This window comes from Peromyscus eremicus, chromosome 3 (assembly GCF_949786415.1).
Source record: "Peromyscus eremicus chromosome 3, PerEre_H2_v1, whole genome shotgun sequence".
Taxonomy (NCBI): Eukaryota; Metazoa; Chordata; class Mammalia; order Rodentia; family Cricetidae; genus Peromyscus; species Peromyscus eremicus.
In genome coordinates, this window is record NC_081418.1 from 121,744,058 (window position 1) to 122,867,741 (window position 1,123,684).

Sequence of the window (1,123,684 nt, forward strand, 5' to 3'; positions counted from 1 at the left end):
AAGAGAGATGACATTAGTAATGCAACTTAGATGATGTGTTGGTTATTCTTTATCAACATCATATAAGCCAGACTCACCTGGGAATATGGAATCCCAATTAAGGAATTGCTTCCATTGGATTGGCCTGTGAACAATTCTGTGCAGGCATTTTCCTCACTGCTAATTGACAGAGGAGGGACCAGACCATTGTTTCTGACCCAAGTCCTAGGCAGATTGGTCTGAGCTGTATAAGAACGGTAACTGAATATAAGTCTGGAAGCAAGCCAGTAAGGAATGTTCCTTTGTGGTCTCCCAAGTTCCTTCATTGATGTCCTATGGTGCCTTTTCTTGATTATGAACTGTAGCCTATAAACTAAAATGAACCTTTTCCTCTTCAAGTTGTTTCTGTTCACTATTTTATCACAGTAACAGAAAGCCACACTAAAACAAATTATATAATTCAGTAACACTGCACTTTAAATGTGAACCTACCCATTAACCAGAAAATAAGTTTTCCAGTCTTAGTTTTGCTCATAACATTTCTGGCTTTGTTTAAGTGTTCCTCAACCTTTTTCCAGATTGCTATAGAAGTCATCATGGCATAACTTGTGCTGTTTAATCTCATGTATTTTCTCTTTATTTGGCAGCTACTAACTCTCTGTTTTTTTCATTACCAGACCTTTCACAGTTATTGCCAAAAAACATATCCATTTGACTGCTTCATTGTAATTTTGTTCCCTCTGTCTTTATTACAGTTTGATCTCATTCTTACTCCTGTGGATTCTGCACTGTTAATCTCTATCTTTTCAGTGGTCTATTAACCTACAGATGACATTTTTCTATCAACACCATCTAGAATTCACCATCTCCTCATTTGGACTCCCGAATGTCATCTTTTCTTGCTCATTAAAAATCCCATACTCTCCAATGATTTATTCTGAAAGTGTTAATTAGGAAACAGTTCTATTATTGACTCTCATATATTTCAAAAGCAAAATCTCAAATCAGAAATTCTTAATACAAACAGACACCAAAGACCTAGTGTTAACTGGAAAAGGGACATCAAAAATGAATGTATCATGGAATATTATCTCATGTTTATTGAAGTAAAATGGTAGAATATATTGCCTATACAAAAGACACTAACAGACTCTCTCATCTCAAAAATTGATCACCCTTTAAGCTTTAGATTTAAAGGAAATCAGTTTTTATGCACTTTGTTTGCTGATGGGCTTTTATTTTGTTATTAATGGGAAACATCTAGGGCTTATTTTTCAATTAACCCAAACAAAAATCTGTTTTATTGAAAAAAAAACTTTGAGATATGTTAGTGTTATGGTTATACACATTCCGCCGAACATGGGGTGGAAGGAATGGGTAAGTGGCTTTGGGATATAGTTTAGTGGCCAAATGACACGATTTGCTGATTTATCAGACGTGTTGTGTAAAAGAAAAGCATCAAAGATGACTTTAGGAGTTTTTGTCTGAGCCACTGGGGGCATGGCAGTGCCCATCACTGAGACGGTAGTGACTCGGAAGGAGTTGGGACAGGGTAAGTGAATCAGGAGTGTGTGATTTTGAAATGTCTCTTTGAGTATTCTTAGCATATGTCTAAATAGGCACATCTGATGACTATTAGCAATATAGAGAGTGGACTTTAATAGAGGGCTTAGTGGTAGGGACTACTGCTTGGTGCATTTTGTATATGAATCATACGAGCAGCGTGGGAATGATGGCCATAATAATTACTGGTAATAATAATAATAATAGTAATAATAATAATAATGGCTATAATAATTAGTAATATCTTTAGTATTTTTCACTCTTTACAAAGTACTGTTCCACCATGCATATGCATCTGGCCATATTCTTCTACAGCATCATGATAAAGAGACCCTGATAATGTGTTCTATAATCTATTGCCTAGTGCATGCCAAAGTCACATCTCTCATCTTACATCCACAGGAGACATTAACACCATAGGACTCACAAGACAGTTAGGGATCATTACGGACTGAGTGTGGCTTCAGAACTCTCTGCAGCTTATCTGAGACATCTTCACATCATGCACCAGCACTTCCACCCACCTCTCCTCTCTCCTTTCATGAGTCTTACTACCTTCATAATCTGGTATCTCTACATTCCTCAGCTTTCTTGAATCCCTTCCTATTATCTCTCACAAGGGCATTTACTACAATTTAATCCCTGGACATCTAATCCCATCTTGACATCTGCTTCAGGCATCCAAATTAAACATAGCAGAAGTGCATAATCAGATGTAATCCTGTTGAAGGCAATTAAAAGATCTCTCTGTACTGGATTGGTTATTGCTCGCATATTACAGGATTTGAAGAGATTAAGTGATCGCTGACATCCTCAGCTTTTACTTAACAAGCTTTTATCCTTTGCTTGATATTTTGAGAAACAAGTGATAGGACCAAGTCCAGACTTAAGCTTCTGGCTCTGTGACAGCACATGGCTTCACTATTAGGAAGTGCACTGGTGGTTCTCAGCAGGAAGCAACTTTCTCAGGGGATAGTAAACAAAGCTCAGATAAACTGTTGGAATGATGGATTTTGATATACATTAGGCAAGGACTAGACATACCACTCACCATCCTGTAATGCACAGTGTAGCCCCAACCACAAATGATTATACAATTTCAAACAGCAATAAGAAGGCTAAGAGTGAGAAACCTTGGATTGTGCCATTTAAATCTCATAGATTCAGAAAAGGAGGTAAAGTTCAAGATTAAATGGATGAGAGGACAGTCCAGACAGACATGAAAGTACACACACACACACACACACACACACACACACACAAACTCGTGCAGGTTTATGTATATTCACTCTCCTTATTTAAACCAGGATGTAGTAAATAATTTTAATAAATGTTTACAAAATGTCTACCATGTGAAAGACCTCAAAATCTGTAAAGTCAAAGTTATTAAGAACAAATAATTTAAAATTAATTGATCTGTGATATGTTTTAGGAAGTCTTATACATTTATATATATATATTATATATATACATAAAATATGAACATACACACGCATATATGTATGTTTATGTGCTTAAGTGTGTTTATACATGTGTATGTGTATGTATGTGTATAAATACTTAGGTATACCCAAGAATCCATATTCAACATTGTTTTAAGATTTATGTGTGTGTGTGTGTGTGTGTGTGTGTGTATGTATGTATGTATGTATGTCTACACGCCATGTGCATATGGGTTTTCACAGAGGCCAGATAAAGACTTCCATCTCTTGAAGCTGGAGTTACAAGCAATTGTGAGCCACCTGACATGTGTTCTGTGAACTAACTCAGGTCATCTGCAAGAATAACTCGTATCCTTTTTTTAATTAAGAATTTTTTTATTCATTTTATGTACCAATCACAGATCCCCCTCTCTTCCCTCAAATTCTTAAACAGTGATTCATCTCTCCAGCCTCCAATACTTTTATTTTTTAAGTCACTTCAGGTTGAGAAAATTGAGGCTTGAGTCTAGAAAATAATTGAATGAGGGCAGAATCTAAAAGCACAGCCTAGAACCAGTGCTGTGCTTTGTAATTGTACTCTAGATAGAAAATCTATGAGGAAATTAAATAAATGACCTGGTTAGTTTAAGACAGTTAATTCAAGTAAGAAGTATTTAACCACTCACTATCCATCACTGTGATATTTCTCTGTACCACTCTTTTATTTCCTTCTCCTCATACTCAGCTAAGGCAGTTTTTAATATAACCCATGGTTTCATTAAAAAGCAGCAGTAGATAGGAATCAAATCAACAAATCCATCATCTGTCCTTGTTTTCATGTGGATGTGTTGCCTGTCTTGTCTCTGTTGCATCTGAATATGGTATTCTGTGGTTTACCTAGTGCTGAGAGCATGGAGAAAAATAATCTTGCACACTAGTTAAATATGTCTTGTTGTGACCTAAAAAAAAATATTCACAACACGTGCAAACACAGATTGACATTTATTTTCATTTTCCTTTGTAGTTATCAGTCATTGTTTTATGATGGATGCATATCTAAACTGTATACCTTATAGGCATACATGTTGTATTGTATTGACTACATGTGTGCATTAGTGTTTTGTGCAAACATTATTTTGGGCTTAAAATAGTCTTCCCGTCTTGGTTCCATGAGTAATCTTCTCACATCAGTTGATAACGTCTTTACATTTCTTGTTGTGGTGTTTGTACAGCCTTTCCAAAGTAAAAAGTTCTTCATAGTCATTAACACAGTAATTTGGCAGGTTTCATAGAGACCTCTGTGTAACATGAGTTGCTAAATGCTCTTATTAATAAAAAACCCAGAGCCAGATATTAGGGTGAAAGCTGAAAGATCAGAGAAACAGCACAAACCAGCTATGTTCTTACCTCTATGAAATCCTCAGCCTCAAGAGAGAAACTTCCTGTTTACTCATGCTTTATATATCTTTCTGTGCCCTGCCATCTTACTTCCTTCCGAGTGCTGGGATTAAAGGCGTGTACCACCACACCTGGCTCTGCTCCCAGTGTGGCCTTGAACTCACAGAAATCCAGATCGATCTCTGCCTCCTAAATGCTAGGATTAAAGGCATGTGCTACCACTGCCTGACTTCTATGTTTAATATAGTGGTTTGCTTTGTCCTCTGATCCCTAGGCAAGCTTTATTGGGATACACAATATATCACCACACCTTTGAGCCATTCAGTATTGAGGGATATATATTCATTCCCTTATGGGTAAATTTCTTTTAATACGTTAGATATGCAATTCCTTCTCATTACTGGATGTTATACAATGAAATTCCTGAGCATAGTCCTTGGAAAAATTCAAAGCTTAAATCTGCGAAATTTAGGTACACTTAATAACATTTTTCAGACTTCTTTCAGTTAGGGGAAGAAAGAACAAAACAGTGTCCAGTAGGCTTCTCAAAGGACTAAGAATATTCCCAAGAAAGTTCACCTGTAAGTTATGCATTCATGAAGATAGTGCCTGTACTTATGAGGGTAATTTAATGGTGATGACTGTGATTTGTGGAACCTTCCATGCCTTATATCTCATAGTAACTGAAGTAGCATGCATCCCTAAGAGGTTGGCAGTATATTTCCCATTATACCAATCAGAAAATACACACACAATGACACGAAGTGACTATCTTAGCTTATAACTGGAGTAATTGGGTCACAGTTCAGACAGTTTTACTCTAGAGCTAAAGATGTTGACACCCCCAAACATAGAAGCAGATATGTAAATGAGTCTGATCTTTACCTTATGCATCTCTCTTTGAGCCACACACAGGGACTTTAATAAGTACCTGGACAGAATTTGATATGCCATGCCTATTATGTGGAATTAAAGATCAATGTATTAGGCTATAGTCAGTATTATTCCAAATTTACAGGCACAATCAAATCTGCCCCTTTGGCCCAAATATCTTCAGTAATAAGAGTTAAGAGATTATATAACCTCTAAGTCTTTCTTTACTACACCAAAAAAATAAATTCAAAGAAAAATACATTTATTATCAACCCCTGTTTAAGATTCAGTACTGGATATCTTCTTTATAAGATTTATTTTGATTATTTTTAATTATGTGTTTGTGTGTGGGTTTGAGTACATGAACAGAGCTGCCTACAGAGACCAGAGGGCTCAGATCTCCTTGGAAATAGAGTTATAGGCTTTTGGAGGGGTAACATGGATGCTAAAAACTGAACTTGTATCATCTGGAAGAGCATTATGTGCTCTTAAACACGAAGCCATCTCTTCATGCTCTGTCACTACATACCTATGTTCTGAGTACATAGGGTTAGTCATTCACTGGTGCAACCACGTGATATATGAAGTATCAAGAGTTGGTCTTATACATGTTGTGGCAGTTTGAATGTCATTGACCCCCATAATTTCATAGGAAGTGGCACTATTAGGAGCTGTGTCTTTGTTGGAGTAGGTATGGCCTTGTTGGAAGAAGTGTCACACTGTGGTGGCAGGACTTGAGTTTTCCTATGCTCAGGATACCACCCAGTGTCTTAGTGAACTTCCTGTTGCATGTAAGATGTAGGACTCTCAGCTACCTCTTCAGAACCATTTCTGCCTGCACGCTACCATTCTCCCCACCATAATGATAATTGACTGAACCTCTGAAACTGTAAGTGAGCCACCCCAATTAAATGTTTTCTTTATAAGTGTCGCCACGGTCATGGTGTCTCTTCACAGCAATAGAAACTCTAACTAAGAGAGAAGTTGGTACCAGGACTGGAGAATTGCTGTGATAGTTCTGACTATATTTTTCTTTGAAGTAATACAGATTTTGGGAGTTTGGGTTAGAAAAGTGGTGGAATGCTTTAAGCACTGCTTACCTAGTAGTAGCATGGAAGATGGTGATGCTGAGTGTGATTTAATTAACTGTGGGGATTAAGAAGTTTCAGAGGAGAAGAATGCTTGCATGTGGCCTAGAGACTGGTCTTGTGATATTTTAGTGAAGAAAATGGCTGTTTTTTTGCCCTTGTCTTAAGAGTCTGCCTGTGACTAAAGTGGAGGGGTTTAGATTAATTCCACTGGCAGAAAAAATCTCAGAACAGCCTAGTATAGACCCTATCATGTGGTTATTAGTGGTAACTCTAATGAAGATTTATAATGAAAAGTAGAAAGCTGAGCAGGATAAATTACAAAATATAAATTTTGAGGAGAAAAGGAAGTGGAATAGAGCTAAGTCCTGTGTACAAGGAGATAAATAGATTAAGAAAATGGATAAAGGGAGTGGTGACCTCAGGGCAAGATCCCACCCAGCTATGTTTCCAACTTATGGTAAGAAAATAAAGAAAAGCATAGAGCTGGGTATTGTGGGACATATCTTTAATCCCAGTACTGGAAAGGCAGAGGCTGAGGCAAGCCTAATCTAGAGCTTCAGTTTCAGGATGACCTAATTTACGCAGTAAAGGACAGAAAGCTGGTGAAGATGTAGTTGAACAAGGAGGCCATGTTCCAGCTCCAGTAAGCAGCAGAACTTGGCAGCTTCAGCCATGTGGTTCTGGTTTTAGAGATAAAGATAGAAGAAATGGGTTATGGAGTTTGCCTCATGCCTAAAGAAAGCTGCTGAGACCAGGCATTTGTCGGGGTGGGGGGAGGGGGTCCCTGAATGGAGGCCTAGTAGAGAGGCCATTTCATGAAGCTGTGAAATTGAAACCTGGATTGCCTTGGAGAACCCAAGGTGGTAGAGATGCCAAAGTTGTGGGATACCTGCCATGGAGAGCTGATAACAGGGAGTGGAACCACCCCAATAGAAGGAAATATGTTTTAATCAGTCAACAAAACTGAATGGAGTTGGCGATCCAAAGAGTGCTTTGACATCAGACATAGAGATATAGAGTTAAGAGTTTGCCCAGCTGGTTTTCAGTCTTGTTTTGGTCCAGTATTTCCTCACGGTGCTCTCTTCCCCATGCTTTAGAATGATAATGTATATCTTGTGCCATTATATGTTGAATGTATGTGATCTGTTTTTTTATTAATTTCGATTTCATAGGGTATTATAGTTTAGAGATTGAATGGATCTCAGAAGAGACTTTGAGCTTTGAACTTTTAAACATTGTTGAGACTGTGATAGACTATAGAGACTTTTGAAGTTGGACTAAATGCATTTTACATTAAGATATTGTTACAAGGTTATGGGGTACAGGGAGTGGAATGTGGTTTGAATATAATTTGCTCCCATAATTTCAAAGAAAATGACACTATTAGGAGGTGTGGCTTTGTTGGAATGGATATGGCCTTGTTGGAGGAAGTATGTCACTGTGGGGGCATGCTTTGAGGTTTCCTATGCTCAGGAGTCTACCCAGTGTCTTAGTCAACTTCCTGCTGCCTGAAAGATGTAGGACTCTCAGCTACCTCTGTAATACCATGTTTGCCTAAATGCTGCCATGCTCATCACCATGAGGATAATGGGTAGAACCTCTGAAACTGTAAGCCATCTATCCCAATTAAATGTTTTCTTTATAACAGTTGCTGTGGTCATAGTGTCTCTTCACAGCAATAGAAATCCTAACTAAGACACAGGGGGTCCTATTCTATACCATCTGCTAAAATCTATAAGAATGAAATAAAGTATGTGCTATGTGGGCCTCACCTGACTGGCCTAATGACAAAAGGGGCAATTCAATGTGACTTAGATGTAAGGTCAATTAGTAAAGCTGGTTCCACTAAGAACTAGTTCCAGTCTCTATGAAATGTACAGGAAGTTTATTGACACCAATCAGGAATGGGGACAGTGATAGCAAAAGAATAGATTCTCTCTCCTTTTTTTTTTTTTGTATTTTTCTCTCATATATTACATCTGGACTGCAGTTTCCCCTTCCTCTTCTCCTCCCAGCCCATCCTCCCACCTCCCCTCTCACCCATATCCATTCTTCCCCATTTCCCTTCAGAAAAGAGCAGGCTTTCCAGGGATATAACAATCTAACATGGTATAACAAGTCACAATAATACTAGGCACATACCGTAATATCAAAGCTGTATGAGGCAGCTCAGTAGGAGGAAAGGGGTTGCTAAAGCAGGCAAAAAGTCAGAGACAGCCTGTGCTTCTACTGTTAGGAGTCCCACAAGAACACTGAGTTACACAACCTTAATATATGTGCAGAGGACCTATGTCAGACCTATACCAGCTCCCTGATTGTTTCTACAGTCTCTGTGAGTCCCTATGAGCCCTGAGTAGTTGATTCTATGGGTTGTGTTTTTGTGGTGTTCTTGACCTCTCTGGTTTATACAACCCTTCCTCTCCCTCTTCTGCAGGATTACACAAGCTCCGGATGTTTGGCTGTTGGTTTCTGTTTCTGTTCCTATCAGTTGCTTGATGAAGCCTCTTTGATGATTATTATGCTAGAGTCTAGAAAAAGACAAGATTCCTTATGTGAGAGAAAAATTCCATGTCTGTGCTAGGCACCTCAGCCTGAATCAGGCTGCAGCTAGACTTTTCATTTTTTTGTTATTGTTTTTTTTGTTTTTTGTTTTTCGAGACAGGGTTTTCTGTGTAGTTTTGGTGCCTGTCCTGGATCTCACTCTGTAGAACAGGCTAGCCTCGAACTCATAGAGATCTGCTTGGCTCTCCCTCCCGAATGCTGGAATTAAAGGCATGCACCACCACTGCCAGCTGCAGTTAGACTTATACACTGAACCATACAAATTTAAAAGAAATGATTTGAATTGTTCAAAATACACTCAACTGAAGCATGATCTTAATTAGTCTTATTAATAAAATCCCTGAGTCAGCTATCAGGGTAAAAGCTGAAAGATCAGAGATGTAGAGCAGCAGGCACTAGAGACTTCTTACTTCCATGAAATCTCAGACCAAATACAAATGAGATCCTGTCTCTCTGAATCCTCAGAATCCTCAGACTGAATGGGGGTGTGGGGTGGTGGATCTTGTCTCTACCCTTCTTATATTCCTGTCTCCACCTCCCTAGTACTGGGAATAAAGGTATGTGCTGCCACTGTCCAGCTCTGTTTTTCTTTTAGAATTGTTTAATCTTGTGTATCACAGGGTGGCCTTGAAATCCTGATCTTCCTGCTTCCTCCTCCCAAGTGCTGGGATTAAAGGTGTGTGCTACCACTGGCTGGCCTCTATGGTTAACTAATGGCTAGCTCTGCCCTCTGATCTCCAGGGAAGCTTTATTTGTCAGAACACAAACAAAATATCATACAACACTCAACTTTTTAATATGACATTTAAAACAAGAAAAATCTCTGAAATGAAAAATATAAACTGGCTATGGTGTTACACACCTGTTATTCCAGTACTCAGGAAGCTGAGGCTGGAAGAACATGAGTTCCAGGTTTAGCCCTGGCTTTAAAGAATTCAAGGCCAGCCTGGATTACATAAGAAGTCCAAGACCAGCCTTAGCAATATAGTGGGACCCTTTCTAATAACAACAAGAGGGAGGGAGGGAGAGAGGGAGAGGGAGAAAGAGAGAGAGAGAGACAGAGAGAGAGAGAGAGAGAGACAGAGAGAGAGACAGAGAGAGACAGAGAGAGAGTAGTCACTATTTAAAATCTGTAAATTGGCTTTTCCTTTTTTTGTTGTTTTGTTTTGGTTTTTTGAAACAGGGTTTCTCTGTGTAGCTTTGCGCCTTTCCTGGATCTCGCTCTGTAGACCAGGATCAAACTCACAGAGATCCACCTGCCTCTGCCTCCTGAGTACTGGGATTAAAGGCGTGTGCCACCACCGCCCAGCTGGTTTTTCCTTTTATCCAGAAGAGATACTTTACTTGATTAAATGAAATAGCAAACAATGGTATTGAGGAGGTAAACAAGGCATTGCACGGCAAAGCTTTGGGCAAATGAAGGGATAAATGGAACACAAAATTATTAAGATAGTAAAAATATTCCATAGGTACAGCATGAATCTTAAAAGTTCTTATTAATAAAAACAAACCTGGAGCCTGGTACTGGGGTCAATGCTGGAAGATCAGAGAAGCAGAACAAGCCACAGCTTCCTCACCTCACCAATTCCTCAGCTGATCCTGTTTCTTTCGACTGGAAGCCTCTGAGTCCTCATCCGGAATGAATCTCAGCTGAACTGCTGCTCAAAAGCCTAAAAGCTTAACCAGCTCTATTTCCTGGTTTTCATGCCTTATATACCTTTCTGCTTTCTGCTATCACTTCCTGGGATTAAAGGCTATTGTTACCGTGCCTGGCTGATTCCAGTGTGGCCTTGAACTCACAGAGATCCAAAGGGATCTCTGCCTCTGGAATGCTAGCATTAAAGGTGTATGTGCCACCATTTTCTGGCCTCTATGTCTATCTAGTGGCTCTTCTGTCCTCTGACCCCAGATAAGTTTATTAGGATGCACAATATATTGAGGGACAAAATATATCACCACGCATATGTAATATAGAACACACACACACACACACACACACACACATACACACACCTCACTATTTATTTGTCCAAATGCAGTTTTGCTAGCATGAGAATTTTCAAAATTAATCTTTAAAGCATTCAACTTGCTTGCTTATGATTCTGTTGTTTTATTTACTCCTACCCTGGTGGTACCTATTTCCCTTGAGAGGGCATCATTCAATAACAACATGAGCCTTTTCAGGATGTCCCTGTCTAGATATTTTGTTCTAAATAACACCCAGCATCATTCCCACTTAACTAGAAACACATCAGCATCTCTCTTTAAAAGAAAGATTATTTTTCTCCCCCCATCAAGGGCAGGAGGAAGGAAGAGAGGGGGATCTGTAGTTGGTATGTAAAATGAGTAAAAAATTTCTCAATAAAAATGTTTGAAAAAAAGGTTTCATTATATACAAAAGAAAAATAGATCTAGCCAGCTTTAAAATAAAATACTATTGTGCATACACATATGTGAACAGAGAGTTCAAGTATATTTGTTGTTACAGCCAGATGTTACTGTTTTCAGGTTCTTTAGGGAACTCTGAAAGACCTTCTTAACTTGCAAATAACTATGATAAAAGCCAAGGTAATGGTGAAAGTTACTAACTAAACAGTGGTGTACATTTTTTGTTAGGCATATGGTAAATAAGCACGCTCAAAATTATACAAAGGTCTTCATTGAGGAAAGTATACTGCTAGAAGCTTCCAATCAATTCTGCCTACCAAAACCTATTCTTTGAAGGATATGCAGTTTCCTAACTACTTTAACACTGAAATATGACTAATTATAAAGCAAGTACAGCTTTAACTAGCTTTACTTAGTTTCATCATCAATGCTGTTAATATAAAAAAAATAACATTTCAATATGCCCATAAAAATCATTCTCCATGTTTCTTATTACTGGAAACACTTTTTTTCTAAAATTGGATTAATCATCTTTCCTTGACACATTTGCCAGAACTCTGAAAAGGAAGGGAAGATACGCCTGAAGGAGCAGCATAGACAAGAACTGAATCCAAGAGTGTTCATTTCTGTTTCCAATCTTTCTGGAAACCTTTTCCATGGCTTCTGTGTGCAAGAAATAGCTGTGAAATTTTTATCTCCACCCCCTCAAATAACACAGTTCATCTGCTTCCCCTTTTTATACAAATAGGAGAGAGGGAAGCTGTCCGTGATAATCTGTGGAGAGTAGGTGTGTGTGAGAGCTGCTATTTGCATGGTGGTGTAGGGGCTGATGTCACGATGGCTTCCCACACAACAATATGGGAAACCACATTAGCAGCAGGAATCCCAGTTGGCAGAATTGTCCATTGTACCTGCTAAAAAGGCAGTTATTTGAGTCAGACATCCTCAGGACACCTTTGAGAAGTCAATTTTTTTTTTTAATCTTGAGAGATTTACAGTTCCTAAAATGGACTACTATACTTCAAAGTCTTTAAGAAGTACAGTGTGGTAGAACAATAAGAGACTATTACATGTGTCATTGCTATGGTTACATTATCACAGAGATATATCAGTCTTTCAGCAGAAACAAAAATGTCAGAAAGGCAGAGTTCTATTGGGCAGGAATGAATCTGAAAAACAAGTAACACATAAATTAAATTGTCAGAAGTTGACTAGAAGCAATGCTTGGCAAGAAATGATGACTTCAAGAAAGCTTGTAAGTAATTCCTGATATGATAGGCCTGTCATTTCAGCTTCTCATGAGATTTTGACTAGAGGATCACAAGTCAAGGCCAGAGCAGTTAACTTCCTAAGATCCAGTCTCAAAAGAAAATGAAAAATAAGTAAAATCAAAGGCCTGAGAATGTAGTTCAGTAGTAAAGAACTTATCTTACATGTGTGAGAACTTAATTCAATCCCAAGTACCATGCACATACACATGCTCACACCCAGAGGAAAAGCTCCCTGGAATTAGGAATGGATCTAGATGACTTTGGCTTTGCCAATTGGGACGTTTGTGGTTGGAGTATTAAAATGTTTGTAATAACTAGTGACATGTCATCAGAAGTAAAAGTGTTAGTGAGATAACAGTGAGGTCCTTCAAAGACCTCCATGGGCACTACTCACCTATACACTTATTCCATATTATGCCATGAAATGAAATATGCTATAAAAAGCCAGCTATTTTAGAAAGGTGTCCTAAAATAACCTTCATAAAACCAGAACTCTGTTGCAAGAAAGAATGCACTAGGATGAGTGTCACATGGCCTTTGCTACCATGGCACTGATATGTACACTGTATGGACAGTTACCTCCCCCTTTCTGCTACATTTCCACATTAAAAACAAAAAAAACTGATCTGCCAAGATGCCAGGCTCCTTCCTACCTCAGCATATGCTGACTGCTTCTCTGGGAAAAGTTGACAGGTCATTGTGACCCAGTCAATGTATCTGTTGTAACAATAAAGTCCCACTAAAATCAACTTCTATTTGTTGTTCTCATGTTCCCAACTTCTGCTTGTGATTCTTTTGGATGCTTTTCCTGGGGCTGAGCAGAGTGCAACATGGCACCAAGACCTATCCAGGTTCTAAATATAGTCCAGACTTTGTCTTCACCAAACATTTGAGCTGTTCAGAAAAATACTTACAAAGATGCCAGGCAAACGTAATAGAGAAGAGCCATTTAGCCTGGGTTTGGGGAATTTCTTGCTCATTATTTACAAATTGTTGTCTGCATCCATTCTGAATTAGCTGCGGAGGGACTTCTGTTGAAGTCCTGGACCTCTGTCTTACCTAGAGTTAAAAACACTGCTTGGATAAGGGCTCTGATTTATCATCTTTACATTTATGGAGGTTCTGTTAGCCATGTTATTTGGAAACTGTTCCCTTTCTTGCTCATAAAATAGTGTATGATTGTTGCGTCCGCCTCGACCAGCAAGGAAGACACAACACCAGGCTCTTCTCCAAGCAGTTTATTCAGGAACCTTGAGACAATCTTCTGACCCCGGGGAAAGCCATCTTCTCACTCTCTCTCCTCCTCCTTGGGGAAAGCCAGCCCACGCCCTTTATAGCCACTGGGCAATCAACCCCGTAGTGCCACGTGAACAATGCCGATAGGGTCAGACATACGCAAGCAAGCCAGATTAGGTCCAGGTGTGCGAAAGCAAGCCAGATCCTAGCCTTAGCCAAATAAGGAGCACCTGCCATCGGGAAGGAGGAAGCCGGACGCAGGCGCCATCTTTGCGGCGCGGCCATACACGGCTCTCTACATATGATATTTTACTTTATCCTAAAATAGAATCACTGTGTCAGTCTCTGTAGATACATATTTTTCTGGAGTCAAGAATCAGAAAGCCCATCTCAACCTAAGCTGAAGGTGCTATACCTGCCTGTAATTGAAAAGTTTTGGATAGCCCTGAGTCCAAGCTAAGTTGCTCTCCTGAAGCCAGAAAAGACTAAGATCCCATTTTTCTCTCTCTATTCTTGTCATTCATCTCAGTTTAAATTGCATTATACTTACATAGACAGAGACATGGAACCTCCAAAGTAGTCTTTAATATGACTTTAATCCCTAAATAAATTCAGCAACACAAGAATTATAATTCATTTGATCATTTTTCAAATTAACAGTCATCACATTTAGTGTACTTTTTGGTTAAGATGAGAAACTGAGCAGAAAATAGAGGGTCCCCCCCCCATGCCCTCCAGTTCCTCCTGTTAATATGTTGAATGTGGTACACTTCTAATGTGGATGAACTAGAACTGATATTTATTTATTAAATAAGCCTGTGACTTAAGCTAGTGGACACTTTTTGTGTTGTACCACATGGGGTTTGAGAAATATTTGATATCATGTAGCTATCATTACACTGATGTGGTTTTACCATCCTAAATATCCTATATTCTATCTTTTCAACCTTTCCCACTCCATGCCAATCTATGTGCAGCCAGAGATATTTTTATGGATGCATCTATAGAAACTCTAAAGATATACTGATCATTCAAAAATGTTACTCAGTTGAAGTCAAACTATATGTAGTATTTCCAGACTTCCTTCTTTCACATAGCAATAAATACTCATTGGCCCTCTCCATGACTGATAGCTCATCTCTCTTGTTCTCTGAGCAATATTCTCCAGTGCTGATGTTCCAGTTTGTCTTCCAACTCACTTGCTGACAGATGTGGTAGCTTTAATGAGTTTGGCCTTTGTAAGCTGCTAAGTTTGAGTACCTGTTCTCCAGTTAGTAGTGCATTTAGTCGGAGCAGATGTCTTACTCATGAGTGAGATTTAATATTCAAAAGTCTCCCACCACGCACTCTCCCCAGAGCACTATTGCCCCTTCTTATGGTTAGAGATGTCAACTTTCAGCAGCTGTTCCACCCACTTGCTGCCTGCTACTTCTGCTCCACCATCATGGACTCTAACCCTCTGCATCTATAAGTCCCAAATAAACTTTTTTATATATTGTCTTAATCATGATGTTTTATTACAGCAGTAGAAAAGTTAGTAAGACAAAGGATATCTTGAATGCTTCCAAGTTTGGGTGATTATGAATAAAGTAATTATAAATATATGGATAAACAACAAGGATAGTATTGCCAGTGTCTGTGAACTACATGAGGATCAGCAAGACTGCCTTCAAAAGTCCTCATCTCCTTTTCATTCTCAACTGAATAATGGGCTCCTCTTGCTCCATACGTATAGCCCCTGCATCACTGTTATTGGAATACTGACTATCTCATAGATGGATAGTGACATTGTGGTATTTGAGTGTTGTTTTAATTTGCAATGTTTTAATGAAATCAATCAATTTAATAGTGGTTCATCTTTGAACCAAACTCTGAAGCCAAGGGGGACCCATTGATTAGTAAGATCTGCATCCCATGGTTTTCTTTCAAGCATTGTCCCCAAAGATAGCTAGTCATCTGCAGATACAAAATTCACCAGAGAAAAGTTGTATATCATTCAACCAGAAATAGTATCATATGCCATAGTGATAAACACACCAGGCATCAACAGAAATGGAAACTACTCCCTTGATCAAATATAATTACATTAGAGGTAGAATTCATATTTAAATCATTCTCAGGTAGATAAAAATTTTCAGTTTCAGGAGTCAAGGAAATGGGCTTTATGCATGTGGAGTGGAGGCTGAAATAAATAGTGATGGGAGTATGGGGTTCAATTTATGCATTTTGAAGAAATGTAGAGTAAAATAGATTTATTTTCAATATTAATTCCATATTGTCCACATTGATTCATGAGTATATTTAGCTTCTTTCTGTGTAAAAGTTATCACACAGAGGAAATGAAATAAATAACACCCTAGAAGTCTTTTGCAATTTAAATTAAGCTATTATTCAATGTAATTACTAGTCTGAATGTTTTAAAGTTTCTCTAAATAAGAACTATGGAGGTTGTTTATTCTAAAAGATGGTTCATTGCACAATTATGAATAGTCAGTGATGATCATAGTGTATGTTTTAGTTGAGAACATATTTTTGGCAATGAATATACAATGCACATTAATTTAATCAAAGGGGTTTTTACATGTGTTGATTCAATAAGTGTTCTTTGAAATTGAATATATTGGCCAAATAATAGGTTGCCAACTTAAAATGCAAATAATGGATCTGGATTTGTACTAGGAAAGACTACAGAGAACTTATGTGTCAAATGCTTACAGTAGCTTGCATGAGTTAGTGATGTGACCTGGGAAGTAAAGAAGGGACTCAATGAAAATATTTCACAGTTTTAGCATAATATGTGTTCAGTGATCAATTTAATCTGTTATTGATCATTAACAAAGTTTAAGCCACAAGGCATCTGAAATTTTTAAATGTGTTTTTTTACAATAAGATTTATCCACTGAGAACAATTCAAAGAAAACAGTTGATAATTCTAACATATTCTAAAGACTTAATTCAGTAATAAATACAGAATGAATTCAGTTTTTCATTGGCTCTGTAGAATCATAGAATTATATTGAAAAGGAATCAAATGGACAGTAGAGTGTAGTTATTATACTGAAAGACCTGTGTTTGTTTTATCCAAATCTTTCATAGCAGCAGTGTTTAGTATTTTCTTAAAATACACTAGAAAAATAAGAAAAAGATGATTGATTGATTTTCCATATGATCTGGAAAAACTAAATATAGAGATTTCATTACAGTCACAGATTGGCTGTTTTAATTTTAGTGTGATAAAATGATAAGACTAGCAATACATGTGATCTAGATACCAGTCCCCTGAGAGCTATCACAAACACATGCCTAGTCAGCCCCTTTGCATTTGAAAGGAGACAAGTTGGTTTTGTGCCTGCCTTTGCCACATCAAACACAAGACAAAAAGTCACCCAATAAGACTGAACTTAGTTAAGTTAGCTCATGCTTATTCAAGTAGCCTAAAACATATTCAACTGTGATGTAAGCTGTCATTCAACTATCTGATTTTAGTGATGCTATGAATTAAACACATTATCTTTTCATTTCCATAACAGTTACCAATGTCCTTTTCATTATGCTATCATTGTTACTTCATTTCCATGCAACTTTGAGACAGTCAACTGGTACATGGTCAAAAGAATCGAATCCAACACGGTTCTATATTTTGACTCTAAATCGATTTTTGTTCTAAATGTACAAGAGAACAAATGCAGACTCTGGATTGAAATGAATATTTTGTTTTGTTTTTATTAAGAAATGTTTTACTCATTTTACATACCAATGACAGATCCACCTCTTCCCTCTCCAGCCCCTCCAGCCTCCCCTCCCCCACAACCCATTCCCCAATCTGTTTTACAAGGAAGTAAGACCTCCCATGGGGAGGCAGCAGAGCCTGGTACATTCAGTAGAGGCAAGTCCAAGCTCCTCCCCCTGCCTCAGGGCTGTGTGAGGTATCTCACCATAGGTAATAGGCTCCAAAAAGCCAGCTCATGCACCAGGGATGGATCCTGATCCTACTACTAGGGGGCCTCTTAAGCAGATCAAGCTACATAACTGTCTGGCTTATGCAGAGGACCTAGTCCAGTCCCAAGGAGCCTCCACAAGTGTTGGTCTAAATTTCATGAGTTCCCACTGGTTTGGTTTGGTTGTCTCTGTAGGTTTCCTCATCATGATCTTGATGGCCCTTGCTCATAGAATACCTCTTCTCTCTCTTAGACTGGACTCCTGGAGCTCGGCCTGGTGTTTGGCTGTGGATCTCTGCATCTGCTTCCATCAGTTGTTACTGGAGAAAGGATCTATGATGACAGGGTATTCACCGATCTGATTCCTGGGGCAAGCCAGTTCAGGCACCCTCTCTCCTAGTGGAGAAGTGAATGCTTTTAAAGACAGAATTTATTAAGCATGGATTAAACTATCAGCATAGCTTATTTGGATCAGAGAGTTTTAGTAAAGATAGAGCATTTGATTAAAGGTAAGCAGTAAGTAGTCCCAAGCTTATTTAATCATTCTGATATTTCATCACCTACAAAACCAAGAATGAAAAGCAGAGAGTGAAGTCAATATGGAGACAGCTCATACAGCCACTATTATCAAAGCACAACTGAACCATCTTTGTGGACTGATACTTTCCTTTTCTCAAGGTATCTTTGATTCTATTTCAGCTTCTAAAATAGTTGCCAATTGTTACTCAAACTCTCTCCATTCTTTGTTGTTGTAGCTCCTGGCCTTTGATTTTTTGTCTAAAATGATACTGAATATCTTCTGGGGTGCTTGGTTTCATAAGTTTTCAGTATGAATACCACATAACAGGTACCATTTCTCTTTCTCTCTCTTTTTTTAAATTATCAGTTATAATTGTTTCACCAAAGGAGTTGCTCACAACAGATATTTGCTAAAATTTATTTATTCAGTTTGATCCCAAGTGGAGACATCATTATTTAAAGCACAAATAGAGGCCTCAATATTTCATTTATTCAGAAGGGGGCACACTTGTGCCTTTAATAGTACATGTATTCATATCTGCTAGTTTATGAAATGTATAGAAACTTTAGCAAATGATGGAACTCCTCCTTGTTATCATAGTTTCTTAAAACATGTGTATATGTCAATGTGATGCTTTCTATATGGAAAAAATACAAAATTCATTTTTCTTAATGTCCAGAATTTTATTTAGTTGAAAACTTTGCAGCTTGTTCTGACAAGTATTTGGAGTGATTCGCTTTGCATTTTATGAAGATATCAGTGGTCATGGAACTAACATACTTTGGATGACTTTAATCTCTGAGTTCATCAAACTAGCATCCTTCAAAGCATTTTTCCCATTGGCATTCATTAAAAACACATCCTCATCTGGTGCCAGGATGACACTGACTCACTTGGAGGATGAAGACTTAGCATGAGCTTTTATCAGCCCTTCCTTCAGTAGGCTGTGTAGTCCTGAGTCATAGTCGTCTTGGAATGATATTAGCTGAGAGAAGAGATTACAAAGTTTTGAAAAGCACAGCATTTGCCTAGTGTTGACACACCAAACCTAATTAAAATATTTCATCAAGAATACTAAAATTCAAGCAGTTTAAATCATATGTAAGAATCTCTGATAAATATAGACATGCAGTTAAACAGGATGTAGTTAAATTTTTCACTGAGTTTTATAAAAGAAAAAACATTCCATTTGTTATCTATACAAGATATGTATTTACTTACATATCTCTAATGTATAAATTATTATTTGAAATAATAAGTAATATTGTTTTTTAAAATAATTGAGTGGAAATATATAAATCAGTATGATCATTTGGCATTTTACAATAATAAGACAGAGAATTCTCAATGAATTTTCAGTGCTTGTGGAAAAATCAAATTAGCATTTTCTATAATCTATCAAAATATATGTTAAATAAAATAGAATTTTAGACCTATGTGAACAATTAGAATTAGTTTAAGCCATGCCAAAATCTCTCTGCTGACTTCTCATTTCAGACAGTTGGTATGTCACATTTCTTCAACAAGTTCTAAGTTTTTTGCCCTATAAGGTTTCTTCCTAGGGCAGTTGATGTTGATGGAGATGTAAATTAGTATAATAATTGTAGATCTTAGTATAGCAATGTACATCCTTTGACTAGCTACTCAAGATCTTTCTTAAAGAAATAATCCAATGAAGAGGTAACTACAATAAGATACTGATTGCCATGATGCTTAAAGTAACAAGAAGTTTGTCACCATGTGAGTGCCAATCAAAGAAAATTAGGGAAGTAAATTCTAGTAATGCCTTTCAAGTGAATACTTGATAACTTTAAATTCCATAAAAAATATGAACAATTATTTATCTTAAAGAGTCCAAATACTTACTAAATTGATATATATATATATATATATATATATATATATATATATATATTTATGTACATATGTTGTGCAGTAACTAGTTATATGTAGGAAAAGTATGTAATTATATGGTTATAAAATGAATACCTGAATTATATTCTGAATGTTGTCTTCACAACTTGTGCTTATGCATCTTCTTTATAATCTATTGGATGATATCTATTGTAATAAAATATCCTTAAAATATATTCAGAAAATATGCCAGAAGTGGCTTTCAATACACATCAGCCCTGAAATCAGATTGCTTGAATTTTCACAGAGAACAAGATCAAATGCAAATTATAAGCTTATGGTGGTAAGAGTGTTAGGGAAACAGTGGTGAGGAGAGGGGGCAGTCAGCAAGTGGGAAGTTAAAGGCAGGAACTCTCTTCTACCACGTAGACCTTAGCTTTCTCTATAGTTGATTACCCCAAGGAGGCTGGACAATATTATTAGCAGGATCCCTTCTTGCTCTCACCTTGGATAATTCCAGGCATGAAATTTAGTTTAGCCTTGACAGCTTTACCACCAGTGTTGTGGTACTCAAACTGTGAGCTTAGTCACTCACGCTGCCATCAAAATCTGGTATGTACATCAGCATTTTATATTTCCTTATTGAACCATGACATATTTCATCAGTTTTCATTTTTCTATAGGAAAGGACTGGGCAGACCCCTCCAGGTGGGGTTAAGGAGAATTGGTCACAGAAGGCATGATAGATATCGTCTAAGGTGCTTTTTGAGGAGTTTGTCTATTAGCTGGCTCATAATTGAAAGTCTTAAGGTCATAGTGATGGTTTAACCTATCACCTTGACCACCAAACTTTTTGGCTATCATCATACAGCTTCTGTTCTTATGAGATAGTGATCTCCTTGAGAAAGCTGACCTCATGCCCATAATCATATTTCTTACTATTGGCCTCTAATTCTTAGTAGTATGTGGACAAAGTGAGTGAATGTTTGTTGAGTTACAACTGTAGTATTGAATCAGTAAGTGAATGCTTCCCTGGATGAAGGAACAGATGCATGCATTTGTTGCGTGATACATAGTCAATTAGTATGTACAGCATTCAGTATTTGTGTGAGATAGAGTAAGTCACTTTCTGCTCCTGGGTGTAAGCTTCTTCACTTATAGTACCAAGAAGCTGGACTTTATCATCATATGTACTAACTTATCTTTCAGTACAACTCTTTGTATCTCAATGTATGGCACATTTTCTTTTTTTAAAAAAATTTTTAAATTTTTATTTTGCAATACAATTCAGTTCCACATATCAGCCATGGATTCCCTTGTTCTCCTCCCTCCCGCCCCCCTCACCTTCCCCTGAGCCCACCCCCCATTCCCACCTCCTCCAGGGCAAAGCCTCCCCCAAGGACTGAGATCAACCTGGTAGACTCAGTCCAGGTAGGTCCAGTCCCCTCCTCCCAGGCCGAGCCAAGCGATCCTGCATAGGCCCCAGGTTTCAAACAGCCAACTCGTGCAATAAGCACAGGACCCGGTCCCACTGCCTGGATGCCTCCCAAACAGATCAAGCCAATCAAATGTCTCACCCATACAGAGGGCCTGATCCAGTTGGGGACCCCTCAGCCATTGGTTCATAGTTCATGTGTTTCCATTCATTTGGCTATTTGTCCCTGTGCTTTATCCAACCTTGGTCTCAACAATTCTCGCTCATATAAACCCTCCTCATTCTCACTAATTGGACTCCCAGAGATCCACCTGGAGCCTAGCCATGAATCTCTGCATCCAAATCCCTCAGTAGTTGGATGAGGTTTCTAGCATGACAATTAGGGTGTTTGGCCATCCCATCACCAGAGTAGGTCAGTTCGGGCTGTATCTCGACCATTGCCAGCAGTCTGTTGTGGGGGTATTTTTGTGGATTTCTGTGGGCCTCTCTAGCACTTTGCTTCTTCCTATTCTCTTGTGGTCTTCATTTACCATGGTCTCCTATTCCTTGTTCTCCCTCTCTGTTGTTGATCCAGCTGGGATCTCCTGGTCCCCCAAGCTCACTTTCCCTCGACCCTCACCCTTCACTACCCCCACTCATGTCTATCACCGTGTACAAAACTTAAGTCCAAGTGGATCAAGGACCTCAACATAAATCTAGCTACTCTGAACCTGCCAGAAGAGAAAGTAGGAAGTAGTCTTGAACGCATTGGCATAGGAGACCACTTCCTAAATAGAACACCAGTAGCACAGACACTGAGAGAAACAATCAATCAATGGGACCTCTTGAAACTGAGAAGCTTTTGTAGAGCAAAGGATACGGTCAACAAGGCAAAGTGACAGCCTATAGAATGGGGAAAGATCTTCACCAACCCCACATCTGACAGAGGACTGATATCCAAAATATATAAGGAACTCAAGAAATTAGACATCAAAATGCCCAACAGTCCAATTAAGAAATGGGCTATAGAACTAAACAGAGAATTCTCAACAGAGGAAACTCAAATGGCTGAAAGACATTTAAGGAATTGCTCAACATCCCTAATCATCAGGGAAATGCAAATCAAAACAACTCTGAGATACTACCTTACACCTGTCAGAATGGCTAAGATCAAAAACACTGAAGACACCTTATGCTGGAGAGGATGTGGAGCAAGGGGAACTCTCCTCCACTGCTGGTGGGAATGCAAGCTTGTACAACCACTTTGGAAATCAATATGGCACTTTCTTAGAAAATTGGGAATCCATCTCCCCCAAGATCCAGCTATACCACTCTTGGACATATACCCAAGGAATGCTCAACCACACCACAAGAGCACTTGTTCAGCTATGTTCATATCAGCATTGTTTGTAATAGCCAGAACCTGGAAACAACCTAGATGCCCTTCAACTGAAGAATGGATAAACAAAATGTGGTACATATACACAATGGAATACTACTCAGCAGAGAAAAACAATGACATCATGAGGTTTGCAGACAAATGGATGGATCTAGAAAAAAATCATCCTGAGTGAGGGAACCCAGACTCAGAAAGACAAACATGGTATGTACTCACTCATAGGAGAATACTAGATGTGGAACAAGGATGACTGGACTGCTCCTCATATCACCAGGGAGGCTACCTGGAAAACAGGACCCCAAGAAAGACACGGGGATCGCCCAATGACAGAGAAATGGAAGAGATCCACATGAACAACCTGGACATTTTCTTTTTAGCAATTTTAGTTTTGTTTTTAAATTTTATGTGTATGTCAATATCTTAATGTAATAATTGATTTAATTAACAAGTTAGTTAATAAAATTATGTGTACATGGGATTTATTAAGGATTTTGGTGGGTATACATGAGTGCAATGCCAATAGAGGCCAGAAGTTGGCTCTAGGTCCCCTGGAGCAGGAGTAACAGGTGGTTGTGAGCCATTCCACATGAGTACTAGGAACCAAACTCTGAAACCTTGAACTATCATCTCTTCAGCTTCTGAGACACATTTTCTTACATTCCTAGATTCTTTTCTCACCCCATAGCCATTTCTCATTTGCATATTCAATCTGAATATTTTCTCCCATTCTTACCATCCAAGTTTAGAAATTGATCAGCTTTTATTAAACCTTACTCAGCATTTTACCTAACTCCCTTTTCTCCATCATGGTATTTTCCCCCATGAGGTCCTTTCTTTACATGAAAAACACTTAATATAGAATATTTTAGAAAACTGTTTAGGTCATGTCAATTTCATATTCAAAGCCTCACTATTAGTGGCAATTTGAATACATCTAAATTTCTTAATCTGGCTTATAAGGTTTTTCATAATCTAGTTTGGGCCTACTTTAGTTTGTCAAGAGTGTTGCTGACCTCAGGACATAGCGTGAAAACTCTCATTTCAGGATTTTGTAGTTGTTCTTTCCTTAATGGGAAGATAATTTTGAGAACAATGTGAAATACAAAAAAAAACAGCACAATGACAGTTGGTACCTGCTCCTTATCCTGATCATCTTATCTGTAGTATCTCTAAGAAATCTCATTCTGTGCTGATATATTGTGTACCCTAATAAAATTTGCCTGAAGATCAGAGAGACAAAGGAACAAGCCATCTCTTACCTCTAAGACTCCTCAACCTGAAAAGCTTTCCTCAGTTGAAAGACTTTAGTTCCTGTCTCCTCATGCCTTATATACCTTTTTTCCACCCACCCATATCACTTCCTTTCTTAACCTCTCTAGTGCTGGGATTAAAGGTATATAATTACCAAGTACTGGAGCTAAAGGTGTGTGCCAATACTTACTTGCTCTGTTTCTCTCCTAGACTAGGTCAATTTCATGTGGTCCATGATGGCTTTGAACTCATAGAGATCCAGATGGATCTCTGCCTCCCAAGTGCTAGGATTAAAGGGTTGTACCACCACTGCCGGGGCATCTATGTTTGATCTAGTGGCTTATTTTATTCTCTGATCTTCAGGCAAATTTTATTAGGGTACACAGTATATCACCACACTATTCCCAAAATAGTTTCTTACCATCTTCTGAAGCCTTCATTATAGCATTTCCCTCTCTGGATTATATTGCTTCTTATGTGCTTTCTTAGTTAATAGTCATTCTCTATTTCCATTTATATATTATCTTTCTATGGACAGGAACATAGCCTCACTTGACTACTACTTTGTCATTGTAGACAACAGTGGTAGACACACCAACCATGTGACAGACACTTTTTAGTTGCTCCAGAATGATTGTTTGCAAATTCACAAAGACTTTTCCCTCCAACTTTAACCAGTCTCCCTAAGACTCATTGCTTGTTCACACTCACTTCCATGAAGATGTGTAAGACCATAATGAAATGCTCCCAAGTGTGAAAGTATCAGCCTCACTGGTACATTAAGGATAAAATGAGATTGTAAATATTAAAGGCAATTTTTCAAGGAAAAGAAAAAATAACAGTGTGAGTCATGATTCATATTCCACAGATGAAAAGCCCCAATGTCATCTCACAGCTACCTAAGGGTATAGGCATTAGCTCTCTGAGTCCCATCTGAACATCATGAAAATACTCTTACATAGACTTTCCACCTTCAAGTGCACTCCCACAAGTGCCTCTCAAGATTTCTGAGGCCATGATGGGTTTTAAATTCCCTTTCTTCAACTTCTTCCTCCAGAGTGACTAGAATTTCTGAATGCATCCATGATCCCATTTTAGACAGTGCTAGTGACCAAATCCATTGTGTATAGTATGCTAAGCTGGCTCTCTACCCACTGAGCCACATCAAAAGCACTAATGATATCTCTTTAAAGTAAAAGAGGGAGACAATGTATACTCTTTGAAAGGAAACATCATGGAGATTGGTTAAAAGAATAGTCAATGGAAATGTAAGAATGAAAAATTTAAGCCTGAATCTAGCCTTGTGACAAAAATGGTAAGGGGTTAAACTACTTATAATGTTTAATGGAAAGCTCTAGAAAAGTAAATAGCTTAGTGAGCAAAAATCTCAACTCTCAGCTCTGGGTGTGAATTCTCATTCACAATACTTTCACACCCTGAGGATAACATTTTTTACTAAGCTTTCTTCCAAAGAAACTATCAATATTTCATATTTTTCCTTTTCTTCCTGTTTCCTTAATAAAAAGAAGTTTGCAGTGTGATTTGGTAGAATTCTACCCTCTGTTGGTGTTATATTTTTCTTATCATCTTGAGACACTGGGTCTGACCAAAGCCTTGGAGGATACTGACAGGTACAGTAATATATTTAGTTACAACATGTATTTTTATATAATCCACATATTCAGCTATCTAGAGTCCAATGTCTGTGTAATATGATTTCATTTAAAGTACACTTAAGTAGTATGTAATTGTATGTTTAAATTTAAACATAAAGAGAAAGATAGAGAAAGAGAAAACACACTTCAGAGCTACAGCATGAAAAAATAAAAGCCTTGTAGAATAAATTTCAAACAGCCCTAGGGACTAGAGATGCTTCCTAGTGTTTTGAGATATAACTATTTAACATCCAGGGCAGTAATGATGGGTCTCCTGATGTTGGCTCACCAAATCTCAAGCTTACAGTGTTTATTGATTGCCTCTGTTTGCACTGAAAATTGATGATACAATGGAGAGTATACAAGATTATTTTTTCAACAGCAATATTTTCTCAATATTTTATTTATCTTTTAGAATTTCATATAATGTTTTTCAAACATATCCACTGACCTTCCCCAACACTTCTCATTCCCATGCTCCCCACCCTCCCATCCCTTCCCACTCAACTTTGTTATTTATGTTTTAAAATTCTTTCTTTTCCCCATAGAGTCCAGCTTGCGTGTCCCAGAAGTCTTGGAAATAGGGTCTTTTCTGGTGTATGTTCAACTTACCCAAATGTCACATAATTACAGAAAAATTATTCTCCCTCTCCCAGTAACCATCAAAAGTCTGTGCCTCCTTAGCCAGTGGTATGGTTGGATTTCACGTGTACCTTCCCCCACACCCCCCCATCTATTCTGGAATTTTGTTTAGTTTCAGTTTGCACTGGTCTTGTGCACGCTGTCACAATCACTATGAGCCTATATGTACCTCTTCCCTGTTGTGTCTGAAAAACAATGTTTCCTTGATGTTACTGATCACTTCTGATTGTTATATTCTATATTATTTCTGCCCTGTTTTCTGTGAAGAGCCCTGAACCTTGAAGTAAGGGGTGTGGTAGGAATGTCCCATGTATGGCAGTACCCTCCACTGTCATTTATTCTCTGTATGTTGACCAGTTGGGGAATCTCTGTGATAGCTGACATTCACTGTGAAGAGAAGTTTTTCTAATGAGGATTGGGATATGCTGTGATCCTTTGTCAGATGTACAGTAATAAATTCTTGTAAAGGAAAATATGAAAGCAAGATTTGATGATTATTTTTAGAACACAGTTAAATATAAGAGCCAATGGTCCTCACTTCCTTAAAAACAACATTATGCTTACTTGTACAAGCTACATAGATCTGAAATACTTAATCTTAACCCAATTCTTTGATGTTGTATTTAATGTAGTGAATTATTTCATTTTGCTTCCTCCTTTGGGCCAATGTCATCCATTGATGACTGCAGTAGTCTAGTCATAAAAATGAGAGTGAGTCGTTCTCAGTGTTTATGAAACACCTGCAATGTGAAGCACCTGCAGAATGAAGCCTCTGAAGAAATTTCAAAGGTAAACATTCTGTAGCCACACATCAACCATAACAAAGAGGGTAATCATAGGTATTATTCTCACTAGTGAGATGAGGACATCTCTATTCATAGAGATACAAGACACAAGTTTCTGTAGTTTCTGTAGACAGGAAGTGGGACCAGGGATGAGGCTCTCACTTTGTAATTCAAGAACTTGAAAATCTTAGTTTCTTCTTCATATCAATGCCTGACATAATAAATAAATTCATCACCCTGGAACCATAATTTCAATCTATATTTTGTGCTTTTCTAGAGTTTAACATTTTATGAAAGTAGTAAACTAAAAGTGTGGCCACCATCCCACATCACTACCTTTGATTTTTTTGCAATGTAATTGTGTTTCTCCCGACAAAAGGTTTGGGAATTCTTTGGCTGGCCATTGAATCTGGAGTAGTTTTGTGACTTGATTAACTAATAAAAAATCAACAGAAGCAAGGCTATAGAGCTAGTAGCCTATATCAAACAGCCACTTAAAGAAGATGGAATATGTATCATAAGATAGGAGCAAATGTAGACTCCAGTCACATTTCAGCTGACTCTCAATCTCCCTCAGAAGTAGATTGACCCATGTGTCCAATTTAAAATATTTAAGGAAGACTGCTCAAAGTCAATGTGTGCATCAAGGTGAGCTTAGAATAGATTGTTAACCAGAGAAACATAGACTAAACATTTAGATTTGGGGTATAATACAGACTAATACAATTAATGTTTAGAAGAGAACACAGATTCAGAGATGCTCTTATGTGCTTTCAGAACTAGAAAATGGAGTAACTTTAATTTTGGAGCTGTATTATTAATTTTTAGGCTGAAGTGGATACATAAATGTATTCTGAAGTTGTATAGCATTGATTTGCAACAATATTGTAGGTGACATAATCTTCATGTTCATAGCTAGCATTGCATCCCACCTTGGTAAGCTTCTGAGGGAGCTGTCCAGAGCGGAAAATCTTAGTTTTCATCTGCAGTCACCAATGGATGACGCTGGACCAAAAAAGGAAGCAAAAATGAAAACACTTAGTTGTCACTATAGTATGCTTTGAAGTAGAAGGAAAGAGCAAAGATAATGGGCAATGTATGATTTTGTTTTGAGATTGTGATAGAGTTGTCTCATTTATCCTTTCCCTTTCCTCTTTTCAGATCTATCCATATGCCCTTTATTGGTCTCTTTCAAATCCATGTCCCCTTTGTTTCTTTAATTATTAGTGTGTGTGTGTGTGTGTGTGTGTGTGTGTGTGTGTGTGTGTGTGAGAGAGAGAGAGAGAGAGAGAGAGAGAGAGAGAGAGAGAGAGAGAGAGAGAAGGAGGAGGAGGAGGAGGAGGAGGAGGAGGAGGAGGAGGATTATATATATATATACAAACCAAGATTCTAGTTAAAGAATTTTAAAGTCAATCCATAGAATTTGCTTTCTGTACTCTTAATACAAAGGGGCACATTTCCATTTTAAAATCTCACATGTAAAATTATATGAAGTACCTTGAAATTATAATTGAGGCAGGCACTCCATCCACAAAGTCAACATAAAAAGGAAAAGGAGCACAGGCTTTAGAAAAAGCAAATATATTTGCAGAAAAGAAAGTCTTCATTACAGCATCTTAAATGCCACTAATTCAGGGAAGGTGAATCAACAGCAACAAAAGACCTTGAACAAGACTCTTTCCATGTCTATTTAAATAAAAATGGTATTCAATTTCTGGTACTGTTAAAACAGCTTAAAATTTATGCAGTATTTCCTGTATCCAAATATATGGAAATGAATTTTTATGTTATTCATTATTGCCTATACTGAAGTAGTAGTGAGAAATTTAATACTTCCCATCTTCTTCATTAAAATATCCTGATATTTCCACTTAATCAATTAAAAATAAGTATTATACAAATATATGTATTTTCATCCAAAAAACCTAGTATACAATTTCCTAGTTTTGGCCACAATTTTATGGAAGCTTAAAACACAATATTGTAAAAGGCATTTTTTTCAGATTCCACATTATACACAAAAATTTCCCTGTTAAATAATTCAGTTGGTATATATTGGTGCAGTCCAAATGGTTGGGCCTTGGTTCCAGCTTTCATTAGGACTCTAAGGAAAGCTAAGTAAGCTGAGACTCATAATGTAGTTTAATCACTCCATAGGTGGCTCAAGAAAGTACATAGCAGTTGTACAATAGAGGACCTTTGATTTAAACTTGGTGGGTTAGAGTCTCCAAGCAAAATGATATGGAGAGAGATACCTGTTTCATTAGTGTGAGTCAGCCAAACACCAAGAGGGCAAAAGCCTTTCTAATAGAGTGAACATCATACACAAAAGGTCTAGAGTTCATGTGGGTACCGTATTCTTTCTTTAGCAGAAGAAAGAAAGTACCACATAACTAAAAGTTTGAATTTTTAACATGAGTAAAATTTGTTATTTATTTTAGATTAATGTAACATAATCTCTTCTGATTCAAAGACAAAAAAATTAAGAAGCTCAGTTTCTAAATGTCTATAATGTCTGTCTTATAATAATAGTAAATGTTTTTATGGAAAATAGATTATCTCATACAATACATCCCAGCCATCATTTTCCTTCTCTCTATTTCTTCTAGCTTCCCCCCACAGCTTCCCTCTCCCTCAGATCCACTTCTCCTCTGTTTCTTCTTTAGAAAACAGCAGGCCTCCAAGAGACAACAGGAAAAAACAAGACACAATATGACAAGGCAAAAAACCTCCATATCAAGCTGGGCAAGGTACCCTAACAGGAGTAAAACACTCCCAAGAGCAGGTAAAGGACTCAGAAACATACCTTCTCCCACTGTTAGGAGTCCCACAAAAACACCAAGCTAACAATCACAACATATATGCAGAGGACCTAGTGCAGACCGATACAAGTCCTGTGCTTGCCTCTTGAGTCTCTGTGAGCCCCTATGAGCCCCGCTTAGTTGATTCAGTGGGCCATGTTTTCCTGGTGTCCTCTATCCTTTTGACTCCTACAATCTTTCTTCCTCATCTTCTGTGGGGCTCTTGATCTCTGAGGGGAAGGACCCAATAGAGACCCCCAATTTAGACTCCCTCTGCATAATGTCTAGCTGTGGGTCCCTGTACCCACTCCCTTCTGCAAGAAGCCTCTGATGATGACTGGACAAGGTACTGATCTATGAGTATAGCAGAATATCATTAGAAAAATTATTTTATTGACTTTTTTTTGGCCAGTTGTGTTTGGTTCTATACCAAGTCTCTGAGTTATCCAGTCTCTGGTTGCTGGTCATCCAGGCAATGTAGGGCATGGGGTACTTCTTTTGGCATGGGGCTCAAGTTAATGCAAATATTGGCTGGTCATTCCCACACGTTTTGAGGTACCATTGCCCCAGCATATCTTGCAGGCAGGACAAAGTGGGGTTTTATGGCTGGATTGGTGTCTAGGTTTCTTTTTCTGTAGTCTGTAAAGTACCTTCATGCACCAAAGAGACTAGAACCAGGGATGAAGGCTTCATGTAGGCACCAGCTTGACCTTTCACTATTCAATGAGCCATGTGGATGTTGTACTTAGCAATGGGGTCCTTCTATCAGTTTGCAGAAAGCCACCCCCTTGTTCTAGCATCAATCTAGGTTGTTTAGGGATCTCCATTGAACCCCTTTGTCCAACAACTCAAACAAATTCAATCCAGCCCCACCATTGGAAGCTTTGCCTGGCTACAAAAGATGGCCAGTCCAGACTCTGTATCCTCCATTATTAGGAGTCTTCACTATGGTCACCCTCACACATTCCATGGAGTTTCCACAGAACTAGGTTTCTATATTACCCAAAAGTGCCCCCCCCAATTCCAGCTGTCTCTCCCCATTCTCTCTCTCTTTGAATTCTTGAAAGGATAAAACATAGCTTGGGAACAGTAAGTGCTACTGGTTTGAAACTATTATTGCATTAGGTTTCTACCTATGCCAAACTTGCTCCCCTTCAGTTATCTCTTTCAAGACTCTCCCCTCCATTCATATCCCACCAATCTGAACATAAGTTTTGGAGTTGACAACAGATGAATTGTAATTGAGCATATTGAGTGTGTGACATTAACTAGGTGTGACATAGAGGAGAGCAATTCTAAATCTCTGGGGTCAGAAGAATTAACAAGCAAAGCAATAAGATTCAGAATCTTGAGTACCAAATCCAGAACATCTCATAAAAATGTAGTCAATGTCTACATTTTTAACAAGTAGATGCATTTTTTTGTGATCTTTATGGTGATGACCCTCTCACCCCATTCAGAAGTAACAAGAGAAGAGAATCTCACACAGTAGCCTAACAAGTACCAAATCAGAAGACATATACCGAAAGGCCAAGGGAGGTAGCACAGACTATTAGCACATGCTCCTCTTACAGGGACATGAGGCACAGCACCCACATGGGAGCTCACAATGCTCCATTTATTCAGTTCCATAGAGTGTAGCACCAGTTATGGCCCTTGAAGACACTAGACAAGCACACAATGTGTGTGTGTCTCTTTGGGTGTATGTGTTTATGTATAGATAAGCATTCAGGGAAAACATTCATACACATAAAATAAAAACAAATTAATCTCTAAATGAAAAATAAAGAAATAGATGGAAGAGTAATTCAGAAAGAAGATACAAAGACACATTAATAGATATGGAAGGAGAATTAAAAGTATAGAACACTATAGACGGTTCCAGAAGAAAGTATATTCACGAAAGGAATGGCCAGCAGAGGGCAAGTGTTGAGAGAGAAAGATGAGGGCTGAAATCCACCCACTCCATTTTACAAAAGGGGGTCATAATAAAGTTGGCAAGAGAAGTTCAGTGGAATGTTGTGGGCTGAAGCCAGATTGCTGTGGGTTGAGGGTTGAATGTGTGATGAGGATGAAGGGACAAGAAGCGGAGATACGATCTTTTAAAAGAAGTGAGAGCTTGGGAAAGAAGGTTGCTGTGGCAGAAGGTGGAATGGAGAGTGAGGGTTTTGAGACAGGAAATGACTTGTGTGCAAGTTCTCCTTCACACCCAGAATGTTTAAACCCAATTCTATTTTAAAAATATAAGAGATTCTTATAAAAATATAAGAGATTCATTGAAGTATTACTTACATGTCATGTGATTATTTAATATGAATAACCAATTCAAATTTCAAATTTTCAAAATTCAAAATTTCAAATTTCACATTTTCAAAAATTATAATGTTGTGTAAACATCACCAATGTACATACTATAAAATCTTCATTATCCTCATACACATCCCTTTAACACAAATACAGTTAATTAATTCCTATTCCCATAATCAGTCCTATATAAACATAAACACATTTTCTGTCTCTATGAACTTTGCTTTTATAGACATTTTGTATAAATCATATGTTATGTACAGTTTTGAAAATCATTTCTTCCTTGGTATGACCTATAAGGTTCTCACTTTTAGCAAGCATCAACTGGCAGTACTCCATTTTTTCATTGTTGAATTATATTCCATTTATATATACTGGTTTTGATATGTTTATTTATCAAGTCATGAGTGTCTGGATTACTTTAAAATTGTCTGTCATTCATAAAGGCTGTTTTATGAATAAGCAACAAGAGATAAAATGAAGAAATAAAAGAAGATACAAATGAGAAAGGAAGAAGTCATGTTTTTTCCTACTTGTAGATGATCCTGTACATAAGAATCTCTAACCAAAAATTGATAAACACTTTCAGCAAATAAGCCTTTTCTATGAAGTCAGCTTCCTCTTCTTTCCTGATGTCCTTATGTGTCTCACTTTCCTTTCTTGCAGAGTCTTAAAAGTAGGCAGGATGTAGCCAGGTGGAAAAATCCAAGAGAGACAGTGATAGGAGAAAGGGAGAGTGAGGAGGATGCCAGCCGCCATCCAAGGAGCAACATTTATGGGACACAGGTAAACCCACGAAACACATGGTGATGCACAGATTAATAGAAATGGGTTGAATTAAGTTATAAGAGCTACTTATTAATGAGCCTGATTCATAGGCCAAATAGTTTGTAACTAATATAAGCCTCTGTAGGTGGGAATTGGGGGGTGGGTTGGGGAGGGAAAGCTGGGGGTTGGGAGGAGGGAGGAGAGGGAGACCTGTAGTTGGTATGTAAAATGAATAAAAAAATTTCTTAATAAAAAAAGAAATGTGCACTAAAGGAAAAAAAAAAAAAGCTTGATGTAGTGGCTTGCCCTGATTATTGAGCCACTGGAATATGGAGAAAGGGGGATTAGGAGCTCAAGGCTATCCTCAAATACAGAAGACCCAATCTCAAAACAGAACAAACAAACCAAAACAGAACAATAACAAAAAAAAAAATAAGCCTCTGTGTGTTTACTTGGGACCAAGCTACTGCAGGACCTGGCAGTACCCAGGAAAACTTCCACCTATAAGTATCTGGAAGGGAAAACTCTGACTGGACCTGTACTGCTTTGGAACGCCAACAATGCTAATCCTCAGTCTACAGTTATCTAAACATTTGACTACAAGTTGCCAAAGCCACTCAGAAGTTGACCTATTATTCCTTGATTGGGATTGACTTATAAATGCTTAATAGGATTCAAAGTGCAGAGAAGTTTATCTACTCTTTATATCTGAAACCAATGGATACATGGGCAAGCATTTAAGTGTCAAGGTATTCCACACAAAGAGTATTCTGGCTTAAATGGGCCCTCTATATCATAAGTCCTCACATTAAGATAATTATTGTGTGATGAGAGGAAAAACTGTAAGAGCTGGAGGTCACAGAGGATTGCTGAAAAAAACAAACAAACAAACAAACAACAACAACAAAACAGTGTCTTCTGGAAATGACAGGATCACTGCCCTCAGAAACTCACAGGAGCTGTGGCTACCTGAATAAGACCTGCACAAGGTCAAATCATTTAAAGTTCCATCATGGACAGGTGAGTCCCCACCCCGGGAGGAGCTATTGGAAGCTGATTGCTGCTTAGGAGGGAAATGAAGTTTTTGTTGTGGTCATGGCCCTTACTGGTGGCCCATGTTTCAGTAGACCCCTCCTCCCCCACATCCATGGACAAAATGGCAGTACTGATTGGACTCCATGAGTGTAAGAAAGAAAGAGAAGGGGATAAGGAGAGAAGAGGGAGAAGAAGGGAAAGGGTGAAAGAAAGAAACTTGGGAGGAAGGACAGTAAAGGAGATCCAGGAAAAGTTGTATGGGAGGATAGAGAATATTATAAAAATATATAATACTCTGTACTTATGTGTGGAATTCTCAAAGAATAAAAATAAAATATATTAAAAAGAAAGACCTACTCCATATAGAAACCTAAGTGTGAGGATGGAGCTGTATGAGATCAGCACATTCATGACCCTGCATTCAATCACACAATTACTACACATACATACACTTTAACTTCCATCTGATCTCTTCTAAGATAGAATCTGGATTCTGAACTGTCTTGTTGGCCTCAAGCGGAATGGTCAAAAAGGTAACACACACACTCAACTCCTTGCCCAAGTCCCTTGAGGAGAAGAGTGTGTTTTGTTTGATATCACTGGATGTTTAATACATTGAAATATTTTAACTGAAATTTTTGAACTGTTGAAAATTGAAGCTAAATTTATAAGAGCTTTTCTCATACAATCTAAGCCCAAAGGTATGATTCACTTTCAAAGACATTTTTGAAGGAAACTTGAAAGTGTACAGGCAGTGCAGCAAATATTTATTTAATTTTCTATTCCAAAGAGAAGACAATAGCTAAGAAATATTAAATTCCATTTGTCAGATACTGTGCCTATGTAACATATGGTCAAATACAAACATTACATCAATACCTTCCATACCAGGAATGAGGTATTAACTATTTTCAGTTTGTTGATAACAACAAATGATGAAATACTGGACATCAGTGAGGTTGTGCTTATTACCCACAGTTTCAAAAATGGTAAGGTGGCAAAGATGGAGAATTGATTTTATAAAATCATGTTCACTGTTCATTCTCTTACTTTGTCCCAAGAATCAAATACTATTTTGAAGTACTTTAAATGTTTAAATATAGATGCATAGAGGCATAAAGCTAAGAAAGGACATATTTTTACATAGATGCCTGTACTTAGGCATAATAAGATGTTCCACATATCTGTTCCCATCAATCCTTAAGTTCTTAAGAGTCTTCTTTTTGTGAGTAGCCCATCCACAGGGTCAAGTCTGGCTTGCTTGCACTATCCTCTAGTATCCTCTTCTGTTTCTTCCTTTTTTTTCTTGCTATTGTAAATGAATTATGTATGTGTCCTGAAGTAATTAGCAAAGACGTTGTTGTTCAGCTGAATTTTAAACTAATTAATCTGACCTAATTCCTGTCAAAAATAATTAGGGTAAAATATGTCCTCCCTAAGTAACTATTTCAAGCTGAGATGCCGAAGCCCTGGCTCTCCTGTGTATGCACTATTCTAAAATTGAGGGAATCATTTATTTAATAGTTTTAGAGACGAAGCTAAAGTACTCGCTTGCGACTTGTCACCTAAGCATCATCGCCTGCTTAGTTTCTCTACTGAAGACAAGAAGCTGAGTGAAGGAGGGGGCTCTGATGGCAGAGATAAGTCAGGCTTTTCACACGGTACAGTTTGAAGTAAAACTTAAAGGCCAGTCTCATCTTGAAAAGGGCTTTTTGATAAAGACACATGCCCTGTGTCTCAGCTCATTCCCTTTGTGTATTATAAAATCAACTAAAAGTCCCAAACCTACCTTGCATCTACCCAAGGAAAAGGAGCTGGGAGGGGAGAGATGAGGGTGGTAATGGAGGAATCAAAAAGGGAATGGGGGTGGATCTAGTCAAGATACTTTGTGTAGGTCTGTAAAATTTCCAAGATGGTATTTCTGAAAACATCCCTGATACCAGAAAGAATAGAGAAAATGCCTCATGTAATAGTCAAGTCCTAAGCTGTGTGTTTCTACAGAAATAAATTATGGAGAAAGCAAATTCACAGATCCAGTTTGTCAACACACTGAGCTGATGTAGAATTGCAATGACTTAAAGGTTTATAGAGGTTGCTGCCAGCTCCTTGTGACTGCCTGGAGCCTTAACCACTGCCCCCTCATTCTACAGCAGCCTGCTCCATGTGCCTGTCCTCTGACCTTGCTCTCTGCTATATTAAGGGACTCTTGGGATAGGAAAGATCTGTGGAGTGTAGATATCACATCCCTGAGCAGTTCAGAGTTAATAATTTCCTTATTAAACCTATGAACTCTTCATGTTTTCGAGTCCTGCTTCCCCCACCCCTTTCCAAGTTAGTCTCTAGGCAACCGATAAGCACTGAATTACATTAAGCTCTTTATTTCAAGGCTGTGGTTTAGGATTTCACTGCATAGTTTGCTGGCTCATTTATAGAGACTGCAGCATAAAATTAATTAATTCTGTTTAATCTTCATTCGTGGAGTGATTTGGTTCTATACCACATTACCTGTTCCTGTGTTTCATGTTTAAATCCCCCCAATGCCAATACAATGTTTTATATGTAGATGATACCAAAGGACTGTGAGCTCTAATCTGATATAACAGAAGTAGAATTTCGATGATTCCCAGTTCCAGATGATCATTCAGTATTTGGGGGTAGTCTGTCAGGAAACTAAAATTTCCAGCACCTCCTTTCTTGGGTAAGTACTGTAACCACTGCTGACTTTCAATAAGAAGAGAGCAGAGTTGTAAAGTTTGGGAATAGTCTGAAAAAGTGATAAGCCCTTTTTTGGTTTGCTTTAACAAATTAAGATTTTCATTCAAAAGAGAGGCTCCTGGGAATATTTTGCTATATTTGGACATTAAGAAATCAGGAACCCAGGATGGCAAAGATAAAGATTTACTCCATCAGAAGAACTTTTCTTCATTTTGAGTGTTGACTCTCAAATATTTTAAAACATTCTTTCTGAACTCTGAATAAGCATCTTTTTCTTCTCCTCCTTCCCCTCCTCTCTCCCCTCTCCCCACCCTCCTCTCTCTCTCTCTCTCTCTCTCTCTCTCTCTCTCTCTCTCTCTCTCTCTCTCTCTGTGTGTGTGTGTGTGTGTGTGTGTGTGTGTGTGTGTGTGTGTCTATGTGTGTGGTACAGAGATACACACAGAAAGAGAAAGAGAATAGAGACATACAGACTAAAGACAGAGAGACAGAGTTGGGAACGTAAAGAACTCTGGTAAATCATAGTGCATCATACATTTACTTCTTTATCCCTGAGCAAAAGCCCGGTTTTGCAAAAAATAGAAGGATGTCTAAGAGAAGAACCAAAGAAAATATGTTTAAAATTCAAAAACCTATTGTAACCTCTTCTCCTTCATCTGCTCAGTTTTATGTAAGGAGCTAGAGTCTAAGGGTTGTAGGATTAAGCCCATTAATCATATAGTTACCTGACAGGGAGGGCCAGTGTCTACCAAGTCATAGAGGACAAACTCTCTGTAGGTCCAATTCCTTATAAGCTGTTCCTCACATCAGACAGGAATTCATGTCCAATCCTGTTGGTACTTATGAGATATTTGTCACTGGATTTCCTTCAGTAGAATGTGAGCAGAAGCAAAGCCTGCAATTCTTAGGCCTGCCCTACACACTTACCCTGTCTGCTCTCACATGTCTCTTATCCTTCTCTCTGCCAATGGAATGTCAGCAGATACTCCACTGGTGTGGGAAGTCATGTGTCTTGGCAGAATTCATCATCACTGACTGCACAGATCCTGCCAATCCCTGAGAATTTAGGCGTACATGTCCCAGCAGCTATCATTGCCTTAACTCATGAATCTGATGCATAAACCATTAGCATAGACTGACTTCAGTTTCAAGAACCACACCACCCTTGACTGCATGCTGTGTGCTACCCACTGTAGACCCCAAGGGGATTCAGTCATAGACAAAATAAGAAAATAAGAATAGACTTGTTTGACTCAAGGTAAAAGCAGATCTAAGAGAAACTGTACCAATCCACTCTTGATATATATATATATATATATATATATATATATATATATATATATGATAAAGAAATGTACAGTGACATATCAGTTCTTATGGAATGTATACTATCATAAGTTCTAAATTACACTGGATGATAAAAAAAAGTTTGTATTTATTGTTTTCAAATGTTACTATGGACCAAAAGTAATCTTGATGTTGTAATCTGCACACAGAGAACTGAGGCTAGAAAAGGCTAGCCAACTTAGGGCTTAAAATATTTCTTAAGGCAGTAGCATTTTTCTTTCTTTGCACTATAATGATACTTGGAAACATTTCATTCAGCCTTCCATTTTATAGATGAGAAAAAATATCTTCATTGAAATTCTAGTACTATCTTTTGAAATAGGAAAAAAAATGTTTAGTCTGGGTCAACAATTGTGCTAAGACTTATTTTTAGCAACTTTTAATTGTGAAATCCAAGATGAGTCTAGCTGAATCCACCACAGTCACAAAGTATATCTAGGTTAGTTATCTATTTCAGAAAGAGAAAGGGAAGGGGATGGAGAGAGCATGTCTACAATGTTTCCTTCCCACATTTCTTCAACCTTTCCTCTAAGAGCTACACTTATATCTTTTCTCCTTATGGTTTTATTACATTAGCAAGCCTCCAAAATTACTGTTTTCCAGAGGCTAGAGAGATGGCATATTTAGTCAAAGCAGTTGGTGCTCTGGTTAGAGGACCAGAATTTGATTCCTGCACCCATAACAAGTAGCTCGAAAGTGCCTAAAACTCCATATACATATATATGCATATTCATAAATAAAATAAAACAAATAATTTAAAAAAATTGTTTCCAGTCTCTTTTTCTATGTTCAAGTACATTAATATAAAATATATTTTATTCAACTCTCCAATTTTTATTAATTTTTTCATGCATTTTACATCTGAACTGGTTTCCCCTCCTTCCTCTCTTCATGTTCTCTCCCTTGCCTCTCCTCTGCCCCACCCCCATCCATTCCTTCTGTTTTCTGTTCAGAAAGGGGCAAGCCTCGCATGGGTGTAAACAAAGCATGGCATATCAAATTGAGGTAGGACTAAGTTCCTCCCTTTATATTAAGGCTGGGTGAAGCACCCCAGTATGGAGAATTGGTTCCCAAAACCCAGCTCAAGCATTAGGGATAGGCTCTGATCCCACTGCTAGGGGGCCCACAAATGGTCCAAGCTACACAACGGTCACACATATGTAGGGCCTAGGTGGGTCCCATGCAGGCTCCCTAGCTGTTAGTGCAGAGACTGTGAGCTCCTATGAGCCCATGTTAGTTGTTTCTGTGGGTTCCCTGGTGATGACCCTGATCACCTCTGGTTCATACAATCCTCCCTCCCTTTCCTCAGCAGGATTCCCAGAGTTCAGCCCATTGCTTGGCTGTGGAAACAACCTAGATGCTGCTCAACTGAAGAATGGATAAAGAAAATGTGGTACATTTACACAATGGAATATTACTCAGCTGTGAAAAAAATGACAAAAAAATGACATGAAAGTTGCAGGCAAATAGATGGAGCTAGAAAAAAAATCAAAGACAAACATGGTAAGTACTCGCTCACAAATGGATATTAGCTGTGAAAGTAAAGGATAACCAGGCTACAACCCACAGACCCATAGAGGCTAGGTAACAAGGAAGAATTTCCCTGGGGAGAGGAAATAGAAGATATTTCTTGGGTAAACTGGGGGCAGGGGTGGGATGGGAACATGAAGGATTGGGTTGTGTGTATTGGGTATGTGATGGAGGGGGAGAGTAATAAGAGATGTCTTGATGGTGGACATTCTGGGGTTAGGAAGAAATCTGGTATCAAGGAAACTCCAAGAATTCATAAGGATGAACCCAGCTAAGACTTGTAGCAATAATGGGGAGGGTACCTGAACTAGCCATCTCTTGTAATCAGAATGGTAACTACCCTAATTGTCATCAGAGAGCCTTCATCCAGTAACATATGGAATCAACTCTACATTTATAATGCTCACACATTTATTCCTTTGTAAGATGACTTGGACTCTTCTAATCCACTGCATAAATTCATCAGAGTTTAACACTGACTGCAATTCAGTTTATCCACCTCATTACATATGACATTTGATCACAAAACTGCTGTCAACATCTCAGTTCTTTAAAGTCTTTCTTTGTTTCTTGTCCAACATGTGTGGAGATCTCAATCTTCAAATTTATGCATCTTGGCATTGTGATATATAAGGCATCTACACATCCATAGGATGGTTCTACAATATTTTCTTCTGAGAACTTTGGAAAGGTAGACTGACAGCCTGCAGTAGATCCAAATAAATATCCTCAGGTGTCTGATTACATTCTCACAGATTTTTAGTTTTATATTATTGGGTTAAGCTGATTCTAAGATGAAACAGTGAGTAGGGAAAACAGCTGATTGGTGCCCTCTCTGGAACATGACTACTCATTTCGATTTGCTTAACTAGTAGTAACATGAGTGAGATGCTAGGTTGCTTTCTTTGCATTGGTTTTACTGTTTTTATTGCATTATGTCTGTCTTTGTAGCCTGAATTATTCTTACTTTAAGCATCAAAGTGTTTGCTTTCCTCTACTTTATAAATTCAACTTACAATGTACCTTTGTCCAGCCTGACAACTATTTTTTTTTGCCTTTTCTATTTGCTATTAGATAATTTTATTCCCATTGGTAATTTGTATTTTATTTGTTTCCATACTCTTTGTATGTTATTCTACCTTATTTTTTCTGTGATATTCCTTCTTTGCTCTTCTTAAATATAGGCAGCAGACATGGCATCTCTTCTTTCATTCGAGTTGTGTTCAGTGTTTGCAACAATTCCTGGTCTTAACAGGGCTCCATAAGTGATTATGAAAGTGGAAGCAAACAAGAAGGAAGAGAGGGGGCTTGAAGGGTGGATGAAAGAAGGAAATGAGAAATATTCACATAGACCAAAGTGTAAAGAAATAATCCACATGATAGGAAAAATTGGTAGTTGTGTTTGGCAGGTATCAATGAGAGAATATATGTGTGCTCAGATCTTACAAGAAGTCTGAAGGCAATAAAAATGCACCATATCTTCAAAGGATAGCAACAAGCAATGTTTTTACACAGTGATACACACAGAAAGCAACCAGGGAAACCAGAGACCCAAGGGAGTATGTGACCATCATTCTAATTTTCTATGTACTTCTGTACCAAGATGTATGTACATTAATTCCATGGACTGTCTGATTAATGTGCATCTCACAGAAAGACTCTGAGTCAAAAGTGACCCTGGCCGGGTGGTGGTGGCGGCAGCGGCGGCAGCGGCGGCGGCGCACGCCTTTAATCCCAGCACTCGGGAGGCAGAGCCAGGCGGATCTCTGTGAGTTCGAGGCCAGCCTGGTCTACCAAGTGAGTTCCAGGAAAGGCGCAAAGCTACACAGAGAAGCCCTGTCTCGAAAAACCAAAAAAAAAAAAAAAAAAAAAAAAAGTGACCCTGTTGTTAATAGCCATGAAAACAGAGGAGGGGGAGTGTGGTCATTAGCTTCTGTTGTCAAAGAACAAACAGGGGACCAAAAATAGAGAAAGGAAGAAAGAAAGAAAGAAAGAAAGAAAGAAAGAAAGAAAGAAAGAAAGAAAGAAAGAAAGAAAGAAAGAAAATTCAGCAAGCAACCACTCAGTATTCTCATTCATTTGGAGAAAACTGGATGACACATGAAGTTTAATGGGAACCAAGCAATTGGTTAACCATTAGAAAAATCTGTCATTGCTTTCTTAGAAAATTGGAAATCAACCTCCCTCAAGACCCAGCTATTCCACTCTTGGGCATATACCCAAGGAATGCTCAATTATACCACAAAGGCACATGCTCAGCTATGTTCATAGCAACATTATTTGTAATAGCCAGAACCTGGAAACAACCTAGATGCCCTTCAAGTGAAGAATGGATAAAGAAAATGTGGTACATATACACAATGGAATACTACTCAGCAGAGAAAAACAATGACAACATGAGGTTTGCAGGCAAGTGGATGGAACTAGAAAAAATCATCCTGAGTGAGGTAACCCAGACTCAGAAAGACAAACATGGTATGTACTCACTCATAAGTGGATACTAGATGTAAAGCAAAGGATCACCAGACTGCAACTCACAACTCCAGGGAGGCTACCTAGTAAAGAGGACCCTAAGACAGACAGAGGGTTTGCCCAACAACAAAGAAATAGATGATAAGATCTACATGAGCAAACTGGGGGTGGGGGTGAGGATAATGGAGGGCAAGGATCAGGGGAAAGAGAGCTTAGGGGAGAGGGAGGTCCCAGCTGGATCAGGAGCAGTGTAGAAGAATGGAGAGGGAGATACCATGAAGAATGAAGACCCCATGGAAATAGGAAGAAGCAGAATGCTAGAGAGGTCCCAAAAAATCCACAAAGATACCTCCACTGTAGACTACTGACAATGGTTGAGAGAGTGCTTGAGCTGACCTGCTCTGGTGATCAGATGGCCGAACATCCTGGCTGTCATGATAGAACTCTCATCCAGTGTCTGATGGAAGTGGATGCAGAGATCCATGGCTGAGCCCGAGGTACAGCTCTGGGAGTCCAATTGGCAAAAGAAAGGAGGGATTGTATAAGCGAGAGATGTTGAGATCATGGTTGGAGGAAGCACAGGGACAAATAGCCCAACTAGTGGAAACACATGAATTGTGAACCAATGGTGGAGGAGCCCCCATGGAACTGGACCAGGCCCTCTGGATAAGTGAGACAGTTGATTAGCTTGAACTGTTTGTGAGGCCCCCAGGCAGTGGAGCCAAGACCTGTCCTTGGTGCATAGGCTGACTTTTTGGAGCCTGGAGCCAATGCTGAGACACTTTGCTCAGCCTTGGTGTAGGGAGGAGGGGACTGGACCTGCCTTGGCTGAGTCTGCCAGGCTGGGCTGACTCCCCAGGGGAGACCTTGCCTTGGAGGAGGTGGGAGTGGTGGGTGGATTGGCGGGAGAGGGCTGGGGGTGGGAGGAGGGAGGATGGAGGAATATGTGAAATTAAGTTAATTATAAAATAAAAATACTATAAAAGAAACAAACAAAAAAGAAAAACCTGTCATCTTAGTATGTTCCTCAAAGTTGCTTAGGTCTATCAGTATTGCCTAATAGGACAAAATATCCACAATGAGAGGGATCCATGAAGATGTGTAGTGACACAAGACTAGATGTGATTTCTAGGAAATAGAGACAAATTAGAACATACAGGTAACTCCAGGCTTGGGGACACGGGTGAATTGCAAGAAAGATCTAAGTATTATCACTAAAATAAGCATGCATTTGAAAAGCAACATGAGTAGCAAGATTCAATAGGAATGCCATATGACCCTTCGGGTTATAAACAGGGAAAAATCTTAAACATCGGAAGCTTCAAAGCTACATATTAACCTCTCAGTTAGTAAGAGTTTCTAATAATTAAGATTAAGGGCAGACTCTTTACCCTGAATAGAGTGATTTTTTATTTTATCATGTCAGCTAGTAAGTGAAATTACTCCTCTTACAGACAGTCTAGTAAGAATATAAAGTAAGAAAAAGAGGGCAGGTCCTGTGTCTTGTTGATAGTAAATTTCTTTTCTAAGGTCATCACAGAGGAGATAGTGAAATAGAACAACCCAGGAAGTCTAGGAAAATTATACAGGAGAGTAGTCAGTAGATTGCAAAGTGAGGAAATATGAGCATATCTGAGCAAATACACAAAAATGACTTTGACATGATGACGATGACACCTAAATGGAGCAGAGAAACTGGGACAGAGAGCTGCCTCTCTTCTGTGAGAGCAAACAGGAGAGAGCTCCACAGGGTAATTGTGCTTGGCAGTGAACTTAATACCTCCCTCCCTTTTCTCCCACTTAAAAAAATTGCGAAATTACTCTTGGTAGAAGAGCTATATCCTCTTCCTCCTCTTAGCTGAGTCAGCACTCCACAGCATTTATAGATCAAATTCCAGGGACTATAATATAACAGGCAGATTCATTTTGTTACCTTGGCATTGAGCTTTCTGTTTCTCTTACCTTATCATCATCATGATGTAGAGGTCATAGATAGGTTATGTCTGAGCAACAAAGAAACCTAAAAGAATCTTAATGGCATCAAAGGGCTGACCTATGACTGTGCTAAGAGATGCTTTGCTCTGTAGACCTTTATAACATCCAATTTCCCCACTGGTATCAAACATAAACATTGCTCGCCCCAACTAGAGTTTTCCCTAACATTCAGAGCATTGAATTAGTTAACTATAGACATCTAGGAAACAGCCAGCTCTAAGAAAGGGAAATCCAGCTAACAAGTTCTCCACAGGTACCTGCCCTGCGGAGATTTCTACCAGGGTCCAGAACAGAAGCTACAAGTGGCTAGGATATTAATAAGAAGGATATTAAAAAATCTATACACACCGAGTTCTTTAGTCCATCCACTTTATTTTTCTCAGTCAATTCTATCTACACAGCTTCTTTCCTGTTCTCATACTTAGCTCCTCTCAATTGCTTTTGCTGTTCTCTCATTATTCTAACTAGTTCTTTCCATCTTCATTCCCATCTTTGTTTCCCCAAACATGTATATGTATGTGTGTGTGTGTGTGTGTGTGTGTGTGTGTGTGTGTGTGTCCATTCATTAACAACTTGTTAGTAAAAACTACAAAGTAAACTCTCAGGGACAAGTATTCTGATAAGAGTCACACTTGGCAAAGATTTGGTCAGCTTAATTGGTGACTGACAACAGCTGTAGGTTGTAAAAAGATCTGACTATCTCTTAAAGGGATAGCTACAAAAGTTACAAGGGAAGAAATTAAACCACTGAGAGTTTTAAGGAAAAGACAAAGAATATGTGTACTATTGTATGTGATTAATAATATCCAGACACGGTTAGTCAGTTAACAGCCTTTTTCTCTTAATTACATGAATCTCGGTACCTATAAATAATTAGTCTACTGAGCCAAAAATTTTGCATTAAAAACTGGTGTAGAAATAAATACAAAGTGTTAATTGTTTTTTGAATAAGAGTGGGGAGGTGCTGGTGGAGGATGCTTAGGGCAACATAGGTGCTATTGATCTCTTGAAGGAATAAGATATACCAAAGCCAGACACCTGCACTATCACTACTACTTCACCCTAATTCTTCTGAAGGGTTTTGATCCAACAATGCCAGGGACATTCAATTCTGCTCTGTGAAAGTTCTACAAGGACACTTTGTCTGGCCAATTTTGCCTTGTCAGTGGCTAAGGATGGAGAACAAGACTTCTAAGTGTCTACAGTCCACATGGAACAATAGAGCTTGTTATGAAGCATATTTTAGTATGTTTCCATTCATATAAACTATACAATTAAGTAAGTAACCATCTTCTAGACTACCCATAATTATGTGTGCCCATAAGATTGGCATGCAATCATGAGATTACATGTACATGTAACATGGAAATGCATGGTAAATGGAGAGATATCATAGCTGTTATTGCACAAGAAGTTTATAACAAGAAACAGCCAATTCATTCAAAAGACAGTAATTCTATAACGTCTTGGGTAACGGTTTCCTCCCTGGTTCTGATAGGTTGACCTTCTGAGCACTACTTGTCACCTGCTGTATACTCCCATGGTCTTTTGCTACCTGCAGCTCTCAATAGCCAGTCTAGGTAAAGGCCAATGAAACTCTTGTTATATGCAAAGCTAAGAAGGCAATCCTGAGTAAGAAGTTCAAGCCAAGGGGTCAGATTTTCAGAGCTGACAGAGAAATCTCTTTCCATCTGCTTTGAACAGTGGTTATAAGTTCAGAATATGTCCTTAGGCCATCAGAGTCCAAACTAAGTATTTGTATTTACATGCCTTATGACCTTAAGCAATGAAGTCACCTGGGTTTTTCATTTGTTTGTTTTAGTTTTTTATTAGCCTTAATGTATAGAATCTTTCAATAGTCTTCTTTAGATTAGATATTTTTAAATTTTATCTTATTTTAAATTATGTGTACATGTATGTCTTAGTTAGGGTTTTTATTGCTTTGAAGAGATACCATGACCATGCCAATTTTTATAAAAGGAAACATTTAACTTGGAGAGTCATGGAGAGAAGCATGGCAGAATGCAGGCAGACATGTTGCTGGAGAAGGAGCTGAGATTTCAATATCTTGTATCCCACAAGGAGTATAGCCTGAGCATACGAGTTATCAAAGCCTGTCCCCACAGTGACACATATCCTCCCACAAGGCCACACCTACTCCAATAAGGCAACATCTCCTAATAACACCACTCCCTATGGGCCAAGCATTCAACCACAAGAGTCTATGGGGGCCATTCCTATTCAAACCACCACATTCAACTCCCTGGCCCCCATGAGCTTGAAGCCATAACATAATGCAAAATGCATTTAGTCCTACTTCAAAACCCCCATAGTTTATCAAAGTCTCAACAATGTTTAAAAGTTCAAAGTCTCTTCTGAGTTTCATGAAATCTCTTAATTATAATTCCCTATAAAATCAAAATTTAAAAAAAGCAGATCACACCCTTCCAGCATACAATGGCACAGAATAGAGTTACTATTTCAAAATTGAGGAAAGGGAGGATAGTGAGAAAATACTATATCAAAGAAAGACTGAAAAACATCTGGGAAAACTCCAAACTGCATCTCCATTTCTGATGTCAAAATGCTTTTCAGATCTCCAACTCCTTTTATTTTTGTTTAATGCAACACAATTTTTTCTCTTGGGTTGGTTCCACTCTCTGTTAGCAGCTTCCCTTGACAGGTATCCCATGACTCTAGCATTTCTAACATCTTGGGGTACCCAAGACAGTCCAGGCTTCACCTTCACAGCTTCATGCAATGGCCACTCTAGGCCTCCATTCAGGGATGCCCCTGACACATGCTTGGCCTAGATGATTTTCGTTAGTCATGGAGGGAGATTCCATAACCCCTTCCTTTTGTTTTTGAGTCTAAAGTTAGGATTACAAGTCTTAAACTGCCAAGTTCTGCTGCTTGCTGGGGCTAAAACATAGCCCCCCACCCAATAATTTATATCTTCACTAACTTTCTGTTTTCAGTGGTTTCCTTCACTGCCTAAACTTGGTTGTTCTGGATTTCTCTCTATAGACCAGGCTGGTCTTGAAGTTAGAGATCAACCAACCTCTACCTTCTGAGTACTGGAATTAAAGGTGTACAACACTACACCTGATTCTAGGCTTTTCTCTAATTCCTTTTTACAGATTGGAAGCTTAGCTATACAGGGTCATGCCCTGAGGTCACCACAACCTTTATTCTATTTAACATCCGGCTCTTCTTTAATCTGTTTAGCTACTTGAACATAGGATTTAGCTGCATTACATTTCCCAATTCCCTCTTTCTCCTCAGTCTATACATTTTCATTTTTACTTGCTCAGTTTGCTCCTTTTCATTATAAATTTTCATAGGAGTGAACACTAGTAATCACACGAAAGAGTCTATATTAGGCTGTTTTGAGATTTTCTTTGCCAATGCAATTAATACAAAACTCTTCACTTTAGCCTCAGGCAGTCTTTTTGGACAAGGGCAAAAAGCAGCCACATTCTTCAACAAAATATCACAAGACCAGTCTCTAGGCCACATACTAACATTCTTCTCCTCTGAAATCTCTTGAGACAGACCCCCTACTATTCAAATGACTCTCAGCACTGTTGTCTTCTGTGCTTCTACTATTATGACCTGTTAAGTCCCACATAAAGCATTCAACTGCTTTTCTAATCCAAACTCTCCAAGTCTACATTCTTCTAAAAAAAAAAAAAAGCATGGTCAGCACTAGTACAATACCCCAGTCCCTGGGACCAACTTCTGTCTTAGGACTTTCAACTACAGGTTTCTATTACTGTGAACAGATACCATGACCATGGCAAATCTTATAAAGGAAAACATGTAATTGGGGCTGGCTTATAGTTTCAGTAGTTTAGTCCATTATCATGATGTCAGGAAATATGGCAGTGTGCAGGCAGACATGGTGCTAGAGAAGGAGCTGAGAATTCTATTTCTGGATGTGAAGGCAGTAGAAAAGACCTGTGTCCCACCTGGGCAGAGCTTGACCTCAAAGCCTGTCCCCACAGTGACACATGCCCTCCAACAAAGCTACACATACTCCAACAAGGCCATACCTCCTAATAGTGCCAGTCCCTATGGGACAAGCATTCAAACACATGAGTCTATTGGTACAAGACCTATTCAAACCACTAAAGTGTATTTAAGGGGAGAATATGTGGGCATGAGTGCAAGTGTCCACAGAAACATCACATCCTAGGTGCTGGAGTTATCAGTGGTATGGTTGTAAGATGTCTAGCATGGCCACAGAAAACCATACTGCAGTTCTTTGTAAAAGAACTATATACTTAATCACTGATTCATCTCTCCAACCACTATACTTCTTAAATTTATGTATATGTGAGTGTGTTTGTCTATGTATCTGTTACATGTGTAGTAGGACTGTGAAGGTCAGAAGATGGTATCAAATCCCTTGGAGCTGTAATTACAGAGGGTTATAAGCTCTTCCACATGGATGCTAGAGACTGAGCTCAGATCCTGTGGAAGAACAGCAAGTGCTTTTCACTACTGAACCTTTCTTCCAGCCTTTGTTGAGTGATAAAATGAAAAATATATACAAGTACTTATATAAGGTGTTTAGGAATTAGTAGCCTGCCAATTGATATACTGGTGTATTATTATTACTGTTATCATTTTTTAACTGTCATTCTTATTGAAACCCATATCAAGAGATGGTAAAGAAAACTTCCCAACACTAAAATTAATACTAAAGTTCAAAGGTATGTCTAGAATAAATTTCAAAATTCTAATACTTGCTTCCTAGTCTTTGTGGGCTTCCAGACTTTGTGGGCCTTTCTATATCCTTAATGCTTCAAGATTTGTATCTCTTGTTTTCTAGGAGACATTAGTGAAACATTGTGGGGAGACTTTCTTTATGATTTATATGAAGGTCTTGTAAAGGGGCTTCCTATAATATCCCTACTAACAATAATGAACTATAAGAAAATATTGTATGCATTGCAATATGTAATTTGCATATTAATCCTTAATGTGTTTCTATCTTTAGCTATAGGGGGTGAGTAATTTGAGACATGGGCTACATCAATAATTTATTGACGAGTAAAATATTACTCTAAGGGCTGGGAAGATAGCTCAGCCATTAAGAGCACTTGATTCTCTTGCACAAGACCTGAGTTCTGATCTCAATGCCCAAACAGTGGCTCACAGCCATCTGTAACATCAGTTCTAGAGGATCCAGTGCCCTCTTCTGGATTTCAGAGGCACCAAGGGCTTGACATGTGATACACAGACATACATTCAGGCAAAACACTCTTACATATAAAACAAAAATGCATAAATATTGAGAGAAAGAGATAAAGGAGAGAGCAGGGAAGGAGAGAGAAAGAAGCTATTCATAAATTTAAGTGAACGGGCTTTTCTCTACTCCATAAAACAACAGCTAGGGCAGCCTGAGTCAGAGCTGGGGATTCTCCCTCAAGATAGTGCACTGACTAGGTGGCAGGTTGATGATGGCTCCTGGTAATGAACGCAGGCAAAATCATAGGACTGCATTTCTTTTCAGCTGCTTGTTTGTACTTCATTGCTTTGTTGTGATCTCAGAGGAGTCAGACTTCTCTCAAGGTGCTCAGAGGGTCCTGAAATAGCCAGGCAGAACCTGTGGCCTTAGTGACCTATCTTGAAGAGTTACATAGCATCAGTTCTGTTATTGTCTTAAGCCATCTCATATTCATAAAAAAGAAACAAAGATTATCTCTTTCTACAGAGTTAAGGTGAACCTCATAAATAGATTATGTGGGTATGGCTAACATGCAAACATGTTCTCATGAAAAAGTCACTTTTGCCTTGTTTGATATAATATTCATACTAAATAAATACTTGTCCATTGAGTGAATAAATTCAATGTACAAAAACAGATAAGTAAATCAATGTTATTATCCTAATCTCTGCCTTTTCTAACATTGATTTATGGTATCCAGCTTGACTCCTGGCTTGGTTGTTTTTCTTTTACTCTTTAATCTGCGCATTTACTTTTGTATGCTTACAGCGAATATCAGAGTTTTAAACTCCTCTAGGGACTAAGAAAATGATTACAAAGAAAGATTTGCCATGCTTTTGAGAATAGTAATTTAAACAAATGAGGTGGAATTTGATTGTAGAGACTTATCAAGTCATCAAAGAATATTGTAAGAGAGGAAAATAGTTCTGAAAGAAGGAAATAATTGAAGATGAACCAGTATAGTTGGGATAAAAGACGTAATAGAATGACAAGTGATCATGAAGCTTCTAGGAGAACAGCAGCCAAAAGGAACATCGGCAGAAGGATGTTTAATTAATGAACACTAGCCAAAGAGGGTGCTCTGAAAAGATTAGAGATAGCAATTGAGGCTGTGCCTCCTGGGAGATACTGGACGACTGAAGTGCTTCTGTGTGTGCTGTGATTAAAATAATCAGCAAGAATGTTGAACATTAAGTCATGAATTTAAAAGATTCAATGCCCCTATGTAAAAACATCCAGCTATCATTTCTGATTCATCTATGAGTGATGGAGGAAGAGATCTCAGTAGAATGATTCTTTTCATCACTTTTCCATTGTAACTTTAGATACCCATACCTAACTATGACTTTAGCTGTGTTTTTATTACTATGAAATGTATCAGAAACACAATTATAGCTTGAACAATCATGATATGTCACAGACTGTATACTACTCCTTTGCATTGTCTGGAGTTGTTTTTAAATATGTTCATGACATTTATTTATTTGGGGATGTATTAAGATCAGAGGGCGATATGTTAGTCTGTTTTCTCCTTCAATAATCACCTGGGTCCCAGACATAGAACTTATGTCTTCAGGCTTAATAGCAAATGCTTTTACATGCTGAGCCATCTCACTGGCCATTCTATTTATGTATTTATCTATTTACTTACTTACTTTTGAGGCAGACTTCCCCTATATAGCCCTAGGTAGCCTGAAGTCACAATATAGAGCAGGGTAGCTGAGAATTAACAGAGATCTGCCTGCCTCAGCTTCCCATGTACTGAGATGAAAGGGATGTCCCAGGACACCCAGGTCCCTATTTTTTTATTTTAACAAACAAAGAAACTATTTTATTCTTAGTAAGTGGAAACATGACCATATAACTTCAGAAAAGAAAGGAAGCCAACTACAACTGATCATATTGATTAGTAATCATACTGATCATATTGTTCAAATTGATCATATTGGTTATTGTACCCAGAGCAATTATCTCTTAGAATCTTCTGGAATAATTTGTATTTACCAGACTATGAAGTTAAAAACTAAAGATTTGGCTTTCTTTATTTTTAGTCTTCCTTTTTACTTTTTTTTTTTCTGTAGGAAGACTCACATGTGCAATACTTAGCTGTCAGTTCTGAGTTCCACAGTAAACTCTAGCATAGTCAGTCATCACTGTACCCTCTGCCTGATCCCTTCTGCAGCTGTCACTGGGAATGACCGATAACTGCATTCTCGGTCTTTTTCTTAGTTCACTGGACCACAATAAACAAATGATATAGATGGTTGGATATGAGGGAAAATTTGCTTACTGAGATGGAATTATCCTCCTTTGCATATTGCTAGCATAAGATTTGGGAAATTGTAATGTTATTGCTTCCTTTAAGAAAATACTGACAACAGTCTTGATTTAGCTTCAGATTCTCTGTAAAGAATTTAAATAGAACGTGCCCCATATGCAAAGGCTCAGTAGTCAACTATCTTGTGTGTTCTAAATCATATTTGAGTTGATGCTGCTTGTTTAGTCCAAAACTGGCTTATGCTCAGGTACTTTCATATGCATTTTAATTGTGAAGAAAACTGTGAATTACCTGGTGTCATTTGGATTTTCAGGCTGAGACATCTAAAGCTAGATGAGTGTCGCCTCGATAACTGATCATATTCAGAGTGTGGGTGGTGATTCCTAATACAGCCAATGCTTATTGCAGATGAAAGTGTGAATAGCAATACTTTAGATAGCTCTTCAAAATGATTGATATCCAGACTAGAAAGTCACAGGAATGTGTGTTAGAGCACTTGCCCAGCATGTTTAACCTGTAGTAGTATACATACACATACATCACCAACCAAGAGAGAAATAAATAAGAATTAAAAGAAGGAATGAAAGAAGAAGAAAGAAAGAAAGGGGGAGTAAGGAAGAAAGTAAGGAGAGAGGGAAGGGAGGGAGGAAGGGAGGAAAAGAAAAGAAAGAACAAAACAGACAAACTTCTGTCACAGTGAGACCAACCAATAATTGTACTGTTGGTTTGTGAAGGTGATCATATTCAAGGGAAACATACTTGGGTGGTAAAAGTGGCCACAAATGAGACACTGAACTCAGGATTTAAGTAAGCCTTTCCCATGTTCTCCATGCCTGCTTCATCTTTGCCATAGTTCTACCCCATACATATAATGTCTTGTTTTTTCTTACATCAACAAACTATATGTAGGAACTCCTTGGTGTCAAAACCATGTATAATTTGTCACACACACACACACACACACACACACACACACACACACACACACACACACACCTGTCCCTAAATCCCTGGGACCATATCCAGGGCTTCACATATAGTAGGATCTTTAGTAGTTTTCAGTAAATGGTTAGGTGTTTTCATTGAGAGAGAACAACACTGGAATCATCCCCAATCTTGAGATCTAAGTCTGTGATTTAATGGCAAGTCACAAATTTCTCTCTCTCTCTCTCTCTCTCTCTCTCTCTCTCTCTCTCTCTCTCTCTCTCTCTGTTTCTTTCTCTCTGTCTCCCTGCCTTTCTCTCTCCAGTATAGGATTTCTATTTGTTTTTTTAACTTTCTTTTGACATGTGTCCATCCTGTGTATTTTGTGTATTTTATGTTCTCTGTGTGTTTTGGTGTGGGTGTGTGTATGCATGTTTCTTTTTGGGCATTTCTGCATCTGTGTATGGGAGCCAAAGAAAAACCTCAGGTGTAATTCCTCAGAAGCTGTCCACCTTGATTATTTGAGACAGAATTTCTCTTCAGCCTGAGATTTCATAAAGTAGGCTAGGGTAGCTGGCCAGTGAGGCACAGAGATGTTCCTGTCTCCTTCTCCCAAGCTCTGAGAATATGGGTGACCATACCTAGGTTTTACATTTTTAACTTAGTCCCAGGAAAGAAACGCAGGTCTTCATGCTCATGCAGCAATCATTTTACCTACTGAGTAATCTCCCTAGTTCTTCCTGAGTATCCTCAACTCTTCAAAGTGTCTTGAATACTTCAAAACCCTCCAGAGAGTCATGTAGTACAAAAGTACTTCTGCATAATATAGAAAAAATGATGAATAAAATCTACCAAACCCTGTTATCTTTTGTTTGGTAGCCTGCATACCGACCATAAGGAAGAAATGTTAGGCCAAATAAGGTTTCCAGTGAAAAATAATGAAAATGACCATATATATTGGTAGGTTCATCTCCACCCTCTTATATATGACTTATATCTATCTTGGCACTTTACCCAGGGAGGATCATCGAGAATGATCTCTTGCATTCATTCTGGGCTGTTGGGAGGTACAGGATAGATTAGGTGGGACTTGATGAAGTTAGAACTTGTTGGCTTTTTGGATTTGTAGTAGTACTTGTGGTTTGGTCATTTGCTTGAACTCTTGGTTTCTTAGTTTCTTCCCTTATGAAATATTATGTATTTGCTAAAATAAATTCATTCTTGTAGCATGTGAACATATATGTAGATCTTCCTGCAAGGAAAATATTTACAATGACATACAAAGCTAAATGCAACCCTCACAAATAGTTACCTATAACCCCAGATCTCCCCCAAACCTGCATAGTATATTGTAATACTCTAAACTTCTCTATGACTATAAAGAAAATCTCAGTGAGATCCAGCTTTAATAAAAGCTCAACAATAGCATCCAAATCACAGGCTCTTGTTTCCCATAATGTGATCTTACTTGTTCCAAGCAGCATTTTATGGAAACATACCAATGTATTTATTACCTCTCTGGACTTCCTAAAAGAGCACTTTAAAATATCTCTTTTCTCAATCTCCATAACACCAGAGAAGGTGAGGCTTTCACAAGCTTAACAGGAGAAATAGATCAGAAGCTTTTCTTTCTTTCTTTTCTTTTTGTCTAAATAAAGAACTTATTTTCATGGTGCCTGGTCTGTCTGACCTAAATTGCAGTAATTCAGTATGTGTGAAATTACCTTTTCTAGGACAAGAAGATCATAGCAAAAAAGACAGAGAAAAATGGCAAGAGGAAAGACAAAAGAATACACATTGTAGGCAGGGGTTCAGAGAGCCAGAAAAAGAGCCTGAGACTAACAAGATGCTAACTAGTTATGACAGAGTGAAGCTAGGAATGGAAACCACTAACAAGAACTAGCAATTATCTCCAGTAGGCTTCCATGTTGAAGGGGTCAGAAGGTCTTTTGAGAACTAAAATAAAATGATGTTGAGAACAGGAATGGCAACTAATTGAGCTCTCTATTCCTGGGACTTGTTTTTATTAAACTTTTTTTATCACTTTCCAATTCATGATGGTAGTCTTACAGATTTGTTTCTGTAATTAAATGAATTGTTATTTACCAGCAGAAATAAAGCTGGCAGGAAAGAATACAAAATCAGTAAAATAGCTCAGACCTTATGAATTATTAGTAAGAACTGATGAATAGGATCATTATTTCTTTTTCTACAGGTTCTTGAATTGTGTCTTTGGTCTGAACACTAGCCTCAGATAAGAAAAAGTCAGTTACTAGCAATTCATGACATCCTTTCTTCTGATTCTGCTTTATTCTGCTCCTCCTCCTTCCTCTTCCTCTTCTCCTTCTCTTCCATTTCCTTCGATGCTTCCTCTTTTACCTCCTCTGCCTTCTGCTGGTTCCATGTCTCTCTCTCTCTCTGTTTTTTTTTTTCTTGAAATCAGTCATTTTTTTTAAAGTGACTAAATGACCAACCAGATAGCTCAGCAGATAAAGCACTTCCTGCTAACCCAACAAGGTAGATGGAGAGAACTTACTCTGCAAGTCGCCCTTAGATTTTCACATGTGTGCTGTGTTACATGTGTGTCACACACACACACACACACACACACACACACACACACACACACACGAAATGCAGTGTAAGTTAGTATTGCTAAAGATAGTGTTTTCATAGTGCTGTTGGTCTGCATTTGAGCAATGTGAGTTACAGTCATAATATTATTATTCTTCAGTGTAACACTGTGGGTTGGATTTGTAAACTGGAGTTTTCAGTGTGGGAGCATCCAGTGTGGTACCAGAGCTCCACATGTGAGAGGTGGGTGGTGTGTGCACAAGCAGGTTCTGCATGAGTCAGTCTGACACAGAGTTGGCAACTTTTGCATAGGGAGGCAACTTTGAGATGATAATCATGCTGACTATACAGACAGCCTCCAGAAGGATCTCTAAACAGGATGAAAAATCCCATTAAAAAAGTGAAAAAGTAAATAAAAGCAGAAATGTTGGATCCCACATCAATATTATGTCTCTTCTACCCTGTCCAAATATGACATACCTTTTTGGTTAATTTGTTCAAATAATGCTCATCGAATCTACCAATTTTGACCAAACTTACTTAAGGGGTGAAAGATAGAGAGCATATGATTTTCAGTTTGAGACATCTGTTAAATCTCTCACAGATTATATCTATTTGATCCTATAGAATCAGACATTTCAATTATTCTTTTATTCTTTTCATAATACCTGTAAAGTGGTGAGAGTTATCATTTTAATTTAAGCTTTATGTAGAAAGAAGTGTGAAGACAAGAATACACAATTTAAGAAATTAATTTGTTTACATGGTCTCCCTAACAATAAGGATGGAAATGGTTCTTATGTTCTAGCAAACATCTCCAACTATCAGTAGCTCAGAGAATCGGTGTCTTTCCTTTACCATAATGTCTGTCAACATTAGTCTCTGTTTCTTATCATCTTTACTCAGAGTCACAGGTTATTAATTTCTCATCCTTTGGAATATCACTGTCACATTGGAAGAAGAAAGGAAGGTACAGAATGGTGCTTTAGCCACTCATTAAGATTCCATATTGCATGACATAGCCCTGAGCAAGTTATCTGGGATCCCAGGATGTGGTCCAGCCACAAGATAACACAAGTGCAATTCAACCCCATCTCCAAGATAGAGGGCTGGGATGAACAGGGCCAGGACTGAGAAGGCGTATAAACAACCCCAATTGCTACTTCAGCCAGAGACACGTGTTTCCTGAATTAACCATGTCACTCAAAACTGTGCATGGTGTTGACATTTTGCTGTGTCATTTTTTTCCAACAATCACCCCTGAATCACAAGAAAGGTTTTCAGAAACTAACATTATTACTAGAAAAATTTACAAAATATTTTGCCCATCTTCTCATTTGACAGAACAGAGGAGGAATTGTGACCTAATTACATACAGCTGTTTAATTGCATAAATGGAGTTAATGTCCAAGGTGATTCTCAATCAGAATCTCGTTGGTTATAATCACATGGTGTCCATTAGTATGCTGTAGCAATGACTGCAGTTCTGTAATGATTTCTATAGGAATTTGTTTCATTTCTACATTAACAAAACACAATTTTCAACATTACTTTTCAATAGTGTATTGAGCATGTTCATATTCAGATACAAACTCTGTGATAAAAGTACATAGGAAAGGTATATTTTATTAACACTGATGCTCCCAGCACCATGAATTATATCCAGTGCACTGAAGGTATCTCAACAATATTTGTGAGTTAGAAAAATTAGACAGTAGTAGTTAGGAGTGATTGCTATTATTGCAGAAGACATGGGTTTGGTCTCAAGCACCCATAGTGGTTGATCCCAACTGCTAAAAGATAGGACACCATCTTCAGGACTCCACAGGCACCTGCATATGTGTGTGCATACTCATACATGAATATACATACATAAAACAAAATTAATCTTCTAACATGTGTTAGATTTCTTTGTTTTTTTGTTTGGCTTTTGGCTGCCTATTCATTTATCTTGCTAGGTAGTGAGCTCAAAAGCATTCTATTTGATTCATTCATGTAGAATGTGGTCTTATGAAAGAGGTCTGGGCAGTGGCACATACTTCAAATTTGTGATGAATGAAAAAAATTAAAAGAATAGTAAGATACCATTAATTTGTGCTAAATGTGAGCACCACCAGGGAAATCTGAGTTATATGAAAGGCTAATTTATAATGTTTTTCAAATTAATCGGAAGTTATTTTAGTTCATATAAATTATAGAAGAATTAACTATGCCACTCAAAAGATAAATTTTGCTGAATTAGCTTACATGTGGAAACTTATCTGCCCATTTTGACATGGAGTAAAATACTCAATGATCATGTAATATACCTGTTTATCTTGTTTTGGTCATGTTCTGACAGACCTGTTTTAAGTTCCCTTTTAGATGCATTTAAACCATTTAGAGTACTTAACCAGTTTAATCTACAAAAGTATGCAGGTGACTTTGACTTTAATTTACTGCAATCATCTTATTAACATTAATCTTTGAATAGCTTCATTCATGCTTAAGTGTAACATTCTTCAGTATGTATTGCAATTATCTTTTCAATATGTCATAACTTTAAATTACATAAACTGCCCATTAAATTTTTCATAAATAAACATTCAGAATCTAAGTAAAAAGGCTCATGTGCTGAGCTGACCCGAACATAAAAGACTGTGACAGAAGTGAGACTCTAAAGCAAATAATCCCTCTTGCCTTTCCTCCGGGTTCATTTTTCTCGGCATGTCTTTGACATTCAGCAGATTTGATTTGCAACTTCTGTTTTTCCTGATTATTGTCCCCCCTTTGGAGATGTGTTGGCTTAGTGTTATGCAGTGCTAACATTGTGTGTATATTATAAGGCTGAAGGGAGGAAGTTTAGTTAATATAAATGGAGCCAGAGAGATGGCTCAATATATAAGAGGAATTGCTGTCTTCTAGAGGACCCTAGTTCAATTCCCAGAACCCATGTTGGTCCATTCATAACCTCCTGTAAATCTGTTTCCAGGAAATCTGATGCTCTCTCTGGCCTGCTTGAGCACCTGCACATACTTGTACATACTCATACAGATATGCACACATATGCATAATTCATGTGTAAATGAAAGAAAACATTCAAATAATCCAAAAAAGAGCTGGTGTTGTAGCACAGTGGCAAAGTATTTGCCTAGTGTGAGGGGAGGCATTGGTTTTCAATATTGAATGATGATGATGATGATAATTGATGGGGCCTCAAGAGACAGCTTAGCAGTTTAAAGCACTTGTTTCTGAGTTCCGTTAGCAGAACCTACACAACTGCCTGTGACTCCAAATCCAGGGAAACTAATGTCCTCTCTGTCTTCCATGGACACATAAACTCACATGCACATACCAACAGATGACACATACCTATACATATAATTTAAAAAATAAGAAAAATAAATATTAAAAATCATTAAAAATAAGTATCTGGTTATCTTGGCTTCTGTGGGATTGCCTATAACAAACAACCCTCTTAATATATAAACCAAAACATAACAAAACCCTCTTTTTCCACCTACTGAGAGGCAGACTCCAATCTTCTGACATCCTAGATAAGCAAGCTCTGCATTCTAGTAAGATCAGTGGAGACTCTTCTGCCTTGTCCCTGAGTACTTCCTAAGACAGTCTAAGTCAGATAGTACAAGAGTGACACCATAGAGGCATTTAATTCTCCATTCATTTTCCTCTCTTACTTCACCTCTCCACAGTCCTCTTCTCTGTCATCCTTGTCATTAACGAAATCTATTTCTGCTTTCTTTACCCTCCTTCTTTCTCCTCCTCCAAGATACAACAACAACACACATATGTGCATGGGCACAAACATATGCACTATCTGGATTTATTTTTTAAAATGCATATTTCTTTGTTACGCCAATAAGGATTCTCATCTTGAGTACGTTATGAAACATAATAGACATGTCCCCATTTTTGGTTTTTTGAGACAAGGTTTCTCTGTGTAGTTTTGGTGCCTGTCCAGGATCTCTCAATATAGACAAGGCTGGTCTTGAACTCACAGAGATCCACCTAGCTCTGCCTCCCAAGTGCTGGGATAAAAGGCATGTGCCACCACCACCGGGGGCCAGACATATCCTTTTATAAAACAAGAGAGACTGTTTCTCACAGGTAATTTTTTTTCCATTTTAATTTATTTAGCAATCCAAATTCCATGTCAAAATTTGCTCCACACTTGAATTAATTCATTCAGTCAACAAATATTTATTGAGTGACAAAAATGTGCCAGATATTTTCAAAGAGATTCACTTAAAATCAGTAATGACTTTCAAATACATTGTCTTTTTAAAAAAAAACTGCTATTCTCAGTCAATATCTACTGCCTTGTGATACCTGTCTATAAGGATTATTATAGACAGTACTGGGAACAAAAGTGGATGCTTATGGTGATCGTTCTCCTACATCTGTGTAGATGATAGATGCAGTGTTAAGGCAACAAAACTGTGCTCTGTCATGGTAAATATACTCATAATCACTACGTTGGAGGTGGTGGCCAGAGGATCAGACAGTCAGGGTTACTCCTTGTGGCATAGAATATTTGAGGCCACTGTTATGTCTCAAAAAAGAAAGGAGGGAAGGAAGGAAGAAATGAAAGAAAGAAAGAAAGAAAGAGAGAGAGAAAGAAAGAAAGAAAGAAAGAAAGAAAGAAAGAAAGAAAGAAAGAAAGAAAGAGAGAGAGAAGAAAAAGAAATGAAAGGAAAAGAAGATGAAGAATGAGGAGGAGAAGAACCATTTGTCATTGAATAGTTATTGCTGCCATAACAATAAAATCACATGGCTTAAGAGATATCCAAATAATAAAAGAAGGAAATAACCATATTGAAGAGGAGTAATACAAGGTGTTCAAGGAGATATAATGCTCACAGTCCGAATTTCATGCTTGTGAAAACCAAGGAACATACAAAGAAAAAATGTTTTCAAAATTTTAATGGTTCTTTCCTACTTTGGTGTGCTCATTCATGGCTTCTACCTGTTGATATCGGATTTGGCATCTCAGATAATGGCGTGTTGAGTTAGCCATGACATGGGAAGACTATCAAAGGATTTGCCTCCAGACCATTTGACTGCAATCCCCACAGCTCTGCTGAGGATTATAAAAGCAGAAGAATTAATAGAACAATGTAGGGTAACTATGTTTTGCACTCAATAATTAAAATACAAAATGTATTTTTTTATTCCAATCTTAAAATTATCCAATCAAATTGCTTATCTAGCTAACATTGGTGGGAAAAATCATACAGGCAGAACCTAGAGTGTTTTCATGCTAAATAATCATCTACATTCTTTTTAAAATTAACTTCTTCATTTTCAGTTATTTAACAGGCAGACTTGAATATTTCTTTGGCCTGAATTACTTAAATAATTGATGAGATGGGGTAGATTTTCCTATCCTGTGCAATATAAATGTTGTGCATTGATTGGACTCCTGTGATGAATGTTAATTTCCCTGGTATAGATGTAGCCCCAGAATAATAACATGAACACTGCTTTAAATGTTGAGTGAATGGTGTCACACTTGTGTATACTTCCTGGGTACAGGGGAAAGGTCTAAATGTGAGTGTAGAGTGAGGGCAACTAAAACAAAGAAGGCTAAACTGGAGGGAGATAGACAAGTGAGCCTCAACTATGAGTTCTCTCTAAACTGGGTCATTTATAAAGTGTTACAGTGAACAATGTGACCCTCTCAGAGAACCTCAACTGCTCAATAGAATATGTTTAGGATGTTCCCAGAAAGCCCTTTAGTGGAGTAACATTCCCTACAGAATCCTGCTCTATGTCTTAACAGAAACTGTTGCATCATCATCAGGGATGTATATACATCCAAATCTTTATTTTTGGGATTCTTGAGTCTTTAAATTATTTTTCTGGTCTCAGTTGTGACTTTAAATAATAGACATCTTAGTATACTTATCATCCGTTAAAACCAAGGAAGTCTCAGGATGGAAAAAGTCCCTAGTCTAAGAGTTCTTCTCAAGTGTTCAGATAAGAGAAAATGTAGATTTAAAACAAAGTGCATTTTTCAAGCCAAAATTATGCATATAACTGTAAAGAAACCTGCTTTATTTGGGGAGTAATCCTTAGAGTGTTGTTTTTTTCATTCCTAGGTTCAATTTTCATTATGGAAACATAATATACCCATGTATTTATTAAAAATATTATACAACTCTTGGTCCACAGTTCATGTGTTTCCACTAGTTTGGTTGGCTGTCTTTGTATATTTTTCCATCATGATCTCTATGGCCTTTGCTTATAGAATCCCTCCTCTCATTGATTGGACTACTGAAGCTCAGCCTGGTGCCTGGACTTGGATCTCTGCTTCTGCTTCCATCAGTCACTGGATGAGGGCTCTATGATGACAGTTAAGGTATTCACCCATCTGATCACCAGAGTAGGCCAGTTCAGGCACCCTCTCAACTATTGCCAGTAGGCTAAGGATTCCTGGGAACTTCCCTAGCACTCTGTTTCTCCATATTCCCATGATGTCTTCATTTACCATGGTATCTCTTTCCTTGCTCTCCCACTCTGTCCCTGTTCCAGCTCAAAACTCCTGTTCCCCTATGTTCTCATCCTCCATCCCTTGCCCTCCATTATTCCTCCTCACCCCCAGATTGCTCATGTAGATATCATCTATTTATCCTTTGCTGGGCTATCCATGTATCCTTTCTAGGGTCCTCCTTTCTAGCTATTCTCTCTAGAGCTGTGGGTTGCAGTCTGGTTATCCTTTGCTTTACATCTAGTATCCACTTATGAGTGAGTACATACCATGTTTGCCCTTCTGTGTCTGGGTTACCTCACTCAGGATGATAGTTTCTATTTCCATCTATTTGCCTGAAAATTTTATGATATCATTGTTTTTTACTGCTGAGTAGTACTCCATTGTGTATATGTACTGTATTTTCTTTATCCACTCTTCGGGACTAGGCCCTTTGGATGGGTGAGACAGTTGTTTAGCTTGAAATGTTTAGGGGGGGCTCAGGCAGTAGGATCAGGATCCATTCCTGGTGCACAAGCTGGCATTTTAGAGCCCAGTGCCTATGGTGGGACACCTTGTGCAGCCTTGGTGCAGGGAGGAGGGGCTTGTACCTGCCTCAACTGAATGTACCAGGCTCTGCTGACTCCCAGTGGGAGACCTTGCCTTGGAGGAGGTGGGAATGGGAGGTAAGTTGTGGAGTGAGGCTGGGGGGTGGGAGGAGGGAGGAGAGGGGGATCTGTGTTTGATATGTAAATGAATAGAAAATTTAATAAATTAAATAAAAAAGAAAATGGCCTCTAAAGGGAGTGGCAAAACTATGAGATGTCCCCTTGTTGGAGTATGTATGACCTTGTTGGAGGAAGTGCGTCATTGTGGGAATGGGCTCTGAGTTCTTCTAGGCTCAAGCTATGCCCAATGTCCCTGTTCACTTCCTATTGCCTGCAGATTAAGATGTAGAGCTCTTAGCTCCTTCTCCAGCACCATGCCTGCCTGCATGCCACTACATTTCCTGTGATGATGATAGTGGACTAAGCCTTTGAAACTGTTAGACATTCTAATTAAATGTTTTCCTTTTAAAAAAAATACAAACATTATATATTGTGTATATATTATATACATAATTTATAATGACATATTTAGAATTATAAAATATATAAATGTATTTTAAATGTAAATTATATTGCATAATTATATATTTATAGCATGAATTTCTTATGAAACTATCTCACCCTTGTGAAATAAATTGTACGTAACACCAGAGGTAGTGCCATTCTTTGGTGTCTAATCAATTTGCTTTATTGATATATGAATTATTACTTTGACATGAGGACCACTTCTTCACAGAATGCACTCTCTAGTCCATTACAATCAGAAGGAACTGGATTATTTTAATAAGCAGCTTCCTTGGCCAAATCAGATATCATGATTGGAATCAGAGAAGTTATGTACTGCAGAATTCCATTTTTAAAAAAAAATTCCAGTGATTGTTGGGCACACTTAAGTTTAGAATATAGATTTTTCCCCCCGTTGTTCTTGCTCTGCCAATTCCCTTAGGCAAGTTGAAGAACTTTTATGTGTTTTATGATTTCATAAGAAAAAGTTGTAGTCTTAGTTCAGAGACTTGCAAACGGAATCTAAATCTCCCAATTGTGTACATTCGAGAAGAGATCATGAACAAATAAATTTACCTTTGTTTATTTCATGTGTCAATGTGGCATTTTAGGGCCAGTGAGATGGCACTAGAGGTAAAGTCATCTTCCACCAACCTGAACCTGAACGTGATCTATGGAGTCCACGTGGTTTAAAAAGAATCTATAATCTGATTTCTGACCTCTATGTGTGTGTTGCATAACCCAAAATTAAATTTTTAATGCAATAAAAATGTTAAAGGACTGCCGGGCGGTGGTGGCGCACGCCTTTAATCCCAGCACTCGGGAGGCAGAGCCAGGTGGATCTCTGTGAGTTCGAGGCCAGCCTGGACTACCAAGTGAGTTCCAGGAAAAGGCGCAAAGCTACATAGAGAAACCCTGTCTCAAAAAAAAAAAATGTTAAAGGACATTTTAACACCCATTCAGCCTAAGAACAGATGTTATGAAGATAAAATTAATTAATAGAACAAGAAGAATTTGCAAACTCTAAGGACAATGGAGCTGGGAATTTTCTTTTTTTGTAAAATAAAAAATAAAAATATTATAGATATAATAGGAGGGCAAATAATATTATTTACAGAGTGTTTCTGAAAATGTTCAGTTGCTGTTTTTAAAAAGAGGCTGCAAAGTAGAATCACTTCATGTTATATTACTGCATGTTTGAAGACAGTCTTCATGTATTAAGTGGTTCAAACTTCTCAAATGGAAAATACCTTTATAAATACCTTCATATTTTCTACCTGATAACCTGTAATCAGTAATTGCATAAGAGCAAATATGTTCAATATAACCATGTTAGTGTCACTTTAACTTTTGTGCAGAGTGAGATAAGAGCACCACAATGCTGTTATGAACACTACAGTTCTGTGCAATTAAATCCTGGCTCTGTACCCATCATTCAAACCATCCTTTCCTACCTGAGCTGGCCAGAGCTGTTGAAATGTGGGCTCGCTCATCAGAATGAGATCCAGACTAGCTGCAAAGTCTAATGTTCTCTGGAATAGAAAGGACTTCACTTCTCCTTATGATAAATCCTAATGGCCTAAATATTGTCTGTGTGCTCTTTAGACTAGTCAGTTCAATCTGGACTCATGGGCCATTTTTCTGTTATCTCACTAGGAATTGTTTATACAACATAAAAAGAAAAATTATTTTTGGAATCTCTGTAGATAAAAATTGGTTTATTTACTGTCTTGATATTATCATTTTTTTCTCCTTGTGCCTGTATATCTAGATTATTAGAATATAACTCACAAACAAAATATGCACATAGGGGCTAGAGACCCTGGTTACTCTTCCAACAGACCTGTGGTCAGTTCACATCACCCATATGATGGATTAAAAACCATCTGTAACTACAGGTCCACATAATCTAATACCTTCTTTTTGTATCTGTGGGCTCTGCCCACACATGCTGTATATATACATATTCAGACAAAATAAAATAAATCTGAAAAATCATGTATGTACAAGGCATGTAAAATGATTTGATATGCATCTACCCCATGCAGTTATCCGAATGAACAAAAATAACACACCTTTTGCTTCACAAGGCCATATGAAACACGTAAGGATGCTCATGAACTACTCAGTAAATTTCAAGTAAAGAGCACACTACTGTTGACTATAGTTACTGGCAGTTCCTTTGCACATTCCTTTTTGTCTGTTCCTCATGATATGCTTTCCCCTTTATGAGAATCACTTTTCCTGCATTATTCAAAGATGCATGTATTCCTTATTCCTTTGGGAATCAGAGTGATTTAGCTCAGTTTGTGGTACACATGACTACTAATAAATTATTTTCATTGGGAAGATATTTACCAGGTGAAGGGTTATCAAAAAAAAACTGCTTAGAAGGGGTTGGAAAGGTGGCTCATCACTAAGAGCACTGACTACTCTTCAAGAGGACCCAGGTTCAGTTCCCAGCTTCCACAACCATCTGCAACTCTAGTTATTTGGGATCTTTTACCCTCCTCTGGCCTTCATGGGCACTGCATCCCCAGGATACACATACATACATTCAGGCAAAACATAAATTAAACACAATCAGTAAACCTAAAATAAACTGCATAGAAAGGTGGCCTCTCAATAGAATGGAAATATTTAGCGGTTTTCTTGCAGTGGGAGGGTAATTTTGAGGGTTATCTTTGACCACGAGGTCCCTAACCAAAGTGTGCATGAGTGGGTGGAGAGATGGCTCAGCATTTGAGAGCAGATACTGCTCCTCCAGAGGAACCAAGGTTGAACCCCAGCAAGCATGTCAAGGTGGCTCGCAACCACCTGTAACTGCGGGAGCAGCTGCAAGGCTATGTAACTCTACTGGCTTAAGCAGGCATTTGCACTCATGTGTTCAAAACTGTGTGCACACACACATATACATAACTAAGAATAATAAAATTATTTTTCAAGGTACTTGGATTCTCTTAGTAATATCTTTTGATCCAATGTTATCATTGCTCTTGGCTCCTTCCATGCTCAAGCTCCAAGGTAATCATTTAGAATGTTTGTTGTTTCCTGGTAAATAACTGATGTTACCATTCCTAATAAGAAATCACCCACAGAAAATTGGCTTACTTGGACCAGTGGAATCAAGCACACTAATTTCTTAGCTCATACCCAAATCACAACAATACTTTGGATCAAAAATTGAAATTTTCCTTACGTTGGCCACCACATGTCACTCTATCCTCGTCATCATGCAGTGTGGCACCTGGATTTCTGCCGTCCTACCTCTAGCCAAAAGATAATTGCACAAATTCAAGCCTAGGCTTGCAGTACATATTGCCTTTGTACTGGGAATGCCTCTCAGAGAGCAAGTTAATTCCTGGGTTTGTTGCAGCTTCTTTACCGAGTTCTTTACTTGACACTGATGATTCCTTACTGCTGTGGTATGGTCTATTTGTCAAATGCTCTGATTGGTCAATAAATAAAACACTGATTGGCCAGTGGCCAGGCAGGAAGTATAGGTGGGACTAACAGAGAGGAGAAAGGAGAGAACAGGAAGGTGGGAGAAGACACTGCCAGCTGCCGCCATTACAAGCAGCATGTGAAGATGCCGGTAAGCCACAAGCCACATGGCAAGGTATAGATTTATAGAAATGGATTAATTTAAGATATAAGAACAGTTAGCAAGAAGCCTGCCATGGTCATACAGTTTGTAAGCAATATAAGTCTCTGTGTTTACTTGGTTTGGTCTGAGCGGCTGTGGGACTGGCAAGTGACAGAGATTTATCCTGACTGTGAGCCAGGCAGGAAAACTCTAGCTACACCTTACTCTTTACAATTTGGGGACATCAAGATGCATGAAGAGCTTATTAAAATCCATCCATAGAGACAGAATGTGGGACATACAAAGCAGGTTCATGCAAAGGACAGACATACCTTTTGTGACTCAGTGGAGTTCCTGCTGCTGCTGTTTGTTTCTAGATTATTGTTAATCATGATTTCTAAAGTGTGCCATTTGCTGCACACCTGAAATAGCATAAGCATGTGTGGATTCATTTCAAATACCTTTATTTATTTTTTTAAGATTTATTTATTTTTATGTGCATTGGTGTTTTGCCTCCATGTACATCTGTATGATGGTGCCAGATCCCCTGGAACTAGAGTTTCAAATGTGGACCAATTTTAATAAAAGTTTTGGAAATGTTTCTCATAATTGAAAAAATAGCTTAAATAAAGCAATGGACAAAAATGAGGGACAGTTAGGAAGACTTACTACTCTTACAAAGCTCCCTAGTTAGTTCCAAGCATCCACTTGGGGTGGCTCATGACTACCTGCAACTATAATCCATCTTCAAGGGATCAAATTCCCTCTCCTGGACACCATGAGTATACACACATACACATATATGTACACACAGTGCACACACACACACACACACACACACACACACACACAGAGAGAGAGAGAGAGAGAGAGAGAGAGAAAGAGAGAGGGAGAGAGAGAGAAAGAGAGAGGGAGAGAGAGAGAAAGAGAGAGAGACTCTAAGAAGAAAATAAATCTTTTTTTAATCAAACATAAACAATATCTTTGGAAAATGTCTTTATCATCAGTAGTTATATCTACTTCACTCATATTTTAGCATTCTATAACCTTACAGTACAAAATAAAAAGTAAGTCATCCACTGGGAGGTTACTAATCTCCAGTAGTTATTAAGTATAAGTACAGTTATTGAATAAATAGGATTTTCAAACCACATTCTGTTTCATAATCATTTATAATGATAACAAAATAAAGATATAATTTGTGGATGGTTGAAGTTCTGTTAATTTAAGATTTTATCGTTCTTGGAGTATTGTCACTTTCCTTATAAACAGGTGGAAGTCTGTAATTCACTTCAGTGGATGCCACGTTTTACAAAAGCACCCATCAATCATCACAACCCTTCCTCCTGTCAGAGCCCAGATATTCCTCAGAGATGAAAGCCACTCATCACCACTTTGGGACTCTTAACCATCTGTAAAATATCTCTTTCTGGGAGATTTAAAATTGATCTTTGCCCCCAAATGGTATGGCAGTAACAAATTATAGAATAGCTCACTCAAGCTTACCTGATGACTAAAATGAGTTTGTGGGCTTTTTTTTATAGAAATATTCACAACCACAGACAACTGCATTTTGAAACTGATTACCTATCCACTTCCAAGCCTCTTACTTTACATGCGCAATGCTATAAAAGAATTCATATAAACTTGGTTCTATTTAGAGTGCTGCCTCAGCATTCCAGCAGTAGAGGTGACTACAGGCTTCAGTAACATGAAGCAATGACAGGATCTGGGAAGTCATTTTATGTATATCCAACAATTGCCCTTATCAAAAAGTCCTTTGTCCCCAACAATCACCATTCAGCCATGGGAATGATGGCTCACAGTACTGCAATCTGGAGCATTGAACGGCTCAGTTATAGCATGATGTAAGATGAGTTATACTGGTATGTCAAGGACAGGTCTTATACCATATGGTTGTTTGTACTGTTCTTGGGGATAAATATTCATGTTCTAAAATGGGGACATTTGCAAATTGTTTACTCTTAAGGTTCATCGAAGATTGGACCATGGCTTGAAACTTACAACAAATGAGGAAGATAAACATGGAAGCAGCCATTATACCTGTAGAGGTAAGATAGAGTGGTCAGGATCTATGACCAGTGTCTAGAAGGTACAAAGGTCTTTAGGCAAGACATAGGTCTGAAAGTAACTGTGTCATCTTGTTTATTCCAAGAATCTTGACACAGTATGTCTTAATCATGTTGTAGAAAAGAATAGCTTTTTCCGAAATAAAATAATACACTATTCACGGTTGTTTAGTGGTTGTCTTTGCTTTACAATAAAGTTAATGGTAAGGATGACATCAGGGCCAGATGGAATATGGAGCTATGTTTGTGACAGTATGGATTCTAAAGGCTTAGGTAACATCTGACATCACATGATTCTACAAACATTATAAGTAACACATCACTTTTCCTTTTCTTTTTATGTTTTTTGGTGAAGTAACCAGTTACTGTCAAAGCTATTATATCCTAGCCGTGTCCTGATGCTCCAAAATCATTTTGTATCACTTCTATTGATGACTGCACTCAGCAGGTGGTGCTGCACTGACCTTGCTTAATTCCAGGCTCTAAATTCCAAGCTCTAAATTCCTTTCCTACACTGGGACACATATTTTCCACCAGTAACTTCTCTCTCCTCTCTGTATCTTTCTGTGTCTCTTTGTCTCTGCCTCCTTCCTCTTCATTCCCTCCCTTAATTTTTCTCTCCTCTCCTCTCTTCCCTTTGTAATTGTCTTTCAAGCTCCCCTTGACTTATCTTTTGCTTAGAGATATCTTCTATGTTCTCTTTACTACAAAATGCTCTCCCACCTTCACTCTCTGATACCATCTTCTTTATTATGCTACTTTCTTATAAGTCCTAGAAAACAGGAACCTAGCTTGTATTTTGGAGGTACTTTTCCTCCTCCTCCCTACAATGTAAGGTCCATAAGAACCAGACTACTTTACATGTGCTCATTGATGAATTATGAATACATAGAATTTGGATCCATACTTTCCAGAAAACTAGGAAATTGTGGGATATAATAGTAGTAATGAGAACAAAGGCATTACAACATGCAGTATTTCTGTACTATTTTAGGAACTGCCTGGAAGACCATGGTGAGCAAGTAAATGTAGCAAAAAGTGACTTTATTACTTAATTAGTTCCAGGGAGAAAATGTACTTAAGAAGACAAAACATTCTTCCCATAGAGCTGGAATTTTAATTTTTTACCACTTCTGACTCCTTTAAACCAAGAAGTTGTCATGTGACATGGTATATAAAATAGGCATCCAGGTTAAATATATACTGATAATAAATCCTAAAGTAATTTAAGTAAATTATTTCATAAACATGTTTTTAACTATTCATTAAAGACAAAAGCAAATTTACATAGTAATAGGGTGAATGTGCTTGTTTATCTACACATGAGGAATTAAATCTTGACTGAATATTTGATACTGAAGAACATGAAGCAGTGTTAATACTTTTTGAAATTGATTGAAGTTTTGATTTTGTCATTAGAATTTTTATTTTATGTATCACATAAATATTGAAAAGTGGCAGAAATAGGACTGGAAAGACAGCTCCACAATTAAGAGCACTACCTGCTCTTTCAAAGGATCCTGTTTCTACTGTCATCATCTGCATGAGTCACAACTGTCCGTAAATTCAGCCCCAAGACATCTGATGAGTCTGGCCTCCATGAACACTTGCACTCATGTGCACATACCCACACATAATTTAAAAGGAAAAAATATTTTATAAAATTCCTTATATTAGAACAAATGCAGAAACACATCCATGACCTTTCAGAAATATTTGGTTCTTTCCTGACTCCAAGCCAAAATTAATGGAATGATTTTTTTTTCAATAAACTCAAGTCAACAACCCAAGCAATAATTTTAAAAATCAAGCACTCTAACATAAAACAACCTCCAAACATAGGACTCTAAACTTACATGCTGAGGAATAATGGCTGGGAAATACTAAAGACCTAGATTTTCCCTAATTGAACAGTTATGTTTCAATAAAGATGGGAGAGATCTCTCTATATATGATACAAAATATGTAGCATAAAATATCCTCATCTGTAAGAAAGGGTGTAGCTTAAAGTTTACCTGTGTCCTTCCTGGCCTGGGGTTAGGACAAATCTCTCTCACCCACCAGTCCCGTAGCTGCTCAGACCCAAGTAAACACACAGAGGCTTACATTATTTACAAACTGTATGGCCATTAGCTCAAGCTTATTACTGACTAGCTCTTACACTGAAATTAACCCATAATTCTTATTTATGGTTAGCCATGTAGCTTGGTACCTTTTCTCAGTTCTGCCTTCACATCTTGCTTCCTCTGTGTCTGGCTGGTGACTCTTGACTCAGTCTTCCTCTCCCTACAATTCTCATCTGCCTATACTTCCTGCCTGGCTACTGGACAATCAGCATTTTATTTATCTACCAATCAGAGCAACACATATTCACAGTACACAGAACATCCCACAGCAGAAGGGTATCGAAGATGGAGCACATAGACATTGTGTGGCGTGACAGAATGCACTGTACAGAGTGCATTTGATGTGTGTTCAGAATTAAAGCAGCAGAGAGGTTCCATGGTACAGCTTATGTAAGCAATGCTAGCAACTTCTAAGGTTCATAATGTGTTTGATTTTCAATTTGTTTTTGATTGTCGCATTGTTAGAAACCCCTCCATTGTTGCCAAATTTTTTACAACATCACATTCAGTTACAATAATTTATAAAATTGTTCAACTTATCACAGCTTAAGAAGCTGTGAACTTTTTTTTCTTGTTGGCCAATACAAAATGGATTCCATGTTTCTTGAGTGCTTTTGGTTTTGTTTTGGTATTCATTGTTTGTATTATTGGTTTCTTTGTTTGTTTGTTTGTTGTTTTTTTTTTCATTTATGAGAAAGAGAGGAGAAAGAACAAATATGAAGTTAGGAAGGTAGCTAAGTGGGTGTCTTAGGGATTTTATTGCTGCGAGGATATCATGACAACAGCACCTTTTTTTTTTTTTTTTTTTTTTTTTTTTTTTTTTTTTTAACTGTAAAACTGAGCAGTTTTTATTTTTCTTCCCAATGTAATAAATACCCCTTCATGACAGCAGAGGGTGGACAGCTTGGTGTAGTCACAAAAACCACAGTGACGGTGTTTTGCTAAAGGTGGGTAGTCTTCAGTAGAAATCACTATCAAACCAGCAAGACTGCATTTATGCACCCATCGTTTTCAGGATTGTTGGTAACCTGGGCATACTTTCCCCAAATAACCTTGCCTCCTTGTGTCACAAGGCCCAGCTCGCTCACGTTCACTTCAATAACTGTACCTTTGGTGATCACACCCAGAGTTGTATATAATGGGGATGATGGATTCTTTTTCACACCAAGTATTGGCAGGCAAAATGTAGCTTTCAGCTCAGGATGTGTGACATGGGCTTTTTTGAAACGCAGGCCCATTGGCCTAATGAATCTTTCATATTTAGGAGGTTTTCTTGTAAAACCTTCACCAACAAAGCAGACTTTAGTAACCATCCTCTTCCATGCCTTCTTTTTTCTTTTTCCTGTTCGAATAACTTTCAATACTTCTGTTTCTCCTTGGGCACGAACTTTGGGTAGAGGGACTTCCCATTTTCCCGCCTTCTCTTTCCGTTTCTGCTTAATCATGTTGGAAAGTACTTTTGCTCTAGACTGTCCCTCTCTGTCCAGCAGATAGGCAGGTACTGCTCCCTGTGGGGTCTTTTCATCATCCTTTTGTTTGGTGTTTCTCTTTTCATGCATCTTAATAGTCTTTTTCATTTGTATTTTCTCGGCATGGCGCTGTTTGTGGTAGAGCTTAGCCTTCAGTCCAATCATTTTTTTTGCCTTCTTTGAACGTTCATGGGCCTCCCGACTTTCTTTCTTTCTCTTTTTCTCATGGTAATCCAAACGATAGCCATAGCGTTTACGGTGCAATTCAATATATTCATTCTGTGGCATGATGACAGCCGCGGAGCAGCCGTCCGCGACCTCCCGGGTGCCAAAAACCTTCTGGGTCTCGCAGTTCCACGAGCCCACTTGGCGCAAGGCGGAACAGGAAAGGGCAACAGCACCTTTTATAAAGGAAATAATTTCATTGAAGGTGCCTTACAGTTTAGAAGTTTAGTCCATTATCATCATGGTGGAAAGCATGGCAGCACACAGGCAGACACGGTGATGGACAAGTAGCTTAGAGCTCTACATCAGAATCCTCAGGCAGCAGAAAAAGAGAGCAACACTGAGCACCGCTTTAGCTTCTGAAACCTCAACACTCAACCCCTGTGACACATTTCCTCCAATAAGGTCACATCTACTTCAACAAGGCCACAATCCATACTAGTGCCATTCCATTTGTGGGTATTTCCATTCTAACCAGCAAATTCTACTCCCATTTTATTTTATCAGGTTCAGTGTATCTGGATTTATGTTGAGGTCTTTGATCCATATGGACTTGAGTTTCATGCAAGCTGATAGATGTGGATCTACTCAAGAAACTAGATCTCAACAAAGCAAATAATCCAATTAAAAATGGGGTATAGATCTAAACAGAATTCTCAACATAAGAATTTCAAATGGCTGAGAAACACTTAAGGAGATGTTCAACATCTTTAGCCATTCAGGAAATGCAAATCAAAATGACTCTGAGATTCCATCTTATACCTGTCAGAATAGCTAAGATAAAAATCATAAATAACAAGCCAGGCGGTGGTGACGCACGCCTTTAATCCCAGCACTCGGGAGGCAGAGCCAGGAGGATTTCTGTGAGTTCGAGGCCAGCCTGGGCTACCAAGTGAGTTCCAGGAAAGGCACAAAGCTACACAGAGAAACCCTGTCTCAAAAAACCAAAAAAAAAAATCATAAATAACAGCTCATGCTGCAGAGGATGTGGAACATGGGGAACAATCCTCCACTGCTGATGGGAGTGCAAACTTATACAGCCACTTTGGAAGTCAGTGTGGTAGTTTCTCAGAAAACTGGAAATCAATCTACCACAAAACCCAGGTATACCACTCTTGGGCATATGCCCAAAGGATATTCAATTATACCAGAATGATACATGCTCAACTATGTTCATAGCAGCTTTATTTGTAACAGCCACAATCTGTAAACAACCTAGATGTCCCTCAATCAAAGAATAGATAAAGAAAATGTGGTACATTTATACAATGGAGTATTACTCAGCTGAGAAAAACAATGACCCCAAATTTGAAGGCAAATGGATGGAACTAGAAAAAAAATCATCCTAAGTGAGGTAAACCAGGCTGAGAAAGACAAACATACTACAAAATCACTCCTAAGTTGATATTAGCTGTGAAACAAAAGATAATTATGCTACAATTCATAGACTCAGAGAGATTGGGTAACAAGGAGGGTGCATGGGGGGACACCTAGATTTCCCTGGGAAGGTTGAAGGGGAATAGAAGAGATTTCATGAGTGGACTGAGGGTGAGTTGGGGATGGGTACATGAGCAATCCAGTTGGAGTGGTGGAGGTGTAGAATACTGAAAGAGACTACTAGAAAGGGGCTTCATTTCAGTGTCAAGTAAAAAGATGGTACAAAGAAATTTCCCAGGAATCTAAAAGGTTGATCCCAGCTAAGACCTCTAGCAATAGCAGATATGTCATCTGAACTGGCCATCTCCTGTGACAAGATTGGTGCCTAGCTCAATTGTCATAAGAGAGGCTTCATCCAGCTACTTATGGAAACAGATGCAGATCCACAACCAAACATTAGGTGGAGTTCAAGGAATTGTAAACGAACATTTCCTGTCCTGACTGTCTGGTCCCAAATTACTGACTCACAGACTGAATATGAATTATAAATGATCGGCCAATAGCTCAGGCTTGTTACTAGTTAACTCTTACATTTAAATTAATCCATTTCTATTCATCTATGTATTGCCATGTGGCTTGTGGCTTTACCTGTACTCAAGCATGTCTTGCTTCCTGGGCAGCTAGCTGGCATCTCCTGACACTGCCCTCCTTTTCCCCATAATTCTGTTTGGCTCTCCCACCTAACTTCCTGCCCAGGTACCAGCCTGTCAGCTTTTTATTAACCAATGAGAGTAATAAATATTCATAGTGTAGAAAAGGATTGTTCTACAGCAGGGAATCCTACAGAAGAAGGGGAGAAAAGATGGTAGGAGCCAGTAAGTTCAAGGGCACCACAAGGAAACTCACAGAATAACTAACCTGGTCTCACAGGGGCCTTACAGACACTGAAAGGACAACCAGGAAGCCTGCATGGGACTGACCTGGGCACTGTGCATATATGTTACATTTGTGTAGCTTAGTCCTCTTATGGGACTCAACAGGGGGAACAGGGGCTGCCCCTGACTCTTTTACTGGCTTTTTGGACCTTCTCATAGTGGGTTGCCTTACCTAGCCTTAATACATGGGGAGGTGCTTAGTTTTACTGCAACTCGATATGCCATGTTTTGTTGATACTTATGGAAGACCTGTCCTTTTCTAAATAGAAACCAAGGAGGAGTGGATTAGAGGATGTGAACATGGGAGGGGGCAGGACTGGGAGGAAAGGAGGAAGGGGAAATCACAGGCAGGATATAAAATAAATAAGTAAAAAAAATTACATAAAAATAAAAGCTTATTATAGATATTAAAAACAAAGTCCAGAAATCAATTTTTCCTGCCTGCAAGATGTGCAGGGATAAAGGTGGTGCAGAACTTGTAGGAGTGGACAACTAATATCTGGTCCTTGAAATCCATGCCATGAGTGGTATCCCTTGCCTGGATGTGATATGCTTTTCAATTTATATTTTATAGGGAATTAGATTTAAGATATTCTCATGAGTCTCCGAAGATATATCAACCTTTGGACTTTTTAAAATTAATTAATTTATTTTTTTCTTCTCTATTATATCACATTCTAACCACAGCTTCCCCTTCCTTTTCCCTCTCAGCCACCCCCACCTCCCTTCTCATGCAGATCCCCTTCTCCTATGTTTCCCTTAAAAAAAAAAAAAGGCCTTCAAGGGATATTAACTAAACATGGCATAACAAGTTACAGTAAGGCTAGGCACATATCTCACACCAAGGTTGGTCAGAGCAATCCAGTATGAGGATGGCCAGGAATCAGAAGCTGGATAGCCCAGAGACCTAGAATGGAACCAAACATGACTGGCAAAAGAGAACAAAAAAAGTCATTGAAATGATTTCTAATGATATTCTGCTATAATTGTAGACCAGAGCCTAGCATAATAATCGTCAGGAAGGCTTTATTCAGCAACTGATAGGAGCAGATACAGAGACCCACAGCCAAACATTAGGTGGAGCGTGAGGAATTCCATGGAAGATGGGGAAGAAAGATTTTAGGAGCCAGAGGTGTCAAGGATACCACAAGAACACACCCCATTGAATCAACTAACCAAGGCTCAGAGGCTCACAGGGACTGAAGTGACAATCAGGGAGACAGTATGGGTCAGGCCTAGGTCCTCTGCATATGTGTTATGATTTTGTAGCCTGATGTTCTTGTGGGACTCCTAATAGTGAGAGCATGGGATGTCTCCAACTCTTTTGCCTGCTTTGGGCACCATTTTCCTCATACTGGATCGCTCTGACCAGCCTTGACACAAAAGTAATGGGAAATCTTATAAAGGAAAGCATGATTTACAGTTCAGGGGTTTAGTCCATCATCATCATGGTGGAAAATATGGTGGTAGACAGGCAGATATGGTGCTGGAGAAGTAGCTTAGAATTCTACATCTGAATCTACAGGCAGCAGAAAGAGAGAGTGACATTGGGTCTGGCTTGAGCTTCTGAAACCTCACTGCTAGCCACACTGACACTTCCTTCAATGAGGCCCCACCTCCTAAGAGTGCCACTCACTATGGACCTATGGGGAGCATTTTAATTCAAACCACTGCTGTGGGGGATGATCTTAAAGGACTTGATGGAGAGCAAAGGATATGATCAAGATATTTTATATGAAAAAAATTAAATAAAAGAGCCGTGACTTGGGGCTAGAATCATAGCTTATCAGTTATCAGTTAATAGCACTAGTTGATCTTGCAGAGAACCCAGGTTAAATTCTCAGCACCCACATGGCAGATCATGTCTGTCACTCCAGTTTCAGAGGATCCAATACCCTCTTCTATCTTCCATAAGTAGGAGGCACATACATGGTACACAGATATACAGGGTGTTAAACTATCCATACACATAAAACAAATTTTAAAACATTATGAAAGAAGGAAGAAAGGAAGGAAGGAAGGAAGGAAGGAAGGAAGAAAGGAAAGAAGGAAGGAAGTTGTGACCATTGCCTAGAAAGGTGGATGAGAATATAAGAGTGGATGGAAGTCCTTTTAATAAATTTTAGTTGTTGGACCAACTTTATGTCCTTTGTATTTTCCAGAATCGATGTGTAATTCCCATTTATGCTACAGAACACAATTAAAATGAATACTTTGGGGAGAAAATATCATAGCCAAAACAAAATCTTATTTTTTTTATTTTTCAAGACAGAGTTTCTCTGTGTAGTTTTGGTGCCTGTCCTAGATTTCACTCTGTAGACCAGACTGGCCTCAAACTCAGAGAGATCCACCTGCCTCTGCCTCCTGAGTGCTGGGATTAAAGGCATGTGCCACCGCCACCTGGCTCCAAAACAAAATTTCAAACAAATACTTGGATATTTTTATAGTTTCTTGTTTTGTTTCACATTAAGTGTTCACAGCTTATAGTTACCTGATAGCATTATATAGAAAGCTGTGTTGGCTGATTTATATTGTTTGTTTATTGAGGATGGATCTCACCATGAAGCCCTGGCTAACCTAGAACTTAACATGTAGACCATGCTGAAGAAAAACTCTCAGAGATACATGTGCCTCTGTCTCCTGAGTGCTAGAAATAAAGGTTAACATCTGACCACCCACAGATATGTGTGCCCAATAGATGGAATGTATACATGAGATAAACACAAGCAGTGGAAAAACACCCATAGCTGTTATTAAGGAAGGAATGAAGTTCTTAGGGAAGAAATGAAGTAGAACATGAGAGAGAGAGTATAGATACAGGCAGCTGGTCTTCAGAGTCAGTAGTCCTGTAAGCCTTCCTAAATAAGATTATCTCCATCAGAGAATTATTCATCTGGTGGGTCAACAGCTGAATTATCAATTGCCATATGCTGTATACTTCCATGGCCTTTTGCTACCAGTTGGTCTCATTAGCCTTCTGACCTCAATTCTAAGATAGGCCTTATAATTTCGTACTGAGTCTTGAGACTTTCAGTGTTGTCATCAGTAGATAACTGATTCGGTAGTTTCCTTTCTAATCACTTGGCTTCTCTGATACAACACTCCTCTAGGTGTTAGAAATGCCCACCATTCATGCCTTTTCATGGATCACGCATACCTTGGTTGCACTTTCCTTTAACTTTGTCATCTCAGACTCAATAAGCTTGCCTCTAAGTCCTGAACATTTCCCCTGGAAACACATCACACTGTAGATGTCTCTCACACTCTGGAGTTGGTACTGTCTCCTGTTGAATCTTTTTATACAACACTGTTTGCTCTCTTGTCAACTGGAAATCTTTTATGGAAGGTGAATACCATAACAGGGTGTTCATCAGGCAAATAGCCAGCACAATGTGATTTTAAAGGCTCCCCTATGAAGGAATGCACACACAAGTTTCCAGATAGTTTTGTTACAAGAATGTAAGTGTTCAAAGATTATCTGCCAGTAGTTTTGAAATGACTGATAGAAAATGTCTGCTGCAGAACTCATGTATAAAGTTTTCAAAAATATTTTTAATATATGATTGATGATATAACAAGAATATATACCTGTCCTACTCCTGTGAGTATTAACCAAATGATATTCCCTATATGGCAGAATCTAGGATTGGCTAAACATTATTCTATACCTCATATTAAAGAGCTTTGAGGAGATGAATGTATATTCTGAGGTATTAGAGGGAACTTGAACATATTTCATCTTTTCTTCCCCGTGTCAGAGTTCCTTCACATTCTATATGTCCACCAAACCATAAAGTATTCATGATGCCAAGTGGTCCTTTCTCTAGTAAGATAAATGATGATACTGTATATATTACTCTGCAGGCTATTGAGAGAGAAATATGGGAACCAATCAAGTCACAAAACCTTTGACCTACAATCTGTCCTTCCTGCCAACTGTACTAGGGCAATAGTGGCACAAAACTTGTAGGAGTAGCCCACCAATGTCTGATTTAACTAAGATCCACTTCAAGAGAAGGAACCCATACCATGACACTGCTTGAGTAACCAAGAACCAGAGACTAGATAGCCCAAAGATCTAGGGTAAAAGCCAAACACCACTGATGTTTTTAGAATAGAATTCTGGTGCCATGTATTAAATAGAATTTTTTTCAGCTTATTTGATCTAAATGATCAATGCAGGGGATAGCCCATTTAAGGAGAGAATTTATATCATATTATATGGCTTTACTATTTCTACAGCTATAGTATGGCTACAGTTTCCTTTTTATTTCTGTTTTGTTTTAGTTTTGCTTCACATATTTGCTGTTTGAAAAACTACATTCCCTCTTTTCAATAAGTAAGACAACAATTTATTATTTGTCTTTAATTCCATATTCTTTTTAAGTGAAGTGAGAAATCACATAGGTTGTGAAACAATCAAATGTTAGAATCTTTATAGATTTTTACATTTTTCTTTCCATCTTTTTAATCTTTATTCCTCTTTGCAGTTCAAGAGGATTTTTCCCTAACTTGCTTTTATTAGTATTTTGAAAGCAATAAACAGTTTTCATAGAAACTGCTCTTTTTGCAAGCTCATAGTCCATTAAATTGTATAAATAATGAAAGAAGTAATAAAAAAGTGTACTTGTAAAAAAAGGAGATTTAGGAAGAGGCACAGATGATTCTTAGTGAGCATATAGCTTGCTTAGTGATGGGGTAAAATTAAGAATACTGGATACTAATCAAGTAGCCCTGAGCAGTTCTTAGGCAATAGACATAACTTGCAGGCTTTGTGATAGAAATTGAGTTTCTGAGTTAATTTGAAAGATTGATTAGATGGAGGCCATAGGGGGAAAGACCAAATGAACATTGCACTGTATTTAAACATTTTTTTCTATGATTATTATCTATCATGCATATATTACATGCTCCTCTCTCATTTTCTTCTAGTTTACAATAGTCAAAGGCCTTCAAAAGTTTCCAGACCAAATGATCTACTACTCATTAGCAATTCCAAGTTTGGGAAGGACTACTTCCTGAGTACAACAAGGACTAAAGAGATGATAATGAATGCTCATCGAGAGTTCTACACATCAAGTTTCATGAGGAAAAAAAATAAAAGTATATGGATTCAACTATTAGAAATAACCCTTTCCTCACATATATTCATACTGACTTTCATTTCAAAATTTTATTGCATAATTTAGAATGAAAACATGGGAAAATTGTGGTTCTTCACCACTGATTGTTGATCTATGAGAGTTTGAGAATCACCTATTTCTTTTGCTATGTTCTTTAATCTAGTGTAAGGTTATTAATGGTAAATAGCCTGGGCTTCATAAAACTTCTGATTTACAGATGTGTCTCTAAGAAACCGTGATGATCCAAAGCAGGATAAAGCCCAGAAAATTTTCAAGTTGTTTTTACTGTTGCCATGTAGAAGGTTCATAACCTATTACTCAGTATTAGTAATGAGTAGATTATTTTACTTGAGATTTCATCATTCCAGACTAGTATTAGGCCAGAATTATGGTTTCTCTGACTTTGATTTGTGTTTCAATATTTACTGGTAAGCATAAAATGGTAGACTCAGCTGTTAAAAGCATGTAGTGCTCTTGCAAAAATCATGAGTTTGGCACCCTAGCATCCACACTGGGCACCTCACAAATACCTACAACTCTAGTTCCAGGTGAAGTAAAATACTATTCTGACCTCTGAGGCTACCCACACATATATATGCCACCCTCCACAAACACACACATACATATTCATATAAATTAATATGAATATTATAGAAACAAAATTAGGATGAAGAATTAAGAGAAACATTGAAATCATATATTCAACAGCAGTGGATTTTCTTGCAAAAGTGCATTTACAACCAATGGAGGCTGGCCAATATTTAAAAGTCTCAATGCAGAGTATAAAAGTAGTGAAAAACAGAAAAGTGAAAGAAAATAAAAACTTATCTCTGGCTTTCTTGTACACAGTTCTCTAAGTTTCAGAAGCATTAATAACCACTACCTGAAAAAGTGTAAAGGAGAAGGCTAGGATAAGATCCTAAGTTTCAGAAGCATTAATAACCACTACCTGAAAAAGTGTAAAGGAGAAGGCTAGGATAAGATCCTACAGTGAAGTGATGTGGCAAAATCATTAGTAGTTGTTTTTGCTGCAGAGAGTCTTAGAAAATGTCTTTGGCAAATAACAGTAAATATCCATAAGAATGCATGTTTGGTCACTTGTTTTATGAAAAAAAGAGAAAACAAAGTAAATGAACATATTTTAGGAATAATATTCTTCCTGAGCAGTCACTTGAGAAGTTTTGGTTTTTGAATATAAAGAAAAAGCCAATATATTTCACACTACCCACTGAGAGGAAAATGTAGGACTCTAATAGCTCAAAGGAAAATTTTATTGATTTGATGAGTGAGTCCCTTCTACCTCTGGAGAGTTTTGACAAAATTTGAAACACTAAAATTTCAGTATTTTTATAGGAGACAGGAAAAATGTTTTCTTTGTACTGCTTGATGATCTCAGCTGAGGCCATCATCAAAAAACAAATTAGCCTTTGAGAAGACTCCGAGGATAAAGGTGCTTGCCACAGAAGCCTCGTGACCCAAGTTTGATCACCAGAGACCAAATGAAGGGGATGGAGAGAACAAACTCCACAAAGTTGTCCTCTGACCTCCACATGTGTGCTGTTGCACACACACACACACACACACACACACACACACACACACACACACACATCACATGCACATCATCATTGTATATTAATAAGCAAAATTAAAATATTTTCATACATGTTTTGAAACATAGCTAAACCTAACACAAGTTCTGATAGAGGAAGCAAAGTCATGGAAAAAGGTGGTAGGAAGATATGAGGCAAGAATGATGAACTGGGGGGAACCTAACAAGTCCTGTTCATTCAGGGCCCCTGCATCTTTGGAAATAAAGATGATCCAGTTCCCTGGGTATAGGGAGGACAGCTGTAGCAGGATGCTCTTCTGACCTTCAGGAATGTATCCCACAATTCTTCCCACATTTGCAACTTATCAAAGTCCCATATTCAGTTCATACCAAGACAGCAGATTTGGAATTATACATTCTAGACCCTGGCACTCTCGCTCGATTTCAAACTATCTCCAAGAGATTCCCTGGCTGAGAAGTTGAAATAGAAGACGGTCCCATATCCCAGTGGACCAGCCTCAATCTGAGGAACAGGTAAATCCACTTGTAGAGTTTTGTCTTGTAACTGTAGGAGGTAGGGTGGCTATAAGTGTGCCTCTGCCAAAAGTAGGGCTGTATACAGCTGGAGGAATGATGCAAAAAGAGGTACTTCCTTGAAGACAAGAAAAGCCATAAGCTAAGGGTTAGAGCCAGCTGTTGACTTTGCTTTTTAGTCCTCGGTGCAGTCAGAAAGGTCTGCAGATGTTGATCTTGAAGGATGTTCAGATGAGGCTATGAAAACAGTGGGGACTGGGAAGCAACTTGCCAGTTTTAAGACTGAATGCTCTAGTGATGGCTCTGTGGCAGATATTTTGCATAGCAAATGTGTCAGTGCTCAGCTAAAGCTTACAATTTTATCTCATCATATCTTGTTTTAGTATTATCTTCTTTCACCCTAACTTTCTTTTTTCTTTTTCTTTTCCCATTTTATCTATCAAGTTCTCGTAAGGTTGCCCAGGCTGATCCTGAACTTAGAATCTTCTTATCTCAGTGTCTCAGTCTGAGATCACAGACTCACTGACCTGTTTAGATATTTTTATTAAGGATTTGAGCAGTTAGTTTTTGCCTCCAGTAGTACCAAATTATATGACTGAAAGAATGATGTAAAAATATTCACAGGGTCTGACAGACTTTGAGTGATCTGAAAGAACTGGGTAGGTTTCTATATAGTTTTTACAGGTAACTTATGGAACTTTAAAGTTTCGAACACTTAAAAAAACTCAAACAACCCACAGGATATGTTAGAGATATCTTCAGGAACATACCTGCCTTTTCTCCATGAATCATCTCATTTCTACTAAAAATTGACAAAACAGAAATAATTCATCTGTAAGAGGAGTCTACCCTCAGGTGACTTGGATGTCACCTAGTTTTACGTATATATTAAGAACAGTAATTTATCGTAGCCTCATTCTTTAGTTTGCTTACTAGAACTTGTTTTTATTCTTTGAGAATTGCACAGGATATAATGTTCATTCATCAAATCCACCCCTACGCCCTCACTTCCAGTTCCATCCATGCCTCTTATCACTCTCCCTCTCTATTTCACATTTTTTTTTATTAAATGGGTTGGGCAGACAGCCAGTGTTCTAGAATGTAGTTCCTGATAGGCTGTTCCTGATCCAGCAGATGGCCCTACATCCATACACATAAAGGTAACACTAAGTGAACTCAGTGGGTTCATAAAAGACTTTACTGGATATTTTCATAAGAAACTTTGTTTTTTACTTGTAAGAGATTTTCAAGACTGTGAAGCTGACCCAGGAATGTAAAATTAGATTTTCCTGTACCACCAACAGGTTTCCTATCTCCTCAAAGTCTGAAGCATATCCTAATATTTGTGGGCAGGTTTGAGATTGATTTAGTCACCATAAATTTGACAAATGTGTAAATCAGTTAACAGGGTAATCCAAGACATTTCATAGGTACTGGGGACATCACCTTAATCTCAGTTCCATAAAAGTGCCTGTCAATATCTGATTGTATATAGTCAATTATCAAATGTTAAGATAACCAAGGTTTCCAATTCTGTCTTTTACAAGGAGAGCAGAATCTTGCTGAATTTATCCAAAAATATTAAATTCCCATGAAAACAACAGGTTCTGAAATGTGGAAGAATCAGGTAGTGAGAAACAGTAAATGTTTTATTTCTGCTTACAAAGATGTAATTTACCAAATAGCTGTAAGCTATAAATACCTCGAGGCAAAAGATTTCAAGGGCTCCTTTAGTCTGTAAAACAAATATTGAAGAATAATCAAAGTTTTTGTTTTGTCTTATTTTTACTGCAAGTTGTATTAATTTTCATATTGTTGTGACCAAATACCTAACAAGATGTAATTGAGAGAGGAATATTTTTAAATATTTATTTTATTTTTCATTATGCATGTGTGTATTATGTGTATAAGTATGTGTACATCAATTCAGGTGCCCCTTGGAGACCAGAAGGGAACATCAGACTCCCTTGTATCTTGACTAGTAGGCAGCTATGAGCTACCCCATGTCAGTGCTCAGAACTAAATTTAGGTTCTCTGTAGGGGAAGAACACATTCTTAACTCTCTACCACTGAACCAAGAATGTTTTAAACCAAAGATCCCTAATCCATTCTTCCAATGGAGTGCTAGAAATTTTCACAGGTGATTGTAAATGCATGTAGAAAAGAACTGGCGTGAAACACTATCCAACTGACAGAGGTTTGAAATGATCCTAGTTGAAGATTTGATGAAAATTCCTGCATTCATGTATTATAACATACTTGCTAGGATTACTAAGCTTATAATGGATTGTATGGACAATGAGGACAAAAGCCAATTTCTAGGAACTTAAGATAGTATTCAGAAGATAAGTAACTTTCTTAAGTTATCAATAACTTAATAAGACAACATGAAGAGCAAAATAAAAAGTTCAGATAAAATTCAGCATCTTAATTTCTTAGGTGAATTATTTCACAGGTAAATAAAAACTTTTTTTTAAAGTACAACAAAACTCAGTCTCTTAAGGGAGAAAGAAAATTAAGATCTAGTTTTGCATGGGTACACTATTGATCTTAGAGCTTGTTTCAAACCTTAAAATTAACCCATTTAAATTCAGCCCCCTAACAGCATGGGATTTGATCATTTCTCTATAAACCATTTTTATCTTTGCATTGAGAATTTGTTCCCATTCTTACTTTGGAACAACCAGCACCTTACTTTAGGATAAAAATCAATCTCTTTCCTCTGTCTCTGCCTCTCTCTCTCTCTCTCTCTCTCTCTCTCTCTCTCTCTCTCTCTCTCTCTCTCTCTCTGTCTCTGTCTCTCTCTCTCTTTCTCTCTCTCCCTCCATCCTTCTCCCTCTCTCTTTCCATCCTTATGTCATTTTCTTTTATTTTTATCTTAATAAAATGAACAAATAAAAGAAACACTCAACCAAGCAAATAAGCAATCATCCTTCACATACTGTTTTATGAGATATTTGGAGGCAAGAGGATTAAGAGTTTAAAGGTAGCTTCTGCAGTACATTCAGATGAAGCCTGCCTGGGGTATATCATCCTCAAGGACAAAACAAAGAAAGGAAGTAAAGGAACACCATAAAAATAACAACAGCAAGAAAAACACATGAGCTTGGATCCTTGCATACTCTATATACATGTTATTTCCTATGAAGTAGTGGTTTTGTTTCATGCAGTGATTTTGATTTTTAATCATTAGTCATCTTTTATAGAGAAAAATAGAAACCAGACAAGCGTGAATTGTCTGTCACCAGCATTCTGTTGCAGACTAGCAAACTTTGTGCATATGTAAATCTCGTGTTTTCCTATAGGCATATGCTTCCTCATAGTTTAGTTTCTCACGTTTGTTAACAGCCCTACATATATTAAGCATCCCTATACTGTGCAAAAGCAAGAAGCTCAACCATCTAATGTTAAACTTAGTGATTAATATTTTAGTAGTTCATTTTAGAAATAACCAAGAGATTCAATTAACATCTAGTGTTTAATATAATTCATTACAACTTATTTTTTTCTTTTATTTTTATTTATTATGTATGCACGTATTGCCCATGGAGGTCAGAAGAGGGCATCACATACCACGGAATTAGAGTTACAAATAGTTGTGAATTGCCATGTGAATACTGGAATCAAACCAGGGTCCTTTAGAAGAGCAGCCATTGCTCTTAATCATTGAGCCATCTCTCCAGCCCCAATATAAGTTGAAAAGTCCATCCTAATGAATAAGCTTGAAGCTCTGTTGGTGCTGATTTATTACAGGACCAATTAAGCTAGCCATTTTCTATACTTCTTTTTATTTTTAATCTTTAAACTTTACTAATAAACCAAGAAAAATAAAATATATATGTTCATATGGTACTTAATACTGATAAACAGAACATATTTTCATTTAATTAAACTGATACTATTGGGTAAACGTATCACAGAGGTACCAAAATTACATAAATTTAAAATTCATTTGCTGTACATTCTATATTTCTGAGATATTTAGGAATATTTCAGTTACATGTGTTTATCTGGTTAAATTTATTCAACTTAAAAATTAATTTGATCGTGCCATCTAGATATAGGAAATATTCTGTATACATAACACACACAAACATAAAGACAGATGTAGAGATCTTACATAACTTTTAATCTAAATCCTAGCTATGAGTTAAATATAAATATGTAAAAATGAGTTGCTAGTTAATATATTAATCCTCATTTTGACTTATATTTTGACCCATAGGGCAAATTAAAGCTAACTTCTTAACTCTGAGCACAACTTTTATTTTAGTCCTTTAAAATTTATTCATGTGTATGTGTTTGTGAGTAGTCTACACGTAAAATTTAATTTAAAAATTATGTTGTGCGTGTATGCAGTGCCAGGATAGTCCATAAGAGGGCAGGAGATCCCCTGAGCTGAAGTGACAGGTGGTTGTGAGCAGTTGAATGTCAGTCAATGTTGGGTACTGAACTCAAATCCTCAAGAACAGCAAGTGTTCTCAATGGCTGAGATCATCAACCTTCATATATAGTCTTTTTTTTAAAAAAAAAAAAAAAGATTTTTATTTTGCCAATGACACAGTAATCTGTGCATGTGCACTAAATTTCCCTAAGAATTTTTCCAAGCAAGAAGAGCCCATGAAAATACCATGTGTTCCCAAAGCACCTCCTTTGTCTTCCCTTTGCATTAGTAGACTTATCTCTTTGGAAGTTTTTAGTTCAGAGAAAAGGTAACATTCACATCTCCAATGGAAAAAATATGTAGTTTATGTCTAAGGAGGAACTCCATGACATATCTGCATATTACAGGAAATCTGAGATTAGTATTCTTTTACTTTTTTCTTTTTTCTTTTTTTTTTTTGGTTTTTCGAGACAGGGTTTCTCTGTGTAGCTTTGAGCCTCTCCTGGAACTCACTTGGTAGCCCAGGCTGGCCTCGAACTCAGAGATCCGCCTGGCTCTGCCTCCCGAGTGCTGGGATTAAAGGCGTGTGCCACCACCGCCTGGCTTACTTTTTTCTTTAAGTATACTATAATGTATTAATTTTTTTGAAGTTTAAGATATGTTTCTAATATACTTTACATGGGAAGGCTATATAAGATAAAGGAGATGGATAATAGCATCAAGGTATAAGTGGTCTTACCTTGTATGGTATAATCTGTGCCCTGCAGAAATTGAGAGAGAAGGATGTTGAGTTTGAGGCCTACCCAGTAAATATGATGAGAATGTAATTCAACTAACTAGCAGGATTTGCAAGAGGTATTCAGAAGACTTCCTTCTGTTCTCTAGACATTGTCAATGCTACTTTCTGGACATCAGCATTTACATGAGTCTTCAGCGGAGCCTTTCTTAGAGTTTGTTCTCAGTTTGATCTTTACTTGTAACTTGTCAAGATAATTGCTTCTGGTTTTTCTCATACCAGCTAAAAATTCTACAATTTCATCCCCATTGTCTCTGAATATGACCTTGCCATACGTTCCAATAAGGTATTAATTTAAGACAAAAATCTCAAAGGCAAACAACAAAAAGACCGAGTAAGTATAAAAGTTCAAAATTTCACAAGCATACATATTCTCCTTTTGACCCAAATCTAAAAATAATAAGCTTTTAGGGCTTAACTGGAGATGTAAATATCCCCAAAAAGGAAACAAGGAAAAAGCAGCATCCTTGTGACAATGGGCCACTGCTCAACAGCAAAAGGACTTATGCAGAACAGCCAAGAATGGGCAATAAGCAATAGAGCTTCAGACGATGGGATATATAACTCACATTTCTATGTAGCCCTCTGCACATCTAAAGGCTTCAACCCAATATGGGCCTACACTGATGTGCCCTGACACCCTGAATTCTCCAGGTGGTAGAAGGCAAACATTTTATAAAGACAATGTAACAGGACATACAATTAGACAAAGAGGAAAGCAATTGCTGTCACTCAAGGAGGCAGAATCAACAACTCATGAGTATTCAGAACCAAATTTGAGAGAGACAGAGTTTGAAGAATTAATTCTGAAAACATTTCTTTCCTCCCACATATCTAAATTTGGACAAAGAGTCTTTCACCAATTTATTGAGTTAGAGTCTTCAGAGAGATACAGGAGACTGAGTTTGGTGGAGAGTTGCCATTTTGACTGGCTTTCTCACAAGTCACATACTGCAGCTGAAATTTCAGGATGAAATAAGCTGGGCTCCCTCCTAACAAATGGATCCTGTCCTTATCTCCAAGCATGCAAGAAGGTGAAGAACAAGGTGAAGAACCACCTATTTTCTACGCTCCTAGATTTTAAACTGGGGCCTGGAGCAAAGGACAAATTAAGAGAACATGAAAGTGTAAGCCAACTATGTGACATGAGAGCCTTCAGAAAGTAGTGAAGACCGAAAGAATTTGGCAAATCTGAGTGGTGTTTGGTTGTTGATTGTTCAGTGGTGGTGGTTTCTAATTAATGTGTGAGATTTCTAGCACAACAGTTAGGGTGTTTGGCCATTCTATCACCAGAGTAGGTCAGTTTGGGCTTTCTCTCGACCATTGCCAGTAGTCTATTGTGGAGGTATCTTTGTAGATTTCTGGGGACCTCTCTAGCACTTTGCTTCTTTCTATTCTCATGTGGTCTTCGTTTATCATGGTCTCTTATTCCTTGTTCTCCCTCTCTGTTCTTGATCCAGCTGGGATCTCGGGCTCCCCTAAGCTCTCTTATGTGTATGTTTATCTGTGTGCCACCATCTCCTTGTCCGTGTGCGTGTCTGTATCTGTGTACATGTGTGTATCTGTCCAGTGTGCATGTGTACCTAAGCATGGATATCTAGAGATGAGGACATTAGGTGTCCTTCTCTCCCATTATTCAACTTATTGCCATGAGACAGGACTTCCTGCTGAATGAGAATCTCTCTGTTCAGCAAGGCTAGCAGATCACCAAGTTCTAGGACTCACCTATCTCTGCCACCAACTCCTATGAAAGTGGGGTTACAAGCATGTCCAGCCATGCCAGGCTCCTACAGGTTGCTAGGGATTCAAACTGAGGTAATTATGTTACAGAGTAAATGCTCCTACCCACTGAGCCATCTCCCTAGCTCCTAAATCTGAGTACTTTTATACAAGCTTAAATAAAAAAAACAAAAACAGAGAGCCATGAGAGTACAGTAGGACAAGTGGATAAAAGGCAAGGTAAGTAATCTAAGAGAAAACAATCAAGAAACCTAGGCACAAACAGTAGCTGAGTAAGCTGGAGGGAGCAAGGCAGTCCACATGTTCCTCCATGGACTCTGCTTCAGTTCCTGCCTCCAGGAACTTGCATTCCTGCCTTTGCTTCTTTCAGTGATGAACCTGGAGGTGAAAGGTGAATCCACACCTCATTGAATTGCTTTTGGTCAGTGTTTTGTCACAGTCATAGGAAGAAAACTAAGATGCCCATATATCAGAGCAATCATTTTTGGAAACATTGAATAAGCCACTTTTTCCACATCATCTGACAGGTGTGAAATGATATTGTCATAACCTAAAATGCCACCTGTGCTAAATAGGCATAGTGTTTTAGGTGGTAAGATACAAATGAATCTTGAATGCCTTCTGTGATTATCTCTGAAACATTGATGGTATTTAAGACCTTTTTTTATGTAGTTGAACTTAGTGTTTTCTTGCTGTCTAATGCTTGAAAGAAAGAAAAGTGACTTTTTTAAGCTTAGACTCTAGGCCAAGTTTTCTGGATGCTATTGTTTCTGAGCCTTTGGTGAGACAGAGCATCATAGTGTGAGACCAAAATTAGCCCAAAATGCTTTCACCCTAAAATTAAGGCCTAAGATTTCTCCTTTTAGGAATAGGTCATTAGTTACTGAAACCAGTCAGTTCAGATTCCAGAAACCAGGAAGTGTAAAAGTACAGAGTCACAAGGTAGTCACGAGGTAATGACTGCCGGACTATAGAATGTTCCAACCCTGGTTTCCAGGGTAACTGACCACAGAAATGTCCCCACCTGAGGGCAGCCAATGAGAAATGGTGGCAGGTAACCACTTCCTTAGAAGTAAGATTAAGCCATGATTTCTAGAAAGCCCCTAGAAGCAAGCCAATCAGAATTGTACCTGTACTAGCACCCCTAAATGATGTAACCTTGTGGCTTTTGCCTTTAAAAACAGAGCTTGCAGACAGGCGGGCACTTCCTCCAGCCTCCACTGCATTGGATGTATTGGACGAAGACCCTGCCTAGGCTTGTATTGTATATCCAGAACTAAACATTGCTTTTGCATTCCAGCATGCTCGTCTTTGGTGGTCTCTCTGGGGGTCATGATCTGGGCACAACAATAGCAGGAAAAAAATCACTGGCAAAGCAAACCTTTTTGTTCCCCATAGCCAGGAAGAAGGAAGAGACAAAAAGAAACCAGGGATTCAATAAATTCTTCAGAACCACACTTCCTGCCTCCTTTTTCTAATACCTCTCCATATTTATCACCAAATTTTAAACTCATCAATTAGTTAGATGATTGATGAAATAAGAGTACTCATGATTCATTCAGTTCCCCCAAAGGTCCAGTTTGAATATTCTTGCCTTAGAAACCAAGATTTCAACATGTAAGCATGTGGGGGAACACTGTATATGAAAACCAGAACAACTTCTATCCTTATTAAAGAACAAAATATTATGAAACTGGACCTTGGGTGGGTAGAGGATGCCTTGCTCATCAAATATTAAAGCTGGAAAGAAAGCACAGGTTGCTGAATTCAGCAATTCGTGAAATGAATTGAGAAGAACAGCCTCTGGTGCCACTCTGGGGCAAGGAAACAAGTTCATCAGTAGAATGCCTGCTTGCCTGATTTTCTTCCATCCAGTTGTTTGTTTGTGTTTCTTTTTGCATTTTTATCATCATTGTTAGATTAAAGGAATACTTTAAAAGAATGATGTAAGGTAAATACATTATATGTAACAAATAGAAAGTAAGTTTCTAAGGGATTAGGTAAGATTTTTTTGCAGTCATGACACTTTAATAAAAATGTAATTGGAATCAGAACCAAGGTTTCTTCAGTTTCCATCTGCTGTAATGCTAATTTCATATTTTTATTCTGCCAAACCTTTAGGAACCCAGATTCTGATGCCATAATAGGACCTAAGGCCTTGGAAAAAAAATAGGGCAATAAAAGGGTCAAGAAGAGGACCAGGATCATTACTGATACTCTCTATTGCATGTGCCAATGTTCAATCCTTTCTCTAGCTGTTTGAGTTTACTATGAATTGTAAAGGTAGTGATAAGTGCAATGCAGGAAGTTTTCTAATTTTTCTAGGTTACTAATCTAGTAATCTCTAACAGCATTATATATATTTGGGAGTTGAATATGCTTTGTTGTTATAGTCCTCTGAACAGGAAAGATTTATTTTAAGACTCTCTGGCATCAACCTACTGGTTATCAGAAAAGATTTCCCGGTTTGGATAATAACAATTCCTCCAGAGCATTTCAAATATCCACTGGAGGGCAATATTGACCCTAATGGTGAACAACAGATTCAGATGAAGTAGATTTAGATCTAAAGTAAGAGATTTTACCATGATATGTTGATTCTTGAATCTTGACATTTTTCTTACATTTTAAGTAACACAAGTTATCTTAAAAATTCTGAGAAAAATAATAGGAACTATAAGAAGTGTTGCAGGTATGAGAGCTAAGGCTTACTACAAATTGATAAACCTTACATTACCATGGTCTACTCTAGGAACTGGGAGTTCTATCCAGACACAAGAGACAGATATGCCAGCTTTTTCTGCCATGTATCTGTAAGGCCACCAAGAGAAGTTATCAAAGAGGCATGTTATACTCAACTAAAATATTAAGCCTTTCTTTTGGCTGTCACACCACAAGATATGCAGCCAAATCATAGGAAGCCTATTTCATCTCTTTGTAGTAAGCCTTGCCCTTATACTTTTATCTCAGCCTGTATTATGCAGCAGAAGGTGGAAATGCCGTGGAGAATAGGTTGTTTGGCAGAGTCAGTTAGAGTATGCTCTGTAGCTTCTGTCTTGAACATGTCACTTTACTTCCCGAATTCTAAGAGATATATACATGAGATTCTTGTACTGAAAATAAAAGGAAAGTGTTTTTTGGCTTATTTGGTTATTATTGTTTGATTTTTACTTTATGTTGAGTAAGCACCTGCTGTTTACAAAAAAGCATAGCTCTTCCAACCCCATATGATTCTGGTTAGTGCACCAAGCCCTGTGGCTGATGACGTCCTGAAACACGACTCAATTTATTCAATCCAATTATTTTTATGGTTCCTTTTGAAAATATTGTTCTGTAAACATTAGCAAAGAGAATTCTATTATGTTTGGATATTTTCCCTTTAAAGATGCTTCAAAGTAGCTCTTATTGTGTGTATCTTTCTTGTTTAGCAACACTGAGAGATGAGTCACAGCAGATGAAAAAGCCAAAGATCTTGAAAGACATGTTCTTATGGCTTTCCTTTTTTTCCTTCGGAGACATGTTCTGGTATTGCATGAGCTAGCTTCTATGTAGTGAAATATGATCTTGAACTTCTGATCTTTCTGACTTCACTTCCCAGATTCTGGAATTATATGTACACAATACCACCCTATTTTTCATGTTAGTATGTATCAAAACCAAGGATTGACTCATGCCAGGCAAACATCCTACTAATTGAGCTATATCCCTAGTACCTCATAACTTCTTTTATTAAAAACTATAAATTTCATGTCTATGGGTCTTCACAAGTAAGTACCCTTGCCTATGGAGCTAAGAAGTGATGTTAGGTCCCTTCAAGCTGGAGTTATCATGAGTTGCCTGATATAGGCATCAAAAACCAAACTCTGGTTTCTGTAAGAGCAGTGTATACTACCTACTGAGCTATCATTTCAGCCTCCACTCATGGCTTGTCCAAGCTCCTAGAACCAACTTCCCTTGAAGCCTCTTTGTTTCTCTGTATTATCCATCAGCATAAGTCAGCAAAAATCATGTTTTGCTTAATTATGCTTGCATTGGAATTCTGTAATTTATAGTTGAAGGAGATCTACAGATTATAGACAATGTTTATCTTTTATGAAAGTTGTCAGAGAAGTATGACATAGATAGATATTTTTAAAAGTCTACAGTCAGGCCGGGCGGCGGTGGCATACACCTTTAATCCCAGCGCTTGGGAGGCAGAGCCAGGAGGATCTCTGTGAGTTCGAGGCCAGCCTGGTCTACAGGCACCAAAACTACACTGAGAAACTCTGTCTCAAAAACAACAACAACAACAAAAAAGTCAACAGTTAAAATACATAATAGAAAGTCCTTGGAACTTCAATGCATAAATGATACACACATGAACAGAAAGTATATGTGTAATCACGTACACCTTTTCTCAAAGACAAGAAAGGCATCAGAGAAAAATGACCTATGTAGAAATAATGAGAAATGATAATGGAGAAGGAGAACATCCAGAATCAAAGCCTTCTACTTTTTGCAGATCCTAATGATGAATTACATGCTTCAACATAACCATGTTTTTTAAAAACTATGTGACTTTTTTTCAGTAAATGTGTAGAAGTCATCAACCAGGAATGAGGAAAGCCAAACTGATAAAAAGAAAAAAAATGGCTAAAAGACATCCCATCAAATTTAGAGAGGAGTGAAGTGGTCAAGATTTCACACACAGTATGAGAACTATTGAAATGAAGACAGGCACAGGATGAGGTTGGTCATATTTGGTATCAATCCATAGCTGATGTAACCTGCTGAAGTCCATGATCCATCTAATATGACTCAGAAGATCAAAGGATCTTTATCCTTCCACTTCAGGTTTCTTCAGTGGTTAAAAAAATAATCTAGCTAACTTGGTTATGTAATTAGTAAAAACAAACAAAATCCAGGCTGGTGAGATGCTTCACTGTAGTTGTTGTTTTACTCTTTTACTGTTTTGGCTCTTTGCTTTAACACAAAAATCTAATAGGTCTTTTAATAAAAAATCTGGAGCCAGATATTGGGGTAAATGCAGAAAGATTAGAGAGACAAAGGAACAAGCCACTGCCATGCCCCACCTCGCCAACTCCATGAATCCTCTGACTTAATGCCTCTTGAGTCCTCAGCTGAAAAGCTTCCTTAGCTGAAATGCTTCAGCCTAAAAGCTTTTGTTCCCATCTCCTCATGCCTTATATACCTTTTTCCACCCAGCCATATTACTTTCTTTCTAGTGCTGGGATTAAAGGCATGTGATTTCCAAGTACTGGAATTAAAGGTGTGTGCCACCACTGCCTGGCTCTGTTTCTCTCCTAGATTGAATCAGTCTCATGTAGTCCAGGGTGGCTTTGAACTCATAGAGATCCAGATGGATCTCTGCCTCCCAAATGCTAGGATTAAAGGTGTGTGCCACCACAGCCTGGCATCTATTTTTTTGTTTGTTTGTTTGGTTGGTTGGTTGTTTTTTTTTTTGTTGTTGTTTTGTTTTTGTTTTTCGAGACAGGGTTTCTCTGTGTACCTTTGCACCTTTCCTAGAACTCACTGTGTATCCCAGGCAGGCCTCAAAGTCACAGAGATCCACCTGGCTCTGCCTCCTGAGTGCTGGGATTAAAGGTATGCGCCACCACCACCCGGCCTGGCATCTATGTTTAATCTACTGGCTTGTTCTGTTCTCTGATCTTCAGGCAATTTTTATTAGGGCACACAATATAACACCACATTTTTCCCTTTTGGGGGGCCTGCCACCCACCTCCCCAATAAATATGCAAGGAGACTTATTCTTTCTTATGAATGCCTGACCTTAGCTTGGCCTGTTTTTAGCCAGCTTTTCTTAAATTATCCAGTCTTTCTTTTGTCTCTGGGCTTTTTCCTTTCTCTATTTCTGTATATCTGTTCTTTATTTCTTACTCTGTGGCATGCTATGTAACTGAGTGCCTTGCTCTTGGTGTGTTCTTCCTCATGCTCCTTGATCTTCTCTTCCCAAATTTCTTCTATTTATTCTCTCTGTCTGCCAGTCTTGCCTGTCCTTTCTCCTGTCTTGCTATTGGTCATTCAGTTCTTTATTAAACCAATCAGGTGTTTCAGACAGGCAAAATAACACAGCTTCACAGAGTTGAACAAATGCAACATAAAAGAATTCAGCACTTCTTTGCATCATTAAACAAATATTCCGTAGCATAAAGAAATGTAGCACATCTTAAAATAATATTCCATAACATTTTACTTTGTAAAGGCATCTACTGCCTAACCTGATGTTCTGAGATCAAAACTCGGGGCCTGTATGATGAAAAGAGGGAACCAACACCCATGATTCCTCCTGTGACATCCATATATCCAACAAGACATATTCATGCACACATATACATGGGTGTGCACACACACACACACGCACATACACACACACACACAGAGACAGAAACAGAGAGAGACAGAAAGAGAATGAATGAATAAATAAAATGTTAAAATAAAACACCCTTTTTTGAGCAGTACATTCCTGACAGTTAAACCCACAGTCTACCTTTTTGGTCACTTGTTTCTGCATTGGTTTTACCTCATAGGTTGTATCTCCTTGTTCTGCTAAGGAAGGAGTTTATCACTCTAGGTTCCTATCATCTGAGGCTCTGAATCCAGGTGCAAGAGTTAAATTTCTTCCTTAAATTACCGTATTAACTGCTGTAGGTCCATATTTCAAGAAATATTTGCATCTAAGAAGACATACTAAAGCCTATACATGGACAGCATCTGCTGATGAGTGCTGGGCAGCATGAACTAACTAACTAACATACATCTTGATAATTGGTTAGGTGAGCTCCTCAAAGGAAAAGAAGCTGTGTAATCAATACCATCTATTTTTCTTCTGTTTTATTATTATTATTATTATTATTATTATTATTATTGTATCTTCTAAGTCATCTTGAATGGAAATAGAAGTGACCAAGTGATATAAATTGAGTGTTAATACTAAATATGAAAGAGTAAATATTCCTATGACCACCATTGAGTTAAGATGAAATTCAAGAGGACCCACTAGAATGGAGAATTCTGTGTCCTTTTAAGTAATGGCTTGATTCTGAAATGTCTTTCACAGACATATGTTTTATATGCTTGGTCTCCAAGTTGTGATGTTATTTCTAAAATTTTTATTTTTATTTTATTTTGTATTTACTTTATTAGTAGTTTAATTATGCTAATGTGTGTATCCATGAAGATCAGAAGAGAGCATAAAATCTGGGACAGGAATTACATGCAGTTTTGAGACTCCTAATGTGAGTGGCAGGAACTGAACTCCAGTCTTCTGCAAGAGCAGGGAGTGTTCTTAACCACTGTGCAAGCTTTCCAGCCCCAAATGCAATATTTTATACATGTCTATATTATATGCTCAACATATCCAGCCACCCACCTTCCATCTTCTTCCCCACTGTAATCAATACTCTCTTCTCAGGTCTACTTCTATCTTTTAATTTCCAAATTCTGCTTATTTGTATATTTATTTTGTTGGGGAGGTGTATACACCTGTCACAGAACACATGTGGAAGTCAGAGAACAACTTTCAAGAGTCAATTTTCTCCTTCAACCATGTAGTTTCAGGTCATCAGGCATGTCAGCGAGCACCTTTGCCCACCTGAGTGATTCTTATGGTGTTCTTATGTCAAGCTTCAGAAGATGGGCCTGGACTAACAGAAGTAATAGATAACCAGAGGCAGGCCCTTAATGGTGATTATCTAGGCCCTACTTCCTGCCAACCCTTGCATTCCAGTCCCCTCTAGGCAAACAAGTTGCCAACATGAGTTCCTGTTTCTTCCACCACAGTCTGAGGCTTTTCCAAAGCCAAGATTTCTGCTAGAAATCATTAAAATACCGTGAAAACTCCAGGTTGCTCCTAAGTTTTTTCTGTCAAATATTTTTATCATAGCAACAATAGAAACTATATTTTAGTGGAATTCAGTAAGGTCTCTATGTGCATAAATTTTACCTATTGTTTCTGGACTATTTGTTATATACGAGGTGTCTCATTAAGTAAACATTAATCTCATGACTTCATTATTTACTACTTCCTCTTAATATGGTAGGGTTAATGTGACTATTCTCCTCAGACCACAGATATTGTTTGGAGAATAAGTAACAAATCCAGCTTGAAATAGTGTAGCTTGTACTGAAACAGTGGAAGAATAAGACAGTAACCAAGTTTAATGTGTTTTCTTCTTTGTGTCTGTATATCACAGACTGGTCTCTTATACAGCCCTATTGGCCTAGACCTCATTACTGAGACCAACCTGCCACTGTCACAGCTTCTACCTTTTCCTCTACCTGTGAGGGGCTGTGATTAAAGGCATGTACCTCCATGCCTGTCCCCGAACATAACGGCATCCTATTTTATTCCAAATATGTCTGTATTTAGACAATGAATTATATGAATGCCTTAATATTGCCTCATGCACACACAATATATGCTTTTTTAAATTGATGAGTCATTTTAAACACACATATGTTAATGGGATTCTGTGTGATATTTTTAAGGGTGTATTCATTTTATGTGTATTTATGTGTGCCTGAGTGTATATGTATGCACACATGTGCAGTGCCAGTGAAGGTCCAAAAAGAGCATTGGTTCACCCAGAACCAGAGTAACAGGTAGTTGTGAGTTGTCATGTGAATGTTTGGAACTGAACCTAGGTCTTGTGCAAGAGCAGTAAGTACTCTCAACCACTGAGCCATCTATCCAGCAACAAGTATGAAACTTTATACATGCCTATACTGTATATTCATCACATCCAACCATCCTCCTCACACTCTCATGCCCCATTGCAATGGGTACTGACTTTGGGCCTACTCCTTTCTCAGTTTCTACATACAGTAGGGAATACACTTTTTCTTTTTGGATCTAACGTATTTTTCTTGATGTAATTTCCTCCATGTTTATCCTTTTCTTTGGCATTTTATATTACTCCATAACTCTTTATACCTAGATAACACTTGCTTGGTTATGCATACTACATTTTTTTTCATGTGCTGGTGTGCTGATAGGCACCAAGGCTGTGACTGCGAGCAGCACCATAATAAGCACAGATGTATGGGGCTTTGCTTTGTACATTCTCTTCATTTCCTTTGGAAATACAGCCAGGAATCAGACAGCTGGATCATGTTGTAATTCTATTTTCAGCTCTGAGCAGAAGTTTTGCACAGTTCCCTACAGTGGCCAGACATATTTATATCCCCATCAGTTGCAGTGTAAGGTTTTTGTTGTTTTTGTTTTTGTTTTTTGTTTATTCATTTCTACTTTCTAACCTGGGGATTTGTGTTTTGGTTTTGTCTGTTTACTTTTAGTTTGTGTTTGTTTATTCTCTTCTGACAATAACCATTCTAACTAGGATGAGATATACATCATTTTAGTTTTGATTTTCACTTCCCTAGTAAGTAATGGTATTGAGCACAATGTTTCCTACATTTACTGGTCACTTATATCAGTTCTTTTTAGGTGGATTTTTGTACACAGACTTTTCTATTCCACTAGCTAGTTCCCAAATAACTACACTGAGACTTATTATTAATTTCAAATGTGGCCAATAGCTCAGGCTTGTTACTAACTAATTCTTACATTTTTAAATTAACCCATATTTCTTATCTACACTTTGCCACACAATTTGTTACCTTTTCTCAGTATGGAAAGTTCATCTCTTTCTCTCTGTAACTGCTTGTGATTCTTTAACTCTGCCTTTCTTCTTCCCTGTCTTCTCTCTGCCCTGAAAATCCTGCCTAGCTATTGCCCAATCAGTTCTTTATTAACAATGAGAGCAAAACATATTTACAGTGTAAAAAGGCATATTCCACAGCATTTCTCCCTTTTTGTCTAATTAAAAAGGAAGATTTTAACTTTATATAGTAAAAATATATATAGCAAAACAGTTATCAATTAAGAAATACAGTTACAATATCCAGTCCATTTGCACTTGACAAATTTAGAAAAAAATATTTTATTATCTATCTTATCTTTGTGAATCTAAGTTCTTATACTTAATTTACCTTTTATCATAGCTAAGTAAAACTTTAACTCTAATTATTTAGTCTTAAACTCTATCAAAGACCAAAGAAGTGTGTATTATTACCTAACCACAGGGACATCTCACTGCCTGGACAGGCACCCAAAGTTCAACTGTAATGTTCGGGCATCAATCTTTGGCCTACAGGTCTAGTATATCTGACAGACATTTCTGTGAAACAGAAATTTTAAAGGATGGTCCTGTCTTGTCTTGACAAAGTTCATCAATCACTTTCTTTTGTGGCCTGCTTGTCCATTTTGGACAGTATACTGTCAGCAGTCAAGACAAGGACAGTTTCTTGCTCAGTGGCTAATATTTACAAACTCTGTATGGAGTTTCCTCAATGCCCATCATCTTCTCTGAAGTAGATTGGTGCTGACAGGAGCAGACATGTCTCATCATAAAAAGCCTTATATCATATTCTGCAGATCTCTGAAGTGTTTGAAGACCACCTATCTACGTAAAATATATCCCTGTTTGACATTGAAACATACCTAATATAACTATAAACTTAATTTAATATGTGGTTAACTACTAGCCTGCATTTTTAAATTGTACATTACATTTTTTAATGAGCTGCTTAAGCACAATAACCCAAACAAGAGTAGAAACATGCACACAGTATAACAAAGTTAACTTTACATTTGTATCAATAAACCAAAAATCCATACTAATATAAAATATTTTCAGATTAATAGTTGTTTTTAGGATTAAAGTAGATTCAGTAATCTACCCTTTTATCTCATCATTTCTATATCATATCCCCCTTTTTGTCTTTAGAAAAAGATCTTTGAATTTAGCATTTTTGTTTAGCTTTTTTTCTGACTATGACCAATAACAACTGGTAACCAACCCCCCTCAACCAATGACAAACATCCATAATCCATTAACTAACCAAAACCCACCCATATCTCATCTATTGGGAATATGGGCATCATTTTTTAGATTATTTCCTATTGTTTGAGTGCACTGGTGCCTTTGGGGAAACCTTGGGAAAATCAGAAAAATTGTTAAGTCTTGACTGGAGTAGTTTGTGAAGCTGGACCATCTCAGCCAACAATCTTAAGTATGTTCTTGATACAGTATTCTAAGGAGACTGTAACAGGTATTTTGAGATGCTAAATCACCTGGGCCATCCATTTTTATTGGTTTGTGGTCTCCTTGTATTAAAAATACATAAACTTTTAAAGGAAACATACATGTCTGTATTTACACAAGTATAGACTCTGTTGTACACAAGTTAGCCAAAGACATTTTTTTGTTTTATGTTTGAGCAGACAAAACACTTGTTATTGTTGTGCAGTTTCTCTAGGAATATTTATTTATGTCTGTATCAAAGATTTTCAGGGGTTCTTCCCCAGGCAAATATCAACTTGGAATGAATCCACAGCATCTTATTTCCTGTGGAAATAAAAGCATAACCTCTTCCCCAAAGTAACATATCTTTTGACTTTCATTTTGAAGTCAAGACATTTTAAAAATATGTAGGTTAGTTTAATCCAGTTTCCATAATCCAATATGTCCTTCCTTCATCAATAATCAGAAAATTCAACGCCAACACAATAACATACAGGATTCAGACTCACCATGTATTTTCCATCATTGTACCGCTGTTTTCCTTTATATTATTTTATTATTTCTTTAATGACTTTATTATTTTTAAACTACTTTTTTCTATGACTGTCTATACCATTTCTCTTTTCTCTTCCAAGCCTATGTATATTTTCAAACAAATTGTAATCTGTTTAGAGTTTTTTCTACCATCTGGATCTGTCTTTACTGCATATCTATAATTTTTTTGTCTGCAGGAGCAAACATTAAACCTGTCATGTGGCTTAGTTCATGACATGCTTGTGGGTCTCACTTGGGCAGTGCTTGTGCTGGTGACCCAAACCACAGGTAGCAGCTGGGAGATACATCTTTGTACCATGGTCAGCATGAGAGATATGAGACTAGGAAGCCATGTTTGACTTCATTTTTTTGTGTTTAGATACTTTATTTTATCCCAGCCTGATCAGACACCTGATGGCCTGGGAACTGAATCTGGGTCCTCTGGAGCATCAATCAGTGCTCTTAACCACTGAACTATCTTCCCTAGAAAATTTTCAAAGTTTTCTCAGGTCTTTTTTTTTTTTTTTTTTTTTTTTTTTTTAGGTTTTTCGAGACAGGGTTTCTCTGTGTAGCTTTGCGCCTTCCCTGGGACTCACTTGGTAGCCGAGGCTGGCCTCGAACTCACAGAGATCCGCCTGGCTCTGCCTCCCGAGTGCTGGGATTAAAGGCGTGCGCCACCACTGCCCGGCATTTCTCAGGTCTTATAAGGATGTGAGTTACCCATGTTAGGTGCCATAGGTAAGCAGACTTTCTGTCCCACCAACTAGTTCCTAAATAACCATATTGAGGCTTATTATTAATTATAAATGCTCAGCCAAAAGCTCAGGCTCATACTAATTAACTTTTACATTTTAAATTAACCTATATTCTTATCTACACTCTACCACATGGCTTGCCCAATTTTAAGAGGATTATATTCTTTTGTTTGTGGCTAGATTTTGAGTTCCTTATATAGTTTGCATATTAACCCTCTGTCAGATGAATTCCTTGATGTACCAGAGTGCTTGGGTTGTGCATAGTCTCCTTTGTCAAATTTTGTTTGTATGGCTGAGATTTTGGGGATTCTACTCAGAAAATCATTACATATACTAAGATGTTGGCATATTTTTCCAGTTCCAGTAGTCACAGAGTATCAGATCTTAAGGGAACTTATCCATTTCAAGTTGATGTCAAGGGTAAGACCCAGCTGCAGTTTCAGTCTTCTTCATGTAGTTATCCAATTCCTCTTGTACCATTTCTGAAAGCAGCTGACTTTTCTGCAGTGTGTGTTCTTGGCTCTGTTGCTGAGAATCAATTGGTTATAGAAGCATGGTTTTACTTTGGGTACTCTATTCTTATATTCAACAGTGTATCTGTTTTGTATGCCAAACACTCTGTTGGTTTTATTACTGTATCTCTGTAGTATTCTTGACATGAAGCATTATGATGTCTCCAGCTGTGCTTTTTGTGTTTCCTGGTAAATTAATAAGACTATGTTTCTAGTTCTTTTAAAACAATCATTGGTATTTTGATGGTAACTAAATTATATAGACTCTAAGGTAGCATAAATATTTTACATGATTTTTTACTATCTATGAACATGGGATATCTTTCCCTATTATAAGGTATTTTTATAATCTTTAATAATAGTTTTATAATTTCTACTTATGACGTCTTTTATTTCTATAGTTTGGTTCATTCTTACTTATCAGTTCTTACAGGCATTTGATGGTGTTTTTAGATTTTGTGTGTACAGAATTATGCCTCCTATGAACAGGCAATTCAACTTTTTTCTCTGTTTATGTGCTTTTCGTTTCTTCTTGTCTAATTCTAGTAGTATGCTTAATAACTGTGGAGATAACGTACACCCTATTGTCTTGATTTTAGAGGAAATGCTTCCACCATTGCCTCCCAATTCAGCCGTGTGTGTGTGTGTGTGTGTGTGTGTGTGTGTGTGTGTGTATTTCATTCACAGTAACAAACAAAATTTTTAGTTTGGGGAAAAGAGATGGCAGTGTATAGAAAAGACATAGAATATTGCAGAATTCTGACATTCTCTATATTTAATTTTCCCTGTCACTATCTTCATGTATTAACTTGTCACAATCAATGAAATACAGCTAATGAATTACCATTAAAGGAAGCACTGTTAAACATTTAAATATTATTTTTTAATTAATGTCTTTCTAATGAAAAAGTCCATGTAAAAAGTCACACTATATTTGGTTATCCTTCATAAGTTCTCTTGGGCTGGTATTTATTAGGCTTTCTTTGTTTTTAGAGACATAGATAATTTTGAGGAGTAATGACCTGGTATTTTATGGAATGTCATTTAATTGCATTTCTCTTAGTTAAAATGAGGTTATGAGCCTTCGGGAGGATACCCACAGTAATTAAGTAATATTTTGGTAGAAGTTCCATTATGTAGCACAGGAACATTTGTGTGGGTCAGTGGACAATTTTTAGGAGCCTGTTCTCCTTTTCCACTATGTGGGTTCTGGGGATCAGACTCAGGTTGTCAGGATTGGCAGCAAGTGCCTTTACCTGCTAAGGCATCTTGACAGTCTGAAGTAATAAAATCAAGTGGGATTTTATATTCAAAATTTTAAGGGCCATTTTTCATGTGTGTTTTGGGGTGTGTATTGTGTGCACATGTTTAACTGGAGGCTTTTCTCTGTCCCACCCATTCCCGTAGCTGCTTTTAAATAATCACTTACAGGCTTAATATTAATTACAGAATGTTTGGCCAATGGCTCAGGCTTATTACTAGCTAGTTCTTACATTTAAATTAACCCATTTCTATTAATCTATGCATCACCATGCGGTCCATGGCTTACTGGTTCTCTGACATCTTGTTCCTTGGGTGGCTGGATCACATATGCCCCAGTCCACCCTCCTTCTCCCTGTATCTCCATTTGGCTTTCCCACCCAGCCTTGTTTTATCTGGCTATAAGTCAAAATGGCTTTATTTATCAACCAATAAGAGCAACACATATTCACAGCATACAGAAAGACCATACCACAGCAAACACGCTCACTTTTATTTATACATATGTATATTCAGGTAGATATGCATGTCTATATCTATATATAGACATGCATGTCTACATTTGTCTATGTAGATTCTATATCAGTACTGGCATTACAGCTGCGCACACATTTCTTTAATTTTTACAAGGAATCTGAACATGTCTGCACAACAAGTACTTTACTGAATGAGCCTTGGCCCCAACCCGGCAAGATCGGCTCATTTTGTTCAGATTCACTGAAGTTTAGAACATGTTGTTATAATGCAACCCTCTTGAGATTTTCTCTGTGTTGAGAGAGGTTTATAAATCAGTTTTTATCAATACTTTCAATGTCAGTTACAACATTAGTCACAGTATAATTTATTGGAAAACACTGTATTTTATAAGAAACAAAACAAATCTAAGTAACAGTTCTTGAGGAGACATGATACAATTTTATACCTTATCAGTGATTATAACAATCGTGAGTTAGGACTCAGAAAGAGATGTTAAGAATCAAAGGGAAAATATACCCTAGATGACCGAGTGTATTTTTTTTTTAAGTTCAGGGGCTGTAGAGATTTCTTCTGAGACTTGCTGTTCTTGCAGAAGAGGTGATTCAGTGCCTACCAAGCACATTGGCAGCTCACATCCATGTACAACTCTATCATAAGGAGATCCATTTCCTGCCTCTGTTGCCATCCACAAGCATGTGATGATACTTACCTTCAAACACAAACATCAACAAAAATTAAAAAAAAACTTAAAAAAAATGAGTTGACTCATTTATTAAGATTTCATTTTCTAAATCTTTTTTTGTTATGCTTTATTTTTTGAGGTACAATTTAATTATATAAAAATGCATTTAGGTTAAGTACATAGATTGATGTGTTTATAAGTAGATAAACTAAACCTGAAACTTTGCATAGCAACAATTACCACAGCCAAAATGTATAACATTTATATCACCATGAAAATGTGTCATGAACCCCTATTTTCTAGATCCATTAGCTACACCCAAACCTGGATTGATCAGCTTTCCGTGTATGTTAATTTACTAAGATGTCCAGGAAAAAATATTTGTAATATTTGCCTATGTCCCTGTGTACTTCCACGTAGATTAGTGTTTTTGAGATTTGCTGTATCAGTGTCTTGTGTCTCTGTTAGCTCCTTTTCCAAATCATCCTTCCTAGAAGGCAGAGGAAGGTTTACAAAGTGCATGAAATTCACAGAAATTCACAAAACTTGGGAGCTCACAAAACTTAGTAGACTATGGGGCCTCTCTCCAGGTTTATAAACAGTTACCGAGGAGAGTATCCTCTTCTGTGATGTGACTGCCTGCAAGGTGTGCAAGGAACTACAGTAACACAGCTTTTGTGAGTAGTCACTCCTGCCAGGACAGAATATACTGACTCTTCGAACTGGGTGTGGGTGGAACCGTTTCTTCCTTTTGTTATTGCCCTTTCCATCTGGAATGAACACAAACAGATTCCCCAGGGCTGGAGATGTGGGTCATTAGAGCAATGGCTGCTCTCACAGAGGACCTAAATTCAGTTCCCAGAATGCACCCGGTGACTCACAACTACTTGTAAACTCAATCCCAAGAAGATCAGGTGCCTTCTTCTGACCTCTGAGGGCACTCATTATGTTAAAAGAGAAACACGATTTCTAATGAAAATTTAACAGTTCAACCATTTGCTCATTTTCTTTTTTATTCACCCCTTCCCACTTCCTCCTAGATCCATATTCCCTTCCCTACCCTCACGACTTATATCTATTTTTCTTTTTCATCCATCACCTCCGATTTGTGCTTCCCACATATTCTTGGATATATGACCTTGTTCACTGGAGAGTGATGGTTGACTTAGAAGTGGCTTTATTCTTAAGGAAAACTGATTGTCCCTGTTCTAGCAGTATCAATTGCCAATAGCTCCTCGGGAATGGAACTTTATTCCACTTCCCTGCTCCACACTGTGATTTGGCCTGGCTTAAGCTTGAACAGGTCTTCGGTGTGTTGCCATACCTCATGAGTTTATATGTGCAACTGCCTTATTGCATCTGGGAAGTGTTGTTTCTTTGTAGTTACCCAGCACCTCATTCTTACATTCTTTCTACCCCCTCTTCCATAATGATTCCTGAGCCTTTGGGAATAGAGGGTATAGTATACATGCCTCTTTTTATTGCTGAGCATTCTAGAGTTCCTTATTTTCTGCACATGGACTAATTGTGGGTAACTGTATTTGATTGCTTAATTGTATGGCTAGCTCTATCTATTTATGCTACAGAATAGCATTGACAGAATGCTATTGATAGATATCTGTCGAACTGCATGGCAGGTGAATGAATACTTTAAAATAAATTGATAGAGAAGTCTACAGTGGTCATGCCATTTCATATTCTGTTAAGTAATGTATAAAAGTATTGATTCTTGCAATCCTGGCCAACATGTGCAGTGTTGAACAGTTTTGTTTTAATTATTCTAAAGGTTAGTGGCATTTCATTGTAGTTTGAATTCAATTATCTATGGTAAATAATATTTAGCATCTTCTCATATACCTGTTTCATGTATATCTTCTTTGGTAGGCATATAAATTCCTATTCTCAATGTGTATATATGCATGAATTATAAAGTGATTTATATAGATCATCAGATTTATATAGTGATTTATATAAAGATCATCAGGTTACATGTAATATTAATTTCTTTACATTGCTGTTCTTGTCTATTTCATGTTTTGAAAAGGCTTGTGAATAATTGATAACTTCCCCGTTAAATGTTTGATTATATCATCTGGATCTAGAATTTTCCTTCAGGGAAGTATTTTTAAAAACATATTATTTCATACATCTTATTTTAAACAGCTTTATTGAGATACATTTTAGTTATGAAAACCATCCATTTCAAGTGTACAATTTAATAATTTCTACTAACTTTACCAAGTTTTGCAGCCATTACCATAAATCAGTTTTAGAATGTTTCTGTACCTTTAATAAGATCTCTTGTGCCCTTTTCCAGTTAATTTCTACTCCCACCACTTGCCAGAGGCAACATTTTGAAAGCTTACGGTCATAAAATAAACGTGAGAGACATAAATCTTTTTCAGAGTTTTCCTTTTCTTTCTAAGTCAGTTTTGGTAAAGTGGGACATTCAGTAAATTTGTACATTTCCTTCTGTTACTCCTTTTTGGACATGAAATCATTCACATTATTTTTTAATGTCTAAGGTCAAGCCATGGACTCTCCCTTTAGACTGACAATCTCTGTGATCCCCCCACTCATCTCCTGTTGTTCTTCATCTGTACACTCATGGAGTCAACTTTAAAGACCAGCTTCTGGCATTTCCGATTTTCTCTCTACTCTTTTTTTTTCTTCATTGGAGTGTCATTCATTTTTTTAAAAAATCTTTCTATGTTTTAATGTACAGTTTAGGTGATTGAATTTAAATTCTTTTCTGATGTCAGGATTTAGCTGTCAATATCTCCCTAAGATTGGTTACTCACATTCCACAAATTTAGAAAACATGCTTTTGTTTTCAGTCTTATAAAATATTTTCTTCTTTGTATTTCTTTTGTATGGCTCTTGGGTTTGGGGAGGATTGTGCTGTGTCATTTTAAATACAGGTTCATTTTCTAGGTAACGTATTTGTTGATTTTACTTTAATTTCATTACTGTCAGAATAAGTTTCATCTTTTAAAATGTATTAAGATGTGTTTTAGAGAGTAGTATGGTAGGAGGGGCTATTGTGTTTTGATTGGTGTCCTAGGAAACTTCAAGATCATTTCCCTTACAATGTACACCTGCTTCTACATGGATATTTTGGATTAAGGATACTGTATTTCCGGTTGTTTTTCATTTTAAGGCATTCATTGGTTTAGTTTTTTAAAGTATTTTCAACTATCTCACCACACACTCTAAAACTGTTGAACCTTTGAGGAAATTGCTAATTACATCATTTATGATATAGTCATATGTGTGGAAGTCAGAGGACAAGATGGAGGAGTAAAATTTATCCTTCTACCATGGGTCCCTGAGGTAGAATCCAGGTCCAGATGCTTGGAGACAAGCACTTTTCCCAGCTGAGTGACCTCACTTTCCCATAAAATGCTCAAGGTTTTAAAATATGTTTTGTATTAGTTCTCTATTTGTATTAGTTCCCTTTGAAAAACAAAGATTTAGTGGCATAAGCCAACAATAATTTACCTCACTGTTCTGCACATCAAGTGCAGTGTAATCAGGTCCACAGATTCCCTTCTGAGTATCACAAGGTTGAAGGCATCAACTAGCAACCCATTATCTGAAGGCTTTCAGGGAGGAATCCCCTTCCAGCTGAGTCTAGATTGTTAGTAGATGCTGGCTCCTTGAAAAGGTAGGAGTGATGTCCCTGCCTCCATTCTGGCCACCTTCCAAAAGATACAGAGTGTCTGGGCCCACTCTCAGGTCCTTGTATATGAGCCTCTCTCTTAAAAGGAAAGAGTGTCATTTGAGTGAAATACCCTCTCATGCTTGCAACCTCTGCCATTTTCTTTTGAAACCAAAAAGTCTTTTAAGGTACTTATGTGGTATCAATAAACTCACTGGATAATCTATCTTTGAGTCAATTGATTAATGCTTTCTTTAATTGCGTCTGCAAAAGACTTTCCTCCATATAATTTCAAAAGTCATTGAAGGAATCTCAGTAGTCTGTTTAACTTGCTATTTTATTGCACTTGTGGGCTAATTCCATGTTGATAATTTCAAAATCTGTTTTATTAACTAGGTATTTTCCCCCATTTTATAAATGTCCTCATAGTATTTATTGAATACTGAATAGCATAAATCTACCACAGGGAAGTGGCTGCATTTTACTGTCCACTAAAGGCCATTGAACTTGGGGATAGTGGTGTAGAAATGTTTGTAGAGGACTTGCCCAGATTCAAAAGCCCTGGATTTATCCCCAGCATTGCAAGAAACCAGGCATGGTAGATGAATGTAATGTCAGTACTTGGGAGATGAGAGACAGAACAATCAGAAGGTCAGTAAGGCCACCTTCAGCTATGCAGAGATGAGCATAATACATTGAATCTTAAGACTCTTTAAAGACTTATCACATATACTTAGTGCTTACTATATTTTCATTTTATCTTCCATAAAATGATCATTTGGTGCTTACCATTATTTTCTCAAGGTCAGTAGTCATATGGAGAGCTAACTGGAAGGCCACTGCACTCTATTATCACCAAGTTATAGATTCAGTAATTCATTCTCACAGAAATCTAATAAGCAGTATCTTCTTATACATTTAATTATCTGCTTATCTTTAAGCTCTAACTGTCTAAATTAGCACCCCTGATTATGAGAGAACAAACTCAAACTAGCTTTTCAAAAGAATGGGACAGCCAAAGGTGGTGAAGTGTGTCTGTAATTGCATCACTTAGAAGGCAGAAGAAGGAGGATCAGGAGTTCAATGTCGTTGCCACCAACACAGCAAGCTCAAGGCAAGTTTGAGATACAGGAAGCCCTACATCAAATGAATTTAACAACAAAACAGATGGAAATAAGTGAGTAGGAAGATGGAAAGCTCAGTGGTAAATGGAGATAGAACCATGGCTGAACTCAGCATCTCCAACGGCCTTGCTAGGGCTCTATCCTTTGTTCCACTCCTTAATCTTCTTTCCTTTGTGGTTTCATTTAATTCTCTGACAGTTTTTGTTCATATTGTAGAAATGGCATCTCCTAGAAATCTTTGGTCTCTATCCTCATATATAAATGGCTAAGAGAACTGCCTCGTTTGAGTTTCATTACATCAAAATCTATGTTCCTCTCCTGTCCTAACTCATCTGCCTTACTCAGGAAAGGGACTAAAAGAGATGTGTTTTCAAAGGAGTGGTTTTCAATGTTGTCAGTGTAAGAGAAGTGACTTCTGATTCTCTACCAACTTAAAGAGTCATTGAAAAGATTTGGGGAATGGGACGGGATATAAGTGTTTGCAGACTGGCTTGTCTAGAAACCAATACAGGGAAGAATTTTTGCTTGGCAAGTAACAAGTCATTTTGCTATTTGTTTCACATCTATAGAAGGGATACATTTTTTGAAGGGCAACAAAATATTATAGGGAAGGGGAGGCTTAGCATTACCCAAAGGATCACGTTTGCAACTGATTTTCTCTAAATTCAACTCACACTCTCATCCAAAGGGCAGGTAAAAAATGTCCTTTTTCTATGGTCAAAGGAGAAAGGAATCAGATCATTGAGGTCTCCTTTGGTTCTGAAGTTAGATTCTGTTTGTGGTTTTAAAGCCTCTATACCCAGACTGGCCCATGAGATTTGAGAGATGTAACAGGTAAAATCTATGAATTAAGCACATTGGATAAGAGAGAAAGAAAGTGCCTGTGGAGCATCTTAAGGCCAGACAGAAAACACAAAAGCTGCATGGCATACAGATAACTCAGAAGGCAACCTAAAGGCACAAAAGAAATGAACCAATATCTGTTATGCTCTGTCCAGTCTATCTCCTGGTCAATAAAAACAATAATAGTAGAAATGTAATATGTTAAATGTACATATGTTGAGGACTAAATTGATATGTTCTAGGAACATCTGAAAAGCAGAAGGTCATGGTAATACTTATCCATAGAAAACCTTCAACCTTAACACAAATGCATTAATATAATATATATTAATAATGAGATAATTTTAATATATTTATTTTCATTTTGTCCATCTGAGTGTTTTACATGTGTGTATATATATGTTCAACATGTGTCTGGTTCTAAGGAAGTCCAGATAAAGTAACCTGAATTCATGGAATGAAGTTACAGATGGTTATGAGTCACCATGTGGGTGCTGGGAACCTACCACAGATCCCCTCGTAAAGCAGGAAGTGCTTTTAACTGCTGATCCATTCCTCTGTGGGAACCACATGCACAAGGTGCCCATATATACATAAAGGGAACACTCAAGTACATAAAATAAAAATTAAAAAAAAATTAAAATGGAGCTGATCTAGAAAACAAAATTGAACAGCAGTAGCAACAACAACAAAAAATAGGATGGAACTCATATCTCAGTTAGATGGTTTTTGTGAGGCCATGAGTAAAGATGAACACTTAGACAGAATCAAGCCTACAGACACGCTTTATAATATATCATCTCTTTGGCCAAAACTAGATTTTCCTCCTCCTGCTAAATATGCCCTTAGAATGGTGATTATCCAAGTTTTACTTGAACTATTTCTATGGGGAGATTTCAGTTTATCTACTCAATGCAAAAATAGAGTACCTAATATGAAAGTTTGGATTCTCCACTGTGGCTAAATATAGAAAAATGAATGTGATGATGTGGGTTCTAAATGCATAGTGATTCTGCAGGCTTAGCATCACTTGTAGTTTCTCTGGTAACAGACTTCATGTTCTATGTGATTCAGGTATGCTAGTGTCTAGTTACAAAAAGGAGCTCAGTGTCTCTCACCTCCTTCAGGCAGTTTATGACAATCGGCTCAGTTATTGGTCTGAGAATGAGGTCTTAACTCTAGAAGAACCAATCTAAGCTTTCATGAAAGTTGATCAAGTGCCTCAAGGTTAGGTGAGGCTGTTTCAGTCTTCCAATTTTTTTCTATACAAGAGTATTTCAAAGAACATTTATTATCCATTATATTCCAGAAACCATGCATAGTGACTAAGGGCTGAGCAATTTATGTGTCCATGTTTCTTTTCTGTTTATTTTTGTTTCTGGTTGCTTCCAGGTAAAAGCAGCAGAGTAAGGGAATCAGTTTTGATTCACTCAACACATGAGCAAATCTTAGACACAAATACCACTGAAAACATTGTCCTTGATGAAGAGATAACTAACACCCCAGTTCATATCCTTAAGGATCTTACAAACACAATCGATGTACTACTAGGGATATAATGCTGGCTGCCAGATGTTTGGAGAGAACGCAAAGAGAAAAGAGGGATATCTTAGGGTTACCATTGCTGTGATGAAACATGATGATCAGAAGCAAGTTGGAGAAAAATGGTTTGGCTTACAAACTTTGGCTTACTCTTCTACATCATAGTCCATCACTGAAGAAAGTTATTAACAAAACAGTGAAGGAAGCTGGAGATGGGAGCTGATTCAGAGGACATAGAGGGCTGTTGCTGACTGGCTTGTTCCGTATGGCTTGTTCAGCCTTCTTTCTTACAGAATCCAGGACCACCTGCCAGGGGAGACATGCCCACAATAGTCTTGGCACTTCCATACCAATCACTAAGAAAATGCCCTACAGGCTTGCTTATAGCCTAATCTTATGGAGGAAATTTCTCAATTGTGGCTCCCTCCTCTTCAGTGACTGTAGCTTCTGTCAAGTTGATATAAAACTAGCCAATAAATGAGGCAATTTTTAACAAATGGCTATAAGATATTCATGGGACTATCATGGGCTATGAGAGGAGAATGGGAGAGAAGGACATGGATAAATATCTGCTCAGGTGAAAGCTGGTTATTACTTGTTATTCATCTCTCTGAGTACTGTTTGGTATCAACTTCATAAAACATAACGTGAAATTAAAAATAGGATTCCATCTCTGTCAAAATAGCCCAAGCTACTGGTGTTTAAACTCAGCGGCCCTTGTCATTGTGTCCCATAGTGGGCCTTTCATTTGCTTTTCTTCTCTTTCAGTTTAGATGATTATATCTTGACAGAATCCTACCCAACCCATTTCAATCCAGGGTTTGATCTAGAGCATGGCAATAGAAGAGTAACTACAGACAGTTTTTACTTCAAACAATAGAAAGAAACTACCATGTAAATGGAAAACAACAAAAACAATCCTTCAAGTATGCCTGGATCTGGAGCACTCATGTACTTTAACAGAATACCTTTCTATTTGTCTGTTACTATGTGTCTTTCTCTATGTGTGTCTCTGTCCTCTAATTTCCCTCTCCTTTACTTCTTCCCCTTACCTCACTCATGTCATCATTGTCTATATCCATTTTATCCATGTGTGTCTCCATCTTTCTCTGTCACCCTCCCACTTGACCTTGTTGTCCTCACTGCTCTCTATCTCTTATGCTGGGATTCAAAAAAGTCCCCTTTCCACAGTATGTAGAGCAGGGGCCATCCTCAAAGGTACAGACCTGCAGCAAACAGCAGGAGCCATCATGGAATAAAGTTAGGTTGGGTGTGCATTTGTGTAGTAAGGCATCAAGCCTGAGGGTGACTGCTATGCATATTGTATATAATTTGCATATGAATCACAGTACAGTTTTGTAGAAGATGACAGTAAAATATCTTGTACTTACAAAATCAGAAGAGCGTAATAGTTTTCCAGAAAAGAAACATGAATTCTGTTGAGCAGAGGGCCTATTTTTTTTTCTAATTCACAGACATGTGTCTAGTTCCAGTGACAACCCCCACTCCCACCCCCAACCTCATGTCTCCATCCTGGCTGCCCCACCGGGATGAGTTCTGCAAGACTGGTTGAACTTTATTCCCTCAGTTGACCTTGACACTATGGCTAGAGGATTAGATGAACTATTATGCCACACATAGATTATAGGAAGAAGGCTCAGTTCAAAAAACCATAAAAATTGAAATAGAGAGGACTATGTCCTGAAAGAAAGTGAAGGACTGTCCCTATGGGAGGAAGAATAGACAGCAGAAGACCCTGACCTAACCCATAAAGTCCTCATCGCCAGTAAATGTTTGTGATGGAGTTTGGAGATCTTTGTGCTGTTTTCCTAAGCATAAAGCAAAAGAGAATGTTGGCCTAAAAAGAGCACCGTAGCCAAAGGGACGTGGCCTATTTTAACAAAGTATTTGATTTAAAAGATAAGTTGGAGGGCATCCAACTCAATCTCACCATTTTCCCAATGGGAAAACTAAAACTCAGGCAGAGGCATTGAGATGCCAAGGACACACAGGTAGTTGTTGATGGAGGCAATATAACAGCATTGTATGTTACATCTAATAGTTTTCCCACCAACAACACAAAGCATGGCCTTGTTTTGGCTTTCTTTCCACCCTCAAATATGTATAGTATAGCTTTTATACACTCCAACAGAAAGCATCACCAATAGTTGTGTTAAGGTCCCAGAGAAATTTTAAACTTTAAATTTCCCTGTAACAAAGCTAATGCCACTTGTTGCTTTAATGGGCTAAGTTTCAGTGGGGGTACCTTCCAGGAGGCACTGCAGTGGAACCTGCCTTAACATCCTGGCTTTGTTCCTAGAACTCCCAGCAAGGAAAGTGAAAAACAGCATCCCTCATCTTCAAGGAGACTTCTGCAGCTCCCTTTCTTCCTCCTACCCTCACCTCTTTCCTGCTGTTTCCTAACCAAAAAAAAAAAAAAAAAAAAAAAAACCTGTCTCCAGCCCAGAAGTATCTCTGGAAATAGGTAGGAGGGAGCTTTACACCTGTCACCTCAGAGCTAGTGGGGAAAGTGCTGGAGTTCTTAGTTGTTTCTTCTCTTGTAGAAAGAAAAGAAAAGACACCACACCGACAGGATCCCAGGTTTCTGCTGCAGACCTGCTGAGGAAGGTGGACAGTTCGGCCAGCATTAGCCTTTAAGAAGATCCAGGGTGCAGTACCATCCCTTAGGCTTCCCCTTGGCTTCAGCTTTCCTCCAAGCTAGAGGGTGCCTTCTCCCGGAGAAGCTGATAGTTAAGTCATGAATCAGGCTACTGACTGTCCTGTATTTTTCTGAGCATAAGCTAGCACAAGAGTGCCAGTCATAGATACTGGGGTCTCCCCTCCTCCCGCCCTCTTTCAACTGGCTGCTCCACTTCAGGACTGCCTCTCTTTCTGCTAGAGCTGAGAGTCAAAGGCTCAGACTTTGGGGCTCCGAATCAGAATCAGTCAGCCCCCATATGCCCATCTCATCCCAAGTGTAGGTCTGCGGTTCCTAGAGCATGGGCGTGGGTGTTGGTGGACCAGAGGCTTCCATTCCAGAGTTGGAGACAAGCTTCGCTTGGTATCCTGCTATCCTGAAATCCATGGCTTTCCTGGGGACCACGAAACTCCCCTGGAGAGGCAACCTCCTAGCTCCCGGGCCACCCACCCATTCCTCCACCCCCCCCTTACCTCAGCACGCAGCCCCTCCCTGCGTGATGATGCAAACCGGTGGGGAGGGCGGGCGCTGGGAAGGGTGGGGAGAGATGGATAGCAAGCAAGGGAGGGAGAGAGGGAGTGGGAGGAGGAGGAGGAGGAGAGGGAGCCCAACGACCATTTAAAGCGATAGCAATCCCTGCCCTCTCCCCAGTGCTTGGCTGTTGGAGAGCGCGAGCCGCTAGCCGGGGAGCGCAAGCTCGGCGCGCGGGCCAGCAGAGCCACAGCGCCAGGTGCCCAAGGCTGGCTGGTGCCCTGGGACCCCCCACCCTCTCCCGCTGCACCTCCTCTGGCTCCTCCACCCTCTGTGCCTACAGAAGTCTCCGGGCTTCCCCCAAAGGAGCTCACCTCGAGAAGCCCGGACTTAGGAGAGCCCACCAGCATTCCCTCCAGCGCCGCCGCCGCCACCGCAGCAGCATCCGGAGGAGCGGCATGGTCCAGCTGGGGAAGCTGCTCCGCGTCCTGACTTTGATGAAGTTCCCCTGCTGCGTGCTGGAGGTGCTCCTGTGCGTGCTGGCGGCGGCGGCGCGCGGCCAGGAGATGTACGCCCCGCACTCGATCCGGATCGAGGGGGACGTCACCCTTGGGGGGCTGTTCCCAGTGCACGCCAAGGGTCCCAGCGGAGTGCCCTGCGGCGACATCAAGAGGGAGAACGGGATCCACAGGCTGGAAGCTATGCTTTATGCCCTAGACCAAATCAACAGCGATCCCAACCTGCTGCCCAATGTAACGTTAGGCGCGCGGATCCTGGACACTTGTTCCAGGGACACTTATGCGCTCGAACAGTCGCTCACTTTCGTCCAGGCGCTCATCCAAAAGGACACCTCCGACGTGCGCTGCACCAACGGCGAGCCCCCGGTTTTCGTCAAGCCAGAGAAAGTAGTTGGAGTGATTGGGGCTTCGGGGAGCTCCGTCTCCATCATGGTAGCCAACATCTTGAGGCTTTTCCAGGTAGGGGGGCGCTCCCTTTGGGGAGGAGCATTCTGTGGCTCCCTGCGCTCTAACCTTAAAGGCTGGTTTGGACTTCGTGGGTTGCAGGGGTCAGGCCAGCACTCCGGCATTTCTTCCCTGGAGATCCTGCTGAATCCCTCCCACCCCACCCAAGGAGGTATCTTCCTTGCTTAGTTTACTCCTCTTTCATGTCTTCCCCTGTCCATGCTCCACTCCATCCGACCTGACTCCCCGGATTTATGGTCCCATTTACAAGAGGCAATCTTCGGAAAAACAAGGCGATGATTTAAATGGGTTTGCATTAGAGTGAAATATGGTCGGAAACAGGCTTGTAAAAGTGCCTGGGCTCCTAGGGGAGCAGGTTAGGCACATGGAATATGAAAAATGAGAAGATGCTCTGAAAAATGGCATTTCTCAACTCCCCTGCTTCCCATGCCCAAGCCACCTAGAAAACCTCGACTCCGTGGAAATATTCGCGAAGACCTCAAGAAGCCCCTTCTTCAACTGAGGGCTGGGGTTCAACCCGCATGTGGATGCTAATTGCCCATCTCTTTGGGGTTGAATTTCCGACCTGTAGCCGGTCTCCATCAGAGGCATGGGGTACCCGCCCCACTAGGGAGACCCCGCCTGCTGACGTGATCCCCGCAGAGTTGGTTTCCTCCTGGCAATTTTTGTGCACCGCCTAAATTGCGTTTGCAGTCCGGCCAGTGGCAAGAGCAGGGCGATCGCTAGGTTTCTGCTGCCACTTCAGACCTCAGCTGGGGATGAGCTCATGCTAACTGCGAAATAAAATCGCTTTCACTGACTGCTCCCTCTACTCCCAGTCCCTCTCCCTCACTAATGCAGCCCCACACCCGACTCCCAGGCTCTGAGCTTGGAGATAGAGTCTGCTCTGCCCAGGAACAGTGGGGTGTGCTGGGGCGGGGGGCATGCAGGTCTCACGTCCTGGGTTCCAAAACAGGAGGAAGGCGGATCCAGGACTGATGAGCAGTGGGTCCAACTGCAGTGCTCTGCCTCTGGTCCCTGCAGCCTCTGAACCCGTGCCTCCTTGGCTGCTCTGAGTAAAAATGGATGGCTTTGAGGGTTTTGAGTTTGCGGAACTCTCTGACCGGGTCTCCGTGTATGTTTTTTTTTTTCTGTTTCTTTATTTGGTTATCCTTTTTAGACCCCTCCTCATGGCCTCTTCTCAGCCTCTATTTCCTTTCCTCATTCCCAAGTTCTTGCCTCTAGTCAGGTCTGGTAGACTTTGCTAACCCAAGGCTTGCTCCCAGGTTTGGTAGTAGCCAAATCCAGCCAACCTCTTCCATTAGCTGTGCAAGATGATCCCTTCAGGACTGTGCTGCCCAAGTCTAAAAAGTGACTCTTGCTTGCATGCTTCCCCTAAGAGTGTGAATTTTAAGAGGGGCCTGCTGATGATGGTCAGGCCAGCAGAGAACCTGCCTGATCTCCAGGAGTGGGAAGTTTGTAGTCAAGCAGCAGAGGTGCTCACCTGAAGCTAGTGAGGCCCCTCTGATCTCTGGATCATCCTGATACCTCCTGAGTGTGCCAGCATGGAGACTTCTTGCTGCTTGCACTCCCCTAAAGTGATTTGAGGGCAAACTTAACTCTAGGTTGCTTGCATTCTGGAACAGCCCCTGGCTTTTGTCATGAAAACTCAAAAGAGTTTCCTTCATCTCTGAGCTTGAAGCTGGTCAACTTGGGGGTGGGGATGCTGCAGCTACAGAAAGGATGAAAAGATGAGCTGAGACAATACCTGAGGATGTTTAGTGTGTGTTAGTGTGTGTGTGTGTGTGTGTGTGTGTGTGTGTGTGTGTGTGTGTCCTCCCAAGCCTTGAGGGGTGGGCTGCTCATTCTGGATTTAGCATTTTAGTATTATTTCTCTGTCTGCTTTTCTCCTCAATGGGAACATGGACATCATCCCAGCTGGGCCTGTGTGTCTGAAAAAGAGTGAAATATTTAAGTTAAGAAAGTCATTGCAGATGACGCTAGGGACAGTGTGCGAAGGACTCCAGGGGGGAGCTGATTTCTCTTCAGTTGCATTTAAAACTGAGGCAACTTCCAAAGAAACAAATGGCTGGTGTTCTACCCCCCTCCCTGTTCTCTGAGCTGGGGAGGGATGGAACCTAATGCCAGTGTGAACAGTGTGGGTTGGGACTAAAACCATTCAGGGAAAACACTGTCATTTTCCTCTAATTTGCAAATTGCAGCTATTCATCTTGGGTTGTAGAGCTGAGGCAAAAGAGGCCCTGATTCTCACCTGCAGTTACAGAGAAGAGGCTGGCAGTGACAGGGATGCTCCAACTTGTGGCGTGTGCTGCAAACTGGGCATAGCAGTTACTATGAATCCTTCTTTAGCCATTCCTCATGTTGAAATAAGTGTGTATGTGTATGCATGCACGAACACAGATATGAGCATATATCTCAATGTACTTCTCTGTCTCTGTATTTCAAGTAGATATTTTTTAGTGGCTTTTTTTTTTAAAATGTGGTTTTAGAATCCCCTAAACTGCAAGTTCCACTGGTTTTCCAGCTTCTGTCAACCGGCAACATGATTAACGAGAATAAAGGTAGAAAAACAGTAGGCTCCTTCCAAAAGAGGGAGAGGAAAAAGCGAGGAGGTGAATCTCCTCTGGAACCATCAGGTTCTGTTCAATTAAAATTGTCCTATATAAAATAAACTCCTCCAAATGACTGAATTCTGAGCTTTACAGTGATTTGAGTTTTCTTCTTTGCTCTGGTCCTTGTGGGTGGCTGTGGGGACCATGCCAAACTGATCACTTGAGATATGAATTTATAGTGAGATGAGCCTGTAGCCTGGGGGAGGAGGTACTTGCAGACTAAATGAGGGGATGCTGAGTGCTGGGGGCCAGGAGGAAGTAATGAGATACTCAGAGATACAACAAATGCTGTTACTGCCAGCACAGCCAGGGCAGAACTGTAAAATGCAGACCTGAACAGGGATGACTACTCAGATGTAAATACTGCCTTTCCATCCCTCGGAATTCTCTTCTTACTGGTGTGCAAGGCCAGTGATAGGACTGGAAAGTCAGGTCAGTCTCTCTCTCTCTCTCTCTCTCTCTCTCTCTCTCTCTCTCTCTCTCTCTCTCTCTCTCTCCCCTGTATCTTTCCTGAATAGGTTAGTAAATGACATGTCTGAGAACAAGAATCAGATCTAGTAGGTCTTTCAAACCCAGGAATTTGAGGCTAATGAAATTAGCTTGTGGCCAGGGCTCTGCCAAGTAGAATTAAATCACAGCAACTGCCCCGCGATGAATTTTCAGCCTCAAAGAAGCATTGGGGAGGAATTTCTGGAGATTTGTTTCTGAGCCTGGGCAGAATAATACTCTCTTAATGCTCAGAAAGATTAAACATAAATTATTACTGACGAGGAGTAACATATTTTTAAAAACTAATCACAGGATAGGGATGGCTTAAAGGGGGGAGGTTACATAATGTGGTGGCTGAAAGATGAATTTCCCCTGAACAGTTTTTTATAGCCATAAGTGAGAAACATTACAGTGTTGAGGAAGAAGATCATTGTGATCAAGGATCCTCTTTTCCTGACTTTCACATCCTGATTCTAATGGAATACTATTTTATGTGCTGTGGCATGATCTAGGCTGTGGGCTCAGAATTGCATGGCATCTGTTCTCTCTGTGAGTATATGTGTGTGTGTGTGTGTGTGTGTGTGTGTGTGTGTGTGTGTGTGTGTAGTTTTTTGTTGTTGTTGAAATAACTAGCTTGAGAAATTGTACCATTATTGAATGTAATAGTACAAATCTAAGCCTATGAACTTTGTATCATAAATGAAATTCATCTGCAAGTGTGTCAATGGTTTCCTTCCATTGACTGGAACTTGCATGTAACATTAAGCCTTTAGGACACTATTTTATACTTAGATGCCTACTTCTCTCTCTCTCTCTCTCTCTCTCTCTCTCTCTCTCTCTCTCTCTCTCTCTCTCTCTCTCTCGAATTCATACGGTGATGTTGGATTACTCTAGGTTGGGGAAGTGGCTTCTTTTTTAAGGCAACTCTAACCTACTCTTTAAAATCGCATAAATATAGGTATCACTGCCATTTGGAATCAATTTGGAATCATCCCTGAAACAACCTCTGCCTCCACATTTACTGTTTTGTAGGAAATTTACCTAACAGATGGTGAGTGGGAAATTTTTAAAGGGGCATTTTTAAAAGAGCAGAGAGGGAAGAAATCAAGACGTCCACATGCTATATTTGAAGCTACCTTCATGTATATTTTATGCATATACAATCCATTTAATTAGGATGTCTCTGGGCCTTTTTTTCTCTTAAAATAATTGAAACAAAGGTGGCATTTAGGTAAATTTCACAGACACTTGGAGTATAAGAAATCAAAAGTGCTCTGCTTTCAACATATGTACAGGATATATATGATCTAAAAAGACATTAGGTGAATTACACCATGTTTTCTAGTGCTATGAATGCCACTCCTGCTACCCTAAATATGTCATTTAATTTGTATAGGCCTCATTTTTTTTCATCTGGATTTTGTGTTTAAAATTTAGTTTCTAGGGGCTGGGAAGATGGCTCAGTGGGACTGCAAGCATGGTGTCCTGAGTCTGGATCCACCAAGCACAAGTCAGGCATAATGAACTCCAGGCTCAGCGAGAGACCCTGTCTTAAAAAATTAGGTGGAGAAATGTTTGAAGAAGACACTAAACGTCTGCCTCTGGTCTCTACACACATGTGCTGTGTGCACACATATACATGCATGAACGTGTTCATATGCACACACAACAAACACATATACAGGTACAGTCTAGTCTCTGGAACTGTCTAATCTTCTTGTTTAGTTTGCATCACACTGGCTTTTAGAAAAACCCATGACATCATTTTTCGCTCTTCCACTTTGAACTTTCACTGCCTTGGGAAACCTTTTCACCGATATTTTCACAGCTTCATCATTATCAGTTTAGCTCGTTGACCATATTCAGAGCTTTCCTTACCCCCCCCCCTTGTCTTTTTGCTTTTTCTTTAAATCAGTTTGCTATACAGTGGGATATATTAAAGCTCTTGTTAGATAAAAAAAAAGCTTTTAGGTCCATTTACCAAAAATCATAAGGCATTAGAAACGCTTTGGATTATACTAGCAGTTAAATCTTTGTCCAGTGACCTGCCCTATCTTGTCTTATAATAACTTTAAGCCTCTTTGTTTAGAAAGGTGTAAATAATGACACCCTTCTTATGTCCCAGTATTAAGTCACATGGCTCAGGTTAAGTAAATTAAATGACTAGTTTAGTTGTGGACACCTGGGTCTACATATATCAGAATCCTCCACAAGAGATTTCTGTCAGAAATAATGAGTATATTGTATTTGCTCCCTGGAAGTTCAGGACTAGGGAATTATGAGGTGGAGTGCCCAGGGGATGAGGCATCAACACCGGGAGACTTGATAGACAATCAGACAGAAAAAACGCAAGGCTGAGGAGAAGACAAACAGCCTAAGCTTTCCTGACCTGGAGCCCCTAAGTCAATTGAATCTGAATCTAGATGAATTCCAGAATTTCTAGATAATGCCTTTAAAACAGTGGGCTGGCAAACAGCTCAGCTGGTAAAATCCTTGTCCTGCAAGCTTGGTGACATGAGTTTGAATGCATGTAGAAGTGGAAGGACAGAACAGCCTCCATAAAAGCTGTTCTCTGACCTCCACAAAGGCACTGGGGTCCATAGACCCAAATGCTTCATGTACACACACACACACACACACACACACACACACACACACACACACTTTAAAAATAATTAGAGGCCGGGCGGTGGTGGCGCACGCCTTTAATCCCAGCACTCGGGAGGCAGAGCCAGGCGGATCTCTGTGAGTTCGAGGCCAGCCTGGGCTACCAAGTGAGTCCCAGGAAAGGCACAAAACTACACAGAGAAACCCTGTCTCAAAAAACAAAAAACAAACAAACAAACAAAAAATAATTAGAAGAAACACAATTATTGCCCTTGAGTTGAGTTCAATTTTTGCTACCTGTAGTGGAAGACAGCTTATTTCCTGTAGTGACTGGCATTCTTCAAGCTAAAATTAGTTTGTGATGTTTTCTTTATGCTCGTTTTTTGAGTTGTTCAAAAGCACCATATTCTTCCTCACTCTTCATAATGTGAGTGGTGGTTGCATTTGCTTTTAACATTTGCAGTTGCTTCTTTCCTGTCTACATAGAGTTGAGAAAGAAGGCAGATACTTTGGATGCAAACTGTAGCCCGTAGGCCTCCTCTCTAGGAGTTGTGGAGCCACACTCAGTTCCTTTCATTAAAGCAAATCTTTTGTTGATATCCCTAGGGCACAGAAGCATTTTCATTCTATAATGGAGTACAAAGTATATTAAACTCCCAGGTCCCTGTACAGTAAGCAACAAGCCTGACTCCACTCCTCGTCCCCTTTGACTTTAAATAGGTAATTAAGAATAGTTGCAAACTCATGTTCCCAGCAACTAAAATGCATACATGATCAGTATTTAGAGTACAACAATTGTACAATGTAAAGTCAGGCTAATTAATTAATGAACATTTTCAAACTTACATAACAACATAGATGTTGCTCTGTTTTTTTTTTTTTAAAAAAAACATAGAAATAAATCCTTCCAAAAGAAAATACTTATCTGAGAGAAGTATCATTACATGATTCTTAATAGTATGAGATCCCCATGGACTGACAGTTAACTTCTTTACCACTATATTTACTATTAAATGTTTCCCGAGCCATTACTGTATCATAGCATCAAAAAATAATGAATGTGACTTTATTATGATATGGGCTATGTATCATATTTTGTGAGGGATTCTAATCTACTTTCAGTATTAGTAGTGATGGTAGTAATTGTTAGAGTTCTCAGTGTGAGTCACTGTGCCATGTACTTCTAAGAATGTCATCTCATTTGGTTGTCACAATAATACTGCATGCCCATATTATTGTACTACTATGCATTTAAAAAGGGGATTCTTGCAGTCCAAAGTCACCTACCTGATTGACAGGTAAAGTTGACAGGCTTAATTTTTTTCTGTTAACACCTAAGAAATGAATCACTTTTCATAGTGTTCAATTGTTATACAAATGCAGAAAAGCTTAAAAATGATTACATACTTCCCTACCTTGAAATCATGATGGCTTAAAGATATCAACCTTGTCAATTGTTTATCTATATCTGTTTATAGAAATACTGAATTCCAATTGTAGAGCAAGATTGTGTAAACCCCTAGAAATTTACACAAACTCTTGTCACCCAGTGAAAGACATCTGTCCTCCAGTATTCAACCAGTGGTTAGGCATGTGGACACAAATACACAGTAAATGTCTCCTATTAAATAAATGAGAAAAGATGTTTCCTCCTGTTCCAAATCAGTGCCTGTCATTATGGATTGTGACAGGGTGTCCTAAACTTTATTTTATTCACTCTACTCTCTCAAGATCTCAAGTGAGGAAATCCATCATTTAGATATATGCGCCAAGTGAGGGGACTGTATTAATACAATTGCAGAAAGTCAAGTTGATGGAGCGCAGGAAGTACATCCTAATAAATGCAAAACTAATGTTTGTGTGGGCCGTGGAGGGAAGGGTAGGAATTTCCAGTTTAATGGATTATTTTGCCTCTTGCTCAGAAAGTGCTGCAGCTTAATAGTTTTATAATTGGTCATCTGCAGAATTCTCCATCTCTGGGTGTTATGCTTTCTTCCTGGCGCAGCTGTTGCTGCTTGTTCTGAGTGCTGATGGACGGTGTCAGCTAAGCCACATAGAAAGGCTCAGCCTATTAGCTCAGAGGAGGCTATTTCTGTTTGTTAAAACAGAGATCAAGCATTTTTATTGTGTTTTAAGCTGGACTTCTATGAAGGCAACAGATCAGGCAGACATCACAGGAAGGGTTTTCATTAGAAAGCCCTTCCTGTCACTGACTGTTCACAGTCAAGTTCAAGAATTAGATCTAAGTTTAAATGTATATGTGCCACCTTTTTTTCTACTGACTTGCTCAAACAGGAATCACTCTTATCATCAATGACTGTATCTTTCAAATGAGCATAAGAAAAAACATTCATGGGTCCACAAGATGGCTTAGCAGGTCTAGGAACTTGCTTCTAAGCCTGATGACCTGAAGAGATCCCTGGAACCCACATGGTAAAGGGGAGAACCAATTCCAACAAGTTGTTCTCTGACCTCTGCATAAATACCATGGCATGCAAACACCCACACGCTTACATATGTCTATACATTAGACACATAATAATAAATAATTTTAAAACAATACCTATCTGATAGAGTTATTGTAAAGATTACACGGAATAGATATGTAAATGGTTTAGTTCTGAGTTAAACATGCCCTCTGTGTTCAGTAAATTTTATTATTGTTGTCCTGTAATTAAGTGTTACTACTGCCAAATAATCAAGATTATTAAATTTGCTACAGAATAGCTATAATAACAATAATGTGTTACACTCTTCACTCTGCTTTTTACTAGAATGTCTCTCTATAACATCATTTATATTGTATTATGTATACACATATATATGTGTGTGTATACTTAAATATATACATACATATACACTCACATACATACATGTATATGTATAAACACACATATATGTAGATTTTAATAATTGAGCTTGAGATTTTAACAATTCAATTCAATAAAACAATTTGTTACATTGATTAAAATGAATTATGAATTCTATGAAATTTTAATTTATTCTCTCCTTTTCTCTCCATTTATTTCATTTACTTTTATTTTGAAGATAGGATCTCAATATATTGTCCTAGATGACTTGAAGCTTACTATGTACACCAGGCTGACCTTGAACTTTCAGCTGTCCTCCTGCCTTCACCTCCAGAGTAGTGAAATTACAGGCATGTATATCCTTCCCCAGATAATTATGTTGTTTTAGGATTATGGAAGAGTTAATTGTGGACATCATTCAACTTTAGTTCAAATTCCATTCCAATAGTTAAATGCTTTCAGCTTTACTTCTGCTTTCTCTACTTGTAATTTTACTTAGAAATATTTACTAAGCCTCTTCTGTGTGTACATCTCCAACTACTTGGACATTCCATTTCAAAACTCTAAGGTTTCTCTTTCTCTAAAATCTCTCTCTCTCTCTCAGTGTACCATTGGTATTCATAGAAACAGGTGGTAGAAATGAATGCTACAGCACATTAGAAACCCAGAAGTGTGCAAAAACGATATAGAACATACTAAATACTGTTTAATCAATACTGGGGAAGGGATATAAAGGAGGGTTCCAATTATAAATATGATATTCAGGGTAGAATTGAAGGTTGATATTTGAGCAAGGACTGGAAGTCAGACTTGAGCAGGCACATATCTTTCAGAGGAACACTGCTGCCCAGAAGCTGGAATGACCAATGCCACAATTATTAAGGCAGAAACATGGCACTGACATGCTGAATGATGAAATGGGGTGGAAGAAACATAAGCAAGATAGGAGGTCAAGGCTGTAATGACCAGATGATGAAAGGCCTTGGATATTATCATAGCATTTTGTTTTTCCCTCTAAACATAGCCAGGGAGTGGTGGGATTTGAACAGAGGTGTGGGATGATCTCTGTTCTGCTTCAATAGGGTAACTATGTCTGTGGTACTGAGGATGAGAGCAAAGAGCAGAGTGAAGGAGAACAGGTAGGAAGGAGAAACAGGTGGCGTTGGGCTGGTAGTTTTACCCAGGATGCTACCAGGAGAGATTTCAAGAAGATTGGTTTTGAATCTTGAGATAGGATTTCCTAGTGAGTAGAACATTGGATATGAAAGCAAGAAAGGAGAAAATGTTGAACCCAAGATTTAGAACTCAGGCATCTAGGAAAGTGAGATTATTATTGAGATGTAAAAAGTGGGTTAGGTAAAGCAAGTCTGAATGATTCAGAATCAGCTTTGAAAATAGAATACTTGGGGTGGTTTCTTGAAATCCAAGTAGAGATGTTCAATGAACAATTGGATATGTAAGTCTGGAATTCTGAAGAAGGATTTGGATTAGAGATGCAACTGTATAAACTACATGCAACTTCAGGGTTGAGGATATAGCTCAGTGCTAGAGCACTTGCTTTTTATGTTGTATGATCCCCAGGATATCAACAACAATGACAAAGATGCTACCACAGTATAAACATTTAGAAGATACATTTTGGTTTTCCGTCTTTCTTCCTGTATTAGTTGCTTTTCTCACTGTTGTGATGAGATATCCCAATAATGCATCTTAAAAGAGAAAGGGCTTATTTTAGCTCACAGTTCATCGTGGCTTATAGCTCACACATCCTCATGACAAAAGTGTGAGGCAGCTGTTCGTGTTGTATTTCGGTGAAGATGAGACGAATGCTTATGTCCTCCTAATTTTCTTCTTTTCGTTGGTTGAGGATCAAGCTTGGGAAATGGTGCCACCTGCCTTTAGAAATGGTGTCAACTTCAACTACCTAATCAAGATAATACCTCACAGGCCTGCTCAGAGGCTAATTGAATCTCAGTAATCCCTTAGAGGTGATCATGGAGGTTTATAGATCCAGATCCTTTCAGATTGACAATCAACATAACACTATCATAGTCTCTGATAATGTAATTATAACCATATTTTATAAGGCTTAGGTTGATTGTATTTGGGTGCTGCTTTAATTCATGAGTATTTGTACTCTAATATTTATCATTATTATTTTATACCTCATTAATGACAGTTGAGAAATTGCCGTTTCTAATACACATGTTGAAGTTAAAAGAATGTTATGCAGGCATTCAAGAAAAGTAAAGAATGTAGTTATTGTAAAACACCCACATAAATACTTACTTTGAGCAATTCCAACAGGAATTCTATATCTTTGCTTAACTTTTTAATTATTACATTAATTTGTATTTATATTTTGTTGTAAGTGATGGAACCCAGGACTTCCTGCATGATAAACACATATACTCTCCTTAAGCCATACCCACAGCTTCTCATTCAACTATCTAAAATTTTATTTATTGATTTCTTTTTATTTTATATGTATGAGTGTTGATCTGCATGTATGTATGTCTACTACATGTGTGCCCAGTACACCCCCAGGCCAGAAGAGGGCGTTGGATTCATTGGAACTGGAATTACAGATTTTTGTAAGCTACAACGTGGGTACTGTGAACTGAACTCAGATACTCTGCAATAATAGGAGCCAGTGTTCTCAACTGATAAGCCATCTATCCAGGCCCCAAAGTCACCTTTTAAACTGAAAACATAGTTGGGATAAATTTTATCTCACTGGTTTTAAAGTTGCTTTAGATGTTAAATGCTTGGAAGCTACCAAACAGCCTCTGTGGCTAAACCAAAATCATGTTTATTCATTCATTCAGCTACCAGATTTTGCTGTGAGCATGCATTGTACTCAAAATGCATGACCATGTTGTCTCTACACATCTATAATTTTATTTTAACACTATCATTATGTAAGGTATATTTTAATTGTAATTATATCACATTTCATATCAACACACATCCATTTTTAGTGTTCAGGGGGAGAGCAGCATGTAGTGAATTTCATCAAAATATAGCATTTGAGGAACAGAACAGAGGGTAATTGTGTAATTCTCTATTCATTATAATTAAGCTGGATGGAGTTAGGATAATAGAATTAAGATTAAAAAAAAAAAACCCAACCACACATTGAGGCATCATAGCTCCCTCTCACTCAGCCCTTTCACATTTGAGATTGCATATTTAACATTTTTTGTGCATAAATCCTGAAACGGGACAGTAGATGAATAGCAGGATTCAGATACAAAAGTTGATCTACATAAATGAAATGTTGCCTTTTGGTTTATGATTTAGAGAAGATTTTCTAGTTTAAACAACAACTGGAACCGCTGTTTTCTGGAAGAGATAAGTTTAGTGCCAAATCTGCTGTTTCACCAGACTCCTGGGGGCACATTCTTGTTGCCTACATTTTGCTTGCTGTTTCTTGATAGCTGGTTAAGAAGTGTGACAGAAGACAGTGTCACAAAGCAAATAACTTGTAAAATCATCAGTATTCCCTCACCTGCCTTTTCCTAATACTTCCTTGGATTTGTTTGACATTGGAAAGCTATAATGGAGTCTGGTAATTGTGATGTTTATTTCAATGGGAAGCAATAGAGCATGGAGTTAAAGATACAGGTCCTAGCTATTCCTAGTGAGACATGTTTACAGCCCCAGCTCTGTGGAGCCTGAGATGGCAAGATGGTAAGTTCAAGGATAGCATGGACTACACAGTGAGACACTGTCTTAGAAGAGTGTAGGTGTTAAACATAGCTGATCTCCCTCTTTTGCTAATCATTTGAGCTTGGGTACCCACATGAATATCTAGGACTCACTATTCCTACCGTTAAATAATATTAGTTCTATTCTTATAAGACTTAAGTCTTACGTATAATGAATCATGTCAGACACTTAGTTCAGCCCATAGCACAAAATGTGTCATTGATAGTATTACTCTGGAATGTTGGGGCCTTATTGCAGTATTCCATAACTCATCCCTGCCATGTCTGTGTGCAGTGGTTGGGTTGCCATTTTTTCTTTTTCTGTTTTTGGTTTTTCGAGACAGGGTTTCTCTGTGTAGTTTTGGTGCCTATTCTGGATCTCACTCTGTAGACCAGGCTGGCCTCAAACTCACAGAGATCTGCCTGGCTCTGCCTTCCAAGGGCTGGGATTAAAGGCGTGTGCCACCACCACCTGGCACCATTTCTCTTGGTATCTTTTTTTAAGCATCACTCTGACAGTACCAGGCTGCCACAGGCAGTGCTGTTCTCTGAAATAGTTCCTAGTTTGACAGGAGAATATGGGTATAGAAGCAAAGCAGAATCAAGGGGATACAATCATCAATCCTCTTCACCTGAAGAACTGGACATGGTAGCCAGGCCTCAGAATGAGAATAGAGCCAAGGACAAAATGCTTGATATTATTCTTTAATAATTGAGCAGTAGCCAATTAGATAGTTTGGATGTGTTTTCATCATATTGACAATATAATCTTAGATGCCGAAACCTCTCTAAGCCTGAATCTTTACCTAATAGAAAATAATAATATTATGACCTGTTACATACTGTTACTGTGAAGAATAAAGGGCACATATGGTTTGGCATAAAATAAACGCTCGGTAATTATTCCTAATGTGACTGTATCCACCACTGGTATTTTCACTAAATAGGTGAACATATCTAAAATTCTACCCTTCTAAAGTTGTGTAAAATCATTGGGCAGATAGCTACCTTTCTAAAGCTGCAAGAACTGAGAAATCCTTTAACGATGGCCCACTCATAGCCAGGGCCTGAGCTGCACCAGTACCACCATCACTATCACTGTCACCCTCACCATCCTCACCTCCTCTCTTCATTCCCCTAACCACCCTTAAAGCTTCCTTTGTGGCCAGCTTATCTATCTTCTTCATACCATTTTGTTCTCCCACTTGTGTAGAAGAAATCATTGTTTTATATAGATAAAGACACTGAGGTATTAAGATAAGCAACGTGAGTCACTGTAAGACAGATGGAGCCAGAGTGTTCAAACTCCTGCCTCTATGACCTCAAGAGGCTGTCACTCTTGTACTGCACTTTGTTAAGGAGTCAGTCTTTCACCCACTCCTGTAGGGCTAGAGAAGATACTGTTCCCTGTATGTTTCTATTCCTTGAGTGATCCTTGCCTCAATACCAGGATGTAGAGGGAAATACTTCTAAGACTGAAAGGGATTTACTCTCTTCATCGTTTCCTCTACCAGATAACCATTATTCTCCTTCCTTCTTTAAAGTCCCCCCATGTTCATTTGGTACTTAACCTTGATCTTTTAGAATTTTTACATTCCAGGCACTGACTCATCCACTCTATTTAAAGTTAATTTAGCTGAGGTCAAGTGTGGGGTCTTACTCATCTGAAGTACAATCATCTCCTGTGGCATCTGACTCCATACTTTTCATCTTGCAAGGCTTCTGCAAACAATTATTTGGTTTTGTTGAACTGTGTTCATCAGGAGCACACAAAAAGTTTGACAGAAAGCACTTTTGCAGAAAGGAAGCATTCTAAATGAATTCATAGGTTTAAAACGCAGAGCTGTTACAGAGTTCCTAATTTTCAGGGCATCATTGTGTCCTTTTAGATAATATGTAGGTTGAGCAAACCAAATTCAAATATATGAAATATGAAAATGTTCCAAGATATGAATTTTTTAGTATGTATGTGTGCTTGTGTATGTGTGTGTGTGTGTGTGTATGTGTGTGTGTGTGTATGTGTGTGTGTGTGTGTATGTATGAGTGTATGACTGTGGACTTGTATGTATCACGATACACATATGTAAGTATGAGGTCAAACTTGGGTGGAGCTGGTTACTACTACCTTGTTTGAGGCAAGGTCTCTTCTCTTTATTGTTTCCAACTATACCAGACCAGTTGAGCAACAAGTTTGCAGTGATTCTCTTGGCTCACCTCCCATCTTGACAAAGGAACACTGGGACTGTGGATATGTACTACTGTGTTGGGCTTTCACTTGGATTCTGAAGATTTGAATTCAACACCCCATGCTTACACTGACAGTGTTTTACTCACTGGAGCATCTCTCCAGCCTAAAACCTGAAACTTTTTGAGTACTAACAAATCACCATGAGTGAAAATTTCTATCTGCCCTCATGTGACCAGTCACAGTCTGATTGTTAACACATTCAAAACCCTTTGTACAATCAACTTCAAGATATGCAGAAGGTGCACATGAAACATAAGTGAATTCCATGCATAGACTTGGGTCCCCCTCAGCCAAACAATTCATTATGTATATGCGAACACTACAAAATCTGAAAAATTAATTGAAAATATGAAGTGATTCATAAGTGTTTCAGATGAGGGATTTTTTTTTTTTACCCTGAACTTCTTCTTTCCTTATGGGAACTACCTGTAGCACAAATCCTAATTGGTTTTAATAATAAAAACCTAGAGTCAGATATCAGGGTAAATGCTAAAAGGTCAGAGAAGTAGAGGAACAGCCAAAGTCACCTCTTACCTCCAGGACTCCCTCAGACCGAAAAGGGGCTGAGCTCTTGTCCCCACCTACCTTGTATTCTTCCTCCCTCTGCCCAGCCATATCACTTCCTGTCTCCTGTCTGTACAGACCTCCAGACTTCTAGGATTAACTAATGGCTAATTCTCTGATCTTCAAGCAAACTTTATTTGTTAGAGCACAAATAAAATATTACCACACTGCCTACCGATAAACCTGAGTACTCTCTATCAATCCTATGAGCAGTCACTTATTTGTAGCTTAGCTCACTGACTAAATCATTGACTAATGCATTTATAGTAACACCATTTGATCAGGGCAGAGGTAGAGTGGGTTTGGAAGGTGCATATTAGACATGAAAATTAGTTTTCTGGAAAAGTAGCACAATAAACTAGAGTTGTTCAATTTTATTCACCTTTCACCCCAGTCTGCTTTTATTTATTTACTTAAAAATGATGACTTTTTATGTGTGTTTATTCATTTTGTGTGCATGTCCATGTTTGATGTATGATATGCGGATATATGTGTTGGCTTTCATGCCACAGTATGTGAAGGTCAGAGGACAACTTTCAGGAGTCATTTCTCTCCTTTAGCATCTTGGTCCTGGAGATCAAACTCAGGTTGTCAGAGTTGGTGGAAAGTTCCTTTACCCACTGAACCATCTTTAATGTCACACACACACACACACACACACACACATACACACACACACACACACATACACACACACACACACACATACACACATACACACACACTTAATTAATTAGTTAGGTTAGTAATTATTTTAATGTGTGTGTGTGTGTGCGTGTGCGTGTGCGTGTGCGTGTGCGTGTGCGTGTGCGTGTGTGTGTGTGTGTGTGTGTGTGTGTGTGTGTGCATGTGCCACATGAGTGCAGTGCTTCTTGGGGTCAGAAGGTCTTAGACCACCTGGAGTTGGAGCAACAAGAGTTTGTGAGTCATGTGATGTGTGTGCTATGAGCTAAAATCAGGGCCTCTGGAAGAGCAGCCAGCATTGTTAAACCATGAGACATCTCTCTAACACTAAATTTATTTATTTTTGATACATAATCTCAGTATGTATAACTCTGGATGTCCTGGAAATTGTGGAAATTTTCCTGCCTCTGCTTTCTGAGTGCTGGACCTGATGTGTATTACCATACTAGGTTCTTGCATTATTTTTAATGGAGAGAGGGAGAGAGAAGGGGGGGGATAGATAGATAGATAGATAGATAGATAGATAGATAGATAGATAGAGTAGGATCAATGAGAAAAATAATTATCACATGATGCAAGGAGGTCTTCTAGTTTGGAGTCAGTGCCCTGGGCATTGGCTGTTTCACATGTCTGTCCCATATTAATATCTGCTGCTGCCATGAGTGCTTGCTAGCTACAAGGTCTTTGACAAACTTCTGTGACTGAGTTTTGTCACTTAATTCCCTGATATATAATGAAAGCTGTGCTAGTGTGATGTCTCAATCTGTGCATGTGAGACTGAGCCTCTCACATTAACATATGGTGGAGGTGGACTTTGAACTTAGTTCTCTGTGATCAACAAATCAGAAGTTCTTCCTAAGTTAAAAATTGTATGACTCTATAAGGGAGGATTAGATACATTAAATATGTTCTGCAACTCTTTTAATAATTTAGTCTGATTACAAATTTGTAGGAGGTGAAAAGAATTCCATCCTAATGAATATTATTATCTTCAGATATGGATAAGGTCTATTTTATAGCAACACTTTATTCCTTTGTGTTTTCATTGATTGAAAACACGCAAAGGCTCTCTGATGACAATTGACATAGTCACCAATTTGATCACAGGAGATGGACAGTTCAGGCTACCTATCCACTATTGCTAGGTCTTGGGATCCTATTTTTCATCCTGGATTGCCTTAACCAGCCTTAATAAAATGGGAGGTGCTTAGTCCTATGGCAACTTGATATGCCATGCTTTGTTGATACTCATGGTAGGCTTGCCCCTTTCTGAACAGAAACAGAAGAGGAGTGGATAAGGTGGGGAGTTGAGGGGAGGTTGGGGAAGGAAATTGGAAAAGATGGGGGAAAGGAAACAGTGATCAGGATATAAAATAAATAAATTCATTAAATATTTTTTAAAAAAATGTGCAAAGACAGTGTAGTACACAGGAACAGGGTGGTGAACTGCCCTCCTCAACCTGATTCTCCCTCAGCAGTCAGAGTGTTCTTAGGCTGATTTACCTCATATATGGGGCCTTTGGTCCTGGGAGTCTAGCTGGTCTCATACAGATCCCACTAAGATGCACCCATAAGCACTAGATGCTGTAGTATTTCAGTACACTTGGATCCCAGGAATTTTGCAGTGGATTATTGATCAAATAAACATGGTTTGAGGGTGAGAAGTAGGTGTATTCATGAGTTCATTGATCCTATGTACAAAGGGACATCAAGTATCATCAGTCTGCATCTACCTGCCATTGCCTACTACTGTTTGTCACAGTTCACACAAGTGCCTCACATTTCCACTGTGGTTAAGTACTTGTCCATGACCTGGTGGTCCAGGAGCCCCTAGTAACTATCTTACTGGAAAAAGCAGTGATTTTTTTTCCAAATATGCTTCTTGGAAACTCTATACAACAGACTTGATACATCAATGAAAGAGTAGAAAATTATACTTTTTTTTTACAACTCATGGGGGTTGGGAACAATAGGCCACAGGACAATTTCTTCCATTGAAAACAAATGTGTTGATATGAATGCACTATTTCCAGTTAGAAATATTCATTTGTCTTCTCCTAGGAAGTAGCAAATGGAACCATGAGTAGCAACATACAGACACATATATTTTGGGAAGTAGTCAAATAAATTTAATCCTGTAGCTTGATTTTTTTCAAATTTGTGGTTATATTTAAAGGAAACATTTCTTCCAATTTCTACAACAGAATTACATTTATTTAAGACCAATGATGACTGTCTCAAGTGTCTTCATGCAGTTTAATCTTGAATAGCCTCAGAAGGATACAATTATACACTTACCCCATAAACTCACTTGAAATTTTAATTATTTAAAATTATTTCATACTTATTTACATTTGCCAATTTTAAAAAGTAAATAATTGTATTTGTTTCTCTATTTCTGACTGAAGGTGGCAAATACTAACTGAGAAACAAGACATTAAAATTAAATATACATTATTCAAAATGAACAGAACTTGGTAAATGACAAAAATATTCATATCATTGAACTTCTGAAGCTGCTTTTTCATGAGTATAGTGTCTCCCTCCCTAAAGTAATTCATCTTAAATATCTGCTGAGTCTTTGAGAAAATGTAGTGTAGTGAGATTTTGTTATTCTGTGTCTGGGACTGTACTCTGTACCAGAGATTCTAGATGTGAATATAAAAAGTAATGGTAATTCTAATCACAGTGACAATTCCTCTCAGACAAGGAAGAACACAGACCAAGAAATCATGTATTAGGAATATCAGAAATGGGGCTGGGAAGATAAAATACTTACCAGAGAAACATGAGGATGTTTCTCCAGATCCCCAACATCCCTGAAAGAGCCAGGGACAGTAGGGCACATCTGTACTTCTGGTACTAGGGAAGAAGAGACATTCAGATCCAGGGAGCTCATTGGCCATGGATCCAGGCCAGCCTAATTGGAGAACACCCACATTCAGTAAGAATACTGTCCTTAAACTAAAACTCAAAGTAGCCAAGGGAGACATCTGAGACAGAACTCTGGACTCCACACACATGGACATGCACATGTACACATTCACATGAACATATACACACATGCACATACATGCATATAGGTAAAAACAATTATTTTTACTCTCAGAATTTCTCAGACTTTAATATATTATAAAATTACTTGGCAAGCATGTCTTTTTAGCAAGTTCAACTACTTCCTCTCCAATTGGACAGATGTACACATTATGTTTGTTGATTATCTTAAGGAGATTCTCAGATTGTTATCTCAGTTTACACTTGCCCTCCAATTTTAGACTGAGTCCAATGCATGTAAAATTCTTGTTAAAACTGGGTGTTGAGCTCTACCCTTTAGAGGTGTAGGTTTTCTAGATTTGAATTTCTCACCAGCACATAGATGTTTTTGAATCAGTGATCACACTTTGAAAACGAGCAGTTGATAGAAAAATTCTTCTCTGTAAGATTAAGAGGGTTATGAATAAGTTTTTCACACAGAACCTCAGGATAATGAAGGATCTATTGTGACATAAAAGTCACAATAACAATTACAACTTATGCATTAAGATTATAACATTGTCACCAAGAGTAACCTATATGATGGTATAAATACATTAGGTAGGTAGTCTTTACTGTCCCTACCCAATGGGGTGTCCAGAGTTGATTATCAGTTTGCCAAAGACATATAACTAGGGAGTGACAGTTTAAGAATTCAAATATAGTAGTTCTGATTATCAAGTCATATTCAGTATTACTTTTAATTGATGAATAATACTTGCATTGCATTCATAGAGGATAATGCACAGATATCATGTGATAGTTATAGCAGGTTAATTAGTGGATTTATGATCTCATTTGACCTTTTCTGGGGATACTTTTAAAATTCAGTCTCTTGACTATTTTGTTTTAAAGTCTTAACCATTTTGCTTTACTTATTATGTTTAACCATTCTCTGCATAGACTCAGATCAAATATTCCCCATTTCATTTTCAGACCCATAAATAAAGTTAGAATGATAAATGACCATAAAAATACTAGTATTTAAAGTGTTCTATGAAGAGAATTTTGGCTTCTAGAAGAACAGGCCTCTTCTCATATTTGGTCTAAGCATTTCTGACCTAAGAGTTAAAAGAAGAATAGAAACGTGGGTTTCTGGTGGGGAGAACCAGTGTTGTAATTCAGTGTCCATTTGTAGTGACTTTGCCTTAAATAGGAAGCTGAATACAAATGATTCTTATCACTTCCTTTTGTGATAAATTTAGAGATGGTCTCTCTTATATTAGTTCAGCTACTGAAAGGATTGAATCCCTCTGTCCTATCTCCATTCTTCTTTGTGTGGCTGACACTGTACTGTCCTCATAACTGGAAAACAACTTGAAATTTCTGATCAGCCATAACCATGCCTATTTCAGAAAGAAAAGAAAAAAATGATAGAACAAAAATCAAGCTGTAAGTTAAAGAGTCAGTTATCTGCCCAAAATGATCCTCATTCTTCCAGCTTCATTCCCATTAGTTATAGTAAGGGTCTGGATGTGTAGTCCTTGAGAATGTATGGGACAGCTAAACCCAGGATCTGAAAGCAAGGAATATATGAGTTATATAAGAGAGCTAGCTCATACTGTCTTACCATTATTGCTCCCAGCCACCCAAAGAAAATCCCACTGAACTGTTTTAATTCATATATTTAACTGTAAAGAATGGTGGGAAAATCCTTATCTGTAAATAGCCTCTTAAGAAGGATACAATCATATAATTATACAACTCCTTAGGGAACCTCTTTCTTCTAAATCTCTTAGAAAAATGTTCAAGGTTAAGGGCAGTTTAATCTTAATTTAGCAACTTGCAGTTGATTATCCTGGAATGACATCCTTCCTCTGCAGATGTTCTGTCGGGATTAAGGCAGTTCTAGAAGTTAACAAAAGATTTTTTGGAGTTCACAAGTAAACAATATGAATCTCTAAAAAATAAAATGCATTTAAAATCCCCAAAAAACAAATTGTTATTATATTTTCTCTTTCCACATTTTAACAAATTTCACCCTCTAGAATTCCTTCTTGAATCAATTGTGCTTTCACTTGTCTCTTTCTGTTTGACCTCTTTATTAGTAGGAATTCTTCAGGATTCCATCTCTTATTCTATGCTCTGCCAGAAGATCTCTCTGGTTCTATAGCATCCTGTCTTATCTCTTATTTTAACCCATTTCTCAAACTGGAGGAATCCATTGTGGTCCCACACCTGCAAACCCAGCACTCAGCAGAATTGTAACCCTAGTACTTATGAGGTTGACAAGTTCGAAAACTGAGTTGTTTTCACAGTGAAATTCCTCTTGAATAAATGAAAAAAAATAAATCACACTTAAAAAATAGTGGACCACAATTTCTCTAGAAATTGTGTGTGGTGCGAATAGAGATAATAATCCCCCTAAAAGGCAACGTAACCCATGAAATGGTTTATGGAATTAATATATATGTATACACACATAACATATATATGTATATACATTACATAACACACACACAACGTAACCCATGAAATGGTTTATGGAATTAATATATATGTATACACACATAACATATATATGTATATACATTACATAACACACACACGTATATATAAAATCAATGGAAGATAACTGAATTCATGTTATCTTGGCACTTTTTCAAATTAACAATGTAAGTTCTAAACACTGGAATACATAAGCAATGCTAAGATGATGACCCTTAAGTGTCAGTGGTATGACACATTAGGGGTTTATTGCTTGTTTACCAGTATTTAATGAGAACTTGACGGATCAACTGTCTGCAGAGTGACTAAGGAGTCTGGTGTCTTCATCATGGGCATCTAAATTTATCTCAGAAGGGAAAGGAAAGAAAGAATTACAGGCCTATGAATTGCTCATGTTTTTGTGGGGTGAGTAAGTATTTAGTCATGTGTTAATGATCTAATACAAATGAAGATGTTCTACTTGGTCCTAGAACTGTCTCTATAATGTGGAGGGGATTCTAATGTATTGTACACAGTGGGTCAACCCTGTTACAGAGAGATGTAAGACTCAGAAAGTGGAGCGATTGTGTGTGTGTGTGTGTGTGTGTGTGTGTGTGTGTGTGTGTGTGTGTGTTCATAATGAACACAGTATAACCTTACACTTGCATTCTTCTATCTTATCAAAAGGCCATAGATCCAACTGCTTGTTATTCTAGTCTTTCTTGGGTCACAGTGATTATTCCTTTCCTTCACTTGCCTCATACCTATGTTAGGGTCACTGGATGAATCTTTCAATCAAATTATCCAGGGTCTCTATCCATGTGGGGAAGGATTTGGCACACTCAGGCACTAACTCTTTTGCTCTATGCAAGATTTATCAATTTTAAATAATGAATTTACAGAAAATGCATTTTTATATAGTACAAGAAAAGCACTAAATTTTCTTTTATGCCAACAGCTGGAGCCACGTTACTCAATAATTAGAAATAGTTTCACTAATAGCCTGTGCCACAGTACACAATAACTGGGGAATTAGAGAAATATTCTTGTTCAAAATAATTCTTTTTAAAATTATAAAAGCAACAAAGTCTTGGTTCAAAGTCTAAAAGTGATGATTTTTATAAAGAAAACAAGTCAAAATAGCACAAAATTCTGCTGTCAAAAATTGATCATTATGTTTTCAGAGTTTTAGCATATGCAAACATGATAGAAACATATACTATCATTAATTGTTAGATCAAACTAATGAACTATTAGGTAATTGTTGTCACTTGATAATGTAATGAACTATTAGGTAACTGTTGTCACTTAATAATCTAGTGTGAGTGGCCCGTCATGTCACTTAGCAAAAACCGGCATAATCACTTTATTATTTAATATTATTCTCTTATTTGGTGACCACTCTCCATCTCCACTGCTCAGAAGTTTAGTCTCCTCTTCATTTGGCCACCACAGACAAAGTTATTGTAGCTGAAAGTTTTCCTAGTTCTGCCCGGCTCCCAGGGCCCTGTGGTCCCATAGCCGCTCAGACCCAAGTAAACACACAGAGGCTTATATTAACTAAAACTGCCTGGCCTTTACCTCAGGCCTACCACTGACTACCTCTTACACTTAAATTCAGTCCATTTTTGTTAATCTGTATGTCACCATGTTTTCTGTGGCATTACCTATGTGCCATTACATGCTGCTCCCTGAGGGCGGGTGTCTCCTGAATCAGCCTTTTTCTTTCCAGAGTTCTCCTTGTCTGTTTATCCTGCCTATACTTCCTTCCTGGCTACTGGTCAATCAACATTTTATTTATCAACCAATCAGCAACACATATTCACAGCATGTAGATCTTCCTTGTATGTTTGTCCTTGAGCATTCATTATTGTATTCCTTTATAATGAATTTGTAATAATAGAATGACTCTTTTTCAGGTTTAGTAGATTGTTTATGTACTCCAAAAAGGTGACTCAGTCTTAACTTGTTCAGTTTCATACATGGTAAATCACACTCTTGCCAATACCATCATTTTCCATTCATTTCATTGGTGTCATGTCACTCTGAGATGTAACGCATGACACCTACATCTTAACTATATTTCTTTGGAAAATAAATATGATGGTGTGATGAACATGGTGCCACAAGTCTGTAACCCTAGCATTTTGGAGGTGGAGGCAGGAAGATTAGGGTTTAAGGCCATCTTCCTTGACTGTATTGCAATTCTTAGGCCTTGCCTCATTTTTTTTGTGAGGCTGAATATATTTCCTATTATGTTCATATATATTTGGTTTTTTGAGGCAGGGTTTCTCTGTGTACCTTTGATGCCTTTCCTGGAACTCACTCTGTAGCCCAGGTTGTCCTCGAACTCACAGAGATCCACTTGTCTCTGCCTTCCAAGTGCTAAGATTAAAGGTGAGTGCCACCACTGCCTAGCTTACATTTCTTTTATATGGTTTAACTACCTTTATCCATGTTTTGCAATAGCTTACAACAATTTTTAATCTATTAACACATTTATATTATATTGTATTATTAATGCTAGTTGTTTGTGTACTTTCAACTTATCAATTATAATTTTACTCTGTAGATTTATTTTTATATTTTTTCACTTCATTCAAAAGCATTAATATGAAGAAAATTATTAATCATTCTCATATTTTATGATCATTTTATATCCTTTGGGGGAGCATACAATTACAATTCTCTTATTTTTTGATGTTATAGAAATAATCTATCCTCTCTTAAACTGTTTTGGTTAAAGGAAGATATGGTAGTCAAACTGTGGGAATTGATGTTAGAGAAATTTCTCAATGATCAGTGATGGAGTGTGCTTCTGTGTTTAATACTTATTGTTAGTATGTGCACATGCACACATGCACACACACACACACACACACACACACACACACACTACCACCACTACCACCACCTCCATCACCACCACCACCACACCATACCAAGTGTTTGTGATTGTTTTGTTTCTGAAGGTGACAGCTTAGGTTGCATATGTGGTCTCAGATAAGAACAATTCAATGTGTATATTAACAAGGACAGACTAAGCCTAACAGCATGAAGCAAGTCGAAGCAGCAAAAGGAGCAAGGACTACCAACTCTCTAGTCCTATTCCAGGTCTGGATGCAATCATGTGTTGACAGGTAGGGTAAGTTGCTTGATAGATTCATGAAGTTGTTTGTGGTCTTCTTGGGAAGTAAGCAGAGACTACTGTGTGCAGCACAGATGCTTAGCTTATCTGTGACCTTCAAAGTCAGTGTGTGACAGAATGCCAATATACATTGTATTGATGACAATATCCACACAGTGACATTTAGTCCTTTAAATGCCCCAACATGTTTCTGCAGTGTGCCATCCATTGGTAAATGGGCAAGGTCACTTGACATATCTATTTGGCACAATGGATGAATCTGACACTCACATTTTGAAAAATTGAGATTGTATCCATTTATCAACAACACTGGCCACTTGTTCTGTTTTATCCCTCCAGGTAGAAAAATATGATATTGCAGGTAGCAAGATGTTATCCCTTCTGACCTCTAGAGGTGCTTCATCAAGTAGCCGGCTCCTTGTCTCCAACAATAATAAAGCTTCTTTGTGTGTTTAGCAAATTATAGGACCCATTTTTTCATTTTTGATCCATTGCATCCATATAGGCACTCAGATTACTATGAAAAATTTTAACAATATATTAGCCAATATATTCATTATACAATATATAATATAGTCATCAGTGAAATTAAATCAATATTACATACAGTTAAGGCATGTCAAAAGATGTGTGGGGATGTTTGTAGACTCCAACAATACACTAGGTATTCATTATTACTTCCGCCACGAGGTGCAAATGGAAAGAATGACTTTTTTCTGACTAGTTCACATAGATGAGAAGCAATGTGAAGAGTCAGTATTACACCTAGAAAGGTGAATAGCTTTGGATGCTATCTTAGTTTATGTTTCTATTGCTGTGAAGAGACACTAAGACCACAGCAACTCTTACAAAGAAAACATTTCATTGAGGTAATGGCTTACAGTTTCAGAGGTCCATTATTATCATGAAGGGGAGCATGGCAGCATGCAGGCAGACATGGTGCTGGAGCTGAGAGTGCTACAACTTACAGGCAACAGGAAGTCAACTGAAAGAAGCTTGAAAAAAAGAGACCTCAAAGCCTGACTCAACAGTGACATACTTCCTCCAACATGGCCACACCTCCTAATAGCGCCATTCCCTTTGTGGGCTATTTTCTTTCAAACCACTAGGGATGCTCTCTGAAAATGAAGGACATCTATTAATTTCACATTATAGAGGAAGTGGATGGGGGAATAGCAAACTCAATGAGACTTTAAGTAAGAAGCTAAGATTCTTTACCACTTACTATGCTAATCCCATAGCTGTCTACGGGGGAATGCAGATATTGACAAGAAGAACCCCTACCTCCCACTCTTATAGAAGCAAAACCATCACACACACACATACACACACACACACACACACACACACACACACACACATTCACTAACTCACACATACACACACAAATTACAAAACAATGCAACTTGAAATTATTGTAGAGAGCTCAAGTGCTTCATGAAAAATAAATACACTTGATTTTTTATAGGTGTTTGGGAAACAGGAGTCCCTGGTGAAATCAAGCTTGTAAATTCTGTCCTAATGTTAAATAAAAAAGTACCTCCATTCTACTATATAATTGAGTAATAGTTATAATAAATACTGCTGATTTAATGTTCCTAACATAAAATGTTTTGTAACAGTAATATACTGACACATAGTCAATAATAATATATTTGAAAGAGAGGAATTTTCAAGCTTTAACAAAGCATCATTGATAACTAAGAATTGCATACATTTACAATATACAACATGGTGTGGTATACATTATTAAATTATTAGAACAATTAAATTATTTAGCACATCCATCACCACACATGGTTAACATTGTGTGTGGGTTCATATGCATGTGTGTGCTTGTATAGTGAGAACACTCATGTTCTGCTTATTTTAAAAACAGAATAAAGTAAACAACGAAACACTACAGTCATGGTATGGTATTTTTTTTTTCAATTTTGACACTATACTGGTAAGGTTAAGAGTTCAGTTTTTAGTAAGATAATCATACATTGGAATCTTATCTTCCCTTCCTCAAAAATGAAGGGTTTTGATTTATAGCTTAGGCTTTATATTTCTCAGTTCTTTCTTCATTAAAGCAGTATGTAATATAGTCTAATATGTGGAAGGTATGTTGAGGCAACAGATGCTCAGCTGAGATAATAAATATAACAGTACCATATTATCATTTATCATCATTTTCCTTATGTATCCTTGCAGTACTTTAAGTATTCAGTGATGACAGTAATAATAGTGATAAACACTTTCATGAACTCTTTTGAGTGTGCCAAGTACTTTACATGAACTTCCTCATGTAATCAGCACAACAATGTTAGTCTGTCGATATTATCATCTCCATTATTTTCCTTTGGAGAAAATGGAATAGCTCTTGCAAGACACAAACTCAGTTGTAAATCACTGCAAACACGTGTTTTAAACTATACAAAGTCTATAATCCTACTTCTGAAGTTGTTTGTTATTCTTTTTAACTTCTGAGCATCTATTTAAATTACTTGCTTGGGAAAGTTTAAATTTTCTGAGTCTTCTCATTATAAAAGTTGAGGATGTCACATATAACATTAAGGTAGTCATTGACACTATTGGCCTGTTTCACCTGTGTTTCTCTTTGTTTTTGAGGTAGAAACACATTAATGACGTGGCATGATTAGTAGGGGTTCCTCATTGGGTGGATAGTGTTAGGAGTTCTCTGTATATCAGTATTGTAGTGGCATGTGGATCAACAATAGTGTCCCTTTCCTCCTGGGTCAGCAGGGTAAACAGAGACATTACACTTTACTTTGACATGACTGTATATTAAGTATGGACTTCCAGTTCTTCAGTCTTTGCCTAGATAAATGACACTTAGACTATAACCTTGAAAATTTTCCTTTTCTCCTCCTAATAGCCATGTCAGTTTCCTGTGGCTCCCAAATAAGGATGTTCTTTATCTACTCAGTGACCCAACTAAGCAGCCAGGTGTAACATATTCCTATTCATGGGCAAACAGCAAGAATATTCCTGAAAAATCTAAAAGTAGGAAGAAGAAGAAAAAAAGTGAAGTCAGTTTTGTTTATATTATATCACTACTCTCCAGCCTGTACCTTCTGTCCCACACACCACATCCTAAGCAACTCTTACACTTACCGTACCACAACAGCTGAGATAACCCTCACGTGCAACTCAGAAGTCAAATGACCTGTGCCAAAGGTATTCCTGGAGCATGAAATCTTTCACTCAATGTCTTTCCTATTTGATATTTTTTCACTTCACTTCTCAAAGAGAATTTTTTTTCTGTCAAGGTTGTACTAAACCAAAATGGAGATCGACAAAAGTGAAAGATGCCAGCATTAGGTAGAAAGAAAGCATACTAACCTTTATTTTCAGTTATCTGAGGGCATTCAGAGCAGATATGGAGCATTATTCTTGATGAGAAAGCTGTGCATGGCTCAGGGAATGTACTCATGTGTCTTTCGTTTACTGTGATTTCAATAGTGGTGGTGGTGATGATTGTGATGATATTGGTGATTATATGGTGATATTGGTGGTGATATTGCTGATAATGATCAGTAAAATTTATGGGTTTTTCCTGGATGAAAGGTGCATAATTGTAGTAACCATTTATCACTTCTAAAATTCTACAAAATAGCAACAGTATTATTCCAGTTTTCTCATGTAGCTAGAGTTTTCCTGCCTTGCCCACAGTCAGGAAAAATCTTTGTCACCTGCTAGTCCCACAGCTGCTCAGACCCAACCAAGTAAGCACAGAGACTTATATTGGTTACAAACTGTATGGCCGTGGCAGGCTTCTTGCTAACTCTTCTTACAGCTTAAATTAATCCATTTCCATAAATCTATACCTTGCCACATGGCTCGTGGCTTACCGGGATCTTCACATGCTGTTTCTCATCATGGCGGCTGGCAGTGTCTCTCTCACCCAGCTTCCTGTTCTTTCAATTCTCCTCTCTGTTAGTCCCGCCTATACTTCCTGCCTGGCCACTGGCCAATCAGTGATTTATTTACTGACCAATCAGCAACACATTTGACATACAGACCATCCCACAGCACTCTCACTCTTAAAAAATATTAGGAACTTTACCCTAGATCACAAATGTGTGGTGTGTAGCAAACACTTAATATAGAGTTGAAGATTCCCTTGGACTTCTGGTCCTCCTGCTCCCACTTCCAGAATGCTAGGATAACAGGCATGCGCCACTACACCCATTGGTTTATATGGTGCTGGCATCAAACCCAGGGCCTTGTACATGCCAGGCAATCAGTTTACCGTCTGAGCTTCACCACATTTCTCAAATTACATGCATTTTGACAATGAAAATCCTTAAAAACTCAATAACTGTAAGGTCTATGGTACAGATTATTGTAAGTATAAATTCGACCTCTCGGTAACTCCCAAATTTAGGGAAATTTTGTTAGCAGGAATTGATACTGGTCACACTTATTTCTCTCTACATTTTTCTTCCATGGCCACACTGAGATTAAAGTCTAAAGTGGTGTAACATATAAAACAGTCTAGGAAATAGATATGGCATTAGATCTGAATCTCAGAAGTAAATTTAGATGCAATAAAATTCACATCAGAAAAAAACATTCTGCAATATTCTTATTTCATCAAATATCCTGTAATAGTGAAAGCCAATCTTATTTCCAGCTAATAAAAAATAATTCCTAGGTGATATTATATTATGGTACCAACAAATTTCTGTCATCTGCTCTATGCAGCCTAGAAATATTGAAGAGCAGGAAACAGTGAACTAAACTTATCAATTGGGATTAAAGTTGTAATGTTTAGTGGTCCCATTTTTAGTGAGTTTTCTAAAATAAATGGGGCTCACTTACTTTTGCCATTAAATTTATAATAGTGATTTAGTGTGTTTTATGTATTATTAAAATATTATATTAGTCTCCACATTTTCTACCACATCATATACAGATAAATAAATATAGATAACCAATATTACATAAATAAGGTATATTGTGGACTATGTTTTTCTGTATGTGTTAAAATGGTCTACATTCAGACTTATTTATGTGTATATCGAATAGCTATTGTTCCAGCTATTGTAGGAGACAATAGAAATATTGCATTAGACATGGAAAAGGTTCCTGCCTTTGGGAACTAATATGAGTGTATGTGTGAAATACTAGGTTAAAAAAAGTTAAGCTTTCTATGAAACTTCTGATGTAGTCATTATAAATAGAATTATGAAACTCTATGAAGATATGGGAAGAAGCAAATATCTAATTTGCTGGAATTTGAATGCTCTTTTTTATGGACTGTATCATAGGACTCATTTTGCAGAGGGCACACATTGAGAGACAATAGTATTTTACAATGACCAATAAATAGTTTTCTGTTAGTCAACATTATATTTAATAATTTGGATACTATGGAAGATGTAACTATGTATATGAACTACAGGATTTAAAGGAATCAGTTTAGTTAGGGAGCAAAGGCATTAATATATATATATATATATACATATATATACATATATATATATGTACAGGTATACCTATATATGCATACATCTATGTCTTATGCATACATATATACACCTATAAATGAAATTGTTTTCAGTGAAAGAACTCAGCAGACTACAGAGAAGGAGGATGGCAACTGGGTGGACTTCTAGTTTGGTTCTGACTTTAGTATAAAATAAACATTTCAAGAAATCAGTTGGTCTGATCTTAAGAGAACAACATTCTCTTGCTGGAACTGTGTGATGGAGGGTAATGTGCTCCCAGTCTGCAAACGATGAGTGTTGCAGTTGTACAGCCTGTGCCTGTTTTCATTTACAGGTTAGTGTAATGAAACTCTGAGATGTTATGTCAGGTGGCTAAGACCATACAGTCAGAAAAAGATAAATCTATATAGTTTTCATTGGGGCCCAAAGACTGCAGTCTTAGGCCCTTGAAAGTGAAGTAATTCCTTATAGTCAACTTGAATGGGTACATTAGCATATGGGATTCATCAATGTGGGAAAGCCTATCAAAATAGCTGGATCTCTAGTACAAGAATTTAGTTGCATGCAGATAATTATGTTTATTTAGTACCTTTATGGTTATGGCTACTGAGTGAAACTTGACATATTTCAGTGGTTGAAATAAAAGTATGCATTAAAGTATACATCTTGATTCTCAAATAAACATGATGTGATACCCAGGTAACATTGCAGTACCACCACCTGATAGCGTTCCTATATAGTTCATCGTGTGACCCAAAGCAATAACTTAAAAATGTTCAAAGCCTATAATATATGCAGCTATCAAGCATATTTCATATTAATGCACATAATATTTTCATATACCCAAGCCAAAGTTAAATTATAAAGAGCAGCATAAGATTAATGTGCCATTTTTTTCTTCAGCACTTTGTTAAGTGACTAAGTTTAGAAACCATTCAGAAGCATGTGGATTGGAGCTGTGCTGAGCATCTGGAATGAGATCCCACTTTTATAAGTGTATTCTCATCCTTGCTCTGTACTTTTAGTTTATTGGGAAAGAAAGGAAATTTTCCTGGAAAGAAATTCACCTGTTTATTAGTTGTCTCATTTTATATGTGTAACAGATTCAAATGTCTTCTAAGCATTATCTTCACAGAGAAAATAGCTGTGGATTTTCCCTATTGCTTCTGAATATGAACACTGGTTCTAAGGTGAGGACTTTTCCTGCTAGACTACTGGATTAATTCTTTTAATTTTTTATTTTTTTATTTCTTAAATCTAAATATAAAATTTTAATATATGAGCACTGTAACTATATGACTCCCACTCTTCCTTTATCCCCTCCAATCCTCCCAATACCACCTCCCAAACCTGATCTCTTAATATTATCATTACATGTATATACAATGTTTATATATACATACGTGTATATATATAATCTGGTGAAACCATTTAGATTTGCTTGTATATACATATGTCTAGGGCTAACAATATGGAAATAGACAATCTATATGGGTGCTCATCCTGGGAAGAGACTGATTCTACATCTCTCAGCAGCCATCAACTACCTGTAGCATTATCTAGGGATAGGAACATGTGAATTTTTTTCCTGTCCATGTTAACATTTCAACAGGTGTTGTTACTTATATTGGTCTTGTTCAGATTCACTTATGTGAATGTGTTTTATGTGAAACTAAATATTCACTCACCATGTTTTCCAAAATATACTACATAGATTTCTAACCAGTAAACATAGTATAAGATGCACAATCTCCTAGACTCATACTAGAACCAAATCCTTTAAGCATCCCTGGTACTGGGTTAAGCATCTAGGACTTAGGGCATGCTTAATATTTCTGCTAAACTGTGTGCAATATGATGAACAAAGATTTACTTCTCATCATTAGAGAAATCCAACACATCCATCCACACTGTCTTTCTATGCACATTGGATGTCAGGACGATGCCATATTGTTCTCTACCTATCTTTCTAGCATAAGGAAATGGGATGTTCTCCAAGTATGGTGCCCAGTCCAGTGCATCAGTTTTACCAGGGAATTGGAAAGAAAAAACAAATTATTGGGCCAGCAAGTTTGCTTAGTAGGTTGTGGCACTTTCTGCCAAAGCTCACAACCTGCATTCAATCTCTGGAACTCATGTGGTGGAAGAGAAGAACTGAGGTCTGCTAGTTTCCTTTAACATCTGTGTACATGCATACACACACACACACACACACACACACACACACACACACACACACACACCACTGAATACATGTAAACCATTTTTAAAATGAAAGTTTTTGGTCTTGAAATCTTCCACCTATAAAGTCATATACGGTGACACGGAAGGCCAGTGTCTGTATTTTATTTGTTTGTTCTTCTGTTTGTTTCATCATCAAATTCAGGAACTCATGATTTGGACCTAAGTTTATGCTTTGCACAAGCAAACTTGCCACCTAAGCTCTACTCAAGCTACCACGGTGAGCTAGGGTAAGTTACTTTTAATTCCTTACAATTTTTATGTTCACCAACTTAACACATTCCTCACAAATGAGAAATCTTTACAAGTATTCAGTAAGTGCTAGCCATTACCATCTTCATCATTCTGAACACACTGATTCACTCTAAGGACACTTCTAATAAATGTGTAATATGCATTGTTAAACCAACAGTCTATGGAAACATTAATAAATTTACTAGGATGAGTATTAGCAGGAAATCTGTGACACTGAAATGCATTTTAGTAGGATGAAGGGAAATAAGAACTGATGTCTAAGTTGTCTTGGAGAGAAAGGAGGAGGATATCATATTTAGAAACTGGAACCTTCACTTCTGACCCCACACTTTGAGAAGACAATGCAAATATCTGGCAGTGACATAGCTAGGAAAGAGGCAAAGAAGTTAAGTCCTGGTCTACTATTTTTCCTCAACCCTAATCTCCATTGGGTGCTCTCCATTGGTGAACTCAAGCCAGAAGGCAAGGACAGCCTTTAAAAGAAGACTGAAATCCACAGCACAGAGCTGCTTGGAGATACACCATCAAAGGGCAAAAATGACAGAAGTGAAGACAGAGTTAACATCAGAATAGCATCAGAGTCCCTCCTTTAAGTCCAGTTTTAACATCTTGTCCACTTTACTAAAAGCAGGATATGCAAGTAAAATTCAATTGAAGAGCAGAGAGGTAAGCAAAATAAAGACTACATAGCATAATAGTGTCTCATGACATTGGATAGATGATGAGCTACTGTGATTCTAGCAAACCACAGATAGACCAATGTTTTTTGACAAATTTAGGCTCAGTCACTTGATTTCAGTTGGACTATTTAAACTTCCCTGTTCTTGTTATCCCTATCTTCAAAATGTTGGAAAAGCCAGTTTCTACATTGGTTGCAGTGGAGGTATAATGCAAATAGAGATAAAAGCTAAGTCTAGTGATGAGACTTAAAGTGATGACTGATGATAAGAATTGCAGCTTCCCCTCCCCTCTTAAGCCATTGACCTGTGCCTTGCATGCTGCTACTGCCTCCTCTATCTTTCTTCATTTGACTTTATCTTCTTCTAGGAGCAGCACAAATAGATGACCTAGTTAAGAAGGAATTATCAAAGGGAACATACCACAAAATCAGTTTGTAGAGAATCTGTCACCTTTGTAGCACAATGGATTCTTGCAGTGTTTGGCACACAGTTATTCATGGTATTCCCTATTGTACAAGTTGGCAATAAAGTCTTACTAAGAAGGCAGTTGTGGGTTGGGGGATTTGGGGATTGCATCAGGATACATTAGGATTAGTGTGGTATCTTTTGACAGTTTGGCAATCCCCAGAGGTCAAAAACAGTACCAGAAAAGAGAAAAGGATTTCTGTGAAACTTCTGTGGGAAACCATTTGATTTAGAAGGGACAAATATGTTAGAAGCCACAGTGCTCAAAAGCACTGATTATGAATTCATGAAGCATATTTACTGTGGTTGGGTTCCAGCAAAAGAAAACCACTGACTTCAGAAATGGTAACTTAAGGCTCTGGATAGATGGCTTGGTAGTAGAGTGCAGACTATGTTTGCAGTTCATGTTATGTTACTCACAATTGCCTGTTCCTCCAGCTTTTGTAGGATCCAAAGCCTCTAGCCTCCCCTTGCACCATGCACAGACCCATGTACACAATTAAAAATGAAATAAATCTTTTTTTTATAAATGGTAATTTATTTACTAATGACTAAAACTGAAGACAATTCAGGTAATTTTGAGTTTCAGTAACAAAAAAAAAATGTTTAAAAAAATTACCCTGCAGAGACGACCAAATCAAACTAGTGGGAATTCATGAAAGTTGGATCAATGGCTGTGGAGCCTGCATGGGACTGAACTAGGTCCTCTGCATGGCAAGACAGTAGTGTAGCTTGATCTGCTTGGAGGGCCCCCTGGCGGTAGGATCAGAATCCATGCCAGGTGCATGAGCGGGCTTTGTGGAGCCCACTACATATGATGGGACACCTCTTGCAGCCTTGAGGCAGCAGGGAGGGCTTGGACTTGCCTCTACTGGATGTACTTCTCCATGGGAGGCCTTGCCTTCTTGTGGACGGGAGTGGGGGTTGGGTCGGGAGGGGGAGGTAGGGGGGCAGGAGGAGGGAAGATGGGGCTCTTTGGTGTGTAAAATGAATGAAAAAATTTTCTTAATAAAAAAATAAAATAAAAAATAATTACCAAGTTTATATAGCACACACATATAGTGTTATCTGTCTGTGTGTGTCTGTGTGCATATGTGTGTGTGTGTGTGTGTGTGTGTGTGTCTGTGTGTGTGTGTCTTTGTGTGTTCATTTTCATGATTGTAGATGCATGGGTACCTCATATACACATGTGAAAATCTGTAGGAAACCTGGTGTGTTGGTTCTCCCTTTCTACATTATCTGAGACAGGTTCTTTGGAGTTCACTGTGGTGATTGACAGGTAGTTTGGCCCTGAAGCAACAGAGATACTCCTCTGCCTTCCATTTCTCTGTAGGGACACTGGGATTACAAACACATGCCACTTGGACTAGTTTAACATTGGTTCTAGGGATTGAACTCAGGTCCTCACCCTTGTGGGGCAATCATGTTGCACCTTGAGCCATCTCTACAGACTGATGTTTACATTTTTAAGCATTTTGCTCTGGGTACAAATAGAAAATCTGAGACAGAAAGGAACTTTTACCTTAAGCCAGGCAGTTAAGAAAGGGTCTGTCAGAGACTGAAACTTATTTTAAAGGCCTCAGGTCAGTATGCTCTCAAAACCCAAGTTTTTGCCTGTCAAATCTAGGATGGACCTACTTCAGACTAAATGCGTGACAAAATTAATTGAGCAATAAAGGATACAGAACTAACATCTAGTTGAGAATCCAAAACTAAGCCAGATGGTGGTGTGGTGCCTCAAGTCTTTAATCCCAGTACTCAGGAGGCAGAGGCAGGCGGATCTCTGTGAGTTTGAGGCCAGCCTGGGCTACAGAGTGAGTTCCAGGAAAGGCTCCAAAGCTACACAGAGAAAGCCTGTCTCAAAAAGACAAAACAAAAACCAAACAAACGAAAAAAAGGGAATCCAAAACTAGTTATAAAATATAAAGTGATTACCAGGTGAGAGAATGTGTAAATAAATACAAGGAGGTCAGATATGGCACTTTGGAAAGGAAGTTCCTCTGAAAGTAAACATTTAAATAACAAAAAAACTGTGGACCCTAAGGGAGAGTTTATTATCTGAACAACAAATGAAGGATAAAAAATGGCTGATATAACTGTCTTTAAAACAGTGTTCCAAAATAGTCACACCACTCTAAAGTGATGATTTGGAGTATTTGAATGGGTTGGAAGTTATTTCAAAATCATGGGTATTAATTCCATCAACCAGTAAGGACTAGTTTTATATTACATTAATTTATGCACATAGACAAAACACATTACTATAAATGAATTAAAAACATATCACTTACTGCTATTTTTGAGAGCATAAAGAATTTCTTTTCTCTAAATATGTAGGTTAATGATGAGGCTAGAGTAATTTAGGAAGACAGCATCATTGAAAAACTCATGCTGACATTTTTTCTACCTGCTACAGTTTTAATATGTGATGATATAAGAAAAGAAATAAGCTATTGATTTTTTTTTAAGGTAATGTGTTGACCAAAAGAGAAGAGAACACTGGGGAGACCTGAAGTGTTCTTTTACGGACATATTTGAATGTCATTTCAAAAAATAAACACATTTCCCATAACAATGCAGGGAGGTTAATGGAATAATGCAGGTGAAAGCTTTTTGGCTCAAAGGAGTTCCATCAGGGTAAGGTATTATTGTTTAACACACCACGACCCAGACCTGTGATTGCCAGGGTGGTGGCTATTTTTACACAAGCCGGTGCAGTATTCACAGTGTTCCTGGCACAGAACCCAGCAGCCAGCATTGTGTTTGTGCCTTCATGATGCCTGCTCTACTCAAAGTGATTAATCTCTGGTCTCCTGAACTAAAAGCATTTTTCTTTTTCTTTTTTTCCCCCTTTTTTTTTCATTCCATAAACTAAAGTTTATGCTCCATCTTAAGCTTCCCTCCTAGATCTCTGAAATTAATAATTATAAAGCCTAGTACATCTACATCTGTTTTTGTTTAGCTGTTAAATAAGGATGGATGAGGTAGTTAACTCTGAGCTAATAACAAATACCAATAATTGATCTACAAACATGTTTGCTTTTAAAATCGTACCGATTACTCTGTGAAGATAGTAAGTTGAGAAAGTGCTTGCTGTACAAGTATGTGGACCTGAATTTGATTCCTACAATCCACCTAAAAATAAGCAGGTGTGAATGGTGCCTTTATAATCCCAGCACTGGAAAAATAGAGACAGATGGGATCCTGAGGCTCACTGAGTAGTTAACCTAGCTTAATTGAGACCTGCATGCCAGTGAGAGACCCTCTTTCCAAAGAACAATGTAGACAGTTCCTGGGGAATTACATTTGAGGTTAATCTCCAGGCCCTACAGGCTGTTGTACTTCCATTCCTCAATGTATGAGTACCCCCCTACACACACATACAACATTACATCACACAACATGCACTTGACAAATCCATCTGCAAAACAAAATCATTAATAGGTAGAGTGCATTTTTGTAAAAAAATAAGTTTTATTTCTATCAGTTTAGTGATAATCAGATTAAAATAAGAAATAGAGGGATTGTTTTTTCTTTGTTTTCGCTTGTGAGGTGTGTGGTGGAATCTTTTTGAGATCTTTGGTAATAGGCAAAAATAAATGGGGTTTTAACTTTGTGTTGGTGAGTGTTTTCGTTCTTAACTTCTTCGGCGAGGATTTCATCTTCAATGCCCCATCAGTCTTTCCATCTAGAAATAATTTGTTTTTCTCAGGATTGCAATCCCAGTACAGTCTCTTATACTTTGATTTGTCAAACTCTCTTAGATTACTTATAACTTTTGTAATGTTTTTAATTTTCTCCATGTTTGATAAGAACTTTTTGAACTCTTTATATTTATTAATCAAATGCAGAATTTATGGTAATTTCCCTCAGATTAGACTAGAAAGAGTAAGTAATTTTTATATAAAAAGGCAAAGACTCCCTTACAAAATTAGTTAACATCCTATATCCATTTGAACTAATTTATACATCTCAATTAGATAACCTTTTCTTGACCTCCAGATTAATGTCAGTCTCAAAATGTATGTCTAGTACACAGGGCGTTCTTTTTTATACTCCAGGAATTTTTTTGATAAAAGACATTGGTAATTAAATATGTAATGTTTATTAAGTAAGGATATAATTGAAAAGTTTATATCCTTATTTTTATTGTGTTCATCCTCCACTGCAATCCCTAACTCTTCCCAGATTCATCCCTCACTGCCTATTCTTTCCTAACTTCACATCATTTGTTTTATAATAACCCATCAAGTTCAATCTGGACTGCCCATGAACTCATGGGTATAGGGGCATCCTCTGAAGTTGTATTTCATCTATTGGGGCCCACATCCTTAAAGAAATCTGACCCTTCAGCAAGAATTCATCAACTGCCAATAGTTCCTCAGTTAGGATATATACTTGCTCTTCCCTCCTCGCTCCATGCTAGAATGTTGACTGGCTTAATCCTGTACAGTCCCTACACAGGCAACCATGGCTGTGGCCCTGCCATGTCCAAGATGTTCTGCTCTTCCCCAGCCTCTGGCTCTTAAAACTTTTCTGCTTCCTCTTCAACAGTGCTCAGTGAGAGTCTCAGAGTTGGGAGAGTGATGCAGGTACCCCATTTGCAGTTGAGCATAAGACATTGACTTTACAATCTTTTAATTTCATTTTTATTTACTTTGGGTATTTTTCGTATGGGCATGCATGTCCCATAAGGCATATATGTGGAGGTCTGATGACAACTTGAAGATGTTAATTTTCTCATTTCATCTTCTGGGTCTCAGCAATTAAACTCAGGTAGTCAGGCTTGGTGGCAAGCTCCTGTACTCATGGAGTCATCTTGCTAGCCCAGAAACTGCACATTTTTTTTAAAATAAAAGCTATCCAAAAAGGAAGCTGAAATGTTGTACATGAGTATGAAAGAGAGAACAATTAGGATAAGCCCAATGTCTTTGTTAAACCGTTTAGAGAGGAATTTTGAACCCCCAAATCCAAGCCTATAGGATGTTAGTGTTTTAGTTTCATGGGTTTCTATTGGATAGAGAATAATTTGAGGTGTTGAATACCTGTTATTTTAATTCAAAGTTTTCAAGGAAAAATCTCACTACATCAAATACTTGGATAGTCATTCTGTTAACTTGGGGTTTGATACTGTGGTGTCTATCCTGTTGGTTACAAAATAATGAGACTCTCAGTTTCCCAGTAGGAAGTTAGTGATGTATCATGTTTAAAGGAATGTATGGTTGTCTACTCTGATCTGAAGGTTATCTACTGGTTTAGAGTATCACCCATGTGGCTTCTACCTGTTTGCTACTGACCTTCAGCTTGATTTAAAGAACTTGCAGAAGACAGCAGGATGTATACTGTGGAATTAAGTTTATGGAACACACACACACACACACACACACACACACACACACACACCTCTACTTTGAAATACAGAATGTTGAGAGTTAAAACTTCTCTGAGCTTTTGGGTTAAAATGGACCATTATTTTACTTGGCTTCATGAGTATTATTTCTAAAAAACATAAAAGCAGCCTAAAATTATGTATTTAAAAGTGCTATGGCATTACAGCAAAGGGAGTTTACCGTGACCTACAACTTGACTTTCCCCCCCTTGCAGGTGTAAAGTGTTGGAGATTTGGATGTTGAATCATTAATTCTAAAGTTTCTATCTTGAAAGCTGATCTGTACTTGCTTCTTTATCAAGTGTTGCAACAAACAAGAGAATAGATGTAATAATTCTCTTTGTTGTTTCTTTAATATAATTTTTAGAATGGATATCAGCTAAATGTAAACTGGAGATTGGCAAACATGGAGTCTAGGACTGTAGCTTAGTTGGTAGAATGCTTGATTAGCATGCAAGAAGCCCTAGTTTGATCCCCTTAACTGCATAACAACTTCACATAGTAGGACATGCTTGTAATCCTAGTATTTAGGAGGTAGAGGCAGGAATATCATAATTTCAACATCATTGTTACCTACATAAGAAGTTCACATTTAAGGACAACCTAGGCAAGAGACTCTGTTTCAAAATAAAACAGAAAACAAAAATGTTTTGTGAGCTTCTGGTGTCTTATAAAATTATAAAAAATACATAGGAAAATAAAAACAAAGGACAAAGGGAAAATCCCTTATCATCTATGTATCGTATGGAAGCTACTATGCCATTCAGCTATCAGTTTAAATATAATAATGAGAAGGTGATATGTAGCTTAGTGATAAAGAATGTTCAAGGCCTTGGGTTCCACCCCTAACACCATAAAATTACAGGTTTTTAGATGAAAAATATAGTTCTAAAAAACCTCCATAGTACATTAGAATACTGAAGGGTTACGTTAAAGGAAATGAGTAATAGTCTGATTTCAAATATAAAAATGGTAATTTGCAGCAAGAACAGTCCTCTGACAATATGGTCTCAAATTAAATCAAAGATCTATAGATAGAAGTAAAAAAAAAAGGAAGAAAATCAGAAGAAACCACTGGGCCCAATCTCATATTGTTCATAAGAAGAACCTGAAAATTATGAATGGTTGAATGATCTGTAATTACTTTTACATAATTCCAAAATGCTATTTCAGCTTAGTTTGACTATGATAAAGAGTGACATTACAGAAAGGATTAAGATTGAATAAGTACATTTTGGTTTTAGGGAAATTTGTAAGGAGAAAGATAACTTATTTTATCATTTTCTATTAGATAAAACTTCTTAAGACCATGTGTGTCATTTTAAATACAATCTTTTCATCAATTATTTGAAAATATCATGTATGTGTACATTGTGTTTTAATCATGGTTATCCCTCATTCCCTGCTTTAGCCCCACTGGGATCCACTCTCCCTAGTCCGCCTTCACTCCCACCCTCATGATCTTTATTTTATGTAGAATCCACTAACTCCAGTTTGTGGTGCTCCTATAGGCATGGGGTTGAGGTCAGCCATTGGAGAATGGTTAAGCAACTAGGGACCACATTCCTAAGGAAAAGCATCTCCATGGGCAGCATCAACTGAGGTGGAGACTCATGAGCCACACTTTTCTGTTGGAATGTTGACTGGCTTGATCTTGTGCAGAGAACTGTAGCTTCTGGGAGCTTATGTGTTCAATGGTACTGTTATGACCAGGTGATACTACTTTGTGCTGGTCCTTCCTGGCTTCTGGCTCTTACAATGTTTCTGGATATTCCCAGAGACTTGGAGTGGGAGTGTTATGTGATGTAGATGTCTTTTTTATGGCTGAGCACTGTACAGAAAATTAATCTCTGCTCTCTGACCATTTGTAAGTTTTAGTATTAACCTCTATCCACTGAACAAAGAAGCTTCTCTGATGAGGACTGATGACTGCAGTAATGCATGTTGAAAAAAAAAAGTATGTATTTATAGAGCAGTTCGTTGCTGTGTTTGTTTTGTAAAATACTGGTAGTAGGCTCACCTCTAAGTCCTTGTGCTCCCCAAACATGTTTGTGGCTAGATTTATACTATCAGACATGTTTCTTCCTATGAAGCAGGTCTCAAATACAATCAGAAAGCAGTTAGTTACCCCCATAATATTCATGCCACTATAGTACCCAGTGACATATTTTGCTAGGGCAGTTGATACTGTGGCTGTTGGGGTTCACAGCTTGGTAAGATTATGCATGACTATTCTCTCTCAGTAGCCAGGTAGCATCTTCCAGTACTTTGAAAGCTAGCCAGCACTAAGAAAGCTTCCTGGTCAGGACCAGACTAATTGCTCCATGTTCTACAAGTCAAGCGTGTGGTGTCCTCAGTAAAAGAATAAGATCTCTTGAAAGTAAATGAAATTTAGAACATTATTTAGAAAACTACAATTTTGCCCTCACATTTAATCCTCTCCAGGGCAAACATTTTGAGTCACTTTGTTTTATATGGGGCACTTTATATAGATTAATATGGTTTACTGTGATTTTCCATATATGAATAAAGCTTTGAACATGACTTGACCATGTCAGTCCACATGTCCACTCCCACTCCCACTCTTGGGCCTTTGCCAGCTCAAGTAATCCATTGTACTTTTGGGTTGGTTCATTTTTTTTTATCCTTTCATTTTTGCATATGAGAAAGAACATGTGGTACTTAAGTTCCTGTGCTTCTTTCTTGGTGTACTTTTCTTACCTCCATCCATTTTGCTGAAAATAAAAATATTTCATGCTTATGGCCGAATAATACTTATAGATATTATATATTACAGGTGTGTAGTTTCCCCATTTGCCTATATGTAGGCATTAGGATAACTCCATATCTTGCCTATCATTAATGCGGCAAGCAAAACAAAATATTATCTCTTACAGGCAGATTTTATTACCTCTTGATTTTATCTAGAAATGGTATACCTATATCAGAAGCGAGGTCTTTCTTTTATTTCTTTTGTATTTTTCTTATTTTGAATCTCCATAATGGCCAAATACTTGACATTGCCATCAACCAACCAGGTGTGATATCATGTGTAACATCTTCTTTTCCTCTACTTCCATGTCAGCATATTTCTTTATTTATGTATATATTAAGTTTTATGATAGTAGCCATTCTAGCTCTAATAATATGCCATCCTATTTTGGTTTGGCCTTGCATTTCTCTGACTGTAGTGATATCAAGCACACACACACACACACACACACACACACACACACACACACACACACATACACACAGAGAGAGAGAGAGAGAGAGAGAGAGAGAGAGAGAGAAAGAAAGAAAGAACTGAAGTGATAGCTCAATTGGTCGAGTGCTTGCCATGAAAACATGAGGACCTGAATTTGTTCATCAGAATCTACACATATTTTTTAAAGCAGGCTATGGTGGCAAACTTTATGTCCATTTGCCTATATGTAGATACTAATCCTTGTTCTGTGGAGGAAGAGTTAAGGGGATCCCTGGGGTCCACTGGCCAGTGAGCCTACTAATATGTGAGCTACTACTATGTGGGACAATTAGAGATCCTGTCTCAATAACACAAGGTGATGAAGGAGAAGCACTAACGTTGACATCTGACCTCAGTGTGTGCCTGCACACTGGCACATCTGCACATATACAAACATGCACACACATACACACATACTCTCAGAATAGTGATTAGGACTTCTGGATCCTCTCTGCCCTAACACTGATTCATAGAGCAGTTTCCAAGGTGATAGTTCTTTTTTGAATTCAGCAAAGTTAAATGAGGCTTTGTTCCCAGAAGAGCACTCAGCTTACATGACTCGTTCACGAGGTTGTCTTCACCTTTGGTAGTGAAGAGCAGTGAGAAGAACACAGTGCAGTTAGATGACATGATTTTTTTTTATTTCATACTCTCAATGCACTGTAGCCCACTGCTTTCACCCATTTAATTCTCCAACAGTCCTGCAAGGGAGCAGAGACACACAAATGTCCTTTCTCTCATTTCACCAATGAGAAGAGTGAGGTTCAGAGAGGTTAAATGGCTTAGCCAAGGTAATCCTTTGAGTTGATGCCAGCCCCAGGAATAGCACATCTGTCTGCTTACCCTCTCTCATATGATTCTCTGTCCACTGTCATAGCCTGGTTGATAAAATGCTTTGTTCTTCTCTCTGCCACAAAGTCCTTTATTAGGACGTGAAGACGGTGTCAAAACTGCCCAGATACAAAGAATGCTGTCTAAATGGATGAGCTCTTCTGTTGACTGTCTCCCATGAAATTTCATAGCCACAATCTAATGAGAAACTTGAGACACCTATTAAGATCATATTACCATTAGCTCTAGCTAGAACTGTATTTTGCAGAAATTAGAGATATACCTTGTGGTCTGACTTCCCAGATGAGTGCCCTAGGTGTCAGAGATACATTGCTGCTTGGGTAAGTCAAAATGCCTTTTGCCAGTCATTTCTACCCCAGTTCTTAGGCATTTAGAATTCAGGATCAACACTATATATTATAATTCAGTACCATTCATCATCTGTCTTGCACATATTTTCAGGAAAGAAAGTTGCCCAAGTCATTAAATCCTCTCATGATTCAAGTCTTATGACCTTATGTGGCAGCCCAGCAGGTGGCTTACTAAGTATATTAAATCATCCTTCTTATGGACACAGGAGAACTTGACCTCAAACTTACCACACTGCTTTTCATGAAATGGCAATGGAACTCAGAGGCTAAGGAAAACATTAGAAGGCAAAGCTCATAAAGTTATTCAATGAGATACACATTTCTACCTGCTGAGCTTGCCTCTCAAGGATAAGTTACTCCAGAAATAATGCTAAGAATCAAACTTTAAAACTTCATCAATAATATTATCTCTACTTTCTGTTTCTCAAGCACACTATAAGTCAAACCAGTCATTTGACCCTCTAATTAATCTATGTTAATTACTCTTCATGAATAACTCTAGTGTTTCTCTCTGAGGTTCTTCAGTACAGATCTGAGATCTTATTTTTCTTTGTCTTTCTAGTCAATAGTTCATGACTGGTCCAGATTAAGGACTCAGAGATATTAGTCCAGTTTGATGTAGAGCTGTATTGCCAACATCTTTCAGTATGTAACTGACACTTGAGGCTTTCATTCTGTGTAATGAGGAAAGGGTTATGTCAGGGAAGTAAATACCTGGTACACATGCAACCACTTTACCTTCTCACGTTCATTACAACAGTTACTAATATATCATGACATCCCCCCTCTAAGTGTTGGCCTGATCTCAAGCACCTTCTTCACAGTAGAAACCATCTAATATTTTCTATTTGAACAAGAATATGAGAGATATAATATCACTTAGCATAAGATTCCAGGAATGGTATAATGTGTGTGTGTGTGCGCGCGCGCGCGTTCGCTAGAAGGGAAACTAGACTGTGCCTTGGAAGCATTCTGTTACTGAGCTGCATAGACAGCATATAAATTTATATGGGTACAACAGAAAAAGTGGCTCTCAGAAATTGACTTAATACAGACTCCAGAAAGAAAATGTACATGCAATTAAGTATGTACATTTGCTCAGTCAATCACTTTTCTCCAAAGTTATAGATCTTGATTTTAACTCTACAAATGAACTTATATAAGTTATGAGGCATACAGACCACAAGCTTTCTACTCACACACTTTATCTCTATGGCCTGAACTTTCAAGGATTTGTCTGATAAGGTGGATAACATCAGCTTCTTTACTGACTAGCTGTCCTGGAGAAAGAAATACATAGAAAGTTACAAACGGTAGTTTTAGGCTACTATAGTATTAAGAAACAGGATATGAGGCTGGGAGACAGTTGTCAGTAAAGTGCTTTCCAAACAATTGTGAAGACCTGAGTTTGATCCTCAGAATATATGTGAAAAAGTCAGGGGTGGTAGTGTACATTGTAATCCTAATACTGGGGAGGCAGATAGAGGTGGGTCAGTGAGACCCAGGGTAACCAGTCTCACATGCTTGGTAAGTTCTAGGCCAGTGAGTAACCCTGTCTCAAAAACAAGTGGATGGCCCTATTGATGAATGATGCCTGACGTACGCACACACTCACAAACATACATACACACACACACACACACACACACACACGCACACCAAAAAAATGTAAACATGTCTGATAAGTTGAACAAATAGACAATAGAAGGTAGAACATGTTATTATTGAATAGATTCATCGTGCGTCTATGACTATCACCATGTCTCTTTAGCAGTTAATTCCTCATGGTGAGTGATAGGAATAATAAGCGATTTTTAACCTCAAGTAATATAAACCAACAGATGTTTATTGCCCATGTCAGAAGTCACTGTGGATCAGGAACTTCATATTAGATTATCTTCAATTAATAGTTAAGGAGTCCATGACTGTTTCTTCTTGGAATTGCTTTGTCTTAGACACATGACCTCCAAAACGAATATGGTCAGTAATGCATGTCACCCCAGCTAGGCTTCAAGAAGTAGACTTACGTCCTTTTGGCCTCCATGCAGAAATATGGCTTTTATCTCTGTGTAAAGGAGCTTGTAAAAAAAGGGTTGTTCTTTGGGTCCATGAAGAGGAAAATATAATGTCTGTGTGATTAAGGCACCACTGCACTTGACTAATCTGTGGCAGGATATTTGAAGGATGTGGTTGAGTGAAGATTGAAACATATGGATTACTCAGCCATTGATGATCACATTCCACTTTACTGAAATGAATTAAACCATCCACTGGAAACCACCAACATAGTTTGAGAAAGATGGTGAGAAGTATAGTCTTACCATTCATTTATCCATTCAATGAGTGTTTGCATCTACCAGGCAGTGAGGTTGCAAAGCCAATTTATTACTTTACATCATGTCCCACTACCATTTCTAGTGCTTTTAACCAAATAGTGAGTAATGAATTTGTGTAGACACCAGGTCCCTCATGGAATCATCTTACCATGAAAAGAAAGGGGCTATACTTATTGTTCTCTTTCAGAAATTGCCTCTTAAAATCTAACATTTGCACTGCCACATTTGAGTACATTTTCTTCTTCACAATTGTTAGTCTACTTAACATTAAGATAATACCCCTGATTATCTTAGTCAAAGCACACAACCAGAGCCAAGTATAGCAGGTTATATCTGTAATCCCAGCACTTGAGAAGCTGAGGCAGGCAAATTCTCATGAGTTCAAGGCCAACCTGGGCTACATGATAGGTTCCAGAATAGCCAAGCCTAGAGAATAAGACTCTTTGTCTCACAAAACTAAATTGAACCCACATAAAACAAAACAAAACTAAGTTTACAAGCAGATATTCTTTAATCTGCTTCTGTATAGGAATATTTATGTGTTTATTCATATTTGGGAATAATTGATACAGTCCTGTGTTCTGTTACTACACATTATAAAAAGATAACCCATAGAGAGTCCTGATGGTGATTCTATTCATTCACCCTACTGTCTTTAAGAGCCTTCACAGTTTGTACAATTGTTGTTATAGTTTCTCTCATGGCCATTATGGATTTGACAGACATATTTGCATATGCATATATGTATTTCATTTGTATTTGCATATATATATTTAAAGGTTGTTATGTCATGAAACCACAGAAGCCAGACTCTGACACATCTTCTATCTCAGTGTTTGTATTTCCCAAGAAATGCAGTACTTACCGCAGACAAAAACCCTGATAACCTATCTGAGTTATTTATTTTCAAAATCAAATGAAGAAGATTTTTTTATGCCATTGAATAGTTATACTTGAACTCTTGCTTTTTCCTACTAGTTTATTTCTGAGTTTTCTATTTTTAAGATAAAAAAATGATTACTGGTTCTATTTAGGTTAGGACCAAATTTTTCAAGGTGGAGAAAACTGTCTCTTAAAAGAAAGTTTATTTTATGCTTAAAGAAATAGATATGAAGATAGGAATATGATGGCCATATGTTTAAAACTTTTTCATGTCGATTCTCTCATGTCAGCTACATTCTTATTCATGAAATGTAAGCAAAGTGGTCAGATAATTAAAGGAATGTTACATATTGATAGAACTGAGCCATTAAATAAAATTTAGTTTTAAACCTGATTCTTCCCTTCTAAATATGTTCTACAGAACATATTAGCTTCTTTATCATTCTAATTTATCATCTGTCTAATTGTCTAGTGTCTTTTCCCTAATTGACATGAGTTAATACATAACTCATGTTTCCACGGGACATTAGGTGATATTCAGTGAGGGAAGAAATGTGAGAGGATTTTATATTAAAAATATTCAAGCTATGTTAGATAGAATACAATTAATTTTTTTAATCTAAAGCTTTAAGGGTGTGGAAAGAAGTATGCTGTGCCTTGTTGATTTCTTCATTAAATAGGTTTTAGTTTGGCTACACTTTCCTTCATTTGTAGAACATTTTGACAGATTCATATTTCTAGTCTCTTTAGAAGATTAGGCTCTCCTCAGCTGTTCTACTGGCATCTTGGCAGTTGGAGGAAGGCCCACGGACAAGCTCAACCAATTCTGAATACTGAAGTCTAACCTTTATATGTACTATGGGCTCATTTTTCCGTGAATGAGTACTCTACAAACAGAGCATTCAATAAAAACACTCAGGCGGAGGACTTAGTCCTTGACTAGAATACCAAGGCCCTCGATTCAGCACCTAGCACCATGGAAAATGAGTGTGGTAGTGGTGTCTGTAATCCCAGCAGTCAGGAGATGGAGGTGGGACAGTCAGAAGTTCAATGCCACATAAGATTGAACAGCCCCTCTTATACTTGAAATGTTCTTCTGTTGAGAAGTTTAAATCCACACTTAGAAAGCTGTAACTATTACAATTTGCCCCTTGAATATAAAAATAATCGCTGAACTCAAGAAAACCTTACATCAGTAACAGAATATTTTCTTCAAGGACAGTTTGTTCCCAGAAAAAAGTTCCTAAAATTAGCAATACTGACTAAGATTAATTTCAATTTTAAGTAAATTTAAGTAATAATATAAATGTATGTTTAAATCAATCATCTTCAAATAAATGAAACCAGTAATTTTTCTCATATATAATAGAATTTGTGCTAAATTATAATTTCATACAGCTTTTACAATGAGAGAAATAATTATGTAATCGTCAGTGATAACTCTAAGAAAACTGGATTATGCAACAGAACCCTGTTCTTCCCTAATACTGAACAATATAATTATGACAAGGCATTCTATCCATTTATCAACTTCTGTAAGTCATTTCAACCCTTTAACACTCAAATGTTTGAGCTCAGTTCTGAAATATCCTTCACAGGCTCATGATTTTACCACTCATGCACCTGTAGTTCTGTTTTGAAGTATGTGGTGCCTTTAGAAAGTGGAGTCCAGCTGATGGGCTTTTGAAGGTTGTGTCTGTCTCTGGTACCATCCACTGTGTTTGCTTCTTGTCTGCTCCCCACATTCCCTCCCCATAGTGAAGGATAGTCAGAGTCAAGAGCCAAAACAAACCTTCCCTCTGGTATATGATTTCTATCAGAAATGTGGTTTGCAGTATATAGTGTATTGTTTTACAAAATCTCATTTACCAAAACTTTTTGCATTTCATCCAGCATGTTTCCAACATGAGTTGCATTGGATTCATGTGGTCCTAGCTCTGTAGTTGAATATTTTCTTATGTAGCTTTTTGGTCTTTTATTTCTTCTGTGCAGTGTATTTAAATCATGTATTCATTGATGAGAGATCAGGTTATGGGAAGAAAGTTATTTTACCAACTCTGAAGGGACGGGTGTTTTGGATAAATTATTCATGAGGTGATGGATAATGAATATTTGGATGACAAAAAAAAACTGTGAAGTAAAAATCCATATCAGTGAGCCCCAAAATCCATCACATACATTTTTTGTTTCCCTTCAACTATTTAGCTATGTAGTTCTTTTCATTCCATCTATATGTGGTATGTCTGTGCATGTTCACATATGTGTTCTAGGTGGTTTCTGTTGTTGTGGTGAACACCATGACCAAAAGTAACTTGGGGGAAACGTTTCATGTCATTTTCCAACTTAAAATCTGAATACAGTTACCTAGGCCCTCTGACACCAATTATCAATCAACAAAATGTCCCACAGACATGCCCACAGATGTGTGGTCCCTCTTCCCAGGTATGTCAAATTGACCACCAAGATTAGCCATCACATCCTGGCATGAGGAGCTACATGTATGTGTGTGCATGTGGAGGCAGGAGTTAATATCGGGTATCTTTCCCCACCATTCTCTACATGGGATGCTGAGGTAGGGTCTCAGTTGAATTCAAATGTCCCCTGTTGTCTTTTCAAGCTAGTCAGTGTGTCCTAGCTTTCCCCTGTCTCTACCTCCCAAATGCTGATGTACATGTGGTCCACTACATTTTTCTGGTGTTTACACGGGTACTGGGGATTTGAAGTCAGGCCTTCCTCTTTGGATGGCAAGTGCTTTACCCACTAAGCAGTTTCACTAAATACAAAGTCCATATTCATTTCCACTGGATTCCTGGCTATTTGCAAGCTTCCACATTTTTCAGTTCAGCTTTGATGAATCTTTTGATTCATCTTTGGCTTGTGAAGTAGAGTTTCTACTCTAAATGTCAGATTGTTTCCCTAGGGCTCTGAAGTTTCAATAGTTTTAGTCTTAAGAATAGGTATGGATTGTGCTCAGGGATTCATGGTCTTTCACCTAGCCCTACTGCTGATCAACACTATTGAAGAAAAATAGACAATATTGTAAAGTTCCTGACTTTGACCGGCAGTTTGTATTTCAGCTGTGGCCTGCTAAGCATGCTGTTCTGGAAAACATCCTTGCAAGATAAATCTCTAATTGATAAGACACTAAGTAATTTTCTGTCTATATATTCACTTCCAACTGTCTTCTCCACTCATTTCCTTTATGTATCCTTTCATCAGGGACTTCCTTTGTTATCTGTGGAAATAGTTATTTTCCTTCCCTTGTGTCCCAGGGTATCCACATTTCCTCCAAAGAGTCCCTTCAAATGATTTACAGAAATAAATCCTACTTGGCTTGTAAAGATTTTGAAAACTTCCCTTACTAGATTCACCAAGCCATTCAATCAATAAACTATTAATAGCCTTGTCCATTACTTCAACAAAGTTTCTGCTTTGCTCTGAATACAGTTGTTGATCACTAAAAATTATAGTTCCATTGTTCTTGTTAACACAGTTTCCCTCTTTTTTGACTGAGTGTTAAGAAGATGTCAAAAGACTCTCTCACAATGTAGTTATTTGAGTGTTTTGATATGTCTAAAACAATATGTTTATATAGCTATAAATTATAATATTTCAATGTTCTACTCTTGTGCTCCTTTGTGATTAATTTCTCAATAAATTTGAACTTGACTTCTTATAGAGGAAAGAAAATTTCTGATCCTCCTTTTCCCTGTTCAGAACTGTTATGATCCTTTTTCTCCTCCATATTATTTTTATTGTAGTAGCTGTGTTTGACAGGAATGTAGGAGAAAAGAACAGTTTCTATGTATTTCAAGATTGAAGCCAGTGTATACAGTTGTATACTATTTTTACTCAAAATTATGAGTATAAATTCTTGTGAGTGTGTGGATGTGTGTGTTTGTGTGTGTGTGTGTGTGTGTGTATTTCCTCATGCATGTGTGTATACTGTGTGCTGGTATTATACCATATTATGACTAGAAACTTAAAGAATAAATTTTTTCTTCAGCTTCTACTCTATTAATACCCATAGTACTTTCAAAACATTATTTATAAATATAATTTTTTTAGAAGTACAGTCATGGGTTTCCTACTCTAACAGTGATTGTTTATTTGTTTCATTGTTATCCCACAAACCGAACCAAAGTGCTGTGGTTCTGAGTTGTTACTTATAAATTCTCTGCAAACATCTGTGAAATTTCTATCTGTCAGTTGTCATTTCACCAGGTATCAAGGTAATATCAGTGAGTAGATGAGCTTAACCTAAAGATATTCAACTTAAAATTCAAGTAATATGCAAATGATAGAAAAGGAATGAATTATCATAGCTAATATACATGATGCTTCCATTTCATCCTTTACCCAAGTAGATGTAGATGACTTCACCAACATTTTGTTCTGTCCAAAGTTCAGCCAGCGAATTAATTCATCTAAATGTATCATTTATTTCAACCCAGCCCATTAGCTTTAGCCTGAATGTAAAAAGGTTCTGGGAGAAGATTCATAATAGATTATTGGCACAACACTACTGCTTATGTTACAATCAACCAAAATCATTACTTCAACCACACATTTATTTCTTCTTACTAAGTCATTCACTGAACACTTTCTGGAGGATCTCCATGTACAGACATTGATGAAACAACTAAAAGCAAAATTGATGTAGTTCATGTGCATTTTGATAATCTTTGATTTTTGAACAGAATGGGGATTGAACTCATAGCTGCATATGTGCTTAGACAAATATTTTACCTTCAAATTAATTATGACTCATATTTTGAAATGCACAGTGACTAAAGGGATTGGATAATAAACAGTGACACAAATGCATATAAAAGTGAAAGATATAATTTATATGTGACATTATGGGAGAATCTATAAATTTTCAGTACAAAGGTTTTTCTGCATGCCATTTGAACTAAAGTTGGAAAAATGTATTGGTCAAGTAATGGTAGTAATAGAAGGAATCACGTATATAAGCAATGTAAAGAAGGAATCATGTATATAAGCAATGTAAAGAGTTCACTTTTGTCTTTTATATCTGATAAACAAAATATCTGGGACTGGAATTTTTAAAATTTTATTTAAAATGTATACATACATATAATGTATCATGTTCAAATCTTCCTTTTTAGTTCCACCTTATTCTTTTACCATCTTTTCCTCCCATCTTCACGTGCTTCTGGTTTTTTTGTTTGTTTGTTTTTCCATTGAGGCCATTTAGTGTTACCTGTTCACAGGTATGCTACCACCCACTGGAGCATGGGTAGCCAAACTCTTAGAAGACAAATACCTGAAGAGAAAACTGACTCTCTGCCCATTGCCTGCATCCATCAATTGCCGATAGCTCTTCAAACAGAGCAGGCTTTCATGAACTCCTTCTCATTTTTATACTGGGATTTTGACTGGCTTGACTCTGTACAAGTTTAATACATGTAAAACTTGTCACTGTGAGGTCATACATAAAACTATGGTGTCATGCCTGGCAAATACTGCTTGGCTCAGGCAGCTATTCGTTCTGAATCTTACAGTCTTTCTGTTTCCTCTTCTGGGTGATTCTTAAGCCTTGGCTGCAGGAGGTGTAATATAGATATTGCATTTAGAGATGAGTATTACACAACCTGTCACTCTCTGAAAGCTGACCAGTTGTGGGTATCTGATTAATTTCTGCCTACTGCAGAAATGAAGCTTTTATGAGAGGATTGAGAGCTGTGCTAATCTATGTGCTTTAAAGAAGTTAGTTTATTACTATATGCACTTAGCAGAGTATTACCATTACTCAGGCTACATAATTGGTAAATAATGGAAATACAGTTCTTATGGTTTTGGAGCTGTGCAGTCCAATATCAAGATGCCAAAAGGTTTGCTTTTTAGGAAGAACTTTGCAATATATGCGTGTATGAAGAATTTGGGGGCCAAAGCCCCTACTCCAGCAGTACTAATAAACTAAACTCAACTACCTTCTCAATGCCAATTAAAGAGTTGAGTAGTAGACAAAAAAGATATCTAGTTAATATTTGGGGAAGAGGAATAAAACAAGGGTCCAGTGACACCACCTCCATGTGTCTTCAGAATACTGACACAATTTTTACATTTAAATAGAGAAAGAGTTTGGGATATGGGGGAAGAGGCATGCAGAATTAAGGAGACTCTGTCGAGTGTGGTCCTTCCCATTAATGTCTCAGTTCTACAAGGTTTTCTGATTCTCTGTTAACATGATTCTCTGATATTACCCTAGCAGACTGACTAATCTGGTTCTTTCAAGATTATCTGCTCTAGAGTGTCACCTTTTATAGGTAATTGTTCCTATTATGGAAGTGGTCTGTCGTACTGTTTCACAATTGCTAGGATGCAATTTCCATTGTTTGTCACAAAGCTGCTTATTGATCAGTCTTGTGTTCCTGGAGTCCAAAGTAACCCAAGAAGAAAGTCAAAGTGACTCATGGGGAAATGACTTATATGTATGTCTTCAGCCTTGGAGGGCCATGAGGCAGATTAAAAGGCTCCTTGAATGTCAGTATACCTGTGCAGTCAAGCAAGAACCTCTGATGGGATGAAGTGAACAACCAGACACAAAAGATGGCAAATGCCAGTCTTTCCTCCTGCTTTTACCCACCTTATGGTCCCAAGTGAGGAGTCAATACTTTCCAGCCATCAAATCTTCTAAATGTCTGCTCTCTTACAAGCGGTGCCCCTCCTAAGGGCAATTGCTAGTAATATTAAATATGACATTAGATTTTAGCTTACAAATACAGAACATAATTAAAATGGTATATGTTAACTTGTTAATTTTTATTTTTATTTTTTTTATTTTTTTTTTGGTTTTTGGAGACAGGGTTTCTCTGTGTAGCTTTGTGCCTTTTTAAATCCCTAGTCTACCACGTGTCTATTTCTTTCCTCATAGAAGTGTAAAAAAAATGAAATTATTTCTTCAAATTTTGTGTGGTCCCTGGTCCTGGATGGGATAGGATGCTACAAGGTGAAACTACCAGAAAACAATCACTGTAAATAACTCTTAATATAGCCCACAAATCCTACCAAGACATCTTCTTGATACTGATTACTAGGAAGAATGAAAGAACCTTCTAGTTATTGTGGGATACCCATTTGTACCAGTCACTAGTTTTGTGAGGTAGACAAGTTGCCCAGCCTTTCTTTGATATTCTCTCTCAACTGTCAGTAAAGATTTCATTTGTACCTACTTCATGGAGTTTGGTGAAAATTTCATTGTATCCTGGGGTATTAGTTGTTTTTCTGATTTTTGTAACCAAATAAGTAGCAAAAAGCAAGTTAAGTGGGGGAGTGTTTATTTTCACTTACAGGTTGAGGGAATGCAGTCCACCATGGCAGAAAAGTAGTGGCTGCAAGAGTGTGTGTCAGCACATCACACTAGCCACAAGCACGGAAGCAGAAAGGTGACAGAAAATGGAGCCATACCACTTTCTTCCTGTAGCAAAGGGTCTCCTCCCAAAGGTTCCACAAGTTTCCAAAATATCATCACCTTCTAGAGACCAATGTTCAAACACATGAACCAATGGAGGACATTTCACATTTAAATCACAATGCATATATTTAAACTCAACATTGTGTCTCCATATAAATACCAGACATTTTAGTTAAATGATATATTTTCTCATAGCTACTAAATTAGAAGTAACATGATAAAAATAGAGGTAATTAAATAATGGTTAGTGCTGACAACAGATTTTTGTTCAAAGTAAATTTCAACTGATATAACTCATTTTTTTTTTTTTTTGGTTTTTTGAGACAGGGTTTCTCTGTGTAGCTTTGCGCCTTTCCTGGAGCTCACTTGGTAGCCCAGGCTGGCCTCGAACTCACAGAGATCTGCCTGGCTCTGCCTCCCAAGTGCTGGGATTAAAGGCGTGCGCCACCACCGCCCAGCATAACTCATTTTTAAAAAGTTTAGATAAGGATACAAAATACATTGAAGGAGAGGAAAATGATGTTGTGAAACTGACGTTTGTATCAGAAATATGCTTGATAAAATGATACCTAGGAAAACTGGAAATAAATGAACTTTTGTTAATTGCTAGTTTTTGGAAGGGAGAGATGGATGTTTTTAATAAACATAAATGAAAGATTTTTTAAAAATAGTTCCTTTGGAACAAGGAGGCACACAAACAAATGCTTATAATGTTGTGTCTTGGGTTGAAGTATTTCTCAAATGTCCTTGAAAGTTCCAAAGGACAATCTTTCCTCAAGAAAGTATTTCTCCTGCGAGTAAATAATGTTCTTGCCTAGAAATAAAATGCAGTAATGTATTACATTGTAAGAGAGCTGATAGCAAGGCTAAAAGAAGTTCAGGGGAAAATGTCACATTGCAATCTTGGGCTGAAGTCTCTTTTTCTAAATTTCCATAACTTCTTAAGAGATGGCTTTCATATTCATTCAAAATAACCAAGAAAGGCGTTTTGACTGCTCTCTACTTAGCCATTACTGAGATTTATTTAAAATTATTATTGCACCAAGAATGCCTTGTCTTAAATTTTGTATAGCTTAGCTGTTCAATTGATAAGCTAAAGTGTCTGTTACCAGAAAATGGTCCCTCTTAAGGAGTCTTTGAGTAATGACATTTTAAGATATTTACTGGATTTGGAAGAGAGCTTTGTACTTTCCAAAGTTCTTTATACACATCCCAATGAGACAGCTACAGTAAGTTCTGTCACTGGTATTTTTATAGGGGAATAAATGGAATCCAGAGTTGAGAAGACTCAGTTAGAAAATTAACAAGTTTAAGGCTAACCTGGACCACTTAGTGTGTTTAAGGTCAACCAGGGATACATAGAGAGGACCTGTCAGAACAGAACCAACCACCACCACCACCACCAACAACAACAACAAATGGAAGTGGTAAAGAAAAACTATGTGATCAAAGTCATTCTGCCAATGAGACATAGATTTCATCACAGAAGTGACTCTACATTCAGAGGCAGGTTAGCCAAGGTAACAAGTTTTTGGTTCATTTGTTCCTGAGAATTGTTGCCTACCACTTTTAAGATACAATAGAAAATGAAGTCATTGATTTTCAAGACTCCTTTTTGTCCTTTTTAGATTGAAGAGAGAATTTTTAGACTGTACATACTCTATTTTGATAAAAACAACTGACTATAATGATGCTTTACCACATGAGATTTAGAATTTCAATTTTAATTCAATCATTTACTGCTTATATAACCTTATAGAACATACCTTTCAGGGCTTATATATTCTTCTATTAAGTGTCACTTTTAATACTGTCCAACATATTTATTGATGACAAATTTATTTATTTGAAAACTCTGTTTTAGTGCTAGATACATGTCAGATATTGTGCTAAAAATGGCCAAGTTTTCTAAACAGGAGCAGCAAGAATTTTCAACTAAATAAGAAGTCACACAGGTAAAGCTTGAACTGACCCCAGAAGAAGATGTGAGTGCATCAAGGCACGTCTATGAAGGTCAGAGAACAATTTGCAGGAGTCTGTTCTCTTTTATCTACTTGTGGATTCCAGGGATCAAATTCAAGTTGTCACACTTGATGGCAAATGACTTTCCCCACTGAGCCATCTTGCCTGCTTGCTAAACTATCTTATCCAAATCATAAGGTACTCTATAATGCAATTAATGATATAACTAATCTCTGTGGCCCCTACTCACACCCATTTATTCTACCACTCTTTAACTTTCTAGCTGATTCTGGACATGGGCCCATAATTTTATGCAGTCATTATATGAGGCAGCCCTTACCCTTTCAATGAGTGAGAAATTCTTGCCCTCTTGAACTAATGAAACTAAATGTCTGTTCTTTGGGAGTTTTGGCATAAATGGGGAAATCTCAAAAAGAAGTGTATTTTTATGATTCAAACCACAGGAAAATAATATTTGATATTTGTCATCCTAACTATGGAGGCTCTAACCAAGTACCCTCTGCATTTAAAAGACCGAAATCGAAGAAATTACAAACATTTTTTATTTCCTATGTAAGATGATGAGAGCCACTTTACATTTGATTATATTTGTGTTAATCATGAATTTTATGGCAGATAATATAGATAAAAATATTTCCAGGTGATTCAGAATTATTGTACTCTACATAGTTTATACTGGGATCTGGCAGGACACTATAACATGAAAATTTCTTTTATTTGAGATGCCTAAGCAGATGAGCTGTTAAATTCAGCAGTGAATATGTTTCTGCTGACTCAGTCAACACAAATAAAATGCTGGCTATTTAGTAAGTATGTGCTGTGTGGTTTGATTTTTTTGTTTATTGTGTTTCTTTCTTTTAAAAGACTTGAGTACATCTCAAGTATAGTGGGTCATGCCTGTAATCTTAACACTAGGAGGCATAGGCAGGAGGATCAGGAGACCAAGATCCTCTTCAGCCACACAGAAAGTCCTAGGACTGGATGGACAATATGAGAGTCTTATTTTAGGAAAAATGAAAGAAAATAATGAAGTATACCACAGAGCTTAAAGTCAACTAAGGCCCATAGAAATGGGTGGTTAGGAGCACTTTCTGATTTCACAGGGGACCGGAGGTAGGTTCCCAGCAACCATGTGAGATATTTCACAATCTCCTATAACTCCAGTATAGGGGATCTGAACCCTTCTTCTGGTCTCCATGATTACTCTAAAAATGTATACACACACACACACACACACACACACACACACACACACACACACACACACACAAATAAGGTCCTTTTTAAAAGATCAGACCAGGCTGTGTTTTGCCTCTTGACTCTGAAATAATTAATAAAAATTCTATCACTACTAAAAGCAAAAACAAACAAACAAAAAATGAGATAAATGTGAGAAATTTCTTGTCTCAAATGGGTTTTTGAGAAAGGTAAGCTGTAATTATTTTCATCAAGCTATAAAAGTGTCCTGCTTAAGGCTCTGCACATAAGGAATGACAGCAGAAACCACCAAAACATAATAAAAGTGTACAAATTTCCTCAAAATTCTATAGGCTACCTCTTCAGTACTAGCTGGATCTGCTTCCTTTAGACTTTCATGCACTGTCCACCTTGCTTTTGTTCACTAGGAACACTCCGAGTTCCCAAGTCCTGGGATGGAATCTGCTTCTGCCTTTGAATGATTTGACCTGGTTGATTTTTGTTTCATGTGCTTTAGTCGTAAGAAGACTATGTATCTTAGAAATAATTTCTGTAAGTTAACATGGACCATTTAATTTTCCCTGAGTAGACCAAACACTTTCTCATCATGACTTGAACCAGGATGAAGATCATGATCTAAAGATAGGTGCTAGAAACATTAGAACAGTCCAAAGAGGCAGATAATTTAAAAGTAATTACAAAGGTTTCTATCACATTGGCTTAGAAGATTCTCTCCCTTCAGCACATGCAGCCTAAGCTGTGTCCATTCTCTGGCTTATCTCTGTAATTTGGTTCTATCCCCCAGTGGGAACAAAAGCTGTGGAGAGAGGCAACTTGTTTGGTTTGGGAGCATGCCCAGTGTGAAAAGTTTGCAGGCAGAATCAGAAAGAACAGCTGCAGGAGGAGAGCTGGGGGGAGATGACAGCTAATGATTCAGAAAACAATTTGCATTCAGATCTTCTGCTGAAACAGGATGCAGTCATGCCTGGGTGATGGCTTACCATACACTGCCAGGCTCGTTTCAAGACCCCAAGCCCTTCAGTCAGTACCTGGTTCTCAAGAGGATACCAAGCCAACAGCTCCTCCTTACTTGAAGTAGCACAACCATCACTTTAGAATTAAAAAAAAGAAAGATGTTTTGTCTGTGAATCTATTCAATTCCAAGGCTCAGAACACCTCACCTTATATAAATTGTTGGAACAGCAATGTCCAAGTGGAAACCCATAGCCAGCTAATATTCCTTGACAGCTTATTGTACACCAGACACCATATCCTGTGCTTGACATGCAATGCTTTATGTAATATCAGACCTTGATGTAGCTATTGAAGTGTCCTGCTTAAGGCTCTGCACATAAGGAATGACAGCAGAAACCACCAAAACATCATTTATTAATAACAGCATGACCCCTGTTTCATCATTTTAGAATTTTTACATAAGGACCTCTGTGTCTCTTCTCTCTCCGTTTCCTAGGAGAGCATGAATAGGTCTCAGAATGAGCCTGAGATTACATGAGTTAGTCACTGGCTCACAGGCTGAGAGGCTCAAACAGACCACAAGACATATCTACTAATCTCTAGTGCATTAGTTACACGCAATGTCGTTACAGACATTGGCCGTTAACATTAGCAGTTCTTCTAGGATAAGAAAGGATGGTGTATTCATTACTATTTTAATGATAAAAAAGGATGGTGTATTCATTACTATTTTAATGATAAAAAAGCGTGAGCAAAAGCCATGTAAGGAAGAAAGAACTTATTTTAATTTACAGTTCCTGAGCCCATTATGTTGGGGGAAGATACAGAATCGAGGCATGAGCAGAAAGCAATCTGATCATTATTTACTATGCACACAGGAAAGAGAGGAAGAGGACAGAAAGTTGGGCAAGGTTATAAACCTCAAATGTTGCCCTAATCAAGTACTTCCCTCCAGCAAGGCTGCCCTAACATTTTCATACCTCTCCAAGCAGAGTCACCTGTAAGAGAACAAGTATTTAAATAAATGAAACTACTGGAGGCATTGCTCAACCAAGCCAAGACAGACAGCAGTGGAGTTGGATGCACTATTTTCTCCCAAATGTGTGAGAACAAGAAACTCTTATGTTTTATTATTTTACTCTATGTTTTATAGATATTCAATGGGAAAGACTGACACATCCAAGTCATGTGGTCTATACTTTTAACTTCTGTATAGTAATGCTTGTATCTCCTTGGCTTGCATTTTCACTTTCTATCATTAAAGTGTAAAAAGTGACTACAGTTCAGGTAGAAATAAATAATCATAAATAAAGACACATCTCTGTTGCCAAGAAGGACACTTATGACTTCCAAGAAAGACTTCTACATTAGTGGACATGTCTAACTGGTCGCATGCTTTATTTGATTGATACAACTGATAATTCTATAAGGACTGTATCCCACTGAAGCAATCTATGCTTCTTTAGGACCTATCTGTGCTTGCAGAATTTGATCATAAATCAAATATGTTTCTGGTTTTCATAAAACAAACAAATCGAAGACATTAATTTGAACATATATGAACTCTTATTTTCTTTCTATAAGCAGTGGCTATTGTTGGACATGGGGAATATAAACATATCCTTCAGGAAATGACACATTTTAAAAATTCTTACCTGCATGTCATAATGAACTTCATGAACAGAGTAGGGAAAGAATAACCTGCTAGAAAAATATATTCTAAATCATTGTTGAAGTACACAGCTTAATGTACAATAATTCATCTGGAAAGAAGCTTGGATTATAACTGTCAGTTAATGTTCTCTCCAAAGGCAATGAAATCACTGTTGGAGGATAATATGCTGACTATCATTGTAATGCTCTAAGTCTAAACACCAAGGTATTAGTTTTGCTTAAATGGATAAAAAGTGTTGAATAATTAAGAAAAGAGAATGTAGGAAGCCTGCACTCTAACCTTGTCCTGGCCAGATTATGGTTCTTAGACTATTGAGCAATCATTTGTTAACTTTATTTCTTACCTGTAAGGCCAGAGAATGTATTAGTTACTTTTGTCCTTGCAATTTAAGAACTGAAAAGTTTGCTTTGGTTCTGAGTTGGAAGAGCTATTGCCCATCATGGCAGGGTGGGCATGGAGGCAGGAGCAAAAGCACACTGGTTGCAATGTGTTCACAGTCAGAAATCAGAGATAAAAGAGGGCTGGTTCTTGGGTCATTTTCTCTTTGGATAAATATTTATTTAACCCTTGGGATGTCATCACACACTTTGGGGTTGAGTATTTCCTCCTCTGACGAACATTTCTAGAAATGCCCTCATGAGTATACCCAGAGGTATACCTCCCAGGTGACTGTAACTCCACTTAAGTTGATAGTGAAGATAAATGAACACAAAAAGAGACCATGGTTGTTCGATAATGCTTGATCTCTACTTTTATGAGTCTTAAAGCATCTGGATTTTACTCAGGCAAGAAAAAAAAGTTCTTATCTTTTGAAAATGACCTTGGGATTTGGACAAACAGTAAATAAAAGTTTTGTTTTCTTTCTTTCTTTCTTTCTTTCTTTCTTTCTTTCTTTCTTTCTTTCTTTCTTTCTTTCTTTGAGGATTGTTCAAAGATTACTCACTTTAGAATTCATCCTCATTGTTGGTTTTGTCATTTATTTAACCTTTATTACATCTATTATAGTTTTATATTCCTCCCAGCACCTGGGCTGCAGAGGCAGTATGGTTGGAGAGACACAGCCCCACTTATTTTAGACCCTTTGTTATGAGAGCCAGCTTGGTGACCTTTGCTCTGTCTATGAATTATTTATGTCATTGCATGTGTTTCTCCCAGAATTCATAGCATGTCCCTTTGTTGTGTTGTTTCTTCCCATTTATGGAACCGTAAATACAGCTGACTGAACCTTGCCAGTGCCCAAACCCATTGTGCATTTTGTGTGAAGTGCCTCAGCTTTCAGCTCACAGACTTACTAATTTTCATTTGTATGTTTTTCTTTACCCAAAAGGAAACTTCAGTGGCATTGGAAGGTGAATGACTCCAGAAAAGTATCTAAATTGGATTAAGAAGACAAGAGAAAATTTTCCTTTCTGTTAATTTGCCCACTTGTGGCAATATACATTTCCTTGATTTTTTTCTGAATCCCAGTTTATCTTTCATGACATGGGAATACTGGAGTCTACTGGAGCACAATTAGAATGGAAATATAACATAAATTTCCCACATCTGCTACCACATTGGGGAAAATGACTGAATTGACTTTTATCAATTTGGAGGCTTGCTTTAAAATGGTCTGTTTGAAAATATTGACTACATAGAGTACTATGTGAATTCTATGGAGGTACCTCAAAGATAACGATGTTTCAGTAATGAAAAGGAACTGAGAAGCCTTATGATGCTTCCCAAAGAGATCATCTATGCTTTTGGTGCTGTTAACTTTGGCTAAACATTGGAATCTACTGGGCAATTTTTAAAAAAAATTTTTTTTTTTTGGTTTTTTGAGACAGGGTTTCTCTGTGTAGCTTTGCGCCTTTCCTGGAACTCATTTGGTAGCCCAGGCCGGCCTCGAACTCACAGAGATCCATCTGCCTCCCAAGTGCTGGGATTAAAGGCGTGCGCCACCACTGCCCAGCAATTTTTAAAAATCTTAAAGTTCAATTTATAACTTACATCCATTCAATACCAATTTCTGAGGAACTGGAACAAGATCGTGGAATATTTAAGGCTTACAGCAGATTCCAATGTGGAAGGAAGACTGAGCACTATAGATGATGAGGTGCTGTGTCTGTGGTATCATAAGAGGGTGTGTTCAATACATACTTGCTTGTTTTTATTTTTGTTTTGGATGTTGTTAAGTGGTTGCTAATCATACATGTGAAAAGAATTTATAAGAGCAAAAGATACTAATTAAAGGTACTCATAATGTATTAAGTCTACATCTCCAACAAGCTCCTTAGTACAAGACATTGCCTGTGGTGTGGGTCACTCTGCAGCAGGATCATTGAGATAAATTAGGGACAGCCACAAAGTACTGAAAATTTCAGCGATTCCTCATAAGGCCTTGGGGGAAATCATTATTTTTATATTTACTGACTTTGGTTCTTATTGTATAACAAGAGACCCACAGGTATATAGGATCTCAATGTCTGTCACTTCATTTGTCTTAGAAATAAGAAAAGCAGCTTTCTTTGATGAAGTTAATCAAGACTTAAGTGGAAAAGATGAGGTAAAGAAAGAGAAGCAAATATACTCTGTATAATTTGATGAAATGACCTAGGCTGTTGACACTACCACATGGGAGGTAAAGGTATGAGAATCAACAATTCAAAGCCTCTGGGCTAAATGAGAGACCTTGCTTCAAAACAAACAAGTTATCTATGTTACTTTGGGGAAGTAATAGTCTTATAATCACATTTTTATTTCCTCTTTCAGAATATATTCCGTGCAATACCCTGAGCATTTCCTGGCTCATTTTTCCCAAATTTAAGTTCCATTAAGTAAATTCATTTCTACTGGAATTATGTTTTACCAGATGCAAGAAACTCAGCACTGTCTCTCAGCAAACATTTACTGGCTAAATGAATCAAGCAATCAATCAATCATACCTCAAAGTCAACACCCTTCTCAAACTAGGTAGCTGCTTTTTACTATAGTCAAGAATGTTGGACTGCCAAATTATGTCTTAAGGGAAAACACGATCTTTTTTTCAGATGTAGAAGTATTTTTCTATCACCTCACTGAATGTAAAAATTTACTGCTGAAAACCAGGTCATTTCTAATCCTGTCTCACTTTAACCACTTCTAGTGACCTAAATGTTCTACTTGATCTATGAATAACTATGGCTACTACGAAACACTTCCTTACAGCTGTCTCTCTCAAGAATCTCACTCATTGGACTTATTTTGATGTGGTGTAGTACAGTAGCATGCATAATGACAGCAAAGACAGTTGTTTAGAACATTGTCATACTCTGATCTCTTCTTTTCAGTGCTTCTTCCTTTGAATCATGGGTGATCAATCTATTTTTTGAGTCATATTCTCAACCTCTTTTTGCCCTTGCTTTTGTGTTCTAAAGTTGCTCCTAAAATGTGCACATGTTACTATCTAATGCTCTGCTATAGTACACCCAAGATAAAAATGGCACAGTAAATACTCAGATATACATGGAAAAACATATTTCTGTTAAACATAACCTTATGAGTAAAATCTATGAGTGTTTATTGAAAAATTAAGAACAATATAACATATCATAAAGAACATAAAACCATTCAGAGTATTCATTCCCTAGAAGAAATTTATTTCTGTACTTTTAGGTCCACTTATCTTTATTCCTTTCTTATCCATGTATACTTATACATTCATTTACGTGAATATCAGAAAAACTACACATATATGTATACCTAAATAAATATATCGTATTTTAATATCATTTTAAAAACTTGTTAAAACTGGTAAACCTTATTGCCTGACTACAATTTAAATTCTGTATCAATGTTCGTAAATTTATGCTTATAGGTAAAAGGCAGAACACAGATATTTCATTTCCTCAAGAACTGAAGAGCATGAAGGAAACAGAATATTTTGCAAGCTTCTCTTGAAAAGTGGGTAACATGATGACCCTGACTCAGCACTTGAATACCAAAAAGCTGAATAATAAATATCAGTCTATACCAGGCAAGCATCCTCTCTACAGAGTACCTGATCCGTTTTTTCCTGTTTCCTACATATATCCTATAATAATTGCTCTATGGTTTATGTTCCATGTACACCATCATTTTAATTGTTATAGATTTATATGCAGTGGAATTTCCAGACTCTTTTTATAGGTCCATTTTTGATACAGATTAATGTTGGTTCCATGTTTTTCTTAGTATGACCGTGTTGCAACACACAGTTCTGTATGGCATGTTCACCCAAATTTTAAAGATTACTTGTAAACGAACTCAAAACTGGATGGGGAATTGTCAGGCCAAAGTAGACATCAATATTTTATTTTATTATCTATTTATGTGTATGAGGGTGTGTCTGTGTATGTACGTGTTCTGAAGAAGCCAGAATAGGGCATTAGATAACCTGAAGCTTGAGTTATAGACAATTTTGAAGAGCCATGAGGGTTAAGGGAACCAAAATTGGGTTATCTACAAGAGTTACAAGTGCTCTAAACTGCTGAGCCATCTCTCCACCCAACTTAGAGATTTTAGTATTAAATGTTTAGTCCTTGATTGTTGTCATTCAGGCCTCCAAAGATAGCCTGCATTCTCCACCTGCAATGCATACATGAAAATAAATTTCAAAAATAGGATTTTAAAGCTTCATGTTGTATTCCTTAAATGCAGGTAACATACATAAGTGAATATGTAGAATTCTTCATAAAACATCTAGTAGTTGCTTAAAGAAAGTTATAAATATAGAAAAATGTAGGGAAAATATGTACTTTTAAGAAAATTAATATTATTACTTTCAGTTCTTAAGTTTCTGCACTTTTATATATGTATCATATGTAAGAATATACATATATATTTAATTTCTATGTATATACTATTTAATGATATCCAAGTATACTATTCAAATATAACTTTTATCCATATTACATTTTTACTCGGAATTATAAGATGTCAATTTTCATATCTAATAGTGTCTGTTTGGCTAATTTCCAAGTGTTTTAATATTCTGATGTGTAAGATTATTTCGTAAATAAGCCCCCATTTGGGGGAAATTTAGTTGTTTCAGTTTTTTATTGATAGTTTTCAGATTAATACCATAGGAGATAGACTCCTTTGACCTTTTCTAGGTACATAGAACAAATTTCTAAATATGTTCTCATTACCCATCCAATTTTTACTTCACATGGACAATTTTTTTCAAAAAACCTAAATTCAGAACTTTAATTATTTTTCTCACAATCCTATATGATATTTACCCCTTTGTCATACTCTGAAATAAGTTTTTTTTTAATTTCATATATTCTTTTTCTTTTTGTCTTTATTACTGTTTCTTTTAATGTAGTCTCCTATGGCCTAAGATCCATCTAGTCATTAGTTCTTAGCCTAATGTTGGTGCCAAGTATAGGTATTTTCTTGTTGAGTGAGCAATAAATCCAAACAAAGTGGTTGGTAACTCCCATGGTGTTTATGCCACTATTTCACCATTGGACATGTCTTGCCAGACCAATTATTGTTGTAGCTCACAGGGTTCACACTAGGTATTACTGATGTTTATTGTTCTCTTCCAGTAGCCTGCATAGCATCTTCCAGCAGTATGAAAATGTCCAGCATATTCTGTATGTGTCTTTCTGCTTCCTATTCTTACCTCTTCCAAACTTTTGACCCAATTTAGTAATTAACTAAACACTTGCTAAAAAGGCCCTTGGATTTCCACAAATGTAACTGCTCAGTATTTCTCCCATGACCCAGTACTGAAAATGCAGTTGTCATGGTTTATTAACACTTAGATACAAGAGTCCCTACTTAACCCCAAGAAGGCTTACTATTTTCAGAATCCACGAAAACAGTGAAAGATGCTTGGACAGTGAAGTTGCATTTGGTAGTCCTTATTTACATTATAGGATATACAAAAGCAAATTCTCTGAGAACATTGAAAATGTGAAAATGTTTATGCAAATGATAAATAGTGTTTATTATTAAGTATAATTGGAGGTTGCCATTGAATCTTTTTTTTTTTTCGGCAAGGTGGAGTGCCACATACCATGCAAAATGAATGCTTGTAATTAATAATATTCTGATGGGGAAAATCATTTCTCAACTTTTTCATCATAGCTCGTATATTGCTAGGCAAACAACTCGATAGAATCAATGGAAGCTTAGTTTAGTGCGTGATAATCTTCTCTTGCCCTCTAATTCATTACTAAATGGCTTTTTCATGGATTGCAGGCATTGAAAGGTTTTAATTGTAGCCCTGTGCTTTATTTACTGTCAGAAAAAAATTCTTTTCAAATGGAGCAAGCTGTGCTAATAAGCAGTGGGTCTGTGAGTCTTTGTTATTCACTGTGGTCAGGTTCTCCCCCCACCTCCATATTTGAACTGGCTCATACAATGCCAGTTCTGGTATTTTAAGGTTGATTTTCTTTTTCCCATCTCCCTTTCTGGTTAAATGCATTGGGATGGCACTGAGTTCATGCTTTAAACTTGGACTCCCTTAACAAATGACAGAAATGTTTGTGTCACAGCCTGTGCAGAAAGCTGGGGAAGAAAGTGGGAGAAGACAGTGATATCCACAAGACCATCAATCTGGTTCATCCAGCAAAGTACTATGCTAGCATGTGCTGAGTTGTCAATAAAAATCAGAGTGAAGACTGAGTTCAGGGAGAGGCACAAAAAGGGAGGGCATTACAGTTTTATAAAGATAGTGCTTCTGGCTAGTGTGATAACTCATACTCACCTCTCAAAATGCACAGAGCATCCATTTCTCTTATTTATCCCATCATTAGATCTCCATGCTTTCTTGACCACTTCTCTCATCTTACCAGCTGTTCTATTCAGGGATTTTTTTCTAAAATATGTGCCAGAAAGAACTGTTAGAACACAAGTCCCTATCTCTGCATCAGAAATGTCATTCTGGGGCTGGAGGGATGATTCAGGCGTTAAGAGAACTGGATGATCATCCAAAGGACACTGAGGTGGCTCACAAATACCCATACCTGCAGTGCCAGAGAATGTGATGAGCTCTTTTGACCTCTGAGTATACTTTACATACACATTGTGCATGTACATACAAGCAGGAAAAACATCCATGCATCTGAAATAAATTAAATAACTTAAAATTAAATAACAAATGGATCAATCTTTTATGAGTTACAAAATGTAAAACAGGATGAAGAAAACAAGTGATAGAGATGTGAGCTGAGTTTGAATATTTATTCAGTGGTAGCCTGTTTTGAAAAATTAAACACCAGATTATGACCCACTACAAATGTTTCTATTATTCTTTTCTTTTCAGGAAAAAGAGAATGCTTTTGATTTTTTTTTATTTTACTCCTGCCTGGGATTACAGTGTAGTTTGTTGATGATTAAGAGCTAAAACTAAGAAAGAGGAAATATATGGAAAGTTTTTATACATGGAACATTTGACTGTCTATAGACAGATAGGGGATGGTACTACATAATGTTTGTAAAATGAGGGCATCTATCAGAAAAATTAACATTTGTTAAAATCAATGGCATGAAGGTATGTAGAGAAAGTAGAGGTTCTAATCCCATGCTGCTCAGGGAGTCTGAGCATTTTAGGATCTCAGAGCCATTTATGAACATTATCTCATCTGTTTTCAACACCAGATGAGAACAGCTCTACATTTTACACTTGTCTCCTTATCCTACATCTTATAATGCAACCATACACAAATGTGATTTCTGAAGCGATCCTCGGATTTTTCCCATCTACATGTTGCTGTGGGAAGAGACACAGACAAACAAAAAGCAATGAACATGACCTAAAATCAAGAGTAAGATAAAGTCTCAACTCCATTGTTTACTTAGTTATTTGAATTGAACAAGTTCTTTAATGTATCTAAGCTGTATTTGCTTTATTTATAAGAGAGAAATGGGGTCAGTCATTTCTGGGATACTTTCACATTAGATATGATATGTGCAAAGATCCTGGTGGTGAACTGGCAACAAAAAAGACATCATAACAGTAGCTATTATCACCAACCATGAGAAAAATATGCAGTGTAGACTACCCTGAAAGGAACATATACAAATATTTATAGGAAGAATTTAGAGTTAACAAATGTTTGACTGACTGTGTTGTAGTCCATGGCAAGGTCTTAATATATCAATTCAAATCTAGAAAGATTCTCAGTGGGGAGTACAGATAACATGTTTCTAATATATGTCATTATAAGAACTGGGGCTTTGTTATTCTTTGACTCCGTACTATTTGATTTTTCAATCTTAATAATGCATTAGAGTACTTCTGAGTTTAGCTCTCACTAAATTATAAATGCCACCATTTTATACCTAAGTATCAAATGAATTTTGTCCAGTGCTAATGGAAGAAAAATAAACATTCTGAGCTTGTTAATTCTGGCTTGCTGTACTTCTGGAATCATTCTATCTACTATAGGGTGATGTTGTCAGAGCAAGTACCTAATCATTTTAAAGCATGCTTGTGTCAGATATAGGTTCTAATTTCTAGATACTGTGTGCACTTGAGATGTTTTATACCTATATTTCCTACTGTTTTAGCTGCTAATACACATGTACCACTTTGTCATTTTTCTAACTTTAAGGATTAGTGTCAAGTCCAAACCCCATCAATTGTTGGGATACACCATTCTTTGCATCTATCAGTACCCTTATTCCCAACATTGTTGTAATATCTGGTTCCAACCAAGCATCATTAATGAGCTAGGCTTTACACCTATCTACACTATAAACCACTTCATCAATATTAGCTCAGTTTGCATTACCTCTTCTCTCTCTCCACAGATATAAATCCATCATTCATTTGGTATGCCATATTAGATCCTTATATCAGGAAGGGAAAGGCAATAGAATCCAGAGGAATCTTTTTGGTTGATTGGTAATAGCTACCAGAATCTGTAGTCAGACATTCTTTATGGCAACAAACCCCCAAATAATGACAAGAGACTTATTGATTATGAAAGCTTGGCTTTTAGCTTAGGCTTGTTCACAACTAGTTCTTATAACTTAAATTAACCAGTTTGTATTAATCTACATTCTACCACATGGTTTTTTACTTCTCTTCCGCTCCATATGTCTGACTTCCTCAATGTCTTGGTGGGATCTCTTGTCACACCAGATTCTAACCCTGAGTTTCTCTCTGCCCAGAAGTCTCACCTAACTTCTTGAGGTAGTTTGAATGTAATTGGCTCCTAGGGAGTGACACCATTAGGAGGTGTGGCTTTGTTGGGGTGGATATGGCCTTGTTGGAGAAAGTGTGTCCTGTGGGGTGGGCTTTGAAGTTTCCTATGCTCAAGATACTGCCCAGTGTCTCAGTTGACTTCCTCTTGCCTACAAGATGTAGGACTCTCAGCTACTTTCTGCCTACATGCTGCCATGCATCCACCATGACGATAATGAACTGAACCTCTGAAGCTGTTACAATTCACCTCAATTAAGTATTTTTCCTTTATAAGAATTGCCATGGTCATGTTGTCTCTTCACAGCAATAAAATCCCTATCTAAGACACCTCTCCTGCCTAGCTAGTAGCCATTCATCTTTTTATTAAACCAACCACAATAACACATCTTGTACAAATATCAAACATTTTCTCCTTTTTGTCTAAATAAAAAGGAAAGGTTTTAACTCTATCATAGTAAAACTGTATAATATGAACAATTATCAAGTAAATATCACATTTACAATATCCAGTCCATTTGTATTTGTCAAATTCAGAGAAATTACTCTATTCTCTATTGTATTTTGATTTATCCAAAATTTTATAACTAAACCACTTTTTATCATAACTTGTATTACCATCTTAAAATATCTTTTTAGACTTTAAAACATTTAAAAACATGTTAAGATAAACAAATTAAGCTTTTATGTCTCTCAATCCTTCTATATTTTATATCTCTTCTGTGACTTTCTTTTTCTGAACTTGGTAACAAGGAAAACTGTAACTGTAACTATCTAGTCTTCAACTGCATCAGAGACCTAAAAAGGATATATTACCCAAGTAAACATGAAGTGCAAAGCAAACAACTTCCAAACCTATAGAAGTGACAGAGACATCAGGCTGTCTGAACAGTCACCCAGTGTTCCCCTGCAATGTTGGGGCATCCATGTTCAGCCTATAGGCCTAGAATATCTGACACACTTTTCTGTGAAGCAGGAATTTTTGAAGGACTGTCCTACCTTGTCTTGGCAAAGTTCAGCAGTCACTCCCTTTGTGTCCTACATGTCCAATTTGGACAGCATAATGTCAGCAGCTGAGGCAAGGGAAGTTTCTTGCCCAGTGGGTAACTGTGCCATAATGAAAGCAACTCCATATGGAGGTTCTTTGATACCCATCATCTTCTCTGAAGTAGATTGGTGCTGCCAGGAGCAAACATATCTCATTGTCATGAAAGGCCTTTTGTTTTAAAATATCTTAAATGCCATATTCTGTAGGTCTCTGACATATTTGAAGACCACCTATCTAAAATACATCTCTATTTGACCTTGAACACATACCAAACATGACTACAAGTTTGATTGTTACTGATAACTACCTAATAACCTGTATTTCTTAATTAACCTAAATAGTTTATAATAATAGCTTTTAAGGACAAGAAATTTATGTTACAGTGAGCTGCATATATACAACACTTAAACTTAAATAATTAAATGAGAGTAGAAACAGATATACAGCATGTTATTAGAAAAATAACTTGTAAATTTGTATCAATATACAAAAACCCATACCAATGTAAAATATTTGAAACTAGTACTTGCTTTTTTAGTTTAAAGGTAGATTCAACAACCTACCCTTTTATCCTATCATTCTTATATCCCCGCTTTTTGCTTTGCAGGAAGAGATCCCTCAATCTAATCCCCTTTGCTTAGTTTTGTCCCTGACCATCACCAGTAACAATTTGCAACCACTACCACCCCCAAATGATGACAAACAACCATAACACATCAAGCAATCAGAAACCATTCATATCATGAATGCAAATGTTATGTTTTTAAAATTACTTTACCTTGTTTGGGGGTGATGGCATCTTTAGGGGATCCTGAGAAAATTGAGATAATCATCAAGTCCTGAAAGAGCTATCTTTTGTCCAGTCTTGGTGTGGTGGTAAAGTGCAGAGCTTATCTGAATTCCTGGCTGTGAGCCTGTATCCTCTCAGCTAGCCACTTTGAAGTTGTTCTGGATGCAGACTTTTTTTTTTTAATTTTTGAGACAGGGTTTATTCATGTAGTAGTTTTGTTGCCTGTACTGGATCTCACTCTGTAGACTAGGCTGGCCTTGAACTCACAGAGATCCACCTGGCTCTGCCTCCTGAGTACTGTGATTAAAGGGGTGTGCCACTGCCACCCAGTGCTGGATGCAGAGTTTTAAGGAAACTGCAACAGAGACATTTTGAGAGGCTGTATAACCTAGGCTACTTGTCTTCATTGGTGTATGATCCTTTTGTTCTGAAAACACACAAACTTTTAAAGGTAACCTACATATCTGCATTAACACAAGTATGGAATGTGTGGTATGCACATGTCAGCTAAAGATGATTTTCTGTTCTATGTTTGAGCAGATAAATACATCTGTAAAATTTATAAGTCTATTTGGACTACATAACTGAACTGTAATATAAATTTCCACCTTGCCATAAAACTATGTGTAATAATAAGTCATGAGGACTCTGTAGCCAACAAGATTTATAATGTCTCTTTCATCCTCAGCGCTTTCCCTGTGTCAAGGGATCAGCATATATGTCATCTGTCTTATAGTTTTTCTTTGTTTTCTTCATGTCTGTAGCCAAGGTTTTCAGGGTGTCTCCTCTGGTCAAATCTGGTCTTTATTAACTTTGAAGGTGTCCATAGTTTTTTTGTGGAAACAAATGTATAATCTCTCCCCTAATACCACAAACTTTCAGACTTCCATTATAAAGTTAAGACATACTTAAAATGTATAGGATGTTCTACTTCAGTAGTTTTTCCACAATCCAGTGTCTCTCAGCAGCTGCTATATTTTGTTCATTAGCATTTAAAACATTCAAAATCAACAAAGCACCATACAGGATCCAGATACCCTGTGTATTTCCCATCCTTACATGGCTTTTCCTTTCTATATTACTTTATTCTTTCTTTAAAGAATTTATTATTTTTAAACTGTTTTTATGACTGTCTATACCAATTTTCTTTTCTTCATCACCTGAGCATATTTACACATACTCTACCTGTTCAGAGGTTTTCTTGGTCTAGCTCTGACTTTTTGTACATCTGCATTATTTCTCTGATGATGGGAGTCAACTCTTAAACAGATAGACCATCTGTCTCATGACTTCATTTAGCACGTGGTGCTGGGGGTTGCCTCTGCCACCCCCTTGCTTCTATGAGAGCCTAGCTTCATGGTAGTGGGTACTGGCCATAGAGCCCCATTTCCCTGCCCCAGCACTGGGAATTTGCTGAGTTGCAGGCATTTCTATCTGTAGCTGAAAGTTTTATCATCATCCCGCAGCATCTATATAGTCTCCCATTCTAGTGGTGCACTATTCAAGTGCTCAGCTGCATAGTAGGGCCTCTTAAAGGAACTGCATCGCTGTATGCCAACAGTAGTGGCTCTGTTTCCAGGACTTTTCTCTACTTTTTCAGACCCTATGCTTGGATATATGGGCCGAACCTCCACATTGGATGCCAATTGTAGTCAAACTTTCTTTTCAGCCACAATGATACTGAGACTTATTATTAATCATGAAATCTTGAATTTTAGCTTAGGCTTGTTTCCAACTAGCTCTCACAACTTGAATTAACTAGTTTCTATTAATCTACATTCTACCACGTGGCTTTTTAATCTCTCTTTCACTCTTTGCATCTTACTTCCTCAGTGTCTCTCTGGCATCACCTACTGCATTAGATTACAACCCTGAGTTCCTCTTTGCCTGGAAGTCCTGCCTAACCTCTCTTGCCTAGCTATTGGCCATTTAGCTTTTTATTAAACCAACCACAACAAAACTTCTTCATACTGCTTATAAATATCGTACAATAAGAACCACTCTTACTAGCAGAAAAGCTAAGAAAAATTTGAAGCTCTGTTTAGCCTTCATGGGGAACAATATTGTGATTGACTAGCAATGTCTGGCCTGGGTGAAAGAAGAAAAATAGAGATAGGGAGACTAGCACAGAGGGTACAAAGACTATACCTCCCAGACTTCCATAACATCATTGCTCTATATAATCTCTTGAGAAACTGGGGTCTTTTTACCAACTTATCTCATGTTTCTATACAGTTTATTTCCAGACTATCAAATAAATAGGTCATACATTCTCCATTCTGTGAAATCTTTTTGAATCTGAAACTCCATTTTTACTTTTCCCTCTGCCTAGACACTCTGCTCAACAACCCATATTTCATGGTAACATCTGCAGGGATATATCTATCTATCTATCTATCTATCTATCTATCTATCTATCTATCTATCAATATATATATATATATATATATATATATATATATATATATATATATATCTGATCTGAGGGTATTTTTAATATGGCAACACAACACAGCACCTTTTCTACTTTACATTATAGGCATTATATGAATTTAGTGTGTGTGTGTGTGTGTGTGTGTGTGTGTGTGTGTAAGTGTGTGTAATTTTTTAATACAGGGTCTCATATAGCCCACGCCTACTTTATGACAAAGTAGGCTATACTTTGCCAACATGTCTTTCTAGAACAGCTTAGTAAGAAACAAAGTCACTATTAAACATTCTCAGACTTGGGCATGGTATTGTGCCAAGTGGTCCTCAGGGTTTATATCATCATTTCCTAATGATAAAAACAAAAGTTTATTTATTTCTCTTTTATTGTTTCAGCATACATTGTAGGCAATATCAACTTTCAGTCTGTTATTTTTTTTCAGCCAACTGATTGTATAAAAAGTCAGTAAGATCAGAATGAAATATTTAATGAATATTATGGACTTTATATTTGTTTTATGTTTCATGAAGTAAAATGAAACATACAAAAAAAAATGTACTGAATTAATACTAACATACTGTCCACTTGATAGTTTTTTTTTGATGTTTTGTTTTTTGTTTTTGTTTATTTGTTTTTGGGGGAGATTTTTGTTTTTTGTGGTATTTTTTGGTTTTGCAAGACAGGGTTTCTCTGTCTAGTTTTGGTGCCTGTCCTGGGTCTTGCTCTGTAGACCAGGCTGGCCTCGAACACACAGAGATCAGCCTGGCTCTGCCTCCCGTGTGCTGTGATTAAAGGTGTGTGCCACCACCACCAGGCTTAACTTGATAGTTTTTTTATATACAAAAGAAACTTACTTTTTTTGCTTTCTATTGTGGAAATATGATGAAAAGCAAAAATTAATATATGAAATTAATCTGTGAATCTCGTCCAGAAAGATCCATGCTTAGCATTTTCAAATGTGCTTTTTGTGTCGTATTTTGTGCATTGTCCCTTAGATCTAACTTCATTCACACTTTTTGCCTGTTCTGTAAAAACTGATCTGGGCCCTTTAATGTTTTCTTTGTCCGATGCTATTATATCAGGCCTGAGCAAGAGATGGTGATAGAGAAACATTGCAGTAGGACTCGAAGGACAGGTTCTGCTTCTCTTTTCTGGTAACCTTGCTGTTACTTATCCTAGTGTGGGATCTGGGTCTTCCTCAGTACTCAAATCTGCAATGCAGTTACTTTTAATTAGCTGTTGGAGCTTCCTCAGTTGCTTACCCAATGGTGCACATCACACCCCTAGCAAGTTCACCCTTGATGCAGAGGTTCTGTGGTTGGGTGTCTTCAGGAAGAAACTAAGTCATGAGTAGTTTTCCCTTGAAGTGAAGAAGAAGAAATATTACTAGAAAGTTCTAGTGGCACCATGAAAATGATTCTGTCATAAAGCTATAGTCATGTTGTCTGTAACCAGATCTAGATATTCCCAACCAGGTCTGGTTATTCCCTGGCTTCAAGAGTGTTGACCATGTCTTCTGTCTTTGTCTCTATATTTTAGAGTCATCTTTACTTTATCATTGTTCATTCCATTGTAGCTGTAATTAACTATTACAATTAATAATCCATATAATTATATGTTCCATGCTCAATATGTCTGACCCAGAACAGTAATTTGTAAATCCTCTAGTATAATACTCAGGGCTATGCTATTGTTCTAGTTTTTAATGAATAATGAACACATCCCTTTTAACAGCATTCTTTTAGCTTATACTTTGTTTTAATGTCTGCAGCGTAGTTATAGTCTTAGAAGCTGATTATTTTATCACTTCAATCCCTTATTTTTGGATATGCTTTCTCATTTTTTTAATCAAACACATATACTAGCTTCAGATTGGTGAATATCCTTGAAACTAAGTTTTTGCTTGCATCCATAGTGAATTCTCTACAATTAACTCACAGTCATTTAAATATTTTTGTCAGAGATAAATGAAGCTCAACACCATGTAAAGTGCTGGCATAATTTCAGGGTTATTTTGTGCACATTACTGAAAGGTGTGATGGAATATCAGAAAAAGAAAAGCATGAAATGGGATAGAGCCAGGCACTTCCTATCCTCTGTGAATGTTTCCTAGCAAGAATGTAAAAACTCTCCCAAGCACTACAAAAAGTGACTTAAACAAAAGGTTTAGGATGGAACTATTAAATATCAATTATCCTAAACCACTTCTGGCTACTTCTTTGATTAAATGTTTTTCTTGTGTTTTACCTTTGGGGAAGACACCTCATCAGAAGAATGGAGAATAGGAAAGATTAAATGATTCAGAATCATTTGGTTGTTTTTGCAAAGGAGTACTTTGGGAAAGAAGACAAAATGGTAGCCTGACCATCATCTTACAAATTGAGTTTGGCTAGTTTCCTGTGCTTACACACATCTTCCCTGGTTGACTCAGATGGAAGTTTTCACCTACCCTCCCAGTAGTAGTGATTTTTTAATGTGTGTGTGTGTGTGTGTGTGTGTGTGTGTGTGTGTGTGTGTGCATGCCTGGACATGGTATGTGTTGGAGAGTGGGTACATATCACATCGCATATGTTAATGTCAGAAAACAACTTCTTCCAGCTTGACATGGGTTCTCAGAATCATATCCACATCTCAAGGCTTGCATGACATATGTGTCTTTATCAGCTATGCCTTTTTTCATGTCACACCACACTCCACTGTGGTATTTCCCTGGCACAACTGCATCCCAGGTATAAATAACCTTAGATTTTGATGTAAATAGAGGCCATCTCTCAGATTCATTTGAACTAACTAGGTCATGATTTTGATTGACAACTAATGAAAATTATCTGTCACCAGCATGGGCGTGGAGGTTATCCTGTCCATGCTTTGGAGTCTGCCTCTGGAAGTGCCCATCTTCTTCCAACAGTTGCTTCCAGTTTACTTACAAATGCTTTCTGAAAGCACTGAGAATAACATCCCCCTTCAGTGATCTCTTTGGGTGTTTATCAGGCCAGCTGTGTTAATCTCAGAATAAGGAGAGGGGACACGCATTACGCACTGTCCATCACAGGATAATCATAAAAATAGGCAGGTATGTGGTATCCTTGCTGCTGTTGTCATGTCATTAGCATCACCAACAAGCTACTGTTACTTATCGAGTGCCTGCTGTGTAGTCAGTGCACTTCTTGTTTTTTAATCTTCACAGTTGCTTAGGAATCAAGTGCCTTGTGAAGGTGATATTGCAAGTAAGTTTTATAAGGATAATATTAATAATGATAATAAATAACTTAATTGCTTTGTGTGTGTGTGTCTACTTGTTTGCATGCCACATCATATGGCAAACATGTATAGAGAACAGATGCCAAGTTTCAGGGTTTGGTTTGCTACTTCTACCATGTAGGTTTTTAGGATTGAACTCACTTATCAAGCTTGGCATCTCATTGGCTCCAACATTCATGTTTTATATAAATAACTAACCTGAGGAAGGGAATATAACTATAATCATAGTTACCTATGTGTTCAGCAAGTGCAAAAACTTAGCGACTTGATGCCAATGATAGCACCCTAAACACCATGCTGCCCTCAATTGTATAGGAGCCCCAAAATTCTAGTAATGTTAAAGACACACTTCCTCCCCCTTCATTCAACCTCTTTTGCCTTTTTATTTAAATGGAGAAACAATTGTAGGGGACTATTGTCAAAGTAAATGATTACAGCTTGCCTTAGTAGACTCAGAAGTGGGCTTGTTTACATTTATTGTATGTTTGATAGTGCTGTGTAGTCTAGAAGAGTTTTCACCAACCTCTTTCCACTTGAATAAGTGAAATTCACACATACAGTATCCTGTTATGTGCCTATCCAAAAGTAATGAGGAATGAAAATGGGATAGCTTTTCTACATCATTTCTGTGTCCTCTGATCTCTTGTCTCCCAGTAATCCTAGCATCTCTACTGAGACCGACAGTCTTGTAAAATGAGACTGATGTGATGGTTTGACAAATATCTACTAAGGACCCATGACAAGGAAAGGGCTTAATCACCAAGATGGGCTTGGAGGGGACTAAAAAATAATCAGACAGATGAAAAGAGACAGGCATTGTCACCATTGACAATATCACTTCAATCACAAGTCAGGGAAGAAAGGAAGGGGGTGAGGAGAGGGACATGCCAACAGAAACTAAAGATCCCTCTGCCCCCCTCCCCACCCCGCCAGATGTCTTAACTGGAAATCTGCTCTTTAAAAATGAGTTGCTCCTTAGTAATTCTTTAATTTTTTTTACATTCTTTTTAGAGGGGTGGGGAATGAGAGAAGACACATGCCACTAGGTGTGTGTGTAACTCAGAGGACAATTTTTAGGAGTAAATCTGCTCCTTCTACCAGTTGGATTCCACGTATCAAACTTAGCTCATCAGCCTTGGTAGCAAGCACCCTTATCAACTGAGCCATCTCACCAGCCCCCTGAATAATTCGTTTTTATAAGTGTTTTTCTCAGTCATTGTAAAACATTACAGAAAAGAAAGAAAGGGAGAGAGAAAGGTATGGGGTTGGTGGGGGCAAGGAGGGGGAAGAAAAGGGAAGAACAATCATCTGATTTGTAGTCTGGAGATCATATGAATTAAAAGCAGGTAGCACATCATAAAACTGTCTCACAAAGACGAAACGTCAATTTTATCTCTCTCCCAAACCTTGGAGATTTGTTGATGTCTGGTCATAGTATAGATTTTTCTATTAGGGTCTATGCTGTTTATTCATTAGTAAGCAATGTAGCGTAAAATCACCATAACTCAGGGTATAATCCCTCTTCAGCCTTCCTTCTGATGTGTAGCTTGAATACTGCTAGGATCCTGTGCATTTTAATAGTATTTTGGGGCAAATTATATGGGGTGATAAAATCAATAAACAATAAATGTAAACTTTTTTTCACAGAAATGAAGAAATTGTAGTTCAGCTAAAAAAAAAAATTACCTTACCCCCTATGTACCTAACCCAAGAAAATTTAAAGGAAACACAGTCAGAAACACCCACACTTTCCCCAGACTGTGCAATTCATCTATTCTACTATAAATCAGTAACTGATTTTTAAAATAATAATGCATTAATTTGGCTTCATAGGAAAACAATTGTGCATGCATGTATACATGCACATGTGCATAGAAGTTGAAGAGGAAGTAAGCAGGAAAAGGAAGAGAAGGAGGAAGAGGATTGAGGATAAAAGAACAAGCAATAACAAAATTGCAGTAAATAAAGGCTATTTGCCCAGAGCTACTATCACTGCTACTTAGGCTCAGAGCAATAGTTTGATGCCACAGTTAAATGGAAAATATATCTCCTTCACCTTATCAATCTTCAGATATTGCATGCCCCATGAAAAATGTAAGTTTTACAATAGTGAGATGTCTGAAATTAATTTCTACCCTGCATTACAAAGCCCCATGGCAGACTATTAATGCATAAAGCACCAGAGATCATTGCCCTCAGGGCTGCGTCACCAGATGAAACTACACATCTCACATCCCATCATTACCCTGGTATTTATCTTTTGTTTGTATGGTCTAGGGAGAAGATAGTCTTTAATTGAATATTTAACCTCATCAGCAGGCTGAGGGTGTCTTCAAGTCTCTGCCCTCTTCTCATCTGGTACACAGTGTATAGATATATGAATTTATATATTCACAGAATATAGCTGTGAATATTAATGTGTTGCTCATGTAACAGGCCACAATTGCTTAGTGTTTTTACTTCACAGAATGGATAGGTTATGATATTATTTATGTCATCCTGGGATAAACTGGAGACCTAATGGAGCTTGATGACAACTGATTTATATATCTTTAGAATAAGCAGGTGAAATAAAGCAACACATAAAACACTTACAGACATTAAATACTTTGCCCCTATAACATTTTCAATACTACCTTGAATCACTCTAAATGTGTTTCTTTTTCTACCAACATAGATTTGCCCAACAGATCCTGTGCTTGGCCTGAGAACTCCAGTTCTGATCAATATGCATGATGGAATGCTGCCTTCCAATTTTCGGATAATCATATTCAGTATGAAATTTTAATCATTTAAATAAACATTTCAAAATTTGTCAAGTTAATTTTTTCACCAAGGAATCTATATTTTTTTTCCTTTCTCACATACACATGGAGATGACATCTTCTGATTGCCATTCAGGTTCCTGTTTTCTAAATCAGGTCTCATAATGATGGTGCTTTGTTTCTGAGAAGGCATGAACTATGTTATCCAGAATGGACATTAGCTACATACACACACTGTCTATCCATAAGGAGGGAGAAATGAGGCAGTACCCTGGTTCTGTTCTTGGACCATGTAAGGATATTCCCTCCATAATTTTCAACTGAAATGCACACTAACAATTTCTGTAGCTGCCAACTGTAAGTGATGATGTCCATGTATTTGAATGTTGACCGAACTGTGGTGGACTCACCAATGTGAGTGCTTCATGTTGTGTTGCCCGTCTGTGACCCTCCATTACACTCTGCATTTCCTGGGTCATCTTTCCGTGTGACTCTGAAGAAGCTGCTTATAGCTGGATGTAAAGAGCTCCAGGAATCTGGTTAAGCTACCCTTCTCTAGAACCCCGGAACAGTGATAGCATCACTATTCCTGGGCCACTTTACACACCAGTTTCCTAACTGTGTTTCAGAGCTGTCTGGTTGGAACATTTTGCTTTAGTTTCTGCCTCTCATAGGTTCTGTGTCTGTGAATCCAACAAACTCTACATTGGAATATTTTTAAATAAAATTGCTTCTGTAATGAACAGGCACTGGCTGATTATTTTTTCTTAACATTATTTCCTAGCCGATAGAGTTCCCAATTCAACCTGTTATTATCTAGGCTAATTTGCAGTTTCATAGGAGACAACATTGAGATTCTTCACTGAAAAGAAATTTAATTTTTATTACATGTATTTATTTATGTATTTGTGGTGTGTGTGTATGTATGTGTGCACACACCTGTGTATGTGTATGTGTCTGTGTGAGCAACCACCTAACTATTTTATAAGCTCTGAAAAAACGTTTATTATTTGTCTTTCATTCATGATCTCAGGCAGAAAGAAAAATATTAAAGATGAAAAATAAAATCCAGTTTTGTTGGTATTTGGCCTCAGTCTGAGAGGTCCATGAAGGACAAAGAACACATAAGCACAGCTTTTTTGCTGGATTCATGCCATGATTATTTAACTATTTTGATTATTATGAGCTGATTTAGATATACTAATATGTAAATAAGAGCACAAGAAAGATATTCCAAAGAAAACCAGGAATTATTGTAGTCCTGATCAGAAAATAAGAGTTTCATTCTTTGTATAGCCCAGCCTGGACAGTTATTCACCACTCTTACTTCAATTTATACATTCCTCCACTTACTAACAGGGTGATGGGTGATGTCACTCTATATGCTGTGAATGTGTTGCTCTGATTGGTTGATAAATAAAATGCTGATTGGCCAGTAGCCAGGCAGGAAGCATAGGCGGGATAAGCAGACAAGGGGAATTCTGGAAAGAGGAATAACTGAGTCAGGATTCGCCAGACAGACACAGAGGAAGCAAGTTGACAAGGCAGAACTGAGAAAAGGTACCAAGCCATGTAGATAAACACAAATAAGAATTATGAGTTAAATTAAGTGTAAAAGCTAGTCAGCAATAAGTCTAAGCTAATGACCAATCAGTTATAATTAATATAAACTTCTTTGTGCTTACTTGGGGGGTGTGATAGGGAGAGATTTGTCCTGACTGCTGGCCAGCCAGGACACAGGAAAACTTCTGACTATATTTGGCGCCCAACGTGGGACTCAAACCCATGACCCTATGATTAAGAATCTCATGCTCTACTTACTGAGCTATAGCCAGTCTTCCCAGGACTTGACCATTATCTTGAATTTTCTCAGGATCCCCATAAGACTACCAGAGCCCCTTATCAGCAGGAAGTAGCCTAGAACACTATGCCCACATTCCCAAAAAATAAATTATGGATATTTGTCACAAATTTAGAGTTGATTTTGTTATACTATATGTATATTTATACTCTTGTTTAAGGCATTATGTTTGTGCAGCTCATTTAAATTGTAAAAGATAATTAAGAAATACAGATTAATAATTAGTCTTCTATGATAGCCAAACTTACAGTCATGTTTTTTAAGTACACATAGATATAATTCAATTAGGTAGATAATCTTCAAATATTTCAAAGACCTACAGAATATGGCATTGAAAATATTTTAAAAACTTAGGCTTCCTGGATAGTGAGACATGTTTGCTCCGGGCAACACCAATTTATTTCAGAGAGAAAGATGGGCATCAAAAACACTCCATATGGGGTTTATCTTCTTGGAAAAGTAGCCATTTGGGCGAGAAACTGTTCTTGCTAGGACTGCTTGACAAAATGTTGTGTTGACTGAACGTGCAGGACCCATAGGAAGGTGACCACTGAACTTTGCAAGGCAAGATGGTCCTTCAGGTTCCTGCTTCACAGAAGAAACTGCTTGACATTCTACAAGAAATAGAGAGAAGCAACTGAGAGACTCTAGGCATGTAGGCTGAAGAATGGATGCCCCAATGTTGCAGAAGAAATTTTGGTAACTGTCCAGGCAGGCAGCTGTCTCTGTCTTTTCCAGAAGTTTGGAAGTTCCTTATAATGCATTTCCTATTTACTTAGGTAATATTACATTCTTCTGGAGTCTTTGATGTAGTTGAAGACTAGATAGTTATAATTACGGTTTGTCTTGGTTATGATAAGAGAAAAGGTAGATATAAAACTTTAGACTCACAAATATATGATAGCTGATAAAATATTTTCTTTAATTATTGCCAAATACAAATAGACTAGATATTGTAACTGTAATTCTTGCTTGATAACTATTTTGTTATATGTAATTTTACTATGTTGAAGTTAAAACCTTCCTTTTAAATAGAAAGAAAAGGGGAAATGATGGGTGATAGCACTCTGTATGCTGTGAATGTATTGCTCTGATTGGTTATTTTAGCTATTACAATGTTAAAACTTCAACAAATGATGAGTTACAAGCCTTTGACTCCTTCACTCTCTAGATGTAAATTGACTGTGTGACTTACAATACTCTCCATCAGTCTCTTTTCTCTGAGGTCACCAACTTGCGAGACCTTGAAGAGACTGGAAGTGAATAGCTTCAGTAGTCTAAGTAACTCAGTCTCCCTCAGGAAGTCTACAGGTTTGAAGGAACAATTACATTAAATCCAGATTACACACACCAGCTACCTAATTGTGTACCTCAGCAGCCTAGATGTATCTCTTTGCTTTAGATAGTCAGTCATGTATTAAGGGCATGCTTAATATATTAGGAAAATAGCAGACTGATATCCACAGTGTCACTACTGATTCTCAGCTTATCACATAGTACAAATATGCCATTTTTTCCTGCATCCTAAAATCACACTGGACTGTCAGTCCTTCGTGGTTTTATTTATACATACTGAGTGTGTATTGCATAATTGGTCAAGGTGGTTTGTATCTTAATTTCTCTGATGATGAATTATTTTGATTATCTACCTAAAAATTTTATTATCTAAATGTCTTATGATTCTGTTTAGATCTTTGGCCACTTTTTCTCATTTCCTTACATTGAGTTATAAGAATACTACATATCTTTTAAAAACAAATCTTTCATCAGATATATGATTTGTGGTTTTCTTTTAGAATATATAGTTCATCTTTTTACCAGAATCTTTCAAAAAGAATTTTCAGTGCACATACACATATCTATATTCATGTCCATATCTATCTATAATATATCTACAGCTATCTATCTACATATCTATCATATATATATATATATATATATATATATATATATATATATATATATATATATTCTAGGTAGCCTTAATTGTCAATTTGTCATAATGTAGAGTTATCTGAAAGGAGAAGCCGCACTGGAGGAATTACCTAGATCAGATTTGACTGTGAGCATGTCTATGAAGGATTGCCTTGATTGTTAATTGCAATAGTAAGGGCTCAACCTACTGTAAGAAGAACCATTCCGTAGGAAGGTAGTCCTGCGTGTTTTACAAAAGCTAGATAAGAATTAACAAGAGAACAAGTCAGCAAGCAGCATTATTCCATGGTTCCTGCCTTTAGGCTCCCCGCTTGAGTTCCTGCCCTGATTTTCCTCTATGGTAGATTATAGCCTGGCTATGTAAGGCAAATAAACCCTTTTCTCCACCTTTGGCCACAGAGTTTTATCATAGCAACAGGAACAAACCAGAGCATACATACCTATATGTATATGCTACAGGGTGTAAGAAAACTCTATCTAGACCCAGGTCTCAAGATTTTCTCCTGTGCCTTGCCTTAGTTGTTTCACAAAATGTACCATAGTCTATGTTTTGTTTATATATACAGTGTGTTAAAAATCAAACACGCAATTATTTTGTATATATGGAAGTTTCATTTTTGAATCCTATTTGAATCCTATTTTAGCCTTTTATTATCCATTGGACCCTTGTTAAAAATTTACAGGTGGTGTATGTGTACATCAGGTTCAACTTTTTGCTTGTTGTATACATTACTTTTCCTTTATGCCACTTCCACATTCTGTCAACTCCTCTACTTGTGTAACGAGTATATAGTCAGGTAACATAAATCCTCTAACTTTGTTCTTTAAGGTTATTTTTTCAATTCTGAGTATTTTGAATATCTCCATGAGTTTTAGAATCAGCTGCTCAGTTTTACCTACGTTAACTGGCAGCCTATTTTGGGGACTGCATTGAATCTATTGATCAGTGTGAGGAAACTTGGGTTCTCAATGATACTTAGCTTCTTGACTCTTGAAAAAGATGTCTCTTTCTATTTAGGCATATTCAAATTATTTCAGTGTTGTTTATAGCATTTATTGTACAGATCCTGCACCTAGTTTGCCACTTTTACCACCAAGTAATTATTTTTAATTCTAGAGAAAATGATACCTTTGAAAATCTATTTTCAAATTTAATTGCTTCTGATATGTAGAAATATATTAATTCTGTTTATTGATCTTGTATTTCTTAATCTTTGTAAATGGTCTTTCTCTGTTACACACATTTTTGTAGATGCTATTGAATTCTCTTTCTTATATACAAACACACACACACACACACACACACACACACACACACACACATACACACACACACATCTTTGGGGAGGGCAGTTGAGCATATCCATGTTCATATGAAGCCAGGTTTACATTTGCTTGGAATTTAGATGATTTATTTCTTCTCTTTGCTTTATAATGTTGTATAGAATTCACAGTAGAATGTTGAATAGGCATAGTCAAAGAGGACTTCATTGTCCTCTTTGACTGCCCCTTATTTTAAGAGATAAGCCTCATCTTCCCACTGTCTTGTTCCATCTTTTAAGTGCATGAGTGTTTGAAGCATGTGTATGTGTACCACAGGCATGCAGTGCCTTCTGAGGCTGAAAGAAGGTGAAAAATGCCCTCAGATGGAAGTTAGGGATGGTTATGGTCTGTCATGTGGAGCTGAGAACCGAATCTGAGTCCTCTCCAAGAGCAGCAAGTGCTCTTAAATGCTGACCCACCTCTCCAGTATCTCAGCTTATCAGAGTCAGTGAGTCATCTGGTTTTCATAGCTGCTTTTGGTTAGATTCAAGAAGTTCCCTTCTACTTCCATTTCCTCCATTATCAGGAATAGGTGATTGTTTCCTTAAGTAAAATATTCTGTATCCGTGGAGATGATTATATGATTTTTTCTTGTTTAGACTGTTAATATGTTAAATTACATTGATTGCTTTTTGAATGGTAAATTAGCCTCACATTCTTAGGATAAATAATCTTGGTTCTGATATAGGATCCTTTTTGTACATCTTTGAATTTAACTTCCTAAAATTTAATTAGAACTTTTTCATCTGTATTCATGAGAAATGTTGGATTATCATTTTATTTTCTTAGAATGCTTTCCTAAATAATTTTTATTCAAAGAATAAATTTAGTCAATTAGGAATAAGAAACATTAAAAAATAGTATCACAGTAAGGTTAGCCTCATAGAATGAGGTAGGAAGCATTCTATACTCCTAACTCGGGATGTTATTTAGTGGGTACAATCTGGCAGAGGACACATCTGGATTAGAATATTTTGTTACTCAAGCTTTTCCCTCACAAATCTGATTAATTTAGTAGATACCAGTCTTTTCTGTTGTTTCTGCCTCTTATGTGTGCTCTGGTACTATATGTCTTTAAGATATACCATGAGTTTATCAGTACTTTATAATATTAGAAATGTCTATACATTCAGCTATAGTACCTCTCATTTCTGACATTGTCACTGTTATCTTCTCCCCTTTCTGATCAATGAGTCTAGAAGGTTATTGATTTTATTGACTTTTCAAAATGTTATGTTTTACCTGATAGACTTTTTAGTTCTATTGTTTTTAAAAAGATCTGTTATTTTCTATTTATTTATGAATTTTCTAATTCGCATATAGCTTTCTCTCCTTATTTTAGTTTCAGTGTAAGTATTAAGGACACTGAATTTTTTTTTATTATTTTCTAATATACACATTTTTGGATATAAATATACTCATTAAATTTTGTGTTAGTGGTATCTCTCAAATACCGATTATATTTTCAGTAATATTTAATAAAAAAGTGATTTCTTGCCTCACAGATTAAGAATGTTCTAATTGGTTTATAAATATTAAAATTTTCCAGAGATTTTTCTCTTATTAATATTTAATTTTTATAACCTTCATCGCATCCTTTGGAATGTATTGAGGCTTGTTTTAGGCCCCAGTTGTAGCCTGTCTTTATAAATATTCCAGGTGTCCTTTCATACAAGAAATGTGGTCTCTTGTATGTGTTTTGCATTACAGGGTGGAAGATTGTATGAGAGTCTAGCTGTTGGGTAGTTTATGAAAGTCCACTACATCCTCACTGGCTTTCTTATCTACTTTTTCTACCACTTATTAGATTATGCAATTTTCCACATGGACATTTAGGATTATTATATTCTTTTATTGAGCTGTTCCTCTTACCATAAAATCACCTTCCTTACCCCTGGTGATACTGTATATTTTGAAGCCCACTATTAACCTGTTTATAGTAAAATCACTAACCTTTCCCTTTTTATCAATGATTATTGATAGTGTCAACTTTTTACAATTTTGCTGTTTTTTTCTACTTATTTGATATGCATATTTTTGTCTCCAATTTTTTATGCTCTTGAGATTTCTTCTGAGACACAAGGATGCTACCTAAAAAACAGTTCTACTCTTCTGCTCATTTAAGATTGGTTAGGAAGACCAGAGTTGTAATGAAGGCTAGATTTCTATCACCACTGAGTTAAGACCCCTCTGAGTAGTTTCTCTAATATCTGAAGAATGATGAGCTATTTTGAAGTCTGACAGTAGGATGCATGCTGTTCCAGGCTTATGTATACTGGCTTGGTTACATTGAAACATTTTTCACAAGTTAACCTCTGCCTTTTAAATTTCTTCCCAAATAGATCTCAGAATGTTGCTAAATTCTTCTGGAACCCTGACAGTGCAGAGCTCCCTCCTTTCTGAGATTGTATTCTATGAATTCCAGCACCCACAGTCTTCCCTGACTCCTGATGGCATCTTCTCACCTCTAGGAGTTAAATGGGTTCTTCCTCATTTTCCTTCCCTACACTTGGCCACAAATTCCTATCTATGCTATAAGCTGAGACAATCTGTTGTTCCCCATGTCTCAAGACAAAACTCACTTTCATTCACCAAGTGAGTACAACATACTTCATATATCTTTCTTTCCTTTTCCCATTTCCTCTGTCCTTCCTACCCTCCCCATTCCTTCCCTCCCTCCAGCCTTTCCTTTTGCCCTTTTCCTTCCTCTCTCTGTCTCTCTCTCTCTCTGTGTCTTCTCTCTCCATTCTCTCTCTCTCTCTCTCTCTCTCTCTCTCTCTCTCTCTCTCTCTCTCTCTCTCCCTCCCTCCCTCCCTCCCTCCCTCCCTCCCTCCCTCCCTCCCTCCCTCCTGCCCCTTATTCCATTTTAGCTAGACAGCTAGACTAGGGAATGTGTGAGCATGTGAAATTGAGTTAATGACTCCATATGACTTTCCCTCTCTAATTGTTTTGTTTTCACCATCCTCCTGGTTAAAATGAAGTTTCACTTGTCCCCAGTGGAATTTCCTCATGGAATCATGATGCAAGATCCTGACGACAATGGATAATTGACTGAGCAATGCAACATCTGCTCTTAATGAAATAAAGGAGATCCACAGTTCCACATGATATCTGTGAGCATGATAGGCTCTGGCATAACAGCAGTTCAAACATAATGGCATATTGTGAAAAGGGGTTTCATTCCTGTCCACATAACAATGGGACTTAGTGGTGCAGATTTGCTGAGGCCTTTAAGTCACTCAGAGAGGAAGCTTCTTTCATTTCCTGGCTATATTACGTTAAAGCCCCTGAGTGAATTCTTCTCTCTCTCTCTGTCTCTCTCTCTCTCTCTCTCTCTCTCTCTCTCTCTCTCTCTCTCTCTCTCTCTCTCTCCCTCCCTCCCTCCCTCCCTCCCTCTCTCTCTCTCTCTCTCTCTCTCTCTCTCTCTCTCTCTCTCTCTCTTTCTCTCTCTCACTCTGAGTGTGTGTGTGTGTGTGTGTGTGTGTGTGTGTGTGTGTGTTTGCTTTTTTTGCATTTGGTGTTGTTGTTATTGTTTGTTGGTTTGCCTTAAATCTGAACGTCAGTATGAATCTTAATTGCAGAAGTTACAGCATTCTTAATTACCATAACCTGGAAGGAAAATGTATGATGTCAGGTCAGCTTCCATTGACTAGCTCTAGATGCAGGACACTCTGGAAAATAGGAGTTTTGCAAGACATTCTCTAGCAGGAGCTTTATGCAAATTCTTTCCTCAATTGCTCATATGAATTTTTGGAATTTATTATGCTTTATTTTCCTCCTTCTGTCTACTCTCACCATGAGTATCCATCTAAATGTTTCTTCTCCTCCTCTCCTGTTATCCTCCCCATCCCCTTTACTCTTCTCCTTCTTTTAAATATTTTAATTATATATGTGTGTGTTTAATTATGCATTTGTGTATATGTATTTATGTATTATGTATTATGTATATATGTATGTATGTACAAATGTGTCCAAGTGCCTTCAGAGCCAAAGAAGTCTCTTGGAGCAATTACAGGCAGTTGTGAGCCACCAAATGTGGATGCCACGATTCATACTCCAGTGCCCTGCGAGAGCAGCTAGGGCTTGTTTTTGTTGTTTGAGAATTTCACACATGCATACAATATGTTTTAACCAAATTTGCATCTTCTCTCCTTCCCCTTTCACTTTTCCCAATACTCATCATTCCGAGACATCTCTCTAGCTCCTTCTCTCTATTTTTCTTTTTTTCCTACTCCCTTTTATATAACAAATACAGCACAATAGATTTCTTGTTACAGCTTGGACTCTATGTTTTTGTTTTTTTTAAATCAAAACCATGTAATAAACTCCCTCGTGTTTTCTTAATAACCTTAAAAGGATGACATCCATACAAAAATGAAAAAGAAGAAAATATTCAATATGTTTATAAGGCAGAGATGTTCATGTCCTCTTTCACCAGGAAAATGGGAACTGCTGGAGTTCTTTGGGAATTGCATAGTGTTCTCCTAATTGACAAAAACATTAACCAAATAGGATGGCTATGAGGAATAAATGAGATAATATATGTGAAGTGTCAGGCATGGTCCTGAGCACATATTAAAAGCAAAGCAATTACTCATGGAAACTTTTTTAGCTTTTGATTCAAGGCTGGACAGTATAATCTTCCTTTGGGGAGGTGGTAATTAAATTTTTTGAAATTATAATTATTTCATTTTCCCCTTCCCTTTCCTCCTTCTAAACCCTTCTGTGTATCCCCCTTGCTATCTTTCAAATTTATGGCTTCTTTTACTTTGATTTATTTAATATACATTACACACACACACACACACACACACATTTATACTCACATGCATATATAATGTATATGTATTCAGGGCTGATTATTTGTATTGGATAGCCAATTGGTCTGATCTTCCCTGGGGAAGACTATTTCTTCAACTCTTGGCATTTCTTAGTTACTTAGTTCTCTGTGTAAGGTTGAAGCCTTGTGAGTTTTCCCATGTCCAAGTTAGCATGACTTTTGGTATTGTTCTTTTAAGTAGCCATGTTGATGAGGCTTCATGGGTGAAGACTTTCTGACATTTCTGGGAGAAAAATCTCACAGCAAAACTCTCTGTTCTTATGGATCTCATAATCTTTCTGCCTCCTCCATAATCTCTCTGATTCCCTAAGGGAGTGGGTTTCTTCCTTACTTAACTCACAACTATCACCTGACTCCACTTTAACCATTCTACCATCCCACATGAAGCAGTAAAATACGCTACTACAAAGCTTTGATTCTGAGCTTAGAGTTCAAATGCTGGTTCCATTACTTCCTTCCCATCAGTGTGGGCTGAGCAGCCTTTGCTTCTCATCTGTGGAAGCAAAGTCAATATTACCCCTTTATAAGGACATGGTGATGGGAACCCCAAAATATGTAGAAAACTCTTAGGAGAAACAGTAGCACATAGCAAGTTCTTATAATTGATAATATGATTATCATATAGCATAGTAGGTAAAATATTGGAACCTGATGACTCAAATTTATATGTATATTTTATTTCTTTTCATCTTTAAGTCCCAGTCTCTTCATTCATAAAAAGGAGGCAATTTTGTTTGTTGCAGTGAACCTATCATAAGATACATGAAAATTAGTAGAACTTTACTTAAACCTTTGTTTATAGTAGTTGTGGCCTTAGATTATTTTATCTTTCCTTGACTTAAAATGTGATTTCTACTTTGCCTACAATTGTTACTATTAAGGGAAAATGTAATAAAACAAAACCTTAAGCAATTGTAAATCATAGTGCTGTATGTATATCCATCAATATGTAAGATCAGAATAGCATTATCTGATTGAATCAAGCATACACAGAAAATGTATAGTTTTGAATATGAGGGTGCAGGCTTCAGTATGGCATGCATATCTTTAATAATAAAAGAAAAGGATATGTTAATATTTGTGGTCTTGTAATCTTAACCCCAGGTCAACTTCAAGATCATTCATAAAGACAAATTCTATTACGAAATTTAGTAATCCACTAGAAGAGACCCCATTTCAAAAGTTTAAAAAGGACATAAAAGTCAACTCAGAAACAGATGAAAGACAAAGAACATCACGTCCCCAGCTATTCAAAAGGGAAAATGATTCCTGAAGGCAAAGACTTCACCTAGTAGACTAACTCTCGAATATGTCCTGTGCTACAAGAGATTCTGAGGCCAAATCTGAAATGACTCAGCACGTAAGAACATATACTCTTCTTGCAGAGGACTAGAATTCAGTTCACAGCACTCAAGTCAGATGACTCATAATTGCCTGTAACTGGAATTCCTCTGGATATGATGCCCTCTTCTGTCTTCGTTAGGCAACTGCACCCACATGTATGTAGCCACACACATAAACATGTAATTTAAAACATCTTTTTAAAAGAAATTTAATCTAAATAATTTCAATAGTAAGTATTACTTGGAACTGATAGAGTACTCCCTGTTCACATTCCCATAGTCTTCAATGGTTTCTTATTAAGTTTTGTCTCAAGGGTGAGTATCCATCAATTACAGATACCTCTAAGACTTGGGACAGAGTCAGCTAATATGATTTTTTTAACTTTTTATATTACACACTTTCTTGTATCACATATGTGGGTACCTTTGTCTCTCCTCTTTCATGCCTCAGCCTCATATGTCTTTCAAGGACAACGTCCAAGCCTACCTCTTCTGCTCTGTCCTGGTCGCCTGAATCTTTCTTCTCTGGACCCAAGAAAATGTACTCATCCCTGTCACTCAATTGCAAAATTCTTTTCACATTCTTTTAGCATGCCTTGTTCCAGTAGCACAGAGCCCAGCGAAACAGTTTGAAGAGAGAAACTGATTCTTGAGGGTAGGCACAGATTATGCCTTAAATTTCATAATAAACATATAGTATAAGTGAATGCAAATTCAGTTAAAATAACGTCCAATGAAAGTTTGCTGAGATTCTTCTGGGAACAATATCAAGTTCACAACGCACTGATTATCTAAAAATAGCCAGATAACTGTGATCTTTCACTTGTCCATTAGAATTTTAGTTTTTCACTCCATGTCTCCCCAGTGTCTTCAGAGAACTCTCCTTTAAGGTTATCCTTAGCCCCTTGGTTACATTTTGCTATAAACACTAAACATGATCCTAAACATTTCCGTAAAAATTGATTCTTGCATTTATTTCATGGGCATTTTCAATTTAGTTGAAATTAATCACTCTGATCTAGCTATTTATCCCAGGAATCAGAATCATCCATTCTCAATCAAGATATCTAACCTGCCATCTTGCAGAGGGCAATGAGCTCAGGGTCCACCTCAATCAATGGCAGTGGAAGCCCAGAATGATTTGTGGCATCACTTTATTGCAGAAGAAATGCTCCCTGAGGGCTACATCTAATATGCACAAGTCTTTCTCTGCTCTTGAGCTTCTAACAATGGTATAATAATGTAATTCTTGTTCTTTGTTGTATCTAAGGCAAGACATAGGCATAGAATATTATGTAACATCTCTATGTTCTCTCTCCCTCTCTCTCTCTCTCTCTCTCTCTCTCTCTCTCTCTCTCTCTCTCTCTCTCTCTCTGTGTGTGTGTGTGTGTGTGTGCGCGCGTGTGTGTATGCTTGCCTACCATATTAAAGCATCACCACAGCCCTACCTCATTCTCCATCTTGATTACCCTCTAATCTCTGGCTACCATTCTTTAGTACAGTAAACAGTCACGTTTCAGAGCTCCACCATTGATCAGTACCCAGCTGCTCTATCCTCATAGGAAGTGGCTTAATAAAGTGACAAATTCCCAGATACTTACAGGCTCAAGTGAGACCCTCTGTGGTGATATTGTGTTCCCTAAAATATTGTGCACCCTAATAAACTTATCTGGGGTCAGAGAACAGAACAGCCACTAGACATAGAGGCCAGAAAATGGTGGCACACATGCCTTTAATTCTATCACTTGGGAGGCAGAGATCCATCCAGATCTCTGTGAATTTAAAGCCACACTGGAAACAGCCAGGCATGGTGACTCAAGCCTTTAATCCCAGGAAGTGAGCCTTTAATCTCAGGAAGTGATGGCAGAAAGCAGAAAGGTATATAAGGCATGAAAATCAGGAACTAGACCTAGTTAAGCTTTTAGGCTTCTGAGTAACAGTTCAGCTGAGAGCCATTCAGATGAGGACTCAGAAGCTTCCAGTCTGAGCAAACAGCATCAGCTGAGGAATTGGCAAGGTGAGGTGGCTGTGGCTTGTTCTGTTTCTCTGATCTTCCAGCATTCACCCCAACACCTTGCTCCAGGTTTGTTTGCATTAATAAGACCTTTTAAGATTCGTGCTACAACCCTCAATATTTAAGTCATTTATTTATTATACTAAATCTTCAGAAAACACAAAACCTTGAGGAAAAGTACTCCCTGTCCCTTCAGGGCTTAGAGTCCGGAGGCAAAGAAGTACTTTGTAAAACACAATTTTCTTCACTATGTAAAAGTAAAGCATGGAGTGTAATGATATGACACAAAATGGGGATATGGACTCAACTGGTTTGGAAAGTGGGGTCAGGGACTAATTGAAGGACATTTTAGCATAAGTTTAATAAAACTTAAATGCAATACATTACGCATAGATAGAGATAAAAATGGTTTTGTTTGAGATCCAGTCTTACTCTGTAACCAGACTGGGAACTCATTAGCTAGTCGAGGATGATGTCAAACCTGCAGTTACTTTTCTACCTCAGTGGATGATAAAAGTAACTTAAGGATGAAAAACTTTCATTTGGCTCAGAAATCCAGAGAAATAGAAAACCCATCATGATAGGGAAGTCATGCCAACAGGCAGGCATAGAAGCAGGGGCAGGAAGCTTGCTGATCTCATTTCATCTGCCCAATGAAAGCAGAGAGAGAACAGGATGTGGGGCAAGACTATCAAGCCTCACAGACCCTATAACGATGTACTTTCTCCAGGAAGGCTCTGCTTCCCAAAGATCCCATAACCTCCCCAAATAGTGCCACCACCTGAGGACCAAGTGTTCAAATACATGAGCTGATAGGGACCTTTCTCATTCAGACTACAACAGTTGGTGAAGTGCTGCTATGCAAGCATGAAGGCCTGAGTTTGATCCCTATGTCATGTCCAAAACAAAGCCTGGTATAGCAGCTCATGACTGTAGTATCTGGGACAAAAAGTCAGAGGTAGGAAGATTCCTGAGGCTTTCTGGCCAGTGAGTCTAACCAAAATGGAGACCTCAATGGTCACTGAAATACTTGACTTAAGAAATAAGGTAAAGGGTTGGTCTGGAGAGATGGATTTGTGGTCAAGAGCATTTGCTTACTGAAGACTGGAATTCAGTATCACTCATCCATGTCAGTCTTACCTGTCATTCCAGTTATAGAGAATCTGAAGCCTTTCTCTGGCATTCATGAATCATCTGCATACACAGGTGCATACACAGAAACACACACACACACACACACACACACACACACACACACACACACACACACACACACATTTTAATTAACTATGTATCGGTGTTTTGCATTCATGTATGCATATATACTATGTGTGTACCTGGTTTCCTGGCTGCCTAGTAAAGTGTGTTAGAGCCCTTGAAATTGCAGTTACAGATGGTTGTGAGCCACCATGTGGGTACTAGGAATCAAACCCAGATCTTCTAGAAGAGCACAGTGCTAAATCTACTGAGTTATCTCTCCATCCCTACATTAAAAGAAAATACAAACAACAACAAAATTCCTTAAAGAAATAAGATAGAGACCAAGTAATAAAGACAGCCAGCATTTCCTCTGCCTTTCACAGACACCTGTATACCCATGCTATGAAATAAAAATAAAAATGAGGAAAAAAAAAATCTAGCGTCACAATCTAAACACTAAGTATATTATCACTTCTGAAGTTTTCCAGTGCCCCTGTGCCATCCTTCATACTTCCTTCATCTGACTTACCATGTTAATTTGTATTTCAATGATATTTACAAAAACACCAGAATAGTACTATTATTGAGACAATCTGTCCCTATTACTTAGCTTCATTTGAAGTCTATCTGTGCCATGTATCAATAGTTTGCTTATTTTTGATTGATTGATTATTTATTTATTGCTGAATAGTATTGGGTGCTGAAGATTTTTCACCTACTCATGGGTATTTATTGGTTTTCCAACTTATCCATTGTAAATAAAGTAGCCATGAACATCTGTATACAAGTCGTGTGGCTCTTACACTTTCATTTCCTGTGGACTGGAATTGTGAGACCATGATTTTTTCAAAGAAGACTTTTGGTCATTGAAAAGGTGGTGATGACAATGATCTGGGCCTCATATAGCAGATGCCTGACATATACTTGAGAAGTGTTGCTGAGTTAAACTGAATTCATGAAAGCTTTCCCAATAACCAATATGGATGTCACCAATTTCATAGTCCAAATTCCGTGGCCTTGCTCATAAAATAGTTCTTCCAGCTTTCATTCAAAATCTATTTTATACTCTTCACAGTTCTAGTAAATTTAAGAGCCAGGTTTCTTATATCAGAAACTATCAAAGGCATAAAATTCAACGGTTGAAGAAAAATAATGCAGTTGGGCAAAAGTACACATCATAGTAAAAAGTGTCCATAATTAAATACATGGAATGAAAACTTAGACTGCCCATAGTGTATGACCACTGGACACATGTGACTCTGAAGGCATCATTTTATTAAAGTTGAAGGAAATTGTTCTAAAGATTTAATTTTGTATATTGTGTGTGCGTGCGTTTTTGTGTGTGTGTGTGTGTGTGTGTGTGTGTGTGTGTGTGTGTGTGTGTGTTCACCACAGTGCAAATGTAAAGATCAGAGGACAATTTGGAAGAGCCAGTTTTCTCCTGACACTTCTTGGGCTCATGGGATCGAACTCATGCTGACAGGCTTAGTGGCAAATACCTTTCCCTGCTGAGCTACCATACCATCTAAAAGCTGAGGAAAATTTTGGCTGCACTGATTACAATGCTTACCAGGTGAAGCTGAAGATAAAGACAGCTAGTTTAGACAGTGTAGTCTACTCCACAATCAATTCTAAACACTCTCTAGGCATTATCTCTAGGGCTTTATTTCATTTAATACACATAGAGAGTGTATGATGTAGCTATCGGCATATTTGCTGGAGAAATTAGCTGGCTTGGTCTTGTTTTAGTAGCTCCTGCTCCAGCATCAAGGGTACCCAGTCTCAGGAGGCAAGGAAACCTTAAAGCATCGTATTTTCACTTGTGTAAGGAAATACACCAGTTTGAAAGAGTCCTATCATAAGCTGTTTTCCTTCAAATTTGGCGTTTATAGGGCTATAAAATGCAGAGACTAGAAACAAAGGGAGAAATATTCATTCCCTGATTATGCCAAATAAATAAAGTTATTTTTTTCTTCTTTTCAAGGGCTATACTACTCTCTTCAATGAAACAGAAAGGCTATGGGAAGAGTCTAGCAAGCTGCTTCCTGACAAATGAAAAGAGTACGATGCTCACATAGACAATGTATTGTACCCTATGGGCTCATTAAGGAGCCCAGTTATCATCTTTAATTACAAAGAACATATATCCCTCAAATGAGTCCATAGACTTTTAAAAGAGTAAATGCCAGAAGCGTAAATAGTCCCATCACCAGATCCATTTAGAATCCATTTATCTTTATAACTACATGTTATAGATCATCAGCCCATGATCGCAGACCCCAGCGGTCCTTATGTGGAACTGAAAATGTGGTGTCTCTGCTGGGAGAATAGTTTTCCTTCATGCTTGTGAGTACTAGTCTGGTGCAATTCTAAACATATCTTCTAGAAGCAGGTTGTCCAGTGTCACATTGAGCAAACATCATTCCTAAACTTCCGTTAAGGAATGTTCTGTGCTCAAAATGTACTCTGTCTCTTTCTCTATTCTCAAAGCCTCTTCATATTTGTTTGCTTAAAATATCTCTTCCATTTTTATATTTTTCATACCTGGACACTAGGGTACATTGAATACTTTGGGGTACTGATAGTGATTGTTTCAATCACTATGATATCACTTCTGCATGTTGGAAGCTGTAAGCTTGTATATAGGCAATGCTTTCCAAGACTCTGAGTCTGAATTTTCCTGAATCCCTCTGCCCACCCCACCCTACTTTCATTTCTAATCCACTTGCCAAGTTACCATGAACCAGAAAAGAAAACAAAAATCTTCCTTGACTTTTAAATACCAAATGTCCATCACTCTAAGGTCTTTAAATATATTGTTCATCCTTAGGACAAGAGAAGCTGTACTATCTATTACTGATAGATTTTTACATTTCTTTTTAGTACCTCATTCTTCAGAAAACCATATTAGAATGTGTTCTGTCATTACAGATATACAGTACATAATATTTTTGCTTTCCTTTATCTTTTCATTCATAATTATCGTTTTTTCTGATAATTCAACTTCTTCAGTGTCTCCTGAAGAGCAGACAGAAAAATCTCTGCCTCCCCGACTCTGCCTATCAGAGGCCAGAGATTAGACAGCCATATCTTTTGTGCTAATCACCTTTTGTAAGGCCATTGACAGATGCTGACAAACTATAAATCCTGGGTACTGTAGGTGTCAGTTGTACCTTATCCATTGTTTTTCATTTCTTTGATGTTTTCATGTGCAGCCTTCTGTTTAAACAGATGTTTCCTGTCCCAACCACCTGCTCCCAAATACCTGGCAACTGCTTCCCAAATTACCACACAGAGGCATATATTAATTATAAATGAATGGTCAATAGCTCAGGCTTGTTACTAACTAGCTCTTACAAGTAAATTAACCCATTTCTATTAATCTATATATTGCCACATGGCTTGTGGCATTACCTGTCCTCTGGCATGTCTTGCTTCCTGGGGAGCTGGCTGGTGTCTCTCTTGACTCTGCCCTCCATCTTCCAAACTTTCTCAGTTTGGCTTTAACCTCATGCCCAGCCATGGCCTGTCAGCTTTTTATTAACCAAGGAGAGTAACACATATTTATAATGTAGAAAAGGATTGTTCCACAACACTTCTGTCTGTCACAATTCTAAACACAGCCTTTGATCATTTCAGATTTCACATGGGCCATCTGGCCTGAATCCCATCATCTGCACCCCTTTTCTAAGTACATTTTATGATCTTCCTGATTCCAGTCAGTCATTCTTTGATAGTACCCTTGAACTTGTTGTCCAATAGGAATGCAGTTTCCCAGATCCCAGATCCCAATCTCCTGTTCTCACAACCATCTTCCACTTTTCCACATCACAGCAACTGCACCATTTTCATTGCTCTCCCTCTCCAGTGTAATTACAGCTGTCCTGAGACATCCTTGGTCACATCTTCAAGTCCTGTCTACTTTTCTCTCTATTCTACTTTGCAAACAAACTGCATGCTAACTCGTTCTCTTTAGGATTCCTAAGGCTAGGCTGTGGGATTTGTATTGAGAAATGTTCATGTCAGTGCTGAGTCAGCTGTAGCACTTCTGTCTCTATGGGTCTCCACCTTGCTGGAGGATGTTACTTCATACTTTCTATCAATCAACCCTTCCCCCACTCTTAAATATCTATCCTGTGCTTCTTCTTCCCACCTCAGCAAAACTGCAGCCAAACAAACCATATCTGTACTGCAGTCCTCCAACTTTCCTCCTCTTGAAAACTATGCTAAGGCAATCTCCTCTCTCCTATATGTGCAATATTTGAGTCTTTACCTGATTAGCCTAACTGTAAACATACTGTGCTATGCCATCTCATCTAAAAAGCAAGCTAACTGAAAAATTCTTGCAATCAGGGTCCTGTCTCACGTTCCCTTTGTAACAGAATGACTTGAAAAATGTGTCTCAATTGTTTTAATCTCCAGTCTTTCCTTAGTGCACTCCCATAGAGCCTCTCTCTCCATGTCTTATATCTTGACAAATTTGAGGGCTAATTTGCATTTGTCACTTTACACATGCTCTTAATGCCATTTGAATTAAACCTCCCTTAGTGTATATTTCACTGTATTAGAGAACTATTTGTCTACTCCTGCTTAACTTTTTGGAGCATAAACCCTGCATAGTAATTTTCTCTGCATCTGCATAGCCTTGTACAACCCTGGTCTATAGTAAAAGCTGAACACATTTTCATTGAATAAATGAATAACAGTATGAAAGGGGCTCTCCCATTGAGTAAGGATAGCTATTAAATTACATCAATTGCTTCTCAGCCTTTGGGCTAAGGTCAAGTGTAGTATCTGTTTGTCAGTTTAATTTCTGATATGTTCTCCAATAAACTGGGGGACAAATTGGACTAGCAGGAGGGATTAAGAGGAAAAAGTTACAGTAAATACATTGGAGGGAGAATAGGTTCAAAATGCAATATATGCATAAAAGAAAACCTTTTAAAACTTTATATCTAACCATTAAAACTTCATATTTATAAATATTTAATCTAAGACATGAGAAAACAGTGATCATGGAAAAATGAAATCAGTTCGAAATGGTGTGTTAAATCAGTTAAAATGATGTCAGAAACAGATTCACACAAAATAAAAGGGAGAAATAGCTGGAACTGCAAAGATGAAACCAGAGGGTGGTGGAGTAAGAATATCTGCCACAGTCCACATGGACAAAGTGATGTTGAAATGACAGTGATAGCATGACTCCGTTTCTTGTATAAAAATTGTTGTCCATGTAAGGGGTTAAATATGACAAGTCTCACCACCAATAGTTTCACAAGGGTCCTACAAGAAATAGCAACAAATGTGGGACTCAAGCCAGCCATGAAGGTACATGCTTATAATGTCCACAGTTGGGAGGCTGAGGAAGAGAACCGCTGGGAGTTCAAGACTAGCCTAGACTACATAGTAAGATCCTGGCTCAAAAAACACAATAAAGGTGGAACTCCAGAACTAACTCGGCTTCTTCTTCATAACCACCAGCCCTACTTCAGCAGGACCTACATTTCCAAAGCAAGGGAGGAAGGGATGACTCAGTGTTTCAGCTGGAAGAATTACCACCCAACAGGAAAAAGAAGCAGAGAGTATTTCTTCCTTAAAAAAAAATAAATAAAAATAAAAATAAAAAGGAGTGAATGCTGTAATCATGCACTTGAAGTCTAAGCAGTTCGCTTGTCTCCAGTTATTATCAATCATGAAGGGATTGTGAGAAAGTGTACTTCAAGGTTAAATGCAGAGGACACTGCCTTCCTCTCTGGAAATGTGCCTAAGGACCGGTGTGTGCTTCTTTCCTCTGCAGGCATAATTGCTGCTTTTATAAATAAGATTAAAAAGAGCCCATCTCTTCTATGGGAGTACTTCTTTTCTGGGCGGCTGTTTTTCAGGTGGCCGGTGTTCTGCAAAGTGGGCATAGCTGCTGCTTCAGCACAAATGCAAACCCCTGCAATTTTGCCAGGAGAGAAGTAAATTATTTGCCAAAATAGAACAACATAGGGATCTCAGAAGTTGAAGATGCCTCAATACTTGCATTGGCTCATCCTGCTTGTTTCTGGAACTCACAAATCCCAAGTACCTACTGTGCAATTAAAACAGTATCTGTGTGACAAAACTGCCAGAATCCAGATGTTTGTGGAGCTATTTCCTGTGTGGGTGTGTGAGGCCAAGAAGAGTGTGTGTTTGCTAACGATTTTAACCAACTGGAGAAGAAAAGCTGTAATCCCAATACTAAATAACACCCATTCCCAAATGCATGCATACGCACTGGTATGATTTGAAGGGCTCTACAAAAGCTCATATTGAATTTAATGTGAATTGTAGGGTATTAAAAAAAGTGATGCCTTAATCGGACTGTTGTTATGTATTTGCAATAGGAATCCTTTTGAAGTTAATTGAAATTAAATAGTGCCTGGAGGGAGTGAGCTTGATTAAGGGAAACAGTAGCCTAGTAAGAGAGAGAGAGAGAGAGAGAGAGAGAGAGAGAGAGAGAGAGAGAGAGAGAGACAGAGACAGAGACAGAGACAGAGACAGAGAGACAGAGACAGACAGAGAGAGAGCTGAGCTGGCACTTAAGAAACATTATATATAACAAGAGGACTAGCTCAGTTTCTCTCCCCATGTGATTCCCTGTGATTCCCAGGGACCAAAAGAGTCCCCGCTGGCAAGAGACCTCAATCTGTGCAATGATTAGATTTGTTGTCTTGACTGAGTTTAGAATCACCTTGGAAACATGCATCTCTCCATATCTTCATGAGAGCATTTCCAGGAGGGTTTAACTGGGGAAAAAAGACCTACCTGGAATGTGGGTGCTGCTATCCCATGGGTAAAAGGTTCAATAAGGAGGAAAAAGTCAGCTAAACAAAGGCATTTATCTCTCTCTGCTTCCTAACTGTGGATGCAATCTGTCTAACTACCTCATACCCCTGCAACCAAGCAGTCCCTGTCATGATAGAGTGTCATACCATCAAACCTTCCTTACATTGCTCTTGTTAGGTATTTGATCAAAGGAACAACAAAGGTAACAAACGGACTTGGTATGGCTTCTCAGTCACTGCTTGTACAACTAGGACTCAGAAGCTTTTCTTCTTTGTAAGTGACCTTGCTTTGTGATCTCTAGATACAGTAACAGAAAATGAACTAACATACATGCACACATATTTTTAAATTGTCAGGCAGCATACCATCTAGGTGAGTTGTAGTTTGATTGGTAGCATTTTTCCCTTTCTTATTTACAGTAATGGTATGATTTATGCGATTAAATAACCACTGATATTAAGGCAACACTCTGTACTGATAAGAAAACAATGATCCTTTTTATAAGGTTCTACTATGCATGTCAGGTTTTGCTAAGAATAAGATATATGATACATGAGAGACTTTTTCTGCTTTAAAAATATTTCTAACACCCCAATGTCATTAAACTGCTTCACCTCACCAATTAAAAGACCCATCATGTCATACCTCTAAATTGCCTCCATGGATTATCCCACCATAGCTCCAGATTCTGTATGCAATATTTCACTCTATCAGCCTTTAACATGTACTGTGCAGGGCCCCTTGAATCCCTCTGCACCTAAGACTCTATGTTGACAGACTTAGGTCTATATAGGCTCAATGAAGTAAGCTTTAGCAGCTAGTAGTTCATGAGTGCCATGGCCAAATCATGGCTCTAAAACCATGACACATGACCCTCTCCTCATGATCAAATCTTACAGTCATTTTGTCATTGTTCTGAGCTTTGTAGGCGACATTATTGGTGTGCTATTTAGCGCTGAGCACCCAACAGTGACTTGTCCTTAAAACTTTGTTAAAATAACAATTGCTGCTTTAACTGCCATTTGTATGAAAAGAAACATATCAAGGCTGAGGGCAGCAATATATGGGAATAAATATACACATTTAGGTGGCAGTGTGACCATGTGTCCATTCAGCAAAACATGAGTAATAGGTTCATCCCTAGTGCTTGCTGTGTCCCCAGTCATCGGCCTTTAGCTAAGTCTATAATACCAGGCATGGACTTCCTCTTACATGCACCTCAGATCCAACCAGAAATCAATTAGCCACATAACTGTTGTCTAAGTATTGCACCAGTAAGTACCTCTTGCTTGACAAGTTGGGATTTTAGCAAACATGTAGCTTGAGTTTTCCTGCCTGGGCCACAGTCAGGACAAATCTCTGTCACCGCCAGTCCCACAGCCGCTCAGACCCAACCAAGTAAACACAGAGACTTATATTGCTTACAAACTGTATGGCTGTACCAGGCTTCTTGCTAACTGTTCTTACAGCTTAAATTAATCCATTTCTATAAATCTATACCTTGCCACATGGCTCGTGGCCTACCGGCATCTTCACATTGTGCTTGTCCTGGTGGCAGCTGGCAGTGTCTCTGACTCAGCCTTCCACTTCCCAGCTTTATTCTCCTCCTTGTCCCGCCTACACTTCCTGCCTAGCCAATGGCCAATCAGTGTTTTATTTATTGACTAATCAGCAACACATTTGCCATACAGAACATCCCACAGCACATACAAGTTCCAAAACAGGAGAAGACCATTGCTGACTTTTCTCCAGCTGCTTACTAACCAACTTCCTGTGCTCTGAAGGCTAGCCAGCGGTGAGGAAGCTTCTAACTCAGTGTCAGCATGATTATTTTCTATTCTCTAACCAAAGAGTGTGATATCTTCAGAAATAGGGTCTTACAATAAAGTTCTGATAGACAGTCAAGGTCAGTGGCCATAACCTATAGAATTTTGGAGGATACTAGAGCCTTCCTGGCTGATATTTCAAGGAGTTCTACACCTTGAACTGGGATATTTTGCTTAATAACCTGTGACTTCTGTGATCAGCTTTATTAACTCATGCATGGTACCACTTTTCAAAATCATTTTACAAATATGATTTTTAATTACCTTACAAAATAATGGGTTTCCATGTGACTTCTTCATACAACCTTAGTTTGATTTAGTCTTTCCCATACCCCATCTTCTCACCAAACACCAACCCCATTCCTCTTTAAACCTTGCTGCTCCTAGTAGTCACTTGTTCTCTTTTATATTACATGTAATTTACCGTCCTCATTCCCTTACAGCCTCCTCTCACTTATATTGTCTATTTTTTGCTTCCAATTCTAAAAATCAAAGTTACAAGCTGCACATATTTTTGTTTTACCTTTCATTAATGCATAATAATTGTACACATTTATGGGTGTAGCGTATAATTTGATAAGTGAATATTTTGTGTAGTGATCAAATCAAATCAAGATAGCTAGTATTTCCAGCTGCTTAAACACATTTCTTTATGCTTGGGACTTATAAACTCTTTTATTTTATATCTAAATAAATTTTATGATTAATTGTTCTGAACTATAGATGCCAATAGAACTCATCCCTCCTAGCCACCTCCACTCAGATAACAGTTCTCCAGTCCCCTTCCAGCTTCCCTCATTGTCCCTTTCCCTAATCTCTATTGATTGACAACTAACTATTAAAGTCAGAATATTTCAACTGAATGTAGGACAGTGTACTGTAAGGCAGAGACGCATTTGAAGGTGGTGAGATTTTGTACACCATTATAAGAAGATATAGGGAATATAAATATGGACAGACTCTCCCTATTTTTTCCATATTACACTAATACAAGACATCCAGCTGATATTTGTTGAGTATCTCCTGTGTTATGGGCTCTGTGCTAAAAATCAGAAGAAAATAATGACCCCATTGTAATTACATGTACCCTAATGTGTCTTAGAGGAAGCCATTACAGTCCAAATGTGTCTAGAGATATAAGCAAAAAGTAAGGGAACTTCCACTTATGGCTCTGATTTATGGGGGTTGTTTCATGCTTAAGCAAGACTTTGTTGGCAGCTTGTCAGTTTAGTTGAAATCAAATGAGTATGAGGAGAACTGGACTGGTCAAAAGCTGAAAAAGAATGTGCTCAGCAATGGCAGTATCATACCCAAGTTGCTTAATGGGTGGTAGGGTCCATGGTCCTTGCCATTTGAGAGAAGCACATTGAAAGCCAGTTCTACAATAGCACAAAAGCATCCCGCTTCAGAACAGTCCTTGTCTTTGTTATGATGACACTCTGTTTATGGGTTTCTCTGTCGCTCTCTGTCTCTCTGTCTCTGTCTCTGTCTCTGTCTCTCTGTCTCTGTCTCTCTGTCTCTGTCTCTGTCTCTCTCTCTCTCTCTCTTTCTCTCTCTCTCTCTCTCTCTTCCTTTCATTTTATTCTTAGAAATTTCAATTTCATTTCCTATTTGCACCTGACATCCCAGGTAAGAGTAATTCCTTCTCAAATTAAAATCTTTGATTACTCTTAATTTTCTCCCAATCAATTTTCACCCTGCAAAAAGATTTGTTTTCTTTTCAGTGTTTTCTCAGTAATAAACAGCATTCTGCACTTGTTAACTGGACTGTGCTTCCATACATGGATCTCCTACCTATACATGAATGGGTACATAGGGAAAAGAGATAAGCAAACTATCTCTATCTTCATAAACAGTATTCATGTTAAAAAACATAGCCACACTGATGATTAGTTTTCTAATTATCCTCAAAGCCACACCCTATATTTTCACGATGATGATCTGAACAAATTTTTGATCAGGAGTACAAAGTTACTTTATAGAAATGTCCGACAAGCATTACACATAAATACCATCACTGGCTATGTTCAGTGCCCTTTTAGGTTCTCTCTCAAGTATGATAAATAACTTACGGTGACTCTACCAGTTCTAGCTAGACACAGGAAATTTTTTGTACTTGTGGAATATATTTTATGTGTTTTGATAGCATGGTTTTAATCTCCTTCTCTATCAGACCAGATAATTAGAGTAGGCAGGAGGTGAAGGTGTTGTGACAATATAATCTTCCCTCACATTTGATTGTTCTCTTTTGCATATCAAAATCAAATCAGCTTAAAATAGGAAAACTAAGATGGGTGGATATAAGGTTGGGCCAGCATCTCTGAGAGAGTCTAAGCTGGGGGATTTCTAGTGCTCCAGCTAGTAAAAAGAGGACTGTATTTCTACATTTGCTTTTCTTTCAAAGAGAACAAAGGCAGATTTTACTAACTGGTAACCCTCCCAAAATTCATTATTCGTTCCAATTCTTTCAAGATCTTATAATCCCATTTCCCTATCTTCCAATTACTCACCTGCAAAGACACTGTTAAAAAATCCAAACCTGCAGCTGAGCACTGTGGCTTAAGTTTGCAGTTCCTACACTGGGGAGTGTGAGTAAGGATGACCAGCCACAAATTGGAAGCCAGGCTGGACTACATTGTTTCATAAATAAACATACAGGTAAATATCATAACCCATATATGCATTTAATATAGATTATGAGATCCATGCATGTATTGGAAAATTTTAGATTTTGCCATAACAGAAGATAGGTCAAAGACAAGAGTGGTTTAAGGTAATATGCTTAAAGCTAGCTATGGGAAAGCATGACAATCACTGATCAACAATATCAGAGGGATTTTGTTTCTGTACTTATTAATAAATGAAGTTGATGGGAGTCAACATATGGTGATGATAGAGTATTGGAGTAGAGATTTAGATTATGTACATTTTGTTTTTGCCATTCATGATTTACGTGACCATTGCCCAAGGGGTCCAGAGCATTTCACCATTAAGTATGTTGCCTGTGATGAGGGATAACATCAGTACCTTACTAAACCAGTATGAGAACTCAAATTGCTTAAATGATGGCATGTATGTGAATGCATGTAGCACAGTGACTGGCTTACTTTGTCGACTCTCATCCATTGTTAGTAATTACAATATATACTGCTCTGTATTGCTAGGGTAAAGCCCCTAATAAGCTTTTCTTGATTTCCTCTAATGAAGTGAATCTCTTGCCTGATCCAGATGTCTTCTCTTGTCATTCATGGATGTTAGACAGGGGAAATGTAGCACACATTATGTTAACATATTCTCATCTTTCAAAGAAAGGATGCAGTATTTTGCTAAATTACTCCTTAATTTTATGTAATCAGAAAGGATGTACAGTATTATATATTGATATAAAATAAAAGTCTCATACCAGGTATATTTGCAGTGTGAAATTTCAGTATAACATTTCTATAAAAGTCTGGGGTCAAGAAGACATATTTGACATCTCCATTCTGCTACTTCCTGTAGTGGGTCTCAAACCTGACTGAATGTTGGAACCCATGTAAGTATCTCATCCCAGATATATGGGGTGGGGAACAGAGGAAGACAATAGGATTAAGGCAGTAGTATTTATTAATAAGCAAATGAAAAGATCTAAGCCTGCAGAGGTGAGAATTCAATAAAGATATGAAATCCAGCTATTAATATAATCTCTCTGGGACTCATTGAATCCATTTCCTAGGGCAGCTATTACAAGGTTCTACAGATTCATGACTTAGAGCAATGGGGAATGTATCCTCTTATATGCAGACACTGGAAGACCACTTGTCTCAGCTCTGGGGAATATACATGTCTCACGTCTCTCCTAGCTTCTTTGAGTCCCCGAAATTCTTTACTTTTAGATGGCTACCTTTACTACTCATGTTATCTATCCTATGAACATACCTTGGCTGAAATTTTCTTCTTTATAAGAATGCCAGTCACATTGGGTTAGGATATAGCTTATTGAGGTATTTTATTTTGATGTTTTTTAAAAGATCTTATTTGATAAACAGTGGATGAAGTAGAATTTCAAGTATCTTTTACCACCTTTTTACACCTTTTAAAATTAATTATTTTATATAATATGTTTCAATCATCTTCTTTCCTCTCTCCCATTTCCTCACAGTTCTTCTTCACCTCCCACCCTCCCAATTTTATCTTTCACTCTCTCAAAAAGAATTAAAAATAATAATGAGTGAAAATCAAAATAAACACACCTTAAAAAATTAAAAATACATGCCAGGGGGTGGTGGTGCACACCTTTAATCCCAGCACTTGGGAGGCAGAGCCAGGTGGATCTTTGTGAGTTTGAGGCCAGCCTGGTCTATAGAGCGAGATCCAGGAAAGGCGCAAAGCTACACAGAGAAACCCTGTCTTGGAAAAACCAAAACAAACAAAATTAAAAATACCAAAACAAACCAAAAAGCAAACACACACACAAAAAAAGCCATGGAGTCAGTTTTATATTGGCCAACTATTCTTTGGCATGGGGCTTGCCCTGGAGTGTGATGGATACAAATTTGCGGAACACAGTTCATCCTATAATACAGTATATGACTGTGGAAAGGGAATAATCAAAGCTGTTTGACTATGCTGTTAAGGGAATGAAGGCAGCTATGAATTTAGAAGATGTGCTGTGATGACCTAAAGTAGCTCTTTAAATATAAGCTATATGTCTCGGTCTTTTATTATGGCACATTGTACTTATTAGTATTATCTACTTTGTTTTCCTTTTGTACCCCCTAAGAGAAATAGTTGGGGTTTTATACTCCTTTGGCTCTTGGGGAAATTTTGTTTTACCTTCTGCTTTAGAGAATGTGATTGAAGACAGTTCCTCTTCCTTCAGCTGTAGGACTTTATGAAAATTATCCTAAAGCAAGGATCTTGGCAGAGGGGACTCATTCTACATACCCATTAAAAAGCATGTGCTGTCATGTAGGACAATCCAGGACTATCAAATCCTTTAATTCTTTTGAGGGCACATTCAATTTTTATTTGAAATTTATTCAAAATTAAGTGTTCAAATGAATTCCTACCTTTTCATCTCCAGGGTGGATGATGTCACTTTGTAGAATGTGAATAATAACTTTTGAGTGTGTGAGTGTGAGTGTGTGTGTGTGTGTGTGTGTGTGTGTACATACACATGTGTGTGGCCATAGGTAAATTTGTTAGCATAGCCCTGTATTTGCTTCTCTTTTGTTTCTAGCATGTGTAGATATTTGACCCCAGGATAGGAAGGCTAGATAGTATATATTAAATGTCATAAATATTTTCTACATCTTCCTGAGTAAAATAGGTCATACATACGTATTGCAGTTCTGAGAGATACATTTAGCTGCATTGTCTATTTTTGTCTCCATTAGAAAAATGAAAACACTATTTAGAGAGGTCAGTTCCACTTCCTAAGGTCCCACTTACTAAATATATTTAGTAAATATGTGGATATTGACTTGAACCCAAGCCTCCATGACTCTCAGTCCCATGTTCTGCCCACTATGGTTCCTCTGACACTTAGGATATGTGAAAGAGCTTGGGACTATCTGAAGCTGAGATATATATGTTCTTAACACGCATGAGTAGATATACAATGACTGTGCCAGGATGAAGTAACTGGATTAGTTCTTAAGATGTTCAAAGAAGGCATCCTAACTGCATCTCATGTCCTGTGGAAGTTGGGAATTCCACTCAAGCCAATTTGAGATCTTTGGTGATCATGAGTCATAGTTGTTTGCTTGGGAGTCCAATGGGCTTCCAGCCTCAAATCAAATTGTTTCTTTGTGTTTTCCTGGAATACAAGGGAGCTGCCAGGGAGAGTGAAGTATTAGGTGTGAGTGATATTGTCACCTTTTGTTTCCTTCCTGCCACCTTGAGAATGTGTAAAGCACAAGTGTAGCTTTTCTAGTATAGGATTGGAAGCAATTTTCTCCTGCCTAAGGTGTGAAGACAAATAAGCATTTCCTTCATATGAACCCCACTCTTGCCCCTTGAACTAAAGTGAACTATTCCAAATGGTACTTTTAAAAAAAATTATATCTATAGACACTTTGAGTGGGGAGAGAGGAGAAGAGGAAAGGTTGGAGAGACGGGGAGGGAGGGAGAAAGAGAGAAAAATGCACTTAGTTCCACCAGGCTCCTAGACTCTTGTGGCTCACGACATCTTCCAGCTCAGAAAGTCAGCTTCCTTGCTCAAGCCCAAGGCTTTCCCTTCTCATCTACAGGTTGGAACTCATGTCTAAGATACTGGGGTGTAATTAGGGCCTGTTAACCTCCCTAGGCCTCCCAGCGAAATCACTGTGTGCAAACTTGCTATTTTATCTTCAAAGCTAATTACTGTGTTTAAAACAAACTAACATCAAAATAACAATAAGAACCATTTCTAACAGATCCTAATAGGATATATGCTTAAAAGCAAGCTACCTTACCATTCTCGAGCAACAGTAAATGAAATGCCAATGACTGTGTCACTTTTTCTATCATCATTATTATGTCCCTCATTACTTTGAAATAGACACTTGCTACCTTGCAGAAAAGTTGCAAGCATGGTCTGCACCTCTTAACGAGAGGAGTAAGTTCTGAGAAGCATAGTTGGTCCATTCTCTCACTGCAGGAACATCATAGTGCACTTATACAAATAAAGATGGTTACAGAGACACTTTACCATTTTACGGAGCAGCCATTGTATCTTCAGTAAGTGATCGATCAAGCTGTTATTATAGCTGCATGACTAGGTCAAATAAATGTTCTTCTTGGGTCGTTTGAGAGCGAGCTGCCTACCTTATACTAGTTACCTACTGTGGATATTTTAGAGTGGGTGTCCCACAAAGGAAGACATGTCTACTGTAAAACCTCAGTATAGCCATCAGATCCCGCATGACATAGGGAGCTGGTAGCTCTCTGAATATCATACCCAATTCAAACTCCACCGAAGTGTTTCCATGATGTTCTTTTCACCATGTGTTTAGGGTGTCTGTGTTGCTAACCAGTTGAGTTTAGTATACTAGTGTGATAGCCAATCTTGGTTGTCATCTCCACATACCTCAGAAGAGGGGACCAGTGCCTCCATCGTATTTGTATATGGGCATGCCTGTGGAGACATTTTCTGATTGCTAATTGGTGTAAGAGGGCCCAACCCACTGTGGGAAGTGCCATCACTGGTCTGCTGCAAGGACAGCAAGTGCTCTACACGGCTGAGCCTTTCCTCCATCCCTCATACCTCATTTTTGGAAATGGAATTTCTCACTGAACCTGGAGTTTACTGAATAGGAAGACTAGTTGGCCAGCAAACTGTGGGCTTCTCTTGTTACCACCTCCCAAGACCTGGCACTATAGGCACAAGCCATTGTGTCTGGCTTTTTACATGGGTGCTGAGAATCCAATCTCAGGTTGTCAATTTAATACAGCAATCACTTTACCAACTGAGCCATATAAGCCCCACACTGAGCTTTGTATAATGTGTTATCTCATTTAATTCCCACACAATCTAACAGTGAGGCATTACCATTGATATTTCTGTTTTACAGTTGTGATAGCTACAGGTCTATTTGCAACTATTTCACGTAAGCATATGACAAGGTGAGCTGAAGCATCAGTGAAAATTTCTGAGAGATATATTCATTGTATTAAGTGGTATTTCTCACTGCAATGATGTCAGAACATGAAATACTATTCATTACCTTTTAATGTGAATGTGCCTGATATCACAGGGCAGGGAAGCATTCAAAATTATATGGCAGACTCCTGTGGTTTTTCTCTGAATATGATTTTGAGCACATAGGCCCATCCGCAAACCTCTGCAACCCTGGGGTTTACCATATTGAGAGAGTTCTGATTTTCCACAACTCAGAGTCTTTTGTTAGAAAGTAGAAGATGGAAGTAAGGAAATAAGCAATTCCCTCTTGCTGGACTTCTAAGAAATGTACTGTGATTTTGTGTGGAAATGGTCATTCTCTTCCCTTGCTATCATCCAGTGTCATTTCTTGTAGTCCTTGGGTGTCGTTTGATACTAGTTTGGATTCTCTTGGGAAGTAAAAGCTGAAATGATGCTTATTATGTAAAACACTTACTGGGAACAAACCTACAAAAGCAAGAAGAGGAGGCAGGACTGTAATGTAACTTAGAAGTGATGGTCTTTGTCAGGACAATGGAGAAGTCTGGGGCAAAGGAATCACTGTGTAACAGCGAGAAATGACTTGTCTTCTCTATCCACTTATCCCCAAAGCAGCATGACACCAGCTTAAAAGCTGAAGGGACCCTTTCAGCAGATAATAGGTGAAGCCTTTAGAAAACCATACTTCTCACAGCTGAAGCACAAGTCACTTCTTAAAGGAGAATCCCAGAGGTACATTAATGTGTCTGCCACAGAATGACACGTATACAAAATATTTTGGAATTTGAATTAGAAACAAATAATAAGAGTTTCAGTTTGGGTTTCTTGTTTACTAGTTGAGGATCTTGAAGTAATCTGAACCTTAATTTCCTCCTCCGAAATGAGAATATAGGATATATCAACCATAAGGAATAAAGGGAGGTAAAAGCAAGCCAGCACAATTACTACTGGAGAAGGTACAGATGCTCTGAAGTTTTATTGTTTTATCTTCATCATTATCATCATCATCATCATTGCCAAATAACACTCATTCATTTGAATAAGGCAGATCTCACTGACACAGTGAAACCTGGGTTGGATAGGAAGGTAGTTACACAACCCATGAGGGTTACTGGGCAGGGAATGAGAAACAAAGAAAAACAGATGCAAAGGCTCTGAGTGGGCATTGTCTAAAATTTCAAGGACCAGCAAAGAGTTGCATGTGGTTAGAGTGAAGAAAAACTGTGTGAAAAGAGACAGACACAAGGATAACAAAGGTACAGACCATGTAGAGCTTTCATCACTATGCTAAAGACATGTGTTTTATTGATGGAAGGTACAGCCATTGCAGGAATGTGTACAGGGCTGGACATGATCTGATTGTCTTGTGTATTAAGAACAGATTGCCAGAGGGCGTAGAGCTGTCAAAGAACCCAATTACACAGATGTACAGTGATTCAGGAGGTATGTGCTGGTGGTTAAGACAGGGTCATATACTTTAAGTTTTAAATAAAATAATTGGATTCTATGATGCACATAAGTTAGAAGTATTTTCCAAGGAAGAGGATGTGTATTATGTGTTAAGAATAATCAAGGACAATTCCATGGCTTCTTCAGTTTAAACATCTGGAAGGAGAGCTGTTTAGAGAGATTGGAGAAGATGGTCTGCACAGAAGCATGCTTGGGGGAAGGGATATTGAGGGCAGGGTATGGGGAAATATCAAGATCTCAATTGAAAGAAACATAATGGAATCATCAGTTCACCATTCTAGTATTATATAAAATATATGTTAATATAATATACATACATATATATATACATATATATATGTGTGTATATATATATATATATATATATATATATATATATATATATATATATACAATTAAGAACACAATTGATCATAAAATGTGTTAGAGGTCCCTCCATGAGTCTCACTCTAGAAGAAGACATGGCATCACTGGAACATTTGATTGTTGAGGTTAACAAGGGAATGTGTCTGGAGTTCAAATAGATATGGGAAGATGGATCATAGAACTCCACATCAAGTTGCCCATAGAATGAGGTAACAACAAAGAAATCTTCTGAGAAGTAGTTTCTTGTGAGGAAAGAACAGAAGAGAATGTGATGTTCTGCAATCTAGGTAGAAGGGATGTTTTGAGACAGCTATTTACTTTCTCAGCTGGGAAGATGTCTTACCTGACAAAGCTCTGAGTTGGATTCTTAGAACCTGTATAAAAGTTGTGCACAGTTCTATGGGCCTGCAATCTCAGCAAGGGTTAGATGGCAGAGATTCTGGAAGACCCCTGGAAGCTCAGAGCTAACTATCCTGGCCTACTTGTTCAAGTTCCAGGACAGGGGAGACTTTGTCACAAACAAAAGATAGAAGGCATATGAGAACTTAAATCCAACACATATGCACCATGTATGAGAAAGAGAGAGAGAGAGAGAGAGAGAGATGGAGAAAGATTCTGTTAGTAAGATGAGGGTGAGAATTATCTGAGTGATGAATCAAATTTTGTGACTCATTTAAATTCTTCAGGATAGAGACAAAGAGAATACAGTGACAGTGGTGGGAGAGGTAAACTTCATAGGCTGTGCTTTGGTGACACATTGGAATATCTTTGAGTATGAGTATACAGTGATGTGTTTGATCTAGTGGAGGCAGATGCCACAGTGCAGGAGGGAATGGTGACAGATTGTTAGAGGAATTATTGAGCAATCCCAAGCATGGGATCCCATGCACAGATAGAGTATGACATTAGGGGATAAAGGGTGTGTGGATTTAGGGTGTGTAGTTGCAATGTGGAAATGTGTGGAGTAGCTCATGGCTTGCTCTGTCCTCGGTAAATGTACATGAGCAGAGAAATGGGTGGAAATTATCAGATTAAAATATACCAAAATCTCTCACATTATTGCCTGGAAGATCAAAAAGTGTGTGGTCATTTTCCTGTTACTGTAATAAATACTATGTAGACTAATTAGCTTATAGAGAAGGCTCATTTTACATCATGCTTCCAGAGATTAAAGTTCATATTATATTGGCACTGCTGCTTTTGTGCAGGTGGTGAAGCAGCCATCATGACAGACAGCATATGAAAGGGAAAAACGGCTGACATCATAGTGGCTGAGAAGCATGGGTGGGAAGGATACCAGTGTTCCACAATCCTCTTTGAAGGGACACTTTCAGGAACTCAAGATTGTATACTGACTATACCACACCTATTCAAAGGTTCCACCTCCAGAGGATCAAGCCATATGGATCTTTGACTGACTTTCTAGATGCAAACTATAAGATAAAGTAACTGCTTAGCTTCAGTTTCTTTCCAAAAGAAGGCTGTAATAAGAGATTGCTTCAAGAGGGGTGTAATATGAGATTCACTTCTATTTTTCCCATATCCTCACAGTATGAGAATAGTGGAATCATGTCCCCACTCAAGGTTTCTAACTGTGCCTATCAACATGTGGGAATTAGACAAGGATTTATGGATTGCATCTGGCATGTTCTCCCACATTCTTCTTTTAAATGCTCAGTCCCAAGCTTGTAGGGTTGTTTGAAAGGGTATGGTGGTGTCAGGAGGTAGGTCTGGCTGGGGGAAGTTGGTCCATAGTAGTGTGCCTTTGAATAGAGTCTAGTTCTCTATGGTTTCTGGTTTACTATGTGAAAAATCTCTGCAGCCCACTCTTTTCACCCTGAACTCCATCATACCCTTTCTACCACTATGGACTGAAATCTATCTTATACCATGAGGAACATAAGGCCTACTTCCCATATGTTTTTTCCATTGGGTACTTTATCACAGCAACGGATATAACTAACATAATTTTTATTTGTGCAAGATTCTCCTTATGACATTTCACAACCCATGAAACAAACATGCAAATGTATACATACATGTTACCAAAACTGAAGTTTAAGCAATGCTTTTGTTTTATATGTATATATAGAGAGATTATTAGATAGACAGATAGATAGACAGACAGATAGATAGATAGATGTATACAATAGTAAAAACAGCAAGAGTATATATATATATATATATATATATATATATATATATATGTATATACATGCATAATGTTCTCTGATATTTACTTTTATACTAATTCATTTATCATAATATATTTTATTTTAATTTTCCTATTTCTATGTATTTTATCTGTTTACTATTTGAGAAAGAGAGGGAGAGAGAGCAAGAGGGGGGTTAGTATATAGACCAACATGGCCTAGAATTCATAGCAATCCTCCTGCTTCTGCCCCAGAGAATGAAGGTTATAAGCCTGTATCATCACACCATCACATCTTTCCTTCTTAAACTTATGTTAAGGCTGGTTTTACATGGTTGTTAATCTAATACACTGAGCACTCAAGGTTTGAAAAGACACTCTCACAAGTACCTCTCAATCTCTAATTTTGATTCTTTGAGAACTCTTCAGGAACAGGGAGGGTAAAGTAACCTCATCACAGCAGGCACATGGTGACCATGTGATCAGAAACTAGAACAGAATCAGGTGCTCATTTGCTTTCAATAATCTACTGAGAATCTTAAAATGTGGAAGGGTGTCTGTAACTTGAGTTTCTATGTTTATAGAAAACCAGGAGAATTTTTGTGTGTGGTCTGGTGTCTCCTTGAAATGTCTAGTCTGTTTTTTCCCTGTCCTTGGTCCCTTTCATCCCATTGGTCACCGGTTCTGTTCCTCTGCTGTAGCTTCTGCACTATACCTTCTGAAGCATCATTCTGAACACCTTTCAGTCAGTCAATGTTTTATTGACCATGGGAAGAAGCACCATGTTTTCTACAAGTGGTAATGAAGAGAGGAATTTTTAAATAAATTACTTCAGGGAAATTAAAATCCACTCCAAAAATCTCACTCAATTTCTCACCAATAAAGAAGAACTTTTGTCACCCAACTGAAAATCAGATTTCAGAAAAACTTGTCTAAGTGGCAAGTTATACATTTTAGCCTTCTAGTGACAGTCCTCATTCCCATTTTTCAATTAAAATTATTAATATTAAAACCTCTTTATTCTTCCTCATCATTTAATGTGTATGTTCCCCCCAAGTAAGGACTAAACCTTTTAGGTTTTTTTTGCTTGCTTATGCCCCAATTCTGAAATTATTGCTAATAGTATTGATTCTTCTATTGGACAGTGGGTTACAGGAAATAGTCTCATTCTCAATATCAATTCCACATCTATGATTTCCTTTTTTTAAAATCAGCATTCTAATTTTCATACTCTGTAAGTATTCTGTAACAAAATCTTTATGTCCCACCACCACATCTTAAGTAACATGAATTCTAGCACTATTTGAAAGCATACTAATAGCAGCAAGAAGAATTCCAGTCTTAGGCCATCAAGATCTGCTCATTTTAATTCATATGTTCCCCATTGCTTGTTTTCAAAAGTCTATTTTACGACCCTCTGAATATAGTCAAGAGAGACTGGACAGAACCTGAGACCATGACATGAAATAATTAGAATTCGGGGTCCTGGACTACATAGTTACTTCCCAGAATGGCTCCATCAATCTATTCAAGAAACATAATGCATATCTTCCCTCAGTTGTTGGCTACCCAGGAAGAAGTTGTAGTGCAATTGCTGGCTAAATAGGAAGGCCCAAGGAATTGAGGCTCAGGTGATACCACCTGCTTCTTTAGCATCACAGTCTTCTTACAACGAAGACTAGAAGTGTGCTGTGGGATGGTCTGTATGTCAAATGTGTTGCTGATTGGTCAATAAATAAATCACTGATTGGCCAGTGGCCAGGCAGGAAGTAAGTATAGGTGGGACAAGGAGGAGAATAAAGCTGGGAAGTGGAAGGCTGAGTCAGAGAGACACTACCAGCCGCCACGATGAGAAACAGTATGTGAAGATGCCGGTAAGCCATGAGCCACGTGGCAAGGTATAGATTTATAAAAATGGATTAATTTAAGCTGTAAGAAAAGTTAGTAAGAAGCCTGCCACGGCCATACAGTTTGTAACCAATATAAGTCTCTGTGTTTACTTGGTCAGGTCTGAACAGCTGTGGGACTGGCAGGTGAGAGAGATTTGCCCTGACCGTGGGCCAGGCAGGAAAACTCTAGCTACAAAGTGGCCTTCCCAGAAACAATACCTTAGCTATAGCTGATCTTCACTCTCAGTTTTGTAATGAGATAGTGTACTTGTATGTTACTATAAAGTCAAATGAATTCTTGGTTAGACAAAATTATATTGCAAAATGAGAACACCTCCTCAACTTTCCTCTATATGGAGAGAGGGCAGCTTATCCACATTGTTTCCATTGCAGAAATACACACTAGAATGACAGGAAATTAAATGACCTCTAAAACATTTTCCCTTATTGAAAAATAACTGACAAGACTTTGTTAACAAGTGGAAACATTAATCCAGAGCTCATGTGTCTGTTACGCATTCACATGGCATTATTCTTCCAAGTTGGCAAGGCAGGTTTCCAAAGGCTCCAGAAAGCTTCATTCATCTTTATAGTAACAGAAGATGAAACGGAGGCCCCAGAGGGAAGACATATGACCATCATATTCTTTCGCTATAACCTTTCTTAATTTCGTAAGGAACTGTTAGGAAAGTTCTCCACTTTTAGCATCATCACTCCAGCCGAGAACATCTGAGGAGTAAAGGATGGATCAGATGCTTTCCATATACTTAACTGCATTGTTGACAAACTGTTTTCCATAGATTAGCAAAACTCTACACTAAATAGATCTAAATAAAATCATTCAAAATAATATACTGTTTGATTTAAGATTTTCTAAAAATTCCAAAGATTTCACATTAGGTATTCTGAAAATGAATCTAAACAATAGCAAGGAAGCAATTTCTAGAACATATTTTGATTTAGTAAGTTGGTACATCCCCCATGGCCTGTCCAATATGAACTGGTACAACTGTTACAGTTACAAAATGCTACATTAAAAGGGGATATTTTTATGCTCAATGGATACTTTTGGAGAAACTGAACTAAGGTTTACTTTCCTTTTAATTGAATCAAGTTATACAAAATTCATGGAAGAGTAAAAATAGAATTCCCACTAAACAGTGCATAAGAGTTATGTAGGCCATGGAACAGAGTCCAGATAAAGTTTAAACAAGACCATGATGGGTGGTGGGACCAAATTCACAACTGAGTAGCATATTTTTGATATTTTAAGTTATAAATGTTTGACTCATATATATTTCACATGTGTTCTTATAAAGAAAAGTATGTTGGATTTCAGAATTCTAATATAGTTATATGTATGGTCTAAATTTAGGTATGTTATATAATTCACCAATTCTGAACTGTCTTTGGTATGGTTATTTCTCTACAGTAATTAAAGTTGAATAGTGAACTTCAAAGAACAATAGAATCCTTACATCCCTGCTGAAAATTTAGAAATGAGGACCCTGACATGCCTTTAGTTCTATATACAGAGGCTCATATTGATTTGCCCATTGTCCTTTGGAAAATTTAGAATGCATGATAATTACCTGGCCTCATTCCACCCAATTTATGGAGGTGAGTGAGTCCTCTCATTACCAGGTGATTCCCTAGCTACAAGACCACCATCAAGCTGATTGTACTAAAACTCAGTTTTCTGTCTTAAAGGACATTACTGCTTAGTATACATTGAAGTTGTACATTAGTCTGTTAGAATACAGACTACAAGGAAGCCAGTGGAGAGAAATATGTAGAATATAAAAACCAACTCTGATATACTTGTAATTTTTTTTCTAACTTTACTTCTGAAATTTTCTTTAGTGTATAACTCTATGACTCTTAACACATGTCTGATTCCAGACAAATACCACCAGAATCAGGATACAGAACAAAAGTGCTAACCTTAAACATGCTTCATCATTTTCATATTTAATAATCATATTCTTCCTACCAAATAATTGATTAGCCACTTCTGGCTTGTTCTCCATTCTGATAGCCTTGGTCTCTGGAGACAAAGGACACCTCACTCTTTGTTCTTGCTTAGTACTCCATTATAAGTTTATCAACTCATTTAATTTTCTCAGCCTTTAAAGACAATTGGATTGCTTATATGTTTGAGATGTTCCTAAAAATAAGAATACACACAAACAGGATTTTGTATAAACATACATTTTCATGTTTCTATTCTGCAACAAAGGCTAAGGAATAGACTTGTTCACCTTAGCTACTGAAGGAAAAAAGATGGAATAGGAAACACTCAAATTATATATAATTACCAAATGCTTCTCTGTTTTCCCTTGAGATGTTGCATTTTGTTGATTTATATACTCATACTCAGGATGGAAAAATGAAGGCTTGCAAAATCTGGAAAATTTAGTTATAGTCACTAGCCAATAAAACGCCTCACACATCTCTGACCATTTAAGAATGTTTGGGATAGTCAGCAGAGCCTGGCACACTGAGGATGTGGGGATATGGGGTGGCTTGGGAGGGAGAGATGGGGGGTGGGAGGAGCAAGGAGGTGGAATCTGTGGGTGATACGTAGAGTGAGTAGAAAAATTCTTAATAAAGAAAAATGAAAAAAAAAAGAATGGGATAAAAGATTGCCAAATTAATTACTGAAGAGGGAGCAATAAGAATGGGTGACAAATATGACAAAAACTTAATAGAAAAAAAGTCAGGTAAGATTTTTCCAGCCCGAGGATGAATAAAGCATGATCTGTCTTTAGCCCACTAAAGATGACTCCCAGAATCTCTGTGATAAGCAAACTTCAGGGACTGCGTAGGCAGGAGGATCACTCTTTTTTAATGTTTTTAGAAAGATAACATTTAAGGGTCATAAAGGAATACCTAAGATGTCATAAACTAGACATCTATTGCTCATCTTGCTGTTGTTATAATTCTTATCCATAAGATTACCTAAAACCAAGCTGTTTTTATTACTATAGCTCTATTGTAGATCTTGAAGTCAGGGATGGTGATGCCTCCAGAAGTCCCTTTATTGTACAGGATTGTTTTGGCTATCCTGGGTTGTAACTGAAAGTTTTTCCTATGACCTGCCTGGTCTGCAGCTGCTCAGATCCAAGTAAACACACAGAGGCTTATGTTACTTACAAATTGTGTGGTCTATGGCAGGCCTCTTGCTAGTTAGATCTTACATCTTAAATTAACCCATTTCTATAAATCTGTACCTTTCCCCATGGCTTGTGGCTTACCAATACCTTTACATCTTGCTTCTCTTGGTGGCGGCTCTCAGTGTCTGTCTTGCCTCTCCTTTCTCTTCCTCTCTGTTTGGATTTCCTGCCTGCCTCTAAGCTGCCTTGCAATAGGCCATATAGCTTTATTTATCAACCAATCAGAGCAACACATATTCATAGCATACAGAAAGATATCCACAGCACTTCCCCTTTTCTTTTTTTCAAAAGGGAAGGTTTTAACTTTAACATAGTAAAATTACATATAATAGAGCAGTAATCAAGCAGGCATTACAGTTATAATGTCTAGTCTATTTGCATTTGGCAAAATTAAAGAAAATATTCTATCTATCCTATATTTGTGCGTCTAAAGTTTCATATGTAATTTATCTTTTATCATAAACAAAGAAAATCATAACTATCTAGTTTTAAACTACATCAAAAACCTCAGAAAGATATAATATTATCTAAGTAAACAGGAAGGGCATTGTAAGCAACTTACAAAAGTCTAGAATGACAGAGACAGCTGGCTGCCTGGACAGTCACCCAAAGTTCTGTAATGTTGGGGCATCCATCTTCAGCCCACTGGCCTAGAGTCTTTCAGTTGCTTCTTCCTGTGTCCTGTAGAATGTCTGACAGTTTCTTCTGCAAAGCTGGAACTTGAAGGACCATCTTGCTTTGCAAAGTTCAGTGGTCACCTTCCTAAAATGGGTTCTGCATGTCCAGTCAATACAACATTTTGTCAAGCAGTTCAGGCAAGAACAGTTTCTTCCCCAAATGGCTATTTTTGCCAAGAAGAAGATACATTCTATATAGAGTGTCTTCCATGCCCATCATCTTCCTTGACATATTTGGTGCAGCCAGGAACAGATACATCTCATTGTCCAGAAAAGTTCTTAAAACATTTTAAGTGTCATATTCTGCAGGCCTTTGAAGTGCTTGAAGATTATCTATCTAACTGAAATATATTTATGTATATCTAGAAAACTTAACTAACATGACTATAAGTGTGATTATCATAGATGACTAATTATTAATCTATTTCTTAATTATCCATTACAATTTCAAATGAACCACACAAACATAATACATTAAACAACAGTAGAAATATACACACAGTATAGCAAAATTAACTTTAAATTTGTATCAATAAACTAAAATCTACAGCAATGTAAAACATTTCAAACAAGTTGTTGCTCTTTAAGAGTATATTCAATAATCTACCCTTTTATCCTATCACATCTATAGCTTATTTTTATATATCACTGTTTTTTTTCCATATAAAGTTGAGTATTGTTTTCCAACATCTGTGAAGAAATGTGTTGGGATTTTGATGGGGATTGCATTGAATCTGTAGATTGCTTTTGGTAAGAATGCCATTTTTTACTGTGTTGATTCTACCTATCCAAGAGCATGGGAGATTTTTCCATTTTCTAGTATCTTCTTCAATTTCTTTCTTCAAAGACTTAAAGTTCTTGTCATATGGGTCTTTCACTTGTTTGGCTAGAGTTACCCCAAGATATTTTGTTATTTGTGGCTGTTATAAAGGGTGATGCTTCTCTGATTTCTTTCTCAGCCTGTTTATCATTTGTATATAGGAAGGCTACTGATTTTTTTTTTAGTTAATCTTGTATCCTGCCACATTACTGAAGGTGTTTATCAGCTGTAGGAGTTCCCTGGTGGAATTTTTGGGGTCACTTATCATATCATCTGCAAATAGTGAAAGTTCAACTTCTTCATTGTATCCCCTTCCAGTAACTGATTAGAAGCAGATGAAGTGATCTGAGCTGTGCTGGGCTGAGCTCCTGGAGTTCTGTTGAAAAGAGGGATGAGGGATCATATTAGCAAGGGGGGTCAAGAGCATCATGGGGAAAACCATAGAGACAGCTGACCCAAGCTACTGGGAGCTCAAGGACTCTGAACTGACAGCTGGGGAACCTGCATGGGACCAAACTAAGCCCTCTGAATGTGAGTGACAGTTGTGTAGCTTGATCTGTTTGTGGAGCCCCTGGTAATGGGATCAGCACTTATCCCAGGTGCTTGAACTGTCTTTTTGAGCCCATTCCCTATAGAAGGATACCTTGCAGAGCCTTGATGCAGGGTGGGAGGGGCTTGGCCCTGTCTCAACTTGGCATGCCAGACTTTGTTGCCTCCCCAAGGGAGGCCTTACCTGCTCTGAGGAGTAGTTAGGGGGTTGGTAAGGGGGGGCAAGAGAAAAGGAGGGAGGGGGAACTGGGGTTGGTATGTAAAATGAAAAAAGAAAAGATTACCTGAAACCATCCTTAAACATAATTTTTGAGAATTTAATGGGAGTTCTTTATTTACATAATTTCCCTCCTTCTCATCCTTCTAATTCCTTCCCTGACCCACTCTTCTCTTTCTCAAATTCATGGGCTCTTATTACTTAATTATTACACACACACACACACACACACACACACACTATATAAATACAACCTGCTGAGATCATTTAGCATTGCCTTATATATTTAGGGTTAATCTTTTTGGGACCGACTAACCAACTAGGGGGCTCATCTCTGGAGAAGACCGAGACTCTTTTGTTGATCAATTAACTGCACAGAGCTTTTCTGTTTCAGGATGAAGCATTATGAAAATACTCTTATACATATTAAGATGCCAATTGGTAGTGCTATTTTTTAGGTCTCTTTAGACAACCACATGGTTGAGATTTCCTGGATGCAACTTTCCTGTCATGTATAGAAGACACTATGTTGAAGCAGATTGCTGCCCTGTTCCTCTGGTTCTTAAAATGTTTTTATTTTTCTGCCCTTTCTACCTAGATATCATTGAGCCTCAGCTATAAAGGCTGCATACTAGATGCATCAATTGGTGATGGCTACTCAACAATCACTTGTTCTTTGCATGTTGACCAGTTGTGGCTTCCCATCATTATCTTCCTCTGTGGCAAAAAGAGCTTTACTTGTCTACTGGGGATAAAAATATGCACTTAGAATTGACTTAGAAATTATACTAGTTTAGTGACGTGATAGTAAGAGGTGATCTAGGGCCCATGACCTCTCCTGTCAGGGGTAGCAATTAGGTTGACAGTATCACACACAAAGTCTCACTTGCTAAGCTGACTTTAGTTCAACTAGATAGCTGTTGTATAGTCTCTGGATATAAATGCCACTGTTGCATCTTTTGAAAAATCTTGCCATTCTGGTCATTATTATTTGTAGGGATTACAGCTGAGTAGGACTATTGATTGTTTCTTTCCCTTGGCAGTTTAAATAGTTCGTTCCAGTACTATGAGAGCTACTCCTTAAGGAGAGAGGATCTAAAACAGTTCCAGATGGATTCCCCCAAGTGACCTTAAGGTTTATTAAGATGTAAACTTCCTGTTTTGCCAGTCCACTACAAACTTTCAAGTTGACATTAGGTATTCCTGTTTTCTGGGTGGACAATGAGTAAATGAATGCAGTTCCTCTACAAATTAAGCCTGATAAAAGAATCTCATTTTTAAACAAAATCCCATTTATGGACTTGACTGCATTACATGCTTTCTAAAACTTTATCCTCTGATGGCCCTTGAGTAGTTTTTCTTTTTATTAATTTTTAGTCTCCTGAGTAGAAATAAATTTGATAGAGTTCACAGGAGCCCATCTCATTTAACAACCATGAATTATTTTGCCAAGTATTCTGCCTATTAATCCCACCAAGGTAAGGAAAAAGACTACCTATCCAAGTCACCATGGCCAAATTAAAGCAAGCAAGCAAGGTTGTTTGTTTTTGTTTTTGTTTTGTGTGTGTACATTGGCTGTCTCTCCTTAAGGTGAGTACAGGAGATAAGCATTGGATATGGGAACAATAAGGATTTTCATAGTTCAGGAGTAGGGGTTTTCCAAAGGGTGTATGTAGCAGACAAATAGGCTGGGTTACAGAAGCAGAGCATAAGCATAATAAGTTGGTCATAACAACCTCCTGAAACAAAGACATTATTGCAAGGTGATCATAACAAGATAATCATAGCAGTGTGGTCATAACAACCTTTTCAAACAAAGGCATTGTTGCTGTTTTCTGGAATAGGCAGTACAGAACCATTTATTGTAGCTAGAGTTTTCCTGCCTGGCCCACAGTCAGGACAAATCTCTGTCACCCACCAGTCCCACAGCTGCTCAGACCCAACCAAGTAAACACAGAGACTTATATTGCTTATAAACTGTATGGCCGTGGCAGGATTCTTGCTAACTGTTCTTACAGCTTAAATTAATCCATTTCTATTTATCTATCCCTTGCCACATGGCTCGTGGCTTACCGGCATCTTCACATGCGGCTTATCATGGTGGCAGCTGGCAGTGTCTCTCTCACCCAGCTTCCTGTTCTCTCAATTCTCCTCTCTGTTAGTCCCGCCTATACTTCCTGCCTGGCCACTGGCCAATCAGTGATTTATTTATTGACCAATCAGCAACACATTTGACATACAGACCATCCCATAGCACTTCCCCTTTTATAGTTAAGATTATAAGTAAGGCATAGCCCAATCCTTGAAAAACAGATTTAATCATAAACATGAATGAATCTAGTTTATACTACAAGATGGCTTTCAAGTATAAGATGGAAGCAGGCTGGTTCATTATCTCTACCTGGCCTCAGACACCTACAAGGAATTACTTGAACCATTTATTCTTAAATCTATATCTTCCATTTCCTATCCTCATTTGATCCTTGAGATCTTTGAGGGATTCTTTAAATACTGATATTTACTCCAAGTATTTCCCAGTATTTACTAAAACATGTATTGTTATATTGGCATCCTTATAATTTGAAAGGATAAATTCATGAGGTCACCGAATATGGAAAACTCTTGCTATCCTTATTGTTTTGTAAGTTTGCATCAATTATATAACAAAAGACAGAGAACAAAACAGTTGGGATTCTCCATTCACACAGGGCTTACTACTTCATCAAAGCAATTAGTGTATCTTTAATTGGTAATCCTTCAGGCTTATTTATATCCCCCAACATACTGGAACACTGATCTCTTATAGTAACAATTTTTAGGTATGATTACATGATTTTTATTACATCAGTATTTACTAGACTAATGGGTCATTAATGACCTATAGGCATAGAATAGTAATTATGACAAAGTATACCATATCAGTGTTATAGAAATAAAGTACTTCCTTCCATGAATCTGTTTTTCTACCTCGCAACAACATTAAAAGTATCTATCATAGTATGTCACATAGCTTGGTATGACGTGGAGTGGATATTGTAGTAACTTTGTGTGTTTCCACGCCTTTTGTGGAAGTAAACTGGCATACCATCTTTCAGGTATATAAATATAATCCAATAATATGAAGTTGGTGTGCCAGGTTATGAGGCATAGGAAAGCTATGTTATTAGACTGTTAATAGGTACTCCTGTATTAAAGAAAAACCTTTTCCCTTTGGGACTCAGTGATGTGGCTACCAAATTGGAGTATTGTTTGAGAGGGATATGATTTGCCCAATTGGTACCTGTATTTAGCCATTATAGAAAATCAGTCCACCTCATCCCTTAGCCTTTTCTTCACACAGAGCATAAAGATGTGAGCCCTGCTATGGGAAAGGCATAAAATCCCAACACATTTTTGCTCATCACCTTCTCAGTGTGTGATTATCAGACCATTTCTACCAGCATCATTTTGCTAAAAGGTGTGCCCCCATGAATCCTATGTTATTTTGGAAGAAATGGAGGAACCTCAGAGAGATGAATTGGCTTGCACAATAACACATGGCTGACATAAGGCAGAACCTGGGTATGAGTTTATATTTTCTGATAAAAGGCCATTTTCCTTTCCATTGTTCCCTAGTTACTGTTATTCCAGTGAAACAGAGAGAATTCTAGTATTTGATGCAACATGAACAATGGCTGGAAAAGAGCATCAGATTCTATGGAACTGGAATTAAAGATGTTTGAGGCTCACCAACTCAGTGCTCAGAACTGAACCTAGTTTCTCTTTAAGAGTATCCTATCCAGTGCTCTGAGCTACTCAATCATTGCTCTAGTGCAGAGACTTTTATTTCAACTGTCATTCTCCCATCCGTGAAAGGGATATTTTAACTGATATTTCTTCATTCTCCATCTTCATAATCCTGTTACCAGCATGGCATTTGTCATTTGTTACTTGCTCTTAAATGCTAATTGAATGAAGGAGATAATGGTGCATTTTCCAAAATTTTATCCTGATTCTTTCGTACAAGTTTTTACTGCTCAGGAATTGTTCTGCCTCTTATTTTCTTTTGATTCTTTTCCTTTCTAGTGTCTTTCACTCTAGTCTCCTTTCCTTTTTCCTCCCTTTCTAATTACCTTTTTCATTTTCTTGTCTCTATTCTGTCTTGCCCAGGGATTTTTTTTTTTTTTTTTGAGAATTTACTGCACATCAGTGCCCACTGTGTGTTCCAAGAGCAGTGATGAAAAATGTGACTTTCTTCATGAGACCACTAATGACAAATGAACAGTAAATAAAATAGTTGTTAGTGCTGTGGAAATGGTGATAAAGTTTCAGAAAGCGTCAGTATAACACTAAGCATAGTATTGCAAAAAGACTTCTGTTTCTGTGGGAAGAGCCATGTGGGTTGGAATACGCATGAGGAGACAAAGTAGTTTCCTGGTACAGAGAAGAGCAAGTGCAAAAGTGTAGTAAAAAGTGAGCTAGGGGCCTTCAAGAGGGACAAGAAAGTGAGAGGCAGGAACTGAAGCTCAAGAACTAGTCCTAACTTGGTCGTACTAGTTTCTCAGAGGCTATTATTTTCACAGAGTAATGAACTACCAACGGAGATATTGACAGGAAATGGAAGAGATTATATTAGCATATTTAAAAAGTCACAGTGGTTTGTATATGATGAGGAGAATATTGAGTCCTGAGAATTTTAGACAACATGGAGGTGGTTAAGGTTTGACCTGTGGAAACATGATTGTGATCTGGTGGAGCAGTGGAACAAAGAGTTAAACATTACCTCTTTCATATTGTGACTTTTTTATTTTCTGTTCTTTTATTGAAAATAGCTTGTTTCAGGCAATATATTCTGATGATGTTTTTCCCTCCCCCAACTCCTGTGAGATTCTACCCATCTCCCCCCTTCCAACCAAATCCATACCATTTTTGTCTCCTTTTAGAAAACAAAGAGACCTCTAAAAAATAATAATAAAACAAGATTAAAAACAAAAACAAGCTGGGAACAAAACAAACAAACAGAAGAAAAAAAGCCAAAGAAAAAACATGAGAAACACATATAGATGCAGACACACATGTTTGTACACACAGAAATGCCATAAAACTACAGAAGTAGAAGCCATCATATATATTCAAAGGACCCCACACAATGGTTACCACTTTCTACATGGGGGCTTGTAATCTATCTTGCATTTTGGGAACCTGAGTCCCTTCTCCTTTGACAGCTTATCATGGCACGGCCTTTTAGGAATTACTTGCTGGATCTTTGTGGCCCAACAGGTACCAGATATACCTTTCAGTCACTTAAGGAATTATCATTTTCAAAGCACTATGTTTACCTTCGTACTGGGTCTCATAGTGACCTGCCTTGATGTTGTCTTTCTAATTATCAGTACTATACTTGGGATGAATCAGCAGTTTTCTTCTATATCCCAGGTACAAGCTGTGAAACATTCTTATCTTTTGTTTTTCCCCTGTACCAAAATGTCATGTTATTTTTTATCACTTTGTCCATTTCACTTGATATCAATAAAGATTAAGGTTTTAAAATTATTTTTTTACTTGTAATTGTCCCAAAGATCAGCATTTATGCTGTGTTAAAAATCATTTGGGATGTAAATTCCAAACTATCCATATTTTATATATTTGTCTCCAAATCATAACCCATCATTGGCTCTTCATTTTCTCCACACAAACAAAAAGTAGAACTATTCACAGGCCATGAAAGCAAATGAGCCAAAGGCAGTACATCCCAAAGGACCAAACTGATTCTTGAGATAGTCATAGATATGAAAACACACTAAGCTCCCAATTGCCTATCATTTTTCTCTAATGGTGGTTTATAAACAATCAATTTTTTTGGACAGAAATTCTTAAATCCTTCAAAATGGAGGCACAGTGTGAAGCTTTACAAAGGAGAAAGGCAGGGAGAATATATCATGTTTCTCCAAGTCAGTTGAGAAGTCTCTTTCATACCCTGAATTTAAAGTAATATTCTAACAGGACATTTCATCTGAAGGTATTCTTGTGTTCGGATAGAAGGCTGACAAACCGTTACAAAAGAAATTTTACTTTCTCTGTATTGTTTGATATTTTGGATAATGCTTTAAAACAATATATATGAATCTGGAATGTTTTAAGGCTCTGAACTTCTTGGAAATGAATAACCCAGTCATTGTGGTAGGATAAGTTTTTAGGTTGTACAACAAGGGTGAGTGCCAGTATTACAATCCTTACTCATGTTTTAAACTGCTATGCTTTCAGCTATCATGGTAAGGGCAAAAAATCTATTCTTATCCTAGACTTAATTTCTAGTCTCATATATCACTTCCCTTTTCCAAATTTTTACTCCTGATGATATAGCTTGTGAGTCACCTTAATAAAAACACATTAGACATCTGACTCTAAGAAAATTTTATTATAAGAAAAAGTGATGCTTTCCAGGAAGCCTTGGCTAAATGTAGATAAAAGGAAGCAAATCCAAACTTTAAGTTTGAAAAAGAGTTGTGTGACTTGAACATAGTAATGTAATTGGTTAAAAGGATACAGTGTCTTTACTGATTACTCACTCGTTACATAATAGCGGTATAACCTGGCCGTGAAAGTGCTGCAGTTCCTTTTGGATCTACGCAGTGAAATGCAATATCTAGTGAAGAAGGGAGAGTGATCTCTCTTTCTCCTACTAATGTATCACTTCCTGGTATGTTGGTTAAATTCTCAGAAATGAGGACAGCAGTGCTTCTTTTCATCTGTATCATTGCTTTCTCTTTCTCTCTCACTTTCAAGAGCACAGCATGTTAGTGGCCTCTCCACTTACTTCCTGAATTGCAGCTTGTCCTCTAGGCCTGCAGGGTTGTGTCTAAGGAGGCTGCTTACTTCCTTGTACTGAATAGGAGCATCCTGTTAACATACTTGGTGCTAGAAATAGCCTGCTTCCCCAACTACCTTGAAGTTGCAATGAAAATGAAGACCGAGAATTCCATGTCTGAAAGTTCTTTCCTCAAATCTCTGTAAAGGGATGATTCTTTAGCTATCTTGTCTCCTCTGTTGCTTTCTGAGTTTCATGGTGAAAAACAAAATAAAATCTTTAGAAGCAGCCAAAGAAACAAATCTAATCCAAAAGTGCTACTTTATGGATATTTGGAGGGTTGGTGGTAGCAAACTTTTGTTGGTATTGGGTTTGTTTACTTTTTGCTATTTTTAAAAAATATTCTGTTTCTATTAACATGTGTATATAATAATATGTCTATGGCTGTGTGTGTGCACATGTGTGGGTACCTGCAGTGGCCAGGAGAGGGCATGAGACCCACTATACCTGGAGTTTCAGGTAATTGTGAGCTGCCAGCATGTATCCTGGGAACCAAATTGTGATTTTTTGAAACCAAGTATTATTAAACACTAAACCATCTCTCTCTAGTCCACTGTTTATTTTTCTTCTCCAGACCCTGTAATCTTGGATTATGAGACTGCTGTTGGGAAATACATATAAACAAAACATGAAAGGAATTTTTTGTTTATTTCTCCCTAGTGAAATTCCAGACATACCAGCATTTAAAGTTACAAATATTAATTCTCATTTTCTTGTTTTTCTAGAAGTATTAATAAACACTTAGCTTTCATAATGTTCTTATTTAAAAAATGTTACTCCAGTGATGTATAGCAATGAGAAAACATGGGGGTAAGGCAGAGGTTTTACTCACACAAGGCAGAAGCAGAAACAAGGTAATGAGAGAATACATATTCAGTCACTACTAAGGGAGTGTGCTTCTTTCTAAGAAGAGCCTTTGTCCAGAAAATTATGCTTTGTACCCCTCCTTTTCTCTGTTATTGTATTCTGTGCTCTTTGACATAATTTACTGCTGTTTAGTACAGTGAAACTCACAAGTATTTGAGCCTATACATAATCCAAGTTGTATATTGACTCTCTGGAACTTCCAAAAATAAATATTCAATGAGAGCTTACTCACAGCCAAGTAGAAGAGTGTACACACATACAAAAACTGGAATGCAATGCACAGTAGGACACAGTCACAAATGCAAGAACAAATTGCCTATGGGGCATGCTAAGTGGATCATGTCACCCCTTCATTTCAGCAAGGTTGTCAGCAGGGGACAGAATCCAATTCAGATATTTCCAGGATCCTTAATAAAGGAACTACTCACCGAGAGAGGAGATGGTTTCAGGGCAACTCACTGGGGACTGTGAAGGTGCAGAGAATAGATACCATAGGAAGCTGTTAACCCACTAGCCTAGAAGGAGCCAACAGAAGGAAATAGTTTTGCTGAAGCTCAAGGAGGGATGGAAACATATTGGAGTGTGCTGCAAGAGCTTTACCTAGGGAGGAAACAAGTCAAAATCAGGGTGGGAAAAGGCCTAGAGCAAGGAATGAGAAAGAAATACCCCACGCACCTCTCTCCCTACCTTCTCATCAACTATGGTGCACTGTTGGCCAGACCAAATGTAAAGTCCACTGAGGTAGAAACGCTGCCTCATGAGTCACTACAGCCATGTAATACAGCCTTCTGGGACTCAGACCATGGAAGGAAAGGGCCAAAGAGTCTGAAGATGAGGGAATAAATAGTGACTATTTATCTTGACACAAAAAGGAGCAGTCTACATACACGTATTAGCCTTGGAGCAAAATATCAATGTTAATATCAGGATAGCATCCCCAGGCATGTGAGAGATTGGAGAAAAGGGCAAAAATGAAAAATGAAAGACAGTTATTCAAATCAACTTGATGATGCCACTTAGGTCTAAGAAGTGATCTCAAAATGGGATATGAGAACTGAGTATATTCTTGATGGGTGGCTTTGGACTGTGGTTCATTCAAACGACATTGACTTTGACGCAAAAACATGTTGAGATATCCTACTGTCAGAAGGCATAGCCTGGAGCCTTTGCAAAGAAACTAGGCAAAAGAGAGTTTTCAGTAAGTCACGTGAGCTCCCATGCTGGTAAGAAAGCAGAAAGGAGAAACAGGATATAATGGTTCTAAAGCTCACGGGACATAGCCGCTGAGGAGATGTGAAAGGAAATGTAAGAATAAAGGCTGTTATTAATGTTATTTTTAATTAATTTGTGTTTTTTGTGTGAGAACTGGCATGCATTTGCCACATGATGCATGTAGAGGTCAGAGGGAAACCTCTAGTGTTGTTTGAGAAAGTGTTTCTTGTTTACTATTGAGTACACCATACTAACTGGCCTACAAGCTCCTGTGTCTCCACCTCCTTTCTCACCGTTCTGGGACTAAAGACACATACCATTACATGTAGCTTTTTATGTGGGTTCTGGGGTTTGAAACTCATATGCTCACACTTGCACAGCCAGTGCTTTAGCCATTGAGATACCTCCTCAGCTACAAATAAAGGTTTTTCATGTGCATTGTTACCCAGCATGGAAAAGGAAGTCTACAATAGGAGGAACTGAGGGAGGAAGAGCTGAGCTCATACCAATTACTTGTTCTAGCCAGTAGAGGACACCACACTGGACCACACTTCCAAGCTTGGTGATGTGGCTTCTCGGGAAAGGACTCACTTTCACAGTGATAGGAGAGGAGGCCTTAGAGTAAATCATGTTACCAAGAATAGAAAATAATAATGGATTTATTATTAATAATAATGGCAATTTGGCAAATCACATCTCAGTAATGTGATTACATAAAAGGATCAATATAAGATGCAGGAAAGGTATATTTTGGGGTCAGAGAAGAAAGGGAGAAAACACTGGTCCATTAGAGGCCAGGCAAAGAGGTGTTTTCAAGGTAAAACATTTCTAAAAAGAACCAGGGCTGAGAAAGGGTATTGGGAGTGGACAATTACGCAAATTGCTCTTCCTGGGCTCTGACAGAGAAGGAGCAGTGTGGGACAGACAATGTGCTCAGACATGCTGTGTCTGGCCAATGAAGCTCTTTGCTGCCCAGTAGAGGAGTCTTGACTCTGTTACAAGAGAGAGGAAATAAGCCTCTTCCTTTCAGGTTTCTGACCATTTCTATGTTAATGGAACCTGGCATGAGTTGTCTTTAATAAAATTTAATGACAGTATACCAAGAGTCCACAGGAGGGAGACACAAGTTTCTAAAAGTGACCCAGTGAATAATTAAATTACCACATTTCCTGATGCTTAAAGTGCAAAGCTGCAGCTCTTAGTTTTCTTCAATTTATTCTTTCTTTTGGATGAAAAATTTAGAAGACATGTTTTAAGAATTCCAATGGAATATTGGTCTCAGGCATGATGATTATTTTGTTATTGTGTGTATGGGGGGGGGTTAATATACTATCTGTGGGTTTTACTTTTGGATTCCTTGACCATTAATAAACATAAAATTGGTCTCACTATCTTTTAGCAATTATGATAAATGTTTAAAACTTTTCTATGAAGTTGTCTAAAGTCTCTTTTGCTCTTCCAAGATTTATTTATATTTATTTTTATGTGTATGAGTGTTCTGCTTGTGTGTGTGCATCATGTACTTGTCTGGTACCCCAAGAAGGCTGGAAGAGGAAATAGGATATCCTAGAAATGAAGTTATAGATGATTAAGAGCTACTGTATAAGTGTTAGAAATTGAATCCAGTCCCCTACAAGTGCCACATGTACGCTGAATGATTGAACAACCCATTCTAGTCTTCTGTCTTGCTTTTTTTCTTGTATGCTTAATGTAGGGGATGGGTGCATGCCCCTCCCAGTGTGTGTATGTGTGTGTGTGTGTGTGTGTGTGTGTGTGTGTGTATGTATGTGTGTTCATATACTAGACAACAACCTCAGATGTTGCTACTTAGATACCACTCACTTTGATTTTGAGAAGATCTTTCCCTGGCCTGAAATTTGCCAGGTAGGCTGGGCTGGTTGAGCAATGTATCCCAATGATCTGCCTATATCTACTTCAGTAGTGCTGGGATTATAATCATGTTACCATGTACAACTTCCTTTCCAAAGGTCATGGAGATCCAATTCAGGTATTCATGCTTAAAAGGCAGTGCTTAACTGACTGAATTGGGTTATCTCACTGGCCCATTTTGTTTGTTTTTATGAGAAAACATCTCATACTATAGCTCAGGCTGGCTTGGAACTCACTTTTTAGTCTATACTAATCACTCACAAAATTATGCTGCCTCAACTTCCCAACTCCTGAGGTGACAGAAATGAGTCATCATACCTGTAGGCAGACTTTTCTGTCCCACCAGCCAGCTCCCAAAAAACCACACAGAGATTTCTTATTAATTATAAAAGCTCAGCCAGGAGTTTAGGCTTTTTTCTAACTAGCTCTTATATCTTTTTTTTTTTTTTTTTAGTTTTTCGAGACAGGGTTTCTCTATGTAGCTTTGCGCCTTTCCTGGAACTCACTCTGTAGACCATGCTGGCCTCAAACTCACAAAGATCTGCCTGCCTCTGCCTCCCAAGTGCTGGGATTAAAGGCGTGCGCCACCACCGCCTGGCTAGCTCTTATATCTTAAATTAAGTCATTTCTATTAATTTACTTTCTGCCTCCTGGCTTTATTGCCTTTACTCTCTACTATCCATGTTGCTTCCTCTAAGTCTCCTCCCAATCTGCCCTTATTCTCAGCATTCTCTCTGCCTAGCTATTGACCGTTCAGCCTTTTTATTAAGCCAATCCAAAGTGCACATATTCAGAGTGTACCAAAAGATGATTCCACAACACATAGCTGTAGCTGAATGTTTTTCTATGTCCCAACCAGTCTGCAGCCGCTCAGACCCAAGTAAACGCACAGAGGCTTACATTAATTGAAACTGCTCAGCCATTAGCTCAGGCTTCTTACTGACTAGCTATTATATTTAAACTCAGCACATTTCTGTTAATCTATATGTCGTCACATTTTTTTTTGTGCCTTTACCTATGTGCCATTACATGCTGCTCCCTGGACAGTGGGCTGGCATCTCCTGACTCAACCTTCCTCTTCCCAGAATTCTCCTTCTCTGCTTATCACCTATACTTCTTGCCTGGCTACTGGCCCATCAGCATTTTATTTATCAACCAATCAGAGCAACACATATTCACAGCATACAGAACATCCCACAGCATATAACTGCCTGTTTTTTCTGAACACTCTCATAGTTATCTTGAAAGTTTACATAGCTGAGTTAAGGTGTGCTTTGTGTTTCAATGCTGAAAACTAGATTTGTTTCAAAATGCTGCATTGCTGTTTCTTATTTACTACAGATTATACACTTCTACCATCCTGCATTAAAACAGACACCTGATTTGCTTTCATAATGAAAAATAAGTAGGAAGGATTAATTTATATACATGCTCCTTGCCAAAAACTACTTGGGACATGAGCGAGAATTGTTGAGACCAAGGTCGGATAAAGCACAGAGACAAATAGCCAAACAAACGGAAACACATGAAATATGAACCAATGGCTGAGGGGTCACCAACTGGATCAGGCCCTCTGAGTGGGTGAGACAGTTGATTGGCCTGATCTGTTTGGGAGGCATCCAGGCAGTGGCACCGGGTCCTGTGCTCATTGCATGAGTTGGCTGTTTGAAACCTGGGGCCTATGCAGGGTCCCTTGGCTCGGCATGGGAGGAGGGGACTGGACCTACCTGGACTGAGTCCACCAGGTTGATCTCAGTCTGTGGGGAAGGCTTTGCCCTGGAGGAGATTGGAATGGGGGTCGGGCTGGGGGGAAGGTGAGGGGGGCGGGAGGGGGGAGAACAAGGGAATCTGTGGCTGATATGTAGAACTGAATTGTATTGCAAAATAAAAATTTAAAAAAAAAAAAAGAAATTGAATGAAAAAATAAAAATAAAAAGAAAAGGAATGCCAGCTCCTAGACATTGTGGAGGATAAAGTTTATTGTAGATAAAAAAAGGAAAGCACATGTAGAGGCAGGGAAATCTGGGAGGGTCCAGAGTGGAGGTGACCAAACTGAGCTGGGTCATGTGGGGAGAGGGAGAGGGGAAAAGAGAAGGGGAAGAGAAGAAAGAGGTGCAGCAGCCAGGAAGCCAATGGTACAAAAGCAGCAGGTAACTAAATGTTTGGATTACATAGGGAAGAGCCTCTGAGGGGAGTACAGCCCAGTTCCTCGGCTGGAGAGTTCAGGGTAGAGGGTAAGGTATGCCAGCCATACCCTATAACAGGTAGGGATTGAGGGACGCTGGGAGAACCTGGAGGCCAGGTCTGTTTTGATATGTTAAATAAGCACCTCACCCATTTGCCTTGGGTTTGAACCTTAACAGAAAAGTTCCTCCATACTGAACACTCAGGAAAAAAGAACAACAACAAAAACAATCAAACAAACAAAAATCAAAACTATAAGAAGTCTCTGAAAAGCTACAGTGAAAAATGATGCCTGGAGAAGAGGTGATCTCTAAGCAAGGTTCAATGAGATGATGTTTCCTGACATTTTTCTGTATAACTTGAATACTAACTTCATATTTAATCATGTAATTATTCTTATAGAGATTTAAAAAGAGGCAAAAGTTAGACCAGAGATGCTGAGAAATTTCTCTTCCTTGTGTTCTTTCATGACTGTATAGATTTCCTAGCTCTATGACGTGCAGCTGTCTGTCTGTCTGTCTGTTTGTTTACATTTCTTCATGGATATTCTACTTCAATTAAAGAGTGGTTTTTTGTTTTTTTGATTTTTTTTTCTTTTGAGACAGGGTTTCTCTGTGTCGTTTTGGTGCCTGTCCTGGATCTCTCTCTGTAGACCTGGCTGGCCTCGAACTCACAGAGATCCACCTGCCTCTGCCTCCGGAATGTTGGGGTTAAAGGTGTGCACAACCACTGCCCGGCTAGTTAAATAGTTTTAAAGAAACACAATTATTTAGAGTTTGTTGCCAAACTCCTTTATTTTCTAAAAATTTGCATCTTTTAGGATAAAACCTCACAATGTGTGTAAATGATGAGAAAATGTCCTTATTTCTGCTCTGCTCTGCAACATGGAACATCTAGTCAAATTCATTGCATTCCTGGGATTTTCTGTCACAAAAGCACAGAGCATCTCTCTTCCCTGCAGCCTTTCTTTCTTTCTTTCTTTCTTTCTTATCTCCCTCTGTCATTCATGTAGCTGACTTCCTGCTTTATGCAAATGAAAACCTGAGCCAAGCATTTCTTGTAGGAACTGAGGGGGTCTTAGGCATCAGCATCAAAATCCCTGGCACACAAATCCAGCAGCTCTCAGAAAAGCCAGGGCATTGGCAAGCACATACCAGTCCTCTAGTAGGAAAAATTATCCATCTAATTCCCTGACCTATAAACAGACAGGATGCAGATGAAATGCTGAAGGATGAAAAGTTATTCAACCTGCAATGTAATAAACAAATGTGATTAAAAATCCACATCTGATATGTTGATGATTTTAGAATCCTGGTTTTAATTGTTTCTTTTTAATCTTCATTCTGTATAGGGAAGTTAAAATTTTTATGGATTATCAATTTATTATTCCCAAACTCTTTTGTCTTATTTCAATGTCCCCTTTTAGTTAATTTTAAGGCTAATTGTATTAAGTATTTTGGACAATTATATTTTCTTGGTTGGTTGCCTTCACTGAGACTGTCTCTCAGCTGGTGAAAGTGATTTAACTATTGTTTAATAGAAATTCCAGCTTTACGCTTGGAAAGAGTGAATATGGCATTGATAGTTAAAGAGTATAAGGTTTTCAAATTAAACTTCAGACCATAATGTATACTTCCAGTACTGAATATATTAGATTCTTTGCATACTATCAATGGCAAGAACTTTGTACATTATAATTTTTAAAATTGTTCTCCTGTGTAAAAGTGTTTAGTTACATTTTTAAAATCCACAAATGAAACCTCAATAGTAATAGTAATAGCACAGAGTTTGATACTTTTAAATAAGAGCATTCTGTGAGTAGGGTCCATCAGAGCTAAGCTGGAGTATTATTTCTACATTTGCTTTGTAATGTGGGTTATTTAATAACTATGAGCCCCAATTTCCTTATCTGTATAACAGGGAAGCAAAAATCCTACCTCCTTTAGCCATTGTTCCCTTTAAATAGGATAATAGGCAATTAATACTCAGTACTTGCTGTTCTCTTTCAAAAGTCTTATTTCAGTTTTACAAGTGGCTTCTATTCCAGTGCTTAATGGAGTCCATATTCTCTTCTGAAACATATGAACTTGGCCTCCATTGTCTATCTTTCTCTTAATAGTCTGTTCCTCCACATTCAAACAAGAATAACTGATTGAGTTCTGCTTACAACCAGCACTCTAGAGCGTCTCTAGCTTAAGGTCAAGCTCTTTGACGTTCTCATTAGAAATTAGTTCCAATGGCTGATTAAACAGGCTCAGGTTTATCATAACAACATCTCTCAATTTTCTGCACCAGTCACCATTGCAGTGGCAAAAAAGCTGCCAGACGTAGCTAAGGAAGACAGAGTTGAGTTGGGATCACACTTTGAAGATAACAGTCCATCATGACGGGAAAGTCATGTCAGTAAAAGCATGTGGTGACTGATCGTATATGTGTTACAAAACAGTCAGAAAGCTGGACCTCTGCTCACTTTCTCATTTTTATACAGTATGGTAGCCCAGCCCATGAAAGGATGCCACCCACATTCAGGCTTGGCCTTCTCACTGCAGTTAAATATCTATGAAAATGTCATCATAGATATTCCCAGAAGGGTGTCCCCTATGTCATTCTAAATTCCATCAAGTGCACGATCAAACCTGACCATCACAATCAGTGACCTGTGACACCAATAGGAATTGTTCAGACGATGTGGTGAGCAGTGTTGGTTGTCAACCTAATAACAACCTGAGAAGGGGGAGCCTCTGAGAAGAATGTCACTTGATTGGTCTGTGGATATGACTTGGGGGCATTTTCTTGATAACTAATTACTTGGTGTAGGAGGGCTCAGTCTGCTCTAGAAAGCACCATTCCTAGGAGGGCCTGAACTTCATAAAAATGATAGCTGACCATGAAGCTGGAGACAAGCCGTTAAGGAGTACTTCTTCTGTGGTTTCTACTTCGAACCCTTTTAACTGGGCTTCTCTTGATAATAAACTTAACTTGTAAAATGAAGTAAACCCTTTCCTCCTCAAATTGCTTTTGATCATGGTGTTTATCACAGTGACAGAGATCAACTAGAGCAGACTGCTTACATCAGTAGAGAAGAGGGGGATGCATGAATGAAGAAAAACAGAATATGCTTCAGTGACATTGCCAACCGTGAGGTCTCTTAGTGGATTCATGGTCTTTTTCTGAAAATCATAGTTAAAAAACCAGTACTCTGGCTGTGCAACATGACTGAAATGGTTAAGAAGGAAAAAAATTGGGAGTTGAAAATCAGGATAAACCTTTTCAAAGGCTACAGTTGTGCCTGCATGGGCATGATATAGTTAGGAGGAGCAGCATCCTGGTTAATCTCACCTATATGGAATTTATAGACAGCTATGAAATTATGAATTTATCTATAGATCTGTTACTACCAACTGGAAAATACACCTATTTGTAAACTTGTAAACTGGCAAATAGGTGCTTCCCATATATTAAGAACTGCCTGTTTTTCAAGGTTTTAAATATAATGTGATTAAGTTTAAATTGAGTTGAAAAAACAAAGGGTAAGTTACACATAAATTGAGTTACTGGAGTGGTTTCACTTTTAAAAACTGAATTAAGGGCTTTGAAATTAATTTAGTTTTGAGCAGAATGTGCTCAGTGTAAGTTTTGTGTATTAATTTGCCTTTGCACTAACTCTTTGGAACAAAAAGAGCAAAGCGATTTCAACAGTTTATTTTCCATATTACAGCCCTGCATCAAACTTTTCTCTGCAATAAACATGAATTATACACCACTTGCATGTGGGAGTCCCATCTGTGCATACATCTCTCCTACAAACAACTCATGTGCCCATGGACTCTTCCTGCATCAGTATTAAGTCCCCTTACCTCAGCTAATTGTGTAGTAGAGATATTTAATTCATTTTCATCTTTAATTATATACTTATGATTAATGATGGAACCACTTCTAACTTATAGCCTAAAAATTCCATTTTAATTAGTGAGAAACATTTCCAGACAATTTGGAAGACTCTTTATAGATATATTGTTTCACTTTAAAAAATATTCAAAAGTAGTAAAAAGTCAATTCCCTTTGTAGATTGAGCCATTAATAATTTGGAATGGAGGCTAATACCTTAAAGCTGCAGTGCTTAAAGAACCCAAGCTCAGAATCCAACAAGTCTGTCTCAGTTCTAATCTCACTCTGTACTTTCCAGAACTGTGCCTGGAGAAATGTGCACAGGCTTTATTATGTTCAGAGTCGTAATCCGAAGAACTAGGTTAACCATGAATTCGCTCTGATAATTAAATTAGGAATGGTTGCCTCGCAGATAGTGTTGCTCATTATAGCATGGTTTTTATAGTATGCTCCATTTAACAGATTGTATGAATTCAAAATTATGTATTACTGATGGAAAGTCACTAATATACACTAATATGTACATATATAATGCATGTACTCAATTTTTTTTAAAAATTCAGGACTGGGGAGATGCTCTTGTGGTGTGGTGGTTAAGAGCACTTGCTGCTCTTCCAGAGGACTGGAGTTAAGTTGCCAACAGACACACAGGGTAGTTCACAACTGCCTGTAACTCCAGCTCCAGGAGATCCAATGCCTTCTTCTGACCTACGGGAATACCTTCCCACAGATTAACACACACACACACACACACACACACACACACACACACACACACACACCATAAATAAAAATAAATATTTTAAATACATAAATGAAAGGATAGAATTAAAAACCTGTTATATCCTGGGAACTTTGTCACTAGCTGTTGGGAATAAGGGTGATGGAAAGCCAATAATGGAGTTATTAAATTATAATGATTTGTAGTAAACACATGCAATACACCACTGTGGTGTAAAATTTGGGGCAATGGTATTAAGAAGATCATGCCAAACATAATCTTTAGATGTTGATGATGGGCACCTGAGACTTCTATTCACCCTGAGACCAATAATGAAAATCTTTTTCTTGTTTGCCATTATGCTTTGTCTTGGTTGCAGTTCAGATTTTTCTTTGGTTTGCCAGCTCACAAATAATGACTTGGAGACTTATTATTAATTATGAAAGCTCGGCCTTAATTTAGGCTTGTCCTACTAGCTCTTGTAAATTAAATTGATCCATTTATTTTAATCTAGTATCTGTTGTATGGCTAGTTACCTCATCTTTCCATACTGCCCATGCTACTTCCTCCTCATCTGATTGATGACTCTGCCTTCTTCTTCCCAAAAATCTCTCTTTTGCCCAGAAGTTTTATCTATCCCTCCTGCCTAGCTATTGGCTGTTCAGCTTTTTTTTTTTTTTTTTTTTTAGAGCAACCACAGCAATTCATTTTCATACAGTGTGCACATATCCCACAACACTTGGTTTCTTTACTTTCCTCTTGCTGTGATACCATACTTACACAAAACAATTCCCAAAAAGAAGAGTTGATTTAAGTTCACAATTCAAGGTACCACTGATCATGGTAAGGAAGTCAGAGCTTGAGGCTCACATTCCTTCCTCAATCAGGAGAGAGTAATATAAGCATGGTACTGGGAACTTACTCTCTCATTTTTATAATTCTGGATCCTCTGCTCAGAGAATATATGCCCCCCAAAATAAAAACCTAGATGGGTCTCTGTGTGTTAATTAAAGTCATCAAGATAATCCCTCACAGGCATGCCCAGAGTCTATCTCCTTGATAATTCTAGGTTCAGTCACGTTAATGATAACCACTGACCATCATATGGCTCAATCCAAAATTTGTAATTTGAGCTGTATGCAGAATTATTGATACTGTAACAATAGCCAAGGCACCATAGTTTTATAATAATGACATAATCAATTGATGCCACTGTCTATTCTTATGTAGCAAGTTCTCCTTATCCCTTAAATGCATGCAGTTTCTGTGTCATGGATAATTAGATTAGTTGAACTAACTCAGAATGTCTGATGGAGTTTGAATCAAGATGCCAGCTCTAGCTAAAGCCATCTGAACTGTCAGTGGGAACTGGGAGTCCACTTCCTAGATTGTAATATATATCTTGCAAAGTAGCAAAGATTGTAGGAATAGTTCTCCTTATTTAAGTTTCCCATTAGAGGCAACATGATCTTTTTTCTTTGAGCCAATCTCAAATCTCATACTCTACATCCTAGTTAGGATTATTATTGATTAGATGAAATACCATGGGCATGATGAAAAAAACCTTAGGGAGGAAAGGGTTTATTTGTTTATATTTCCATATTGTAGTTCTTCACCGAAGGAAGTCAGGACAGAAACTCAAGTAAGGCTGGAACCTGGAGGCAGGAGCTGATGCAGAGGTCATGGAAAAGTGTTGCTTACTAACTTAATTCTCATGGCTTGCTCAGCCTGCTTTCTTATCATAACCAGGACTATCAGCCCAGGGGTAGTATCACCAACAATGGAGTGGGCCCTCCCTCATCAATCACTAATTAAGAAATTACTCTACAGGTTTTGCTACAGCCTAATCTTACAAAGGCATTTTCACAGTCAAGGTTCCCACCTCAAAGAATATAGCTTGTGTTAGGCTGACATAAAATTAGCCAGCACATTCTATCATTAATTCAGCATGTCATAGTTATAAGGTCATATATATGTATGGTCATATATATATGTCAGTCAAGTTCAACATAGGAAGAAAATAGCTCTGCTGACTCCCCATGGGAGACCTAGATTTGGGGGATGTGGGGATGCGGGGTGGCTTGGGAAAGAGGGCTGGGGGGTGGGAGAAGGGAGGAGCGGGGATCTGTGGATATTATGTGGAGTGAGTAGAAAATTTCTTAATAAAGAAAAAGGAAAGAAGTAAAAGAAAATAAATATGAATGTTCTAGTTTCATTTCTGTTGCTGTGATAAATACCCTAACACAAAGCAACATAGAGGAGAATGGGATTTGTTTTAGTTTACAATCCCAGGTTACAGTACATCTTTAGGGAATCTGTCTCTGTCCCACCAGCCAGCTCCCAAATCAATGACATCAAGACCTCTTATTAATTATGAGTGCAGCTGATAGCTTAGGCTTGTTTCTAACTAGCTCTTATAAATGAAGTTAACCCATTTCTATTCATCTATGTGCTGCCAAGTGGCTCATGGCTTGTTACCTCATCTTCTACATGTCATGCTTCCTCCATGTCCCAGAATTCTCCTTGTCCCAAAAATCCTGCCTAGCTATTGACTGTTTTGTGTTTTATTAAACCAATTACAGTGATATATCTTCACATAATGTAAAGGAATATTCTATAACATACATCACTGTAGCAAAGTTAAGGTGGAAACTTCAAACAGCTAATCTTATCAAATTCCATCAAGAGCAGAGAAAAGTAAAGGCATACGTGCTTGCTCACTTCCTTGATTTTGCTCAGCATGACTTTTCCATTTTTATACAGTTTAAGAACCCCTTTGCCTAGGGAATGGTGCCACCTGCATTGAGCTGGCTTTTCCCACATCAGTTAACACAATCCTTACCAGACAGGCCCATGGGGCAATCCAGTATAGATAATCCTTCATTGAGACTCTTCAAAAGTGATCTAAGTTGTGTCACATTGACAGTTAAAGATAACCATTGCAGTAAATATGAAAAATCAAGAATTATGAGTTATTTGCCTATTTTAGAGATTGGGAATCATAGGAAAAATAAGTAATATACACATGTGACATTAAAATTAACTGAAATTATTTGGAAACATACAAATGACATTTAGTAAAACTGATACCTCCAGGTGGTGGTGGCACACGCCTTTAATCCCAGCACTCGGGAGGCAGAGCCAGGCGGGTCTCTGTGAGTTCGAGGCCAGCCTGGACTACCAAGTGAGTCCCAGGAAAGGCGCAAAGCTACACAGAGAAACCCTGTCTCGAAAAACCAAAAAAAAAAAAAAAAACAAAAACAAAAACTGATACCATTATTATTTTTTGTCTTTATATAACTGTGATTGATATATTGTGCACCCCAATAAACTTATCTGGGGGTCAGAGAACAGAACAGACACTATATTAAACATAGGTTTAGGCAGTGGTTGCACACGCCTTTAATCCTAGCATTCATGAGGCAGAGCTCCATCTGAATATCTGTGAGTTCAAAGCTGCACTGGAAACAGCCGGGCATGGAGACACAACATGCCTTTAATTCCAGGAAGTGATGGCAGGAAGCAGAAAGATGTATAAGGTGTGAAGACCAGGAACTAGAGCGTCTTTAAGCTTTTAGGCTTTTGAGCAGCAGTTCAGCTGAGATCCATTCGGATGAGGACTCAGAAGCTTTTAGTTTGAGAAAACAAGATCAACTGAGGAATTTGTGAGGCAAGGTTGTCTGTGGCTTATTTAGTTTCTCTGATCTTTCAGTGCTCACCCCAATATCTGGCTCTCATGGGTTTTTTTTTTTTTAATTAATAAGACGCTTTAAGACCCATGCTACATATAACTGTTTAGAATTATAGACTCTAAATATTAAAGACATATATGAAATATTAAATTGGGTAAAACTTTAAAATATTTTAGTACATAGTGAGAAACCTGTGCTTTCTTTTGAAACAAAAACACACACTTTTAAATAACTTTGTTTGCTTGAAATAGTTACATGAAATTCTTGATCAAGACTTGTCTTGACTGTCGTTTCAAATTCGGGATAATCATTTTCAGCAAAAACTTCATTCATGCAGCCAGATATTAAACTAATGAAAATCACTTTATAACCATTTAAAATTTATATTGAATTATGTTTAAAAGTACTAATAACTCTTTCTTTTCAATATATTGTGAAAATGTGAATGGATTTAAAATCCAATCTATCTTTTCTTCATCAATTTTTTCAAAATAATGATGAAACTCTAATTTACAAAATGAACTCTTTTGTTGGATTAGAGATCCCAATTTTACTCAAAAATACCTTATCAGAGAAATGCCTCTAAAACATATATCAGATGATAGACAGACAGATCGATGTATGATGAAGTTAAGATTTTAGACTCCTAGTTGCAAACATTCTTTTGCAAGTCCCTGATTGATATCCCACTAAATAAACCCTTTATACGTGGAACTCTAGATTGGAAACAAACTTTGAGAGACACTCTATAGTACACCATATGTAGGCACCACCAGAAAGCCCACATTCATTTCTGCCATATTAGTATATCTAGATAGAGCAACAGACACTGGATATTGGTTATCATTTTTACTGCAGGGGAAGACCCTACTCTTACTTGATAGTTCCTCTCAAGACTACCTTGTGTGGAAGCCTAAGGCCTCTGTTTGCCCATATCTAGAAGTTATCATGATCAAGAAGGAATTAGTTTTCGCCTCTTCCTCCCACTACTTCATAGGCACTTGAGGTCTCATAAACCCGTAGCTCAGGCATAGCCTGTACAACAGAAAAGCTCCTGTTTCTGGGTGACACAGTCATGGTAAAGTCATAACACAATGCATTATTCAGGAGGTTTTACTCTTGGACCACACAAACCTCCTTTGATGCCGCATTATGAAGCTATAACAATCCAAATGTGTTTGGTATGGTACTTAATACCTAATAATATTAATAAATCACTATGTGGTTGGATTATATGTTTACTGTGCTGTACAATTTACTATTATTTTAGAGTGTACTCATACTTGCAGAAAATAATAACATAAAATAGTAGCTGTGATATTCTTACAACAGTCTCATGTACTTCATTTATTAAGTCTATTGATTGCACAGTCTATATGGCCATGGACCTACATCATCTAGGTTCCTGTAAATACACACTATAATGGACACACATTGACAAAATTGTCTAGTGAGACAACAGTTAAAAAAAAAATGTTCATCCTCAGCAGAGGAATATTATTTATTTGGAGTGCGACACAAAAATTCATGCAGGCAACTTTATTCTTGTAAGAATATTTCTAGGTTTTGTGCTGGGCAGTGGTGATGCACGCCTTTAATCCCAGCACTCGGAAGGCAGAGGCAGGCGGATCTCTGTGAGTTTGAGGCCAACCTGGGCTACCCAGTGAGTTCCAGGAAGGGCGCAAAGCTACACAGAGAAACCCTGTCTCAAAAAAAAAAAAAAAGAATATTTCCAAGTTTTAATATTTCAGTAATACCTGCCTGTGTTTTATGCATGAACTTATATTCATTTGTGATGTATGTCATTTAGTGGGGGGTATGCAGATTGGGGTACACTTCGTGAGACAATTTCATTCATTTTTCTGATTTGACGTATTATGAAATGTGATTGTGAACGTTTCTTTGACTGATTTCCAGATATTACTGATCTGCTACATTAGGGGTCTTGCAATAGGCCTTGTCAACATTCCAATTTAAGTTAAAAAGCCCAAGATTTCTTCAGCTATAAAAGAATCCAGAAACACTGAAAATCATGCCAGCTTATTCACAGGACTGGTATTTCTATTTGTTTTTCTATTTGTAGGCAGCCCCCAGGCCAACTTGCTGTCTTCACACTACATTTAGCATGGTAGGGTACTACTTTCCTCCTGGCTCTAACACAGGGCTCTGTCTTGAGCCTCATTGCTGCTGAGCCAGGAAACATGGCCAGTGGAGAGGAACTGCCTCATGTAGCTACTCATGCAATGAAGAAAAGAGTCAATCCCGTTCAGGCAACAAGATCAAGTTTTGAAAGATGCAGAATTCACCTAAAGAGAGAAAAAGTTGTACTCAGAAGGAATATATGTGTGTTGTGTTTGTGTATGAATATATATATATATATATATATATATATATATATATATATATATATATATATATATATATATATATATATATATAAACACAGACCATTCATGTTCATGCCCAAATCCATTGCATGTACTAATATGAATATAATGGTCAGGTATATCGTGACTTTCTCATTTATTTCTAAAATATATTTTTTATTTTATATGCATGTGTGTGTGTCTCTGTGTGTCAGTATATGTGTATAGGTGTAGACAATGTGTGCAGGAGCCTATGGAGAAGAAAGGATGCTCATATCTTCTGTAACTGGAGTCATAGACAGTTGTAATCTACATGATGTGGGTGCTAGGAGCAGAATCTAAATTCTCTGCAAGCAGCAAGTGCTCTTAACAGCTGAGCCATATTTCCATTCCCACTTTTATCAATCCTAGATAAGATACTTGATAGAAAGCTCTTCAGCTCATTAATGTCTACTAAACTCAGTAGAGAGCCTGAGCTTCCCAATCACAGCTAGAGCACAGGAAACTTTGCAAAGAACATGTCTCTCTGGACAATTTTATCAGAATTACTGAGTGTTTCTCAGTGGGAACGCTCATAGGATCAATTACATCTAACATTTCTTGATGCATTATTATGCTTCATTTTGTTAGATCAAAAAGATTGTTTATCTAATTTTATTTCTCTTTTGTCCCCCTGGCTTCAAGCAAGCATGAAAGAAAAGTTACTGTTTTATTAAAGAAATATTAATATTTGTGGCTGTTATGCCCTTTCCCCCCTTTCTGTGGTCTTGTTGTTCAATGTATAATTTTATAATAGTCACATAAGTCATACTAAATAATATTAGAAGAAGCCAGAATATGTTCATTAACCTTCATGTTAGGAAAATAATTCCTGTAAATATGATGCCATTGCATATAATCATATGTATGAGTGTAATATAGATTTATAGAATATATAAATATGTTTTCATATGGAATGTATATATATATATGAATATATGGTAAAATGGACATTCCATTTATAAACTTGAAATATTTCTAATTGATTAAGTTCAAAATTTTTCTGAGAACCTACTATGGTTAGGATCTGAATGATATGTGAGGCTAAAAATAAATGGCCTTTCTTTGGAAGAGGCAAAAATTAGTGAAGCGCAGACGTTTAAGTGACGTCAGTACAGAACATCTTAGGAAGCACAGATAAAACTGTCTGAGAGACAACTTGAATGAATTAATTTAGCAATTATTTCTGGATAATAATGAACACTGGTACTTGTTCCACACAGTTATACTTTTGTTGACATCTCAAATTTAATGTTTCAAATGATCAGGGAAGGTATGTCTGAAGAGGACCTGAGTCAGTTAACTTCCTCTTGACCTTGACTCTGTCATCTAAGCTCTGTTGTACGTCCCTCAGTAAGTTCCTCTGTCCCTTTGAGCACCAGCAATCAAATGGAGATGATGGATCACATACAACTTCTAGGGTGACTGTCAAGATTAAACAGAAGAATTTCTACCAAAGAGGAGCTGATATTGTTTGTCTGTAAAATTTTCTATAGTCATACCCCATCTTTAACAGATCTTACATTCTCAGAATAGAAATTATTTTTGTTACCTTGAGAAATCATAGTTATGCACATATCTGCATCACTATAATTGTCTCCTGGTACTTGAAGTAGTTCAAGGTGTCAAAACAGAAAACTATCTCATGTTTGCTTTTCCTCCCAGTTAATAACCATAGCACAGATGCTTAGAATTAGTCTCATGGCCTAAGATGGAAAGTTTGGAATTATCATTTCCTGTCTGAGTTTACACTGTCCAGGAAAAAACTGACCCAGGTTTTCCTCTTACTATGAATTTGGATAGTAGTACTGATAGTTGTGAATGATCTGATGCACCCAAGAATGTTCACATTCATCTAAATTCTCTTTCTCAAGGAAGAAAACACTCAACATGTGGCATACAGCAGTTACAAATAGCTTCCAAGTAAAGTCAAACTGAAATGATAGTGCAAGATTGAGCAACTTTCATATAGAGAAACAAGCTGCCAATTGGTGTTTGGCCAACTGTGCCTGAAGAACTATGAACACAGGCATGTTTGTAACAGTCATTATGAGTCTTTCTGTTCATACTAAACTTATGGGAAATCAAGGCTTTTTCTAAGCTACTACTTGCATCTAAAGAAGAGATGCAAGATGATACAATAGTCATCTGCAACTGTATTTTCTAAGACTAAGTTTATGATGGCTAGACTCTTTCATTTTGACAAAGTACCATTCTGACTGAGAAGTTATTACAGATTTCATTGGCTTTTGAGCATCTACACCATATCCCAGCACATCAGAAGAATTTATCTTCTTAATTTTTTGATACCTCTGTGAGACTGGCCTACTTATATTCTTGTTGAAGATTCAATTTTCATCCTGTGTGGGGACTGCAGTCCTTAAGGAAATCACTTGGTATTCAGACCAAACACTCATAACTGATGGGAAACTCTGATGACAGCTCCCTTCATCCAATTGTGGGAGACACTAGATCCTCACCGCACTACTTTGCCAAATGTGTTTACATTTAATTAAGACAGCTCTCCTCAACCAGGAGAAAGTTGCTGTGAAGCTAGGTTGTTTAGAGATTTGCAGTCCTCCAATACACTCATAGAAGGAAAGCAAATTAAAATACCATCTTGTGGAAGAAAAAGGGTCTGCAAAATGATGAACAAGAACACCCCCACCTAATCCATGATAATTTCATATCTCCTTTTAATTTACAACTTCATTGCTTCAATTCTCAATGAAGTGATCTGTTGTGTTCACTTCATTTTAGGGCTAGAAGTGGCCTTCAGAGCTGCAGGGAGCCTATTCTCTAGCTTCCTCTATCATTTTCCAATTTTTTCTTCCTATTCTTCACTACATCCTCCTTCATTTTTCACTTCGCTTCCTTGGAATCAAAGCCATATGATTGGACTCAAGTTCCATCTGCTTTGCAAATTAATAATGCATGCTTATCCCAAACACCTCATTGCTCTCTATTGTCTTATCTGGAAAAAAAGTGCAGGTGATAATATTGACTATTTCATACATTTATGAGAAGACTGGATGACATAAAGAATAATAAGACATCTTCTACAAAATCCTGTGTCTTTACCATGAGGAGTTGCTGTCTACAGTAAAGAAAAATTCAAAACTGTTCATTCTTGCTGTCATGGAGACATTTGGTTTTTAGGAAGAATGTTAATTCTGTCATATACTTTTAAGACAATTTCCTCACATTCTGTCCTCAGATCTAAATCTGGTGCTTAGTCTCCTCTTACAATAATAATATCTATACAGCCACATTTTTGTCCTTTTATAGTATGCACTGAATATATATGTTAAATATTGAGCTATTTAGTAAAATTAACCATGGTACAGAGACTACAAATGAGAAATGATGACATTACGTTTGTTACAAGTTAACCCAGGTCACCTTGCTTGCAGAAGCAGAGCTCAGGTCTGTATTGAGTTCTTTATGTCTTATTATATGCATGCCATCTGCTTCAGTTCTTAGAAAGGATTGACACTTTTAGGATAAGGTCTGTAGAATGATCTAAAGACAGAGTTCTTAAATGAAAGCTCTCCAGAAGACCTTTGGATTGATTTGGGGAATCTGAGGGATCTGATCCTTAGAGTTAAACAAAATGAGTTGGAGCACTTGAATCACTTTATAGATTCTCACACTGGAAATGTTAATACTCCATAAACTACTTTAAAAACATCAAGATATTTTGGTTTCTGTTGAGCACAGCCCTTTGCCCAAGTTCAGCAGTGATACCTTCAAACCCAGACCTGCATTGCTGAGGATATTATTTTGTGGTTCTTGCTAAAGAAGAATAAGAAAGACTTCATTCATAACTGTGGTAATAGATGTAGGGACCATAACAATGGGATTTGTGGTTTTAGTAAGAGAGAAAGATGTAGTCAACTCCTATTACAAAGAGAAATTGGAATTTAATAACCAAGTGTTAGGTGAAGATCAACCTGTAGAAATTCACTGTGCATGAGAGGAGAGAGTCCAGTTCAACAGGCCTGAGAACTCTCATTGAAGGATGGCCCAGGGTGATCAGACATGACTAGGACTGAGATGATGAAGAGGCTGATACCAAGGGTGATCACATTTTGGCGAGTGGAGTTCTTGCTACATGGCTGATGTTGAACAACGCAGGGACAAAGAAAACAGCCCCAAAGGGAGGGCCTAGCTGGAAGAAAGTTCGTGGAAGCCCTAGTGAAGTTTGGTAAGAGATGTCTGACACTTGCGAAATGGGGTAGGGATGGGAGCATCACCACATGAGTTTCAGCTTCCTTTGCAAAGAACTTCCTGAGTGAACATGGATAGTTTGAGATCAGGTCACTGTCAGGAAATGATCACACATATAGAAAAACACATCCCCACACATACAAGTACATGCATATACCATTTTCTCCTGTGACATTTGGAAGTCAGGAAATGATAACAGGCACAGTCATTGAGAGAAGAGTCACCCAATTCCTCATGCCCTGAGATCTCACCTGTGCTCTGCTGAGATCAACCAGTCCTTGTGCTTTCTCTCCTACCTGACAGAAATGTTAAGGAATGAGGATAAAGCTTTTAAGTACTGGGGAAATATGTACTGTGAATTAATTGAGCTGACCTATATATACATATAGAACGTATATGACACAAACACACATAAGTTTCTAATAGCAGGCGGGGTGGTGGTGGCACACGCCTTTAATCCCAACACTTCAGAGGCAGAGCCAGGTAGATCTCTGTGAGTTCGAGGTCAGCCTGGTCTACAGAGTGAGATCCAGGACAGGCACACCAAAACTACACAGAGAAACCATGTCTAAAAAAAAAAAAGAAAGAAAAAGAAAAAATGGTTTTTTTTATTAACAATATTAAAGACAATAATAAAAAATAACATTTAAAGTGTAAGTACATTTGAAAGTCTCTTTATAAGCATTCACAAAGAAAAGGCAGTAGTTAAGCTGGTGAATTAATGACATCTGTATAATGCTTGGGAAATACTTGAGTTCTTTCCCCAGACCTATGTAAAATATCCGGTCATGGGGCTGGTGAGATGTCTCAGCATGTGTAGGCACTTGCCACCAACTCTAAGAACCTGAGTTCTATCCCTGGAACCCACGTGTAAGTAGAGAGAACACTCCCACTAGTTGTCTTCTGACCTTACATGAAAGCTGCGGCACATTCTCTCTCTCTCTCTCTCTCTCTCTCTCTCTCTCTCTCTCTCTCTCTCTCTTTCTCTTTCTCCTCTCTCTTTTCTCTCTCTCCCTCTCCCTTTCCCCTCCCACCTAAACGAACAAATAAATATAAAACAACAACAAAAATCACATATGATGGCACACACTTGTAATCCCAGCCCCTTGGACAGTGAACACTACAGGGGTCTGTAATTTACTCTCAGCCAGCCCAGCCTACTTGGCAAGTTCCAAGCCAATGTCAGATCCTACAATGGGAGAGATGGAGATAGAGATGATAGATAGATAAATGATAGATAGATAGATAGATAGATAGATAGATAGATAGATAGATAGATGACAGAAAGATAAAGAGATAGAAAGATAGGTAGGTAGGTAGATAGATAGGCAGACAGACAGACAGATAGGTAGGACAAACATGAAGAATGACACCATAGATTTTCCCCTGTCCTTCACATGTGCATGCACACACAAATATGTGCCCACACACATATTCATGAATATGCACACATATGCACACATACTCAAAAAAGAAAAGGGAATAGCCCTTTTATTTGATATTTTAATGTCATGCTTTATTTTCAAACCATTTATCAAGTTGATGTGCTTATGTCTGACTAAATAAAGGTCTGAGCTTTTAGGTGAACATTTTGTGTCTTTTATGGAACTGGACCACCAAAGGGTGAATTTCTTCTTCCCTCCTTTTTTTCTTCTTCTTGTGATTTTAGTCTTTGTATGCATTTTTAAACCAAAGCTTAAAGCAGAGAATAGCCAGGGTAATTATCTTCTATTTTTCATTTACATAGCTATCATTCAATGACAGTGGCTTTAGCAGTACAGGATCTGTGTTATCTAAAACAGGATCCATTTAATAGTACCAAGAACTTATTCCTATAATTGACCAACAATTGAAAGCAAACCTAGTAACAGAGAAAGACAGAGCCACCTATACCAAGAACCTTGTGTGATAACAGGGTATGGGGGGATTTCTGTTCTTGAGTCTTGAGGGATTAAAAAGTCATTATAAGATGTTAAGAGACTTTGCAGTGGAAACAGTAGAGAAAGTATTATTTCATAGCTGAGCTTCCACAAAAGCCCTAGGAAATGGCAAATCAGCCCTTTGGGTGCAAGGGCTCATTTTTATTCCATCCTTTGTCTTGCAAATGAAAGCTCTTGGAAGAGAGCTTTCCTCTAAAATAAAGCTGTGAATTAACCTAGGGAAGAGGTTAAACTGCTGAATCAGATCCCCTTGTCTCTGGCTCCTGTTTCCTGGGTTTCATTTAGTTTCTTGTTGCTAGAGTCCTGAGAAGCTGGGTTTCTAGAGATGTTTCCAAAGGTTCTTTCCACAGAAATCACCTGCACTGAGTAGTGCTCAGGAAATAATTTTATCAAGGAAGCCTGAATAATACGACCCTCTGAAGCAAACTTGTTTTAGATGAGATTGATCAGTCAGTAAAGTACTGCTCTTGCAAGCCTGAGTTAGGTACCCAGAACCCATAGAAAATGGCCTGGTGTGGATGTATGCACTTTTAATCCCAATGCTGTGCAGTTGGACACGGGCAGATCCTCGGGTTTACTGGTCACTCAGACCAGCCTAATGGATGAAACCCAGGCTAGCCTGAGAGAGACTCTGGTACGAAACACAAAATGAATGTACCTGAGGGCTGACACCCGAGCAAGAACATTTGAGGTTGATCTCTGACGTACACACACACACACACACACTCAAGTGTTCTTGCTCAGACACAGGCACACACATATACACAGAGTTAACCATGTTTTACATAAAAGAAGCAATCTCAGATGCAGTTTGGTGATGTTCAATGATTAGATCATTTTTAAGATTTATGTTATTATTCACTTATAATTAGATTTTTTTCACTGGAAATTTGAAAACTTAGAAATTTTTCTATATGGGGATGTTTGATCTAGTGACTGAGATTCTGTCAAATCTCCTAATTAAATAATAAGTGATGGGGACTAGAGTGGTGACTTAGAAGGTCAGAGTGCCTACTGCTCTCCCAGAGGACCCAGGTTCAGTTCCTAGCACCCATATCAGCAGCTGACAACCTCCTGTAACTCCTGTTCCAGGGCATCTGACACTCTCTGGCCTTCCCATGCACATACACACATGTGGTACACATAAAATCATACAAGCACGTACAGACATATATATTAGGATTTCAACCACATAAAATGAAAACTATTCAGTGAAACTCCATATCCCCAGTGTTTATGACACATTACCCCAAAATATGTCACTTTGGCATGTCAAGTAGTTGAAGGCATTTGAAAAGATGGAGCCATGTAGACTTTGCCATATTTTTCCTTCTTTTTTTCCCATCAAGTAGGTCCTAAAGCCTAAGGAAGATTTCTGAGCTCCCTCTGAAAAAGGCCACTTCTGTCCAGAGTTAAGGAGCCTTCTCCTTACCTCTGAGGTTGCAGAGACCACCTGAGTAAACATGCTGTGTCCCCTGGTGTATTAGGCTTACATCATACCATTTCTGCATTATAGTTCTGCATTGCCAATAACTATTCATCAAATCTACTGTTAGCAGAAAGGTGGTGATGGAAGCACAGCCTGAAGAGATGTCTCAGTGATTAGGAGCTCACACTCTTCTTATGGACAACTTGAGTTCTTTCCCCATACCCATGTTATGAAGATCCATGACAGCCTGTTACTCTAGCTCCAGAGGGGAGCCAGACCTCTCCAGGGTACCTACACTCACATGCATATTCACACACACACACACACACACACACACACACACACACACACACACACACACACAAATAACAAAAATAAAACTAAAAGAAAGAGAAACAAAACAAAAATACTCCAAATACTCCATGTCTTTGATTTCTTCACTTCCATGTGAAGATCCTAGCAGTGTTCAATTTACATCCCATAGCCTGCAAGCTTTCTTCCTGCTTCTCTGTCTTCTATTATGCAGCCCTCCACCAGGACCTAGAAGGGTGAATTCCATTTAGTCTTCCTCCATTGAAAATGTGTCAATTCATGGTGCTTCTGGGCTCTTTCTTTTTTCTGCATTCATCATCATGAAGCAGACTCCAGACATTATTAATATGTATAATTTTAGTACATCCCTATGGGTTTTGAGGGCTCTAAAATACATTCAGAATATCCATGGTTCCAAAAAAGTGTGTTGTTAATGTTCACATTTTCAGTGTTTTACATGCATATATATTTTTACATTTTTTCATTCCTTTTATAAATTTGCTTCAATTGAGCATCAAATAAAAGCAATACATAGTGGTGATTTGTGTCTTATGAATCTTTTCCTTGATCTATTAGTATAGCTTTTCTTGTCTTACTGATCTCATTTTTTAATTAATCTGTTAAATGATAATATTTTATGTTTGTTTTCCCAAAATTTGAATTTTTGTGTGATACTATCTGACGTATTTGTTTCTCCCTTGAAATTTCAGTATGTTAAAACTAGATAAAAATGCTTAATCTGTATTGGTCAGGCAACTTTGATTTTGTTTATTCCCCCATGGGTAGTTGGGGTAAAAATATATGTACAATCACCTATAATTCTGTATTCCCCTGTGCATATATAAGATGTATGGATGAATCTGTTACTAATGTTACATCAATCAATATCATTGTGTAAATCTATTCTTTTTCTGCAGAATTAAAAAAAAAATCTCTGGATAATACCATTCTATGTTGGCTCAACTCTATCTTGGACTATCCTGCTTGCAGTAAATTGGAAAAATATATAAGCAATATTTGTCTCCTTGTGATTAAATCAGAAAACTTAGCATATGGTTAAAGCATTTAATAATAACTAAGGCTTCACTTTATTTACTGTGTTCTCTTTTCACTCACTTAATAGTTACTTGTTAAATACTAATTTCTCTCTTTGCCTGAATAGTGAGTTCTTTAAGCATAGTATATGCCACGTTTAATCATTGTATTGCCACCATCTAAAAGCATCACTTGAGAGCTTACAGATTCACAGAGGTCTTGGATGGATATGAGAGTGGATAGGTAATTTGATGCATAAATGGATTAATGCATACTTTCCCAGGTACTAGGCTTTCATTCTATTAGAGCACAGATAAGCAAATGATGCATTAATTATTTTCGCATATCAAATTCCTTGCTTAAAACAAGGAACATTTGTTATCCATTTCTCTGGGTGAGGGGTAACTCCAATGGAGGACACAGAAGATGGTGCTGTAGATGCAAAGTTTGGCTGTACTGCTTTGCAGGCTTGGCTGCAGAAAAAAAAAAATCCTTCCAATATGACTCCTGTGAATGGTAGTTGACAGAAAGTCTCATTTCTCTGCAACTGTTGGGAGAAGACCACATTCCTTGGTGACACATGTGACCCTCCAGAAGGCCACTTGAGTGTCTTTCTAAGATGGTAGCTCACTTCTAGGAAGTGTGGTTCAAGGGAGAGCAGTGTTTTCCATGATCTGGTCTCAGGAATCCTGCATTGCTCTTCTGTGTTGTGTACTCATGACAGACCAATTGCTAACTGTAGCCCAGACTCCACGGGAGGGCAAACACATTGCACTTTTAAATGGGGTGATAAGAACCTTTTGGTAATATTTTAAATCACTGTAATTGTTACTACTGAGTTCAAAGTTCTCTCCACCAAAGACACAGTGGGGATCTAAAGTGATGTAACAGTAAATGGAATACTGCTGCATAAGAATGGGAAGTTATGGAAGATTTGAAAATCTGGACTAAAATCCCAGTTAGATATATTACTAGCTAAACAGTGGCCGTAGGTAGGCTAGTTTCCCTTTCAGTTATACTCTGACACATGGAAAAACTAGGTGAGGGTACTTCTCCATGAAGACAGTAATAATAAAATAAAGTAACTTACGTAAGATGCCTACTATGGCAACAATACCAGTGCTGCCCATGAAATGCTTATTTCAGTCCTCATGGCCGCTTATTGGTATTATTGTAGAGCCAGAGAAGTGGAGACCTGAGGAGTCTGAGTGATTTTTTCCAAGGCCACTCCCTGGTAAGGTAGAACCCACTCAGGCAATTTCCTTTCCATTTGTACCATTGCCTTGCAACCATTGTTTGCTAGAGTCTTTGATGTCTGGGAAACAGTAGCATTAATCTCACCTGGGAGCTTGCAGGGAAAACAGAATCTCAGGGCACACTCTAGACCAGATGAGGAGGAATATTGCATTATTTTCTCAATTTGTTAATGATATGTGAGTGTGTTCATTTGGGGAGTTGCATGTGTGCACCCAGATGTGTGCATGCAGAAGTTGGAGAAGGACTTGGGGTCTTCCTTTATCACACTTTGCCTAATTACTTTAAAGTAGGCTCTCACTAAACTGAAGATCACATTTTGGTCTGGGCTGGGCTGGGCAGTGAACTCTAAAGATTCAACTGTTTCTCCTCTCCGGTGCTGGGTGTGGAAGCACCCATAGCTTGTCCAACTTTTTACATGGTTGCTCTGAATTCAAATTTGTATCATCATGGGGGCAAAGGGAGTACTCTTTCCCACTGAGTATCTCCCAATTACAGAATGTATGCATTTTAGAAGGAGCCTTGTATAACTCATAAATACTTTGAGATTGGAGAATCACTTCTGCAAGGAATTATCCTATGGATGTTTCTAGTCATAAAGTAATTCTAAATTCTGCACATGTAAACACCAGATTACAGCTATATACATGAAAATAGAATTCTGACCTAATATATACAGTGTTGGTGCTTCTTTAGCTTACCCCTTTCAACCAAATTAAGTACTATTCAGGTTTTAAAAGAACAAATATACACATTCTCTCTCTCTCTCTCTCTCTCTCTCTCTCTCTCTCTCTCTCTCTCTCTCTCTCTGTGTGTGTGTGTGTGTGTGTGTGTGTGTGTGTGTGTGTGTGTGTGTGTGTGTGTGTCTGTAAATGTGAATATAGTCCCTGGCTGTTGGTACCTGTATAGGCCAGAAAAAAGTGTCAGAACCCATAGAGAAGGAGTTACAGAAGGTTGGGTATAGGCCTTACAATTTGGATGTTGGGTAGTGAACTTCAGTCCTTTGGAAAACAAAAAACAAAAACAAACAACAACAACAAAAACAAAACAAAAAACCAGTAAGTACTCTTAGCCTCAGAGTCATCTCTGTGTCCCAGAGGGAATACTTTTCATTCGGCTGGAAGTAATTATTATGATGCATAGCTACGCTGGACCACAGAGAAAGAGAAAGCTTTCTTTACATCCAAGAAGAGATAAAGTCTATGGCTGAGATTCACAAAATGTCAACAAGCCATGAACAAGACAAAGATGTCAATTTTGGGAATCTTTGTTGACTGGTTGTGAAAGAGCTGGGGAAATAGTACAGTATTTGATGCTCAGAAGCAACAGTGTAGAAGTGCCTCTGAGTTTTTCCTAGACATTCATCCAACATGTAGTTGGGAGTTGTGCCTGTGATTTTCTACCTCTTGTGAATAATAACCACTGAACCCTAGAGACTCTGACTTCTTTTACTGTAAAGTCCTACCATCAAATGCTTTTAAAAGCCCTCAGATAATTTCAATCTGCAGTCATATTTGAGGACCACTGACTGGGAGAATTACTGTGAGCTATGATTTAATTTTATATTTCTTGATTTCTTAGTTAACCTATTGAGCAGAATGGAGACATAATAAAAAATAAACTATCACAATTATCTATTGTCCTAATGGATTTACTGCTTAAGATATTGATTCTGCTGGGCGGTGGTGGCACAGGTCTTTAAACTCAGCACTCAGGAGGCAGAGGCAGGCAGATCTCTATGAGTTTGAAGCCAGCCTGGGCTACAAAGTGAGTTCAAGGACAGCCAGGGCTATTACCCAGATAAACCTTGTCTTGAAAACCCAAAGAGGGGCACATTAATATACTATTATCAAAAAGTCCACGTTTCATGTAAGGTTTCAATGTTGGTATACACTCTATGCACCCTATGGGATGAACAAATATGTAATCTATACCCAATATTATAGCATCATACAGAGTAGATTAATTATCCTGAAAATCCCCACCTACTCATACCTTACTCTCTGCCAAGCCTTGTCAAGCATTTCTTCTTTAACTGTCTCCATATTTTACCTTTCTCAGAATGTTATAGGGTTAGAATTACAGTATACAGTCTTCCAAATTACCCTCTGTCTCTTAGCAGTATAAATGTTGGTGACAACTTTTCATATAGTATAGTATAGTGAGGTGGTAAGGTACAGTATGAAAGTTTATAAGACCAACAGGCACTTTTGATGAAATGGATGCTGTGAGACTTCTGTGTTATGTGTCACAGTTTGAAAAGAGATGCAGTATATCATTGTTGAGGAAAGTGTGTTCTGTGTCCATACTGAAGCACCAGCCTCAGTATGGAATCCCAGTTCCAGCTCAGCTGCAGGGCATGAGAGCTAGTATTTTCATAGGATCTCCCTCCAGTGATTCATAGGCATGCTAAAGTGTCAGAAACACAGATAGCACTAACTGATTTACTGTACTGAATCATCCATCTCTAGTGGTTATTATAAGATGGTATATAATAAGCATCTGAAAATAAAATCTATATATTTTAAAAAAAATGAATAAAGTAAAATGTAAAATTTATTTAATACATTTCTGAAAAATGAAGTTCAACTTGGATGTTCATTCATGTGCATCTAAAGAGAATAGGTTGTTAAAACACAGAACTTCATTACTCAACTGTAGATTACTCCAGGAAATAGTATACCTGCTGAAACCATAATTTCATAGAGTCAGGAGTCTGAATTTTATAATACTTAATAAATAGCCTAAATAATTAGCATATCTAACAATTTTTAAGAACTGCAATTTTAAGAAATATCATAAAGCTTTCAGTAAAGATTTTGTCTCCTCCCCCCTTTCCCTTTCTTCTTGATCCCCCTCCTCTTCCTCACCCTTCTCCTCCTTTTGCTTTGATGTAGGGTCTCTCACTGTGTAGCACAGGCTGATGAATTCTGATAAATCAACTAAGTAAGCCTAGTTAGGAAATCTGAGAGCAAACCCTAGGTACATTTCAATTACGTAGTTTTCCCTATAAGTTTACTCTTCCATGATTGGTAAATATCTTAGTCACTTTTCAGTTACTGTGATAAAATGCCCTGATGCAAACAATTTAAGAAAGGAAAGATTTCCTTGGTGTGCAGCTTCAAAGTACAGTCTGTTGCAGCAGGGAAGGCAGGGCAGCAAGAGCATGAAGCAGCCAGTCAGACTGCAATTATACACAAGATGCAGAGATAAATGCTCAGGCTCAGCTGGCTATGTTTTCATATTCAGTTCAGGAGCCTGGCCATGGTATGATGCCACCTGTGGTCAAGGCAAGTCTTCCACTTCAATTAACCTGATCTAGATAATCCCTGGCAGGCATGCCCAGAGGCTTGGCTGCTAGGTGACTCTAAATCCCATCAAATTGACAAGATTTACTATCACAGTAAATATTCCTTGAATTTCTGCCATGTGCTGTAGATTTTTTTTTTCCTATAGCCTTTACAGTGCTTTTCATTCAGCATGCTGGTGTTGTTCCATGTTAATACTCGGAGGAGCTCTTTCATGTAGAAATAAATAACACATATTACCTACATAGACAACCATATGTGATATGATATAAAAGAAGATTAGGAAAGGATTGCAAATTTAAAATATGCACTACAACATGATATTGATGACTCATTCCAGCTCAGAGAGTCCCAGCTTTCCTACTTTTACTGTGCTAGGAGTGATTGACTGACTAGTGACAGGAGGTAGATACCTTAAGAATCTAGGTGTTTAAGAACAGTGTTTTAACTTCCTTTAAAATCAGATTCAGGTTTAAATACTTAAACACAGACTATAAATACATTCATCTCTGTATCTGTGCAGTTATGGATGTGACATGAATGTATTTGTAGATTATAACCTTTTACCTCTTTAAGGTGCTTGAGATCAACCCGGGCCCCATGATACTCTTCCATGAAACCATAAGACTTTCAAAATTTTTAAGATTATTGATAGTAGTAGTGGTCCAAGAAAGCAAAAGTGCCTGGAGCCCATGGAGGTCACCACATAGCCACAGCAGCTGAAATGATTCTCCCCATTCTTCCCTGTGTAGGTGTCCTGGGTTTCTCTTTCTTGGCCAAGCTTCCTTTTGAAGACTAGATGTTAGTTTCCTGAGGCTGCTGTCACCAAGTCCTGTGAAGTGCTTAGCATACATTACCATTACAGTTATAGAGATTGGAAGTACAAATCAAGGAAGCCCCAATGTTGATCCCTTTTGAAGGAGACCCAGCATCTTGTGACAGCAGGAAGTTGTTGGGTGTTCTCTGACTTAAAGCTGCATGTCAACAGTATCAATAGCTGTCACCACAGAGCTTTTTTGCATTTTTCTCCATTTTCCTTCTTGTAAGGACTGACCAGTCATGTTAGACTAGGGCCCCATCCTAAAAACTGCACCTCATCATAGTTACTTCAACAAAGACCTTATTTCTAAATAAAGTCACATTCATAGCTGGAAGGCCTGGTAACTAAACTTATCGTTTGGAGGGGACCCATACAACCCATAACAGAGTGTTTGTATATGTTTTGGGAAAAGTAACCAACTATAATGTGGCATGATGGTGTCATTCTTGGGCAACAGTCACTGAAGGAACCTAACGAAAGTCTCCACAGCAGTTAGTAGTGATGGAGGATCATCTTATATCCTCTAGGCAATGCCCTGAGGCATCCTAACCATGAAGACACGAACATTCCATTATGGAGTGGCATTTCAAGTGACTGTGATAGCTTCTGTCCTGCATCTTTTCAATTGTGGAGAAATCACACTTCCTCTTTATTTCTAGCAGGGGTGGTCCCTCCTCAAATCCTCTTTTTGTTTTATTTACAGCAGATTTATTTAAGTCAAAGCCTGAATCTTAATAATGAAAAAAAATGAGTTTCCTCTCATCTAGGTCAGGGAAGGCTTAATGTTTAAATCTTCCTCAGGAGGGACAGATCCACTGCCTGTTTTCTGATAAGTAGCAAAGCAAAGCAAACTAAACTAGTCAAGCAAATCTAATACCATCTGTGTTTCCAGGGCAAACCAAATTGGTCAGGTCAACATTAGGTTCACATCACAAAGAAAAGTTACTTTTTGACAAGACAAATGTCATGATGGTGATCATATAGATTTAATTCAGTTGCTCATGTTGTGGTGACCCCCAATTATAAAATTCTTTTGTTGCTACTTCATAACGCTAATTCTGTTACTTTTGTTAATTATAATGCATATACCTGATATGCAGGATATCTGGTATGTGGCCCCTGTGAATGGGTCATTTGATCCCCAAAGGGTTGCAACCCACATGTTGAGAACCACTGATATAGGTGGTAGTGATGGACTAAGGCCCACAAGGATAAAATATTTCTGGGCACAATAGATTAACTGTTGGGATAGAACATCTAAATGAAAACCTCAGCAGGGATAGAGATTCAGAGGATGGAAACCCATGACACTGTCCACAAACAGCAATTGTTATAACAATGAAACTCACTTAGAAGAAGGTAGGGAAGGGTATATGATGGGTTATAGGTGACTTTATAGGGGGTTACAGAAATTACTCCTTAGCACTAGCCCTGCCATGGGAAACTAATTGTATTTAATTGATGCTCTAGTGCAGAGACATTCGAAGAGGAGGAGTGTAGTATATTAGTCAATTATGGCTGCTGTAACAACTGTGCCATTTCACATTTCTTGAGGTCACAAGTAAAAATGCATGCCATGGGCTAAGTCAAAATGAAATCCTTATACAGTTTCTGGGCGTGACTAATACCTTGCCATTTCCAACATTTAGAGGCTGTTCTTACCCATGTTCAAAGCCAGCAATGGTTGGATCACTCCTCACATTCTTTCTGTCTCTATTTTACATCCCTGCTCCACTTCAAGAGGTCTTTACGATTACAGTGGTTCCCTGTGGACAATCAGGGTAATGCCCATATTTCAAAGTGACCTCATTAACAGTCATAATTCTACCTATGACCCTAATTCTTTCTTGCCAAATGAGTGACAAGCTCATACATTCCAGGAATCAGGATGTGTACATATTCTGTATGCCCTACAAAAATAATAAAAAGAGACTTGAGATCAATACACCTGCTATGAGAAGAATGTAGGGTACTTTATTTTAGGACTTAAAAGGAGCCAGAGTGCATGACTGAAGATGTTCCTTGTTTACATTGCTGAGGGCATAACTTGAAAAATATTCTCAACAAAGAACATCAAATATTCCCCAGGACTCTTCTCCACCACTTATGGGGTCACCAGCTCTAGAAGTCACACACAGAACCATGTGCAGAGGTTTCCTGAATAGACTCTGTTGGAATCCCATGGCATATCTTTTTTCCCTGACTCTCTCCCATGGTGTTTTCTATTGGTAGTCTTCCTAAATGCACAGTTTACTCTGCCTGAATTTTGTTCCAACATGGACTTCCTATAGTCCCAGATATACTTCATTATCTAAAGATCAAGTTAGAGGGGCTTTAGTGAATGATAATAAATGAGTGAATGGCATCTTCAGTACTTTCCTTTGGAAAGCAAACTTTATTGTGCCAGCCATTTAGTTACAGGTAGTAGAAGTCTCTAGTAAAAGAATGTAATGCGTTGATGTATTTATATCCTTCCTAGCTCATGACACCTACCTTATATAACCTTACATGGTTAAAAGAATGCAGCTAGATGACTACTTGTGACTATTTATCATCCCTACTACACCCCCTGAAAATGATTAAATAACAGCTTCTCAAAGTTGAACATCTACTTTATACCCTAAGCAGAAGGGAATGGTGGGAGAAGGCGTGGATTGTGGCAGTATCCTGTCAGTCTTATATCAAAGAGCATGATGGTACTTGACACAACCCAGTCATCTGGGGACTATGACTCATGCAGCCTTTGTCTATGGCAAGCCAAATAGCTTTGCAGGTGTTAGCTGAAGTCATTAACTCCTAGTACCACCTATAATCTGCATGGCACCATGTGGCCAGTGGATATAGCAGTAACACTCTTGGCTGTTAAGGGCTCTTTCTGCTATATGTGTAGCTGGAGCCTTGGCATTCAGTAAAACCTGGTAACTTCCTGAGTAATGTATTTGTTTAGGGTACCTGACATTTATTTCTTCCTCTACATGCTTCTTGGACGAAGGGGGTTTGTGGTGGTCAAGATTCAAGGTCTATTCTCTTTCTAGCTATGATAGAAGTTATCATTCCATTATTCAAACTCCTCATCCCTCAGGTTTTCCACTGAATTCAGAGAAATTGCATATTTATTTCAATATTTCACTGAGACTCCCTTTCAGGTATTGATTATACTTCAGCCATTACCCTTTGCTTCAACTCTCAGATTGTTCCACCTTTAGACCTTTGCTGTTCTTAGCTGACTCTTTCCATCTAGATCCCTACATGGCTGGTTCCTTCTATCATTTTGGTCTTAAAATTTACTGAACCATCCAAGGAGAATCACTCCATTTTTATCACACAAGTTATAATTTCTTTTTATGCTTGCTTAATGCCATTCACTTTAGGTATTTAGATACCTCTTTTCCTCCCCTCATAACTTTCAGTAGAATATAAAATTCAGGAGATTGGAAATCCTACCTTTCCTTTCTCCCATTTCCTGCTGTCTTCCCTGAGCCAAGCAAAGTGCAGAAAATACATGGTTGACTGACCACTGTTAAGTCAGCTCAATGACATTTGCTGCTGCCAGACTCCTGGCTTGGAACATCTTAGGATACAAACTTGCACTGCTGCTTCCCAGTAAGTGTGTAAGTGTGTTATAAGAGCACCCTTCACCTTACATTTAAAAAATAAAGCACTAACAATATGTAGCCCAGGGCCCTTTACAGACATTTAGTAGAAAATCAATAATTGTTGACTTTCTTTAATGGTTTCCATTTGCTGCAAGAGAAGTTTCTTTGTAAGGAGACAATGGCTACACTTACCTATGAGTATAAGGATAAGAGTTAAGAATACAATTAGAGATTATGTTTGTCTAGAAAAGTGGCAGTAGTAATTCTCCTCCAGGTCCCATGCTCTAACAAGCCACATGCCAGGCATGAACTCCCTCCTATTGAACAGTCCTTAAGTCCAATTAGACAGCTGTTGTTTTGCAGGAGTCAAAATGTAAGTGCCACCGCTGCACTTTAGGGATATCTTGCCATTTGGTCATTGTTGTGGTTATTAGGGACTGCAGCTAGGTAGGACTATTAATCACCTTTCTCCTTTGGTAGCTTGCAGGTCACCTTCTAGCACTAAGAAAGCTAATCCTCAGGGAGGAGGCTTCTAGGTCAGATACAATTTGATTCCTCCAAATCATGTGTCCAAAGAATGTGGTGTCTTTAGCAATAGGGCCTCACCTTCATATTACTGGAGGAAACCAACAGCAAAAGAAATAACCTCTATTGCTTTGAAGGTCTCTTAGGTTTCCCCATACAACTGAAAAGGAGGTTCTTTTTTTTTTTAATTTTTATTTTGCAATACAATTCAGTTCTACATATCAGCCACAGATTCCCTTGTTCTCCCCCCTCCCGCCCCCCTCACCTTCCCCCCAGCCTGCCCCCCATTCCATTCTCCTCCAGGGCAAAGCCTTCCCCACAGACTGAGATCAACCTGGTGGACTCAGTCCAGGTAGGTCCAGTCCCCTCCTCCCAGGCCGAGCCAAGGGACCCTGCATAGGCCCCAGGTTTCAAACAGCCGACTCATGCAATGAGCACAGGACCCGGTGCCACTGCCTGGATGCCTCCCAAACAGATCAGGCCAATCAACTGTCTCACCCACTCAGAGGGCCTGATCCAGTTGGTGACCCCTCAGCCATTGGTTCATATTTCATGAGAATAGGAAGAAACAAAGTGCTAGAGAGGCCCACAGAAATCCACAAAGATACCCCCACAACAGACTGCTGGCAATGGTTGAGAGACAGTCTGAGCTGACCTACTCTGGTGATGGGATGGCCAAACACCCTAATTGTCACGCTAGAAACCTCATCCAACTACTGAGGGATCTGGATGCAGAGATCCATGACTAGGCCCCAGGTGGATCTCTGGGAGTCCAATTAGCGAGAATGAGGAGGGTTTATATGAGCGAGACAAATAGCCAAACGAAAAGGAGGTTCTTTACGCCTGGTATTGGAATTTTTGTTAAGATCAAATATTATCTTTTTAAATTACATCACACACACACACACACACACACACACACACACACACACACACTGTGTGTGTGTGTTTACAGACACAAAGAAGCATATGTATTTTTAAATGAAGTTATATGACGCATTGGTGTGACAATAAAATTTATTTTTAGGGTGTATGTTTGTGTGTGTGTGTGTGTGTGTGTGTGTGTGTGTGTGTGTGTGTGTGTGACTCACCTTTACATGAGTCCTAGAAATCTAAGTCAGGGTGCCAGGCTTGTGTTTCAGGTACTTTCCTCAGTGAACCATCTCTCAGGAACCATGAAACCTGTGAAGTTCACTGTGTTATAGGTATAACAATAGCCATAAAAAAATCTTAAAATAGCACATATAGTACAGTAATAACCGAATAATATTTATATGCACAGGTTGGTCTTCTGATCTAAAAGTGGTTGGTGTTTATGAAGGGCAGGATCCAGGACTTGGCTCATGTTCACAGTAATCTGATCAAATGAATCCTGGAAATCACCAGCTTTAGGAGATTGAATGTATTTGGTGTCCATGTGCCTTAATGAAAATTAATGATAATGATTTGGGATTTAATGGATTCCTTACAGTCTTTTTGAAACTTAATAGAAAATGATATAGTATAATTTGAAATCAATTTAAATTATCCAAATGAATAATTAATATGTCTGACATAAAATTGTCTAGCATCTATTATTTAGAAGCAAATTGTTCAGAGTCAGGTGTGCCCAAAGCTCTGGCTCTGGGAGTATAATGCTGAAGTACCTTCTTCTCTGGACTGTGTGTGGACTGTTATTGACACAAGGACAAAAGAACAACAACACAATCATGTGTTGTTCTTACTAAAAAAAGAATTAGGAAATACTATTCATTAAAAATTGTTCAAGGCATATTCATAAATATAACTTCATCATTCTTTTATAAAAATTTATGAGAGATGTAGCACCAAGTCATAATGGATGTATCTACAGAACAGCCCCTGTACCTAAGGCTCAGGAAACATTTTGGAAGAGGGGGTGGAAAGATTGTAAGAACCAGATATCAGGGAGTTTGCTGTGAGATTGTATCTCCTACAAATATGAGAAACTGCACCCATAAAGTTTCAACAGCTTGACTGCCTAAACATGAGCTGAACAGGAATGACAAAAATAAACATGCCCAAGTGGACGAGGAATGTCCAAAAAGCCTCCGTCCTACACATAGAACTAAAAGCAACTAAGGAATCCTGAGAATGGGAAAAGTAGTTGTCCTTAGGGAAGAGGACACCAACTGGATATCCAATACTAAATGGTCAGTCCTGAAAACATACATAGTAGTTAACACTGTACAGACTGATCAACCTGCATTTATTTATTTTAGGAATATAGATGTACATGTATATGCTTTTATGTATGTAACAATTCATGAAAGAACGAGGCCATGAATTTGAAAGGGAACAAGGAGGGTGTTTGTGTTCGTGTGTGTGTGTGTGTGTGTGTGTGTGTGTGTGTGCGTTGCTGAATCCTAAGGACTCCCTCAGAGGAGAGGATAAGAAGGCATGGCATCAACAATACAGACAATGGGAGTCAGTTGAAGGCAAACAGCAAACTCATTTATTCAATAATAGAGAAGGCCTATAACAGAAAATTAAAAAGGATAATTCAAGATAAGGACAAAAATCCATCTCATTTCTTAGAACAGCTCACTAAGGCCCTCCTTCAGTATACTAGCCTAGATCCTGAAAGCCCAGAGGGCAGGCAGCTCCTTATGACCCACTTTGTCTCACAGAGCTTCCCCAACATAAGGGCGAAACTTAAATGCTTGGAGAGAGGCCCTCTGACCCCACAGGCAAAAGTGTTAGCAGTTTCATTTAAGGTGTACCATGGGAAAGATAAAAAAAAAAAATAAAAAAAATAAAAAAAGCAACTGCCAGATGCTGGCACACGCTTTCGACCAGCTCCCAGAAAGTCGACAAGTCCCTGTTTCAAGTGCGGGAATGACGTCCATTGGGCCTGGGCTTGCACCACTACCCCAAATGGGACACTGATAGGGCCTTGCCCAAAATGCTGCCAAAAGGGCCACTGGTCAGCTGACTGTCTGAATGCACCTAGTGGCATAGAAACACCAGATGAAGACCATCCTCCCACTGACTTTCTAGGGTTGGCTTTCAGTGACAACTGACGCTGCCCAGGTTCTGCCCTGGCCATTCTCATCTCACACAGGGACCCCAGGGTAGCAATAATAATATCTGGGTGACCCATCTCCTTCCTTCTGGACACTGGAGCTACCTATTCTGTCCTGAGAGAGTACTGGGGCTCTACTTCTCCTTCTTGTCACCCTATTGTTGGGGTTGGGGGACAGCCTTACCTACCTTACCAGACCCCATCACTTAATTGTATTTTCAGAGGCATCCCTCTTACACACACGTTCTTAGTGGTGCCAACCTGCCCTGTGCCTCTAATGGGAAGGGATTTTCTAGCTAAGGTAGGAGCGTCCATTTCATTGGCTCCCCACATTTGCCTCACCCAGACTCGCCAGCAGCTCCTCTTCTTCTTCTCCTAGCCACCCACCCTACTGACTCTAACAGTTCCTTTCCCTTGCCAGCCTCTCAGGTAGACCCAAAAGTATGGGACACTCAGAACCCTTCTATTGCTAGGCACCATCCATCTATTACTATCCAGTTACAGGACCCTACCAGATATTTTACTCAAGCTCAGTACCCTTTCTCACTCCAGAGCCTAAGAGAACTTAAGCCTATCATTTCTGACCTTCTCAGGGAAAAGCTGTTCCATTCAACCTCTTCACCTTTTAACACCCCGATATTTGCAGTTAAAAAGTCTAATGGAACATACCACCTGGTTCAAGACCTCCAGCTCATCAATTCTGCAGTGGTCCCTCTCCATCCTGTAGTGCTTAACCCTTGTACTCTCCTGTCCACTGTCCCTTCAGGAACCTCTCACTTCTAAGTTCTAGACCTCAAGGATGCCTTCTTTTCTATTCTTCTCAGTCCTCAGTCTCAAAATATCTTTGCTTTCACCTAGAATGACCCTGACACTCATCTGTCCACACAGCTGACCTGGACTGTTCGGCCACAAGGATTCAGGGACAGTCCACATCTATTTGGTCAGGCTCTGGCCTCTGACCTGCTTTCTCCTTTTCTTCCTGGTTCTAAACTTATACAGTATGTGGATGACATTTTACTTTGCAGCCCATCCTTACAAGTTAGCCAAACTAACACCTCTGCTCTCCTAAATTTCTTACCCAGCCGAGATTACAGGGTATCCCCTTCTAAAGTTCAGCTGTCCACTCCCCAGGTCACCTATTTGGGTCTAACCATTACTCCAATCCACAAGGCTATTACTGTAGATAGAAAGCATCTAATCCAGTCTCTTGCAGTCCCTTCTACTAAACAGATTCTATCTTTCCTAGGAAGAGCTGGCTTCCTACTGTCTTGGGTTTCATTTTTTCTCTCCTTGTTTGTCCCTTATACGAGACAGCTCGGGACTCCCCACACAAGCCCTTTTTTCACCCCATTACTAAACCTTTCCAGAAGCTCCAACAGGCTCTTCTCCAGGCCCCAGGACTTCACCTCTGAGACCTAACCTATCCCTTATCCCTCTATGTAGCAGAGAAGGAGGGATTTGCCCTTGGAACCCTAGGGCATCAGCTGGTACCCTCCTTTGCACCTGTAGCGTATCTGTCAAAGAAGCTAGACCTTACCAGTCAAGGATGGACACCTTGTATTCGGGCTTTGGCAGCTGCTGAGCTCCTTATTCAGAAATCAAAAAGCTAAACTTTGGGCCACCTATTACTGTCTTCTCTCGCCATAACTTGTCCCATCTCTTAACTTATAAAGGCTTACAAACTTTACCTTCTTCCCAGGTTCTTTCTCTCTAGATGGCATTGCTAGAAGATGTCACACTTACTTTCCAGACCTGTCCACCCCTTAATATTTCAATTCTCCTTCCTCAACCTAATGCTAACTATTCTCCTTCTTATTCCCGCACTGAAACACTGGAGGAACTGTTACACATACAAGAGTGCACATTGCCTCAGGCTACTTATACCTGGTACGCAGATGGCAGCTCCTTTTTTGGGCTTTTTCATCTCTTCCATCTTTAAATGTCATGGCTAACACTTTTACCTGTGGGGTCAGAGGGCCTCTCTCCAAGCATTTAAGTTTACCCTTATGTTGGGGAAGCTCTGTGAGACAAAGTGGGTTATAAGGACCTGCCTGCCCTTTGGGCTTTTAGGATCTAGGCTAGTATATTGAAGGAGGGCCTTAGTGAGCTGTTCTAAGAAATGAGATGGATTTTTGTCCTTATCTTGAATTATCCTTTTCAGTTTTTCATAGTTTACTAGTTTTAGTGCAGCCTTACAGAGGCCTGCCAGGAGGCAGGAAATAAATCTATCAAACCATCAGCTAGGCCCTCAGGCAGACTCTAGGTTGGCTCATAAGGAAGTACATTGTGTGCATGCCTTGGCAACTGGTTTGAGCCAATTTTCTTGACACTATGGGCCTGCCCTACTACAAGTGTCTATGGGAGAGTTTGAAGAAAGGAGAGGGAAAGGGCAAATGATAAAATAGCAAAATGAAAAATAAAAGAAAAATGTGAGAAATAATTTATGTGTATTTTTGTTTTGCCTGTAATTGTGTTTACGTACCAAATGCATGAAGTGCCTGTGATGTTAGTAAGAAGGTGCTAGATCCTATAGAACTAGAGTTAGAGGTGGTTGTCAGCTGCCATGTAGGTGTTGGTATTCAAATCTGGGGCTTCTACAAGAATAGCCAGTACTCTTAATTGCTTAGTCATTTCTCCAGGCCACTAGTTTTTATTTTAAATTTCTATAATTTTTTTATGATTTTGTTTTTTTTTTGAGCATTCAATATATTTTAACAATATGTTTTCCCCTCCTTCAACTCCTTCTAGATCCTTCTTCTCTCACTTAAAAAAAATCAAATGACAAAGCAGTACAATACAAGACAAACAAACAAAAAACAAAACAAAAACAAGACATAACATGGAGTCTTGTTTGTATTGGACAACTACATCTGAGCGTGAGGCCTGCCATAGAATGTGGTCAATATATCCAGTATCCCTCCACTGGAAGAACCTGATTGGCCCTCTCCCAGCAGTTATTAACTGCAAATAGATTCACAGCTAGGGGTAGGACTTTGGGTCCAGTTCCCTTCCTCTGTGCTGAGATTTTTGTAAGACTTGAACCTGTGCACATCCTGGGTGTGCTGTCACAGTCTCTGGGAGTTCATATGTATATCAGCCCTGTTCTGTCTGGAAAATGTTGTTTCTTTGAAGTCATCCACCGCTTCTGATACTTATATATTTTCCACCTCTGGCTCATTATTCTTAAGATAAAAAAAAATGTTGCAAAATAAATATACAACTATCCTGTTCTGACAGATGTGAAAACTTCAGGATTTGGTAGTTACACATGATTATTCTCTTCCTGGCATGACTATCCCCTCTTTTCTTTTTATACTTCTATTTGTTTGCCTTTTTGACTTCCACCAACTTGCCAATCTCTCTCACACCTAATATTCTTTATCTGTACCTATTATTTTCTACCAAGAATGCATTTTTCCCTTACCTTAATTTGGATGTTCCTATCCTCACAGTGATCATACTCAAATTCTGTTGCAATCTTTACTCCAAATAGCTTTTGAATAATGTTTCCCTGAAGATTTGGCTATAGTTATTTTCCTTTATTAGCATTGCATTTGCTAATACTGGGTGTTAATTAAACTTTAATGTTCTAACAGTAAGGTGTTGCTGTAATTTAGACATAACAAAAATATATAATTACATGTGACTCATTTTTGTGTCCCCCATGTACCTTATGTCCTGGCTCCATTTTGTTTACTAAGTTAGCCCTAGTGTATAGCACAGAGCTTAGCATAAATATGTATCTTCCAAATATATTATGAAGATAAACAAATCAATCAAACAGAGATAGGATTTAATGACCTAGCCAAAGAAACTCAACTAAGAATTAACTGTCTTCTGACCTGTGTCCTACCCATTAACCTACCATTGATCTCAGAAGTTCAGGGAAGTGGTAATCAATATTTCTGTGTCTCAGAGAAAGATCTGCAAATGAATATTACATGTGAAGTGCCTGATTTCCTAAAATATGTAAAGGACATCTCACATAGGTGTCAGCAGCAATGGGAGTTAATTCAGCAAGTCAGCTTGTGGAACAATACGCTCTCATACTTTGAATGATGACTTTGCTGTAGAAAATATATGTAGGCCTTTCGCTGGAGAAGACTATGTAATCTATATTTCACCCACCAATGCATAACTGATTAAGTAGCGTTGGGAAAATATGGCCTTCAGCCCAAACTGCCCTGAGTTGCTGTGGAGTGTGTGCTGTGAGTTATTTGGCTAGACATGAGAAGAGGAGCAGACTCTATATTTTGATATTTCATGAGGTTATGTGAAGATTAAAGCATACAATAGATTAAAGGCATTAAGGGATATAGAATCTGATACATGTTTAATAGTGTTGATTCTCATTTTTGCTCTTGATGGAATGAAGAAATTTCCCATTCCATTCACTGAAGGTTTGCTGCATTAAAGGGATCAAGATCAGGAAGGAGGGTGGGAGGCAGATTCACAGAAATAAAGGAAGATTCCAGCATGGGACAAATCCCAGGACTCTGATTACCCAGTAGGCAAGTGTTATTAGGACTTACACTCCCCTGTTCAGTGGTGGTATGGGAAGAGTGGGCAATGGAGACACTTCACTCATGAGTAGTCACAGATTTTAAGGGAATTCAGTGTGTTTACTGAATACACACTTAGCCTATAGTCAAACCACCATAAACACACCAGTTTACAAACTAAACAAGGTTGGTCTTAGTTCATACTTAGATGGGAAAACATGCAGTGGAGGAAGACAAAGGTTGTCTTCAGGACAAACACTGATATGTCATTGATTCCCTGTACAACTGAGATAGAAGACAATGGTATACAACAAGTCTGTCCAGCTGTGTTTATGGTCTTTTGTCTTTTGCTATGATGTGTTTACTCAAAGAAAGCTCAGGAAAGGGGTAGGCTTAATTTCCTCCTACTTGGCACATTCAGACCTTAAGTAGATAATGGAATTTTGGAGAAAGTCTCTCACTGCCCTAGAAGAAGGAGAAATAAGTAAAGGTCAAAGGGACCTTTGACTCTGAGCTTGAAGATCTTTTAATTTTCCTTGGATTCAATTGCTCAGAATATGAGTGGGTAGATTTAAAGATTATCATCCCCTGAACCCCAATTTAGAAGCTTGGGAGAAATTAGCAACAAACACAGTTTGAAAAGACACCCTTTCCTCCACATCTAATGATACCATTTTTAAAAACTAAGTCTTAGAGAGGGGGAGATGGTTCAGTCTGTAAAGTGTTTGCCTCACTGCACGCAGACCTGAGTTTGGATTTCCAGCACCCAAGCAAAAGTTGTGTGCCAGAAACCCCAGTGCAGATCCAAGGAACTCACTGGCCAACCAACCTAGCTGAATGGATAAGCTTCAGGTTCAGGGAGAGAGAGTGACTTAAAAATTAAGGTGGAGAGTGTCTGAGGAAATCACTTGATGCAGACCTATTTCTGGCAAGGACATGTGGGTGTACTCACATGCACACACTCTCAGGACATGTATGTATATTACACACACATACACACAGAGTGAGATGAACCTAGACAGATGAATCTTAAGATGGAATATAGCTCAGTTGGTAGAATACTTGCTTAAACATGCACGAAGTCCTGGTTTTGATCTCTAGCATACCACGAAACAGGTTGTGGTAGCACAGGCCTGTAATCCCAGAACTCAGAGGCAGAGCTGCACCAGGAGGTTTGGAAGTGTAAAGTCGTCATTAGCTACATGTCAAGTTCCAGGCAAACCTGGGCTCCACATATCCTGTCTTAAAACAAAAACTAGCATTAAATACTCTATGTCCTGTTTTTATTTTCAAATAAAAGTAATTGGTGGTTATAGTTTTAAATTACTTTCTCACAATTATTATTGCGTGAGCTGTTAGTATGAACCAATTTGTCGAACTGTATGATAATAATAAAGTAATCTGAAGAAGTCTAGCATACTCAAGTTCCACAATCCCAGGGCTATCTCAGAACATCTTCCAATCCTACTTCCTTTCATGATTCAGCATGCTAGGAAGTTAGGAGCTTGTTCAGGGGGGAAAAATGAGTAAAGCTAGAACTGAGATGATGTCAATGCTGTTTAAGTCATAATGTGAGCAAATTACTTTGACATGTTAAAATGTAACATAAAGAGTTTGAAAGCCAAATATTCTATGTTTGGTGTTATTTATGGCTAAATACCAAAATCAACCTGCCTGTGTGCCCTCAGTTTGGGGACTCTTAGTCTGTTGGCAAAAGGCTTTCTTTGAACTTCAAAGTTCAAATACTCAAGCTTCATTCAGCCTTCCAGAAGAGCTAGGGCTATAGGTGTGCACTTCTGGGCCTGACTTGAAAGCAACAACACTTGTGAAAATACTGTGGAAATGTAGAAACAAACCTGAAGCTCTTTTCAAACTGAACACCTATGTATGGGGGCTTATTTTTCCTTCGTGTCTAGATTTTTTCTAAGAGAAGCCTCATGTGAAATATTTCTGAAGTCACTCTTAAATCTGCAGTTGTCCTTCTAACGCCACCCTTACATTTGTATTAATTTCCGCATATTTTAAACTTCTTCCTGTATGCATAAGAGACCAACCATCTCACTTGTCCCGATGTCTGGACTTCAGCACACCACACCTGGAAACCTAGGATACCCTTCAATTGCAGGCAAAGTGGCCTAGTGGAGGCTGTCAGGGGTGAGTGATTCTGGAAGATGAAGTGATGGCATGAACCAAATAGTGTTCATCCATGACTTTAGTATGTTTCTAGGATTTCAAGTTGCTAGAAATTGCCTTACATCATAGGTATAAAGGATCATTGATTGAAATAGCAATGAGAAATTGTCCAGATTATCCATATGTACATGCACACACCCTTTACAGGGTTGGGACTTTTCAGCTAGTGTTCATCTTGAATTTGATTATCCAAGCCTTGTTCTTTCTTGCACTCCACAATCATACCTCAAAGTAAAGGAACTTGTCAAGGGTAGACGAAGGGAAAGATTGTCCTCTAGGTAAAATTACACCAGGTTCCTCCAGTGATCTCATTCCATCATTGAGCATTTGTTTCTAAATTGGTCTCATTATCCAAATCATTTGGGAACCATTTTAAGGGGAGGGAAATAAAAGATTTTCTGACCCCATCTCCTGAAGTTTAATAGTTTCTGGTGGAGAGTAGAAATTTGTGTTTATCACAAGCTGCCCCAGGTGATTCTGAAAATTAACCAACTTTGAAAAGACTAGTTTTAAACTACTGAAGAATGTGACCTTCATTTGAATTACCACAGCTGAACCACCCCAAAGGTATTGTCTGGGACCTCTAAATGATGCATTTCCTCTTAGCTGTGGAATTAGCAAAGGATAGTGGTGACTTTCCTCCCTGTGAAAATATAGACGCAGTAGACATGTAAAATGAGCATATGCCAAGAATTGGGGGAACTGGAGAAAAGTCTGAGAACCACTTGAAAACCATGTCCAGTCAGCTGGCACCCAACTAACACAAAATAAAGCTTAATCTTGAGCTGTTTCCTGTTTGCCAATGTGTGTTGAGTACATAGTGCACACTGAACCAACACTAGTTCTTGTTGCTAAAGTGATGGCGTGTGTCAGCCATTCTATTCTGTTCTTCACAAGAAATGTCGGCAAGTGTGTCACTATTTAACAAGTAAGAAAACGGGCTGAGAGAAAAGGTTTAACTTGTATAAGGTCAGGGAACATGGGCAGAACAGATCTGGGACCTAAATCTAGGCTTTCCAGGCTCCAATTATTCTTTTATAACCTGAGCTTTAGCAGCTGTCACATTATGACTTATAAATGCTGTGATAAATATTCCTGAAAGGGTGAGATAAAATGAGGCTGTTCGTGGAATCTGGATCAGTGCTTTGGAGTAGTCTTGAAGAGAAGGGGAAATAACAACATAACATAGAGCTATGTCATAGTGCAATTAAAATGTGATTTCTATGTAATGTAATTACATATTTATGGGAGTAGAGTTAAGCAATGGCTTTGGGGAGTGAGGATGTGTCTTGTGTTCCTTGACTATGATTTAGATGGTATTTCGAAAGTAGGAGGAGATCTTAGGGTTCTAATCATCAGGAGATGATCATAGAACCTCTACCTTTGACATTGAGGTCATTATGAATATCAGCTGAGAGAGGGAAGGCAGCAGAGTGCCACTCAATTTTAACTAAGTGAAGAACTAATTGAATATAAAGTGGACATTTTATAATCAAGATCTATATACTTTAATTTCACTGAATGAATGGAAAGGATTCCCAGTTTAATAAGGAAATAGTATGTCTTCAATTTCTTTCTTAATGCTCCACAGTTTTATGATGTTAATCACTACTCCTCTGAATACTTAAGAAAGTTGGCATCACTTATTATTACGCTAAATAGCAGTTACAAACTCAGCCCCAAAGTGTGAATAACATGCAGGCAATGCATGAACTCTTCCATGTTTCAGATGGATCTGACCACAATCATTCCTGAATTTACATAATGAAGAGCACAGAACAGATTGACTGCTTATTTAAGGACTGGTCTGCCTTCGGTCTCTGATTTTCCATTCACAAAGCCATTTCACACTGTGCCCCCTGAATACTTTGAATCAAGTTGGCATGGCAGCACAGGTAATGAGTAGCCAAGTATCTTAGATGAATTAAGGTATGTATTAATACTTGTGGTATTGATCAACCAAATACTTAGCTGCATCATTTGCTTCAGGTAAATGTCTAGAAATATTTAAGCATAAATATTAAGTAATGTATAATATATTAACTATTAGTAGATATATTTATGTTTTCCTGTGTGTGTATGTGCACGTAGAGGCCTATTATCATCCGCAGGACTCATTCTTCAGTCACTGCTTTATTTCTTGAGACAATTTCTGTCATTGGTCAAGGGCAGGCTGATTTGATGAAGCTGGCTGGCCAGGGAGCCCTAGAGATCCACCTACCTTCACCTTCCTAGCACTGGGGTCATGGGTTTGTGCTATCATCTTGGCTTCTTCACATGTGTTTTGGAGATCAAACCCTGGTATTCATTCTTGTGCAGCAAGCATTGCATGGATTTGGCTATCTCTCCCATTGTAGCTACATGTGTTCTTGTAAATGAATATACTTTAACAAGTGACTGACTAGATGCTTATGGATTTCCTTTTATTTAAGAATCAGGATGCTAGACTGCATTGGTTTAGAACCTAGCTGGGTAACCTACTAGAAGTGTGTAGGTGGACACATGAATCTTCTGTGCTCTCCTCCTCATCAACATGTAGTCCTGCTACTATATAATCAGAGTTCTTAGATACAGTGAGCTCGTGTACTTAAAGAGTTTCAAATATTTCCTGCAGCCTGGGGCTTGAAATTGCTTAGTTGTCATCACCTGATACTTTTCCCATGTCTTAGAACTGAGTTACTTCTTTGTAGAAACATGAAATAGCCTTCTGCATCTTTTAAGGCCATGAAAAGAACACTGAACGTACCACGACTGGATGAGAGAAGAAACTCACTCTCACTAAGAAGTTGCGCAATGCCTGTTAGAATAGGGAAAGTGCATTTGGTACAAATATTTTTAATTTTTCCTGAAGTAGAACCTGTTACTGGAGCAACAGCCACATATCTGATTTTAATGTATTCTAAAATAAAGGGGAGAGTCGTCATAGAAACCACAAAGGGGAGATTGTACTCAGAGCAGGGAGCGGATTTCCAAGTCTCTAGTTATTAAATAATAAACCAAGACCTCATAAGCATGGAAATGCATTCTAAGCATCAAGTACTCCAGTTCAGCTACACTAATTTAGATGAAGTCTAATTGCTTTCCATATTAAAGAGGTAGCCACTTTCCCTTCTGCTAGTAAATGATAATAAATAACATCACTTCAGTCACTAAATTGGAATGCAGAGTAATAAAAGTTTTCTCTACACATAGAAGCCTCCCTGGTGACTAATGGTAGATTATCCATAGCAATTGCAGCATCTTAGCTCTATCCTCAAGGGATGCTAGGACCTGAGTAAGTTAACAGAGGATATCCATTTTTTTTTAAATCATAAACTTTCGGATTGTACTTAGGAATGATCTTGGTTTACCTGGCTTCCACTCTCTAGCTATCTGAGCAAGAAAGCTCAGAGGTCTTCATTAACACACAGCCTCACCAACCAGCCTTCTTAAGAATCTGGATGTTTTCTCTCCACTCCCCAATCCTTGCTTACCTGGGACTCATCAAGAAATTTCCCATTCCCTTCTTTCTTTCCCTTGGCAAAAATCTCCGACAGATTTTCACCAATAGATGGGAGCCAGGAAAAGCAGAACTCCATTACTTAGCTGCTGCTGGAAAGAAAAAAAAAATTAGCTACTGGGCCAAGGTTCATGAATGACTAGGGAGGAGCTTTACAGGTTGAGAGGCTTCCAAAGTATGCCTGTGGTCTTAGGATCTATCCATGTCCCCAGTAGGTAGCAACCTGTATCACCTAAATGGTGCTGTTACTGTAACTACTTTTCATAGGAGTGCATCAGCTACTGTTTTTCCATTCTAAGCACTTTTCTAATTCTCTCAATAAAAAAAAAGTCAAATTGTTCTACTGATTAAAAAAACTGAGGCTTAGAAAGTTTTGGAATTTATTCAAAAGAAATTGCACATGGCACATCAAAAGAGGTTTATCTTGGTTCCTGGTATGGAGGCTGAAAGTCTAAACTCAGACAGCCTGAGCTGTTTGGCACCTGGTAAGGATCTTTTCACTGTATTGTACCATGTGGATGGCATGGGGCAAACACAAGCTATTTAAACAGAAAAGATGGAATATTTGCTGTGGCCTAGTTTTATTGTTTAAATTATTTGTTTTCTGTGTCTGAGTGTGTGCTTGATCGTATGTTTGTGGGTAGTGTGCACAGAGATGTCTACAGAGGCCAGAAGAGGGTATTAGATCCCCATAGAAACTAGTGTTACAGGTGGTTCTGATACTCCTACTGTGGGGGGATGGGAACAAAACCTGGGTCCTCTGCACCAGGAGCAAGTATGTCTAGTCTCTGAGCACATCTTCAGGATTCTAGCCTGGCTTTGTAGCACTGTGCTCTAGTACCCAATTAAACTCTTAGGTAATTAATCTGCTCCTCAGAGACATTATAGGAGTAGTCTTTTCATTATCTTTGTAGTGGATTTTCTTCTGTGCTCCACCCCTTCAAGATTCAACCAACTTAGTGACCTCACATTGAGGAAAAATCCTCCATCACTAAACTTTTGTAGGACATATCACACCCAAACCATAGCAAACCCCCAAACCCTGTTGATATTACTGATCCCAACATATTAACCTTTATGACAGTGGAGTTTCCAGCATGAATGTCAGCAGAGGTCAATACTCATCTGTAGCTAGAGTTTTCCTGCCTGGCCCACAGCCAGGACAAATCTCTCTCACCTGCCAGTCCCACAGCCGCTCAGACCCAACCAAGTAAACACAGAGACTTATATTGCTTACAAACTGTATGGCCGTACCAGGCTTCTTGCTAACTGTTCTTACAGCTTAAATTAATCCATTTCTATAAATCTATACCTTGCCACGTGGCTCGTGGCTTACCGGCATCTTCACATTCTGCTTGTCCTGGTGGCAGCTGGCAGTGTCTCTGACTCAGCCTTCCACTTCCCAGCTTTATTCTCCTCCTTGTCCTACCTATACTTCCTGCCTGGCCACTGGCCAATCAGTGATTTATTTATTGACCACTCAGCAACACACTTGACATACAGACCATCCCATAGCACTCTTCTTCTCCTGGGAGCTGGAAATGTAAATTCTCAGGCTCAGGCTGCAGCTTTAGCTCAGCGATAGGACAAGGGCATACATGAGCTCCTGGCCTAGCTCTCAAAAGCATCGTGTCACAAGGAGAAGCAAATCAAATTAATTTCCTGAGGCTGCATCCTGGATCCACTGAGTGAGGGAGCTCAGTGGTGTGACCCAGTGACTTGTAGCTCACTGAATTCTCCACGTCTCTCTTGATAGATCTGAAGTTTAAAGACCTCTGCCTCATGTTTCAGTGCCTCAAATTTTAAAACCACTCTCCTCTAAAGGGATTGAAAAATGGGTATCCTGGGACAAGCCAGTTCAGTTCAGGCACCATCTCCACTATTTCTAGTCGTCCAAGCTGGGGTCATCCTTGGGACTTCTCTGCCCCAATGATCAGATCGGTGAATACCCTAACTGTCATCACAGAAATTTTCTCTAATGACTGATGGAGGCAGATGCAGAGATCCACAGCCAAACACCAGGCAGAGCTCCAGGAGTCCAGTAGGAGAGGGAGAGAGGAGGGATTCTATGAGCAAATGCATCAGGATCATGATGGGGAAACCTGCAGAGACGACCAAACCAAACTAGTAGGAACTCATGAAAGTTTGATCAATGGCTTCAGAGCCTGCATGAGGCTGGACTACTCTGCAAGACAATTGTGTAGCTTGGTCTGCTTGGGGGGCCCCCTGGCGGTAGAATCAGAATCCATCCCTGGTGCATGAGAGAGCTTTTTGGAGCTCACTACCTATGATGGGACACCTCTTGCAGCCTGAGGCAGGGGGAGGGGCTTGGACTTGCCTCTACTGGATGTGCCTCCCCATGGGAGGCCTTGCCTTCTTGTGGAGGGAAGGGGGGAGGAAGTTGGGGGGGAGTGGGGGTGGGTTGGGAGGGGAGGCTGGGGGAGTGGGAGGAGGGAAGAGGGAGATCTTTGATTGGTGTGTAAAATGAATTAAAAATTTTTCTTAAAAAAAAACCTAAAATTAGAAGAAAAGAAAAATGGGTACACAAACACAGCTTCACTTCCTGGGTTTCTTAAAAAAGGGAAAAAAAAAGCTGTGACAAGGGAGTTGTCAGAAAGAACTTGAGGAAAGCCTAAGACCTCTTTATTCCTGTCACATTGTAACATGAGGCACACAACACTAACCATATAGGAAGGCAGATGACATGGAGGAAATTGGCTTAGTGTTAAATGAAAATGTAAAGGTTTTTCTCTTTATGTTCTGTGACAGGTATTATATGGATTAAGAAATTCTATTTATGTCTTTATTTCTCTAATGAAGAGCACTGAGGTACAAAGCAGCCTTTTCATCCTGAGCATTTGTGACAGCCTATTCCCTTATAAGGGGCTACTGCAGTGGATTTGCTAATAAATCTGGAGTGTCAGTCTTCTGCTTGTGACAATGACAACATGGAAATTACAGGTTGCATGAGTAAAGTTGGACATGCCCTGATAAGAGGTGATGGAAGACCCCGAATCCCCTACTAGGAAGTGTCACACACTCCAAAGCTGAAATTCAGTCCAGAGGGAATATCCCCCCTACAATTGTCTGTCATAGGAGCAAGAAAAGAACCTTTGAGAATCCTAGACAAAGCAGAGTCCAGTCTGCTCTGCTGGCTCTGATCTTAGCTGTTAATCAGTCCTTTGGAGTGGTGATGTCTGTGAAAGTACAGCTTGGTTACTTGTCATTTAATTCAATGTTTTGGAATGTTTATGAGTAGGAGCGAATATTGGGTTCCATAGAGATGTCTACAATAATAACATTACATGTGTGTGGTGTGTATGTGTTCATGTAATGTGTGCCTGTGACTGTGTAGGTACACATGCAAATGTGTGAACCTGGGTGGAGGATGAAGATCCATGTTCAATATTTTACTCCATCACTCCTCATCTCATGTTTTGAGACAAGGCCTCTCTCACTGAATTGAGAACTTGTTAATTGGCAAGACTGGCTGGACAGTGAGCTGCAGGGATCCATGTGCTTCCATGTATCTCCCATCAGCACTGAGGTTACAGATGTACGCTGCCACACTGAGCTTTCACCTGGGTTCTGGGAATCAACTCAGAACTTTACACTTGTACAGAAAGCACTTTATCCACTTATTTATCTCTATGGCCTTTAAAGTGATGATTTTCAGTGAATCACATAACCCAGCACACAACAAATGTTCTATAAATATCTGCTGATGGATGGCTGATGTTTCTCTCATTAGTTAGGAATTTCCCCCACTTCCCCATGTTGTTCTCACTAGTCTAGTGGATTAGATCTCTTCCAGAGCCACAGTCCAAACATGCCAGTTTATAAAACTCATTTAGTTGAAGTTTTGTGAATCATAAAATTTTTGCCTTGAAAGGAACCTTAAAAATGTTCTAGTCTTAACTCTTCTCCAACACCCTCAAGAGACTCTTGAGTGACTAATGAGTTTCAGTATTTCTTGTAACAGAAAATGTGATCTCTCACAATGGGTGTGCTTCTTGATTTCTGTCTCTATATAATTCTTACCTAATTGTGCATTTCTCTTGTCTAGGGTCCCAAGAATGAATCTAGTTCACTGTTACTTAAAAGGAGTTTCTTGTGAATTCTGTATGTCTCATTGAGGAATATGCTAGAAATGTAGAAACTTAAACAAAACTGTTCTTTAGAAGGATACTTCAAACCAAGATCTGGCAATTGCCCATCAGAAAGTTTCAAACAGCTTTATCCAATGTGCACAGAAGAAAGCACACATATAAAGAGTGGGTGTGCACGCAAAATGCTCACAATAATGAGAATCCCACCACTGTCCAGAGTTTCCTTGTAATTCTGTGTCATTCTTTGTCCTCAGCTCCCATTCTTTCCACACGTTCAAGACGTTTTTGGCATCAGCTTTTACAACACATTGAGAATCTAAGGGGTTAAAGTGCTATAAACTCTTTAGTTGGGACAAATCATGAGACTCAGTTGACTCATTCATAGCTTTAACAAGTCATAGTGCTTCGTTGCTTATGGTTCAGAATTCAAATACTATTCTCTCTGATTTTTTTCTACTTTTGAATAATTTCACATGAAAGCAGAAGCCACGTCTTAGCTCATGTTGGGCAAGAGCAGAGATTACACACAGAAGAAACAGCATGATTCTGTCCACCATCTCTCCTGACTACCCTGAACATCATTCGATTGAATACCCACAGATGAGGCCAATGATGTTCTTCTATCATGATCCTCTGCTACTGCACCTCCCTTCCCTCTCACCCTTCCTCCCTTCCTCCCTCCCTCTTTCCTCTCTCTCTATGTGGTGTGTGTGTGTGTGTGTGTGTGTGTGTGTGTGTGTGTGTGTGTGTGTGTGTAAAATCTGACCAGGTAATCTTTTCACCTCAGCCTTACTAGTAGCTGGAACTAGAGTCACATGCCTTCACCTGCCCATCTCCTTCAGTGTTCAGTCTCATCACTCAGACATTTCATTTCTGTCTTATTTACTTTAGCCCATTATTCCAAGTACTCAATACATTTTGGGAAAATATGCTGTCACAATATTGTCAGAATGACTGACATCAATACCATCACAAAACACAGGTTGCCAAGTTATAGCGTCAGCAAGTCACAGATAAAAATATTGACTGGGATAGTTCAGGGAACATTCTGCTGAGACCTTAGTTCAAACTGGCATTGATTCAGTAACCAATATTTTGCACCTACTCAGTTAACCAATCACAGACTTGCTAATGTATGGCCACTCAATTTGTATTTTCAGACATCTTAAGCAGGTATCTGCCTTGATCAGAAACCTGAAATATATTTAGAAATTCTCCATGTTTTTAATGCATATAAACATGGACAGATTAAAATGTAAATGGAAGTTCTCTTCTGGGGGGAAGACAAAAGGTGATCTTTATTATGTTAATATTTCTGTAACTGGGATATTTCTAGTGACAGAATATATATTTTAATGAGAAAACAAATTTAAAATTATTTCCTTAATTCTGCCATTCTATAATTCATCAAAAGTATGATTCTTTGAAATTAATGCAGGAGAAAGTTCACAGTGACTTTTTATTAGCCAATCCTGACTAATTCTCTAGGATTGTATTTTCAATTTAAAGGGCTTACAACCTATCCCTTTAATCATCCCTTTCAGAATCTTTGCTGCAGTGCATCTGTTTCTCTTTTTCAGATGTGGGAGGGTGTTGATCTCATCTCCCAATTCAATATAACTTTTTAAATTTTCCCAAGATGGAACACTTTCATGTTTGAGTTCTCAAGGCAAACTTAATCTGCCACAAGTACTTGCAGGACTCGATTTTCTCCCCTCTCTTCATTCAGTTCTCAATTATATTTACTCATTGAATGATTTTTTTAACCCATCACAGATTGAAGATTGGTTTAGAAAGTACTATTTGTTGACAGACACTCTTGAGGTGGAATCAATTGTGGAATTCTCTTCTTATCCTGTTAATGTTGACGGTCAATAACAGGCACAAATGCCCATTTGTCTTTTTCTCCTTTTTATTATAGAAGTTCATTTGTATACAGATGAAGTTTCCTGAAATCTGTGATCACTAACTGTGAATATTGATATGGGAAGAAGTAGCATGCTTTTGATCTATTGTTGGCATTGTTCATGACCATGAAATTTTTAAAGTTGACTTTCATAAATTCAAATACTGTTGATATTTTCTTTGATGAAGCACAAAATCTCTATGGCACAGTACCAAAATGCATATAGGCCAATCAGATGCATCATAGGCAATTGTTCATGCAAAGGAGACTCTTAGAGCATCTCTTTCTGAATACTCTGCATTTGCCTACATGAAAATCAGTGACATTTACATAAACTGGCTTACACCTGTCATTCTAGCCCTCAGGAAGTTAGAGCAGTAGTATTGACATAAGTTTTAGGTCAGCATGAGCTACATGATGAATTCTAAGCCAACCTGAGCTACAGAGTGAGACTCTATCTCAGGAAACAGCATGCATACACAAATAGATAGATAGATGATAGATAGATAGATAGATTAGATAGATAGACAGATAGACAGATAGATAGACAGATGATAGATAAAATTAATTAAACCCAAAAAGTCTTCCACCTTGAATAGAAGGAAGCACGGCATTCCTTTCAAAGATAGAGACTTGTGGGCAACTTGCCATATTCACTCAGAGTTTGGGAGTGTTTTAGATGGCTCTTACTGCTTTATACTTATTCTTGCACATTGCTCTGAATTTCTAACATGAAGTAATGGTTATTTACCTCACTACTGTGAAAAAATTCTTGACAGAAGCAGCTTAAAGGAAGAAAGATTTATTCCAGTTTACAGTTTCTATAGCTAGGAAGGCATGGCAGAGTTTTAAGCTTCTCATATTTTAGTGGCTCAAATAACAGAAGTCATGGGTCCAAATGAGAGATGGTTGTAACCTTTGAGGTTCTTTCCCAGTCTTGATAGCTAGGCCACATAGCACAAAGGTTCTAAAATCACCCAAACCAGCACCATCAGCAGCTAATAACTACCAGTAGCTTCTCCACTAGAGGTTGAACTTCATGCCCAGATCCCCTTGTCTGCACTAGGTGTGGAGCTTCATGCCCATCTCCCCTTGACATGCTGGGATTTGGTGTGGGTTGGGTCTGTAGAGGCTCTTTGCATGCTGTCACAACTACTGTGGGCTCATTTGTACAACTGCCCTGATATGTCCATTTGTCCATAAGACACTTTTTCTTGTTCTCATCCACTGCTTCTGCATTTTATACTCTCCCTACCCCCTTCCTCAATGATCCCTGAGTGTTGGGAGTCAAAGCTTGATAGCATGGAAAGAAAAGTTATCTAGCAGAGCCATTAAGGGATAAGGTACTTGCTCTATCTATCTATCTATCTATCTATCTATCTATCTATCTATCTATCTATGTAACCATTTACCTGATCTATCTATCTCATTGGTTTGTTTAAGATGTGGTCTTACTATGTAGCTAAGGCTTGCCTAGAACTAAAGATTGCTTTTAATTTTTTATTAAGGCATTTTTATTCATTTTACATACCATCCACAGATCCCTCTCTCATCCCTCCTCCACTCCCTCCAAGCCTTCTCCTCCAGCCCACCCCCCATCTCCTCCAAAAAGGGAAGGCCTCTCCAGCAAAACCTGGTACATTCAATTGAGGCAGGTCCAAGACCCTCCCCTTGCATCAAGGCTGTGCAAAGTGTCCCACCACAGGTAATGGGCTGCAAAAAGCCAGTTCATGCACCAGGGATAGAGCCTATTCTCACTGCCAGGGGCCCAGATTGGTGAATACCCTAGCTGTCATAATAGAGCCTTCATCCAGCAACTGATGAAAATAGATGCAGAGATCCACAGCCCAGCACCAGGCTGAGCTCCAAAAGTCCAGTCGAAGAAAGGGGCATCAAGATCATGATGAGAAAACTTAAAGATTGCTTTTATTTGTGTGTCTGGGGGTGTTGGGTATGCCACAGTGAATGTGTGGCAGTCAGAGGACATCTTGCTGTGGTCAGTTGTTTTCTTCCATCTTGTGAGATCTGCAGTTGAATTCAGCTCCTCAGGCTTGGAAACAAGCACTTTTACTCCTCTAGCCATCTTATTAGCCCTACAATAATTTTCTTGTGTGAACTGAGGAGACTTTAAACTCTAAAGAACTACTTGTTATAGTTACTTACTTAGTCACTGGGACAAAATGCCTGCCAGTAGAAATGTAAAGGAGAAGTGGTTTATCCTAACTCTCAGCTTAGAGACTATATATAGTCTCTAATGGTAGAGAAATCATGACCTTAGGATAGACTTTTCATTTTGTCATGAGCAACATGGTTTGGCTAGTCACATCATTGGGTAGTTAGGGAGCAGAAAAGGCTAGATTGAAACCAGAAGTAACCTATAACCTGGAAGGACTCACCCTTAGCAATCTTTGTCCGACATCTAGTTCCTGCATCTTAATGTTCTATATCCCCTCAAAAAGCACTTCCAGCTGGGGACCACGAGCCTGTTTAGGACACTTAACATTTCCCATACTGGTAGACATATCAATTTGTGACTTACAAGGAGTAGTGCTAAAAACTTACAAGGTGAGTTAAACTACACCTGTGCATACATAGAGAGGGAGCCACAAGAGTTCATTTTCACAGATCATTCTAGTGTTTTGTATAGGAACAATTTTGTATGAACATCAGTGTGCTCCTTAGTAAACGCTTGGGAAAGTATGTACCAAAGGCATCACCAAATTCTCAGTGCAGTCAGAAGACTCACTTTATAAATGCTTAATTCTTTCCCCCTGGTGTTTTATCAATACCAATTAGATACCAGAAGGAAGGTTTCAGTTGTCTTGAAATCAGATCTCAATTTGTTTTCTAGCTAGTTAAATCTGCCCACATTGTATAAATTCACTGGCGTAGAGAAAATGACCCAAACTGAATTTTCCTCATTATTTTAATTCATTAAAATATTTATTATGGTGTGTTTCATATATACCTGTTTGCATGCACACATTTGCTTAGAGATTGAACAATATTACTTTAATTCAAGGTTAAGAATCAGAGGTTTTTGCAGTTAAGTAATTACAAAAGCAAGGGCTCTTTCTGTTTCTTATGAGGATCCTTTCTGAAAATATCCTCAATTTATCCTTCATTCTTACCATGATCTTCTGATATTGACAGATATGTGAAACTAGTGGTTGATCTGTCTTGGAGGGTGGATTGTGTTCAGTTGTTGTGTAGCTGTTTTTTTTTTTTTTTTTTTTTTTTTCCGAAATTGAAATATTTTCACTTTTGGAGGAGGAAGACTCAAAAGGTTCAGGAAACTAACCAATGTTCAAGAAGCCTAGAAAATGACAGGATTCATAAATCCCTACCCCAAGCTTGTAAAAGCATTCAATAATTCTCAGGGGGAGTAGAGACTATTTGGTGAGTTGGTTGCAGATTGCTCAGGGAACTACAAGGCTGCAGCTTCATGCATCCATGTATTGAAGGGAGGGATTTGAGTGACACAAGCTGCCTTGAGCCACCTGTGCTCCTACAAGTAACACCTCACTCACCTCTTGTCAGTGGTACAATAAACTATTTGGCCCACCAAGCTGGATATAGGTGGAGTAAATAACCTCTTTGGTCTGTCCTTAGTGCACTATCTGGAGTGAGAAGATACCACTCATCTCCATGGGGAAAGTCACACAAGACCAAAGAAGAAAGATTAGAATGTCTCACTCAAATTCATGTGCAATATCATTCCTAATGGGATGTTGGACACATTATTGTGAGGAAGAATGTCAGTCTCCATGCCCCTTTGTTTTTCTGTCTCTTTCTTGGACAGCATATCTTCAGTCTGAAGAGACTCTAGGGTAGAGTACCTATCAGTCTTTGGGTCTTGACAATTTTTTTCTATTTAATGGAAACAGTTGGTAAAAACATATTTAGTAAAAGTTGAACCTATGTCATATAACTACCAACTGTCTGCAGGACCTAGGTAACCAGGATACTTCTTCCTTCTCCCTACCTCAAAGTCTGTGAATGTAAAACATTTTGATTTCAATTTTTAGAGATCTAATGAAGTCAACAGTTTAAAATGTCTTTTGCCTTCCATGTTTTTACATTTTTGTTGTAGTTCTTACTGATTTCAACCATAGCAATAGTTTTTAGAAGGCTCTTATTAAACAATAAAAACAATAAGAGTGGCTGACCTTGGGGCTGGAGAGAGATGGCTCAACGGTTAAGAACACTGACTGCTCTTGTAGAGGACTTGGGTTTGGTTCCCATTAACCATATGGCTCACTCCCACTAATAACTCTAATTCCATGGAATCTGACACCTTCCTATCTCTGTGGGCACTAGATTTGCATATGGTACACATATCTGCATGCAGACAAACACACATATGCACAAAAAAATTAAAAAATCCAAAAAAACTATGATAACAATGAATATGCCAAACTAGATGGTGAAAAACTCATAAATCCTTAACCCTATAGAAAGAACTATAGGCAAGTGAAGAAAGCTCAGAGCCAGAGAGGTGGTCTTCCTTGGGAAAGAACACACCAACCATGCATCCAGTGCCGAACAGTCAACTTGAAAACATACATACAGGTAGTATTAGATGGACTGAACAGGTTATATTTAGGAGACTATAAACAAATACATATATGCAATGTAATAATGATGAAAGAGGCTATGAGTTTGAAGGAGATCAGAGACGGGTTTATGCAAGTGTTTGGAGGGAGGAAAGGGAAGAGGCAAATGTTATAATTAAATTATAATATCACAAATTAAAAGAAAAGTTAAAAAGAGAGGTTGATCTGCTGGAGTAACATATAAGTCTACACCAATGGGTAATTTTATTTAATAATTTAGAAGCAACATAAAACCAGTTTAGTTAACTCAGTTAGCTGTGAAATGCATTCATATGAATTATTTTATGAGGTGATAGTTGTATCCATCTTCACAGAGGTAGTGTTTTCTTTTGTAAATTTCACTGCAACGAAAATTGGAATCTTAACATAAAAAATAAATTATATTAGGGAAAGTCACCTTATGGCTACTGATTTTCACCTTGTATTTTATCCCAGGTGTCAAATTTCAAATCTTTCCAAATGACAGAGAAGGAATACTTGATACTTCAACCAAATATGCTTATGTATGAGTGGTTATTCTTCTTTGAACATGATATGATGGTCTTAATGTTTAATTCAAGTGTATCATTCTTATTAGAAGCAATTTCTGATGAAAAAGATTTATCCATGCTACCCAGTACTGAGCTTCATGCTAGTACTAAAATACTACCATGTAATCCTTTGTTCATTTTTCCCTTTAAGAATGTTCCAGATACAAATATTTCTTGTGTATTTTTGTGTGAGTAAGTACCCATGTGTCTACACATGCCTGTGGAGGTGAGAGGTCAACCTCTAGTATTGTTCCTCAGATACTGTCCACCTTGATCTTTGAGAAAGGAATTCAAAGGTTTGGTATGGTTTGGTTTACTTTGCTTTGAGACAGGGTCTCACTATGTAGAAAGGACTGACCTTGAATTCACAGAGATTGTCTGCCTCTGGCTCCTGAGGGGTGAGATTGAAGGTATGTGCCATCATGCCTGCTAATTTTCTTTTCTGATGATACTTGATTGTTTCAGTACCATTTGTGGTTTCACATTTTGTCAACAGTCAAAAAGAACTCAAGAAAAATTCTGATGGCAAGTTGGTTTTCCTGAAGTAGCTGTTTTTCCTTTTTATTGAGCCCCGTACCCCAGCACATGGGATGATGTTACCCACATTCAGGGTGCTGATTCCTTTTTCTACTAAACCTGTCTGGAAATAGCTATACAGACATGCTCAGAGGCATACCTCCTAGGACATTCCAAATCCAGGAGAGCTGGCAATCAAAATGGAACATCTCATGACTTAAGTAAACTTTGTTTTGAATAGTTTATATTACTATCTACTCATTTTCATTAATTTTCAAACAGCTTTTAATTCTATCACATATCTTTTCATCCTACTTATAGTTTTACTGTACAAATTCCATTTGATTTTATATATTTTAAAATTTCTTTTATCTGTACCTACACTCTGCCTTCTTGAATATATGGAGAATATTTGTAAAGTCCAGAACCATCATTTCTAGAACTGATTTTTCTGCCTAATTTATTTCCTAATTATGGATTATGTAACTTGATTGTTTCTCTTTGCTACTCTTCTGAATATTGAACGTGTTATGATTGCATGGTTTGTAGTTTACATTGTTGGTGAGTAGATTTACTATATTCCTTGTGTTAACTGTAATATTATGTTTTGGTATTGACATTTGCATGTCAGGTCATATCTTGTGTAGCCATTAGTCCAGGCCTGATTAGACTTTCCTGCTGAGGCAGTACATGTCTGATGGTGCTTTCCCACACTCTGGGCATCAAGGACACAAAGCATCCTCAGTTCTGCTGTGAGCTTTCAACATCCCCCATCTTCTTATATCTTATGGCACTTCCCACTAGTTGCTAGTTTTCTCACACATATTTTTAGATCATGGCTAGGTCAAAGCTTCAAGTTAATTTCTTTTTAATCTTCTCTCTCTCTCTCTCTCTCTCTCTCTCTCTCTCTCTCTCTCTCTCTCTCTCTCTCTCTCTCTCTCTGTGTGTATGTGTGTGTGTGTGTCTGTCTGTCTGTCTGTCTGTTTGTGTATCTGTCCCTCCATTCTTCTTTCCTTGCAGTGAGTGACCTCTCTCTTCTCACTCATAATTCTGTGAATCTTGGCCTCCATGAATTATAAACTCTGAATTTTTGTTTCAGTTGAATTCTTAGGTTATGTTCAGGATCCTTTTCACTAAACCATGTTCTATAACTTGCCTTCAGTCCATAAGGGAGTATAATTGCAAGATTCACTGAATTAATTTTCCTATTATTTTACTGTAAATCTGATCTCTTTTGTTGCTGTTTGTTTTTGCTCTTTTGGGGGGCCTGCCACCCAGCTCCCAAATGAATCACATATGGAGGTTTATTATTTATTAGGAGTGCCTAGCATTAGCTTTGCTTTTTTTGCTAGCTTTTCTTAACTTTAAATTAGCCTGTCTACCTTTTGCTTCTGGGCTTTTCCCATTCTCTTACTTCTGTAAATCTTACTCTTACTCCATGGCTTGCTACATAGCTGGGTGGCTGGCCCCTGATGTTCTCCTCCTTTTCTTGCTCCTTCTTTCTTTTCTCCCAGATTTCTCCTTCTGTATATTCTCTCTGCCTGCTAGCCCCACCTATCCTTTCTCCTGCCTTGCTATTTGCCATTCAGGTCTTCATTAGACATTAGGTGTTTTAGACAGGCACAGTAACACAGCTTCACAGAGTTAATACAAATGCAACATAAACAAAAGTAACACGCCTTAAAATAATATTCCAAAACACTGTTTTATTCCCATTATGATGCCAAATAAGTGTTTAATTATTGAAGGAAAGAAAAACACAAATTTCCTTAGCTAGCATGAGCATGTTGCTGAGACAAATTTCTAACAGGCAGGTCTATCAGCCCATGTGCTGAACATCATATGGGAGAAAAGCAACTCAAGGAGCTGATTTCGGGGTCTTGATTTAAATATTTTGTTATAATAAAGAAGTTGTAAAGAAATGACAGTGTAGATAAATTTCTAAATGGTCTTATTAATAAAAAAAGGAACCAAATATAGGGGTGAAAGCCTTAGAGATATCAGGGAAATAGGGAAAGCCACCAGCCAACCTTACCTCACTAACTCTGCAGCTTCAAATGCAAGTTACTTCCTGTTTACTCAGGCTTTATATACCTTGCTGTTCTGCCATCTGATTTGCTCTCTGTCCAGCTACATAACTTCCTTTTCCTACATAGCTCTGTCAATTACAGTCTGTCTATACAGACCTACAGACCTCCATGGTTAACTAGTGTCAGAATTAAGGAGTATGCCACCACACCTGGCTCTGTTTCCAGTGTGGTATTGAACACACAGAGATTCTGCCTGCCAAGTGATAGGATTAAGGGTGTGTGCTTCCATTGCCCAACTTTTTTGTTTACTTAAAATGGCTTGCTATTTCCTCTGATCTCCAGGCAAGCTTTATTTATTAAAGCACAAATAAAATATCACCACATTACAGAACAGGAGAAAAGGAATCCATGGCTTCAGAGATTAGAAAACAGTGTGAAGGCAAATTTATTGGAGGGAAGTCTGCTCACAAATCCCTGTAAGGTTTCCAGCTTTGAACTGGTGAATAAGCATTGTAAAGGTAATTCAGAGCAGGGAAAAGAGACCTTTTGTTTTTGTAAATCTCTATCCTAATTTTAGACCAAAGGAGGTAAGAGCTCTGCATTTCAATTCACTTTTGATAGTTTTCTTTTGAATAATTCTTTGTGCTTTGGATGAGCTATTTTGATATTTTTCAAAAGAAGTTATATTTTGTATTATCTATCTATCTATCTATCTATCTATCTATCTATCATCTATCTATCTTTCTGTCTGCCTATCCTTTATCACCTATCTGTATCTATCCCTCACATCTCTTTATCTATCCTATCTATCTATCTATCTATCTATCTATCTATCTATCTATCTATCATCTATCTATCTACTATCACATGTCTATACCTATATCTCACATTTATTTATCTATCTATATATTCTATCACCTATCTATATCTATCTCTCACATCTATCTATCTATCTATCATCACCATCATCATCATCATCATCATCATCATCATCATCATCATTCCACCTATGTTTAGACCAAATGCAAATATATTGTCTTTGAGTGATGTTTTAGCTTATTTTTAGGACTTTGTTTCATGGATTTAACTACCTCCTACCTCCTGAAACTTGGGAAGATTATTGTTTTTCATGATTTATTCTTCAGGTTTATTATAATGTCAGTTAGCACGTAGTCATAAGATTCCAACATGCTACATGAGAAGAAGCCCTTTTTCATTGAGCAGTCTTCTGAGTACAGGACTATGTTGTTGAACAATCACCTCTCCAGGCCAACTATCTCCTATCTTGGACATTGAAGTCAAGAACTGGAATATTTATCAGGGTAGGAGATTCAGCATGGTGCTTGGGAGCACTTGTTCTTGTAGAGAACCTAATAACAGTTCCCAACATATATATTGGGCATCTCATAGAGGCCTATAGTTCAAGCTGCAAGGAGATCCCATACTTCTTCTGGTCTCTGAGGGCCTCTGCACATGTGAGGTATACACACACACTTACATACACACATATACACGTACACACATGCACACATAAATACACACACATATGCTCACAAGCATATATATATATACATATACACATAAGCACAAATGAACACTTGCACACACACACACACACACACACACACACACACACACACACACACACTAAAAGCAAACTAGAATACATGTGGTATGCCTATGAACAGAAATACTCCCTTCAATAGCTGACTGAGAGAATCACTGGCCTTTGACAAATAGATCCATAGTGCTAGTCTTGGATTAAGTCACATCTAGTAGGGAGCTGAGTTTCAGCTCAAGGGTACACTAGAACCTCTAGCTGCATATAAACTCACTCTCTTCAGTGTGAAGTAAGAGAAATGATATCTGAGAGGTCTAAAAGCTTTACTCATTCATGTGTGCTTTGTTGATCATGGCAAGTGCTAAATCTTCTACAGAAGATGCTGCATATTATAAGCAGTAACTAAAATATGCTCCATACAGTTTCTTTTCTATCTACTATGATCTACCTGCTTATGGTCTCTCCCCAAATTCATGCATTAAAATCCTAACCTAATCTCCAAGGTAATAAAGATATTGGAGGGGAAGCCTTTGGGAAATACAGTAGACATGAGGATGGTGCCCTTAGGAACAATACTTAGATTCTTTTGAAACAGATCAAAGAATTCTTTGGTTTTTTTTTCTTTCTATATATGGTACTGGGTGTCAAACCCTGGGTCTCCTGTACGTAAAACAAATGCTTTACTGATGACCTACACTCCCAGCACCAAGTTAAAGCCTTCTACCTTGTGAGAACTCAGCAAAAAGGTGGCTTCTATGAAACTGGAAATTTGCCTTTACCAGGCCCCAGATCTGCCAGTAATATGATCTTGGATATCTTCATTTCCAGAGCTAGGGCAGATGTATTTCTGTTGTTTATAAACTACCCAATCTTTGTTAATGTATTATTGCAGGCTGGATGAGTTAAGACACCATTATTAGAAAAAAAAATGTGCTCATTTTCTAGTCCAGTTACTCCCCCAACCCCCAATATGTTCTGTCAATGATAAGGAAATGTTGGAGAGGAGGTGAAACTCTAAGCAGATATTTCCTCTTGGGTATCTTACTTTTGAAATTTTCTTTTTGTCTTTTCATATTTTTATATATCAAGGCTTTTGTTCTCACTTTCCAAGTGTCTCCTTCATTTTATCCACAAATTTGATACAAAGAGCCCAACATCTACCATGCCTCAAGCTCCCTTTGCTTTGGAGCAAAACATTGGATATGGCTTGCTGGTGCTGTATGACTGCATTATTCTGTAGTAGGATAATTTAACTGGTGTTTGCTGGTGCTGTGTGACTGCATTATTCTGTAGTAGGATTATTTAACTAGTGTTTGCTAGTGCTGTGTGACTGGATTATTCTGTAGTAGGATTATTTAACTAGTGTTTGCTGTTGCTGTATGACTGCATTATTCTGTAGTAGGATAATTTAACTGGTGTTCGCTAACTTTTTAGAAGCAGGATGGCTGCCATTGCTGGACTAAGATGATAACAAAGATGTTTCTTTTCTAATTGTCCATGTCCTTCTTTCTCCCTTCATTGAGTAGAAATCTGTGTCCTTGGGTGTCCCCTCTACACAGTAGAAGGGATTATTTGGAGAGCTATGCATGAAGCAGAAACTCCTGTAATGAACTAGTACAAAAATAAGTAAAATTATGATACATTAATCTCTAGTTTGGGAGTTCATTTGATAGGATGACCTAAATCACTTTTGGATTAACCATATCTAATAAAAATAATAAGCTTATTTCTTTTACCATGTGGATATGTTCCTGTGCCTATAAATGAATAGGCTAATTTTGAAGTAACCATGAACATTTTAAAAATAGGAAAAGATAAAGGCATTGCTTTGGAAGCATATGCCAGTATTTATATAATCTATCACTGTTCATATCTCAAGCAATTTTTCCACTTCACAGGAGATTCCTCAATCCCTTTGATAGTGCCTATTGCAATACCGGGTGACTGATTTATATGACACATCGCCCTTGAATCCATAAGCTTCTCCCCAACTGCATGCAATTTAATGCCATTTTAATTTTATTTAGAACTCGCTGTCATGTTAGTACAGGCATTTTATGATGTTCTTTAATAAATGTGTTAAGAGTGACAGGTGGTCAAACTCCTGAAAAACACCCTACATGTTTGGATTTGGGAAGGGAAGATAAGTACCAGCAAGGTGCTGCATGAAAGTTTAGCATAATATACAGGCATTCCTATTATATTGGTTTTCTGGTTCTCAGATAATTACATAGTAACAGATTGTTATAAATGTGACTAATAACAATTTTAATATTATTATATATTAATATTAATAACTAATGATACCATGACTCATAACAATGAAAATGGTATACAGCATTGTTTGAGACTTTATTATGTCACAAGATGCACAAATTTCAGATTTGATTGAGTCTTTATAGGAAATGTGAAGTCATATATAGTCACTGCTCTCACATGCTAAAAAATAAAACAGGATTACCTGTTTCTCCAGGACAAGCTGGTCTTTAAGTCTGCATGTAGTTGTGATTTTCTTCAACACACCATTGTACCTCACAATTAAGACCTGAAAGGTGTAATAGAGATGAAGAAAATATTGATACCTTCACCTTCCTTAATTTAAATAATCATCAAAAAATGTTAAAACATAAAATTAATGAATAATGCAAAACACCTGACAGTATATGATGATTCAACTTACACAGTTTTAATTTTACAAATGTGCAGAAGTGATATTAATTCTGTAGAAACCATTCGTTCAGTTTAATTTGTGTGTCTGCATGCCTGTGTGTGTGTGTGTGTATGTGTGTGTGTGTGTGTGTGTGTGTGTATGTGTGTGTGTGTGCATATGCTCAGGATTGAATTCAGAATCATGTGTGTGTTAGCCATGCTCAATATCACTGACCTGTACACCTGACACTTATTGTTGAATTTTGATTTTCCCCCCATTGGTTTGTCAATATGCTGTAAGATACTCTCTAGCAATGATAGCAAGAAGCACTGAATCCCTCCTTTCAGCTGGCCTCTTGACCATTCGGATAAGGAACTGTTTCTCTTTAGTTTTTGTCTTCTTTAGCTATGATGTCTGTGATTTAGGGATATTATATACTTTCTGCAACTTGCACTTTCAGTTTATGATGGTTTGATGGGATGTGAACTGAAGATACTGATACACCTGTACTGACATACTGTCTGGGTATCTTAAAAGATGAGCAAGAATTAATATTCGAGAACATATCAAACATTCTACATATACAAGTTCAACCATCTAGTGATTAGCTAGCAAAGTTTACTTTATGATGGACTTTCAAAGCAAGGTGGATCATGGAGTTTAAATAACTTGTATGTGTTACAGGGACGTTAAGGAGACATCTTTGCCATTAAAAAAAATGTTGTTGATGATTGAACTTGGTTGAACCCTTCTGCAAATAAAGAAACAGAAAACTAATCTACAGGATGAGTTTCATTCTAAGAGAGATTAGAATCAATGTAGAACTATAACACCAGCTGTATATACAATATTAAGCAAAGATAAGAAATGTAAGAAAGGAAACACGGTCCCTGTTATTAAATGTCTTTAATTTTATTTGTGGACCCAGGACTTTGACAAAATATCATCCAAAAAATAATATCAAATGGTTAATCTGGTAGTGACAATCAGCACTTCAGAGTTAATGTTGACTATTATCTTCTCTCTCTTCTCATACATAAGCTATTAAAGATTGATCTATGCAAAAAGGAAGCAACAACATAAATGTTATTAGTAGACAGTTGTCATAAAACTTCAACATTGTAGTGATTTGGGATATTGATAATGAGTAAGAGATTGAATTTCACAAAGCATTTTCTAGCTATATTTCTTCACAGTAAAATAATTCTAAAAGAGGAACTATGTTACCAGAACATTGCACTAAATCTCCTAATTGAAATAAATAGTGATGATACTTTGGTGTTGGTTTTCTGTAATGATCTCCATTTCCTATAAAGAGGAGATTCTTTGGTGAAGTATGAGATATACATTTATCTATAAGTATCAGGATAAAGTTTCGAATGCATTTAGAAATTATGTTGGTCTAGTAAAAGGTCGGTAGTAGGTTCTCTTCCTACAGTCATGTCCTCTCTACCCAAGGTGGTTGTCTAGGTTTCTAGTACCAGGAATAATTCCCCTCCTATTTAGTAGGTCTCATATCCAAATAGACAGATTTTACCACCAAAATGTGATTGCCACAATTGCACCATTACAGATATCTTGCTAAGTTTGTCATTGTTATGGTTAATAAGCATCAAACTGGATAGAACTATTGATTACTTCTCTCTATTGTCAGCTTTCATAGTATTTTCTGGCACTATAAAACCTATGTCACAGGAAGGGGGCTTTCTGGTTAGATCCAACTTGAATCTTCTGTGTTCCATGTCTAAAGTGTGCAGTGTGTCAGCAATAAGAACTTACATTCATCCTGGAACAGGCAACCAAAGACAGCAGCACTAGCCTATATCGTTTTGGGAGTCAGCTGGACTACCCTACACAACAACCTTTAATGAAGGTTTATAATTCCTGGTACTAATATATTCTTAGATGCTTCTGCTGCAGATAATCTCTAATACATGGATGTGGATCATGTGAGCAAGCTGTCTTAAGCCAAGAGTAACTCATCTAAAGGAGAACTCATCACTAATTCTAGGGCACTAAACACAATTAAGGTGGTATATGAAGTTCCACTGAATCAGAGATTACCTTAATTTTGTTAGACCCATCCACATTCATTCATCCTGACATGTCTAGAACTTGAACTCAAAAAATGCTGTTCCATGATAGTGATTGTTCTTGTTGGATTTGAGGCCATGTTGCAACATGAGACTGAAAGGTGAGTGAGCAGATGAATCTGGTTGATTAGAGACAGGACAGAAGATATGAGGAAACAGCTGAAGCAGGAAAAAAAGCCATTCAAGATACACTAGATTTCTCAGTTGCTGACAGGACCTAATTTCTTTGTACAAGGCTCATGATCTTGAGCCTGAATTCAATAAAAACCTATTTACCTTATAATCCTCTCTTTATTTGAAATAAGTTGGGTGGGTCATTAGGAACAAAAAAGGATCTTCTCTGAAGCACATACACAGAAATAAAGGTTGATGGCATGTAGGAGGAATTCCCTGTTCAGGCATACCCCACATCACTCCCTGTTCCACTTGACTGCTGAATAATAGGAAGGTAGCCGTGCAAGGACAAATGGAACTGATCCCTGCCCCCATCTAGATTGTACTTTTTCAGAGTCGATGGCAAGGATTCCATATTTGTTAAGGCAGCACAAGCTTCCATAATAGATAATTCTAGCAATCTCTGGCTTAAAAGAGTGGAAAATTAATTATAATTCACATAGAACAAAGCATTGTAGACATGCAGAGTGGCAGCCTCTATTCCACACATTCATTCAGGAAATCAAGCTGTTAGAGGATCCACTATCTGTAAGGCATGACTCTGAATGGTAGCAGACAGCTATTGGAAGGTGAAAGACCAGAAGGAGGACCACCAGGGTTAGAACTGAGAAGATCATATATCACTAATGTCTGAAGTCTGCTGGCTAAACTATAGTTGTAAGGACATGAATGATAGTAAATATCACTGGAACACAACCACGTTTTGTGCCTGATGTGACAGAAAAGTCAATAAAGATCAAGAAGCCCAGTTGTATCCTGCTATCTCTCAACTTGCAGTACTGGATTATCTCAAAGTACCTTCTGTATTGAGCTGCAATATAATATTAAATATATAAATAGGTTCTGTGTGTATTATCTTCTAATAAAACCATATTCAGCCTATACCCCAGCCAACTATTCAGCACAATTGCTGTCCTAAGATGTAGTTATTACAAAAAATAGGTATTCATTTCACATTATTTGTGGTATATAAAGTGGCTACATCTGTGATGCTGAAGCAAGGAGTGTCTACAACTAACCACCTCAGACAAAGCATTTGTAAGGAGTTTGAAAACACATGAACATTTTTTTAAAGCACTTAGGGGTAACTACTGGATAAAATAAATGTAGCATGTGCCACCTTCTGTGTCCCCAGTAGAACAGCTAAGCAGAGGTTTAAAAAATAGCTGTATAGGAGTGCAGTCTATCCTGGTAGAACACATGCTTTCTCTGTGAGAATTACTTGTAAATAAAGCAATGATGTCAGCACAGAGTGGGAGTCACATTCATTCATGCTTTTTTTTTTTCTCAGCCCATTAAGGTCCTATGCCATCAAGTAATAGTTAAAGGCAAAGAATACTTACTTCACAGAGGATGCTAGCAGGTTTTTGTTTTTCTACTGTCCTACATATTCACACTGCAGATCACCTATTACCTTCTCTAAGAACCAGTTTTGATCATAAACATTGTCTTGGCCATGCTCTGTGCAACATTACCTACTGTGGCTTATTTATGTTGGAAATACATCTTTTCTGTTCAGCCAAAGCAATATTAAGATTGCTTTCTCTAGTGAGTGAGACAAAGAGTAGCAGTTGTCCAGATTTTAGATGTTTTGCCCTCAATCCTATTTTTCTCATAAACCTTATTATTTTTATTGATGTTGCAGAATTTGTAGTTCTCAGCACTGCATATATTTCATTACAGCTGCTAGACCTCTCTCTTCAGTTTCAAATGTCAAAAACCCAATCTAAGCTACCTTAGAGAAAATGAAAATATATTAAATCATACACCTAGCAGGCCCAGGGGTTTCACTGACTCCAGGCATTGCTGTAGCCACAACTGAAAATTGTTTTTAGGTGACAATCTTTTTCTTTATCATTTAGCTCTATTTTCATCAATGAGCTTTAAATTAAATGTATAGTTTCTCTACAAGGTTCACAACTGGTCGTTATCAGACTAAAGCTTGTTCTCATGGTGTTGTAATCTACATCAGCCTGAAATACCTGGTAGAAAGCAATGGCATTTTCAGAAAAAAAAAAGATTATGAATCTATTTAAAATGTAAAACAAATTTTAAGATTATAATTTAATTCCATTTCTTCTTTCCCATTCTCCCCTCCTAACTCTCCCATATAAACTTCCTTACTCTTCTTCAACTTTATGGCCTCTTTTTTCACTAATTATTACATATATATGTATATGTGTATGTGATGAATATTTTGAAAATGATGTATATGTATATATACATACACTCCTAAATATAACCTGTTCTGTCCATATAATGCTACCTATACACATTTTCAGAGTTGAACATTTGGCACTAGACAACCAATTGTTGTGTTCTTCCCTGGGGAAGGAGACCACCTCTTCCATTTCTAGTGTCCTCAGTTGCCAATAGCTCTTTGTGCAGAGTCGGGGCCCTGTGTGCCTTCCTCCACCCAGTTTGACAGGTTCATTGGTGCCATCCTTACCCAGCTCATGTTTGGGCAGTCATGTTGGTGAGAGTTTATGGGTAGAGCATTTAATATCAAAAGTATTTGTAAGTTTCAGGCAGTTTGATAAATAACGAGGGACAGAGGGAAAGGAGTCCATGCTAATAGAAGGGCAATTCTTAGAAGTCCCAAGGTCTAGAATGAAGTGGAATGGTTAGTTACAAGGACCAGTGAATGAGTCCTTTCCATTATAAGAGCAGACTGGTGAACTGGAGTTACAGCTGTCGGAATGAAAGCAACCTCTGCATTCCAGGTAAGGGAGAAGGAAGAAATAAATTTTCCACTTTCCTCCTCCTCCTCCTCCTCCTCCTCCTCCTCCTCCTCCTCCTCCTCCTCCTCCTCCTCCTCTCTCTTCTTGTCCCTGGCATGCCTCCTACTCCTCTTCCTTCTTTTTGTTCTGGTCTTCTATGGCTTCCTTTTACTAGTAGCTTTTCTCTCTCCTGTGATGAAAGTAACAAGCTAAGGCAACTTAATGGAGGAAATGTTAATTTGGCTCATGACTTATGGGAATACAGTCAGTCCATCATTGGGAAATACATGGAAGCATGTATGACTCACAGCTCTGGCCACAGGAGCTTGCTCACATTATGGCAGGACAGGAAATAGAGAGAAGGAAATGCTGGTGCTCACTCAACCCTCTTTTGTTCTTTATACATAGTCCAGGACCCCTGCCCATAGGATGTTTACTGCTCACATTCAGAGTGGATCTTACCCTCTTAATTAATCCTCTCTGTATAAGTCCTCAACTATAGACCTCAATGTCTCCCTAGATATTTATTAATCTAATTGATTTGACACTTGAAATTTATCACCACACTCCCATAGTTCAAATCTGGCTGTCTATAAAAGCTAGCAGCTGGTGCACTCCACAGGGTGGAGGGAGCACGTCATTTTGTACAGAGCAAGTTGAGAACAAAGCATGGAGAAGAGAAATGAGAAACTCAAAGTTCCTCTATGTCCATTTTAGTAAATACATTGATTTTCTCCAGGGGTCTTCTGAAAGTTTTATAGAAAGTTCTTATTGATCATGCTTATATCATATGTGTACATCTGGTAGCCAGAGGTGGTCAGTGATCTAATTGTCTGTCAGTATGGATGATAGTAGAATAATTAGCATCATTGCCAAGAGGTAACAGACGAGGGCGAACTCTTCAGTTAAGTCTTTTGTTGATCCGTGACGTTGACATGGTTTGGAACCAACAGCAGGCGGCATGTCTGGTTCTAAGATATGAAATTTCATTTACTGGTAACTTAGTTTAATATTTTCCACATATGCTTTCCATTGGCACTAATCAAATGATTCACCTCCCAAAGAGAAAGAAAAAGCAGCACTGAGAATAAAATAGTACATGTTTACCGCAGCATTTTCCTAGGGCAGATGAGCCAAGTGTTTGCCTATAGAAATATATGGAAGATGGAAGAGGAGAGTAAATCTTTGACTCCTCCTTTACAAACACATCCTGAAAGCCTAATACCAGATCTAGAATGAACAGGTGGTCAGTACATGTCTTGTAAAATTATCACAAAAAGAGCTTCTATACTCCATGTTGTTTAGAATTTCCCCAGGTAGGTGATGAAAATGGAAAATAATCTACCTGAAAGAGTATCAAAGCCCATCTTGCATATGCTTAATACCTTCACCTCATGGGATGGTTTGCATTAGATCCAAATAAAAATTAAGCATTGAAATAATATGCTGATAGTAAATTTAATTTGATTGGATGGCACTTGCTGGAGAGAAATGTAGCAGTGGCAACAGATGCTCTACCAAGGGGACAACATGACACATTGTTTCTCATGGAGGATCATTGCCTTTAGTTTGATGGAAATCGTCAGCTAAATGACAAGGGATTGGTTTAGAAAAGTCACCCTAGGGATATTACTGAATGCCAAGCTGATTTCTTTCCCTGTTTCTGTTCCTTCATTTGTCCCTACAAGAATTTCTACCTGAAGTCAGTTGCTCATGATTTCTGTTTCTTTGTTTGTCTAATTTTATGGAAACACAGGTTAGAGCAGTGGAGTGGGGGGGGGGACAGAGCAAGTGTAGAACTGGAACATTATTCCCATATACCATATGCATATACACATACATATACAATATAGAGAGAGTCAGAGACCCACACAGAAAGAATCCTCCTGTAGCCGCTAGCTCACCAGTGGACAACTGGCTCAGCTTGACTCAAAAAGATCTCTTTTCTCTTACTTTCCAAGACTTCAGAAGTTTTCATATTTTAGATTTCTTGGTAAGACAGAATGTTCATTGCCCATGAAAGTGAAGGAGTCACTCCATACTTTCTAAGAAACCTGGGCCTCTTTGTGATGTAAACAGGAATGGGTTGGCAGGCCTGACTCAGGACAGTTCTGCATCCTGTTTGCTTCAAATTTGTTTGTGCATGGATTTTCTTGTAACTACATTTTACTTTGGAGTAGAATATTTCCATCATCCAACAGGCTTGAAAGAGTTAAAAGGGATGAAATAATTAGCTTATATCTATCACTGTTAGAATAACTTTTGACATTCCTATCAAAGCATCCTCTAGCCTCAGGGATGAGCTGCTTATGTTGAGACAGGACTGTTCCCATTACTATAAAGGAAAAATTCCTGTAGCTTTTTGATGTGGTTGTTATGTTAGTCTCTGTGCTCAAAGTCTATTTTTGTATCAAAGGGGGCACAGAATATGTCACCATGTCATGGTTTCATACAAAATAAATATATACGTATGCTTTTATAACTTACAATTCACTGGTTAGATAGCCTAGATTTAATTTGTGGCCTAAGACAATTCTTCATCCAATATATCTCAGAGAAACCAAGAGGATAGACATCCTGGTAATTCGAGGAAAATGGGTAACTATCAAGGATTAAGGCTGATCTTCTTAAGTGTATTAGGTCTCACAGAGTAGACTAATTCCCATGACAGCTACATATAACCAAAAAGTGATCCTGGGGCATTTTGGTTTACTTCTCTTCTAAATATACACTTCTTATTCTTGATTATTCTTCTACTATAAGACCCCTTTGCCATGTTATGACATCCAAGTGACCTTATCAAAGCCAAAAACATAGGGATGCCTGCTTTCAACCTCTAAAACTGTAAACCCAAATACATTTGTCTTCCTTTACAGAAGTGTTCTGCATCATTGTTTTGTTTAGAAACACAGAGCAGACTGAAATACCATTCTAGCACTCAAAAAACCACTTGGGCCTTTTGCTAAACATTCTCAGAATATTTGTGTACAGATACCTACAGAATAGATTAACATCTGCTCTTACCAACACTTATAGAAAGAAGTATCGGCCAGGCGGTGGTAGCGCATACCTTTAATACCAGCACTCTGGAGGCAGAGGCAGGTGGATCTGTGTGAGTTCGAGGCCAGCCTGGTCTCCAAAGTGAGTTCCAGGAATGGCACAAAGCTGCACAGAGAAACCCTGTCTCGAAAAAGAAAAAAAAAAAGAAAAGAAAAGAAAAAAAGAAATATCTTAAAGAACAAGAATATAAAATCATTTATTAAGGCTAAGTTCCTTGCAGTAAGTGTGGTACATAAAAGAGTTTCTAACTAGTAGTCACACCAAATTCACAATGTTGAAAGTTATAAAGTTATTGTATTAGGTATTTTTCATATCAGTCTGTTAGTAAATTGGGCATCTGCAATAAGCTGATTGACAAGTTAGTATTGAAATAGTATGGAAATGAGTCTCATTTGAATCTATCAAGACAGTAGTAACATTACCATGAATATAGTAATATTTTCTATGTGTCTTGTATTTTACTTTTTCTTTTAGTTTTGAGATTATTATATAATTGCATCATTTCTCCCTTCTATTTCTATAATGACAAATATTTAAAGTAGTCAGAGATTATGCTGTTTTAGTAAAGTAGTGGTTGTAAGTTTTCCTCCAAGATCCATGACTTCATTTCACCAGTCCTAGGCAGTGGACCAATATGTATTCTGTATGTCTTAATTTCAAATATCTGTCTACCAAAAATAGTTTGAGTAAAATGTTAAATTCAGTTTCATTGTTACCATAGCAACTGCAAAGAGGGAAGAAATATGTCTTTTCATAGATAGATTCACATTATGTCTTAGTATTGGTCTCCTTGGTGGTCCTGGATCACTCCAGATGGCAGTAATATGCTCAGTTCTACTGAGATGAGTATTTGACAGCCTACAGCATCTTAAACAAGTGATGACAGTGTAGGTATATTAATCCACCCTCTTAAGCTCTGTTACCTGTCCACCAGAGCAGGGTAGGAAAGGGCATTTTTCACAGGGGGAATTCTCAGAGTATCTTGAGTCCTCAAATAACCTGGGTAAATTATGATCATTATGATGGTTAGTTTGGCACTTTATCATCAGGATGTTAATTTAACTGCTGGGTATGTCCTATCTAAAGTCCTTACTTCAAGTTACTAAAGTTGTGAAAATGTCTCTCAATTCTTTATATCTGTGAAAAGATACTGTGAGAAAGCCTCTCTCTGCTTGACCATAGGAGTTTCACATATGTAGTATGGTGGTCACTGTTTTCCAGAGCCATCCTGTCATGAGAGCAGTCAAAATTTCAGTCATGATACTGAGCACTCCTTAAGATGCATGCTGTCTTGTCATTTTTATAGATGACCTAAGCAAAGGACATATTTTAAATAGAGACTGTTGGGAGGACTCCCAAGAAACTATTAAAGGAAATTTGTTTGTTCTTATTTTATGTGTATGGCTGTTTTGCCCGCATATATACATGTGCACCACATGAGTGCAAGTGCCTGAGAAGGAAAAAAAAAGTGTCTGATTCCCTGGAACTGGAGTTACTGATGCTTGTGAGCAACCATATGGGTACTAGGAACTGATCCTAGGTCCTGCACAAGGACAGCCAGTGCTCTAAACCACTGAGCCCCTTCTCCAGACCTCAAGACATCACTTCTATGGCATTTGACTTAGCAAAAAGGAGACATTTCTTACAATATCTCTTGCTACTGAAAACTCTCTTAATTTTATACATTTTGTTATTTTCCTACATCTATTCACATCATAGTTATATTTACAGATCAATCATATTATGTGGATGTTTTTCTTCGAAATTTTCTTCTAAATTATAGAGTGACAAAATATTTAAACCCACTCAAAATATGAATATCTTATTCTTTATATTTCAAAATAATTCAACTGTGTGTGGCATCTGTTATCTTGTCAAAATGTGTGTTTATTATCAAATGTCAATATAGTTTCAGAATAATGGCTCATAAAATCCATGTGATTTTTGAAGCTGGGAGTATCTCTGTCTAATTAATTCCCTTGTTTCAGAAAGGTAGCTTAGGCCCTTAACATTACAAGCATGTGGACAGTTTCCTTTTTATTCAAAGACAAACATCCATAATTTTTTCCTAATCACTGATTTTCAAAGTAGAGTTCAACAATAATTTGATTTCCATTTTAGAAAATTCAACATCAAACTACAACACTGCTTGCCAAATAAAAATATTTGAGTAACATGTTGGATTATTTCTTCCATCACTGTGAAATCTGCTGTGGGACAGATTCTGCCACAATACCAAATGATGAATTGTAGATGATATAGGCTACAGTGTCCAGTTTGGAATGTGTTGGGAGTTTATTTTGTTAAGTATGTGTTGAACATACTCAATTTATTTAGGACACACTTAGTACTTCCAGTTCAGTTGAAGATGAACCATACATGATTTATTTACCCTCATGGATGAAAACTGGAGAAACAGATGATATATATTATCTTAGAGTAGAAATATCCAAGTGCTCTGAGGAGGATGGAAAGAAATACTTTTAAGGATAATAAAAGGAATATGTATTGGATTTTAAGATAAATGTAGGCCGGGCGGTGGCGGTGGTGGCGGTGGTGGCGGGTGGCGGCGGTGGCGGTGGCGGCGGCGGCGGCGGCGGTGGCGGCGGCGGCCCACGCTTTTAATCCCAGCACTCGGGAGGCAGAGCCAGGCGGATCTCTGTGAGTTCGAGGCCAGCCTGGACTACCAAGTGAGTCCCAGGAAAGGCGCAAAGCTACACAGAGAAACCATGTCTCAAAAAACCAAAATAAAATAATAAAATAAAATAAAATAAAATAAAATAAAATAAAATAAAATAAAATAAAATAAAATAAAATAAAATAAAATAAATGTAGGGCTTTCAAATAAAAAAATCACTGGATAGTCATCCCTCAACTAGAAAATTATTAGCAATAAATGTTGATATATAACATTTTATGTGTGTATGTTTGTTAATATGGAACAAATAAATATACTTTTATTTTATTATTAATTTTAAGACCATAGTGTTTCTTATAAGTCTGGATGTGTACATTTTGTATCCTTTGTCTTATTCAGTTCACAAAATAGTACTGTTAAGATGGTTCTGTTGTGATTCTAACAGTTTAATCAAGGAAAATCAGGCTTAGACATGGACACACTTAATGAGATTGTCCTAATGCTGCTCCATAAAACCTAGACTCTGACTCAGGGACCTCCATGAACCTGGGTGTGGCATTGACCTCATTTCAGGCTGTATAATGTAAAGCATGGTGAGTGCACCCATAAGAGATCACAATGAGCCAGGCGATGGTGGCACACGCCTTTAATCCCAGCACTCAGGAAGCAGAGCCAGGCAGATCTCTCTGAATTCGAGGCCAGCCTGGTCAAAGGGAGTTCCAGGAAAGGCACAAAACTACACAGAGAAACCCTGTCTCAAAAAAAGAAAAAGAAAAAGAAAGAGAGATCACAATGAGATTTTAAAAAAAGATTTATATATTTTTATGTGTGTGAGGATTTTGCCTGTATTCATGCCTGTGCACCATGTGTGTTTCTGTTGCCTTCAGAGGCCAGAAGAGGGCATTGGATCTCCTGAAACTGGAGTTAATAGATGTTTGTGAGCTGGCATGCGGGTGCTGGAAAGAGATCTCTGGTCTTCTCGTAGAGCATTATGTGTTCTGAAGCACCTATCTCTTAAACCCCCAGAGAGGGCTTTTGTCTTTAAGAGTTGTCCTGTGTTAAATACTCCTCTAAAAGACCTTTGCTGGTCTTAGGGACTTTTCTCATAATGTGAAGCATGGGTTTTCTGCCAGTCTGTGGATTGTTTGTTGTTGTTATTGGGATAAACACTCAAAACTTGAACACACAATGCAAAACTTCCATAAGACTTTCAAAGGGACAGTTACTTCTGTTCGAGCTAATAACACAGTGGTATTTTGAGTAGTTTCCATTTACTGCTTATAACATTTTTCATAGTATGTGATTGTGCTTTAGTGACCATTGACAAATTGAAGAATTTAAAACAAAGCTCCAGACATTTTCCTTCCCCTCACCCCCACAGGCAGCTGAAGTCATACTGATGTAAATCCCACCCTGATTCTGTTACCTTCCATTTATTTTGCAGTGGACTGAATATCTTACCTAGGAATAAGGTTGCCAAGTTTACAAGTAAGAACATACAAATGAGCATATCCTGCTATGCTCTTGGTACATGGTAGATTTTGATCAAAGCTAACTGAACATGTTACTATAAGAATAAAAGCTTAGAGCTGCAAAAAAATTCTGTCACCACCTCTCACTCCACGAAACATTTAAGTCCCAGGAAAAAGATTGAGGTGGAAATTTCTTTTTCTTTTTCTCTTCTTTATATTAGTACCAGTCTACTTTTGTACTTCACTTTCAGAAATAAAGAGGCAAATTCAATAGAAATGTTCTATGTCATAAGGCTTATGCATAAAAAAAATTTCAGAGAAGGTCTTAGGGTCTCCACCAAGTCAGAGTTTTTCTGTAGTAGCTCACAGTGAACATGGAATCTTTGGATTAATGGTTCCAGATCTAAAAGGGAAGAGAGGCTCTGGGATTTAATACCCAGGACTCCCTACCAAGCAGAATATAGAGCATCTCAGAAACAAGAGTAAGAGCTGCCTTCAGATGGAGCTCCTTGTTCCGTCTACATGGATTCTCCTTGGAGATAGATTCGTTGCCTTTCCTTGCTGGCCTCTTTCAATTCCACAAGGTCAAGGTGCTTCCTCTTCTTAGTTCTCTGTGAAAAAGAGCCTCACTGTGCACACTAGGCAGACCTTATACTTGTGATGATCTTCTTGCACATGCCCAAACTTGTTTCTAAGCAATGGGCCTCCATATAGTTTTCATGGAATGTCCTGAAAGGAATCATTAATAGAGTATTCTGGGTCAAACACCAACCTTTTGAGCAACCCTCTGTACCACAGGCTTATGCAGAAGATGCACTTTTCTTACATTGCTTCCAAATATTTCTGTTTTCTTTCTTTTCTTTTCTTTTCTTTTCTTTTCTTTTCTTTTCTTTTTGAAATCTCAATGAAAGCTATCTCTTCTACTTTTTTAAGTAAAATTGTGAGGAAATTAATTACTAAATTAATATTTTGTAAAGATTCACTTCAGGCATATAAAGTATTTGATTTAGCTTGGGAAAAATACAAATGTGGCTTGCTTACTTATTCAATAATTATTGGGAACATCATTGTTGGTACACATTTTTGGTACACATTGACATTCTAAAGCATTTAAAAATGCTGGTTTAAACAGAACAATCTAATAGAAAATACCCATAGAAGACCTCTTCTTTTCTATACTCAAGTAAACATCATGGATATGCCATAATCAAGTGAACTCCACTGTCAAGAAAATTGTTGAGCCTAGCCTTTAAAGGCTGGGCCAAACAATTAACCTGGCTAGTAGGAACTCATAACATCTGAACCAACAACCAGGGATCCTGCATGGGACTGATCTAGGCCCTCTACATTTACATGACAGTTGTATAGCTTGGTCTACTTGCGGGACTACTAATTATGGGAGCAGGGGCTGTCTCTAATGCTTTGGCTGGCTCTTGGGATCCCATTTCTCATACTGGAATGCCTCGCCCAGTCTTAATGCAAGGGCAAGTGCTTAGTCCTACAGAAACTTGATATGCCATGCTTTGTTCATATCCAAGAGAGGCCTGCCCCATTCTAAACAGAAACAGAGGAGTGGATTGAGGTGGAGCAGCAGTAGAGAGTGGGGTAGGGGATGGGAGGACAGGAGAGAGGGAAAACTGTGATCCGGTTGTAAAATAAATTAATTAATTAATTAATTAATTAATTAACTAATTAGATAAAATTAAAAAAGAAAAATACTCATACACATAAAATAAAATCAATAAATCTTTAAAAAGAAGAAAATTGTTGAGAGGAAGTTAGGTAGATATAACACAGTGAAGTGAAAAAAGAACTATTTCTTTGACCTGGTAGATTTTAAGCATTCATTTCTCAGCACTCTGCATGGCCTTTAGACTTGAGATGGTTGATGTGATGTAGCACAATAACTAAGAGCAGAGTATCGTAAAAATTTTGATAAGGACCAAGCATTAAACAGTTTAGTCTTTGTAGGCTATACTGGATGAATGCAGCACAGACAAACAGGTAGAATGGTTAGAATGTTTTGCATGCTACAGACAGCACTGGGGCGTTTGATGATAATAGCAATGAAGCTACTATCTAGCATTTTTTCACAGAAAAAGAAGGCATATAAGCTACTTCTAGACTGTAATTAATTAATTAGTACATGAGTTTTATGTGATCAAGTAGAAGAGAAGTATGGCTCACTTCCTGTTGGTATTATTTTCATCTTTGAATCTGACAATAACTTCCACTGATTTGCTGTTATAAGTAGAATTGACAAATGTCATAAGAATGAAGGTAATGGCCTCTCAGTTGTTTCTCTACTGAAATGATGCACCTATTATATGGAATCAAAGTACTTCCCCATTTTTCCTATTTTTAAATATATCAGTATGATGTACATTATGTGTGTCTGTTGATGTTTTTTTGGTGTGACAGTTCATATGTTATTGACAGTGTACATGTGCATGTATGTGCACATGTATTTAGAGGCCAGACAACAATATGGGTCTTATACTTCAGGAATACTCGTGTGTGTGTGTGTGTGTGTGTGTGTGTGTGTGTGTGTGTGTGTGTGTGTATGCACTCCTCTATGTTGGTACACATGTGTGGCATGTTCATATGAAGATAAAGGTTGACAATGTCTTCCTTGATCAATCTCCCCTTGTACATAGAGGCAAAGACTCATTTGAAGCAGAACTTGTGGTTCTGCTAGTCCAGCCAGTGAACTTTCCCCCAGAATCCCACCTCTGCCCACTGAGCACTGGGATTACAGGCAGGTTGCCATACCACCTGGTATTCACATGGGTGATAGGGATCCAAACCCAGGTCTTAAAAGAGCAAACACATTACTCCCTTTGCCATCTTCACAGCCCCCGCCTGCCTTATTTTGTGGCAATGTCCCCCATTGGCCTGGAGCTTCTGAATTATGCTAGACCGACTAGCTAGTAAGCCCAGGGATCTGCCCACTTTTGACTCCACAGCTCAGGAATGTGCCACTAAAAACTCTTTTTCATTGTATTTTTTAAGATTTATTTATTTATTATTTTATATGTACATATGTGTACTCAAGTTTAGGTATGGTGTGCCATGTGTGGAGATGTTCCAGAAGAGGGCACTTGATCCTCCAGAGCTGGAGTTATATGCTGCTGTGAGGTTCCTCATGTGGATGAGGGCAGCTGAAGGTAGCTACTCAGGAAGAGCAGCAAACACTCTTACTCTTAACCAGTAAGTCCTCTTTCCAGCCCCACGAAATTACACACAGATGTCTACCACCAAATCCAGCTTTTTTTAAAAAATTAGTATTCTGGGATCCAAACTGAGGTCTTCATGCTTGCACAGTAAGTATGCTACCCCCTAAACTGTCTCCATGGCTTCCTGGCTTTTACTTTCAGTGTGGGTCTTGAGAGATTGAACTCAGTTTCTCATGCTTGCAAGGCAAGCACTAGATTATTTTTTGCCTACCCATGTTCAGAATCGAGTGTAAGTTAGGAAGGTATTATATAAAACTAGACTCTAATGGTAAATAGGATGTCCTTATGAAGGGTTAGGGAAAATAGTGTCCTGGAGTAATCACAAGTCATTTAGTATATAAGCTACTGCCAGACTGTAATTAATTAATAAGTATATGAGTTTTATGTGATCAAATAGAAGAGAAATATGGCTTACTTCCTGTTAGTATTATCTTCATCTTGGAATCTGACAATAACTTCCATTGATTTGCTGTGATAAGTAGAATTAATGAATGTTATTAAAATAAAAGTAATTGCTTTCTTTTTGAGTGAAAGAGGTTTCAAGATGTGGTATCCTATTTAAAGTTTTTTTAAAGACACACCAGTAGTACCAGGCAATCAGAAGTTTAAATACAGATAAATGCTACATTCTTTTCATATGTTGCATAATCTATAATATAAGCAATAGTTTTGTTGATAACTTGCTTGATTGTGCTAAATCAATGCTCCATACTCTTCTGTTAAGGAAGCTAGTCAGAATTTAAGCATGTCTTTTTCCTAAGAAGTGCTTGTACCTCAAAGAATTCCACAGAGTAAGGTCACTGCTAACAAGAGTATAAAGAAACATCATCTGAGAGAGTTGCTTCACCTTCTGTGACTGTTTTGTCAGCTGTTAAGTGAGAATAATGTCTGCTCTTCTGCAAGTGCTGTGAGGACAGATGATAAAGGTCACCACGCTCTTTGAAAGAATGATTCCTTGCAAAATCTGCTACCTTATTTCAACCTTTTGAGAGGTAGCAATGACAATTAGAAGTAAAAGAGGAGACCTGTATAAGTGATAGTGGGATTCAAATAGTTCACATCATTTATATTTTCTCTTGAATGCAACAATGGATTGGAAAGCTTCTTCCAACCATGACTGGTCAGTCTGCCATTATGACTGCAATTGCTTTAATCAGAGATGTATGAAAACACTGAGGAAAAGACTTGAAGTTTGCAAGAGTAGGGCTTATTGGTTCAGAGATGTTTCACAATACTAAACTCTTATTTATTAGCTGTTTGACAGTGTTTTTATTCTTTTCCCTTCCAACACATTCCACAAATTCTTTCAAATTATCTCCATGCACACATGCAAAAAGTCCTTCAAATAATGTGATCCCCAGTTACTTCAGTATTTTTGAGGTCGGTGGGGATTTTGTGAGGTACCAATCTCAGTGAGTTACTCAGAACTTCTGACACAAACATTTTTCACTCCACAAAATATTTTTTGATATTATAATTCCACAATTTCATTTTCCCATAGCATGACTTGTCTTTTTAATATTCAAATCACAAAATTAGGGCCTAGAAATATGGCTCAGCAGTTAAGAGTGCTTACTACTCTTTCAGAGAATCCAAGATTGGCTCCCACTACAACTGCCTACCACTACTTCTCAAAGGAATCTGATACCCTCTTCTGGCCTCTACAGGTATCTACACACTTGTGCACACACACAAGCACACACAGATACACAAAATTAAAAAGAAAAGTAAGTCCTTAAACGTCATGAAGTCATTGATCATCTGTCATGTTATCAGTCAAAAAAGTAGAATTCCTAATCAGACTTTTAATTTGGAGCTTCAAAATAATGAGAACAGATCTTACTTAAGGTTTGCTCTTAGATGTATTTTAGAACAATACATAGAACAGGTTTAAAGTAAATTATTTTGTTGAGCATAGTGTCTTGTAAACTATATTCTCCTGAGACAGTAACATCTACCTTAGCTTCACCTTGTAAATGTGTGTATGTATGTGTGTAGTGTAGTGTATATTAACATCTGTGGTTATGACACTGTGATTATTATATGCATATTATAATATGCATATGCATTATATAACACTATATTCTTTTTATTTACCAGATTGTACATGGAGAATTAATTTCTGTTAATTATCCTTCTATGCTTTATATTTAGACAAAAGATTGCTTTTAATTGGCATAAAATATTTCCAAAAGTTTACTTCAGTCATTGCCTAAGACGTGAAAGTCTTAAATACCAAGTACTCATTGTGGACTTGTAAGCATCCATCTGTGTTTGTGTTATTTAAGATGGTTGTACAACTTCTCTGCCATCCTAGTACATTTACAAAATGGGCTACAGTGTTGAGGCTCTATAACAGCATAACTAATGCCCTAGTATTATGTGAATATTATTTATGTGTAGATATCTTGCACCATTTTTTATGCTAAAGCATAACTGTTCACTCCTTTATGCCTGTATTCACTTACTTCCTCACTGATTGATCTAATAAAATATAAATATCAACTCTGAGTTACATTTCCACATCCTGAAATCAAGTGAGGAGCAACCTGGGCCAATTCTAGGCTCTTACAATTACTTAGATTTTTATGGAGAGTACTGGACAAGAAGTAAGCAAAACTATCAATTAGAAATAGATCTTTGCAGGCATAAAAGGGAATAAAATTCTGTGTTATAAGATAGCTCTTGAACACGAAGAGAGAACATACCATGTCAAAGTGACTGTAGGTGAAATCTCTAGTAATCTGAGACACATGGAGGAGGGACTGAATATAGATTTAATGAAGCATTTTCTAGGATATTTGGAGAAAAATTCCAAGTAGATAGCTAATAAGTGAAATTAATGTTTTAGTCCTTTACACATTGAAGAGACATAGGTTGCTTTCTGAGGAAGATGGCAAAAATGAGTGGTTTACAAGGAAGAATGATATCATTTGACTTGGGAATCAAGCAAATCATTTTTGTTGTACTCTGGAGAGCATTGGTTCAAAGGGACCAAGCAGATAGAAGTCTACAACTAGCCTAGGAAAAAAGTAGTGGTGTCTTAACATGGGCCAGTGGTCCCTGAGAGTGGTCCCTAGACTACCCATGTAGTCTACCCATCATCCCCTGGGCCTTCCTCTAGCTTTTTGGACTGGATATTGGAGTGATAGACGAGGCATAGAAGTCCAAGTTTAAACAAGCCTTCTGGAAAATGCCACCATTCTACATAATTCTGCAGCAACCACTCCAAGATCTTTGCAAAATGTCTGTGTAGTAAGAAATGGGTATCTTATTCCTATGTATTAAAGTTAGAGCTAAGTACATTGGCAGATAGTTATATGAGTCAAGTGCAAACAAAGCATGGCTGTGAAGCATCCTCTGCTGTGATTTGTTTGTTGTGGATAAATTAACAAGTTTAATCCAGTTGCTGCATGCTGGGATTTCTAAGAGAAACAGTTAGGACAGGGATCATTTGAATTCTAGGTGTGTGCAATTACATGTGTTTTAAATAGAGTGGTGAGTTGAATTGGATACTGAAGCCTCATGTCTCTCTGTAATACATCTCTTTAAATTCTTGTATCTACACTGATATATTGCTCTACTGGATTTCTGTACCCACAAAATGAAATTAGAAGACAATCTATAGAGAATAAGGAACTATCCAGGGCAGCATTTTTAAAATTAGCTCAAGAAGAAAAGTGAGTCCCTCACATTTTCCCAAGACAAATTCCTCCAGCCTGTCATATGCTGTAGATCACCTAATAGAATATCTTAAATGACTAAGTATATTTTAATGAGCCTAGAAATTAAAATCATTCCCTTATTACTTGGAAAGACAAAGATGTCACAAGCATCTCATATCCTTAGGTAGTACTCTATGTCTGATTTAATAGCTCACTGAGGGCCTGGGTTTCTTTAGAACAGCAGAGATGGCATTTTAATGGAGAAAGAACCAAAGATACTAAGAGTTTGTCTCACATCAACCCTGTCAAAATTTTGTCTGCCTAATTTGCACAAATTAATTTAATTTTGATATACCCAAGCTCAAAATTATATTGGCTGCTGATATGTCACCATTTTATTTAATTTAGATACCTGTATCATATACCATGGTATATATTTTCTCTTTTGTTTGAAATAAAACAAATATTTCTATTTAAAGTATCAAAATTCACTTATTTTCTCAGCCAATAATATTCCACCCTATATATAAAGGGGATAAGTAGTTTTATATTAAATTGGTACTTAATGAAGAGTAGATTTTTAATTTGTTCCTCTGCTTTGATTTTGGTATGTTTAGAAGATATGACAGGAGTGTTCAACTTTTTGACAATGTCAAATGTGGTTCATACTAGAGAACTAACTGCACAGTTAATTCACTCAGAAAACCACCATAATGTTTTAAGAAAGTTTATGATTTTTTTGTAGGGCTGCGTTCATAGCTATCCTAAGGTGCATATGGTTCATGTGCTAAAGGCTAGATTCTTCTGTAAGAGTCTCAACCATGGCAAACCTGGAAGAGTTAGAAAGTATAGTTATTCTATCTATGTTAGGAATTAAGTAAAATTCTGCACGTTTTAGAAAGTGCTTTCCTCAACCTAAGAAGGAGTTGAGTGGCTGGCATATTAGGAGCTGAACTGAGTGTTCTGGGACTATTAAGACCAAATACCGCCGGGCAGTGGTGGCGCATGCCTTTAATCCCAGCACTTGGGAGGCAGAGCCAGGCAGATCTCTATGAGTTCGAGGCCAGCCTGGGCTACCAAGTGAGTTCCAGGAAAAGGCGTCTACCCTGTCTCGAAAAACAAACAAACAAACAAACAAAAAAAGACCAAATACCTAACAATAACTGAAAGGAAGGAGTTCCTTGTTTTGTCTCCTGGTTTGGCAGGGTTTGGTTCATGTTCACTTGCCCATGTGTTCCTGAGCCTACAGAACATCTTGAGGATGTACATTGAAGATAGGTCTCTTTACTTCATGGGGAACAACAAGCAGTATAAAGGCACCCAGGGCAAAATATAAGCAACAAAGACATGCCCCTAATGACCCACTGCACTTAACTAGGTTCACTTCCAAACTTTAATCCCATCCTAGCGGTACCATTGAATTATGGATCCATTCTGAGATTGACCTATGCATTAAACCTGTCCTAAGGAACTAATTTTTTTTTAGTATCTTCATAGTGGCACCCAGAGGTCTGGGTTACTAATCCATGAAGCATTTCAATCTTTTGACAATGAAAATTTACCATCACAGAGACTCATTTCATTTTAAGACATGAATCAAGACACTTCAGTTAGACATAAAAACTACTTGATCCTCAGAACATGTGTTTTAGTTGTCTAAAGTCATAAGGCCTATTTAGATTAAATAGAAATGTCATCATACTTTAAATATAAAAGTTTATGAGTCAGATGTGAACAACAATATATGGTTGTGTAACTAATGAAGCATGTAGTTAAAAGCAAAATTATGGCAAAGACTGAGCTTTCCTGAGGCGGCTTTGAATTAGAAAGGAGAGTCCAAGTCTCATTAGCATAAGTCTGGTTTCATGTTTAAACAGAAATATGCCCAAGTGTGATGGTATTAATGTTTTGTTTCTAATGTCTATTTGGTAACCTGTACTATGAAACTATGAAGGCGGAATGTGTTGTCTGTCATTGACAAGAAGTCTTGGTTGTGTGTTGTTATACACATAGACTAATACCAAGATAACAGGCAATGTTTTTATTAAAACAATAAGAATAATAATAAGCATTACCTTACAAGGAGAGCAGCTTTATAAACTATCTTAATTAATTAATTTATAGGAACAAAATAGTTTGCAATAGTATTTGCACTATGACCTAAAGCTACCTTAGTCTGTACTCTGTCCGCATACATTGTGGCAATTATTTAAAAGAAACAAAGAATTATCAAGTTATGAAATTATGAACTCACAATTATAAGTTCAAACTATTATTTTTAGCATATCTTCAAGTTTATTTTCACAGGGAATAAAGCAAATAGTTATATCAGCCACTGTTGTATATTTATGGGTTAAAAACTGAAACTGGCCACCACAACCGGCAGGATACTAGATGTGGAACAAGGATGACTGGACTGCTACTCACATCACCAGGTAGGCTACCTGGAAACCAGGACCCCAAGAAAGACACAGGGATCGCCCAATGACAGAGAAATGGAATGAGATCTACATGAACAGCCTGGACATGAGTGGGGGTAGTGAAGGGCGAGGGTGGAGGGAAAGAGAGCTTGGGTGAGCGGGAGATCCCAGCTGGATCAACAACAGAGAGGGAGAACAAGGAATAGGAGACCATGGTAAATGAAGACCACATGAGAATAGGAAGAAGCAAAGTGCTAGAGAGGCCCACAGAAATCCACAAAGATACCCCCACAACAGACTGCTGGCAATGGTCGAGAGACAGTCCGAATTGACCTACTCTGGTGATGGGATGGCCAAACACCCTAATTGTCGTGCTAGAAACCTCATCCCACTACTGAGGGATCTGGATGCAGAGATCCATGACTAGGCCCCAGGTGGATCTCTGGGAGTCCAATTAGCGAGAATGAGGAGGGTTTATATGAGAGAGAATTGTTGAGACCAAGGTCGGATAAAGCACAGAGACAAATAGCCAAACAAATGGAAACACATGAAATATGAACCAATGGCTGAGGGGTCACCAACTGGATCAGGCCCTCTGAGTGGGTGAGACAGTTGATTGGCCTGATCTGTTTGGGAGGCATCCAGGCAGTGGCACCGGGTCCTGTGCTCACTGCATGAGTTGGCTGTTTGAAACCTGGGGCCTATGCAGGGTCTCTTGGCTCGGCCTGGGAGGAGGGGACTGGACCTACCTGGACTGAGTCCACCAGGTTGATCTCAGTCTGTGGGGAAGGCTTTGCCCTGGAGGAGATTGGAATGGGGGGCGGGCTGGGGGGAAGGTGAGGGGGGCGGGAGGGGGGAGAACAAGGGAATCTGTGCCTGTATGTAGAACTTAATTGTATTGCAAAATAAAAATTTAAAAAAAAAAAACAAAAAAAACTGAAACTGATGTCTTCTAATAACAAAGAGTCTTTATTTTGGCTTCGGGAAGAATTTTCAGAGTTAATTTATTCAGACTGAGTCAGTATCATGACTTTACAGTGTGAACTACAGTGGCTTCAGAAAAAAAGTCTTGTAATACATATGGGGAGGATGATATTGAAGATATGAATAAATCTTTAAAAACTGATATTTTGAGTATTGAACACAGAAGTTATTCATGTATAAACAATACATTTATATTGCAGATAGAATTAATTTATATGTAAACTTAAATATTTCTATTATGTATTTTTCTGATACATATTTTAGATAGGAAACATTAACGATAAATCCATTAGAATCTATTTCAAATGGATGGATTTCAGTTGGCCCAATGGTTAAGAGCCCTCATTACTCTTGCAGACAGCCTGGGTTTAGTTCACAGCATCCACATGACATTTACTCAGTGCAAATGAGTATGTATATAAATGTGATAGGTAGTTTTTCATTACTCTAACAAAATGTCTTGGATAATCATTTTACAGAAGTATAAGATTTACTCCAGTTCACAGTTTTAGAGGGCCTGTAGTTAGGCAGGGTGCCATGGTGTGAGTGCATGGGAGACCAAAGCTGAGCTCCTCAGGAGTCAGGGAGAAAAATCAACAAACAGGAAGCCTTCAATGTCCTCACTCTCCTTTTCAAGTCTGTACCAACAATGGCCAGTAACTCTACCTCTTAATACTCTATCAACTCTTAAAAGTACTGTCTTTCCAGATCTAAGCTTTCATGGGAGGAGAGAGAATGGGGAAGGAGAGAGAGAGAGAGAGAGAGAGAGAGAGAGAGAGAGAGAGAGAGAGAGAGAGAGAGAGAGAGAATAGCTATCTACCTATCTATTAATCTAATCTCAGGTTAGTCAAGCTTGAAGATACACTAGCAGTCAGGAACTTTGCTAACTTGGAAGAATACACGGAATACAGGGTTTCTAGATGGCAAAAGCAGGGGCTCTACAAAGGAAGGAAAATATTATCAGTAAAATGTTTCACATGCTTAGTCATATTGGCCTAGTGCAGATATTGTTGATTTGAGGTTGTAGGTGGTAGTAGTTTAGCTGCTATATCTTTGTGTTCATTCACTTTCCTACTGGAGTCTCTGAAATCATCTAGCTTTAAGTAAGACTTTAGCATTTAGCAGGGCGGTGGTGGCACATGCCTTTAATCCCAACACTCAGGAGGCAGAGAGACAGAGCCAGGTGAATCTCTGTGAGCTCAGGGTCAGTCTAGACTACTGATCCAGGACAGGCACCAAAACTACAAATAGAAACCCTGTATCGAAAAAAAATGAAAAAAAAAAAAAAGACTTTAGCATTCATTCATGAGGTGAAGGAAATAAAAGGATCTTCTCATTTTTGACCTTCCTTAATGGAGAATAGGAAGAGAAATCAAGACTGAAGCACTCAGGATGGGACATCAGGCTCATTCCAGCTCACTCAGTGTTCTTGGCTGAGGTCAGATGGAGAAGTCATTACTCCTAATGTCTGGTGATGTCCATGATTTCAATTTGTGTAAATGTTGTAATGGAGATTGCTGCCTACAGTCCTAAGGATGTGACAGACACTGTTCCTGAGTGAGTTTATGAAGGTTACACAAGAAAGACAATGGAGGAGGTCAAAATGAATTTTTAAAAATGGAAGGTTTTTCTTCAGTTTAGGAATGGACTCAGGGGGTCATATTTATATGTTTTTTTCATTTATATGTATATGTAACAAAAATAGTTAAAGAGGAAGCTGTGAATTTGAGAGGAATGAGAGGTAAGGTGAGCATGGGAAAGCTAGAACATAGGGAGGGGAGAAAAAATTACACAATTATAATTTAATTAAAAATAACCCCCAAATGCCTGATTGGAAAGTATGGTAGTTTTAATGAAGATGGCTCCATTAGGCTCATATGTTTGAAAACTTGATTCCTAGTTGGTGGGACTGTTTAGCTTCTTAAATTACAAGATGTGGCCTTTCCAGGGCGAGATGTGTGACTAGAAGAAGGCTTTAAGATCTGGAACCTGATAAAAGCCACTGAAGGACTAGAAAGCCAGAGTTTTATCTTTATTCCCTCATAACTTTGTTCAAGGAACAGAACATTGGAAGTACTGCCATATGTCCAAACTATTCTGTTTTCTAAATACCTGACTATGGACATGGAAGGGAAGGGATTTCACTCATCCAAAAATTCCCAGAGCAGTGGTCCTTTAGATGAAGTATAAGGATCTGTTGTGTTGGGTTTATAAAAGTAATTTTTGTCTACAGCGTACAAATGAAACCTTGCATAGATGTTTGAAGACAGTGATAGTAAAGTGATTCCGTAAGTGCAAAATGATTGCACTAACACTGAGTTGAAGGGACACTATCTGTTGTTTAGCAATGCCTAATGTATGTAAAAGCAAGCATTGTTTACTCAGTGGAACAGTGGAATAAATAAAATAGTTTTACAGCTACACAAGTCTGTACCTTCCCCTATTTATAACTGTATCCTTGAGTGAAATAGTAACATTTATGGTCTTTACTTTTTCTAAAGAGAAGCAGCCTCTAGTTACCAGGTAAATTGGGATCTTGAATATAGAATATTTTGTAGTGAGCCTTTGGATGATCACTAAAAAGAATTTTCTTTGCCAATGTCTCACTTTTTCTACTACTAGGACATAGACTCTGCTGCTCCACTAATGGGGATGTTTGCTGAAAGGGAAGATTTTAAATGTTTGACAAATTTACGAAAATACATGGAATTCTTTACCAAGGGCAATTGGCTCAAGTATACCTTGAACTGGATGCTAAGAGAATCTTCAAGTCATAGCACCTACAGAAAGATATTAAAATATTCTAGGATCTTAAGAATTTGACAATTAAATAGAATCATAATATGACAGCAATGGTACATTATGGGCGGTGGCATGGTTCAGCATGCTAAGGTACTTGCTGCCAACCCTGATGACTTCAGTTTGATAACCTGGTCCAATCTAGTAGAAACAGAAAATAAACTTCCACAAATTAACCTCTACACATGTGCCCTGGTATGCTCTTGTGAATGTGTGCATGAATGAATGTTCACACACACACACACACACACACACAAACACACACACACAGAGGGAGGGAGGGAGGGAGAGAGAGAGAGAGAGTAAATAAATTTAATACAAAAAGATGGTGCATCAATATATTAACAATAAATTAAGTACTGCCTAGAATAACTCTCCTACCACTGATGACTACCTCTGATATGAAATGGTCACAGGGGCCATCAGTAGCCTAAATGAGTCACCTCAGAAAATGCTTAGTTAGAATTTCCCCATTGACAAAGTCAGTCAGTTCCTAATGGGCAATTTTTATTGTGCATTCTTTGTGCCTATAAAATCTACACAAGGCCACACTGTAGTCCATACACTCGCTGACTGCATAGCTGCACCAGCAGAGCCAGTAGGAACAGTCAAAACTCCTGGCTCAGGTAACAGCACCTCTGTCACCCACCAGCACACTCATCTTTTGGATTCCAAGATGTTAGGCACTGGAGACTGTTTTTTTTATGGTGACAGGTAGAGCACAAGACACAGGTTGGCAAAAATTATTTAATTGACATTATAGATGGCTTATACTCACTAGTTTCCTAAAAGTGACATCCCAAGCAGGTATGGTTCAGTGCCCACACACAGCTATCCTTTTAAAAGTCAAGCCCCTTCAGTTACCAGTTTACCTAGCTCGGGAGACAAAGGCTATTTTTTTCACAACCAAAGGCAAATTTCAGCTATGGAAATTGTTTGTATACTTTCCATCACTTTTGCTTTACCCCCTCAGCTTTATAATGTTTTTGGTAAGAAGCCCATCTTTGGGGAAATTCCAATTTCATTTGGTGGAGTGATTTTATTTCAACTGGTATGCAAGCAGTTCTTCACAAAATCCAATTGTACCGTGGATAGCATAAAATCTATGAGAGAGAAAATAAGATAAATAAATATTATAAATAAAACATCAAGTCATAAAATCAATGAAGAAGGTATAAAAGTATAGACTTACAGTATTATGCAGTTTTCTTGCATTGGCTGCAGGGGATCTGTAATGGATTGTTTTCTATCTCTAGTTTCTTTGCCTTAATTTTCCAGACACACAGTGAAGACATATTCTCTCTCATCTCATTGTGTTCATTCAAACAGAATGCTGACTGAGATCAGTGACACACCTGGAAAAAACACTCTCTTTCTCTCTCTCTCTCTCTCTCTCTCTCTCTCTCTCTCTCTCTCTCTCCATGTATATGTATATGTATATGTATATGTATATGTATATGTATATGTATATGTATATGTATATGTATGTATGCATGTACATACACATATCATAATTTTTTGGAAGCCATGCACAAAAATATTAAAGTTGAAGGTAGTGATTATTGCTATAAGAATTGAGTGACATGTCCAAGAAGGAGAGAATCATTATGGGCTGTCTTGAAAAGATTAGTCTTAGCTACATCTTTGAAGCTCTTGCCTTTTTGTTAGAAAGATACCAGTAACATATGAGCTGGCATTAGAGAAATGGATGCTTTTCTTGGAGTTTTATGACTTTGCTCTGTTGAATTAAAGCCAGATTGTAGGGAATGTTGATTTTCTCCAAAAGGAATGTGATAAATGGAATTTCAGAGTGACGATTTAAGTGTGTGTTTTTCTGTAGTTTTGGCCTATTTTCATGGATGGCGAGCAGCCACTGAGGAGAATGAGTTGAAGAGTATGACTTGAGGATGGAGCTCTCTGGAAACAGTCACCTACTAGGAAGCTATGAATGGAGTCTGGGCATGCATAAGGAGCATTGAGTATAATGCAATGGAGTGGATGTATGAATATGGATACATTTCTAGAAGACTGCATTCATTCAAAATACAAGAGCATTCCCAACAACGGTGCCATTAGAGGCCTCCATACTAAAGGTTTTGACCAATACACTCATTGGTGATAACGCCTAATTCTTTAATATTGAGTAAGTTCTCATATTGTACAAATACAAAACATTTTCATTGGTGTGGCATGGAGAGTTGGTATTTCCTCTTCAAAGGCCAAGGAGAAAGGATATGATTTCATCAGCTTGCAGGCGAAAAACCCTTATTTCTTCCATTTTGATTTTCTCCAAGAAACTCAGAGGAGAAGCCAATGATAAGTACTCAAATTAAAGAGATCAGAAACTCTGGGAATTAGAAAATGATCTTCTGTCTCTGTGGGCTATTAAGGAAGGCAGTGTTAGCAATGAGACTTTGATATACTGAAAAAGTTGAACTTAGGTTCTTAGAATGATGTCTTAAGCTACTAGGGGATCCGATCCTACACCACAGCCTTTTCAAACAATTGCATAAAAAAAAATGTGTGAAGGCTCAGAAATGGAATAGACGAGAAATGCTGGCTGAATATTGAACCTTTGACTTTTAAGGAACAACGTAATGAATGTATCTGTAGTGGTCTATAGCCCCAAGGCATTCAAGACATGCAGTGCATCTGTAGTGATCTGCTGGCCTCAAAGTAATCATTGTGCATGTTTCCTAATTTAGAACATTCCCTGAAATTTGAATTGTGTAAAATTTAGCATACATAAAAATGTTGAAATAGGAGCAGAAAAGTTTTACACGTTCATAGTTGAAGAAATGATTTTTAGGCCTAGCAATGGTGTGCCTCAAAAACTTAGGATAGAGTAACTAAGTGTTTAACTGTTAATATGAAGACCTATTATTGAGATTTAAAAATTCTTCATGTTTCTCAGATGATGTGAATCATTACAGAAGATACCAGAAGCATAAGACAGCATTTCCACTATTCATTATAAGGTATCTGTGATTTTAGTTTAACATGCCACATAAAATGATTTGTTACTGCAAGTGCCATTATTCAGAATTTTCCCATGTGTTTATGCTAGTCCATTCTGAGCACTCCCCTTGGCTGCAGGCATCATGAAATGACCCTTTTGGCAGCATCTGCTCCCTTTTGAATTTGTGTGCCTTTTCCAAGTGCTATTATCTCATTAAATCATTTATGTACAGGAAGAGAGAGGCTGCACTGAATACCAAAAGCTCACAATTTGTTTTTGATACGCTCCACCTTTTTCAACAAATGCATTCAGTTTAAAACCTATATAAATAACTTAATTAAGGCCAGACATTTAATGTTAGGAATGAGTGTTTTTGACAGGATGGAACAGAAGAAGTTTAAAAACTCAGAATAATTTTAAAGCTCTCAATGATATGAAGATGATTTCTGACACTTTGAACTTCCTATGAAGTTGTTGCTTTACCATAGTAGAGAAAAGCCTTTTCTGACACCTGTTGTCATTGTAAAATTGTTGTAGGTCACATGGCATCACTTTGCTGATTACTTTGACCTCAATATTTTATGAGTAAAGTAGAAGGTGTGTTGAATGTTTTTCCTGTAGATTTCATTTAAGCTGAAAGGTAAAGAGATTGGATGAAATCAGAATCAAGCCACAAGCCTAGGAATTTACCTCACATATGACTCATGGGTTATCTTTAGGACAAAACTTCCCAATAGACATAGTGGCTTATTTGATCTGATGGGTGGCATACCCAATGTTCCACCTATAAAATTCATAGCAGAAGTTTTAGTTACACCTTCTTAGTTTAATCTTGGACCCATTATTTATTAATTCTATGATGTCAGGCAGTTAATCTTCTGTTCCTCAGTTTTCTTATCTATAAAATGATTTATTCGAACATTTAATGAGACAATCCATGTCAAATGATCAAATGCTGGTTGTCAGTGAGCTTTTCCAATTTGGCATCTGCTTTGTTTTTTGTTGCTGTTTTCAGTTTTAATAATAATTGAATGTGAGTCTTCAATGTGATGATGATCACTTGGGATCCTGAAGTAGTCTATAGGGCACAGAAAATGGTTTCTTCATCACAAATCTTAACATTTGTAAGACATGGAAGAAACTACAGGTACAAAAATCCTCATCCATTTCTCCATTGCTGGGCGATCCATGCATCCTTCCTAGGGTCCTCCTTACTCGCTACCCTCCCTGGAGCTGTGGGTTGCAGTCTGGTTATCCTTTGCTTTACATCTAGTATCTACTTATGAGTGAGTACATACCATGTTTGTCTTTCTGAGTCTGGGTTACCTCACTCAAGATGATATTTTCTAGTTCCATCCATTTGCCTGCAAACCTCATGGTGTCATTGTTCTTCTCTGTTGAGTAGTACTCCATTGTGTATATGTACCACATTTTATTTATCCATTCTTCAGTTGATGGGCATTTAGGTTGTTTACAGGTTCTGAATGGGTGATGAGAGCTTAGGGGAGTGGGAGGTTCGAGCTTGAATGGGAACAGCATGGGAGAGAAAAGAAAGAGATACCATGATAAATGAAGGCACCATGGGAACAGGGAGAAGCAGAGTTCTAGGGAGGTTCCCAGAAATCCACAAGGATGACTCCACTACAGGCTACTGGCAATAGTCAAGAGGGTGCCTGAACTGACCTACTCTGGTGATCAGATGGCTGAATACCCTAACTGTCATCATAGAACCCTCATCCAGTGACTGATGGAAGCAGATTCAGAGATCCACGGCCTGGTCCCAGGCGAAGCTCCAGGAGTCCAATCAATGAGAGAGAGGAGGGATTCTATGAGCATGACATATCGAGACCATGATTGGAAAAAGTACAGAGTCAACTAGCCAAAATCATGGAAACCCATGAACTGTGGACCAATAGCTGAGGAGCTCCCATGGTACTGGACTAGGCCTTCTGCATAAGTGAGACAGTTGTTTAGCTGTTTAGGGGGGCCCCAGGCAGTGGGATCGGGACCTGTCCCTAGTGCATGAGCCAGCTTTTTGGAGCCTAGTGTCTATGGTGAGACATATTGTGCAGCCTTGGTGCAGGGTGGAGGGGCTTGGACCTGCCTCAACTAAATGTACCACACTCTGCTGACTCTCCATGGGAAATCTTGCCTTGGAGGAGGTGGGAATGGGGGGTGGGTTGCGGGGAAAGGCTGGGGGCTGGGAGGAGGGAGAACATGTTGGTATGTAAAATGAATAGAAAATCTCTTAATTAAAAAAAAAAAAAGAAGAAGAAGAACCCTCAGGAATGTTTGTTTGGTTAACCAGAAAAGAGGAACCTCTAGTTCTGTCTCCTAACACTAGGAGTATAATAAATAAGTGTCTCATTTATATCTGATTTAAAAGGCATACACAGAACATGGCCAGTCACTTTGTTCCACTTAGAGACCTCAGATAGTCAGATAATTTAAATATTCAGGATCAATTTAAAAATTGACTTTCCAGTCTCCTATTTAGAATCAGTTGAGGATCAGTTTGGTAATTGAGTTTCCAAAGTCATATTCACAGGCAACAGTGGAGAGGGTATTTATTACTAGTTTGGTGGTGTGGGAGTGTGTGTATACAGATGTTTATGTTGTTCTGTTCTTATGGGTGCATGCAAATGCATGTATGTATGCACACATATACATGTATATTTATTGAAGAACAAAGAATATTACAATTTGGTAAAATTGCCTTTAGTTTTTCAAGATTAAGATAGCAAAATACAAAGAGTTTCATGATAAATTTTAAGAAACCCATGTGGAACACCTGTCAAGAATATGGTTACCTGGGTTATCACATTTAAAGTACCACGAGCAGTAAAAACTAACCAGCAAGCACAATATCAGCCCAATCATAATTATCAGGACAGTCTGTTCACAGGATGAAGTCATATGTATATTTTTTCCTGGATACACACTAATTGAATGATTCAAATCAACATTTTTTTCACTTTTTATTAATTCTTTAATTGTTATTTATTTAATTATTTATTTTCAAATTGATTTTGAATGGGTATTATGGAAGTACTGAAAGAACTGGAGTGAAGATTTATTAATTGATATCTAGGTAATAGGTTACTAACAGTAAGATGCTAAGAATGTAGCAGCAAAGAACATACTTTTTTTTGCTTTCAAATAGCTTACAGTCTAGTAAAGAGACAACCAAGCAAAAAAATACACACTTAATATCAAGTAGCAAGAATATATATCCTATCACAGAAATCCACAACTGGTGAAAATGCAGACTAACAAACTAACCACGTTGTGCCAACCCAGATTGATATATCTATAGTACGCCTAAGGCTCAGGAAACATCACAAGCAGAAGCAAATAAATTGTAAAAGCCAGGACATCAGAGCATCTACTGCAAGGCAGTATTATTCACATATATGAATTCATATATATGTATATATTAGGGAAACTGCATCCATAAAATATAAATGACATGGTACCTTAAACTTAGCCTTTATAATGGCTATACAAGTTGACAAACCTATGTGGATGGGGAAATCTTACTTAGTCCCGTGACTAAATTAAGAGATATAGGTAATTAATGACTGCTGAGAGATAGAGAGTCAGTCTTTCCCAGGAGTGAGTTCCTAAGAGGTTATCCAATGTCAACTGGTCAGCTCTAAATGCATATTCATGCAAACAACAGTAAACGGACTCAGTGAATGCACTACTGTACTTTAATTGATCAAAACCAGAAAGATAAGCAGTAATGTAACAGGGGTGAGCACGTGTTTCTTTTTTCTATGTAAGATACGCCTAACTCTCACTCCTAAGTACATCTCCATCTGGTCTATCCTTTGGCCCCAAATGCAATTGACAGAAGCAGCTAAATTACATAGTATTTGTGTATAATATAACTATAGTCATGGGCTGTGGAGTTTATATTTTGGTTCTTCTACCTCTAAGTGATATAATTTGGAACAAAATAATTGAACATTCTGAGCTTCCATTTCCTAATTTAAAAAGGGGAAATACTAAAAAAAATAGCCAATGATTATAATTTTGGAGAAAATGAATCAATGTATTCAAGTCACTTAGCACAGTCTTAGAATGTAAGTGTCAAAAAATTGCAAGATTTTTATTTTATCAAGGACACTTCATCAGCCCAGTGGAGTCCTTAGTAAACAGGAGGCATTCATTAATGTTTGATGAGTAAGTGTTACTAAGTGGGACTTCCTCTGGATATCAGGAGGGTTTATTCTTTTCAATGCCATGGGTCTGGTAACCAACACCTAACACCCCTGACATCAGTTTGCACCTTGCCAAGTGTGTATTCTTGATCTCCAGGTTAGCTATGGGGAAATGTTTTGTTCTGTAGTGTGGATTTACATGAATGCCTAATCCAACAAATTCACAGAACAGACTTGCTGGAAGTAATCAGAGGAGTTCTCGCTTTTAACTTACTTTAGGAAATTAACCATTCTTTCCTAAACCTCTCAAAGTAGGTAAATTGCTTTAATCACCCAACAGCTGGAGAAGGGGAAGCAATGAGTCTCTAGATCCCCCCTGCACACAGACTATTAAGTGACTTAACTTCATCTCTAAACTCGTTAACTTACTACATACTGCTTTATTTTCAAAGCTTTTTTCCTTGAAAAGTCTTTAAAATAAAGATCTCTTCATGTGTATGGGGTGGTGGTGGTGGTGTATGGGTATGGGTATGGCATGTGAATCAACATGCCCTCAGAGGCCAGAAGATGGTGTTGGATGCCATGGAGATAAAGTTATAAGCAGTTGTGAGCCACCCGCTTTAGGTGCTGGGAACCATCAAATACTTTTAACTTCCGTGCCATTTCTTCAGCCCTCTCCATGGACTGTCTTGATGGGTAACTCAAAGACTGACTTTAATGCCTGCCACCTTGCCTTTCCTTCCATTACTTTCAATATTTATTTTGTACAAATAAGCCAATTGACACAGATATTATACATGCTAGGGACCTCTCACTTTGAGGGATGAGATAAATATATTTAACTTCTGATTACTTAAACACATGCTGATGTTCTTTACCTTGCTAGAAATAGACATTATAATATCTTGTAATTATTTGGTGTAGAGTATTCTGTATTATCCTAATTGAATACATATGAGTTAAAATATAGAATGTCATTACAAAGTATGGCTAACCTTCTGGGCTCCAAAGATATGTCTTTTCTCCCATATATATCTGGGGGGCCCAACCAAAATCACTTGCCAGTTACAGACAAAACACCCTAACTTAACACATCAGCCATACTTTAATGCTTCCCAGGCCACTTGCACTTCTGATGAACTGACTCTATGTTTAGAAGTTCCCATAATCCTACTAGGTACAGTGATTCTCTTGAGTAATTTGCATAATTCAAGAAAGTGCATACTTGGACTTGTTGCTGGAGAATTTCTCTCCAGCTCCTGCCACCAAGTCCCGCCAGTCCCAGAGCCCACTTTTAAAATAAACACACAGACTCTTACATTATTTAAACTGCTTGGCCATTAGCTCAGGCCTGTTATTGTCTAGCTCTTACTCTTATATTTAGCCCATTTCTATTAATCTTTACTTTGCCACATGGCTCATGGCTTACTGGTACCTTACATCTTCCTTGTCCTGATGGCGGCTGGCCGTGTCTCTCTCTCAGCCTTCCACTTCCCAGAATTCTTTTCCTTGTCCCGCCTATACTTCCTGCCTAGCCAATGGCCAATCAGTGATTTATTTACTGACCAATCAGCAACACACTTGATATACAGACCATCCCACAGCAGGACTCTAGTGTCGATAGTAAGGGAACCAAAAATAGTCCTTTCATTCTCCTCTCCACTTAGACTGGCAGTCAAACAGAACACTGCATGTGTGTGAAGATGCTGGATACTCTGAAAGTGACTAATACTCTGTTTTCAAAGCAGTGACACTCAACACAGAATTATGGAACACTAGATAGAAATGAGTTGTACCTGTCAGGCCCATTACTTCTACATCTTGTCCTGGACATAGTCTCAGGGGACTCAAAAGCAATCTCTATTGCATTTTCTTCTCCTGTGGAATAGAGTCTACCTGCCTCTCCTCTGAATACTTGGATACATTATTAAACTCATCCACTAGGCACTAATGAGTGCTAGTTTGAGCAACATTCTAAAATAGAAAAGTGTTAGTTTAGTATTCTAAAATACTAAGGTCGTCACTATAATAAGAAATCTGTCATTCACTTTATGAAGCTTAACACTTGACCACAGTAGTCATTCCTCATATATCCTTGTCAATTTGGTCTCTATACTCTTAGCTGTACTGAAAACTCCTCCTTGATGTTATCACAACTTCCCAGTTGGAAGTTTCTAGAGCCAGGTGTTACATACTAAAATCCATCCTCTTTTGCCTCATTTGACAAAGGTAACCACTCTCCTCTCCTACTCTGGAGATTTTCTCTTAAGCTATTGCCCAACATAAGTTAAACTTGCAGAAACCAATTGGAAGCCATTCCACCAAAGGGATGAGTGGTGACAAGCCAGTATATAGTGTCAGGTGTCATCTTTGCTGCTATTTACCCTGATGGTGAACATTAAAATGGTAATGGGACACAAGTATGAATAAAGCCTAATATATATATATATATATATATATATATATATATATATATATATATATATAAAATTCAGTTCACCCAAAATGAATTCAGATGTTTTTACAGAGCTCTCTAATTTCCAGTAACTATTGTTTTCTTGTGATTTAACTTTGTGTGTTATGAATGGTGAAAAGAGATATTAAAACCTGTAATCCACGGCACTTTGGATCTCTTGGTGATTGAATTAACAATTTTGATTTTTTGCAGATAGATGTTTGTTAGGTTCCTTGCTTGTTAAATTCTTCTTAATTAAGGTGGAATTACTAGCTCACCAGTAACCCTAGCAGTCAGGAGTTGAATGCAGGAGGATTACCATACTTTCAAGAACTGCCTTGGCTACTGAGACTGACTCTATCTCAAACAAACAAATGAACAAACATGCTTATATTTAAATCTGGATATACTAACATGGAAATATGAACAGGGCGAGCTTTAAAATCTGATTTGTTTACCTGAAATGACATAACATTCTCATAATGGCTCTAGTTGTTTCTAGGGTCCCTTTTTATCCTGAAATAGAGATTGCTGCTGCTTCCTAGAAATGCCCATGGTGATGGTTAATGCTAATCATCAACTTGACAGAGTCTACAATCATTTGAAAGACAAACCTCTAGAGGGCAATGCCTATGGGGATTGTTTTGACTGCATTCAATGAAGTGTGAAGATCTAGCTTGTCAATCAGCAAGACTCTTGCCTAGAGAGTGGATGCCGGTCTGTATAACGTAGGAAGAACCAGATGAAAGCTTCTTGACTATAGGGTAAGGTAATATGACCAGTTGCTTCTACCTTCTCCTGCTCTGCTGCCCTGATTTCCTTAATATGATGGACTGTACCTTAAATATGAACTGAATAAACCCTTTCTCCCTTAAGTCGCTTCTGTGAGCTGGTTTTATCACAGCAACAGGAAAAGAAACTAAGAAGCCACCAGAACTGAAATTTAAAATCAGCTTTGATTTTTTTTTCTCATCTATGGGTTTATTGCATAAAGTACTTGTCACACATATTTATACAGCTACCAAACAGCCAAGGCATATTGCTGAAAGAACTTCAAGGTGAAAGTATCTTTCCTCAAGTTCCAATTTTGTCTCTGGTAAGACTATAATTATAGCTTGAATAGAGAAAAACATTAGGGAATATTTTTAGGTGTAATTTATTTTTAAAAAAAAAGACATCTAAGATGGGTACTAACCATATGATGACATCCATTTGTTTGTGGAACAAGGGGGTGTCACAATCTGTTGTGGCTCCTCAGAGTGTTGAGTTATGCATAGCACACATCAATGTAAGAAAGGATGAGACCTGGTGTGCATATATATTAGATAAACAATGGTTTATTTCTCCCATTGAGAAATAGTGTACATGAACAGCTACATTTAAGTAACTGATACCCATGATCCCTGGTGGCCATGGATCTTTCTATGTTCTAGAACTTGCCATGAACCTTTAGCATTACATTTGTAGTAAACTTTAATTACTTTAGGCTAAGGTGCTTTTCTTTTTCTTAACACCAAGACATTTATCTCATTTTTACTTCAACTTGTTTCATCATTAATGTTACCTTATCATGGTGACTCAGTGTTGTGCTTTGAGTATATGATGTCTCCAACAGGTTTGTATATCGTACATCTTGAAACAGTGGAAATTTTAGGAGGGAGAGCTTATTTGAAGGTGGTAAGTCAGTGTGTACACATGCCCTTGACAGAGGATCTTGCCTTTAGCATCTTCATATCTTTCTCTGTTTCCTGGCTACCATAACATAAGCAGTGATGACATGTCCACATAGCCTTCTGGCTTGATGTTCTGCTTCATCACAGCCAAAACAACAATGGCAGATCCACATAGACTGAAAACATGAGCTAAGATAAATCTTCTCTTATGTAACTTATTGCTAGTAGATATATTATCATGAAAAAAAAAAAACTAACATGCTTAGTAACTCAATAGATGTGTAGCTAGAGTTTTCCTGCCTGGCCCACAGTCAGGACAAATCTTTGTCACCCATCAGTCCCACAGCCGCTCAGACCCAACCAAGTAAACACAGAGACTTATATTGCTTACAAACTGTATGGCCATGGCAGGCTTCCTGATAACTGTTCTTATAGCTTAAATTAATCCATTTCCATAAATCTATACCTTGCTACATGGCTCATGGCTTACCGGCATCTTCACATGCTGCTTGTCCTGGTGGCGGCTGGCAGTGACTCCTTCTGCCTTCCTGTTCTTTCTTTTCTCCTCTCTGTTAGTCCCACCTATACTTCCTGCCTAGCCACTGGCCAATCAGTGTTTTATTTATTGACCAATCAGAGCAACACATTTGCCATACAGACAATCCCACAGCAAGATGTTCTAGGGTAGACATCGCATTAGTCTGATAGACATTAAAATAGTTAATTCCATAGATATCTGTAATTGTTTATGTACATATTTATGTATATATGACTGTATAGATATTTATATATGTCTTTCTGTGTAAGAAATAAATTATTATGGTCTGTTTCAGTATGAGCATGTTTAGAATTCATCATAGTTAAAGGTAAGTTGAGGTGTGAGGTCTGAGGCAGGTGGTCCCTCTATCCCCTGAATGGCAGCTGGCCCTGCTTTCTCAGAACTCTGAGAATTGGAAAGTTATCAGTATGCTAAGTGACTGAGACTATGATCAGGGAGCAGTCTCAAACCCCAAATTATTCATTTGATAAGACTTAGGGACTTAAAACAATAAGATAAGATGGATAATTTTGGAAGGGGGCAAGTACTGGCCTATGGTAGAAGAAGGCAGGAACTTACAGAGATTAGGGGACTTTCAAAACTGTTTTCTTGAGCCAAATTAGCACACTGGCCATTAATGCCTTTTCTCTATGCTGGTATCCATTGCTGTAGAATTGTATCTTACAAACTGCTTTGTTGCCTACCATTATTCTCTTGGACTTATTATTTTCAACATGTGTATAAATATATTCTTGAGACACATCTATATATTCTTTACCTAAACCACTGAAGGTGATAGGCACATATTCAGCTTTTAAATCTTTAATATAGAGATAAAAATACCAATGGAACACGGGGGCCGGAATTAGAGTTCAGACTCCATGAGCTTTAGGATTTTTGTATGATACTCATTTCTTTGAGATGACTGTTGAAGTAGGAGCTGGGTAAAATAGTATGTGTTTCCTAGGCAGTGTGCATGTTTTGTTGGAAAGGCTCCAGCTCTGTGAGCTGAGTTCAGCACACCCTGAAATTGTGTTAATTGGCACCCCTGCAGGCTTTAAAGAGCTTTAGTCACTTCCCAAGGGGCCTACTGCCTTTTTCCTCCACAGAAGGCAAATTGTACAAAGGGAGGATGTTGTAATGAGACAACAAAAACCAGGTAGTTTTTCATGGTCAGAAATGCCAAGTGATAGCACAAAATCCATGTCAAAGTTTAACTTTGAGGAGTGTAGTGTGGAGTGAGGGAAAGGGAGTAGGGCTTGAAATTAAATGAGATTTAAAATTCTAGAATTCTTGGAAATGTGACTTTTCTAAGAAAAGAAAAATCTACTTGGGGTGAAATTCTTAGGTCTTAAACGAACAACTGTATGAGTTTTGATAGCAGTTGACTGTCATATAGCCAGTATGTCTATCAATAGACAGAAATCAACACAAAGTTTCTTCTTGTTTTCTGTCAATCCTCCCTTGTAACAAGGCCAATCATCTGATTTTCATTATAATAGACTGAACTCAACTGCTCTTGAAATTTTAATAAAGAAAGGATATTAGGAACCTTTCTAATTGCTGTAACAAAATAATTTACAAAAGCAACTTAATGAAAGAAAGAAGAGTTTGTTTTGGCACACAGCTCCAATGGATACCATCCATCATGTGAGGGAAGTCATGGCAGCAGGGTAGAGGCAACCGGTAACATTGCATCTATACTCAGGGAGCAGAGAGTTATGGAGTGTGTACTCTGCCTAGTTTCTTCTTTTTATTCACTTCAGAACACTAGCTCATGGAATGGTGCCACCCATAGTTATAATGTGTCTTCACACTTCAATTAACCTAACCTAGAAAAGCCCTCACAGACACGCCTACACATTTGTTTCCATGGTGATTCTAAATCATGTCAAGTTGGTAACCAAGATTAACCCTCACCAGGTGTAATGGGTTATATTCTTTCGTGCCCAGGTTTTTCTGCCTACATTATGTTTTTGAGCCTCAGCTCTGTAGTTTCATGATTATTAGTTTGTTCTTTCCCATTGCTGAATGTCATTATGTCTTACGACATACCCCAACTTGTTTATACACACTCCTCAACTGATGGACACGCATGAAATTTTCAATTTTTGTTTATTGTGAATAAATACATTTCAAACACACTTTTATAAGTCATTTGATAAATGTGTTTTCTCTTCTTCTTCTTCCTTCTTTTCTGTTTCTTTCTTTCTCTTTTTTGTTCTTGTTCTTCTTGTGTTTGTGTGTGTGTGTGCATATATGCACATGTATGTATACACTTATGTATCCAGTGCAGAGGCTAGAGGAGGAGGATGAGTAATTTACTATCATTCTGCAGCCTATTAATTCCTGTGAGACACTGTCTCTCATTAAACCTGAAACTGATCAGTGTGATTCTAGGATTTTCCTGTGTCTGCTTTCAATGTGTTATAAGACACACATGCTCATTCCTCGTTTTTATATCTGGGTACTTGGAATTCAAACTCAGATCCTTATACTTGTACAGCAAACATTCTTTCACAATAATCCATCTCCTCAAGCCCAACATATTTTTCCCCCTTGGCAATCACTTAGGCATAGAATTGCTGGGATTCAGGGAAACTTTAGGCTTAACTCTTTTAAAACCTTCTAAACTATTACTAAAAAGAGTCATATTATTCCCCCAAAAGAATTCTAGAGAGTTCTTATTCATAGCTGCTTCAGCTTTTGATGCTGTCAGCCTTCTTACTTTTTATCTCTTTCATGGCTGTACTTTTGTATCTCATTTGAATTTAACGTGAAACTTTAAAGATATATTAATATATTGCTTCACTATTTTGTTGACGTTCTATTTGCATGGTGGATATGTTTCAATTTTCTCTACATGTCTTCAGATTACAGGCACATCTTATAGTTGAGATGAAATTGTGTCTTTGTATTGTTCTTAGTTCATTTGAGGTTATAATAGATTTCCATTTTCATGAGGAGGTCTGTCATTTTTATTAATATAGTCTATCAGAGCTTTTAATTTTTCACTACCTTTCTGTTATGTCTTCTATTATTCAATTAAATATTCTTTAGATTGATTTCAAGTTTCTTGGCTAAATTGTTTTCAAGGCTTTTTGTTTTATCATCAGATATAAATTTATTGGTCTTTCTAAGGCTAGTTGTCTGTATTCTTAATTCATCAGAGTTCATTCAGAGATAATGTATTGGATCATATAAGAATTATTAAGAATAACTTCATTTAGCTCAGCTCTATCCTATAAAATATTGTTGCCAATTATTTTTGTTCATAATATAAATTTCATATGTTGAATTTATCTACCCAGCATCCAGTTATATTTTCCTGTAATTATCAAAAATCATTTTTTCTCTCTCTCTTATTTATCATTTTACTTTATGCTTCTTTGAATCAGAATGAAACTTACCTTATAGTTTCATATAGGGAACTCTGTTGCCAAACAATTATTCCGGCCTTAATTTTTCTGATAATTTAGTAGGCCTATACTTTTTTGTAAATATTTGTATTGATTTCTAATATCCTAGATCTAGAACTCTGGGTAACTATTCATCCTTTAAGAACTGGAACACTGTGGCCCCATCATGTGATGATAGCCATTTGTGCTGTTGAGAAGTCTGTGCACTACAATGCAGTATTTACTAGTTTATAAAGTACTGGTTTTCTTTGGCTTTCTCCAAGATTTCCTGTGTTTGTTAGGTTTTGTTAAGTTTGTGATATACTGATATATCTAAGTGTGCTTTAATTTTTGTATGTGCTGCTTAATGTTTTTGAGCTTTCTACGTCTGTAGGTATAAACAATTTTTGATGAAGTGAAGATGATATATCTATGTTCCTTCGTGTCTTTGTGGGGGGGGGGCAGGGAGAGAGGGAGGGAGGGAGAAAAGGGAGGAAAAGACAGAGAGCTCTGTTTTTTTACTCCAGAGATTTCAGGTAGAGACATACTTGCTTGACTATCATTCAGGTCACTAAAGCTTTGTTTATTTTCTTTTCTATCTTTTGATCTCTTCCTTGTAGGAATAAAATCTCTTCATGTGCCCTGAGGTTCAGTGACTCATTCTTTGAGTGTCTATATAGCTCTGTTAATCTAGTTCAATAAGTTTTTATTTCATAAAACAACTATTTCCTTGTTGTTGAATGTTTCCGTAGTTCTTATTTGCTTCCCTTTGCTCTTATGAAGTTCTCCATGTCTTCCCATGTGTGAGTGTGTTTAAGTCTTAATTCTCTCATACTACATGCTTCACAAACTTTTCTCATTAATTCTAGTGACTGTGATATTGAGAGACAGTTTATACCCATTTTCTTTCTCTTGACTATTGATATTGAATCATACTCATGTTCATTTGCATGTTTATTTTCCATTTAAAATTTTGTATTCAAAATTAAAAATGTCATTGTTCAGGGACTCTGAAATCTATTTTATTTTTCAAAAGAATATTATTTTTCTCAAACACTGCAAAACTCTGGCTCACTAGCTTGAAGTTGTGGGAATAGTTTTGGTTTTGAGTCTAAGTATGATTATTTATTAGTCTCTATGATACAGTTTTTAAGTATTTGCTAAGACTCTGTAATCTAATGTGATTCAAATTTTGAATTCTATCTTCCTTATTGGGTGAAAACTGAAGCCTTGTTTAGCTTTTTTCAGATTTCCAAATATTGTTTTTGCTAGACCAATGAACTTTTCCAAATGCAAAATTGTCTCAAGAGTCAGCATGGGTTTAGCTTGCCAAATTGATATTGCTCAGGACTGTGATTCCAGTGACTAGATATTGCATCTCTCTAGTATGATCTTTCCAGACTTTCGAGCCTCGGCAGTAACTCTTTGCATAGCTTTCCCTTGTTTTTGCAATTTATTTTGTAATACATTATATATATATATATAAATAATGTATTACAAAATAAATCTAGTCACTTGTAGGTCTAACAGCTATAATGAAGCAATTTTTTTCATTTGCTAGATATTTGATGGGATCATTCTGCTTTTGTATTGATCCTAAATTATATTCCATTTCCTTTTTTTTTCATCAAATGCCCGGGTTTCCAAACTTCTTGGACATCACTATGTTAGGCAGCTATCAAAAAATGTGAATGATAATTTTTTAGAAAACAAAGCTGTGAATGAATGGGGTGCCTATACACTAGGAAAAATGGGGCAGCAATCAACATATGAATAAGGACCACAGCTGAGCTGGAACAAATATGGAAGAGCCAGCTGAAGTATGGCTACAATTGGACTGATTTGGCATTAGGTCCATTTTCATAATGGCATTTGGACCACATTTCATTTCTTCTGGTAACCCGCTTCCACCTGCATTTGTCATCCCTATTGCAGACTCCTGACAAACTCTTTGTGAGGTGAACTTGTCACAGTGATCTGAGTGAAAGGAAGCAGATAATATGCCTTCTATTCACAATGGCTACAGGGAACATACTTTGTGTGTGACAAAGGGGGGAAGTGGAGGGCAGGGGAAGAATGACCTACCTGATATTACATATCAAGATAACAGCCAGCAAATGAGAAGAGACAATTAAGCCATTCTAGGATCAAATGGATTTGAATGTAACTCAACATCAGGTGGGATACTAGTGGTGGCATGGTGAGCAAAGCAAGCCATGTGAAGGAACCAAGTTAAATGCCTATAAGTGACTTGAGTCTATGATGCAAAGCTGAGACAAGATCACCAGGTTTGAATCTGTCGAGAAAGGGCACACAATAGAGCATTTGTGTTCTTCTGCATAGCCACTTATTGCTGAACACATGTGAGTACAGAGAAGCTCTTCAGTAGTGAGCAAACAGGAGAGGACAAAACAGGCGAACATGTTTCCAATTTAATCCCCAAGAATGCAGTTGGAGATATTTGATGAATATTTATTTATAGGTGTTACAGAAATGACAAGGCAACTTTTCTGAAGTAAGCCTGCCCCATATATCCATCTTCTAGTAAGAACTTCTCAAGATAACCAACTTGAAATTTACCTTGTACTTTGTCATGAGTAATACTTCAAAACTGTGTTCCAAGTAGGGCAGTAGCCCCAGCAGAGTCTAACTCAGGTAAAACCAGCAATAGTCACAAGCAAATATTATATGATATGCTGTGATCAATGTTCCAAAAGAGCCTGTGGCTTAAGACCAGATGCCAAGACATAAGTTGATTGTGGAGTTTTGTTCAGAAAGTATTTCCAAGAGTCAATCCTTAAGCTGGTGAGATGGTTCATTGAATAATGGCATTTGCTTCCAAGCCTGAGGACCTGAATTCAGTCTCCAGAACCCACATGGTAGGAGAGAACTGACTCTCACAAGATGTCCCCTGACTGCACATATACACACACACACACACACAAACACAAATAAAATACAGCAATTTTTAATTGTTAAGAAGGAAATTAACAATGATGATCATTAACGTGGTTCGGAACCAATGAAAACAGCAAGAGACAGAGAAGAACTTGCATCAAAACATAAGAAAAGAGAGAATGGTACAAAAGACAAGTAGTTTAGTAAGCAACATTTTTATTCATCTTAGTTAGAATTTAAGCTGCTTCTTGTCTTTGGAAGTTTTTAAAAAGAAAAGCAAATTAAGTCCACTTCAATGTCCACTTGTATAAAAGGAAAAATCTTTTGTGTTTTACTTGTCTTCTTTTTGTTGTTACCCAAATGAAAGTTTTTTAAAATGTATAGTCTGAATGTGTTTGGATGATTCAAATATGAAAAGGAAGATTCTTCCTCTTAATTGCCTTTGTAATATGAGAATGTATTAGTACAAAGTTGTAAAATATATGCTGTATAAAAATTTAAAGAAGGAAATTAGCATTCATTTAATAAATCTCAGGGAAGAGGGGGCTAACACTTTTGCTGTTCTGGACGAATGTAAACTGAAGAGATAAAAAAATTAGTTTTGCCCATTTGCTAGGCTCATTCCAGTTTGGGGATATTCTCTTAAACCCGGTTTCAGAGAACAGAAATAAAAGATGAGGAAGTAGACAAGATTGGTAATCATGTGTCTATGAGATATTGGTGAGTGACAAGGTGGGGTGAGAGCATGGCAGTTTGAGTGTGTGTGGAAAATGATACAAGAGTGTGTAGGGGATAGCCACTCTTTAATTAGCATCCATGATAGCAAGCTGTAGCAGTATTGACTCTTTTGTAAAGAGAAATGGTGTTTGTCCTATAAACTTTATTAGAAATGGTGTTTGCCAGATAAACTTTATTAGTAACTGTTGCTTCAGAGTGCTCATCACACCCCAGACTCTCTACTGACTATATTTCAGAGTCAAAACTACAATGGAGGGGAACTGTGTTAGAATCTGACTGACTGAAAAAGCCATGTGGACAATATTGGATTCTGGAAATATATACAGAAAGTCCTTTAGAAAATTATAAGTCTTTCTCATTTTGTATTGGCTCTGATGAGGTTGCATCCTGAGTCATTTCTGTTGCTGTAGCAAAATTCCTGAGACATAATAGTGCATAGAAAAAGGAGTTTGTTTACCTCATTTGGAAATGTATTGTATACAGCTGGCAGGTACTTGAATCTGATGAGGGCCTCATATGTGCTTGTAGCATGGTAAGAGAGTGCAAGTGAGCCAGAGGAATTTACTTTTGATAACAAATCACACTTACGGTGAGAACCTATTAATTCATGGACCCATTTATCTGGCCACAAATTGACTCCTCTAAGCCATTCATGAAGACAGAAACCTTACAACCTAGTTGCCACTTGAAAATCACATTTGCCTGCACATATCAATACCCTATCATGGAAATTAAACTTTTAACCTGAGTTTTGGTGAATACACTCAAGTCTTAACAAGATCGTTTGCTGCTGGTAAGATTTACAGCACCTTGGACTCAACCATTTCCAATATATTTTTTGCTTTGTTTCTTGTCCCCTTGAAATATTTATTTGCTTACCATTCTATATTTTTTTCCTGTGACCTCTCCTAAAAACCAGAGAGATTGGCACAGGCTTCATCCGTTATACCAGCTCTTGATTTCTTCCATGATACCCAAGTAGAGGCTTCTGGACTCTGATAGAGAGACACTTCTGGTAGCTAAGTAACCTCCTGATTCAGTCCTGATGACCAACATAGTAAGACTTACAAAACATACCCAAAAGCCTCATATGTGGAAGGCGCAGCCAAGGTCATTTCCATAGAATGAAGCTGCAGTCACCTTAGATACCTGTTTTCAGTTCAGCCAGAGTTTCACAAGATCCTTCAAGCTGTTAAGAGTCTATATTAGGATTCACACCCATATTTTCTTCAGAGACACCATGAACTTGGAAACTCATGGTGCATTTTCTTCTAGAATCATGTCCAGTTTTTCTTGTTCCATTTAGAAATTTCTCTCAGAGACCAGTAAAAAACAAAAGCCTGAGCAGACAGCAAACTTGGAACATGTCTGTCAAAATATCTGAGCAGGATTCATTGTGATGGAATGAGGGTCCACTCTTCTTTGGTCTTCTTGGCTTTGCCTTTCACTGAGGTACAGTTTTGTGCAACTAGAGTCAATCAGAATGTTTAATTGGTATAAGAACTCAGCACAAATTCCAAGTCAAAGAAGGGGACACATTAAAATTTGACTAGTGAGAAAAAATCTCCAAAAAACAGAAGGCAAAAGTATTGTTTTAGCTTTGTTTAGATTATGTTTCTTTAATCTTGCCACAAAGCTGTTTATGTTTTTTTGCTAAGTTCACTGCTAAGCCTGAGAAATGCATTGCACCCTCACCCCACTCTACAGAGCCACTGTCTCTAATATAGGATTTCGTTCTTTCTCAAATGTTCTTATACCTAGCTAGCTTGCTGGTTATTTTATTCTGAGTTTTGGAAGAGCTACAGAAGAGACTATCAATGTCAGTAAACTACTGTCTAGGAACCATCCAAAGATGTCCCTGTGTACATTGGCTGCAAAGCGAGTTCTCCAGCCTTCCCTTCCATTCTTCCATTTCACTATGGACAAGTTGGACTCCTGAGATTTCACATATTAATGAAGTTGTATTGTTAAATATAAATGATAGGAAGTGAGCTACCAATTGCCTCACTAGTTAAAGGAAACTTTTATCTGTAGGTTTATTTTTGTTGTAGTTTTAAATTTCATGCAGAAGGTGCCAACTTAGAGACAGGCAGTATCATGACAAGCAATTATAACAGTTTTCCCAATTCTGATCACTGCTATGCAGAGCTTGTCTACAATTCTATTAGAAACACAGCCTTCTCATCTAAAATATGTTTTATTTTTTAATTTTTTATCTTACACTTCTAAATTAAATCTGTTTATCTTTCCTTGAATTACATGATCAAAAATCAAAGTTAAGCATTTCTACCTACAGATGTATTTCTGTGTGTCTCTAAGAGTAAATAGAAATATTTTAAAAATATGTGAGATATGAAGTTTTTCCCCTTTAGAAGGTAAATCTTATTATTTATTTTAAACATTCAAGCCATAAAACTTCATTTCATTGACTAGAAAATCACTTAATAAGCAACCAATTTAAGACACTGCCTAAATCTACAGCTTTTTATTACTGTGAAAAGTTTTAAAATAGTATAATGTCAATTAGTTATCTAATCATCTTACTTATTATGTATATTGATATATCATTTATTATAGGAGTTTATCACATAAAATACAATGCTGATTTATATAAGTAAGAAAGAACTATGCTGAAAGTCTCATAAAATGTAGTTAACAGCATTATCTTACTAATCTTAGGTTAAAAAATGCAATTAAATTCCTGCTAGAGAGACCTCATAGCAACAAGCATTTTGATGTTAATTTCCGTTCATAAAATATTAATAGATTCCCCTAATAAGTACCATATACTTATCTGGAAATGTCAGAATAAATAAAGCATGTAGAAATATTTGATGAATAGTTTTGATAAAGAGGAGAATCACTTAACAACCAAATCTACACAGGAAGTATGCACTGGTCAGCACAAGCGACAGTATCCATCTAATAGTGTATGACAGCAGGAGTCGCGGAAAGACTTTTTCCTTGGTATGGTGCCTGGTGTTGCTATTGAAATGCAAACACTAAGCCAGGAGAAGCAGAGCAAGAGAAACCTGGAGAGGTTAAGGAGAGTGGGTTGTGTCCAGGGAACTATTCTTTTAAGTCAATTGAGAAACTTGAGATCAGCCATGGGTGTCAAAATTTACATGGAGAGTTGGGGTGAGGGTGTTTGAGGAGTATGGTGGATGGTTGGTGGATTGTGCCTGATGGAAGGGTGCTGGAATAGTGATTAAATGTTGGACTAATCTAAGGATAAGTTACAATGACAGAGTTTGGGGCAGAATGTTCCCTTGGACTGACAGACATACCTTTGAATTGCTTACTTTGAGATATTTGCTTATAAGCAGCATTGAAATATAGTCAAGACTGAAGGCCAGAACTTGTAGCCATGCACTACATTTCGAGGACTAGGTAAGCAGCTCCAGAGGGACTTTCATATATAGAAGCATTTGGGGGGGAAAACCAGCAATATGTGATATTAAATTAAAGATAAGTAGGGAGATGCAGAAAAGGATTAAGAACCCACTTCTAATATGAGTGTCTCTGCTTCTAATGGACAGATTGGGAGGAGCAGAGATTCAGTAATTAACTCTATCCCTGATTGACACATAGCATAGCTAGATGAATTGTTGTTGGATGGCTTCCATTTATTTTCAACTATCTTTTCCTTCTGAACAATTCAAGGCCTTTTTGTTGTCTTTTTAACAGAATTATACTACATAGTGGTAACATACAGCTTTATTGTGGCTACATAATTATCTTCAATGTGGGAAAAGTATTTAACTGTAAATTTATTTGAATACAGCTCCTATTATGTCTTCCAAAGTGAGCATAACTATGTCACCAGCTCTTGACCCAAGATGTAGAACGTATTACCCATCCTATCCTGAAGAAACAATCCCATCCTGGTACTTTTTAAAGTTAAGTCAAAGAACAACTTTCTGTAAATATGATATACCCAAGGCTGCCCAGCATTTTTTGGCAAGAACTAAAAATTGATGAAACTGAAATATAATTTGGCAGCAGCACAAAGGCAGGAGATTTACTGACATTGTTAATACAGCATGTGGCAAAGATCATATCTCAAAGAAGCAAGGGTCATGCAGTTAGCACATGAATGAGCAACAGAGTGGACCCAACTTGCCATTTTTATGAAAGAGGATTTGTTCCTCATTAATAATTTTCCAGTAGAGATTCTGGCTTTCACTATTTAAAAAATTTATCCCTATTTCCCCACCTTTTATTGAGGTGAAATACTAAGTTACAGCCACAGTCAGCCTGTGATTGACAGCACTTGCTCCATTGTCTTTGCCCCTGCAAATTTGCACTTTTGCATTTGGTCTTGACCATGATGGCATCACTTCAGTTCTGTGTATGGTTAATGTGACACGTATTGGTGCCACATGCTGTGCAGTGCAAAAGGCAAGAGGCATTGTCCATCCCTCAGAGTGGAGAAAAGATATTTCAAAGTTATGTTTGTTAGCTGTGACACCTCTACAGACTGTAGAGCTATTGGAAATGTGGCAAACTATGGGGACACCTATTCTTTTTTTTTTTTTCCTTTTTTTAATTTTTTTATTTTTATTTTGCAATACAACTCAGTTCTACATATCAGCCACGGATTCCCTTGTTCTCCCCCCTCCGGCCCCCCTCACCTTCCCTCCAGCCCACCCCCCATTCCCACCTCCTCCAGGGCAAAGCCTCCACCACGGACTGAGATCAACCTGGTAGACTCAGTCCAGGTAGGTCCAGTCCCCTCCTCCCAGGCCGAGCCAAGCGATCCTGCATAGGCCCTAGGTTTCAAACAGCCAACTCATGCAATGAGCACAAGATCTGGTCCCACTGCCTGGATGCCTCCCAAACAGATCAAGCCAATCAACTGGGGGACACCTATTCTTGCTGGGTTTGAATAGAAGTACCTTCACCTCTAGTGGCCTTTGACTCTATAAGGCAAGAAAGAGTACTATGTTCATTCAGATAAGACAAATATAAATGTAAGAACTTGAAAGAAATAGGCTTAGATGAACATTCTACAGACAATAATGAAACACAGACAGCAACATTTCTCAGGGAGGGAATGGCAGGGAAGAGATGAATTAAAAATCTGATTGAATTTTAAAAATTATGTTTTTTAAAATTTTTACCCCTTGCTTTCTTAGTGTGTCTTTGAAATATTTCTTTAAATAAGTATGAAAACAACCAAAGCCAAAATGATAACAGATTGTTATAGCTTCATTACAATGGATTTTATTTCTAACTGCAGACTTTAAATCTTCAATAGTTTTATAGCAATATTGAGCAGAGAGATTGGCTTTAGACTTTATGTCACTACATACACAATGTCCTTTATCATGATGTCTCATGCCACATTGATACATTTCTTACAGTGAATGAACCTGTATAGTCAGGTTACTCGAAGTTTATTTTACCATTCAGTCTCAGATTGCCCAGTCTTTGAATTTGGATTACTTTGTATTTGCAAAATTCTTAGATTATTATGTTATTGTTGTATTTGATTTAATAGGAATAGTGATGCATATTAAAGTAGATTGTGTCAGAAATAATGAAACTAAATATCCTGTGTCTACATTCTTAACTAATAATATGCCATTGGAATTCTGGGTTATCTTTCTACCATATGTTAGTCTGTGAAAACATCTAAAGAGAAAAACGTCAGTCTATGTCTGTGTACTTATTACACATTGAGTATACTGGTAAATTATTTGCTTGTGTTACATTAAGGCTGATATTGCATTCTTTTATAAGATGCTATTTTTGATTATGTGCATACATGTGTGTCTGTGTCAGATGTCTGTACAAGAGTGGGATTTTGTGCAGAGGCAGATGAGTGTGTTGGATCCCAAGGAAATGAAATTACAGGTGGTTGCAGGCCAATGTGAGTGCAGACAATCAGACTTGGGTTCACTGTGGGAGCACTGTGCACACTTAACTTCTGAGCTCTAACCCCTAATGCTAACATTTCTGTAAATTAAATTATTAGTTTTGTATATTAAATCATGTCACAAAATCTCAGGTGATTGGTTTCAAATGCATGTCACAATTCCTGAGGAGCATATTGCCTCTTAGGTCAGTTCATAGGTGGCTAACATATCTTTTTTTGTTGTTGTTGTGAGCGTAATGTCAAATATATTTGTCCAGCTTAATGAAAAGAAAATTTTCTAGAAAATTTTCAGAAGCTCATTGACATCCTGTTTGGATTATGTAGTATGGAAGTGGAGAGGATATCTTAAGCAGACCTGACTCTACATGTTGACACTTGGATATCCTAACCACCAATAAGATTATCAAAGTGATGCTAGTCAGTCTGAAAAATACTCTGTCTTCACACACTTCAAAGCTGCCTCTGTTAATGGACATAAATAAGTACATAATACATAACTGAAACCAGCTTTTTAGCTGTGGTTTACATGTTTGTATCTAGTGATCCCTGATAAAATTAGTAGCTGTGCTATAAAACCCACAGCAATAAAGCCTATAAATGCATTTACTAAGGACTTGATGTTCACATTTATGAAACAGTCTCTGGGGCTGAGTGGGTTGAGTATTGGCAGAGTATCTACTGAGCCTATGAGCAACTCCAGGTTTGATTCCAAGCAGAAAGAGAGAGGAAGTTAGAGAACAGGGAGGTGGGGAATACAGGATACTCCCACAAAGAGATTTCTCCTTTTCTCCAGGCTCACAAGCTGATCAAACTAATTAATAGAATGACTAAAGGTAAAGGATCTATTTAACAGTCTTTAACAAGGTCCCACTGCTTCACCTGGCTCAGTTGGAATCTACACAGGTCTTATATTTCTTGGCAATATCTAAACCATTCATTTTGCCAAGCATGGAGTGTGTCACTAATTAATGTCAATTGTGATTACAAAATGGTGAGTCTGGTGGTAAAATAATAATCAGGCCTGGACCAAATTCTGCATCTCAGGATCACTTTCAGCCATTGCTGTTCCATTCAAGCATGTCTTTGTCATCATTTGCTGTTATTTTGTCCCTTCTTGGCACTAGCATGCTGCCATCCTTAGTTTATATGTAAGTAGCTGTGTTGAGGACAGTGGATCAGATGGTGAAAGTCCCCCATTTGGTGAGTGCCTGCAGTTAAGTGAAGGATAGAGGTGACTTGCATTCATCATCTTTGTTATTTTGTGATTAGTTCTTGTCACTCCAACTTCCAGACATACATTCATAGACACTATCACACTTGTATAAGATCACACAACTAGCTCATTGCCCCCTAATGTCTTATATCTCACCTTTCAGGATACAGAGCATGGATCTCAGCCACATTATTATATTTTAGAATATAGATTTTAGATTAGGCAAAGGGTGGTTTGTGGTCACCTTCCACCTCTTACTAGACTTCTTTGTACAATGCAGTTAGCTGCTGTGTGTTATGATTTTCACACTTTTATCAGTAGTTTTATAACTAGCAGTAACAGATTTACTGAAGTCATATGAGAAAAACGTAAAATAATAGATGCCTAAAAAACACATGAGCATCTAAAAAATCCTTAGTGCTAAAGACCTCCTCTTTTCTCTCCCAGATTCCTCTACTCAGACTAAGAGCTTTTGCCCTTGTGCCTACAATGAGCTTAAACATGAGTGCTAGAGAATTTACAAGACTATTTCATTTCTGTGATCTATGAACATGATCATGTCTGTATGCTAAAGGAATGGCTAATTCATAAAAAAAACAAATGTTAGTCTTTTCTGGAGACTGATACTGACACTAATGGGATTAGTAGTTGAAACACTGTTTCTCAGAGTCATCTGATGCCTCCTTTGGTAACTCATGGGAAGAACCCAAATGAAAGTGTAAAATGTTTTATTCCAGATTAATTTCTCATGATTCTGAAAATGGAAGGCACACTTAAAGATATCATGGATTAATAAATGCATGTGAATCTGAGGAGTGAAGTGAATCTTTATCCTCTGAGACCAAGTTATCCCTCACAAATTAATAATTTGACATTTTTTTCATTTAGATAAAAAAAAGAATATAAAGAAAAATATAAACTTTTTTTTTGTTGTTTTTGAGACAGGGTTTCTCTGTGTCGTTTTGGTGCCTGTGCTGCATTTCGCTCTAGACCAGGCTGGCCTCGAACTCACAGAGATCTGCCTGGCTCTGCCTCCTGAGTGCTGGGATTAAAGGCATGCACCACCGCTGCCCAGCAGTAATTTTATTTAAACATTATGTTATGGATCTTCTGAGTATTTAGATTCTTCCAGGAGACTATTATGTAAGGCTTTTGGCGATAAATCTGCTATAAAGGTCGCTCTCCTGCATTCATGACCAGGAAGTTTCATGAATGAATGCCTATTGCATTTGATTAAGAGACTCCAAGACAATTCCAGATAAATGTGGGAACATTGTCAAAAGTAACTTCTCCCTTTTAAAACTATAAGGTGCTTCCTTGGTGACTACAGGGGCAATTAGGTGATTGGCTACTTCTCTGTAAGGGTTTAATATCGCTTTAATATCAGTTGAGAACCAGGAATGACAGAAATATCTGACAGCCAACATGGGTGGAAACCGTGACTGAGAGACTATCACGGGTATCTGACTTATATGGGACAACTGAATGTATCACAACCTGACTTCCTGTCTTATGCAGACAAGAAAACTGAGGCTCAGTGTGAGTGATGTTGAAAATGGAAAAGCCTGCAGGTGTAGTTCTGGAGGAAAAAATTCTCATCCATACCCCTTGCTTTCTATCTATATTTATCCCCCTATTCTTAAGGTGCACTGTCATTGTATTCTTAAAGAAGCAATATTGATATTTACATTCCTATTACAAAAAGACAGTAGCTTTGGGAATAAATAGAAAAGAAATTACTTGGATCAATGCCAAGGAAAAATAATTCTCCCAGTTATTGTACATTGTAAATTTTTGGTCATTGGAGATAACATCTAAGCCTTCTTTATTCAGGGGATTCTCTATTTTATTTCTTACTTTAAAAAAAGGCTGAGTTTATTTTGCTGTGAAATAACTTCACCACAAAAATGTAATATTCCAATATCAGTAGCTTTTGATAATGGAATCAGTTACAACCTAAGTTATCTCTTATTGTCAAATTTTGGGTTACTATGGGAATAGATCATGTTTTCTATCCATCATCACTTAGTTAATTAATGCACAAAATAGGATTTTAACACAAACTGCATTAAAAAAAATACAGTCTGGACTCAGGCAATTCAAGTGTTTGCTGTGGTGAATGTCATGGTGGAATTGGAAGGAAATTGGAGAACATGGAGACTGACCACTAACATCACCACCTGCAAGGGAACCTGCCTAGCTCAGGAGCAACAGTGACCACTAAGTCCTGACTACTCAGGGCTGAGGAGAAAGGATATGGCAGCAGTGCGGGGGGGGGGGGGGGGGGAGAGAACCAAAGCACTTAGCTTGCTGCTAAGTTGGGAATGGCCAACGGAGGTTACACCATCATGATACTCAAAGTGCATGCGCAGGTGAGAGCACTTCCTCAGCTCTCTTTCCCTTTGATTTCATAGTATACCTGAAAATAGGAAACAACAATGGAGGTCTTGCCTCTGTAAACCCTTGGGCTCCATAGAGCTCTCAATACTTTGACCTTCTGTTCTCCTCTCTGCAACTATGTAATAACCCACTCATAACCTTGATGCTGTGGGAAACTCACGGAAACAGCCTTTCCTTTCAACAATTGCCTCAGCTGGAAAGTGACTTGTGATCCCATCTTTGGGTGGGTTAAGCTGTCTCCTAACCCTGTCGTCCTGAGGTATTGGAAGACTTGAAATTGAGTCCAGTGCTTACCACCGAGTACCCACTGGGGCACTTACTCTGTCAGTTCCTCAATCACCCCTGTGACAAAGACAAACACATTATAGTTCAGCTAAAACTTCTAGCTAATCAATGAGAATTTCACACCCCAACTGTGTGTGAAGCTAAGCATATTCTTAGTGTGGGCTTCAGGAATGTCTTTGTTCAAGACATCCTTAGTTAATGGCTAGCATGGTTATTAAAGTGTCGAGCAAAGTTTCTCAAAATATCAGGTCCATTGTATTGAAGTCCTGAATATAAATCTTTTCCCTTATTCTCCTACACTAAACTAAAGCTCCAGATTTTTTCCTCTTTTGTTTTATTTATTTTTTTTATCTAAAGACAGGAATGATAATTTTAATTTCATCTTGAGTCATGTCTTAAGGTGGAGGGTGTTGTAAAAGTCATTTATGAGTATAATAGACAAAACCTCATCATTATTACTAAGGATTATAAAGGTTTAAAGAAAAAAATCAGGGTGGGATTCCTAAGGAGATGTCATAGTCACTCGGGTACTTACTGTACAAGCCTATGGGCACGAATTTAACCCTCATACCACACATAAAAAAGCCAGGTGACGATATGCACTTGTAATTCCATTGCTTGGGAGGCAGACACACATGACCAATCATCATGGCCAACTCCAAGAGCTCTGGGCCACTGGGAGAACTTGTCTCATAAAACAAGGTGGGTGGTTACTGAAGAATAGTAACTAAAGTTTTCCTCTGGCTCCTATCCATAAACACATGATTGTGTAGCCACATGAAGACACACCACACAAATACATTATATACACAGAAAATTGAAAACAGCAAGTGAAAGAGAAATTATTTTCTTTAAGCATAATTATTCAAAAAAATGTATAAAGAATGTTGTTATAATATTCAACCATTTGAGATTAGTAATGAAATTTAATCTAGTGTATTCATTAGCTTCCTCCTGACAAAATATTACAGGATACATTAGTTTGTTTTTGATATAACATGAAATGTCATTACATGTAATTAATTTGGGGACTGGACTAATTCCATACTTCTAATACCTGTAAAACTACAGGGATTGATTTTTAAAGCAGACTCCTCTTTCTAATGGGTGATAAAATAGCCCCTCTCATAAATTTTCCATTAATAGTTTTTCCTTTTCATACCTGAAAACATAGTTAACAAAAATTTAAATGAGTTTGTTTTCTTTTTTTCTTTCTTTTTTTTGTTTTTTTCGAGACAGGGTTTCTCTGTGTAGCTTTGTGCCTTTCCTGGAACTCACTTGGTAGCCCAGGCTGGCCTCGAACTCACAGAGATCCACCTGGCTCTGCCTCCCGAGTGCTGGGATTAAAGGCGTGAGCCACCACCGCCCGGCAAGTTTGTTTTCTTAAAGTCGGGAGACCGTGGACATCTCTTTATCCTCAAGTCTCTTCTCATTAACATATCCTTCTAGTTACAGTTGCTTTATATAAGTGGAATATGTGGTATCTTACCTTGGCTTGACTAAAAACAATTAGTCTCCCTTTCTATCTTTTACATGGATCTGAAATCTAACAATAATTTTTCAATGGCAATATCATTTTTTAAAAAAAAAAATCAGCTACTGTTTCAGTTAGGGTTTCTATTGCTATGAAAAGACACTATGACCTGAAGAGACACCATGACCACAGCAACTCTTATAAAGGAAAACATTTAAGTGGGTGGCTTCCAGTTGCAGAGGTTTTGTCCATTATCATCATAGAGAGACATGGCAGCATGCTGACAGACATGGTGCTGGAGAAGAAGCAGAGAGTGTAGAAGGAGATACATCTTGGTCTTCAGTTAACAGTGAACTGAGACAATGGTCGTATCTTGAGCATAGGAGGCTTCAAAGCCCACCCCTGCAGTGACATGCTTCCTCCAACAAGACCACACTTACTCCAACAAAGACATACCTTCTAGTAGTGCCGCTCCCAGTGAGCTTATGGGGACTAATTCCATTCAAACTACAGCAGCTACATTCCCCCCCTGCCTTTTTTTTTTTTTTTTTTTTTTTTTACTTTTTATACATTTAATCTTAATTTAGAAATTGTGGAATCAGTCCCATGATTCTGGTATACCAAGGCCATGCTTTCTTTTGCATAATATACACATTGTCCTTACATTTGTCCAGTATTGCTTTTGTGTGTTATAGATACACATTTTCATGAGGCAGGGTTTGATTTACAATTGATTTTAATACCCTTGAGCTTTTCTAATCAGATCTCTTGAAAAGAAAATTACTTGCTGATCTTGCTGATGCTTTATTGAAGTGTATGATTTCTAGGCTTCTTTAAATGGCTTTGCCTGATGGTTGCAGTCCACATCTTGAGATTTCATATAAAGATTAGACTGGCAATCCATTTACCTTGGAAAGCCCGCTATGGTAGTGATTACTGAATGTAAAACAAGAAAGTTCTTAAATGCATATGCCATAGACAACACTGTCAAGTAGATAGTCCAGATATAAAGGGAACATTTTTGAATGGGTTATTTAAATGTATTCTAAAATCTGGTAATCAGAGGCTGGGTATTTGCAGTAGCTGTCAATCATGCCTCAGCAAATCCTGTGTATTAAAGGATTAACCTAATAGTTTCTCTGAGCTTCTCCTCTGTCCTGGTAAGAATTGTGAGTTAGGTAACTCATCAAAGCTGAATTTTCTTACTTTTTAAAGGTTTACTTTTTAAAAGTGTGTTTGTGGCTGTTTTGTGCACACACACACACACACACACACACACACACACACATAAAATCTCCCATGCATGTAATACACTCAGATGCCAGAAGAGGGCATCAGATGCACCTGGGTCTGGAGTTATAGGTGGTTGTGAGGCACTGTGTGGGTGCTGAGAATGAAACTTGACTACTAAGCAAGCAATGCAACCCCAGTTTTCTTATTCTGCAGATGAACTCACATTAGACATATTCAAAGTCTAGAAAAATCAGGTCAGTGCCTTAGGAGATGATTGGGGAACACATTTCAAGGGGACAGGTACTTCAGATTTCCATAGCTCATTTTCTTTTATTATTAATCTGTGTTTATATGGCTTTGATTTAATATGACATTTCTTTGTTTTTTAATATTTTTATTTTATAATTAATTTAATTTTACATATCAGCCACAGATTCTGCCGTCATCCCTCCTCCCACTCCCCAGCCTTCCCTCCCAATCCACCCCCCCATTCCCACCCCCTCCAAGGCAAGGTCTCCCCTGGGGAGTAGGTCCAGCCTGGTAATTCAGATGAGGCACGTCCAGTCCCCTCCTCCCTACACCCAGGCTGAGCAAAGTGTCTCAGCATAGGCCCTAGGTTCCAAAAAGCCAGCTCATGCACCAATGACAGGTGCCAGTTCCACTGCCTGGGGGCCCCCTAAACAGTTCAAGCTAATCAACTGTTTCACTTATCCAGAGGGCCTGATCCAGTTCCATGGGGACTCCTCAGCTATTGGTTCACAGTTCATGTGTTTCCACTAATATGACTATTTGTCCCTGTGCTTTTTCCAATCATGGTCTCAATATCTCTTGCCATGTGATCTGCTTCTCTCTTGCTGATTGGACTTCTGGAGCTCCACCTGGGGCTTAGCCGTGGATCTCTGCATCTGCTTCCATCAGTCATTGGATGAGAGTTCTATCATGACAGTTAGGGTGTTCGGCCATCTGATCACCAGAGTAGGTCAGCTCAGGCACTCTCTGAACCATTGCCAGTAGTCTATAGTGGAGATATCTCTGTGGATTTCTGAGCATATGTCCTTGTGATATGATTGAGCCTTCCTTGGATATATGCGTGAGTGGTATAGCTGGGTCTTGAGGGAGGTTGATCCCCAATATTCTAAGAAAGCGCCATACTGATTTCCAAGGTGGCTGTACAAGTTTGCATTCCCACCAACAGTGGAAGAGTGTTCCCCTTGTTCCACATGCTCTCCAACATAAGCTGTCTTCAGTGTTTTTGATCTTAGCCATTCTGATGGGTGTAAGGTGGTATCTCAGAGTCGTTTTGATTTGCATTTCCCTGATGACTAAGGATGATGAGCAATTCCTTAAATATCTTTCAGCCATTTGAGATTCTTCTGTTGAGAATTCTTTGTTTAGCTCTATAGCCCATTTTTTAATTGGATTGTTGGGTATTTTGATGTCTAATTTCTTGCATTCTTTATATGTTCTGGATAGCAGCCCCCTGTCAGATGTGGGGTTGGTGAAGATCTTTTCCCATTCTGTAGGCTGTCATTTTGTCTTGTTGACCATGTCCTTTGCCCTACAAAAGCTTCTCAGTTTCAAGAGTTCCCATTTATTAATTGTTTCACTCAGTGTCTATGCAACTGGTGTTGTATTTAGGAAGTGATCTCTGGTGCCAATGTGTTCAAGATTACTTCCTACTTTCTCTTCTATCAGGTTCAGAGTAACTGGATTTATGTTGAGGTCTTTGATCCACTTGGACTTAAGTTTTGTGCACGGTGACAGATATGGATCTATTTGCAGTCTTCTACATGTTGATATCCAGTTATGCAAGCACCATTTGTTGAAGATGCTTTCTTTTTTCCATTGTACAGTTTTGGCTTCTTTGTTGAAAATCATATGTTCATAGGTGTGTGGATTAATGTCAAGGTCTTCAGTTCAGTTCCATTGTTCCTTAATATGACTTTTCATTGTAAGGATTTCTAGAGATAATCTTTCATCAAGTTACCATGATGATGACTTTTCCCCCTACAGTCTCACAAATAATTCTCAAGAGACCAATTGATAAAATAAACAAGTGCAAAAGGTTCCCAATAATAATAAAAAATGATCTGAATATCTAAGAGATACTGAGCCTCAGAGAGAAAAAGGTGACCATTAGTGGTATAAAAAGCTGATTCAATGAGAATTGAAATGAGTGTATCAGAAAGCCAAAATCAAAATGGCAGGTCTATAAATAAAATATGGAAAATTTGAGGGTTTGTATAGGACTAAAATCCCTTATATACAAAGCCTCTAAATCCACACTTGAACCATTTACAGTTGTGGAAGAATCTAATCTGTGTAATATTTTAGGAAGTTAGAAGACTGAAAGACATAGAATGCCCATATTCTCTGAAAATTATAACAATATTAATTTTAGTGTTTCCCAGAAAATTAAACACTGCAGTGGTCTTACAGAAGTAGTGAATAGCCTTTGGTAATGCTTCCTATCTGGAAATTAATAGTGTTGTAAACATAAGGAAATCTACATAATAATTAAATCATCGAACAACTAAAACAAGATTATACCAAGATTCTACTGCATATATTTTCATATGTTCTAAACATATATGTTCCACATTAAATATGCAATGATTTTGAACTTGTGTGGACAAAAGACTAGTTTGCATTTCTAAAATGCAACCAAAATCTCAAGGCATAACCTCCTTGTCAAAAGTATTCAATACAGAACTATACAACATTATTAATGTTCTACATATCTGCAGCTAGTATAATGCATGTCAGAATAATGTTGTGCGTATCCCTAGAAAGTAGTATTTATTTACTGGAGCAGTTCAAATTGTAAAAGACCAAGCAAAGGGAAATCTTAAATTATCACCAAGCCCTGCCATAGTTCATATGCTTTCCACCCTGCTGCCATTAGCATCCTGAATTATCCAAATGACAAAGACTCAATACATATCATTAGTGTGACATTGACCCACTTCTTTTTTTCTTCCAAACTCATAAAGTAAGCTCTTTATCCCTCACAGTGCCTCAAACTCTGCCGGGATTACCCATATATGTAAATGTAAATAAATAAGGAGTTGAACTGTAGGTGAAAGTATCTTTCTGTTACTGTTAATAGCAGTTGCTAGGACTTGGTTCAAGAACTCAGTGTCCTCCTAAGGCTGACTATAATTAAAACAAGTGACTAACTGACTGTGGGTGTCAGCTGCCCTTTTAGAAAATAGGACAATTTACCCTTGCTGGAATTTTATAATCTGCTTTTCTTTTCATCTGTCCATTCATTGTAAAGAATTATATTTATGATGCTCTTTTTTTCTGCCATATGGAATGGCTAATGAATTGTATATAAAAGCATCTGTGGAATCCCTCTGAATTGCTTCTTCTGCACCCAAAACCAGGCCAATGTATTTCATTACCAAAGTCAAATCTGGATTCAGTTACCTAAAGACCCTTACAGTTATGACTCAAACATGCTTAGCTCTCCTGTGGCTTCTTTCCCATTTCCCACCCAAAATCTAACTTGCTGAATTAACTCATAGTCAAAGAATGACTGAATGTATATTACTAATATGTGGACATGAAGACCATAATGCAAGTACCATAATGCAAAGATCAGTGTGAAAGATAATCTCATGGTCAACTTGATTGGATTTAAAGATGTATTTTTTTATGTGTATGAGTATTTACCTACATGTTTTTATAAGCACCATGTGCATATAGTGCCAGTAGAAGCCAGAAGATGGTGTCAGATCCATTGGAACTAAGTTCTCTATACGAGTAACTAGTGCTCTTAATCACTGAGCCATCTCTCCAGCTTCAATTTGATTGAGAACACACTTCTAGGAAGATGTTTCCAGAAAATTTAACTAAGGGAAGAACAGACCTTTATGTGCATAGCACCATCCAATGATTTGGGGTTCAGGGCTGAATACAAAGGAGAAAGGGAGCTGAGCACCACAATTCATCTCTCTCTGCTTCCTGACTATACAAGATAAACAGCTACCTTCATCCCTTTCTTGCCATGATGGACAGTGCCCTAGAACAGTGAGCTGAAAGAGACTCCTTTTTCCTTAAGTTGCTTTTTGTCTGGTATTTTGCTGCCCCTAGAAAATTGATACAGTCAGTGGGGAACTTAAGGTAAAATTAATGATGGCAGCAATACCTGGAGGCCAAATCTAAGCTTGGAAGAACCTGGTTCATAAGTGGCAGCAGGTATCCTTAGCTGGAAAAGCAATGTATAACATCCAATTTTCAGATGTCTCTGCATCTCTTCAGTTCTTCCTTGGTGTTTACTATAGTTTGTCCATATCATATTCCTCTACTATGACTAAAGAGAGAAAAATAATGAAAAATACATGACCTAATATTTAAAGATTAATAAAATAAAATGTGATTTAAAAAAGTGTATATAATAAATGTGGGTTTGCATAGCACAGATTAAAAACAAATCCTTAATTCTGAGAGATAAAATGACTAAAATTATGTAAATGGATAATTAATCATGAATTTGGTTGTGCACAGACAGGCTTACTTGGGATTGCTCTTATTATCTCAATTCATACAAGGAGTAAGGAGAAGTAATCCAGTTATTCATCAAAAGGCAAACGAGTAAGCAATTTTCCGTATATCCATATAATGGAATAACACTCGACAATGCAAAGGAAGAACATGGATTAATCTTACTAATGTAATACTGAGTGAAGGAAGACATAGGGGTTCGTATTGTCAAATTCTGTTTACATGAGCTATAAAAGGAAATTCTAATATAGAATAATCTAGACAGGTGGCTGTTAGACCAGAGTGGCTGGGATGAAAGGTGGACTGAATGATACACTCAAGGAAAGTCAGTGCATAAAAAAGTCCTCTGTGTTGACTAAAATGGTATCTGTGATTAACAGCATATAGTCGAACTGCATGGATTGTTATATACTTGAAGTGCACATTAGGCTGTTTAATTAACTTATTTATTTAAAGACATATTTTAGCTTTATTTAAAGTGAATGAGTGTTTTTCCTGCATGTATTTATGTACAATGTGCATGTAGAGCCCCAAGGAAACCAGAAGAGGGCGTCAGAGTCCCGGAAATTGAGGTTATCTTGCTATTTGGGTGCTGGGTATCAAAACCAGGTTTTCTGGCAGAGCAATCAGTGCTCTTAACTACTGAGCTATCTCTTAAGCTCTGCTTATTATTACTTTTTTGATGAGGGGCTGGAGAAACAACTCAGTGGTAGGTTGCTTCTCTAGCATGCCTGCAGCCCTGGAATCAATCCTTAGGAACTCAAAAGAAAACATATTTTAATTCAGTGAATTATTTGCTTTTTACTTTTAAATTATAACATTATTATTGTTGTTTTTATTACTGTGTGTGTGTGTGTGTGTGTGTGTGTGTGTGTGTGTGTGCGACTTTGCACATGCACTTCATTACATGTATGGAGGTCAGAGGACAAAAAAAAAGCCAGAGGGAGTAGGAGGGGTGGGAACATGGGAGAAGTTGGAGGGAGGAAAGAGAAAGAAAAACAATGTAATTATATTTCATTCTGAAAATAAATTAAAATTTTAAAAGCAGGATTGATAGAGATTGAAGAAGACACCAAAAATTGACATTAAGTGTCCACATATCTTTTCAGCCCTGACAACACGGATAACACACACACTAAACATTTTAAGCTATCCATCATATATTGTTAACAGAAAGCATATTTTGCAGAAAATGATGATAAAGTACACTATCAAATGTGGTGTTTGGCTTACCTTTACAGTAATTACCTAACTCTTATTCTACTGTGAAAGTCATTATTAGCAAAATATATTTTGGTGCTAACATCATTCTAATTTGTGGAAAACAGAAAGAGAACATTTTCTGCACCTAGCATATATTATTTAGTAAACATCTGTCAGGGCAGGTACCTGCCACTAGATATGAATTGTTTTCTGAAAGTGATCATTAGCTTTTCAATCCAGGATATATCAGACAAAGGAGCTGTTAATAAGCCCTTTGCAAACACTCTGTTTAACCTTGAATGTAAGCATGAGGTCAGTCTGGGAGCCATGGAAAATTTTACTTGCCTAGAAATTTTGAAAAAGCACTATTTTCTCTTGGGATGCAGTAGGAGATCCTCTACCTCAGAATTACTGTGAGTGGAACTATCTCTGAACTTGGTAAATGAACAATTTATAGATAGGCAGAAATGATTTCTCTGTTTTCTACTTCCTTTCCCTCCCCCTGCCTGTATTTAAATTCACTTCAGTCCACCGTCATCAGAACCTTTGCTGAGACTGGTGAGGACGGTATATTGGGATGTTAGGTGAAAACTGACTGACTGTTGTTGTTGTGTGTTGTCCTTAAGGAGCTGAGGTAGATACTGCTATATACTGTCAGAAATCATCTCTATGACACTCTGATGAGACTCAGCGACCCAGTTATATATACAACCAGGACTCCCTTTCTTTGCATTCTTTCCTGTCTCTGCTCAATGACCGTCCTTTGTTGTCACCACAACTTAGTCCAGCTGGAGCTTCTCTGCAGCTTCTATCATTAGACTTGGTGGTCAACACCTCTTAAATCTCAGTGCTTCTACAAAAAGTATACAGTATACTTTCCCTTGGGTTGATGCTCTGGCCCACTGAAACATCTGTCTTGATTGTTGTCTGCTGATATTTAGGTTAGTCATCATTTTCTGCAGAAGGATTGTCTGCTCTCCCTCCCTCCACCCTTGAGTTTTCAGTCCCCTTTGTGCTCAGTCATACTTTATATATAACCTGATCCTTTCTTAATGCATTACATCCAGGAATTTTTATTTTTTTAAGATGTAATTATCTCTCTTTTTCTACATGCATACATGCACATGTGGAGTGTGTGTGTGTGTGTGTGTGTGTGTGTACATCTGTGGAAAAGAGAAAAGGGTGTCAGATACCTTGGAGCTAGAGTTACAATGTAGGTTGTTGTTGTGAAGAGCCAATGTGGGTTTTGGGAATTTGGAACTGAACTAAGGTTCTCTGGCGGAGAACAAAGCTCTCTAAAGCACTGAGCTGTGTCTCCAGCCTTGCATCCCAGGCCTACTTACCCTCCTTATAATCCTCTTCTACCTATGTCTTGACTTGTTCCAATTAACCAGTTTCGTGTTTGGGTTCTTCTCTCTGCTCTCCTCACACTGCTAGTGCACTGGCGTAGGAGTAGCCATCTGTGATGGAGCTGTCACAAATACAATTACTTTTGTGATTGTTCAAGGCAAAATACAGTGCTAAATAAGAAGCTAAGACATTGACCAATAGCAACATTCTCTAATTCTAACACCAGTTTTGTTGATGCAGCATCCAGTTTGAGGAAGATTAAAACTGAAGTCAAGAATCCTTAGATCTAAAGAGGCAGAGCCAGCTCTTTTGAAAAGGGGAGTAATACAGATAACACAAAACGTAGGGAATACAGTAAAGTATAGAGGATGAGTGTGCTCTGATTCAAAATTGGGGAGCTAGGAAGATATGTGAGTCTCTAAAGCTCCTGCTGTGCGTGAGAACCCAGGTTAATATCCCCAGAACCTAGCACCCAAATTAAAAACACTGCCTATTGTTGCTCATTTCCATAACCCTAGTGCTAGGAGCAGAGGCAGAAGAATGTCTAGAGCTCTCTAAGAAGCAGTCTGTCTAATTGCCGACCTCTAGGATCAATGAAAGACTGTCTCAAAAGACACATGTACATAGTCTTTATTTTGGTGTTATGGTATCTTATGACAAAAATTATGTCTTCAAAATTCTGACAAAGTTTTTGAAATGTTTATTCCTTTTGAGTGTTTGGCATAGTTTTTCAATAAAACTATATGGACATAACTAAAAATTAGTAAGATGGAGAATGATAGTGGATGTCTAATTTTGACCTTCACATTCAGGTACACAGCTCTATACATAAATGCATATACATGGACTACATATATACTCTCACAGGCAAATTTGAAACCTGTTTATCTCACAATCCCTGTGATTAAGGCTCTCTAATAATTTATTAATAGAAAATACTTTGTGTTTGCTGGGATAGATACAAGAAAATCTAACCCTTTTTATTTTCTCATATTATAACAACTACATATTTCTTTAATAATGAAGAAGGCCTCAGCTACTGATAAATAGATTCATTTATATGTGAGCTCTTCCCTCTAAAAATGAACAAAATTTTTCAAGTGAAAGAAAATGGATAGAAGAGTAAAATCATAATATTTCAAACAGTAATGAAATATATGTATGTAACATATATTCTATATAAGGATATACACAATATAAGCCAAGCAGACTGAGGTAATATTGCCCTTTGTATCTGAAACCCACATATGCTAATGTAAGTTTAATATTTTTTTTTAGCTTTACCATTTTCATTATTTTTCCCTCATTCTGCTTCTTTTCTGTACTTGCTGTAGTGTATGCTTAGAATAAAGATTGCCTGTGGTGGGAAAAATTAATCTGAGATTTAAAAATATCTTCTTGGGTAACAGATTTTTAGAGCTTTCCTGCAAATGACTAAAGATAAGAAAGTTATAACATGCTCTTGATCCACACTGAGCTGAACTCTCAAGCCAGGCTGGGCTTTATAAATATTCCTATCACAAGCTGCCTATTTGCTTATTTTCTGCTTTTTGAACACTTATTCTCATTTAGCACTGAGAACCCTGTTGAGCTACATTCGATCTGCTGACATTGCTGCTGTAGTTGGCCTTTGGGGGGATATTCTGCAAAATGGATATTTACGTATTATATCACTCCATACCTGTATTAGAGGCTTGTTGGCCATGATGATATTTACAGGGCTCACATTTTCTGCTACTGTGGTCCCTGTCATCTTAGCAATTGTGTTCTTCTCAGGGCAGTGAACCAGCTAACTACAGCATCTCCTCAGTATCTATTCTGAGCGTGAATCACTTGTGGTGGTAGAAATGGGGTTTATCTATAAAAACGGACAACTGAATCGTCACCTTCCCCTTGGGTGTTTTCCTAATTATAATTTGTTCTGTGCAGTGTGAGGAAATGGAAGAATAAAAACATCACTCTCTTGTATTTCTGTGAAGCAAAGAAGATCAGCACATCCTGGGAACTTAGGAAAACTGGCCTAAGAATAGTAAAAAAAATACCAACCAGCCCCTTGTGAAGATGTGCCATTTGAACCCATGTGATTGAGACTGCCTGTAACCTTAACTGAACTTGAGTAATGATGAACCCAGTAATTTCTATCCCAAGATACGCTGGTATTCTGATACTTTCAAATTTGAAATCCTTTAAAGATGTTGTCTTTTATCATAACCACACAAAATCCCCACTATGGGTATTTAATCGAAGTCAGACATGGAACGCCAAGACAGGGTGAATTGAAAATTAGGGACCACTGATCACATGGGAAAATCTGGGGTTTGTTGACTTTGATTGGAGGATGGTCAGGTTACTGAAATAATGCTGAGCCTTTTGACATGCCTAGATGTTGCCATGCCATCTTGTCTGTCAATGTGTTCTTTCAAATATACCCTTTCACTAGCACTTAGACTAGGGGAGAAGAAGATAAAACAACTTTGGTAGCATTAACATCATATGAAACTTTAAATTATCCTTGATTAACACAGACATGAATATACCAGGAAGATCTTTGGGATGGCCTTATTTCTGACTGCCCTTTCTGTTTCTTTCCATCTCTATACTTCTTTTCTTTTTCTTTCTCCACTGTTGATATCTTCATTTTCTACCACAGTCTATTACTCACTAAATGTCATTGCTCTCATTCCTTCCTCCACACATATATACTTTCATCATGGCAAATAAACTAAGTTTGTTAATAAATGCATTTGGGTGAGGACTAAATTTATCTATGGCTATGAGGACAAATGTTGAGAGTGTCATTGGGCATTGTGCTTTTTTTTGTTTTTGTTTTGTTTTTTGTTTTTTTTGTTTTTCGAGACAGGGTTTCTCTGTGTAGTTTTGGTGCCTGTCCTGGATCTCTCTCTGTAGACCAGGCTGGCCTCGAACTCACAGAGACCCGACTGGCTCTTCCTCCCAAGTGCTGGGATTAAAGGTGTGCACCACCACCTCCTGGCCCATTGTGCTATTTTAGAAAAATGGTGGTTCCAGGTTCTCCTCCAAGATCCATGACTTACTAGCCTTGGGTCATTGGCTAAGTTTCTGGTACAAGGTATGCTTTCCCTGTTATTGATTTGGTCTTAAATCCAATTAAATACCTGGTGGTTACTGCCAAGGTATGTCTGATACCACTTCACTGTTATTATGCATCATGATTAGCATGCCATGATAGTCATTGTTATGGTTCATCTATATCATAGCTGGGTAGGACTGCTATTACTTCCCTCCTTTGGAAGCTTGCATGGCAACTTCTAGTACCATAAAACCTAGTCCTCAGATAGAAGGCTTTTAAGGCACTTCTAACGCAGGGTCCTCTGGATTCTCTAAAATGCATAGTTTTTAGCACTCAGAAGGACTGTCATGGATTTCAGGTCTAATATTATATCTTTTATGTAGGCCTTAGGTGGCAAATCTGTAGTTCTATGATGCTAGTAGCTCTGGTGTGGGCATGGCTGTTATCCGTCTGCTTTCCTGGTGGGTCTAAATATCAGGATTCCTCAGCATTTGCCTGCAGCCAGTGTGTAGCTCCTAATCACTCAGGCTTGACAGAACTCTGGAAATCTTCCAGCAATGAGAGCTTGCGATTTTTCTTTTCTGTCTCTTTGCTGCATTCTAGCCCTCTTGAGTGTCAAAAGATGGCTACTTTCTCTTTTTAAGTATTTTTTAAAAATTTCTTTTCTTTCTTTAATTTTAAAACATATTCCTTGAAAATTTTCTACATGTATACAATGAAGTATGATCCTGTCTACCCACCTCATTTCTCACTTCCATCTCCCCCAAAATTCCTCTGCCCAATAAGTCCCACTCTAAAATCCATGTTCTCTTTTCTTTTCATTAGTATTATTGTCAGAACCCACTAAACATAATTAGTACTGACCATATGTGCACAGGTATGAATTATCTTTTTCTTTCTGATACTTCTTTATTGGATGCTTTCAATTCTTGAGAAATTAACAAAATGCATGACAAAAAGATAGACTTTTCAAAAGTCTTTCTTTGCAACTAGATATGACTCAAGAGGCTATACTTGGGAATGACACATAGGTCAAACACTGTGTAGGAGATAGGGCATGTCTGGGAATAACAGCTCTACAGGGGTACATTTGTTTCCTTCCAATATCCCCAGTTTCATTGCCAGTGATATCCATATTTGCTGGTGCTTCATCAGAAGTCAGGGACTTTGAATGACACTGAGGGCAAAATGGATATGCTGGGGTGACAGAGCAGAAATATAAAACATGGGTTCTTGAGAGCCAGACTTGCCATGCCATCTAGGGACTGCTAGCTTATCTATCATATGAAAGCAAATAGACAGGTGATCTTTGGGATTTTCTATTTCTTCAACCAAACTAGTTCATAGTACTGCTTAAATATTCTGAAAGAGACATTAAAATGGTGGAAACTAATACATGAAGGGGCTAATAACTTGACAGAACAGTATGTGCTTTGAGGAGTTAAGTGTAGATGATGTAAACAATGAGAGTTAACTGTTTTGAGTAACTATATGACATTGCGAGTTTAGATAAATTGTTTTTCCTCTTTAAGACTCATTTATTTCTACAAAGGTAAAGATCCAAATCCATTAGCAGGAGCATCCCATCCTTAATCATCTGGAATGCGTTAATCTTTAGCATTTCCCTTGTAACCTCAGGTCTAAAAGACAAGGTCAGAAAGAGGACAGAGCACCCAAGTTCAGCCAAGACTTCCATTTAAGTACCTGTGCATCATAGAGGAAGTTTGCAGCTCTTTTCCAAACTTTTTACAAACATAACCAGCCTAGCCACCATGGAGAATATTCCCTGTCTCCCTACTCTCTAAGGTGAGCAGTCAAGCAGAAATGCAACTACATGTGAAAAAAGTAACAGTCATAGTAATTAGAAGATGATGTGGTGGCAGGAGATACGATAGCAAAAGTTGAGACTGCAAGATCCGGGGAAAGAGTGTTGAAAGTGGGAGATTCTAGAACAAATCAACATTTCTGAAAAAGAGAACCTACTGGGCTACTCCAGCTTGAAAATTTACAATGGAATTTTGTGTTCTTCTACCTCTGTCTCTGTGTGTGTGTGTGTGTGTGTGTGTGTGTGTGTGTGTGTGTCTCTGTCTTTCTCTCTCTCCCTCCCATTTTGTAATCTCTTTCTCTTTTTTTCTGTATCTCTCTGTCCGTCCCTCAGTCTCTCTCTATCTCTGTCTCTGCTTCTCTGTATCTCTGTCTCTGTCTCTGCTTCTCTGTATCTCTGTCTCTGTCTCTGTCTCTCTCTTTCTCTCTCTCTCTCTCTCTCTCTCTCACACACACACACACACACACACACACACACACACACACATACCAATATGATCCAAATCTCTTGGCTAATATTGTGTTTCTCTTTGGCTCAGACTTTGCTTTGCCAAAAGTTCTACCATTTGTATCTTGTTCTTTTTATTCCCTTTCTATGCTTATCTTCTCACCCAGGAGCTAAGAAGGAAGGCAAAGAGAAAAAATAGCTGGACACATGCTAAATTTTGTTTTATTCACCAGTACCTGTGATCTGTAGGTGACAAAGATCTTCTCATCAAAGTGAGAGAATTCTCTATTGCCAGGAGCAGCAGGAGGTGGCCTACTTCAAGCCTGCAAGGAAACAATGAGAACCCTTTGCTTCAGACTCTGGTAGACCAATCAGTGATTCTCCATCTAATGGAATCCTTGCTGAGTGAAGTCTGTAACTAATGAAAGTGCTTCTTAGGGAGCTGTGACAACGACAACAGAAGTATTTGGGATTTCATAGCTTTTGAGTTCTCTGTTCTTCCAAGAGTATAATAATGTATGTTTTGATAGATTATGTTCATTTATTAGGAAGAGCAGTTATCATAAGAATCCAAATGAATTTAGATGAGAATTGTATTTATTATATTGCGTTGCCACATGCTGTCCTCTAGATGTTAATCAAGTGGAATCATAGATTCTACTCTCAAGCCAGACAAGTTTGTCTAATTTTTTCAAACAAATACCATGTATTCATTATTCTCCACATTCATTTTCACCTTTTCTCTTCACTGAGAAGCACATGTTCTTTGCTCTGTGGCTGGTGGAAATCTGCCTTCTTTCTCAAGATCAGTTTGAGTAATTACTATCTCTTGGATCTTTTACAAGCTCACAACCTTCACTAGTTAATCCAGTCTCAGTGACTCTTTGTATTCTGTTTAGGACAGTGCTTCCTACTAAGGGGCTTCTGAAGAGCATCAACCATAAAAAGAACATAAATATGCTGTGGGGAGAAGAGATTCAGTCAAATATTACTTTGAATGTTATGTTTTCTCTTCCCCATTCAGCATAAGACAGCAGCTCATGCTACTAGCATCTAAAAGATGCAGGTTAGGTGATGCCCTTCTTTACAGTGGGGAGCTCCTCCATCCCCCACACATGAGAGTGGAACTGAGACTGAGAAATCTTGATTACTTGACATTTGCATTGCTAGTGACAGTCTCAAAATTCAACCTTCAGTGCCTATTACACTAAATTTCTTCTCATGGGACTTTAGTCTTGAAACCTGAACAGGATCTATAGTACAGTCATAGCTATGGAATTAGGAACACAAAAAAAAAAAACCCCAAAAAAACCAAAAAAAAAACAAAAACAAAAACAAAACAAAAAACAAAAAAACCCTTGCTTTGAATAGGTTGTCTTTCTTTGTATTATGGTTGTCTAAGGACAATTTATATCAAAGACTATTGGGGTCCAGCCTCTCTATAGTCTTCTGCCAGAGTTTCAGAAGAGTTGCTACCAGCAGCAGATTAATTAATCTGGGGGGTTCTTGAATAAATCTACATACACCAAGCTTCAAATCTGTTCTCATACTTAGCTCTTCTCTATCCCATCCTCTCCTGTCTTCTCATTGTTCTACCTAAGTTCCTTCCATCTTTGTTCCCCTCCTCTCCCCCAAGTCCAGTTTAAATACACATACAATCATGCAATCTGCAATTCTTTGGTTCCACCTCTTTCTGGTAGAGCAGAGCAAGTCTGCTCCATAGCTAGGAAGCCTGCATCATAGCTTGATGCACTGGTATGTGAAAGCCCTTTTGTTCTGAGTTAATTATTAAAGGGGAAGTCTAGAGATACCATTAAAACTATGAGAGAAAGGAGGGTTAAGCTTAACTGCACAAGAAACAAAACTTTGTACCTAACATCCACCTGACCTTGGCAGTTGTCTCCATACAGATATTTACCTTATTTCAGGAGACTAGGGGGTGGTCTGGAATGTTTATCTATCTACAGTCTGTCCTTGGAATTAAGAAATATCTCAGATAAAATGCTTTTGTCAGGACATGGCCCTGGCTCTGGATACTTGCTAATGGAGATAATTACAAAAGGCAGATGTCTGAGTCTAATGTTAATAAGGCAAAACAAAAGCCTGGATAAAGGAAGTTTTGCCTGTGTCACAGTTGGGGGAAGTATCCAAATACCTCAATTGTATAGGGGAAATAGTGCCCAGTGAATGATCAAATACACTGTTCTAGGAATGGAAAAGCTACAATAGAACAGGAGAAATTCATAGCAGGAAATGGCTATTATTCAAAAGTCAGTATCACCAACACTCCTTAAGACTTGGCTTTATCCTCTGTAAAGGCCCTTGGCTTCTTCCAGGTATTAGCTTTTGCCAAAGTCAGCTGAATTCCTACTTCATATTTCTATGGCTCACACAAGTTCCAGGTTTTTTTTCATTTAGTTAAAAAAAAAATTCTCTCTAGGGCAACAAATAATGTGGATAAATATTAAGTTTGGAGATGACTGGAAAAATGGCTAATTAGTAGTGATAGTTAATAAATATTTGTATCAATAATATATATCTATAATCAGTAAAATATATTTATAATCAATAATCTATATAGATTGTAGACTAAGAATTAGTATAACCATCTTATAGGTATAATTATATATGATTAAAATATCTCTGTCCCATAAAGGAAGCAGAGGAGTAACAAAAAAAAAAATCTATCATTAGCTAGTATGGCATAATATGGTCAAGTGTATCTAAATATTATGATTTTTGAATCATCAAAAAGAGGTGGTTAGTTTAGAATATTAATTGTATCTAATAATATTTGATTAGTGGTATTAATTTGGTTAGTCTGTATCTTAATTAAGCATTGTTAGATAAAGAGTTACCTGAATTAGTCATGAGCATCTGTGGGACCAAGGCTGCAGTTGAAGTTGACCTAAATTAGAATTTGTCATCAAGGCAATATTAAGCCATTTAGCTATGAGAGGGCAGTGTCAAGTTATACATAGCAAGATTTACATATAGGACAATTGTCAGAAGTACATATGGAGATTGTCTGATAGCATATACATTTAGAATCATGGGCAGAAATTATACAATTAAAAATAGAACATTTGTTAAAATGCAGTCCAGTCTCTGGGGGTGGTGACATGAGGGGTGTAGAATTCACTCATGGTTACTTTATGCTGATATGGGATGAAGTTGAGGGTACAGATAGCTGGAACATACTGGAAACCCGGGAAGAGCAGGCTTTTTCATGTGTTGTCCATGCAGGCAGCAATTTGAATCAGTCTGTGCTTAGAGGCAACGAGCAAAGTATAGCAGAACTTCCTGGTGTGTGGCCAGGAGGACAGGGTGCAGGGATGCAGCTAAACAGCCCATCCGTGGTCAAGAGGACGACAACCGACTTATTCATAAAGCCAAGGCCCAATTATTAAGAATCTAGAGATAAATAAAAGCCTGTACTCAGACTGGCAGCTTTGTCATGCCTCTGTACTGCAGCAGCCTGGCCATACCATGTGATCAAGTGATTCAGGATCCATAAAGGCGAGTCAGAGTCCTGTGGAAACATGCAAGCATATCCTCTTCCTGACATTATTAAAACATCAGGACCTTTCCAATTACCAGTGAGGAGGTCCTAGAGGCTTATGTGTAACTTTTGTGGAGAAGTGTCTGAGGAAAGAACTCATATTATCCTCATAAATATTTGTATGACTAAAACAGAGCATGATTTAAACTATGATGGGGAGATGAGTATTTAAGATCTCCACTTTGTAATTTGGATATTTGGGTTTTTAAAGTATGATGAGCATTTTCCACAATAGCTTGACTTGGGGGTTATAAGGAATACCTGTGGATTAGAGCTCTAGGCATTCCTAAATATTGAAAAACAGTGAAACAAATGCTGTGCTGTATCTTTAAAGGCCTCTCCAGATCGGGCTGTAGCACCTATGACATGAGAATAGGTATCCACGTATACATGAACAAAGCCGATTTTCCAAGGAAGGGAACACGAGTTACATCCATTTGCCATAAATCATAAGGATGAGGCCTCATGGATTAACTCCCATAGGGAGAGAATTTGTTGGACAGACATTACAATTGTGCACAATGGATCTGGCAGCTTCTCGAGGAATATGAAATTGAAAACAAAGTGCTGTATCATTTTAATGGTGCAAAGCATGGCTCTTCTGAGCTGCTTCCGTGGAGTAGGTTGTGACTCTTGTTACAGGATCGGCCCTATGATTCCCTTCATGAATGGGACCTGGAAGCATTGTATGTGTTCGAACATGACCAATAAAGAAAACAATGAATTCTAGATTGAATTAACTCCTGCAATTTTGAAAGCAGGTTTAAAATTGTGAATCAGTATATAAGTTAAAAGTTCTGTCTTTAAGTCTCTCAAAGGCAGTAATTACTGCTATTAATTTCACTCTCTGAGCAGAAGTTTCCTGTGTAGGAAGGGACTCTTTAAAACCATCAATAATCAGTGCAGCTTGGCCTGAAGTACAGCCATCAGTAAATAACAATGCTGTTGGAGGGGACAATGGATCTGATTTAGTTCTATAAGGAAAAAGTTACAGGATGCAAGCATATGAATTTTAACAGATAATGGTCAGGTAGTTCATATGAAAAAGTGCCAGTATATCCTATCTGAGCTACTGGCTAATCTACAGACTCATATGACAAAATATTATACTGATCAGCTGTATAAGAAAGGATTATCACATGCACATCTTGCCCAAACAATTCTTTACTCTGCTTCTAAATGTGTGTGTGTGTGTGTGTGTGTGTGTGTGTGTGTGTGTGTGTGTGTGTGTTTGGTCTGTCTGTCTGTCTGCCTCTGCCAATATGCAACATGTGTAGAGTGCCTTCAGGGGACAGAGGATAGATCTAGATCCTCTGAAGCCAGAGCTACACATGATTGTAAGACACCCAACATGGGAGCTGGAAACCTAACTTGGGTCTCCTAGAAAAGTTGGAAGCATCTGAAGAGCTGAGCTATTTGTCCAGTCCCACATCTGGATGGTATTTTATTTCTGGTCTTGTGTCTCCCATTCCCCAGTTCTGAGCTGCCACCTATGTTTGTCTCCCTTACTCTGGCAAAATCCTTCCATTATACCTTCTTCATCAGTCACCATAGGCTTGTTCCAGTTCTTCCCAGTCATTTCAGGAAAACACACAATTTGCATTTGTTTAGGTATTATGATTACACAGTGCCCCTCCTCTTTTGTTCACAAGGTCCAGATTAGGCTAGATGGCTCCTCCTGTTTTGTAGGCTGACTGAGTCATCCAAGTCAGCAATAGAATACTGAAAAATCTGAATATGGCTGGAAATGGGTATGTAGCAGGGTGGGGTGGGGTGGGATGTGGTCCTCAATGTAAGTTAGAGAGCTATCTAAGAAAGGAAATGGGTGCTGTGTGGGCAAAGAATGAATATATTACTAATGCTCCAACTCAGCAAAGTTGCTGAACAAATTAATGAGTATATATATATATATATATATATATATATATATATATATATGTATGTATATTCCAATGATCCATCTAAAGACTTAGAAAAATCATAGAAGTAAAAATATCATATTTCTCAATATGTTCTGTGGATAAGCATGATGTGCAGCACCCCCAACAAAAATTCTTGGGCCTCAAGTTAAGCATATGTTGAAGGTCATAACTGATTTATAATTGAAGGAGTAAACATTGTGTGGAAAAGGAATCAGAAAAACTGGCAATGATCTCCATCATGAGTAAAGTTGTGCAAAATTAGAGTTCAAACTAAGTGAAAAGCTGCACATCTTGCAGTACTTGGGCATCAATACTGCTAAAACTCAGAATGGTTGCCTGGCTATCCTAATATGAGAAGAGATGGTATCTGAGGAGGATATAATTATAAATTGAAAGGAGTGATGCTTCAAGGAATAAGCCTGAAAGGATTATTCAACCATTTTCACTTTTGCGGGGGTGGGTGGGGGATCCATATCAATAAAGCTTAATAAGAAATAAGAGCAAAATTACTGCTGACTGTGAACTTAATAATGCCCCACTGGGAGTTCATTAATATCTCTACAGGTACACTGGAGCATTATCTTAATTGTACATGATACTTTCAAAAATTGCCTTTTACAACGTTTGTGGAAATTGCCCTCTGGAACAAGTATTCTTAGATTTTGTATTGCCTTCACTGGCTATGCAGAGTCCCCAGGAACAAAGAGACTTTATTCAAATTCCCAGAAATATTATGTTCCCCAGATGACTGACCTTGTCAAAGGCGGTGCCCGTATTGTGTTAAGGGGAAGGATAGACTGTCAGAGAATAAAGGTTGATGTGCAAGAACCAAAATCCCAAACTGTCTCCCTCCCTCGTATTTTGGATAAATGCTCCTGTACTTTTCTTCATATAAATACCTTGTACTGTGTTTATAATAAGAATTAAGTTTGTCCTAGAGTAATGGTGTCCATTTTGATTTTCTAAATGCACGTATTAATGTAGGCAGAAGCACATCTGGACACAGTTTTGCGCTACCTTAACAGATGTTGACAATAAACTAATGTCTGTAGGGGTATGTCTCCAAGCACTGAGATCAGCTTGCCTAGTTGCTGATTATGTAGGAATTATGAGATAAAATTAAATTTGAAAGGGCTCAGTTTTACCCACACTTAGAAAACGGAGCTATATCACACACCCATAATAATTGATTTCATATACTTTATGTATGAGAGTTATTTTCTCTAGATTGCTTAATAAGCCGGACTGTGGTGGCTCACGCCTTTAATCCCAGCACTCAGGAGGCAGAGGCAGGCGGATCTTTGTGAGTTTGAGGCCAGCCTGGTCTACAGAGCGAGATCCAGGAAAGGCACAAAGCTACACAGAGAAATCCTGTCTCAAAAACAAAACAAAAACAAAACAAAACAAAAAAAGATTGCTTAATATATCCCATCTTTGATTTCCTTCCTTTTATCTTGACTTTAGAGTAACAATGTTAACAAAAACTAAGAAATTTAGTTAGAACCAAGAAACCAGAATCCCAAATACCATGTTTTCTGTTTGTATCTGATGACCTTGTTTCTTATGTGTAAAGGAAAAGTCAGGATAGGTCCAACCTATTTATTAAACAAACCCAATGAGACTGAGTGGAGATGGGGGAGCCTGCAGGCACCATCACAGGAGCTCTTCATGAAGAGGACAAAGACCTGAGGGTAACCAGAGGGAGGAGGCTGCTAAATGCCTCACTTCATCTCTTTGTTCTTTAAACTATTAGCATGCCAACTTTCTTGTTTTATATTCTGATGAGAAGGAAAGAAATCCCAAGAAAAATCTCCATGAAGAATAAAGGGAGAGAAAAAGTGCTATTCCTAGTGCCTGTCACTGGCCATCACTTGCCTGCCCTCTAGGGAGCAGTAACTCCTGGTGTTTTGCAACACTTTGGCCATAGGAAACATGTGCATAAGGGACATACCAAAGTATAGTGTGCTCTCAGCATTATCCTATCCGTTTATTTTCTGTCTAATTCATTCAAAACAGACTGGTCCTGTTCCAGTTCTCCCAGTGGAACACTGTCCAGTGATGAAGGGATGATACATAAGGACCTTGCCCTCCATGAGGTTAAGTACTCTGAAGAAAGAGGGAGAATAATAAACAGATTGAAATGAACATAATTGCATAATTAGAATTGTGAAGCTTGATGCCACAAAACAAAACAGTTGCAGAAACAAAACAAAGCAAACAAACAAAAACAAAAAGCCCATCATCTATTAACCTTCCAAGAAATCATTATTTTCCAGAGCAAATAATGGAACTTGGGCAAGAATTTAGAGCACCTCCTAGTAGTGATATGTGACACTGTGGTTACTTTATCTCTTTATTATTATTCCATATCAAAATCATTCAAGTGCTCCAATCACTTGTATTTGTGAGCTATGAATACAGGTGTTTTGATGTGTGTATGATGTGAGTTATTTAAATATTCAGTTTTTTTTTTGAATTTTTAGTTTTATTTTGCAATGCAATTCAGTTCTACATATCAGCCATGGATTCCCTTGTTCTCCCCCCTCCGGCCCCCTCTCCTTCCCCCCAGCCCACTCCCAATTCCCACCTCCTCCAGGGCAAAGCCTCCACTGAGGACTGAGATCAACCTGGTAGGCTCAATCCAAGTAGGTCCAGTCCCCTCCTCCCAGGCTGAGCCAAGCAAACCTGCATAGGCCCCAGGTTTCAAACAGCCAACTCATGCACTGAGCACAGGTACTGGTCCCACTGCCTGGATGCCTCCCAAACAGATCAAGCCAATCAACTGTCTCACCCATTCAGAGGGCCTGATCCAGTTGGGGACCCCTCAGCCATTGGTTCATAGTTCATGTGTTTTCATTCGTTTGGCTATTTGTCCCTGTGCTTTATCCAACCTTGGTCTCAACAATTCTCGCTCATATAAACCCTCCTCATTCTCGCTAATTGGACTTCCAGAGATCCACCCAGGGCCTAGCCATGGATCTCTGCATCCAGATCCCTCAGTAGTTGGATGGGGTTTCTAGCACGACAATTAGGGTGTTTGGCCATCCCATCACCAGAGTAGGTCAGTTCGGGCTAAATCCAGCTACTCTGAACCTGCTAAAAGAGAAAGTAGGAAGTAGTCTTGAACGCATTGGCATAGGAGATCACTTCCTAAATATAACACCAGTAGCACAGACACTGAGAGAAACAATTAATCAATAGGACCTCTTGAAACTGAGAAGCTTTTGTAGAGCAAAGGATATGGTCAACAAGGCAAAGCAACAGCCTACAGAATGGGAAAAGATCTTCACCAACCCCACATCTGACAGAGGACTGATATCCAGAATATATAAGGAACTCAAGAAATTGGACATCAAAATGCCCAACAGTCCAATTAAGAAATGGGCTATAGAACTAAACAGAGAATTCTCAACAGAGGAAACTCAAATGTCTGAAAGATATTTAAGGAATTGCTCAACATCCCTAATCATCAGGGAAATTCAAATCAAAACAACTCTGAGATACCATCTTACGCCTGTCAGAATGGCTAAGTTCAAAAACACTGAAGACACCTTATGTTGGAGAGGATGTGGAGCTAGGGGAACTCTCCTCCACTGCTGGTGGGAATGTAAGCTTGTACAACCACTTTGGAAATCAATATGGTGCTTTCTTAGAAAATTGGGAATCCATCTCCCCCAAGATCCAGCTATACCACTCTTGGGCATATACCCAAGGAATGCTCAATCACACCACAAGAACACTTGTTCAGCTATGTTCATATCAGCATTGTTTGTAATAGCCAGAACATGGAAACAACCTAGATGCCCTTCAACGGAAGAATGGATAAACAAAATGTGGTACATATACACAATAAATATTCAGTTTTAGAGCTAGAGAAATGGCTCAGCACGCAGTACCCTGCTTCTTGGAGAAGATGAAGCTTTAGTTCCCAGATCCCACATAGTGGCTGACAACTCTCTGTGAATCCATATCCTGAGTTCCAAGGGATCCAATAGCCCCTGTGAGCATCAGGCACAGACATAGTACATGCACACACACACACACACACACACACACACACACACACACACACACAGAGGCAAAATATTCATACACTTAAAAAATAAATCTAAAAACAATTTTTAAATAAAACATTAAAAAATAAATGTCCCATTTAATTATTCTAAAAGTTGATTTTTGCTGGCTTTGTTTTTCCTTTCAGGTGGAATTTTTTGAACCATACACATGTCTTCAAATATAAAAGATGAAATTAACAAAACCACTAACTTGGCTTTTTCTCTTAAATGTATGGATTTGATGGATTTGAGAAGTGTTGAACCTGATGACGTGAGAAATGAGCCTCTTTCCTGCTGCTTTTGTTACCTGTTTGTTTTCGGATTGTTTAGAAATCATCACAGAAGTTCAATTCAGCATGAATTTCATGTGATAATTTTGTAGTGTGAGCACAAGTCGTTCTCAAAACTTAATTATGTGAAACTAATTTTTCATTTTGTTATCAGTGTCAGACGACTTGGGACTTGGAAAATATCATTGGAGTTAAGGCAGAATTTTATTTTATTGTTATTTGTATGAAAATGGTTGGAAGAGAGAGAGAGAGAGAGAGAGAGAGAGAGAGAGAGAGAGAGAGATCATTCAGTGGTTTGGAGATTTCTCCTTAGGGATAGAGCTTAATCTTCCAGTCAGCTGTAAAGGAAGAACAGGCCCAGAGGAGCATGAGTGTGAGTTTGCGTTGTACCAAGTACTTAACCATGGTTGTCTGTTGAGGAAGAGGCAAGGCTATGGCTCAATACTAACTTTGTAGTTGCAATATTGATGTCAAGAGGAGCTGGGAAGCAGTTTCTACCTTTGGCATTCTGAAAGTCTATTCAGGTAATTACACTTTGTGTACTAAGGGATTCTTTTGTACTTAATTAATTCTTTGAGGATTTTATACAATGTGATTGTATCATACACCCAGCTCTTCCCAGGTCTACCCTTTTCCTTACTGACCCAATTGTGTGGGGTTGTTTTTGGTTTGGGATTTATTTTAACCCTGCAAGACCAATTTGTGCTGCTCAAACATGGTTGGATGTGTGTTCTTCCAAGGGAGCATGGATGACTTACTAGAAACTATACTCTTAGAGAAAACTGTCTCTTCCTCTTCTGGTACCATATAGTTGCCAATAACTCCCCAGCTAGTGGTGTAACATCACACCCCTTCCCTCTCCCAGCTGAGATTTGGTTTGTCATAGGCACACACTGTGAGTACTGTGAGTTCTTATGTGCATCTGTCTTCCTCTGTCCATAAGATAATATCTCCTTGGAGTTATCTACCAGCTCAGGTTTGTATATCCTCTCTGGCAATAATTACTGAGCCTAGGGAGGGTGTATATTTGCAGTATACAAAAAATTATTAAGGGTCCTGATGATCTTTGCTCCACTGTATGTGTGAATAACTATTCAGTTATTTTTCCAAGAGCTGTTAGACTGTGTTTTATAACACAGTATGGATTAATATGAGACTGTAGACAACATGAGTCAGCTTCAAGCTTCATGTAAATTGAGAAGTAGATCTAAGCTCCAGAGGGAGAAACAAAACTCCCTGTGAATTCTTGAAGCACATGTGAGCCACATAGTCTCATGTGGAAACAAATATATACCATCTTTTCTAAGTCAGCTTATTACCAGTTTATCAAACCGAGAAACAGCACTTCAAGTAACCTGGAGATATCACAGCACAGAAGACTGAGCTTCTTTCAAAACACAATCTGTGCATCACTTACATAAGCATAGTGAATTTTATCAACCACTGGAGGGATTACCTTTATACCCATATTGGGGTCTCACAACACCTGGAACTCAGCTTCTGGAGGAACTAATGTTTCTGGCCTCCATAGGCCCTAGCATTCATGTTCAAATACTCCCATGCAGAAACACACCCATACAAATAATGCAAATAAAAACTAAAAGCTCTAGAAGCTATATATTAATGCATGCTTATAAATCACAAGAATATATTTTATGCAAATGATTCACTGATTAATATTTATACATTCCTTGTTTATATTAAGAAAATATACACACAGTTATTTCACTGACATAGTAGAAGACATAAAGGGTTTGAGGAGACATTATTTTATTCAGGCCAAGAGAACTAAGAAATAGAAAATGTTAAAGCAGTTAGTAGCTGTTATGAATACACAGTCTTGTTCACAAACATGGCACAGAATAAGGATAACTATCAGACATATATGCAGATACTTAAAATTTGAAAGATCTTTCAGCTTGTCTTGATTATAGCTTCCTTTCCTGTAAAGATAAAATTAATATACACATAACTATGATAAGGAGACTGTAAATATATATTTGTAATGTATAGTGGCCAGGTAATTATGAAAATAGGAAGCAATGGATGAATTTCTTAAACTTGGTAAAAGAAAGTATAGGAAATATGATAAAGGAAGAAGGAACTCTTTCCTTTAGAGTCATCATTTCATCTTGGGTATCTGGAATTAATATTCCATAAAGACTCAAGAGGAAACTCAAACATCTATAAGTTTTGACACACCGAACATTTCTAACTACTATAATTGAATTTGACTACCCCTTCCAGTGTGCTTTCTGGAGTTTGTTTTAGCCTTGTAGTGTGTGTGTGTGTGTGTGTGTGTGTGTGTGTGTGTGTGTGCGCATGTGTGTGGAGGGGGAAGGGGGTGTTTGTCTGTCTACATGTTTTGTATTTGCATCCTCAGAACAGAAAAATAACATGGGATTTCTCCTGTGTTGTTCTCCTTGATTTCCTTGAGACAGTGTATGACACTGAAACTGGAGCTTCCTATCATTTCGTAAAGGTTGACTGGTAGCCCTAGTGATCTTTTGTGCATAGGCCCATAAGTATTAGGACAACTATTCTGCTTGATGTTGAGCAACATTTTACATTCTGATTGGACATTTGTATGCCTTCATTGAGGGATGATTTAATCAGGTCTTTGTTTTATTTAACTGAATCATATAAGTTGGTACTATGGTGTAATTTCCTTATGTGTACTTGTGGCCTGCACTCTACTATGTGTTAGATATGGATTACTATCCTTAGTACCCAGAGTCTCTCTCTCTCTCTCTCTTCCTTTTTGTTCATTTGTTTTTTACATGGACAGTAGGAATTTGAATTCAGACCCTCTTGCTTGGCGAGCAAATGGTTTTCCTGCTGAGCTATCTTCCTAGCTCAAGTTTTAGTTCTTAAATATCACAATGAAGTGATATTAGTTGTTTAATTTTTAAAACTAGTACAAAGAAAATCTAAGAACTCCACAGAATTTTTAGCAGTTTGCCCTTGCCTCTGCAGTATAGAGCACCTCTAGCGAGCTGAGAAATTTAGGGTGAACTACTACAGCAGTAGATCATCCAGGTTAAAACTGCAACACATTTTTTGGGAAAGTTATGAATTGACCATAAAGATATATACAAAATTGACAAATATGATTTAATTCGTGCTTAAAATTGTTAAGTTTTACAGAAATATATTTTAATCTGTGGTGTTTGAGGAAATGCTTTTATAACACAGATCCCTAAGGGAAAATGGATTTCTACACAGGAAAGAGCTTGAGTCTGAAAGCATGAATTAATGCACAGTTATTTACAATGAAGGGATAGAATAAACATGTCTGTATTAGTTCATATGAAGAAATAAGCATTTTTTTTTTATACTTTTCTCTTAAAGTGAGATTCTGGAACAAAGGGAACTCTGATCCCTTGACATGATTCAAGACCCAAAGCTACTTTCATAGATAGTGTGTTAGCAATTCTAGAGAAAAGCCCTTTGACCTTGGCCTTGGCAAGGGCATGTTACTGTTTTAGAGGTTGTACTCCAAGCTCAGAGTACAAAAGCAAAAGTATGCAAATACAGTTCCTACAAACTGAAATGCTTCCAAAACAAAGAAAGAAATAAAGTGCAGAGAAAACCTAAGAGGAAGGAAGTGTATAGCGACCATGCACCCTTTAGAAAATTATATTAGTTAATCTTATGACTATGACAAAATACCTGAAAGATTTAACTTAGGAAGTCTGTTAGTTGTTTTTCTTTTGCTGTGATAAGATATCATAACAAAATCAATTCGTGGAAGAAAATGTTGATTTTAGCTTACAGCTTCAGGGAAAAAGTCTGTAATGGTGGAGGGATGCTGGCAAGGAGCTGGAGGAGGAAGCTGAGAGATAACATTTTAACCACATATACGAAGCATAGAGAGGAACTTGAAATGGAATAAAACTATACTCCTTTTTTACATTTTTTATTTTAAATTTTTTTTATTCATTTTACATACCAACCACAGATCCCCCTCTCATCCCTCCTCCCACTTACCCCACTTCCTTCCCCACAACTCATTCCCCCATCCCCTTCTCCAAAAGGGTGAGTCCTCCCATAGGGGGGACAGCAAAGCCTGGTACATTCAGTTGAGGCAGGACCAAGCCCCTTCCCCTAGCATCAAGGATGAGCAAGGTGTCCAACCATAGGTAATGAGACCCAGAAAGCCAGCTCATGCACCAGAGATAGATCCTGGCCTCACTGTGAGAGGCCCCTCAAACAGACTCAGCTACACAACCATCTCCCTTATGCAGAAGGTCTGGTCTGGTTGTGGAAGAAAATGTTGGTTCTGATCCCTTGACATGATTCAAGACCCAAAGCTACTTTCATAGATAGTGTGTTAGCAATTCTAGGTCTTATGCAGACAACCACAGCTTTAAGAGTTCATGAGTGGAGGGGTCCTGTCATATCAAGAACGCACTTTTTCAATTTGGTCATCCTTGACCATTGGATCTTAAAATCTTTCACAATGGTGCCTAATCATTAGCAGGAGGGGTGGTAATATTTGTACGAAGGCTCCTTTTATGGCTGAGAACTTGATGGACACTTATTATTTGCACTTTGACCATTTATGAGTTTCTGCCCTAACTACCATCCCATGTCCTTAGAAACTTCTCTGATGAGGTAAGTTCTGAGACCTGCAAGAATCTCTGGGTAGAGATATATGAATTTAGAGAGCACTTTGATACTATGCTTCTTTAGTAAAATAATGCTTCCTCCCTGGAGCCTGTGAGCTTACCAATCATGGTTTTGTGGCCAAATGTACAAGGCACAGGTTTTCACAGAAAGTAAATGTTTATCCTTATTAAAATCTGTGCCAGTATTACACCCATCTTGCCATACCAGTCCTTGTTGTAGCTAACAGTACATACTTTGGTAAGACGGTTGATAACTTTTATCCCTCTCAGAAGCCTGGCTAGTACTTTCTTGTATTCTGAAAGTTAGGCAGCAGAGAAGAAGCTTCTGCATCAACACCAACTTTATTTTTCCTATGTCCTATGAACAAAGTGAGTGCTATCTTTAATACCAGGGTCTTGCCATTAAATTCATATGGACTACTAAACAATGGCAATAGGCTGTATTGTTTAGAGGATTTCAGGGCACGTCTGACAAATAAGTCATAGAGTGTCCTAGTTATTTTTCTATTGCCATGACCAAAACAAACAAACAAAATAAAAAAGTATGATAAATGCAACTTACAGAAGAAGGTGTTTTTAATAGGGGCTTACAGTTTAAAAGGATGAGTACATGACCATCACGGCAGGCAGCATGGCAGGAGGCAGGCTGGCACAGCACTGCAAAGACAAAGGCACTAAAGAGATTTAACAAGACATTACTAGAGAGCCAGGGATTGAAATATCATGTGTTTGTAGTTGTCATTCTCTGCATTTTTCAGCAATATTATAACATTAATTTTCTAAAACAAAGCAAAACTCATGCCAAATTTCATTCCCTACAAGGTAGGTTGCAGTTGCTTCTAATCCTATTTTATCCTCATTAACAAAATCTTTCTTCTGTGATAGGTTCATTTTTATCAGGAGAAAAGAATAATAATAAGATACATTTTAGGTTCTGCGATTAAATATTAGAAATATCCTCAAAGCAATGACTACATAAACTTGAAAATCTGCTTGAAAGCAAGAAGTTGAGCACAAGACCTCATTGCTGTGTCATTAGTAAAATAATGCAGGATTGTGTATCACAGATTATAGAAATTTCTCTACTCTTTCATCTCTATTACTGGAATGATTATTTCTATGCAATGCATTTTGATCTCAGAAGTTAAATCCATTTGATCTTTAGTTCATTCCATATTCTAGGAATATATGCCAGGTGTTGACATAAGCAAAATATTGAAAAGGAGGTGTGCATGGTCCTGAATAGAAATTTGGGCCTTAAACCTGGAAGAGATAGACTTCAGATAGCAATAATTGAACAAAGGTAGGTGATAGTGAGGAAAGGAATCTATTTTACCAAGATTTTCATAGCTGGAATTGGTGGGTAGTTTAGAAAATGCTTTGCCATTGTGGTTCTCTGTAATTCTGATGTTTCTTCCCTGGAATGTAAATGCAAATATGAGTGGCAGACTGGGTATATCTTTATTAACTCACTTTCAGAGGTGGGAAGTGATTTGGGCAGGGACAACATCTGTGCATCATCATGAGGCTTCTACATTTCATCAAATGAAAATTAATGGCAATGTCTTGACATGCTTTGCCTTGTGTCTTTTCATTTCTAGTAAGGAAACTACTGTCAAGTCCCACTCCTCCCTCTTCCGTGTTTCTCCCTAACGCACTATCAGTGAAGATTCTCTTTCTCTAGTAGTTAAATCCTTCAAACTATAAACATATCCATAGCCCAGACTGTTAAGGTGTTTGTGTGAGCTTCACCCAGGTGCTTAAATAAGTTGTTTGAACAGTTGTCACAGAATGAGCCGCAAATTGACTTTCAGTGATGACATAGTTAACGCTGTGAGTAGAAATCCACTTAGACTCTAATAATCCACTGGCCTTCCTTTTCATGCTCATTATTAAATATTTTAGTAAAATTTTGTAAGTTAGCATAATTAAGAGTTCAGTTGTTTGCACAGTCCATTTTCAGGCTTGAGTGAGGATATTAATTTTAAAGCTCTATATTCTGAGGTCATGATTGAACTCTGCAGCTCAGTGCCTACTCCTTTTATCAAATAGGCTAATAAAAATATAGTACTATGTAGTATAATCTAGTATATGATTAGTATATGTAGGACATTGAAGAATAATTGATGGTGACTAGATGATGGATTGCCTATGAAACTCACAGAACATGATATGTATATTATATAAAGAGTTCAGCATATAATAGATGTGGTTTCTAAAGCAGTCATTATTGTAATAAATGTAAAACTGTTACCTTGCTTTAGGACACAAAGAAGAAATGTAACCTGTGCTAGAGAATTTGGGAAATCATACTGGTTATTTTTTTGTTACTTTGTTAGTGTACCTTAGTAAGAAGTAACTTTGGAGAGTAAGGATTTATTTGGAACTGGAGTTCTGAAGGGGAGTAGAATCTGTCATAATTTGAAGGCCAAGAGGCCAGTCAGGCACCCAGGTAGTCGGGTGGGAGAGAACAGGAAGTAGGGCAGGAACAAACAGGAAGTAGGGGAAGGCTATAACACTTCAAAACCCATGTCCAGTGATATACTTCCTCCCTCAGGGATCAATGTCTTAAATGTCCCAGAACCTTCCCAAACAGTGTCACCAGCTGGAGACCAAGTATTAAAAATACCTGAGCTGTGTAGGACATATCACACTCCAAAAACCACAAAAGTCAAATGTGGAGAATGGATGACATTAGTTATAGTTATATACTATCCTGCATTTTCATAATTATTCCCCAGGGCATGAAATACCCACTCTGTCCTGTCCTGGCATCATGATGAACAATGTGCATCTCTGCCTTGTGAGAAGAGTTGATGATGCAACTAACTCATTGCAGTAGAAGTATGAGCTAACAAGTGATTATGCTCTGATCCCAGGTCTTGCTGATACTCCATTTCACTCCCAGTGCCCCATGATAGCCATGTAATTTAGTTACTCGGGTAAAGTCTTCAACAGGAGACTCTGAGGCTTCCTAACATTAGTTTGTGCTTCCAGTTTAGGGCAGAGAGCCTTCTGGCCAGTGCTGAGGAGCCAACCTGCAGCGTGGGTAGGGGAGCAGAGCGAATCTGACTTCTGTCAGGCTCAGTGAGGCTAATGTTGAACTTCAAAGGTGGGGGAGACGTGATCTTTATAGCAGTAATAACCATGTTTCAAGAGATGAAAATAACTTTGAAAAACAGAAATAGCCAATATCAAATAGAAATTTCAAAACTCAGAAATTCAAAGTGAGTTTGGCTTTGGCATGTTTATGGCAAAATAGATGAATTACCAGATCAGTTTATGCAAAGATCAAATTATATTTAGATATCTGAGAAAATATGATAGAGGATTTTTCATACAAAATATTGTCAGTTCATTATTCTTGCACATAATTACTTGTAATGCTAATTATAGGTTACAACCTTTCAGAAATCAGAGAGAAAAAGTTGGTCACATTGAGAGAGGGATGGAGTGCAGTGCAGAGGTAACTCACACAGGGGCCCTAAAGTCAGGTCCTAAGCCATGTTAGTCATCAATAGCGGCTTTGTAACTTTCCTTAGTGTATTTGAGACTCTGTGTATGTGTATATGTGTGTTTGTATGTGTGTGTGCTTGTATGTTTATGTACTAGTCTGACATATAATTAATATAATATATATGTTACAGATCCTCTATTTGTAAACTTTGATTTAGCTTAGAATCAATGCATTAAAATCACCAAATCCCCAAATTAGCTCCACACCAGAAAAGAGGAGAATTTGATACCTCATGTCCTCCTGTGGTTCCCCAGTTTGGTGCTCCTAGGTACAAGCACTAGTGTCACTAAAATTTTCTCCAGTCCTGCCTGGCCCATGGTCAGGATAAATCTCTCTCACCCGCAGTCCTGCAGCCGCTCAGACCCAACCGAGTAAACTCATAGAGACTTATACTGCTTATAAACTGTATGGCCGTGGCAGGCTTCTTAATATCTAGTTCTTATATCTTAAATTAACCCATTTCTATTCATCTATAAGTTGCCACGTGGATTGTGGCTTACTGATAATTTTATATCTCGCTTCCTCTGTGTCTGGCTCAAGATTCCTGCTTTAGCTTTCCTGTTCCCAGAATTCTCTTCTTTCCTTGTCCTGCCTATACTTCCTGCCTGGCTACTGGCCAATCAGTGTTTTGTTTATTAACTAATCAGAGCAACACATTTAACATACAGAACACCCTGCAGCACACTGCAGCTCCTTACAACTAAATAGATTCAGCTCATGTAAGAGGAGCAGATACTATACTAATAGGAAAAGAAGAGACTCTTAAATCCTGTGAACTGCACACAACAGGACTTCAAGGTGCCTCCCAGCACCCAAGGAGAATGTGTGATACTGTGGAGATGATCTTCCAAGTGTGAGATCCATTAGAGTAGTGGTTCTTAAACTTCCTAATGCTGCAACTCTTCAATACAGTTCCTCATGGTGTGGTGACCCGGAACCATTAAATTATTTTATTGTTACATCCTTACTGTAATTTTGCTACTATTATAAATTATAATATAAATATCTGATATGGAGGATATGCAATATGCGACTCCCAAAGGGGTGGCAACTCACAAGCTGAGAACCACTGTACTAGAATGAAATGTTTGCACCAGGGAACTTCCTTACCTGGACTGGGGTACTACTGAGGTTTAATATAATGTTCTTCAGGGAATGAATTACCACACAGAAGTCACTTCGATGTGTTCTTGTAGGTCCTCAAGACTCTATGCTAATGCCTCATGATGTCTGTGTAGAACCATAGCCTCTGTGGTCTATGCTGGTCTCTAGATACAAGGCAATTGGGCTTCTTTTGGTATTGTACCTGTTATAGTACTTGGTGGATTAATTATGAAATTAATTATTAATTAATTAAAAGCCTATACTTTTAACAATCTGTGATGGTTACCATAGGGTTCCCTGGTGTCCTCACTACCTTTTCTTATAGAGAGAAAGTAGAACAAGAAGATACAAAAGAAAATGCCCTTCACTTCTAAGAAGGGTCTGGGTGCATCTAGATGGGCATGTAGAATGGTAACTGGGCAGAATACTCATTCAGTACACTGCTCAAGCCCTGTCTTTTGAGTGGCTTGTCCTAAGTGCACATGAGTCTGTCCCACCCTCCTGGTGTGTTCTCACATGGTGTTTTCTTGTCATTTCAGATACCTCAGATTAGTTATGCATCCACGGCTCCTGAGCTCAGTGATGATCGGCGATATGACTTCTTCTCTCGAGTGGTCCCACCTGATTCCTTTCAAGCTCAGGCCATGGTAGACATTGTAAAGGCCTTGGGCTGGAATTATGTGTCTACTCTTGCATCTGAAGGAAGCTATGGAGAGAAAGGCGTGGAGTCCTTTACACAGATTTCCAAAGAGGCAGGTAGGAAGTGATTGTATTATCAAACTTACTATACTCTTTAAACATCCCTGCTTTGAAGAGTTTTCTTGAGATATTATTAAGTGAACAGTATACATAATCACCGCCATGCCCTTGATCTTACATTCCTCCAGTCCTGTGACTGCATCTTTGAGGTCTTTATCTACAGCATGTTGTTTCTTTTGGAGAGATTTTCAAAGGTGTGAAACTGCAGCTCCTTGATACCAAGAGATGATGTGAACAGAATAAACAGTACAATGGTGCCTAAATTCTGCCTAAGAGATGTGGAGGAGAACTCCAATCTGTTTATAGACAGTGAGACAATATGGCTGCCTGTGTCCATCCATGATGTGAGTTCCTTCTCAGTCTTTCTCCTAAGTAGGAGAACTGTTTAGAATTATATGAACACCATCACAAGGCCACTTTGATTTTATAAGAGTATCTGATGCCTTTGAATGACTTGGACAAAACAAGCAAAACTTACTAAAAGATAGAATGTATTTAGGCAAACAGAGCTTAAACTTGAGATTGCTTTCAGAGAGTCAATTCTAGTTAGCAGCACTTGCAAGAGATTTATTCAAGTTTATTAAATTTGTTTAGTGGTTGGCCAATGGGCTTAACGTTTTATGTATATAATGAACTTGGGAATTCCTTTGTGTTTCTTTTTATGACACTCCCCTTTTAATGGGGTCTCTTGAAGCCCAAGCTATCTTTGAACTCACTATTTAGCTAAGGATGAACTTCTCTCCCTATTTCTGTCTTCTAAGTGTTAGAATTCTAGTTGCCTACACGCTGCCTGGTCCTATGAAGTTATGCTAAGGTAAAATAATCAATTTTGTTTATAAGAATTGTATTCAATCGAAATATAACTGACTGGTGTAGTTGGTTGACAGTGAATGAGCAGAAGGTCCATTTCATGAGGAAAGATATCATACATCTTGATGACAGAGATTTGAACAACACCCTTCACTATAGACATACTCAGTGGATGTGGCTGATAAACCTGCACATGAGGGAAGAGAGAAGCTTCTTTGAGAATCTCATATTTTTAACTCCCACCACAATCACTTGATGTAATTTTAAGTATCATTGGCCATCTGGGTCCTTCTTACTTTCTGCCTTCAGACTGAGACACTCCTATTTGTAAGTATCCCTGGCTGACTCTTATTAATCACGGACAACGGTCATCTAAAATATCATTTCTAGGTTCAGGCAGGTTTGCAAACCTCCCTTTGTTGTGTTGGCTCTGCCTGGTGTTTCTAGTTGATCATCCCACAGCACTGATCACATCCCCAAGACTCTCACTGGAAAACATGTGTCTCTCATTCACCGCTGTAACTATTGTGGTCCTAAGGGGAACAATGCCTGCCATAATTCAGTTAGAAACCTTGGAATCTGGCAGGAAATTCTAACTCTGTCCTTTTGTCAAGCTGTGATATGTAGAATTCATTAGCAGTACATTTTATGAGTCCCCAAAGAGTTACCTAATCATTGTAATGACTATTTTTATTTCTTTCCCTGTCTCTTCCAATCTTGCTTTGATCAAAATAAGGTTGACATAGAGAAATGTCTAAAGTATCTGAATGGAAATAAGTAAGTTAGACAAGGTCAAGAGAAATTGCATGTAAAATAGCTCAGAAATAAAGCCTGGCCACCATCTTGAAATATTTAATTGCTAAAAAAGGTTCCCAATTTTAACATTGAACTTTGTGTTAGATAAAGCAAAGAAAATGCTCATCATTCTTCCACAAAATCTCAGTGTTTATATGGTCACTATCGTGTTGAATATTCAGTTAAACAAAACTGCTTTTCTTGTTTTGGGATCAAGATAAATGCTTATTCTAGGACATTATAAGAGACTATATTCTGTAGGCAAGTCTCAGGGAGATAATTATATGATTGCTATTCTGGGTATCATTGGTCAGAAGCATAAAATATGATATTAAAGTTTCTTATATAATGAAAAAAGAAATGACTTTTAATATTGTATGCATGTTCCATACTATGCATTTAGCTAGCAAGGTATTGAGATGCTCAGCTCAAAAACAAGACTGTGTCTAGGACAGTCATTTCAAATATAATATTTCAGCCTGAGAACATACTCCTTGGTGACCACCTGCTGCTGCAGACATAGGGGAAGATGTGGGAGTTTTGGGTGACATGTTATGATTAGTTCTATGTGTTGTGGTATTCAGATAATGGTTATAAGTTATGTGTGCTATGTTGCCAGTGTAATTAATAACAGTAAGTTCAGTATGTGCATCATAGATACCCTGCTTCTCTGATAAATAAGGAGAGAGAAATGAGAGACAGAGGGAGAATTTATAGTTTACATGATATGGACTAAGTTTATCCACTCTGACTTAGAGGAAACATGAGGTTAAAAGTTTATATAATTGCTGTGGGGTTACTTGATTTCTTTGTGTGTACATACATTCAAAGATTGGAAGAGAATTGATTACATCAAAGAGTAACAGCCTTGTAGACAGTTGCTGTGGGATGTTCTGTACGGCAAATGTTTTGCTCTGATTGGTTAGTAAATAAAACACTGATTGGCCAGTAGTCAGGCAGGAGGAAGTATAGGCGGGACAAGGAGGAGAAGAATTCTGGGAAGTGGAAGGCTGAGCCAGAGAGTCACTGCCAGCCACCACCAGGACAAGCAGCATGTAAAGATGCCGGTAAGCCACAAGCCACGTGGCAAGGTATAGATTTATAGAAATGGATTAATTTAAGATATAAGAACAGTTAGCAAGAAGCCTGCCACGGCCATACAGTTTATAAGTAATATAAGCATCTGAGTGATTATTTTATATGTGGCTTGTGGGACTGTGGGGCTTGGTGGGACCTGGAGAGAATCTCTCCAGCTACAGACAGTTTCTAGGAGAATTCAAAGATAACTTCTTTATAATATTATTATCATATAACACAACAGAATTAACATGTTGTTAATCATACAATGTTAAGCTGATACTTGTCAACTTTTTAAAATCTAAAACAAACTGTTTGGACTAACCTTTTGGTATTTAGTAGTATTTACTGGAAACTCGTGCTTCATTTGGTATTATAAATTAAATTAGTTATTTCCAACAGAAAAAGACATTTTTATATGGAAGGGAGAAATTTCATGCAGCCTGACCAATAAAGCAAGAACTATAGGCAACCCATGACTGCTGAACGAGGGAGAATTAGTTTCCCCAGGGAAGTGCCTCCTAATTGTGATCCAGTACGAAGCGTTCATTCAGCCCTGAAATCTAAGTTACATATAAGCAACACTAAGCAGAGTCAGCAGGTTCTGTCCATATTTATGCATTTACATGTGTATAGATGTAGCCATAATAATCAATGAAAAAGAGGCAATGAACTTGAGATGGAGTGAGGGGAACAAATGGGAAGGCTTGGAGGGAGAGGATAATGGGTTGACTAAAGGGAGGACAGAGATGGGGAGTGATCATGTAACTATAGTTTAATAAAATAAAAATGTAAAAATAAAGTATCATTATTTAGAGAAATTAGAGACCTTCTTTGAATTTATCACTCTACCTGCTGAATATTCTCTGTTATGTTCTTCTTGGGGTCATAAATGCATAGCCAGTGATTTTATTTAGCTGCTTTTCAGTCTTTAGAAACTTAGACCTCGGGAACGTGGATTTGCTCACTATGGATTTTTAGCCATTTATTTATGTCTCTGTGTAGTGGATTGTGTGTGTGTGTGTGTGTGTGTGTGTGTGTGTGTGTGTGTGTGTGTGTATTCCTGTGGAGCCATCCAGTTTGTTTTTAAGACAGGTTCTTACACTACCAATTGAAGCTTTCTCTCATGAGAGGGGTACCCTCGCCAGGGATCCCCTGGGATCCTCCTGTGTCCAGTCCCCGGTGGTAGGATTACAAGCACCTGCCATCATGTTCATTTATTTACTTAAATGCTAAGTGTACAACTCAGGTCTTCATGCTTGCACAGCAGTCACTTTCCCAGCAGAGCTTTCTCTCTCTTACCCCCATGGTGGGAATTGATAGCACTGCCTAGCCATTTCCTTCCTGGGTGCAGTACTTGGGCCCATGGCCCCTGTTTCTGATCATCAGGGCCAAATCAAGCCTGTGCTCCTGTCATCCAGCTGAATTCCTGGTATGCAGAAGACATGCAACCAGTATTCACTAAGAAGAAAGGGAGGAATTGCAATTCTTCATCTTGTTCATAGGGGGAAAACAAAGGAATCACTTAGCAAGTTACAATTTTTCTTCTACATCCTCTCAAATTCATACTTATATCTCTTTGCTCTGGCTTGTTACAGGTTCTTCCTTTTGGACATTTCCATTCAAAACTAAGTGTTATGGTGTAAAAATGTTACAAAAGTCATAATTGTGAGTTTTTAAGTTTAAAATAGTTAATATCTACATTTTATGTTTTATTTAGACAGAGTCTCCCATGTAGCTCTGGCTGGCCTTGAACACCTTATTAGAAAAGGCTAGTCTCAAACTCACATAGTTTGTCTCTGGGGTGCTGAAATTAAAGGTTTATATCACAATACCTGTCCTAACTACATTTAGTATAGGACCACTAAATGCCTCACAAGGTAAGTATCTGTGTAAATATTGAAAAGTTGGTAGCCCTTTTAAATGCATCATTGTAGAAAAGAAACAATAACAACAAATTAATTCTAGATGGTAGTATTGAGGTACAAGCATCCTTTCTTTTTTATGTGGGTGCAGGGAATTTGAACTTAGATCCTCCAACTTGCACGGCATACATTCTTGCACAACATTCACCTGCTAAGCCTTCTATCTGCCCAGCCTAAGAATCCTATTGTAGACAGCAATGTATGCAGTTGTTTCTTTAATAAACACAGGATGTTCTAGTCTATGTAGGTATGCTAATGTCAAATGCTGACTATTTGCAGAAGTTTTCAGAAGGGAGCTTGCCTGTGTATCATGGTAAAGCTAACAATACCCAATATTCATGTTCCTATCCTCTCAGTAGTTTACACTCTGCTAACCAGGTATAATAACTGCAAATGAATCAAGCTTTAAGGATACAACTAGCAAGACCAATGAGAATCCCATTTTATTGACACCAGCACTGACCATAACATCAGTATCCATTTCTACCAGCAGATGTGCAATCCAGCATCAGTTAGCTACAGTCATTCAACCTCTTACTCCTTATGTCTAACAGAGCCTACAGCAGCACCAAGCCAGCCTGCTGATGGCTCTGATTCTGGCAGCCTGGCTTCATTCCCTGTCTGCCAACACTCTCATTTGGGTTCTCTAGCCTCCCCAGTGGCTCAATAAATTGTCCAACATCATTTAAATAATGTCTCTGCTTAATTTAGGCATGTTCATATTTTGTTTGTCTGCAACCTTCATTAACACAGGTAATGAGGGGCTGTCTCTCTTCTGGGTTTCTTAACATCCCACGTGTACCTCTGTCACAGAATTGCTTGCCTTTCTTCATTCCCATTTCCTCTCTCATTAGAGACAAGTTTATAGAAGATAGCATATTGTATCTGACTTGCAATATTGTTAATTCAGAATGGTGCCCAGTACAAGGTGGGATCTTCTTTTAATTTTTATTTTATTATTTTATTTATTTGCTCAGTGAGTGTGTGTGTGTGTGTCTGCATATGTGTGCACATGTGGGCATGCGAGTGTAGGGCAGAAGACAGTTTTCAGCAGTCAATTCACCATGAATTCCAGGGAGCCAATTCAGGTGGCCAGGTTGTGTGGCAAACACTTTACCCACTGAGAAATCTTTAGGGACCCAGACGGGTTTTTAACATGTCAGCAGTATCATTATGAACAAAAGGTTATATTGATGCAGTGGGACAATTTCTAATTCTGATTTTCTGAAGTGACTAATTCCTCTTTTGTGACAAACTGACTTCCTAAGAAGACAGCCCTGGAACAGGAAGCTAAACCATGTGCATTATGATCACACAGTATATATCTGAAAATCTTAATTGCAGTAAGCACTGTTTATGAATTATATTCATGACAAAAATATTCTTGGGTTTCAAAGAAAAAAAAGAAGAAAAGCAATTAATATAAACTGAGAGATGTTCCAACACAGGTCTCTGGGAGAAGGTAGATACTTACCTGATCCCAAAATGAAAGTAGAAGTTGGACAGACAATGTTGTCCAAAGATAAGCAGTAGAAGACATTCTAGGAAGAGGGAAGCATGGTTGAACTCCAAACACTATTGGCAGTGTTTGAAATGCTCAATGCTGTAAGAGGAAAACCAATGGTTTGAAAATGGTAAGACTTTGATGAATGTAATCCCAGATCTTTTACGTGCAGCATGTTTACCATTTCTGAAAATGAGCAGATATTTGAGGCCTATGCTTCAGGTTCTGGATCTAACTTCATAGGTAACTCAGTGAACCAGCAGATAGCTCCTCTGAATTTTGAAGACACCAGAATTTATTAAAAAAACTCATGTCTTTTGGTTCAGAAAATTCCTAGATATAAATCATTCTAATTGCTAAGGATGAGCTCCTCCAAGCAGTCAGACTGTTACTGTTGGCACAGGGTCAAGAAATAGATAATGACAGACTGCTACTATGACATGAGAGAAACAGACAGTGGACACACATATCTCAGCAACCCCCTCTCCATTCCCACAGACCTCACAGCACCTGAAAGCTGTAGGGTGAGGGTTGGGGAGGGGCACTGAAAAGATCTGATGGTAAAGAGGAAGTCCTCCTTTGCTGCCTGCTTGCCTCTGATGACCTCCTGATGTGTTTACTAAGAAAGGAAAGAATGTGAAATTTTCATGCGGAGAGAATAACATGGGGGGAGAAAGCAGGCTTGGTTCTAAACAGAGGAGCAGATATTCAAAGATGGAGAAGTCTGTTGAGCAGTAGAATTTCTTGGTCAATTGAGGAGGGAAGGAAGAACCCTGTGCTAACTTCCTGAAAAAGTGACTATACTTTTGTTGTAACTTCAATACCAGTAATTTTAGAATAAGGTGTTTACACTTTCTCCTCTATCTAATGAGGTTGTGTACAATCTTTAAGATCTTCAAGTCCCTATTCTCAATATTTACAAAATAAATTCATTGTAAGAGAGTCCTAGTTCTGAATTTCTGAAGGCTTGACAGAACAGATGCTAGCAAGAGATACATTTCTGCAAGAAAAAGATGCATTGGAATACCGATTTCCTTACAGACTAGAGAGAAGCATGTAGAACAACTTGTACTGATAACCAGATTTTGCAGCTAAAAGCTTCCGAGCTATAAGAATTACTTAAATGTCTAGTACCATTAGAGAAGTACAGGGCAAGCAAAATGTCCTCTACTTTGGCTTGGACTTAAGGATCTCCTTGGGAAAGTGAATTAGATACAATGGCACTTACCAACATTAGGGTTAAGAGAGAGTAGAGCATCCCCAGGGAAGACAGATTTCATTTAACATAGGTGCTTTAATCAACGCTTGAGGGTCAGAGGCTATGACAGACTGTTATTCTGGTTTCTGATTTCAGAAGCTACCCAGGATGCTATTTGACTGCAGTAGACAAGTAAGATGGAGGAGGTCTGAACTGTACCTCACAGAAAATGCAGTGGCCATTAACATAGAGACGAGAAAATGGGCACTGGAATTTGCCGACTGGCCAGTTCTATCATTTAGACAGCTCAGTCTAAGAAGCATTAAATAACATTTGATTGCTTACCATATCTGTTTACTGGCTTCATTGCTTTTCTAATTTATTTTGTATTTTGAACAACTTAATGCATGTAAATGCAGACTTTTTGAGATTTACACAAAGAGATCTATTTTCTTTTAATTTGGCCAATGAATCCCTGCTGCTAAATCTTTCAGGAGCTTATGGGAAATACTATGAAGTCCTGTGTGGGCTGTATTAGCACTCTCAAGCAAGTACAGTTCAGTGAGGACACCAACAGTGACAGTAGCTGTCCGGAAGACACACCACAGTGGCTTACTGTGAAAGATTTTGACCTCTGTGCTCTATTGCTGTTTATTCACATTGTTTGTTAATCTTAGTTGAGTGAATTAAATACCTCACACTCACTTTCAATCATCATTAGATAGTACTTTACCATTACCATAGTAATTTAGAGTTAGCATTAATTGAATCACAATTTCCATAGATCTTTTTAAGATAGCATTATAGTATTTACTCCATGGTATTAAGATTGCTCCATGACCCTGAAAAACTTGAGTATACATTTCACGATAGCAACTTACATGTAAAAGGAAATATTGAAGTCATCATCATCACAGAACCCTTATCTTGTAGTTAGTGTCAGTGGTCTTTTTAGATGTAAGTAAGACTTTTTAAAATTAGGAATAGGGTAGAGTTCAGTTCTTGAGCATTTGCCTAGCATGGATAAAACTCTGGATTCCATTCCAGCATTGCAAAATAGCAACATGTACATAGAGTGAGTACATGTATTTTTACCTCACATGTATCACATGTTATTTTTGTAACAGTTGATACATGTTCTTTAAAGGGTTGTCAGAATTATGATGACAAAACTGATGAATAGCTACTAAGTTCATCTGTGTAACTTTTAAAAAATATATTAAATATAAATATATGTACATATATCCAAATAGTGTATATATGTATATACATGTATACACATGTACATGTGTATACACATGTACATGTATATACACAGATATATGTGTGAACACACACAATGTCTTAATGCTAGTGCATAAAGAAATTATTGATGCTTTTGACCATTTCCTTTTAGAAGCGAATACCAATGCCTAGTTCTATATAAAAATCCTGAATGATATTTTCCTCAAGCTTATACATGATAATGGAATTTGTGTACAATCTTCTCTCCACACTTTGTGATAATCATAGTGTATTTTATGATTAGTCTGTTCTCCTTTAGTGTTGTGTTTAGCATTTTTCCATGAGTAGTTCAGATAGCACCTAGGATGGTAGCCAGTTATAGATGGTACAGTCAATTTATAAATGGTCCACTGCTCTAGGGTCTCAATGTATGTTTTTACATTTTAATACAATTATTTTAATTGAAATTTATTGAAAATATATTTTCATTCAATATATTCTGATAATGGATTTCTCCTCTGCACCTCTTTCCAAATCCTCAGCACTGGGCATCTCCACACCCATCCAACTCCACTCCTTTGTTCTACCTCTCTTTAGCAAACAAACAGGCAAGACAAAAACAAAAACAAAGAATTAAAAAGAGAAAAGGAACTGTCTATTCTTTGAAAGCTTCACACATCTGTATAAGGTATCTAGGTTATATCCATCCACAACTACCTCTCTCCATCTTCTCCCTGTCTCCCCAGTCTACTTAGTCCCATCTCCCTTCCAAATTCATGTTCTCTTTTTCTTTGTATCTATCAGTAACCCACTGAATCCAATTAGTGATTTCCATATTCACATGGATGTGTTGCCAGTCATGCAGTATAAGCAAACTAGCAACATCTGAGCCCTAACGAAGAGTGACTTTATCTCCCTCAGCAGTTGTCGACTGCAATAACTCCCCTGATGGCGGTGGAGTCATAAGGGCCCCACTCACATCCATGTTGCTACTTTTCTTATATTCAGAAGTTTTTCTAAATTATAAACATAAACAGAAAAAAACTACAGTAACATTATTAGAACACATATATGGCAATATTCACCACCTGCTAACTGAGAAATGGCTGCCCATTCATTGAGGAGGGATGTTGGACCAAAGGCCCTCTATATAGCTATGTGATTTTTATCCCATGAATTAATGACCACAGGGAATGGTAACAAGTGAGTACTTAAATACTGAGAGATGCAAGGGTTTGCCTAAAGGATCTAAAGTGTGTAAGCACCAAGATAGGAAATGTTTCCACTTATGAAAAAAACTGGAGAATAAAGGATGGTTTTGGAGGTGTACAAGCCAGGAAGGACAGAGTCTCTGTATTTACACTGAAATTCCATGATTTCTAGTTCCTTCAAAGAAGCCCTTCTCTTCCTACAGCCAGGGAGCCACAGTCCTAAGCTCACACTTTCTCATCCCCACTGCCCCTCCCACCATGCTGGAATTTTGACTGGCTTGATCTGCAGGCAATCACAGTTGCATTACTTTGATCTGTGCAGTAACCATTTCTTATCCAGAAGTCTGCATATGACAGCTCCCCTCTCCCATCCACCTGATCTTTTATTCTTTCCATCCTCTCTTCCTTAAAGTTCCCTGAGCCTTGGATGGTAAGAAATTGGTGTACAGCTGAGTACACAATGTTATTTAACAATGTTATTTATACTCGTATTTTAATGAATAGGAATCCACTAGTATTGTCTCTATATTTTTCTTTTCTTTTTTTCCCTTCTTTTCTTTTTCAAGACAGGGTTTCTCTGTGTAATTTTGGTTCCTGTCCTGGATCTCGCTCTGTAGACCAGGCTGGCCTTGAACTCACAGAGGTCCTCCTGCCTCTGCCTCCTGAGTGCTAGGATTAAAGGCATGAACCACCGCTGCCTGGCTTGTTTCTATATTTTTAAAGTATGTATGTCACTGAACTAAGTGTTAAGATTCTAACCACAAGCCGGGTGGTAGTGGCGTACGCCTTTAATCACAGCACTCGGTAGGCAGAGGCAGGCAAATCTCTGAGTTCCAGGCCAGCCTGGTGTACAAAGCGAGTTCCAGGAAAGGTGCAAAGCTACACAGAGAAACCCTGTCTCAAAAAAACAAACAAACAAATTAACAAACAACAAAACAAAGGATTCTAACCACAAAATGTATGTGTGTGTGTGTGTGTGTGTGTGTGTGTGTGTGTGCGCGCGCGCGCGCGCGCGCCTGGAGGTTGAACCCATTTCCTTGTGCATGCTAGGCAGTTACTATACCTCTAAGCTATACACTTAGCTGTGAAATATTTCTATTTCTAGATAAAAATCTATTGTTGAGAAGGTGAATGAAGACACTGGTGGGAGGCTGTCATTGGTGGTAAAACACTAGAATTAAATCGTATTATAAGATATGAACATGAATGGAAGGGCCATGGGCAGCATGTAACTAGGAAATGAGGCACTGTAATAAACATCTTTGCCAATTTTCTTTAGATTTCAGTGTTTTCCAAACTGCACTCCTCATGTTGTTTAAAAAATAGCGTCCATTTCCACATGTTGTGAAGGTAAGGTTTATATTGAGCTTATTTTCTCTGTACAAATTCACTCAACCTTAGGTTACTGCATTCACATTAGATAAATGACTGTGGGCAGCAACTGGATCAATAGCTAGGATGTTTCTACTGAACCATCTGAGGTGGTTTGACTAGGCTCTTGACTGGTGATTATTATTTGCTACTTGGCTGGTGTCCACTCCCTTTAAATAGAAAACTCATTCCCATATCTATTATATGATAACATAAAAACTTCTTTACAGCTCAGTGTGTACAAAGGAACAGCTTCAACCTTGAAGCTGGCCACCTAAGTAAAACATGCACAAGCCAGTTCACAGGAAAATAGCAACTACACACCTTTCCACCATGACCTTATCAGGCCCTAGAAGGGCAGACAAGTACCATGCATAATGGCAGTGGAATTATTAAGTTGATTCTATCCACATAGCCTTTTTATTTATTATATTTTTGTATGTGTATGTATATCTATGAACATTCCTCTGGGTGTTTGTTTGTGTGTGTGTGTGTGTGTGTGTGTGTGTGTGTGTGTGTGTGTGTGTGTGTGAATGCAGGCATGTGTGTGGAAATCAAAGGATAACATCCAATGTCAGTGCTTGCCTTCTATCTTACCTGAGACTGGTTTTCTGTGTAGTTGACAGTTGTGTATGCCAAGGTAGCTGACCGTAGGCTACTAGGATTTCTCTTTTCCCTCCTATATCCCACTTAGAGCCACCATGCATATAGAATGAAAACTACTATGTTTGGTTTTACATGGGTCTTACTAGTTAAAACTCACTTCCTCATACTTACACATCAAGTTCTTTACCAGTTGAGCAATCTCCACAGTCCCACATTATACTTTTATTCTATTTTTTTATTTTTATTAAGTCTTCATTGATGATTTATGTCAATTGCTCAAAAATGTTTTAGCATTATAAATAATACAAACTATATAATATATATATATATATATATATATATATATATATATATATATTCACATTCTTTACCAGAACAATTAAAATGTGAAAAAGAAAGGAATTCTTGGAAACGTTATGAGTTAACTCCAGGAATTAAGGGAAAAACTTAATATCCAAGGTTGCTGAACTGGCTAGAGACTATTTTAGTAAAGCCAGGGAGCGACAGAGGAAGGGCTATATGAGGGACAAGTCACATCCAGCTCCATCTAGTCCTTCCATTCTGTACTCTAAACTCAGCTTCTGTTGAGAAAGCATGCCGCTGATGCTAGCTATCAGTTCTGTGGTTGCACCTTGGCCAAGAGAATTTGAGACAATCGATTGACCATTTTATAAGGGAAGTTTTTGAACTAATGAGCAATCCAAGATTAACCTTAGATCTTGATTAGTAAAGACAAATTGTAGGGAGGAAAGGATGAATATGTTTGACAAAATGTAATAGATCTTTCTCCCTAGAGAAAAAGACTGGTTAATGATGTAAAAATGTTCTAGGTGATGAGAAATCATTAAAAATAGAAGTTGTTTCTCCCTTTCTTTTCCTTTAAGCAAAGGTCAAAAGAAATCATTTCAACTTAAATATTTATAGACAATTACTAACATCACAGCTCTCTAAGCAGACAGAAAATTTGTTTTTCCCAGCTTTACATCAATGACTACATTCATGAAGAGTCTGATTTCAATCAGGTATTCCAATTAGCTCACCATATCACATGACTTCAGGTGTGAGAATGAAGTATGAGGATGATTTGTCATCAGTTCCCCAGTATACAAATTAATACTCAGTCTAATGTGAGAATCAAGGAAGATATTTTTAGGTATTAGGAAAGGTTTTAATTCATTTTAACCTCACCTCAACAGGTTGAAAAATGTTACACTCTTTTTTTTTTCTATTCTTGCTTTCTCATAGGAGAATTTACCTCAACTGTACTCCATGTCTATAGGTTCTTTATATGTATGCAAATACATTTACTGAACCGTCTTGGTGGACACCCAGGAGAAGGGAGACTAGTAGAAGAAGACAAATTACAGAGATGCCTTGCATGCTAGGGTAGGAATGAGAGTCTCCTCGTAATGTAATCTGTGAAGGACAATTATGTTGAAAATGAAAGGAAGATGGGTTTTAGCACAACTGGCTTTGCAGAGCTTGTCATTAACTGTTCTGTTGGAAGAAACTCTTACTGTGAGAGAGTGAGTGTTTAACACAGGGCTTGTTTACCCATGATTTGTATCACCACAAAGATTGGAAATATAGAATTGAAGCACAGCTACTTAGATATAGGTAATCACTCTATGACAGGCAGTTTTTAATCAAGTAGCCAAGCACAGAAAAGGCTAAATGTCCATCACTGGACATTTAAACATTTTCCTTTCTATCTTGCCAGTATTTGGATCATTTAGTTACTTGCTTTTGCCCTGGATTTTCCCTAAACAAGGTGATCTCCAGGCACCAAATGTCACTTCCCTCTGGGCTTTTAACCAAGCAGTGTCCTCTGCATGTAACAAGCCCTTCCCAGCTCTGTGGCCTAAAAATCCTCTTACCTTACTGATGTTTCTATAATATGTTTCCTCCCCTCCACCTCAGTGTTATGTTCTTGTCAATGACCCAAATTATCTGAGGCAAAAGACATAACAAAATATTAACTTCTTCAGTACAGTCAGATATTAAAATCAGTGATAGTGGTAAGCAAAAATTATTGTGTGTCATTTTCAGTTCAAGTGCTTTCCAGAACTTAAAAGGTCCAATGGAAATATTTGTTACTAAGTATGCATTTGTTTATGGCATAAAAATTTACACCTAAAATCCATAAATTGCTTGGTATAGTGGTACACATCTATAATTCCAGCATGTTGGAGATTGAGACAGGAAGATATTAAGTTTGAGATTACCCAGGGCTACACACTTCAAAACCATTAGGGGCAGATTAGTGAAACATTATTTCAGACTAAAAATGTCTGGGCATGTAGAATGATGCGACAGTATTTGCTTAGCCTGCTCAAAGTCTTGTGTCTAACACCTTGTAACATAAATAAATTAATTCATACATAAGTAATCCATGAACATCATTGTTTTTTTTTTATCCCAAACACTGCCATGAATCTCACTCCTTCATGGGTCTTTTTGATTCACTCATGCTGTATTAGGATCCATAGACTGTGGCATCTGATAGGAAAACACTTATTTCCTAGGTTCTTGAGGTCATCTTAGCCATAAATTTATGATAGATAAGAAAATTTATATAATTCTAACCCTAGATTTAGTATTGGTGATTTTCTTGTTGTTGGTTCTTGTTAAAGCAAGGCCTAATGCGATTATGTTTTAAAAATAAATCTTAAATTACTTCTTGCCATAGATTAAAGAGTTTGTTTTATATTTCAATGCATAAAACAGACTTTAATAGATTCTTTTTACATGTGAGTATGAGAAGGATAAAGATTGAAATAGAAAGGCAACTGATAAATGCTTTGAACCATAAAATTAGGAAGAAGTTGGTTCTGTTGAGTTGAAAGATCAAAAGTGAATATTTTCTCCTTGATTCTAAGGATCATATGTTAACCTAAGAAACAACAACAACAACAACAACAACAACAACAAAACACTAAGCCTCTTGTGAAATATATTTTCCCAACAAGATGATCTGGTTCAAGATCAATTTGCTTTTAGCTTTTGTACTGTTTAAGGTCTAAAAACGTAAAGCAGAGATGACAAGAAGGATGAATCTAACTTCATTTTCTTTTCTTTTTCTTTTCTTTTTTTGACTTAATAAATGGATGACTTTATTAAGAGAAGACAAGATAGGTATTTACCTCAAACTAACCATGCAGACAAAGCACACAGACTTACTCATACAATACTTTGGCTTAAAAATTATGTATAACACCAACGTTAAACCTGATGTTCAAGTGCAAAATACAAACCATAAAACAAAGCAGAGATGAATTGATGTAGATGTACAAAGTATTCCTGAAGGAAGGCTTGGGCACTGGACAGTGCCTTAATGATGATAACCGATGATGTCAGCCTCCCCAAACACATAAAAATATCCAGAATCCTATCTCTTATCCTCCTCAACAAGGTTATGGACAACAGTAACCCAAGCTGTATGAAGATGTATCAAAATAGACTGTTTTCTGCTGCCTACTTCAGATGAGTGCATATATGCCCACCAGTACCAATACCAGTCACTTTAAGAAGTAGATATGCTTATAGAAGAGATGAGATGGACTCCCAAGTATTGGTCAGTTTATATTCAAGATGGCAGTGGGAGTCACAGCTCTAAAAGACATGTTTCATGAAGCTGAATAGAACCTCAATAGAATATTGTCACTTGTCTAAGGAAAGAGACCACTTCAAACCATGCTTATCTAGATATTTCATGACACTGTGAGGGACACTGTGTGAATGAGTAACTTCATTTTTTTTCTCCCCACCCCAAGTGAATAGGATTAGACTGGAAGAAAAAAAATGATCAAGTTTCATTTTATTTTTCTAGAATTCAGGAATTGCTACGAGGAGATGAGCAAATATTTAATGTTCATTAATCAGTTTCCCTACTGTCTTTCTAATTCTTTTTGCTTTCAACACCAAAATTCAGCAGACAACCTGTTCATTACTCTTTCCTAAGGGTTAAGAGGGTAATTGGGGACCAGATGTAGCTAAGATGAAATCTAAGCCCTATGCTTATTAAAAATATGTAAATCTTGGCGTGTCTGAAATATATCAAGATGCCATAACTGAACTGACAGTTGGACACAAAAATATAGTGTAAGGAGTATCATCTATCTGCAATGGAGATCAGAATTTGAGAACTGTCAGTATGTCAGTGCTCTCTAGTTCTGGGAAATGGTATGTGATCACTTCAGCCTGGAAAATGCTCAGGGACACATAGCCAACAACAACATTTCAAAGTCCAGAATTATTGACAAATACAGAAACATGAACTAAAAAATGCTAAAAGATAGAGTGTTCTTATGAATCAGGAGTTATGAGCTGAAGCTCAGACATTAACAGGTATGAGAATGGATCATAATGATTTATGTTCTAAGGTTATCAGTGCCCTTGAAAAAGACCCTTGAGTGATAGGAGGAGGTTGAAGGTTAAAGTTTATAAAGAATGAGATGTGGGAAGTTAAGTGAATAGGCAGTATACTAAGGGGAGATCCTACTAGAGATGAGAAAATTAATGTCCTCAGAGTGGTTTGTATTAGCTGTGATGATTAAGTTGCAGATTTTTAAAATATATATAAAATATGCAATATACATAATATATAATGTTTCCTATTGTGTTATTTATATTTCCCACACTAAAAATTATTTTCTCTTGAAATTTTAAACAATGTATATATTTGTGTTCTTGTATACATGAGTACAGTGCCCATAGAGGCTAATAGAGTGTATCAGATATCCTGGAGCTGGCTGTTGTGAGCCACCAGATGTGGATGGTGAGAACTTAACCTGGGTCCTCTGCATGAGCAGCATTTGTTCTTATACATTGAACCATCCACAAAGCCTTCCTCCCCTGCTCTACTAATTCTTTTTATTCCTTTCTGCACATTCTTTTCCTATCTCATTTTTGTTCTTCCTCCAAATGATTGCTACTCTGGACCATATTAGGAGAAGATAGAAGCATGAAATTTATAACTATTTGAAGAGAGATGAAGGAAGTGAAGATGTTAGCCATTTGATGATGTGAGGAGGAGGGGTTGTTATGTGCAGAAGAAGCAGTAGTGTTCAAGGAGATTAATGCAGGGATGTCTTCAGGCATTCCAAGAAAGAATCCCATTGTGTAAGAAAATTTACCTGAAATCCTTATGTTTTGAACAAAGTGTTTTTGGATACTTTTAAAACCATTGGAATACATTTTCTAAGGTACTAGCCTACCTTTGGTTCTAGTGCTCAACTCATCTTAGACTGACCACATCACATGGCTTCCTTATAAGTCCTCCTACAAAGTATGTCAATAGTATTCTCTCATAATGGTTCATTCCCTTACTCCAGTGCTGGTCCAGTAGCTTCTCTGCAGCTCTGGAGACCTGTAGTAATGAAGGAACAATCAATACCAAGACCTCTCAAAGATGCACTTTTTTTTAATTTTTATTTTTATTTTGCAATACAATTCAGTTCTACATATCAGCCACGGATTCCCTTGTTCTCCCTCCTCCCGCCCCCCTCATCTTCCCCCCAGCCCACCCCCCATTCCCACCTCCTCCAGGGCAAAGCCTCCCCCGCAGACTGAGATCAACCTGGTAGACTCAGTCCAGGTAGGTCCAGTCCCCTCCTCCCAGGCTGAGCCAAGCGATCCTGCATAGGCCCCGGGTTTCAAACAGCCAACTCATGTAATGAGCACAGGACCCGGCCCTACTTCCTGGATGCCTCCCAAACAGATCAAGCCAATCAACTGTCTCACCCATTCAGAGGGCCTGATCCAGTTGGTGACCCCTCAGCCATTTGTTCATAGTTCATGTGTTTCCATTAGTTTGGCTATTTGTCCCTGTGCTTTATCCAACCTTGGTCTCAACAATTCTCACCCATGACCTACTCTGGTGATGGGATGGCCAAACACCCTAATTGTCGTGCTAAAAACCCCATCCAACTACTGAGGGATCTGGATGCAGAGATCCATGGCTAGGCCCCGGGTGGATCTCTGAGAGTCCAATTAGCGAGAATGAGGAGGGTTTATATGAGCGAGAATTGTTGAGACCAAGGTTGGTCAAAGATGCACTTTTGACCAGTCTCAATACACATCCTAAGCTATCTATCCTATAGGACATCTTTATTTTCTGTCCAGTACCATCATTCACTCTGGGTCTGATTTTCATCATTCTAAGTCCAACTGTTTTGCCAGGCCATCTCCTCTCCTCTTCATTCTACTAGTGTTGCTATTACAGTCAGGCAAAAGTTATTGTCTGCAAGCAACAAAAGCTAAATAAATATAGACAAACATATCACAATTAACAAGAGTAACATAGCTGAGAAGAATCAGGAAGTTCCTAGACAATTTAGTAAGTGTCACTCACTTCCTGCTAGATTTGTGTAGAAGGTATTAATTCAAGTACGTCTTTAGTCTTTTTTAAGCTTGTGAAGGTTCAGCATAAGAAAGAGGAACCAAAATTTGGTTTATAAACACAACGAAGCATTTTTCAGCTCCAAAGGCTGAAGTTACATTGTTTGCATTGTTAATGGTTTTGGCTTCTGATAATCATGGTAAGAGAATTAAATCAGTTGGGAGTAGATCAATAGAGTGCATGTAACATGAAAGTAGAAAGAAATGTGTCTGGGGCATGAAGAGGGATAATGGAAAGGAGAGGTTGAAAGTAGAGAGTGGATGGGCATAAGAATGAATATCCTCAAGTATGAATTTGCTTGTAGAAGGCATACTTCTGGATCCCTGGAAGTCAAATAGCTGGTAGCAGGTTAAAAATTAAACTCTAAGTATACTGTGTAATGAAATGTTTTTATCTTATTTCTCATTTTCTAGCTAGAGAACTATAAATAAAAGATATTTATTTTGAGATATATATTTTAGTTGGGGCAGAATGAGTTTAATTCTTTTAAAATTCTATGTATTGGGCCAGAAGAGATAGCTCGGAGGTTGAGGATACATGCTACTCTATCAGAGGACCTAATTCAGACTCCAACACACGCAGTGGATGACTCACAACTGCCTGTAACTCCAACTCCAGAGGAGCCAATGTCATCTTCTGGTCTCTGTGGGTACCCTTACTCATCTAATACATGCACAGAAATACACACACACACACACACACACACACACACACACTCACACTCACACACATACACACATACTACTGATGAAAATAAAAAATTAAACCTTTTAAAATAATTCTATGTTTCTACCAATAATAGCGTTCTCTAGAAAAACTAGAGAAGAAAAAATTATTCCAGTAACAGCAGAGTTATTAAATATATTAAACAGCTACAGTGCTGTACAACTAGCAAGCTTGTGTTCTATATAACTTGTCAAAATTCGAGACATCAGTACAGAAATATCATAACACTGGGGGGAAAATACTGGTTTTTACAAGCATTACTAGGAAATCTTACTTAAAAACATTTGCCAATTTATTGGCATCTCTTACTAATAAATTACTTGTAGAGCACTGTTTAAATAATCAAAATTTCAGTTGTACCATCTGGCTTTGAAATTTATATTCTAATATGAATAATTGTATTATCTATTTGTTATTGTCAATTAATTTTCATTATTATTGTTTTTCTGAGTATTTGCAAATAGAATTTTGTTTAAAAAGTAGTTTAAAATTCTCCAACACTTTGAAATACTTCCTAACTTTAGTGTTTAGTGTCAAAGACCAAAACTGGAGTCATTGACCAAATGTTGTTATGCATTTAATTTTTCAAAATATGACATATTGAAAGTTCATTGATTTTTTTAAGATACTTTGCCAATTTCATAATGAGAGAACCTGAGGCAGAGGGAAGACATTTATCTCACTTCATAAATAGTGGAGTCTTCATACTCAGGGCAAAGAATTTTACTGAGTGTTCCAGATCACTTGAATTTCTTTTATGCAGACCTACCATGTCTGAGCTTTAATGGTGGTGCCAGTTTCTGTAATGTGTAAGACTGACACCTGAACACTTTTGCCCTAATCTCATGCTTATAACATTTTCATAGTTTTAGGATGGAAGAATTATGCAGCAAACTTAGGGAGAAGCTATTAGAAAGGATTTTTGGATAATGGATCGTGATATATTTCATAAAGCACAGAATTTCTTCTCTACAATTAATAGGTAAGTGAATAATTCAAGAGTAAGCAATAGATGTTCTTTGTGACATGCCAAATTGGTTGAACGTCTCTTTGCCCCTTTGCCACCACCTTCACCCACACTGGGAGGTTGTTTGGGTCTCATATAAACTCACTTCCATTTCACTGCAGCTTGAAGTATCAATGACTAACCTGGGACTGAAGCCCAGAAACATGGGCTCTTAGTCTGCTATTCCTAACCTCCGGACTATATTCACCCAAATCCCTGCATTATCTAAGCCAATTCCAGGGCAGCTGCTTATTAACAAACAGATGTCACTTGATGGCAGTGACATCCATCAGAGAAAATGATTCTGCTTGAATCAGTCCCTGGGCAGTACAGAAGTCATCACTATTAAATATTGTCCCAGGATTTCTGTTTGCTGGTTTATTAATAATAAAAGTCCATGTTGCCCTGGCACTTATCTGATTATAGGAAATGAATAAAATTTGAACTATTTGTGTTGGACTGAAATGTCTTGTAAATCAGAATACCTTTGTACATTTTAGTTATTACGAAATGAGGTAAGCTCTGCCTAGCTGAATGAGATGCAAGCTCATTATATCTTGAATGAAAGGATAAGAGATAGAATGCTGTTTTAATATCATAGACAGCATGGCTACTTGTAATTGAATACTCACATTCCTTTATAATGGAATGTTAAGAAACTGACTTCGTTTCTAGTCAATCAAATATTTTCTCATTGGTTCACTAAGTAAAACAACTCTAACAATCCCTCCTTTTTATTATTGCTACATAAGAAACACAATTTCTGATAAAAGTAATTTGCTTGGCTGTACTAGCTAAGCATTTGATTTTGAAACTGATCCATTTCTCTGCTCTCTATGACAGTCTATTCTAATCATCAGCATGTTGTGAGGTGGCTGAGGTTTTCCTATTCATGTGACCCACATTAGTTTTCATACTTCCTTGCTTATGCCATTTATAGTGATGCTGTGATTGGTTAAGAGTCATTTTGGAAGAAATTAATATCGCTATGTGCCTTACTCACTTTCCTATTGCTGTGAAGAGACATCACAACCATGGCAACTTAACAAGAAAAAGTTTATTTGGGGCTTGCTTACAGTTGCAAAGGTGAGACCATGACCATCATGGCACGGAATAAGGCAGCAGACAAGCAGATAAAATGCTGGAGCAGTAGCTGAAAGTTTATATTTGATCCACAAGCACATGACAGAGAAAGATAACTGGAAAGGCCACCAGTTTTTGAAACCTCAAAGTCCACCCTAAGTGACACACCTCATACAAGGGCACACCTTCTAATCTTTCCCAAACCATTCCACCAACTTGTTAGCAAACAGTCTAACATCTGAGTCTATGGAGGCCATTCTCAATCAAACCACCAGGTTTGATTAATACCAGGTTACAGAAAGCAGTGAATTTGTTGAGAAGACATTGGTGTGGGTCACAGAGAGGCAGAGATCAAAACTGACTTGGAGAAAGAATGAAACCAAAGTATAATGACATATTAAAGATGCTGTGATTAAACCTATTACTTTGTATAGTAATCCCCACCACCACCAAAAAAAAAAAAAGTAAAGATAAGACAAGAATGTACTACCTGCAAAACTGGATGTTCTTGAGTAGAGTGTATATTATGCTGGGGTCTTGATTTTGGATTTCATAATCTCAAGTACTGGGAAAAATAGTACTTGTGGATTAAACAACCTTTAGTGGTGGGCCTTTATAAATATTTCTAGCTACTTCAGAAACTTTAAGACTTACTCTGTTTTGTAAAATAAGATAGACACCCAAAATCCCAAAGGAATTTGGCTTGCTTGAAATGGAATAATCATTGAGGCTAGAGAGATGACTCAATAGTTAAGAGCACTCTTGCACAGGACTTGAGTTCATTTCCAGTACCCACATGGTGGCTAACTAATGCTCTCTTCTGGCCTCTGGAGATACCAGGCAATCACGTGTTACATGTACATACAGGAAGGCAAAACATTCATATGCATACACATTTTATGAAGATAAGTAAAATCTTTAAAAAACATAAAGTTGAGTGCTTGTTTTAAATGATAATCAGAATGTTCTTTCTGGGAGTGGGCATTATTGCCTTAGATTTTCAATGGAATAGAATAGATAGATGCCTATATCATTTCCCTTTTAATACTCTTATATTTACATCTGTATTTTTTTTTCTTGTAAACACCTAGTGTAGAGCTCAGTGTCTTGTCAATATGGAGTTAAATTCTCACTACTGTTTTGGTGTTTGTTATGTGATTTCTATGGATGAGCTTATTTACTCCTCCTGTGAACTGAAATCTATCTCTCTCAAATCCAGTGGAAATCCTTGACTACTCTGTGATGACATTTAGTAGTTGAGCTTTTGGGAAAAGATTAGTTTTAGAGGGCATCATGAGGATAGAACCTTCATGATAGAATTAATTAGCTTTTAGGAATAGACTAGAAGGGACTCTTTTTTTACCATAGGAAAATAAGGCAGAAGGAAACCATCTGCCAAACATAAAGATAGCCCTCAGCAGATCATAAATATGCTGGCACCTAGGTTTTGGGTTTCCAGTTTAACTAGAATGAAGAAAAATAAGCATTTTCTGCTTCTGCTACTTAACACATAGGATTTTGTAATGGCAACCCAAGTTAAGCAATAATCTTATCCAAGCATACTCCTTTAAACATAGTCTAAACATCTCATGCAGTGAGTACGTAGTTACACTTGAAGAAGAGACTGAATTCAAACGTGAGGCTGTGGATTACTCTCCATATTTAAGTCTTTCCTAAGTAGCAGCCAAATTCTTCATGATGGGATTACAGTACTGTGGGTGCATGTTTAGTTTCCATACCTATACATTCATTGCTCATAGGCAGCAAAGCTGGTAAGAAATGAAAACAGAAATGTAACAGTGTCCCCCTTCGTGTGTGTGTGTGTGTGTGTGTGTGTGTGTGTGTGTGTGTGTGTGTGTATGTGTATGCATGTATGTGTGATTTTCTAAATGTGTATATACATGCATAGACTTTATAAATTCATCATAAACCCCGTGTCTAACTAGTATTCAGCATCTTTAGCCTATGTGTGGGACACATTCCCACATTCCCACATTCCACACATTGTCTCTGATTAGCCATCTGACTAGTCTAACATCTGTAATAGTTCCTTTTCTTGTTGCTACAATAAAACATCCAACAATAGCAAGCGGGTTTGTTCCAGATCACAGTTCAGAGGTAAAGTCTATGTAGGTGGTAAATGCATGGCAGTGGGTCTTCTAACAGCTGGTGACATTGCATGTGTAGTCTGGAAGTGAAAAGAGAGGAATGCTGGTGCTCAGCTTGTGTTCCTTGTATTCAATCTGGAAGCCCATGAATGGTGCCACGCCCATTTAGAGTGAATCCACCCACCTCAATTGATTCATTCTAGGAAATATCTCATAGATAGACCTTCTCTGGCTTATCTTCTAGGTCCTTTCATGTTGTCTTTATTAACTAGGACAATATCTTTACTTGAGGTTTTTTTTTTTTTTTTTTTTATTTTTTTTTATTTTGCAATACAATTCAGTTCTACATATCAGCCACAGATTCCCTTGTTCTCCCCCCCTCCCGCCCCCCTCACCTTCCCCCCAGCCCGCCCCCCATTCCAATCTCCTCCAGGGCAAAGCCTTCCCCACAGACTGAGATCAACCTGGTGGACTCAGTCCAGGTAGGTCCAGTCCCCTCCTCCCATGCTGAGCCAAGGGACCCTGCATAGGCCCCAGGTTTCAAACAGCCAACTCATGCAATGAGCACAGGACCCGGTCCCACTGCCTGGATGCCTCCCAAACAGATCAGGCCAATCAACTGTCTCACCCACTCAGAGGGCCTGATCCAGTTGGTGACCCCTCAGCCATTGGTTCATATTTCATGTGTTTCCGTTTGTTTGGCTATTTGTCTCTTTGATTCAACCAAATCTCTCCTTCCTACAAGCATCTTTTCTGTATAGTTAACAGTGTCTTATTGGAATCTTTACCTCATTATGGGCATGAAAGTAAATCAATATCAGAAGTTTCCCCTGGCTTCCCTCCTCTAATGCAGAGGATCTATTTTGTTTGCACACCTTTTATCTCTTTATTAAAAATGGCTACTTTGTAGTGGTATTAGCTCTGCCCATGACCTTGGGCTACACAGCCTAAAGGAGGTGGTTGTTGGTTTTAGGGTGCTCTTACACTATGAGGAAAAGTCACGAAACACAACAAAACACACTAACAAGAGTTTTATTTAAAAAAGGAGAAAGGGACAGATGTGTTTAGGCCTGCTGAAAGGACAGGTGAAGAGGAAGGGGAAGGGACATGGGATCTGCCTTTAAGGACTACCCCACACATGCACACATGGGCCCATGTGGCTACTCCACACGTGCATAGATCATGTGGTCACACTGGGCACAATTTACGTGACCACATAGCACATGGGCTATGTAGAATGTACGACCCAGAAATGATTAGGTGAAAATGACTAAGTGTCCCACCAGGGCATGCACAATCATGGGAGCATGGCTAGAATTCCTATCAGTGGTGCTTCTTGATGTTTTATGTGACCTCTTAAAAGGAAAGGGAAAGTGGGGAAGAGACCCTTCTTCCTGCTTCCTGCTTCCTGGTGTGAGCAGACTGCCAGGTAGTTTTGCTCCTGTTCAGAAGACAAATTCAGCTAAATCCATGGGAGTCTGCTTAAGGAGTATTATGGAATTTATTAGGGTATAAATTGAGGAAATACACTCACAAATATAGAACCAAGTAAACAGCTGTGGGACCATGGGTGGGATAAATGCATCTGGACTCCTAGGCAAAGCAGGACTGGAGAAACTTCTCCCTACACTACTTATACATCCACTCAGGACAATGGCTCCTATTATTTGCCATCCCAAGTTCTATGTGACAAAGAGCTATGTGACCAAGTGATTCTCCCAAGTATCAGTTCAGTGGTTCAATCATAGAGTTACCGTGTAGGTACATTACTCACATGAGTCACATGAATCTTTATTTTACAAGACCAGGTGGAGAACATGTGATGCTACGGAGGTGGGTGATTGGAGTAGGTATGAAGTAGATTGTCCAATTGAGTGAGACTTATAGAGTAATGTCTACACTTTAAAACTGGAGTGGGGTAATACTGGTAAGTGATAAAGGTAGCAAGAATCCAATATAAAATTCTAAGTTAGCTTCATCATGTGTATTTCTTAGGGAGATGACCTAACATCTATTCACTTATGACATCAATTTGGTACATAAAATTCTTGAGTCAATGGTGAGACCCGAAAAATAGTCACATGAATATATTACTTTGCCGATAATTAAGCAATTATGCTGACCCTGTCTGAGCACTGATGTTCTAAATGAAAAAGAAACAATTGCTTCTCTAAAGGCATAAAAGTCTGATAGGAAGAGAGCCAACGTTAACATCAAACTTTCATAGGAACTTTTATCTACCTCAGAACCACCTAGAGAATTTATTCAAGCACAGGACTGTGTTTCATCACTAGACATATGGTCCAGTGGTTCTGACCAAGAGCCTGTGAGTGTGTTCTAGATTCATTCCTTGGTAGTAAAAATCCTGAAGACCACACTTTGGGAGTTACTTTATAGGCACCTGTGTGAGAGCATTAAAGGTGCCACCTGTGAGTTCACTTTTGCTGTTCACGGGGAAATCATGGAATGTATTCCTGGGGCCACTCATCAAGCCCTATCATTTGAATGTCTTGATGACTATGTGGCTGTGTAGATTGAAGCACACAATAAATGCCACTCTTTCAGAGTTTTTGTGAACTGAAACATGGGGCAGACTTTGTCATAATTGTGCCCACATTGATGTGACTGCTTGAAATCACCATGATACCTGAATGTCAAGTTGTTTTCCTTGACTCTTAGACTTTATGTAGAAAGTCTTCTTTTTTGTTTGTTTGTTTGTTGGTTTGTTTGTTTGCTTCGAGACAGGGTTTTTCTGTGTAGTTTTGGTTCCTATCCTGGATCTCATTCTGTAGACCAGGCTGGCCTCAAACTCACAGAGATCCGCCTGGCTCTGTCTCCTGAGTGCTGGGATTAAAGGCATACAACACCACCACTGGGCTGTAGAACCTTCTTTATCAAGTTGTTGAGTTTTGAAGCAAACTGACTTGACATTGGAAGGAAACTTGAAGTGTGATGAAAGTCAGGGAAGTGATTCAGATGGACTTTGAAACATCTTGATCCATAGTGTGATTTTAAAAAGGTCTGAGCATGACAAAGAGCAGGTCCACTGGAAGGATGTTCTATAAGTATCATGTACTTATATTTGGGAGTAAAGGATAAAGGTGAACTATCAGGCTGGGAGAAAATGTAAAACAACATTGAGATCCAAGAGAAAAGCCTTCAAAATGCTGATGTGGCTTCTTGTGACCCTACCTCAGTGTCATGTTCTAACCCCATCTTGTCTTCCATTTTCTCCTAATTCTTTAACTCTAGAAGGTCCAAATAGTCTTCAAAGCATCTTATCTACAGACACGTGTTTTGCATCTGCAGACATGGTTGTATAACTGCTACAGACTTCATTTTTCCCGCTCTTCTTTCCCTGGTTCTTCATTCCACTCATTTTCAATCTTCTCTTGGAGACCTTTCCTGAACCCGCCACTCACCACCATCCTGAAATGATGCAGAGTCGGGGCTTAGACAAGGGAAATGGATTATGTCCTAGGGCTACAGGCAGGAAGTTTGAAATCTGCAATTTCAGGTTCAATTCCTTCAGAGGACTGAGTGAGGAATCTCTTCAGATCTCTTTCCATGCTTTGTAGACGGCTTCCTTCCCTGTGTATCATATTCTGTCAAGGAACAACTGTGTCTTTGTGGGCTTTTCCCACTTTTTATAAAGATTCTAATCATAGTCAATTGGTTATACCTTAATGATTTAATTAAAAATTATTAGCATTAATTAATTGTACAGCATAATGGGTTTCACTATGGCATTTTATGTATGTATATGATATATTTTGATCATCTTCAATCATTTGCCTCCAAGTCCTCCTTGTACTTTTGTATATTCACTCTATTTTGTTTCTTTTCTTTAATTATTATAGTTATATATAAAATACTTTAAATACATAAATAAATAAATGATTCCGTTTATACACATATATCACTTAATAAAGCACACACACACACACATACATATATGTATATATGAGCTGACACCCTGCATGATGATAACCATTTAGAGGGCTCATTTCATTCCTGGGGAAGATTGATTTTTGCCTCTCTCAGCAGTCAATTGCCTAAAGCTCTTCATTTAGAGGTGGGGCCCTGTGAGATTTTCCTCATTCTCATTGACATGCCAACTGTTATGGTCATGTTCACGTCTGTTTAGGCAAATACAGTTTTGATGGGTACAGCTTCCCTGTCCTATATAGAAGACTCAGTCTTTTACAGACGTTCTGGTCATTTGTCTCTTATTATCTTTTGCCCCCACTTAAAGATTGTTCTCTGATCTTTAGGTGTGGGCCTTGTGTTGGAGCTCGGCTGGGAACCCAATATTAATGTCCTAATTTTAACATAGTGACCTGTAATGACTCTATTTTAAAATTAGGTCACATTCTAGTGTATGGGGTGTTTATGCTCCAGCTTATAGTTATTTAGAGATACAATTCATTATATAGAACAGATTTCATAGAGCTATATATTTCTACTTTAGAATATATTATACTTATAATTTCTCTGTTATTTATGCAGATTTTCAATTATTTGTCTTCCCCACAAGGCTGTACTTCCTAAGAAATCAAGGTCAGCGCCTTAGAAGCACCAGTGTTTGATAAACACAGCCTATACGGTAGGCTAAGCTCTTTGGGCTGTGAGACAACATGACATGACTTGATGAGAATTCTGATTCATAAAATAGGAACAAGACTTCCTTACTAAACACCAGCAAGGAGGAAATGCCAAGTGCATCACATGCTGTTGGGACAGGGTTATATGCAGTCAAGCAAGCTTCACAGTTTAAAGCATTCTTTCCACAGCTTCCCTGAGGAAAATAATGCATTAGCAATGGAATGAAAACAGCTTGCTGATTCCTGGTGCACTGACTCCCTGTGTGAATGAACCATTTTAGAGTACTTTTAAATCAGACACTTCTGTGTCTTGCAGTACTTTTGTGAGGAAAAGACGTCCATGTTGGTATTTGAAATTGTCAGTGTGTTCCGTTTCTACATAGATTCTTTCAGCAATAAGACTTCCAAAATAATACACCAGTAACACGAGTTGCTAAATACTCAATGGATTTGTCAAAAGAGCTCAGGTAAAGCCCTCTGGGCTTTTAAATGGCAGGTCTCTGCTATTTCATTTTTCAATAACAAATCTAAGAGCAAAATGGGGGGAGGGCGCACAAGTTAGCAATGTGATCCTCGTCTCTCCTAGCTTTTAAAGGTTAGCTATAGTCCTCCTAAAAGAAAATTGCTGAACTAGATGATTCTTTAAAGCTCTTTATCTATATCCTGACCTTATCATCTTAACTTGTTTCTGAGAAGTAGAGTAGTCTGTTCTCATGAGAAGTTTTTAAACAATGATCCCATCTGCTGTGTTTACAGTCCCCATGAATTGCATGAAAGTTGACAGGCAGTCTTCACACATTGCATAGTGAAACAGTACATGTTTGTTCAAAATGGCATTACTGAACACTGTGTCAATGGCTATAAACTTCATTTTTGAGAGTTTATTATTGATTCAGAGTCTCATGTAGTCCAGACTAGCCTTGAACTTGCTGTCATATCAGGATGACCTTTAGTTCCTGATCCTCCTGCCTCTCCCCCATGAGTACTGGAATTAGTATATATAGTTTATATATGGTACTGTGAATTAAAACCTAGGCTTCATGTATGTTAAGAAAGCACTCTATTAATTGAGCCAGTCTCCAAGCTCTTTAAGCCAAACTTCTGTTTTTGTATTCTGATAAAACACGTTCATTGTGGATGTTTGTTAACAGCATGGTAACTGTTTAGGGTTCTAGTATAAAACTGATACTGTCTTTGAAGAATGACATAGAGTAATAAAGTATAACTATATATATATATATCTCAAAGATTATTAATAGGCAAATACTAAATGTCTCATAGATGCAGGTACTATGATTTATAAAATTATCATGCTTAAGGAACACAATTGCTAAGAGAAGATAAAGATACACAGAGGTAGGCTGTAATAATAGTAACAAATAACATGTAACATATTCATATGCACATATGTATGCATGTGTATATTAAATATGTATATGTTATATTAATATCTTTATAACAGTCTCATGAGGTTTTATATATATATATATATATATATATATATATGATAATTTTCTTTTTTTCTATATTAGGACACTGAGGCTTATGATATTGTGTCAGGTTGCAGAACTGGGAAGGGATAGAGTCAGTGTTTAAATGCTGGAATTTAGTTTTTCTTTAGATAATGTCTTAGTCACCATGTCCTTTTAGTGTAGGACTATATCCTCTAAGAATGGAATCACATACAGTTATGGGATCACCATCTCCCTCACCCTTGTGTCTAGCAGTCTTCTTGGACTGAACCATTTATTCTACTTCTGATGTCAATATCTTGAATCAGATCAGTGTCATATTTCATCTGGACCACAACATGTTGTTTCATCCTGTTCTCCTCATGTCATCCTCTACCTCAAGTGACCACATTTTATGGTACTCATGATAATATAAAATGAATTTCACTGACAGGCTCACTCCTATCCATCCTTCAAAGTTTAGTCATGGGAAGGCACAGTGTTCACACCTAATAAAGGCTGTAGATTTATCTGGGGACTGATGAATGACCCTATTTAGTCTTAACAAATAAAAATCTAGAGTCAAATATCAAGGGTAAAAACTGAAAGATCAGAGAAGCAGAATAGCAGTCACTAGAGACTTCTTACCAATATGAAATCTCAGACTGAATGGGGCAGGGAGAGATTCTGGATCCACCCCCTTACATTCCTGTCTCCACCTCCCTAGTGCTGGGATTAAAGATGTCAGCCTCCCATGTACTTGGATTAAAGGCATTATCCTCCCAAGTGCTAGGATTAAAGGTGCGTGATCTCAAATGCTGGGATCAAAGATGTGAGCCTCCACCACTCAGCTCTGTTTCTCTTTTAGACTGGTTCAATCTCATGTAGTCCAGGGTGGTCTTGAACTCCTGATCTTCCTGCTTTCTCCTTTCAAGTGCTGGGATTAAAGGTATGTGTCACCACTGCCTGGCCTCTATGGTTAACTAGTGGCTAGTTCTGTCCTCTTATCTCCAGGCAAGCTTTATTTGTAAGAATACAAACAAAATATCATAAAATAGGGTACAAAATAGGAGAGAAAGAAGCATCTCAAAATAATTTTAGAAAATCTATTGAATCAGCTATAATTGAGGAGATAAAAGTCTTTAAGGAAAAAAATCCTTTAGAATTTTAGAATAAGAATGAAATCACAGTGATTTAGTAAGCACTATTTTATAATAATGTAGCAAAAGTTAGATGCTTCAGAATCTGTGGTACTTTTCATCTATGCTTTCTGATTGACCTCAGACTGAAGAAATTTTATTTTAGTTCAGTTTTATTTAAAGCAATACTTTTCACAACAAACAAATCCTCAAATCTTGTGGCTCAATAAAATAGAAGTTTATTTCTCTCTGATGTCTAATATTGGAGTCCTTGGTAAATCATCCTTAGTCTTTCTAAAGCCCCATAGTCCACAGTGTTGGAAGCTTAGAAAGAAGTATGGATGGGGTCTACTCAGCCTCAGAATCACTGCTCTAATTGCTGAGCGCAAAACATGCCATTGTATGGCCTGGATGCTAAGAGTACCTGGAAATAAAATTGTTGGCTATGAGGCATCTTCTAGGATATGTTTACAATTGGGAAAGGACGAGTTTAGATAGCTGATTTTGTGATATACTCTAAAATGCCAATTTTTCCATGAAATAAGGAAGATGATCATAGCTACTACACAGACTTATAATGAAGAATATAGAAATTGTTCAAGGACAGTGTTAACAGTCATCATGTGGAAGACTCTACATGGAAGGCAATAGAAAAGAGAAATAGAGAAAAAAAAGGAAAGAAAGAAAGAAAGAAAGAAAGAAAGAAAGAAAGAAAGAAAGAAAGAAAGAAAGAAAGAAAGAAAGGAAAAGAAATATCAAGAAAAGTATGTATTGTGCTTGGTTCTGAATTAATGTTTTCAGTGTTGCTTTTAAAACATGTATTCAAACTCCTGAGGACTTGAATGGAAATGATAACTTTCCTGTATTCATCTTGAGACAACTCCCAGTGCAACCAGCAGCTGCTGCCATGCTCCTCCTGTATGCATGTTCCATTATCCTATCTTCACATTTTGTGAGGGATTGAGGTTGTCACAGCCATCCTAATTTGATCTTCTCCACCAGTTCCACATTTTGAGTTGTTCATTGTATTGTAGGACTTAGTTGACATCATTGTTGTGTGTCTACAAATAAAATGTATGACTTTGGTGATCACATGGAAGAAATCATTACAACTCTTCTTGATTGGGTGCTTTGCACATGGTGCCTGCCAAAACGTAAAAACTGTTTAATGATGCAAAAAGAACTCAAATCTACTTGAAATGTAACTTCTATTCCTTTTTAGTATCAAAAGTCACCTCAACACAACAACAACAACAAAATGGCAGTGATTCCTCCTTTGTTGACTTATTCTGTGTGGTGCATGTGTACATGCATGTGTGTGCTTCTCTGTGAATGTTTACCTGTGTATGTACACATGCATTTTGTGTGTATACATGTGATTTTCTGTTTTGTTTATGTTTTTTATATTGGCATGATTTAGTTGATGTATATCACACAGAAACATTAAGAAGAGATGAATTTATGCTTGTAGATTTTGATAAAAACATGAAGCTCCAAGCATGACAATTTATCCTATACTTTGGCAAACTTACCTTTAAAATACTTATAATACAAAGCTTACAGTAGTCACAGTTAATCTGCTAAATATCTCTACCTGAATTAAATGGTCTCTTTGAATGTAGAAGTGGCTCAGTGGCAGAGTACTTATCTTTACCTGCTCAAGGCCCTGAATTAGAACCCTACAAAAACAAATAAACAAACAAAATAAAACTATTGTTCTACTTAGTTGTTAAATATTAAATAACTTTAAAATATATTTCTAATTTTTCTAATTGTGTGTATATGTGTGTGTCTGAGTGTAAGTTTGTGTGTGTGTGAACGTAGTACCCATGGAGGTGGGAAAGAGACATTGAATCATTTGGAGATAGAGTTACAGGGAGTTGTGAGCAGCCTGTTGTACATGCTAAGACTGCAATAGCAATTCACATTTTTTTTTAAATTTGTCAACATATATCCTATTAAACATTTTACATGAATCAGAAACAGTACAAAATAATGGCTTATGTGAATATTTAATAATTGCATGGAAAATATTTGTTGTATATTATAATAAATAAGATTAATCATTTATTGATCTAATAGGTTTTTTTGCTGTTGATAGTATTGTTTTTCATTTTTTCCTTTTATTAAAAATAGATTCTTGCCCCTCACAAGCTGCAACACTCAGGAGAGCAGGCCCTACACTTCTCCAGGGCAGCACAATACAGCCAACCCTGTTAGTGCAGGTGTGGGTGAGCCAGCCCTGAAGTTGTGAGCACTGGAGAGCTGTCCCCATTTCTCATCTGTCCCATGGTGGCATGGGCAAGGGAAAGATACCCCCACACACACTGCCCACTAACACTTGAGGCAGATGGGAGAGCTGGCCTTGTGGTTGTAGGAATGGGAGAGCTATCTCTGACCCCGACCAGCTTCAATACTTGAGAGAGCAGGTCCTGCACATCATCTGGGCAACACAATGGAGCCAACCCTGTTGGTGCACATGTGAGTGAGCCAGCCCCAAAGTGGTGAACAAAGGAGAGCTGTTTCCATCACCTATCTATCCTGTGACGGCATGGACAGGAGAGAGTTTCCCTCCTCTTCCTCTCCACAAATGAATGCCTGAGGCAGGTGTGAGAACTGGCCCTGAGGTCACAAGAGCAGTCTGTGACCCCCACCAGCAGCAATACTTGTAAAAACAGGATCTGACCCTCACCTGGGTAATGCAACAGAGTCAACCTTGTTGGCGGAGTTGAGGATGAGCCAGCTCCAAAGTTATAAGTGTAAGTTTGAGAGAGGTGTCCCCACTATTTGTCTGCCATAGGACAGTGTAGGAGGGTGAGAGGTGCCCCCTTTCCCCTCACCCCTTGCCACCTACAATAGGTGTTTTGTTTTGTTTGGTTTTTCCTTTTTTCTCTTAAATTTTGTTTTATTTTGAAGGGGGAGTAGGGACAAAGGGTAGATGTGAAGGGATGGGAAAAATGGTATCAAGATACATGATGTAAAAAACACATAGAATAAATAAAAAGAAAGTTAAAATTAGATTTTTTTCTCATACAAAATATCTTGATTGTAGTTTTCTCTCCCCCTGCTCCTCCAAGTTCCTCTCCATTACTGCACCCCTCTATATATGTTCCCTTTCTGGCTTCATTGAAAAAAAAACAGGCTTCTAAGAGGTAACAGCCAAACAAATAAAATATAATAACATAAAACAAAAACCATCAGATCATTGTTGGAAAAGTGTCCCAAGAGCAGGCAAAGGAATCAGAGACCTAGTTGTTTGAACACTCAGGAATCTAATAAAAGGACTAAGCTAAAGGCTATGATACATATGCAGAGAACCCAGTGCAGACCCTTTTAAGCCTTGTGCTTGCTGCCTCAGTCTCTGTGAGTTCATGTTTCTTGTTTAGTTAATTCAAAGGGTATTATTCTCCTTGTGTCCTCCATCCCCTCTGGCTTTTCCACTTTTTCCACTTACTCTTCCAAAGGGCTCCCTGAGCTCTGAGGGTAGGGATTTGATGGAGATATTGTGTATAGATTCTCTCTCTGCATAATGTCTGACTGTGGATTTCTGCATCTGTTCCCATCTGCTGCAGGAGGAGGTTTCTCTGATGTTTTCTGAATAAGGCAGAATATCATTAGGAGTCATTTTATTGTTACTTTTTTGTCTTTTTTTTTTAAGACCAATAGTGTTTAGTCTCCCAGATATCTAGTCTCTGGTTCTTGGTTACCCAAGCATTGTCGGGTATGGCCTCCATCTTTTGAAGTCAAAATTGACATCTGGTAACTTCTCCCACAAGGTTTGTACCACTATTTCCCTCGCATATTTCTCAGGTAGGACATACTGTATGTCAAAACTTGGATGGCTGGGTGGTGTTTACATTTATCTTTTGGTAGCATAAGAAATGAGAATATAGTTGTAAAGGCTCCATATAGGCAACAGCTTGACGTCTTCATGTCCAATGAGTAGTGTAGGTGTTATCATTGGCAATGGGGCCCTGTTGTTAGTTTGTGGAGAACAATCCATTACCTCAGCAGCAGCCTAGTTTGTTTGGGGATATCCATATGATTCCCTTGGCCAAAAACTCAACTGAATATAACCCAATCTTGCTACTGGAAACCTTGTTAGATGATAAGAGATGAACAGTTAAGACTGTTCCCCATTATTAGGAGACCTCATTAGGATCACCTTCATACATTTTAGGAGGTTTCCACTATAGTAGATTTCCATATTATCCTTCAAATGAGCCTTAATTACAGCTGTCTCTCCCCTTTTTCTTTCCCTCTACCCTGTCTCGCCACCCACCACCTGATAGTCCCATTCTCATCCACAGTACCCCCAGTTCACCTGTATATTCTTTTCTATTTACCCTTCCCAGGAAGATCCATGTGCCCCCCCCACTACCTACAGAGCCTTCTTTTATAACTAACCTATCTGAGTCTACAGATTGTAGCTTGGTTATCATTTACTTAACTGCTAATATCCATATATAAACAAATGCACACCAAATGTATATTTCTGGGTCTGGGTTAGCTCACTCAGAATTATTTTTTTCTAGTTCTATTTGCCTGAAAATTTCCTGATGTCATTTCTTTTAACAGCTGATTACTCCATTTTGTAAATGTACCATGATTTATTTATCCATTCTTCTGTTGAGAGATATCTAGTTTTTGTTTTTGTTTTTTTTCCAATTTCTGGCTATTATGAATGACACCACAGCAAATATGGTTGAACAAGTGTCCTTGTGGTAGGGTGAAGGGTCCTTTGGGTATATGTCCAAGAATGGCATAGCTAGACTTTGAGGTAGATCAATTCCCATCTTCCTAAAGAACTGCCTCACTGATTAACATAGTGGCTATATATGTTTGCACACTCACCAGCAATGGATGAGTGTTCCCACTATTCCATATCCTCTCCAGCATGAATTATCATTGTGTTATTGATGCTAGCCATTCTCACAGGTATAAGATGAAATCTCAAAGTATTTTTGATTAGCATTTAGCTGATGGTTAAGAACGTTGAACTTTGCTTTAAACACTTCTTAGCCATTCAGTTTTTCCTTTATTGAAAATTCTGTTTATATATGTACCCAATTTTTAATTGGATTATTTGGTTTTTGATTTCTGCTCTTGAGTTCTTTATATATTTTGGATATTAGTCCTCTATTGAATGTTTAGTTGGTAAAAAAATCTTTTCCTATTCTGTAGGCTACTGCTTTGTCTGAATGCCTTGCAGAAGCTTTTAAGTTTCATGAGGTTCCATTTATTAATTGTTGATCTTAGTGTCTGTACTATCAGTGTGCTGTTCAAAAATTTGTCTTTTGTGCCAATGTGTTCAAGACTATTCCTCATTTTTCTCTTCTATCAGGATCAGTGTATTTTGCTTAATGTTGAGGTCTTTGATCCACTTAGACTTGAGTTTTGTGCTAAGTGATAAATACAAATCTATTTGCATTCTTCTACATTCAGAAATCTAGTTTGCTGTTCAGGGTCTTGAGTTAATTATATCTTGTTTGCCCTTCATCACCCCATAACCACATTCTTATTAAATTCTCAACTCAACTATTATTATCACAGTTAGTTAACTCAACCACTCTACTATCTTCTATGATGAATTCCCAAGTCAATGTTATTTCTGTTACTTAAATTCCTATGATTTACAACTCTTCGCAGAAGAGAAGCTAGCATTCATGTGAAGGGATGTTGCCAGAAGACACTACCTAATTTGGATGTTTCCTGGTTCTTGGCATTTTGATCAAAGCTGAAGATTACCAAGTAACAAAGAACTTCATTCTGCAGCAAAGTGATAATACAAATGAGGGAGGCTGCAAGAAAGCAGTGGGCTCCTTGAATTAGAAAACCTAAGGGCAGCAGTCATTGTTATTGTCCACAGCTTCTATTTATGGAGTCCAGATAGAAGAAAAGTTGGTTAATAAGATCAATAGTATGGTTTGTTCTCAATTTTGATTCATAAGCTTGACTTACATAATTCTTTCTTCATTGCACAGGTCCTTTTACAGCATACTTATGATTTTTACTTGTACACCTTTTCAATTGTGCATAGGCTTAAGATAGTGAATAGGGATTTCCTCCTTAATGTTCACTCACAGAACACAGTTTGACTCACTGCACATAAACTCAAAACCAATTCAGGGTGGATTGCCCTTCTGGCTCTAGTTCTCAGAAATACTCTAGAATGTGTTTGGATGGAAACAAACAGTAAAAGGGGAATTACTGAGATGTTACTAAGGAGAGGTCATTTACTCTACTGTTTGAAGTGGGTTTTATGAGCAAATGATACAAATGAGGCTGCAGATTACGATGTGCATTGTCAAGAAAGCCCAAGCCAAATAGATTCCCAGATAACTAAGATTTTCCTATGTTTGTCTGCCTCAGAAGAATTGAAGAACTATAAAATACAGGATCAAGGACTCATATTAGTCTTTCAACTGCTACTCTCTGTGGAATATAAGTCCTCATAGTCTTGAACACTTGTTTCCACATGGACCCAGAAATTTTCTAAATCCTTCTCTGGACTCAGTTTCCTTTCTCTTCTCAATATCCACAAGTCAGATACAATCCAATCAATTCTTCAAGTATATGATTTTTGTATTGGAGTATCATGAATATGTAAACTAAACTTCCTGAATTCTGATCTCAACTGTATTTTGTTTTGGTATATTTCTGCAGAATATTGATAACCTCATTTTTCATTTCTGTAGACTTGAGCAATTTTTTTGCTAAATATACACCACCCTCAAATGCATGGACTTTAGAATTACTTGAAGTTGACATATCAAAGTACAAGTGCTGTGGAATGTCGTTCTATATGCTATGAATGTGTGTTGCTCTGATTGGTTGATAAATAAAATGCTGGTTGACCAGAAGACAGGCAGGAAGTATAGGCGGGATAAAAAGACAAAGAGAATTCTGGTAAGAGGAAGAGCTGAGTCAGGAGTCACCAGCCAAATACAGAGGAAGCAAGATGACAAAGCAGAACTGAGAAAAGGTACCAAGCCATGTGACTAAACAAAAATAAGAATTATTGGGTTAATTTCAGTGTAAGAGCTAGTCAGTAATAAGCCTGAGCTAATGGTTGAGCAGTTATAGTTAATATAAGCTTCTGAGTGATTATTTTATAAGCAGACTTCAGGATTATGGGGGATTGGCATGACCACAGGAAAACTTCCAACTACATTTGATGCTCACCATTGGGCATTGAGCCATATAGACCTAAGAAAGCTTAACAATTCTGAATGTACAAAAACAGAACAATACTGGGCTTCCTAGTCTCACAGTCTCATACCAATAGCAGTGTAGAGACTCATCTCCCAACAGCTGCCTGTGAGATGGAGCTGGCCACCAGCCACCATAAGCTAAGCAGCATTGCAGATTCCCACTGAAGTACACAGTGGCATCTCCAAGCTGCACAGCACGTTGTGTGGTGGATTTAGCTTTTGCTAGTACAGACAAAAAAAGGGTTATGCCGGTCTTCTCAAGACTTGACCATAATTCTTAATTTTCTCAGGACCTCTGTAAGATTGCCAGCACCCTCAATCAGCAGGAAGTAGTATGAGAAGCTATGCCCTAATTCCCAAAAAATTGTTCATAAATATTTGTTTTTATTTAAAGAGGGTTGATTATAAATGCAATCTCTTTCTAAAGAACAAAAAGAGGATATGAACATGATGGGATGAAAGGGTAGATTATTGAATCTACTTTTAAAGAACAACTTGTTTTGCATTGCTATGAATTCTGGTTTATTGGTGTAAAATTAAAGTTACTGTTGTTATATTGTATGTATTATTTCTACTCTTGTTTAAAGTATTTTGTTTGTGCAACTCATTTGACATTGTAGTGTATTGTCTTTGATGTAGTAGAAGACTAGATAGTTATAATTATAGTTTTCCTTAGTCATGATAAAAGATAAACTAGATATGAAAATTTAGACTCACAAATATAGGGTAGATGATAGAATATTTTCTTTAATTTTGCCAAATACAAATAGACTAGATATTGTAACTGTAATTCTTCCTTGATAACTGTTTGTTTTATATATAATTTTACTATGTGAAAGTTAAAAGCTTCCTTTTTGATTAGACAGAAAAGGGAAGGTGCTATGGGATGTCATTCTGTATGCTGTGAATATGTGAGGCTCTGATTGGTTGATAAATAAAGCTGTTTGGCCAATGGTGAGGCAGAATAAGATTAGGTGGTACATTGGAGCTCGGGAGAGAGGAGAAGAAAGCAGAGTGAAGCAGAGGATGCTAGCCACTGCCAGGAGAAGCAAGATATAAAGTACTGGTAAGCCACAAGCCATTTGGCAAGGTATAGATTTATAGAAATGGGTTAATTTAAGATATAAGAGTTAGCTAGCAAGAAGCCTGCCATGGCAATAGTTTGAAAATAATATAAGCCTCTGTGTGTTTATTTGGATCTTAGTGGCTGCTAGATTGAGCAGGACACAGAAAAACATACAAATACATACAAGTAATATGCTTTTCTTCTGCAGAACCATGGTACTTCTGGTTTTCTATTAACAACAGACAACATTTTCTCTTTAGGCTATATGTTGTTATTATCACTACAAAGCATTAATTGTTTTTGACCCATATCTAATGATGGGAAGATCAGTGTTTTGCTCATGGGAGGTACCTTGCTGATGCATAGGTACCTTACATACTTGCTTAAGTAAGTAAGTAAATAAATAAATAAATAAATAAATAAATAAATAAATAAAGTATGAAAAGAGAGATAGGGAAGGAAGAAAGGTGGGAAGATAGAAGGAAATTATGTTTTTGTTTTTGAATCTTGAAAATCATAACATAATGTGTTTTTAATACTGGTACTTATTAAACCACTTGTCTTAATGTATGCTCTTAGGACTTATGAGTGACACTTTCTTATCATTACCTATAATTGGCTCTTACTTAATGAAGAGCTCAAGTTTGATTAAATCCCATCAAAGAGGAAAATACTTTAAGCAGACATTTTCATTTCAGAAGTAATGTTCTTGGACCACTGGAAAATACTTCTCTTACATCTTGCTCAAAGTACCTGAGTTGTGTTAGGTGTGAAACAGCTTCATTTGCTCATTTTGTTCTTGCTTTTGCTCTTTTTGTTGATTAATTGTCTTCCTCATTAGCAAATGACTCTTTAATGGATTTAATATTTTGATTAAGAATATCTGTCAATGAATGTGGATGCAACACTTTTCAAAGAATTTTTTTTCTCTCTGTCTATCAAGGCCAAAGTCCTATCATGACATCAGAAATACTAGACAGAACAAATTTACATATTAGCTACAATTGTTCTAAAGGCAAAACATGAAATACTTTACCTGGGGAGAGATGGCATCAACTGAAACATACCTGGTCTTCAGTGACTTTGTTCTCCTATTATCTTCATGTCTCATTGCACTTTCATTTTATTTGATATTACACTGTATTAGCAGATATTACCTCCACATTAACCTTTTTATTTGTTATGACCCAATGCCATAGGTCAAAAGACCAAGCAATGCTCTCTCTATTTCAATATAATTCAGATCACAAAACCAGGTCTTGCTCTTTTGTTAAGCACATGGCAACACATATCTCATTATCAAAGTTGTATGATTAGCACATTTAACTGCTTAGCCTTTTCACACAGAGCTCGTGTTAGTTAGAAGGAAAGTTCCTGGAACCTGACTATGCCGAGTCACCCCTGCTTCATGATACCTTTTTCCTGCATCAATATTTTACTTAAAGAGGAAAGTAATTGTGAAAAGTAGAGAGAGTAGACCACATTCCCAATGTGTTCACACTGGAAAGCGTAAGAAATAGGAGTCTAGTGACATATGTGGGATGTTGCTATAAGTCTTAGGTATGGATAAAGGAAGAAATGGACTATGGAGCCAGATGTATACACAGCTCATCAGAGCTTCCTTTCAATATAAAAAAAAATTCTTAATTCAATAGTGACAAACAGATACCTTATTGGGGGTCCAAATATGAGTGGAAATGACCTACGTGCATGGGTTCAGGTTGCCTCAAATACTGTGTTCCAATGTAGAAAGAGTTCAATTGACATATTTTATAATTACTGAAAAAAGAAAGTCATAAACCAAGGCATTTCTAAAAGATATTGGTGGGAATGTTGAGTGGGTGGGTTACAAAAAAATGTAGAGAAAGATCATCCCTTGATTTTAGATACTATTTTATGATATTCTTGGTTTGGGGATTTGTAGAGGCTAGTTGTCTTTGACATTAATTTATTCCTAATGGATTCACATAATAGTCAAAAGAATGTGAAGTCAACCACAAAGATGGGCAATGAATAGCTATTAAGTCTCAAGATCAGCAGCATCCCAACTCTCTGTAACCTTGAAAGTCTGTAGGTGGAAGTTTCTCTCATGCCCAGTTCCAAAGCCATTTTGTCCCAAATAAACACACAGAGGCTTATAGTAATTATAAACTGTTTAACCTATTGCTCAGGTTTATAACTAACTAGCTCTTACACTTAAATTAACCCATAATTCTAAGTCATGTGGCTTAGTACCTTTTCTCAGTCCAGCATTCTCATCTCATTTCCTCTGTGTCTGGGTCACAACTCTGTCTCTGCCTTTTCTTTTCCCAGAATTCTCCTAGTATGGTCACCCCACCTACATTCCTGCCTGGCTACTGGCCAATCAGCGTTTTATTAAACTAATAGGAGTGACAAATCTTTAGAGTGTACAAGAGCATTATCTCACAACAAAGGTCTAATCTACTAGTTAAGCAAAGTAGGGAATATGGGTGTAACTGTTTTTGTGGAAACTTCAACTCACACAGTTCCTCCTAATGTTTGTACATGCAGAAGACAAGTAGAATTTTATGTCACTAGGATGCTAGGGAAATTAATTCCTAGGATCTGATAAATATAAGGTTGAGTATGCAGGAGAACAATCTTCAAGAGAAAGAAAAGGTTGGCAGAAGCCTTCAAGGAATAAATCAACTTTGATAATCATTGTAATCTGATAATAATGTTATTTACCCTTGTATCTGATATAACATTTATATGTGACATATAAAAGTAACATTAAATCAAAGGCTAAAACAAATAACAACAAGACAGTATGGTCTAAAGAAAAGAATTCCCCAGATGAAGCATCTTAACCAACACAAACCACCTTTCTTAACCAGATGAAAAACAAATTCTATCTTTGTGTTCATAGTTATTTTTACTTTGCAAAAGAAATGCTTGATATATGGATTGTTTGGGATAATTCATCATCATCTATTGATTACCATAGCTCTTACTTCATGTGGAGTGACTAGTTTTAATTTTAGAAAATATTAGTGTTCAATTTATATTTTTTTTACAAAATTTGTAATTAATGTTTTATTTGTACTATTAATTTGATGTTTCATCAGATTTAAATTTGGTGAAGTAAGTGGATAATCACATTAAAGAAAGAAATCACATAATGATACAGTAACATTCTGAAATTCTATCCAGCAAAAGTGTCATTTCTGCATATACAAAATAAATTACAAGGAAGGAAGCAAGAGGCCAGAGTTGTGAAAAAACAGATTTCCATAGAGCGTTTGTTCATTGTGTTGTTGTTTTTGAGGAGGCAGAGCCAAATCTCACTTTGTATTTCATAATCAGAAAGGTAAGTGGGATTGCAGTATGAGTCATTACATAATATTCCCATTTATCATCAGTAGAATATAAATATTGTTTGGCATACTTTAATCATTGCTAATCAAACTTTAGGACATTCAAAGCCTAGTTTATTTGGGCAATTTTAGTTCATAAGTTGTAATCACCATGAATGTTGTTGTCTTATGGAACCGATTGCTTTGTACAGTTTAGATAAACAAGTCAATTAAGTCAAAGTTACTGGAAGATAGGAAGATGTCAATATGTCCTGGGTTTTCCCAGAGCCTTGAATGTGTTGTTTCTGAACATTTTAATATCACTTATAATGTGATAATACAGTTGGTTGACCCAGTTAGTAGACTTCCTTTAATAGAAGCAGAATAAAGTTCTATTGATTTGGTCTCTGAATAGTGGATTTAAAACAAAATTACAGGGTCTAGGGAGATGCCTCAGAGGTAAAAGCACATGCCATTTTACAGATGACCAAAATTCGCTTCCAAACACATTTGATGGATCATAACTCTCCTTAACTCTAGCTTCACAGGATCCAACTCATCATTCTGGACTCCTAGGACAACTTCATTCATATGTTTATATCCTTACAGAGACCCACCTATATAAATAATTAAAAATAAAAATAAAATTACAAAAATAAATTTGAAATAAAATAGTCACCTTAAGATGGAATTATTTTTGAGTAATTTAAAATAAGCATTTTCCAATTTATCATTGGGATTTATCAACTGAATTATATTGAATAGTGAAAGAATTAACATATGAAGATAGTGAAAAGTTTAAATCTTTAAAATATTACAACATAAGGTGGGAATCCCGGGAAAGCAAAAAGTCTTTAAAGAATCATGATCAGTAAGAAGACATAACAGCATCACTCCCCTTGTGAAGTGTTATTAAAATCAGTGTTCTCATTATTTTTATCGTGTAGGAAAATTTACCAAAGAGGGGTCCAAATACTTTACACAATGTAAAAATGCGCCTAAATATGAAATAATTTAATAAATATAAAAAAGAGCAGCAATGTCATCAAAGGCGTTTAGTCACTTTGTGGGAACAATTGTCAGTGATGTGGAAAATGAGTATCACTCATCTTTTCTGAAGTCCAGGTCATGGATATGTCCTCTGAAGTCAGTACAAGTTTGTGGTGAGAAATAAGAATCCAAAGGTTTGTCTCTTGAATTTCACAGCATAGAAGATGATAAGAAATACCTCACAGAGTCATTTCCATCCATATTGAAGCCAACCTTGGATGTGGTGTCTTTTCTATTAAATAAACCACTTGGCTTCATAATACTTTTCATTCGCTTAGCATGTCATTTTCAAGGAGTTTCCTTGTGAAATACTGCCTGGTTCTGAAGTTTAATTACCACAATAATGTATTCTAATCATGTGTAATGTTTATTTTTTATAGCGATGGCCCATAAATCCTTTGTCTATTTTTATAAGATTCTCAGTCACCATTTTTATAAGGAGATAATGGATGTTTTCTAAAAGGGGTCGATGTTAAATTTATAATGAATAGGAGTGTTTGGGGCTAGGGAAGCCAAAGGGTTTTGTCAGGTTTGACACTTCTTAATTGTTTGTGCACAATTATGAGTATAAAGTTTAAAGTATGAGTACTTGTTTGACTTATGAGTTGACTGAATTGCTGTAACCTACACACACTTCCTGTACTTTGCATTCATTTTTGGTTTTGATTTATTTATCATTTTTATGAACATATGTCTGAGTGTATTGTATTGCAGTAGATGGGTTCCGGTATTCTCCGAGACCAGAAGAAGACACTAGATTCACTGGCATTGGAGTGACAAGCAGTCTTCATCAGCCTGCTGCAGATGCTGGGACTCAACTCTGGTCCTCTGCGAGGGCAGCTCTCTTATGAGCTGAGCCATTTCTCCAGCCCTATAAGTTGCTTTCTGCATAGGACAGCTTAATAACTGGGGAACTGTAATATATGTATTTCTGGGGAAGAAATGTGCTCTGTGGGTGCCACCGGCTATGGCATACTAAAGAGGGCAGAATGCTAAAGAGTAGGGGTGACAAGAATTACTAAGAAGACAGTACATTCAATTTAGCTCTATTTATAAAATTTTACACAAAAATAAACATTTCTGAAATCTTAGTCCTTCTCACATTTTCTCTTTCATTAAAACATTAATAGTCTTAAAAAGTTCGGAGTATAAACTGTTTAAATTTGGTAACAGGGAATTAATTAACCTAGGAATCCACATCCTACTTTTTTCAGCTTTAATTATTGCCTGATAATGCTAGGAACACATTTTGAAAACTGATAGTCATAAAAATGATAGTCTAGAAAAATTTAAATAATAAATAATATCCTAAGTTATTTAATTCAAACTCTGCCAGTAATAAACCATTCTGGAGTCTAGTAATCACCAGATTACTTTCCAAATATAAATAATCACTCTTTATTAATTTGAATTGGAACCATAGCAACATTGATGTTAAGTCACCTTTTCAGAATATGTAAGGACAGTGGTAGATATGTGGATGGCCCAGGATACATGTTGTCCTGATGGGTGGCAGCTTATACTTAACATCTTCTGTGTTCATAGCAATAGAACACACCATACTCATTCATCTGGGGACCTGCAGTTGACTAGATGCAAAAGATTATAGGCTACCACAGCCCTCAGTGGAAATTATGTAGTAATATCTCCCAGAGATTACAATCCAGTTCATTTTATTGGGTACAGTCTGCTCTTCAGGTAGCATTTCCTTCAATTACAGCTTAATTTGAAGAGGTGGGATTAAGTCCATGTTGTTCTGATTCCAGAGTTGAAAGTAATTTTCTGACAGACCCCAACTTAAGCCAAAGATGTACCAAGCACTTCTGTTAAGCAACAATATTCTTTACAAAAAATTGATAGCTGTCTATCTCTTCAGAATCTAAGTCATTATAGCACTTGCAATGACTTTTGTATCTGAAATGCAAAAAAAAAAAAAAAATTCTCATTTAGCAGAGACATCCAGACATCATTTTGACACTGCCTGGTCATTTATTAGTTTTATATATTACATTATTTTTTAAATGTCCTTTCTAGAAGTACACAGCTAAGCATTGTTTCATATTTTTCAACTTCTTGGTAGTGATCTTCATTATCATATTTTTACTATCTTCTGGCTTTATGTTTTTAGCTACTGTTTTCTACACAATGCTCTCATCTCATTACATTTTTCTAATGAATTTGCTTTTTCTATAGTCAAAACATTTTTGAGATGGGAGGGTCTCATTTTGTTGCCCAGGCTACCTTCAAATTTTCATAGTCCTCCTGCCTACTTTTTAAGCTCTTGGGGATACTTAAGATTTTTAATGTCAGGAGCAACCTGTGATCATTTTAAGAAGAAATGTGTTCTGCTCAGTTGAGTTCTGTGATTAGCTGAGACTGTTACATCTCTAAGGTAATTTTTCTTTCTGTTACAACCCCACTGTCTACTTCTGTTTTTTGATTATTAATATGTAGTCAGAGAAATTCTTAGATTCTATTTCCAACTCTTTTTCAGATGCATTGCATAAAGCTTACACTGCAACCATTTTCTTCTTGCCACACCTACTGGATTTTTCTATGACATATGGTGTCTTCTTTTATTGTGCTGTATTTGCACATTTATTTTTCAAGTTTATTTCAAGTCTTCTAGTTATACCACTCTCCCATTCTTGAAAAATTCATTTTTTCCAATCTTAAATGGTTTCTTTCCACTTATAGGAAACTATCACTCCAAAAATCATTCCCTGGGGTTTAAATATCTGGACACCATTTTGGGTCTATAATTCCCTGGTTATCTAATAGTGTTACAGATTTTCATGTTATTTAAAAATGAACTTTGGCTAAGAAAAGATTCTTTGTTGTTGGGGTAAAACACCACAACCAAAATGAACTTGGGGAAGGAAGGGTTAATTTAGCTTATAGGTTATAGGTTATCATCAAGGGAAGCCAACACAAGAACTGTAGGCAGGAACTAAGGCTGATATTTTGAAGGAATGCTGCTTACTGGCTTGCTTCCTCTAGTTTACTTTAAAGTCTTTTTTTGCACAGCCCAGGCCAGCCTGCACAGGGATGGCATCACCTACAATGGACGAGACCCTCCTGCATCAACTAATAATCAAGAAAATGCTAAACTAACATCTCCACAAGCCAAGCTGATAGAGGCAATTCTTGAGCTGAGGGTCCATCTTCCCAGTTGTGTCAAGTTGACAACAAAGATTAGCCACTCCAGCAAGCAAAACTCTGTATTTAATAGCTCTACTACACCGTTCCTAAAACAGGAAATATCTTTTTCTCCTGACTCTTGAAATCATATTTTCAAAACATTATTGAAATAGTATTAAATCATGCAAAACTTAAAATGCAACATTTTATCTTAATACATATATGTGCGTAGAAATACCAATAGGGAAGAATGTTGGCTGCTTTCGTTGTTCAAGTTCAGGATTGAAGAATACTAAAGGCAAAAGTGGTGTTGTCCTCTTCTACCCATTCCCTGCATTGGATGCTGTTTTGTATTGTCTTGTCTTTGTTCTTACACACTTCAGGCATAGCCACTCATTGGGCTATGTAAGTAATAAAAAGTATTTTTTTTCTCAGAATTTCCTGATATTGCAAAATGTAATGATTTGGCATGGTAATATATTTTAACCTTGAGGTAGCCTCAAGCCCTTTGTTCTTTAATGTGCCAGTATCCTAGCACTTTGTAACATCAACTGCCCTGTAATTAGCTACTTTGAAGAGTTTGCAAATTTTCCTCCCTCTAGTATTTTCTGGACATTTTAAAATCTTCACTGCTTAAACAGAAATCTTTTGGATAAGACTGTTTCCTTTTTTCTCTGTTTTGCATTTATTTATTTTTACCTTTTGTGCTCTGTTTCTAAAGGAAGACAGAACTTGGGGAAAATACAGCTAACAATACAATATATCTAGCAGTTCATACAATATATCTAGCAGTTCACCGCTGTTAACTTTGTGTTCCAAGATGTAAAGTTCTGAAATGGTACTGGATCCTACAAAGTGATTTTGTGTGATCAATTTCTTCTAGTGAATTCTTAAGTAGTAATGATTCCATTCTTCTGAGGAATAAAAACATTTCCCTAATCTCTCCAGTAATTGAGGAGAAGGTAAGCATATTGCCCTTTGGAGGTCCATACAGTGATGATTTCTGGCAATCCTGAAATCCTGAGGGGAGATAGACCATTTTATGAATCTATGGACAACTTGATGTAGCAGATTTTGTTGTGCCCCTATATGCATTAGATCTTAGATGTAGGGTAAAGAGGAGATGTTAGAAAGATGAAAATAGTGGTTTAGATCTTTCAGGGGGTTTTGGTAGAGTATAAAATGCACACTGTAACAGCATGGTGAGTATAAACAGAATAACAGAGTTAAATGACTGATGTAGTTTGGCCACTAAAATGAATTGCTAAGCTATTATGGTATGCAAAATCTCCCTTGAAGGCTGCTGAGGGTTTAGATCCCAGGCCATAGGGCTACAGAGAAATGGGGAATCTTTTGGAGGAAAATCCTTGCAGATGGAGAAGTTATGCCATTGTTAATAATTCTTTGAAGGGCATTGTGGAACTCTAGAACCTCCTGTTCTTGCTTTTTATCTTCTAGATTCAATGAAGTGAGATGGTAGCTCCATTTTGTTCTCCTGCCATGGTATACTTCAAAACCATAGGCCCTAAAGCAATAATGTCAACCAATGATGGATTTAGCACTGTCAAACTGTGAGCCAAAAGCCTTTCCCCTTTTTATGTTGGCTTATCTCAAGTATTTGGTATAGTATTTGAAAGCTGACCAATACAAGTCACATTAAACACACATAATCTTGTTCCAAGATATTTGGTTCCTCTCATTCTAGGCTTTCATCACACATAAATGCTTCCCATACATACCTAATTTGGATTTGTAGACACATGTCAACATAATGGTTGTTGGCAGTAAAGACTCCAAGTCACACCATCCTTTTGTGACTTAATACCTAGACCCTTATATTTAATGGAGATAGGAAAACAGATGGTACATGGGAGACTCTTGTCATGGTTCACAGGTTTGGCAAAGAGTAAGGGCTCAGTAAATATAAATTTCTGCTTGAAAATGTTTATAAATGTAGTCCTAAGAGAAAATACCACTTAAAAGAAGTAACATCAAATGTGTAGTTTGGAATAATTATTCTTATGACATGGGAGGGAAATCAAAGAGAAAAGCAGGCACTCCAGGATTGTAAAGAGCAAGAAAAGGAGAGAGTAAAGACTGTATAGTGGAGTATGCAGCATACCTCTATAAGAAAAAATGGAGCCTATGTGGAAAAGAAGGAAGTGCCCACTCTGAAAATGTAAAACTTGTCAGTGTGTTAGCTATTTATCCTTTACTAGCTAGTTGGTCCCTGCTTGGACCTCTGTTTTGTAGTAGAGCTTCCTGTGCAGGATATTTTAATTAAAATTGTGTAACATTTGTTAAAATTGAATCAGTTTCTCTAGGTGTGATATCACGTGTCTTTAATCCCCAGCACTCTAGAAATAGAGGTAGGCAGATTTTTGTGAGTTTGAGGCCATTCATGGTTATATGATGAGGTCCTGTCTCAAAAAATTTCATGAATTAGTTTTTCTGTTTTCTGAGTAACCAGGGAGGTCAGAAGAGAGCACCGAATCTCCTGGAACTGGTTACACATGGTTATGATCCACCACGTGGGTGCTGAGCTATCTCCCCGGCCTATTAAGAAGTATTTACATATTCAAATGCTTTTGACTTCAGGTACTCCATCATGGTATATTTCTCTTATTTTACATATGTGATAGCGTGATTCTGCCTTTGTATCTCTCTTCTTCATCTTCTCATCTTGCTCTTGGGTTTCGAAGTATTATGACTCTCTACATACCTGGTAGATAATCATACTGATAATAATCAAAAAAAGAACAAAGATATGAAAATTTAACTTTTATTGAGCACTTTTGGTGTATCTGTCACATATTGAATATTGTTACACATTGCTATATAATCTTAAAAACAATTTTTTTTTATTCCACACATGCACACAATACAGTATGGTTATATGCATTCCCCTATTTCCCACTCTCAACTTGCCTTGGACTATGCCAACAGGCCCCACTTCCAACTTTATGTCTGCTTTTTTGATACATCTTAATGAGTTTTATTAGTGATAACCATATGGGCATTCATTGCCCCATGGGCAACCTATTAGCAATCACAACCCCAAGAGAAACTGGCTATCTTTCCTGCCACTGCCATTAACTGCCATAGCTCCTCAACTAGTGGTGAGACCTCATGAGCCCCTCCTCCATCTGTGCATTCATATAACATTTTTTTCTTGGTAGGATTTCCGGCATATTATAGGTGAGGAAGCAGAGGCAGGAAGTCAAAATGACCTGGCAAGCATAAATATTCATCTGAAGCTGAGATTTGAAGTGTGTTCCCTATGCATGCAAGCACCACTAGCTTAATTGCTATGCCATGTCACATGAGGAATAAGAAGGAAGTTCATCTCTTACAGCGTGATCTTCACCTCTCTTGAAATAGACCTCTTAGCCTTCAGAGTGGGTCTGAAGGAACCGAAGCTGTTCCCTGGTGTCACTGCCAAGAAGAGTTCAGAAAGAACACTGGTCTCTAGCCTTGGTTGTAGCACTTATTCTGAACAGAAGTCATGATCATAATCTATTTACAGAAGCTGAAGAAGAATCTAAGATAATCTACAACCAAGCCAACAGAATCATTATGGCCTGGTGATATTAATTTTCATGTGGACCCTAGTGTAAAACTACTTAGGCATTTTAATTAGATTTCTAAGGCTATTTAGCAGCTAATCAGTGATAGTGAGCCTATTTAAAAGTTAGGTTTAAAAGTGCAATGTTAGTGTTCTATTATTGAAGTAATTTTCAAGATGGTGGTCTTAGAGCATCAGCATATTTCTGAAATCCTCTGACAGATACCAGTCCTCTGTCTTCATGTGTCACCTGCTAAGTCAAAAGCTCTGAATGGGCTTAGAAACCTATTTAAATGACCACTCTCCACCCTGTGTGTCATCAGAGATCTTGATACATGTAAATGCACAGAGAAACGGGGATTGAGATTTATATATCCATTTGGGAATGTCTCACTTCACAGTTGTCAAATCATGCCCAAGTGTATGTATTGAGAGGAAGATCTTAATTTCTTACCTGAAAATTGAGCAAATTGTATTTGTTATGCTAATGTTGGTTCCATCTGCTCTAACCCAGCTTTGACTAGAGAAGTTAGGCCTTTCTACATTTAACCAAAAATACCTTCCTGTGAACCAAAAAGTAAAGGTCTTTTAAGTTTTCACAACAGCACACGAGCTTCTCCTTCTGTGAGTTAGAAAATAGAAAAGAAGTCTTTAGCAAAGGTGTTGCTCAGTTAATTAACTTTTTATGGCAAATTGTCTCGGGGGGGGGGTAGGGGTTTTGTGTGTGTGTGTGTGTGTGTGTGTGTGTGAGAGAGAGAGAGAGAGAGAGAGAGAGAGAGAGAGAGAGAGAGAGAGAGAGAAAGAGAGAGAGAGAGAAAGAAAGAAAGAAAGAAAGAAAGAAAGAAAGAAAGAAAGAAAGAAAGAAAGAAAGAAAGAAAGAAAGAAAAAGAGAGACATAGCATCATAGCATAGCATACATATAGAGGTCAGGAGCTTCTGGGGTCCATAATCACCTATCACCTAGTTTGAGACATTATATCTTACGGATCACTACTTTGTATGCCAAGCTATGTAGATGGACAGTAAGATTCCTAGGTTTATACTGCCCCTACCTTCTGTCTTGTAGAAGCACTGACATGACAAGTAGATACTTTTCACCCTGTCTGGTTTTATGGATTTGGGAATCTGAACTCAGGTCCTCATGCTTCTATAGCAAACACTTTGCCCTCTAAACCCTCTCAACAGTCCTGAGCTAAATCTTTTTTTTAATTTATTTTTAATTATTTTAAAATATGTGTATATGTGTTTTGATATGGCGGTATGTGCATGTGAATGTAGTACCTGCAGACAGCAGAAGAGGGCACTGGATCCCCTGGGTCAGCAGTTACAGGCAGTTGTTAGCCACCTGAAGTGGGTGCTGGGAAACAAACTTGGGATCCTATAGAAGAGCAGCAAGTACTCTTAACACTGAGACATCTCTTCATCCACCCCGAGCTGAATCTTAAAATTTAGTATCTCTTCAAGCTTTCCTCTAGCCTGGGACATTTTACAGACTCCATGCAGCAGACTGCATAGTCCACCAGATTTCAAGTTTTTTTTTGCTTCTGAATTTTTTGTATTACTCCGTAACAATAAAAACCATCAAATCTAAACCCTTGGCAGATGCAGTTATTTTTTTCTTTTTTCCCTTTAAGATATTCAAGGACAGGCCATACTTTGAAGTTTTGCTTTTTCTAGAGTTGATTTAAAAATTGCCACACATGAATATTTCATTTTTCCCTTGTGTAATAATCCAGGTAGTGCATTCTGTTCAAAGTTTAGTGCCAGGAAAAAATTTGCCTGTACTGATTACCCTGGTGTCAATCTTGTTTGTTTACTAAAACCAGGAAGGCCACGCATAGTTATAGATAAAAATAAACATCTCATCAGGGACTCAAAGTTTTCTGTTTAACTAAATCCTTTTTGTGTATCTAATGGTGATATCAGTCTGTCTCTAACTTTCAATCTGCTCCACATCCATACCGATTACTGTGTGCTTCAGAGATGTCATTTGACACTGTGATCACCTTCTTTAGCTCATTTGTTACAGGATCCCTTCTTCTGTAGTACTTTACAATTTTATTACTATCTTGATTTTTGCTAGAAATTCCAAAGCTCAGGTTAATAGGTGACATGATCTAAGTTCTACATAAACATCAAGTGAGTGCATTAATAAAGTAAGTCGAGAAGAAAACACATTAATGCATGCAGACTCACACACATAAGCACATAAACATGCTTTTCTCTAGATAATAACAAGATGTCCCTTCAAAATAAACAAACAAAAATGTCATACATATACAGTCTAGCCTCCTTATGAACATGGTATTTGTAAAAATCTCCAATCAGTACCTGAGAGCATGTCTGGTACTAAACCCTGCACCTTCTATGTTTCTTACATATGAGCCTATGATAACATTTAATTTAGTAGAACAATGTACTCTAGCAAAATTACTATTGTCAATAGGCTTGTCCTTTGGGGTTAATAATAGGTAAGGTGTATTCACATATAAGTGTCAGAGTGACACCATAGTCGATATGACAGTCAAGATGGCCACTAAGTGACTGATTGCACATGACAATGAATTAGTTGTTTTGCTGATGACTATGACAAAATACCTGAAAATAGCAACTTCAGAAGAGAGGGTTAATTTTGGCATACTGAGTCAGTCATGGCGGTGGGAGCTTGATGTTGCCAGTCACATTGCATCCACACTCAGGGAGCAGAGAGGGATGAAAGACAGTGCTAAGTTCTCTGTTGCTGTTTGTTTGCCTATGTCTATGTGGTATATCCATATGTGTGCACATCTGTGCGCAAGTGAGCTCATCCACGCCTGTGTGTGTTGAGACCAAAGGTTGATGTCAGTTGTCTCCCTTCATCACTCTATGTTATTTTTCAAAATGTGTTCTCTCACTGAACCTGAAACTCTGTTTTTTTCTTTGTTTGCCTTAATTTTTTAGCAGACTGTCTGGCTATACAGATCCCTCAGAATCTATCTCACTCCCACATTTCTACCACAATTCTGGGGTTACAGAAGCTCTGATACATTGATGCTGAAAATTCAAACTCAGTCCTTATGCTTGAGCAGACATCACTTTACCCACGGAGTCATCTCTTCAGCTTTCTCCATTTTATACATTCTGAGTAGGGCCCCACCCCCAAGTACTAGTGTTAACTACATTTATCATGGTTCTTCTAACTATAGTAGATCTACTTTAGGAACCTCCTCACAAATGTGCTCAGAAGTTTATTCTCCGGATGATTCTAAATTCCATCAATTTTATCCATCCTTATCAACCATAGCAGGTGGTGTATACAGTGTGGAAACCACAGGCAGAAGAGTCATTATGTCCTGGGTTAGATGAGTGTGACAATGGGGGAGTTCATTAGACTTCTCAGAATAACATATGAGCATGTGGAGTATTTACTTGGGAATTTTCCACTTTAGACTGCCATGATCAAAAATGGAAAACTAAATTTTGCATAAAGGATGACTAATGTTTGCTCAAATAGGCTTTTTATCTCTGTACTCTGATGCCAATTAGAACTTTGCATTGGCATTGGCTGTTTGTATGCCTGGAATTCATAAGTTTATTGAGAGCAGGGCTATAGTATATGCATTGTTAGAGCCATTGTTAGTTCTCTGAATGTGGGTGATAGTTGTGTAGCTTGGTCTATTTGTGGCCCCTAGCAGTGGGATCATGATCTGTCACCGGCACATGAGCTGGCTTTTTGGAGCCTATTCCTTATGGTAGGATGCTTGGCTCAGCCTTGATGCAGGGGGCAGGAGCTTGGTCCTGCCTCAACTTGGTATGCCATGCTTTGGCTTTGTTGACTCCAATGGGAGGCCTTAGCCTTTCTGAAGCTTGTATTGGGGGGAGGGGTTAGAAAGAAGGTGGGGGAAGGGAATGGAAGATGACAAGAGAGAGGAAAAACTGTGGTTGGTATGGAAAATAAATACAAATTTAATAAAAAGGAAGGTTGAAGTATTAATGAGGTTTTCCAGAGGAAGAATGTGAAATGGGCATGGACTGACTTCTCTTGATCTTAGTGTTATATTTCAGCTGAAGGGCTATACAGAACAGGGATGATGTGTGAGGTGAGACTAGGAGATTGAGTACAGAAGAGCAGAACCACAGGTAGAGGCTATTTGTAGTAGGTAAATCAGGAAGTACAGATCTGATGAGCTTTATGAGGAGGCAAGTGATAGATGGTGTATAATTTAAAGTCTGCTCTAACAATATTCTTGGTCAAGAATTGACAAATTGTGGGTTGGGGAAGTGGCCTAGTTGGTAAAGTGCTACTGTGTAAGAAGGAGGACCTGAGTTTGGAAAGTCAGGTACATGGGAGAGCACGTATCTGGAACCCCATTGCTGGGGGTTGGAGATAGGCAGATTCTAGGCTTTATAGACAATCATTTTAGCAGAAATAGCGAGTTCCAGGTTCAGTCAGAAATTCTGTCCCAATAAAAAAGGTCGTTAGGCTCATGAGATGGATCAGTGGGTAAACACACCTGCCACCAAACCTGAGGGCCTGAGTTCAATCCCTAGGATCTACGTGGTGAAAGGAGAGGATTAACTTTTGCAAGTCTTTCTCTGACCTTTACAGGTGTGCTATGGCAAGTAATTACCGGCTTGACCAACCATGTCCCAACGAACAAACAAACAGGGTTGGGATAGAAAGGCACACAACGTACAGCTCTGGCTTCCACTTTTGCACGCAGGAACAAGCATATCCATACTTTCCCCCTGTGGTCTGGACACTCAGCAGTAGCAGCTCATCATTGCTGCACCCAGCAGTGACCCACCTGCTGCTAAACAGCCTTGGCTTTGATGTGCTGCACATTGCTCCACAGCTTGTTGTTTGTACTTGATGGTCATTTGCTCTTATCTGGAAACAAGGGCATCAGGAAGCTGTATGTCTTGGCTGAGTGCTCCCTTCCCAGGAAGCAACTTCCAAACCAGCCATTTCTGCTCCAGAGAACAGAGTACTGTGCCTCCTGACTCCAGTAGAAGGGCTCAGTGATCGCTTCCCACAGCAACAAAATGGAAGCCATAATAAATGTCTTCTGGAAGTGTATTTGTTTATACACATATATCTCAATATATCACTTCATGCATATGACATATACATGAATGAACACATATGTGTATCATAGACACATAAACATATTCCACAAAGGATTTTTAATATAAATGTATTAATCCTTCCTATAAGGTTGTTGGACATCCATATTTATATATTTACATTAGTTGGGTCCCTTCTGCCTTTATATTTTCTTTTTTTCTTTCTTCTTCCCTTTATTCTCTTCCCATCTCTTCCTCCTCCTTTTTTATTTTTGTCTTGAGACAGCCTACGTAGATCAGGCTTAGAACTCATTATGTAGCCCAAGCTGACCTCAGTCTTGCAGCATTCCTCCTGCCTCTGCTTCTCAAGTATTAGGATTACAAGTAACAGCTATTTCACCTGGCTTTGCTGTGTGTGTGTGAGTGTGTGTGTGTGTGTGTGTGTGTGTGTGTGTGAGTGTGAGTGTGTGTGTGTATGTGTGTGTGAGTGTGTGTGTGAGTGTGTGTGTGTGTGTGTGAGTGTGTGTGTGTGAGTGTGTGTGTGTGTGTGTGTGTGTGTGTGTGTGTGTGTGTGTGTTTAGACATGTGTTCACATGCATATGGAGGTAAATAGTTTATACTGGTGTCCTCCGAGATCACTCTGCATCTTACTTTGAGAGACAGTCTCTCACCGAACCTGGAATTCACTGATCACATAGGCTACCCAGGCATTAAGTTTCAGGGGTCTGTCTGTTTCCATCTCTCTTCACTCCCAGCTCTGGAGCTTTAGATGCTCCACTGTGATTGTCTTTTGTATGGATGATGGGGATCTGAACTTAAATCCTCATTCTCATAAGGAAGATGCTTTACCAGCTGAGTCATCTCCTCCTGCCAGGTTCTCTACACTTTCTCAATGATCTTGTTTAGAACGTCCAGTTTTAGAATCAACAGTGAGCAAAATGAAGCACTAGTCTGGCACTCATTTCGTCTTAGTAAGGCCTCTTATTCCTTGACAAACTCAAAGCCATTTAGCAGTTATTTTCAGCATGCCTTGTTTCTTCTGGTGCTAGGCCAAAAGGATATTGTCTTAGTCAAAAATAAAAAAGATTCAGAAACAGATTTCAAAACAGATGTGCTTGATTTTAGATGCTTCGACTTCCTGGGTTTGTTTCCTATTTTTAAAGCCAGGGAGACTGTGAGGTCTCTTGTTTGACCCAGTTTGGAAATGAGTTCAGACAGTTGTCCGTGCCTTCCCCCAGCACTTCCATAACAACTTTATCCTGTTGTCTGTGGACAGTTCAACTCAACTAACAAGGTGCTTTGATTGTGCAAGTTCTGATTTCTGGTGTGGGACACAGCTCTAGGGACCATTTCGTACCTGCCCTTCCTGCTAGCCAGTTACGGCTATTTTTGTTTGTTTGGGTTTTTCTCTGATGGTCTCCAATCAGACAGCAGGCAGTATGGATGGAACCTCAATTAGCACATGACACTCAGTTGATAGATTCCCATGGGGACAGGTGCCATTGCCAATTCCTCCTGCCAGGGACAAGGAAGCATCCTACAAATACTGTCTAAGGGGAGAAATTGGTTTCTTGTTATTCTGAAACCATGATTTCACTAGTCAAAACTGGCTTGAACCTGATCTCACTTTCTGTAGAATAGCAATTTAGATTAGTCCCCTCTAGCCTGTATTCCATCATAGTATATATCCACGAGTCTCCCTTTATGTCTTCGCAGTGTTTACTAGCTGCATAGTATATATTTATCTTTGGAAGCAGTCATGAAAAAAATATCAAGAAGTTTTCGGGTTTTCTTTTCTTTACTTTACTCAAGTGAAACTTGAGAAATAAATGCCATTAGCCACTGAGACATCTCACTGGCTAGAGTTTCTACAGTGTTGGCCATGACCAAACAAAAGCCACTGGGGATGAATTGAGCTTTAATTCATTCACAAGGATGTTTTCCTAGGCAATGGGACTATTTTGATTGTGGTGGTATGTGTTAATATTCATGGGCACAGGCAGTAGTTTTGCAAATCCCTTCTCCTTTCCAGATTCTCCACTCTTCTCTAATCATGGGGTCTGTGCCCCTCTCATCTCCATTCTGAATTCCAGGCTACATCTTACTCAGTCTTGAGATTATTTCTGTTCTTAAATAGTCAAAATCCACTTCATGCACAATGATACCTCTGTAACTATTTGTCAATTAATAAACTATCTTTTGTAGAAATATCTTTACTCCTGGTTCTGGTCTTCAAAATAACCCCATCTAATGCATACATTAATTGAAACTTTAGTCACTTGGAAACTGATATTTGAATGTGATGATAATTTGTCAGGTTCTGTCACATCTATTTTCCATGTCCATATTTTAAATTTGTATTCATCTTCACAAACTTGTAGGCTTTTCATGTGTCATTTTTAAATATAATATCCTACTTTTTAGCCCAGACTAAATTTTATGTTTTCACTATAAAGCTCATCTTGTTCTTAAATATGTGATCCTCCTGCCTCAGCTTCCTGAGTGCTGGAATCACAGATGGGAGTCCTCATTGGGTTTAGATTCCCGGAGTTCTAAAATGGCAGTGCTAACTTAATCAACTCAATAGACTCAAGTGAGGCTAGACATTTGTATAAGAGCCTGGATGATTCTGGAAATGAGGAAGGTAGAGACACTCCTATAGGTCAGTAGTTCCCAAGCTTCTTTGTGCAACATTCAGTTAGAAAGTTCTGGTAAAGGGAGTACTGAGGTACTAGAATGTCACCATAAATATCACAGTAAACATATTCAAGGGGACCATGAGAAGTCCTTTGAAAAATATTTATCTAGATCCATACTAGTCTGTGGATGTCAGACACAGTGTGTTCTTTTTTGTCCAGTAAATAATTATAAAATGACTTATCCCATCCCATAGCTGCACTTGCTTCTTGAATTCTGTAAACTTTTTCCAGGAGTAAGTGGACACCATGGTTACTCATCACCTAAAAAACTGCTACTTTTATAGATGATATCCTGAAGTTCCCTGCTCTTATGTGTAGATATATTAATATAAATATTTTATAATATAATACATACTATTGTACTGTCTTCCTCTTTTCCCAGTGCCAGTGGCAGAGGTGCCCCTTGCCTCTGAAGACTCTCATCTCTGCTTCTGTTCTCTTGATCTAAGTGGCAAGTGACACCAATTTCTCTCTCCTGCAATTCCAGTTCCTGCCTCTAAATGACTTTTTCCACAGTTTGTGGGTGTGCTCGATCCATATCTGCTATTAAGTTCCTTTAATGTGTACTATTTTTTATCAATCACTCTTACTGTCTTCACAATTACATATCTATGCTTGATAGTCTCAGATGACTTATTTTCCCCTTCACTCTTTACCTTCCAGAAATTAGGCTACTTTCCACCTTGCTCTGAGATGCCAGAGGTGAATTCTGCATTACCTACTTTTCTATTGGTGTGATAAAATATCATGACCAAGGCAATTTATAGAAAGGTTTACTTTGCCTTATAGTTCCAGAGGAATAAGAGTTCATCATCATCATGGTAGAAAATCATGGTGGCTGGAACCGATAGGAACTCACATATAAAACCACCAGCCGAAAGCAGAGAGAGAAAACTTGGAATGGTGTGTGCATTTGGAACTTCAAAGCTTTCTTCTTACAGAACCATCCTTCTTTACCCAAAAATTATGTTTTTCCCCTTCTTCTAGTTTTCTAATTACTTCTTGGATCCTTTCTCTCCTGATTTGTATTTCTAATGCTTTAATGTTCTGTTTCCCTGGATTTAGTCCTGATGTAAGACCAAACCCACATGGTTATTCTCTCAAGCAGGTAATCTGCTGAGTAGTGTGCGTTTCAGTAGTTGTTAACCCTGACAGTTTTCTTCTGGAACAATGACCCTCAACATGAGAACAGGCATTTTCACTCTCCTAGGGACATTTGGAAAAGTCTGGAAACATTTACAGTTGTCACATGGGGAAGTATCTATTGGCCTTTCGTGAGGATAGGCCAAGAAAATTGGTAAATATTCAAATGCTGCACAGAACAGCCTCTTCATAGTTTTTGGTTCCAAGATGATCAGATATGAATGTTCAAACACCCTGCTACAGAGCAGTATTCAAAAGTTAGAGGGTACTCAGGAGTTGCTCTTAAAGCCATGCTTTTTTAAATTATTTTTTAAAATTTTATAATTTAATTTAATTTCACATATCAGCCATGGATTTCCCGCCCTCCCCCCCCAACCAACCCCCCATTCCCATCTCCTCCAGGGCAAGTACTCCCCTAGAGATTCAGCTCAGCCTGGTAGATTCAGTCCAGGTAGGTCCAGTCCCCTCCTCCCTCCACCTAGGCTGAGCAAAGTGTCCCTGCATAGGCCCCAGGCTCCAAACAGCCAGCTCATGCACCAAGGACAGGTCCAGATCCCACTGCCTGGGGGCCTCCAAAACAGTTCAAGCCAATTGACTGTCTCACTTATCTAGAGAGCCTGATCCAGTTGGGGGCTCCTCAGCTATTGGTTCATAGTTCATGTGTTTCCACTAGTTTGGCCATTTGTCCCTGGGCTTTTTCCAATCATGGTTTCAACAATTCTCACTCATACAATCCCTCCTCTTTCTCGCCGATTGGACTCCTGGAGCTCCACCTGGGGTCTGGCCGTGGATCTCTGCATCTGCCTCCATCAGTCACTGGATGAGAGTTCTACCATGACAGTCAGGGTGTTTGGCCATCCAATCATCAGAGTAGGTCAGCTCAGGCTTTCTCTCGACCATTGCCAGTAGTTTATTGTGGAGATATCTGTGGATTTCTGGGGACCTCCCCAGAAATCCATGCTTCTTTATCCTGCATGATCATCTTGTCACAGGAGGTTCATGTTATACATTCAACTTGTAAAATTATTCCAGATCATCTTAATAAGAGTGTCCAGAAAAGTTGTCAGAAGGTTACTTGATCTGCATTTGACATAGGAAGGTCCTGGAGCAATGGCATTGGTACTCAAATTTGGGCACATATCACAGTGTCCTACAAGGCCCAGACAACTGGAACTCCCACTGATTTCAATTTTTATGGTCTAAGATGAGGCCTAGGAATTTGTATTCCATTAGGGATTCCCAGATGATACAGATGGTATTTCAGAGTGTGGAGATCAGTATGAAAACGATGGGCCTGGGTTGCTAGTCCTTATACTCCAGTGTCCATAAAAACTGAGCTCAGAGCTCTCCAAAGTTCTCTTTAACTTCACCAATTCTTTTCTTTAAATTGAGTGGGAAACCTAGTAATCTATATTTTAATGAAGTATCCTCCCCTGGGATGATGCATGTGTTCATGGCCTAGGGTGATATTTATAAAATACTGTCCAAGGGAAAGATGTGATAGGAACTACATAGGGAAGAAGAATGTGTTTCAGTTGACAATACTATGTTATATAGTTGATTATATTATCATTATATGCATCTAATTATTATTGTCCACTAATCCCGAATTTCACATAGCATGCAAATAGCAGAGGAAGGATTTTATGCTGTACAAAGTTAGCAATAGGCTAAAAGTGGGACCAGAAATATTGTTGTGAAAGGTGGTTTGTTTTTCCCTTGGTCAGTCAACCAGATCTTTCTGAATCTGTGTAATCACATTCTCTGTAGGAGATCCAATTTGAATGTTATCGCTGACTTAGACACAGGACATTATAGTAATGGCTACCGCTTCAGATTCTTGAATTGTTGGGATACAGAAAGCATTGTGTAAATATATTTCCAGTGCAATTTTATGTAACATAGTAGAACATTCATCCCTTCAGAAGAAGGCAGTCTTTATTCTCCTCAATGTATCATTATGGCCATGAGCTCAATGTATTTCAAGATCATGTAGGTAGTTAACATCAAGGCAAGAATTTTTATGCCATCTGTCCAGTGCACATCTGGTTTCTCAGAATAAGAAACAGACAATTAAATGTGTTTTAATGGGGCTGGAGAGATGTCTTGGAGGATAAGAGTTCAAGATGCTCTTACAGATAAACCAGGCTCAGTTCCCAGAATTCATATTGGACAGCTCATAATTGCCTATAACCCCTGTTGTAGAGGCTCCTACACCCTCATCTAGTGTCCAAGGGTACCTGCATGTACATGGTACCCATAAACTCATGCAAATATACACACATAGATATAAATAATATTTTAAACAAAATAGAAATATACTTTGTGACTTTTTAGTTGAAGCTAGAGTTCAAATATAAAGTTACACATATTTAATAACTAAAGGAAATGTTTGGGAGTAAGATTTGATAAAAGGACCTATCAGGGACTGCTTTTAATCTTTCTTTTACTATTTTTATTATCAGTTCCTTTTAACCTTGTAGAATTTTAGAATTTTCTTTGTACTGATCTCAGAGGATGTGGGACACTTGGTGCTCTATATTCTCCAGTAGTGTTTTCTGACTAGCTAAAAAATTCCACAGTCATCTTGACTGAAATATAGGTAATTTTCAGTGTCTCTCATTCTCTAAGGTACACGTAAAGGATACATTTTTTTTTCTCTCCTGTCCCCTGTCATCTTCTCTCACTAAATGCTGCATTTAGGGAAAATTTCACAGAGCTTTTGGTTATTCCAATCTTCAGTTTCCTACACCACAGCCAAAGCACAGAATATTTTAAAACAGCACCTGACAGGGAAAGTTTCTTTTGCTGCTTTGAGAAATAGTATTCCTTATTTTTACTTTATCAAAGATATAATTATCTATCTTGAGAACAGCCCTTAAACCTTCTGAAGAGGTACAGAAAACTGCCTTGCCACCTGTGTGGGAAGTTGAGCTTTGGAATTACTGCCATTTTCATAATCTGGACTTGAGCCATGGCAGCTTAGAGGCCCACTGGCAACTTGGAAGCTGATTCACACTGACATCTTTCATAATGTATTTGAATTTGTGTCTAAATCCTCCCTCCCTCCTTCCCTTCTTTTCTTCCTTTATTCAGTCTTTCCTATTCTCCTTTTCTTCCTTTCTTTTCTATTTTGTTTCTGTTTGTTGGGACATAATCCCACTGTATTACAGAGGATGGTGCTGAACTCCCATGCTCAGCTTGAAGGTAAACTTCAAAACAAATTACTAATACCCTTAATATATTGGATATCTTATACCACACACAATTTTACTTTGGTACATTGCAAGTGCATATCCCCATATATTCATAGTCTTCATATCACTATGAGTTTAGATTCTGGATGTTACATCCATCCAAATCAAGCATGAAAGACCTAATGGATTAAGCAATATGATTCTGTGTTAAGAGCAAACCTTGTGAGAGGGAAGTGGTTTTTAATGTCTAGAGGAGGCTAAGATAATATTTACAAGAAAGGCAGAAATTTCTCTCCCACCTGCCTGTTCCCAAATACCCAGCAGCCACTTCCCAAATAATTGACTTGGAGGCTTAATATTATTTATAAATGATCAGCTGGTAGTTCAGGCTTACTACTAACTAGCTCTTACACTTAAATTAACCCATAATTCTTATCTATTTTTAGCCATGTGGCACCTTTTCTTGGTGCAGCTTTTTTAAACCTTGCTTCCTCTACATTTGGCTGGTGACTACTGACTCTGCCCTTCCTTTTCCCAGAATTCTCCTAATCTGTTCACCCCACCTATACTTCCTGCCTGGCTACTGGCCAATCAGCATTTTATTAAACCAATTCAAGTGACAAATCTTTACAGAGTGCAAGAGCATTATTACCCACCAAGAGACAATTCCAAAGTGCTTCAAGTTTTAAACAAAATAAAAAATAATTTAAACTCAACTAATGAGCTAAGAAACACATGGCTTCAGATTTTGAAGTAGGTCAGGTATGGACAGATGTCAGCCTGGTGAACAGACCTCAAACTCTATGCCATTTGGTCTCACTCTACCATGTGACATCTTGATCCTTGGACAGGAAGACAATAACTGTGACAAGTCTAGGCTTGATCAAAGTTCACAGTAGAAATGATTCTCTTCTCCAATGTCTCTTTATTAGGAGCAAAGATATTTTTTCAAGTGAGAACTAAATGTCAGATACTAGCTCATATGACATTCCCCGCCAATTGTTTTACCAAGCCCTTCAGTCAAAAAAAAAAATATGGAACCAGTAGGCTAATCTCAGCATGCCACAGGCCATCTTTGGCAAAGGGGGGAAAGATTAGATTGTCCAATCAGATCATCAGGTTATATCAACACTTGCCAGGGCATCAAGGCTATTTCATTGAATAGGATGGAAGTAATTGAGCAAACAGAAGAAATGAGGAATGGAACTGAATCACAACTACAGAGTCCAGAAGAAGGGAATGGCAGAGTGTTAGAAGTATTTTGTATATTCTCTATTGGATAGGATTGCCAGACACAGATTTCTTTTTTAACAGAATGGAAAAACACTGGAGCCAGAGTTGCATTCATTATAGAAGAAGCTTTTTAAACATATGCATTTGTGATCACCAAAATTAAAAAATATCTTTGTAAGAGAAAAAAATGTGAAATTTATATTCTTGGTTAATGTATTGTGGTTTTCTGAGTTGTTTTTCATTTGTAAATAAGTAATTAAATGAAAGCCCAAAAGGCTTGATCTCAGATAAGTAAATAATTAATAGCCATCTTGCTTTATGGGAGATTTACTTAAGTATCATTTCTAAAAATAACTACAGAAGAGGCCAGAGTATAGAAGAGTGACTGTTATAAACACGCTGAAGATGAAAACATGAATATTAGCATTTAGATGACTGATGATGTTAGTTTCTCTTTGATCACTTACAGTTCAAGATCACTGTTTCCAATAACAGCTTTAGAAAGTTAACATCACATCTTATGAATTGCTTGAGTCAGTCTTGGTTTTAAGAAACTTGTTAAATGTAACAATCCCAAATGACAACAAAGATCTGGAGTGTCATGGTTTATGATTTGTGCCTTGGATCAGGCGTCATCTTGCCTTGTACATTTCAAGTCTTGAATTCACAGCTTGGGAAAGAACTTTATGTGGGAGTGTACTTCAAGCTCTTAGTTAAGTCAACTAAGTAGCACATAATTCTAGTGGCAACAGTCAAGAGGAAGCAGTCTTCAACAGTATCCTTGGTTCTATAGTTGTCTGATTCATTCAGAACCATTCTCAGAGTGTGGTGATTAAGCTGTGTTATTTGAATTTAATGAAATTAAAACATGTTTCCTTAGGAAATTGTCCTCTAATATTAAAAAAGACTAACTTCAATCTTTCTCTGAGATATCTATTTGAAGAATTTCTTACCATTGAGAAATGTACTGCTTGTTCAGCATTATATCTGGTTCATTATAAATATGCTGACACATTGTTTGGAAGAACAGAAGGCAAATCTAACCCATGAATTAATACAAGATCGTGAATTTCCATTATGATATCATAAGAAGAGTGTATATCAATACTCTTATAGTTGTAATGACATTGAGGGCAGACTCACTCTTCACTGAGTCTTTAGTTTTCATGTTTATTTAACAGGTAATGGGAATTCCCTATGTGTCACTAAGTTATTTAAGAAAATGTCCTCAGGTACTTCAGTGTGTTAGAAAGTATTTTATTTTTTATGACCTTGCATGAGTTTAATGGTTACAACTCCATCTTTGATAAAGTCTTCAAGAAGAAAAGAAGCTCCTAGCACAGCCCATATTGGCAGGCTTGGTGACAAAAAATAAAGATAATGATGATTCATCTTCCCTTTCTCTGTCCATGTCCTTGTATGTCAGATACTTCATTAAAAGTTGTATAGAGAACCCAAGAGGTAATGAAACTTAAATATGCTAAAAAGCTAAAACAATCCTAAATAATAAAAGAACTGCTGGAGGTATCATCATCCCTGATTTCAAGTTGTACTACAGAGCTATACTACTAAAAACCACATGGTACTGGCTTAAGAACTTATAGGCTAAACAATGGGATATAACTGAAGACCTGTACACAAAGCAAACACATATAGACACCTGATTTTTTATAAAGAAGCCAGAAGTACACACTGGAAAAAAGACAGCATCTTCAACAAATGGTCCTAACAACCTGGATGTTTGCATGTAGAAGAATGTGAATAGATGTGTATTTATTGCCCTGCATAAAACTCAAGTCCAAGTGGATCACAGACCTTAACTTAACACCAGATACACTGAACTTGATATAAAAGAACATGGGCAATAGCCATGAACACATTGGCACAGGAGATGACTTTCTGAACAGAACACTGATAACTCAGGCATTGAAATCAATATTAATAAATGGAACCTCATGAAATTAAAAAGCTTCTGTAATATAAAGGACACTGTCAGTAGGATAAAGCAGCAGCCTACAAAATGGGAAATATTTTTACCAACTTCACACCTCATAGAGAACTAATATCCAAAATATATAAAGAACTCAAGAAACTAGAAATCAAAAAAACAAATAATTCAATTGAAAAATTAGGTACAGATCTAAACAGAGAAGTCTCAATTGAGGAATATTCAAGGGCTAAGAAACCATAAAAGAAATGTTCAGCATCCTTAGCTGTTAAGGAAATGCAAACCAAAACTACTTTGAGATTCCATCTTACAAAGGTGAGAATGGCCATGTCAACAACACAAGCGTCAGCTCATGCTGGTGTGGAATATTATTTTAAGATGTGATATATTGTTTATGCTGTGGAACATTTGTTTTAATGTTGCAAAGACATGTTGCATTCTTTTATGTTGTATTTATTTAACTCTATGAAGCTATGTTACTTTGCCTGTCTAAAACACCTGATTGGTCTAATAAAGAATTGCCAATAGAAAGGCAGGGGGAAGAATAGGAAGGGTTCAAAGGCAAAGAGGATAAATAGGAGAAATCTGGGAAGAAAGGTAGGGGAACAAAAGAAGAAGGAGAGGAGGACTCTAGGGCCCATCCACCCAGCTATACAGAAAGCCATGGAGTAAGAATTAAAAAAAGGTATATGGAAATAGTAAAAGGTAAAAGCCCAGTGTAGCACGAATCTTAAAAGGTCTTATTAATGAAAATAAACCTGGAACAAGGTATTGGAGTGAATGCTGGGAGATCAGAGAAGCAGAACAAGCCACAGACACCTCACCTTGCCAATTCCTCAGTTGATCCTGTTTCCTCAGACTGGAAGCTTCTGAGTCCTCATCCAGAATAAATCTCAGCTGAACTCTCCACAAAAGCCTAAAAGCTTAACCAGCTCTATTTCCTGGTTTTCACACCTTTCTGCTTTCTGCCATTACTTCCTGGGATGAAAGGCGTGAGTCACCATGCCCCTTTCCACTGTGGCTTTGAACTCACAGAGATCCAAATGGATCTCTGCCTCCAGAAGGCTAGGATTAAAGGTGTGAGTGCCACCATTTTCTGGCCTCTATGTCTGTCTAGTGGCTGTTTTGTTCTCTGACCCCAGATAAATTTATTAGGGTGCACAATATATTGGGGAACACAAAATCACCACAGCCCAGAGGCAAAAGGTAGATGGCATATTTTAAGTTAAGAAAAGTTGACTAGAAACAAGCCAAGCTAAGGCCATGCATTCATAAAAAAAAGAATAAGCCTCCATGTGATTTATTTGGGAGCTGGGTGGTGGAACTCACAAAAGAGCCAAAGGGAAACAAAAAAACAATGAACAATTCCTGTTAAGGATGTGGAACAAGGGGAACACTCCTCCATTGCTTGTGTGAGTGCAAACTTATACAGCCATTATGGAAATCAATATAGTGGTTCCTCAAAGGGATGGGAAATGATCTAATTCAAGTTCCAGCTGTACCACTCTTGGACATATACTCAAAAGATGCTCCACCCCACCACAAGGACACTTGCTCAACCATGATCATTGCAGTGTAATTCGTAACAGCCAGAACTTGGAAACAACCTAGATGTCCCTCAATAAAAGAATTGAGGAGGAAAATGTTGTAGATATATAGAATGGAGTGCTGCTCAGCTGTTAAAAAAAACTGACATCATGAAATTTGCAGGCAAATATATGGAACTAGAAAAAAATCATCCTGAGTTAACTCAGACCCAGAAAGACAAATATGATTTGTATTCACTTATATGTGCATATTACCTGTTAAGCAAATGATAACCAAGCCACAATCCATAGACAGAGAGAAGATAGGTAGAGGAGGGGTCTAGGAGGGATTCACAGTTCTCTCTGGGAAGGGGAATTAGAAAAGATTTTACAGGTTGACTAGGAGTGGGTGGGAACAGAATGTGAGGAAAGTTGGGTGTAACACGAATTGTTAGAAGGTCTTATTAATAAAAACAAACCTGAAGCCAGGTATTGGGGTGAATGCTGGAAGACCAGAGAGATAGAACACAAGTCACAGCCAACCTTACCTCACCAATTCCTCAGTTGACCCTGTTTCCTCGGACTGGAAATCTCTGAGTCCTCATCCCAATGGATCTCAGCTGAACTGCTGCTGAAAAGCCTAAAAGCTTAACCAGGCTCTAGTTCCTGGCCCTCATGCCTTATAAACCTTTCTGCTTCTTGCCGTCACTTCCTGGAATTAAAGGCATGTGTCACCATGCCTGGCTGTTTCCAGTGTGGCTTTGAACTCACAGAGTTCCACATGGATCTCTGCCTTCGAAATGCTAAGGTGTGTGTGCCACCATTTTCTGGCCTCTATGTCTGTCTAGTGGCTGTTCTGTTTTCTGACCCCAGATAAGTTTATTATGATGCACAATTTATTGGGGAACACAATATCACCACAGTTGGGAAGGAGGGAGAGAGTGTGAGGAGAGACAGCTGGAATTGGGGAACATTTGGGGGATGGTGTGGAAATCTAGAGGAGTGGAAACTTCCTGGAATCAATGAAGGTGATCCTAATGAGGATTCCTAGTAATAGGGGATATGGTATCTCAACTGGCCATCTCTTGTAGCCAGGCAAGGCTTCTAGTGGCGGTACTAGGTGGCATTTTATTGTTGGCCAATGGGGTAACAACCCAGGATGTTAAGACAAAGGGTTAGTCTCCACAAAATAATAGCAGGGTCCAATTGCCTAATAAAACATTTACACAATGCACTGAACATGGAGAAGCCTAGCTGATGCCTACATGGAGCCTTCACCCCTACCTTCTAGTCTCTTTGGTGTGGGAGGGTACTCTGCAGGCTGCTGAAAGAGGCACATGGATATCAATTCAGCCATAAGAGTTTTAACCTACAATGTGTCCTGCCTGTAAAATATTCTAGGGCAACGGTGGCATAGAACTTGTGGGAATAACCAAACAATGTCTGATTTGACTTAAGGCCCACTTCATGAGAAGGAACCCATGCCAAACACTGTTGGGAACCAAAAAACCAGAGAGTAGATAGCCCAGAGTCCTAGGGTACAAATAAACATTACATGAAAATAAATAAATAAATAATGATTCCCAATGATATTCTGCTATGCTCATAGATCAGTGCTTCCTCCAGTCATTGTTATAGGCTTCCTCCAGTAGCTGATGTGAACAGATGTAGAGAGCTACAGCCAGACATTATGCTGACACAGAGTCTAAATTGGAGGTCTCCATCTAATCCCTACCATCAGAACTCAAGGAATCCCAGGGAAGAGGAGGCAGAAGATCATATGAGTCAGAGAGGATAGAGGACACCAGGAGAACACAGCCCTCTGAATCAACTAAGCAAGGCAAATATGAGCTCACAGAGACTTATGCAGCAAGCACAGGGCCGAAATGGATCTATACTAGGTCCTCTCTCTGTGTGTAAATATATATAAATAATAGGTATTAGCTTAATTATTTTCATGAGACTCCTGACTATGAGAACAAGTGTGTTTCTCATTCTTTTGGCTGCTCTTGGGACTGTTTCCCTCCTGTTAGGTTGCTGTGTTCAACTTTGATATGAAAGTTTTTACTTTATCATAATTTATTTTGGCCTGTTTAGTGTTTATCTCTTAGAAGCCTGTTTTTTTTCTAATGAAAGACAGAAAGGGAGTAAATCTGGATGGGAGAGGAAATAGAGAGGAATTTGGAGAAGAGGAGGGAGGGGAAACTACAATCAGAATAGATTGTATGAGAAAAGAATCTACTTTCAATAAAGAAAGAAAAAGTATAAACTTTTGCTAGGAAATCAAACTCAGTCTATGTAATAATTCTCAAATTTAATAATGTAAAGGCCCTGGCCTTACAACATTAACTTCCTTTTTTCTCTGGGACACATGACAGTGACAACAATGGAAACAGGAAAAAATAACCCTGCTGTTCCTGGGGTGCAAGACAGAAAAGTCTATCTTTATATCTGCTGAGCCTTTGTGAGGACAGCAATAGGAAAGAAAGCAGCCAAGAAAGTTCCAAGGTGTTGGTAGCTCTCAGGACACCCCTTGTGACAGTGCAATTATAAATGTTTTAAAGTAAAAGGTGAAGAAAAGAAAAAGGAAAGACAGCCCTGTCATCTGTCACATGCTCTCATGGATCCTTGCTGCTCAGAATCTAGCTTTGAGTTAAGGATGCTTCAGTGGAAGAGACGTTGAAAAATATATTCATTTAAAATCAGGGACATGATACATATACATGTAATAAAGAGGTCTTGTTAGGTTTTTGCTCATAATTAGCCATAATATGTTTACACAGAAGACAAGAAAGCTAGCATGAGAAAGTAAATGAAACCAAAAAGATAAGAAAATGCAAGGAATTTTTTTTCCTAGGAAGATTTACTATTATTATTATTATTATTATTATTATTTGCTTGAGATGAAAGACAAACATGAGCTTCTGAGAGCCTATTTCTAACAGCTGTGAATATTACAGAAGTGATTCTTGTCTTTATCTGAGTGTTGGAAACACATGGGACGTTTGAAAATGTTCAGGTATCTGAGATTGATTTCTAGAGTTTAAGAATTAACTGATCTAGAGCAAAGTTTGTGTATTTGTACTTTTTCACATTTTTCAAATGGTTTTTATATATAGCCAACCACTGCTCTGGAACACAAAGATTTCATCAATGCCTTTCTCTCATCCCACCTTCCTTTCCTTTCTCTTTACAGTCTTGCTTTTCATTTGCTGCCTCTTACCCTATAGTCATTGTCTCAGCTGCAACAGAAACCCTAATCGCTGATACCTTAAGACTTTATATGCATTTTTGGGTTGATATTAATACAGTGAAACTTAGAAGAGTGGGGATCTCAAATTAAATTCCACACAACGATGTCTTCCCAAATTAAGATGATGGGATCAAGTGGAGGATTTTTCTCTCACCCACTTCAACCTTTGAGAAATAGTATGAAGGAAGTCAAGTTCTATAATAGAAATGTGATAGTTGATCTTCATTGTCAACTTGACAGGGTTTAGAGTAAGCACAGAAACAAACAGCAGGGTTATCTATGAAGGGATTTCTAGGTTGGGTGATCAGAGGATGGAAGACCTATCCTAAATGTAGTTACATCATCCTAGGGGCCAGAGTCCCAGGCTGAATAAAATAGAGAAAGCAGGTTAGCACCAACATTCATTATTCTGATTGTGGATGAATGCATTCTAACCAGCTGCATCAAACTCATACCACCAGGTTGTCCCATCATGAGATGTGAGAAGAAAAAAAAAAAAAAAAACTCCAGCCTTAAATTTCTTTTTCAGGTATTTTGCCAAAGCAACACAATAAGTGACTTCATGGAAAGAGTAGGTGTGCAGAAGATATTTAAATGCTTGGAAATACAAAGAGCCAAAGTACTAAAATTTGTTGATGTCTTTCTAAATCATACGGGTTTTGCTCTATCTACTAAAAAGTGTATTGAAGATGACCCATGCTGTGTTTAATATGCATCTGGAATTAGGGCCATGAAAGAAGAACATAGTTATTCAAACTGGTGTCTTTATGAAAGGAGGCTTGGAAGCACAAAGGGGAAATGTTATTAAGTAGGTCATTGAGATTTGCTGGGCCTTCTATATTTAGTGCAGCTGCCTTAAAAGCAAGCATGGCAAGGTGAAATAAGAAGGCAGTTACAAAAAGGCATTGGTGTTCTTGATACCAGCTTATTCATCCATGAACATTCCTAATAACTGGGGTGGGGGTGAAGGTCTCAGCCCCTATCTGATGTATCTTCAGAGGGTTCATTCATGCATGCATGTGTGCTTTCAAATTATTCTTTTGAATGGAGGTAATTCTGAAACAAGGGAAAATACATCCAGCTCCAGACTTTGCCAAGTCAGCATAGTCCTTGGTAATTGCTGGTGTTGTGCACATGCAGACAGTGAACTCAGGATTTTGAGATTGAGGCAGCATAGAATAGGTTGGTATTCATTGTAGTTTGACAGAATATGTGCTGATGTTTTGGCCCATATCTGGTGGCACTTTGAGAGGTGGTGGAAATCATGAGGGTGCTTGCTATCTTCCACAGATGGGTTAACAGCTGAATGGGTTATTAGGAAATGGGGTATTGCTGGAAGAAGCAGGTCTTTGAGCATGTCCCTTCATGGGTGTGTCTGCTTCCTGGCTACCCTGAGGTAAACAGCTTTGTTCTGCATGTGTTGTGCACCATGTGTTCTGCACCATGTGTTCTGCCATACAACAAGCCTATAAGCAATAGAGTCATCTAGCCATGCTTCCGTCTTTGAAAATGTGACCCAAAGATGAATGGGAAGATGTCCAAGTCATATTGCTTTTCTTCTCAGTTATCATATGGCCTTAGCCAAATTGCTTGCCTTTCCCCCACTTCATTTTTCTCATCTATTGGAGAAATGTATCGGGAGGATTTTCTGTGCATCCAGTGCTGGGATAGAAGGTAGAAGCAGAAAGGAAGAGACAAAAAGGAAGCTCACTCATGAACCATCCTTTCACCGTAAATTCTGTCATTGTGTTATTGTAGGTCTTTCATGGATTCTGAGCATAGAAAATGATTAGGGATACATCTGATGATTTTATAAAACCTGTGGTGCCACTAGGTACTGCCATGCTATCTTTTATAAGACCTAGGGAGTTTATAGCAAAGGTGGTAGATACTCAACCTGTATCTGGATGGGGTTTCTCTAGGAGGTATGATAGATACAAGACCAAGTCATTTGAGAGAAGAAAAAATAATGTTTGAGTGTATGGTCTCCACATTCAGGATCTTTGTTCAGTTAACTTGTCAGGGATGAGTAGGGGAAACACTAAAAAATCAAGCTGCATTTGAATGAACAGTGGGTAAGAGAAGAAGAAAGCCACAGAGGAAGATCAAGCATGGGTACAGTATGCTCTGTTTGAGCAGAAAAGCTCATTTCCAGAGGATCAGACATTGATGGGAAGCTATGAATGGGTGTAGCAGTTCAGAAATCCAAAACCAGCTTAAGGTTGCACTGTATCAGTTGTAGATAATAGGGAAGGTAAAAGGAAGAAGGAGCTGTGTATTGATCAGGTAGCCACATCGAGGACAAGCAGAGTAAGCATTTAATATTAAAGAAGAAGAAGAGCTGAGGGATGTCTCAGTGTTTATGAGCATATACTGTTCCTGTAGAGGACATGAGTTTGATTTCCAGCACCCACATCACGTACCTCACAATGGCTTATAACTACAACTAAGAGAATTAGAACCTTACCTCCATTGACATTGTATTCATGCACACAAATCAGCAAATATACACAATTAAAAATAAAGTCATAAACATATTTTTAAAAGATTAAAGAGGAGACTAAGTACCATGGTACATATCTGTACATGTAAATATTCAAAAGCTGAGGCAGAAGGATCAATTGAATCCAAGAATCTGGGACCTGAATAGACGCCACAGCCAGAGTCTATCTCAAAATAAAGAAAATTTTAACAAAAATGTATGAATAAGACAGAGGAGGTACATGAGATGAGCTACGTAGAAGCAAGTACAGAAAAGTCTATCTGGCAGGTATGAGTTTCATATGGTAATGTTTGCATTTATTTATTGCATGAAGATAGAGGGGCAATGGTTTGAACTTGGAAGGGTAGATAAGAATCTACCATTTCAAATAGCAGAGGAGAATGGAGAGTAGAAATGAATGAAGCAGAAGAGATAGCAAAGTCTAGTTTAGTAAGTTATTACTATTTTGGAAGAATGGAAGTGTGTGTGTGTGTGTGTGTGTGTGTGTGTGTGTGTCTGTGTGTGTCTGTGTGTGTCTGTATGTTTGTGTGTGTGTTTCTGTGTAAAGGCCAGAGAACAAACTTGTATTATCCTCAGGAATGCTATCCACCTCTTTTGATTCAGTCTCTCATTAGCTGGAACTCACTTATTAGGCCATATTGGTCTACCAGCAAGCCTCAGAGATTCCAATGCCTTATATTCCCTTGCACTAAGAGTGCAAATGTCCTGGATTTTCACCTGGGTACTGGGATTGAAATCAGGTGCTCATGCTTACAAGTATGCTATGAACTAAGCTATTTCCCTAGCCCTATTATGAGTATTTTAAATGTGTTTAGTACATCAAAACATTGTTTTCCCAGACACCCAGAAACCTGGCCTTAAGCCATTCACAGTCAGATCACATACTTACCTTAAACTGTTGTCATATTCTTTAAGGCAATTTACTGGTGGTAGCTTGAGTGCTGAGTCAAAGAATCCTAGCTGAGGAACATCACACAGAACTTTTCCTGATGGAGTTTGATGATGTATTATGAGTTTTTGAAAGAATGGAGGAATTGTTTAGTTCCCATATTTTAGATTCCATGGCTCCATAGCCATTAGAGATGGACTCTCAAAGGCTTTCCTAACCGCTTTCTTAATAAAGCCTAGTGCTACATTGACCATTAAGGTAGGGCTTAAGGTAGCTTTTAGACATTTGTTATTCTTAAAATAGAGCCTCAATATTATTTTTTAATGTGATAAACTCTACAAAGGAAAGGGATATGGAAGTATAAGACCTGGTGTTCCTGAAAGAATGTGTTTTAAGACTCCAGTCAAGAACAGGAAAGCCATCAGCAGCACAGGTGGAGGTTTAATGGGAGTTTTCTTCTAATGTAAGATCCTAATTGCTCCACAGATAGAGGCAGTGTTCAAAAATGTCGAATAAAAGGAAATAGCTGAATTTCTCAACCTCCAAGCTGAACTTAAAGGCAACAGACACTATTGCAAGCCTTCTATGCCTTCTCCTTGCAGATCCCAGGCCTGTAATTGGATAAACCAAACAATATAGTGATGGAGACAGTTGTCCATGTGTGTGAATCGGCATTAAGAGGGATTAATGTTCTGTTTTGTGCTGCAAGGCATACATATAATATTGCTTTTCATCAGTTTAAACTGACGGGGTCTTTGATGGAAGGCTGGCTCTATGAATAATTCACACTATGGGTCCTTCCCAGGATTATGAAAATTCCTTATTAAATGAGGCAGTCTCTACCCCTGGTGGTGCTCTACCATGGAAGCTAATATTATTTACCAGTTTGATTACCAAGAGGAAAGGAAACTCTGTAAATAAATAATGAACCATGCAAGTATTTATTGGAGTGTTTATTCCTGGCATAGTTCAACCATTTCACTTAGTGATGATCAGCAGACAGTTCTTTTTTTTTTTTTTTCGTGTTTTGAATCAGTTATGTGTGATTTAACCAAGTCTTCAAAATGCCAAATACAGAAAGACAAATTCTCTGTGACCTTTGATAGTGGGGTGCAAGCTATACAGTGATAGACATTCAGAATTCCGAAACAACTTGCAAAATTTGTGGAAACTGTTATCAGATTTTCAAATCAGATTCTTTCCAATTAAGGCCACCGAATATGTACATGTAATAAGCATAATGTATCATTCTGATGCAGACCAGATGAAAACAAGACATCAAGGAAGATCAATTTGGTATTGGCATATCCAGTGTTCCTGAGTAGGAATGTAATTGTCTTGAAGACTCTTAAGACTAAAGCTGTATTCGGATCTTAACAGTTATAGAGCAAATGCACTACCAATTAAGTGTCCTCAGGATGTATTTGGGAGACTGAAATTTATATGCTTCCTTTAAAAAAGAATTCTCATGTTCAAAATTAGCATGATCTATTCTCAGAAAGAAAAAAAAAATCAGACCTCCAAAGTAAAAATTCTTCCTTGTGGATTTCAACAGGAATAGCTATAAAAGGCAAGTATAAGAAGAACTTCATTTTCCACTTCAGACATCTCATTGGATTTAATAGCACAGATTACTAATGAGGAATGCAAGAGAGCCAGGTCCTTCCTGACCTCTCTACTCTATTTGACACCACTAATGGTGTCTACTATAATTAATGCTTCCCCCCTTTCATGTCTCTTATTTCATAATCTGTGGTCTTTTTAGCTTTGTGACCATTTGTGTTATGTGTATGAGAGAGAGAGATAGATGCTTTTGTGTACATGAAGGGTGTGCTTGTGTGTATTTTTATGTGTGTGAGGGATGTGCTTGTATGTGTGTGTGTGTGTATGTGTGCATGTGTGAGGGGTGTGCTTGTGTGTTCTTTTCCAGTTAACTAGTGTCATGCCCTCTAGAGCAGCAGTTTAAAAGATTCTAGGTTTTATTTATATGCATGTGTGTATGGCACATATATACATAGAGGACGGAAGAAGTTGTCATCCTTGGAACCGTAGTTATATGAAATGTGTAAGCCCTCATAACGTGGGTGCTGGGAACTGAATTTGTGTCCTCTACAAGAACAGCAAGCGCCCTTGCCATTGAGCCATCTCTCCAGCCTGCTCAGCATTTCAAACAATATTCCATAAATTGTTAGAGACCTCCTAGAACTAACTCCCCCAGTGTTGGTTTGGCCAGGAACAAAACTCTAAAATCTCCAGAGCAGCTGTCAGGTTCACATGTTACATGTAGAATCAACCCACTCCTTCTATGAGAGGCATAGTTTTCCAAGCACATTTCTGCTTCCATTGTTCTCCTGAGTCTTTATCAATGCTTTCTTTCTTGGCTACTAAAATTTGGACTCTCTTCTACATTTTTTGTTTCTTGTCTGATTAATGGTGCAAAAAGTGGTATTTCTGGCTAGTGTCTCATAGTCATGCTCCCAATATTCCTTTTCACTTTCTCTTTTCCTTCTCCTCCCTCCCTCTCTCCTCCCTTCCTTCCTTTCCCCCTCCCTCTACTCCTTCCATGTCATTATAACATCCTTTCTTCCTCTCTCTTCTTTCTGTCACTTTCACAGTCTCTCTAATCATTCATTTCCTACACATCCATCTGTCCATCTACTAAATATTTTAGTGTTATGAGTCAAGCATTTTATAGTTGTGAAAGCAAAACCAAACTAGAAACAGCCCTGCCTCTTTGGGACTTCAGAGATGAGCATTAGTGGAGTGATCACAAAAAATACATAATTGCAAATTTCAATGAACATTGAGAAAGAAACATCCAGTGTACTATGGAATGCTGATCTTATGATAAGAGATAAAGGATGAAGTAAAAGAGTTCAGGGAAAGTTAGTGTCTGGCAAAAGACAAAGAAACCTAATTTGCTAATGCTGAGAGGATTGAAAGAAAACCATTCTAAACTTCCAGTTATGATTTTATTTACTCATATGTTCATCCACCAGCCAACCACCACCCTAGCAGTTGTGTTATGTCAAGCAGTATACTAAAAAGAGTTGCTTCAGTGGTAAGCAATATTTCAAATACCTCATACTCACTCTGTGTCATGTCCAGACAGGTGCTATACAGAGAGTTTCCATTGCTCTAGTATGTAAGTGTAGCCTGCATTTTCTCTGATATTTATTTGATAGAGAATTCCTCTCTACCCTATATTCACTCTACCCAAGAGACACTTTGGTTTCTCCAGCCATACATAATTTGATGACAAGAATACCAGTATTTTCTTCAGTGTGGCCAATCAGTGTAAAATATATGTTAACTCAACCTGTGCTTTTTGTATAACCAACTCTATTTCCTTGCCTTTATAACTCTGAGTGATTGGCTAAGTGAAAACAACGAGGGCTGTAGAGGGTGATTTTTTTAAAATTTAATTCTTACTCATTCCTCGACATTGACATTGAAGTCATAACCGAATCTCCCTGATTTCAGTTTTTGTCATATCTAAAATTAGAGAAAGGAGTAAGCTTGCCAAGTAACTGGGAATGTTAACCACTGCTATGAACTGTGTCTGGTATGTCACTTGTGCCAGTGAATAGTGGTTAGAAGACAGAGGGCTGTAAGTGGCACTCTAGTATCTGTGACTGCTGCTGGAACACTGCATTGGTATTATAAAACTTGCCTCAAAACTAATCGTTTTGAAGTTTTTCAGGTTTTGTCACCCGGATTCAACTCCTCTATGTTTTCTCTCAGCTCTCATGGAGTGCCAAGTCAAATACTAGCTAGATCTCTCCTCACAAAATAATCCACACTCCTTCAGATATATGGTCAGCGGTCTAGGAACAACATTTTAGAGTTCTTTTAAAGAAGACAACAAAGAAGATATTGTTCTAATCATCCACAAAGGAGAATTGAATTTGAACAGTTTTAGCCCACATTCCTCTAATATTAAGGCATGGGTGATATTCATGCTGTTCTTTTTTTCCAGATTCTCAGAGAGTCCCCACCCAGCTATATCATTAGCACATTGCAACTTCAGATGTAATAAGGCTGTGGGAGATAATTCACTTCAATTCTTTAATGTTGCAAAGACAATAAAAAAGTGAAACCCAATCATGGCCATACATATGGACATTATACAAATATAGTTATAATTATTGATGTAGGTTGCTAAAATGGGTCCTCTTGGAACCAGACCCTGAGAGAAATGAATACTCAGAACATCTTGTGGGGAAAACTCTGCAAATGTGCACAATGGAGTAGAGATTCCCAGAGGAGAGAGCAAGGAATTGAACTTCCATGCATTTACATCAGGGGCCTTGAATGATCCCACAACAGAGTCTGTGTTGGATTGACCCTGTAGAGTTGCCTAGACAACTTGGAAGTATATAGGCAAGTCACAGTGATTGAACTGTCCCTAGGAAAGAAGCAAAGACCATAGGCAAAGACGATATTGGTGGACAATTAGGGACAAGTACCCACAGCAACTAGGGTAATGAAGACCTTGGTATCCAAGATGATCTGTGCAGCTTACTTCTATAGCCATCATCTCAAATAAGAATGGCTTTATTAAAAAATGAATAGGGGGTGAGTTGGGGGGGAGGCTGGAGGGGCAGGAGGAGGGAAGAGGGGGATCTGTGATTGATATGTAAAATGAATAAAAAAATCTTAATAAAAATATGTCTTTCAGTAAAGAATGGCAAAGAATCTCCTCCATATTACTGGATGTTACTTTATCCCCTAAATAAAAAAGACTGCTAGGAGAAGATGCATTCCCCTTAAAACACTCATTCATTGTTAATATTAGATAATGTTGGATATTCATGAGTTCATTAGAACTAATTAGCAAAGGAAGAGGGAAGAAAGCCAAACATACTGGGGATCCATGGGGACAGGACTTCATAATAAAATGATCATCTTCTTTGGACTTGGTAAGTTACTCTTGAGGCACACAATGGATGTTCAGGCCACTAATATCCACCTACAGAAAGTGAGAATAGAGTAACTCAAGTAATGTTCTGATAATTGGACTAAAACTCTTCACAGCTCAGATTCAGACTTCCACACACATTTCTTGAGTCTCTTGTATATGATTCAGTAACAGTCTTGGTGTAGAAGACTTGGCAACAAATAAAACAATATCCTTTCTTTTCAGTTCTTGCCTCTTGGAAAGAGTTCCTATTTTTCCTCTTTTCTCTCCCCTGTACTGCATGTCTCTATGGGATGGAACTTTGAAGTTGTTTCTCTATGTCTGCAGGGCCTCACTCAGTCCTTGCCTCTGAATGTTCATGTAAGGAAAACATGGCCAGATTGCTATACAAGGAGACAAGAATTTGCATTTTACTAGTTACACCTCTCAGCATTTAATTATGAGTAAATCTTTCATCCTTAGCCAGATTTCATAGACCTCATAAATCCCCCTGAGCTGGATCAAAAAGAAACACTATGAAGTCTGAAAAAAAATGCATGTTTTTGACTAGTCACTGGAAGAGTCTATGCTGGGTTGGATTTTTCCCTTTCTCAATTACATGGGATAGCTATACCAATACCCTCAAAATTTTTCTATGAGTATTGTAAAGTTGAGAACTATGGTTTCTTTATTCATTCTAGGATTATTATGAGATTGGGCCTCAGAAAGACTTAAGGGCTTACTTTACAAATGATCAAACTCAATTTAACCTCTTTTAAGATGACAATAAATTTTCAAAGTATTACAAAATGTGTTTATTAGGCAATTTAAAAAATTACCTCCAAAACTAGGTAAATCACTTAAAAAGGAATAACAGACTTGGTTATATACAAGTATCATATTGCTAAAAATATAACTATACATGTTTTAAATTTTTCCTGAAAATTAACTATTGAAAGCCTGATTCAGAAAATTTAGGACAAGTCCCAGTAATATAGCATTATTGATGCTGCAATGCTGCTAAATACAGTGTGAAGAGTGAATATCTCCATATTCTAAGTAAGGCTTTTGTCTTGATTCTGGCACTTACTCATGATTTGGAGAAAATCCTATAGCTTACCTGTGGCTGTGTTTGTTCATATGTCAGAAATGATATTGAAAATAATTGCCTTTCTATCTCACCTGAGTCACTCATGTGTATTAAAAAGGAACTATGCACAAAGTGACTTCTGAGGCCTCATGACTAGTCAGTTTCCTAGTGACTAATAACTTTTAAGAATCAGACATTCTATCTTCCTATGAACGGTGTCTCGATTTTGGAAAATTGGACAAAACTCAAGTTTCCCATGAAGGGAGTGCTTGATGTCATTTGGGGATTCCCTACCCAGATGTCTCTCTTTGGAAAAGTCTTGCTGGCAAAGATAGCTCATGCCAGAAAACAGACTAGGAATTGTCAAATATTCATCATTTAAGTAAGGAGATGTTATTCTCTTGGTCTCTATGGGAAGGCTTTGACATTTTTAGATTCTTTTTAACATAATGAAGCAAATTTATTTCCCAACCCTAGTCCTATTTTTACTTTTGAAAATGCCTTTGGAAGTCATCTCCTTCTGGCGTGCCTGTCTCTTCACTAGGAATGTGAGGGACTGAACAGGTGGTTTCATGACTGTGGTTTCTGAATTTAGTGGTAGATAGGAAAGCTTAAAAATGTGAGTTTTCCACGGAAAAGACATCTTTACATGATTGCCATATGTGGGCATAGATATAGATCCGTAACCAATAACCACCTTCCACTGGTAATTGGTAGAAAGCACATATATGGACATGTTTGTGGGTGTACACCTTGGAGTAGAGATATTTTATTGTATTTTACAATTTTAATTTCCTTAAAATAAGCTAAATCCTATTCAAGTCTTTTAGGCAGCCATATTGTTAAAATTTTATGGGTGCAGCTGCCCTGACGTGTCTAGAAGACACTACCTGACAACAGGTGTTCTTGTCTTCTGATTGTTATAATCTTTCTGTCTCCTCTTCTGGAATGTTCCCTGAACCATAACTACAGGGGTTGTGCTGTAAATATGCCAGTTAAAGTTTGTATCCCACATTCACTTTCTCTCCACATTTTAATCACTTGTGGGTCTCTGTAGTAGAAAAGACAAAATTTTCCATTACTCATGTGGAAAAGATTTTTACTGATGCTATCTGACCAGAGGCAGGTTATAAAGATACCACTATGCCACTTGCCCAATAAAGTTACAACTTTGAGCACACCAGTTGCCATTCTGATGTGTATGAGAGAAGTCTCAAAAGGCAACATCACTAAATGATGAGATACAACCAACTAATAGCAGATAAATTGAGAATTCTTCTCCAGGTTTCTACCTCTTGATAGACTTTCCTGATTCTAGTGGTCAGTCCTAAACACATGTGCATACAAACAGTACTAAATGATCTCAACAGTGTGGTGGTATTGTGTTCCCCAAAATATTGTGTACCCTAATAAACTTAGCTTGGGTCAGAGAACAAAATAGCCACTAGATATAGAGGCCAGAAAATGGTGGCACACATGCCTTTAATCCTATCACTTGGGAGGCAGAGATCCATCCGGATCTCTGTGAGTTTAAAGCCATACTGGAAAGAGCCAGGCATGGTGACTCACACCTTTAATCCCAAGAAATGAGCCTTTAATCCCAGGAAGTGATGGCAGAAAGCAGAAAGGTATATAAGGCATGAGGACCAGGAACTAGGGCTAGTTAAGCTTTTAGGCTTTGAGCAGCACAGTTCAGCTGAGATTCATTCCGGATGAGGACACAGAGGTTTCTGGTCTGAGGAAATAGGATCAGCTGAGAAACTGGCAAGGTGAGGTAGCTGTGGCTTGTTCTGCTTCTCTGATCTTCCAGCGTTCACCCCAATACCTGGCTCAGGTTTTATCTTATTAATACAAACTTTTTAAGATTTCTGCTACACAACAGATTGTGTGTGTGTGTGTGTGTGTGTGTGTGTGTGTGTGTGTGTGTGTGTGTGTGTGTGAAAAAAAGAGGGGGTACATAATGAACTTGAGAGGGAATGGAGGAACATAAGAAGCATTGTAGAAGGCAGAAAACACAGTGGAAATGATGTAAGTACAATATTCGTGTATGAAATTCTCAAAATACATAAGAAAATAGGCTAAGTAGTAAATATTAAGACTATAATGAGATATTTAATATTCTTTTGCCATAAAGTGAATGACTGAGAATATCACAGAAGACATGAGATTGCCTCACACATTTTTGTGATCACATTCTTAAACATGGAGGACACTGTTATTAATATTTCCTTTTCTGTAAATACCCCAAATAAGTTGTTGTCTGTTATTGCTTGTCTATTATTATAAACATTTCTAGTGCTCAAGTTTCAAGGACTTCTTATGCATGTAAGGCCTTTATAGAGTTTGAAGTTTTCTGTGTAAATTCTTTTCTTTTTCATTGGTGTTGCTGTCATTAGAAACAGGTGAATAGAAGTGTTATTTCTTGTTGGTGCTGGATATGTCTACGTGAAATCTGGCTGTATCAGAACATGTTAGAACATTTGTGTAACTGCAGCCTTCCATTACTGATGTCAGATGAGCAGGATTTCCAATGCATGACCTTCTGCATGACCTGTTCTCTGGTAATTTGTTTAATTACATCAGCTAGTTTTTGCATCCTAAGGAAACAGTTCCCTTTCCTGTGTTTAGCCAGCCTACCACTGAGAGTTATTCTTCAGATTAACTGTTGGAGAGACTGAAGAAGGGAGAAAGGACAAAATTGCTTTTCTTTAGGAAAGGGAGAAAATCTAAATTTGGAATGTGAGATTGAGATATCTATATTGAGAGAAAACGGAGGAGACAATGCAGAATTAGAGATGGCCGCTGGAGACTCCTCTGATACTATTTAGACAAATTATAATTTCATGGCCAGTGATGTTCTCACTAGAGTGTGTGCAGTCTGACCTAATTCCCAGTCATCTGGCAGGACACAATGTTGTTTGTCTCTCCCAGTGACTTCCTGCCTGTCTTCTCCAACTTTATCAACTGAAATCCATTTTCAATTATGGTTCAGATTCTAACTCCAGACTTTCAAAGAATTAACTATTATCAAAACCTAAGTCTGCAGAAAACGAAACACCAAGGCTGCTGTGCTTTTTGTTTCACTAAAGTTTTATTACAAAAATAAAATTGTCAAAGAAAGAAATTGCCCATAGTCCTTATTCTACCTTTTACTGTGTTCTATGCACACATATGCTCATTACAAAGTAAAATGTGTACATTATGGAATCTTTCAAATTTCAAGAGAAAGATTCATGAGATAAAATATTTTATAATAAAATATTATTTCATAATTATAATAATGATTATACCTTATATATGTTAAAAATACAAAACTTATCAATAGGTGTAGCAGGAATCTTAAAAGTTCTTATTAATAAAATCAAACCTGAGGCCAGTTATTGGGGTCAATGCTGGTAGATCAGAGAGACAGAACAAGCCACAGCTATCTCACCTTGCCAGTTCCTCAGCTGGTTCTGTTTCCTCAGACTGGATGCTTCTGTGTCCTCATCCCAATGGCTCTCAGCTGAACTGCTGCTCGAAAGCCTGAAGTTTAACCAGCTAAAAGCTTAACCAGCCAAATGCTTCTAGCTTCTGGTCCTCACGCCTTATATACCTTTCTGCTTTCTACCACCACTCCCTGGGATTAAAAGCTTGCTTTCTGGGATTAAAGGCGTGATGAGTCACCATGCCTGTCTGTATCCTTGAACACATGGATTTCTGCCTCTGGAATGCTAGGATTAAAGGCATGTGCTACCACTGCCTATCCTTTATGTTTAATATTGTGGCTGCTGTGTCTCTGACCCCAGATAAGTTTATTAACATGCACAGTATTTGGGGGAACACAATACCACAGATAGGTTAAAAGATAACAGGCTAGGCAGTGGTAATGCACGCCTTTAATCCCAGCATTCAGAAGGCAGAGGCAGGAGAATCTCTGAGTTCAAGGACATCCAGGGCTATCACAGAGAAACCCTGTGTCAAACAAACAAACAAACAAACAAACAATCAAAGAAAGATGATAACACACTGTTACATGGGGCACAGAGATATATGTGTATATGTATTTAAAATAAACGAATCCTATATTTTATAACTGTCATTATCTTTATGACTTGCAATAGTACACTTATTTTCCATATTCTTATTAGTCAACAGTTTTTGTTTCTTTTGATGATTTTAGCCCAATTTTGGTAAATAACAGTTTCTCCCTGTTTTGTATTTGCAATAACTGGGATATGACTATTACTAATTAACAGTTCTGAAGCTAAATCTCCAGACTCCCAGATGAACTCCTTAGTTTAGCTTTCTAGAAGTTCAATTGTAATTAAAATATATGCATGTTTAAAGATATTTATCACATACTTCTAATTTTCCATGAACAAATATACTGACTTAATCCTCAATAATACAAGCTATACCAACTTTCTGTGTGATATTACATGTTTATATACAACTTTGAGAATGTATTTTAATTTACATTTTATGAATGTATGTGCCCATATTTTATTAAATTCTGTTTTGAAATGCAACATGCTTATCTCACTTTACACACACACACACACACACACATACATGCAACAAATATGTCTTGTAAAGTAGGATCAGACAACAGATAAAATTTTAGGCAAAAGTTAAATTTTCCAGCAAAAATATATTATTTCAGTTTACTTTGATGTAGTGATATATCAATTTCAAGGTATTTTCCAGAACATTGGAAAAGCTGAGCATATTTTCACATGTTTACTAGGCATCTGAAATTGTTTCTTTCCTAAATGGTCCTCACTCACTCTGCTTCTTTAAAAATTAATTTTGTATTTGTCATAACTTTGTAATAATATGAATTTGTATCAGTGGTTTGTATGGAAAACCTTATTTTTCATAACTACCGATGGTCTATGGATATTTTACTTGTTACTTTGACCACTAAAAGAAATTAATGGTGTTTATGCTATCGATTAAGTTGTATTTGATCATTAGTGGCATGACTTATGTCTTGTTTTAATCATTAAGCATCTGTATAAGGTCACACTGTTTTTTCTTGTTCCTTTGAAAGTCTTTAATCTTTCTGAGGTTAATTATTCCATATAGAGTGAAGAGAATTATTTTTCTTCACACTAGCTACCGAATGACCTACATTAGTTATCAGATTTTTCCATATCTGTACCATTCATATATTATTCTGCAGCTTCATTCTGATTTCTTTTGTCATCATTTGTAGCTGGAGAGTTTCTCTCTGGGTCCCGCCAATCCCCACAGTCCCACAGCCCACTTATAAAATAATCACTCAGAATCTTATATTACCTATAAACTCTATGGCCATGGCAGGCTTATGGCTATCTAGTTCTTATATCTTAAATTAACCCATTTGTAATAATCTATAAGTTGCCACGTAGCTCATGGCTTACTAGTTAGTATCTTAACATCTGTTTCTCATGGCAGCAGCTGGCAGCAACTCCTGACTCAGCCTTCCTGTTCCCAGAATTCTCCTCTCTGTTTGTCCCACCTATACTTCCTGCCTGGCTACTGGCCAATCAGCACTTCATTTATTAACCAATAAGAGCAACACATTCACAGCATAGAGAACATCCCACAGCAATCATTCATCCATATATCTACCCCATTTATTTATTTATCAAACACTGTAACGTGGAGACATTTTCAAGTTAGAATATATAGAACCAATAGGATGGCAATGTCAAATAAATAAACTTTTGCTTCATGTATTTAGGGTTGCTAAGGTCTTTTAGTGTCAAGCTTATAAGAATTTATTCAGTGAATAGAAGAGTCATTGTCTTCATATATGAATTGATGTATACATAGGTATTAGGAAATTATTATGAATAGGTATCTTTCAAAAGTCTCTACAACTTTGTATGATGGTGAAGCCCTTGGTAGCACCAATCAGAATGCTGAAGTAGAAGGAATATAAACATGAGGCTACCCTGGATACATAGGAAGACCCTATGTCACAAAGCAGAACAAAATAGATATTTCCCCTCCTGTTGGAACTCTTGGAAGAGTAGCTTACAAAGAAGCAATGGAAGGGGACTATTTTACTTGGTTTAATATGCAGATGATTACACACAGGAATAGTTATAGATGCTGTATGTGCACTACTCATACACTTGCTTTCTTGCTCTGCTAGTGTCATCTAAGATTGTCTAGATGCACTTATACTCTGTTAGCCACAAGCACACATAGGCTAACATCCTAGGCATGATTTCTGGTGCCATCATCTAACCAAAGGAACCAGTGCTCTAAAGAGAAATGACAGCTGTCATGATTGGAACAGGACCTAGTGAACGTAAGCCTGGTACATATTGCAGGGCTTAAAGAGAAGGAGTGCTGAAACTAGATACAAACAAAACAAAACAAAACCTTTCACAATTTCGGGAGTATCTTAAAAAGACACAGGAATCAACTTGAAGAGGGCTGGGTGTCCAAAGCTGAAATAATGATATTGAGGAAAGAAGTGGAATTGTACTAGAGTGTAACCTGAGTCAGCTAAGCATCTATAATAATGTAAATATACAACAATAAATAAGTAAAAAATATGAGAGAATAGATGTAATTTTCATGAATAAAAGGTCTAAAAAGATTTACATTGATATCCTGTCTTCAAAATGTTATATTTGTATATATATATATATATATATATATATATATATATATATATATATGCACGAAATAAAATTGATGAGAAAAGAGATCATGAAATTGAAGGAGAGCAGGGTGTGTTATATGAAATCATCTTCAAGGAGGAAAAAGAAAGAAGAAATGTTATATTCTCAAAAATAAACAAAAGAAAAAAGACAAAAAGGTATCATACCATACATAGTTTGGTTCCTTTAAAAGACAATATTTTACTTATTCTTCAAAAATTTCATATATTTATGCAACATGTTTTGGCCCTGTCCATCTATAACTCCCTCCCTCCAACTCCCCCGAGTATGCCACCCACTTTGTCTCACCTTCAATTTCCCATCTACATTTTTGTTTTATTATTAATAGCCCCTCACTCCAGTTAGAGCTGCCATATGAAGACGGGTTTGGGGCCACCCACTGGGGTATTGGCCAACTACCAGACGCCATATTGCCAAAGAGACTTGATTCTCCCTCAGAAGCCATCAGTTGCGAATAACTATAGAAAATAATGATGGAGTTTGGGCATTGTCTCTATGATCCATGCTATAACTTTTACTGGCTTACTTTTGTGCAGTTAAGCATAGCAACTGAATTGATGTATCCAATAGCCTGGTCATGTCCCCCAAATAACATATTACAATATTCCTACCCATTCACCAACTCCTACATTCTTATTTCCCCTTCTTTAACATTGCTAGCTGAATCGTGGTCGGAGAAAGTTGTTATGCATGATTAATTCACAGTTGAGCACAAACAGTTACTTATAACCAGTTATAATTCTCTACACTAACCAATACCCAGTAGAAAAAGATACTCAGCTTTTTTTGTGAGTGCTCTATGCACACTTCAAAGAGTAGATCAAGGCTACAGCTAAAATGAAGCAGTAACATAATTGAACTGGAGTAAACAGTGACAAATGGCATTCACAGTTCAGACTCTTGGTATGTTCTAAAGAGAATGGCATTTACTCTAGGGGTGGTGTTTCTAAAAACACACATTTATGATAATCGCCAGAATACTGCAAGACAAACCCTAGTGGATGGTTGTATTAGTTAGGATTTTTATTGCTATGAAGAGGCCCCATGACCACAGCAATTCTTGTAAAGAAAACTTTTAATTGGGGGTGCTGTGGGATGTTTATACACTGTATGAAGGTGTATTGCTGTGATTGGTGTAATAAAAAACTGAACAACCAATAGCTAAGCAGGTGGTATAGGCAGGATTTCCAGAGAGAGAAAGGACGAGGAGGAAGAGGAATCTAGGTGCACAGGAGATGTGAGGAGACACAGAACAAGCAGGATGTGCAGGAGGAGAGGTAACAGCCATAAGCCATGTAGCAAAACATATATTAATAAAAATATGGATTAAGTTATAAGAGGTAGTGGGACAAACTTAAGCTAAGGTCAAGCTTTCATAATTAATAATAAGTCTCAATGTCATTATTTGGGAGCTAGCTGTTGGGACAGAGAAAGACTCATTACATATGGTGTCCAAATGCATCCACATAAGGCCTAAGAAAGCTAAAAAAAAATTCAGAATTTGGACTCAAATGCAGCTTCTTAGCATGGCTTCCTGGTGACTGTAGTCTCTCGGGTCTCTTGGGTCTCACAGTATCAGAGTCTCTTGGGTAGGCTTGGCATATAGAGGGATGGCTCTTTTAAGATATTCTGCTATACAACAGATCACCTGAGTAACAAGTGCTCTAGGTAAAAACGCCTGCTACATCTCAGACTCAGCAGCTTCCCAAGGTTGAGATGGTTGGGCAAGGCTGGCGTGGTTAGGCTTATGTGCAGCCCCTGCCACTGTGGATCCTAGGGGGTTGGAGCCAGCTGCCACCACACTGTGCACTAATGTTCTAAGTGGATTCATACAATAATAGTCTAGCAGTTTATGATTTGGCTCATGCAGTAAGAGGAGGCTGCTGGTGCACAAAGTCAGGTCCAGGACAAAAATCACTGAAACAGATAGAATACATTTAAATAGGCTTAGGCACTGAAGAGAGAGAGAGAGAGAGAGAGAGAGAGAGAGAGAGAGAGAGAGAGAGAGAGAATAGAGTCATAAAAATAAATAGTTTAAAAATAATAAAGTGAAGTCTTTAAAGAAAGAGTAAAATAATATAAAAGCAATATGCCACGTTAAGATGGGAAACACATAAGATATTTGAATCCTGTATGGTGTTTTATTGACTTTAAGATATTTAAATTTTAATGTAAAAAAACAATGACTGCTAAGATATAGTGGATTATGTAAACTGATAACTTAAACTAATCTAGATATTTTAAGAATGTCTTAACTTCAAAATGAAAGTGAAAAAATATATTGCATTGGAGGAAAGGTTATGTCTTTTTTTCCACAGGAAACAAAAAGTTATGGTTCTCTTCAAAATTAATGAAGATCAGATTTATTTGGGAGAAACCTACTGAAAATCTTGGCTACAGACCTGAAAATGAAATCAAGAAAGCCTACAGGACAGATTACATATAAGCTGATCCCTCTATTTTGAGAACAACTCTAAAACTGGATGAGATATGATATATCTTGTTGGCTACAGAATCCTAATGACTTATTATTACATTCCATCCTTTCATATGGCATGGATAGAGGTTTGATTTATACAGTCCAAACAGACTTATAAAGTTGACAGATGCCTTTTACCTGATCAAACATAGAACAAAAACTAACCTTTAACTGACTTGTGCACACAGCAGACTCCATACTTGAGTTAATGCAGGTATATATGTTACCTTTAAAAATTTGTGTGTTTTCTGAAAAAAAAAAGGACCAACACCAATGAAGATAAGTAGCCCAGGTGACACAGCCTCTCAGAAGGCCTCTGTTGCTGTTTCCTTAAATTTCTGCTTCCAAAACAGCTTCAAAGCTGACAACTGGAATGGTCCAGCCTCACAGACTATCTAGCCAAGATCAGATAAGCTACATACTTTCCCATCACGCAGAGAATGAACAAAATATAATAAAGCTGGCTCTGCCAGAACTTAATTCTTACCCTAGTTTTCTTGGGGTTCACTAAAGATGCCATTGCCCCAAGATAACAGTAAGCAATCTAGAGAATAAGATTCCCACATTCCCATGGGTTGGGGAGGATGGTTTTGGTCATTTGGTGGGTTGTGGATGGTTGTCATCATTTAAAGGGACTGGTTATAAGTTTTTATCATTTATGGTTAGGAAAACAGTTAAATAAGGGAGATCAGATTTAGGGATACTGTTCTGAAGGGAAAAAGAGGGGATATAGTATAGAAATGATGGGGATAAAAGGGTAGATTTTTGAATCTACTTTTGAATAACAACTAGTCTCAAATATTTTACAGTGGTATGGATTTTTGTATGTTGATACAAATATAAGGTAATGTTTGTTATAATTTACATACATTTCTGCTTTTATTTAAGGTACAGTACCTATGCAGCTCATTTAAAAATATATTGTAAAGTTCTAGTCTTTGAAAGGCATTTAGGATAATAAAGAAATACAGGTTAGTAGTTAGTTATCTATATCAATAAAGCTTATAGTCATGTTAGGTAAGTTTTCAACATCAAACAGATATATTTTAAATAGATAGATGGTCTTCAAACACTTCAAGGACCTATAGAGTATGGCATTTTAAATGTTTTAATAATATATAAGGCTTTTCATGACAGTGAAACACATCTGCTCCTGGCAGCACAAATTCATGTAAAAAACGATGATGATAGGCATCAAAGAACCTCCATATGGAGTTTACTTTTATTGTGGAAACATTAGCCACTAGGCAAGAAACTGCCCTTGCCTCAGCTGATGACAGTATACTCTCCAAATTGGACAAGTAAGACACAAAAGAAAGTGACTGTGAAACTTTGCAAAGACAAGGTAGAACAGTCCTTCAAAATTCCTGATTCCCAGAAAAGTCTGTCAAATATTTTAGGCCTATAGGCCAAAGATGGATGCCCCAATGTTGCAGAAGGACCTTGGGTGACTATCCAGGCAGTCAGCTGTTTCCTTCATTTCTCTAGTTTTGGAAGTTGCTTGATTTACACTTCCTATTTAGTCAGGTATATTATATCCTTCTTGGGTCTTTAATAGAGTTGAAGACTAGATAGTTATAGTTACAGTTTTCCTTGTTACCAAATTCTGAAAGAAAATTACATGTAAAGTATAAAACATTGAGAGACATAAAAGCTTAAATTGTTTATTTAAGAATATGTTTTGAAGTATAAAAAGATACTTTTCTGTTGGTATTACAAGTAAGAATAGAAAGTAAATTAGGAAAAAATTTTGGACTCCCCAAGATAGGATAGATAATACAGTACTTTCTCCAAATTTGCCAAATACAAATGGACTGGACATTATGAATGAAATTCTTACCTAATAACTGTTTTTATTGTATACAGTTTTACTATGTTAGAATTAAAACCTTTCCTCTTTATTTAGACAAAGAGAGGGAAATATTGTGGGATATTTGTACACTGTGTGAAGATGTATTTTCTGTGATTTGGTGTAATAAAGAGTCAAATGACCATTAGCTAGAAAGCAAGAGATTAGAAAGTACTTCTGGGATCAGAAGAGGACTCTGGGAAGAAGATTCACCGGCCATCCAGACATGGAAAAAGAAAGATGGACAGTACAGAGATGAGGTAATACAACATGAAAGAACATAGATGAATATAAATGGATTAATTTAAATTATAAGAAGTCCTGGGACCAGCCTGAGTTAATGGCCAAACTTTCATAATTAAGTCTCTATGTTGTTATTTGTGAGCTGGCAACTGAAAATAAGGCTTACTACATTGAGGTGGTTCCCTTACAGTTTCAGAAGTTCAGTCTATTATCATGACAGGGAGCATGTCTTATAGGCAGATGTGGACCTGGAGAAATAGGTGAGTCCTACATCTGGCAGGCAACAGGAAGTTGACTGACAATCACACTGAGGGAACCTTGAGCAAAAGAAACCTTAAAGCCTGCACCAACAGTGACATATTTTCCCCAACAAGGCTAAAATTCCTGGTAGTGCCACTCCCTTTGGGCTCCATTTTCTTACAAATCAGCACATTCCATTCCCTGGTCCCCAGAGGCTTATATCCATATTATATTGCAAAAAAATGCATACAGTCAACTTCAAAAGTCCCCAGAATCTATCACAATCTCAACAATGTTTTAAAGTTCAAAGTTCAAAGTCTCTTCTAAGACTCATGCAGTCCATTAATTATAATCACCAGTAGAAATCAAAATCAAAAAGCAGATCACATACTTCCAACATACAATGGTATAGGATATACATTATCATTCCAAAAGAAAGGGAAGGGAGCAGAGTGAGGAAATACTGGACCAAAGAAAGATGAAAAACCAGCTGGGCAAACTCTAAACTCTGCATCTTCATGTCTGATGTGGAAATGCTCTCCACATCTCTACTCCATTCTACTTTGTTGACTGAAACACACTTACTTCTCCTGTGCTGGTTCTACTCCCTGTTAGGAGCTCTCCTAGACAAATAGGTATCCCATGAGTCTGGCATCTCTAACATCTTGGATTCTCTCTAATTCCATCTAGGCTTCAACTTCATAGCTTCATGCGATGGCCTTTCTACTAGGCCTCCATTCAGGGATACTGCTGACACATGTCTGGCCTCAGTGGCTTTATCCTACAACCCATTTCTTCTATCCTTAACTCTAAAACTAAAACCATAGGACCAAAGCTGCCAAGTTCTGCTTTTTGCTGGGACTGGGACATGGCCCACTTGTTGAATTACGTCTTCACCAGATTTCTGTCTTTCACTGCCTAGGCTTGGCTGTCCTGAAACTTGCTCCATAGACCAGACTGACCTCAGACTCAGAGATCTGCCAGCCTCTGCCTTCTCAGCACTGGGATTAAAGGTATACCCTACCACACCCAGTTCTCAGCTTTTCTTAGTTCCTTTTCACAAGTTGGAAATTTAGCTGGGTGGGATATTACCCATAGGTCACCACCCCCTTTATTCCATTTCTTAATCCATTTATCTCCTAGAACACAGAATTTAGCTGTCTTTCACTTCCTGGTTCTCTTTTTCTCCTCAAAATTTATATTTTGCAATTTACCTTGCTTACTCCTTTTTATTATAAATCTTCATTAGAGTTACCAGTAATATTCACATGACAGAGTCTATACTAGGCTGTTTTGAGGTTTCTTCTGCCAAAGGAATTTTTTTTTTTTTTTTTTTTGGTTTTTCGAGACAGGGTTTCTCTGTGTAGCTTTGCGCCTGTCCTGGAACTCACTTGGTAGCCCAGGCTGGCCTCGAACTCACAGAGATCCGCCTGGCTCTGCCTCCCGAGTGCTGGGATTAAAGGCGTGCGCCACCACTGCCCGGCTTGACGAAATTTTTTTTTTTTTTTGAAGGAATTATTTTATTTGTACTAAAATGTGATTTGTATGTTAATAAATAAAGTTGCCCGGGGGTCAGAGCTATTAGAGCCATAGCAAAAGCTGGGCGGTGGTGGTGCACGCCTTTAATCCCAGCACTTGGTAGATAGAGCTAGGTAGATCTATGTGTGTTCAAGGATACAGCCAGCATTGGAGACACACACCTTTAATCTCAATACCAACCATAGAAGACCTAGAGGTCTGTACAGACAGGCAGTGATGAGACAGTCATGTGGTTGGGTTTACAACCAATGAGAAGGCAGAACAGAAAGTCTATATAAAGACAAAGACACAGGAAGTAGGTCTCTTGGCTGAAGAGGCTAGCTGCAGCATATGGGTAAGGCTCTTAGCTCTGATCTCTTGGCTTTCTTCTTTGCATTGGTTCTGTGTTTCTTATTTAATAAGATGGTTGGTTACATCTACACCTCTGTCTTCTATTCTCTTGCTAGTATGGCCCATTAAACAATCCTTGAAGCATTCCATTGCTTTCATAACCCAAAGCATCAAAGTTGAAATTCCTCCAAACAAACATATGGTCCAGGCTATCACAACATATCCCAGTCCCTGGTACCAATTTCTGTCTTAGTTTGGGGTTTTGTTGCTGTGGAGAGACACCATGACCACAGCAATTCTTATAAAGAAAATATTTAATTGGGGCAGCTCAATTACAATTTCAGAGGTTCAGTCCATTATTACAATGATGGGGAGCATGGCCTGCAAGCAGAGATGGTGCTGGAGAAATAGCTGAGAGTCCTACATCTTGCTGGCAACAAGAAGTCGAATGACAGTCACTCTGAGGGAAGCTTGGGAAAAGAGACCTTAAAGTGACTCACTTCCTCCAACAAGGCCACACCTCCTAATAGTGCTATTCCCTTTGGGGGCCATTTTCTTTCAAACCACAACATTGGCCATTATGCAAAATACCTGGCCAGTATTCTTGAAATTTCCAAAAGTCATCAAAGGAATGCTTAAGATACTGTCACAGCCAAGAGTAGCTTAAGAAAAATATAACTCTAGTTACTAAATTGGCATCTTGATGAATGTTTGGACATTAAAATGATGTCAGGCATTCTAGAAAGGAAATATCAATTAATACCGTGAGGATTTCATTGATAAAACACATATTTATCTTGACAAATGTACTATGGCAATGTTAGATGTTGATAACATGGGAAGATAGTTGTAAGGGCTTGTCAGTTGTGTTTGCAATAATTTTGTAAGTGCAAAACAGTTCTAAAAGTTGATACGCTTTGGTTATCCAATATCAATTGTCAGTACTGAAAATATATATACAAGTAGCATTATATAGAGTGAACAGGTTATATTTATGAATATATTATGAACTGTTATACTATTAAATATAGCCAGATACAATTTCATGAGTGGAACAAAGCCAACAATAGATGTGACAAGTGAATGGGGAAAGTCTAGAAGGCTTCAACCCTACACAAAGAACAGCTAGCAAGTAACAAATGTTGAGAGTGGGAGAAAGTGTCTTCTGAGGAAAAGTACAGTAATTGGTTATCTAATAACAAATGGTCAGTTCTGAATACATAAGTACAAGGAACATCATATAGACTGGGCAGGTTATAGGGGTACAGGTGGAGAAGGACTCTATTTTTTTTTATGAGGCAGACTACTGGGATTTTAATCAGGCTCCAGTGAGTATATGAACAACACAAATTGGATTTGCCTTTTTGTTTTTTTTTCATTTTGTTGATGGAGAAGTCTTTAGCGTGGGGGTACAGACATGAAAGCACTGGAAAGTGAGTGTGATTGGGGTGTAAGAGGTGAAATCCCCAAGGAATCAATAAAAAATTATTTTTAAAAAAACATACATATGTGTTCTTAAATACAAATTATATATATATATATATATATATATATATATATATATATATATATATATATATGTGTGCAGTTAACAATTAATGAAAAAAGGAGCCATAGATTTGAAAGCAAGCAAAGAAGAGCAAATGGGAGGGTTTGGAGGGAGGGAAAATGATACAATCATAATCTTTTTTCTTTAATTTTTTATGTGCATTGATGTTTTGCCATAGGTGTTGAGTCCCCTGGAGCTAGAATTACGGATGGTTGTGAGCTGCCATATGGGTGCTGAGAATTGAACCTGGGTCCTCTTGAAGAGGAGTCAATGCTCTTAACCACTGAGCCATCTCTCCAGCCCATATTATAATATTAAAAATAAAAGAAATAAATTTTTAAGAGACTCAAAATTTCCAATTTTTCTGTACCCCAAGCAGAAAAGTAGCGTAGAAAGTGCTTGTTTATTGTATATTTTAAAAATATACATTTTCTGCTATTCTGATGGGTTAAAAATAGATCCTACCCCAAAAAGCAAAATTGGATGTAATAGTTTTATATTTTAAGTGACTTGACAATCAATGACCATCTCTGAGTGACCAAGGTGATTATTTTAGAAGGTGTTGCATATTTTCTTATACATTAAGCAGATGTGGGATTTTTTCAGGAACTAATTTATTTCCTGTTTTTAATAATTACAACTTGTTAATGGCCTATCAAATGGTTACAGGGGAGATTCAGAACATTTGAAATTCAAACTCTGGTCTGCAATTTGAAACTGGGTTCAAGGTTCAAGTTCATGTGCTGTTCCACTTGTAGTCACTGATTCTTTGGCTTATTATGATATTAACCAGATCTGCTGTGTGCAGCTTAGAAAGTTTATATCATGCCTTTTGTAACCTTCATTCCAAATTCTGCTTTAAAAGGACCTTCTCTGATTGAGAAGTCTTTCCTATATGTCTATAATATAGTCAGTCCTGAGACACAGAAGAACACACATTTCAGAGCAAAGATGCTTCCTCTTTAATTAATTAATTTGCTTTTTCTCCTTTTATTGAAAATGGATTTTTTTTCATAAAATGTATCCTGATTAAGGTTTCCCTTCCCTCTATTTTTCCCAGTTTCTTCTCACTTCTTTTCCCAACTGCATTCACTCCCTTTCCATATCTCACTAGAGAACAAAGGGGCTTCAAAGGGATGACAATAAAATAAAATATAATAAGGTAAAACAAAACTAACACATTGGAATCAGACAAAAACAAACAAACGGAAAAGAGCCCAAGAAAAGACAAAAGAAGCAGATATAGATTCAGAGACCAACTTATTTCTGCACTTGGGAATCTCATATTGTTTCCTTTTTTAAATTTGTCTTTTAATTTTAAATTTTAAGTTATCACAAAATGTGTGTGTGTGAGATGTATGCAAATGTGTGTGTAGGCACACTCCCCTGTGTTTATCAACATGCAGCCAGAGGTCAATATCCAGTGTTTTTAATTGCTCTTCACTTATCTTTTGGCATATGTAGTTTCATCATGTAGATTCTGACAGGGGAAAATTCAAGCTTTGTGCATGTTCAGGTTGCTTGCAGATTTTCTTTTCTTGTGTCTATAAGGCTGTGGCTTATCATTGCCTATTGATGAGAAGAACCTTAGGCACTAGAAGTACCCAGGTTTCCATTTCCATCATTGTTGATTTTTTTAATTTTATTTTTTTGTTTAAGATATTTTTTATTCATTTTACATACCAACCACAGATCCCCCTCTCATTCTTCCTCACACTCTCCCAGGTCCCTACTCCGCACCCTATCTACCCACCCCGCCTAATCCCCATCCCTTCCTCCAAAGGGCAAGGCCTCCCATGGGTAGTCAGCAAAGCCTGGTACATCCAGTTGAGGCAGGACCAAGCCCCTCCCATCTGCTTCAAGGCTGAGCAAGGTGTCCCAACATAGGTAATGGGCTCCCAAAACTCAGCTCATGCACCAGGGATAGATCCTGATCCTACACCAGTAAATCCCAAAGAAGGGAAACACACACACACACACACACACACACACACACACACACACACACACTACCATCAAAAAATAACAAGAATTAACAGTCACTGGTCATTAATATCCCTGAATATCAATGGACTAAATTTGCCTATAAAAAGACACAGGTAAACAGAATGGATATGAAAATAGGATTCATCATTGTTGATTCTTTAAGGTTCAATAGAAGTCTCTCTTGTTTCCGTCTACTCATATAACATTCTTGGTATTCAAACATAAACCTAGAAATGACATTTGATGGACCTTGCTATATCTGTTTGCCTAGAAGTAATTCACAAGATCTGTCTTCACAGGAAGTTATTTGTAGGACTCACTCAACTAACAACCATCCAGTGTATCCACCACAGTAGATAATAAGAACTTCTACTTGAAGTTGTGTAAAACCAAAGTAGCTTTCTCCTGTATTCTTCATTATATTCAATTGCTTCCCCCATTTATCTGCTTTATTATTCTGAAAGTTATCATGCTGTGCTGTACTCCATAGTCTGCTCTTAGGGGATTTGCATGACAATAAAATTCTATTTTGAGGATTTTTATTATTTTATTGAAAACATTTGCTTCAAGATCAAGCTGTACAAAACCTAAGAAGGGCATTGCTCTAATTTCGTCCCATAAATAAACTTCACTTACTATTAAGTGCTTTTGAAGGTCATTATGAAGGATGTTTTGAATTCATTGACTTGCTATAACCAAAGCTGAGAAGAAAACAGCTTTCAACTGGAAAGTCTGACTAGGAGTTTATTTAAATTATTCAAAGACTAATTAAAATACTTCTGGCAATATTCACTTTCCTTAACGGTACAAGTCTTACTTTAATGCCATATTAATTATGCTTTATACTGGATGTTATTTCTTTTGTGTCACCTTTGGCATAGTAATTCCATTGTGTATAGGAAGTCACAGGAAATTACAAGGGGTTTGTGGCTCAGGCACTGAGAAAGTGAAGAGGGATACATTAGTTCTAGAATAATTTGAGATCTCTACCATTGTTATTAGAATTATAGCATACAGTAATGTTCCTCTCTGGAACAGACTCTCCTCTGTCATCAAGAATTTATTCAAGTTTACTTTCCATGTTTTTCCATAGATAGACCACCTGAGTTCATAGAGAACTGGAATTTTAACTTATACTAATTTTCTTCAGTACAATGTTGGATAAAATTCCCTCCCTCTCCTGTAAGTTTTCATCTGAAAAATAAAAATAACAACACTATCCCATGTGGAAGCTGTTAATTTATTGTGTTAAAGTAACAATTATAAAATACTAACATAAATACAAAACTAAAAACTTGAGAGTTATTTTCGGTTTTGTTGCATTTGTTTTAAATACCACAAAGGAGCTGTATTAACAGCACACATTGGGTAGCATCAGAAGCAAATTGTGAGTGGAGTCAACTGCAGCAGCTGGAATCTAACTGAGAAAAATGAGAAGAAGAGGAGAGAAAAGGGAGAGAGGGAAGGATATGGGCAACATAATGCCTTGGATGATTCCAAAGTCTAAGAGTGATTCAAGCCTAAAATGTTGAGACACTCTAAATGTTCTTCTCGAGAATAATTAATCAATGGATTTTGATAGAACACACTCCAGACAAAAAATAATAATGGGAGAGAAGATAGAGAAATAGCTGTTATTCCTTAGCTCTGTTCAAATTACCCATATTACTTTTTTTTTCTGGTAAACAGATGTTTATAGCATTCTGTGTTTACAGACGTTATGGATCAGTAATCTCTCATCTGCCACTTGAATTCTTCTGTAGGAAGGAAATTAACATCTCAAATTGATTTAATTAATTGCAAAAAAGGTAACATTCAATATCATTCTAGAAAAGAAATAAATAAAATGTCATAGACAAGAGCTGGAAAGAGTTAAATCTAAGATAGAATGGCACTGAGATGCTTGCTGTTGGGTGGTATTGATCTAGAAAGAAAACAAGGCCACAGAGTGCTAGGTTTCAAATTCATCTGTTGTGTGTTACTCAGTGTTTTTTTGTTTGTTTGGTTTTGGTTTTGGTTTTGTCTTCCCAGTTCCACACACCTCCCAGAGAGAATCAACTCCAAAGAAAAAAGTGTTATTTTGACTCAGTGTTTCAGTCCAGGGCTAGATGCATTGCTTTTAGGACTGATGTCAAGGCAGGAACATCATATAAGAAGGACATGATACTAGAAAGCATGGAAGCTTGAGAGAGAGAGAGAGAGAGAGAGAGAGAGAGAGAGAGAGAGAGAGAGAGAGAGAGAGAGAGAGGGCACACTTGCAATCTTAGAACAATATCTATCATCAAAGGCAGGCCACCGGTGACCTACTTCTTCCCTTTAGGTCCCATCTCTTTAAGATCGTTTTATTTTTAATTGTGTTTGTGTGTATGTGCATATTAGATACAAAGTTCCTTGAATTCTTGTGATCAAGACTTCACAGGTCTTTCATCAGGGCTCAACTCTAAGTGAGGGTTCTTTATTATTATTATTATTATTATTATTATTATTAACTGAGTGGCATCTAATGGAAGTTTGATTCTTTTCTTGCACACGTCTAACATTCCTCTGAAGTCAATGAAAGCCATGCAGAAGTAAAGGAGACTTAGACACAGATTAGAAGTTGGATATGGGCCAGTGGCTTAAAGAAGTGGTTTAAAAGGAGTTTATTTGTATAAGAATGGGTTTTCACTGAGTAGCATTTGTGAAGTGACAATGATCTGGAAAGACTTCAAATTTGATGTGTTAAGGCTTTTTTTTTTTTTTTTTTGCAGACAGCATTAAGCATGCCTCAGGGAAGAAATAATGGAGCGAACCAGGGTTGCAAATGTGGGAGTAATTTTGAGAAGAAGCTACTGCATTAAAAGCCTTTTAGTATATTTATGAATCTGGGGGAGGGGAGAGAATAGTGACATAGGCCTTTATCACCTCAGTTGGACTGAGACAAACAGCATTCACACCCACCCATCCTTTCCCTTACTCAAAGGAACAATGAAAAGCTATCCACACAATATGCTTAGAGTTGAACCTGTAGTGTGTGTGTGTGTGTGTGTGTGTGTGTGTGTGTGTGTGTGTGTGTGTGTGTGTGTTGGTATGGAGATAAGAGACATCTGTAGAAAGAAAGAATTCTGTTTTGCATAACTCTCAAAAAAAAGTTTACCTGCCACATACTCACTTCGGAATTTTCTAATAGTGAGTTCTGGACACTGAAGTAGGCCTTCCTTCATTGAAATGGAATTTGAAATGGAGATTCCTGAACTGTGGAGGTTTATTGTTACCTATCTGATAAACACACAAAAATTATTTGAATAAACAATACCCAAAATCAAACAATATATTTGATCATGTGTTTATCTTAGTTTATTTTCTGTTGCTTTAGGAGAATACCCTGATAAGTGGTGATTTATAAAGAAGAGAAGTTGATGTAGACTTAGGCATTATATGCTGTGAAGTCCAAGCCTGAGGAGCAATGTATCATGAGGGTCTGCTGGAAGGGGCAAGCAGATTGGGCAAGGGAATAGATACACGGGATAGCTTTGTTTTAAAACCACCCTGCTCTTCTGTGAAGATAACCAACCCCTACAGAATGAGAACTTACACCAAGAAATCAACCCAGGTCCATAAGAAAAGTATTAATCCTTCCACGGAAATCTCCCATCACCAACCACCCCAAAGACAAATTTCAACTTGAGTTTCAGAAGGAGCAAATCAGATTCAAACAATTTTAGCATTTTAAATTATATATATATAATTTTGTTGAAGTGATCACATCTCTGGTATGTGAACCAATCACATTCTCAAATATTTCTATCTGAAACCATTTATAAATCATCTATATATATATATATATATATATATATATATATATATATATATATATATATGTGTGTGTGTGTTTGCATGCATGCATATACTTTTGTGTTCACATATGCATGTGTGTATGTGTGTACATATATCTGCAAATAGAAATGCTGTCTTATGAGTCACCTTCAAAGCTCAGTAACTGGGCTGGTAAGAAGCTCATCATCACAGCATTTTGTTGCTATATGCATGTCCATGGGTTCTATCATCAGCACTGTAGGAAAATAAAACCAAGGTGTTCTGTGGGTTTGTGTTTGTAAAAAAGCAAACCATGAAAACAGCCACAAGGAACATGATAACAGCTGCCATATACTGACTTACTATGTGGAAGGCACCAATTAAAGAACTTTATACGAATTGAGTAATTTAATTTTACAACATCCGGGTGAAATAGGTAAAATTTCCTTTTGACATACCGATGAGGATACTAAGATAGTAAATCTTTAAGTAATTGTCAAAGTCCTCAAATAGGGAGGAGAATCAGGTGGATTTAATCCAGACAGTCTGCTCCGGATCTCCCCCTGAAGTCCAACCCTCCAGTAGATCATTATTTTAGCAGCATTTTTCAACATGTACTTCATGCTGGGCTTGTTATTGATGATACCTGTGTTATAAAAACCACTCATCCTGTCTATAGGGGGCTACTGGACCATACAATGAACAGAAGTTAATAGAGGACAGATGAGTAGGATGCTAGAATTAGTGGTTGACTGTGAGGAAACTATTTTAAAAAATGCAGTTTTATGATGTAGCTACATCTGAGATGCCTTTGGTACAGGAATTTTGACAAACAACGGGAAAGGAGTATAACAGGCAGAGAGTCCCATGTGTGTACTTCCAGTGACACTGCTCTCCTGTGTCTGTAACATGGGTGTCCTTCATATATGGTTGGACTGATGTGAACAATTTTTATTTCTGCACTGAGATCATATATATCATCAAATCCACATGGTTGTCTCTAGATTGAATCAAGAGGTAGATGTAATTTGCCAGGCTGGACTAATAATTTTAAGGATGGAAATTAGGATGTGATAAAAGCATTAGGAGATACTGAGATCTTTTGTCCATCTTTTCCTTGCCCCATCAAATACTCCCTGCTAGGTGAGGAAAACTTTGGTTGAAATTGGAGCACATGGTATCAGACAATGGGAGGAGACATTTTACAAATGGGAAAATATTTCTTCAGTTTAGCTGTCTGTCATCAGTTGAGTCTTATAGTTATTCCTGAGAGGCAGAGGAGGAGGCATTCTTATGGTTCGTAATGAATGGCTGTTCAGTATTTAGGACACTAAACATTCAAAGCACTGTGTGTTGCTTCTAGAGATTGCTTTGACAAATGCACTCACATGATTCAGCAGCTGCCTTGACCACTAGATGATAGTTACATGCCCAGCAAGAAAGACAACTCTTCTACCTTAGGCTCTGCTGAGAGAGACCCAGTGCTTTTAAAATATCCCTTTCATATCTATTCCAAGCACTTCATCCTGAGGATCCTGAGATGCTCCCAAAGGAGGGGTACTTACTGACTATGGGCAGGAAAGCCTAGTTGATCCCCTTTGGAATACAGATGTTTTTTTTATTTTCAAAATCACAAGAGTCACATTAAAATAGTTCTTTGTGTTGAATAAATTTAAAGCTATTACCAAATTTAGTTTTGGACTATTCTCTGAAAGGAATTTTTTTAAACTTCAAAAACTGATTATATATTCTTAAAATAGAGAGCAGAATATATATGTGTGTCCTAGTTTAGAATTCTGAGAAACTTTATAATTGAACTTACAACATTATACTTTGAAGAGAGAAAGCCCAATTTATTTAATCTGTTTATTTCAGCTTTCCAAGATAAGATTTGTGAGAAGGCTAAAATGTCTCCTTGATCAGTGGCAAGTTCCACAGAATGGGCATTGCGGTTAATTATGATCTTTTCAGTGATTAAATATCACTGGCTAATCCTGGTAGACAATAAGAAGAAATAATGATGTAATTATATAGAAGTTTGAGGATATGGCTATAGAAAGGCCTTTGAGTCATATAGTGATGGATATATACAGATAGTATCAGATTGTATCAGCTATTACAACATCAAGGTTTCATGAGCTCCGTATCTTTTTCAGTCTGGGAAGGGAAAACAATGAAAATCTGCTATAGTTATTTTGACAGACCACAAGACCCTTTTGGAATTATGCTCACTATGAGGAATATTGCAATAAGTGATTACATACCCACTGCAGGTAAATAAATAGCAATGGGTTGTTTCATTGGCAGGTTATTTACATGAAACAAGCTGGTGCCTGGTGAATGGCTATGGAATCTTGCTCTAGAGTCTGGCTTCCTTGTGTTTTATGATGTGATTCTTGCTTTGAAGCAGAAACTGGACCTTTATCAGATTCATCCCTAGAGTTTTTCTTTCTTCCTCATGCCTGCAGATCTGCCATTCCTCTCCCAACTGTCCTCAAGTTACCTCAGCTGTGTCTCCGGAGCATATCTTCAGGGGCTAGGATCCAGAGAAGTGAAAGAAATTTTCAGCTTGGGAAAATTCTGGAATAGGCTCAAAATACATTGCTTGTTTAACTGGTTTCCTAAAAACTGATGAGGGGGCAAGAAGCATAAGTGCTAAGGCTTCATGCACCTCTTAGCTTCATGGTTCTTTTCTTGAGATGTCAATGCACACATCAGTTCTGCCCTTCTTCTGGAATCTGAGTATCTTACACTACACCAAGCAATCTGGCAGTAAGTTTTGGCCATGTTTTTAGTTTCTTTCAGCTGCAATCATCCCACTGGATTTTTAACAAGCATTGCAGGAGTGAAAGCACCCTGTCATTTTATCATTTAATTCTCCATAGCCTACTAGAGATAATGGGCAGCACTAGCAGATCACCACTCTCCCCAGTGGATTCCCATCAAACACGCATTAATAAGGTACAGCAATAGACTTACAGCCTTCTCCTCTTTCTCCTTTCTCCTTCCCTCCCTCTCTCTCTCTCTCTCTCTCTCTCTCTCTCTCTCTCTCTCTCTCTCGTCTTCATAATATCTCTCGTCTCTGTCTCTGTTTCTGTCTCTGTCTTCATAATATCTCTCTCTGTCTCTGTTTTTCTGTCTCTCTGTCTCTGTCTCTCTGGTCTCTTTGTGTCTCTCTGTCTCTGTCTCTCTCTCTCTCTGTCTCTGTCCTCTCTCTCTCTCTCTCTCTCTCTCTCTCTCTCTCTCTCTCGTGTGTGTGTGTGTGTGTGTGTGTGTGTGTGTGTGTGTGTGTGTGTGTGAGAGAGAGAGCGAGAGAGAGAGAGAGAGAGAGAGAGAGAGAGAGAGAGAGAGAGAGAGAGAGAGAGAGAGTATGTGTGTTGCTGCTGGTTTCATTTCATTCTGTTCTAGCAAATCTCTGTAGTGGGGGATTTGAAACATAATGTGCTCGGGCAATGAGGTCTCTGGAAAGAAAGATTATAAACATCTAAAAGTAGGAGTTGGTCTGCTGAGGGACTAGAGCCTAAGTAACACTATCTTCTCCATACCTCCAGGTTATGTTGAGACATAGAAGAATTCCATGAGTGTAGGGCAGAAGTCATACAGCCCAGGGGCATGGAGAAGCTGAGTGAAAGATGAAGGAATGTCAAGAATGGACAGTGTACCACTCCCATCCATCTGAAAGTGAAGTGACCTGGAATTTTGTGTGTTAGTTTGTTTGCTTTGTTTTGTTTTTTTGTTTTTTGAGACAGGGTTTTCTGTATCGATTTGTGCCTTTCTGGAACTCACTCTTTAGCCGAGGCTGGCCTCAAACTCACAGAAATATGCCTGGCTCTGCCTCCCTTTAATCTGCTGGGATTAAAGGTTTGTGCCACCACCGCCCCAGTGAAGTGACCTTGAACCTCAAGGGAAGCAAGGCTTTCCTACATGGGACAGTTGCTCTTTCTGCCTAGCTAATTATGGCCGTGTAAGCAGGGAAGTGCTGCATGAACACAGCTTGCATTATCTCAAGCTATGTAGATATATGAATTTTTATGTTTCTTTTTTCTTTTTTAAAATCTAAATCCTGCTTGTTTTAAAAATCACCAAATAAACAAGTCTGTTGGGAGTAATTCAATCTACTAACTTATAGCTTGTGGCCTCTAAAATAAGTTTTATGTTTATAAGATGTTCAGAGTTATTTAAAACAGGAAGGGATTTTATAATTAATAAGATATGGATAAATAATGGTTTATCTAGACAATCCGGGTGGTCAGAACTTTATGTCTCACTTATACCTCAATCTTATACCTGTCAGTGATCAAAGTCTCTCTCTTTCTCTCTCTCTCTCTCTCTCTCTCTCTCTCGCTCTCTCGCTCTCTCGCTCTGTGTTGTGTACCTGTGGGAGTCAGAAAACAACTTGTGGGAGTTGGTTTTTTGCTTCTAACTTGTGTATTCTTATGAGGTAGCTCGCCAACCCCCTCCATTTTTTCACCATCATTTTAAAAGGAAGATTTTAGTTGCTCTCCTGATTATTTATTCTTTTCTTCACTCTCTCTCATGAAGGCCACAAAGTTTAAAACCCAGTGCCTAGCTTATAAATAAGCAACCAGTATAGTACTGAATTAATTAAATGTAGCTTCATTTGTCCAAAGTTTGCTTTAAAATTAACACCTTGTTTGAAGTTCAGTTTAAGATTTTTGACACACAATATGACACATGACTTCACTTGACATATACTGTTTGATTTTCATCATGAAATAGGTTGTGTATAATGGTGTCTACATGGACTATTACAATAGGAATCATTATTTTCCATCATCATCATTATCACCACTACCAAAAACATCATCACAATCATCAGCATCAATGTTCTTCTTGCTCGTCTTCATCATAGTTAATGCTCATGTGGGTTCATATGCTGCTTGAGAGTTTTGTACATCTACATTTAATATTTACCATTGCCATTTCTCATTATCTATAGAGGAACTTATCTTTAAAGTTTAAATTGGGAATATTTTATAGTATGATATAACAAAACATGACACTGTCAGGGGTGGAGGTGTAGCTTAGCTGGTTAAGGGCTTGCCTAGAATGCACTAACCTTGAGTTCCATTCTCAGCACCATATGGGCCAAGAGTAGTGGTGCTCCCCTGCATTTGAATGGAAGATGGAGGATTAGACGTTTTCAAACATCTTCAGCTATACAATGAGCTGAGGCCAGACTGGAATACCTGAGACCATGTCTGAAAAGAATAGTAGTTTTATAAACATTGGCCTAAGCTTAGACAGGAGAGATCCAACAGAAACAAAAGAGCATTTTCTATGCAATAAATAAATTCCTTCAAAGTTTGTCAGTGACACCACACTCCTGAATGGTGACTACCCTGCTAATCACCAGGCTGTACACCTTACATGAGCTAGTGAGTTTGTGAAGTAGAGAGGAGAGACTGGCTGTGAATTTATAAAATGGCTCCAATCTTCCATCAGCATGAAAAATGGGGGGGAAAAACATTTGCAAACCAAGGCATTTGAGTTTTCTAAGCAGCTTTCCAAGGCATTACTACAGGTTTCTATGCACAAGTGTACATGTTGGTTGGTTGAACACTGGATGTTCTGCCAACCTTTAGCAAGTTTCACAGAAATTCAGGCATTCAAGGACTATATATATACCTGATTCTCCTATATCCCATGTGATATTCATGCATTTTACTCATGGACTGTGCTGGCTTGAATGAGAATGGCCCATATAAGTTCATATATTTGAATACTTGGTGGGCAATTACATGAGCAGTCTGGGAAGGATTATGTGGTGTGGCCTTGTGGGTTTTGTTTGTTTGTTTGTTTGTTTGTTTGGTTGGTTGGTTGGTTTTTTTTTTGAGATAAGGTTTCCCTGTGTAGCTTTGCACCTTTCCTGGATCTCACTCTGTAACCCAGGCTGGCCTCGAACTCACAGAGATCTGCCTGGCTCTGCCTCCCGAATGCTGGGATTAAAGGCTTGTGCCACCACTGCCTGGTGAGGTGTGGCCTTGTTCTGAGCGTTAGACATTCCAAAACCACACACCATTCCCAGTTAGCCTTGTGCCTGTAGATCAAGATGTAAGCTCTCTTATTCCTTGTTCTCCCTCTCTGTTCTTGATCCAGCTGGGATCTCCTGCTCCCCTAAGCTCTCTTTCCCTCGAAACTTGCCCTTCATTACCCCTACTCACATCCAGGTTGTTCATGCAGATCTCATTCATTTCTCTGTCATTGGGCAATCCCTGTGTCTTTCTTGGGGTCCTGTTTTCTAGTTAGCCTCCCTGGAGTTGTGAGTAGCAGTCTAGTCATCTTTGTTTTACATCTAGTGTCCTCCCATGAGTGAGTACATACTATGTTTGTCTTTCTGAGTCTGGGTTACCTCACTCGGATGATTTTTTTCTAGATCCATCCATTTGCCTGCAAATCTCATGATGTCATTGTTTTTCTCTGCTGAGTAGTACTCCATTGTGCATATGTACCACATTTTATTTATCCATTCTTCAGTTGAAGGGCATCTAGGTTGTTTCCAGGTTCTGGCTATTACAAACAATGCTGATATGAACATAGCTGAGCAAGTGCCCTTGTGGTATGATTGAGCATTCCTTGGGTATATGCCCAAAAGTGGTATAGCTGGATCTTGGGGGAGATTGATTCCCAATTTTCTAAGAAAGCGCCATATTGATTAAGACCACATGAGAATAGGAAGAAGCAAAGTGCTTCCACAGAAATCCACAAAGACACCTCTATAATAGACTACTGGCAATGGTCGAGAGACAGCCCAAACTGACCTACTCTGGTGATAGGATGACCAAACACCCTAACTGTCATGCTAGAAACCTCATCCAATGACTGAGGGAACCAGATGCAGAGATCCACAGCCAGGCCTAAGGTGGAGCTCCAGGAGTCCAACTGGCGAGAAAGAGGAGGGTTTGTATGAGTGAGAATTGTTGAGACCAAGGTTGGAAAAAGCACAGGGACAAATAGCCAAACGAATGGAAACACATGAACTGTGAACCAATAGCTGAGGAACCCCCAACTGGATCAGGCCCTCTGGATAAGTGAGACAGTTGATTAACTTGATCTGTTTGGGAGACATCCAGGCAGTGGGACCAGGACCTGACCTCAGTGCATGTGCTGGCTGTTTGGACCTGGGGCTTATACAGGGACACTTGGCTCAGCCTGGGAAGAGGGGACTGGACCTGCCTGGACTGAATCTACCAAGTTGAACTCAGTCCTCAGGGTAGTCTTTGCCCTGGAAGAGATGGGAATGGGGGGTAGGCTGGGAGGAAGGCGGGGGTGGGGTTAGGGGTAGAGAACAAGGGAATTCGTGGCTGATATGTAAAATTAAATTAAATTATAAAATAAAATTAAAAAAATAAAAATAAAGAAGAAAAAAAAAGATGTAAGCTCTCTTCTAATGCTCCAGCACCATAGCTACCTGTCTTCTGCCATGCTCCCTTCCATGATGGTCATAGACTCTAACGCTCTCTAAGTGTAATCCTGAAATTAACTGCTCTCTTTTATAAGGTGCCTTTTTCATTGTGTCTTGTCACAACAATTGAAAAATAACTAAGACATGGAGATTTTTAATAGTTTTGATAAAACAGGATGGAAACATTTTTTTCTTAGCAAAGTGAAAAGTCATTGGTTCCTACAACCAATTCATTAATGTACAGACCCTCTTTTCTGCTATAATGTCTTGTCTGAATCCCTGCAGGTTGTATCATAGCACTTGGGTAAGAGTTAATGGCTGCCTCACTGTCTAGAGCTAAATGGTCCAAAGACATTGTGCAAGTCACTTGTTTTCCAGGTTGCAAAGGGCTCATAATATGGAGCTGTGATGGTTAGCTCTAATTGTCCACTTAACACAACTTAGAATCATCTGAGAAGAGAGTGTTAGTGAGGAATTGTCTAAATAGTTGACCAGTGAGTATGGATATGGTGGACTGTTTTGATTGCTTTAATTTATGTGAGAAGACCTTTCCATTGTGGGTGGCACCATTCCCTTGGTTTGGGTCTTTGACTAAATAAGTGTAGAGAGAATGATGAACACAAGTAACCATACATGCATTTATTTTCTCTCTGCTCTTGTTTGTGGATGTGCCTCATTGCTTCACATTTATGTTTTGATTTTCTTGCAGCAGTAGATTGTAACCTAAAATTGTGACCTAAGCCTTCATGCCCCAAGTTTCTTTTTTGTGAGGATATTTTATTACAACAACAGGAGAGAAGCTAGAGCAGAACTTTTTAATGGAGTATGTACCATAAATTAGATGACCATTATTAAGTGTAGTTTGGAAACAAAATAAAACAAAACTACTTCATCAGTATATAATCATATTCATCACAGTTATTTTCATCATTAAAATTAGGTGCCTTGCTGGGGCTTACATAAGACCTATTATAGTGCAGTGAGTCCACAATGGGGTCTTGTCTCATTTCACCTCAGCTGTCATTACAGATGACAAATAACACCTGAATAGTTATTAGATCTATGTACTACTTCAGCTGAGCAAGAACACTTGACTATACCCTATTGAAAAGTTCATACAGACCTAATTCCCTCTGAGGACTTTGGCTGACATTGGATATTGCCTATTTGAGCCTTGTGGGCCTGAATGAAATATGAATGCATCTAAGAAAGCTCCTTATAGAACTAGCTATAAAAACAATACCAAAATTGATGTGTAGATTTAATACAGTACCTAAACTCCCAGCGGGATTTTTGGTTAAATGTTGCAAAGCTGATTCTAAAGTTTATATGAAAACATACATGACTTAGAGCCATCATTAACCCAGTCTTGAAAAATATCAGAGGTATAGGATTTACAATGAGAGATTTTAAGACTTATAAAGATAGAATAATCCAGAGTATCACATTGACATAGAAATGGAAAAATTGATAAGTTCAAGAGAATACAGAAACCAGAAACGGACCCATACACACCAATAAATTTTCTACAAAGGCATCAAGATAATTTAATATGATTAAAAAGCTCTAATCATGTTACATTGCTTGAACAATTGCATGTCTTTGTTTTACAAAACAGAATTTTATCTTTGTATCCTGACATATGTGATCAGAACCAAAACTATACATTTTTAAAAGAATTATGCTTTGGAGCAAAGAGATGAGACTGTCATTTCAAACTCTTGATGTAAATGAAGTTCTCTAAGAACACAATCAGCCCACTGTGTGCTGTGTAGTCTTTCACAGGATCAGGGACCTCATGTACAAAATGGTAACATCGTGTTCCTTGGAGCACTAGCACATTTTATGGTCTAGGACTTTGTGGGATTACTCTGTGATGTTCAGACACTTATGACATTGCTCAACAGCATATTTCTCAGAAGATGCCACGGTCCATTAACAATACATGTCTACAGCAATATAAACAATATTGTGGCTTTATTTCAGACACATCCCAAGTAAAGTAAGCTTCCACGAGATAAGGAGAGAAACAGTTTTATTTCATTGGCATTTGGGGCAGTCAATGCTAATAAACCTAAACAATGTTTGTATGGGTGAGTTAATGACAAAAAGAGACTTTTTAGCATAATGGACATGTTTCTAGCCTTATATTAGTAGTTATATATGTGGCAAGGCTTAATGAACCTCATTAGAAATCTGCTAATAACATGTAAATTATTCCTCAAATTAATGAAAAAGAAGAGGAAGAGGTACCTCTATGAAGTTTTTAATTTTTGATTACATTTTGTTTCAAGCTCCTTTACCAGCTGAATCATCCTCCTGTCTCAAATAATATATGGCATAATACAGTGGATTTCAGTTCTGGTTCCATATTAAAAATATTAGCTGCCAGGCAGCAGTGGCACAAGCCTTTAATCCCAGCACTTGGGAGGCAGAGTCAGGCAGATCTCTGAGAGTTTAAGGCCAGCCTTATCTACAGAGCAAGATCCAGGACAGGCACCAAAACTACACAGAGAAACTGTGGTGGTATTTTACTTGTACTGAAATATGATTTTAATTGTATGTTAATAAATAAAGTTGCCTGGGGGTCAGAGTTATAGAGCCATAGCAAGTGTGTGGCGGTGGTGGCACACGCCTTTAAGGACCTGGAGAGCGGTACATACAGGCAATGACAAGGCAGTCACATGTTTAGTTTACAACCAATGAGAAGGCAGAACATTTAGACTATTTAAAGACATACACACAGGAAGTAGGCCTCTTTTTCGGAGAGCTCTCTTGGCTGAAGCAGGATAGCTGAAGCAGGAAGGGTAAGGCTCTTAGTTCTGACCTCTTGGCTTTCTTCTCTGAATCAGCTCTATGTTTCTTATTTAATAAGACGGTTGGTTACATCTACATTTGGTGCCCAACGTGACAAGAATCCATTAAAACCGCTTAACTTGGCTTGGCGGCAGGTCCGGGTTCCCGCCAGGGCGGCCGGCAGGTCTGGTTTCCCGCCAGGGCAGCCGGCTCCCTAGCCCGGGCCCAGGTCGGCTTGGCCTCAGGCCGGACTAACCTTGAGCTACTTGCTTAATGCTGTGGGATGATCTGTATGTCAAATATGTTGCTGATTGGTCAATAAATAAATCACTGATTGGCCATTGGCTAGGCAGGAAGTATAGGCGGGACAAGGAAAAGAATTCTGGGAAATGGAAGGCTGAGAGGGAGACACTGCCAGCCGCCACCATGACAAGCCGCATGGGAAGATCCCGGTAAGCCACAAGCCATGTGGCAAGGTATAGATTTATAAAAATGGATTAATTTAAGCTGTAAGAACAGTAAGCAAGAAGCCTGCCACGGCCATACAGTGTGTAACTAATATAAGTCTCTATGTTTACTTGATCGGGTCTGAGTGGCTGTGGGACTGGTGGGTGAGAGAGATTTGCCCTGACCTTGGGCCAGGCAGGAAAACTCTAGCTACAAATGGCGTCCAACGTGTTGGCAAGAGTTTCCACCTAAAACCTGAGTAAAAAGATTCTAAAATGGAGCTAAAAACAGCTCCTAGTTGTCTCTTTCAAGCTAGTGGCAGCCTGCGTGTTTGAGCTACTATGGCGGGTTCCTGGCATGCATGCTCGACCTGCAATATGGCGGGAATGAGGCCTCTGCAAGTGGCACATTAAGCTGTATGGTGGACTTAGCCTTTGCTAGTACAAAAAAAAAAGAGGTTTATGGGCTACACGCTACTTTGATAGAAGCATAGACCCACTATTTCTGAGAGTTGATGGCTCCCAGAGCTGGCGGAAAACGTACTACCGCCATGTTGGGAAGCTGAAATGGGCAGAGCCAGCAGCCATAGCACAGGCGCCATTTCAGGCTTAGAAGGCTACAGTTTAAAGCAATAGGCTCAAGCTAATATAAAAAAATAAGCCACGTAAAGATGGCTACCACACAGAGAATCTGGATTATGTTCTCTTTGATATTTGTAACTAAAGAAAAACATTTGATTACAAAAGCTGTTGAGTTATGCCAAAATGTATATTTTAAAGGTACCTTGACTTCAAAATTTGGATGTAAAGATATGTTGCTTTGGAAAGGAGGCTCTTTCCACAGAAAGCCAGAGGCTATAGTTTTGTTCAAGATTAAGATACATCAGGTTTGACCAGCCAAGAACCCCTGAAAGGTCTCCGATGACACCATGGCCCTGATGATCCCACATCCAGAATGGTTTCAAGGCAACTGGCTAGGATGACATACCCTCATGGACTATTCCATAATTCTAAAATTTTCTTTATATCCCCATAAGATACAGCGCCCCCCTCCAGCAGGAAGTAGTAAGAGAAACTACGCCCAAATTCCCAAGTATACCAAGCTGACTTTGGAGATATGTAAAGGTTAAAACCTTCCTTTTTAAGAAAAGAAAAGGGGAAATGCTGTGGGATGGTCTGTATGTCAAATATGTTGCTGATTGGTCAATAAATAAATCACTGATTGGCCATTGGCTAGGCAGGAAGTATAGGCGGGACAAGGAAAAGAGTTCTGGGAAATGGAAGGCTGAGAGGGAGACACTGCCAGCCGCCACCATGACAAGCCGCATGGGAAGATCCCGGTAAGCCACGAGCCATGTGGCAAGGTATAGATTAATGAAAATGGATTAATTTAAGATATAAGAACAGTTAGCAAGAAGCCTGCCACGGCCATACAGTTTGTAAGCAATATAAGCCTCTATGTTTATTTGGTTGGGTCTGAGTGGCTGTGGGACTGGCGGGTGAGAGAGATTTGTCCTGACTGTGGGCCAGGCAGGAAAACTCTAGCTACAAGAAACCTCATCTTGAAAAACAAACAAACAAACAAACAAACAAAAATTGGATTTAATTAATGATTCTGGCACATTCTATGGAGATCTTTGTCCAGGGTAAACCCCCAGTCTTTTATTTGTCTATAGGCTTAGCTGCTGTACCTGAATCTACTGATACTTTAACTATCATCTGCAGCCCCTAGCAGTCAGCACCCTGCTGCTCAGACCAGAGCCTGAAGGGACTTCTGGCTGTCCTGGCATCAACTCTGCCATTCCCTTTTGGGAATGTGGGCATCCTGTTCCTAAAATAGCTTCTTGCTGTTTGTGGGCAAAGGCATCTTTAGAGGATCCTGAAAAGAAAATTTAGGGGTTAATTGCCTAGTTCCAGGAGAGCTATATTATTTGTTGTCCAGTCTCTGCATAATGCCAAAGTGCAGGGCTTATCTCGAGTCCTTGTTCCAGTAGTCTGTAAGGCTGGATCATCTCAGCTAACCATCTTGAAATTGTCCTGAGCAGTTTGTAGTACAAAGCTGATCTTTGGGTGATGTTTGTCAGCTTAGTGGTATTATTATTATTATTGTCCACGTGGGATTGTTGTTGTGGGGCCCCATCATCTTTCTGGAGACTTCAAATTCACTGTTAGGCCTGGTCATGATTCCCTGCAGAAAACTGATAGCGACTGGAACACAAAAATGTGAATAGGCAGCTAAATGAAGCCTTTTTTTCTAGAACTAATTAGTACTCTATATGACTATTAATATCATGACAAAAGTTTCATATATATATATATACATATATATGTAACTCTTATACATTTTGATATAAAATTTATACCTTAAGAGAAGTTTAAAGAATCAAAACAGAACCAAAGAATTGAAATTAGTGGCAATAGAATAGTTCATTAAGTTTTTTTGTTGTTTTCGTCTATCCCATAACAGAGGATGGCTCTTTCTTCTGACATGATACAGAGATTTTGTGTTTTCCTTTTAATAACATGCTTGGGTTTAGAGAAGGAGAGAGCCATTCTCCAACTCCAAAGCCAGCTTTAATTTTTAATTGAACTGGGACTACAAAAAGACCATTTGTATTAAGTGTCTGTAGGGAAGATCAGAAACAAACATTTAGGAAGACTTATAAATCTCTATATGTGATATACCAATAGTCCAGTTTACTCTTTTTCTTGGGACATTTTTTTCTAGATGATTTGTTCTTTTATTCTTCAGGTGTCTCATTTGTCCTGTGTTCTTCAGATTCCTTAGCATTCATTCTCCAAGTCTGCGTAGAACAGTGGAAGTTTGAGGGAATTTCAAAGCAGCTACCTTGTGTGGTGGCAGTCCGAAGTAGGAATCCAGAGGGAAAAAGAGGGAGAGAAAGAGAGAAGGGGGGGGGAGCCTACTACCTACCAGGAGAAAAATAAAAGCTAAAAGCTAAAGAAAGTCCAGGCACATGTTCAGGCCTGAGCAGTACAGGACCTGACCCAGGGGTTCTGTAAACCCACAAGCAGTCCAGCTGCTTGCAGCTGGGCACCTTGCAGCTCCGACCGGGTGCAGCTCTGGCCCCATGCTCCAGCCAAGCTGGAGCCCACAAGGCCACAGCCAAGTAACTTTTTTATGAATTCCTGCCCCACAGTTGGACACCAAATGTAGTCAAATTTCTAAGCTGGTCTTATTAAATAAAAAAACATGGAGCCAAATATAGGTATGGAAGCCTTAGAGATCAGGGAAACAGTGAGAGCCTCCAACCAACCTTACCTCACCAGCTCTGCAGCTTCCAAAATGCTTGACTTCCTGTCTCCCCAGGCTTTTATTGCCTTGCTGTTCTGCCCTCTCACTGGCTCTTAGCCTAGCTACTTCACTTACTTGTCACTGCCTGTCTGTACAGACCTCCAGGTCTCTATGGTGGATACTGGGGTTAAAGGCATGTGTCACCACATTTGGCTCTATTCCTTAGTATGGTCTTGAACATACAGAGACCCTGCCTGCCAAGTGATCGGATTAAGGGCGTGCACTACCACTGCCTGACTTTTGTGTTTACTTAAAACAGCTTGATATTTTCTCTGATCTCCAGGCAAAACTTTATTTATTTACATACAAATAGAATATCACCACATTTCAGCACAAATAAAATATCGCCACAGTAGGGCACTCTGAGGAACAGGAACTGGGATGACAGACCTTGAAGAAGTATGAGCTTCATGTGGCAGCACAATCATGTCTCTGTTTTCACACCAGAAGGCCATTTGCAAGTTTGGATTTGTATTATTGAATTCACACAGTCTATGAAAGTGGCCTAATTTAACTAAATGATACATGTGTGTGTTTAGGGGAGGATGTCTACCTGCATGTGCATTTGTTCATGTACATTGTCATGTGTGCATTGCTTTGATTGAAGCTTCTATATTTTTTTAAGATTGCAAAAAGATATTCTGTAATTTGACTCAAATGATTAACCAGTTCATCACTTCTGGAATCATTTCTCATGATGTACTTTTTCCAAATATTTCCCTGTCTTTGAAAAACAAAACCTAAAGGACTCCATATCATATGTTTAAATGTCTGTAAGCCAGCTATGAATCTCTTTGCCTATTTTCTTGTGCTTTATTTAGCTTTCATAATTTCTTCATTTTTGTGTGTATGTAGTTAAGGGCAAAAGGGTAATGGAAGATGTCAAAATACTATTTGGGGCAGGATAATTCCATGTGTTGGCACTTACCTTGTGACAGGAAAGAGAGCAGAGAGCATTTTGAAAAGCCTTTCTTCAATACTCTAATGTATCAGTCAAACACAGTGAATATGATTTTGTAACATAGAAACTAATTCTTATCAGGAAAATGAAGTTGAGTGTGGAAGTGTAAAGGGCTTTACTGAAGAACAGACTTAATCACCAAACAAAAAATATAGACATAGATAAATCACCACATTAAAATGGAGTTGCTTCCTGAATTTTCTCCTTTAAAATCTATGGAAATTAATAAGGAATTAGCCATCTTTACTGTGACAATATAGATATGGTCACATGTGATAGTAAGTCTATTATCCTGAGAGCAGTTACTCTTGTTCCACTATTGTCTAAGGGGGTATGCATGCATGTCCGCATGGATTCATGGTGACTATGTCTTCACCATGTCAAGGACATTGCTCTTACCAACAAGAGCACTCAGATGGAGAAATTGGAAGGTAAGAGGGTGCTACTACATTTTTTAAGCATAACTAGAGATTATCAGCACCCTTTGTTACATCTCTTGATATCACATGGGTCCCAGGTAAGGCTGAGAAGTGTGGCCTTTATTCTTCATGACTGAATGTTTAGTTAGATATTCTGCAAAGGAAGGAGTGACCAGATGTTGGTGGGATCACATATTTAGAACAAGACTTTGCTGAATATTGCAAGCTGTAACAAAAGCATAAATGAAAAAAATGCAATGAGCTAAACATAAGTGTGTCCACCAAGAAACTACAAAAATTTCAGAAGATTCTGCCCTGCTTGGAATTTATTTCTGAAAGATTACAGCATTTCTTGTAACTCACAATGACCTAATGACCATTATGGGGAAATACAGATTTGTTTTTCTTTTCTATGTAGGTTGGAAGCATATAGAAACTAATTAAAAACTGTATGTTATGGCTATTATCTTGCTGTCTTTGTGAGACATGTAAGAGTGGAGTAGGTATATGTCTGACTCTTTTGTCTGCTCCTGAGACTCTTTTCCTCCTATTTCTTTGCATCAGCTGTGTCTGATTGTATATTGTTTTGTCCTGTTTGGCTGTTGTCTCTTGGAGGCCTGCTCTTTTCTGAAGAGGAAACAGGAGGGAGTGGATCTGGAGGAGAGGGAAGGGGGAGCAGCTAGAAATGAAGGAGTAATAACTGTGTTTGGGATATCTCTCTTTTCAATAACTGTGTTTGGGATAGACTCTCTTTACAATTAAAAAAAAGGTAACATTTTTATGATTACTAATTACAAAAAATTGTATTAATGAGCAGGTATTCATATAAAAGTATAAACTTTTACATATGTTTATTTTAAAAGACAAACCAGTAAGAGTTTTTGAAGCCCATATAATATATATATTGAAGCCCATATAATATACATATATGTTCTTAAAGTTGGGAATAATTCTAGTTTATTTATAAAGGCATTGTATGAGGCACTTAGTTATAAGTGAGAGAAACAAAAGAGAGGAGTTTGAAGAAAGATGGAGTGATGGTCAGGGTGACTAGCATTGAAATCATGAGTGAAAAGCATAGGTTACCAGAGCTAGCTTCCTAGAGTATATAAGGAGAGAATGCATGGAGGACTACTGTCAGACATAAAGGAGCTACTGAAAGTGTGAATAATCAGGAGGATGTTCAATGCTTCCAATGAAACAAAAAACAAAAGAAAATGCAAAAAAAAAAAAAGAACAGCAACAAACATGAAATACAAGAGTGTTTTATTGGCTGAGAAAAGTGTACTAGGCTACAAGTCAGTAAAATTATTCTCTCAAATGACTGACCTTAAATTACTTATTACTTATTTTCAGAGTTTCCGTATCACGGAGACATTATCTTTTTATAGCAATAGCATGAGGACACAATGAAAATCACATAAAAATACATGGAAAGATACTAAATGCCACTCAAATCCCATATGCCAGTAATTTGAATCAGGGCTGCTATCGTTATAATAAAGTAGATAGCAGATAATTGTGTTCATGTTCTGTATTGGGCCATTATGATCATTGCATTTTTATTGTGTACTTGTTAGAGAAAGCTTTTAGACCACTGAGTGTACGGGTCAGATGGTGACCTTAAAAAAAAAAGGCCCAAGTGTGCTAGCCACTGTCTGATTCACTTTAAACACATTCAATCCGCTCAGTGAATTCAGTTTCTGTACCTAACCCTGTGAGCACTCATATGGATACAGTGGCTTCCTCAAATATCACCTGCTCACCAGAATTTAATGTGTTTCCACAGGTTGCAGCCATTAAAATATTATGTCTACCCTATTGCAGACAGCACATTATCAGTTATTACTATTCTACATGTGTTCCTTGAAGCACAACACCAAAATGATGAATCAACTCTGTTTACCAGAGAACAAGGCCTTTTGTTTGAATTATTAGAAGTGATATTTAGTTAGAGAATTGGGATACAGGAAATTTACTCTCTGCTTCTTCTTCAATCTCTCCAACAAATAAATAAATGAGTAAATAAAGAAATGCCTTTTGTACACAATTTCAGACTAAATCAGTGAGTGAAAGGCAAAGGTTGCTGGACCTTGTGGTCAAGGTCTCTTAAGAATTGTTTTCAAAATTCTTGCTTCATTTTCGTTCTAAAATAGATATTCATGGAATCAAAACTGAGGTATTTCATTACCCTTTGTGAAATGATTGATTGATTCAGAATTCCAAAACTGGACTTGGTCAACATTTACATAATCCAGCTGCTGAAGACTCATAAGCATGGCTTGAAAATGATGCAAAAGGCTGAGAGGAGACTGCAGTTAAGAATACCTACTGCGCTGGGCGGTGGTGGCGCACGCCTTTAATCCCAGCACTTGGGAGGCAGAGCCAGGTGGATCTCTGTGAGTTCGAGGCCAGCCTGGGTTACCAAGTGAGTCCCAGGAAAGGCGCAAAGCTACACAGAGAAACCTTGTCTCGAAAAACCAGAAAAAAAAAATACCTACTGCTCTTGCAGAGAAAATCAGTTCAGTTCCTAGCATCCACACCAAGTAGCTCACAGTCACAGACACATAATTGAAACAGACAAACAAACAAAAACCTTACAAATGATGCAAGAGAGTTAGTGTTGCTCAATGTTCACATGTTGTGAACACCTCCTAGGTGGTCTCATCACCTGTCTCTACTTTAGAAGATTAACTATGACTGGAAGTATGACGTTCAATGCATGTTCCTCCCTGTGGCACAGAGAGTCTATGTTAATAGTGGGAATGTCTTCATGGGTTTGTGACCTGTACAACCTCACAGGTCACATACAGCTAAAACATACCCTTGCTTGACTATCTGCTTTTCTGTTACCACCTATAAAAATCTATTTGTTATACCAAAGTTGCCCATTTTCATTTTGTGCTGGACTTCACAAATCATATACCAAATCTGATAAGAATGAGTGTTTCTTGGCTATTATTCCAGAAAGCAGGGAGCTTTGAATGCTACATTTAATAACATAGCAGCTTATATGTTACAGCTACCAGTCACTCTTGTTAATGAGATTCAGGATTCAAGCAATAGAATAGCCACCCTCCCTCCTTTCCCATATCCACCCCCTGGTGTGTGTGTGTGTGTGTGTGTGTGTGTGTGTGTACCTGTGTGTGCAAAATCATGCTTTGCCTGTTTTCTATTACTCTAGCAGAATACTCTAGACTGGAAAATTAACAAAGATTAGACATTTATGAGGTTCTCAGTTGTAGAAGCTTGAAAGCTCCCAGGTGTGTTACCAGCATCTGCTCAGTATCTGGTAAGCACCTATCTGCTATCTCCCTCTGAAGCGGCATCCTGTGGAGAGGCAGAACAAGTATGATATCTCAGGTCTCTTCTTCTTTCTATAAAGACACCAATTCCATCTTAGAGACCCCAACCTCAGGACCTCATCTAACCTCAATTACCTTCTTACTGTGTGGCCTCCACTTACAATTAATATATTCATTCCATGATGAAATTTCAAACACAAGGACTTTGGAGGGGAAACGTTCAAACCATAGTAGAGAAGGTAGTAAATATTTTGGAGTGTGCTAACCATATGAGTCACACCACCTCTGAAGTTCAAAAGTAGAAGCACCAACAGGAAAAGGAGTGTAGTCGTGATTCAGTTCAGCTGTCTTACTAGGCTAGGTTAAGTTCTGCAGTTGTCCCATCTTTGAATCAATCACATTTTCCAGATCATCCCTGAGTTTATTCTCAGACTTTATATGAGTGGCTTAACCTTTCTGTAAATCTAGATTTTTGCTTTTGATGTTCTTTTATATTTTTTTTCCCTGCAAAAGAAGACTTAGCTCACAGAGTGGTTTTGAGTATTACCCAAGATAGTGCTTAAAAGACACAGTGCCACTCAGCATATGCCCTTGAAAAGCCACCTCTATTATTTGCCTGGTCATTTCTGTGAATGATTTGACTTTTAAAGCTGGATGTGTACTGTAGATAATAAACTCCTGTAAAATTATTTTATAAACCCTTGGCTAGATCAGTCTTGAGGTAAGAGTAAATAGCCTGCTTAATACACAAAACAACTGACCTTTCCTCACTTGCCTTTACAAACATTCCCTGGTAAAGTAGTAATGGATTTGGTCTCCCCTGAAGACCTGTGTAGCTTGGAATTCCTCAATGGAAGAGTGGAGACTTCCATCTGTTGTTATATTAAATTGCTCATATTTGAACTTTAGTTTATTTGTGAAATGAAGGCTGCACAGGGACATTGTACAAAACTCTTTTTGAATTTGAGGGGCTGAGTAGAGTACTGCCGACTATTCACATTCTGCAAGTACACTTAGTTTACACTCCATCTCTGGTCTCCTGACTTGTGATGCTCACTTGAGTCTCAGAAGGACTACTGTCTCTCTGGATCCGTCCTGTGCAGAATCAACATACTGCCTTAATCAGGCCATGTGACTATGATAGAAAGCTGACAGATGACAAAGGCTTGCCCGGGGATGTTCCCTGTTTGATAATATGCTTTAGGAAAACTATTTATTTGCTTCTAAGTTTTTCAGATGAAAGCAAAAACTCCAAATCCCCCAGAACAATCCTGTTTATTCATGATCTGTAAGTCACACACAATCTTATTAGATAGGTGAAGGACAGAAGCTAGTAGAGAGATATTGCTAGCAATAATAGAATATTTTTTCTCAAAGGCAATATTCATGAGAAGTGTTAGATTTTCTACTGTTACCTTGGGGATTGTCTGGATTCTACCATGCATACAAGTGGATAATAAAAGGCACTGGTTTTAATATATTGCCCTGCCCCCGGGTGTTCCTGTCTTTCCAGTCCAGGGCTATCCACACAATGTGATTTAATTTTGGACAAAGCTGCCCCAGCCATCTCATAAAGCTGCATATCACACCAGGCTACTTCTTCCCTTCAACTGCTGCATCAACACATGGAGAAAACACACACCTCTAATTGGGCACTATTTAGATGCACATGCTGCTTTCGGACCCAGGTAGGATCTCTCATCTTCCTGCCCCTCCTTTCATGAAGATGATACAGCAGCATTCTACTTGCGTACCACAACTTCTTAATACAAAAAATTATGTATCTCACAGTCCTTGATTGGCTATTTTCTCTCCTTGGAATAGTCTTTCCCCAGAAACTCACAGGCTTGTTGCCTACTTTTCCTTTACGCCGTCAGCTCGCCTTCCTCAGAAGACTTATAACTCTGGGAAATTGTCTACTTTATTTATGACTGTGGTCTCCCTTGCTAGAAGCAAATGGGTTATTTTCTTATTGAATCCAGTACCTAGAATATGTCCCCACACATGAAGTGATGAATGAATAAGGAAGACTAAAACCTCCTTTTGTATTTTGTTGAAAGAAACTTTTAAGAAAGCAGCATAGCGTGCCTATCTTATAACTGAAGTAGAGGAAAATTTGGACATTGATCAGAATATCTATGTGGTTTTGCAGTGGTATCCTCTGGCTAGTAACTCAGGTATGTTTTATAGTAATGTAGTAACAACACTAGTTTGATATAATAGCTGCTCCAGCTGTGAAACTGTATACACCCCAGCAACACACACTACCCTCATGCACATACGCACTAAGCAAAATCCAGAAGGGTGCATAAGACACTATGCAAATAGGACCTACTATTTCCCAGTGAAAATTCTAGTAAGTACAGATGTGAAGATGAGCATTGTGTGGTGGTGCTTTTTGGAGATTTTATCTCGGAGTAGTGATCGTTCTATAAGGAAGATGCAATATGGTACATTTCTGGATTAGTAACTTCAGAGAGTGTAAGACAGAGCATAAGAACCCTTAGGGATAATTGAGAAGTCTTGAGTTAGTAGATGGTTTCAAAAGGTGGACGTAACAAGGTAAAGAAGAGAAAGCTCCTTCAGCTGGAGAGAATCTGCTTCAGCAGAGACTCAGAAGTATGAACATGTAGGTGTGTTGTGGGAATTCATTTCCTCTGTCCATTCTCTAAATTTAAGGATTATACTACAGAATAAACCAAGGAAACCCATAGTTCCCCTTAGAACTTTCCTTTTGGGGGGTTCTAGGAAGGGACCTTTCAAGTAAGGGCAAGTCAGGTGAGAGACTCTATGGCAATTATGTTTTCCAGGAAGGACATCTGCTAAAAAGACAAATTCCTAGAAGGCAAGCTCTTTACTACTCTTTTGTCAGCATAAATTACATCACCCAACAGCTTTCATAAAGATAATCCATGGAGTATATTTTCACCACTCATTTTGATAAAAAGTAAAGCCACATTTTCAGAAGTAGAGTTGATCTTTCTGAATAGCCACCAAAATCCACACCAAATAACTTCAGGAGCCTCACAGGAACGACAGTCTGCAGACACTGGTTCACCTCGAACTTAGCTTCTCTTTTCTGTCTCCCACAAACAAAAAGACTGAGAATGGGTATAAAGGCTCACAGCTACCACACACAATGATGTGTGTAGATCAAACTGACCATGATAGTAACCTAGCAATAGCAAACAACTTTTATCTATAATTTATGACCAATGGAAATAGTTGCTGCAGTGTACTGGTGAATATGGATCAGGTCATCAGAATCCTGTTGCTGAGGTATATTTGTGTGGACCAGGTCTTCAGAATCTTGTCCACATGTGTAAAATTCTTACTACTCTTGTAAAAAGAATTAACTTTTTGAGAGATTACCACTCTGAATAGATAAGATTTGAAAAATTTTTATGTTTTTCCCTTTGCTCTTTTTCTAATTGAATTATCAACTTTAAGAAAGTTCAGAGGGGTATTTTTATCTCCACTCTTTTCTTTTCACTTAGAAGTTCAGAGTGATGGAATACTCTTCATTGTGTATTATGCCAGGCACCTTTATCTTATCTTTATTCCAAGGCTTTAAAGTGAGCAACTGGGGAGGGAATGATGACTGAGCTGTGAAGAACACTTGCTGCTCTTGGAAAGAACTAGAGTTTTTTCCCAATACAGACACTGAATGACTCACAACCACCTATTACTCAGAGAGCTCTGAGAGCTCAACACACACACACACACACACACACAGAGAGAGAGAGAGAGAGAGAGAGAGAGAGAGAGAGAGAGAGAAAGAGAGAGAGAAGGGGAGAGAGAGAGAGAGAGAGAGAGAGAGAGAGAGAGAGAGAGAGAGAGATTCTAAAAATGAATGGCTATTTGTATCATACATTTTATTTTTCAGTTGAAGTTGTCCAGGTATAGAAGAATAACATTTAGTCATTTATACCTAGTGAATGACATAGTTTAACTCAAAAACTCAAAAGGCTACAATGTAACTGCTGTACTACAGTGTTTCCTTGGTATATTTATTTTTCTTTGAAGCTTAAGCATTATTTAAATAATAGTTTTATTTATTGTTTGAGAATTGCATGCATTCATGCACTGTATTTCAATCATAAGAAACCCTTGCACCCTCCCTTTTCATCTCCTCCAAGATCCCCACCCAACATCTCTTTCCTTCCTTCTTTATGTCTGTCTATATTTAATAACCCATTGTGTCCTCTGAGGGATGCCCACATATGCATAGAAGTATGGCCAGAAACAAACTTAAATTTAGGGTAAAGAGATCATGGTGTGCTGGTCAGGTTAAGAAACTAAGCTTTATGCTAAGATTCTAAAGCCATAATCTTCTTCTGAATAAATGAAAGGAAATCCATACTGTAAGCTGAATACATTATTAACATCCTGAAAACTAAGAGTCTGGAAGAAAACAAGAGGTAATTAAGCATAGGTAGGCTGTGTCCCTGCAGAGAGATGCTAAGGTGCACAAAGGAAGGAGAGACAATGTGACCACCCAATCAGAGCACGGGGATCTCTGGATCCTTAAGACCCTGCTGCAACCCCAGCTGAAGCTCTATGTGGAAAACAGTTTGTGTTTCCTGTAGGTTGTTCCAAGTGAACACACTGGCCTAGGCCTGCTGGTCATCTGGAGCCAGATGGAGCGATTACAGTACAAATGAGCTGCTTGTTGTCACAGCCTCTTAGGTACTCATTTCAAATCTCTTAGAAAAGTAGATTTCAAAATGTACTATTTGCTAGAGCATCTAGCTTGCAGGCCACACAGTAGATTATTGGCATTCTAAATCTTGTTTTGGCTCTGTAAAGAATTTTGCAAATTTTGAAGAATGTTAGTTTTTTTTATGTAGCAGATTTGAAGACAGTCACACCGTAGGGAGAAGCTACAGGTATCATCTGATGGTTAGAAAGACATTGCTGTCTATTGGTGGAGGTGTCAAAGCACCATACCAACATCTCTATGGACAGCCACTAATTTGCAAAAGTCACAGAATGTGGGCCCCACAAATGTGAATACCCCTCAAGATTCTGAAGACCTGAGACTACGAAGCTGGGGAGATGGCCCAATCTGGAAAGTGCTTGTCATGCAAACAAGAGGACCTGAGTTTGAATCCCAGAATCTCCATGTAAAAATCTAGTACTTACATAACTGATTGATCAGCTGGACAGTTGTGAATTTTTCCTCAGAGATTAAATTCACATTCAAATTCAGCATATGTAAACATAGTAAAAGAGGCAATACCCACTGCAAGTTCTCTAAATTTCTCTAAATAAATCTAGCTCTCTATGGATGTAATCCAAAGGGAAATCTTGTCAGTCTAGACTTATGATCTGACACAAGTTTATGTGAAATAAGTGTCTATGGGTGCAATTTACTAATCCAAAACAAGCAGCCAGAGTTTACGGTATATCAGGCTTTTTCCTCAGTTTCCATAATTATAGTTCACGATCAACCATTCATTAGAAATTGTTAGCATGTACACCTTGATAGTGTGTGTCAATAGCAAACAAAGGATTATTACATTTACTGCCTTGTCTTAGAGGCAAGCAGATCTACTTTGTCACTTTTAGAGAGTACTATAAACAAGAATACTATTTCATATTTCTACAGACATTCTATGCCAAGAAAGAAATGTGATGCATAACTTAAAAGTTATAACTAAAATGCAAATAGAGGCATGAGACAGCACATTCTAAGGTATAGATTCTGTGTCAGTGCTGTGCACAGTGCTCTCTGGCTGAGAGGTGAGTGGGCAGGGCTTAAGCAGGCCATAGAAACATGATCTATGATTTGTTTTGTCTTGTTAGAGCTGCCCTTTACTGTCCAGTAGAAAGCACACCAGATGGCCTTGCTGTCTTCTGCTCTAGGCTATATTAGTACCCTCCTTTTTATAACTTCCAGAGATGGCCCTGCTGAGAAGGAGCAAGTCCTTTGAAAGCATTATATCCTTAATCCTCCTTCATGCCCAGAAAGTGCAGAGTTGCAGGAAAGGAATCCAGCCATCAGATGTCCCTTTGGTCAAAGAGGAGAATGGTTAAAGCAGGGCTTTAGGTGATGTGCTAATCCTGACTCCAGGAGTGCTTATGGGTCTGGGTGCATTTCTACAACAAGGAATCAGTAAAATGGTTGATAAAAATAAGAGAAGGGGCTGGGAGGTGGTGCAGTGTGGAAATTGCTTGGTGCATAAGCCTGAGAACTTAACTCTATCATTAACCCCCCGCTTAAAAGCCAGATTTGGTAGCTTGTCTTTATAATGCCTATGCTAAGAGGTATAAACAAGCAGAACCAGGGGCCTTGCCAGCCACCTAGTGTAGCAGAAATTTTGGGCTTCACGTTCAATGAGAAATTGTATTTCAAAAAGTGAGATGGAGGAGTGCTCACTGAAGGCAATGGATGTCTATCTCATCCGTGCCAATACCTACATGTGCACATGAACATGTAACACACACTCACAACAATGTACTCCTTTGATATTCCTCATCATGATCAAATGACCAAATGAATTTAGAATAGATACAATAATGCAGCATGATTTTAAAAAAAGAAAACAATGAGAGTTCATGGCTCAAGAAAAATAACAATCCAATAGAGAAACCGAAGCCAACACTGTTAAAACTCACTTTTACTGGCTAGAAATGGAAGGATTCGAAAGACAAAAGTATTAATTTGCAGAAGAAAGCCTTCTGTTTGAGTACAACAAACTGGACAATCACCTAAGTAGCTTCAAAAAAATTATAAGAGCTGATCGTGAGAAATTAAACCAAGTCAGGGAATGGTATGTTTGCCAGTGTAGGTAGAGGCTAATGGAAATTGCTTTCTGCAATGGAGCCAAAGTGACGTGAAAGAGGATTGTTTGTGTATGACCTGGGCTGTACCCATAAATTATATGCAGCAAGCAAATATCTGTGAGTTATCAAAGCTTAAACACTGTTATTTCTCACCCTACACAGCCTTACCTAGGGAGAACTAAGTGCCTGCTCTGTTTATGTTAACTGAATGAAATGTATGAAATCTTATTTTCAACTCAGCAGAAGCTTTCAGCTCATAATGTGGGATATACATTAAATATAACCTCCCCAAACAGATTTATTCTAGTGATAACTCACACAGAAACTGGGCATTGAATAACTCACAAAATCATATTTTTAAAAATTTGGGCAATTCCTGTTTTTAAATAGGCTGCTGGCTTTCTTCCAAGTATTGTAAAATATGTTTGATTCTAAATTTAACTACAGCTAACTGATTTTACATACCCTGCACTGGAACTGTTAACTTGGTTTGAGGGGAGACACCCTTTGTTACTCAAAGTGTCCTTTGTTTTCATTTGTAATGACAATTGGTAATTTCTCGTACAGAATGGTGATGTGTAGCATGAATCTTAGAGAGTCTTATTAATAAAATCAAACCTGGGGCCAGTTTTTGGGGGTGATACTGGAAGGTCAGAGAGATAGAACAAGCCACAGCTAACCTCACCTGGCCAACTTCTCAGCTGGTCTTGTTTCCTCAGACTGGAAGCTTCTGTGTCCTCATCCCAATGGCTCTCAGCTGAACTGTGCTCCAAACCTAAAAACTTAACCAGCCAAAATGCTTAACCAGGCAAATGCTTCTAGTTTCTGGTCCTCACGCCTTATAAACCTTTCTGCTTTCTACCACCACTCCCTGGGATTAAAGGCTGCTTTCTGGGATTAAAGGCGTGAGTCACCATGCCTGGCTGTTTCCAATGCGGCCTTGAACTCACAGAGATCCAGAGGGATTTCTGTCTCTGGAATGCTAAGATTAAAGGCGTGTGCTAACATTTTCTAGCCTAAGTATCTTGTGGCTTTTCTGTTCTGACCCCAGATAAGTTTATTAAGGTACACAATATTTTGGGGAACACAATACGACCACAGTGATGCTTTCTAATACTGCTCTCTGATGACAGTGTTGTTTTTAAAGAATTGGATCCTAACTAACACTTGCACTTGGGATTTGTAATTAGCTGTCTTTTAAAAATAAGTGTTGAAGGGCTTGAAGAGATGGCTCAATGGTTATGAGTACTTGCTATTCTTCCAGAGGACCAGTGTTCAGTACCCAGCATCCAGGTCAGGCAGCTCAAAAATCACTTATAACTCTAGCTCTGGGGGGTCTGATGCCTCTGACTTCTATGGGTACTACGCTCAAGTGCATATATTACACACAGATACAAATTGTATACACATAATTAAACATAAAAATAAAACCTTATAAAATATTTCTAAGTCAAAATAAAGCAGAAACTGTAATGTGCTTCCCTGTAGGATCAATCAGTTAACTGACTGATTGATTGATTGATTTCAAGGACTCAAATTTACAATTACACATTTCTGAATTGGTGGATTATTTGTTACATCCTGCCCCCAAAATAAACTCATAATAAAGTTTAATGTCCCCTAGTATTGTTTTATGAGGGAGGAAATAGTCAGATTTTTGTGGTTGAGGCACAGTCTTTAACAGGTGATCAGGGTTAAATGAGGTCCTTAGAGTGAAGCTCCATGTTGAACTGAAGGGTTATATAAGAAGAGGGAGAAGGGGTTGAAGGTAAAGCTCCACAGGAGATTGCTTGGATAATGGGATGGTTAGTGCTGATTGTCAACTTGACAGGAACCAGAATCTCTGAAGAGACAACCTCTTGGCATATCTGTAATTTATAATAGGTTAATTGAAGGAGGAAGAGCTACCCTAATCCTGGGATATTAGACTAGATGCAAGGAGAATGCTAGCTGAGGAACTGCATTCATTGCTCTGTGATTCCTGAATATGGTTGCAGTATGACCAGTTGCCTTAAGCTCCTCCAGGTAACTTTATTTTCAGGACTGACTATATCACTTCAAACTGTAAGCTGCAGTCAACCATATTCCCTTAAGTTGCTTCTTGTCAGTTAATTTGTTATAGCAAGGAATGGAACTAATAGACCTGATATATATAAACAATAACAACAAAAAGAAGCAGAAGTGTGGTGGTGTATTGTGTCCCCCAATATACTGTGTCTCCCAACAAAGTAAAACTTGCCTGGAGATCAGAGAAAAAAGCCAGTCAGTATATAGAAGTCAGGCAATGATAGCACATGCGTTTAATCCCATCACTTGGCAGGCAGAGATCTGTCTGGATCTCTGTGAGTTCAAGGCCACATTGAGAAAAAAGCCAGGCGTGGCGGCACACACCTTAAATTCCAACACTAGTTAACCATGGAGGTCTGTACAGACAGACAAGAAGTGATAGAACTGGGCAGGAAGAGAAAGTGATGTAGCTAGACAGAGAGAGCAAATCAGATGGTAGAACATCAAGGCATATAGGCATGGGTAGAAAGGAAGTAGCTTGCTTTTGAAAGCTGTGGAGTTGGTGAGGTGAGGTTAGCAAGTGGTTGTTCCTATTCCTCTGATCTCTCTCAGGTTTTCATCCCTATATCTGGCTCCATGTTTTCTATGAATAAGACCATTGAGAAATTCATCTACACGGAAGAGTGAGAGGACACAACATAAACATGGTTCTTTCTGTCACCTATGTGATGTCACTAATGATGATGGCTTACACCACCTTGGGATTTTCCCAGGAACAAGGCCATCACCAGATCCTTGATCTTGGACTTCCTGCATCTCTAAGACAACATGAACATTTTCTTTATGACTTATACATTTTTGGTTTTATGCTATTTCTCAACAGAAAATGTGTAAGTCAGATACAGAAGTGTTAGAAGTTTGGGCAGCTGCTGACTAGACCTTGGCTGGCAGGAACAGAAACTAAGGAAGCGTGTACTAAGAAGCTCCAATCTCAAAACAGCTCTTGAGAGAAAAGTTTCTAAGCTTCAGTAATGAAACCCAGCTGTTCCAAGCACAGGTCATCCTTGAAACTGGTTATTTTTTTTCCTGCAGTGACTTTGAAAATGACTTTGAAGTCAGGGCCTAAGAGCTATATTTATGCAGTAGCTTACCTGTGTAGACCCTGGCAAAGAGAAGAAAATGGTTCTGGCTGCTCTTCATAACCTCAGTGGAGACGCTGTGTGCCCTGTGTCCATCTCACAATAACTCTTAGCACTAATTTAGAGGGAAAGTTGAGTTAAAACTTATATTTCAAAAATAAAATCATAACTACCAAGCAGGTGTGAAATCAGCATATTACAATTTTTCATTTAATTATTAATGAGGAGCTATGGAGATAACATTAGTTGGAGGCTCCAAGGAGTCTATTTAATAGCTCAGGATATTATAAATTAACTTTCTATAAACATGAAATTGGCTTGTGGAGGGTGGCACAACAACCTTCCACAGGGCAAAATTAATTTATGTGTCTTTAGACAAGAATCATTTTTCCTTGCTGTCATTTATCCAGAACAAAAGGAGTTTTCAAATATCCCAAAGCTAATGAAGGGAAGATTCAGAAAACCTGGAAGTGTGTTCCCTAACTCATGAAGTTTTCCAAGTAACTAAATTTTGCAATCACTATTGCATGTTGGACTTTGTAACTCATTTTATAAATGCATATAAAATGGAATAGAAAAACCTTGCACTCTGAACAGGTTTAAACATGGAATCTAGATAGTGCCCTCCTTTACCACTATCAGATGCTTACCAAACCATAACTCACTCTCTCTGATTTCTCAAACCAAATAGCATTCAACTAATCCCTCTTACAAACACCAAGAGCACTTTAGCAGAACCTGCCCCTCCCCCCACATACACACACACCAGAGATCAGCTTAATTGTTCTGTGTATACTTCCTGCAACTTATTTCCATAGAGCTCCCAGATGATTCTAAAACGCAGCCCTAGCTGAGTGCTGCTATTGCTCTACAGGGCTGTGCACTTCTTGCCAACCCCTCGTCTGATTCTGCAAGGGTTGCAAAAGCAGAAGCCTTTGGGGTGCCAGGCTGGTGATGTAAATGCATGAAGAGCCTGCTTCTTCTACTCACATAGATTGAAGTTGACTTTTCTGCTGGCTCAGGCAGACAGGTTGAGGAGCAAATCTGGTCTCTGGGCTGCCATTTCCCTACACTTAATTTTGAAGAGTATGGATGATTATTTGCTCCTGCCCTTATCTACATTGCTCGCTCTAACTCTTGGGTGTCTGAAGTTATCACTACCTTTTCTACTGGGGTTTTAATCTTCATTGTGTTTCATGAAAACTACCTTCCACTTCTCCATCCTAGCCCATCCCTCATTATCTCCTATTCTTTTATATGATTAGTTCTTAAACTACACCGTACATTAGGATCACATGGATTCCTGAGAATATATTTCCAAGCCCCACTCCAAAATTTCTGCCACTGGATGTGGGTGAAGATACAAAATTGACTTTTATGTTAAAGGATAGACTGTCTATGTAGCCCAGGCTAGATTGGAACTTAAAATCCACCTAACTCTGCCTTCAAAGGCTGGCATTCCAGATTTATTGCAACCATATCTGCTAATATGATTGATATTTCTAGGAAATCCTTGTGTGATGCTTACACCACTGTCCCTGGGGAACCACACTTTGATAACTATTGCTTTGTAGAAAGGCTTCTTTAGCGTACTCAAGGATTTTCATAACCAGGACACTCAGCTCATGACATGTTTCAAGATAATGACTTTACCAGTTAAGTTTTAGATGATTTGAGCAACTGAAGAACCCTTCACCAGAGTCTAGTGCATTGAAACTTTGCTGAGGACAGAGGATGTCCATGCTGGGCTCACCACAGTATCATTAGCATGCTGGGTCAGTGATAGACATGTTCAGATTACTAGCTGAGCTTTCTCACTAAACATTGTGTTAAAATGCAATTTTTCCTGCACCTTCATATTTTCTTTGATAAAAATAATTCCCCAGTATTCAGCTGGTGCCTAGTCATCTTGGCATCTCGCTGGTGGTGCCTCAACTTTGATTAAGAAGGATGATCTCTGAATAGGTGAGACTGTTGATTGGCTTGATCTGTTTGGGAGGCATCCGGGCAGTGGGACCTGGTCCTGTGCTCAGTGCATGAGTTGGCTGTTTGAAACCTGGGGCTTATGCAGGGACGCTTGGCTCAGCCTGGGAGGAGGGGACTGGACCTGCCTGGACTGAGTCTAGCAGGTTGATCTCAATCCTCGGGGGAGTCTTTGCCATGGAGGAGATGGGAATGGAGGTGGGCTGGGAGGAAGGAGAGGGGGGTGTGAGGGGGGAGAACAAGGGAATCCATGGTTGATATGTAGAATTAAATTATATTGTAAAATAAAATAAAAAAAAAGGATGCTGTCAGGCTAGGGAGATGGTGTTTGCTGAGGACAGGTGTTTGCTGCCAAGGCTGACACCTTGAGCTCAATCCCCAGGGTACACATGGTAGAATGGAAGAAAGGAGACCTGCCAATTTTCTTCTGATCTACACACACCCACACCCACCCATCCTTCCCCACCACTAGGAAGAGTACAATAAAAATGTGGTTCTCTCTTCCCATTGCAAATCCTTTATCCTCAAAGTGAGGCTGGAACCATCAGCATGGTGCTGTGCTGGTGAGAAAGGCAAAAGGTTTCACTCCACATTCAACAAATCACAGCTTGCTTTGAAATAACGTCCTTCCCCAGGTTCTTTGTGAATGAAAGTCCAAGTATAACTCATATCTCTATAGACCCAAATGTGTCTTCTCTTCTCCCCGTCTTCCTGTTAAAAAGAAAACAAAACCAAAACCCCTGGGAGAGCTGCTTCTGCTTCCCATTTTCTTCAGGTCTTCTCAGATAAATGACTCTGGGAATCATGTTCACACATCAGCATTCTACTCTTGACAGCTGTTAACTGCTGAGAGGGAGCATCTCCTGAGACTGATGTCTCTGTGTTAACGGGGTCTCCCTCATTCTCATCTGAAAGAATTAAGGAGTACACCACCTTAAACATTGTGACACATGCATGGAAAAGGAAGACCTACATACCCAGGCACCTTGATTCAGAACCCTGTTTTCTCGAAGAAGTCCATTTCTGTGCAGTTAAGGTACTATTATCCATTTTCGCATGCAACTTCAATGTATCTTCAGTCTTGATGAGTGCTCTCCTTTCCCTGAGATTCCAGCCAGTCCCATCTACTTGCATAATCTTCCCAGCTATATACAACTCACATCAGGCCTACTATATACTATCAGGGGCTGATAGATCACACTGATGGTGGAGGGACTGAAAAGGAAGCTCCAGCTATTTAGCTTGTAAGAGATTATTGCCAAGTCTATGGTGAGTTATTTCCATGATGCAGCTGTTTGAGAATCCCCCAGGTTCCTTGAAAGACTAGTAAACTCATTGTTTCACCAAACTAGACTACATTAGAATTGTCTGAAGTTGGTTCACTATCTGAGGTGAGTAGAAGCTTGTTCATGTTTCCTGGGACAAGTTAGCACACCCCTTTGCTTCTTTTCCTCTCTCTGATTATATTCCTAGATTTTTTTTAACATTACCTTGTAAAATACATCATGTAGACTACTATCTATTGTATGATTCAGGTCAAAGAATATGCACTCTTATTTCTATAAAGGGGATCTAGGGTATCAACTCCATCCACTGCTGTTTTGTGTTGTGGCTTTTGTTTGTTTTTTCTTTTTGCCTAGGAAGAGAAGCTTGTTCTCTGCTTACTATGAGCTGGTAGAGAGCAGTAGGCACAAGTTAGGACTGTTCAACAGCTATTGTGTTGAATGATGGTTTGCAAATTACCAGAACTCTGAGTTAGAGAAATCTTTTTCATTTAACTAACAATCATTTCAATAACTTACTATCATAGCAAATTTTGATTCATAACAATACTGAGTAGCAGTTTGATAAATTTCCTAAATTTCTCCCTACTGCTACTCATGTATGTACCCAATCCCTAGTTAAAAATATTTCCCACCAGAGTGTCTGATTTTCTACAAGGGATGATTCTACATTCCCATATCATATTAATCTAGAGCCCAGTGTTTAAGATAACTGTTTGTAGAACTATCTATTCTATAGTTTTGGACCAATGTATAATGATACTCATCGACCACTACAGAGATCATTTCAGTGCCCTAAAAAATCCTCTTTATCCTACCTATTTAATCCTTTATTTTCCCCAAAACCTAGTAATCACTGGTACTTTGGTTGTGTCTATAGATTTTTTTCATCCCCCCAAACATCATATCTTTAGTATGTAACTTTTCCATATATAGTTTTGGGATTTCATAGCATGCATGAGAAGTTCCTTTTCAGTGTGTTGTGTTTCGTCTTCCAGATTTATTGTGGTTTATTTCCCTGTTCCCTCACTGGAAGAGCTCTCAATTGTTTGCAAGTTTGGGGCAATTATATATAAAGCTACTATAAATATCCCCATACAGGCTTTTATGCAGAAATTAGTTTTTATTAATTCAAGTAAATAAAATGAGTTCACATGCTAGATTTTATGGTAAAAGACTATTTAATTTTATGAGTAAGTGACAACTACATGCCTCAGACCTATTGGAAAGAAATGAGACAAGTTTTTCTTTGCTTCTGAGCTTTATTTTTATGTAGATAGTGTTGAACCTGGAGCCTCATGTACAGGAGACAAGTGCTCCAACATTTAACTATACTTTTATTTTTAATTTTGCTACTGGAGCTCACTAAGTTGCCCAGGGAAGGCTTGAACTTGTGATAATTCTGATGCAATCTCTTGAGGAGTTGGAACTACAGGTTGGCACCACCATCAAGACCCAGCTTGGATGAGGGTTATTGATGCTCCACAATTTAGGCAATATTTAAGGTTGTTCTTGTATTGTATGGTAACCTTATTAGTGGGTCCAAGAAAGCCCCCTCCTATTTTCTTATCATTTTTGGGTGACTCATTGAATTTAGTGGGAGATGTTTATGTCAGCTTGCATAGTAGGTTATTGAGTGGAACATATCCTACTTTTCAGTGGCTGTATCACCTCCTCTCTCAGCAAATATTAACTGCCAATAGTCCCTCAAGGAGGGATGGGCTCTTGTAAGCATCTCCTCCATATCTGATGAAATTTTCACTGGCCCAGTGTTTTGAAGGCCCTGTGCTGTGTGACTAATGATTAGCTGCAGGGAGTTCATAGTGTGTATTCATTGTATATAGTTGTAAGTTTCACAAAAGTAGGTTCATCCAAGTTTTATGGCCGTATTCACCCCCCATTATATCGCTGTCCTTCTCTTTCTGTTATTCCCATTCACTCTCTAAACAGTTTTGCATCGACTTTAATGTTTGTTTAGATACCTCTGTGTCCTATACAACTATTGACATGTAAACCTAGGAGACTCAGATGAGAACACAAGATATTTGACTTTCTGACTCTGACATTTCAATTAGTATGATCCTCAGTTATATACATGTCCTTGCAAATAGCATATTTTCATTATTTATGACTTAAGAAAACTCTATTTTGTATATATATATAATATATATATATATATATATACTGTATTTTATTTATTCATTCATTTTATTTATTCATTCATCTGTTGATGAACACCTAGTCTGATTCTATAATTTGACTGTTATGACAAATGCAGCCAAGTACATGACTGTGCAAATATCTCTCCTAAGTTCATTTAGAAATACTTGGAGTACATATTATGGAGTAGTATAGCTAGACCATAAGATTGTTCTGTTTTTATCCTTTCTAAGAACTTTCATACTGAATTTCACAGTGGCTTGGACTAATATATTTCCTTCAGAGGAGTGTAAGAGTTCTTTTTCCTCTAATCAGCTGTAGTGTTTGTTATTATTTGCTTAATGATGCCGTCATGACAACTGGATGGAAATATAATCCTTATTATCATTTTGAAATGTGTTTTTGTTTTGTTGCTCAGTAGAATCTGAAACTTCTGGGATTAAGTGGTCCGCCTTATCTTCTTGAAGGCAGGGATTGCAGACACCTAATATTGTGCCATGGAGGAAAATTTAATTATTTATCTGATTTCCTTAGCATACCTGTTCAAATTCTCTATTTCTTAGGGGAATTTTGGCCACCTGGCATACTTAAATGACTTGATCTATTTTCTAGGCCAAGAGTTGTTTGTGGCATTTCTTTATTTTGGTGTGCCTATGATCTGTAGTGATGTCTCCTTGCATTTCTTATCTTTCTGTTTTGTTTCCCCTGTGTTTTCCTTTATGTCTTGGTTAAACCTACATAGGAGTCACTCTTCTTGCTCCTCTACACCATTATCTTCACAATAAATTTGGATGTATAAGCATGCTGATTCAGTATAACATTATATTAGCCATTGTCATTGTAATTATACTAAGTAGCAGGGTGTGTGTGTGTGTGTGTGTGTGTGTGTGTGTGTGTGTAAGTTCAATTGTGTCTCAATTTACAGTTAGGAACCTTTTAAAAAGTTGGCTGCTTTGAACTTGAACCACTTAAAAATAATTTTAACACTGGTGATAAGAGTCAGAGAAAGCCGGCTGCCCATCACCTAAACCAGCAATTTTACATAGCCATTGTTTAAATTGTTTCTGCATGAAAAAACTTGAAGGCACGCGGCAGCTCGTAATTACTGTCTCATTACACATTATCCTGAAGTTCAGCTTCAGCCTTAGTTTGTGTCTTTTAAATATTTGGTCCCTGACTCTGGTTTCTAAACTTTTACAATTCATGGACCCAGAATGTATCTAAGACAACAAGCATTGTGTGAGCTGAAATAAGATTGGCATGCTTTAATTTTCCAAGTGACACTTATTTTGAACTTTTATTTTTACATCGTGTCATCATGATTTCACACAAAACCATTACCTCTTATTCATTAAGTTTGATCAAAATTCTCATTTAGAGCCAATGCGTAATAGTCTAGATCTGATATTCAGAGGCTTGAGCTCTTCCATTCTACTTTAAATGTTTTAATTGTGTTTTCTGTGTTCCAATAGGATTCTGTTACAATATAAAAAGGAACGGTAAATAAGTTGAACAAAATACAAAATAAGCAGGCCAATACCGTATATGCACATGTTAAATTTTTTATAACAGCCAGCTAAGAGACATGGTTATAGGCTATGTTTACTATATTTTGAGTCCCTTTTTTCCCTTAAGTGTTTAGACAAATGGAGAATAATTGCTGATTTTCCCAAGATGTGAAGGGTTTTAAATCATTACATTATTGCTGAAGATACTATTTGTCCTTTGCTACATGAACTATTATTAAAAACTGTATTCTTATATTAAGTCAACAATGGTATAATTACTTTGTGGGTGGTTTGTTTACTTACCATAAGAAGAATCTCCTGAGCTGTGATAAAATGCTACAAAATTGTAATTAAGATATATTCAAAATGTAAGAATACGTTTAATAAAAGGCACATTAAAGCAACTTTTGAAGTCAGAATTTTAATTTATTAAACGTGAGTAGTATGTCTTAGCTTTATTTTATCCTCCAATTTAATCCTATTATTGTTGAACTAAATACAAAATAAAAATATGAAAATATGTATGTCCTAAAATCTGTGGCTTATCTAGTTTGAACAAGCAAATGCACAAATAAATGAAAATATATTTTAATATATTTTAATTTTTAAAATAATTTATGACTTCTGCAATTTCAATAAGAAAAATGTCCACATAAATGAGATAATAAATGATAATTAATAACTAGTTCCATGGCATCCTATATTTTAAGAAGTGATATCATTTATCATTGTTCTATTCTTATTACTAAGCTTTTTGAGACCATCTCTTTTCCTTTATTTTATTTTGTTGCTAGGAAATAATATTATCATCTGCAAAGTTTACACTTCAGAAATATGCAATCAAGTTGCCAAAAAAAAGTGCAAAACAACATCCCTTCCTCTTTTAATTGACTTATGATTTTTATGTTGGGTCACATTTATAGCTCTCCTCAACTACATGCATCCCAGATGCTGCAGTTTGGACACATTTTTTTCCTAATTCATATGTTGATCTGACAAATGTTTATTGAGTGTCTATTTACACTAGTCCTTAGATAGTGTTTGGGACATAATCATGCATATGATAACATTATTGTTTCTCTCATTACCCTTACTTAGAAAAACAAGGACATGAGCCAGTTCATGTATTATGAATTTTTATGATTTGGGATAAAGTACAAGGCTGAATGTAAAGACACATTGGGAGAAAATTTACCTGAAAACCAACACTGCCATTGGGTTGCAGGGAATTCTAAGCTCTTTCTTGAATGGATTGGACAAAACTGAGTAACTAGAGCAAAAGAACAAAAAAAAAAAAAAAAAAAAAAAGACTGCTGATAGAAAACAGCCATTATTTGCCCATTTGGTGGCCTTATGATTATAAATTTCAGTGAAATCTTACTGCTTTAGTCTCAAGAGAGAGAAAGTAGCAGATCCAGTACAGATGATTTATGCAGTTTCTCTTCTACCATAAGAACACCAATTTCCAATTTGGTATGAACATTAAATAGACCCTGGAGAATGCTTTAATTTTCCAGTGTAAATGAAAAATTGTGTTACAGATTTACTCACAATTGAGTTATCAGGAAAGCATTGAGGCTCACCAAATACTGTAATGATTTGTCAAAGAAAAACAAAATCTATTTCCCAAAGGCCTTAAATCTAACCAAACAGCCTTTATTTTAAATCATAAGGTATAAACATACCTGGATCCAAATCCTTTGGGCTGAAATGAGATAATCTTAACTTCACTGCACATCCCATAGTTCTCTAACTTCACTCCTAGTTCAACTAGAGAAAAGCCCAGATAACAGTCTTAGTTGGAGATCAGCACCTCCCCTTTCCTCTCTGCACACCAGATTATATATGAAGTGAACATCTGACTGGTCCATCTGGAGCAGGTCTGAGAGCCAGTCAGCTTAGTGTTGGGAGCGTCTCTGCCTCTCACACAGAGGAGGAACCTGAAAGGCCAAGCAAGCAGGAGACATGAGTAGCAGAGGAAGTTATTTGCCCAAAAAGAACACAAAAGATGGTAGGAGCCAACCAATGAAAGAGAGCAAGCAACCCTTTGATAAAAGATAAGCCCCAGTATGGCCCTTTACAGTTTCACAGATACAAATCTGTCAGACCCAGGTGCCTTTTCTCATGCTATTAGTGCTTTCTAAAGCATTCTTGGCTGTCTGAGAGTGCTGAGCACATGTGTGAATGTGTGTGTGTGTGTGTGTGTGTGTGTGTGTGTGTGTGTGTACAGTGCATGTGACAGAGAGAGAGAAAGAAACAGAGAGAGAGGGAGGGAGAGAGAGAGAGAGAGAGAGAGAGAGAGAGAGAGAGAGAGAGAGAGAGAGAGAGAGAAGAAACACAAGACAGTTTACAATGGAGTTTAAAGGAATTGGTATTCTGAAGCACAAGTCCAGTGTGGTTAAGGTCTTTCCTATGGGATCCAACTATACCAAGCAAGTAATCATGTTGAGTTGTCTCTTGATTCTGAAAGCAAGAACTGATGCCATTCTCTGTAAAAAAAAAAAACTAACTGAAGATGTAGTTTGGATGGAAAGAGACACAGCAAGTACCCACAAGGGATCTGGGGTTTTGTATCTAGTCCATATTCTGTTCAGAAAGAGCAAATGTTTGCTTTATCAAAATACAAATTAATAATTTTTAATGGGAAATCCATCAAAACTCAACATTTTAAATTTTCATTAGTTTTTACAAGAAATAGACTTCACCTCTATTCTTGTGAGCTAAGTTCATTCCCATTTACATTAGAAAAACTCAAAGGTGTCATGTGGCGCCAGTATTGCAGTACCAGATGTGAAGTCCTTAGTGTCTGAAGACAGTGTCAAATTCCAATATGAGTGCCTACCATCATGGGTTCTGTTGATAGTTGCTGTACTGTGCTCCTTGGATGTGAGTTTCTTCATTTTGCAAGTGGAGTTTTCTACTTTTTGGAAAAGTGATGAGAATTTGTCATATGAGAATTGTGGTAAGCCCTGGAACCAGGGTCCACATTCATGTATTGGCTCTCCTGCATAACAAGTAGGTGTATGATAAGAAAAAATCAAAAACAAAAACACATAGCAAGTGTGAGCATTCTGGATTGCACATCTGCAAAACCAATACCTCTAGTAATCTGTCCAGAGCCATAAGTACCACGAATTGTTTAAAGCACTAGATAGACAGCCCAGAAGTACTTGGCATGTGGTGCAAGTTAAGAAAATTATAGTATAAATGTTTATACATATAAAATGAAGTGTAGTTCTCATGGCATTGTGTACAAATGATCATGTTTGAACAAAGGATTTTGAGGCCCAAGTGGTCTGTTTATTGGAGATAGCCCACAGTGTCAGCAATTAATGATATGCCAATGATGTCATATGTGATTTGTGTCTATTTCTACTGTAGGTAGGTTTCTCTGTTGCTGTCATAAATCACTGACCAAAACCAAATTGAATAAGAAATGATTTGCTTGATTTACATTTCCAGGTCACACTCCATCCCAGGGTAGGAACTCCCAAACAAAAAACAGTAAGCAAGAACTGAAGCAGAGACCATGGAGAAGTACTAGTTACAGGCTTACTCTCCATGGCTCGGTTTGATCAGCTTGATTCCTTCCACGATCCAGGACCATATGCCCAGGGGTGGCACAAAACACAGTAGATGTCACAGTTTCACATGAATCAAGAATGACTAGCTTACATTACATTAATATAAAACATAACTTAACCTGCACCAAACTTTTGTACATGCCAAGTAATTAAGAATAGTCTAGGAGCATACTGTCATGTGAGATAGTGAAGACTTATGAGAAAGTTTTTTTTTTTTTTTTTTTTTTTTTTTTTTTTTTTTTAATCTCCATGGCCAGAATTTCAGGTCAGGAGAATATAAACTTTGCTATGGATTTTAATTTGGCAATTTCCAGGTACCATTTTTTTTAACAGAAAAGTGAGAAGTACTTATGTTTTGTTTTATATTCCTTTCTCATACATTTCTCCCTTTATTTCTTCCTTCTCTCCTCTCTCCTCTCCTCTCTCTCTCTCTCTCTCTCTCTCTCTCTCTCTCTCTCTCTCTCTCTCTCCTGGCTGAGGTAGAAAAGGATGATTCTCTCAAATGTACATGAACACTTTTCCCTTTCTAGGCAGATAATGGGTAAGATAATTGATGAGATTTTCTGTTTCTCTGAACTTGGGCATTCTTAAAAGAAGTCTGAGATGCTGGAAATAACATTGGCTTTAAAATAGTGTCTGAAAAAGGGAACACAGAAGACCTCTCCAGATTCTACTATTTAAATTTAGCATTGTAGTCTATGTAAATTGAATTTTTTTACCGGTGATAAAGTAAGTGTTTTATGGGACATTGTGAGAAATATTTCATAAGCTTCTTCTGTGCTTTATGTCTCTCCTGTCTCACTAGATGGTTTGTACCCACACTGCTGCAAGTGGGGGTCCTCAGTGAATGGTGGCTTTTCTCCCTGTACTTTCCTTTGAAAATTTGGTCCCTTTTTGTTTGTTTGTTTTATAATTTTTATTTAAATTTTTGTCTTTCCTTTTACATACCAACCCCCATTCCACCTCCCTCCTCTTCTTTCATTCCTCCCAACCTACTCCCATCCCACCCCCATCCCCTCCTCATAGAGGGTAAGCCCTCCCTTGGGTAGTCAACACAGGCTGGCATGCCAAGTTGAGGCTGGACCTAGCCCCTCCCCTCTGCATCAAGGCTGAGTAAGGCATTGCACCATAGGGAATAAGCTTGTGTGTGTCTTGTTTTGTTTTGTTTTCAAAATGTAGTCTCATATAGCTAGACTAGCCTCATCTGAGCTCACTATGTGTTGGAAGATGACAGTGATCTCCTGATCCTCCTGTATCAAACTTCCCAGTGCTGGAATTACAGGAGGGACTCCCATAACCTGTTCATATAGTACTAGAGATCAAGCTCCGACCTTCATACCTCCTAGATATCTACCAACTGAACCATATCCCCTGCCCCCTTTGAAACTTTTCTGTGTCACAAACACTGAAGATTGGATAGTACTTATAAATTTATTTTTACAGTTATTTATTTGTAACCAAACATTTTCATCACTTTATGGGATTGTCCTTACTAAAAGTTTTTTTTTTTTTCAACAAGGAAAGGGATGGGTTTTTTTTTAATGTATTATTTAAAATTCACTCTGCTGAAAATAACCATCAGTATCAATAACATTTTATGACACCTTGTTAAAAGCAACATGCCAGGTCCTATTGCAGACCTGCTATGTTGTAGTTTCTACTTTGGAAACATACCCAGCCATCCATGAGCACAGGTCACTTTCACAAAATGTAAAAGCATTGGTTCCACTTCCTTCCAGCATTCAAGAGTTACCTCTACAAGCCAAAACAAGGAATTAGAACAGCATTTCTTAAATGGAAGTAGGTGGTACATGAAGATCATGTTCGATTTTCCTATTTAAGTCTGTGTTATATCACTGTAAATTTAAGAGATTAAAACAACAAAGACAGTTTAATGATGCAGTCCTAAATATGTCAAAGTGTTGCTGGGATGGGGCTACATTGTAACTTGTCTTGTGGCCTTATACATCCTCAAACATAGCTTGGTAAACTAGCATGTTTTCCCTGCTTTCTTTCCTAGATTTACAATGTCTTGCCTTGACTGTGAACCCATAGGATCATCCAGAATAGTTGCCTCTGGTCAAGGCCATTTGCTTGGCAGCCTCTGTTCTCCTTTCCGTAGAAGGTATTTAGGTATTCTAAGATCTAACAAATATTAGGAAACATTGGTTGTACATAATTAAGAGTGTAATCAGCATGTGACTCATATCTATAAATGGAGTACTTGAGAGGCTTAGACAGGGAGATTGGTTAAAGACTGAGGCAAATATGGGCAACAGAGACTCTACCTTCAAAACACAAAACAGCAATAATAATAACAACAATAACGGTAATGTCTTTCCAACAGGGCTTCTCAACTCTTATTAAAGTCACACTGTGAAACACAAAGACTGAGAATCACTGATGGAATTGCCCTAATGTATCTGACTACAATATCCTTTCCTTAACATCTCTAAGAAGTATGTAATAGTGGAATTTACATTCATTCTTTCTATCCCATGTGAAGTTTAGCCAATTTGTCATGGTGCAGATCTCCCATGTTTAGCTCTAAGACTTTACCATTTATCTTTAAATTAATGCATCATTGGTTTGGATTCTAAATCTGATTGGTTTAGAATTCAATTGGTTTAGACAACTCTTCCCATCTCACTATTACCAGTTCCTAATTACACAGCTTAGCTTTACATCTCTCTAAATATTATTTTCCAAGTGCTCAGTTGTATGTAATGATTGAGAATATGGATCCTAGACTCAAACACCCTGGCTCAGGATGCCAATACCAATAGCCTCATATTCATGTGGCCAAGAGAAAGGTGCTTATCTTCTTTTAACTTAGGGTTACAGTTCTGTGAAGACAAAACTAGTTTAAATATCATATTTTTAAAGTGTTAATTTAAACTAAATTAGATAATGCATGTAATTAAATTGTTGCAAAATTGTGATATACTAGGCCTTCAGTAAACATTTTGATTGGTTTATTGTTATTGATAGTAATTGAAAATAATTGTAGAGCCAGGCACACCTCTAATTCTGGCACTGAGGAAGGTGAGGTGCAAAGGTTGTAAATGTGAGGCTACAATGAGCTCTGTAGTAAGTTAGAAGCTATCCTAAGTTAGTGAGGCATTGTCTCAATAATAATCAACAACAACAAATAAATAAATATTGAAAAATACCCAAAATGGGTGGAAGAGATGTCTAAGAAGTTAAGAGCAATTGCTGCTCTTGTAGAGGACCAGAGTTCAGTTCCCAGCACCTACATTGGCTGACTTATATGCACCTATAACTCCAGTTTCAGGGCATCTAAAGCCCTCTTCTAGACTCACGAGCACACACACACACACACACACACACACACACACACACACACACACACGGAGAGAGAGAGAGAGAGAGAGAGAGAGAGAGAGAGAGAGAGAGAGAGAGAGAGGTACCTACATACACACACACAAACACACACACACACACACACACACACACACCACATGCGGCATCTGCATACACACACACACACTCACACACACACATACACACACTACATGGGAGGTGGTCATTTGGACAAGAAGAGATTTTTAAAACTGCAGAGGTGATATTACATGATAGAAATACTTTTACAGGAGTATCATTTCAGAAAAATACACAAATACAGCCGAGTAAAATCGCTAACAGGTTCTTTAAATCTCTGCAGATGGATTTCACTGGAAGTGAAACGTTCCGCAAAGAATTATTAACACATGTAAAATGCTTCAGCAGTTTCTTTTAGAGAAAATAAATTGGAGATACTGACCCAACACTTTATTTTGAAATTCTAAGAAATCCAATGCTACATAAAAGCTGATTGAACAATATATTAATCAAAACATTTTGGAAGATTATTATGTTTTAATTACAAGTGCTCTCTGTACCTTTGTAAAGTGATAGTTCAAATATATTGGAAAAGCAGTGTCACTATCTTTCCAGAGATGGAAAAACATCATTGGGGTCCTTAATGGGTCCCCAGTGAAGTCTAATAACTCAATTACATTGTGATAGAAAAATGAGTGTTGAGGGGAAATGAGAAAACACACTGATTTCCACAGGTTTAATTAGCTAGGTTGAAATCACAATGCTCCTAATCACAGCTATGTGTAGTTATGAGATACTGATTACCAAACTACTAGAGTGCTGAGCTTCAAAGATGAGGTATGCAGGATATGTAGAGTGGTGTATATGTACCTGCAGATGTATGAGTGAGATCTCCCTTAGAGCTATTTACTATGACAGAGAGCTGAGCTACCAGTCAAATGGAGCAACCAATTTTAATTAATACAGTAGCATCTATCATCTAAATCCTATGAAGAGGTTTGGTTTGAGAAATTGTACATCATCCAATAGTTTTATTTTTAATTATGTGGACACCAGCACATGAGTACAGTGCCCCAAAGACCAGAAGGACACATTAGATCCACAGGAATTGGAGATACAGGCAGTTGCAAGCCACCTGATGTTAGTGCTGGGATCCAAACTCAGGCCATCTGCAGGAGCAGCAAGTGTTCTTAGCTGCTAAGGCATCTCTCCAGCCAACCCTTTTATCTTCTTACTGCTGTCTAGATTTTACCACCTTTCAGTAGAGCACTGGATATGCAATAAAGTCTGACTTTTCTCCCTCTGACTGAGAGCCCCTTCTAGGTCGCACTCTCCTAATATCCTGATTCTTAGGAGGAACTGATAGATTTTGTTGTGTAACTTTTACCTTGAAATCTGGCTTATCTTAAATCTGCTTCTCTTAAATCACTTTCTACTCTCCTTATGCTCACTTCTTTTAAATCTTAAAAGATGTATGTTTTTTTCTTATTTATATGAGTGTTTTATCTGCATGTGTGCATTAGTGTTGCACATATGTCTGGTACCTGAAGTAGTCAGGTGTCAAATTCCTTGAGTTACTGATTGTTGGGATGGATATGAGTCACTATCTGGGTGCTGGGTCCTCTACAAGAGCAACAAATGCTCCTAAATGCTGAATCATTTCTGCAGGCCAGACTGCTGCTCAGTTCTAAAACAAAATTCATGATTTAACTCAGGGTCTCAGTTTTAACTCAAAGCACAGCTAAATGATTTTTAACACTAATCATGAAATCAAGTGAATGATAATAGTGAGTAAAAAGCAAGTGTAACCGATGAGAATTGTCAACCTATTCAGTGTAAGTGTGCTAATAAAAATGATTAATAAACATACAATTAAAACACTGCACGATAGAACAGAAGAGCAGGAGGAGCACACTTGTTTAAAATGTGTGGTGGTTTGGATTGAAATAGTACTTTTAAAGCTATGCATTTGAGTAATAAATAATAGGATTATGGTTTTTGACATAATACTCCCTCTTCCACAAATTTATCAATTATTTGTAAATGAATAATCTATCTCTATATATGCATGCTCAGCTGTCAGCTAGTTTTGCCAATCTGTACTTATTCCATGTTGATCTAAGAACACAGTTTATTTTATTTTTAAAAGATCTTTTAATTAAAAATAAATTACATATTATTAGAATGACCTAAAGATTAATAGAGTTTTGATCTAAACTTGTGCAACTCCCATTTCACAACTTTTTCCTGAAATTGCTACCCTGCATGTTATTGTTTCTTTGCAAATGATCTTTTCAAATGTGCTCACAACTAAAAAAAAAAATTTTTGTTGTTGTTTTTGAAACATAGTTTTTCTGTGTAGTTTTGGTACCTGTCCTGGATCTCGCTCTGCAGACCAGGCTGGCCTCAAACTCACAGAGATCCGCTTGCCTCCTCCGCCTGAGTGCTGGGATTAAATGCATGCACCACTGCTGCCCGGTCCCACAACTAAAAACTTCTATGTGATACAGATTTGTCAAAAAAATGAATGTTATATTATATATGTAATTTTTCTGTTGCTGAGACAAAATATGTAAAGAAGAAAGTTTTTTTTTTAATTTTTATTTTGCAATACAATTCAGTTCTACATATCAACCACGGATTCCCCTGTTCTCCCCGCTCCGGCCCCACTCACCTTCCCCCCAGCCCACCCCCTATTCCCACCTCCTCCAGAGCAAAGCCTCCCCTGTGAACTGAGATCAACCTGGTAGACTCAGTCCAGGCAGGTCCAGTTCCCTCCTCCCAGGCCGAGCCAAGCAAACCTGCATAGGCCCCAGGTTACAAACAGCCAACTCATGCAATGAGCACAGGACCCGGTCCCACTGCCTGGATGCCTCCCAAGAAGACTAAGCCAGTCAACTGTCTCACCCATTCAGAGGGCCTGATCCAGTTGGAGACCCCTCAGCCATTGGTTCATAGTTGATGCATTTTCATTCGTTTGGCCATTTGTCCCTGCGCTTTATCCAACCTTGGTCTCAACAATTCTCGCTCATATAAACCCTCCTCATTCTCACTAATTGGACTCCCAGAGATCCACCCAGGGCCTAGCCATGAATCTCTGCATCCAGATCCCTCAGTAGTTGGATGGGGTTTCTAGCACGACAATTAGGATGTTTGGCCATCCCATCACCAGAGTAGGTCAGTTCTGGCTGTCTCTCGACCATTGCCAGCAGTCTGTTGTGGGGGTATCTGTGGATTTCTGTGGGCCTCTCTAGCACTTTGCTTGAAAAAGAAAGGTTTTATCTTGGCTCTGATTGCAGAGGGGTGGACTCCATCATGACAAGAGAAGTGTGCCATTAGCTGGAGCAGGAGCTATGTGGTTACATTTTTATCTACATAGGAATCACAGAGAAGACACAAGAATTGGTGAGATATTGAAAACCATCAAAACCTGCCACAGGTTGTGTACTTTCTTCAACAAGGCTATACCTTCTAAAGGTACCAAAATCTCCCAAATAGGGCCACCAACTGGGATCCAGTGCTTATATATCTGAGCCTATGGGGGACATTTATGATTCAAACTCCATATATACTCTCTTACATTTTCCTTTTATACAAAATTAGACAATATGGTGACTGAAACCAAACACTAACATTAATATATTGCTTTGAAATTCTTGATCAGATTCAATTATGTTTTTCACCTTTACAAACACTGTACTCTCATGGATGGCTTCAAATGAAAAAGTGTGATTTCATAGGTGTTGGAAGCAAGACTTACGGTTGATTTGAGCCTGAAACCTGTGCTATTTTGAACACATATGAACTCTGATAAGTGAACCTGAATCAATTCAGTCTTTAGTATAATTCCATGTTGTTTATATCCATCAAACAAATGAACAGATAAAGAAAACATGACATTTCTATACACTATGGAGTTTTAGTTCTCTGTAAAGAAAAATGAAATTATATCATTTGCAGGAACATAGATGTAGTTGGGGATTATTATACTAAATTAAAGAGATACAGAAAGACAGATGCTGAATATTTTCTCTCATTTGTGAATAGTGTGTGTGTGTGTGTGTGTGTGTGTGTGTGTGTGTGTGTACACATAAAATCACACAGAGAGATGAACATGATGTGAAGTTAAATCACTTGTGTGAGGAAAGTTTCTAGGGGGAGTGAGGAAGAAAGACACAAAAGAAACTACAGGGAGAGGAATATGTCCTCCTGAAACCCATCACTATGTACAATATTTAAAAACAGTCACCTCAATTTCAGTTAGGAAAGCACACAAAACAACAGAAAAATGTACAAGTGATACAAATTTGGCTCTTGCATGTGTCTTGCTAAAATGCATCAATTATTTCAGCCATTGTTTAGAACTTGGCCTATGAGCTAGTAAGCTTGATCCTGCATGATAGATTTTCCAGATTGTCTATCTCAGTAAATTTTCTGTTTGGAAATAACTGTTTGCTTATGTGTTGACAAAGGCATTTGGCTACTGTAGAGTTACAAGAGAGTTGAGTAGCTGTGACAGAGACTGTATTCTCATAAAGTCTAAACAATGAATATTTGGCTCTTTAAATGAAAACAAACAAACAAAAATCCAAGCTTCTTGACTCCTAACATAGATGAACAAAATATTTTCGATAGAATAGTATTTTCTCTGATTGTTTGGTGTTGTTATTGCCATCATGTGACTAAGATCATAAGCCAATGAATGGCCTTTTAAAATTCCCTAATACAGGATGCTGCTTCCTGCCTGTCTGCTCCCACTAGCCCCATCTCTAAATTTCCCTGGTTAACCTACAGTGTTGATGTCTGCTTTATTAAAGAAAGATCCTATGTGAAGATGGTATGGGACCTAGCACACTTGTCTAAGATGAGAGGAAGTAACTTGAGACTATACAGGCAGTAAAGCAAACACCGTAGGGTATCATCTGCGTGGAATTACAGCTGGGCTACATTTAAAATCCAGTGTCTAGAGGTGTGCATGCTAGGGCTTTCTCAAGGTGAATATACCTCTACTTTCTAAATACAACTATGCCCTGTTGATAGGCTTGTGATATCCATGTCCTATGGGTAAGGCAGCTCTGACCTTGACCATACAAGACAAAGTTCTTGGTTCTTTTTGCCCCCCTACCTTTCTACTTACCATGTTATTTACAGAATTTTCTGCTTCCTATTTTTCTCATGGTGGCAACTAAGGCCCACGTGTTTTCAGTTTTGCGGTAGGTTTTGGAGCTGAAGCTAAGGACATCTGGAGAATCCAGCAAATGAATGTGGATGATTGGGTAGAGTTCTTGTGTATAAGTTACAATACCGCAAAAATGTAGCAACATGGACATTTAAAGGTTTTTGGTGAGAAGTATAATGCACCTTCTTGTTTTCAGAGGGAATTGTCCATAGCTAGCTCAGAATGCTCATAACTGGTAAAGTCCCTGCTTGGTTTAATTTAAACTAAAATCCATATTTGCTGATACAAGGTTCTGTGCTTTGTTTTTATTTTGCTTTGTCTTAGTATTTTGCAGTTGGCATTCCAATTAAGTAGGTAGCGGTTTTCCTCTTTGCTGGCCAATTTGTTCCTGCAGTTGTTCACTTCTAACTTTCCCATGGTAATGGTTGTGTGATATCTATCCACCTTCCTTCTCTTACCCTTTGATTTCTCTGATACTAACCATGTACTCTGTTTATGGAAGGCAATTGATTTAAAGGTCTAGTGGCTTCAAAAGCATTGACTTCATATTTATGCATGAACCATGGTCTTCTCCTTTCCATTTACTTCTTTACTTGGCTTACAGAACCTCTGAATATTCAATGGCAGAGATGGACAGAATACCCTGCTGTCTTTCATTCTTTAAGAAAAAAAATGTGTAACAGAGAAGATATTGCCTTAACAGTGGTCTATGCTTCAATTAAGTCACTCACATCCCTTCCTGGGATTTGAGGATCTATCTGTATGCATGTCTCTCCTCCCTTCAAGATTGCTGTAAGCTGTTGATAAAGTTTGCATTGAAGTTATTAAAGATAAAGTTATTCCTCCTGAGAATACTCACATGTGTTTCATTTCTGCTAAAAAAAAAGAAAGAAAAAAGAAAACCTGAGAAACCTGAACAAGTCCCACAAAAAATGAGTATATTTGTAAGTTCTTTGTGAGAAAAAAAATCATTTAATTCAATACTAACAGCATATTCTATTGTTTTCTTTGTTTTTATTTTTGAGATCCTATCTTACTACATAACCAAGGCTAGTCTTCAGATTGCTATGTAACAGAGCATGCCTGCTCAAACTGCCTTTGAACTCATAGACTTTCTGACTCCATTTCTTCAGTTTTGAGACTCCACAACTGTGCCTCTATGGCCAGCCTGAGCTATCATATTTTTGAATGGGAGACTTTTGAAGCTGACTCTATTTCCGGATTCTTGGACATAGCCTGTTTTTGTACTGCAACGGTGTGGTCAATCTGGTTGAAGTTTATGAATAATCCCTGTTGGTGTTTTTTTTTGGCCATTGTTGTTCTGCTTTTTGTTTGTTTGTTTTTCAATAACTATTTGTACTAAGTCAGACCTTCTTTGCAAATTAGTACATTATTGCAGGAAATCCTTCAAACTCTCCCGTATAACCTAAGCACCTAAATACTGAATCCCTAAACTGGATGACTCTTGCGTGGAAATTCTCCAAGGAAAACCAGGAGACAAATGAGATATTTCTAAGAGCAGATCCATAAATCTGGAGATGGAGAAGCTTGCTTGAAACTCTTTTCTTTTTTTAATCAATTAAATTTATTCATTTATTTTACACACCCACCATAGTTTCCCCCACCTCCTCTCTTCTCCCTTCCAATCACTCCTCTTCTGTTTCTGTTCAGAAAGTGGCAGGCCTCCCAGGGGTATCAACAAATGATGGCATATCAAGTTCAGGTAGGACTAAGCTTCCCACCTTGTATTAAGACTGGGCAAGGTAATCCTGTATGATGAATAGGTTCCCAAAAGCCAGCCAAAGCATTAGGAACAGTTCAAGCTCCAACTGCTAGGAGTCCCACAAGTAGACCAAGTTACACAACTGTCACACATATGTAGAGAGCCTAGGTGGGTCCCATGCCAGCTCCCTGGCTGTCAGTTCAGACTCTGTGAGCTTATATGAGACCAGGTTAGTTGTTTCTGTGGGTTCCTTTGTGATGCCCTTTACCCTTTGTGGCTCATACAATCCTTCTTCAGTTTCTTTGATAGGATTCCTAAAGCTTGACTCAATGGTTAGCTGTGGGTCTCTGCATCTGTTTCCATCAGTTGCTGGATGAAGACTCTGATGACAATTGGAGTACTCACAATTCTTTGAGTATAGCAGAATATCATTAGGCATCATTACCTTGACTTATTTTCTTTTTCTTCAACTGTGTTTGGTTCTATCTTAGGTCTCTAGACCATCCAGCTTCTGGGTCCTGGCACTCCAGACATTGTCAGGGGTGGGCTCACTCTCATGGTATGGATCTGAGGCTGGACCAGTCATTGCTTAGTGACTCCCACAATTTCTGTGCCCCATTCCACCCTGCTCTGGATAAAGGCAGGGTCTGAAGATGGGTGGATGCAAGAGCAGTGAGGGAGGAATCAGAAACTAAGAAGGGATAGATACTTCTTCGTTTCATTTTAGGAGAGATGGACAGAGAGGAAGCATACAGGAGACATCCCCAGTGGGACAGGTACCAGCAGAGGATGTAAAGAGTCAGCAGGGGAAGGAAGTTAGCCAGGCCATGGTGGTCGGGAGAATCTTGCAGCCTGACTGACTAGCAGCCAGAGTTTTTCTTTATTTATACAGAATTTAGTAAGCAGGGATACATTCATGATGTTCCAAAACATAGATCATATCATTTTTGGTTTTAGACATGTGTTTCACTTCTTTTTGCTCATCTTTTAGTCATCATTAATAAACTATGACAGAACAGAGTTATCATTTCCAATCATTTTTCCTCAAGTTTTGACATCATTGATAAGCAGAGTTATCATTCTTACTCATTAACCCCATGATCCTAGAGGCATATGACAGCATGTTCTCAGACTGGTAGCTTTGGTTGCTTCAAGGACACTAGACTAAACAAAATCTTCAAGCCACCCTGGGCATTTTGCCATGTTTCATACAGTGTATTATTAACTCTTAGTGGTCAGAGTGCCCAGGAATAATACTCAGGCTAAAGCTGATGCAGTTATTATTCAAATTCTGGCATAATACATTCAATGTTCACATTTATATCTTTATAGAATTTGTCTATATGCCTAATCCTGGCATTCTGTTGTTTCTTGGTCATCTGACATTATAGTGGCTCAGCATGAGCTAACGTTTCTAAGAGAGGGAGGTCTTGACAGCTCATTCTTTTATCATCTTTCCACTCCATACTTTGCTCATTAATATGTCTCCATGTAGGGCAGAGTTGTATGCCATGTAATTGAGTGTACAGTGGGAAGAGGCTTATAATATGAACTGCGGCCAACTCCTCTAGCCCACCAAATCTTGTTGACATTTTTAAGTTTACTTTGTGTTGAATAACTTATTCTTGTATAAGTACAGGGTCATATGTTTCAAGAATGTCTCATAGCCTCATGAAGAGACCTCTGGCTTCTTTGTGTGTCACAATCTCCAAGGTGTAAAGAAGACCTTCAAGTAAATAAGGGTATCTCCCAGCATTCCTGGGAGAAGTGTAACATGAATCTTAAAAGGTCTTATTATTAATAAAAACAAACCTGGAGCCAGGCATTGGGGTGAATGCTGGAAGATCAGAGAAGCAGAACAAGTCACAGCTTCCTCACCTTGCCAGTTCCTCAGCTGATCCTGTTTCCTCAGACTGGAAGCCTCTGAGTTCTCATCCAAATAGATCTCAGCTGAATTGCTGCTAAAAGTTTAAAAGCTTAACCAGCCTCTAGTTCCTGGTCCTCATGCCTTATATACCTTTCTGCCAACCCTTCCTGGGATTAAAGACATGAGTTACCATTCCTGGTTGTTTCCAGTGTGGCCTTGAACTCACAGAGATCCAGATGGATCTCTGCCTCTTAGTGATAGGATTAAAGGTGTGTGTGCCACCATTTTCTAGCCTTTGTATCTAGTGGCTGTTCTGTTCTCTGACCCCAGATAGGTTTATTAGGGTGCAAAATATTTTGGGGAACACAATATCACCACAGAGAAGGCATAAATGATTCGTAAGAAATTTTCCATCAATCAAATATCCTCAAATTGTATACATATTAAGTGTCTCAAGTATGCAACAGGTGGAGATAAAAACCAAAGGTGGCATGGCAGCGATCATGTGGCTCAGCTCTGCTGGATCTTTGTGAAGCAGCTGTGCTGGCTTTATGACTTCTGCCATTCCATTCAGATATGGCTGTGCCACACATCCCATAGGCAGGGCAGAACAGACTGTAGGCCAAATGTTGTATGGCTAGGCAGGTGCCCCAATCCCTCCACTGGAAGTCCTGGATTGTCCCAGGAGATGGCCAGTTCAGGCTATGCATCCACCATTGCTAGGAATCTTTGCTGTGGTTATCCTTGCAGATTCCTAGGAGTTTCCCTTGCACCAGGTTTCTGACCCTGAAATGCCTGAAATATTTTTTCAAATACTCTTGAAAAATTCAGTGAACTCAGTATTATACTGTAAACAGTTCAGTGAATCTTCTCCAACTCAGTATATTCAGGGCTTTTCTCCTTGCTATGACCAAACCTACAACAAGAAGCAACTTAAGAGAAGGCCAAGTTTCTTTTTGAGTACAGTTTTTGGAGGTCATGGCAGTAAGAACATATGGCCCCTGTTTGCATTGCATCAGCTGTTGGGAATCAGAGAGAGATGAGTATTGGTACTCAGATGGCTTTCTACAGCTACTCAATCCTTGATCCCTAGCCAGAGGAATGGTACCACCCACAATTAGGGTAGCCTTCCTACCTCAATTAGCCAAATTAGAAACTCCCTCATGGATGCATCAAGAGGTTTGTTTTCAAGATTGTTCTACATTTCATCAAGGTGACAATTAAAATTACTCATTACACTTTGGAAGCATTTATGCATGATTTTGGGCCCAAAGAGGATGAGTATGATGCTAAAAGGCCTCCTTTGTGCTTAGAGAAGCATGAGCTGGCAGGGGCTTTAAATAATGCATGCTTTCCTGGGGAAGGGAAGCACTCTCTCTAAGCTCTGTGACAATGGGGAAGATGATACATTTCTAAAGCCATTGGAGGCAGGATTCATCTGTTTCCACTTCTTTGGTTTGAGACATTCACACTGATAAAGAGTGATATTTCTTTAACAATGATAAATGTTCAAATCCTCTGAAGATGGCTCTTTTTGATATGTGTAGTCTGTTAAGTCTTAACTGTAGCAATAGTTTGCTGCAGTAAGGATAGATCATAGCAGAAACAATAAGTAAAAAAGGGAGTTGCAGCAAAGGGTTCAAAAAAGACAGAATCCTTAAGGATCAATTTATCTCCAAGCATGCAGAGGTCACTAGTTCAATGACAATTATTTGCATTGTCTTTCTAATTTTTATTTTGAACAAACCTACCCATAATGCTAGCATAACTGTATGTGTGTAATACTTTACATATTTCTCTATAGAATTTAATTCAGGTGATGAGACATTTCATCAACCACATACAACAAACTTAAAGCTGTGAGTATTAATTGTTTCTTATTTGCCATTGAAAGGATGGTGAGTTTTCTATTTTCCTTCTAGGAAGACATGCATAGGAAAATATTTAAGGGGTTGACATAATATACCTGCCTCAGGATAACTATAGAAAAATGGATTGTTATGAAAGAGTTACCAAAAAAGTTCTCTGTCACATAAATTGCTAAGTAGTCTTATTAATTGAAAACCTGGAGCCAGATATTGGGGTGAAAGCTGAAAGATCAGAGAAATGAAACAAGCCACAGCCAATCTTGCCTTATACACCTTTCTGTGCCCTGCCATCTTCCTTCTTTCCTAGTGCTGGGATTAAAGACATGTGTGCTTCCCAAATACTTGGGAGCAAAGTCATGAGATCTCTAGTACTGGGATTAAAGGTGTGTACCACCACTCCTGGCTCTGTTTCCAGTGTGGCCTTGAACACACAGAGATCCAGACAGATCTCTGCCTTTCGAGTGATAGGATTAAGGGTGTGTGCCACTACTTTCGTGCCTCTATGTCTAATCTAGTGGCTACCTCTGTCTTCTGATCCCCAGATAAATTTATTAGGGTACACAATATATTCGGTACACAATATATCACCACAGTTCTCTATTCAGAAGAGTTCGGTAGCCTAAAAGACTGTACAGGATCTGCAAGTACTGCACTCATTTTATTTTATTGATATGTACAAGAATGAAGGCAAGATGTGATAGAGGGAAGAGAGATGCAGAAAATGAGGGAAATCTCACTAGAGCTTCCAAGTCAGTAGCTCTGAGAAGAAGATGAAAATTTCTCGGTTTTGTGTTAGAACTACCTCTGGATATGAAGGAGTGAAGAAAACTGCTTCATTTCTAAGGTCCAGTCACCCATCTACAAGGAAGATGAGTGTCTGTACTTCTGTCCAGTGCTTGATGTGCATCCGTCGTGTTTGAGCAAAAATACAGACAGGGCTGAGGCGTTAATTCAGTGGTGGAAGGCATGTCTGGTATGCTTGTAGACCTGGTTTCAAAACCCACACCACAAAACAAACAATATAAATTAAAATAAAGTTGTGAACAACTTTTGGAATCAATGAAAAGTTGTTATAGAGGAAGGTGAGCTGTTACAGTAGAGAATGAACATAGAGAACCAATGAAGAATGGTCAGAATACTGGTATCATTAATTTTCCCATAACCTTGAGGGAGGTTAGGCAATATGAGATTGACAGCTCATCTGTAGCTGAGTGCCACGACCCTCACTCTCTGCACTTTGAACAGTAATGTGTCTCTAAATTAACATCATGGTGATAAGAATCTTCTCTGACCAAGGTTGGAAGCAGCACAAATCTATGGATCTAAACTCTATGGCTATAAAGATAAGTATTCAGCAGATATTTTGACAATGTGGCCATCTAGAAAAGCAACATAAATAGGTTCTTCTATAGGGCCTGTAACAATACAGTACTAGAATAAATATACATGTACATTACTGGAAATTCACAAATATAAAATTCTATCCTGAAATTAGAAATATAATATAATGGCACACACACACAGACACACACACACACACACACACACACACACACACACAGAATGGACTGAAAGGAAACAGAAGTTTGGAGATTCCAGTCAAGCCTGAACTTCAGAAATTAACCCCTTTCTAATTGTCCTGGGACACAAAGACATCTTTGCAGAGGAGCTTCCTTGAGACAAATGCCAATTGGTTTTGACTGGTGAGAATAATCTAGTCACAGGAAAGACCAGTGGCTGTGAAAAATAAGCCAATTTCTTATTTCTTGCTCAAGGAAAGGAACAGCTTGCCTTCCCAAGGCTTCCTGAATGAGAGCACATTCTTCATTAACCCACTCACGACCTGCCAGGATACCAGCTGTTCTTGAGGACAAGATGTTCTGTGCTGGGATTGCAGTTGTAAACTAGCTCATAGCAATTGTATAGGACATCACTGTCTTGAAAGAAAATATTTAAAAAGGAGAGTTGCCCTGTTAGTACATATCACCGTGTAAGTGAGTGGGAAGTCTTTCTTTCATGTTGATGCCTACATACCCAGAAACATAGTGTATGGAAACTTAGCAGTTGTTTAATAAATATGTTTTGAAGGAATGGATGAATCAGTAGGGAAAATGTGAATACAAAGAGGCAAGAGAAGTGACTCACAGCACAACATCAGAAACCACAGGAGAAAGCTCTACAACTTCCTCTGTGATGAATGACTTAAAAGGAAGCTGCCTGACTCCAGCCTGGGGGGCAACTCAGGAAAGGTGCCTCTCTGCTGGAGCTCCCTACAAGACCTACAGGCACTTTTGTTGCTCAGTCTACTGCCCCAAGTATTATCATTGCTTCAAACCTCAACATCCCAAACTTTGCTGCAGGTGCTTGTCAGACCAAAGAGTGACACTGAACTTCCTTAGTGTCTTTGATGAGGGCTTGCTTTCAAATGTTTCTTGGCTGGAAGATGTGGGTTCACTTTTACTAACATGTAAAAATAGTCCTTTGAATGTGAAGTGTGTGTTTCCCTGGCACACCAACTGGAAGATTCTCGTAGATTTGCCACATGAAGTTTTATGCAGTTCAACCCTGATTACACAAATTTAGTACCACTGGTCTTTATTCGGCTTCACTGCCATCAAACCTACCTTTCCATGTTGTGTGGAATATTCCCTGTGCTCTGCGGTTGAGAATATTCTTGGCGAACGCAGTTGTTATTGTTTCATTCTTTCCTTCCTCTCCGCAATCTAGAATGGGAAACGGGTTTCTCAAAGATTATTCGGAGTTCACATCTAAGAATAATCAGTAACCCAGTCAGATGTCCCCAGAAATGTGTTTCAGTTGCCAATTCTTTATCTCCTAATATTGTTTCTCTTTCCTCCATGTCTTTTCCTCCTCTGTCTGTCCTGCTATTATCTAACGATCTTGTTCCCAAACTTGTAAAGGTGACTTTGCTTTCCTCTCTTCTGGTCTTCATTGTAGTACATGATTCCCCAGGTGTCTCTTTTTCTTTGTGATCTACTTGAACATTTTCACAGTCAAGGATTTTCTGTCCTTTTGTATTCAGATAAGAAGTCACTGAAGTCAAAGATCACTTCTGACTTTGTTTATTTATTAAGCACAGAAAACTGACTAGGGACAGCTTACATAAGAAGGTGCCCCATTAGTTCCCATATCAGGAAGTGGGGAGCACCTGACCCTGTTTCTTTGTCTAAGTGATGACTTATTAAAGTCTTTGGTTCTCTTGACTTTTTTTCTGGCTTATCAGTCTAATAGGTCTTGAGTGGCATTCATACTTTCATTTATGGCTTGATGGCGCAAATTTGACATGTAGTCATTCCTACTCAGAATGAGGCTGGAAGTTAAACCCAGCTGATACCTTTGTTGTGACCAGCGGTAAGCTATTGCTTGGAGATGCAAACCTCACCACTCTTAGCAAAAACATAGATCTATTAGCAAAGCTTCAGGGGAAATGGCAGCTGGGAAGTCATATCCACAATGAACTTGAGCCTTTCCCTCTCTAGTTCTTCATCTCCACCGATGTAAACTATCAACTTCAGATGACCTCTTCCATACAGTCTTTGATTTCTCTAACTAGATACCATGTCCAATTTTAACCCATTTGTGTAGGACTTTTCTGAGGAAATGGGAAGAAATATCTATTTATCCAGATGTGACACTGACGCCAGACCAGATAAATGATTACACCCAAAGTTGAGCTAGTGAGCCAATGAGTTTATTGACTTAGTTACAGAAGTATGAATGAGGGGTTAACTATAGAAGCATGGATGCCTCAAAGAAAAGTCTACCCTAGCTGGGTGACAGTTCAGGAAAGGTACATCTTTGGAGCTCCCTCCACAACTTTCAAGCAGACCCATAGATCTGAGAGCATCCTTTTCCTAGAAAATGTTCCTGCTTATATAACTTTAGGGAGGGCCCTGGTGAACCTTCTAGGTTTCATGATATTCTGGGATTTGTATGTTTTCTTCACTTTCAAAGTTACATAAGCCCCACCTACTTCCGGAGTCTCCAGGAACCTACATCTAATAACTGAATACTTGAATTATGAGAAAACAGATACATCATGCCCTTATATTCAATTATCTTCCTCTCCATGTGTGACATACCATATATGAGGGTAAGACAATATATGGTCATTTAGCATGAATCATTGAAAGATGAAAATCCTAATACTAGCCTGCAATCTAAAGAGGCAATTAACTTCAAAACACCTCTGCTTAATAGGAGGGAAAGATAGTATTGAATATATTAAAAAATAAAAGGCATATGGAATGACATCTGATTTTGAAAATTATCACCCAGTCTCTTAATTCAGATCAATGATGATCTTCTTCTGCCCTGATCTGAGTTCTCTGCTTACTCAGATAATCCTTTTACTAACATATTTTGTTTCTTGTTAAAAAAAAAATCCTACAAATCTATCACTGCATCAGTTCAGTGTTTGCTAAATTGAATTGGCATAGCTAAGTAATAGGCCTCATCACTAGGAAAGGCTCTGCCTACACTGAGCTGCTGACTGTAAATTGTTTCCTCTTCTGCTTTTAGATGGAAGAGAATCTATAATCAGTTAGGAGAGCAACAGGGTTTATTGGAAGAAGTCTGTGCTCTGGCTCCTGATGTCTCTTGCTGTTACAGATTGCTCCCTACCAGAGAAGGACAAAACCTACCAGCTTTCAGCTCCAAATGAAGAAAAGATTGATTTCCAAGTGAGATTCTCTTTATTATCTCAGTAGCTTGTCTCCTCAAGCTACTGAAAATTGCCCTCCCATTCAAAGCTGAGGTGGCAAGAATGGAGCTGTCCAGTTAGTGATATGACTATTTTTAAATTGTTTCCCTTTAACTTTTATTTATTTTCATTTTACAAATATGAGTATTTTTCTTGAATGTGTGTCTGTGTACCACATGTGTGCAGTGCCTGTGACAACCAGAAGAGGGCAGTGGAGAGCCGGAGACTGGAGTTAGAGACAGTTGTAGACCATCATATGGATGCTAGGAATTGAATCCAGGTCCTCAGGAAGAGCAGCCAGAGCTTTTAAATACTAAACCATCTCTCTAGCCCCAGTGACATGACTTTTCAATTGTAACTTTTATAATAATGCTGCCCAATTCTACTGTTTGTGGACACTCCATCTCATAGCACTGAGAAATTGCAATGTTTATTGGTTAAAAACTTGGCTAGGTAAAGGAAATACTTTTCAAAAGTTAGATTCTTGGGTCTAGAGCTTTGGCTAAGCAGTTAACAGAACTTGATGCTCTTTAAAATGTATTGTTCAAGGTTCTTAACATGCATGGGTGCTTTTCCTATATGCATGTTTCTGCACCATGTGCATGCAGTATCCATGAAGGCCAGAAGAGAGTGTCATATCCTCTGGAAGTGGTGTTACAGACAACTGCGAGTTACTATTGAGTGCTGGGGATTGAAACCAGGTCCTCTGCAATATCAAAAAGTACTTTTAATGGCTGAACCATCTCTGCAGCCCACATGTCGCTATTGTAGTGGACCCATGTTAAGTTTCCAGAACCCAAATAAGACAGTTTACAAGCGCCTGTAACTCCAGATCAAAGGGATCTGATGCCCCTCTTCCTGCCTCCATGGCACCTACATACACATTATGCACATACAAACACTATGCCCACAAGTATGTATATACAATTTTAAAAAATAGTAATTTTTAAAAGTTAGATTCCTAAGCTCCAGCTGCTGAACAACTATTTCTTCAAATGTGGCTTGCATTTGTGCAGTAGTAACATTACATACAATAGGCAAAATGAGTCCCATGGGAGAGACTTAGCTGGAAGCAAAACCAAAAATGGGGGGAAATAGCATTCAGTAGGACACCAGTGTGGGGGTGAAAGTATGATCATATGTGCTGAGTCATCATTATGGAAAAATAGTCCAACTGAAACTGAACACCAAGAGTATATTGGGGGTGACATTCCAGATCCCCTCTTTGTTGGTAGACCCCCCAGGACACAGATTTTCCCCCTCAGGTTGGCATATCTCTGACATAACACATTTCATCTGAATGCTTGTGTTGAAGTCATCTGCCTACAGCCTAAGTGAGTTTTTAAGCCTTTTTCTATGGATCTGATGCAAATGAGGTGATTTTCCCTCGAGCAGGCACAAGGGATGCCTTCCAAGGGCAGAGGAAAACAGCATGCTCACCTCTCTTCCTTCATGTTCCAATCTTCTTTCTTTGCTCAAGTTTTAGCTTTATGGACTTGCTCATCCCCATTACCATGATAATAGACCATATTTCTGTTCTGTTAAAGTATTTGATTAGGCTCACCTGTGGGCCGTTCTCAGTTAAAAGGGGGTGATCATCTCCATGCTGTAGTCATGAAACCCTACTTATCAATTGCCCCAGTGTGCACTCCATGAGCAGCAACTGAGAGTGTGAACCGCCCCTCCACTAATCGAATAGTCAAATGGAGTTTGCTCTCATTTGCTTAATCATTCAGCTGTAATTGAATCGTGATGGGAAGCCAGCTTTCCATCCAAATGCTTCCTCTTCTCCTGCAGAGAAGGTGGTAAAGTAGCCATGACTTCCCCCCAGCAGCCCCAGGACACTTTACAAACCATTTCATTCCCTGCCTCTGCATAATGCCTGCCAGACATGGAGGAATTACCGCACTGAGATAGTGTTGACCACTACCCACAGACACCTTCTCCATTGTTCTTTCTCTGTACCATTGTGCACTTTATAACAAAGCATAATGATCCATCCCTTTTCTTCCCCCCAGGCCACCATCCTCAGTGATTCTTCGGGCTGGAATATCAGTATACAATATCACTGCCACCTCCCAGAGCTAGCTGTAACTCATGTGGTGGTACACAAAGGAGTATTTCTCAGCATCTACTTCCATGTTGCCTGCAGCAGGTTCATCCAGTGTAGTTTCCAGACCAGCATCATCAGTATCACCTGGGAACTGAATGTTGTGGCATTGGGCATGAGGTTCCAACATAAGAAATTTGAACAGACACATACAAGCCATAGCACCTGCATTCAAAGGCCAAGAAGAATTTATACCCACCTGCTCAAAGAGTATCAAAGATGTTAAAGGAATATGTTATAGTCACCAAGGTAGTTAATATGCATTTGGGGGGGGGGGTAAATGCTTTTAGGGAACATAAATGTTCAATTTATCATAAAGTTTCCTACACAGACTGCAGTACTCATCAGTGTGACCCAAAGGCAACAGTCACTATTAAAGTGTTCCACTAATAGCATTCTCTTTCCTGTGTTTCCTCTGTGCTTTCTATTTGGAATTGTTCTGTAAGGAGGTTTCATTCATTTTTGTATAGTCATTTACTCAATCTGGCACTTATATCCACATGAAAGTGAGGGCATTTGGTTCACTGAATAATGGTTCAATGGTATCATTTATTTTGTTCTTCCCAGTGATTTCATTTTGCTCATGGGAAGCTTATCCATGTTGACTCCCTTGTCCATTTAATATTCACCTAGCATTTTCATTTTCATACGTTCATTAATTTTTTATGCACTTCTTGCTTCTTTACACTGAAGGGTGACCAGGCTAAGTATTGGGTGTTTCTGAATGTAGTTATAGAGTCCATTTTTCAAGGGACACATTGTTTACTCTGTTGAAAGGTTTCTCCAAACCAACAGCTGGATGCTACCTAAGTATATTGTTCTGATATATGATTGCATTTAGATGCTCTATAGTACACTAGCATGTGTGTGTATATACACTAACATGAATACAGCTTACTCTTCCCTCCTCTCTCTCTTTCCCTAAAATATGAATTTCTTAAGGCCACAAACTATAACGTGACATGGCAAGGATCATGACGCCTAACCCTTTTGCTTTGGTGCAGTTATCCTACATAGAAGTAAGAAGTGTATAAAAGTTAATGAATGAATGAAAATGCTATGTGAATATCAAATAAACATGGGAGTCGACATAGATGAGCTTTCCATGAGCAAAGTGAAATCACTGAGAAGAACAAAATAAGTAATTTTATCCTACTTAGCAACTAGGGACATGAATACCGTTATTTAGTTTATCTTACTTTTCCAGCCAAGTATAGAAAGCAGCTTCAGATTGAAAAACTGCATCGCAATGAAGAGGACATTTACAAATCATAATACCATTTTCAATGCAATTCTTAGTCACAGCATTTCCAATTAAAACATTGCTATTCAGAGTGACATAGGTCATTGCCATGTTGTCAGGTTCTTTACACATTCATAATACAGTGAAGCTCATTGTAACTGTTGGCAGGGATCATTCTATACTGTGGGTACAAGGTTGTATGCGATAAAAGTTAGCTACCATGGTATATTGTTCAGAAGGAACAGATGCCTCTCTCACTCTAAACCTACCACTCCATATTCCATAGTCACTTATTAGCTACCACATAATAATTCTTACATTGCTGTGTTATATTAGTGTTTTAAGTACTCTTTTTATTCTTTGAAAATTTCATACATGTATACAATGTATTTTTGTCATATCTACTCCCCAGTTCCTGCCTCCCTCCAACTTTCTCCTCATTTTCTCATCTCCACCTCCTGGGCTGTTAATGTTTTAAAAGATAGGTTTCAAGAGTGTTTTCCTTTAAAATATTTAGATACCTCTTATTTTTTAAACTGTGGCGTTTTTAACTTGTTTTAGACTAGACTCCACAATAATTTATGTACATTCAAGAAACCAGTCTGAAATATAGGATCTGTAAACACTTTAAGAAAAAAACTTGGTTACTGTTGACTCTTTCCAGTTTTACTCTTCTTTCAGCAAGTTGAGGACTCAAATATCAACCAACATACGTTATCTTCCCTCATAACCAATTCATTGATCTAACAAAGAGGATCAACTACTTTGATATTTAGAAGTATTTTTCTGACACTCAAATTTAAGGAAAATCAGAATATTCATCCAGCATAGTCCATACCAGTTGACCTAATAAGGTTGATCAACCACTTGAACAATTTATGGTCAATTCTAGCCCTACAACTAAAAGCAATTTCATAATTCAGTTTTATACCCCTGAATCTAACTGAACTGATACAACAGTTTATCCTTGGTTGTAGAGATCATGAGGTTAATCAATTACTTGAATGGAGTCCTATCCCTGCCCACCCTTAATGAAGGAAGTCAAGTTCAGATGTTTACCTCAGAGAGAAATCTGACCTAGCCTATCAGTTTATCTTGATTCACTTTCTGTACTTAATCTTGGCATTTGCCTTCAAACTTTAGCACAAAGTTATTGAGATTTCAGCAAACAGTTGAATGGCAGAACATAACCTGAAACCACATGAATGATGATGGGGCAAGACTGGAAGACCAAACAGTATCTGTGTTCTGTTTGAAACCTTGTGATATCTTCTGTCTAAGGGTAGAAGCTGGTTTTAGGCATTCATACTGGCCAGATCTTTAGAAGCAAAATAAAGATATACTCGTCATGGTTAAAATTTGGATTTTTTGCCTTACCATTGTATCTGCTTTGCCTAGAACCATTGTTTTTTTTTTCTTTATTTATTTTTTTCTTATCACTCATGAGAATCAAATTCTTCATGCCATGGAGCCACGCTTATAGCTAGCTTTTTCTTCTCAAGATTAGCATAGCATGCGACCCCCTTGTTCTTTACTGCATGGCTCCATGATGCTTCCTGAGGTGGGAATTCAAGTTTAATGACACCTGAAATAGTGCCAATAGCTCAGACTGACATCTCAGGCCACCTAACAGTCCACATCAATCCACAACCTACCTTACCCAGAGGGGTCCCTTCTTGTCCTTTAAAACTTCTGATTCTGGCAACATTATATGATACTGACCTCATGTAATGAGTTAAACCTTAACCTACTTGCTCTTGAAGGGTCTTATGTAGATGGCTTCATAGCTTTCTTCAGGATTTTTGGAATTCATTAATAAAATCATTTGAGCCTATATCTTTCTCTCATGAAGGTATTGCTAAAACATCAAAGCGCTGTTCATAATTTATATAGGATCATGTAGATGATCTGGGATTATTCAGATGATCAGTTTTTCATTCAGCTTTTATAATTTGTGTTATTTCCAAGAAATCTTCTATTTCCTTGATGTTTCTGTGTTTAAAAATACAAAAGTTCATTATATCCATGGACAGAATGCATAATGTGTTAGAATTCCTAGCCACTCCCCCAGTTACATGACCTTGTGTACACTGTCCAGTAGCCAGGCAAGATGCTTAGTCATCACAGGGCTTTACACCCTACATAATCTGTGCACTGCATGATCATGTAATCTGTGTGCAGCATGGTCTCACAATCTACATTCATGAGTCCCATAGCTACGTAAGCCCATATACGCATGTATGTGTGTGTGGGAACCTATAAAAGCAGGTTCCACCTATTCCTTTCCTCTCTTCCTACACAGTCATTCCATAAGCCTATGCATACCCCTTCTATCCCCTTCCCTTAATAAACTCTTATGGTGGGTTCTGTTGTGCCTTGTGGCTTCTCTCCGCTGGTAAACAGTGCTGCTTAATAAATAACATTGCAACGCTTAATAAATAATAAAATGCTATTTCTATTTTATCCCTCATATTGTCTTTGTGATTTCCCTCCTTGGTCATCCTAGCTCAAGATTTATCAATTTTTAATGACTGTTTCAATAATGGTATTTTTACTCTATTTTTCTCTGTTGTTTCTCTACTTCAAATCTATTGATTTTTGCTTTAATTTTATATCATATCTCTGCTTTCTTGGTGTTTACTCACCTGTTCTCTCTTTAGGAGCAGAGTTTGCCTATGTTAATACTTTCTTGCTTTCTAGTATAAATACGTTTTCCATCTAACTATTATTTTAGCTATTATCCATTAATTTCAATGTACTATAGTTTTAAGTCCTCTAAAAGTATTTAACTTTTTCCACACTTTCTATTTGACTCAGGGGTAATTGGCCAAGTCTAATTTTGAATTTTTAAATATCTGGATCTTCCTATGACTTTTTTTTATTGATTTCCACTTTGTTAAGATCTGAGAATATACTATGTATGATTTCTGTGAGCTTTCATTTTCTTTTTCTTTAAGGCCAAGATATGGTTTCTGTTAATGAACCTTTCAGTTGCACTTGAAAGAAGTATCTACTCTTGTTGTATGTATGGTTCTAGAAATTTCAGCTAGATTGATTAACCTGATTACAGCATTGTAGGGCATATGTATATTGAAGAGTATTACAGGTGTTTTCTTGAGAGCTGAAATTGGAAAACGGTTTAGCATAACACTAATACCAACTGAGACTAAAGTTCAGTGGAGTCTTAATTTGGGATCAGAGATTATGCTTTTCTGTGTTTGTGGAATGTAAACAGAAATTTCTGTCCTGCTGTCCAGTTCCCAAATAATTACTCAGAGGCTTAATATTACTTATAAGTGCTTGGCTGGTAGCTCAGGCTTATTACTAACTAACTCTTACACTTAAATTAACCTATAATTCTTATCTATGTTTAGCCATATGACATGGTACCTTTTCTCAGTATGACATTCTCATATTGCTTCCTCTGATTCGGTTGGTGATTCTTGACTCTGCCCTTCCTCTGGCTTTCCTGCCTAACTTTCTGCCCAGCTACTGGCCTGTCAGCTTTTTATTAGACCAATTCGAGTGACAAATCTTTACAGTATATAAGAGGATTATTCCACAGTAGTGGAAGCCTATTTATACCCACACATGCCCATGTTCAAAGTGTAAGAAAGCCCATTTTTTAATGTCTTCCCAGTGCATGACAGGAAGATCTAGGTGGTTTTTTCATTACCGCTTAAGTGTTCTGACCCTGGGATGGTCTTCATAATTATTTTTTCTACAAATATATTCTCTCCTTCTTTTCTCTTCACTCCCCTGTCTGAAAGTGTATCTTGTAAAATGCTATATTCAGGAGTGATGACTAAGCAATAGTTGGAATAAGATAAGATCCATCAATTGTTCAGTAAACTGCCCCCACCCCCAGTTCTCCTCTAGAAATTCATTAAAATCGATTGGGGTCATGAAGACTCTCAGAAGAAATCTATTTAATCCTCCTGTTCCCTAACACAAAGCAGGGGACACTAGTTACTATAATATATTGATTTCTGAGAAGATAGCACAGAATATTTGAAACATATTTTCAGCGGCTTGGCCAGGCATATGTGATCTACACAATTTTGTTTGTAATAGCCAGTGTTCTTGTTGGCTCCTTTGCTTCTCATTTTATTTCTTTTGGAGCTGATCTTTAAACACTGAGAGTCATGTATTGTTGGAGAAAAGAACTGTCTGGGAATTCAAGTTCAGAAAATTCTCAAGCATAAATATGAAAACTAGTTGCTTCAGTGTTTATTACATTAACGTTAACACATGACATACATTGTAAAGACCTCCATCCACACATTTTGTCTGTCACCCTTTACCTACTTCCTCAAAGTTAATACCACTAGCTTTCCTGGGAAGTATTAGTTTTCAAAATGCATTACAAAGAGTGAGGCTGTGCTTTACTGCATGGTTGCAAAAATAGTTCAAGAACAAGCATGGTATCTTATGCTTTCCTGAAACAAAGGCATCCTTAAGAAAGTGCTATAGACTCAGTATCAACTGCCCCATCCCCCACTATCTTCCCTGTTTTTTTCCATACCTCTGTTGGGACTTTATTGACACTCTGCTTTCTTTTCTTAAACAGGTGGGCTCTGCATTGCCCAGTCCGTGAGAATCCCCCAAGAGCGCAAAGACAGGACCATTGACTTTGATAGAATTATCAAACAGCTCTTGGACACCCCCAACTCCAGGGCCGTCGTGATTTTTGCCAACGATGAGGATATAAAGTAAGGATGACTGGTGAACCTCATTCCTATGCATGTCACAGCTTTAGGAGGCAGAAGGATGAGGATGCTGGCAAGGAGAGGAGAAAAAAGTCAGATCAGAGCTGTAATTACAAGGTGGTAAATTCTTTTGTGCTTGCTGTCCCACACAGTTTGTCAGCCACAAAAGCAGTAGCACCTTGCTATCCTGTAGTTTCATTTCTGTTAAAAACAAAATGTATCGAATAATTGGCAGAAAGAAAAAGTACTAGGCCTCTGAAAAGTCGTATTAAGAAAAATAGTTCTAAATATCACAGACTTTTATCCCAAGAGTGGTGTTTGTCAGTGCCAAAGGTTTATAATTCTGCTTTCATTGCTCAGAATTTGAACTGAGAATACCAACTGTTGGATGTCTACATTCCACACCTGCCTATTCCTTTCTGCACTGATTTCCTGCACTGAAAACTTGTCATTTTAACTTTCCTTTTTGCTTAGCTACTTGCATTTGCAACCATACCATGCAGAGTTACCCTTTGAATTTCTTCTAAATTGCCCCCTGCTTCCATTTCTGAACACCATAACCCAGTCTAGAATCTTTTTTTTTAATTTAATTTTACATATCAGTCACAGATTCCCCTGTCCTCCCTCCTCCCACCCCCCAGCCTTATCCCCCTAATCCACGCCCATTCCCACCTCCTCCAAGACAAGGCCTCCCCTGGGGATTCAGCTCAGCCTGGTAGATTCAGTTGAGGCAGGTCCAGTCCCCTCCTCCCTACACCTAGAATCTTTATTTTTGTCTTTTTAAAAATAAATAGTAATTTGCACCTAACTGAAAAGGCTAAAAATTTTTTCTAACAGTGTCCAAAACCCCAAATAAGATGTCTTGCACCCTGTATCCTAGCTAGCAAGTTCTCCCCTGTGGGTAGCAGGGCTCCTGGCTTGTCAGTCTCTGATGTGTCATTCTGGAAACATTCTGTACTATGCTCCTGATTCATTTTTAAGTACCTGTACGTGCACTGCATGTGCCTGCTCTTGACCTAGCATGCTTTAGTGTTTTATAACAGAGAGTGTTGTTTATCAGTGCTTGTGGATCTGTGCAGTTTTTTAATCTATATGCATATTTTTATTTTACCTGTGTACTCTGCAGTTTATTTAACTTCTCCCTTGTGGATTGACAATTACATTTTTCACCACAGAATTTCAAAGTTATAAAAAATAATACAATAGCAAACTTCCTACACAGAAATATGTGTGCTGAACTATAAATATGGGAAATATGTACTAATAATACATAACATAATAAGTAATATGTAAATATATCAGACTAATATATCATACCTACAGTGAACATAGAATTTTACATGTCCTCTTTTAAAATTTAATCATAGATTCATTATTTTGCATGCTCTAGATGTGTTTAGATTCTAACATTTTATAAGGTAGATTCTAGAAAGATCTGTCCTTTCCTTAAAAAGGCCATCAATACAATCATCTAGAAATGTGTTAGTTTATACTTCCCTTGTGTGGAAGAGTTATGTTTTGAATCTTTACCATGTATCTTAAAATTCTGTGTTATTGAATTTGAAAGTGAATTATTGTTACTGGGTAAAATTGAAGGGTTCAGACCATGATAATTTCTTCCATGGGATTTTCTAAGGTCTTTTTCAGCAGTCTTCCTTCCCTCTCCCTGCTCCATGGGTCCTACCAAACAGCCCTAGATCTCCCCAGCATCCCACTGTGAAGGCCTTGACCACAAGTGAGGTCACAAAACCATTACCTGGAAAGCGGAATTTGAGAATATTTTCAGTACATAAATCATCACTCTGACCTTGAATAGGTTTCTATCCTAGTTCCCATTTTCTTTGCATCTCAGTTGTTCCATAGGTCAAATGAAAGTCTCTTAAAGCGCTCCTGTGGGGAGGTTTCCTAGTCTAATTTACCCCTACACACTACATGTTGTATTCACTGCTGGCCAGGAAGCCATTACTGTTCCCTCCTTTGTAGATATTTTCATCATTTCTGGTGTATTTCAAGGAAAATACCTCTGACCAGAGTATTTCTGGAAAAAACTTTTCATAATACTTTAATTTTTTGACTTATGCCCATGGCATCCTGTGTTGTTGTTGTTGTTTAATGGTTGAATGTTGTTGAATAAGTCTGTATTGTCCATTGTCTGTAGCCATCATTACACCAGATGACTTTTGAATGGTGTTTTTAACCTTACTATCAGTACTGATACTAACAGAATAGGTGGTTCTCAATCAATGCCATTGAATGAATGAATAAAATTCCGAGTCTAGTGCTCAAGTGCTTAATGATATGTAGAAGCTTTATTCTCTGGGACTTTATGGTTGGTATTTTTGTTCACTTGCTTGTTCTCCCTCCCTCCCCCTCCTCCTTTTCTCCCAACTCCAGGGTTTTACTTTATAATCCCAGCTGGCCTCTAACTCATGATCCTCCTGCCTCATCCTCTGATTGCTAGGGTTGCAGGTTTAGGGCTAAAATAGGATTAAGTCTTGGTTCAAGTTTTATCATTTTAAGCCTTACATATACCACGTATGCAGTTGTCAAGCTAAATGTTTGGTCTGGGTGCTTCTTGCACAGGTCTTTGCTCATGGCATTGTTTTGCTGATCTGACTTTGTATATCTCAAGTTCCCTTTCATATATGCACTTCTGTGGGAAAATGTTTTGGATGGCCATTAAATACATTATTTCTCTCCTGGCACAATGCTGTTTGCATCACTCTTGGGTTGTCTTATTCCCCTTTGTATTTTAGTTACTTGTGAGGTTTTGTTTTCATTATATTGGTCTTTGGGCTCCAATTTCCCCCTAATGTTATTAACATTCTTGTCAACCATTTTATGTCTTTTCTTGTCTACTTTATACATTTACTAACATGTGATACATTAGTAATGTATGTCTGTGTTGAGATTTTAAAATCGTAGTCTTCTGAATAAGATTATAATACTTTTGTCCTGTAGTGTATGGCTTATATTTTATGTAGAAAATGTACATAATCCCCTCATAAAGTATGTGTATTTTTGTAATGGACCTACTTTCTATATTGAATATTATTCTATATTGCGATTTATGTGTTAGCATCTTGGTTTCTGAGCACAGTGATAAAAATCTGGTGCATATGTTTCTTCTAGAATGTGATCTTCAAGGCAGAACCATCTGAAGATTACAGAATCCCCACAATGTTGATTCTCTTTTCAAAAACTGTATATTGGAGATGGAAAATTTTGATATTTCCTGCAACATTAACTTCCAATACTTTGAAAACAGGAATAAGATGGCATTAATATCTCAGTTTTGAAGGGATGCTAAATGCTGAATCAGTCATGGGTATTGATAATTTGAATTTCAAGAAAGAACAAAATGTGTCTTCAAAATATAACTCTGCACATGAAAATAACATGTGCCCATTGTAAATCTCTTAGGAAATAAGTAACAGTTTCTTTAAAATAAAAGAGTACTGTAATTTTTACTCCCCCACAACTATGTAGAAAAATTAAAAGTCAAAGTAAATTAAATAATTAAAATTATCTCTTATAAAAACTATAACCTCTATATACACAGACAGCCTCTAGTTAATCACAGTTTAATGTTTACAAGGAACTTGTTCATGCACTGCAGCTTTCTCCTGCAGTATGGAGATTGCACAAACTCTACCTAAACCTTTGTGACTCACATTAGAATGTAGTCACTGTCTGAACTTTGAGTAAGTGCTCATTTATTTATATGTGTCTGGTCTTAACCTGTTTTCTTGGCTTCCTCTAACTTTCCCACCTCTGCCAGATGTCCTCATCTCTCCAAATGTGAATGGCTCACTGGGCACATGTGAAAATTCTCTTTGCATTGGAATTCATTATGTGTTAAATATTATAATTCGGAATTAAAATATATTCTCAGACTTTTTGTTATTACATTATTATTCTCATATTTTGTTCCCCTTTGTCTCTTAAGAAATTAATCTGATTTCTCTGGGATTTTTTTTAATTTCTCTCAACTTTATAGGATATTTTTGTCATTTCTAGTTAGTACTTTTGTAACATGTTTTGTTTCTCTATTTTTGCAACAGTTTAGGTTTTTTAATTCACCAATTCATCTTCTCAATTCAACAGTTGATTGGTAAATAATTAATAAACTATAGAAGTGATCTCTGAAATTGTCTTATTAGCAATAGTTAAAAGCCACTGTTAAAAATAATATTATTTGTTCTGCACATTTCTTCAGGAAATCTTGACTGTGTGTAATCTTAATTTTATTTTAACATTCTTATGTATAACATTTAGTTTTGTTTTCTTACTTTCTTTTCTCAAAAGTAACTGCAATTTTTCATTTTTAATACACAAGTTCTTATTTATGTTCTTAGTTTTTCCTTTATCTTGCTGTTGGTTATCTTTACACACCTTAGCTAAGTGAATTTGTTATTTTGTCCTTCCTCCTGTAACATCTGTTCTCCACTCCATGGCAGTGTCCTTTGCCTTGCTATTTTTTTTTTCTTTTTCACTGGGGTCTTCTGTACCTATGGAGATTTGGGGTAGGTACTTGCCAGCTGTAGACATGGGCTTATCAACTGATGGGGGTCTCAGCAGGTATAGAATTGACTATTGTATTAAGTGATTCCTTCCTGTCAAATTTGTACATCTTTTTGAAAGGGGTAGATTAAAAAAAATACAGAATAATCTTTTCTTCTAATATGATGTTTGTCTTTGAAGTAAATGTCTACTCCCTTTAAGTAGCCTTGTCTTTCAGTATTTAATACACGGTTACGTACCTATTCCTATCCACTCCTTTCCTCACTTCACACAAAAATTTCTCCTCTGCTTTTTGTTGCTGAGATAGTCACACTGTTAGGGAACAATTTCTTATGATTTTGTTAGAAAATTACCAGTCCATTTTTCTTTTGGTCCAGGAGAGAGAAAATGTGATCTGAGTTTTCACTGTCCCACATGTTATCTTTAAACACATCTTTATTGATTTACTTATGAACTTATGTGGTACCTGAAATCTGAAAGTCCTGAGTGATGAGAATTTCTGTGTGTATGTGTGTATGTGGGTTTGTATATGTGGGTATAGTTGTTTGTGTATGTGTGTGTATGTATGGAAGTGTGGATATGTATGTAGATATATGTATGCATGTGCATATGTCTCTCATATTTTACCTCTTGTCAACATCCCAATATTGATAACTTTCTCGCTAATATCATTTTTCCCTTTCATACTTTTTCTCTTGCAGCTTTTGATATTTGCAAACTGTATCCATCTATAAGCATATAAAATGAACTTTTATGTTGAAAGTAGAATTATGCTTATTTTAATAAATGACTGGAGAACTATTATCTGTATTGGCATAGTATTTCCTAGAAGTGAGATTTACTATATATCACCTCTCCATCTGAAGCCCAATGTTGCAAAATGAAGTGAAACAGACTTGATTTGGCCATTTTGAGAAAGGCATTTAGAATCTTTTTCTAAGTTGTGCTTTCACAATTTCTAATACATGTGAATATGTATCTCCAGTTTATTACATGTTTATATCTCCTTTACCTTTGAATTCTAACATCTTTCCCTTGTTTCCCTCAAAGAGCATTGACCTTTTTGTTATGAGTTTATCAATTTCTTTACATATGCAGTATACCAATCCCTATCATAGCCTTTGCTACTGCTTGCTTGTGTTCTGAGACTGCAGAGCTTCTTTTGATTCTACTTGAGTTTGAAGATGTCTGTGTTCAGCTTGTAAACCTATATGCTCTCTTGTGTTCCTTTCCATAGGCAGATCCTTGCAGCAGCAAAAAGAGCTGACCAAGTGGGCCATTTTCTCTGGGTGGGGTCAGACAGCTGGGGATCCAAAATCAACCCACTGCATCAGCATGAAGATATCGCAGAAGGAGCCATCACCATCCAGCCTAAGAGAGCAACTGTGGAAGGTATGTGCTTTGTCAGCAGTGAAGTGTGTGGAGAGGGGGCTATGCGCTGTTAGGTGACCCAAACTGAGGTCTTTGGGAAGCTTCGTGTTTGTACAGGATTCAGAGAGTGTGTTTTCCAGAGTGGAGTGATGGAGTGCAAATGAAGCTGTACACCTGGTCTATTCCCTTTGTTGACAAGCCTCTTTTGTAGAGATTATATTATTTTATGGTAATGTTGCAATTAACATAGATTCTTTTCTCACTCTGAAGAGCTTTCTCAGAAGAGATCATCACCATTACTAAGAACTGAAACAATGACACATCCAAGTGTCTGTGCAACAACACTGCATTTTTAGAGAGAATATTTTCCCTTTGTAATTTACCCTGTGCATCTTAGCATAACAAGCATAAGGATAGCATTCCTGTTACCTCTTGTGATCCCTCCAGAGGCTGTGAGTGAGTCAGGGACATGACCCTTTGCAGATACCAGCATTGCCTCCCTTTCTCAGTATTCCCTTGCTTTCTTACATTTCTGCCACCTCCCTTTTTTATTTTTTCTTCTTTGCTATTAAAAAGACTTTGGGGGGCGGGCATTAATAGGAAGTGATGTTACTTGCTGTTCCCATACTCTAACTGAATATATTGGTTTCAATTAATTCTATCTTTAATGTGCAAAAAAAGGTTCTGTCTAAATGGAAACACTATATGAAGAAAAACAAACTCCTCTGCTGATAACCTGCTTTCTGTTTCCTTTCTGATGAATCGTGTCTCCAAAGATTTTTTCAAGTGTGCTTTGCACATCGCACTGAACTCCATCCTCTTACCAAGGGAACCAAATATTTGCACTTCTTTCTATTCCAATATAATTAATTATTCTCTCCAGAAGACTGCAGGGTCTGTATAGATTTTTCTGAAACAAATCAGGTTGTGCCTCTATCTGTAACTGGTCTTTTTCTATGTTATCTTGAGGAGATAACAATCCCCTGGGTCACTTCTGCGTTTTCCTTGGGAGGCTTTGAGTTAATTTATTCCCCTAAAACATACCCAGAGCCAATCGCCAATCTTACGTAACAGGTCACAGAATTTACAGATGTGCTGCAATAATAATGGATAGGATTTTTAATGGTATCTATTCCTTTTCACTTAAAAATGTGTACATTTGTTCTGTGCTACAAGTCAAATAAACAGACTATGAGAGACATATCCTGTCTCTCAGAACATCCAGATTTGGATGAAACAGTCAGAAAGAAGCTAATGAGAGCAGACTATGGAAACTGGTCTGTGCTCTGGAGTAGTAAGTAAAGCAGGTTGAGTAGATGTTATCCTGTAGGTATGACACAATGCTTGAGAGGACTTTTTATGGGAAGTTATGCAGTAACTGATGGCTGAGAGCTAACTGGGTGGACAGTGAGGAGTGAGGGATGTGGACTAAAGAACAAAGGGGCAAACACAGTGAGGCAGTTGCCTAATGACCCCTGAAGTAATTCTACACCCCTACCTTATTGAAATCATCACATTCTGCTCAACATTTTCCTGTTTACAAGATACTAGGAAGACTCTCCGCTCCCCTGGAGTATAGTCATGATTATACTATTTGGTTGACTAACTTCTATTGACCCTTAGGTATTTCCTTGAATATTAATTTGGCATGGAAGTTCTCTGCACTCATTGCTTCTGCTTCACTGTAAGAAATACCTGTGGTAACATAAAGGGACTGGGTTTATTACATTTCATGGATTTGGAGGCTTCAATCAGGGTTTGATTGTTTCCTTTGTTCTTGATTTGAGATGAGAACATTATGGTGGAAGTATGGGGTAAATAATAGTTGTTATTAGGCAAATGAAAGATAAGGATGCCTGGTATCCTGAAGTTCTCTTTATGGGCATACTTACAGTGACCTTCAATCTTCTCTATAGGCATTACTTATTGACTTTTTTTTGGTCGTTTTTTAAGAACATCACCCCTGAGGTCCAAATCTCCACTATCTAGACCTTTGGAGGTTGGGTTGTTTGAATGAAAATGATTCTCCAGAGCTCATTTGAATACTTGGTCCCCACGTGGTGGAAACGTTTAGGAGGTATGGCCTCACGGGAGACAGTTTGTCATTAAGGGTAGGCTTTGAGGTTTCAAGATATTAGGCCTGTCCCAGTTACCTCTCTACCTCCTACTTGTGGATCAAGATGTAAGCTCTCAGGCACTGCTGTAGCACCATGCCTGCCTGCCTACTGCCATGCTTCCCAATATGGTGGTCATGGACTCACCCTCTGAAATTGTAAGCCTCAAATAAACTCTTTCTGTAAGTTGCCTTGGTCATGATGCCTTAGGATGGCAATAGAAAGGAGGCTTAGATGGGAGAGGACATTAAAGACACAAACTATGCACTGTCTTTTGCTGTTATCACACTTGATAAAGTCTAAGTTGTCTTGCTGTGATGATTGATCCTGACTGTCAGCTTGCATGGATTTGGAATCACAATGGACACATCCCTCTGTGTGTGTCTGTGAGGAATTTTTATAGTTTTGGATAAAGGGTGGAAAGATCCATGCTGAATGTGGGTAGCTCAATCTACCCTGTAGCTGGGGACCCAAAGTTCATCAAAAAGGAGAAAGCAAGCTGAACAACAGCATTTGTCTTTCTTTGCTTCCTAACTGTGGATATATTGTCACCATGTTTCTACTACCATGGAATTCAGTCCTTCATGTGTGAGAAAAACTTTCATGGACACCATTTCCAGTACCTCACAGGGTACTATTGTATCTGATAGGTACCTTTGGAACTCTTGTGTGTAGCTCTTTCCCCAGGAATTGTGAGAAATTAACAACAATTTAAATTATTATCTGCCTTTGTGGATTAGGAATCACAGACCACATAAGGGTCTGACACAAAATATGGCTGAAAAGAAAACTGCGATTACAACATAAAATGTCCTGTCTAGAAAGGAGATTGTGCTAGATGTTAAAAGCGACTATGGCATCAGAGCATGGAGTCAGCTGTGAACAGGGTGAGCTAGAATGCTCACCCAGGTGACTTTGTGGAACAGTGAATGGGGTGTCGGGTCTGGGGTATGGAGAAGTAAGAGATTCTAGAGCCTCAGTTGAGTCCTTTCTTCCTAAGCCCTAGGTGTTACATAGATATGATGACTATATTTCATGGCTACTAACCACATGGGAATTATATTTTAACAAATTGCTAATTATTAATGGGGTTTAATAAACACTTGAAAGAAAGAAATGTATTCTGTGTATATATAGGGATATACAAATTTATTATATCAGACCAAAAAGAGCCTTATGAACTTCTTAAAAGCAAAAGGAAAACATCAAATAAAACCTTACAGGGGCTGGGGAGATTGCTCAATGAATAAAACACTTGCCACTCAAGTGTGATGACCAGAGCTTTGATCCCTAGGACCCCATAAAAGGTAGACAGTCCTGGCTAGATCCTGTAATCCCAGAACTTTGGAGGCAGCAGGGCAAGGTACTGGAGATTCAGTGAGAGATCCTGACTCAATAATAATAAAAATAGAGAGCAACCTAGAAAGGTGCCTGACATCATTTCAGGACTCCACACATATCCACACATGCATGTGTACCCATACATTAGCCCATAAACATGCACATTGCCCCCACATACACATGCAAAAATCATTTCTCAAGACAATAAAATAGAGAAGAAATGTTGCTAAATATGACATTCCAACATGATAGAACAGTGGTAATTTCTAAAAAATCTCTACAGCTCCCTCCAAAGAAATGTGAAGATTTTCACAGTGCCATGAGGAAAATGCCACAGCTTCTATCTAGGGATACTATCATTGTATATTATCACAAAAAAGAACTAAACTGCTTCCGTTTCACAGCAGATGGAACAATACAATTGAGGATAGGCATTCAAAATACCATTCCTAAGAAAGGGGGATGGGGATGAGTTCAGCTACACTGCTGAATGTGAGTAAAGTTATGTAGGGTCTAAACTCATAAGACAAGTGGAACACATTTTATAAAGACAAATAAGGATTCCATTCTCCAGCATATTATATATGTTTGTTTTGTCCCTCCTACTAGTCCCATGCTTGCTAAATTCTCTATATCATATTATATTGGGCAAGGATATCTTGCAAACATTCATAGTATACTCCTGTATCTTTGGGATATATGTTAGGTTGCAAAGAAATGAATTAATCAGCCACATCTTTCCCTTTGGGGTTCACATTTCCTTTTTTTCATTAAGATATTTTTATTCATTTTACATACCAACCACAGATCCCCTCTTTTCCCTCCTCTTGACTCCCCTAGTCTTCCCCCCACCCCAGCTTATCTGCCATTCCATCCTCAAAAAAGGTAAGGCCTCCCGTGGGGAGTCAGCAGAGCCTGGTACATTCAACTGAGACAGGTTCAAAGACCCTCCCCCTGCACCAAGGCTATGCAAGGTGTCCTGCCATAGGTACTGGGCTCCAAAAGGCCAGCTCATGGACCAGTGATGAATCCTGATCCTACTGCTAGGGGCCCCTTAAACAAATCAAGCTACATAACTATCTCGCTTATGCAGAGGGCCTAGTCCAGTCCCATGGAGGCTCCACAGCTGTTGGTCTAAAGTTCATGAGTTCTCACTAGCTTGGCTTGGTCGTCTCTGTAGGTTTCCCCATCATGATCTTGATGTCCCTTGATCATAGAATCCCTCTTCTCTCTCTTCGACTGGACTTCTGGAACTCGGTCTGGTGCTTAGCTGTGGATCTCTGCATCTGCTTCCATCCATTACTGGATGAAGGCTCTCTGATAACAGTTAGGGTATTCATTGATCTGATTACTGGGATAAGCCAGTTCAGGCACACTCTCTACTATTGCTAGTAGTCTAAACTGGGGTCATCCTTGTGGATTCCTGGGAACTTCCATAGTACTAGGTTTCTCCCTATCCTCATGATGTCTCCCTCTCTCCTAGTATCTCTTTAATTGCTCTCCGACTCTGTCCTGTTCCAGCTCAATTTTCGATGCGTTTCGCCAACATCTGAATCTGAGCCTTTGGCTGACATTGGTGTGTGTGTGTGTGTGTGTGTGTGTGTGTGTGTGTGTGTGTGTGTGTAGGGCATTCATCTTTGTGTGAATGTCTTCTTCAATCACTTCTCTACCTTATTTCTCGAGAAAGAGCCTCTTGCTAAAGCTGGAGTTCTTCGTTTCAGCTAGGCTGATTATTCATAGAACTCCAAGGATCAACTTACCTCCTCCACGATGTCCTGGGACTAGAGAAACATGCTTCCATCACTTCTGACTTTCACTTAGGTATTGGAGATCTAACCTCAGGTCCTTGTTCTTGTACAGGCAATACTTTACCCACCTCATGGAACGATCTCCCCAGTCATGCATGATGTATACATGAACATAAAAACCTATTTTGGATCAACATGCCTGCCTCTGTGACATCAGCTTTGATCCCCTCTTGTCCCTCTGTATTTATTCTCCATTTACAGGGAAGCCTTGGTGTGTTTTAGCTAAGGATGCCATTTTTCTTCCTTTCTATTCATGGTGACAGAATCTGAGCGATGGAAGGATCAGCTATGGCTGGGCTACCTGCCCAGTATTCCTGACAAATCTAGAGAACTTCACCATTATTTGGCAGTAGTCCTTTAGCTCTTGAGCCAAGATATTCCTATAATTTTCAGTTTCTTTATGTTTTCAGAAGAGCCCACGCATGCCTTCATTTTGCTGACATGTATGCGGCTCCGTTAGCTAAAACGCACAGCAATTCTCTGACCCCAACAATTTGTCCAAGAAAAGTATGTTCACACTGCCTTCAGCTCTTCACCTCCAAACTGCCCTGCTTCTCTAAAGCAGTCTGGCCTAGGCATCCTCTTATGAAAGCCAAAATGGGTCCTGAATCACTGCTGTTTTGCTTCTAACATAGACAATAGCCCTGAGAAATAAGTACAAGAAGGTCTTATTTCAAATCAACTTCTAATGGCTCCTACAAGTGGTGATATTTTTTCCAGTGAGTTTTACATCTGAGATATGTGAAGGAACAGACAATAAACCTACAAACAAATAAATAAATACCCAAGCAAATCCACTCAACCTTTGGACCCAATGTAGAAAAAAATTGCCTTTGGAAAAAAAAGAATCTCATGATTTTTAGTCAAAATTAAGTTGATTTTTGCCTTTCATGAAACCAGAAAGTTTGAAGCTATAACAATCTAAAAAAAAATAGTCCTGACTCTTTTCTCCTGTTTAGTTATGATGACTTCATCCATGTGTAATTGCCTGGACATTTGCTCAATGAGGGAAGATATAACAAGCATTAGCAACCACAAACATTGAAAGGACCACAGTCCACAGTGTTTGATTTGTTTTGCTTTCTTTTGTTTTTTACTTTATTTGAAGAATTTCATACAATGTATTTTGACCATATTTGTCTACCTTCTCCCTAATTCTTTCAGATCCACTTCATTTCCTGACTCATTGAACTTTGTGAATGTCTCCCCATCCACCCACGGAGTCCAATCAACTTGTGATGTCCATATACATTTAGATGTGTGGACTTCCACTGGAGCATGGTTAACCTACCAGGGGTTGCACACTTGAAGAAAACTGACTCTCCCTCTTACAGTGGCTGTCAGTTGCCAATACTTGCTTGGCTCTTGGTGGGTCTTTGTGCCTAAGTCTCCTTCCTTGTTAGGGTCTAGTCTTCCCTGAGATTTTGTGCATGCTCACAACCACTGTAAGCACATATATGCAGCTGCTCTTTTGTATGCAGCAGACATCGTTTCCTTTGTCATCATCCACCATCTCTGGCTCTTACACTCTTGTGTCTCCTATTCTGCAACGATCCCTGCTGTTTATTTTAGCAATATGTTGGTTATTGACCTATAACCTCATTTAATACGAGAGCAATGACATTCTGCAAGATCATTAACATAACCACTTTTTTCATTAAAGTCTTCTGTAAACATTGATGTTACAGGCTCAAAAAGTATATAAACCAGGAGCATAAATATTGAGATATAGCATGCAACAAGGCAGACACAGTCACACATTTAACATGATGATCACAGATGACAGAGAGGAATAAAAATGAAAAAATATTTTAGCAGGAAAACTAGTCTAATACCATTCCTTAAAGATGAGTATATTTAGTCAGGGCTCTCTAGAGAAAGAACATCCAGGGAATGAATATGTATCATAAAGGAGATTTATTAGTTCATCTTAAATGATAATTCTGAATCATTGGTTCAGCAATGATTGTGTACACACTAGAGAGCCCAAGAGTCCAATAGCAGCTCAACCTGAATGCCTCAATAGTCCCAGTCTTATGCAGAATGCCTAGAAGATTATTGGAGAGCCACTAGTTTTCATTTTGCCTTGGAAAACCTAAGAGGCTGAACTGTGATGGTAGTGAAGGGTATCAATAGCACCAGGAACAACTAAACTGAGCAGGGTAGATGCATTCACCAGCAAGGGACAAAGGTAGACTGAACAGAACAAAATCAAGAACTTTCCCCTTGGACCTCCTCTTATCTGGGCTATAGCAGAAATGTGCAACCTGCTCTGAAAGAGGGTCTTCAACCTTAGTTAATCCTTCCAGGAAATGTTCTTACAGACCCATCTGAGCCATCTCTCTTAGCTGATTACAGAACCAGTCAAACTGACAAGCAAGATTAATCATCACAAACTATCATGTGAGTCAAGGAATACGCTGCTTTACATGGAAAATTGCCCAAGTATGCACAAAAAGTAGTGATACACATTAGACTGATTTTACATCTGAAGTCCTATCAGTGTACAAATATTGCAAAAACCTAAGAGGAACTATATACTTGGGTTCATTTATTATCATATATTTTACTTATTATTATATATATATATATATATATATATATATATATAATATACATATGCTATATACACAATTTATAATATTTATATGTATGGGGAAAGAGAGAAAGCCCCAATATTGTCTACTGTATATAAACAGAAGCATTTTTTCAAGGTAAGAAGGAAAAGGAAAAAGAAATCACAGAATAGTGAAGTTCTAAGAACATAGGTGATACATTAAATGGAAAAAATGAGAATACTTATCTTGGTTTTGTTCAAATAGAGGTTTAGTAGAAAAAGTGACAAACTTACAGAAGTTTGAAAAGTAAGCAATTGGGCAGAGGGCGATGAAATTGAAAATCTGAAACAGATTCTAGTGCTGGGAAGGTTGAGGCAAGAGGACAGCTAATTTGAATCCAGACTGAGTTACAGAGTAAAGCAGAGTCTCAATGAAAACAGCAACAATAACAAAAACTGAAGGTAAAATGAAGAAGTATCCAAAGTGAATAATGGTGTCCTGGAAACAAAAACGTCTCTACATATTGAAATTCATTGTTTCCCAATCATCCATCCCCAGTACAAATATTACCTAAACCGTACTAAAGTCTTCTGCTCAAGACATCAGTCATGTGATCTCTAACAGACAAAACAATGGATTTTAAGTCGCAATTTCATTCATTCTCTGTGCATTCTGTACAATGTATTTTAAATATATTCACTCCCCACTCTTTGCCTTAACTCTTCACTGATCCTCTCCATCTCCCCACTCCCCAAACTTTATGTCCTCTTTTTAAAAAGTAAGTTTAGTAATCCATTGACTCCAATTGGTTCTGACCATATAACCATGGATGAGGGGCTATTCCCTGGGGTATAGTATATCTATCAGGCCGCACACCCTTAGAGAAAACTGACTCCCTCCCCACAAAGCCAACTGTCTAACACTCATCATTTATTGATAGGGCCTTTTTCCCACTCCATCTCAACTGTTGACTGGTTTGATTTGTGTAGGCAAACACAGCTGCTGTGTTGTTATGAGTTCCGTGTTCTTGATAAGAAGACACTGCTTCACTCTGGTCCTCCCTGACCTCTTGGCTCTTATGGTCTTTCTGCTCCTCCTTTGCGATGGTCCCTCAGCCTTGGGGAGAGGTGTGATATAGATGTCCCTTTTGCAGCTGATCATTCCTCTGACACTTATGCTCTGTGCTTTGAATGTTGTGAGTGTCTTCACCACCATCTATCGAAATGAGAAACTTCTCTGATGAGGTCTGGAAGTTACACTAATCTAAGTAAAGAGAGTTAAGAGGACAGTTGGAGACTATATACAATTAGCTAAACAACAGTAGAATCATTTAGGAGAATATTGGCTGGTTCATTGCCTGAAAAAAAAAAAAAAGACCCACAATGACTGAAAGTACTGAACACATTCCCCACTTTCTTAGCACTGGGCCCATCCAAGAGATGACAAACTTCCCTGTAAGCAGCCAGAAGGTTTGGGTTTACAAATCAGTAAGTAGATTGCTTTCCTACCATAGTAAACTGGGTCTGGTGGTTCATACCTGAAATTCCAGAGCATGAGAAATAGAGATAGTAAACTCAAGAGTCCAAGGTCATCCTTGGCTACACAAAGAGTTCAAAGCAAGGTTGAGCTACATGAGACCCCACCTAGCATTTAAAAATAAGGAAAAAGAAGATTATTCTTTTGAGTTGAAACTGAACAAAAAGATGTGATTACTAATGTTTATTAAACAAATATAAAAGTAAAGCAAATGTGAGAGTTTAAAGGAGCATTAAGTTGTCCAAGTGGATGGCAGGGAGAAAAGCCATTTATAAATTTTGGGAGGTTGAAAGGGCTTCTTTAATGTTTTTTAAAACAAATTGATTGCTTCTTAATCTCTCCTCATTTGGAAAAGGGAGAAAAAACCCTTATAAATGAAGAAATGGATATTTTTCAGGCTCACTGTGTTCATGATATTAGGTCTGTTCTGTAGGTTAATTGGAACGTTAAAGTTAAGCAACCCTTTCTGTAACTCTAAAGGCACTGTTCAAGAGTTTCCAAAGCCTGTCTGTACTGTACTATTTCTTACTTGATATAGAAAATTATTTTGCCTTGATTCTATGCCTTAACTTCCTTTTACCAAATTCTGGGATAATAGGCAAGCACTATTGTACCCCTGTTCCCTTATGAGCAAGCCTTTAGCTACTACCACAATTTACATAAAAGTCAGTAGATTCATTAATTTATCATGGCTAAAACAAACACTGACATAATCCACACTAGATTCAATGTCATGTAGATATGTACTTTGATTAAAGACCCTGTGCTTCAATTTTTTAAACTATATTTTATTTACCGTGTGTGTGTGTGTGTGTGTGTGTGTGTGTGTGTGTGTGTGTGTGTGTGTGTGTGATAGTGTGACATGCATGTGTTACAGATCAGGTGTGGTAGCCAGAGGACACCCTATGGGAATCATTCTCTCATTCTAACATGCACAGTTTGAGGATGGAATTCAGGTTATCAGATCATATGTTTTATATCCTGCTGGCTTTGGTTGCTGCTGAGTTTTTCAAAACCAGAGCTGTAATTTGAATAAATTAGGCATGCACATCTTAAATATGATACCCAATAAATTTTAACATATGTACATATTAAGGTAGCTGCCACATAAATTGAGATAATGTATTTGTATCACACCACATGGAAATTTTTACTTTGTCTCCTTGTACCAATTCTACCATCTTTAAGAAAATTAATACTACCTCCCTTATGAACATTCACACAAACATGTTTTGTTTTATTTCATTTCTTGAGACAGGGTTATGCTAGGTATCTCTGACTAGCCCAGAATGCACTAAATATTTAGCACAGGCTGACCTTAAACTCATGTGAACTGACTGCTTACCTTTTCTATGCTGAGATCATAAGCATCTACCTGTGTGCCATGCTATATGGAATCATACCTTTATCATACACCACACATGTCTTGCCTTTTGCTGTTCTCTAATGCCATAGAATCATGTTGAATGCAATCATGTATGTTTCTGAAAGGAAAAAAAGATATTTGTTTTACCCAGTCTAATATTTAGGAACCAAGTCCTCACTCTTGTACATTAGAGTGATTTATTCCATCGAGCAATACTCTACAATGCATTTATCCTTTGATAAATCATAATTTGTTAGCTTGTGAATAGTCTGCAGATATACTTCCTGATACATCTCATTTCAAGTCAAAAGATAATATCAATGCATAAATATCTCAGTTATTTTTTGCATTACTCTTTTGGGGGAAAAGCAGGTTTTACTGGTAAATTTCACATTCTCCCACATTTTCCAGTCAATGTACCATATGACAATTGTATACAAGTGCTTTTCTCCATCTTCTTGGTAGAGGCCTCTCTGTAAGCTTTTATTACAAACATGAAGGAAAATGGTAAGAACACATGGAAGGCAATGAGAAATCAAAATTATGTAGAAAGGTGGAGCTAAAGAAGGCAAGCAAGGAAAGGATGAGTTAAGATCATGGTTGGCACAGCATTTTAGGAGCCCAGAGCTGGCATGCTGGCTCAGCAGTTAAGAGCTCTTCCTGTTCTTGCAGATGACTCGGGTTCAGTTCCTAGCACTCCCATGGTATCTCACAATAATCTGTAACTTCAGTTCAAGGTTATCCAATACCCTTTTCTGGCTCCATGGGCATCAGGCTGACACATGGTATGCATACATACATACTCAGATAGATAAAATTTTAAAAATGTTCATAGGAATTCTTCTAATGGTAATACTAATAACCTATATACCTAGATGAGTTCTCTGTGTATAATTCTACCCATATACTTGATAGTCTCTTGTCTGTTATATACTCTTAACTGAAAAGTTCAGTTACTTGACAAGTTTGACAGCTTTCAAAATCATCCTGTGCCCAATCCTCCCAAATAATTAATCACATAATTTTCCCCTTAGGAAACAGATAATACCTTAATTATTTATAATCTCTGGGTTTTTTTTTTTTAGTCCTTATACAACAAATCAAAATAGAACCAAATTCCCCATTATCTATTTCCAGGTTTAACACTCCTAGGTTTCCAGCAGTTACACTTTTAAATCAAATACGAGTTTGCCAAAAGCCCATCATGTTGACACTGACATTTAGAGAAATAATCTATTCAAACTTTTAAAAGTTAAATTGCAAAATTCTGTCTCATTTATAGAACTAAAACTGACAAACAAGGAAAAATCATAAAAGCCACACGAAGCACAGCATGCTTGGGACTCACTTTAGGTTACATGGGGTGTTCCTGGACATGCTATTGCTCTGCACTGATTAATTCAGGTACCAGTATCATCCCTATAGGTGCTGATGTCCTGTGCTGTGGCTCAGTTATATCCAGACCCCATATGGCAGTGTTAATGTGAATGACTTCTAGCAAATTATTATGTGACTTCAAGAAAAGCCCAAGCATATTCAGAAATAGTCAATAGTAAAAGGATTCTTTGGAGCAGCTGTGTTAATATTTCATATAGGGACTGTGTACAATGTTTTCCTTCTTTCCTTACCAATAGAGGAATTCAAGAATTGCTGTTTCCAGTGGGGAAGTTAGAAGTGAGCTTCCATTAGACACATGCCAGGAACTGTACAGTTCGTGTCAGAAGCAGAAACTATTTTGATCCAGTTCATAGATTAAAAAAATAAATGTTTAGGTTCAGTTACATGCTGAAATTTACATAAGATGGTTATCTGCTGAAACCAGGATTTTATCATAGAATCTACTTGGTTCCTAACACTGTTTTCATTGCTACTCCCTACAGTCTATTTAGGGGAGAGGAGATTTAGTCTACAAACTTCATCTTTAAAAAAAAAAAAAAAAAACAAAGAAATACAGCTTGGTGAGGTGACTGATTGTCAAAAAGGCACCATTTTTAGGGGGTCTCCATTTCTTACAGGGTCCTTTAGAAGCAGAATCTAAGTTATAGGTTTCCATGCATGTCTTTTGAAGGGAAACATCACTGGAACCAAAGGAATGAACAGAGCAGAACTTTTGAAAATTGTCCATGAGCAATGCTGCCTGTACTTGTGGAAATGGATGGGTCAGGAGTCAATTCAGAGACTCAGTCACTACAAAACCAGGTGGAATAGTCTGTAGTCAATCAGCGGTAGGCTCTGTATAAAGATGGGCTGTAAATAATGTCTGAGCCAGAAACGGTCCATAAGAAGAAAGAAGGGTGTGCTGAGTCAGAGTAGCTATGCTTTAGTCTGAGTGGAGGGGCATAGTGGCCACTTTTCTTTTGCACAGAGGGGTGCATCTCCACAGACTCCAGGCTATAAAACCCTCAAGAGCACTGATAAATTATCAGGATCTTAAGTTTTTCTGCCTTTCCTACGGTGTGGTATACCCTGCCATGCAAAGATATCCATGGGATTTAACCACTAATTAGCCAGTACGTCTCATAAACATGTCATCAGGGGACTATCAGATGGCTCATGCAGGCAAATAAATGTGTGGTACAGGCCTCGTGACCTGAGTTTGAGACCTAGAAGCCATGTAAAGGTGGAAGGAGAGGCCTGACTATACTATAAGTTGCCATCTGACCTACGAATACGGGGCAGTGCTAATGCAGTGGTATAATGTAGTTCCTGATAGGTGGAAACAAACTTACTTTATAATGTTTTCTTTCTGATGTTTTAGGGGAGAAACCTATTTGTCAGATTAAATTAGCTATATACCATATGCAGCAGCATATTATGATCTATACCATAGAAGATGTACCACTGGGGTCAAGAGCTAGAACTTGAGCTTCAGTTTGGCGAATTTGTAGCTGCCCAATATCATATGTATGAGTAAGCTGATTTTGTAAGGACCAAGCTGGAAAAATAAAAAAATGTGTGTATTATGGTGCACTACTTTTGCTGCAATCTTCAAAGGCAGCATTGTGAAGTACAAGGGCTATTTCTCTCACTTCTTAGTTTTCAGGGTTTGGAGGCTGTGTGTTTAGTTTGTTCATGAATGTATCTTGTTAATAAAGAAGCACTCATCTAAGGTCTTAAGTGAGAAACACCAGCAAGAGCCATACCTGGGTATGCATTCTGTCACATTAATTCATGACTTCCGGAAATATTGACAGCAATGCTAAAGTCAACTTTCCTGAGAAAACAGGTCACCTCACCAAAGTAAGAAGACTCCTCAATTCTTGGAAGAGCAAAAATAAACATTTGAAAATAATTCTGTGACATCCACAGTAACTAAAGGTGACAGCATCAGCTGAACAATAGTAAACCAAAGAGATAAACCTAAACACTATTTTGAGAGGTAAACAATAGCCTTCTTGTCCTATAGTGTCAGGAGGAAGCTTACTTGGAAGTTCAGTGGTGATACTGAATAGGAGCCACATTTTTGTCACTGTTGAGCTAATGTCATTTTGAGATCTTACTAGCTATGTCCGCAGTAGTTACTGTGATGTTCTTTTAAACCATAGATGGTGCCACATAATTGAAAGGGATAGTAGTGTTTTTCCTTTAACAGGCTCAAAGTTAAAGATATTTCTAAGACATTTGTTTGTGATTAAAGGATATAGAGAACTTGCTTTAATGCTCAAGGCCTTGGCTTTATCCCTGGGGTCAAATATCAAGCAAGTCACCACGAGCAATTGGAGAGATTAGAACTGATATCTGGGGCATCAGTGGGTTTACCTGTGGTTTGAGAGAAACATGACAAAGTAAGTAGAAAGTTGGCAATGGGGTCATAGGGGATAGTTACCAGAGAGGGAGATGGAGAAAGAAGGAAATGTAAAGTGGAAAAATTGCATATCTCTTAACTTGTCACCCACTTTTCTTAACATGAGACATGCTGTAGGGTACTGTGATTCCATGGAACTCCTTCCTTGGGATATTCCTTTATCCTTCCATAGAACACTTTATAGACAATAGTGTTTTGCTTTGTTTTCTTACAGTGTAGGGGATGGAACCCAGGGCACTGTACATGCTAGGCAAGTGCTCTCTCTCAAAGCTGCATCCTCAGTGCTTGGGAGAAGGCGCTTCAGTTTTGTCCTGCTATTTCCTGGTGCTCTTAGAGATGGCACACTGTTCTGCTGCCTAGAAGTCATGATTTCCAGTGCACACTAAGATGGTTTTCTACAAGAAGCTTTGCAGAAGTCATACTAGCTTCAGCTGTGCCTGCAAGATAGGACTTGGAAAATACTAAGTTACTAGCTTCCTTTCACGCTTATAAAAATAATCTACTTTGTGTAGTTTTCAGTTTAATATCGATGATATGCATTTACCCAATGTATAGTGTTCAGAAAAATGCATAGAACATAATGAGTACTTTATTTTCAATTTGAAGGCTATAGTCCCATCATTATCAAAGCACAAATTTATCACTGTAGCCATAGACCTAAAAACCCAGGCTTACATAGTCCAGTTCTCCCAACAGGTCCTGATCTCCCTGTGTGACTGCATGTCCTTTCAAATATCCCCTCTGCTGCTGTTTTCATCTGGCTGCCTTTCTACAACATATGTACTCCAGTAACCTGCAGCATTTGAAACAGACTTTGGACATTAAGTATTGAAAAACTTTGCAGGTATTTTGGTTACTACAAAGAGAAACTCTATTTTCTTTTCAATTCTATATACATGTCATTATGCACATGCTAAGGAAGTCACTTCAAGGTGTCAGAATTTGGACCCTTTTCGGACTTACCAGAGGTTGTGAGAGTTCTGCATGATGTCTCTGTCTCCCTCTTTCCATGCCTCTCCATCTCTTTCTATCCCTCCTTCTTTTCCTATCTCCCCATCTCTCCCTTCCTTCATCTCTCTCCTTCCCTCCCTGCCTCTCTTTCCATTCCCCCTCCTCCCCTCTCTTTTCCGCCATTCTTTTCCTTTCTTTCTATTCCTTCCTTCCTGCTTTCCTCTACCCCTCCCTCCCTCTTCTTCCCTTGCTCCCTTTTTCCATCTCTTTCTTCCTCCCTTCCTCCTTCTCTACCTCTCTTTCCCTTGTTCTGTTCCTCCTTTCCCCTTTCTTCCCATCCTTTCCCTCCTCCCTCCTTCCTTCTGTCCCTCTCTCCTAAAGTAATAAATCTCCATTTTTATATTCACTTTTCAGCCTTTTCTCACTATTCCTTTCACCTGAAATGCTTCTCGCAACTGCTTTGCCCATGACTCCCTGACCAGTATAATTTCTCAAAAGCATACACATTGTTCTTTACCATAATTACTAGTTCCATGGCAGTATCTCTTTTGAAAATGCATGCATATATATGGAGGTGGAGGAAGAGAGAGAGAAAGCGATAGATGACAGAGACAGAGAGAGATCGACGGAGGTAGAGAAGCAAATGCACAATACTCTGGATCTTTTGCTTCACTTTGAGTATAATTCACTGATATAGAATTAAGACAGGTCTACTAGAAGAAAATGAATGTTATCTCAGATTAACATTCCTATGTGTTGATTTTTATACTTAAATATTTGAATTGCCGTATCATTAAAGCATAAGATTTTCTTTCTGCATTCCTTCCACATGGTATATTGCCCTTTGTTCAAAACTCTTTCTCCACAGGAATGGCTTTTGGACCTCTTGATTTCTCATACAAATTTTTGCACTTTAATAATTTTGAACTTATTTAAAATCAAAGATTCTTCAGCCCTGACATTTTTAGAATATTCATAACAAAAAAATTCAGCATGAGTAATTCATTCTACTTTACAGTATATGTGTTATTCTATAGCTAAAGAAGAGGCTGACTAACCCTCCCCACTGCCTTGCTATATCTGCATCTATGTGCATTATTTATAATTCTAGGAAGAGACTTTGCAGTTGAAGATGCAGGTGAGTATATTTGGGGGGGAGTGTAATGCACCATTGATGCTTTATAGGCCCCTTAGTCTTTTTGTGAGTATTCTTCTTCCCCAACATAAGTTAAAGCTCTGTGAGCCTGAGATTTGATAAAGAACATAAAATAAAAGCAGAGCTCAAGCTTTCTCATATTTATCACCTGCCCTGCATTAGGGATGTTACTCTGTGACATTGGTATTAATCATAGCCTGCTTTCTGCCATGAAAGACATCATCAAAGTATTTGAACCAAGGCTACAGAGTCACTGGAGGAACATTCCAGTGATAAATTTCTCCCCTCGACTTTGTTACTGTGCTGCCACTTCCAGCAGGAAAGAGACAGGTCCCCAAGGTGCTCATTGAAAGTAAGGCCGCTAGATGGGAAAGTGCTCCAACCTTCACTCACCAAGCAGAATCCCTTCACCCATGATTCAGCTTCAGCTTGCCACTCCTCACATTGGACCTTGGAGAAGCTACTTAACCTATGAAAAAAAGACTGCTCTGTAGCTCACTGAGAACTGCTGCCGGATTTATTCTTTCTGAATGTGCCCCCAAACCGTGTGTGTGTGTGTGTGTGTGTGTGTGTGTGTGTGTGTGTGTGTGTGTGCCCACAACAATGGCAACTGCTGTCCTTGCACCACTTTGATGAACTGACAGACTCAGAATGTTTTGAATAAAGCAGACAAAATTATTAGACGAATATTTCTGAAATGCTGATACTTTCATTATCAATGAAGTGATGTTAAAGGTACATTAAGTATTTTTTTTAAATATAAGGTATGATATTGTGCTGGCAACCACAGCTGCTTTGAGTTAGTAATGTGATATCCATATAATAACCAGAAGACAATATTTCATAACATTTCTGCCTACCTTCTATTAAAAATGCATAAAATTGGGAGAGAGATATTTTGGTGGGACATAGGGAAAGTTAGAGGAGTGAAATGGAAGATGGATATCACATTTTATTGTATACTTATATGAAATTATCAAGAAAAAACAAAATATTTGCTTTTTATATTTATAAAATATAAGAATATCTAGTACATTCCATTTGTCATTACATAGATATTTAGAAGTGTTATATAAACTTGTATTTATTGTTTTAAATCTTTTTTTTTTTTTTTTGGTTTTTCGAGACAGGGTTTCTCTGTGTAGCTTTGCGCCTTTCCTGAAACTCACTTTGGAGACCAGGCTGGCCTCGAACTCACAGAGATCCGCCTGCCTCTGCCTCCCGAGTGCTGGGATTAAAGGCGTTCGCCACCACCGCCCAGCTATATTTATTGTTTTAACATTTACCTATTTCTATAAATATGTATATGGATAAATGTACAAACATTTCATACTGTACTATCCCTTGAAATATACTTATTTGAAGAGTGTTTAACTAAAGAGAATTATATTAATTCTCTAGTTGTTTAGAAAATAAATGATTTTAGGAAAAATTTGAAGGTTAACATGACTGGCTAGTACCATTGACAACCTAAACAGTACCATTTGATGACCTCTAAGAATTTTGCATACATGAAGAGAGGCAATTACATGTCCCAAATACTGTGTTGTATTCCTACAACCTAATCCCAGAGTGTGAGAAGTACAGTGTCCACTGATGGAACACATCTTCTGAACTTCAAAGTTTTCATTAAAATACTTTACACTGTCTTTTAACAAATTCATATCTAATTCCTGGCATTTGCAAAACATTAATCTTACCCTTGTGAGAGGGAGCTACATCAATGATGATGGATGCTTTTAAGGACCGAACAGTTTGTTAGAAAGAGCTTCCTATAGAAACCTCTAGTCAAGAGTTCTTGCCCCAACTGAAAGACAGCACATATTTGTACCCTGGTGAACTTGAGTTTCAAGCTGAGCTCTGTCCTCATCACTTTGATATTTACGGTCAGACCCTGGTAACAGCCAGATGGGCATACTTTCCTGTGCTTCAGGACTCAGTGCCCATTCTCACATGTGGACCTAGAGGCCAGATGGTCTTCCTACCTGGAATCTTCTATTGTTTTGTTCCTGTAAATGGTTTTCCATCATTCCTGGCTTGATTATACAGATTTCTCTGGCACATCTGCAGAAGCTGTCAGCCCCTACTCACTTAGAAAGGGTCATTATGTATTATTTTCATCATGCTGATTTTGTTTACAGAACTTTCCTTTTTTGAAAATGACCTTGCATATTTACTTGTATAGTTCCTACAAATACAATGATCAGGGATCTCACAGTTAAATGTACATTATTATTTTACCAAGCTTTTTGAAATTGGCCTGTCATGTATTAGATACTCTATAACTACTTTTAAAAGAGTGCATACAAAACCAGCATGGTATTCTATGGTTGAGCTACAGTTGAAATGGAATGAGCATGTTTATAGGTCAATCAGAAGAACTTTGTGATGGGAAGAGGCTTGGAATAATATTGACAGGCAGGATTAGCAGAAAATTGGAAGAAGAAACTAATCATATGATTCAAAATTCAAGATTCCAAATAAATTAGGAATATTCAAAAAATGCAGCAGAAGCAGGGCACCTAAATGATATATCATCCTTTAGGTTAATGTGTTAAGGGATAAAATTCCCAACTCTGAAAATGGCAACTCTTTCTCGCCATGTTGTCAAAGACACAGTGTCTGTGAGCTAGTAGTACAGGTTCAACAGCAAAAGTTCATCAGTTCTGAAGCCTGAGTTGTTAGTGTGTTAGAAGCTTTGAATAAGATGATGTTACAGTGTTCTATCCTTCACATACCAATGTATCTCACAATTGTCATATATTCTGTGTAATTTTTCTCACTTGCCCCTGTTTTCCTTGTACATAAAGAGCATAATGGGGACCTCAAAAGGTTCTACAGCTCTAAATCCAATAGTTAGATAAAATTAAGTAATTAAATTAAAAGATATTATTTTTAAAGATTTCCTTGTATTTCATAACTGGCAAGTAGAATAGGCTGAAGCAATCCAATTGGATATATCTGCAAAGGTTGTTATGAGTTCAATCTGAGAGATGCTAGTGCCTCAGAATAATATGATGGTAGAGGCAATGGTGAAGTACAGTCAGGTTGTAGGCATATCTTAAAGGTGTATTTGTCATTTTTTTGCATGAGAAACGAACCACATAGGCTTATATATTTAAACCACTTGTTCTCTATTTTTTGAACAGTTTGAGAAGATTATGGAATCTTTGGCAAGTGCAGCATTACTGGAGAAAATTTATCATTGCACATGGGCTTTGAGAGTTTATAGTCTCAGTCCACTCCCCATTTTCTGTCTCTGTATCTTTAGTGGAACTGAGATGTGATCTTTTAGATTGCTGCTTCAACTACCTACTGGCATGCCTCCTCGCCATTATGAGCTCTCAGTCTGAAACCATAAGCCAGATAAACTTTTTTTCCCCTGAAGTTGCTTTTGGTCATGATAATTTATTACAGCAACAAAACATAACTGATGCAGTAGCCAGTAGATATTTTCGCATGTCTAGAGCAGATATCACACTTTGTAGTGCTGAGTAAAATAACAGTGATGTCAACTCTGAAAATATCTGGTGATTATATTGAGGATTACTCAGGGCCCTATGAATTAACTGCTTCTCTTAGTTTCTATCGATGTTTGAAACTCCCCTAATACCTTCCCATTCATTGTCTAATATGCTCATCACTTTTGTGTGGAGGAAGGTGTTGGTGATATTATTTAGTTCATCTAGTTTATAATAAAATGAATAGAACTATGACCATATATCTTATTAATAAGTGTGGTTGAAAACACCCACTTTCTATTCTTGTATTGTCTCTTGGGAAAGAAGGGCACACAGTATGGTCTTAGACAACCTACTTAAGACAGCAGTAAACTATCTTTATTGTATCTACAAAGCACAAGTAAGCTTTGAAATCAAGGACTAATGATTTAGCATATTATTCTCTAGATGGTAGATTAATTGAATAGAATCAAAACTACCAAGTCTTAAGAGATACTTTCCTTCCTTTTAAACACATTCATCTCAGTGTATCTCCACATGGTAAGAAGCTAAGGCAGGTGGCCCGGGAGTCTGAATCATTTCATGGCTACGTGGACAGCATTTTGTCATTGATGTTTTCTCTTGTGGATGTTATAAAAAATATTTCTACTGCCTGGAATCACTACCAGTGTTGAAACTGGAAGAGTTTCTGTGCTTGGTGTCTTGATTCTAGGAATCAAAGCAGGTGACTGTTTTCTGGAGAAATCTATAAAACAGAGATTTACTGGTAAACATACTCTTTACACTTAATTTTATTATTCTAGAAATAATTTAGGATGAAAAATTGGGCCTGCACCATTTTAATGCTGCATTATCTGTAATAATACAGAGACCCCTTTGCAGGCCAGAAAAAATTCTACTTGCCCTCAGCACTATTAAGTTCATCTTTTTAAACCTCTATTTCTTTGAGGCAATACTCCATACCCTAAATTTACAATATAATGTTAAAAAAAAAAACAGAAATCATCAAGCCACAGTGAATTGCATTGAGCAGTAATCTAATAATACAAATTGGATTGCAAGAGTCATATCCCAAATGTGAGCTAGGCAGGGACGTGGGTTACATATTTGGACTCTCTCTGAAGGAATCCTTTTAGTCCTTATGAATTGGCAAAGTGGCATTTGACAGCCTGCTTGGTTGGCATATACACTTGTAAGAGATTGGAAAGCAGTCAAAAAGACAAAAGCACAAAATCCTAGGCAGTATCAGGTGCCAACTCCTTGGTTCCATTTCCAGCTGGCCACCTTCCCCCTTCTTAAGCAGACCTGCACCTCTGCGTCTATGTGAAAATTCATCTGTTTGATTAGTATAACATTTGGCCACAGGGTTTGCACATTCAGCTGAAATGGGCATAGCATTGAAATGTAGTATCTTGTACTGTTTTCCTGATCTTCATCATGCTCTTCTTCTTTTTTTTTTTTTTTTTTTTTTGGTTTTTCGAAACAGGGTTTCTCTGTGTAGCTTTGTGCCTTTCCTGGAACTCACTTGGTAGCCCAGGCTGGCCTCCAACTCACAGAGATCCGCCTGGCTCTGCCTCCCGAGTGCTGGGATTAAAGGCGTGTGCCACCACCGCCCGGCTCATCATGTTCTTCTTAAGAATCTGTTGGGATTTTTTAGAGTCTCTTCTTCCCTCAGGCTCTTAGCCTGCAATTGGAATATATATAAGCAAAGGTTCTAGGTGGACAGCATGCTTACAGTGTGGGGCAGGTTCTCTGTTTTGAGGGAAATAATCCCAGGTCTTTTCATAGACTGGATTGTCAGTCATCTCAGTAAGAATGGGAGGAATGAATTAAAGATATTTGTTGACTACTTTCTGAATGTATGGAGAACAGAGGTATTGAACTGTTTATATCTGAATAAATATGAAGTCATATTTGTTCAGTCACCTCAGTGAAACATCCTCCAAATTACGAAAAGTCTTCAGTGATAGCTGCCTGTTCATAGTAAAGGGAACCCACAGTTAGAGAAAGATCTACTTTAACCTAAAACAATCAGACCCCAAAATCTGCATCATTGCAAAGCTTAAAAATACCTTTTCCTAACAGTAATTTAAAATATTCAAGGCTAGGTCACATGATCATTTTTCATATAACACTGAAAAGTTTAGGACAGTCTGAGTGTTGAATGTGTGGTAATATGTTAAATTCACTAGGGTAGTTCTTTATATTTGTATAAAATAATAAAGTCTTTCTGCACAACAGTAGTGTCACATTAATTTGAATGTCCTAAGTCAGTCACTCTCTGAATATGTCACTTTTTTAAATAAAAGTTTGCTGTTTTGTTCCCATAACATTTATTCCTGGTTAGGAAGACATCCTCATAGGTGACACTGTTGGCCTCCTCCATGATACTTTGATTAGTTTAACAGAGTATTAGTCTCAAGTTTATAATAATCATGGATGCTGATTTTCCCCCAGAGAAGCTACCATGATGGTGCTGGGAATTGAACTTTAGTCTTCTGAAAAAGCAGCAAGTGGGTAAGCCACCTCTCAAGTCCGTATATATATTTAATTTCATGAACTTGCTGAAAGCAGGATCCATCCTACTCATTCTTACCCACCCTGAACTAAAAGTGTGTTCACTGAAGCTCCTTCAAATTTATCCACTAAATATTCTTAAATATCTCCTCCAGAATGACCAGTTAAGTATTTCTGAGCTGGAGGCTAAGGTGGTTGTGTTTTTAAAAGGTTCTCTTCTGGGTCATGGCTCCCTTTTGAAAACCACTGCTGTGAAATTAGCAGTACTATAGGGGAGATCATGGAATCCTGAAATGTAGCATCTTCTAAAATGCCAGAGCTGCCACCTGTGATATCTGAGGGCTTGAACAAGACATTGGACTACTTCCCTGATACATGAAAACTTCTGTCCTTGAAACAGATTAGTAAACCTCGTTTATGGGAACTTTGTAAGGTTTCTGTGAATTTGTATTTTTTAAGCCTTTTTAAAAAGAGTTAGAACTTAGAAAGCCTATCAGAAAGATATTATCTGACATTATTGATTCATTTTGGCTATTGACCCAGTTCAGAATTTTGTAAATGCAAGTTTCCCCAAAGCTCAGTGTACTGGATTTCAGTGTCTAGAAACAGTAAAGTACATGCCATGTAGCCTGCTATGCAGCAGAACAGTGTAAGGCAGGGGAGGCTGCAGCAGTTTGAACCTTTTCTAGAAAGCTTTTGCTGTTGATATAGAAATATTTATTTACAGATGACTATAAGAATCATGTTAGATATTTCTATTAGGAAACTGATGCACAACAGAGACTGACTATTCCTTATTTACTGGTGTTTGGTAGGGAAAGAAAACCTCATCACAAAGAAGAAAGGCTGAACTGTCTACAGCACTATTCCTGAGAAGTGATTCTTCTTCAAAGTACTAGAAAGTTCTAGAATTCATTGTGCTGTCACCAGATTGCCTAGCTTTTCTGACTGCTGTTTCTCTAAACAACGAGTGACACCTGTCATCTAAATTATTTTTCTCTTTATATTGCTTTTTATAGTGAGTCCAAGTTTTTGCATTGAGCGTCTTGTTCCTTCTGAACCCTTCACCAGGCAGACTGGAATTTTGTGCTGGAATATTGATGCTCCATGTGGTAGAAGTCTTGTCTTTTGATCTATTCCTGAACTCAGCACTCTTAACATCAATAAAGAGTCTTGTCAACTGGTGAGATGATATGTATAAACAGATATGCTTAATCTGATCACATTTGCTTCCTGTTACTATAACAAAATTCCTTGGCACAAGCTTATTAAACAAAAAGATTGACCTAGTATTCTAGTTCTAAATATTCAACTTAAAAACTAATTATCACTATTGTTTTGGTTCCCTGTTAAGCTAAGAGCATGGTTCAAAGAAAGTAGTCAGAGAAACAGAGAAAGGAATCCTGGGTTGCCACAAGTCCCTTCAAAGCCATGGTTTCAAAGAGCTAAGACCTCTTTCTAATTCCACCATACAGCAGTTCTACCACCTCCTAACCCTATAATCCTGAGGATGAAGATTACTTATGTTCTTTGGAACATGCGTACTTAAACCACAACAGTTGTATGCTTTCTCAATCATATTATTGAAAACAGAACAGAGTAATGAAAAATCTATATGGGAGGAAACATGTGAATAGAGAGATATATTTGATTTGTGTTGTGGTGATGCTGGGAACTGAACCCAGGGCCTTGGGTGTGCTATGTGAGCAGGGAAGCACTCTTCCACTACACTACATCCCTGCTCTTTGAATTTTCTATTACAGAAATACTGATGTGTTGGGGCTGGAGAGATGACACAGATGTTGAGAATACCTGATGCTCTTCTAGAGAACCTGAGTTCAGTTAGTGCCCAGTACTCATGTCCAGTGGCTCACAATTGGCTATAACTCCAGCTCCAAGGGGTCAATGCCCACTTCTGGCCTCTGCCAGTGTCTTTACACATGTGCCAAACATACAAAGTCTCTCTCTCTCTCTCTCTCTCTCTCTCTCTCTCTCTCTCTCTCTCTCTCACACACACACACACACACACTCACACTCATGGACAAAAATTAAATTGAAAGTAAAATAAATTCTCGTATTAACTGCAACTCACATCATAGAGTCACCTATTAAGTAAAGACAATAAGTTCCATATGGATTTTGTCCCATGTCTTAATATTATTCTGATTTTTTGATGACTGTAGCCTATTTTAGGCACATTGTCTAGTATCATGAGTACTTGAATCAATGCCAACAATCTGATGATAACATATATGGCCAGTGACAATATTGGTGGAGATTAATCCTGCTTACGTGGTCTTTTTGTTTTCCAGCCCTGCAGCCCTTGAATAAACACAGGCAGCTGAGAGAAGATGTAGTCACACAAAGCCTCAAAACAGAAAAATATTTTAAACATTAAAAATAAGAAAATTTAACATGAGACTCAGTTATACTACCACTTAGTGTTCAATAAAGGAATCAAAGTTCACATGCCACTGAGATACTTATATATTAATGTTTATCACAGAACAGCTCACAATAACTAAGTTACAGGCCATCCTAGGAGTCCACTGATGGATGGATTAAAAAAAAAGTGTGTGTGTGTGTTTGTGTGTGTATGTGTGTGTGTGTGTAGTGACTATATATAATGCAAATATATAGTCATATATGCATAATTATACTATCATTACATATATATGCTTAATAAAAATTTTATCCTGCTGCAAGGAAGAGGGAAATTTTGCCATTTGATGATAATGGATACAATTGGAGATTATCATACTAAGCAACTTCAGTCAGACTATGAAAGAAAAATATCATGTGGGTGCTCTCACCTAGGGATCCTAGGCTTTATAAAGATGTAGAAAAGCATGGTACATACATCATGAAAGTAGTATGCAGCAGCCTAGGGTAGGAGAACGAAGGGAAATAACAGAAAGAAAGGAGGCAGAGAAAGGCCACGAGAGAGAATACAGGTGAGAAGCATGGTCAAAACACACAAACACATGTACTCACAGGAAAATGTCTTATGACATGTATTTCACATTGATTATGTACAAGTAATTGTTTTTAAATATTGGTGTATTGCTCTAATGGCACAGCTGTGGCTTCTAAGCAGAAAATATACCTGGTAAGCAGTATTATTACAGAGAAGAAATTATATATTAAAAACCCCTATCCTCTCACTTTCACAATCTGAAAACAAGTTTTCAAAGCTATAAGCGAATAGCTGGGCACTAGCAGAGCCATTTATGAAGCTGTCAGATAGATGGTGAAGATGCACATTGCACTTTATTTAATTAGCCACTGATGACCAGCATTGAGTGAAACAGTACTTATAAAGTGAACTTATAAAGTCACCTGTGTGGCCAGGTAATTTCAGCATTGGACAGGGATCACATTCTGGAATTATGCTATGAATAGGGGAGTCTATACAGTGTCAGTTCCAGTGAGCCTTCAGCAGCTCTTTACCACAGCTTGGTTTTCCAAATGTTGAATTTTGTGAATGTTAGGAGTTGTCTGAGGATAGATGGAGAAGCACATATCTGTCACAGAAAGTAGCCAACAGAGTCTGACTCTTATCCCGCCCTTCTTTCTCTTCATCTTAAGCTAAGGACTGAAATTCTGAAGGCCAGTTCTTTGCACCAGGGACACTTCTTAGATTTCTTTACTGAATAACTTCCTTGTGAAAACAATCACAATCCAGGGAGATGCTAAGGAAACAGTTATTCCCTGAAATGTCTGGATAGAAAGGTACAGTTGTGAAGGGAAAAAGAGAGAAGCACATTTTCATTTACTTTTCCAATGAAGGTAGGTGATCATGACTCATGTGTCCTTCAGTATTTCTATCTCTGTGTTGATTTTTAATTACTAATTTAATTTATTAGTGCTATGCCTGACTTCTGACAGACTGGCTATGGAGGAAAAACACTATTAAAAATCACAGAACACTCACCCTCCTAGAGAGAATCTCCTTGAGGAACTGTGAGTGTTTTAAATGTTCCCAAGTGTTCAACCAATGCTTCCTAAGACATCTGCATGTGTGGTACCTATGGAGGCCAGAAAATAATATTGGATCTCCTAGAAGTGTTGTGAGCTACCATATGGGATCTGGGAAGCAAACCCTCATCCTCTAGAAAGGCCGACATTGCTCTTAACTCCTGAGCCTTCTCTCCATTCCTGTACAAAATAAATAGCAGTAATAACATCTACTACCAACTGTATTATGAGTAGGTTAAGAGCACAGACTATATTTCCTTCCTATAAACATCTGTTCCAATTCTTTGTGATTTCATATCTTAATGATATGCATGTAGTGTATCTATTCTGATGTAAGCTTAGAATGAGGGTGAGATCTGATGCCCAGAAAGACCCTGAGCATAGAAGAGGTCTTGACCTTCAAGATAGCCCTTGGAACTAGTTGAGTACTTTTGACATAAGTTTTGATAAGGTGAGGCCTCTTTGCTGAACCTGCACTCTCTGAAAAGAAACCAGAAGAAACTCTGACAGATTGATGATAGAGAAAAAGCACTATTAAAAATCAACAGAGCACCCACATGGAGAAGATGCCCTTGAGGATTTGTAGTGTTTTAAGTGCACCCAAGTTTTCAGTCAATCCAGATTACTTAGTGAAATCAAGAAAATGGCAAAAATATCACTGCAGTCCCTTCAAGTGTGTTTAGAGAAAAGGGTGCTCTATGATTTAAATGGAGTGTGGAGGCTGTTGAGCTATCATAATACATTAGAAAATGTTTCAAGCATTCTTCTTAAGACCCTTACAGTTTAAGACTCCATGTCTACATCTCCATTACACTCTATTTTCTTGCGCAAGTAGAAGCTTAGAAAATTCTGTGTACCATAGGTGAATTCAACATGATATATTTAATAAACTCTTCTGGAATCTCTTGAGATGTTTGCAGGTGTTGCAAATTTGATTGGGAGTCAGCTTGATTAGGAAAATATTCCACAAAAATTAAATTAAATTTGGAAGAACTGTAACTATCACACAGGTTGTCTTGATTTTACTAGTGTGAATATTTTTTCAAGGCTGGTATGTCAACCATATTCATTTTATAGTTTATTGTCACTGTCATAATTAGAATTCTGTGGTTTCCAAATGTCCTAGCAGCCCAAATTTTAAGGCTTCTTTAGATCTACCTTAGAATCAAGGTAACCAAACAGAAATAAGAAAACAACTGCAGTGATTTTCATCATTTATCCCATCTTCAGCTGTTCTGTCTCTACTGCACCTTCATTAATAAAGGCTTAGAAATACTGTGGTCAGTTCTGTTTGTCCCATCTCCAACACACACAGTAGGTAACATAGTCTCACAGTATGTCTTAGACAATGCCTTCAGGACTTTTTTCCTCTCCTTCTCCTGTGTCTCAATTCTGGTCTTAAAACTGAGGGTTACAGTTGGGTCACAGCAAAGCTCAGGCTGCTTATTTCCCATGAATGCTTATTTGTAAGCCTTATAATATCAGAAAGTATTATTGCTGTATAGAGGAGATACTAGATTCTTATGAATCAAGGAACTTCTTACATGGTCACCCTGGTGGTAAATTTTGTGTGTCATAATTAAGTTCTATGACACTATTTAATAACTTGCTTTTAGGTCAACAAGATGGTAATCAGATAAAGATACTTACTACTGAGGCTAATGACCTGAGTTTAATCCTGAAACCCACATGATAGAAGAAGAGAACTGACTCCCACAAGTTTTCCTCTGACATCCACAGGAATGTTGTGGAGGGTGTGAAAACACACACACACATTCACACACATTCACATACACACACACATACCTACACAGTTAATCAATGAAGGTTATGTATGGATAAGACTAGATCTTAGTACATCCTAATGTACATCATTTTATCCAATAAGTCCATTTCCTTCTGGCATACCTCAACAGCTCTGGTATCCTCAGCACCACCTCATGACCAATCCATTCTTTAAACCCACGCTTATTTATTGATTTCATTTCTTCCTCTTTATTCTAAAAACAACTCTTATGTTTCTATAAAATCCCCATTCAATTCTCATATCATGCCAGAACATCCCTTCTACATTTATTTAGGGTGATTCTAGGTGCTATGACAAACATACCCCACAATTTATAAAATTATACATACAGTACATATAGTATACATTTATGATCTGAAGGTTGTACTTGTGTACACTGGATTAAGGATACTAGACTCTTTACCATGTAACTTGCTTATCACTCAGATAGCAGTCCTTTGACCAACAGCACCAGTATCATCTGGGAACTTGGTAAATGTGTTCAAGGGACTTAATCCCAGGTGTACTGATGAGAGATGATAGTAGTTCAGAAGTCTATCTACCCCTGACTAGTTGATTCTGATCCCCAGTAAATTTGAGAATCATTTCCCTGTCTTATACTAGCCCTCTGCATTCAGCATGTGGAAATGAAAAAGGAATTCAGGCAAGATAAATATGTTTTTTTTAGACTGTCAGAAAAAAAATTGTCCCATTTCTATCTGTATCTCATCGATACCTTTAATTAAATGGACTTGTCCTCACGTAAGTGTGTGTAGCTTATGGTCTCACTGGTCCTTTCAGAGTTTACAAGACAAATGGAGCCCTTTCTTCTAAGAAACTGTCTTCCACCAGAGACTTTTATATTCTTCAGGTTCAGAATGGAGTCTGACAAGCTCCTATAGTCCATCTCGTGCTTCTGTCACTTCATTACGTGGACAGAACATTTTTATTGCTCTCTCTTTCTTGCTATAGTTTGATTTTCTTCTTCATGTTACTTCATTGTAACTTGACATAAATTTCTTTCTCTATTCATTAAGGGACCAACCACTGCAAACGTGGAGTTTCAGGTTGCTATAACATGTCAGCTTATTTTACATCAGCATAAATTGGCCCAGAGGATGGATTTATCATGCGGAATTTAAAACCTAAAGTTGAGCCATTCCTCAAGCACAGTGGGGAGTGTTCACATTTGGAATTTGTCTCCTCCACATGTGTTCTGCACTGATATTCCTTATTGCTCAAGTCCTGAGGTTATCCATGGAGGAGACAGTTTCTTTTTTTAACTCATAATGGTTAAGTGAATGAAACAGAACAGCCTTGTTTTATTTAGCAAGTATGCGGAGGACCTGAGCTATATCACCAACTCCTATGTCCAGTGACTCGCAACTGCCTGTATCTCCAGCATAGGGAATACAGTACTTTCTTCTGGCCTCTGTGGGCACTGTACTCTCATACACACACACACACACACACACACACACACACACACACACACACACACATGAATAATGAAACAAAACTTTGAATCTAATTAATCTAATTATCTTGTCTCTGGCACCAACTTTTGAATCATCTCATTGTTTAGTACAGTGCAATTTCGTGGTCCACCTGTTCTGTTGAAAATACAGCATTTACTCACTTTGTGAATGAGCCTGTTTAGAACTGTTGACCCTTGTGTAAGTTTCTCATTACAACGGCAAATGCTGCTTTGTATTGTTTTAAGGTTTTCCTATATCCTTTATGTGTGCAACCTGCTTTCTCTAGTGTTATCATGTCCTGTGTTACTTCCTGAAATGATTTTAAATGAGGTTATTTTTGAGTTTTCTTAGTTATAATATTTAGGTCATGCCACCAAGAGCAATGCGTAGCAATGTGCTATGTTCCTCTAGCTCTCTGTTTTCTTTAAATAGAATTTGAAATACATCAAACTAGCATGAATTGAGGTTGTTGTGGAATACAGTCTTCTTTTTTAATGTTCTCTTATTTCAAAAAACTTAGCCTTAGAGCCCCACTTACTTCAACAATACTATGTGAATTAAATCATAAGAAATTTCATTTTGTTAAGAGGCATCATAGTATTTGATAGAGCCACATAATAAAATTTGAGTCAGGTAACATCTGTCTGAGTTCAAAATAATTCCTTTATTATTTTAGAAGTTGTTTTATTAGCATATAGTTTACAAAATAACAGGCTTCATACATGAATATATGTAATACTTTAGATATTTTTATTTTAGTTTATATGTATCAGTGTTTTATCAGCATGTGTACATGTGTTCCATGTGCATGCTTGGTGTTGCTGATGGTCAGAAGAGGGATTCTTATTTCCTTGGACTTGAGTTATGGGTGGTTGTAAGATAAGAGGAGAGTGCTGAGAACCAAATTCAGATCTTCTGCAAGAACATCAAGTGCTATTAACCACTCCAGCCAATATGTTTCTAATGCATTTTGATCACATTCACCCCCTGTACTCTTTCTTGTTTCCTGCCCACCTTTGTCTTTCATTTTCCAAATACGTGTCCCTTATACTTCTATTCTTTGTTGTTGTTGTTGTCCCATGGAGTATAATTAGATTTGCTCAGAGGAGAGCGGGTGGCAGTATTATGGACAGGATCATAAGCAATTTCCCAGCAGGTATACCGCTGAAGAACTGTCTTCCCTCGTTCACTATCTCTGCAAGATTCTAGTTGGTCTTTGTATTCAGCATGAGGATGGCCAATCTCTAAATCTTAAGTGATTTCAAAGCTCTCCCTTAACAAGAGAAGAAGCCAAAATTTAGTGCAAGTCTGGAGCTCAAGGAATTTCTTTCTTCTATATGGAAAGAGAGTCTTACTGCATGTGTGGCATGATTAGAGAAAGATGATGTTTCTTTTGGTTGTCACTGGCTGTCAGAGTAGGCTCAAGACAATCACATGATGATTATGCTACAGCCATTGCCCCAGCCACAGGCTCTGTACTTTCAGAAGTTACCTAGGTATCTTATTCCTGAAAGAAAGAAAAGAAAAGAAAAGAGGAAAAAGAAAAGAAAAGAAACCAAGTCAGCTCGCTCAAATCCCTGCATCACCACAAATCATCACATTTACGATCTTAGAACCCTATTTAAAATTAAATCCATTTGGGCTAAACTATCAAAACACAAATGTCTATAACTTGGATACCCTGGGCTAAACTATCAAAACACAAATGTCTGTAACTTGGATACCCTGTGTATTTCTAAACATGTATACTTGATAAGATGTTTGAATCAGACAACATACCTATCTCCTTACCCATTTATCGTGTCTTTTAACTGAAAACTTTCATGTTCATTTCTTCTCTCCTTTCCTAAAATTTGAACTACATAGATGTCTTTTTTTTGTCATGCCACTTTGAAAAGAAAAGATACCAAAATGTTATACTCAAAACTAAATTTCTCTGCATTAATCAAACCAACTCCATCCTCCCAATATCTCTTTTACTCAACTCTAGTAAAAATTTTGTTTCAATCTTTTGTAGTTGCTGTCTTCCAAGTCTGACTAAGTTCAATTAACATTATCACTTCAGTTCCATTCATATTATCATAAAAGACAGACATTTTAGACATTTCCTTTTTTTTTTGAAATGGGTAAATTCTCTCTCTCTCTCTCTCTCTCTCTCTCTCTCTCTCTCTCTCTCTCCGTGTGTGTGTGTGTGGGGGGGGCATGTGTGTGTTTGTAGTTTGTACACTACATTTTCTTAATGTTTTCCTCTGTTATGAACACTTATGTTGTTTTCATTTCTTGGCTATTGTGAATAACACTACATTAAGCATAGGAGTTCAGATGCCTCATTCACACATTGATTTTAGTCCCTTTGGAAATATGCTCAGCAGTGAATTTTCCAGATCAAACAGAAGTTTATATTGATCTTTAATATGTGTTTAATTTGTATATTTACTGCTCCATGTCTTTAATGTAGGGCTTATTGACCAATCATTTTCCATGCTTCCATACTCAGATATTCGCTTTTCTCACTTTTACAAAATTTGTTGTTTTTAATACTTTGAGTGGTCTTTTTTTGTTTAGATGTTATATCTCAATATGGTTATAATTAGTATTTCCCTGGTGGGTAGTAAATTTTTTTCTTATGCATGTGTGAGACCTTTGTGTATCGTATTCTGAAAATTTTCTCTTTAGATATCTTACTTTTTTGTCTCTTTCTTGAACCAGGGTCTTGTTCTATAGCCCAGGATAGTTTCAAACCCATGATCCCCTTGCCTTAGCCTATTGTTGCCTGGATTACAGGCAAGAAGGAACACACTTGATTCTTTGTCTAATTTTAAATTCTAATTTGATATATATTTTATTATAACCTCATTAAAGCCATGAAGCAAACTGTCACAAACATGAAAAATATAAGTAAAAGGAACCATGTTTACTTATTTTCTGTGATAACTATTCCTCAATATCATTCCAGAAGACATTTACAGAGATCTGTAACAACATTCCTCTCTTCCTGAAGTTTTCCTTCACTCTGAGCAATGCAGAACATCTTAATTACAAAACATTTCTAAATAATTCCTGCCTACCCAACTCCATGATGTCATTTCTTCCTTTCTTTTCTTCTAGGGACCCGCTTATTGTCTCAGATATATGCTCACTATGGGCATTTTTCTTTCCCACATAGTTCCGAAGCCTTGAGACAGTACTTAAAAGTCAAATCTTTCCCTTAAACTCCAAGTTGCTGGGATTGTTTTAAATGCAGGTGAAAAGTGCTGTTACACTTTTTGTCTTCCCAGCTGGAGACAACAGAACTGAGATGCTTTCTGCAATGAGGAATGCCATTTTTATATAGAGTGAAGATATCCCAACTTTTCACAGTCCAGTCCCTTAGTGATGTCTGTGATGGCTAAGCTGACAGGGCACTGTGTAACTTTCATACCCTAATAGTTTCTGTGATAAGGAAGTGTTATACTGTGTTCATGTCCTTACCAATAGTGGGAGTTGGAAAGGTTGATTGAGGGCATTGCAATTAATGAGATTTATTTTGAGCTACATAAAGAAAAATCACTGTGACTCCAATAAACCAATGCTCAGACTTGGAAATGGCAGTTGCTAGTTAAATGCCTGGTACCTGTGGATATATAAAATTATAGCCTTGACTACGGACTCACATTATGTGCAGCCACTTCCTTCTCCTCCACTTTCCCCTCCTTTGCTCCATCTTCCCTCGCTTCAATCTACCACTCAATTTTTTTCTGGACCTAAAAGCTGAAGACCACTTTAGCAACTTAGTGATATATTTAGAGAGAACTGGAGGAAAGAATTAAATCCAGAAAGCCTGGCAAAGTGACATGAAGAGAACATTAAGATGTGAGGTTTGATGTTTATAGAGTCTAGTGATTATAGTCTATAGTGATTACATAGTCTGTGGTGACTATAAAAGTCTAGCCAAGTATACGTAGATCACAGTTCATGGATTTGAGTCCTAAGCACTCAGGATCTGTAGTCATTTAATTAATCAAATTATTAACACATGATGAAGGCAATTCAGTGGTTATATACACCACTTCCCTAAGTACATTTCACAAAACACTAAGGCTGACATTCTCCTGGGAAGTATATTTTACTGTATTTCTGAAAGACATGTGGTACATCATTTTTTTATTATTATTCTCTCACATTAATATTAAATTTTATTATATTCCCTCACATTAATATCCTGACCAGTTTTCCCTCCCTGCCCTCCCTCTGGTCTCCACCCCCACCTCCTCTTTCCCTCAGGTTTCCCTTCCTCTCAGAAAAGAACAGGCCTCCCGGGGAAATCATTCAAACACAGCATAAGAAGTTATAGTAAGACTAGGCATATACCATCACATCAAGACTGAATGAGGCCACCCAATTGTAGGAAAAGGGCAGAGAAAAGAGTCAGAGACAGCCTTTCCCCAGCTCACACTGTTAGGAATCCCATGAGAACATCAAGCTCTTCAGTCACATCATATATGCAGAGGACCTAGGCCAGACCCCTATAGGCTCCCTGGTCTCGGTGAGCTACCATGAGTTCCAGGTGAATTGGTTCTGTGGGCCATGTTCTCTTGGTGTCCCTAACCCTTCTAGTTGCTCAGGTTCTCCCTTCTCCTCTTTGGCAGAACTCCCCAAGATTCATTTAATGTTTGGCTGAGGGACTCTGCATCAGCTCCCATTGGTTGGACAAGCTGTAGGTCAAAGGTTTTGTGATTGGGTTTGGTGTCTGAATCCCTCCACCTGAGGCCTTGCCTGGTTACAGAAGATGGCTGGCCTGTTCTGTGCCCTCTATTACTAGGAGTCTTTGCTCGGGTTACTCTCACAGATTCCACAGTTTCCACTGCACTAGGTTTCTACTTTACCTCCCAAATAACCTCCAATTCCAGCTATTTCTCCAAATATTTCTCCCTGTCCACCAACTGATCCTTCCTGTTCCCATCCCTATCTACTCCAGTAAAATCTTGAAATCTATTTTACTTCCTCTTCCCAGGAAGTTCCTTGTGTCCCCCCTTAAGCCTTCATCATTACTTGACCTCTCTAGGTCTATGACTGTAGCTTGACTATTTTTCACTTCACAGCTAATATCCATTTATAAATGAGTACATACCAGTCTTTGATTTGATTCCATTGTTTGTCTTTTGATGGGGGATGTCTTTCTGTATGCTGTGAAAATATGTTGCTCTGATTGGTTGATAAATTGGTCTATGGCAGGGCAGCTTAGAGGCAGGCAGATAACCAAACAGATAGAGAGGAGGAGAAAGACAGAACCAAGGAGACACTGCTAGCTGCCAGCAGGAGAAGCAAGATGTAAAGTACTAATAAGCCACAAGCCACATGTCAAAGTATAGATTTATAGAAACGGATTAATTTAAGATATAAGAACTAGATAACAAGGAGGCTGCTATAGCCATAGTTTAAAAATAATATAAGCCTGTGTATGTTTATTTGTGTCTGAGTGGCTGCAGGACTGGAAGATGAGAGAGATTTGTCCTGACCACAGGCCAGGTGGGGCACAGGAAAACTTTTAGCTACAGTCTTTCTGGGTCTGGGTTACCTCATTCAGGACGATTCTTTTCAACTTCCATCCATTTGCCTGCAAGTTTCAGGATGTCATTGTTTTTAACAACTTAGTAATTTTCCATTGTGTAAATATACCATATTATCTTTATCCATTCTTTGGTTGAGGGACATCTAGGTTGTTTTCAGTAAATAGAACTGCTATGAACATAGTTGAGCAGGTGTCCTTGTGATAGGATAGAGCATCCTTTGGGTATATATATTTGAGGTAGATAGATTAGCAATTTTCTGAGGAGCTGTCACTTGTGGTTTTGATCTTAGCCATTCTGAAAGGTGTAAGATGGAATCTCAAAGTCATTTTGATTTCATTTCCTGATGGCTAAGGATGTTGAACATTTCTTTAAGTGTTTCTTGGCCATTTGAGATTCCTCTGTTTACAAATCTCTATTTAAATCTTAACCCCATTTTAAAATTGGATTATTTAGTTTGTTGATGTCTAGTTTCTTGAATTCTTTATATATTTTGGACATTAGCCCTCTGTCAGAATTGGAGTTGCTGAAAATCTTTTTCCATTCTATAGGATGCCATTTTGTCCTATTGGTGGTATCCATTGCTTTACAGAAGCTTTTCAGTTTCATGAAGTCTTATTTGTTGTTGATCTTAGTGCCTGCACTATTGGTATTCTGTTCAGGAAGTTGTCTCCTGTGCCATTATTTTCAAGACTGTTCCCCACTTTCTTTTTTTATCAGGTTGAGGTCTTTGATCCACTTCGGGTTGAGTTTTGTGCAGGATGATGGATATGGATCTCTTTACATTCTTCTAAACACTGACAACCAGTTAGACTAGCACTATTTGTTACAGATGCTTTTTTTTCCATTGTATAATTTTGAATTCTTTGTCAAACATCAGGTGTTCATAGGTGCGTGGATTTATGTCACAGTCTTTGATTTGATTCCATTGATCCACCTGTGTGTTTTTATGCCAATACCATGCTGTTTTTATTACTATATCTCTGCAATAGAGCTTGAAGTCAGGGATGGTGATACCTGCAGAAGTTCCTTTATTAACAGGATTGTTTTTAGCTTTCCTGGTTTTTTTTTTTTTTCATATGAAGTTGAATATTTTCTTTCAAGATCTGTAAAGATTTGTGTTGTAATTTTGATGAGGACTGCCTTGAATCTGTAGACTGCTTTTGGTAGGATGGTCATTTTAACTATGTTAATCCTACTGATCCATCATCATGGGTGATCTTTCATTCTTCTGATATCTTCTTCAAACAGTTGAAGTTTTTTATCATACAGGTCTTTTACTTGCTTGGTTAGTTACCCCAAGATATTATTTGAGGATTGTAAAGGGTGCTGTTTCCTTGATTTCTTTCTCAGCCTGTTTTTCATTTGTATATAGGTGGACTACTGATTTTTTTGTAAATAGTATTTCCAGCCTCTTCACTGAAGGTATTTACCAGCTGTAGGAGTTCCCAGGTAGAAATCCTAGATTCATGATGATGACAATCATGAGGGTGCCTCTGTATCTGTGTGTGTTTGTGGAAGTGTGTACTCATGTTTGAAACAGAGCATTGATTAGTGACTAAATTGTCTTTGAATGAAACTAAAGATTGCAGAAGACAGAATTAATCAAAGAATTAAATAATATCATCAGCTGATTAAGAAATAAAAGTTGAAAGTATTTTATGATTTAGTTATTTGTTTCCTTGCTTATTTTAATTTTTTTAAAAAACTAGATGGTCAAATTATGAAAGATCATAAAATATGTACTCTCTGCTTTGTCAGATTGAAATATGGCATGAGATGGACACTCATGTCAAACTATAAGGCATGAATGAAAATGTTTTGAATTATTGTTAAATAAAAATCATGTAAATTATTTTCAAAGTTCACTCAAACAGTGGATGTGTGTCTCAGGAACCAAATAATGTCCTTGCACCATCTCCATCAATAGCTTTGATATTTTGGTCTCAACTTGACTTTCTTGTCTCTCTGTGACCAGAAATATGCTAGCTAGATAAGTGGGTTTTACTGAATGATTTCTCCACATAATGAATAAACAAATAAGACAATGATGATATTTCATGGTGGTTTTCTCAGGTGATGGAATTTTATGTTCTAACACAGCCATGATCTCTTCATGATTTTAATGATATCACCTGAAGATGGGTAAATAAGAATTAAAATGTGGTCATGGAAATGCGAGCAAGGTCCACTAGATTGAAGTCAGCCGTAGGTCTCCGGAAATTGCTCTTATTCTTACTTTCTTTCCTTCTCCCCTCTCCAAAAACTCTTCCTTCCTTCTCCCCTCTCATGAGACCCTCTATTGGAAACATCATATTTTATCTTCATTTATGTTTAATGGCCTGCCCAATGTGTTCTCCATTTTTTTCTGACACTATGTTTATCCTGTGTATCTTGTGATCAACCCAAGCATCTGTTTCTAAAGTGTCCCTTTGGATAATTTCAGCTATAAGTTAGAACTCACAAGTACTAGGGTCAAAATCTCCCAGTTGAACAATCTATTTTTGCCTGCTCACTTGTGGTACTTTACTATCTGTCTTTTGACTTACATTTGATATTTTAAATGGGAAATTCAAACTTGCATGGAATAAATTTATACTTTGGGTATTGTTTTATTCTTTTTTTATTTTGCAATACAATTCAGTTCTACATATTAGCCACGGATTCCCTTGTTCTCCCCCCTCCCACCCCCTCACCTTCCCCCTAGCCCACCCCCCATTCCCACCTCCTCCAGGGCAAAGCCTCCCCCTGAGGACTGAGATCAACCTGGTAGACTCATTCCAGGCAGGTCCAGTCCCCTCCTCCCAGGCCGAGCCAAGCAATCCAGCATAGGCCCCAGGTTTCAAACAGCCAACTCATGCAATGAGCACAGGACCCAGTCCCATTGCCTGGATGCCTCCCAAACAGATCAGGCCAATCAAATGTCTCACCCATTCAGAGGGCCTGATCCAGTTGGGAACCCCTCAGCCATTGGTTCGTAATTCATGTGTTTCCATTCGTTTGGCTAATTGTCCCTGTGCTTTATCCAACCTTGGTCTCAACAATTCTCGCTCATATAAACCCTCCTCTTTCTCGCTAATTGGACTCCCAGAGCTCCACCCAGGGCCTAGCCATGGATCTCTGCATCCATATCCCTCAGTCGTTGGATGGGGTTTCTAGCATAACAATTAGGGTGTTTGGCCATCTCATCACCAGAGTAGGTCAGTTCGGGCTGTCTCTCGACCGTTGCCAGCAGTCTGTTGTGGGGGTATCTTTGTGGATTTCTGTGGGCCTCTCTAGCACTTTGCTTCTTCCTATTCTCATGTGGTCTTCATTTACCATGGTCTCCTATTCCCTGTTCTCCCTCTCTGTTGTTGATCCAGCTGGGATCTCCCCCTCCCCCAGCTCTCTTTCCCTTGACTCTTGCCCTTCATTACCCCCACTCATGTCCAGGATGTTCATGTAGATCTCTTCCATTTCTCCATCTTTATTGTTAATTTTTGAATACCATTTTCAGTGTTGAGAATTTCCCACATGCATATAATGTGTTTTGATCAAGGTATCCATCATTACCTCCTGATTCAACCCGTATGCCCCCTATTATTTTCCTAGATTTTTGTGTTTTGTTTTTTTAATACACTGAGTTCACTTAGTACTACCAACATGTTACTGTTGTAGGACCATCATCTAGACCAGAGGTAGCCTTTCAGAGGCCACATCCTTAAAGAAAACTGACAGTCATTATCCAGGAGTCATCAGTTGTTAATAGTTCCTCATTTAGGATTGGGTCCTTGTTGCTGTCTCTCCCTCCATGCTGAGGATTTGACTGGCTTGGTCTTCTACAGGATTTGCACACCAAGGTTCTTACACATACGAAGCAGTGATCCACCCCTGATCTACAATTGCTAACTTTACTTAAATTTAAAACATGGTCTTAGGGGCCAGGGGGAAGGCTCGGTGGGCAAAAGTATTTACTGCACAAGTCTGGTGACTTGACTTCAACCCTATGAACCCATGTAAGGTCAAAGGAGATGATTTACTCCACAAAGTAGGAACTGTATTATTCCTTTGCATGGGGACCTGTCTGAATAAATGCTGAAACTGTAAGTCAAAGAATGAAGCCATGAGGATCAGTTTAAATATTTTAAAACACAGAACAGCAGGTTTCCATCCTAAATGTGTATTTTAGTTGTGAAGGCTATTCTTGATGGTCAACTTGACTCCATCGGAATTAAGTAATACCCAAGTGGCTGCAAGCAGCTGTGAGCATTTTTTCTTAAATAATTCAAATTAGGAAGAGCCACTCTTGATGTGGAACTTTTGAGGTGGAAAGATCCATCTTCAATCTGGGTCACACCTTCTGCTGGCAGCCTGTAGAACAGGAGAGACCAATGCTTGCAATCTTTGCGTGCTCCATCTCTCTCTCTCTCTGGCAAGTCCATTTTCACTGGTGTTAGAGGCTACTTCTTTGGGATTTTGTCATATACTGAAGACCAGCTGAGATGTCCAGCCTCGTAAACTGAACATTACTGGACTCTTGGAACTTCCATTTGTTAGATAGCCATTGTTGTACTAGCTGGACCACAGCCTATAAGGCTATTTAAATAAACCCCCTTTCCATATACCCATAGACCCTGTCTATAAGTACTGTTCCTCTGGAGAACCCTGGCCAAAATAACTAGTTTTTTTTAAAGTTTACTGTCAGTGAAATAATGTATGTCAAACTTTCAAAGTGAGGTCAAATGGTCATGTTTGAAAATAATTACTTTTTGCTGATTATTTCAGCAGAATTTGAAAATAATGTTGATATAAGATAAACGTTTTTTTAAGAAACATTTATTTTTCCTTTGCAGGCAATTATTTTAATTTCAATATGTTCCCTACTTGCCTGCCTCTCACCTACTAGCTTCTCTCCCCACTTTTTTTCACACTGTGTATGACATCCGTCACTACAGATGGACTGCCACTATCTTCAGATGTCAATCTCATTGGGAAAGTAGTCAATGCTTTTCTTCTACACTTATTTTTTGATTGTCAAAAATGTTCTTACCCCAGTCTTGTTTTCCCAAGTTTGTGTGTGTCATTGTGGAAGGACCTATCACTTCAAACAAGAATGTCATTGCTTGGCTGTGAAGCAATATTAGGTTATTTTATGTTTTATTTCTCTTTAAAACACTTAAAATACTTATTGTGGTGAATTTAAATTAAAACCTTCTTGTGATATTTAAATGACAGTCTGTGTAATTCATGAAGCCATATCATAACTTGTCCTAAACTAACCATAGAGGTTTATACAATCTTACCAGACAATACATTTAGAGATGAATAAGCAACATAGGAAGAGACACTATGAGCAATTCATTATTTAAAGTAACACCACAAATGGGGCCATGTTTACAGTATACCAAACTCTATAAACATAATCATGGTAGACTTTGGGAAATCCACAAGTTCAAGACTTCCTCTCTCCTCATGAGATGAGTTTTCTCCATATCACCTTTAAGCTTGGTCATCAGCTATATGCCTTAATACCAATAAATAAAAGAATAAAAGTGTTTTTACTCTGCATAAAATTAACAGGAGTACAATTTATCATCCTAAATACCCATTACTTCTTTTTAAAGGAATAGAACCTGAATTATTTTTAGAATAATTTCTCCAAGTAACCAACAGCAAAGGATGATATTGACCAAGGCCAGACTAGCCTTACACATCTGTCTAAAACAAAATCTATGGTTTTAAAACTTAGACATCTTCTGTAAAGCTACATGATAATCATGTTTTTTTATCCTTCATTATTTTTCAGAAAACATAATCCATTTGGATTAATTTGTTTGTGATTTATTCAGCTTAAGGTTTATTTAGTATCATAGCAGAATTTATTTATTCTCACTCATTTGAAAGAAATTTGTATGTCCCTTATTTTTTTGCCTCTTACTACTTGGTCCTTGTGTACATACATGAGAACACTTTAGTGTAATTTGCACAAAAGAGAGACTCTCACCCAATGTAACTGGCTATTCCTTAATTGATTGTCAGCATGTTGGACAAGATAATGACTGAGCCTGCCAACAGTCAACAGGAATTATATAATTCTTCATAATTACCACTATTTGAGTTCTTAGATTTTGATGTTTTGAAACCATTCTCATAGGCTCAATGGAATCTGTTTGTTTGTTTATTTGTTTGTTTGTTTTGAGACAGGATTTCTCTGTGCAGCTTTGTGCCTTTCCTGGAACTCACTTTGTAGACCAGGCTGGCCTTGAACTCACAGAGATCCGCCTAGCTCTGCCTCCCAAGTGCTGGGATTAAAGGCGTGTACCACCACTGCCCGGCAGCTCAATGGAATCTTATTCTGCACTGCCTTGATCATTGGTACACGTTTTCAGGTCCTTTTATATTCTTGTATCCTATTCCTCAATGTAGCCATATAGTCCCTTCTGTGAGTATATTAGATGCCTATTAATAATAAAAAGAGTGGCTCTTATATACAGTATGAGTGAAGCCTCTTGTCTTTCGAATTGTTTTTAGCCTTAATAAATGCCACTCTATATATTTTTCAGAAAGATGTGTTAAAATGTTTACACATTTTTTTAATCATCATGTTTAAGTCTATTAACATTTTAAGAGTTGGATATTTCATTTTTATATCATACAAATTTTTGTATTTTTTTCTCTTATTGATTTTCTAACTTTGTAGTGCTTTTTCGAATGAAGATCTCATAGGTGGTTTGTTTGAATTAATTAATTTATGTACATATACACATGTATATGTTGTGTATGTATATTATATGAGTATGCACATGATTATCTATGTAAGGAATGTATATATGCACGTGTGCTGGTTTTGCTCTTGTATTTGTGGATGCATGTAGAGATCATAAGAAGGTGTTGGGCATTGTCCTCTGTCACTGCTGCCTTGTTCTTTTAAGGCAGAGTTTTTCTATGAAAATGGAGTTTATCTTTCACAAATATGCTAGCAATGAGAAAGCCCCAGCTGTCCTCATGCCTCTGCCTCCCTCTGTGTTGGATTTACAGATGTGTGTGTACCATCCCAGCTTTCACAAGGGTACTGAGACCAGAATTCTGGTTTTCATACGTGCCACAATAGGCACTTTTAAACACTGAGCCACCTCTCAGTGGGTCAATAACTTATTTGTGTCTATTATAGGCTTTTGCCTCAATTTCTGTTCCCTTTAATACACAGGCACTCTCAAATTTTTTGATTAACATATTTATCAACACTTTTATTATTATATACAACTCCTATAAGCAATATCTCTCTGGATTCATAGAAATTCATTTGAAAATTTCTGTTCATTTACTACGAATTTAATGATGTTTCCCCCAATTGTGGTTATTGATATACTTGAATTTATTTTTACTGCTTTTTTTGTCTCATATGTTTTGTGGTTTTTAGTTGTCTTTGTATTTCTATATACTGTTGAATTTTTAAAAATTAGTTATTCTTTGTATAAATAAAATATTTTGTTCTACTTCGATTTTGATAAATAAAAAATTATATTTTTCCGGAGTGAAAGTTTGTTTTTTCTTTCAAATAAATTGAAGATTTAAGTCCTGCTCATGTAGCTCTGTATAGTTACACTTGATTTTTAAATGCCTGGGTTTATAAAGGACACTCAGTGCTTATTATTTTATGTGTTGATGTTAAAGTCTTTATGGCAGGATTTTTTAGTATGGTATATGGTGATGGTCTTGTCTAAAACTGTCCTCATTTTCTTCTGAAGATTAATTAGATTTGTACTTAGGCATACAGATCTATTTTGAAATCAGAAGGTCCTGCCTCTTAGTACTTTGTAAAATACTGCTCTGTGTTTTTCTGGTCTGTCTATCTCTGTACTTTCTTTGCTGATCCTAAAATTCTTCTTCATTTTAACATGTTGTACCAGTCTTCTAGTCCTTGCGAGGTATGCGTCCACCCTGTTTATTTCCTTGCCAGTGATTGCTCTAGCATATGGACATATTTAGTTTATAACTGTGCTTTATTGTGATATTTTAAATTCACAGTTTTGCCTTACATCAATTCACAAAGTTATCAGGCATTTTCTTCTTGAATGAGAACTCACACTTCTCTCTAGTATCTTTTGACATTCCTTCCCAGTCTCTACTTCTCCATGTCCTTTAGCATCATTTTCATTTCCTTCCCCGTGCGTGTATTTGGGAGAACTTGCATAATTTTTCTTTGCCTCTTCTCCAGTTCAATGAATATGTCTTCATCAGAATCTATTTTGAGATTTAAGATTATTTATTAGTTCCTTCGGAAAAATTCTTTCTGGTTTTTGCCATTTTAAGTACCATTAAATCTCTCTTTGATCTCCATAGTGTTTGGATATTTTAAAAATGATAATATCTATATTTTCATTTGTCACTTTAATAACATAAGCTGCTGTATTTTGACACAGGCAGAGAGAAAGGGTCTGTGGAGTGCTCGGGTTCCAAGGGAGCATCTGCATCACATCATCTCCCTTAAAACCAATGACCAAGAGGGGCGAACATTTTTTCAGAGCTAGAGATCAAGGACAACCAGAGTGAAACCGTGTCTTTTGGATGTGATATGATCAATGCACTTATTAATTCATAGAAACTGTGGTTGTCTGAAAATCCTTTCAGGAAATCAAGCCAGCGTGGAGAGGGTAGAGACTCACAGGCTCCCATTTCTAGCTGTGGAGCTATTGACAATTGATTGTTCTGGGACAAGAATTTCAGTCTTCCTTAAGGGAGTGATCCCTTCTGTGTAGAACATGCATCTTCAGTGTGTGGCCAACACCCATGAGTATGTGGGCAGCACAAACTGGACTTGATTGGTTATTAAATAAAAAAAAGAGAACACAAAATTGGGAGGGAGTAGGAATGTGCAGGTTAGGTCTAAAAGGTGTTGGGGAAGGAGTGAATGTGATAGCAATATATTTTCTGCATGTAAAATACTTAAAAATTAATTAAAATATTGTACATTGACATAGAGGAGTATTACTCGGCAGTTAAAAACAATAACATCAGGAAATTTGAAGGTAAATGAATGGAATTAGAAAAAAAAATCATTCTGAGTTAGGTAAACCAGACCCAGAAAGAAAAACTTGGTATGTGCTCACTCATAAGTGGATATTAGTTGTAAAAGACAACCATGCTACAAACCACAGCCCCAGCAATGCTAGGTAATGAGGAGGGCCCAAAGCAGGATAAGGATGTATGGATTCCCCTGGGAAGGGTAAATAGAAGAGATTTTCCAAGTAGACTGGGGACTGGCAAGGATGGGAAAATGAGGAATTGGGTTGGCAGGGGTGAGTGGAAGGGAAGAGTAATGAAAGAAATATCTTGAATGGGGAGGGGATTTGGGGTTCAGATAGAAACCTGGTGCAAAGGAAACTCCCACGAATCTACAAGTATGACCCTGGCTAAGACTCCTAGCAATAGTGGATGATAGGTAGCCTTAACTGGCCATCTCTTGTAATCAGATTGCTAACTGCCCTAGTTGTCCTCAGAGAGTCTTTCTCCAGTGACTGATGGAAAAAGATGTAGAGATCCACAGTCAAGCACTGGGTCAAGCTCAGGCAATCCTGTTGAAGAAAAAGAGGAAGGATTGTAAGAGCCAGGGTGCTCAAACTCATCACAAAGTACCCCACAGAAACAACTGATATAGGCTCATAAGAGCTTACAGACTCTGGACCAACAGCAACAACTGGCCTAAGCCCTCTACATATGTGTGGTAGTTTTGTAGCTTGATGTACTTGTGGGATTCCTAGTAGTGGAAGCAGGACCTGGCCCTAATGCTATATCTGCCTTCCAGGAACCTAGTCCTCATACTGGGTTGCCTTGCTCAGCCTTAATACAAGGGGAGGAGCTTAGTCCTACCTCAATTTTATATGCTATACTTTGTTGACACCCATGGGAAGCCTGCCCCATTCTGAACAAAAATACAAGAGAAAAAGTATATGGTGGGGAGGGGAGGAGGAAATGAGAGACAAAGAGGGAGGGGAAATGGCAGTTGGGATGCAAAATAAATTAATTTAATTAATTAATAATGATAAAAAGAAACTTAAAAATTAAATGTTCTTATAGCCATCTTAAAATTTAGCAGTAATCAAGACATTGTTTTCTATATAGGTCCTGCATCTTATGCTTTATTATTAGTGCTATTTTAAATACAAAACTGTCTGATGTTAGCTTTAGATGTTTTCCTTGTTATATTGTTGAGGCGAGAAGTGGAGTTACTGTGTTTTATTGTAATGGAGGGAAGTCACAGACATTGAAGGGATTCCCTTTGTTTCTGCTGGACACAGAGTCTCTTCTGTCTCCCTGAAGATTTTAACAGCTAACTTTCATATGTTTTTGCAGCTTATATGGGGAGAGTACTACCTTCACTGCTTCTCCCTCAGGCTATGTTGAAGTCTGTCATCAACTCTCATCTTTATTTTTGATACTTAGACTGTTCCCTTTTGCAAGAATTCCTTGAAAATACTGCAGTCTTGCTTACAGACTGTTACCCTAAAACAAGTCACATTTTTTTGTTGTTCTCAGTACATAAAAATTTTATAATTGCACAGCATTGTAGTCTATCCAATGTGTACATTATATCTGAAAATAACATCCACTCCTTCATTTCAAATACTTCATTTAGTAGAAATCCTAATCATTAACCTAGCCTTTAGTCATTTGAGGTCTCTTTGCTGGTGGACACTTTTACCTGGATATTGGTAACTAATAATTGATCAAGATAGTGGTTACTGAAGGTATAATGCCCTAAATCCTTTATTATTATCTAAACAGTGTTCACAGTCTTAACCCTGAGTAGATTCTATCTCAAGAACTAATACTGCTATACATAAGAAAATTCTTCATCTGTTAAAATTTTACCATGAGATTTAAGCAACGTGGATATCCAAGCTCCACTTTTCATCCTGGTCATCTTACTATTTGTACACATTCCATTGCTTTTTCCAAGGAAGTAATAACCCCTCTAGTCACTCATGATGGGTGGGTCAGCTGCTTTCTAACTCCTGATATTGTAGATTTTTGACTGCTCTCTCTGAAACATATGTTCTCCATAACATCTCTGATACTGAATACTTCCTACAAGGTTTCTACTGACTTTAACCAGAGTTGTTATAGATATCAAGCCATTTTAGGAATGGGTGGCTGAGAATGGACTTCGGTTTTTAAAGGTACCAGCTATGTTAAATACTGACAGAATCAGTATGCTCTTTGAAATGTTAAGCCAGGTATTGAATTTTCCTCTCTAGCCATGAACACTCTCAATGGCATTAAATTCCATGATAACGTATCTTGTGTGCATTAGAATTTTGCTGTATGTTTTGGGCACCTGTGTTTATTATCTTTCCTACAGTTAATTATTAGTGGTGTCACCTTGAATGTCTGTTTTGTTTCAACAGTCTTTTTCCTTTAAAGTTCAAAAGCTAGCTTCAGGCTTCCTTTAAACTTCTCTTCTGCAGCTTTCTTACCTCTCTCAGCCTTGAAGACATTGAAAAGTTAATTGCTCTAAATTGGGCTTTAAGATAATATTATCTTTTTTTAAATTTTATTTATTTATTTTATAATTTTATGTGTATGAGTGCTTTGATTTCATGTATTCTTGTGTTCCACATATATGCCTGAGGACTTCAGATATCAGAATATGCCATGGGAACTCCTAGGGCTAAAGTTACAGATGGTTATGAGCTGCTTATGTGTGTGCTGGGAATCAAAATCCATGTCTATGTCTTCTGCAATATTGATTATCTTATATTGGTGTTCATTTGATCTGTCTGTGCCAATAAAAGTTTCTTCTCATCATCCATAAGGAGGTTTCACTATTTCAATTCATAATGTGTCTTTTAGTGCACATTATCTTTCTTTATGTTATTTTTTCTTTTTTTCTTTTTTTTTTCATTTTTCGAGACAGGGTTTCTCTGTGTAGCTTTGCACCTTTCCTGGAGCTCGCTCTGTAGACCAGGCTGGCCTCAAACTCACAAAGATCTGCCTGCCTCTGCCTCCCAAGTGCTGGGATTAAAGGCATGCGCCACCGCTGCCCGGCTTTTTTTTTTTTAATTGAAAATAGATTCTTCTCTCACACAATACATCCCAACCACAGTTTCCCCTCACTCTATTCCTACTAGCTCCCTCCTTCTTCCCTTCTCTCCCAGGTCCCTTCAATTTCCTCTTCAGAAAGGAGCAGATCTCCAAGAGATGACACCCAAACAGGACAAAACAATAAGACAAGACGAAAGCCCTCATATTAGAGCTAGACAAGGCAATCCAATAAGAGGAAAAGAGTCTCAAGAGCAGACGATAGTCAGAGATACATACACTACCACTGTTAGGAGTCCCACAGAAACAAACAGCCATAACCTACATAACATGGTTCAGACCCATGCAGGCCCCATGCTTTCCATTTCAGTCTCTGTGAGCCCATGTGAGCCCTGCTTAGTTTAATTGGAGGACCATGTTCTTCTGGTGTCATTCATTCCCTGACTCTTACAATCTTTCCTTATTTTCTTCCATGGAGTTCTCTGATCTTTGAGGGGTGGAGAACCTGATGGAAACTTCCAATTTGCTCTCTCTCTCTCTCTCTCTCTCTCTCCATAGTGTCTTATGGCCTATTCATGAGTTCCTTGATGAAGCTTAATTGTCACTAGCTTTTAAATTAAAATGAGAGCAGCTTATCTGTGGAACACTTTAGAGGTCACTGTGAGGATAATAATTGGCTTAATTTTAATAATATCTCAGTGACTAGAAAGACCTTAGGAAATTTGGAGAGAGAAGAGAGAATATTTGGCCCATGGACCCACACAACATTCATTGATTAAATTTACTGCCCTGTATGAGTGAAGTTTGTGGTTCCTTGGTTATAATAGGAACATAAAGATTGCTGATCACAGATGAGCTGAAAGATGTTAAATTAGCAAAGAGTTTAAAATTGCAGAAGAATCACCAAATTTAACACAGGGTCACATAGGGAGTATATGAGAATCTAAAAATGGTGGTAATAGATGGCCTGATTGCAGGATAACCATGAACTTTCAATTTGCAAAAGATAAGATACCTTTGAAACACAGTATATACCCAGTAAATGATTCCTGTCTGTTCTGTCAAATTTATCTATATATCTATGGGGCCATAAATATAATAACCAAATGCACAAAGTGTCTGTATTTAAATCAATCATTTGAAAATTTTCATCTCCCAGTCCTTCATGTTGCTGGAAAAAATAGTTCTACTCAATGATTTTTCAGCATCTTTATAATTTTTATTGAAAAATATCTTTACGAATTAAAAGATTTGGAAAATAGTATTTTCTCATTGATTTCTAAAGATAATTCTGTGTAGAAGTTATGAAAGTGATTCTTTACTTTGATATAACCATAGCCCAAATTATATATTCAATAGCTCCAAATCTTTCTCTGCCATGGATGGTTCTTATATGAATTCAGGTAAAGCATTCAAACCTCTATACACTGAGGGAATGGAAGACTGAGGCAGATTTAATTCTGTATCCCACCAACAATGTCTGTGTAAAATGGAATGATCCAATTTACGTCATGTTAGATTCTCTTCAGAAAGTGTTATATTAAAAAAGGCAGGGGTAAGCCGGGCGTGGTGGCACACGCCTTTAATCCCAGCACTCGGGAGGCAGAGGTAGGCGGATTTCTGTGAGTTCGAGGCCAGTCTGGTCTCCAAAGTGAGTTCCAGGAAAGGCGCAAAGCTACACAGAGAAAAAAAAAAGGCAGGGGTAATTCAGATTTACATACAATCAAAATAAATTTAATTAGTATTTTATCAGATACATTATAATGTCTGATTACAGTATACCATTAAATGATGGGCAGAAGAGCATTGTAAAGGGACACTAGAGCCCGCCGTAAAACAGTACATTGTTATGGAAAAATCATTATTGTGAAGGGACAATAGAAGATTAAGTTTGGATATTAGTACATCATGATGTGTAGAGTGGTGCATTAGTGATTAAGCTGCTAAATCTTGTAATGAAGCAGTGAGCCACAGCAATAGAATAGTGGGACAATGTGAAGGGACAATATGCCATTGTGATTGAGGATAGGACAGTGGATCATTGTGATGTGGTGAGGACCATTGTGAAAGGACAGTAGGCAACAGTGAAAGGACAGTGAAATATTGTAATAATACAGAGGGACATTGTGATAAGAAAGTGGACCACCGTGGTGAGATAGTAAACAATTGTTTTGTGACAGTGAATCATTGTGATGAGAAATAGGCCACTGAGTTGGGACAGTGGACTATTGTTATGAGAGAGTAAATTACTGTAATGGCAGAGAAAATCGTTATGATAGGGGATAAGAAATTGAAATATTATGGTACAGTGGAACATTGTCATAAGATACTGAATCACATGATGGGACAGTGAACAACAATGTTAACATTATTAAGGGACAATAGAACATTGTAATGGGACAGTGGACCATTTGATGAGACAGTGAATTATTGTTACAGAACAGTGGATGATTGATATGGAACAGTGGACCATTGTGATTGATAAGTGAATTATTGTGAAGGGAAAGCAAAGTGACAATGAAATATTTTGATGGGACAGTGAATCATTGCTAATGATCTGATACCCTAGTAATGGGACAGTGGGCCATTGTGATAGAAGATAGAACACTGGTCAATTATAATGGAACTGTAGAGCATTGTGAAGGGAAAGTGAATCATGGTGACAGGGCAGTGAACAAATTATAAGTGATAGAACAGTGTATGATGGTTATCAGACAGGTGCCAACTGTGATTGTAGAATGTCCTATTGTGATAGGACAGTGATTTGGGGGCAATCACCATTACCATGGGACAGTGAAACATTGTGATATGACAATGAACCATTGTTATGGAAAAGTAGATCTTTGTGCTTGGAAAGTGGATTTTATGATGGGAAAGTGATCACTGTAATGGGACATTGAATCACAATTAAGATACTATGAACCATTTTGATATGGAACTGGAACATTGTGATGGGAAGGTCGACCATTATGAAAGGAGATAGGATATTGATCCATAATTATGAGCAGTAGACCATTATGATAGGACAGTGAACCATTGTGACAGGACAGTGGACCATTATGAAAAGAAAGTGGGTTATTGTTAAGTGGTTGGACAGTGAATTATTGTTAAGGGTCCATGGACCTTTGTAATGAGACAGTGGACCACTGTGATGGGGGATAGCACAATAGTCAATTACTATAGAACACTGGTGCATTATGAAGGAACAGTGAATTATTGTGATAGTGGAACAATGTGAAGAGATAATGCTCCAATCTTGGGAGGGAATACAACAGTGGACCATGGTGAAGTGCTAGTGGAATATGGTGATGGGACATTGAAGCATTGTGATGAGACAGTTGATAATTATTATGGAACAATAGATCACTGTGTGAGTAAACAGTACAGTGGGCCACTGTGATGAGACAGAGGAACATAGTGATGTGAGAGTGAATCGTTGTGTGGGACAAGATTACAATGTGACCATAGATCTTTGTAACAGGAATGTGGACCACTGTAATAGGATAGTAAATCACTGTGATTAGACAGTAAATTATTATGATTGGACAGTGGGTCATTGTCATCTAAGAATGCATTACTGTAATGGAGAGTAGACCATTGTGATTAAACAGTGAATCATTCTAATGGAACAGTGAACCATTGTTATAGAAGAGTCAATCTTGATAATGAGACAGTGGACCACTGTGATTTAACTGAATCATTGTTATGTGAGAGTGGAACATTGTGAAAGGAGATTCAGTTGTGAGGGGGAATGGGACAGTGGACCACAATGAAGTTACAGTACAATATTGTGATGGTACAGTAAATTGTTATGAGTCTGTGGCCCATTGGGATAGGACAATAGGTTATTGTGATAGGAGATAGAACATTGGTCAATTATTATGGAACAGTAGAGCATTGTCAAGGATGGAATATAATTCTGATGGGCAAATGAATAATTGTAATATGTAAGTGAAACAAGTGATAGAGTATAGTTGGAAGATTTCCTGTGCCCTCCCTGGCCCATGATCAGGACAAATCTCTCTCACCCGCCAGACCCACAGCCACTCAGACTCAAATAAACACACAGTTTTTTTAAACTATGACCATGGCAGGATTTTTGTGAGCTAGCTCTTACATCTTAAATTAACCCTTTTCTATAAATCTATACTTTGCCACATGGCTTGTGGCTTACTGGTACTTTTACATCTTACTTCTCCTTGTGGCAGCTAGCAGTATCTCCTCTGCTCTGTCCTTCTCCTTCTTCTCTCTCTAGTTAAAATGTCCTGCATAACTTTATTCTGCCTCACCATGGGACAAACTGCTTTATTTATCAACCAATCAGAGCATCACATATTTGTAGCATACAGAACAACATCACCCATTAATAGGGGACAAAACAATCGGCTATATTTATGAGATAGTGGACTACTGTGATAGGTAATAGGACAGTAGCCAATTGTTATAGGAGATTGTGATAGGTTTTCTTAAGAGAACCTGCACCAAGAGCACACCAAGGTATGCAAAAAAAAAATCCATGAATGTGGCAAAGGCTAGACTTTTCTATCTGAGGGGTAATAAGAAAAAAACACATGTGTTCTGATGGTAACTTCCTTTTTTATTCATCTTGAAGAATCTCTGAAAACTGTCTCCACATAGCTACATTCTCCACACAGCTACATACCTTCTACATACATCATTACACAGCTTCTGCTCCATCTTTCTACACAGCTCTATCTTCTATATAATTACTCATCTTTCTACACAGCTCTATCTTCTATATAAGTACTCATCTCTCTACACAGCTCTCTCTGCACACATCTCTTTCAACAGCTATGTCTCTTCCCTCCCCACATCTCTTTTTACCCATATCCCTCTCCTACACACATATCTCTCCCCTACACACAAATCTTTCTCCTGCATATACAGCTCTCTACTACACATCTCTTCCTACATCTACTGCTCCATCTCTCTACACTGCTGTCTCTTGTACATAGCTACTCATCCTCTCTTCTCAGCTTTCTCTGCACACATCTTCTCTACATAGCGCTACACAGCTTTTTTTTTTCCAGTTCTCTCTATATAGCTCTCACCATACACATCTCTATCAACAGCAAAACTCTGGACCAAAATGAGTTACATTTCCAGGGTCACAAAGAATTTTTTGAGTAAACAATAGGAGACAGAGCCATTTTGATACATGTAAGGAATCATACAGTTTCTGTCAGGTGGGGAATGTCACACTGACCAGGCATGGTGATTAAATAGTTCTAAGTGGTCAGGGTTCCCAGACAGAGAATGACATTGAAATTCAGGGGAAGTAGGGGCTGAGTGGGGGGAGGGGAGGAAGGGGGAACTGTAGTTGGTATATACAATGGAAAAAAGTTTTTAATTTAAAAATAAAATAATTTTAAAAAAAATAAAAAAGAAAATCTGCAAAAAAAAAGAAATTCAAGACATAAATAATAAACAGTTAGTTGACTGAACTTTGAGGTTAGGAGTACATGCAGAAAGTCAATTGCTGCAGGGAGTTGTGTTTTAATGTTATCAGCCTGACTCTGGTACAGCAATAGACACCTGAGAACTTGCCCTTGTACATATTTTGTGGGAGCAACTGGTCAATTTTGAATTTTTCTCTGAAGTATAAAATTAGCTAAATGTGTAAAAAGGTATCTTTGTAGCTGAGAAAACTGTTACTTTTCTATGTCAGTCTGAGTTATGAAAAATATCCTAGTAGTATTTGATTTCTATTCATCAAAATTATATATCTTAAGCAGAAATCATCTTCCTGACCATCCACAGCTATATGTGCACCCAGTAGATGGATATAGTCATGACATAAACACACAAGCAAAAGGGAGAGAACCCATAGCTGCTTTTAAGAAAGAAATATAGTGGAACATAAAAAAAAAATACAAAAAAGCAACCAGTTTTCAGAGTCCATGGTCCCATAAGCCTTGATTAATGAGGTTCATCCATCAGAGCATTATTAATCTGATGGGTTGACATGTGAATTATTAAATGCCATCTGTTGTATTTATGTCATCACCCATGGCAGAGAGTGGCCCATTGTTATGGGGCAGTGGACCATTATTATGAGAGAGTGAAACATTGTAATAGGACAGCAAATAATTGTGATGGGGGAGTGAGTCATCATCATGGGTGTAGTTGGAAGACTTCCTTTCTCCCACTTGGCCCACAGTCAGGACAAATATCTCACCCACAGGTCCCATATCCTTTTATAAAATAATCACACAGAGGCTTAATATTAATTATAATTTCTCAGTCATTAGCTCGGGCTTGTTACTGACCAGCTCTTGTACTTAAATTAACCCATAATTTTTATCTACGTTTATGCATGTGGCTTGGTACCTTTTCTTTGTTCTACCTTGTCATCTTGCTTCCTCTGTGTCTACCTGATGACTTCAGACCCAGCCCTTCCTCCTCCAAGATTTCTCCTCATCTGCTTATCCCACCTATACTTCCTTCCTGGCTACTGGCCAATCAGCTTTTTATTTATCAACCAATCAGAGCAACAAATATCCATAACATATAGACTGACATCCCACAGCACATGGGAGAGTGGGTTTTGTGAATGGATAGTGTACTAATCATGAGAGGGAATAGGACAGTGTACCACTGTGAATTGATTGTATAACATTATGATAAGACAGTTAATTATCATTAAGTGAATGTGGACCATTTTATAATATTTTGGGGCATTTCAATGCAAAAATAGACAATTGTCATGGGACAGTGGACCACTGTGATAGTGGATAGGATATTGGTTCATAATTATAGGACCATGGAGAATTATGACAGGAGAGTAAAATGTCATATCATTTTGACAGGACAATGAATCTCTGTATGGGACAGTGGGTCATTATGGTTGAAGGGTAGGGCATTGTGATGGTACAGATAATCATTGGGATTGGATAGTGGGCCACTGTTACAGGGAATAAGACAATAGACTATAGTCATGGGAGATGGAAATATTGTATTACAATAATGAATAATTTTGATCGAACAGTGGAACATTGTTGATAGGGGATGTTGTAGCAGAATCTTAAAAGTTCTTATTAATAAAAACAAACCTGGAGCCAGGTACTAGGATGAATCTGGAAGATAAGAGAAGCAGAACTAGTCTCAGCTTCTTCACCTCACCAATTCCTCAGCTGATCCTGTTCCTCAGACTGGATGGCTCTGAGTCCTCATCCAAATGGGCCTCAGCTGAACTGCTTCTTGAAAGCCTGAAAGCTTAACTAGCTCTAGTTCCTGGTCCTCATGTCTTAAATACCGTTCTGCTTTCTGCCATCACTTCCTGGGATTAAAGGTGTGTGTCACCATGCCTGGCTGTTTCCAATGTGGCCTTGAACTCACAGAGATCCAGATCTATTTCTGCTTCTAGAATGCTAGGATTAAAGGCATGAGTGCCACCATTTTCTAGTCTCTGTATCTAGTGGCTATTCTATTCTCTGACCCCAGATGAGTTTATTAGGGTGCACAATATTTTGGGAAACACAATATCATCACAGGATATGGTAGTGGACCACTGAGATATAACAGTGGATCTTTATAATATAGCAGTATGTAATTGTGATAACACAGTGAATCATTGTGATTTAGCAGTGGACCGTTGCAGTGTTACAGTGGAATACTGTGATGGGAAAGTAGATAATTATAATGGGACAGTGGGCTATTTTGATGGGATAATGAATCCTTGTGACATTACACTGGACTGTTGTGATGGGATAATGGACCACTGCAATGTGACAATGGGTGATTTTGATGGAACAGTGGACAATATATTGAAGGAAAAGTAGACCTTTGTGATGGGACAGTATATCATTCTGATCAGAGGATCTTTATGATGAAAAAGTAAACACTGAGAGGGAATAAGAGAATGGACCAATGTGAGGTGACTATGGAATATTGTATAAGACAGTGCACCATTGTGATGAGGTAGTGAAACATTGGTGTGGGATATTGTGGCATGGGGACAATGCACTATTGTAATGGATTGTGAGCCTTTGTGATGGCACAATGGGTGATTGTTATCAGGTAGATTAGCATTGTGATAGAACAGTGAACAGTGGCCCACAGTGAGGTAACAATGGATCAGTATGAACAGACAGTTCAACATTCTGAGAGGGAATGGGAAAATGACCACTAGGGTGAGTCAGTCGATTATTGTGATGAGACTGTAGGAGACCATAATGTGATATTATACCACTCTCATGCGACTGTGAAGAATTCTATTAAATGATGGATCATTGACTTGACAGTGGATCACAATGACTTAACAGTATGCCATTTGTGTTGGGACAATGAACCACTATTATGGTACATTGGGGAATTGTGATGTGAGACTGAACTATTTTGATGCAGCAGTGGGCTATTGTGGAAGGAAATAGGACAGTTGCCTACTATGACACTATATGACAGTGGAACATTGTAATGGAACAGTGACTCTTTGACCATAGAACATTGTGATGGGACAGTTGACTATTTTTATAGGGAATAGCTTTGAACCATTGTGGTGAGAGAGTCCACTTTGATATGGAACAGTGAAATATTTTGATGGGAAAGTTAATCATTATGGTGGGACAGACAGTGGATCAGGGAATTTAAAAAATCATAGTGATAGGGCAGTAGAACATTATCATGAGACTGCGAATCATACTGATATGGAAGTAGATGATTGTGATAGTGGATAGGAAGGTGGGACATAGTGATGCTAAGAACATTATACTTGGATAGTATAACATTATTATGGGACAGTGAACATTTTGATGGATTGGTAGGGAATAGTGATGTAAGAGTGTAGCAGTATGATGGTACAGTGTACCATTACAAGAAGGAATAGGAAATTGTACCACAGTAATGTGTCAGTGGATCTTTGTGATTAAATATTGGGACAGTTTGATGAGACAATAGACTATTGTGATGAGTAATAGGACAATGAATAGTCATTATGTTGCAGTAGAATATTGTGAAGTTATAGTGGAGCTTTGTGATGTGATGATAGTGAATTGCTGTGGAGGAGAAGTATAATATTGTGAGAGGCAATAGGACTTGGTCAAATTTTATGGGAGAATGGCATTGTCATGACACAGTAGACCTTTGTGGTGGGAAAATTAACCATTGATATGGGACAGTGGATTATTGAGGTGGGACAGTTAACATTTTATAATAGATGAAATAAAAGTGGAACATTGTGATGAGTTTGTGAATCTTTTTGCTGGAACTTTGAACCATTGTGATGGAACACTGGATCATTAAGAAGGGACAGTGTGTGGCAATATGTTGTGTACCCTAATAAAATTTGCCTGAAGATCAGAGAACAGAACAAGCCACTAGATTAAACATAGATGCCAGGCAGTGACACTTTTAATCCTAGCACTCAAGAGGCAGAGATTCATCTGGATCTCTGTGAGTTCAAAGCCACCCTGGATTACATGAGATTAATTCAGTCTAGGGGAGAAACAGAGTCAAGCATTGGTGGCACTCACCTTTAATCTCAATACTTGAGAGTCACATGCCTTTAATCCCAGCACTAAGGGTGAAATGATATGGCTGGACAGAAAAAAGTATATAAGGCATGAGGAGACAGGAACTAAAGGGTTTTTGGCTGGAGAGCTTTCAGCTGAGGACTCAGAGGCATTCAGTGAGAGGATTCGTGAAGTTGGCAAGGTGAAAGAGATGTGGCAGTGGCTCGTTCCTTTGTCTCTCTGATCTTTCAGTATTTTCCCCAATATCTAGCTCTGGGTTTTTATTATAAAACCTTTTAAGATCTGTACAACAACAGTGGACTATTACAACTGGACAGTGAGCATTGGTAGGAAAATTGGTCATCACAATCAGAATTGAATTAGTTTAATGAGATGTAGAGACCCACAGAGGTTTCCTAGTGAGAACTTACTCAGGCTCTGAGAATCTGAACTTGCCTTACTCAGTAGGGCTACATAAGGGGATGATTTGACTATGGATGTGGTTACCAGGTGTTTGGAAGGGTCTACATTTGGCTGTGTGGTGGGCTTTGATCTAGCAAGGGAGAGGTCTTTTGCCACCCCCTTCCCCCGACAAGCTGTCCTCTCACAATGGGACAGTGGATCATTGTAAAAATTATAGTGGAACATTGTTTGGGGACACTGGAACATGTGATATGGCATGAATGTGGACCATAACTAAGGAGAAGTGGAACATTGTGATGGGAAAGTGGACCACTGTTATGATTAATGAATTATTGTATGGGACTTTGGATCATTGTGACGGGACTCTGAGCTATTGTGATGAAGTAGTGAACCACTGTGATGACAAAATATATCATTTTGATGGGACAGTGAGTCATTGTCATTGGAGACTAGACCTTTGTGGTAGGACAGTAGATAATGTTCAGAGGGAATAAGACAGAAGAATACTGTGATTTGACAGTAGAAGTTTATGATGTGAGAGGAAACTATTGTGTTTATAGAGGGGAACATTATTGTGGGACAGGGGACCACTGGGAAAGAGAATTGACATTGGATAACTATTAAGAGAAAGTGGTGCAATGAGATATTACAACGAGTCACTCTAATATGACCATGCATGATTACGATATGACAATTGAACATTGCTATAAGTGATAAGATATCAAACCATTCTGATAAGACAGTGGATCACTGTAATAGGACAGGATACCATTGTGAGGGGACAGTGAATTGTTGAGATAGAACAATGGGATAATGTAATAGGACATTGGATCTTTATAAGGAGACAGCAGAAGGCTGTGATGTGACAGTAGTCATGTCATGGAACAGATGAATATTGTGAGAGAGAATAGGAGAATGGATCTCTGTGACATGACAGAGAAACATTTTGAAGGACAATCTCCCATTATAATTGTATAGTAGAACATTGTTAAGTGATAGTGGACCATTATGATTGAACAGCATCACATTGTGACAGGGGTTAGGGCAATGGCCATTGTGAGAGACAGTTGATCTTTGTGATGGAACAATGAGTCACTGTAATGGAAAAATGAGTTTTAATCAATGTGAAGAGGATAATTGTGATAGAGGACAGTACAATGTACCATTGTTCTGTGACAGTAGACAACTGTAATGGTACAGTGGACCACTGTGATAGGATAATGGACTATTACAATAGTACAGTGAATCGTTGTGATGAAAGAGTGAATCATTTTGGTGGGATATAGAAAATTATGATGTGACAGTGAACAGTAGTGATGGGACAGTAGAAAATTGTGATGTGACAGTGAATAATTGCAACAGGAAGTGGGCCATTGTGATGAGATTGTGAATCTTTGCCATGGAATTCTGAGCCAATGTGGTGGAACAGTGGAAGATTTTGGTGGCACATTTTGATGGAACAGTGGAAAATTATGGGTTCATGGATGATTAGGATGTGACAATAGATCATTGTAATGATACAGTAAATCATTGTGGTGGGACAACAGACCACTGTAATGGGATAATATATCATTACAATAGAACAGTGAATCATTATGATGGAAAAGTGAATAATTTTGAAGGAACAGTAGAAAATTATGATGTGATAGTAGACAATAGCGATGAGACAGTAGGCTATTGTGATGGGACAGTAGACCATTGTGATGGGACTTTGAACCATTATGATGGGACAATGGACTATTGTGGTGGGATTTTGAACCATTGTAATGGGACACTGGAACATTTCGATGGAACAGTGGATCACTGTGATAGTTTAGTGGGCCATTATTATTGGACAGTGAAAATTGTAGTGGGACACTGTATTATTAGACACTGGAGCACTGTTAGAGAGGACAATGGACCAGCATAATGAGACAGGACAGCACAGTGATTAGTCAGTGAACTGTTATTATGGACAATGAATCATTGTGATGAAGCAGTGGAACATTGTTATAAGACAGTGGGCCATGAGGGTGAAACAGTGGATTATTGTAATTTGATAGTGGAAAACTGTGAGGTGACAGTTGACAATTATGAAGAGATAGTTTGACCGTTATGATGAGATCGTGGACTATTGTGATGAGTCTGTGGATCTTTCGGATTGGATTTTGAATTTTTTGATGGAAGAATGGACCATTTTGTTGGGACCATGGATCATTGTGATGGAACAGTGAACATTGTGATGTAACAGTGGGCCATTGTGGTTGGAGAGTGAAATATTGTGAAGGGAAGGTAGACCATTGTAATGGGACAGTGTATCAACATAATGGTACAGCTGACCCTTGTTAGAGGGCATATGAAATTGTTGTGGATCATTTCAATGGGAGAGAGCACCATTATGATGAAACAGTGAAAATTTGATGACTGAGTAGACAGTTGTGCTGGGATAGTAGAACATTGTTTAGGGAGAGTGGGCCATTGTGATAGGGGACAATACTGTAGTTGATAATTAAAGGAAAGTGGAACATTGTCATGGGAAAGTGTACCATTGCTATCAGACAATGGATCATGGTGGTAGGACTGTAGACTTTTGTGATAGGACAGTAGACAACTTTGAGAGTGAATTGAAGATGGAACACTGATATTGTAGTAGAATATTGTAAAGAGACAATAATCATAGTGATGAAATAGTGGAACATTGTTATAGAACAGTATACCATTGTGAAAAAGAATGGAAATTAGAGCATTATTAGGGGAAAGTGATGCAATCAAATATTACAGTAAGTCACTGTTGGGCAGGGAAGTTCAACATTGCTATAGGCTGTAAGACTTCGATTATGGTGATGAGGCAGTGGATCTGTGAATGGAACACTGCCACCTTGTTATGAGAAAGCAAATCACAATTGGTCAATGGACCATTGTGAAAGGAGATAGAATAGTGGAACATTGTAATGAGACAGCATACCATTGTGATGATGACTGAAGCATAATGATGGGATGGTGAAACACTGTGCTAGAAAAGTAAATCATTATGATGGGACACATGACCTTTGTGATAAGAGAGTAGATCATTGTGATGAGATAGAGATTTATTGTGATTGGAAAGCAAACCATTGTAATGGGACAGTGAATTTGTGTTCTGTTACTTTGGACCATTGCAATTAGCAGACCATTGTTAAAGGGGATAGAACTTTGAACCATTGTGATGAAACTGTGCTAATAGTTCTAATGGAACAATCAATCAATATAATAGGGAATAGAAGAATGAACCACTTTGATGGAACAGTGGATCATTATTATTGGACAATAGATCATTGTGAGATGATATAGTACAGTTGACTACTAATATGAGACAAGGGAACATAGTGATGGAATTGTTATGGGACAATGGATCATTGTGATGGGACTGTAGAGAATTATCTTTGGATAGTGAACCAGTGTGATGGGATAGTTGAACATTGTGAGAGGGAAAAGGGAATGGACTACTCTGATGTGACAATGAAATATTATGATAAGACAATTAACCATTGTGATGGAATAGTGGAATATTGTTATTTGACAGTGGACCACTGTGACAGGAGATAAGACAGAGGAGCATTTTTTTTTTAAAGTGCAGCATTGTGATAGGGTAATCAAAAATTGTACTGAGGAATAAGTATGTGGATCATTAAGGGAATAAAGAGTACTAGGGTGGAAAGGATCATGGATCATTGTGCTAGGAGAGTGGTCATTGTGAAGATGTAGTGCAACATTGTTCAAGGATAGTGGAACTTTATGATAGAGGATAAGACTCGTGCATAATTAAAGAAATGTGGAACATTGTCATGGAGAAGCAGAGCATTATTACAGGACAGTGGATTACGGTAATGTAGATCATTTTGATGAGACAGAATCAATGCGTTGGAGAAGTAGATAATTTGGATGAGACAGTGGATCATTGTGATAAGATTATGGTCATATCTATTATTGTTTGTTTTTTACTCTTATTTGGTGAAGGTATACCACCCAGCTCACAAATAATTTCACACACTGAGGCTTATTATTACTTACGAATTCCTGGCCTTAGCTTGGTTTAGTTTCTAGCCAGCTTTTCTTAAATTAACCTGTCTATCTTTTGCCTCTGGGCTTTTCTCATTCTCTAATTTCTATAAATCTTACTCTTTCTCCATGGCTTGCTGTGTAGCTGGGTGGCTGAACCCTGTAGTCCTCCTCCTTCTCTGACTGCTAGATCTTTCTCCTCACAGATTTCTCCCTCTATATATTCTTTCTGCCTGCCAGTCCCACCTATCCTTTCTCCTGCCTTGCTATTGGCCAGTTCTTTATTAAGAACATCAGATGTTTTAGACAGACACAGTAACACAGCTTCACAGAGTTATACAAATACAATATAAACAAAAGTAACACGCCTTAAAATAACTTTCCCCAACAATCAATGGCATGGTAGACCACTGTGATGAGAAAGTAAATTATTGTGATGGCCAATGGAATTTTGTGATAGGACAGTGACCAATTGTGAAAGGAAATAGGACACTGGAACACTTTGATGTTACAGTGGAATTTTATAATGGGATAGTAAACCATTGTGATGGGATAGTGAAACATTGGTAAAAGGAATGGACATTGGAGCATTATTTAGGGAAAGTTGTGCAATGAGATATTACAGTTAACCACAGTTATATGACCATAGACAATTAAGTTGGGACCTTTGCACACTGTTATATGTGATAAGACTTTGGAAAATAGTGATGAGGCAGTGGGCCTTGGAAAGGAATTACAGAAATATTGTGATAAGAAAGTATATCATTTTTAAAAGGACTGTGGGACATTGTAATATTGGATAATACATTGGACCATTGTGATGGGACACTGGGTTATTGTAATGGGACAGTGTATCATTATGACAGAACAGTAAAACATTTCAATGGGTCAGAGGGATATTGTGATGGGATTGTGGTTTATCATGATGGGACTGAACCATTGTGATTGAATAGTGAATCATTGTGATGAGAAAGTAGACCATTATAATATTTCCATGGCTCATTTTGATAAGGAATAAGACAGAGGACTATTATGGTATGGTAGTGAACAGTGTGAAGCATTTTTATGGGAGTGTGGACCATTGTGATAGGGGTTAGGACAGTTGACCATTGTGATAACACAGAGGATCATTGAATTGTAGATGTATCATTGTGAATGAATAGTGGATCATTTCTAGAGGTAGTAGGACAGTAAACCACTGTGATGACAGAGAAGAATATGATGATGGGAGAGTGAATCATTGTTATGGGACAGTGACTCACTGTAGCAGGACAGAGAACAATATAATGGGAGATTGAGCCATAGTAATGGAACAATGAAAAAGTATGATAGCATAGTGAACCACAAAATTGTGAGTAAGAAAATATGAAACACTTAGATATAACAGTGAACCACTATGATGTGAGAGTGGACCATTTTGAGGGTTGGAGGAATATTGTAATGCAAACACTGAACCATTGTGATAAGGGATAGGACTTTGAATCCTTACTATATTACAGTGGAACACTGTGATGATACACTGAATCATTGTTATGGGATGTTGAATAATTTTGAGAGAACAGTGTCTCACTGTGATATTGGATCATTCCCTGGTCCATCATTATGGGAGACTGGAGCATTGTGATTGGACAATGGATGACTGTGATTGGACAGTGAATCATTGTTATGTGACAGCAGATTATTTTGATGGATAGTTGGCCACTGTAACAGGGTATAATACAGTGGATCGTTATGATGAGAAAGTGGGTTTTTCATGTTGGGACTTTGACTTATTGTGGTAGGACAGTGGAACATTTTATTGCAATGGATCAGTGGGTCATCAAAATGGGACAATAAAGGACTTTGATAGGGATAGGATATTGGTCCATTATCATGTGACAGTGAAAAAGTGTGATAGGACAGTGAGTCATTGTGATGAGACAGTGGATAATTTTATGGGACAGCAGATAATTGTGACAGGAAATAAATAGTCCGTTGGACCACTATAATGAGAAAAGGAAATATAGTAATAGGGGAATTAATTACATTAAAAGGAGAATGTGGCCGGGCGGTGGTGGCGCACGCCTTTAATCCCAGCACTCGGGAGGCAGAGGCAGGTGGATCTCTGTGAGTTCGAGGCCAGCCTGGTCTCCAAAGCGAGTTCCAGGAAAGGCGCAAAGCTACACAGAGAAACCCTGTCTCAAAAAACAAACAAACAAACAAAAAAAAAAAAACAAAAAAAACCCAAAAAACAAAAAAGGAGAATGTATAATATATAAAGGACAGTAAACCACTCTAATAGGATACTGGAGGAACACTGTAATATGAGAGTTGACCATTGTGAAAGAGAATAGGAGAGGGGGCATTATTAAGGGAAAGCAGAGCATTGCAGTGCTATAGTGAATCATTGTTATGGAGTGATAGACATTGTGGAAATACAGTGTACCAATCTGATGGTACAGTGGATCACTGTGAGAGGAATAGGAGATTGGACATTGATGATGTGGAATTGGAGCATTGTGTTTGGGCAGTAAACCCCTGTGAAGAAATAGTGGTCCATTGTGATTGGAAAGTCAATCATTGTGAAGAAAGAGTATACCATTGTTATAAGAAAGTGGTCCTTTGTGGCTGGATAGTAGACCATCTTGATGTAAAATTGGCCCATTGTTATTGGACAAAGAATCCTTATGATGAAAAAATAGACAATTGTGATGGGAGAGTGGATAGTGTGATGAGACAGTGGGTCATTGTAACAGCACAGTGAGCCATTATGATAGGACAGTAGAACACTTTAAAAGGGAATCAGACAGTAGACCATTGTGATGTGAAAGTGAAAAACTGTGATAGGACAGTGAGTCTTTGTTATGTGACCATGGACCATTGTGATGGGACAGGGGAAAATTGTTATTTGACAGTAAATCATTTTCATGGGACAGTAGACCATTGCAATGAGGTTTAGGACAATAGAGCATTCTTATGGGACATTTGATTATTGTGATGGAATAATTGAGGAGTTTGATGGGATACTGGACAATTGTGGTAAGGGATAAGATACTGTACCACTGTCACATTAGAGTAGAGAGTTGTAATTGACAGTGGAGCATTATTATAGGATAGTGAACTATTGTGATAGGGTATAAAACACTGGTCCATTATTATAGCAGTGTGAGACATTATGATCTGTGGAGCATTGTAATGGAACAGTGAGTCACTGTTATTGGACAGTAGATCACCGGAATGAAACAGTTGATCATTGTAACTGGAGATAGGACAGTTGAACATTTTGATAGGACAATGGAACATTTTGATGTGGCAGTGGGTCACTGTAATGGAACAGTGTACCATTGTTATTGGTCAGTAAATATTGGAAAGTTAAGTGGGTCATTTTGGTGTAAATGTTAATTATAGTGATGGGACAAAGAATCACCCTGATGGAACAGTGTACCATTGTTATTAAATAGTAAATATTGTGACTTGAAAATGGACTGTTGTGATGTGACAGTGAATGATAGAAATAGGGCAATGAATTATTGTAATGGGAAAGTAAATGACAGTGAAGGAACAGTGGGACATTGTGATTGTGCAATACAGCATTGCGATGAGATGTGAGACCATTGTGCCTGGAGAATAAATCATTGTGAAGGAACAGTGAACCATTGTTTTGTGACAATGAGCTATTGTGGTTGGTAGATCATTTTGATGCAAGATCGAGCCATTCTTATTGGATAATGAGTCATTGTGATATGACTATAGACTATTGTAATGAGAGGGCAGACCATTATGACAGTACAGTGAAACTCTGTGAGGGCAGAGAATCATTGTGATGAGATAGGGGAGTTTTGTGATAGGACAGTGGATAATTATGATGAGAGAGTGAACCATTGTTAAGGGATTAAGGCCCATTGTGATTTGGAATAGGACAGTGGACCACTGTGAAGTGACAGTGGAAAATTGTTCAAGCACAGTGAATCATCACTAAGAGGTTGTGGACCATTTGGATAAAGTACTTGAATAATGTGATGGGTCAGTGTATCATGTGATAGGGATAGAATACCCATCCATTAATATGGAACAGTGTAGCACTGGGGTGGAAGAGTGTATCATTGTGATGTGACAATGGATCATCATTATATGACAGTAGAGGAAAGAGTACAGTGGAACACTGGCATAAGACAGAGAAGATAGTAGTGGACAGTCAAGTTTTGTTGTGGCATTTGGATCATTGTGATGGGGCAGTGATAACTGTGACGGAGAAATTGATTGTGTCAAATTATGAAGGTCCACCATTCCATCACGATGATGTCCCATCATAGTGTGCCACAGTCTCATAAAAATGTTCCACTGTCCCATTACAATGATCCACTCTCCAATAATATTGGTCTACTGTTCCATCACAATGATCACTATCCAGTAAAAATGGCCCATTCTCCCATCAAAATTATCCATTGTCCAATCATAATTGCCCACTATTCTATCACAATTATCCAGTGCTTAATGACCATAAGTGAATAATTGTAGACAAACAATGGACTATTGTGAAGAGACGGTAGTAGATTGTGGTGATGTGGCAATAGACCGTGGTTATCGGGCAGTGGAACATTGTGATGGGAAAGTAGATCATTTTGATGGGACAGTGGACTGTTTTGACAAGAGATATGGCACTGGGTGATTTTTGTGGCACATTGGAGAAATTTTAGATGAAATAGGACAGTGCACAACTGTGACAAGACAAAGGAATGTAGTGATAGGTCAACGAACCATTGTTATGGGAAGCAGATCATTGTGATGAGACAGTGGACCATTGTGATTACACAGTAAACACTATATTGGGGCAGTGGACTATTTTCATGGGACAGTAAGCCATTGGGATGAGACAATTAAACATTGGACATTGAATCATTGTGAAGGAATAGTTGACCATTGTGATTGAACAGTGGGTCATTTGATAGGAGAAAATGACAGTGACACATTGTTGTGGGGGAGGCACTGTATAATTATAAAGGGTAAGTGAATCATTGTGACAGTGTGGTAAATCAAGTGATGGAGGATAGTGCAGTGGACCATTAAGAGGCAATAAAACATGACATATGGAATAGGACAGTAGCTAATTGTGAAGGAAGAATAGCCCATTTTAATGGGACAGTGAATCATTTTTAAGGAAAACTAGACCATTGCGGTGAGAGAGTTGGACATTGTGATGGAAAAGTGCATGACTAGAATGGGATAGTTTGAACAATTGTAATTAGACAACAAACCATAGTGATGGGAGAGAGGACCATTTTGAAGGAAGAGTGGGCCATTATAAGAGGGATTAGGAAAGTCAACCACATGTCATGGGACTGTGAATCATTCACAGTCACACTAAGAACAGAGCCAGGAATGGTGGCACATGCCACCTTTAATCCCAGGGCTAGTTAATCATAGAGGTCTGGAGGTCTGGTGATAGAACTGGGCAGAAAGAAGAAAGTGATGTAGCTGGGCAGAGAGAGGAAGTAAGGTGGCAGGGCACAGAAAGGTATATAGACATGGGTATACAGGAAGTAGCTCTCTTTTTTGGCTGAGAATTTCCAAGAGGTAAGACATGGCTGGCTTGCTCTCTGATGTTTCAGCTTTCATACCAATATCTGGCTTCATGTTTTTATTAATAAGACTGTTAGGCAATTCATCTTACAGGGACAGGTGACCATTCAGATAACAGAGTGGATCATTGTGTTGGGACAGTAGACCATTGTGACAGGACAAGGGGACATTGTGATGGGAGAGTATATCATTATGATGGAACAGTGGACCATTATTATGGGAGTGAAACATTTTGGTAGGACTGTGAATCATTGTGATAAAAGAGTGGACCATTGTGATGAAAGAGTGGATTATTGTGTTAGGACATTGAACCAGTCTGAGAGGGACTACTACAGGGCACCACTGCAATGTAACAGTGGGAAATTGTGATTAAAGCATGAATATTTGTCATGTGATCATGGACCACCATGATGGCAGAGTTGACCCTTGTTATAGGGGATATGACTTTGTACCATTATGATGAAACCATGGAAATGGAAATATAGAGTAAAATATTACTGTAGGAAAGTTAATCATTCTGATGAGACAGTAGACTATGGTGATAGGGAATAGGGCAGTGGACCATTGTGATTGTGCCATGTATAACTGTGTGAATCATTATAGTTGGACAGTGTAAAACTGTGATAAGACAGTGAATCAGTGTCGTGGGATTGTGGGACATGGAAAGTGACAGTAGATGTTTGTGATGTGACAGTGGGCCATTGTAAAGTGACAGAAAACTATTGTGATGGAACAGTGAACCATTTTGATGGAACTGTTCACCACTGAGATGGGGATTAAAATAGTGGATCATTGTTATAGGGCTGGGATCATTGCAATGGGAAAGTGAATCATTATCATGGGACAGTGAATCATTGTTATGAAATATTGAACCATTGTTATGGGACAAAATACAATTTTAATGTGACTATGGGTCATCAGTTTGATGGGACAGGGGATCATCATGATGAAACTGTAGACCATTGTGATTATACATGAGTCATTGTGGGTGAATACTAGACCATTGTGATGGCACAGTATAGTATTGTGGTGGGAGATAGGATCATTGTGATGGGAGGAGAGTGGACCATTGTGATTAGAAAATGAAACATTGTGAGAGAAGAGTGGAACACAAATAGAATAATGAATCATTGTGATTGCACAGTGTACCTTTGTGATGGAACAGTGGAACATTTTATGGGATAGTGAACCATTGTGATTAGAGAATAGATCATTGATGTGGGACAGGTCATCATTGTAATGGGATAGTGGACCATCCTGGTGGGAAATTGCACCACTATGAAGTTACTGTCAGCTATTCTTGTGGGACAGTGAATCATTATGATGAGACAATGGGGCATTATATCAAGATACTGTACCATTGTCATGGGGGAGTGAATCATACTGTGAGAAAATAGGTCATTTTAATGAGACAGTGGAACATTTTTATAGATTAGTAGAACAATTTGAAAAGAAATAGGACAATGGACAATTGTGATACGACATAGTGGAAAACTGTGATGAGAGCATGAATCTTTATTATCTTACCTTGTACCACTGAGATGGGACAGATGACCATAGTTACAGAGGATAGGATTTTGGACCATTGTAATCAAACAGTGGAACATCAATTTGTTGTGATTTGACAGTGAAACATTGTGATGGGACAGTGACTGTGGACCACTTAGATGGGATAATTGACCACTTTTACACAGGATAGGACAGTGGTCTATTATGAGGTGGTATTATATATTTGAGAAAAAGTGTGAAACACTGCAATGAGGAAGTAAATCATTCTGATGGAAAATTGACTGTGATGATATGGATAACATAATGGAAAACTGTGATGGGACAGTGGTTCAATGCAATAGAACAGTGGAGCATTATGATGTGACAGTGGACCATAATAATGAGACTATGAATTATGATAGTGTAATGAATTATTGTGATGGGAGAGTAGATCATTGTTATGGAAAGTGAATTATGTAAATTGGAGTGTGGAACATTCTTATAGGACAATAGACCATTGTGACTGAATACCACGTTCTTGTGATGGAATAGGAGGCCAGTGTTGTACAGCAGTGGACCATTGTGATGGGAGAGTAGATCATTATTTGGGACCTTAGAAAGAGGCAACGGGCCATTTTTATTGGACAGTAAGCATTGTAATGGAACTGTGAGACATTGTTTTGGGGCAACAGGTCATTATTATAGGAAGGTGGGCCTTTATGATGAAACAGTAGACAACTGTGATTATACTATGAACCATTTTTAGAGGGAATAAGAGATAGAAACATTGTGAAGAGATAGTGGAATATTGTGGTAGGAACACAGCTCATTGTAATGAGATAGTGGAATATTATGTAGGTACGATGGAATATTGGGATAGGGGATAAGATACTTAACTACAATTATTGTACCTTGGAGGATTGATGGTACAGTGGAACTTTGTAATGAGAGAGTTAATCATTATGATGGAAGAGTCAACCCTTGTGACAGGAGATAGTATATAGAATCATGATTGTGGTAAGGAGGACCATTGATGGGACAGTGAGTCAATCTTATGGGACTATGTATAGTTGTGAGTAGACAGTGAATATTTTTATGGGACAATGGGCCATTGTGACAGGAGGGTGAGTCATTATGATAAAGAGTGGACAGTTGTGGTGAGACAGTGGAAAATTGTGATGCAATAGTGGACAGTGGGATAGTTACAGAAGAGTGGGCCATTGTGATGGGATAATGAGTGATTGTGATAGAAGACTAAGTCAGTGATATGGGACTAAGGACCACTGCAGTGGGACAGTGAACTAACCTGAAGGAATAGCTGACATTTGTATTGAGACAAAGGGTCATTGTGATGGAAAGATCACTGTAATGATAGAGTTGACAACTGTGATTAGAGAGTGAATCAATATGATGGAGCACTGCAACATTGTGATGCAAGAGTGGATCTTTGTATTGGGAAAGTGGACCATTATTATTGGACAGTGAATAATTGTGAAGCAGCAGTGGACCATTGTTTGGGACAGTAGGCTATGATGACAGAAGAATGGATCTTGTGTTGGGACAATGGTTAAACTATGAATCATTGTAAATGAAGAGTGGATAATTATGATGGGAGAGTGAGTGGACTATTGTTATAGGAGAGTGAACCATTATAAGACTGAATAGGACAGTGGGACACAGGTAAGTGAGAGTGGAACATTGTAACAGTACAATAGATCATTTTAAGGGTTTATTCACTATTGTAACTTGACAGTGGATAGTTCTGATAGAGGATGAATAATGTTCATTATTATATAACAGTGAAGAATTGTGATAGAACACTATCATTGTGACAAAACAATGGACCAGTATAAAAGGGAATAGGACATTAGATCATTTTTTCAAGACAGTGGACATTGTGATTGGACAATGGGCCATTGTAATTGGACAGAGAATTTTTGTGCTGAAGTATTGGACCAGTGTGATGGGACAGTTGACAACTGTGATGGAACAGTGAAGCATTGTGATAAGGGATATAACATTTATATCTACTTGTAACTATCATAATATGACTATTATGGGACAGTGGAAATGGTGATGGCATAATGAATCATTGGCATGGTATAGTGGATCATTATTGTGGGATGGCAGATCATTTTAAGATGGAATAATACAATTTATCACTGTAATGAGACAGGGAAAATAGTGACAGAACAGTAAATAATGATTATGGAATAGTGGAACATTTGGAATGGGCAGTATACCATTGTTATTGGACAATGAAGAGGATGAGGGAAATATGGGGGCATTTTGGGGTGACAATGGATTATTGTGATTTGAAGATGGACTCATGATGAGACAGCAGAAAAGTGTGATGATAGAGTGAAACATTTAAGACTAGGAGATTGGAACATTGTGAAGAGACAATGGAATATTGTGAGGGGAAAGTAGCCCATTTTGATGGGATAGTGGAACATTATTTGGGGGCAGTCAACCATTTTAATAGGGTATAGGATATCAGACCATGATTATTGGAGCTTGGAGCATTGTGGTGGTAGAGTGGACAATTGAAATGTGACAGTGAGTCACTGTGATTGTAGAGTGGACTATTGTAATAGAAGATGACACATTAGAACAATATCAAGGGAAGTTTGAACTTGATAGGACAGTGAAAATTGTGATGGAATATTAAATCATAGTTGAGACAATGGATCATTTTGATGGGTCAGTGGCAAACTGATGGGAGAAAGTGGACCATGGTGATGGGAGAGTGGGCCATTGTGATGGGAGAGAAGAGTAGACTATTTTGATTATCAATGTGATAGACAGGGACCATTGTGACAGGAGAATGGATCTTTGTGTTGAGACAGTGGACTACTGTCATTGAACAGTTAATCATTTTGAAGTAACAGTGGACAACTGTGATGGGACAGTAGACCATTATTATAGAGGAGATGACCACTTTGAAAAAAGAGTTAACCATTATGAGAAGGAATAGAATAGCTGACAACATTGAAATTACAATGGGAAATTGTGAAGGGAAAGAGAATCATTGTTAAGGAACTATGGACAATTGTGATTAGATAGTGAACCATGGTGATATGTGAAAGAGCAATGGTCAATTATTATGGAACGGCAGAGCATTGCTATGGGACACTCAATCATTGTAATGGGAAATTGAATCATTGTGATAGGGCAGTGAACCATGCAATAGAGAATAGGACAATGGACCATTGTTAAGAGACAGTGGATATTTGTGACAGAGGAAAAGATAGTGAACGATTGTGATGGTTGTGTGATCCACTGTGATGAAACAGTGCTCCACAGAGATTAGACAGTGAAACATTTTGTTAGGACAGCAATAATGATTTGTACAGTGGACCAGTTTGATAGGAAAGTGGATCATTAGTTGGGCACAGTGGACCACTATGATTGGATAATATATCATTGTAAAAGAAAAATGGGCCATTGTGATATAACAGTGAGGCGTTATGATGGGAGAAAGCATCAATATTATGGGAGTATGGACCATTTTGGTGAGACAATGGATAGATTTGAGAGAGAATTGGACAGTGAATCAAGACAATGTTACAGTGAAAAATTGTGATGAGAGCGTGAATCTTCATTATGTGAACATGGACCACTGTTATGGCACAGTTGACCATTGTTACAGGGTGGTAGTATTTTGAAACTTTATAATAAAACAGTGAATCTTTGAGATAGATAAGTAAAACATTATAATGGGAAAGTTAATTGTTCTTATAAGACAATGATCTTTTGTGGAATAGGGAATAGTAAAGAGGACAATTGTCTTGGCACAATGGATCATTGTAGTTGGACAGTATATCCAAATGATGGGTCAGTGAATCATTGTGATTACAGTGTGCTACAGTGGATTAATATTATGAGACAGTGGATTATTATAAGAAGGAATAGTACTGTTAACCACTGTGATGAAACAGAGTAATGTAGTGGTGGCATAGTGGATCAGTGTTATAGACAGTGGAACATTTCTATGAGGCATTAGACCATTGTTATTGGACAGTGAACATTGTGGGGGCACTGTGATCTATTGTTTTGGAACAGTGAATCACTATGATAGGAAGGGGTGCCCTTGTGATGGGATAGTGGACAAGTGTGATAATACAGTGGGCCATTTTATAGAGGGAACGGGGAGATGGGACCACTGTGAAGGGACACTGAAATATTGTGATAAGACAGTGGAAGGTTTCATTGGGACAGTGGATCCATTGTGATGGGGATAGGTTATTGGGCCATTATTATTGGATTTTGGAGCGGGATGGTATGGTTGACATTTATGATGGGATAGTGAATCATTGTGATGGAACAGTGGGCCACTGTGATAGAGGATAAGAGGACCATTGTTATGGGACAATGGAGCATTATATTAAGATAGTGAATCATTTTTATAGGAGTGAATCATTGTGATTGGACAGTGGAGCACTGTGTTGAGACAGCAAATCACTTTTATGGAAATGAGTCATTGTAATTAGTGCATCATTGTGTTGTGACCCTGAACCATTGTGATAAGATTTAGACAAGGTTAGTTTTTTATTGCTGTGAAAAGACATCATGACCATGGCAACTCTTATAAATGAAAAAATGTAATTGAGGGGGCTCACTTACAGTTTCAGAGGTTCAGTCCATTGGAGCTGAGAGGCCTACATCTTGACTCAGAGGCAACAGGAAGTTGACTATCACACTGAGGAAAGATTGAGCAAAAGAGACCTCAAAGCTTGCCGCCACAGTGACATACTTCCTCCAACAAGGCCACACTTCCTAATAGTGCCACTTCCTTTGGGAATCATTTTCTTTCAAACCACCACAGGACTGTAAAATATTTTGATGATAATATGAACCATTATGATGAGACACTAGACCATTGTGGTGGGATAGCAGACCATTTTGATAAGACAATGGATCATGTGGACCATTTTGATGAAAGTTTATATCATTGTGATGGGACTGTGGACCATTTTGAGGTGACTGTAGACCATTGTGGAGGTATATGACAAGTGACCACTGTGATGTGACAGTGGAACACTGTAGTAAGACAATGAATCTGGCCATTGTGGTATGAGAGGAACATTATAAGCTAGTCAATCTTTGTGATTGGACAGTCAAACATTTTGATGAAGCAGTGAACCATTGTTATTGGATAGTGCACCATTTTCCTAAGGGATAGGACATTGGACCACTATAATTGAACAGATTGACCATTGTATTGGGACAGTGGACCATTGTGATGAGAGAGTGAATTAATGTTAAAGTGAATAAGATGATGTGTCACTGTGATGGAACAGTGAATCATTATTATGAGACAGTTGTTTCTTGCAGTGGTACAGTCAACTATTTTATGAGGCAGTTGACCATAAAACACTGTGATGATACAGTGGGTCACTTTGATGGAATAATGATTATTTTGATGGAATAATGTTGCATTCTGATGGTAGAGTCAATCACTCCAATAGTATATATGAACTTTGTGTGGTACAGGTGATAATTGTAGTGTTGTGATGGTTGTAAAATTTGATGGTTGTGATAAAACAGAAAATTTATCATTGTGATGTGATTGTGGAAGACTGAGTTTATACATAGAGAATCATACTGAAATAGTACAGCATTTTATTGGGACAACAATCCTTTATAATAGGTGAGTAGATTACTATAATTGGGTACAGTGGAACACTTAGGGAGTAGTATGGCATTGTAATGGGACTGTGGCCACTTATGATGAAACAGTAGACCATTTGGTTGGATATGTGACCATTATGATAGTACAGTGGATCATTATGATGGAACAGTGGGCCACTATGATTGGATAATGGCCCATTGTGATGTGAGATATAATCATTGTGAATGTGTAGCTGCCCATTGTTATGGGACATTGTAATATTATCATGACACAATGGAGCACTGTGATGAAACAGTGAATTTTTGGGAGGATATATGGACCATTCTGATCAAATAGTGGATCACTGGGATTGGACTCACATTAACTGTAAAAGGATAGGATACTGGAACAGTGGACTGTTATGATGGGACAGTAAGCCATTGTGATTAAATGGTGAGTTATTGTTAAGGGGCAGTAGAATGTTTTGATGGAATAGAGGAGTGTTGTTATGGGATGAAGGCACATCCTAATAGGTGACTGAATTGTCTTAACAAGAGACACAAGTATTGTGAAGATACAGTGGATCATTGTAATTGGAGAGGCCATCACTGTAATAGGACAGTAGATATTTATAATAGGATTGTTGGCTATTGTGATGGGACAGTGGGACATTGTGATTGAATAGTGGATTGTTGTGATGAGCAACAGATATATTGTGATAGTAGACTGGATCATTTTGATGGGAAAAAGGATTATGATGGTATAGTGAAACATTGTGGTAGGACTGTAAAGCATTGAAATGGGAGAGAGAGAGACAATCACTGAAATAGCTCAGTAGATTATTGTGATATAATAGAGAAGCATCAGAATAAGAAAAGGGACCACTGTGGTGATACAGTGGGGTACTGTAAGAGGATATTGGATCATTGTGATGGCCCAGTGTTGTATTATCTTGAGATAGTGAATTATTCTAATGGAACAGAAAAAACTAATGTAATGAAATGGTATAACATTGTGGTGTGATAGTTACTGGCATTGTTAAATGATAGTAGAACATTGTGTTGTGTAGATTTATCATTGTAATGAAATAGTGAAGATAATCATTTTATAATATGAACAGTGGAGCTTTCCCCTTTTCAGCATCTTCTTCAATTTCTCTTGTGGGTATGTTAGTTTTCATTATAGACATTTTTCATTTTCTTGATTAGGTTCAAGTTATTTTATGGCAATTGTGATGGGGATTGATTTGTTGATTTTTATTGGTATATATGAATACGTCTGGCCTTTGAATTTTGATTTTTCACCACTTTGCTGAAAGCATTGATTAGCTTCAAAACTTTTCTAGTAAAGTACTCAGATGTTTTTATTTAGAGATTTATACTATTTACAAATTCTAATACCCTGACATCTTCCTTTTCTACTTGAATTCTTTTATTAATTTCTTTTATCTTATTGCTCTGTGACTACCAGTACTTGATTGAAGAAGAGTGGTGAATGTTGTCGCCTTTTCTTGTTCCTGATTTCAATGGAAATGCTTTGAGCTTTAAGATATTTAGTATAACGCTGGCTACAAGTCTGTTACATATAGTTTCCTGAGTGTGTGTGTGTGTGTGTGTGTGTGTGTGTGTTTGTGTTCAACTATGCTCTTTCTATTCTCAGTTTCTTCAGGACTTTTATAATGAAAGAATGCTACATTTTGTCATAAAGCTTTTACTGCATCTATAGAGATCATGTGATCTCTGTCCTTAGGTCCACTTACATGTTGTATTACATTTATCAATTTGTGTACGATGAACTATGCCTACATCAGTGGAAAGAAGCTAAATTGGTCATGGTGAATAATCTTTTTGATTTCGCCCTGTATTTTATTTAGAAGTGTTTTACTGGGAATTTTTGCATCTATATTCATCAGAAAGTTTGGTCTACAATTTCCTTTTTTGTTGTCTCTTTATCTGGCATTGGTATATGGTAATGGTGAGCTTGTAAAATGAATTTGGTAGTGTTCCTTAATTTTATATTGTACAGAACAGTTTGGAAAGCATTAATATTAATTCCTTAGAGTTTTGTTAAAATCCATACCTTGCCTGAATTTTTTCACTTAGGAGATTCATTTTTAATTACTATTTCACATTCACTGCTTGATATAGATAGAATAGCATACATTGCTTAATTTTTCTTGTTTTAATTTTGATAAGTTGTATATTTCTAGAATTTAATTTTTCCATAGGTTTCCAGATATAATGGTGTATATGTTTTTATAGTTTATCATAATTTCCTGAATCACATTAGTGTCTATTTTTATGGAACCCATTTCATTTCTAATTTTATTAATTTTGTCAATTTCTTTATTTTGATTAGTTTCACTGAATGCATATTAACCTTGTTTATCCTTTCAAATAACCAATTTTTGGTTTCATTGGTTCTTCACATTTTTCATTTCTATTTTGTTAATTTCAGCCTTGATCATATTATTCTTCCCATTTACTGATTGGGGTTTGGCTTGTTTACATTGTTCCAAGCTCTAAGGTGTATCATTAAGTTATTTATTTGAGAATTTTCTGATTTATTCATATAGGAACTTAAAGCTATGAACTTCCATCTTAAGACTACTTTCATTATATCCCATAGGCTTTGATATGTTGTATTTCCACCATCATTTAAATCCAGGAATTTATTTAATTTCCTTCTTAATGTCTTCAATAAATCATTCATCATTTAATATGTTTCATAGTCTCAATATATTTTATAGTTACCCTTATTGTTGTGTGGTTTTATTCCATTATGATTGGACACACTACAAGTAATTATTTCAGATTTCTCACATTTCCTAAAAAATGTGTATGAATGTACAATCTAATTTAGAGAAAACAGGCTGCCGTAAAGAATAACATGTTGTGAAGAATGTGTATCCCAAAGTTTTAAGATGAAATGCTTTAGACACTTGTGAAGTTCATTTGATATACATTGTTATTTAATCAAAATGTTTCTCTGTTGATATTTTAGCTGTGATGACCTACCCATTAGTCACATACAGAAACTGAAGTCATGAACTATCTTAATTAGGGTTTCTATTGCTGTGATAAAACACTATGATGAGGGCCGGGCGGTGGTGGCGCACGCCTTTAATCCCAGCACTCGGGAGGCAGAGCCAGGCGGATCTATGTGAGTTCGAGGCCAGCCTGGACTACCAAGTGAGTCCCAGCAAAGGCGCAAAGCTACACAGAGAAACCCTGTCTCGAAAAACCAAAAAAAAAAAAAAAAAACACAAAAAAAAACACAAAAAAAAACACACACACACACACTATGATGAAAAGCAACATGGGGAGGAAAGATTTTATTTCATATCACAGTCTTCCATGAATGGAAATCAGAGAAGTAACTCAAGGCAGTAACCTGGAGCCAAGACATGTAGTAGAGGCCATAGAGAAATCCTTCTTACTGTCTTGCTCCCCATGGCTTGCTCAGCCTGATTTCTTATAGCACCTAGGATCACACCTGCCCAGGAGTGATACCATCACAATGAGCTGAGCTAACCTACACGAGTTACAAATCAAGGAAATGCACTACAGATCTGCATACAAAGCAATCTAATGGAGACATTAATTCAGTTAAGATTCTCTCTCCATGATATGTCTTTAGCTTGTGTCAAGTTGACATAAAAACTAGCCAGCACACCTGTTACAATTGTGTTAGGATTAAACAGTACTTATACATCTAGTAGTATGTTCTTCATGAAACTGAGTGCACTGTGTTAGGTGTTTATATGTTTAGAATTGTAATATCTTCTTGACATTGCAGAGCATACTGTTCTTTCAAAGGACCTGAGATCAATTCCCAGCATTCTCATAAGGCAGGTCACCACTGCCTGTAACTCTAGCTCTAGGGGAATCAGATACTTTTGGCCTCTATCAGTACAACAGTCATCTGCACACAGGCAGCACACACATACACACACACACACACACACACACACACACGCATGCATAAATACACACACACATACATACACAATAAAATAAAATTTATTTTAAAATTATTAAATACATAAATAACATCAGAATCCACTTACATCACTTGAAGGTATATTATAAACTAATTTTTTTTTACTTTATTTTTAGAAAAGTATAAGTATATTCGGGTTTTTATTTTTTATCTCATCTCCTACTTTCTGAGTTTAAAAATTAAAATTGCCAATTAAACTTCTCAGAAAAGTAAAGATACTTTGTTTGTTTGTTTTTCATCCAAGTCTGAGACTTAAATAGATGATACTAAATTGTACCCAAAATTGTCAGTTAAGAGGTTTTTAACTTAATTTTTTAGATTAATTCACTTTATTTCATGGGTATGAGAGTTTTATCTATATGTGTGTATGTATACCATATATGTGCCTGGTAACCATGGAGATCAGAAGAACATGTTGGATGCCCTGGATGTGTAGCTACTGATCGTAGTATAACTGTCACTTGGTGTTGAGAATTGAGACTCTGAACCTTGGTCCTCTGAAAGAGCAGCAGTTGCTTATAACCACTGGGAAATCTCACCAGATTTAAGAATTAAATTAAGAATCAATAATGCTTTAATGATTGTCTTATCGACCATCAGTAAGAATTGTTGCTGTTATGTCTCTCTAGACTCATTTCTCCTATTCACATGCCCTAGAGGCCTGAACACTGTGTTTAGGTCACAAGAAATTTAAAAAAAAAAAAGTCTCTGGAAAGATCCATATACTGAAGGGGGAACAAAAACTGTCTGTTAAGTATGACCAGGGGTGATATACTACTTCTCCTTGCTTGCCTTCATAGACCTCCCTTCCTGCATAGAGTAAGTCATGTGTCAATATCAGTTAGTACTAGCACTTCTACATTTTGATGTTGCAGAAACTAAAGCCAGAGCTCTCATTGCTTCTTCTATCCCTTAGTTGTGTGACTGCAGACATGAAATGACACAGAGAATGTTGTCACATTAATTTTCCCAGAATATCTGAAATTCAGGACTCGATGAATTATGCTGAAATTTTCCATGTCTTGAATTTGCTGTCAGAAGCCCAGTGTAATGAGCTGAACATGCCGATAACTTAGTCAAACACTGGTCTTCCCAGAAAAAAAAAAAAAAAAAACACAGTAAGCATTCAGAGAGCATTTACTGCAGATCACTTGCTGAGCTACACATTCTAAATCTGTAGAACTGAAAATCAGTATGGAATGAGTATTTTTAAAAAGGACTGATGCATTGCAGTAAAAAACAAAAAAACAAAACAAAAAAAAACATGGAATTACAACACGGCATCTATGACACACTGTAAAGGGAGGTTCTGCAAACTGCCCTCAGTTCTGATTATAAAATTGTGGACATTAGTTGTGTGAAATTCTGACCCCAATCATGCTTAGAGAATGCCATCTAGAAGATTCAAGAAAGAAAGAAAAATTTTTGCTCTCAAGTAAGTCAAAACTTAGTGACAGATTTGGACACATGAATTCATAACTACAATAGTAGTAAAATGTTTAGAGCACAAGATGAAAAGGTAGTAATAATATGATGCATGTGATCAATACTCATAGTTAATAAATCTTTATTTAAAGCTTGTTTTATAGTAACTACTTTTTACCACTATAACATTACTTAATTTTCAATATCTTGTAGTGATAATAATTCAGGTACTCAATGTTATGGAGACAAAATGGAATCTTAAGTGCTATATTCATCACCTTTTTGTTGCAATTACAAAACTACAAAGAGAAACAAATTAAGCGGGAGAAGATGTTTGTTGGTCCATGGGTTACTATACACAGTGGTGCAGGTGGCATAAGCAGTTCATTGCACAGCTTTAAGAGTGTAAGTTGGATATTGTTCATATCTCGGTGGAGTCAGAGGCCAAAGTACATTCTTCAAAGTCCTGCCTCTCATGTTCTAATTCTATCTGTTAGTCCTTATGTCTTTAAGTCTCCATAGAACCCCCAAACAAGCCCACCAACTGAGGGGAACAAGCTTTCAAGCTTGAACCTGTGGTGGGCATTTCAAACTCAAACACTAAAAAACACCATGCTCATACTTTCTATTCTCTTTGTCTCTGTCTTTCTAACTCTGTTTACCTATACCTCCCTCCATATGGACACCAGAAAATACTACAGCTGTGATTTGAACTTAGGTCTGCTAGAATCAACTCATGGAGTTGAACTCTTTCTTGGACACGGTGCTTTGAACGAACACCTATAACTAGGGAAGCCAGAGGAGAGTGAGGAAGGTTGACAGGACCCTTGGCAGTATGGAAGGAAACTACTGCTTACTAGATAAGGAAGAATGGTTTTAGGCAGACTATAGTATTCATGTTGTAATTTGGTCATCCCATTTGTCAGCAGTTCCATCAAGGTAAGATGTTTGCATGAGTTTGCTCAAACTAGATGCTGTATCTTCATAATCACACACAATCCAATAATGCTCAACAAACATTGGGAAACTGAAGTGTCCAGTCAGGAGCAAACTTCCTTGTTTTTTTATTATTATTATTATTATTATTATATTTTGGTTTTCCTTTTATTTCTTTTTCTCTTTTTCTTTTTCTTTTTTTTTTTTGGTTTTTCGGGACTGGGTTTCTCCCTGTTGTTTTGGTGTCTGTTCTAGATCTCGCACTGTAGACCCTGGCCTAGAACTCACAGAGATCTGCCTGGTTCTGCCTCCAGAGTGCTGGGACTAAAGGCATGTGCCACGGCCACCTGGCAGATTTTGGTTTTTTCAAGACAGCATTTCTTTGTAAAGCCTTGCCTTTCCTGGAACTATCTCTGCAGGCCAGGCTGGTCTTGAACTCACAGAGCTCCATCTGCCTCAGCCTTCTGAGTGCTGGGATTAAAGGCATGCACTAGCACTGTCTGGTACCTGCAAACTCTTACCTATAACACACACTGGTTTTAAGAACTAGTATTATGGATAATGATCTGCATATATGAAATTCTCTCCCAACTAATCTTAAGGCCATGAGTACTTTATAGCCTCTAGTTGCATTTGCTTTGGTCATGATTTTGACTCTTCAGTGTTTCCAGACAAATCACCGTTCTGGTATGATACAGGAGGATAGAGCAGAAAGGCCTTTTCAGCCAGCAGCTGTTCTCAAACTTTGTACTTTGCTATGGAGCAAGTAAAAGATTGCTACTTGTCATCTTTGCCAGTGACCCTGAGACCTTCATCCTTTTATTAAAAGTTGTGTGCTACCTTACCTTAGTAATTTTGACCTACATTGAATGTGTTAAATGAATGGATGTGTTAAAGGAAGAGGAGGCAAAAAGAAAGTCAAGCATCGGAAATCAAACACTTTTCATTAAAAATAAACAAATATTGGGGCTGGAGAGATAACTCAGTTAAGAGCACTTACTACTCTTTAAGAGGACTTGAGGAGTCAGCAAAGCCCAGCACACTGAGCCTATGCAAGTCCAAGCCCCTTCCCACTGCACCAAGGCTGTGCAGGGTGTCACACCACAGGCACTGGATTCCAGAAGCCTGACCATGGACCAGGGACAGATCCCGATCTCCTGGGGGGTGGGAGGAGGGAGGAGGATGGGTCTGTGGATAGCATGTGGAGTGAGTAGAATTTTTTTAATAAAGAAAAATGAAAAAAAAACTTATAAAAAAATTTAAAATGCCAAAAAAAAGGAGAGGACTTGGGCTTGGTGCCCAGCACCTCATAGTGGCTTACAACTTACTGTTACCCCAATTTCAGAAAATCCAATGCCTCTTCTGGAGTGGCAGACTTCTTCATGCATGTGGCATACATACATACATTCAGGTACACATTTATGAAATAAAATAATAAAATAAAAAAATTTAAAAACTTGTCTGTGGCAATGAATATCAATTAGTTAATACTTCCTCTTTTCACTTAAAATATATTTTCTTGGGAAAAGTAAAGTCTTACCTAATTTAGTACTAAGCTAGCATAATTCAAATTAGCATGTGGGATGAAAGTGCATTAGAATAATAGCATATTTGAAATCTGTCTGAAATTTAGAATTGTGACCCAGCCTTTGTAGAACTCCATAGGTACTCAAGGCACCTGCCCCTCTTTTAGGAACACTCTGAATCAAATTTCACAGCTCAAAATAAAGCTATGACTTTCTGCTTAATAACATAATGGTTTGTGCCACTGATTGCCACTGATATCCTTTTTCTAAATCCTGTTTGCCTAGCTCTTTGTCGGAAGCATAAGTGGTCATTAATTTTTCAGAGCTGCTTAAAACAGGCTAAATTTACTTGTGATAATATCACGAATGATTTTGGCTTTGGCCAATCTTCTGTTTTATTTCTCTATACACGGGTGTGCTAAGAAATCAGTTAACATGTATGCTTCCAATGAAGCTTTGATTACTTGCATGGTTCCTGCTCCACAAAGCTTCACTGTCAGGCTTCAGGGGTTAATCTCCAATTTTTTATTAAACAACATTGAAAAACAGAACAGCAAGAGCTCGGAATTTTATAAGGAAATCCACAGTATATTTTTTAAAGCTGTTCTCTATTTCGTCACCCATTCTCCTTGATTTAAGGTAGAATTAAAGGTTTAAGCTAAATACTTAAGCTTTTAGAGTCTGATGTGTATCTACAATTGTGTTTGTAACAGGCAGTAAGGGATAAAGAGAAAGATAATGAAAGTAAGTGCAGCTGAACCTTGTCTCTGGGTTTGTGTCCTTAAAAACTCGGCTCTAAGTTTTCCCTTTCATTAGTTGTGGAATAGAGCATAATTTCAGTAGTTGTGGACTAGGGCATAGATCTTTGAGATGCAGAAGTATTTGGGAGCAGTGGTACATATTCCTAATACCACCATTCAAAACATATATATATATATATATATATATATATATATATATATATATATAAACAGATACAACTTCAAGGCCAGTCAGGAACACATACAGAGTTCTAGGCTAGACAGAACTACATAATGAAACAGCATCTCAAAAATAATGAATATGTAAATAAAAATATTAAACATTGTTGAATAACCTTTTAAATGAAAATCAGTGATCTACTGTGGGATAAGGTTAGAGACAGGCCTATGCAGTTACAGAATCATTGATGATGGAGAAGCTGCATTTTTACATTTGATTTTAATTTTGCTTAATGGAAATTGAAGCAAACATACGTGACTAAGGCTTGCATGTTGAGGTATCAGTGACTAAGAAAGAGCCTTCATCTCAGTTCCATGTTGTCAAAGAGAAGCGACACTGAATGATAAACATCTAGCCTTGTCCACAGTTATCTCTTGAACCCTAGGTTTGTTACATGGTGCATAATTCTCTGAACCTCAGAAAAATATAAGCAAAAATAGTGCCTTTTGTGTGACACTAGTAGTAAGGGTGGAACTGTATCCTTGAGATCCAGCGTATTTGAGCACTCAGAATTTATTTTACACATTATTTTATACATGTATATGTATAAATATACATATGTAGTAAGGCAGAGGACCTATATTAAATGTAAGCTTCAATGCTAGAGATAATGAACTGAAAATGTCAGATACTCTCTGGCCCTACCCATTTTGGGCAAATTTCAAGCTCAGATATCATTGCCTTATTGGTGTCTCTTCTGTTTACTTGTCTTCAAACAGAGTGTCCCTATATCCTGTATAAATGATAAAGCAGCTTCCTACCATGTCTTTCAGTTTTACTCTTATCTTGAAAGGTGGATTTCATATCATGGCTCAGTTCCATATTCCTCAGAAAAGCAATAGAGATGATCCTGAATACCCACAGGGATAATACTTATTAAAGAATCATTGTTTAAGACATGAGTACAAGTAGACTGGAGTACATTCAGGAAATGGGAGGGGATTTCTCTAGCAATTGTAAAGATGTTAGTAATACAAGATACTCCTTTTCCTTTGTCAAGATCATCATGTTCATCACATTGTGATTACCTCACATAAAGTACTGTTCTATCTGTAGGAGGAACACTGAGATTTTCTGGTCTGGTTGTTTTTCACTATCAACTAGAAGTTTAAGTCATGATTAAAATTACCCTCTGTTTATCAATTGTATTTTCATATGGAGGACCCATGGGTTCACACTCCCCCCACTCTATTGTGGGAGTTTTAAGAGTCAAGAATCACGTTGACACATTACATCCTGTATCTGTGACTTACCTGTATGTGGAATGGCCACAGTGGTGCTGACAACACCAAGTGGCCTGTGAGTTTCCAATCTGTGCTTTGTCTTAAAATGTATAAATGAGACATACTATTTTATTTCTTTGAACTTACCCTGTCTCTTTCTTAAAATGCCACTGAGACCAAGTGATGCTATGCTCATACACAGTACTTGAAGTGTAGCAGTGATAAGAATGATGGTGGCTAAGTAGGCTTGTGGGATAAGGAAGAGGAAATGGTGGCAGTTTTGTGGTAGAGGACAAAAGCTGATACTTGAAAAACAACTGGTAAGGCGACAGAAGAATTAAAACCACATCATGTCAGTGCTGAGAAAACATGAAAGTGACCTCAGATGTTGGAATCCCTCCCATGGTTACATGGTTGAAGGCAGCCTGTCATCCCCTGCAAGAGTGGAACCAGGTCTTTTGATGAAAGTTCTTCAAGCTGAAAACTACGGAGGCCAAATATAAATACTTACATAACTTGAAATTATGTAAGAAGATTTAAAAACACTGAGTACCAGTTGTACTAATAGAATTGAGGGCCTCCTTTTGAAACTGTCAAAGTCATGAATGTTGCCACTTAGCTAACTAAACAGTGTTCATATTTCTTTACTGTACATGCCACTGATCCTTCCATTTGCCTGTGTAGGCTGCACTAGTTACTTTCAGTGATATGTGAATAACCATCAAGTTCATTTCCTCAAATCTTATCAGCTCTGTCTGGCTCCTTTCCCCAGTTCCATGTGGTTGAGATACCTATACTGCTCATCTCAATTTGAGGCAAAAACACAGTATTTAAAGACATAGCCTCATGGAGACTGGGTCAGGAAGTACTCCACAGCCCTGACAGAGACACTGGACCCTTAGGAGTTTCTAGTGAAAGGACTCTTGTTTAGTCCTAAAACATGAGCAATTGCAGAAGTTAGAGTTGGCCATCATGTTGCTTCCATGGAGGCTGAAAAGGTAAAGAGGGACTGATCTTCTGTTCCATTTTCTGCCTTGAATCCACTAACACTAAAGTTGGATAACTTTATATATGAGCCTACACAAATTAAAAAAAGAATTCTGCTTGCTTAAGTCAAACTGAACTGGATTTCTATCCCATAAAAAGAAATCCTAAAGGATTTCAGTAATGTTAATACCTAAGAGTTTCTGGATTCCTCTGCACCCAGATGTGTCTGTTGTCAATAGGAGCCCCCACTTCCTATACTTTTTGAAAGAAAATACTACACCAGGATCCATGCCATGCTTGAACCAGATTTATAACAAAAGGAACATTGCACATTTCATAGAAATATGAAGATATATATTTGGGTAATATTTTATTAACCAATGTTAATTAAACATTGCTATAACATATTTACTAATATTGTTAGTAATCAGTTATATGGGGTCCTTTTATCTAGTCAGACATAAATTGTTGAGTAGGAGAGGAGAGAGTCTTCCAGTGCTGGTATTCCTGGGCTCTTGAGCACCCAGTGCTTAATGGGAAAGATTCAGAGTCTCAAACCCTGAGAGCTTATGTCCTGTTGCACCATGATTCAGACACTCAGGTTGAAGGCACACTTAGCTACCAGTACCCCTATGTGGTCATCCTGAGCTTTCAATAGCTGTGAGTGGAAGCAGCAGGCAATTCCTACTCATGTTAAAGCTCTGAAAAGGCCCAGAATCCTGGGTCTTTTAGCTTCTTAGAGACAGATAGCTAAGGACAATGATCAGTTTCTCTTCCCTAACTCTTTCATTACTTCTAATTTTATTTGATTTTGGCTCCCCTTCCTACATTACCTTTCTTTGCTCCACCTACCCCCCAATCCTTCTGTTTCTTCTGTCACCCCTCATATATGTCCTGCCTACTTACTGAAAATTTTTAGCTATCCCCTGGCTGCCATTGCCATTGTCACCATTGCCATTACTGTTCTAATGTGCAATAGAGATAAAAAGTGGGCAAGAAAAGACCGTTTTACTGAACATAATGCTGTAACACCAAGAGACAGCAAAGGAGAAGGTCTCCTAGCTGAGCTAAAAAGTGATTGACAAGCCTGCTCCTACAGACAGAGGTCTGGCAAGTTATCTGCACTAATCACACCCACACAGTGTGGCAAGCATTCATGCGTACAAATTACTGTGTTTGCACCGTTCATTATACAGTCCTTCATGCAAATGAGTACTGCAGTTTCACCAATGACAAGCCTTCCACTTGGCCACGAGGAGAAGAGCTTCACTCTAGCCAAGGTAAAAAATGGCTGCAGGATCATCTTGAGTTCATCACTGATTATCTTACTCACAAGGCTGAAATCTGGAGTGACCAGGATGGAAATATATCATCCACGGTTTGAACAGTGAGCCTCTGACGAGGACACTGAGTGTCTTCAGAGTGAATGAATGTTAAGTGTCCTCAACAGCCAAGCTGTCCTGACAGCATTGTATGAATAGGGAGCTTAGCTGACAGCTGCTTTTTAGTCAAGGCTATGAGGCATAAGGAAAGTATCTGTCAAATGACAACCTCCAGACAATTTTAATTATTCCGAGTAATCATTGCCAGGGTGTCAATGGTAAAGACTTAGCAACATCTCAACACAGAACTAGCAATTCTAATCACACTTGAGAGGGATTAATAGTGTTTATCAATGCTTGGTGCTTAGTTCCTGTTCCTATACACAAGGGAGCATTAGGTACCTACGATCTGCTCCATATTAGCAATTTTTATATTTAATGAAAACATATACATACTCAAAAGTAGGCAGAATAGTCAGTTCCCATGTAGACAGTACATAATTTCAACAATTGTCAGTGTTTGGCCACTTTTTTTTTATTTTATAGCTTCTGCACTTATGGCTCATGTATCATATTCCATACCCCAGTGTTGCTGAAGCGTACCCCTAAGAAACATAATATTCTTGTGTCTGATTGCAAAGCTGTTACAGTATCTGACAGAGATACTCTCTGGTTCATTATCAAATTTCTCTGGTTGCTAAAAATCAAATAAAATCAAAATGAACAAAACTTTCAAATGTTAATTTTAATGAACTGTATCGAACGGATATTGATATCACATTCAGATGACTTCTGGACATTTTAAATGCAGTAACTTTGGAACTAGAGGGATTGTTCAGCAGTTAAAAGCATGCACTGGGTTTGCAGAAGACTTGAGTTTGGTTCTCAAGACCCACATTTGGCAGCTCACAACTGCCTGTTCATTCCAGCTCCAGTGGATCCTCTATCCTTTCTAGGCACATGCTCTCATGTGTGTATACATATATATGTATGTAATTGATATATTTTATTTTTAAATTATGTGCATACATATATGTATTTGTATATAAACACTGGAGTGCCCCAGGAGGTCAGAAGAACAGATGTCAGACCCTAGAGCTGGAAATACAGTAAGTTGTGAGCTGCAGTTGGGTGTTGGGAACCAAACTCCAATCCTTTGCAAAAAAAAAAAAGCAAGTATTCTTAACTGTCGTACCATCTTTGCCAACCTGCAAATCAATTCTTTGAGATTTTTATTAATGTTCAAAAGTGCAACCTACATGGGACATAAAATAATGTGTTTATAAAACATACATAATGCAATGATTTTAGCCTGTTAAAGATCAGAGTTTCAAAACATCATCCTAAGAACAATAAAACTCAACACCTTAAACCTACAATATTGATAAGAAAACAACTTTCCTTTCTCCAAACATTCTTTAGTAAAACTTTTCTGTACTTTTTTATATATCACAAAGTAGTGTGAGAATAGTTATACATATTTATACATGTATTTTCAGTGTGAAGTTGACCAAATGTTTTATACAGCTATGACTCATGCAAGAATGTTAATTTATAAGGGGGGTACTCTTAGTGGAGATTTACTTTTAAAGTAAACCTATTTAGGGAACATTTCTCATGTATCCCTTTTGTATCTAGGAATATGAAGTTGTCCCGAGTCCTTGGTGGTCACCACTAATTCAAGTGGGCACTGTTCTTGGTTGTGTTTAGGATCATGATATATAGAAAATGGAGCACTATTTCTTCCTTGCTAGCCTCCTATGTGCATCCTCAGATCCTGCTGCCTTCCTCCTTATTTTCTAGGGCTTCTTAACCTCCAAACCTCCCTGCCCATTTTCCTTTTTCATTAACAGATTACACTGTAAAAAAAAAAAAGACATTGTTTCTATTAGCTTTTATTTCCCTCTAGCTCAAACTGATATGCAAATCCAACAACATCCACTTCACCAGAATTAACCACCAGAATGGCAAAGGTTGGAATTGTTTGAAATGGAGGAGGTCTGTATTCAGTTGTGCAGCAGTAAATGCTTTTGCTATTTCAGGAGGAGTAAAAAATTGTGCGAAAAAGTCTAGAATTTTCCTTTCATGAATACAAGAAATAACTTGAATGACCTAGTTCAGATATAGTCTTCAGCAGTTTTGACATTCTTTTGAAATAATTGTGTTACTAAGGCTATGAATTTCATATGGAACAAAAGGAGAAGGAATTTGTTCTCTGCTTGTATCATTTTATTCAAAATGTGTTTTATTTTAGGAAGGTGTTTTGTAACAGAAAGACATCAACTAATGTTGTCATACTGTGTTTCCTACTGGAGTTGGAAGAGTGCAGCTGCAGGAAGGTCCTGGGCACATCTCTCCACCCCGGACATTTTCTCTTTTCCTTCTAACAGTGCATCTATTGATAAACACTGCTTTGTAAATTGATGAATCATTTAGCTTCAATATATCATGCCAAGATGAGTTAAGATATGGTGAATGGCCCAAACCCAGAAAGCCTATCCAAGTGGAAGAATACAGTCTTGCTCTACCTGTTTGATGTTGTATATATTAAGTTCTTTATGGTACCAAAGTTGAACGGACCCACAGGAATATGTCCCTGGCACAGTTATAGCTCACAAAGATTCAGCATAGAGGGAAAGGATTTCCTGCACCTCGTTGTACCTGCTCAATCAGATGAACTTTTTCACTGTACATTATTCTTTCCAAGTATGTAAACCTAAGGGAAGTTCCTGATTTTCCATCTTAAAAGCTACATCTCAATGAAGAATTTCTATGAAGAAAGGCTGTGTATCTTGAGGTCATCAGACAAGGTGAACAGAAATGGAAGTGATAGTAGAAGAGGCGTTCTGTGATAGTGGAAGTCAAATGTAAAAGCCGTTGTCATTTATCATTTTTTCAATCTTAGTTTGGTCCAATACAAGACTGAGACCCAATTTTATTTCATCCCACCTAGGTTTTGATGCTTCATCTATCTACTTCCCTAGTTTAATTCTTTTATTTATGAGACTTCTTAATGTTCATTATTTAAATCTTAAAAATATGATATTTTACGACTTTCATTTTGTAATTTTTGCTTACAGTACTTGAATTTCTGTGATCTGTTAGTAAATCTTGGCTTTTCTTTTCAAAATCTATGTTATTTTTGCATGGTTTATCAATTATTCATTCATTCTTCCAACTCTTCATTAATTCACTCTTTTAATTTTTTTACTTATAGATGCCAAAGTTCTATATCAAGTAAAGAAATGGATGACATGGTGACAGAAACTCATCAAAGCTTGTTTTAGGAGTTTATGACTCATTGAGGAAGAGAATGCTTAATCACTGGCAATGCTTAGCCATCCTAAAGTGTAAATATAAATATCAATATAAATATAGGTATAAATATAAATAGAGATAACTTCAACATGAGAAATAAATAAATAAATCAACTGGTTCTCCAGTGAACCCATGTTATGGGCCTTTCTTTGGACCTTCAGCTCCCAAATAATGACACAGAGACATTATTAATTATGAAAGATTGGCCTTAGTTTAGGCTTGTTCTCAACTAACTCTTATAAATTGACCCATTTATATTAACCCATGTCCTGCCATGCGGTTTGTTACTTCTCCTCCATACTGTATGTCTGGCTTCCTCTACATCTTGGGGGCAAATCCCCCATGTTAAATTCTTTCTCAGAGTTTCTATCTCTGCCCAGAAGTCCTGCCTATCCTCTCCTGCTTAGCTATTGACCATTCAGCTCTTTGTTAAACCCATCAGAAAGTGCCTTAGGCAGGCAAGAAGGAAAGAGACACATCTTCACACACTTTGATCAAATATCTGGCAACAAACCTGATCACATTAATGCATAGGATTACATGACCCCTTTGAGGCATTATTTCTTCATGTTTAAAGTAAAAGTAGTGACAGTTAGACCACCAGACTGCTCAACAGGTAAAGGCACTTCCCACCAAGCTTGATGACCTGAGTTTAATATCTGTAACCTACATGGTGGAAGGATAAAAGCAATTCAACAAATTGTTGTCCTTGACCTCCATCCACATGGATACCATGGCATGTATGCGCATGCAAATTCACAGTAAATAATTAAGTGTAAATTTTAAAATGTATTGATAGGAACTGTAATGTAATCCCATGGTACAGAATGAATTCAATGTTCTCGAAAAAATGCTTAGTGAACTGGCTTGAAACCATGGAATTGCTATAATTTAAAGACTACTATTTTTACTGATTTTGAATGTCTTAATCATATTAAGACAAAATAAATGAAGACTGCATGGGAATAGGAAGAAGCAGAGTGCTAGAGAGGTCCCCCAGACATCCACAAAGATACCTCCACAATAGACTACTGGCAATGGTCAAGAGAAAGCCCGAACTGACCTACTCCGGTGATCAAATGGCTGAATACCCTAACTGTCATGCTAGAACTCTCATTCAGTGACTGATGAAAGCAGATGCTGAGATACACATCCGAGCCTCAGGAGTCCAATTGTCAAGAGAGAGGAAGGATTATATGAGCAAGAGATATTGAGACCATGATTGGAAAAAGCACAGGGACAAATAGCCGAACTAGTGGAAACACATGAACTGTAAACCAATAGCTGAGGAGTCCCCATGGAACTGGATAAGTGAGACAGTTGATTAGCTTGAACTATTTAGGAGGCCCCCAGGCAGTGGGACCAAGACCTGTCCTTGGTACATGAGCTGGCTTTTTGGAACCTAGGGCCTATGCTGAGACATTTTGCTCAGCCTTGGTGTAGGGAGGAGGGAACTGAACCTGCCTCAACTGAATCTACCAGGCTGAGCTGAATCCCCAGGGGAAACCTTGCCTTGGAGAAGGTGGAATGGGGCCATATTGGGGGGAAGGCTGGGGGTTGGGAGGAGGGAGGACAGGGGAATCCGTGGCTGATAAGTAAAATTAAATTAATTATTATTAATATTTAAATATTAATTTAAATATTAAAATAATATACATATTCCTTAAAAATAATAATCTGTATAATTCAAACACACCCTTCATGGAACACCCTGTCAATTCTCCTGTGGAAACCCCAGATACTATGCTTTCCTACCTTGAGGGTCTATTATTTCCTCCCTGAAGCTGTGATTTTATGTAGTAGAAAGGACCAGGACTTAGCATTTGGAATTTCAACATGAGACTCTTTCTTTTGTTCCTCCTTTGTGGGTAGCTCATTATTCATTTCTTGCTGAAGTTGTGCCTAACTTGTAAAATATGTAAGATAGTATATAAATGTCCTGTGATAAAGATTTTATGAAATGCAAACTACTAAAAATTTTAAAAAGAAAGAATAGCTAAAACATGTTAGAGCCAGAAAGTATGTATGAGGTCATTTATTTCAGGATACATAGGCTTCCTAGATTGTGAAAACTAAACCTCCAAGTATTTTATGTCACATGTGTTCATTTTATTCTAGGACTTTGATATATTGGTTACATCAAAATCTCACTGATTTCAAAGTTTGTGAGTTAAGATCCACTGTGAGACAGAAAGAAAACCAAGAGCCATTTTTAAGCACCATCTTCTGAATTCCTCCATAATAATTGTCATTTTTGCATCTCATTGTGCTATTTTTTTCCTTAACATCTCTCCCCCTTATGGCTCACTTACTGCTGTAGTTTGGCCCACTTAGGGATCCATAGTACTTTTACATATCCTAGTAGAAGTAGGAAATTTCTGTGCCAAATGGATGCTTTTTCCCCAAGTTGTATGAGATAGTCTCTATGAATTTTTTGTTTCTACACATCTGTGCTGAATATAAAAATAAGGTGAGCTTGTTTCTTCCTTTCTAACCTCTTTGCCTCTTGTTGGTTTCTCTTCTGATATACTAAGGAACCTCTCACTGTATGGAACCAGGTTGCAATGGTGTGGATATTCGCTCTATTTTGTAAAGGTTTCCTGGGAATTCTCCTCCAATAATCAGAATCCTATTATAAGCAACAAAATCCACCTATGACTCATTAGGAAGAATATAAACTCCACAAGGCAGAAATTTTCCTATTTTGTTCACCAAAATTTGAGCTCACTCCAACAATGACTAGAACATAGGAAATACTCAATGGAAGCTTAATGAATAAAAACAGGAAAAAGGAAATGTAAAAAGGTGTGGAGAGATGAAGAGGTAGCTCACTAGTATAGCTTGTACCTCATATGCATGAGCCCTTGGGTTTTATCCCCAGAAACACACACACACACACACACACACACACACACACACACACACACACACACTTACATAAATATATTCATATATATAGACATAACCACACACATAGAAATTGAAAATTAAATTAAGTATATCTCTTTGTGTGTGTGTGTGTGTGTGTGTGTAGGGGTAGACTATATAAGCCTAAAGTAACAATGGCTGAAATTTGACTGGGTGTGTCTGTTAGGATCCTGCCCTCACTCCAGCACATGCTTAGCTTGGGGTCAATATGTACCCACCTTAAAAAGCTGGACCTCTACCTTCTCTCTCTCTCTCTCTCTCTCTCTCTCTCTCTCTCTCTCTCTCTCTCTCTCTCTCTCTCTCTCTGCTCTGTCTCTGTTCCCTCTCTGCTCTCTGCTCTGCTCTGCTCCCTCCATCCCAGGCCTGGCTCCCCTCTTTTCCTCCCCCCCTCTTTCCCTAATAATAAAGCTATAAAAAGTACCATTGGGTTCTGTCATGACCATGATCTTTCCATGCAGTAACCAGTGCTACCATCAGTGCCACAACCAGTGATGTTCATCCTTTCAGTGTGCTCTTAGTTCTCTTGAAGAAACAGACTTTGGGCTTGGTAAGACCGTGCATCTCAGGAACTAAGCTACAGCACACAACCTCAGATTCCTTAGAGACTTTTCAGTGTGTAGTTTCCATTTTGCTTTATGAATATTCTACCTCAATATCTTAGATGTCTATGTCCTCACTGATCATAAGATCTGAAGTCAAGAAAATAAACTTGACTAGACAGCAGTGGTGCACACCTTTAATCCCAGGACTCAGGAGGCAGAGTCAGGCAGATATCTGTGAGTTCTATGAGTTGGAGGCCAGCCTATTCTACAGAGGGAGATCTAGGACAGGAATCAAAACTACACAGAGAAACCCTATCTCAAAACAACAACAACAAAAGATAAGAAACTTGAGTGGGAATTTTAGTCACTCCAAGTGCATGATTGTTTTTTAATTGTTTTTTGTTTGTTTGTTTGTTTGTTTGTTTCATTTATGTGTAGTCTTGGATATCAGTGTAACACACACCTGAGTCAAACTGCTCCCACCCCAACTTCAAACTTCAGAGTGATGCTGTTTCTTAGGGAAGCATAAACTCTTAAAGAAATTGTGTATCCTTCTGTTGCTAGACTTTAATGAAAAATGATTTAAGAGGTTTTACCCAGGATGCTTTGTAGCTAGAGTTTTCCTGCCTGGCCCAGTCAGGGCAAATCTCTCTCACCCGCCAGTCCCACAGCTTCTCAGACCCGACCAAGTAAACACAAAGACTTATATTGGTTACAAACTGTATGGCCGTGGCAGGCTTCTTGCTAACTGTTCTTATATCTTAAATTAATCCATTTCCATTAATCTACACCTTGCCACATGGCTTGTGGCTTACCGGTACTTTACATCTTCCTTGTCCTGATGGCGGCTGGCAGTGTCTCTCTCACTCAGCCTTCCACTTCCCAGAATTCTTCTCTTTGTCCCACCTATACTTCCTGCCTAGCCAATGGCCAATCAGTCATTTATTTACTGACCAATCAGCAACACACTTGACATACAGACCATCCCACAGCACTGCTTTAAAAGCTAGATGCTGACAATGGCTAGTAGGAGTCTTCCCCCTCCCGCCCCTTAACCTTTAATGTGATGTGTAAGAACTCAGCAGAAAATATGGCGCATGATGGATGAATGTACACTTTGTATCCTTGAAATTGCTCTAACATTTTAAATCAAATAAAATGAAATTTTAAGTAGGCATTTCTGTCACAAATTAACGGAGCTCAAAAAATTAAAATAAAGTTTCAGAGTTCTCTTTCCTTGAGGAGGCATCCATGGCCATCCTCTTGACTTCCTAACAAGAATCAAATCACAGCTCTGACACTCAATTCAGCTACAGAGATGTCATTTTAACATTAGACCAGCTAGTATGACTTTGAAAGGGCACTCAGTATGGTGCATAGACAGCCAGTTTGTCTTTCTACCTGGACCTTGTTTCAATTTTGCAAGCAAAGCAGCTGGGAGAGTAGAAGGAAGGTAGAAGTGAGCATGGAGATGTTTTATAGATATGTGGAAACTCTGAGTTTTGTGAGCTAAATAGATTAAAAACTATTATTAAATGTGATCTAAATAAATTAAAGACTGGGAAGATGATTCAGCAGTATACGTGCTTGCCATATGATTGTAAGATCTGAGTTTGGAACCCCAGGACCCATGTAAATGATAGAGATCTCTGGAATAAGTTTCTGCCGTGATAGACTAAAAAACTCTGAGAAAGTGTCAAATTCAAAATTCTCTTCCTTAAATTATTTGTCCCTGGCATCCCACCACACAACAAAAAGTAACTAATGTAGCATACTAATCAAATTTTGAAATCCACTTACTTGCCATCAAAATGCACTGCTGAAACTTACTTACCTCATGCAAAGTAGGCTCAGTTGAAACCATTGAAGTAACTTGAAATATTCATAATAGGCATTCATTTTATGATTTGTATATGAAATTGCTCTAGAAAAGATTATGTACATAAAATCTTGGTTTTCATCTGGTGATGCTTTTGGAAAGTGATTAGATTGTGAGAATGCTAACCTCATCAGTAGCTTAATTCATTGGCATAGTTTGACTAGAACCTAGGATGAGGTTGGGCTAGTAGGTCAGTAGGACATGATTGTGAAGGGGAGATCCCATCCTCAGTTGTTGCTGATGCTGTTCCTCTTCCTCTTCTTTCTCCTCCTCTCTCCTCCATTTTCTCCCTCATTATCCTCTTCCCCTCCCTCTGGATCCTCCTCATTCTTTCCCTCTTCTGCTTCCTCTGCTTTCCTTCCCTTCCGTCCCTTCCTCCCTCTCTCCCTCCCTCCCTTCCTGTGTTTATCTTCTGTCCACTATGGAATGAGCTGCTCTACTCTAATACAAGCTGCTGTATCCATGATGTTGTATTTCACCACATGTCCACAGAAATGGATGCAGCAAGCCTCCAACTGAAACCTCCAAAACTAGTACCCCAAATAAATCAACCTTCCTTCAAGTTGATCTTTTCACATGTTTTTAACCATGAAGAGAAAACCAGTCTACTAACAGAACATGCACCAAAACACTGCAGTGGCCATGCATCCAATGTGTATAATTTTTCTGTTTATGTATATCACTTAAAAATATGGGAGGGTCTGGAGGAAGGAAAGGGGAAGTGATGCAATTATATTATAATTACAAAAATAAAGGAAATGCTTCTAAAAGATTTGAAAATAAAATAAACTTATCTTACTGTTTTTAAATGAAAAGTAGAAACTGATAGCAAACCTCACATGTGGCTTATAGGTCATAGTTTGGTGACCTCTGCTTTCAATTTGTATAAATTGTGTCTTTCACTAAAGACTTATAAATAATAATAGCAATATACTGAAAGTCTGAAAAAGTTTATTAAATCCTATCTCTTTGTATATTGTCAAGTAAAGAGGTGTCAGAGGAAGAGGTTTAAGTTATATGAATTATATCATGTGTTAGCAGTGGAAAGTGGGAAAATTTAAATAATCACTTTGTGAATATTATCAAATCTACATATAAATGCATTGAAAGATAAGCAGAAAGATTCACAACATTCTCCTTTCCAAATCAAACACAAGCAGCAAAGTATTTACTAAAGACAGACGAATAATGACAGTGGTATATTTATATCTTGTAAACTGTCAATATGAAAATTAATTACCTAGTATGGGGTATACTCCTAAGAATTACTCTTGATATAAGACATAATATTGACTAAAATGCATAAATCACAAAGTACATTCAGCTTTATTCTGCTTGCATTACATTAAAAATACTGATTTTGCTTAGCAGTTAATTCTATGCCCTTAAATGACAAAGACAATCATAGAACAGATTATCATAAAAGCCTAGATAATGAGCAAGGCTGATAGAGTAGAAAGAACTCCTAGGGATAAATCTATTTCTCAGACTGGGTGTTGATGGCATAGATGCTTGTTTTATAATCATTCATTATCCAAGCAAGTAAGTTGTATGTCACTTTTTCTGTTTGCATTAGACTTCAGATGAGAATGATTTCATGTGCATGCACATTTGATTCATTTTCTTCTCATTTATTTCATATTGTTATGTGCCTCCTGTCACACTGTTTAGTTCTCTTCCAAATTTTGTTTCATGTTAGGGATTTGATAAGTTTATTAAGTAGGTCTTCATTCAGCAAGATTTAGATTAAAATTGTGATAATTCCCATAGCAGTTTGGTCTTGACTGAATATTTCTAGAGGTCTTCTAGCAATAGAAGACCTAAATCTAAATCACTAAATAGATGACCTATTTAGTAAAGACCTCTGAATGATTGTGGTTTAGTGGAGATGTCACTAGTAACCACAGTAAAGAGTATCTCTCTTCTTATTTTGAGCAACACACACACACACACACACACACACACACACACGTACTATATTTCCCACATTGGTTTATATAATATTTATTATGACATTACTATGTTGTACCAGTGTATTATAATGACTTTAATATGTTAATATTAATACATAGAGTATTAGTATTACACACATCTTTGAAATGAACTTGGTCTTAGAAATTTTAGCTAATATGCCCAAGACCATTAAACTATAAAAACAAATAGTACCTGAATGTGTATCTAGCTATGTCTAATTCCAAAACCTATGCTCTGACCTCTAACCCTCATCACCTTTTTACTTTGCTTTGACTCAATCTCCTTAATATCCAGTTCAAGCATCAGTAAATCTTCCAAATGGCTTATGTACAGAGGGTAGATACACACACACACACTTCCTGACTAATTTAAAAAGGGCTTCTAGCCAACCATGTAATGAACATCATCCCAGGGAAACAGGAAAAAAACAGTTACAGATATACTGTTGGATCATTGTCCCCATCACTGAAAGAAAAACTTTATGTCACCTTGTTTTTGTAAGGCCATCAGCTCTCTTAGCATCTCTGGTCATCCTCATAGATTTTGTTCCTAGCCCACGCTACCAAGCAATAGTATCACATTGAGGACTTCACTTTAGTAGAATAAAAGTAGATTTTATGTGGTTTCGGTTATTGTTTAGTTTTGATGTGAACTGTCATTTTAAGGGATGTAGTCCACATTAGTTCATTCATTGTAATTACTGACAGATATCAGGCTACAAATAATACTGCTGTGTGTCCATCTACTCTGTCATTCATGGAAGACAGTGTTGCTGTCACTGTTATGGCTCTTCCAACAATGATGCTGTGCATGTCATTACTCATGCCTTGCTGCTCAGTGGTGTGTACATTGAAGAGTATTTGTGAAAATATCATGTGCTCTCACCTAGGTAATAATGTAATGCACAGGAATTTTTTGAAGAACAACATTGGGATTTTTCTTCTATATTTTATCTTTCTTTTTTCTTCCTTCTTTTTTATTATTAAGAAATTTTCTATTCATTTTACATACCAACCAAAGATCCCCTCCCTTCCTTCTTCCCACCCCCAGCCTTCCTCCATCCCACCCCCAATTCCCACCTTCTCCAGGGCAAAGCCTTTCATGGGGAGTTGATATACTCAGTTGAGGCAGGTTCAAGCCCCTCCCCCTGCACCAAGGCTGTGTAAGGTGTCCCATCACAGGCAGTGAGCTCCAAAAAGCTTGCTTGTGCCCTAGGGATCAGTCTTGATCCCTCTGCCAGGGTGCCCCTTAAGCCGATCAAGCTATGTAACTGTCTCGCCTATTCAGAGGGCCTAGTCCAGTCCCATGGAGGCTCTACAGCTATTGGTCCACAGTTCATGAGTTCCCACTAGTTTGGTTTGGTTGTCTCTGTATGTTTCCCATATTCTTCTGTCTGAGATTTTTACAGCATTCTGACTATTCTGAATTTCAGTAATTTCTGACTATTTTTTCCTACTAATAAGCATGCTCATAGAGTGAGTGATCTGGACATGAATTTGAAGCCATTCAAAGTTATGATCCCCATTTTTATTCTATCCTTCCTGAGCTGCAATTCAGTTCCCATTTTAGGATATTTTATTCTTCCTCCAATTGTAAGTATATGACTTTTCAAAGAAATACAGAGTCACTATAAAATTTTAACTGCTGCGTTACTCTCTTTCTCCCATCTGAGTTCCATGTAGAAAATAAGATGGTGGTTTGTTCTGACATTAAATTTACAATTTAAAAATGTTTTGAACTTATCGTTTCCTTTTTCTGTGTCTAGTATTTAGTTCTGTGCCAGAGAGCAAGGCTTCTTCTAGTTTCTCATCATTAAGTGCAAGAAATGAGCACCAAGATTCCGTGGTTCCATTTGAACCATGATTCTCATCCCTTGGAAGAACCTTTTGAGGCAAAGTTGTCTCATAGTTGCCTCTGAGACCTAGGTAAGCCTGAATTTGGGTATAAAATGAATAATTTATCAATAATTATCCTTTGAAATTCATAATTATATCTTCAATTTAATATATTCTCTATTTATAAATTGAAATGAAATAAAGCTGTAATCATATAAACTAAAAATATCAACCTAAGGGAGGGGAAATTCCCTTTAACCTACTTGGCATTTTATCAATTATTATGTAATTATTTTTGATACACAGTTTTGCTATGTATCTCTGGCTATCCTTGAAATCTGTAAACCTGGGTCAGCCTCCTGAGGGCTAGGGATACACATGTATGGGGCTTTACAGTGTGTTTATTTTCACTTTGGTTTCTAAAAGTAATTTCTAGCCATAGAAAAGAGCTAAAGAGCTATTAAATCCTCATTGATTGCCCACTCACAGATCAGCAAATGTTCATCTCCTACATTTTCAATTAAAATGTATTGGAGACATCTTATTTTTCTGTGTTTCATATTTTTCATTATAATATTTCCAGTGATTGCATGTATATCCATTTACATCCTTCCCTCTTCTTCCAAATCATCCCTGTTCTGTATTCCCTCTCAAATTCATAACCTCTTATTTTTAAATTATTTTTGTTACATGCATATATAAATATGTGTATATATATACATATGCATTCACATATAATACATAAATACAACCTGCTGAATCCGTTTAGTGTTTCTTGTGTGCATATGAGTTTAGGACTGACCACTCGTGGTTCTATAACCAGTTAAGAGGCTCGTCCCTGTGGAAGACAGACTCTCCTGGTCTCAACAGTCATTAATTGCCTATGGTTCCTCATCTAGGTGTGGAGCCTTGTGAGATTTATCTCATCCACTTTGGCATGTCAACTGATGTTGCCATTGTGTAGTTTTGTTTACACAGCTGTACTGTTGAGGTTTCACATATGTAGCTTCCCTATCTTGTCTAGAAGATACAATTTTACAGCAGACTCCTGGGTCCTCTGTCTCTTACAGTCTTTCCATCTCATCTTCCATGATACTCCCTGAGCTTTAGGTGTGGAGGTTGCATTGTAGATGTGCATACTGGGGCTTGATACCCCACTGACACCCATTTCCTTTATTATCAGTTGTGGCTTTCTATCTATTGAGAAAAATATATATCTTTGATAATCAGCAAGAGCTACACTTACTTGTGGGATTAAATTTAAGCATTAGAATGTTAGTAGAAATTACATTCCTTTAATAAAGTCACAGTAGAATGAGTACCTAAAGTAAGGTTTAAGATATAGATAGATGAAAGCGGCTCATGAATATGTACACACATACTGTGTATAAGCACATGTGTGTATATGTGTAGGGTGTGTGTGTGTGTGTGTGTGTGTGTGTGTGTATAAAATGAACTCAGGTAAGTGATCTCATTCATGAGAAATGCACCAGCATTGTGGGGAATATTTTTCATTGCCAATAGCTCCACTCTCTTTCCTTAGAACCACCTATGCTCTGGGATGACTCTTCATTCTAACATCTTCATTCTAACACACTGCCTCTTGCTTATTGAACCTGATTACTGTGCCTTGTGATTATAAATATCCTCCATATCTTAAAGTACAGAAACTTCCTTTAATGTAATATTGTCCCCATTTCTCATGAGCTGTGGGATATGAATCGTTCAGAGATAAAAGGAAGAAACAGAGTGTCCCAGGAACTTGTCTGATTCATCTTCATAGAATGTGTCCATGGATTTAGTTCTCTTACTTCCTGTATGTTCATTATGTATCTTCACAATGAATATATCATTTGTCTCGCATTTACCAAAAGTCTTCATTTCACTTGTAAACAATGGAGAGAATATGAAGAGTTCAATAAGTAACTTAACTAATGAAAAGTATAAAGGTAAAACTAAATCTCATCCTCTCAAGGAAGTTGATTCTAATGAAATTTTGGTGACTCCTGTTCTGGACAACTAAATACTGACACATAACTCCAGGAACCCTGTGTCTCACAATGAAAATATTTTACATTATTTTTTCTCCATGCTTAAAGGAAAAGTGTGCAATTCAATAAAGTAAATACCATTCATTTACCTAAAGCCATCAAAAAGAGTTGCCTTATTTTAAATAATGATTCTCTCATTTGACCCCAATCAGTTTTGTCTGTCACAAGACACTTATTAATGTTTGTAAATATAGGCAGAGTTTTCCTGTCCTGGCATCACTCCCAAATAATCACTCAGAGGCTTAATATTAATTGTAAATGCTTGGCTGATAGCTCAAGATTGTTACTAGCTAACTCTTACAACATAAATTGATGCATATTTTTATTTAAATTCTAACATGTGGCTCACAGTTTGTTACCTCATTTCATATATATCTTGCTTCCTCTGCATCTTCTAGCATCTCCACTGACTCTGTCCTTCTTCCTCCTATCATTCTCAGTTCGGCTATCCCACCTATACTCCCTGCCTGGCTACCAGCCAGTCAGTTCTTTATTAATCAATGAGAGTAGTAGCATATAAATTTCTTGTGGTAGTACTACTCACATATCAAAGGAAAAGTCTAGGAATGCCACCAACCACAGGAATCATGACAACACTGGATTAAAAAGTGTTGAGGTTGAGTGACCCTTATTAAAAGAGACTGAAACAAGTGAGACATAACCAATGTTGCGTTAACCCAAGTTATAGGGATTTCTCATCTTATGGTTTAAGGTAGATTTTTTTTTTTTTTTTTTTTTTTGGTTTTTCAAGACAGGGTTTCTCTGTGTAGCTTTGCGCCTTTCTGGAACTCACTTTGGAGACCAGGCTGGCCTCGAACTCACAGAGATCCGCCTGCCTCTGCCTCTTGAATGCTGGGATTAAAGGCATGCGCCACCACCACCCAGCAAAGGTAAATTTGAAGAAGTGAAAAGATTGAGTGAATGCATAATCACTATCTTTAAATTTTTTCAAGGTTACATTTTGATACTAACTATATGCTTAGAATTCCTAAACTGGTTAGCTTGACTCATAAATATTATTTTTAACTGTGTACAATCTACTTTTTTATTGCTATTACTATGACAGAATACCTGATAAGTTCAGTTTTGTGGATAAAAGGCTTATTTTCAGATCACGGTTTCAGAGAGATTTCAGTTTATTATGGTGAGTTAGGTAGGGGATAGCATCTTGATCTGTGGCTGTGGGAATAGAGCAATGACTTGATCACATGGCTGTAGGCAGGATTCAGAAAGAGCAGACCAAAAACAGAATCAATTATATTCTTTAAAGATTTCCCCAGGTGCCTTCTTTCTGCCAGGTAGACCCCAAAGACTCTAAAACCTCTTAAAACAGCACCACCCTGTGAAGACCAAGTATTCAAGCTCATTCTTTATCCTGTAGAGGGCATTTCAGAGTCAAATCATAACAAACAACTCTGCTGAAATTTAGAAACCACTTAGGGTATGTGACTCAGAATCTCCAGCTCATTAGTATTTACTGAGTGGCTGCTATGCACTAAACATATTCCTAGAAGTTGTGAGTGAAGTCCACTGAAATGAAAATTTTAAAGTAAATCATGAACATCACATCATCACATTTTTTCATTTTTCTTTTTTTTCCAAGACAGGGTTTCTCTGTGTAACAATCTTAGTTGTCTTGGAACTTGCTTTTTAGACCAGGCTGGCTTCAAATTGAACTCACAGCGATTCACTTGCTTCTGCCTCCCAAGTGCTCAGGTTACAGGCATGCATCACTACTGCCCCACTATGAACATTGTTTTTCTCATGGAAGGACATTGATTTGTTTTCTTCAATACTGTAACTAGGAAGCATTCTCAAAAATAATATAGAAGCTGATTTTTGTTCATCGCACCTATGTGATTCCATATACCAGAAGCTATCCCTAACACATTGTAAATATCTGTGATGGGAGATTTATATGCAAAATGTTCCAGACTGCAGCTAGATTATTTTTTTAAAGGAGACTTCTCATTTGATGGGGAGTTGAAAATGCAGTGGTTGAGACCATACCAAAACTTGCTCTGTTGTTTAGGAGGAATAGTATGAAAGGGCATTTACTTTAAAATGTAGTTCCCAGGTTCTGGGCTATTATGAATAATGCTGCTATGAACATAGTTGAGCAAGTCTCCTTGTGGTGTGATTGAGCATTCCCTGGATATATAACCAAGAGTGGAAGAGCTGGGTATTGAGGTAGATTGATTCCCAATTTTCTGAGAAATCATCATACTGGTTTCCTAAGTGGCTATACAAGTTTGAATTCCCACCAACAGTGGAGGAGTGTTACCCTTGCGCCACATCTTCTCCAACATAAGCTGTCATCAGTGTTTTTGATCTTAGCCATTCTGAGATGTGTAAGATGGTATCTCAGAGATGTTTTGATTTGCATTTCCCTGATGACTAAGGATGTTGAGCAATTCCTTAAATATTTCCATGGGACTAGGCCCTCTGCATAAGTGAGACAGTTGTGTAGTTTGGTCTGCTTACAGGACCCCCTGGCAGTAGGATCAGGATCCATCCCAGGCACACGAGCTGGTTTTTTGGAGCCCATTACATATAGTGGGAAACTTTGCACAGTCTTGATGCAGGGGAAGGGGCTTGGACCTGCCTCAACTGAATGTTCTAGGCTTTGCTGATTCCTCATGGCAGGCCTTACTTTTTTTTTTTTTAATTTTTTTTACTTTTATTTTGCAATACAATTCAGTTCTACATATCAGTCACGGATTCCCTTGTTCTCCCCCCACCCGCCCCCCTCACCTTCCCCCCAGCCCACCACCCATTCCCACCTCCTCCAGGGCAAAGCCTTCCTCGTGATCTTAGATCAACCTGGTAGACTCAGTCCAGGTAGGTCCAGTCCCCTCTTCCCAGGCCGAGCCAAGCGATCCTGCATAGGCCCCAGGTTTCAAACAGCCAACTCATGCAATGAGCACAGGACCCGGTCCCACTGCCTGGATGAAGGCCTTACCTTTTTGGAGGAGGAAATGGGAGGTGGTTTGGGGGGGAAGGTTGCTGGAGGCAGGAGGAGGGAAGAGAGGGGTATCTGTGGTTGGTATGTAAAATGAAATAAAAAAGTTCTTAATAAAGAAAAAAAGAAAGTTGGTTTCACAAAGAATGATACAAAAAAATGTAGTTTTCAAGAAAGTGCTTCGAGCATTTAAACCTGGGACCCTCTGTGACTACCCAAAGTCACATGCCCTTGAAGCCAAATATAGATATTACTAAGTCATGGCATTCTGTAATCTAGGCTCTGATGCACCACTTTTCATGCATTCATCTTATTTCCCATTGTGGGATAAAATACCATGACAAAAATACATAGGACAGAAAGGGTTTCTTTTAACCCACAATTTCCAGTTATAGTCCATCATAGTGGGCAACTCACAGCAGTGAAATTTGAGAGAACTGGTCACCTGAATTCAGAAGAGAGCAATCGACACATGCATGCCAGTGCTCAGCTCTCCCTTTCCATTTCATTTAGTAAGGGCCCAGCCAATGAAATAGTGCCACCTACATTCACCTCAATTTATGCAATCAAGATAACACTCTATAGTGATGACCATAGGTCACTCTAATCTATAATATTCCTCATCAAGACTCTCTTTGAAGATGAGTATACACTGTGTCAAGTTGACAATTAAAACTATACTTCATACCACTTCTCTTGCATTTAGTCCCCTGCCTTCCACTCATAAATTCTACATTGACATACTCAGATATGAGTGTTCCCCATAGTTCCTCCCATCAACACATGGTGCCCTCTTTGAATATATCCCCCTTGAAGTTTTCATCTTTTTCATTAGTGCCAAATATCATAGACATTTATCTGTTCTCTGAAACTACAGCTTCACACTTAGAGCATTTTCCATTGTGTTTCAACCATCACCTCAAGATGAAGAATTCAAAAATTATCCCATTTTTCTCCTTTTACTAATTCTCTTAAACTCTCTTTGAATCAACATCTAGGTCCCCCAAACTGCACATCGAACAACCACATTTTAGTGTCTACTCCCTTTCAAGTCCTTATTTTCACCATGTTCCTGTGAATCTTTATGCAACTCAACTTGTTTCACTTCTAGCTTCGTCAGCTATTGCTGAGGTTGAAAGGCTCCATCTTTGCAGGCATAAAATCAAATCTTCAGTCCTGGACATATTCCCTGTGCTATATGTGTCTCTTTTAACTTATCTGTAATGTATAGAGTTATGATGAGTATCTATTTTACAGCTACCAGAACATTTAAATGCATTATCCCAGACAAATAGGTTAACATAAAAATAATAGGATTCAGTAGGTATTAAATTATTATTTTATTAAAGCTTTTCAATAATTCTTTACCTATAGTACTTTGCATATGAAAATGAGTAGTGTGAGCTCTAAAGTAAACAGACTAGAATTGAAATATTTTGTCCCTCATTCTATGTTTTTTTAAAGATTTGGTTTTTTTATGTGTGTCTGTGTGGGGGCTATGTGTATGTGTGAGTGCAGATGTCTGCTGGGCATGGGATCTCTAGGAGCAGGAGTTTCAGTTCTTGAGAACAACCAGATGTTGGTGCTCTGGTATTTTGAAATCACGGTATGTGTTTTTCATAGCTGAGCCATCTTTCCAGACTCTGGCCATAATTTCTATGTGATAAATTTGGGGGAAAATATGCTTCCTGATATATACTAATATACTGATGTAAGACTAGGCATGGTGGTTTCATAGCACTGTAAATGTTGCACAAAACAATAAAAATTAATTTTTCTTTAACCATGTCACTCAACAAATGTGAAATCCACTCTCAGTGCTACAAGTGTGTTCCTCCCCAGTACTGCTATCATCATTCATGTACTCATTCTCTAAATAGCAATAATAATAACTAACTAGTATGTAGTTGGTAAGAATTATAATGCGGCATTTATAATTTTAGTCCAGTATACTCATTTAAAACACCTTCAGTATGAATAAAAAAAATCTTAATAAAACAAATTACACAAAAAACCTTCAGTAAACAGTGATCGGAATGGCCATTACATTGTTGTGTTTATTTGTATTTTCTTACCTTCCACCAAACACTGAACGTGTCTCAGTGACAGGAAATATGTATCCTGCTTTCAGAATCTCTGTAACATAATACCTCTTGATTTAATTAATCTCTGCTCTAATTAATTACTCTATCAAACTATTTGCTGATTATATCCAACACATGCTTGAAATTTGTGTGACAAAGAAGCCACCTGTGCTGACTCAAATGGAAATGCATCTCCTCTTGATAATATCACTGATCTGGGAAGTAATCACAGGTACAGCCTATGCCTGTGATTGTCATTAAACTCTTGTCTGGCACTCTGCATAGTCCACAGAGGGAAAGAAAGTTATCAGTAGGACTGTGGTCCAAACAATAATGTCCATATTTTGTTATGAGAAATGTTACACCTGAGGTAAGACATTATTATTTAATGTTACCACATTGTTTGGACACCAAGGTGAAGTACAGAGAGCAAATTATTTCCACCAACAGTATTCCTTGTTGAAAGAGAAGCTAGGATAGCTGCCTCTGAACTAAGTGGCTGTACACTGAGTTTTATCACTCTCAACACCAAATACTGAGTAGAATTTCTCCTTATTCAACACCATATCTTAAGCCTTTGAAGGTCGCTGCTCTCCAACACATAATAATCCATCTTGATGAGATTGAGAAATGTTTGTATGTATGGATCAGTACATCCATAGAACTCAGGAATCTCTCTCCCAACTATTAAAATTGTCTGTGTCTCACTTCTTGGCAGTCTGTGGTAATGTTGGTCAGATACAGACATACAGTGGGATGTTCCTAAGGCAAAGTAGAATAGTGAATTTACTCTGAGAACAAAAGGATATCTTATCGATTCAAGAGCAAGGGACACAGCAAGGTCTTGGAAATGGACTACAACCCTGAAATGCAAGATCCTTTGCACCCTCCATCTCTGCTCCTTTCCTATCTAATTGATCTGTTCTCACCTGAAGCAAATGTCTTCTTCTAGGAACATGTGGCTGTCATTTGCATGTCTTCAGTTTACAATTCCATTTAAAAAGACAAAAAACATACAAACACAAAACCAAGCAGTGTTGGTTGAGGTTGACTTCAACTTTCTTACTTCAACTTACTAGGCAAGACAATTTGATTGGGAAGTGCTCACCTCTGTTACATTCATTCAAAACTGTGCACAAGGATCTAGAAAAAAAGTGATGATTAAATAGAATTTGTATAAAAGTGTTAAAGTCATGAGTTCAGGACAATTCACCCTCTACAAAACCCAGAGCAATGTCCCCTTTTCAAAAATACATTAGTAACTCAGGTTGGAGGAGATGAAATGATATGAATTTTCTTCTGATACTTAGGATCCTTTAAGTGAAGACATTTATTCACAAGGACATCCACTCACAGCTTGATTTTACATTTCCTAAAATGTATCCACAAGCCAAGCATACACTGAGAAATAACATTCAAACTAGAAGGGTTTAGGAGCTGCTACTACATCAGTATTAAAGTACTAAAGAAATGTTGAATTCTGATTAAACCTGAAAATATCTCTAAGTGAGCATGAGGTTAGTTATCAAAATTTGAAAATATATTTAAAATATCAATTAAATATTATTCTTATATGTCCAGAAAACTTCTTTCTTTTTTAAAAAATATGGATTTATTTTTTGAAAATTTCATAGATGCATATGATATATCTTGATATCTATCTCCGCATTTCAGCTCTAAGAATTTCTCTTCCAATTTCATGTCCTCTAAAAACAAACAAACAGAAACAAAAAAACAAAACAACAAAAACAAAACAATTAGTCATTTAAGCCCATATGGACATGGATGTCATGTCATCCATGAAGCATGTGTAACCTACCAGTAGCCACGTCCTCAATGAAAAGTAACTCTCCTTTCTCCAGCAATCATCAACTACCAGGTGCTCCTCCATGAGGGGAAAAGTCTCAGGAATTCTTCTTTGATGGAAATTTTAATTGGCTTGAACTTATGAAAGTCTTTTTTTCAAGAAAGCTGTGTATGACTTTCTTACCCATAGACTTTGAACACACAGTATCAAGTTTGAATTTTCCTCCATAGAACCAGCCTCAAATCCTATCAAGAGAACAGTTTGTTATTCCCATAAACACTCTTGAAGGTATTGCACCAGTGGGCATATCTGCCTGGTAGGTTGATATTGTATCATGCAGGATCCAGTAATGGGTAATACTGGCAGTGTCTTTGTTCCCCAGCAGCTTTCCAGCATGAAGAATACTATTCATCAGGGGAAGAGCTTCCTGGTCAGTTCAAGACTGACTTATGTTGTGCAGCTGAAGTGTTTGACCTTCAGTAATAGAGTCTTGTCATCTAGTTATAGTGGGCCACTAAGAGCCTGTATTGCTGTGGGTATCTCTGGGAACTACTTGACCAAAAATTCTTATATTAAATGCTTGCTCATACATTTATGACCAATGTTACTATGAGGTTTTGGTTTTCCTTCAAGCCCTTTTTAGATGTGCATCTGACCAGTCCTTCTTTCAAAATGTTATTGTTAATTTTCCTCCCTCGATTTTTAGGCAGTGGAAGAATCTGTGATCAGAAAGAAAATAAAATATGATTTTGGATAAATCTCTTTGGGTTGTTATATATGTTTGATTATATAAGTTTAGACGTTCAGCTTACAAAAAAACTTCTAGCTGCTGAGACATTTTTAGAGCAGAGTACAAAATGAAGATGGTAACCAGGCAACGTGGTTCTTGTACTGTTATTAAAAATAAAATGTGTAGCTTCACCATGTAGAATAATTCTCTGGCCTTTGATGTGTTGTTTTTTCTCTTGGGAAAATAAGCAGATCTTATATGCTCAAATGATCAATAATTTTCCACTTAAAATTCATTATCTTGTTAGATTATGTTTGCTAGAGAATTTACACAGATAAACCAGTCATGATAATTTGATACAATTCTTTAAAAATGTATTCAAAGATTTAGCATAAAAATTATGTAAGTCTTCACACAATCTATCACTCAAACAAAAATTCAATGCTTGGCCATTAAGATGATATCTGGCTTGAACAAACATGTAAATTTTCCAACCACCAGTTAAAATTATGACAAATTTTTATACTATGCATAACAATTTCAAAAAAAACTATGTCAAAATGCAATCACCCATGACAAGCATTCATAATTTATGTCCATGACTTGATATCATATCTCTATAGATAATACATATACGTTTATAAAGAATCATATGTTCAGATTAGAAGATTTTTGTCTTCTGTATCTCTGGTAGATTTTGTGCAGGTCTTCTAGGACTATGTATAAAAGATGCTTGAGTGGCTTAAATTGTGTAATCTTCTAGAGTATTGGATCATAAGTCTGCCTGTGTACCCACACCACCTGGGAAGTAAAAGGCTCATGCATTTGAACCACCAGCAGGTGCTCTAATTTAGTTGATGTGGTTTAGAGTCAAAGAGTAGGTGAACTCTTTCTACAAATGACACATATTATCCTAGGGTGTGCACAGGGACACAAACTGCTGCTCTAGATAAAGAATTCCTGCACATACCTCATGCAGATGAGAGGATGAGCCCTCAAAAGAACGACTCTGGGCAAGTTGCATTTTATAGGTTGTTGAAAGGCTGTCCTCAGAGAGGCATCCAGAGATATAGGATCTTGGTAAACATACCTTTAAATATCTGAAGTCCATTCTTTATGAAAGACAGATCTTGTTTCAGAGGTACTTTGTGAAGCTACATAGGTAGTTATTGATAATAAATATTGTCTAGCTCATTCTTTGAGCAAAGCTCCAGACTGGAAACTTACAGATTTTTCTCTTTCTGGATATTGAACAAATAGCAGCTAACATGGGGTATCCAAGTTCCAGAGACAGAAGAGAGAAACATTGGTAGATACCTGGTTCATTTTTATCATTATTTAAAAATGTGTGTGTGTGTGTGTGTGTGTGTGTGTGTGTGTGTGTGTGTGTGTGTGTTAGGGATCTCTGTGTGAATATGTATACATGAGCACAAGAGTCAGTAGAGGAAAGACTCCTCTTCAGATACCCCTGGAATTGCAGTTTTTAGGCAGTTGTGTGCCACCCATTATGGCACCCATTATTATCACTCCAGCCAACAAATCTTGATTTTTTAAGACTGCGTATTGATTTCTTTATATAAGGAGTGTATTTTAGTCCTCTTATCAATCTTGTTGTTGTCAAGAATGTTAAAAGAGGACATCCATTCTTGCAATTTTGTAGAAAAAAAAGTCTAGCTTTGAGTTGCAGGTGTACTACTAGAAACTCTGTCTTCCTGTCCTTACACTATTACAGTCTGTCCTTACACTCTTGGTGGTTCAGCAGTCACAGTCATAAATTATCCTGAGCTCTTTTGAGTCCTATAGGGAATAAAAATTATTATAAATAAGAATAATCCAGAAATACTAATTAATAAGCAATCTTTGCAGCATACACTACTGTTCCTAGGTTTCTGCAAGTCAATCATGACCACCTATCACACTTATGTCATGAAGATAGCGAATAGACTATACAGGTGAAAGTACCATGGCCTTTGTCTTATAATTTTTCAAGAGTTGATAACAGACTAAAATTCAAGAGAACATAGAAAGGTGCACTTACACAAAATACACCCAACAAAAGCATTTAAACTGAATCTGTGAGCATAGTAAGTTATCTTAAGTGTATCACTATTAATTAAGGTTCATATTTGAGTATAAAATTGTAAAGAGTAAATTTGTAACAACAGTTTCTTGGAAACATACATTCTTACCAAAATAGCTCATCTATTCTTGTATTAAATATAGCTTCCTGAAAACTTAAACTGAAGAAATCACAGTGGTAACACTGATTTTCAGGATTTATTATTCATGTCTGCTATGCTAGTGGAAACTGCTATGCAGTTACATGAATATGCTTAATATGCACACTTCATATGCAGTAATGAATTATTAATAGATTATATCTGTGAAATGTTTGCATAGAAACCAAAATTACCTTGTCTTAGAGAATGACCATTCTACAAAGTTTTAATACTTGCAGAAGCCTAAATATTATATGGAATCTGTAGGTAATTTTGTAAAAAATACCCATACACAGCTCTACCCACCTTCCTCTTCTCTCCCTACATGTGATTGTTTCATATACAGAATCAATAAGTGCATAAGCAAAAAATAAAGAAATGAAATTGTGTCGTTTGTGAAAACATGAATTAAAGGTCATTGTGTTAAAGTTAGCCAAACAGTGATTTCAATCATGCATGTATTATTCAAGGGTTACTATTTTGCTAATTGAAACCAGAATGACAATCACCTCACCAGACACTAGGAATCGGTGCATTTTTCTTAGAATAATGTTGTGTATCTTAGTCTATCTGCCTCATCCATAAACATTTCCCATGGAATGGTTTGTTCTTTGTGGAATAACTTCCATTGCAATAACTCTTGTTTGCTCAAAAATCATGGCTGCTTACCACCAGTCTCATCAAAAGACATAGTCAAAGAATTTCTAGGTGCACTCTGTCTAGCTTTATCCCATGAGGTCATCCAAAGTGATTTATTTTTCTTTAACTTAATTTACTTTAGTTCACCTTTACAGAAATGCAAATTAGAAAGTCAGATATTAGTTGGGTGCAGACTATGACCTCTATGCCTGAAAATCAAAACAGGAATAATCAGGCATGTGTGGAACCAAGAAGGGAGGCATGACAATAAAATTCTACATAGTACATGAGTCAAAGTTGCAGGATACCCCCAACCCCTATCAGTTCCTTTAACCATATGATTAACAGTTATACTCTAAGACAGTTCCCAAATCACTGACTCTCATTCAGAGTTGTCTACCTGAGGTTTCCCAATATATCTTGGGGGCTAGAGGATGTTTAATTCCTGAAATAGGATGAGATCACATCCCTAACCCCCAACAAGTTGATGACTGTTAGATGATTGTAAGAGGAGCTTTGTTTCCCTATAGATGTGAACGGCTATCTTATTCTTCAATACATTATATTCCCATGCCTACCTGTGGTCTTTTTGTCATGTTTTGGAGGTGTGGTCTCATTTCTGCTATGCCAGGTCCTCTCCTCTTTTATCCAAGGGAATTTAGAATTGCTTAATCATAGCATTTTCAGTATGGTTAACTCTCTTCCTCCTTTCTGTCCCCGCACCCTCAAGGAATCATGGAAAATTCCTATTTTTTTCTCAGAAAATTATGGCCTTAGTATATTTTCCCATATGAATTGTAAAGTAACTTAATTTGTGTTTATTTTTTGTGTGTAGCTCTTTCAACTACGGATTTCTATTCCATCTTCTAACAAGTTGTTATATGGGTGTATAAATAAGGATGACTATCTTGATCCTTTCCTAAGTTCCTTACATTTTTATTGGTTTAGTCATGTACTTCATTCATGACATCTAACAATCTTTCTCATTGCAATGGAGCTCAGACACAGCTCAGGACTCAGCATACATGCACTGAAGTGAGAGAGATGTACTTAACAATGGTAGAATGCCCCATATCCATCCTATAAATATAAAATGCCCAGATTGGTCTTCTGATTTTCCAGATGATCCGAGTTTCATTGTCAAATTTACATGACAGCTTAGATCTTGTGTACTGTGATGAGTATTGTGTTCTTTAAACATCAGCATGGGCTTCCTGAGCTGGAAGCAGGGCAGTAAGAAGAATTAAGAGCCCTTGCACTTGAGGTATAAAGTTCAATGTTCTGGTGTTGTTTGCCACTTGGACTGATGAGGATGTTCCTCTGACAGTGATATACTCCTGGAGTTGAAAACCTAGCAGCCTTAGTTGCTGTACATTTCAGGTGTATTGGATGGCATGTAAAGCCTTCTTCTGCTCTGTGACCTGCTAATGACACCTGATAATATTCCTCATATAACCATCTAGAGAGACCTTCCTTTGCCTGTTATCTAGAAGGTCCACCTACTAACCATGGTCCCCAGGATGAATCACACGTCTATTAAGGTACACTCCACAGATTCCAAGTGGTAACTGAGGATCATTTCCTCATTTCAAAGAGGACAGAACCAGGCTATAACTGTTTGTAATGCCTGTTGAAGCTCCACTCTTTCTCCCTCTTGTTTGGAATTAACTTCTCAAATGATGGCAGTTCTGCTGAACATGTACCAGTGGGACACTGCTTCAGACTAGCATAGAATGGAATTTAGGAAATGAAATGTATCTATTCAACCAAAGGAAAAAGTACACACTAAGAATTCCATCTGCTTCATGTAAAAGAATGATAGTTTTCCCTTAACAAAACTTTGATTATGTTTCCTTTGAATCAATACTGTGGGACTTGGTGCCGTGGGTTATATTTCAAAACTCTGGTAATGTTCTTAATTGTACTGATATATGTTCAGATCATTTTTCTTCTGAAATTTAATGGAGATGGGGAGAAGTCTCATTTCCCACAGGAGCAGAGGGAGGGAGATGGAGAAGGAAGGAGCCCTGTTACTAGTTATTCTAATGTCTGACTCTATTCCTAAGTCTCTGCCCCACCTGGGTCACTAAACATTTTATATGAAGTGCCCTGTTTCTAATGGAAGATAGGGAAAATTTTCAGGTTTCTGAAACTGTAGTGACAGACTATAGGTAGGGACTTAAATGCCTAGGCAGAGGGGAGGCTGTGCCCCACCTCGATGTCAGAAACACGTTATCTGTTAGTGAGGATCACTACAAAGTGCACCTCACTGGAAGGGCTTCTGTGTGTACTCTCAGGCACTGTAAATATCTGCCTGTAATAAGATGCTTTTCAAACCTTGGAGGTCTCACATGTGGATACTTTCCTTCTTTCTGAATGGAAATAAATAGAGGGAACAAACAAGAATCCATTTTTTCTTCCCCCATGAGCTGATAAAAGGTGGAATTGGGTTGTCAGGTTCTGTAAGAAGTCTGATTCACACAAGCCAAACCAAGCATCAAGAAGAGCCTCAGTGGATGATACCATTTTGTCTATGCATCTGCTTTTTGGGTTTGTGTGAGAGGATCTGTTCTCTGAACCTGGGTTACCCCATCACTGTCAAACCACACAACCATTGATTGATTTTCCCAATTCTGTCACCTGACCACATACATAATTCTTTATCTTCTGCTTGTATGGCATGCTGTGTGGGTCACAGCAAACTCCATAGGACTTTTCTAGATCTTGGTAGGTATGGTAATTTCCAGAAGATGAGAGAGAAAACAAAAACCCAGTTTCCCCTCTTACTCAGTTAATCTGGGCTTCACTTCCCTGATCAGCTGTCAAAGTGATTATGACGCTCACCCAAATATAAGCCTGCTGTGTAGCATATGTGACAGTTATGGATGTAGACCAGGCACCCTGCTATCAAATTCTTCTGAATCTTCATTTCTGACTTTAAAGTACAGCTCTGAGTAATACCCACTGCTTAGAGTTAATGTGACACCTAAAGAGAAAATGTATGTAAAATGCTTTCTGCCTTTGTCCCTGTAACCATTAGCACAATTTTTATGGCATATGGAAAAAGCTGGATACTTTAAGTATTTGTTAGTAGGTCCACCTTCTCCTATGATTCTTGGCCTTAAACTTCCTAAGTTTCTGTATTCTTCCTACTATCACTGATGGCACTGTGGAGAGTGACAGAAGGAGATAGTGTCATCTTCATTTCTACAAGTAGACAAAAGGAAGGTCAGCAATTCAAAGTGTGGACTTCCTATGTTTCCATGACATAGTGACATTAGTGGACTTGGCATTCAAGCCTAGTCCAATTGATAGTCTGAGTCTGAACTTACATTTCTTTGGCACCTTTATCCTCTTAAGACCTCATAGATTCATTGTAATATTTGAAGTTACCCATTCCAGAAGCAGCAGCTAGAGAATTATATAGTACTTGGACTCTTGAGTCTGTGCTAATGTGGATGTGTCATGATAACATCAAAGTGACAGTCATATTTACCTGTCTCCTCTCATAAATCAATTTTATTTCCCCTTTGACTAGGAAGTCAATTCCATGATGGGACAACACCAAAAGAAAAAGGCCTTGAAAAGTTACTCAATGACCAGCAGCTGAAATAGCCAAAAATGTAGACTAGAGCATAATGGTTGACATTGGGCATGCTGTATTTTTTTCTAAGACTGATTTCTCATGTACCAAGTGAGCATAATTATAATAATTACTGCACAACCATGTCTATACTAAGCATTTAAACCATCAGTTATTATCTGGAGATGACAAAATTTGTATATTGTATATTTGTAAATTCCCTTAATGCTACAACCAAATACCTGACCAAAGCAACTTAAAGAAGAACAGGTTCACAGAAGCTCACAGTTGGAGGGTACAGCCCATTATGACACAGAAAACACAGAAGCAGGTATTTGAGTAGGCAGTTTTTACAGTGTGGCCACAGAAACAGAGAGCAATGAATGCTAGTATTGGGCTTGTTTTTTTTCTTTGTATTCTGTCCAGAACCCCAGTCCATGGAATGGTCCTGCCCACAGTTAAGGTGGGTCTTCCTACCTCAACTAGTCTAATCAAAGCAATCCCCCATTGCCCAGAGATTTGTCACCTAGATGAGTCAAGACCTTTAAGGTATTAATCATCACAGTCAAAGACATTTGTCCTTGGTTTAGCTCACTAGGAATGCAAAGCATTTTTTTTTTACTTATTATAGCATTCCAAAGGTTTTCAGTGTGAATTTCACAGTGAAAATAGTGCTTGTAGACCACACTTCTCCATCACTTATTAAATTAGAGACCTCCCTATAGTTTATCATATATATATATGATATATATAAAATATATAAAATGTTTGTGTGTATGTGTGTAGTGTGTGTATGTATGTGTGTCTGTATTGTATGTGTATTTGATCTTCACCCATCTATTCTATTTATGGACATAAATAAATAAATAAATAAATAAATAAATAAATAAATAAATAAATAAATAAATCCTCTAGTCTACAAAATATCACTGGTCCTTTTTTTTTTCTTTAATTTATTTACCATATGGAAGAAATGATCTCCATGAGTTCTGACCTTCTCATTTAACTCTGTTTAGGGTTTGATGCTTACTTCACATCCCGAACACTTGAAAACAACAGGAGAAATGTATGGTTTGCTGAATATTGGGAAGAAAACTTCAACTGCAAGTTGACAATCAGTGGGTCCAAAAAAGAAGACACAGATCGCAAATGCACAGGTAATTTCATTCCTGTTGTCCTCCTCCTGTGACTTTACGTGGCCAGCACTGAGATGTCTGCATAGTTGACAGAAGGAAGCCTGGCTGGAGACAAATTGAAAAAGTAAATTGAATTTTACTAGATTGTTCAGAAAACAGAACAGCAGTATAACTCTTGCAGGTCAAGGGAAAGAGAGACTGTCTATCTGCCTGTCTATCTCACTGTAATTGGCATTTCCAGCGATCCTTGGGATCTTGTTGCTTCAAACACTCCTGTTAATAAATATTAGCTCATGTTCTAGCCAGGAGAATGAAGTCTTTTTTCACAAAAAAAAGCCCCTAAGACATCCCAAACCAGGACCAGTGGCAACTGTTATTATCCATAGCATATCTGATCAAGTTTATAGAGTGCTTGAGTTTATAATAATGAACATTCTTAATGGTTTTCATAATGTATAAGTGAAAGTCATTTGCTACTTAATATATGCTTAAAGTATTCACTGCTTCTCATAGAAATCTTTTGTGAATTTATTCCCAGTAAAAAATGTGTTTATAAATAGGTAAAGGGGAAAGCAGACTTTAGTTCATTTAGTCATTCACAGACATTTATTAAGTAATCTCCCTTCTGCTAAGCACCATTCTAGCTGTGCTGGTCTCATGGTAAGCCCAGTAGTCTGGGCCTCAGCTTTCACAAGGCTTAGAATGTAGTATTGGAATAGAAAAAGGCTATTGAAATTGCTCCAATGAACTTGTCATATAAACTAGAAGGTGTGAGCTTAGATTTCAAGAACATATAACAAAGGAATTTCAGTTGTGTTGATGGCATGAGCTTTTTTCCAAAGACTTCCTTGAGAAAATAAAGCTTGTATTAGCATCTGTCAATGGATTCGACAACAGCTAATTCATGAAGGAGAAAACTGGGTGCAAAGTAACTGATAAAAAATAACATGGCACGGTTCTGTAGCAAGAGGATTGCTGCAACTCTGAGGATACAATGAGCCCCCCAAAATGGTGAATGAGCTACAGTCACCTTTGGGGAGAATATGGGGAAGTGAGGGAGAAAGAATGAGCTAAGGCAGTAGCTGTCAAAAGAAGAGCAAATACTGTGATGTTTGATCAAATTTGATATTGATTTGTATTTAATCTTGTAGCTGAGCTTTAACTTGAGCACTAAATAACTGTGAAAGGTTGAATAGAGCCTAGCTCTTCTCTCCAGTAACCCTTGACATTTGAAATGTAACTTTCCAGTATCCCAACACCCTACAGTGTGTACTCAGTGTGATCAGGCATACTGAGGACAAGGGCAAAGAGAAAGCTAAGGCACTAAGGTTCATATCATACATGCATAAGTACCAAAGTTCAATGCCCAGAACTTATATTGGAGAAAAAGCAAAGGTATTGGGAAAAGCACTTAAAACCCAGCACTGGAGAGGCAGAGACAGAATCCTGAGGTTCTTTGACTAGCCATCCTACCCTAATGGTTGAGCCCCAGGTCAGTGAGAGGCTCTGTCTCAAAATAGAAGGAGGATTGTGACTAAGGGGCAATGATCATGGCTGAAGGACCAAGATTGTCCTCTGGCCATTACATGTACACATACATATGAACACACATTCTCTCTCTCTCTCTCTCTCTCTCTCTCTCTCTCTCTCTCTCTCTCTCTCTCTCTCTCTCTCTCTCTTTCTCTCTTTCTCTCTCTCTCTCTCTCTCTCAGAAGTTTCTATGAAAAAGAATATGTATGGTAAAGAGACCAGAATAAAAATATTGCTGCAAAATCAGTAGGACACACGTATTGGAGGCATTATGGTTAACTAAAATGTCAGAGTAACTGCATTCTCTGTTCAGACCACAATATGTAACAGCACAGTGTTCTCAGAAACATTGTCTTTCTATTGTTGGAAAGAAAATGAATAAAATTGATTCAATGTTGACTAGACCTAGGTGACACAAAGCTTTCAAGTGGAAACTGAAAAAATTAGTTTGACATCTGGATAATTTGTCTGTAAGACAGGGAACACTCAAGTGTACAACAGTATGCAGATGATGGATGACAGTTTCCAGAGTGTTTCTGACATCCGATGTTCTGTAGAATGGCTGGAGGTGGAATGGATTGTCAAAATGGAACTTAGGTTTGTTCCTATCTGAGGCCAAGACTTGTCTTTTTGCATGTTCTAACCCAGAATGTTCTATGGATAACCACATCTCAGTACTGAGCATAGAGAATTGAAGTTTATAAAAAACAAATATGACCAATCTACCAACTGAAATGGAAAAAGTATTTTGTGTCTTTCTGTCATACTCTTCTCAGGGTCACATTTACTAAGTTACTGATGATCCAAAGTCATTCTCTTATTCTCTCTACATACATTCTTTTTTATGAGGCAATGAATTCTTTAGGGAAAGAACTAGTTACATGTTATTTATAAAATTATAATTATACATAAAATTGTGTTTACTAGAATGGTTTACTCAGTAGGGGCTGAGTAACCTAACAGTGGCCATCTCCACACTCCAGACACTCAGAATCTGGTAGCTGCTTAGTAGGGTGCCTCAGTAGTCCCAATCTGGGGACTTGGAAGGCCTGGAAAAGCCCTGGAGAGCTGCTGGTCTTCAGTTCATGTGGAAGTTCAAACGTGCTGGAATCTAATGTCCATCCAGGATGGCAACAGCAGCATGAATGCATTCACTCAAAGGCAGGCAACACCGCTTTTCCCTTTAACATCCTTCTATCTTGTCAGCTCCTTGGAAGGTGCCAAAAACAGTGATGGTGGGTCTTCCCCATTAGCAAATTCCTAGAAATCACCCTCACAAACACATCAGAAGCATATCTCCTAGTAAATTCCAGAATCTACGTGTCACATTGACAATCAAGGTTAATCATCACACCTTTTTTAAAAATTACCCATATTAGTAAGATATGGTCTATTGGGTGGTAGCAAATATTATTACTATTGTTTCTAGTCTTCAAGCTTGTGCATATAAATACACAAGATAAGAAGGGTCTCATGAGTGTTTTTTGTTTTTGTTCTTGTTTTTTATTTTTTTCTTCCTTGCCCTTTCCTTTTCCAAGCCTGACTGAAGTCTTACGTTGCTTTGGTAGTATTTTCAAAACACTCCTTAAAATATCTTGACATTTAGACACACCCCAATTCTACAAGTAGAAAGTGGTAGGAAAACATATGCTGATTGATAATATAGAGTGAAAGAGGAAATAATGGGAACAGGTTAGAGGCAAGTCCTTGAAGCTATGATACAAACCAATTTGTTTTTTTTTTTTGTTGTTGTTGTTTTGGGTTTTTTTTTTGGTTTTTTCGAGACAGGGTTTCTCTGTGTAGCTTTGCGCTTCTCCTGGAACTCACTTGGTAGCCCAGGCTGGCCTCGAACTCACAGAGATCTGCCTGGCTCTGCCTCCCGAGTGCTGGGATTAAAGGCATGCGCCCCACCGCCCGTCACAAACCAATTTTAATCATGGACATGGACAAGAGAAAGAAGCATTGGTGGGCTTCAGCATATGGAAGATGGAAGGAAAGCTGCTTGATAATCAAGTTTTTAAAAAGTAAAGAGAATGAATGTGTCAGAAAGAAGCAGCCACATGAGGAGACCATAGAATTATCAGTTTTACATTGTAAACAGACAGCATAGAGACAGTGGGTATTTTCACAGGAGGGATAAAAAAAAAAACAGCCTTCTTCATCCCTTCTTGTGATTGTGCTCTGATGAAAAATTGACTCTTCTAAAATTATGAAAGTAAACATGCTTAAAATACCATTTATTTTCCTTTGTACTGTGTAGCCTCTTAAGCTATAAGAAGGTATGTTTCTATGTTAGTTCTAGGCAGATCCACATGGAATCTGTCCTCTCATGTACTTCAATAATGAGCAGCAAGACCTGGAGCATTTGAAGAAAGCAGATTGCTTTTCTAATGCTGTGATGAAAGCTTTGAGGTCATATATAGATAAAAGGGCTTTGAAAGGAAAAATAATTGTTGAAATTTTTTTTTTTTTGGTTTTTCGAGACAGGGTTTCTCTGTGTAGCTTTGCACCTTTTCCTGGAACTCACTTGGTAGCCCAGGCTAGCCTCGAACTCACAGAGATCCGCCTGGCTCTGCCTCCCGAGTGCTGGGATTAAAGGCATGCGCCACCACCGCCCAGCTTGTTGAAAATTTTTTTAAGAAATAGAGAATAATATTTGCTCCTGTAGAATTTGGGGGGATCCTAGGGTACAGACATTCTTAATGCAAATATTCTGAGAAACTATCTATCCAATTGTCCCATAAATTGCTCACATTCAGCTGACATATCTGTAAGGCAAGCAACACTTCTTCATTGCTCCATATCTTTAAAATATTCCAAAGCTCGTGTATACCCAATCCTGATATTTCTAACTCCAAAAGCTAATTATCTTTCTCCTACCATAACTTGAAATTATTTTCTCTGCTACAAGCCAAACATTGGTAGCAAGTGATCTTGTACATGACTCCTTTGGGCTGACATCCTGGAAGAGAATGCGTGTAAAATGGTCCAGACTTTTGCAGAAGGCAGAGTCCCCATATGATAGGAGTCAATGTCACTTGTAATATTTCATACTAGGGGTACATCATCCCATGGAGACAGTGTTAGAGCCACACACTAGGAAATAGAACCTACTAGACAATTTGATGAGAATCACATGTCCTTAATCAGCAGAAAGAGCATATGGATTGTGTTTACTAATTGTACATGTGGCTCCTTGTAGCACGAATCTTAAAAGTTCTTATTAATAAAAACAAACCCAGAGCCAGGTATTAGGGTGAATGCTGAAAGATCAGAGAAGCAGAACAAGTCATAGCCACCTCACCTCATCAGTTCCTCAGCTGATCCTGTTTCCTCAGACTGAAAGCCTCTGTGTTCTCATCCAAATGGATCTCAGCTGAACTGCTGTTAGAAGCCTAAAAGCTTAACCAGCTCTAGTTCCTGGTTTTCATGCTTTATATACCTTTCTGCTTTCTTCCATCACTTCCTATGATTAAAGGCCTGATTCACCATGCCTGGCTATTTCCAGTGTGGCTTTGAACTCACAGAGATCCAGATGCCTCCCAAGTGATAGTATTAAAAGCGTATGTGCCACCACTTTCTGGCCTCTATGTCTATCTAGTGGCTATTCTGTCCTCTAACCCCAGATAAGTTTATTAGTATGCACAATATATTGGGAGACATAATATATCACCACAGCTCCTAATTCTAAGCCCACCAGCTGAGCATGTTTCCCCTTGAGATGGGGCACAGTACTGCTAATATAGAGATCTGGTCCAAGTCTGATTGTGCTGAGGATGATGGTTCTTTGGAAATGCTAAGAAGAGAAGGAAAATGAAATGATGTCCCAGGAGAAAATATAAAGGCCATCTTCAACTGGGGAAACGTTTGTACCCATACAGTTAATAGTTTTAGAATCAATGAAGATAGAGTCTACCATCAAAGCCTATCCATGAGTTTACCTAAGAAAGCTTGGACAGTATTGCTTAACTTTTCAAAGCCATTCTTCATGCTTGAAATGAGGAAGGAAGAAAAACTTCTGAAGCTGCAGTGGGGATTAAATTACATCATTCAAGTGTTAAATCTGAAGTGACTTTAGCACATGGTCCCAATTCAGTATGGCTAACATTTACTCACCGTTCTGGATGAATGCAATTGCCTGTGAAGAATTCATGGTTATCCTATTTATGTGAGTTCTGAAGAAAAGAAGACCGTATATAAAAGTTCAACAGAAAAATAAAACCAGAAATTTGACTAAATACAAAGGTATAGACAGGAGTATTTCATGAGGTGTACATTCCACGATGCTGTACTGATGAGCTAAAATATTTACGGACAGACATGAGACCACGCTAAGCTCTGGAATAGAAAACTCATTGTCAATGGAAGTGCAGAATCATAACAGAGTTCATATCCAGGTATTGTCTGGCACTGAACTAGCCAGACTCCTCATTTCCCAGATTTTCACCCATTTTAATGGAGAAGTCGTGTATTTTCAAGGTCTCCCTCAAATATATCCTTCCTATTCAGTACAAGGTTCCAGGAATCTGAATGTATTTGCTGTGGCAGACATAAAAACATTTTCTGCCTGTTGTGTCTTGGGGGTGCACACAGAACATTTGTCTAACCAACATTACTGCTCTGATAGGTGCCACTTGTGCACACTGATTCATCAGAGTTACCACCTCACTGAAAGGAAGAAATTCAGTATTTAGGAATCCATGTGAAGGGCCAGTTTTGCTGTTAGAGATTTGCGATCCTTTGGATATGACAAAGGATAAATAAATGGATAGTACCCTCCCCCCACCCCCGTAGCAACTCACTGTCTTTGTTGCTTGTGTTTTCTAGTCACATACTACAAAATTCACTTTGATTTGCATCTTAAACTAATATTCACTGTGCAAATATAACAAAGGCTGAAGAGTAAACACTATTGAATGCCACTTTTTCTATTTATTTTTTTTAAAGCATCTAACTGTGTGATCCTGGCTGGCCTGGTATTCTCATCATAGTGCAAGATGTAGGCAGTTCTACCTCAGCCTCCTGAGTTCTTGGGTTATAGGTGTGACCCACCACATCTGGATTTTATTTCCACAGTGTATAGTCAGAACCCTTAAGTTGTGTTCTTCTCAAAACTAATGGTCTAAGTAAAGTCTCTTTCCTTTAAAAGGCTGTTAATAAATAAGGTTAATGAGTAAACCCTGTACACCCTGTCATTCTTAAGATCTCATTCTTAATGTAACCCAATCACTATCTGTAGACTTTGTTAATAAAGCTATTTAGATAAAGAAATGACATTTAAGAAAACTAAGTGTGCTGAAAACATATATACAGAAAGTATTTTTGACTGAACTAATTAGTTTTCCCTGTCATTTTCTCCTTTCATTCTGAGTTGACCTTTAATTTTCATATAGATGTTTCATGGTGGCATCTAATTTATATAACATGATTTTCAGAAAAGTCCATATCAAAATGTACATAGAGAAATAGTATCTAACTCTTCAATATTTCAAGAAGACTTATTGAAGCTGTTTTGACAAGACACAATAGAAACATGCTTTTACTCCTTCCTGATTTCTTCAGTAGACACTTGATATAAACTATGAGTTAGTCTTTATGCTCACAAATTTTAGGATTGTATGTATGTTAATGTGGCTCCTTGATATTTAAGAACTTGACTAATCTCTAAACAATAGTTTGGTTGAAAGTCTTTACCTACTTACCTTCTACTTCTATGGAAACTGGAGGCATGTCAGTTTGTTTTGATTTTCTATTTGTTTATTTATTTAATGGCAGATATTAAGAAATAAATATCTTTGGACCATCACATTAATATTAAGACATATAGCTTTCAACTTGGTGTAGCATTTTACAGCAATAGCTTGGATGACTGCCTGTGTAGTTTTGACAGATGAGGTGGCAGTTATCTTAGGATTCTGTTACTCTCTAGATTGAAATGAGATGAATGTCACATGAGAAATCCTCACTGGTCTTGGAAAACCTCTAAATCCTTTTGAAAACATGGAGCACTGAGTAAGTCTTATGTGTGTACATAAAAGATGAGTATGTCTCTAGACTTTGGATTCCCATGTATAATAGTCAGAGTCATAATTTAGTTCTGCATTAAATCATATCAGCTGCTATGGCAATTCTTTGTGTTGGAGGGGGTGCATGTGTATATGTGTTACATGCTTGTAGAAGTGAAAGACCAATGTCGTGTATCTTCCTCAAAGGCTCTTCTCTAATTTTTTGAAACAGGGTCACGAAATGAACCTAGCACACACTTATTGGCTTCACTGACTGGAGTGAGCACAAAAGATTTATTTTTCTACCACTCAAGTGCTTGTGTGACAGAACTCTGTGTGATCACACCCAGATATATATATATATATATATATATATATATATATATATATATATATATATATATATATATATATTCACTTAAATGTTGGAGATCTGAATCTGAACTCAGGTCCTCATGCTAGCAGTAGGCACTACCTACTAAGCTATCCCCGAAGCCTGTGTCCTGCTAATTTTATACCTTTAATTTCCATTCGTTTATATGTTAAGGTATATTTTCTTGTATTATTTTAGTGACAATAAAGTTTTTTAAAAGTGGTTTAAGAACAAAAATTCAATTAACCTCTTCCTGTGGTAGCATCTTATCAGATGTGCCCATGGTCAAGTATTCCATGGATGGATCAGAGAGAAGAGAAGCTGACATAAAAGCAGTTATGCATGAGTCCTTGCAGATCATCACTGAGCAGCAGTGATGAATCTCTACCAATATGATCTTGAGTGTACTAAATACAACTTTAGATTTCTTTCCATGCTTTGCTTTTGTTCTTAAATCTCAGTTTCAGTGATCCATAGGAAGAAATAGTCCCTCTCTGCATTCCCTGTTTCCTCTGAAGACTATACTCTTCCCATGACTTCTTTCTATCTATAAAGCACACTCTAGATCTATCTTATCTGTTTCTACCCTTGGTAATGGAGCCATGATAGCTGGATTCCTGGTGTGAGTACTCAGGTCTGGATTCTGTTTTACCAGGCCCCACTCTGATTTTGAACACTTCAAAAACCTTCACAGGACTATTTAGGGGAAGTTGGAGAGCTTTTCAGGGGCATATGCCAACTCTTAAGATCATGCATCTCTTCAGCCATTCATTTCTCATGGTCCAGTAACAAATATCTTTATAGAAGCTGAGGGGAAGCAGACCACCTAGACTCCAGTTGGGTCTGCATAAATCTGTGGGATATAATTTATGTCCTGAAACCTTAACAAATTCAACTTTGAAGATCGGATCTGAAACTGTATCACACTGGCTTTTAAAATGCTGAAGTCTCTCTCTCTCTCTCTCTCTCTCTCTCTCTCTCTCTCACACACACACACACACACACACACACACACACACATATATAAGAATATATGTATATATATATATATATATATATATATATATATATATTCTTTTAACACAAACCTTAAAAGGTCTTACTAAATTAAAAAAAAAAACACAGAGCCAAATATAGGGGTGAAAGCCTTAGAGATAAGGGAAATAATGAGAGACACCAACCACCTTACCTCACCTGTTCTGTAGCTTCCAACTGCCGTGACTTCCTGTCTACCCAGACTTTTATTGCCTTGCTGTTCTGGCCTCTCATTGGCTCTTAGCCAAACTACCTCACTTCCTTGTCGTTGCCTATCTGCACAGACCTTCAGGTCTCTATGGTTGGTACTGGGATTAAAGGCATGTGTCACCACCCTTGGCTCTGTTCCCTAGTATGGCCTTGAACATAGAGACCCTGCCTGCCAAGTGATCAGATTAAGGGCATGTGCTTCCACTGCCTGACTTTTGTGTTTACTTAAAATGGCTTGCTATTTCCTCTGATCTCCAGGCAAACATTATTAACATACAAATAAAATATCACCACAATCTTCTCTTGTGTTCTGTGATATTCACCCTTCCCAAAAGAATTGAGCTGAGAATCTAGTATAGAAAAAAATAGAAAAAATGGAAAGAAGAATAAAAAGTGCACACATAAATATAATACATTATTGTATTAAAATATGACAGTGTGACGCCAACCAAAGTAGAACTGAGGTAGGAAAGTAAGACTACAGCACACTATTATCTTCGATAAACAACAGGACCACTGCTCTAATCTTAGAGGATTACTTTCCTAGATGCTGGGAGTCAAGCTAGCTGTCTTTATTCTTAGGAAATAGATGGTTAGAAATGTATTCTCACAGAGCAAATGTACTCTGCCTTCTTCAACCAGCACCAAACAACCTGAGAAGGGGTCATTGTTAAGTGCCATTTTGATTCATGTTACTATCTCCAAATTCCTCAGGTCACATTGTACATCAAAGTATCCAGAGGTACTGTATTTAATTCTGTATAGAATCCAAGCAATGGAGGGACCCTGCATTAAAACTATGGAAGCATCCAAACAAAACGCCTTCCGTTGGTGCTAGGAACCATAATAACTTGAGATGTGTTCTTTTTTTCTTGTGAATTCTAGCATGCAATGGCTTTAAATGTGGGAATTATAGCTCTTCCATATTTGGAAAGTCTGTCAGGCTAGAGTGTTAATGAAAAGTAATTCTTGATCTAGGGGAATTAATAACCATGAATCTCCTAGCAACAGTCTGTAAACAAAGTGCCTCTTATGAGCAACCTAAGTGTTATAAATAGGATACTTCGAGTCATTTTAGTAGGCAGAAGAAAGGGCCGTCGAATGACTTACCAAGTGTCATTAAGCTAGTTGGAATGGAATACAGCCTTCCTCAGGAAGAGCTTCTGGTAATAGAGGTTGTCATCTACCCATTCCTGTCCTCAGGGAGAAATATGGACACTAAAAGCATTTTAGGATTCTACAGTGTATGCAACATCATATTCATTTTATAGAGAATAAAGCTGTGCTCACAAAATAAATATAAATGTAAACCACATATAAAAACCAAGATACAAACTTTTTAGAGCTACTCCTAACATTGCCAGTCTCTTTGCAGGAACAGGAGAGCTATGGAGGCAGGCAGATACTTGGAGGGCTTTGGCTCTCCTGGACCTCAGAGGTTACTTATAGGAGCATTGGTGAGGTATTACTTACAGGGCCATGGCCAACTCAAATGTAACTACATCATTGAAAGCCCACCTTAGCAGAGGGGAAGACACATGAAAGCCGGAACCCAGCAGCTCTCTGCAGGACAAAAGGCTAGAAAGTTTCTCCTTACTGCTTATCTAATTTTAGAGAGGAAGGAACTTTCTGAAGCTAGTCTGTTTCATATACTTCCTGAGAGTTGTGTTAATCACTTGAGTCCTAAGAAGCTTCCTGTCATAACTTTATCCCTCTTGGATGCAAGATCACAATTTAGAGGAAATTGCTGACTAACACTAAACTCCAAGCTTAAAGAAACCAGGCACTTAGATCTCTTGAGTGTCCCCAGTTTCATTCATATTTTCAATCTCAGGTCATTATATGGTTTAAAGTAGCAATCAATAAATTATTATAAAAGAACTTATTTTCTGTGCTGAATACTAAATCTGCCTGGCATGAAATATTTCCATGCAGTGGGTCAGATGGGAAGAGCAAAACAGAAAGAAATGAAGTGGTACTGTTACTCTGCAGATCTTCATTTAACTCTAGCTTCTGAAAGGAGTTCAGTGCTAAAGACTTACCCACAGTGTCTCTCACTTAATGACTGAATAATAAGAAAATGTGACCAAACTAGAAAAATTGGCTGTCTTAGAAACACAGGTATCATCAATCTGAGACAGATTGCAAATGCCATCAATTCCAGGAGTGTGCTCCACAACTGCCCTTCTCTTCACACAGCCCATAGGATGGTTTGACTCTTGCTCTTCTTCTAAATTTGTTAGTGTGTGTATATTTTTCTACTAAGACACAGAACTGAACCTGGCTCTCTCATGGTGTCACTGAGGCTTTTGGTCCTGGCTTGTCATTCCTAGGTAGGAGCATGCACACAGCACTGTGGAAAACTTACAGTATTAGCACTATCTAAGGCCAAAGTTCTGGGACTCTCATGGTAGCCTAATAGGAGGTATAATAAAAATGTACACACTTAAAAAAAAAAGACAGCATGACTACCCAAAGCTGGCTTTGAATTTGCTAAGTAACCCAGCCTAACCTCAAACTTGAAATCATCTTCCCTCCTAAGAACTGCCATTACAGGTATGGGTCACCAGTTCAGTTCTATGTACCTTTTAATAGTATTTCCTGTAATCTTGCATATCATAAACAGTCTACCTGTTGTTCTTGCATATTAAAAACACCGTACCTATTGTTAGTTTACTTGAGTGTTACATAAAGTCCTATGCTTTGATTTTCACAACTTATGGACTCTCCACTTTTCTAATAGTGAATTCATATAAAACACATTGGAAGATACCTTAAGAACCTATCCCTCTTCTTTCCATGGCACAATTTCCTTGTGCTCATTTTTAGAAACTGTAAAATTAAGTAAAGAATGAGGATTTTGAAGCCCAGACATCTCAGAACAGGTTTGGTTCCTGCCTCATATGACAGCCTTGAAGCATGAAGCAAGTGGTAAAATGCTCTCTGATAATGCTAATTGTCTGAAAGGGTTTCATTTTGATTTGTACTTTGAGGAGAATCTCTGAGTGAGTTAGATCGTGTAAAGTGTTGAATGCAATGCCAAAGACACAGGAAGCTTTGATAAGTGTTAGCAAGATGTGCATTATCCGTTTGTATCATTACCAATTCAGGGAGGATAAACAGTTTTTGGACAATTGAAATATATCACCACATTTGCTTTCAGAAGCACTGCGCTAATCTATTCAGCCGCTGGCAAAGCAACTGAAATGTTACCTCTGTTTTGATTTGTGTTTCTTAGAAAACTTGCAAGATTGAATATTTTTTTGCCTTATGTTTGGGTACTGATTTATCTTTTATGAGATGCACTTTAGAGTCTTTAAATTGTTTTAATATCCCTCGCATCACTTGATCATCCCAACAACTCAGCAGAGTTAGCAGGGCTGCCATTATTTACAGTCTACTAAAGAGAGAGAAAAGCGAAGTTCATACTGTTTCATTAAGTGTCTCCTCTCAAAGTTGTAGACATCTGGCAGAGCCAGGAATTGAACCTTTCCTCTTGTAAACAGCAATTCATGGAGCTGGCGTCTCCCCGGCTTGAAAGGGTCCCTGTTGTATTTAAAACAAAAAAGGCATAAATAGTTCAAGTCCTTAGAGGGATAAATTCCAAACATCTTTTTAATTTGCTTCCTTTCACTCATTTCAAGCTCTTAAAATAAGCTATATAATATAACTATCTCCTTAAAAGATTTATTAAGTAACAAAAATTTGAGTAGAGTTTATGACTTGGAGGTAGTTTTGGTTCTGTAAATATTATTTAATGATTTTTATTCTTTTCTATTCTTTTCTATTCTTCTCTGTTCCTCTCTGCTACAGCATCTCTCCCTCGGTCCCTTCTTTCCTTCCTCCTTCTTTCTCAAATTGTTTACCTGATTGTATGCTGCATTTGCTATTATATCACATAAGAAACCTGATCAAACCACTATTTTAATTTTGTGTATTATGATCAGAAGAGAAAGTAAACCTATTTGGGAGAAAAAAGACTCTAGATTAAAAAAAAAAAAAGAAAAGAAAACAAAGTAGCATTTTTCTTTCTAATCTGAAAAAAAATAGCTGAAGTTTTAACTTTACATGCATCAGTACATCTACATACTACCTCCTAAATTTAAAAGAACATTCTCTGGTGCTTCCTACGGGGTCCCAATACAAAGCACAGGCCGATCTTGAACTCGAGGTCCTCCCACGTTCACCTTTCTGGTGCTGGAATTATAGGCATGCACTATTGCATCATGCTCCTCAGAATACGTTTCTTCGCTCCATTTTGAATTCAGTATCTCACCAGTAATTCTAGATATGTATGAAAATAAGTCTCAAAGCATGTAAACAAAAAACTGGGTTTAATATGGCAGAAGAGGCATCTCCATGAAGATTTGAAACTGAATCTATACCTTAACAAATTATAAGAAACATACACACACACATACACATACACACACACACACACACACACACACACACACACACACAGACACACACCACTTAGGTTTGTCAAATAACAATGTGTAAAGTGTATTTTTATGTTAGTTTTAGTAGCTAATGTTATACTTATCGTTGCTAAGTCTGTTGCTCTTACACCCCAACAGATTGCTATTAGTCATGAAATCCTGAGTTTACTCTCTCAGAAGACCTTTGACTTGTTGGGGGTCTATGAATCTTGGTGTTGAGGCAGATGTCTTCTTTTAGTCCCACCTCCACCCCCCGCCCATGTGTACTGTATATAAGCCCTGCCCATCAACCCTGCTATGCCTGTGTTTATTAAATGTGTGTATCTTTAGTTGGACACTATTGGAAATTTAAAAAATAAATTGCAAATGAAAACAGTTGTAAGAAAGTAAAATGAAGCAGTCTTCCAGAGAGCATTCTGGATTACAAAGGCAGAAAGTAAAGATGGTTTGACTATACAGGTTGTCCTGCTTGCTGGAGTTCTCTACTCATCTGACGTACTCCGGTTACTGCGGTTGCTTTAGAACATTACAGGTATCCTTTTTCAGCTGACATCAACTTGTAGTCACTAGAGTTAGAAGATGAGTTCATAAGTTTTCTTTTCTCTTTTTCTGTTTTGCTTCTTCTACTAGGAATTTGTGAGTTGTTCTGGGTGTTAAATTCTATACCCACAGGAAGTTCAGGGATAGACACAATGGCTGTTTCCAAAACCATTCATTTCATCCTACAGGAATCTCTAATGAACAATTCAAAAAGATCAGAGAATGCAACTGAAAGTCATGCCTAAGGACTGGAGATAATAGCTCAGACAGAAGATTGTTTGCCGAGCATTCAGGAAGCCCTAGGTTTGCTTCAGAGCATCACACAAACCAGGTGTGGTACATAACTGTAATCCAAGCATGAAATAGATGAAGTCAAGGGGGTCAGAAGCTTGAGGTCATCCTTAGCTGCAGAGGCTCTTCAAGGTTATCCTAAGCTAGAGACTGTCTCAAACCCATACATATACATCACGACAAACATGCAATTGGAAAGATAAATTATGACTCAGAACTAGATCAGAACATAAAAAGAATGAGGGGGACCCCTAGTTTGTTCCCTTTTCTATGTATAAAAAGCCATCTTTTGACTGTACATAAAGCAAAATAACAGTAAGTCAGGAAAGGGGCATCAATAGGGAAAATGGCCGTTCTTTCCTTAGGGTCTTTTGAAGGTTAAATGTTAAGCCATGAATAGCCCTCTCCACACAGCCTAGCCCATAGATAGTCAACAACAAACACACTGTGGTTGTAATGCAGTAACCTACTGTGAACCCAGCAGTATTTCCCCCACCTCACTCATCCAGTTCAACTCTCACTCATCCCTACCTACAAATAGAGCAATGCAGTTTACTGTAGCTAGAGTTTTCCTGCCTGGCCCACGGTCAGGACAAATCTTTGTCACCCGCCAGTCCCACAGCCACTCAGACCCAACCAAGTAAACACAGAGACTTATATTGGTTACAAACTGTATGGCCGTGGCAGGCTTCTTGCTAACTGTTCTTACAGCTTAAATTAATCCATTTCTATAAATCTATACCTTGCCACATGGCTCGTGGCTTACTGGGATTTTCACATGTGGCTTGTCATGGTGGCGGCTGGCAGTGTCTCTCTCACCCAGCTTCCTGTTCTCTCAATTCTCCTCTCTGTTAGTCCTGCCTATACTTCCTGCCTGGCCACTGACCAATCAGTGATTTATTTATTGACCAATCAACAACACATTTGACATACAGACCATCCCACAGCAGTTTACCTTTGGGGCTCAACCCAGACCCCCTCATATTCCTTGTTTTATATGTGTATGATAGCAAGGCCTTGGATTGATTTTTATTCTGCAATTCTTTAAGTGTGGTCATTATTAAAGTTTCCACTGAAGTAAATTTCTGTAAAATTAAATCTTTTTGTCATTTGTATTCCTCTTCAAAAGAGAAATAAGACCTCATAAGGAAAAAAGTAAAAGTCAGTGGCTATTTACATATTATTTAGTTTTAAATTGTGCATAGGTTGCAGCAGGCTCTTCATGGATCCTACTGAATTGCCACAGGATTTGTCTACCCCTATAACATCTCACAACATCTTCTCCAGCATTCATCTCCTCCCTTATGTCTCTGTGTCCCCCTTAGGTAGATTCTAGCACTTTTGTTAGGACAAAAATATGCATTAACTCTGTTTTTAAATGCTCTGTAACATTTTTCCTTAATTAGAGTATTTATTGTTTTCAGTAGATCTAAGCATTAGTGTTCAGAATAATTAAGTACCAATGCCATAAAAGACTTTAATCTCAATAAATATGTAAACCTTTATGCTCAATATTCCTTTATGCTCAAAATGTACATAATACAAGGTTTAAAATTGTGTCCAGGGCTGGGAAAATGACAAAGTGGGAAAGGGCTTGCTATGAAAGCAAGAGAAATTGAGCTTGGATCTGCAGAACCCACATAAATCTAGACCTATATCTCACATCTTTAATCCCAATACTCCTAAGGTCAGATAGCAGGCAGAGTTGGGAGAGTACCTGAAAGCTTTTGGGCCAGAGATCTTGGTATATACAGCAATGAACAAGAAACCCTATTTCAAAAATGTAGCAGACAAGAAGCAACATCCAAGGTTGTTCACTGATACACACGTGTGTTGCTGTGTACATAAGAACACACACACACATACACACACACACACACACACACACACACACACACACACTGCCTTTAAAAGTGCTGTAAGGTCAAAGGAAGCTTGGTTTCAGATAGTTCTTTACAGAGCAAATATCTTCAACTAACATTTGAAAACAAAATAAAACTCTCAATTGTTCGTTCCTTTTGAAACATATAGTGAGTCTTTTCAGTCATGGGTGTCCACTGAGCCTTTCTTGGACTTCTGTGCTTGAGTGAAAGGACCAATGTCTCTGATTGGTTCCCATTTCCATCCCCATCTCTTCCTGTTATGTTCTCATTCAAACAGCATTACCCATCCAAATAATATCAGTTCCCCTTTTTTCATTGTTGCATATCTATTTGCCTATTAATTTGAATATGCATCTTCACGGAGGCCTATCATCTGAGAAAGGAATGCAATCCAGAGGACAAGCTAAGCAAGCTCTTCAAAGTAAAGGGCTCCACAGCAGAGTAGTCATTAAACATGCTGATGGGGAAAATCATGTGTCAATTACACTTGTGTAAGGCTAATTCATATTCAACAGGAAGAGTGTGCATTTGATCGAAGTATAATGTATGAAATTCTCAAAGAATTGACAAAATATTATTCTTTAAAATGGAGTGTGCATTTGCAAGTTAAATACTGGACTCCGTATAAAAGTAACAAGCCAAAAGTCAGGAGGTGGGGGAAATTAGCGTCTTTGCACACCAGACACCCAGAATGTAATGCTACTAAATTCTCCCTTTATCTCAAACTCAGAGACTTCCTTGCAAACACGATGGTGAGAGTGAAGTAAAGAACATGAAGGACAGTGCATAAGAACATCTTATATAAGCAGTCAGGTTAAAAGAATGAGGTGTTAAGTGAGAATTAATTGGAAAGGCTTTTTATCATTCTGTTGCAAGCTATGCTGTTAAAGATATTTAACACTGCTTTGCAGCACGAGTTTTATGTACTTAATGCTACTCCTTTGGAGTGTTGTAAATTGGTGTGTGAATAAAAACAGCAGTTGAAGAAACCTAGAAATACTTGATATCAAGCGTTATTAGGTAGTTAAACCATTAGTACATTGCATGGAAAAAATATAGTCTTGGCTAATTCATGGCTCTGATGTACCTTTGTATACTTGCCCTGGATTCTGTTGCCATGGATATAATGCCTTATTTCCTCAGGACAACACAATAACTACAGTAATTATGATGATGGTGGGAGTCTGGGCACCTGTACACCTGACTAATCTCTTCATCAAAGCAAATCAGCACTTCCAGAATTTTGTAAGCAAACTCTATCATCTCATTGGTTACACTTACAGTCCATGCCTCTTTCTACATTGGTCCCTAGGAAAACAATATGTCACTATTCTCAGGGGATGGGGAGAGAACACATTAACAAACTTCTACTTTCCTTAGCATACCTATGACAGACCAGATGGACAAAACACACAAACAAACAATAACAGCAAACCAATATCACCCAAATCAGGCTTAGCTACAGGAAACTGGGTGAAGAGTTACTTGCAGGCTCATTAATGACCAGATTGTATCCTTAGAACTTTCTACAACCCCCTGCATGATTCTTAGGCTGCTCAGCTGGTCAGCTGGAGAGTCTTCATTTATAACCTTGGGGATGTACCTCATAACTTCTTTACATTGTTCGAGCTTCCTCAAATGTATGAATTTTGTTTATTTTTTGTAAGTTTCATTTACTTGAGTCTTAAGAAGCTTCCCTCTGAGGGGAGATAGAAATCACTACCTAACAGAAAGAAGGTCATGGGTTTTGACAGATTAGGATCATCAGTGAATGTTCCAGAGGAATTTAGCATTCCTCACTCCCAGTGGTTGCCATCAAAATTGAAACATAATCAGATACCAAGTAGAAAAAGAGCTAGGAGTTAAAGTAATACTTCAGGAGTAGCCAAGACTTCAAAGTTACCAAATATTTGTAGCTTCCTGTTGTGGTTTCAATGTGAAATACAACACCCCCACAGGCTTACATTTCAAATTTGCAGTGCCCAGTTTGTGATGCTATTTTGATATAATCCTTGAAAATTTGCAAGATGGGGCTTAGCTGGAGGATGTAGGTTACCATGTACAGGTTCTTGGGAGTATATTATCCCTGGTCACCTTCTGTCACTCTCTTCCTCCTTGTCTTGATGTGACTAGCTGTTCTCTGCCACAGGCATCATTGACCATGATATATTGTTCAAATACATGGGGCCATACAGACTGAAGCCTCTAAAACTGTCAGCCAACATACCTCTTTTCTCCTTTACACTGTCTTTTTCAAGCCGTTTTGTTATAGTGATATAATCAATTGCCACAGTAGGAAAATAATATCTAACTGCTATTTGTGGTTGTTGGTAAATAAACTCTCCACATCTGGTTCTCTATAAAAAGGCTACATTTTTCAGGTTCTGTGAGTTTGACAAATTTAATCCTGAAGTCTTCCCAGAGCCTCTAATATGTTAGTGTACCTGGTGACTCTCCAAGAAAGGCATAGCCTTAAGTATTTCTCCAGCAATAAGATATTTCATTACTGAAAACAGTTCTATTATTTTTCAAAGTGTTCTTTCTGGGATAAATGTCCATATTAAAGCATGCTAGAAACTGTTCTCCTGTATTATTGGACTGAAATCATTTCATAGTGTGAGTTTATAGTGGCCATAATACCTCCAATATTGCCTTTTTTGAGAACTATAAAAACAGAAAAAATTTGCAAAGTATCATGTTAGAAAATTACTATTAAAAACGAATAGGCTTATAAAATAAGTAAGATGGCACTGTTAGCACAGTAAACACGGCCTCACAGCATTCAAATGATGCTAAGATATAACCGCTGGACTCGCTCTAAAGTTCTTTTAACTTAGATTTCTGTTTTAAATTTTTGTACTAAAAATTTGGAATCCAGTGAAATAGGTGAAATATTAATTTCATGTACATAGATAAAAGCCAATGAGATTATGCCTGGAAAATAAAAGCAGTATATGAAGCAGCAAAACCAACTGCCTTCCCCAAGACAGAACTTAGAGAACACTTAACAGTTATCTGACAGGAACTAGAGCCACAGCTCAGTAGTTTAAAACACTGGCTGCTCTTCCAGAAGATCCAGGTTCAATTCCCAGCACCCATGTGGCAACTCATAAATGCCGATAACTTCAGTACCAGTTTTGGTGATCTCTTTTGGCCTAACTGGGTGCTAGGCTTGCATGCAGTACACAGAGAGACAGGCAAAACACTCACACAAAATAGTGGAGAAAAACAATTTTTATTTTTTTTAATTTTATAATTTAATTTAATTTTACATATCAGCCACGGATTCCCCTGTCCTCCCTCATCCCCCCCTTCTGTCCCCCCAATCTACCCCCAATTCCCATCTCCTCCAGGGCAAGGACTCCCCTGGGGATTCAGCTCAGCCTAGTAGATTCAGTCCAGGCAGGTCCAGTCCCTTCCTCCCTTCACCCAGGCTGAGCAAAGTGTCCCAGCATAAAACCCAGGCTCCAAAAAGCCAGCTCATGCACTAAAGACAGGTCCCAGTCCCACTGCCTGGGGGCCTCCCAAACAGTTCAAGCTAATCAACTGTCTCACTTATCCAGAGGGCCTGATCCAGTTGGGGGCTCCTTAGCTATTGGTTCATAGTTCATGTATTTCCACTAGTTTGGCGATTTGTCCCTGTGCTTTTTTCAATCATGGTCACAACATCTCTCGCTCATACAATCCCTCCTCTTTCTCACCGAATGGACTCTTGGAGCTCCACCTGGGGCCTGGCCATGGATCTCTGCATCTGCTTCCATCAGTCATTGGATGGGAGTTCTACCACGACAGTTAGGGTGTTTAACCATCCGATCACCAGAGTAGGTCAGTTTGGGATTTCTCTTGACCATTGGCAGTAGTCTATTCTTTTTTGAGAAAAAAAAATGTAAATACTATGGAAAGAACCAAAAAAAAACTCAAACTAATAAAATGATACTTGAATGTCTCACTTTTAGTAAAGTTTCTGTTCAAGGTAAAATTATTTTAAAACAACACAAATTGACTAAATTTAGTTACTGGTTGCTTGAGCTGTACTTTTTGTTTTCTGGAGCTATGTCATTGATAATAAAGTTTATTTCAGAAATTAAAAATAACCAGGATTATCAGGTTTAAAGGTACAAATCTGGTATGCCAATGTTTAAAGACATAGTTGGGAAAATTGCTACAAGTTTAAGGCCAGCCTGTTCACAGCAAATTTCCCACCAGGCAAAGAGCAGGGACTTTCTTAGCAAGCTATCTGAATATGTTAACAAGCCTTAATAACTTGAACTTCACTGTTAATATGTGAAAAGACTTTTTAAATAAAAAGATTTTTAAATTGGATGTAGATACAGTTACATGTAGCATTAGGGTGTATACTCAAAGACACTCAAATTGGAGAACAGGACTGTGAGATGTTACAAAACTATATCCATTGGTAATAGTAGGATATCCAGAGAGAGAATAAGATTTCAATTCATTCTTCACATTGTCTGCCAGAATAGATCTTGCATATAGATCAATTGCTTACATCTGAAAGATCAAAATTATACAAATAATGCTCAGCATGGTGGCACATGCCTGCCTTGCCAGTCCTTGGGAAGTAGAAGCAGGAAGATCACAATTCCAGGCCTCCCCGGGTTATGTAGTGACAAACATTCTAAAACAATCATAGTTAATTTGAATTTATTTATTTACTTAATTGAACAAGTGCTACAAAGAAATGTGGATAAAGTCTGATACTCTTGGGCTGAGAATGTTTTTTTTTTTTTTTTGAAACCTCTATTATTTTTCTGTCTGAGGATGGTAGCACATGCCTTTAACTTCAGCACTCAGGAGGCAGAGGAATAAAAAGCAACTAATTATTTTCATGTGTATGAATGCATGCCTCCACATATGTTTGAGCATTGCATGGGTGCCTGGTACCCATGGGGGTGAGAACAGGGTGTCAGATCCTGTGGAAATGGAGTTACAGATGTTTGTGAGCCTCCATACAAACTGGATCTGAGTCCTATACAAGAGGAGCAATTGCTTCTAACCATTGAGGCATCTTCCCAGCCCAGAATATCTTTTTTTTTTTGTTATATTAAAAATCATTTTTTTTAATTTTTATTTTGCAATACAATTCAGTTCTACATATCAGCCACAGATTCCCTTGTTCTCCCCCCTCCCGCCCCCCTCACCTTCCCCCCAGCCTGCCCCCCATTCCAATCTCCTCCAGGGCAAAGCCTTCCCCACAGACTGAGATCAACCTGGTGGACTCAGTCCAGGTAGGTCCAGTCCCCTCCTCCCATGCCGAGCCAAGGGACCCTGCATAGGCCCCAGGTTTCAAACAGCCAACTCATGCAATGAGCACAGGACCCGGTCCCACTGCCTGGATGCCTCCCAAACAGATCAGGCCAATCAACTGTCTCACCCACTCAGAGGGCCTGATCCAGTTGGTGACCCCTCAGCCATTGGTTCATATTTCATGTGTTTCCGTTTGTTTGGCTATTTGTCTCTGTGCTTTATCCGACCTTGGTCTCAACAATTCTCGCTCATATAAACCCTCCTCATTCTCGCTAATTGGACTCCCAGAGATCCACCTGGGGCCTAGTCATGGATCTCTGCATCCAGATCCCTCAGTAGTTGGATGAGGTTTCTAGCACGACAATTAGGGTGTTTGGCCATCCCATCACCAGAGTAGGTCAGTTCGGACTGTCTCTCGACCATTGCCAGCAGTCTGTTGTGGGGGTATCTTTGTGGATTTCTGTGGGCCTCTCTAGCACTTTGTTTCTTCCTATTCTCATGTGGTCTTCATTTACCATGGTCTCCTATTCCTTGTTCTCCCTCTCTGTTGTTGATCCAGCTGGGATCTCCCACTCACCCAAGCTCTCTTTCCCTCGACCCTCGCCCTTCACTACCCCCACTCATGTCCAGGCTGTTCATGTAGATCTCATTCCATTTCTCTGTCATTGGGCGATCCCTGTGTCTTTCTTGGGGTCCTGTTTTCCAGGTAGCCTGCCTGGTGATGTGAGTAGCAGTCCAGTCATCCTTGTTCCACATCTAGTATCCTCCTATGAGTGAGTACATACCATGTTTGTCTTTCTGAGTCTGGGATACCTCACTCAGGATGATTTTTTCTAGATCCATCCATTTGTCTGCAAACCTCATGAAGTCATTGTTTTTCTCTGCTGAGTAGTATTCCATTGTGTATATGTACCACATTTTGTTTATCCATTCTTCAGTTGAAGAACATCTAGGTTGTTTCCATGTTCTGGCTATTACAAACAACGCTGATATGAACATAGCTGTACAAGTGCTCTTGTGGTGTGGTTGAGCATTCCTTGGGTATATGCCCAAGAGTGGTATAGCTGGATCTTGGGGGAGATGGATTCCCAATTTTCTAAGAAATTGCAATATTGATTTCCAAAGTGGTTGTACAAGCTTGCATTCCCACCAGCAGTGGAGGAGAGTTCCCCTAGCTCCACATCCTCTCCAGCATAAGGTGTCTTCAGTGTTTTTGAACTTAGCCATTCTGACAGGCGTAAGGTGGTATCTCAGAGTTGTTTTGATTTGCATTTCCCTGATGATTAGGGATGTTGAGCAATTCCTTAAATGTCTTTCAGCCATTTGAGTTTCCTCTGTTGAGAATTCTCTGTTTAGTTCTATAGCCCATTTCTTAATTGGACTGTTGGGCATTTTGATGTCTAATTTCTTGAGTTCCTTATATATTCTGGATATCAGTCCTCTGTCAGATGTGGGATTGGTGAATATCTTTTCCCATTCTGTAGGCTGTCGCTTTGCTTTGTTGACCGTATCCTTTGCCCTACAAAAGCTTCTCAGTTTCAAGAGGTCCCATTGATTGATTGTTTCTCTCAGTGTCTGTGCTACTGGTGTTCTATTTAGAAAGTGGTCTCCTATGCCAATGTGTTCAAGACTACTTCCTACTTTCTCTTCTAGCAGGTTCAGAGTAGCTGGATTTATGTTGAGGTCCTTGATCCACTTCGACTTAAGTTTTGTGCACGGTGATAGATATGGATCTATTTGCAGCCTTCTACATGTTGATATCCAGTTTTGCCAGCACCATTTGTTGAAGATGCTTTCTTTTTTCCATTGTGCACTTTTGGCTTCTTTGTCAAAAATTATTTGTTCATAGGTGTGCGGATTAATGTCAGGGTCTTCAATTCGATTCCATTGGTCCACATGTCGGTTTTTATGCCAGTACCAAGCTGTTTTTATTACTGTAGCTCTATAGTACAGCTTGAAGTCAGGGATCGTGATGCCTCCAGAGGTTGTGTTATTGTACAGGATTCTTTTGGCTATCCTGGGTTTTTTGTTTTTCCATATGAAGTTGAGTATTATTCTTTCCAGGTCTGTGAAGAATTGTGTTGGTATTTTGATGGGGATTGCATTGAATCTGTAGATTGCTTTTGGTAAGATTGCCATTTTTACTATGTTAGTTCTGCCTATCCATGAGCATGGGAGATCTTTCCATTTTCTGACATCTTCTTCAATTTCTTTTTTCAGGGACTTAAAGTTCTTGTCATATAGGTCCTTCACTTGCTTGGTTAGTGTTACCCCAAGGTATTTTATGTCATTTGTGGCTATAGTAAAGGGTGATGTATCTCTGATTTCCTTCTCCGCTTTTTTGTCCATTGTATATAGGAGGGCTACTGATTTTTTGGAGTTGATCTTGTATCCTGCTATGTTGCTGAAGGTGTTTTTAAGTTGTATCAGTTCCTTGGTGGAATCTTTGGGGTTGCTCAAGTATACTATCATGTCATCTGCAAATAGGGAAAGCTTGACTTCTTCCTTTCCAATTTGTATCCCCTTAATCTCCTTATGTTGTCTTATTGCTCTGGCTAGAACTTCAAGTACTATATTGAATAAGTATGGGGAGAGCGGACAGCCTTGCCTCGTTCCTGATTTTAGTGGAATTGCTTTGAGTTTCTCTCCATTTAATTTGATGTTGGCTGTTGGCTTGCTGTAAATTGCCTTTATTATGTTTAGGTATGTTCCCTGTATTCCTGATCGCTCCAAGACCTTTATCATGAAGGGGTGTTGGATTTTGTCAAATGCCTTTTCAGCATCTAGTGAGATGATCATGTGGTTTTTTTCTTTGAGTTTGTTTATATGGTGTATCACATTGACAGACTTTCGTATGTTGAACCATCCTTGCATCCCTGGAATGAATCCTACTTGATCATGGTGGATAATTGTTTTGATATGGTCTTGGAGTCTGTCTGCCAGTATTTTATTGAGTATTTTTGCATCAATGTTCATGAGGGAGATCAGTCTGTAGTTCTCTTTCTTTGTTGTATCCTTGTTTGGTTTGGGAATCAGGGTAATTGTAGCCTCATAGAAGGAGTTTGGTAATGTTCCTTCTGTTTCTATTGTATGGAACAATTTAGAGAGTATTGGTATTAACTCTTCTTTGAAGATCTGGTAGAATTCTGCACTGAAACCATCTGGTCCTGGGCTTTTTTTGGTTGGGAGACTTTTAATGACTGTTTCTATTTCGTTAGGGGTTATTGGACTATTTAAATAGTTTATCTGGTCTTGATTTAATTTAGGTATGTGGTACCTATCCAGAAAATTATCCATTTCTTTTAGGTTTTCCAGTTTTGTGGAATAGAGGTTTTTGAAGTATGACCTGATGATTCTCTGGATTTCCTCAATGTCTGTTGTTATGTCCCCCTTTTCATTTCTGATTTTGTTGATTTGGATGCTCTCTCTCTGTCTTTTGGTTAGTTTGGATAAGGGCTTGTCTATCTTGTTGATTTTCTCAAAGAACCAACTCTTTGTTTCATTAATTTTTTGTATTGTTCTCTTTGTTTCTATTTTATTGATTTCAGCTCTCACTTTGATAATTTCCTGGCTTCTATTTTTCCTGGGAGACTTTGCTTCTTCCTGTTCTAGAACTTTCAGGTGTGCTGTTAAGTCACTAGTGTGAGATTTCTCCAGCTTATTTATGTGGGCGTTTAGTGCTATGAATTTCCCTCTTAGTACTGCTTTCATAGTGTCCCATAGGTTTGGATATGTGGTGTCTTCATTTTCGTTGATCTCTAGGAAGTCTTTAATTTCTTTCTTTATTTCTTCCTTAACCCATTGGTGATTCAGGTGGGTATTGTTCAGTTTCCATGAGATTGTAGGTTTTCTGTAGTTTTTGTTGTTGTTGAAATCCAACTTTAGACCATGGTGGTCTGGTAGAACACAGGAGGTTATTCTAATTGTTTTGTATCTGTTTAGATTTGCTTTGTGACCAAGTATGTGGTCGATTTTAGAGAAGGTTCCATGGGGTGCTGAGAAGAAGGTATATTCTTTTTTGTTAGGATGGAATGTTCTGTAGATGTCGATTAAGTCCATTTGAGTCATGACATCAATTAAGTCCTTTATTTCTCTGTTAAGTTTCGATTTGGGGGATCTGTCCAGTGGTGAAAGTGGGGTGTTGAGGTCTCCCACTATTAATGTGTGGGGTTTTATATGTGATTTAAGCTTTAATAATGTTTCTTTTACATATGTGGGTGCCCTTGTGTTTGGGGCATAAATGTTCAGAATTGAGACTTCATCTTGGTGGATCTTTCCTGTGATGAGTATGTAATGCCCTTCTTGATCTCTTTTGATTGATTTTAGTTTGAAGTCTATTTTGCTGGATATCAGGATGGCTACACCCGCTTGTTTCTTAAGACCGTTTGATTGGAAAGTCTTTTCCCAGCCTTTTATTTTTAGGTAGTGTCTATCTTTGAATTTGAGATGTGTTTCTTGTATGCAGCAGAAAGATGGGTCCTGCTTTCGTATCCATTCTGTAAGCCTATGTCTTTTTATAGGTGAATTAAGTCCATTGATATTGAGAGATATTAATGTCCAGTGATTGTTCATTCCTGTTATTTTTTGGTGGTGATGTGTGTGTACTTTTCTTCGTTGGGGTCTACTGCTGTGGCTTTATCTATTGCCTGTGTTTTCGAGGTTGTATCTGACTTCCTTAGGTTGAAATTTTCCTTCTAGTGCTTTCTGTAGGCCTGGGTTTGTGGATAAATATTGTTTAAATCTGGCTTTGTCATGGAATGTCTTGTTCACTCCATCTATGAGGATTGAAAGTTTTGCTGGGTATATTAGTCTAGGCTGACATCCTTGGTCTCTTAATGTCTGCATTACATCTGTCCAGGACCTTCTGGCTTCAAAGTCTCCATTGAGAAATCGGGTGTTATTCTGATAGGTTTGCCTTTATATGTCACTTGGCCTTTTTCCTTTGTTGCTCTTAATATTCTTTCTTTATTCTGTACGTTTAATTGTTTAATTATTATGTGTCGAGGGGACTTTTTTTGGGGGTCTAGTCTGTTTGGTGTTCTATAGGCTTCCTGTATCTTCATAGGCATTTCCTTCTTTAAGTTGGGAAAGTTTTCTTCTATGATCTTGTTGAATATATTTTCTGTGCCCTTGAGTTGGTATTCTTCTCCTTCTTCTACCCCTATTATTCGTAGGTTTGGTCTTTTCATGGTGTCCCAAATTTCTTGGACATTTTGGTTCATGACTTTGTTGACTTTAGTGTTTTCTTTGACTGATGAATCTATTTCTTCTATTGTATCTTCAACGCTAGAGATCCTCTCTTCCATCTCTTGCATTCTGTTGATTATACTTGCATCTGAAGTTCCCAATCGTTTTCTCAGATTTTCTATTTCCAGCGTTCCCTCTGTTTGTGTCTTCTTCATTTTTTCTATTTCCCTTTTCAGGTCTTGGACTGTTTCCTTCATTTGTTTCATTGATTTTTCTTGATTTTCTTTCAGTATTTTATTGTTCTCTTCCAGGACTTTTTTGATTTCTTCTAATTTGTTTGCCCTTTCCTCTAGTTGTTTACAGCGTTCTTCACATTTTTTTGTCTTTTCCTCTACACGAGCCTCTAGCTTCTTCATGATGACATTCATAAGGCTATTTTCTTCTGCTTCTTCCAATTTCTGATGTTCAGGTCTAGGTGTTGGAGGAGGGCTAGGGCCTGGTGATGGTGTATTACTATTCATTTTGTTGTATGTGTTTCTGCCTTGACGTCTGCCCATCTCCTTGTGGTTTGTTCCTGGCCTTATCCGCACACTTGGTTCAGACAGAGCTGACAGATTCAGGAAGTCTCTCTCTCTTGTCCAGATGGGAGCTCTCTTGTCCAAATTGGAAGTCCAGGGCAGGATGGGAGCTCTTGTTCAGAAGAGAAGTCCGGGGGAGGATGGGTGCTGTTCTCTCTCTCTCTCTCTCTCTCTCTCTCTCTCTCTCTCCTCCAGATGGGAAATCCAGGGCAAGATGGGAGCTGAGGGCCAGCCTCTAAGTCTCAAGAAGAGGCTTGGGGCTCAGGCGGATGGGCGTGGGGGCAGGGCGTGGAGACTGCAGGGTCTGCCAGGGGTCTTGGAGAAGGAGATCCTTCCAGGTGGGGCTAGAAGGGCACCTGCCCGGGGACCAGAACCTGGGGCCAAGTTGGGCAGGTCTTCCCCAGAGTGGCTGGTGCCCAGGGATCCAGAATATCTTTTTAAGCATGATTCAGCAATCAGAAGTAATAAAGGAAAAGAAATTAGGAAAAAAATGAATAAATTTTTTGTCTGGAAAAAGATACTTCAAAGAAAAACACAAAACAGAGATGTTTGCAATTTATTCCTTATCTGTATAATTAATAAAGCTTTTAAAAACAGAGGAGGAAATGAGGAGGTTTTATTTCCTTTTTTTTGTACAAATTTGTTTGATGGTGAACAATTGGCATTCTTTCACATACAAAGATGTTAGAATTTCCAAATTTCCATGTGAGGAAAATGCAAGTAATAGGCTGGGGAGATTACTCAATGGTTAAAGTGTTGCTGTACAAGCCTGATGTGCTAGTTCAAATCCCCAGAATTAATGTAAAGATGTAAGCAAAGCCATGCACATACCCGTAACCTGAGAGCTTTGTGGGGTGGAGAAAAAAGATTCTCTAGGGCTAGTTGGTTTCCAACATAGCTTCAAGTTAAGTGAGAGATCCTGTCTCAAGAGAATAAGGCAGAAAATGTTAGAGTAAGACTCCAGACACTCTCCTCTGGTCTTTGTTGTGCATCTAACCAGATGTGTGCTTATATGGCAAAAATACAAACAAAGGAAAAAAAAGCTTAAATAAAAGCGGCAGTTGGAAGCAGCCCTGTATCTGATGAATTCATATGGAAATTTTGCAGTATCTTCAGATGGCATGGTCATGAAGAAATAAAGCTTCCTATCTCGTGACCTGTACAGAAAAATGGTGCAGTCCTTCTAGAGGGGAGTATACAGGTATAGGTCAGCAATCCAGATGAATTTACCCTTGTTCAAGGTGGTGGTTTGAAGGAAAATGGTCACCAAATGCACTAGTAGGAGGTGTGGCCTTGTTGGAGTGGGTGTGGTCTTGTTGGAGAAAGTGTGTCACTGTGGAGGTGGGCTTTGAGGTCTCATGCCACACCCAGTGTCACAGTTCATTTCTTGTTGCTTGAAAGATATAGGACACTCAGCTACCTCTCTAGCAACATGTCTGCCTACACACTACTATGTACCATGATTATGATAACAAACTGAACCACTGAAAATGTAAGCCACCACCTCAATTAAATGTTTTACTTATAAGAGTTGCTGTGATCATGGTGTCTCTTCATAGCAATAGCTACCCTAACTAAGACATTTAGACAGTCCCATGTTTCAGAATCTACCCCTAAAACAAAAGTTTGTCAAAAATAGCACACACACACACACACACACACACACACACACACACACACACATACACACACACACAGTCAGAAGTTTTTCCGGTCCTACCAGGCCCCTCCAGTCCCTTGGCCAGCTTATAAAAAGATCACTCAGAAGCTTATATTAATTATAACCATTTGGCCATTAGCTCAGGCCTATTATAGACTAGCTCTTACACTTAAGTTAACCAATAATTCTTATCTATGTTTAGCCATTTGGCTTGGTATCTTATCCCAGTTCTGCCTTGACATCTTGCTTCCTCTGTATCTGTCTGGTGACCCCTGACTCAGCCCCTCCTCTTCCCAGAATTCTCCTCATCTCCTCGCCCCACCTATACTTCCTGCCTGGATACTAGTCAATCAGTATTTTAGTTATCAACCAATCAGAGCAACACATATTCACAGAATACAGAATGATATCCCACAGCACACAGGCACACACACACACACACACACACACACACACACACACACACACACACCAGGCTCTTCATTATACCATGTGGTATAAATAATTTGCCAGACATGCTGTTAGGGCATTCTGAGGACATTAGATGCTTATTATACAATGACATAAATTAATAATCATTGCATTGCACTGTCATTAAGAACCAGAAATTTCCTTTTGAAAGGGAAATTAGAGAAAATAGTCAAGATTAAGTAAAACTCTTGGATTCACCTTGAAAATAGCACTGAATTTGTGATGATTATGTCTTAAAGGGAAACAAACTAAAAACCCTAATCTACATGGAGTCTATAGTTTCAGTGGCAAGTAGTGAATATCCATGTGACTGAAGCATGATAATGTACTAAACTACTTACCACATGAAATATCAATATATATTCTTCAAAGGAAAATATGAATTTAGATAAACATGCTAAATATGAGATTTCTTTCATGGAGATTATACTTCACATTATAATATTAAATGTTCTCTGTGAGAATAATGACTCACATCTATAATCCAAGCACTTAGGAGTTTGAGGCAGTAGGATCACCATGAGTTCAAGACTAACCTGGCCTACATAGATAATTCTAGGATAACTAGGGATACAGAATGAGAATCTTAGGTTTAAAAATATGACATATAGAGAAAACAATTAAACACTCTGAGAAAGTCTCTCAGTAAAGAACATAAAATTTATCTTAACATAGCATGTACCATGAGTCCTCTGTGTGTTTTCAGAAAGAATATTAGAGGTTATGGAATTTATACTACTTCATTATGGCACAAATGTGCCCTAAGAAACAATGGGAAGTGTAGTCTCTGGATACTTATTTTTTTCATAAAATGACAAGAGTCCTGATATCATGTACTTAGTGAATTTATAATACATCTATTTGGGGACCAGTGAAATGTCTCATGGGCAAGAGTATGTACTTTACAGCCGAACAACCCAAAGTTTGATCTCTATGTCCCACTATGGAAAGATAGAATCAACTCTTGCAAGTTGTACTGACCTCTCCACACAGAAGTATAAGCACACACACACACACACACACACACAACACAACACAACACACACCAACTAAACACATATACATACAAGTGAATATAATTTTAAAAAATTAAAAATTGTCTGTTTTATGATTTGTTCGTCCATTCCCTTTATAAGAAAGTGTCTTGCCAGGTGGTGGTGGGACACGCCTTTAATTCCAACACTTGGGAGGCAGAGGCAGGTGGATCTTTGTGAGTTCAAGGCCAACCTGGTCTAAAAAGCGAATTCCAGGACAGCCAGGACTGTTACACAGAGAAACTCTGTCTTGAAAAACCAAAAAAAAGGAAAGTGTCTCGCCTGTCCCAGGTTGGCCTTAAAATCTTTAACTACCTGCCTCTACCTCCCAAGTGCTCAGTTTACAGGCCTGTAAACCTGTATCACACTTGGCCTGGATACATAATATAACACACAGGACATTGAAGATCTGCTAGATGTCCACTGATGTGCTTTGTCATGTGGATAGATGGAATATAAATTGCCAGGGAAATCTATGGGTAGAGCCTTACAATACACTGTCCCTATGGATATAATAGAAGACTGAAATGTTTAAAGTGACTGACAAGCAAAATATAGGAACTTTGCACTTACGACTGGAAGGGAGAATTAAATAAAATATGAGGAGTGGAAACCAGACAAAGGACTTCCTATCAAAGGAAGTTAAATAATGTGAGCAAATCCAGAGGGATTAACAGTAGTCACATGTGTAGAAGACATGGAACAAGTTTGCTGTGAATCTGTGTCTCCTCATAATGTCAGAAGCTACCCATAAAGTCTCACCAACATGGTCACATTGACATGAGCTAAACAAGGACAATACCAACAGACATGCCAAAGTGGGCAGGGAAAGCCCAGGAGGCCTCAGTTACACAAAGAACTACAAGCAATTACAGAATGCTAAGAACAGGAGAAATAGTCTTCTCCAGGGAAATGTGGAGCAATTGGGTCTCCAATACCTAATGGTCACCCCTCAAAATATACACAAGAAACATTATACGAACTGAGTATATTGTATTTAGAAATATATATATATATGTATATATATATGTGTGTTATATATATATGTGTGTGTTATATGTATGTATATACATATACATATATGCATGTAACAATAATTAATGAAAAGGGGGGGCCATGAATTGGAAAGAGAGAAAGTAGGATATATGAGAAAGCTTATAAAGAGAAAAGAGAATGGGGGAAATGATATAATTATATTATAATCTACAAAATAAAAGTAATTAAAAAAAGAATACTCTAAAAGCCCATGTACACACACACACACACACATACACACACACACACACACACACACACACACACATCAAACAAAGAAAACCTGGAGTCAGGGTAGAGAAAGGTCAATATGATAAAAACATGGTCTATGGTATGACAAATCAAGCTGCCACCATTGCTTTCCCATGAGTAGAATGAGGAGATAGAATATGTAACTCACAAAGTGAAGATGGAACCTATAGGGGCAGGACAAAGCTGAGAGGTGTTTCCAATGTGTATGGAAACAGAATATTTGTCAGCTGTTACCATGATGGTGCAGATGGGGGCAAGCTGAAGAATGACCACCTATTGTGGACAGGGGAAGGGGGGTTACATCATATTTTGTGGTTAGTGGAGGGCCAGTGAGAGATTCTGAGTCTTGAGTGTGGTTGTCAGCTCTGCCATTTGCAGAGATAAACATGGAGAATGAATCATTAAGTGAAGAGCTCTAGCCTCACATCCTGATGAAGGATAAAGACATGATAAAACTCAAATATTGGTAGTGTGTCCAAAATGCTAAGGATTGTCTGAGGTAGAATTGGTAAGACTGAGACATACATTATATCTGTTTATGAGAGACAGTGGGTGAGAGAAAGAAAAATTATGAAAATAATGAGACCAGAGTTTCTGCTCTAAGTACCCAAGTCTCCAGTAATGACCATAGTGGACACAAGAGCACACCAGGAATGTATGTATGGGAAGGATAATGAGTTCAGGTCTGTGTCTGTCTGTCATGTTCCTGTTGTCCCTTCCAGAGCAAACAACGTTTAAACATTTTAATATAGACCCTTCACCTCCATCCAGACCAAGATAGAAGATGTGAAGCCTTTGGTATAGTGGGAACACACTATTCCAGGGTTCATGTTGGCTCATGACAAAAGCCATCACAGTGTTCCTTTGAAGACTTGCTTCTGAGGTGTACCCGGTGAATCAAAACATTCAATGTGATGGCCTCTGAAGGAAAATTCCACAAATTAGATAAAAATAGAACATGATGACCACAGGTGGCTATGTGGCTTGCACTGTTAGACTTTCAAAGACTTACCTTCATGCATGATCAAAAGCAGATGGAAATGTGCACTCCCACTCAACACCGATCTGTCTGTGTTTCCTGTTTTAATGTGCAGGACAGGAGCGAATTGGAAAAGACTCCAATTATGAGCAGGAGGGTAAAGTTCAGTTTGTGATTGATGCTGTCTATGCCATGGCACATGCCCTTCATCACATGAATAAGGATCTGTGTGCTGATTACCGAGGAGTATGCCCAGAGATGGAGCAAGCAGGGGGAAAGAAGTTGTTGAAGTATATCCGCAATGTTAACTTCAATGGTGAGTCTCCAAATGTCTGTACTATTGGGAATGCTAAGCAAATATCATCTCTTATTTCATAAGCTACAGAAATTACATGATGGCATTGTTATTGACTCAAGAAAGATCAAAACCTTGCTAATTATATACTTTCAAGTGATCGAACCAGTGTGAGATTGGGTGAGGAAATGAAACTTAGAAAAGAGAATGAATGACTACATATTAGAGGGCTATGTTATGTTCTTTTCTTCAAATCCAGATCTTTCACAAGAAGCTTTTTTTTTCTTTAGTGAATGTAGGTGAGGGAGAGAGGAAAGAAAGGAAGGGAAAGAGGCAGGAGATTCATCGTCCCAAGATCATAAGGAATGGTTGAAAGTTGGTGTACAAACTACATCTCAGGTCATAAGCTTACCCCTTAAACTACAAAACCTTCCTGTGATAAGCTACCCAAAAGAGACTAGTAAATGTAAATGGGCAAAATGAGTAAGTAATGCAGAAGACATGACAGGCAATAATAATTTTCCTATAATCTGGGTCTTACAATGTCTTGATGCTTCTCATAATAAAACTTAAGAGATTCAATTAAAACTCAGTGTATGAGTAATGTAACATACAATCGATCTTGTAACAAATAATTCTACCTGTATCACAAATTACCACCATAGTAACAATAAGCACACTAAGAAGGAAAACATGAGAACAATTAACTCGGGGAAACCATACCTGACTATAAAAGATAGAGACAAAAATTGCCATATTCAGGCATTTTACATATCTAGTGTCTTAAGTAGGGTTTCTGTTGCTGTGATAAAGCACCATGACCAAAATCAACTTGTAGTGGAAAGGGTTTATTTATATTATATTTCACAGGACAGTCCATTAGAGAAGGAAGTCAGGGCAGGAACTCAAGGCAGGAACCTGGAAGCAAGAACTGAAGCAGAGACTAAGTAGGAACCTGCTTATTCCCCATGGCTTGCTCAGCATGCTTTCTTATAAAACTCAGAACATCTGCCCCTAGGTGGCACCACCCACAGTGTGCCGGGTCCTCTCTATCAATTATCACTAATCAGGAAAATGCCCTATGGGATTGCCTACAGGCAATATGATGGAGGAACTTTCTCAATAGGATTTCCTTTCTCCCAGATAACTCTACCTTGGGTCAGTTGATAAAAACAAACAATAAAATAAATCATAACAGCTAGTAAATACACATTTGGGGTGTTGATAATTCTGATACTAGCTTTTACATGCAATAGGACCGAGAAATTATGAAATGTATTGTATACAATAAGAAATATGTTCAGTTATGTCAGTAAATTAATAGAAATTGTGTATGATTAAAATTTCAGATATCATATCAACATGAATTTGTGTGTGTGTATATATATATGTATATGCAAATAGGTATAAAAATAGCTATACATGAAGATATGGATATACGGCTCATGCTATTTACATCTGTCTACCTAGAGGTCAAAGATGGCATTTCGGAATAAACAAGAATACCTAGAACTAGAATCTTATTAGGGATATCATTTTCAGTCCAAACAACCAGAACTCCTTGCAGAAATATATTATTTTTCTGATTTACTTTTCTCATTTTAGGTAAATAAATAAATGTGCAAAGAAGAGAAACTATCTGGCTCCCACTTTGCAACTACCAAATGGCAGGGAGCAATCTATAATTCACATCTCTTTCCAATCTGCTAAGAAGAGTTCAGGCTTCCTTGCACATAGTTAGGAATTTGACTTATATTTCTTATTAAGCGTGATTGCACTTCTCTAGAGACTTTGGTAAGAAAGTCTATTTACCCCTAGGAGTTGTTTTTTTTGTTTGTTTGTTTTTGTTTTTGTTTTTGTTTTTTTTTAGACTGGTTGAGCACAACTCAATAATTCTGACCTTCGCATTCAGGAAAACGTTGTTTTACTTACTGATAATAATTTCTGGAAAGTATGACCACAGCTTCTCCAAGTGGATAACCTCTTGCTGCAAATGGGAATGGGGTGGGAGCTAATTCAAAGATTTTCCTTCCTGGTCACCTTTTCCTACATCACAAATACATACAGAGACCTGAGTACAAATGCATTCTAGTTGTCTCTTTGCTGACTAATAGATCTAAATGGAAATATTTTCTAATGTAACTTTAAACAATTTGTGATAGAAAACTCTGAAATAATAACCATATAATTAATAAATTTAATCAGGAATATGACTATAGCTAGACTTACTGATTCCTAGGAAAGAAATGGAGGGTCCAATGGATATTGTAAAATCACAACATCTAAAATATTTTTACTTTCCTCTATAGAGAGGTGAGATCCATATTCACTTTATCTGAATCTGTTTGTAACTAGTTTGAAAGGATGTTATGGAATATCTAAAGTACAAATTGAAGTTGAGTGCTGAGTGGGCTTCTTGACATATTTGCACTATAAACAACAAACCTTAAACTACCAAGCTGGCAGAAAAGCACAATGCCACCCTCACAGGTAAAGGTAAGTGGTCAGGCCACATTTAAAGCTGAGGTTTCCATGGCAGCCAGTATCAGTTTTTATACATATAATTCTAATTGGCTTTGCTGATGCAATGGATCAAGAAACTGGTATCTCCACTGGCCTGGCCAAAATGTAGAATCCATGTTCTCCTTGGCTCCAGCAGTATGGTTTAGGATGGCCTGTTGAGCAGAAAGATTAACAGAACATGAATCAGTACAGAAATCCTGGTTCTGCATGACAAACAGAAATGAGAAGAGAAAACCTTTCGGGTAAATGCTTTGATGCAGAAAATAGTTTTGTCATCTGGGCATCAGGATCCTTAAAGCTTCTCTGTTCTGGAAGAAAAGCAGTTTCTGTCACACACTGAAATCACTACACATTTTAGACTTGGCTACATTCTCTCAGTCGTCATCTGTTCTCTGCTACCTGCTACCTGTTAGATCACAGATCCGCTAGTGTTTGTTATTTCTCTCTCTCCCTCTCTCCCTCCTTCTCTATTTCTTCCTCTTTGATACTCCACTACAGTTCTAGCTCTAGACAAAGTTGTTAAGAAAGGATAGTGTGCTGTGGCCTTGAAGCACCCCACACATACACAAATACCTTGTAGGTGTGGGCAAGCTTAAGATGATTTTATATTTTTGCCTTTTTGATTTGTAACTTTTGGCAAGAGAGAAACTCCTTTTCTCCTATTGGAACAGAATTTTCTTCAAGACCTTTGTCATGTTCCCTATGTTATGACAATCATTCTCCTTACCCTTCTAATATCCTACTATAAGATCTACTCATGGTTGCCTATGGCTATGAGCCTGTAACTTTCCCAATAGAGTTCTTGTGGGGACTAGAGGCATACCTCAGCAGCTAAGAGTCTGTCCATACTGCTCTTTCAGAGGACCCTAGTTTGGTTCCCAACACAAGGGTTAGATGGCTCACTATTACCTACAACTCCAGGTCCAAGGCTTCTACAAGGACCTGTGTAGCTGGAGAGTTTCTCTCTAGCTCCCGCCAAGCGCCGCCACACCCAGAGCCTACTTATAAAATAAACACACCAACCCTTATATTATTTTAACTGCTCGGCCATTAGCTCAGGCCTAGCTCTTACTCTTATACTAAACCCATTTTTGTTAATCTATATGTTGTCACGTGTTCCATGGCTTTACCTTTTGCCTCTACATGATGCTCCCTGGACAGCAGCTGGTGTTTCCTCTACCTGCCTTCCTGTCCTTTCCTTTCTCCTCTCTGTTAGTCCCGCCTATACTTCCTGCCTGGCTACTGGCCAATCAGTGTTTTATTTATCAAACAATCATCCACAGCAGACCTGTACTCACATATGTAAATATCCTCTCTCTCTCTCTCTCTCTCTCTCTCTCTCTCTCTCTCTCTCTCTCTCTCTCTCTCTCTTCCTCCCTCCCTCCCTCCCTCTTTTCTCCCTCCCTCCCTCTCTTTCTCCCTCTCTCCCTCTCTCTCTCTCTCTCTCCTTCTTGGTCTGTCTATATATCAAACACACAATTTAAAAATAAAATGTATAATCCCAGGGTCTTGTGGAGGTTGTGAAGGGTAATTCGGGATCAGTCATCCTTTCTGTGATCCTGCTTTCGTAGGTTATAATGATGCCCATTTTGACTAGTAGCCCTTTTTCTTTTACTTGGTGTTTCTGCATTCTGGTCACCTTACAGGATCTCTGTGGGCAAGCACCTTCTCTTTCATAGCTTCTTTCCTCTTCTCTGGACTTTTGTTTTATTGTTTTCTGTTCACAAAGTCCATTGAATACACTGCCTATTTTTCCTTTTAATAATTCCAGGGGTAGGTACTGTTAAAGGGGACTGTAAGGGGAAAAAAACACCCTGGGAATAATAAGTCCATTTCATTAAAGAATGCATTTAGAAGGTCAAAGCTACACAATACACTATTAGAAATCATCATTTAGATAAAGTATTCATCTCCTCTACTATAATTTTTAACATGAACTTTAATAGGAACGGAAAAGGCATGACAAGAATCATTTTCCTTCACAAAGATTTTGAGAAGGGAGAAAGATAAGGCCATGTGTCCTGTTCTGAGGAAGAATGAGTGGATGAACAGGAGATTGTTTGGGGCTCTGGGCCTCAGACACACTTTATCTCTCCTCTCAAAAAGTATGAAAGGCTCCAGCCACATAATTTAATGAATAGAAAATGGAGTATTTAGAGCAAAGCACAATGTGAGTCCAAGCATCCTGATTGAGAGAAAAGACTGGACATCTGAATAGCAATGTCTTGTAGCATAGTAATAGGATTCTCATTTCTCCCTAATGACATGCAACATCACATTTCATCTCTTGTCCTTACATACTTGGAAAATTTGCTAAGAGCAGGACACCATTGTTGAAACGTCTCTGTTGCATCAATAGTCATTTCTTGCAGCTGCTTGTTGCCCTTTCATTGCGGGAAACTTTGTGTGACATGGAAGAGTATACGTAACAACAGCAAAGGGAGGAAAGTCTATGAATTAGAGAGAGAGCAAGTTGGGGTGCATGAGAGGAGCTAAGGGAAGAAAGAGAAGGGGAAATGACATGATTGTATATCAATTTGAAAAAAAATTTCAAAGAATATTTTTAAAAAGAATTGTGATGAAGTGTTTATTACAGTCTCTGGTGATTATGTCTTGGCAATGTATAGAAGAAGCAAATTGAAATGGTTCCTTTGGCCACAAACAATCCAACCATTGACTCAAATTGGTAGGAACAAAGCAGTATTCACAGACTTCCAGTGTCCACTCCCACTGTGGGCTCTACACTGCTCTTTGGTAAATAGAAAATGTTTCTAGAAATGGGAAAATTCTAATTGAATCTCCGAAGAGCAACACAAGTGCACTAGAAAGGCTTCTACTTGGCTAACCGGAGCCATGTGTTATTTCTGGTCTCGAGATAATAGGTAAATAAACTGAAAAAAATAAAACTATTCAAAATTATTAACGGGCTGGAGAGATGGCTCAGCAGTTAAGCATGCTGACTGCTCTTGCAGGGGAGCCAAGTTCAGTTTCCAAAACCTATATTGGGTGGCTCACAACTGCCTGAAACTCCAGCTCCAGGGGACCCAACCCCCTCATCTAGTTTCTGCATACACCTGTACACATTTGGCATATAGTCCCACAAGCACACACATGCACAGATCTAATTTTAAGAAGCATTACGATGGAGTGACTGCTAAGTGAGGGCACAGGCAGGAGTGCGTACAGTTAGGTTACTGCACTCAGCACTCACTGTAACTTTATGGAAAGGTGTCCCTTGTGACAGACAGTTGGCTGAAATAAAATAATTTGCTAAAGTCATAAAGATACTGATAGATCAACTTGTAATATGAATCTATCCTAAGGATTCAAAGACCAGTTACTAAGTATTATTGTGGTTTAATTATCTAAGTTATCTGGTTAAATTATCTGAGTCACTGACAAGAAACCTTTCCTACCTGAACTTAAGCAGCTTCTTACCTGTAAGATGAGGAAATTTGGTGTTCTCTGTCCTCCAGCTGTGTTTTGAATTCCTACTTGATCATCCCCCCTGCCTCCTCTAAATATAACCTCAAGTTAATGTCTTAAACAATGCACACATATGTGCCTTACTTTGGCTTTCTATTGCTGTGAAAACCACCATGTGCAAAAATAAAATAAAAATAAAAATAAAAAAAATAAACTGGCTTGGAGGGAGAAAAGGTTTATTTCAGCTTATAGGACACAGAACATCACAGAAGGACTCCAGAGCAAGGATCAAGGCAGAAATCTAGAGGCACTCACTGAAGCAGAGGCTACCACTTAGGAATACTGTTTAATGGCTTGCTTTCTTGCTCACATTCAACTATCCTTCTTATACAGCCTAGACATACCTGTCTAGTGATGGTACCTCCTATATTAATTAGTCATCAAGAAAGTGACCCAGGACATGCTCATAACCCAATCTGATGAAATAACGTTCTCAGTTGAGGTTCCCTCTTCCCAGGTTGTCAAGGTTATCAACAAGTTAGCCATTGCAGCATGCATTATCTTATAGGTTTGCAATATAGAATACCACTATACATTTCCCAGGACCCCTATAATGGTGATGGCAAGTCAGGGGTCCTTCTGCAGGCTGAAGGAAAATCCACTCCCTTCCATTTCATAGATTCTGGAACCCATTTTGGTGGTAATGTATGTGCCCAATCATTCCTGTGTTTTTTATAAGACACACACAAACACACACACACACACACACACACTCGCTACCTTTCACTCCTCTTGTCTCTCTTTTATGTAGACGGATGTGAGGACATTGGACATACTCATATTATACAGGAGGCTCTCTCCATGTTATAGTCCTGAACTCTGTCACATCATAAAGAACATTACAGAACAGACATATTAGGACCATTATTCACCCCATCACAAGCTCTTATTTATTTTTCTGATAGTTAGCCCTATCATAAAATCTGTAATTGGTAACTATAGAAAGGTATGCACCTTAGATGTCCCTTTGTCCTAGCTGTGATGTTGTATCATTCAGCAAGATGACACATTTCATATGGCTCTTATGCTCAATGTGCAGTCTCTCTTTCTGGATGTGGGTTTGTTCTTAGTATTGGGTATTCATTTGTCTAATCAGATGCCCTTTATCACTCACAGCCTTATCACTCACATTCCTTTGAGAAATGGTTTCTTTCTGGACCCAGACTGGCAGCCAGCAAGCCATGGTGATCCTTCTGTCTCTGTATCCAATAGCACAGTTATTACAGACACCAGAACATGCCACACTTTTACAAGCTCACTTGCATATGTGCATAAACATGAAACATGTATTTAATAGAACAAATTAACATTTCAGTTCTCATACTAGAGAAGGAGAGGTGCTGGGGATTTGAACTCATGTTCTCAAGTTTGCTCAGCAAGTGTTCTCACCTACTGAAACATCTCACCTTTTCATCCAAAAAGTACACTTTAAGAAGACCTAACTAAATAATGGCTTGAAGAAGAAAATAATGTCTATGGAATGTCTTTTTTTTTTTTATCATGTAACTTCTTTTTTTTTTTTAATTTTTATTTTGCAATACAATTAAGTTCTACATACAGGCACAGATTCCCTTGTTCTCCCCCCTCCCGCCCCCCTCACCTTCCCCCCAGCCCGCCCCCCATTCCAATCTCCTCCAGGGCAAAGCCTTCCCCACAGACTGAGATCAACCTGGTGGACTCAGTCCAGGTAGGTCCAGTCCCCTCCTCCCAGGCCGAGCCAAGCGACCCTGCATAGGACCCAGGTTTCAAACAGCCAACTCATGCAATGAGCACAGGACCCAGTCCCACTGCCTGGATGCCTCCCAAACAGATCAGGCCAATCAACTGTCTCACCCACTCAGAGGGCCTGATCCAGTTGGTGACCCCTCAGCCATTGGTTCATATTTCATGTGTTTCCATTTGTTTGGCTATTTGTCTCTGTGCTTTATCCGACCTTGGTCTCAACAATTCTCTCTCATATAAACCCTCCTCATTCTCGCTAATTGGACTCCCAGAGATCCACCTGGGGCCTAGTCATGGATCTCTGCATCCAGATCCCTCAGTAGTGGGATGAGGTTTCTAGCACGACAATTAGGGTGTTTGGCCATCCCATCACCAGAGTAGGTCAGTTCGGACTGTCTCTCGACCATTGCCAGCAGTCTGTTGTGGGGGTATCTTTGTGGATTTCTGTGGGCCTCTCTAGCACTTTGTTTCTTCCTATTCTCATGTGGTCTTCATTTACCATGGTCTCCTATTCCTTGTTCTCCCTCTCTGTTGTTGACCCAGCTGGGATCTCCCACTCACCCAAGCTCTCTTTCCCTCCACCCTCGCCCTTCACTACCCCCATTCATGTCCAGGCTGTTCATGTAGATCTCATTCCATTTCTCTATCATTGGGTGATCCCTGTGTCTTTCTTGGGGTCCTGGTTTCCAGGTAGCCTACCTGGTGATGTGAGTAGCAGTCCAGTCATCCTTGTTCCACATCTAGTATCCTGTTATGAGTGAGTACATACCATGTTTGTCTTTCTGAGTCTGGGATACCTCACTCAGGATGATTTTTTCTAGATCCATCCATTTGTCTGCAAACCTCATGAAGTCATTGTTTTTCTCTGCTGAGTAGTATTCCATTGTGTATATGTACCACATTTTGTTTATCCATTCTTCAGTTGAAGGGCATCTAGGTTGTTTCCATGTTCTGGCTATTACAAACAATGCTGATATGAACATAGCTGTACAAGTGCTCTTGTGGTGTGGTTGAGCATTCCTTGGGTATATGCCCAAGAGTGGTATAGCTGGATCTTGGGGGAGATGGATTCCCAATTTTCTAAGAAAGCGCCATATTGATTTCCAAAGTGGTTGTACAAGCTTGCATTCCCACCAGCAGTGGAGGAGAGATCCCCTAGCTCCACATCCTCTCCAGCATAAGGTGTCTTCAGTGTTTTTGAACTTAGCCATTCTGACAGGCGTAAGGTGGTATCTCAGAGTTGTTTTGATTTGCATTTCCCTGATGATTAGGGATGTTGAGCAATTCCTTAAATGTCTTTCAGCCATTTGAGTTTCCTCTGTTGAGAATTCTCTGTTTAGTTCTACAGCCCATTTCTTAATTGGACTGTTGGGCATTTTGATATCTAATTTCTTGAGTTCCTTATATATTCTGGATATCAGTCCTCTGTCAGATGTGGGATTGGTGAATATCTTTTCCCATTCTGTAGGCTGTCGCTTTGCTTTGTTGACCGTATCCTTTGCCCTACAAAAGCTTCTCAGTTTCAAGAGGTCCCATTGATTGATTGTTTCTCTCAGTGTCTGTGCTACTGGTGTTCTATTTAGAAAGTGGTCTCCTATGCCAATGTGTTCAAGACTACTTCCTACTTTCTCTTCTAGCAGGTTCAGAGTAGCTGGGTTTATGTTAAGGTCCTTGATCCACTTGGACTTAAGTTTTGTGCACGGTGATAGATATGGATCTATTTGTAGCCTTCTACATGTTGATATCCAGTTTTGCCAGCACCATTTGTTGAAGATGCTTTCTTTTTTCCATTGTGCACTTTTGGCTTCTTTGTCAAAAATTATTTGTTCATAGGTGTGCGGATTAATGTCAGGGTCTTCAATTCGATTCCATTGGTCCACATGTCGGTTTTTATGCCAGTACCAAGCTGTTTTTATTACTGTAGCTCTATAGTACAGCTTGAAGTCAGGGATCGTGATGCCTCCAGAGGTTGTGTTATTGTACAGGATTCTTTTGGCTATCCTGGGTTTTTTGTTTTTCCATATGAAGTTGAGTATTATTCTTTCCAGGTCTGTGAAGAATTGTGTTGGTATTTTGATGGGGATTGCATTGAATCTGTAGATTGCTTTTGGTAAGATTGCCATTTTTACTATGTTAGTTCTGCCTATCCATGAGCATGGGAGATCTTTCCATTTTCTGACATCTTCTTCAATTTCTTTTTTCAGGGACTTAAAGTTCTTGTCATATAGGTCCTTCACTTGCTTGGTTAGTGTTACCCCAAGGTATTTTATGTCATTTGTGGCTATAGTAAAGGGTGATGTATCTCTGATTTCCTTCTCCGCTTTTTTGTCCATTGTATATAGGAGGGCTACTGATTTTTTGGAGTTGATCTTGTATCCTGCTATGTTGCTGAAGGTGTTTTTAAGTTGTATCAGTTCCTTGGTGGAATCTTTGGGGTTGCTCAAGTATACTATCATGTCATCTGCAAATAGGGAAAGCTTGACTTCTTCCTTTCCAATTTGTATCCCCTTAATCTCCTTATGTTGTCTTATTGCTCTGGCTAGAACTTCAAGTACTATATTGAATAAGTATGGGGAGAGCGGACAGCCTTGCCTCGTTCCTGATTTTAGTGGAATTGCTTTGAGTTTCTCTCCATTTAATTTGATGTTGGCTGTTGGCTTGCTGTAAATTGCCTTTATTATGTTTAGGTATGTTCCCTGTATTCCTGATCGCTCCAAGACCTTTATCATGAAGGGGTGTTGGATTTTGTCAAATGCCTTTTCAGCATCTAGTGAGATGATCATGTGGTTTTTTTCTTAGAGTTTGTTTATATGGTGTATCACATTGACAGACTTTCGTATGTTGAACCATCCTTGCATCCCTGGAATGAATCCTACTTGATCATGGTGGATAATTGTTTTGATGTGGTCTTGGAGTCTGTTTGCCAGTATTTTATTGAGTATTTTTGCATCAATGTTCATGAGGGAGATCAGTCTGTAGTTCTCTTTCTTTGTTGTATCCTTGTTTGGTTTGGGAATCAGGGTAATTGTAGCCTCATAGAAGGAGTTTGGTAATGTTCCTTCTGTTTCTATTGTATGGAACAATTTAGAGAGTATTGGTATTAACTCTTCTTTGAAGATCTGGTAGAATTCTGCACTGAAACCATCTGGTCCTGGGCTTTTTTTGGTTGGGAGACTTTTAATGACTGTTTCTATTTCGTTAGGGGTTATTGGACTATTTAAATAGTTTATCTGGTCTTAATTTAATTTAGATATGTGGTACCTATCCAGAAAATTATCCATTTCTTTTAGGTTTTCCAGTTTTGTGGAATAGAGGTTTTTGAAGTATGACCTGATGATTCTCTGGATTTCCTCAATGTCTGTTGTTATGTCCCCCTTTTCATTTCTGATTTTGTTGATTTGGATGCTCTCTCTCTGTCTTTTGGTTAGTTTGGATAAGGGCTTGTCTATCTTGTTGATTTTCTCAAAGAACCAACTCTTTGTTTCATTAATTTTTTGTATTGTTCTTTTTGTTTCTATTTTATTGATTTCAGCTCTCACTTTGATAATTTCCTGGCATCTATTTTTTCCTGGGAGACTTTGCTTCTTCCTGTTCTAGAACTTTCAGGTGTGCTGTTAAGTCACTAGTGTGAGATTTCTCCAGCTTATTTATGTGGGCGTTTAGTGCTATGAATTTCCCTCTTAGTACTGCTTTCATAGTGTCCCATAGGTTTGGATATGTGGTGTCTTCATTTTCGTTGATCTCTAGGAAGTCTTTAATTTCTTTCTTTATTTCTTCCTTAACCCATTGGTGATTCAGGTGGGTATTGTTCAGTTTTCATGAGATTGTAGGTTTTCTGTAATTTTTGTTGTTGTTGAAATCCAACTTTAGACCATGGTGGTCTGATAGAACACAGGAGGTTATTCCAATTGTTTTGTATCTGTTTAAATTTGTTTTGTGACCAAGTATGTGGTCAATTTTAGAGAAGGTTCCATGGGGTGCTGAGAAGAAGGTATATTCTTTTTTGTTAGGATGGAATGTTCTGTAGATGTCGATTAAGTCCATTTGAGTCATGACATCAATTAAGTCCTTTATTTCTCTGTTAAGTTTCGATTTGGGGGATCTGTCCAGTGGTGAAAGTGGGGTGTTGAGGTCTCCCACTATTAATGTGTGGGGTTTTATATGTGATTTAAGCTTTAATAATGTTTCTTTTACATATGTGGGTGCCCTTGTGTTTGGGGCATAAATGTTCAGAATTGAGACTTCATCTTGGTGGATCTTTCCTGTGATGAGTATGTAATGCCCTTCTTGATCTCTTTTGATTGATTTTAGTTTGAAGTCTATTTTGCTGGATATCAGGATGGCTACACCCACTTGTTTCTTAAGACCGTTTGATTGGAAAGTCTTTTCCCAGCCTTTTATTTTTAGGTAATGTCTATCTTTGAATTTGAGATGTGTTTCTTTTTTTTTTTTTTTTTTTTTTTTTTGGTTTTTTTCGAGACAGCGTTTCTTTGTGTAGCTTTGCGCCTTTCCTGGAACTCACTTGGTAGCCCAGGCTGGCCTCGAACTCACAGAGATCCGCCTGGCTCTGCCTCCCGAGTGCTGGGATTACAGGCGTGCGCCACCACCGCCCGGCTGAGATGTGTTTCTTGTATGCAGCAGAAAGATGGGTCCTGCTTTCGTATCCATTCTGTAAGCCTATGTCTTTTTATAGGTGAATTAAGTCCATTGATATTGAGGGATATTAATGTCCAGTGATTGTTCATTCCTGTTATTTTTTGGTGGTGATGTGTGTGTACTTTTCTTCGTTGGGGTTTACTGCTGTGGCTTTATCTATTGCCTTCGTTTTCGAGGGTGTATCTGACTTCCTTAGGTTGGAATTTTCCTTCTAGTGCTTCCTGTAGGGCTGGGTTTGTGGATAAATATTGTTTAAATCTGGCTTTGTCATGGAATGTCTTGTTCACTCCATCTATGATGATTGAAAGTTTTGCTGGGTATATTAGTCTAGGCTGACATCCATGGTCTCTTAGTGTCTGCATTACATCTGTCCAGGACCTTCTGGCTTTCAAAGTCTCCATTGAGAAATCGGGTGTTATTCTGATAGGTTTGCCTTTATATGTCACTTGGCCTTTTTCCTTTGCTGCTCTTAATATTCTTTCTTTATTCTGTACGTTTAATTGTTTAATTATTATGTGTCGAGGGGACTTTTTTTGGGGGTCTAGTCTGTTTGGTGTTCTATAGGCTTCCTGTATCTTCATAGGCATTTCCTTCTTTAAGTTGGGAAAGTTTTCTTCTATGATCTTGTTGAATATATTTTCTGTGCCCTTGAGTTGGTATTCTTCTCCTTCTTCTACCCCTATTATTCGTAGGTTTGGTCTTTTCATGGTGTCCCAAATTTCTTGGACATTTTGGTTCATGACTTTGTTGACTTTAGTGTTTTCTTTGACTGATGAATCTATTTCTTCTATTGTATCTTCAACGCTAGAGACTCTCTCTTCCATCTCTTGCATTCTGTTGATTATACTTGCATCTGAAGTTCCCAATCGTTTTCTCAGATTTTCTATTTCCAGCATTCCCTCTGTTTGTGTCTTCTTCATTTTTTCTATTTCCCTTTTCAGGTCTTGGACTGTTTCCTTCATTTGTTTCATTGATTTTTCTTGATTTTCTTTCAGTATTTTATTGTTCTCTTCCAGGACTTTTTTGATTTCTTCTAATTTGTTTGCCCTTTCCTCTAGTTGTTTACAGCGTTCTTCACATTTTTTTGTCTTTTCCTCTACACAAGCCTCTAGCTTCTTCATGATGACATTCATAAGGCTATTTTCTTCTACTTCTTCCAATTTCTGATGTTCAGGTCTAGGTGTTGGAGGAGGGCTAGGGCCTGGTGATGGTGTATTGCTATTCATTTTGTTGTATGTGTTTCTGCCTTGACGTCTGCCCATCTCCTTGTGGTTCGTTCTTGGCCTTATCCGCACACTTGGTTCAGACAGAGCTGACAGATTCAGGAAGTCTCTCTCTCTTGTCCAGATGGGAGCTCTCTGTGCTGTGCTGTGCTTCAGAAGGGAAGTCCGGGGCAAGATGGGAGCTGTACTTCAGAAGGGAAGTCCGGGGCAAGATGGGAGCTGGGGGCCGGCCTCTAAGTCTCAGGGAGAGGCTTAGGGCTCAGGCGGATGGGGATGGGGGCAGGGCGTGGAGACTGCAGGGTCTGCCAGGGGTCTTGGAGAAGGGGATCCTTCCTGGTGGGGCTGTGCTTCAGAAGGGAAGTCCGGGGCAAGATCCTATGGAATGTCTTTTAGGCATACTGCTGAGCATTTCCTACTTGTTCTCTGTGAATTAGAAATAACACAAGAAATATTTTAAATTCAATCAGGGCAGAAATGCACTTTAAGTGAATTATTTTGCTTATTCGTAATGATGTATCAATTTTAAGAATTACTATTTTTGAACTTATTCTTTATTAACTACAATTTAGTGTTAAGTGGAAATGAAAATAGCCATTGTCATCATGAGCATTGCAATCACAGTTAGCAACAGCGTTGTGTTAACACATATTTTTGTCTCTGAAAATTAATACATGAATTTATTTGCTTAGAAGGAGAAAGGTTTAGAAGAAAATCTTCAGAAGGATCAAGAATAGAGCCATTCAAAAGAAGAGATGGGTTGTCTTCCAACATTCTGTAATCACAGTGCACAAGCTGTAGAGATGAACTACCATGAGCTGAAGGTGACAGTAGAGGCCATCTTGTTAGCAACAGGGTTAGCTCCTAACTTTACCACCCAGGAAATGGAAGGAATACTGCTTAATTCTGGTCTTATATTATCTCCTTCAGGTAGCGCTGGCACCCCAGTGATGTTTAACAAAAATGGGGATGCTCCCGGGCGGTATGATATCTTCCAGTACCAGACAACAAACACCACCAACCCTGGTTACCGTCTTATTGGTCAGTGGACAGATGAACTTCAGCTCAACGTGAGTTTTGATTGTTCCTCTCTTTCCCTGGTATAATAATAATTGGGGTATTAATTTGGTCAAATAGATGTTTGTTTCCTGTTTATGTGTTTATGCACATAGAAAAGGAACTTGTAATTTGTTCCAGGCTTCATGAGGGGGGGCTGATAACCATTCATCTACTAATACTACAATATGGTGATACTTTATTTGTACTGAAATGTGATTTTATTTGTATGTTAATAAATAAAGTTGCCTGGGGGTCAGAGCTAATAACAAGCCATAGCAGAAGCTCATTGGTGGTGGTGCATGCCTTTAATCCCAACACTTGGCAGGTAGAGCTAGGCAGATCTCTGTGTGTTCAAGGATACAGACAGCATAGAGACACATGCCTTTAATCTCAATACCAACTATAGAAGATCTGGAGGTCTGTATAGATGGGCAGTGATGAGGAGGTCATGTGGTTGGGTTTACAACCAAGAAGGCAGAACAGAAAGTCTATAAAAAGACAGACACACAGGAAGTAGTTCTCTTGCTGAGGAAGACAGCAGCGGCAGTGAAGGGTAAGGTTTTTAGCTCTTAGCTATTGCTCTGACCTCTTGGGCTTTTTAACTCTGCAATCAGCTCTGTGTTTCTTATCTAAAAGGACGGTTACATCTACATTTGGCTCAAGAAAAGGGGAAATGCTGTGGGATGTTCTGTATGGCAAATGTGTTAATAAATAAAACACTGATTGGCCAGTAGCCAGGCAGGAAGTATAGGTGGGACTAAGAGAGGAGAATTAAGAGAACAGGAAGGGAAGGGGGAGTCTGCCTACAGCCACCGCCAGGACAAGAAAGATGTAAGGTACCAGTAAGCCATGAGCCACGTGGCAAAGTATATATTAATAGAAATAGGCTGAATATAAGAGTAAGAGCCAGACAACGGTAGACCTGAGCTAATGGCCAAGCAGTTTAAATACTATAAGCATCTGTATGTTTATTTTATAAGTGGGCTAAGGGACTGCCAGGGGTTGGTGGGACCCGGAGAGAAAACTCCAGCTACACTACAATAATGATGGTAACAATGACAGAACTGGGTGCATTGGGTTTGGCTGAGGGGATGCATGCATGCATGCATGTGGAGGTCAGATGACAATTTGTAGGAGTCAACTCTCTCTTTCTACCATGAGTTTCTGAGATTAAATTCAAGTCTTTAAGAGCAGCAGCAAATGCCTTTACCTGCTGAGGCATGTTGAGGACCTGGTATTGAGTTTGTATACTAGTCTTTAATTCTGTGAGACCCTTCATTGAATCTGACTCATATTTCTAATGAGTTACCTGGTAACAATTTTAAAGCTTCTTTGTGAAAGCTACTGTTACCTCTCTCTTTCTTTCTCACTTGATAGTAATACAATTTTTGAATAATTTTGATGCCATTCTGTTTTAAATTTCTGCTTCCTAAATTACTGCCCTATAGTAACACCTTTGTGTAGCCTTTCTATTTTCAATAGTGTGACTTTAACTGAGTAGCTACATACTTCTCAATGTCCCACTTAAAGACAGAGCACATTCTCTGTTACTTCATCTTTATCTTCATCTGTTACATCCTCTTTGGTTCTTGACTGAGTTAGCTGAGAAACATGAAAGCTTGGGGTGGAATGGGCTGTGAGCAGGACCATTTGCTTTACTCAGTTTCTGACTCAGATATTGAATTTATCTAGAAATAGCTTTGAATGTATCCACAGAATTATATTTGGCTGAATACATTAGTGTCCTGTAGTCCAGTCATGTTGACACATAAAGTTGATCACATAGTCACCATCCCAGATAATTCATTCTCTATCTCATTAAAAGGGGGAAATTATGTCTGAGGCCTTCCCCAGTCTGTACCTCAGGGGGTACTGTAGTTATTAATGAAATAGAGGCTGACACACCCAAGGTATGCCTCTTTTGGTGTCATGAGTTGCACAAATGTAATCATCCAGGAAGAGAGGTCAAAAGTGTGTACGAAACTCACAGTCAGAGATAAAAATAAGAAACAACTTGAAGTGAAAATGTGGAGTGTGTTTGGCTGTTTCCAGAAGAAGAAGAAGAGGAGGAGGAGGAGGAGGAGGAGGAGGAGGAGGAGGAGGAAGAAGAAGAAGAAGAAGAAGAAGAAGAAGAAGAAGAAGAAGAAGAAGAAGAAGAAGGTGACTGCTGGATTTAGAAATTAGCAAAAGCACTGCTGGCCAGTTGTTTCACTCACACCTTGCCCTGTGCTGACTTGACTTACACTTGGCTGCTCTCCCTTCCTTGAGGACTGCCATTCAAATAGCAGGGATCTGGTGTCTAAGAATGACGGAGCCAGTTAGCATGTGCCAAGCATGGCTAAAGACCAAAACCAGGGAAGCTGTTGAAATTATGCCAAATGCAAGACACACTAAACTTATATTCAAAATCAGAAAAATAAAAGCAAAAGGGAAAAAGTATCTCAGAAGGTAAATCCAAGATTTAGTGATAAAAGGCTAGAATCGAGTTTGTGATTACACCATTTGGGAAATTGAGACCAGAGGCTAGACAGTCTGAGGCCAGCCTGGGCTACAATAGTTAGATTCTTGTCTCAGAAACCTAAATAATAATAATAATAATAATAATAATAATCAGAATCAGAATCAGAATCAGAATCAGAATCAGAATCAGAATCAGAATCAGAATCAAAGCAGTGTGGCCTGCCTAATTATCCTTTTTTGGTATCCCTGTGGTACAAATGCAGTCATGCAAGATTAAAGGCATATAGTTAAGACTTGTAGCATTTTGGCTTATGCAGAAATTATGATTATGCCTAAAAGAGGAAATTAAATTGGTTTATTAATGTTTCTCAGTATACACTTCAGCACCAATGTTAAGTTTCTAGCAGGTGTGACTTTTTCATGTACATAAGAATTCTCACCTGGCTCTTATCGATTAGAGTATAATCTGGAAGTCCTTAAACCAGCTCATTTTGTTTTATTTGAATTCATCCCTCATAAGAATTGCCTGCAACTGGCCATTCAGCAAGTTGTTATTGTTTTGTTTCTTAGATATCCTTCCTATGATAGGTACCATGAGAGGCAGTAGGTAGGTACACAGTGGAGACAAACAAATGAAACCTCATATCTCACACAACTGACAACCTAGCAAACAGATATAAGGCACACAATTGAACAAACATGCATGCAGAAATTACAATGTGTGGTTGAAAGATGACAGGAAACAGGATAGGGGAAATGGAAAGAGAGGGGTCCAAGGAATGGGAATCCACTAATGTGGAAAATATGGGTGGCGGCAGGCTAAATGGCTTAGTCAGAGATAGTGAGCCACTAGAAAATAAGGGAGAAGTCCTAAGAGGTATGGGACTAACATGCAGTCATATTAATGCAGTTCTTTGCACACCATGGGAAAAACTGCTTAGCTTTATTTCTCAGATAATTTAAAATTACTTAAAATTAAGGAAAGATGTGACTACATAGAAACAAAATAAAAATTATATTTTTAGTTTCTTTTAAAATTTTAAAAATAAACATCACTTTGAGATGCAAGGAAGATAGCTGAGGGGACATAGCTATGCCACCTTCAGTCTTCACTGTTCATCAGAGCCATCTGGAGGCTCATTAAATCTAGAAAGTGGGGCCCATCTCCTGAGTTTGATGCATTAGATCTGAAGTTTATGCAGAACCAAATGTTTGCCTTTCTAAAAATCCACAGGGAGTGCTGATGATCCTTTGAGAATCCTTGCCTGAAACCTTGCCTGAAAGCTCTATTTGACCATGGAAATGAAGCTGAGTGTGTGGTGGATGTGTATTACTTGAAGGGCTTTGAGGCTTCTGACAGTACTTTAGAAGAGACCAGATGCTAAGAGTGGGAGGAATGAAATCAAGAATTACAAGTATTTGGAATTTTTAAATATATGGGACTTCCTAGACCTGTAAGAGTGAGATGGGCATCGAGAAGGGTATGGAGGCATGGCCATACAAAAAAGTGCCCATTACCAATCTGTAAATGGCTTGAAAATCCACTAGGAAAGAAATGGAGAATAAGAAGGACTCCCCCAGGCCTTGAATATCTCTTTGAAAATTATACCATTTTTTTCTAGTGCTCCATACAGAACCAAGTCTAAAATAGTATATCCAATATGCCTGGAATTGAGTGGACCACATGCTTGGGATATTTGTTTGACTCTGGGATGAAAATCAGAGATCTCTGACCTTGCATTAAATGAGCATTTTTTATTACATTTTATGACACTAATTGTAGTGTGCTAGTGTGCGAGTTGGTAACCCAAATCTCATATGGATGACTTAGTTAACTCTTGGGTTGCGTGGGAAGTATAAGAATGGATGACTGAGGCACAAAGGCCATTTTGACAGGAATGGGATTTTGACAGATGGTAGATTCAAATGACATGGCCACTGAGTTAACTGGTCTGGATAAAAGGTCACTGTGTGCAAAGCTTTTATTGTTAAAGTGAATTTAATCATTTCAGGAAAGTGATAAAAATAAAAAGTAATTCTAGTACCCACACTGAACCTCACCCTGCACACATGGAGATTCAGAGCTATGGTCCAGGTGTCCCATCTGGTGGCTAGTCTCCTGGGTAACATCATTTCGTCTGTGTTGTCCCTTTTGTGATGCCTCTTGTGATTCTTTTTTTTTTTTAACTGCTAGAGTGGAATTTGAGCAAGCATTTCTGTTAGTTCACTTTCTTCTTTTCAGTGGAACAAAACAAAGCATTTGAAGTAATGGTTCTACTACTTCTCATTTACAAAGACTCAAGGGTGCTTTTTCAATCCCTAGCTACATCTTTTCTAACAAATGAAATTTTTAGGAGTACTTCCTCTGAGGTCAGTAATTGCAAATTAGTTTCTGAGCCAATGTAGTTTTCAGTTTTCAGCATCCCAGTGCTGCAGACCAGGCTGCCCAGCTTTCCAGGATGTGATCTTCCTGAATGTGGAAGCCAAGCAGTGTGCCATCGATTACAGAGCATCTCATGTGCCTTTCCTACCAGCATTGTAGCTCCAAGACTTTATTTTCCTGTAGCTTAATAAAAGATAACTACGTGGAATGATGCTAGAGCATTTCTGAATGAACAACAACAACAAAATTCTGTGAAAGGGAATTAGGAACAAAGAAATCGTTTACTTGGCCATTTGAAAATTACTACAGAAATAAACTTGACTCAATTACTCATGTTTCTATTGTACTGTCAAGAGATTACATGAAGTAACTGCAGAGGAAAGAAGGGACAAGTTCTGGGTCAGGCAATGACAACCAATGAAAACGCTAAGATAAGCAGGTGTGGGTCTCTGTGTTCTGAGAGCACAGACTGTAATGAGGAGATTATAATATGCATAACACATTTAGGACACATAACTATTGGCTTAAGAAAACATTTTAGGACACATAACTATTGGCTTAAGGAAACCTATCAAATGTTTTATTTGATCAGTATCTTGAAGGGTCAGTAGTATTTTCCTTGAAAGAGATGAGAAAAAAATGCTTGGGAATGAGTAATTTAGTTTTGTTTCAAAATTGAAGTAGACGTCAGGAAAAATAAAGAAATGGAATGTGTGTGCTTAAATCTTTTCTATGCCTATATTTGAAGCACTGTGTGGGCTATTTGTTATATAAACAAAAGTGATTGCTATTGGCTTCAATATAATCACTTTAATAGGCGTATGCATTCTGTAATGTTAACAGTGGGGAGGAGATAACCAAGGGACAGCTGCCAACTCCACCCTGGAATCACGTTCTTCTGGTTCTTAAAAGTGATTTTCTTTTAAAATATTATCTTTACTTTATCTGGAATTAGTAGAAAATTCAGATATGCCCAAATGGTTAATCATGCAAATAGCTGAAATTCAAATAACAAAACATTAAAATTTTGTTGTTGTTTTCTTTTTAAAATTTACTATTTTTTATTTTATATATGCATGAATGTGAATACATGTACCAGAGAAGAAAAAAAAAAGAGGGTTAGATCTCGTGGAACTGGAGGCATAGACCATACTGGAATTAAGCCAGGGTGTTTTAGAAGAGCTATTCCCCCTCCTAACCACAGAGCAATCTCTCCAGCCACCTTTAATATTAGTCTTAATGGGCAAATTGCCAGAGATTTGATTCTCTTAGGGATGAGGCCAGGGGAATCTTGCTGAGACTTGTGTAAATGATTCAAGTTATCATAAGGTTACCTGTTCTTGAGGACACCCTAAGGATAATGGGTTTTTCAGCTCTTTCTCTAATTTCCATTGTGTTGAACTTACAATTAATACTTGGATATTCAAAATTCCAAGAATTGAATCCAGGTTGACGTCATATTTTATGTGTGTTAATATGCTAAGCATTGTGATTTTTGTCAGTTAATATATAAATCCATGGAGAGTGAAGACAGAATGTTTTCCAGCACCCATTAGCCTCCATTTCTTGATAAATGGTTTCCAATTACCATGACAGCAACAGATGCAATGTAAGTTAGACAGTGTGGCCATGGTGATGCTGAGGGACGTTTAGCCAAGGCTGTCCTCAGATAAACTGCTGCACAGCTACTGCCCTGTCTAGGCAGTCAACATGCTCTTCCTACGTATAGCAAGTGAACATACCCTCAGGAGCTTAGGGACCTTGGGTTTGAGGCTACAATGTATAATTTCCAGCGAAGAGAAGCCAAAACTCAGAAGGAGAAACTAGATCTGTGTCTTACTGTTTGAGCCTCAGGAAGCCCTTCACTGGAAGCTGTTTGAATGCTTTCTGGAGTCTTCTGTTATCATCACATTAGAAGAAGAATTCAAGTAAGATAGGATTCACCTGCAGTGTTACCCACCATTGTAATCAACAAAGAAACAGTAATCAGAGTGTAGCAAGAAACACTGGTAGCTCCAATACTTGAGGATGAAAGGCAGGGTATTTGGGAATTCTAGGCCAGACTGAGCTACACTGGCAAATCCTGTTTTAAAATATGAAGGGTCTGGGTTAGTGATATGGTACAGCTAGTAGAGGTACCTGCTTTTACTCTGGGCAGGTAATGAGGGAAACAGTTGATGTCATGAGTTCAATCACTATACTCTGCGTGATAGGAGAGAATCAACTCCTGAGAGTTGTCCTCTGTCCTCTACAAGCACTTTCATTGGCACAGATCACATGCATTTATTAATTGATTAATTTTAAAATAATGGGATAGTTGTACCTTAATGATAGTATTCTTCAGTAGTATGCTCAAGGCCATGGGGTCCATCACTAGAACTAAAGAAAAAGAAAAAAGAAAAATAGATCTGGAAATAGGCTGAGAATGGAAAAGAAAAATAAAAGTCAAACACACTTTGTTGGGCAGAAGTTTTCATGGCACTAATTAAAAAATAATATCTAAAATTTTAATTTTGTTAAATACTAAATCTTTCACCTTTATTAGAATTTTAACTGTTGCAGACATTTAAAGACATGTGAATAGTTGATTTCCAAAATTACCATTTATTAAAATTAGGCATCTCAAATCAATACTTACTTCTATCTACCTATAAGACTACTAATCACCCTATTGTTTGATAATTACAGCGGTATAATGTTTATTAACAATCTAATCACCCTTAATTTACAATGTAATTGATTATCATAGGGCAATAGCCATACTTATCCCAATATTGGCAGGAAGAAAATATGTACATTATCAAAATATAGTACTTCAGGGGTGGAGAGATAGCTGAGCAGTTAACAGCATTTGTTTACTTGCAGAGGACCCAAGTTCAGTTCCCAGCACTAAGGTCATGTGGCTCACAACTGCCTGTAACTCCAGCTGCAGAGGATCCATCATCTTCTTCTGGTCTCCACAGTCACTGTACTCAGGTGTACATAGACATGAAAATTAAAAAAAAAAAAATCTCAAGAAAAAATCTAGCACTTCTTCAGCCTCAGGTTGAAAACTAATTTAATGAACTCAGCTTGTTGCTTGTCATCATTAATAGTTATTTCCTTTAACTTACAGTGTTATTTGTCAGTAATTAGGTCTGCAGTCTTTGGAGTTGTTATATAACAGACTCTTCCTGGGTAGCCACAATATACAGGTCTACTTAGCCCACAAAGGGAGTCTAGGACAGACCAAAGTAAGGGCTGCCCCAATGTCCAATTTGTCAAAACTTTCCCAAGTTTTGTTCTCATGTACATGTGACATTTTGGTGACCTTCTGTTTACCACCTGAGGTTCATGAGCATCCTCTTCCCTGTTGAAGGTGATAGTTCAATTTGGAGGGGTGCTGCAATTCAGAGGAGCATGCCATAAGGTAAACTACTAGATGGATATGGGTCCCAGTTCTACTGATAGTAGCTTTAAATCAGAATTACAGTCACTGAATTAAATACATGTAATATACTTGAAACACTAAATATTCAGCACTTCTTAGCCATTATAGCAACAATAACAATAATAATGGAGCAGTGATAGTTCCTCACATGATCTATAATTCTTCAAAAAGTTAATTTCTAGTGCTAAACTAATGACTTTTCCTTATAATTAGTATTTGCCTGAGTACTTAGAATATAGATATATCTAAGTAATTATGAAGTGAATGGGGAGATGAAAAACGATTGTTTTATATAAATTATGGAGCATGTTAATTTTAATTTAGCATCCCAGTGACAAGACTAACCCAAACTTCAACTCTAGTCAGGAATTCTGCATAATTCAGTTAAATGATTTAAGAACTTGTGTAGCTAGAGTTTTCCTGCCTGGCCCACAGTCAGGACAAATCTCTCTCACCTGCCAGTCCCACAGCCTCTCAGACCCGACCAAGTAAACACAGAGACTTATATTGGTTACAAACTGTATGGCCGTGGCAGGCTTCTGGCTAACTGTTCTTACAGCTTAAATTAATCCATTTCCATTAATCTATACCTTGCCACATGGCTCGTGGCTTACCAGCATCTTCACATGCTGTTTGTCATCGTGGCGGCTGGCAGTGTCTCTCTGACTCAGCCTTCCACTTCCCAGCTTTATTCTCCTCCTTGTCCCGCCTACACTTCCTGCCTAGCCAATGGCCAATCAGTGTTTTATTTATTGACTAATTAGCAACACATTTGCCATACAGAACATCCCACAGCAAACTTGATTTACAGCTGAGGAGGTTGTGCATACCTTTAATCACAGCACTTGGGATGCAGAATCAGATGTATCTGTGTTTAATTAGAGGCCAGCCTAGTCTACATAGCAAATTACTGTCCAGTCATGGCTACATAGTTAGACATCTCTCAAAAGAAAAGGAGTTTGGTTTACCACATAGGTTTCCTAGTTTCTTCTAGGAATTCTGTAGACTACTTTGGGTCACAGAGATACACTGGTGTGGTCTTCAAATGATAAATCAGAAAGAAAAGAAGCAAATGGAGAAAATAATTGGTTGGGGTTTTGCTCCCATTGATTTGTACTTCTGGAAACTTGCTGATGGCTGTTTGAGAACATGAGATGGGATTACTGCTCTTGAGACATCAGCTCAAGTGCAGAAGACACTGGGTACTTCTGCTTTCAGCAGAGTGCACTAATAAGGAAAGGATGGTACACCATTATATCTCCTGTTTTCCCATCTTCCCTCTCATGCTGTTTGGAGGACAAATGAAGCTAGAAAGAATTGAGGGCTACAGAGATCTGGTCTATAATTAAGCCCCTGTCCAGTTGTAAGCTCTCTGAACCTCCACCAAGAGGCATGCTCTGAAAGGATGCCATTTAACTTGCCACCATAGTGGCAGGAGATGTTTCCATTTGTCAGCATGTTTGATCTGAAATAATATAAAAGACATTAACACATCCCAGTGTTAACCGTTCTGCATTTGTCAGCTAACCACATGTGAGAACCCAAACTGAACATAGCTGACATGTCTAAACATCAATGACTTATCCTTCTATTGAAAATCAGATGTATATATTCTTGGCTTCTCTGAAAGATTACCTCTGGCAATAATATGCCTTATTCCTTGTTCCTCCACAGCCAAAGGTGGTTAGGTCAAAATCACAGCTTTTTGCTTTAGACAGGTTTGAGTTCTCTTATTACCATGGACCCTATCACTCTCTTCCACCTGTTACCCAGCTGACTATACTTACCTCCACAGAATTCCCATAATTCACACAAGCATACAGTTTCATTCACACAGAGTAGACTGTAAGTATAAAGTGCCTTATTTCTACTAGCTTGGCTTGAGCATATGCTTGACTCTTTATTTATAGCCTCAGGAAATTGGCTTCCAGAAAATCAACAATAATTTATCAATAGAGTTAATGGCCCAAAACACCCATAAGTGGGTAATAATACTTTTTATAGAGGGTCAATAACTGCAGTACGTAAGAGAAAGATACCTTCACAGAAGACAGTAGCTTTGTTTGCAAACATCTTTGTGCCTGTTACAAAACATGTTGGAAATGAAAGAGACAGTCTTTTCCTTGATTTGTCAGCATCTCTTCTTGTAATCAATGGTGTATGGCTGGGCTCTTTCTATCTGTGTCAAGAAGATTAATAGTATTGGCAATTATAAATATGACTCCACCAACACGTGCATTACAGAACCTTGAACCCCCATAAATTCTTGTTTGCATGGTAGGCATTCAAGCAAATCACTTCATATTTATTAATACACTCTGGGCTCAGCAGGGAAATTGTTGCATTTCATTCTATTTGCACTTTAGGCTCTGGCAAAGTATATGTGGAAAAAGAAAATAAAAGATGGGTTTCCAGAGCTCAGCTATTCTATCAGGAACTCATCCTAGTTATTGCCAATCTAAAACTGTAAAATGAATTAATGCAAATTTATGTGCCCTCTCTCTGACTCTTTTGCCCCAGAAAGCTTAGACTTGCAGAACAATCTTATTATTTTTTATGTTAATGTATAGGAGTTATGTTCAAAGTGTTTGAAAATAACTAGGAGATAAGTATAAACTTGGATACCTACGGAAAGCCCTATCCTAGTCCCAGCCTTTATCCCAGTCTTTACTACTAAATGCTTAAGGAAACTGATGAATACCATCCTTTCACTGTAGCTAAATACCTGAGCTAACCATCCTATGAAATGAGAGGTTTACTTGGCACATATTTTGGTGTTTTGAACCCACAGTCCATAGGGCTTTTTCTTTGCAGTCATGGGGCTATAGTCCCAGTATCTTTTTCCTCTTTTGCTAAAATGACCCAGAAGCTCCTATCAGGATGCACATCTTAATTCAGTTCAGCACAATTTAGTTATCTGGTGCTGGTTCAAACTTCTAGAGTCTGACACTGGGCAATTTATTTTAGATATATTTAAGTACAGTATAAATTTGGGAAAAAAGTTTTTTTTAATCTCAATTCCATGTGCACAGTAAAGCTTAAGGCATGATTACATCAAACACTTTGCAAAGTACATATGACCTCTACCATGAAGATGAGATCTTAAGGACCTAGGATCTGAAGTGGTCTCAGTAATATAGATAGCATATAGGTCACCAAGCTATAAAATACGTGTGACATCTCCTCTAAGGATGGCATCTTAATTAGTGTTTCTATTGCTAAAATGAAACACCATGACCAAAAGCAAGTTGGTAAGGAAAGGTTTATTTGGTTTACACTCTCATAACCCTGTAGTCCATCATTGAAGGAAGCAGGTCAAGAACTCAAACAGGACAGAAAACAGGATGGCAGGAGCTGATGCAGAGGCCATGGAGGGGTGGTGCTTACTGGCTTGATTCCATGGCTTTGCTCTGCCTCCTTCCTTATAGAACCAGGACCACCAGCCCAGGGATAACACCAGCTACCATGAACTGGACACTCTCCCATCAATCACTAATTAAGAAAATACCTTACAGCTGTCTCTTAAAGAAGCATTTTCTCAACTTAGATTCCTTCTTTTCAGAGGACTCTAGCTTGTGTCAAGATGACATAAAACTAGCCAGGACAGATGGGTTCTACTGACTGAGAAGCAATGTTCAAGATAAAGGTGTAGGGAGGAAGAATTTGGGATAAATATTTTAGCTTGAGTGATTCAGGTGTGATGTGGGCCTACAGATAGCACAGATCACCAGGCTGTTTACAGCATCCATTCCCAAACATCTGTGTAGAAAACATGTCTACACAAACTCTCTGTAGAAGAAACCAGCATGCATGCTTAACCTTTCTGATTTCTCTAGCACTATTTATGAGCAAGAGGACCTTGTGTTCACTGTATGACACCATCCATTTATGTTTTTAAACTAAAGTCATCTAACTACCTAGGATGGCCACTTTGCAAATGAGTTAAGAATACGTCTCCACATTAAGAATTCATTTGAGATTTTTGTTTATATTTCTTATATTGGTTTCTTGTATCTACAATTAAACAACAATCCAAGAAAATAAGCTACACAACCTTGATTATTAAAAATACCACAGATTCTGAAGCTCAAAAGATGTCTCACTGCTGAAGATCACTTGTTGCTTTTACAGAGGACCTAGATTTGTTCCCAGACTCTACATTGTAGTTCATACTGTGAAAATCCAGTAGATTTTCCATCTTCTGACTTTTATGGTACCTGGCAAGGGTGTGGTTCATGGACATGCATGCAGGCAAAACATTCCTACACATAAAATAAAAGTAAATCAAGCTTTAAATGCCACAGGTTCATTACCTTGAATTTCTACAAGTCAATATTCTCACCAACATTGTCACTAGGCTAAAAGCCTTATGTCACCAAGATATCACTCCTTTTTCAGAGCTTTTAGGAGACTCTGTATAGATTCTTCACTTGGCTGAAATAATTCAGTTCCTTACAGTTCTGTCTCTGATGCTCTTGAGTCTCTGCTGGCAGCTATATCCATATTATAGAAGCAGCATTGACACCTTGGATTATGACTCTTTCCTCTATCCCCAAAGCCAGCAAGGACAGGTCAGGTTCTTGAAAGCGTCCTGGTTCTCTTGCTTTATTGTCTTTCAGCACATTTCATGTTTTAAGAATGTATGTTTCAAGTATGTGTATGTGTATGTTTGTGTCTGTGGGGCTGTGCATGTACAGACAGAGTTCTTGGGAGCCAGAAGAAGGCATTAAAACCCCAAAGGTTGAATTATAGGTGGTTGTAAGCTGCCTGATGTGTGTACTGGGAATGTAACTTGGGTCATCTGTAGGAACAATACATTCTTAACCACTGAGCAATCTTGTCAACCCCTATTGACCCATTTCTTCAACTCATCTACCATCTCACACTTATATTTTGAAAGGTCTGTGTGATGGAACTGGGTGACGGAGGTTTGTATCTTTACTTTTAAGGTCTATACCTTCATTTTATTTACAAAGGCCCTCTTGTGTAATATGATATGTTTGAAGGTTTCAGAAACTGGAAAGTGGATGTCTTTGCGGAAGATTGGGAGACATGGGATATTCCAGTCATCCCTTACTATATTAAATAACTTTACTTTCCTGGGAAGTTTAGCTCATCCATATTTGATTTCCATTGTTCTTGCTTACGGAGTTGCTATTGTTGTGGATGCAGATAAAAAATACGAATTTTTTGTGAGAAATTGAGTGATATCAAGTTGAGATATTTTCTTTTCCCAATGCTAGAATGTCTAGAAGAGGAAACACCCAGTGAAATAAAGAAACTGGATCTACTTGACTTTAGGGCACATGTCTGGGAGTTTAGATTAACATGACCAAAAGTTAATGAGTGAACTAACCACAGGAAACTTAGCTGAGCTCCAGGAGATAGTTCTGTTGATCTCCAACTTTTTTCAGCATCCCTATGCAGGATATAACTCAGTGTCCCAACTGAATGGAACTCCCAGAGAAGTGAGATGTGAAGCCATAAAATATGATCAAAATAGAGAAGGTACACTAATCTTTGGGTATAAAAATAAGAACTGATGTCACAGATTATTACTGTGACCATTTAGTAGGATATCATTAGGTTCTCCATTAGGGTCTATGACCTCAGAGATATGGTCCTTGAGAGGCTGGCTACCCATGCTCCAATAGAGGATCAAACACTTATGCACATGCACTCAACTCTAAGTGGACTTGTTTACTTAAAAAAGAAATTAATAGAGCATGTAAAGTTGGGAAGGAAGAGGGTCAGCATAGAGGAGGGACAGGAATGAAAGGAAAGGGTGCATTTGAACAAAATTCGTTATATGCAACTAGGAAATTCTCCAATAATAAAAAATGGAAGCAATTGATGCTCTTCACTCTTCTTCATGCCACTTTCTCTGATCCTATGATCTCCTCTTGTGCACAGTGTGGTAACCATGTGGTTATACTAAATTATATTTCCCAATCCACTTCAACCCAGTTAATGTTTCTGATGCCATTTAAGACCCTAGATTCTTGAATAATTTTCTTTCATTGCATTCAAGTGCAAAAAAATAAAGAAAAAAGAATAATTAAAAAAAGATGGACAAGTCGTTAAAATACTAAACATAGCTACATGAGAACCCCAACTCTTTGGACCCTAGGTAAGCGGTAAACTGGAATGTTCCTTGGTCTATGAAGAGCACTGAAGCTGTAGAACATGCTTGGGGTTTTTAATGCTAGTATTTCCCTCCCTCTTGAAAAGCCCCTGCCCCAACAGCCAGGTTGATAAGGCAGAGCATTTTCATTGTTCATTGCTCAGTGCATTAAGACAAAATCCCACCCACCTGCACTGAGTGTTGGCAGCATCTTCTCAGAGGGAAGACACAGTTACTTGTCTTTCTGACTTAGGGTTTAGATTAAGTACTGTACTTCAGTGTAGGTGTCTTGATCACAAGTAGAGAAAGTATGTTATATTTCAGCTTTAGTTCTGAGTTTATGAGCATAACAAGAATGTTTTTGAAATAAGTCTTTGGAAAGGCAATTTTCTGAGTAGAGGGCTTTGCATGTTTCAATAATTAATTTTCCTTACAATATATTTACTCTTTAAAAAATACTTATTTTCCTGAGGATGGGGTAACTTAATCTTTATGTAGGTGGATAGTCGAGGGAATTACTAAAACAAATGATAAAATTATTTGTAGTTTTATCTTGCTGTGGGAAATACCTTAAAATAGTCAAGTTACAGTATTGACAGTTTGAGATTTTTTGACCATTAAGAGGTTAATTGTTCTGGGGAGGATGACTGTATCAGAATATTCTTGTATAGTCTAGATACATCTAGTGTTACAGAGTAAACCTTAATAGAGATCTATATTAACTAGTGTAGCTAGAGTTTTCCTGCCTGGCCCACAGTCAGGGCAAATCTCTCTCACCTGCCAGTCCCACAGCCACTCAAACCCGACCAAGTAAACACAGAGACTTATATTGGTTACAAACTGTATGGCCGTGGCAGGCTTCTTGCTAACTGTTCTTACAGCTTAAATTAATTCATTTCCATAAATCTATACCTTGCCACATGGCTCATGGCTTACCAGGATCTTCACATGCAGCTTGTCATGGTGGCGGCTGGCAGTGTCTCTCTGACTCAGCCTTCCACTTCCCAGCTTTATTCTCCTCCTTGCCCCGCCTATACTTCCTGCCTAGCCAACGGCCAATCAGTGTTTTATTGATTAATCAGCAACACATTTGCCATACATCCCACAGCAAACTAGAGAAGGGCTATAGGACTGTGTATTAGTTCCTTCCCATGTTTTTGACCAAATAACTGGCTAAAGCAGGTTAAAAAAAGAAGGGCTGATACAGGCATGGTGGCTCATGCCTTTAATCCCAGCAGAGGCAGGCAGATTACTGTGAGTTCAAGTCTAGCATAGTCTACAAAGCATGCTCCAGGATACCTAGAGCTCTTACTCAGAGAAAACTTGTCTTGGAAAAAAAAAAATGGTTCACTTGGCCCATGTCTCAGAAGATGTGTTATATCATGATGAGGAAGGCATGGCAGAAGGCTAGGTCCATGATGGATGAATCCTATGGCAGCTGCTACCTATAAAAAATTTACCAAGAAGCAGAATAAAACCTCAACCAGAACCAAAGAGGGGTTATAGCTCTCAAGGCCACAATTAGTCACTTAAATCAGTCAGCAAGACCCCAATTCCCAAAAGTTCTATAAATAAGCATGATAGCATCTTCAACTGAGAACCAACTGTTTAAATGCATGAGCCTGTGGGGGGATATTTCCACTAGAACCATGACAAGGTGTTGGGTACCACCATTTCCGGCCATATACAGGGGTAATGTTTACTTAAATGTCACAGGATTTAATAAAATTCCATTAGCTTTTTTTACTTTCAAAGCCAAAACGGAGCAACTCCAGAGCTAGGGATCCTCACAATCTGTTCCTAATGCTTAAGTGAGCCAAAACTGATGCTACCAGAGCCTTCTTCTGTTTAAGTCCCTGGATCCATGTCCCAAATATGGGCTGCAGTCTGAGTTTATGTTTCCAGGAATTCTTATGGGAAATCCCATCCATACTCTACCCCTTCAGATAAGGAGTTAAGTCTAGTGTTTTTATGTACCTGGATACCTACAAGTCACTTCTTAAATGAAATGTGAGATGTAACCCACCCCAACTCATATACAGGACTGTCCTTGGAGCAAAATTGCTGCCATCTTCATGAATTCAGCTGTGCTGCTTATTCAAAAGCATCACGACTGAGCTTGTAGACTGTTGATATTCCCTCAGAAGGAGGGATGGGGAGGATCATGGGACCCACACTCAAATGTACAGTCCCCCCTCCCAACCAATAGTATTCAGTTCAGCCCTAATTGCATGTGGCTGCAAGGAGGAGCCAAAATTATACAGGCTACAAAGGATAAGGGAAGGGGAATTCATTCATGAGGCTAAGGGGAACTCGTGATCTATGCTGGGTCTGGAAGATCCTCTAATATGGCTGCATTAAGGTCACCGACACTGTTCTATAAGTAAACCAAATAAACCTATTTGTTCCCCTAGAGAGAACTCTGTCAGAATTGTACCTTGGGACCTTGGAGGAGGAGTTGATGCTGCTTAAATCTTCTTCAGGGAAGGAACTTTTGTAACACTCACCCACCCCTAAATCCAAACATCTGGATATCAATCTCCCAGTTGTGCACATTCATAGATCTATTTTTTATTCATGGAAATGAGTGATGGCCCATGATGATTTCACAGCTGTATAGTAAATCTCCTATTGTTAAGCGGGGGAAGAAGGCTAAGTGAGTTTTAAACGCTAAAGCTCACACGTCCCCAATAGGGTGATTGTGCAGCCCACAGAGAAACCTCTGTCCGGTCTGTTCTGGCAAGACATAGAGAGGTACAGGGGAGGGCCTTGGGGGCATCTTCCAACTATATGCATTGTATTTAAAAAGTACTTGCTTGCACAACTGCCTGACCAACCTCACACACACTGTATGTGGCTTGTTCAATTAGCACTCCCCTATTTACACGTGGTGAACACTCTCAGTCACTCTCGACAGCCTTCCCAGAGATGACAGCTAGAAAGAAGTAGCAAGGTCAGAACAGGGAAGCAAAAAGGATGCAATGGGGAAATTATAAAGTCTACATTCCTCGTTGATAGCAAACGTGCTCTTGATTGAGTGTGCAGTGATTCTGTGATGGAGCCTTCAAGGTGACTGAATGAGACAGGAGGGCCACTGTGTTAGGTGGGAATGTGACGCCTTCCACTGGAAATCATGCTGTCCACGTAAGCTTTAACACATTGATGCCTGTGGGCTAGAGCACTAAGTGGCTTCTTGAAATGACCTGAATCGTTTCTACTTATGTAAGAAGCCAACATCGAAGTTAGTAAACTGTCAGTTACGTGACTGGTGTGTGTATTTCTGGGTAGTTAATTCTTTTTTCCATTAACGGTCTAGATCACCTTGGCTGTAAATGCCAGTTGTCTGGGATTCAATCAACAGTGCCTGATTAGGGTGTCAGAAGTGTGACAGAAGGGGCAGGACCAACAGTTCCCTCTCTCTCTCATCACTGTTATTGTTACACAAATGAGGACCATTGCCACTTGAGGCAGCAGTGCTGAAAAGAGATTTGAGCAGGAGGCTAAACTGACTTGCTTTGTAGTCATTACCTGACAGCTCTGTAGCTAAACGATTGAGGATTTCACAGCCGCCTCACAGCTTTCAATGTCTAGCATCTTATTACACTCTAGAGTATATGGGATCATTTTGATAACTTGAGTCATCAAGATTCAGGGACTAGCATTGAAATGCTGTCTTTTACAGACCTCTGCTTTGTATCTAAATTTGTTTTTAAAAATATCAGAAGCTACGGTACTCAGTGGCACCATTTTACAAGAGAAAATTACCATTGATCATTCCAGTCAAATCTGCTTCTCCCAACTTACTTATCCTTTCTGAAAGATAGAGTGAAATGAAGTAAAGCCATGCTAACTGGTATGTGCAGTGGCCACAGGACAGCTATTCAGTCTTTGGCTATAAAGTGAGGCAAATTGGTTCAGTATGAGCCTGTAAATTTGCTGCTTACTAAATCTGTCTCTTGCATTATCCTTCACTATCTCAGTCTACGTACCTATGTAATGGGACTAATAATACCCCCCAACCCATCATCACCTAAATTGTACTCAGGACATTAGCTTGTGTGATTGACAGACCTGATTACTCTTGCTATTTTTATTTATGCACACTTATATGTGCATGTGCAAGCCTGCATGAGACAGAGTTTCTCATTGAACTTGTTGCTCTAGAATTCTGCTAAACCAGCTGCCTGGAGAGCCCCTGGGATCTGCTTGCCTCTGCTGCTCTAGTGCTGGGATTATAAGCATGTCTGGATTTTTTAACATTGATTTTGGGGATTGATTTCAGGTCCTCATACTTACCCAACAAGTGCATTACTGATCACACAATCTGTTGAGAGTTGTTGCTATGTTTTCTGAAACATGAATGGATCATGCTATTCTCTATCCCATACTGCATATGGTTATGGACACCAGTCCCCACTTCCTGCCTTCTCCTCTTACCTCACTACCTGTTTCGCTCTCTACGTCTGTTTTCTGTCTCATGTGTCCCATCTGCAGCTTTCTCTCTGACTCTTCTATATACATTTTCATGTGTATGATCCATTCTGTCCTACTGTGCACACTCACATCCAGACTGCCTCCTTCCTTAATCTTGATGATAGAAGCCTCCCTCTTGCAATGTTGGTATTGCTTCTTTAACCACTCCCAGGAAATTCTCCACAGCACTGTACCTGTAAGGACCTATCAGAGTTAGACACCACATGAATGCTTGGAAATGAAGTTGTGTGGCGGCAAAAACTCAGATCCCTCCTCTGGAACCAATTTTACTTTCAGAGAAAACATTGCAATTAGGATCGGAGATGACAGAATACCACTAGCTTATATTTCAAGGATGCACTCAAAGGAGCAAGATGTCTGTCTGCCTCCAGCACAATTGCCTAAACCACAGAATTCCATGTTACCCTGGACAGTAGTAGCAGGATGCTGGAAGTGTTCTTCAGACAGAGTTTGTGAAGGCACCAACCAGTCTCCCGCCCTTCCCAGTTCTGTGTATTCCTAAAACTTCTCCTTTTGACTCTGATGCCAGATGGCTTCCAAGATGTATACATGGTGATTAATTACTTTCCAAAAATCATTATTTTCAATAAAGCGGACACAGGTATGTAGCTTGAGGGAAGAGATTTCATTATCTGTGTTAGGTAACTTCTTCAAGAAGGAACTCTCTGCCAGCTGGATGGCTTTAGGATGCTCCCTGTCTCATTTTCATGATTTCTTCCTGAAATACATGTCTGTGTTGTTTTGGGTCTTTTGTTTGTTTGTTTCTCTCTTTGCTGTGATCCACACAAAGAAAAATATCTATTCTTTTCTAACATTTAAGCCTTTTGAAGCTTAATTCGAATATTCTATATCCCTTCTTCCAGCCATTTCTCATGAGATTGCTAATTTCCCTCCTCACTCCCACCAAAGCCTGTCTTCTAATTAAAAGGTAAAAATTGTGTGACAATTCCTTAGAACACATTCGTTTCTACGAGTTTATAAAAGGAATTTTGGTGACTAATGGTAAATAGCACAACCTTTGGCGTGACGCCATGCACCTTCCCTTTCCCACATGACAGAAAAGATAATGTTACTGGTGTAAAAAATAATACCAGTGTCCATGCTGAAGCAAATGAGAACTTAGCCTCCCTTGCTTGTCCATTGTGCTTACATGTCCCTCACGGGCATGTTCCTTTCTTCAGCTCACCAAATGTCATACTGACATCATTTTGAGTAAACATGAAATTGTAGTCTTAGTCTTTTCCATGCCAACTAGAAAGAAATCTGGGGAATCACTGACCTGTGGAAAGACCATATGTTTCTGCCCCTCTTTAGTGGATGTCTTCTTCCCTGCTCAGCAGTGGGCTCTGCTCCCTCAGCTCTAGAGCAGTGGGAAAGATACTGACTGGGTAATTGCTCACAGCATTAAAGTTTTATGTTAGCCAGTGTATCAAGGAGACATGTGTTTTTCGTCTGAGAGAGGAATAGGAAGTTTTGAAAAGGAGGAGGAGAGAATGAGGCATGGGGTATAAGCCAGTGAATATTTTGGCTGGTGATCTTGCTTTTGCCAACATTAATGTCAATGCCAAACATTAATTACTGGCAAGTTCCAGGGACAATTAAGGGGTAGTCATCAACTCTAGCTGGAGGAAGATCCTGAAAGTTACCTATTGACCTTGACCCATAGATGGACGGACCCTGAGCCAGCTGGAAACATTCCATGGGAAGCTGTGCTGGGTAGACATTTCAGAACCACCATGATCACAGACTAACAGAAAAGATTTTACTGTCTTAATATTAAGAATGTCACTAGTAAACAAGATGGATGATCTTAACTCAGCCTGATTTCTGGCATTCAGAGACCTATACACCTTTAACAGATAGTGCTTTTTTTTCTGGTTGTTTAATTGTCCCCGCTCCATACACACACAATGTAAAATCTTCCTCAATGCCCCTAAAATATGGCCATTGTGAATTTATGGTACAGATCAGAAGTCAACACACAGCCTCCAGCAAACTTCTTTGGATATTGGTGAATCTATATATAAGGAGAGGATATCCACACTGCCCTTACCCACATTTCCCAAAAAAAGCAGAATATGAGATCTGTATCTGGGAGACAGTCCCAGAATACATGTAAGGAAGATGACCAGTGAAGCCATAAAAGGAAAGAGGCTTGTACAGAGTGTGGTGATGAGTTTGTTAAGCTGGGCACCCAGAGATGTGTCCTGCATGAGATTCACAGTGTTTATTTCAGCCTAAGTATAGTGGGGAAGCTGTTAGCGGAACTGCCCTGTAGCTCCATGCTTGGGTGTGTTGAGACCTGGTGAGGATCTCCACAGATCTCATGTCAACACCGCCACAAAACACCCTCAGGCAGAGTCACACTGCTATGTCAGCAAGTATTGTTGAGTGCCTTTGCAAGTACTGAGAATGTATACCAGGTAATGCTGAAGCAAGCTGAGGAGACATGGGTGGGCCACAAATAATGTTCCTAATCTTACAAAAGTCTTCATTCCCCGAGAGTCTGTGTTGTTTATGCAGTAGAGTGTGTCCCATGTCTAACTCACCGATTCTTCTGCAGCAATGATCAGCAGTAATAAATAATAATACTCAAGGTTTCAACCACCTACTGCAAGCCTGTCACTATGCAACCTGCTAGCTTATTTAGCCCCCATCACTTACTTACTCTGTAGATGCTATCACTCATTTTTCAGATGGGGAACTCAGTCCCCCATGGATTTCTTGGTGAAGTCTTTCAGACAATATAGTTGGGATAAAGAATGAGTCCAATAGTCTGGCTCCAGATCCTGCATTCATAACAATTCCAAATAGTCCCTGGGAATATCCTTAAGAGCTAAAGAGGAAAATATTGGCTAAAAAGATGCTTATGCATCCATAAAAGTTAACTAAGTCTAACCTTTATTTTCACTTTACCACTCAGGTAATTTATGTGATGTCAGGAAGAGTCCCAACAAACAAATGACTTGACATTTTTCTTCATTTAGACACTGCCCATTCATTTGCAGTGCACAATGGAGCCCCTGCCCATTTGTTTGCTGTGCACAATGGAGCCCCTGCTTGTCAGACACAGATACAATCATCAGTCAAGTGAGGTGACTGAAGGTCTCCTGTGTGCAAGAGCTTTGTTCTCAGAGCTGCCGGGAGTCTCAGAGAGAGTGAGAGAGACAGCCTCATCCATCACAGAGTCTAACCAGGCAGTACGGATGCTCAGAATTACCCACTTAAGTGGCAGAAACAAAAACTAAGCATGCACATGTTTGCCAAGCCCCGTAAGGCAGCAGAGCTTGATTCTCCCCCCTCCTGACAGCATATTTTTTCTGATACTAACTGATGCAAAGGCAGACTTGGTCCAATATCTTAGGAAAGTCATAGGAGGGTGAGAATGGGAGTAAATGTGAGTCCTATACCAACAAGCCTTACACAGCTAGAATAAAGCTGTTCTCCCTTTGTTTTCTGCTGCTATGGTTAAATACCCTGACAAAAGCTACTTAAGGGAGGAAGGGCTTTATTTGGCTGATGGTTCCAAGTTACAGTCCATCACAATAGGGAAGTCATAGAGGCAGGAACTCAAGAGAACTGATCACATTACATCCACAGTCAAGAGCAGAGATCATTGCATTAATGTGTGCCTAATATTGCTCAGCTTGCTTTCTCCTGCAAATAATGTTGCCCATAGTGGCTAATCTCTCTACATCAAAAAACATAATAAAAATAATCCCTCACAGACATTCTCAGAGGCCCTCCTTCACCACAAACTTACCTAGAGGCTAAATTGGTATATACATTTTGCTTGTATTGCCAAAAAAAAAAAAAAAGAAAAAGAAAAAGGATTCAGGCAAGAAAAACAAGTTATCCCAGAGAACAAATCACTCTAGTTTGGAATATTGTCACAGCTTTACCATAATGGAAGAATGTTATGAAATGTTTTGACCCTTGCAAGATAGATCATAATGGTGATGAGAGCTTAGAAAGCTCTTCTGTTTGTTTCCGTGTTCTTCCCAGAACAAGGACTTGGTTGCCATGTTTCAGACTCTCCTCTCTACTGCCTACAGTTGTTCTGTACTCTGGAATCCACTCCTTTAGAAAAGTTTTGTGTTTCTTTCCAGATGAGAGCACTGTGAGTGTGCCAGGTACATGGTAGAGTTGATTAGAGTGCTAGCAAATAACACTTCTTGAGATACATGATGACAAGAACAGATAACAATAAGCCCAATACATCCATGATGGCTACATCCATGTGCCCTGTGAGTGGTGCTTCCAACATTTATCCTGCTTACACTAATTTAATGACTCCATGAAAGGCAGAAGTCATATTCTCTCGTTGTAGAGCATCTGTCTCCATGTATGTATATATATATATATATATATATATATTCAAACTTATTTAATATATATATATATATATATATATATATATTCAAACTTATTTAAATGAGGTCCTAATAACAAGTACATTTCATAGCACAGCCCACACATACACATGGGAAGGAATCTATTTTGTTTTTCATTGGTTTGAATGGTGCTGGTTGTAAGCTAGTAAATGTTATCCATGTCCTTCTTTCCCCTAAATTCTCCCTCCACCACTGCTACCATCTGTCAAGTTGCTAGTGTAAGTGGCTGCACATAACCTCATAGTATCCAGGATGACTTGTGTTGTGCATGTTGTTTATCTTCCATTTTACAAATGCAGCTTGTTAAAGAAATTCAAAGCACTTGCCAGCTCATAGGAATTAGACCAGAGTCAGGACTTGGGTCTCCTCACCTTGATGTGTAAGGCTATGGAAACTACAGGCTCTATCCCTAAGACTGTCCATAAGTGGCTCTGAATCTTGCTGTGTTGTTTTAATCCTTTAGACAGATGCTATAAGTGGAAAGCACAGGTGCTTGGGAGTACCAGCCGAAAATCTGTACATATATAATACTGACTTAGTTCATTATATTACAATTAATGTTCTGTTATATATTGTGAATACATGTTCTTCATATGGTCATTTATTAGAATCACATATATGCTGTGTACTTAAACTTCACATTAAGATTATTACAGGGGCCTAGAAAGATGGTTCAATGATTATGAAGAAGATCCAGTTTTAGTATCCATCATTGACACAGCAGCTCACAATCATTTATAACTTTAGTTCCAAGAGATCTGATGGGCCCCTTTAGCCTCCAGAGGCAACAGATATATATGCGGTACACATAAATGTATACTTGCATGCATCCAAAATACTCACATGAAATGAAAATGAATAAATCTTTAAATTTGTCACAAAGAGGTTGCAGATGTAGCTCAATGTTAGAGCAGCTGATTAGAATACAAGAGGTCCTAGATACAGACCTAACACTTCAAAAACAGGTAAAGTTCTCAGATAACACTCAGGCTTCATGGCTAAATACAAGATGTAAACAAGAGCATATCCTGAATAATAAAATACAAATAATATGAAAAAATAATCTGTTGCATATTATATTATGTATTTATGCAGATCTTATACTATTAATGGGGGAAACATTTTGAAACTTAGTTGCATCCTACAATTTAAATGCATTTGTTTGCTGTCATGTCTTCTGTGTATATGTGGTGTGTAGTTTGTATGTTTACAAGCACAGGGGTCAGGGAAGACCATATCCTTTCCTCCATCACTATCTACTTTATTACCTAGAAACAGAGACTCTTACTGAATTGGAAGCTTTTCATTTTTGCTAAGTTTGTTGGCCAATGAAGTCTCAGAACTGCCTGTGTCTAACCTTCCAGTGCTGGGGTTATAGTGATATACAGCCATACCTGGTATTTAATATGGGTTCTGGGGATTAAAACTCAAGTCCTCAAGAAGCAGAGCAAGCAGTCTTGTGCACCAATCCCTCTCTCCAGATCTGTTTTCATTCATTTTAATGATATTTCACATTTTCTTAGATATTCTTTTCAGATGACCAATTATTTAGAAATGTATTGTTCTCATATATGATTTTTCTATTGTCTTTCTGTTATTGATTTCCAGTTAACACTGTTGTTCTGTAGCAATATCTATAATTTCAATCACATTAAATTTATCAGGTTTTGTTTATAGCTAAGTCTATGTTCTGTCTTAGTGTATATTTGTTGTGTGTTTTGAAAATGTTTGTATTTCTAATTTTTTAGAGCAACACACACATGCACATCATACACACACTTATTCATTTTTATTATAACATTTTAGTAATAGTTTTGATTCAAAAATCCACTTTATCAATATTAAAATCTAGTCAATTTCCCTTTTTTTAAAAAATGCTTGACTTATATGTATTTTCCTGTCCCTTTTACTTTTTAGCCTACTTATGAACTACAATTTGAAGTAAAGTGTTCATTCAAAGTTTGTCATTGGGTCATATTGATTGTAATCCACTCTGACATTTGTTCTTTTGATTCATGTGTTTTAAATATCTTCATTCAGGATAATTGAAAGTTGGTGCTACATCCTCATGTTTCCTTATTTTATTTTCTCTGATACTTGGTCTTCTGTTTCTCTTCATGCTTCCTTTTGGGCTATGTAAACAGATTCTAGAGTTCTGGTTTGATTTATTTATTTGAAAGCATCTGTGTAGTTTTGCAATGTCTCTTCTCAGCATTACAGCACATGAACCTACCTTAAAACACTACTCAATTCAATGTTTTCCTCTTTAAGTGAAACATAGGAACCTCAATTCTGTTTGGAACCTCTTAACTTAACCATTGTTATTGTCATTCATTATCTTAGGTAGCAAACAGTACAACAATTTTAGTGTCAGTCCCAGCATGTGATTTATGAAACTTGCAAGGAAAATGTTAGACTGAGTGGGTGGTTTATCCCTGTGAGGCAGTTTTATAGGACCTATAATTCTTCAAAATTGGCAATTATTATCTGTAAGCACCTGGAACCTGTGGTTGTCCTTCTGGTTTTCATTATTTCAATGAGGAATCTACCATAGGAAATATATCATTTCTCTCTGAGAGTTTCCAAAATTTATTTCTTTTTGTTTGTTTGTTTGTTTTCCATTTTCAAAAATTCAACTATGATATTCATTTCTTTGGGTTAGTCCTTTGGAGAGGTAGTTGATTTTCTTGAGTATATAGGCTGTGTCTTTCACCAAGTTTGGAAATAATTCACCCATTATTTCTTCAAATACTCTTCAGTCTCATCCTCTTTCTTTTTTCCTTCTGGGAGTCTATTATACATATAGTACATCCCTTGCTGTAACCAACCACACAGGTAATTCTGTTCATTTTATCCAAACAACTTCCTACTTTTTGTTCAAATGAGGTAAATCCTATTCATGATTCCTCAAATTTATTCATCACACCCTCTGTTATCTTCAGTCTCCTCTTGAGCCCATCTAGTTTATTTAAGTTGTTATTTTTGTAATTTTAATTGTATCATTTCCATTTGGTTCTTTTTTATAACTTATTGTTTTCCTTATAAGATTTTTTATAAGATTTTTTAAAATATTTTTCATTTGTTTCAAGAGAACCTATAGCTGATGACTGAATCATTTTAACAATGACGGCTTTAAACATTGGTCAGATGAACCCTAGATCTGATTCAGAGTTGACATCATTGACTGTCTTTCATTGTTTTCAGTTTTGTTTGCTTTGACTTTTTTTATTGGCTGGTTGGTTATGTTTGTTTGTTTATTTGTTTGTTTGAGAAAAGTTTTAATTATGTATCACACATTAGTCTAGAACTCACTTTGTAAACTAAGGTGGCCTTAAACTCACAGGGATTTTCCTGTCTCTGCCTCCTGGATGCTGAAATGTTTGCTTTGATTCTTGATGTGATATATGAATGTTCACTCTAGAAATGTGTTCCCACATTACAGTCTTACATTTCAGCAGGATGTGGTTACTCTATTCAAGTATAACAAGTGTGGTGATTTAAGAGAAAAATGTGCCCCAATGGCTAATTACTTAAATACTTTGTACCCAGTTGTTTCTGATATTTGGGGAAGTTATGGAACTTTTAAGATGTGAGCTTGCTGTAAAAAATACGTCGCTGGGAACAGGCTTTGAGAGTGAATGGCCTCACTACATTTCTCGTTCATTCTCTCCCTTCCTTTCTGCTTCCTATGTGACAAAATGTAATCAACCCGCTTCCTTCTCTGGTTGTCTGCTGTCATGCCTTCCTCACCATTATGGACTCTACCTCTGGAAAAATTAGCCAAAATAAATTTGTACTTCTGAAAGTTGCTTTTGGCCATGTATTTTATCCTAGCAACAGAAAAGTGAATAGTTCACTGTTTGGAATCACATACCTTTTGCTGAATGCCATTTTAATAGCAGTTAAACTTTAAGAGTGTTTGAAGAGTTTCCATTGCCTTTGTTGATCAACCTTGAGTGCTATTTGGTCCCTAGTGGGGATACCTGGTTTCCCATACCAGGCTTCCATGTGTCTTGGTGGAGAATTGCTGTGTGGATTCCTTCTATTTGTCCCTCAATTTCATTTTTTTAAGTGGAGAAGGAAGAAAATAGGAAGTTTTGGGGGGCTGTAGCCACAATGAGGACCCTTGAGCCAGCATGCTTGCTGTTGCTGAGCCCCTAATTTACTTGCTTCAGTGTCTCTCTGATGGAGCGAAGGGGCTCAGCTGTGGGATCAAAGATGTTTCCAGAATGATGCTCTTGTTTCAGATGAATCTCTCATGGGAAGTTGGCATTCCGTCTCATCTCTGAATCTCCACATTTTAAGGGGATGCTTTTCATATCAGCAGAGTATGCTGTGGCCATTTTCAGTTTACAAAAGAAGTCTGAATATTCCATCTCATGAAATTTTCTTACATGCCCTTTTAAAGAAGAAAAGGAAACTTGGGTGTTTCCTGTGTCCAGCGATAATAATTACTTTTCTAGTCTCTTATCTTGAGGGTGGGATTGCTTGTTGGGGCTCACGGTTTGAGCGTATGTCCGTTTTGGTAGAGGAGACACAGTAGCAGTAATAACTTGAAGCTATGGGGCTAAGAACCTGAGGCTACTTGCTCACATTTCTGCAGACTAGGAAACAGAACAAGAAAGTGGGTGCTCAGTTAGCTTTCTTTTTCCTTTTATATCCATTCTGAGACCTCATCTCATGGAATAGCCCTACTCATGTTCAGAACTTGTCCCGTGTGCTTAATTCATTCTCTCTAGAAAGGCTCTAACAGGTTGGGTAAACCTCATTAATGCTGTATGTGACTTTTAATGCAACCAGGTTGACAATGAAAATCTACATCATAAATTGTATCAGTCGTTGTGTTATTGGAGCTGATAAAAACCTCAACTCTGGTGTCTAATAACATAGATATAAATCAGTCTTTGAATCCTGTGTTTTAATCCTGTCTCTACCACTGATAAGCTATGAATTGGACTAGTATCTAATTTCTCTTGGCCTCATTTTTCTTGTGTTCATATTACACATACAAATGCCCACATTATACGTTGACTTTAAGAATTAAAGAGAACATATACAAATTTATAAGACATGGTGTAGTTTTGAAAGGCCATAGTAACAGTAAATGGTTTTGTGCCTTTTTCTTTCTGAAAGACCAATCCACTGAGAAGACTCAATAAGGAAATATGTTTCACTTAAAGACTTCTTATAATTGTTGGCCCTGAATTTTTGATGTGGTTCATCATTTAGATTCTTGTACCTATTCTCTTTTCTTCTCATGTACATTCTATACATTCCTCAGAATCACACACACACACACACACACACACACACACACACACACACACATTTTCTAAAATTTCCTACCAGTAACATTTTGTCTTTTCTTTAATCCATAGGTAATTACCTGTTCATTAAAAAAAAATGAATGTGTGAAACCATTTTCATGAATTAAGGCTCTTGTGGCAGTGGCTTGTAATGTCTTCTTTTTTTTTTTAACTTTGCTGTGAAATCCTAAAATATCAGTGCCTTGGGTTTTTTTTTTTCTACAATAGGAATAATTATAGCATACTATTCTAAGATTGATGTTTAGAATTTAATAACCAAATATATAATATATAAAATGCTTGATAAAGTGCCTGAAGCATGTTAAGAATAATCATACATTGTGCTCATCTTGGTACGAAGTTAAATAAATCTTTGCTCATTGCTTTACAATTGCCTTACAAGGAATTAGGTGAAGATGAAACTTGTAAATAACTCTGATTTAAATTTTGTATAGATAGTTATATTGATACAAAGGTTATTCTAAAGGTAATGTATAAACCATAAAGTTACAAATTTTAAGGCTTAGTATACTTTTTTGATGAATTATCATGTTTATATTCATATTTAAACTTAAAAATATGTTCTAGATTTTATATTATCATGTTATTAGAAACTGCTCCAAAATATTTGCTATAATTAGTACAGAGACATACTTCAGTATTTTTTAAAATGTTACATAGCTTTTACCTAGGATGCCTTCTTTACCTTATGTCAGTTTGGCAGTATTTAAAAAGCCACTTGTGCCAAAAATCTGATACCCAACTTGAATACCAGCATCATCCTTATTTACAGTTGTCCTTAAGCAGTATCATTGTTCCTTATGATGGTCAATAGCTCTGTGACTACTTTTGTTGTCATGAGTGTATGGGCTCTGAGGTCAGACTGCCTTGGTTCAAACCCTGACTGCTATATCGAAGGTAAGCTAGAGATGGCATTGTGAGAATTTAAAAATTCAGTAAAGGAAGAAGGTACTTTTATGATGTGTGTACCTTTCACCACACACTCAAGTTCTGTATTTACAAAGGTATGAATCTGGAAGCTATTTGAGATGGAATCAATTTCAGTAGCTTTCTAATTTTTCTAACTAGCATTAGAAATCATTTTTCTTCCAATGAATATGCAAGAGAAATCATAATAGATGAAATAATTGTTAATGATTGGCACAGAACCACAAAGCAATAGAATCCACAGACCCACCCTTTTTGCTTACACCAACTCTTCTTCCACTGGAGTGGACACCTTTTCGTCTGGACAGAATTGTTACAGTTTGGTTATCTACTGATGATGTTCAATTGTGAACAAAGAGTGACAAAAACTGACAATGGACTTCATCTAATGGTTGACCAGGCTCTTCTTGGCAATTCTTGCCCAGATTCTGTCATGCCATTGTAGTCAGATGATAGTTAGGCCTCAGAGGTCTTGAACACTTCATTGGTCCGTGTCTGATCCATGTCTGGAAAAATCTAGAGTGTCCCAAGCATCAGTCACTTTCCATGTAGTATGAGTGAATCACTTTTCCACATTGCAACCTCAAAAACACTGTACTTCTTACATGACATGTGACCTCTGTCAATGACAGTGTCCTCTCTAAAACCAGTAGAAACCACAAGGTTTTCTGTCCCAGACTCCTGAAAAGTCAATAGCATTTTCTCTCTCCAAAGATCCTCCCATTTTTAAAGGAAACACTATAGATACTGCCTTGTGATACTCCAAAAATTCGCAGTATTTTAAGGAACCACCAAACCGTAGTAAAACAAATCTACTTGTCGTGTAAAATGGTGACAACAGTGCTGATCTCAGTAAAAGCTAATGTGTTAAGAGAATAATCTCTAGTGAATGCTGCTTTTAATAATGTTACCTATTAACTCTCATAAAATCCTTTGAAGTAGGTCTGTATTTTCATTTAAGGAGATAGAATCATAGAGACTGAGTGATGCAGAGGGTAAAGATGGAGTTATACATCAAAGCTCACATGTTGTCCCATTTTAAGCTCATGCTTCTGACCTGAGAGAGCTATGATCCAGGCATAGCCCAGAAAGCTACTTGTAAAGCAAATCGTAGACATCATTCTTTCTAGCTTCTCTGCCCCACAGTGCCTACCCATCTCACATTCAAACATTCATTATTCCTTATGAGCCTTCTGCAAACCTGTCTTGACAAACCAGGTTAAGGTGTCACATGCAATTCACTGTGAAGCTTGTATGAGTTCTTGTCCCTTTGATTTCAAGTCTCCTTTGAAATGACCATCAATAAAATATTCTATTGCATCAAAACACAGTATTCATATTTCCAGCCATCTTTGGATTGAGAAGTAACTCATTTTTCATTGGAAGTATATTGAAGATGCCATTCCCCTTTAACGGTGATAAGAGGATAGAGTTGGCATATGCTTCTCTTTGCTAAGCTTGAGAACCTCTTGCTGCCTTTATTTGGAATCCCAAATGCAGACAGTTTTCTTCATATAGGCCTTCAGACAGAAGATCTCGAGGGAGAATTGAAGCTGGCTGGCGTATCCATCACCCACATTCCCCAAAGTTTCTCTATTCAGTGGCCTGAAATGAATGTCTCATGCTACTCAATGATATTGATGTTTGTTTTTGTTTTTATTCTCAACTTCATGAAAAATTTCTCTCCAAACTGTTACTATCTATCAGATTCTCACTTGCATCCACCACCCCTTAACTAAGCATGCTCTCTTTCTTTGCTGACTTGTGTCAGTCCATAAGACTGGTTTGAACAATGGACTTCTTAGTCAATAGACAGCCAGGCTGGAGCAGAAATGTAGGCTGGCTGAGGCTTACATGCCTTGTGTTCACAATGAGACAAACAAAGAAAATGAGAAATATGGAACAGATTTGGGCCGGACTCTTGACTTAGAGTTCTTCCCCACTTCTCTATTCATATGCCATGTGCAAGAGGCATTAATGATTAGCGTCATTTGTTCTTCAGGGCTTAGCTGTCCTTATCATTGTGCTGATGGTCATTTCTCATAGGATTGTTATTAGAAAAACCTGTATTTCAGACAGTCAGTGAAAATATCTTAGTCTTACTTTGGTTCTTTGCTCAAAAGCATGGCTTTTGATGAATTATTCTAATTACCCTTTCAAGGGTTGTCTAGGAAACAGGACAGGGAAAACCCATGCAACATTTTTTTTTTCATAAAATTCATACATCCTGAAGAATTCTACAATTCATTAATAAAAAAGTTATCAAAACCACTCAAAGGCCAAACAAAAGTCATCTTTCACATCCCTCCATGATGTCTCTTACCCAGATGCTCAGTGCTATGAGGACCAGTACAGGTCATGGCTATTTCTTAGATCATAAGGACCTTCTGTCCAAGGTCATAGAAACACTACCATTTCCAAGGGCTTACCTAATATAGGATATGTAATACATGTTCATTCTTTTGACTTCCAAAAGAAGTCTAAACAATTTGCATTTCTGCTATTTGTCACACCTCTTTTATTCTCCTGTGTGTGCACGTGTGTACCAATGTTTGTAGATGAAAACATTTTTAATGACCCATGGCAGAGTCATTGTACATTGCATGTACCTTCCCTATAGGGTGCTATGTGGTATACTAAAGATTGGTCTTTGTTAGAAGGGGCTGAAATGTTGGCATGCTTGTCATTGTTCGCTAAAATCTCCAAAGTCAATTACTAATTATAAGAGCTTGTAACTTTAGGTACTTAGCTGATGAATTCAATTGAACTGTCAGCTTTTTCAGACTAGCCTGGAAATACAAAGAATCTCCAACCTAATTGCTTTAATTAATGAATGCGGAGATAAGACAACCCACAGAGAGAAATGCTGCAATCTCTCCAGTGTTAGTGCTACCCGTGGGAGCGGACTAACAGCAATCAGTTCTCTATGGATGAGCACTTGGAGGATCAGCTGATGCACTGTGGGATATAGACCATACGTCTGATGTGTGGGAATGTGGAGTGTGACTGACATATCCCCAACTCAGAAAGGCTTTTAAATTGTTTTGGGAAGCAGGGTTCAAATGTAAAGAAAGAAGTTGAGAATCTACATTTTTTACTTGTATGTAAAAAATAATTCCATGAAATTTTTATTCTGTAGTATTTTGAGGGTAGGATTGGCTCATGGAGACTTTATACTGATAAGTAGCTGAGAAGACAGATAAAAAGAGACTAAGCCCACCTAAGAGTTAAACTGCTTTCCTTAAAGTTAACAAATTCTTTCATACCACTTTGCTATTTATTCTTCTCTCCAGAATAGAATATTTGTTAGATAAATGAGTGAATGCATAGATGAACAGATGTAGATAGGATGATAAGCAGATAGAAGAATGAGTTTTAATACTGATAACTGGCCGCAAGGCCTCACACTTGCTTAGCCACTTTCTAAGCCCTGGAATACACTAAAAGGCTTCTGTGTAGAGTATCTTGCCCTGTCTCTTAATACAGGTGCCTCCTTCCCTTCAGTTAAATCTGAGCTATGGTATTATAATTACTTCCCACTGTCATCTCTAGATCGCAGTATCCAAAGGGACCCACAAATCTTTTAACACTTACCATCTTCCAATAAATAGTCTTTTAAAATTATATTTATTTTATTTTTACATGTGTGAGTGTTTTCACTGTGTTCATGTAGGTATACCACATACATAAATTGTGCCTGTGGAGGCCAGAAGAGGTCATCTGATTTCTGGGAACTGGAGTCATGAATGGTTGTAAGCCTCTATATAGGCTCTGGGAACCAAACCCGAATCCTCTGCAAGAGGAACAAGTGCTCCTAACCACTGAGCCATCTCTCCAGCTTCATACCTTGACCATATATGGTTATCTCTTACAAGAGGTGAGTTCCTATGAACAGAAACTCTACCTTTGTCCATTTGTGAACCATAGCCTTTCACAAGATGGTGGATATCTTAACACTTTAGTTTGAATACAATCTTTCTCAGGTATAAAGCACTGTAAGTAACAAAAATTAGTCTGGTTAACTTCAGCAGAGGGAAGATGAATGGAATTTTCTCTTGTTAAGCTATAAAACCCATTTGAGAACAAGGCAGGGAACAGTCCAAAGAGCTTGACAGCAAACACCTCAATAATGGGCTCCTAGCGGCCAGTGTCTGGTCAAGATGCTGCTGCTGAGACAAGGAAATGTTAAATGTCTGTCTTTGGACATTTACAAAATTATTTCCATATAGAGAGGAATAACCAGAAGGAAACAAATTATGTCCCGGGGAGGAAACCCACAACACTCTGTGTTTTTCAAGGAAGCTACGTCTAGAAAATCACTTGCTGTGAGCCAAAGATTGGCCAGATTAAAGAGACTCCCATGGCTCTGATAAGGTGAGCAAGCTAAATGAAGCCAATTAACTTAGCAGCAGATAAAGGCTGAGGCTAAATCCAACCCTGATACACAGCAGCATTTAAGAACTGGCTAGGCTGCAATGACTTTAGACACTCAAGACCTAGTTAGAAGATCTTAGGTAATTAATTCACAGTGAATTACTGAGAAAACATAGATGGTGACCGGAGTGTTTACACTGCAGGTGTTTTCATGTTTCAAATACTTTTTCAGCATCCATTCACTTTGTAAAAATGTATACTGTCAACTGTAGAGTTCAATTATATCTCAAACACAGTTGAATTCTTACTATCTTGTAATCTAGGTGAAGAGATATACTATTTCCCAGTAGCCTTTACTTCCTTAACATTGTTTTTCATTCTTCTGATACCTAAACTCTGGTTGATTTTCTCATGCAGAAGATTAAAACAAAGCAATGTTTTTGAAAGGCTATGTGTTAAAACCTCTAAACAGGCCATTTGTCATTTTCAGTTTGGGTAGGTTCCATAAAAGGAGCTGCTGAGGGTTGTCACTGCAGTGACCATATCAAATAGAGGATGTTTCCTAGCTTTGGGTGATAAGATAGCCTGAGAAACAGAAATCAGGGCTGGTGAGATGGCACCTGCCACCCAGCCTGATGACCTGATTCAGCCCCCAGGATCTATATGATGGAAGAACCGAACTGACTTACAAAAGTTGTCTTTGGACCTCCCCAGGTGCACCGAGGCAAATGATCACCCACATATATAGCCATTCAAACTAGATAGATAGATAGATAGATAGATAGATAGATAGATAGATAGACAGACAGATAGACAGATAGATAGATAGCTGTAGATAGATAGATAGATAGATGTAGATAGATATATAGTAAAAAAATCTTTTCAAAAATAACTATAAAGCAGATTTATATATATATAGTAATATGAGAAAATAGAAGTTAATATTAAAGTAACAGGTGGTAAATGTAACAGTTGAGATTCTGGAGCCAAGAAACGTGTGTGTGTGTGTGTGTGTGTGTGTGTGTGTGTGTGTGTGTGTGTGTTTTCTTTAAATATTGCTTAGTCAGAGGACAAGCATTTAAAACATGACCTCTGGAGGATATTTTAGATTCCTACTATAATACTTGCAAAAGAAATAGGGAGAAATAGAATAAGAGATTCAGAATTTATAAAAATTCTTTTGAAGACCTGAATACTGGTATAATAAACTCAGTTCAAAATTATTTTCATTGGGTCCCTGTGTAGTTCCTGACTCTTGCTGTGAGAACTGCACCTCTGCCTGAGGTGAGTATATTAGGTAACTCTGTCTATATAGGTGTGCCAAGACTAAATGAAGCAGAACTTCACGGCTCTATGTCCATTCATATTAGTGAGATCCAATCTATGCCCTGGTAAGCCTGGGATTTTGGCCATAACTCCCCAGGGGATAGGAATGTTCATCCAAGTTAAGCAAGCCAGAAAATGACAGTCTTCAGGTCAACGTAGCAGCAATCTGTCTTTAGTAGTCCTTGAGAAAGGCTTGGTGGAGAATGCAGCCCAAATCCATTTCTTTGGAGGACATGATAAGTGAGGCCAGGCTGATATTGTTAGTTGGGAAGATTTTCTGTAGTATTAAGAAAGAGCTCTGAAGAAGTATCTGTGGATTAAAGTAAAATAGCATCAGAAAAGGTGACAAGAAGCCACCAGAGAGGACTTTCCCAGTTAATACCCTGATTTTTCTTGCTTAATTGTGTGTTTTCTTGAAAAATATAATTTCTAAAATAGATACTTTATGTTATGGGATTCTATTCACTCCTAACACAAATAATGTGGGTAATTTGTGATGTTTAGTATTTCATTTTAGCTAGCAGAAAAAAAGTAAATTTTAAAGGCCTTCAACCAAAGTTGTTTTCTTTTTGATGGTTCTAGGAGTTGAACCCATGTCCTTGCCTCACACTAGGCAAGCTCTTTACTTCTGAGTTATGTCCCCAGCCTCTTTGCTATCTCTTCATTTTGAGACGAGGACTCACTCACTTTCTCAGGCTGATCCTAAGTCACTCTTTCATGAGGCAGGCCCTTGTGATCCAAGCAGATCGGATGTAGGAATGATCAAGTCAAAAGCTCTGTGGGGTTGGTGATCCTGGTGGTAAATTTCCCTTAGATATGAGTAAAATCATTGCCCTCTAAAGTCTTTCTTTTTCCATGTCATATAACAGAACCAGACTCCAGTTACGTGAGGCAAAATGAAAGAAGTGATTGGGAAAAGATAAGTTAGCTGAAGTATACAAAGCACAGAGATTGGGTCAAACCTGTCTTGTCTGGGGAAGCCAGCATGCTGAGAATAGCTTTCATAGTCCCAACAGCTGAAGAAAAACAGAACAAAACAAAACAAAACAGAATGGATAAGATTATGTCTTAACTTATAAAAATCACACACACGCACGCACGCACGCACGCACGCACGCGCACGCGCGCACACACACACACACACACACACACACACACACACACATTCAAATTCATGTTCCTGAATGCATATGCTTGTAGAGTTTCTATAGCTGTGTTTGAACTGCCACAGTATAGAGGAATAATAACATTGAGACAGTATCACCAGAAAACCCTGTCTTCTTTACAGTAAAGTTCACCCATACTTAAGTTACCTCACAGAAACAGACTAGCACCAAGACCTCAGAGATCTGGAAATGAAAATAATATTGGTAATCTATGTAGGAAAGAGGAAGTTACTATATTTTAGAATGTTACCTTCTGAAACAGTCTCTGACTGACCCTCATCTCTGTTTGGCTCACTATTTTATTTTATTTTATTGTATATTTTTTACATTTTTATATGTGTGTGTTTGTGTATGTGTGCATGTGGTGTGTGTGTGTGTGTGAGTGTGTATGCCTCTGTGTGTGTGTTTCTCTATGTGCCTGTGTGTGTATGCATTTGTGGTGTGTGTGTGCCTGTGTGGGTGTTCATGTGTGCTGTATGTATGTTTGTGTATGTGCCTGTGTGTATACATATGGTGTGTGGGTGTGTGTGTGTGTGTGTACATGCCTGTGGGTGTTTCCCTGTGTGTGTGCATGTGTGATGTGTTTGTGTATGTACCCGTGTGTGTGTGTGTGTGTGTGTGTGTGTGTGCCTGTGTGTACGCATATGGTGTGTGGGTGTATATGTTGTGTGTGTATATGCCTCCCTGTTTGTGCATGTATGGTGTGTGTGTGTGTGTGTGTGTGTGTGTGTGTGTGTGTGTGTGTGTGCATATGTGATGTGTTTCTGTATGTACCTGTAGTGGGTAGCCATTCCAGCTTTGACCTGGAAGTCCCAACCCCCGTTGAGGCTTCGGTAACGGTCATGCCTACAAGGCAGGGCTGAGGGAGGAAGCTGAAGACCCGAGATCTAGATGCGTGGGTTCTCTTGGTTCCTGGACCCTGGACGCTGGAGCTAGACAGAGCAGAGTTCTCCAGAGAACACCGCCTGACTATGCCACACCTTTCCCAGACCCTGTAGCCTATCCCTTCACTTGTAAGTTATCCCACAAAATAAACCTCCCTTTTAACTACGTGGAATGGCCTTAATAGTTTCACCAATATGTACCTGTGTGTGTGTGCCTGTGTGGTGTGTGTATGTATGTGTGTTTGCGTATGCGCTGTGTGTGTGTGTGCATGTTTGTGTGTGTTCCTGTGTATGTGTGTGAGCATGCATGTGTGCCACAATGAGCATACTAAGGTCAGAGGACTGCTAGAGGATGTCATTTCTCTTCACCATAAGGATCTCTGGGACTGAACTGAGTTGTCAGGATTGGCAAGCAGACATCTTTACACACTGAGCCATCTCACCAGCCCTGGCTTAGTTTTTATATTCCACAGAAAGAGATCCTGAGTGGCCTGGCTTAGATTTCTTTCCTGAATCTTGACTGTGAGATTCTGGGTAGAAAGAAACTTGATTAATGTCCCCATCATTCAGAAAGTTACCAATAGGAACAGATGTCAGCTGGCCTGATCAGGGGTGCCAAAATAATATCAGAGTGAAGGACTTCCAAGTTCAACAAAATCTGCTTGCCACCTGGTCACGTTCAGAGGCTTACTGAGCAGTGGTCGGTACACAACTGACATGATGACCCTGTGTCATTAAGATTGAGTGGATTCACAATTACAGACTGTGTTCACATTCATCAACAATGACATCTCTCATCTTCCCACAGTGTTGAGACCACTGTGATCATACCCAGACATGAGCCATCTCAAGCCACAGTGACAGTGCACGATAGATATTCCATGAAGGGATGTTACAAGGTCTGTTATCATTTTGTAAATGATCTGTTAAAGAAGCTAAACTAGAGAGTCCTGAGTGAGTTTGAAAATGTGTCTATGATAAAAATCTTAAAAAAAATTAAAAAATAAAAAAATAAATTAAAAAAAAAAGAAAAGGAAATGTGTCTATGACTATCCAAAGAGGTCAAAGGACACAGAATAGGAAACAAGAGACTCTTTCCATTACATTTGCAGGGTGTATCTGACTTTCACTTCCAAGTGATATTGTCTGAAATTATATGTATGGATGTGGTTGGAGTGGTGACTGTTCACTGACTATGGAAAGGTCCAGGATAGGCAGTTTGTGTAACAAAGAAAAGGTAATATCCAATGATTACTTTTAAAAAATGTGACATTGGTACATTACTTGCCAGGATGAGGAATCATGTTTCTCTGCAATAAATATGATTTCTGCATAACCTATTCACAATAGGTCTAGGATGTGTGTGTGTGTGTGTGTGTGTGTGTGTGTGTGTGTGTGTGTGTGTATGTGCAGTGATGATTTTGATCATGATAATGATAGTGATGATAGTACAATAGTTGTTTTCCAAATTTCAGTCTTTTGAGGAAAGGGAAATACTTTAGGAGTCATTTGGTGGGCTGGAGAAATGGCTCAGTAGTTAAAAGTACTTGCTGCTCTTGCAGAGGACCTAGGTTCATTTTCCCTGCATTAACAATGGTCTACTCACAAATGCCTATAACTCCAGCTCCAAAGGTCAGAGGTTCTGATGTTCTCTTATGGCTTCTGAAGGTACCGGCACACATGCTTATACATAACACACACACACACACACACACACACACACACACACACACACCACACGGGGAGCACACATATGTGGTGATATTGTGTTCCCCAATATATTGTGCACCCTAATATCTTATCTGGGGTCAGAGAACAGAACAGCCACTAGATATAGAGGCCAGAAAATGGTGGCACACACACCTTTAATCATAGCATTGCGGAGGCAGAGATCTGTCTGGATCTCTGTGAGTTAAAAGCCACACAGAAAACAGCCAGGCATGGTGACACACAACTTTAATCCCAGGAAGTGATGGCAGGAAGCAGAAAGGTATATAAGGCATGAGGACCATGAACTAGAGCCTGGTTAAGCTTTTGGCTTTTAGCAACAGTTCAGCTAAGATTCATTCCAGATGAGGACTCAGAGGCTTCCAGTCTGAGGAAACAGGATTGGCTGAGGAATTGGAGAGGTGAGGTGGCTGTGGTTTGTTCTGTTTCTCTGATCTTTCAGCGTTCACCCCAATACCTGGCTCCAGGTTTGATTTTATTAATAAGACCTTTTAAGAGTCGTGTTACATCAGGGGCACACATACACAGAAAAAGATAGAAAAATAATAAAATGGGGGAAAGTTATTTGGGTGGAGTTGTAGATATGTAGGGATCCCATTTATCTTTTTTTTTTATTTCTGATTTTCTTTTATTTTTTTCAAGTTCAGGAGAAACCTTGGGGAATTTGAGATTCTTCCATAAGTTTGTGAGTTATCTTTTTCCAAGTCTAGAATATAATGTAAAGTTATTTGTGAAAATCTCCAAATTCATACTTAGAATAACCTTTTAACCAATCTAGAGCCAGTTGGGCGGGGACCCAAAAGCTGTTGGTTTGAAAAGGAGAAGCTAGACATGAGCCCCACATTGGTGGAGAGGGTAGAAAAGAGATGTGGAGGGGAGGCATGTGACGTGTGACATGACCAGTGTGGATTCTGATGATATCCTTCTCCTTCACAGACACTCAATGCCATCTTTAAAACATCCATCAGCATGGTGAAGACAGGAATGCTAATTGAGTGTTTTTAGCATAATAGAAAATCAATTTTAATTGTCCCAAATGGAACTATTGTTTACAGTTACAGATGGCTGCCAGGCTGGACCTGGAAAAAAATAAATGAGTCTTGGGAGTAGGGAATTGCTTTCAATTCCTGGGAGTATTGCAAGGAAGGCTTTGGAGAATTCACTCTAAGAAGGTTGTAAGGCAGAAAACTGATTGCCTATAAAGGTTTTAAAATGGTGTTTTCCTCCAGGACTGTGCTGTAACTGGTATCATCAATTTCCACCTTGTCAACCCCAATCCTGGTGTTTCCATAGGAGGGTGGGTTCCCAGAGTAGCTGCTGCCAGCAGGGTTTAAAATCACCAGCGACTCAGTCTCACTGTTTCTACCTGGTTCCTTGTTGTGTATTCTTTTTCTTCCTTGGACTTTTCTTCCAAAGAAAGCTTTCCTGTTATTGTTTCACTTTTCATATTTGTAGAGATTTGAATATTGGGTTTATGTTCAGTTAGCCTAAAATGTTTTCCTGGGCAATATTGCACTTTAGAAGAGCCAAGCCAAGCACTTCACTACTGACTGTGTGGCTTGAATGAGTGACTTAATTCATTTCCTTAGCTGTAAGGGCAGGCGAATCAACAGCTGCTAGTAGACAAGTCTGGTATTAATCAGTTCATTGAAATCAAGCTTCTAGCAGAAGCCCTGCTGTGGAGCTCACCTCAAAGATGTCAGTTAGTAATCTTTATTCCCTTCTTGCCTCCTTTAATGAATAGTTGAAACATATCATATACAAAAATATGTAATTCTTCAAACGAAATATGTCAGGGAGGAACAAAACTAAGAAATAGGAAGTGCAGGCTCACTCTAGGTAACAATCATCATGCATTGCCTCAAGATGGTCCTGATGAGGACTCTGAATTCTTCAGATCCTAGGGGAATCAGAATCCCAATGTCTGTGTCTTTCCTTGGCTTCCTAGTTCATTCTAATACAAATTCTGGTTTAAGAAGTTTGAACTAAGGAAAATGGTCAGTACTGAATTTTTTAGTTGTTGATAGACACATGTGGATCCTGAAACTCCTGTTTGGTGAGGCACTTATTTTGTTGCCAAAGTACACTGGGTTGGGTGGCCATTAGCCAGCTCCAGTGGCGCTCCTGATTGTGTGTGATACAGAAATAATTACTTTCAGATGGTCCTTGATGCTCTCGGACCTGACTCTAGGATTTCCCTCTAAAAACTATAGGCTCTCTTTTCATGAATTGATCCTAAATCCCATCATATTGATAATCAAGTAGCCATCATACATAAGAACAATATTAAAGGAATAAGAAAAAATGCAAGATATATTGTATATTATCTCTTAAATCAGGCCTTTAAACTGTAGGAAAGTTAGCATTTTGAGCTATTTACTTCTTAATGTAATGTGTTTCCAGAGCAGAGGAATTATCATGACATTGTAAAATGTTTAGTTTTTCATCATTCTTGGCTTTTATCCATTATGTATCAGTAGCACCTCTCAGCTGTAATAATCAAAACTGTCACCAGACATTGTCACTTATTCCCTAGGGAACAGAAATTATCCCACTGGGCACCAATTTTCTTGTTCTTTGCTGTAATTTTAAGGCATTAAATGGAAAATAAAGCTAAGACCAGTTTTTATGGCAGTGATAAAATACTTGAAATGATTGAAAAAGAAAATAAGTTAGTTTGGGCTCATTGTCTCATAGCCAAAGAGTTTATAGTCACTTGGCCCTGTCATCTGTGGGCAGTGATGGCACAGTTCATCATAGTGGGACATAGACTTGGGGAGGCAACTTAATATTGTGTGCAGAAACCAAAGATGGAGGAAGGGTCTGGGGTCTCAGTATCCCCTTCAAGGGTACATATCCACTCACCCAACTTTCTCAAACTTTATAACCTAGGGGCCTTTGAGAGAGATACTGGGTTAAACAATTATAGAGCAACTAAGAAGTCAAAAGTTTCCAGTGTTTAATTAAGCCAACATAGAGAGGCTATCCCTTCAAAATCACGCAGCTTTACAAAGAAGTCAGGGAGCTCTCAGGGTACTGTGGAGCTGGGCTAGCCTGTCTCTCTGAGGACTCCCTGGTTTTCTTACATATGTTTTACTGAACCAGAGTCGTATAGCTCCTACTGCACCAAATAGGGGACAATGCCCTTCAGACAGTTGATGTAGAACTTAGATGGTGAATTCACCAATTAAAACAAGAAATGGACTATTAAAAGTATGCTCTCTCAAGCTGATATGAATGGCACTTACAATTCCTGGGTCAATTGTGAGAGAAGGGTGATTAGACATTCATAGTAAGCACATAGTGAGAGCCAGGAGTTTACAACCTGAACTTTTTGCAGTGAGCAAGTTGCCAATCACTACAGGAGGTTTACCGGTGCTGTTCCAATAGAAGAAACTTCATTCCACATTCATGACAGGTACAATTGTGAAGACCTTGCCAGCCCTCTCCCTTCCAGAGTGGCATTCCTCCTGTGCCCAGCCTCCCTCCAGCACACTTCATCCTGTTACATATTCATTTCACATAGTGTAGCTGTGGCTGGCTTTCACACTTTCTCTCTTGGTGTTCTGGGCAGGAGGTATGGCACAGGGGACTCTCAGCTAACCAGGACCACGTAAGTCGTTGGTGTCTCAATTCTTTTCTTATCAATGAAGTGGAATGGTTACGTCATTTTGAAACTTATTCTGTTCACTTTACATATGCAGAACTTGGCTGGTCTTTGCTTTATATATGGTTTGTAGTTATAGACACTGGGCAAGATGAATAAGAAATAAATGTTATTGGCATAAATAAATAGTTGAAGCTACAACTGTTTTCCAAACAAACTCACATTTTAAAGCTTATATGAGCTGGGCTTTGGGATTTCCCAGAAACTATCCCAGATCTTTATAATGTTCTGGCTAAGTCAGACATTATTTCATACTCAGGTTTTAGCTGAAGTGGTGGACTCAAGGACAAAATGCTGACTTGCCAGAAGTGAGAGCCAAAGTTCGGACAAAGTTCTTATAGCTTTTTATGATCTCCTACATTGAGCCTCAAGAAAGTACAGCTGGAGTGTGATCTGCTCTTCAGCAAGAAGCCTGCAGTATTTCACTAGACAGAAAGACCTGGATGGAAGTTAGAGGACCCTGGCAATTCCAGCCAGGCTAAGGGAAGTTTGGCAAAGGCTGACTTTAGAGGCAGCTGGAAGTTAAAGCCTACTTGAAGGTCCCCAAACAAAGTACTTCAGAAAGTCTATTAGAGATTATAGAGGGAGGGAGGTGGAGTTCACTTAGTAGAGTGCTTGCCTAGCATAAGCAAAGTGCTGGTTAGATCCTGAGCACCTCATAGTCCTCAGCTATGGTGTTGTGAGCCTGTAATACCAGCACGTGAAAGGTAATGTCAGGAGGATCAGACGTTCAAGGTAGTCCTCAGCTATGCAGTGAATTTGAGGCCAGCCTAGGCTACATAAGATCCTGCCTCAAGGGAAGGAATGTATCAGAGAAGCCGCTTTCTCATCTTCTGTGTGACATGACCAAGGTGCTTTCATCACCTCACTTCATTCCGGATGACAGCCTTTGAATGGAGGATAATTAGGTGTCCTTTCCACTCTTCCAGGGAAAAGATCAAAGTTCCTTCTTCGTGACTTCACACCACTCTGCCAATCAACCATTTACTCATGCATATTAAAATGCCGAGAAAAATAACTTCCCCACTGCCTGGCTTTTTAAATTGTCAAAATTATACAGCTACAGCTGCCAGCCCTGGTTTCCTGCAGCTTATGTTTTGGCTAAAAGCCGATCAAACTCTGAGAAGCCAGGTGAATTTAAATCATGGCTGCCCAAAGAGAAATTTGAAAAATGGTTATCAGGAAATGGGAAATCAGTTCATATCATACCTCTAAATATAGGTTAATAAAATAAGTCCTTGATTTTCCTTCATTAAAAAATTAGTCATCTGATTAATGTTAAGGTTTAGATGACTATTTTTAACATTAGTCTTATATGGAAAAAATGACTTAAAAGGCCTCATTCATAATTCTCACTCACATAATAATTTTGAGCACTTTTCCACCCATTAACCCATTTAATAAAATTCTCACAAGAACTATACTAAGGGGGCACCTTTAACCCACTTTTTCATTCAAGGAAACTGGGTGGCGAAATGTGGAAGGACTGACACAGATAATAGCTGAAGAGCTAGCAACCAACCAGGACCCTCCTAACTGGAGCTCAAAAGCTTCTCCTTCCACTGTGTGCTTCTGAATGTCATTTTCATCAACAACACAGGCTCTGTCTAGAACATTTGCTGTCACTTAGGCTTCCTTAGCTTTCATGTTCAATTCAGACAACAGGTCCATTAATTTGCCATTTACTGGGGAAGTAAAAAATGGGGATCAAAATGGTTATAGGTTGGAGTTGAGGAGATGGCTCAGTCGTGAAAGCAAACGAAATGATTTGAGTTCAAATTCCCAGAACCTAGATAAAAGGTAGTTGTATAACACAGGCTTCAGTCCTAGTGCTCTTAGAGGAAGATGGGAGACACTGACAGGAGGATCCATAGAAGTTTAAAGGCCTTCTAGACCCTGTGTCAATCAATGTGTAAAGATAACTAACACCTGAGTTTATCCTCTGACCTCCACATGCATGCACCATAGTATAAATGCACATGTATTCACACAGGAATGTGTGTACATGCACACACACACACACACACACACACACACACACACACACTATATATATATATATATATATATATATATATATATATAAATTAAAATAAATAAAATATAATTGATAATAAAAATAATGTCATAGATATATCCACATGTCCAATGGAGGGTCACTTCCTTGATCCAGATATGAATGTATTGTTTTGTGGGTGAGGAATGTCAGGCACCAGAGATCCACCTGTCACCCCACCCCCAGGATCAGTTGCCTTTATCAGAAGACAAAATTGCTCTGAGTCTTAGGGGTACAGCATAGGAAAAGTTTGTGTTTATCAGGAAGGAAGGAAAGAAGGACTTGGTGGAGATAGTTCATCCCTGTCCATCATGGTGTTAGGGAAAGAGATGCAAAGGCTGGACAGGGGAACTATCTGAAGCCTGGTTTACTTACTTGATTGTAGTAGATGCTGGTACTCGGGTACTCAGATGCACCTTGGTGAGCCCATCTGTATGGTTGTGGTTTACTAAAGGCAAGGATGACCGAAACAAGAGAGATAGGTGGAAGCTATAGCCCTAAGAGCCAGCCTTGGAAGACAACGTGACATCCTCCTTACCGTAGTATGTTTACTGCAACAAACCTTACCCCCAGTGCAGATCAAAGAAGAGATAATACGGATGTCAACTCTGGAAGGAGAGGAGCATTCTTCACATTGGAAGCAGAACATGTTGGAAATGACTGTATTTGGGACATAGTTGTAAGGCAGAATAGAGGATTTGCATTTGCATGGAAGAAAGTGTGGGAGAGGGAGAAGGCTCTGTCCGAAGTCTGATCACCTTTTCTGCTGAAAAACCTGGAAGCTTAAGATACCTCTGGAAAAACTCTTAATGGCCATTGAGATAAAACATATTTTCAAAAGGACTCTTTAAAGAACAGTAAGCAGACTGTGCTCCCTTTGGGCCAGAACGATGTGTAACCCTGATTTCTAACACTTCCCTCTCCTTCCAAAATCTAATCAATACCCATCCGAAACTCACCTTAAAATTTTGTTCTTAGAAGAAAATTATTCAGCCCCTTTGTAAGCTCCATTTTTTAAGCAACACTAAAAGAGGGATGGGGAGGTCCTTAGCTACCTTTAGGGGTACAGCTTGAGCTCGTTCAAAAGCATATGTAATTGCATTGCAAAGAAACCACGTATAATAACAGAGAAGCCCATACCTATTGGTGTAAATATTAAGGCCACTCCACGTAGTTAAAAAGAGATTTATTTAATGGCATAACTTACAAATTAAGGGATAGGTAGGTCGCGGGGTCTGGGGAAGGTGTATCACAGTCCAGCGGTGTTCTCTGGAGCTCTGCTTGGTCCACCTCCACCATCCAGGGTCCCTGAACGGAGAGAGCGCCTACCGATCCAGATCTCGGGTCCCCAGGCGCCTCCCTTGGCCCCGCCTTGTAGGCATGACAGTTGCCGAAGTCTCAATGGGGGTTGGAACTTCCAGATCAAAGCTGGAATGGCTACCCACTACACATACCTATGGTTGAGCCTGCACCATTCTTTACTTGAACACATCTCTGTCTCTAACCCCAGTGCTTAATATATTGATAAAAGTGTCTTTTACTAAGTGTCCATCCTCACTGCATATTGATTCACCCTGAAAGTCCCTTCTGCATGGGAGCCACAGAATACTAGCTTCTCCTCAAAGGTAGACCCTAAATGGGAGGAACTTTTCAGATTGCTGAAGGGCTTAGAGTGATGCACTTGTCCTCATCTCAGTGGCATTTTGATTATTTGTTCATCTGTGTTTTTAAGAACCCTGAAGGAAAGGCAGACAACAAAGTAGACTGTGAAAAGCTTCTGTTGTACTCATGTGTTTAAGAACCACTTATGGCTAGCCTAGGATGTGAGTGTGGCTTGGACATATTAATGGTCCATTTTGCCTTTATTTTGATTCTAACTTCTAGTCTTCCTTGTCGTCTCTGCTTTACATAAATTCCCTTCTCTCTTTTTATTTATTATTTTCAAATGTTTTTTTTTTAATGTGTGTGAGTGTTTTGCCTGCATTTATGTAAGGCAGAGGTATGCCTGGTGCCTTAGGAGGGCGGACAAGGCTGCAAATAACTTGGAACTGGAGTTATGGATAGTTTACCTAGCAGGAAGAATGCTGGAAAAGGGTAGGCCTGCTGGTTCTTTCTGATCTTAGTAAGACAACTGGACTTTGGTTTGTGAAACTCTACAGATTGAGTCCTATGTCACTCTTCACTATTCCTTCTCCATCCTTTTCCACTGTGAAATGACAGAAGCAAATAACACTTAAACAATGAGTTGCCACTTTATAGTGTGCATCTCCAAAACAGGGTGGGGGAGCAAATATGGACAAACCACATGTCTCCAAGGCATTACAGAAGGAATGGCCACCCTGAGATCTCAATGAGGGACTATATTATTATATCTCCAGATCCTGCATTTAAGACTGGTACAATTGCTGTCACATTGGAAGATAAGTAATGGGAGATATTTGGATTGAAGTCCTTAGGGGAAATGTAGTCTCAGCCAGAGCTAAAAAAATTCCAGAAAATAGAACCCTGAGAAAAATAATTTCTAAAGTTCTAATCTGTCTCTTCTAGAGCCCCTCATCTTCCTTCTCATTCTCAGAGGTCACTCAGACTTTGAGGGGGATAATCCAAACTCAGAAAGTGGTCCTACATGAATTACATGATGTGCTGAATCACTGCTTAGTGACTCTCAAAGGAAGTCTATGAGCCATACTCAATGTGGTTGCAATTCCGGGGTGTTGACAATGAACAAAAACACTTGCCACAGAAACATGAGAACCAGAATTCAGATCCCCAGCAGTCACTTAAATGCTGAGGCAGTATGACTTTCAGCCTGTAATCCCAACGTGTGTGAGATAATTCCAGGAACAAGCTGGCTAGCTGGACTAGGCAAATTAGTGAGCTCTAGATTTACAAAGGAGACCCTAACTCAAAATATAATGAAAAGAATAAATTGAGGAAGCACCTGACATCATCCTCTGGCCTCTGGGTACACACACAAGCTCCCTGCTCCCCAGGCAAATACACAGGTACAAGTACATACACCCACACATATCATGATAGGCACATGAAGGAAATCTAAATGTTTGTGATTAGGTTCTGTAAAACTGAATTTCTAGGCGATTTCTTGAAAAGTTATTTTGCACCAAATCTTGCCTTTCATTCTTGGTATTCCATGTATAATGTAGACATTCTAGTAAACATATCCCAGCATGTGTCTACAGGCAGTCACAAGATAATTATTAAAATAACAAATAAATCTCTGGTGTGAAACCTAGTTACTAAACTCAAAAACATTTTCATTTGACATTTGCTGAAAAGATGTTTGAGGCAGCATGTGCAGCTCCATTTTCTGCTACTCTTTTATTTTATTTTTGATCATGATCTTCTGTGTTGTTTTAATCCTGATACACTGACAACCTCATAAAAAAGAGGTCAAAGGCTGCATACCTCCAAAGGTCACTGCCTTATTTTGAGTCACATGACTAATCTTTGTCCACTTGCTGTGGCGAGTGACTGTTACCATGGTTGGTTTGACATAGACATGTGCATCTATCACCTGATGGGGTAGAGGGAGGCTATAATTGACAGCTCATTCCAAGGATGGTAGGCCACAAACTATCCACATGATTAGTTCCTTAGACAAGAGTTGATTCAAACTCAAACATGGTAAGAATCACATTGCATGCATATTGTCATTTTTCCTTGCTTTATGGCTTACTTACATATTCCCTCTTGGTGTCCTGCAACTTCCTTTCCACTCAACTGCCTATGTTATGATGAGGTCACTTAAAAACCTTTGCTTGTTACTCAAAGTTGACCCAGAATATTCTTGACTCTCCATCTTCAGTGCCCAACCATATTCCACCTTGTCTCTGTTGCCCAGCCTTGTTCTCAGGATGTTTTGGTCTGGTGCAGCAAGAAAATTATAGCTATTTTTCAAAGCCCTGAGGTAACAAACAGCTCAACTACTGTCTTAGAAGCAGAAGACCAGTACATGCTAAGTCCTTGAAGACCACTCTGTCATTGATTCATCTCTTGTCCATGGTCCCAAAGAGCAGACTAGTCTCTCCAGAAAGCCTTTCAGGAGGTCTGGTGGTCTGGAATAACCCCAATCCTGAAGGAAGAGCAAACTTTCCTGATTTCCTGAGTGTTTGCTTAGTGATCGACTGTCATCTTCCACTCTGCCTTCTTGAAATCAATATCCAACCTAATGAAGTGAAAATGAAATCAATAGTTAATTCCCACAGGTAAGGGAGCCTGACATGGTGTATGCTCATCTGCCAGCTCCCCCTACTTCCACAGAGTAACAAGAGTTGTGTTGTGTCTCCCCTCTCGGCCAAACTTATACCTGCAATGATTTAATATGTTCCTACTATGTGCTAGGTATTAGGCTGCAAGTTTTTAACACATCCACCCCCCAAAAAATTCAACTGTGATATATGGAGTGATAGATGTGATAAAATGCTACATTTAAATCTCACAGGTATGTTTTAATATATATGTCTAAAAGTACAGATGAGGAAACTGAGGCACAGAGAATTGGAAACAACTGGGTCTTCATAGGATCCATATTTGAACTCAGGTCATCAGTCTTAGCATCAAGTGCCTTTACACACTGAGCTTTCTTGACAACTCCACAGCTTCCATGTTTTAACCACTGTACTTTAGCAATCCCATTTCTTAGGGTGGAAGATGACACTTAGGAAGAACATTCCTAAGGCAGCATATAGGCAGTAAATGAATTCACGTGCTTCATTTCACCTTCAGGAGTTCTAAAACTGGGTTAGGTTTTAATTTTCTCATTAGTCCCATTTATTAAGGATCTACAATGAACAATGAATGGCACACAGTTCCATAGAGAACACAAAATCTAAGCCACAACCCTTGTCCTTACTGAGTTTACAGTTTTATTTTTGGTAATATAATGAGTAGAAACAAGGCTCAGCAGTGCATATGGTACTTCATTAGAACACCCTGGCTGCAAGCCACAGTGCCTACTGCTGACTTGAGTGATGAGAAGGTGTTTCAGCTTAGGAAATGAAGACAATATATATCATAGTTTGAGGGAGAGCATGGAATGAACTTCTCAGTACCATTGGAAGCATATGGAGTCTTCTCTTCAGCCCTTGTATTGCTCTTGTCCTCAAACATCACTTTTTCTACCATAGGGTACCTGTGAAAATATAGGCATTATACCCCTAAATGTCTATGTCATAAAGGACCAGATATTATTTTTTTTCAAGTTTATTTTTTAAGTAAGGAAATCTTTCCCCAGACGTACAGAACTTGGTCAAAACTACTTAATACCAGTCTCACAAATCACCCCTGTCTTAGGAAAGCAGACAGCCATCACTGACTTAAAGAACTCCTACACAGAGCTGAGACAATGGAGAGGGGTGACTATCTGATGAATGAGAGTTCAGTGGGGTGAAATGGTGGGGAAGTGCAAAGAACACCAGTGTTTGTTCCAACTCCTGATGTTCTTGAACCCAAGAGTGTTGCTGGAGGAATGAACCTAATATTTTCAGAAGCGGGTACTAGGAACTGGCTATGACAGCTTCTGCTAACTGTGGAATTTAATACTAAGAAGAGGTCCACAGAAAGCTCAGGGCCACAAAAGTAGGCAATGCTCTCATTTTCTGGTCTCAGTAAGTCCAGGGACAGACCTGGTCCTTTTGAGCATGAAATCTAAACATGGAGTTACTCTTCATCTTCTTCAGTTTCCTTGTCTTCAGAGTTGTATTTGGGTACTGAAAATTTGGACCCTTCCCTCCCCATGCCCAAGGAGATCAACAATAAATATCTCCTTTCCATCTAAAAGCAACAGAAATATCTACTGGTAATTTTTTTCTCAATAAAAGAACTGCATGAAGCTGGTCAAACATCAGAGTCCAATGCTTTACATCCCCACCCCCCATGTTTTTTGGCTAAGCCTCCTGATGTGGCCATGTGTTATACTCAGATGTTTGTGTCTACTCCAAGGAAATCATTGTCTCATTTCCAGCATGTATCAAGCCACATCAGGGGGTCTGCCTTAGCATAAGATGGAAGTACCTTTAAAAGTCCTCACAGTGTCCTGTAGATTGGAAGGAGCCCTATCCCTAGAGTTGTTTGGGATAAGAAACTGGTACTTCACTGCTGAGCTTCTGAAGAGACAATGTCCAAGAAAGGAGGACACGGGTCACTAAGTCAGGTCTAAAGTCTAGTCCTAGTATCAGAAGACTGCTGTGACTCAGAGCATGTGTTTAGGAATCGAACATTAAGAATTGTTTCCAAAAGTCTGCCACTCCTAGCCCTGTGTGTTTGTGTAAAGACATTTTCATGCCGATGTGCGCACACACATATGTGCAGGTGCAATGCACATATACATGTTTTTGGCCACAGGTTAGCCTTAGGAGTCACTCTTTAGAAGCCATCTACAGTGGTTTCCTTCCTTCTCCTTCCTTCCATTAGTATCTTTCAGTCTTCATGGTTTTTGAGATCAAGTCTCTTGTTGGGATGTAAAGCTCATCAATAAACTGTACTAAGTGAACAGCAAGCCTCAGGAATTCATCTACCTTTGTCTTCCCAGTGCTGAGACCACAAGAACATGCTACAATGCCTAGCTTTTATTGAGCTGATGAGAATGGAACTTAGGTCATGATGCTTGTATAACAAGCACATTATCCGCTGAGCCATCCCCCCAGCACCAGAGCCCTCTCCTCTTTCTGTCTCTTAGTCTGGGCTTCTGAACCAGGACCTTGTGATCAGCAAGCTATGGAGAGGAAAGCAGTAGTCATTACTGTTGTTGGCAATAGGGCTTTCTAGGACACAATTTGTATTTATTTTGCCAAATAGCAAAATCAGGTATTCCACCAGTGATGCCTATTGTTAGACAAGCCTCTGATGACCTACAGTAGCCAGGCAATAAGATAATCCCAGTGATGCAGGCCTTCTGGTACTTGACCCTGGAGCTCTTGAATAGTCTGTTCCCCTTGGATGTAGAAGCTGGTCTTTGAGTTAATAGAATGTTCAAGTGATATACATCGCTGATGAAGGTAGATTTGAAAAGCAGTATAACTTAGCTTTGACTTTTCCATCTCTAGATTGGAGAAAACCACTTGCCACTCATGAAGATAAGTTCAGAAGCTCATATGGGTCATGTTGGCCCTGTGACCACAGTCACCTGAGTCATTGACATTGAAATGGAACTACCAGGTCCCACTCAGACCTCTGGATTATTGTACACACCAGGATTTTGATGCTATCTCATAAGATAATCTAATAGAGAACTGTGTTAGCTATATGTAGAAGAGGACTCAGTCAGTAAAGAAGACCTGAATTGATTCCTCAGAACGCGTGTTGGTTTTTTGCTGTTGTTGTTGTTTTGATATTTTAAAGCCAGATGCAGTGGCATGCATTTGTGATGCCAGTGGTGAGGAGGCTGATGAATCCTGAGGCTTACTAGAAAGCCACACTTGTTTACTTAGGAGTTCTAAGCAAGCCATCCTTTATAATAGTATTAGTGATAATAATAACAATGAAGGCTGGCAGCACTTGAAGAGCTACAGTCAGCAGTCAAGCTTGTCCTCCAGCTGCCACAAGCAACAGGTGCAGACCTACACACACACACACACACACACACACACACACACACACACACACACATTTTAAAAAAGAACTGAGTTAACTTAGCTGTCTTTTTCTGTAAAGAATACCTGACATAAGCCAGGCGGTGGTGGTGCACGCCTTTAATCCCAGCACTCGGGAGGCAGAGCCAGGCGGATCTCTGTGAGTTCGAGGCCAGCCTGGGCTACAGAGTGAGTCCCAGGAAAGGCGCAAAGCTACACAGAGAAACCCTGCCTCGAAAAACCAAAAAAAAAAAAAAAAAAAAAAAAAAAAGAATACCTGACATAAATCAACTTACAAAGAGTAAATATTTATTTGGGTTCATGGAGGCTCTCATCGATGATGAACTGGCCAGCTACTTAAGGAGAAGTACAAGAACTACAAGAAGCTTTTTAAGAAACTGAAGTTTTTTATTATGTAGCTTGGGACAAACAGCAGAGCCTCCCAAATGTATACAAAAGCCTAAAACATCCAAATCTAAATACAGGAGCTTGCAAACCCTCATTCTCCATGCTTTGTTTACCAAACATAGCTCAGAGTTCACATCCATCTCATGCAACAAATTCGCTATGTGCAAGCCCTGGGTGGAGTGCTGTACTTGCTACCTCTGGAGCTCAAGCTGCTGGAGAATGTACTGAGACACCTATCATTTTTTGTGTGAAGGTTTCTTGTAGGTGTGCAGGATACATTTTAAGAGAGAAAATCTACTGCTTTTGACAGATTTTCGAAAGCAAAAAAGGATCAGACCTGTGATCAAGGTCAGCAAGGACTACAACTTGAATAGGGTTATAATCAAGCACATGTTGTTTTTCCTAAGAATAGTCTTGAATCATTTCAATTTAGGGGTATGGCCCCTGATATGTTGTCTGAGCTCCGGTAGATGACCCTACATCCATGTTCATGCAGACAACAGTACTTGGACTCAGTGGATTATTTGAGAAAGGTAGGGTTGGATAAAGGCTGGGCAAAATAGGAGGGAGTGAGATGGGAAGTGAGAATTGAATATAATCAAGATACGTTGTGCACATGTGTAAGATTGTCAAAGAATAAATTTATTTTTTTCTATTTAAAGGTGTATTTTGAAGAAATGTACCCAGCTAAAGAATCTAAACCTCGAATGAGTTTTTGTTTTTCATCTTCTTTTGTATGCTGTTCTCATGGCAAATACAGAGAGTGTTGCCTGTGTTGTTTATGTGCTTGGTATATGGAACTTTATCTGGGGTGCACTTTAACTGTTTTGGTCCCAAGGCATAGAGTAGTCACATATAGAAGATTGGAAGATCATATCCAAACAATATTCTCCAGGAGGCCTGTCAAGACAGCTCAGCAATTAAAATCATTGGCCAGCCTGATGGCCTAAGTTCAATCCTTAGGCCCACCCCATTGTAGAAGAGAAACAACAAGTTGTCCTCTGGTCTTCAGCAACACTTACAAGGTTGCATACACTACACACACACACACACACACACACACTAATAAGAAATATATTTTTAAATCTTTAAAATAAAATAAATTCATTTTACAGATGGAGTTCAAGGGATAACTTAACCCACATTCGTAGTTGGTAAAACACAACGTAACAGAACAAAAACTATAAACATTTGGCAGTTTTTAAAGTGTTGGTGAAATTGTATTCCAGTCAGTAAGTATCACATCATGCCCACTTGTCTGATTCAGGGTTGGCATAACAATACACTGCTCCACAGTAACCAGAAAGTACTTACTAGGAATAGCCCATGAGTGAATGTAGTTTCCTGGAATATTAGCTATTATTCTACTGCTGTGCTTAAGCAGTATGACCAAAAGCAGCTTGGGGAGGAAAGGGATTATTTGGCTTATGTTTCCACATCTCTCTTCATCACTGAAGGAAGTCAGGACAGGAACCCGTAGGTAGGAGCTGTTGCACAGGCCATGGAAGAGTGCTACTTATTGGCTTGCTCCTCACAGCTTGCTCAGCTTGTTTTGTTATAGACCCCAGCAACAGCAGCTCAGGCATGGCACCACCCATCAATCACTGTTTAAGAAAATGTCCTGTCTGCCTGACTAAAGCCAGATCTTATTAAGGCATTTTCTCAACTAAGGTTCCCTCCCATCAGATGACTATAGCTTTGGTCAAGTTGACACAAAACTAGTCAGCACACCTGGGTTTTTGGTGAATCAGAGGGCACAGTATACAGGCTGTTTCTGAATTATTCTGTGTCACAGGTATTCTTGGCTTTTATTCTTTTGTAATAAAATCAAATGAATAAATTCCAGATAAAGCTGGTTACTAAGCAGGTCATCAGAAGAGGGACTTGGCAGACAGGGTGTGATTTTCTGCTTGGCTGCAGTTAGAGAAAGAAAATGTACATTTTGACTGCACTGTGCATTTCCACTTGTGAGAAAAGCTCTCAGAAGCCTCCACCCTTAAATTAACTGCCCCTTTGTCAAAGGATGAGAAATGTGGTTCCTCTTCGTGAACCTCCAAAATTAACTTTCAGATGATTGATTCTTACAGATGAGATATGGGACTCTAAACACACAGAGGCCATGACTGCCTGTGGAGGTGAGCTATTGTGGGGCCATCAGAAGAGAACTGAGGGGTACAATCCTGGGCAAGTCCTACAGCTTTCCACCAAGCCTTTACCTTCCTCTGTACTCCCTTCATCTCTGGGAGTGCTCCCTGTGAGGTACTGAATAAACCTCCCAAGAACAGGCAGACCATGTGTGTAATTTGGTGAATACCCAGCATCTACCTTTCAAATTAGCATCCAGAAGCTCTTCTCCATGTCCTTTTTAGAATCTCCCTGCTTCCTTTAGAACTAGCCTTTTATCAGTCAGATTGTCCTGTGCTGGCAGGCTTACCAGGATGAAGAAGGTAGGGCTAAAAAGTTTAGACACCAGTGTTCTTTTAGCTTTTAAAAAAAGTGCCTTTAATCCCAGCACTTGGGAGGCAGAGTCAGGCAGATCTCTGTGAGTTCGAGGCCAGCCTGGGCTACAGGGTGAGTTCCAGGACAGGCTCCAAAGCTGCATAGAGAAACCCTGTCTCCAAAAACAAAAACAAACAAACAAACAAAAATTGCTTGGAATTATAAATGACACTGGTGGTGAACTGAATTTCAAAGGTGGCCTGTCTTCCAGAGACATTTAAAAATCTGTGTCTTTGGGGCATACTGTTTTCTCTTGCTTTTCTCAGCAAAACAATGATAACCAGCAAGTCAGAAATCGTGTTTATTTCTGCTATATTTGATCCTCTTTTTTTAATTAAGAAAATTTTTTTTCATTCATTTTACACACCAATCAAAGATCCCCCTCTTCCCTCCGCCTGCCCCATCAGCCTCCTCTCTCAACCCATTCCCCACTCCCTCCCACAGAAGGCAAGGCCTCCCAGGTAGAGGCACATTCAATAGAGGCAAGTCCAAGCCCTTTCCCCTGCCTCAAGGCTGCACAAGGTGTCCCATCATAGGTAGTGGGCTCCACAAAGCCTGCTCATGCACCAGGGCTGGATTCCGATCCTACCGCCAGGGGGCCCCCCAAGCAGATCAAGCTACACAACTGTCTTACCATGGAAAGGACCTAGTCAATCCAATGTAGGCTCCACAGCCATTGATCTAACTTCCATGAGTTCCCTATTATTTGGTTTGGCCACCCCTACATGTTTCCCCATCATGATCCTGATGCACTTGCTCATAGAATCCTTCTTCTCTCTCTTTGACTGGACTCATGGAGCTCTGTCTAGTGATTGGCTGTGGATCTCTGCATCTGCTTGCAACAGTCATTGGAGAAAAGTTATGTGATGACAGTTAGGGTATTCACAGGTCTGATCTCTGGGGCGAGTCAGTTCAGTTCAGGCACCCTCCCTCTCCACTATTGTTAGTAGCCCAAGCTCAGATCATCCTTGGGGATTCCTGACAACTTCCCTAGCACCAGGTTTTCTCTATCCCCATGATATCTCTCTCTATCATGGTATCTCTTTCATTGTATTCCCCCCTCTCCCTTTTCCAGTTCAACCATCCCATTCCCTTATGCTCCTAACCCCTATCCCCTACCCTCCACTGCCCATCCCTTCATCCCCAGTTTACTTATGGAGGTCTCATCTATTTCCTCTCCCCAGGGTGGTCCATGTGTCCCTCTTTGGGTCTTCCCTATTAGTTAGCTTCTCTGGAGTTGTGGGTTGCTGCCTGACTACCTTTATATCTAGTATCCACTTATGAGTGGGTACATACCATGTTTGTCCTTTTGAGTCTGGGTTACCTCACTCAGGATGATATTTTCTAGTTCCATCCATTTGCCAGAAAATAACATGATCCTCTTTAAGAACATTGAAAAATGGATTTTCTTATTTGAATCCCATTTTAAAGCAAAAGAAAGGTCCATGAGTTCTATGATGAAGAGAAAGGCTAAGAAGTGTTGACAAGGATGTTGACATATTGAAGGGACATGCAGTAGTTGTAGAGACTGTCACCAAGAGAAGATGCAGTAGAATACAGGTTAGGGCCAGAGAGATGGATCAGAAGGTAAAAAATGCTTGATGGCCAGACTGATAACCTGAATTTAATCCCTGGAACACATATGGAATAGAAGGAGTTAGCTAAGCCCTACAAGTTATACTCTGAACTTTATGACCTATGATGTACTATAACAAACAAATAAATAAATAGATGTAATTTTTAAAAATATTATAAGAATCCAGTTTCAAAAGGTACTAAAAATGGACTACCAGAAGACAGACTAAACAATTCTATTTATTCTTTGGATGAAAGTTGCATCTGAATGCTCTTATCAGCATTATTCATAATTTCCAAAACTAGAAATATCCTAACTATTCATCAACTGTTCAGTAGATAAACATTGTGCTATATCTATGTGATAGACTATTATTTGGCAATAACAGAGGGATGAAGTAATGATTCATGCTAATGAAAGAATGGAACTTGGAAACATGAATCTGAGTGAAAGTAGCTACAGATAAGAACATGAATTATATAATAGTATTCATATAAATTGTTCAGAAAATGTAAATACACAGAGACAGAAAGTAGTGGAATTCTTTCCTGAGTTAAAATAAAAGCATAATGAAGAGTAACTGCTACTGGAAATGAAGTTATCTTTGAGATGATAGAATGTTCTGGAACTAGTGGAGAGGCTACATTCTAACTCCCTTACCACATCCCAGTGTATAAATTCTCTGATAGACCAGAGTCCTGACATTTGTCTTCACCGTTGCAGCACAGAGCTCACCATATAGTAGGTATCCTAAGTGTTTACCAGAATGTGCAAACCCAAAGCATGCGTGGTGACCATCCTTTGACATACACATCTTGATCACAGAATCAGTTTCACACACTGGCTCAGAGCAGAGCAATTAATAAGAGGTGACTGGATGATTCCACTACTTCCTGTGTGACCTTTGGCAAGAAGATTGACTTCAAAGTTCTGTTATTCTATGTGTCATGCAGGTTTGACCACAGTGCTTACCAACTAGTCAAAAATGAGCGAATGGAATAGCAGGCATGTGGGTCATGACAGAGGCACCAATGGAGAGAGAATTTAGAAATGTGATATAAGGCAAAGGTGTAAAGTAGAGCTGGCCTGGAAGTTCACACAGGACCCACCCTGTCTCCCCTCATCCTCACACTTGAGGAACAGCAACATTTTAAGGCTGTGTGTGATCCTCTCTCTCTCTCTCTCTGTGTGTGTGTGTGTGTGTGTGTGTGTGTGTGTGTGTGTGTGTGTGTGTATACACATTTTGGGGTTCCCTACACACTCACCTAATTGCCTTGGAAGCAAGCATGCCCCCAGGCTTCAGGCCTTGGAACCTATCCATCACAGATAATAGCTCAGATCCTTGATGAAAGAACATAGCAGTCTGAGAATTAGGAAAGATTCCCACTTCTGATTCAGTAGTGGAAATTCTAGCAAGGGACTCTGAGGCAATATTCAAGAGAGCTTAAGAGGAGAGTAGAATTCTGTGGGTGCACCTTTAGAAAACAGTAAATCAGCTCAAAATCCTGTAGCCATGGTGAGCGCTTGCCGCAAGGGACAGGAGACAAATGCAGGTCTGGGGACACTCTTGAGTTAGCTTTAAATGAAAGGCATGGATTCATCCCCAGGCTTATACTGACCCAGTAAAGGCTGAGCCTCTGCATATACTGCTTGCACAGAGAAAAGCTAGATTCTCCATCGCGTTAGGGTTTTTCACTCTTAAAAGCCACCTGTAAGAATCAGACAACTGTATCAATAGCAAAAGCTCTGGTGGATTTAGAGCCAGAGGGAGTAGTAATTCATTGTATACAGAGATCACAGGTATGTGACAGAACCCCAATTCTGAACAGCATGACCACCCTGGGGCTGCAATCACGGAGAAATGCCTTTGACTCAATGGGATCTGCCCCATCCCCTTACAGGATGAAACCTCATGGATTCTTACACATCTAATCACCTTCCCTGCCCCATCAAAGGTTCCAGTGCTCAGGCAATTCCTTATGATAACATTCTAAGATGACATCCATATCTGTGCCTGCTGAGGATATCCAGCCACCTGTTCTCATAGTCTCCTGTCTTTCTTGTTCTAATAGTCATAATTTAATGTCATTCTATATTAGACCCCTTCTTTCCCAACATTTTATTTCTTGGATGATTGCCCCCTAAGGAGTATTTTTTGGCATTTCCCCCTAACTGTTCCCCTATGTCCCTATAATTTTAATACCATAGATATTTTTATATTGATTTTTTTATAATGTGGTTCTTTGGAGGGAAATAAAGCATTGTAGGAGCTACATTTCCCCCTTTTAAAACCACTTCTTGCCCCTTTGGGGGTAATATCACCCCCGTTGAAAATGTGTGCTTCACAGATAGACTAGCAGCAAATATATTCTTGTTTAGTATAAAATCCTCAGAACACAGCACATAAGAAATATATAATAATGTTTAATGGGTGGCCTGGAGAGCTAGTCAAAGGATGGATGTGAATGGCCGAATGAGGGGAAGCTGGCTAACCTTACACTCACTTATAGCAAGAGGGGAACTGGTATTTCCTTCTATTTCTGGAAAGCTATCTAAAACTGCCAGCACCAAATAATTTCACAAGAATAGTTTCATCCAAACCATTTCAGGTATTAATTTTCATTGTTGTATCTGTAACTTGGCTGTTGGTACATGGAGGGTTGATGCCAATAACCTAACTGTTGTGTTTCCACCTAGTATGTCTGTATCTGTTTAATGAAAGAATTCAAGAAAGGAAGATGTAGACCTCGAGTTATCCCTGAATGGAGCAGTTCCAAAAGTTTAGTGGTCTGTACAAAAGTGTGGCACATGCAACACCTGTATTCACATATGTACTCTGTGTCTCCTTGAAGTGTCTTTTGCTAGCTGGAGGGCCTCTCTAGGCAGAGAGAAAAACAGTCTTACCTATCAGAGTAGCGGCTTACTTAATTCTACTTCCTACCAGAAAGTCTTCAGAGTGAAAATATTTTAATTCTTCACAAAGAGCACACTACCCTCCGAGTTTATGTCCAAGATCAAAGCCATGCAAACAGAACCTGTGATGCTAAAATATTGACTCAACAGGATAGAACTAGAAAAAAAATATCCTGAGTGAGGTATTACAGACCCCAAAAGACAAATATGATATGTATTTGCTTATATGTGGATATTAGCAGTTAAATCAATTATAAGCAAAGTACAAACTGAAGTTTATGTATTTTTAATTCATTTTACGTACCAACCACAGATCCTCCTCTCATCCTTCCTCCCTCTCGCACCCTCACCTTCCCACCTCACCCCTCATCCCCTCCTACAACAGGGTAAGTTCTCCCATGGGAGGACAGCTAAGCCTGGTACATTCAGTTGAGGCAGGACCAAGCCCCTCCCTGCTTTATCAGGAGTGAGCAAGGTGTCCTACCACAGGTAATGGGATCCAGAAAGCTGGCATATGCACAAGGGATTGATCCTGATCATACTGCCAGGGGCCCCTCAAACGGACCCAGCTACATAATGGTCTCCCGTATGCAGAGGGTCTAGTCTAGGCCCATGCAGGTTCCACAGCTGTTGGTCTAAAGTTTGTGAGTTCCTTTGAGCTTGGTTCAGTTGTCTCTGTAGATTTCCCCATCATGATCTTGACCCCCCCCCCCTTGTTCATATAATCCCTCTTCCCTCTCTTTGACTGGACTCCCAGACTGGTGCATGGTTATGGATCCCTGCATCTACTTCCATCAGTTACTGGATGAAGGCTCTATGATGACAGGGTATTCACCAATCAGATTACCAAGGTAAAGTTTATGTTTTAAGAGGAAATTAAGATTGGGCAGGGTGTCAGGGAATGTACATAATCATATAGTCCTGGTAAAGATGTAGTCCTGTCTATCATTGTCTCAGCTCTGGTTCAGCAAGGTGATCCAAAGATGTCTTCAATCTTCCTCAGGGATTCATCTGGTTCTCAAGACATGATTATTTCTATTGCATGATATACCCTCATCATCATAAGTAATTGCCCTCATCTGGGTCTCAGGGGAATCCTGTCTTATAAAATTCTGCTGGTCTTGGAATACAAGGTAACTAAAGGCATAGGACAATATACATCTCTTCATCTGAAGCCTTGAAGAAGGATAAGACTGGTTAGATACACACTGTTTGAGTTATAAACATGTCTGTTTCCAGAAGTCAAAGGTGATACAAGGTAAAGGTGTGCAAAATGATACCCAAATGTCCTGCTTCCATCACCCTCCTTGCTTGCCAGCAAAAGTTTCATATAAATACCTGTTTTATTAATCACTTAGTACAGTGCTAGGTAAATTGATTATTACTGTTAATTAGTTATTTTTATGGAAGCCATATGAAAATTGCCCATCACTGTTAACTCGTATGTAATCCAAGTCTTGATTCAGAACAATTCTGAAATAATATCAGAGCGTTTCCCCAGCCTTTCCCATTTTATCATGAAGTTTTCTCAACAAATAAGAAAGGAGAAAGAATGGACCCTCCAGCCTATATTCTTGACCTAACACTTGGCTGAATTTGCTTAATGAGAACATACCTCAGACGGCAGTTTAGGACTTTGGTTATAGAAGTCTTGACCATAACATAGGGGTAGTGATAGCTGAAGGAACTTGGGAAGCAAAGCAATAATCCTGGCATCAGAAAGCTGTCCCAGATCATTGCTCCTGAATAGAGCACTTTCTGATGGACAATTCAGACCTTCAAATATATTCTTCTCAAACATCCATAAACAAAAGAGCCTAGGTAGGAAGGGAAGTGATATCCTTTGAAGGCTGTTGTGCCCCTCAGGGAAGCAGGTAAAACACAAAGGCTTCCTAAAACCAAAGACTTATGTGCAGATGTAAGTGTTTCTCAAGGATCTCTGAATTTGTGGATTAGCCCTGACCTTGAATTAGTAATATTTTTTTCTGAATGGATCCCAAGGAGGAGAATGCAGCTATTTTTCTTTTCTTGCAGGCAGGCTGAGCTTTTGTGGTGTAATTTTCCTTTGAGGACTATGTATCCTTGATACAGCGAGAACATTTGTTTTGGCTCCTGCTTTAATAAATTGTAGTTCTGCTTTAATGAACAAAACCAAATAATTTGTAATTGGCGCATTAATTATTTGCATGTAAATGCCTGTGTTCAAGTAACTTAATAAGCCATTGAAAAACATCCTCCTTTGCCATGTGGGTTATACTCTATTTAGTATACAACTCTTCTCAGAAATAGAGTCAGTGGCATGTGTTTTGTTGGAAGCAAGGGGACCCTCTCTAAGAATATGAATTAGACCTTTCATAACATATCATGTCTAAGTCAAGAAAGGAGGTCATAATGAAATTTCACTTAAATTAAGTGTTAATGAATGGACTTGTCTTATGCTGGATTGCTTTTTTAGGAGGCCCTAATGAAGGTGGTAGAGCCTCAGCAAAGCCACCTGTACTGGGATGATTTTGATAGCTATGAAACTATTTGTTACATTTCTCTGAACTTGAGAATGATCTTGGCCACTTCCAGGAAGTTTAGATGCCGAGTTCTGTATCCTTTCAGTGAAATCAGAAAGAGGCCTGGTCACCAGACAGCCATAATTTTCAAAGAACCCCAGACTATCTGGCTCCAGTATGTAAAACAGTTGTTTCAAAGATGAAACACTGGCTTAGGACATTATTCTCCTATCCATTCCCTTCTCCTTGAATCCAAAATTAAATATAACCAGGAATCGTAGAAAAATAAACAATGCCATAATCTTTCCTCTAATGACACAGTATTGTAGGACATGCCATTACTTGGACTTTTTTTTTTTAAAAAAAAACATTTTTATATTCTAAACCAATATTAACATTGTATACATTCATTTAGGATATCATGTGATGTCTCAATATATTCCCATTAGGGTAAGTGGGGTGGATATATAGCTCAATAGTAGATTACCCACTTAGCATGCACAAGGCTGTGGATCATATCCTAAGGACCAAAAAACAAAGGAAACAAACAAAAACTAAAAGAACAAGAAGGGTAAACATATATACCTCTATGTATTGGTAACTTTACTGTTGCTGTAGTAAAATTATCATGACAAAAGACAACTTATGAGAGGAGGTATTTGTTAGGATTGACAATTCCAGAAGGAAAGTCTGTAATGGCAGGGGAGGCATGGCAACAGGAAGCTGGATCAGCAAGCAGAGAGATCATATTCTCCATATACAATGCCAGAAGCCAATTAAACTCAAAGATAGTGAGGCCATGAAGTCTCAGATTCCACCGATATACTTCCCTCAGCAAGGCTGCATCTCCTAAAGGTCCCATAACCCCCAAGACAGAACCACTAACCAGAGACCAAGTGTACAAATACCTGAGCCTACAGGGCCAGTTGTCACTCAAGTCATTACCTCATTTAACTTTTTATGTCAATGAAAACGTTCAAGACCTTTTCTTCGAAGAGGGGAAATAAGTGAAGGAATGAGGGTATTAGGGAGCAGAAAGGAATGTGCCACAGTGAAAGCTGCTATTCTGTATAAATTAATATGCACTAATGAAAACATTTCTTCAACTTTAAAAATACAGTACATTTTCCTTCTCTAATCACCTCGTATGTAGAACACTCAAGAACTATTGGCTCCTGTCCAACTGAGATGTAATACTCAGTGATCAGCCATTTTGTCACCCTTCTTTCTTCTGCTCTCTCACCAGCTTCTAGTAACCAATACTTTACTTTAGGTTCTGTGAGATCAGCTGTTTTAGGACCGTGAAGGGAGGCCACGTATATTTTCCTCTTAACATCTTGAAAGGACAAGGAGGGAGGCATTTGCATTGTCTCACTTTAAAATGTTACCTAAAATGTTGGGAGTCCCATTAGAGTTACCAGGACAATTAGGATCCTTTCTTGGAGTTCTTACTATCATTAATAAAAGAATTTAAGAATGGACTCCAGTAGAAGCTCCAGGACAATCTCATTAGAGTTTAAAAGAAAAACATAGGGCAGTCAAGCAGTAAACCCTGGCAGCTTCTTAGGGGAGGACCATTGAAGAGAAGATAACCTTGTCTTCTGAGTTTGTCTAGCTATTTGGTGGGGAGTGGAGCATTAGAGAAAGTGTAGGAAAGACCGAAGTACCAGAGAAAGTGTAGACTCTGGCCAGCATCCAGAACAAAGGGATAGAAGAGGAGAAAAAGGGAACATCAGGATTTTCTGAATCAGGACACAGAAAAATGGACAGACCAAATAGAACCTCTTGAAGGCTTGTAGGAATTTTGCTGGGGGTGGAAATTCTGATAAGTAAAAGTAAATTATCCCATTAAAGAGATAATTATTCCATCTATCCCTTCATAATGGCTTAAGGGTGAGGGGTGTTTGCCTAATCAGGTGGTTGACCTGTCCAATGCAATTAACTCTTAAGAGAGGGAAGAGACAATGGCATGTTTCTAGCTGGACATAGATTCTCTTCTTTACTATAACAAAAGCACAATACAAAATTAGAGTAGTTAAATCAGCGTGCCAGTGGCCTTAACATACACTGACCACAGAGCTGTAAAACAGCGTGAGACCTTTCTGGCCTTAGAAATAGCATTGACTGGATAGTAAAGGAACTGTTCGGCTAACTGGAGACCATTTTCTGCAGGACTGGTTCAGAAAAGAAGAGGGCAGTTTGGATTCTGGAAATAAGTGTAGAAAAGGCACATTAGAAATGAGGGATGGGACAGAGGCTGACACAAACCTAGGACCCAGCATAGTGAGAGCCAGCATGGCGCATTCCCCAGTGAGCTAAGCACTTCTGAGGAAAAGCCCAAAAGTATTTTTTTGAAATAGCTCAGGTCAGAATCATTCTCTGTATAGAGGAAAACTGTTTTCTAGGGAGAACAGGAGGCAGGAGCCATTGTCGCTGTATAGATGACAGCGTCTTGTTTCTTCCTACCATTTGGCCACTTGGAATTTTCTCATATTTCTCAGGTGCTATATAAACAATCCCCAGAAATCCTTTGATAGCAGTAAAATTTGAAAGTTCAGAACAAGGTTTAGGTTGCTGCTCTCCGGAGTGTCCTGTTTCTGGAACCCCAAGCCTCACAGTCCTCTTGTGTGATGGGAAACAGTGTTTGAAGCTTTGTAAAGTTGCTGTGAACATTACACAAAAAGATGAATGAAAGCCCAGGTTACTGTGTCTGCATCTTTATAGGGATGGGTACAGCATGGTAACTTGTATGAACCAGTTCCCCCAGCTAAGTTATTTAGGAATATTGTAGAGGCAAGAGTTAAGCTGCAATACCTTGGCGGTTGTGAGGAAAGACGCTGGCAGATGACCACCTCGAAGAATTCCACAAGTTCTTTGGAAACCAAGTGGGAAAGAAAATGTCCTTCAATATGTTATTCCAAGTAGGCCAAACACTGAGACAGGAAATGCAGCCACTAGCCAGTAGCCACACTCTACTTTTTAATGGCAAAACCAATTCTGTTTTCACAAGTGACAAAGATGTCAGAAGATTTTGAAATTGCCTAGTGATATCTAGGACAATGGAACTCTCAGTCCCCAAGACTGATATTTTGAGGAAAAAATAATTATTGATCACAAATTTTGAACTTTTGTGCCTTTCAATTTCATTTGTAGCTAAAAGGTATAATGGTATGCTGAACAATAAAAAAGAACAGACAATTGTGAAATGATTGGTTTTATGCTAGTACTGTTAACTACACCTTAAGAATATGCTTTTGGCTGGGCAGTAGTGGCGCACAGCCAGGCTGAGGTAGTGCACACCTTTAATCCCAGCACTTGGGAGACAGAGGCAGGTGTATCTCTGTGAATTTGAGGCCAGCCTGGGCTACAGAGTGAGTTCCAGAGAGGGTTCCCAAAACTACACAGAGAAATTTTATCTCAAAAAAAAAAAAAACCAAAATAACAAAAACAACAACAAAATACTCTTTGGGGAGATGGTTTAGTGGATGCTTGCTGCTAAGGCATGGAGACCTGAGTTCAGTCCCCCTAACCCACATAAAAGAGAGAACCAACTGCATAAATTTATTCTCTGACCTTCACATGGCTGCATATGCCCTGCCCTCCACCCACATATATCATGCATACAATAATGATAAACAAAATTAAATTTAAAAATACTCTAGCAGGTCCTGTTTACATATCCAAGTCACCACTATTATAGTGTTTTCATGCCTTCCTTTATAAAGGAGGGTTCTTCTTTTATGGAAAATGTAACTGAGGAGAGATGGGCCTGGGTTTAAGAGCAGGTGCTGTTCTTACAAAAGACCAGAATTTGGTTCCCAGAGCACACATCAGGCAGCAGGCATCTTCTTGGAACTCAGCTCCAGAGGAATTGAATGTTTCTGGTCTCCCTGAGAAGTCACATGTGTGTGTATATATATATCCAGACACATATACACACAATTCAAAAATAAAATTAAATATATTTTTAAAAGTATAACTGAATTCATGCCCTATTCTATACATCACTTTGTATTCCTGTCTTGGTGGGATATTTTGTTTATCTTTGGCTGTGAGCACACAGTTTAGAAAAAAGTGTTCATTTTTCTGGCTGGTGTCTAATTTGTATAGAGAATAACTTAGTCATTAGACAGGTACGGTCTATCCATCCCTTAGGTGCTGCACAGTGCAGAGATGAATGACTTTTAATAGCATAACAAGGTGAGAAAATTTTGTCCCATTATATTCCAACAATCTCATCATGCCTTTTGATTTTACAGACATGATAGATGAAGGTGGAGTCTTGGATTCTAACGAACACTTCTTGCATTCTGAGTGGTATCAGTCATGTTCGTAGGTCAGCACTCATTTCAATTTTTCCTGCCTTTTTGTTGTTAGTGATTTGGTTTTCTTTTTATTTTACGTGTGTGTGTGATACATATGTGTGTATATATAAGGTGGTTTTACTTTCATGTTGGTATTCATGTATGCATGTGCATGCACTTGGGCACAAAGTGCATATAGAGAGCACAGGTTTATCATGAATAGTCCTCATCTGCTCTTCCACATCATTCACAGAGGCAGTCTCTCAGTCAAACCCAGAGCTCACTGATATAGCTAGTCTTACTAGCCAGTTTGCTCTGGGGATCCTTTATCTCTACATTCTAAGGCTGGAATTACAGGTAGGCTACCATTCCTATCCAGCATTTTCTTGGGGTTCTATGGATCCAGTCTCTTCTGGTCTTCATGCTTGTGTGGCAATCACTTTAACCACTAAGCTATCTTCTCAAGCTATTTGTTTGTTTATTTGTTTTGTTTTGTTTTATTTTGTTTTGTTTTTTTCAAAGAATTGTCTACTCTAGTCTTTTGCATGTTTTCTCAGGTAAGGGCAGCTTATTTCCTTTACCACCTGAAAACACTATGCAATCTATTTTCTGTTGTGCTGGATGTTCAAAGATCTGAGGTAATATAGCCTGTGGCACAAACAGGGAGGAAGATCCATTCTTAAAATATTTGTACATTAAACACAATACTGCAGACCACCTTTTGAATAAGAGGATCACTGAGGCTTGCTGGCTGTCATCCTATCTTTGTGTTCAGTGAGAGGCCTTGTCTCAAGGAAGTAAGGCAGAGAGTGATAGAGCAGAATACCAAGGTGTCCTCCTCTGGCCTCTGCACATACACTCATGACTGAAATTATCCACATGCACATGTATGTACAGCATACATACACACACACACACACACACACACACACACACACACACACACACACACACAACTCCATATACATACATGAAGATCTGTTGCAACAGTTGAATGTAATACTATGTGAGGTACATGTGAAAATAACTATATCTGAAGCATTGTGATTTCACCTTTACTGAGAGCTAGAATTCTCAGGTTGTCTTGTTACTTCTGTGGGGTTTAGTTGGGGTATAAACTTGAATGGTCTTGATATTGGCTAGTATCTGGGCTTGGTGTGTTCATTCTAGGTTTTTCTGTCCCTGACAAAGTGCACCACAGCTACTTGGAAGTATAGGGATAGAGATAGTGTGTTAAGGAAATGAAAAGTATGTGACAGCAGATCTGTGAGTGAAGGCACACAAATGCTTTGGAAGCAGAAACTTCACTATAAGATAGCACATGCTAGCAATGGGGAACTGGGCCAGAGCAGGAACAACATGTAACAGTTCAATGGCCTTCTGAAAAGAAATGGAGCCTATGTGTCGCCTTTATAAGCAGTACTTGAAAAAAAAAACACATCTATTTATATATTTACTTATATGGTGTATGGGGGCACATTGAAAGTCAGAGGACAACTTTAGAGAGTCTGTTCTCTTTCCACCATGGGGGTCACAGGGTTCAAACTCAGGTCACTGGGCTTGGCAGGGAGCCCTTTACCTTTGTCAAGGGTATTTTGACCCAATTGCGTATCATGGATTGCTCTTGGCATGCTCTGTCTGTTAAATACAGTTCTATACTAAGCATAGATCAGAGTCAGTGGAGCACCTGCTGAGATTTCAGGTCTCATGTCCCAGAACAAAGAATTGAACCAAGGACACTTGGATTGTGATAGAAATAGCAACAGTTCATTAAAGAATCCAAAGACACTCCCAATAACACCAGTGAGCTGGTGAGCCAGGACAGGTACAAAAATCAAAAGCCCTATGCCAGCTGAGTTCTGATCCTTCATATGTCATTACATAGTAGCTGCCTACTCTGGGAGATGGCTCATATTTTTTTTCAGACATGCTTTGATTGTTAAACGTAGTTAGGATGGGGAAAGTTTTCATGTCATTCTGGTAACTGGAGCCTTTCTTAGATAAATCTTGATTTCTCTTTGTCCACCTCTATTTCCAACACAGCTTTTATAATAATAATAATAATAATAATAATAATAATAATAATAATAATATAATGTAGTAATTTCATAGATGAATACAGGGCATTTAGATTGTTTTCTTCCCCCACTTTCATCCTCCAACTCCTCATGAACCCTCAACACATCCTCTTCCCAACTTCATACTATCTTGCATTTTGTAAAAAAAAAAAATCACTGAGTCTCTAGTGCTAGTAATAAGTACATGGGTGTGGGGCCATCCACTGAAGCATGGGTGACTTACCAAGGGTAACACCCCTGCAGAAAAATGACTCTCCCTTCCCTAGTAGCTTTCAACATTCAGTAGTTCCTCAGGTAAGTTTTATAAACAATTTCAGGTATGCATGACTCATTAGCATCTTAAAATCTCCATCCAGAGATATGTTCATATGCTAATGCACTCTAGGTCACCTTTGGATACTCTAAGAGTGTCTCTGCACCTACCACAGTGGCTGGTTTTTGTAGGCTTCACTGAAGATTTTCCAGTCCTCTTCTGCCACCTCTTTTATTTTAGGTTTTGTGAAAAGCCTTCTGGAGCCTCACTTTTCACCTAACATTTTGTTTGGTTTTTGTTTTGTTTTTTTGTATAGCTTTGGAGACTGTCCTGGAACTCACTCTGTAGACCAGGCTGGCCTCGAACTCACAGAGATCAACCTGCTTCTGCCTCCTGAGTCCTGGGATTAAACTAAGTCTTTAACCTCACTGTTAATGTGGTGATTGGCAGTTCCTAGAATCTCAGTGTTCTTTGACATTTATTTCTTGTATTGTCTTGGGGAACCCATACAACTTCTGAGAAAGTAAACAGAGTTCTTAGGATGGCTTCAGAAACTCAGCTAGGAAAGTACAGACTCCCAGGGAGACACCTGGTTCTCACTGTTGTTTTAAAAAATAATAATACCCCTTACTTAGCTGCTGAACTGCGCATGTGTGGCCATGCAGCTGGAGTAGTGGCAGAATCCTAACATTCTAGACTTTTTGCTTATTATAAAAAAGCGAGTGAACAGGAATAGGGGCGTCATTTCTCTCGGAAAAACTGCTTCCAGCTGACTTGGTGGGCATGGGTTGACTCTTGGGGGGTAGAGAAGCGGGGTCCTGAGGTAGCCAGCTGTACTGGGGTTGTCTGCTGCTTTTTGGTACTGTCCAGGTGGGTCCAAGCTGGTTCTAGAGCTCGCTGACCTGTCCAGGTGGATTTTTTGGAGCTTGGAAAATTTTTGAACATATTAAGAAGCAGCCATGAGAAAAATTAAAATCTTGGGCTGGTGGCCATTGTAGTGTTTAGTACTCTGCTGGTTAATGTTAGTGCGTGTGTGTGTGTGTATGTGTGTGTGTATGAAAGAGAGAGAGAGAGAGAGAGAGAGAGAGAGAGAGAGAGAGAGAGAATATGTTTGTAATTTTTACCTAAAATAAGCTTTTTCAGAGACAGATTATTTTAAGGCACCTGTTTCCTTTATTAGTTTAGCATCCAGGAGACACAGTTGATCAAATGCTGAGAGCATTTAACACTAATAGATTGTTATATTGAAGTCTGTTTTTTTTTTTTTTTTTTTTTTTTTTTTTTTTTTTTTTTTTTTTTTGCAGAGCCCAGACAACTTTTGGTCTGGGGGTGTAAATACCTTTTGATTGTTACTGTTTCTTTTCCTTACTACCTGGGTATATCTGATGGTCCTTGGACTCCTGTTCTATGGTGATCCTGTAACAATTAGCTGAGTAGTTAGAAGAGGGAACCAGGAAGAGAAAAGCTTGTAGTGTGAGATCTCATTCTTCTGGAATTGGTTACAAGGCAGAGAGCAGGGCCGTGTCTGTATCACTGTGCATGATAAGAAGAAGCATTGCTGACCGGTCTGGAGTGAGGCACATGGAGGGAGCAAATGAGATGAAAGCTTCTACCTTAGCTGGAAAATCTTTTCCCGTTAAGTAGCCCTGGAAGTACAATTAAGTCTGGTGAGGTGGGTAAGGCTGTCCCCCTACCTGAACAATAGGGAAATGAGAAGGAGAGGTGGGGCCCCAAAACTCCCTCAGGACTGAGTGAGTGGCTCGGTGTCCAACAGGAAGGATACAGATCGCCCCATGCTGCATCCTGGGTTCCCTGTGGGCCCGTGGCCAAACCCAGGAGGTCTACTGGAGGTCTTAGGTTGATATCCCCATACCACTGGGTGCCCGGGGGCAGTCAGCTGGCCAATTATCTCTCTAGGTGGCACTTTGAACAAGGCTCAATTGATGGCCCATCAGGGAATGCACTAGCCTGAAAAGCCTTCTGAAACAGGGACCTGGAAGCCCTTATGCAGCCTCTTGGATAGCGTGTGCCAGCGTTTGGCAATTCTGTTCACAGGCTTTTTCATTTCTCCCATAGCACACCTTAAATGCCACAGCTGAAACTTCCACCTGTGGGGTCAGGAGCCTTGCTCTCCAGATGCTTAAATTTTAGCCCTAATGTCAGGGAGCTCTGGGAGACAAGAGATGGATTTTATTCCGTGTCTTGATTTTTTTTTTTTTTTTGATCGTTTGCTGGCTTGAGGACAGCTTTAGGAAGACCCACCAGGAGGCAGGCTGAAAACTGATCTCTGGCTAAAGAGCCATCCGGATTACTGTGATCCCCATGTGGGTCCTGATCATAAACTTATTTGCATGCATCCTAGCCTGCTTCCAGACCTGTCCTGCTTAGCGGCCCTCCCAGTACCAGAGAACAGAATAGAGAGCAGATAAGATAAGGTTCTTTTGGGTCAGAGATTCCTTAGGTTCAGGAATGCAAGTGGGCAAGAGAAAGAATCAGAAAGGGAGGGTTTGGAGCTTAGATAAAAGGATGGGGATAAGGTAACTCTTTTCATTTGCCCATTCGCTGGCAGAAGTTAGATAATTCCCATGAAATATCAGGGATCAGGCAGCTGTTATGCGGCCAAATTTCTATCTGGGGATATTTCAGAGGAAGAGTGGAATCATGAGGAGGAAGCTGCCATGTCCCATGAATGCAGCTGAGAGAAAAAAATAAAAAATTAAAATAACAAATGGGATCCTAGGCTCCTATCTTGGGTGTCCCCAGGATAGGTAGTCTATGGACCAGCATCAACGTAAGTTATCCGAACAATTGTCACAGAAGGGGTAAGGGCTGGGGGCACAAGTACCAAAGGACTTCCCAAGAGTCCAGATAGCATTCAATACTTCATCAAGAAGAGTGTGTCATGGTACTGCGCAGCTGAGGACCCCGTGGGGGTCCAGCGCAAAGATTATATCTCAGGCTACAGTTGCGGGAAATGGCAAGGGATTGGAAAGGGGAAAACTCAGCAATCTGGTTATTGGATGTGTTGTGCGGTATTGTCCAGCAGCTGGGCAAATGAAAGAAGTATAGCAGGAAGTTACAGGTCCAATAAACCTCAGTACAGGGTCCTGGACACAGAGCGCTGAGAGAGCCTGTCAAGTCACAGCACCAATGTTGTTTTTAAAAATGATAAGCAGTGCTGGTTACCATGCAGAAAGTTCATGACAAAACCCAGTATCAGAGCTTTATTAGGAGGAGGGGGAGGGGTAAAAGAACCACGCCTGGGGAAGAAGCACGTGCAGAGAGCAGAGAGAAAAAAAATATAGAGATAGTGGGGACAGGAGGGAACAGAAAGAAGAAGAAGGAGGAGTGTCTGTGTCTAGCTTTTTAAGAATGCCCATGAACATGCACAGATGCGCTCTAGGAGCTACACCACGCATGTGCTGATTGCATGACCTCACCGCTCCCTCATAATCACCAGAGCACACTGATGACATAAGATGCAAGACCCCTTACTTAGCTGCTGAACTGTACGTGTGTGGCCATGAAGCTAGAGTGATGGCAGAATCCTAACACTCATGCCCCAATGTGACTATTTAGGAGAATCTACCTCCACCCCTATCCAAAGCCACAATGATGATATGCAACACGGCATGTTGCCAAATCTAGTTGGCTGTGGTAGAGTATGCTTGTCATCCAAACCCTTGGGAGGCTGAGCATTGTAGTGGAGCCATCTCTTCCAGGTGTTACTCGAAGTTTGAGGAAATCCTGGCAGAGTCACCACATGTTACTAGGGAAATTGAAGTCCCCACTTGGGATACTAAGTCACATTAATAAAAGAATTTAAGAACAGACTCAAAAGGAAACATGGAAAATTATGTTTGAGCTTAAAAGAAAACCAAAGGCAGGCAAGCTAGAAGAAATCTTGGCAGCTGCCTGTGGGAGGGAGATAAAAAAGAGAATGAGAGACTCTTATGCTTTTGAGTTAGGCATGGAGATCAACCATATGACAAATGAGCAGCCACATTGTGGAAAGCAGAGTTTTAGAGAAAGTAAAGAATGCCTTGGGAAAGAAATTGAAAGAAAGAAAAGGGAAGTTTAAGCTTTTTTGGTAAATTCAGAAAATTAGGCAGACTTACAAAGCTGCATGTATGCTACTGCACTAAGAAATGGGAGTTCTGGGAAGAAAAGGTATATAACCTCGTTAATGAGATAATTGTTCCTTCCATCTCTTTAGCATGGCTTAAGGTAGATCTGCCTTCCTGAGCTAAGAGGTGGTCCCTTACCCAGGTGGTTGACTATCTCAAATGGAACAATTCTTTTTTTCTTTTTGAAGCCAAGTTTGGGTTTATTAAGTAGAGAATTTAACATAACATTAAGCATGGAGTATTAATAGAAAGGGAGGGTTCACGATATATAGACATACCTGAGAGCATGAGTATGGCTTCTTAAGGGAGTGTTGTGCTTCCATGACCTAGCTGCTATCTTATAGGAGCTTGGAAACCTTTGGAATTTCATTGCTCAGTATGATCCCTAAGAAGTTCGCCTCCCCTTTCCAATATGTGACATTATGAGGTGACTTTTACATATCATGGATAGAAGTACAACCTGATAAGAAAAGGAAGAAGAAGTAGAAGAAGAAGAAGAAGAAGAAGAAGAAGAAGAAGAAGAAGAAGAAGAAGAAGAAGAAGACTCACAAGGGTGGCATAAAGGATTTAAGACATCTTTTAGTATAAATGGGATCCAACTGTATTAAATACTAACATAGGAAATAATGACATGTCTCTACCTAGATGTAGTTCATTCTTTAATATAACATTGGTGAGGCATAACCACTAGCCATCAAAAAGTCAATAGTCTCTGTTGACCTATAGACTATCTGGGCCATGAAATAAGCAAAACAGTGTACCAGTGGCTATGTCAGTACATCAATGGCTATGTCTCTGCTCATAACAATGAGGCAGTTCATATTCCCTCTTATTAGAAAAGGGAGGACCACCAGACTCTGGCCTGAGGTTCCAGTCTTGTCCCCTCTCTGTGTGTGTCTTTCAGTCTCTCTGTCTCTCTGTGTGTCTCTCTCTGTCTCCCTCCCTATCGCTGTGTGTATGTGTGTGTGTGTGTGTGTGTGTGTGTGTGTGTGTGTGTCCTGCTGCATATAATCCTGTTCTCGCTGCATATTGTCTAGAGAAGTAGTTGTCAACCTTCCTAATGCTGCAACCCTTTAATATAGTTCCTTATGTTGAAGTGACCCCCAACTATAAAATTATTTTCATTTCTACTTTATTTTTTGCTAATAATAAATAAATTTTGCTAGTGTTGTGAATCATAATATAAATATTTAATATGCAGAATGTCATATATGAGACCCCTGTGAAAGGGTCATTTGACTCCCAAAGGGATCGTGACCCACTGGTTGAGACCCACTAGTCTAGAGGGTGCTAGAAAACATAGAGGTAGAAAGTTGACTCTAAGATTGAGACATTTCAGTGGCTCAGCTTTTTGTGAGTCATCACCCATTCTGTGGATGAGGTTTATCTGTGCTATAAGCTACCTTTGAATCACCCTTGCTCCTATAAGCCAATCTTACCAAACTCACAGGTTCAAACTGGACTTGTATGGAATCCTTTGTGTCTTTCAGTACTTTTCTCTCTCTTTTACCAGTGGATCAGATGTTTCCAGGGTTTCAGAGTTTTATTCAAATGATTAAAATAAAGAGTCACACAAATTTGCAAAGTATCAAGGTAAGTTTATTTAAAACAAAGTGAAATTAGAGGTCAAAAGAGTCAAGAGTGACAGCAGGCCACATGAGTAACAATACTCAAGCTACCTAATTATCATTTGGAGTTTACTTTTATGGTGTTCAAGGGAAGTAGTAATTTGGTTGCTAAAGGGTATAATGTGGGTGATTTTGTTTTAATTTATAGACTTCTATTATGTGGGCCTTTGCTCACTGTACAAGTCTCTTCTCATGATGCATTTAATTTCGATCATATGCATGCCCAGTTATAAATAGACACATCAAGTGAGGAAGTGTCCCTAAAACTTCCCTTAGAGAGACATAGTTTGCTTGATTATATATGTATCCAAAACCAATCTATGCCAGTTTACCTGCCCTAGCCTTGAAACCTAGACCTAACTGGAGTATAACTGAAAAAAAATCTGAGACTGATGTTTGTTAGTGGTGGAGAAAATAATTCCAAGTTTTACAGAATGTAGATGCAAAGTCTGGTATTTGTGGCTATCTTCGGTTGCAAATAAGATGCTAGATAAATCTTTTGGAGAGGAGTGTGTACACACCCCACACCCGGAAAAGTTGCTAAGCTCTTCCTGATGCTTTCCTGCCTTATCTCTACCTTGGGTGAATAAATGTTTCTTTACACTTTTTTCCAGAAAAACTTACACAGCACCAAGATAGGATAATGGCAAATTCAAAGTTGGCCAACCTTGGTTATATAATGAAAGTCTGTCTGTCTATCTGTCTCTCTGTCTCTCTGTCTCTGTCTCTGTCTCTGCCTCTGTGTGTGTGTGTGTGTGTGTGTGTGTGTGTGTGTGTGTCTATGTGTCTGTGTGTATGTGTGTGAGAGAGGGGGGGGCGAAGAGACAGAGACAGAGAGAGACAGAGACAGCATCAGAAATGGAGACAGAAGGAAAGGGAGGCTAAGCCTAACTACCTTTGGGAACATAATTTTCTGCTATGTTCTAATATCATATAAACACCCCTCTGAGGAAGATTAGGTATCATCCTTGACCCTGAGAATGGAATTTCTGGTTTGATTGAACTATGTGCAAAGCAGGTCTATCTCTGCGAGGAAGATTTATTTTGTGCCCTCATGTCTCTAGTCATCACACCTCATGCTCCTTATCACCCTGACACCTAGTGACTACTATTATTAACTATGCCCTAGCCATGGAGAGAGATTGAACAGACTCAGTCACTGCTTTCAGCAAGCTTACAACTGAGCAAAACAGTGTTAAATGCTTAACATACATCAGATATACAAATTTTAACTGGAGAAACAAAAGCTGCTGAATTAATGAGCATAACCAGATGCTGTAATTTAAATCTTGGAAGTTTTCTAAAGGCCCCTATGTTAAAGGTTTGTCCTCAGAGCAGTGCTTGGAGGAGATGGCAGACGTTTAGGTTGTGGGACCTCCTGGAAAGGGGGGCATACCTTTAAGCTATCAGGAACATGACTCGAGCATTGTGGGACCCTCATACCTCCCCATTTTTCTTTTGTTCCCTAACTTGTGGTATAAACTGTGCTCTTCCACTTGGCCTCTGCCACTGCACCCTCATCAAAGTCTCAATGGATCTACTTGGTCATAGACCAAAACATCTAAATCCATGAGATAAAATGAACAAAAGGAGTGTATGCTAGTGTCCTCCAGTCTGAGACTCCTCCTGACACTGCTCCTTGTCAGTTTGGGTCCTTGGATTCTGTCCTCATCCCCAAGATGCTTCAATCATTTTTAAAATATAGATGAGAACAATAGAGGAGCTGTGGGAAGTCCACAGTGAGATGAGCTACCCTCAAGAGTCGTCAGTGTGTGATCTGGATCTGCTGGTTTCATCTCAAGCGCACCATTACTGTGAAGTCCTCACTGTGGTTCTCATTTGTGAGAGAGACATAGAGGAATCAAACATCTAAGCCAGTAGGACAAAAAATACTCTGCCCAGCTCTGTTCTTCACATGTCCCTTCCACTTCACTATGTACTTCCAGCTGGCCTTTTGCTACCAACATCCAGGTAGCTTATAATTCCCTCCCTTCCCCTTTGGTTATCAGGCCTCCTTTGTTGATGCCTGGCCAAGATTCTGATTAGAGAAGAATCATGGTTTTCATTCTACCTCAAATTTTGCAAATAGCTGTTTCTGCTTTTCCCTCTTGTGAAATGATGTGCTCAACCAGCTTTTCTCTAATGGTTCCCTTCAATCCTAGCAATCAATCTCCCCCTTAGCCAAAAAATAAAAATAAAAAGTTATTATGGCTTCTTAGAGTCAAGGTCTGGGTTTGATAGTGGGCATCTTGACTTGGCAAATATTTTCATTCCCGGGCACTTGTACTCAAGGCAGAAGGGTAAAATTAAGGAGAAAAAAAATCATTACTCACAACAAAGGAGCAATGAACAGCAAGGCTCTTCTCTCCTTCTCTAGTGTATGCAGCAACTCTAGCTTATACTCCCCTATCCATCTTCTGCAAAGACACACCTTTTGAAGATGAGAGGCACTGTTAATGTTACTAAAAAGTGTTGTCAGTTGAAGTGTTTAGATTAGAACCAGTAGCTGAGATGACTAACATAGACTGGCTACTGTCTCAGTTTATTTGGCTTCTAACCAAATGCCAACACTGGGTAGCTGACTATTAATGGAAACAGATAGCTCAGGGGAAGGAATACCAGAGATTCCAAGGTTGAGATTCTGGGAGATTCAGTGTGTGGTACAGGACTGCATCCTAAGTCACCATGATACCATCTAGCTGTACCTTCACATGTTGATGAAGATGAAACACTTATCTGAGGCCTTTCATCAGACCTATTCATCCAATTTACTCACCAATAATGCCCAGTTTCCTAATGTCAGTGCACTGGTGACAATGTGACCTTAGGAATATTGCTGCAAAAAATGCAATTTTCACCTCAAAGGGAGAGATAGTTGATTCCGAAGCCAAGCATAGGTGGCCATCTCCCAGGAATGTAGATTTCCCACCTCAGATTCCATACTCGAAATTGGTACAATTTGCTGAACTGAAAGAAATTCCTAAATTAAACCACTTTTCAGATACATTGGTAAAAATGTTAAGAAGGCAGACTAAAGTAAGGCTGGACAATCTCTGCTATAAGCCTCAGACACTATCTGTTAGCATTCTGAGGCTTTTAGATAAAGAGCTAGGTGTCTGTTTGTGCATTACAAAGGATTAACCTAATGTCACAAAGATGTTGTGTCAGATACAGCAGAGGGGAATAAATAGCCTTTGAAATGACTAAAGATGGCCAAAGATAATTTGATTCTGGACTTGCAACATTTCACAGTCTCTACAATCACTGAAGTTCTTCTAATCAGTTACTCAGCCTTGTAGAAGATGGAGCAGAAGGTATAGCTCCTAGAAACTTTTGTTCACAGGGGAGATATAAACATTCAGACCATCTACTTTATTTATTTGTTTTTCTCTATCAGAGGCACAAGAAGCATCTATCACTCAAAGATTCATAGTCTTACTGTTGCAGGCAACACGCATGGTAAAGTGCCTGGTCCATGGTAAGCTCTGAGTTTCTGCTACCTCTGATTATAAGTAGCCACCATATTGCGACTTATCTGATTCATACTTATTGGTCATCTGTCTTATGCCAGGCAGGCATCTTTCTATAAGGTGAACACTGAACCAGCAAAAAACATCATTTCTGCCCTCATGGACCTGAGCACACAGCAGTGGAAGCAGATACAGATGACAATAGACCCATGATAAATTATAAGCTGTGGATGCCCATATAAGGGAATTGTACCTAAATAGGAAATAAGGACTAGCCTCCTTGCAGAAGTGGCCTTAGAACTGACAGAAGTTAGGGTAGAGCTAGAGAATAAACAATCCACCAGAGGGATCGGAAAAGGATGGAATAACTTTAATGTGGGCCAGTCTTTGAAAGAAACTAAGAAATGTACCTAATCAGACAAGCATGAGGACCTAAGTTAAATCCCCAGAATGTATGTAACAAAGCTAAACATGGTGGCAAATGCTTGTAATCCCAGTTCTTGGGGAGTTGAATATAGAAGAAATCCTGTAGTTCACTGGCCAGCGAGTCAAGTTACTTGATGAGATTTTGGTTCAGGAAGAGACCCTGTCTCAAAAACAAAACAAGATAAAGAGGGATAAAAGATATATGAAATCAACCTCTGGTGACTACAAGCACATATACACATGTGTACAAACATACCCAAGAATGTATACTATACTCTACACACACACATACACACACACACACACACACACACACACACACACACACACACACACTTTAAAAGAAAATATTCTAATCAAGGGCATGAAGGAAGAACCTCCAGAACTATTACAGGGCTGTTATGATATAGGACAAATTCTCAAGACCCAAATGTGTAGTCCATGAAAGGGGGAAAAAAGCAAAATGAAGATGATAGTAATAATGATGATGATGAAAGTGATTCTATTAGTCTACCTTTATATGACCAAAGGTAGGTTATAAAAGGGGTTTATTTTTGCTTATGGTTCCAGCAGGAGAGTCCATCAAGGCAGGAAGCAATGACATGGTGACAGGAATAGGAAGGTGGCTAGTCACATTTAATCTACACAGGGAGGAGAGAAAAAGAGAAGGGGAGATCAGAAAGTAGGCAGTGCCAGGATATAAATCCTCAAAACCTGCCCAACCCATGATGTATTTCCTCCATCAAAGCTGAATCTTTTAAAGAGTCCACAACCAACTCCAACAGTGCCACCGACTGGATACCAAGTGTTCAAATACGTGTAGCTATGGGAGCATTTCTTTTTCAAACTACCACAGTGATGATTTTAATAATAGAAGGGCTTGATGACAATATCTTTATTAGATAAATAATGCTCCATTACAATAACCAGGAAGTTTACTTACCTAACCCAGGCCCATACTCATTTCATCCTATTTTCATGTACTCAGTAGCAGCATTAGTATATCCACTTTTTGAATGAATCATAATGCCTAAATGTTATTGACGTAGCCTAGGCATTAAACTATTATCACTTCCAAGCTCTGGATTAAGAAACTAATTACAAGGCTTTAATAGTTAATTCCTACCTGCCAAGTCTTATGAATATCACAGAGCTATCTCTTAGGCTGAGTAATTTTTGATCTGTTGACATGGTAACTGTTTTGTAACAGCAATCTGTAAGGTTGCTGTCTGTCAATCTTAAAAGCAGTTCTCAAGAATCATGCTCAAATATGGCCATTGATACTGGGAAAATTCACTATTAAAAGCATGCCCAGCAAAGGGGTTGATTTTCTTGAGAAAAGATGTCAATTTACCCCAATAGAATTTCTGCAGTGCTGATTTTGTTTAATCAAATATAACAAAATAATTGAGCTCTGAACAAATGGCTTATTATAGAAATGTGCAGGTTGGCAAGGAAGATTGGAGCGTGCCTTTCAGTAATGCATATGTATTAGCAGTTACTTTTTTCATTTAAATGGGCAATTACCAAGGGCCTGGTGCTAAGGGCATTGGTAGGATGTGTTATCCTTTACACAGCTGCTTGGCTTCTCATGCAAGATAAAAGCAGGTGTTTTCAAGTGTGAACATTCTGAGGATTGAAGGGAAGAAAAAAATCTTACTTCCTATTTAATACCTGCCATGTCTGGGAAAGGATACAAACCAAGTCATATTTTCTGCATTTGTTTATACATGCATTATCTACTGTAGCTGTCTGTAACATCTCTGGAAACCTTGTTAAAAATTATAACAGGGTTGGGGGAGGTCACTCAGTAGATTAAGTGCCTGCTGTGTAATAATGAGGCCATGAGCAACCGCATGTCAAAGCCTTACAGGGTGGAATACACCTGTAACCCCAACACTGGTGGGAGGAGGAGTCAGGCACATCCCCAGGGGCTTTCTGGCCAGCCAGTCTAACATAAACATTGAGTTCTAGGTTCAATGAAGTACCCTGCCTCAAAAAATAAGATGAGTAGAGGTAGAGGAAGACTCCCAACATCTACCTGTGGCCTCCATGCTTACACACACACACACACACACATATGCACATACACACTGTACACATCATACACATCACTTGTACTGTGCATAACACATTTGCACACTTTAAAAATATATATAATAAAGCTCAATATTTTTCATTTCTCTGTGCACATGCAAATCATATGGAAATGTTGCACATTCTGATGGCCAGAAGCCCTCTAGACAGACCTATGTATGAATGTTTCAGAGTCTCCATCATGTCCCTCATATTGTTAACAGAAACTACTACTACAAACCATCAATCTTTGTCCAGTGTTCTCCCTCCGCTCCTCTGCCAAGCTGAGTGAACATGAAGGAATCCATTGTTAAATGTAATGTGTATAACCCAGTGTCTTCTACATCTCACAAGAATGGTCACAGCAGCCTGCCACAGACTGGTTGACATACAGCAGAAATTTATTGATTGGATGCTCTCAGGACAAATGTTCAAGATGCAGGGGCCTTTGGGGACTATGTTGGGGTTCACTTAGGAGCATGCAGATGGCCAACTCCTTGCTCTGTCCTCCTGTGGCCTCCCTCTGTGCAACTGTATCCTTTTGTCTAGTCCTCATCTTACAGCCATTTGTCTTGTTGAAGCAGAACCCCACATATGTGGCCTCATTTAACATCTCGTAGTGTGTGTTTGTGTGTGTGTGTGTGTGTGTGTGTGTGTGTGTGTGTGTGTTATACATTTGTGTGCACTTGGAGATACAAATCTTCCCACTCTTCCCATATATGTCACTGTGCAGAGGTCAATGTCAGGTGCCTTTCTCACCTGTTGTCCATTTTTTGAGACAGAGTCTCTCACTGATCCTTGAGTTTACCATTTTAGCCAGATTGGCTGACCATTGAGCCCTCAGAATTCGTCCCCACTGTTTGTGTGACTCTTGGTTCCAGAGCTATGAGTCATGAGTCATTGTGAAACAGAGGCCAGGTGAGGAACATTGTGGAAACACAGGTCCCACAACAGATTCCTAGACACACTGCAGTCTGAGAAGTGCCAGTCTAACATGCTAAGCCTTGCAGACTGTGGGGCATTTGCATGGGCCCTGTCACTTCACATGCTTATGTCTGTAGCTTTCATGTCACAGCTCACAAATTACGCCTTCTCCCTCTCTCAAATTCTACATAAAGCAATTGCCTTCAAGTTATTCATCATCATTTCTTTCCTAATTAACACTTGTTACAATTCATACTTTATTAATGTGCTATATGGCAATACCCATTTGTCTGTAGTTTGCTTTCTCTGGCTTTACTTATCTGAAGCCAATCCCACTGAGAAAATACTATAATTACTATATATAAATTACTGATATAAAATACTATATTAGGAGATGAAAAATGGAAGGACCAGAACTTCAAGTTCATTTTCAGCTACATAGTGAGTTTGAGGCCAGCCTAGACTTTAACAAAAGAGCTTGTCTCAAGACAAAGAAAGGGAAAGAAAGAAGAAGGAAGGAAAAGGAAATATAGAAACCTAGCACTTGTTTTGACCCTTTTAAAAGAGGGACTATATTTGCATAACTTGTATTATAATATGTTATGATTTTATAACTTACTATTAGTTATATTTTACCTCTTTTTAAAATTTAAGACACCGTCTCACTTAGTAGGCCATGCTGGTCCTGAACTCACAGAGATGTGCCTTCCTCTGCCTCCCATGAGTTATAGGACCAAAACTGTCTACCATCATTTCTGGCTATTTTTAATCTCTTAACATATAAATAAAATTTATAATAACTATGCACACATACAAATTACCTTAATTATATTATATTTTTCTGTGGCTATGATAAAATACCCTGAGAAGAGCAACTTAGGGGAAAAGGGATTTATTTTAGCTCATGTTCTGGATAGTAACCCATTATTGTGGGGAAGTCACCGCAGCAGGAACTTGAGACAATTGGTCACATTGCAAGCCTAGTCAAGAAGCAGAGAGGAAATAATTAATATATGCACACTTATGCTCAGCTCACTTCCTTCCCTCTTATAAACTTCAGGGTTCCTACCTAGGGAATGATGCCATCCACAGTGGGAAGTCTTCCTACCTCAATCAATATAATCAAGACAATCCCCACAGGCGTGCACAGAGACTGACATGAGTTAGAGAATACTTTAGTATGATGATTAAAATTAATCATCCCATTAATGTGTGTGTAAGAAAATAAACAAAATATATGTGAATGTAAGGTTAGTGATGTCTGCAGTTGTAGGCATTCCCTGCAGATAAAGGTGGGAACCTCTGTACTGCTGTTGCTTGGCTGACTGTTTTCATCTATGTTCCTGTAGTTTAGGCTTCATATATGACTTATTCACCAACTGAATTGGATTGAATATTACATGTCACATCCACTGGCTGATGATATTTATAGTTACAGAGTAATGAATACATTGTTTCGCATGATCTGTTGCATACTTGCACCTAGGTCTGCAGCACCTCTATCCCTTTCTCCTTCCTCCCGTCTCTTTGTTCCTCCCTTCCACCCTGGCTGTGTACCCTCCCTGCCTCTTATAGCTCAACTAAACTTTCTATTGGCTTTTCTCTTCATCTCTGTCCCTAAATCCAATGCCTGTGTCCCTACTTTTCTTCCTTGAGCTATTTATTGGTGTCTTTCCTGATCTTATCTTACAAAGGGGTTAACAGCATTCTCACAGATTATGTCCCACTATTGTACAAAAGAAGGCTATGGAACAATAGAAATACAAAATTAATAAATAAATAAATAAATAAAATAATCTGAAAAAATCAATCTTTAGCCAAATACAGTGATGCAAGTCTGTAATCAGAATTCAGAGGCAAAAGAACCAGATGTTCAAGGTCTAGTTCCACTACATAGTGAGCTTGAGGCAATCCTGAGCTACTTGAAATCCTGTCTCAAAGAGAAGAGGAGGAGGAGGAGGAGGAGGAGGAGGAGGAGGAGGAGGAGAAAGGGGAGGAGTGGTAGGAGGGGGAGGAGGAGGAGGGAGGTGGGAGGAGGAGGGGGGATAGAAAAAAAAGACACGTTATTTTTAATTACGTGCATGTATGTGTATGTTTGGGTATATGTACCTATAAATTCAGGTTTTCTTAGAGTCCAGAAGAGGGCACTGGATCCCCTGGAGTTACATACAGAAGATTGTGAGCTGACTGATGGGAACTGAACTCAGAATCTCCGCAAGAGCAGCCTTGCTCTTAACTCCTGAGCCATCTCTGCAGACCTCACATATATGTTAAGTGGCATTAAGCTCAGTGAGACTTGTATGCAAATTTCTGTCAATATACCAAGCTCTTCTTAGGAAACATGTTCCTTGGGTCTGCATTCTTATTGTTTCATATAGTATAGTAACAAGGAAGTGCATCTTGAATGGCCTATGAATTATGAGATAGGACAGATATAAGATAATAGTAGAAGAATGATGTAAAGACCACTCCTGTTATTTCAAAGCTATAGCATGGAAGATGCATCACAGTCCTGTATCCTTATATGAATGTTCCTTCATGCTAAAGTAATTTTTATAAGAGATATGCATATATGTTTCTTTTATCTTCCAGTAAACCTGGAATGATAATCTGAGTCAAATAAACGCTTTGTTTTTCCCTTTCTAAACTTGTCATACATCTGAATGGACAGGTAAGCAGATTGAAGGTTACTGTTCCCTTAGCTTGGAGGAGTAACATGTTTGTAAGATAGCAGACTCCCTTCCTAAAATATTCTTGTGTTCTAATACACAGGTAAAAATGGACATTGACAACACAAATAGGTGTGTCTTGATGGCATTCTGTAAAACTTCATATGGTCTAGGCACAGTGTGCAACTGCTTGCTTAGTTAATAGAAAAAATTCAAAAGCATCTCTTACCCAAATATATCAATTCTATATCCTTTGTAATTAGCAAGAGTGCCTGGAGTTCTAGCTTTTTAAGCTGTTCTCTGAGATAAGTAGTTACCAAGCTTATTTTCTTCTTCAATAATAGATTGCATATGCTTAAAGAAAAATATTGTTTTACATATAGTCTGTTTGTAATGGAGTACTATTTTTCCCATAAGGCACTTTTTGGTGTAAATTCTCAGGAAGGCACATTGGGCTCAGTCCAGCTAATATAAATGGGGGAGGGGAGGCAGTCCATATGATCTGCAAATTCAGGTATGGATGTAATAAACAAAATAAAAATGATAAACCATAACTTATTCTACAAGAATGGGATGAAAAGGAAGAAATAGATAAATTCCTCATCTTAATGGATTACTGCTACTTTGAAACACTCTCATGCATACAATTATGCTTTTCTTATAACTGTTAGTTATTATTATGTGGTGCTGTGTTATTCATTAAGTGGCACTGTTTACCATGTGAGAAAAGCCACGAGGCACAACAAAACCCCACTATAAGAGTCTATTAGGGGAAGGAACAGAGGGGAATGTGTTTAGGCTTATGGAAGATTGTGCATTGAGAGAGAGGAAGAGTAAGAGGGGGGAGGAGTCTATGACCCACTTTTTATGGATTCCCCCTGCACATGCACATATGGGCTAGCTAGCTATGTCACACATGCGCATAGATTATGTGATCTTGCTGTGGGCAAATTACGTGACCATGCAGCACACAGATTACGTAGGATATAAGGCCCTGAAATGACTAAATATCTTGCCTGGCTACTGGACAGCACATGTGCAGTCATTAGCTGGAGGAGTAGCCAGGAATCCCAACAATAACTCTATCTTACTGGTGAGGAAATTAACCTCATAGATAATCTTTGACTTCCCAAGAATGACACAGCTAGTCCTCTGTGCACAAAATGTGAAGATCTGAAGTGATGGTAGCATTCAGTCACAGCTGTAGATGAGCCATATACTGCTACTGCAATGTCACTGGAGAGGGAAAAGGGCCACAGGATGCTGAGACAATCTCTGATAGGTGGGAAAACAGTGGTTTGTTCTGTTCAAAATGAATAAGAAAGCACTGGAGGAAATCAAGGAGGAACGGCCTTTCCTTAATCTAAACTATCTCTAAGTTTTTAATAAACTAACGTGCACCAAGATTCCTTTGACACATCTGTAGGGGGTGGCAGGCACATGCATACAGAGGTCAATGTCAGGTGTCCTCCTATATTGCTTTTCACCCTATCATTTGAGATGAGGACACTTGTTGAGATTAGAATCCACTGAGAGTGGCCATAGAGTTAACAAATTCAACTAGGCTAACCTGCCAGCAAGCTCTAGGGACCTGCTCGTCTCTGCCTCCCTAGTGCTGAAGTTGCAGATGTGCTTTCATGCACAGCTTTGTAGGTGTGCACAGGCATTGAATGGAAGTCCTCATGCTTTCAAGCACTTAACTGACTGAACCATCTCCTCAACCTCCTTGGAGTGGTTCTTTAAACTATATTCCTGAGGACTAGTATTCACCACAGTGACATAGTGAATCATCTCTAATAGTACACAGAAAACAACATCAATCCTACACTATCTATCCTCTAACTTCAAAGAGCGAACCTAGAAGTTCAGAAGCTTGAAAACCTAGGAAGGAGAAGAAAACAAACAGAAAACACAAAACAAAAGGCCTTCTTGTCTCTGATGAGAGATACCTACTGATCAGCATTCTTCTCCCCTAACCTGGCAGAGGATGTGCCTCATCCCAGGTGAGTGTGTGAAAAGCAATTTGCAAGTTGTCTTCAGCATGAAAACATAAAAGAAAATCTTTGAGCTGGTTAGAAAAGATTTAGTGTTGGAGATGGGAGGGGTGACTTCTATTGTTCTTGCTTGTATAGTTTGTCATATTTAAAGCAGGTCAGATTCAGAAGGCTCAATACAAGGAAGATTGTTCAAGGACATACAAGAAGGCATTTTTTTTCGCCTAAGAATTTATTCCTTTCTATATTAATCCTGAAAGTTCTCTCCTGTGATAGAATCTGCCCCAGGTTTCACATCACATTTTAGGTTGTGTAAAGGATTAGAAAGAAATAGATACTGGTGGTAGTTTTTTAGGGTGTAAGTGGAAGAAGAAAGAATAATGGCATAGATGAAATGATTGGCAATTTCAAATAGTGAAGAAGCCATTTCTGGCTTGGCAGCATCAAGGAAACTCTGGGACATTTAGTGTAGTTACAGAGGAATTAGGGAAAACAATTCTTGTTAAAAGGAAGCCCTGGCATCCTCAGCCTTGGGATAGAGATGGTATGGAGGGCCAGCAGTTGGCATGCGGTAAGGGTATTTTTATACTGTGCACATATAGAAAGCTAATCCCACAGTGTCTCTGGTAGAGAGTTTGAAACCTATATTAGACTTAACTGGAGGGACTAGAATCTATATTTACCTTTCTCTGCTGCTGTTCCTGGGCATAGAATGAATATTACAGTATAGACACAGTCTCAGCCCTTGCTTGTTGCATGAATCCTAAATGGTCTTATAATAAAAACTTGGAGCCAGATATTGGAGTAAATGCTGAAAGATCAGAAGAAACACGTCACAACCACTTCTCACCTAGTCAACTAACTCCTCAGCTGATCCTGTCTCCACGAATCCTTAGATTGAATGCTTCTGAGTCCTCAGCCAAAAGGCTCTCTAGTTCCTGTCTCCTCACACCTTACATGCCTTTCTCTGCACAGCCATTTCACTTCCTATCTCACCCTTCCTAGTGCTGGGATTAATGGCATGTGTGTTTCCCAAATACTGGGGTTAAAGGTGTGTGCCGCCACTGACTGACTCTGTTTCTCTCCTGGATCAATCTATGAAACCTAGTGTGGCCTTGAACTCACAGAGATCCAAATGGATCTCTGCCTCCGAGTGCTAGCATTAAAAGTGTGTGCCACCACTGCCTAACCTCTATGTTTAATCTAGTGGCTGGCTCTGTCCTCTGATCTTCAGGCAAATTTTATTAGAGTACAACAAAATATCACCACACTCACTGGTTTACATTTCAGTAGAAGTAGATAGAGGAAGAAATAAATATCCAGAGAGTAGATATTAGATAGCCATTGCTATGATGATAAACGGTAAAGAATAAAGGAACAAAAAGCAAGCCTGAAAGTCAGAGATAGTGGTTAAGGAGATAAAACCATGGGGTGACTTTCACAGACCAGTATCAGATAGTGCATGGAAGAAAGGGGTTGATGAAAGATACCAGGAACTAGTGTTTCAACAGTTGCTTTTGAAGGTAGGAAGATGTGCAGGAGAGGCGTGATGACATCCACTATCTTTAATAATTTTAAATGATGGGATTCATTCACTAGGTGCCAGATAATGCACTCTCTTCATTCATTTTCTTGGTAAGTCTAGGAGGTAACCTTGCAGTCTCCATTTCAGAGTTTTAAATTGTGAGGTTCAGAGAGCAGGAGCCATTTCCCTTTGGTGCTATGCTAAGATTTGAACACATCCTTCTCATTGCAACTTCCATTTTGTAAGTTCCTCTGGGTACATGAAGTCAGGTTGGAAGGCATCTAGAGAAAGTGAGCTAGCCACTGTTTAGATATGTACCGTCTGAACTGCTTTGACAGGCAATGCTGGTGTTATTTGGCTGGAAGAAACGAACTAAAAGAAAGAGAATGGGATGAGGAAAGCTAATTACATGGAATGATCTAATCACCACAAGTTGTTCTCATATAAATTAATAACTCTTTAAGTAGTTACTGTGTCTTAGACACCATGTTACTTCCATATATATATATATATATATAGATAGATAGATAGATAGATAGATATAGATAAAGATATAGATATAGATATAGATATAGATATAGATATAGATATAGATATAGATATCATCCTGCTGAGCTTTCAAAATATTTAAGCTCAGGAAACACAGACTTCATGTAGTCTACTTGCCTTTGGCCAGACTGGAGATAAGAGGGCCAGTGTTTGGACCTAGAGAGTTATTTCTCAGCTCACACTCTTTCTATTTTGAGCTGTAGCTAAATTTACCAGTGGAGGAAGGGTAGTCAGGTCTCCCTGAAAGTGAATTCTGTCCTTGGCTGTGGCTTGCACATGGCTCCTGTTCCTCTCTCTCTACACTGTGCTAATTGTATTCACTTCTCCTCTACCTAGCAATTGGGTGCTCTACATTTAATTCCCTTTCATTCTGCAAGAAAATGTCAAGGGCATTTCAACTGCAAATGTTCACTCTATAGATAGACATGCATTGGATGCAGAGCAAACAGATGGATCTCGCAAAAGCAATTGTGGATGTTTTGCTATCTTATAGAAGTATTTTATTTCATTTTTTTCCTAACTGGCAGATGAAAATGTGGGTAATGTATGTATTTATGAAATAAAAAGCTGGTTTGATAGAGATAATGTATGAAGTCTAAATCAAGTTATATGTACTTCTTTCCTTTAACATTTATTACTTTAATGTCATAAAGGTATTTTGTTTCTTTGTTTATTTTTTAAATGAGGTTCAGAGAGAGTAAATAACTTGTTGAGGGTAGTCATGCTGGGACTTGAGCTCATGACTTCCTGAACTCACTGTTTATGCTGTAACTTGTCTGTGTATCTGGATACACCAGATCAAGTTGGAAGGAATGTGGTAAAACACAGGGAAAGGTGAAGAAGATAGGTGATACATTTTCTTGTGTGCAGTCTGAAATATTCTGACAGATCTGGTGATATTTGGATAGAAGATAACATTTTCTTCTAGCTTTTGGCATATATATCATTTTTAGCTATCATCACTATATGATACACAAGAGTCTGTCAGAACTTTATACTCATCATTCATCAGTGCCACACCTCTCTACCCCCTACCCTTCCCAGCCTCTAGTTACCACCACTCTACTCCCGACATCTGATTTTGACTTCAGAAAACTTGCTGATGAAGGACTGTTATTTTATTCACCCATCCCTCCCAGATGCTGAGATTCCAAACTGAAGGGAGGTGGTTTTCTCATGAAACTTACACAAGAGATCAAGCTTAATCAAGTGACAGGTTTTAAGAAGGATAATTTTTGTTAAGTGCTGTGAAGGATCTTTAAGGGTTTATAAAGGGGAGACCTCATTCGGTGAGTCTAATGACCATCGAACAGTAACCTGGAGATCTCAAGAGGTGTAGGACATGGTGTGATGTATATAACACATTGTGGGCAGGAAGCTTGGTGAAACTGAAATAAAGTTAGGAGGATGAAGCCGCCTTATGGGTGTCCTGACAAACTGTGAGTGGCCATCCAGGAGTCTTAAGAGCCTTGAAAAGGCACTGAAGGGATTAAAAGTAGGATGCCCTGATCAGGGAGCATTCTCACTGCTGTGCATGTGTAGAGATTAAGAAGTGGCCAGTGGGAATGTGCAAGGAGGAAACACAAGACAGTTTTTGCCAAAGATATTATAAGAGTAAAGGTGAGAAACGTTCATTCCATTGCCAAAGGCTAGTATAGGTTTCTGTTGTTGGTGTTTGTTTTGTTTTGTCGTGTTTGTTTTGGTTGTGGGGTGGTTTGTTGTACCAGATTAGTCCTTGGTAACTAAAACAGGTCCAAAAAATGGTAATGCAGTAAATCCTCAATATATATGTTAAATACAATGATAATGAAGAGGTGAAGAATTGTGTTTAAGAAAAGGAGCTGATCTATAACACACAACATACTTTGGGAATGAGGTTTATTAGAAAGAAAGACCTGGAGACCAGGATCAAGCTTTGAGGAGGGAGGGAGAACAGACAGAACATTTGACAATGTAAGTAAAAGCCAGACATATGTCTTTTTTTTATATTAATTTTACTATAATTACTAAGAATTTTTTATTCATTTTATATACCAACCACAGATCCCCTCCTGTAGCTAGAGTTTTCCTGCCTGGCCCACAGTCAGGACAAATCTCTGTCACCTGCCAGTCCCACAGCCCCTCAGACCCGACCAAGTAAACACAGAGACTTATATTGCTTACAAACTGTATGGCCGTGGCAGGCTTCTTGATAACTTTTCTTACAGCTTAAATTAATCCATTTCCATTAATCTATACCTTGCCACATGGCTCGTGGCTTATGGGCATCTTCACATGCTGTTCCTCATCATGGCGGCTGGCAGTGTCTCTCTGACTCAGCCTTCCACTTCCCAGCTTTATTCTCCTCCTTGTCCCGCCTACACTTCCTGCCTAGCCAATGGCCAATCAGTGTTTTATTTATTGACTAATTAGCAACACATTTGCCATACAGAATATCCCACAGCACCCTCCCCTCCCTCCTTGCACCCCCCAGCCTTCCTCAACATCCCACCCTCCATTCCCAGCTCCTTTAAGGCAAGGCCTCCCATGGGGAGTCAGCAGAGCCTGATACCCTAGGACTGGACTAGGCCCTCTGCATAGGCAAGACAGTTATGTGGCTTGATCTGCTTAAGGGGCCTCTGGCAGTGGGATCAGGATCTATCCCTAGGACATGAGCGGGCTTTTTGAAGCTCACTGCCTGTGGTGGGACAACTTACACATCCTTGGTTCAGGGGGAGGTGCTTGGACCTGCCTCAAAAGACATATGTCTTAAAGTAAAGGCCTTTAACATCTAGAAAGGAGCTTCATTGAGAGTATAAACAGGGCTGGAGAGATGGCTCAGTCATTAAAGGCTAGGCTCACAACCAAAACTATAAGAGTATAAATAAGCAAAATATATAGAGAGAAAGGGGCATACAGCCATTATATCAGTTGGGGTTCTCTAAAGGAACAGACTATATATACATATTTATGTGTATGTATGATCATATGTATATATGTATGTATTATATATGTATTAAACATACATATATACATATATACATATATGTATTATACACATACACACAGAGAGACACACACACATATGAGATTTATTAGAGTGGCTTACAGGCTGTAGTTTTAGCAGCCCAACAATGAGAATCTCATGTGACAGAGAGGCAAAGAATCCAGTAGTTCTTTGGTCCATGAAGCTGGATGTTTCAGCAGTCCCATCTGCTGCTGGTGTCCCAAGACGATCCTACAGAGAGGTCTTCAATCCACATTAGAATCCCCATGAAGTAGGTTCTAATACTGGGAAAGGAATGTCTCAGCAGTAGTATTATAGTTATTATAGTTGAATCTGCCAGCAAGAATAAGGGTAAGCAGGTAGAAAACTGTGGCCCTGATTTAGAGTGTGTCTTCTTACCTCAAATCATCCTAATAAGAAAATCCCTCACAGTCATAGCTACCTACTTGGGTTTTCGCTAATTTTAGTATGGTCAAGTTGACAAGATTAGATATCACAGCCACCATGGGAGGGAAGGCAAGAAGTAGGCTAGGGAGAGGCTTGAGGAACTTCTTCAGAGAAAATCGTCAGTACAATCCCCCCAAAAAGGAAATATGGAGTTCAAATCCAGAAATAGTCCCAACTGTGGGTATTTGTAACTCCAGTATGTTACCTATAACTTTTGAATGGCCAGGTAAGCGTTTCAAGTGACTAAGAGATACTATTTAACAAGACCAAAAGTAGACTAGAATTACTGTCAGTATTTTTTAATTTATGTTTTTATTATTGTTGCTGTTATTATTGTGTGCATATATATGCATGTGTGTGCATGCATGCATACGTAACAAGGTACATATGTGGCTTTCAGAAAGTGGTTTTTTCCTTCTACCACGTTGGTCCTGGAGATTTATTAGTTACTTTTTGTTGCTATGACAATATACCATGACAAAGGCAACTTAGAGAAGGAGGGGCTTATTTGGGCTTATACTCTCAGAGGGATGAGTCTGTAATGGCAGGGATACATGGCAGCAAGTAGTTGGCATGGCTCCAAGCCAGATTCTCAGGCTAGGCAGCAAGTACATTTACCTACTGAGCTATATCACTTGTCCAAAATGTAGTACCTAAGTTCATCGAACAGCATAGATTTGTTCATAGTAACCTAGCTCTTTATATAGCTTAGCTCCATAATCAGTTTGTTACCTGCATACTGAAATCATCTCAACCCTGAGCTCATACCCTTAGAGACTGTGAAAGTCTGTTCTTAGTTAGCTTCAGAAGGTTTTAAACCCTTGGGGTGAGTCTGGTAAATTCAGTCTACAAGGGGAGTTGGTATACTGGTTTAAGTTTAGAGTTGACTTGGTGTTAGTATTACAAGGGCTTTGCAGTGAGGGAGAAGTTCTGAGTCCTTTCTTGTAGGGTCTATTGCATGTGAAGAGAAAATTCCTGATGGTACAATGTACAAGACTTGCTTCTTGGAGTACATTAAGAAAGGATGATTGCTGTAATTACAGGTTGTAAAGAAGTTGAATCTGCATTAATGAGTGTTTTTATTATAATGTAGAAGCCTTGAAATTCTCTCCTAGTCTCGTTAAGCTGCCAAATGTTTAAAAATAGGGCCTGAGTTTTAAAACATATTGAGGTACTTCAGAATCTGTGGAGGTTTGAATGAGAAATGTCACTCACAGTCTCCGGCATTTGACTACTTGGTCCCTAGTTTCTTGCACTGCTTGTGGAAGTCTAGAGAGTGCAGCCCTGCTAGAGGAAGAATGTCACTGAGGAAAGACTTGGAGCTTAAAATACTCCTGCTGCCTCCTATTTGCTTTCCCTGCTTTGTGCTTCGGGTTGAGGATGTGAGTTGTCAGCTTCTTGCTCCAGCCACCAGGCCAACTACTTGCTGCCCTGCATCCCTGCCATTACAGACTCATCCCTCTGGGAGTATAAGCCCAAATAACCCCCTCTTTCTCTAAGTTGCCTTTGTCATGGTATATTGTCATAGCAACAAAAAGTAACTAATAAAGAAGTTCATGGAACTCTTAGTGCTCCCACCTTCCCCAGTTCTAATCAGAAGTCAAACCGGCTCTTTCCTTGTATGGACAACTCTACACTCCTGTTTATTTCTAAACAGCCCCCCTTAAAATAGAAAGACTAAATGTATTTTAATGAACAAATGGAATTTCAATTACAAAGCTTTTTGTTAATTAGCTCATTCTATTAAAGTTCCAATAAGTCAGAATAATATTGCAGGGAATTTTACAGCTATGGTTGCAGTCAGCTTGGTTGATGGAGTAAGCTCTGGGAAAATGTAAAATGGAATTTCAACAGGAAAAGTGTCCTTAGCATGATAAAATTTTCCTTTGGTTAGAAAGTATTTGGATGAAAAAAGGATAAATGTCTTACAGATGAAAATGAATACTTCAAAGAATGTCTTTTAAAAAATTCTTTTTCTGTTTGGTTTTGTTATTTGTGCTTGGGCAGCACCTCATTTAGCTGTTAAAATTCTCGTTGTTCTAAGATCTACACATTTCTTAAGGAGTAACTCTTTCCTAGAATTACAGTACAGTTTTCCACCAAGTACTTCAGGTACAGAATGTGGACCCAATGGGCATGAGTAAGTCAGAAGCAGTGGCAAGCCTGCTTTTCTAAATCTAGTCTTTTGCTGTCCATTTTTATAAAATACTCAGGAGGCAGACAAGTGTTTTTCATCATGGGAGAGTTTCCACTTCTCTTTTCTTCTGGAGTTCCCAACTATTTGTGAAAACCTTGATGTCCTTGTTGACTGACCGAATAGTGTTGCAGGGTCAGCATATACCAAACCCCAAAGTCAGAAAACACTTGCTTCTTTGAATATGGCACTGTAGTTAGCAAACCGCCCCTAAAGAGTTTGTTGTCATGAAGGAAAATTTATCATTTCATATACAAAGTTTGGGGACTACGGTGGACTTGGATGACATAATTATGCTGTCCACAACATAGTTCTTTACATCTGCCCGGCTCTGGTGAAACTCACCATCCTACTGCCTTTGAAAATTTTCAGGTTTAGGGTTCAAGAGGCTGAGCTTAATTGTCCTTTTGTATAAGAGATTTATCAGAAAAAGTATTAATGCCATAAACAGGCCTACAGCAGCATGGCAGGGACACTGGGGAAAGACGAGGCCCACATAGAAGAGTGAGGGCTTCTCCTACATGTCTCAGAGGAAGCAAGGGGAATCTGCCTTGCGACATGAGTAGCCCAGAGTACTTAGTATCACTGAAGGTGAAAAAGAAAAAAATGTGGAAAAACAACATACTTTAGTTCTTGAAAGTAAATTTCTATAGCTTTGAGAGCTGTTAGAATGGATGAGCCATGACTAACATCCTTCTGCACTGTATGCCCGATCCTCAGTATATGAGCTTCCTTCTTTGGGATCATCTTTTCATTGTCTCAACATGACTGAGATATTTCTAAGCATCATGTGGGCACATGTCAAAGGTCAGTGCTATAGCCTTGTTCTTGCTTCAAGCCCCACATTAGGGATTCTTTCTTACCAATTAACCCAGCCAGCATATAATCTGTGCACCATGACTTGTGTCCATTATTGGCGCCAGATGTGAAGTTCTTTTTTTTCTTGCCTAGAACGAAAATCTCAAAAGCTCTTCCCTGTGAGCAAATGAGGTGTCAAACAATCATAACCTTTAGTTGTCCAGGAGGAAAATTTAAGCCCATTTTTTCTAAGTAAGATGTTATACATCCTTGTATTTTTTATCCAATCTTTTCATATCTAAAATTTGGCTTCCCATCTAACCGAAACACTGTCTTGTTACAGAGTTCAGAGGAAACTGAAACTCACCATCCTACTGCCATTTTGCAAACAAAATTGGTGTCATACTTGATTTTTTCATAACTGTAAATGACCAGTATTTTTCAATAGTTACTCATGGGTATTTGTAGCCATGATTTCTTCCTAGAAAATAAACTGCCGTATCTGTATAAAATGGCAGTAGGCAAAGCCAAACCGTTCGCATCTCATTTCCTACAAAACTGGGGCACTTGCTACCTTCATAGGATAATACTTTCAATCATGTTATTTAGTAGCCTAGGGAGTAAATTTAGACTTCTGTTCATTTGGAGCAAGAGGTGACTCTGTTGCTTTAATATATATAATTAAGCAGAGTTGAAATTGACTTTAAATGAAAATTGAAAACAAATTAAGCAATCACTCAATGTAATGCCTGTGGTTATAGCCCTTGTGTATATTTAGATGCACTGAAAAAATAAAACAAAATTTCTGCATTTCTGGGCATTTTATTTTATTCCATGTGGAAAACACAGTGTGGTGACAATGTTTAGAATCAGTGTAAACTATTACATGTAATGACCATTTGCTTTGATGTTCATACATGCCCTACACTAATGCCTATTGATCAAATTTAATCATATCTGTTAATATTGGAGTCAGACAATGACAAACTCAGCTCATGGAATTCACTTATTGGCTTTACTCACTAATCTTCTCTAGTGACCATGACTAGGCTCCTTTAATTTGACATTGGACAGCATTTGTATTAATAATAGCAAAATTTTCAAATGTGCCTACTTCTTATTTCTGACACTTGTAAAGTTATTGCCTATCATTTTCTGTCTTATTACAATTTTTATTTCGCTAATTTTATGGCTTTGGGATTGCTGCCAATGACTTACTGCCTCAAAAAGATATTGTTTCAAATGAACTTATTATGGCTTATATTTAGTTAGATTTATTAGTGCTGACTTGAATTTTGTGCTCAGGCAAATGAGTTCACATGAAAGTCTTCAGAACATTCTTGGTGCTTTGGTTCAAGTTTAAACCCAACTGTTAAGGATGTTATGATGTTTTACCCCTTAAACCATGTATATTTGTTTGTACTATTAGGTCTTGTAGTCAGACTTTTCTTTGGGCCAGCAGCTCATAAATAATGACATGCAGACTTATTATTAATTATGAAAGCTTGGCCTTAGCGTGGGCTTGTCCCACTAACTCTTATAACTTAAATTAACCCATTTATACTAATCTACACTTTGCCATGTGACCTTACTTTTTTCTATCCCATACCTCCTGTTTCCTCTCCATTTTCTGCTGGTGAATCCCACCTTTCTTCTTCCCAGAGTTCTCTGTCTGCCTGGAAGTCCCACCTATACCTCCTGCCTAGCTATTGGCTGTTTATTTTTTTTTTATGTCAATCACAGAAATACATCTTTACACAATGTAGAAATATCCCATAACAAGATATTATTTGTTCAGAGTTTGAATGTTGCTCAAATGCAAATGCTGGTGGAGCCAGCTTCCTGCTCTGCACTGCATTCCATAGTAACATCAAAGTTCATTGACTGATAAAGATGTACTTCCTTCCTCCCTTATCTCTCAAAAAATGATTTTAAAATGTTTTGAAGTTTCCAATATCTTTCTAATCTCTCTTTGGTTCAATTATATTAAAATTCCAATTAGGTCAATATGAAAAATTCAATTAGAGAAAATCAGCCATGTCTCTTTGATAGGATTTATTTGTAAAATAATTAACTGACTGTTTATCTTTTTAAGACTGTTTCTACTGAAGCTATGTAGTTAGTGCATCTTGTACTCAGGCTCTAGTTAGAGGCAACAGAAGTACAAATCCTACTGATGTACCAAGGATGATGGACCAGGGGTGAATACACTCTCTCACACCATGACATAGTCTAAGGTAATACCCACTGCAGGCACTACTCTATCCAAGAGCTCAGTTAGCCCCCGCTGTTCTGATCTCTCTCTCTCTCTCTCTCTCTCTCTCTCTCTCTCTCTCTCTCTCTCTCTCTCTCTCTCTCTCTCTCTCTCTCTCTCTCTCTGTGTGTGTGTGTCTGTCTTTTTGCCTCTTTCTCTAGCACATTCATTCCTGCAGCTACAAGCACCTCCCAACAAGGACAGTAATTTTTATTTCCTGTAATCTCAGGGATCTCATGGCTTGGAGTTTGAAAGGTGACACTACTTGACAAGGGTGGTCCCTAAACAGGCCTGAGCAGTGTCATTTAGGATCTTGTTAGGGATGTTCATTCTCAGGCCCTGTTCCAGACTGTATAAATGAGAAAAATCTGGGAGTGGATCTCAACAAGCCTCAAAAAATTCCCTCCAAGTAACCCTTAGACACGTTCAAACTAGAGAACAACTACAGTGTGCTACCTGGCCAGGCCTGAATCATGGGCACACCCTTTAGCTTCTGTGTGTGAATTACAGTCCCATGGGGTAGAAAGGGATGTGAGGAACCCATAGCAAGAAGGAAAGGTGGATAGAATGCCAGCCATGAGGGAAAATGGTAATTCTGGCAGGGGCATTCAGCTCAGTAACAAAGTTCTCTTTAGTGTGGAATGCTTTTGTTTTCCAGAACACCACTGACTGAGGTGACTTCCCCAGAAAGCCAATATTCTAGCACAGCCAATACACTTTCCATTCTTTCTTGTGCCACAGAGATTCAGTTTCAGGTTTGTCTTTAGAGAGACTGTTGGCAAACCTTTAAATGTTCCAAGACCACACAGTCCTTACATTTCCTTACCCAATACTTCTTGCATGCTGTGATGTGGTCTATGCAGCCTAGAATAATGAACACCATTGCTCTTCTCTGATAAGAATCCAGGTGGATCTGTCTGTTCCAGGAGCTTTCAATGAACAGGCCATTATCTGAGGGAAGCTGACAGGCTCTGTAAAATCCTGAGTGGGAGAGAGATTCAGCACTGCAGTATTACCTAAAATTATTTTAAGCCTCTGTGTGTGTGTGTGTGTGTGTGTGTGTTTAAATATTTATTTTTTGAGAGATAAGAAGTTTTCTGTATTACTGTTGGTTTTGTGTGCCCTGTACCCCAACTTGAGACCTCCGTGTTCACCCTCCTGGGGTAGGCAGTTGAGCACATGTCCATGTATCTCCGTTTAACTGCTCTGGAGAATTTCCTCTGCTACTGTTAGCTGCAATAACATTGATATTGTTTGTCATTGACGGTTTCTTTTCTAATTCTTAACTTTTGAATGACCTGCCCGCTTTCTCTCATTTCTTATGCTATGTACAGATAGAGGACATGCAATGGGGCAAAGGAGTCCGGGAGATCCCACCCTCTGTGTGCACATTGCCCTGCAAGCCTGGGCAGAGGAAGAAGACACAGAAGGGAACCCCTTGCTGCTGGACCTGTGAGCCCTGTGATGGATACCAGTATCAGTTTGACGAGATGACATGTCAACATTGTCCCTATGACCAGAGGCCCAATGAAAATCGAACTGGCTGTCAGAACATCCCCATCATCAAACTGGAGTGGCATTCTCCCTGGGCTGTCATTCCCGTCTTCCTGGCAATGTTGGGGATCATTGCCACCATCTTTGTCATGGCCACTTTTATCCGCTACAATGACACACCCATTGTCAGGGCTTCTGGACGGGAACTCAGCTACGTTTTATTGACTGGCATCTTTCTCTGCTACATCATCACCTTCCTAATGATTGCCAAACCAGATGTGGCAGTGTGTTCTTTCCGGCGTGTCTTCTTGGGCTTGGGCATGTGCATTAGTTATGCAGCCCTTTTAACAAAAACCAACCGGATTTATCGCATATTTGAGCAGGGCAAGAAATCAGTGACAGCTCCCAGACTCATAAGCCCGACATCACAACTGGCAATCACTTCCAGTTTAATATCAGTGCAGCTTCTAGGTGTCTTCATTTGGTTTGGGGTTGACCCACCCAACATCATCATAGACTACGATGAGCATAAGACAATGAACCCGGAGCAAGCCAGGGGAGTGCTCAAATGTGACATCACAGACCTTCAAATCATTTGCTCTTTGGGATATAGCATCCTTCTCATGGTCACATGTACTGTGTATGCCATCAAGACTCGGGGTGTACCAGAGAATTTTAATGAAGCCAAGCCCATTGGATTCACTATGTACACAACATGTATCGTATGGCTTGCCTTCATCCCGATATTTTTTGGCACTGCACAGTCAGCAGAAAAGGTAAGTGAAAATGTACATCTCACAGTACATTCCAGAAATGTGTAGTTCTGTACATACTGAAACAAAATTGATTGTGTCCTCCAAAGAAATTTATATACAGAATAGAAGGCTCAAAAATATAAAAGCATTGGACTAATAGGTTAATGGTTCAGGAGTCTAAACTTTTCAATAGGATGTTACCCTTTGAACCTATTAAAACCAATGACATGTGACCTTTTCAAGTAAATGTATTTACATAAAATTTGTATAAGTAGGCATTGTCCAGGACAAGATGATCTAATCTAACTAAGTAAAACCTTCCTCCCCATTCACTTACCATTCCTGTGCTCACATGAATGTTTCTTTAGGATAGAAGTTGCCACAGTACCTATGTTCCAGGTGACTGAATGTGTGGTGTTCACTCTTCCATTATTAGCATTACTACAGATCAGAAGTTCTCAACCTTCAGGTCATGACCCCTTTGAGGGTCAAACAACCCTTTCATAGGGTTGCTGAAGACCATCAGAAAACAGATATTTACATCACAATTCATAACAGTTGCAAAATTACAGTCATGAAATAGCAACAAAAATAATTTTATGGTTGGGGAGGGGTCACTACAACATGAGAAACCACTTTAAAGGGTCACAGCATTTGGAAGGAAGTTTGAGAACTACTGCTACAGATGTTCTGACTTTTTAGTAGCTCCTTTGGGCTGTTACTACAAATCCAGTGCACAAGCTATACAGTGCATTAGAGCTACCTAGTTGCACACCAATCAAATATAACCAGATGGGCTGATAGATAAGAACATCAGTTAGTCTGTATCATTTTCCTAACAGTGTACTATACCTTAATCTCAGCAAGCAATCATAATGAGATCCAGAGTTTTCAAAGAAAAACAGGAAAGAAGGTAGGAGAGAGAGAGGGGTGGGGGTGAGGAGATCATGCTGTCAATGTTTGAGGTTGGTACAAGAGACAGTTAGTATATGTGTCCTTGCATGTACTGATAAATTAATGAATCTATAAATTACAAAATAGTGGACTCTTGTGTTGTTTTTAATGTAGTTAATGTATATTTAACTGTATGTGTGACTTGCATAACAAGTAGGTCATCCTGAAGTATTGATCCTACACATGATGTGTACACATTTGATTTTTACACTTACCCATCTGGATACAGTTTTATACATATGCAAATTGCACAAGACTAAAATACCAATGTGAGAATTCTTCATTTGGTGTGAGCAGCTCTGACAGGGTAGTATGGCTGCTGCTTGAAGAGACTGAGTCTTCCTTAGTCACTCATCTAGGAGAGAATCATATTGGAAATTGAGTGTATATTTGAACAGCAGGGGTCATTATGTTTCAATTTAATTTGAACAAATACACTAATGCTTTTTTTTTCTTTTACATTTGTGTATGTGTGTGTTAAAATGCATATCCATAGCCGGGCAGTGGTGGCGCATGCCTTTAATCCCAGCCCTCAGGAGCCAGAGGCAGGTGGATCTTTGTGAGTTCGAGGCCAGCCTGGTCTACAACGTGAGATCCAGGAAAGGCACAAAGCTACACAGAGAAACCCTGTCTGAAAAAACAAAAACAAACAAACAAAAAAAAAACAAGAACAACAACAAAACATATCCATGCTATAAGATGCATGTGCAAGTCAGAGGACAGCTTGTTGGGACAGGGTCTGTCTTTCTATCATGTGGACCTCAGGGACTGACCCTAGGTCATTAGTCTTCACAGCAAGTATCTTTACTTGATGATCTATCTTTCAGGCCCTTGAACAAAGCTATTGAATGTTTAAAGACTTGGATAGGAAAAACAGGATTATGTTGAAATACATAAAATCTTAAAACAAAAATGATACTGCCAGGAGTTGGTTTGGTAATTCATTAATGCCTCTGTTTCCTGTGTATTGTTTATAAAAAAAAATCCATGGAATTTAGCTGGTTTTTCTGCTGAAATGATGCAAGTAACCTAAATTGTGTGATTCTGGAGCTATAAGCTTGCCTTTTTAAAGTGGTTATCTCATGAAACTAAACAGAATCCTCAAACTAAGGGCACTGAATGGCTCTAGACGATGGCTTTCATCATAAAATATCTTAGAGGAAATTCTTCTAAAATATATAGTCATTGAGCATTGGCTGCTTCCAACAGTATTTTTCAGATTCATAACGCATGTTTATTGTCTGTGAAACCAACTTGAATTTCATTTTATTTCTTTTCTCTATCCCTGGGCCAAGGGAATAATAAAATATGAGTTAGGGTTCTGAAATGCAATAGAAATAAAAAAAAATTGTAAATGTGTGCTGGTAGGTTGGTAACTAGTATAATTTTTGAAAGGGACAAGGACTGTCATCAAATCACATGAAGATAATTCTTTTGCTGTTAAAACAATGTCATGTGAAGAAGGTTGAAGGCATTAAGTATATCCTATATACTTATTCTTGGTGATATAAAAAGCAGTAATCATTGAAGGAATATCAGAAGTGTGCCTTGTTATATCCTATGTACCTCTTCTTGGTGATATAAAAAGTAAGAATGACTACACTAGCTTTAGAAGTATGTATTGTTGTAACGTTGTTTTAAGAGTGTTATTTCTGTGTCATTTGATCCTTCATTTTGGACCATATCTATTTGTGACTGTGGAGCTTTTTCAAGTAAGATCACATGTGTTATCCTTTGCAAACTTGAAACTGATAGGAGGCTTTGGGAAATCCAATCATTGATTCTAGTTCCTGTTGATGACATTTTGCTGGTAGAACCAGACCAATGGAAGAGATTAAACTGTCTTTAGACAGTGTGATTTCTAATCCCTCAGTTTTACAAAACCTACTTCTCTTTGTATACTCTTCATGGCTTATAATGTTTTACATGGTTCATTGGCATAATTAAAAGTGCTGAACTGCCAACTAGGAACAGTGAATTTCTACATGAAAACGCACACACCCTAATGACAGGCATATGGCTAGGGAAACACGAGTGATCAATTAAGAAAATCACTCTGTGTATATGCAACCATAGCATTTAAATTATGCAAAGAGGCAAGTTGCCAAATGAAACAAAGACATCACAGCAAAATGCATGGTTTTTTAATTTTTTTTTTTTTTTTTTTTTTGCTAAACTGGCAACCTTACAGAATCACAGACATTCCATTTTGTTCTGATTTAATAGTTTAAGTACCCTAAGTTGAAGAATGCCATTGTCTCAGAAAAAAAAATCAACAGTAAATTCTGTAATAACTATTTACTGTGTTGCAGAATTGAAATCCATTTTGATTCTGCTAGGGAAAGCTCCATGAAATTTCTCACTGGTTGATTTTATTAGTAAAACACAAAGACCAAACAAGGTTTTTATTTTTGACATAAAATGTCATCCCAGTGAAATTTATTTTTGTTTTAAGGACAATGCGAGAGATCACTGTTACCCTGATTGATCATTGCTACCCTATAACTTGCTAGAATTGAAGTCCTAAACTATGATCAGAGATAGTGGTAGTAAACTTCAGCCATACAGTAATATATTCTAGGATCTGGGAATTATGCATAGGCGTGACCATCAAGAGTCCACGAAATAGTATAAGTAGTGAAATAATATCATGGTAGAGGCTAGCTAGTCTTTTGTAGTGTGATATTATTATGTAATTATATCTCAGCACTGTCTGCTCAAAGACTAGATTATTCTCTATGAAAAGCAATAATTTGGTCTGTGGGTATATTGTTAGAGGGAGTGGTCAACACAAAAGTTGAAGTTGCCAAAATTTCAAGGACTCTATAACTGATCCATTTATCTAAAACTCTGTAACCACTTGTTATCTGAAGAGGTTTCTAGATAAGTTTATACTACATAACCAATCAATGTACTGGTGCATATAGGACAGGATCTCACAAGATCATGTCCCCTGCCAACATTATAGCCATAGTTTGGAAAAGTGAACCATGGTGTTTACACAGTGGAAAAAAATGTGTTGATGCTGCAAGCATCAGGCTGAATCCATGGAATGAAATGGTGTTTGTCTGTACATTGTTTCTTTCATGTGGGCAGTGACATAAGCTTTGTCAAACTGAACTGTACATGAAGAAGTGGAACTTGGCAGTCAGGTAGGGGATTGGAGGCCTCAGAGGTCTGTGTGCGCTGTGGGGTTGTTTGTGTAGGAATATGGTGAGAAGAAGAGAGGGAATGGGTTGAAGCAACTGAGGGCAAGAGGGCATTGCTGCAAGAGGGAGCTGGTTTCAAAGAAGGAAAGGCATGTTCCAGCATCATGCCACAGGCCATGTTTCTTCACATATCAGAACAGAATCGGGGTGTGTAGCACATCTTCAATGAGAGAATCCCTTTTCTCTAGTGGAGTATTATTCCACTGAACGATAGAACTAGGGCAATGAGAGCAGGCGTCTGAACCAGCACTGGGACCAGATGTGGTAGGAGGATAGGGAAATGGGAACATTTCCTAGAAGTTGAGAGAGCTCGAAAATATGACCGCAAAGTGAAACCTCCCCACCACTGAGATCAGAAATGATATGACGTAGGATAATCCCATTCCCAAATCTCAAAGTTTGTCTAAAGAAGTATCACACATCTGCTGTCATCACACCAAACATACTGAACGGAAGTCTAGTATTTGTTTTGTTGTTTTGTTTGGTTCTTTTTTCTTGTGGGTTTCCTAATTTGCTATCTGTATTTGTTGCTATGATAAACACTCTGGGCAAAAGCGACTGGGAGCTGGAAAAGTGTTGATTTGGCTTACACTTCTGTTGCAGTCCATCATTGAGGCAAGCCAAACTGGAAGCAGATAATAAGGCAGAAACCATGGAGGAAAGGTGTTTATTGTACGGCTTCTCATGATTCTCAGGTTGCTTTGTTATATAACCCATGGCTATCTGCCCAGGGGTGGCATGCCCAGGGTGGACAGATCACACCCATATCAATCATTAATCAAGAAAATGATCCAGAGACTTGCTTATCCAACAGGCCAGTCTGATGAAGGCAGTTCCACAGCTGAGGCTCCTTCTTCCTAGACGACTCTACTTGTGTAAAATTGACAAAAACTCACCAACAAAGTGGGCTTGGAAATTTTTGTTGTCATTTTCAATTTGTTTTATTTATCTTGAGAAAATGCAAATTTCACTCTCTGGTCCTGGCTATTCTGGAATTCACTGTGTAGCTAGACTGGCCTTGAACTATCCACCATGTTCTCTCTCTGCCTCCAGAGTGCCAGGGACTGTAGACAGGAGCCACCAACTAGATTTCTGCAGCTTTAAAGAAATGCTGTAGGTGGGAAATACTAGCAAAGACAAGGATACTTTCAAATTTATTTGAAATACATCCTTTCTTCCCACATAGGCTATCCTACTATGCTCCTTATACTTAGAAGCATGGTAGAGAGTGAAAAAATACTGTTCCTGTATGTTTTCCAAAACTGGTAATTAACAAGAGCTTTGACTAAATTCTCAGTCATGTAGAACATGCTACAAACATAATCCCCCAAAATGCAAAACAGGCACACAGAGAGGGACAAGTCACTTGCTCGCCATGGCAAGTATGATAAGTGGAATGCACAGGAAAAATCAGGACACATTAGGGTGTTTGAGAGGGCATCAGAACGTGAGAAACAGCAGACAGGTGGCACAAAGGGAAAGGGGTCATTGCACTGACAGTATTCTTAACTCTTGCAAAAAGAAGAGACCATAATAATGAAAAATCAATCAACCTCATTTTGCAAGCAAAATTTGAAACAGTGTGTATACTGACAAGTCACTCCAGCATTGAACTTTTGGCAAAAATTACATCTACTCAATGTCGTGGGCCCTGGAAGCTGAAATTGCCGTGAATACTTCTTGAGATAAGTGATTCCCCAATGGGTGTGTTAACCTATAAAGAGCCATCCTTGTCATGCAGTCCCCTCCCAGCTCTCCAGCTCTGTGGTGCCAGGCTACAAAGAAAAGGCAGTGGTGCAGGGAAAGAAGTGGTGCCATATGCAAGGCTCTGTATAACTCCTCTTGAAGCTTTGCAGACTTCACAAAAGTGTGTTAGCAGGGAAACATGGGGGTTTGGGGATAGAAATGTCACTCCTGTGCTCTGAAGATGAACAAACAGCAACGTTGAAAAGCAGTTAGCAACAAGAACACTATGAAGTGGTTACTATAATAAAGGGACAGATGATGCCACCTGAAGAAAGCCCAGAAGGCCAGAAAAGATAGAGTGTGTTGGAATCTACATTGGACTTTTGAATGTAGAAGGAAAAATGCGGCTAGGCTGTGCCTTATCTTGCCTTTCATGCTGTGTTGTTTGTTATTTAAACAGAGACGGGTTTTATTTCAATTGTTAATCTTTTATTTATTTATTTATTTATTTATTTATTTATTTATTTATTAGCTTTGCCTTTTTTTTTTTTTTCAAGACAGGGTTTCTCTGTGTTGTTCTGGCTGTCCTGGAATTCACTCTGTAGACCAGGGTGGCCTCAAACTCACAGAAATCAGCCTGCCTCTGCCTCCTGAGTGCTAGTATTAAAGACATATACCACCACCAACTGGATAAGTTGTTAAGTTTTGTAAACAACATTTCCACTATTTAATCTTTATTCAATAAAAACTAGGTAAGGAAAGAACTTTTATCAGTCTATCAGTCGGCTTCTACTTTCCACTTTGTCCACACACATATTCATGCACATACTCAAACATGTCAAGTCTTTATTTTCTCTTTTAGAATGATCAGAAAGAACCTTCACCTTGAATCTAAAGTCAGGTGAGGGGAGTACTGAGATGTGTAGATTTTGCTGAGGCTGTACATGCATCATGCTGCGGCAGTATCCATGCTGGGTATTGAGGTCCAGCTTCTGTCTTTTGATTTTGTCTGTTCATATTTATGTCTGAGGCCTATGAAAATGCCACTGTTTTGTGGCCTGCTATAATGGTGGCAAGCCCTGATCTTCTCTCTAAGCAGCCTTCTGAAACTGGTTGTTCCCAAATTCAGGAGTAAGTGGCTAGAGTTAATGCCCTGCATTTTCTCTGATAGAGTGGACCAGCTCCTTTGAGGCAAGTCTCTTAGCATACATGGAGTCTTCACCATCTTGGCCCCTTTATGAGTCAGGCAGGATAAGGAGGAGGTGGACCCCTAGCAGAGAAGAACTGGTACAGAGTGTTGATCATTGCACTTAAAGTTTTGATAGAGAAAACCTTGCTGTACAGGAAGACTCAACAATAGACCTCCATTCTGCATGCTATCTACCCCAGTTTGCAGCTCTTCTTGGAGAAGAATCCCCCTCCCCATAATCCCATAGGTTTCTAAGGTTTCTTTCTTCTTATGAACTAGACCGTCTGGAGACCCAGGCACCAGGATGCAGGGCCTACCCTTTAAGTAAAATTGGGATAATCAGAAAGGGCTCTGTGCTTTGGGTTTCCTTAGAGCATCAGAGGCCATTTCTGATTTTCACAAAGAATACAGGAAATCACCATAGAGAAGACCTGATGAGAGGCAGTCAGTGGACTGGCCAAATCTAGATTTTTGGTCCTGAGGTCCCAAAACAAGGAGTAATAAATTTATCCCAATGAGGATTTCTTTCAGGTCCCAGTTGCCCTGTTTTTCTGTGTTCCTTGAAGCTGGTTTGTTGGCTACTTCCTTCTACCTACCATCCCATAATGCTCTGAAGCAAATCATAGGTATCACTTAACCCCTCTAACCATAAATTCCTTCATCTTCACAGTAAACCTACCTATTCTACAAGAAAAAAATGATATCTTTAAGCAACTTAAGCCCTCAGTTTGTACATGAACTTTTTAGAAATACTAGAAATAAACCAAATGCTAATCTGTGGATGAACAGATAAGCAAATCAGAGCCCACACATAAAGTGTTATTCTGAAGTAATGAGTGATAGATATTGACATAATCAATAACATAGGCACGTCAGAATAATTATGGTGAAATCCCAAGTATATGTTTGTGTACATATGTTTATATAGATCAAAGTACAGAACTCAGATATATATAGTCAATTTCATCACTTAGACCCACACAGGGCAGTTGCAAAATTTTAGTGTATCCACAGTCTTTAGATTCCCCCTGCCGCCCTTTTCCTCCTTTCTCCTGAAACCTAATTATTAACTGTCTTTATACTCACTGGTCTAGTCGCATGGTACAAAGACAAGAAATTGTTCCTGTAATACAGTTTGAATTTTCTCAATGAGAATGTAGACCCATCCCCCATATATAGTCTAGTAGATAGTATTGAGTAAAGAAGAACTCAACTCTTCTACAATTGGTTCCCCTTTGAAAAAAAGTCTGTTTAGGTGTTGACAGGTTGACAGATGCATCACAAGAAGGCAAAAGAGGCAAGGATCTGGAGAAGAAATGACTAGAGGCTGTGGCATAGAAGAGGATATGGAGAATTTAGCCTTTAGTGGAGAGGGAGCTGGAATCCTAAGGAATAGACAGGCTCAAGTAAGGAGCTAGACCTCGATTTTTAGGCAAGAGAGGAGAGGCTTCAGTTTGCAGTGTGACATTGGTGCAGTTTTGCCTTAGACTAAGTACTCATTGCTTTGTAAGTATGAGCTCCATACCAGTTAATATATACAGGTTGAGACTGGGGACACATGGCTACCAGTCTTGAGTTCAATGTCTTTCTGTATGCTTGCTCAGATTTGAAGACTCATGTCTATGTACAACCTAAGGGGTAAGGAAGACTAAGAAGCATCTCTTGAGGGGCAAATTGGACCAGATCTGGTAGAAGGTGCAACCCCTTGTTTTCCCTTTCACTGAAGAGGCCAATAAACCACTGGTGCCACAGACTGTTGGAAGAAACCTGGCACAGGATTCTCTTAAGTGTCCTGCCACACAGAAAGGTTAGTGGGAAGGACAGTTGAACACTGCTGCCTCTGGCTGGTATCTTCTTCAAATACACTGGGAAGGCATTGGGCTGAGCCTGCCACACCACTACATTATTGAAGAGAAGAAATACTGTCTATACATAGTCTCTATTATTTTGGGGGTTCTCAGTAGGTTTTTAGTTTCTTCCAAGCATGAAGTATCTATGGTTTTGCCTGAAGAATGGGGGAGTCACCAGAAGGCTGTCACTTGGGTCCTGAGCCCTCTTAACACATTCTCTTCTTCTGGAATCATATACTTTCCAGTAGCCCAGCTTGCTGACCAGTGCCTTTAGTAACTCCACCCCATCTCCACCCTACAGTTGACATTCTAGAGTAATCTGGCTTGGGCCGTAAATGTTTGGTCATAAAACATCAGCAAGGGAATTGCCTCAAATTTTTATTCTATGTTAATATACATGAAGGTATTAGAAATGGAAGGAAATAGAAACAGTCCATGGGGGAAAAAGTTGTCAGAGACCAGCTCTGACCTGTCAAAGGGTTCTTGGGTGGAGGAGTGAGGAATGAAGAAATATTAGATAGAAATATAGGCCTAGATGACAAGAAAGACAGAGACACAGGATAGCTTAGGGAGGACCCTGGGTCAATACCCAGTTACCACAAATTTTATTCTAATGAGCTTTTTATACACTACCAAGGGGACAGGCAAAAGACCTCCCTTTTTCAAGATCAAAGCACAATGTACAGCCAAGTGTAGACCCTTCAAAACACCTGGTAACCACACCCCTGGCCAAATCACCCTACAATGCAGCCCTGCTGGGTAAAGCAAGCTCAAACATTCTGACCTCGAGTAAGGCCTTCCTAGGGATCCTCTGTGGGCCCCCACAAAAGTTAAAGCAGCATGAAGGGCCACATTACATCTCTCTATGAGTGATTCCTTCTTTGAGGCTCTCAAATGTCTCTAAAGCTAGTGTGTCATTCATTAGTGACAACTCAATGACAGACAGCTGAATGATTGAAATAGTGAGTCCCATATGCTGTCTTACACTGCAGCTCACCAATCCTCATGTTCAACTCTGATGTGCAGTCCTTTAGTGATTTACCACAGGTAAGAGGCTGATATGTCTTCCAGAGAGACCTGGTTTATATATGAGTCCCTAGATCACACATAGGAGATCCCGGCTGACAGACTCAAAACCCTAGATCAGTTTGTAATGATTAGGTTTTAGCATCCAAGGCCAGTTATTTAGGCTGGCTTAAACTACTGCGGATTCTGTCAATGCCATTGTGTTTCTCTGGTCTCCTTCCCAGCAGCCTGTTACAGTGACTAGGTTAGGACATGAGAGCCAAATGGCCTTGTGGAAGAGGCCAAGGTAGCTGTCAGGTACTGAACCAAATGCACCATGACTGAAGTGCTTGGTTTTAGACCTGCTATTATTCATTTCTTTGTCTAATGTTCCACACACTTTCACAAGGCATAGAAATAATAAAAATTTGTGTTTTTGCAGATATTTGATTGAAAAGCAAAGAACCAAGTGGAATTTTATAAATTTTTTATAGTGAAGTCCAAATTAATGTTTAGCTTTCCTTTACAACATGACCTGGGCAACAGGGCAAGGGAGAGATGTTTTATTAGCCCTTACTACCTTCGGTGCCCACTCTGAATTGAAGCATTGCCTAAGTACAACAGAGAATGGAGCAGGGAGAGAGTTTTCAGATAGCCCAATGGTGCAAACACAGTACAGAGAGCCCGTACACAGCAGGCAGGTGGGGGATGACACTGTCCATAGACAACCTGATCTTCACATCTTTTCAGAGTGTTAAGCTTGTGTCCTGATGGCTAGTCTCTGTGACGTAAGTGAGACCAGCTCTGATTAGCGTTTTCTTTTATTGTCCTTCAGTTTTTCACTGCAACTGGTAGGAAAAGAAAATTTAAAAGAAGGAAAACCAGAGACGTTGACATCTGATGCCCCCAGTGGAAGCAGTGGTATCTATCAGGGGGTCCTCCTGGGTCTGAAATTGAAAAGTGTCCCTCTGGGGTGTCTGTGGGCTCCCCTTCAGCTTCACACCCTGGTTGGCTGGTTGGCTGATAATCAACAGTGAATGTTTTCATCCACAGTCTGAAAAGAACCTGGTTAGTCAATGCCCCCCAACAGCCACTATGAACAGTCTTTGTTCCCTATAGCAGCACTGTTTTTCCCTCCAGTCCCTGCCACTTTGCAGCTATGTATTCCTTGAGACCATTTTCAAACAGCCACCTTCCTTCCAGAATGGTTGCTCTTATTTAACAATTTCATTTTAAGTGTCTGTTCTGCGCCCCAAGACCCCAACAGCAGGTGACCACATCAGGCCCTTTTAAAAAGCTTTCCAGTAGGCTCTGTTGACAGTATTATAGCCTCTCTGGCAAGCACCATAATCAGAACGGCATGGAAACTCTGCCTTGCTACTTAGGAGGCTTTGGTCAGGGATCACAAACTGCAGCCAATGGTTCTCTTCCAGTGGCTGCTGGTTTATGTGAGTATTGGGACTTAGCCACATACACGCATGTTGGTGTGGGTGCATTGAGTGCTGTTTTCGAAGACAGGATTCCTGCTAAGAGTCAAATCGTGGCTGAGACATGGCACATGGCCTGAAAAGCTGAATAAGTAGAGATAGAGCAGTTCTATGACAAAAGTAGTTTGCTGATCTTGCCTCAGATGGCCTGCTGTTGTCCTGTCTTTTGAGCCTTCATTTCCTACTCTGCTTTTCCTTGCTGACTTCCCTTCAGTCTTGTTAGGTTTGGGGGAGGGACTGGGTAAGTGGCAGAGATGCAGAGAGAGGTGATAGGTTGAAGGGTCCTCTAGAAGAGAGGTTAGTGCCCAGCAAGCAGTATATGGTGAGTCTGAGGTAGAAGCCTTATTCTCACCAGACAAAGCAAGGTGCCCTCTCTTAGAGGCTTCCAAGAGAAGGAGGGCTATTGCATTGCGAGGGAGCAGGCTTAGTTAATATGCTTTCTATGCTATGTAACTACAGTAGGGGAGCAGTACATACATGACTTAGGCTTCACGGCAGGAGTCACTCTTTATGTAGGGGAAGGGAGCTTGGTTTCTTGTGTACCCCGTAGAACATAATAGTAGTCTGGCTAGTTCTCTGGATCATCTGGGGCTGAGGGTGAGTGTATTCTCACCATGCTCACAGTCCAACCTGCTTTGCGTTATTTACTTAGAGGACATGGATTTTCTCATATTCTTTGTTATTTCTGCCCCAGAGTATACTGTGGCCATTCCCTTCCTTGTCCCTTGTACATGGTATGCCTTCAGTCAAGAATGCTGTCACTCATGCCATGTCCCTCTGATCATTTAGACCTGTTTTGGGGTACCTATCTAGGGGCTTTATACCACTCCAAGCTACAGTGATCTTGCTTCACTTATATAATGTTTTGTCTCGGCTATCCATTAGTAACTGATGCCATTTATCATTCTGTGGGCTTAAAAAACAAACAAACAAAAAACTTGAATGTTCTCAGTGCCCTGTAAGTGTTATGGAGGTTATAGCCTGTGCCCCAGCCAGCTCCGCCACCTGTCCTCAATAAGCCAAGTCAAATTAATAGTAAAAGTCATAAAAATGAGATTTATTCAGTGTGGCTACGTGAAGAAAAGGGACAAGGAGATACAACAAATGATACCTTTTCCAAGTCTATCTTTGGGGGTCCTGAAGTGAGATTAAAGTTTTAATAGAAAGCCAACAATGTGTGTGTCAAAGCAGCCCCAGTCAAGATGTGGTTCCAGACACCATTGACCCATCATTGTCTGGGTTCAGCCTCCTGCTGCACTGCAAGGTATTCTGACAAGTTTCTAGAACAGTGTGAAATCTTTTCCTGGGAGACATCTGGCTGGGGCCTTGTCTTTCTTCTAGCATGAGATTCCTGGAGAAATTTCTTTTTATCTGTGGAGTCCATTGTTCCCGTGAGATTGAGAGATGCTGCATCTCTTTAAAACAGCAGTTCTCAACCTTCCTAATGCTGCAACCCTTAATACAGTTCCTCATGTTGTGGTGACCCAAAACCACAAAATTATTTCATTGCTACTTCATAACTGTAATTTTGCTACTTTTGTGAATCCTAATGTAAATATCTGTTATGCAGGATATCTGATATGTGACCCCCAAAGGGGCTGCGACGTAGAGACTGAGAACCACTGCTTTAGAGCATCCTCCCTTCTGCTGGACTTGTTACATGAGTACCATGAGCACAGGAGTTGGTCTGTCTACTTCTCTGCTTTTCTAGGGTTCCACACAGTAACTAATATGTAGGCCCTGCTCAGCACACCTGCGTGGATTCCCTCACTCCATTTTAAAAACAGGATCCATGTCTACCATCAATGAATGTTTTAAAAGAAGAGAGACGTATAAACTAGTCTCAAAAACTGCTGCCATAAAGCCATAGGAAAGTAGGCTTAGAGCAAGGAATGAGTGGCTGCTGGAAATTTAAACTGAGTCCTCACTCTTGGGCAGCAAGTACTTTATCTGCTAAGTCTTGTCCCCAGCCCCAACTTGCTGCTTAGGCAGATTCCAGTGTCACTTGTTCTTTCATGAATCTCACACTTATAGTCAACTCCGTACCAGGCAGTTTTCTGGGTGCAGGAGACAGCACAGGGGATGAAAGCCCTCAGTTTCATGGGTTCTGCATTCTGTACAGCAGGAAAACAGTATGCAGAAGCATACCACACATTCTGGGAAGAAATAGACAAAGTAAATGCACACTTGAGGGAGATTATACACGGACTCCTATGGTAGCTGAGTGCTGTCAGGGAATGCTTGGGAGGGGGCAGCCTTCAAGAAAAGCCTGCATAAAGTGAGCCTGCAAAGGGAGTGGAGAGAGGGAAAGGGGGTGTAGAGAGCTGTGACCCTCTTGGAGGGTGGAGGGAGTAAAGCGCTGAACCAGGGTTGCTCCTGCAGAGAATGGGGTCTGTTCTTAAAGAGAATGGGGGAGTGCTGTTCCTGCAGAAAATGGGGTCTGATTCTGGAGAGAATGAGCGACTGTTTGTGCAAAGAATGGAACCATTCCTGCAGAATGGTGGACTGCTTCTGCAGAGAATGGGGAGCAGTTCCTGCAGAGGATGGGAAGGAATGTCAGCCAGCTTCAGACTCCATCCTCAGCAAGATTGCAAGGGAAGAGAGGAGGCTGCAGAGTCTGATTTATGTTAGAAAACGACCCTTTCAACTGCGTATAAGAAGCAGACCCCACAGGGTAAGAGGAGGGTCAGAGAGGCCAGATAGAAAATTTTCAGTCACCTGCGTATTTGGTGGGGGTTCTGAAATTACTTCCTTGACACATCCCCAGAAGGAATAAATGCACAGGTAAAAGTGATTTAGCCACAGAATAAGGCATCTAGCCTTCCTAACTTTCATACCTTTGGAGAAGTTATTTTATCAAATCAATTATGTAGGCAAGGCTCTCTCCCATCCAGGAAAGAGGCCAATTTTATGAGCAATGTCCCAGGGCTACCAACACCAATTCTTTCTTCTGAAAAGAGGTGGCTATTTCAAGCGCCCTGTCAGCGGCCCAGCGGCCATCTGAGATATCTCCCAGTATGCCAACAAGCCTCTGGGCTGCTTCTTTCTCCCCTATTCAGCAGATTGTAGGGTGCTTCTCGGTGTACCCAGCTGATACGAATTCTAACCAAAGTGTAGGGCCATGTTAGCTGTGCCTCATGTAATATCAAGGACTGCTGCTCACAAAGAGTGTGAGCAAGCTATTCTATGAAGTTGTGCACAGCTGTATCCTGCAGATCTGCCACTGTGCTAGGCACTAGGAGGAGAGGTGATCAAGTTGTGATAATTCCAGATTAACAGGCAAACAGGTTGCCTGATTACCCTTGCCTTGACTTTCTAATGTGCTCATTTGTTTATCAACATCCTTTATGTAAATACAAAAGTAGCCAAGCGACAGCAGGGTGCCTTGCCAAAAAATGCAAAATGTCTCCACCTGTTTCATGGAGCAGCCTCCAGCAGTCTGCATTCTGGAAATCTATTAGATGTGTTTGAGATCAAAGCAGGTAACAGAAAAGCTGCAGCCAGGACTGATTTGAGATTCTAGATGCATCCCAGAGCACCATCTGGGCCTACTCAGAAGCATCTGCTGCCCTTCTCCATTCTCAGAGCTCTCTCACACGGAGAGTGAGGCCAGATATATGGTTGAGGAAGAACCAACAGATGGCCAGGTGCCTGAGCACTGGTAGGGTTAAAAGTGTCAAATCACCATCCTTGTGGAATACAAGGTAGAGCTACCTTTGCTCTCACAAATTCCTCTCTCTCTCTCTCTGTGTGTCTCTCTCTGTGTGTCTCTCTCTCTATCTCTCTGTCTCTCTCTGTGTGTCTCTCTCTCTGTCTCTGTGTGTGTGTGTCTCTCTCTGTCTCTCTCTCTCTCTGTCTCTCTCTCACACACACACACCTCTCCATCTTTCTCAGTCTCTCTCTCTCTCTCTCTCTCTCTCTCTCTCTGTGTGTGTGTGTGTGTGTGTGTGTGTGTGTGTGTGTGTGTGTAAGTGTGTAATATGGTCCACATTTTCTCATCCTATGCCCTCGAAGATCTATGACCTTTGTCAGAAACTAGTCTGCCTCCATTCATGTTGTCAGTCACTATGTGTTTACAAACTCATGTTCAGCCCCATGTAGGTCTTGAGAACACTGAACAATATTATCAAGGTTAACATATTCAGGAAATTTAAGTTTTGATGAGAACAAGCAATACAAATTTTTCCAGATCATGATACCATCTCCAGGACCTGGCTCTGAATTCTTCTTAAGCCTTGGGATATTCAATGAAAGAATTCATGGGAAACACACAGAGCAGAGAGTTTATGGAGTACATACACTTTATTACAGAGTAAGGGGGTGAGACTGGGCAGGGATAAAACAGACCAATGCAGAGTAGAAGACCCTCACAAGGGAAGACTGGACAACGGCCAGAGAGACCAATATTCCCACCTGACACTGAGGTAGGCTTTACCATTTCTAAAGTCCATAGAACTGCCAGCTTCGAAAGAACTGACTATAGGAGGTCAGTTTCTTGCTACTGTGACTCATAGTCCCATTTGGATTAGCTCTTACACTAGGAGGGCAGGGTCTTCATATAGAGACTTCTGCCCACCATCATCCCAGCACTAGTCTCTCCTGTAGGGTCAGGCACATTGTGACTCTTTGTCCAGGGGACAAGTTCCCCCTCTTATAGATAAAGCCCTCCTCCAGCTGCCAAGGTCTTGAGAGAGAGAGAGAGAGAGAGAGAGAGAGAGAGAGAGAGAGAGAGAGAGAGAGAGAGATATGAATTTAGAGGGTGGTTTGACTCTCTAACTCTCTTATTCTCATTCTTAATAAAGCTCCTGTCCAGGTTTTAAGAGAAACCCATCTTTCCTTTTAAGGCACCCATTACGTCTGGATTTCCCATATATTGTACCATTTTCTGTCTAACGTTCTTCCCTATTCCTCTAGGCCTAATCACAGCGTTGGAGCCGTTTCTCTTCATATGTCTCATTTCTCATGGGATTTATGCATCAGCTTCCTTTTCTGGACTGACTTTAGATACTGTTATCATTATTACATTCAGCAAAAGTATGTCCCTATCCATCCTCACTGTCTGAGCTCCAGTCCTGCAAGGTGGTCTGATAAGATGTCAGAAGGGTGTCCAATGTCCCTTGTGCGGGCACCAGGCTCCCAACATTGTCATTCTCTCAGTACGAGATCTGGGGGAAGAATTCCAATTTCTTAGGGCCCATTGTTTCAAGAATCTGATAGCCATAGGGAGAGGTAAGATATATCTTCAGAATATCTCCATTCCTGCCGAAGGGTTATTCAGTTAAGAAGATAGTGAAGCTGTGGAGCTGCAGGTAAGAGTGAACTTGGAAGGAAGCTTGACTCCACATATGCCGTTGGGAGGACTGAATTTTATGTTGCATTTTTTGGAATGTCACTAGAACGTTTTAGGAAAGACAGTAGCATAATTTCATCTTTATTCTTAAATTCATTTCTACCACGGGAATAGATTCTAGTCTCTCAGTTTTTGTGCTCTTGAAGGGGAAGAATTCACATGGGGCCACTAGCAGAGGGAGCAGCTAAAGTTTATCTTTCACAATAAAGAAAATGAAAATACACCCTCTAGAGTGAGAGTAGAACAAGGTGAATGGCCACTGCAATGTCTGTTTCTAAAATCTAATATCTTACCTACCCCTGAGGTGATCCATGCATTCCCTTTCCTGGAATAGATACAGGTTTCTTAGAAGTTGTCCTTAAAGTAGGACTGTTACAATCAGATGTGTCGCATTGCATGCAGAGATGTGTACAAATATTTAAGTACCCACAATGTTGACAAGGTTACTTGGAGAGATGACAGGGGTGTCTTGTGCCTGCTGCTATGGGAGGGCCTCTATGAGAACCTGGAAGTGCATGCCAAGATGGGATTTGTAGTTTTGCCCAGAGCCCTGTCTGTCCTCCTTTCTGGTTGGCTTGGTTATCTCTAACGCAAATGCAAGCCCTCTTATTTATCTTCCCCACTGTTGACCACCCAACATTTTAACCCTAGCATTAATTTTAATCCTGACTGATAGAGGGAGATGAGTCAGAGTCCTGTTCTGTAATGTGGTGAGAGATGATGAGCTAGAGGAATAATGGTGGTCAAACAGTTATCTTATATTTTCTCTTCCTTCTCTCTCTGTCTGTCTCTGTCTGTCTGTCCATCTCTGTCTCCGTCTCGGTCTTTCTGTCTGTCTCTGTCTGTGTGTGTGGGATGTCTTCCTTCCATCTTTCCTTTATTTTCTTTTCCTTTCCTCTTTCCTTCATTCCCTTCTTCTCTTTTCCTCCCCATCTATCTTTCTTTCTTCCTTTTCCTTCCCTTCCTTCCTCTCTTCCTCCTCTCACCCCTACTCTTGGTCTTTGCACATTTGCATGTTTTAGGTAAATGATCTAGCATCCATAGGTGCCTGAAGCAAGAAAATTGGTCTCATTACAAACATGTAAAGAAAGAAGTAACAGAATTTGGTGATTGTCTCTATATACAGTGCAGGAACAAAGGAAAAATGAGCAAATGACTCCTTAGCTGTTAGTGTGAGGCTGAGTGAGTAGTCTAAAAAAGGGAGTGGCCTCATGTGCAGAGAAGTAGTTCTGAATATAGTAAATGTAAATACCTGTGAAATCTGCTAAACCTGTCCACTAAGCAAAGACTGCACAGACCTGGATTTCTGAAGAGAGGTATACAGTTGTCAGATTATAGCTGATGTGTTAAACCTTGAGGCTAGATGAGAATCCTTTAGCTATGACTGTAGATAGGAAAATCAGAGAAATAAATACTCTAGTATTTATAACAATGAGGGAAAAGAAAAGGTCACAGAGGAGCCCATGACAATATTAAAATAGGAAGAAGAAATAGAAGAGAACAGCTAGCCAAGCTCCCTGGGAAGAAAGGGGCTGGAAGAAGGACATGGTCCCTTGTTTCTCAAATGCTACTGAGAGGTGGGAAAGAGTATGAGTGTGTGCCATCAGATTGCACAGTAGGGTGGCACCTGGGTGCCTGGGTGTAACAAGAATCTTAAATGGTCTTATTAATAAAAACAAACCTGGAGCCTGGTATTGGGGTGAATGCTGAAATATCAGACAAGCAGAACAAGCCATAGCTAACCTCACCTTGCCAACTTCTCAGCCGATCCTGTTTCCTCAAACTGGAAGCCTCTGAGTCCTCATCCGAATGGATCTCAGCTGAACTGCTGCTAAAAGACTAAAAGCTTAAAAGCCTCTAGTTCTTGGTCCTCATGCCTTATATACCTTTCTGCTTCCTGCCATCACTTCCTGGGATTAAAGGCATCTGTCTTTCCCAAGCAAGACATGAGATCTGAAGTGCTAGTACTAAAGGCATGTGTCACCATGCCTGGCTATTTCCAGAGTGGCCTTGAACTCACAAAAATCCAGATGGATTTCTGACTCCCAAGTGATAGGATTAAAGGTATGTGTGCCACCACTTTCTGGCCTCTGTGTCTAACTAGTGGCTGTTCTGTTCTCTGACCCTTGGATAAATTTTATTAGGGTATACAATTTATTGGGGACACAATATATCACCACACCTGGGGAAGGATTTGAAGGATTTGTGGGTTAAAGCTCTTAGAGTGGATGCAGGAGAGAGTGGGAGGCAGGATAGTAGCATCAATGAGCACAGGGAAGGTTTATAACAAATTGTTCTGATTCTGTAAAATCCAGGCATAGCCTTTAAGAGCCATGTTATCAAGGGTAATCACCTCAAATGAAGAGGGCCTAGGTTTGCAAAGGTAAGATAGTGATCTTACAAAAAGAAGGCTTAGATTCTGGGAAACAGGTTTGTTATTAGAGTGGTATGCCCACTGCTTTTTTTTGTTGTTGTTGTTGTTCAATATTAGTCTTAAGGGCTTGGATAAGAAATGTTACCTGTAGACTGAATGTATTTAAGAATTGCTCCCCAATGCAGTGTTCAGACATGGGACTATAAGGAAGTGATAAGATCATGATGGCTTTGAACTTTTTATTGGATTAATCCTTTGATGGATTTATAATTTGTTAAGGGGTTAGAAATTATAAAGTAGGACCTAATTGGAGGAAGTAGGTTTCTAGGGGCCCAACTGTGTTCTATCTTCTCCCAACTTTCTCTCTCTCTTTCTGTCTCTTTGTCTCTGTCTCTCTGTCTCTCTGTCTGTGTGTGTGTGTGTGTGTGTGTGTGTGTGTGTGTGTGTGTGTGTGTTTTCTGTTGTCTGGCAAGCAGCCTTCTCTGTCACCTGTTCCTGCTATCTTAATGTTCCCCCTTCACACAGGCTTATCTCAGTGGATCCAGCCTACCATGAACTGAAACCTCTAAAATCATGAGCCAAAATAAACCTTTCCTCTTTTACATTGATTTATTCAGGTATTTAATCAGAGTGTCAGAAGGCTGGCAGACAGAAACCACTTTAAAGGACAAACCTCATCCCTAGTCTTCAGGCTTTAGGAAGGTAGACCACAGGGCAGATTTGTCTTGCAGCCCATAAACTGCTGACTTCTATGGTCCAATGGTCTGTTTCACAGTATTCTTTGACTAGAATTGTATACAGTGGACTTAGGTAATCAATTCTCACTGACGTGGAGAAGAGTTCTGGGCTCTCACCTGTCAGCTACTATGCACATGACATCCCTGGTTCAGGCTCCCTTTGGGTCTTGAGGTGGCTCATTTTTATGTTGTTTCCACAAGAAGGAGATTTTTTTTTTTTTAAATCCATGGTTTGGTCATAGAAGGCACCAGGTGTTAAAAATATTCCATTTAACAGAAAGACCCTGTGTGGATAAATGTTGGTGACAGGATGTGAATGAGTCAGTACAACCTAGGGTGTGGTGTGGCTAAAGATCACAATTCCAACATTCCAGATAACAATGTCAAATTTGATGCAGGCTAGGCTGCTATTCTCTTCTCTGCTCGAGCTCTCTGGAGTTTGAGTGGCAGTGGGAGAATCTCAGAGGTTTCTAGTGAGCGGTGTCTCCACCCTCAAGGGCACCCTCACCAGCAGCCTGATCATTAATAACAAACACAGGCAAGCCCAGCTTACAGATCCCACCCAGGATCTAACCTTCTTACCCACATAAGACACACTGCCTCCAATTCCTAAAAAAGTACAGACAAAATAGTTCCTTAAGTCATTTTAGCATCTACCTATAACATAGCATCTTGGCCATGAGCTTTAGTGCCTAGAGTCTTGAAGCTTTCCTTATAAGACACTAAATAACAGATTTTTTTCTTTCATACAATTGTAAGATTTGTTCTTAAGAAATATTTTAACTTTTCTTGGTGTTTCTAAAAAATCGCATTCATGGTTTTGCACTTGATGAGGTTAGACTTCAAAGTGGGCTAGAAACAGACAGACACTATTCCATAAGGCAGACAGTTTTTCTGTTATGTGTCAGAAGCTTTTTTTTTTAATAGTAAAATCATCACTCACTGACTTGGGGGGTATTAAAAATGGACCAGTGGTGCTGGGGAGAGAGTGTTTCCTGTGCAAACATGAAACCTGACTTCAGTTCCCCAAATCCAAGATTTTTTGTTTGTTTGTTTGTTTTGCTTTGTTTTTGTTTAAAGCTGAGTGTGGTGAGATATACTCCTAATCACAGTACAGGGTTGACAGACAGGCATATACCTGGGGGATCTCTAGCCAAACAGCCTAGCCTATTTGTTAAGTTCCACACTAATGAGAGACCCTGTTTTCATAGGTGCAGTGTCTCTGATGGGCATACGCAGGCTGTTGGGACAGTTTTAGTGTGTCTATTGTTTTTGAATAATATAGTATATTAGCTATTTTTCTCAAAACACCTGACCAAAAACAATCTTAAAGAGGAAAGGCTCTATTGGGGTCCTAGTTTGAGGGTACAGTCCATCATCGTGTGGAAAAAACGCAGCAGGAGTGTGAGACAGCTGTTAAAATGTCGAATCCTGTTCCCTGTGTACTTTCTCTTTCTATACAGTCTAGGACCTAACCTGTAGGGTGGAGCAATGGACTTTTGGGGTGAATCTTCCCACCCCAACTGATGACCTAATCCAGAAAAACCCAGAGGCTTGCTCTTGAGTAATTGTAGAATCAGTCAAGTTGACAGTCAGTATTAACCGTCACATACAGTGGCATATCCCCTTTCTTCCCTATGGTCTTAGCAACAATGCAGCCCGACAGATCATTTAGCCTCATACTGGCATGCACCTATGGCTAACTCCAGTTGAAATGCCCTATGAGTAGAAATTCTTTTACCAAGAGGCACTTGTGAAAAATACAATACACAAGAATATTTGGGGGACTGAAGTTTTCATTTGATGTTCCTAAGCTGCCCAGAGTTATCCCATCATGAAGAAAGAACTGATGTTTCCAGGGCAGGAGTCCATTTCCATAGCTAAACTGCTCAAAAAGCACACAATGGCCATGTTTTTTTTTTCATGCTTCTTATTGTTTTTTTTTCCAATGGATACTTAAAAATCAATTTATTTTTATTCTGCTGTGTACCAAGGGTACAGTATTTGTTAGGATGTAAAAGCAATTTTAATTTAGTGGGAAATGGATTTTCTTTATCGCAGAGAAATGCAGAATAAATGAGAGGCACACCAAATAAAATTCTCATTCTCCATCCCAGGGGGTGAAGTGGGAGATGGGATTGGCAGAAGTACAAGTTTAGATTTTGGTAATTCGCTGTGAATGTCTCCATAGAGATCTTCTTTATCAATAAAAGCTCCCTTAAAGTAGTAGGAATGACCTAGTTACTCCTGTCCTGTTGAGCTGGACATTCTGAAGCCCCAAAGTGTGTGAAACAGAGTCCAAAGACTAGGACTCTGTACCTATGTGCCCCTGAGATCTTCACCTCCCTCTCAGAGCATCTATTTTTCCATTCAAAAAGTGGATCCTGGCAGTGCCTACAGTGTTTGGTTTATCTTAAGACTAACTGTCTGTGCTGGCTAGATTTTTGAAGAGGAGCCTCACTTGAGAATATGCCTCCATTAGATTGGCCCATGGGCAAGACTATTGGGGCATTTTCTTGATTGATGATTGATGTAGGAGGTTCCAGGCAACTGTAGACAATGCCACTGCTAGGCACTGTCATACACAGAAAATAAAATAAATAAATCTGAAAAAAAAACCCAACAATTTGGGGGGGGTGTTGGTTTTAAAAGACAGGGTTTCTCTTTGCAGCGTTGGCTGTCCTGGAACTCATTCTGTAGACCAGGCTGGCCTCAAATTCATAGATCTGCCTGCCTCTGCCTTCCAACTGCTAGGATTAAGGGTAGGCACCACCATGCCCAGCTTTAGAAAAAAGCTGGGGGTTTTTTGTTTTGTTTTGTTTTGTTTTTTAACTTTAAGAATTTCCCCATAGCTCTGACATAAGAACATTTTTGTCTGAACTTACCAAGGCTCTTATCAGGAGACTTTAGGTACTGAATAAATATATGCCAAGTGGAAAAAAAATGCCATAAAACGTTAAAGAGAAGGTAACTCCTTATTCGAAGGTGTCGTTCTTTGATATAGCCTATTTGGGTTTATCACTAGGAAAAAGACACAGAAACCCTTGTGTAAGATTGCGGAATGCAAAAGACAAAAGTTTGACTCAAGGTGACTTCAAGACCATGGCGTTTGTGCTGCTGTGTGTATGGAGCCAAGAGATGGCCAGCTTTGTACGTTGTGTTAGAGGTCAGAGCCCTATGAGATACCCAGAGCAAGTCGTTTCTGAGAATTCTAGAGCTGGCCGTAATGGCAGGCCCATATCAGGCCACACAAGCTATATGGGCCATGATTTCCTTAGTCTCCAGTAGGAACCATAAATACTGGGCCCCTATGTTCAGAAGTACTGTCGTTCTTCCAGCCTATAAACCAAAATAGAGTGCACAAGTGCCTTTCCAGGGGATGGTGGAGGCTGCTGGGCCAGAGACAGGTGTTAAGCAGGTCAAACTCCTCAGTGTTCATCTCTGTAGCTCAGGAAGAAAAATATCAATAGCTAGCCAGGCTGTAAGAAAGAAGGGAGAGATTTTAGGCTGGTTGGCAGCAAAATAATAGCTCGTGTCTTCTTAGGAAGGGTCATTGGAGGACACATATTTGGCAAGGGGAAAAAAAGGAATAGCGTGCTAAACATCTCCTTTTGGAAGAGAGATAGCATTTTAAGCAGCCCTGCTTTTGTTGCCTTTAAAGGAGCATGTTCAAGAGGAAACAAGGATTATGAGCTTCCCAGTCTATCCCTTTATTCCTTCTGGTAATAATGTCAGTGGTAATAAAATCATGGCCCCTCACCTGACTCAGCTGACATCACAGATCAGACTTGGCCCACTGCAAAACAAAGCATATGGAATGAACCCTGAAATTAAACACCATTCCTACCTGTTTTGTCCTGTCTTACTCTTCATGTTAATGTATTATCTGTCATTCTGATTATCATCAGCAAAGGAGATGAAAGACAACTACAAGTTAGGGTGTGTTTCTCCATGTAATCACTTACAGCTTCACAAGTTACAACAGAAAGGAGAGATGCTGTCTCACAGGGGTTCACTTCTCTCCAGCATGGTCCTCTGTGTCCCTGCTTCTGCATTGGGGACCACTCCTGCATAATTAGCCTTCCGTTGATTTCCTGAAAAATATAGGTCTTGGAATAGAAATCTCTATGAAGATATGATTGTAGTTAATTTGCCTGCTACTTTTTATAATAACGAAAGTCATTTCAGAAGAAATTACTTTTTATAACTTTGAATCCTCCAAGGTAGGCTGGTCGTCACCGTGGAATTCTTTGAAGCTTTGGAGTTCTCTGCTTTGATGTTTCATATATAAAGTCAACTCCTCCAGTCCTCACCACTGATGTTATTGAAGGAGGCTTGAAATGGGTTAGGGGTGAGTTAATAATGTTTTAAAAGTCAGTGGTTTATCTAGCAAACAAAACACCCAAAGTTAAGAGGTGAATTTCATGAGTTCATCAGATTGGAGAAACAGAATAAATAATTCTGGCCATCTGATTTCCTACAAATCTTTCAGATAGACTCTACCCACAAAATAGATTCTGTCCAGCTAGACTCACCTGTCAATATTGCACTCCTGTTCACAAACACACCTTTCAATCAGATGTATCTATTTTCAATTGATACAACAGAGCTTAGATATTTTTTCCTCCTAAAGACCTGGACACACATGGAAAAACTCATTTAACAAAACCAAAATCAATGCACCTGTCAAATCAAGCAATAATCCACAGGCCAGAGGCTGTCTTTTGTGACCTGGGGTTGGTATAAAGATTATCACCTGTCTGTATGATGTGTCAGTTACTGGAGCTCATGGTGATTATTGTTTATCAGTGTCTCCAGTACCCAGATTTCTATGACTTTATGATGTACGTTACATAGTTCAGGGCCCTGACAGATGACCACCAGCTATCCAACAGACAAGTATCCTAACAGCTTTCATTACCTCACAGAGAATAAAAACAGTATCAACAAATTAAATTTCCAGAAAAATAGGTATGAGTTAATGTTGCCTATGTATCTCTACAGCAGTACCTCTTTCAAATGTACCATGACCTCTGTGCCGATTTAATTTTTTGTCCTCAGCCTTTGGACTAGAGGTCTAAAGTGCTAGAGTTTTGTCTGCTTCTCTCCCACTGGTGTATTTCACAGACTTCAATCAAGAAGGGAGGTAGAGAAGGATGACCCCAGCTTAGACTACTAGAATTAGTGGAGAGGGTGCCTGAATTGAACTGGCGTACCCCAGTGATCAGATTGGTGACTACCCTAACCGTCATCATAGCGCCTTTCTTCAGTAACAGATGGAAGCAGATGCAGAGATTCACAAACAAACACCAGTCTGAGTTCCAGGAGTCCAGTCGAAGAGGGAGAAGAGGGATGCTATAAGCAAGGGCATCAAGATGGTGATGGAGAAACCTGCAGAGACTAGTGGGAACTCATGAAATTTGGATCAATAGCTGTGGATCCTGCATGGGACTGCGCTAGGCCCTCTGCATAATGAGACAGTTGTGTAGCTTGATCTGCTTAAGGAGCCCCCTGGCAGTAGGAACAGAATCCATCCCTGGTGCATGAGCAGGCTTTTTTGAGCCCACTACCTATGATGGGACACCTTACACAGCCTTGAGGCAGCGGGAGGGGCTTGAACTTGCCTCTACTAAATATACCTCCCCATGGGTGGCCTTACCTTCATGGGGGTGAGTTGGGAGGGGGAGTCTGGAAGGAAGAGTGGGAGGAAGAGGGGGATCTTTGATTAGTATGTAAAATGAATAAAAAATATTCTTAGTAATAAAAAAGAAAGGAGGTAGAATTTGGGTTAATTTTATATTACGAGAAATAAGTCTCTTTTGCAAGTGAGTTTTTAAAATAGTGATAGACATACCTCTGTGGTGTTGTTACATAACACATGGCTGGAGATAGCAGTTATCTTAAAAGAAAACAATCCAAGGCATGTATTTATGATATATAGGCCATAAAAAAAGTTGCAGTAAATACACAGACACAGAATGGACTTTTGGCATGGGTTGAGAGCAGAAAAAAATGAATTGGATTTCATGGACATTCTTGGAAAATTTTATTTGTTGCTGTCTAGACAAGAATTATTTAACATTACTATGAGTTCAGCACAAATTACAGAACTGTACAACAGCTTAAGGAATTGAAAAGACAGATAAGGTAATTTAAAGGAACTGTCCCAGTCAACAGGTGACTTCCCCCCAGGACATATTAGAAATTATTTTGCCTGCTTTCAGTTTTTCAAACTGTCTGTATTTCTTTCTTTCTTTTAAACTACAAGAAAATATCTCAAGAAAAGATTATTTGTAATCATATAGTGTGAATGGTCTCATCAGCCACAGCCTGGTTATTGACATATGCACATGCAGCAGGTGTAAATTTACTGTGCAGAGCTGCTTGAGCTTGCTTTGCGGGAAGTTTTCTCAAGAAACTTCAAACTAGAATTTTAAAGTTTCTATGATTTCCTATGCTGTTGCCATGCTCCAGAAAACCTACCAGGTTTCTTCTATAATCTGTAAATTTGAACAGATTTCCCTCTTCTCAATGTTTCCAAATTATTCCCTTATTCTTGGCTGCTGGGAAGTGATAGTGTTCACCTGTAATGCTATGACCTCATAAAGCAAGTAAAAGAACAGGGTTTTTCTTTAATTTGATTTGTAATTTTTTCATAGCCCTACTGAAGTCAACCTTCCCTCATAAAATGTGGCTGCTACTTATAATTAAATTAAGAGTATTCTAAAACATGAGATGCAGGCAAGTTTTTGGTTGTATTGTATTCCAGCAAAGAATACAACAGATTGTTTGTCCATGTCAAGGACTGTGCATAGTGATACTGTCCTACGAAAGACAGGGGTCAAGCAGACTTTCTGAATTGGTGGTAGGCGGGTAGGTAAAAAGTTAAAGTCAGATATCACTGGCAAATGTCTTATTTCAGTTTCTATGTCAGGTCCAACCAAATACTTAGGAGCTTCCAAGAGCTTAGGGGAGTGGAAAATGACTTCCATGTCTATATCAAAGTTAAGACCTAATGCAAAAATATCCTCCATTTTTTTAAATGTAGTCCTAGTCAATTAATTTTTTGGTTGTCATTTCATGAAGCTACCTGGTTGGTACTTGGTTTTGTTTCTGTTGTGATTTCAAGTTCTGGAAAGTGGTATGATCTGAAGCTTGTCTAATCCTCCTCACTGAGCCTCACTCCTTTCCCTCTGGCCTCTGCGGGGGGGGGAGTGGCAACAGATTGCAGACCCTTTATGGGAGAATCAGTCTCAAATAACAGTAATAATAATAATAATAAATAATTAACGGAGATGAAAATGAGCTGTAGTCAATATATTACTGGCAATTTGCATGTGTTGAAGGTCTGATGGGTGCTCACATCAAGCATGATGCAACTGACATGGACATTCAGCAATGTTTGTGGCACACAAAACAAGGTAATAAAGTTAATAAGACATGTCTTGGGGCTAGAGGACCAGCTCAGAAGATAAACACATGCATAACTCTGTTGCTTGAGTTTTCCTGCCTGGCCCACAGTCAGGGCAAATCTCTCTCACCTGCCAGTCCCACAGCCTCTCAGACCCGACCAAGTAAACACAGAGACTTATATTGCTTACAAACTGTATGGCCGTGGCAGGCTTCTGGCTAACTGTTCTTACAGTTTAAATTAATTCATTTCCATAAACCTATCCCTTGCCACATGGCTCGTGGCTTACCAGGATCTTCACATGCAGCTTGTCATGGTGGCGGCTGGCAGTGTCTCTCTGACTCAGCCTTCCACTTCCCAGCTTTATTCTCCTCCTTGTCCCGCCTACACTTCCTGCCTAGCCAATGGCCATTCAGTGTTTTATTTATTGACTAATTAGCAACACATTTGCCATACAGAACATCCCACAGCATAACTCTTCTAGAGGTTTAGCCCAGTTTAGCTCCCAGCAGCTCAAATTGCAGCTTCAGGGAATCCAACACACTCTTCTGGCCTCCATGGGGACTGTACCCATGTACACAAACCCACACTTAGACACACACATGTGAAGATAATAAAAAATACTAAAAAACTTTAAAATATGTATTAGGCAACATATCCCTATGAGTAATGATTGAAGCTATTTTTCAAAGGAGAAAACAGACATTACATAAAATTTATAAAAATGAGCAAACTTAAGTTTTACAGACAAAGATGTGTGTGATTTACAACACCCTGTTGTGTAATATACCAAAAACACTGCAAAAAAATTTAAATAAGCCGGGCGGTGGTGGCACACACCTTTAATCCCAGCACTCGGGAGGCAGAGCCAGGCGGATCTCTGTGAGTTCGAGGCCAGCCTGGGCTACCAAGTGAGTTCCAGGAAAGGCGCAAAGCTACACAGAGAAACCCTGTCTCGAAAAACAAAACAAACAAACAAACAAAAAAAATTTAAATAAAAATGGTCAAATAACTCTGGAATAGGCCCCCATAGATCCATTTTTTTTATATAAAATTCCAACAATAACTTTTACATTATAATATCTCCTACTGAAATCGACCATCCCGGAAAGTACTGGATTTAAATTAAAGTGAGGTGGTAGTTATATATGCGTTTTAGACAGTAAGAAGCTATGACTGGTAACAGCTACCAAATATGAGCAGGTTTGTCCTATCAAAGGTTAATTCGCAGGTATTTTGATATCAGGGGCTTCAAGTCAGTCACAACTATGCACTCTGCTACTGCAGTGCAAAAGCAATCATAGACAATACGTAGATGAAAGGGTTTGCTTATGTCCCAATAAAACTTTATTTATATATAAATCCAATGGGTCATTTACACCTGCAATATACTGCTTGAACTGTTATGAAAGAATAATGGGACTCTGACAAATAGAAACTTGCACAGTGACAAATAATGAGGACTTTCCCTTGGAGCCTACATGTTCTGAGTGCCTGTTACTATTTACTCTGTATAAATTTAACCTGGAGAGGACTGGATACTTTTTTGTGTGTTTTTCTGTATGATGCAAGAACAGGCTCATAAACTGTCTTCAGCTTTTCTCTTTTCATATTGTTAAAAAAAAATGTCTATCTGGTTTTTGTGACACTCTTCAGGAAATCTCAAAGATAGTTTTATGTATAAAATATGACCAGAAAGATTTTTTGGTTTGTTTTCTCTGGTAAGGATTAGGCAACCGTAATTGTTTCTGCAGAGTTAGACTCTAGATAAAGATGAGACGATAGGGCTTTGAATGTAGCTCAGTGGTAAAGTACTTGCCTAGCACACATACTTTCCTGGGTTTTATCCTCTGTACTACAAAATAAAGGTATGGTAAGTGGAAAACCATAAAAAGCAAAGAAGTTAATACAAATGTAAATAACAGTTTTTATTATTGAGAAGTTTTAATTGTTTTTTTAAATAAATGGGCAAAGTAGACATAAAACAGAGGCTGCTGTTAAGAACAGGTTACTCACTATCTTGGTAAATGTACAGAAGAGAAAAAAAATGATCCTTCCTATAGAAGCTAAAGGCATTGCTCAGTAAACAGAGCTCTGCAGCCCATCAAAATTGAACAAGTTTTGCTAATAATAAAACACCTTCTAGAGACTTCCAGATCAAAACATAAAAACAAGGCATCAGGTTCCATTTTCAAGGTGTATTCAACATAATTGTCTCCTATGCACTGATATTTTACTTTAAAAGACTCTCGGGGGTCTTTGACATCACAACTACCTGCATACACCCAGTTTAGATGTTACAGGGTGCAATATCACACACATTATTATAGAAGCTTTGCAAAAAACGGCTCAGTACTAATGCACAATGTGCTATCAATAGTTACAATCCCACAGTGTACTTGTTTGTTACCTTCAATAGGTTTTAAAGTTCAGGTAAGTAGAGAACACAATGCTATGCAGGACTACGCCATGATCTAATTATCTTATGTGGGATATCACCAGAATGTCTCTTAGATATCCATATCCATAAAGGCTCAATTCTCCTCTATAAAATGGTTGATTCAGCAGGTACTTGGATCTTTAGGCTGAAGGTTTCCATGGCACACAAAACTCTAGTCAAATAAAATGGTTGTGTCTTTTCTTTATTTCTGAGACCCAAAGATCTAACCTGTAGAGGGAAAATTTGAGCTTCCTTAGAGCATGAATGTGGGGATATGTGAGGTTGGAAACTGCTAGAAAGGTTTTAGAAATTGATTCTGTTCTGTGAAACAGAAATGAAAGCCATTAACTGTATCTACAGGCTAAGCAAAGAACTGCTAGGACTGTTGAGGACAATGGGCAAAACTGTCACCTAGAGAGGAGAAGCATACACAACTAGAATTCAAGCACAACTGTCAGGACCACTCATGAACCCAGCTGCGGGCAGTAATAGTGAGCTTAAAATGAGGGAACCTGCTTTCAAAACCACTCTCTCAAAATATACTCAGGTGACACCAGGAAAGAATCAGGTTGCAAAGATACTTCTGTCACTTACTTCTGGGCATTTATGCCAGATGCATCCCCATCTTTTAACATTGAATCTGGCTTGGCCTGTTTCATGGCATTAAGATGATCTCAACTGAAGTTAGTTTTGACTTTGCTTTTTGTTCTGCTGTTTTCCTTTTGAGGAAGAAGGGTGGTCATTTAGCAACCATGATTGAGCCTGTGACTGGTGGAAGGTGTTTTGCACTTGGGGAAAGAAAAATAAATCATGGCAAACTGCCTTGGATTTAAAATTGCTTGGATTTGAGGTTTAAAACAGTGAAGGTTTAGAGTCCTTTATGGTGGCAGTTATCCTGAGGAATCATTTGTTTAGTAAAGTGCAAAGCCATTCAGGAAGTGCACTTGAGTAAAGAACATACATAATGGAAGTACTCTGTGAAGTTATTTGGACCCCAACAAGAGCTGGCATGACAGGCCATTTCCAAGCATTTTGCAGAGATTGCTGGCACCTTGGTCTATTCTGGCTATGGCAGCAGCATTATTACCTTCCAGATGAGGCAGCCAGATACAAAGTTTTATCTCTGCACTGTTATAAGTTCCTGCTGTATTCATTCCCATATGAATGGGGGAAAATGTGGTTATAGCCATGAAGTCACTATTTAGAATTAAATGGCCTTTATATGTGAAGGGAATTTTCAGTTCTCACTAGATAACTGGTCTAGTAAAAGGAATCATAACCAAAAGAAAATCAAAGTGAGCAATTGAAAAGATGGCAAGAAGGACTAGATACATGTGTAGCTACAGAAAGCTAGTAGGATGTTTGGTTCTTATATTCATTATTCATGTCATTACAGCTGGCCTGTTTCATTGATTCTGTTGAGTCTCCAATTTAGATTTTCTGAACCTCCAGACAATTTCCCAGGCCATGTTTTCTCTGAAGTGAAAGATTTGTGTTTCCCCATCCCCCTACCCCACTGTATGTTGATGTAAAAGATGATAATCCACAGCTTAGAGTTTCCTAAAACATTGTATTCTAGTGAGTTCTCAATTTGACACAAGATACAGTCATTGCAGAAGAGAAAACTGCAACTGAGAAAATGCCTTCATTAGATTAGCCTGTAGACAAATCTGTAGGCATTTTCTTGATTAATGACTGATGTGGAAGGGCCTGCCTGTAGATGGTACTACCCGTAGTTAGGTGGTTCTGAGTTATATTAGGATAGAATGGCTGGCCAGCAAGCTCCAAGAATCTACCTATCCCCAAATATTGTTTCTGTTATTGTGACAAAATATATTTAGGGAACAAAGGTTTATTTTAGTCCAGAATTTCAGGCTTTAGTCTATCATCTTGAGGAAGTCAAGGCTGTCAAGACTGGAATCAACTAGTCACATTTAAAATCAATAGCAAAGAGAAATGAATGCATGCATGCCTCTAATGCTAAGTTTGATTACTCTTTCATATTTATTTTTAATTATGTGTATGTATATGGGAGAATACATTTATGTGAATACAGGTGCCTTCACAGGCCAGAGGCATAGTATTTCCCTGGAGCTGCAGCCACAAGCAGTTGTTAACCACCCAACATGTGGGTGCTAGGAATCAAACTTGGTCCTCTGTAAGAGCAGATGTCTTAGTCAGTGTTCTCTGTCTATGAAGAGACATCTTGACCATTGCAACTCTTATTAAAAGAAAGCATTTAGTTGTGACTTGCTTACAGTTTCAGAGGCTTAGTCCATTGTCATCATGTCAGGGAAGCATGGCAGATATGGTACTGAAGAAGTAGCTGAGAGTTCCACATCCAGATCTATAGGCAGTAGGAAAAGAGAGACTCGGGGCTTGAAATGATACTTCTGAAACCTCAAAGCCCACCCCTTAGTGACACATTTCCTCCAACAAGGCCACATTTTCTAATCCTTTCAAACAGTGCCACTTCCTGGTGACCAAGTATTCAAATCTATGAGCCTGTGGGAGGCATTCTCATTCTAACCACTACAGCAATACATGCTCTTAAGCAATGAGCCATCTCTCCAGCCCTATTTTCTCCAATCTCACATTGTGCACCACCCAAACCCAAGGAATGATGCCATCCACAGCGGGCTGAGACTTTCTGTGTCACAACACAATTCTCTACAGACATGCCCACAGGCCAAACTGATCTAGACAATTCCTCACTGAGACTCTCTTCCAGGATGACTCTAAATTATGTTGAGTTGATCGTTAAGACTAAAGATCACACTCCACCTCCCCAGTTCTGGGATTACAAGTGTAAGCTGCCATGGTTGTCATTTTATGTGGGTGTTGAAAATCGAACTCAGATCCTCAAGCATTTTATGGACTGTGCAATCTTCTCTACCCCAGAGTTTTTTAAACCTTATGTACACGTAAGCCTGGTGAGCTCCTGTCTCCATGTTTTAAGAGGAGAGTATCAGAGTATTTAGCTTCTTGGATTCTTGTGAGGGATTGGATGATATAATCTACCTTATTTCATTGATAGGGATCCTGCATAATAGTAAGTACTTGTAGTTATGACATAAAACCATTGCCTTCGCAGAAGAAATAGAGTTCTATCAAGTCCTTTCTCCCAAGTTCCCATCATCAATCTGTTCCTTCTCTCTCCACTGCTGCCACCCAGTACAGGGCTCCTCCTTCCTCACTGTAGTGCCCACCTTGGGACTGGCTCCTTTATCATTTCCTCTCCATAAGAGGGAGTGACTTTTTAAAAAAATATAAACAATTGCTTTAGCCAGTTAAAACTTGTCAGTACTTTACACTGCACCACTTTCTCTGCCTAGAAATTCTAATACTTAAAAGCTATAAGGCTTTTTTATATATGTTATATATTTCCTTATCCTCTTTCAACTGAGCTCATCTGGTAGCTTGTTAGCTTCCTACCCCACATCCCCCCAACTGGTCTTCCTATTCTTGGAACACTTGGGCTCATCTCCTGTTAACTTTAGCTCCCTCTAACAGTCCTCAGCACAATGTTGAAGCTTCTTCCACATTTTCTTTTCTTACATTTGGAACACTAAGACCATCTCCTCAGAGAAGCTCTCCATGGTTGTGTTAAGGAAGGCTGAACTTACTCCCATGAACATGACCTCCAATGTCCCTGGATATCACATTGTTTTGTTTCATCAGCTCCATGAGACTTGTGCATGGAAGATATTATAGCTGTTCTTGAAAACACAGTGACTACTCAATTCAATCACCACCTTCATGATGAACACTTACCCATGAGCTAATCTCATGAGACATTTTTTTTAAGAAACTAGAGTGGCTTAGTATTCATATGTAGTGTGATATGAACATCTCCAGAACCAGCATATCCATTTCAGAGCCACTGCTGTGTTCCATTTCCTATGTTCTGGCAAATAACAATCATGACTCAGGGGCTTGCAGTCTGCTGCTGAGGCAACCTGACAACCATCCTTTCTGAAACTAGGAAGCTCTTCCTGGGGTAACAACTCATTTCAGCCTCTGGCTGCTCAATGAGTGCTTTGTCTGAATTTCTCCAGAAAACCAAGACACTCTCTGATCCATGCTTAGAGGCTTTGAGTGCTTTTCTTGGCCTTAACTTTCTGTACATGGTCCATTCTTGCTTCCAGATGGTTTGCCTATTATGAACACCTAATGTTGACTTAAATACCAAGGAGAAATATCTGATTTGGGAGTATAGCAATGAAAGAGGACTCTATACTCATAGTAACCAAAATTGGTAAAGCAAGCTGTATATAATATTTAAAACTCCTGGTGTTTTCTGAGAAGAGGAGGTGAATGTTATTGAACCTGTGACTGTTTTGACAATGGTGGATGGAGAGATGGAGATGAGTATCTGTTGCATATCTAAATTGAGTAGAAAGGTGGACAGTATTTTGAAACATCTGTTTAATCTCCTGGTATGATAAAAATGCTATTTTCAGTTTTTAAGAAGATTCAGGCCAGGTAATGATACATAGTGAGTGATGCCAAGGAATAATTAAGATAGCCACAGACTTACTGGTACTGGAAGGACCTTTGTGATTTTAAGGTCAAACCTCTATATAAGGGGACATGGGAATTGCCTCTTATCTTAGTCAATCGTCTATTGCTGTGAAGAGACACCATGACTGTGGTTGATATTGTGCACCCCAGTAAACTTATCTGGGAGTCAGAGAACAGAACAGCCATAACATTAAACATAGAGGTTAGGCAGTGGTAGCACACACCTTTAATCCCAGCATTCCAGAGGCAGAGATCCATCTGGAACTCTGTGAGTTCAAAGCCACACTGGAAACAGTCAGGCATGGTAACTCATGCCTTTAATCCCTGGAAGTGATGGCAGAAAGGTATATAAGGCATGAGGAGCAGGAACTTAGAGCCTGGGTAAGCTTTTAGGCTTTTGAGCAGCAGTTCAGTTGAGATTCAATTGGATGAGGACTCAGAGGCTTCCAGTCTAAGGAAACAGGATCAGCTGAGGAATTGGCCATTTGACGTTAGCTGTGGCTTGTTCTGCTTCTCTGATCTTCCAGTATTCACCCTAATACCTTGCTCCAGGTTTGATTTTATTAATAAGACCTTCTCACAATTCATGCTACACTATGACCATGTCAACTCTTATAAAGAAAAACATTTAAATTTAACTGGCTTATAGTCTCAGAGATTTAGTCCATTATCAGCATGGTAGGAAGCATGTTGGCATGCAAGCAGACATGGTGCTGGAGAAGGAGTCAAGAATTCTACATCTGGATCCGCAGGCAGCAGGGAGAGAGAGAGAGAGAGAGAGAGAGAGAGAGAGAGAGAGAGAGAGAGAGAGACTAAACCTGGATTGAGCATTTGAAATCTCAAAACCCAGCCTATTGACTCACTTTCTCCAACAAGGCCACACACACTTACTTCAACAAGGCCACACATAATCCCGGTCAAGTAGTGCCACTCCCTAATGAACAAGCATTCAAACTGATGAGTCTACGGGGGCCATTCTTATTCAAACATCACATCCCCCCTAAACATTACAACCATTTAGGAGCAGCGCAGAATTGTAAACTCTCAGGTCCTATTCAGAACCACTGAGTCCAACTTTGTTTATGAACAAGATCTCTTGGTGTTCCATACTTGCTCATCACAGATAACACACAGCACTATCATGTAGGAAGAATTTATGTGACCTGCTTACATCAATTTAAAGTATGACAGTACAAAATCACAACTACAAAAAAGAAACAAACAAACCACCTGTGGACACGATAACAAATGTGCACAGTTTTTTCTTAAGAAAATGATAGGATGTGCTTTGCTCTGAAAGCCAAGAGCCCAGAATTTTAATCCTAAGTCTTCTTACTTTATGTCTTTAACTGACCTCTTAGAGTCTCTGAGTTGTCTTCAGGGCTCTGGTAGGGTTTTTTTCCAACATTTCCAAAAGTCTTGAGTGATAATTATGTTGTAAGGGTATTAATAGCACAGCTAATTGCATGGGTTGATAGTTGTGATTAAGAGGGCCAGAGGTACTTATCAATGTTACAAAATTGGCTCATATCCTTGGGCTACTATGCCCCTAGTACTTAACCATTCTGTACTTATTTTTAATATATGTAAGATGGCTGTGATAGCCATAGTTATGACCTCATAAATTTTGTGTTTGGAATTTCATTAAAATAGTGTCATGAAACTCTTATACCCACTGGAAAGTAAGCACTACATATGCCAGCCCCCGGGCTGTAATGTGCAGATGTCAATGACCAGTCCATGCCTTTGAGGAGGAAGCCAAAAAAAATCAGAATGAGTCTGGGTGTAAAGTCACAGCCAAGTTCAAGAGGATCATGAAAATGCTAAGCTTTAACTCAGAGAGGAAATGGGATATATTTAACTGGGAGACGATAAGAAGGCTGAAGAGATATAATAGGTGTCTTAAAATATACAATAGACTGCTGTGGGGTAGCGCCTCAGAAATAATTTTCCATGTGGCATCAAAGGGAAGACAGGATAAAAAGGAAAGGGGATTTTAGATGGGCAACTAATAAACACTTGGAAACTGGCCAGTTAGATCTGGTAATGTCCGGAAAGAGTCAGGCTTGGAGTAGAGAAAGTAATTTATTTGTGTACTGAGGCAGGATCCTTAAGAAATTTTTGTGAAAGTACATCAGTTTGAATTCTTTTTAGAAGTCTGGCTAAAATCCATGAGAAATTCATTGCTTATCTTTAAGAAAGCAGGGATTCATTTCTTTCAAATATGTAAAGTAGCTTGAACCAATTTCTCTTTCAGAGTAAATTAATGAGCTTCTTTAATGAACAGATAATGTGAATATATAATTATCAGCTGCATGGATGTGTAATTAGTGCTTCTCAGCCTTTTAGAAAGCATACTTATGTGATGTTAAAACCTTAAAAGCAATCTTACGATGTATCTAGCCATCACATCTGACTGGGAAGCACATTCATGAGCCAAGTTGAATTCTGCTGCTCATTTTACTTAGAATGAACATAAACTTGAAGTCAATGGCTATGGAATCTAAGGTTTTACCTAGACAGTAAATATGGACAGAAAGTGGAAATGTTCTGTTGATTTTATCAACAGAAGACTGGCTTCCAGTGTTATCCTCAAACTGCTAGATAGGATTTGTCTGTATATTCAAAATCCCAACTACAATGTACAGATGTCATGCATATTTCAACAATATTCAATTATAGCTGACAAAACATTTATAAAAGAAGCTAGAGTTCAGTCCAGATGGTGGCTGGGCTTGAAATGAAACACTCTGAAGATAAAGCATCATTCATCCCTGACATTCAGGGAATAAACATAAGGAACAACTTCTCCCAGGGCAATGAAGTAGAAGCAGAAATATCTGCACCATCCCAGGGCACAGACAGGTTGTTTTCCTCTAGCTATTATAGGGTGCTTACACTTTGCTTCAACAAAACATGGTGGACAGCTTTTGGTGGTCTGCAAAACATGTGACCCATGACTAGTGATGTCAGAGGGCCAGAAACTTTGTGTTCCCTTTGTGGCTCTTTCCTGATGAACATCAACTGATAGCAACTCTAAAAAGTATTTTGGAAGATAATGTTATTGAGTCTCTGACATCAAGGTCTCACATTTAGTATTTTGATTGATTTGTATTCTTTATCATCTAAGTCTTAGTATAGAGAAGTTCCACAAAAAAGCTTTGATAATACTGCTTTTAAAAAAAACTTAGTAAAAATCAGCTAGTTGTAGGAGCTGCGGATGCAGCTTGGCTGATAGAGTGCTTACTTAGCATGAACTAAGACTTGGGTTTGATTCCTAGTACCTCCTAAAACTCAGGCTTACTTATAATTCTAGCAACCGGGGGTCAGGGAAAGAGGATCAGAAGTTCAAGGCCATCTTCGGATATTCAGTGGCTTCAAGGCTAGCTTAGGATACATGAAAATATTTTCCAAGAAGAAAAAATATTATAAGTAACAGGAGGCCAAATATAATTGTACATGCTTATTATAATTCCAGTATTATGATGGCTTAGACAGGATGATTGTCACAAGTGAAGGACAGCCTAGGCTACATAGTGAGAAACTATTTCAAAAGAACAAAAGAAAGATGATAAATGGATGGATAGATGCATGGATGGATGCATGGATGGATGGATGGGTGGATGATAGACAGATTTAAGACTTAACCACCTGAGACTCAGAGGTATTTAATAGATTTTCTGAAAGTTGAAAGAAAATAATTCTGTCATGAGTAATGGCTTCATGGGGCAGGAATGGCTCAGAGTAAGGGTGCTGTGTGAAACCAACTTTGTAAAATGCTTGCACATGGCCATGCATGCTTGTAACCCCAGTGTTGTGAGAAAGAGACAAGCAAGTCCCAGGAATTCACTGGCTAGTCATACTAGCCAAAATGGTGATCCCCTGCTTCAGAGAGTAACCCTGTCTCAAAAAATAACGTGGAGAACAGTAGAGTGAGACACCCGATCCATCTTCTTCATACCTGTACACAGGTTTACTCCTGTAGCAGGAATCTTAAAAGTTCTTTCTTATTAATAAAATCAAACCTGAGGCCAGTTATTGGGATGAATGCTGGAAGATCAGAGAAGCAGAACAATCCACAGCTTCCTTGCCTTGGCAGTTCCTCAGTTGATCCTGTTTCCTCAGACTGGAAGCTTCTGAGTCCTTATCCAGAATGAATCTCAGCTGAACTGCTGCTCAAAACCTAAAAGCTTAACCAGCCAAATGCTTCTAGTTTCTGGTCTTCATGCATTATACATCTTTCTGCTTTCTGCTATCACTCCCTGGGATTAAAGGCTCACTTCTTGGGATTAAAGGCATGTGTCACCATGCCTGGCTGTTTCCAGTGTGGCCTTGAACTCACAGAGATCTAGACGGATTTCTGCCTCTGGAATACTAGGATTAAAGGCGTATGTGCCACCGTTTTCTAGCCTCTGTATCTAGTGGCTCTTCTGTTTTCTGATCCCAGATAAGTTTATTAGGGTGCACAATATTTCGGGGAACACAATATCACCACATACTCCTGCACATGCACTCTGAGAAAAACATAAAGGATACTGTAATGAATTGAGAGAACTGCTTTAGGTATGAAGACCATCATTTCTAAACTAATATATGGTATTCATTGTAATCCAGATAAGAACTATAGTGGAATGAAATAAATGTATCCTAAAATTAATCTGGAAGAAGAAAATAAATAATAAAGTAATGTTCAAAATGAGGACTTAGTGGCTTGCCAGATCATATGGCAATCTACAACAGAGCCAGCAGAATTAAAATGTGTTGCTAGTGTTGTAAGGATGAGTAAGTATCTCAATAGAAAAGAATAAAGGCAATTGAAACAGACTCATGAATATAGGAAATTTGGTTAATGATTCAAGTGTCACATCAAATCATAAAGTGAAGACATTTTTCTCAATGTGTCTTGTTGGGGAAGAAGTGGGTATTGATTTTGGAAAGAAAGATGCTTTCAACCCCTACTTTACATCTTCCACGAAAAGAAAATTGTACGTAGGTAAAAAAAAAAATCTGCAATTAAAGAGATTAAAAACTATACATAGATTATAAATCTGAAAAGTACTGAAACAAAAAGAACTTTATAAGAAACAGACAATAACCTAGAATCTATAAAACAGGATTGTCAGAGCGGATGAAAATACTGTTAGCAAACAAAAGAAACAGGACAATGAATTATTTCAAGCAAGGAAAACAATCTACACAGAGGCGGGGCCATGGATGGAATTGAATCAAGCCCCTAGAAGGAGCTGGCTGGGCTGAGGAAGCCTGGTGAACAAAGTGTCAGCGAATGTAACAAGGATTTAATTTCATGTCAGAGATGGGCAAGGCTTTGGTGGGGATTTGGAGGAGTCTCTGAAAAATCATTCGAAATGTCGGCTTTTATTAAAGAAGGATATGGGCTTCAGTAAATCAAAATCATTTCAACCGAGTCTTAATTACTCCTGGGTAATAGAGGATGCAGCCCCAGATGATACAATTAACAGTGCTGGGTCTAGACTCCTGTGCCCAGATGTCCATTAGACCAAAGCCCCAGACAAATCCATTAGACCCCTCTTTTGCCTTAGGATTCTTGGAGTATGAGTGGTGAGAAACATCCATAGCACAGAATTGCTGAAGATAGGAATGGATTGCACTTAGCTCCATGGCAAGCACACTAAAAGTGCTTAACAACTGTTGACTGATATAATTATTGCTTTCATTTCTTTCATTTTTCCTTAGAGCCAAGAATCCAAATTCATGTATACATGAAGAAGCCAGTGGGTAATTTTGAGCAAATCATTTTGTGTTTCTCTGCTGTTTCTTTATTGAAAAAAAAATGCAAAAATAATGGAAGGCAGGGCTGACTGAGCATTCAGTGGGTTCTGATTTGAAAAGAATTTTAACTTTGGACATTAGTGTGGCACATAGTAAATGCTAATAAGTATTTGTTAACTAAGAGGGAAAGACTGGTTCTAGCCACCCAAATCTATCTAGCAAGCAAAGCTATGAGTTTAAATGCCACAAGAACATTTAGGAAAAATGACCACTCCTGACATGGCCAGAAAATTGATAAGAAAGTGTGATTTTTTTCCCTCAAGCTAATGGCAGTTTATTTCTTGTCACTTTAATAAACATACTCAAGTATCATGGACAGATAAAATGAAGGATAAACTGAGTCTTGATCAACATGCCTTCAAAAAGTCTATTTCTGGGGTTGGGGATTTAGCTCAATGGTAGAGTGCTTGCCTAACAAATGCAAAGCCCTGAGTTCAGTCCTCAGCTATGGCTGGGGTAGGGAGTCTAGTTGTTGTTGTTGTTGTTGCTGTTGTTTGTGGGGTGGTGGTGGTGGTGGTGGTGTGTGTGTGTGTGTGTGCATGCATGAGAGAGAGAGAGAGAGAGAGAGAGAGAGAGAGAGAGAGAGAGAGAGAGAGAGAGAGAGAGAGAATCAAATATTTTCTTCAGTTGCTCTGTATTTTAGCTTTTGTGATAAGATTTTTCACTGAAACTGGAGTTTTCCTATTCATCTATACTTGCTGGCTCCAGGAATCCTCCTGCCTCTACCTCTTTAATTTAGCCTACAGTTACAGACACTTGTGCACCAGTCCAATTTTCTTTAATGGGAGTGTCAGGCATCTGAACCCAGGTCCACATGATTGTTCAATAGGCAAGTACCATTGGAGCCACCTCCCCAGTTGCCTTATTTAGTTCATGGGACAGAGTTTTACGGTATAGTTCTGACTAAATTACTATGTTGATCAAGCTAGCCTCAGACTCTCAGGGATCCTTCTGTGCCTGCCCCTTGGCTGCTGGGATTACAGATGTGTTCCCCCATGCCCAGCCTTAAACATCTGTTCTGTGACTTAGAACCCCTTGCACTTTGGGCCAGCTCTTTCTTGAACTGTGTCAAGTAACCATTCATGCCCAGAAACACTTCTTGAAGGGTGCCCATTGCAGTGGCCTTGCCGTGCTACTAGCTGCTCCTGGCAATGATAGTAAGAAGCCACTGGGTGTCTACCTCTCTTGACTTTAGACACTAAACTATTCTCAGAAATTGTCCACTTTCACTCACTGGGACAATACAAAGCTCCAGAGAGTGCTGTTCTCTGAAAGTCTTTATTCTCAGAGGGCCAGAAATCCAAAACCAGATTTTTCTTCAGATAATGTGTGTATCTCTTGCATGAGGGTATGAGTGGTGTTTCCTCAACCACAGTGCTAGAGAGGACAATGACACACAGAGCAAGGACAGAACCAAAGGAAGCCTGGGATGTTCAGGAAATGAGATGCGCCTGGCTTATTTTAGTCGGCCCACTTTGCAAATATGTGTCACAGAATGCTGTAGTACTTAATGAAGGCAATTAAATGTAATTTGAAGACAAGCTTTTTCTCTCCAGTGGTGACATGGCCTCTGCTAACAATTTAGGTTATCAACATAATGTGAAGACTAAATTGGCCCCAACTGATGAAATTGAGGAACTGGAATATTACTCAAATGTCAGGTGTCAATCAAAGTCTAAATCGGACAGTGTGGGTGGGGCTCTGGCTCAGCCAGTGTGCACTCATAGGGTAGGGAAAAAGACCAGATTGTAGATATATGTTAACCTTTTCATGAGAGTATCTGGTGGGTGTCAGGAGGCTGAGCCACCCTAAAACATGCAAGACCTACTTACTAAACAGAATGACTGCCCCAGATTTGAATTTGGGAACATAATGTAATATTTAGAAGTGACTTCAAATAGAAAGGAGGTTTTTTGTTTGTTTGTTTTCTTTCCTTTTCTTTTTCTGCAAAGATATTATTAATTATAGTGTTTTATCCTGTAGCCTCCAATAAAGAATAGTGAACATGGAGGTATCTGGAGCTATAACTTCAAGGAAGCAAATTCTATCAAAGAAACATGGACCTAGAGATGTTTGCAGTCATCATGGAGAGCTTGCTCAAAGTAGATGGAAAGAAAACAGCTTTTCATGAGATAACCCCACTTGGGGAGGTGTAGTATGCCTTCTTGTTGGACCGCCAGTCCGCAAATAATGACATGGAGTCTTATTATGAAAGCTTGGCCCTTAACTTAGGCTTCTCCCACTAGCTCTTGTAACTTAAGTTAACTCATATTTTTTATTAATCTACATCTACCACATGGCTTTTTACCTCTCTCCTATTATGTGCGTCCAACTCATTCAGAGTACCAAGGTGTTTCCTGTACACCTGGATTCATCCCTCTGAATTCCCCTCCCTAAGTCTGGAAGTCCTGCCTATTCTCTTCTTGTCTAGCTATTGGCCATTTATCTCTTTATTAAACCAATCAGAAGATGTCTTGGCAAGGACACATCTTCATAGTGTAAACAAATATTCTACAACATTTCCCTCTTTTTGTCTAATTAAAAAAGAAAGGTTTGACTCTAACATAGCAAAACCATATACACCAAGAACAATTATCAGCTATTTTCAAAGTAAAAAGTGAGTGTTTTAACTCTAACATAGTAAAATTATATACAATAAGGACAATTATCAAGTAAGAGTTACATTCACAATGTTTAGTCCATTTTCGTTTGTCAAATTCAGAGAAAGTACTGTATTATCTATCCTATCTTAGTGAGTCCAAAGTTTTATACCTAAACCATTTTTTATCATAACTTGTATTACCATCTTAAAAATATCTTTTAAGACCTGAAAACATCTTTTTAGATAAACAACTTAAAGTTTTATGTTTCTCAATGTTATAAACTTTACATCTATTATGTAAGTTTATTTTTTTTAATTTGGCAACAAAGAAAATGGTATAACTATCTAGTTTTCAACCCCCATCAGAGACCTGAGAATATAATATTACCAATATTACCTGAGTAAATAGGAAGTACAGAGCAAACAACTTCCAAAACTTTAGACATGACAGAAACAGCTGACTGCCTAGATAGTCATCCAAGGTTCTTCTGTAAGGATGGGGCAACCATCTTTAGTCTACAGGCCTAAAATATCTGACACTTTTCTGAAGCAGGAATTTTTGAAGAACTGTCCTATCTTGTCTTGGCAAAGTTCAGCAGTCACCTTCTTTTGTGTACTGCTTGTCCAATTTGGACAGCATACTATCAGCAGTCAAGACAAGGGTAGTTTGTTGCCCAAATGGCTAGTTTTGCAACAATGAGAGCAAACTCCATATGGAGATTCCTAGATGCCCATCATCCTTTTTGGAAGTAAATAGGTGTTGCCAGTAGCAGACATGTTTTACTTTCATGAAATGACTTATGTTATTAAAACATCTTAAATACCATATTCTATAGATGTCTGAAGTGTTTGATACCATCTGTCTAAATATATCTCTGTTTGACTTTGAACACCTACATAACATGACTATAAATTTGATTGTTATAGATGACTAATAACCTTCATTTTTTAATTATTCTAATTAGCTTTCAAGGACTAGTATTTTACATTACATCTTTAAATGAGCTGCATAGGTATAATACTTTAAACAACAGTAAAAACATACATACAGTATAGAAAAAAGAACCTTAAATTTGTATCAATATATGAAAAAATCATACCAATGTAAAATATTTAACTAGTAGTTGCTTTTATTAGTTTAAAAGTAGATTCAATAATCTACCCTTTCATCCTATCATTTCTATATCCCCTTTTCTCTTTTCAGAACAAGATCTCTGAATCTAATCTCCTTTGTTCAGCTTTCTCCATGGCCATAACCAATAACAACTTGTAACCAACCCCCCTAAACAATAATAAATAACCATAATTCACTGAATGACCAACCACCCCCCCACCAACCTCTTGGGAATGTGAATGTTGTGTTGTCTAGACTATTTTTCTTTTGTCTGAGCATGACAACATCTCTAGGGGACCCTGAGAAAATTGAGACAGTGGTCAAATACTGGGAGAGCTAAATATTATTTTTTTGTTTAGTCTCTGTGTGATGCAAAAGTGTAGAGCTTATCTGCAGTCTGGGCTGGAGTAGTCTGAGTAGCTGGACCATCTCAGCTAACAGCTTTAAAGTGGTTGTGAATGCAGAATTTTGAGGAAAATATGACAGAGGCACTCTGGGAGGCTGGATCACCTGGGTTACTTTTCTTTATTGGTGTTTGGTTCATTTTTTTTTTCTGAAAACACACATTTTTTTTGGGTGGAGGAAAGGAAAGGGTTTATTTTGCTTACACTTCCACTTTGTTGTTCATTGTCAAAGGAAGTCAGGAGAGGAATTCAAATGGCAGAAGCTGATACAGAAACCATGGAGGCTGCCAGGCCACGGTAGACTGTAACCTCCTACTAGCAGGGCTTCCCAGCACTTGTAAGCCTAGACCATCCACTGGAGCATGGTAGACCTTCCAGGAGCTACACTCTTAAGAACACACATAATTTTAAAGATAACATATATATCTGCATTAACACAAGTATGAAATGTGTGGTGTGCATAAATCAGCTAATGATAATTTTTTGTTCTATGTTTGAGCAGTTAAAAGGCATCTGTCAACTTTATAAGTCCATTTTTTTACTTCATAACCAAACTAATATAAATCCCTATCCACACCATATGAAATAATGGCATGTAATAATAAGTCATGAGGATTCTGTAGCCAACAACATTTATTATGTCTCATCCAGACTCAGAGCTCTTCCCATGTTGAGGGATCAGCTTATATATCACCTGTTTTGTAGTTTTTCTTGTTGTTTTTTTCCCCTTTATGTCTGTAGCCAAGGATTTTAGAAGGTATCCTCCTGGTCAGATCTAATCTTCATTAATTTTGAAGGAATCCATAAAGTATAAATTCTACCCCAACACAACATATTTTCTGACTTCCATTTTAAAGTTAAGATATTCTTAAAATACATAGACTGGTTTAGTTCAGCAGTCCCTTTCATAATCTGATGTCTCCCAGCAGCTGTTGTTCTCTGTTCATTAGCATTTAAAAAATTCAAAATTAACAAAACACCATACAGGATCCAGATGCCCTGGGTATTTCCCATTTTTACATGGCTTTTTAAAAAATATTACTTTACTCTCTCTTTAAAGACTTACTAATATTTTTGAACTGTGTTTTCTATGACTATCTATACCCATTTTTTACTGTATCTGTTTAAAGGTTTTCTCAGTCTGGACTGTTTTACTTCACACCTGTAGCCTTCTCTGACTGCATGAGCCAAGCCTTAAACCCATCACACAGCTCCACACATGGTATTGGCTGGTTCAAGCCTCTAGGCGATGGCTGGGAGCTGAGGGTCCTATACTACAGCCTGCCTGAGAGACTGTGGGATGGACTAGGAAGCCATGTCTGGCTCTGTGTTTGTGTGTATGTAGTATGCTTTCTCATTGGGACTGTCAGCCTGCAAATAACAACATGGAGTCTTATTAATTATAAAAGCTTAACCATTAGCTTAGGTTTGTCCCACTAGCTCTTACAACTTAAATTAAGTCCTATTTTTATTTATCTATGTTCTACCATGTAGCTTTTCCGTTGCTTCCATTCTGTGTGTCCAACTCATTCCAAGTATTAATGATATCTCCTGTGTGCCTAGATTCATCCCTCTAACTTTTTCTCTCTCTGCCCCAAAGTCCTGCCTATTCTACTCCTGCCTAGCTATTGGTCATTTAGTTCTTCATTAAATCAATCAGAAGGCACCTTGGAAACGACATATCTCTACAGTGTAAACAAATATTCCACAACAGGGAGGAAATAGCCACATGGTCCAACAACTCCTACTTCTCAAAGTTTCAAGTATGATGAAAGTCCCACAACACTTGGAGCCTTACAGTCCATCTTCATTAAATGAACATGGTCACTGAATCTAGTCTTAGTTGTTCATGATGAGTGATGTAGTTACTGGCAACATATTTCAGGGGCCCAAAGCTGTTTATATTAAAATTTCTTTGCCTTGTTCTAAAAGTACTGTCTGTTAATGAGTGATAGACTATAATGTCCTGACCACCCTATAATATTTCTTTAGATAGGTCCTTACCCTTCCTTGGCTGACTTCTATGTAGAGGAAAGGATTCACCATCGGGAATGATGGTGATGTAGAAATGACAGGATATTTAGTACCCACTGATGATATATCAGGGCTGAATAAAAACATCTCTATTTTGATTCCATGGCTTACAGATCTGAAAACAAACAAATAAACAAAAAACCCACAGGATGCTCAGTTGAAATTTAATTTTACATAAACTATGAATAAATTTAACATTTTTACAATTTGGGTCAAATTTCTACCAGATAGACAACCACAGCTTATTTGAATTAAAATTTAATAGTGAGACATACACTCTCTTAACTAGTCAATAAAATGAAATATTGTATTTGCCAAATGTAGTACAATTCAGTTTGAAAAAAGAGAGTCATGTCTTAGGATTTTAGATGGAGGTTTAACTCAGTGATAGAATGCTGACCTGGCAAATGCAAAGCTCTGAGTTTAATCTTCAGGGGAAAAAATTGAGTATCTCAAGCCAACATTATGACTTAGAACCATGATTTACTTCACAAAGAGAGCTTCAGGAATTGAGGACAATGCCAGCATTTTCAATATGTCCTCATTGTACCACATGTAATGTCTGGGCACTACCTAGTCCAATGTTCAGTATGTGGTACACATAACTATACATATGTGGCTTTATTTCCAAAATGACTTTTATATGGTAGTAGAAAAATGCTGTATGCTACTTTTCTCTTCACTTTTATATCCAGTTATGGAGTACAGAAATTGCTTTAAAATGACCCAAATTGTAAAGTATCGTTTAACACCTCTCTGTTTGGGAGCACTAGACTCCATCTACATGACAGCAGCTTTGTACAGAATTTCAATGGCTTGTCTCTAGTTTCCTTCCTGGTGGTAGAGCAGACCCTGGTGGGGAAGTTATGGAAAATAATATTCTCAGCACTTATGATAAAAAGTCTTTCTTTGAGAAAGGGGAAATGGGTTAAAATGGTAACAACATTGAGTAGATTATATCACACAGGTTTTTATTTTTATTTGTAATCTTCTCCATTTTAAAAACTGTAAGGGAAAAGGATGCGTTTGCCAGCTCACAGTGAAGCCATATCTGCTTTTATGGACTGCAATATCTCCCTAATTGAACATAAATATGAGTAATATGGGAATGATTGGAACTTGGCAAGTGTCAGTGCAGCAGTAAACACCTCATGATGACATACATCTAAAATGAAGAGATACTCATTACATTCCAAAGTGACCAAATTCCAATTTAACAATAGTAGTAAATGTATGCCACAGAGAGCTGAGAATTGGATGAGCTGGAAAAGAAGACATCCCTGTTCCTGGAATTATGACGGAGCCAATGGTTTCCATGGATACCACTTTCTCTAATTGTGATATATTAGTAACAATAAGAATTGGATGGCTCAAGTCATTTAGTTAATTAAACACAAACTTTAACTTGACCAAGAGAATTATGAGTGAAATTAGCATCTGTTGGAATGCACCTGTAATGTGAATTGCATGAGTCCTGTCAGCTGGTGAGGTGGATGTGGGGCAGAGACAATGTTAGTGTGTGCTCTAGATTATATCTTTCTTACCCAGCTCTTGTTACAGGACAGTTTTATGGTTTCTTTTTGCAATGCATTCTCAAGTAAAAAGCAATAGCATTGATCAATATGGTTTTATGTGGCTGTTCAGACTGCAAAAGGAAAAAATCTGAAATTTCATATGGAGGAGAGCAGTGACTTACAGCAATTACAGAAAGTGACAAAACCAAACCAGTCTTCCCTCACACGCTGAGATTTTGAATCTAAAATAGGAAGAGCTTAATGCAGCCCTAACTGTGGCAGCTAGCCTGGTTTTGATAGCACTAAAGTCAAGGTAGACTCATCACCAAGAAGAACAAAGACATGAGAGACTGAACTGAAGTCAGTGAGATGAGATGATTAAACTCTGCATATGAGTCTGGGCAGATTGCAGCCTGACCCTGTCTGTATCAGACTTCCTAGGCATATGTCAGCATGCACAATCCTGTGGTAGTCTCAGGTTTGGGCAGACCACATGGTCCAGGTTTCTGATGAGGGAACTGGAGTTTGGGGGAAAAGATTTTACTTGGGATTTATCCCAAATCACCCACCCAAGGTCGTTTCTGACCCAAGGACTGTAGACAAGAGTTTTATTGATAGCATAGCTGAGTTTGTTTAGCCATTCCATAAATGCTTATTTAGTGTCTATCCTTTGGGAGCACAGCAGGGGAAAGAGCTGAGTAGAAATTTAGCCATGAACCCCCTTTCACATAGGATGTCCCGTTTTCCCGTTCAAAATGTTCAGCTTGCCTTGCTCTGAATAAATTAGTTCAATACTCAAACATCCTCAAGTATCCTTTAGATATGTCCAATGTGAGAAAGAGACAGCAATGAGTGAAATGGATTTTTTTATCCTTTCCAAGGTGCTATAGCTAGGTAAGAGAGGCCACCATTCTTTATATAACACTGGGAAACTGTAACACTTGGAAGAGCCATGAAGGACAGGGATATGATACCCTGGGGCATGGAATAAGGTCTAATTGACCTAGTTTTAAGCAGAGATAGAACTGCAGGAAGACTGAGCCAGCATTCAGAAAAAGAGGCACACTCAAGATGTGGTTATGAGAGTTGGCTAAGCACTTCCAATAGTGTTATTGTCTGTTATGGCCATTGGTACTTGAACTTTAAGAACATGGTAAAGTCAGTGAGAAGTTTGGAAAAGAATATACATTGGGTTGAACAAGGAAAACTAGAGTCGAGAAGGGAACACCAAAGAATGTGTCAGTGCTTGCAGCCTTTAACTTTATGTCATGTCAAAGGTCTAACCATATCAACATCTGTTCGTGAATCAAAGGTCCTGGGGAACATGGAATATTGGTGCCCCAGAAGATAAGCTAACAGTTGCAAATCCCATACTGGAGCTATCCAGGGAAGGCTATATAGGGATATGATTTATAGTTTATCTATCCTATTAAGTTTATAATTTATCCTAATAAGTTTTCTTCCACAGATATTGTATCAGAATTAAAGATGAGGATTCATGTGTGTCCCCAGCACAGATCAACAGGTGTGTAGGACTGAAGGGGAGAGGAATGTGGAGCTAAGGAGAGACTGGGACTGTATGTTCTCAGGAGTGATTTATCCCACCAAACTCATATTTGCATTGGAGAGTTGGAGGAAGGAGCCCAGCCTTCTCATGGACTTAACTCTCTGCTACAAACAAATGAACAAACAAGAACAACAACAAATAAAACCATTGTATTTGAATACAATACTTTCTTAGAATGCTTTCACCAATTATAATAAATAGTATCAAAACTCAGTGAAGATGACTGGCCCAGAATTGCCAGTCATCAAATGCATACACTGAAGGTATAAGGCAAAATTCTATTATCCATGAGTTTGGCTCATGAGGTCAATAAATTCCCTTAACATATGAGACATCAGGGCTGACTTCTGTCCTGATACATCCCCTATATCCAGTGCTTTCCTTAGAAGAGTCACTAGGCATAGAATGACGTGGGATCTCACTCCATGGGCATCAGAAAAAGCTTTAAACATTGAGAACTTGTCTGACTGAGTGGGGCACATAATCCAAAAGCTCAACAAGTTGGTAGGAGTTTGACAGTGAAAAGGAGTGCCCAAATTACCTGCAGGAATACTTTTCAAAATTCCTAAATGAGCTGTATCCATCAAGGGAAGAACCAGGGTTAGCCACTGTTCTGTATAAAAGACCATGGTGACACATTCTAAACCTGCACAGACTGCAGTAAAAGAGCATCTTGGGTTTAGTTTACCAGTTTGGGGTAAGGATTTTGAAGCAAGTTACTAAAATCCATTGAACATCAGCTCTAAACAACAGAGATAATAATTTCTACCTGATAATGTTATTTTGGGAAATAATCTAATAAAAAAAATCAGTAATCTTAGAGGTGATGTTCAGATGTGAAGAAGTTATGTTGATCACAGTCACTGTGATGAGAAAGAAATGCAGGCTAGAGGAGCAGAGTGGGGCTGTTGCTATTGAGGTAGGTGGGAGAGGCATCTCAGAGAAGAAGGTATCCCAGCTTTGGGGAAGCCGTGTGGGAATACTGAGAAGGGAGTCTCTAACATACCAAGGAACTTTAAAAGCACTGATCATTTATATTTGGCCTTGGAGGAGCTGTGTCGTTGCATATGACTGCAAATACCCAAATATTTATAACATAGGGCCTTCTGGCACTTTCTGTAAATCCCTGCTGTTGTGTATGGAATGCATGATTGAAATTTCCTAGAACAGTCCATGGGCACAATTGATTAAGTTGTCGAATCAGTTTCATAATTGATAAATCCATGATTTCTGAGTTGTTGTGGAGGTTTACATAACTCAGAATGTGAAAGATTTGAGGGGATAAGTGTACATTAATCTTGGAAATGTTATTGCATATGAGTTCAGTTGTGATCCTCTGACAATTAAACTTGGTTTTTTTGAAGTTAACACTTTGGCAGATAGTTTTAGATGAATTTGAGCAAGAAATAGAGACAAGACTTTGTTGTTGTCAACAATGAGCAATAAGAATAAATTTTCTCTTTAGGAAATTCTAAGTATTTTGGGGTAAATAATATCAACTGTGAGATGGTGCATTTTGAATATTGTACAATGCATAAAAAATTCTTTTAAAGAAATAATATCTACTATAGAAAGCAGGAATGGAAAGAGAAAGAACAATGGAATTCTAATACAAAGGAAACAACTGATACAAGGGTTAAGTATGAAAAAATCCATAGATGGGAAAATTGAAACTCATAAGTGATTTACCAAGGACAGTTCAATATGTTGAGATGAAGCAGCAGGGGCAGAAAAAAGTTCTGCTGTGATTTCAATTTAAGCTGGCTTTATAGATTCAGGCTGTAGACATGGTGGGATATCCACAGAGAGGCTTGGGTGAGAGAGAACAATCAACTGATGCACAACAATATCAGGAAAGTTTTGCTCAAGGTATCATCAAAGGAAGAAACAGAAGAGAGAGTGAGAAAAGACTTGAGGTTAAATGAGAACAAAGAAGGACCAAAAGAAAGAAGGCATCCCGGTAATACAGTATTTCTATCTCTGAGAAAGGCACTATGTCTGGAGCTTGAGAAATATCCTCAAGACCTTTACTAGTGGGAAGAGGAACTATGTGGAGAGAAAAATAAATCTAAGAGTCATAACGTATCTAAAAGAAGTTTTAAAAGACATCTCAGGAGCTGATTTCTTGGGCTGAGCATTTTCTAACCTGTGACCTCTCCAGCCTGGGCACTGGCTCTGCCTCACAGGACCTTACTGTAACAATATCATCCATTAACAGCTACTTGGTGAAAGTTAGCCATTTTATTTACAATAAAATAGAAATTCTGTAAGTGGAGGGTGTGTCCTCCCCAGGATAAAATATTTAGAAGGCAGCTAGAGTTCTCCCTTCCCTTCACACTATAATGTTGTGAGCTATGAAACCACCATGTGGACACACTTTATAGGAGAAAAACATAAGTTGTCTAGTGTATGAATACAAAGGCTCTGAGTACTGAGTTTTGGAAACAAAAGGCATTTATCATCTTGTAGCTGAAAGATTTTCTATGTCCCATCTGGCCCGTGGTTGGGACAAATCTCCCAACCACAGTACTGCAGCCTTTTATAAAACAATCATTCAGAAGTTTAATATTAATTATAACTGCTTGGCCATTTGCTCAGGATTATTACTGACTAGTTCTTATACTTAAATTAACCCATAATTCTTATCTATGTTTAGCCATGTGGCTTTACCTTTTTTCAGTTCTACCTCACAACTTGCCTCCTGTGTCTGGCTGGCGATTCCTGACTCTACCTTCCTCTTCCCAGAATTCTACTTGTCTGCTTATTCTACCTTATATTTCCTGCCTGGCAACTGGCCAATCAGCATTTTGCTTATCAAACAATCAGAGCAACACATTCACAGCATACAGAGTGACATCACCCATCATTTCCTCTTTACTTTCTATTTAAAAGGAAGGTTTTAACATCAACATAGTAAAATTACATATAACAAAACAGTTATCAAGCAAGAATTATAGTTATAATATCTAATCTATTTTATTTGTAAAATTAAAGAAAATATTCTATCTATCCTATATTTGTGAGTCTAAAGTTTCATGTCTGATTTATCTTTTATCATAACCAAGGAAAATTATAACTAGTCTTCAACTACATCAAAGACCCCAGAAGGATATAATATTATCTAAGTAAACAAGAAGAGCATTGTAAGCAACTTACAAAAATCTAGAATGTTAGACACAGCTGCCTGCCTGCACAGTAACCCAGAATTCTTCTGCAATGTTGAATCATCCATGTCTAGCCTACAGGCCTAGAGTCTCTTAGTCACTTCTCTCTGTGTCCTGTAGAATGTCTGGCAGTTTCTTCTGTGAAGAAGTTCAGTGGTCACCTTTCTATGGGTCCTGCATATCTAGTCAATACAACATTATGTCAAGCAGTCCAGGCAAGAACAGTTTCTTGCCCAAATGGCTATTTTTGGCAAGAAGAAGATAAACTCCAAATGGAGTGTCTTCAATGCCCATCCTCTGCTCTAAAGTAAATTGGTCCTGCCAGGAGCAGATGTGTCTCACTGTCTATAAAGTCTAACATTTTAAATACCATATTACCTACCTAATTGAATTATATCTATTTATACCTAGAAAACTTAACATGACTATAAGTTTAACTATCATAGAAGACTAATTTATTAATCTGTATTTCTTAACTATCCATTACAATTTCAAATGAGCTGTACAAACATAATACCTTAAACAAAAGTAGAAATATACATACAGTATAACAAAATTAACTTTAAATTTGTACCAATAAACTAAAATCTATACCAATGTAAGACATTTTAAACAAGTTGCTCTTTAAACGTAGATTCAACAATCCACCCTTTTATTCTATCATATCTATATCCTATATTTCCATATAGCTGAAAGATAGAAAAACAGAACCTGTTACACTCCACTCTGGTTACTATTCCTGTAGCCATCTGTAGCGTCTTCTTTCATATTCATACAGTGGTACCTCATATGTGTGTGTGTCCAAATGTTGCCTTATAAGGATGCCACCCACATAAGGATCCGCCCTAATGGTCTCACTTAGGAGTAGGGTCATAATAGGTAGAATTTTTAAAAAATAAGCTTACTCTGAAGAAAAATTAATCCATTAAAAAGTACCTAATATATTTCCATGCTGTCTTAGCTAGAGTTTCTATTGCTGTGAAGAAACACCATGATCATAGTAATTCTTATAAAGGAAAATATTTCACTGTGGCTAGCTTACAGTTTCAGAGGTTGAGTCTATTATCACCATGGCATGCAGGCAGACACGGTACTGGAGAAAGAGCTGAGAGCTCTACATCTCGATCCACAAGCAGCAGAAGGAGTCTGTGTGCTACACTGAGTGTAACTTGAGCATAGGAAACCTCAAAGCCCATTCCCACAATGACACACTTCCTCCTACAGGGCCATAGCTACTCCAAAACAAACGTCATCTCCTAATATTACCACTTCTTATGGAAGTCATTTCTTTCAAACCGCCACACATGTCAAAGTCTAACATTAGCCCAAACCAAAAAGCTCTCTTGGAGCTCTGAAGCAATAATCATTTTTGCTTTTGGCTCTTAAGAGGGTAATACATAAATCTAATTAATCTTGCCAATAAAAATCAGGAGTCAGATATTGGGGTAAAAACCTGAAAGATTAGAGAAGCAGGGAAGCAGCCACCAGTGACTCACTACTTCTTCCATCCTCTGACCAAAAGAGCCCAGATCCTGTTTCAGCCCTGCCTTACCACTTCCTGTCCCTCTCTACAGTCCTCCAAATCGCTATGGTTAACTAGCTCTGCCCTCTGAGTCCAAGCAAGCTTTATTTGTCAGAACACAAACAAAATATTACACAACAGGAGGGCTGATGGGTGAGTGAGTAAAGGATTGCCGTCCTGCAGCACCACCTCAACTATTACCAGACCATAGAGCTTAGAGTAAGTCTTTGACCCTTAGCTTCTTCATCTATGTTTTTAAAATCCATCCTTCTATGTCAGGGTTCTGTGGCTTCACTCCAAAAACCCAAAGAGCTTTTTTTTTAATCACTGAGAATTTATAGACACAACCCCAAAGAAACAGTTCATTTAATTTTCTTTCTTATTGATCTGCACCTGGTTGAAATCAGGCTCAGGCCTTAGGTGGCAGAAACAGTGCAGTCATGTTTCCTGCAGTGCAAATTAACTCTCCAGTTCTCTATGGATGGAGGACAGAGATCATGACCTCTGTTCCCAATGTTCTTGTTAGCTTATTAAAGTTAGATGTCTTGGGAGATAATGATTCTCTATTGGAAGAGCAACATTTCATATTCATAAAGACAAGGAGAAAGTTCCCTCTGTAGGTACAGAAGGGTCAGTATGAGAGACATTGTCTCAGCATGAAAGCCAGACACCTATGATTAGCCTGAACTGAGAGCTCTGGAAACTCTTGAATGTGCATTTCAACTATGAATTCCCAAAAGTTTCCAGAAACCAACAGAAATGCATTGTCTCATAGATGTGGAGGCTACAAGTTGGATATAAAGCTGGTCAGTGTCTTTTTCTGTAGCCTCTGTCTACACATGGTCTCCCTCAGTGTACACTGTTTCCAAACCTTCTTTTCTTAGATGGAGTGAGGGGGAATCTTATCAGATGACAGAATCATATATCATGGATCCTCCTTTAAATTAACTGTCTTTTTATGGTGCTTTCTTGAGGTACAGCCACATCACAGTGACATGTCAGGGGTTAAAACCTCAAGGACAATTTGGGGGATTCACTTCAGCCCAGGTTGCTCCACCCTCTGCATCCTTTGTAAATCTATGTACTTTTGATGTCCGTATGTACATAACACTTACTTGAATTTTGAGTCCCAGAGCACTGTTTCCAAGATGTCTATACAATATAGTTTCTATACAACTTAAGGTACTTTTCCCTGAAACTATCAACATACAATTATCTTTCCTTTTACTTAAAGTGAGAGATAGAAGCTTTAGTTAGATTATAAAGATCACTTCCTGATGTAGCATAATTTTTCTGAATATCTGCTATGTGTATGGTGGCTCGGAGAGGATTTGTGAAAAGCTTGACAAGGTGACTGCACTAAGAACTGGACATTTGTTCATCATCTCTGCACTCTCAGCACCAGACACTTGGTAGTGACAGCAAACCAAACGGTGAAGGGCATGGTAGACTAGCAAAGATGTTCCTCTGTATCACCAGCGTGCTTGCCCCAGCTCCTTCAGTGGTAAAACCTGCGTTGGGGAGCCAGAAGTCACTGTGACAATTTTCAATCCAGCTATTCTACAATGCAATTAGAGGGGCTGGGAGAGACAGAAGAATAGAAAGCTCCAACAACCCTTGCATGTTCCCAGGACCTGGGCCAGGCTCCATGATATCACTGCACCACAGTCTGTTCGGCTCCATTAACCTGGCACAATGTGCATTCACAGTATGAAGCAGCCACTTAACTGTATATCAGCATGCCTCCCTCAGATCACTAGCCCTGATTGAAGGTTATTGTTCACTCTTATTCATGATTTATTGCTATCTTGTTGAGAAAAGTGTGAGTATACTGTGTATTCTACCAGCTCTACCACTAAACTTTGAGATCATCTACAAAAGGCAAGATGATTCCACTCTGTTACAAAATATTACATATGCAAACTCTGTTAAGGAAAGAGGTCACATGACAACTGGTCCTTAAAAGTGTTTGAGCCAGATGCTGTCATCATTTGAAATTTTGGCGTCATTTACAGAACTATATGAGCAAAGCAGGTGTGTATTAGTCAGACTGATAAAATAAATACCTGTGACCTGGTGGTTTAAACAGCAGACATTTTCTTACAATTTTCAGACCCATTTGCTTCCAGATATCTTTCTTACAGTTTTCAGACCCAGTTGCCTCCAGGGCCAGACTCTATAGATGGCTTATAAAGAACAGCAACAGCATGTATCTTCAGAGAGAGAGAGAGAGAGAGAGAGAGAGAGAGAGAGAGAGAGAGAGAGAGAGAGATTACCAGATTAGGTCAGGGAGGGAGATTAGGATGGGAACCCTATGATTTCTTAACAATCTTAATTATATTGGCAAGGTCTGGTTGCCAAGTACATTTAGAGTTTTTACAGATGTATTTGGGGATATAAACACTGCTCAATCCATAACAAGTTGGTATAGAACTTGAGGTACCACATTCATCTCAGTATTTTATGGACCAGAGCATCTCAGATAGGCTCTAGTGATGCCTCAGAAGCCAAGACAATGCTGAAAAAACCAACTAAATTTCCTAATTCTGTGTCAGAGACACAATGGTTAGTTTACATTTCAGCCTCCCACCCCATCCCCTTGATTTGCCTAGTGCATTTTAAAAGATACTTGAAGCGCGGGAAATTAACACCTTCAATTTATTCCCAGAACAGATAGCTAATAAGTAGGGAAAATGAAAAACTTTCAGCTGGCTCACTTTTGTGTTTTGTAACACATACCACTCTGGCTTTGGAGGAGGTTAACTTGAATTAATCATTAGGCTCTCACAAAGTTAGAGATGAGATGGTGTTTAAAGAAAGTTGCATTGTTAGAATAATCTGACACATAAAAATTTTTTGACAAGGATGATTTTCAACTTTAAGTTTAAATAATTTAAGATATGAAAGAGACTTAAGAAGGCAAGCCTTCATAGGAACACAAATGACAGGGTGAGAAAATGTGATTTTTTTTTATCTGTTTTCAGAGCTTTCTTGAAATGCACTATTCTCTGTTTGTACAAATTCACATCTGAGTGTGATGGTACAGTGTAGCCATTTGTAGCTAGAGTTTTCCTGCCTGGCCCACGGTCAGGACAAATCTCTTTCACCCGCCAGTCCCATAGCAGCTTAGACCCAACCAAGTAAACACACAGAGACTTATATTGCTTATAAACTGTATGGCCGTGGCAGGCTTCTTGTTATCTAGTTCTTCTATCTTAAATTAACCCATTTCTATTCATCTATACTTTGCCACGTGGCTCGTGGCTTACCAGTACTTTACATCTCAATTGTCATGGCAGCAGCTGGCATCATTTCTCTGCCTCAGCCTTCCACTTCCCAGAATTCTCCTCTCTCCTTGTCCTATCTATACTTCCTGCCTGGCTACTGGCCAATCAGCATTTTATTTATACAGAGCGATATCCACAGCAGTACAGTTAGGTGTTAGTGGCGACCTACATCTCTGCTGAGCTCGCCCACCACATTGTCTGGCATACTTGCCCATATCTTCTCTGGTTATTTATTGAAGGTAAATAACTTGTACCTGGGAAAAAAAGTTTGCTTGTCTGAGATGGGTCATTACCAGGTGGGCCAACCTGACTTAAAGGAAAGCTGGTCACATGATCAGCGAAGGTGATCCATCTCATCACAGGGGGAAAGAAGTGACAAATTCCCAAGTCCATAAAGATTTGGACAGAAACCGTTGACTCTTGGGCTGTAGCTGACATGCAATATTACATGGTATTCAGCAAATGTTGCATAGCTTTAATTTATGTTTGTACACCTGGCAACAACAGATAGTCAATCCATTAGGTAGAGAGGCAATTTTCTCTTTCAGAATGCCAAATAGAATCACTCCTGCAACCCCCTTGCATGATATAAAAAAAGGAAGTATTGTGAATCCATCACATTCAAGCCCCTTTGAACCTCTTCTGTTTCAGAGTAGACAGTTTTCCAAATAGGCTGACTGCGGGGTCAGAGACCATTTGTCTCATTAGCTGTGGGGACCAGAAATCAGGGGAACTAAACCCCAACCAGTTATATAGCAAGTCCACAGAATACTAGTGAGTAAACAGCCAGTTGAGAGTCTTTGTGATTTGTTCTTTATGCCTTGCAGAGAGCTTACCTATTTTCTGGGGGAAGCTTCCGTTTTGCATAATCTTCGGCATTGCACAAGGCAAGGATTCTGACAGCAAAGCATTTAATGCCACCCATGGAAATAGCCTGCAATGCAGACCATTATGGGACTCCAACCAAAGGTAGTTTAATAAAGACCACCCTGATGAAGTAAGCCTCATGGGAATAGCTGAGCCCCATGGAGATGTTAGGGCTCTTTTTATGTACTTCATTTATTAGGGTCTTTGGTAGGTGCTGAGACCACAATGTTGAACAAGTTAGGACTGGGATGAGCCTTCACCAAGTTCCAGTGTTTGCTTAGTCTTGGCACTACTGACATTTCACATCAAGCGATTGCTGAGTAGAGGAGAGTAAAGAAGGAGAAGTATTCTGTCGCTTGTAGGCTGTTTAGCAGCATTCTAAACCCCATCTACCATAAGTTACCAGCAATTTCTCTTTCTTACTTGTGACAGCCACAACTGTCTTTGGATTTTACCAAATATCCCAAGAAGTGGAGCTATGGATAAGCTAGGATACAATAATAAGGAAAATGACAGTTAAGTAAAAGATAGAGTTTATGTACATAAGTCACAATGATATCATAAAAGAAAGGAGTATGGCATTGAGAGCATCAAGTTAACTTCATCCTTAAAGAGACTACCCCAACAGACTATAACTAAATGCAGAAGCACTGAAGAGAGAGTGAAGAACAATGTACTGGCCCTGTAGGAAGATAGAGTTCTATTTACTCCATATGATAAAGTGGACCTACACAAGGAAGAGTGATAGTCAAGAGCTTTATTGAATGGGGACTCAGACACTGTCAAAAAGGGTATAGATTATATTGTAAGTATGTTCAAAAGGCTTTGTAAGAAGCAAGAAATAGATTATAACTTGACTCCAATTTTAAGAAAAAAAAATTTACCTCCATAATATAGATCCATTTTGTAGGACTGGAATGCTATAGAGGTGAGCAGTTCTAATTGTTCTTAGTCTGAGATGTGAAGGCAAATGTGTACATTTGACTCATCTCAAAAAGTTGTAGAACAGAGATTCTCAACCTTCCTAATGCTGTGACACTTTAATACAGCTCATCATGTTGTGTTTACTCCCAATGCTAAAATTATTTTGTTGCTACTTCATAACTATAATGTTACTACTGTTATGAATCGTAATGTAAATATCTGATTTGCAGGCTATATGATATGTAACCCCAAAAGGGGTCACAACCCACAGGCCGAGAGCACCTGTTGTAGAGTGTACAAAACAAAGAATGAGAGGAGAGGATAGTTTTCAAGAATCCTATAAACATGGGAAATTGATTTGTAGCAGATCCAACAGAGTACACTATCTTTATTAGCTTTCTGCTGCTATTACAAAATGCCTAAATACTACAGTTTGGCCCGTAGTGAGGGTTTCTTTAGGTATATCACAATATTGTTAAGTTTATAGGCCAGGAGGTCTCATAGGTTGGAGGTTCTTGTTATGAGAACTTGTCCTCATGAGAACTAATCAAGGTTCTGAAATGCATTAATTCTTTCTGAAAGTAGATTTTCTGATGACCCAAACACCACCCTTCAGATACACAAACCTATTAGGGATAACCTAATCACTTACCAGTAAGATCAAGATAAACATTGCTTTGCATCTTTTTGCCAACATTAAAATGAAGATTCAGTTGGAACCTATTAATGAAGATAATAGAGTAAGAGAAATAGTAGACATGAACTTTTCAAAGGACAATTGTGGACACAATCACGTAAGTTTCTTATGCATATATATATATATATATATATATATATATATATATATATATATAGTTTTCCTTATTAAGTATTTCTCCAAACAATTAATCCCTCATACATAGTTTTACTTTTTACTTATTTTAACTTGTTTAACATATTCAAAGATACAGAGCTAGCAAGCATCAGGCAAGATTTGAAATTAGGAATGTTTGTTCCCAGTTTCTGTCCTAACCATAGAAGGTTACCAAAGGAGAGAGGAAGGCAACTGGGTCATAGGAAGACCCATAGGGATAATGGACAGAGAACTTTGTGTGTCAACAAACGTGGAGGCTCAAGAGGAGGGAAAAATGACCCTGGAATGACTGAAGCTCTGTACATGGAAGTCCTTTTAATTCTCTACTGCTCCATGCAGCTTCTGAAAACCAAACCAATTGCACCTTTCTTTGGCTGCTATGTACAGTAATCTATGAGAGGATACTAATACATATCTCCAAAAGGACAGCTGATGGTTCCTCAGAAAGCACCCCACTCCTTCCTTTCTCTGCACTCACCCAGTAATTTAGTAACAAGACCCTTCCTTCTTTATTATTATTATTATTATTATCATCATCATCATCATCATCATCATCATTATTATTATCATTGCTTTGTTAGACCCCAAAATCTAGGGTCTCAAGTGGGCGCCCCAAGAACCTAGACTCCAGTCCAGTTGATGCAACAGCACAAGGTTTTTATTGATGTGGCTGTACAGTCAGGCAAACGCTGCTCCAAAGAGCAAGAGTCACATCTTACTGTAGACACATGGGTGATTTTAAAGGAAAAACCCACAAAAGCCATAAGATTACAGTTCCCATACAATTTTGTTTCACAAGATCATGGTCTGTTCACAGAGTGGGTATAGTCACATCCGCATGTACATTCTTCCTGAAACCACAAGGGGGGTATCAGGGCGGGAGTGGAGTTTACACAAAGGTCACAGTGGTCCTTCCTGGAACACTTGCAACTATCCCAGTCACAGTTGAGCACATCTCTTAACAGAATTTTTTTTACATTGTTACATTGTTACAGGGGTGGTTGAATAATGATTGAGTCAGCTTGCCCTTGGAACTAGTTTTCTTTTTAGTTCCTTATGTCCTGGGGCTTGGGGGATGTAAGCCTGAAGGGTTAGGGTCTTTCAGCTTCATTTTAGAAAGTTCATTTTCTTCAATTTAATTACATTGCAATCAATGGCACTTTCTTAATTTTCAGCATTCTATTCTTTGACCTTGGGGCGTGTATGTATCAATACACATTGCCAGTAGCTTGAAACAAAATACACCAATTAATCTTGGGGGTTATGCTTTCTTTTGTCATGAAGATGCCGTTATTAATTTAGTATACTAAAAGCATTCTAGATCTCATTTTCATGGAGTGGAAATCACATCTGTAGAAACACTGACACTGTGCTACTAATTAACATGGGGAGTTGCACCCTAATGTCCACTTAGTGCTTCTTTTTTTTTCCATGTAAAGTTAAGAAATATTGCATGAGCCGGGCAGTGGTGGCACATGCCTTTAATCCCAGCACTCAGGAGGCAGAGCAAGGCAGATCTCTGTAAGTTTGAGGCCAGCCTGGGATACAAAGTGAATTCCAGGAGAGGCTCCAAAGCTACACAGAGAAACCCTGTCTCAAAAAGCCAAAAAAAAAAATTGCATGAAGCAATAGTTTTCAATCCAGGTTCATGTAAATGCAGTTATCCCATCTCAGGTAGTTTACCAATCCTCCCCACCTGTTCTCCACCACCAATGGATCACTACTCTGCTAAGTTGTCACTTATCATCTCATTCTTTCTGAGATCAAGAAGGAGCCTGTTTCTTAAAGACCAGCAAAATCACTGATAGACTAAATCATCCTTAAATACTGTCAGTTTTCAGTAAGATTTGGAATAGTTGAGATTCATTCTATCCACAAGAATAAATAGATAGCTGGAATTACAAAAGCATTCAAAGAATGTGATCAGACAGTCCCTGGGTAATCTATTATGACAATATGGTAAGTAGGAGAAGCTAATCAAAGTGTGTACAGAATACCACTACACAAAATGGCAGCCAAAGCCTCATGTAGGTTGTAAGCTTCATGGGTTTTGGTAGGAGAACTGAGATTCCTGTAAATTGTTCAAGTCATCCCCTGTGACTACCATCTGAGACCACATAGCTACAGAGAATTCCTTAAGGAAAAAAGCATCAGGAAATAGACACATAAAGCAAGCAACTGGACATGAGTAGATACCCTTAGAAAATCCCAAATAGTGGATTACATGGATGAAACTAGATAAAATCTGTCTCATGAATAAAGAAACAGGGGCTAACAGCCAGCAGAACTTGAGTGACATTAATGACTATGGCTGTTTCATCAAGAACTTTGAGGCATAGAGCTGTCACAACTGCCTAAGTCTTTAATAAAATGGCGTTTTTAATTAACTTCATGAGACGATACTGTCACTACCATTTAAGAAGAAATCCATTATTTCTCCACTGAAGGCTACAACAGAGTTCCAATGTCTTTTTATGTAGCATCTTCAGATGATAAACACCAGTCCTTTTTGGAATGATTCTCACTGATCTGAGGGCCAGGATTCTCTGATTCATACCATCTTAAACCAACCCCATGCCTGTTCAACTGTTTATAAGTTAATTTATACTGCCACAAAAAGTCCATCTAAGTTACAACTTTGAAAGAGCCCAAAATTTTCAAAACTAGCACATTTTAGAAGAAGAGATTCTTTGAAATAGTTTTATGGCAAACCATATCAGTAGGTTTTTAAAATCTCAATGAACACTTAAATTTTACATGCATCCTATCTACCAGACTAAATTACCATTTATCCTTCAAGATCTAACTTGAACTTCAATTTCTTTATAGCATCTTTTCCTACTCTAGGCTCTAGCTTTTCCTCCCCATGACAAGACAAGGGAAGCATACTGACAAATATTCTTGTATTTCTTCCTTGTTGGGCTTTAGCTATCCCATTTGTTTCCATCCCATATAATAGTACCTGGGTACACACTCATGCTAATTCTAAAATCTTTGAGTATAATTGCTCATACACATGATACATAAATTCCAGAAGTGAGTGTAGTTTTGATTCTCTACATTAAGATCACTGCAAATGCAATGATGCAGATTCTTAGATATCCTCATCAGACTTTTAGCTTTATAGAAAGATTTAGCACACATTTGACATTGATGACGAATGTCCATATACTTTAGAGAATCTCCTAATCACAGGTACCTCTTTAACTATAAAATTCTTACCATTAAAGCATGTGCCTGTAGTTTCAAAGATAACCTAGAATATTTCTGTTAACTGGAGATACAAGTAGTCACCTAGGCACTCAGCCCTCATATTAACTAACTTGGAGCCCCTGACAACATGACAAGCCCATCTTATTTTCAGAGTTTCCACACTGGCTAGCAACTCATGAACACATAAGCACTCTATCTACTAAAATTATATCTTTAAAGAGAATTCTTTCCAAAAGTTTGTGGATTTTTTTGGATACAGAAATAGCTCCTAACTTTGTGCTCATGGAATGGCAATATTCCAGATGAACTGAGACACTGTAAGCTCTGACTGTCTTTTTTACCCCAAAAGGCATCAAAAGAGTATTTAATAGACATGTGTAAGAGGGGAGGTAACAATAAAATGAATCTTCCTCTAAATACAAAAACTCCAACTCCTAGAAGAATGTGTTAGAGGTAACTTGATGAAAATATTTTCTTTTGCAAAAGAAGCAAACATATGAGGTCAGCTATTTGTTCAATGTTTTTTGTTGCATGACTTCCTCTGATAACATTAATTCTAAGGTGCTGGACACTATCCATTATTAAGAAATCAATCATGCACAAAGGCCCTGTCAAATCCCAAAGAAAATAATGGGAAAAGATCTATCCTAACATGGATTTTCAAGAAACTCTCACTATGCAGGCAAAGGGCAGCTGTAACATGAATTTCTAAATGGTCTTTATTGAAACACCTGGAACCAGATACTGGGTAAATGCTGAAAGGTCAGAGACACAAAAGAACAAGTCACTGCCATGTCTCACCTCACCTATTCCATGAATTCTCTGACTGAAATCCTCTGAGTCCTCACCTGAAAGGCTCCAGGTGAAAAAGCTTCTAGCTGAAAGGGATGCTTCTGCCAAAAAGCCTTTAGTTCCTGTCTCCTTGTGCCTTATATACCTTTCTCTGCCCAGCCATCACTTCTTGGGATTAAAGACATGTGTCACCACTGCCTGGCTCTGTTCCTAATCTAGTGGCTGACTCTGTCCTCTGCTACTCAGGCAAGTTTATTAGGGTACACAATAGATTACATTTCCCCTTTTTTTTCTAAAATAATAAAAGAAGGTTATAACTAATATAAGAAAAACTATATACAATAAGTATATACAATATATACAGTTAAGAATTACATTAACAATGTCCAGTCTAGCTTGGCAGTGGTGGCACATGCCTTTAATCCCAGCACTCAGGAGGCAGAGGCAGGTGGATCTCTGTGAGTTCAAGGCCAGCCTGGGCTACAGAGTGAGTTCCAGGGAAGGTACCAAAGCTACACAGAAAAACCCTGTCTCAAAAACAAACAAACAAACAAAAAACATTGTCCAGTCTATTAACATTTGCCAGATTCAGAGAAAATACTTCATTATTTATGTTATTTTGGTGAGTCCAAAATGTTGTATGCTGTGGATATCGCTATATGTAAATAAACTCTGATTGGCCAATAGCCAGACAGGAAGTATAGGCGGGACTAACAGAGAAGAGAATTGAGGGAACAGGAAGGAAGGAGAGAGACTGGCTGGAGCCGCCGCCAGGACAAGGAAGATGTAAGGTACCAGTAAGCCATGAGCCATGAGGCAAAGTAAAGATTAATAGAAATGGGCTAAATATAAGAGTAAGAGCTAGACAATGACAGGCCTAAGCTAATGGCCAAGCAGTTTAAATAATGTAAGAGTTTGTGTGTTTATTTTATAAGTGGGCTCTAGGACTGGCGGGACTTGGTGGCGGGAGCTGGAGAGAATTTCTCCAGCTACAGTTGTACCTAATTTACTTTATATCCTAACTTGTATTACCAACCAAAAACTATCTTCTGGTATCTTTCAAACTTATACACTTTACACATCTTTAGTGACTTTCTTTTCTGAATTTAACAAGGAAAACCATAACTATAACTATCTAATCTTCAACTCACTCAGAGACTCGAGAAGGAAATAATATTACCTAAGTAAGCAGAAAGTGCAAGCAAGCAACTTCCAAAAAATGTGAGAAATGACAGAAACAGCTGGCTGCCTGGAGAGTCATCCAAGATTTCTCTGCAACATTGGGGCATTCATCTTTGGTCTATGGGCCTAGCATATCTGACAGACTCATCTGTGAAGCAGGACTTTCTTTCTTTTTTTTTTAAGATTTATTTATTTATTATTTATACAGTGTTCTGCCTGCATGTATGCCTGCAGGCCAGAAGAGGGAACCAGATCTCATTGGAGATGGTTGTGAGCCTCCATGTGGTTGCTTGGAATTGATCAGGACCTCTTGAAGAGCAGCCAGTGCTCTTAACCTCTGAGCTATCTCTCCAGCCCCCAAAGAAGTAGGACTTTCTAAAGGGCCTTCCAACCTTGTCTTAGCAAGGTTTGGCAGTCCTTTCTTTTGTGTCCTGCTTGTCTATTTTAGGCAGCATACTGTGAGCAGTCAAGGCAAGGGCATTTTCTTGCCCACTGGCTAACTTTGCCATGAAGAAAGTCAACCCCATATGGAGTTTCTTTAATGTCCATCATCTTCTCTGAAGTAGATTGGTGCTGCTAGGAGCAGACATGTCTCATTGTCATTAAAAAAAGAATCTATGTTATTAAAACATCTTAAAGGCCATATTCTGTAGATCTTTGAAATGTTTGAAGATGACCTGTTTATCTGAAATATATTTCTGTTTGATCTTGAAAACATACCTAATGTGACTGCAAGTTCAATTGCAAAAGGTGACTTGCATTTTTTTATATTCTAGTTAGTTGGTAATAATAACTTTCAAGGAGTAGCAATTTGCATTAAATTGTTAAATGAGCTGTATAGGTACAATACCTTGAACAAAACTAAAAATGCAAATAGAGTATGTTCTAACAAAATTAATCTCAAAATTTGTATCAATATACAAAATTTGTATACAATATACAAAAATCCAATCCAATGTAAAATATTCAAAAATAGTAGTTGCTTTTTAAAAGTAGATTCAATAATCTATACTATTATCTTATCATATCCATATCCTTCCTTTTTTCTTTTGAGAGTAGATTTAATAATCTACTCTTTATCCTACCATTTCTATATCTTTTTTTCAGAATAGATTCAATAATCTGACCTTTTATCCTATCATTACTATTTTTTCAGAGTAGATTCAATAATCTACCTCTTATGTATGTCTTTTTTCTTTTTCTTTTACTTTTTCTTTTCAAACAAGAATCCTGAATCTAATCTCCTTTGTTTAGCTTTTGTTCCTGATCACTATGAATTAACAACTTGTAACCAAACATCCTAAACAATGACAATAATCCATAACTCATTGCATGACCAAGAACCACCCACCCCACCTCTTGGGAATGTGGATATCATGTTCTTAAAATTACTTCTTGCTGTCTGAAGGTGAAGGCATTGTTTAGGGGATTGTGAAAAGAAAATTTGGTGTTAATTGTTAAGTCCTGGGAGAGGTAGCTGTATCATTTGTTGTCCAATCTCTGCATAATGTGAAAGTGTAGGGCTTGCCTGAAGTCATAGCTAGAGTAGTCTATGAGGCTGTATCAATTCAGCTAGCCATCTCGAAATTGTCCTGAGCAGTTTGTAGTCCAAAGTCCATCTTTGGGTGGTATGTGACAGCTTGGTGGCATTATCATAGTCCTGATGTAATCATCATTATGAAGTCCCATCATCTTTTTGGAGACTTCAAAGTTGCTCTTAGGCGTGGTCATGTTTCACTGCAGAAAACTGATAGACTCAAACCCAAAATCATGTACAGGAAGCTAGATGAAGCCTTTCTTTCTAGAATTAGTTAGTACTCTATATGACCATTAATATCATGACAAATTTAAAATATATATGTATATTAATCTTATAAATTTTGATATAAAATACATACCTTAATAAAAGTTTTAAAGAGTCAAAATAAAACCAAATAATTATGAGATCAGTGGCAATAGAATACTTCCTTAATTTTGGTTTTTCTTCTGTCCCATATCAGGTGGCTTTTCTGACATGATACAGAGATTTTGTTTTTTTTCTTTTAACAAGCATGCTTGTTAAAACATGACTTGGGTTTTTTTGACATGGACACATCTAACTGGGGAAATTCTCCAGGCAGACCAACCAGTGTGATGACAGGGTTCATCAACCTCAACAACCTGTTGCTGTCAACAGTTTCTCTGCCCCTGGGGCATGTGAGTCTGATACAGAAATGACAGCCATGTCCCATGCAGGATCAGCAGTACAACCCAACAGCACAGAGTGACAGGTTATGTTTCTGAGCAGTTTCTCCCAGGAACACCCCGAGGGAGCATGGTTCAGTCATGGCCATCAGTCACAGAACCAGATCTGACAATTTGAACGTGGACCTCATCAGACACATAAAGCTGTGATTATTCTCTGCAGAGACCAGTGTTCAGGTACTGAGTTTCCTCTTGAGCTGAGCTTGATAAACCTCCTCTGCCATACATTCAAGAGAAGTAGCAATGTATATAAAAAAATCAAGAAAAATAAAAATTCCTCTCAAAGAATATTCTGTCAGGAATCCAGCAATTATTCCCTCCCTTCTCAATAACCTCTACACAGCCTCATTATACCAAGGTAAAAATGATCAAGTACCAAAATGACAAATTAATCTTCACAAAGATTAATATGCTTCTGAAATTATTTGCAAACACCTTTAATGATGAAGGAAGTGAAAACTCCACAAAATACAGAAACCATGCCATTAGGAAATGGAGTTAAGAGCTTCTGAATTTTATGCAACAATATGGAGTTCTAATGCAATCTGATACCAACTGATTTAGTCCACACTCAAAACAGGTCTCGAAGGTAGGTGGATATCATTATCATTTGGTTATAACAAGGAAAAGCTTACACTGTCAAAGATTATCCAAGACCCATATTGAAGATAATGAAAGTGTCACAATATCATAGGACTTCATATAGCTGTTGGCACCCAGAACCTGTCCTAAATACAGTGAAGCTTACTGCTAAGAACCATCCTGTTCTTACTAGGAAAACATTTGATCTAGTATTGGGTATCTCAAATTTTCTAAACCTGTCATTACTATAGTCTTTGGAAATGCTTATGTAATAAAGATGCAAGACCATTTCCAGGTTAACTCTCTAAAGAAAGGTTTCATGTGTTGGTTAAGTCTGAGAACTGAGTCATCCTCCTGTCATGACTAAAAGAAAGCAATGTCAATGGGGCTATGATGCACTTTCAGAACAAGTTCCATCTATTGATTCAGTCAAAGGTTAGAAGAGGAGGAAAGAGAGGTCAGAAGTTGCCAAAATCCCCCCCAGTGACCCTCCTTTCATCTGATTAGCTATGCTGAGTGTTGACAGTGTATCTGAGATTGCCCTTACTAACTTGCCCTTATTTCTCTTATTTTGAATATCTAACACTCTATATATGAACCTTTCTCTCTGTTTCCTAACTCTTTACCAATTTACCAACCATACTTAAAACCTTCGACATCTCTGTCTTCTTTGCCTCTCACATGTAGGCAAGTGAAAGGCACTGCTGAAGTGGTGTTTATTGACTTCATTCTTTGACTTCTGGCTTTCACGCTTACTCAATAAGTACAACAACAAATTTGCTGGTTTGGAAACTCCTCATTCATTTGTGTCAATCTTCCTTTCTTCTAAGCTCATCTTGGGGACAAAAGTGAGCAAATAATCAATTCTATTCTTGAACCAAATGTATCACTAGCTAGAAATGGCCACAACACACCCTCTCTTGCCCAGGAAGATATAATGGTGATTTAAATATAAGCCCATAAACTACCTTTAATCTCTCCTATTATTGTGATCCATGTATTTCTTTCCCTGTTGCTGTAAACTACAAACTCCCTAACCCTTCAGCAACAACGCCTATAATTCAAAGTGATGACACCCATTAAGACCATCTGAAGATACAGATTTTCATCACTTGGAAAGTTCCCATGCTGGTCTTTTATCTATAACTCTTTCAGACAAATCTGACTCTTACCTAATTATCATGGATTATTTCTACCTTGACACCAGGTAAATGATCACAAAGTAAAGACTGTTTTATAACTAAGTATTTTTTGTTGCTTAGATTTAGAGCCCATCATAGCATTGTTTACATATGCCTAAGACATATGATTGTATGCCTTACAAGGAACGATTGCCTCTCTTCATTAATTTTTGTTCTACCATTGACAAATGTCCTCATATTGGTAGAGTCTGCAACCAGTTTATTGTCCTGATTTCTACAATTTGCCACAAAGGGTTTGATATTTTATTACCAAAACATTGCTTGACCAAATGTGAGGTTCGACTATGAGGCCACCAGATGATTTCAGCTAAAAGAATCAATGTATTCTGGGTAGTATGGTTAGCTTAAACCATGACTCCAGGAGCGGTATTTTGTGGATATGAATATTTGGGAGGCATAATGAAAGGAGTAACACAGGGTACTGTCTGCAGTTCCTCATTACACTCTGAAAATTGACAGCAATGCCTGGGTGCCTCGTGCACTGAAATTCTGCCTTCTGACACGACCATGTGTCTGGGATAGACTGCCATGCCCTCCATTCTGTGAACTTTGTGGCCACAAATTTTGAAGTAAAAATGTCAAAAATTCTACTTGTTCTTGAATAATAATGCACTGTGATGAAAGTGGAAGAATTCAAAATCTGAAAGCCAGTCAAGAGTATACTCAGAAATATAACATATTCAATTTGCCCTTTGAGTTTGTCTATAAGGAAACTCAAAGAGATTCTGACAAGTATTTGTAGCAACAGCCAGAATCTGGTATTTTAAACTTACTAAGTCTTAGGAATATAAGCCAATCTAAGGTGGATGGAAACTGGGAAAATTACAAAAATGTATCGATGAAGCTGTCTGTAGTAACGTCATATGTTTCCGTGGAAGAGGGTATATTACTTTTTTCCAAGCTGAAGTTAGAGCAGGTCTGTGAGTGCAGTGTTGAGACCCCTAAGTTTCAAGCAAATGATGACAATGATGACTACAAGTCTGTTTCTGACAGTTCATTTGCTCATTGACAAGCCATTCAGTAGAGCAGCCAATTACCAAGCAACAGCTCAAGAGGAAAGTTTTAGAGCTGTTTAGAATGACAGGAATTCAGTGTCTGTTGGTGATTGTCAACAGTGTGGTCCACTCAGTTCGTCATCAACCAATTCACTCAGTACAAGACTAGGCTCTAACAGTGATTGCAAATGAAGTAACAAGTGCAGCTCCTCACAACCCACCCCCAACACTCTTTGAGACCAGAATTTTTTTCTGTGCTCTTAATTTTCTAACTCTGAAGTATTATAGTAATGCATTCTGGGGTAGGGTATGAGACTAATTATCTGATGGAACTAAAACAGGAACTATAGGAAAAAAGAAAATTTGAGAATATTTTACCAAAATTTTATATGTGTTCTAGATTGAGCTCAAATAACAAGGTAAAGAAATAAGTAAAGGATAAGGTCATGGGATCATTTTAAGGAATTATGACTGAAAATTATCTGATTTTGCTACATGGAAGGACTTTCTAAGACAGTGTTTTTCAACCTTAGCTGCACCATGGAATCACAAGGGAGAATGTTGAAGATGTTGATGGCCATGTAGGACACCTGGTTATTTATAGCAGAATATCTGGGGGAGGAAGAGAGAGTAGAGAACCAGTGGTTAACAAAACTCCCCCAGTTATTCCTATGTGCACCTAATGCTGAAAATGATTGTTCTCAACAGTAAAGAAAAGTAAAAAAAGAAATAATATGAAGATAGGTCCCAGTGATGTGACTATATACAGACCTGCATTTCTCAATGAATATAACAAGAACAAGGGAAACTCCTAGTAATACAAATAAAATAATTTCTTTCATACAAAAACAATTCTTACAAGTTCATAAAATATTTTTAACAGTGCCCTTTTAAATTTTTTCCTAAATGCCAACATTCTCACATTATGCTTACTTTGATATCAAAAGTTAATCAAAACCATCAGTATTTTCTGGAAAACTCAGTGTGGAATTAACTTATAACACCCTGTATATTTTGTTGTCTAGCTTTACTGTAATATAAAGCTACTTGTAACACCAATCTACAAATCAAAACAACACCCATATCAGCAGCTCACAACTGCCTATAACTAAGGAATTGTCAGTAATGCTCCTAACCCAAGGTTGTCTTTTCTTGAATGTACTTGAATACACTTGAATGTACGTAAGTGCAACTCTGTAATATAGATGAATGTTAATATGTACCTAATAACCTGTGTTGTGAGGTCTTGTTCATGTTCCGTAAGTACTATATTACCAAGCTCCTTGTATAATTCTTATTTTTGAGACAAAATCTTGCTAAGTTGCCCAAGCTAGTCTGAAAGGTTTGATCTTTCTGCCCCAACAGTGGTTGCTATGATACTGTGTTCCACCATATCCAACTCTTTTTTTTTTTAATTTTTTTTTAATTTATTTTTATTTTATTTTATTTTTTATTTTGCAATACAATTAAGTTCTACATACAGGCACAGATTCCCTTGTTCTCCCCCCTCCCGCCCCCCTCACCTTCCCCTCAGCCCGCCCTCCATTCCAATCTCCTCCAGGGCAAAGCCTTCCCCACAGACTGAGATCAACCTGGTGGACTCAGTCCAGGTAGGTCCAGTCCCCTCCTCCCAGGCCGAGCCAAGCGACCCTGCATAGGCCCCAGGTTTCAAACAGCCGACTCATGCAATGAGCACAGGACCCAGTGCCACTGCCTGGATGCCTCCCAAACAGATCAGGCCACTCAACTGTCTCACCCACTCAGAGGGCCTGATCCAGTTGGTGACCCCTCAGCCATTGGTTCATATTTCATGTGTTTCCATTTGTTTGGCTATTTGTCTCTGTGCTTTATCCGACCTTGGTCTCAACAATTCTCTCTCATATAAACCCTCCTCATTCTCGCTAATTGGACTCCCAGAGATCCACCTGGAGGGACATATCCAACTCTTAAGGCCAAATTTTGAGAACACTCACAAGCAATCAAATTTTCAACACTTTACTAAGGGTTTCAACTTCTATCACTGAGTTACTCTAAGGTAGAGACTGGGCATAAGACATTGGTTCCTATATGTTCATAAACACAGACAACTATTTCAGCTACTCTCAATTTAAAATAGAACATCTAGCTGAAAAACTAATGTTTTAGTAATTGTCCACTTTCATGATATGTTGTCCAGACAATTAACTTTTTAATGTGTGTTTGGAAAAGAAGAAAATAAGAGATTAAGCAAAGCAAATCTTAATTCCTAGTGGTCTCTATGAATGACACAGGATTAAAGGACCCTGTTAACTGGGTGAGTTCTGTTTAAACTCTGAGTAAGACTATGCTTAAGAATATATGTTAAGTGCTAGATAGGTGGCTCAGTGGTTCAAACCACATATTGGTTGAGCAGTGGAACCATGTTCAAATCCCAGCACCCAAATCAGGTGGCTCACAATTCCATGTAACTCCAGCTCCAGAGGATGCAGCACCTTCTTCTGGTCTTTGTGAGCACAGTGCTTGTGTACACAAATGCAAACAAACACACATGTACATATAATTAACAATAGAAACAAAGTCATAAAAACAGAACATAATGACTTGTGTTTAACATCCACTTGTACTTATTAGTTGAAAATCTCAACTGACTGAGACCTAATTATCATGTAGATCCTCAGAGCCAAGCATAATACATATTACAAGGCAGTTATTCAGGGAATATTTGAAGAATGAATAAAGGCATATAGAGAAATACAGAGAAAGAAAATATTCTCGAACCATTTTATATGTGATGAATGAATCTAAATACTCCTAATACCACATCATGTGAGGACAGAGAGCCCAGAACTCTGTGAAGAACCCAAATATTCAATGATTCAACCCACAAAACGCAGAATTACAGTCAAGGATCAAGAAAACTCCTAAGAACCCTGCTCTTCACATGTTATCAAAAACTAAGGGTTTATCTAATGACATCCTGAGCATTTAAAGTGGCTATCCCTAGTACTCTAGAATGCACATCAAATCATTCTTCTTAACAACCACTACCACAGAGACAGAGGCAGAAACAGCCTTGGTTCCAAGACTCTAGTCTCAATTTCTATCTGTGCCATTTGTTACACTTCATCTTAATCACTTTTCTTAGCTTTCCAGAGAACTGGTTATAAACTCTAGTGTGCACAGAGACCAAACATGGAGCATAAGAGGTAGTCATGGGCAATAGGGCATTGGGGGAAGCTGGGACTTCTGTCCTCACACCCTACTTTAAGACGATCAACCTGAGGTAGCTCTAGAAGTCAAGTGCCCAGGCCCTAACATTATTTTTAAGAAGTTGGAAAATTTGTTTTACCTGAAAACTGGAGGTGTTTAAATTATAGTAACTCATTTTCCATTTTTAAAACATAACATGCATGTCATTCTATAGTTCAGAAGCTGTCTACTGGCTACTAGGCTATGGACTCTTATCTTAATGCCTCACTTTCTTTTCCTATTTAACTGTCAAATGAGTCTAATCACATTCAGGATTTTATGCCAAGGGTCAGAAGTAATGTAAATGAAAAGCACTTAACAAATCACAGTGCATCAAAGTAAGAGGTCATTAGTATTACCATCATCATTATAATCACTGTACCACAGCACCAAAGTGTTTTCCCCGATGAGGAAGAAAGAAGGAAAGATCATTTCTTTTTAAAATCCATGTGCTCGCTGACTCTTGAGGCCATTTGCTCTTTACTATCCTTCTTCCAGCTGAGAAGTGAATGAATGATGAGCCAAGGGGCCAGACTATTCCAGATTACTTGTGAATCGGTGATGCCCCTTGCCAGCAAGTCCTCAGCTAGAGTGAACTATGCATGAGGCCCAAAACACAAGCAGAATGGAGCAACAACAACAATAAAAATGGAGATGAAACTGGAGACATTCATGCACTTGTTTCTATGACTACAGTTAGATTTTCTGATGATATTATTTGCAGGGATAACTTTAATAGCACACATCCACCCCCTCAGTTGCCTTCTGGTCACCATTTGATATGTACTGTGTCAGAGAGCAGCATGATTTTTCTTTATTCGTTCTGTCAAGTAATCTAAATAATTCAACTGCCTTCCAGACAAGTTCCTAGAATGGTAAAAGATGCAGAAACCGAGGAAAGATTCCTTATTCTGACATCTTCATTCTTTACCATAGTATGGTGGTTAATATTCATTGCCAACTCAACAGGAACTAAAATCACCTAAGAGACCAGCCTCAAAACATGTCTGTGAGGGATTCTTTACAAAGTGTTGAAGTTACATTTAGGTGTGTGGTGCACTAAGAAGGGGAAAGCTGCCAGAGTACCAGCATTTATTTCTCTTTGCTTCCTAAGTATGGGTGCAGTGTGATCAGCTGCCTTTCACACCTGGCACTATGGTGTTGGTCTTCCTCACCATGATGGACAGTACCCTTTAACCTTGAGCCCAAACAAGCTCTTCCTTCCTTAAAATGTATTGTTAGGTACTTTGTCATAGCAGCTAGAAAAAATAAGTAATACACATGTCATCTCACATTATAATATATGAAAGAGTAGTGGGGAAGAAGGATATATGGATCACACTTTTAATAATTAGCCATGCTAATGGTCAATTTTAGGGGACTCAATTATTTGTATTTAATTTTTCTTTAACTTTGTGTATGTAAATGTTTTCCCTACATTTATTTATGTGTATCACATATGTGCCTAGTACACATTGAAGTTAGAAGAGAGCATTGGATCTCCTAGAACTGGAATTACAGATGGTTGTGAAACACCATATTGTTGCTGGGAATCAAACTTGGGTTCTTTGTAAGACCTTCAAGTGTTCTTAATCTCTGAGTCATCTCTCCAGTCTAATTATCTTGACTTTTAAAACTAGTTTCTTTAGACTATGTGTATTAGTTAACTAATACCCTGAGACTATGCTGCCTGGCAGCTGGAGTAGCAGAAGGGTCGTATCGTAATTACACTACAAGCAGGAAGCAGGGAGTGAAATGAGAATGGTGTATGGCTTTTGAAACCTCAAAGCTTACCCCAGTGACGTACTTTTTCCAGCCAGGCCATACCTCCTAAGCTTCCCTAAATATCAACACCAAGTGGGAACTGTATGTGAGGAGAAGTAGTAAAGAAACTGTTGTCATGACCACTCCATGATATAATTGAGGTTTTTATTATAGATATGAGAGAGAACAGAGAGAAAAAGAAGCAGACTGAACATGGCTAGCAGATTGGACATGGCCAGGACTAGAGGAGCAGGAGAGAATAGTGGAGACAGCAAGAGATAGAGAATGAAGCATAGCAAGAAGAATAAGAGAATAGGAGAGAGCAAGTGGAAGTAACATTGTGTGTGTGTGTGTGTGTGTGTGTGTGTGTGTATTTGTGTGTGCATGTGTGTGCATAGAGAAAGAGATAGCAAGAGATGATAGATGATAGAAAGAAAGAAAGAAAGATAGATAGATAGATAGATAGATAGATAGATAGATAGATAGATAGATAATGATGAGAATAGCTGTGTTATATAAAAAAAAAAAGATGAATAGCAGGGGAGCCCACAAGCTGAAGAGAGTTTAGAATAGAGGAGGAGGTGAGAAGGGCTAGGATGCTAGTGAGGACTTTGAAATGTATGAACATGTACTTGTGATACTGAGGGAACATGAAGAACATGGAGGCCAGCATGGGCTTTGATATGCTGATAGACTCCACAGGTGGCCACAGGTCCCTTCTGCTAGAGCTAAGGGAAATAACTCATTTTGGCAGATGGAAGCCAGTTTCCTAAGTTCCTGAAGTGTGTTGGCTTCATATAGTCAAGGGTGTGCTCATTACTAGATATATTAACTTCCTTTTGGAGTTTGGGGTATTGGAACTCCCCTTTGACATGATGAAAAATCAAGTATTCAAGCATCTCAATCTATGTGCACATTCTTATTCAAACCACCACAGTGGAAAACTGTCTCAAGGACTTTGTACTCTATAGTCTATCTACCTTTTCATTGTTTTAAAATATGAATTTAAATTAACTTCTGTATCCCTTTCTTGTAAGGTCTAGATGGTGGCTTCCTATTTGATCCTAACTGAACTGTGAACCAGCTACCTGTTAGTCTGGTTTCCCACTTAGACACAGGAAACAACATATAACTCCCTTTAGGAATGCCTTTATGTAGATGCCTTGTTCTAATTCCAATTCATCATGGAAATGGTGGGTTAGGACAGACCCAATACCATAGTTCTAATCTCACATGACTCTATCTATCTATTTATTCCTAAGTGTGCTTTCTATACCATAAAAACAGGAAGAATGTTCAGATCCTGCCTCAAAATAGGTTGATGTATTGTATCCCATTGTATTCCATTTCTTCCTAAACCGAGAACAATAGATCAGGGATCATGGAAAATAGACTAAAAAAAAAAAAAAAAAAAAAAAAAAAAAAAAAAAAAATGAATTCCCCACTGCCAACCCCTGGAAAAAGAAAATTAAAATTCCTAAGCCTGTGTCCTCTATCATCCTAGATCCATGAAACTCAATTGACAAGCCAGTCTACAAAGCAGATAATCATGAGACATGAAATCTTAACTTGGCTCCCAGAAAAGAGTGGTGGAGGAAGGAAGCAGCATGGTGCTGGGAGCTGCTGTCACAGAGAATTGGAAACAAGCCCTTGTGGACCTGTTTCTGACTAAGCTATCAGCCTTTGCATTTAGCCTCTGCAGGTGGTAATCTCCCTCAATCTGACTCCAATTTTGCTTTCTGTGTCCAAAGCCTCCCGCTATTTAGAAGTACATGGGGACAGAATTTATCACACCTAGTCCTTGCATACATAAATTGTGTTATGGGGAGCATTGGGTGGTTGTTTTAAATCAAGTCTTCCTTCTAAGCCTCATAAAAACATTTAAGGATCTACTGAAATATTCCAGCTCTTTGTTTATCTTCCCTTACTGATTTTGCACTTTAACCTTAATGCAAAATGTCTTGCGCCAAGTCTGTACACCACAGTCATCATTGGCTGTTTTCTTCCTTTTTCATTTGTGCTTGCTTGGGTACACCACAGTCAATTTTTAAGCCATCACAATGCAGTTAGTCCTGTCAGATCCAATATCCTACCTCTTGATGGACTCTGTTAATGTCATATAGTACACATGACTCCAAAGACAAGCTTGTAATGTTTTGTCTACAGCCTTTGTCAAGTTTGTCATGATCAATAAAGCCCTTGATATATATCCACGTCCTTCATGATATTATTTTCAAGAGGAGGAAGGATGTGTGTACATATGAGCATTTAATAGAAAGGGGAGAAAAGACTTAGAATCTTTGCTCCTAGTGAAAGATATGGGGCTGCAACCCTGTCTTGATCACACAAGGGTTGATCTTGACCTTTTCACATCTAAAAAAGTAATTATCAGCTGAACTACTTAATAAATCAAGATGGAAGATATTTGAAATACACATTCTGAAGATAATTTCAAATGTCTGAGTCAAGCGAACGGTCTGGATCCTAGGGTGTGTGCTCTGGAGGTGACCTCAGTCACAAACTAAAAATGCTATCTATTTGTATACTCTCTGTATATTAATGTTCCTTTGGCATTTGCTCCTGCTGATCCATAGTTAGTACATGATGGGAGTTCCCTACATGAATATTTAGTGACACTGTAGACAAGGCCAAGACAATAAGGTGTGGACACACATTCTATTAGAATTATCCTAGAATGCCTTCATCTTTTTCCTCTAATGACCATGTCAAGGTTCACAGCCTCACTATGGCTTTCTACTTAGTGAGCTTTCGCTGGCCCATCTTTGGTGTTTGAATGGATGTGTGAGCCTTTATATTTTCTACCTGTTTCTCAGAAAGTAGCCTTCTTGTACATTAGTTACCCTTGTCCATTGACACAGCACACCCAACAGAGCCTCCTCTCCAAACTAACTCAACTGAGGGAGAAGGAATTGTTAGAGAAGCATGAGACAGATAGTATATTAGAACACAGAAAGTAAGGAGCCTGGGCCCTGCCTGTGCAGAAGCACTATAACCAGACTAGGGAATCTGGAATGTGGTACAAATACAGTGAAAATATAGTGCAGGCTTTTCATCATAGAGTTCTATCATTTCATTTAAATCCAAAAGCATAATCAACACTCTCTCTGGATTGTAGAGTGGGAAAAGAAAGAAAGTGGAGATCGGCTAGAAATCTTATAGGTAGCAAACAATGATGGCAGTTGACAGCGATAAAGCAAGGAGACAGACTTGAGAGATAGGAAAGAGAAATCCACACATTTTCTATAGACTAGGATTGAAGAAAGGAAGAAAGTCAAAGGCTTGAGTGGATAAACTTGCTTTCTTTTCTTCCTTCTACCTCCCCTGCCCACTCCCACAGTGTTTCATGTAACCCAGACTGGACTGAAACTTACTATATAGCTGAGGAAGACCTTGAACTTCTGATTCTCTTGCCTCCACCTCTGGTCTGTTGGAATTACAGGTGTACACAACATTGCATGGTTTATGTAGTTTTAGAGATTGAACCGAGGGTTTTGGGTATGGCCAGAAAGTATTATACCAACTGAATGACCCACACACACATAGAGTCTGGTTTTGCTTTTCAACTACATTGGGCTTAAGGATAGTAGGAAGCAGAAAGGTTGAAAGTACCCAAGTCCAATTGAAATCTCACCCACTTTCATGACTATAATTACATATATTACTTGTTATTTATTTAGCCCCATAAATGAGATATTTCTGATAGAAGAAAATTATTAGCCCACTAGTATTCATAGTCACTTCATCATAATAATGGCTTCATAACCAAGCTAGAAATAAACTGGGGCATATAATATTCCTGGAAACTTCTAGAGTCATATGTTGTCTTCCTCGCCATTAAGTGTGTTTCAGGAACTCACAAAAGATAAAAGGAAAAATGGCTTATACTTCCTTCTCTTTGTGTGGCTTTGTCTTTATGTCATTAGCAATGTTTAGACAGAGAACATAGAAATATTTAGATGTGAAATGGAAAAGACAAAGAAAATTCCTCAATAGTCAAGACAAAGCTAGACAGAGAGAGACACAAGGTTATAAGAAGAGGTCAGTTACCCCAGAGCCTGAGGCAGAAAAGTCTACTTTTGTGCAGACATCAAAAGGTCTTTAGATTCAGATAAACCAAGCCTTTCAGAGACTTTGTTCCCTTATCCAAGCCTTTCAGGGGACATACTGTCTTCCAAGGCACCACAAAAATATTGTGTTAGGATTTGGCAAAACCCAAAATTTGGGGTGTAGGTTGTGGTATTCCCTTAGACAAATGGATTCAGCCAAGCAATGTCTCCTTTTCTTGAGGTCAATATGGCTGTAACTCAGTTAATGGGGCCAATGACTGTTGCTAATGGATCAAATCAAAGCAAAACTTTTTGCTTTTAATCACTAGGCCATTCCACTTGGCTCTATACCTTCAAGTTCACTCATAAGAAATATGTCTATGTAGGATGATACTAAGTTTTCTTTCAATTAACTGTGTTTTTCATTAGACCAGGATAACAAATTAAGCAATCTTGATGAAGTATTTCAAATATGTGTCTCCAGCCTTCTTGATAGTGTATACATGAATCAAGTAAGCATGGACACATTGTAGCATCTCTCTCTCTCTCTCTCTCTCTCTCTCTCTCTCTCTCTCTCTCTCTCTCTCACACACACACACACACACACACACACACACACACACACACACACACATACACAGAGAGAGACAGAGAGACAGAGAGACAGAGAGACAGAGAACTACACCTTATTTTCAGGATCAAAAGGATGTGTTTTGTATCACCACGTGTGTTTAGACTCAGCTTGTCTATGGTGAACACTGACATTTAGGTGGAAAAATATGTTGACAAAATTGGACTGCTTATCTGCTTCCCCCAATGATCTCGATATAATTTGGCTTTCATCATTTTCTACACAAAGCTATTTTTACTACTCTCTTAAAAAGTAGGGGGAGAGTAAAGTGTATGTGTTAGATGTAATTGCTCCTCTAACCAGGAGAGATGTTTGCAGCTAGTGTGAATTCTTTAATAATTGCTAATTTCGTAATTGTGATCATAGATTGATATTTTTATAATTACAGCATACCATCATTGAGTCTTCAAATGGAAAATTTGAGGACTTAATTATAGGGTGAGTTGTTTGTTTTACATTCTTTCCTACATTATTTGGCATTGAAGTCTCCCATCTAGATATCCACCTTGAAAAAACAGACTCCATGCTATTTGGAGGCCCATGATATTAACTGATATGTACATTTCTCAAAGCATTGGTGCACATTTATCCCAGGATTGAATTCTGGCTATGACAATCTTCAGCTTTGTGGTGCTGAATAAAAATGTGACTTCTCTGAACATCCTTTTTTAACCTTCTCTTAATTTGGTGAAGATAACAGTATCAGGTATATATCTGACCTGTTGTCAAAGGGTTAAGTAGGATGCAGTGTATGGCATATCCATCCTGGAGCCAGCTAGTTCTACCTCTACTGTGAACATTCTTTACTACCCCGGGTCAAATGATAATTTCTAACGAATTCCTGCTGGTAATGACTTTTCACCTTGAAGATGGAAATGTACTGCTATTTGGTGAGACTATAGTGGTATTGTGTTCCCCAAAATATTGTGCACCCTAATAAACTTATCTGGGGTCAGAGACAGAACAGCCACAATATTAAACATGAGGATAGGCAGTGGTAGCACACGCCTTTAATCCTAGCATTCCAGAGGCAGAAATCCATGTGTTCAAGGATACAGCCAAGCATGGTGACTCATGCCTTTAATCCCAGGGAATAATGGTAGAAGGCAGAAAGATATATAAGGCGTGAGGACCAGAAACTAGAAGCTTTTGGCTGGTTAAGCATTTGGCTGGTTAAGCTTTCAGGCTTCTAGCAGCAGTTCAGCTGAGACTCATTCTAGATGAGGACTGAGAAGCTTTCAGTCTGAGGAAACAGGATCAGCTGAGGAACGGGCAAGGTGAGGTAGCTGTGGTTTGTTCTGTCTCTCTGATCTTCCAGTATTCATCCCAATAACTGGCCTCAGGTTTGATTTTATTAGTAAAGACTCTTTAAGATTCATGCTACATACTAATTCAGTTTCTGATATGTAAACCATTACATAAAGCCTTTGCCTCTGAAGTCTGGTGTTCATTTGTATGGGTAAGAAGAAATTGTTTGCAAGGAACACAACGAGAACATTCAAAGTCCTTAATAATAATGTACTCAAAATCTAAACAATGTCAGAGGACCCTTAAAACATAACAGCAAAGGTACTCATGAAAACTTGGGGGAACCAATTGCTGATCCTACCCCCATGGACTAATAGTTTATAAATTCTGTTCTTTAAAGGAAAGTGGGGATCAGGGAACAAGGGAGTAAGAAGTCAGCTTGGTGATCATTCAGCACACAAAGCTTAAATGGCACACAAAGTCTTTACAAAGTTCAGCTACTCCTGAAAAATGACAGCATACCTCTCTTCAGGTACCACAAAGGTTTCTTTCTCTGTTCTGGAGTTTCACTTTAGCCTCTATAGAACAGAGACATAGCCATGCCCTTATACTGGGGAAAAAAACGAAATAAAATAAAGCCCCAGCTTAAACAAATGGGAGGAAAGATAGGTTGACTTCATGTCCTTTTTAAATAAAATAAAAACCATGCTGCATCCATTTCAAAATGAATCACTCAGGCGTCCCCCTTCAATAATCATCTGAGCTGTCTATGAACTGCCAATTTGTTTGAGGCAGCAGCCTCTCTGTTATTGCAGAGATGTGAGGATTCGGTGGTTATTTATAGGCTCCTTAATACCTGTTTTGGCAGGACCTGAGGAGTGAGTTTCTAGAACTGGCCAGACTCCTGATCTGTAAACAAGGTGGCAGAGGAAGAAGGGCTGGGAGTGATTTACATCTCATTAGACCTCCTAGGAAAGAATCTCCAGACCCAGCTCAGTGAGGATGGTTGTGTGTGCTCTGCTGTTTGCTTCCTGGAAGAACATTTCAACTCAATTCCAACACAGGGGGCAAAGACAGGCTCACCTCCAAACTGCTGAGATAATGAATACCAGGGACCTTGGAGGTTTAAGACAATACAGTACCATCCATCATTGTGTAGAAGAAAGAGCAATGTAGAGACAGGAATGTGGTCACAGAGCAAGGAGGATGAACTGAATGTGACAACAAGGTTCAAAGGAGAAGCAGTACTCCAGCAGGGACAATTTGGAGGAAGGGCAGACTGGGAATCCCTCCGTTTCTTTAGTCAAGCATGCATGCAGTGTGCACAGGTCAGCAATGTCTCACGGCCTGCAGAGTCGGTCCACATACCAAGTCTCATGCCTACCTTTCCCCAGTCACATTCTTTTGTAACTGCAGAAGGTCTTAACTGGTCATTTTGACCAGCCTTTTGGGGTGAAAAGACAGAACATAATTTCCTTCAGAGCCATGCACTTAACTGATTGAAAGAAGGGCTAGGATGAGAGCTCCAGTCAGTGATAACAAACAACTTCTTCTGAAGATCAGGGGAACATTTTTACTTAGAATGATCACACAGCCCAGCAACTGATACGTATTTGAGAATGAAGGGGGAGAACAGTAGTGAGTAAATACCTGAGAAGAAGAAACCTAAGAGAGTGACTTATTCTGCATCATGGTTTGAAAAGATAGTCCATCATATCAGTGAAGGCTCTATGGTGCTGGGAGTACACGCTGCTTACTGAATCACAGCAGTCAGGATGCAGAGAGAGAATAGATACTAAGTGAGGCCAAATTATACTCCTCAAGGCCCACCTCTCAGAGACCTACTTTCTCCAGCTAGGTCTTAGTTCCTAAAATGACCAAAATCTCCCCAAACAGTATCTCCATCTAGCTACTGAGTATTCAAACTTATGATTCTGGGATAGACATTTCACTTGCAAAAGCAATGCTTTTCCAAATTATAGTTTGCATTTCAAGGCTCAGTGGCAGTGAAATGGCTTCACAAAGAATGGAGTTGTTAGGAGACCACTGGGTACTATAGGTCATATCAATGAAAAGACTCAAGTCCATTCAACTTCACAGTCTCCTACAAGATTAAGGGGAAAGCCAAGTCATTTGGAATTAGAATGTCCCTTGAGACCAGCTATATTAATATGTTGACATTCTCAGCCCTTTCCATGAAGCAGTAGCCCGAGACAAGTGTATACTGTGCTGTATGGGCCCATTCTATCCTCACAATAGATAAGGGAGCTTTTCAACATATCAGGCATGCTCTTGATTTGGGGCCTCTGGCACGCTATCTTGTTACCCACTGGGTTAACACTCCGTATCCACAACCACCATTGCCAAGATTTCCCTGTTCAACAGGTGCCAACCTCCACTGAACAGTGAAAAACACTCCTGTTTGCTCTGGTGTCTTCTTTTCCCTTTTGAATTCCATAGCATTTAACACTGTAGCACATTATATATTTACTTACAACATATATGCTTTAAAAATGTATATGAGCATGTGTGTGTGTGTGTGTGTGTGTGTGTGTGTATGTGTGTGTGTGATACATGCATATTACTGTGGGTGCAAATGCATGTACTCTGGCATAGGTGTAGAGGTAAAAAGACAATCTTGAGTGTTCATCTTTGCCTCCCACCTTGTTTGAGAGAGGGATTTTGTTCACCACAGTGTACATCAAGCTCATTGGCCCATAAGCTTCTGAGGCTTCTCCTGTCTCTAGTACTCATCTCACTATAGGAACGCTGAGATTCAGTTTTGTGCTACTGTGTGTAGCCTTTTGTAGGTTCTGGTTATTTGAATACAAGTCCTTATGCTTGAGCAGCATGCACTTTACCTACATCTCTCCAGTCTCATATATACTTTTGATTTTCACTTGTCTTCACACTTTATGTTATCTAGTTTTTTAAAAAGATTTATTTATTATGCATGCAGTGTTCTGCCTGCATGCCAGATCTCATTATAGATGGTTGTGAGCTACCATGTGGTTGCTGGGAATTGAACTCAGGACCTCTGGAAGAGCAGCCAGTGCTCTTAATGGCTGAGCCATCTCTCCAGCCCATGTTATCTAGTTTTAAACATCTCCCTGACAGACACTTAATAAATAAAAGTGAACCTATTGTTTTTTTGTTTGTTTGTTTGCTTGTTTTGTTTTGGTTTTTGTTTTTTTAAAGGTCGGTTCTCTGCTTACGTACAAAATGGATCATTCTGACTCGGAGATCTAGGTAAAAATAGTTTGTAAAATGGAACAGGGTCAAATATATTTCTGAAATACTCAGAGTAACAGTTCTAAGTGCACCCTGGACTCCTTAATGAAAGTTTTGACAGTCATGTCCACTCTTACCTCAGGCTATCCCAAAGTCCTGTTGCCAGAACCAGTGCAGCCCTTCAAGTTGCCCCACAGCCAAAACATGGAAATGGTTTAACATGCTCATTTTACATGGCTAACTAGTCTCATCAAACTGAAACTTTTGAGTCCAGGAGCTAAAATTTCTAAGGCAGTAGGATGCCTAGTATGATCAGTGCTGAAAGTTAAATGCATGATGGTACAAATACATAGTTATAGTTAAAGGAAGATAGCATCACTTCAAGCATGCCAGAGACCAGCGCTTTCACAGACTCTGTGGTCCCCTTCATTCTGTGTTGGCAGGGTGAATATAGAGATACCTTTTATATGGTTATAGGCAGAAACAGGATAACGACTCCCCTAAAAGATGAAATTATGGAAACAGTTGGTAAACTGTTTGTCACAGAAGCATGAGAACCTTCATTCATCCCATCATTACCCACATATAAAGAAAGACAAGCAGGGTGGCACCTACCTGTAACCCTAACACTAGAAAGGAAAAGACAGGAAGTTCCCTGGGATTTACTGACCAAACAGTCCTATTTAATCAGTGAGCAACAGGTTGACTGAGGGAGATTACCTAAAAAAATAATCATCATTGGGGCTGGAGAGATGGCTCAGAGGTTAAGAGCACTGACTGCTCTTCCAGAGGTCCTGAGTTCAATTCCCAGCAACCACATGGTGGCTCACAACCATCTGTAATCAGATCTGATGCCCTCTTCTGGCCTGCAGTCATACATGCTGTATACATAATAAATAAATAAATTTGCCGGGCAGTGGTGGCGCACGCCTTTAATCCCAGCACTCGGGAGGCAGAGCCGGGTGTATCTCTGTGAGTTCGAGGCCAGCCTGGGTTACCAAGTGAGTTCCAGGAGAGGCGCAAAGCTACACAGAGAAACTCTGTCTCGAAAAACAAACAAACAAAAAAAAAACATCATCATTATATCATAAATAAGTTAGAAAAATGATTGAGAGAGACATCCAGTGTTGACCTTTGGCCTCCACAGACATGCCCACACATTTAGGCACACACACACACACACACATGAATACACACACATCCAGAAAAAGAAAGAGAAAAAAGGTTAAGGTTCTGTGATCAGGGATGTTTCTAGGTCTGTGGATCTCAGACTTGGCCCTGTCCTTAAAGAATCATGACATAGATGGCTTCTGTCTTCTCTATTATCTTCAAGAAAACTCAGAATTCAACCCCAAGGCTCAGCTTACAGTCATCATTCCTTAGCTTCCTCTTTTAAGCATGTCCAACTTCCACCGCATTTCTTTGTTCTGTTCTCTTTCTCTCAGCTCATATAGTTTAATAGTAAGTCTCTTACAGCCCCTTCAAAAAAGACCTTTGTGTAAGTATAGAGGATACATAAATAAGCTACAGGGTAATTGAGACTGCGAAAATGTCATAGAGCTTGACCTTCACCGTGTCCCTTCCCACGGACCACTTGCTTACTCAACACAGTGACAACAGGGGAAAGTGCTCACAGCTTATCTATCACTCCCACATCTGTTAGGTGACATCTTTAGCCCTTTGCTACTTCTGTAATTAAAGCATCAGGGACTCCAGTCTCCATTTCTACCTTACTGTGTCTTTTCTTTATGAACAAATGGCCCCAGGAACTTCTTTAAAATTAATAAGGCATCCAATGGAGAGAGGCAGAAGCTGTCTCTCCTTGATTAGTTACTAGTCCTGTGCTGTTTCAGAAATAACACTTCTATTTTCTTGTTTTGTTTGTTTCCAGTTCATTAAAGAGGCTGAGATGTGGGTTTAGAACTGAGAAGTCTGGGCTTGAATCTCAGTTCTTCCACTAAGCAACTAAGCATAGAAATTTTGTTTACCTTCTAAATCTCTCTCTCTCTCTCTCTCTCTCTCTCTCTCTCTCTCTCTCTCTCTCTCTCTCTCTCTGTGTGTGTGTGTGTGTGTGTGTGTGTGTGTGTGTATGTGTGTGTGTGTGTGTGTGTGTGTGTGTGTATTCCTTGTTGGGTGTGCATGTGTGAACACATGTGTGTAGAAATCAGAGGAGAACCTTAGATATCTTCCATAGCCATTCTCTACCTTGCTTTTTGTGGCAGTTCCTACCCAGAGTTCATTGATTCAGCTATGCTCACTAGCCAACAAATTCCAAAGAACCTTCTGGCTCTGTCTCCTATCGCTAAGATTACATGTGCACATTGCCATACCTGGCTTTTCACACTGGTTTTCGTTCCTGGGTTAGGAGATAGAGGTGGAGGCAGAAAGATAGAGGCAAAGAGACTGCACTTGCATATGTAGGTATGCATACATATGTGGAGGCTGCCATTCTTCAGAAGTCCTCCTAACCCAGGAACGAAAACCAGTGTGAAAAGCCAGGTATGGCAATGTGCACATGTAATCTTAGCGACAGGAGACAGAGCCAGAAGGTTCTTTGGAATTTGTTGGCTAGTGAGCATAGCTGAATCAATGAACTCTGGGTAGGAACTGCCACAAAAAGCAAGGTAGAGAATGGCTATGGAAGATATCTAAGGTTCTCCTCTGATTTCTACACACATGTGTTCACACATGCACACCCAACAAGGAATATACACACACACACACACACACACACATACACACACACACACACACACACACACAGAGAGAGAGAGAGAGAGAGAGAGAGAGAGAGAGAGAGAGAGAGAGACTCCCAGCTTTTAGAAACAACGATATAATCTCTCACTGGGATCTGGAGCTTGCTGATTAAGCTGTCCTGAGCCCTGGGTATCTTTGATCTCTGCCTTCCCAGTCCTAGGATTACAAGTACTTACCATCATACCCAGCTTTTTTTATGAGGATTGTGGTACTCATGCTTGCTCAACAGGCACTACACTAACTGAGCCAATTTCCTAGCCCCATTCTAGAGTTTTATCTCCAAAAAAGGAGTCATTTCAGAGAGATACCTTGGCAATGGAAGCTAACGTAGACTAGATCTCTTAACTGTAGTTTCTCTCTCAAGAGTTTCCATTACCAATGATCAAGCAATGTCCAAATATATTAAATGGTAAATTCCAGAAATAAGTGTTACATAAGTTTTAAATTGCCTGTGTTCTGGCCAGTTTGCTGAATTTTTGTAGCATTCCACTTAGTCTTCCTGGGATGTGTATTATTTCTTTGACGAGTTTTCACACTTATATGCTACTTGTGTATCAGTCAATTCATAGGTGTCTCATTGATCAGATGAGCTGTGTTCTCACAGTAACCTTTATGCTACTCAATAGGAGCTCCAAAGTACAAAGACAATGATGCTGGGCATTTTATTACAATGCATGGGTGCAGCCATTCTGCTTTATTAATAGTTACTGCTGTTAGTCTACAGTCGGATGTTTTCCTGTGTCCTGCCAGGTCTCACAACCACTCAGACCCAAATAAACACACAGAGGCTTATAATAATTACAAACTGTATGGCCATGGTCTATTGCTCAAGCTTCTTGCTAGCTAGCTCTTATAACTAAACTCAGCCCATTTCTATTAATCTATTAATCTATATTTTGCCACATGTTCCATGGCTTTACCTGTGTGCCATTACATGCACAATGGGATGGCATCTCCCTTCCTCTCCTCTGCCTTTCTTCTTGTTGTCTTTTTCTTCAATTTCCTGCCTACCTATAACCTGACTTGCCATAAGCTAAATGGTTTTATTTATCAACCAATCAGAGCAACACATATTTGCAGCATACAGAAAGATATCCCACATTAGTCTCTCACTATGGCTGATTTATAAATTAAATGTGATCATGTATGTATAAAAGCCATGAAAAAGAATAATGCCCATGCAGAGAGTTGTGTTCTGTGGTTTCTGGCGTGCACCAGGATGTGGGGAGGGGTGAGGAGGGGTGTCTTACAACATATCCTCTGTGTAGAGATTAATATATCAAGCAAAATGCTGGTTCATAAATTCAGTGCCAATACCACTTTATACTTCTATGAAATTCTATCAGAAAAATAACCCTACATAGTTTCTCATGTGTGTTTTGCAGTTTGGCTAGTCATGAGACTACAACTTAATAATGGAAACTTAGCTGCTTATTTGATCCTTCTCTCTGGCATTTTCTCTTACCACCAAGTAACTGAAAGTCAGCAAAGGTATCCAAAGCCACTCCTAATCACTGTCTCACTTGTCTCTATAGTTCTGTGAATTGATCTACTTGAACAAAGGAGAGTGGCTATATCCAAGCCTAGCCTAAGCCTGAAAGTTGCAACCTTTCAACCTTTTCTGTTTCTAATCTGTTCAGAGAAGCATGATCAAAAGTACAAGATCAGGTTGAAACAGTTAAGGGAAAGAAGAGGATGTGTCTAGAAAATGTTTCCTTGGAGTCATCCATCACCTCTTACTCTTGCAGTCTCTCTACCTCGTCTTCCTCACAGATCCCTGAGCCTTGAGGGGAGGGGTCTGATGAAAACTTTCTATTTAGTACTGATTGCTTCATGGTCTCTTACTCTCTGCACATCATTTATTTGTGGGTCCCTATGTTAATTACCATCTACTGTAAGAAGAAGCTTCTCTGGTGGGATTGAGTGATGCACTGATTTATGAGTCTAGAAATATATTTTATTAGGAGTCATTTTACTCCTATATTCCTTTATCAGGGTAATAGTATTAGGATTTCCCCTAAGTCCATGAACTAGTTTTAGGTTCTTGGTCACTTGAGCAGTATTAGGTATAGGTTCTGTCTCACGGAGTAGTCCTTAAATCAAATCAAAAGTGATTGGTTACTCCCACAAATTTTACACCACTATTGCACCAGTGTGAATACCTTGCAGATAGATCTCTATTTTTGCTTCCAGAGTTCATAGCTTGAAGATACTGATGATACTTTTCACTTTAAGTAGTGTGTATAATACCTTCCAATACTACAAATGCTAGTCAGTAGAGGTGAAGCTTCTAGCTGAATGTCAGCTGAATATCTCCGTGTCCAATGACTTAAGTATATGGTATTTTCAACAATAGGGTCTTACTGTCAGATTGTGGCTTGTGATGTGTAGCTGACATCATTGGTAATAGCCTGTAATGTTCTTTGTGGAGCAGGGGATGTGTCTGTAGAACCCATTCCTGGTACTGGAAGTTTTATTTGATAGCATATGGTGTCTAGCTGGGGTATTGTCTCCCAAATTATGTGGTTTTTTAACTCACAAGCTTTATAAGAAGCTTCTATAGTACCAGGTTTCCATGTGACTTTTCAAAAGACTTCAGCTTTACTTATGTCTCTCCATAGGCTCTCTGCTACCCTGATCTCCCCATTTAATCCTCCTCTTCTAATTTTCATTTTATCCTTTTACAACATGATATCCTACCTCCCCTTCCTTGGAAGATTACCCTCTTCTTTCTCTGAAAAATTAAAAACTTTTAAAATGAAATTGTGTAGATTACTGAAAATACAAAATTCCAGTCTCACTCCAGACCATCAAAATAAAAATGAAACTAGATATGAATTTCCACTTTTATTTTAAGTGACTTGAATAACTTCTATGCATGCTAGACTTAAGAAACTCATTGGTAGACCAAGCATTTTTGTGTTACAGGTAAGGAAAGGCACATTTATCACCCAGAATTCCATATCCCTGATAGTCAGAAGTTCTACTCCAGATTAGACTCAGGTATGGTTAAACTGTTCTTGGGATCACTCTGTAGCTCAAATGCCAATAGCACTACACACTGACATTGTGTACAGTGGTGGCACTCTCATTGACCATACAGTATTGCCCTCTAGGTAATCATGTCCAGCCTGAGGCTCAACTCTAAACCCAAGTTAAGATGAATTATAACCGCTTTCACTTTTGGGTGGATGAGCAGAGAATTTTTGCGTGGTTACAGTTATGGAATAAGTTCCATGAATCCTAATTAAAAAGAGAATTTGTTTGCACTGGAAGCACCTTTATTCTAATATTCAAATATTCAAGGTATCTATCTTTTAATGGGGGTTCTATGTGAATCCATCATACTGACTGACCTTGAAATGGCATCTTGGTTTGAGAAAGTACTTTAAAGATCCAGGGACACCACTGGAAAAGAGCGATACTCAGTGGGCAGGAATCTAAGCATGAGACTTTTCTCCTATTATCAATTCAATGTAGGATTGTTACTAACCATGTTTGTTAGACACCAAGGACTTTGCAGCAAGAATGAGCTCACAAATGAACCTCCATTTTCCAAAGCATCACATGACTTCTAACTATAGAAACAACTTCTCACTCCTAATAAAAGTTTCTCTCTAGCTGTTCTGAATATGCAAGAACATTAAAAAATAAATGCATTTACTTTTATAATTTCTTACATCATGCATGTATGCATGTATGTGTGGAGGCTCTGGCCTCTGTGTGATGACCTCGGTTCATCATCAGATGTCTTCTGTCTTTGTTTGAGTCAGGGTCTGTTACTGAAATTGGGGCTCTCTGAGTTAGCTAAATTGACCAGCAAGCACCAAGGATTCTTTGTCTCTGCCTCATTAATGATGAGATTACAAGCATTTGCCATCATATCTGGGTACTTACATGGGTTCTAAAAATTCTTATCAGAGTCCCATGATTGTACAGCAAGTGCTTTGTCTACTGAGCTCTATGTCCAGCCTTATTTACGTGATTTATTAACTGCATAAGACAATTCTGGGCTCCACCATTAGCATGCTAGGTGATCATGTAACCATATTTATGTTACAAAAAGAACCAGGGCTGGCTAATCTCCAGTATGAAGATGACAACCCTATTTTAATGCATTAAAAGATAGAATATATTTAAAGTGTCTCACCTTGAGATTGATATGATATGATATAATATGATATGATGTATGAGACTCCAGTGCATGGGTACATATCCTTACTTTATATACTGTTTTGATCTTGTCCATGAATTAAAACCATTATTTTAGGATATATTTTCAAGTTACAGGTACACACAATTAAACATATATTTTCTAGAAAAATATAGTGGCAGACAGAGAAAGAGAGTCATGTTTTATAAACCTGCTGGCAGGGAGGTTAAACACCAGCTCTGTGAACACTGACATTCATTTATGTCTGAGTCAAGGTACTTGATGGCTCCATCTAAAGTATAAATTAACGTCTACTTCAGGAGTGTCACTTGAAATGTGGAGTATTAAAGGGGGGGTGTAGAAGTAGTTCTAGAAAAACAAATGAGATAATTAGAGCCTTTTGATGGTAACTAAAAAACGTTATGATATCCCTATCCACCAAAAGATGACATTGCCAAAAATGTCCCTAATTTCCTAGATACTGAGCTATGATGTGAGTTCATATTGACTATTGCCACTTGGGTAGTCAAAACATAGCATTTATTTCAAATGGAATACGAGGACATTTGAAGTCAGCAGGGAAATCTGTGTTTTGTTATACAAAATAATATTAACCAGCTTAGGAATGCCAGAGAAATGGTGAGCTTTGCTTAAGAAAGTGGCAACTATTTCCTATGCTTCATGAGACATGAGTTCTAGAGAGGTACACAGTTCAAAACACTCCTGTAGTTCAGTGACAGTCAAGAGTTCCCACCTTCTGATATACCCTACTTTGCCAAATGAAAACAAAACAGAAGTGACAGAGCAATTATAAGTGCAGGAAAATAAGAAAATATTCAAGAAGTGCTTATTATTTGGGTCTTGTTATCATAAAGCTAGATCCTCTTGTGTGAAACCAGAAGAAATGACATCACCCATAGAAACTTAATGATAAACATCTGAACAGGGTTCATCTGTGATGAGTCCAAGTTATTGCTTGCTCAGACCAATCCAAATTAAATGAAAGCATTAAAGAAGCTAGGGCATGTTTTGGAAGAGGAGAAAGAGTTTTGTGTGGTCTTCATGACCATTGAGGTAGAGCCAAGCTCTATTCAGAGAGGCTTTAAGGAGAGGGGTGAAAAGAACAATAGAACCCAAATGATAGGAATGCAGAAAGAGGAATACTTAGAATGGTCAGGAATAAGCAGAGAGAATTGGCAAAGATATAAGGAAAAGGGAATGCTGTGGGATAATGCTTTTGTACACTGGTTTAATAAAACGCTGATTGGCCAGTAGCTAGGCAAAAAGTATAGGTGGGGTGAGCAGATGAAGAGAATTCTGGGAAAACTAAGGACAGAGTCAGGAGTCACCAGCCAGACACAGAGGAAGCAAGACGTCAAGGCAGAACTGAGAAAAGGTACCAAGCCACATGGCTAAACATAGATAAGAATTATGGGTTAATTTAAGTGTAAGAGGTAGTCAGTAATAAGCCTGAGCTAATGGCCATACAGTTCATAAATAATATAAGCCTCAAGCTGGGCAGTGGTGGCACATGCCTTTAATCCCAGCACTTGGGAGGCAGAGGCAGGATCTTTGTGTGTTCAAGGCCATCCTAGGCTACAGAGTGAGTTCCAGGAAAGGTGCAAAGCTACACAGAGAAACTCTGTCTTGAAAAACTAATAATAATAATAATAATAATAATAATAATAATAATAATAATAATAAAAGCCTCTGTGTGTTTACTTGGTTCCCAGTGGCTGTGGGACCAATGGGTGAGAGAGATTTGTCCTGACTGCAGGCCAGGTGGGACACAGGAAAACTCTTGACTACAAGGGAAGGGTAGGGAAAGAAGGCTAACCTAAACTTAAACCTAAAATGTCATAAGGAAACGTACATTTTACTAATAAATAAATAAATAATATTCATATAATAATAAAGAAAAAAGACAAAAATAAAATATAAGAATATCTTTGTTTTTTAAGTAAGGATGCCCTCCTTTCATTTGTCAGTCAACTAAAAACTTAGTAAATACTCACTGCTTTGCTATTGACCTTAATGTAAGGACCTTGGCTTTCATAGTGAATTAGGTCCCCTTTAGAGAAGCTCCCCTTGCAGTGTTACTGTGGCTGGAAGGGAAGACCAGTCAAAAGCTAGTTAATTATAATAATGATATCAGAGGGAACAACTTATTCTGTCTACAAATCAGGTGATGTTGCGATTTAGTCTCCATGGGATAGTCCAGACTCATGAGTGTAGGAGCCCTGGTCTCAGTACAAGAACCAGGTTGGCAACTGGAGGAAATACTCTTCAACTAAGTTAATCTTGGAGGACAGATTCTAGGTTATGTCCACACTCATGTTGATCCACTACCCACAGAGCAGTGACCCAGCCTGGGTGAATTAGGGGAATTAACACAATAAATGATATGTCTATATAATTTCCAACTTCATCTACATCCCTAAGCATTCCTCCCAGCTGAAGGTAAATGGTTTAAGTGAGTACGTAGCAATATAAACACATTGTGAAATTTAAGTGGGGACTAGAAGGATGGATCAGTGGTTGAAACCACTCACTGTTCTTGCAGAGGACCCAAGTTTGGTTCCCAGCACCTGCATGGCAGCCAACAACCATCTGTAGCTCCAGTTCCAGAGGATCTGATGTACTTTCTGACATTCCTGAGCACCAGGTACTCACATGGTGCACATACATACAGGCAAACACTCATACACATAAAAATAAATAAGTAAAATAATACTTAGATGAGTATATGAAATATTAAGCCTTGGTGGATGTCAGAAGAAATCTTCTTAATTACGTTTGATACCTTTCTAATGAGATTAGAGAATATAAGTGAGTTAGTGATCTTCATGTATGGAGAGAATACCACTCAGTGGCAGAGTACTTGCCTAGTATTGTGAGGTCCTGGGATTTATTCCCCAGCATTAAAACAAAATAAAATAAGCAAAACAAACAAACAAACAAACAAAAAGCCTACTGACCAAAAAGGAAAGAAAAGTAATCTCCCAGCTAATCCTCACATTATAGTTTTGAGTGGAGAATATTCTAAAAAATTGAGAAAGGAGATAGTTTGTGAAACATGACCATTATTATTTGGGAAAAATGAAGATTAATTCCATAATCATCACTTTCTCTCTACACAGAAGTTTTCAACAATGTCTGTTCACTTCAGCTTATCTTGCCAACTTGGTCAACGTGTGACATTTAATGAAATCTAACTTCAACAAGAGTTCTTAGCAGCAGGGAGTATGACATTGACCCACAGTCAATTTTCAGAGACCTTGAGATATTATACAGCAAGTAATCCATGCCATCTGTGGAGAATGCTACATAGCTGCTTCCACAGGAAGGCTTTTTGTCAAGAAAAGAAGTCCATAAATAGCAATAAACAACATAGTATTGTCTGTAGTGTGGTCCACAAAATAGAAAATGTCAAATGAAATCATCCTTCAGTCCCTAGATTGTATTTCACCTGTATTCAATTTTAAGTTTGACCTCTTCCAACAGTCTCCTATTCCTTCTGTGTTTACATGAATTTCTGCTTTCAGAGGAATGGCACCCAGTGGGAAAAGCAGGAACATTTTTACAAGGTTAACATTAACATTGAAAGGAGCACAATGTTGAAGGTATTTGCTAACACTGTTTTTCGGATAAGGTCTTGCTATGTAGCCCAGGATGGCCTCGAACTCCAAATGTTCCCACATCGCTCGTGCTAGTTTATGCATATCCTCCACTGTTACGAGCATTTCTTTGCATGTTTATCAAATAAATTTTAAGTTCTATGGAAAGCTGTTCTTTGAATGGTAAAAGCAATCCTGATGTCTTCAATGCAATAACTGAGTATCCTCATTTCTGAACTGCTCATATTTTTGTCTCCCTATCTTCAACACCTGCTCTCATTTAACCTGCAATTTGCTGATTTCTGGAAGCTTTCTGCATGGTCAAAAATGAATATTTCTGCTTCCTTACTGCTTGAGGGACATCCTTTAAAAAAATGCTTTAATACAATGAGAGGTGAAGAACAGGGGGCAAGAGATGGCCACTGGATAGGAGCAAGCAGCACAGTGCCCATTTAAAGATACATTTGTGATTGTAGTAATAAATTATTTTAAAATAATCACACAGGCCTTCACACACACTGATACACACACACACAGTAAGAGAGAGAGAGAGAGAGAGAGAGAGAGAGAGAGAGAGAGAGAGAGAGAGAGAGCAAAACCGCAAAACCCTAGGACATGTTAATTCTCCTCACAGAGTATGTAATACATGCTGTCTGAAAGGAAAATACTCAGCTATCGGAAACCCTGCCTGCTCCCAAGTAGTGTACACCATTATGTAAGTGACCTACCAGCTTTTGTTTAATGTTGATTGAAGGCCTATAAGGTACATTGTATCATGGTTTATAAGCCGACAAAATGGATTAATACTTAGTTGGTACCATGGTAATCAGACCTCACAGAGACAAGAACAGAATGTGCATTGATAATACTATGAGAAAAACTGACAAAGAGTGAGTGAGGATATCTCTCTTCCCATCTTGATCTCCTAGGAACCCATCACAGGTGTCCTCAGAGGAACACACATTGCTAATATTACAGTGATTGTGTGTTATGTACCAGGGATAGGTAACATTTTCTGGTGGGAATGAGGCAAAGGGAAGCAAATATATATCTCCTTTCTAAACTACAGAGAAAATAAAAACTGAATATATTGATAATGTAAAAATATTAAAAGGACATTAAATAAAAACAGGCTTTAAATTTTAAAAAGTTTTGTCTCATGGTATCACTCCTACATTATTCCCATAGCACAAAATAAACTATAGCTTTTTTTTTAATTTTTATTTTTTTATTTTTTGGTTTTTCAAGACAGGGTTTCTCTGTGTAGCTTTGCGCCTTTTCCTGGAACTCACTTGGTAGCCCAGGCTGGCCTCGAACTCACAGAGATCCACCTGGCTCTGCCTCCTGAGTGCTGGGATTAAAGGCGTGCGCCACCACCGCCTGGCTAAACTATAGCTTTATTGGCACCTTCTTAAGCAGATGATCAAACTGGGCATTGCCAACCAGTGTTTCAGCCTGCCACTGGCCCTCCAAACTTGCTGGGTTTTGGTGTCTACAGATACCACCCAGGAAATGCTGTTGACTAATATATATGACCTGAGTTTAACTAAGAAACAATAAACAAATAAGAAGGTGATATACTTGCCACAATCCTGGGGTCTTCCAAAGAGCAACATCTTAATACAGACAGATTCATGAAAAACCACAAAATACCACTGAGAAAAAATAAAATTGACAGTTTCAGAGGACTTATAAGATTTGACAGTCTATAACAGAGTAGGGTAGCCAGATTGTGTGAATGTATTATATATTTTATTTTTACAAGTCCTAAAAGAAAGGAACAGGGACATTCCCAGTAAGATAAATAAAACTTGTTCATGGAGATTGAAATATTAATAATCCCGATTGTATGGCCACATGTTTTATACAACTATTGAATCTCTGACTAGGATTCCATAGACATGTATAATTGCTGTGAATCAGCTTTTCACTATCATCTTAAAAAGTAGACCCAGACTGCCGGAGTGATTGGTAAGCAGTTAGAGCACTTGCTGTTCTTCCAGGGGGATTTGTTCTCAGCACCTGGGGGTGTCACAACCACCTATGACTCCAATTCCAAAGCATCCTACATAGTCTTCTATCCTCTGTGGGCACATACACGTTCTTCACACACACACACACAAAAAAAAATAATAATAATAATAATTTTAAAAAATTAATTCTTGATCAGCTGTAACCTACGTTTCTTAATCATCAAAAAAAAAGTTTAAAAGCCAAAGGCATGGAAATTGTTCTCAATGATGAATCTAGAGATGTAACCAAACGTGATATACAATCTTTATTGAATTGGGAGTATGGGAAAAATTCTAAGAGGCAATTTTAGAACAAATAGAAGAAGTCAACTTTGAGTCCTCTCAGCTGTATTTTTGGTAATCATTGTTGCATACAAAAGTATCCATTTCTTTAGGAAATATATGTGGAAGTGAAGTGAATTAATGGCTGTGATATGTAACATCCAAATAGTTTAGCACAGAGAAAGATCAAAAGAGAAAACTACATCATAGCAGGGTATGGTCGCATGGCGATCTGTAGCATAGGGATGGAAGGAGAAGTATACACCACAATCTGTTTGTATACACTTGAGTGCAAGTTGGTGAAAGGTAAAGTTTTATTCCACAGAGAATTACAGGGTGGAGAAGTCAGTTCTCGTCAGAGAATGAGTCTTGTGTGAAGTAGGCTGCTTGTGCTCAGCACTTGCTTTCAGGGAGTGTTGCTCATGCTCAGTTGTTCTTAGAGATAGGTACTGTAAAGAGAGTGATAAAATACATTTAGGGGGTTCCTATTCTGACCGAATCTCCAGTATCCATTAGGATTCTCAGTGATACTCTGAGTTGGGTTGGGTTTGTACAGAGAATAAATGAGTGAGGTTGAATGGCAACATCCCCAGCATATCCTCCTAGTGAGCAGGAAGGAAGGAAGAAGGAGTAACAGTTAGGAAGGGGAGGTTGAGCAACAATGCAGGCTCAACATAGCTCTGACATCCCTCAGGGAGATCTGAAGCTGCACTGCAGAGCTGTCTCCACCTGGGGCAAGAACCATGCTGGATGCTCCAACATCACCCATGCCTGCAACCTGCCTCAGGCTAGAGGACCTTAGGTGAGATGAGTATCTTCAGCAAAAGCAACTCACATGGAGAGCTGTCTGATTCCAACCTCACTAGCTTCTGCAGAAATCCTCTGTCCACAATCCTGAAGGCATCCAGTCCAGATTACAAAGCTCTTTGCTTCTACTGTTTTCTTATATATAGTGTTAATAATTTTACAGCAGTCAGTCACACATAATTGTTTACAATGCCTATTCAACAACTTTCTTTTATTCTTAAATAAAACATAAACATTGTTAGTATATTAATTATTTCAAATTTTCTTCAAAACATAACTTAACATCCCTTAGTTCATAGTGTCAAGTTTGGAAGTTACCAAAAACAGAATTAAGTATTAGCTTGAGAAAACAAACAAGTATTGGAGGCTCAAAGACTAAGCTAAGACAGTCCAGTGGCATGTAAAAGTTAATGAATTGCCCTTTCCAAATTCTCACAACTACTGAGTAATAGAGCTGAAGCTAGAATTCAAGTTTGCAAGACCTGTGGACAATGTCTTCATGTCCCTATCATGAGTGAATAATGAGCAGGAGCACTGAGTCTCAGCAAGAACTTAAACATCTCCTTGCTCACCACAAGAACCTCTTGTAGGCAAAGCTTGTGCTACAGCTTAACATTAAAGACAAGGGAGGGATGGTTTATTATTAAATACCCTGTAGCTAGGAACCCAAAATTCACAGCGACACACAGATTGTCCAATGCTCATTGCTTTAGATTATGGAACATTTGTATACTACATCATCTTTAACTTCTAGAGGTAAGTGTTCCCTTCTCCTGCTCACCTTGTCCTTTCAGCTCCTTCACTGGTGTGTTGTTTGAAGCCTGAGACCACACCAAAAACTCTTATTTCCCGTCAGGAAATGAACTTGTCTTCCAATTCTTGTGACTTATTTTCCCTAAAAGACAAACTTTTCATCCTCATCCTTTGACAAATGGTCCTCCATGACCCAGACACACTCTGTGTGACTGCAAAGAATCAGATATTGGTGTTAAAGAGATGTCTCAGCTGTTAAGAGCACTCACTGTTCTTGCAGAAGACTAAAGTTCAGTTTTAGCACTCAATTGGACAGCTCACAACCTCTTAAAACATCAGCTTAGAGCACCCAGTGTCAGCAAACACACAAAGAAATGTGCCCACAATTGCTTATATTCATAAATACATTCACATAAACAATAGTATTAACAACAGCAACAACAACAATAATAATGATGATGATGATGATGATGATGATGATGAAGAGAACTAGTGCTTTCCCACTACAGGGCTAGGGCTCATTTCAATATTTCTTTATGCATTATTACAGGCAATAAGTCTCTATTTTCAAATTGCCAAATGTTGCCTATCCTATGTTTGTTGCATTTTACATATGAGTTACATAACTGTTTGCTCACATTCTTACTAGAAAATACAAATTTATGTATAGCATACACACAATACACACATTGCAAAGGATAAGAACTTTCTGTCATCTCCTCAAGAAATACTTAAGAATTGTTTGTTTTTCTAAGCACTGGCAGTTACAGCCTTGGAGAATGAAAAAGTAAACAGATCTATAGTCTATACTCCTTTGTTAAATGAGGTTCTTAGTTGAAAATGAACATCAGTAGTAGAATAATCTTTGACTCAAGAGATATCAACTTTCATCTTAGCTTTGCCTCCAAATACTACCTATGGGTCAAGAAACCTCTGAAAAAGTAGATTAACAATTACTATTCCTAAAGGACATTCAATTTAGGAAGAAAACTACTGCAAATGCATTTCCATAATAAAAAGAATCAATTCCATTCACGATGGTGCTTTTAACTGTCCCTTCCTTGCTATTTTCTTAAATTAAGATCTTTACAGTGTATTTCCAAATATATTTCTTAAGGTTTTCTCACTGATAGCTCTACCCTGGTATCATGAAACTGGAATCATAATGGAAAGGTAGAAGAGATAAATGAATACATAAATACAATGACAATTGCTGATTGTATTATGTCCTATGAATAAAGAGAATACCTTGTTGCTTGGAGAGACAACCACAAAAAAAAGTGCTAATGAGGTCATAAAAAGTCCATCAGATAAAAGTGCACAGACACTGAACCCCCCAAAAAGATTTAGGGTAACAGCATATAAAAGTGATGTTTGCTAAAAAGCATTGACTCCTCACTTGAGCTCACAAGGAAACTAAAAGCAAGGTACAAGCTATCTAAATGTCTCTCGTAATTTCCTCAACTTGCAGTCATGTTGGCTTCCAGGGATAGTAAGACTAGTCTTTGTGACAAGGGACAGAAACTACAACCAAGGATGACTGAAGGAAAGAACAGCTCTCCTAGGAAAGCAAGGACCTAGGATGGACAGGACACGACCCATTCAAGGGACTTGAAGAAAGGAAAAAGATGCAGAAAGGGAACCAAGAGAATTCTCTAAAAATGGTTAAGGACTTTTGTCTTTGTCTAGTACATGACAGAAATTGAACAACTATAGCAGAAGAGGCATCATGGCTCTCAGCCTTGCGGCTTCTAAAATTAACAAGACTTGAAGAAGGTTCTGCCTTCAAGATCCTGCTAGGAGTGCAGCAGGGACCTACAGAGGTGGCTCAGTGGGTAATAGTGTTTGATGCACAACCCTGAGCACTAGAGTTTACATCACAGTACTCATGTGATAAGCAAGGTATCCAGTTCATAACTATAACTCCAGTTCCAAGTACAACTAATACAAGAGGCTCACTCAGGCTGATGGCTCACTGACTAACTGAGAAAACACAAGCTCTAGGTTCTGGTAGAACCCCTACTTCAAAGGAAAAATGCCAAGAGCAATAGAGGAGAGCACTAGAATGCTCTTCTGTCCTTTGCACACATAGCACAAACATATAAACATATACTTTCACATACACATATGCAAATAAATAAATGTCTTAGTTATGGTTTTTATGGCTGTTATAAAATGTCATGACCAAACACAACTTGGGGAGGAAAGGGTTTACTTCATCTTACAGATTAGGGTCCATCATAAAGGGGAGTCAGGGTCGGAACTCAAGTCAGAAATCTAGAGGCAGGAACTAAAGCAGGGAACATGGAAGAATACTGCTTCCTGGCTTGCTCGGTTTACTTTCTTAGACACCTTGGGGAACCTTTCCATTGGTGGCACCACCCACAGTGGGCTGGGCCCTCCCATATCAATCATTAACAAAGGAAACATCCCAAACTTCTCACAGACTTGCCTACAATGTTATACAGGCATTTTTCAGTTGAAGTTCCCTGACTTGTATCAAGTTGACAAACAAATGAACAACCACTAACACTAACCACTACAATAAATGTGTAAATAAACTTAAAATTTTTTAAAGGAGTCTAGGAAGCTAGAAGAAAGATTCAGGAGTTGAAAATAGAGATGAGATCTCAGGCCTTCATATTGAGTAGTAAGAAGACGGTGGCCTTCTAAGATTGCATGATGTGGACAGAAGCATGGATCATGGATATTAACATGGTCTCAGGTGGCTGCATAGGTGTCCAGCCTGTGTTGCCCCGGAGGCCAGGTTGATGTCCTTGGCCTTTACTGCTACCAGAGACCATGCTGAGATCCATGGCACCAGCTGATGCCATAGGACATGTGGATGCCAGTGGTCTTTGCTATCACCAGAAACCACATGGAAGTCTGAAGCTGTAAAGGGCAAGGAAGCTACTTTTGCAGTGGTATGGATGACTGCAGACTCACAGTTGAGAAGGAGGGACATAGAAGGCTTCTGTGATAATCCCTATCCCTCGCCCCCAGTCCCTCAAAAAAAGAGTAACAGCTTAGGCAGAAAGTCATCAAAGAGAACCCTTAAAAATTGCGATAAGGATGCTGAAGTGTAGCTCTCCTCAATTGATGGCTTCTGGTGAGGGAGCAGGTTTGGGGAAGGACTCAGTTTCCTTTAAGGGACTGACCACTGGGAGTTGGATCATGCTCCAGTGAGTATATGGGCAACAGAAATTTGATTTGTTTGTTTTTTCTTCTTCTCCTTTTTGGGAGCAGAGGTCACAATGGTGGGGGGTGAGCAGACCTGGGAGGACTGGAAAGTGAGTGTGATCAGGGTGCATGATGTGAAATTCCCAAATAATTAATAAAAGTATTATGTTGGGGAAAAACCCGTTTGCATGACCTACCAATTTGGGTACAAAGGAAAAGAGAAATGAGTCTTGGGAAGGCAAGATCAAGTCCATGAAACACCCACCCCTACTCTTTGGCTGGCCAGACCCTCTCACTGTACCTTTGGCTGGCATGGGTGACTGGTCTATATAATATCTCAGAGTACCCACAGATCCATTAAGGGACACCTACTACATGACATCTGAAATTTCCCAGACAGCTTCTTTTGGGGCCTAAACTATGGACTGTATATAATGGACTGTGATGGGGATGTGGCACAGTAGAGCACACTGACATCTCAAAAGAGCAACTCAGAAAGGCTGGGTGAAAGTTGTTGATGTCATTGAAGCCCTTTACCTCCTTTGGCAGTGTTCAAGGGGCATGGAGAAGCTCATGCAATATAGAAGTTGAAGGGCAAGAGAGGAGGGAGGTGCACAAAAGAACTGCGGAATTATCAACAAAAAATGATGGGTGTGACTATTGAGGTGGCAAATGAAAGCTGGGGTGATCAATGACCAAAACTTCCTAAGTTCAACTGAAAGCCATTGTCACTGGCTCTGAGGACAGAGATAAGAGCACACTTGGTTTCTGTGAGAACCTCACACTGACATCTAGCAATAATGTTCCTGAGTTTAATTGTGCAAGCACTGTGCATTTCCACTTTTAAACACATGGAATATGCATGAGGAATGCTGGGGGAACTTGGTCTTTAACCCTTTTCCTGACATCAGTATTTTCATCTGATGCATGGTTTGTTTTGTGTTCCTTGGAACACTAACGATGACTTTTAATCTCAGCCCACTTGGCCACCTTTGCACTCACAAAAATGGGGCAGCTCCCTATGTCTTTAGAAAGTGAATATACTAAGCTCAGATTGTTTGTGTTTTCACAACCCAGTGGTTGACTTGCACAGCAATGCAGAACATCTTTGTATCACCCCCAAGATATTTCCCAGTGAGAAAGAAACCAGACTTTTTGCATCATAAGGCAGAATGGGATGTAGCCTCCTGCAGAAAAGGCTGTTAGGTTCCGTCTGGATGAATGTGGCTCGAGATTGAAAGGGAGCTGATGAAATCTGACAGAAGTGTGTCTCTCCAGGCTTATAGTGAGGGAAATGCTTTGCCCTTTGTATGTTAAATCACTGCCAGGCAGAGATCTAACATTTTTTTGTGCTCTCAAACCAGCAGGAGGGGTAAATAACCTTTTTGGTAACACAACACAGCAGTATTGGCTACATAAAGAAATGACACCTATGTCACATTAGAAGTTGAACATATTTTAAAATCAAAATGGAGACTTAGGACTCTGATAAGGAAGAGAAATTCTGTATATATGAGTGTATGCCTGGGTGTATGCCTGGGTATATGCCTGAGCATATGTTTCTCTGTCTGTATATGTGTATTCTCAAGTGCATCACATGAGTACTCACAAGTATGTATGCATAAAGGTATACATGTGTATATATGTATATATGTGTATATAAATTTGTGTGTATGTGTGCATATATGCACGTGTGTGCCTGTTTCAGTGTATTTAAATGTGTTTATGTCTATGTATGTATGGGTATATGTATGTACATGTGTTTATGTGTGTTTGGGTATATATGTATGTATGTGTATGTGCTGTGTGAATGCATATTTACATATATGTGTGTGGTGATATTTTATTTGTGCTGTAACAAATAAAACTTATCTGGGGTCAGAGAACAGAACAGCCACTATATTAGACATAGAGTCCAGACAGTGGTGGCACACACACCTTCAATCCTATCACTCAGGAGGCAGAGATCTATCTGGATCTCTGTGAGTTCAAAGCCACACTGGAAGCAGCCAGGCATGGTGACACATGCAGGAAGTGATGGCAGGAAGCAGAAAGGTGTATAAGGCATGCGGACCAGGAACCTTTTTTAAGCTTTTAGGCTTTTGAGCAGCAGTTCAGCTGAGTTCCATTCGGATGAGGACTCAGAGGCTTCCAGTTTTAGGAAACAGGGATCAGCTGAGAAGTTGGCGAGGTGTGGTTAGCTGTGGCTTGTTCTGCTTCTCTGACCTTCCAGCTTTCACCCCAATATCTGGTCTGGATGTTTTTTTATTAATAAGACCTTTTAAGATTTGTGTTATATATGTGAATGTGTCTTTATATGTATCTATGTATTTGGGTTTATGTACATGTGTATGATTGTGCTTTTGAGTATGTGTGTCTATGTGTATATTTGTGTGTACATTAGTGTTCGTGTATTTATGTTTGTTTGTGTGCATGTGTGTGAAGGCATTTATGTATTTATATGAGTATGTATGTGTGTATAAATTTCAGCAATATGTTTGTCTGTTCATGTGTTCATGTGCTTGCATATGTGCATACATGAGTAAAGACATGTATTTGTATGTGAGTGTATGCTTGTATGTGTGTCACATTAGAAGTTGAACATATTTTAAAATCAAAACAGAGACTTAGGACTCTGATAAGGAAGAGAAATTCTGTATACATGAGTGTATGCCTGGGTGTATGCCTGGGTATATGCCTGAGTATATGTTTCTCTGTCTGTATATGTGCATTCTCAAGTGTATTTCTTTGGGCATTTATGTAACTGTATTAAAATGAATGTATGCTTATATGTATGTTTGGGCATGAGTGTGTGAGTACATGTTTGTTCATACATGAACATGCCTGTATGTGTTCATATATGCACGTATATATGTTCACAGTGAGTATTATATGCATGGTTGTGTGCACATATCATTGTCTGTACATTTGGTACCTGTGTGCACACTTATGTACATGTGTATGTATGTGTTCATGTTTCTAGGCAAGTATGTATGTAAGGGTAAATGCACTTGTATATATGTGTTTCTATGTATGTATATGCAGGCTGGGCTTGTCCATGTACAGTAGAGTCAGAAGTAGCTGTTCTAGGAGTGGCCTTGAGTTAGTCTTAAAGGATAAGAATAGCCTGGTGAGGGCAACAGAAAATTTCCTCAGGATGCAGCCAACTGGACGAAGGGCACCTCTGGTTTTGCTTTGTGGGAGAAGAGCCAGACTCGGACTTCTGGTCAGGGGAGGAGAGCACAGGCACATAATTCTAGCATGAGCAAAGCCATTGGTCTCCTTCTTCAGTAACGGATTTGTGTTTACCTGGAGCACCTGCCGTATAGGTAAAAGGACTTTGTGTGGACTAAGCATCACATCTACTGCTCCAAGATAACAAACGGGAAACACAAAACACATGGGAAGCCAGGATTTGCCCAGTGATCAATCCAGTGACCCTATGCCTACCCTAAACTTCCTAAGGTATCTCTGTTTAAATATTCTTTGAGAAAGGTAGAAAGTTAAAGGGAAAAAAATCTTGCAGGTTATAATTCTGTCTCTTCTACAAATGCCACTTACATTTCCCAGGCAACTGCCCCATGCTACACACTGTGAGAACCCTTTTCACGTGATTTCCTTCATTCTTCTCAACTGTTGAGAACAGTTTCCAAAGGATAGCAGGGGACAGGGTTTACATGAGACCCTCTAGCAGCACATATGGATTGAAATCTTTACTTTCTCACTTTCTAGAGTTGAAACAGCTTTCTCATAGTCACCCTGAACAACTGAAGACCAAGAGCTACAGTAAGCTCTAACAATAAATCCTTTCTTTTCTTTAAAGAAATCTTTAATCCCAGCACTTGGCAGGCAGAGGCAGGTGGATCTCTGAGTTTGAGGCCAGCCTGGTCTACAGAGTGAGTTCCAGGACAGCTAAGGCTACACAGAGAAAACATGTCACCAAAAAGAAAACCAAAATAAAGAAAAAATCAAGACTGAAAGGTGAAATGTCTTACCCACTTTTTTAAAAAAAAGTCATTTCTCCATTACATTCTAGAGCCTTCTAAAATAGGGTGTTATTCTGTACATAAGGAAGGCCTTCAGTGTGTCAAACTTTGGGATTGACAAAAGAATCTGATTGGGAGCAGTTTCTCCCCTTTCCAGTCATGTGGCATTGTTTGTTTCTGAATGTTATGGCCACTTTAACTTGGCATCAGGGGTACAAGTATTAAAGACTGAAAAAAAACCTATATTGACTGCCAAGAACTTTTATTTCAATTTAGCCCCATGAATATTTCAAATATCTGCCAGCTAGTGGTGCACCCTCTTCACAGGGACAGCATCAAGGAGCATTTTCATTTCTATTACACAAGCTCTCAGCCAGGAGAAGCATTTGAAGCTTCTCCAGCCACCAGAAGAATCCTGTAAAGCTCTTTCATCCCAATTCTCGGCTGACACCTGGGAACAGACAAAATTTGCACAAAATAGTCAATGGTAGATGAAATAGGGATTTGAGTAAACTTCAAAAAAAAAAAAAACTAGAAATAAATTTAATTCAGTCCTCTCAAAACAAGCTATTATTCATTGGATTCTATATAAAAGATAGCTGTTTCAAGCTGTATTAAGAGTGTATGAAAAAAGAACAGGACAGAAAGCAGGTTGTTTGCTGTATTAGCAAATAAATCAGACTATGATACTAACATTCTTATCAAGTGCTCATTACCTGCTTGGCACTATTATGTATTTTTTTCCACAGCCAGATCATTTGAGCCTAGCAACAGTCTTACAACACAGCAATCACAAATTCACACTAGTAATGAGGGAACTGGTACACACTCATAATGGAAAATCTGGACTAGGAATGATAGGAACAATGCTGGATGCTGAAGAAGTTTATCACACTCAATTCTCGGTTCAAATGCAGAAGTTTTTCATTAATCAGAATTCAATGAGTTCATACTCAGAGATGGACATTTTATTGATTATCTAGTCAGTCCTGCCTAAAAATTGCATATGTGCTTTTAAAGAATTACCATTGGTGGCAACAGTGTACATTGTAAACCACAGGATGAGTAGAAAAATTGTATGATGGATTTGGTAACCATTGACATCATCAGTCTCACACACACACACACACACACACACACACACACACACACACACTATATATATATATATATATATATATATATATATATATATATATATATATATATATATATATATATATATGCATGCACTCCTGGAAAGAGAAAGAGAGATGAGAGAGAATTAAAATGGCTTATAAATGCACAGATACTTATTAGAAAATGCCTGAAAAACACATAACAGTTCAATCAATGTGATGCATTACCTCATTTAAAATAACTTGAAGTTTTCTCATGGAAATGGACACCAGAAGGTGGACATTTGTAGTTACATTGAAGCTGTGGAAGACAATAGCTGTAGATGTCTGAAGCAGGCACCTGTGTGCCCCTTTTATGTAGTCCCCTACAACTTGACTCAGCCAGGTAGGGCTTTGTAATAAGCTTTCTCATTCTGACTTTCTTGGACCACCAGCTGGCAAATAATGATGTTGAGACTTATAATTAATTATGAAAGCTTTGTCTTAGCTTAGGCTTTTTCCAACTAGCTCTTATAATTTAAATTAGCCTGTTTTTATTAATTTATGTTCTACCACGTGGCTCAGTTACCTCACCTCTGCACTATATGTCCAACTTGTTTCTTGTCTTGCTGGTATCTCCACATTTCTTCTTCCTAGAGTTCTCTCTCTCTCTGCTCAGAAGTTCTGCTTATACTCTTCTGCCTAGCTATTGGCCATTCAGCTTTCTATTACACCAATCACAGCAATATGTCTTCACACAGTGTACAAATATCCCACAATAGGGCTTATATATTACACAAGTGTTTCCTGTGAAATAAACCCCACATGTGCAGAAATGATGTAATGCTTAAGGTGTTTCTAACATCTCCACTGCTCTGTGATAAACTTGCATTTGTGTTTCTCCTCTTCTTTTAGTGTTTTGACCATTACCTGGAAATTTTATTCTTTTTTTATTGAGAATTTCTTCCATTTATATATGTGCTTTGCTCAAATTAATCCTCACTTATTTCCTCCCCTCCAATTCCTGCCTTATGCTTGTACAACACTGTTTCTTCCCTATTTTGTGTGTTATTTTTTAAGCTCATGGAGCCCATTTAGTATTAATGTAGCTATAGGGTCATCTACTGGATCATGAATAGGCGCTCAGAGGCTACATCCCTAAAGAAAACTGACTCTTCCATCAATTACCAGTAGCACCTCAGTTAGGGATGAGATGTCATGACCATCTCCCTCATCCATGCTGGGATTTTATTTGGCTTATGCAGATAATGTGCATGAAGTCATAGTGCCTGGGCATTCACACATGCAACTGCCTTGAATTTGCATGTTCAAAGCAAACATTAAGGAACACTAACTGTACTATTTAAGATAAAACAAGGAGATTACTACCTGAACAGTACATGAGCAAAGGCAGTTGACTATGGAAATGGGGAAAGTTGTATGTATAAGGGACACCACTGAACATCAGATGTAAACAAGGTCTCAAGGGCAAGGCAGGAAAGCAGAGGGCATGTCAAGAGGAAGTAAGCAGAGACTAACACACAATGGGAAAAAGGATATAGTGAGGCTCTACATTATGTTGTCACTGAATATTTATTTATTTACACACTCTATGTTTAATTGACAAATAAAATAACACGTTTTTTGTCTACAACACGATGTGTTGAAAAGTCTTTATTATGGAATGACTAAATAAAACTACTTAAGTTGCATTACCTCACACATATCCTTTTTTGTGGTAAGGAAACTCAGAATGTTCTGTCTTAGCAATTTGTAAGTATAGAATACACGGCTATTAGCTACAGTCACTGTGTCATAAAAGAAATCTGATTGCTTTGCTTCTGCTATTATAATCCAGCTCCTGATAGCAAAGCATGTGTCTGTCACGCCTGAAACCCAGCACCTGAGCCAGAGCAGGCACATAGCAGTGTCTCAGTGAAATAGTACTCTTGGTGTGGTACTGAAAAAGATGCTTCACAAACAGTGGATCTAAAAAACATATAACAGTGAATGTACAACATATAGTTATGCGTCTCCTATATCAGTGGTTTAATGTCTAATAAAGTGCTCTTAATGAAGACTCACATGTATAAATATATTGCAGTTTGTTTTATAATTATTGTTGAAGACAACAGCAGTGATAATGAAACCATTTTGATCAATCTCCAAATCAGGAATTTGTTTTTCTCAATGGCTCTGGTCTTTCCTCCTCTAAGCCCTGTGTTTCCCTTACCCTCTTAATGTTTTGAAGCATATTAAGAGATTCATAATTCCCAGAGCTGCAAGCCCGGGAGTCTTGCGGCTATTCACAGCTTGCTTTGAAACATCCTGAGCTGGTCTTCAACCAAACTGGCTCTAAAACTTCAACAAAGCAGCTGGCAACTTTTTCATGTTGTAGAGCTATTTCTTCCAAATTGCAACATTCTCTCATGGAGGTGGGAAGGAAGCTGTAAGATTCAGGAAGCTATAGGATCTGAAGAGGCCCAAGAAGCTCAGAAAGTTACAAGATTCATAACGGCCATTCCCAAGGTTATGTAAGGGGCAGACAATTGTTGGGGAGAGAGATGCTCCCTTGTGTGGAGCTGCAAGCAAGACAGGGAGTTGGACAGGGTCTGGACTCACGTTTGAGTGGGCTTTTCAGTGATGTTCCTATAAGTAGCTTCAATAAACTTTCTAACTTACCAAGGTAGACTTGGGTGGAATCTTTTTTCTCTTACCAAGGTAGACTTGGAAAGAATCTTTTTTCTCTCAGCTGTCCTTGGTGCCTTATCTGGGTTGAATAAATTGTATTTTTTTTCACATTTTCACAGGGGAAAAAAGACCTCAATAGCTCATGAGTACAGGAAGTATTTTGTGTCTAGCAAACAGTATTTCAATTCTATGACAATTTTCTTCCTTTCCTGGAGAAACGCAAGGCTTTGATTAAAATGACATTTCAGTGTGATCAGTGGGAGATATTGAGCTTCCGTTAAAGACAGATTGAACACTGAAGTTTTCCAGATTCTTAACATATCAAAGACAAGAAGTCAACTAAGAGTGCTATGCTAATTTCTGGAGTAGTGAGGGCATTTCCTGATATGCCACCACATCTGACTGTAACTAATAGAACTAGGAGAGAAGATACATGGAGTAGATCCATGTCCATGTTTTCTTCTTTATTTCTGTCTGCTTAGGTAGGAAGAGCATGGCCTTTTGTACATATTCAAATCTAAATATCACATATATCCTTAAGTTTAATGTACATGAAAGTGGCTAAAGAGGAAATTTCCCCCCAACATCCCTTCCATAACAAGTTAATGTGGCAGGAGGTAGATTAGCAGCAGATATTCCACTGCGTCATTGCTTCCTAGGATCCTGCTGAGTTATTCGCTCCTCATTCATTAGTTTGATCCCCACCCAATTAGGTAGGAGCTGTTATTCCTCATTTTAGAGTTCAAAAATGGAAAGATCAAGAGAATCCACATAACAGTGGGTGTTATGTATGTCATGTATGAATCTTTAAGAAAATTGCTGTAAGTAATTTACACAGACCTTGGCTTGCTTTGCTCTGTATTTGTACATAAGTGTGAATGTGAGGAAAGCTGCTTCCAACCCAGGAGCTGAAGCTAAGACCTGGAAATTTATTTAGATTGAGGATACACACAAAAGGTAGTAATTCTAAGGCTATCTATGCTCTTCCCAAAGGCCTAAGCTACTTTGGCCAAGGTGAAGGATGGTCTTTTCTTGACTAGACAGAATCTCAGTTAGCCATGGTAGGATTAGGCTAAAGGGAGAAGCAGTCCAGGCAAGAGGTTGGGCTATGTGTACATGGGCACTTACTCTCTAATGAAAGGTACTAACCATGGTTATTAACTCATTTATTTGGCTAAGTTAATTAGCTAGTCATGAGAAAGTGGTATTAACTACCCAAGGTTTAAAAGGGTAGTTTATTACATGATAAGTATCATGTGAACTAAAGACTGACATGAAATTAAAAGTGTTGCAAATTACGTTACTAAAAGACAAGTACCAAGTATGACACCAAAATAAAAACTTGAAACTTAGAAGCAAACCTTCCATGCTAGGGTATCAATAACTTGGCACATTTCCTGAAATGTCATCAGTTTGATCTCTATAAACTTGTATATGTGGGAAAGGTATAGCCTGAACCTTCTCATCTATGTGCCTCTATGCTTTCTATTTAACCTTTTTTTTTTTTCAGAGATGGAACTCAGGGCTTTGAGCATTCTAAGCAAGATGGAAAGGTCTCAAGGAATTTTGATCAGAAATACCAAAATTTTGGTTAGATATGATGGAAATATTTATATTTTAAAGAATGGCTCTGTGACCACTGAGGTATGGGTAGAAAAGAGTTGTCAAGCAAGTGATTCAATCCATCAAATACTTATGTAGTATCCTACACTTGTCTATTAGAGAATAATGCCTCCAGATAGGATCTAACTTTGTGGAACCTGTAGCAGAGATGGGTACAGTATAAAATCAAAGAAGTAAGAATATCATTACAACTTGATACTCAGTCTGTACAGGAAACTGTCCTTGGAGAATGTATAAATAAAGCGATGATGAGTGAGAATAGGGAAAATGTTTTAAGAAGCAAAGGAGGAACAGGTCAAGTAGAAGCAAACAAACTTAAATACAAAGAACTTGTAAAAGGATTCCATGGTTAAATGAACAGAGTCTATGCAAGATCTGAAAGACAGTCCACAAGGATGACTAGTCAGGAAGATGGAACTCAGAAAGTTGAGGAACGGTAGAATATTCACCTGAAAAGTAGCCAGGTATAGCCCATATAGAATCATATAGATGTCTAATGGAGTCTAACAAGAAGATAGGGGTGTGGACCACCACAGTCCAATCTGTTATCAAGGACCTAGGGGTTGCACTGATGCAAAAGGTAAAGGTCACCAGTTGTCCAGTCTAACCTAGCCTTTAGAACCATGCACACATCAGACATATCTGGTTTCTAAGGAGCTCTAGATCATAAGATGGCACATCATAATCATAGATATGCACGATGTTTGTGACTCTACCCTTACAGACTGCCTGAATCTACATACCCTTTGCCCTTCACCTTTTCACCAAGACAATGTCTGTACACATTGGACAGGAAATGATTTCTTAATCTGGTTAACTACCCCAGAAATATGGTGATGAGAGTGTGGTTACTATTCAAACAATAAATAACATAATGGCAGAATAAGGTATTATACAATTAACAATTTACCAATGTGAACAGACTCAAAAAGTCATAGCTAATTGCTGGACTTTGACTTTTATGTTTTATGAACACATATAAGCCAAAATGTCTTACATTTTAGGGAAAATGGATCCCTATTCTGTAGGTTTGGTGAAGGTGCACTGTGTAACAAAAATGATACAAGTGAAGCATTTATGAATGGAAGTAATTTTCAAATAATATCTCAAAATCTCTGCACAGTAAAACATATAATAAACTTTTTGTTTGGGGGTTTAAAATAATATGCAACTTTTATTCAAGATTACAGATTATTGTGATATACTATAATTCATGTTTTCATATCTATCATTGTCATAAAAAGTAATTTAAATCTGATAAAAAAAAAAGTCTACCCTAAACATCAGGCTAGAAGATCTCTCTATGCATAAGGATTTGCCCAAAGTCAACTAACATAGTTAAGCTCTGAAATAGATATATAGCCAAGTTGTCTTCCTTTTTTAGCAGAAGGTCATTGGGATTGCTGTTTTTCTCCGAGCCAGAGTCATTTGTGACACCCCTTTAAGTATTCACACACCCTCTGCGGTCATTGTATTTGTAATAGTGTCTTGTGTGTTGTGTCTCCTAGCTCTACATTCAAACTACCACACTTACAATCTCCATGAACCTAAGTGCGTCAGTGGCGCTGGGAATGCTATACATGCCGAAAGTGTACATCATCATTTTCCATCCTGAACTCAATGTCCAGAAACGGAAGCGAAGCTTCAAGGCCGTAGTCACAGCAGCCACCATGTCATCAAGGCTGTCACACAAACCCAGTGACAGGCCCAACGGTGAGGCAAAGACAGAACTCTGTGAAAATGTAGACCCAAACAGTAAGTAACTCTCTTTTCATCTTTCCATCCTGCATGAGAAAATTCCAGAAAAATGGGATATGTGTTTCTGCTCTCTGGAGTAAGCTTGCCTTGTGGATGGCTTGCCTTGATGATGGTAACATTTACCCTTCAGATTGTGATTCATTCCTGCTATCATTTTCTTGCTAGAAATCTTTTCAGAGGTCTGACTTCTCTCTTGATTCTCTTGTCTCTTTGTCCTTTGCTCCAGAAACATCCAGTGGGAATGAACATGTCTAAACATGTCCATCTTTATTAGGCCCTTCCCACTAGGGGAATGACTTCCTCTTAGGAGGACTACTTCCTGCAAGGAAAACAACTTCCTGTTAGAGAAGTAGCTATACATGGTGAACTGCAGCCTTAAAAGTAAAAGTAAAATTTTGAAGAACTTTAGAAGCATGCCTTCCTTCCACTGAGATGTGAACGTGGAGAAATTATTTCAAAGCAAGTCTTTTAGAAACAGAAGCAGAAAATATTGGATAAAGCTATTAAACTTTCATCCAAGTATACAGGGCCATAGTCTGCCGTCCTAAAGGCAGCACACACTTGGGGAAAGTAGCTCCTAAGACACTAAAGAAGAAAATCATTTTATGAAGGACAAAAACTGACAGGTGTCATTCACAAGTGTTAGACTTAACACACTGACTGCCTTATCCCTAACAGTCAGGTGGTCTTCAGTGTTGCCTGTGAAGGACCTACAAAGGATAGACACAGGACATCACATAAATAACACTACATCGACTCAGATGTTAGCTGCATAAAATTCTCAATACCACTTTTACTAACAGTGTGGTAGTAAATATAGATTTCAGATTAAAAATACTAGTACTAGGATTTGCATTCCATGAATATTTTAACCAGTTCAGATACTGGTATTCATGGTAGTAATTTCTGTTTATAAAAGAGATTTCGGATTTCCCATCAAGTCCTTCAAAACACACTGCTTTTAAATTAAGAACTACTCTTACCATACCCATATTTGCAACCAAACAGACAGAAATTCAATAGGCCAGAGAGCTTAGTTTTAATGAATACTGTACAAAAACACATGATCTTGTCCCATCTTTATTTATGAATGGATGTACAAAATATTGGGAAACACTTTCAAAATAAGCATGGGCTTCACTCAGAAGCTCAGAAGAGATTAATGGAGAGACTGGAGGAGGAAGAGGATTATCCCCAAAAGAAAGGAGAAAAAGAATGAGGATGTAAGCTCTGCCATGTCTCCAGAGCAACTGGCCAATGAGAGCTGGGAAGAGCATGCCAAGGTGCTCTGACCTTCAGAGTGATGGAGGAAGCACCCTGGAGTGCAGACACACCTGGGTTCCTACCCAAGCTTCTCCACTTAGCACCATGTGACTGAGAGCCATGGAGCTTTTCTAAAGCTCAGCATCTTTTTGTGTAATACGGAAGTAATATTGCCAATGTCATATATGTGTTATAAAATATTTGACTCACAAATTTCACATCTACTGAATGCCAATGGATCCTATTCCTGAAGAGGCAAAGCATTCTTAAAAGTCCATTTCCAAGTGATCAGGTAGATGTGACAGTACAGTTAAAGGCAGACTAAATGCCATGTAGTAGATGAAACTGAACCCCCAAAAGTAATATTTCTATGATCGTGTGTATGCCTATAGTTACAATTATCATCATACTGATCACTTTTCCTGTATAGCTCAATTTCTGTAGGTATTTATAATAAACTTTTACCAAGTTTCCATTTCATGGAAACTTTATCCATTCTCTAGTCCAATAACAATTTTTAATCATATATGTATATCTATATATACCCAAGCACACAAATTTAACAAGATTTTGACCCACGTTAGTAATCAAGACAGTTGGAAGTCTCTTCTCTATATTTTTATTTTAAAAATGAACAAATACAAACTTATAAATTTAGACAACTAATCCTTCAATACTTAAACATTAATAACTTTTGACTATAGCTAACTTTTTATGTTCATATCAATCCTTGAACATTTGAGTAGTTTCTAAAATGCAAGCACTAACATTAATACTAACTGCATCAGCCACTTTTAAAATATGTGTCACACAGAAACTTTTATTCTGCCAGCTTTTATTCTGCACAGCAACTCAATAGAGAAGATACTTTTATTCTTAATTTACTGGTGAAGCCTCACTTCAGGGAGTTTCTGTAACATGGCCTAAGTTATGTACCTATTTAGCATCGAAGGTTGAATTAACCAAGGTCTTAACTCCTAAACCCATGCTTGTTCCCCTTTGCTACTGTGTGTCCTGAAACATGACTAGCAGGATAAATTCCCAGTGCAAAAATCTTTCTTTTGGCTTGCTTTCTTGGTAATATAGCCTAAATATATAATAATAAAATAATAATAATAATTAATAATAACAACAACAATAGTAAGATGAGTGATAATGATGGTGGTGGTGGTGCTGGTGGTTGTAGTGGTGGTGTTTTGAGGGGAGCTGTCTTTTCTGAAACAAGTTGTACTATGAAATATGTGGTTGCTTATTGTATTGTCTACAGACAGTAATAATCTACATTTAGAGAAGGCTGCCCAGGTAGAGTCCTTATCATACTAACTCCAAAATTCAAATATTGTAGTATCAACTGGAATCATTGCAATAATCCCACTGAGAACTCACTGGACATCCATCCTTAAATTTTTTTTTTTGGTTGTTCTGGTATCTATAAAGAGTCATAACAAACACTCCAGAAAAAAAATAAAAAAGAAAGAGAATAGTACAATTAGATAGAGTCTTTGCCTCTCAACCAGTCTGAAAGATGTTTGAAATTCTTCAAGCTCTTCTGGTATTGTGTATCCACTAACCTAAAACACCACAAAGGATAACTAGAAATTGGCTGAACCACAGGAGGAGATTCATGTGCCTCCCTCCAAACATTGGGGTTTTTAATGATCCAGCTCTCACAGAGCATTGACAGATTCCATTTCTCCCAAGCCATCTAACAGTACTGTCAGCAGGCAACAGTGTATTCTGATTCTGTGTTGTCTAATACAGCCAACATAAACCCCAGTGTCTCTCAAGCACCTAAAAGTACAGCTTTTCAAATGAGACAATGAATCTTTGTTTTTATTTGATTTTACTTTAAATAAGTAGCCAGCCAAAGCTGTAACTACTGCACTGGACATCACAGATCTGGAAGTTTGGGTATATTAAAGGCAATTGTTTAATCTTGGGATGTCCAGTCTGAGTCCATAGTGGAGACTGGCTCCATCATATTAGCATTAGTGCTTATCTGAAAGAAACATAGCTTAAAGGAATGAAATAATTGGACATTAAAAATACAACATTTGAAATATTCCCCAAACAAGCTTCTGATGTAGAAAATGGGGTATCACATTCAACTGTATTTTAATCTGTGACCTGAAAGTCACAAATTTGCATAATATGTGTTAAGATAATAGTGAAAATTTAAGTCAATGAAAATAGACAAGGTTCTGATGCTATGAAATGGTGATATAATATCATATTATGTTGAAAACCAATAATGGCTCAAATAATCTCCAAAATCTAAATTTTGGCAATGGAGACACAGGAAATATTTGCTTAATTTAAGATATGTGGTAAAAAAAAATTATGAATAATATATGCACTTGAAAATATGCATCTCTCCAAAGGGAAAATTCTTTTTTAAGGTGGTGAAAGGTATGTAAGAAGACAGGCCAGTGCATAGTATGAACTTCAAAGTAATGAATGGACCAGAAATGCTCTCCAATTCATCTGTGCTCTGAACACTTAGTGTGAATGTATCTCAGTCCTTGGTGTTTTCATCTTGAACAGCTCTGCTCCATCACCACAGCTTGCCATCTGGCGCATGGCCGCTTCCACGCATCCACTTCCCCACGGCACACGTCTACATGAAAATGAGCTTGCTTCTTGGCTTAAAATGTGCAGACATTAAAACCGCCCTCTGCACTTCATCACTTTTCAAGGATTGAAATGGTCCTCTCAAGTTGCTCCTTCAGTTAAAATTCCGATTGCTTTAAAGAATAACATCTTTTTTTGTTGGGATAAAGAGACAAACTTGTCAAAGTGTTAATGTTATCTGTGCACTGTGCATATATTCCATATTCAAGCTCAGGCCAGTGTTTGCCACGGTCTGTGTTCAGACTGAAAATTAGCAAGCCCAAAGGGTAATGGGATGAAGCTCCAAGACTTTTATTTATATAAAAGTGATTTCTGTCACAGAGGTTCAGGAAAGCCGAAACTCATTTGGATACTTTAATTATGGCCAAGATACTGCTCCTCAGAATTTCTTCAAAATCTGCTTTTCTCACCTACTTCCTGAATCTGGCCTCTCTCCCTGTATTGAGAATGCTGACTTCCATATATATGTTCATGGCAAATGAATCAGAGGATGTGGTCATGCTTGGGCTGTGGCTTATGACTACTCTTACAGTTCTTTTAAAGCTGGATGGATATCAATTGGTTGGCAGCATGATTTAATTGTTATTAGTGAATATGATGTGGTATCTTCCTCATCTGGAACAGTCACACTCATCAGATTCTATGTGAATTACCCCTTTATCTCATGCTTCCCTTGGGCAAGGATTGCACTGCATAATGATGAGAGGCTGTGACTACCCTGGTTCTAAGATACCATCCATTTTCTAAGTTGATGTCCCCCAGGCTGAGAAATAACTCAAGTCAAAACACCTGGGTGAATGCAGAGCATAACCTGGAAGGTCAGTAGGAGCTAGTCATAGTAGGCAGGTGGGCAGCTAAGAGCACACCCCACTTATTGGATATGGGAGTGTATAACCGATGGAGAAGCTAGATGTGCTCCACAACAGATGGGATGATGCCCATAAACATAGAACATGGGGAAGACCATATTAGAATAACAACAATGTGTATCTCAGATATAAAATATAAAATAAGATAATTTCAACATAAATGTTTTCTAATATTGATCTTTTCTTTTTTTATTACTATTTGGCATTGACTATAAGGAAAACAAGAAAAATCCTGTGCTGGTCTCAAAGAAAGAAATCACATAAAATAGAAATACCAGTAGAAGAAAGTATTTGATTAATAAAAAATATCTAGGCTGCTGGAAAATGGATGTGGGCAACAAATTGTACACAAATAATACTGCCTAGAAAGTTCTGTAACACATTTCCATGCTATGCTAATTTGTTAATGTTTCTTGTTTTGTTTTGCTTCTTCATCTGTTTGGATCTCTAACATTCTCAACATGGCGCTATTCGTATCCATCCTTCTGGACTAACCAGGCAAAGCTGGTCAGCAAGAATGAACTAGGCTGAGGTAAAAGGAATGGCAACAGGAAGGAGAGAGCCAGGTAGATCAGTTATTTGGGGACTGGTTGCCTCAGCTGCACCAACTCAAGCAAGTACAACCTAGTTGCCTTCAGTTCTCTAGTGGCACCAGCACCCCCATCTTCAGAGGTGCCTAAATTATGGTGAACTGGTCTACCCAAACCTATTGTATCCACTGAAATAGTGGGCACAATGTCTGTGGGTCTCTATTACAGCCTCTTCAACAACAATAAAAAATAACTGATTATAATAAAAAAGAATATTGTCTGCACATTTATTTTATACATTCCTATATATTTACTTTTCCTGTAGACTGCATACCACCAGTAAGAAAGAGTGTACAAAAGTCCGTAACTTGGTACACTATCCCACCAACAGTATAGCTTTTGACTGCTTCCCGAAAGGTAAGAAAACAATCTCCTTTTCATTTATATGTGTGTTATTGTCTACACTAAGAATAGACATGTTTTCATGAACACCGTGCATGACAATATGAAATTCTATCTGTATGAAGAAATGAGTTTTGAAATATGATCTGTTCGATGAGCTCAGTGACAGCTCTAGTTCCATGCCTGGTATCTTTACTGGAGAACATGGCCATTCTCGTTAGAGAATGGGTGCTCTTTATTCTGATGCAGAGTCTACTTTAAAATAAGTGATGGTAAAAAAAAATTATTTTTAAATGTGTGTTTTTACATTCTGACAGTATGGATCACTGATATGGAAAAAAAAGGGGCATGCTTTATCAGTCAAGTACACATATCTACTTCAGTTATCATTACTTGGTACATCAAAATAAATGTATACATTCCTGGGAGTATATCTACTTAAAAAAAAATATGAATAGCTGGTCCTAACATTGTAAGATTAATTGTCTTGGTTTTTTTTCTTTTTCTTTTGTCCTCCTTTCTTTCTTTCTTTTTTCAACAATTAACTACAGGAAAGTTTTATGGCTGGAATTAATGATTTGTCAATCATGTTTCTTTCTCTGAGAAATCAGGCTAACTTTAATGTTCTCTGAAAGTAGAGAAGGGGTCAAAGAAAGAAGACAAAGGGCAAAGGAAAGTTTCAAAATTAGCCAGAGGGTCTACCAACTATTACCATTGTATTAAAAACAATGGGTTATGTGACCTGATCAAACTGGTCATATGAATGAAATGTCTTGACTCACCATTCATCAACTGACTCACCATTCATGCTCATGTACTACTTTGTTAGCCTATTAGTGAATCTGTGCTGTAAGATTACTCTTAAAGATGCTACTGTCCTTATCATTTCTGGATGTCAGCCTAAGCAATATGGAATCACAGTGGAAAACATCTCTTGCTTTCAAACATCTTTGTCTAAATGGATTCAGCAACATCCAAATGGCAGAAAAAATAAACAGTGGAGGGCATGGAGAATAGGGTGAAAAGCTGGAGAAATGCCTCAGCAGATAAGATTGTGTAATGCTCTTGTAGAAGACTTGAGTTCAATTCATGGCACCCAGATTGGAAGGCAAACAACCACCAACAATGTCACCCCAGGAATCTGATGCCCTCTTCTGGTCTCCATGGACATCAGCACTTACATGCCCGTGAAAATTCATACACACACACACAAACACACACACACATACACACACACACACACACACACACACACACACACGTTAAAAATGAAATTAAAAAATTTAAATTAGGTGATAAATTTGAATAAAAGACTCCTTTCTGCTTGTCTCTACATATACTCTCTTGTTTTTAAAAGAGCTGGAAGGCCTATTTCTAGAGATCTATGAAAGTGAGGTCTTGTCATGGAGACTAACATTATGTTTAACAACGTGGACTAGCATTTCTCTTTGTGTGTCTCTGTCATGGGACTTCTGTTAAATCACTGTCCAGACACAATATGTTTTTTTGGAATGATATTCTACATACAAATAATATCTTAGTCTTTAAAAAAAAAATCCACTTAGTACTCAAAGACAGCCTGCAATTACTTTCAGAGTAATTACATTTCCTGTTGATTTTAGAAGGATGCAACATCTCAGTCTTTAATTTCAGATGTATTGTTTCCATAGTTATTTCCTTTTCCCTGTATCAACATGATGTGTCCTAGATTTTAAATAGGGCATTCTTCCCTACAGTGAATATGTAACTGTATCCCAGTGAGATTTCAAGTCTCTGCTGTACCAGTGATTGTCAAAACACTGCGGCTCGTCATTTCACAGTTCTTTTACAGAAGACTTCCTGAAAATAAATGAGAAAGAATTATCCACAGGGAAAAAAAAAGATAGACTAAATATCCATCTATTAAAAATTCTCTTTAGCTCCATTCTCAGTTGGTGCCTTTTGGTTTAAAGGATGTAATAGAAAACTATATGAAGTTGACCTTTCAGTTAAAAAGTATTGGTAGAGATCTGCATGTTGGCTCAGCAGGTAAGGGAGCTTGCTGCCAAGCCTGATGACCTGAGTTACACCCTGAGATCTACATGGTGGGAGAGCAGGCTCCCTGGGTTAGTTTTCTGACCTATACACACACACACACACACACACACACTGTAATACAAATTTAAAAATAAATACTGCTAGGAAGTGGTGCTTAGAAACAAAACCAACATGAGATTATTTTACTCACAGATTTTGTTGGTGAGATTCTGAGAGAGTAAGCAGACAGGTCACATCAAAGGATAGGGAATGTGAACTGGTCTTTCTTTTCCCAGTGCCACAGTATGGCACATTCATTCACTAATGTGTTTTTCCCCACCTTTTTTTTTGATGGCCTTGTGGATGCAAGTAATATTTGCACTTGATTTTTTTCCTGATCAGTTTAGGGGTATCTTCTCAAAGGAAGAATGCACTTTATATTTGTTCCCTTTCAAAATAATTGGGGGTAGAAGATGGTCCAAGTTATTTATTTTCTTAGGGGTATCTTCTCAAAGGAAGAATGCACTTTATATTTGTTCCCTTTCAAAATAATTGGGGGTAGAAGATGGTCCAAGTTATTTATTTTCAAGGAGTAGGCAACAACTGTTCCCCATTAACAATAAGAACTACCTATATTTGGAGGCCAACTAAAGAAATGCTCCAAGGGCCCCATGTTTGAATCTATTTCTGTGTGAAAATATTCAGGGAGATGAAATGATAAAGAGAAAATTACAGTTGTAAGAGCGAATTTTATACTAATTTGCTATTAAAACTCCACTTCAGCCACTGGGTTCCATCAAAGATACATCAAATACAGCAAGCATGGTATTTGCTTGTAAGAGATAAAAGGAAACAAATTTAAAGTCAGACAAAACAAAGTGTAACATGGCTAGAAAATCTGTTGTGTGTAGGGAACCTGTTTTCAAAGTAGGCATCTCTGACAGATGCCTACACCTGACATCAGCAAAAGCATCACTCCTTCTTTTCATTTATGGGTTTATAAACTTTATAACTATGTGACAAGTTACCAGTCTAGCAATACTTACTTTAACATCTAATCAGGGAAGGAAGAAAAAGAAAAAAATGACTGATCCTATACTTTACTCAGGCCAGGAAACAGGTTGTTTTCATACAGTAGTTGAGTACTGGAGGATGGTGGTGTGATTACAAAGCATTAGGTTCAATCCAGCCTTGTATATACAGACATATAATTACATTTTTGTGTTTTTGCACAGTTTTGTTCTTCTGAGCAAGTATTCAGGTTTTAATACTATTGAGATATCAACTTATGGAACTGCATTTTTTAAGTTACTAAGGGCTAGGAAGATGGTATAGTGGGTAAAGTGCTTGCTGTCCAAGCATAAAATTTGGATCCCTAGCACCTAAATAAATTCCTGATGATGTGACAGTCCACCTACAATCCCAGTTGTTGGGAGGGGAAAACAGGGGATTCCCAAAGGAAACTGGCTAGCTAGACTAGCCAAATTGGCAAGATTTGGGTACAGCAAGAGAGCTTTCCTCAATAAATAAAGAGAAGAATAATCAAGGAATACACTTGATATCAACCTCTGGCCTCAAAATATAGATGCACATTCACCCATATACTTGCCCACCCACACATGCAAATACATGGACACCATGCATACATACACATGCACCCAAATAAATAAATCTTAATAATCTGTTTCTTGTTGTTCATATGATGAGATTATTTAGCACTTGTAGCTTTTAAGAACTATGTCGTACAAGGCTTTACATCCTATTGAGATTCTTCCTCTTTAGCATTCAATGCAGTGGCCCTGTTTGAATAGGAGACCACTTCAATTTTAAATCCACTTTGAAACACTCTCTAAATATAGCACAGCAAAGAATATAAGGCTACCCCCACTTTTGACACAGAATCACCTCAGAAATAAATGCAGTAATAAATCTCATCAGGACCGATCTCTCAGCACATGCTCAGAAACCAATTAATACCTGCCACCCAGCTCTGCAGCTCACATCCCACTTGAAGAATAGGATGAAAGCACACACAGCCGGTAGTTTTACCAGCCCAGTAGAGTTATACACACCCTTCCCTTCCTTAAGTCATGGAAACTGCATCACAAGGTACATTGAACCACTGCCTGGCTCAGTCTCATCAAGATTTATGAACCATGAGACTGCCATTAAGGGGGAGACAGTAAAATGACTATCTCAGAAGCTTTGCCCCTGTGCCAGCCCTGAGGTGACACAAATGGGAGACAATGGACAAGTCCCTCAGGGAGCTCAGACATGATGGAGGATAATGATGGGGGCTCTTATTAGAAGTGCATTAATTGTCCAGCTATGTATGGAGAGCACCATGCTCCACCCTGCATGCCACGTGGTCCAGGCAGCCATACAAGGAAAGACACTTAAAACAGGAAGACTATGCACAAAGAATCTGAAGCATAAAAATAATGGGGCATGTTTGGGAATGAGAAATGGTTCTGCAAAGCTGCTGTATCAGAGTTAAGGACACATTATCTTAGGGCATGACATCCATCCAGGAAGTGGCCTGACTATGTGGGGATAAAGTTTCCTTTATCTCTGTGCCTTTGGTATAGTAACCTGGTGAGTCCCAGGCTCTCAGCCTTACCTAGAACCTGACTGGTACATAGATAATAGTGAATAAGAATTATGAATAAGAAAATACTCAGTCTATGTAACTCAGCAGGTAGGATTGTATCCTTCAAGACAAAGCCATCAAGATCATACAGACTAAAGAGGTGATTTTTATGCTGATGTCAGGTTTCAAAATTGTCTTATGGTTTTATGTGAAAATCCTAAAAGTGGTATCAGTACTATACCTGCATTTAATCTCCATTTTGGTGCATTTAGCCAACATACAAAACCAACACAGTTTATGCTTATTTCTTTCGTCTGTGGACTACGTATTTTTATACCATTGATCATTCCAATCAGACATGAACTTGACAATTTCCATCGGAAAGGGGTTGGGAATGGAGAGATTGCTCAGTGGTTAAAAGCAGTTGCTGCACTGGCAGAGGACCCAGGTTCAGTTCCGAGAGCCCACGTGGCAGCTCACAACCACCTGTAACTTCAGTTCTAGAGGTGCCAATACCCTTTTCTAGCCACCATGGGCTTTTGCAATCATATGATACATATAGACTCAATCCAGCTCACACATATAAACTTTAAATAGTTCTAAAGTCTATTTTGATGGGTGGCTGATGGCTTTGTGATCAAGTGAGTGGGTTTTCTTAGATCCAGCTATTTATGACAAGTTTTGTCTTTTAGAACCAAATGTCACTTTAATATCAAAAGAAAAATGTATGTCCTTAACCCCGCTTAGTTTATCACTGAAAATTCTCCCCCATCTGACTGCTATGAGGGAGGATCATCTCAATATTCAACTGATGGTTCTGTTACAGTTTCTAACTACTAAAGATGTACCTCAACTTTGCAGATTCTCTCTCTCTCTCTCTCTCTCTCTCTCTCTCTCTCTCTCTCTCTCTCTCCCCCTCCCTCTCTCCCTCCCTTCATTGAAGTTGAAGCTTGAACACATTTTAAATTAACTTTCTCTCGGAATTAAAGGTAATCATTATTTCCTTTATGATCTACATGAATATTCTCATAATTTATTTTGCCCTTTTAGACTTGAAGATTGGTTTTGAATTCTTTTTTTTTTCTATCTGTCCTTTCTCAGAGTAACCTCCAAGGTATCAACTTGTACAAGAGCGTGCTAGAGAAATCTCCCATGGGTGTTCTTGCTTAGCTGACCCAAACCTTTAGATGATTTTAATGTGAATAGTTGCTTCACATTGGTAAGTGTTGGGCATGACCTTGACTGTGTTGTCATTTTCCTTAGCCAAGAATAAAAAAAACTAAACTTGGAATGTGACCCTTGTGGAGGTAGTTGGAGTGTCACATATTTGGCTTGCCTTGTACATCTCTGTGACCATGAATAAGCCCCATTTTATGTAATCCTCAGTTTCCCATAGATACAAGTTCCCTTAATGGGATACCATGGAGACACCTTTGGATCCTGTATAGTAGAGCCCTCCTACGTAAAGGTGGGTCATACGTAAGAACATACAAGTGACATCCTTAGTCATCTCTGATCTACTTCCCTTCCCCCTTCAATTCCTCCTCCCTTCCCTCTTCCCTCTGTCTTCCTTCATTCCACTTCTTTTCCATTTTTTCCTTTCCTTTCCTTGGATTTTATCCCCTTCCCTCTTTTTTAGATATGATTATGTATTTTGTTTAATTTTATATATGTGTGTGTATGAATATGTATGTGTGTGTGTATGTGTGTGTCTACATGGAAGCCACAGATGGCCAATGAGCATTCTTCTCACTTGAATTTTACCTTATTCTTTGAGACAGAGGGTCATAATGAAATTGGAATTCATCAGTTTAGTCATATTCCAATAGCTAGTCATATTCCAAGTCCCACGGATCCTCCTGTCTCCATTCCTCCAATTCTGGGGTTACAAGCATGTGCCACTGCTCACATGGTTCTAAGGAATGGATTCAGGTCTTCATGTCTATACAGCAAGCACTTTATCAACTGAGCCATCTTCTTAGGCTCTGGTTTCGTATTTTGTCTAGCATAAGCCATCATAGTTGGAGGGATGACATGTAAATTACCATTGAAGTCAGCCAATCTTGTGTCTAGGTAGAGTTGGCTCTTTTTTTCAAGATGTGTCACTGTGGTGTTCTGATGGGTCATTAGTAGTCTTCTGCCTTGGTGAGGTCAACAGAGAAAAAGCTATCAATGCAAGGCTGCTGCAGGATACATAGACTCACACTATCTGGTATATGTACTACTCCATATAATTAACTTTAACAGGCAATTCCAGGCCTGCTGGCAAGCAAATGGACATTTTAAGTAAAAGTAATAGTTCTGGTATATGTTCTGAGTGACAGAATAATAACAGAGCAGAACAGGAAACCTTTCATCTTTGTTAGTAAAAACACATTTACTCTCCTTGTATGCCAATATATAATAAATTTGGTTAACAAAACCAGAAATTTTCATTGATCCTTTAAAATTGAGTATTATCAACCTTACGTCCAATGCAGAATTGCCCAGGAGCAGCAGACACATTCGTTTTTACCTACAAAGTTCTAACATGATTAAATAATAGAAGCTGTAATGTTGGTTATGATTATGAGAATAATCCCTGCATATCATTCTTACTGCTGAGTTTGCAAAGAACCTAACCAGGCTCTGAGGCAAGTATTCTTGTCACTATTGCTATACAAGAAACGAAAGCTTAGAATTGAGTGATACCTTCCCTGGCAAGACACCAGTGACTGAGTGGCAGGACAGACATCAATCTTGGGTTTTGAGGACAGAAGCTTTTCTGATGAACTTTTCTACATCTGAAAAAAAAAGTTTACTGCTTTTTTCTTTCTGTTTCATTTATCTTATCATCATTTCATGTTCTTATTGGTTGATACTAGAATGCTTAGGCTTTCCAGGACCTCAAGATTGGAATCATCATCCAACAATGAGACCACAGAAGAATGACACTAGCTATTTTCCTTCCTTTCCTCCTGCCCTCTATTTTTCTTTTCCCTTCTCATCACTCCCTTACATTTTCTTTCTTCCTCTCCTTTTCTTCTCATCCTTCTTTTCCCCTTTCTTCCTTTTCTTCCTACCCTTTTCTTACTTTCCTCCCCCTCCCTTCTTTCCCTTCCCTGCCCCCCTTTTCCTCCACCTTTCCCCTTTCTTTCTTGAAATGATAAGACCATATGGTGTAACTGTTCTTCTTCTTCTTCAGTGGCCTGAATAATTAAGCCCAATAACTCCAGCTTAGAAGAAAGTAACCTTCCAGATCCTGGAGCATTTCACTCATTACAACTCATTAGAATCCATCAAGGAGCATATAGTCAAGTCTGCACGTCCACTGGAGCTGATCACAGCCTGCTTTAATTTTCCAGTCCTCATATACTTATGCTTAAGTTAGACTACACCTAAGCTTCAAATGGTAACATCTGGCATGAGAGCACACACACAAAAAGTTGCTTAAATTAGACTACACCTAAGCTTCAAATGGTCACATCTGGCATGAGAACACACACAAAAAGTTGATTAAACTCAGAAGTAGATTTCACTGGCCTTACTGAATAGCACTAAGGACTTCCTTTGAACAGAAAAGTAAAATTTCTACCACAGCTTCAGCACCTGCCCCTCCTCCATGTGCTTTGTGCAATAGCAAGGCCAGACACACACACACACACACACACACACACACACACACACACACACACACATACACACACTGGCTTTCAGTGTAGCTGAACACTGGACTAAACTGGCCTCCTAGGGTGAGCATGCAAACACACTCGACTTTCCTTCTAGGAACTTAATCCCTTTTCCTCTTTTTGTTTTTATTTTTTGGTCGAGTTTACAAATTTCTTTTACATTTTAATTTACCATCATCTGTTAAACTTCAGAATAGCCCTGAGCTGTTGTTTCTCTTCAGGTAACATGCAACTACAAATAACCATCTTCTGCACTGGCACATAGTCAAGCTAATGGCCAAGGCAAGTGTCTGCCTGCATCCTAAGTCTTCCCAGAAAGTCTTTCTTTCCAGCCCACCAATTGATTTCATGAATGAAAGAGACTGGCACCATTTATATGTGTTTGGGCATGGGTCATCTAGCAGTTTGCTCTCAAAATTCCAAAAGAATGGGAGAAATTACAGTGTGAAGTCTTGAGACCATTATCTATTAGCATCTTGTCTTGGAGTTTTATTCAAGAATGACATGGATGCCCCTAAATGGTGGTGGGATACATATAACAGAAATTTATTGTTGTCCATTAACATGCATCACAGAGAAAACCAGTCTCTTGCAGTGTACTTAGTTCTCAGTATATTACAGGATAGGTCATCAAGGAGAGTAGCTTCAATAGGGATTCCTACCCCACTCTCATTTACAGGAAAAAAATAACAGACCAGTGTTCTGTTATTATCCTTTATGCAAGGCAGGCAATGTGACTTGTGACTTGTTAGCAAAGACCATCTCTCTGTGCAGCTTTGATCATTTTGCAACACATTGTTTTATATACTAGTTATACAGACTAAGTGATGATAAAGTACTTCAAATAAAATGTGTCCAGTAGCTATGCAATGTTAACTATGAGTTTTATTCTGTCACCTTAAATTAACGGGAATTTTCTGTTTCCCTTCTAGGGAAGAACTTTGGGAACTGCAGCTTTCTCATTCCCTTCTTGGCTAATTTGTCTGCATTTTCTTTCTGTAACATTCCCAATAAGTTTGAGTCAAATGATCTTTCTGCAACTGATTTTTGTCTGGAAAAAACCTGTGAGATTTTTCAGATTGAAATATCAATAAATCTCCTGACCTGTCTTCAACCTATTTAGTATTGATTCATTCTAGAGCAATGGTGCCTTACAGCCAAAGCGTCGATGAACTATCAAAGAGCTGTCTTGGAAATCGCATTTAAACACACTCAGTCCTCATTACATTTCATAACACAGCCCATAGTTCCTGACTGCAGGCGCAAATTCACTCAGACTGAGACCATGCAGTGACATTTACATTAAATTAGCAATACCTGTTTGTACTTGAGCTATTTAAGGAAATATCAAAGATTGATTATAAAAAACCCTCGTTAGGGCAGAAGACTGGCCATGAAGAAAGCTTCTGAAATAACTCTCAGTCAAATTCAAATCATTTGGTCCCCTAATCTTTTACTCACTGGAACATTGGAGGGATTGGAGAAGCTGCTTTGTTGATTGTGACATCTGTCCAGGTTAGAAGAAACCTTGTCACCCCTGAATTCTTTTTTCTAATCAGCATATCCTGTCAACAGTGATGTGAAACCATTAAGAGCGACAGCCAAAGCCTCTCCAGGACATTAAAAGAATACAGCATGGGGCAGTTTGGGGGTCAATACACAAGTAGCATCTACCATATCCCTGGAAGTCACTCTAGCTCTCTGCTGGCACCGTGAGAAACTGTGTCAAAGCCCTTTCTCACGGCTCTCCAGACAGCTGCTGCCTCAGACAAAATAAAAAATGAAGCTGCTTTCTGAGTCTATGACTGGGAAGGAAAAGCACTATTGTTTAAGGCCTCGTCTCCATGACAACAGCCAACAAGACGCTACATCACTGTGTCTTTCTTTTCCTCTGCCCTAAGTGGGCCAGAGTGACTTCAGCAGGCAAAGTGAGCTGGCGAATCTTCAAGAGATCATTTCAAGAGACTCACAAGAGAACTCCATGTATCAAAGCCCCAGACGTCCTCAAAGAGATTCCATATTTTAAATTTTTTTGCAGTGGCTTCACACTCTGCCTCACCAAATAGTGAAAATGATCAGAGCAGTCTGCAGTGACCAGCCCTTTTACTGCATGAGCCTTCATCTTGAGGAGAACAGTGTCCAGTCTAACTGTGGATATCAGTTTCAGTCATGATGGTTGCTGAACCCACAGTCCCCATGCATCCTGAGCTAGCTGTGAATGTGGCTCAATACTAGTAGATGACAACATATCATGATGTCAAAATGTTGGACATTCCTACTCTCGATAGTGATATGAGCACACTATTTCTTCTCTGTATGTCGGTTTTCTCATCTTCCAAATGGACAGGATATTACTAGGAATCCTAGGGGTTGGTGATAAGATTAACTGACTCCATCATATTAAGTGCTGAACACGGTATAACAGACCATGTCAGATAATTTGCTATGAAATCCTTTTCTTGTTAGTGTTTTTTTAAAAAAAAAAATTATTGAATCTTGGGGATTCTGATGTTGGCTGGAGGAAGCTTTGGCTTTTCTTTGCAAAGCCAATGACTATGTCTTAGTTGTTCTGTGCATGGATAACCTTGGCCAACACTGTCTGGCACTGTCTGGCAACCACTGCTTGGTTATTTGTTTCTATGAACTTTGAGATTAAAAACCATACAGGCATACACACACACACACACAAAAAAAAAATCTTATCAATAAAACAGTATCAGTGGGATCAGGGAGATGGCTCAGTGTTTACCCACTTGCAGTTCTTGAGTTTGAATCCCTAAAACCCATGTAAAAGTCAGAATAAAGCATGAGCATCTGTAATCTAAAATCCCCTACAGAGAGATGGGAGATGGAGACAGGAGAATCCTTGGAAAATTGAGGGTGTTCACCACAGAAAACAACAAAGACCCTATCTCAAACAGTATAGAAGGCAAGAACCAAAACTCAAGTTATTGTTGGACCTCCATACATGTACCATGGCACTTGAACAACCATATTTATACACGTGAAGACACACAAACACACATTTGAACACAATTTTAAAAATCAAAATTTGTATCTCAGTATTCTAGGGGAAGAAAACAAAAAGCAAAGGCCGCCATGTTTTTGTTATAACCACTTGCCCTCACATTACATTCTATGTCCTTGTTTTCCTATGTATTTATTTACACAGCATCATTTCATAAGGGCATCAGGTTGGAGGAGCTGGCATTATCCCCACATATAAAAGTACAACTTAAGTTCATTGAGATTAAGAAACCAGACAGAAATTAGAGACACAAGGAGTTTCAAACTCATTCTCACCTCATTATACCCCAGCATATCCTCATTAAAGAACTGCAAGATCTTTGAACTGACAAGTTAATTCTAAGCCAAGGAGAGAATAGCAACAACAAATCTTTCATTATCGAGTACTCAGTTTCAGAGTGTAGTCTGGAAACAGTCTTTTCTTCTACACACAGATGAACACTGACAGTAGGTAGCCACTCATGCCAACTTATCTATGGGAATGGAAACAGCTCAAGCCATGATGGGGACTAGAGATACAAGACTACAGAAAGAGGACTGAATTATTAATCCCAGGTAGCATTCCATGTATTGCATTTTCTCAAGGCCAGAAGGCTGGTATAGCCAAAGATGCCGAAATTCTGAGGTAGGAGAGAAGGAAACCCCACCTAGCCTAGCTGGTCATTTAGTCTTTCACTTTCAGTGAAGCTATTTAATAGATTAATAGATTCTGCCCTTATAACATGGCTTATAAAGGAAACACACACACACACACACACACACACACACACACACACACACACACACACACCCCTCACTTAAAAGTAGGCTTCATAATTTCAAACATTACCTTCGTGGGACACATTAAAGAGATGTTTCCTCTACCAGTCTTAGGAAAGGAGACATGGCACATGAGCTCCAACTGAACCAACATAATTCGGGCAATGTTAGGGACTCTGGATATAAGGCTGAGGTGGAACACTATTTATCTAAGGAGTTTACCACCAAGAGAGGAAGGACAAATAACTTTTTAACCAGAATCTGAGATATGGAAGGTATGAGAAGAGGGGAAGAGGAAAGGGTATGCTAATTATGATATAAAGATAGAAGCAGCAAATAAGAGGGTGTTCCAGTCTAGGGGATCATCTCAGTGATGTCAGAGCAGCCATTCTTAGAAGTGGGATGTATGTATGGAATGCTTAACCTAAGAAGCATCCATTGTGCCAAGCACTTAATTTTAATTGAGTCGTTTATTTGTATAACCTTAATAGATACCCTTGGCTCAGAAGGCAGGTAAGGAAAGCAGGGCATAGATACTTTAATGAGCCTTCCAAAGTCCCATGGGTGTTAAGCAGAACATTTTAGAGATAAACTCTGCCCTCTAGGCCCACAGGCCAGGTTTCTGAATAACAGAATGCCTTCCAGTAGAAAGCAGAAGTGTGTCTCTAGACAGGCTCATGTTTCAGTATAGCTAGACATAGAACCTCTCAACCCTGGTCTACTGCCATCTGAGACTTGGCCATACCTTGCCATGAACCATTCTGTGCATTGTAGGATGTTCCACTGCATCACTGGCATCTGCCTCTTAGATGCCTAGAGTTCCTTTACCCTGCATTTGTGGGCATTTAAACCCACAAGCGTGTGTGTGTGTGTGTGTGTGTGTGTGTGTGTGTGTGTGTGTGTGTATGTGTGTGTGTGTGTGTGTGTGTGTGTGTTCAGTTAGGAGCCATGTAATTAACATATTTTAACGCTATAAAGGGGCAGAAAGAGTATACTAAAACTCAACTGTGAATATCTTCCACTTCTATTATGAAGGCTTTGGGGGTTTGTCCTGAAGTGAAAGTGTGCCATTAAGAGTTTAACAAATAAAATTTATCTTTCAGTGAGAAAGATAAATTACAAAAACAAGCAATATTTTCTGAGAGCAACTACACACATACACACACACACACACACACACACACACACACACCTACAGAATAAGGGGATCATAGGCTTTATTATTAGTAGAGCCAAGGGTAGTAAGTGATAATTCCTAAAAAAGAAAATCCCAGGGGCTGGAGAGATAGCTTAACAGTTATGAGTGCTCACTATTCTTGCAGAGGACCTGAATTCTGTCCCCAGCATCCATATCCTGCAGCTCACAACTGTCTATAACTCAAGCACCATGGGATCCAATGTCTTCTTTTGACACCGCCAAAACTTGCATAATTTTCACACACACACACACACACACACACACACACACACACACGCATGAATAAAAAATAAAATAAATCTGCAATAGGAATAACAACAACAAAAAAATAAATGTAAGACAAGAACTGTCTGCCCTGTAGAACCAAGAAAGAAGCCACATACTCCAAACAGTTTGATTTCATCTAAGAAACTTTCTGGAGCTGGAAACAAATAAGCCACCACCCCCACACACACCATGCCTAGACTTACAAAAAAAGTCAAAGCAAGGGTGTTAGTTTTTAGGATGTTTTTCTTGTCACTAGGGGAAAGTCCCATTCATTTTACAAGTGGTCTTCATTAGACATTACTTTCCTAACCTCAAAATATGGTTTTGATTTGCATTTGAGTTTCCTCTGTTGAGAATTCTCTGTTTAGTTCTATAGCTTGTATTCTTTGTTCGTGTTGACTAGCTTCCATAGTGGTAGATGTTTCTATTCATAATAATGGATAAGAAAAATTATAAGCAGTCTTATCCAGATGTGAATTCTGTGAGCTGTAATTATCAATGGCTAGTTAACCTCACTGGTGCAATATTAGCATGAATGCAATGGAGATAACCAACTTCTTTCTAATTAAATCATGTTCAACAAAAAAAAAATATGGTTTTGAATTTTTAACCCATAAATATTTTATAAGTAAAATTGATGTTACTAGGAAATGTACATCAGGTGGTGATTTGACAATGAACAAATCATACAACTGAATCTGTTCTTCAGAACTCAGCTGTCTCTTCTTCTGCCTATTTTACCTAGCAGTGAGTTCTTTAAGATGTCACTGGAAGGATTAGGAAGAGTTTTAAAGTCTGCTTTACAAACTACCTTGAAACTTTAGAATCAGGTACAATTCTATGTTCCTAGCCAACTTTATCATTTCAAAATTGGATTTCTCTTAAATAAGGACGTAACTATCTAAGGCAAGCAAGTTGAGCACAGAAGATGTAATCCACTCCTCTTTGACTAGCCAGGCAGTCAAAAATGCATAGCTTTGGATTGAGACATGGCATTGCTCTGGGATAACCATCTCCCCAGCTTCTCTGACTCTTCTACCAACAAGGGAATGTAAATATACTGTGTCAATGGATTCTTTTAAGGCTGAATGATCTGAGACTGGATAAGGTCTCAGGATATGCTTAGATGCATGGCCAATTCCCAATTGTTAGTGTCCCTTTTCTACTACCATTGAAGAGAAACACTCATGACTTTGGGGAACATTTCCCAGCCTCCCCTGCTATTCGGATAAGGCAATAACATTTTGGTTTTGTTTGTTTGTTTACAAAGTTACACCTTTCCACCCCTAGCTATTTGGTAAACTCTCTTCAACTCCAGGAAGAAACTTCTCCATAACCATCCCAGTATGGCCTTGGTGACAGCTGGATTATTAGAGGCAAGAGTTGAAGAAAGTAGCCTCTAGACAAAAGCAGTCTTTCATGGGGCACCATCATGCTCCTAGTGTGCTCTGCAATGAGAGATACCCACAGAAATGGTCTCTAGTTAAAAAGCAGCTCTCTGAACAGAAAGACTCCACAGTAAGCTTTCAGTAAAGGAGTGGGAATCTTAAGCAGCTGGAGGATTTTTTTTTTTAGGCTTTACAGTTGTTCGTTGAAGAATACTGAGCTTTTACATTCTTCATAAATAGTAAATAGATTTAGTCATAAATTTCCTGTCATGTGTGCTTTGTTCTTTTCATTTGGAGGCAAGTTGCAATTTCTGATTAAACATGATAAATCATTATACATCAACCATTGTACAAGGATGACAGCCACCAAGAAATGCCATTTCTGTGCTGATGAAAAGCATTTCAAAGACATCAAATCCCACACATCTGCCATGTATTGTCAGCAAGAGAAGACACTGCAGCGTCTTGTGGCATTCTAAGGATAGTCTACAGCTGGCATGGAAGTGAGTAGTAAGGAAGAAACTCAAGACATGGGATTAGATATCAGTCCTCATCTCAGAGATGACTCCTACTAAGAAATGCCAGGGGAAAAAAAAACAAAACACTTTATTCTCCAGCTGGATCTGAACTAAACAGAAAGCAAGTCAATTGCATGTGGAACAGAAAACTCTAGAAAGACAGTATACATGAAGCCATATTTACTCTTTTCTCCAGGATCAAGATCATGAATGCCAGGTATGGTGGCATATGGCTTTAGTCCCAGTACTCTGGAGGTAAAAACAGGGGCAGAGGCAAAGGTAGAGAGATATATATAAGTTTGAGGCATCCTGGTCTACATAGTGAGTTACAGGCCAAGCAAAGCTACACAGACCCTGTCTCAAAATGAACAAACAAACCAAAAATATTATGAAATTGTTAATATTTGGTAACTTCTGACATCAGGTGCAGAGTTGCAACTAACAGTATCATATGTTTTGGATTGACCAACAATGGAGATTTTGGCACAGCCATGGAAAGGATGTGCTACCTTGCCATTCTCAGAAGGCGTTTTGTCTTTTCCAGCACTGTAGCTTCTCCTTGACCATCAAAGGACCAGATCTGGAAGCTCAGACAACAGATGCATGTATTTGCCTTCAGTTCACACCATAATCTGGCCTCAGCCAAAGTTGAAAGAGTAACGGAACTGGAAATAGGAACCTCTCACAGGTTCATCCTTTGTTCCACAAAATTACATGGTCACCTCATAAGGATTTCAAACAGAATATGCTGAATGCTAGAATTATCTGAAAAGCAAACAGTTGAATAGAATTCTGTATGATTCATGTATCAAAGGCCTGCCAGTCACTCCCCATCTGTAATAAGATTTCTGTAGGCACTAATGAGAATTGTTATCTACTCCCCAACCAGCTGTTACATCTTCACCATCTACTAAAATTCTTCGCACAATATAAATGGACTACCTATTTTTTGAACCAGTATGTAAAATACAGGGGAGTTACCATAAGTGTGTTTTTCCACTGATATGAATCGGATTAAATGGATTCTGCAGGGGAAAAAAAAAGGAGTAGATTTTTCTTTTTCTTTTTTTTCTTTTTTTTTTTTCTTGTTCAACTTAAAGTCACAGTCTCTCTGAAAAAATGAGAAAATAAAGCCTCAGCAAAAGTGCAAAGAGACTTTAACTCAGTAAATTCTACACTCTTCCGCAGCTGAAGTCCCAGGCTTTGGCAATCAATGAATAATTTAAAGCATTGCTTCTCAAATTTTAATGTTCACACCAGCATCCAAAGATCTTGTTAAAATGCATGCTTAGTTTCACTAGGTTGCTGAGTCTCTGTATGTCTAACCAAATAGTGGGTGCTGCCCATAATGCAAGTCCTTTGAATAAAAATTTGAACCCTACCCAACATTTATCTGCACAGAAAATGTGAGCCTGCTAGATATAAGCTCCTTAACCTTACAGAGTCATAGTAAAATTATGTTAAACACTGACTATAAGAAACCCTTAAAATTCAATTGACTTTTGTTATCTGAAGGTGTCTCTGTCTCTTAACAAAGAAACTTCCTACATTGCAAGATATAACCCCACTTTAAGGTACCTTAGGTTATTCTTGTAAGTACAATGGATTAAAACACCTACACTAACAAAAGTACAAATAAAATATGCAAACACTTGTGTGCACTGTCTTCTTTACTGAACTTAATTACAGTCTACAGACTTTCCTCTAATTACTAACAGCAAATTGGGTCTTGAATAATTAGGAGGGGATGCAACTTATCATCACTGGAAAAGACTCAGAATACAAAAAAAAACCCTCTTGTTTTTCAAATGTCATGATGATACCATTCATATATATATATATATATATATATATATATATATATATATATATATATAACTGATTTTAAAACCATACAAAATTAACCTGACAGGAGCATCTAGTGGCAAATTAATCATGGTATAGAATGGTGTTTTGTCAGTAATTCTCAGCACTTACCACTATGCACCACTTACTGTACACCAATGCCTGCAACTCAACTCTTAGGAGTCAAGGAACTGACTAGGATGATATACTGGTAGGTTAAATATAGCTACTGATAGCCAGGGATGAGACCCGTGTTCTAATACAGATTCTCACCTACAAAGTTAGACCAGTATCATTAGCAATGCTTAGGAATTTACTAAAAATATAAATTCCTGGACCCTGCTCTCAACCTCTTTCAAAAGATAGAGACTCTCCTCAATCTGTATTTAAACAAGTTTTCCAGGGATGCTTGATGCATGCTTCTGGAAGTGGGGTTTCTTAAGAATGAGGAGGACCTTACTCATAAAAGTGGGGCTGATTTGTAGACTGCACACTGAGACTTTTCTGTTCATTGTCCTACAACTTGGGCTGTGACAATAATTCCAGAGATGATGCTACTATGTCTGATCATGAATGAGAGGGATCCTTTCATTAAGGATTTGATTGTATCTCTACCATCTTCCAAAATATGATCTTCAACAATCTTCTGAACATCTGAAGTGAAACAGAACCTAGTATCACCAAATACAGTCTTTCCCATTTCAGGTAATTACTAGATACAAGCTCTGTCTCCAGTGTTGAATAAAGCTGACTAATTCATACTTGACAATGACTCATCTTCATGTGACCATCTAAAGAAACTGAGGTTTTGCAATTTGCTGAAGTCACATGGCACAACTTTTATTAAATTTATGACAAGTTCTGTGTCTTTAAGGTACATGGAGAATTCCCTTTCAGCAATGATGATATTTGAGTCTATGATACCTTTTTGAAAAGAAAAAAAAAATTTGGAAATTATAACTATGACTTCTAATGTCAAAAATTGCATGCAAGACAATGAATATTTGTATCCGAATTTATTATATATTATTGTCTAAAATTTTAATGAAATTGCCGGGCGGTGGTGGCACACGCCTTTAATCCCAGCACTCGGGAGGCAGAGCCAGGCGGATCTCTGTGAGTTCGAGGCCAGCCTGGGCTACCAAGTGAGTTTCAGGAAAGGCGCAAAGCTACACAGAGAAACCCTGTCTCGAAAAACCAAAAAAAAAAAAAAAATCTTAATGAAATTTAAGCTGCTTCTGTGAACACATAATACCAACTCATATACATGAAATGGTTATTAACAGTCCCTCATTAAGACTTTTCTGGTTATTATCTTTTCGAATTCTTAGTAAATGAAAAACTTGGCATGTTTAAATGATGAAAAGTTTAGTAATGTTTCTTTGCCATAAAGTAGAAAAGTATGAGTTAGATTTTATTTGAAAGCATACAATAACCTCTCTCTCATTAGAAACTACAATATAACATTGTCTTGTGATAATGTGGATGGATTTTTGATACACCAGAAATGTTGGTCCTCTCAAGTGTATTAAATGATGATGTTTTAATTTGAGTGCATATGTACAATTAGAGCAATTACCACATGGGCAGCCATATTGCCAGAAAAAGGATCCATTAGTTACAAAAGAGAAGACCTAATCTATATGAGAATACATTTACATGAAATCTATGGTTCAATATAGACCTGCCAAAAGGCCCATTGTGCCATCCTGCTCCTATAAAACAATCTTGACTTGTATCCAAAACTACCTAGGTGAACTCTGGCTAGCACACCAACGACTTTTTTTTCTGCCAGGGATGGTGTAGCAGAACACCTCCTCTCTGATGCTGCACATCAGAGTGACAACAACTAGATTCATTCATTGTTCCCTTCACCTACAGGAATCCTGAGACAAGTCCTTTGGAACAACAATCATTCCCTTCTTCCACCCTAGGCAATTGACCTAAAGGCTACCTATAACTAGCAATAATATCTCAGACCCCAAGTAACTGATGAAAAGTCAAAAGAGTGAATATCTTACAATGTTTGCATAACTGTAGACCAGGACAGCAACTCCATGGCCAACTTGAATACCAAAAACTCTTTTCTAAAGGACAGTTCTACCAAGGAAACACCTGAATGCATGTGATGGTGAAGGTGGCTGGGTTTATCTTCAAGCTATTCATTCTAATTGATAATGAATTTCAAACAACATCTTACCCTGCAGTCATTATCTAAACAAAGTCTATTCTGATGCCCAGTCAACTAGAAATGACTTGATGTTCCCATGCAAAGTACAGACTCTTGGATCTACTTGTTTCCCAAAAGTTCATGTTAGCAAATGACATAGATTGCCCAATGGCCAGTGTGAAAGTGCAAACGAGAGAAACCTCTATGAATAAGAAGTACAGAGAAACATGAAGCTTAGCAATGGAGGCCAAAACAGTTTTTGGGAGAAATATTAGGAAGAGTATGAATGACAAAATAATAACCAGAATGAATAGAGGCAAAGAAAGAGGCAGCGGAAGTCTGGCTCAATATACAGTGCTATCAGTAAGTGTGCACTGAGTTAAACAGATTTTTTTTTTTTATGAAATTAGAAAGTTGTTTCTGCCTTTTCTCTAAGGGTACCAGGATGTGAAACAAGGAGCTTAAGCATAAGTGTTTAAAAAATAAAGAGTGCTGTGACATGGCTTATATTTTAAAATGCCATCCTGACTATTTTAAAGAAAGAATTATTTTATGTATATGTGTGAGGCAGGTATGTACACCTTTTACTGCAGTACTCAAGGAGGCCAGAAGAGGGCACTGGGTCATCTGGAGCTGGAGTTAATAGGTGTATGTTTCAGCCTGATGTCAATGCTGAGAACCGAACCTGAGTCCTATGCAAGAACAGTGCTTGCTCTTCACAGCACTGAGCCATCTCTCCAGCCCTAATGTACATTTTTAAAAGAAGTAATTGCAGCAGTTATGGGAAACATAATCTACATGTGTCCAGAAGGAAGTCTGGGTATAGTTTACTAGTTAAAATGATAGTGCTGACTTGGATCACAGAGGGGCTGGTAGAGAGAGAAAAAAAATGAAAGGTAGCAAAGAGTATTGGAGAAGTAAGAGAAACTACTTAGTAATGAATATCAAATCCATGAGAAATCTCAATGACATGAAACACAGGTTTTAATCTACCTACCTGGGTTGATTTCTATAGCTCCAGAGAGTAACAGCCAAATAGGTTCATGGACTCCTCCAGAACTCTGTAACTGAATTCTGTTGATTATTTTCCTTATCCATCTGTACTGTGGAATAGTGGTAAGTTTCTCCAATACAAAAGACTTAAGTATTGTGAGATACTTAAAGATATGTGTGAATATTATGTAAGTTAATCCATGCAAACATTCAAAGGGAATGTGTGAGATGAATTTTGGCTAGTCACAATGCTTAGAAGCAACATTACTCCAAAACTAATACCTATTGCAATCAGGAGAAGGGTTTGGCAAACCATCCTCTATTGTTCACAATTTATTTAGAATGTTCCACCAAACCCAATGGCATCTTTTATACTCACAATACGACTCACCACTGTGCAAGGATACAGATTAAAATTAACCAAGAGAAGTGAGGAGGACAGTGCCCAATGTAAGCACCCAACATGGACACTTCTCACAGTGGAATCTTCTCCTTATCCTTCATGACAACATGCATAGTGACTGTGTCCAAGGAGGTTCACTGAGCCTTAGTGCTCAGAGTACTCACTGGTGCCTCATTGCATTTGCTTGCCTGGCTGGTTGGATAACCATGAGACCGAGCTAAGTCTTCTGGTTGGTTAATATTGTGGGACCCAAGACACAAGTACTTACCCTAAGACACACTGTGGTCTACTGTGTATCACCAACCACCATCCTAGCACACATTCTTCCTTTTTTGTTTAACAAAGGCAAACATCATCATGCAAGGGCAAGAGAACTCTTAGGGACAAAGTGTCTAACAGACCAATGACTACAACTGTGGATGATTGATGTGACTAGCATTAGAAACGAGGTTAAAGTAATATGCTATTAAGCTAGTATTTGGGGTTAGCTTTTAGAAATAAGATTTATTCCTTCCATCCTTCTTTCCTTCTGTCATTTCTTTCTTTTAATTTGAAACTCTATGTGTATCTCTGGCTGGTCTGGCCTGGAATTCACCACGTTGACAGGCTGTCCTTGAATTCACAGAGATCTGCCTACCACTTCCTCTTTAGTGCTGGGACCCAAGGCTTATACCACCACACCTGGTTATTTTTCTTTTATTGAGCATCTTAAATGAAAACCTTGCTTCAACCTAGTTTTTGTATCTCTTAAATAGAAAACAAAGAATTCTATACTCTGTTTCCTGTCTCTTTCAAAAAGATTACCTCTCGTAACCTACTTGAGGGACAAAGTGTTCTTTTGAAAAGATTGCCTCCCCATACCTCCCACAAAAAAAGGGAGGGGGGATTTGGCCTACATTCCAACATCCTTGCTTTTGTCCAAATTGTGAGAGTTTGGAGTTCTTTGGTTTAGTCTTTCTTGACCACTGAGCCTGTTAGTGGGGCAGAGCCTAAGGTCTTCACTTCTTGGAGGGATTTGGAGACAGGATGGGGATTAGCTCCCATTTGATGTAACTGCTTCATATGTTTGACAATTCAGTGAAATTGGGCATTTTCCATGGAGACCGATTCTTGACATAATGTTTTATGATGTCACAATAGTCAGGACCACCACAGTGAATTCAACTAGTGATTGTGAGTGTGTGTGTACAAGCACACTCATGTGCACAGTAATTGAAATCAACGATTTTAAAAGAAAATGAAAACGTTATTTTTAAAGCATCAGCAGATAGTGAAGGCTTTAAGGTTTTAAGAAATTTCCAAGATCTCTTAAGACAGATGCCTCGAAGGCATTTCAGGAAAGTATTAAATATTTAAGCTACAAAGACCACTTTGTGTGTGTGTGTGTGTGTGTGTGTGTGTGTGTGTGTGTACATGCACATATGTGCCTCTGTGTGGGTATGTAAGCCAGAGGGCAACTTTGGGTGCTCTTTCTCAGAAGCAATCCCATTTTTCACATGTGTTTTGAACTTCGATTGCATCACATAGGCTAGGCTGGTTGGACAGGAAGCCTGCACAGAACTGCCTGTCTCAGCCTCCCCAGTGCTGGGATTACAGACACATACTGAAGTTCTTCATGCTAACATAGTAAGCACTGTACCAATGAGGCACTTCTCTGTCCAGTCCCAAGTCCCCTTCATTTTTCCTGGTTCCATGTCTGTGTTCCATCGCAATCAGAGCTCTAGCCTTTGGTGTTTGCCCTCAGTTTCACTTCCCCCTGGCAGAGTTTGTCTCTGTAGCCTTGCAACAGAACAGATCGGGGAAAGGTTTAAATTCTCCTTATTTCCCAAGCTCTGTAAAACAAGCGCTTTACTGACTTCAAGCTCAGAAAATTAAATCTTGAGGTTCTTATAAAAGTATGGCTCTTATGGAGCACTCATCCTGGTTTATTATATAGGAGGGGCAAGTCTATCTTGTAGCATGAATCTTAAAGGGTCTATTAATAAAAACAAATGCGGAGCCAGGTATTGGGGTGAACACTGAAAAATCAGAGAAGCAGAACAAGCCACAGCCAACCTCACCTTGCCAATTCCTCAGCTGATCTTGTTTCCTCAAACTGGAAGCCTCTAAGTCCTCAACTGAGTGGATCTCAGCTGAACTGCTGCTAAAAGCTAAAAGCTTAACAAGGCTCTAGTTCCTGGTCCTCATGCCTTATATACCTTTCTGCTTCTTGCCATCACTTCCTGGGATTAAAGGCATGTGTCACCATGCCTGGCTGTTTCCAGTTTGGCTTTGAACTCACAGAGATCCAGACAGATCTCTGCCTCCAGAATGCTAGGAATAAAGGTGTGTGTTACCACTGCCTGAACCTACGTTTAATATAGTGTCTGCCCTGTCTCTGACCCCCAGATAAGTTTATTGGGGTGCACAATATATCAACCACACTATCTATTAACAATTTATTTTCCTTGTCAAAGCTTAACATAGAGAATATAGTGAAAAACAGTCATGTAGATAATTAGCAAAAATGGAAACAAATCTAAACAGAGTGTCTGGCTGTATAAGAAACAAAGTTCTCTATGAGGCAGAAAAGAAAAAGGACTCATTTCTATCTGATGAAGTCAGGATAGACTTCCTGGAAGGGGTGACATTTCATTAGGGCATCTGATGGTGACTAGAAATTAGCAAAGGGGAAATATATGGTATATTGGAAGGAACAAAGGTAAAGAAGCCAGAGAACAAACATTTGGCTTCACAGGTCTACAGGAGCAAGTTGGTAAGAGAGTTTTGGAGACATAGCTGCAGTGTTTACTCAGAAAGCCAAAGGAAATAACTGGAAGAAAAGACAGATACATTTAGAAGAGAGAGTTTGAATGAGGGAGGTAGGATCATTCAGTATGAAGTCATGATAATCCAATGTCCTGTGGTCATATTATACATGCCCCAGCTCACTTAGCAGTTTCATGTAGAACAAAGGAATTACTGAAGGGAGGTATAGGTTAGCTTGGAGGGTGTCATTTATTATTTATTCCCATAAAAAGATATACTAAATATTCTTTATATAAAATATACAAACATACAAAATATCATTTTAATTATATGTGCATATGCATTTGTGGTCTAAAAATGGCATAGAGTCATACTTAAGGGACCAAAGGAGTAAGGAACTGCAGGTAATAGGATCAGCTCTATTTTCCAAGGACAACAACCCACCCATTATCTGGTCTGTCTTTGAGGTATGGACTAGGATTTATTAAGTTGGATGGCCAAACAACTTAATAAATTTTGCTCTCGAAATGTAGTTCTGACTAAAGAAAAAAATAGTAGTCACTGGCTCAAAGTACTTTACACTGGTTTTGAGAAGCATATAGGGGAGAGGAGTTCTCTAAATGATTTCTGACATTCACCAAGGACATTAAATAGGCTTCAAGGTCTTCTCTTGACTTCTCACACATTAATCTCCATATGACCCAAATTCCTGCCTTCCTCATGACCTGTATGGCTTCTATAACACAGATAGCCAAAAGATGCCTGTCCTCATGATGTCAGTGCTAACCCACTGCTTAACATTATTAGTTTACTCTTATACACATGCATACATTTTATATACTATATAGAAGTACAATGCTACAAAATGATTCTGTTTCAGTATAAGAAATACATTGTTGCCCAGCGACAGTGGCACATGCCTTTAATCCCAGCACTCAGGAGGCAGAGCTAGGGGGATCTCTGTGAGTTCAAGGCCAGCCTGGTCTACAGAGTGAGATCCAGGACCAGCACCAAAACTACAGAGAGAAACTCTGCCTTGAAAAAAAAAAGAAAGGAAAGAAAGAAAGAAAGAAAGAAAGAAAGAAAGAAAGAAAGAAAGAAAGAAAGAAAGAAAGGAAGAAAGAAATATATTGTTACTTTCTTTGTATCTTGGGTTTACATTTTTTAAGAATTTCAGCAAGTCTCAGAAAGTCCATTAAATAGCTACAACGTTATCAGGACAAAAGAATGTACAGTGCTTCAGATCTACAGCTATTTTCATGTATTTTAAAAAGCACCTCTCATACTTGAAGACCCCACAGGCCCCATTTTTGCTCCAGCAAAAAAATTTTGCTCAAAGTGCAAACCTGTCACTCACAAACCCAGTCATCGCTGGAGATTACCAGTCATTTTCATTACAGTAATTTCAGCTTGCCTCCTTCTGCTCTGTCACTCACATTCTTGGGATCCTGCCAGACAGTAAATCGGGACACCAAGGAGTAAATCAGGACAGCAAGCAGAGCTCCAGAATCACAAGGCAGGTTTGAGGCATAACTGAGTTAGGCAGGCCAGGCAGCTTCTACCTAAGTAATGTCTAGGTGGGGGAGAGGCAGGGTCTGTGGCCTGTAGAGGTGAGCTACATTGACTGAAAGACCTGGACCCTCCTCCTCACTTGGCTCTGGTTCCTCTACCTTGTGTGAATGTTTCCTCAGACTCAAAAGCACAGGCAATAAAACTCCCCAAAGGCCTGCCTCTGCTCTCCTTTCTGGCCACCTCCCAGTAATACATCAACATCCCATTTCTGATGAACTGTGTTTCTCTTCCCCAGGGTAGCACTTATGATTTGTGTCGGGAAGCTTTGCCCTCTCTTGCCTGTCTCATCCCTCTCCTTGGAGTCATCATTTCAGAACATTTCTCTCAACTGCCTACAGCTGGAATGTTCCCTTCTGTGTACTCTACAGCCTGATGCCTGCCTATCTCCACCCTGTTTAAATGTATAGTACTACAGATCACCTGCAGATATGGAAGGTCTAAAAGCTCTACACAAGGATGTCAGCAGGGCTGTGCCCCATCTGAAACCACTCAGAAGAATCCTAATCCCCAGGCTTTGTTCAGCCCCTCATAGCTCTCACGTGATTCTTAGCTTTGCCCTGTATCCTTCCACTCTCTGCCTTGGTTTTGTCGACAAATGCCTCATGTCTGAAGAAGGTCATTTTCATAAATTGGGAGGAGTGGGATTGCAACTCGCAACTTGGTGCAACATAAATGACCCCAGCGTGTGCTTCCCAAAGGAACTAATGCAATGTTAAGATGTCAGAACTCCGGGGAGACACAGATGTGATTTCTAGTTCTGCCTATATGTTCTGCCATAGACTTGATCCATTTCTCTGATCTCAAATGTCGTTTTCCCATGTATACTCTAGAAGAGGTCATATCTAGCTCATGGGACACATTAGTGTCAAATAAAAGTCTTACAATAATGTGTATTAATGGCACAAAAGCTTTTAAAATTGCTGAATGTAGTTATCAAAATGGAATCTGATCTCAGGCTGTGTCTGAGAGATTATCTAGATTTTGTTAATTAGGGTAGGAAAACTCATCCTAAATGTAGGTAGTGTCATTCCATGGACTAAGGTCCTAGACCGAATAAAAAGGAGAAAATGATTTGGGAAAAATAAGAAATGAAATCTATCTGTCTTGTAACATTGTTACGAAGGACTGTCTGTGGGTGCTATTTCCTTAGCAATGGTTTGAGTCTCCCTTGGGCCACTGGCTCACATACCACCTGACCTTTGGGAGAAGCTGGCCTTTCATAAAGGTCATCTCAATAAAATGAAGGACATTTCTGAAACCATCTTTTACTCATCGTCCTTCTCAGAGGCAATCTGAGGGAGCCTCTGTTCTCACTCTTTCTGTTGTAGCCAATCCCAGCTGCCCATTTGTTGCACAAATCCAATTGATCTTCTCATAAAAACTAGGAGCCAGATATTGTGGTAAATGCTGAAAGATGAGAGGAAAAAAGCCACAGCCACTTCTCACCTTGCCAACTCCTCAGCTGAAAGGGGAAGGTCGTGTCTTCATGAATCCTCAGACTGAATGCTCCTGAGCCCTCAGCCAAAAAGACTGAGTTCCTGTCTTCTCCCACCTTTATTCCTTTCTCTGCCCAGCCATATCATTTCCTGTCTCAACCTTCCTAGTGCTGGGATTAATGGCATGTGTGCTTCCCAAATACTGGGAGCAAAGGCAAGAGATCCCAAGTGCTGGGATTAAAGCTGTGTGCCACCACTGTCTGGCTCTGTTTCTCTTTTAGACTGGATTAATCTCGTGTAGTCCAGAGTGGCTTTGAACTCACAGAGATCCAGGTGGATATCTGCCTCCTGAGTGCTACGATTAAAGGTGTGTGCCACCACTGCTTTGCCTCTATGTTGAATCTAGTGGCTGGCTCTGTCCTCTGCTCTTCAGGCAAATTTTATTTGTTAGAATACAAACAACATATCACTATACCCACTCATTTCCAGTAGTTTGAGTCCCATTGCAGTGAGTATGCATCGCCAAGATTATCTATTGAAAAAGGCAGGATGGAAAACAAAACACTGTACCAAGCTGATCTGTACCATCCTGAAAGCTTGGAATTATCCTTAATGCTTTATTAAACAAATTAGACTTTGGAAGAAGATATTTGCCTAGTCTTTCCTGGCACATAAGCAATGAAAAGAAAACTCCAAGCTCCTGTTTCTGTGTCTCCAGCCAATGAGTGAAACTCAACTTGGGTTTGTTCCACCTATCCATACTTTTCTGATAGAAATCATTTCCAGGCAAAAATGGATAAAAATATTCTGTAGTGTGTCAGTAAGGCTAAGAGTGATCCACAGAACTTGACAGGGAGGTACACTTCTAAAGATGTCCCTAATGCATTACTGTTTTCAATGTCTGGTGTCCTCAGTGCTGTCAGGGGCTGGTTATAAATGTGTGAACTTGGCCTGTTTCTCAGATCAGCTGAGTGAGAACTGTAGCCTAGTAGGCTCCCTGGGAGATTTATATGCACCTTCTCTGGCAAGGGCTCTTTAGTAACTATCTACCGACTGGATGTACCTCATGCTGACCATATTCTCAGCTACCTGGTTGTACCAACCAATAACCCACCAATGTAACACCCTCTTTGGAGACACTCCTCTAACCAAAAATTGTATGGGACATCACAGGCTATGGGTAAATCCTTATGTCTAAGTCTGAAGAGACACCACCACAGCCCACTGGACCACTGATGGCAACAATGTTGAGGAGCATCTGAACTAGAGGGGAGCTCATTTCCCAGCTGTGAGTGTCTAGAGAACATCCAATCACTCTTTGACTCAGTGCAGTGGCAAAAAATAGTTCCTCAGCTGGTGGCTTCCCTTCCCAACCAGACCCATAGTTGAACCTAGAGTTCTTTTTTGCCAAAAACATGGCCTTTGGAGGCTCCCCCAGAACCACAAACATAGCCTTCAAATGGGCAGAAAAATGGCCCAGTCCTTTCACCTTCTGCTTCTGTGTGCTTAACAAAATAAGGAGTTAGTTTAACAGGGAATTTCTTTGTTTTAACTATTATGCCAATACATGAGCCAGTTTTCAGTGGGTCGTTTCTTTTCATGTTATTCTAGTGTTGTCCCTTCACATCCAACTTCTTGTAACTTCTTCTGTTAATCAAGTTTAACACTAATGCTGGTCACATCCCTAACATGATCAAAACCATATTTCACTTGGTTGGAAAAATAAGTTGATCAAAGTTTGTTTAAGATAATGGAATAAAGGTCTGATGTTTCTCCTCCAACAAGCTACATTATTTTTTCTTTAAGACTGTGTCTATAGATCATACAAATCAATATCTAAGTCCATATACTCAAACTTCTCCTTTCCTGCCCATTGACTCTTTGTCTTTATTAGTTCTGAGTCCTTTCTAGCTCCTGGTCTTTCTGCAGGCACTGACCCTGCTTTCTGCTTGGTCAGTCCTACAGTTTCTATTCTGTACCTTTTCTTATTGATTTATACAATGCTTCTGTGTAAGTGAGAAAATTGAGGTCTTTAAGCAAGGTTCCCTGCAAGCTAAAAGAAATAATGCTTTTGGTAGGGTAGTGAGTCATTCAGTAAAGGAAATGACAAAATATATGAAATTTATTTTAAATCTCTGTATGTTAAATGTACTATGCTTTCTGCATGCTAGGCAAGTACTCCACAACTGAACGATATTCTAAGTCTGTTCTTCACTGTTTTATTTTGAGACAGGTTTCCTTATATTCCATAGACTGGCCTTGAACTCATTAACTTCTTGCCTGAGGAACTGGGATCACAAACATCTGTGATTGGGCTCAGATTTTTTTAATATTTGGAGGAATATATTAGACATTCAATACATGCACACACACATACACACAGAGAGAACTTCAACTACATCATTTAAAAAACAACTTCTCTATATTGTAATGAATACACCCACAGGTATTCCAGTGTTGTCATGAACAGTTGTAATTTACAAAAGTAATCAAGTGACATATAGCACAATCAATATTGCCATATTCACTTCTGGGAGGTGTCTCAGGTCCTAACATGCCACATATTCAATCTTATTGCTTGAATTTCCAAATAGTATCTCATATAATTTGCCTCAAAGGATTTTGAAAAGGAAATACTGTATTCTCTAAAGAGACAAGAACTAAGTTGACAAAGATTCTGAATAATGGTTACTGGTCCCTATCATATCCTATGAACTTTCAGATTAATGGAAGATATCCTGTATGACTTTATTAAAATGAGGTAATTGTTCTGAAAGACCTGAATACAGTATGACCATCAGATGGGCCCCACAAAGTACCCAAGGGAAACACAGATTTATGACTAATTATAGGAATGGAGTCATTCTCACCAACTGACAGATATAAACTGAGGCTGGCCCATTGGTAGGATTCATCCTACCAAAGCTAGTACTGCAGACATCACTTTAACATTCTCTCTGAGACAGTGGCAAACAGACTCAGTTGTACCTTTCTATTTTAGGCAGTGGTACCTGGGCCACATTGTCTGGTGTATATGTTGGAAGAGCAATAGGGCTTTAAAAGAATCCATAAAGAAAAATGGTGTAAGCCTTCCAGGAGAAAAGACTTTATCTTCATAGCAATGCTTAAGAGAGTCTATTCCTTAGATCTGTAGTTCCAGAAATATACCAAATCTAAATCAATATTTTTGAGATTTGGCAGAACTATGATAGGATCTTCAAGGGGGTCATAGCCAATAACTAAATGTTCAGCAATTATCTCCTGTTCGCTATGAATAAATACACAAGCAATGCTAAAAACAGACAACTCTCGGAGTACCTGTTTCCATAGTGAGGATTCTCAAAAGCATGCTCTTTGGATGCCCAGGACCCAACAGTGTTGTCTTATAATGATGGGATATAGCACATGCCAAATCTTAGAAGAACAGGGTAGAGTAAGACACTGATCCTTTTTAAGACCACCTTGACAATAGATCCTCTATGGCCCCAAAACTAAACTTATTTGACAAGGACTGTGTGTAAATATTCCTGTTACATGGGTAGCACCTCTCTTGTATTAAACATACTTAATTTCTAGATTTCACTCCCTACTGTGTCTCTGACAAAGAGAATGCAATAGAGGGAAGAGAGGGCAACACATAAATACTTATCAGGATCTGGAATAGTAATATCAGGAACTGACTTCATGTTTACTCAGTTTAAGTTTCAAGATTTTACTCCATCATGAGATCTACTCAGTAGATGTGTTATACTGTTAATGATTAGTTAACACTTAAGTTAACTAAAGTGGAGTTAACCAGCCTGAATACTGTCATAGATAAGGTGGCAGGGCAACAATCTCTCCTCAAGTCTTCCTTATTATCTCACCATGCATATCTCACCCTGCAGAGAGATAGGTGTGACCCGACTCATAGATTGCAGCTTCAGCAATCATTTATCTAGAATTCCGCCCTCTCTCCTACTATGCTTTGCCTCCTTGCCTCCTTGCCTCCTTTTTTATCACACCTCCTTCTACAAAGCAGCTGCAAGGACTCAGCAGTCCTTCCCTGAGCCAGGTTGTACCCTAATGTCATCCCCATCTCCCTCTTTTATTCCTGACTAGCATCCTTCCTGACAAGAAGCTTATCACTTATCTTAAATGTAAGGATATATCAGATAACCAAGATCTAGCACAGAGGTCTGAAAGCAGGGGCTGCAGAGAACAATTGGATCATGTTTTCCAAGTTCAGAGACACATGGGATGGATATATCCATGTTCAGTTGCACCCTGCTCTTGATACATAAGCTGTCTCCTTCTTACAATGCGTTTGAAAATACTGATCAATTGGCTTGGCATTTCTCCACCCTCATTCCATAAGTACCTAAGGACTTGAATGCACTGACTGAACTCATTTCCATTTCTTTCTTCCTACATAGAAAAATAAGACATTTCAGAATATAGATTCAAGTCTGTAAATTGAACATCATCCAATACCATTCCTAGCAAAAGTGACACCAGTTTTTAGTACTCTACATGTCAATATACTAAAGCCCGGGGCATTTATTAAGAAGTAGGGAAGCATCCTCAGGCTTTTATGAAACAGAAAATATGAGATGGACAGAACAGTGATTGCCCAAGTTTGCTCATAAGATGTCACAGGGGATGCTGACCCAGAATGAAATACTCAGTTCAACTCCAACCTGAATACTTAATACAGTTCATTTGGGCATCATAGTCCTATGGGCCAAATGATATGATAGTTGATTTCATTTTCATGGTTGGCTCTGTTACAGAAATTGACATTTGGGCTGTATTTATGGAATATCAAAGCAACCATTTGAAAAGTAAGAGGATTGGCTCAAACTGATTCCAGTAACTCTCTGACTTTGTGGTGAGCTAGGCAAGTTGGGAGCTCAAGGTTTATTGAATTTTCTAGTTGACTCAAGGAGTCCTGCTAACCAGCCTGTATTTCAGTCTTTGAGTTTCAAATCTATAGTTTATGAATTGTACAATTTAACTTGATTTTGTTTAAGTGGGGATTCTGAAATGAACTCAGGTTCACTTTTTTGACTGTGAGTGCTAACAGTCCAATGACTATAACCATTGTAAGCGCACCTATTAAGAAATGTCATTTTATTCTTTTCTTTTTTAAAACATGGATTTGTCCTTCCCTTTACCCTTTTCAAAATGGGTAGTTTTCACCTATTTTCTCTTTGTACAAAACTACATGAATTATTGACAGATCAATTTGAGTTTTCATTTAGAAAACACCAAAATATTGATAGAAAATATTTCCAAAAAGTTAATCTTTAAGAAATGATATTAAGACAGTTTTTCTTTTCTGGTAAACATGGCTACAAGCTTGAGGCTTTAGAAAGATGGACCAGAAGACAGTTGGAAAGTTCCATGGATGGTGGGAAAACAATCTGGGAGCTGATGGCACATTTTATCCAACTTTATAGACCACAAAGGTCCCCTGTAAACTGTGTGGTTTATAAATTATGGGATACTTCAATCCATTATCTCAAAGTTGGTCTTCAGAGAAGTGATGGATATAGTGTTCATAGGTGGAAATGAAAATAGAAACCAGTATTCAAACAAAAGATAATCAAAGATAATCAAGGTACTATCCATCAACAGCACCTATGTTTTTTTTTTTTTTTTCTGGGTATCTTCTGGAAACCTGCAGCTAGCCAGAGGCAGTACCTATTAGCCATAAGAATGGGGAATCCAGTGTCAGACAGAAACTAGAACTACAAAAATACAGGGCAGTAATGTCTCCCTAGAATGTTTAATGTGGACAGGATTCTGATCTCCATAATTCAAAATCATTACTCTATTTTGTCTGTCACCCCCCCACACTCTGAGGCCAGAGGCTTGCTGGAGCTTATCAGTTCAAAGTACCTTATATGTCATCAACCATCTCTCACCTACTCCACTCTTTTTCATCTATTTTCTGAGATAAAGAGGAAAAGCATGGTCACTATTTCCTACCAGAAAAGAGCTTGAGAGTGGCTTAGACGTGGTCAAATTATCTGACTCTAAGAGCTTTGTGCTGTGGAGAACTCTACTTAACCTCCATGGACCTGTTTTCCGCATTTAAAAATGGAACAAGAAAGGCATCTTCTCAGATATTTAGCAGGCTGATCTGTCTATAATGCTTAATACCACTTGATAAAAATTAAACATTTCTAATATTACCTAAACTCTCTTTAATCAACTGTTCTAATTTTCTCAACCTTTATTTCCAAAAGCCTATAAAGATTCACCAATCACTCCATACTTTTATCCTCTGTGAATTTTTCTTTCAGTCAATGAATCTTATGACTAACTGATTGATCATAAATGCTGAGAATGGGCATAACATGGGAGAAGCCTGGGAAGAAGAAACTAAATAGAATAGATAATAACTATACAGGCCATAGGACAGGTCAGCCCTGAAAACATGGTGTTAATGGACTACAGACACCTTGTAGAGAACACTGTTAATTAAGACACCAGGGATTTAGAAATTGATACAGCTTCACTGAAAGCAAATCAAAACTAGAGTGGAAATGATGGAAAAAATAAGAGCCTGAAAGTTTACAGCATAGGACTAAGCCTGTTCAAAAAGTAAGCTTGACCAATGACTGTGGGCCAAAGCCACAATATAGACTGCCTAGGTAGAAGGCAAATTGCAGGCTGATCTCCCCATTTTCTCCAGGGAATATCTTTTTGTACAGAATCGAGAAGGACTGATGTTTCACAGGTCACCATTTATAGCAGAAGGATCTTCTGTGATGTTCTTGATGGTCTCTACACAACAGGTCCATGTGTGCTTTAGGTCTTGCTCTTGGTTTGAGCTCTCTAGCATTGTTCACAGACCTTGAATTTAGAGCATTATATGACTTGTGCTGGAGACATGGTGACTACATGGAAACTTAGTACTTTTTAGTTGTTGTGATTAAAATGGTATGACTTTTGTGGTTTAAAGTGCTTGGACAGAATAGAGAGAAATCTCTTTCTCTGTATCTTTTTGTGTCTTTCTGTCTTGCCTCTCATCTCTCGTCTCTCGTCTCTCGTCTCTTGTCTCTTCTCTCTCTCTCTCTCTCTCTCTCTCTCTCTCTCTCTCTCTCTCTGTGTGTGTGTGTGTGTGTGTGTGTGTGTGTGTGTGTGTGTGTGTGTAGGCTAGAGTCAATGTTGAGTGCCTTCCTTCTTCATTCTCTGCCTTTTTTTTTTTTTTTGAGACAGGGTCTTTCACAACGCAAACTTCACCAATTCAGCTAGACTAGCAAGTTCCAAGGAGCCTCTTGTCTCTACCTTCCCAGAACTGGGTGTTGTATCCAATTCAGATTTTTTCATATTAAGGGCACTGGGGATCTGAACTCAGATCTCTGTACTTGCACAGCAAGTACTCTGCCTAACAGGCCCATCTCTCCAGTCCCAAAGTGCTGTTCTCTTGAGCAATATAACAAAACAAAAATTTTAGTTCCATCATCACTAATGAGAATTTTCTATGTTACTGTCTTTAAAATAATAGAAATTTCCCACAGAGTAAAATCTTTAGCCAAATCCTACCATCTAGAGTGAGTGACTACTTGTATTCTCTGAAGTGATATGAAAAAAAATCATCTAAATATATACCTGTGTTTTCTTTCTAAGAACAGACGTGTTAGTGACTATAGCTCAGGCCTGAAAAACTCCTACTCAAAGGCCTGCAGGATTCACTTAAGTTGAAGTTCAGAATCTAGACTATTCTGGAACAGAATAGAAAAAAAAATGGCAATTTTATGTTGAATTGATGTCCTTTAAGGGAAGGTCATGCTACAAAGAAGGGGCTACCAGCTGAGGTTTGGTTTATTTTGAAATTCTGTCTTATAAACTGATTTGATTTGAATGGTGGTAATGGTGAGAGGGAGCCATGAAGGAAATGAAGGTAGTATGGATGGTGATGGTGTTGATAATAGCAACTTACAGGGTGTTTACCCTGTGCCAATGAGTTCACATATCCTCACATTGATTTCTCCCAATATTACTTGTATGAATATACTGGTTTGATAGACAATGAAATGCAAGAAAACACAGGCTTTGGAGATCTTTCCAGTGACACAGATTGTAGGAAAATGGGGGATTGCAAGCCAGGTATTTTCATATGAATGGCCTCAGTTCAACCATACCTTGTATCCATGGCTACACAGCACTATGTTCTTTGGTAGAACATAAAGGTTGAAATACCGACAGTCTTTACCATTTATCTCCAGCTGTAGCCTTTTCTTTGAATGTTAAAAACTGCTTGTGCTTACATTGTTTATTCCCCATCTCTCAGCCCAAATATACACTGTGTTACTTTTTCAAGAGTCTGGAGGAGAAGGAGGAGGAGGCTCAACAGTGGAGGAGGGTTTGTCAGGATTTGCTGTCTGTGGTACCATGAGCTATAAGGTGTTGCTTGAGACACTTAAATATCCATGCTTGATGCTTCTGAGCACTTCCCGGGATTCATTGCTTCTTGCAATCAGTTGAACATTCAAAGGAGTTGGAGAGATGGAATTTCAATCAGGAAGCAAAGGGAAGAGAGCTGATCAAGATAAAACTTAACAGAGATAGTAGCGAGGAGTTGGAAAATTATTACTAGATGAGAGTCTCTTGACCCCAGGTATACTTCTCTCCTTTTATAGCTTGCTCTTATTTTATGGGAACCACAATCTTGAAAAGGTAATGATATCTGAAATAGCACAGGAAACATTCCCAGCACCCCTCTAAACCTCAGGTCTTTGTGTGTGAAAAGGAGAGCCAGTTTTAAGGAGAAGTTTCTCAGTAGTTAAGAACACTTGCTGTTCTTACAGAGGACCCATATTTGGTTCCCAGCAACCACATGGTGGCTTACAACTCTCCACGACTCCAGTTTCAGGGGATTCACCAAGCTTTTTTGCTTCTGCATGCACACAGTGCACTTACATATATGCAGACAAAGCAGGTATACACATAAAAATAAATACGTATTTTTTAAAAGGAGAGAGCTAGTACTGGTGTCTAGCTCAGGGGTGGATGGAAAGATAAAAGACTGCACACAAAGGGTTTTGTACGGTATTAAAACATTTTAAATGTTTAGCAAACACTAGACAGAGAACACAAGTGTTTGTTCTGTCTGATGTGCCAACCAGCATCGATGCTAAACTTCTCAAGTGGATCCATGCCCTCTCTTCCCAAATCCCCTCAACTCTAAGCCAGAAAGGTATAATTTGCTAGTGTCACAGCATCAATTACTTTCAGGAAGATTCACCAAGCACAGTTTTGGGGTTAGTTGTGTAAATTACACTCCCACTTTGGTATGCAACCGTTTGTTCTGGAGCATTGGGTTCATAAATCTCCTGAAAATCATGAAGTTCTGAGTGATGACTGCCAAGTCTGTTTGATAACCAGTCTGAGTCTTGGGGACCCTTGGGCATACACACACACTGTGCATGGTCAGCTTTAGTTACAATGTTTTTAACAAAGCATGATAGTAGTTATCACAGTCCTCACTTTGCTCTCTGAATGTAGACACAGATCAATTCTTAACTGCAAAACTGAGTAGTAAATAAACAAGGGACTGCTCACTTCAACTAGTTCAACTGACATTCCTCTGGCATCAATCAGTAGATGACTGATATATTAAAACAAAATAGAGAAAATAAGTACGTAAGTTAACTTCATGTTTATAATCTTCATCATATTGAATGTGCTAATATCAGAACTATACCAAGGTGATATTCTTATAATCAATGATTGCCAGTTCCAACGCTCAACATAGGTGACATGGAGTGCCCACAGGAGAAGTGGCAGGCATTGATTATGTGACAATGCCATCCTGTGCCATAAAAACCTGTCCATTTGCCAAAATAGCAACTGTCAAGGCCCCGCTTCCTTCTCTGGAGGCTGTTGACTAGCAAAATCTCTCCAAGCACAAGATTTTAGCATCACATTCCCACAAGGATGGAGCGGGATTAGTGACAGCAGAGGTGCCGAGGGAAGAAAATGCAGGGCAATGATTTGATGGTGCTTATTTCGATGAATGGCAAGCGTGCGCTCATGTCTCTCTAAGTGTCTTTAAGGATAGTTTCTGCCTCTTGACTGTGTTCAAAAGCCAAATAATGTATTTTTGTTGTTGTTGTTGTTGTTGTTTCTAGGAGGTTTGCTTTAGAAGGACCTCTTTCCATACAGGAAATGTATACAAATACCACATGTCCATATCCATGTCTGTGTGTCCATGTGTCTGTGTTCGTGTGTCCGTGTGTCTGTGTGTCCGTGTGTGTGTGTGTGTGTGTGTGTGTGTGTAAGAGAAGAGTCCAAATCCATACAGAGAAAAGGTGAAGTATATATTAAATAAACTGAGTCCTATCAATTTTGTCAAGTCCCACTCTAACCACCTTCCCTATATCTACTACTTTTGTACCTTTAGCAACTTTGAAGTTTAGTGTTACAAACATGCTAGATTATTAGATGAGAAAACTGAAGCATGAAAGAATCCACTGACAAGCTTGAAGGTCGTTCATCTGAGCTGTCCTTACTGTGTTTCTATCTCTCCATCTTTCCCAGGTTTCTGTTTTCCACAGTGGTAATTAATGATCACTCTGGAATGCTAATTCCCCCTAGCTCTTCCACGAGAACTATCCCAATTTACGCCCATCCTCCTGAGTTACATAGAGAAGGCTGACTTGAGATGACAATTTCATTTGTACATTTTAAGCTAACCTATAAAACAATAGGTTTCATTATGACATTTTCATGTATAGTTTGTACTTATTATGCCTTCCTCCTTCTCCAAAATCTCCCCTTCTTCTTTCAAGTCAGATGTTACATCAGTACTTTTTGTTGCTGTGATAAAATACCATGACTAAAAGCACCTTTGCGATTAAACTTTATCTGGACTTACAATTCTGATGGGAGAGTCCATCATGATAGTGGAGACATGGCTGCAGCAGCTGGAGCAAAAAGCTAACTGATCACATCTTCAACCACACAGAGAAGGGACAGTGCAAAATGGACATGAGATGGGCTGTAAACTCTCAAAGTCCTCACCCAATGGCACACTTACTCCAGAAAGGCTGCATCCCCTACGGATATTATATCCTCCCCAAACAGCACCACCAAGTGGCGAACAAGCACTCAGATACCTGAGCCTATTGGAGGATATTTCTCATACAAAACATTACAGATGTTTTCACTACCATCTCAGTTTTTTTTCTCTTGCCCCTTAAACACACACACACACACACACACACACACACACACACACACAAACACACACACACACACACACACTTTAAATCTAGGCTCTGTTATGAAAGAAAACATGTAACATTTGCATTACTGAGCCTAGGTTATATTGCTTAACATTCACTTCTTGTTCTATACATTATCCTGAAAATGTCATTATTTCATTTTTCTTGATGGTTAAAATTCCATTCTGCATATGGACCACACTTTCTATCTCTTCATGTGATGGTCACCTCAGCTGGTTCAATTTCCTGGCTATTGTAAATAGTGCAGCATTTAACATGGGTGTGTAAGGATCTCTTTGATATATTGACTTTGAGCCTTTTCAGTATATGCTCAAGGGTGGTATATCTGGGTCATATCATAGTTCTATATTTAGGTTTTTGAGAAATCTCTCAGTGGAAGTTATTTGAGACAAATCTAGGATAAGTTCCAAGAAAACGTGTAATGGATAGATTTTACTGTGTATATTTGAGTCTGAGAGGTTTTATTTTAAACATCGAATTATTTGAACATTGAAAAAAGTAGAAAGAACAGCTTATAATTCATCACAAAGATTTAACACTTGTTAACATTTTACTGTATTTATTTCACCTGTTCCAAAGAGGTTTTGTCTGGAACCATTTGAAAGATAACTATAGATAATATTATACTTAACTTGAAAGTATTTTATCTTAGCACAAAATATACTCTTTTGAACATAGGCATAATCCCGTTATCACATCCAATCCAAACATTAATTCTCTATATCATTTAACACCTAATTCACGGGATCTGTTATAATTTCAGTATCAAGTATCCATCCTAAAAGGCTGATGTGTTGCAGGCCTATTAGAGGCAATTAGTGACACTACTGAGAGGTGCTTGGATAATGAGATTTTTAATCCAATCAATTGAATGAGTTCATAGCTGAACAGGCTATTGGGAGAAAGGGCTTAGTTGCAGGGAAAAGGTCCTCCAAGTGTATGTCTTGAGCCTTGACATTTCCTTTACTTCTTACTGACTATAATATAGTTAGCAACTGTACTCCACCAAATGCTCTGTACTTCATCATGGCCCCGAACTGTGGCCTAAATCCTCTGAAATGGTGCACCTAAACAAAGGTCTCCCATTAAGCTATTTATATCAGGTATATTTCTATAGAAAAAAAAACTAATACAGTATCACATCATAAGGTTTCTCTCATTCTATTGATAGACAACCCCTCTGGCTCCTCAACTACTCTCTCCAGATCCATTGCCTTTAATTGAACTAGTAACTCATTTCCAGGAGATTACCAGACTTGGGTTATAATCTCTCAAGGTGTATGAAAAGTGGCTTAATCCAAGTAAAAGGGGGAATAAACAACAGGGACAGGTCCATTAGATACCAGCACAGGATATACAGCATGGTAAATAAAGACTGTAAAGTAGAAAATTAACATTAGGACTGTCACAAATGCCCTTGGCTTAAAAATAGCTTTAAAACTCCTTGAGCCTCTTATATTCATCAAAGGACTATGTCAATCATCTTCCCTAGAATTTATAAGCTGCTTCAAGGCAGTGGGCTGGCCACATGCATATGAAAAGAAGACTGAAATTATTTTAGACAAAAGGCTGACTGTGGGAAACACAGGTCCATTATGGGCACAGAGTGTGTGTTACTCTGACTGGCCCCTGAAACACAGTTATAGAACCCAGCATGCTCATATTAAGAATCATACTGTGAGCTTCCAGTCATTAAGAAACAATGTGAGCAGAGACCCATTCCTATCAGTGAAGCCCGAGCCTTGGTGTTCTCAGTTCTACAGCCAGCTTGTACCCTCTGTACTCACAGCTCATGTGATGTCTTCTCTCCCTCAAAAATAAGATGCTCTCCAGACTCTGGCTCAGTGGTGGTGGGTTATCCATCCATCCATTTTTAAAATACAGCATATTTTCTTCCCACTTTCTTCAGCTATTACTTGTAGTTCTTTATGCTCTCTTGTGAAAAATGATCAACTTTTCTGTCCTGCCATACTTGTGAGTAACTAGTAGAATGACACAGTAGTTAGGAGAGTGGGAAGCCATTCATACTGAGGGAAAGTGATGGAGATAGACTGTTTCCTAGTTCTCTGCATCTCGGAGAGGAAAGGGGATCTTAGTCCAGAACTCAAAGGCACAGACAAAGTGTTAAGGAATACCAGACTTTAACATGCATTTCTTCCTACTGGTCCTAGGCCAAGGGTCTCTCTATCATCCTTCATCTGCGGACTTATCTGTCACTGTTCTCCCATTCCATGTCTATGCTTTGAGTATTAAGCAGTGTAAAAACTCATGAAGGTACACGGTGAAAGGAAAAGTCATCAGAATTTTTTATTCTTGAGGGGACAGAAGAAAATATGAGTTGAAACAAAAGTAAATTAGGATATTATAGAGAGTGTTGAGTATGTGACAGAAAACAAAAAGAGTAAGGATCTAGAGGGTGATGGGGAGTCAACAAATGCTAATTTATAGACCAGCTAGAGAATAAATAATCAAGGAGGTAACATTCTAGTGAAACCTGGGGCTGAGGTAGAAACTCAGGCATAGATAGTCTGCACAGACTCCGACATGCCCAGGATGTCATCGTGAGCACTGTAAAAGAAAACAGAAGTAAAGTTTGGTAAGAAATACCTTCAGGATATCAGTAGGAAAAACATTCTAGAACACACTTAAAGACATAGTCAGACTATCTATTCACTTACATCTCTTCCTCCCTCGTTCCTATGGCACTGGTTTTACAGAGAATTAACTTTACATGGGCTTTGGGTAGAATTTAACATAATTCTGTCCCTGATTCTTCCTTTTATTCCTAAGTTTTATGCATGTCTAGCTATGCTTCTTTCTAAATCAAATCCAAAGTCCTCACACATACACATGTGTACATGCAGAAGTTATCTGTAACTCAAGTTCCAGGGCATCCGATACCCTCTTCTGACCTTCGCAGGTACTAGGTATACACATGGTACACATATATACATGCAGGTAAAATACTCATACAGTAAAAATAACTGAAAAATGTGAACATTGCCTGCTAATTTAATTACAACATTAAAGTATAGTAACACTGAAGAAACATTTAGTCTAAAAACATACAAAATGATAGAAATTCAAATACCCTTATTAGATGGTATAAAAATCATTTTTTTGTTTATTGTGAAAGTTTAAAATCTATAAACACATGGGAATGAGGAATATCTGCAAACCCTTTGTACAAAATCACTTGTCATTAGTGTCTGGTCACACACAATTTCTCTCAATATATATTTCTCTTGTTTGGATCTCAAACATCTTCCAAAGTCCTATGTGTTACAGGCTTGATCTCCATTCCATGGCACTATTGGGGGAAATGGGTCCCTGGTAGCTTGTCCTTAAAAGGGGCTGCCAGGACGCCAGCTGCTTTTTCTCTGTGTCTGCTCTCTGGAGTAGCTTCACCCTGCCCCACACTGTGTTCTATCTTGCCACAGCTCCAGAACCAACAGAGATTACTGACTATGGATTGAGAGCCAAAATTAACCTTTCCTCCTTGCATTCCTTGGCTATTGGTTACAGAAATCAGAAGACTGACTAACATTTCCCATGAATTGTGCATAAGCAAGTCTTAACTATGACCATACAAATCATTGTCCCTAAATACTTTTGTGTGCCTTTCAACTCTGTCTTACAAAAACCTCAGTACTATTTAGTACTCAAAACACTTAGCACAGAGACAACAGATCTATTTAATGTGGAGTGACTCCATATCTTCCATGAAGTAATCAATAGTCATGCATTTCAGTTAGTGTTTCTGTCTCTGTGGACACCTTTAATCTTTAATCTTGTAAGTTCTGGTTGTTTGATAAAGTCAATATGTTTTTAGAGTCTATCACGTTTCCTGTAGCGCTTGATAATTTATTTATTTTCAGACTTTTCCAGGTGATTTTAGTCATAAAGAACTTAAAATTATGTAATTATTATTTTGAAATTTATTCATTTTTATTTATGTGTGTATATGTGTCAGCATGAATATATGGGTACTATGTGTGTTCTGTAGGCCATGGAAACCAAAAAAGAGGGGTTGATGTCCTGAAACTGGAGCTATAAACAGTTGTGCATTGCAATGTGAATGCTAGGAATTGAACCCCAGTTCTCAAAAAGAGCAGTAACTTCTCTTTATCACTGAGCCATCTCCCCACCACCCCACATTTTTGTTAATTACACATTTTGGCTCTATTTTCCATGTTCTACACACACACACACTATTTTAGTTAGAATTTAACATTTCTCATTAAAAGAATGTATGAGAATAAATTTAATGCTCCTCAAAGGTTAAAGAGCTAGGTTTAAATTACTATTCACTTATCTTCATGAATGTATTTTATACATCTTTGTATTTGAACATTCTTAATGTGTACAGTTTTCCAAATATGCTATGATTTTCTACTACCCAACCACAGATTTACCATTTTTGTTGACACACCACATGTTTTGCTTCTTCCTGGAATTTTCTACATTTAACTGTGTATTCTCTTGACATCTTGGCCTTCCAATTTTGGGGTTGTGTGCCTATGTTTACTGTGTGAGCAGAGCATCCCTACAGTGTCTCTCTCAGCTTCACCAAACCTCTTTTCCATTCTTAGCCTTAATGTGTCCCTACCTTGGGTGGCAGCTCAGTTTCTCTAGCCCGTTAAGCTGCTTCTATCACAGTGTTTTTTATTATGTGACATAACGCACCAGATTCTCATTGTCAGAAGATTCCAGTTTTTCAATTCACCTACCCATAAAAGTAGATTTGGACTGTTGAAACCAGTACTCTAGGAGCTTGGGAGATCTTTCACAGACACTAGTTGGCACTTAGTTCACCCTAGGAAGGCAACAGTGTATATACATACATGCATGCATGTATACACATACATGTTTGTGTGTGTGTGTGTGTGTGTGTGTGTGTGTGTGTGTGTGTGTTACAGCCCTGGATGACCTGGAACACACCATGGAGACCAGGCTAATTGCCACTTACAGAGTTCTTCCTGTATCTGCCCCCTCCCAATCGTTAAAGTTAAAGCCATGTGCCACAATATTTGGTTTAGATTTATTTTTATTTTTAATCATGTGTGTGTGTGTGTGTGTGTGTGTGTGTGTGTGTGTGTGTCTCAGTCAGGGTTTCTATTGCTGTGAAGAGGCACCATGACTATAGTAACTCTTATAAGGGAAAACATTTAATTGTGAGTGGCTTGCAATTTTAGAAGTTTAGTCCATTATCATCATAGAGGGACATGGCGGTGTGTAGGAAGATATGGTGCTAGAAAAGGAACTTAGAGTTCTACATCTTAATCTGCAGGCAACAGGTAGGGAACTGTGACACTGGGAATAGCTTGAGCATAGAATACCTCAAAGCCAACCCTCAAAGTGACACACTACCTCCAACAAGGCCACATCTACTCCAACAAGCGACACCTCCTAATAAGGCCACTCCTTTGGGGACTATTTTCTTTCAAACACATGTGTCCATGGGGGCCATACCTATTTAAATCACTATAGTGTGTGTGTATGTATGTGTGCACACATGGGTGACAAGAATATTGAGTCCTTTGGAGCTGTAGTTAAAGGGAGTTGTGAGACACCATATGTAGATATTGGGAACAAAATATGTGTCTACTATGGAAGCAGAAAATGCACATAACTGCTGAACAATCTCTTTACCTCTGTACCAGATATTTTATATCAAAAACAGAAAATGAACTTAGAAGTTCATTTTTCTTCTAAGATTAATGGCTTAGTGTATGCTAACTAACTGACAGTGAGACCATTATGGAACATAACTCCTGTGAAAGGGAATCTGCTCCACCTACTACCTGTTTTTGTTGGTTTGCTTTTGAATGATTTGTCTTCCTCAGTAGAATGTATAAGCAAGATCTGTGTCTGTACTGTACAAAAATGACTTAAGTCTTGTGCCTAAAACTATATTTGATATACAATAGGTGCTCAGTAAATAACCACTGAATTGCAGTGGAGTAGAAATTGCTCCTGGGTTGAGATGATTTTTCTTTGCTGTTGTGTCACTAGTTCATAGCAAAACTCTGGGTAAAAGCTGGACAAATATATAGAGGAATTAATGAAGGAACTACAAACCTCTCAGCCTCAAATGCCAAGAACCGGTATTGAGCAGTGGATGTCATGTGGCAGCACCAAGTACTCTTGTGCTGCCTTCTCCCCTTACTATGATTTCCTTATTTGTAACATCAGCCTTCAGTCAGGCTTTGGAGCATGGCCTCAGTCTTTGATGTATTATTGCACCGTATCCATAACATATTCCTGAACATTCACATCTATAATATATTGAAATTGCAAAAAAAGCACAAAAGCTTCTCAATACCAAGGCAAAGTGCATAATAAGAAAAGAAGGCATTTCTTTGATGTAGTAATTTAGAGAATCTTTTCTCAGATATATATGTATGTATCCTCAAAGTACCCAAGTTGTAACTTAGCCAAGCTTCATGATACTTCAAGTCAGAAACTATCTACTGGTTTCAGATGCACCTTCTAAGAACCTTGCAAACTTTTGCTTGGTGCTTTACATCTTCAAGTACAAATTGGGTTTCTTAAGGAAGCACTAAAATGTCCATTTACTCTTTTCATGGTGGGATTGAAAATTGATTTCTCAGTGTTAGCCAGGTTATTGTGACCCTCCTTAGATGCTCAAAGAGTGTGAAAGAGTGTTGTGGTTTCAAAGTTACAAATGAGAGACTAGGGAGATGCTTAGCCATTAAGATCACTTGCTGCTCTGGACAAGGAGTCAGGTTGGGTTCCCAGCACTCACATGGTCAGCTTATAGGAATCTGCAGCTCCAGTTCTAGGGAATCTAATACCCTCTCCTTCCTTGAATGCATGAGGTGCTCATATACACATCCAGGCAAACACTCACACATAAATTAAATACATGAATCTTTTAAAAAATACATTACAAGGTTTTCTTTGACTACAATAAATATAGGAACACTAAATAAAATGCAAAGTTATCCCCTCTAAGATCTTTCTAGAGCTCACAGAACAAACACCCATAGACAAGCATTGCACAATTCATAAGCATGGAAAAAAAAACACAACAATTCTGCTGTGGAGACATCCATGAGAAATTGGGGTTTGACTCTAGTTGTGCAAACTATGTGACGAATTGGGAGGTGGATCCTGAGAGCATTTGGAAACTCTAACATGGTTGCAAATACCCCGGCCAATACTACAGTTGGCCACGCCCACCTGTAGCTGGTCAGTCAGCTTGAAACTAAACTAGACCCACGGCAGCATGGCAGACGGCCTATTAAGGAGAAAAAGAAGAGAAGAATGGGGAAAGTTACTCTTGTGAGACTCCATTTTGACATCATGCAGTGTTCCCGTGTGGCAACCCAGTGAAACTTGACATTGAAGGCTTTTGTGGAATCCTTCCATGAAGAAGTAAAACAAACAAACAACAACAAAAGTGGAGGGATTTTAATGTGTTTTTATTCCTCATATCTGGAATTTAGTAGGGCAACAAATGCAGATAATGGAAAGTGATTTATCTGACCCCATCCCCTCTTCCACACTCAAATACTCCACTTGCTGACCACCCTGCACACACTCTTTCTCTTGCTTTGGGTTCAGATATCCAATTCACTTGGAAGCCCTCCTAGGTTCAAGGCAGCTCATCCTCATCTAAGACATCAACTTAACATCTAAGACATCCTTCACACACTGCTTCAAGCAGAGTTCATAGCCATTTTCAGCACCATTATTCAAGTCCCGTCAAGTCTCTTATCTGTGCCCCTCACAAAGATGGTGCATTTTTCCCTGAGAGTTGCTAGGTTGCTGCCTCATTCTTTTGTTTCCTTATTATTCACTCTGTTGCTGTCTGCAAATATAGTGAGCTGATGCCAGTCCATTGTCCACTGACCTGCCCTCTAACGTGAGGCTGGTCTGTGACTCATGCAATTTTCCTACCACATTAGACAGAAAAACAAAACTGCTTCCTGGTGACAGAGGTCAACCCTTGCCTGAGTACAAAACAAATAAGAAGTGAGCCAATTGCTTGCAGACCCCTAGGCTGTTTTACACAGTCAGCGTATATGAAGACTGACATCCAAACCTTGTCAAATACTATTTGCCTGGATAATTGAGTAGATAGACGAAAACCCAGATTTTGGAGTTTTTGCAACTGGATTAGAATTAACGGTGATTGGGACTATAGCCTTGTTTTCCTGATTGATTATATTCTCACCCTGCCAAGCTCCTTGCATCAAAAAGTTCAGCTAGGGTCAGCAAGATGGCTCAGTGAATTAAAGCACTTACTGCCAAGACTGAACACCGCAGTTTGAGCCTTAGTAGAAGGAAAGAATAGTCTCCCACATGTTTTCCTCTAAAGTTCAAAAGTAGGCTGTGTTATCTACACACACAGTCACACAGACACATACACACACACACACACACACACACACATACATACATGTAGACATGCAGACACACATGTACACAGATGCACACATACACAGACACACAGACATACATACACATAGACATATACAAACACATACATTCATGCAGATATACATATGCAGACATACACAGACACATAGACACACATACACAGACACACACACATATATACACATACACACACAAGCAATACACAAAATAAAAATTTTAGAAGAGAGAAGTCCAGCTAGCCAACCTAAGAACAAGTAGTTTTACCTTCACAATTGGGTTGCCATAACTATGAATCTTTCACTCATCATGTTCTGCATTCTTGCTCAGATTTGCATCTTTTGGTATGAATAATATGCTAATATAATCAATTAAAAAGAATTTAGGAGAAATCAATCCACAATGGATTAATTAGCTCTTACTGAATGATATACAGGAAGCTGATTAGCTTTTCATCAGATCTGGTACCAGAGTTATCAGTTGAAGGTGTCCTCTCCATATCTTTATGACATTAAATGATGTTTTACTATGATTATCAAATATATACTGAAAAGTGAAATATTGCTAATACCTAAAATAGAGCCTAACACATGACATACTTGGTACATACTTTTGTTGACTATCTAAGTGAAAAGTGAACTTTTACATAAAGTGCAGAACTCTGGCTCCTTTCTAAAATGGAGAAATCAGTCTGCTGAGGTAACAGCCCAAGGTGCCTAAGCTTCCTACCTTTTCCAGTTCAGTTGTCTGAAGCCAATATCTTATACTCAGTCCACTTTACTGTTTTATAGTGTATGTGGGATTAATTATCATGTTAAAGGGCTGGAAAGCCCTACAAAGACCTGTGCACACACTGGGAAACTCGGGTAAGCCTATAAGGGAAGTTGCTGAATCACTGGCTCACATACTCAGATTGTTACAGCATTTCCCACATGTTCAATTTCTGAGGGAGCTTCAAGAGAAAGGAGGCAGAAGAGAGATCAATCTGACTTCAGCAGACAGACTGTGTATGTCAAACTACAAGGGGCAGACCCAGAAGGAAAGGGGTGCCTGCCAAGGGAAGGGGAGACTTGGACTTTATATGGGAACAGTGGCAAATAGAAAATTAAGTGCAACTGCTGGGGTGATATGGAAGCCTATAGTTTCTCCCTTCTAGAGTTGGCTGTCCAGATGAGAAACAACAGTGCCACCACGATAAGGATCCGCCTCCTAGCCAGTAACTGAATTTCATAATGGCAGTGATGGGAGAGGGGCTAGAGTTTCAATATAGGGCCTTAGTCAGGGTCAGGCAGAGTTTGTTCAAGGTTTCCTCTGACACTGTGGTTCTCCCAGAAGATTGTGCTAATTTACAACCCTACCACTGGGCTAAGGATTTCTTCTTTATTTACTCCCTCACTGATATTTGATATTAATTCAATTTCTTTTATCATTCTTTAAGGACAAAATGCTATCTAATTGTTTGAACTATATTTCTGTAATGGTGCACTTTTTTCTTTTCTTCTTTTCTTTTCTTTTTTTTTTTTTTGCTCTTTGTATTTTTCATCTACAAATTATCTTATTGTAATTTAAATCTGCTTTCTAAAAGTTAGATTGTCTTTGAATCATTTACTTGCATAATTAAAAATTATGACTTAGCAGTCTGGGGTTTGTTTTAGTCAAATGTATAATAAATATGTTTTCTTGGCTTGTACTTTAGCATGACTTTTTAAAATAATGTTGTATTTCACAAGCTATTTGCTTTTGCTTTGTTTATTTGTTTTTTTAAAAATTAGAAAATACATTCTATGGATAGAACCAAAGTTACAGAAACTTTGCTATCTGGCACCCACAAACACAAAATCAATGCAAATAAATCTCAAAAACATGTTATATGATAAACCGGTTGTGAGGGCTAGAGAGGCGACTCAGTGATTAAGAGCATGTACTGCTCTTGCAGAGGATCTGACTTCGGTCCTCAGCACAAGGTCAGCTCACAACTGCCCATAGCATTAGCTCTAAGGGGGTCTGGCACCCTCTTCTGGCCTCTATGGGCACTTCACTCACAGGTGCACATAGCAACTATGCATACACATATTTTTTAAAACAAATTAAAGGTTGCAATTGAATATTCATGGAGTAACACCATTCTGTGTCTTTTAAACACATGAAGTAATAATGTCTAAACTTTATTGGTAACTATGCATGTGGGAGTGGCATGAGCCATACCAACTTCAGGACAGTAACTATGGTAAGTGAGAGAAAGGAAGAATTGTTAGTGAGGGTGAGAAAGGGATGATTAGATGTTCCTCTCCTGTATGTGGATAGGATGCCATGACTTTTATGTGTGTTATATTTAGGGATGTGATACAATTTTGTTTAGTTTTTGCAATGTTTGCAGCACTCCATATGTGCATTTCTACGTATATAAATTTATATAAACATATTTTTAAAAACTGAAAACACACGGTATTTATCTAATAAAACATAAAATGTGTTACTTACAAAATTAGAAAACCTAAAAATGGGATAAAGGGAAGAGTCCTGCTTTGTTTTCATTTATTCAGCTGTCTCAATTATGGTATTTATAAGATTCTTTTTCTTTTTCGTGTTTTGTTTTTACATTGCTTCATAGTTTCTTTACTCTAGTTCATAAGAAATAAAATTTTTGTGAAGCAAAAGTTCAGACAGTGGACTTCGAGGTGGCTCCAGGGTGAAGATGCTTGTAGCCAAGCCTGACCCAGTCCCATCCCTGGGTCCCACCTGGCACAAGGAGAAACCAACTCCCTCTAGCTGTCCTCTGACCTCCACAAGTATGCCATGGCTCAGGCCTTCCATCCTCACATAAATGAGTGTAATGAGAAAGCAAATCCGGGAGAAAATTATATTAAAATTAAAATGAAATTAGCCCACTAAGGTTAATGCCAAAATGAGAGTTTTAACAAAATAAAAATGAGTTGGATGATGTCTAATCTTCCTTAAATTGAAAATGTGCATTAATAATGTATTTTAGAAGTCAATGTCCTTAATACTTTCTCATTGAAAACTTCAGCTCTTTGAAATACCTGGGTTTGAGAACAACTGATAAGGATAGCTCTAAAAATTTTAATAGGAACAATACAATTTATTCCTGTAATTTCTAGGGCTGGGTAGATTCCTCAGTGGTTAAAAAGCCCTCACTGTTCTTGTAGAGACCCCAGTTGAGCACCTACATCTTGTCTCATAACCATTCATAACTCCAGTTCCAGGGCATCTGACAGCCTCTGCTGAACTCCTTAGGCACCAGGAACACACATGATACATGTACATACATGCATGCAAAACACTCATACTCATAAAATTAAGAAATGATTTTTTAAAATTTAATTCTATTCCCATTCTTAAAAGCAAACAAATAAACAAACAAAAAGCGTCTAGCTTCAAAGGGAAAGAAATTCCTAGCCTTTTCAAAATAAAAAGCAGATCTCTTTAGCAACCATTTTCTGGACAACTATTTTGAGCTGGGCAATTCTCTTTCCTGGACCATAAACTACATTGCTATTCTAATAAATAGAATTATCAGCCCTGTGGGCACTTCTTTTATTTACTCATGAGGCCAGGATGGTTTAAAAATAAACACTATAATACATTGGACTTTGCTGTGATAAAGGACAGAAATTGCCGTTCTAGGGACTGCATAAACTTCATTATAACCTTGCTGCAATGCTCCAAAGCAATTCTGCAAAGAAAGCATATATTGAGGCTTATCCTTTGTAGAGAAATTTATAACCTAAAAATACATTTCTGTGTTATATTCCCCAGTGAGAGACTGGGATAATTCTGACATCCATGCTATCAACAGTCCAAGGGATTTGAATTACTGTCCTCATTTTATTAAGCCTCTAAAAAGTGTAGCCTCATGGCAGAGGATTAGGCTCCTCTCAATGTAAGTGATGGAACAAAGTCAGAACCCAGGCAGGTGAGTCCCAAGAAGCAGGGTCTTCTCATGGTGCTAGAATGCTGGTCCCTGTGAGCCCTGTGTCCCTCTCATCTATAATGTGGAATACAAATTATGTCTCTGGCTTTCTGAAAACACAAGAAGATAATTTCCACAAGGCTTTAGTGAGTCCTACCATGTTCTGCAAAGCATACTTTGCTAATTTTTGTTTGTTCCATTGCTTTCTTGTTGTTAACTCAGGGTCTCACCTAGCCCAGGCTGGCCTCAAACTTGCTGTGGGACTGAGAATGAACTTGAACTCCCAATATTTCTGCTTAACCTACTAAGTGCTAGGAAGACAGGCATGTCACACCATGCCTTTGTTTATGCTGTGTTTAGAGTAGAACTCACAGCTTTGTGCATGCTAAGCAAATACTCTATCAGTCGAGTAATCTTCCTAGCCCATATATTCATTTTTTTAATATGCATTTCATTGTGTGTATGTTTATGTGTGGACCTGAGGTACATGTGTGGGGGTCACAGGACAACTTGTGAGAGTCAGCCTTCTTCTCTCACTATGTGAGTTGCACGGGAGGCTTAGTGGCAAGCATCTTTCCCTGCTGAATTACCTCATAGCCCCAAATAACTAATGTTTTTTAAAAGCAGCAAGATTTTGATTTTAATTGAATCCAAATCAGTGTTCTCTACATCACAGGAACAGTATCTTTCTAAGCCACTATTCTTTTAGTAAAAATTCTTTACTGACTGGTATTATATAGTAACCTATTTGAGGACATTTAATTGTTCTTTTTCCACTAGAAAATTCTGCTTACACAGAATCCAGTCTTAATTAACCACACAATAGAGGCATCTCCAATATTTAGGCCAGCTCAGGCTTCTGGGGCTTTTGTTTATTTTCTTCCCCTTTGGTCTGGAGGATAATTAGCTCCTTGGCATTTGACAAGGCACACTGTCACAATGACTTGTCTGTGTCAGCTGAGGTTGACTGGCTATGACATTGCAAATAAGGTTTGGAGTCAAGAAGCATCTTTAGAAAGATTCCCTCAGTTGGGGCTGGAGATATAGCTCAGTTGGTAGCAGCCTTGCGGTAAAGGATGTGGTGGTACATACTCTAATCTCAGCACTTGGGAGGTGCAGGCAAGATGATCAGAAGTTCAAGGTCATCCTTGGCCACATAGAGAGTTTAGGGGTAACCTAGAATGCAAGAGATCCCATCTCAAAAAAAAGAAAAACCTATAAAGTAATGTAGCACGAATCTTAAATGGTCGTAATAAAAACAAACTTGAAGCCAGGTATTGGAGTGAATGCTGGAAGATCAGAGAAGCAGAACAAGCCACAGCCACCTCACCTTGCCAATTCCTCAGCTGATCCTGTTTCCTCAGACTGGAAGCTTCTGAGTCCTCATCCAGAATGAATCTCAGCTGAACTGTGCTGCTCAAAGCCTAAAAGCTTAACCAGCCTCTAGTTCCTGGTTTTCACACCTTATATCCTTTCTGCCATCAATTCTTGGGATTAAAGTCACCATGCCTGGCTGTTTCCAGTGTGGCTTTGAACTCACAGAGATCCAGATGGATCTCTGCCTCCAGAAGGCTAGGATTAAAGGTGTGAGTGCCACCATTTTCTGGCCTCTATGTCTGTCTAGTGGCTGTTCTGTTCTCTGACCCCAGATAAATTTATTAGCGTGCACAATATATTGGGGAACACAATATCACCACAAAGTAAGTTATTTTTCTTCCTTATATCCTCAAAAATGTTGTTGAAGACAATTGATGCTGTAAGGGCCATAGAAATGTTCGAGGCAGGGGGTGGGGTGGGGGGGTGTTGGGATCTACTGAGGCTAAGTCCTTATTAGAGGACTAGCATGGGATCTAATGCATCATGATTAGAGTTTTCAGGAGACTCTCACTTTCATATAATTCTATTTTCTCTATCGAACACAATGTGCTATAACAGAGAAATGAGTCTTCCAATCAGAAATATTCAGGAGTATATCTGAATTTCTCCATAAAATGAGATTAAAGTTTTTAGGCTGTGAAATTATCTTGAAAAATGATGTTTGTATATGCACTTAGAATACAGCAAATCTGAAGGCCAGTTACAAGCTTTTAGCACACTAATGCAGCTGCTTGAGCCTCAAAAGTCCCACAGGTCCCTACTTAAGAGTTCTGGGAAAATTCTTGCTACTGTACTGTGTTCCATAAACAGCTCTATTGAGAATCTAAGAAGAATAAACACATAAGCCATTGTCAATTATACATGACAGAGAGTCTATATCTAATAGAAATTGATACAATATGACTAAGATTGAATGAGCCAAGCACCCATTACTTCACAGACGTGGTGATTTATAGACCAGAGAACTGGAACCTAAAGTAGGTATATTATGAGACCTTGGAGTTTGTTTCCGTCATGAGCACAGGGAAAGAACTACCTTTGGCTCGGAAAAGAAAGTGTGTAGCCCTGTGCCTGCCTTGGGAGAACCAATGGGTGTGTATTTACTTGATATATAAGTAAAGAAAAGAGTCCCAGGTCACTGGATGAAACATAGTTGTTCTGCATAGGAGGAAAACAAATGAAGAGTGTGACTGTTCATACTTCTAGGTGTGCTTTTAACCTCAATGGAAATGCATAAATGCAAAAATGCCAAAATGCCAAAGTATGTGTGTATTCCTCAAAGATGTCTCATTCTATCTTGACTTGGTACCAGAAACCATCCAAGCTCTCTCTACCTTTGAATGCTGGGTCATTGCCACAGTTGACTTTACCCTCTTTCTTTCCCTCCAGGCCCTGCTGCAAAAAAGAAGTATGTCAGTTATAATAACCTGGTTATCTAACCTGTTCCATCCCACGGAACCACGGAGGAGGAAGACCCTCAGTTATTCCGTCACCTAATCTGGCATAGGACTCTTTCGGTCCTGCCTGCTTCCCATCTCTGGAGGAGCTTCCCCAGCTGGGAGACCAGTGTTAGAGGATCCACACATCCTAAACAGCTGCTTTATGAGACACTTTTCCTTTATCTTGGCTTAAGAAGTCATTGGCATCAGCACTGCCATCTTGGCTGCAGTTTTGGACTCCCTACACACAGGGAGACGTGAGACTCAAGTCCCACCCGGCTCTTATGGATGAACTGTTGAGAGCCTCAGGACTGTTTTTTGGGGCTGATTTGTCTTTCTATGTATGTACTTCCAGGCTGCAAGGTTTTGAAATTTTCTGTACAGTTTGTGAGGACATTTGCACTTTGCCACCCAATGTTGTACCTTGGTTCACTGTTTGTTTTTGAATGCCCTGTTTTCATAGAACCCTATCCTCTCAGACAGTGGAATCTTCGGGAAAAACTTAAAACAACTAAATTTAAAGGAAAATAAATCTCGGCAGACATAAGAAAACACAACCCCACATCTGTAAATGACTGTGTGGTTGATTATAGTATCATGGAAAGCCACATTATTTTTTTTAAAGACACACACAAAAAGATATTTAAAGACCAAAAACTGTGCTGAGAAGATATGCCCCACCCATCTTTGGTACACCAGAGGTGATGTGACGTGAAAGAAAAGCATTGGCTAAATGGAATAGAGGTCTTGATCTTTGGTATGCATGCCAGTAATGTATTTTACAGTACACGTTTATATTTATGTTTAATATTTGTATTTGTGTTCTCTTTTGTTAATTTACTTAGGTATATGGATATTTTGCAATAATTTTAATGATTATTAAGCTATCTGAAGGAAAGAATATGGATTTTTCATGTCTTGAGGTTTTGTTCATGCCCCCTATGACTGACCAATGTGATAAGGACTTTAAAAAAGAAGCATGTATGTTTTTTACTGTTTGTAATAAGTACTTTCGTTAATCTTGCTGCTTATGTGTCAATTTAGTGGAAAAAAAATCCCTTGCTGAAAAAAAATTTCCTTTCCATTCTCTTCCAGTTCTGTGGTATTGTCTAAGAATGTATCAATAAAATACTTTGGTTAACTTTTCTATTTTCTGTAGTAAGTACTTTAGTTGCTCCTCCCACTTGTTTACAGTTTGTTTGAAAGCCTGAGCTACAGTCAAGTCCTAAGCTTCCAAGTGCATTGTCTCTGAAATGCTCAGCAAAACCTAGAGGCTCTCCTGGGAAGGGAGAATCACAAAAACCAAGCATTTTTTCTCTGTATAACTGAAGCTCAATCCTCAAAAACTCTCCTATGTGTTGCACAGTGGTGGTGCACACCTTCAGTCCCAGAGCTTAGGAGGTAGAGTCAGGAAGAGCTCTGTAAGTTCGAAGCTAGCCTCATCTACAAAGAGAGTTCTTCTGGGACAGCCAGGGCTACACAGAGAAACCCTATCTTGAAAAATCAAAAACAAACGAAACAAAAATTCTCATATGTTAACTCAGCAAGTTGTCTATCAAACACAAATAACAAAGAAGATAAGAAAAAGAAATATTTGCTTATAGAACCAGTACTCTGTGCAAAATTAATTTAAAAAGATAAACATTTCTACAAAATTGAGCTGGAAGGGCCTAGGGCACAGAAACAGACAACTGAGGCAATTGATTTGTTTTGCAAACAAATATGGTAGTGAGGTTTGTTGAAGCTAGATTAAGACTTGGGATTCCATAATCTCTAGAGAAAAATTTAAAAAAAAAGAAAGAAAACCCCCTCAAGGAATGACTCACAACAGCATGCATGCCAAGAACATACCATGATCTCCTTGTGCAGACTGACTTTGGTACTTATCATTTTGAGTAGGCCTGCAAATCCAATGTGTACTCAAATGTCCCCTGGCTAGTGGAGGGGGAGATAGCTCAGATGATAAAGTGCTTGACACCCAAGCATGAAGACCCAAATTTGATCCCCCAGAATCCATGTTAATAAAAAGCCAGACTCAGTGGTGTCTACTTATAATCCCAGCAGTGGAGAGGTAGGGACTGGCAGATGCATCATGCATCCTAAAAGCCAAACAAGCCTGATAAGTGCCCTCCAGATCATCAGACCCTACTTCAGAAAACAGGAATAATACTCAAGGTGAAAACACAAACACATTCAGAGGGGGGCACACAAATATACACAAAATAGATTGGATGGATGGAGAGATTAGATATATGATAGAAAAATTAGATAGATAGTAGATAGATTGATAGATAGATAGATAGATGCATACATACATACATACATACATACATGATAGACATATTAAATAAATATTCCCTGGTGTATATAGCTGTCACTCATTTCTACAATGCACAATAAAACCCTCATATTCTTCCTACCTTAGGTCTCTATTGAGGTCTTCCTGTAGTCTCTTGCAAGCAATGCTTTTGCAGAGACTCCATATTTTCATTTTAGTATCAAACTGCAGAAAATAAATTGCCTTTCCCAATTTCTCCTATCCCTTCAACACCCTCAAACTAATAGACCATGGAGAAATTGCAAATCAAAGCAGAAATGCATTTGGACTATCTATATTTTTTTCTCAAGTTGTGTAGTCAAACCCTGTATAGAAGCTAGCTCCCCTTCCTACTTAATGTCCTCTGGTAGGTTATATAAACCATCCTTATGTTCTCAGTTAGAAAGTGACTTTGATATAACCTACTTCATAAGATTGTAAGGATGACGAGAGAACATTCCTCCCATGTATCTCAAACCTGCTTAGCAAATGACTGTTCAACATGGCAGCTCTCAGGACCATGGCTTATGCTACCACTAGCACCAACATCAAGGTGGCAATATCATGTTTGTTTGTTTTTTTAATAATATTGCAGTGCCTTCACCTTCCAAATGGGGAAACAGAGTTTATAAAATCACATGCGAACAGATCAGGCTGTTGTGTCAACATGATCAGATTACCATGTTGTAGAATCACTTTCACTAAGAAATTATACAAAAGCTTTTCTCAATTCTTCAAATGTTCAACCAAGAATGCTGAGGAGCCAGTAAATGCATATGGTATAGAGAGTAGGACAGGGCTCCTTCTGAAAACATTTGCTCTATTCATTCATCCTCACAATACAATTGACCTAATAATTATCAGTAATGATGAAGGGAGGAGTATAGCACAATATATAAGGAATTATTAAATGTATCACATAGTTTATATAGGCAATGCATGTTATATACATTGAAATGTACATCTATATATATTTGCTCAGTCCTCAAATACACTTCTAACATCTTGCACTACTTCCATCTCCCACTAAGTATCTGGGATTCAAGTTTGTCTGTGGCCATAGAACAAATGTATCAGAAAGTACTATCAACACCATTTCTATAATTTGGATCTGGAGTGTTCCCCTCAAATGTTCCTTGAATGCTGAATGCTTGACCACAAATTAACACTATTGGAAACTGGTAGAAACTATAAAAAGTGAGACTTAGTAAGAAGTTTTCATAGCCCCAGGGGTGTTGCCTACGATAGTTACCCCCAGTACTACTCATTCCTCTCTAGTTCTTTGTCAGTCATTATCATGTCTGGTCTTTGCTGATACTGTTTGAAAGGACAGTGTTTGACCAGCATCCCAGGGAATCAGTTTTCTTGTTTTACTTTTCTTTATGGCACTTATGATGATTATCTGATTTTATAGATTTGTTTTGGTGCTTTAGTCTGTCTCCCTTTAGCATTCTGTTTCAGAAGGTCAGATATTTATAGTTTTGCTCATGGTAATTTCCTAACCCTTAGACTAATGCTTGACAGGTTGTAGATTATCCTATAGATATTTGTATCTGAGCCAGGAGGGGGGGTTGATGGATAAATGAAGTGAGAGACTGGAGGAACATGGCCAGAGATCTAGAAGAGGCTGTGCTGACAGCAGTATTCAGCTCCACAAGAGGCATCAGAGCTGGGTCTCAAAGGCTAAACAAGGCTCTGGTAACGAGGAGGAAAGGAAGAGGGATGTGTGAACTTCCTAATTGCAGCCTCCACAGCAAGGTGAAAAGCTAGTTCTGAGGGATATATTTTGATCAGAAGATGAGCCCACCTTTTGAGTAAGTAAATTGGGAACTTAATGGAGACAGGTATATACCCTAAATCAGATTGCTTTCATTAGAAGAAAGGACTAACACCTGCAGTCCCACTCCGTAGCTGTCACTCAGGATGGGGAGGCAGAACTATCATGAGTACCAGACCAGGCTGGGCTACAGAGTGAGACCCTGACGCAGAGAAACAAACAAGAATGGATATGGATACAAAGACAGGGAGGGAGGGGTTGGAGTAGGAAGGCTCTAGACTCCTTATTAGAATTCTGTCGGGTTAGAGCTCTGAGCTCTGCTTCCTGCCAGTGTCAAAGGACAAAATTACAATTTCAAATCTTAATTGGCTTGCTTTTTAAGTCTCAGATTGGGCAACTCTTCACTCCATAAGATGGATTATGTCTTCCAGTGAGCCAAGCAAATGAGGTTGGCTTCATAGACAGAAAAAGGCAACGAAAAGCAGATGGGTCATCTCAAAGTGACTTTCCTCATAAGAGGGAACAGGGAGGTTGAACAGTCACCAATAACTGATTGCTCAATTTCAGTTGCCTTTTCCTGAGTGTGACTGAAGTCATGTCACCATGCCAGTGAAAAGTAGCCAATTGGGCATAGTTGCCTTTTACTTCTCTGATCCTGATAAACAGCCTAGTCTTGATTTAATGACATAGAACTTCAGCAGGAGTGGTTCCATTTTGATTTTTCAGTGGGGTGTATTGAGGCTTAGTGCTAGAGCTCAAGCCAAAACAGTGGCTTCCTATAATTTTTATTTAACACCAGCTATGAAATCCCAGGCAATCTATGTAGCCTGGGACCCTCTGACTCTTCATCTTTGTAATGGAGATGGGATGTGCATGCAAATCTCTGTCGTTCATCAGGGAGACACTATCAATTTGTTCCAGAACATTAGCTCATTCTCAGAGTGTGCCAACCAAGAACGAGCACCATCATCAGAAGCAGCATTGGATGTGGTAAGCAGGGTCCAACATGGGTAAGAATAATCACTCCATTGCTGTCACCACAGCAGACACAGCCTGAGGTATCCAGCAGCATTTTTGGCAGCCACTTTCTACAAACAAAAGCAATTAGACTCCAATGAAAATCCCAGAGCCCCTAAGCCAACTGCCTCTGCTGTTACTTCCCCTCTCATATTTCCTCTATAATTTATCCTCTTGAAACTTTTGCTTTATTATGTTGTCTTTGGTGTCTGCTAAGTCCTAATAACTAAATATTTTCTCTACTCTTCCAATTGCTGGTAAAGATGCCTTGCCAACCCTCAGCCAAGGCACTGACAAATACTCTGACTGAAGGTGAATATGGCCCTGGGGCATTCTACAGAGACCTGGGGTTTTGTTACCTTCACCAGCATTAGATGGATGATAGAGTTCTGGTCATTTCATCATTTAGAATCAACAAAGTTCTACAAGGACAATTAGTCTGAGTTACTCTACCTCATATGTAACAATAATAAACACATCAAAACACGGACATTTCTCATGCCTTGTGAAAATTTAGACACATGGTTTCTGCCTTCAGTGACCACGAACTTTCAGTGCATGTGTCCCACACCAGTGTGTATCTTTCCCTCTTTAAAAAGAGTCAGAGGGTGAGTGAATAGTGGTGTGGGAGCAAAGGACAAATTCTAACTTCCTTCCTCTCACTTAGGTTAATCTTTAGTGTGCCTAGGGGTGATCCAAGGTGTTGTTGAGCATGTAGATTTGGAGGTATCAGTGAGAACCCTGGATTTCACACTCTGAAAGAACTCCCTGGGAAGTATCTTGTTCCAGGCCCTGAACTGGAATTCATTTTTCATGAGCTCTGATTGCCCATTAGATTCTCCAAAGGACCTTCAAATACACCCATGACCAGATCTTATGCCAGAAAATCCAGATCAGCATAACCTGGGTTAAACCTTTGCTTCTGTTCCTTCCTAAGCTTTTTAGGAGATCATACCAAGTAGATCAAGTAGTGATAATCCTGCCTGTTTCATGGTCATTATAATTCCTTAAAGGGTTTGTAAAAACATAGTGCTGGGCATGGTGGCTAATGCCTATAATTCCATCACTTGAAGTGTAGAGACAGGAAGGTTGCACCAAGTTGAAGTCTGCTCTACCAAGTGACTAGCAGGACATCCAGATGTGTAGGGAGACCCTGTCTCAAGGAACCAAAACCAAGTCAAAGGAAAGGAGCAAACAAACTGTGCACCACTCTTATGGTTTATTTTATTAGGCGTAGGGTGAGGTTCCTGAACTGCATTTCAAACCGTTTCCCAGACACAAAACCCTCCTGCTCTGTGGGTCCTACTTTGGTCATTTGTTATTCACCTTCACCTACAGTCTTTCTTCCAGGATCAGCTTCACACCAAGTAAAATAACAAAGACAATCCAGGGGAAAACAACACAAAGACTTTTTGTTGGTGGTGGTGGTGCTAGTACATCCTGCATCCATTCTGGACATTCTGCATCCTGACTCTGCTTTTGTGAGTCTATGTCACTGCTCTGTGGCTGTGCTTGTCCCTCCCACCTTCCAGCTTGCAGGAAGTTAAGAAGACCTGATGCATTTGATATGTAGTCACATGTGTCTCCTTCAGTCACTTCTCTTTTCTCCTCTTCCTTGGGATTATGGCTAGAGAGGTGGAATTCTCTTTGGTACTAAGCACCTTCTCTTGCTCTGGAGGGCACCATCTTCCTGCCTCTGTTCCCAGGCTCATCACTATAGTTACCTGTGCCTCTTTGAAATCTGTCATCTCCAGAACTACTCGGCTTCCTTGGCTATATCCAGGTTGCTAAATACACCCTCCCCCAGAGTACAGAGGACACTTGTTTTCACCTCCAAGCTTCTTTTACACTAGATCCACTTTGCTGGTCCAAATTAGGATCAGGAAAATAGTTTCATTTTTCTGTCAGATGTTAAGCTAGATGATGCTAGGACTTCAATCTAAATGTGTTTTGAGTACTTACAGTATACTTGGCTCTATTCAAAATTCTTGGAGACAGGACAATTGGAGTCCCTGTCCCTAAAGATCTGTATCCTACAGGAGAGGTTGCTCATTAAGTGTTGTGCTTTGTCCCAGAAATAACTCTTCAAGGAACACAATCTGATTCCCCACAGATTCCAGGCTCACTGCATTTCTTCTGCTTCTCAAAGACCCCCTTCACTTCTATTTAGAAAACTTCAGCATGCCCATATATTGTTTTATCTGTTACTCTACTGCCTGTGAGCTCTAAAAGGGCACAGAGATTCAGGTGGGCACAGGCCCAGCTGTTGACACACCTGGTTTTATAGTTGAGAAATGGTTTTGCCTCCCAACAGCAGGAAGATATTCACTATGAAAAAAAGAAGGAAAAAAAAGAGAGATAGTGTTTTCCCAGGGAGAAATCATTCTTTGAATCACACAGTTGGCTGGTGGCATCCACTGTTACAGCAAGTAGCATATTCTTATTTTTTTGCCTTCTCCTTCTAACAAGAGGATTTCTGGGAGAGGATGCATGTGGCTATGAGCTGGACAGTTACAGAGTCCATATTAGCAATGATGTCCTGCCAGGGCACACTGACTGCTAAGAGGAATGGCTAGGCAGACACACCAGGTCCCTGAGCTGAGTGGGTAGACAGGGCTGCATTTTTGTTTCCACAGACACGCTGTGAATGGAGATGGCAGAGACCAATTATAGAAGAACTGACTGTGCACCTGGGACTACGTTACCCTAACCATAGGTATCATTTAAACCTGGAAACATCCTTACCTCTGTGTCTCTGTATGTGTGTTGGGAGAGGGGTACATGTGCACAAAATGTATACCATAAAGACTGGAGGAAAAGAGGAAAAGCCAGGTAATAAGTTGATAAGTGGCAGAGGTGAATTTGAATCCCTGCCCCACTCACTATGGATCCTATATACCTTTGATGGCTAAGTTATAAAGCATGGAAAATAATGTATTTTGATCATTTTTTGGTAAGTTTTGCTATGGGTTGAACATGGAGACATATACATGCTATAAACACATGTTTGAAGACCACTCATTTCTCCAAATACCACCTCAACCACCATACAGGAAATAAATCCTTAACAGGAATAAAATACAATTTTTAAGAAAAAAGTATACATAGACATTACATAATAATTACACTAAGGTGGACTGTTAAAAAGTATTGAAAGTGACTCAGAAGGAAAAATATGACAGAGAAATGCTCACAGTCATTTTCAAAATTATCTCAACTGCATAAATATACATATACATGCCTGGAAAAGAATATATAAAATGAGGTATATAATCATGAATAATTATTTACTTCTCCCTTTCCTCCTTTATTTCCACTCCCTTTGCAATGTGGATATGCTACATTTATTCCCATGAGAAAGGAGTTTGTAAACCACCCTATGGAGCAAACAGCACAGATTGCTGGCTTTGTGATGAACAGCATCTCTTAATACAAACTCCAGAATAGCTGTTCTAGACCTTGTGGCTACAGTAGAAAGGCCTGAAGGGTTCTGCAAACTATCCAGGCATAGTCTCCATTCATACCACTTAAAGCAGAAATCCCAAAGAAGAAGTAGGCAGAGATGTATCTCCTAAATTCCACAGAGCTTGTTCTTGAGAGAAACATAGACACCAGCAACTAAGCATTGCATAATAAACTGGTTATTAGAAATTACAGTGGCCCCCACTAAACATGGATCCAGGCCTTCCTATATCTCCAACACATACTGCCAGGCAGAAAAAGCAACATGCCCAGTGGACCAGGATGAGGTTCCAGAAATGCAGTTAGGAATTTTTTTATAGGATTAGTGGTGATACATTTCTGATATTTTATACTTTATAAAACACAAATATATCACTCTATCTAGTCATATATGTATGTATGTATATATGCATGCATCTATCTATCTATCTATCTGTTTATGGCAGATGAATATAGATGGGTGCTGTAAATAATTACATTCCTCTGCAATCCATGTCTGAAGGGATAGTACTAGGGGTTGGAACCTATCTGAAGGGATTAAGATTAAATGTGATCATGAGAGTGGAACCTTTATGAATGGAGATTATCATATCCTTAAGAAACACCAAATATAGTAAGACATAATCAGCCTATAACTTGGAGACAGCCATCACTGATTTCCGACAATCATAGACTCCAATCTCAGATTTCCAACCTTCTAAACTATGAGAAATACATTTGTTTTGTTTAGAAACTACTCATGGTATTTTTTATGGAATCCTGAGCAATTCTATGTGTGTGTGTGTGTGTGTGTGTGTGTGTGTGTGTGTGTGTGTATTGGTGTGTGTGTATGTGCACAAGATAAACAAATTGAGATGCTTAGTTTAAGCTGTCAACTTTCTTGGATTAAGAAATTCCTAGAACATCTTTGGGTGTGCTTGTGAGTGCATTTCCAGAGAGGATTCATGGAGATGTGAAGACTCTTCTTCAATGAAGGCAGCCTCATCTCATAGACCCAAGTCAAAGGCTGAACAAAAAGTAAAAAACGAAATGGTCAGCTCAGAGCTGGTATTCCATTTTTTTTCCATTTTCTGCCTAGACAGGTTAGCGGGCAGCTGGCCACCATAGACTAGAGCTGACTCCACCACCAGGCCTTGCCTCACAGTGATATGCTCTGTTCCCTGAGCCCAAATCAACCTTGCTTCCCTGCAGTAACTTCTTGTCCACTATATTGGTCATGGTCACAAGAAAAATTACAAACACATAAATCAATAGAAAAAGAAGAGATATTTCAGCAAGGAAAGACTCATATGCTAATGAGCATATGAGAATAATAAATATATGCACAACTTCATTAATAAACAGAGAAGAGTACATTGTAGCCACAGTCAGCAGTTTTCCTCCCACCTCATTCAACTGGCAATGCTGAAAACCAATAAGAGTAAAACACGTATCAGACACTGTTGATCTGAGCATTTGTTCATTCCAGTGTTCTGCAAGCAATTTCCATTTCATGCACTTGAATATTTGAATAGAACCCCAAAGGGACACTTTTTCCTAAGTGTTCTTGAATGACGTATTAATACTGTGCTCTTATTGAGAAAAAAATTGGAAATATCCAAGGTTCATTGATGAATAAACCTCAATGCAGTCAGTAAATGGAATATTATACAGCACAAAACTGAAGAGATCATTGGAGTGAATTCCAGTAACATAATATTGGGTAAGAAAACAAGTTTCAAAGTATGTAACATTCAAGACCACAGTTCTTCTATAATTGGTCTCTGCCATCTGAGGAAAAACAGATATGATAAGGAAGAAGCCCATGTATAATTATCATGAATTATAGTGAATTGTTGATATTGCTGTGGTTCTGTAGTGATGGCTCACTTCATTCCTGAGTAAGGACAAAGAAAGACATACATGGACCAGTAATGAAAGTGCTTAGTTTAGAAGAGATTATGACTATCTCAAGCACCTTTGAGGCTGTGAACAAAATAACCACAGCTGAGATTATTATTTTTTATTTATTATGCATCTGCATCATATTGTCAGCATGCTTCTTGATGAGCCACATTGTTATAAGGGACTTCAGAGATAACAAACTTGTTATATCCACCGTCCATCATCACTGTCTTATTTAATACATCCTGTTAGAAGAGTAGATCCATTCCAAATGGACAGAGGAAGAAACTGAAAAGCAACAGAGGTTAATTAAGCCACAGTTTCATCCTCACAGTAAGTGGCAAAATTAAAGGTGGAATCTGGTTCTTGCAAGTCAACATGAGTCTCACTTCATAGGTACCACAAAAGCTCCCTGGGAGGGATGGGAGAGAGTCTGTACTTGTCAAAGAGAAGCAGAGCTGCCAGGCAATTACAGGCAGGCCATATGGATCCATTTTCCTATTCCATTTATTTCCAATCTCATGTTCAAGAAGCCATTAAAAGTGAAAGCTACATCTCCTCTAAATGGAAGAAAGAAAGCTATTGCCTTTTAAAAACCTTCAGTCCTTTGAGTCTTAGCTTAATGTTCAGCTATACATCACTTACAAACATAGATGCTTACATCTGGTGATGCCCAAGAGATGAACACTAGACATTTTAGCTCCTTGGAGGATTTCAGAACCACAGCAGGAACCCATCACAGAAAAAATCAATATCTATGAAGCAACTGTTTTAATGCAGATCAGTCTCCTCTGCTGATCTCCAGATAGGTGACCAACATCTTAATTTTGCCTGAGATTCTCCTTGTTTTAGCACTGAAGTTCATCTTCTAAGGAAATTGCCCAATCCTAGGCAAAACGACAGATCTACTAAGCTTGAATCACTCAATGATCGTACCTGATTAAACATCAAACTATAACAGTTCTAACTGAAGCACAGGGGACTCATATGTGACCAAGTTCATGCCTATTTTATGGGAGGAAACTTGATGAATCAGAACATAAACCTTTGCAAAGATTCCTTAATATTCCTCTAATTTTCTCCATTCCTCTTGAGATACTCATTCCTTCTAAAGGTCCTATTTCCACAGCAACAAAAATGACACAGAAGACACACTGAGATATATATGTATTTATTTTGAACAAAATGCCTCTACTCTAAGGCTTCTAATACTTGAAGAACTAAATGTAATTTAAAGCAAGATTTAAAAAAAAAAGATGTGGAGACATGGAAGGTAAAGGTACCTTTCATCTCAGAATCTGGTCAGGGGCTTTAGCCAGCTGTAAATCACAAATTCCAAAACAACTGACAACATTGTGCTTGTAGCCCATCACCCATCCAAACCATAAGCCTACATCCATCTAAGAATCTGACCAGGAACCTCATTTATGAAAAATGGCATGAGCTAAGCCCCCTTGGAACAAACCTTCATGGCTCCCAGTTGTGTCTAACCAGATTAATGCCTTCCAAGGCAACTATAATGAAAACATTTTAGTGCCTAGTACAGAAAAAGAAACTAGACAAAAAACAGAGGAAAGTATCTCAGAAACCTGTTGAATGATGGCATCCCAAAGCATCCAAAATCTTCCAGTAGGCAATGGATGCTTGAGAGTAGCTCCTCTTTGAAATGCCCCACCTGTACCTGCAGTTTTGTTTTATTATTTCCTCAAGTACCTTTTCTTTTTTCTATTGTTTTTATTTCCCCCTTTCTACTCCTCCCATGTTCACCACACACCCTTCCAAATTCACAGCCTTCTCTCCTTTAATCCTTGTTTTTACATATGAATATAAATGCAAAAACTATAGATTCAAACCTGCTGAATCCATTCAGTGTTACCTGCATCTGTGTGCTTCTAGGGCTGACCACTTGGGATTGGATATTCAGTCAGGGGAGTTATCCTTGGAGAATACTAATTCTTTATCTCTCAGCAGTTGTTATTTGCTTGTAGTGCTTTGTCAATGATAGATATGGTGTGGGACTACATGAGATAAGGTCTTTCAGAGAGAGGGGGCTGAACAGGGAAAGGATGTGCATCCTGATTGAAGCCTAGAGTTTGGGAGAGGTAATGTGTAGGTGAAGATCGTCAGTCCTGGTTGTGGATAGGACCCTGGCTTCATCTAAGGGTAAGAATGGGTCCTTTCTATTTTTGTTTTTAAATAAACACTGCCTCTGCTTTAGACTGGCTTAGTCTGAGTTGAGTTCCCTAAAAAATTAAGGGAACATTTCAGGCTGCTGTGGGCAGTTCTGGACTGTGCTTCCTGCTGTTTTACCACTAATCTGTTTTCACCAAATCCTGGAATTGTATATAGTTCATTTCTGTCTCTTTTTGAGCAGAGGCTCAAATGTGATAAAGGCAAGGATATGAAGGAAATTCCACTAGCTTATGTCAAGAGAAAGATCACACCTTCATCCAGATGATCAACAGCTGGATGGAGTGATTTTATTCACAAGCCTGTTTCTCTGCATTTCATATAGCCATCCAGATCAGTTATACTAGGAAAAGAAGTTGATATCCAAGAGGAGATGTATGGTGATATTTTATTTGTATTAAAATGTTATTTGTATGTTAATAAATAAAGTTGCCCAAGGGTCAGAGCTTTTAGCAAGCCATAGGAAAGCAGGGCAGTGGTGGCATATGCTTGTAATCCCAGCACTTGGTAGGCAGAGCTGGGTAAGTCTCTGTGTGTTCAGGGATACAGCCATTATTGGATACACATGCCTTTAATCTCAATACCAGTCATGGAAAACCTGGAGGCCTATACAGACAGGCCGTGATGAGACGTCATGTGGTTGGGTTTACAACCAATGAGAAGGCAGAATAGGAACTCTATATAAAGACTTTAAAACAGGGGGTAGCTCTGGTTCGGAGAGGTAGGACCACTGCAGGAGGAAGGGTAAGGTTTTAGTTCTTAGCTCTGACCTCTTGGCTTTCTTCTTTGCATTGGTTCTGTGTTTCTTATTTAATAAGAAGGTTGGTTACATCTACAGAGATGTGTATATGGTAGAAGAATCCTGGACCATAACACATATATAGGCAAGAAGTCACTGGTAACAAGACTGAAATGTTATTTTTATGTTATAACATCAAAGGTCTGTCATGATGGGTGTTTACAGAGTATGGTGATTTGAATAAGAAGTGTACCCCATGGGCTCATATATGTCAACAACTGGTCTCCAGCTGCTGGTGCTACTTGGGAAGGTTATGGAACCTTTAAGATGTATAGCCTTGCTGGAGGAAGTATGTCACTCTGGTGAGATTTTAGGGTTTGTGGTCTCACCACTTTTCCTGCTCTCTCTCTCTCTCCAATTCTTGTGTGTGGATGCAGAAGTGATTAGCTATCTTTCTGCTCCTTCCTTCATGCCATGCCTTCCTCACTATGATGGACTTTATACCTTTGGAATCATAAACTAAAATCAGCCCTTTCCTGCCAAAGTTGCTTTTGGTCATTGTGTTTTACCATCGTAACACCAGAGAAAATAACACACAGGGAAGACAAAATCTGTGTGGAATATTTCTAATAATATGAAATACAAGAAAAAATATGTGGCAATGTAAGTCATTTATTCATACCACCTGACTTCATATTGCTGTTCATCCAAGAGTACGAGTTCTCAGATCTTCCAAAACCTGAACTCCCTTGAAGGGTTCATGAGTCTAATAATTGTGTTTCCTAAATTCATGTTCCAATCCTCACACACAAAGCCATAGTCTTAGAATGTAGGGTCTTTTGAGAGATGAGGACATAAATTCAGTGTCCTTGTGAAATCAGTGTCCATATAAAGAATATATGGACCTGACCTGTTACATCCTCTATCTGAGGACAGACAGAAGGTACATTCTGTGAACCAAGAAGCAGGTCCTCAGAAGACATCAGATATACTGGCAATATGATCTTTGTCTTCCCAGATCTTAAAAGTGTGATAAATATATTTCTGGTTATTTATAAACAGACATATAAACCCATCTTGGTTACTTGGTTCTGTGCCTGTTCCCAGAACCTGATTAGGGAGAACCAGGGTAAAACCCCAGGAATCTGTATTTCCATCAAGTTCTTGCTACCGAATCTGTTCAGTAAATATCAAATGTCTAGACCATTTCTAAGGCAAAAAAAGAGTCACAGAGCTGAGGAGACTGTTCAGTGGGTGGGGTGCTTCAGGAAGACCAGAGTTCAGATCCACAGAATCCAAGTAAAGGCTGGGCAGGCATGGTGGCCACTGGCAATCCCAAAACTCAAGATGCAGACACAGGAAATTCCTGGGACAAACTGGTTAGCTACCATGGCTAGAACTGGAAATCTGGGGGCTCAACAAGAGAGCTTTCTTTAAATAACAAAGTGGTGAGTCATCAAGGAGCATGCCTGGCATCAACTTTGGGTCTCCACATGTGTATACTCACAAGCATGTATGCGCTGGGCGGTGGTGGCGCATGCCTTTAATCCCAGCACTCGGGAGGCAGAGCCAGGCGGATCTCTGTGAGTTCGAGGCCAGCCTGGACTACCAAGTGAGTTCCAGGAAAGGCGCAAAGCTACACAGAGAAACCCTGTCTCGAAAAAACAAAAAAAAAAAAAAAAAAAAAAAACCCAAGCATGTATGCAACTACATGTGTACCACACATGCACAAACATGTATACATAGTGCACACACTCATATGTAACACATACATGCACACACACCACACAAATAAATATATATATATATATATATATATATATATATATATATATAGAGAGAGAGAGAGAGAGAGAGAGAGAGAGAACCAATCAGATCCTCCTTCAGCTGAGAATTACTTTCATACGATTGACAGCGCAGGACATTCACTTGTAATCCCAGTACAAGGGAAACCGGGACAGGAGGATTTCAAATTTGAGACTCTCTTGGACTATAGAATGAATACTTATCCAAAAAATATAGTTTCTATAGTACATGATACTAGACAATTGTGATGAATGACTATGGTACAGTTTTAAGTGTTCACTACATTATGTGCTTATACTCATTTTAGAGTGCACACCTACTTAAACATCTGTTGCATTTTCCCAGCAGCCTCAAACACTTCATCTTTACCTTATCTCTAGACTGCATCAATGTCATGTCAAAGTCAAGTGCTAGAGTATAGTATTTTTCACACACTGACAAAATCACCTGACACATCTCTCAGAATGCAGTCTTCCCTATGTGTAATGTATGCATGTGTGCTCATGTGAGTGTGTCAGTGAACTTCTCTGTGTGTGAGCATGTAGAGGTCCTGTGCCTTACTTCTCTCATTGTCTACCTTAGTTTTATGATATCTCTGACTAGGCCTAGAGCTAGCCACTTTGACCAAAGTGGCAGGATAGTGAGCGTCAAGGAACTACCCATCACTGCCCTTTTGTGCTGTTGTTCCAAATGTGGACCACACCTGGCTTCTTTGTGCTCAGGGGTTAAAGATCTGATCACTGCTCCTCAAGCTTGCACAGCAGCACTCTATTGACACAATCCCCCAACCCCTTCAGCCCTACTGCTAAGTAATGTGATGTCCTGACTGACATACAGAAGAATGTCAAAATCTTCAAGTATTAGGATGGATTTTTCTAGTAGTTCAATATGGACAAAGATAAGATATAAAGAGGCGGTGACACAAATTATGAGCTATGTCTCAGAGTAAGACCATTCCAACACATTATGAGCTGTATCTCGTGTCACCATACATGAGGAGTAAGAACCTTTAAAATCAAGTATAAATATTCAGCAATCTGTAATATATAATGCATTTTGTAATGGACAACAGAAACCTGTCATAGTAAGAAGACAGTTTGTAGATAATATCAAAGATTTGGGTAAATTTATTTATATTTTACACCCTGCAAAACACACACACACACACACACACACACACACACACACACACACTCAATTTCACACATCCTTCACCTTCACATTCATGAAATGGCTACTGAACTTCCAGACATCAAACTCATATCCAATTTTATAGTAAGGAAAAAGCTACAGAAATCATCCTACTGTCCATTATTCAGATGAGAGATTCTTCTCTCAACGTGATCAATTATTTTTGCTCTCAAACATGTCACTGTCTCCTTTTGAAATGTTGCTGCTTTTGAGAATAAAAACACAGAAGTATGTGACTGGGATTCATCAGGGAGCTAACACCTATATAATAGTACCCCAAACCACTGACACTAAGAAGACATACCTAGGGTATCTCCAAATAACTATTTAAATTTTAGAAATTCTAAAGTATTGAAACTGAAGGGAGAGAGAGAGAGAGAGAGAGAGAGAGAGAGAGAGAGAGAGAGAGAGAGAGAGAGAGAGAGATTCTGAAGGAAAGGAATCTGCTAGAATTCTGGAGAATGCAGAATGTGGGGCTAGCAGGCTGTGTTGACTGCTGTCATTGAAGTCCAGCTGAGCAGACATTCATTGGCCCCCCAGTTCTGCTTAACTAAAACTTGCCACTGGAAAACAGCAGGCTTGTGAGGACCACTCCAACATATTTTGCACAGGTCATTAGGCACTTTCAGAAGCCTGTTCACTCTCTGAGTAGCAGCCACCGTCCCACATTTGCTCCGTGCTGGATTGTATTTTAAGGGAAATTGCCTCTCCAGCCTCTACTGCTAGTGCACAAGGAATCACAATGACACCGTGGGTTCCAGGCCGCAAGTTCTGTGCCAAAGTGTCCTGGAACAGACCTAAGATTTGGTCTCACTCTGCTCCTTCCTGCTTCAATCCACTCTCATCTTTCTTACTAAAATTAAAACAGGATGAACTCCATCTACAGCACAGGTGACACTAATCAACAAAACACAAACAAACTGTATTTGCATCTTCATCTAAACAAATTTTCCATCTTTGCACAGATCGAAGACACATTTCCTTTACTGATGGGTGTAATACTCTCTATACTCACTTGTTCATTGCCTTAGAAGACTGTCTTCGTTGAAATTTTTTATTGCTGTAAGGAGACACCATGACCACAGCAACTTTTATAAAGAAAACATTTAATGAGGGTGGCTCACTTACAGTTTCAGAGGTTTACTCCGTTATCATCATGACTGGGAGCATGGTGGTGTGCAGGCAGATGTGGCTCTGTAGTAGCTGACAGACCTACATCTTTCAGGCAATAAGAAGTTGACTGACTGTCACACTGATTGAAGCATGAGAAAAGAGAAGTAAAAATTTACCTGTACAGTGACACACTTCCTCCAACAAGGCCACACCTCCTAATAGTGCCATTCATATTGGGGGCCATTTTCTTTCAAACTACCACAGAGACTTTCTTAGGGTCCTTCAAAATCAACAACAAAAGCCAGCTGATCATCTCTTCAGTAATTCCCACTGCTAAAGTATTATAAACACATGAAGGTATTAATATGTTTCGTGTATCTATCACCAAGTCTATGCTCAGGCTGGTGTCCACACACTCTCAACTTCCCCTACTCCAAAGCTGCATGCTCCACTCTGAGAGCCAGAGTACCACACAGTGTGATTTGGGCTATGTAATGATTGCAGAAATTAGAGTAAAACACAGCAGGGTTAACCCACTGTATTCTGAGTACTACAGAAGACCTAGTTCACGTATTCCTTTTAACTAAGGGAATGCAGAGCTGAAAGATGATTTTTCCCCAACGGAGATTTCAGATACAAATAATTCTCCAGGATTTGAAGGTGCACAGAAAAGACACAGATAGAGATGTGCCATGAATGAGAAAAGAGTGCCTGGGTTGGGGGCAGTGGTGGATGGCTCAGTGGTTAAGAGCATGTCCTAGTCTTCCAGAGGAAAAAGTTTGGTTCCTGGAATCCACAAGGACCCAAGTTCTCAGTGTTCACACTCGTGGCTTACTTGTAACTCCAGCACAATGGAGTCTGATATCCTCTGCTGGCCTCTACAGGTACCCACACATATGTGAAATATACCTACACATGCTTAAATACATACACATTAGTATTTTTTAAAATATTAAAACAATATTTTGAGTTGAGGTGTGGCTCAATGGTAGTGTTTGCCTCTCATGTGGGAGGTATTAATTGATCCTCAATGCCACAAAATACAAATCTCTATTTTTTAATTATTTTATGTGTATGGATTTTCTGCCTGTATAGATGTCTATCACACACATGCCTGGTGCCTGCAGAGCTCAGAAGAGAGAATTGGATTCCCTGGAGTTACAAACAGTTGTGAATTACCATGTGGGTGTTGGAAATAAAACCTGAGTCCTCTGAAAGTTAATAGCAACCAGTTCTATTAACAGCTGAGCCATTTCTCCAGCTCCACCACAAAATATTTTTTTAAAAAATAATATCTAGTTAGAAGAAGGCAGGGGAAAATACTGGGAAGTCAATTAGTAAAATGGTTGGCTTGTCTAAGTAAATCAATAACTTTGATGAATATAAATATCCTAGATATGCTAACTAGATAACAAAAACTAGTTGTTTTTTTTTTACAAATGAAAACAAATTTAACTACCAATATCTAAAAAATATTCCTCAAAGACAGAATACAGGTTGCATGTAAAAGGATGCGTTAGTGAACTGAATGGTGCCCTAATGATATAAAGCCTCAACTCCAACCTCTATAAGCATCACATTGTTTTAAATGAAGCTTTTGCAGCTGCATCCTTTAATGGGAAGACCTTCTTGGAATATCTAGGTTGGCCCATATTACCATTGCATGCATCCTTTAAAGAGAGTGGCTGATGGATACTTGACGGACAATAGATGAGGAGGAGGCAATGTGGCCAAGGAAAGGAAAGACTGAAATGAGGCATCTACAAGTCAAGGAAGGCTAGTAGCCACAAGCTCAGAGGCCAAGACCAGGAATGGACTCTCCCATCTCTTGCATCCTAGTTAATGCAGGGGAAAGAATGACGGTCCCAGTTCCAGTGGTGTCTCTGGAGAACACAGCTGAGATGCCTGGCTGCTTACTGGGCAGATGCTGGTAATTCAGGTGGCTTTTTAAGCAAAGGAATTAAGAATTGCCAGCATTTAAAAATTTTGGAGCCAATAAAGTTGGTGTGGAAGGAGTGGCTGCTTTCTCCACAGTTCTTTAGCTTAAGAAGAGGGGAACATTACTGTGCTTGGTCTAGAACTGGTAGCCTGGCAGGTAAATTTGTAAGCACCTCATTAGTAGGATTAAATCCCTTCCTGCTACAGAGATTTCTGTATCAAAGTCAAACTTATACACCCTTAAAATGCCAATTTCTATCCTCAGGCCACCTCTCTAGAACAATTACATGTTTACTCTAGGAGCCCAAATACTAACTACATGTGTTCCTTCTCTTATAATGGGAACATGATCCAATAAATATATGTCAAGTTGAAAACACCTCAAACTGTAAACCCAGTTGATACATCTAATCTACTAAACAGCTTGAACAGACAGAATCTTCTTTAGTGGCACGGTTGTCCTTTGAGATAAATCAAAGGCTGACTGGGTGCTGTGGTTTGTTTACCTGGCCATCATGGTCAGAGAGTGTTCTGCTCCATGTTATTAGCCCAGGAATAAAGTGACATTTGCATTACAGTCAAACTTAAATCACAGTACAGTTTCCATAGAAGGCTTATCACTTTTGTAACATCCTAAAAATTCAAAAACCATAATCTGAGTCATCTGTATTCAAGGCCCATCTGTATCTGGCTGTGCATTGCTTACTGGAGCCTCCAGGCACCTTTCCATGTCTCTATGTTGAGTCACCTCATTATTCTTCTCATCTAAAGTGCTCTGACACCTTCCCTGGGGAACTGTGTAATAAAGGAGCTGAGGATGCTGTATTTTTTAAGATGGGAGGAGGGTGTTCTTATACAGAAATCCTGCTGTTTCTTCTATATTACCTAGTTTACTATTCCCACACTAGGGTGCTCTTGAGATGATGATGCCTGCTCTCCTGGTAATTTTTGTGAGTGTGGGCCTTATTCCTAATGACACAACCCAGGAGTCGTCCCTAAAATGTTATAGTAGAAATAATATCTCAGATCACAAGAGATCTTAGTCATTGTGGTCTTAATCTCATGCTCCACTTAGGAAGGAGGAAAGAAGTATAGATACACCTAACTACAGTAAGCAATGCCCAAAGTCTCATATAACACTGGCTCCTTCCATGGAAAATTCATGTGAACCACTAATCTCATGTGCCAGAAAATGTCCACCACATGGAAACATTTTGGAGTGTGTTGCTATGCTACACTCATGAGGACCATGTGCAAATCTTGTTCTGTTGTATATTATTGCAGGCACGTGGGGAGGTTCAACAAACACCTGCTGGTGGAAAAATACAGGCCAGCAGAACAGGACTCCCCTAAGTCTCTTTATATGCCACAATTAGCAATTGTTGGCCACATGTTGCAGCACTAATTACAGAAAATAGCATGCCAGAACCCATGACCATGTTGAAGACTTAACAAGACCCACCCACAAAAAGGACCAGGAAGCACTGCTACTAGGTTCCAGACAGGTGGTGATGTAGGCAATGGGCAGCAAACATGCCCTATCCAAGCTCAGGGACAACTAGTGCTTCTGAGGCAACAGGTTTCATTCTCACAGGTTAAGTCGCACCAGAGATTCCAAAAGGACAAACCTTCAGAGCTAACAGAGATCGCTACACCCAGAGATCGCTAGGAAAAAGACAACAAAAGGTGAGGCCTGGCTTCTCAAAAGAGACCCAACATATTCTGGGACCTCCTTATTTGTCTACAGGCAGAAGAGTAGACTTCTAAAAATGCAATCATCAGGAAAATAATGCTTCCTCCCTCTCGAGGTGGATCAAGTGAGACTGTACCCTCTGATGGTGTGACTCCTCTCTAGGATCCACAGTCTTCCCACATAACAGGATTGTCCCGTCTCCATCACAGTGTGCCTGTCCTTAAGCAAATTCTACTTTAAAATTTTTCACTTTTAGCACAAGAAAGACAATTGGACATAATAATCCAGAAGTAATTGATCACAGTTAATTCAAGGAATTGATTTCAGATGAAATTGCCTATGATGGATACCTGTAATTGTCAACTTGACACAAACTAGAAACACCTAGTGAGAGTGTCTCAATGAAAAATTGCCAACCTTGACTGGGCTTGTGGGCAATTCTGGGGGAGATTGTCTCAATTAAATGAATAGAGGTGGGAAGGCCCAGCTCACTATGGGTGACAATATTCCCTAGGCAAGGGACCCCAAACTGAGTGAAAGTATAGAAATATAGCTGAGCAAAAGCAAGCCAGTGAAGAGGTATGCATTCATTTTTCTCTATGCTCTTGACTGTGGATGTGCAGTAACTAGCTGCTTCAAGCTCCATTCCCTACAGTGATGGACTGTAACCTGGAACTGTAAGCTAAAATAAACCTTCTCCCCTAGGTTGCTTTGCTTTTTATCATAGTTCTGGTTCTTGTTTGTTTGTGTTTAAGGGGTGGTTTTGTTTTGTTTTGCTTTGCTTCGCTTTGCTTTTTTGAGACAGCATTTCTCTATATAGCTCTGGTTGACCTGGAACTCACTCTGTAGATCAGGGTGGCCTTGAACTCACAGACGTCTGCCTCCCTCTGCCTCCTGACTGCTGGGTTTCAAGGTGTCTGCCACCATGCCCAGCTTGTCGAAGTATATTTTATCACAGCAACAAATAAAACTGGGGCAGTGGCATTTTTCATTATCCCAGTGGAGAATCTCAGTGAGCCAGCAGAAAGTCCCATCCACCTCCAATCCTAGATATAGCAGCAACAATTTTCTTTACATGTAAAGGAAAAAAACTCACATTAATTCAATTTTAATATCATCAAGTTTTGACACTTTATCCAAAAGTTGAAATAATTTATGGATCTGATTCTAGCATCTAATATTTTTATAATTTCTTCAAAACTCAAGCTATCTACATATCTCTAGGTCATGTCATCTCTGGTACCTTGTGGCCCAAACATACAGAAATTCTTCCAAGTTCTTCATTATATCATGACTGTAGGCTGAGCATATAATCTCGAGGCAGAGTATTTGCCTAGTGTGAGTGTAGCACTGTGTTACACCCCCACTATCACAAAAGGAAAGAAAGAGGAGAGGGAGGAGAGAGAAATGAAAGGATGGAGGGAGAGCTATAGAGTGCAAAAGGGAAGAGAAAAAAGAGGGCAAGGGGGAGGGGAAGGATAAAGAGGTAGGATAGATGGAGAGAAGGAAGATGGAAAGAAATGAGAGGTGGAGGGAGGGAAGAAGAGAGGAAGTGAGGAAGGGAAGGAGAAAGAAGAGTGATGGAAAGATGGATAGAAAGAGGACAGAGAGATGTGATAGAAGAAAAGAAAGGAGAAAGAATGAAGTGAGAGAGACAGAGTAAGGGAAAGTCAGAGACCTGGAGACAGAGAGAGAGAGAGAGAGAGAGAGAGAGAGAGAGAGAGAGAGAGAGATAGAGAGAGAGAGATTAAAGTGCTAGTGATATACCACAGTAGTTGTCTGATTGCAAGACCCTGAGTTCCATGCCTAGTATCAAAATAGATAGATAGATAGATAGATAGATAGATAGATAGATAGATAGATAGATAACAAAAAGTTTATTTCCACATTAGCTTCCAATGTGTGTCTGTTTAGGCTGGCTCTCAGGAGGCCCAGGGAACTCACTGTGCGCTCAAGCCTTGGCCCTGACACTGATGACAGCAGTGTACCCAGCACCTGGCTTTCTTCCATGATTAGTAGAGAGCCTGGTGCTTGCATGGAGAAAATATCGACACCGTTACCAAATGGATGCTGCACAGCTGCCTGGAACTCCAGCCTCTTGGCAGTTCAGCAGGTCAGACAGCAGGGTGAAGCATCTCATCATCTCTGTCCAGGAGTCTTTTGCCTTGTGAGGACACAATGTAGACGTGGTTCTTCCTGGCACATCCCCCTTTTCCAGAACCAAGAGGCTTTGGGGATTTTTGCACCTAGAACTTTTTTTCAGGGTTATGAGCTTGTTGGGTGTGTCTACAAGTGTTTCAGACACAGAGTGAAAAATCAATAGAAGGCGACAGAGCAGGAAGAGAAGAGGAGAAGGACGGGAGGCAGCAGGGCTCTGGGAAAGGTATTGTAGAAGTTAGAAACAAAAGGTATGACAGATCTTAGTACATGTGGGAAATGAGTGAAAAATAAAAGGGAATTCTAAAAAATAACAGAGGGTACAGTTGTTTTCCTTCATGATGGTTTCATTTCGTTTTTACAAAGGGTTTTTCACTTTGTTACTCCAGGTGGAGTTCTTCCTGCCCTGGCCTCGTTAAAGTTACAATATAGGTATAATCCTCTATGTTTGCCTTTCTTATGATAATTTGTCATCCTAATTAAAGCATTTAAATTAACTGGAAATGACCATTTGATGTCTGGACCCTGTTTCTTTGACTATGTCATTATCTTAAATGGAGTCCCATGTGTCCCTGGAGTTTACAGAATTCTCCCCTTTAGAGTGTCTGAATTTCAATTTCATGCTGTGGTAGAAACATGATATTCACATGTTTGTCTCATTCTTCATTTTTTTTGTTTTGTTTTTGGTGTTGAGACAGGCTTGCCTGGAAGTTTCTGTCTTGAGGATCCTCCTGTGTCACAGTTTCGTAAGTGTTGGAGTTACAGGGGAGCAGCATCATGCCAAGCTTGTGTTTTTCTTTATTCGCTTATAGACAAATCTCCCAGAGAAGTCTGGGTGAGTGCACTTGCTATCCAGAAGTAGTGGTGAAGGGCCAACGCCATTTCCTTCTTGCCTTCTGTTGTATGGCATCCAGAAGGCTCCACGCCCCAAAAGGTTTGTCCACTGACCAACTCCCTTGCCTGGAACTCCTACTATCTAGAAAAATATTTTAGATTAATATATCACATCCTAACACAATCTTCTTGGAGAAACAAGCATTTCCTAGAGTCTTCTATTTACCAGACAATCTACGTATATTATTTCATTTCCTCCTCATCCTAGCTTTGCAGGCATTTGTTTCAGGGGGAAGTACATTATACTGCATTAGGATTTGAACTGTATTTCCAAGGAAAATTCAAGATGTTACAGTACTAATTCAGAATGGGACAATATTTGAAAATAAGGTCATTTCAGATTTAGTTACCTAGCATGAGATTGTTCTGAATAAGGAGTTTTATTCAGTTATAAAAAGGAATGAAATTGTATTTTTCCTGGAAAATGATTTCAACTTGAGATCATTGTGTGAAACAAAATAAAGGAATCTTAGAAAGCCACATATGGCAGGTTTTCTTTCATTTGTGGTTCCTAGATTATGTATAGATAATAAAATCATAACTACACACACACACACACACACACACACACACACCTCTGTATGGGAGAAAAGAGTGGGAGATAATTTGGAGAAAGGAGAGGGAATAGGAGGGATTTATGGTCCAAGCAAAGCACATGGTTCCCTTTAAAGAGACCGTCTTTATTAAACGCATCACTATGCACAATAAATACACACCAGTAAAAATTTTACAGGAAAAATGAAGGGAAACGTGGACACAGACACAGGAAGAAGAAGAGCAAGTGGTGACGGCATCAGATCCAAAAACGACACATGTGCCAGCCAAGGAAATCAAAGGTTATCTACGGAGACCCCGGATTGATTGAATGGTTGCAGTTGTGTGTGGAGGGTTACTCTCGCACTCTTTCATGGAGAGTATAGCCCTGTCAAATATCCTGAGCTTGGACTTCTGGTCCCTAGAATTATAAGATGATTCATTTCTCTTAATTAAGCCACTCAGTTTGTGATGTTGGGTAAGGAAAGTCCGGCAGACTCAGGTAGAGCTGTCTGGCCATTCCTTCTTTGCCCTGACTTGGGCAAACTGTGCCTATTACATCAAGCATGATCACCCTTCAGTTTTCTTAGCTCAAAAATGCAGATGATGGTGTGTGTTACTGAGGGGACTTTTCAAACACGGCTTAGACTGAAATGTCATCATTTTTTTCAGTTTCACTGCATTTGATTGAATAGGAATTGTATAAATAGCAACTTTTGCCAGAATTCTTAAAATTAGAGTCTGAGGAAACAGCTCAGTCCATGAGCTGGTTGCTGTGCAAGGATGAGAACCTGGATCTGAGTCCTAAAACTCGGAGGGAAAAAAAAAATGAAGGATAGAGTGGTACATATGTTACCTCAGTGCTGGGGAGATGGAGGCAAGCAGATCTCTGAGGCTCACTGGCCAGTCAGCCTAGCCTACTGGAGAAGTTCCAGGCCAGTAAAAGACCATGTTTCAAGAAAAAGCAAAGGTGGCTGATTCCTGAAAAAAGCCATCTGCAGTTATCCTCTGGCCCCTGCATGAATGTGAACCTGCAAGCATATGCAGCCATGCACTTTCAAAGAACATGTATAAACATGTACATGCGCACGTGTGTACACACACACACACACACACACACACACACACACACACACACACACACCTTGTCTTTATTTCTTCCTGCTTATGAATTAAACAGCAAGGAAATTGACTAAACATCATACCCAGGTATATGGCAGAGTTGGTTGTAAATTTAGGTCTGGTTGACCCAACAAGGTTGTGAAATTTCATTATGGAGATAGACAGAACTTACTGTAGCGTCTGAGTAGGTTCTGAGAAGCAGGATGCATAAGAAGAATAAGAGAGAGAAAGACCATGTACAGGTAGCTGATGAGTATAGCATGCTTTGGAAGGTTGAGAATCAGGACCTGCCAGCTTCATCTGGCATTGTCCCTTGTTTCCCATCCTCTGTGGCCAATCCTGGAGTTGATGTTAACATCCACTGCCTCCTTCAAGAGCTTTTGTTTCATCTTTTTGATGTGTCCGTGTTACCTGCAAGCATCCAAACCAGCCAAAGCTGTCCAGTTCCTGGGACAGCCCAGCAGGCTGCCTTCATTCAGAGCCGGTGGCAGTGCCCTAGGCAGTATGAGAAGAGACAGCCATGAGGAAGGAAACCTGTGATCCAGCCACAGTGTCCTGATCTGAGTTCACGTTCACTTCACACACAAATGCTGCCCTGGTTCCTGAGCCTCAGTGAATGCTTACCATTCTTAAGCAATGATTGAATTCACTGGGGTGGGGTCAGTTTGAGGACTACTACCTCTCTGATTCTACTTTACTATATTTATTTTGAAGCAGGGATAGATGAAAAGAAAAAACATAAGAAAATAAGATGTTGCAACCATAAATACTCTAGAGCTCTGTTCTGGTCCAAGCCTTACCTTTCATACCTTTGCTCAGAAGGAAGGAATGGCTCACATACAGTCTCAGAAGCTTTGTCATTAACAAGCTGTAAGCTGTGTATATCTAAAGCAACTCGCCAGTCAGTGATGAAGGAGATCTAAGAATAGGCTCCTGCCACTCCCTAGGGGCATCCTTATCCTCCCACACTGGAGAACTGTACGTAAAAAGAAGCAAGCGTAGAAAAAAAAAAAAGAAAGAAAGAAAGAAAGAGAAAATGACATAGAAATCCCTAAGTCTAGGTTCAGGTTTATGGACTTCTAGTTACTCCTCTCATAATCCCAGAATAACCAGCGAGGTTTTGCATTTGCCTGGAGAAGATTATCCCTTCAGGTGCACTCACTACAAAGGGATGCACACAGATGTTTAAAATTGGAACAATTTAATCTCTCCCCTTTGTGAGATAATTGCCAGTTAAGGCAACTTCTGGGAGAATGTGTAAATGCTGCCTCCCCTTGATCTGAGGGCGTCCACAGATTGGGAAAACAACTATGCAATGTTGCTTTAGCACACTTCCAGTGGGGTGAAGTGATGGTAGGGTGCTCCGCAGATGGTGGAATTCCATGAACATCTAATAAGCTGACAGATAATGACTAAATTTGCGGTGATAGATTCAACAAATTTAGAAATGATAACTTCACAAAAAAACCCTAAAAATTAGTTACTCCTATTAAAATAAGAAAAAGAAACACAAAAAAACCACAATGTTCTGGTTTCAATGTTGCCTGGCAAGATAGATGGTTTAGAATTATATTGAATACATCTTCCCTGACAGACCCAAACATATTTTCCTTTCTGACTCAACACGAGATTGCTGACTAATATCTTCAGGCAAAATTTGCTCCCTTGTCTATTTTTGTTTTGTTTTGTTTTGTTTTGTTTTTCCTTTATCCTCCCGCCCCTGACACTTCTAATTTCTTTGTGAAGAATGTTCCAGGTCACATCCAAGGGGTTCCCTACAGAGACCTAGCAGGTCTCAGCTTGCATGGTGTGAGTACCTCTCACTTCTGGCCAAGTTGTCCCCTTGATCCATGGTTCCTCATGCATTGTGCAGAACTAAAGCTGACATACTGATATATAGAGACAAGAAGAAACCTGATGTGTATGACAGCCCTTGCTGGAAGGAGATGGCAGGAGATGGGTCATTAAACACTAGAGCCATGGGCTCAGCATGGAAAGAAGGCAGGAGGCATCTATGAACTTCAGGGGTTTTTTTGTTTTGTTTTTTTTGTGCAGGGAGGAGGGGTTTGAGACAGGGTTTCTCAGTGTAGCTTTGTGCCTTTCCTGGAACTCGCTTTGTAGACCAGGCTGGCCTCGAACTCATAGAGATCCGCATGTCTCTGCCTCTCGAGTGCTGGGATTAAAGGCGTGTGCCACGACCACCTGGCTATGAACTTCAGATTTTCCCAACTCAGGGAGACTAGACAGGAGGCCCTTCAGTGGGGCCTCCAGATGGGGAGTGAATAATGTAACAACCACATGAGTTTTGGCAACACGGACAGAAGAGTGTCGAAAACCTAAGCACCTAGACTGTATATCTAAAGCACCCAATTTGGTCCTTATCAGCTCAGATAAGCACCTTACTTAGCAGTTTCCTCATCTACCATGGGTAGGACTTCCATATCCATATGCCACTCCACAGTGGCTTGCAGAACTTGTCCTCTGCCATTCACTCAGGATTGTGTAATACAACACTGAATTTGTCTCTGATGGAAATCTACTTTCTGTGTGAGTGAGGGCAAAGACATTTTCATAGTCTTGAGGATTTGGGTTAATAGGAAAAGGGGAGGTAGAAGAGAAAGATCAGTGGAAAAAATGAAGAGTTAAGACGTTACAGACAAAGAACATTCTAGAATGTGTGTTTCAAGTACCGAACAGATGAACTAAGCCAGAGTCATACTAAACATCTGGCAAAGCCAGACAAGTCTGTCACCATTTCTGTCCGAGAACATGTACAGCCTAGGAGTGAAGAAAATTGTACCCACAGTGATGACACAAAGTAACAAGATGGAAGGCACAGCCAAAAGTTTGGGAAATACAAACAAGAAGCAACTGGTCCTTTCCGGATGTGGTAGAATATGCAGAGAAGAGGTCACTTTTTTACGGAACTTAGAGGACAGCAGAGAGAGAAAAAGGTTTGCTATGGTGGACAGGAAAATTCTCCTCATCCCTGGGTGCCCACGTGAAAATTCAATTAAGGCCACAGGTCAGATTGTCATATGCTATCTGTATGTGCTCAACTCAATTGGCTTAAGAGTAGTTCTCTCTGACCTGACTCCAGGAGATATGGGATGTGGGGAGGACATTTTCAAAGTATGAGAGAAATTCAGGCTGCCATTACTAGCCAGGCTTCTTGAAAGGCATGAGAAATGACCTAGGAGGCTTCAAGACCGATAACCATTATGGACTCCGAGGCCTAGGTTCTATGGATGCAAAGAATTGGACTTGCAAAAACTTGAATTATCTTAAAAGATATTAATTTTCAGAAACTTTCAGAAAAGAATGATCTCTTCATAGGTGTTAGTTTTGGGCTAAACAGAAGATCCAGTGAAATACAATGTATTGAGGTATGTGACTGAAAAAAAATGTGAGTTTTTTAAATGTAGTTTTAGAACCAAGTATATTGTCATAACAACAGTGCAAAATGTAACATGAATGTTTTCAAAACTCTACTTTTATCCAAAAGAGAGAGCAAAGTCAGAGACACAAGAAAGTGTGGTACAACTCTGTGACTATAGCAATCCCCTGTACCTCTTAGTACCCCAAGCGAAGCCTTGTGACGATTTTTAAACGTACTGATCTATAACCAGAAAATAGATGTGATCTCACCCAAGGCTTGGCAAAGGCTTCTGCTTTCCTCACATAGATATATTACACCACATCCTAAAATTATCACCCAGCTACCCTGCAGAACGTTTAGAAACGTTCTCCTCTCTGAGGTTCAAAAATTAATGGGTCCAAATTCACCTTGTGCTCTACCTCCTGGATCTCTCAGAGAAGATCAAGCATAGAATGTCACAATGATTAACAATCTGCATGCACACATGGGTGGCCTTCTTCCAGTAATTATGTTCCTGCTAGGGATGGTTCTGCAATCTCCAAACTACAGCTGTGCCATCATTCCTGGCATCTTTCTTGGTTCATACATGTAGTTCCAGACTTTCTCTTCTGTGGGAAGTCCCACCAAGAACTAGCTTCAAGTATTCTTTGCATATCAGCAAGAGAAAAATCAATGATTACACAGTACAGAGATTAATTAATAAATGAGAAACCATGAATTATTTTTGTGATGTTCTTCTATTCTAGAAAGTAGAAGAAAGTAGCCCAAAGCATCTTATGAAGACCATGGACATGAGAGACATGCATTGCCATCAACCTTCAAGTTTACCTCTTTTTTTTTGAGACAGGGTTTCTCTGTGTATCTGTGTAGCCCTGACTATCCTGGAACTTGGCTTTGTAGATGAGGCTGGTCTTGAACTCATAGAGATCCATATGCCTCTACCTCCCAAGTGCTGGGATTAAAGGCATGCACTACCACTGCCCAGCTAAATTCACCTCTTCAGCTGCATTCATGCACCAAACCTTAGAGGACTCTGTAAGGGTGTCTCGACATTTAGGGAATTCACTGAGAGTCATGAAGACAGTAAGCTTTGATTCTACTGTCATTCATGCATATAATACCTTTTTAATTAAAAGTAATGAAACTCATAGTTGAGAAGCATGTGATAGAAAATGCCACTTTTAATCTTTCATCTTCTCTAAGGAGCCAGGCAGAAGTTGAGAAGTTATTCCTGCACTGTTTAATACAATCACCAAATTAAAATGAGTTGATTGAAAAAAAACTTCATCTTTATAAAAAAAAAAAACAACTCTTTCTGCATTACTAACTAGACTCAACCTAAGCATCATCCAGATGCTGCTAATAATTTGATCCATCCTTTTAAACTCACAATTTCCAAATGCTCAGACCTGTCGAGAGTCTGGTAGAATAACCTTGTAGGTGTGTACATATTTAGTACCATAACAATTGAGAAAGGCAATCTTCCTCCAAGATTTTAGCAGCACTGTAATCTTTGCCATCAATTCTTGCACTTCTTTGTTTGGTATATGTTACTCAATTCCAGAAGTTCTACTTTGTAGGAAATTAAGTATGGGAAGATAACGCTGTGGTGGTATTTTACTTGTACTGAAATGTGATTTTAATTGTATGTTAATAAATAAAGTTGCCTGGGGGTCAGAGCTATTAGAGCCACAGCAAGTGCGTGGCGGTGGTGGTGCACGCCTTTAATCTCAATACCATAGAGGACTTGGAGGGCTGTACATACAGGCAGTGAGGAGGCAGTCATGTGTTTGAGTTTACAACCAATGAGAAGGCAGAACAGCTAGACTATATAAAGACATACACACAGGAAGTAGGTCCCTTTTGGAGAGCTCTCTTGACTGAAGAGGATCGCTGAAGCAGGAAGGGTGAGGCTCTTAGCTCTGATTTCTTCTCGAATCGGCTCTGTGTTTCTTATTTAATAAGACGGTTGATTATATCTACATAACGCTGGTAGAAATAGTTCATGAAGCCACTCCTTAGGAGATTGTGACCAGATAACCAAAAGAACAGCTGCAGAATACTGGCTGCATTTCATGGAAAACAGTTTAAAGGGGGCTTAAAGGAGTTGTAGCAGATGGGTGAAGCAGCACTGAGTTCTCTTTCTGAGAATTTTATGTACACTCTGTTGTATCGAAACAGTGTTTCAGTTAATAATGAACCACAAGTATGGGAGATTAGATAAACTTTCAATAGAGATGACAATTTTCTATTGCCTGAGAATGTTGTCACCATCATGGCATCAAGTACACATTAGATATGTGCAGTTCACAATGTCTCATGAAAATGAAGGGCCATATTACCAGTGTGTGCATTGACTCTTGATGATGGTTTGATGCTGACATATCCGCCACAGGATCATGTGTTTGTGCAGTTGGCCCCCAGATGGTGGCACTATTTAGGGAATGTGTGGGACCTTTTGTGTAGGGGTCATAGTTGGAGACACAGGGCAGTACAGGTGAGTCTAGAGTGTCTCATTGAAACCTAACTTCTCTGCTGTGCAGGTGGCCACTGAACTATGAGCAAGCCTAATTATCCTACCACAGACAAGGCTGCTGCCATCACTATGAAAGTAGTTGCTGTGCCCTCCCCACATAGAAACTTAGCTAGCATAAATTATTCTCACTCTAAATTGCTTCTGTCATGTGTTCTGCCCCAGTGATAAGAAAAGTAACTAATAGACTATTTGACATTTGTTAGGATATCTTCTTACTTACAAAAAGCTTACTGTAAAGCAGTAGCTCCATTACACCTGCAGCAACCTCCTATATCTTCTATTTATCTGATTTTTTTAAAAATTATTTTTCATCCCAACTGAAGATTTCCCTCCCTCCTCTCCTCCCAGTCCCTTCCTCATCTCCCCTCTGGCTCCCTCCTCCCATCCATTCCTCCTCTATGTCTATTCAGAAAAGGGCGGACCCTCCATGAATATCAACAAAACAAGGCATCGAGTTGTAGTAATACTAAGCATCTTGCCTTGTATTAAGGCTGGGCAAGACAACCTATTATGAGGAATAGGGTCCCAAAAGCCAGTAAAGGAGTCGGGAGACAGCCCCTGTTCACACTGTTAGGAGTCCCACAAGAAGAACCAGCTATACAACTGCAGCATATATGCAGAGGGCCTGGGTCAGTCCCAGGCAGTCTCTCTGGTTGTTAGTTCAGTCTCTGTGAGATCCTATGAGCCCAAATTAGTTGATTCTGTGGATTTTCATGTGATGTCCTTGGCCGCTCTGGCTCCTACAGTCCTTCCTCTCTCCCTTCTGCTGGATTCCCAGAGCTCTGCCTAATGTTTGACTGTAGGTCTCTGCAACTGTTTCTGTCAATTGCTGGATGAAGCCTCTCTGATGATTATTGGGCTAGGCACCAATCTATGAGTTTAGGAGAATGTCATTAGGCATCATTACATTGACTTATTTTTCCCTGCAGTCCCGTTTGGTTCTATCCTAGGTCTCTGGGCCATCCAGCCTAAGGGTCCTGGCACTCTAGGCTGTGTCAGGGGTAGGCTCACTCTAGTGACATGAGTCTCAGGCTGGACCAATCTTTGGATGGCCACTCCTACAATTTCTGCACCACCCTTTCCCGAGCACATCCCATAGGCAGGAAAGACTGTATGTTGAAGGTTATGTGGCTAGGATGACACCCCAGTCTCTCTACTGGAAGTTTTGCCTGATCACAAGAGATGAACAGTTCAGACTACATATGTGCGATTGCTAGGACTCTTAGCTAGGATCATCCTTGTAGATTCATGTAAGTTTCCCATACACCAGGTTTCTACCTGACCCTGAAATGCCCCCCTTTTCCAGTTGGCTCTTTCAATACTCTCCCCTTCCATCCTATCCCAACCTGATCACTCATATTCCCATCCCCACCCACCCCCAGTCCACCCATGAAATCTCTTCTATTTCTCATTCCCAGAGAGATCCAAGTGTCTGCCTTGGGCACTCCTTGTTGCCTAGCCTCTCTAGGGCTGTGGATTGTAGCATGGTTATCCTTTACTTTGCAGCTAATATCCACATATAAGTGAGTACATACCATGTTTATCTTTCTGGGTCTGGGTTACCCGACTCAGGGTGATTTTTCTAGTTTCATCCATTTGCCTTTGAATTCCGTGACATCATTTTTGTTTTTAACAGCCCAGTAATACTTCATTGTATAAATGCACCACATTTTATTTCTCTATTCTTCAGTTGAGGGACATTTAGGTTGTTCTCAGGGTCCAGTGTCTTTTGCCCATTTATTAATTGTTGAACTTAGTGTCTATGCTATTGGTGTTCTGTTCAGGAAGTTGTCTCCTGTGCCTATTCGTTCAAGGCTATTTCCCAGTTTCTCTTCTATCAGGTTCAGTGTAACTAGATTTTGTTGCAGTCTTTTATCCATTTGGACTTAAGTTTTCTGCAGGGCAAAGATATGGATATATTTGCATTCTTCTACATGCTGACATCCAGTTAAACCAATACCCATTGTTAAGATATTTTCTTTTTTCCATTGTATAATTTTGGTTTCTTTGTCTAAAATCAGGTGTCCATAGGTGTGTGGATTTATGTCTGGGTCTTCGATTCAATATCATTGATCCACCTGTCTGTTTTTTGTCAATACCATTGCTGTTTTTATTACTATAGCCCTGTCGTAGAGCTTGAAATCTGGGATCATGATACCTTTGGAAGTTCTTTTATTGTACAGATTGTTTTAGCTATCCTGGGTTTTCTTTGTGGTTGTTGTTTTTCTATACAAAGTTGAATATTGTTCCTTCAAGGTCTGTAAAGAATTGTGTTGGGATATTAATGGGAATTGTGCTGAATCTATAGATTGCTTTTAGTAAGATGGCCATTTTTACAATATTCATCCTACCAATCCATGAGCTTGGAAGATCTTTCCATCTTCTGATATCTTTTTCCATCTTCTTTCTTCAAAGATTTGAAGTTCTTGTCCACCCTCTCCATATCTATTCCTGATTTTAGTGGAATTGCTTAGAGTTTCTCTCCATTTAATTTGTTGTTGGCTACCATCTTGCTATATATTGCTTTTATTGTGTTTAGGTATGTCCCTCATATCCCTGATCTCTCTAAGACTTCTATCATGAAGAGGTATTGGATTTTATTAAAGGCTTTTTCTGCATCTAGTGAGATGATCATTTTTTTTTCTTTCAGTTTGTTTATAAGGTGGGTTACATTGACAGATTTTCTTGTGTTGAACCATCCCTGCATATCTGGGATGAAGCCCACTTGATTGTGATGAATGGTGTTTTTGATGTATTCTTGGATTCAGTTTGTGAGTACTTTATTGAGTATTTTTGCATCTATGTTCATGAGGAAGATTGGTCTGTAGTTCTCTTTCTTTGTTGAATCTTTATGTAGTTTGGGCATCAGGGTGCCTGTGGCCTCATAAAATGAGTTTAGCAAAGTTCCTCTTGTTTCTATTTCATAGAATAATTTGAGGAGTATTGGTATTAACTCTTCTTTGAAGGTCTGGTAGAATTCTGGGCTAAAACCATCTGGCCCTGGGCTTTTTTGGTTGGGAGACTTTAATATCTGCTTCCATTTCCTTAGGGGATATAGGTCTATTTAAATTGTTTATCTGATCTTGACTTAACTTTGGTAAATGGTATCTATTGATAAAATTGTCCATTTCTTTTAAATTTTCCAGTTTTGTGAAGTACATATTTTTGAGGTACGACCTAATAATTTTTGGTTATCCTCCATGTCTGCTGATATGCTCCCCTTTTCATTTCTGATTTTGTTAATTTGGGTATTTCTCTGTCTTTTAGTTAGTTTGGATAAGGGTTTGTCTATCTTGTTAATTTTCTCAAAGAAGCAATGCTCTTTTTGTTAATTGATTCTTTGTATTGTTCTCTTGGTTTCTATTTTATTGATTTCAGCCCTGAGTTTGATTATTGTCTCTCTTCTACTCCTTTTGGGTGTGTCTGCTTCTTTCTGTTCTACATCTTTCAGGTGTACTCTTCAGTCACCAGTATGATAATTCTCTAATTTCTTTATGCAGGCACTTAATGCTATGAAGTTTTCTCTTAACACCACTTTTGCTGTGTCCTGTAAGTTTGGATATGTCGTGCATTCATTTTCACTGAATTCTAGGATTAATTTTCATTTCTTCCTTGACCCAGTGGTAATTCAATAGAGAGTTGTTCAGTTTCCAAGAGTTTGCAGGCTTTCTGTTATTTCTGTTGTTGAATTCCAATTTTAATCCATGGTGGTCTGATAGGATACAGGGAGTTATTTCAATTTTCTTGTATCTGTTGAGAATTGCTTTGTGATTGGGTATGTGGTCAGTTTTGGAAAGGTGCTGAGAAGAAGGTATATTCTTTTGTACTTGGGTAAAATGTTCTGTAGATATTTGTTAGATCTATTTGAGTCGTAATGTCTGTTAGTTCCATTATTTCTCTGTGAAATAATTGTTGGTGAGAGTGGGTTATTGAAGTCTCCCTTTATTAATGTGTGAGGTTCGACATGTGACTTAAGCTTTAGTAATGTTTCTTTCACAAATGTGGGTGCCCTTGTATTTGGAGCATAGATGTACAGAATTGAGACATCATCTGATAGATTTTTTTTTCTTTGATGAGTATAAAATGTCCTTCTCCATCTCTCTTGATTAATTTTGGTTTGAAGTTTATTTTGTTAGATATTATGATAGCTACACCAGCTTACTTGTTATGTCCATTTGATTGGAAAATCTTTTTCCAACCATTTATTCTGAGGTAATGTCTATCTTTGATGTTGGGGTATGTTTCTTGTATGCAGCAGAAGGATGGATCCTGTTTTTGTATCCATTCTGTTAGCCTCTGGCTTTTTATTGGCAAATTGAGTCCATTGATATTGAGAGATAATAAGTGATGACTGATTGTTTGTTACTGTTATTATGTTGTTATTCGTGGTGGTAGTTTTGTGTGTGTGTGTGTGTGTGTGTGTGTGTGTTTCTTTCCTTTTGATTTTGTTGATGTGAGATTATCTATTATCTGTGTTTACATTGGTGTGGTTAACTTCCTTGGATTAGAGTTTTCCTTCCAGTATCTTCAGGAGAGCTAGATCTGTGGATAGATATTGTTTAAATTCAAATTTGTCATGAAATATCTTTTTTTCCTCTGTCTACAGTGATTAAAAGTTTTAGTGGGTGTATTAGTCTGGGATGGTATCAATTGACTCTTAGAGTCTGCAAGAAATCTATGCAGATCCTTCTAGCTTTTAGAGTCTCAGTTGAGAAGTTGGATGTAATTCTTGTATGTCTGCCTTTATGTCACTTGGCCTTTTTCTCTTGCAGATTTAATATTCTTTATTTTTTCCATATATTTAGTGTTTTGATTAATATGTGACATGGGGACTTTCTTTTCTGATCCAATCTATTTGGTATTCTGTAAGCTTCTTGTACCTTTATACACATGTCCTTCCTTAGGTTAGGGAAATTTTCTTCCATGATTTCATTAAATATATTTTTTGGATTTTTGAGCTGTGTTTCTTTTCCTTCTTCTATTCCTATTATTTTTAGGTTTGGTCTTTTCATGGTGTCCCAGATTTCCTGGATGTTTTGTCTTAGGAAATTTTTAGCTCCAACATTTTCTATGACCAGTGAATCTATTTCTTCTACTGTATCCTCAATGCCTGAGATTCTCTCTTCCATCTCTTGAATTCTGTTGGTGACGCTTGCATTTGTAGTTCTTGTTTGCATAACCAGATTTTCTATTTCCTGAATTCCCAAAGTTTCTGTTTTATTGCTTCTATTTCAATTTTCATGTCTTGGATAGTTTTCACCTGTTTGTTTGTTTCTTTGTTTTTTGTTTGTTTGTTTGTTTGTTTGGGGACTTCCTTGGCGTTCTTTAAGGGATTTGTTGATTTCCTCCAATTTTTTGGTTGTCTTTTCCTTGATTTCTTTAAGAGAGTTTTTTACCTCCTCTTTAAGGACCTCTATCATCATCATAAAGTTGCTTTTAAGGTAATTTTCGGCTCTCTGCTCTCACCCTGCGTCAGACAGACAGAGAGACCAAGCTTGGAGCTTGAAGATAATAAAGGCTCTTTGTTTCTACATATGGGATTCAGTCTCCATGGTGGTCTTTTGGGGGTCTCCGAGATCTGGGCATAACAAGGAGGACTGTAAGTTTTAGGCCAGCCATGACTGGATGACAGAGTGAGACCATGCCTCAGTCCCCCCACTCAAGTCCAGAGCTGAGGGAGAGCTGCACCAAGGCCACACTGGCACCAGCAGCCCACAGACCCTCCCAGATGTAGAGGGCCTACTACTTTGCTACTCCTGGGTGGCACTCCTGTGTGTATGGCCTTGGGTTTCCGGGCACCCTCTTTGGACATGCTCTTCTCCCAGTCTCTGAATGTGATGACAGTGTCTTTTCTGCCAGAGTTGGGGTGAAAGCAAAAACAAAGATCATTTTCTTGTACTTCCAGTGTTGGAATATACAGGGCCTGCTGTAGTGGGATGTCTGGGCTCTGGTGGTGACATGGTGCCCTAGCTGTTCTTGTTTGTGCTCTTACCCTTACATTTACATTTAGCCTTCTGGATTTGGAGTGATTATAGGTCTAGGTGCTAATTTCTGAATTTTTCTTTGTTGAATGGGTGTTTTCTTCCTTAGTTTCTGTTTCCTTTCTGGTCCTCTGGATCCCATGGTCCGTGGTTGAGTAGAAGGTCTCCATTCACATTGGGAGATGGACTTCTGATGACCCGGGTAGCCTCTGGTCCAGCAGGGAGTTGCTGCCCAAGTTTGGGGCTGAAGTTCTGGCTATGTATGTTTGTGCCTTCTGATCTCGCCAGAGGTCCTCTGAGGTTCTGATACTGGCTTGGCTTCTGGTAGGATAGGAGGCTTCTGCCTGGTTTCCTCTGTGGTTTAGGATGCTGGTCTGGCCTCTGGGGATCAGGATTCTGGATTGACCTCTGATGGGGTGGAAAGCTTCCACCAGAGGTGTGGGTATGGATGTGGTAATGAAGAGAAAAGAGGCAGCTGGAGTTATGCTTAGCAAGCCCAGGTGGGGTGGGGGACAGTATTACTTGGGTTTCAGGATGCCGGCCTGGCCTCTGGGGGAAAAGGAGGCTTCTGCAAGAAGTATGGTCTGGGACTTGGTGACAAGGAGAGTGGTGGTTGGGGTTATATTAGGCAAGTGCAGGTGGGGTGGGAGGTCATCTTACCTGGGGTTCAGGGTGCTGGCCTAGCTTCTGGAGAGGTGGGAGTTCTATTCACCTCATTTCTTGATTGAATCAAAAGACCACATCTAGTTACTTACCAGATCTAGGTTTGTGTAAGAACTCTGTGACATTTGTATAACAATGACATTTACCAGAGCATGTCCTCTTAGTAGTATAATTAGGATGGGTAACTGAATCCACAGGAGAGCCAAAGGAAGGATTACAGATTAGGGTACACAGGATAGAGAAGCTTGGCTTGGAAGCCAGCCAGCTATCAATTATTGTCTGCATCCAAATTTGTCATAAGGGTACTTAAATACTTTAAAATATTTACTGATTGTATACACTGGAAGAATATACCAGAGAACTTTGAAGGAATGAGATAGAACTTGGTGCTAAGAAATCTTCAAGATGCCTCCTAAAACTGAGTTATATAATCTCATATTCATCTCATTAGATTGAAATACAAAAATAAATATGTCACCAGTTGTAGGGGTGTGGCTTCTTTAAAACCTGTTTGTTCTGCCTCCATCCTTTATATCAGAAAGCAAATTATGAGGATGACCAGAAAACAATTTAAGAATACTGGGCTGGCGCCAAGCTTTCTCAGAGTCATGCTATGCTTTCAATGCTCCCCACAAATTAATGCATTAAAATTTTGACAGATGAGAACATGGGGAGGGGACTGAGTCAAAGGCTTCTGCCTTCACAATTGGGTTCATCCATTCGAAGCATTCATTGATAGCAAACATTGCAGAATTGCCTTTGTTTTGAAAGCCCTTTGTAGTATATTTACTCTTTCTCACTGTGATGCCTTGTATCATGCTGTGCTGAAGCACACAGCTCTCTCTGAAGGGCAGTACAATGGCCATGAAATTCCTTGCCTCAGATCCACAAGATAAATAAACATTTACCCCCAAATAAATTATACAGTCAATAATTTACTCAGTTTTAGCCACACAAAATATCTTTAAACGGTTGGAAAGGTAGTTTAGTGTCCCACTTCCTCCCAAATACAGGGAACAGAAAAAAATGTAGGTGGTGTTACAGGTAAATAGCAGGCCCTAGACAGGAAATCATCTGCAGATACTTCGCATTGAGTGTTTCTCTCCTCCTTACAACTCGGGATCATTTGAGCTTCTGGGGAACATCAATTCAAGTTGCTGGATTTCCTTTCAACATTGTCTTCCTAGTTACTCTATCTTTTCATGAGATCTCTCCATTCATTCCAGTTCTGCAGATTTTAGTCTTTCTTCTAAGATGTATGGCTGGCTCTTAGATCTCTTCTTTCACTGAGCACATCTTGGTTTCCTTGGAGGCAGACACATAGAAAGCAACACAGTCATTTATTTGTATGAAGAAATGGAATGAAACACCAGCAGTGTCTGGACAAGTAAGACAGAGGATGGTAAATACACCACTGAAAGTGTTCCCTTTGGTCTTTGCTGAAGCATTGTTTCACAGGGAATCTAAGAACCAGAACCATGCTTCCATCTTATCCCACCAGAGAATCAAAGAAGCCTCATCACTTGTTTGTCAGAGGTCAGCCCCAGTAGGTGCTGCTTTTCTAGTATTTGCCAGGAGTTGGCTCATCCATTGGAAGGAGTCCTCATTTGAAGAAGAGCATGACAGCAGCCAAAACTTATTAGGAACCCCTGTAATGGTGAGTGGTAGAAAATACTCAAAGCACACAATGAACTCTTTGTCACCTTCAGAGCAGTCCTTCCTGCCATTCCTTTAGCTAATTTACAAAAGAAAAAATGTAACTAAACTATATCAGCCTTACTACTACTGATAACTTCCAGGTAGTATGATATGATACATGCACTAATAAGTGCACTATGATACATGCACTAATAAGTGCATGTTGATGAACTGTTGAACAACAGTACAGAATCTGATGGTGATGAGATAATTATGGGTTATCAAAAAAAAAAATGAAACTTTGAGAAACCGCTCCAAAGACTGATCTGTCTCCTCCAAAGCCACCCCAATGCCAAATACCCTTTAAAGTACCCACTCAGTTTTAGTATAAGAATCACTATTTGGTGTATTTGTAGTTAGGCCATTTAGACAATTTTTGCTCTTTGTGTACAGGATCAGAGATTTTTACATTTATAGGAACAAAAAGTAGCAAAAAAAAACGAACAAGAATGCATATAGAAACCAACATGATTGTCTACTCACAAATCCTAGACAGAGTCTTTCTGACATCATCTCAGAGAGCTGAGATGTTGGCTTTGCCATCTCACCTGAAGGAGCCACAGTCTTCCTCAACTTCCTTCAGGATGGAGACCCCTCAGGCAGCCATCTTGCTTTAATGCCTTACCTCCTCACTATAGGATATTTAGCTCACACTTTCCTGGGATTTGTAGTTGCCATTCCATAACAACACCTTAGACATCCACCTGGAGTCTAAGCAGTTTGCCTGCATTTGTCCTTCAAGTAAAGAAGCAGCACCAGGAAACAGAAACTTCTGCTTTTCCTCAGCCACATGACACATTCAGTCAACACATAGCCACACCCAACTTTAAGCATCCTGATGGGCCACACCCTCTGCAGATGACCAGCTTGTCTGCTCACAAATCCAACCTGAATCAAATGACTCTTGCAGGAGTGCACTCTGATTTGCATTATATGGCAGTAGAAAACAAAATGTCAAAAATAAAGCCTTGGCTGAATTGCAACGAATTGCATTATAGAAAAAAGGAAAGCTATAGCATGCCAGTACCAATGAGAAGGGGAGACAACAGCATCTACATGAACCTGCATCTCATCAGTCCTTTCAATGTCAACACGTAGGTGGAAATGACACAATCAAGATGAAGAGACTTGAGCTTTAATCCCCCCCACACACACACACACAGAAGCACCATGAGTTTCTTTCTCTATTTTCCTTTGTCATAGGAAGTATTGAGTCACTCTAGAGAACAATTGGGATGAGACCCAGATTTGTCCTTGGCTCTCCACCAAGGAAACAGCTCACAGCAGAAACAGCCTGGTGTACCATCACCACCAGCAGGGATGGACCAATGACAAGAATTGCTGTGGTATTTTCTACACATTATAATGTCCCCAAAACCTTTCACAGCCCTGGTTTTCTACTTATTTTCCCTCACAGGTGACTAGCTGCCCCAAACAAAAACCAGTGTCTAGAAAGATAAGGAAGACAGCAAGAAAACACAATGAATTTTACTAATATTTGTCTTCCAGGTATAATATATCAGACATTGTTGATAGGACAACAGTGGAAGCATATTGTTTACTCTTGGGTTGCTCAGGATGTAACAGAGAGTGAGGATGAGGAAAACTGTCCCTGGAGACACCAAATGAGTATTGACACAGGTACTTCCATACCAATACTGGTACCTATATCACATGGTTTTTATTCTCACAAGTTTGAAAGTAGGCAATAGGAACCCAACTATGTAGAAGAAAAAGCAAGACATTAAGAAGAAAACTTCCTTCTTGAAAAGAAATATTAACTCATTGTAGAATGCATTTCATTGCTGTGAAAAGACACCAAGACCATAACAACTCTTATAAGGAAAACATTTAATTGAGATAGTGGCTTATAGTTTCAGAGGTTCAGTCCATTATCATCATTGCAAGAAGCATGACAGTGTGTAGGCAGATCTGGTACAGGAGGAACAGTTGAGAGTCCTACGTCTTACATAAAACAAGAAAGGGACTGAGACACTGGGTAGTCTCAAAGCTCACTCCCACAGTGACACACTTCCTCCAACAAGGCCATACCAACTCCAACAAAGCCATACCTCCTAATAATGTCACTCCCTATGAGATTATGGGGACCAATTATATTCAAACTACCACATTCCATTTCCTGGCCCATATAAACTTGTAACAAGATCATAATGCAAAATTCATTGAGTCCAACTTCAAGAGTCCCCATAATTTATCACAGTCTCAACAATATTTTAACAAAGTTTAAAGTCTCTTCTGAGACTCATACAGTCTCTTAACTGTAATCACCTGTAAAAACTAAAATCAAAAAGCAGATCACATACTTCCAACCTATCATGACAAAGGATATATATTACCATTTTAAAATGCAGGGAAGGGAGTATATCAAGGAAATACTAGACCAAAGCAAGACCAAAAACCAGCTGGGCGAACTCCAAATTCTGCATCTTGATGTATAATGTCAAAATGCTCTTCAGATCTCCAACTCCTTTCAGCTTTGTTGACTGCAGCATACACACTTCTTTCTATTGGGCTGATTCCAGTCTCTGTTAGCAGCTCTCCTTGGCAGGTATCCTAGGACTCTGTCATCTCTAAAATCTTGGGTTCTCCAAGGCAATCCAGGCTTCAACTTCATAGCTTCATATAATGGCCTCTCTAGGCCTCCATTCAGGGACATCCCTGACACATGCCTGGCCTCAGCAACATTCTTTAGGTACAGAGGCAAATTCCATAATCTGTTTCTTCTAACCTTAACTCTAAAGTCAGAACCACGTGGCTAAAGCTGCCAAGTTCTGATGCTTATTGAGGGAGGAACATGGTCCTCCTCATTCAATTACATCTTCACCAGCTTTCTGTTCTTTACTGTATAACATTGGTGCTAGGGACTCAGCAGAGGTCCTCCTGGTGCATTTCTCCTGCCTGCCAGCAGACTGAAACACACTAGGAGCCCTAGAACCTTCAACACTTCATCCAACACTGTCATAATTGGTAAGCCTCCCCTTTTGGTAAGCCTCCCTTTTGGCCATTTTCCCACAACTGAGGATTCTTTCGTTGGCATATGGAGGTGGCCGATGCCCACTCAATTTTATGACCCATAGCCTTTGTTATGACGGTCTATTAGCTATCTTGCACTGTTCATTGGCCTGCACTGACCCTCTAGGACACTGGAGGTCAGTCTGCTGGGCCTTATACCTCAGCAAGGGAAATGCATCTATGGCCCCAGCCCCCATCAATGCTACCAACCCTCCTCTGTGGCTGCTCACACCATGCCACAGCTCTGGAGTTCCTGCCTGGCTGCACTGCTACTCTGTTTCCTGATTCCCTCCACAGTACCATCTCTGAGCTCTAATGCATTAACCGTAAAAGTTTCCCAAAAAAACTTTTCTCTGCCTTTCTTTCACAAAGTCTGTTTCCTATGTGCCAATGGAAATGTATGGTTGATAATGTCATCTATATTTCTTTCTGACTGACTTTTAAGTGCTTTAATTTATCTGTTCCTTATATGCTCAGTTTATTTTGAAAAAAGAAAAGCCCACATGATCACATGGTCAGTTGCCATATTTGATAAGGACTGTCATGGGGTCAGGTGAATTCCATCTTTGCTAAGGTCAAAGGGGAACAGGCCATATGACCTCACTGCCATCTTTACTAAGTGCAGCAAAAAGTCACTTCCTGACTCAGTTGTGGCCAGGGGTAGCATGCTCCTATGCCAGGATAATGTAGCAATAGTAATGCTTAAGATATTTTAAATCCTTTTTATGTGCCATGCACTTTATTTTTGATATTGCAATAAGACATTTGAGAGATCTTGAACCTTTACTTGGGAGCAGTTTTTAGGAAATGATTTAGGATATAAATACCAGTTATACATACTTTTTAACACAAATCTGTAATTCTGCTAGAATTCAAGGGTATGAGCCTACTTCTGCTGTTTTACAGATACCCATGCTCGTCTATGATAAGGATTTCAGTACTGATTGATAATACAAATTTGTCTAAAACTTTTATTTCCTTTTATGAAATAAAAATTCATATAAGCCTCAGAGGATTAAAAGAAGCAATTGGATTCACTTCACAGAGGTCAAATGAGCTTCAGATAAATTAGTTTTCTCACATGTCTATTCCTGAGGATGGTATTTCTCTCCCTTCTGGTCTCCCTTTCCCAATCACTAAGACTATGGGCCAAAAGGTTCCAAATAAGTTTATAAATTTTAACTCTCATGTCTAGTCTATATTTCAGCAGGTTAGCAGAAACATCAAAACAGCAGTTGTGGACCACAACCTACAGTGTTTTCCCTGCTATGGATGTCAGCAGAGACTCTTATCTATGTGACATGGACCAGTCCAGCCAACCGTAATTGTTTCCTGTCTCTACAGCTAGGTCAGATGACTACATACTTCTGATAAATACCCCATTTCCTGGGTTCCTTCTTTACCTTTAACTAGCCAGAGTCCTGACCACCTGTGCCCCATTTCAGCTTGAAGCAGCTATAGAGAATATGGTGTCCTGTGCTTCTGGTTCCCAGGACAGACTGGAGAGCTAGGTTAAGGATGGAACCCCTGGCACAGAGTCCACCCAGAGGGTCTCTTTCCTTTTCTCAGAGTTGGGCCATGCCCTGACTCACAAGCCCCTTTTCTCCTGTTCCCACTCAGTCTTGGGATCTTTTCTCCTGTCACTCTTCTTTGCCATCTCAGGAGGCAGCTTAAGAAATAATTATATCTATATGAATCATTCAGAATTGAAGTCTGGCTGTACTCAGGGATCAGAACTACAGCTATGGGGCATTAAAAGTGGTAGTGGCCGGGCGGTGGTGGCGCACGCCTTTAATCCCAGCACTCAGGAGGCAGAGCCAGGCGGATCTCTGTGAGTTTGAGGCCAGCCTGGGCTACCAAGTGAGTTCCAGGAGAGGCGCAAAGCTACACAGAGAAACCCTGTCTCGAAAAACCAAAAAAAAAAAAAAAAAGTGGTAGTGGATTCAGATATCACTGCCAATGGCTTAGAGAATGTCTCTCCTTGCTCAGGATCTGTTCAAGCTTAAGAATGTAGGCTTCCCTGTCCTTGCTGACTTCATTGGGCTATGACCATATGACCAACTGGGAAACTTGTATATTCAGATTTTATATATATATTTTATATATATATATATATATATAATTTATATTATATGTATATATGTGCTCTCAAAGTTGTATATATACATTTAACAGATTTTGCTCCCCCAGTCCTCAAACACCTTTAGAGATCTGAGAATATGGCATTTAATATAAAAGCTTTTAATGACAGAAAGACATGTCAGCTCTTGGAAGCATCCTGTATTTCCTCCAAGAAGACAGATGACTGCAGAAGAACTTCCACCAGGAAACTCATGACAAGGCTGGACATGCAGTGGAAAAGCTGAGATCCTGTCCAAAACTGTGAGTAAAAAGAGCAATAGGGATCAATTGGCCTCTCTGCCAAGACAGGTAGGATAGACTTTTCAAATTTCTATTTACCAAAAAAAAAAAAAAAATCTGTCAGATCTTCTGGGCTTATCAGCTGAACAAGTGCTGCCTTTGGGGCTTCTGCCCCCCAACGACCATGGAGAGACTTGGGATTGCTGCCTAGGTAACTGGAAAGCTGTCTCACTTCTTAAATTTATCCTTCTCAGATCTGACAATGTTAGATGTATATATAATATACATATACTCGCTCTCCAATTACAGACAGGTATACCTTATTCACAGACTTCATGGTACATGATAGATTGGTTTCATATATAACTCCAGAGGTTTACAGCTTTAATGCTGATAAATGCAGCTTTGATAAACTGATAGAACATTGACTACAAAGAGTTCTTAAGAGTCCTTAAATGGATTTTTAACACTTTGGCTATGATAAAAACCTATTCCAGCTGCCTTACAGATACCTACAGGTTCCTGGGGAAAGTTCTGCTACTGTTTCAAGAAATCTGGTATGATAAAAAACTGACAATCTCCAGAGCCCATTTCTGACCCCATCTATTTTTTGAGCATATTTTGTAGGTTCACTGTTCCCACTTGACCTCCAGAGAAACATCAGATGTTACAGCTTCTATACCCCTGATTTGGAGTGCCATTTCCCCCCAAGCTACTGGAACACCACAGCTGCAACCTGCCTTCTCAGCTTCCTCAATGAATGTTCCTGAGATCTTCTGCCATATGTGACTCCCAGTTTCCAAAGTACCAAAGTTCAAATTCCTCCAAACAAAAACATGATCAGCAATACCCTAGTCTCTAGTACCAACCGCTGTCTTAGTTTGGGTTTCTATTGCTGTGAAAAGGCACCAAAACTCTAATTAGGAAAACATCTAATTGAGCTGGTGTTTTACAGTTTCAGAGGTTCAGTCCATTATCATCATTGTGGGGAGCATGGCAGCATGCAGGCAGACCTGGTGCTGGAGAAACAGTTGAGACCCCTACATCGTGCAGGCAACAAGAAATGGACTGGCAGTGGGCAGTATTCTGAGCATAGGAACCCTTAAAGCCTTCCCCACTTAGAGATACACTTCCCCCAACAAGGCCATACCCACTTCAACAAAGCCACACTCCTAATAGTGCCACTGCCTAGTGATTTTGTGGGCCAATTACATTCAAACTACCACACAACATCATAGAAACATTTATGCCTGGACAGACAACACTTTCCCATAAGGAATAAGAAAAACTTTCTGAAAGAGAATAGGTGGGATTGGAGGCATCATGGTGGGAAGCACTGAATTAGGAAAATAAGTGGGGGTTCAGTTTCAGAGAGATGCCGATGTTGCACAAATTCTAAAATGGGTCTTTTAAGAAAAAACCCAGAGCCAGGTTTTGGAGTAAACACTGAAAGATCAGAGAGACAAAGGAAGAAGCCACTGCTATGTCTTACCTCTAGGACTCCTCAGCCTGAAAAGGGCTTCAGTAAAAAAGGGTTTCTGCCAAAAAAAGCTTTAGTTCCTGTCTCCTGATGCCTTATATACCTTCCTCCGCCTAGCCATATCACTTCCTTCTTACTGTTGGGACTAAAGGTGTGTGATTCCCAAGTACTGGGATTAAAGGTGTGTGCTACCACTGCCTAGCTCTGTTTCTCTCCTAGACTGAATCAATTTCATGTAATCCAGGATGGCTTTGAACTCACAGAGATCCATATGGATTTCTGCCTCCCAAGTGCTAGGATTAAAGGTGTGCACCACCACTGCCTGGCCTCTATGTTTAATCTAGTGGCTTATTCTGTTCTCTGATTCTTCAGACAAATTTTGTTAGGATACACAATATATCACCACATGTGGCAGCTCTTCTTCATTGTCAGTCTGCATGCATTTGGAGTCAACTAGGAATACATTTATAAACGTGTGTGGGAGGCCCAAAACAGCTTGACCACACAACTGCCATGACAGGGTTAGAGGCTCAGACACAGCTGCCATGACAAGCATACTGGCAGGCAACACCCTGATCCAGGAAAAGCCATAAACTTACACCAGCCAGGGATCCACCCAGGAATGGGCCAGCATCTAAGGGGAAGAACCTGACATCCCAAACATTCCAAGGATCAGATAAGGTTAGATAAGATTGCCAAATGTCCTTGAACCTAGCACATACCTATTCCTCTGTTACAGATACCCCTAGACAAATGTCAGCCAGTCAGGGTCCTAAACCCTGGAAATCCCCCTCCCCCCAACATCCACTATAATAAAAACCCCACACTGTCTGGGCTTGGCAATCTCTGCTCTCACTGCTGCATCAGACAGATGGAGAGTCCAAGCTCAAGCTTGAGTCAAGGCTCTTTGCTTTTACAAACAGGATTCGGTCTCTGTGGTGGTCTTTTAAGGGTTCCCGAGATCTGGGGAGACAATGTCTATGAGGATGTTTCCAGAAGGTTTAACTGTGGAGCAAAGATCTACCCTGAATGTGAATGGTATCATCCCACAGGCTGGGGTCCTGGACAGAAGAAGCTGAGAGAGAGGAAAACATAAGCTGAGCAGCTCTCTCATCTCTTTCTGCCTCCTGATTATTGATGCAACTCAAAAACTTGCCACATGATCTGTTTGCCACATCTTTCCAACCATTAATGGACTATGCCCTCAAACTCCGAACAGGGCAGTGGTGGCACACACCTTTAATTAGAACATGTTGGAGGCAAAGGCAGGCAAGTTTCTGAGTTTAAGGCCAGCCTTGTCTACAAAGCAAGTTCCAGGACCGCCAGAACTGTTACACAGAGAAAGTTTGTCTTGAAACCCACCCCCCCAAAAAAAGAAAGAAAATCCTTCTTTCTCTTTGAACCCATTTTGTTAAGGTCCCCCTTCACACACCACACACACACACACACACACACACACACACACACACACACACACACATTGTATAGCTGTATGTATGTGTGTGCAGGTGTGCATGCCTGTGCATGTAAATTTTGAGTGCCTTGCTCTATCATTCTTTACCTTACCCCATTGAGAACAGGTCTTTCTCACTGAACCTTAGATCAGGCTTGCAGCCATCAAGTCCTAGCAACACCCTCCCCACATCTCCATCATCTACAGGTCTGGAGTTACTGGTGTTCACCAGTATTTCTTAAGTGGGTGCTGAGGATTTGCACTCAGGTCTGAATGTTTGTGAAGCATGGACTCTTACCCACTGAGCTACCTCCTCGGCTTGTTTGTCAGGTACTTCGTTATGGAAATGAGGGAAGTAACTTATATAAAAGGTTACAGTGTGTGTACAGCCGAGGGATTATGAGAAGACAGAGGTAGGTAGCACATTCCAAGGACAAAGAAAATTTTGATGACATTAAATTGTACACAGCAGATGGAGAAATAAGCTGGAGCTAGACTGTGCATGGGCATATGTGCATAGATGAGAAAAATGAGAGGTTTTGCATTCTGTGGTAAGGAATTGCTATCAGGAGTATGACAAGATAAAGCGGGTCATCAGGGTACCCTGTTGCTTACACAGGACTAATGTGTGGTAGAATCATCCAAAAGAGGAAGAAATTATCAACTGTCACCGAATGAAGAAGCTATGGCCTCCTGAATTGGAAATTAACATCTACACGAAGTTATCACTGAGCATCTGTTACGTGCTGGGCTTTAGAGCAAGGGTGGCAATACTTCACTCCTGATGTTGTGATCTCAGAACCCCCTAAAGAGATTTTAGCACATCTAGATGCAGAGGTTCGGCTTTTTAAAATTGACTACTCCTAGGAAAAGAACATGTTACCAGAAATGAGAGAGATGCAAGATTAAGGAGATCAGAGGCTCAGTTTGCTATCTTACCTCTGCAGGCGTCCTACCCAACAAGGTCTCCTTCTGATCAAATGACAATGAGTAGGTGAAATCATACTTACTTGGACCATTTATGGAATGATCTGCTTAAATTACTGAAAACACTGAACTGTGAAGATAGTGTTACGCTCTAAGAATTGTGGATTGGGAAATGATGATGGAAACAGTGCTGGGGTAGGAATGAACAACATTAGGATTACTGGTTGTTGTGATGCATGTAGCCCCCAAATCCACTACCCAAAAAGAACAAATGTAGGTTGAGTAGTTCGTATTTGAAATGTTTGGGAGCAGAAATGGTTCAGAATTTGGGGATGTTTTTTGATTTTGAAGTGTTTGCATAATCTTGAGATATCCTGGGAATGGGACTCAAGCCTAAAACTCAAAATTTATTCTCTTCATAATAGATCTCATTCATGTAGCCTGAAGGTGTTTGGCACAAAACTTTAAAAATTGTGTGCAGTAAATAAAAGTTTGGGATTTTGAAGAATTTTAGAGTTTGAGTTATCAGGTTAGGGATATTCAACCTGAGTTTTTAAACTATGGGTCTATTCAGATGGGAGTTGGTGATTGACACCTTGCTTCAATAACATACTTGGTACCTTGATGAGGATGGTTGGAAGCATGGGCTCAGCTGGGTTGTGCTCCCTTTCAAAATATTGTTGAGGGATCTCTGCAGTGGCCTTTTTTTTTTTTACATGAAGTTTCAGAATTACAAATGTCTCAACATGAAAACTGCAGTTTCTTTTTTTTTTTTTTAAAGATTTATTTATTACATATACAGCATATATGACTGCAGGCCAGAAGAGGGCACCAGATCTCATTACAGATGGTTGTGAGCCACCATGTGGTTGCTGGGAATTGAACTCAGGACCTCTGGAAGAGCAGTCAGTGCTCTTAACCTCTGAGCCATCTCTCCAGCCCGAAAACTGCAGTTTCTTAATAGACAGGTCCCAAGTTACCATATCACCCTCTCACCAAATATTGTTAACCAAAGATGTCACAGAGGAGCCTAGACTCAAGATGTGGCAGGAGGGACACATGGCAAAGTAGACATTCACTTCATATGTTGGAAGGGAAGAAGATGGTAACAACCATTAGAAATGTTATTATTGGGGACAATGACAAAGATATTGTTCTGAGACAGGGTTGGGTGTGACAAACTGTTTCAATAAAATACTGCACCGTAAGTGTATTAGGCTCCATTGACCATATATAGTTAAACAACCCAGTGAGCCAATACTGTAAAGTGATTATGTTTAGCTCAAAGGCTCAACTATGGTCAGACCATGGGCTCCCTTTGACTAATGAATTACAGCTTGCTTTACTATAGGCTTTCATGGTTGAAAAACATTTGAATCTCTGTTTTGTGGGCTTCATAGTGCATGTTCACATGCTAAAGAATAAAGATCCAAAGGAAATCTTCCAGAGCACACTTTACAAAGTTATGTTAATTAATCCTTTTCTGTCTGAAACCTATTTGAACCAGCCTTTTAGTAGATGTGATCCCATAGCTTATAAAATTAGACCATGACCTATGTACTCACTCATAAGTGGATACTAGATATAAAGCAAAGGATAACCAGACTACAACCCACAGCTCCAGAGAAGCTAGCTAAAAAGGAGTACCCTCAGAGAAGTGCATGGGTTGCCCTGGGAAGAAGAAATATATGAGATCTCCTGAGTAAACTGGGAGTGAGGGGCACAGTAGAGGGTAGGGGATGGGGGACAAGAACATAAGGGAGTGGGATGGTCGAGCTGAAACAGGGACAAAGTGGGAGAGCAACAAAGGAGATACCTTGATAGTGGGAGACATCATGGGGATAGGGAGAAACCTGGTGCTGGGGAAGTTCTCAGGAATCCACAAGGATGACCCCAGTTTAGACTACTAGCAATAGTGGACAGGGTGCCTGAGCTGGCCTACCCTGGTAATCAGATCGGTGAATACCCTAACTGCCATCATAGAGCCTTCATCCAGTAACCAATGGAAGCAGATGAAGAGATCCACAGCCAAGCACCAGGCCGAGTTTCAGGAGTTCACTCAAAGAGAGGGAAGAAGATTCTATGAGCAAAGGTCATCAAGTTCATGATGATGAAACCTACAGAGACAACCAAACCAAAGAGTGGAAACTCATGAACTTTAGACCAACAGCTATGGAGATTCCGTGGGACTGGACTAGGCCCTCTGCGTAAGTGGGACAGTTGTGTAGTTTGATCTGCTTAAGGGGCCCCCTGGCAGTAGGATCAGGATCCATCCCTGGTGCATGAGCTGGCTTTTTGGTGCCCATTACCTATGGTGGGACATCTTGCACAGCCTTGATGAGTGGGAGGGGCTTAGACCTGCTTCAGCTAAATGTACCAGGCTCTGCTGACTCCCCATGGGAAGCCTTACTTTCTCTGAGGAGAGAATGGGGGTTGGGTTGGGGGAAGAAGACTGGGGGCAGTGGGAGGAGGGAAGAGAGGGGGATCAATCTGTGGTTGGTATGCAAAATGAATAAAACTTTCTTAATAAAGAAAAATAATAAATAAATAAAAAGTAGACCATGACTAAGTAGACTTAGAACCTAGTTAAAGATTTTGTTTAATTAAAAGATTTTAAAATTGATTTCTATAAAATGTTAATTAGATGTAAGCAGTGAGTTTTGTCAAGTATCTAAAAATATTTTGCCCTTCTTGGCAGGCTAAAGCTCCCTTTTAGAATGATATTTTAAGTACATATGCATTTAAAAATGCTTGTTATTCTGAATTAGAACATAAAATTCCACTGTAGCAAATGCCTCAGATCTCACAAGTTGAACATTTGAGAAGTCTAAATTTTTTTATTAAATTAATTAATTTATTTTCAACAGCCCGATCACAGATTCCCCTCCTTCCCTCCTCTCCTCCCAGTCATCCCCTGTAACCTCCACTCCCTGCCCCCATTCATTCCTTCTCTTTTCTCTTCATAAAAAGGCAGGCCTCTCATGTGTATCAACCAGCTTTGGCATATCAAGTTGCAGTGAGACTAGGCACTTCCTCTCCTATTAAGCCCAGATGAGGCAGCCTCGTAGGAGGGAAGCCCTCTGTACATATTTTATAGTTGTGTAGTGTAACACAAATTGCTAAACGGTCTTATTAATAAAAAACCCAGAGCCAGGTATTGGGGTGAAAGCTGAAATATTAGAGAAACAGAACAAGCCACAATCAACCTCATCTCATCAACTCCTCAGCCGACCCTGTTTCCATGAATACTCAGACTAAAAGCCTCTGAATCCTCACCCCTGAGGGTTTCAGTTGAACTGCTGCTTAGTTCCTGTTTCCTGAGGACTTATATACCTTTTTCTGGCCTGCCATGTTACTTCCTGGATTAAAGGCGTGTGTGCTTTCCAAGCAAAGGCATGAGATCTCAAGTCCTGGGATTAAAGGTGTGTACCACCACTGCCTGGCCTCTGTGTTTCATCTAGTGGCTGTTCTGTTCTCTGATCCCCAGATAAGTTTATTAGGCTATACAATATATTACCACAGTGTAGCTTAGTCTTCTTGTGGGGCTCCTAACAGTGGGAGCAGGGGCTGTCTCTGACTGTTACCTGCTTTGGGGAGAAATGAGGATAAATATTAAAATCAGGGTAATAAATTAGCACAACACTCTGATAAGAGAATGGAGTTGGACTTGAGGCTTCAGATGGTCAGGAAGGCACTGAGTGTTTTCTATGCAGGTATTCTAAGGTAGGATTGGGTAACCTGTGAGTCTAGACAGCCTAGGTTTGACCTATCTTGGCCTCAATTGTCTCATTTATAACAATCCTTTAACAACTCAGTCTGTATCATGTGAGTTTTACACCAGTTCCACAGGTAGGGAATGTGCAATAGTTCAAATGAGAACTGTCCACATAGGCTTGGGTATTAGAATCCTTGGTCGCCAGTTGGTAACACTGTTTTGGGAGGTTATGGGACATTTGAAGGTATGACATTAATGAAAGGAGTACATCACTGGGGGCCGGTTTTTCTAACCCAAACCCACTTCGTTTGCTTTCTGCTTTTTGCCTGGAGCTGGAGAATTGATCTGCTTTGACTGGCATGCTACCCTCGCCACTGTGTACTCTCCCTCTTGAACCGTGGGCCAAAACAAAATTTCTTTCTTAAGTTGCCTCTGGTCACAGCATTTTCTCACAGCAACAGAAAAGTACATGATAAGACTAAGATGTGTTTAAGCACCCATTCTCTTACAGGGTAAACAGTCAGCAAAAATAATTGTTATCATTAAAATTGATAATTACTACCTTACTATAAGAGTATTACTATAAGACTGATTTTGTAATTTTATCTTATTTTTCCAGGAATGAGACTGAGGATTAATACCAACACTGTAAATACAAACATATTTCCCATATACTCAGTTTGGAATGCAGATGACTTACTATACTCTTCATTATATTGGTAAGTTTTCATCTGATCCATCTGGCTCCAGAAATGAGGTCCCCCCCCCGACAAGTTTTAGACCCAAGGATGTTTCTGACAAGTGTCCTTTAACCTCCCCGTCCTGTGTCAGGCTGACTCCAGTGTAATGAGGAGAGGGAAAACAGCATGCACCTAAGAGTACTAAAACGTTTCCTTGCCATGTACTTGATAAACTCACTCATTTAAAACTGAAGGCATGACTATAGATCATTCTCTGGACCACACAGAACACTTACATATATTAGATCAACTAACCGTTTAATGGCTCTATAACACAGCTTCTGTCATCACCCAGTGGAGCACGGAAATGGTAAGTAACTTGCATGAGGTCACACAGCAGCTAGCAGAAGAGCTCTTAGGCTCATTCTGAAAAGCATTTTCCAAAGTACAAGATTCTCATTCACTCTGCTATGTACTGCAGGAAGAATAAAGATTGGGATAAGAACACGAAGAAATGCGGTATTTCAAAAGAGGGCACTGTCAGTCATCAGGAAACAGCTGAATCAGCCCCTAGGGTTCACTATTCCTCATAGGATAAGCCACACCATGGAATCCCATGCCCATGCATAGGCATCAAATTGTGAATGCTTTACACAGGAGTACAGACAAGAGATTTTTCTGGAATACCTGATACCCTGCATAGAATGAGTTATCTTTTATATGTGTCCACAAATTCCCAAGACTTTTCAGAAACCTACAACACAGAAAATCCTTGGAACTGAAACAAAATCTGCTGTGATCCAGTTGAAACATAAGACATGCATGTTTTTATTATCTTGGCAGGTTTCATACATCTGGGGCATCTTATTTAAATTGTCCATGCTGACATTTCCCAGCAACTCAATACACATAGAAGACTAATAAAACCTTCCTATTAGAGCATATTATAGATCCTCTGAGAGTACATTTAACATAAGCCTTAAGAAAATGGAATTAGGAGCTAAATCTGCAAGGGATGCCTATATGAAATGTATTCATTGATTGAATAAATATTTACTGAGTGTCTGTTATCAGCCAGACACTGCTGTCGGCAGTCGAAAATCATCAGTAAACAAGCCAGAGAAAGACTCTATCCTCGATGCATTTGCATTCTCAGGAAGAAAGCCAGGTGAAAACAAATCTTCTCAGCAACCAGAAGGAAGGACTGCAGACACATGGTGAAGTAATGTGGTATGATCTTTTTGAGCCCTTACCTAGTGGTGTAGAACAAAGCATGCTATAACATTGTGGCTTCAATTAACAACCATGAGGCCAGAGAGATGGCTGTGTGGTGAAAAACATACACTGCTCTTACAGAGGGACCAGAGTTTGGTTCTCAGCACCCATGTCAGGTGGCTCACAACTGCCTGTAATTCCAGCTCCAGAGGACCTGACATCCTCTACTAGACTCCATTGGCATCCATACGCATGTGCACACAGACACGTAAATAAAAATAAACCAAATCTTAAAAATAATGAGGTTTTTTTTTTTTTTTTTCATGAACTGAATGGCAAGCTGAGCAGTTCTGCTGACTTGGAACAGACATGTGAAACCATGGCTAGTCCCACTCTGAGTTTTCAGTTGGGTGAAAGACTGGCTGGTATTGGCAGATGCCGTCAATTCACAACCTGAGAGTTGGATGACTACCATCCAAGATGATGAGATGACTGGACCCATGCCATTCATCGTCTCACATGCCAGCCTGGAATTGTTTATAGGGGAGAATGCATGGATCCATGGGAACAGCAGACATACACAAGGCTTCTTCTGGCCTAATAGAAACTAGATTTGCTTGCTTACAATTGGATAGAGCAAGTCAACATAGCTAGCCCAGAGTCAAGTGGAAAGGATGCAAGAAGTAACAAAAGCCTTTCACTAAAGACACAAGTACAGGGAAGAGGAGGGGCATAATTGCAAGAAATTTACACACAATAAGACAGGCCTTTCCAGCAACAGTTTGCTTAAGCTGAGACTTGAATAATGAGAAGAGAAAAATATGCCATATGTGGATAGCCAAGTGACAATATACAATTGCCCTTGTGCTTGATCACAAGAAATACATGAATACATGCACATGCATGTGTATATATATATATATATATATATATATATATATATATATATATATATATATATACACACACACACATATATATATAGGGTGTATATGTATATGCTTGTTGTAATGCCTACCACAGAGGAATGGAGCACTTTGCCAGCTGAGTAGGTTTGGCTCTTTGCCTCTTTTCTCTACTTTTTCTCTTTTGTCATAGAAACAGTCATCTCACAACCTAGTTTTCATGAGAACTAAATTAACAGCTTCATGACTTCATGTGTGTGTGTGTGTGTGTGTGTGTGTGTGTGTGTGTGTGTGTGTGGTTGTTTTTTTAAATAAAGAGTCTCATGTCATCCAGACTGCTTTCCAACTTACTATGTAGATTAGGATGACCCTGAATTCCTCATTTTCCTGCCTCTACCACTCAAGTACCAGGGGTATAGGTCTATGCCACCATCCCCAGCTCCCACCATTTTTAAAATATAGATCTCTGAGCTTCTGGAGTAGAAAAGAAGTTCTGACACATCTGGTAGAGAGTGTGACAGGAATCTGAAATTTACTTCTGGTTCTTAGTCTAATACATCAACAAATTATGTTTCCACACGTTTTGGCCATAAGACACCCTGCCCAGCCCCCAAGACAACTGATGCCTGTGTCTCCTTCATATCCCCGGTCTAGCTTACCTGGGTCTTTGTTGTAATGACAATCAAGTGAATTGGGGCTGGCAGATAAGGAAAAAAGAAATCAGTACAAAGGGTGGGAAATAAAAGCCTCCAGACAAAAACGTGCAAATCCCTGGTTGCTCATTCATATAAGAAATGGTTTAACTCTGTCCAATGTCAGGGGTACCATAACCCAGGGATGCATGCCTTCAAACAGCAAGTCAATGATGAAAGCATTCTTCACAGGATTTCTCCACTCTGGCTTTACACTGGGACCACCTTTTTGTAAGAAGCCACATTTTTGTGACAGAAAGATTGACATCCACAGAATTAAGGATCAAACTAGAAATTTTAAAAGCAACAGAAACTCCCTGCTTGAGTGAGTTATTTGGAGTGATTAGCACCATGGGCAGACATCTAGTCATTCAGGAGTGTCCAGACCTCGGGGCCCAAATTCCTGTTTGGCAAGCTATGTTTAAATTGCCTTTCTACCAGTCAAGGCTCAGGTGCCACACACAAAAAAAGCAAGCATTAATAAAATCCACTTAGCTGGCCGTATAATAATTTCATTAACTTAGCAATTGGCCTAACACATGATTTGCTTTTTAAAGTAAATATACCACTGCAGTGTGATTATCCCGTAGGGACCAGTTCTCATTACTTCATTTTAAAATGTCACTTTGCTTAAGAGAAGAAAAAATGTCACCATATTATAGTTCAGTACATTATTATAATACAATATGATCCATGCAATTAGCCACATTCATCAGGGACACCGAGAAGTGTACAGGAAACATACATTCCAGCGGTGACAGCGTTTCACTCTAATCACACCAGCATGGTGTGTGTGTGTGAGCGATTTCGAACTGGGTCTCTCTTTGAGTCTACTTTGTCATTAGAAAATGGCAGAGTCATGCCAACACTGCAGAACGATGCCAGCAATAACTTGAGTGGGAGTGAGGTTTGTTCCACTAAGGACTGATGGTAATGGTAGTTTACTCTGTAAGCCAGATGGTCTCTGCTGGAGCAACTCACCCTCACCATGGCACCACAAAAACAGCCGTAATCAATGCTTAAACATGGAGCACAGCTAGCTGTGGCTCTCCCAAGTTTTGTTTGCCAAGGCGGGACACTGGCCATTGTTTGCTGGGCCCTGACTTAGAGAATCTGTGTTAAGCATTTAACATAATATAGTCTAGATCTTAAGCAAACTATACACTCAATAAATAGTACTTATTCCTGTTGTGTGGTTCATGGGAACAAGGAGAGAATGGTTGTTGTTATCACCATCAATATGATCATAGCCGACAACCAGTGGGTGTGGAATGTTGTCTACTTCTGATGCCAACCTGCAGGGACTTTTAGTCAAGTTATTTCTTCCTCTGGATGTTGATGGTATGGATGGCATGAGAAAAGTACCCTCAGTATTCCTACTTAAACCATCGTGTGTGTGTGCGTGTGTGCATGCGTGTGTGTGTGTGTGTGTGTGTGTGTGTGTGTGTGTGTGTGTGAAAATGAGGCTTGGAGAGAGCTTAGTTTCTGCACAAGCATTAGAACCTGAGTTTCATCCCCAGAACCCATGTAAAAAAGAAGGAGTGAGTACATATTTATAATCTTAGCACTGGGGGTGTGAGCCAGGAGGACCTCTCTTGCTCACTGACAAGGCAGCATAGACTATTTGACAAGCTCCAGGTCAGCAAGAGACCCTGCCTCTGAAAGAGTCAGTGATTAAAAGCATTGGCTATGTTTCCAGGCGATCCAGTTCAATTTCCAAACATGGGACATTCCCCACAGAGTAGCTTCCAACTGTCTGTAACTCCAGCTCCAGGAATTCAATGCCCACCTCTGGCATCCTCAGGTACCAGGCTCATAAGTGGTGCACACACACAAATAGAGGCACAAACACCACACATTTAAAAGAAATAAAAATGAATAAAATTCTAAAATAAATATGGCTGTCATTTTAGAACAAAACATGAGGTTGTCCTCCGGCCTCCACATGCAGATACACACATATGCACATGCACCCACACACACTAAATAAATACGTCATTATAAGAGACGTTCAGCAAAATCTGCAGCATTTTCACTTTCTCTGTGTGTTTTCCTTCTTTCTAGAAACAATGGCAAAGGATCTACAGATTGAAGGAGATGCTCTTCAGAGGGAAGACAAATGCCTTTCTCCTTGGAGAAAAAGCCCCTGCCAAAATATTTTCAGGAACAAATCCCCTCAGCCTTCTGAAGTTATTTGGTGTTTGACTGCAGCTGTCACAATGGATAGACTCCAAGAAGCTGTAGGATGTGATTTTCATCATGGGCTTTAACATGGACACTAAAACTGGGTAAAGACAAAAGCATCTTCTCCAGACAACCAAGAGAGGTGTACACAAAGACAATTTAAAAGACATTCCTCCCACACATGCTCACAAGTTACAGACAGCTAACGTCTCTGGAATTATAATAAAGATAATTTCAGTTTTGCTTTTTTCAGAGCATAAGCAGTGTTACGTTTTTAACTAAACTATAGAAAAATGATGCCACTTATGAAATAGTATGTCTCAAAGTCTGTGTCTCAGAAGCAGATTATCATGGGAATTTTCTAGCTATGCAGAATCTCAGATCCTTCACACAGAGCTACAGCATTAGAACATGGGTGAGATGTGTGGTGAATTGGGTAGTAACATGCTCTCCAATGAATCCTGACATATACTGAAGTTTGAGAGACTGGCTTATGTGTCAGAAATATGGCTGGCTATGATTCATAAGCATTCAAGCACATCTTTTTGAGAGGGACCTTCTAATTTTTTTTATCATTCTTTCCCCCTTTTCTGTATGCTTATAAGGAAGACTTCCTTTTCGATAACACTTCTTCCTCCATTGAACATGATCTTTCAAAGGCTGTCAGTCAAAGCCTCAAATGTTCTGGGACCTCATGTGTGGCAGAGTCATTCATTTTTTTAGGAACTTGGATTTTAGTAAAGAGACTCAAAGGCACAAGATGGTTATAGTAGGTGTATCTCAGTACAGACATGTCAATGATGCTTGCTCATGACTTAAAGCAGTCAGGATCCAAGAGCCCCTTATTCAAGATTATCCTCCTTCATCAGAGGTATACAGCATCCTTATACAGCAAAGCTTGTGTTTGCCTTTGCTCAAAGTTGCGAGAGTTACTACTCCCTAAAACCACACAGTGATGGACAATGGTATCATAGTAGTGTGGAAGGATCTGAACAATGTTGGTTGTCTCTAAGCTTTGCAGCCAGGCCAGGCTATAGGTGCAACAGCCAACTATGGACCAAAACAAGCTCCAGCACTACAATGCCAGGGATGGAAGCCAGCAATAATCTAAGCAGGATGATGGGATGGAGGCCAGAGCAGACAATAGGAAACTGAGTCTAGAAAAAGCGCTGTGGAAATTGCTCCAGGTTGAGAGGTTTACACAGCTTTCTACTAGCCACCAGCAGGAGAAACTGGCTTTACCAACTCTTATCATGTAAAGAAACTAAGAAGTAATTGTGATAAGACCATTTGTCCCAGGCTTATCTTGTTGCTTCCAGTTGAATACTCACTGCAAATGGACTCAGTTAAGAAAGGAGCTTGTTGTTCACACAAACATACTCCAGGTAAGCTGGGAAGTTTCAGGCTTGGGAATCATGGTTTTCAGCCTTGTCTGACATACTTTCCATACCATCCTCTTCCTTTTTTAGTCTGAGCTCTCAGGACCTCTCCTTGGCTGGGGTTAACCCTTCATCATAGATCTACAATGAAAGAAAATCAAAATGTATTTCTATAATCTTCCCAAACTTGGAATTTCACAAGAGACAAGAGCAAAGACTAAGGTAGAAGCAATGAAAGAGCGTAGGGTTCCTTCCCATTCATAGGGGAAAGATAGGAAAATGCTAGGACAGATACTAGGGTCGTGTATACAGATTGGAGAACTTAACCTTCACAACTCTTATAAGACTATAGCAAAGAATACAGTACCAGGGTGCAAGGATGGACAGAAGGATATGTGGGTATCAGTTGTAAAATTATTTGATAAGGTTAATGAAGACTCTTCAAGCCACATACTGGTGTAGAAACAGATGAACAAGAGGAGAGCCAGCAAGTTTTTTCTGCAAAACCAGAGAGAAGCAGTATAGAGCTCATAGAGTCTTTGTCTTACCTACCCACCTATTGCTGTAGTACATAGAAAGTCATACACAAGAAGTATGACAATGACTATTTACCAATCCAGATAATATGGTAAGTAGCTACCAAGCCCCCAAACAGCAACTACAAGCAGTGAGCGATAAAAGTTAGCAGAAACTCTGTAAACAAGCCCTTGACCTTTCTGCCTCTTCTCACTGTCTATTTGCCGTTATTTTTCTCTGCTAACGATCTCCAGCATTAATGACAACCTCTGTTGTATTGGCATCAGCATCTGATATTTGGGAAAAATCTAAAACCCTAATAACAAAGGATTCTCCCAGCTGGGCGACTCAATCCTACTGCAGTTCATGGCAGTGGGTTAGAATGTCATCTGGCATGTCACTGAATGATGAAGTCACTAAAGAGATGGCAACAGTATAAGGTCTCAAAACATGCAATGGTCAAAACTCATTTCAAAATGAAACATGTACTGAGCCTGGTGGGTTTCTGGTAGTGCTGGGTTGATTCCACTGCAGCCGTGGATCTGAACACACAACACTTGTACTTTAGACTGCATACACCATCCCACTGGATGACTGCAACAAATTCTGTCGGAAACTTTGGCTCAAATTTGAGAGCACTGTGTGTATCAAATTATACTCTTTTTACCGTACACACATTTTTCTGCTCATATGGAATGTATAATGTCTTAATTGTGGGAATAAAAGCCTTTGTATTTTCCTACTGCTGTTCCTAAGCATGTGAGGATCAAATCAGACTATCTTTGGACTGTTTTGTGTCAGAATATTGGATTCAAAAAATTGTTCTTTGAATTGTTGAGTTAAATTACATGAAAACTGGTTCAGTGCATTTTGGCTTGGGGTTATGACAGAATTTCCAATGATTTGTGAAACAGCCTTAAACATACCTCAGCCATTTTATTTTACATATTTAAGCAAAGCAGCAATCTTGGCACTGACAATTATAAAATCAAAATATTGACCAATTCTGAAAAATGTTAAAGATGCTTTACAACCCACAGCACCCAGCATTCAGCTGAGATTTAATTATTTACATGTAAACAAACTTATCTATCTCAATAGTTAGCAAACTCACTTTCATCAGCAATAAGTGATGAAATTACATGTATACCAAAGAATTGCTTTAGAACAAATTCCCTTATGGTTTATTATTGTAAATGTTTCATTTACTCACTTGGTTTTTATCCTGATATATCCACAGACATGAAAAAGAAAACTCTCAGGCAAATGAAGTTATAAGTGAAAGCAGTTTAAGAAACCTCGGCTTATATGAACACCAAACACAGCAACAAAGACATAGTGTCTTCTGAGCTCCTCCTGCCCTTGGCTCTAGCCTTTAGATGTACTGTGACGACCTTACCATGCTTCCTGCCTCTGTCTGCGATGTGCAACGGATCCTTCCATCTGTTTTACCTCCAATTCAACACTCTCCAAATCAAACACTCTATCTTGTGCCCACATCTACCTCCCTTGCTCCTTTCCTCTTCTGTTGTCTTTCTAGTATTGAACCTTGTCTTTTGGCTCTTGGGCCTCCTTCTCCGTAGCTCTCCACTTCTCAAACTGGTCCTATTGGCTTTTCTCATCTAGCTACACTTATAAGGAGCCTCCTTATCTCCAGACTCACTGTCTATCTCTACTTCTGACACATAATTATATCATACCTGGTTATTATAATTAGCCTGTTCCGTCATTAATTTTAGTCTTCCCTTTCCTAATTATCCTCCCTTCATACCACTGGACATATTACCTTTAATAAGCCTCGCCAATAGAATACTTGAACCACACTGTGCCACATTTAAAATTCTCTTTTAAAAATGTCTTGTCATTTGCCTGTGGAATCAAGGTCTCTGAGGTACTCCCTAGTCTTTCTCATTAGATCTTAGCTTTGCTGGTCATGAAGCTGAAAAGTTGACTAATATGACAGCAAGTTTGATTATCACAGATGACTAATTACCAACCTGTATTTCTTAATTATACATTATAATTTTAAATGAGTTTTGTGGTGGTATTGTGTTCCCTAAAATATTGTGTACCCTAATAAACTTATCTGGGGTCAGAGAACAGAAAAGCCACTAGATACTTAGGATAGGCAATGATAGCACACACCTTTAATCCTAGCATTACAGAGGCAGAAATCCATGTGTTCAAGGATACAACCAAGCATGGTGACTCATGCCTTTAATCCCAGAAAGCGAGCCTTTAATCCCAGGGAGTGATGATAGAAAGCAGAAAGGTATATAAGGCGTGAGGACCAGAAACTAGAAGCATTTGGCTGGTTAAGCATTTGGCTGGTTGAGCTTTCAGCTGGTTAAGCTTTAGGTTTTGAGCAGCACAGTTCAGCTGAGAGCCATTTGGATATGAGGACACAGAGGCTTCCAGTCTAAGGAAACAAGATCAACTGAGAAGTTGGCCAGGTGAGGTTAGCTGTGGCTTGTTCTGTCTCTCTGATCTTCCAGTGTTCACCCCAATAACTGGCCTCAGGTTTGATTTAATTAATAAGACCTTTTAAGATTCATGTTACAGAGTTGCATAAACATAATACCTTAAACAAGAGTAGAAATATATACAGTATAACCAAATTAACTTTAAACATATCAATAAACTAAAATCCATGGCAAAATAAAACATTTCAAGCAAGTTGTTGCTCTTTAAAAATAAATTCAATAATATACCCTTTTATCCTATCATATCTATATCCCCTTTTCTTCTCTAGGAAGAGATTGCATTTATAATCAACCTCCTTTAAATAAAAATAAACATTTATAAACAGTATTTTTGGAATCTGGGTGAAGCTTCTCATACTACTTCCTGCTGGTTGGAGGTGCTGGCAATCTTGTGAGGATCCTGAGAAAATTAAGAATTATAGTTAAATCTTGGCTGTAGCAGTCTGTTAGGCTATATCGACCTTTCAGGGTGTCTTGATTGATCAAAACATATTAGCCTGGAAGCAACCCACAGGTTTTCATCTTCTGTGGAAACAAAAAGCAGAATCTCTTTTCCAAAGCAGCATATCCTTAGACACAAATTTTGAAGTTAAGATACCTTTAAAATATACATATTGGTTTAACTGAGTACCTCCTACAATCAAATGTCTCTCTGCAGTTAAAAATCCCAAAGACATTATAATAATATGCAGTATCCAGATTTTTTGTGTAATTTCCATCTTTACTTGGCTTAACTTTTATATTACTCTTACTGTCTCTTTAAAGACTTTATTTTTTTAAAAACTACCTATTTCTTTATATAACTGCATATACTCCTTTTCCTCTCTCTTCCAAGCCCACGTACATTTTTACACATGGTGTAAACCATTTAGAGTTATTTTTCCATCTGAATCTGTCTTATTATGAATTTATACTCTGTCTCTGACCAGGAGAATTTTTAAACTGTTAAGCTGTATGACTAGGACTTTGGCTGTTGACTCCGCCCCCCTCAGCTTCCCAACACAGCAGAGGTACGTTTACTGCCAGCTCTGGGATCCATGCTCACCACTGAGTCTGGGAAGCAATGGGTCTATGCCTCCATCTAGCAGTGTGTAGCCCAGAAATCTTTTATTTTTTGTCTGTACTAGCAAAAGCTAAATCCACCATGCAGTGTGCTGCATATGTTGGACACACCTCTGTGTACCAGCGGGAATCTGTTACGCCTTAGGTCAAGCCTGAGACCCGCTATACTGTAGTTCAAGCCCAAATGCTGTGGTGTCTCTGTATCACAGCTTACCTGAGAGACACAACTAAGAAGCTGTTTTTAACTCCATTTTAGAATCTTTTTTTTTTTTTTTTCTTTAAGCATTCTCAGGTTTTGAGTGGAAATTCTTGCTACCACGTCTGGGTGAGACTGCTCTTGAAGACAACCAGAGTTGGGTCCCTAGCACCATGTCAGGCAGCTCACAAACACCTGTAACTATATCTCCAAGGAATCCAGTGCCTTCTTCTGGCCTCTCTAGGCACTACATGCATATGTGCATATACACACTAATATGCACACACATACAAACATACACATAATTAAAAATAAAATATATTTTTGAAAAATACATTTAATGTACCTAACCTACAGAACATTCTAATTAACCACCATATCTGCTTGTGGTTGTGTTACTGAAGGAAGCTATGGTCCACTATCTTTGCCCATATTGTGAGCTTCATCTTTCATTATCACCAGCCTTAGAAAATCCAGAATTAAAATACGCTTCCACTGAATGTGGCTTCCTATCCTGCCACTCTCAAGTCAAGGCAAATTGAAATATTACGAGGACAAGCCCAGGTGTGTCAAATTCATGATCTTTCTCATGCGTTTGTCCCATTTTTTAATTCCCTAGTTTCTTACGACAATGACACTTGAGTCTAGGAACTAAAGCTTCTGAGAAGGAGCCATACCTACACTGGCCATTCTACAAAGGCCTTATGGATTCAAACTTACGTGTTTTAGGAGACTTTGAACTGTTGTGGGTCCAGAGATGACTCCTTAACTTTGGACAGCTGTTAGTCCCTAACTCTGAATGAGACTTAGCATCCTTGTGACTATGAGGTAAGTCTTTTTGGAATGTACACTGACTCCTAGTCTCCACTAACAGGAAAGCTAAGGATGGCATCAGATAGCATCAGAAGCCCATGCAGAGTTTTCCTCATTTTGCTGGAATATGCCTGCCTGATGTTTCCACCAATTTATTTTGTTGGTTTATGATTTTTTTTTGTTCTGGTTCTATAGAAACTAAATAATACTATTACCAGGTTGGAATATGAAATTTGGGAGCAACCCAAATCTATGTTGCCAAATCTGGTCACTCATATTTGACTCCTGAGTAAACCATCTCTTACCCTCTTTGAGGTAAGAGTTGTGTTTTGTTGTGGTTGTTTTACATCCACCAGCATAAATACCCCATTCCCATCTTTATGTTGTTTCATTTAAATCAGTTACTAGGTCTATGGTCTCTAAAACTCAAGACTCCACACCTCCATCCCCTGTTTGCTTGCATTCTCTAGTTGCTCCTTGTACCACTGCAGGGATCTCTACTGCCACACTCCTCCATACCTCCTTTACTCGGGCTCTCTGGTTCTGCTTCTTACCATACTCAGTCTAATTTGAAAATAAAACTCTGATCAAGCCACACTAGTTAAGCCTCAAGGTGATTTCCTGCCACCCTCCCCCAGGGACTGTCAATTTGTTATCAATAGTAGGATGACTTTGAGGCATTAAAAGTGTGACACATAGCTCCATTCCATCACAATTGACTATGAATCTCCAGGGAAGGCACTTAGTTAAGGGAACTTCTCTCTAAGCAGTTATTCAGACTTCTCCAATTTCATACCTTCTGGTATCCTGTCCCTGTGCTCCTTTGAATGAGTATTTGCATCACAGATTAGTCCCAACACCACAGTAGTCCTTTCACACACTAATGATTGTCAAGGCTGGGAGATGGGCTTTGAGTGCACAAGAGATCAACCCATTGCACTTCTCACAAGTTCTGCAGGAGACTGGGATGCTCCCCACTGGAGGACAGAGACCATAAAGGATTCCAAGGCCATTTTCAGCACCCAGCTTACTAAGGTTTCAGCTACTTTGAGACTCCAAGATCCATTCCCAATGACACAGTCTCATAGTACTCTCACAAAACACACAAAACAAAACAAACAAACAAACCCTACACTTACCATTGTTTGCTCAGTTACTATCTGTCCTGAATAATTAACCAAAGATAGTATCCCACATAACTACAAATGTGTCAGACATGTAAGCCATACTTTGTTTTTTAGTAAGTGCTCACTAAACAGTAGCTGCTATCTTGAAATTACTTCCCCAAAGCTTTGCATTAGTCTCAGCTTACCAATTTACCCAGCCTCAAATACTCCCAGCAGAAAGCCATGATGGACAGCCATATTCACTGGGCAAGTCTTCTGTGTTCTGCCTTTTTTTTTTCATTTTGTTAGCAATTAACATGGCTTCAGGATTTTGCCTACTTATAATTTACCTTACTACTTATACTTATAAGTAGTACCACCTACTTATAATTCTTTCAGTGAGTTGCAGATGTTTCCTGTGCATGTGTTTTACATGTTCTATACATATCTTTATCAATGCATGTGTACAAATGTCTATTTAACTCCGCAATAGAGCTTTATGAAACTAAAGACTGTATAGTACTATAGTGCAAGGAACATTTTGTTGTTAGCCCAGCAAAGGCTCATAGTTGCTAACCCTTCCACTCCACAGTGATGAGCCAATCAGGTCAGATTGGGAAGCCAAGTTCCCACCAATGGGATGAGACACTGATGCCTCTATGACCCACATCAGGTATAAGGGACAGATACCATCTTGGTCAAGTGTGTTTGCTAATCCAGTTAGGTTTTTATATCCTGCTCCTCTTTTTTTTTTTTTTTTCAGGAAGTAATTACCTTGCCACGTGCTTTTGCTTTCTTTACGTGTTTCTTTGTATGGGACTGAAATTAATCATTGTTTCTAGCAATATCACTTTCATTTCCTTAAAAAGTTATCGTTGTGTGTGTGTGTGTGTGTGTGTGTGTGTGTGTGAGAGAGAGAGAGAGAGAGAGAGAGAGAGAGAGAGAGAGAGAGAGAGAGAGAGTTCCCAAGTGCCTCAGTGTGTATGTAGAGATGAGAGAACCCCTTTGTGGTACCTGTTCTCTACCTTGAGTTTCAGAGACAGAACTCAGGTTGCCAGGCTTGAGCTGCAAGTAGAAACACCAGCTGAGACATCTCCCCAGCCCCACTTTTCTTTTCAGTAGATTACTTCTCCAGCTTGTTAAAAATACTCTTCTGCAGTTTACATTCTCTACGGCATAAATTAAATTTCCCTGCACTAGCCAGGCTCACACCCTTCCTTTCTTTCTGCAGTTCCAGGGGCTGAAAGAACAGAAAGCTTCCTGCAGCCCTTGCATTAGGCAGATTTAAGGCTCCTCTTGAGATGCAAATGGAGAAGGTGGGGCCTGCACAAATTAAACTGCCAGCAATTCTGCAGAACTGGCTTTAACTTGGACTGCAACCTGTAAAGGAGGATCTGTCTGCTGCCTGTTTCCATAAGCTCATAGCTGATGCCTGATGTTCAAAGGTTTTATGTAGAAAGAAGTGAATGATTGTAAGGAGGAAATATATATGGTCAGTTTGCAATACCAAGGTGTCTTAGATAGACTTATGTTTGCTAGATTGTAGATAAGCAGGAAGCACTAGGTCCCTGCCCTAGCAGCTGGCACCTGGTGCCTGCAGTTTATCTTAACATTGAAAAACCGCAGTCTGCTATGTGACTGAGCTTGTGTATCCTGGAGGGGAAGGGAATCTCAAACCCCAGGATGTACCAGGATGAGGCTCCGAGACCTTGAAGGGGAGGATCAATGCTAAGTGTGAACTGAACAAATTGCATGGAGATTGGGGTGGGACTATACTAGATGACCTGGAAGATTGTGCCTCCTCCAGTACCAGTACTCAGCCAATGAGGAGCAGGGTTAGGATTTGCCTTAAGACTATGAATAACCCGTGTGTGTGTGTGTGTGTGTGTGTGTGTGTGTGTGTGTGTGTGTGTGCTCCTACAGTTCATCAGCCATTTTGCCTTTGTTTGGGATAGTGTTTCTCTTCTATACGAATGAAAACCATTTTCCGTGGTCTCAATACTCGGAGACTGTCAGATTCGTTCTTAGAGAGTAAGGGTCTTATTTCTTACAGTTTTAAAACACAGTTGCTCACAAGTTTGGGTCATCAATTATCCCCTGGGTGTCAGGTTAGAACACTGAATCTGAGCAGCATGCCCATCAGTGTCTTTTTCAGCAGGTGTAAGCCAGGCTCTGAGAACTTACAGCACCAAGTCCCCACACAATGCTAATGAGATTGGTATATAGAATGCACAATAAGAGAGCCTGGTCTAATCTAATCCACTGAGTTCTCACATGGTGTCAAGTTTAAACTGAGTCCCTTGAAGTCTACGTCTTGTTCAATAAAGGTAGAAGATGATTTTGTATCAAGAAATATCTCATTATAATTCACTTTTCAACTTGTTTCTCTGGGGAAAACAAAGAATAGAGCTGTCGACATTGAATTTTCCCACTCTCAGGGCACCAGGCTCATGAGAGCAACACCACGCTATTCAGAGCACAGCTGGACCAGCACAGTGAAGTGTAGGAACCCCTAATTTACTCTTGCCAGGTTTCTGTCTGTTTGCTTTTGAGATAGGGTCTCACTATGTAGGCCAAGCTGACTTTAAATTCTTGAACCTCCTGCCTCTGTCTTCATAGTGCCACAGCATCTGCCTGTGTCCCCCCCCCCATCTTTTGTTTCTCTTTTCTTAATTTTTTGGAGGTGTACTCCAGTGGGTAAATGTTTGGTTATTTTTTATTGCCAGCTTGTCACAATCTGGGAAGAAAAAATTGCCTTGATCAGGTAAGCTTGTCTGTGAGGAGTGTCTGTGAGGAGTGTCTGTGAGGAATGTCTGTGAGGGAATGTCTGTGAAGAAGTGTCTGTGAGGGAATGTCTGTCTGTGAAGGAATGTCTGTGAGGGAATGTCTGTGAGGGAATGTCTGTGAGGGAGTGTCTGTGAGGGAATGTCTGTGAGGGAATGTCTGTTAGGGAGTGTCTGTGAGGGAATGTCTGTGAGGGAATGTCTGTGAGGGAATGTCTGTGAGGGAGTGTCTGTGAGGGAATGTCTGTGAGGAATGTCTGTGAGGGAGTGTCTGTGAGGGAATGTCTGTGAGGGAATGTCTGTGAGGGAGTGTCTGTGAGGGAATGTCTGTGAGGGAGTGTCTGTGAGGGAATGTCTGTGAGGAATGTCTGTCTGTGAAGGAATGTCTGTGAGGGAATGTCTGTGAGGGAGTGTCTGTGAGGGAATGTCTGTGAGGAATATCTGTGAGGGAATGTCTGTGAGGGAATGTCTGTGAGGGAATGTCTGGAAAGGAATGTCTGTGAGGAATGTGTGTGAGGCATTGTCTGTGAGGGAATGTCTGTGAGGGAATGTCTGGAAAGGAATGTCTGTGAGGAATGTCTGGAAAGGAATGTCTGTGAGGCATTGTCTGTGAGGCATTGTCTGTGAGGGAATGTCCGTGAGGAATGTCTATGAGGGACTGTCTGTGAGGCATTGTCTGTGAGGGAATGTCTGTGAAGAATGTCTGTGAGGAGATGTCTGTGAGGCATTATCTTAATTGTCAAATTATGTAGGAGGGCCCAGCCCATTGTGGTTGTACAACTTCTAGAAGGTTGCATAAGAATATGAGATGAATCTGAGCCAAATAACAAACTAGTAAACAGTGTTCCTCCATGATTCCTGTCTTGAGTTCCTACCCTCACTTCCCTTAGGGTAAATGGAAACAAACACTTTCTTCCCCTAAGTTTCTTTGTGTCATGTATGTTTAATCACAGAGAACAAAGGAAATTAGAGCAGTACAGGAATGCTTGCTGGATTTTCTTCTAGAAACCCTGGAAAGATCTCAAAGAGCCAAGAAAGTTCACCTCTGGGTGGTAACATAAGAGAAATAATCACTATGAAATCAATAACAAAGGTTTTCTTTTCAGCAAAGAAGGAAGGAGGGAACTTCTCTTGTCTAAGGGGATTTTTCTTACTCTACCCAAGAACTTAACTGTCTTATATGAAGGGGTAATATAGCTGGAGACTTTCTCTCCAGCTCCTGCCAAGTCCCGGCAGTATTGCAGCCCACTTACAAGATAAACACACAGACTCTTATATTATTTAAACTGTTTGGCCTAATGGCTCAGGCTTATAGCTATCTAGTTTTTACATCTTAAATTAACTCATTTCTATAAATCTATACCTTGCCACATGGCTCATGGCTTACCAGTATCTTACATGTTGGTACTCATGGCAGCATCTGGTAGCGTCTCTCTGACTCAGCCTTCCTGTTCCCAGAATTCTCTTCTTTGCTTGTCCCACCTACCTATACTTCCTGCCTGGCTATTGGCCAATCAGCATTTTATTTATACAGAGTGATATCCACAGCAGGGTAACATGGGTCAGATAGGAAGAAAAGGAAATGGAGCAGGTCTAGTTAAAGAAGGAAGCAGACTCTAAGAGTGAAAACTATAGATTTCTGGTTTAGATCTTCCAAAGTTTCATGCATGGAACAACATACTCACAGATGGTGAGAGGTGGGTCACTGTGGGATGGGGCTTTGATGGTCACTGTCCAGCCCTGTCCAAAAACATTTACCCTGCTTCCTGTTCCTTCAAGGTATGAACAAGTCAAGCAGTCAGCTCCCATCAACACAAAGCAAGACACCATGCCTTGCTTTCCCTGTCATGGTAGACTATCATTCTAAAAGTACAAGCTTCAAATAAATCCTTCCTTTCCATAAAGTGTTTCTGTCAAGCATTTTGTCTCAGTGATGACAAAAATAACTAACATACAACACTGAAGAAACATTTGTGAAGGGATAGGCCAGAGCCACTGGCTCACTCCAGGACAGGTTAATCAGATCAGAGAGTAGCCCCTTCCCACAAATGACCACAGTGGGAAGCTTCAGGAGAATGACTTTGCAATGCAGTTGAAAGAACTGCAGAATGCAGGCTATCTCCAGGATGGAAAACTTGAGGGAACAGAACACCAAGGCTAAAGGTTAAACCAAAATATTTCAACAGGATCCTAAAGGCCATAGGTGACTTAGACACAGCCTAATACCCATCTCTATGAACAAACACCTCACACTAATGACCTGTGTTCATCTCTGTTCCCAGGACTCATTAAATATAGTGCATCTGATTTTCAGTAGAAAATTACAAGACATGCCAAAATGCAAGAGAGAAACACACCCTTAAGGGACAAAGAAAGTAATAATATCATACTCAGATGCTACTCAGATGTGGATATTAGGGAACTGAGGGTTTTTTCTATCATTCTGAATAATATAGAGCATTTTATAAGTGCTTTATCTGCATATACCAATGAAACCATGCCTTTTTATCTCATAGTATAACAATGTGGCATATTACCTCAACTGATCTTTAAAAGACAAACTAAAACCAAATCTCTTTATATTGATGGACTTGGTTTGCTAGTTTAATCAGGAATTCTTGATATATATCTATCCCTTGGAACATGAATCAATAGTTTTGGTTCTTTGTTTGATGTTCTGGGGACTAAACCCAGGGTCTTGCATATTCTAGGCAAGCACTCTGCCACTGAGCTACACCTCAACTCTTTCTCTCTTGCCAAAGGGTTGACTATTTCTAATATTTGTGGTGATATTTTATTTGTGCTGAAATGTGGTGATATTTTATTTGTATGTTAATAAATAAAGTTTGCCTGGAGATCAAAGGAAATAACAAGCCATTTTAAGGTAAACATAAAAGTCAGGCAGTAGTAGCACATGTCCTTCATCCCATCACACGGCAGACAGAGTCTCTGTCTCTGTGTGTTCAAGGACACACTACAGAACAGCCAAGTGTGGTGACACACACCTTTAATCCCAGTGCCAACCATAGAGACCTGGAGGTCTATACAGACAGGGAGTAACAAGGAAGTGAGGTAGCTGGGCTAAGAGCCAATGAGAGAACAGCAAGGCAATAAAAGCCTGGATGACAGGAAGTTGCTTTCTTGGGAAGCTACAGCGGTGTGGTGGGTTAACGGTAGCTGATGACTCTCACTATTTCCCTGGTCTCTAAGGCTTTCACCCCTATATTTGGCTCTGTGTTTCTTATTTAATAAGACTATTTAGAAATTCGTCTACAAATATTGTCATAACAAATGAGTTGAGTGGTATCCTCTCATTTTATTTCCGAAAACGTTTAAGTGTGAATGGTATTATTTCTTTCAAAATGTTTGATAGGAACCATCAGAAAAAGCATCTGGGCCTAGACTTTTTCTATGAAAAGACTCTATGTAAATATGAATAGACTTTCTATCCACCTACCTTCAAGAATTGCTTGTTTATTTGTATCTTTTTAGGAATTTTTCTACTTTGTCTAAACCAATTTGTTCCTATCGTGTTTTCATAATATTTCTTTGTTGGAAGTAATGCCCCCAATTCTGCGGCTACTGCTCTGGTTTGCATCATCGCTTCCTTAAAAGACAAACTAAACAAACAAAAAACATTTATTTTACTACTTTGTGTGTGTAGGTGTTTGTCTGAATGTATTTCTGTGTACCATGTATGTGCCTCATACTCAGGAGGCCATCAGATTCCCAGGAACTAGACTGACAGATGGTTGTGATTCACCATGCAAGTGCTGAGATTTAAACCTGGGTCTTCTGAAAGAGCATCCAATACTCTTAACTGCTGAGCCCCCATTTGTCTTCTTCCCTCAAAAGGAAAGACACTGTAAAAGTTGAAATCATTTCTGTGTAGGAAAAATTGTGATACTAAAGTAACCTAATGGAAAAGAAATATAGACAGACATATAGATACAAGAGACACTCTAGGTCAAGAGCAATAGGCAGTGACAAATTACCTGGGAAGGATCAAAGACATTTCTCAAGTTCATACAAAATCTGTGCTCTGGACTGAGATACCACTCCATTCACCTTTGGAAATTATGAAAGGAAAGCTATTTAGAGACTATATCAGTTTGTTTCCACTTAAAATGCAAAAAGCCTGTCAGAGATTGATGCATTTCTACACAAAACAAAAATAAATGCTGAAAAGCATGACAGTTGAGCCTGGAGAGCATTCTGGAGGAAGAGGCAGATCTATGGACCACATGCAGGTACCAGGCCCTTTGGGGACTCCTAGAAGCCTTTCTCTGTTTCCAAGACTAATAATCGAATTGTGGGCTTTTTCCATAAGCCTATATTGAATGACTTACATCCTCCATGGAAGGTCCCACACACAGTACAAGGATATCTAAGAGTAAGCCTTATTTTGAAGATTACCAGGGAGAATATTATGTTTAAATCTAGTCTTTGTTTTCTAAATGCTTTCATTCCTGGAGGAATTCCTTTCATTCTCACTTAACCAGGGGGAGTGGCTCTTTGATGGAAGGGTAGGGAGTCAAAACCACACTCACACACTATAGCCTATAGCAGCCCAAGGAGTTCTTTGCAGAGACCTCTACTCAAGGAAAGCTGGGATTTGTGGTAGTAATGAATTTCAATAGCAGTCAGTACGAAAGCAGGGTGGGTGGGAGTTCTACCTCTATGGAAGGAGCTATTGGCAATTGATGGCTAGAGAAGGAGAGACAGTGTCATTCTTCTTTGGGGCTGTGGCTGCTGGCAGATTGCTTACACCTCAATGGATGGCCCATACTCATGCATATATGAGTCATCACTGACTGGACTCAGTGAGTTATTAATAACAATTTTATTGAAAGGACATGAAGTGATCCAACACACTAGGAAAGGATGAAACTCCTTCACCTGGAAAAAAATGTAACACTGTGATGGTGATGGCCCACTGACCTTCATCTGACCCCTTGTCCCAGTTTGCATGTCAAAGGACTGACCTACAAAGAACTCCTGACTCTCCCTGGGGCTTTGGCTAAACTCAATCCCTACATTGACACAGTATTCTCAAACTGTCATCCATCTGACCACCTGTTTTATGTTTCTTTTTTGTTGTTTTATTTTGTTTGTGAATTGTAGTTCATCCCATCTGAACCTGATCCTTTCCTTGACTTATACAGCTTCTAAGGTCCTATACTTCACTCCTGCCACTCAACTGTGCACCTGCAACCTGACTCTGCAGCAACAGCAGGAACAGCAGGAGGTGCAGACAAAGTCACCTCTAACAGAACTCCACCCAGAGTTCACTGTATCAGGAATCTTAAAAAGTTCTTATTAATAAAATCAAACCTGAGGCCAGTTATTAGGTTGAACTCTGGAATATCAGAGAAGCAAAACAAGCCACAGCTAACCTCACCTGGCCAACTTCTCAGCTGATCTTGTTTTCTCAGACTGGAAGCCTCTATGTCCTCATATCCAAATGACTCTCAGCTGAACTGTGCTGCTCAAAACCTAAAAGCTTAACCAGCCAGATGTTTAACCAGCCAAATGCTTCTAGTTACTGGTCCTCACACCTTATATACCTTTCTGCTTTCTACCATCACTCCCTGGGATTAAAGGCTTGCTTTCTGGGATTAAAGGCGTGAGTCACCATGCTTGGCTGTATCCTTGAACAGATGGATTTCTGCCTCTGGAATGCTAGGATTAAAGGTGTGTGCTACCACTGCCTAAGTATCTAGTGGCTTTTCTGTTCTCTGACCCCAGATAAGTTTATTAGGGTACACAATATTTTGGGGAACACAATACCACCACAGTTCACTATCTTATTCCCACAGAAAACCAGCTTCCCTGCTTCTGAGGCCTTGATGAAACTTACTCTATTGAGGTCTATTTAACATCTTGTAGCTAGTTCATAGCTCATGTATGAACATACCTATCAAAGACTAAAGGGGGCCATCCCCTTATAGCCTTTTCCCAGGGTCCCTGGAAGAATCTAACAGCCAGTTGAGGATCTAATCTTAGGGATATCAAATGAATCTAAACACACCGAGCTCTTTTAGTCCATTCACTTTATTCTTCTAAGTCAATCCTATGTACACTGTTTCTTTTCTGTTCTCATATTTAGCTCTTCTCTGTCCCTTCTTTTGCTGTTCTCTCATTGTTCTGTTTTAGTTCTTTCCATCTTCATTCTCCCCTTAGTCTCTGAAGTTTCCGGTTTATATACACATACAATCAGCAGTTCTCTGGCCAAGGCAAGGTCACAAGGCTTGAATTCTTTCAGGGTCATAAATGCAGATAGGAGTTTACACCAGGCTGTGACTCTCAGGCTTTCTTTTACAACCCAAAAAGGGGAGTGATTAGTGAGAATTATCTGGTAAGGTCAACTAAGGACTAAAATCAATTAGGGGATTCTAAAAAGGAATTTATGTACTCAGACTATATTATAAGTGGCTAGGTAAAATATTAGGAGTCTATGTGTCAGTATAAGTCACTAGTAAAGTAAAACTACCTTTTTTCCCCTTTGGCACCATTTTTGTCCCAGCTATCTCCAGCTGTGCTGCTTTCTGGTAGGGCAGGGGAAGTTTATTTGATTGCTAGGCAATCTGGATCACAATGTGTAGTATTTGTTTAATAAAAGCACTTTCATTTGGCGTTAATTGCTGAGTGGGGAATCTTTAGAACTAAGAATAACACCTGAGCTGAGATAAAAGAGGGAGGACAAAAGCTTGATTTGCACAAGAAATGAAGCTTGGCACCTATCATACACCTGGCCTTGTTGGTTAATTCTTTGGGTCTGTGTTGTGTTAATAAACCAGGGTGAAGGTAAAGAGCTAAGGATTTAATTGTTGGTGATTATTTTTCTCTTATCTGTGAGATGAGTTAATGTTTATCTATCTGCAGTTTGTCCTTGGAGGTAGGAGAAATATCTCAGATGAAATACTTTTGTCCAGAGATGGTCCTGGCTAGATGTTTGCTAATGAAGAATAAACACAGCTGTGGAATGTTATCCAAAATACTCCAGAAGTATACAGGAAGTTTTGCCCAGTAAATGATCAAACACGTTGTTAGAAGTTCTTGGAAAAAGAATTGAATGGGAAAGCTACAACAGCACACAAGAAATTCATTATAGGAAACAGCTAATACATTCAAACACCAATATCACCAAAACTCCTTGAGTCTTGGATTCCCTCTGGAAGAACTCTTGGCTCTTCCAGGTAATAAATAGCTTTGCCATAGTCAGCTAAATTCCTAATTCATATTTCTTCAGCTCACAGTACACACACACACACACACACACACACACACACACACACGCACACGCACACGCACACGCACACGCACACATACAAGTCTGCTATGAGAATTAATATTAGTAATTAAGATCAGAAAAGAAACCTATATTTGCCTCTGCCTGCAATATCAAAGACATCAAGGACTGCATGGCAAACAACCACCAATGTGGCCTCAGTACCTTATGAATTTATTCAACAAAATGTGATGCTATGGAAAAACACAAACATGTTTCTGACATAGTAAGATCAGCATCTACAATACAGGCTTCATTTCCCCTTCTCTCCTTGCATCCAGACCAATTCTGATGATTTCCAATATGGCATGCTGTGTTCTTCCTCTGGCAGGCTGAGTATGACAAACTATCTTTACAATGGCAGTGGCCCCTAAACTTGCTGGTCTTGTTAATATAAGTAAGACATACTTTAACTTAAACATTGAGCCATGTCTCCCACACTGTGAGAATCACATAGGTCTACAAGTATGTGAGGCTTAGAGGTGGCCTGTAGATGTTTAGGGAAAGGCCATCACTTCCTCCGTCAATAGCAGCACAAGACTACTTCTTGGAGCTTTAATCACTATGATCCCCTCAACAGTAGAATGGAAATGACCTTCAGAGAGGTGCTGAGGACTTTATTATTTTCTTAGCTCCCAGGGGTTGGGTGTTAAGAGGTTGATTAGAGATAAATTACCCTGTTGCTACAGTTGTAAGATATAGTTTCTTGTCCTCCTCTTGGAGTTGAGACTGGACAAGATGAAGAAGCAGGAGACAATTTCCCAATGTTACTTATCACCTGACTTAAGGAAGTGTTAGGTGTCATCCCAGTGCACACCCAGAACAGGTGTGTGTGTTCAGAAGTGGGGGAAGGGGTGAGAGACACTTTAAAGTACTGGAGGTGATTTCTTTCTATTATCAATATCCTCAAGAGAGTTCATCTGTTATATCTAGGGTCAGCTACACATCCTATATGTCTCTCACAGAATTATTAAGAATATATATGAGGATGTAGTGGTGATCTGGATATAGAATATCACCTCAATGATCAACAAGGTTGATTTTATTGATCTAGCCAACTAAGTGTCTTAGCTATGATTTTATTACTGTGAAGTGACACTAAGACCATGGTAGCTCTTAGAAAAGAAAATGCTTAATTGGGGTGGCTTACAGTTTCAGAGGTTTACTCCATTATCACCATGTTGGGGTATGGCAGCATGCAGGCAGACATGATGCTGGAGAAGGAGCTGAGTTCTACATCTTGATCTGTAGGCAGCAGAAGGAGGCTGTGTCACAGTGGGCATAACTTGAGCATATAAGACCTCAAAGCCCACCTTCACAGTGAAACATTTCTTCCAACAAAGCTATACCTACTCCAACAAGGCAACAACTCAAAATAGTGCCAAGCTCTGTGGGTCAAACATTCAAACACATCAGTCTGTGGGGGCCATACCTATTCAAACACCACACTAGGTATACCCTTTGTGGTGGTTTGAAAGAAAATGGCCCCCAAAGGGAGTGGCAATAATAGGAGGTGTGGCCTTGTTGGAGAAAGTATGTCACTGTGGGGGTGAGCTTTGAGGTCTCTTTTTCTCAAGCTTCCCTCAATGTGACAGTCAGCCAACTTCCTGTTGCCTCTAACTCAAGATGTAGGACTCTTAGCTCCAGCACCACATGTGCCTGCAAGCTGCCCTGCACTCCTGCATGATGATAATGGGCTGAAACTGTAAGCAAGCCATCCCAATTAAATGTTTTTTTTTTATAAGAGTTTCTGTGGTCATAGTGTCTCCTCACAGCAATATAAGCCCTAACTAAGACACCCTTCTTCTCTCACAGATCCATCTGCATCTCTCCTGAATCTGTAAGCTCAATCAAGGAAGATGACCTTCCCCAATAGAGAAGGACCAGGCTTGAGTAAAGGGTATATAATTAGTGGCACTCCCATCCGAGAATCTCCAAATAAGATCTCAAGAATACATGTGAAAACTGTTTAAAAACTACACTGCATATTTATTCCACATAAAGTCCAGTATCTATTGATTAAGAAGCTGTGATTAAGATGATTGTTGTAGGAAGGAAAAACTGCTGAGAATATAATTTTGAAGGTTAGTTATTACAGGGAAAAAATAATAATTTAGGCTGAGAACCAAATCCAAGTTTGGTTCCCAGCAACTACATAGAGCAATTTATGGTCTCCTGTTGCTACAACTCCAGGGAGCCTGATATTTCTGGACATGGTGGGCATCTGTGCTCACGTGCACACACATACACACACATAATTAAAATTAATAAATAAGCCTAAAATAAACAAAGGTGATTTTGACTATATATTTTTCAAAAGACTATAGAACCTAAGCTGTAAGCAAAATCAGACTGTGTTAAGCTTGTCCCTTCCTATGGGTAGGAAATTAGAAGAAATGCTATGGCTACAATGGGACATTTGGGCTCCTGATAGTCTATGTGCATCTACTCACTTAGCTCCAGACATAAAGAAGTCAAACAAAATCAACAACAGAGTCAATGGACAGCAATAATACATCAGTATGACCATGACGCATCAAAGTTGCCTTATCTAAGATGTAACTGAAAGTTTTCCTGTGTCCTGCCTGGTCCGCAGCTGCTCAGACCCAAGTAAATACACATAGGTTTATATTGTTTTTAAATTATGGCCTTGGCAGGCTTCCTGCTAGCTAGCTCTTATATCTTAAATTAACCCATTTCCATTAATCTATGTTTTGCCACGTTTTCTATGGCTTTACCTGCATCCTATTACATGTTGCTCCTTGAGCATCTGGCTGGTGTCTTTCTCTGCCTTCTTCCTGTCTCTCTAGTTAGAATGTCCTGCCTAACCTTATTCTGCCTCACCATTGGCCAAACAGCTTTATTTATCAACCAATTAGAGCAACACATATTCATAACATACAGAATGACATCCCCATTACTAAGAAACAGGAAGGAATTTAAAGGAAAAATGTAGATGAAAAAGGCTGGCAAATTCTTCATTATGTGTATTCCAGCTGGACATGGAGACCAGACAACTGATAGGGAAAAATAACAGCATCAAAGAACATTGGCAGATGAAGACACTGGCGGTGAAACACTACCTCCTAGTACAGCAGAGAAATGGTTGTGCAAATGTACAAAGACCCCTGTTCATTTTCAGTGCAGCTACATCAAAATATTTCAATAGTCCAAGTACCCACAAGCATATAAAAGGATAAATAAAAATACAATGGGGAATGGCTGTAGACATCAGAAAGCATTGCTGAGCAAGAAAGCAAATTATACAATAGTGCACATAGTTACATAGTATGATGCCATTTGTGTGAACTAAAGTGAACTTCATACACTACCACAGGCTATGAAATCTAAAAAGTACACTGGAACAAAATACAACAAAACCAAGATCAGTGGTCAGTTCTCAGACAGGTTAAGAGGAAATTAGTACTGATTGGGCAATTAGAACTTGTTTTCTTTAAAACAAAAGGATTTCTTTTATTTTTGAGACTATAATATAATTACATTATTTCTTCCCTCCTCTGAACACTCCCATATACTCCTTCCTACTTCCTTTCAAATTCATAGCCTCATTTTTCATTAACTGTCAATACATACTATATGTAGTTGGTCTTTGATAACCAATTGGTGTACTCTTCCCCAGGGAAGACTGTTTCTCTCACTCTCAGCTTTTCTTAGTTGTCTGCAGTTCTTTGTGGAGGGTTGAGGCCTCCTGGGTTCTCTCTTGTCTATGCTGACATGCCTATTGTTGTCCATGTTTAGCTCACGTTTAGGCAGCCATGCTGGAGAAATTTTGTGGGTGTAACTTCTGACATTTCTATAAGACACAATCTCACAGCAAACTCCTTGTTCCTCTAGATCTTAAAATTTTTCCATTCTCTCTTCTGCAGTGAGCCCTGAGGCTTAAGTGTGGGAGTTCTACCGTAGCTGTATCCACTGGAACTGGCTCCACAACTCTGCATTTTCACTTGTGGGTTTTTTTGTTGTTGTTGTTGGTGGTGGTGGTAGTTGGGTGGGTGGTTTGGGTGGTTGTTGTTTTGTTTTGTTTGCTGGTTAGGTTTTTTTTTAATGGTCTCTATCTGATGCATTGAAAAATTTCCTTGATGTGGGGTGAGGTCTACACTTATTTATAAGAATAAGAACAAATATTTAAAATATAGTTAGGGATTACACAGGCTTAGTACAAAAATAAAATAAAATAGTTTCTGTAGTATTCTTCCAATTTTGGAGTATGTATTTCATATGTATCACTTTCATATTTAAAAATATAAAAAGATCAGGCCAATCAACTGTCTCACCCACTCAGAGGGCCTGATCCAGTTGGTGATCCCTCAGCCATTGGTTCATAGTTCATGTGTTTCCGTTCGTTTGGCTATTTGTCCCTGTGCTTTATCCAACTTTGGTCTTAACAATTCTCGCTCATATAAACCCTCCTCATTCTCGCTAATTGGACTCCCAGAGATCCACCCGGGGCCTAGTCATGGATCTCTGCATCCAGATCCCTCAGTAGTTGGATGAGGTTTCTAGCATGACAATTAGGGTGTTTGGCCATCCCATCACCAGAGTAGGTCATTTCCGGCTGTCTCTCGATCTGTTTGGGAGGTATCCAGGCAGTGGGACCGGGTCCTGTGCTCATTGCATGAGTCGGCTGTTTGAAACCTGGGGCCTATGCAGGGTTGCTTAGCTCGGCCTGGGAGGAGGGGACTGGACCTACCTGGACTGAGTCTACCAGGTTGATCTCAGTCTGCAGGGAAGGCTTTGCCCTGGAGGAGATGGGAATGGGGGGCGGGCTGGGGGGAAGGTGGGGGGGGGGGCAGGAGGGGGGAGAACAAGAGAATCCGTGGCTGATATGTAGAACTGAATTGTATTGCAAAATAAAAATAAAAAAAAAATAAAATAAAATAAAAAGAATTTTTATGAAGAAGTATGTATTTTTCAAAACTTGTAGTATGGGGTTACAGAGAGATCTTAGGAGTTAAGGGCATTGGCTGCTTTGCAGAGGACCCAGGTTTTATTCTCTCATCACCCACCTGGTGGCTCACCAACATCAATACCTCCAGTTTCAGAGGGTCTGATGTCATCTTCTGGGCTTCCTCAGGCACCAGGCATGCATGTGGTGTATAGGCACATACTCAGACAAAATACTCATATGCATAAAAGATAAACATAAATTAAAAACCTGGTAGTGATAGTGCTAACTATAACCAAAGATGGATTCCCAATAGAACCATGAATGCCAACATCCATTTGGTACTGTTCTGATTTCTTCTCCATCAATTAAAGCTGTATTCTTTTTTTACTTCAAACACATGATTAAATTAAAAATAGAATGACAAGCCTAGCCCAAGGTATAAGGGAGACAATCTGAATGGCACACCAAGGAAGGAGGCCTATCAAATGGGGTCAGAAGACAAACCAGTGCTTGGTACAAAAGCCTTTAAAATCTAGGTTAAGAAGTGCAAACTCTCATTGCCTCCCTCACTGGAAGCATTGCTCCTTTCTGAGCTGGTGATCAACCTGGCTCAAATGGATGCATCCATGTCTATTCTTCTCCCCCGTGCCTTCGAGGATATCTTATCTCTATCAACTCTCATTTGACAATAGTTTCCAGAGGTTTGAAATGCCAGACAGAAACTTAAAAGACACATTTGCTTCTCTCCAGAGGGGGTTACTGTTTAAGGAGGATTTAGACTCTCAAGGCTGTCAGAAACACATTGAAAACCATCCCCCTCATATTTCTCACCTTTCCTCCCCAGTGTGTATTCCCCACAAAGGCACTTGAGGACAATAGTACTTTTCAATGGTAAGTGCGGCACATGCGTCCATCAGTAGGAAAAGGCTCTATTGTGTTTCTTTGATCTCCTCAGCCTCCTAGGTTCTGCTTTACAAAGTAAAAGGGCATTATAAGTCCTGTGGAGAAAGGAACAAAACAAATACAAGTAGGATGGCTGCAAAAATGCCAGGGAGAGTCCTTGCTGAAAACCCAGGATATTGCTAAGTCAGTGAACACCAGGCAGTGGAAAGCTAGGGGGCAGCTCCAGCTTGATTTTTAGAACTCAGCCTGTGTGTTTGATTTAGTCCCATAGTTCATGATGGATGTCTAAAAGAAGGTGTTGTGTCATCTCATCAGACTCAGGAAGAAAACCTTCCAAGCTCTGGAAAGCTGAGGCTAACAAGGTTCACAAGGCCACTCCACAGGTTATACAAACAGTAGGCAAATGCTAAGGAGAAAAAAGGAGGCTGAGCTGCTTAAAGGAGGCTCTCTTACTGGCCAAGCTGCCTGAAGGACACTGTGACCTGCAGAGCTGCTTGGAAGAGGCTATCAGACCTGTTGAGCTACCTGCAAGTCACATGGAGAGCTCCATGATGGCAACTTCTATGAGTCACCACTTAGGTTGCAGTGAGCTTTCCCTTCATGCAGCTGCCACTATGCTCCTGTGTTCCTCTATGGAACCCCAAATGAACCCATAAGTTTCCCAAGTTGGACTTTCATAGAATCATCACTTTGGTCTGTTGTGGTGCCCTCTTCAGGGATTAGTAGACAGACGTTTGCATCTCTTTATCCCAGGAATGCTCTCATACCACATACAGGGACTTAATCAAAATTGTCCAGAGTAATGAAGGGGCCTAGCAGGAGGCAAAAGGAGAATAAGCTCTGAGTAATATGCACTTGTATGAAAATATCCTTATGAAACTAGTGAAGTGTACAATGAACATATGCCAATGAAAGTTATTCACAAATCGGGAAAGGTTCACCCGATATAGGAGCTTGCTACCTCTTGACACAGAAGTTCCACCCAAGACCCCACATAGTGGAGGGAAAGAATCAGCTCCCTTAGCTGTCCTCTGACCTCCATATGTGTGCTGTGGTGCACATACACACACAATAAATAGATGTTTAAAGTTATTCACAAAAAATAGAAGGGCTTAATGTTTAAATATAACCAAATTGAGAAGAAAAGGGTCTTCAAAATAGCTGTCTCCTTGGCTTTCAGACCAATGCCCCCTTTTGATGCCATACTTTTTCTATATATTTTCCAAAAATTTGTTCAAAATGGTTTAGTTCAAAGAAACTAAAACAAGAAAAACAGCCCAGAGAAAACACACTTAATAGGATATAAAAAGCAAGGACAACAACCAGTCAATGAAGGACACAGCCACACAGGCAAGCATCCATTTCACTGCCGGACAATGCATTGCATAGTTTCTTTCTGCATGTCTAGTGGCTATACGTGTGAGCCAGTGCATGTCGGTGCACCTTTGCTCCTGTGCATATGAGTGACGATCTGTGCACCTGTGTGTAGGTGTGTGAATGTAGAGACCAGAAGTCAATCTTGGATGTTTTTCCTCAGTTGATATCCACACCATTTTTTTTTTTTTTGAGACAAAGTCTCTTAATGATCTGGATACAACACTGGCTGGCTAGCAAGCCCCAGAGATCCATATTATCTCTGCCTCCCCAGCCCTGAGTTAGAAGCCCACACTACCATGCTTGAATTTTAAAACATAAGTTCTGGGGAATCCAACTTGGGCCTTGATGGTTGTACAACAAGCACCTTATAGACTGAGCTATTTCCCCAGGCCTAGGATTTTCATACTAATGGATATTGGTCTTCAGGCCTTCATTATTCTGTCACATGGTTTTATGGTGACTATAAGCATACAATTGAAAAGTGACAAGCCAAGTCCTCCTGCCCAAAAAAGTAGCATACTAATAGGGACAACAGGAAGGTCTATATGTACCATGATATGCCTTATTTGGAAGTAAGTAGAGAATAGCATGAACGAGATGTGTCTTGCCTTGAGTCTATAGTTAAGACCAGACAGTTTCAATGCACTCACAGTTCAACCTGCCTGTTGCTCCCATCCTAGAACTCTAATCATCTTAATCATGGAGAGAAGACCATCCCAGCCCATCCTGGAGCACTCTTTTCTGTTCCTTTTGTTCTGTTCCTTATCATCCAGAGTGAGCCTGACTGATAAAGTAGAAAATTGCAAGGCTGTTGAGGGCCATTTAGGTTGTTTCCAGGTTCTGGCTATTACAAATAATACTGCTATGAACATAGTTGAGCGTGTGTCCTTGTGGTATGATTGAGCATTCCTTGGGTATATGCCCAAGAGTGGTATAGCTGGGTCTTGAGGAACATTGATTCCCAATTTTCTGAGAAACCGCCATACAGATTTCCAAAGTGGCTGTACAAGTTTGCACTCCCACCAACAGTGAAGGAGTGTTCCCCTTGTTCCACATCCTCTCCAACATAAGCTGTCTTTAGTGTTTTTGATCTTAGCCATTCTGACAGGTGTAAGATGGTATCTCAGAGTGAAGAATGGATTAAGAAAATGTGGTACATATACACAATGGAGTACTACTCAACAGAGAAAAAAATGACATCCTGAAATTTGCAGGCAAATGGATGGAACTAGAAAAATATCATCCTGAGTGAGGTGACCCAGACTCAGAAGGACAAACATTATATGTACTCACTCATAAGTGGATACTCGATATGAAGCAAAGGATAACCAGACTACAACTCACAGCTCCAGGGAAGCTAGCTAGCAGGGAGGACCCTAGGAAGGATGCATGAATAGCCCAGCAAAGGAGAAAAAATGAAATCTACATGAGCAAACTGGGAGTGTGTGTGTGTGGGGTAACAGAGAGCAAGGGATGGGGGATGAGAACATAGGGGAATGAGTGGTTCGAGCTGGAACAGGGGCAGAGTGGGAGAGCAAGGAAAGAGATACCATGATAAATGAAGACATCTTGGGAATAGGGAGAAATGGAGTGCTAGCAAAGTTCCCAGGAACCCGCAAAGATGACCCCACCTAACTGTCATCATAAAGTCCTCATCTAGTGACTGATGAAAGCAGATGCAGAGATCCACTGCCAGGCACCAGGCCAAGCTCCAGGAGTCCAATCGATGAGCAAGAAGAAGGATTCTATAAGCAAGGGATATTGAGATTACGATGGGAAAATGTACAGAGATGGCCAGCCAAACTAGTGGAAATGCGAGAACTGTGGACCAATAGCTGAGGAGTCCCCATGGTACTGGACTAGGACCTCTGGAGAGGTGAGACAGTTGTTTAGCTTGAACTGTTTAGGGGGCCCCCAGGCAGTGGGATTGGGACCCATCCCTGGTACATGAGCTGGCTTTTTGGAGCCCAGTGCCTATGGTGGGACACTTTGTACAGCCTTGGTGCAGGGAGGAGGGGTTTGGACCTGCCTCAACTGAATGTACCAGGCTCTGCTGACTCCCCATGGGAGACCTTGCCTTGGAGGAGGTGGAAATGGGGGTTGGCTTGTGGGGGGAAGTCTGGGGAGGTGGGAAGAGAGGGGAATCTGTGGTTGGTATATAAAATGAATAGAAAATCTCTTAATAATAAAAAAAGAAAGTTTAAAAAAAAGAAAAAAAATTACATGGCTGAAAGAGGCAACTTGTAACTCATTTTCCAAACCTGAGTGAAATGCACAGTGTTATCACTAGAGGGCAAGTTGACATATACATTTTTCTTTCTTTTTTGCTTTCTTTCTTTTTTCTTTTTTAGAGAAAATACAACAGGAAAACAGAAAGCCCTTGAAAAAAATCCCGTGTTTATCACATCATTCTCATTCTGATTAAATGCCATGCCACGCTGGGACTGACAAGTAGCATTTTAATACACCTTTTACCAAGTGCAATACCAAGTTTACATAGCACATCACAGCACATAGGCCACTGTTACCAAAACCACAGAAGCATTTGTCCCTCATGTGAGATTTTTATGACAGGGACTATCATACTGGAGGCTTCATGGAAACAGTCATTTTTGTCCTTCTGTGCCTAAAGTCTGGAAATGTCTATTATATTTTCAAGGTTCAGCTGATTCTCGACTTCTTAGCCTTTCCTATCTCACTTTTCTTGGCCCACTGCCATGTACATTGTGTGGGCTGCTGTCAATCAGAGCATCACCAAGACCTTGCTAGTATCTCCCAGTGATCTGGCATCTATCCATTCCATGCACATCTCACCTGATCACCGGTGTGTCATTTTAATGCCCTGCACTAAAGCAATTATTACTTCACATCTTGGACTTACCAGGAGTCCACAGTGGTTAGTGGACAGCAGTCAGGTCATGAAACTACTGGCACAGGCATCGGTTGCATGGTTACAATCGACTGCATGGTCTCTGAGATGGGAACTTCACCCCTAAGGGATTCCTTTTCCTTGAACAGGGGGTGTGCAACACAAATTACATTCACAGGAACAGTTGTTCCAAGTCATCTCAAATATATTTCTCATAGAATTGAGGGAAGGCTGAAGTTTTACAGCATGTAGGAAGTGTCTTGATTCATGATGGTCTCAGACACACACTTATTGTTATTAGGGTTCTGTTGGTCTTCCAGATGGGCATAGCTATGAACCTATGTTAGAAATAAAATTTCTCACTGAATGCTACAACATGTAGTCCCATCTTCAACCTTCTCTGACTTGCCTTAGCCCTACTCCCAGGCCATATTCCCAACTTCGATGCTCCCCAAACATGCCAGCTTATCTGGGAACCTGATAAATGCTGTTTCTTTGACTGAGGGTACTACTTTTAGATCTGTTTGGACATCAGCTTCCACCTTTTAAATCTTCCTGGTCTTTAGAAAAATCTCCTGTGACTATACTGGAATGTCACCTTTTCCCTTCTGTCTTGTCTTAGCCCTTGCATCCCTCCTTCATCATATTAAAATTCTTCCATGGCTTCTATTGCTCACCTGCTTATCTTCTTTGGCTCTGTTTCCTTCAGCTCTAGAAAACTCCTAAGGACCATTAATGTCTGTTTATTGGTGCTAGCATATACTCTGTCTTTCACACAATGGGCACTCATTACATTTATTTTATTTAGATGGATAGATAGATGAAAGAAAATGAAATTAGAGCTATATGCTAATGCCTGAGGGCTGGGAAATGAAAAGGAACCTAGGCAGGTAATGGTTAGTTGGGATGCTGTTTTGATCTGCATACATGTTTGGAATTAAACACTCATGGGTCTGCTGCCATGAGACATCCTCTGCTGATGTCCATGTACAGTAACATACTCCCCTGGAGAAAGAAAACAGCACATGTGCTTCATGGCTCAAAGATTCCAACTGGCTAAACAAGTTACAGAAACCTATGAACCAAGAAAACAGTGCTTTCCTTCCACCAGAATGATGACATTATGTGCCCTCCATCCCTACAGGTGGCTTCTGTGGGGATTCTGGAAGATTCCTCAGTCTTTGCTATGTGGCACCAACTCTTGGCTCTTTAGCCTGAGGCAAACTCAGCTATAACTTCTTGAGCTGCTCTTACAGCTTCTGCTCATGGCAGGGCCCCTTCATTTCTGTGGCAGGGGATTTCTGGAGCTCTAGTTAAACACACGAGTAAGTTAGCAATAAAGGCCTTTGTTGTCAACACAGCTCTGATTCTACTGGCTGCAGCCAGTTCTGCTACTCTGAGAGGGGGATCCGGTGGCTGGTTCCATATCTTGACCTTTGGTAGACAGCATCCCGTGAGAACAAGCCATAAAGCTTGTGAAGCCACACACAGACAGCAGAGAAGAATTCACTCACAAGCTCTGTTAAGCTCCTTGGGCCTTAGAATTCTTGAGAGAAATTGAACCAATGGGCAAAGTGAGAACAGAATGGATGAGCTGGACTGAAAGTAGAGAATGGATTGACTCGCTATTATAGAAGCAAAAGTCCTGAGAGTTTTGCATGAGGTGCACAGATTTAAGCCCTGGAGTTCTAAGGCCTGAGAATCATATCCAAGTTCAAGGGTAGGGAGATGCCCAGCTCAAAAAGACAGCTAATTTGCCTTTACCTCTTTCTACCCGTCTGTTTTTGCTCACTCTTGTGGGTAAGTGCTCATTAGTAAATTGAGTGACATCCACTCTTGCCCCTCATTCTAATGAGGGTAGCCTTCCTGTTTGTTTGCTTGTTTACACTTTATTGTTGAAACAAAGCCTCACTATGTAGCTCTGGTTGAAACTTGTTATGTAGGCCACTTGCCTGGAAATCACAGAACTTTGCCTGCCTCGACCTGCCAAGTGCTGGGATTAAGAAGGTGGCTTTCTTTTTACTCAGCCTTATTGACTCAAATATCAATCTCTGAAACACTTCTGTCATATTCACAATGACTTTTTCCAGCTTTCTGGGTGTCTTTTCATCTAATCTAGTAGATGCAGCAAGGAGATTGTCATGGTCTCAATAACATTCATCTGTGGGTAGATTTAATAATAACTATTTCATGTAATTGTTTGATGATTATATAGCAAAGAAGTCCTCCCACTGGGGCTCAAAACCAAGACCTGAAATTGTCATCTTATGAGTTTTTCAGGTTGCCCTGTAGCAGCCATTTAGGGCTTATAACCACCTATATCCACAAACCTGTATCCACAAACCTATACCCGCTTATATTCCACAAACCTCTTCAGACATGGGGATGGGCAGAAGGACAAAAGCCACTAAACCCTTGCTTTCCAGATGACCCTGCAAGCAGAAGTACAGGTGAAATCTCTAGAACTGGCATTTAGAGACCAGGCAATAGTAACAGCAATAGGCCAACTTTTATAGGAATGAGTTCACTTACTACTTACAACTTTAGGAAACTGGGGTTATCCCTGCTCCACTCTTGTAGATGAGAAGTGTAAAGAAATATAAACACTGTGATTGCAAAGTCCTAGTTGTTGAACACTACCTAACCTTATCTCACTAACAACTACATGCCCTAGGTTTCATGATGGGCCTTCATAACTCATCTGACTGAGGTCACTTAGGAAAAGATGCTACTGATGTATCTAATCAGGATGAAGTGATATCCAGAAACATGTATTTCAAAGTGCTTCAGAAATTGGACTGGTGAGATGTCCCAGAAAGTGGAGAGTTTGCCATGCATGCTGTGACCTGCCCAGAATTCATTTGAAAGTAGGAGAGAATCCATTCCACAAAGTTGTCCTTCGACCTCCACATGTGCACAGTGGCATGTATGCACTTACGCATCCCCATAAATCTCTCTCTCTCTCTCTCTCTCTCTCTCTCTCTCTCTCTCTCTCTCTCTCTCTCTCTCTCTCTCTCATACACACACACACACACACACACACACACATTAATAATGAACAAAAGTGCTTCAGAAACCAACACGTTTCTTACAAATGTGGTGACATCTTAGGATGGAAACATCCCTAAGAAAAACTGGATATTTCCCATGGAATTCTATGCACTGTTCAGAGCAGAGCTTATCCAGGTACCCACTTTTAGCCTTTTGAAGCCCCTCAGCTTTGTTACAACTCTAAGTTATAGATAATTGGTAATGATATAAAACAAATAAGTAGACTGGCTTTGATTCCCATCACATGAGGAAAGACATCATGGTATTTCTTTGCACATTTCCTCCAACCCGCCTATGTGCTCCATCAGTTTGTAGTTCTTAGAGTTCTCCCCTGTAGCTGTCTTAATATTTGGGTGGTATGCTCACAAATAAGACTTTAACCCCTGCTCATTTTATACATGGAAGAGAGGAGTGATTTTCAAACCCCAGTGTGTGAAAGTCACACCTTCCTGTCACTTAGAATGAACATGGCTTCTTTTGGGCTTACTTATTCTAGCCACACATGAGGCCCCAGGAACTCCGAATTCCCTTTGCATTAAGTTCAGTCACCTTCATGTTAGTGGATGCAAATCAATATTGTGACACTGTGACACTCTCCGGGGTGTAGGTGACAGGCGCTGTGCAATGCCAACCAGTCACTGCATTTTAGTTTTTAAAAAAGAGAGTTCTACTGCTGATACTAAGAAATTTCTGTGAGAGTGTAGAAACCTATCAAGTGCAAACATTCGCTGTCCTGCAAATCTGAACAAACAGACCTCAGTGTAACTGTCAAGACCAATGCTGCAAATAGTTTTTCAGAGCTGGCATCTTAGTGAATCTGGACTGACTGGCTGGAGAGGAAAATAATAAAATGAAGACAACAAAGACTAAACTAAGCCCTGTACCCAGGATGGCCAGACGAGACACTGAAAACAAACTCTTTAATAAAGCCTAGATGAAAACAGAAGAATAAGAGACATGAATAGGCTGAGCCCATGCTGTCAAGAAAGAGTTGATAAACCCAGGGAGAAAAGGGCAAAATTCTCAAAAGATGCTCTACAAAAAATCAACTTGACATTGAAAGGCACTGTGGTAATAACCTAGCTGAGCAAGAGGGGACAAAAGGCCATGAGAAGATGTACTCCGTTGAAAAGAAAAGAAAGAAATAATCCAAAGGGACTGTTTGTGCCATGATATTTCACTTGTGGGGAATAGTCAAACCCAGTTTGGGAAGGCATTCAAAGAGATATCAGGTCATTTCTTTCATTTCTTTTAAATAGGAGACTGTATAATGGTACAAAAAATAAGCATATGATCAAACAGATATGCATCAGGAATCTTTGGTAAGATAATTAGCATGACAAGGGTAAGGTATGTAATTAAAAGGTAAGAGGAAATTATTTCATGTAATCATCCTCAGCCTTGGCTGTATAGTGGGACCACCTGTATACCATCAAAGATACCAATCTCTGAATTTTATACCCAGATATTCTAAACTAGGAGGCCTATTGTGTACTTGATGTTGAGTCTTCTTAAAATACACTTATGTAATTTTTTGTTTTGTTTTGTTTTTCGAGACAGGGTTTCTCTGTGTAGCTTTGTACCTTTCCTGGAACTTGCTTTGTAGACCAGACTGGCCTCGAACTCACAGAGATCAGCCTGCCTCTGCCTCCCAAGTGCTGGGATTAAAGGCATTCACTATCACCACCCGGTCCCCTATGTAATTCTATGGTGCATCTAACACGGACAGCTAAGACTGAAAGGAAGTATTGGTTACTAAACTCCAGCAATATCAGTGTCCCATGAGGGCTTGTTCATAAAGAGGTGCTCAGAGTATTTGACTGTTTATGATAGGACCTAAGAACTAGCATTTTTAGAGTAGTCTTACATGGTTTTCCTGCTATTGACTGTAGCACGAATCTTAAAAGGTCTTATTAATGAAAACAAACCCAGGGCCAGGTATTGGGGTAAACACTGGAAGATCAGAGAGACAGAGCAGGCCACAGCTAACCTCACCTGGCCAACTTCTCAGACAATCCTGTTTCCTCAAACTGGAAGCCTCTGTGTCCTCATCCAAATGTATCTCAGCTGAACTGCTGCTCAAAAGCCTGAAAGTTTAACCAACCCTGGTGCCTAGTTTTCACGCCTTATACACCTTTCTGCTTTCTGCCATCACTTCCTGGGATTCAAGACCTGAGTCACCATGCCTGGCTGTTTCCAGTGCGGCTTTGAACTCAGAGATCTAGATGGATCTCTGCTTCCCAAGTGATAGGGTTAAAGACGTGTGTGCCACCATTTCCTGGCCTCTATGTCTGTCTAGTGGCTGTTCTGTCCTCTGACCCCAGATAAGTTTATTAGAATGCACAATATATTGGAGACACAATATATTACCACAATTGATCCTTTTCATTTTCAAAATAGTGGATTGAAGAGATAACAGCAGCCACAAACTATATGATATTGACTACACACACATACACACACACACACACACACACACACACACACACAGTTTGAGACAGGGTCTCTGGTAGCCCAGCTTGGGCTTGGTTCCCTCTGTAGCATAGGGTGGCCCTGCACTTGTGATCCTCCTATTTCTATCTCCCAAGTGCTAGGATTATAGGCTTAGACATTTCACCATCACACCCAGGTACGTGAAGGGCTGGCTGTCACGCTCAGGATTTCATACTTCCTAGGCAAGTACTCAACCTTCTGAGCTACCTCCCTAGACCCATCATATCCTGATCTTAAAAGAAATCATGTAAGTTTTTAGGCAGATATAAAGAGAAGTTAGGAATTAGATAGTAAAGGTTTTAAATTTTTTCAGAGATTTGAAAAAGAAACAGTACTTGGCCACAGAGAAGTCTGTAATTCTTATATTATTTGAGTGTTAAAGTTGATAACATGAGTTTCCCATATTTCTTGGTATTCTGTAGGACTCAGATGAAGCATTAATACATTGTAATATAATTTAATCTTCTTTAATTTGGAATATGTGCCTCGTACTCACCTCATAACACCAAATTTCTTAAGTTTTATTCTGCCACGTTTACCTTTCTAATCACAAATACATTCTACTAATAAACAATAAATATTAAGTCATGTTCTTGAATATCACCTACCAAAATCCCCTGATCAGAAGAGGAATTGAATTTTTTAATGAAATGCATAACATTATTGACATCAAAATTCACAATTTATGTACAAAACAGACCTGCTTTCATTACAGTGGACAGAATATTCAATTGAGGTTTTGTGTGTGTGTGAAACCTGAAACTGCATATAAAATTTTTAATTTTGTATCATTAATGGGAGCATAAAGCTGTCTGAGCTTTCATAAATCCTGAAGGATGTCAGTAACCTGAGCTGTCACATCCTGCAAGCAACCGACCAAAAATGAATCCTCCCAAATGCAGCCAAGAAAAGTCATGCTTTGTTTTATTGCTTGAGGCCCCTCAAAACCATCCAAGATTGATGTCGACTCTGCATATTTTGTCTACCTCTGTCAAGTCCCATCAATTCTTCTTTCAATTCTTATTCTTGTCCCTCCACCCCAGCCTAACATTTATTAGATTTCCATGAAATTCTCTCCTCTTCATGGAGCCATCTCCAATCTTCTATTTTCCAATCTATTTCCCACTGCTAGAATGAATCTTCTAAATGAGGGGTTAGCAAACCACAAATTATAGGCCAGATCCAGCATTCCACCTGCCTAGTACTTTTTAAATTTTTAATTTGTGTGTGTGCATGTGAGTCTATGTGTGTACAAATGTGTGTGTGTGTGTGTATGTTTGAGAGTGGCCATATGCGCATTTTATGTAGATGTGTTTGTGTGTATGCAAATGGATATGTGTATGTGTGGGCATGCATGTAGATGTATTTGTGCATGCACATGGATATGTTTGTGGATGTGATGATGTTTGTTTGCATGCAAGTGGAGATGTTTGTGTGTGGGTATGCGAATATATCTGTGTACAAGCAGAGATGATTGTGCATGCATGAGGAGATGTCTATGTGTGTGGATGTGGCAATGTTTGTGTGTGTACAAATAGAGATGCTTGAGTATACCTGTGGAGATGTTGGTGTGTGTGCACATGGAAATGCATATGTGCATGTGGGGATGTTTGCGTGTGTGTGCACATAGAGGAAAAAGGGAAACATCAGATGTCTTCCTCTAACAATTTTCACCATATTTTTTTTGAGGCATGCTCTCTCACTGAACCTGGAGCCCACTAGTTAGGCTGGACTAGTTGGCCAGTAAGCTTCACTGCTTCTCCTGTCCCTGGCTTCTGTGTACACTGTGTCTCTGTACACTAACAGAACAAAGTATTGATGAGTTCTAGGGATTAAAATTTGGTTTTCATTTTTGCAGCGAGCATTTTACTGACTGACCCACCACCCCAGCACTAATTATTACTTTTGAAATTACACTGGAATAGAACCATATCTATTTACTCACTGTCCAGTTTTGCTTTCGGGCTAGAAGGGAAGTATTCAGTGGTAGCAACAGACATGATGATCATACAAACTCCCCAAATATTTACTATATGCTTCTTAGAGAAAATTTTTCTAATCTCTTGCCTTTCAAAGTGTGACCCAGTCACCATAAACATCAACACCACCTGAAAATTACCTTAGACGTGATAAATCAGATTATGTGTTTTAAGGAAACCACTAGTAGAGTCACAGCAGGCTACATTTAAAAAGCACAAACAATTGTCAAGTACTCATGTGACGTTACAAATTACCAGCTTAGAGCCTACCTGAGACTTAACAGACATCAGTACATGTGGTCTGCATACATGTATCACTTCACTTAAGCCTTTATTGAGCCACAGAGGATCCTTGCCTAACAGTCACACCTCACTAGTAGATATGGACAAGGCTTCAAACATCTCTGTTTAAACTAGCAGCAAAGAATTTGCTCAGAAGCGCAAGGTGTGACAACATGGATTTCTCTGGATGAAATGGATTGTACAAGAACACAAACACACGGAGGCTTACAACATTTAAAACAGGACTTCTACCATTAATGAGCCAGAGTTAAAGATTGAGTGGGTACAGTTAACTTAGTGCTATAAAGAAGTATCCTAAGTCAGGTTGACCTATGTGATCCCTTCATACTACTTCATTAAGAATGCTTGGCACCTCACCTAGACAGAGGGTAATGTAACTAACCGTGAAGATATTTGAACATCTGCCACAGTGGAAATTCTCACCTGTAAGATGCTTGACCCAAGAAGCACCTCACAGAATTTTCTAAAACTGCCTTTGTCTTTATACATTTATTTAGCAACAATGTCTACAGTAGTGGAATATCTTCTCAGGGACCTGTTGTCACTACCTATGTTCTCTAGTAGCAAAGTTATGGGGAACGAGACAATTCATGCATTTAGTAATTAGATATGATGACATATTTTGCCCAAAGTGTGACAACCAAGTGGCTGAGATCAGATTGCAACAGTGTCCTGGAGCCCAGAAGACCTGGATGTATCATACCACCAGGATGTTACTACATGCTACCTTTTAAAAAGACAGAATCCTGACTTGACTTTTTAAAACAAATATAAAATGAAGACATGTTCAAGATTTCATTTAATCCATTATTCATGCAGAGATTGACGAGATATTCTAAGTTCAAAAGAAAAGTCAAAGCAGAATCCATCTACAGGGACTCAAGGAATGTTGAGATGAATTTAAAAATGGATGTGGGAGGAGAGGAGGCTAGAGAGATGGCTCCACAGTCTAAGGCAGTGGCTGCCCTTCCAGAGGACCTGGGATAAATTGCTAGCATCCACATGGTAACTCAGAACCATCTGTAACTCCAGTTGTAGGGGATCCAACACTATCTTCTAGCCTCTGTGGGCATTGCAGGTACATGATGCACAGACATACATGCAGACAAAATACCCATACATACAAAATAAAATGACAAAAATAAATAGATGTATGGTGGGTAGAGGGGACCATCCTACATTGGACTGAACTTACGTATATAGACAATAGTTCATTCACATCACTGCTATTTATCTCCGAGACAGTCAGCTACAATAAGCGTGACAGCTCTGTGGGAAAGGTATCAGAACCCAGAAAGCTACCAGAAAGGTATCAAATTTCTGTTACAGTCCATCAGTCTTTCTTGCGGATCTCACATTTCTTTCTCTAGGAAGACATCAGGAAGTTCATCTGGGTCTCACGTTGTTCCCAAGCTGTGCAGACCCCTGTGCTCTCCTCACTCAGCATAGAAGTTCTTAACCTGGCAGTTGCTCTTTTAGTTATGTATAATTTTGTTTCAAGGATTGACTAGAGGCAAACTAGAGCTCATAAGGGAAAATATTGCCTGGAATGTAACATGTGCTATGCTTCAGTACCATAACCTCTGTTGGTACAAAAAAAAAACTTTTGTACAGAATGGGGATGATACAGGGAAAAAAATAGACTAACATCTTAGTAAATTACCAAAGAACAATGTGAGGTGTCTGTGGACAAAAAGCAACTAGGAACAGCTTCTTGCTAGAGTGCACCAAACATTTTTACCTCTGTGCCCCGGGTGTGCCTATTGACTGACATGATCAATAGTGAGAGGGAATAAGGAGACCTGGGTCAAAGGCATAACAAAACACAGCTGTCTGCACCATCCCCGAGGGACTGGTGGCAGGCATCCCTGCCAGGCCCTCTTTATCTTCTCTAGCTTCATTATCCAAATCCCAAGATGCCTAAGTTCCTTCAATAAAACAGTGCAGTGTCTGTGTGTAGCCTACATATGTCCTCTCTATATTTTAAGTCATCTCTAGATTACTCTGTATACTTAACACAAGCTATGTATGATGGAGAGAGTATTAATACCATTTGTTTGGAGAAAAATGTTTTTAAAAGTCTGCACATAGCTAATACAGACACAGTTTTTCTCAGAAGATATTGAATCCAATATTGGTTAATTATACAATAACTTATGGACAAGAAGGGTAACCCAAAAGTAGTCACTAGTTTCTCTAGTATTTCCCATAAGCACAAGTCTTATCTTGACTCCTGGCTCTGTTAACAGGTCCCATCTCTCTGATCCCTTCCTCATGTCTGACCCAAACTTCACCATTCAACTTTGATTCACTTCCTTAAGCTAGAGTCCTCCGCAAATGAAGTGAGTTCTCCTGTTAGAGTCTGGGTCCATACTACAGCCTTAGCTGATATCACTTTCATGAGTTTGAATTTAGCACAGCCCAAACACCCCATACCTCATTCTTTTACAGCAAAGATCCATATCCCACACCATTCCGGCATTCCCTTAGCCAACTACACATTGTACCCTCCAACCATGTCCATCAGGTGGAGCTATTTCTATCAAGCACTGCTCACACCTACTAGAAACCCCTTTCTGTCACTCTTAGTAGGGCCTAGGTAGCCCGATTCCCCGTTTACCTCCTTCTCATTCCACCCTCTCATTCTTTGCCTTGCTGCTGATTGTTGCCCTAAGCTAATGTGCACACAATTTTGAGGTCTTTTTGTGGATGTTTAAAACTACCCCTTGGGAAGTTCATGATTGATGAGTAGTAGCTATTTCAGGGGAAGAAAAATATCTTTATCATTATAAGTTCATGGCTGAGAGCCTATATAACCAAGATGGAGTAAAAAGAAAAATATATGTTTCAGGTGACTTACGGGAATGAAGACCCAAAGAAATAGGAAACGGGAGTGTTTTTTATTGGGTGACTTGCTTAGAGTGTAGATAGTCAGGAAGATGCCTGGTGGAAAGAATTCTGGAACCACAACCTCTATTCACATCATTTAAGTGTACATAAGGTGATAAAAAACTTGAGACCAAAAGGAGAGGGATGATGTCCACAAAGTTAAAGCTCTGTGTCACACTGACTCTAAACACCAAGTCCACGTATTGTGTGTGTGTGTGTGTATGCATGTGCGTGCATACACGCACACACATGCATGAGAGTGTGGGTACCTGCATGCACAGTATGTGTAGAGGTCAAATGCTAACTTGATATGGTGCTTAGGCTCTTTTGATCTTTTGGTTGAGACACAGTGACACATTATCTGGGACTTAACCATGTATGCTAGGCATGCTGGCTTGGGAGTCTCCAAAAATCCTCCTAGCTCTGTCCTTCATCTCACAGTGCTGGGATTTCAGGCCCATACCTCCATACACAGCTTTTAAATTTTATTTTATTAAGTTTTTAAATTAAAATACATTTATATTACTTCTCTCCTTTCCTATGTTTTTTCCAACCCCTTCCCATGTTTCCCACCTCACTCCCTTTCAAAAACATGTACTCATTATTATTGTTACATACATATACATAAATATATTAATGAAACCCACTAAGTCTGTGTGTATTGTTTGTGTATATATGATTTCAGGTCTGATGACTTTGTACTGAATAATTATATGAATAATAATAATTATGGAGCTCACCCCTGGTGAGGCTAATTCTCCCTCTCTGAACAGTCAGTTGTCTATGGGTGGGACCTCATGAGTTTTCCCCCCTTCCATAGTAGCAAGCATATTGATACTATTATTCTTGTTTAGGCATCTATATTATTGCAGTATCATGGATAAAGCTTCCTTATCATTCTTAGGAGACACAATCTCACAGCAAATTTCCTAGTCCTTTGCCTCTTACAATCTTTCTGACTCTCTTCTGTGATGTTCTTGAGCCATAGGAGCAGGAATTGTGTTGCATGTGTAACCACTGAGGGCTGGCTCTCCACAATCTCTTGACTTCTGCATTATGACCTATCATGGCTTTCCGTATTGGTCTCTGCTTTCTGTAATGAGGTACTTCTTAGATGGATATGAGAGCTGCACTTGTCTGTGAATACAAGCATCAGTTTTAAAATGATGTTAGGAATTATGCCTCTCTAGTAAAGTGGTGGTAGGAGATTGTCTTCTAAGATCCATGACCCCATTCGCCCTGGAAAGTCTGGCTAGTATTGGGCATTATTCCCTCCTATATTGTTGGCCATAAGTCCAATTAGGCAGCTGCTGGTTACCACCAAGATATGAGTGCCACTGTTGCACCTTCAATGATATCTTGCCACACTGGTCACTGTTATAAGTTCATTAGCATCATAGCTGGAAAGGACTATTGATAACTTCCCTCCCTTGGCAGTCTACATAGTCTAAATCCTTGATACTTTAGCAAACATCCTTGGTGTTATTTGTTCCTTCTTCTTTCTCTTTCTTCTCCTTCTGTATTGACCTTCCTCCACCCCAGTTAAAAGCCCCATTCCTATTTTATTTTTATGTGTATGTTCATGTGCACCATATGCCTACAGGTGCCATAGAGGCAATACAAGTGTAACTCCTGGAACTGGAGTTACAGAGAGCTGTGAGATGTCATAGCTGTGTGTATGGTGGGAACTGAGTGGTTCTCTGTAAGAACAGTAAGTGCTCTTAACTGCTGAGCTATCTCTCGAGCCCCGATGGTAGGTTTTTTAGGTGAGTCCTGGGGCTCTGAACTCAGGGTCCTAAGCTTGTGAGACGTGTTCTTTGTTAACTGAAACATCTCCCCAGCTCTACTTAAGGTTTATGTTACAGTAAGAGAACACTGATTACAAAGTCATCTTCGGATAGGAGTCACTCTCCACTCTACAGATGAGGATTCCATGTCATGAACTTAGTAACTCAGCTCACATCAATTAGCTAGAAGGTGGTATGGTCATGTTCCAGACTTAGAAACACAAAAGGACTCAGCTCATTTACTTCCCCCATTCTTCTTCATAATAGAATTGACCTAGACATGTTAGCAGAAGGAAACTGCTCCCCACTTCACAGACCCACAACTCCCCATGCAGTCCACCACTGCTATGGTTTCAAATCCACCCTCATTTTCTACAGGTGATGTCTACTTTCACAGGCACCATGAAGAGGGTTCTGAGCCTCAGTGAGGGCACAGATTCAATATCATGGCTGGTTTACTCTTATTTAAAGTGAAAACTTGGTTTCTCTCCCTCTTACTGCCTCTGCTAAGAGACAGGCACAGCATTTCAGCTATGGCATCCAGTGATTTGGCAAACAGAAAATGTATATATTACTCATTCACTTATTCACAAAACAATTGTTGTGTTTGACAGCAAAAATAAAATCCATTAAAAACATTCTGTAGGAGTTTTCTTGAAATATTAATAACTGGTATTGTTTTTCTCTCTGACCATGTGCAATAACCAGAAACTGTCAATAATTAATTATAAGAGAAAGAGATCCAATAGCATTCTGCAGCCATTTTATGGAGGTGATTCCCTTTCATTAACATGGTGTTTGCCCTAGAAGCAGTAATAAGAAATGTAATCAACCTCTACATCTGTAATTAATTCTATTACAAGGCTGCGTTGCTTCAAAGCATCAGAAAACCACTTGCTAAGAAGTCTGAGTCTCTGGCCATAATTAAGTGCATGTACATTCTACCAACATGTTTTTAATTAGGCATTGATTCAGTACAAAGTACCAAGTGGGACAAAAGTGACTCATTCACACAAATATGTGAAACATGTCCTCTATCTGTTAGGCTAAGTTATACTCATGGGACATGAAAAATAATTTGATTGCTGCTGTGCAACCACAGCCTCAGAATGGAAACAATTCCATCCTGGATGGAGACTAACTACAATTAGAGAAGTAAACAATTCAGAAGTCTCAGGATGTCCCTGAACCAAACAAGATTCCCAAGACCTCTCATTCCCCAGCATTATAAAAGCAGTGAGGCTTGATTTAGAGAGGGGAGACTCTGACATAGTCAGATGCCTGCAAGTTACTGTAGAGAACTCAGGAATCCAAGTTTCATGAGCTGTCACTGGCCCCAGGTTGGGGTTGGATTTCCAGTGATGCAGCTTCTATTGAGTCATCCATATTCCTGGAAGTAACCTCATCCACAGCCCTGCATGTCACCCCAATAAAATCATTGGTTTGCCAGTAGAATCATTACTTGGGTCCATTGTCAGTTCCCCATCCGAGGTAAGTGGACATTTGTTTGTATCCCCCAAGGAAAAGCCACACAACACTACCCTATGCCCCTGATGATAGTAATTCTAGCCACACCCTCATGACCGCACATGCACGTGCTGGTGAGACACTTAGTCATTTCCACCTAGTCATTTCTGGGTTGTATGTCCTACATAATCTGTGCCCTGCATGGTCACGTAATTTTCGTGCAGTGTGATCATGTAACCTATGAGCATGAGTGGCGTGGCATAGCCACATGGGCCCATATGTACATGCACAGCGGAGTCCATAGAAGGCAGATCCCATGTACCCTGCCCCCTTTCTGCACATGTCTCTCAAACAGGCCTGAGCACACCCTTTCCTGTCCCTCCCTTGTCCTAATAAACTCTTTTTTTTTTTTTTTTGGTTTTTCAAGACAGGGTTTCTCTGTGTAGCTTTGCGCCTTTCCTGGAACTCACTTGGTAGCCCAGGCTGGCCTCGAACTCACAGAGATCCGCCTGGCTCTGCCTCCCGAGTGCTGGGATTAAAGGCGTGCGCCACCACCGCCCGGCCCTAATAAACTCTTATAGTGGGTTTTGTTGTGCCTCCTGACTTTTCCTCACAGGGTAAACAATGCCACATAAAACTAACACATAGATCCTAGGAGGCAACCTAAAATCTCCAGAATTTTTCAAGGCATAAGCATATCTTTGTTACTCATGGCAATCTCCTTACAGTGGGCCTCTCTCCATTTTAAAAAGGTGACTTGTGGTGAGTCCCCAGAGAAATTAAGTTAGTGACTCAGGACAGAGATGGATAGATGATTAGAGATTAAGGCCATGTGATACCAGCCAACCTCTGGGGAGAATAAAAGGACTAGAAACAGAGTTCAATTTCATGGCTGATGATTTAATCCATTATGCCTGCATAATGAACTCACAACAAAACCTGTGGATCTGGAAGCGTGGAAGACCTTGCATGCTTGGCCATATACTGCTGAGAACATCAAAGTGACAGGAGGGTAGAGCATCTCTGTGGATGCAGGGGCTAAGACCCTCCTGCGCCCTCACCTCCTCTTCTGGCTATTGTTATTTGCATCTTTGTCCTGCAGTAAAACGGTAAGTAAATTGCTTTTCTGAGTTTTGTGAGCCGTGATGGTAAAGACTGAAACCTGAGGGGAGAGCCTAGTCCCTCAAATCTGTAGTCAGCTGATCATAAGTGAGAGTGTCCTGGGAAACCCCAGTTTTACAGCTGGTATCTGAAGTAAGGGAAGTTTCTGAGGACTGGGGTTCATTTGAAGCAAAACTCAAGGTAGTGTCTAAAGGTCACTAAAGAAGGAGAAAGATGAAGAGAAAGGGAAGAGGAAGTTTTCATTGCAAGGGGGTTGGAGAGATGGCTCGCTGGTTAAGAGAACATAGTGTTTTTGCAGAGAATCCAAGTTTGGGTCTCAGCACCTATATCCTGTGTTTCATCACTGTCTGTAACTTCAGATCCCAGGAGCTCTGATACCCTCTCCTAGCCTCCAGACATTGCACTCATATTCATATAGACCCCCCCAATGTATACACTAACTAAACTTATTTTTTTTAATGAAAAGAAGTCATTGAAGAAAAGAACATGAATAGATCCTTTTAACCTGATTCTAGAGGCAAAAAATGTGATCATTGGGAATGAAGAGTTAATAAAGCACTAATAGAAGTCATAATGAGTGCTGGAGAGGCAGCTCAGTGGTTAAGAGCATTGGCTGACTATGGTGATATTTTGTTTGTATTAAAATGTTATTTGTATGTTAATAAATAAAGTTGCCTGGGGGTCAGAGCTATTAGCAAGCCATAGGAAAGCAGGGCAGTGATGGCTTATGCTTGTAATCCCAGCACTTGGTAGGCAGAGCTAGGTAAGTCTCTGTGTGTTCAGGGATACAGCCAGTATTGGATACACATGCCTTTAATCTCAATACCAATCATGGAAAACCTGGAAGTCTATACAGACAGGCTGTGATGAGGCGGTCATGTGGTTGGGTTTACAACCAATGAGAAGGCAGAACAGAAACTCTATATAAGGACTTTAACCCAGAAAGTAGCTCTGGTTCGTAGAGGTAGGACCACCGCAGGAGGAAGGGTAAGGTTTTAGCTCTTAGCTCTGACCTCTTGGCTTTCTTCTTTGCAATGGTTCTGTGTTTCTTATTTAAAAAGACGGTTGGTTACATCTACAGCTGACCTTCCAGAGTGTTCTATTCCTAGTACCCACACATATCACTCCATCTATATAACTCCAGTTCCAAGAGATCTGACAATCTTTTCTTACTTGCTTGAGTACCTGTGCACAAGTGACGCACAGGCAAGATACCCATACAGATAAAATGAGATCAAAATAAAACCCTTATTTTTTAAAAAAAGGTGATGAGATCAGCAAAGAAGAAGTACTGAGAGGTAGGGGAAGTGAGTGGGGTGGGTCTGACTAAAGGGCATGGCTTCCTGACTTCACAGTCTTGACTCAAAGGAGGAAAGTGGTCAGTGAGATGGTTCATTTTGGTTTACAGTTCAGCAGAATTTAGAGTCACTACAGAAATGAACCTCTGTACATGTAAGTGAAGGGATTTTCCAGACTAGGTTAATAGAGTTCAGCAGACCACCCCCAAAATTGTGGGCTGGGATCTTGAATCTCAAAATAACAAACAAACAAACAAACAAACAAACAAACAAATAAAAAGGGAGCTCGGCATAGGCATTCATCACATATGCAGATGGCTCCAGCTGCTGTTACCACACCCCCGGAACTGTGAGAGGAAATGGACCTTCCTCTCTTCAGTTGCCTTTGCCAGGCATTTTGTCACAGGAATGAGGAATGTAACTAATACAGTGAGCAAGGGCACCCACCCCTATTAAACTACCACCAAGAAGGATAATCATAAAAAATGAAATAAGAGCTAGCCAAAATTATAGCTAAAAAATTGTCTCTTTCAGAAAGAATGGTTCTCAAATGATGACTATAAAGTACACTCTCCTCTCCTCTCCTCTCCTCTCCTCTCCTCCCCTCCCCTCTTTTCCTCTCCTCTTCTCTCTTCTCCTCTCCTCCTTTGCTCTCCTCTCCTCTCCACCATCCTCCCCTCCGCTCTCCACCTTCCCCTCCTCTCTCCTCCCTTTCCTCCCCTCTCTTCCCTTCCCTTCCCCATCCCCCTCCTCCCTTTCCTTCCCTCTCTTCCCTTCCCTTCCCTTCCCTTCCCTTCCCTTCCCTTCTCTTCCCTTTTCTCCTCTTCTTTTTCTCCTAGTAAAATCATGGGCAGGAAGATTGATGGGTCCTAAAGTCAGGGCAAATGTGAAGTCATTAAAGAATGGCAGATGATACAAGAGTATGAAGAACTTTCCAGAAACCATTCTCTCAATCATTCCTGTAATGCACTCTAGGATTCTCAAACTTCACCAAGGACAGGAATCAATGTGAGCAAAAGAGAATTTTGCTAAAATGCAGATTTCTTGCAGGAGGCCTGAGATTTTGCATCTGTAACAAGCAAGGGATACTGACCACCCCTGGGGGTGGGCAAGGTGGGCTTCACTGTTACTCACAAACCCTGGTACTGCAAGAAAAAGGAAATGTGAGTCATGGATGCAAACTGAAAATGCTGTTTTGAATTTAATGGCAGCAACATATTAGGAAAATTAATGAGAGTGTGTTTATAGTGTTAGCTCGACATTAGCATAAAACTATGCGTGAAAAGTTGGGCCTGATGGCAATGGTGACTGTAACCTAAGATACATGGGAGGTTGAGGCTCCAAGTTCACAGGTTCTAGGCTTGCTTGGGAAACTTAGTAAGACTCTATTTCAAAACATACATTAAAAACAGGAGGGCTGGAAAAATGGCTCAGCAGTTAGGAGTACTCACTGCTTCCTGCTCCTGCAGAGGATCTGGGTTTCATTTCCAGCATCCACATCATCGCTCATAACTCCTGTTCCAGCAGATCCTTTGCCTTCTTATGTCCTCTGCAGGTACTAGGCACACACACACACTGCATATACAAATATGCAGGGCAGGTACTCACACATATAAATAAAATAAATCTTTAAAAGAAGGACTGAGGGTAGAGCTCAGGGGTATAGCACTTGCCTAGCATGTAAACAACACCCATATGCATTTAATAATTAGCAGCAAAATAAACATGATGCTTAGACATTTTTTATTGGTTTGCTTATTCTGAGACAATCCATGCTGGTCTTGAACTCATTATGTAGCCTAGAATGGCTTTGAAAATAGATATTCTTGCTTCTACCTCCTAAGTGCTGGATTATAGACATGACATATCATAGTCATCTCAATATGATGGGGATCGATCCCATTGCTTCATGTACAGCAGGCAGGTGTCTACATCTCCAGTCCTGAAGTTACCACATACTGAATGTGTACTAGGTTCTGTGGAAAGGCTGCCACCATGGTCAGGGCAGCTGTTAATGTGTCTCTAGCTGGCTATGGCTGTAGAGCTAAGACCTTTCACACTCAGAAAAACCAAAGACATTGACTGTATTTGCTGAAGCAATTCAATTTGCTGGTTGTTTTCTACCTTATAAGCAGCCTTGAAAACTATGTGACAAGTCTACTGCTTTTCCTGTGTCTTTGGCAAATTGTTGATTAACCCACTTTCCCTCTATCTAACCTAGAATAGCACCTGTTATTTAAAGAAATGCTGGAATGGCACAGGGATCCACACAGAACTGTCTTCTAAGCAAAGTAGCCTGGCTATAGGAAATAAACTCCATTTTTCTCCCTAAGAGTAAATTCTTTAGGTTGTCAGCCTACAAGTCAGTAGGTGATCATTCAGACGCTGGGCTACCAGGTAATGCTGTTAGCATCTTTTATCCAAGTCCCACAAGCACATTAGGAGCAAATGAATGCTCTGCTATGCCCCAGTTTACAATCAAACTGATCAGACAGCCTCCAGCTATGCGCTCACTCCAACCCTGAGGCCCATGACTGCAGACTGGGAGTGAAAAGCCCTTGCTTTGGGCACCTTCCACCATTGCTCTGTGTTCCTGAGGGCATTGCATTTTCTCCCTCACATTGATTTCTCTAAGTTGTGCAAAGCGATGGTGCAGTGAAGGAAGATCTTGGCAAGGGGAGAGAAAAGAAATCCTGATGGTCACTTAAATACAGACTATACTGATAGTCATAGTTGGAAGTGGACATAACTGCACATTAGGAATTGTCCATCACGCCATCAAGAGAAAAAAGGGCTGCGATAGATACTCAATAGACAGTATATATGGGACAGAAACCAGAACTTTAACTTTTGTTTATTTCTTTGTTTATTGCTAAATTCTCTAGGGCAATTAAATTGGACCCAAAAACTATCTCTGAGCTAGACACATAAGCACAAGGACCCAAGTTCAATTCCCAGCACCCACACCAAAAAGCAAGGCAAGGTGGCATGCACTTGCCATCCCAGCACTGGGGAGGCAAACACAGGAGGATCCCTGGGACTCACTGGCCAAATATTCTAGCTAAAGAAGTCCCAGGATCTAATGAGTAGTCTCTCTCTCTCTCTCTCTCTCTCTCTCTCTCTCTCTCTCTCTCTCTCTCTCTCTCTCTCTCTCTCTCTCTCTCACACACACACACACACACACACACACACATACAAAATCCCAAAACAAAATATAGGACAACAGTCATTGAGAAAGACACTTGACATTTACAGAAGGCTTCCACTCCTATGTTAAATATTGTACAAGACTGACTGATTCAAACTTTATGATTGTGGAGAGTTGAAATGTTGAAATCAGCTTCCTCATGTAAGCCAAAACCTCATGAGGGTATTTCCAGTTCTTTCCTTCTTTTATTTTCTTTTCGTTTAAGTTAATTAGTTTAACTTTAAATTCAGCTTGGAGCCAAGGTACAGACCCAGTGGTGACACACAAGACAGAGACAAAGAGATTCACTTTCGTGTCTAGTCTATAGCACCCTTGTCCTGTCTTGAGGGGGCTCAGGGTATTGGCGTTCTTTCCATCAACTTTAGGTGGAAGAGCAGTGTGGATGCACTCCTTTAGTCCCAGTACAGCATTCAGAGCCAAAAGCAAGCTGATCTGTGGATTCCCGTCCTAAAGAAAGAACGACAAACAGAAAGGAAGGAAAAAACGAATGAACGAATGAAAAAACGAACGAAGCAATGGAGGAAGGGACAAAGAAAGGAAGGAAGAAAAGAAGGGTAGTGTGAGGCTCATAAGAAACATTCAGCCAAAGACAAAGAAGTCTCCCATAGACCCTCTCTCACACATTCTAGATATGCCCTAAGGATTCGCCCTCTTGTGCCTGTCATATTTCACTTAGCACATAGAATCCTACTTATCCTTGGCTTACAGCCTGAACTTCTTTCATTCTTCCTTCTCTTCCTTCTCTTCCTCCTCATGTTCCCCTGAGTCTGCTGAAGAATTTGGCTCTCATCCGTTCGGCACTGAAGGGATCTTTCTCTTCCTCACAAATCTGATGCGATCAGGCATGTTCAGGGTGATATGGTCATAGATTGCAAAAACCTATAGTAGACGCAAGTCACCGCTCCCAGGTTGGGGGAAGGCATCACATTTTGTCTGTAGCCTCCTTGGCAATTGTCTGCTCACTGATCAAAGTGTGCACAGGCCAAAGATGACTGCTTATCAGAAGCTCTTCTTTGTCTTCAACGGTTAGGCCTCTTACTGACTGTTCCAAAGTAACCAAGGTGATGTTTGTCAAGGGCGATCTTGTGTTGATGGATGCCAGCAGGAGGCCCCCAGCTTCCTGTGTGCTTCTGCTATCAGTAGATAAGGCAATGGCTATGGCACATATAACCCTGATGCTTCAGGATCTTCCTCAGTGTTAATAAACACAGCATGAACAACAGCAACAACAACAAAAAAAGCACAATTAAAAAAATTACAAATATCCTCTGTTCTCAAGGACACCTGACTGGTGTTACAACTTTTATGTGTAGACAACTACAAAGGTAGAAGCAGGCTACTTGGACCAAGAATATCTTTTTTTCTTTTTCTCCTTAAAGAATGTACAAATAGTTATTGTGTGATGCAACATCTTAGTCAATCATGCCAGCCAATGAACGTCCTCATTCCCAGCAGAGTTCACAAGCAGGACCATCACAACAGGACCACTGTGGAACCGTCCTGTTCCACTCTGCCCCTGTCCCTGGTCTATTGCTTAAAGCCAGGAACTCTTAACAAGGACAGCAAAGACCCTAACCACCAAGGGGGAACCTTGCCATTTGTCCTCCCTAAGAGAGGCTGAACTCTGATATTTATCTCCTTTGGAAAGTCTCTGGTGGGTTTTTAAGATTTGTGTTCCAACTCTTCAGAATCTCTTTTGCATGGAATATTCACCCTGACTCGTTTCCAAACCTGTAAAATGTAAAGTCAAGAATGGACTTGGTGATTACAAATTAATCAAGGGTAAAGACAGTACATTTTCTGTCCCATTATTTTTACAGAGGACCTCAGTTCCTAACTGTATCTTCTGAGATTCAACATGCTCTTGTCAATCTCCCCATCTTAAAATGACAGAGTAGCAAGATATAGTAAGAAGGGAAGAGAGCTATTAAGTAGCCATCCAGTCCATTTCCCATGCAACCTGTTAAGCTGACCTTGGTGAGTTTTAATTTGTACAGTGTTAGTAATGTATTGGTTATAGGCACTATAGTTGCATTGTAGAGAACAAGGCCTTCCCAATGAGGCAACTCAAGGAGAACCTGACCTGCTCTCTTTTTAGCTGCTTGGCAATGAACAAGTGTGTGGTCAGCTCTGTGCTGGAATTTACATATTTCAACAGGGATGATGAATGGCAATTCTCAAAGGTTTATGTGAGGAGTGGATAAGTCACTAATTCTTTTGTTAAATTTAATATACTGAAACTATACTACTGTTGCTACCAACAGTAAATGGGAGAAAGCACCTTAATAGCATATTGATTAGAGAGATTAAATGTGGAATGTAAAAACGTACATAATCAAACTGATGGGGAAAACAGAATCCACTTCCCAACTTCCTAAGACCAACTTTTAAACAATGAACTATCAGACCAGCTTGGAGGAGTCTAGGGTAGGGGTGCACACCTCTAATCCTTCTAAAGAAACCTGGGTTACAGAGTGAGTTCAAGCCCAGCCTGGGCTATATAGCAAGGCCTTGTGTGAAAAATAAATAAAATGAAATAGCCACTAAAATAAAAACATTCACTGTCACCATGATATTATGCAACTGTTCCATCTTCTAGGTTTCTGCTTCTCAGCAGGAAGTGTTCAGATTGTGCTCTGTATTAGACACCATAAAGCACAGAAGGCGTTGACCACCATTCACCAATGCTGTGTTGTCCCTTCATGAGCACACAGTGCATGTAAGGATATGGAAACACTGGAATGACTCGTCCCTTGCCTCCTATCCTGTCATGGTATGTGGTGCTGGGAGGATCTTTTCTTTAGCACTTTGATCTCTATAAAACCAGCAGGCTCAGTTACCCTAATCCAATAAAGACCCTATCACAGTGCTTGGCATGTAACTGCTTCCTAATAAATAGGAGCTGTTTTCCATGGTAATTCCACAATCAGAGGAGCATCTTATATGAAAGTGTGTTCTTCCTCTTCCTGTTCTTCGTAGTGAGCTATGTAATAAGGAGAAACGTTATGATAATCACTATTATATCCTTCAAACATAAGAACAACACTTTCACTTCCACCCCAGCCCTCACCAGATGTCTTCTTCTAATCAGCACTGTGGATTCTGACCTTGAATTCAATACGTACCTGGAGTCAATAGCAATTAAATAAACTTGTGGAGCAGAGGGAGGTGATGCTGCCTTAAGCATCTCCAACAGAGTAACAAATACCTGCTGAGCATTCCTGACTGCTGGGTGTTATGGTACTCCATCCATTCCTCCCAGCACTAACATGATGAGAGTTTGCACTGTGACATGTGATGTCACGCTGTCCTTTCCATATTTAAATGCTGTCACTTAACTCATTTGACCTTCAGTATCTCCTCTAACATGAACACAGTAAAAGATTAGAGTATCTTTTTTAGTATCTTAGTTTGACACATTAGGAAGTGATAGAAAATACCCTGGGTAAACAATTATTAAATATTGAAAGTAGTCCTTTGGCTGTGGATTAAAAATTAAGGGAAAATCTTCCAGAGCCAAACTGTGTGAATGAGAATTCCTGCAAAGAAGTTGTGTGTACAAAGACTGAATTGACTATTTGTATTCAGTGATATAGAATGGTTTGAATATTGTGGGTCTACAGCCTAAGTATACTATATCATATATATATATATATATATATATATATATATATATATATATATATAAAGTATATCTTATATATATATTAAGTATATACTATATATATATATGTATTCAGTATACTGTATCTCAGGCTAGTTTTCTCTTCCTGAATGCCCTTTCCTGGACCACCTGTGTCAGAGCTAACATCCTGTGATTAATAGATAAAAACATTTTGGACTCTATTAACAAGCCACTAGCTAAGAATGTCATGAGATAGCATCTGAGGCCTCTAAGAGACATTCTCCCACTTTGCTGTAACCCAGCCTCTGACTTTTACATCAATGCATTTTTAAAACACCTTGATTTGTAAATCTTTTTGTTGTGTTACTACTAAACTCCATGAAAAACGTTTCCATGTTGGGGCATTATATTTAGGGAGACCTAAATATGTGTTCCTGAGCCATGGTCACATATTTGTTCCAGAATCAACCTTGTCTTTTGGTCCTTTGAAGTGAAAGCTGTTTCTTTTGACAACTGTAATCCAGAACACATGGGGGTCTGTAGTGACAGGCCAAATTACTGTACCTTTTATTTGAGGGGCAGCTGTAAGGGTGAAGACTTTTATGGCTGAGGTCTCTGGACCCAGGAGCACTATGACTGGCAAATATAGGGCAGAGAGGCCACACATATGCGGGACATGGATGGGGGTGGGAAACAAAATGATGGCATCATAGAGAATAAAATTTCTGATGCTTTCTCTGGAAGATGAAAATATGGGGTGTCCTCATCAATCTGAGTGTTTTTGGTACATCAAGTAATGCTGGGTGCTTTGCAGAGACAGTTTTATCAGTTCTCATATCTGGTGCTATTCTACAGAGGAGAAAGCTGAGGTTCACAAAGCTCAAGAATATAGAACAAGTAGATCACTGGCTTTCAACCTGTGGGTTTGACCTCTTTGGGAATCAAATGACCCTTTTACAGGGGTCGTCTAAGACCATTGGAAAACACAGGTATTTACATTATGATTCATAACACTTGCAAAATTACAGTTATGAAGTAGCAACAAAAATAATTTTATTGTTGGGCATCACCACAACATGAAGAACTGTATAAAAGGGCCACAGAATTAGGAAGGTTGAGAACTATTGAAATAGATGTGTAAATCCAGGGTTAAACTCATGTTTCTGATGTTAAATCTTATGCCGATACTAACTAAGGAGTATTAATCTACATTGTGTTTGTATCAGTAGGCTTTAATTTTTATTAATTCATTACTTTATTTGTGTGTGCATGCATGTGTCATGCTATATGCACAGGTCAGAGGACAACCTACGGAAGTCAGTTCTTTCCTTCCACCATATGGGTCCAGCGCATGGAGCTCAAGTCATCAGATGTGGTAGCAAAGCCAGGCATAATGGCTCACACCTTTAATCCAAGCATTTGGAAGGCAGAGGCAGGCAGATCTCTGAGACTTTGAGGCCAGTCTGGTCTACAAAGCAAGTTCCAGGTCCACCAGGACTACGTAGAAAAACCCTGTGTGTGTGTGTGTGTGTGTGTGTGTGTGTGTGTGTGAGAGAGAGAGAGAGAGAGAGAGAGAGAGAGAGACAGAGACAGAGACAGAGACAGAGACAGAGACAGACAGACAGACAGAGACAGACAGAGAGAAGAGAGTCATTATCCACTGGCCTGGTTTTACATTCGATAGTTTGAGAAGAGGCAGATCAACTAAAATTAATCAGGTTTTTGCAGATTTATCAGAGGCTTTGTAATATTTTCTTTTCCTGTGTCAATTTGTTTCTCTAGGGGAACTTCTTGGAATTAACTTGAACTACAGCCTGAGAGCTCATTGACTAGATAAGTGCCGAGAGGAAGCAGTTCTGGTTACACAGGGAAATTACAGTAGAGGAATGAAGGCCAGTGTCACTTAGCCATCTGCCCAACGACAGGAAGTACGGCCTTGTCCTTAAACCAGAGCAGTTTGTTTGGGGTTCCTTTCTCTAACATTCAGCATTAAGCACATTCATTTGCTTCTTGAACTCCTTATATTTCAAAATATTCCATATGATAGTCACAGGGCTGTGTATATTAAAAGCTTTTATTTTTTTGTTTTTTTTAATGTTTTAATTTAAATAGAATAATAGAATTACCTCACTTTCCCCTTCCACTCTAGTCTCTCTCTTTCAGTTAACCTCTCATGAATCTCCCTCATGACCCCTACTCTCAAGTTGCTAGCCTCCTTTTCCTTGATTATATTAGTTACATGCATATGTATAGATATAGATAGATAGATAGATAGATAGATAGATAGATAGATAGATAGATAGATAGATATAGATAAAATATGCCTGATGAGTCAATCTTTGTTGTATATGTTATTTGTGTATATGGTTTCAAAGCTGATCACTTAGTATTGCACAACCTATAAAGAGGCTTAATTTAGATAGTGCCATGTGTTGGAGAGTATGCAAAGAAAAGAGAAGTCAATGAGAGTCATGTGAGTACTCCACATAGCCATTTCAGGGAGCAAGCTGCCAATGTCTAATACTATTATATCAACCAGTAGATACCTTACACAAGCTCTTACAAATGTGTACAAGGAAACTTAAGCTTACAAATGTGTCAGTATAATCACTGTGTAACTGGAAAAGTTGAAAAAAAAAAAGCTGAAATGATGTAACTGCCCATGAGCATCAAACAAAAATCTTACAGGATTATTAATAAATTTCATCTTATTTACCAACGACTTACTAAGGTGACATCATCTGCATAAACCAATCAGAGAACATAAGAATAAATGTAAAGAAACCTGCCCGTGTCATTGCACATTTCTTCAATTCTTTTAATTTTTAGAAGTCTCATGTAGTCCATGCTGGCCTCAAACTCTCTGGGTATTCAAGAATGAACTTGACCTTCTGATCAATGCCCCCATCCACCCAAATCACTGGTTCTGGGATTAGAGACATGATGTGCTGTGCCTAATCTATGTGATGCTGGAGATAGAGCCCAATACTCCATGCATGTTAAATAAGCACTCTTCCTATTGGCCAATTCCACTCACCCTTCTATTATACTTGTTAGTTATCCAAAATAATATTATATATTTTACTCAATCTGACTCCAATAGTCTTACTCCTTACATAATATAAAATATATACAAATTATGTAATTTCCATGTAGTTGAAGGTCATAAGCCTTAAATAGGTTCTATCTATGGAAGGAAGTGGGAAGGAAAGATGTAAACAATAAACTTTAGCTCTTTCAGTGAAGTTCTCTTTCTTAATGCAAAAATACTCCATGAAAAATATAACAAGTTAGTTATGCAAAGGCTGGAGAGATATCCTAAAGGATAAGAGCACTGACTGCTCTTACAAAGGATCAAAGTTTGATTTCCAGCACCAACATGGCAGCTCACAACTATTGGTACCTCTAACCCTAGGAGATACAACACCCTCTTCTGGCCTCTAAGAGCACCTGCATATATGTGGTACACAGACATACATAAAGACAAAACATCCATAAACATAAAAGTAAATAAATTAAAACAGTTATACAGCTGTGTATAGCTAATAGTGCATCTGTTACATGCTTTTATAAGTTATAATCAACATTTCAAGGCAAAACCAAAATTTCCGGAACAAGTTCTCCTAAAAGAAACAACTTCATGCTTTCTGAACAAAATGTAATTAAAATTTATAAATAGAACTAAAATTCCCACCTCTTACACTGGCATATTGGTTTATTCTTTGATTTGGCATAAGTTTTATGTAATTGCTTTCAATAATTAAAAAAGATACACTGTCTTCGTTCATATGGGCTGCTATAATAAAATGTTACACACTGGGTGGCTTAGAAACTGGAGAAGTGTATTTGTCATAGAGGCTGGGGTGTTCAAGTTTCTGTTGGTGACAGATTATTGACTTCCTTGTTCATAGTCTCACCTGGTAGAAGGGAGGCTACGTTACCAGGTCATCATTCATAAGAGGGTTGTGTCGGCCAGTTTTATGCCAACTTGATACAAACTAAAGTCATCTGAGGGGAGGGAGCCTCAAGTGAGAAAATGCCCCATAAGGTCAGGCTATAGACAAGCATATAGGGCACGTTTTTAAAATTGGTGATTGATGTGGTGGTGCCATCTCAGGGCTGGTGGTCCTGGGTTTATAAGAAAGCAGGCTGACCAAGCCATGAGGAGCAAGTCAGTAAGCAGCATTCATTTCTCCATGGCCTCTGAATTAGCTGCTGGTTCCAGGTTCATGTCCTGTTTGAGTTCTTGCCTTCATCATCTTTTATTATGAACTGCTACATGGAATGATGAGTGAAATAAACCCTTCCCTCCCCAAATTGCTTTTGATCATGGTGCTTCATCACAGTAATAGTAACTCTTACTAAGACTGGGATCTATTGGTGTTTAGATGTTGCTAGAGTTTTAGAGGGCACAGCCTTCCTATAAATCATCTTCCAGAGGCATTCTCCTTCCCAGTATTAACTGGTAATTAGTGTTCAGCATATGAATTGAAAACAGGGGCTGGAGATATGGCTCAATACTTAACTATGATTATTACTTTTATGGAGTATCAGGGTTGAGGTCCCAGCACCCACAATGGGTTGCACACAGGCCTTTCTCATGCCAGTTCCATGGGATCTACCACCCTGTTTTGGTCTCTGCAGGTACTGCATACATGTGGCACACATAAAAACAAGCAAGCACACACCTGTAAATAGAACATAAAAAAATTGTAGAAAAGATAAATTAAAACCGCAGCAGATACAAATACATGTGTTGCACTAGGCAATGACAATATGTAAGAAATACGTAACTTAAAAGCAATGATTTATGATAAACGGAATACTTCTAAAACTCTTTAAGTAGCTATTAATTTCTAGAAAGTATTATGAAAATTTTCCAATGTTATATTTTATTTTCATATTTTAAAGATCCAGTGCTAGGGAAGTTGCCAGGAATCCCCAAGGATGACCCTAGCCTGGGCTACTAGATAGTGGAGAGGGTGACTGAACTGAACTGGCTTGCCCCAGAAACCAGACTGGTGAATACACTAACTGTCATCATAGAACTTTCCTCCAATGACTGATGGAAGCAAATGCAGCTATCCACAGCCAATCACTAGACAGAGCTCCAGGAGTCCAGTCAGAGAGAGAAGAAGGATTCTATGAACAAGTGCATCAGGATCATGATGGGGAAACATGCAGGGACAACCAAACCAAACTAGAGGGAACTCATGAAAGTTGAATTAATGGCCTTAGAGCCTACATGGAACTGGACTAGGCTCTTTTCATGGTGAGACAGTTGTGTAGCTTAATCTGCTTCTGAGGGGCCCCTGGCGGTAGGATCAGTATCCATTTCTGGTGCATGAGCAGGCTTTGTGGAGCCCACTACCTATGATGAGACACTTTGTGCAGCCTTGAGGCAGGGGGAAGGGCTTGGACTTGTTTCTACTGAATGTGCCTCCACTCCACATGGGAGGCTTTGCCTTCTTGTGGGAGGGAGTGGGGGATGGGTTGGGAGAGGAGGCTGAGGGAGTGGGGGGAGGGAAGAGAGGGATCTTTGATTGGTGTGTAAAATGAAAAAATTTTCTTAATAAAAAAAGATTAATTTTAATTCTTACTTATGTATATACTTGTGTCTCTGTGTTAGTATGTGCATGGGGTTGCCCAGGAGAGGAGAAGAGGATGTTGACTCCCCTGGAACTAAAGTTACAAGTGCTTGTAAGCTTCCCAGTGTGGATGCTAGGAACTGATGTGGGCCCTCTGCAAGGACAGCAAATGCTGTTAACCACTGAGCCATTTCTCCATGCCCACAATGTTATAAATTTCATTGATACAATAAATAGCTTAATAATACAGCCGCTCCCTAGAATAGCTATTGTTATTTTTTTGTATGTATGTGCGTATGCCTGTGACTATGGTATATGTGTATGTAGTATACACAGATGCATATATACATGCAAGGGTGGAGGCTGGAAAAGGACATTAGGTGTTCTGTGCTATCACTTCCCAGCTTATTCTTTGAGACAGGGTCTCTCATTGAACTTGTAGCTAGGTGGGCAGTGCAGTGATCCAAAGAGTGCTGGGATAACAGGCATGCATACCCATGCCCAGGTTGTTTTTTCTTTAACCTGGTTGCTGGGATTTGAACTCAGGTGTCTGTGCTTGCACAGCAAGCACTCTTGCCCACTGATCCATCTCTCCAGCTCCGCTTTCTTCTTGCTACCTCACACTTTGTAAACACCAGTATAAATGTCCTGCACCACAAACTGCATCAATAATTTATTTTCCAATCAATGCTATGATTTTGTTTGTAGTTTTGCATAGCTGATCACAGTTTTATAACCTGTTGGCTTTGTATCTTACTCTCACTGCAGCAATTCCTCATTTATTGGCTTTGAATGGAAGTTATAGCCCAAGATACATCATGGCTAGCTTTAAAAACAAAAGATCGATAAAAGCTCAGCTGTCAGTACCATTGTTAAACCTGTCCCTTATCCATCAGTCTGCACTCCACAGCAGCAGGCTATGTAATTACGATTCTTCATAGCTCTACAAACTTTCTTTGACATCAACATGATTATTTCCAAGGAAGCTATAACTTTAAGCAATTCCCAGAACTTCAAACTGCAGGAATCAGCACCTTGGATTCAAGATTTGAAGTGTCAGCAAATCATCCTTTAAAAAAAAAAAAAAAACAGATATTTCCAGAACACTTGGCTTAAAAGAAAAGAGAAAAGCCATGCAGGTCTCTAAAAAATCTGTCTAGATCTGTGTGGGTTGTTTGACTCATTTGAAAAAGCATTTTTTTTTTAAAATCTCTTCAATAAATTTTCAGACATCTCACAGAAAGGCAAGGAAAATAGCAAGTGTATCCTGTGGAAAGAATGAGCAAATCACAAGAGTAAAAGAATGAAGAGACTGTTTAGTTAGTGAGCAAGAATTTGGGTTTAATAAAGTGTTAAAGTGACTTGTTCCAGAGAAAAGAATGTTTCTGATGAATTAGTATATGATGCAACTTTCTGGAAAGGCCTTCCAAGCTAAGCTAGCATTCTCTAGATCCCAAGAACAGCCATCATAATCTTTTTTGATGTGATAGTCTGATAGTATCATATAAGTCAATGGTTTTGAAACTTTCCACAGGGACATGAACCAAAGTCTGGGGATATAGCTCTCAGTTGACGAAATGCTGGCCTACAATAAAGACTTGGGTGTCATGTTCACACAAGCCAGCATGGCAGCCCTAGCACTCGCATGTAATCCCAGGAGATAGAAACAGAATAATCAGAAGGTCGAGATTATCTACCATTCTATACAGCCAGTTTAGGTCAGTCTGGAATATACGAGATCTTGCATCAAAAGGAAAGAGAGAAAGTAAGAAGAAACCAATAAGAAAAACTTAAAGTATGACTAAGCATAGTATGGCAGAGGAAGGCACAGGTGCAAAAAAGAAACAATGGGAAAATATAATAATTAATAATAATAATAATAATAATAATAATAATAATAATAATAATAATATAATGTGGCTTGCAGCTCTGCCTCCAGCTTAGAAGACACCACTGAGTCCTCTGAAAATTGTAGAAATGCTAAAACATTTTAAAAGAAATGTATGAAGGCATCATGTGGAGATGAACACAGACAGCAAGCATTGAGGTGTCAGGACTGGAGGGAGGGAAGCATGAGAGGATCTTCATGGGGAAGCTTCTTGCTTCACAGAATCTGCCAATTCAAAATGTATTACTTTTTTATGTTTTCACATAGTGGTCACCTGTAAGCGAATACCAAAAATAGCAGATTCCCACAGCGATGCAGATAAAGATAGCTGACACCAAAAGCAGGCATAAAACATGACTTAAATCTGAAAATTAGGGAATCTTAATGGGAATTGAGAGGCCACCAACAGCACAGGTCTTAGTAAAAGCCTCAGACTTTCAGTTCTTGTCTGAAGAGATGCAGTACAGCAGTGAGGGCTGAGGTTGAGAGTGTAGCTCAGTGGTAGAGTTTCTGTTTAGCAGGCAGATGTTCCTGGGTTTTATCTAGCAACACACACACACACACACACACACACACACACACACACACACACACACACAGAGTAAAGACATCCTAAGGCTGAGCAGAAACACACTGACTCTCTGAAACACTAAAACACGTTTCTAGTCATCTCAAGCACACGGTATATTAAAGGGCTACGTCCTTAGCCTGAATACTAGATGCAAAATTAAATTTCACCTAAAAAAGGTAACAACAAACAAGAGCATGATTAAGCAGCTATAAAACAAACAAAACCTTTGCATACATTCCAGAAAACAGAGCTGTCAATAATTTGGTAACTGTGATTCCAGAAGGATTGAAGATAGAAGAAGTTCCAGGAAAGAGTTGTAATCCATAAGAAGGCCCAAGTGTAAATCACAGAATTGAAAAACAATGTCTATGATACATGTAACATGGCTGAAGAATAGATGTGTGAATTGGGGAAACCGGCAACCAGAAAATATTAAGGTGAAAATATGGTATTTTTAAAGATTAAAAAATAGTAAAATTATATAAGATTCAACAGAAAGAGATAGAATGATGTTTTATTTGGGCTTACTGCGTCTATGAAGATAGAGAATGTGGTGTAATAATACTAGGAGATATATTGGCAGTTCTTTTTTTTCTTAACAGAAGACGGACATCAAGGCACACATACAAAATCATTATCAGAAGGCTAGAAAAATTGTAAGAGTCACAGGGTGGGGAGGATAATGACAAAATGGTGTCATCTGGATAAACAGGGCTCCTGCACTCACGCACTTATAGCAACTGTGGTTGACTGTATAAGAGCAGCACGTGATAAAGCCAGTCAGCATTCCAACACGGAGGAGGGAGGAGCTTACAAGCCTCCACTCCTACATGAGGAATTATTTATTAACAGCTAATGGCTGCTGGTATAGGGAGCATTAAAGTCAGCCATGATCCAGCAGTAGGCCCACATCCGTCCATACATGAGCAGCTGTGTTGTAGCAGTTTCCTCCAGACTGAAACATTCGATCTCCCAGGGAAGCCTTTAAGACAAAAAGTAAAAAATGCAAGGTAACTTCATGAAGTCCCTGAAACTTACTGATTCACTAAGCACCTCCCTCCAAGAGTAAGTAACAA

General features: G+C 38.7%; 2 protein-coding genes and 1 pseudogene across 2 annotated transcripts; 2 read left to right on the forward strand and 1 right to left on the reverse strand.

The window, feature by feature from the left end:
- Positions 1 to 71,438: 71,438 nt before the first annotated feature.
- On the reverse strand, positions 71,439 to 72,461 carry LOC131906041 (ribosome biogenesis protein NSA2 homolog). The gene has a single exon (XM_059256828.1). The coding sequence runs from the start codon at positions 72,357 to 72,359 to the stop codon at positions 71,577 to 71,579; it is 783 nt and encodes a 260-aa protein (XP_059112811.1). The 5' UTR covers positions 72,360 to 72,461; the 3' UTR covers positions 71,439 to 71,576.
- A 42,398-nt stretch (positions 72,462 to 114,859) lies between these two features.
- Grm7 (glutamate metabotropic receptor 7) lies at positions 114,860 to 951,919 on the forward strand. The gene is made up of 10 exons (XM_059258312.1): positions 114,860 to 115,378; positions 398,570 to 398,786; positions 564,227 to 564,368; positions 570,127 to 570,281; positions 686,226 to 686,366; positions 719,234 to 719,434; positions 733,951 to 734,090; positions 832,342 to 833,277; positions 945,981 to 946,227; positions 951,849 to 951,919. Exons 1-10 carry the CDS (start codon positions 114,860 to 114,862, stop codon positions 951,917 to 951,919), a joined length of 2,769 nt encoding a protein of 922 aa, XP_059114295.1.
- LOC131907587 (U2 spliceosomal RNA) lies at positions 213,867 to 213,967 on the forward strand (annotated as a pseudogene).
- Positions 951,920 to 1,123,684: the final 171,765 nt, after the last annotated feature.

Coding starts and splice junctions, on each gene's coding strand:
- LOC131906041 (XM_059256828.1), bottom strand. CDS start 72,359: ATGCCACAGAATGAATATATTGAATTGCACCGTAAACGCTATGGCTAT.
- Grm7 (XM_059258312.1), top strand. CDS start 114,860: ATGGTCCAGCTGGGGAAGCTGCTCCGCGTCCTGACTTTGATGAAGTTC. Junction 719,435..733,950: donor CCGCAATGTTAACTTCAATG/GTGAGTCTCCAA, acceptor TATCTCCTTCAG/GTAGCGCTGGCACCCCAGTG. Junction 734,091..832,341: donor CAGATGAACTTCAGCTCAAC/GTGAGTTTTGAT, acceptor TGCTATGTACAG/ATAGAGGACATGCAATGGGG.